The sequence below is a fragment of the Eretmochelys imbricata genome, chromosome 3, assembly GCF_965152235.1.
Source record: "Eretmochelys imbricata isolate rEreImb1 chromosome 3, rEreImb1.hap1, whole genome shotgun sequence".
NCBI classification, from domain to species: Eukaryota; Metazoa; Chordata; order Testudines; family Cheloniidae; genus Eretmochelys; species Eretmochelys imbricata.
In genome coordinates, this window is record NC_135574.1 from 19,784,014 (window position 1) to 20,937,446 (window position 1,153,433).

The window sequence follows — 1,153,433 nt, forward strand, 5'->3', positions numbered from 1 at the left end:
CCAGCATGGCAGTGGGGAGCACAGGCCACTGGCTGCACAGAGGTGGGAGATCACCCTGCAGCCCCCCCATTCTCTCCCAGACACAGACACGGCAGTGAGGCTGCACCCAACCATGATGCACCCAACCATGATGCCCTGCCCCTCCACGCCAGGTGCACCAACATAGCAAGCAAGAAAAACAGAGTCTCACACACATGCCAGCCTGGCTCCCTATCCGGGTGCAGGGCAAGTAGGCTCAGCCCAGCAGGATCCAAGTGTGGAGGGTCTTAGTGTGGGTGATCCAAATGTGGGATGAGAGGGTTCTGTGTGGGTCAGTCTGGATGTGGGCAGCTTGATGGGGGAATCCAGGGGGGGATCTGGATGCACAGGGGCTCGTTGAAGGGTTCTGGGTGCCGGGGGAATGGGACTCTGCAGGGGGGGGTTCAGGTGAAGGTGGTTTTGGGTCAGCATGTGGGGGACATGAATTCTGTGTGCGCGCAGTGGTGCAGAATTCACCCAGGAGAATTGTGAGCACCATGGTAAATGCCATGCTCCCAAAGAAGCTTCAAATGAAGACACAGAGGAACTCAGAGATCTTTTTCCTTCATACCTTTCTGAATGCAGTTATAATTTCCCTCACAATTCCTCTCAGCAGGAAGAAATGTATTGTCCCCACAGACCTGAGTCCTTACTCCCTCTTCCCTGTCAAAGGTTAGGTGTGGGGCCATGGAGCACCTCCCATTTCCATGAAAACAGAAAGTTACTACTGGAATCTCTGCACTGAGAAATACCGTGTACTGGGGTCAGCGAAAGGAGGAGGTAGAGTGTTTATCCATCCAGGCACAATATGATAGAACAAGGGATGGAGGACACAGAGCTATGCGGAGAGTGTACTATATGGGGAAAGTGATGTAGGAGGACTTCTTAGGGGCAGGAGGACACTGTCAAATGAATATGGACTAGTGAGGTATCAAGGTAGCATAGGAGGTGGAAACGGATTAACAAAGTAGCAAGGATTTAAAATGAAGCAAGACCCTGGATCTTGAACTGGTGCAAAACATGTTGACCTGAACCAAGTAATGAATAACCAGAAATGGGAATAACACAAACCTGACTTCTCCTGAAGAAAGACACAGGAGAATTTGGCACTGTTATATTACGGAATAACAAGTCTGTGCTGACAAGGAAAATGTTGGGCATCGCTTCGCCACCTGCATTCTAGGTGCAGAATTTATCTATGGAAAAGGCAACATGAGCAAAAATGTATTTGGATACCTCACTGCTGAAGGCATTTTTAAGTAACGCAGGATTAAGCATCCTTCTAATCAGAGGAAGATTGAGGACTCAGAATTTATTAGCACCTAGCAACTTACTTGGATAAATTACTCAAAGCACCTAATTAAATTGATATACTGGCTGACCAGGTTGTAAATTTTAAAGCCTGAAACTCTGTAAACAGCACAAAGGTGTTTATCCATTACTCCTGATTCATTTCTCTTTTGGTAGAATATATAATCATAACTATTCAATACCCTCATAAAAATTACCTTAAAAAGTGGCGTAGCCACGTCAAGACCCTTTTCTTTCCATAAATCGCTAAACAAATCACAGTGAATTTTATTAGAGATGAACGTGTAAATTAATAGTAATATTTACAACCCCAACTGGTTTCTCTTTATAAAAAGCACTTGGTGTCTTAGTAATAATGTTATTGTGTGAGAAGTAATTGTCATCATTTCCAAGGCAGGACAGTTTGCCCAGGTCTCTGAAAAATTAGCAGGAGGCAATTAAGGGTTTAGACAAGAGGTCCCCACTTGGGAGGTCCTCTCTAAACTGTGGAGTGCGCCTCACTAGGGGGAGCACAGAGGACCATTCGAGGGATGCGGCTAGGGCCTGGACCAACCCACAAGGAGGGTGGGGAGGGAACACCATCCAGCTCTGCTCCTGCCCTTGGCCCTGGCTGCTGACCCCGTGCCCAGGGCCCCGGCTCCCAGCTCCGCTGCTGGCCCCTTGCTTGGGGCCCTTCCTCCCAGCCTTGGCTCCCAGCCGGGGCTCCGCTCCAGTCCCTGCCCCTCCCCAGTGGTGACCCCAGACTCGGCCCCCTTACCCCTGTCTGTGTCCTCCTCCCTGCCCTCCTCCCCCGGAGCTGCGGCCCTGCTCCCAGCCCTGACTTGGGGGGGGAGAGGAGATGTGGACAGAGATAAGGAAGGGCATGACCCTGAAAAGTTTGGGGACCACTGTCTTAGACGGTAAGCTTACAATGTGCTCTGAGGCATGGGTATCTCCTAGTTGCACTGCCCTAGCAACTTATCAGAAAACCATTTGTGACTCATAATTACAATGCCTCCTCTACTTATCTCTTGCCCTGGATAGGGGTTCTGGTGCTTTACCCCCTTTCATGGGTGGCTTATTCACCTTGCCTGAGTATCCAGCAAGTTACTCTGAATGGACACTAGGTGTGGTGGTGAAACCAGGGCCCCTATGTCTCCCTAAGTCCTCTGTGTTCCTTTCCTGTCCACTTGCTTGCAATGGGGAGTTTCAGGCAGGAAAGCCCCTGATCGACTTTCTTCAAACCCGCTCATAACCTGAGTAGGGCTGAGCAGAGTTGGGAGTGAAGTGGGGGAAGAGGAGTGTGTTTCTAATCAATTTAGGGCACCCCGCCGATACCCTACTAGAGGCTCAAGATGTGACCTGGTCAGTTTAGGCACCTCCATCCTTTCCCTTCTGAGGGCTCAAAGTGTGAGGCTCCTATCCTTTCCCATGGGGCTCAGGAAGAAACCTGGTCAATTTAAGTTCCTGCCCTTTCCCTCGGGGCTCTACGGGTCTGCAGAATCTTTTCCCAGTGAAAGAGCCTTACACAGTTGTGCTCTAAACTTCTATTTATTAGCAACACACACAGAACACGTCTACCAAGCAAATCTATGCATACCATTTTCAGCATACAGACAAATTTTACCCAATGGTCAGTCAGGATCCACTCATTTGGGGGTTCCTGGCGATGCCTCTGCATATCACAGTCGTGCAGAGGGGTCAGAGTTCCAGCAGTTTGATGATGAACTGCAGTCCAGAAATGGTTCCCAAAGAGCACTGGTTTTCATTTACATTATAGAGGTAAAATTAACTACCTGCTTCAAATTTATGAAACCTATCACATTATCCCACACTCCTAAATATCAAAAAATTAACCAATTACTCACTGGCACCTATGTGTCCTCCTTCTTTCCCAAGTTTTTTACATTTTATCTTTCATGCCCAAATTGTAACTTAGTTGTGACCTTCTCTGCTTATGCAAATGGTCAGCATTAAAACGCTAGTCAGAGCTTATTTTACCATTTGTTGAGTCTATTTCTGCATCCTCCCTAATTTGCCAGTGCCTGGGTGTCTCTACTTTACAACATTGGCGGTTATAACACTTGGTAGGGACATTCCTGGGGTGGTGGTGCTTTATCAGCAGCAAAACATCCTTTTTGTCAATTTTCCCTGAGTTTCACCCAACGCTGGTGTCAGGTTTCCTTCCCCACTCTGAACTCTAGGGTACAGATGTGGGGACCCGCATGAAAGACCCCCAGCTTAGGTTAAAAACTTCCCCAAGATACAAACTTTGCCTTGTCCTTGAACAGAATGCTGCCACCACCAAGCGTTTTAACCAAAGAACAGGGAAAGAGCCCACTTGGAGACATCTTCCCCCAAAATATCCCCCCAAGCCCTACACCCCCTTTCCTGCGGAAGGCTTGATAATAATCCTCCAATTGGTATAGGTGAACACAGACCCAAACTCTTGGATCTTAAGAACAATGAAAAACCAATCAGGTTCTTAAAAGAAGAATTTTATTTAAAGAAAAGGTAAAAGAATCACCTCTGTAAAATCAGGATGGTAAATACCTTACAGGGTAATCAGATTCAAAACATAGAGAATCCCTCTAGGGAAAACCTTAAGTTACAAAAAGACACAAAAACAAGAATGTACATTCCCTCCAGCACAGCTTATTTTACAAGCCATTAAACAAAAGAAAATCTAACACATTTTCTAGCTAGATTACTTACTAACTTAACAGGAGTTGGAAGGCTTGCATTCCTGATCTGTTCCTGGCAAAAGTATCACACAGACAGCCCAAACCCTTTGTTCCCCCCCTCCAGATCTGAAAGAATCTTGTCCCCTCATTGGCCATTTTGAGTCAGGTGCCAGCAAGGTTACCTTAGCTTCTTAATCCTTTACAGGTGAAAGGATTTTGCCTCTGACCAGGAGGCATTTTATAGTTCTGTATACAGAAAGATGGTTATCCTTTCCTTCATATTTATGACACGCCCCCCAAATCACAGATAGGGTGAAACACTGGCTGTGATTTCTTCCTGGAGCTCTAGGAGAAAACAAAGTTAATAAGACACATGCATCTCTAAATATACTACTAACTATATAAAGACTAACAATATTTTCCACATCTCAAGGACAATTTTAACTAACTTTCATGGGAGATTTCAGAGTAGCAAGCGTGTTAGTCTATATTTGCAAAAAGAAAAGGAGTACCTGTGGCACCTTAGAAGCTAACAAATTTATTTGAGCATAAGCTTTTGTGAGCTGCAGCGAGAGTGCATCAGCCACTTTATTAGAAGCTCCTGAGATGTGTTGGATGTCGAAATCAAAATCTTGGAGAGGTAAATTCTACTGAATAAGTTTTTTGTTATTTCCCTTGGCGGTATGAAGTCACTGTAGCGCAGCATGGTTGGTTTGCAGGTGGAAGCGCCATCCCCAGATGTATGGGCGTAGCTTTTCCAGTGCATAGAGAATGGCGTAACATTCCTTTTCACTGATTGACCAGTGGCTTTCCCTCTCAGACAGCTTCTTGCTGAGAAACACGACAGGATGGAACTCTTGATTCGGTCCTTCCTGCATTAAGACTGCTCCCACACCACGCTCGGATGCATCTGTGGTTACTAGGAACAGTTTGTCAAAGTCTGGGGCCCTTAGCACAGGGTCAGACATGAGTGTCGCTTTAAGCTGGTTAAAGGCCTTCGGACACTCTTCGGTCCACTGAACGGCATTTGGCTGTTTCTTTTTGGTTAGGTCTGTCAGTGGGGTGGCGATATGGCTGTATTGCAGTACAAATCATCTGTAATATCCGGCCAAGCCTAAGAAGGATTGGATGTGTTTCTTTGACTTTGGGACAGGCCACTTTAGGATAGCATCCACTTTGGCCTGTAGGGGGTTGATAGTTCCTTGACCCACTTGGTGTCCAAGGTAAGTCACTCTGTTTAGGCCTATTTGACACTTCTTAGCCTTAACAGTTAGTCCTGCCTCCCTTAGGCACTCAAAGAGTTTTTGTAGATGTTCCAGGTGTTCTGCCCAGGAATCCAAAAATATGGCCACATTGTCAAGGTAGGCGACTGCATAGTCTCCTAATCCCGCTAGGAGACCATCTACAAGTCTTTGGAAGGTGGAGGGTGCATTCCGCAGCCCAAAAGGGAGCACATTAAATTCATACAGCCCGACATGTGTGATGAAGGCTGACCTTTCCTTGGCGGGTTCATCTAGTGGTACCTGCCAGTACCCCTTGGTTAAGTCCAAGGTAGAGATGGACTGAGCCCATCCCAGTTTCTTCAATAGTTCATCTGTGCGTGGCATTGGAGAGTTGTCTGGGCGAGTTACAGCATTTAGCTTATGGTAGTCCATGCAAAAACATATCTCCCCATCTGATTTGGGAACTAGAACCACTGGAGATGCCCATGCACTGCCAGAGGGGCAGATTACACCCATCTGTAGCATATCCTGGATCTCCCGTACTATAGCAGTTTTAACTTGAGGAGACACCTGGTAAGGTTGGGCTCTAATTGGGTGAGCATTACCTGTGTCAATGGAGTGGTATGCCCGTTCAGTCAGTCCTGGGGTGGCTGAGAATATCAGCATGTAGCTAGTGCACAGCTCCTTGATCTGCTATCCCTGCATATGCCCAAGGGTCATGGAGAGTTTCACCTCTTCCACGCCACCATCACTTTTCCCTTTATAGTAGACACCTTAAGGCCACTCAGCGTCATCTTCTTTCTGGTCTGTAAACTGACAAACCTTTAATTCTCAGGAATAAAAGGGTTTTAGAGAATTAATATGGTACACCTTAGGCTTTCGGTTGGAGGTGGGGAATGCTATGAGATCATTAACATCTCCCAGGCGCTCTTGGACTGTGAATGGCCCTTCCCACAACGCTTCCATTTTATGGGCCTGGAGTGCCTTTAAGACCATGACCTGGTCCCCTACTTTAAAGGACCGCTCTCTAGCATGTTGAACATACCAGGCTTTTTGCTCTTTTTGAGTATCCTGTAGGTTTTCTTTAGCAAGGGCTAAAGAGGTTTGGAGGGTGTTTTGTAGGTTGGTTACAAAGTCCAGAATGTTAGTTCCTGGAGAAGGTGTAAATCCCTCCCATTGCTGCTTCACCAACTGTAATGGCCCCTTAACCTCGCAGCCATATACAAGTTCAAATGGTGAAAACCCTAAACTGGGATGTGGTACAGCTCTGTAGGCAAAGAGCAACTGCTGCAACACTAGGTCCCAATCATTGGAGTGCTCATTTACGAATTTACGTATCATGGCCCCCAAAGTTCTATTAAACTTCTCCATCAGGCCATTTGTTTGATGGTGACAAGGGGTGGCAAACAAGTGATTCACCGCATGAGCTTCCCAAAGGCTTTCCATAGTTCCTGCCAGGAAATTAGTTCCTGCATCTGTAAGGATGTCGGAGGGCCAACCTACCCTGGCAAAAGTGTCTGTTAGTGCCTGGCACACATGTTTAGCCCTGGTGTTGCTTAGAGCTACTGCTTCTGGCTATCAGGTGGCAAAATCCATGAAAGTCAATATGTACTGCTTTCCTCTGGGTGTCTTTTTCGGAAAAGAACCCAGAATATCCACAGCTACTCATTGAAATGGAACCTTAATGATGGGGAGTGGCTGGAGAGGGGCTTTGACCTGGTCTTGGGGTTTTCCCACTCTTGGGCACACCTCACAAGACCAGACATAGGTAGAAACATCCTTGCCCATTCCCTCCCAATAAAATGACTTTCCCAAATGATCTTTTTTTCTGTTCACCCCAGCATGGCCACTAGAATGATGGTGGGCTAAGCTTAAGAGTTTTACCTGGTACTTAGTTGGAACTACCAACTGTATCTGAGGATGCCAGTTTTCCTGGTGTCCACAAGAAAGAGTTTTCTTGTATAAAAGTCCTCTTTCTACAACAAACCTGGATCTATTAGAAGAGCTGAGAGGCGGTGGATTGCTCCTTGCCGCCGTCCAAGCTCTCTGGAGGCTTTCATCTACTTCCTGTTCAGTCTGGAACTGTTCCCTTGATGCTGGAGACATCAGTTACTTATTGGATTGTGGACTTGGGCGTGGTCCCTCTGGAAGTGATGCAGGTGATGGAGCTGTTTCCATTGACTGTGAACTGCTCTCCGCTGGTGCACTATGTTGGGGTTCAGGCTCCAGCTGAGCCTCTTATGTAGGGTGATCTGCTGCTGCCAGTGTAGGTTAGGTGGGGCCCTCTGGTGTTGGATTTGCAAACACTGGGTTCAGTGCTAGCAGTAGTTCTGGTGCTGGTTGTTCAGCTGGTTCCGGTTCTGGGACTGGCTCTGTCTGGGTCTCTGGGACTGGATCCACTACTGCTATTGCTGACGTTGGCATGGGGTCCGGTTCCATCACCTCTGACCAGGTCCTGGTAGAAGTCTCCGGAACAGAGCAAGGTGTGGCAGCTTGCTTAGCCTGGCTGTGGGTGACCATTCCCACCCTCTTGGCTAGCTTCACAAGATTGGCCAAGTCTTCCCCCAGCAGCACGGGGATGGGATAATCATCATAGACTGCAAAAGTCCACATTCCTGACCAGCCCTTGTACTGGACAGGCAACTTGGCTGTAGGCAAGTCAAAAGAGTTTGACTTGAAGGGTTGAATCGTCACTTGGATCTCTGGGTCGATTAAATTGGGGTCCACTAAGGAAGCATGGATAGCCGACACTTGTGCTCTGGTGTCCCTCCACGCTGTGACCTTCTTCCTGCCCACACTCACAGTTTCCCTCCGCTCTGAGGGTATCTGGGAGGTTATCTGGGCCTGAGGAACTTTGGTGGGACCCCGGTGTAATGAACTGTAATCTGTTGGGGTTCTTGGGGCAGTTGGCCTTTACATGCCCCAGCTCGTTACATTTAAACCATCGCCCAGCTGACTGGTCACTGGAGCTAGGTGGGTTGCTGGAGAATGGTGTGGCAGGATGATAAGGTATCTGGAGTGTTCCTTGGGGTGCAGTTGGGGCCTTGGGCTGCCCCTGGTAGTAGGGTGTGGTCTGGGGTTGTCCCTTCTGGTATCCACTTCAACTGCGACCAGGGTTGTTTCTCTCTCCTCCCTCCACCCATTTTGTTCCAGTTTGCCCCACCTCTCTGGCGGTCTGGGACTGCTCATATTGATCAGAATAAGAAGCAAGACTTCCTGCTGAGTCCATTTTCTTATCCCATAAACACTGTTTTATATCATCCTTGGACATATTCAGGAATTGTTCCTGTATCATCAAATCCCGCATTCCTCCAAAGTTAATTACAGCCTGTCCATTGAGCCATTTTGGGTCAGGTGCCAGCAGGGTTACCGTAGCTTCTTAACCCTTTACAGGTGAAAGGATTTTGCCTCTGGCCAGGAGAGATTTTATAGCACTGTATACAGAAAGGTGGTTACCCTTTCCTTTAGATTACTTACTAACTTTACAGGAGTTTTAAGGCTTGCATTCCTGATCTGTTCCTGGCAAAAGCATTGCACAGACAGTCCAAACCCTTTGTTCTCCCCACTTCAGATTTGAAAGAATCTTGTCCCCTCATTGGCCATTTTGGATCAGGTGCCAGCAAGGTTACCGTAGCTTCTTAACCCTTTACAGGTGAAAGGATTTTACCTCTGGCCAGGCGGTATTTTATTGCACTGTATACAGAAAGGTGGTTACCCTTCCCTTTATATTTATGACAGCTGGTTTTATATGGTGGGGAGGGGATTGATCAGGTCTCAGGCCTACAGCTATTTTATACAGACAGATAAGGGCTGATACAATCAAGCCCTTTCTGACTGGGACAAGGTGTCACTTTGTAAGGCAACACTGTTGGTGTTCTACAAATAATAACAACAGTGGTTTCTTCAAGCCCTCCCACTGTTTATCAGTCACACTCATCCAGTCAAGGAAAAGAAACAATACCATGTGACTTTGATACTTTTGAGGTCAATTGTAACCAACCAGTGCAGCTGGAATTTGGAATTTTGAATATTCAATAAATATATACTCAAAAAAGGTCACTTCTCTCTGCATGAGCCACATAGAATCATAGAATCATAGAATATCAGGGTTGGAAGGGACCTCAGGAGGTCATCTAGTCCAACCCTCTGCTCAAAGAAGGACAAATCCCCAATTAAATCATCCCAGCCAGGGCTTTGTCAAGCCGGACCTTAAAAACTTCTAAGGAAGGAGATTCTACCACCTCCCTAGGTAACGCATTCCAGTGTTTCACCACCCTCCTAGTGAAAAAGTTTTTCCTAATATCCAACCTAAACCTCCCCCACTGCAAATTGAGACCATTACTCCTTGTCCTGTCCTCTTCTACCACTGAGAATAGTCTAGAACCATCCTCTCTGGAACCACCTCTCAGGTAGTTGAAAGCAGCTATCAAATCCCCCCTCATTCTTCTCTTCTGCAGACTAAACAATCCGAGTTCCCTCAGTCTCTCCTCATAAGTCATGTGTTCCAGACCCCTAATCATTTTTGTTGCCCTTCGTTGGACTCTCTCCAATTTAACCACATCCTTCTTGTAGTGTGGGGCCCAAAACTGGACATAGTACTCCAGATGAGGCCTCACCAATGTCGAATAGAAGGGGACGATCACGTCCCTCGATCTGCTCGCTATGCCCCTACTTATACATACCAAAATGCCATTGGCCTTCTTGGCAACAAGGGCACACTGCTGACTCATATCCAGCTTCTCGTCCACTGTCACCCCTAGGTCCTTTTCTGCAGAACTGCTGCCTAGCCATTCGGTCTCTAGTCTGTAGCTGTGCATTGGGTTCTTCCGTCCTAAGTGCAGGACTCTGCACTTATCCTTATTGAACCTCATCAGATTTCTTTTGGCCCAATCCTCCAATTTGTCTGGTCCCTCTGTATCCTATCCCTGCCCTCCAGCGTATCTACCACTCCTCCCAGTTTAGTATCATCTGCAAATTTGCTGAGAGTGCAAACCACACCATCCTCCAGATCATTTATGAAGATATTGAACAAAACTGACCCCTGGGGCACTCCACTTGACACCGGCTGCCAACTAGACATGGAGCCATTGATCACTACCCGTTGAGCCCGACGATCTAGCCAACTTTCTACCCACCTTATAGTGCATTCATCCAGGCCATACTTCTTTTTACTTGCTGACAAGAATACTGTGGGAGACTGTGTCAAAAGCTTTGCTAAAGTCAAGAAACAATACATCCACTGCTTTCCCTTCATCCACAGAACCAGTAATCTCATCATAGAAGGCGATTAGATTAGTCAGGCATGACCTTCCCTTGGTGAATCCAAGCCACTTTTATTTAGTGCTGTGTTTCTGCTCAGTCTTCTACACCTGGACATTTGGTGGAAGTCTATTCTCTTGGTATTTTGCATGCTGGTTATGTTCTGAAGTACTACTTCTGTTCATGGTTTGCCTGAATAAGAGTCATGCAGCCCCCAAAATAAAATGTATTTTATACTCCATCCTGTGTTTAATCTTCTGAAGAAATAGCATTTCTTGGATCAATGGTATTGGAGATGTTTACACACATGATTTCAAAGAAATCTAGGTAGTGTAACTATCTGACCTTCTGGTAGTTCTTTGAATTCCCTCTGTGATTCGGGGTTCCCAGCTTTTCCTGGATCAGTGTTTATTTACCAGTTGGTCACAACTCCCAAAGGGGTCATGCAAGGCAATCACAGGGGTCATATTTGGAGACATATAGACATATTGGAGGATTGGGTCAAAAGAAATCTGATGAGGTTCAACGAGGACAAGTGCAGAGTCCTGCACTTAGGAAAGAAAAATCCCATGAACCGCTACAGGCTGGGGACCGACTGGCTAAGCAGCCATTCTGCAGAAAAGGACCTGGGGATTACAGTGGATGAGAAGCTGGATATGAGTCAGCAGTGTGCCCTTGTTGTCAAGAAGGCCAATGGCATATTGGGCTGCATTAGTAGGCGCATTGCCAGCAGATCAAGGAAAGTGATTATTCTCCTATATTTGGCACTGGTGAGACCATACCTGGAGTATTGCGTCCAATTTTGGTCCCCCCAATACAGAAGGGATGTGGACAAATTGGAGAGAGTCCAGCGGAGGGCAATGAAAATGATTAGGGGGCTGGGGCACTTAAGAGGAGAGGCTGAGGGAACTGGGTTTATTTAGTCTGCAGAAGAAAAGAGAGAGAGGGGATTTGATAGCAGCTTGGCTGTTCTCAGCTGTGGCAGATGACAGAACAAGAAGCAATTGTCTCAAGTTGCAATGGCGGAGATCTAGGTTGGATATTAGGAAACACTATTTCACTAGGAGAGTGGTGAAGCGCTGGAATGGGTTACCTAGGGAGGGTGGTGGCATCTCAATCCTTAGAGGTTTTTAAGGCCCGGCTTGACAAAGTCCTGGCTGGGATTATTTAGTTGGTGTTGGTCTTGCTTTGAGCAGGGGATTAGACTAGATAACCTCCTGAGGTCTATTCCAACCCTAATCTTATATGATTCTATGATATTATTACACTATAAAGTAAAGAAAATCTCCCTCCCCATTTCCCTGAACATCCTTACCTTATGAAGTCTGGTATTCTCTGTGACCCTCTCAACAAATACACACACAAATTATAGAGGCTTAGCACCTGATACACTAAATGTAGTCATTACATTTTTTGACTATGATTGAGGGGTTGCCAGCTTGGGAAGGAGGAGAAACACTGATATAGGTCAGTTGGGTTGCACTAAACACTTAAAAATATTTTTAAAGATCCATTTGCTTGATCATTCCCATGAAAGTCAGATTCCTATCAGAACCAGCACAATATAATAAAAGAGGAATTATTTAGGGTGGTCCTAGGAGTGTAAGTAGAGTAAAAGGGTGATAATGAGCTAAAGGAAAATATCAGTGAAAATTTTCCTGACTGTGAGATCTGGACTAGGGAGTAATCTCCCTACAGGAAGTTGTGGGTTTTAAATTGCTTGAATTGTTTAAAAATGATCTGGACAATATATTACAGGGAAAATCCTGCACTGGAAGGATGATCTAGTTGGTTTATTTCATTGCTAACAGCTAAGTTTCTGTGTATCATAAAACTTAATAATTTCATTTAGACTGGTGTGTCATTTCATAAAACTTTATAATAACATTGTATTCATTTAGGTGCTGTAACTAAACCTTGCTTAACCTTCAGTTTAAATGACAGTAGGTCAGATTTTGAAGTGACTTGTGTCACTGTACAACATTCCAAATGGCCTACAATGTGACATCATGGCAGGAGCCAGAGTAACTATGTGAGCTATTGCCCAAAGCTCAGAGATGGGAGAGCCGTGGAACAACAACAACTTCTCCACCTGTTTTCATAGCGTTTTTTTTTTCTTTTATGGAGGAATGAAACGGGAACATGGTCACAGTCAGGAAGTGTGGGTGTGTTCCACTCAGATCCATCTGTACATGTAGACCTCAGGATCATTTAACTGCTTTGACAACTTCAGGGTACAACTTATTCTAAGTCAGTGCCGCAACACATTGTGGGTATACAGCATGGTGGGGAAGAAGGGAAGGCAGGTAGAGATAGCTCATCTTCTCCAGTCTCTGCATCCTATCATTAGATTGGAGACAGCAAAGAAGGAGCTGAGGCAGTGGAGTTACTTAGGATTTATACTGGGATAAATGAAATCAAAATCTAGTGCCCCCCCAAATAACTTCAGTCTTCAGGACCATCACTCCAGTATCTGTTACAAGCACTAAGTTCATTCATTCATTTAAAAAAATGTACGCTGCAGAAAATTCATAATCTTCTATTTGAGACCTTACAGTCTGTTAGATCTAATTGTAATTACAATGTTGCAAATCAAATTTGGCACCCCCATTCATGCCTTGACTGCAGGGCAGATAAGAAGAGAAGAAGATGAGGAGAAGGGAGTCTTATTTAGAAAGAAATGGCCAGATTCTGCTACCTTTAACTCACTCTGGGCAGTACTTTGTGAGTATCTGCATCCATTTCAGTGCTGTGTGGCGTAAACCAGATCAAATATTTTAAAGTTAACTTTGAAAAGAAAATGATGAAAGAAGCTTGAAATGTACATGGAATTATGGTGAAAGTTCATATATTTTTCAAGTGTTCCGTTTAATGAAAGGAAATCATTGGGGTTTTGTTAGATTATATTTTGAATGAGACCATGCCAAAGCTGTCAAGGTCTTTTTTGAGCGGTGGTCATTTTATTCTTTACACTGATTCTATAAATAAATATCTAAAAAACATTTGGCCCATTATTGGGATTGTTATGTTCCAGGAGACAAAGGGCTGTGTGGGTGGGATAGAAATCAATGAAACACTGTAGAGACATCACTTAAAAAAATTGCAGAATTTTGCCAAATGTCTAATATGGTAGAGTCTGAATAGTTTTTCTCACATCTGAAAACAAACTGCAAAGTTGGAGCCCAGCAGCTCCAACATAAATATAACTTGAGATGGTACCTTTTTGGTTTTGTTTAGAAAAAGAAACAGACGTACTCTTATGTGTGTGCCACAATGAAAGAGGATAGTGAAACGAAAGGCCAGAGTTTCCCTTTCGTTATTTTTCAAAATAATGACTCCGGGTTCTCTCCCCACAGAAAAAGAGGTTGTTTATTTTTTTAATGATGAGCTGTTACCCAAAGTAACAAAGTGGCATTCTGTCAACACCATATGGTAACTGAAAAATGGGATTCCATAGTATTCTATTTGTTAGAATGTTTTCTGCATTTCTGTATCCATAATTTAGTTTGGGGCCCTCTATGATTACCAATATTCAAATAGCTTTCTCTTCTCAGGGAAGCCTGTGCGAGGCAAAAGGTTTTCAAAACAGCAGGACCTGAACAATCTCCTACTGCTCAGAGAAGAGAACATTACCAAGCTTCTGTCCTTCTGTCTGCTTTCATTGTAATACTAATTTACATCCTGAGCTAAGGGACTATTTTTTTATTCAGAAAAAAGCAGCTTATGTTCCCCTATGCTAATACAAGAAGGCTTGAATTATAACCCATCACTTTAAAGTTACATTGCTTCCCCGGCCATGACGTAAGTAGGCAGCTTAGTCTTTCATATATTAATGGGAAGTGATACACAGTGGTTATTGAATGGTACAGTTTCCGAATAATTGCTCCTGTGGCTGATTTTCATAGTGAGATCAAAAGTGGTTATGGATGAGCTAAAAATAATCAAGACATATTTATCTCACTGTCTCGTCAGGTTATTACTCACTTTTTAAGAGGCCATATTTTAAGTAGCAATTTAAGTATGACTGTGTGGTTTATAAATAGATACTCATGAAATTCTGTGCACAAGGTCGCTTGTATTATGTAGCATGTTAGGCCTATTCTGAGCAGCAAAAGCTCTGGAATTATGCAGCAGGGTCCAGGCTGGAGAGAACATCTCCCCTTGCCCATCAGCCTTCTGCCACAATCCTCCCTTCAGCTTTGTAGACCTAGAACACCACAACACTTATCAGCCTGCTACCACAAATCAACTCAAGCTCCCTTCCTTTCCCTAGGGACCTGTAGGAAAGATCTCCTCGGGGAGGTGGCTAAAAAGACAGGCTTGTAGCTGGGGAGTTAATACTAAGCAGGAGTAGTCTTGCAGGAAGAGGTTCCTGCCCTGCACTGCTCCTAAAAATTGGATCCAACCAGCCAGCCACTGCACCTCATGGGGAAGAGGCACTATGGTCCCAGAGTTACTTTGGCCTTGAGACTGAGATAGAGCTTTAGAAAGGTTCTACTGGAATGTCCAGCCTAAGGAAAAACCCATCTCCTCATGACCATCCCGAGATCCCAAGTGTGCTATAGAGTAAGTACTGCAGGAAATGTAGAAAGTCCACATTTCCTGCACACTCTTCATGAACTCTTTGGTGTCCTGTAACACAATTCCTGCTGGGAACAGAAGCAAAGAAGCCCAGGACAGAGCAGTCACAGGGTGCAGTTACACAGGTTAGTAGGAAGTTTTATTACCTCATTTCTGTACATAGTTCCTGTTCATAATTAAAGGTGTATACTGATACAGTCTGCTCATCAGTAAGATACATGGTACAAGGAGTAGATGACCTGGTCAGAGGTAAATTTACAGTGTCTGCCACAGAGCCTACACAACTGTAAGTAACTCCCCCACCAGCCCTGAGAATCAGGGGAAATGCTGAATATGCCTGGAAAAAGTTCAAACATCAGTTTAAGCTGTACATGAAAGCCACAGGGGCAAATAGACTGAAAAGTGAGCAAAAAGCTTGCAGGCATGGAAGCCATAGATGTGTACAATGCATTCCATGCAGGCAGTGGTGGAGAGGGAGACAAAAGCTTTACAAAAATAATGAAAATGTTTGAGGATCATTGGATTCCTAGAAAAAATGTTACGTTTGAAAAATATATGTTCAGAATGAGAACACAGAATGAAGGGGAAACAATAGACGCTTTTGTTATAGACTTAAAACAAAAAATCAGTCCTGTGAATATGGAATATTAAAAGACTCTCTCTTTAAAGACCAGATTGTCCTGAGGTGTAACAATAAAAAAGAAATCCATGAATGGTTACTAAGGGAAATGGAGCTGACACTAGAAAGGATACTATGTATATGCTAAGCAGCAGAACAAACAGAAACTAAAATAAAAAGTCGAAAGAAAGGCACAGAGTTCATGACTGAGTAATATAGCAAAACCAGAAAGGGAAAAATTTGCAGAAATAAGTTGGCTCCTGGACAGAAACATGGAACATAGGAAACAATGCCTGTGATGTGGGAACCAGCCTGAGTATTGGAAATGCCTGACATTTGGACAAATATGTAGAAACTATAATAACCACAACCATTATGATCAAATGTGCAGAGAAAGCAGAAAAGTGCCTGCATTAAGTTCTGAACTGTTTTTAAGGACAATAAATGGAGAAGGCTGAAAAATCACAAGGTTGGCTAATTTAGATTTTCAGAAAGCCTTTGACAAAGTCCCTCACCAAAGGCTACTCAGCAAAGTAAGCAGTCATGGGATAAGAGGGAAGGACCTCCCATGGATTGGTAACTGGTTAAAAGATAGGAAACAAATGGTAGGAATAAAAGATCAGTTTTTAGAATGGAGAGAGGAAAATAGTGGTATCCCCCAGAGGTCTGTACTGGGTCCAGTCCTATTCAACATATTCATAAATGATCCGGAAAAAGGGGTAAACAGTGAGGTGGCAAAATTTGCAGATGATACAAAACTATTCAAGATAGTTAAGTCCCAGGAAGACTGTGAAGCGCTACCAAAGGATCTCTCAAAACTGGATGACTGGGCAACAAAATGGCAGATTAAATTCAATGTTGATAAATACCAAGTAATGCACATTAGAAAACATAATGCCAACTATACATATAAAATGATGGAGTCTAAATTAGCTGTTACCACTCAAGAAAGAGATCTTGGAGTCATTGTGGATAGTTCTCTGAAAACATCCATTCAATGTGCAGCGGCAGTCAAAAAAGTGAACAGAATGTTTGGAATCATTAATAAAGGGATAGATAATAAGACAGAAAATATCATATTGCCTCTATATAAATCCAAGGTATGCCCACATCTTGAATACTGTGTGCAGATGTGGTCACCCCATCTCAGAAAAGATATATTGGAATTGGAAAAGGTTCAGAAGAGGGCAACAAAAATGATTAGGGGTAAGGAGTGTCTGCCATATGAGGAGGGGGCAGACTGGGACTTTTCAGCTTGGAAAAAACATGGCTAAGAGGGGGATATGATAGAGGTCTATAAAATCATGATTGGTGTGGAGAAAGTAAATGAAGAAGTGTTATTTTCTCCTTCTCATAACACAAGAACTAGGGGTCACCAAATGAAATTAATAGGCAGCAGGTTTAAAACAAACAAAAGGAAGTATTTTTTCACACAACATGCAGTCAAACTGTGGAACTCCTTGCCAGAGGATGTTGTGAAGGCCAAGACTATAACAGGGTTCAAAAAAGAACTAGATAAATTCATGGAGGATAAGTCCATCAAATGGCTATTAGCCTGGATGGACAGGGATGGTGTCCCTAGCATATGTTTGGCAGAAGCTGGGAATGGGCGACAGGGGATGGATCACTTGATGATTACCCATTCTGTTCATTCCCTCTGGGGCTCCTGGCATTGGCCACTGTCAGAAGACAGGATACTGGGCTAGATGGGCCTTTGGTCTGACCTAGGATGGCCATTCTTACCTTCTTATGTTAATTAAAATGTGCACAAATGGCCCTTATCTGCCATACAATATAGATACTAGGATACAAGTAAATGTAATGACAGAAAGTGAAAGAGAGAGACTTAAGCAGCACTTAAAAATGGACGTGTCAAAAGTGTCTGTGAAAGACTATAATGGAGGAACAATTCCAGCATTGGGAGAATGCACACTGACACTTAAAAAAAAGGAAAATAATAAATCAAGAATTTGTAGTGGTACACAGAGGCAACCAACTAGTCTTGGGCCTATAATACATGTGAGGTCTTGTTAAGAGGATGTATGGCATAGAAAGACAGAAAGACAACATAAAGCTAGATATGAAAGTATTAATAGCATCATAAGAAGATGTTGTCATAGGAAATGTGTGCCTCCAGTAACATACAAAATACAGTTAAGGGAAGATGCAGAAACTGTGGTATATGCTACATGAAAATTTCCACAAGCCTTAAAGAAGCTAGAGGTTCACTCCTTAGTAATTGTAAAAAATAAAAATAAAAAAGAGGGGGATTGCAGCTGGGTATGGACCCTAGGGAGCTGAACAAAAACATACAAAGAGAACACTTTCATTTGCCCACAAGAAGTGAACTATTATCTGAGATGGCAGTTGCCAAATTCTTCAGCAAATTAGATGCATCATGCATGTCAAATCGCCTTGGACAATAAGCGCTCCAAGATCTTCACTTTCAATACACCATTTGGCACACACTGCTTCTTTAGACTGCTTTTTGTGATAAGCTCTGGAAGTATTTTTCCGCACAGCGAGTCGGTTGCTAGAGGGCCTTACAGGCAGGAATGTGTACACTGATGACAAAATAATTTGGGCAGCACTGCCATTGAACATCAGGAATGACCAAGGAGAGTACTGGAAATTGTGAGAGCTAATAACCTTAAAATGAATGAGGCCAAATGTCTATTTCAAACAACAGAAATAACATACAAGGGAAAGAGTGACCTCCAAGGGAATCTTGCCTGATGAATCAATGATTCAGGCAAACCCGAACATTTCAAAACCTGAAGATAAAAATAGAATTCATAGGCTGGTACGTATTTCGACTTATGTCAACAAATTCATACCTAACTCTACAGCTCACACAACTCACCTTAGACATTTTCTCCATAAGGCCACTGAAGGGACATGGATGCCAGAGCATAAGAGAAAGTTCAATGACTTCCAGCACATTTGGACATCAGTTCCAGTGCTGGGTTGTTGTAGTTTTTTTGACCCATTGAAAAACAAACTTTACCCAGATACCTCGAAAGGAGGGTGGGCAGTACTGGTCTCACATGCATCTAGGACTATGACAACTGCAGGGAAGACGTACACAGACACTGAAAAAAAGAGTGACTAGGTCTGGCATAGGGATATACAAGATATCATAACTTTCGCTATGCCTGTAGCTTCAAAGCAGAAATTGATCACAAACCACTGACTGGAAAACACAAAAAAGGGATGTGGAGAACCACCACCAATGATACAGCAACAACTTTTGGAAGTACAAAAGCATGATAGGATCCTGGAGTTCCAATCTAGATGCCATTTAGTAATAGTAGACGCATCCTCAAGAACATATGCTCCATCTAACAATAAGCAGCCTGAGCCTGATGATCCAGAACAAGCAATAAAAATACATGTGAACATGAGAAAAGTGTCACACGCTGTGTCTCCTGGAAAATGGGATTAATGGAGACAGAAACTGCTAAATATGAAATACTGCAAACAATGATACAAGTGATAAATAAAGGAGGAAAAACAACACTTACTATCTTCCTATTCCCATATAAAAATGAGCTTTCACTGTTCTCAGGATTGCTCTTGAAGTAAACATAGATCATGGTTTCCATAGTGATAAGAAGGAAAATATTGGAACAAATACAGGAAGGACATCTGGGAATAACCAAATCAAAAAGGAGAGCTAGAGACGTTGTATTCTGTCCACAGATGGATAGTAACATTGAAGAAATGATGAGCAGTTGTGGAATGTGTCAGAAGTATAGAGATTCCCAACACAGAGGACCAGTTTTACCATATGAACAACTCACAATACCATGAGACAAAATCAGAACTGATATGTTCAACTTGGGAAGACATTATCATCTGATTATAATGGACTACTTTACCAGTTTCCCAGAAGTAGTCACACTTGAAGATACCACAGCAGCAATGGTTGTCAAGCCTATTAAATCCATATTTGTATGTCATGGAATTCTAAGAACAATTATAACTGACAACAGACCACAGTTCAAGAATAGGTTATTCCTAGACTTTGCTAAAGTGTATGACTTTCATCATGAGACATCTCATCCCAGATATCCTCAAAGCAATGGATTGGCTGAATGTGGAGTATGTACAGTGAAGAACTTATTCAAAAAAGCAATGGGTGCAAGAGAAGATCCATATTTAGCACAACTCAGCTATAGAGCTATACCACTGCAATGTGGAAAATCACCTGCTCAACCTCTCTACGGCAGACATATAAATACTCCATTACCACATATGGGACAAAAATCACGGACGACTAAGGAGACTATGATAGTGAGGAAAAGCCTGGGAAAATAAAATCAGAAAAAAATATTACAACAAAGAAGCAAGACGACTACAGCAGTTAGAAAACAAAGACTCGGTGAGAATTTGGTAAGATGGTCACTGACTGGTCAAAGCTACAGTGATCAAAGAGGAGTAACCTCATTCAAACTCAGTGATCATAGAGAAAGGCAATATCATAAGAAGTAATCATAAGTATCTGCTCAAGATACCTGACAACTTGGGTGAAACAAATGAAGTGAGAGAAGACATACAAGTTGAAAATATGACCCTATTATTGACCACAAACTGACTCTATTATTGACCATGAGAATGAACAGTCTGATACAGGTTTGCAATACTGTAGATCAGGAAGTGGGTTTGCAATACAGTGGATTGGGAAGATTTCTGAAGTGCCCCAAGAGACTGACTGAGATGTGAAGATTATGTTTAAACAGCCTGAAGGGTTGTTAAGTCACTTAATGTATTTGTAATAGGTTTTTAGTTTCATTTAATAGTGTTTTAGTTTTGTCAGGAAATTTAGAAAGAGATCTAAAATAGGGAAGATATGCTATATAGTAAGTCCTTCAGAAAGAGTTGAGATGCTATACTTCCAGTACACTGTTGATGTAGGCTTTGGTTTCCTATGTTACTTCCTACTGGGGCAGAAAAAAGAAGCCCAGATCAGGTCAGGGCAGTTGTAAGTTGTGGCTACACAGAGTAATGGGAAGTTTTGTTACATCATTTCTGTATATAGGTTCCTGTGCATAATAAAAGTTTATCTTGAAAACAGTCTGTTCATCAGTATGATAATACACCAAGTACCTAGCTGAATTACTCCAGCTGGACACTTTCGAAATAATTTAGCTGGTACTGAACATGGATTGCACGAATCTCCTTTTCTAGTGAAGTAGAATGGAAGCCCCAAATTCAGTGCATTTGTCAACGTACAGATGACAATTGTACTTATACTGAAGTTTTACTGTGCAAAGAATGGCTTCATTACAACAGGGCTTCAATATAATGAATAACTATTTGCTTATATTCATCTCTTTAACATTACATGTTCACAGAACAGTTAATGTCACTTAAACTTGATATACTTCCTTCCAATATGTAGTCAAGAGCTATTGCATTCTACTCATGATATAAAATGAAAATAGCACAGAATCTTACACAACTATTCCATTGTTACAGCTGTCATGATTCAAAGCTGTATTCATTTTTACTTGTTTGGGAATTATGAATTTTTAAATATATTAACTTTTAGACAGAAAAAAAACCTAATAAAAACTATTGCAATAGAGAATGATCCTTACTTTTGACAGACACCTGTAATAAATGAGAGAAAAGAAAACACAAGTAAAAAGGTAAGTAAAAACGTCAAACAACAGAGCAGACAGAAAGATGTCCACAGATTACATAATATCTCATGCAAGAGACACCTCCAGAAAGATTTGTTTCCCCTTTATACAGCAGTGCGCCAGATAATCTGTGCTCAGGCCATTTATGGACTAAATCTTGTTCATATAGGTTGCCCCATTCATGATATGCTATGATAAATGCTACTTGTGTGTGTGAGAGAACAGGATTTGGCCCCAGTAAGGGTCATCACTGTTGCTGAACAGAATCTCAAGCTACAATCTCTATTCAAAAGTCATTATGCCTTTTTAGGCACATTGTCATTCTGTGGTCAGTCGCAACTATAGGTAGCCTTGGGAGGATCAGATTTTTAGTAAATGTTGGTAAACTTCCATTTCAACAGTCACGCATAAATTGACACAAAATAGTTCCATAGATTATGATAGAAATTTACAGATAGACAAAGTAAGCAAAAAATGCTGCTTGAGAATGTATTAGAGTTCGATGTACGGGGTATTCACTTGGTGTACCTTGATAGGTGATGCTGACAATTTGTGTTCTAACAGTTCTAAGAGTTATAAAGTTTACCTTTTAAAATCTCAATATATTATTAAATAATTATTGTCTGACAACCCCCATAATTTCCTGCAACTGAAAATTTAAATGAAAAAAAAACCTGGGGGAAAAATGCTTAAACTCTATAATTCAGTATTACTTGGAAATTTTCAATTGATAAAAGTGGAATAATACTTAAAAATAAACATCAATATTCATCAAAATTATATTTAAAAAATCTAATTCTGCCAAGCCTAACTATGGCTCTCTATATTTGTCTTTCTGTGTCACACCACAACTATGTATAGCAAGATCTGTTCTACTCTCAGTCCTTATACAGGAACTGGGTGGGGGTAATGTTTTCTGGGTCAAGGGTTCTTGATAGTGGAACTCCTCACAGAACCTCACAGTAGATGTCTTTAGAATATATGAGGTTTGTTTTTTTATCAATGGTTATATTTTTCCTACCATTCTGGGCACTTTCTTGCTTCTTGCTTTCTTGGTACTATCTAGAAACTGAGCCTTTGTAGATGCCATGGTTTGCCTAGAATTGATCAAAATTTTTGAATTTTCCAAATTTGAAGGGCAATTGTTACTGTTTTTTTTTCTGGCAGTTTTAGAGAGGTCAAAATGTTTGGAAAATGCAAACTTTCAATTAAAATGTTGCTGTCTGACTGAATTGGATTTGGTTGTTTGTATCTTTTATTTTTTTTTTTACTTTTCTAGTTGGAAATAGATTGTAAAATATTAAAATAAACAGAAATGAAAGATACATTCCTAATTAAGGGCAAGACGGGGACTTTGTGCACCAGAGTTGCTTTTTGGAGACAAAGGGGCTCCGTTACAGCAAAGTGGAAGGGACTTAAGTGATTTGGCTTGCATAGTACAGTTGGTGTGAAATTTTCACAGATTCATAGAGTTTAAGGCCAGAAGGGACCATTAGATCATTTACTCTGACTTCCTGGTATTACAGGCCTTTACATTTACCCAGTTACCCTTGTACTGAGCCCAAAAACTTATGTTTGTCTAAAACATAACTTGTGTTTGGCAAAAGGATGTCTTCCAGAAAGGCATCCAGTCTTGATTTGAAGACATCAACAGACAGAGAATCCATCACTTCCCTTAATAGTTTTTTCTAATGGTGTATCATGCTGACTATTAAAAATGTGTGCCTATGTAACCCACACAGCTGCTGGATGTGGTGTTCTGTCCCATCTAGTGGCACTGAGACCACTTAGAGAGAGTTAAATAAGTCTGCATTGCAGCCTTAGCTAACAGGCAGTTGGCATTTAGCTCATGCTGTAGAGCGGGGCGGGCAAACTTTTTGGCCTGAGGGCCGCATCAGGTTTTGGAAATTGTATGGAGGGCCAGTTAGGGGAGGGGGGCGTGGCCGAGCCCCTACCCCCTATCCACCTCACACCCCGGCTTCTGGCCCCCTGATGCCCCCCCCGACTCCTGCCCCATCCAAACCCCCCTGTTCCCTGACTGCCCCCCTGGGACCTCTCCCCCATCCAACCACCGCTTCTCCCTGTCCCCTGACTACCCCTGGAACCCCCGCCCCTGACTGCCCCCCACCACCCCATCCAACCCCTCCTCTCATTCCTGACTGCCCCCCCCAGGACCCCTGCCCCATCCAACCACGCCTTCTCCCTGTCCCCTGACCGCCCACAGAACCCCTGCCCTGACTACCCCCCGCCACCCCATCCAACCCCCCATCCTTCCTGACTGCCCCCCTGGAACCCCTGCTCCTATTCAACCCCCCTGTTCCCCACCCTCTGACCGCCCAGATCCCTATTCGCACCCACACCCCCTGACCACCACCCCGAACTCCCCTGCCCCCTAGCCAACCCGCCCTGTTCCCTGCCCCTTACCGCGTTGCATGGAGCACCGGGTCAGGTCGGGCTCTGCAGCTGCGCTGTCCCAGGAGCTCGCAGCCCCCCGCCCAGAACATTGTGCCAGCGGTGCAAGGAGCTGAGGCTGTGGGGGAGGGGGAACAGCAGGGGAGAGGCCAGGGGATAGCCTCCTGGGCCAGGAGCTCAGGGGCCGGGCAGGAGGGTCCCGCAGGCCAGAGGTGGCCTGCGGGCCATAGTTTGCCCACTTCTGCTGTAGAGGCTCATGCACTAAGCTCCAGAGGTCCCCAGTTCAATCCTGCCTGCTGATGACTGGGGTCTGTCAGCATTACATCTCATTTGAATTTGTCTGGGTTACGCTTCCAGCCATTGGTTCTTATTATGCCTTTCTCTGGTAGATGAAAGAGCTCTTTAGTACCAAGTATTTTCTCCCTATGAAGGTACTTATACACTATCAAGTCACCTCTCCATCTTTTTTGATATGTTAAGCAAATTGAGCTCTTCAAGTCTCTTGCTGTTTGTTTTTTTCCACCCTTGGATCATTGGATCATTTCTGCACCCTTTCCAATTTTTCAACATTGTTTTGAAATGTGGACATCAAACTTTACATGGTATTCCAGGATTGGTATAATCAATCTCAAAATCAGAGGTTAAAATATCATATCATCTTCCCTTTAGTAACCCAAGTATTGCATTAGCCCTTTTTGCCCCAACATTGCTTGGAGAGCTCATATTCAGTTACTTGATGCCACAAGGGACTAATGTGCAATTTTTTTTATGCTCATGATTTTACATGTTAGTGATCATTTTAATGTAAAAAACATTTTCAGTCTGGCCGCCTGATATCATGTCTTTTGTCTTAGTTTATTGGTATAAATTAATTAGGGTGCCATAAGAGGCAGTGTGACATAGTGGATGGAACACTGGACTGGAACTCAGGAAACCTGGGTTTTGTTCCCTGCTGTGCTACTGTCTGACCTTGGGCAAGTCACTTCTTCGGTCTATATCTTAATTTCCCCATCTGTAAAATGGGTATAATGATACTGACCTCCTTTGTAAAGCACTTTGACATCTACATATATGTAACCCTTCTGCCCGTCAGAGTTGGCAGCAACAAGGGCCAGGTTCAATATCTAGGGGATCCATTCCAATAACACAATGCAAACCAGGTCGAGCCCCCACCCAGTGACCTGGGACAAATATATACCACCCCCCGCTGGGCGCCTCCAAGAGGCAATACTTCCCCTCTCGCAAGCACATAGTCTGAGTGTAGCAAAAAGCCTTTTAATAACAGAGAGATACAATGTGGCATTATGGTGGGGAAACACCACCAACAGGATTCATAACACAACCCATGAGCAAAAAAACCCACCCCAAGCAAATTGGGGCATGCCCCTTTCCCTTTGGTTCTTGAGTCCAGCAACCCCAAATTACCCAAAGTCCCAAAAGTCCAATGACCCAAAAGTCTCTGTCCCTGGTCAGGGCAGCCCCAGAGTTCGAAAGTTTATCTGCGGAGCTTTACCTCCCAACTTGGGTGAAGATGGGACAGGGGTGAGAGGCACCTTACATGATCTGAAGCTGACCGCCCCACAGCTCCATAGGCCTTCGCTCCGCTCCGCCAGCCACCCCACGAACTCCTTCACTCAGCTCCACTCCGCTCTGCAGCCCACAAGCAGCTCCCGCCATCCCATGAACTGCTCCACGTCCCACCAGCAGCTCCCACCGTCCTACAAACTGCTCCACCAGCCTGTCCACGAGACACTCCAGCCGTCCTGCAAACTGCTCCACAATATATCTTCAGGCTCCCCCACTACCTAACACAACGCTCAGTGATTTCAGCTCTTCGGTGAATTCAGCTTGTAGTAGGGTTTAGCAGGCCAATGCTCAAACCACTGAGCTATCCCTCCCCCCAAACCTCAGTCAGTTCAGGTCTTTGGTGAATTCAGCTTGTAGTCGGGGAGCCTCAGTGCTGGTACACCATTAGCCCAAAGTGAGCTCAGCAGCCTGTAACCAGACTCCTAATGGAATCAAAATTAGCTCTGATATTCCACAGTGGAGAGAGGAGGAAGTGCAATTAGCATGTAAGGCCCTCACCAAAAGGCCTATGCCACCAAGTATTAATACTTGTCCCCAACCTCTCTCAATTCACAGAGTTTTAAAACCCATGACCCTTGCCTAGCGAGTGCTGTTTAGTTGATGGTGAGTCCCTCAATCATAACAAAAGGCCAAGTACAGTTCCAAGCACAGTTCCCATAATCAGGGTAATAACAATTTATTCTTCCTGCCCCAATAACAGAGACACTGGGGATCCCACAGCAGCCAAAGTGACCATTTGGGCAGTTATGGCCTCATTCTAGGCAGGGTGGGTATGCCTATGCAAATGAGATCGGCCCCTGAAGTTCTTTTCCAAACTTGCCATACCTCACCACCAGATGTCAGGGTGGAGCTCATCCTGACACTACTTACATATGAGCTTAATAATAATGTTGTTATTATTACTGAAGCAGGTTACCAGTAAGGATGACTAACTGCTTGGAATGTAGAGATGAAAGATAGGACCCTAACCCTTCAGGGAAGACCACAGGATTATGCTCCTTGACCCCCAATCCTTCAGACACTTATGGGCATCGGGCATGCTTAACTTTTCACACATTAATTGCCCTATTAACTACCCCCAGGTCCCAGTAGTTCCTCAGTCAACCTCAGGGTTGATTTCAATGGAGCTGCTGATGCTTAAAGTCCAATTTATAAATAAGTGCTTCCAGGTTTAAGGCCTTAACTGTATATTCAAAAAGGAGACATGATAAAATGGAATGAATTGTTAAAAATGAAGTTTAGTAAATAAAGTTGTACTCTATGATGGGTTTTTTTGTTTTTTTTTTTTAAAAAGGCTCGATACAGAATTAAATTAATAGAAAAATATGGATTTGTGATTTATACAACAAAATGTATCCTCTGCAGAGTTACCAAAAGAAATGGCTTCATTCAAGGACATCCATTTCAAATCCATAAATATTTGATCAGGGTGGAACAAATTGCTTATTTTCAAACAGGTGCTGTTGTAAAAATTATTTTGATTTCTTTTTTGCCTCAAGGCTCTTGTACAAAATAACAATATATCACACCCCCTGTGCTTAGACATTAGGTTGTGTCTCTGTTTTCCAAAACTGGATCAGATAAAAAGGGGGATCATATTGAGGGGACCTTATCTTTTCACTACTAGCTCCCAAAAAGGTAACATGCTTTAAATAGTCAGAACATCTCATTACGCATTTTTTCATTTTAAAAGACACAATGGTAATGCTTATGTCGAGATGATAATAATAGATGGAAAAACATTTTATCATGAAGTTATTCAAAGTATCAGGCATCTTCTCAATGTAACTTTCAAAACTTCTCATATACAATAGTGACGCTTTTGTTCCCGAGCAGAAGCAATCAGTTATTAAAGATGCTTTTAATTTTCTTCCCTCTTTGTTTCTCCCCTATTTTTTTCTTTTGCTTCCGCTTCCAAGCTGCGCTGAGAATTGCTAATGAGAAGGCTAGAACTCCCTTACAAGGTTTCTCTTAGCATTTAGGAGAAGTTAAATGGAACTCTTTTTTTTTTCTTTCTAGCATGTGATTAAATGCTCTGACTAGAAGCCTCTTACCTCCGTTGGAGCTCATTACTTATGATGCAGTGAGGGTGAGTATATCAAACCCATCATCAGTGCCATTTGTTGGGGATATTTTTTTCTTCCTCTCTCATCTTCTGAATAACATGATTGAACATATTAATGTGCTGTGGAATTTAGGCGTTCTCCTTCTGGGATTATAAAGAAGAGAATGATGATACACATGCAGCCTTAATGATCCATTCTGATCTTGGCATATTGATAAAAGAAGCCTTTTAGGAATTAATTTACAAGCTGCATGAGAGAATGGTGGAGATATAATTATAAAGCAGCCTAAGGACTTTAGAGTAATTAAGGGAGGAGCTAGCTCTTCCTAATTAAAGACTCAGTGTATCATAACCACGGTGTTGTTTGTGTACAGCTTAACCCTTGCATCAAGTGAACAATTAGAAAGAGTATGTGTAGGGAGTAAATTATTATATTTTTTGAACATCAATTCATGTTTGTACAATGCTTTGAAAATGCAGTGCTCCCATGTAAGTGCTAGGTATTATGCTTGCTATTAGATGACAACAGTGATAAGGCATTATTGAAAAGAAAAGGCATGATGGGGATTATAGGAGTATTCAACAATTAAGACCTGAGCAAAGCTAAAAAAGAACATCAGTTGTCCAGGGGTCATTGGAAAAGGTGCAGTATAATTAAGGGACTTTAAAAAAATTTGCCTAGATTTTCCATTCCACTACAGTCAGACTATGCTGATAATGTTGCTTGCTTGTGAAGATGGCAGAGAATTTCAGCCTTCTTCTTCATAGTTTCCAAGACTCTGCCTGCTTTATGGGGTTGAATGTCTCATGCGAGAAAACCAAGGTCCTGAACCTTGGAGCTGGGCCACCAGAACATGCCCGATGCAGTGGAGTAGAGCACTGTGGAGAGAGTTAATGAGTTCATTTACCCAGGTTGCAAGCAGGGTTCAAGTTGTCGGAGCAAATTATTACTCTTCCGATGAATAGTTCTCTCTGCCTCCTGCATGAAGTCCGTGTCTCACCAAAAACATCTTGGCAACAAAATTCAGTATCTGTCAAACCTGTGTACTGCCTGCACTGCTATATGGGTCAGAAACCTGGACCTTCTTACAGGGAGACTTGGAGCACCTAGAGACATTTCATATATGCTGTCAGTACCAAATGCTGAGCATAGTCTCTGTGTGAAATGCTATAATCTTGCAGATATCTGGCCTTCCTCCAGTCGCTCATTATGTTGAAAAGTGGTGGTGAATGTTCTTTGGCCATGTCACTGGGATAGACAAAAACACCCCAACGCATTGTGCTCTTAAACTCCCCAGAGATGTGTGAAGGGGTATGTGCCTTCACTCTATCTGGCATCACCTTCAGGAAGTTCCAGAAATTTGTGTATTCACAGGATTGAGCCAGATCTGGGGACTTCACTTTAAAATGTGTTATAGGATGTCATCAAGCCTGGTCACTCTGGCTGGCACAAAAGTCATCAGTAGACTGTCTATGTTTGATGATGACACCAGTGTAATGAAGAGAAGAATCAGGTCCAATTTGTTAATTTCTTCAGATCAATCCCTGCTTGTTTGGGAAGATTAGAAAACAAATTAATAATTAATAAGAAAGGTGGCCCAGTGTACAAAGATTTGCCTAGAATATACCTTTTTTATATTTTGAAAACAATCAGTTTAGTCATTAGTAAATACTGTAATGTGTATGTAAACAAGTCATTTGGGGTGGAATCTTGGGCCAAAACTGCCATTGATTTCAGAATAGTCAGGATTTCACTTTTATGGCATTTCCATCACTTACAAAGGGCTTTGTTTATTTATTTAAACACTGAGAGAATGTAGAATCTCAAAGGACATACAGCAATCCTTGCACCCCTGTGGAACAGGAGAAGGGCACAGATCTGAACAATCTAAGGATGTTTGGAGCTGGTTTGACTTTTGGTGCTTGGGCCCATCTTTATTTCAGACATGATGCTGGACCCAGTATACCACAGTTACCCATGCCACTGACATCCATAGGCTGGCTCACTTCAATGCATTCCATTTAGGGCTACACTTGAAGACCACTTGGAAGCTTCAGCAACAGTTGAGTGTGGCTCCTCTCTGTTCTCTCCATATTTCCAACCAGACTGAATTCTGGAAATGCTGGATGTAATTCAAGAGAGTCTGTTTTTGTTAAGATTTCTAGCCAAACGTTTCAGTTTCAAGAGGTTCAGACTTTGGATGTAATTCAGATAAATGTCCAGACTTTTAGGTACTTATCCAAACCACCAAACATTTTGAGGTTTATTTGTCACTCTGGCAGGCTATAATGGCTTTGAACATAAATAATATACATTCTCAATACCACACTGTGTACCCAAATACTATCCATATAGACCTGATAGCATGCATAATATTTCTTGTTTTATAAAATGAATAAAATATGATATCTGTCATACCAGAGGTGAAAACTGTTCCAGTAGTATGAGTTTAATAACCTGCAGACAAAAAATATTTCAAAATAGAAAATTTAAATACATGAAACTAAGCTGAAAATATGATAGGTTTTAAATATCAGATTTTTGACAAATGCCTGGAAATCCATAGTTCTATTTGCTTTTTGTGGAGAAATGGGAAAGGTTGTTTGGGTAATTTAACACTTCTCCACAACTGTAGGAATTTCCTATTTTTCTTAAACCAGAGTTTACAGTCCTTTTTTGTGTAAAAACCCATATGCTCAGTTTCATCAGATAATAAATATCGACTCCAATTTCCTTTCAATACACCTAGTAATTATACTTGGTGAGTTCTTTAGTTAACTATTTTCAGTGCCAAATTTCCCATATAGTCAATCTTTTTCAACAGATTTTGAGCTTTCTTTCATCTCACTTTTCATTGCCTGTCTCTCTTGTAGGTGACTTCATAACCTTAATGCCTTTCTTAAAAAAATCACTTTCTGCCTGTACCTTGACCTCATCCCAAAATCACCACTCATGATGGTATGATACAATGACTAGTAGCCATGGTCTCTCCCCTTTTCTTCCTGTTCTATTCTGGCTCTTATGGCATCAGCCTTCACTCTGGCACCTCTACTGGTGTTCTAGTGCTTTGCTACCCCTAAAATCCAGCTTCCCTGGAGAGATGGTATGGGCCAGGGCTGTGTCTTTCTGGCATAGTGTGTAATGGTGTAGTATGGGTCTCTAGTATTGCATAAACATAAACGGCTTCCCTAAATGTGATAAAGCTCTTACTTTGTTTTAAATTAAATGTCCTGGGCCATCCTTTCAGCTGGTGTAAATCAGTGTAGTTTCTTTGAAGTAAATGGAACAATTTACACAAGCTGAAGATATTGCCCCACATCTTCTGCCTGAGGTATCATTGACAGATCACAGAGGTGAGTAAGGTGCTGGGGGCAGGTGCTCTCCCATAGTGATCAACCAGCTACAGTACCAAGAATGACACAAGGGGAAGAGGGAGAGACCCTGAGGAGTAAGTTTGGAAGAATTAGATTTATATCAGTAAGTGTCGGTAAATGTTGATTTCACTATACACACAAACTGACAAAAAATATCTCCACTAATAATAATCATCAACATTTACAGATAGGCAAAGTAGGAAAAATGCTGCTTCAGAACTTAAGAGTTTGATTTAAGGATATTAATTTCATATATTATGACGCATGATGTTGACCATTTGTGTTTTAATGGTTATAAAGCTTTAACTTTTTGAATTTCAATGTCTGTCATTAAATAATTATTGTCTGACATGTAGCCTTGCATATATGGTACAAAAAGTATGGATTAAGGCAGAGATTTGTGACAAATAGCACTCCCAAAGCCTGTAAGATAGGTTGCTTAGCATAATTAAGGCCTAGCTTGACATGTGTAGCTTGATATAAGGAACTAACAGGTGAGTGACAGCAAGTCACAAGATTAAGTTAAATCATAAGAAAGTTGATTGGTTGAAAGTATGAAACCCCAAACAAAGGTTATTGGTATTTTAGGATAAGTTTAGGGAATAAGTGTAATCAAAACAGAAATACCATGGCCGTTAAATGACATAAATACTAATAAGTTGGATGTAAATGGTTAGTTATACTATAGGAATTGAGGGGCGTCAACAGAAGTGGGGTGTGGAAGTTCAGATAAGGAAAAAGGGGCTGAAGCCCTTATGAATATGTATAAGATACAGGGGGCATTGGTATATGGAATATGTTACCCAGCTTGTGTGACCCGCAGGATGATGATCACCTACTAACAGTTGAGACTTCATCACCCTCCTACTTCGGATTCTTCCAAGGGATGATGTGAGTAATGCAAGAGCTGGACATTCTGTTATCTCTCTCCTTTGCTATCTTACAGTATATATGATTTTGTTTGTCTTGTTATAAAATGCAAAATTATAGTTAAGTTTAATTTAGTGGTCTTGGTCAATAAATTTGCTAGTAAGAGTAAAAATATTGAATTGTTTCTTGTGTACACCTTGGGGGTCCTCATTCTAATGACAACCACAGCACTGTGGCTGATCTGGGGGCCTAATCCTCTCAGACTACTGCATGCTAAATTAAAGTTAATTTTAAAACCACAGATTAGGCTACAGGACCCCCCACCCCCATTGTCTGCCTATTTCCCTCATAATTTCCCACAACTGTGAACATTTAAATACATAAAAATTGAGGGGGGGGAACTGCTTTAAACCCATACATTTGCACAGCTTTGTGTTGTCAGTAAGGTGAATTTGTGCTCTCTCCTTATGCTATCGCAGCCCTGTGCACACAGCTGGTTCAGCAGATCTCTATAGTACTACTCAGAAAGAAGGACCGGAGGCATGGTGTGGTGACAAAGGCACTTGTCCAGGTTTATCGCCATCAAGGCATCATCCCAGCATCCTGGCTCTGTGGTTACAGGTATGTTTTTACATGAGTGCCCTGTGACAAGGAGCAGCTCAGTCAACAGCAGGAGTTTCTGCTGTCCCCAAGGCCATACAAAGGGTTAAGGCGAGGAACTCCAATATTTATAGACTGAGACAAACAACTCTTGTACTATTTTATGTGTTTCATGACATCTGCTTGTTATCTCCCCTTGTATCATGCTCCCAGTGTCTTGGGCACAACATCCCTATTCATTACTTCTAGCAGAGCTGCTTATCTGGTATTAGAACAGGATGTCCCTGGGCTAATCTTTTGGAGTGTGTTCTCACACATACCCAGTTGCTTCTTAGGAGTGCCTGTGTTTTAGTCACGCTAACAATACCCATACCAAGACCTTTGCCAAGGTCATCTAGTGAACTTGTAAACAGCCCCTTTAATACATGACCTAACTTTGGTTCAGACCTCCGGCTGAGACCTCAGATCTTACACCAGGCCCAGTGCTCCAGGCTCTCTCTTTCCCCTACACTGCAAAGATTTAAATCAATACAAATAAAAAAATCTTACATATAAACATCGATATTGTCCTTCAAAATTGTAAAAAACAATAAAAATTGAATTCTGTCAAACCTACCTAGGAGTCATGAGGACTGTGACACAAGTGCATCCTCTGGTTGGGACTCCCAAATTCTGCTGCCCACTCTTGCCAGTGCCACAGAGCCACTTCTAGCCCCTCCCTGCAGTGGAGACAATAGAAAGGAGCAGGAAACAGCCAATGCTTCCATTGCTAGTGTCAGAGCAGAGAGCAGATCCAAAGTCCATTCAAGTCAGTGGATCAGGCCCTAACTGCACACACAGGCACCATGATTACTGTGACTCGAATCCCAATGCTATCATGAAAGCAGATGTAGTCTTTTTATTATTGCCAATAACAATTTGAGTTATGGACACAATGTTTGACTTCAGTTTTTATTGGCTTCTTGAGTTGGTTTAAGCCAAATCCTTGGAGCTATTGAACACAGACTGCCATCTGTATTTCCTATAGAATATGCTGCTCATGGTGCAATTTCTTTTCTACCTCATTATTGTGGCCTGGGAGTAACGCTAAGTATTTTCAGAACAAAAACAGTCTACCCCCCGATACCCCTGAAAAATTCACATTTCCATAAAAATATAAAATTGTGGAACGAAGATATCCCCATTGCAAATGAGTGCTTGCCAATAATACCCCAAATGAAAATAGAATGCGAATTCTAAAATAACTTTGGGATTTTAAAAAAAATCATTTTTAGCTCTTCTAAGTACATTTATAAGATGCCAAATATTTTGATCATGATCTAAGAACCAGGGGAGAAGGAATAACCAATTCTTATTTGAATCCTCATTTTACTAAATACCTTTAGAAGAATATTTTAATGGCATATTTAAGCCCTGAAATAAACACAGCCTTATTTCTCTTTAATCACACTGCAATCTCTGGTGTTGATTGTCACTGTAATGATACACCAGGCCCTCGGCCATCCCTGCACATCAGTCATGGTGCATTCTTCTGAAGACATCAGTCATGAGACATTAGCTTCTTAACACACACACACACACACACACACACACACACACACACACACACACAAAACCCTCAAATTTCACAGGCTTCACAGCAGATGTGTGAACAAAGGAGAGCAACAACTGGATACATTAGGGGAAAAGACATATGAATAAGGTTCTGCACAGCTCTGCTTCCACCATTCTCTCATTTCTTGTGTCTTTCTTCTGCTTTCTACACTCTACCCTGTCCTATCTCCTGATGCTCTTTTTGGGCATGATCCTGAAAGGCATCAAGCACCTAAAATCCCATTGGATTGATCTGAAGACAATCAGCACCTTGGAAGGAACACTGCTGGCTGTAATCATGGCAGATGTGGAGCAACTGCAGTTCCCAGTGGGTTCCATACTAGCAGGGTGAACATACTAGCTGAACATCCTCAGCGGCCATTGACTTTAATGAGAGCAGCATAGACTCAGAATCTTTTGGGATCAGACCCTTAGGGTATGTCTACACTGCGATAAAACACGCACTGTTAGTCTCTAAGGTGCCACAAGTACTCCTTTTCTTTTTACTGTTAGCCTGTGTCAGCTGACTCAGACTCACAGGAGGGTTCCAGAGCCGAGGCTCCAGACCAAGCCTGAATGTCTACACTGCAGTTTTATAGCCCCACAGCCCAAGCCCCACAACCCAAGTCAGCTGACATGGGCCAGCCACAGGTGTTTTATTGTAGTGTAGACATACCCGTAGTTTCGTTCATGCTGGAAACAGATTTGCAGTTAATATTGTCCAATAGTCCTCTGTAAGCAGCTGGAGTCCCCACTCAATTCCAAACAAAAAAAACCACCCTCGTTCTTATTTACTGAGGCTGCTGAATACACGTAGACCTTAACTTTTCTGGCTTTCCAGCTTGCAGAATAAAGACTTTTCTATACAAATACTTAGTCTGTGACAAGCGGGAGTGTAAATCTACCCCACACTAGCCTGCTACACACACTAAGGCTATGGCTACATTACAGGGCTTACAGCTGTGCTTCTGCAGAGCTGCAAATGCAGTGGGAGAGAGCTTTCCCGTCGACTTAATTACTCCAGCCCCTGGGAGAAGCTCGCTGACCGACATAGTGCTGTGCACACCGGTGCTAAGGTCGCTGTAACTTACGTTGCTCGGGGAGTAGGGGGGCGGGAGAGGGGGGGTTGCTTATTCACATCCCTGAGTGACACAACTTATACCAACATAAGCTGTAGTGTTTACACAGCCTAAATGTCTGTGTAGACCCTGCTGATACAGATTAAAACTTCTGTAGTGCACTTTGATCTTTGAAAAAGGAGTAGATTAAAGTAGTGGCTCTCAATCTTTCCAGACTACTGTACCCCTTTCAGGAGTTTGATTTGTCTTGCATACCCCAAGTTACACCTCACTTAAAAACTACTGCTTACAAAATCAGACATCAAAATATTAAAGTGTCACAGCACACTATGACTGAAAAATGGCTTACTTTCTTATTTTTACCATATAATTATAAAATAAATCAGTTGGAATATAAATACTGTACTTACATTTCAGTGTATAGTACATAGAGCAGTATAAACAAGACATTGCATGAAATTTCAGTTTGTACTGACTTTGCTAGTTCTTGCTTTTTATTGTAAAACTAGGCAAATATCTGGATGAGTTGATGTACCCCCTGGAAGACCTCTGTGTATCCCCTGGGATACACATACCCCGGTTGAAAACCACTGGATTAAAGCACACTAGTGAAATTTTAGTGGGTTGTGGGAGGTTCCACATAGACACAGTGTGCGGCAGGCTAGTGTGGGGAATATTTACACCCCAGTGTGCTGTGAGCTCAGTGTTTGTGCAGATAACCCATAAGTAACATCTGTGCTGAAGTGCCACCATATGCTGTCTGTAAATCTTGGCCTGGATTAAACAATTCTGGAATGGATTGCTGACCATACTACACTCCCATTGAGTTCAATAGGAGTTGGTTGCACTCACTATTGCTTGGGAAGAAATCTAAAAATGGGCAAAGACAACAGGTGGTGTTGGGTTCCCTAGTGGGAAATATACTCCATGAAGAGTGTGGAGCCTATGAGATACAGGAGCAATTTAGTAGATATCTGCTAACAGATATTTGCCCTTCATATTTACAAGGAAAACCCTGGACACTTTTTTGAACAGACTTTTGAAAATATCAGTTTTATTTTAGCATTGACGCTTTCTGTCTGTTTCCTAAAGGGTTTACATTTACAAACAAATAAAGCTTGAATGGTAGATTCAAATATGGTTTGGTAGATAAACAGCACAGAGCATCACCACAAGTGGCTGGAATACCAGAATGTCCTTAATTTAGCTTGCTATAAATTTCCCTTGTTTGCTTGTCCTCTTCCCAATGTAGCCATTTGTTGCATTTGTTTGGTCTCACACATGCTGCAAAGCCCTTTAAAAAAATATAGCCACTAATGAGATGTTTGAATTGCAAATCCCCAGGGGAAATCAATCTAGAAAAAAATTCAGGAAAAAAATTATAATAATAGGGATTGGATCTGGGTTTTTCTTTTTCTTCCTTTTACATATTAAGTGGGGTTATTCAAGTGAGATCAGATAGTCAAAAAAAAAAAAACCCGTGAAAATGATAAATACAAGATATTGAAGTGTGTCCAGATCAGCATTTTCCTCTTATTCCTTCCAGCAGCAAATCTCCTCATATGTCTTCGCAGAAACAACTGAGACCTCTTTCCTATGGTTTCCCTATCCTAGCTGACATGTTTTTTTAAGGACTTCTAAGTATGGGGGAGTAGATGCAATTATAATGCTATTAATGTGAGTTGCATGCTCCTCTAATGCCCCACATGATCCCTGACTGTTGTTATTATTTAACATTTATACTGTGATAGCCTCTAGAGACCAGGGTCCCATGACTACTATACAAACATGTAGTAAATGACAGTCCCTGTCCCAAAGAGCTTGTACTGTAAAATGCACGCCATAATAGGCGGATGGGACAAACAAGCAAATTGGGGTGGGGATGGTAGGGAAACGGTAATAAAAATGACAGGAAGTACACAATTCTAAGCCAATCAGGAACATTAACCTCATACCATAATCAGGTTTTGTTTTCCTGTATGCAGTATGAAAGGGGTGACTTTTTGAGGAGGGACTCGGAGGAGGAGAAGGTAGTGCCTTTACAAATTTTGACTGCGAACTTTTCCCACTTCGCTGGAGGTTATGTTCTGTGGTTTGGTTAAACTAGAGAGGAGATAGTTACCTACCCAAAGACTCTGCAAACTTCTCCTACTGAAAGAGGGATATCTCAAGATATTATTTCAACTTTGAAGTATTAAATGGCTGGTGATGTGATTACTGGGAGTAGGATCCATGTTGACTTAAACTTTCACATTATGATGACGTATATATGAGGATGATATAGGTCCTTTATTACTGTTCATTGACAGACTTTGTCAGGACATTTTTGCCTGAATTTATATTATACAGTTGAAGTGGGCAAAATTACTAAGGAACACTCTGGAGTTCGACTGTTGCATCAACAAATATATTATTGCTCTTTTTGTTTGTGTGGTTGTTTCTCTCTCTCTCTCTCTCTCTCTCCCTCTCTCTCTCTCTTTGGCATTCAGAGTCTAAAACAGCCTTGTTTACTGACACAACGTGATTAAGTAACCTCTGGTCATTCCACGGTTGAGGTTGCAGTTAAGTTTCTGTTAAGAGCTGCATTTCGTATTCTCCCTAAAAAAAAACAAAAAAGTCACAGCAGCCTGAAAATGGATAGGTGGGGTCGAGACCCAGGATTGAGTTTGTAGGAGAAATTTGAGGACATTTGCTCAAGAGCTTCCTCAGATGCCCCACCCCTACAAATATTTCTCTCAACATTTCAAAATTAATTTAATATTTTTTTGCCCACACTTATGGAATAAGTGGAGACAGGAGCCTCAAGAATCTCAAATCTCTAGCTGTAATTGACTCTGTTAGGGAACATCAAGCAGAAGAAAACTATTGACAAAATAGCAAAGTTTTGAATCCATCAAGTATTGTGGAATGCTGTTGCGCATGTGTGAGTTTAATTACATTGCAAACCCTTTGGGATCAGGACAATCTTTTTGTCTTATGTTTGCACAGCACCTAGCATGTTGGAGTCTTAGTCCATGACTGGAGCTCCTTTATGTTACTGCAATCAAAGTAATAAATAATAAGCGAGCAAATGAAGTTGCATAAGATGTCTTAATGTTCCCTAGTGTGGTGTTATGGACCTATAAGAGAGAAAGTCAGTCATTTGGGATAGATATAGTTGGGTGAATAGCAAAAGAAAAAATCCACAATCATTCTGTCAGAAAAATCTACGTTCTGTCACATTCTAAAGGAAATTTGTTTGACAATGTTCACACCTTTTTTCCTTCACTATGTGAACATTTATGTGAGCTCAGCAGTGACTTGCCAGCCAATGCACATCCTACTGGCCAGATGTGGCATTGCAGTTTTTTTTTCTGTGTAGTCCTGCCAACCAGGTCCACTGCTGATCCACATCTGCCTTGTGACTAGGCCCTCCAGGCAGTCACCTTTGGTCTCACCCCTTTTAGAGTAAACCAAGGTTTTCACCCCAATAGTCCAAGGATCTCACAGTAGGTTGATGGCCCTGGACCAGTAGTCTTTCTGCCCTGCTGTGTTTGGGGACTTCCCACTAGTATTCCCAGGGAGGTTGTAGGGGAACCCAGTCCTTCCCTCTACCCTGAGGTCCAGACCCTTGTACCAAGTGGTTACCCTTGTCTAGTCAGACTTCTTGCTTCTTTCCTGAGCTACTTCCTATGTTGGTCCACTTTCTCCTCAGGGGGCTCATATTCTCAGGGTGTGGTCAATCTCCTAGTTCCATTTCTCAAGGCAAAAAACAAAAAACAAAACCTAAATTCACAAAAATAAAGAATGACTCCAGCTTCTGTGTCCTCTGTGAACCCTGAGCCATCTGTCCTACCACTCTATGCTCACAGGCAACCAAAATTATTCGGCTCTCTGCTGTGCTCCATTCTGGGAGCTGAGGATGCAAGGTCTGTCCACCTCCCGAGGCTGGGGACTTCTGAACTGAGTATCTCTGTTTTTAAAAAAAGAAAAGGAGTACTTGTGGCACCTTAGAGACTAACAAATTTATTTGAGCATAAGCTTTCGTGAGCTTTATGCCCAAATAAATTTGTTAGTCTCTAAGGTGCCACAAGTACTCCTTTTCTTTTTGCGAATACAGACTAACATGGCTGCTACTCTGAAATCTGTTTTTAAAGCTTTCTTCCAAGATTGGCATTTCTCGCAGATACACAGGGCAGGTCTGCATGAGCCCAAAATTTGTTCTTTAACCACATCTTGCCTGATGAAGGATTTGTACATTTAATTTCAGAGAGTGAGGTTTGTTTGTCTGCATGCTTTGTTATGGTGGTAGCTTGTATTCACATGAATTCTCATGCTTATACATGACCATGTGTTTTCATGTCAGCCTGGTGCATTCACACTTCAAGTAGTCATGTTAGTATCCTAAATTCTGTTCATGAGTCTGGTAGGCGGTAAGCAGAGAAAAACAAAATATATGAAGCCATCTGAAAATGAGCAAGATGGTTAAAGGTGGATGCTGCAGGCAACACAAAAAAATTGGAGACTGGTAAATTCAATAAATGCACTGAAAATATACCTGCAAAAATGTGGATAAATAGATAATAAGCACAGAGGACACTGTGCTTATTAACACCATAGTAGGAGAACAGTTTGCCCCAAATCCTGGCTAACACCCTGACACTGAGGCAATTAATCAAACAAGATGGACAAAGACATGTGACAGTGCCAGGCAGGATTGTTCATGCAAATGCAATTACATCGGATGACTGCGACAAGAGAAAATTAAAGGTAGTCTTCTGTAAACTACCAGTAAATTGTGTGCACGGTGCTTTGCTTTTTTCTCCCCCTCTGCCAGGAAGGAACATAGGCATTTTAAAATATGGAATCCATGCAGCTATACAGAATGTAATACACTTGTATTAAGGAACACTAAAAGATTGACAATTTCCTAATATTCTCATGACTTATTCATCTCCTGCTGCCTCTCACTAGAGTACAATACCCCCACCCTCTCGCTGAGAGACTCAGATCCCCACGTCTTCCTCTTGTTCATCAGTTACAGTCATCCAATGAGGGTGCAGAAACAAGACCATGTGACTTAGATATCCAGTCACACAGCTTGAACATTGAATTGTGAATATCAAAGACCTGCCCCAATGGGGCTTTCTTCATTGGCCACTGCACCAGGAAACTCCTTTAGGGAGATACCCACTGCAAGGAGGGTGGGAAATGGAAAGACAATACAGAGTGGGGCTGTACTATCTTTCTGCTCTTAACTTTGCTATGTGTTTCCACCCCAGCCCTAGCTGACTCATTCCCCGAGGCAGCCCACTGATTGCCCCTTGCCTCTGCACAGATCCCCAGTCCTTCACAGCATTCACAGGGAGAGGAGGACACTGGTGCAAAGGCTAGCCTTTACTGACACTTCCATCTGGGAAGGATGTGATCTGTGCATGGAACACATCTCTTCTGCAAGCAGATCAGCAGGTCACAATTGGCTAGGGTGGCCAAACAGAAAGGTTTGAAAAATCAGGATTGGGGAGGGGGAGATAGTAGGGTCCTATAGAAGACAAAGCCCCTAACACTGGGACAGTCCCAATAAAATTATGATGTCTGCTCACCCTACAACTGGGCCCTCACGGTATTACCTAACCCAAACACTCACAAATCATGAATTGTTCAAAAAGAGGATGGACTTTTATGTGGAGGCATCTGGTGCTGATCATTGTTGGGGAGAGGCTACTAGGCTAGATGACTGCAGGTGTGATTACCTTTGGCTGTTCTAGGTTCCTATGAGTCCCTGCTTAATTTGTAATGAAAGAGGTGGTGGGGTTCAAGCAATTAAGTGCTTGTGCTCAAGTATATATATATTTTTTACATTATAACTGACATGGAAGCCCAGAGATGCCGGGGATTAGCCCTGGCACAAATTCAGCACTGGTCAGGCTCCAAGAAACCATGAGAAATAAACAGTATTTTTGGGATTCTTTTTGTTTGTCTCCTGCTTCTTTGAGCTACAAGTGATAGTGTTTTTCAAGCTTTTCTCAGCAACCATGAGGGCTAGAATCTTAAATGTTTTAAATGAAAGCTGAGATTCTCACATAACCACATGCCTCCAGGAACTGGAGCTTTAAGTAAAACACCAAATATTAGGAGAGTCAAATAAAATTAGAAGAGTTGGCAACAGTCATTAGATATGACAGACATGACAGTTTCAATGTACAAGATACAGCCAATTATTTTTCTTAAACTTTGAGTGTGTATCTTTGTAGCTAATATTGATTTGAAAATGTTTTTAATATTTGTCATTTTCTTGTTGGCATGAAGGAAGGCTGTGAAATCTAGTGAGCCTAATTATAAAGCATGTAATATATTAACACATCTTTGTCTATAGGCTAGATCTTCAGAAATCTTCACTCCTAGCACAGTTCTATTCCTTTCACACCTCCTAGCCCCCATACAATAGGTTAGCACTAATGAACAATATCCTGAATTAGGGCCTGAAGCAGTATGCAGAATTTACCTACATTTTAGTTTTAGATGCTTGCATAAATCTGTTCTTTGGCAGCTATGAAGGGGAAATTTGTTTCAGTGACAGCTTTTCAGATACTTGATCTGTGAAAAGCAGGAGCAAGTGATCAGAACACAAAAATCCCCAAACATTAATACTGATTCACCAGTGGGGGATGAAACCACAAAATTTCCAAGGAAAGTATGTACTGTACAGTATACCTACTTCTAAAATTACCATGCTTTGGCCCATAGATGCTGACTTTTGTTTTTGCTGGTGGGTGCTTTTGAAGAGGTGTATGTGTGTTGCAGGAAAGGGGGCACTCTGCCAGTTTTGATGGGAGGCTATTTTCAGCATATTTAAACATTTCTTTCATATTCTAGCTATTGAATATGTGTCTATTATTGGTATCTTTACTACTTTTATAATGAGTCAATTGTTATGAACTACATAATTACATCCTCCTGAATTACAGTATATTAAAATCATTGCAATCACCTAAAAGCTGTCTTCACTAATGTCCCAGTTTGAAGACATTATGTCTCATTGTAGCTTTCTAGATGAAACTGTCAGCAATCTTATTTATGTCTAGGTTCCCTGATATTGTTTTGATGCATATTAAGGACAGCTACATTATTCAGTTGCATCTGTCTCATTGATGACTGGAGATAATTTTTTAGTCTTCTGAAGCTGGAGAATGAGTTCAGGATGAAACAGGCACAGTGAGAAGGATTCAATTTGCAATACCCTGGAAACAGAGTGCTTCCAGAGTACTGCACATAACTACAGGATCTCTTTCTTGATAGGCACCATCATTTGTAGGTATAGTTGGGATTATATTTTGCCATGTGTATTACTTTGCATTTAACAATGAATTTCATCTGCCATGTTAAAAGAAAAGGAGTACTTGTGGCACCTTAGAGACTAACCAATTTATTTGAGCATGAGCTTTCGTGAGCTACAGCTCACTTCATCGGATGCATACCGTGGAAACTGCAGCAGACTTTATATACACACAGAGAATAGGAAACAATACCTCCTCCCACCCCACTGTCCTGCTGGTAATAGCCATTTGTAATAGCCATAATAGCCATGGTAATAGGCTATTACCAGCAGGACAGTGGGGTGGGAGGAGGTATTGTTTCCTATTCTCTGTGTGTATATAAAGTCTGCTGCAGTTTCCACGGTATGCATCCAATGAAGTGAGCTGTAGCTCATGAAAGCTCATGCTCAAATAAATTGGTTAGTCTCTAAGGTGCCACAAGTACTCCTTTTCTTTTTGCGAATACAGACTAACACGGCTGTTACTCTGAAACTTAGAGACTAACAAATTTATTTCAGCATAAGCTTTCGTGAGCTACAGCTCACTTCATCGGATGCATTCATTGGAAAATACAGTGGGGACATTTATATACACACAGAACATGAAACAATGGGTGTTACCATACACACTGTAACAGCATCCGATGAAGTGAGCTGTAGCTCACGAAAGCTTATGCTCAAATAAATTTGTTAGTCTTTAAGGTGCCACAAGTCCTTCTTTTCTTTTTGCGAATACAGACAAACACGGCTGCTACTCTGAAATCTGCCATGTTGTTGGCATTTTGTTGCCATCACCCAGTTTTGTGAGACCCCTTTGTAATTCTTAGCAGTCTGTTTTGGATTTAACCATCTTGAGTAATTTTGTATCATCTGCAAACTTTGTCACCTCGCTGTTTACTCCTTTTGCAGATCATTTATGAATAGTGTTGAACAGCCCTGATCCCAGACCAGTACAAGCCCCTCCAGGGACACCACTATTTACTTCTCTCCATTCTGAAAATGGACCATTTATTCCTACCCTTTGTTTCCTATCTTTTAACTGGAGTGCCTGGGAATGCTTTCAGGATCATCTAAGGATCCTTAGTTTAATTTAATGACAAGTCTTTTGTTATCTTAATCACCCTGCCTCTGTTTATAAAGGAACTCCCTGCCCCAAGGACAGAAGCTGGGAGCAGAACAGAACTCATCACATTCCACACTCAAGCTCTGGCTCCTGGGAGCTGAGCACCCACTAATTTTTCCCCAGGTGGGTGCTTGAGCCCTGAAGCACACACAGAGTCCATGCCTATGCTTTGGCCCTGTGTGCATGCAAAAGTCTGGAAAAATTGAGTATATCTGTGCTGAACTATTGTACTCCTCATGGGCCTGATGCAAAGCCCATGGAGTCAGTGGAAAGACTTGTACTGACTTCATTAGGATTTTGTTCGGACCCGTGCAGCCAGATAATGTAAACTTGGCTTCCTAGGGTATGTACACCCATTAACCAGAAAGGCAAAAATGGTAAGTGGCTCCTAGGAAGAGATACCGGTTACTGTGGTACATGATGAGAATTATATAACCAAGAGCAAGAAAACAGCTTCCTTCTGAGTGAATTTGAAGTGTACTTCCAAGCTTGTTTGGGATTGAAAATCTGGCAAACTGGAGGCAGTTTATTTAGATTCCAACCCTCTAACTGATTTAGAGACCTTTGCAATATTGCTAAATAAGTGAAGTGATTTAGAAAGTGAACCTTGGCACCTGCAGCAAAGTTGGGAAGAGAAGAGATACTTCAGAATTCAATTTACTCTGCATTAACTTGAGATCTGATACTCATTATCTGCTTTAACTGCTTGTTTTATCTAAACTGCTAAAGAGTCACAGGAGTGGGAAAGAAAATTAAGCCTATTTCAAATTTGTTGCTCTAAGCAAAATGACTTCCTTATCTAATCTTATGAGAGGTTGGATGAGTTTCCCTGTTTTAATAATCACTTGTCCCAAATTTCCCTTCCATTTAAAAAATTAACATAAAGAATCTGGAGGATTTATCTTATTATAATCAGAAAAGTTTTCTTAGATACCACCTAAAACCTAAATGATAAAACCTGATAAGTAGGCTTTTGCTAGAGGCATTTTCTAACCCAGTGGAACTTTTAATTACATACTTTGGAATAACAAAAGCTTACCCATTAGTAGTACACATACCAGTTTGGCCAGTGATTGTGTCCTATCTCACAACCTAAGCAGAAGTGGTCCTTATCAGCATTTGAAAAGGAGATGTTAGTAGAAAACACTAAATGCTGGAGGAAGTGGTGTTGATTTACTAAGGTGGTGGTTGTATGCAGTGTAGCTGTAGCTGTGTCGGTCCCATGGGGGTGAGGTATTATCTTTTACTGGACCAACTTCTGTTGGTGACAGAGACAAGCTTTGGAGCCGCACAGAGCTCTTCTTCAGGTCTGGGAAAGGTACTCCCAGCATTACAGCTAAATGTAAGGTAGAACAGATTGTTTAGCATAAGTAGTTAGTACATATTCTAAAGGACTATTCAAGGTAGAGTGGCCTGTTAATTTCTCAAAGAATATGTGCTAACTGCTTATGCTAAACAATCTGTTCCACCTTGCATTTAGCTGTGATGCTTTGAGTACCATTTCCAGACCAGAAGAAGAGCTTAGTGTGGCTCAAAAGCCACCATGACAGGGACTGAAACACTGCCCCCCGTCTCCAATGAGTACCCCAGCCGCAGGTACCCCCTGCAGCACCGCCTCCAACCCCTCCAGCAATGTCCTCTTTTTGGGAACCTGAAATATGGTAAACCTAGTCTTTGCCATTTTAGATTGTAATCTGTTCAGCACTTACAGACAGCCCCTCAACCTGAAGCAAATACTCACTAGCAACCACATACCACACAACAGAACCACTAACCCAGGAACCTATCCTTGCAACAAAGCCCGTTGCCAGCTGTGCCCACATATCTATTCAGGGGAACCATCACAGGGCCTAATAACATCAGCCACACTATCAGAGGCTCGTTCACCTGCGCATCTCCCAATGTGATATATGCCATCATGTGCCAGCAATGCCCCTCTGCCCTGTACATTGGCCAAACTGGACAGCCTCTACGTAAAAGAATAAATGGACACAAATCAGACATCAAGAATTATAACATTCAAAAATCAGTCGGAGAAAAATTCAATCTCTTTGGTCACTCGATTACAGACCTGAAAGTGGCAATTCTTCAACAAAAAGACTTCAAAACCAGACTCCAACGAGAGACTGCTGAATTGGAATTAATTTGCAAACTGGATACAATTAACTTCGGCTTGAATAAAGACTGGGAGTGGATCGGTCATTACACAAAGTAAAACTATTTCCCCATGTTTATTCCCCCCCCCACCCCCGACTGTTCCTCAGATGTTCTTGTCAACTGCTGGAAATGGCCCACCTTGATTATCACTACAAAAGGTTCCCTCCCCTTCCCTCCACCCGCTCTCCTGCTGGTAATAGCTCACCTTACCTGATCACTCTTGTTACAGTGTGTATGGTAACACCCATTGTTTCATGTTCTCTATGTATATAAATCTCCCCACTGTATTTTCCACTGAATGCATCTGATGAAGTCAGCTGTAGCTCATGAAAGCTTATGCTCAAATAAATTTGTTAGTCTCTACGGTGCCACACGTACTCCTTTTCTTTTTGGGGATACAGACTAACATGGCTGCTACTCTGAAACCTGTCATTATTCCAGCAGAGCCGCTGACCTTTCTGGAGCATTGCACTCCACATCGGACTTCACTGGAATATCCCTTGGAAAATTCATCCCATATAGAATATGGCTGCCCACTCTGTTTGCATACATTCATGCATTAACTTGGGTTTAGCGGGGTGAGACATGGGAGCTAATGCTGTATGGATCCTCCAGCCACTGAGATCTGCTCTTCAAGTCTGAAGTATATTTGCAGCCTGTAGTGATGAAAGGCTAATCCCTTCTTTTTGCCTATGCAGAGATCTTCAGGGTCCAGTTTGAGCTGGGATCAGTATTTACCCCTGCATATGCTATGATGCCCATGATACCTGAATTTGCTTTGGGTTGGTACCAGCAGTAAAGCAACTTCCCTCCATTTTGTTTGGATGCTTTGGGCCTCCCCCTGGAAGATACTGTAATAAAAGGTGTAGCATCTGAATGACCATAAACTCTTGTTAGTAAGTACTGGAAAAGAACAGGAGAAATAAAATTTTTCCATTTGAGTCCTAAACAAGTTATACCAATTATTTTCCAGTAATCCACATTAGTGAGACAAAGAAAAAGGGCGGGGGAGAGGGGAGATTAATACTTCTTAAAAGCAAACCCTCCATCAGCAATCTCTAAACATCCTGCTCTAAAGAAATCATATTAAAAGATGAATGATGCACTATTAGTAGAAATTGCTCTTTCAGGTTTCCCTAGCTAGCAGAAAACATACTTTTATATAATAAAGAAGTTGCTTTTCAATACATTCGCATGAGCTTTTTCTGTCACCTAATAAGTTACTCCAGTGCTGGTCTCCTGCCACCTGTACGATGATAGCTATTCTTCATTATTGACAAATGAAAATATAAAATGGTGCAATATTTTAAAAATGTATAACCACATAGAGCCCTCATTTCCAGTTACAAAGTGACTTCCCCAAGATCTCATGAAGTATAAAGGGATTGGATAGTTTAAGGGCCAACAGAGCTTCTTTCAGGGAGGAGGTGAGAGGGTTGGGGGACGGACAATCCAGTGTTGTGAAGCTGTTCTTGGTATTCTATTTCTATGCTTTATTTTTGGAGCCTTTTCCCTCTCAGTTTGAAAGGGGAGCCCATATTTTTTTTGAAAAATATCACAAGTATAGATATTACAGATGAAATAAGACTATTAGGTCATCTTATCGTTTTCCCGGTCAATGCAAGATCATTTTCTATGGTAAATTATCTCTTTGTCCAATCTGACTTTACAGGGCTCCATCAATGGGTCTTCCGTTGGGAGACAGTTCCACAGTCTAAATGAATTTACTGTCCAGAATTGTTTATCTAGTATCCAGTTTATATTTTCCAAGGTTCATTTACAGTGCATCTCATTACCCTTAGTTATATCCCTTTGGACCACCTTAAATAATTCTTCTCGATCCTTGATGTTTACAGCCTTCAAATATTTGTAGACAGTTATCCTGTTCTCTCACCCTCAGTCATTGCTCAGCCACGGTTATACATATTTATTTCTTTTAATGTTTCACGATAAGTCAATCCCTTCAGTCTGTTAATAATTTATGTTGCTTTCCCCTGAATTTTCTCAAATATGTCAACAGTTTTCTGCTATTGAGAGGCCCCCACAACTGTCTTTTAGCCACACACCATTGCCTGAAGAGAGGTAGAGAGAAGGATTATCACTATACTTTTGTTTATTTCCTAATTTATTTGATTTACTTGTGTTCTTAAGTAGTGCCTATTTTCAGCACCTACTGTTTCTTCCCTATGTATGCTGTAATACAATATACAAATATAAAAATGATTTTACAACTATCCTGCCCTCTGAAAAGCTTAGCTGATTTAAAACATCCTATAAACAAATCAAAACTGTAAAATAATGTTCACTCATTATATCATGACCTAGCCTCCTATGCTCAGACCTTTAGACTTCACCTCTTCACTGTCTATGAAACACAAAATCTCTTGGATCTTTCCTGGAGTTTATCACAAAGCTCTGAAATGTATCATATGATGCTGCAATTTATTACATGAATTTACTAATGTCCAATACCAGTATGATCTGCAGACTTGCATAATATCCTCTCAAATCTGAGCTCTGATAATCGAGGAGAGGCTTTCATCTGAGTATTCTCTTTTAGATCTGAACCTGGGAAGATGAATTCCAGGCATTGTCACCTGAGATGTACCAATGAACCTCAACTGCTGTGATGGAACATAGGAAGGGAAGATGTTTGCAAAATAACTTTAGATTTCAGACCATACGGGGCTTTAAAGATTACGTTTATGTTTGCAACAGAGCTGGGCAGGAAATGGTTATTCCTATCCTGTGAGTTGTCAAAAACTTTTCCTGTCCCAGAACAGGATGCAGTGGCAGAGGTCTAGGTTGGATATTAGGAAAAACTATTTTATTAGGAGGGTGGTAAAGCACTGGAATGCGTTACCTAGGGAGGTGGTGCAATCGCCTTCCTTCGAAGTTTTTAAGGTCAGGCTTGACAAAGCCCTGGCTGGGATGATTTAGTTGGGGATTGGTCCTGCCTTGAGCAGGGGCTTGGACTCGATAACCTCCTGAGGTCTCTTTCAAACCTAATCTTCTATGAGTTTATGAAAAGTCAAAATCTAATTTTTTTTCCACAAAGTGATAATCTGAAAAAAAAGTCAGCCCAATCAAAATATTTTGTTTTGATAATTTTAAAATGTTTTGGTTTTGACATCTTCAAATAAATTACCCTTCAGAAAAAGAGTAAATTAACTAAAATTTCAAAATGAAAGTCGTTTTTAATAAAAGGACACTTTGTTTAGAAAATGCCAAAATGTCCCGGTTTAAAACTTTTTTCCAGAAAATGTTCAGATTGGGAGATTTGTCAGAATTGACCCTTTCTCATGAACAGTGTTCATTTTCATGAACCAACATTTTCTGACGATAAAACATTTTGTTGGGAAATTCTCTGTCACTTCCAGTCTACACCACTACATAATAAATGATAAATAGGAAATTCTCAATCAATCTGATCATATCTCTGTGACGGGTTGGATCACAGAAACCCCCGAGGGGCTGCCAACTGATGTGCCAAGACTGCTTCTGTTCCTGCTTTCCCTGGGACTCCAGAGCCCTGCCTGGTAGTGCCAGATACGCTTGCTGGCTACCAGCCCAGACCCAGGTCTGAACCACGTCCCCCAAAAGTGGCAGACTTACCTTGAAATGGCGTAAGAAGTGTTCCTGTCTCTGACACTCAGGTGCCCAACTTCCAGTGGGGTCCAAACCCCAAATAAATCCGTTTACCCGGTATAAAGCTTATATAGAGATATGCACAGCTGTTTGCCCCCCGCCCTCCAGGTGTTAATGCATACTCTGGGTTAAATAATAAGTGAAAAGTGATTTTATTAAATACAGAAAGTAGGATTTAAGTGGTTCCAAGTAGGAACAGACAGAACAAAGTGAATTGCCAAGCAAAATAAAATAAAACATGCAAGTCTATGCCTAATACAGTAAGAAAACTGAATACAGGTAAAACCTCATCCTCAGAGGTGTTCCAGTAAGCTTCCTTTTACAGACTAGTCTCCTTGTAGTCTGGGTCCAGCAATCACTCATACCCCCTGTGGTTACTGTCCTTTGTTCCAGTTTCTTTCAGGTATCCTTCGGGGTGGAGAGGCTCTCTCTTGAGCCAACAGAAGACCAAATGGAGGGGTCTCCCAGGGGTTTAAATAGACTTTCTCTTGTGGGTGGATACCCCTCCCTCCCCCTGTGTAGAATTCCAGGAGTCACATGGGCAAGTCACATGTCCATTCATGACTCAGAACTTACAGGTAGCAGCCATGGTTTACATGCTACCTTGAACATCCTCAAGTAAACTTCTTATGTGGATTGGAGCCTTCCAAGATCCATTGTCCGTTAAGTGTTTCTTGATTGGGCACTTAATTTGCACATTTCTTTCTCAGGAAGCTGACCAAATGCTTACTAAGGTTACTTAAAATCAAACAAGTACACAGCCAATATTCATAACTTTGAACACAAAAATGATACGTGCATACAAATAGGAGGAATAGATTCAGTAGATCATAACCTTTACAGAGATATGTTACATGGCATATGTAGCATAAAACATATTCTAGTTATGTCATATATACATTCATAAGCATACTTCCATAAAGCCTTATGGGGTGTAATGTCACAATCTCCTCTTCCAATTTATTAAAAAATGTTCATTTTAATATGTCCTCATCAGGTGGGTTCCATATTTGTAATAATTTGTTATCCTTCAATTGGTTTGTTTTTTCATATCCCTGCTACTACATGTCCTCTTTGAGATACTACAGAGCTGTAATAGTTTTCTCTGATAACGTATTCATTATTTCTATTTCTGAAGCCCCAAAATGTCTTTGCTTGTTTATTTTTGCTGTGTAGGTTTGAACATTTTATCTCCCAGTTTTCGGTTATCCTCCTCCTGTTCAATGTTTTGTAGCATATAAATATCCATGGAGGTTATATTTCCTTTCCTTGTTCTCTGTCCGTTGTCTCATTATGTTTTCTGTACAGTGAATTGCATTAAGCTAATACTATACCTGTGTCTATTACAAATCTATTCAAAATAAACTTCCAGAATGTTATTGTCCTTTGTGTTTGGTGCCACCAGTCCTAATTTTATGCAATCAAATTTTAGCATATTACTGCCATATCACTCTCCTAAGGCACTGAAATATGTATACAGTGTATATAGTATACAGAGATGATAAATGTGCCTAATATTGATTACTGTGATAATCCACTGGTCAATCCTCTCCATACTCCAATTCTCTCTTTACAGTCACAATTAACCTCACTCTCTTCACTATGCAAGCCAGTTCATTTATCCATTTAGTCTACTCCTCTAGCATATTTACTGACAGGAGAGCTTTTTGCTCCATGCAGTAAAAGCTATTCTAAAGCAATACATTACACTTATATATAGGCATGGCAGAATATGATTTTTATTTTTTATAATATCAATTGAAAGTATCAATATTTATTTTAAGGCATTTTTATTTTTATAGATTTAAATTTTCAGTGACATGAAATTATGGAGTTTAAGCATTTTTTTTCTGATTTTTATCTACTTATATTTTCCCAGTTGTGAGAAACTATGGGAGGGTCAGACAATAATTGTTGACAGCTGAGATTCAAAATGTTAAAACTTTGTAACCATTAAGACACAAATTGTCAACATCACATTTCAAAATGCACGAAGGAAATATCCTTAAATCAAATTCTAATAAGTTCTCAAGCAGCATTTTCTTACTTTGCTTATATGTAAATTTTGCTAAGTATCAACTGAAATATTTTTTTCATCGGGTGTGTGTATGGTGAAATTAATGTTTAATGACTTTTACTGGTAAAAATCTAATCTTTCTAAGCTTTCTTATATTGCACTTTTCCTTTTCAAGGCACTTGACAAACATTAACTGATTAATCACAACACCCATATTAGGGAGAAGACAAAGTGTTAAGATCTGAATTTTAAAGGTGGCAACATGGGCAGATTGATTTAGGTGACTTGCACCAGGCTACACTGGAAATTTGTGGCATAGCCAGAATTAGCACTCAGTACATCATGACCTATCATTCTAGGCTCAGACTTTTGGAATGCACCTCTCCACTGCCAGTCAGACACAAAAGCCTGATACTTTGATTTCTCTTTCCCCTGCTCATACAGGGCTAGATAGAACATAAAAATTGCCACAGTGGATCAGACCCACAGCGCATCTAATCCAGTATCCTGTCTCTCACAGTGGCCAGCACCAAGAATTTCAGAGGAAAGAGGAAGAACCGCACAATATATGCAGATGTGGTATAATCTGAAACTCCAGATCTAATCCTAATAATTAGAGGTTGGCTTAAAACACCTTGGAGCATGAAGATGCTTTTTAGCATTAGTTTAGTACACCTCTTGCTATTCTTGTTATCCAGTCACTCTCTGAACCTTACTGAGGCCTGGTATAGCTCTATCAGTAAGGAGTGTGAGGGAAAAATAAAAACAATCACACCCCTAACCAATATAACTATGCTGGGGGCAGGGCTGGTGGAACCAGTGTAGTTGCAGTTATACTGGTTGTTAGCCAATCCATATACAATAGACATAGTGTACACAACATTATACACAGCATGTGGACAGTTATAGTAACCAAATTACACTGTCTTTCCCACAATGCTGTTTACTCATGTCAAGACATGTTCCACAATACCTTGTAACAGTACAACTCAGCATTTGGCATAGGCAGATAGGAACCCTGTCAAAGTCAAGATACATTAATGTTCTGCCCTGATACAAGCTTGGATGATACCTTTACAGCTTATAGCTCTTGTAATGTGATGTCCAAAACAAGAGATAAGGTAGAGAACAACAAGGTAAAGAGATGGTATGAACTGTGAGCTGGATCTGAGGTGACGTACAGAGTGCTCTTAGCTCGTAAAAAGCTGTGATATAAAGATAGGTTCTTGGGGGGGCATACTTCAAAGCAAAGCTACTGTGTAAGGTGAACAACGTGAGAGCTTCCGAGAAGGGTGGTCTGCATGATTGCTTTTTGTGTACTGCTTTGTTCCAGTTAATAAAACTTGGCTAAGCTCATTTGGTCTCATGAACATTTTTAACATTGAGCCACAAGTATTAGTCAAGCAATTGACTATGCTTTTAGCAACAAGAGAAAAAAAAAGGCCCTTTGCCAGTAGTACTTATTTCATTCAGGGAACTGGTGTAATTGATACCAGAAAAAGGCACCTTTTATCCAGTGTAAGCTAGGAGAGTTTGCAGTATAGTTCAACTGGCAAACCTCTTCTAGTGTAGACAAGGCCTTAATTATTGACCTGAACTACATCTTGTAGCAATGAGCTCCATAATCTAAATACATGTAGTGTGGAAAAAAGTGTTTCCTTTACTGGGTTTTAATTTGCCATCTTTCAATTTCATTCAGTGTCCCCTTTTTGTGTGTGTTTCAAGACAGGGAGAACAGAAGTTCCTATTCTACACCACTCAATATTTTATATACTTTTATCTTGTTGCCCCTTATTTGTCTCTTTTCTAAGGTAAACAATCCCAAAATTACAATCTCTCTTCAATCTTTTCAACCTCTCCTTTAGGCTCAGCCGTGAATAAGGAGCACCCTTTAACCTTGTAGAATTTTCCCCAAATCTGACCACCTTTGTGAGAGGAAGGGGCTTGCTGTTCCATGAAGCAGGAAGTGGATCCACCCTGGAGTCTCTGATCCCTGTTTGGATGATGCTCTTTGACAGCTTTGAGGCTCCCCGATTACTGCAATAGCTCTCTGACTATAGCATCACTATAGGAACCTCACTGGTGTGACTCCTCTAGTCACTGCAGGTTCTGGAAGTGCCTCATTCTCCCCCACTGAGAACATCTAGGGCTGGATTATGACATGGACAATTTGCTCACATTGGAGTACATCCCCTTACATGCCATACTGGCTACATGGGCCTTGCATTCTACATACCTGAATACTATTCATATGGAACAGCTGGGTAGGGAAGGGACTGAACTTTAGCTCCACCTTCCTCAATGCACTGACCAGAACAACTGAACCAGCAGAGAGCAGTGTCAGAACTTGCTGCTGATACAGGACAGTGGCAAATTACTGACTTCCAAGAGCAAGAAGAAGCAAGGATGGGATTGTAACTCAAGGGCCTCCTGAGGAACTGCTCTTGGGGCAGTATGCATCTTATGCTCTACCCCTTACTGAGGGCTGTGCCAAAAGCCCTTAACACAGAGGTGAGCAAACTATGGCCCACGGGCCACATCCGGCCTGCGGGACCACCCTGCCCTGGAAAGTTCACTGCCGCTGAAGACTACCAGGAGCACCCAAGCTCCCGGCCGGAGAGGCTAGCCCCAGGCTCATCCCCTGCTGTCCCCCCTCCCCCGCAGCCTCAGCGTGCTGCTGTTCTGGCCTGCCGCTTCTGCTGGGCAGGGTGGCGGCATGGCTGCGAGCTCCTGCCACTCTGAGCAGCGTGGTAAGGGGGCCGGGAGGGGTTGGATAAGGGTCAGGGGGTTCCGGAGGGCAGTCAGGGGACAGGGAGCAGGGGGGTTGGATAGGGTGTGGGGTCCTGGGGGGCAGTCAGGGGGCAGGGGTGCGGATAGGGGTCGGGGGGATAAGAAGCAGGGGGGGGGGGTTGGATGGGTCAGGGGTTCTGAAGGGGGCAGTCAGGGGGCAAGAAGTGGGAGGGGGCAGATAGGGGGCAGGGTCCAGCCCTCCATAAAGTTTCACAAACCCGATGTGGCCCTCGGGCCAAAATGTTTGCCCACCCCTGCCTTAGCAAGTGATACAAACCAGTCATTTGAATGGCTTTAAATTGTGAATGAAAATGCTTTAAGAAGTGGTTTCATGTGTTCTTTCTGCTCACATAACTGAAAGTTGGCTTTAGTTATTTATTTTCTGAAAACTGAATGTTTTCAGGCAATTAACCATTGGAAAAAGGAAATTATAAGCAATTGCTTTATTTTTGTTTGAACATGGTTTAATGAAAAGAGTGCATAATGTACAGTATATTAACACAAATATCCCATGAATATTTACCAGGTATACCTAATTTACTATGCATGCATGGCAGCCAATGATTCTGTATTTTTTAGAGACCCTAAGTACTCTGCGGTATAATAGGTTGAAGCAGCTTTTCAGGAACCATGGCTGTGTCCTGTTGGGTCGACAATCAATCCAAATGTACATAATAGTGAATTTGCAAACAAATCATTATGGTCTATTGAGTAAATAAAATGCATCTTGAAAATACTAAACATGATTTACATGATACTACTGGCAATGAAGGAACTTTTCCAGTCTAGTGAGTCAGCAAAATAACATTAAAAATTGAAGTCTGATGCATATTGAGATGATAGACCATAATGTCTTCAAAAGACCCTCCATGGTCTATGGGGTAAAAACACAGTTAAAAGACTTGGAAGAATATTTGTTATTTTGTCCTTTTTTCCTTTAATGCAGAATGAACAACAAAGAATAATTTACATGTTGACACATTATAAAAGTGAAAGAAAGGGGTGGGCATCGCAACTGCTGGGTTCCATTGTTCGCTTGACCTCTAACTGAGATCACTTTGTGAACTCAGGCAAGCCACCTGTACTCTGAGCTAAATCCTCTGCTACATCAAAGAGAGATCATTAGGGCTAAGGCAGGCAGGCAAAAGTGCCTACGTTAGGTCAACTTTCCACCCTATCTCTGGATTCTGGAAGTAGCTGGAGACTGAAATAAGCCCCTATGTTAGTTACAGCAGCTGAAAGGATGCTCTAATTTCTTCCAGCTTTCTATGGGCCTTGAAGGGCCATTATGCCAGTGAAGATTGTTAAAACACAGTGTGCTGAGGTCCACCTCTGGCATATCCTCTAATATGAGTGGGTTGGGCAGGTGTACAGCCAGCTACATCAACTTTACACCAACAAAGAATCCCCCATGATTGGGGAGTGCTTGGCTGTCCATTTAGGGATGCTTTAAAATAAGTTTGGAAAGCTCCTTCATCAACATATTTTTAGCACAGGTCAGGATTTGGTCCTCTGGGTCTCAGTGTTCTTACCTCTACCAAGAGCAATTTATTCATCTTTATAAAAAGCAGATATTACTACTGTTTAGGTGAAGGTCAAATTTACTGACTTGAGCCATTAAATAGTAGCCAAGGTGGAAATTTGCCTTGAGGGACAATAAATGTGGATGTTCTCAAAACACAAAGTTGAGATATAGCAGTCTACCTTTATGGTCAGGAATTTCAAAAGGGTTTTCCTGTTTTCCTTTTGTGCTGGTATTCTCGATGGGAGCCAAAGTGAGTGGTTAAGGTTAAAACAAACCAAATTAAACAAACCCTATTCTCCCCTTTTGATGAGCAAGCAGATAGTTTCATGAATTATCAGATTGTATCTTCAGAGATGAATAATAGTTTTCACTGAATTCAACTACAAGCATTCACGATGCACTCAGTTTCATATAGAATCTCAAAAGTAGATATTAAGCCAGATCTCAGTATTGTTTTCCTATGTTGAGGTAGACAAGTGAAAATTTCTGAATTGTCACATATTTGTCTCTATCCAATAAAAGATAGTATGTAATGCCGATGTGTATAGTACCTGCCTGAGATCTGCAGAGGAAAGGCACTATACACACTGAACAGGAAGAATGCGCCTCGAATTTATGTTTCTGTGATGCCATAAGTTTTGTCACATCTGCTCACAATTGGTTATCATTTGTTTTAATGAGAGGGTGTTATGCCCTTTGTGATTAATCCTTGCTAGAGGTTTGGGATTTGTTTTGAGTTTTATTGACTACCTAGCCTTTATTAGGCCTGACTGTCCAGTATCCTGCATGTGTAGTCCTTTATGCCAGTGCTTAGTAAAAGTAAAACACATAAAAGCATATAATAGCAAGCCCAGGCCCTAGGCTCCAAAGGGCCTGGGAGAGGGGGAGAATGCCACCCGCGAGTTGGGTGGCAGGGGGGACGCAGGCCCTCCCACTCCACTGCGTCCCAGCCCAGGGCCTTAGCAGCAGCAGAAGACCCACTGCTGCGTCAGTGGGGATCCTGGCCACAACACAGTGACATGGGTTCTGGCAGTGCTGCAGCTAGACTAGGGTCAGCTGCCCCCAGGCTACTTCTAGACTCCCCTTCTTGAGGTACCTGGGTCAGGGTGGTGTCCTCAGGGGTGTCCAGCACCATGGGTTCCTCAGGGTAGCTGGCCAGGGGTAGACTCAGCAACTCCTTCACGTAGTTGCTCTCTCAATGAGCTCTGGGGTTGGGCCTTTATGCTTCTGGTGCCATGCCTGACCCTCTGGGGGCAGGCTCAGAGCTCCCTGGATCCGCCCACTAGGGTGTCCAGAGGGACTCATCCCTCTCCAGGGTGGCAGGGAACCACACCGCCTCACTACATTCCCCATGCCCCCAATCCCTCTGCCCCTTTCCAGCACCCCTGAACAACACACAACCAAATAAGTATTTGCTAAAACTGCTGTAAGAGATTCACCTATGCAAGGCAACAGAGAATTAGAACCATTTAAAAAAAAAATTTGGGGGGGAATATATGCTTTATTTAACATAGCTAGATCTTATTTCACTCTAACTTCATTTGCCAAGTTGCATTGCTCTTTTCAGAAGCAGCAGTGTATGGATGGCAGAAATATTCAGTTTGAAAAGATGAAGATGTTATCTTTGGACTGAATTTCCACATCTGTTTGTAGAAAGGTATTATTTATTTTAGAGATTTTTTTCCTCAGGCAAAGTTAGAGGCAGTTATACCTGCCAAATGTGACTCTGAACTTGAACTCTGAAACATACTCAGCTCTTCAGTAAATCCAAGTAGTTACTATACCAACAGGAAGTCTAGACCATAATAGTGATATAACCTTGCAGCTAATGACAACTGAATTGTAAAAGGTTTTAGATGGGGGGCAGAAGACGCACTTTTAATATGTAAGAAATTACTCAACTTCTTTGGTTATTTTCCTGCTATAAACATATTTAGTAGAGCTGGTTGAAATTTTTTGACTAATTTTTTTCCATGAAAAATGTAAATTTGTTCAAATCAAAACGTTTTGCAAAGATAGTATGATTTGAATGATATTTTCAATTTTTCAAAGAAAATACTTGGAAACAAAATGTTGGTTCATTTTGAATTGAAATTTTAATTTTCTTTTGCAAAACTAAATTTGGAGTTCTTTAAAAAAGTTAATTAGATGGCCCAAAAGCCATAGAGGACAACTTAGGTTAAAAGTCCATTCTGGTTTAGTGATGAAGTGAAGGAAGTAAGTAATTAGAAATATAAAAAGCAGTATATAACAAATTGTAAAATGAGGAACTAGATAGCAATTAATGTAAATTAGAAGTTATGAAGTGCAGAAAATTGATAAGGGAGTATAACAACAGAGATAAGGACATTAAGAAGTTTTTTAAATATATTAGAAACAAAAGGAATTCTATGAATGGACTAGATGGAGATGGTAAATTATTACTAAAGATGCAGAAAATAAGCATTCATGAAATATTTCTATTCTGTATTTGGAAACAAGCAGGATGATGTACTAGTATTATATGAGGAAGTTTGGTTGATAAGGGTAACTGCATAAATATAATATACTTAGATTTGTAAGGTGTTTGACCTAGTACTGCACAACATTTTGATTAGAACATTACTACTATACAATACCAAGAGAGCACATGTCAAATAGATTAAGAACTGTACAACTGATAGATCTCAAAAAAGTAGCTGTCAGTGGGGAATCATCATGAAATGAAGATGTTCCTAGTGGGATTCTGCAGGGATTGATAGAAGGCTAAGCACTATTTGACATTTCCATCAATGATCTGGAAGTAAATATAGAATCATTGCTGATAAAATTTGCCTAAGTTACAGAGATTGGTGGAATGATAAATAATGATGAAAAGCAGTGACTTTGAAAAGGATTTAGGGGCCACAGTGGACAAGCAACTGGCCAGTGGGGGCCGTGGGAAGCAGTGTGGGCCGAGGGACGTGCTGGCCGCCGCTTCCCGCAGCCCCCATTGGCTTGGGACAGTGAACTGTGGCCAGTGGGAGCTGCGATTGGCCGAACCTGTGGACGCACAGGTAAACAAACCGTCCCGGCCCACTACAGGGCTTATCCTGGTGGGCCGCGTGGCAAAGGTTGTGATCTCTGATCTAGATGGTCATATTTTAATCAGATAATGTCACAAGACCCTAAATCATGAACAAGCTGTCCCCTCAAAAACCTACCCTGCTTCACTTTTCCCTGGGACCCTTCCTATGCTACTTGTCTTCTCCTAGGCCCTCCTCAGGCCTCTTTAACCAGGCCTTTTTGTGGGCTCTGTTCCCAGCTCCTTTTTCATAGAGAACCATCCTGGCACCTGGTACGGTTTCCCAGCCCACGGCTCTTAAATCCGAGAACTCTGCTGCTGGTCCAGTCCAGGACTGTCTCTTGTTGTCTCCCAGCAAGGAATCACCAGCAGTCCTTCGCAAGACTCTGACCACTGGAGAGCTTCCAATCTCACTTTCCAATCCCACTTTCCTTTCCAATCCCACTGTTGCTCTTTCCAGCCCTCCTCCTTACTGAGAGACAGGGTTTGCTTCTTATCTCAATTCATTCTTTGCAAAAGGCCTTGGGGTTGCAAAGGGGATAAGTCTGAACTGGGACTTGAATCCCGTAAAGGCTCATCTTGCCTATATCACAGTGTCTCAAGCCTGAGTTGGAGAAACTGCCTTGGGGTAATTCATTCTTCATGTCCCTAACCTCTCCAATACACCAATAAGTGTACCAATTGCTTGTTTGGTAGATACCTCCAGAGTGGAATAGATCCAACCAACTGAAACTCTCTCCTTACAGCATTTGACACCATTATACTGTAGCAGCGTTTATCACCACTAATCTTCGCTGGATTTGAGTCCTCCAGCTCAGCACTTTTATGTCATATAATCAAAGAAAGTAGAGTTAATACCTGATAGGTCATTTAGTTTATCGCCCTGCCAATTTAAAGAACTATAATGATGGGGCTTCCATTAATTCTCATGAAAGATTATTACACTGTCCATAAAGTCAAACCATTAGGAATTTTCCCCTAATTTTGGGCCTAAGATTCAGTTTCAGTTGCACCAATGTAGACTGGGAGTAGCACTGATGACCTCATCAAAATCACTCAGAATGGAACTGCAATATCTGTCCCATTCACCCTACATGACATTCTCCAGTTCTGCTACTTCACATAATACATTGTATCAGGTGAGAGGGTGGGGGACACTTGTGGGCTGCATTCAGGGAGCTGCCTTAAACTGGGGCAATATTGCCAACTCTCACAATTTTCTCATGAGTCTCATGACATTTGGTGTTCTTCTTAAAGGCCCAGTATCAGAAGGCATGTAATTAGCTGAGAATCTCAGTTTTCATTTTTTTTTTAAAGTCTCTAGCCCTTGTGGCTGAGGGGAAAAGCTTAAGAACATATCCTGAGTGTCCAGTAAAGGTTCAAAAACCAAAAGTTAAGGAAAAACCCCAAGATATATTGTTATTAATATTATTAAAACAAATGATGTTTAAATTAATCTCATTATTTTGGAGGCAGGGGTCTGACTCATGTATTTTAAATCCTCAGGGCTGGCAAGACTGTGGTGCACTGTCAGGAATTTAATTAATACAACATTAATTTCCTTTGATTCAGCATCTTTATGCTGAAGGTCTGAAGAGTGGTATTGACTAAACGGAGGGCAGTGTCCTTTGTGGGTTTCGCTGTGGAATAGCTTCTTCTGTTCTACAGGGTTATAAGACAGAAATCCTTGCAGGGGCTGTCTGCTGACCTACGCACAGAACAGGGGAGGAGGGCAATTCTAGAGACACACTGCCATATACAACTCTCATTAGTCCAAGACCACCAAGAAGTTTATATATTTTTTTGCTGCAAATTTTTTTGTCTGAAACTTTTTTATTTTTCAGCAAAAATTTCAGATTTGGCAACACTAAAACATTTCATGAATTTATGTCAATTTCACCAAAACTCTTGTTTAAAACACAAAAATATTAAAAATCAAAATATTGCATTTTGATATTTTTATATGAAGTGTTTTGGGGTTTTCTGGTTAGAATTACTTTGTTTCAAAATTTATTTTAATTAACTCTGTTGATTAATCACAGTTAACCCACATGATTAACTCAAAAAAATAATTGTGATTAATCACAGTTTTAATCACACTGTTAAACAATTGAATACCAATTGCAATGTATTAAATATTTTGGATATTTTTCTACATTTTCATATATATTGTATTCTGTGTTGTAATTGAAATCAAAGTGTATATTATTTTTATTACACATATTTGCACTGTAAAAATAATAAAGAAATAGTATTTTTCAATTCACCTTATACAAGTACTGTAGTGCAATCTTTTTATCATGAAAGTGCAACTTACAAATGTAGATTTTTTTGGGTTACACAACTACACTAAAAAACAAAACAGTGTAAAACTTTAGAGCCTACATGTCCGCTCAGTCCTACTTCCTGTTCAGCCAGTTGCTATAACAAACAAGTTGGTTTGCATTTACAGGTGATAATGCTGTCCTTTTCTTATTTACAATGTCACTAGAAAGTGAGAACAGGCATTTGCATGGCACTTTTGTAGCCTGCTGTCAAGGTTCCTCCCCCACTCTGAACTCTAGGGTACAGATGTGGGGACCTGCATGAAAAACCTCCTAAGCTTATCTTTACCAGCTTAGGTCAAAACTTCCCCAAGGTACAAAATATTCCCCCCCGTTGTCCTTGGACTGGCCGCTACCACCACCAAACTAATACTGGTTACTGGGGAAGAGCTGTTTGGACGCGTCTTTCCCCCCAAAATACTTCCCAAAACCTTGCACCCCACTTCCTGGACAAGGTTTGGTAAAAAGCCTCACCAATTTGCCTAGGTGACTACAGACCCAGACCCTTGGATCTTAAGAACAATGAACAATCCTCCCAACACTTGCACCCCCCCTTTCCTGGGAAATGTTGGATAAAAAGCCTCACCAATTTGCATAGATGACCACAGACCCAAACCCTTGGATCTGAGAACAATGAAAAAGCATTCAGTTTTTTACAAGAAGACTTTTAATAAAAAATAGAAGTAAATAGAAATAAAGAAATCCCCCCTGTAAAATCAGGATGGTAGATATCTTACAGGGTAATTAGATTCAAAACATAGAGAACCCCTCTAGGCAAAACCTTAAGTTACAAAAAAGATACACAGACAGAAATAGTTATTCTATTCAGCACAATTCTTTTCTCAGCCATTTAAAGAAATCATAATCTAACACATACCTAGCTAGATTACTTACTAAAAGTTCTAAGACTCCATTCCTGTTCTGTCCCTGGCAAAAGCAGCATACAGACAGACTCAGACCCTTTGTTTCTCTCCCTCCTCCCAGCTTTTGAAAGTATCTTGTCTCCTCATTGGTCATTTTGGTCAGGTGCCAGCGAGGTTACCTTTAGCTTCTTAACCCTTTACAGGTGAGAGGAGCTTTCCCCTGGCCAGGAGGGATTTCAAAGGGGTTTACCCTTCCCTTTATATTTATGACACCTGCATTGGAAAGTATTTACATGCCAGAAATGCTAAACATTCATATGCCCCTTCATGCTTCGGCCACCTTTCCAGAGGACATGCTTGCATGCTGATGATGCTCATTAAAAAAATAATGGTTTAATAAAATTTGTGACTGAACTCCTTGGGAGAGAATTGTATGTCCCCTGCTCTGTTTTACCTGCCTTCTGCCATATATTTCATGTTACAGCAGTCTTGGATGATGACCCAGCACATGTTCATTTTAACAAGACTTTCACTGCAGATTTGATAAAATGCAAAGAAGGTACTGTACCAATCTGAGATTTGTAAAGATAGCTACAGCAGTCAACCCAAGGTTTAAGAATCTGAAGTGCCTTCCAAAATCTGAGAGGAATGAGGTGTGGCGCATGGTTTCAGAATTCTTAAAAGAGCAACACTCCAATGTGGAAACTACAGAACCCGAACCACCAAAAAAAGAAAATCAACCTTCTGCTGGTGGCATCTGACTCAGATAATGAAAATGAACATATGTAGGTCTGCACTGCTTTGGATTTTTATCGAGCAGAACCTGTCATCAGCATAGACACAAGTCCTATGGAATGCTGGTTGAAGATGAAGGGATATGTCAGTCTTTAGCACATCTGGCACATAAATGTCTTGTGACACTGGCTACAACAGTGCCATGAGAATGACTGTTCTCACTTTCAGGTAACATTGTGAATCAAAAGCAGGCAGCATTATCTTTATCTCCTGCAAATGTAAACAAACTTGTTTGTCTGAGCGACTGGCTGAACAGGAAGTAGGACTGAGTGGACTTGCAGGCTTTAAAATTTTACATTGTTTAATTTTTGAATATAGAGGTTTTTTACATAATTCTTCATTTTTAAGTTCACCTTTCATGATAAAAATATTGCACTACAGTACTAGTACTGGGTGAATTGAAAAATACTATTTCTTTTGTTTTTTTACAGTGCAAATACTTGTTATCAAAAATAAATATAAATTTTTATATATTAAATATAAAATATAAAGGATACACTTTGTATTCTGTGTTGTAATTGAAATCAATATATTTGAAAATGTAGAAAACATCCAAAACTATTTAAATAAATGGTATTCTATTATTATTTAACAGTGTGATTAATCAAAAATTTTTTAATCGTGTGATTAATCTTGATGAATTTTTTTAATCTCTTGACGGCCCTAATTTTAATTTTATTTTAAAAATTCAAAAACCTTTTAAAATGGTCAAAGATGGTACAAAATGTTTCAATTTTGTTGAAATAAAGTGTTTGTTTGACCCAAAACTTTTTGACTTTTCAATTTGCCACATTTTTTTGAAATTTCGTTTTCTTTCTCACCCAAATGATTTTTTTTTTTTTTTACTTTTTGAAATTGTCAACAAACAGACAAATCTATTATTCACCCAGGTCTACTTCTAACACTGTGTGGCTCTTTGTCGCCAACTAGTGACTATACCATGTATAGCTGCTTATGAGTCTACCACTGCCTTTGAACTCATGTACTTGATATTTTACCTGAAGCAATAGCAGCTCATTTTGTTAGATCCAGTAGTCCTCGGTTCAATCCCTGCAGATGGCCCCACCATGAATGTCATGGTAAGTGGGAGCTGACATAAAGATTTGAACTGCCATGAACCTCTGAAACTTAGGATGAGCTTTCCCAGTGAGGGGGAGCGTATAAACTATGCTATCACAATATGGCTCGTTGTCCCCCTCTATACATTATTGCTACTAGGCTATAACAAAGAGCAACACTGTGTTATCAAAGGTTACAGCTGCAAACATCTTAGCATTGTTTTCTCTTATATTGAATGAACTGCCCCAAGTTTCCTGATGTTTCTGAAGGGACACGTTGCGGATACTGTGAAAATATTCACAAGAATTCAGTAAACAGGTTCCATCTTTTGAATAAACCATAAAACAAGCTCTGATCAGATTACCTTTGATAATCAGAGGCATCTTGGTAATTTCTGTGAGAAATCAGTTGTGTGGGTGTTCACTAGGTTGTTTTGGCCCAGTTACGATAATTTTGCATCGATCTGAGCGAAAAGAATTCCGGAAAGCACATCTGTGCATCAGAAATGCATCTGTGCTGGCACTAAAACTGGGAATTCCACTCATTTCAGGTTAATGGGTGAAGGGGCAAGGACACATCTTTGGTTGCCATGCAGCTAATTACATCATTTCAGGCAGGGTTTAGTTTAGAGCTAGCAAAGAAGCTAAATTACATTCAAATACAAAAAGCGATCTTTCTGTCTTTTAGGGGAGGTCATTAGCAAAACAGCAGAGGAAGGTGAATTGGGAAAGAATGAATTTCCCTGTCTGTTTTTCCTGTGCTTTCAGACCCTAGATATAGTAAGCACTGCATGAAAACTGAGCACTGAAAGCAAACTTTATAGGGTCTCCCTGGCATACTGCAGATGATGAACATTTTCATTGTAAGGTCTCATTTCTTTTTTAAGAAATGTGGCCTTTACTTAAGAAAAGATGGATCCCTGCCTTCTTTAAAACTGTTTTAATTTTCATTCTCTTTTCAGGAGGTATTGATTATGAATTGCATCACTTCTCCCACTTTAATAAGATTGGTCATCCGTGAGGCAAATATATATTTCTCAATTCACAGCTTTAGAGTAGATAGCTACTGAAAATTAATCATCCATAGAACACTGAATTGAATAGCGCTTCTAATCTCTAAAAAAGATCACCAGTCTATTAGACTTATATGTAATAATCAAGCTATACATAACTATATAATTTATAAGCTGCAAATTAGATCAGCCATCTATTAGACTTTATAAAGCTGGAAATGTATTCATCAGATAAAAAAAACAATAAAAAAGGAAATTAACCAAATGGGGATCTTGCTACCCCATTAAGGGAACAATTCCCCATTAAGGGAACAATTAGAATATTAGATTTGAAAGAACAATGAGTTAAGTAGGTGCCATCTCTTCTTTTTACAGTCACTGTCATGTATTTATATTGTGACCTTTGCTATTCTTGAACCAAATTCTGCTCTCCCTTATACTGGTATAAATCCAGAATAACCTCATTGACTTCACTGGAGTTATTCCTGTTTTACATCAGTGTCACTGAACTCAGGATTGGCCTCTACCACAATTTGTTTCACAAAAAGTCAGAATGAGAATTCTAGTACACAGTATAAACTGTGAGGCAGATAGGACTGCTTATAAAAACTGAATCATAATGAATTTTTAGGAGGAAAAGACATTTTACTCTGACCAAATTAAAGTCTAACCTTTCTCTGAGATTTTGTGTGTCAGAACGATGCTGTTCAAAGTTGAGCTGGTGTGTAACAAAATTTAAAGGTGAAGTTATAAGCATCTGAAAAACAGGAATTGTCCCCCTCAGGGCATGGCTCAATGAATGTGTGATTGGTGATTTCATTTCCAACTTTTTGCTAACTTTGCATTTTTTAAATTATTTTTGAGTCTGGATTTCTTATGGTGGTTGAAGTGATGCCTGTGGACTGACCTATGATCTCAAACATTACAAAATACCTATGGACAGGCTGACTGGGTATATTTTTGGATCTGTGGGCTTTCCAAGCCCAAAGTTACTGGAATGGGGAGGTTCTTCATTTGTATAAAGGAGATCTAATCCTACCCCATTTGGTGATGACAGTGGTGGAGTTCCCCATTCTGATTCTCCACGGGATTCTGGAGGAAGAGTTCCAAGAGGGTGGAACCAGCCAGGCCCATCTTCAGAAAACTGAAGGAAAGGGAGAAGCCACAGCTGCTGCTGCTGGCTTGTTTTTCTGCAGTGGCTGCTGTCATGACTTTTGCTGCAGCTCTTGATTGATGGCTTCTGGCTATGCAATGCCACTGTTCCTGACAAAGAGGCCTGTTTTTCCTCTATCCTCCTAGCTGGCCACCCGGGGTGGGAGTACAGAAACATGCAATATCTGATAGTTACACAAGGCTGCTGCCTTTCCATAGAGCTTCAAGGAATTGTTGGCTTATGTATGACTTAATGAACCTGATAATTAGATTAATTTGATTACTTGTTATTAGCCCACTCTTTTAATTTCATTTGTTTGTATGTGTTTAATGCTTTTTCTTAATTATTTCATTAATAAAATATATAAAATTGGAAATCTGTATGGTTTGGCTGTTTCCTCCCCAGATGTAAGGGTTCCAAACCTGAGGACAAGGGTGGCCAACCTGTGGCTCCAGAGCCACATGCGGCTCTTCAGAAGTTAATATGCGGCTCCTTGTATAGGCACCGACTCCGGGGCTGGAGCTACAGGTGTCAACTTGCCAATGTGCCGGGGGGTGCTCACTGCTCAACCCCTGGCTCTGGCCCCAGTCCCCTGCTTCCTGCCCCCTCCCCTGAGCCTGCCGTGCCGTCGCTCCTCCCGCCTCCTCCCCAGAGCCTCCTGCATGCCACGAACAGCTGATCAGGAAGTGTGGGGAGGGAGGGGGAGGCACTGATCGGCGGGGCAGAGGGGGAGAGCTGATGTGGGGGTTGCTGACGTATTACTGTGGCTCTTTGGCAATGAACATTGGTAAATTCTGGCTCCTTCACAGGCTCAGGTTGGCAACCCCTGCCTGAGGAAAATAAATAATAGACAACCTTGTGACACACCTAGTGGTGGCCCACAGAATTGCCCCATAGTGCTCCCCATAACTGGTGCCTGAACTGGAACACTGTTGGTTTTTGAAGAAAAGCTGACCTATGGACTGATCATTTATTTCAGTAAGCAACATGGGTTTCAGAATCTCTGAGGACCTGGAGGGGAGGATACCAGCTGGTCAACCTAAAGGCTGGTCAATTCCCCATGGTAAATCTGTACAATTTATAATGCAACGCCTAGCCTGCTTTATATGTTTTACTAATCTAGACTAGGGGTATTTATTTATCTATTTATATAGATTTAGGTTTTTCTAAAAGGCAACTTGTGATGCATGCTGATGAGTGAAGTAGAAGTAGGAGCAGCCCACGGAAAATGATATAGGGATAGAAGGCACAGTCCTTAGCTGTCTATATAGGGTCCCTGAGCTGGAACCTAGAGGAAAGAGTGGGCCTGGGTTCCCCTACCTCTTCCTTAGACCAAGAGGGGAAGTACTGGTGACAAAGATAAAAGAAACCAAGAATGGCAAGTATCAAATAGTGACTGGGAGATGGACTTGGAAGTTTCCTACTTTGACTTTCCTATTTTCGGGACTTTTCTGTAACCCCAGAAGGGGGATGAACTAAACAGTGACCTGGCCTGCTAGGCCACATACAACGACAGAGTACTATGGCCCCCAAAACAACAAAAGGGGACACTGAACTGGAATAATCCCTGCAATGCCACACCCCAGACACTAGGAGGCCCTCTGGTGGCGAGAAACTTGATGACATGACTATCCAAGACTAACTGGTTTTGAATTACAAGAAAGACAATAAGCTTGGTTAACCCACCTCTTTAGTACAATGGGGTCTTGATGCCTGACTGGGTTCCTAGGTACTACTTCCATTAATAAAAATAATAATTAATAACAACTAAAATTTATAATAATAATAATACTAATTAATAATATGCCAATAAACAACTCATTGTCTGGCCATGTCCATCTCTCCTTTAATATTGGACGCTGTCATGCTATCTGGAGTGGTTCATGACTGTGAATGCCAACCTTAGGCTACAACTACACTGCAGACGTCAGGTCAGACTGTCAAGAAGCAGGGCACAGATCCCAAACTGGCTGTATGTTTTATAATTTGATTTGACCATCCCAGTAACAAGTGTGAACTCCTTAAGCAGTATAGCAGTCTTACCACAGAGTCACAGACAATCCCCTTGTGCATTCCAGTCTATCTTGCCACCCTGGCAAGCTGGATTTAGTGATAGTTCATTGCAATACACCAAAGATCACAAAAATATCAGGTTGCTTACAGTCCCAAGGGACCAGTCACTTACCCCAAGTAAATGTGTACCTTAGATCTCACACCAAAGGCAACGCTTGCAGCCAATCCTGTAATAAACTAACTGAAGATTTATTAACTAGGAAAATAAATGAGATTTGCTTACAAGTTAAGGTGGGCAAACATATATTCAAATGCGTTACAGTTTATGTTTCCAAAAGGTGACAGAGTTTTAGAAATTTGTCAACACTGAATATCTTTTAGTGCTAACCCAGGTTGACCCTGGAGATGTCTGCTTCTGTTTCATGAGAAACTAAACAGGAAAAGAGATGAACAAATTTCTTGTCAGCTATTTTTAGTTCTTTCTTCTAGAATTCAAGCTGATGGGATGAGCCCTTTTGCATGAAGCTTCTTCATGGGTATTAAGAAGAAATTAACAAAGTCTTTGTCTTGTGATGTCCCACAATGGCCTATTTAGTTGTGATAACCTTCTTGATGAACAGGAGACAATCCCTCCTGATAGCTACACAGTTCCAGAGCAAATATTTTTTACAGTTGTAAAGCCGAAACTTAAATATTACCTTGTAGCATCTGATAAAGATATTACCAGTGAGATTAATTCATGCAACAATTTACAACCATTTCATAAAGTATAAACACTAAACACATTGTTATAAGTTCAATATCCATATTAGCCACAGTAACACGCAGGTGAAACAGACTGGTTTCCAGCAATGAATTTTATAGTGCTCAGCTGAGGCCTAAAGCCTTGGCAAGGGCTGGCATGTGGTTTGCCAGTGTTGCAGATGCAATAATGTGAGGTGGACATGGCCAACAAATAAGATATAGAACATTTTAAAAGATACAGTAAACCAATGTATTATGCTGTCTTTAATATAAATATGTGTTGTATTCAGAAGCCATACCTGAGCTACAATTCAAAGCTTTTGTAAACATCCAGTTGGTATATTTTCAGTTTCAAATAATGGATAGATAATGGCCTATATTCACAGTCCCACTGACACTCTCTTACATTATCCCTGTGAGGAGCCTGCTTTCAGTTTTTTTATACAAAGATGTATCTTAAATTAGAACAGAAACTGTCTGAACCAAAACTCTATATCCAAGACATTCCACACAGCTTGAACCCTGAGCTATTTGAAATTGGATCTGAATCTTTATAATGTTTGAAACTAAAACTCTGCATCTGAACACCCCCAATCTTTGAGGTGTTCAAATTCCCAACTCAAATTTTGCAACTGTTGCACTGCCTACTCTATAGTGAAAAACAGAAGTGGGTGTGGCCTCCCATGGAATAGGATGGTAGCAACTCCCTTCCCCTTCTCCCAGTGAAGACAAGTGAGAGGAGGTAGCTTCTCCCGAACTTTCTTCGTCCCCCTAGTTTCCCACTCTGACAATAGCAAACAAAAATTGCCACCCTTGCTTTGCCATAGTACCACTCTTAGAACCATATCAACACATGTTCCACATTATGATCCCTGTAACTGTTTCGGTTTTATAAATATTCTAGATGACTAATGGAGTTCAGAAAAAATGCACTTATGGGAAGTCATTGTGAACTCATATAATTATCAGCGCACTCACAACTATATTTTCACCTCTCCTGATGGTGCATACATGCAGCTTGCTGGCCGTGCACTTAGCTACATTTGTGATAGATGCTGGGCTCCATTATGTGACCCACTGTGTCTATCTCTCTTGTTGTTCACTTCAGTTTTCTCCTTTTCATTTGTTTTTTACTTCTTTGTGTGTGATATACGTCGTGGATGCTTTGTTACACAGCTTTTTAAAGTCTGCTCCATCTTCTTAGTTCTTCTGCTCTAAATATCATGACGGGATTATTATGATAATATTTTGGTACTTACAGTTTGTCTTTGTCCTTTTTGTTTCCCTAATTCTTTCTTTTGTTTATGCTTTGCCTTTCTATATCTATTGTCTTTTATAGTTTTCTAATATAATTATATAGCACTATTATTAGGTATTTTTAGTGACCGCTCTAGGTCTATACAGTTATTGACTCTGACACATGACTGCAATATATCAAATTTCCAAGATAATCCAATTATCATATGTATTAGATTTGTATATACTTAAGGGTTGTATTATGACTGGCATCTCACTCGTATCAAAGCATTTGTTTTAAAGATCTTCATGATGATATTGCATCTTGCAAATACTTTCATTTAAGCTTCTACTCTTCTATTCCACTCATCTCCTTGGATTATATTAACATACAAGAGTTAGTCCAAAAAGACACACAGTACTCATTAAGGGTCTGTTTTGCTTTCCCATTCAATGTGATCTTTTATTCTTTTACTTTGCATTAAACATGATTTTGGTGTTCAGCGCTCTGATCATTATTTCAGTAGTTCAATAAATATAATGATAGTGAAAATGGCAAGAAAAATAAAAGCTCATGATCTCTACAAATTGCTAACATTCTGCAAAAGATATGAAAACTTCTTGCCAGTTCCCATAAAACCTCTTCTTCTGTCAAATCCAGGAAATCCCTCAGCATCTCACTAATTTGAATAAACTCCATGCTGGCACTGCAAAAATACTGAAGACTAAGTTAAAATGTTTCTACCCTTTTGTGTGATCTTGGACATACAGGACTAGATTGTGAGTTGGACCATGTGCCCATGCATTGGAATTAAGGGAAGTAAGAATTTTCCTAGAAGCTCTGCATGGGATGCCTCAACTTTGGGTCTGGGCATGCATGAATAAGTGGATGCTCTGTATCCATTTATGCAGCCCATGGCACAGGTGAAAGGGAAGGAGCATGGACTGGGTGGAGTCTTGGATGTGCTTCCTTAGCATACCGGCTGAAGCAGCCAAGCCAGCTTGTGGGAGGTCATGATTTGCTGCTGAAATAGGCCATCTGTAAGTTACTAGGCCCTTACCCCCAAGCAAAGGTGAAGCAGCAAGGGGATTGTGCCTCAGAGTGATGATTCTGAGATACAATTCCTTCAACAGCTACTCCTGGGGTGATGCAGTTTACGCACAACTCCTTGCTCAGGGCTGTCCCTGGAGGCATAATCTAGTCTCCAATGGAGAAGAACTGGTAACACTTTCAGTGTGGCTGAAATATTTTAAATGACACCAGCAATGGCAAATATTTTTGAAAGTTTGATCTCACTTCTGAGCTTAGATACGTACCTTTAAAGCACCAAAATCTAGGACAGCATATACATCCTTTCAGAGCTAGTAGCAGCTTCTGTTGCCAGGCCACAGCTGGTGGATTGTCTTGTGCCTTCAAAAGGTTTATTAAGACAGAGGAGCATACCTAGGATACCTGCACTGGAAGATCCCAATAAAAGGATATTGTTTCACTGAAAAGTGCTAGATTTGAGCTGCATGCATCAGGTATTTTTATTAATTTGTCTCAAAGTAGTGTCTCAGGAACTCATTTCATAAGTGAAAAATATATTCATGTACTCCTGGATTTAATAGATTTTTATTGCCAGAAGGGACAATTCTGATCATCTAGTCTGACGTCCTGCATAACTCAGACCATAGAATTTAATTTAGTTTCAATGCCTTTTGGGAAAAATAATACACATGAGCATGTCAGAAGTGTATTGACTAGGGAACTGGCTGCCTCCCGGATGGATGATTTCACACATCTAGTGACCATGCCGCTAAAACTCTCACCAAAGCTCTCATCTTGTGTCTTGATTGCTTCCTTTCCTCTGGCCTTGACAAATACAACTGTGCCATACTCCTGTCCATTCAGAAGTCTGTCACTTTGATTATATCACCCATCTCTTTGCATCCGTCCACTTGCTCCCTCTTCTCTGTTGTATCAAACATAAGCTAAAAGAAAAGGAGTACTTGTGGCACCTTAGAGACTAACAAATGTATTTGAGCATAAGCTTTTGTGAGCTCACTTCATTGGATGCTGTAGCTCACGAAAGCTTATGCTCAAATAAATTTGTTAGTCTCTAAGGTGCCACAAGTGCTCCTTTTCTTTTTGCGGATACAGACTGACATGGCTGCTACTCTGAAATCACATATAAGCTAGTTACTTTCACTTTCACAGCCCTTCGCAGCCTATCCCACCCTTTCTATCATCTCTCACTCCTTACTGAGATGTCGATTCTCACCTCTGATTGTCCGCTGATATCAGCCTCCATTGCCCATTGGCAAAATTTTCAGATAAGCATCTTCATGTTTTCTCCCACATTGTCTCACACTCTGGAGGAGCTCCCTATAAACAGCTGCAAAGCTACCTCAGTATCATCCTTCAGATCCCTCCATCAGATTCTCATTTGCCAGGATGCCTACAAAAAACTTGACAAAAGTTAGGCCACCGATTTGCTGAGACCACTGCCTGTCATGCTGACCAACACTGTCTCATTGTTTCCTTGTATTCCCCAATTGGTCTGTCAGTATCCACCTGTTCTATATCAGACTTACATTGTAAGCCACTTGGGGCAGAGACTGTTTTGTTCAGTATTTGTACAGCATCTAGCACAACGGGGTCCAGGTCTTGGGCTGCCAGGTGCTACAGTAATACAAAGAATAAATAATAATGACAATTAAGAATATAATGTGAATTTGTGAAATTCTCTGATGGGCTTTTGGTGCATGAAGCAATAAGCGGATTAAGATCGTCAATGTATTTTTATTTTCTCTTAGAGATATAATACGGGTAATATTCTTCATTTAAAAACTATTCAGAATACAACTCAGTTCATTTAGTAATGTGAGTTAGAAACATTCTTGACTCTATTAGTATGTCATGCAAACATAATTGAATTAAAAATGCTTCTAAAAAAATGGTGAGAAGGGAAGCAGCATTTTGTGACATCTGCACATCTTGCTGAAGGGAAAGACATGTCACATTCTGGTTTTTCTATCAAGGCAAGTCACAGCTAAAAAGCCGTCTTGTTGTATGTCATTGACAGATCTGCCACCTGATGCTCGAGCCCTGGTTCCCACATATATATTAATTAGAAATAGAGCTCTGACTTTGATTTCACTTAATTGACTTCATTGCTGTTACTCGTGATTTATCCTGGCATTAAGTAAGAATGGTACAAAGCTGGGCTATATGTTGCTGGGCTATATGTAATTTGTGTTCACAATAGTTTTGAATGAAGTTGGGTGAATAATTGATTATGTAACTTTTGCCACTTTTTCTGTTTGCAAATAGACCAAAAACACCATCTTTATTCGCAAAAAGAAAAGGAGGACTTGTGGCACCTTAGAGACTAACCAATTTATTTGAGCATGAGCTTTCGTGAGCTACAGCTCACTTCATCTTTATTGTTACTTGTTGTGATGGGGCACGCTTGCCCACACTGGACAGGGGAGGGTTAACCCTACATTGTGGGCCGAGGAAGCTACACCCCCTCAACTCTACTGGGCAGGCTCCAAATGCAGTAGTATGAAAGGGAGCCTCTCAGCTCAGTTGGGGCTGACTCTGGAGAGGAAGGATGCACACTGCAGGATCAACCGAAGCCCGAGGCCATGGGAGCCGGAGACACCACATCCCAGGCAGATGCTAGGGTACCCACAGAGCCTTGTACAGTCCGGAGACACCAGACCGGGGAACCTGAAGACAGTGGAGACAACTAGATGGCAGCAGCGGGAACCATGGTAGGAAGCATCCCAGGGGAATTAGATAGTGGCCTGGTTAGTGAACAGGAACTTTGAATCAGCATGGGTTGGTTGGACCACCCCCGCATCCGCTGACTCAGTATCATATGCTCTTGCCACTACCAGGGCTCTGGGTTGGGGCCCAGTGGAGAGGGAGGGCCCAGGCTCCGCTACCTGGGCCACTACCACCACCCTTTTGTGTGTGGTGGCCCCCCTTCCCCAACTGAGGCCACTTGGCCAGTAGGCCTTACTGCCCCATGGACAGGGGCAAACATATTGACTTTGGCCACTGCCCTGCTAAGAGGGGAGAATCTATGAACTCTGGCCGCTGGGCCTTACTGCCCTGCTTACTGGAGTGAGTCTATTGACTCTGGCCATTGGGCTGCACTGCCCTCCTAATAGGGATGAATTAATTGACTCTGGCCATTAGGCCTCATTTCCCTGATAACAGGGACAAGTATATTGACTCTGGCTACAGATTTCAGAGTAGCAGCCATGTTAGTCTGTATCCGCAAAAAGAAAAGGAGGACTTGTGGCACCTTAGAGACTAACACATTTATTTGAGCATAAGCTTTTGCGAACTACAGCTCACTTCATCAGATGCATGCAGTGGAAAATACAGTGGGGAGATTTTATATACACATGAAACATGAAACATGAACATGAAACAATGGGTGTTACCATACACACTGTAACAAGAGTGATCAGGTAAGGTGAGCTATTACCAGCGGAGGGGAGGGGGGGGCCTTTTGTAGTGATAATCAAGGTGGGCCATTTCCAGCAGTTGACAAGAACGTCTGAGGAACAGTTGGGAGGGGGGAGGAATAAACAAGGGGAAATAGTTGTACTTTGTGTAATGACACATCCACTCCCAGTCTTTATTCAAGCCTAAGTTAATTGTATCCAATTTGCAAATTAATTCCAATTCAGCAGTCTCTTGTTGGAGTGCGTTTTTGAAGGTTTTTTGTTGAAGAATTGCCACTTTTAGGTCTGTAATCGAGTGACCAAAGAGATTGAAGTATTCTCTGACTGGTTTTTGAATGTTATAATTCTTGATGTCTGATTTGTGTCCACTTATTCTTTTACGTAGAGACTGTCCAGTTTGGCCAATGTACATGGCAGAGGGGCATTGCTGGCACATGATGGCATATATCACATTGGTAGATGTGCAGGTGAACGAGCCTCTGATAGTGTGGCTCATGTGATTAGGCCCTGTGATGGTGTCCCCTGAATAGATATGTGGACACAGTTGGCAACGGGCTTTTTTGCAAGGATAGGTTCCTGGGTTAGTGGTTCTGTTGTGTGCTCTGTGGTTGCTGGTGAGTATTTGCTTCAGGGTGGGGGGCTGTCTGTAAGCAAGGACTGGCCTGTCTCCCAAGATCTGTGAAAGGCTACGGAGGCATATATGCAGGTTATGTATGCCCTGCCCCTACACCCTAAGGGAGACAGAGCACACTCACCCCACACTGGATGAGATCCCCCAACCCTGTCACACTTGTGTTTTGGTGATACCCAGAGACCCAAAGCAGATTGTGATTTTTTTTCCATTGTATTGATTATTTGAAATGATTTGCCAAATACCGCCTATGAAACCTTCTTGCCCTACAGATTGTTCACAAGCAGCTTGCTCAAAATATTCTATGTATGAAATCTGATCAGAATGAGTTAGTTTTGATTGGAAACATAGCTTATGTGGTTTGTAGATTAAAAGACCAGAAGGCACTACTGTGATCATCTAGTAAACTCTGACCTCCTCTATAACACCTGCCACAGAACTTCTCCCAAATAATTCCTAGAGCATATCTTTTAGAAAAACATCCAATCTTCATATAAAAATTGTCAATGATGGAGAATTCCCCTCTTCCCATGGTAAATTGTTCCAATGGTTAATTACTCTCACCATTAAAAAATTACCCCTTATTTCCAGTCTGAATTTGTCTAGTTTGAACTTTGAGCCATTGGATCATGTTTTCACTTTCTCTGCTAGATTGAAGAGCCTATTTTTATGTGTTTGTTCCTCATGTAGGTACTTATAAACCATAATCAAGTCACCCCTTAACCATCTCTTTTTTAAGTTTTAAGTCTTGTTAAACAGTTGGGTTATGCCAGGCATGTTATAAACTGTGAATCACTCCTCCTGTGGCAATCCCTTTATTCCCTGTAACACTGGATTAATCACCTGGTAAGCTTCCCGCTGTAACACATAATTGATGTTTCATGATTTTTTCCAATTTTCCAATTTCCCAATTGACTTTCCTGTGCCAAATAATCCTGCTATGAGTCCCAAGATTCCAAAAGGATCTGAGCCACGTTTCTTTTTAGGAGTATACAGTTTGTGGACCCCGAGATTGGGAAAATCTTGTACTCATTGCTGATAAGTTGCAATCTTATCCACCAGGAGCACTGAAAAGAAGAAAGCTATCTTGGTATGCTTACAATAGCTGAATTCAGCCATATACTAATTAGACAAATTCAACACCGCAGGCATATGCATAAACCGAACCTGATTAATCAATACTCCTGGCACAGGAGTCAAGGTGAGACCACTTGCGGGTCCTGGGTCTACAGTTGGACAGGTCACAGCATTGTGTACAGGGTTATCCTAATCAGAAGCAATGATGGGATCATAGACCTTAAGTTCAAATGTCACCTTCAAGATATACTTTTTGTTTCCACATTTAGGCATCTTAAAATTGTCTGTGCTACATGCTTCATATGGTCCCATCTTCATATTCAATTTTGTGTAAGGTAAAACTCCCTCCTGTTAAGGAATCATCACAACTGGCTTTATTTTGCCAAGTCTCATAGGGTATTCCATGCATGTAGGGTGACCAGATGTCTCGATATTATAGGGACAGTTCCGATATTTGGGGCTTTTTTTAATATAGGCTCCTATTACCCCCAACCCCATCCCGATTTTTCACACTTGCTGTCTAGTCACCCTACATGCATGAGAGAAATTGAATTTGTAGTTGAGGAGGCATGGGGTTTACATCCTCCCCCCTTTTAGTCATTATGCATGGGCAACACCTTTTTCCAGCTGCTAGATTGCAGTGAAGTTACTTCTGCCAACTTATACTCAAAGGTATCTTATTTCAAAACATCTTCCTCTCTAATTCCCTTAATGTGTTGCATAGGGCTGTGGATGAGTTCAGGGTTGGAGCCCAAGTCCATAATCTCTAAAAGGTCATTTGTGAATTGTTTTCTTGTGTCTGAAGGTTTAATACTGATTAAACTCCACCAAATGCAATTGTCAGGAAATTGGGGACATTGAGTTCTTGCGCAAATTCCCACCTGTATCTACCTGACATGGGTAAAGGTATGTGGTGTAAAGTTAGTGCAGTCCCATTAGTCCATTCGGAAAAATCAATTTCTTTTCATGTTGTAGCTACTGGTCTTTCCTGTTTTTATGTATATTTCCAACCCAAAATTACCTCAGACCCTGTTTCAGGTTTTATCTCCATCTTTTCTCTCCAATGCCAAACAATATTTAGCAGGGAACTGGCACTTAGAATAGTTAAAACATTAAAAAAAGGGGAGTCCAGGGAAGAATTTGCTAAAGAATTGGTATGAAGTTCCAAGACAAACCCATGATTGACTCCAACAGCCTGTTCAATCTCCTCCAGAGGTGAATTTTGTTTCTGGTGTTCTAGCAGTTGGATGTCTGTGCGTCGTCGTGATTATTGGTCCTGGGCAACCTGTTGTACTTTTTGCAGTATACAAGTCCCAATATTCTGATTTTGACTCATCCTCAAAGCAAAGATAAGGATATAATAAATGAGAAGCACTAGCATCCAGTTCCTAGTGGTGGCCTGCTGGACTCCACTGTTGTAGTTCCCACAGAGGGTTGTTCACCTAGTCCCTGGGAAGGACATTGCTTCTGTGCCCTGGATGGAAGTTCCTTAGCATCCCCCTCCTTAGTAGACAAGATCTATATAACACCACAACAATACATACACTACTGTATTTTAATACAATGTGCCCCAAAAGTGTTAACCCTAATTCAGTAAGGTTTAATTAAATTCTGCAAAATTTATCTGAATTCCATGAGGCTTTGTTGGGACATTACAAGATATTATGGTATAGCACACATTATCTAACAAGTTTTTGTAATGCACTGGAGACAATTTTGCATTTCAGAATGCGGAGAAAGCTACCAAGGGAGAGGGGGTTCTAGATTTGATTTTTTTGACAAATAGGGAGGGAACTGGTTGAGAATTTGGAAGTGGAAGGCAGTGTGCATGAAAGTGATCATGAAATGACATAGTTTATGATTCTAAGGAATGGTAGGAGAGAAACAGCAGAATCAAGACAATGTATTTCAAGAAGGCAGACTTTAGCAAATTCAGGGAGTTGGCTCCTATGGGAAGCAAGTCTAAGGGGAAAAATAGTTCAAGAGAGTTAGCAGTTTTTCAAAGAGACATTATTAAGGGCACAAGAGCAATCTACTCCACTGTGTAGGAAAGATAGGTTATATGGCAAGAGACCACCCTGACTTAACCAGGAGATCTTCAATTATCTGAAACCAAAAAGGTCTCCCAAAAAGTGGAATCTAGGTCAAATTATGAATCATGAATATAAAAAACCAACACAAACCTGTAGGGACAAAATTAGACAGGCCCAGGCACAAAATGAGATTAATCTAGCTGGAGACATAAAGAGTAACAAGAAAACATTCAACAAATACATTAGAAGCAAGAGGAAGACCAAGGACAAGGTAGGCTCATTACTCAATAAGGGGGAAAAGACAATAACAGAATATGTGGAAATGGTAGAAGTGCTAAATGACTCTTTTGTTTCAGTCTTCACCAAAAGGGTTAGTAGCAGTTGGACATCTAACATTGCGAACTCCAGTGAAAATGAGGTAGAATCTGAGGCTAAAATAGGGAAAGAACAAGTTAAAAATTACTTAGACAAGTTAGATTTCTTCAGATTGTCTGGGCTGACTGAGGACATATCTGAGCCATTGGTGGGTATCTTCAAAGACTCATGGAAGGTGGAAGAGATTCCAGAGCACTGGAAGAGGGCAAATATATAATGGGGGTTGAAAGGACAACCCAGGAAATTTCAGACTAGTCAGCTTAACTTCACTAGCCAGAAAGAAAATTGAGCAAATAATCAAGCAATCCATTTGCAAACACCTAGAAGATGATAAAGTAATAAGTAACAGTGAACATGGATTTGTCAAGATCAAATCATGTAAAGCCAACCTTATAGCTTTCTTTGACAGGGTAACAAAACTTGTAGATGGGGTGGGGGAGAAGTGATAGATGTGGTATATCTTCACTTTACTAATGTCTTTGACACTGTCTCACCTGACCATCTCATAAACAAATTACTAGGGAAATACAATCTAGATGGAGTTACTGTAAGGTCGGTGCATAACTGGTTGGAAAACCATTCCCAGAGAATAGTTCTCACTGGTTCATAGTCAAAGCTGGAAGAGCATATCAAGTGAGATCCCGCAGGGATCGGTAATGGGTCCAACTCTGTTCATTATCTTCATCAATGATTTAGATAATGGCATGGAGACTACACTTACAAAGTTTGTGGATGATGCCACACTGGGAGGGGTTGCAAATGCTTTGAAGGATAGGATTAAAATTCAAAATGACCTGTACAAACTGGAGAAATGGTTGGAAGTATATAGGATGAAATTCAAAAAGGACAAACTTGAATTACTCCACTTAGGAAGAAACAATCAATTATACACATACAAAATGGGAAATGACTGCCAAGAAGGAATACTGCAGAAAGAGATCTGGTGGTCATTGTGAATCAGAAACTAAATATGAGTCAACAGCGTAACACTATCGGGTTAAAAAGTGAACATCATTCTGGGATCTATTAGCAGGAGTGTTGTAAGCAAGACACAAGAAGTAATTTTTCTGCTCTACTCTGCACTGATAAGGCCTCAGCTGGAGTATTGTGTCCAGTTCTGGGCACCATATTTCAGGAAAGATGTGGAGAAAGTCCAGAGAAGAGGGACAAAAATGATTAAATGTGTAGAAAACATGACCTATGAGAAAATACTGAAAAAAATTGGTTTGTTTAGTCTTAGAAGAGAAGACTGAGAGGGGACATGATAACAGTTTTCAAATACATAAAAGGTTGTTACAAGAAGGAGGGAGAAAAATTGTTCTCCTTAACCTCTGAGATTAGGACAAGAAGCAATAGGCTTAAATCGCAGCAAGGGAGGTTTAGGTTGGACATTAGGAAAAAACTTCCTAATCATCAGGGTAATTAAGCACTGGAATTAATTGCCTAGGGAGGTTATGGAATGTCCATCATTGGAGGTTTTTAAGAGCAGGTTAGACAAACACCTGTTGGGGATGGCCTAGATAATAATTAGTCCTGCCCTGAGTGCAGGGGACTGGACGAGATGACCTCTGGACGTCCCTTCTAGTCCTACAACTGCTATGATTGTCAGTCTTTCCCAGGCTGCAACACTTTTGAGTTAGGAAGTTGTCATAATGTTTGGATTACGATGTATAATGTATTGTTTCTGCTCTCTGATTGCATGAAACCTGCTATTCAAATCAAGTTTCTGATTAAAAGCCTCTTACTTACACATTGGAAAGTAACTTTCATCAAATATCTCCAATGCAAGCCGTTTCTGTGCACAGTCCTGTCAAGAGATTTGTTCACTAGCCTAATTGTGAAAAATGAACGACTAGGACAGAGGTGCAGAGACATTGGCCAGAGTCTTATATCCTTACCCACACCAAATAGCCCCATACTCCACAAGTAGTTTCACTGAAGTCAGTGGAACTACTCATGAAGTAAGGTACTATTCAGCATGAATGAGGTAGTAGAATCTGGTCCTCAAAAAGTTCATGACATTTAGTAGTCTCAGCAGGGCCAATGGGATGCAGTATTTCTGAAAATCAGGTCACTTATTTAGGTGCTGAAAATATAGAATTTAAGGCATCAATGTCAAGATTCTCAAATATGACTACTGATTTTGGATTCCTCAATGTTTCAAAGGCCAACTTGAGAGACCTCAAAAGGGGACTGATTAAGAACATCAGAACTGCCATACTGGATCATATCAATGGTACATCTAGCCCAGTAATCCTGTTTCCAATGGTGGTCAGTATCAGAGCCTCAGGGACAGTATACAGAACAGAGCGATTTTTTGGGAGAGCCACACCAGTCTTCCCCTCCTGTCTTTTGGCCATGAGAGGTCTAGGGTCACCCTGAGCATGTGGTTGCATCCCCAATCATCTTGTCTAATAATCGTCTTGGCCATTGATTGGCCTATCCTTTATAAATGTATCTAATTATTTTTTGAACTCAGTTATAATTCTGGCCATCACAACATCCCATAGCAATGAATTCCACAAGTTAAGTGTTCATTGGGTGAAAAAGTACTTCCTCTTGTTTGTATTAAACCTGCTGCCCACTAATTTCATCAGGTAACCCCTGGATTTTGTATTGAGGGAAAGGGTATATACCACTTCTCTATTCACTTTTTCCACACCAGTCATGATTTTATAGAGCTTTATCATATCCTCCCTTAATCATCTATTTTCTAAGCTGAACAAACCCTAATCTTTTTATTCTCTCCTCATATGGAAGCCATTGACACTCAATCATTTTTGTTCCCCTTCTCTAAATCCTTTCCAGTTCCACTATATCCTATCTGAGCTAGGGTGACCAGAACTGGATGTAGTATTTAAAATGTGGATGTACTATGGATTTATATAGTAGCATTATGATATTTTCTGTCTTATTTTCTATTCCTTTTCTAATAGTTGCTAACATTCTGTTAGCCTTTTTGATCATTGCTGTGCACTGAGCTGAAGTTTTCATACAACTATCCATGAAGACTCCAAGATCTCTTTCTTGAGTGGTAACATCTAATTTAGAACCCATCATTATGTATGTGTAGCTGGGATTATTTTTTCCAATATTCATTACTTTGCACTAATGTTGAATTTCATCTGCCATTTTGTTGTCCAGTTACCCAGTTTTGTGAAACCCCCTATAACTCATCACAGTCAGCTTTAGACTTAACTATCTTGCATAATTTTGTATCTTCTGCAAACTTTGCCACCTCATTGGTCACTCCCAGAAAATATGAGCACCTGCCCTCAGAAAATTAAGTCCATTCATAGATTCATAGGCCAGAAGAGCACCATAGTTATCATCTAGCCTGCCCTCCTGTATCATACAGGTCACAGAACTTCCCCAAGATAATTCCCAGATCATAAATATTTTAGGAAAACATCCAATCTTGATTTAAAAGTTGTCAGTGATGGAGAATCCACCACAACCCAAGATGTATCAAATTAGGACCCCAAAAACAGAAGAATCCAAAATCACAAGTCACTTTTGAAAATCTTTGGGTACTTGCAAGGAATATGATATTGATAACATTTGCCTCCATTTCCCATATCCCATTCATAACTAGGGCTGTGAATCTGGAAGAGAGATTCAAAGTTACTCCCCAAATTGCAGTAACTTTATTTTGAGCTCTATAGTTCTAAAATAGAAAGGCAAAAAGGGCAAACATCATAACATTTAAAATGTTTCTGAACTCACTAGTAATCATATTGATTTAATTCATCACACTGTGGTAGTACCATAACAGAACTAAAAGTGTTGGAAAGTTCAGAGGCATTAATCTTCTTGTCTGTGCACTGAAACTCAATCTGAAAAGATAGATGAGGGAGGTCTGATGAATACTGCTTCATTAGGAGAATTTAAAAATGCAATTTGTCTTCATGAATACGAGGGATTAAACATATCCAGCTTTCTTCTGGAGCCATGGAAAATTTTTTTAAACAGTAACCTTTGATGCAGCATAGTCTTTATGGAAGACTAATAAGTTATAATAGCAAAGAGGCATGGATGGTTTCAACCAGTCTATTTTTGTGATTCAGAACTGTAGGAACACTTGTAACTACAATTTCAAGTATTCTAAATATGATGATGTGATAGCAAAAAGAAAGATTTCCCTTAACCAGTCTAGTTCTAAACCCGGTAGACAACCATAAAGATTTTAATAGTGCTTGAAGCTAGTGGTGCGAATGTAACCCACACACCTCCTGGGTGTGGTGTTCTGTCCCATCTAGTGGCACCGAGACCACTTAGAGAGAGATGAATGAGTTTGCTCTACAGCCTTAACTAATAGCCAGTTGGCTTTTAGCTCATGCTGTAGAGGCTCATGCACTAAGCTCCCGAGATCCCAGGTTCGATCCCAACCGCCAATGACCAGGGTCTGTCGGTGTTACACTAACAATACCGTTTTACCTCCTTAACTGGGGGGAGATCTTTTGACTGGACAGTAGAGGAATGAGAGAAGTCCAAATGCATGCTTGGCAGAGTGGGGAACTGCCCCACAACACCCTTCTTTGGTTCTCTGCTTAACGCTTGGCTGAGTAAAGGGGGATGGGGCCTGCTGATTGGCTGATATGTACCCGACTCTCATTCTCATCCCACTCGTATTCTGTGATTGTACATTACATATCCGGAACGAGGAATCACAATGCAGAGGGCCCAATCCTGAGACCACTGAAGTGGTGTGGAGTTGTTACGCTGAAAAGGGCTAGTGGCTCACCTTTTGCGTCCGTTGATGGATAAACACTCAGATCCCCATTTAGGTTGGTTTTGTGTGAGACCCCGGAGAGGTCAGAGAAACAGGGCTTGTGTAGATTTTGTAAGTAAACAAACAACACTAGGAAAAAACCCTGGATTTATGCCACTGATTAGTGATCCAAATGGGAAAGTGACCTGCAAATCCTAAAAATCTGCTATGACTCAGCAAAAGGGCAACAGATTTTTTCCATGGACTTCAATCAGCTTTGGATCAGACCTAGACTTACAGACAATGCTAACTATAATGGAGAAATGAATCTGCCATCATAGTAAGGTGGAAGTGTTGTTTGAAGTGTTGTTGTGGCTGTGTTGGTCTTAGGATATGAAGGAGACAAGGTGGCCAAGGTAAGATCTTTTAGTGGCCTAACTTCTATGGGTGAAAAGGACAAGCTTTTGAGTTTCACAGAGGAAAAGCTCTGGGAAGCTCAAAAGCTTGTCCCTTCCACTAACAGAAGCTGGTCCAATAAATCATGTTAAGTGTCTTCTTACACTTTTATTTCTCTTGTGTCTCTGTGGTGGTTCTCATCCCCCACCCCCTGTATTTAAGCCTAGGCAGGTTGAGAGGGAGGAGGAAAATGATCAAAAAAAGGAATTTAAAATTTTATATGTGGGAAATGGAGTGTGGTAGTGTACTGACAAAAGTGATTCTAGGCATAGGCAGAAAGGATCTGAGAACAAGACCTAAGCAGCCATGCATAAAATGTCTGAAACCACAGAGGAAATAGCCGGCAAAATTAGTGGTAACAAGGTGAGCAGTATATCAAAATGGAAAAAAAAAATCCCTCCAGAGAAGACAAGATGGATGAACGGAGCAACGTACTATATGTGTGAGAGTGTGTTTAATACACTCTGCTGTGTAAGACCCTCAGGGAAAAGATCATAGAAGTTATCAGAAAATATACTGTCATTCTAGACTAATGCTACTATCAGACGAAGGGGACCAGAGAAATTATGGATGTATCTGATTCCCATCTGCACGGTCCATAAAGTTTCCCTGAGATACTAATCAAATAAATCCTTATAGCGCTGGATTTCATCCAGTGGTGTAATGATAATTTTGAAGGGGCGGGAGCTTTAGACCCACTTATTGAAATATGTTAAATGGTTACTGGAAATGACTGCTGGCTACCTGCATATCCATTGGCAGGGAGATAGAGTACAGGCAAGCAAATGCAGAATGAAATAAAGCAGGTGGGAAAGGAAAAGGGTGACATGACAAAGGAACAACAGAGCTTTCAACTGAGCTATGTTCCATGAGTCAGTCCTGCATTTTAAACCTTCTGTAGCAGATTGTCGAAAGACTTCAATTTCAAAGTGACAATGAATCACATTATCTGCTACACCATGTCTTGTAGCCTGAGAAAGTTCTTCCATCTGGATTTCTGTTTTGTCAGGCACCATTGAACTGTGGCAAGGAGCATGGTTTCACAGTAAAGCCACATACAATGTTTGTTTTTTAAACCATTGTATTCCTTAATTTGAACTGGAGAGGCAAAGTCTGGATCTGAGTCTGAAATTTCTCAAAGTTTGAGTGTTTCTGGATTCTGGACTTTGAATTGGGCTGGTCTCATTACTAATGTAAATATTTTTATAATGGCAAATATTTACTCCTAGGTAACTAACAAAAAAATCCAAACCAAAAGGCTTGCTTGCATCTATTTGTTAATACAAGTTTAAAGTCACATAGCTGAGTGCTCGATAGTCATCATAGAATTATAGAATATCAGGGTTGGAAGGGACCTCAGGAGGTCATCTAGTCCAACCCTCTGCTCAAAGCGGGACCAATCCCCAATTTTTGCCCCAGATCCCTAAATGGCCCCCCTCCAGGATTGTACTCAAGATTGAATAGTCAGGAAATGCTGAAGTTAAGGTTGTGTGTTCAACTTTAATTCTGCCCCTAGTGTTTACAATCACATGCTATTTTCCCAGACATATAGTGTCCAGTAGTGTGTGTATGTCAAACGAACAAACACTATGAAAATCATTAATGTTAAAAGGAAACAGCATGCCCTGTTTATCCTCTGTCTTACTTTCCTTATCTGTAAAATGGGGATCATTATGCTAACTACACCTGCCCCATGGGAGTATCACAAACTTTAATTAGTTAATTTTTGTTCAAGACTCTGAAATAAGCTCAAAACGTAGTGTTTTATTATCTTATTAATAAGCTTAAAGATATAACAATCCCATCACTGGAAACATTATGATATGGCAAAATTAGGGAAGTGAGTAGATCCCAGTACATTTTAAAAAGTGCAGACATCATAACAATTTAATATAAAAAGCCATATGAACATGAATATAATTGAATTGGAATATAATGTTGCTATCTTAAACCAAGGGAAAGCACAGCAGGAGGATTTTAAAAGTGATTTGGAAGCAAAATTCTCTCATCAAATTAGAGTAAAAATTCAGTTAGGGACCCTGCAATATAGCAAAGTCTAGTAGAGCTTCTATAGTTAAGGGCTTGTCAGCATTTACATTACAAACCAGTATTTTCTGGGGATTGCAACTCATCTAAAAAAGTTTACTTTGGGCTGAAACTTGGCATAAAAATTCTCAGCCATGCAGAAATGTAATGTTAACAATTTTTAAAAATGAAAATTGTTGGGTCTACATTAAGTTTATAGCAAGTGAGTGTAAGAAACCAAGTCTCTAGTTGCAAATGCTATTAAAGGAAATCTTTACTTTTTTGTAAATTTTTAACTTTGTTTGCAAGTCATGAAAGTATTATGACACATTTAGAAAAGTAAATATTGTGTAACAAAGCAGGTGTGAGTGTGTTCTCCATTGGCTGAGGCGTGATGGTTCAATAGAGTCAGAATTTACCAAAACAATTAATAACGTATACACGGGTACATTACTATTTTTATTTTTACCACATTGGTAGTAAGGGACCCGGACTCCTTTATTGCAGGAGCTATAGTAAAAAAATTAGTCCCTGAAACAATCAGCAATCTTGAATGAAGACCAAATGCAACAGGTGGAGGAAACAGACCAATGGGGAAGTCAGGAGAATGGGAGGCTGTGGTAATCATAAAACAAAACATTTTGTGTAAGCTGTGGCTTCAGCTCATCACCTGCCTATCCATGGTCAGATGGGAATGTTACGGAAGTAGAGGTATGTTTTAAGGATGGAGTTGAAGGAGGGTGATAACTTTAGAGTTTTTTGGTTTTTTTTTAGGGAAGTCTTCCTATGCATAAGGTATGCCACTGGAGAACATAACAAGGAGTTTGTTGGAGAATTGCACTAGAACAATGGTTGGTTTCAGAGTAACAGCCGTGTTTTTTCCTACCTCCCCCCCGCCCCCCAGATGTTCTGGTTTAACTTGGATTTAAACTTGGATGAGCTATTACCAGCAGGAGAGTGAGTTTGTGTGTGTATGGGGGTGGGGTTTTTGGAGGGGGGTGAGGGAGTGAGAGAACCTGGATTTGTGCAGGAAATGGCCTAACTTGATTATCATGCACATTGTGTAAAGAGTTGTGACTTTGGATGGGCTATCACCAGCAGGAGAGTGAATTTGTGTGGGGGGTGGAGGGTGAGAAAACCTGGATTTGTGCTGGAAATGGCCTAACCTGATGATCACTTTAGATAAGCTATTACCAGCAGGACAGTGGGGTGGGAGGAGGTATTGTTTCATATTCTCTGTGTATATATAAAGTCTGCTGCAGTTTCCACGGTATGCATCCGATGAAGTGAGCTGTAGCTCACGAAAGCTCATGCTCAAATAAATTGGTTAGTCTCTAAGGTGCCACAAGTACTCCTTTTCTTTTCACTAGAACAATGTTTTTCCTTTTCTGGCTGATGACCCATTTATTCAAAATCAAAGACTTTCATGACCTATAACATAAAATTAAGAGTAAAATCTGTATCAATTATATCAAATTTAAGTCTGTGTCATTTACTTTCTCTCTCTGTGTGTGTATGTTTTTCAAGAGCTTGAGAGAGAATCCTTGACCTAGAAGAATATGGATGTGTAGGGACAGGGGAAGGAGCTTTTCTTTGCAATCTAAAGATTGTAATACATTTTTAAATACTTCACAAACCCCCTTTCATGACACCTCCTTCCCCAGGAGGTAACACCTAGAAGACAATCTAGGATGACAATGTTGGTGGACAAATGGCATGGTTGAATGTTAGGATAAGAGAATAGATCTGATATGAAAAGCAGCACTGAATACTGAAGAAAGGAAGCTTGTATCTGATCTGGTAGATAAGAAGGAGCTAATGGATGGATGCAAAGAGGGTAGTGATATACACAAATACAGTACTGTTGCAATGCAATCACCTCTGGGGTGGAAAGAGTCAACTGACTGGCACTCAGAACAATGAGAAGAGGGAAAACTTTATTTTTTAAGTTTTTCTTGCAGGTATCCAAAAGAGCCACACACAAAAAGCTGCATGGTATTCAATTTATCTACCTCAGATGGAATATTAAAACTGAAGCTGTGTCTATTAAACTATCCACATTACTTTTTCTTATGTTTTCAACAGGATCCATAAATGTATGAAAAACTGCTAGTTAATGAAATTATGTTCCCAGTTTAACCATATCGAAAATAGCTGTTAATCAAGGTTGGCACAATATTTACAGTGAACTGAATAAAAAAAAAATAGCAGCATTCAATTTCAGATGAAATAATAGAATCAATAAGCAAGAGACTACAGTTCTCTGGGACCTTTACAGGCTTTCCAAAGTTGACAAAGTAACAGTAATCCAGAGTACATCACCCATGAGATAATCTCATCTCCTACTTCAGTTGTGATCAGTTTCTTCATCCATGACTGATATCATCAAGTTCTTAGCTTGCTCAGGATTTCTGGAGATATACAGCCTTCCATGGTAACAGAGCTGCAATTTTTGCTGACCATGTACGCTACCACTGTGTCTACTTTTTTATTTCTCTCTCTCTCAGAAGGTCTTGCTAATGTTTCTTTTCATAGATTCATAGTTACTAAGGTCAGAAGGGACATTATGATCATCTAGTCCAACCTCCTGCACAACGCAGGCCACAGAATCTCATTCACCCACTCCTGCGAAAAACTTCTCACCTATGTCTGAGCTATTGAAGTCCTCAAATTATGGTTTAAAGACTTCAAGGAGCAGAGAATCCTCCAGCAAGTGACCCGTGCCCCATGCTACAGAGGAAGGCGAAAAACCTCCAGGGCCTCTGCCAAACATTATACTAGGAGTTGCAATATTTGTATTCTTGCCTTTCCTGAAGAGCTTTCGGCAAAGGACATAGGCACTTATTTATTCAAGCCTAAGTTAATGGTGACCAGTTTGCAAATTAATTCCAATTCAGCAGTCTTTCACTGAGTCTGTTTCTGAATTTTTTTGTTGTAATATTGCGACTTTTAGGTCTGTAATTGAGTGACCAGGAAGACTGAAGTGTTATCCGACTGGTTTTTGAATGTTATAATTCTTGACGTCTGATTTGTGTCTATTTATTCTTTTATGTAGAGACTGTCCGGTTTGGCCAATGTACATGGCAGAAGGGCATTGCTGGCACATTAAATTAGGCTTGAATAAAGACTGGGAGTCGATGTGTCATTACACAAAGTAAAACTATTTCCCCATGTTTATTTTTCCCCACTACTGTTCCTCACATGTTCTTGTCAACTGCTGGAAATGGCCCACCTTGATTATCACTACAAAAGGTTTTTTTTTCTCTCCTGCTGGTAATAGCTCACCTTAACTGATCACCCTCATAATAGTAAGTATGGTAACACCCATTGTTTCATGTTCTCTATGTATATAAAATTGTCCTACTGTATTTTCCACTGCATGCATCCGATGAAGTGGGCTGTAGCCCATGAAAGCTTATGCTCAAATAAATTTGTTAGTCTCAAAGGTGCCACAAGTACTTCTGTTCTTTTTATCAAATATTGTGATACTCAAGAGTGTTGGCAACACTGAGTTACAACAATGGAAGATCTTGTCCCACATGTTTGGGAGGGGGGAGGGTTTAAAAAGGGATGGAGAGTAAATGTAAATGAGGCAGAGAAATATAGGAAGTCTGTTGCAGAGAGCAGAAGAGGAATCTTTGCCAGCAATCATAGTGATATTGTGTGAAGACAGAGATTAAAGTAAGGGTGAATGAGGGAGATCTGCTAACTCAAGAAGGAAGGTTCCTCCTCCCCTCCCGGGCTTAAGTAAGCAGTTTCCTGCAACCCAATGGCTCTCAATCAATATGTGTATCCTGGGGGTATGCAGAGGTCTTCCGGGGGTACTCAACTCATCTAGATCAGTGTTTCTCAACCTGAGGGTTTCTGCCCCAAGGGGAGTCATGGGACGGGTTTAGGGGGGTTGCAAGTGCAGGGCCAGCATTAGGGTGAGACAAGCAAGACAATAGCCCAAGGCCTCATGCCATAGTGGGTCCTGAGAAGCTAAGTTACATGCTTCAGCCCCAGGTGGCAGGCTTTGGTTTCAGTCCCAGCGCCTGGGTTTCGGGCTTCAGACAAGGCTAACAAGTGAAAAACAGGCTCAGGTATCACACTGAAATGTAAGTACAATATTTATATTCCAATTGATTTATTGTATAATTATATGGTAAAAATGAAAAAGTCAGCAATTTTTCAGTGTTAGTATGGCTGTGCCACTTTTGTATTTTTATGTCTGATTTTATAAGCAAGTAGTTTTAGGTAAAGTGAAACTCGGGGGATGCAAGACAAATCAGACTCCGGAAAAGGGTACAGTAGTCTGGAAAGGTTGAGAACCATTGCTATAACCCACTCCCTGAGGTGCTGTGTCCCCTACTGGTGGCACAGGCTCCTCAAAGTGTATCTGTATCAGCAACCAGTAGAGGGGGACAGAGTGTTACACTGAGTGAATTCGGGTTACGTGCCCTACATCTCCCCTTCCTCTCTGGTTAATGGGATAAGAGATCTCTCCTATTTGAATCTACTTTCACCATGGCAGGAAGAGACAATCCAGGAAGTTTTTGGAAAGGGTAGGGAACAATTTCCTGGTGCAAGTGCTGGAGGAACCAACTAGGGGCAGAGCTCTTCTTGACCTGCTGCTCACAAACCGGGAAGAATTAGTAGGGGAAGCAAAAGTGGATGGGAACCTGGGAGACAGTGACCATGAGATGGTCGAGTTCAGGATCCTGACACAAGGAAGAAAGGAGAGCAGCAGAATACGGACCCTGGACTTCAGAAAAGCAGACTTTGACTCCCTCAGGGAACTGATGGGCAGGATCTCCTGGGAGAATAACATGAGGGGGAAAGGAGTCCAAGAGAGCTGGCTGTATTTTAAAGAATCCTTATTGAGGTTACAGGGACAAACCATCCCGATGTGGAGAAAGAATAGCAAATATGGCAGGCGACCAGCTTGGCTTAACAGTGAAATCCTTGCTGATCTTAACCACAAAAAAGAAGCTTAGAAAGAAATGGAAGATTGGACAAATGACCAGGGAGGAGTATAAAAATATTGCTCGGGGATGCAGGAGTGTAATCAGGAAGGCCAAATCCCACCTGGAGTTGCAGCTAGCAAGAGATGTTAAGAGTAACAAGAAGGGTTTCTTCAGGTATGTTAGCAACAAGAAGAAAGTCAAGAAAAGTGTGGGCCCCTTACTGAATGAGGGAGGCAACCTAGTGACAGAGGATGTGGAAAAAGCTAATGTACCCAATGCTTTTTTTGCCTCTGTCTTCACTAACAAGGTCAGCTCCCAGACAACTGCACTGGGCAGCACAGCATGGGGAGGAGGTGGCCAACCCTCTGTGGAGAAAGAAGTGGTTTGGGACTATTTAGAAAAGCTGGACGAGCAAAAGTCCATGGGGCCGGATACGCTGCAGCCAAGAGCGCTAAAGGAGTTGGCGGATGTGATTGCAGAGCCATTGGCCATTATCTTTGAAAACTCATGGCGATCCGGGGAAGTCCCGGACGACTGGAAAAAGGCTAATGTAGTGCCCATCTTTAAAAAAGGGAAGAAGGAGGATCCTGGGAACTACAGGCCAGTCAGCTTCACCTCAGTCCCTGGAAAAATCATGGAGCATGTCCTCAAGGAATCAATTCTGAAGCACTTAGAGGAGACGAAAGTGATCAAGAACAGTCAGCATGGATTCACCAAGGGCAAGTCATGCCTGAATAATCTAGTTGCCTTCTCTGACGAGGTAACTGGCTGTGTGGATGAGGGGAAAGCAGTGGACGTGTTGTTCCTTGACATTAGCAAAGCTTTTGACACAGTCTCCCACAGTATTCTTGCCAGCAAGTTAAAGAAGTATGGGCTGGATAAATGGACTAGAAGGTGGACAGAAATTTGGCTAGATTGTCGGGCTCAACGGGTAGTGATCAATGGCTCCATGTCTAGTTGGCAGCCGGTATCAAGTGCAGTGCCCCAAGGGTTGGTCCTCGGGCCGGTTTTGTTCAATATCTTCATAAATGATCTGGAGGATGGTGTGGATTGCACCCTCAGCAAGTTTGCGGATGACACTAAACTGGGAGGAGAGGTAGATACGCTGGAGGGTAGGGATAGGATACAGAGGGCCTTAGACAAATTAGAGGATTGGGCCAAAAGAAATCTGATGAGGTTCAACAAGGACAAGTGCAGAGTCCTGCACTTAGGACGGAAGAATCCCATGCACCGCTACAGACTAGGGACTGACTGGCTCGGCAGCAGTTCTGCAGAGCAGGACCTAGGGGTTACAGTGGATGAGAAGCTGGATATGAGTCAACAGTGTGCCCTTGTTGCCAAGAAGGCCAATGGCATTTTGGGATGTATATGTAGGGGCATTGCCAGCAGATCGAGGGATGTGATCGTTCCCCTCTATTTGACATTGGTGAGGCCTCATCTGGAGTACTGTATCCAGTTTTGGGCCCCACACTACAAGAAGGATGTGGAAAAATTGGAGAGAGTCCAGCGGAGGGCAACAAAAATGATTAGGGGACTGGAACACATGACTTACAAAGAGAGGCTGAGGGAACTGGGATTGTTTAATCTGAGGAAGAGAAGAATGAGGGGGATTTGATAGCTGCTTTCAACTACCTGAAAGGGGGTTCCAAAGAAGATGGATCTAGACTGTTCTCAGTGGTAGCTGATGACAGAACAAGCAGTAATGGTCTCAAGTTACAGTGGGGGAGGTTTAGGTTGGATATTAGGAAAAACTTTTTCACTAGGAGGGTGGTGAAACACTGGAATGCGTTACCTAGGGAGGTGGTGGAATCTCCTTCCTTAGATTTTTTAAGGTCAGGCTTGACAGAGCCCTGGCTGGGATGATTTAGTTGGGGATTGGTCCTGCTTTGAGCGGGGGTTGGACTAGATGACCTCCAGAGGTCCCTTCCAACCCTGATATTCTGTGATTCTATGATTCTAAGAGTAGACGAGAGGATTGCAGAGAGAGAAAGAGAGAGAGAGAGAAACACACCCACGTATGTTTAAAAAATAAAGGAAAAATAATAAGAAATTAGAAACTGATGTTGACAAAAAGCCTAGAATCAATGTCAAAATAGTGAGAAAATTTGCTAATTTAGTGAGACCTTCAGTAAACTATATAATGATGAAGTGAATAAGGAATTTACATTTACCCATCAACTTTTACATGAGTAAGGCAACAGAGCAATCAGACTTTCAGAAGCAAAAAGCATCTGGAACAGCAGTTAAAATTAAACTCTCTTTGACACAACAGATACTTGATCTTGAAGATTTTTACTTCCTTTTATAAGACTCTGTGTAGTGATTTCCTCGATTACAATAAAATAGAGAGATATTCAGAACTTTATTCATTGCATTGCAGAAGGAAATATTGAAAGAAGCCACTTCCCTGGAAGAAACAGAAGAGACAATTATACCTCGTAAAAGACAGTAAAATGCCAGGCTTAAATTAGTATAGCATGAACAGCCATGGGGCATTAATGAAGAATTACTACCACTTGTGGCTAGTATTGCTGGTGTATATTAACGTGACAGAAATTAACTAGAGATAAACTCATAGTGCCTAATTTACACCTAACCATCCAGTTGAAAAATTTCCATTGAAACTTTTTTTTTCCACAGAAAATTTTGTTGTTGGTTTGTTTTTTAGAGAATGAAATTTTCACAGAAAAAGTATCTCCTTTCTGTGGAGAATTTTGATTTTATGTTGCTAAAATAAATTCCTAAAAACTGAAATATTTCAGATGAAACCCAAAGAAATATTTCAGGTTTTGACTGAACTGTTTTGGTTTATGGACAAAATACCTCAGTTTTTAAATTTCTGCCAAAAATTGATATTTTCAATGGAAAATTATGTTTTTATTGACATTCTCCTTGGGAAAACAAACCACTGTTCACCTAGATCCACTTTTAAAATATGATGTGGCCACGTTTGATAATGGGGTAGCAGAGAGGGCGGAGTGAAAAAGATATACAGAGAGGCTGTGAAAAAGGAGCTGAGTGAAGGAAAGACATAACATCTTAGGAAAATCGATGTACTGCATATATGCCTTATACAAATCACTCCAGTATGCCAGTCTAGCTTTGCACTAGGTTGAACCTTTTGGCTCAGTGTTGAATAAGGGGCAGCATGTAACTGTGCTGTCTCAGGAGCAGCCTGTAACTGGCATTGTGAATCTGAGAAAAAATCCCTTCACTATTGGTAATGAGGGAGGGAAAGAGGTTGGAATTATTCACAGCAGCTCTAGAAAGGCTGCAGGTTATACCCCCTGTTCTTAGGGAGTGAGTGGAGGAGCAGACTCAGGCCTCCAAACCCTCCCTATCCCTCTTCACTCATTTGTTTCATTTTAAGCAGGGGCTGTGCCCACATCCAGATTTATACTGAAGATCCAGATTGGCTGAGCAACAGAGATAGGAGATTTACTCCCCATAACTCCTCTGCTTGTCGCAGAAAGACAGGGCACAATTTAGTCTGCTGTGCACATGTGCATTTGTGTTTCTGTGGCTTCTCATCACACACAGTTCCCTTTAGTGAGGAAAACAACTGTTTTCTTCCCTTGAGGGAGACGAGGAGGTTAAATTTTAGGAAAAGATGTTCTTGGACTTTGATTAGTTTTGCAAAGCCAGCTGAAAGAGGTTCATAATACTTTGGGCCCCACTGGATTTGTTCATTTCTCTATGTAACTCCTGGAGACATGGCAGAGAACTGTGCTCTGTTATTTCAAAAGAAAGAAAGAACCCACTCTGTGTGGGGCATAGTAAGCATTATCTTTACTAAATATTGATTTTAAAATCTTTAAGTCACTAAAAGCTTGAAGTCTGTGATTAAATTACTTGTTAATCTAGAACAAACTTGTTCTGCTGTAAACAGAATCAACTCAAATACTCTCAGGAGGCTTCTTTGTCTTATGGGTAAACTAAAAAGGCCACATATTTTTACCCTCAGATACTGGAAAAGCTTTGGGACTGGTAAACATGCAATATTCATCTCTGATGAATCTCCCATCTGAATTTATCCCATAAATTAAGAGAATTTGTTCCGATCGTATCTCCTCTCTCAGGTAAAATAGGTTACAGTTTAGTGCAAAGATCACTGAGTATAATACAAAACTCCCATTGCTTAAAATGGGACATCCACACGTAGAACTATAGTAAGGAATGGCCCTAAGACCCACCGATCTTGGCAGGTGGATCGCTGTGATAGCTACTACTGACAGGCTAAGGATTGTACATATCCTGTTTTATTTACATGTTACCCCATCTCCCCAATACCAAACTGGCCCACTTTGCCTCAGCTGGGTATTATATTGCATCATGTATATTGTAAACTCTTTGGGGCAGGATCTATCATTTATTATGCTTTAGCAGCACCTAGCACAATGGGTTCCAATCTGATTATGGCTTTTAGGTGCTACCAAAAGACAAAACACCTAATAAAAAATAATTAATATACTGGGTGTTACATCTAGGAGAAATGCAGCGCTATTTCAGTGACAGCCCCATTTCCCACCAAGAAGCCCTATATCTCGTGGGGACATATTATAGAAAATAGTAATCTTTCTAAATACAGTTTGAACTGACTTATAGAACTCAATAGCAGAATACATTTCTTTATTTAATTCTATGGAAATAATATCATTCTTTATATGGTAGATTATATAGGTTTTTATAGTAATATATTGAATTTATATAGAAAAATTGCTGTCAGGAAAATGCTTTTCTCTCCACAGAAAATTTTTAGGTTTCTTTTGGGGGAGGGGGGGGAGTGAAATATAAAGGAAACATAAACGTTGCTGGACAAAAATCATCAGTGTTTAGCTGAACACCTAAAATTTTGATTGAGAAATGCTATCACCTTGCCTCATGCGAGTTGTAGTTCGGGTGCCTCCTGCGTCCATTCTCCTCTGTTCATTGGGCTCCCTGGCCAGACTACATTTCCCATGATTCACCATAGTCTCTCTTCCTGAGATACTGTGATGCAATTATGGTGTCTTTGGAGATGTTGACCCACCGGGGAACTCAGCTCTAGAGGAGAACTAGGGCATGAGGCAGATGAACTACAAATACTGTGACACTTCAGGATTGAATCATAGATTCATAGAATCAGAGAATCATAGAATAACAGGGTTGGAAGGGACCTCTGGAGGCCATCTAGTCCAAACCCCTTCCCAGACAGGACCAATCCCAACTAAATCATCCCAGCCAGGGCTTTGTCAAGCCTGACCTTAAAAACTTCTAAGGAAGGGGATTCCACCACCTCCCCAGGTAATGCATTCCAGTGTTTCACCACCCTCCTAGTGAAAAAGTTTTTCCTAATATCCAACCTAACTCTCCCCCACTGCAACTTGAGACCATTATTCCTTGTCCTGTCATCTGCTATCACTGAGAATAGTCTAGATCCATCCTCTTTGGATCCACCTTTCAGGTAGTTAAAAGCAGCTATCAAATCCCCCCTCATTCTTCTCTTCCGTAGACTAAACAATCCCAGCTCCCTCAGCCTCTCCTCATAAGTCATGTTTTCCAGACCCCTAATCATTTTTGTTGCCCTTCGCTGGACTCTCTCCAATTTCTCCACATCCTTCTTGTAGTGTGGGGCCCAAAACTGGACACAGTACTCCAGATGAGGCCTCACCAGTGTCGAATAGAGGGGAACGATCACGACCCTCGATCTGCTGGCAATGCCCCTACTTATACACCGCAAAATGCCATTGGCCTTCTTGGCAACAAGGGCACACTGTTGACCCATATCCAGCTTCTCGTCCACTGTCACCCCTAGGTCCTTCTCTGCAGAGCTGCTGCCTAGCCATTCGGTCCCTAGTCTGTAGCGGTGCATGGGATTCTTCCGTCCTAAGTGCAGGACTCTGCACTTGTCCTTGTTGAACCTCATCAGATTTCTTCTGGCCCAATCCTCCAATTTGTCTAGGTCCCTCTGTATCCTATCCCTACCCTCCAGCGTATCTACCACTCCTCCCAGTTTAGTGTCATCCGCAAACTTTCTGAGGGTGCAATCCACACCATCCTCCAGATCATTAATGAAGATATTGAGCAAAACCGGCCCCAGGACCAACCCTTGGGACACTCCTCTAGATACTGGCTGCCAACTAGACATGGAGCCATTGATCACTACCCGTTGAGCCCGACAATCTAGCCAAATTTCTGTCCACCTTCTAGTCCATTTATCCAGCCCATACTTTAACTTGCTGACAAGAATAATTGTGGGAGACTGTGTCAAAAGCTTTGCTAAAGTCAAGGAATAACAAGTCCACTGCTTTCCCTTCATCCACAGAACCAGTTATCTCATCATAGAAGGCAACTAGATTAGTCAGGCATGATTTGCCCTTGGTGAATCCATGCTGACTGTTCCTGATCACTTTCGTCTCCTCTAAGTGCTTCAGAATTGATTCCTTGAGGACATGCTCCATGATTTTTCCAGGGACTGAGGTGAGGCTGACCGGCCTGTAGTTCCCAGGATCCTCCTTCTTCCGTTTTTTAAAGATGGGCACTACATTAGCCTTTTCCCAGTCTTCCGGGACTTCCCCCGATCGCCATGAGTTTTCAAATGGCTCTGCAATCACATCCGCCAATTCCTTTAGCACTCTCGGATGCAACGCATCCGGCCCCATGGACTTGTGCACGTCCAGTTTTTCTAAATAGTCCTGAACCACTTCTTTCTTCACAGAGGGCTGGCCACCTCCTCCCCATGCTGTGCTGCCCAGTGCAGTAGTCTGGGAGCTGACCTTGTTCGTGAAGACAGAGGCAAAAAAAGCATTGAGTACATTAGCTTTTTCCACATCCTCTGTCACTAGGTTGCCTCCCTCATTCAGTAAGGGGCCCACCCTTTCCTTGGCTTTCTTCTTATTGCCAACATACCTGAAGAAACCCTTCTTGTTACTCTTAACATCCCTCGCTAGCTGTAACTCCAGGTGTGATTTAGCCTTCCTGCTTTCATTCCTACATGCCCGAGCAATATTTATATTCTCATCCCTGGTCATTTGTGCAGTCTTCCACTTCTTATAAGCCTCTTTTTTGTGTTTAGGATCAGCAAGGATTTCACTGTTAAGCCAAGCTGGTCGCCTGCCATATTTACTATTCTTTCTACACATCGGGATGGTTTGTCCCTGTAACCTCAATAAGGATTCTTTAAAATACAGCTAGCTCTCCTGGGCTCCTTTCCCCCTCATGTTATTCTCCCAGGGGATCTTGCCCATCAGTTCCCTGAGGGAGTCAAAGTCTGCTTTTCTGAAGTTTAGGGTTCGTATTCTGCTGCTTCCCTTTCTTCCTTGTGTCAGGATCCTGAACTCGACCATCTCATGGTCACTGCCTCCCAGGTTCCCATCCACTTTTGCTTCCCCTACTAATTCTTCCCGGTTTGTGAGCAGCAGGTCAAGAAGAGCTCCGCCCCAGTTGGTTCCTCCAGCACTTGCACCAGGAAATTGTCCCCTACAGTTTCCAAAAAAATTCCTAGATTGTCTGTGCACCGCTGTGCACTCCCAGCAGATATCAGGATGATTGAAGTCGCCCATGAGAACCAGGGTGTGCGATCTAATAGCTTCTGCGAGTTGTCGGAAGAAAGCCTCGTCCACCTCATCCCCCTGGTCCGGTGGTCTATAGCAGACTCCCACCACGACATCACCCTTGTTGCTCACGCTTCTAAACGTAATCCAGAAACTCTCAGGTTTTTCTGCAGTTTCATACTTGAGCTCTGAGCAGTCATACTGGTACCTTACATGCAGTGCAACTCCCCCACCTTTTCTGGCCTCCCTGTCCTTCCTGAACAGTTTATACCCATCCATGACAGTACTCCAGTCATGTGAGTTATCCCACCAAGTCTCTGTTATTCCAATCACATCATAATTCCCTGACTTTGCCAGGACCTCCAGTTCTCCCTGCTTGTTTCCCAGGCTTTGTGCATTTGTATATAGGCACTTGAGATAACCCGCTGATCGCCCCTCGTTCTCAGTATGAGGCAGGAGCCCTCCCCTCTCACACAATCCTGCTTGTGCTTCCTCCCGGTATCCCGCTTCCCCACTTACCTCAGGGCTTTGGTCTCCTTCCCCCGGTGAACCTAGTTTAAAGCCCTCCTCACTAGGTTAGCCAGCCTGCTTGTGAAGATGCTCTTCCCTCTCTTCGTTAAGTGGAGCCCGTCTCTGCCTAGCACTCCTCCTTCTTGGAACACCATCCCATGGTCGAAGAATCCAAAGCCTTCTCTCCAACACCACCTGCGTAGCCATTCATTGACTTCCACGATTCGACGATCCCTACCCCGGCCTTTTCCTTCCACGGGGAGGATGGACGAGAACACCACTTGCGCCTCATCCTCCTTTATCCTCCTTCCCAGAGCCACGTAGTCTGCAGTGATCTGCACAAGGTCATTCTTGGCAGTATCATTGGTGCCCACGTGGAAAAGCAGGGAGGGGTAGTGGTCCGAGGGGTTGATGAGTCTCGGCAGACTCTCCATCACATTGCGAATCTTAGCCTTTGGCAAGCAGCAGACTTCTCTGTTTTCCCGGTCAGGGCAGCAGATAGATGACTCAGTCCCCCTGAGGAGAGAATCCCCGACCACCACCACCCGCCTCCTTCTCTTGGGAGTGGTGGTCGTGGAACCCTCAACCTTAGGACAGTGCATCTCATGCCTTTCAACTGGTGAAGTCTCCTTCTGCTCCCTTCCCCCAGACGTATCATCTGGGCCACTCCCCACAATGGTATCTGTGGAGAGAACATGAAAACGGTTACTTACCTGTATCTGCGTTGCTGGTACATGGACATTTCCCCTTCTTCTTCTGGAGGTCACATGTTGCCAAATTTCTTCACCGTCCTCCTGTCCCCACTGCGCAGCCTGCTCTGAATCTTCAGAACCTTGTGCCTGTAGAAGCATATCCTGACGTCTGTCCAGGAAATCTTCAGTTTCTCTTATGCAGTACAGGGTCGATACCTGTTGCTCCAGACCTTGAACCTTCTCTTCCAATATGGAGACCAGCTTGCACTTTGTACACACAAATTTGCTTCTGTCCTGTGGAAGAAAGACAAACATGGCACATCCAGTGCAGGTCACAACAGCTGAACACTCCCCATCCATATTACCGTCCTACTACGAGCTTCCTCAGGAGATGCAGTAATTACTCAGAGAAGTCGTTAGGGTGTAAGCCTCAGTGGGCTCACCCCAGGTGAACTCCCAGGCAAACTCCTCCTGTTTGCTGCTCTGCTGTCCCCTGCTGCTCAGCTGGTTCCCCGCCGCTCAGCTGCTTCGCAGAGCACCGGCTTTTTTAAACAGCCAGGCTCACCTGAAACAAAACACTCCCAAGTCCCGCCCTTTTCAGCCAACCAATCAAGCACTCGCTCAAACTTTCAAGCTGCCCTCACTACAAACACTCCGATCCTCTCACCAAGCACACACTCAGATACCCAGATACTCACCAACACAGATCCCAGGCAAACTCCTGCTGTTTGCTGCTCTGCTGTCCCCTGCTGCTCAGCTGGTTCCCCGCCGCTCAACTGGTTCGCGGAGCACCGGCTTTTTTAAACAGCCAGGCTCACCTGAAACAAAACACTCCCAACTCCCACCCTTTTCAGCCAACCAATCAAGCACTTGCTTTGGAATACTTTTTGGTGTTGGCTGACATTTTTCAGTTTTTGGATGTTCCATTTTTAACAAAAAAGTTGACATTTTTTGCAAAAAAAAAAAAAATCTGTTTAATCAAAAATCTAATTTTCCACTGAAAACGAGTTTTGATGCATTTTTTTGACCTGGCCTTTATAGAACTACTCTTTCAGTCCTGTTGAATTCTTTATGATATTGATATAACAAATGGGACAGTTGAAAGCACAGAAGGGGTAGGGTGGGCTGGCCAAATTGTGCCAGATCCTCCATTTCCATATATCCGCAGTAGTATAAATGAATACTGTCCACTCCGTGACTGCTCCCCATTTCATACCATTCTGGTGACAGTCAGAAGCCAGGAAATTCATACTTCCAAGGGGTGTAGTAAGGGGGAATTTGTGGCAGATCCATTTGGTTCTGGTGGAGCCCCTGAGATCTGTGTCTGATGGTGGTGTCACCAACTCCTTCCACAAGGGTTAGTAGAAGTGCTCAACATCCTCTCCCATTTTACTATTTATCCTGGCCAAAGGAAACAAAAGCTTTGTGAAATCTTAATAAATAATGTTCAAAACAAGATTTTTTTAATACACTGAGGATAATAATTTTTTTCCCTTATGCAAATGTATTGTGTTTACAGAATCAGAGTATTAATTTGATGACTGGCTAGAAAATAAATGAATCAAAATCATAAGCTCTTATGTTAAGTGGACAAAGACCATCAGTCAGCTATCACAACTGGTCATGCTAGGTAAATGAAACGCAACAATCTTCAAGTATTAGGGGGTATACATAAGTGCTAAGGTCAAGGATTTAAACAGAGGCAACCATGAGAAAGTATTATCCAGGATTAATGAGGATTTTGCTATGTGTGGGATTTTGTACATGTATCACGATTAATATGAAAGAAGACCATTAAAATAAACTTGCTGTCCCTAAGATTGTTATTATTCAATCGTTATCTTCTTTGAAATGGTTTTGCACCTTGGATAAATATGTCTCATTTAATTCATCAAGGGTCTAAGACACCAGCTATCTAGATTTAGCTTCAAATCCTTGCAGACCAAAAGAAATCCAAACAAAACAATTCAGAAAAATGAAACCAAAGTTTCAATCATGGGTGTCCAATGTTAGGCTCCTAAATACTTAGTTGGGTTCCTATACGGGGCGGGAGGGGAAGTGCTGTGCACTTGCAGCTCCCATTGACTGCAGTAGGAGCTGAGGTTGCGTCACTGCACGGCACTAGGGGCCTGAAATGTGGCCCCCAGCATCTCTGAACATCAGCCTACTTCTGTTTAGGGCGCAGGCTTGAAAATTTGGTCTAAGTTTCTAGAGACCCAGACAGTGAGTGTAGAGACCCAAAGTGTTTGGTTCCTTTTTGTGTGTTTGTTTTGCCATCTGTGCCTGTCCAGAAGGTCCGGACCATCTCTTTTAGCTGCAGACCTCACCTCCATCTACATGCACTAGGGTAACAGTTCACAGTAACAGCCATGTTAGTCTGTATTCGCAAAAAGAAAAGGAGGACTTGTGGCACCTCAGAGACTAACCAATTTATTTGAGCATGAGCTTTTGTGAGCTACAGCTCACTTCATCGGATGCATACGTGCTTTGTGTGTATAAAAAGATCTTCTACACTTTCCACAGTATGGATCCGATGAAGTGAGCTGTAGCTCATGAAAGCTTATGCTCAAACAAATTGGTTAGTCTCTAAGGTGCCACAAGTACTCCTTTTCTTTTTGGTAACAGTTCAGTGAATAATGCAATCGTGTGCTTATCTTTAAGTTTGTGGCTATTGCTAGATAATTAGTCTATAAATAAAATATTCAGTTTTTTTTTTTTTTTAAACAGTGAGAGTAATTTACCATTGGGTCAAATTAACAAAGGATATGGTAGATTCTCCAGGATTTGAAGTCTTTAAATCAGTGTGAATATTTTCCTAAAGCATATGCACTAGCTCAGCAAGAAGTTATGGGTTAGGCTATGTTTTAGTCATGGGTATTTTTAGTAAAAGTCATGGACAGGTCATGGGCAATAAACAAAAATTCAGGGCCTGTGATCTGTCCATGACTTTTATTATATACCCCTAACTAAAACATGGGCGGGGAGCCATGGGTGCTCTGGGGGGGGGCGGTTTAAGGGTGCCACAAGTGCTTGGGGAGGTGGCCCGGGACCCCTGCTGGTGCTGGGGCGGGGGAAGGCAGATGGTGGCACAGGGCCCAGGACCCCTGCTGGTGTTGGGAGGGAGGGCTGGGTAGAAGTGCACAGCCCGGGCCCCCTGCTGGTGCTGGGGGAGGGGAGGTTGGCAGGGCTGGCAGGCTCCCTACCTGGCTCCATGTGTCCCTGCAGCTCCTAGGGGGAGGGAAGGCCGGGGGACTCCGCATGCTGCTCCCGCCACAAGCACTGGCTCCACAGTTCCCTTCAGCCAGGAACTGCAGCAAATGGAAACTGTGGGGGCAGGGCCTGTGGGCGTTGGCAGCGCACGAAGTCCCTGGACCACTCTGCCTAGGAGCTGCAGGGACATGCGAGTGGGAGCCGGGAAACCCCCCATCCCAAGCTAGAATCATAGAATACCAGGGTTGGAAGGGACCTCAGGAGGTCATCTACTCCAACCCCCTGCTCAAAGCAGGACCAATCCCCAATTTTTGCCCCAGATCCCAAATGGCCCCTCTCAAGGATTGAACTCACAACCCTGGGTTTAGCAGGCCAATGCTCAAACCACTGAGCTATCCCTCCCCCCCAACCCCTACCCTACAAATACATCCCAGAATGATGTTCACTTCTTTTTTTTTGCAACAGTGTTACACTGTTGACTCATATTTAGGTTGTGTCACCATGCCTCAGTGGATCACAGCTGAGAATACTAGATTCAGAACAAACTGCTGAGAAATGGGGCACCTCAAACTGGTGGTTATTCTTCCATAAGATATAGCAAACCAATAACAAAAGTAAACTTCTGTCTCACCACACTGGCTAACAAGAAGTCAGAAATGCAATCTCCTTAGGTATCCCAGCCCTTGTTTCACTACTGAGACACTAGACTTAATGATGAGTGTTTGTTTAAAACCAATTTAATGAAAGAAAGGGTTCTTCTAACCCCTAGAGATCAGCCACACAGACAGGCCAATACATAACTTGGATCTTGCCCAATAACCATGCTGTTGCCAATCCTTTAATGTATCTAATATCTAAAGGTTTATTTGTAAGAGAAAAGAAAGAGGAGAGAGTTATAATGGTCAAGAAAAACAAATACCTACACTCATTGCAAATTTCTTGGATCAGGTTTGTAGCGGTGATGAAATAAACTGCTGGCTTTAAAGTCTCTGGTAACTTCTAAAAGCTTAGAAGGTCCTCAGTGCATTGATTGGAATATTCCTTCAAGTGTAATTCCATAGTCCAGAGATTAGAGCAGGAAAAGAGGCAAAACTGAGATGTTTCTGTGGCCTTTTATACTTTCTCCCATGTGGAGGGAATGCTTTCAGTCTTAGTTTGTGGAAAATTACAGGTACAAGATGGAGTCCAGGGTCACATGAGCAAGTCACATACCCTTGCATGCTTTGATGAGTCATAGGATCAGCCAATACCCATATTCTGGCTAAGGCGTCCACAGGAAGGCTCACTGGGTGGGATAAACTTCTATGGCCCACTGTGTTCATTAATGGGCCATCAACTTGAATGGTCCATCACAATGGATGTAAACTACCTACTTAGTGTTACCCAAGAAGCAAACACATGGTCCTAGGGCATGGTCAATATTCATAACTTCAGTTACAAAAATGATACATGCCTACAAATAGGATAGTCATTTTCAGCAAGTCATAACTTTTCCATTAATACCTTACATGGTATACTTTGTACAAGATTTCTTGCAATTGACTAACAGTGGCAATATTAATGATATAACTGATCATGTTTCAATCATATAGCATCACAGCTTGTCCACTATGACCCCAGATCCCTTTCTGTAGCACTCCATCCTAGGTAGTCATTTCCCATTTTGTATGTGTGCATTTGTCCTTATTGAATTTCATCCTATTTACTTCAGACCATTTCTCCAGTTTGTACAGATCATTTTGAATTTTAACCCTATCCTCCAAAGCACTTGCAACCCCTCCCAGCTTGGTATCATCCACAAACTTTTATATGTGTACACTGTATGACATTGTCTAAATCATTGATGAAGATATTGAACAGAACTGGACCCAGAACTGTTCCTTGCGGGACCCCACTTGATACACCTTTCACCTTCACTGTGAAACACTGATAACTACTCTCTGGGAATAGTTTTCCACATTGCTCTGCACCCACTTCAGAATAGCTCCATCTAGGTTGTGTTTATGAGAAGGTCATAAAGACAGTCTCAAAAGCCTAACTAAAGTCAAGATATACCACATCTACCGCTCCCCTCCACCCCCTGCCATCCACAAGGCTTGTTACCCTGTCAAAGAAAGCTGTTGGGTTGGTTTGACATGATTTGTTCTTGACAAATCCATGCTGACTGTTACTTATCACATTATTATCTTCTAGATGTTTGCAAATTGATTGCTTAATTGTTTGCTCCATTATATTTCCGGGTACTGAAGTTAAGCTAACTGGTCTATAATTTCCTGAGTTGTCCTTATTTTCCTTTTCATAGATTGGCATTACATTTGCTCTTTTCAAATCCTCTGGAATTTCTCCTGTCTTTCCATGACTATAATCGCTAATGGCTCAGATATCTCTTCAGTCAGCTCCTTGAGTATTCTAGGATATATTTAATCAGGCCCTTGGTCATTTGAAGACATCTAATTTGACTAAATAATTTTTAACTTGTTCTTTCCCTATTTTAGCCTCAGATCCTACCTCATTTCCACGAGCATTCACTGTGCTAGACATCCAATTGCTCCTAATCTTTTTGGTGAAAACCAAAACAAAAACTCATTTACCACTTCTGCCATTTCCACATTTTCTGTTATTATCCTCTCCCCTATCCCCTCGTCCCCCCGACACCCTTGAGTAACTGGCCTACCCTGTCCTTGGTCTTCCTCTTGCTTCTAATGTATTTGTAGAATGTTTTCTTGTTACCCTTTATGTCTCTAGCTAGTTTGATCTCGTTTTGTCCCTGCATACTTGTGTTGTTTGTTTCTATTCATTCTTTGTCATTTGATCTAGTTTCCGCTTTTTGTAGTTTTTGAGTTTTTGATCACTGAAGATCTCCTAGTTAAGCCAGGGTCATTCCTGTCTTTCCTACACAATGGGATAGTTTGTTCTTGTGTCCTTAATAATATCTCTTTGAAAAACTGTCTTGAACTGTTTTTCCCCTGAGACTTGCTTCCCATGGGATATTACCTACCAACTCCCTGAGTTTGCTAAAGTTGCCTTCTTGAAATCCATTATCTTTATTGTTCTGTTTTCCCTCCTACCATTCCTTACAATCATAAACCCTACCACTGGATACAATTAACTTAGGCTTGAATAGAGACTGGAAGTGGCTAAGTCATTATGCAAGGTAACCTATTTCCCCTTGTTTTTTCCTACCCCCCCCCCCCCAGACGTTCTTGTTAAACCCTGGATTTGTGCTGGAAATGGCCCACCTTGATTATCATACACATTGTAAGGAGAGTGATCACTTTAGATAAGCTATTACCAACAGGAGAGTGGGTTTGTGTGTGTGTGTGGGGGGGGGGGGCTTGGGGGGAGAGAAAACCTGGATTTGTGCTGAAAATGGCCCAACTTGATTATCATACACATTGTAAGGAGAGTGATCACTTTAGATAAGCTATTACCAACAGGAGAGTGGGTTTGGGTGTGTGGAGTGGGGGGGAGAGAAAACCTGGATTTGTGCTGGAAATGGCCCAACTTGATTATCATACACATTGTAAGGAGAGTGATCACTTTAGATAAGCTATTACCAGCAGGAGAGTGGGGTGGGGGGAGGTATTTTTTCATGCTTTGTGTGTATAAAAAGATCTTCTACACTTTCCACAGTATGCATCCGATGAAGTGAGCTGTAGCTCACGAAAGCTTATGCTCAGATAAATGTGTTAGTCTCTAAGGTGCCACAAGTACTCCTTTTCTTTTTGCGAATACAGACTAGCACGGCTGTTACTCTGAAACCTACCGTTTAATGATCACTTTCACCTAATTTGCCTTCCACTTTCAAATTCTCAACAAGTTCCTCCCTATTTGTCAAAATCAAATCTAGAACAGCCTCTCCCCTGGTAGCTTTCTCCACCTTCTCAATGAATAAATTGTCTCCATTACATTATAAGAATTTGTTGGATAATCTATGCCCTGCTTTTTCCCAACAGATGTCTGGGTAGTTGAAGTCCGTTATCACTACCAAGTCCTTCCATGATGATGGTGGGTTCTGCTCAATAACAATCCTAAGCAGTGCGGACTGATGCACATTTATTTCCATCATTTGATTTTTTTTTTTTTTTTTTTTGGTGGTCAGGTTCTGTAGTTTCTGCATTGGAGTGTTGCTCTTTTAAGACTTCTGACAGCATGTTCCACACCTCATCCCTCTCCAATTTTGGAAGGCATTTCAGATTCTGAAACCTTGGGTCGAGTGATGTAGTTATCTTTAGAAATTTCACATTGGTATCTTCTTTGCGTTTTGTCAAATCTGCAGTGAAAGCATTCTTAAATCAAACAACATAGGCTGGCTTGTCATCTGAGACTGCCATAACATGAAATATATGGCAGAATACAGGTAAATACTCAGAGTCGGAGACATACAATTTGTCCCCAAGGAGTTCAGTCACAAATGTAATTAACGCATTATTTTTTAATGAACGTCATCAACATGGAAGCATGTTCTCTGGAATGGTGGCCGAAGCATGAAGAGGCATATGAATGTTTAGCATATCTGGAATGTAAATACCTCGCAATGCCAGCTACAAAATTCCATGTGAACACCTGTTCTCACTTTCAGGTGACTTGTAAATAAAAAATGGGCAGCATTATCTCCCATAAATGTAAGCAAACTTGATTGTCTTAGAGATTGGCTGAACAAGAAGTAGGACTGAGTGGACTTGTAGGCTCTAAAGTTTTACATTGTTTGCTTTTTTGAGTGCAGTTATGTAACAAAACAAAAATCTCCACTGTAAGTTGCACTTTCACGATAAAGAGATTGCACTACAGTACTTGTCTGAGGTTAACTGAAAAATATTATTTCTTTTGCTTATCCTTTTATAGTGCAAATATTTGTAATAAAAATAATACTGTAAAGTGAGCACTGTACACTTTGTTTTATGTTGTAATTGAAATCAATATGTCTGAAAATGTAGAAAAACATCCAAAAGTATTGATAATAAATTTAAATTGGTATTCTTTTATTGTTCAATGGTGCAATTAAAACTGCGATTAATCGTGATTCATTTTTTTAATTGAGTTAATTCGTCTTAAGTAATCACTTGAGTTAACTGTGATTAATTGACAGCCCTATATAATACATGTTACTATACATGCTCAGGGGAGATTTCTTTCCTTCAACTCTGCCTGTCTGCTGCCTCATTTACTGCTAATGAAACAATAATATGTTTATTAGATTGTAAATCCTCTGGCGTAGAGAACGTGGACCAGATTCTCAGATGGTATAAATCAGCTTAACTACATTGATATCAATAGAACTATGTTGATTTATACAGTGATGTCACACAATTTTATTATTAGTCTCACCATATTTGATGTCTTTCTTAAAGCCTCAGCTCCTGGAGGCATGTGATTAGATGAGAAACTCAATTTTTAACCCTCATGGTTTCAGCAAAAACCTTTCAAACATGACCAGAGTTTACTGTAAAAACTTGGAAACCAAAAGGTGAATAAAATATATTCATTTACAAAAAAAAAATCTCATTTTTAAGGCAATCTGATTATTTTGGGGGCCTTATTCGTGAATTTTGAATGCTTGGGATTACTAATGCTGTTTTTACCATATAATATGTATTTCTACTGCATGCCTCACATGCTTCTGGGCACTGTTGAAGTAGTAATAGTAATAATAATAATTAATTAGTTGCACAGTAAAATCAGCGGGAAACACTTGATGTCTATTTCATTAGTGAGCCTGAAGCTGAGTAACAAACACACAGGTGTATCTTACTCACAACACATCAGATGTGTGGTTAGGCAAGATACAATAGCTTCCTCCCCACTGCCCCACCTAGAACATGAGGTTGATACTCCAGTGACACATGCTGTAATGTGTTCTTTGAGGATGAAGACTCCAGGGTGGCATATTTGACTGCGCTGTCTGAGAGCATCCACTCATCTTTGTGAAGTGAGATATATTGACTTTCAGAGCCATAAATAAGTGGAAGGAAGAAGGAGTTGTCTATTGGTGTACAAGCTGAATATTTCATTATTTCACCTGTGGCAGAGCTCTCTTTCACTCACCTGAGGGGACAGGTGTCCCTGATATTCCTGCTTTAATAAGGTGAGTATAGAGGGAGGCATGTTTTTGCTGCACTATTATGTAGTGAAAAAAATTGCTGGTTGCCTCCATTTTATCTGTAAAATATATGTTAAAAGTAAAAATAACAAACCCATAAATATTGTTGTTGTCTTTGGTGAAGTGAGGGACTGGAGCACGGCCATCAAATTAAATCAGTTTTTTTTTAACTATTTTACATTCTTACAAGAGAGAGAGAGTCAAAGTTTTACATCAAGTTCTGTAAATGGGGACTCTGAAACAGGAGACCTTTAAAACCACTCATGATTATTGTTACCTACACCAGTGTGTCAAGAATAAGATTTAAAAAATCTGCACTGTTATTCTCAATTTGGCTCTCAATAAGAGGTTCATGAATGACCCCTCAAACTGTTACAAACACAGGATACCTAGAGTTTGTCGAAAATATTTTATCAATTTTTTGTTGATGGAAAATGGCTTTTTGGTGAAACTAAAATATTCATGAACAAAAATCTGTTTTCATCAATGTTTGGGTTTTTGTTGAACCCCTAATCCTGAAAACGGAAAATAAAAATGATGAAGGCCCTCAAAAGCTGTTGAAAAACATGTTAATCATTTTTGACAATCTTTTCACAGGAAAAACAAAAATTCCTACCAGCTCTAATGAAACCCCTAGAGATTCCTATGACACTGTTAGAACCAGCCTTCAGTGCTCAAGAAGCAAAATCTCTGCTGGTAAAACTCTATTGAAATCTGTGGAGTAATTCCAACAGAGAATTTGACCCCAAATATTTACAGTGGCAGTGAATAGAAATATTTTCACTAATTTCCATTAATATTGGATTGCTCTTATTTATTTTTTTGTATTGCAGTAGTACCTAGAGGCTCCAACCAAGTCAGGAACCACACTGTGCTAGTGGTTGACAAGCATCAAGTAGCAAAGAGTCCTGTGGCACCTTATAGACTAACAGACATATTGATTAGTCTATAAGGGGCCACAGGACTCTTTGCCGCTTTTACAGATCCAGACTAACACAGCTACCACTCTGATGCTAAGCATCAAGTAGAAGACTCAGATTTTACAATCAAAGTACATAAGATGTACAAAGTGTGGAAGACAAGAAGTTTTATTACCTTCATTTTACAGATAAGAGATTAGGAGATTTGCAGTCACACACGAAACCTCTGGAAGAGTAAGGAATTGAATCCAGATTAACTAAATTCCAGCCTCAATCCCCAAACCATCCTTTCTCCCTTGGTTATTTAGTGTCATAGATAAAAGAGTAGGAAACAAACAATGTTGATTAATTAAAATTCAGATACTGAATTAAGCAGACCTCTGTCAGAGTCATTGTCATGGGGTGATTACTGAACACAGCACTGTCATGGACTGGTTCTAGTCTGCAGTATAATGCAACACAGTGATTCTGCCCTACAGCTACTGATAGATTACTGGAAATTATGTCACCCTGTCCCATACGTTGTAGGATTTAGGGATGCTTCAGTCTGGTAAAGAAGACCATGAAGATAAAATTCCTTGAATTTAATCCTCCAGGTGTGGAGAAGCAACAGATTTCCAGTCATCTACGGAATCCAAGTAGAAGAAAGCAAAATACAATAGTAGTTGGGCCTAGCATTCAATACAAATAGATGTGGGTCATAAGAGAAGAGTTAGAAACATATTCCCAAATGCTTCACAGCCTTTTTATTATTTCTGTCACGCATTATGACCAAGCGATATTATATCTGTATTTTCCATACATGTGGGGAGAAAATCCTGTTCTGTGCATGAATGACTTGTTATCTGGAAAGCTCATTTCTGCACTGCTATGTATGCTGCATTTCAGTGAAATGTGCAGTTATGAATACACACCAGACAACTCTTGCAAACAACAAAACATGCCACTCTGTTTAAGGGGTCAAGTGCTATATAATTCACTGACATAAATCAGCAGATAGCATGGTGGAAGCAATGTACATTGTGACATGGTTACAGTATATTCTGAATAGTAGCATTGCAATGTTTTTGAAAAGCTAATTTACCCAGACATGGCATGCTACAAACCACCAGAACACTACTGAAAATAAAAGGGTAATTTGTATGGGGAGTCAAGGCTGGAAACCAGTCTCACGATTCCATTCTGCATATCTCATGGTTCACAAAGTACCAGGAGTTTTCCAGTCAATCTTTCTTCAATTCCAACTTTCCTTTCATTTACAAGTCTAGTACTTTGTGCTTCCACAATTACATGCAACATTAAAGATCATTTCTTATCATTAAGAGATTGTAGCTTTTCAAAAGCTTCCACTTGATCCATCATAAAGTAAAATACCTGTTTCATATATTAGGACTGTCACCCTTAATAATCTGTTATCTTGTAGGTTACCACACTAACTGTGTAAGGAAACTCTTCTGTAATTCACACACGAATATAGAAACTTTAGCATTTCCTCTTGGTTTGTTTGTTTTTTTTTCCAGTCAGTGCCATTGTAGTCTCTCATTTAGGCCTTTGTAAACATTTTCATTATATTTCCCTATGCACCATCTCATCATGATACAGATGTTTCCTTCCCATCTTCCCATTGGTTTCCTCTCCTCTGGTCTTTTGACTTCTCAGGATTCTCTCATGGACTTTGCGGTGGTTACAGGTAAGGTATCAGATCTCTGTTATGGCTCCAGACATATTGACCGAATTGTGACCTCAGCCACTGGACCCTGGTTATAACAAAAAAAAATAAGACCTAAAGGTATATAACTATGAGCTTTACTGATCATGGGTGAGATCCTCACTCTGGCCCCTTTATGTGTGGTGAAGGGACATGAGCAGAGTAAAGGGGATCTAAAATCCCCATAACCAGATGGGGGAAGATTCCCTGGCACAGGCATGGTATCGGGCACATTTGAAAATCTTCATGCCGGGGGTTGGGAGGTATACTGGTAGCAGGTGTGGTGGGGTGGGCCTGCAGCACACAGCACTCTGGGCATTCCAAGCTATACTACAGCCTATAAAGTATCCTGGAGAGACGTCCATAGCAGGAAGATCTAAGTTGCATTGGGACTGCTCAGGCCCCTGAAACAGCCCAGGTTCAGAAGTGAGAAAAGGTGGCTTCAAACCTCCTTTCCGCTAAGAGACACAGCAAAGAATCTCACCCCATGTCTGCTTTGTGATGGGTATCCATACATTAGAAGGCTTGCCCTGAGATTTCTGGATTATGTTTTTGCACAGTGGCTTTATCGGCTCTATTTGCGTGCCTATAGGTTGGGCTGCAGTAAATCTTCAGGTGTTTGGGGGTTGTTTTTTTGCATTGCATGTGGTATAGGATCTTTTCTGGTCATTGAAAAATAATTTTGTCACTTAATTCACTCCTTAGTGTGGCACCCTTGATATTATTTTCTCTCGGTTTTCTCTTAACTTCTTCAAACACCCTTTGATTGCATTCGATCTCCACTCTGATGTCAGGATAAAAGAATAAAGCATGCTGTGTTGAGGTTTAATGTGGGATTTTCCTCCGGCAAATCACAGCATTGTGTCCTTCTACTTGTAGTTTATATCACAGAAGATCAAGGTGTTGAGTATCCAAGTGGGGCCATTTTTCCTGGTGGGAATTTTATCCTGTGGGGATCTTTCAATAATGGAGATTTGCCCTTTTTAAGAGATTTTGCACCCACAGGTAGGCCTGCTATTCTGGTATTATTTCTTCCTGACCTGTTTTCCAGTTCCTCTAGTTTCAACAATGTAATTTCCTTAGGTGTTTATCTGTGGAGCCCAGGTTTTGTGCTTGGTCACTTGCCTATCCTCATTTCACCATCTGCAAGAAGGCCAGTTTGGTGTCTAAATTGTATAATTACTTTCTGTGAAATCCAATTTCTCCTCAGCCTCATTCTCTTCAATAGCACCCAGAATCTCTAGTTCTGGGTGCTCCAGGGTAGGTTGCTCTGATGTTAATGCTGCAGAAACTGCTGTCTTTGTGTTCAATGTGGCTTTCTTGAGTGCTGGGGAAGATCACTTTGTGATTAGTCCATGGAGAGCCTGGTTTAGTTTTTGGATAATTTTTCTGGTTCCATTTCTGTCCCATGCACATCTGTCCTTCACGGATCAGAAAAAGATTTCTGAGGAAGACTTTTCTTCAACCAAGACTTTGGTCCATAAGAACTGGATTCCATAGAGCTCAGCCTTGGATTAAGGCATTCATCAACCTTATCTATGTATTTGTACAGCTCCCATCTTGTGGTTTCTGCTGATCAGCCCAGTATAGTACTAACAAGGGTAGTGCAAGGTCACAAGGTGAAGTGTAACATTTGTTTAATGAATCAGCAAAAACAACAGACAAAATGTTACCTCCAGGAGGTTCAAGACCACCCATTGACTGTTGTTGATGAGTATCAGGAGAGAGAGGTCTGATGTTGTGCAAGAACATAGAGTTCTGATGTTTGAATCAACCCTAGAAAAATATATAAGAAATAGAACACTATTGAATGTTCTGTGCTTTCAGGGGTCAGATAAGGTTAAAGAAGTTAAAGACCACAATCCAGCAAATTGCCAAGTGACCTCAATCCCCAGTGACGTCCATGCAGAGTCAGTGCTCAAGAAACACTGAGTCCTTTGCAATATCAGGGCCAAACTGATGAAAAAGGCTGGGGAATTCATTTTGATGGTTGGTCTTTGTTGTGTAATCCACACTTCCACAAAGTGACTCTCTGTTCCCTTTAGTGGCTGGGACACATAGAAAGTTGAGTCAACTACAGACGTTGAGTCCTTTAGCTCATGCTTTTGAAGTGGCAATCCCCACTGCCAGTGACTCCTTCAGGGGCATCACATCAGAGCTATAATACTGATTGAAATGTGACGTATGCAGATTGAAATTATGTTACCAGACTGTTCCAGGAAAACTATTTGAAAATGAACTGGAAACAAACATATTATTTATCTGTATTAAGGCAGCAACTAACTAAGGGTAGGGCCCCCATTACAGTAGGTCCCATACACATATATAGTAAGAGAGAGTTCCTGCCTTGAAGAGCTTTCAATTTAAATAGACAAAAAAGATATAGGAAGTTGTTCTCTTATTCCCATTTTACAGATGTGGAAATGAAACAGAGAGAGTACATGACTTGCGTAGGGTCACACAGGAAGGCTGTGGCAGAACCAAGAATTGAGTTCAAATCTCCTGAGTGGTAGGCCAAGACCCTACTCACAAAATCATCATTCCTGTCATTCAAGGAACACATTGTTTTCTTCCCTAAACACCAGCTAGTCTAAATGTGAATGAATTCAAGATGACCAGTCCTCAAAATCTTTGGCTTATGAATGGCTTTTATTTTTTGGTAAAATCAGAAAAAAAGACTATGGAACAATTAGGCCAGATTAGCATGCATATTTTTTCTTTGGGAATAGAAATAAAATAAGCATAAAATATTTCTTATGATTATTAAATTGGATGAAGGTTAAATAAAAGCCAAGCTGTGTTATAGTAGCTCCATCTTAGAATATACAGGGAAATCAGTACAATTAATCAGTAATGACTTAAGGTCTATCTATAAGTATAAGGTACTTATATAGTCCCCATTATCTGAGCAGGGACCAGTCTTTAATATATTATCCATACAATATCTTATGAAGTAAGGAAGTACTGCAGTAAGGCAACAAGTCAGTCACAGACGTCATGGATTCCGTGATTTTACAAGACCTCCATGCCTTCCTCAAAATTCTACTAATTTAGCACCTGGTGGTGGGACTTGGGCTTAAGCCCCGCCACCTAGGGCTGAAGCCCGAGACCCACCACCTGTAACTTAGTTTTGAGGAATCCGCTCTGGTGTGGGGACCCAGGCAGTTGCCAGACCTGTGTGTATTTCCATGATTTTATTTTTTATTGTCCGTGTCCTGTCTGACTTTTAATAAAAACACCCATATTAAAATCTTAGCCTTACTTATGAGCCAGGCAGAGGGGAGAGTGTGGTCTTATCTCATGTGGCCAAATAGGACCAGGTTACAATCAACGCCCTTCGTAAATATAGAAATAAATATTACAAACTAGGAGAAAATGGTAGAGCTGGAAATTATTCTGGGTTATTTGCATGGTCCACCTGAAGGGTGTGATTGGAGAAGATAATTAATCATTAGTGATCTGTTGCTTCAGATTATAGATGGTTACAAATATGTGATTTAGTGGTGATTTTTTTTTGTTTTCTTTATGCCGTACTGAAGATAAATGTTTCAACTATAAAATTAGGCACCATTCTGGAAACAGATGGGGTTTGAAATTAACAATAATAAAGTTAACTTCCTGCATGGAATGGCAGCATGTTTGCAGTCTATCCAATTTTTGTAGGCTGATTATTAATAATATTAATTAATTACTAAATAAATACAAAATAAGAACATTATCAAACGTGCTATTCCATTGCATCATAACTTTCCATTTATGTCTTCTATGATGAAAGCTTTGTGGGTCAAGCACTTTTGATATTTGTGGATTGTCCAATGTTGAGAAAATTGCTGTTATTTAACACATAATACTAGAAAAATATTTTGGAGTGTTTCTTTACAGGCATTAGGTTGCAGATTGATGTAGAGTATGGACTAGACCCTTTCACATTTGAGGCTTTGCAGGATCAGCTTTTTACATGACTCCCTGAACTTGCTAGAATGTTTTGGGCTCATTTGAACACACAGAATGAAGGAGTTTGTGAAGGGAATCCTGTGATTTGACTTACAGGTTCTGGAAGCCACCTGTTCCATCTGGATAAATGTCAGCCCCTATTCTGCAAAGCACTTGATCATGTGCTTAGCTTTGCTCATCATGGGATTAGCCCCATGGACACATTGGTGTTAGTCATGTTGTTGGGGGAAAGGGAATGTCTGTTTGGTGGAGAGAGGTTGGCCAGTTTCCCAAGCCATGCAAAGAGTGTCACTATTTTGTTTTCTGTAAGCATGGGCTAATTTTCACAAATGCATCAAAGCTCAGTTTCAAGGCTCACTTCAAATGGGTTTAAGGCTTGATACAGGTATTTCATACTGCTCTAGTTTTTGCATGAACTCTCCCGCAAATAAAAATCCTGAAGAAAATAAATTATTTCCTGAGACTAGGTCTTTGGACTCCAGGAGAGGACTATAGGGGGACTCTAGCTATTTCTCAACACTAATAATAACAAACGCCTTTAGGAATCCAATGCATTAGCGACATTTAACACGCTTGGCTAGCAAACAGGAGTGGCTAACAGGGGACTTATGTGAGGAAGTTCTCCAGGTGAAGGAGGAGCGATTACATGACCCTTGGGGTAAGTTCATTGTCTGTAGTGTTTGTGTTTTGTGGTGTGTTTGCTGCTCGACTGAAATATACTGTGTAGTCTGTTTATTTGGGGTACCATGTGCTGACCATGTGGGTGCTGAGCCTAGCGGCCTGCTAGGCAAGGCTTAGAGCTGAGAGCTTCTTGATGAGGCTTTGGTCCCTAAGCCCTTTAGCACCCATCAACCCTTAACTGGGGGGTGGGGCTATTCAGGAAGACCAGGGCTTTAAAGAGCCCGCTTCTGAGAGACCAGAGGAGCTAGCGAACAGGAGTGGCTAACAGGGGAGTTTTGTGAGGGAGTTTACAGGGGGAGTATGAGGGGAGCTAGATACACTTAACATTCCTTAAACTTTTCTAAACTTAAAGCCAAAAACACCCCCAATAAAAACAAAGGAACAACAAAGGAACGAGCTTCAGGAGTTAAAAGATAATGCAGGCAGAAGTCCAGCAACGGAGTGTGGGCTATCTAGTTTATTGCACGCAATGCAGCATGTATGATTACCTGCCCTATGGGCAGGTGGCATATGTGTGCATTCAGCACAAGGAGCTCCTGGCCCTCAGAAACCGCAAATGGGCTTTGGAGACTAGAGAGGCTGAACTGGAGGAGCTAAGGGAGACAGAGAGGTACATAGATGAGACTTTCTGGGATACAGTAGAATGGTCCCACCCCCGGTCTGACAGCCTCTGTGCTGTTGAAGAGGATGAAAGTCTCAGGGAAGGAGAACATCCAACTGGAGCCGAGGGAAAAGATCTCATAGTCGGGACCCTCCTTCCAAATGACGTTGTGGTTTCCTCTCGCACTGAGGATACCTCTCCAGGGGAGGGAACTCCAGTTATTAGGAAGAGATAGGTATTAGTAATGGGCAATTCGATCATTAGAAACACAGATAGCTGGGTTTGCGATGACTGGGAGAACCGCATGGTGACATGTCTGCCTGGTGCAAAGGTTGCAGATCTCCTGAGACATCTAGCTAGACTTCTGTGTAGTGCTGGGAAGGAGCTGGTGGTCATAGTACATGTAGGTACCAGTGACATAGGGAAGGATAGGAGACAGGTCCTGGAGACCAAATTTGGACTACTATGTAAGAGATTGAAGTCCAGGACCTCTATGGTAGCATTCTCTGAAATACTTCCACTTCCACGTGCAGGGCCAATGAGACAGGCAGAACTGCGGAGTCTCAATATGTGGATGAGATGATGGTATAGGGAGGAGGGGTTTAGATTTATTAGGAACTGGAGAATTTTTAAAAAGGGCTCCAGAGGTGATCCTGGCAATTACAGGCTGGTAAGCCTGACTTCAGTACTAGGCAAACTGGTTGAAACTATAGTAAAGAACAAAACTGTCAGACACATAGATGGCCATAATTTGTTGGGGAAAAGTCAACATGGTTTTTGTAAAGGGAAATCATGCCTCACCAATGTACTAGAATTCTTTGAGGAGGTCAACAAGCATGTAGACAAGGGGGATCCAGTGGCTATAATGTAATTAGATTTTCAGAAAGCCTTTGTCAAGGTCCCTCACCAAAGGCTCTTACGCAAAGTAAACTGTCATGGGATAAGAGGGAAGGTCCTCTCATGGATCAGTAACTAGTTAAGAGATAGGAAACAAAGAGTAGGAATAAATGGTTAGTTTTTAGAATAGAGATAGGTAAATAGTGGTGTCCCCCAGGGGTCTGAACTGGGACCAGTCATATTCAACATATTCATAAATGATCTGGAAAAGGGGGTAAACAGTGAGGTGGAAAAATTTGCAGATGATACAAAACTACTCAAGATAGTTAAGTCCCAGGCAGACTGAGAAGAGCTACAAAAGAATCTCTCAGAACTGTGTGACTGGGCAACAAAATGGCAGATGAAATTCAATGTTGATAAATGCAAAGTAATGCACATTGGGAAACATAATCCCTAATATACATATAAAATGATGGGTCTAAATTACCACTCAAGAAAGAGATCTTGGAATCACTGTGGATTGTTCTCTGAAAACATCCACTCAGTGTGCAGCGGCAGTTAAAAAAGCGAACAGAATGTTGGGAATCATTATAAAAGGGATAGATAATAAGACAGAAAATATTGTATTGCCTCTATATAAATCCATGGTACGCCCACATCTTGAATATTCTGTGCAGATGTGGTCACCTCATCTCAAAAAAGATATATTGGAGTTGGAAAAGGTTCAGAAAAGGGCAACAAAAATGATTAGGGGTATGAAATGGCTGCCATATGAGGAGAGATTAATACAACTTGGACTTTTTAGCGTGGAAAAGAGACGACTAAGGGGGGATATGATAGAGGTCTACGAAATCATGACTGGTGTGGAGAAAGTAAAAAAGGAAGTGTTATTTACTCCTTCTCATAACAAAAGAACTAGGGATCACCAAATGAAATTAATAGGCAGCAGATTTAAAACAAACAAAAGGAAGTATTCTTTTTCACAATGCACAGTTAACCTGTGGAACTCCTTGCTAGACGATGTTGTGAAGTCCAAGACTACAACAGGATTCAGAAAAGAACTAGATAAGTTCATGGAGGATAGATCTATCAATGGCTATTAGCCAGGATGGACAGGGATGGTGTCCTTAGCCTCTGTTTGCCAGAAGCTGGGAATGGGCAACAGGGGATGGATCACTTGATGACTACCTGTTCTGTTCATTCCCTCTGGGGTACCTGGCTTTGGCCACTGTCCAAAGACATGATACTGGGCTACCTGGACCTTTGGTCTGACCCAGTATGGCTGTTCTTATGTTCTAACACATACCACTCAACTTATAAAATCCTTTAACAGAGTTACAGCTTGTGGATAAAAGAAGCAAAACAATGAACCACGGAAATACAAGAACTACAGAAACAAGCTCCCTAACCAGTATGGAAAGAGGATTTTTTTGAAGAGCTATAACAAAGGCAAGTAAGCGATCAAAACAAGTATTTTTGAAGGAGAACAGCATACTGAAGGAAATATCCCTGGTGCTAAATCAAAGTAAAAGGCTGCCTGAGTCACCAAAGAATAACTTCAGCCTTTAATTTATTTTTCAGTCATCTTAAAAAACAGAAGTCCATATGACTCTCCACATACAGTGGTTTGTTTGCTGGATCTGCACTGTGAAAATAATCAAAAGGCAGAATACTCATGGGTAGCTACAGAACAACAGAATATTTCTTCTTTTAAAAAAATGAGAAAAGCAAATTTTAATCAGAAGAAAATTTCAATACTTTTTTATTTTTCATGATAGAAAAGAAACAAGTTATCAGCTATCATTTGGGTCAGGGTAAATTACAACTGCATTAACTTTCTTTTCTGTGCCCTGGAATGTATGTTTCCCCATAAAATTACAGGGGAGATACTGGATACTCTGCTACTGCTGGATTCATTTCTAAAGCACTTTCTAAATCAAATGCTCATTATTATTATTTACATTACAGTCATGCCTAGAGGCCCCAAATGAGGTCAAAGCCCCATTTTGTTACTGTATATTATTGTTTATTATTTGTATTGTGGTAGCACCTACCCCCAGTCATGGATCAGAACCCGGTTGTGCTAGGCGCTCTACAAACATGGTCTCTCTCCCACAAAGAGTTTACAGGCTCAGTAATCCCATTGTGCAAGACACCATCCATACACATAGTAAGAGACCCTACTAATCTAAGCTCCACCACTGATTTGGTGTGCAACCTGGAGCAAGTCACTTCAGCTCTCTGCATCAGTTTCCCCAGCTGTAAAATGAGGTAATAATACTAGTCATTCTACCTCACAGGGTGTTAGAAGGATTAACTAGTTAATGCCTGTCCAGTGCTTTGAGCCTGTAAAACACTGCATAAATGTTATGTGTTATTGCTATACAGTTATTATTAATAACAGCAGAGGCAGTAGTTAGAGCTAGCTGGAAAACAGCAATTCTGTTTCGTGATCCATAGCATGGTTCTCAAATCGGTTTTCTTTCCTCTGCAGAATGGAACTTGTCTCAAAAAAGGAAAGAGAGAATTATTTAGAGGAGGGTCTTGAAACTTGCTATGCCACACCACATGCTAGTGCCCAAACCACTAGGTTATAGAGAGTCTCTCTGATTCTACCCCTTGACATTTCATCCTGAACAACAAAGCCTTCCTGAGAAAACTGTCATGGAAATGATATATTTTCACAAAATAGCATTTTTCAGTGCTATACCATGTTAAGTCAGATCTTACAATGCAATGAAACGTAGGCACTGCAGTGTACATGCCATATGGCATCAGACTCTAAAAGAAACATTGATCTTTTTAAGTGATCTTGTAGTCACTGTGGAGGTTTTGGCATGCCCTTCTTCACAGTAGGATGATCTTTAATTCCAGTCCACACAAGATTCACTATTATAATTCAGACACTTGACAAGGAGATATAGTACATAGCCAACAACTTTTACCCAGCCGTAAAAAGCCTATATAGTTGACCTTCTCTCCAGTTTACCAGGGCTGCACAGATTTGTGTGTGTCAGCCAAAGTAAGGAGCTAGAGAAAAGGGATGTGGGGCAGCCCTCCTGCTTCCAGTAGTTATTTCCTTTTTACCTGAATTATTATATGGCAAATCAATTATAATTGATTACCCCACTTAGTACTGAAAGGCCTTTAGGACATGTGCACTACTACACAGGGAAATCTGATGTGGAAATTAGCTCCCTGTTCATTGCAATAGGCAAAAATATGACTGTTGAATTTGAGCAGTATTATTTATGCACTAATACAAAATTTACAAGTATGTGTTGCGGGTGTTGCTTCACAGTCAGAAATCAAATTACACTCCTACTAAAATACTGGCAGGCTGGTATCAGCTACTGCTGCTGCTTTGCCTTCTCTGACTTTTCTCACTGTTGCTGCAAATTAAAAAGGAGGCCACTGCTGCTGTTTCTCTTACCAGCACCGTGTTCTCCTCCCTTGAAAGCAAGCAGACTGTCTGGGTTATCTCATGGCACAAAAAGAACAGAACACTTAATTGCTGCTGAAGTGCTTGTACAAAAGGTCACCAAACAATACGAGTTAGAATTATGGATTGTAGAGCAGGGTCCAGCAATTTGTTGGTGTACCAGATGTCTGATATATAGAAAATAAGGCGAAAGTAGGATAAACTTGATGGGAGAGGTCAGAAACGAGCTAACCAGCCATCCATAAAGCAGGTGTTCATGAAACAACTTGAAAGAAATCATTACAACATCTCATCTGTGTCCTAGAAAATGTGATCAGTGTTGTTACTGAGTATGCACAAACTGTGGGGCCTAATAGATCTGTTAAGAATGAGCCCAGCCTCCCACCTTGCACTTGAGGCGACAATGGAAAACTCAGTACTTCCTGCTATGTTGAAATAATCCACATTCCTTGTAGTGAATGATTGAATGGAAATGAGGTCTAGCTCAATGATGGGGAAATGAGCATGCTGTATATGACAAATGAAAAAGCTGAAGATATTTTACAAGCATGATCTTTTAAATAAAGTTGAACAAAAGGCTCTACCTCCTCTCTTGGGGCTTTATATTGCCTCCCATCACTATCACCTTCCATGTAAACTGAATAGCAATACTGAAGTCCCTGGTGGACTTCCTGGAGTCTCTTCCTCTCCTGTTTTTTGGGGTAAAAACCTAGTTTGAGGTATTTTTATTGGTATTGTTTTTGGTTTGTTTGGGTTGATTGATATGTTTGTATGTTACAGGGCTTTTATTTATGTATGTATTTATTAAATTTTTAGGGGGAGGATTTGGGTAGATGGGGGGTGTCAATGTTGGGTGAGAGTCATTTTTCCTACATTGCAAAGGTTTTTTCAAAGATGAAGGCTTTGCTGCATTTCCTAGAGAAGTTGTTCCATAGCTGGATCCCTCAACCAAGAACACTTTGTCCTTCCTCACATGCACTTCACCTTGGGCTTTGTGAGCTGCATTTTGTGTAGTGAGGAAATCTGTATTCAAATGAAATTCCAATCTGCCTGAGCTTCTATACAAAACTTAAATCAAATTCAGTCTTACTTTTTAAAAAAAATTGTCTTTAACTCTCTTCAGTCCAGTGAGTCAGTCCTGCTCAGAACTATGCCATCCTTCCTTTCTGCCCTCCCTATCTAAAGCAAGGCCCAGGCTACACTGCTGCTTACGTTGATGTAAGTTATGTCACTCAGGGGGGTGAAAAAATCACACATCCCCCGAGCGACGTAGATTACATTGACCTAATGCAATATCTACACCACTCTATGTTGGCAGGAGACTCTCTCCTGCTGACTTAGCTTCCACCTCTTGCGGAAGTGGACTACTGAAGTCAATGGGAGAGCGCTCTGTCATCAACTTATCAAGTCTTCACCAGACCCACTAAATCGTGACCACTGCATTGATCACAGCAGTGCTGATTTAGTGTGCCAGTGTTGACAAGCCCTGAATGTCTAAAGCTTTAAAGTCTATATGTGGGAAAGGTGTATTAAAGTACCAGTTACATGGGAAGCTTCATCAACACCTTTCTCCGTCCACATGGAGAGTCAGGATTACCTGATTTTAGGTGCTAATGCTGCCAGGATGCATGCTGATTTCTTTAAAGCTAGCAAGCCTTTGATTAGGATCTGAGAACAAAGGTAAAAAGACAAGATTTTTTATTTTCCCATTGATTGATGAATTAATTAAAGACATCTAGATGGAATTCTTTAATGCTATAAATGTGCCATGTTGATTGTTTTTTAGCATTGTAGAAACATTTTCTGGATTAAGTATCAGTCCAACATTGTTTTCCAAAATAAAGCAATTAACACGGTATTAGATTGGTAGGCAGCTGTCCATACATCTGTAGAAAACAGAGAGACTCTACCATGGTAAATAAACAGGCCTGCAAAATCCCTAGTAATGGACTGATTTTCTGAGATGATAAGCAACTGCACTTCCCATTGATTTCTTTGTTCATTCTAGGTGCTCACTACCGCTAAAAATCAGGCTCTATATTGGCAAGAATCCAATGAGAAATATGAGAAATTTAGCACAGCAGCAAAGACTACAGGGCCAGATCCTCAGCTGGTGTAAACTGACATGGCTGAATTGAAGTTAAAAAAGCTCTGTCAATGTACACCAGCTAAGGATCTTGCCCATATCTTTGCTTGTAACTGATCCAGGAACACTTTATTTTTTGGCTGGCTCACTTTAGTTTTTCTTTTTCAATGTTCCCTTGGCAACAGACTGGCAAATTAACCAACTGTATATCAGTGGAAAAAAGGGTTACAGATTGAAGGGAACCTATGACGTCTACTGCTTTCTGTTAAGAGGGACCCATGCCTGAAATAATTTTGTCCAGGAGAATCAAAATAAAAGCTCCATAACTGCTCTGAAAATTAGGCCTGTTGTTTTTGCTATATTAAAGTAAGACGATGTATCAGCAGGTGCTAATTTTGCATTGGTAGCTGGCAACTTACCATGATAGGGCTGATTTGACTGACATGAAAAAAATGATGTACCTCTAAATCAATTTTTATAAAAGAATTTAAGCCAGTGGAAAATGGATGATGGAAATTCAGCGGAATAGTCTGTTATTTAAAAAGGACTTGCTGAAATGTTTTAAAGACTGTAGTGTTCTCTACCCTTGTTCAGATGAGTGTAACTTTTCCTTTCATTGGTTTGACCATCCATGGCCGGAATTCCTTACAATGCTTACAGCTTTCTATTATTCCCAAAGTATATTTTATTAAACTATGTTGGTTTTGGTGTAGACACTGTGGACATTTAAAACACATTGTCCTTATACAGGAAATGTCCAGCATTTAAAAGAAACAATTTTAGCCGGCCTAGAGTCCTAATCCTGCTTCCTAAAACCATTATAAGTCAATAGTAAGGGAAGCAAGAAAAACTCAGACTGGAAAAGTTAGCTTTTTGAGCTCATCAACAAACTGTTTAGGCAGCATTTAACTTGGGCTTGTATGGCTTCAAGGACTGGCAACAATGGATTAAGGACCTGACTTTCCATTGCCCTACACTTTGTGTTGTCATTCGTACAAATGTAAAGTGGGTACAGAATACTACCAAATAAGTTTTCTAGCACTTTGCACTCAGTTTGCATTGGTATAAATGATGGTACAAGGTGGAAGTCAAGAGTGAATCAGGCATAGAGTCTGAGGGCATGTCTACATTTGCCATTTAAAGCAGAAAAAGTCCCTTTTTTGTGCAAAAACCATGGGAGTGTCTACACTTGCCAATGACTTTTTGCAGTGAAACTCAGAAGTTTCATCACAAAAAGAAAACCACCTCCACCAGAGGCATACAGTTCTTACCGGTGATGCTTTTGCAGTGATCCGCAAGTGAAGACATGTTCTTCCTGTTTACACAGCTTTTGGCCTCCTGAGGATATCCCACAGTGCCTAGGTGACCACTCTAGCCAGCAGCTCTGCTGCTCTGTTGCCTGGTAATCAGGCATCCACCCTTCCCCCTATAAATCCCTGGGAACTTGGAAACTCCCCTTCCTGCTTTCTTGGCAAATGCTCACTTATCTGGCCAGGTGACAATGCCTGCTCCACGGAGCAAACGATCCCCTGCTTGGAGTAATGCTGAGCTACCGGAGCTGATCAGTGTGTGGGAAGAGGAGGCTGTGCAGGGACCCAGGATGCCCCCCAATCAACCCATCCCCCCTTCCCACAAGACCCATCGTCAAACTGGAGAGAGCTGCACTGTGGGATAGCTGCTCTAGAGCGCTGCTGTCATCATCCCTATCACCGGTGAAACTTACAGCGCAAAAACTCTGAAAGTGTAGACATAGCCTCATATACCTAGGTCACTAGCTAAACAATATATCTGACCCTAGTAGTGGTTACTGATAGCTGTAGACAGTGTACATGTAACTAAGTGTGGAACTGCATAGAAGTTAGAAGAGAGAGTCATAAAAATGGACAAAAAAAAAAACCCTTGACTTTTTTGTGATATTTCATTTCAGGTTTTTGTTACAATTTTGTTTTTGTTATTTTTCATTTTCCAAGCAGCACAATTAGACATGAAAAATACCTATTGGATGTGTCTATCTTAGACATTTACAAAAGCTTCCATGATCATACTGTCTAGAGCCTCAGTTTGACTCTACTTGGAGTAGGGAGTAACAATTTGTAGGACCAGGCGCATGTGAGATTCCACTGTAAGAACAAACTAGGCCCCTGATCCTGCAAAGCCTTATTTTTGTACATGTTTAACTTTATACACTTCAGATATCCCACTGAGGTCAGGAGGACTATTCTCCCTGTGTATAGTTAAGCTCTTGTATAAATCGTTGCAAGATCAGGGCCTAAACTGTGTTTCTGAAAATCCAGAGTAATCTTAATAGATGGGCATCACATATTGTTCATGATTGGCACACTGCAAAATGGGATGAGGTTGGTTTGGACGAGTAGTCAGAATGTTCAAATGATCATCCAAGATATTCTCTGAACTCTCTGCACCTCCTGAGGGTATAAAATTAGATTGGAAAATCTCACAAAACAAGCCTTCTTGTGATATTTTGGCATTCCAGTTATGGCTGGTATGGAACAATGTACAGAGGTGTGGAAAAATAATAAATTAAAATAGATAAATGGAACCTTGGAAAAATCTTAGTTCAGATTTGGCCTGAGTGTCTGCTTCACTTATCCAGTTATTATTTTTGTCAGCCATATTTTCCATCATAACATGCCATCATTGGCAGGTGCCCTTTTCACTGGCTAGATGCTACCTACATCTGAATGTCCTGGAATGGTTGCTACAATGGGAAGATTTTATATTAATGTTTTTTTAATGAGGTCATCCATCATAAAATGATCATATTGCCTTAGTTAGAAATCAATACTGATGAGACAATAAAGATGAAACATTATATTATAAGTCCTTAGTACATTACAGACTACAGTTAGCAACAGTAGCGATTGCTAATAGAAAATGAAAAATAGCTAATATAAAAAAACTTGTTCACGTGAGATGATAGATCTCTCTATTTGGCAAGAACAGGGAACAGCAAATCATTTTCTGATTGTAATGGGAGGAACTTTATACTAGTTTTTTATTAGCATTACAATCTTTGGCACTGGATAGAATAACTGTATAACACTATCTCTTCTTAGTAATGTCAGTGCATATATATATATACATAGAGAGAGAGAAAGAGAGAGAAAATGAGACACACGCACATAGGGATGAAATCCACCACCTGTACAGAGGCCCAACACAGTAATTATGCATCTCTTACATCCATTATTATTTTTATTACACCTAGATGCCCAAACCACAATTGGGGCCCATTTTTTTATGTGAAAAATCACAATTTTGCAAATATCTGGCCTTCCTTCAATCTCTCTTTACATTAAAAAGTGGCATTGCACGCTCTTCAGCCATGTCACCAGAATGGACAAAACCATTGCAGCACGTCATGCTCTCAAACTTTCCATTGACACGTGAAGGGGTGCATGTGCTGACCCTACCTGGAGTGCCCCACACCTGGCCCCCACAAGAGGTTTGTGGGTTTGTAGGATTGAGCCAGGTCTGGGAACTTCACTACAAGATGTCTGGTGCAACGCCATCAACCATGGTTACTCTGGGTGGGTGCAATGTTTGAGGTCGATTTTTTAAACTTCTATTACTGTAGTAGCTCCTCTGATGTTGGCAGACAAGGTGCCAGCTCATGCCAAAGCCCCTAGATCTTAACTGAACACTGGCAAATATGTAGCTGGAACCAGTCTGGCTCACCTGTGTGTTAGGATTGTTAAAATAGGTAGTAGAGTTATAAGAATGTTACTAATGTTTAGACTTTATGGAATGCTTGTAAAAGTTGCTGCATGAATTAATCTCACTTCTAATATCTGTATCCCATGATATATGGTAATATTTGAGTGTTTGCTCTGTAACTGTGAATCACCAAGCAGGAGAGGAGCATTAATGAGTGTGAAATACTAGATTCAAACAGAAGGTGTTATCTTCTGCCCAACAAAAGAAGGCCCATCAACACCAGATGAACCATTGTGGAACATCAGAGGACAAAGAGATGTGCAACTGAATTCCTCCCAACAGCTGAATTAGCAACTCGAAGCAGAAAGAGAGAAAGAATAAAAAGTCCTAACAAGGAGGAACTGTATTTTTTATGCTGCTTGGACTCTGAGGGGCAAGGATTACTAAGCATAAGCCAATGTTCCTCGTGCTTAGCCTGGGTTAGCCCTAAAGGACATATAGAGTTTGCTTATTATAGAAACTTCTATTACTTTTTTAAACTTAAGACTGGAATTCATTTGTGTGCATATATGTCTACATGTTTTAACCTTGTAAATACCTCTCATTTCTTTTTCCTAGTTAACAACATTTTCAGATAGTTTATTATAGAATTGGCTAGAAGCATCTTCTGTGTGACATCAAAGATGTAATTGAACTAGGATAAGTGACTGGTCCTACAGGACTGGGAATAACTGAATATGGTTGTGATTTTTAGTGTAGGGGACTGTCATAAATATAAAGGGAAGGGTAAACCCCTTTGAAATCCCTCCTGGCCAGGGGAAAGCTCCTCTCATCTGTAAAGGGTTAAGAAGCTAAAGGTAACCTCGCTGGCACCTGACCAAAATGACCAATGAGGAGACAAGATACTTTCAAAAGCTGGGAGGAGGGAGAGAAACAAAGGGTCTGTGTGTCTGTCTATATTCTGTCTTGGCCGGGGATAGACCAGGAATGGAGTCTTAGAACTTTTAGTAAGTAATCTAGCTAGGTACGTGTTAGATTATGATTTCTTTAAATGGCTGAGAAAAGAATTGTGCTGAATAGATAACTATTTCTGTCTGTGTATCTTCTTTGTAACTTAAGTTTTTGCCTAGAGGAATTCTCTATGTTTTGAATCTAATTACCCTGTAAGGTATCTACCATCCTGATTTTACAGAGGTGATTTCTTTACTTCTATTTACTTCTATTTCTATTAAAAGTCTTCTTGTAAGAAAACTGAATGCTTTTTCATTGTTCTCAGATCCAAGGGTTTGGGTCTGTGATCACCTATTCAAATTGGTTAGGCTTTTACCAAACCTTGTCCAGGAAGTGGGGTGCAAGGTTTTGGGAACTATTTTGGGGGGAAAGACGTTTCCAAACAGCTCTTCCCCAGTAACCAGTATTTGTTTGGTGGTGGTAGCGTCCAATCCAAGGACAAAGGGTGGAATATTTTGTACCTTGGGGAAGTTTTGACCTAAGCTGGTAAAGATAAGCTTAGGAGGTTTTTCATGCAGGTCCCCACATCTGTACCCTAGCGTTCAGAGTGGGGAAGGAACCTTGACAGGGACCATCTATACCAGGGATCAGCAACCTTTGGCACGTGGCCCATCAGGAAAAGCCGCTGGCGGCCCAGGACGGTTTGTTTACCTGTAGTGTCCACAGGTTTGGCCAATCACAGCTCCCACTGGCTGCGGTGGACCATTCCAGGCCAATGGGGGCTGTGGGAAGTGGCATGGACAGGTAAACAAACCATCCCGGCCCGCCAGCAGATTTGCCTGACAGGCCACGTGCCAAAGGTTGCCAATCGCTGATCTATAACAAAGGCAGGCTTACCTGTGTGGCAAGATAGATCAGAGTACCCAAGGGGACTGCCCGTGACTTCATGTAAAGTCTGTTATAGTGCCTGAGGAGTTTACACTCTCTTGAGCCACTGCAGGACAGCTTGACACCTCCAATCCAGAATGAAGTGGTGCCCAATGCCCACACATACAAGGACCCTTTTGATAGTTAGCTCAGTTCATTTTTGTTGGTACTTTAGGAATAGTTTTGTCATTATTCTGATCTAATGAAAGTCACTGTACTTCATTTAAAAAGCATATTAGGGTCACTGTATTTTCAGAAACAGTTTTGGAACTCCAAATTTCAAACTCAATTTCATTGCTGTCTGCAGAAGTATGCACCTTGCATTTTGCGGTGATGCTGGGAATCCCTTTCCCAGACTTCAAAAAGAGCTTTGTGTGGCTCAAAAGCTTGTCTCACCAACAGAATTTGGTCCAATAAAAGATATTTCCTCACCCACCTCGTCAAATTAAATTTCAGGTTGTTTCATTAGATTTCAGTGAGAAACTTTACATCAGGCCAGATTCACTACAGGTTATGCCCTGTTTCACAAAAGACAAGAAGAACATTGATGACCTGGGTTGAATTTTGTGTTTGGAAGGAAATCCAAGACTAATGCCTTGTATAGTTCCAGAACTAAAGTCTTGCACACTTCTACCAGAAAACCAAATGAAATCCCCCCAAAATGTCCCAGCATCTTTCATTCTGGTGGTCTTTTAAACTGATATCTCTGCTATTTGGGTGCTCAGCTACTATAGGACTGCCGGTAAGTACATACCTAGAATATAAATTTAACTTTTAGAGGAAGCTATTCTTTTCCCATTTTATTCATAGTTTGAAGAAACCCTCTTTTTTGCTGATGTAAGAAATCCTCTGAGATAGAGCAGGAGTAATTTTATCATAATTAGGAAGACAAATCTGAGATGAGGTTCAATCCAAAGGTCTTTTAAATCTCCAAATATAACTTTGCCAGATAGTTTAACTCAGCATAACAGCTCAAGAAGTCCAGCCAGTAGGAATCTGTCATTTCCGCCCAGATTATCACAGTTATAATACAAAAGTGGCATTATGCATGGAAATTAATTTTATCACATTGCAATATATGTTCTGATTCAGCAGCACTCTTCTCTACAATGTAATAAAGCAGGCAGAAGTGTAAATCATTTAGTAGACTATAAGCATAATGGGAGAAAGGACAAACCAATGTGCAGGGTGGATAAGAATGACATCAGTGTATTCTCCTTTGACAGATTAAATTTAGTAAAATATTGGAACTTGAAGTTATCATAAGTGTGATATGATCTCAGAAGGAAAAATGATTTTCTGAAACTGCAGGAAAGAGGTCAGTATGTTATTAGCAGTTCAGAACTAACCATTGCCATATAAAAGGAAAAGCATTTATGGCAAGATGATTGAACATCTCCTTTTAAAAGACCCAATGTCAGGTATCTTTAATAACTTTAATTTTAAAATACTTTATTTGCTTTAAAAAATTCCAGAGGATACAGTTTCACTCCTTGTTTTACTGTATTCAAATCTCCCATGTAGTTAATGAAGGTCAGTTTAGATGCACTATATTAATGAAAGAAATCCTAATTCGACCATAGAAGTCTATTTAAAAGGGCCCAAACCTACAGACCTTACTCTAGTAAAGCCCTCATTTAGGGCTAAATTGTGGGTACAAGAGATTTAGAATCCTAAGCCTCATTTTCAAATGTGATTTATGTACTTAAGAAATTAGGCACTTTTGCAAATGGCTCCTAAGTCACATAAGCACTCAAGAAAAAATTAACTGGTGTGTTTACAGCCCTGGGTAGGGGGAGAAGTGAATATACAGGAGCACCGGGATCAGAGGATCACCAGATGGTATTGTGCCTCTGAGATTCAAGGCCCCAGTCCAGGATAAAGACCCTATTCTGTAACACAGGGGTCTCAAACACACGGCCCGCGGAGTTATTTGCTGTGGCCCAGCACGCTCCCTGCGCCCCCCAAGTTATTTCCTGTGGCCGCCAAGCTCCCCTCACCCGTCACTCCCCCTCCCCCCCAGCACGCCACGTCCTCATTCCTCTACCTACCTCCAGGCACTTCCCACTGCCAAACAGCTGTTTGGTGGCACTTAGCTCTTTCCAGGAGGGAGGGGGCAGGAGCGGAGAACTGTGCACTCAGGGGAGGAGGCAGAGAAGAGGCGGGGAAGGGGTGGGGATTTGGGGAAGGAGTTGGAATAGGGGCAGGGAGGGGGCGGAGTTGGGTTGGGGACTTTGGGGAAAGGGTTGGAATGGGGGCGGGGAAGGGGTGGGAAGAGGCAGGGAGGGGCGGGGCCTCATGGAAGGTTTGGAGTGGGGGCAGGGCTTTTGTACCTTTATATGAAAAGGTGTCCGTGATGCGGCCCTCGGGCCAATGTACTAGTCCTCATGTGGCCCTCATGGGATGATTTGAGTTTGAGATCCCTGCTGTAACAGGAAGACAGTCCCTGAGTCAAATAATTTATTATCTAGGCTTATGATAAGATGCATCAGGTGGCTGAGACTAGCAGATGAGGAGCATGTGTGTTGGAGGAATGGGTTCATGGGAGTAATAAATGAGTTTTTTTCTGCATAGGGTAATGAGACAATCCTGTTTTGTAGATGTCATGGCAGAGCTGAGTCTTAAGGAGAGATATGAAGGAGAGTAGTGTGATGGTTTTACTGATTTTGATGAAGCTGCTATTTCTGCATTTGCCAGAGGGTTGCTCTAGATAGTTTGTTATTCTGGTTTCTTGGGAAGGGGGAATCTCTCCCCACAAAGGGCTAGCTTTTGTCCCATTAACCAGGCTGAGCAGGACTTTCCTCGAGAGTTCAGTGCAACTATCCAAGCAGTAAGTTACTATTCAACATGATGGGTCTGGCAGTGGGGGGAGAGGGAGAATTGGGTCCAAAGTGTTTGTAGGGAAAGGTTTCCACGAGGTCTGAAAGAAAGGAGGAGCAATTGTAATGCCAACACACCCCAGTCATCGGCGGGCGGGTAGGATCAAACCTGGGACCTCTGGAGTTAAATACACGAGCCTCTATTGCATGAGATAAAAGCCATATGGCCTTTAGCTAAGGTGGTAGATCAGACTCATTAATCTCTTCCTAAGTGTTCTCAGTGCCACTAGAGGGGACAGAGCACCACCCCCAGAAGGTGTGTATGTTACATACTCCCCCTGGCTGAGAAGGTGCGTCCCGAGCTTCAGAGACTTCCCAGTTGAAATCCCAGATGAGCCCCCAATTGTAACGCCGACAGACCCCGGTCGTCAGCGGGCAGGATCGAAGCTCAGACTTCTGGAGCTAAATACATGAGCCTCAACTGCATGAGGTAAAAGCCATATGGCCTTTAGCTACAGCTGTAGAACAGACTCATTAATCTCTCTCTAAATGGTCTTGGTGCCACTAGATGGGACAGAACACTACACCCCAGAGGTGTGTGGGTTACACAATGTCCTGTTAATTCAGCTCCCTGCTGCCCACAGCCTTGAACTGTTTGCTACTGGTTTCATCTCGTCCCTTAGCTAAAGTTGACCTTATGGTTCTAGGCAATGGAAAAAAAATGAAAAAGTGACTTATTTGTTATGCCTAAAGGTACTAACTAAGTATAACTAAAGTACAGTTAAGTATAAGTACAACTAAACAAATAGACTGAAGAAAAACTAAAGATGGAATAGAGCAGAAGGTGTTAGATCAATTTCCCAAAGGTTTTTCAACTGCTATCAAATTGCAAGATCAGACAAGAAGTCAGATAAAATATTACAGCATAGAATGGGAATTGAAGCATAAAAGTTAGAAATAACCAAAGTATTATATGAAAGCTTTTAAAATATGTATAAAGAACACTAAAATATGCTGACTGTCTGCTGTGCACACTTTGCATCCATTTCCCTACCAGACATTAAGCTCTGCAAAGCAGAGTTTTGAATCTGAGTATGAAAACCAGCAGATCTTCATACCTGGTGTTTAAATCGATATTTGGGTATCTGTTTTGAAAGCACAGCTCCACTCTGAAAAGTGACTGTCTTAAGTACTGATATGGTTCCCCTTACTATAGTATACGTATGCCCCACACTCTTTAATGTATTTATCCTTGCTACACCCCTGTTATGTAGAGAAGTATTATTATCCTGATTTTACTATTGGGGAACCTATAAGACAGAGAGTGAAATCCTGGCCCAACTGAAGCCAATGGCAAAGCTAGTCACTTCAATGGGGCCAAGATTTCATCCAGAAAAACAAAGGCCAGGATTCACAAAGGGACTTAGGCATTTTGGCACTCAGGGGGTGTGGGGGGGCACCTTTTAGGCACCTAGAACAATATTGGGATCCACGAAGTCAGAGTTAGGTGCCTGGGTTCCCTATACAATAAAGGGAGAGAGATAGGCACCTAAGAATGTGATCCACAAAAGCCAGCATGCGAGGAGGGGAGCCACCTAAGCTAGCTATGGGAGATGCTGAGCAGAGAGTGTGTTCTAAATCCCACCCATTTCACATCTATAGATGCCAGGCTACAGGGAGGCACCTATCTCCGCTAGCTGCCCACTACAATTAAAGAGTGGGCCAGAGAGAAAACAAGAATGGCTCTGTAGCCTGGTGGTTAGGGCAACCAGGCAGGAAACTTGAAGTCCAGCCCCACTGCTCCAATGACTAATTATTTATTCACATTGCAACAGCTTCAACTGGGGATGGGGCTGGACTTGCTGACCTCTCAGGGCCCCTTCCAGAATATCCCTTAGCTCAATGGTTAGAGAACTCTCCTGAAAGGTAGGAGATCTCTGTTAAAATCCTTTACCCCCTCTGGAAGAGGAGGGAATTGAGTGCTGTAACCACTAGGCAAAGCCAGATTGGGAATGGGACCCAATCTGGTAGGCGCCCTCTGAACACACCTATTAGATCAGTCCCTGCAAGCAAGGTAGGTGTTTGCCCACCTAGCTTCCCCTGATTCACAGATCACTGTGGGCCTTAGCTGGAAGATAGGTGCCCCTAGAGTGAGGCAGCAGTACACACGTCCAGAGGCAGAAATCTAAGTGCCAAGAGAGTTTAGGCACTGACAGGGTTCAACGGGAGTTTTATGTATCACAGTGAAACCTAGGTACCAAGGTGAACCCCACCCAAAGTGATTGGCCCAAGGTCACACAGAAGGTCTGTGGCAGAGGAGAGATTTGAACGTGGATTTCCTGAGTCCTAGAGTAGTGCCCCACCCTTCTCAGCTGTGAAAACTGGCACAACAGGGTTCCATGTTCAGTTCTCATGACTCAGTCCCATAATACATTTGTTCCATTTACCAGTAAAAGGATGTTTTTCTAACTGCTGGCTATGCAAAATCAGCACCCAATGTGAATGTCAGTCTGTATTTTTTATGCTCTACATTATTGCTTGCCACCATTAATAATGATGGCTCGGCGGTGTCCCTACCCTCGGTTTGCCAGAAGCTGGGAATGGGTGACATAGGATGGATCACTTAATGATTTCCTGTTCATTCACTCTGGAACACCTGGCATTGGCCACTACTGGAAAACAGGATACTGGACTAGATGGACCTTTGGACTGACCCAATATGGCTGTTCTTATGTTATGATTACACAGCTGGGCCTAATTAGAAGTGAATGAGCCTGAGAAGAATCCAGCACATTCTCACAGGGCTGTGTTTGCAGTGCTAATAGGAGTGAGAAGATATCCAAAACCTCTTGTAGTCATGGTGGGCTAGATTGTTCTGCCTGGGCAAAGCCCAAAGTAAGGGGCTGCACATTACTGTCCTGCCTTAGGAACATCCCATGAAAGGAACTATGTCACACTGAGCCTGGATCTCTTCCCTGCTCTCCTTTTGCTCCAGAAATAACATAACAGCCTGTGTTGACTCAGCTTTCCAGGCCAGTCCTTTGCAGAGAACAGGGGAAGAGGAGAAGTATGGAGACACATGGGAGAGGAGGATGCTTTTGGGAATTCCTCCAAACTTTATGGAGACCCTGAAAGTACTAGCCCACTCAGCCTCTATGCCAAGAAGACCAGAATGATCTTGGAGCAAGACATGTTGGGAAAAATTGGGCTATGTGGTGAAGACGAGAGCCAGGCCAAGACATGGCTGTGGGATGGGGGCTAATAAGGTTCATATGATTCAGATAAAAATCACAGGCCAGATTGCCAGCTGTTGTAAATTGGCATAGTTTATTGAAATCAATGGAGCTGCATTAATTTACACCAGTGGGGGGGCCTGGCCCCCAAAACCTTTAGGAGCATTAAAGTGAAAGCTAAATGTTGAACCTTTTGCATTTTGTCAATTGCTAACTGAAATCTATTTTTATTACATTCTCTCTCTCTTTGGGGGGGGGGCGGGGGGGAGAGAGCAGGGCACCTGTGAGAAGGAGGGGCGAGGTTCTTAACTACAGTGCTAACAATACTAATTATCCCAATACCTCATTTGTCTGCATGGAGAGCTAGTATTTTTTAAACTATTTGGTCTTCTCAGTTTACTAGCTAAAGCAAATTTGCTCGCTCATTCAGCTGCTTCTTTGTCATTTGTTCTATCGATAGGACAATTCAGCACAGCCGTTGAACAGCCACTCTTCCTCTTGTGGATCTAAATGACTGTATTCCAGTCTGTCTGTAATGCACAAAAGTTTGGAAAGTACAGCTCACACACCAAACTCCCAGTATAAGGCTGAATTCTAATAAGGGTTCATAGAATCATAGAATATCAGGGTTGGAAGGGACCTCAGGAGGTCATCTAGTCCAACCCCCTGCTCAAAGCAGGACCAATCCCCAATTAAATCATCCCAGCCAGGGCTTTGTCAAGCCGGACCTTAAAAACTTCTAAGGAAGGAGATTCTACCACCTCCCTAGGTAACGCATTCCAGTGTTTCACCACCCTCCTAGTGAAAAAGATTTTCCTAATATCCAACCTAAACTTCCCCCACTGCAACTTCAGACCATTACTCCTTGTTCTGTCATCTGCTACCACTGAGAATAGTCTAGAACCATCCTCTCTGGAACCACCTCTCAGGTAGTTGAAAGCAGCTGTCAAATCCCCCCTCATTCTTCTCTTCTGCAGACTAAACAATCCCAGTTCCCTCAGCCTCTCCTCATAAGTCATGTGTTTCAGACCCCTAATCATTTTTGTTGCCCTTCGCTGGACTCTCTCCAATTTATCCACATCCTTCTTGTAGTGTGGGGCCCAAAACTGGACACAGTACTCCAGATGAGGCCTCACCAATGTCGAATAGAGGGGGATGATCACGTCCCTCGATCTGCTCGCTATGCCCCTACTTATACATCCCAAAATGCCTTTGGCTTTCTTGGCAACAAGGGCACACTGCTGACTCATATCCAGCTTCTCATCCACTGTCACCCCTAGGTCCTTTTCCGCAGAACTGCTGCCTAGCCATTTGGTCCCTAGTCTGTAGCTGTGCATTGGGTTTTTCCGTCCTAAGTGCAGGACCCTGCACTTGTCCTTATTGAACCTCATCAGATTTCTTTTGGCCCAATCCTCCAATTTGTCTAGGTCCCTCTGTATCCTATCCCTGCCCTCCAGCATATCTACCACTCCTCCCAGTTTAGTATGATCCGCAAATTTGCTGAGAGTGCAATCCACACCATCCTCGAGATCATTTATGAAGATATTGAACAAAACCGGCCCCAGGACCAACCCCTGGGGCACTCCACTTGACACCAGCTGCCAACTAGACATGGAGTCATTGATCACTACCCGTTGAGCCCGACAATCTAGCCAACTTTCTACCCACCTTATAGTGCATTCATCCAGCCCATACTTCTTTAACTTGCTGACAAGAATACTGTGGGAGACAGCGTCAAAAGCTTTGCTAAAGTCAAGAAACAATACATCCACTGCTTTCCCTTCATCCACAGAACCAGTAATCTCACCGTAGAAGGCGATTAGATTAGTCAGGCATGACCTTCCCTTGGTGAATCCATGCTGACTGTTCCTGATCACTTTCCTCTCATTTAAGTGCTTCAGGATTGATTCTTTGAGGACCTGCTCCATGATTTTTCCGGGGACTGGAAGAGGTGAGGCTGACTGGCCTGTAGTTCCCAGGATCCTCCTTCTTCCCTTTTTTAAAGATTGGCACTACATTAGCCTTTTTCCAGTCATCCGGGACTTCCCCCGTTCGCCACGAGTTTTCAAAGATAATGGTCATGAATCATGTAGGCAACACAATGAGAACATTTGAAATGGTGTTTGCATCGGGTATAAGTGTTCAAATATAATGGATTTTTAAGTAATTAGCATGAGCTATTTATCACCCTGAGTTATACTGAAGTAGTAGCTGAATATAAAAATAAAGACGATGATGATGTTGTGCATAAATTGTTCATTTTTTGCAGTGTTGTTTTTTTGTTTTTGGTTTTAAAGTCAGTGCCTAGGGAGGCTATCCAAACTGTCAGTGAGAATATGAAATATCTATGTGCTCTTTTTAAGATGTTCTTTTGTCATTTACAAGATGACGGGCTACTTCACTGCTAGCTTCGGTTGGGTATAATGCAGTGCATCCATAATGTAGCATGTCCAGGACATTTTAAAAACATACTGAACATGTTCAGCTAGTCTAGGGAGTCTCACCAGATGATTCCTTCCCTAGATTTCTCTATAGCAAGCCTATGAGTCTGTCATTAAGGCACAAGACTGGCTGTCAGGTTTTTACTTCTCGTTCTGCCATTGACTATGTTAAAGGGGTCTTTAATTTAGCAGGCTAAGGGATAACAACAGCCAATGCCTGAAAATTAGAGCCGGACAAATTCAAATGGAAACAAAGGCACAATTTTTAGCAGAGGGTGCGATGAACCATTAAAACAAACTATCAAGTGCAGTGGTGGATTCTCCATCTCTTGATGTCTTCAAATCAAGACTGGGTGTCTTTTTAGAAGAGGTCACAGCCTTATTATTGGGTAACTGACTCTTAGCCTGTAGGGGTTGCTGGATGCAATTCTATGTCCCATGTTATACAGAAGGTCAGACTAGATGATCTAATTGTCCCTTTTAGCCTTAAATTTTATGCATCTATGCCTTCCTGTGAGACTTTAGGGAAGTTACTGATCCTCTCTGTGCCTTGCATCGGCACCGACTCGATAGGTGCTCCAGCGGAGCACCCACAGAAAAAAAATAGGGGTGTTCAGCACCCATCAGCCACAGCTGTTTTGCAGACCCCCAGTCAGCTGTTTGGGAGCACCCCTGATTAGCTGATTGAAGGCATCACCAAACAGCTGTTTGGTGACTGGGAGAGGGGATTTAGGGAGGGCTGAGAGCAGCAAGCAGGCAAGGCCCTCAGGGAGCAGGGGGAGTGGGGGCGGGGCAGCCCCTGGGAAAATAAAAACTGAGTGCCTAGGGTGCCTTGGTTTTCATCTCTGAACGAAATAAAAAGTACGTTGGGAAGCTTAATTCCTAACGTTCATGTAGTGGGTAGAGTTTGTCAGATGAAAACTGCTATAAAGGTGCCAAGTAATACTTTAATGACTAAAACCCTGATTTACTGATAAAATTATTTGCCCTTATAAATCAATACTATAAAAATGAGGTGTTTGGGGAACTTTTTCTGAGAACAACTTGAAAATATAAGTTTTGAGTTTTCAGAAGAGCTCAGGGTTGGTCTGACTCAGCATGCTTGGCAGTCAAGGGTAAAACTCCAATTGGCCCCAATAGGAGCAGAATTAGGCCAATGCTGAATGCTTTTGAAAATGCCACACATACTATTTTAGAACTAAATTTTGCTCCTGGATGTACCCAGGGCTCTCAGTGACTTCAGTCTGACTTGCTTAAGGAGTAAACACCTTGCGCTGCCCTTCAGTGAGCACCTCTGACTGACATTAACAGTGACAATGATCAAATCCTGCAGCACTATTTCCTTCTTGATTTCCTCAGCTGTAAGGGCTGGGCTGCTGTGATGCAGGACCTTTGGGGGGGGAGAAGGAGAAATAAGAGTGGGATCACTCCAGAGAACCTTATCATGAAGATATACTCTGTTTTGATATTTCTCAAAAAAACCCACAATCAAAAGTGTAAATAACACTTAGAAATAATATGAAAAAAGGACATTTACTAAACAAGAACTAACAGTTACTATCTACATGTCACTAATTAGTAAACCAAAAAATGAAGCATGACTATGTGGTCTAGAGTGCTGGAGAGCTATCCCGTGGTGAGTGTTGTGAGCCTGATGAGTCATCCCTGAGCCTGAGAGTTCTGAGTGCTCTGCGCCGGATGAGTCATCTGAGATAATTACCCATGAAACCTGAGGGCCCAGCCAATCCAGAAGCAAGGCTCTAAGCAGGTGACCTCAAAGAAGGTATATAGGCTTTTAATGAAAGCAGCCACTCCAGTCTGCTGAAGGTCACTACCTTGTTGAGAATGTGCCATGCTACAAGGTAGTTCTGACAGACTACTCCTGTTCCTGTTCCAGCCTCTGCCTGCTCCTGCTCATGCCACAGCCAGTCATCCAGCTGTCTTGGTAGTTTGAGCAGACTGGTCCCTATATTCTTGGCTCCAGCAACCAAGACGGAAACCCCTGGCATGTCTGTCATTGAGATGACAGAGTTGGTCCACAACCTTCAGGATCAACATGTCCAGCTGCAATGGAAGAATGCTCCCTTCCACTCACACATCCCAGCAGTTCCAGTACTGCCGCGTACAGTCCCTCTGGAACATGGCAGAAAGGTTCCACTGCTAGAAAGATTTGATGGGAACTGCCAGAAGTTCTGTAGTTTTATTAAATAATGCCGTGATGTATCTTGGTGACCAGATTAAAGCAGGGCTTATCATCAGTTTATTGACTGGTGAAGCCCCAGACTGAGCCTCACCATTTCTGGAACAGGCAAGCCGACCCTTACTAATTTTGATCAATTCAGCCATGCTTTTTCCATCCTATTCAATTATCCAAATCGTACTTGGACTACAGAAACTGCCTTGCAGTTTCTCAGACAAGGCCATCATCCTATCTTGGCACACATTGCCCACTTTTAGTATCTGGTTGCCAATGTGGCATGGAACGAGGCAGCCCATTTCCACCAGCATCTGGACAACAACATAAAAGATGAATTGGCCCAGGGCGAGTTCCTCACTATTCTGAAATCATTATCAAATTGTGCAGCTGTATTGACAGTCCTCTGTCTGGAGGATGCCAAGAAAGAAGAGGGCACACACACAACCCCAGCCTAGCCCTGCTCAGCTTCAGCCACTCACACAGGCTGTTCCAGAGCTGGAGACTATGCAGACTGATCCAGCATGAAGTATCTCACTGCTTAGGAACAGCAGTATTGGCAGCAGAATGGCCTGTGCCTATATTGTGCCTATATACTACTTTGCTACTGAGTGTCCCTGTAAATCCTGGCTGTTAGCAAATCTGGGAAACGACCACATCCCGAGGGGTTGCAGCTGGACGTAACCATGGAATCAAGTACTCCACACACAGGGCCCTTCTTTCATCATGGCTTTGGCAGGCACAAACTGTCATCCTCCATTCCTGCAGGTCTTGCTCCGCCTCTGCGTCCCAGCTACACCTGAGGGGAGCTGTATCCAGATTCTGGTGCTTCTAGTAATTTAATGGATGTGGGGTTCGCGAAAGCTAATCAACTGCCAGTGCAGAAGAACCTCACCCCAGACCTAGTGGAGTCAATTGATGGCAGCGAACGGTCCTGAGTTCCAGTCACCGATGAAACCTCACCCTTTAAGGTCAAAATCCAGGACCATCAGGAAACTGCAGTTTCATTTAATCAACTCGCCACATTTCCTGATCAGGATCAGCATTCCTTGGCTCTCTGTGCTTGATCCAGACATCTCTTGGAAGATGAGAGATGATTCAAGATGAGCTACTCCTGTCAACTGTGCCTAGACAAGTCAGGAGTCCATAAAACAAGAAGTACAGGGGGAGAGAAAGGTCACTGCCACAAAATAAATGACAACATCTTACCCCTGTATAGACCTTATGATTGCCCCATCGACCTCCAGCCAGGGACCAGAATTCCATTTGGATGGATTTATCCCTTATCAGAACTAGAACTCGGGGCCTTACTTGACAAGAATCTAGCAAAACATTTCATTAGTCTGTTCATGTCTCCCACTGAAGCTGTGATTTTGTTTGTTTAAAAAAAATGGCTTCTTGCATCTTTGTGTAGTCTATTATGCATTGATCAAACTCAATATTAGGAACAAGCATCCTTGGCTTTTGATCAAAAGAGTGATTCAGGCAAGGGACTTAAAAAGCTCCATCTCTGTGGCACTTACAATCTAGTCCACATTTGGGATGGCAATGATTAGAAAACCACATTTCACGCTCTTCATGGCCATTTTGAGTACCTCAATACGTCTTCCCATCTCTCCAGTGTCACAGCCCAACACTTGATCAATGATATTTTTTAGAAATGTCCCAGAGCAGTTTGTGGTGATCTATCTGTCATGATCCACAGATCTCAAACTTGTCCTGCTCAAGCCTGTGCCTGATCCTACTGAAGCCATGGCTGGTCCCTGGGCTGTCCTGACATATGCTCTTCTAGATTCAGTCTAAGGTAGCCACCTTTCTACAACACTGTCTAGGTCTAGACTATGTTTGGACTATATGCCTGCACAGGGCAGTAAGAGCTCCCCTTCAACTCCAGTATGGACTTCCAGGACCTTGGGGCTGGACACAGAGGAAAAGTGGCAGCCACTCCAGAGCAGGTGGATGAGGAGTGGGCAGAGCCTTGGCTCCCCAGCAATAAACCAGCCAGCACTGCAAGCCAGCATATGATGGTGCTATAATTTAATACTGGCATAGGCCAGCAAATTACTTGCCCCCTGGAACAAGAAGGAAGCAAGGTAGGAACTATGGCCCAAAGAAAAATCTCACAGGCACAGTGCCTTCCAAAGCTACTCTTGCCTTAGGACTGTGCCTAGAGGTAAGCTCTAACCCTTACTCAGAAGGTGAGTTTTGCCATTGCCAGGGTTTCCTAAATGTTGTTAAATCAAGATGGTGATGATGTTGGAGGAAGTTTTTCTTCCAGTGATTTGCTTGAAGGGAGCAAGGGACTAGTTTGTGGAAAATCAGTATGGAAAGGGGCTCAGATAACATGGTGATGGGTGACCTTATAAAAACTTGGCTAGCTTGATGGGGTGGTCAGGGGTAGTGGTGGAGCTTTTCCATTCTCATCTAGGTCAGATAAATCCTCTGTGAGTTTGGCTGCTGCTCAAATGTGCTGTGTGTGTTTGCATGTGTGAGAGAGAGTGTGGAGGGGAAGCACTTCTTGCGCTGTGTACCTGCCTCACTGAATGCACCTGCACCATCTGTTTCCTCGGATACAGGAATCTGATCAAATACATACTGTGCTTCTGCTTTCTGAAACCCTGCACTCAAGGATCATGTGACTCACAACCAGAGAATACATTAATTAGGTCAAACCAAACTTTCCTCTCTCCCCCCAGAAATCTCCTTCCTCACCCGAGCAAAGTTCAACACTTTTTGTTTGCAAACAGAATTGCAGCATCTCTCTTGTTACAGGTTCTTTCTTAACTGGTTTTTGCAGTTGTTGCCATAGTAGCAGGGTGGTGACTTTTTTGACCCAAGAGAGAGAGACGGTAAAGTCTCAGTAGCTCTCAGGCTGGGGATTTGATTGATCTACTCTGTCCTGGAATTAATTCTTCCACTTATTAACGTTTTCTGTTGAATTAAAACTTTGAGACCTGATGAGCCTAAATTGATTCAGATTGAATGCAAGGCACAATTAAAAGGATGACTAGGGGCCTGATAGAAATAAAAAAGAGCTACAATGAAAACAGCAGCTGAACCTCAACCTGACAAGACCATACATATCAGATGATTGATCTGGGGGAATTACTCATTGAATGTTCCATTTTCCCCCCCCTCTCTGCACTAGATATACTTAAAGGAACATTGTGGTGAGAAAAAAAAAGTGTAGGCCCAAATCCAGACCCACCTTGCACAGCCTTAGAAGCCCTGGGCCCAAAGTGCAACGCGAACAATATGTTTCTGTTGTACAGAGCAGACAGCCCACAGAGGGGCCCACCCACTGCTGTGCACTGTAAAGAGGAAGGCTGTCTGCAGTGGAATTCTGAAAAGGGACGGCGGTATGTTGGGACATGGTGAGGGCATAGTCAAGAGGTCAGTGAACAACAATCATAGTTTGAGGCCAGGAGAGAGCATTAGATCATTTAGTCTGGCCTCCTGCATAACACAGGCCATTACATTTTACCTAGTTACCTGTGTATTGAGCCCAATAACTCGCATTTGGCTAAAACATAACTTTCAGAAAGGCATCCGGTCTTGATTTAAAGATTGCACAAGGTGGAGAATCCACTACTTTCCAATGGTTAATAACCCTCACTGTTCAAAATGTGTACCAATTTTTTCTTATTTGCATTTGACTGGGTTCAGCTTCCCCCAATGTCCTTTGCTATGCCTTTTCTGCTAAGTTAAGGAACCTTTCAATACCTGGTATTTTCTCCCCATGAGGTACTTACACACTGTAATCAAGGCACCTCTGAATCTTTTTGATAAGTTAAACATATTGAGCTTTTTAAGACTTACTGTAAGGCATTTTTGCCAGCCCTCAAATAGTTTTGTGGATCTTTTCTTTACTCTCTAATTTTTCCACATTTTTAAAATGTGGACACCAGAACTGTACACAGCATTCTAGTATTGTCTCACCAGTGCTGTCTAAAGGTAAAATCACCTCCCAGCTCCTTCCTACCCACCACTCCCCTGTTTATACATCCAAGGAATGCATTAGTGTTTTTGCCTTAGCATCACACTGGCACTTCATATTCAGTTGGTGGCTATGACCCCTAAAACCTCTTTCAGTCATTGCTTTCCAGACTGCAGTTTTTAAGAACAGGTTGTACGTACACCTGTCAGGGATCGTCTAGGTATACTTCATCTTGCCTCAGCACAGGGCACTGTTCCAGCTGATCTTTCAAGGTGCCTTCTAGACTTACATTTCTATGTTTATGACTTTTTTATAGCCAACTCACAGGTTGTCTAACCTGCAATTGCTACAGTTGCCTTTTTAAGGGCTCAGTCCAAAGACCATTGAAGTCAGTGAAAAGACTCACTGGGCTTCGGCTCAATTCCACCTGGGAAGAAAAGGTGGGCAGCCTTGAATAGTTTTTAAAATGTACATTTTAAAAGACATTCCACACCTTGATTTGATTAAATGCAATGTTGCCTGCCTAGATGGGAGCCTCAATATATTTGGATTTCATTATTTATTCTAAGCCCGTACCTGAGCAAGAGAAAAAAAATGAGGTGGAGACTCAATACCACCTTGTAGCAGGGTGGGACTCACCCCTGCAGCGCCTCTTGCTGGTCATCCAGGGAATTAGCATTTCCAGCCTCCAGAGCACCCTCTGCAGGCCAGTGTCCCACTTGCCACTGAGACCCTCAAGGACCCCAGTTGCCCCTTATCTTTGGGTGCTGCCCCCTGGCAGTACACCCACTCACTGGGTCTCCCTACCCAGGGGAACCCCTACCCACTATCCCCACCTCACCTCACCATCAAGCCCCTGCACACTGGGGCAGACTGAAGTGTATAAGCCAATCATCACAGGCACAGGGGGTTTGGACCAGCTGCCTCTGCCTACCCTGGGCTGCAACCTTGCACCCTAGTACCTTTCTGGCCTTTGACAAGGCTGCAGCCTGGGGCTTTTCCAGGCTGGAGCTCCCCAGCCCTGCTCCCCTCAGGTACTCTGTTCAGCTTCCCAGCAGCCACACCCTTCTCCCTCTAGAGATAGAGAGAGACTGTCTGCTCCTGGCCCACTACAACCTTATAAGGGCCAGCTGGGTCCTGGTTGGGACATGGCCACACCTAAGGCTGCTTCTCCATTCAGACTTCCCCAGCCATAGCCCTCCCCCGGGGCTGCTTTTAACCCCTCCGGGCAGGAGTGGGGTGACCACCCCACTACACACCTGTTGTATAATTAAATCAAATAGATCCTATGGAAAAAAAAATAAACCTACATTGTCAGGGCACAAGGGGTCAAACAATAAAGTACCCATTGCTACCTGGCAAAGTAAATCACACTAACAGGCTGCTATGGCACAAGTAATAGCAATGTTTTAACAATGAGAATGCTATCGTACATCAGAGTAGGATTTGTACACTGAGAAATACTTATCTCAGCCTCTGAGTATAAGCAGACAAATGCCATGTGTGGCCCAGTATGTGACTTACATTTCCCTGGGGGCTGTCTTTCTGGTGGTAATTGTCAGGCATTTTTCCTTCCCCAAGCTGCCTATAAAGATATTGCTTGATCATGTCATCTGCTTTCATCCATTATCAGGGGGTAGCCGTGTTCATCTCTATCCACAAAAACAACAACAAGACTAACATTTATTTGGGCATAAGCTTTCGTGGGTAAAAAACCACTTCTTCAGATGCAACTGAAAAAGTGGGTTTTTTACCCACAAAAGCTTATGCCTAAATAAATCTGTTAGTCTTTAAGGTGCCAACGGACTCTGTTGTTTTCATCCATTATGTGAGTGGTGATAGCGGGTCAAGTCCTGCAGTTCTTTACTCAAGCAAACTCCTGCTGGGGGTGCAGTTGCGCCCTGAGCTGGGAGGGGGACAAAGCTGCACCTACCCAAGGGAAGTTCAGGGATGATTTATGCCTCCATGTATAACACCAACAGATCCCGGTCATCGGCGGGCGGGATCGAACCTGAGACCTCTGGAACTTAGTGCATGAGCCTCTGTCTACAGCATGAGCTAAAAGCCAACTGTAAGACTGTAGAGCAGACTCATTAAGCTCTCTCTTTAAGTGGTCTCAGTGCCACTATATGGGACAGAACACCACAGCCAGGAGGTGTGTGGGTTACACATGCTCATCTCTACACACTGGGAGTATAGTGGGCCTCCTCTGTAGTCCAGTGTGGACTGATGTGGGGCCATGGCCCTTTCTCCTCCTCCTCTCTGCTTGCCATACCCTGTGGGATATAAAATAAGCAGGCTTCGTATTCCCACTAATGCAGGGATCCAAATTGTCTCTGGCCCTTGCCTGAAGCATGAGAATGGTGGGGGAGGAAGGCTCATTCCGCATTCCTCCTGTGCACAGGTAATCTGGCTCTGAGAATTTCCAAGATGGGATGGTGTGGCGAGCAGGGGTATGTGTGAGGGAGCTGACTCCCTGATTCTGTGGGCAAGCACCATGCCAGAGCAACGTAAAACTGCTGACTTGCAGTTTTTACTTGTACAATAAACCCTGAACCTATCCATGATTTCCATGTCAGGGTGGCGCTCTGGCACACCACCACCCCCAGACATCTCGCCTCTCCCACTCCCTGAAACATTCCCTACCTGACATGTCCTTGTATGTCAGAAGTGGGGAATCAAAGGTGCAGAGCCCAGAGCTACCACAACTGTGCCAGCAGGGAGTAAATTCATCACATCAGAGTGTGTCTCTTTGTTGTTTGTACAGCACCCAGCATGACTGGAGTCCCAAGGCACTGCCATAATAATAATAGTTAATAATAAATAATCCTCTGCTGCTAAATTGCTGCCAGTTTCTGTCCCCTCAGTGCCTCTTGGCTGGTGCAAAGGAGCTGGATCCGATTAGAAAATCTGACCCAGTGTACTGACTTCAGGCTTTGGGCTATTCTGTACCTTGACAGATGGACCTTGGGTGGTTATGAGACTATTTCAGGGCAAAGAGGCAACAAATCAGCCAGCATGAATACCCAGATTTCCAGTTGGTAATTACACTCCTGCACCTGATAATGTTCCCTTCTTCTCTAGCTTTCTTTCTATACATTCTGCACTTTCACAATACCTTGGGTTCCGTAAAGCTTCACTGTAAGTGCTGAGGTCTCCCTTCTCCCACTCTACACTCTTGTAATCTGCCCATTCGAGCAGAACCAGGGTCTGTGTTGCCAATGCAGCACACATGGAAATGAAAGACTTGTGATTTCTCTCACCCAGGCTTTTTAGCTGGAGTCCATCTGCTCACCAGTGTCTATTTGAGAATGCACAACACCTCTTTCTTCTTTCCTAACAGCCAGGGAATGGGTTGAAATATTCAAATAGCACTTTTGAACTGAACCGTCGCTCTTTATTAAATACAACAATTTGTTTCTTCATCTGAGGCTAAAGAGGAGCTGCAAAGGAAAGAACTGGCCATTATCACAAACAGGGCTAAATTTTCAGTGGTAAGCAAACCTTTACCTTTAGCACTGACTCCCATTGATAACTCCCACATATCTAAAGTTACCCATGTAACACTTTGAAAATGTCACTTTTGTTGATGCCCATTATGCTGTTAGAAAAAGAAAATCACATTATATCATTAATTTTTGAGCAGAACTGCTCATTTCATTCATTGGGTAGTTCTGCTTAAAAGCACAGGGCAGAAGGTTTAGAAAGGTTAAATATCACTAAACCTAGGTTATTTCTTCATTTAGCAAAGAAATGTTGTATGATGTTTTATCCACAGCTAAATGTGAATGCAAAAATTGGCTGCAGGCTATTGCTTGGAACGTAGAGGTGCTAGTCAATATGCATGCATTTAAACTGAAAACAGACAGAGTCATGGAAACACTATTTCCTATCACCATGTATCTCTTACCAGTCTATTGTAGTGCCATAGTGAACATTTTACAGCTCTCATACAGAAAAAAAGATAATTGACATTACACAAAGCAGCTGCTAGACACATTCATTTGCTGTCACTTTCACTTCCAATTGCCATGGCTGCTGTCATATTTTGCTGCTTTTAAAAGGTGTGTGTCTATTGTGTATCTTCCTCTGCTGGATTTTTCAGAAGAGATGTAAAATCAGAAATCCTGAGCACTTGTTGTCCCGAAAGGTCTTATAAACCTATATGTCCAGGTGCTATTGATGTCATGCATAACTCCTTCTGACCTAATGGTTTCTCGGGCACACCTGGAAGGGGCCTGAATTTCAGGATATTCTATGCACCCAAACTTTGAAAATCAGCTTCTTTAAGATGTCTTGAGTGGGGCACCTGACGATCAAGGCATCCAAAATCAGTAATCACTTCAAAAATCTTGGCCTTGGTGCCTAATGTCAGACACCTAAATAAAAGTGGGCTAATTTGCTGAAGTACCAAGGACCTACACCAACTATGGATTTCTATGACAGTTGTAGGGATTTGCTCTCTTAACAAGACCACTTATTTAGGTGCCTACATTTGGACTGAATCTATCCATCTCATCCACTCAGTCTATTTAATCTTATAAAGCTCTCATCACCACAGTATCTTGATCGGTTCCATGTAGAGCTGGTCAGAAAAATAAAATAAAATCACAAAAATGTTCATTAACATTCTCCATCCAAATGTTGTTTTCACTGAAATTTTCCAGCCAGCTCTACTATTGCGCCACATGGCAACTCAATGACCCAGTCATGGAGTTTGAATTTGCAGCCAACCAGAACTCAGTATTAATAAAATAGAGAGCAAGGAACTGGATAGTTAATGATTGCTGCTCAGGTCTGAGGCTTGGATCCCAAGCAGAATACTTCTCCAGAGCTTCTTTCTCTTTCTTCAAGGCAGTAAACAAGTTCAAGCTTACTTTAACACATGACAATTTGTAACCCTTCTTGTTTAGGGGCCTATATTTCTTCATCCATCATTTATACTCTGATTCACCCTGTACATGTACAGTGCCTTTCTAACTGTCTAATTTTGCTTCCTCACCTTGGGTCTGAGCCAGTGCCCAGTGAAGTCAGTGGAAAGACTCCCACTGGTTTCCGTTAACTTTGGATTAGGCCTCTTACCCACTGTAGGTGAAAGTAATTTTCTCTATGTTCCTAATTGAACAATTGAGGCTTACTGTGTTTACATTATGACTGCTAACAATGGGACAGTGGAATTGTGTAACATGATGTGAACTTCTCTTTTATTCTGTTATAACCATTTTTGTGTGTTTGTCTACGTCACATGCAAACTGACAACACATTGATGTGGTTAACATTGATGACTAACTGATAAAGAACAGGAGACATATTGCAGACAAATAATTTTCGGCCTTTGATGATCATTGCAAGAAAGCTTTTGAAGAGAATGTTTTGCATAAGTCACCACTTCTGAAAGCATTATCTTCTCACACTTTTGGCAGGCAGGGCATTGTCCAAGTTATTCACCTCATGAGTACATGATTCAGTGTGTCTTGTGCTCTCTATGAATGTACATTAGCAGGGCACCATTACCCAAAGGCTTGAAAAAAGGCACTTAATTCTTAATAAGAGTGTGCACTTGATGGCCAGGGCTGGCCCACAACATTCTGGCACCTGAGGCAGGGAGCTCAAATGACGCCCCCATGCCCCCTCACTTGGGCCAAAACTTTGAAAGGTCTCAATTCTGCCTTCTTCCTGTTCTACTCCTCTCATGATACTGCTCTGCTACCTACCCCAATAAAGGAGAACTAACAACTTAAAATGACTTATTCAAAAACTTTAAGTAACACTTAACTTTCAAATGCCTGAACAGCAAATGTAACTTTTCTTGTATGCATAGTAAATACTGGCATTTTTATCTGTTTGAATAATCAAAGTGGTGCATTCCGTGCTTTCTTGGTTGCAAAGATTTGAACTGCTTCCTGCTGAAGGTCCACAGTTTGGGCCAGCTCATGCTCTATTGAGATGGTTGGAAGGTCAACCAGCCTCTCCTATGCCATTGTGGAGCATAGATGTGTTTTTATTAACTTCAGCTTGGAGAAGCTGTGTTCTCCTCTGGCAGCTGTTACAGGAAGTGTTAGAAGTATGCGTAGAGCAACAAAAGCATTTGGAAAGAGGGTGGTCATCTTATTTGTGCACATGTATTACAGAACAGCCTTTGGAGTTGATCCTGCTGAAATGTATCTTGAAGGGACTTTCAGTTCATCACCTAAATCAATCACATCAATATCGCGCATGTCATCATGTGTCAACACTGTCTCTAGTGCCCGGCATTGCTGGTGTAGGTCTTCTTCAGGTATAGTGAGGAGTTTTGGAATATCATACAACATCCCAAATAAACTGCTGTGTTCCTTGAGCTGCATGAAACATTCTTCAACTGACTGTACTGCACAATCTAGCACCTGGTTAAAGAATTCAACTTTGAATTGTTGTTTGGGGTCTCTTATGGGATTATCCCGTGCCTCGTAATCAAAATGTCATCTTCTTCGGTGACTCTTGTATTCTTGAATGGGTGGGAAAATAGCTTCAGTGTGAAGCTCCTCTGCCAGCTTCTGTGTGCTCTTCAGAACGTTTTGAAATCCCTCATCTGACCGGTAAGACTGTAGGTTTGACTTTGCTTTGTTCAGTTGTTCCATTGCTCCAGAGATATCAAGCTCAACACCTTGGAGTCTCTTGCTTAGAACATTTATTTCAAACAGTATGTCATGCCACAACACTAAGCCACACAGAAATTTGAAGTTGTCATAAATATAAAGGGAAGGGTAAACCCCTTTGAAATCCCTCCTGGCCAGGGGAAAGCTCCTCTCACCTGTAAAGGGTTAAGAAGCTAAAGGTAACCTCGCTGGCACCTGATCAAAATGACCAATGAGGAGACAAGATACTTTCAAAAGCTGGGAGGAGGGAGAGAAACAAAGGGTCTGTGTGTCTGTCTATATGCTGGTCTTTGTCGGGGATAGACCAGGAATGGAGTCTTAGAACTTTTAGTAAGTAATCTAGCTAGGTATGTGTTAGATTATGATTTCTTTAAATGGCTGAGAAAATAATTGTGCTGAATAGAATAACTATTTCTGTCTGTGTATCTTTTTTGTAACTTAAGGTTTTGCCTAGAGGGGTTCTCTATGTTTTTGAATCTAATTACCCTGTAAGATATCTACCATCCTGATTTTACAGGGGGGATTTCTTTATTTCTATTTACTTCTATTTTTATTAAAAGTCTTCTTGTAAGAAACTGAATGCTTTTTCATTGTTCTCAGATCCAAGGGTTTGGGTCTGTGGTCACCTATGCAAATTGGTGAGGCTTTTTATCCAACATTTCCCAGGAAAGGGGGGGGGGTGCAAGTGTTGGGAGGATTGTTCATTGTTCTTAAGATCCAAGGGTCTGGGTCTGTAGTCACCTAGGCAAATTGGTGAGGCTTTTTACCAAACCTTGTCCAGGAAGTGGGGTGCAGGGTTTTGGGAAGTATTTTGGTGGGAAAGACGCGTCCAAACAGCTCTTCCCCAGTAACCAGTATTAGTTTGGTGGTGGTAGCGGCCAGTCCAAGGACAACGGGTGGAATATTTTGTACCTTGGGGAAGTTTTGACCTAAGCTGGTAAAGATAAGCTTAGGAGGTTTTTCATGCAGGTCCCCACATCTGTACCCTAGAGTTCAGAGTGGGGGAGGAACCTTGACAGAAGTTATGTATATTTCTAGTGATTCCATTTCCCTCTGCCACTGTTCTCCCACGAACAGTTCCTGTCAGAGCATTATCCTCCATAATGGCAAGTATGGCATCATCTGTCTTCCCAGTCTGGTGTTTGATAGGCTTTATCACCTCCATTCGACTTTCCCATCGTGTGGCACTCAGTGGTTTCAGTGTCAGAGAGGATGTTCCAAGATGTTGCTTCAAAATTTGCCATTGATGAGTTGATGCAGAGAAAAATACATAGATGCTTTGAATTACATTAAGAAATTCAGCAGCCTCACTAGAAGCTGATGCTGCATCACTGACCACCAAGTTCAATGAATGAGAACTGCATGGGACACTAAAAGCTCAAGGGTTTAACTCTCGGATCCGTGTCTGCACTCCTCTGTTCTTTCCTCTCATGTTGTCACCATTATCGTAGCCCTAACCTCTCAAGTCAGCTATCGCAATTCCCATATCTTCCAGCTTTTTAAGAAGCACATTTGTCATACCAGCTCCTTTAGTATCATCAATACTAATACATTCTAGAAAATGCTCTCTGACAGTCACCACTGCAGGGACATTTTCACTAGCTTCTGTTGTTGTCACAAAACACATCATTAAAGTCATTTGTTCCGTATGGCTGATGTCAGATGTGCAGTCCAGAATAACAGAGTAATATCTTGCTGACTTCAGATCTGCCACAATCTTCTGTTTGACTTTTGTAGTCAGTAACTGCATGATCTCATTTTGAATTGTTTTTCCAAGGTAGTGGTGTGTGTACATTTCTTAGGTGGTGACTCTTCTTAGATGCTCCTGGAGTACAACATCAAACTCAGCCATCAGCTCCACAGTTTTAAGGAAGTTTCCATTGTTTGGCACATACAGCTGATCTGAAGTGCCACGCAGTGCTAGGTTTTGGGTAGTAAGCATTCTCACAATAGCAATGAGCCTTTTCAGAACATTTTGCCAGCAAAGAGACTCTGATGCAATCTTCTCTTGATGCTGATCATCTGTGGTGGCCTTTAACCATAGTCTCATCTCAAGCTCTTTCCACCTATGGAATGCTCTCTGGTGATTTGCTGCCTTCTCATGGCATGCCAGATTTCTAGCCAGATTTTCCCAGTCCTTTGTTCCTGCAGAACCCAATGTGGCTTGAACATTAGACTGGAAGAGTTTGCAACAAAAACAGTATGCAGCATTCTGGGTTTTTGAGCACATAAGCCACGGCCTCTCCACTTTGTCACCATTGGGGATTTCATGCCAGTAATGTGTTGGATGGAAACTTCTATTTTCATTATCTTTGGGGAACATGAAGATTTTCACTTGCTGTGGCCCATGCAGTACAAGGAAGTCCCTCAGGCTACTGTTCAAGTGGGTCCACGGTCCTGGATCATCTAGACTTAAGGAACTAAACTCAGTAGCAGCTGTTTCTTCCGCTTCTACCACACTTTTCTCTGATCTACACGTTTCTTCAGGAATGTGCATGGTTACATCCATTTGAGATGGAGATATGGATGCTGCAGTAGTTGCCAGGTCACCTGCACCCTGACTAACTGGAAGATCAGGCATCTCCTCACAACTCACAAACTCACTGGGGCCAGAAGGCTCACTGTGAATATTTGTGTCTATGTATCTCAGGAGAGCTCCTTCCTGCTTAGATAGAAAAGCTTCCTTTGCTTTCTTTCTTTTTCTGAATGCTGCCCCAGAGGGGTGTTTTCTTCTTTCACTCATGACTGCTGTTCTGTGCCAGCTATAGTGGCTCTTAACACTCAGATGAAGGGGACAAATAAGCAGGCTGGTAGCAGGGCCTGAGTGAGGGAAGATATCAGCGTCTTAAGGGGCCTAACTAGCTCCTACTACTTCAGTTGACTGCCTGTTCTCCTCAAGTGGGTTCAGGGAAGAAGTGGGAAACAGGAAGCTCCCTGAGAAGCTGGCGTTAATCAGTCCAGGCTCCTGGGGGTACTAGAGAGGTACATAAGAGGCTTCTCCTCCTCTCTCTCCCTGCAGCTCCTGCTGCTTTCTGTTATTCCCTCTCACCTTTTCTCCTGTCCGCCTGTTATGTCTCTTGTGACCTCCTTCCTCCAGCACAGTGCTCCACCATCTCTGTGCATCTAGAGCAGAGAGAATACATATGCACCAGCAACAGACACAATTTTCTACACTCTGGGTCCTAGTGGTGCCCCCCACAGTCCGGTACCTGAGGCGGCCACCTCAGTTCGCCTCATGGTAAGGCCCACCCTATTGATGGCTACCACTGACAGCATAAAGATTCAGTGATAACACAGTACATAGGTTCAGATATGCAAGAGTAATAGCCAAAAGTATGGATTTGATTCTTAAAGACTTCCTTACTCTCCATATGAGGGAAGTTTTTGACTCCCCACCTTTCAATTACTGAATCCAAGATAGCTGCTCAGCATGTGCCTTGGCATTGCAAGCTGACCTATCAACCACACATGCTGAAAAATGAGCCTAGATTTCAATAGACTTGTTTTTTGTCAGTCCAGATTTCTCAGAAGCAGAGGGAAACAGGCCTGTGAAACATCATTGCTGAAGAGTGAAAACTCCTGTTGCCTTGGTTATATATTGAAATTGTTGAAGGTGAAGAAATGGCCTGTGGGGGTCAGGCATAGGGCAGCCAGAGTGTCTTTTAAATAATATGGGATAATAATGTTACTTAGCATTTATAGAGCATGTACATTTACAGGTGAAGCATGGCATTACATTTATTATTAATTAATTACTATTTATTATTATTTATTATTGTTGTTATTGTTATTATTCCAAAGGAAGAAACTGAGCCAGGGACACTGAGTAACTGAAGTGGGGCTCAAAAGTGCACACAAGCCTTGTATACACAAATAGAGGCTATGTTTTGAGATGTTAACCCTCTGCGAACTTCTGAGGAATTTAGTCATACATTTTCCACTCAACATAAAAAAAAGAAAAGAAAAAGAAATAGCGTGCCTAGACTTTACAAAGGGAGAAATAAGCCAAATCCCATTTTCTTTGTTGGGATAGTACGAATCTCTTAGAATCTGCCTGATGGCCACCATCACCTCTTTATGCAGACATTAGCATCCCTTGCTGCCATGCTCTTCTCATTATTTGATTACTCTCATGGCACCTTTTTTTTCTCTCAAGCCTTGTAGCCTGCTCTGAAGTCTTGGTCACTGACTGCAGGAGAAGAATCTCAGAGTAGTGCAGCTAAGAATCCCAGCATGTTAACCTTTACTCAACAAACCCATGACAATGTACTTGGGGACAAATTTAAAGGTGACAGCTGGATAAATGGTTTTATGTGTTGCCTGTTAGTGTAAATTGGTTGGTGCAAATTATACACTGGTAGGACAGAAGACTAGAGCATGAAAAGCAATCATCGGGAGAATGTAAGAGAAAACCCTCTTGCATGTTGTTTATCCTTGTAAAAGTCTATTCCCTCATCTCTACAGCATGTGAGTTATACTGTAGTACTCCAACTTAAACTCACTGACGCTGAATGACACCATCCTACTGAGTTTAACTGATACCACCATTTATGTGACTTCTGAGTTTGGGCGTTAGTGTCACACCAGGTAGCTCTTTGATCTGAATATTTTTCACATGGCAGAGAAGAGCTTTGCAGAACTAAAAGTCTAGTGGACTTTTTAATGTGAAAATTTTGCTTACAATGTAATGCTAGAGTGACTACTATGATTAGCATGACCAGTCCACTGCATTGTTGTGTGACACACTAAGGGCCTGGTTCTCATTTACAGAAGGTTTTTACATCAGTCCAACAGTGTAACATTGCATTTACACCCACTTTACACTGTCAGAGTGCTGTATGTAAAGGGCTTTAGTGGAAATAAATATTAGGCCCCCTAGACTTTAAGAGCTTTTGTGAATTAGGCCAAAGGTGAAAAGTCACCATTTCATCCAGTAAACAGAGTTCCCAGATCCTTAGCTGGTGTTAAAATTGAAGCCAATGGAACTTTGCTGATTTACAGAGCTGGGAATCTAGTCAATAATTTCTGTGGTGAGAAATCCACCATTGAACTAATCCGAGATCTGTGCCCTGTGAAAGTTAAAAATGAACTTCAGTGCTCACTGACTTCAATACTTAGTATCTTGAGGGTTTGCTGCTAGTTTCTCGTAGAGCACTTCTTGAAATAATCTTTTTTCCCCTTAAAGGGAAACTTTTCTCCTTTTCCCATTTGACTCACTAGGTGTCTAAGAATTCTTTTCAGAGGATGACATTTTGTTTTTCTCGATAGCTAACAGATTTTTATTCACTTATTATTCCTGTGAACTTTCAGTTCCTAGTCCTTATGGAACGAGCTGCCACTCATATTTTTAAATGACACTGCATAATAGATTCATTGTCTGCTGGTCTATTTCCTACACTGCTTGGTGCATCATAAGAATACAGTTACTTTCTTGTAGCTACATGCTATTTAACCTTCACAAAAATCCCTTTTCCCTGGTTTCTTTTAGTAAGAGAATTATTTTTCCCCCTCTCTACACAAAATATTGTATACTTGTCCCAGAGATATTATGGAAGAGATTATAATTAACATCAGATTTGAGGATGTATATGAATGTTACCCAATTAGAGAGAAATCATCAGACAGTTTAGATTTCCTAATAGCAGGCTAAATGTGCGCACATCCATCATAGATGCAGTATGCTGGTCAGTCTAATTTTTTGATGTGACTCCTTTCATTCTATTAATATTATATATTATTCATATAATAAATATCTGTATGATTATGAAAATAAAACACTGTCGCTTCCCATACTAGTTATATAATCCACCTCCTCATCAATGAGGCTGGTAGATTTATATGAAATAACTACCTGTGATTGATGTTCCCCGCTTCTGCTCTCTACAGGGCAAATTTTGATATAGACATTGTGCCCAATATTATTACAGCTATAAAAACAAATGTGTTCTACCTTGTGGTTATATGGCATATACTCAGTACTTACAGCACAAGGTCAGCAGTTATACAGTGATTACATGGTTATTTATGTCTAGCAGTATATAAAGTGCTAAGAAAAAGATATCCAAAAGGTAATTAATTCTAACCATTTTATTTGTATGATAAAAGAAATGAATCAGTCTGCAAAATAATGGTGCTGGAGAATTAGAGAAAAGGGGGAAAATAGCAAGACAAAATGTTAAACTGCTAAACTGTCTGGGCTAGAATGTGGCACTTTTTCTTCAGAGACACTGTTCTGAGGCACATTTCCCTCCCAGGTTTCCCCTTGTTCTGTGGGAGTAATATTGGCATATACCTATACTACAACAGCCTGTGAGTGTGGTTCTTTCCTGACACTCTCTAACCACCTGCTCTGATGATGCGGGGAGTTAGTGAGAGTGCAGTGTTTGCTTACTCAAGTCTTACACCCCAACTCAAGATCCAGGTAGCTTGTGTAGGGTTGCTAGGGGGCTTCTTACTCCCCAGGAAGAATTGTGTAGTCCATGGCACAATCTAGCCCTTCAGTAAGGAAAATATGAAGACACAACGTATTTAAGATGCATTTATAGGGACATGGCAGTAATTAAGAAATTGAGGAGTCATACGTTACAGTGAATCAGATTCAACATGACAAAGTATACTAACAAATATGAGCTAATGTATGAAGAATCCAGAAATATATCCCATTTTAGCCAAAATGTTTGTCACATCTAATTAAGACATTAGAATCAACTCCAACCATCACTTTAAGTCTGAACCAAAACTTTTCTGTGGTTCAAACAATGCTACAATAATTTCCTCCCCACCCCATTTTACATACCTCTTCACTTCCTATCTCCATTTGGAAGTGCAAATACTTGAATGAGGTCAGCCCAGGATTTATATGATATGTTAGCATTAGAAAAATATGACAGCTAAAAAGGAATAAATAACTATAGCTGAACTGTATACAGATGGTAAATTAGTATAATATAGTTTTGCAGAGACATGTCTTTACAGCAGTGTCCATTATGAAAGAAAAGTGCCTTTAACAAGTGTTTGTGTTTCTTCCTTCCAAATCATGTGCTAATATGAGTCCAAGGTGAAGGTTATTGCCCAGGGTGCAGTAAAACAGCACCATTATGAATATTATTCTATTTTTAGTAACTGATATCTCTTGCCCTCCTATTCCCATCTTTTTTTCAGGATTAGCCTTGTTGTATGTACAGACTTGAATTTCTCCTCTTAGTTTGAATTTGACTCTTTTCCATCAACACTGCTGGAAGCCAACCCTATGGCTGTAGGATGAGAGTAGTGACAGAATGGCAGAATGGTGATAGCTGTTGGAAAAGTTAAAAAAAATAATAGGGAGAGCCAAGGAGGAGGAGAAGAGAAAGAGAAGGGGCTTTTTACAGTTGACTTCAGTGGGATTTGGATCTGGCCCTAATTCCTACTGAGGCTTACCACTTTGTATCTGCAGTGTTCTCAGCCTTTCTGGCTCATGGAGTAAATTGCTAACAGCAGTTTCTGGACGGAAACCCATTCCCCAACCAGTTGGAGCTTCTGAGCTATTACCATACTAGGCTGCAGGACTGGCTAATTGTACTGATGTTCATTTAGTTGCATGTTGACCAAATTACCCAATTTTTAGAAACAGCTTACCATAAACCAAGTCTTGCTCTATATTCTCCTCACCTAACATCATTCTAAGGGTATGAAAACCCTACAATATACCCCAGTGCTGCATGTGTTCAAGGGCCACTTTGACTGTGGGGAACTATGTGGTCCACTCCATTGTAGTAATAGGAGCCGCATACTCTCCTCCATTGTCTGGTGGGGCACAAATAGAGGGGAAAAGCCTTGCAATATGTGGAAGGGAGGGATAGACACTTTTTTCTTGATAGTCTCTCCTTCACAATCCCAAGAGATGGCAGAGACCCCACAGTGTGAATTCCATATGGTAAAGCCTTGCAGATGGGAGAATAGCTGCAGTTCAGGGAATGGGATTGTGCAGAGACTGCACACTTTTGAGGAGAAATCAGCAAGGGAGCTATTCAATTCCTATTGCAGCCAACGAGCTTTCGATTGGGCCCCTATTGCTGACCTGGCCAGCTGTGCCTGTCCTCCGAGCCGTGGTCCCTGCTACAGAGAGATCACAGGTGTCAGCTCCATAACTCATGGTGGCTCTTTAGGGTAGGCCCAATGGCAATTAAATAAATAATAATTAATAATGCACTCAGAGCTGGAATCCTCACTAAATCAAAATTCCTATTGCAGTAAATGGGAATCTAGCTCCTGATACACTATCGTTTATGGATATGTTTACCTTTAAGCAAAAGTAGTCCCATTAACTTCAATATGTGTATTTGTAACTCATTGGCTGTTGTATTGATTTCAGTAGGACTACTCAGATGCTTAAACATAAGTGCATTTGCTGGATCAAGACATTAGATTGAGTAAGGGTTTAAGGATGGGTACCAAAAATAATAATAAATATAATAAAATATATAACTACAATAGTTACACTAAAGGTACAGCTAAACTGAACATCACTGGCAGAGGTAGGGTTTCCATATGTCCAGATTTTCGCACACAGAGCCCCTTTTTGGAGCCTGCTTTTCTGTCTGGGTGGGGTTTTCAGATAACAGCAAATGTCTAGGTTTTTGCAGAGCAGATATTGCAGCTCAGAAAGAGCTTCCATTGGTCTGCTTCCCGACTGGACCATTCCCCTGCTTCCACAGCTGATTGATCCATTCTGCTGTATCCGCAGCTGACTGGTCCATTCCCCTGAAAGCCACAACTTCAGGATCCTGTCCACCCAGACCCCAGCTCTCCCACTGTGAGGGGGTCCTGCAAGAAGGCGCTGATTGATGGTTGGCGCTGCGTCCTGGGCTTGTGCCAGCCACCCTGCCACCATGACAGGGATCGACACTGCCCTCCACCTCCAGTGGGTACCCCGCCACAGGTACCCCCTCTCTAACTCGCCCTCTGCCCCTCCACCTTCCCCAACTTCCCTCAACTCCCCCTCTCCCCCACAGTGTCCTCTTTTTGGAAACCTGAAATATGTAAACCCTTGGCAAGGGTATACAGGGTATGTGTAACTACACACTGCAGTGAAAGGCAGGCTTCATTCACACTGTGGTGTAGCTACATTTGGCACTGAAAGGCTGTGGTAGGGTGAAGGCAACAGGGAAAAGCTCCAACAATAGGGAGCTGTCAGAGCCTTTCTCTGTGAAGAGGAAAGGCCCCAGCAGTTCCCTGCAGCAGGAAAGGCTCCAGCAATGGGGAGTGTAGATTTGGGAGGCACTAAAAATAGTGGTGTAGACATGAGAGACACTGATTGGGTATGTAGAGGACTGTGTAGGGGGCATACCTTAAGGGTTATGGGGTGTGTGATGGGTTGAATCACAGAAACCCCCTTGGGAACTACCAACCGATGTACTAAGACTACTTGTGCTCCTGCTTTTCTGCCCTAGCAGCTTAGGACTTCAGTGCCCTGCCTGGTTTGAGACACACCCGCTAGCCTGCTGCAAGCCCAGACCCAGGTCTGAACCATGTTCCCTAACAGCTGTAGGCTTAAACTGAAAGCAATTTAAGAAGTGTTCCCGTCTTTAACACTCATATGCCCAACTCCCAATGGGGTCCAAACCCCAAATAAATCAGTTTACTCTGTATAAAGCGTACACAGGGTAAACTCACAAATTGTTCGCCCTCTATAACACTAATAAAGAGATATGCACAGTTATCCCCCCCCCAGGTATTAATACAAACTCTGGGTTAATTAATAAGTAAAAAGTGATTATTAAATACAGAAAGTAGGATTTAAGTGGTTCCAAGTAATAACAGACAGAACAAAGTGAATTACCAAGCAAAATAAAATAGAACATGCAAGTCTATGTTTAAGACTAAGAAAACTGAATACAGATAAAAACCTCACCCAGTAAGCTTCCTTTTACAGACTAGTCTCCTTCCAGTCTGGGTCCAGCAATCACTCACCCCCCCCTGTAGTTATAGTCCTTTGTTCCAGTTTCTTTCAGGTATCCTTGGGGATGGAGAGGCTATCTCTTGAGCAAGCTGAAGACAAAATGGAGGGGTCTCCCAGGGGCTTAAATAGACTTTCTCTTGTGGGTGGAGACCCCCTCCTCTCTCCTATGCAAAGTCCAGCTACAAGATGGAGTTTTGGCATTACATGGGCAAGTCACTTGTCCATGCATGTGTAAGGGGACTGTTGCCCCCATACTAACATTCAGTGGGGGTGTTTTAGTTGCTTGCTCCCAGTACTAAAAAGGGGGAAGGGTCAATGGGGAATCAGGACCCTGAAACTGACAGCCCCCAGGAACAATGGGGAGAGGCCAATGCTCCAGGTCAGCCTGGCTAATCAGGGAGTCAGGAAGCCAGGGAGGTCCCATCTTCCGTGTGAGCTGGAATTGCCTTGGTCAGACAGAGTGGGGCTGAGCTAAGGAGAAAGCAGGGGCCCAAGCTGAGCTGGGGAGCAGAGCTGTGCCAGATCCCCAGAGAGAGCAGACCCTGTCCTGGGAGCAGAACTGCAGCCCCAAAGCCAGAGGCACAGCCCAGAGAGAGCAGACTTGCCCTGGGAAGAAAGCTGCAGCAACCAGAGCCAGAGGGTCCAGAAAAGCAGTCCACGAAGCAGGTCAGTGCTGGGAGCAGAGTCACAGAAGCAGCCTGCAGAGCAGATGCAGCCTCTGTCCTGGGAGCAGAGCTGCAGCAACCAGAGCCAGAGGGGCCAGAGAAGCAGCCCAGGAAGCAGGTCAGTGCTGGGAGCAGAGTCACAGAAGCAGCGTGCAGAGCAGATCAGACCTGTCCTGGGGGCAGAGCTGCAGCAACCAGAGCCAGAGGGGCCAGAGAAGCATCCCAGGGAGCTGGAGGCAGAGCAGCAGCAGCAGCAGTGCTGAGGCAGAGTGGTGGAGCTGGGGCTGGAGCAGTCCGGAGCTGGGTGCGGTGAGCAGCTGGGGAGAGCGAGGGGGACCCTGGGCAGCGGGCCCAGCACAGGGAGACGCCTCAGCCAAGAGGCTCTGTAGGCCAGGCTTGGATCGTAACCCCGACAGGCGGGGGCAACACTGGGAAGAAGGGTCCTACCACTTAGAGCCTGAGAGTATGAGGCCACCACCAGAGCAAGTGTCCAGCCCACAGCATCCTTGCAACACAGCCAGGGCCTGAGAAGGAGGCCTGGGACTTACAAGGAACAGACTGAACTGCCCTGACATTCCAGAGACACTGTTTGTGATGTTCCCTGCCACGAGTGGGGTGATGTGTTTCCTTTAACCTTTCCCATTATTCCTTATTCTTGTTAAAATTAAGTGTTGATTAAATAACTTGCATTTGCTTTAACTTGTATGTAATGGTCAGTGGGTCAGAGAAGTGCCCAGGGCAGAGAGAGTACCCCGGAGTGGGGACACCCTAGTCCCTGTCCTAGGTGACCACAGCAGGGTTAGAATACAAAATGAATATATGCATGCAAATAGGATTAATAGATTCAGTAGATCATAACCTTTACATAGATATGTTACATGGCCTATGTAGCATAAAATATATTCCAGTTATATCATATATATATTCATAAGCATATTTCCATAAAGCCTTATGGGGGGCACTGTCACAGTGTGTCTTTACAGTACTCGCCTAAGCAGTGCCTCACTGTCTACACAGCTATTTACACCCATGCTAGGGGAGCGTGCAATGTATGTACTCTACTTGCCACTGTGAGGATTGTGCAGCGTACACATACCCTTAGATAAGTGTTTCACAAACTGGGGTTCGCGAAATGTTACAGGGGGTTCTCGGGGAAAAAATTCCCTAATGGCAGACAGAGCTGTCCCTACAGACCCTGGGCAGCACGGGACCAGCAGCCCCGGAGCCCCTGGACTGCCAAGACCTAAGCAGATCAAAGCAAGCATATCTATCACACTGAGGAGATTTAAACTTCAAGACTCCTTATAAGAAATGGAGAGAGAGGTGGATATTTTTTGCTCTTTTTAAAATTAAATAGGAAGCTAGTATTGTTTTAAAAATTATTATGAAGAACAAGTTTAAGCTTTGTTGTAACGTGTGTTGTTTGCCTGAACTCCTCAAGACCTGAATGCTTCTGTAGGAGGAACTGTTTGAGTTGGCTTCTTAAATACCTTCATGCTGTTTCACATCTGATGCTCCTTGATGAAACATAGGAGCCTTGTCTTGTAACAGGCTCATTCAAAGTGATACAAGCCACAAAAGTGAGATCTTGGAAGAGTGTTGCTGTTTTCATAATGTAATAAAAATACTGTAATGATAAATAATAATTAATAATAAATAGTGTGAAATAAGCATGTCATAAAAACAAATTTTATATTTCCAAGTTTACTGCTTTTATAATTTATACTCAGGTAAAGGAGAAAATTCCTGGAAATATTCATTTTTAGGAGGGGGTTTGCGAGACTTGACATATTACTGAAAGGGGTTCACAGGTTGTTAAAGTTTGGGAACCACTGCCTTAGATGGTTACCACTGTAGCTTCAATGATGATATATGCCATAAGATAGAGCACAGTAACAGTAAATACATACATCTCTAATTTTTATTTTAATGCATGCTATACCCTAGTTTGACTTCCTTCTGATAGATATTAATCAAAGATACATCTGGTAATATTTACTTTCCTGATTTTTTTTTTAACAGGAACAAAGTTTATAAACATCTCCATTACTAATATGCAACCAGGAATTATGTCCGGGCCTGCATTTTGTAACTACAGTGGCTATAGTGGCCACTTATTGAAACAGCCTGCTTGAGACTGTCTTTGAGGGAAATTTCTACTAAGCCATTCCCCTTACCCCAAGTTCTTCATATAGCACTTTCATTGTCACACCCCTTTGAGCAGAGCTCATTATCTTCAAAGTCTAATCAATGTATATAATTGCAAACCAAACAATGCTGAGCTACCTCATTGTCTAACTAAACCCAATTTCCCCTAATGTAAATGTACTCAGAACACTAAGGCAATTTATATTAGAGGGGGCACCCAAGCAGCATTGTTATATTTGAATGCTATTATTGCAGCCCTGTTTCTATCTATGGGGTTTATAATTCAACCATTTTAATTTGCTTTAGGCTGAGCAAAATTGGCATAGAAGCTCTTGAGCCAGATGCTGGGTTTTTTTTTTGTGATATTTTTATTTCCCTGCAAAATTTAAATGCAATGATTTTGGCTGTTTTCTACTTATAGAGTGGCAAAGAGTTCTTTGTGCCAATTTGGGACATTTCACTAGTACACAGCCAATGAAAAAGTCCACTAATTTTTGATAAAACCATTAGACAAGCTATTCCATTGTATGGTGCAGTAGTGCTTTTTAGTGTCTAACATGAAAGTTAGGATGGTATAGATATCTGTGCGAACTATGCTGATATAAAAGGTTGCAGCTCCATTGACGTCAGTAGAGTTTCATCCATTTACACCTGCAGAAAATTCAGCTCATCTAAATTTTTCTTCAACCTTCTCCTCGTCGATATTTTGTGCTTATGTAACCCACACACCTCCTGGGTGTAGTGTTCTGTCCCGTCTTGGGGCACTGAGACCACTTAGAGAGAGAATTAAATGAGTCTGCTCTACAGCCTTAGTTAAGAGCCCGTTGGCTTTTAGCTCATGCTGTAGAGGCTCATGCACTAAGCTCCAGAGGTCCCTGATTCGATCCTGCCCACCGGAGACTGGGGTCTGTTGGTGTTACACTTGCTTGTTATTGTATTTCCTGAGATACACGTGGCTAAAGATTTTTTAAAGACCCATCTCTTTCTGACACTTGTAGTTATGTGCACATATAAGCGTGAGGGCCCTTCAGAGGAAGCCCAAAGAAAACCAGACTGTTTGCACTGTAATTTAATGATAATAAAATTGTGGCCATAAATATTTGTGGGCACAAAGTTGGAGACCTGGCTGTCTTAGCTGGTACTGAACAGCTCTTTGCAGGGCTAACAATCACTCACTCCACCTTTTTGTGATTCCAGGAAGGTGAGGTTCTATAAAGCACTTGAGCTGTAACTTACTTTCTGACTCTTTTTTGTTATTGATTCATCATTTAAGGCCAGAAGTGACCATTAGATCATCTGTACTGACCTCCAGCTGTGTGAATTCCATTTATGCATAGACTTTAGCTTTTAGAGTGTTTGTTTCCTTTTTTTGTTAGCTATAAGGAAGCAGTTTTTGGTACTCTTTTTATTTATTTGAACATATTCTAATTACTTCATTATAACTAATGGAAGTTTCAATAGATATATTTTGTTTACAACACATGTATTGACTGTCACGTGGAACGAATATTGCTATACAAAGCTCTTCTCTAGTCATGGATCAAATTCACCTGTATCTATATCAGCTTATATGGCTTTTTGGATCACAGAAAAAAGTCAATTACTAAACAAATTGCCCCTATACCCACTTCTTCTTTCAGACTTACATTAGGGTTCAATGTATCACCTTTAGTCAGGCTGACTAGAAGCTTACTACATCCATAAATCCAATTTAAATCAATGAGATTATTGGTGTAGAAAGACACTTCTCAACATGATTTAGAAAGCCACAATTAGACCCTTAACATCAATTAGAAATATATATATAACATTATGTATTTAGGCCTTGATCCTGCAAACACTTACACATATGCTTATCTTTAAGCAAGTTAGTAATCCAAGTGAAATCACTGGGTCTGCTCATGTTTGTGGAATCATAGTCATAGATAGCTAGATCTATAGCAATGTAGATACTGGCTATTGAAAGTCTAGAAGCATGATTTTATTCCTTTTATAAATAACTGGATTTTTTTTATTCTAAAATATCTGACTTATAACATAGGATCAAATGGGAAGAAAATAATATTAGGGAAGTTAAAGAAAAAATGACAGTTTTGGAGACTCAGCAGTATGAAGGATTTTGCAATGCTGCCTAGGAAAACTGAATCATCTGAACACAGATTCATAGATACTAAGGTCAGAAGGTCATTATGATCATCTAGTCTGACCTCCTGCACAACGCAGGCCACAGAATCTCACCCACCCACTCCTGCAAAAAACCTCACCTATGTCTGAGCTATTGAAGTCCTCAAATCGTGGTTTAAAGACTTCAAGGAGCAGAGAATCCTCCAGCAAGTGACCCGTGCCCCATGCTACAGAGGAAGGCGAAAAACCTCCAGGGCCTCTGCCAAACATTATACTAGGAGTTGCAATATTTGTATTCTTGCCTTTCCTGAAGAGCTTTCGGCAAAGGACGTAGGCACAGACATGGAACTTGTATGTAAAAATGTTATGAATACTCAGAACTAACCATTTTAATAACATTGTGTATGACCTGGTCAGGGAGGTAAACCTACTGTATAACTAAAGTGGGTTCTTAGAATTTCCTGTGTGTCTGTTGTGATGTAGTTTATATTGGGGATAGTAGAATGTTTATGATCTGCCCATAAAGTTCAAATTCAGAGTGGGGTCTATACAGCAAGATGACATCATGGTTTCCCTGATAAGAACAGCCAAGCACACACTTGGAAGACAATGGCATCCTTCCAGACGTGTAGAAGAGACTGTAGGGAGCTAGTCCTACTAGGTCCCCATGTAGAAGATAGTTAAACCCCTGGTAAACTAGACAAGCATGTAGTGTGCTTTATTATTTTTTTAGATATGTGTTCTCTGAAATTAATTTGTTCTAAATAAATAATAGTTTGCTTTAGAGAGGGCTGTCTGCATAGGTGCTGGAACTAAGGGTACTGGGGACCACCCTGGTTTAAAGTGGTTTCCATCATATATTTGGTTTACAGTTTGGTTCAATGGCTGTCAACACCACCCAAATTATTCCAGCACCTGGGTTTTCTTGCTATGTTAACCAGTCATTGCTCTCAGATACAGCTGATCAGGATTTTGTTTCACAAACCTCTGTTAGTCAAAAAATGCTGATTTGTCAAAACTGACATTTTTTACAGGAATGGACAGGTTTCGACGAATGTCTCAACTTAAAAACAAATTGAAACAATGTTTTAAAACTGTCAAAACGTTTCATTTCAACTTTTTTAAAAACAAATAATATGGTTTTCTGGGTTGAAACAACTTTTGTTGCCTAGCTGAGCACTTAGGCCTGCAAATGCAAATCCTGGCAGATTCTGTAGTGGATCAATATATACTAACATTACTTGGGCCCAAATTTTCTGCTGGCATAACTCCATTGATAGCAATGGATTTACACCAATAGAGAATTTCACCCTCATGTTTCTCAACAACAGGAAAGAGGTATCATTGCTACCATTGGGTACAAAAATATAAAACCATCTCTAATTCTTTAATATATATGACACCTTGTTCATCACCATTTTATCCTGTTTCCTCAATTGGACCTTTTTTTTTTTTTTGTCTTCCATCATGCTCCCCTGCATTCTAGCCAGCCTTCTCCTCTGGAATTAACTAACCATATTTCTCTTTTGCTAGTGATAACTTTTAATTAAAGGAAGCTTACAATGCTGGTGCCAATCACTCTGCTCTGAAACTGGATAGCTCTTACCTCAGTTATTTTCCATTATACGGCATCTTTCAAACTATGATCAGGAAAGTAAGACTTTAGGGACCTGGATCTGTCTTGACCGGTAACTAAGGAATTAAATGTTGCTCAACCCTCTGTTTTGGAGGCATTCTTTTTTGTACTTTACACGATAATAACCACAGATGAGGCGTATCCAAAAGAATAGGTCTATTTATTTTTGTCCAAATTTCCTTCCTTTTTCAGAGCCTTGATTCTCCATCACTTTGTTCTTGGATTTGCTTATTAACAATGTATTCATTTTGACCTTATTAAAGAAAAAGAAGACTCTTATTTGATTTAATCCTTAAATGAATTTAAAAAACTAAAATAACATAGAATTCCTAAATCATTGCTTTCTCAATGCCGTTCATTGTTTATTTTGCAGCAGTACCCAATCCATAGGGATCAGGACCACAATGTGCTAGGCACTATGCAAACAAAAAGGAATACTTCAGTGGTGTTACTCATCTGGATAATGTTCAGTATTACCAACCTCAAGCAAAGTTAAGCACATGCCTAACGTCAAGCTTAGGAGTAGTCCCGTGAAAGTAAATTGGACAACTTACATACTTAAAGTTAGGCAAATGCTTAAGTATATTTCTGAACTGGCATTATCCTAACAATCAATAAACCTTTTCTTGATTAATCCTTTGTGATAATATCTTAGGCCTGGTCTATACTTAAAGGTTTCACTGGCATAGCTAAGTCGGTGGGGGTGTGTGTGATTTTTTTTACCGACCAACCTATCACAGATAGTAAAACTCAGTTATCTGAATATAAGCACTTCTATACTAATATAAGTGCATCTACACAAGAGAGTTTTGCCAGAATAGCAATTCTGATATAACTAGAATGACAAAACCCTCTTATAGAAGTCAAGGCCTTAGAGTAAATTGATAGTTACTCCTGACTTCATTTCATCCACTAAAATGGCACAGTAACTTGTCTTTTCAATGTAGGACTCATTTCCTTGCAATATATCTAAAACGGAATGATTTATTCCTTCTAGCATTCAGGTGCTATTTATCTGACTAGCAGAGCTGGTTGAAAAATACCTTTTTGTTTTGTTTTATTTGGTTTGGTTTTGGTTTTAAATATTATTTGTTTAAAGCTTCCAGGGGGGAAATCATTTTTAATGAAAAAACTGAAACTGAACATTTATCAAAACCAACATTTTTGATTAAAAAATCTGTTTTCATTTAAAATAAATGCTTTTCTAAAACAAAACCCCAAAACTTTTTACAACAAACTGAATTGAAAATTGAAAATATTTAACAGAAAATGAATATTTTTATGAAACAATTTTTTTTCTTAGCAATTTTCTACCAACATGAAATTTTACTGTAAATTTGTTTGGTTTGGTCAAAACATCATTTGTAAAAAAAAAAAAGGATTGATGATCTGAAAAAAAGATTGATGATCTGCTCTTCTGAACAGCAGGTTAGATTCCACATCAGAACTAATGTCTGTTATTTATTATTGTTTATTATTTGTGTTGCAGTAGCACCAATGATCCCAGTCATCTAATTAATGTTTACTGTGGTAGTGTCTGAGGGCCAACCCAGAATGGGGACCTATTGTGTTAGGTGCTGTACCAAACACAGAGAGGTAGATGGTTCCTGCCCAGAAGAGTTTATACTCTAGATAGATAAGACGGACACAGGGTGGAGGAAGAGGTCTAACACAGAAGCAGAGCGAACAATGTGATGGCAGCAAATGGCCTGTTAGTTCCATGATGGTAACTGATTATTATTATTTATTTTGTTGGTGGGTTCAGTTAGGAGGCGATCAGCTAAATGGGAAGAGAAGTGAAAGGAAGAGGGGACATTGGAGTGAAGAGAGATGAAGTGGGACTGCGAAGAGGATATGAATGGCAGGTGTGGAGTGAAGTGGTGGTGGAAAGACAATGAGGCAGGAGGAAGGTTGGGGCAAACAGCTAATCTGTACAGGGCAGAGAAAGTCCATTCAAAGCTGTAGACATTTCTCCAGATACCCAAAGAACCACAGCACCCTGCTTTGCTGCTTCTGCAGCTTGTTCTACCAGCAGGAGTCTCTGACTGGCTTCTCTCTGCAGATTTCCTCCAAGGCCATGTGGTGGCGCGTGGGCAGAGGTACCACTTGAGTCCTAGTGCCTCCAGAATGGGAGGGGTCTTCCTTGGCACAGCTGTGGGTCGGGGAGGGTGCTGGGGAGTGGGGTGGCCATTACATTTCATTGTAGGGCCCCGTTTGACCCTCTCGCCCCCCCCCTACAGCAGTCCCTACTTTGGCTGCTTCTGGTCCTACCATCTTCCACATCAGAACCGATGTCTCTATTATTTATTTATTTATTTATTTTATTGCTTGTATTGCGGTAGTACCTAAGAGCCCCAGGCCTGGCCCAAGACACCATTGTGACAGACGCACACAACAAAAAGATGGTGCCTGTCCTGAAGAGCTTTGAATGCAATGCTGATAATTTTACAAAGGGTGCTCTAACATGCACTACCCCCCCCCCCCGCAACCAGTCATGAACCAGTATCCCCTCCCTCAGCTGTGCCAAGCACTGCTACAATGCTTCTGAGTAATGGGGTCTGATTGGTGCCAAGGCCTTGGGCTGAATTTCACCCGGTATACAATATTTGAAGCCATTGCTTTTGATCTCTTTTTTTTCTTAATCGTATTCTTTTCTGGCCAGCCACCCTTATCATAGAATGTAACTGTCTATCAGTTCAGTTCTCTCCTGTTGCATTAAAATCATTCAGAGATACTTGCCCACCTCTAAGGGAGGATGTCTGAATTTATTTTCCACTTCGGACATCATACAGTTTACCTAGCAGGTTTTTCTACCCAACAGGAAAATAGAAGCGGGGTGACAACAGTAGAAGTAAGCCTCAGTCTGGATTTTTAACCACGTGAATTCTGGCAAAGATCCTATTCAAGTTAAATTCTCAGTATGGATTCGACCTTTAGATTTTAAACTCTTATTGGAGCTGGTTGGAAAAATGTTGATGTGGCAAAACAATTTCTTTGTTGGAATTTTCCAATTTATCAATATTGAAATATTTTTACATTTTTCCATGACACATCCGTAGTCATGATCATAATATAATAAATGTTGTGTTTCAAATAAATGCTTTCCTACAGGTAATTTTGTAAAAATAAATGATTTAGTGGAAAAAAAAAAGAATGTTGGCAAAATGGCATTTTCCAATAGAAAACCATTTCAAAGAAAATTTTCCAACTAGCTTTATTCCAAATTAACACAAACAACAAACAATGAGAGCCCATGAATAATAGCAAAATAAATGTGTATTTACAAAAAGTATTGCAAATCACCAGCTTTCCTGTAAAAAATCATAATAGTTGTCTTCATTGTCCTCATTTGACAACTGCCATCTTGGCTAACACACCAGACATTAAACTGGAGAACTCCAGAGCTAAAAGCATGCATTACTACAGATGGAGCTAAAGTTCTCTAACTGGTACTGTTACAGACTCATATATCTTTGGATCAGGCACAGAGGGGATCCTGTAGCACTCTCACCAATGAGTAATGCTATCTCCTGAACCCTTATTTGTGGCAGTGTCTGAAACTATCAATTCTTTTAGCATAGGAAATGAATAATCACCCCCAAACCAGCGTAGTATCCTTACAGACCATAGCTGTGAAAGTGTCTTTTCATTCCTATCTGAACAGTTTTTGAACCACATCCTTTGCTTTGATAATACACATGCAAGAAAAGCCATATCTACATTTTCTCTTACCGTGTATTAGAGAGCTCAGATAATGTAGCAAGTTCTGCTGATTGAAATCATTCAAACCAATATGACGATCCGTGTATTATCATATATTCCTGATTCTGCAGGTTCCCACTGCAAAATCATTTTTGATGCCTTCAGGAAAACAGACTTTTGGTTTATAATCAACATAAGTTGGGCTTTATTTTCTAAAGTGATATATATATAATCTCTCTTTGAGGCTGGACCAAAGTGGCTTTTTTTGATAGGTTTATAAAGTCTACAATTTGTTTGATTTAAAAAAGGAGTACTTGTGGCACCTTAGAGACTAACAAATTTATTTGAACATAAGCTTTCATGAGCTACAGCTGACTTCATTGGATGCATGCAGTGGAAAATACAGTGGGGAGATTTTATATACACAGAGAACATGAAACAATGGGTGTTACCATACACACTGTAACGAGAGTGATCAGGTAAGGTGAGCTATTACCAGCAGGAGAGAAAAAAAAGCCTTTTGTAGTGATAATCAAGGTGGGCCATTTCCAGCAGTTCACAAGAACGTCTGAGGAACAGTGTGTGTGTGTGGGGGGGGGGGGTGGAGAGATAAACATGGAGAAATAGTTTTACTTTGTGTAATGACACATCCACTCCCAGTCTTTAGTCAAGCCTAATTTAATGGTGTCCAGTTTGCAAATTAATTCCAATTCAGCAGTCTCTCATTGGAGTCTTGTTTTGAAGTTTTTTTGTTGAAGAATTGCCACTTTTAGGTCTGTAATCGAGTGACCAGAGAGATTGAAGTTTTCTCCGACTGGTTTTTGAATGTTATAATTCTTGATGTCTGATTTGTGTCCATTTTTTCTTTTACATAGAGACTGTCCAGTTTGGTCAATGTACATGGCAGAGGGGCATTGCTGGCACATGATGGCATATATCACATTGGTAGATGTGCAGGTAAAGGCTGACAAAGGGGGTGCTGTTATCATCATGAATAGGTCGGAATATGAACGAGAGGCTGCTAGGCAGCTTTCCAGCACCACATTCTACAAGCCATTACCCTCTGATCCCATTGAGGGTTACCAAAAGAAACTACACCATCTGCTCAAGAAACTCCTTGAAAAAGCACAGGAACAAACCCGCACAGACTCACCGCTAGAACCCCGAGCAGGGGTATTCTATCTGTTACCCAAGGTCCATAAACCTGGAAATCCTGGATGCCCCATCATCTCAGGCATTGGCACCCTAGCAGCAGGATTGTCTGGCTATGTAGACTCTCTCCTCAGGCCCTACGCTACCAGCACTCCCAGCTATCTTCAAGACACCACTGACTTTCTGAGGAAACTATAATCCATCGGTGATCTTCCTGAAAACACCACCGTAGCCACTATGGATGTAGAAGCCCTCTACACCAACATTCCACACAAAGATGGGCTACAAGCCGTCAGGAAGAGTATCCTTGATAACGTCATGGCAAACCTGCAAAAAGAAAAGGAGTACTTGTGGCACCTTAGAGACTAACAAATTTATTTGAGCATAAGCTTTCGTGAGCTACAGCTCACTTCATCGGATCCACTGCATGCATCCGATGAAGTGAGCTGTAGCTCACAAAAGCTTATGCTCAAATAAATTTGTTAGTCTCTAAGGTGCCACAAGTACTCCTTTTCTTTTTGCGGATACAGACTAACACGGCTGCTACTCTGAAACACGGCAAACCTGGTGGCTGACCTTTGTGACTTTGTCCTCACCCATAACTATTTCACATTTGGGGACAATGTATACCTTCAAATCAGCGGCACTGCTATGGGTACCCGCATGGCCCCACAGTATGCCAACATTTTTATGGCTGACTTAGAACAACACTTTCATCAGCTTTCGTCCCCTAATGCCCCTACTCTACTTGTGCTATATTGATGACATCTTCATCATCTGGACCCATGGAAAAGAAGCCCTTGAGGAATTCCACCATGATTTCAACAATTTCCATCCCACCATCAACCTCAGCCTGGACCAGTCCACACAAGAGATCCATGTTCTGGACACTACAGTGTTCATTAGCTAATTTAATTAACACCACCCTATACTGGAAACCTACTGACCGCTATGCTTACCTACATGCCTCCAGCTTTCATCCAGACCACACCACACGATCCATTGTCTACAGCCAAGCTCTACGATAAAACTGCATTTGCTCCAACCCCTCAGACAGAGACAAACACCTACAAGATCGCTATTAAGCATTCTTACAACTACAATACCCACCTGCTGAAGTGAAGAAACACATTGACAGAGCCAGAAGAGTACTCAGAAGTTACCTATACAGGACAGGCCCAACAAAGCTGTGACAAAGTTCCTCCTCTACTTTGGTGGGTATTGCGCTTATTGGTGGATTTGCTTGCCTTGGAGCTTCACGGCAGCCCTCAGTTTGGCAGTTTTCGTGAATCCACAGTCCAGGTCAACTCCTCCTGTGTCTGACCAGGAGTTGGGAGGTTTGGGGGGAACCCGGGCCCGCCCTCTACTCTGGGTCCAGCCCAGGGCCCTGTGGAATGCAGCTGTCTAGAGTGCCTCCTGGAACAGCTGTGTGACAGCTACAACTCCCCATGGCCTCTTCCCAACACATTCTTTATCCTCACCATAGGACCTTCCTCCTGGTGTCTGATAATGATTGTACTCCTCAGTCCTCCAACAGTCCACGTTCTCACTCTCAGCTCCTAATGCCTCTTGCTCCCAGCTCCTTACACGCGCACCACAAACTGAAGTTAGCTCCTTTTAAAACCCAGGTGCCCTGATTAGCCTGCCTTAATTGACTCTAGCAGCTTCTTGATTGGCTGCAGGTGTTCTAATCAGCCTGTCTGTCTTAATTGTCTCCAGAAGGTTCCTGATTGTTCTGGAACCTTCCCTGTTACCTTACCCAAGGAAAAGGGACCTACTTAACCTGGGGCTAATATATCTGCCTTCTGTTACTCTCCTGTAGCCATCTGGCCCGACCCTGTCACAAAACAAATAACAGAACGCCACTTGCCATCACCTTCAGCCCCCAACTAAAACCTCTCTAGCACATCATCAAGGATCTACAACCTATCCTGAAGGATGACCCATTACTCTCACAGATCTTGGGAGACAGGCCAGTCCTTGCTTACAGACAGCCCCCCAACTTGAAGCAAATACTCACCAGCAACCACACAACAGAACCACTAACCCAGGAACCTATCCTTGCAACAAAGCCCGTTGCCAACTGTGTCCACATATCTATTCAGGGGACACCATCATACGGCCTAATCACATCAGCCACAGTATCAGAGGCTCATTCACCTGCACATCTACCAATGTGATATATCCCATCATGTGCCAGCAATGCCCCTCTGCCATGTACGTTGGCCAAACCAAACAGTCTCTACGTAAAAGAAAAAATGGACACAAATCAGACATCAAGAATTATAACATTCAAAAACCAGTCAGAGAACACTTCAATCCCTCTGGTCACTCGACTACAGACCTAAAAGTGGGAATTCTTCAACAAAAAAACTTCAAAACCAGACTCCAATGAGAGACTGCTGAATTGGAATTAATTTGCAGACTGGACACCATTAAATTAGGCTTGACTAAAGACTGGGAGTGGATGTATCATTACACAAAGTACAACTATTTCTCCATGTTTATTCCTCCCCCCACAACTGTTCCTCACAAGTTCTTGTTAACTGCTGGAAATGGCCCACCTTGATGATCACTACAAACGTTTTCTTTTCTCTCCTGCTGGTAATAGCTCACCTTACCTGATCACTCTCGTTACAGTGTGTATGGTAACACCCATTGTTTCATGTTCTCTGTGTATATAAATCTCCCCACTGTATTTTCCACTGAATGCATCTGATGAAGTCAGCTGTAGCTCACGAAAACTTATGCTCAAATAAATTTGTTAGTCTCTAAGGTGCCACAAGTACTCCTTTTCTTTTTGCGGATACAGACTAACGTGGCTGCTACTCTGAAACCTTTGATTTAAAAGTGGAACTTGAACAAATAGAACACTGATACTGAAAACAATTTACTTGGTCAGTCATTTTACATATTCCCTTTGCTAACACTGAGGAAATTGTTGCAGTAATGGATAAGAACTCTCTTTCTATCAGCCCAATGACTTCTCTGCATTCATGTTGCAAGGAAGTCATTCAGTCTGTCTGTCTCTTTCTGTTGTTATTTTTATTTTATTATAGTAACCTATAAAGGCAGCAACTGAGCTGAAAGCCTCATTGTGCTGAGCTCTGAGTCACTTCCCTGAAGAGCTTATCATTACAGCTAGCCAGGAAACAGAATTTCCATCCAGGGAGATTTTTCAAGATTTCCAAAAAATGTTCCCCTTCTCGAATTGAGACACAAATACAAGATATTGAAAAGTTTTGTAAACCAAAATTCTGACAAAAAATAAGGATAGTGTCCATCAAAATGTATTGACAATTTCAGTGTTTCATTTCAGTTTTTATCTTTAATTTTTTACATTATTTTACTATAATTTAATTTAAATTTCAAAATAAAAAGTCATTTTTATCTGAAAAACTGAACTTTTTTCATTTACAAAATGTCAAAATTGGATGTGTTGACAATTTCAAACTTTTTTTCAATTTTTTTTTTCAAAAGGCGGAATGTGTCAAAACCAACACTTTCCTGCCAGTGGTTTTGATTTGGATGAACTGGCATTTTCTGATTAAAAGAATTTTTGCTGAAAAATTCCTGATTGCCTTTATTCACCATGTAAACAGAAAAGATAGTCAAAGGGTAGGAGAAAGGGGGCAGGGAGCATAGAAGCTCTTGCTCCCAAACCCCCATGCTTGTGGCTCTTTGTCAGCCTGTGCTCCCACGGTCTACAGCTCCAGGGCAGCCTGCATTGTACACTGTACATTGTAAATACAGTATTGTACAACCAGAAAATTGGGACCTAAGATAGAGTGAGAATGACTTGCCCAAGGTCACAACGCAAGTCTGTGGCGGAGCCAAGAATTAAACCCAAATCTTCTTAGACCGAGTCCAATGCCCCAACCAGAAGACCATCCAAAATATTTGTGTTTCTCTTTAGCCAAGTATTTCTTATATCAAAGCCATGTTCCTTTGTTGGCAACATCACAGTCTGTCATTATACGGGTTGTGGTGAATATTCTATTCAAGTTACATTAGAACAAGCATCTGCTTATTCCAGAGAATGTGTCCAATATTATTCTGGGAAGTAAATTGGTGTGAAAACCAAATAGCTGTACATGCCAATAACAGAATTTAAGGAAGGTTTTGCACCTCAAAACTGTAGCAAAGTTAAAAAAAATCACCAATTAAAAACTTAAACATTAAAAGTGTTCAAAGTTACTACTGCACAGAATGTATCCTATACACATAAGAGCTATAGGCTGCGACTTCAGACACAGTCCTGTGCAAGTTGCACCACCTTCAGAGTAGCCTTGGGATACACTGTGCCTTTGACTCACAGTGTCTCCCCATATTCCTCCTTGCTCCTGCATGTGGGAGAAGATGGAGAAAGGGGAGTAATTTCTGGCTATTCTGTACTAACAGCAAATTATGACACCCACCTACTCACACTGGCAGGTGAGTAGTGATTTGTGGAGACAAAGCTCCACTTATTGCCTCCCCTTCTCCGCCCACCAACTCAGAGAGACAGGTGCCCCTACACATCTGGACCAAAGGTTCAGGTATTCTGTGCAAGTGTGTTAACACAGTTCTTCCTCTCTCTTCTGAATGTACCATCCAGGTCACAGCTTAGCTGTAACATGTGCAATATACCAATACTAACTACATATGGATAAACATACATACACACTAGTTTCGATTATGGGAGATTTCAGGTATAAAAAGCTAGTTTTGCAAAACCAAAACCATGGAGGGCTGAGCTCCAATTCCAACTTTTCTGCAGCCCCCAGGCTGAGAGAGAGTTGGGATATGTTATTTGTTTTTTCAGTTTATCTGTTTACAGAGAGGGAGTGGGAGTTCATGTTACAAAACTCCTTGTTGTTCTGTTTCTTGTTTTGGGAAACTAAAGCCAGGATTGTTTCATATTTTGGTTGTATTTAGCTGAAGCCTTTTCTCAACTTAAATCTTTTTATTAATGGTAAGGTGTTACGTGGAAGTCTAGTTTTAATTCCAAAGCTCTGAGGGTGTTCAGATCCTGAGCTTTCTTTCAAACCCAGCTTTGTATAGAATCAAAGATATTAGAGATCAAAACATATAAACTAACTACTATCTTTGCCTGCCAGTGCAGGGTTGTTCCTTCACTCAGGAAAGACCCATATTCCATCCTTTTACAACACAATGGCCTATATCTGTGTAACTGCAACTGAGTGAATTATATATTACACCTCAGTGAGGACAAAACATACCCCATTACTTAACCAGAAACTTTACGGAAAACAAGGGGAAGATAACTGGGGTCAAAGTCAACTATGTATGAAAGTTTCCCACACAACCCCAAATATGATGATTCTTTAAGCTTGTCAAGGTTCCTTCCCCACTCTGAACTCCAGGGTATAGATGTGGGGACCTGCATGAAAAAAACCCTAAACTTATTCTTACCATCTTAGGTTAAAAACTTCCCCAAGGTACAGACTTTGCCTTGTCCTTGAACAGTATGTTGCCACCACCAAGCGTTTTAAACAAAGAACAGGGAAAGAGACCACTTGGAGACGTCTTCCTCCAAAATATTCCCCCAAGCCCTACACCCCCTTTCCTGGGGAAGGCTTGATAATAATCCTCACCAATTGGTACAGCTGAACACAGACCCAAACCCTTGGATCTTAAGAACAATGAAAAACCAATCAGGTTCTTAAAAGAAGAATTTTAATTAAAAAAAAAGGTAAAAGAATCACCTCAGTAAAATCAGGATGGTAAATACCTTACAGGGTAATCAGATTCAAAACACAGAGAATCCCTCTAGGCAAAACCTTAAGTTACAAAAAGACACAAGAACAGGAATATACATTCCCTCCAGCACAGCTTATTTTACAGCTATTAAACAAAAGAAAATCTAATGCATTTTCTAGCTAGATTACTTACTAATTTAAGAGGAGTTGGAAGGCTTGCATTTCTGATCTGTTCCCGGCAAAAGCATCGCACAGACAGACAGACCCTTTGTTCCTCCACCCCTCCAGATTTGAAAGTATCTTGTCCCCTCATTGGCCATTTTGGGTCAGGTGCCAGCAAGGTTACCTTAGCTTCTTAACCCTTTACAGGTGAAAGGGTTCTGCCTGTGGCCAGGAGGGATTTTATAGCACTGTATACAGAAAGGTGGTTGCCCTTCCCTTTATATTTATGACAAAGCTACTAAACAGCCCCATGTTTGCCTTCTGCTGTTTTCATGACAGCATCATTAACAGAGCCCTGTGTTAACCAAGACTCCAACTGGTGCCAATTCCATTCTTTCATTGCCTGCCTTTTATAGCCATTGCTAATTTTCTGAGCTCATAACTTCTAATTCTACAGTTGCTTGATAACCTCACAACAGCTTTCGCTACCATATTTGCATACAAATATATGATTTAGAAAGACAGTTTTATCCCATTAGACATACTTGCCTTGCCCACATTTGTTTTATGTTTTAATCTAGTAATCAAATGGGGATGCTAAAGTAACAGGAGCACTGTGATGTCCTGAGGTATATTATATTACTTGTACCTGTGGTATAACGGTGCAACACTTGCCATATTAAATTAGAAACTCTTTAATATTAAATTTCAAAGAGAATATAGTTCTACTGGGTATGAAGATTACTGTGGAGAATTCCAAATATTTTTAATATTATGTACAAGAATAACTACCACCACCCAGCACCCCACACTATTCCCACATAACTCTGTTAAGGGACCATTAAAAATCCATTAAACTTGTTAGTTTGTATAAGCTTTCAGGGAATCCTACTACAAGTTTTGTTATTTCAACACTTATTGAATTATATTAGGGAAAACAATCTCTGAGCTATGAGACTTTACGGGAATGGCTTAAGTGAGAGATATCTCGGGTGGTTTTGGGGACTGGTGGGTGGGTTATAATAGCAATTGTGTGATTGTATTTTGCTTTATGGATTGTTGTTAAAGGAAATTGCTATTTCTGTCCCCTAAGGAAGCTCATATTAGAATTACCAAAATGTTAAAAAGAGAGGACAGTTTTATGGTAAAGGCAAGGATAGAGGATTCGGGAAATCTGCATTCACTTCCTGGATTGGACGTGGACGTCAGCCAAGTCAGGTAGGGTCTACTTCTTTAAGTGCATAACACTTGCAATTAATGTCAATTTCAGCTGGAGTCGCCGGTGCTCAGTACCTCTGAAACATCAAACTCTTAACCTCTCTGTGCATCAATTCCCATCTGTAAAATGGGGATCATAATACTTATTTCCTCTATTTTGATACTAAGCACTTTGGAGCAGGGGCAGTCCATTACTTTGAGTTCGTACAGTGCTTAGTATAATTTGACCCCAAACTCACTTTGGTCCTCTAAGTGCTTTTATGATAAAAGAATAAATAAATAACAACAACACTAATAATGAAGTAATATGTATCTATGGAAAATTCTTTTTTCTGGCTTCATTGGTATTTGTCACAAAGTCTTCCATTAAACTAGCTGGACACTCGTTTCATCAGGAGGAGGTGTAACGCTTTCATTGAGGAGCTGTAATGCTTCCATAGATTGCAGAAGGAACCGGGGGTTTGGTAGGGGTGAAGTGTTGGGGACAAGGAGATGCCTTTTACTGTGCTCATGTCCTCAATTCATTCAGATCTGACTGAGTTATAACCTGCTAAATCCCACCGTTTCCTTGCTGGAGCTTTTTAGAGACTGACTGCTAAAATCCATTAGCATGCTATCAGACCTGTGCATGAACCGCCCCTGCATCTCATTTCAACATGCCACACTAAATTGAATCTCAGAATGAGAAACAGGCAAAATGGAGCCCTCTCTAGCTGCTCCTTCTGCTGTTTGGAATGGACTTTAGTCTAGCAGAATGTGAGCTAGACTAAGAACAAGGGTGTCATGAGTTCAAATCTTGCTTCTTCTGCTGACTGTTGTTAATAATTCTGTACCTTTTATGGTTCTTATTGTTGGGCAAGGTCTCATACCCTATTGAGAGATTAGTAAAGCTGGAAACAGAACCCAGATCTCTAAAATGTGGACCCAAAATTTAGCCACACTGTCTATCAGGAAGAATCTGCCAAATCTAAGTACTTGTCTGCCTGCAGGGATTTCCCAACATCCCAGTTGAACTCCCCATTCCCCCCGACCCCGTGGTCAACTACTTGCAGCAGTGTTGCCAATTTAGTCGTTTTCCACCCCTCAGCCCCCTGTAAATTTGAACACCCTCTCTCATTTCAATTCCTGGCAGGGGTGGCAAGTTATATGGGTCTGTGGTGCCCAGGCTCCAGCAATATTCAGAGACTGGGGGCTTGGCTCCACCAGTGTTTGATGCCGGGTCTCTCCTCTGGCTCCGCCTGCCACCCCCACACACCTCCCCCAAGTGTCCCCTGGCCCCCACTTGCTGCCCCCGTGCACCTCCCCCGCATGTCCCCTGGCCCCCACTTGCTGCCCCCATGCATCTCCCCTGGGCTCTGGAGCATCCCTGCCTCTCCCCTGCAGCTCCCTGCTGCCTCTGCTCTGCTGGTTCCCGGCATCAACTGCCACTGCAGGATCCTAGTGCCCCCAATTCACTAGTGCCAGGATGGGCTGACCCTGCCCCTGCCCTTCTGCCTTGGACCCTTCTCTTTTCCGATGGGACCCTCCACCAGCACAGGCCCCACCCACCGCCGCCCGCAGTCACTGCTCCTGCCCCATGCTGAGCAAGGGGCAGCCCCATTCCCCACCCCCAGTGAGGCTACAGTGAGGGGCAGCAGCAGGGGAGGAGGTGCACATGTGATGGCAGCCCCCCCACACCCACCACAGGGAAGGCAAGGGGGCTTCCTGGATCTGAGAGGAGCCCTAGGAGCACGTGCAATGACAGTGGTGCGAGGTGAGTGTGCTGCCGGGAGGGAGAGGGGGGCCCCTCCTCTCTGGCCTGCCTGCACCCAAAACTCCTCATCCCCAGCCCTGCCTCACCCCAAAGCCCGCACCCCCAGCCAGAGCCCTCACCCCCACCTCTGCCCCAGCCCTGAGTCCCTCCCACACATCAAACCCCTCATCCCCAGCCCCAGCCAGAGCCCTCATCCCCCCTGCACCCTAACCCTCTGCCCCAGCCCTGAGTCCCCTCCTGCATCGTGAACCCCTCATCCCTGGCCCCACCCCACAGCCCTCACCCCACACCCCAAAACCCTCATCCCCAGCCCCACCCCACAATCCTCATCGCTGCACCCCAACCTTCTACCTGAGCCTCTCTCACACTCCAAACACCTCATCATCAGCTCCACCCCAGAGCCCTCACATTTTTACATTATTTTAAAAAATATATATTGGCTTACAAGGCAGGTGTGTAGGAGTGGGCGGGGGGAGGGCAGGACTTGGACCTGTTCTGGGCACCACCAAGAATTATACAAACCTTCCGACCCTGATTCCTCGGGACAAATATAAGTGTGTTATCTATATAGTGGGGCTAGTCATATATGATCATTGTTAGGATATAGATATTCAGGCCTGCCTGTAAAGGCTTATACTTTAAGAATGTAGGTATATGTTTATCATTTAGCTAGTAATAGAGGTATACAAGAAAGAATCTGTGTAAGGGCCTTCTCTCACTGTGACAGTCTGAGGCCCTGTTCTTAGACTAAGGCCTTTGGCTAAGCAGCAGAGGCAGCCATAAGCTGGGAAGCGACCGGTCACATCCTCACATTCCAAACTAGTCAATATGGGGCTATTAGGAAGGTGATTCGATATGTCACCTCCAGAGAAAGAGAAGAGCCTAGAAGATGTAAAAGGAAATTTAGGTTGATAGTTTTCTGTCTAGTAAGAACTCACTTATCGATAGACACAGCTGGGAAACACTGATGTCTTTATAGATGTAGTTGTGAGATCCTCACTTCTGTTTTGTTTTGTCATTATAGTTCCCACTTTGCTATTGTTTATTTGCATGGTCGCTGTCTGGTTCTGTGATTGTTTCTGTCTGCTGTATAATTAATTTTGCTGGGTGTAAACTAATTAAGGAGGTGGGATATAATTGGTTAGCTAATCATGTTACAATATGTTAGGATTGGTTAGTTAAATTTCAAGTAGAATGATTGGTTAAGGTATAGCTAAGAATATTACTATATAAATTAGAGGCAAACAGGAAGTAGGTTGGGATTCAAAAATAAGGAAAAAGGAAGTTGCATTTAAGCTTGCTGGAAGTTCACCCCAATAAACATCGAATTGTTTGCACCTTCGGACTTCGGGTATTGTTGCTCTCTGTTCATGCGAGAAGGACCAGGGAAGTGGGAGATTTCAGAGTAACGGCCGTGTTAGTCTGTATTCTCAAAAGGAAGAGTACTTGTGGCACCTTAGAGATTAACCAATTTATTTGAGCATGAGCTTTCGTGAGCTACAGCTCACTTCAGATGCATCCGATGAAGTGAGCTGTAGCTCACGAAAGCTCATGCTCAAATAAATTGTTTAGTCTCTAAGGTGCCACAAGTACTCCTTTTCTTTTTGGAAGTGGGAGAGTGAAGGAATAAGCTCTCTAACAATTATCTAATTAAAGAGGAAGATTTGCAAAGTCACAAATGGCAATGAGGTCAACACAAAGCACATGCACAAGGGGACAGCATTAAGAGAATTTCAGAAGTAACCTTAATTCTGACATTCACTGCCTTTGAATTTTTGGCTTTGCAACCTCACTAGCATTCATTCTGTATAATGACTAGACGCATCACACGCTCCTTGCACTAAATATAATAATAATCTTTAGTGTCTTTTGCAGCAACTTTTCACAGGTTGGAGATGAGAAGGATTTTCTTAACAACTATTAGACACTGGAATGTTCGACACAGGGAGGGGAAGACACTTCAGGTGAATTTAAAATGCTTGAGAGATCAATGTAGACGAAAATATTTCTGTTTGCAACTGGTTGCATAAGATGAGTTAGGAAGCCTTTTCAGCCTTTTTCCTCCACGATTTAATGTGAAGATTTTTTTTTCCCTTTAGGTTATTCAGTAAAAAATATACCTGCATTTTATTCGGAAGGTCGCAATTATTCTCTCTTTCTGCGGAACAATTAAGCTGAACTACCTGGTGCTGTGATTGCAGTAGGTTTCAGAAGCCACTGTAATGCATTTAGCTGGGTCAATACCTGGATAATAGACAAGATTCCTCAGAAAATAGTGCAGTAATTCTGAGGATGGTATTGCCTCCTCTGTGTCAGTGCACAAACAATGCTCCAGCAGGATGCTGGAGGGCACTGCCTTTCAGAAGTAAGGACCTGGGCACTTGTACTAGTAATTAGGAACCCATGCCACTTTTCACAATAGGGAGTAGGATTTCTGGACAAATTTCAATTTGGCTAATTACATTCTGCCTACCTAAGTTCCCCCTACAAATTCAACGGATGGCATTCTTCATTCCCTGCCCTGCAGCAAACTGTTGTGTGCTGCTGCTCTGCGCTATTAAACAGCTGATGCAGTTCATTCTATAGGCATCTACGCTGCAATTGATGATGATAATATATCATTATGGTCCTGATCCTGAAAACACTTAAGCACGTGAATAACTTCGGTCACATGAGTAGCTCGAATGATACTAATGTCTGTCAGCACTGACTCAGTGATGCCACTCGTATGTAAAGTTACATTGGTGTTTGAGTTTTTAATCCTGACTGCTATACATTTAATAAGATTGCCCAAGTGGGAATTTTCTATAGAATGGGGGAATAGGCACTCAAATCCCAGGAGCATTCAGTGGGAGGCAGTGTGATCTAGTGGCTAAGAACTAGAATGGGACTCAGGAGACATGGATTCTATTCCTATGACTGCTACTGGGCTCACCTTTGGAAAGTCACTTTCCCTCTTTGGGCCTGAGTTTCCCCATCTGTAAAATAGGTCTAATGGTATTGATTTCATTTGTAAAGAGCTTTGAGATCTGTAGATGAAAAACACTATGTCAGAGCTGCTGGGTATTATTATTATTATTACTTAACTCCCTTAGGCTTCTTTGAAAATCCCAGCTTTTGTCAATAAAAACCTCGCACACAAAAATCTAGGATTTGTTTGACTGTTAAGACTTGCACTATATGTAAAAGAGCAGTATGATTGCTCAGAGCTCCAGTATGAAACTGGAGAAAAGCCTGTTGAGAGTCTTTGGGTTAAGTTTAGAGCCTAGAGCAGCAAGGGTGATGTCATGGTGAGCGTTTGCAAAAGACCACCAGACCAGGAGGATGAGGTAGACGAGGCTTTCTTTGGACAACAGAAGTTTCCAGATCATAGGCCCTGGTTCTCATGGGGGACTTCAATTACCCTGACATCTGCTGGGAGAGCAATACAGCAGTGCACAGAAAATCCAGGAAGATTTTGGAAAGTACTGGGGACAACTTACTGGTGCAAGTGCTGGAGGAAACAACTAGGGGCCATGCTCCTCTTGACCTGCTGCTCACAAACAGGGAAGAATTGGTAGGGAAAGTAGAAGTGGGTGGCAACCTGGGCAGCAGTGATCATGAGATGGTTGAGTTCAGGATCCTGACAAAAGGAAGAAAGGAGAGCAGCAGAATACGGACCCTGGACTTCATAAAAGCAGACTTTGACTCCCTCAGGGAACTGATGCGCAGGAGCCCCAGGGAGGCTAATATGAGGGGGAAAGGAGTCCAGGAGAGTTGGCTGTATTTTAAAGAAGCCTTATTGAGGGCACAGGAACAAACCATCCTGATGTGTAGAAAGAATAGCAAATATGGAAAGTGACCAGCTTGGCTTAACAGAGAAATCTTTGGTGAGCTTAAACACAAAAAGGAAGCTTACAAGAAGTGGAAACTTGGACAGATGACTAGGGAGGAGTATAAAGATATTGCTCGAGCATGCAGTGGTGTAATCAGAAAGGCCAAAGAGAAACTGGAGTTGCAGCTAGCAGGGTATGTGAAGGGTAACAAGAAGGGTTTCTACAGGTATGTTAACAACAAAAAGGAGGTCAGGGAAAGTGTGGGACCCTTACTGAATGGGGGAGGCAACCTAGTGACAGATGATATGGAAAAAGTACTCAATGCTTTTTGTGCCTTGGTCTTCATAGATGAGATCAGCTCCCAGACTGCTGCACTGGGAAGCACAATATGCGGAGGAAGTGAGCAGCCCACAGTGGTGAAAGAACAGGTTAAGGACTATTTAGAAAAGCTGGACATGCACAAATCCACGGGACTGGATCTAATGCATCCGAGGGTACTGAGAGCATTGACTGATGTGATTGCAGAGCCATTGGCCATTATCTTTGAAAACTTGCGTCGATCGGGGGAGCTCCTGGACGATTGAAAAAATGCAAATATAGTGCCCATCTATTAAAAAGGGAAGAAGGAGAATCTGGGGAAGTATAGACCAGTCAGACTCACCTCAGTCCCTGGAAAAATCATGGAGCAGGTCCTCAAGGAATCCATTTTGAAGCACTTGGAGGAGAGGAAGGTGATCAGGAACAGTCAACATGGATTCACCAAGGGCAAGTCATGCCTAACCAACCTGATTGCCTTCTATGATGAGATAACTGTCTCTGTAGATATGCGGAAAGTGGTGGACATTATATATCTTGACTTTAGCAAAGGTTTTGATACGGTCTCCCAGAGTATTCTTGCCAGCAAGTAAAAAAACTATGGATTGGATGAATGGACTATAAGGTGGATAGAAAGCTGGCTAGATCGTTGGGCTCAATGGGTAGTGATCAACAGCTCGATGTCTAGCTGGCAGCTGGTATCAAGCGGAGTACCCCAGGGATTGGTCCTGGGGCCGATTTTGTTCAACATCTTCCTTAATTATCTGGATGATGGGATGACCTGCACCCTCAGCAAGTTTGCAGATGACACTAAATTGGGGGAAGAGGTAGATACACTGGAGGGTAGGGATAGGGTCCAGAGTGACCTAGACAAATTGGAGGATTGGGCTAAAAGAAATCTGATGAGGTTCAACAAGGACAAGTGCAGAGTCCTGCACTTAGGACAGAAGAATCCCATGAACTGCTACAGGCTGGGGACTGACTGGCTAGTTCTGCAGAAAATGACCTGGGGATTACAGTGGACGAGAAGCTGGATATGAGTGAACAGTGTGCCCTTGTTGACAAAAAGGCTAATGGCTGAATTAGTAGGAGCATTGCCAGCAGGTTGAGGGAAGTGATTATTCCCCTCTATTCAGCACTGGTGACGCCACAGCTGGAGTATTGTGTCCAGTTTTGCCCCCTCCACTCCCTCCCCACTACAGAAAGGATGTGGACAAATTGGAGAGTCCAGCGGAGGGCAACGAAAATGATTAGTCATGGGACACATGACTTATGAGGAGAGGCTGAGGGAACTGGGCTTATTTAGTCTGCAGAAGAGAGAGTGAGGGGGGATTTGATAGCAGCCTTCAACTAATTGAAAGAGGGTTCCAAAGAGGATGGAGCTTGGCTGTTCTCAGTGGTGGCGGATGACAGAACAAGGAGTAATGGTCTCAAGTTGCAGTGGGGGAGGTCTAAGTTGGATATTAGGGAAAAACTATTTCACTAGGAGGGTGGTGAAGCACTGGAATGGGTTACCTAGGGAGGTGGTGGAATCTCCATCCTTAGAGGTTTTTAAGGCCTGTCTTGACAAAGCTGTTGCTGGGATGATTTAGTTGGGGTTGGTCCTGCTTCGAGAAAGGGGTTGGACTAGATGACCTCCTTAGGTCTCTTCCAACCCTAATCTTCTATGATTCTATGACTCTGTTTGTGTGTAAACAGAAATAGAAAATAAGCAAATGTACATATGTCTGCTGCTCTTTAAGAATACTGGAATTGCCATTCTAAATTGGAGAAAGCAGAGAAAGGTATAACACAATCCAATGGCTGGAAGTTAAAGCCAGACCAATTCAGACTGGAAATAAGATTTAAATTTTTAACAGAGAGAGTAATTAACCACTGGAAGAATTCAGCAACAGTTGTGGTGGAGTCTCCATCACTGACCACTTTAAAATCAAGATTGGGTGCTTTTCTGAAGGATACACTGTAGGAATTATTTTTGGGGAAGTTCTATGGCCTGTGCTATAGCGCACAATGGTCCCTTCTGGCTTCAAAATCTATGAACCTGTGGTCTATCTAATCTAATATCTCATCACTGTTGGTGGCTAGAACCAGATATTTCACAAAAACGTGTGAGAAACTCTGCAATATAAGATCACCTACTCCCAGGGGAATTTCCTTCTAACCCCTAATAGGTAGAGATTGGCTGAAGCCCTGAATTGATTCGACTAATCCTGTTTATTTTTATCTATTATTTATATTATTCTTTTTAATACTTACTGTCATAAATCTTGATATTCTTGTAATCCATGTAAATGTCTAATCCCCTGGAAGAATCCTGCTAAACTCTCAGGCTATGTCTACATTACAGACATTACAGAGTGCAGCTGCAGCACTGTGAGGTCTCCTGTGTAGCTGCTTTATGCCGGTGGGAGAGAGCTCCCTCTGGCAAAATTAAACCACCCTTAGTGAGCAGCTGTTGCTATGTCAGTGGGAGAGCATCTTCCACTGACATAGCGCTGTCCACACCGGCGCTTTCGTTGGTGAAACTTATGTCGGTCAGTGGGATGTTTTTATCACACCCCTGACGAACAAAAGTGCTAGCATAAAGAAAGCCTAAGCGTCTTATGGCAGTGAGTTCCACAGAATAACAGTGCATTGTGCAAAAAAGTATTTTTTGTGTCTCTTTTTAATTGGCTATCTTTCAATTTCATTGAACATCTCTTGCACTTGTGTTATGAGAATTATGAGTAAAATCAAATTCTAGAGTTACTTTCTCTATAGAGTTCAGTATTGTGTATTCTTCTCTTTCATCTGCTTGCAAAAGTAAACAATTCCAGTCATGACCTGGGAAGTTAGGGTCGGCTATAGTCTCTAAGGTGCCACAAGTCCTCCTTTTCTTTTTGCGGATACAGACTAACACGGCTGCTACTCTGAAACCAGCTACTACAATGCATCTTTTGATGATCGTTAAAATATTACAGGTAAGTTGGTGTTTGGGTGTAGTATGGAGGCACACTAAGTTTGTGGTCTCATCTTTTTCTTTATTGCACATTTTGTTCATATCACAAAATCATCACATAATTTGTTACATTTGGTAGTCTTTACACAAGAGAGCTCCAAGATTCAAAGAATAAAATAATATTTTTCATTTATATAACACCTTTTGTAAGTCTGAATAAAGGGACCACCTGCAGTACAATTTCACCCTCGACTGAAGTTCCGTCACCTTCTGAATGGAATGCCAGAGCTGTTTAGTACAGCCGCACTACACAACACTCTATCACAGGAAGTAGCAATTACCCTCATCCAACTGAAACTGTGGTGAGAACTTTTGATAGGTAAAATATATTGATATGAGCTGGTCAGAGCTGGTCAGAAAAATTCCAGCAAAAGCTTTTTTGTCAGAATTTTCCAATTTTGTGATTGCATTAAGCTTCTCTGGAAACCAGCCAACTTTTGAAACCTGCTCGCCAGGAATTGCGCACAGAGCAGACAGACATGGGCAGGACTTTCAGGATCTGCAGACCACCGAGCCACGTGGACCGTACTGGATTTGGGGATGGCAGCACTTCCAGCATCTCTGACTGGGGTGGCCAGCCTGGTGTCCTGTCTCTGAGTTGGGAACCCTGGGGCTTTATCTTTCATGGAGAATTTCAAAGATTTTGGGTTTTGTTCTGAATCAGAACTAAACCAAACTTCCAAATATTGAAATCCTCCACGAAACAGAATTACCTTTCTTCACACAGTTCCAGTAATGATGTAGAATCATAGAATTTCAGGGTTGGAAGGGACCTCAGGAGGTCATCTAGTTCAACCCCCTGCTCAAAGCAGGACCCATCCCCAATTTTTGCTCCAGGTCCCTAAATGGCCCTGGCAAGGATTGAACTCACAACCCTGGGTTTAGCAGGCAAACCACTGAGCTATCCCTCCCCCCGCACTGTGAATGGGAGTAATGATTGTATAGGCAGGTCAGGACTAGATGCATTGTTGGAGCTGTGCAAACAACAATATCCCATCCACAGCAAGTGCTGCCAGTGTTTCAGTTTCATAAACACCTAATTCACATACACAATTTGAAAGGAGGGGGAAAAACTCTCACCCCACAAAGCAGTATACGTATATCCGATAGACTATTTAAGCTTATTCTTCTCTCATCTCCTCTGAAACTTATGAGCTTTGAAAAGCTTTTGTCTCAGCTGGAAGATCCTTCTATTTACTATACCTCACATAAAAGCAGATTGCTTCTTCAAAGTGTCTGATCTTTGTATGTGAGAAACAGAATAGATTTGAAAGATGCTCATACTTCATTTAATTTCAATTTCTTAAAATTCTTTTATCCAATATTCTAGATAAATAAATAAGTGAGGTAATCATTTCATGGGCTATATCATTTTCATTATTTCTTCTGTACACACAAAAGCCAAAGCTCTTTTCCTTTAACATCATGTTTTCTTATAGGCCATATAGGAATAATACTGGGACATGTACCTTTAGCCTTATGAGATTATTCCAGACAAAATTAGCCACTTTATGAAAAAAGCTGACAGGTAGTTAAATCATATCATATTGAATACACTCCAGCCGGTAAGAGCAGAAGCAACCAAACAGGGACTGCTGCACCTGGGGGGAAGGGGTAAAATGGGGCCCAGCCAGGTGTAAAATGGGGTCAGTTTTCCCTCCTGCACTGCCCTGGACCTAGGACTGTGCATGGGAGATACCCCTGCCATATTCTGGGAACAATGAGTACCAGGTGGTGCCTCCATCCCCACCATGTGGCTTTGCAAAAAGAGCCAGCCAGAGATTCCAGTCAGGAGAAACACAAGCAGCCAAAGCAGGGACTTTTGGTCCTTTGGACATTTGGAGAACTTTCTATGGTTTTGAATGGACTTTTTCTGCCCTGTGCTGATGGGCAGTGTGCTCCAACCCTCCCGCTCTCCTGCTCCCCATGCCCTCTCTCACGCTCCCTTCAGCTCAGCTTCACTTGACCCTGCCCCTCTTAGCCTCTTCTCCCCTGCCCTGTCCCCTTTCCCACATCCCTTCTCTTTTCTTTCCATTTAGCTGATCTCCTCCAATCTAAATCCACCAGCAAATAAATAAATTAATTGAATAAATGATGAACTAATGTGATGTTTGCTGCCATCACATTGCTCACTCTGGGGAAGTGTTAGACCTGCTTCCCCACCCTCAGTCTGTCTTGTCTATTTACAGTGTAAGCTTGTAATGGTGTCGCTGGAGCAGTATCCCCTTGTGGACTTTCAACCACAGGTCTCCCAGGGGGAAAAAGTCTCTGTCTCTGGTGTTCACTGAGTTGGGCTTCAGCCCACTGATTAATTATCCCTGGGGGAAGGGGGGGTGGGGGCGGCTTGTTGGAGGGCCTTAGCCCTGAAGTGTCCTGAAACAAAAAGCAAATCCAACTCAATACTGGGCCACCCACCAGTCTTCCTATGGGGCATCCCTTCCTTTTCCTTCGAGCTTGCTTCCCAGACAGTCTCTTATTTTGGCATTGCTCATGTCTTGGGGCCTAACTGCTCCATCCAGGTGGCTGCTCCAGCTAGAAGCATTGTTTCTCTTACCTCTGCAGGCAAAGTTCCCTCAGGCAGAGAGGCAGAGCTCCATCCCCCTTCCTGGCTAGTCTGTCCTGAACCACTACTACTACTCCTTCATATTATGTTTTATGGTGAAGCATAACTGCCACCTATTTTATTCCTTATGCATTCATGCCACTACACTCTTTTACCCTGCTCTAAATGCTTAAGAAAATGTAGTAGAGTTTTTCTGTGTTACCCTACTTTCCTGAAACTCTCACTAAACTCAGCCTGTGAGCCTAAATTCTTCATAAAAAGCCTTTCTTTCTTGGAAACACTCCCTGCATTCCCGTAGCGGGTGATCAACCATTTCTTAAATTTGCGTATGTTACACAGCTCATCTTTGAGTCTATTCAAGAAATATAAATGATTATCCAAACCAGAGTTGCCAGTTACAGTCTAAATATGAGCACTTCACTGATCCTCTAATAACCCTGGAGTATCATATTATCCTCTATTTTGGGGCATACTTCATAGAATCTTCTTCCTCTTTCCTCCTTGTGCCTCATTTCTTGCCATTTCTGTTTTAAATCCTTTTTTAAACTAAATTTTAAATTTTGTTTAATTTTAAATTCCTATGTACTCAAATGAATTTTTGTATCAATTTTATTCATTTTTAAAAACACTTTTCACTTCCTTATCTGCCATTTCATTGACAGGGATGCCAGCAAGTCTGGGAATCTATGCGAATACTATGTTCCTGGCCAAACATACGAACACTGTTGTCAAAAACAATATTTCATTTATTAGACACTCTGCTTTCTGAAGTACTCATTTTAATTGCCAATAATTCTTATAACAAATCAGAAAAGATAATAGCCACTGTAGGCTATAAGTCCTTTATCCTGTTCAGTGCTACCATTATTCCCATCAATTCAGCCATCATCATGGCTACACAATTAGATATTCTTTTAGATTTTTTAACTCTAATCTCAGGGATTCAAAAGGCTGTTCCCACTCTACCTGATTTTTCATCTTTAGGTCTGTCAGTGTATAGTTGGCAATTGTGACTCCATTTACCATATATGAACTCATAAACTTTATCCATCATATAGGACAACTCTTTCCCCTCCCCCACTTTATTTTATTATATCATTCAATATGCACAACTGGAGGCACTGAACTGAGTCAGACTTTCTTCTTTTAGTTCCCTTCCAGGCTGGTATTGGCTCCAGATATAGTGGAGTGGGGTTAGCTGGGCCCACAGGCTCTCCTTAACCCATTCTCTGCTGGTTTGGGTCCTCTCTGCTCCATTACAATCCTTGAAGGGGGCCATTTAGGGATCGGGGCAAAAATTGGGGTTTGGTCCTGCTTTGAGCAGGGGGTTGGACTAGATGACCTCCTGAGGTCCCTTCCAACCCTGAAATTCTATGAGTCTATGATTACACAGCTCTTAGGGGCAGGGCACATCTTCTATTACTGTGTGTTTGTACAGCACTTAGTACAATGGGACGTCACTCTTGGTTGTCCGTTAGCCTTTACTCTAATAAACATATTTAATAATAATACAAACAAGGGGACAGATCTGAGTTTTGATAACAAACTCTGACATTTCCTGATTTTTGAGTGCTTGACTTTGTAACCTTAACAATGTTCTATTCATGTAGTTTTTTGGTATGAACTATAGAATTTGTTGAAAAGCAATGTTAGACTTCAGGCAAATATGGACATAAGTCAGAGCCAAGGGTGCCCCATAAGTACAAGCATCCTCTCTAGTAGCTTGGATTAGGGCCTGCAGAGGCATACAAAGCAAGATGTACTGGGAGGCTCAGAGTGCGATGCGAGTTAAATATATTTTTGTTGTTGTTGTTGTTGTTGTTGTTACTATCTGTATCACTGAATCATCCAGAGACTTCAGTCAGGCCCAGAGCTCCATTATGCCAAGGCATTGCACAAGCCTATAGGAAGAGACAGTTCCTGCCTCAAAGAGCTTATAAATCTTCCCCCCACCTCTCTCCCACATACTCTCTAATGTGGGTTAAACTTTGTAGCCCTGTGATGCTATATACATGATCAATGATAATAAATAGAATGTATTCTGTATGCCATACAATTTTAGAAGTCTAAAGTATGAACTCCTGTCTTTTCATAATTACTGATAAAAGCCCCAATTTGCTCCAGTTTGAATGTAGTTAGGCTTAGGGGGTTAAGTCTATTCTGTTTTAAAAGAAGAAGAAAACAGAGGATTTGATTGTTCATGACATTTTGTTCAGAATCAATCATTGTCGGCTCAGGTTAGACTGATTTACTATGAGCCTGCCATAGAAAAGATTTGCCACAAATGCCAAGGCTCTGAGCTATTTCCTCTGCGCTGAACATAATGATGGATTTATCATTGCAATCAAGATGGTAAAACAGCATGGTCCCCTGAATAGAGCACCAGGCAAATTGATCACAACAGCCCTGAAGTTATATAAGGGCTTTGTTTATCTGGTCTCAGTCTTCTGGAATAGTAATCCAACATAAGATAAAACACTCTGATCTTTACAGAAGTTTGGACAGGTTTTATCTCCCCAAAACCATATATAGTGGAATAGTATTTACCAGGGAGTAAAATAACTACCCATTAAAAAAAAGTATATAATAAAATCCAGTCCAACATATTGTCCAGTGGTAGGAAATACCATTATTACCATGGACAGTAACCACCAATCTTACAGCATTCTCTCAATCCATAATTGAATATTCTGTAATAGCTTAGTATGAAAGTGAATAATGTGGGAACCAGAACATTTGTTTTTAATGCATTACCTTTTCATTACAAGCATTCTTTCCTAATTCGATAAAAAGATGGTGACAACAGGAAGTGGTTCCAGACCCTAAGTACATTAAAACTAAAATGAAATATCTGCCCTTTCATGATTATGCAGCACCAAACTTGGCTTTTGCACCAAGGTGACAGAAATAATCAGTCTTTAGCTAACACTTTTCAGTCATAGATCTCAAAGCACTTTGCAAAGGAGTGTAAACATTATTATCCATTTAACAGATGAGGACTCTGTGCCACAGATCTTGATATGATCCCGGATTTCCTAATATTCCTTCTACTCTATTGCAACTCACTGTCCCGCAAAGGTACCAAGAAACTCGGATAAAACAAAGGAAGGAACTCACATGAGCTCTCTGTACTCTTCACTGGATATCCATCTATCTGGGACTCCAGATATCTCAGAGATTTTCTCTGCCTCTGGTAATCACAGTGGCTGATGTATAAACTGGAACAAGGCCATTCTGGGTAAAGAGTATCTTCTCACCCACAGCCAAAATTAGCCAAAAATGTATCCCATCTTCCTTCATCTTGCTCCTGTGAAAATAGATGGGATTTGATGTGTGGGCTGAAGATGAATAGAATAGGACTATTCTGGACCAAGAGCAGACAGAGTCCCAAGGTTGAGGACCCCTCATAGTTATCAACTGATGCCCTAAAGCATGACATTTGGTTAGCTCTATGCTACAGAGCAAAACTAACATTGCTGGGGCAGATCCACTTCTAGATCATCTAGGTCCTTTACATTGCCGCAGCACTGACCAGGTGTAATATAGTGCTGAGATAGCCAGCTCTGCCCTTTCAGTCCCAAGTCAAGTGTTTGTGTTGGGATGGGTGGAGTATGGCTGCGGTGCTACCACACTCCAGCTGTTATCTGCTAGAGTAATGGTACCTAGACTACTTTAAAGAATGCAGGGATAATGTAGAACAGGTTCCTTTTCAGCCCTCCCTCTCCAGGACTGCCAGCAGACAATGGGCATAGCTGAAAAGTCCAGTCCATAATCATTAAATTGTATTTCTCCTTCCCTCTCCAGCTCCTGCTCCTGCTGCTGTGATTCTGCTGTCTCCTATTTCTCTTTCCATCTCTAGCTCTCTTTCTCTCTTTGGAGGTTAATAGGATGTAGCCCATCAATGATCTTGGGCCAAACTGTTTGGCCATCCCTGATCTAGAATCCATCTAATGAGTGAACAAACTCTTGATGCTTGCAGCTATGGGCCAATCTGATTTTGTATTAACTTCAGGAAGGTCAACGTGGTCTCTAAATGTGATAAATATCCCATTCCTCAAACTGCTGATGGAGAGCATAGACTAGGTGAAAGATCTAGGCTTGTGCAGCGACAAAAATAGGTATTACAGTATAAAAGGAGTTAACTGTTAGACTCTCTCTCTCTCTCATTTTTTAATGTCTTTTCCGTGCCAATGTTGGTGCTCAAGGAGGAAACCAGTCTCTTCTGTCCTTCTCTGTCACTTGCTGCTGCTTCCTTTTTCTCTATGGTGTTGAGATTGGCAATTCTGGTCTCCTTGCTAAGGGTTCTCCTTAAAGTTTATCTTGGGTGCCCACATTTCCTCATACACGTTGGTATCCACATGATCGCACGTGACGTTATTGACGTGAACTGGGACAGTATAGATTATTGTTGCAACCAAGGTCCCGTAGTGGCACCAAATCTTGTATAAAGGGGATCAAATAAGGTGTCTAAGACAAGGTTATGGTTTGCTGGTTATGGTTATGCTATCTATATGTGTGTATCATTTTTGTAGTTGAAGTTATGAATATTGGCACTATACTGTCTGTAGTTCAAACTTACGCTATGCTTCTGGGTGACACCCCAGACAAGTTGGTGTCAGCTCTGCCTAGCCTGCTTGATGGCCCATTAAGGACTATTGGGTATACAAATGACCCACTGAGAGAAGGCAAACACACCTTGTGACTCAGCAAGGTATGCAGGGACCTGCCTATGGACAGAATTCTGAGGTGTTTCCATGCCATGTGATGGACAGCTTGTCTTTGGAACAGGGAAAGAAAGACCACATGGCCAGAGACTATAAAAAGCTGCTGCAGCTCCTCCATCTGGTCTTCAATCCTGCTTCATACCTCTGGGGGGACTTTGCTACAAAAAGAAGCTTTACACAAAGGACTGATGACCCATCCCAACTGTGGATGTACTCCAGAGACTTGATTTGAACCTGCAGCTTATTCCATCATTGCTACAAGCCTGAACTAAGAACTTTGCCATTACTGTATGTAATTGATTCCATTTAACCAGTTTTAGCTCTCACCTATATCTTTTTCCTTTTATGAATAAACCTTTAGATTTTAGATTCTAAAGGATTGGCAACAGCGTGATTTGTGGGTAAGATCTAATTTATATATTGACCTGGGTCTGGGGCCTGGTCCTTTGGGATCAAGAGAACCGTTTTTCTTTTACTGGGGTTTTGGTTTTCATAACCATTTGTCCCCATAACGAGTGGCACTGGTGGTGATATTGGGAAACTGGAGTGTCTAAGGGAATTGCTTGTGTGACTTGTGGTTAGCCAGTGGGGTAAAACCAAAGTCCTCTCTATTTGGCTGGTTTGGTTTGCCTTGGTGTGCATAGAAACCCCAGCCTTGGACTGTAACTGCCCTGCTTTAAGCAACGTGTCCTGAATTGGTACTCTCAGTTGGGTCCCTCCAGAACCAGCATCATTACACAGCGTCATGTAGAAGTCTGTATGTTGGTATCCAGAGTACATGCCCCAAATAAGTCTTATGTTTCCTTATGATTCTGGTGGAAATGAGCGGCTGGGTGGTGATTTCCTGGGTATCTTCGTTGGTGATTATATCTTTCCTACCAATGCCCAGAATCTTTTCTGTCTAACGTTTTAGTAGATCTCCAGCTCCTGCAGCTGTATGTTAACACCAAGATTACACTGGAACTGAAAATTCTCAGATTTGATTGCTGCTGAATATCTTTGATTTCTATATGCTGTTGAGTATAATGAATGCTGTGGATGCCTTTCCTATCCTTCTTATCCTCTCTTTTCCTTCTTGAGGTCTCTTTTGGCTAATATGGTGCTTCTGAGGTAGCTGGACTGTTCTACTTTCTTCATATTTTTGCCTTCTAATGTGATGTTACTGCTTGATGTCTGGCTTTCAGTGATGTTTGTTTTATCATAACTCATTTTAAGCCCTGCTTGGCCTGCTATTTTTATATTATATATATATAATCTTACTGAGTGTAACAACTGGAGAACAGTTACATTAATTGTTGTTGCAGGGAAAGCTGCAGCGTGATACTACACAGGATGAGAGAGGCAGTGGATTTAAAGCGTAGAGAAGAACTGGCTACGTTCAGTCCCAGGAAACCCTATGTAGATCATCATAGAAGGGTATGTCTACACTGGAAACTTCAAAGCGCTGCCGCTTCAGCAGCGCTTTGAAGTGCGAGTATGGTCATGCGCGAGCATTGGGAGAGAGCTCTCCCAGCGCTCCTGGTCATCCACCTCCACGAGAGGATTAGCTCCGAGTCCTGGGAACGTGTGGAATATTCTTCAGTCCTATGGGATCCCAGCTAAAGTCATTAACATCATCAAGGCCACATACAGACATGTGAAGCACTCTGTATGCTTAAGGTGAACAACAAGTGGTTCAGTGTGGACATTGGCACTGTTGTTTTGTATTGCCATAGGCTGGATAATGGAGAAGTGTATTAGCAACACAAATACTGGTGTAATGTGGGTGGATGGCAATTGCCTAGAAGACCCAGACTTTGCTGATGATTTTGCGTCTCTGAACGACAGCCCTGAAAAGTTACAGATAAAGATAGACTCTGCATGGGTTCTATAAATTCATTTCTTTGCAACTCAGTTACAACTGAACACAAAACAAATGATGTATTTGACAAATTTAGTTTCTTTCTCTCCGCATGGACATTCTGTGGGCAGATTGTTATTTCTTCATTGTATTCATCATTTGAATGTATCCAATTAATATTATTTCAATTTTTTTCTCTATGGATTGGTCATAAATAGTTGAAAATTGAGCTGTATTGCTTAAATACAATAATGCTCTGTGACTCAATTTCCCCATCTGTAAAATGAGGATAATGATACTTTGCAAAGTGCTTTGAGTTCTTCTGCTGAAAAGCATTATATAAGAGCTGGGTATTATTATTAATTATTATTATTATTAATTATTAAATCTGATAGGTTAGATAATAAACATGGCTTTATCTCTCTTTTGTGACTGGACAAGCATGCAATAATTTCTGACATGAAAACTTGTGTGCTGAATGCAAAATAAAGTTTCTATGATTACTCACCCATGCAACTTTGAAATTTGCTTTCTGCAATTTTTGCTAGTATAATGCTATCAGTTCAAGGTTTGAGGCAATAAAACACACAAGGTTTTGAAAAAAAGCTGATGTGAATAAATTTAAAACTCAGAGGAGTATTTGTGAACATTTTATTTGAATTATTCAGCCAGCTCTGTTTTTGGGTTGCATGGAAAACCTTCAGGCATAATGTTGGACCTTATTCAACAGGGATGTGATTATTTCTGCAGGTGCATAGACGGGTAATGTGGCTTTTAAAGAAAACGGATGTGACTCAACTAGAGGGTGTGTGAAGAGGATGCAGGATGCTAGCATAACACACAGTTTCATAAGTGTTTAAACTACTTCAGAGGTAAAATTACCAGGTTTATTCTGCCAGCGATAAGAGTGATCCAGAAACTACTTATTAGGATACTGGTGTTTCCCGTATTACATATTACAGCATATTTGACACTCATCTCTCATTCATATCTGTTCTTTAACCAGACCAATTTCCAAGACAATTTTAAAAAGGGAGAATACAGTTATCTACTCTGTGCTTCAGTTTTCTGTAACATTGAAATTTTGTACATACAGATCCTGTGTAGTTTTCTTAAATTGTATCACAAAAAGCATTTTGTAATATGACATGAACTGCCCTTTACTCAGTCCAGCGACTAAATGCCACCATTGTGGCCCTAAGGATGTTGACTGGGCCTGCAACTAGGAGTAATTCCCAGATAGAATAGATGGGCTTGAGCCAGCATGCTAAGAATAGTAGTGCAGCCTGGGTAGCATGGGCTCTGGCTCAGGATAGCCATCCGAGTAGAGTTCGGCCTAGGCCCCCTGAATACATATTTGAAGGGCTAGCTTGAGCTGTTTACTTGAGCTGGGAATCACATGCCCAACTCCAAGTGCAGACATATCCTTACTTCTGTGCATTAATGGCTGCATCAACATATATATCTCTACAATAAGGTTGCTCAAAAATTCTCCATCAAAACTGTTATTCTGCAGGAAGATTAGATCTTCAGGTAAAGGGTTCGTGTGTGTGTGGAAAATATCTGCATTCTGTTGAAAATTTTGATTTGTTGTTGAAAAACAATGTCTGAAAACCCCCCAAAATGGGTTTTTCATTGGAAAATCAAAATATTGTGATTCTGAATCTTTCACAATGCCTCATGGGAGTTGTAGTTTGGGTGCTTCATGTTCCCATTCTCCCCTATTGGTCAGGCTCCCCAGCCTGACCGCATCTCACGTGACAATGCGACTACCATGATGTGTAGTGTCTCCTCACTAGAAAGTGAGACTATAGCACATCATGGGAGATATAATCCACCCAGGAAACTTTGCCTGTAGAGGAGAATGAGGACATGAGTTACTTGTACTACAACTTCCATCAGGCACCAGGGCACTATTTCAGACTCAACATATTTCAAATTTTCAGCTGAAATATTTCACATTTCAAATTTTCACCAACAACTCAAAAGTTTCCATGGAGGGGTGGGGGGGGGAACCCCACATTTTCAAGCCAGCTCTAATTCACACACATACATATCTACCTTTCCATACACACAAACATGTTATACCACGGACAACATGCCGGCCATGTACTTTGAGGCAAATGAGTGAAAGTGGAAGGTAGGCAAAGAAAACAACCACAGCACCACAGTTTAGGGATCTTTTTCCTCTTCACATCTCTCCGTTTGTTTCCACTCTTTATGTTCTGAATTCTCTCCTATGCACACTGGCAGCGGGGTTGAATTCTGATGAGACTATAATCGATGTAATGCTGGGCAGTATGTTGCCTCAAGGATTTAACAGGAAAATAATAGTTGCCTACCACTTTCTCAGCTATCAGGAAGGTTGGGTAACTTGATTAAACAGGGGCATTTCGGCCGTTTCCAGACAGATTGCCTAGTCCAGGCAATTAGTTTATTTTCCACAAGGATAAAACACAATAGAAAAAAAACTGAATACCTTCCCCCCAAAATTGCTTACTCTATTTTGACATTCTGTTCTTGCATAGTGGGAACTAAATCTCAGTAATCTTGAACTGACTTCAGATTGACCTTGAAACTCACAAACTACATTACACAATGATGTGACCATGAGCAAACAGAAGAAAAGTGTTCACGAAGGCAGCAACAAGCCCAGAACGTACTCAGAGCAAACGGATATTAAACAAAAAGAGCATTGTTTATATAGACGGTTCTTTTAATTTTGTGTAGGCTTTGGAGAACCAAGACTTACATAGGGAAAATAAATAATATTCAGCACTTAGCAGTCAGCTGTAAAACCTTGCAATTTTACCTTTGGGGTATTTGCTATATTCTTTCAACTTCCCTATAGTTACTATAGGAAATACCAAAATACAATATAATTAGGGTTGTTCAAGTGTGAAAATGTAATTGATTATCAGCTACTGACGATTGGACCCAAAAAGTAATCTCTTACATATAAATACATGATTAAATCCATTCTAATTCAGCAAAGCACTTAAGGACATACTTAAGCCCCATTAAAGTCAAATAAGCACATGCCTAAAATGTTTAAATGCTTTGTTGAATAGATATGGCCTGCTAAATTGGGGGCTACGCTATTACTGGTTATTTTTACAGCTGTTTTTATTCAGATTGATTTTATTCTAGGATCACTAACTATTCAGAAGAACTAAATAAAAAAAATAGAACTAATTCTAATCCGCTTCTAACTCTTTATTTCCATTGCTGGAATGTATTGTCTTCATTGACTGACATTGGTTTTAGTTCCTGCTCTATTTTCCACTGTACCAGGCATGCATCTTGTTGAGATTGCAAAATGGTGTGTGATAACATTGCCACCTATTCCTACTTCGGTCCTATGGCCAATTATTCCCATTGTTAAGAATGTGCATAGTATTTCCGGTTTGAACTTTGCTGACTTCTACTTCCTGCTGTTGCTTCTTGTTATGCCTTTGTGTGCTACCTTAAAGAGCCCTGTAGTATCACTTTCTTGACCTCTTCTCAATTCATGATGAGCCAAGATTCAGAGAGGAAACATCTGGGCCAATGATGGCCTTCCATTGTGATTCAGCCAGACCTTGGTAATGTATGCAAAGTCAGGAACCTCATCAGTGATCAAATCCTGGATGGTGATAACCTTTTTAGCCACTGATTTTGCAGTTAAATAGCATGAATCAAAGTGTTGCATTTTTGTCAATCAACACTGTGTGCACTGAATAAGAGATAGCAGCTGAAACCTGACATTACATACATCAAACATGGTCTGGACCTTAACCGCTATCTCTTTTTGCGTTGGTTCTTTTTTCTCATCATTACATTATAAAGAACAATTGATTCCTTCCTGGGCTTCCATAAGCAGACCTCATGGAAACATTGAATGGGTGCAGGTTCTCAAATGGATGTGTGATTAGGGCTCGTGATGACAGCCTGCCAACTGTTTTATACATCTAGGTTCTTATGCTGAATCCCTCACTTCTTCAACTAACATCTTCCCCATTTTCCCCATGATTGAACTAGCACAATATTTCAAGGCATTAAAGCAGATTCTTATCTGTAAAAGTGTTATTTTTGCCCAAGAAAACAAATATGAAATGTTTGAGAAAGTGGAAAAATATTCTCCCTAAGTGGTGTTCCAATCTAAAGTTGACTCTATCTCTGGCCAAAGGGTAATTGTTTTGCAACTTTAAGATGTTCAGATATGTTATTGTCCACACAGCTCTCTCTAGAATAAATCCGAACTGTACCTGCTCTTTGAAAAAAGAAAAGGAAAGGGACAAGCTGAGTTAGAACTGTCAAATTCCAAACCTTTTCCAAATGCTATAAACTGTTACATAGACTATCATTTTACTATTATTGCCAGTTAAGACAAGGTGAAACACATGAAAAGATTTAACTGACGTCCTGAACTAGAGCAAATTAATTAGGAGGTTATTATTGGTGATGGTAAGTGTTTTATCATGAACATCTTTGTATTTGTTTTTGTTCTTGTCATGGGGGTATTAGGTATTTGGTTATTCTTCAACTCAGATAAATCTGAACCCTCCCCAAGAACCAGGAAGAGAGATTTAGGGCCTCTCATCACTGATTCTGAGCTGCCATGCTTTCTCAGGTTTGCTTTGCCTTCCTCTAATGAGAATTTACTATGGAGTCCAAAAATATCACTTCCAGGATTTTCCATAGAATCATAGGCCTGGAAGGGACCTTCAGAGATCATCTAGTCCAGTCCCCTGCACTCATGGCAGGACTAAGTATTGTCTAGTGCATCCCTGACAGGTGTTTGTCTAAGCTGCTCTTAAACATCTCCAACCACGGAGATTCCACAACCTCCCTAGGCAATTTATTCCAGTACTTAACCATGCTGACAGTCAGGAAGTTTTTCCTAGTATCCAACCTAAACTGCCCTTGCTGCAATTTAAGCACATTGCTTCTTGTCCTATCCTCAGAGGTTAAGAACAATTTTTCTCCCTCCTCCTTGAAACAACCTTTTATGTACTTGAAACCTGTTATCATGTCCCCACCTCAATCTTCTCTTCTCCAGACTAAACAACCCCAATTTTTTCAATCTTCCCTCATAGGTCATGTTTTCTAGATCTTTAATAATTTTTGTTGCTCTTCTCTGGACTTTTTCCAATTTGTGCACATCTTGTTATACCAATAAAATAAAAACCAGCAGGATCTTATTAAAGGGGAAAAGGCAAAATGCCACATTTATTGTGAATACAGAAAGAATCATAGTAAGCAGTTAGTTATAGCTATAACATTCCATTCAATCTCATATTTATTCACACATTCATTCATACACACACACACACGCACAGGTTCTGCAAGGTTGTTATCATAGTTACCAGCCTTAGAGTTGCTCATGCCAAGCCACTGGCCAGGTGGCCTGAATATGAGGAGGGAGCAGGGCCTTGTCAGATGCTCATCTGATGCTCCTGGAAGTTGTTTTTTCAGAATCAGACCCCAAAGTTCTCACTTTCTAGAGTCCATTTTTATAGGAATTTCTTCCTATGCCAGTCTATGGGAATTGCTTCATCATGCTGTTGCTGAATCAATCAGCAGATGGCACATTCCTGACGGCTCTGTGCTGCCAGATGTTATCTTGTTCTTTGGTTCTCCCATCCTTGAGGCTGTTGGGTGGATTCCAGTCTGCCCTCCGGGGGTCCTCTGGTTGTTTCCACTTGACACCTTCTTCAGTCGATGGACACTGGATTCATAGGCTGGCACCTCCCTGATCATTCAGTTATTATCCACACCAAGCATCCATCCACATACATCCTCTATCTCTATTTTAATCACAATTGTTAACAAAGCGAGATGAATACAACAAAAGGGCGGGGAGTCTCTGGGTGCTGTTTCTGTTGTTACAGAGTATTGCTTTGAGTCTCTCTCTGTCTGAGTAGTTGTTGTTACAAAGAATTGCTTTGAGAACAGACTCTGTCTTAGAATGTACTAACACAATTAGCAGCTTGCAAGTTTCACACAGAGAGGGAGAGAAACAGTACCAAAAACCAAGAGACGTCTTAATTAGTAATACACTGGAATTTAAACTATGGGGAATCAAACTCATTTCTGATTTTAATACAGAACTTCTTTAATATGATCCAACAATCTTTCCTGAAACATGGTGGCAAGAATTGAACACAATACTTCAGTTGAGGCCTAATCAGCACAGAGTAGAGCAGACAAATGACTTCTTCTGTCTTGCTTACAACACTCCTGCTAATACATCCCAGAATGATGTTTCCTTTTTTTGTAACAGTGTTGCACTGTTGACTCATATTTAGCTTATGATCCACTGTGCCCCAGATCCCTTTCCGCAGTGCTCTTTCCTAGGTAATCATTTCCCATTTTGTATGTGTGCAACTGATTGTTCCTTCCTAAGTGGAGTACTTCGCATTTGTCCTTACTGAATTTCATCCTATTTACTTCAGACCATTTCTCCAGTTTGTCCAGATCATTTTGAATTTTAATCCTATCCTCCAAAGCACTTGCAAACCTCCCAGCCTGGTATAATCTGCAAACTTTACAAGTGTACCCTCTATTCCATTATCTAAATAATTGATGAAAATATTGAACAGAACCGGACCCAGAACTGATCCCCACTCGATCTGCCCTTCCAGCTTGACTGTGAACCACTGATAACTGCTCTCTGGGAACAGTTTTCCAATCAGTTGTGCACCCACTTTATAGTAGCTCCATCTAGGTTATATTTCCCTACTTTATGGGAAGGTCATGTGAGACAGTATCAAAAGCCTTACTTGAGTCAAGATATACCACATAGCTTCCTCCCCACCTAGGAGGAGAATTCTAAATTGTGCCTTTACACTCATGATAGCACAAACTGTTTTCGTGGTGGGTTGCCAGCACTGCCTGAAAACAGGAGGCCCTTCAGATGTGTAAAATAATTGTAAAAATAAAAAATAAACTGTAACCAGAATGCCTTCACCTTTCTTTAGAGCCTTCAGATTTGTCTATATATGCAGTTATTTAGTTGAACTGATTTTTCTTCTCTAATCAGCAATTAGATAACACAGCCTAAGAGCCGATCCTCAACTGGCACAAATCGCACCATTGCATGATAATCAGTTGTTGGGTGCCTGCCTCAAGACCCCTGTCAGCCTGATTTTCAGAAGGTGGGTGCTTAGCTTAGATTGAAAGCTCTTGGGTGACAGGAACTATCTTTTTGTTCTGAGTTTATAAAGCACCTAGCTGAGGTCCCGTAAACCGAACAATAATATGCACTTTCTGAAAATCAGAGGATGAAATCCTGGCTCCACTGAAATCAGTGGAAGATTTGCTACTGGAACCAGGATTTCCCCCACCATTTTTAAGGTGTCTTCATGGGTGGCGGGTGAACCGGTGGCTGGGGGAGACTCGTCCCTGGACGGCCCTGCCCGAGGACTCACCCATTTCCCCACCATAGTCCCCTCCCTCCTCCCCATGACCAACAGCCTCCTCCCCCATTCCCAGCCCCGGAGCGCCGGATGGGCGGGCGATGCATGCCTCGCCCCCCCCCAGCTCCCAGAGCAGGGCGGGCAGGTGGTGCACCCCCTACCCCACCCCCCAGCGGCTCCATTCCCCCCTGCCCAGTGCTGGGTGGCATGGCCCCAGCACCTGGAGGCCCCCCAGTACGAGGCAGCGCCAGCCACCCAAAGTCCCAGTCGCCCCAGCCCCAGCAGGCTTCCCTGAAGAAGAGCAGCCTGCCTAGGCTGGGGCCAAGGGGGAAGGGCAAGCAGGAAGGGGCTTCAGGGAAAAGTGTAGGTGGGGCCATGCCAGGCTGTTTGGTGAGGCAGAGCCTTCCCCAGCCTATGCGACATATCACCCATGGGTGTCTTGATTTGGGCAGTCCAAAACTGAAGTATCCAAAATCACTTGTCACTTGAAGTTTTAGGCCTGCAATAATTGGGGATGTACCAGAGAGTTATTTTCCTGCCTATTATATAAACAGATGATTAATATAAATGCTGTGACATGTTCATGGGGAAGAAAAAATAAGATTGTTACAAAATCCTTGGTGGTTATTGCAGTAGCTCTGCTCTTGAGAATATCCAAAGGACAAATTTTCATGCACATATCTGAGATCTGTCTCTTTTTTATTTCCTTTATTCATTCTTCGCCATAGCTGATGACATGGATATTATTTAGATATTATCATAATCACTACTAAGGCATGGACAATTTTATTATATAAGTTTCGAGTAATTTTTAAGGGACTAAAAATGGTTCTCATTTAAATTCATTAGCTGTTAATATACTGCACATTTTGTAAGAAAGTAGTTGAAGTCTAACTTCAGAGTGAAGCTGAAAATGCTTTAGCTTTTCAAGGCGGACTCATTTTCACATTACCTTTTGGTTTCAGCCAGTCAGGTTTATCAGAATTAGAAATGAGTGGTACATTAGTCTGAAAATCACCTTTTCAGACAACAATCATTGATTGTCTCACAGTCAGCTATATTAGATTCATTTTGCTAAGCAGCTGAGAAGGGGGGACCCCCAAAGAATCTAACATCTTTGTCTGCTTAAGAGCTCCCAAGCTGCGAAACCATCAAGACCACCTACGCAGTGTGAACAATCAATCAGCCAGGCAAATTGCAGCTCATCTCAGGCAGTGAGGATTGAATAGGAATGTAGCTAGAGTTGAAGAACACTGATGGATTTCAGCTGGCCTTTCAGCTATCTCACATCACCATCTAATGTGTAAAACATATCTTACTAAAAAAAAAAAGCTAGATGGATAGATACTCTTGAAGAAGTTAATGTCAAGGGCATCACCTTTCTTAAAGTGTCCCCTGATAATCCTCACTATTGACTTGGAAAGCTTGGCAGAGTTGCTTTCACTGCGGACGTCTAAGGCTTTGTCTTCAGTGCAGAGTTAACTTGTGCCCTTACCTGGGCTTTAGCTGAGGAAAACCGATGACTGCTGACATTTAGCCTGGGCTAGCTGACCTGGCGGGGGGTGAAGGTTAGAACTTGGGCTTTGCTTTAACTTGGGCTGGAACCTGCCTCCTTTGCAGTGAGGGTGCAGTCTAAATCACTCAAGTGCTGATAATCCAATATACCTTCCCTACAGTTCCCCGCAAAGGACAGAAAAGTTCACTCATAATTGACTGAGAAGGCCTCATAGGGTATGCCAACACTGCAACTGGAGTTGTGACTGCAGATCAGATAGGCATAACCATGCTAGCTTTACCCTAGCTAGCATCACTAAAAATAGCGATGAAGATGTGACGAGATGAACGAGGACTAGCAATGCAAGGACATATCCAGAGTTCCAGGCAGGCTTGTTCAGCCCCCACAAAAGCCCATTCTACTGCAGCGTCCCTGTTTTTAATAAACCAAATTTTGTTTCTTAAAATGTTTTATGGCATGGCAAAGTATAGCATATAGTGCTGCGAATACATATCTGAGCATCCAAACTAAAAGTATTTGGACAGATTGCTAAAGTACTGTTTGAGTTTAGTGCTCACCCTATCAGGGAACAGAACACTATTTGAGTCAGGAGATCACTATCACTGCAAATAGCAAGCTAGGAATATTACATACACAGAGAGCAATAGCCACAGCAAATAGTTTGCGACCAGAGTGTATGCTGAAAGATGTTTACATGAAAGATTCATGGAATAATTTGGAGTAACAATGACAGTTGTAAATATCAAAGTCTGCTCCTGGGTAATTCACAAACAGAAAGAGAGGCTAAATTCATCAAATAAATTGTTTGCTGCAAATAGTTCTCCCAGCTTTTTTCAAGTGTGGCTAATTGACTATCAGTAACGTATAAAAAAGCTGAGAGAATAAAAGTATCATACGACTGTCATTCTATTATGTAATTGAGGATCATTAACTATATTAATGACTTTACTAATTCATATATTGTTAACCAACCATTAATGCTTTATTTCAGGCACATACCTTATAAGCATTCCTGACACAGGTTTGGAACAAGATTCCTTATACAAAAAATACTCTGCATAGACTAAATCTTGCTTGCTGAGCTAGTGCAAGTAGGGTTGCCAACCTTCTGACTGCAGAAAATTGAACACTCTAACTCCACCCCCTACCCTGCTGCCCCGCCCCTTCTCTAAGTCCCTGCCCCTGCTCACTCCATTCCCTCTCCCTCCCACGCTCGCTCTCCCACACACTCACTCATTTTCACTGGGCTGGGGCAGGGAGTTGGGGTGTGGGAGGGGGTGAGTATGTGGGCTCTGGGATGGGGCCGGGGATGGAGGGGTTTGGTGTTCAGGAGGGGATGTCGGCTCCAGGAAGGAGTTTGGGTGCAGGAGTGGGATCCGAGCTGAGGCAGGGGGTTGGAGTGTGGGAGTAGGTGAGGACTCTGGCTAGGAGCTCTAGGGTGTGGTTGGAGATGAGAGGTTTGGGATGCAGAAGGAGGCTCTGGGGTGGGGGGCAGAGCTGTGGGGTTAGGAGTGTGGGAGGGGGCTCCAGGCTGGGGCAGGGGATTGGGGTGCAGGGAGGGTGAGGGCTCCGCTGGGGGTGAGACATCTGGTGTGGGGCTGGGGATGAAGAGTTTGGGGTGCAGCAGGGGGCTCCGGGTTGGGGCCTAGGGGTTTGGGTGTAGGAGGGGGCTCAGGGCTGGCGCGGGGGGGTGCAGGAGGGGCTACGGGGTGTGTGCTCCGGCCAGGCAGAGCTTACCTCAGGCGGCTCCCGGAAGCGGCCAGCATGTCTGGCTTCTAGGTGGAGGGGCCAGGGGGCTTTGTATGCTGCTTGTGTCTGCAGGCGCCGCTCCCACAGCTCCCATTAGCCATGGTTCCCGGCCCAGGGGAGCTGCGGAGCTGGCACTTGGGGCAGGGGGCAGTTACGTGAAGCCTCCCTGATCGCCCCTGTGCCTAGGGGCTGCAGGGACATGCCGGCCTCTTCCAGGAGAGGCACGGAGCTAGGGCAGGCAGGGAGCTGCCTTAGCCCCGCTGACCGGACTTTTAATGGCCTGGTCAGTGGTGCCGTCTGGAGCAGCCAGGGTTCCTTTTCGACTGGAGGTTCCAATCATAAACCAGATGCCTGGCAACCCTAAGTGCAAGTAGCCAACTCATGTGAGAAAGCAAACAGGATTTGGTCCTAAGGGGGACTTTGAGGTCGGGATCTCAAACATAAATCTAACTACTAAGGTGTGTTTCCCTTGAGAAAGGAAAATGGAGACATACATAACTGATGTTTCAGGAAGGCATGTTTGTACTTCCAACTCTTGGGGGCAGAGGGAGAAGGGGGGTAACCCTGGCAGAACAGAAGGAAAGAGGAGGCCAGTTCTGCAGAAGATTTTCTTTAGTAATGCTGCCAAAATTCTGTAAGTAACGGATTTTAGCATCTGTCTTGTGCAAATGCTGATCACACAGGTTAGACCTGCCAAGGGCTCTGAGCTTGTGCACTCCACTCTACATACCTTCATGAATTGGTGTTCCCTCCTTATTGAGGTTGATTGCAGTGTCTGGGGTTTTTTTGATAGTCAGTGACTTCTTTTTTCTTTTCTTTTGGTTTTTGGTACCCCAAACATATAATAAATGAGTCCTCAGCTTGCTTTGCTGAATACTGCTTTTTCTTAGCTATAATTTACAGAAAGTAAACCCTTCTCACTTGGGAAATAGTCATGCACCTAATCTAAAGAGTCTGTTAGGGGCTGGGTTAAATCTCTTTGAAACTGGTGCAGGTAATAGCAGCCTTCCTTTCAGAAAAAAAATGTAAAAAAAATATTAAGCTCCTTTACCAAACCGGAAAATTGAAACAATAGCAGCCTCCACCCAAAACACAGACACATGATACTGCCCAAAGCAAAAGCACATGTGGGTGGAGGGGTTAAGCTGGGTATTGTTTTTGGAGAGGGGAGTGTATGTGTGTGAGAGAAGCAGCAAAACACACCACACAGAAAGACTTAAACCAGGTCTACACTAAAAAGTTAAATTGACTCAGCTACATTGCTTACGGGTGTGAAAAATCCACACCCCTAAGCGACATATTTAAGGTGACCTAACTGCCCAGAGGAGACAGTGATGAATAGAATTCTTCCATCGACCTTGATATCACATTCTGGGGTGATGGATTAACTAGAGCAACGGGAGAACCCCTCCTATCACTGAAGCAAATGTCTGCACTGAAGCAGCTATAATGGTGTAGCCAGAAATATAGTTTTAGAGAAAGAGCAGAAGGCCAAGGGCACAGCCAGAGCAAGCATTGAATCATGGCCCTTAGGAAAAATTCTAGAAGTGATTTGGAGGCATAGTGGCTTGGAGCTGTGAGGGAAGAGACTATAGAATCATAGAACTGGAAGGGACCTCAAGAGGTCATCTCGTCCAGTCCCCTGCACTCAAGGAAAGACTAAATATTATCCAGACTATCCCTTACAGGTGTTTGTCCAACCTATCTCCTGTTGTTGATTCCTGCTACGGTCAGGGAAACAGGATTTTGTGTGTTCTTCGTAAATAAACAGGATTGTATCAAAGAAAATGCCTGACTCCAACATCATTTTTTGCCTTTTAGCTGAAACAACAAGCAGAACCCCACATTTTGCTAACCGCTCAGGTCAAAAAGGAGTAACAATGCTGTGTTACCAATTACTGTAAAGTGCCTGTTCTTCTAAAAGATGTTTTCATTGGTTACAAAATGGGGTTCAACCCCAAATATTATAAACATTGGGCCAAATGCTAAAAACCTGATTATTTAGTTATTAGGCTAAGATTTTGCCATGGCTATTTTTAGTAAAAGTCAAGGACAGGTGTAACGATGCTGGTTCTGGCGGAACCCAAATGAGAGTGCAAATTCAGTACAAATTGCTTCAAGCAGGGCAGTTACAGCCCAAGGCTGGGGTTTCTATGCACACCAAGGCAAACCAAACCAGCCAAACAGAGAAGACTTTGTTTTACCCCACTGGCTAACCACAAGTCACACAAGCAATTCCCTTAGACACTCCAGTTTCCCAATATCACCACCAGTGCCACTCGTTATGGGGACAAATGGTTATGAAAACCAAAACCCCAGTAAAAGAAAAAAGGTTCTCTCGATCCCAAAGGATCAAGCCCCAGACCCAGGTCAATATACAAATCAGATCTTACCCACAAATCACGCTGTTGCCAATCCTTTAGAATCTAAAATCTAAAGGTTTATTCATAAAAGGAAAAAGATAAAGATGAGAGCTAAAATTGGTGAAATGGAATCAATTACATACAGTAATGGCAAAATTCTTGGTTCAGGCTTGCAGCAGTGATCGAATAAACTGCAGGTTCAAACCAAAATTGATAGAGCCAGAAGAGTTCCCAGAAGTCACCTACTACAGGACAGGCCTAACAAAGAAAATAACAGAACGCCACTAGCCGTCACCTTCAGCCCCCAACTAAAACCCCTCAACACATTATTAAGGATCTACAACCTATCCTGAAGGATGACCCAACACTCTCACAAATCTTGGGAGACAGGCCAGTCCTTGCCTACAGACAGCCCACCAACCTGAAGCAAATACTCACCAGCAACCACATACCACACAACAGAACCACTAACCCAGGAAGCTATCCTTGCAACAAAGCCCGTTGCCAACTGTGCCCACATATCTATTCAGGGGACACCATCACAGGGCCTAATCACATCAGCCACACTGTCAGAGGCTCGTTCACCTGCACATCCACCAATGTGATATATGCCATCATGTGCCAGCAATGCCCCTCTGCTATGTACATTGGTCAAACTGGACAGTCTCTACGTAAAAGAATAAATGGACACAAATCAGATGGACACAAATCCAGTCTCTACGTAAAAGAATAAATGGACACAAATCAGTCAAGAATTATAACATTCATAAACCAGTCAGAGAACATTTCGATCTCTCTGGTCACGCGATTACAGACATGAAAGTTGCGATATTACAACAAAAAAACTTCAAACCCAGACTCCAGCGAGAGACTGTTGAATTGGAATTCGTTTGCAAATTGGATACAATTAACTTAGGCTTGAATAGAGACTGGGAGTGGCTAAGTCATCATGCAAGGTAACCTATTTCCCCTTGTTTTTTCCTATCCCCCCCCCCCCGACGTTCTTGTTAAACCCTGGATTTGTGCTGGAAATGGCCCACCTTGATTATCATACACATTGTAAGGAGAGTGATCACTTTAGATAAGCTATTACCAACAGGAGAGTGGGTTTGTGTGTGTGTGGGGGGGAGGGGGGGGGAGAAAACCTGGATTTGTGCTGGAAATGGCCCAACTTGATTATCATACACATTGTAAGGAGAGTGATCACTTTAGATAAGCTATTACCAGCAGGAGAGTGGGGTTGGGGGGGAGGTATTTTTTCATGATTTGTGTGTATAAAAACAAACATCTTCTGTATTTTCCACAGTATGCATCCGATGAAGTGAGCTGTAGCTCACGAAAGCTTATACTCAAATAAATTGGTTAGTCTCTAAGGTGCCACAAGTACTCCTTTTCTTTTTGCGAATACAGACTAACACGGCTGTTACTCTGAAACAGGTTCAAATCAAGTCTCTGGAGTACATCCACAGCTGGGATGAGTCTTTCAGTCCTTCGTTCAACGCTTCAGTGTAGCAAAGTCCCTTCAGAGGTAAGAAGCAGGATTGAAGACAAGATGGAGGAGCTGCAGCAGCTTTTTATAGTCTCTTGCCATGTGGTCTTTCTTTCCCTGTTCCAAAGACAAGCTGTCCATCACATGGCCTGGAAACACCTCAGAGTTCTGTCCATAGGCATGTCCCTGCATACCTTGGTGAGTCCCAAGGCCTGTTTGCCTTCTCTCAATGGGTCAATTGTGTAGCTGATGGTCCTTAATGGGCCATCAAGCAGGCTAGGCAGAGCTGACACCAACTTATCTGAGGTGTCACCCAGAAGCATAGCACAAGTTTGAACTATAGACAGTATAGAGCCAATATTCATAACTTCAATTACAAAAATGATACACACATATAGACAACAAAAAGAAAAGGAGTACTTGTAGCACCTTAGAGACTAACCAATTTATTTCAGCATAATCTTTTGTGAGCTACAGCTCACTTCATCGGATGCATACTGTGGAAAGTACAGAAGATCTTTTTATACACACAAACCATGAAAAAATAGGTGTTTACCACAACAAAAGGTTTTCTCTCCCCCCACCCCACTCTCCTGCTGGTAATAGCTTATGTAAAGTGATCACTATCCTTACAATGTGTATGATAATCAAGGTGGGCCATTTCCAGCACAAATCCAGGTTTTAACAAGAACATCAGGCGGGGGGGGGTAGGAAAAAACAAGGGGAAATAGGTTACCTTGCATAATGACTTAGCCACTCCCAGTCTCTATTCAAGCCTAAGTTAATAGTATCCAATCTGCAAATGAATTCCAATTCAACAGTCTCTCCCTGGAGTCTGGGTTTGAAGTTTTTTTGTTGTAATATCGCAACTTTCATGTCTGTAATCGCGTGACCAGAGAGATTGAAGTGTTCTCCGACTGGTTTATGAATGTTATAATTCTTGACATCTGATTTGTGTCCATGTATTCTTTTACGTGGAGACTGTCCAGTTTGACCAATGTACATGGCAGAGGGGCATTGCTGGCACATGATGGCATATATCACATTGGTGGATGTGCAGTGAACGAGCCACTGATAGTGTGGCTGATGTGATTAGGCCTTGTGATGGTGTCCCCTGAATAGATATGTGGGCACAGTTGGCAACGGGCTTTGGATTTGGGCTGGAAATGGCCCAACTTGATTATCATACACATTGTAAGGAGGGTGATCACTTTAGATAAGCTATTACCAGCAGGAGAGTGGGGTGGGGGGAGAGAAAACCTTTTGTAGTGATAAACACCCATTTTTTCATGGTTTGTGTGTATAAAAAGATCTTCTGTACTTTCCACAGTATGCATCTGATGAAGTGAGCTGTAGCTCACAAAAGATTATGCTGAAATAAATTGGTTAGTCTCTAAGGTGCCACAAGTACTCCTTTTCTTTTGGTGAATACAGACTAACATGGCTGTTACTCTGAAACATATAGACAGCATAATCATAACCAGCAAACCATAACCTTGTCTTAGACACCTCATTTGGCCCCCTTTATATAAGATTTGGTGCCACTACAGGACTTTGGTTGCAACAATGATCAGTATGGTCCCAGATTATGTCAATAACATCACAACAGGTCACTGGCAATAAGGAAAAATTAACAGAAGCCCGTGACCTGTCCCTGACTTTTACTAAAAGTATCCATGACAAAATGGGGAGTACTGGACAGATGCAGGAGGCAGTTGGGAGCTCCAGGGACCCCCACCATCTGTGGGGGCTCAGATATCCACGGTCTCCCTCTGCCTGTGGCTTGGAGCTTCGGGGTCCCTGATGCCCAAAGCCACTGGGAGCTGTGGGTGGGCCCAGCCACAAGCTGTGGGGGTTTCCCCCACCAGTGGCTCGGATCCCCCAGCCACCCATGATGGCCTGGATCTCCGGGGTTGCCCTGCCACCCATGGCAGCCCAGAACTTAAGTGCCCACCGGCCGCAGCAGCAGGAAGCTGCAGCATCCCCCCAGGCCGCAGCAGGCAGGAGCTATGGGGTCCCCCACTTCTCACGGTGGCTCAGACCTTGGGGGCCCCTGCCGCTGAAGGGGTACTCCACATCTCCCAGCCGCCATGAGCTGAAGTCATGGAGGTCTTTGGAAGTCACGGATTCTGTGACTTCTGCAACCTCCGTGACAAAATCGTAGCGGTAGTTATTACTTCTCCTGACTCAGACTGAGTCTCATTTCACAAAATGGGAGTTGGTATAAGTAAGATTTGGTCCATCATTAACATTGCTAAACAACCTATGCATATTTGTATTTCATTATTAGACTTCTTATTTTTAGGGTAGTGTATTAGTATATATGTATCTGACTCATACAAGTTTCAGAGTAGCAGCCTTGTTAGTCTGTATTCGCAAAAAGAAAAGGAGTACTTGTAGCACCTTAGAGACTAACAAATTTATTTGAGCATAAGCTTTCGTGAGCTACAGCTCACTTCATCGGATCCACTGCATGCATCCGATGAAGTGAGCTATAGCTCACAAAGCTTATGCTCAAATAAATTTGTTAGTCTCTAAGGTGCCACAAGTACTCCTTTTCTTTTTACTCATACAAGTGTAAATATATACATTGAGGAACAAAGAATGTAGGGCATACTCATGGGGTGTTAGACTCTATCCTGGGAATAAGTGACTCTGAAAAAGACATGGGATTCATGGTAATTAATCAGCTGAACATGAGTTCAGTTCTGTGACCAAAATGGGTAATGCAATCTTTGGATATATAAACAAGGCAATATCAAATAGGACTAAGAATATTATTAGGGCTGTTGATTAATTGCAGTTAACTCACGCAATTAACTCAAAAAAAGTAATCACAATTGAAAAAATTAATCACAATTGCAGTTTTAGTCGCACAGTTAAATAATAAAATACCAATTGAAATTTATTAAATATTTTGGTTGTTTTTCTACATTTTCATATATATTCTGTGTTGTAATTGAAATCAAAGTGTATATTTTTTATTATAAAAATTTGCACTGTAAAAATGATAAACAAAAGAAATAGTATTTTTCAATTCACCTCATACAAGTACTTTAGTGCAATTTCTTTATCATGAAAGTGCAACTAACAAATGTAGATTTTTTTTGTTATATACCTGCACTCAAAACCAAAATAATGTAAAACTTCAGAGCCTACAAGTCACTCAGTACTACTTCTTTTTCAGTCAAAGCCAAACAAGATGGTTCACATTTATAGGAGATAATGCTGCCCTCTTCTTATTTACAATGTCACCAGAAACTGAGAACAGGCATCTGCCTGGCACTTTTGTAGCCAGCATTGCAAGGTATTTACATGCCTGATATGCTAAACATTCATATGCCCCTTCATGCTTTGGCCACCTTTCCAGAGGACAGATGATGCTCATTAAAAAATAATGTGTTACTTACATTTGTGACTGAACTCCTTGGGGGAGAATTGTATGTCCCCTGCTCTATTTTACCCACATTCTGCCATATATATTCATGTTATAGCAGTCTCAGATGATGACCCAGCACATGCTGGTCCTTTTAAGAACACTTTAACTGCAGATTTGACAAAACGCAAAGAAGGTACCAATGTAAGAGTTCTAAAGATAGCTACAGCACTCGACCCAAGGTTTAAGAATCTGAAGTACCTTCCAAAATCTGAGAAGGATGAGGTGTGGATCATGCTTTCAGAAATCTTAAAAGAGCAACACTCCAATGTGGAAACTACAGAACCTGAACCACCAAAAAAGAAAATCAACCTTCTGCTCGCGGCATCTGACTCAGATAATGAAAATGAACATGCGTTGGTCCACACCGCTTTGGAGTGTTATCAAGCAGAACCCATGAACAGATGGACGCATGTCCCCTGAAATGGTGATTGAAGCATGAAGGGACATATGACTCTTTAGCACATCTGGCACGTGAATATCTTGTGACGCCGGCTACAATAGTGTCATGAGAACGCCTGTTCTCATTTACAATGTCACCTGAAAACAAGAAGCGGGCAGCATTATCTCCTGCAAATGTAAACAAACTTGTTTGTCTGAGCGATTGGCTGAACAATAAGTAGGACTGAGTGGACTTGCAGGCTCTAAAATTTTACATATTTTTATTTTTGAATGCAGTTTTTTGGTACATAATTCTACGTTTGTAAATTCAACTTTCATGATAAAGAGATTGTACTACAGTACTTGTATTAGGTGAATTGAAAAATACGATTTCTTTTGTTTTTTTACAGTGCAAATACTTGTAATAAAAAGTAAATATAAAGTGAGCACTGTACACTTTGTATTCTGTGTTGTAATTAAAATCAATATATTTGGAAATGTAGAAAACATCCAAAATATTTAAATAAATTGTATTCTATTATTGTTTAACAGTGTGATTAATTGCCTCATTAATCACGAATAATTTTTTTAACGCTTGACAGCCCTAGATATTATGTTGCCTTTTCATTTGGCACCGGTGCAACTGCTACTGGAATACTATGTCTAAGTTCCAGTGTTCACAAGAAGGATATTTATAAACTGGAGAGGGTTTAGAGAATAGCTGTGAGAATTATTATTTATTTGGATTATTGTGATAAAAAATTGGAAAACATGCCTTATAGTGATAGACACAAAAAGCTTAATCTATTTAATTAAATAAAGCAGTGGTTAAGGAGTGATTGATCACAGTCTATAAGTACAAAAATTTGAAAATGAACTCTTTAGTCTAGACAAAGCTATAACAGGATTCAGTGCTGGAAGTTGAAGCTAGACAAATTCAGATGGGAAAATAGGCATAAATTATTAACAGTGAGGGTAATTAACCATTGGAACAATTTATCAAGGGTTATGGTGAGCTCCATGCATCTGATGAAGTGGGTTATAGCCCATCAAAGGTTATGCCCAAATACATTTGTTTGTCTCTAAGGTGCCACAAGGACTCCTTATTGTTTCTACAGCACTGGTAATTTTCAAATTAAGATTAGATTTTTTTTTAAAAGATATGCTATAGTTCAAACAGGAATTAATTTGGTGAATTTCAATAGACTGTGTGATAAAGGTCATCAGACTAGATGATCACAGTGGTACCGTCTGCCCTTGGGATCCATGAATCTGAATACTGATCTCATTTACACCAGCACTCTGTTCTAACTAGATTGTGCATAATAGGCACCAGCCAGAATAGATACAGTGCCGAGTTACATTGGCCGAATGGGATCTTATTTGAGCACAAAACCTCCCAGGAATCGCAGGTGTTTGGGAGAAGAACATATCATCCCTTAAGACTGTTAAGCATGCCTTGCACCTCTGCATGGTGCAGAAGAGCTCATGTTCTGAAGAGCTCATGCACTGAATTTGTACTTGGCTCCTACACAGAAGGATATCTGTCATATTCATTTAAGGGCTAGGCACAATCAATGGAGCGGTGTGCAAGCTGCTAACCAGTGCTTTTCAAGAGGAATGGGTTGAACACTCTCAGATTTGATGCATCCTGCCATAATTTTACATTAAGTGGTACAGGAAACTGATATAGGAAGTCTTATTAGAGATCATAACACAATGTATCATTTCTTCATGTGCTGCCATATATTTTGTTCACTTTTGACATTATGACATAATTCAGAGTAATGCACTGTGTGATGTGTCTGACGGCACCACATCAAATTAATAGAGAAAAATAGTGTGAAACATTAAATTGCTCGTGCTCCTTTGAAAACTCTAAGCACCCCCCAAAATGTCACCAAAATATTCCACTTGGGCAATTTGGCACCTTTGTAATTAACTTCAAGATTTTCTGTGTGATCAGTTTTACAGAGACTACCCTGTATTTCCTTACAAGTTATTGTATGCTGCAATTTACTGTATACATGCAAATTAAAAGATTAGAAATGATAATATCTTGCAGAATCCATCAGAGACTCACAGTTTCTCAATAGCTCTGTCTGTCAATCTGGTGACTAGCAATTGCCACCAAAACATTCAACACGGTTCTGTGAATTTATTCCATAGATATGCAATGAGGCAAGATGGACTAGAGTAGTTATGAGATTCAGTAGTAATAACCACGAGTTACAAAGCAATAGGGTCAGACAACTCCTAATCTCTGAGTCAATCACATTTTCCTCAGTTGCACTATCGGTGTGCATGTGTGTGTGTGTGTGTGTGTGTACACACACACACATATATAATCTTCATGGAGATCTTCATGTCACCAACTCTTGGTGTGGTCTTTTGAGGTGTCTCAGCTTCTCCTGACTGACCCAGCTTAATTTGTCAATAGTCAGATCAGTTACTGGACCCTCACCTCCAGTTACATCTATCAGCTCTTCAATTTTAGGGTGTGCAATCTCCAGGCTGTTTTCTTGGACGCAGCCTGGTACGGGGCTGTCATCCCTTTGCATTTCCCAGGCTTTTCTGCCTTCCTTTCTTTCTCCCCTTTAGAGTAGGTCTTCTCTATTGGTTGCAGCTGTGGGTGCCTGCCTTCATGACTGGCAGTTCTGGCAGCTACATGGGGAGGTGTGATCGAGCTGTTTGCTTGTAAACAGGAGGAACGCTCCTCCACACTCTGCCTTTGGTCAGTATAGGGTTTGTAGACCCCATTACACAACATAAAATGATAGCTCAATCAATCTCTTCAGATCTCCTGAATAATGGATAGAGGACAGAATCAAAACCACTGGATATGAGAACACCATCAATTATCCAGCTTCTAGATCTGATCTTCAAGGCTACCACCTCCCTCCATTCTGAGCAGAACCAAAACACTAGATGTAAACACTGCCAAATATTAAGAAAGGGCCTGATTTTCAGCCATGCGAAATAGCTTACTGGTTTGTGTGTATGAGTGGATGCAATGCATACTCAATCTACTGATGAAGCGGTGAAGATTTTTTACAAGAATCATAAATAGCCCATAGCTAGCATATAGACCTTTTCATCCATCCATATCAAGGTGATTTACAAAAGAAGATGAGTACCACGATCTCCATTTCACAGATGGAGAAACAGAGGCACAGTGAGGGGAAGAGTCTTGACCAAGGTCATGCAGCAGGTCAGTGGCAGAGCTGGGAATAGATATCAGTTTTCCTGACTCTCATACCTGCCTTATCTAGATTAGAAATTTGTAATTCTGGGGACAAGACCATGGTCACATACACTTCATGAGCATAGTACCCCTAGACCCCTATAGCCAAGGCATACACTGTTACAACAGCACTGCTGTAAAATGTTAACCTTTTAATCCATCATGGAATTATACTATTTCTCTCTCCACAGTGTTCATGTAAAACAAAAAAACTATGGGGTTTGTGGGGGTTAGGTGTTTTGGGGTTTTTTTAAAGCAATTCTAGCATCTTCAACTGCAACTATCCTGTTTATTGTAAGTCATACATCATACATTTCCACAATGAATGATATTCAGGGTTTTTTTGTTCAGAGACAAAAGGAGGCTACATTACCCTTATGCTCCACTAGTTTTTCTTTTCAGATTTCAACACAGGGCTCAAAAATAATATTCACATTATGGTTTTACTTTGCTTTGTCTACAACTTTCATGTACATCATTACTCATCAATGAATCACCTTGAGTGGTATATTGCTGCTGTGAACTGCATTTTTTGCTGGAGTTCTTGGGGTATTAGAAAATTGCTGGGATATAGATTTTCAAAAATGTGTACAACTTGCAATTTACCTCTGCAAAACAGTTAAAATTGCACACTCAGGCCCTAATTCAGGAAAGTACTTAAGCATGTGCTTAAATAATAAGATGGGTGAACAAGAGTGCCTAGTATTAAATGAGGATACTGATATATAATAATAGGCATCACAGAAACCTGGTGGAATGAGGATAATCAATGGGACACAGTAATATGAGGGTACAAAATATATCGGAAGGACAGAACAGGTCATGCTGGTGGGGGAGTGGCATTCTATGTGAAAGAAAGTGTAGAATCAAATGAAGTAACAATCTTAAATGAACTAAATTGTACTATAGAATCTCTATGGATAGTAATTCCATGCTTGAAAAATAAGAATATAGCAGGAGGGCTATATTACAGACCACCTGACCAGGATGGTGATAGTGGCTGTGAAATGCTCAGGGAGATTAGAGAGGCTATTAAAATAAAAAACTCAATAATAATGGGGGTTTTCAGCTATCCCCATATTGACTGGGTACATATCACCTCAGGATGGGATGCTGAGATAAAGTTTCTTGACACCTTAAATGACTGCTTCTTGGAGCAGCCAGTCCTGGAAAACACAAGAGGAGAGGCAATTCTTGATTTAGTCCTAAGTGGAGCACAGGATCAGGTCCAAGAGGTGACTATAGCATGACCGCTTGGTAATAGTGAGCATGATATAATTAAATTTAACATCCCAGTGGAGGGGAAAACTCCACAGCGGCTCAACACTGTAGCATTTAATTTCAGAAAGGGGAACTATACAAAAATGAGGAGGTTAGTGAAACAGAAATTAAAAGTTACAAGTACCAAAAGTAAAATCCCTGCAAGCTGCGTGGAAACTTTTTAAAGACACCATAATAGAGGCTCAACTTAAATGTATCCCCCAATTTAAACAACATAGTAAGAGAACCAAAAAAAAAATTAAGCCACTGTGGTTAAACAACAAAGTAAAAGAAGCAGTGAGAGGCAAAAAGGCATCATTCAAAAAGTGGAAGATAAATCCTAATGAGGAAAATAGAAAAGAGCATAAACTCTGGCAAATGAAGTATAAAAATATAATTAGAAAGACCAAAAAAGAATGTGAAGAACAGCTAGCCAAAGATTCCAAAAGTAATAGCAATTTTTTTTTTTTAAGGACATGAGAAGCAGGAAGCCTGCTAAACAACCAGTGGGGACACTGGATGATCGAGATGCTAAAGGAGCACTCAAAGAGGATAAGGCCATTGTGGAGAAACTAAATGAATTATTTGCATCGGTGACAGATCTGAGGAACTGTCCCAGATGGAGGTGTCATTAGAGGAGGTTTTGGAACAAATTGATAAACTAAACAGCAATAAGTCTCCAGGACCTGATGTTATTCACCCAAGAGTTCTGAAGGAACTCAGATGTCAAATTGCTGGACTACTAACTGTCATCTGTAACCTATCATTTCAATCACCTTCTGTACCAAATGACTGGAGGATAGCTAATGAGCTGCCAATTTTTAAAAAAGGCTCCAGAGGTAACCCTGGCAACTACAGGCCTGTAAGCCTCACTTCAGTACCGGGCAAATTGGTTGAAACTATCATAAAGAACAAAATTGTCAGACACATAGATGAACATAATTTGTTAGGAAATAATCAACATGGTTTTTGTAAAGGGAAATCAAACCTCACCAATCCACTGGAATTCTTTGAGGGGGTCAACAAGCATGCGGACAAAGGAGATCCAGTGGATATAGTGTATTTAGATTTTCAGAAAGCTTTTGACAAGATCCCTCACTAAAGGCTCTTAAGCAAAATAAGCAGTCATGGGATAAGGGAAGGTGCTCTCATGGATTGGTAACTGGTTAAAAGATAGGAAACGAAAGGTAGGAATAAATGGTCAGTTTTCAGAATGAATATAGGTAAATAGTGGTGTCCCCCAGTACTGGGCCCAGTCCTATTTAACATATTCATAAATGATCTGGAAAAAGGGGTAAACAGTGAGGTGGCAAAATTTGCAGATGATACAAAACTACTCAAGATAGTTAAGTCCCAGGCAGACTGCGAAGAGCTACAAAAGAATCTCACAAAACTGGGTGACTGGGCAACAAAATGGCAGATGAAATTTAATGTTGATAAATGCAAAGTAATGCACATTGAAAAACACAATCCTAACTATACATATGATGGGGTCTAAATTAGCTGTTACCACTCAAGAAAGAGTTCTTGGAGCCATTGTGGATCGTTCTCTGAATTCATCCACTCAATGTGCAGCAGCAGTCAAAAAAGTGAACAGAATGTTGGGAATCATCAAGAAAGGGAGAGATAATATCATATTGCCTCTATATAAATCCATGGTACGCCCACACCTTGAATACTGCGGGCAGATGTGGTCACTCGATCTCAGAAAAGATATATTGGAATTGAAAAAGGTTCAGAAAAGGGCAACAAAAATTATTAGGGGCATAGAACAGCTTCCATATAAGGAGAGATTAATAAGACTAGGACTTTTCAGCTTGGAAAAGAGGCGGCTAAAGGGTGATATGATAGAGGTCTATAAAATCATGAGTGATATAGAGAAAGTAAATAAGGAAGTGTTATTTACTCCTTCTCATGATACAAGAACAAGGGGCCACCAAATGAAATTAATAGGGAGCAGGTTTAAAACAAACACAAGAAAGTATTTTTTTCACACAATGCACTGTCAACCTCTGGAACTCCTTGCCAGAGGTTGTTGTGAAGGCCAATACTATAACGGGTTTCAAAAGGGAGCTAGATAAATTCATGGAAGATAGGTCCATCAGTGGCTATTAGCCACGATAGGCAGGAATGGTGTCCCTAGCCTCTGTTTGCCATAAGCTGAGATTGGGTGACAAGGCATAGATCACTTGATGATAACCTGTCTGTTCATTCCCTTTGGGGCACCTGTCAAAGGACAGGATACTGGGCTTGATGGACCTTTGGTCTGACCCAGTATGGCTGACCTTATGTTCTGAACTTTAAGCACATACTTTGCTTTGCACCTTCTTATGCTCCTGTGCCAGTGCACTAGCAGGGCCATGATTTAGCACTAAAGGTGGGATTTTCAGAGAGGCCTAAGAGAAATAGATGGCCAACTCCCATTGATTTTAAATGCAATGGAGCACCTAGCTCCCAAAAAGGCCCTTTGAAGATCCCAACCTAAGCTCTGCTATTATAATTAAAAAACAAAACAAAAATGGTTAAAACAGATTCATGCTAATGTGATTTAGAGTGTGGTTCTATTCTGTGGAAAAAAAAAAAAAAAGGCATATCTGAAAACACTATTGTGGAGTTCCACAGACCAAGTCTTCCAGATCAAATTTGCACGTTTTTTTTTTTTCCTGATGTTGAGCACTTCAATCTCCTCCAGGAACCTGAAAGTCAAACTGGTCTCTTTTGTATATATGCACTGTGAGAAAGATTCTGCAGGCCAAATTCTGTGCTAAATTAATAACCATTCTCTTATTTGTTTTGAAAATTAAATATGTTTATTGTTGTCACTAAAGTAAACAGGTATTACTGTGTGCACACAAAAAAGAGCTCTGTCAGGTAGACAGCTGACCTATTTGCATCACCACATTTCAGAGTAGAATTGGTTTAGATCAGTGGTTCTCAACCTTTCCAGACTACTGTACCCCTTTCAGGAGTCAGATTTGTTTTACGTACCCCAAGTTTCACCTCACTTAAAAACTACTTGCTTACAAAATCAGATACAGTATTTACATGCCAGATATGCTAAACATTCATATGCCCCTTCATGCTTTAGCCACCATTCCAGGGGTCATGCTTCCATGCTGATGATGTTAAAAAAATAATGTGTTAATTAAATTTGTGACTGAACTCCTTGGGGGAGAATTGTATGTCTCCTGCTCTGTTTTACCTGTATCCTGCTATATATTCCATGTTATAGCAGATGCGGATGATGACCAGCAAGTTATTCGTTTTCAGAACACTTTCACTGCAGATTTGAAAAAACGCAAAGAAGGTACCAATGTGAGATTTCTAAAGATAGCTACAGCTCTTGACCCAAGGTTTAAGAATCAGAAGTGCCTTCCAAAATCTGAGAGGGATGAGGTGTGGAGCATGCTTTCAGAAGACTTAAAAAAGCAAAACACTGATGCGGAAACTATAGAACGCGAACCACCAAAAAAGAAAATCAGCCTTCTGCTGGTGGCATCTGGCTCAGATGATGAAAATGAACATGCATCAGTCCGCACTGCTTTGGATTGTTATCGAGCAAAACCCATAATCATCATGGATGCATGCCCCCTGGAATGGTGGTTGAAGCATGAAAGGATATATGACTCTTTAGCGCATCTGGCACATAAATATCTTGTGACGCCAGCTAGAACAGTACCATCAGAATGCCTGTTTTGACTTTTAGGTGACACTGTAAATAAGAAGGGGGCAGCATTATCTCCTGCAACTGTAAATAAACTTGTTTGTCTGAGTGATTGGCTGAACAAGAAGTCGGACTGAGTGGACTTGCAGGCTCCAAAATTTTGCATTGTTTTATTTTTGAATGCAAGTTTCTTTGTACATAATTCTACATTTTTAAGTTCAACTTTCATGATAAAGAGATTGCACTACAGTATTTGTATTAGGTGAATTGAAAAATACAATTTCTTCTGTTTTTTTAAAGTGCAAATATTTGTAATAAAAATAAATGTAAAGTGAGCACTGTACACTTTGTATTCTGTTTTGTAATTGAAATCAATAAAAGAAGGAGAAGGGATAGCTCAGTGGTTTGAGAAGTGGCCTGCTAAACCCAGGGTTGTGAGTTCAATCTTTGAGGGGGCCGTTTAGGGATCTGGGCCAAAAATTGGGGATTGGTCCTGCTTTGAGCAGGGGGTTGGACTAGATGACCTCCTGAGGTCCCTTCCAACCCTGATATTCTATGAATATATTTGAAAATGTAGAAAACATCCACAAATATTCAAATAAATGGTATTCTATTATTGTTTAACAGTGGGATTAGTCACGATTAAATTTTTAAGAGGCTTGACAGCTTATATATATATATATATATATTCATGTGTCCATAAGGCACATACAAAATCCTCTTACAGAGGGGTCCAAAGCTCAGAAACCTTAAGGGATCCTGGTAAATCAGCCTTCATAATCATTCCTGCAACTTTTGATGAAGATTAGTGCAACCTGGTGCACAGATGAGCAAGCAAACAGATTTTCCTTTAATCAGCTCCCTGGATTCTCAACATCAGCATAGCAGGTAACGAGACCCTTCATGGATTTCAAAAGATATCTCACATCCAGGTGCTGAAGCACATTTTTCAAAGCCCTGGAAACAAGAGCTTAAAAATTCAGCATAAACCACCCCCCCCCACCCCGCCCCGTAATACCTCCACAGATTTCTCACTCTCAAATACAGCAGAAGAACAGCCCTCTACCACAGACCCTCATTCTTCTTGTCTGTTTCAGAATACTTGCAACAGCACAATGTAAGCCTGTTAAAACTATCCCCGATAATGTCACGGCTAACCTGGTGGCTGAACTTTGTGACTTTGTCCTTATCCATAACTATTTTACATTTGGGGACAATGTATATCTTCAAATCAACGGCACAGCTATGGGTACACGCAGGCCCTACAGTATGCCAACATTTTTATGGCTGACTTAGAACAACGCTTCCTCAGCTCTCGTCCCCTAACGCCCCTACTCTACTTGTGGTATATTGATGACATCTTCATCATCTGGACCCATGGAAAAGAAACTCTTGAGGAATTCCACCATGATTTCAACAATTTCCATCCCACCATCAACCTCAGCCTGGTCCAGTCCACACAAGAGATCCACTTCCTGGACACTACAGTGCTAATAAACAATGGTCACATAAACAACACCCTATACCAGAAACCTACTGACCGCTATTCCTACCTACATGCCTCCAGCGTTCACCCTGACCACACCACACGATCCATTGTCTACAGCCAAGCTCTGCGATAAAACCGCACTTGCTCCAACCCCTCAGACAGACACAAACACCTACAAGATCTCTATCAAGCATTCTTACAACTACAGTACCCACCTGAGGAAGTGAAGAAACAGATTGATAGAGCCAGAAGAGTTCCCAGAAGTCACCTACTACAGGACAGGCCTAACAAAGAAAATAACAGAACGCCAGTAGCCATCACCTTCAGCCCCCAACTAAAACCCCTCCAACGCATTATCAAGTATCTACAACCTATCCTGAAGGATGACCCATCACTCTCACAAATCTTGGGAGACAGGCCAGTCCTTGCCTACAGACAGCCCCCCAACCTGAAGCAAATACTCACCAGCAACCACATACCACACAACAGAACCACTAACCCAGGAAGCTATCCTTGCAACAAAGCCCGTTGCCAACTGTGCCCACATATCTATTCAGGGGACACCATCACAGGGCCTAATCACATCAGCCACACTATCAGAGGCTCGTTCACCTGCACATCTACCAATGTGATATATGCCATCATGTGCCAGCAATGCCCCTCTGCCATGTACATTGGTCAAACTGGACAGTCTCTACGTAAAAGAATAAATGGACACAAATCAGATGTCAAGAATTATAACATTGATAAACCAGTCGGAGAACACTTCAATCTTTCTGGTCACGCGATTACAGACATGAAAGTTGCGATATTACAATAGAAAAACTTCAAATCCAGACTCCAGCAAGAGACTGCTGAATTGGAATTCATTTGCAAATTGGATACAATTAACTTACGCTTGAATAGAGACTGGGAGTGGCTGAGTCATTATGCAAGGTAACCTGTTTCCCCTTGTTTTCCTAACACCCCCCCTTCCCCCCGCCATCCTGAGATGTTCTTCTTAAACCCTGGATTTGTGCTGGAAATGGCCCACCTTGATTATCATACACATTGTAAGGAGAGTGATCACTTTAGATAAGGTATTACCAACAGGAGAGTGGGTTTGTGGGGGGTGGGGGGGGGAGAAGAAAACCTGGATTTGTGCTGGAAATGGCCCACCTTGATTATCATACACATTGTAAGGAGAGTGATCACTTTACATAAGCTGTTACCAGTAGGAGAGTGGGGTGGGGGGAGAGAAAACCTTTTGTTGTGGTAAACACCTATTTTTTCATGATTTGTGTGTATAAAAACAAACATCTTCTGTATTTTCCACAGTATGCATCCGATGAAGTGAGCTGTAGCTCACGAAAGCTTATGCTCAAATAAATTGGTTAGTCTCTAAGGTACCACAAGTACTCCTTTTCTTTCTGCGAATACAGACTAACACGGCTGTTACTCTGAAACCTGTTAAAACTTGGGACTTGTTACAAAGATGTAACATCCACACTTTCAAGGGGATTACTTGTGGATTCCAAAGGCAGAGGCGGGGGGGGGGGGGGGGGGAAGCATTAAGAATGTGGAAATAGCTGTGCTTTAGGAAACAACAGAAACAAGGCATTCCTGAGCTGAACAACCCTTTTTTAAACTATTGTTATGGTGACTTGTTCAGAAACACCCTTAAAGTGAAACTTGATTGGGGCCCAAGGGCTACCCAGGAGAAAGACAAGCCAAGTAGAATATCGTATTTGAAAATCTACTGCTGTATGTTCCAGATATTTTACTGTTTATTTGTATGTTGGTAGTGCCTATTGCAATATAGGTCCCCATTGTGCTAGGTACTGTAGATACACATCATAAGAGGCAGTGTATCAATTACAGTCTAAGGGTATGTCTTCACTGCAAATAAAAGGTGTGTTCTTACCTTGGGCTAGCTAACTCATATTAGATAACAGGATAAAATAGCAGTGAAGATGTGCCAGTTCAACCTTGAATGGAGATTAGCAGCTCATATTCAACCCCATGCTCTCCTATTGGCTTTAACTAGAGCTGCTAACTTGAGTTAAAAGCCAAGTTGCTGTGTCTTCAATGTTATTTTAATCCGAGTTAAGAACAACACAATTTTTTGCAGTGTAGACATACCCTAAATAGACAGAAAAGGCATTACTAACACCCCCATTATCCAAATGGGGAACCAGCAGAGCCTAACCCTGAGTTACAGTCCAGTGTCCTAACCAGAAGACCCATCTTTCCTCTGAAAGGTATGGACTAAGCTTGTTAGGTAGCCTCATTAGCACAATTGACCAATTCCGAGAAATTTCTCTTCTAACTTTGCCAAACTTTGCAAACTGCCCATTGAGCATCTGACTCTCCTCTCCGTTAGTCAGTGTAAAGTCTTGTCTACACTGGCAAGTTTCTGCACAGTAAAGCCGCTTTCTGCAGCTTAACTCCTGAGGTGCACACACTGCCACGCCACTTAGTGTGCTGAAAATGCGCAGTTGCAGTGCTGTAAAAAACCCACCCCGACGAGAGGCGCACAGCTTCCTGCACCAGGGCTACAGTGCCGCGGTACCAGTGTAGACACCCTGGTCAATTACAACGCTGTGATTGGCCGCCGGGAGGTGTCCCACAATGCCTGGTCTTACCTCTCTGGTCAATGGTTTGAACTCAGATGACCAACTGTGAGCCCCACCCCTTAAATTCCTTGGGAATTTTGAAAGTCTCCTTCCTGTTTGCTCGGTGATGCTTGCAGTGGTCCAGCGCATCTTTCCAGGTGACCACACCTGCTGCATGTACCAGGCGATCCCCTACTTGGAGCAATGCCGAGCTGCTGGACCTCATCAGCATTTGGGGAGAGGAGGCTGTCCAGCACCAGCTGCGCTCCAGCCATAGGAATTATGATACCTATGGACAGATTTCACGCTGCATAACAGAAAGGGGCCATGACCGGGACACAGTGTAGTGCAGGTTCAAAGTGAAGGAGCTATGGAATGCCTACCACAAGGCACAGCAGGTGCTGCACTCTCGTGAGCTGTCAGTTCTACAAAAAGCTGGACGCGATACTCAGTGGTGACCCCACCTCCTCTGTGGATACTTTGGTGGCTCATGTGCCAGTCGAGAGTGGACCAAGCCAGGTGGACTAAATCTTGGACAAGGATGTGAAGTGGGAGGGGGACCCAGAGGCAGAGGATGACTCACAGGTCAGAGATGAATGCAGCCAGAAGCTCTTCTCTACCCTGTAGGAGGCTAGCCAGTCACAGCTGTTGAAGCTTGGAGAAGTACAAACGGGAGAAGAGGCCCCTGGTAAGTGGCTTTAATTTTGGGAATCACTGAAGCGAGTTGTTGGGGGCAGGAGGGTTGCAGAAAGCAGGCTTGTGTCTGTATGATGCACATACCACCACATCCCTAGTCTGAGTGGTGGAACAGGGTGTTGATTGACTCCCTCACTTCATGGGAATCTGCCTCAGAGATCTCCAGGAAACTCTCATGGAGATACTGTGCAATCTGTTGCCACAGGCTCTTTGGCAGAGCTTCTTTGTTTCTTGCCCCATTAAGGGTAACTTTCCCGTGCCATTCTGCTGTCACAAGTGGGGGTGGGGACCGTTGCTGCACACAAGTGAGTCGCAGAAGGACCAGGGCAGAAGCCGCAGTCTTGGAGAAGACTGTCCCTTGATTCCCTGCTCACCCTCAGCAGCGAGATATCTTCCATAAGGAACAGCCTGTGAAAAAAGGGAGGCAGGAATGATTACAAGGCCCCCCCTACAGTGCTGGCTCTCCCCAAGAGCCATGTGCCCAGTGTACAGTACAGTTCAGGAACACTGATTTCCCTTCCCCTGTGGTTACTCACCATTCTGGGGGTCTTGTGGCTCATGTGTGCTTGCCTGGGGTCAGACAGTTAGTGACAGGTATGTGAATTGTGGCTGTGTTTTAAATAACTGAATCAGTGGTCTGTGTGTAGCAAACAATACTGCTTCTGTAAAATGTTGCATTTTGGCTTCACAGATACGACCTTGGGAGTCCAGCCTCCCTCTTTGTTATTGCCAGCTGAAAGGCTGAGCAGAATTAGAAAGCAGCCATGAAGAACTAAAGAGGACTTTCTGTGGCCGAAAAACAAGAATTGAGCGAGTGGCGGGACAGCGAGAAAAGGGACTGAAAGGAGAACACAGCGTGCCAGAACGAAGCCACGGAGCAGCTCTTAAATATTATGGAGCGCCAAGGGGACATGCCCCAGGTGCTACTAGCACTGCAAACTGAGCAGCTCCGCGCCCGCCCATCCTGCAACCACTGTCGCAAAACTCTTTGCTGTGCTGTAACGATGCTGTTCTGGCGGGACCCAACTGAGAGTGCCAATTCAGGACACATGGCTTAAAGCAGGGCATTTACAGCCCAAGGCTGAGGTTTTTCCACCTCTAAGGCAAACCAAACCAGCCAAACAGAGCAGACTTTGGTCTCACCCCACTGGCTAACCACAAGTCACACAAGCAATTCCCTTAGGCACTCCAGTTTCCCAGTATCTCCACCAGTGCCACTCGTTATGGGGATAAATGATCATGAAAACCAATACCCCAGTAAAAGAAAAAAGGTTCTCTCGATCCCAAAGGATCAAGCCCCAGACCCAGGTCAATATACAAATCAGATCTTACCCACAAATCACGCTGTTGCCAATCCTTTAGAATCTAAAATATAAAGGTTTATTCATAAAAGGAAAGAAATATAGATGAGAGCTAGAACTGGTGAAATGGAATCAATTACATACAGTAATGGCAAAGTTCTTGGTTCAGGCTCGCAGCAGTGATCGAATAAACTGCAGGTTCAAATCAAGTCTCTGGAGTACATCCACAGCTGGGATGGGTCTTTCAGTCCTTGGTTCAAAGCTTCAGTGTAGCAAAGTCCCTCCAGAGGTAAGAATCAGGATTGAAGACCAGATGGAGGAGCTGCAGCAGCTTTTTCTAGTCTCTTGCCATGTGGTCTTTCTTTCCCTGTCCCAAAGACAAGCTGCCCATCACATGGCATGGAAACAGAGTTCTGTCCATAGGCAGCTCCCTGCATGACTTGCTGAGTCCCAAGGCGTGTCTGCCTTTTCTCAGTGGGTCAGTTGTATAGCTGATGGTCCTTAATGGGCCATCAAGCAGGCTAGGCAGAGCTGACACCAAACTTGTACTGGGGTCAGAGTAGCAGCCCTGTTAGTCTGTATTCGCAAAAAGAAAAGGAGCACTTGTGGCACCTTAGAGACTAACAAATTTATTTGAGCATAAGCTTTCGTGAGCTACAGCTCACTTCATTGGCTGCATTCAGTGGAAAATACAGTGGGGAGATTTATATACATAGAGAACATGAAACAATGGGTGTTACCATACACACTGTAATGAGAGTGATCACTTAAGGTGAGCTATTACCAGCAGGAGAGCGGGGTGCGGGGGGGGGACCTTTTGTAGTGATAATCAAGGTGGGCCATTTCCAGCAGTTGACAACAAGAACATCTGAGGACAAGTGCGGGGGGGGGTTGGAATAAACAAGGGGAAATAGTTTTACTTTATGTAATGACCCATCCACTCCCAGTCTCTCTTCAAGCCACTCCCAGTCTTTCTTCAAGCCTAAGTTAATTGTATCCAGTTTGCAAATTAATTCTAATTCAGCAGTCTCTCATTGGAGTCTGTTTTTGAAGTGTTTTTGTTGAAGAATTGCAACTTTTAGGTCTGTAATCGAGTGACTAAAGAGATTGAAGTGTTCTCCAACTGGTTTTTGAATGTTATAATTCTTGACGTCTGATTTGTGTCCATTTATTCTTTTACGTAGAGACTGTCCAGTTTGACCAATGTACATGGCAGAGGGGCATCATAGGGCCTAATCACATCAGCCACACTATCAGAGGCTCATTCATCTGCACATCTACCAATGTGATATATGCCATCATGTGCCAGCAATGCCCCTCTGCCATGTACATTGGTCAAACTGGACAGTCTCTACGTAAAAGAATAAATGGACGAAATCAGACGTCAAGAATTATAACATTCAAAAACCAGTTGGAGAACACTTCAATCTCTTGCAGCACCTGGGCAAACATGGGAGTGACTCATCCAGGTCATTTCCCTTTTAAGTTTCGTCTCATGGCGATTGAGTCCTACCGACAGTGCACTGTCTTTTAATCAGCAGCCAGCAGAAGACGATGGCCAGCAGTCATACTGCACCATCTTCTGCCGAGCACCCAGGAGATGACGATGGCTAGCGATCGTACTGCACAGTCTGCTGACAGCAAGATGTATAAAGATAGATGAAGTGGCTCAAAACAAGAAATAGACCAGATTTGTTTTGTATTCATTTTTTCCTCCCTCCCTCCATGAAATGAATGGCCTGCTAAACCCAGTTTTGAGTTCTATCCTTGAGGTTTTGAGATCTATCCTTGAGGGGGCCATTCAGTTTCTTGCAAAGCACCCCCTTTGTTGATTTTAATTCCCTGTAAGCCAACCCTGTAAGCCATGTCGTCAGTTGCCCCTCCCTCCGTCAGGGCAACGGCAGACAATTGTTCCGCGCCTTTTTTCTGTGCAGACGCCATACCACGGCAAGCATGGAGCCCGCTCAGATCACTTTGGCAATTAGGAGCACATTAAACACCACACGCATTATCCAGCAGTATATGCAGCACCAGAACCTTGCAAAGCGAAACCGGGCGAGTACGTGACATCAGCGCGGTGACAAGAGTGATGAGGACGTGGACACAGACTTCTCTCAAAGCACGGGCCCTGGCAATGTGGACATCATGGTGCTAATGGGGCAGGTTCATGTGGTGGAATGCTGATTCTGGGCCCGGGAAACAAGCACAGACTGCTGGGACCGCATAGTGTTGCAGGTCTGGAATGATTCCCAGTGGCTGCGAAACTTTCGCATGTGTAAGGGCACTTTCATGGAACTTTGTGATTTGCTTTCCCCTGCCCTGAGGTGCAAGAATACCAAGATGAGAGCAGCCCTCAGAGTTGAGAAGCGAGTGGCAATAGCCATGTGGAAGCTTGCAATGCCAGACAGCAACTGGTCAGTCGGGAATCAATTTGGAATGGGCAAATCTACTGTGGGGGCTGCTGTGATGCAAGTAGCCAACGCAATCAAAGATCTGCTGATATCAAGGGTAGTGACCCTAGGAAATGTGCAGGTCACAGTGGATGGCTTTGCTGCAATGGGATTCCCTAACTGTGCTGGGGCCATAGACGGAATCCATATCCTTATCTTGGCACCAGAGCACCAAGCCAGTGAGTACATAAACCACAAGGGGTACTTTTCAATAGTGCTGCAAGCACTGGTGGATCACAAGGGATGTTTCACCAACATCAACGTGGGATGGCCGGGAGAGGTACCTGACACTCGCATCTTCAGGAACTCTGGTCTGTTTCAAAAGCTGCAGGAAGGGACTTTATTCCCAGACCAGAAAATAACCGTTGGGGATGTTGAGATGCCTATAGTTATCCTTGGGGACCAGCCTACCCCTTAATGCCATGGCTTACGAAGCCATGCACAGGCAGCCTGGACAGTAGTCAGGAGCTGTTCAACTACAGGATGAGCAAGTGCAGAATAGTGGTAGAATGTGCATTTGGACGTTTAAAAGCATGCTGGTGCAGTTTACTGACTCGGTTAGACCTCAGCGAAACCAATATTCCCACTGTTATTACTGCTTGCTGTGAGAGTAAGGGGGAGACATTTATGGCGGGGTGGGAGGTTGAGGTAAATTGCCTTGCTGCTGGTTACACACAGCCAGACACCAGGGCAGTTAGAAGAGCACAGGAGGGCGCGGTGCACATCAGAGAAGCTTTGAAAAGCAGTGTCATGACTGGCCAGGCTACAGTGTGAAAGTTCTGTTTGTTTCTCCTTGATGAAACCCCCCGCCCCTTGGTTCACTCTACTTCCCTGTTAGCTAACCACCCTCCCCTCCTCCCTTCGATCACTGCTTGCAGAGGCAATAAAGTCATTGTTGCTTCACATTCATGCATTCTTTATTAATTCATCACACAAATAGGGGGATAACTACCAAGGTAGCCCAGGAGGGGTGGTGGAGGAGGGAAGGATAAGGCCACACAGCACTTTAAAAGTTTAAAACTTTAAAACGTATTGAATGCCAGCCTTCTGTTGCTTGGGCAATCCTCTGGGGTGGAGTGGCTGGGTGGCTGGAGGCCCCGCCACCGTGTTCTTGGGCGTCTGGGTGAGGAGGCTATGGAACTTGGGGAGGAAGGCAGTTGGTTACACAGGGGCTGTAGTGGCAGTCTGTGCTCCTGCTGCCTTTCCTGCAGCTCAACCATACGCTGGAGCATATTAGTTTGATCCTCCAGCAGCCTCAGCATTGAATCCTGCCTCCTCTCATCACACTGTCGCCACCTTTCAGCTTCAGCCCTCTCTTCAGCCCGCCACTTACTCTCTTCAGCCTGCCAACTCTCCTTCTGGTCATTTTGTGCTTTCCTGCACTCTGACATTGTCTGCCTCCACGCATTCGTCTGTGCTCTGTCAGTGTGGGAGGACAGCATGAGCTCGGAGAACATTTCATCGCGAGTGCGTTTTTTTCTCCTTCTAATCTTCGCTAGCCTCTGGGAAGGAGAAGATCCTGTGATCCTTGAAACACATGCAGCTGGTGGAGAAAAAAAAAGGGACAGTGGTATTTAAAAAGACATATTTTATAGAACAATGGGTACACTCTTTCATGGTAAACCTTGCTGTTAATATTACATACATAGCACATGTGCTTTCATTCCAAGGTTGAATTTGCCTCTCCCCAGTGCGTGGCTAGCCCCTCCACCCTCTCCATGGCTAACAGTGGGGAACATTTCTGTTCAGTTACATGCAAACAGCCCAGCAGGAATGGGCACCTCTGAATGTCCCCTTAAGAAAAGCACCCTATTTCAACCAGGTGACCATGAATGATATCACTCTCCTGAGGATAACACAGAGAGATAAAGAACGGATGTTGTTTGAACGCCAGCAAACATACACTGCAATGCTTTGTTCTACAATGATTCCCAAGTACATGCTACTGGCCTAGAGTGGTAAAGTATCCTACCATGGTGGATGGAATAAAGCTGCCCTCCCCAGAAACCTTTTGCAAAGGCTTTGGGAGTACATCCAGGAGAGCCGCGAATGCCAGGGCAAATTAATCATTAAACATGCTTGCTTTTAAACCATGTATACTATTTAAAAAGGTACACTCACCAGAGGTTCCTTCTCTATCTGGCGGTCCGGGAGGCTGCCTTGCGTGCATTCGGGAGGTACTGGCTCCAGGTCCAGGGTGAGAAACAGTTCCTGGCTGTCGGGAAAATTGGTTTCTCTGCCTGCTTGCTGTGAGCTATCTACAACCTCCTCATCATCATCTTCCTCATCCCCAAAACCTGCTTCCATGTTGCCTCCATCTCCATTGAAGGAGTCAAACAACACGGCTGGGGTAGTTGTGGCTGAACCCCCTAAAATGGCATGCAGCTCATCATAGAAACGGCATGTTTTGGGCTCTGACCCGGAGTGGCTGTTCGCCTCTCTGGTTTTCTGGTAGGCTTGCCTCAGCTCCTTAAGTTTCAGGCGGCACTGCTTCAGGTCCCTGTTATGGCCTCTGTCCTTCATGCCCTGGGAGATTTTGACAAATGTTTTGGCATTTCAAAAACTGGAACATAGTTCTGATAGCACAGATTCCTCTCCCCATACAATGATCAGATCCCGTACCTCCCGTTTGGTCCATGCTGAAGCTCTTTTGAGGTTCTGGGACTCCATCATGGTCACCTCTGCTGATGAGCTCTGCATGGTCACCTGAAGCTTGCCACACTGGCCAAACAGGAAATTGAAATTCAAAAGTTCGCGGGCCTTTTCCTGTCTACCTAGCCAGTGCATCTGAGTTGAGAGTGCTGTCCAGACCAGTCACAATGGAGCACTCTGAGATAGCTCCCGGAGGCCAATACCGTCTAATTGTGTCCACAGTACCCCAGATTCGACCCAGCAAGGCCGATTTCAGAGCTAATCCCCTTGTCGGGGGTGGAGTAAGGAAATCCATTTTAAGAGCTCTTTAAGTCGAAAAAAAGGGCTTTGTCGTGTGGACGAGTGCAGGGTTAAATCGATTTAACACTGCTAAATTCGACCTCAACTCCTAGTGTAGACCAGGGCTATGTATATAAATCTCCCCACTGTATTTTCCACTGAATGCATCCGATGAAGTGGGCTGTAGCTCACGAAAGCTTATGCTCAAATAAATTTGTTAGTCTCTAAAGTGCCACAAGTCCTCCTTTTCTTTTTACTGGGGTGTCACCCAGAAGCATAGCACAAGTTTTAACTACAGACAGTACAGAGCCAACGTTCATAACTTCAACTACAAAAAGGATACCCACTGCACTGTACTCCAAGGAGAAGGTTGGATATGATCCCTGGACATACACAAATCTTTTACCGTCCCAGGACCACCCCCCTCCTTCTGGGACCCTCCCTTCCCCCATACCCCAGAGTGCTGAATAGTTTTTTTGTTTGTCTCTCTCCTCTAGTTGTTTTTTAATAAAAGAATTGGGTTGGCTTGAAAACAATCTTTATTCTATTAATTGAAAGCTAACAGAGCCCTGCAAAGCAACAGGCAATTTTCTTAAACCATCATAGTGAATCATCTGCACCAATCACAGTCACCTCGTAGCATTACAAGCACTGCACTGCCGAGCATAGCAACAAATATTAGTGGCTTTCAGCTTTAAATTGTTGCCTCTAGGCATTCCTGATCCTTATGGCCCCACGCTGCACCCCTCTAATAGCCCCGGTCTCTGGCTGTTCAAATTTAGCCTCCAGGCACTGAGCCTCAGCGGTCTAGTCCTGAGTGAAGCTTTCACCCTTCCCTTTACAAATATTATGGAGCATACAGCACACGGCTATAAGCATAGGAATATTGTCATCAGACGGGTCCAGCTTCCCATAGAGGCAGTGCCAGCGGGCCTTTAAACGGCCAAAAGCACACTCAGTCATTCTGCACTTGCTCAGCCTGTTGTTGAACCGCTCCTTGCTGCTATCAAGGTGCCCCATGTATGGCTTCATAAGCCACAGTATTAAGGGGTAGGCAGGGTGTCCCAGGATGACAATGGGCATTTTGACTTCCCCTATAGTGATCTTCTGGTCTGGGAAGAAAGTCCCTGCTTGCAGCTTCCTGAACAGGCCAGTGTTCCAAAAGATTCGTGCACCATGCACCTTTCTGGACCACTTGCATTAATGTCTGTGAAATGCCCACAGTGATCCACAAGCGCCTGGAGAACTATTGAGAAATACCCCTTCCAGTTAATGTACTTGGTGCTTAGGTGGTCTGGTGCCAGAATTGGAATATGTGTGCCATCTATTGCCCCTCCGCAGTTAGGGCAGGCCATTTGTGCAAAGCCATCCACAATGTCACGCATGTTGCCCAGAGTCACAGTCTTTCAGAGCAGGATGCGATTAATGGCTCTGCATACTTCTGTCAACACAAGTCCAACGGTCAACTTTCCCATTCTGAATTGGTTAGCGACCGATCAGTAGTAGTTTGGAGTAGCCAGCTTCCACAGTGCAATCACAATGTGCTTCTCCAATAGCAAGGCAGCTTTCATTCTCATGTCCTTGCGCTGTAAGGCTGGGGTGAGCTCATCACACAGTCCCATGAAAGTGGCTTTCCTCATGCGAAAGTTCTGCAGCCACTGCTTGTCATCCCAGACGTGCATGACGATGTGATCCCACCACTCAGTGCTTGTTTCCTGAGCCCAAAAGTGGTGTTCCACTGTGGTCAGCACCTCTGTGAAGATCACAAGCAATCTCATGTCATAGCTACTATGCATGGAGAGATCAGTGACAAACTCCTCTTGCCTGGGAGTTGTGGGAAGGAGGAGGGGGTCGTGGGGCATCCTGGGACCTCTCCCAATGCCCCATGGATCCTGCCCTGTTGACCAATGTGCGGCTCGCTTTAACTCCACTGCCACTTGTGTGAAGTGTTAGTCAGAGCGAGCAGCATACTGGTCAACAGCACGGGATCCATTCCTGCAGCCCGAAGAGGCAGAGCGCGCACTGCACAAACCATTGAAAGATGGCGCCAAATGCAGACGGAAGCACAGGGATTGCTGGGATGCAAAGCAATGCATCATGGGGCATTAGGAGAGGACCCAGGATGCCCCACGACCCTCTCCGCCTTCCCACAACTCTTAGCAGCAGATGAGGAAGAGATGCTCTGTGGGATGGCTGCCCAGAGTGCACTGCTCCGAATACCACTGCAAGTGCCAGAAGTGTGAACATGCTATTGCACGGGCAGCTGACAGTGTGAACATACAACAGCGGTTTCCCTTCAGCGCTCTCTGAGCGGTTCTGTAACTGCCAGCGCTGTAACTCTGCCAGTGTAGACATACCCTAAATCAGAAGTGACTCCTCTGAAGCTAGTGATGGTTGGGATTAATAGTAATGTAAGTGAGAGGAGAATCAGGATCTTTATTTGATTCTTCCATTTCTCCATTCATTGTTATATTTACAACATTCACTTCAATAAGAAATTGAACCAGATTTAGTTTTCTTTGTACCTTTATAGGCTCCTGGGATGGGAAGGATGTTTTGAAAACAGACAGGAATGGGTTAATTAGTGCTTCCTTGCCTTGAGTATTGCTCTCTGTATGCAGGTGTTACACAACAGTTGAAACATCAATAAACAGTAACTTAGTGCAAGTTTCTATTTCCTCATTATCCAATGATTTACTAGAACCAATGAGAATGATGTCACAATGTAACCTTGAATCAGTTTGGTTCAATTATGAGCCATAATATAAATGCTTTACGTTACTCAGCAATTCCATGATAAATACTTGAGCTTTTCCTTATACCTGTAGACATGTGCGTATATAGCAGAGAATCTTCACATGGTTGGAACCAAATATTTAATAATACTGGCAAATAAAATAATTAAAAATAATATAATATTACCCACAAGTTTTTTTTCCCCAACCAGAACAACAAAATAGGGGCTATATTGCCTATCACATATTTTGCATATATTAAGATACACTATTTTTGCTGCTTAATAGCGCAACAAAATCCTGTGAGTATTTCTCACAGGTCTCTTCACCAAGAAGCCCACTGGGACTTTAAAAAAATCCTCAAATTGGAATTAAATTAATTAAAAATGCAATTTTATGTGAGTTTGATAGATGGGGGGGAGAAAGCTGGGGTGAGCAGAAACCCCTATAGATCAATCTAAAATGGCAACGTTGTGATCTAATAATGCACAGTAACCAGAAAGCATCATGAAGACTCTAAAGTCAATGGGAATTCACATAGGAACTGGGATTCTGCCCATGAATATCAGACTGCAGGATCAAGGCCATAATGTTCATATATATTTAAATAAAATGTTAGCAGTAAATCTGCACACAAAAACAATTCATATTTGCTTAAGCATGTATTTTACTTGACAAATGAACAGAAAGTGCTTTGTGGTTGAATGCACAAGCAATAAAATCAGATGTTCAACTTTGTCCCCACCGTGCTGCCTGAGTGAGGCAAAAACTTCAAAAAAATTCAAAAAATGTGTTTTCTGTACACACTGAATTTTGTACAGCCTAATTTTTTTGTTCCACTTGAACTTTTGGATTATTTCCCATTTACAAGCCCCCGCCCCTGATTAAGATAAAATTGCAAAGCAGGCCTTAGAGATTTTCCTCACAGCTTGACTCAAAGTGCTGGAGAGGAAGAAAAAAACCAACCCTTTAATAATTAAACACTATTTTATTTTATAGAATAACTGGTGGTTTTCTTAAATATAATAATAAGTTGTTCCTATTAAGGGGAACAAATTTAGCCCATCATACCAGTGGCTGTGTTTAATCAGGATTGATGCTGTAGGAACTGCTTGTAAATTCACAGCAGCTTTCCTCTGGAGATATAAAAATCGTTATGGTACTCACATGTCAGGGCTCAGATGTATATAACTAGATTATGTGGAACACACAGTTGTGAGATAGAATTACTGAGCATTCAACCCTTCCCTCCCCCGCTTCCCCCCACACAATCATACTATCTGAAACAGTGGGTGTCTTTTTCCTGGTTCTTTATTATTCCTGCCAAACACAACTGGCTAAGAATGAATTATACTTCTTCAATATACTATATATTTCCTGCAGTAATGATATGACTTTATGAATGGGACTTCTAATCTGGCACAGAAAAGTGAATGCCTTTTAAAAGGATTAATTAATTAAGAATTAATCAATTACAAACGTTGCCACCAAGCATGCAAATAGACCTATATGGAGCCTAGCCTAGCATGGTGTCCTGTTCAAATCAAGTAAGATGACTTTATTGTTAAAGCATTACATGCACATTGACACCCATGGTATTGCACAGGGGATCTGCAATCTGATTGAAGAATCAGGGTCATTGGGTGTATAACACTATACAATAACTTGCCTCTAATTTCTCATTTGTTGCATATTTAATTTGATGACAAGTTCTTTCATAATACTTTCTGATTCAAATGTTCGCTGTACTTGTTGGGTAAAATTTTCAGAAGATAGTTTGGCACTAAGGGCCAGATTTTCAAAAGAGTCTACACACCTGATGATGCAGATAGGTGACTACTGAGATTTTTCAAAAGCACTCCCAAGCCTAACTCCAATTGGAATTATAAAAATCTGAACCTTTTGTACTTCTGAAAATCTTACCCATTTTTTCTTATGAGATAAACTTTCCTGATGGTCATAGCTAAAATTAAGGCATGTACATATTTAACATAATTCTTTAAAATTTCATTATGAGTGCAACATATTCAGAAAGCAATTTCTTCTAATTAAATCAATGTTACTGTCTACAGCAAGCAGTAACTTGGTTTTAAATTTTGTATTCAGATTTTTAAAATAAATATCATCTTACCTGGGCATTCTAACAAGTTAATCAGTAGCTGAACTGAGATCCTCATCAAACCACTGTGTAGTTTCATTGAGGGTATCCACTAACGCAGTTCAACTCAATTAAACTCTAGTGGAATGAAACAAGGAAGCAGACGATTATGCATTTTATTCAACAACCACTTTTTATTCTGTATACATTTCTAAATTCACTATTCTGAGGCATTTGTCCTAAATCATTGAGAAATTGCCTTACTTTTCACCTGATATATTAAATAGACAGCAATAAAGCCAATTTGTATTCCATTTTGTCGTGATGGATTAAAGTTTTCTCAAATAAAACACTTCCCCTGGCTTCATCCTGCTAGATACTTAACCGCAGCCTCCATTGACTTCAACAGGAGTGACTTCAATGCCTGCATTTATAAAATATTTGATTTCTTTTCCTCTTTTTACTGAAGGGCACTTTACTTCAGAAAAGACATTTATTACATTTCAGTTACCTGTGCAGTGCTAGCATTGGGCTCTAGACAGATAGATTAGTCTGTCTGCATTTGGTGTATAACGACAAGGGAAAAACAAAAAACAGTTTTAACATATAACAGTCTCCTGCTAATAATATAGATGGTGTCAACTTACTGAGCATTCTACAGAAACTTTCATCCAAAAGGATTCCCAAGTGCCTAAGAAATTGAATGAGATATAATTATCCTAACATGGTGTGGCTCTTCAGAATCCCCTAATGTCTAGATTAGACGTTTATGATTCTGCTGCTTCCTCTGAGCTGTATGCCCCTGGTCAGGTCAATCACAGGGATTCAACCTAGAATCTCTGGGTCTGAAAGCATGAGCCTCTATGGATTGAGCTAAATGAAAAGGTCTGTTAGCTTAGCAGCAGTAACAGACTCATGAACATCTATGTTTTCTAGCCTCTAGAAAGGGACAATGAGCTACACAATTTTAATGTGGGATATGCATATTTAGTAATAGAGGTCACTTTTGTCACCACTGTGATAAAGCTACTTTTAGGATACTACATCACAGCTATCCAACAGTCCATGGCTACATTACTCAACAGTTTAGGTAGAGTATTGTACCCAGTGGAAATGACATGTGATAATATGCAGTATTGTTGTAGCCGTGTTGGTCCCAGACGAGGTGAATATAGTAAGAACGTTTATTGGACCTTGTCATAAATATAAAGGGAAGGGTAAACCCCTTTAAAATCCCTCCTGGCCAGAGGAGAACTCCTCTCATCTGTAAAGGGTTAAGAAGCTAAAGGTAACCTTGCTGGCACCTGACCAAAATGACCAATGAGGAGACAAGATACTTTCAAAAGCTGGGAGGAGGGAGAAAAACAAAGGGTCTGTGTCTGTTTGTGTGATGCTTTTGCTGGGGACAGAACAGGAATGGAGTCTTAGAACTTAGTAGGTAATCTAGCTAGGTATGTGTTAGATTATGATTTCTTTAAATGGCTGAGAAAATAGCTGTGCTGAATAGAATGAATATTCCTGTCTGTGTGTCTTTTTTTGTAACTTAAGGTTTTACCTAGAGGGATTCTCTATGTTTTGAATCTAATTACCCTGTAAGGTATTCACCATCCTGATTTTACAGAGGTGATTCTTTTCTTTTTACTTCTATTAAAAGTCTTCTTGTAAGAAAACTGAATGCTTTTTCATTGTTCTAAGATTCAACGGTTTGGGTCTGTGGTCACCTATGCAAATTGGTGAGGATTTTTATCAAACTTTCCCCAAGAAGTGGGGTGCAAGGGTTGGGAGGATTTTGGGGGTAAGACGTGTCCAAACTCTGTTTTTTCAGGAACCCAGATAAAGTTTGGTGGTGGCAGTGGAAATCCAAGGGCAAAGGGTAAAATTAATTTGTACCTTGGGGAAGTTTTAACCTAAGCTGGTAAAAGTAAGCTTAGGAGGTTTTCATGCAGGTCCCTACATCTGTACCCTAGAGTTCAGAGTGGGGAAGGAACCTTGACAGACCTACTTCTGTTGGTGAGAGAGACAAGCTTTCAAGTTTACCCAAAAATCTTCTTCAGCTCTGGGAAATGTATTCAGAGTGTCACAGCTAAATACAAGGTGGAACAGATCGTTTAGCATATTAACACATATTTCAAGGGATGATTCACGGTGAAGTGGCCCATTAAAACTCCTCCAGTAACAGGCTACATCTACACTTCACATTCGTCATTAAACTTTTGTTGCTCAGGGGTCTGAAAAAACATCCCATAAACAACACAAGTTTTAATGATAAAAAGCTTTGGTGTGGACGTTCGTTGCGGGTGGTTTTATTTTGTCGTCAGAAGAGGTCTCTCCTGGTGACAAAGAGCGGCTACATTGCGTACCTTACAATGGCGCAGCTGTAGTGGCATAGCTGCATCGTTGTAAGGTGCACAGTGTAGACACAATGATAGAGGCAAAATGCATCTGGGAGGAGGGCTGTTAATAGGTTATGTAATAAACCATAATGCCAAATAGATTATTGTAATAAGCCTAAATCCAGTGTCTTTATTCAGTACGTGATTTTTAGTGTCTACTCAATGGGGACCCCATCCTGAAAGAAATCTTTCCTAACCCCCCTCTTCTGGCCTTCAAACAATCCCCCTGAGCTCATCAGATGCAAGCTCCCCACAGTCCAGGACACACCAGCTCAAAGCAGCACCAGACCCTGCTAGAACAAAAGATGCAAAACCTGCAGACATATCTCCACTACAACAATCAACACTTCCCCACAACACACTTTTCAAGATCCATGGGTCCTATACATACCTATCACAACACGTTGTGTATGTCATCCAGTGTATTACACGCCCTAACAGCAGCTATGTGGGTGAAACCAGACAATCACTGCACTCTCAAATGAACTTGCACAGGAAAATGATAAAAAGTAAAAATGCCATATTGGCTGCGGGTGAACATTTTTCACAAAGTGATCACTCCATATCTGACTGATCAGTCCTCATCCTCAAAGGAAACTTGTACAACACTTCAAAAGACGAGCCTGGGAGCTTAAATCCATACATCTGATAGACACTAAAAATCATGGACTGAATACAGACACAGGATTTATGGCTTATTACAACAACCTATAACTCAATTAAAAACCCCTTCTCCATAGCTCCATTTCCCCCCTATAACTTGAGGGGTGCTAATGGACCACTTTAATTTGAATGGCACCTTGAAATTTCTGTTAACCACTTATGCTAAACTATCAGTTTGATCTTGTATTCAGGTGCAACACTCTTATTACCTTCCCCAGGCATGAAGAAGAGTTTTGTGTTAACTCAAAAGCTTGTCTCTCTTACGAACAGAAGTTGGTCCAATAAAAAATATTACCTCACCCACCTTGTCTCTTTGATGTAAGAATAGAACTGCCCAGTGTTTAAGACTAGTCTAACTTTTGATGTATTTCTGCTTCCTGTTTACTTCCTTCCTTCTTTCCTGATTCTTTGTGCTCTTCTTCATTCATGGGTCTTTCTTTGTACATGTAACCCTTATCCTTATTTTTATTAGAAGTATTGTGACAGAATCCCAGCCTGGGTTCAAGGCCCCATGCCCATGTAGAATGAACAAACAATTGCTGTTCCAAAGAATTCATAAATGGAGGCCCCAGTACTAAGGTCAATTAAATGACTCACAGTGGGGTGCGGGGCAGAGAGTGTAAATTTCTGCAGGATTGAGGCCTAAATATAAGGCAAAAGATGACAAATGGATACACAAAATAGGCAGGGGAACACAAGGCAGCACGGAAGCCTTCTCTACACTGATGGTGGCATGTAGGGTATGTGTAGCTAGCTATATGCCACAGCGAAAAGCAGGCTATAGTATGTAGCTTCATGCAGCAGGGGGAGCTGCCAGAGCATATTCCCACTGCCATACTCTTTCACTGCCACATGGAAAGTCTTCCGCAGCCGCCTGCATCAGAGAAAGGCTACAGAAGCAGGAAATTCCCAGAGCCTTTCCCCACTTCCAGAGTCTTTCCCTGCAGCAGGGAAGGCTCCAGCCATGGGATGCTACACTGCTAAAAATAGCAGTGTAGACATGGGAGGCACTCCTCAGAGAGCACCATGGTGTATATGCCCTAGGAGTCATGCATATCTTTACTCACCTGAGTAGTTCCTCACCCTTTACACCGCTATTTATACCAATGTAGTGGAGTGTTCAGTGTCTGTACTCTACATAGCCTGAGCCAGTTATTAACAGTTCATTATTAATTGATATTAATATTGTGAATTTCCATAGTACCTAGGAGCCCTACTCATGGACCTGGACCCCATTGTGCTACCGCAGAACTGAACGATGATCCCCTCCCCAAGGAGCTTACAACCTAAGTGTAATAAGCAGCAGCCACAGCAGACCAGCTGCCTAAACATTGCCAAGTGTTTTGTAAATATACAGTATTTCTTTATCCCTCTTCTTCACCCCTTTACATGAAATATGTTTGATTTTTTTTTTGGGGGGGGGCGTTTTGTTTTACTATCTTGTTCCCCTGCTTTAGTTCTTTGCTTCTTCACTTTTACTTTGTGTCAGTGATGATTTCTGTTTTGTTTTCTCTGCCTATTTCTATGTTTTCCATTTATGTGTCTGTAACAGGGTTTGATATTCACTGCTGGGGCGCCTCCTCCTGAATGGTTTGGGAATCAGCTCCTTCCAAGTCTGACACCACCTTCTGGCACTTACCTGCATGCCCCATGACCTCTCTCTCTCTCTGTGTGACTCAGGGTGCTCCCTCTTCATGGCTTGGCCTGTTGGCCAAGTTACCATAGTTTTCCCCTTTGGGTGTATCAAAGTCCCACCCTACTGAGTGGTTTGGTATTGTTCCCAGCAGTCCTCCAATTCAAGGCTATGCTACTTCCCCAGTGGCTGGTAGGGGAAGCCCACCCGCTCCTCCAGATTCCAGTCCAGTGACCCTTCAATCAGCAGCTAAGGTTTGCTCCATCCCAAAAACCCTGCTGCTGTTTCTCTGGGCTGCTTCCTACTCCACCTCTATCAGGCTTCTTTCTTCTCCACCACTCCTATGGATAAACCCTTCAAGGCCAGAATCCCAGGACTTCTATTCCCTCCCTGGGTTTTCTCCTTTTCCCTTGCTAAGCCCCAAGAGTGACAGCAAGCCTCCACACCACCACCACCTCCTTCTGTCCTCACTTCAGAGTCTTATACCCAACCCCATCTGCTCCTGCTCAGCTAGGCTCCACCCTCAGTCAGTACTTGCCTATCAAGAATAACTCCCCTCAGGTGTGGCCTATCAGGTTACTTAGCCTCTTTTGAGCCACATTAACCTTTTCTAGGCTGGTGAGGGGTGAACCCCATCACACTATCCCTTGCTCTTCCTCTTTATTTTTTGTTTTGTCATCTGTTTTCCCTCTCTCAACCATAAAATTTCTTCTCTGGCCTTTTCTTCATAGCCCATCCTTTCCCCATCAGCTATTTATTCGTTCCTATTTCTGCTTATTTCTCTCTCCCTATTTCTGCTTATTTTCCTTTGCTTTTCCTTCAGCTCATGTTTCCTGCCAGTTGGAAATATATCAGCTCCTGTTTCCTTCCCTGGAAATATATCACAGGAAGAAGTTATCTGAAGGGTATTTATCTGAAAACACAGCTTCATTTATGGTAACATAAGCCAACATATGTATCCGCAATATCAAATTCTAGATTAATTAAATTTAATCTAATGGTGCCCAACCTTATTACAAAGAAGGCCACATAAATCTATGTACAATCTTATGTGGGCCAAACAGATTCTACATACTTTAATACGATGTAAAGTCACCTGTATTAATTTATATTTTAAGTTCAGCTTGTTACATATGAATTAGATAGGTTGTTTATATGTATTGTCTATTTACACACTTGTGTAAACTAAAATGATGTAAACATGACAACAAAACGCTAATGAATCAGCCATTAGTATATTGTGTAAAGCAGGCTACGGGGCTTATGAAATGCTCTGGTGGGCCATAGGTTGGGTACCCTTGATTTAATCTAAATTATTGCATTTGTAGATCACCATGTGTGCAAGATACTTTACAAACACAGGAAAGGCTAGGGATATGCACTGAGAAGATTACAACTGAACTCTCTCAATAATATAGAATATACTATAATATAATAATATAGAAAAGAGCTCAAATGAGTAGAGTTAAGATTGGTAAAATGGGTATTGGCAGGCTTCCAAAGAAGAGGGTTTTAAGGAAGGAGTTGAAGGAGGAAAGAGGTGACCTGATCAGAGTCAGGGTTACAAAGGTCACATGACTGCTGTCAATATCTATTGATTCCAATAGTTAAGAGTAATATCTTCCTTTAAAAAAATGCAGATAAAACAATAATACCAACCAGCTAAAAACAAACAAATACAATTCACAGATGTCAGGATTTTTCTGCTTTTTATTGGCCTTCTGTCCATAAATATTGTCTGTGAACACTTAAGGCATTTTGAGCATACTGTCACTTCAGTCATGAAGGTGGATTTTCTCCTCTCCTGACTTGTCTCTCTTTCCCTCTGTCTTGGCATGTCTCCCTCTGATATATCCTCATCATTGTATTGTTGGCGACTAAAACTGAGCTACTTATCTTCCTTCCCAAGCCTTATCATCTTTTCCCATACTCTGCCACTGCTGTCAACAATGCAGTCCTTACTGCAGCTAGTTGTGAAAGAGGATTTTCATCCCATGAGAACTATTGACATTGGAAACTAAGTTTCTCTTTCTAATCAGAATAGAGTTTCAACATACTGAAAAATTTCACAGGACAAATAATCCCCAAAAGTTTTAAATTGGAAATTCTGAAATGGAAAAAAAAAAGGTGTTTTTGAAAGAAAAAAAAATAATTTGACACATCAATGGGATATTTTTTACTCTTCCATGACACCACAAAGTGAAAAATGGTATTTAGTTTTGAGAATTCAACTCAAACAAAATGCATCCTTTACATTCTTCCAGCTGAGAAATTAAAAACCTTTGTTGAATTCAACATTTTCCCGTGGGGAAAAATTGACATGCTACTATTTTTGCCTTTGTGACATCTCCAATATTCATCCTTTTCCTTTTGGTTTAGTGCTAAATCTCTTGTTCAGGCCCTTGTATTCTTCCATTTTGACTGCAGCAACTTCCTGCACTGCAGGTTTGACCCCATCCTTGCCTCACTCCGCTCCATTCAGAATGCTGGTGCCAAAATCATCTCCCCAGTTCATTGCTTCATTCATGTGTCTGCCCCTTCCTGTCACTCCACTGGTTCCCCCTTCTCCACTGCACCAAACTCAAACTTCTGATCTTGCAGTGCTACTCCTTCAATGAGACAAGATCCATGATGATGGCAGTTCCTAACAAGAAGTCTCATGAGAGGGTGAGGACCTGGAGGCCACAAAGTCTGACTCTCTTTGAAGCTAAAGAGCAATGCTGCCTTTTGCAGTCTGCCATGAGGAATATAGATATCCAGCGTTATTGGTTCATGTGTATTTTGGGTCTCCAATGCCATTGTCTACGAGCACCATTATTGAACAGTATTTACTTGGGAAACCAACAGGGAAATTTGTAAACACTGAATTTAAGTACTCCTGTTTGAATTTGGACACTCTGGCCCTTGTTTGACCAAAAAGTGCCACAGGATCTTGAATTAACTTGTGGGCAAACCCATATTTTTACCATTTGTTTCAAAATATTTACTCTTATTTTCATGCTAGAATGGGCAGTACAGACTCAGATGGATGAAAATCACCTACTGAGTAAATAGATTGATGATGAAGGAAACAATGTTTGTCCTTGGTGGTCTCCCATTTAAAAATTAATCAGGTACATATTTTTTGATTACCTTCAGAGACCTGAGAAGATCACAACACAGGAGATATGACTAGATGATAGTAATTTTTGTTCATGAATTAATTTAGTGTTTATGAATAGCGTCAGATCAACAGCCTTTGAAACTGGAGTCAAGCATCAGAGGGGTAGCCATGTTAGTCTTGAGCTGTAAAAGCGGCAAAGAGTCCTGTGGCGCCTTATAGACTAACAGACGTATTGGAGCATAACCTTTTGTGGGTGAAGACCCACTTCGTCAGATGCATGTAGTGCATCCCACTACATGCATCTGACGAAGTGGGTCTTCACCCACGAAAGCTTATGCTCCAATACGTCTGTTAGTCTATAAGGTGTCACAGGACTCTTTACTGCTTTTGAAACTGGAGTCTTTTACTGGTGGATAGCAGCAGGTCAAGGCTCTCTATGCTGTCATGATAATGTGCATCAAATTATTCTGGAATGACCATGTGTCAGTCGCTATGGCCATTCAAGTATCCATATCTGTTCAGTTATAAGAACATAAGAATTGCCATATTGCATCAAATCCATAGTCCATCTAGTCCAGCATCATCTCTCTGCCCAGCACCAGACGCTTCAGAGGAAGGTGCAAAAGACAGTGAAGTAAGCAGATGTGAGATATTCTTCCCCGGGCGGAAATCTCTTAAACTCTAGTAGTTGGAGTTTGGCTTAACCTCTTAGTATGAAGTTTTATATCCTTTCCAAAACACTTCTGGTTAATTTTTACTGTTATAACTAGATTTTCTTGTTATCCATAGAAATGTCCAAGTCCTTTTTGAATCTTATTAATTTCTTGTTCCTGCAGCTGAAACTAGCAGTTAATGCCAATTATGGTACTGATATTAGTGCAGTTGTCAACTAAGGACTAGACTGATACCACTAGTTTACTTCACATACCACACCAGATAAGTATCACTTGGTATTGATTTTTGCTCGCTGAGTACCTATTGTCATCTGTATTTGAACAAATGACCTCGATTTATTATGTCATAGCAGGATTACTCATTAATGGTTAATTAATAATACCATTCAAAACCCTCCTTTTAAACTGAGCCTCTAACTTGGGCATCTTTTCCAACAGCCTGACTCTGATGGTTTCGTTCTGGTGTTGAAGAATATTCAGTGCTATTATATGGGGTTCAGTAAAGTTGACCACTTCCTTAACATTCTCCGTTCGTGTACCAGCTCAGCAAGGACTTATAGCCCTTAATAGACTTTTAAAGGGTACCTAGAGACTTAGTTAAAAGCTTCTGTGCCCAGTAGATAAAAATACCAAATTAATTTTAGTTTTAAACTTTAATTAAAAAGAAAACAATAAAATGTATACTTGGGCACTATATGGAATGATAGAGCTTTGTGGTATAATGCCTTGTGATTTAAGTCTCTTCAAATTACCAGAAATAATATCACAGGACATATTGTGTGTAGCAATGTATTGGGCATGATATACTCAGTAAAGATTTTACTTTTGAATATGCAGTAGTCACCTTGGAATGCATGAGTGTTTTTCACGTAAACTCCTCCATCAGGATTCAGAGTAGCAGCCATGTTAGTCTGTATTCGCAAAAAGAAAAGGAGTACTTGTGGCACCTTAGAGACTAACATGAGCTACAGCTCACTTCATCAGATGCATTCAGTGGAAAATACAGTGGGGAGATTTATATATATAGAGAACATGAAACAATGGATGTTACCATAGGCATTGTATGGAGAGTGATCACTTAAGGTGAGCTATTACCAGCAGGAGAGCGGGGGATAGGGGTGGGGCGAGCCTTTTGTAGTGATAATCAAGGTGGGCCATTTCCAGCAGTTGACAAGAACGTCTGAGGAACAGTGGCCAGGGGGAAGAAACGCGGGGGGGGGGGGGGGGGGGGAGCGGTGTGTGGAATACCTCACAACAAGCACGTTTGTTGTTAAGTCTGTGTCTTCAAATAAATTGTGGTCTAAATCAACTCAGCATCTGGCAGACATTCCAAGGTGAAAGCCAAACAGATGGCTAATTTAATATAATCTAAGTGACTTTGGATCAGATAAAGCAATTGGATTAACAGCATATACTTTAACAGAATATACATCAGTTACCACATGTTCTCACTACTCCATTGTAATGGGCATCTTTTACATCTTGAAAATAATTAGTAATTGAAGTAATGACGAATGTTGTGCTTGTAAGATATATCATTAAATAGCCTAGAAAAACATGTATGTATAAATACAAAAGTTAGTATTCTAGCCTTTGACTCAAATATATAAATTTTTCTAGTAGCTGCCTTGACAACATTATCTAAGAATGCAGACTTGACACCATGTGATTCCTTAAATCCACATGCACAGGACATAATATAGGTCTGAGTAAAAATAGGTTGTTTTATATATAACTTTCCCATATGTCCAGAAAAAAACTTGTGGGTAATATTATATTATTTTTAATTATTTTATTTGCCACTATTATTAAATATTCGGTTCCAACCATGTGAAGATTCTGTGCCCTTAAGAGTTTACAGATCAAAAATTGTGCTTATTCAATACATATATTGTAGCACTCTACATTTTCAAAGGGCCTTATGTTTCTGCATCTGGAATTGCAACCTTTGTGTGGCCTAGAGTTTGGCTTTAACACACTTCTCCTAATGCTTCAACACAATTCCTGTAGAAAAGCACATAGATCTAGAATTCAGTCACTGAGGATCTTAAGCAAGGATTGCACAGGGACAACTTTCCCACAGTCGAGTCCTAAAAGAACAAGAGAAATGAAAATAATTCTCAAGTACCAACTTTATTAAATTTGATAATAACCAAGAATAAAAAATAATAGATGTACTTCCATTACAGAACAGGGCTATTTCATAATCCACATGCACTATCTTCACATTTATACATAAATATGAATAACAGAAAAATTAAATCTAACCAAGTCAGTTTCCAGAGATATACAATAAGAAATCACTCCAAGTTCCAAAAGCTTAGGCTGAATTCACTGATTCTTTGTTCATCAACTCTCTACAGTCTACTGAGTCAGAAACACTGCAGTGGATCTTCCCTCCTCTTGCTTGCAGAAATAGCCAACTCAAACCCAGGCAGACTCTTTCTCCTCCTCCTCTGCTGAACTGCTAGAATCACTCCATTAGCTAGTCAGTTAATAAATTAATCAATCTGTATTAAGTATATAATTTAATAAATCTGTGACAAGAAAAATTCAAAAATGAAAAATAGCAAAATATTAATGACTCTTTCCCTATCATCACATTTAAATAAAAAAAAAGTTGGTGTACCATGCGAGTTAAGACAATTTGAAAAACAATTTGGCTACAATCAAATATCATTCACAGTGTACCATTAAATTAAAAGCAGTTAGTTTTCACTCCTGATTTCCCCTTGCTATACTAGCATTGCCAGGGCTTCCCTGTGAGAAAGTCAACAATAGTACTAACCTGCAAAATGCTTCAGAGGTAGGAGAAGACAGCCTACTTTCTGGTCTTGCAACTGAGTTTCTCCCAAGTCCTTGTGAAATAAGAGCTGCTGCTGTGGTGACATCCTGAAATTCATGGGCAAAAGGTGGACCTTTCATTGATTTTGTTGGGGTCTGATCACTGGTTTGGAATTCAAATAGGCTTGAGCCTCACGGGGAATCTTATTTGATCATGGACACATCACAGGTTCTCTCCTATTTCTGTTTATCTAGAAACATCTTCTTATAAACCCATACACCAGTTTTACACACCTGACCTAGATTCATAGAATATCATAGAATATCAGGGTTGTAAGGGACCTCAGGAGGTCATCTAGTCCAACCCCCTGCTCAAAGCAGGACCAATCCCCAATTTTTGACCTGATCCCTAAATAGTTCCCTCAAGGACTGACCTATTACTCCTTCCTTCTATTACACCACGGGAGTAAACACCTGAAACTCCCAATATGGAATGGGAGGCATTTGGGTCAGATGGAATCTTGTCTATTGCAGCCAAAAATGAGAGAGGACACAAGGTTGTGCAGGAGGCACCAGATTTGTTAGGACAGGCCCTGTTCTTGAAAAGCCCTGATACACTCCTCTCCTCTTTTATTCTTGTTACCATTTGGGAATTTATAGAGGTTTATTTTACAACATCTCTCCTGAAAGTTTAAAATTCTAACCTGAACATACTGCATTTTTCAAAACAACTTTGCACTGGCTGTTGGTGGCAAACTTGATGTACCTGTGAAGTTTTAATTTGTGTTGAGGGCAAAATGTGGAGCCCACTCGTCTCTACAAAAGTGTGAGTGTCAAAGAATTTGCTCTTAAACAATTCCATAGACATTCCACAATGGAACATGTGGAGATACACAGCTCTGTTCTCGATAGTTAAGACAGAGAAATGGTTCTGAGCAATATTATTCTGGGCCAGAGATCTCTATTAACCCAAATCTTATATTATGCATTTCCACTACACCAGAAACGTGTGCAGTGTTATCAACTAGAGTTCCAGAGCCTGGTTCGTGAAGAATTGTCTGAAATGTAGCCTTTCAATTAGTTAGCTAGCAATAACATTTCAATTATTGCTCACTATGTGGAAATTTTGAAGAATTGCTTCTTCTGTTATTAAAATCATTTGGGACAAAAGAGAGTGACATAGACGGTGAATTTCTTAAAAAACCCAATGTTTAAATTAATTATTTTAAACTAATACACTAATTAACAGATGTATATGTAAATTATCATAAAATTAATTTTATACTCAAAGAGTAAGTGTTCTAGGTTTGGGAAGGATACACTACGTTTTTTAATGTATATCAAAGAAATTGAATTGCCTGCTTTTGGTGCAACCTGAAACACAACCTTAATTATGATGGTGCAATCAATGCCTCTATAATAATAGACAATATAGCAATATCATATCCTGGTAACCCATAAGGACAAACTGTGAACGAAAGTCACGGCTAAGATGCTAAAAAAATCTAAAAACCTGATCACAAGAAAATTGAGGTCTGTGAAATATCCTTGATGACATGGGCCTAGGTAAGCGGATGTCAGCCTGATGTTTCTTAAGAGAAAAAAGATGACAGTCATTGGGGTGATTTACTCACATCTTTTCTGAAGAATCTCTGAGACCAAGACAGACAGACTATGGTAAATGAAGGATGATAATGCAAGTATGGCTATAATGTGAAATCAGGATTTGTAGTATGAGATGTACTATCTGACAAAATAGACTGTCAATACTATGAGTTCCAGACCAGGCTCTACTGCAATTAATACCACAAGTCTCAGGAAAATATTTGCTTCTTTCAGGTATTGCAGTTGAAGTTATATGTTAAAAAAAGGAAACACAACAGAAAAGGAAACAAATAGCTTGCAACAATAATTGGGGAAATGTTACATTTGTCAACATAAAACAAATTAAGCAAATGCACTCTCAGACAAACAGAGATGCAAGAGAGCCAAAAAGAAATGCTCAGTGAAGAATCAGAGGCAAAACAGCAAGGAGAGACTCATGGAGAGCTTTATAGATTTAAACAAATACCTTGAATTGCACCCCAAAATGAACTGGAAACCAGTACATTGGTGGACACACTGATGAGTAAGTGGAAGTGTCCTAACTGGAATTTCTAAGTGGTCTTCAAGTGTACCCTTAAATAGAATTACTGCAGCTATCTAAAATGGAGGAGAAAAATTGTAGGTAGCCACGGCAGGGGCCACCTTTGAAAGGAAAGGCTGCAAATTTTCCTGTGTAAAAGGACACTAAGCCCAACAGAAAGCTGCTACGCGCAAATTGAAGGGGAAGCCATGGGAATTATCTTCCAATTGTGCTACTTTTATCTGTATTTGTATGGATGAAGGGTCACACTTCTGAAAGTTCATTGCCCTCATATATGTATTTGTAGACCTCGTATCATTGGTCCTCCTCTAGCTGCCATATCAATGTGGACATCATTCTCAGAAAAGAACACCTGATATAGTTTTGAATTATTGTGACAGGTTTGGACTGAAAGAATATTTCTTCAGGCAAAGAGCTAAGTCTCCTGGGTGGAAGCACAGAAATATGCATGCACAAGGAGATTTTATTCTATCATGCTGCATGCCAAAAGGTTACGAGTATTTTTTTTACACCTGTCCTAGTTCAGGAGGTTCTTTGAACTGATATATGTTAAACAACAGGACATAAAACAAACAAACTGTAGCACCCATGCAGGGAAGCAGAATTCTAATCAGTACTGAACAGGGACGTAACTAGGGCACAGCGAGCGGGGCAGCTGCCTAGGGTGCAAAGCCGGTGGGGGCACAAAAATGGGGCAGCATGCAGGATCGGGCCACTGGCATCAGCCCCCCACCCCTGTAGGATCAGGACCAAGAGCATCAACTGGAACCCAGGGTGTTCAGCACCCACCTTCCCCGTAGGATCATGGGCCCAGTGACATGGCTGAAGCAGGCTCTCTCCGCGGTGCTAGGACTGTGGTGGCAGCGGCAGGTGGGTGGGGCGCTGAGGGTGCTGTTTGGCTCATATGGAGCATGCTCAGTAACATCTGCTGAAGCTGCTGCACTTGCTGGGGATTAAAATCTGCTGCTGTTCACGGAGGGTAAAGGGGCAAATCAGAGGGGGGATGGGCAGGGTCTGAGCAGGGGGGCAGCAACTGACTGCATGGTGGGGAGAGTCAAACAGCTGGACGCAGGGGGCAGGAGAGGGGACGAGGGATAAAACTGGAGAGAGGGAAAGGGGAGGAGCCAGGGTTAAGGCCATGGGTGAGGGGCTGCCAGATGGTGGCGGAGGGCAAAACCCCTCACAGGGAGTGGCAGAGGGGCTAACAGTTACCCTGATGGGCTGAGCCACCTGGAGTGTTTGCAAAAATAGAGTGGTGGGGAGGGTAGAGTGGCTTTTTTATTTCCCCTCCCTCAGGATTTTATGGCTCCTCACCCGCTTCCCAGGGCTCTGTTCCTAAAGGCCCAGGGCATCCCAATGCTTAGAAATGGCAGCTCCTCCCTATCGGATATAACGTACTGAGGGGCTACAGGAGACTTGGTTCAGTGAAATATTTTACATACACCCCCCAAAAACTGTGTGTCACACATTTTATGTATTTAAAAGAATCCCTTATCAGTTTATATGTCAGCATAAAGTCTCCCAGCAATTCACAAATTTGTCTTATCTGTTACAGTGATTCCCTGAGTAGCACTCCCTTTCTTGTAATACATTTCAAATATGGTTTTGCTCTTTCTAATTGTTTACTTTTAAAAATGTTATTTTTATTACTCTTCACACTTCATTTATCTTTGTCAGCATTGTGCATATGGATGTCGTTGTGTTATTTAATTTATGTTCTAATAGCAAATAATCATTGAAAATATTTATAAGCAAACAATTGCTAGTAGTTTTAGCAATGGCATTTCTGTTTCTAGTTTAGCACTGCCCATGTTTTTGCTGTGATTTTTAATTTGGAATTTTTAATTATAATTTTTTTCTTTTTATTTTTATTCTGTTGGATCATGTGAGTTCCAGTCTGACTGATTTCCTAGCCTGGTATCAAAACTTCTTCATTTTCATTTGATCCACAGATGGGGATTGCCTTTCTCAACTATTATTTTGCCTATCAATCCAGCCCCTTAGAGCTTTTTCGCATATCACTACTTGTGTGTAGAACTTGGTTCCCAGATAATATACTGCCGTTAGTGACTATCTCATATTAAATCCTTCTCAAAGGCAATATTCTCAAAGACAAAAATCTACTGTAATTTTTACTGAACATAAGAATGGCCATACTGGGTCAGACCAATGGTCCATTAAGCCCAGTGTCCGGTCTTCCAACAGCGGGCAGTGCCAGGTGCTTCAGAGGGAATGAACAGAACAGGCAGTCATTGAGTGGTCCTGTTATTCACTCCTGTTTTCCACATCCTTCTTGTAGTGTGGGACCCAAAACTGGACACAGTGCTCCAGATGAGGCCTCACCAGTGTCGAATAGAGGGGAATGATCACGTCCCTCGATCTCCTGGCAATGCTCCTACTTATACATCCCAAAATGCCATTGGCCTTCTTGGCAACAAGGGCACACTGTTGACTCATATCCAGCTTCTCGTCCACTGTCACCCCTAGGTCCTTTTCTGCAGAACTGCTGCCTAGCCATTCAGTCCCTAGTCTGTAGCAATGCATGGGATTCTTCCGTCCTAAGTGAAGGACTCTGCACTTGTCCTTGTTGAACCTCTTCAGATTTCTTTTGGCCCAATCCTCCAATTTGTCTAGGTCCCTCTGTATCCTATCCCTACCCTCCAGCGTATCTACCTCTCCTCCCAGTTTAGTGTCATCTGCAAACTTGCTGAGGGTGCAATCCACACCATCCTCCAGATCATTTATGAAGATATTGAACAAAACCAGCCCCAGGACCGACCCTTGGGGCACTGCACTTGATACCGGCTGCCAACTAGACATGGAGCCATTGATCAAGACCTGTTGAGACCGACAATCTAGCCAGCTTTCTATCCACCTTATAGTCCATTCATCCAGCCCATACTTCTTTAACTTGCTAGCGAGAATACTCTGGGAGACCGTGTCAAAAGCTTTGCTAAAGTCAAGGAACAACACGTCCACTGCTTTCCCTTCATCCACAGAACCAGTTATTTCATCATAGAAGGCAATTAGATTAGTCAGGCATGACTTGCCCTTGGTGAATCCATGCTGACTGTTCCTGATCACTTTCCTGTCTTTTTGTTCTTAATAAAATTTACCTTTTTTAAGAACAGGATTGGATTTTTGTGTCTGAAGAGGTTTGTGCACATGTTGTTTAATTAGCTGGTAGCAACAGCTGATTTCCTTTATTTTTCTTTCTCAGCTCTTCCCAGGAGGGCGGGGGAGGGCTTGAGGGTACCCCACAGGAAGGACTTCCCAAGTGCGCCTTCCTGGATTCTCAGAGGGGTTTTGCACTTGGATGGTGGCAGCATCTACCCATCCAAGGTCAGAAAAAAGAAAAACTTGGGAGTTTAATACAAGCCTGGAGTGGCCAGTATTAATTTTTAGAATCCTTGCGGGCCCCCACCTTCTGCACTTGAAGTGCCAGAGTGGGGAATCAGCCTTAACAATTCCCAATAAGGCAGGTGAACATTTTCCTGATGGCCAGTCAGGATAAGATCATCTGGGGGACTCCAGATTCTGCATGGTGTAATTGGCAGGATGTTGAGATCTGGCAGCTCTGAACTTGGGGCTGTGTCCTGGAGTTGGTTCCAAAGAGCTTTCTTTTGGACCCCAGTTTATATAGTGAAACTTGAGTCTTCCTTAGCTGTACCTTAACCAATCATTTTACTAAAATACTACTAAACAATTTTCTAACCAATCCTAACATATTATAAAACAATTCTTTAACTAATCATACCCCACCACCATAGGTGGTTTACACCTACCAAAATTAGTTATGAAACAGACAGAAGCATCAAAGAACCAGAGAGAGAACATACAGATAAACAATAGAGAAGTGGGGACCGTAATGCAAAACAATAAAGAAGTAGGGATTTCACAGCCACAACTTTTTGATAAGTGATTTCTTGCCAGACAGAATGCCATCAAACAAAGTTTTCTTTCACCATCTTAAGATCTGTTTCTTTATCTGGTGATGATTGGTACTATTAGGACAGGATATCCTTCTTCACAGCCTTGTTTTAATGTAATTTATTGTAACGTAGATGGATGTGACTTCCTGCTTCTTAGCTCATGGCTGCTGCTCTCCTAATATGGCTGCAAACAAAGGCCTCAGACCTTACAATATGTCTACAGGAAAAGGCCTTATCCTTAAAAGGGGAATTCAGGCTGGGGCAGGGGGTTGGGGTGTGGGAGGGGGTATGGGCTCTGGGCTGGGGGTGCAGGCTCAGACGTGGGGCCAGAAATGAGGGGTTCAGAGTACAGGAGAGGCTCTGAGCTGGGGCAGGGGTTTGGGATGTGGGACGGAGTGAGGGCTCCAGCTGCAGGTGCGGGCTCTGGGGTGGGGCCAGGGATAAGGAGTTTGGAGTGTGGGAGGGGGCTCAGGGCTGTGGCAGAGGGTTGGGATGGGGGCTCTGGGAAGGAGTTTGGGTGTGTGTGGGGGTTCCGAACTGGGAGAGGGGGTTAGGACATGGGAAGGAGTTCAATGTATGGACTCCAGGCAGCGCTGACCTCAGGCAGCTCCAGGAAGCAGTGGCATGTCACTCCGGCTCCTAGGCAGAGGGGCAGACAGGGGGTGCTGTGCGCTGCCCCCGTACTCAGGCACCGCCCTCATAGCTCTCATTAGCTGCAGTTCCCGGCCAATGGGAGCTGTGGAGTGGGCATTTGGGGCGGTACCTGTGGGCAGGGACAGCGCATGGTCCCCACCCTCAGCCACATCTCTGCCTAGGAGCTGTAGGGACATGACGGACACTTCCCTGGAGCTGAGCACAGAGCCTGCCTTCCCCACTGGTGCTGCAGCCAACCAGACTTTTAGTGGCCTGGTGAGGAGTTGCCAGGCTCCCTTTTCGACTGGCCATTCTGATGGAATACCAGCCTGGCACCCTACTTGTGTGCATACTTACTTGGCTCCTTGTATCAATGGTGAGTGTATTCTCCAGAAGTGCTTGTATTGATTTGGGGTGCAGTGCACCATAGGAATGTATCAACCACCCATCACAATTTGCTACCTCTCAGCTCTGTCATCCTCTGGTCTAGGGGTAACCAATTGTGATGGATGGTTGATGCCCTGTCACAGTTTGCTACCCTGTCCAGAGGCCAGGAAAGGTGAGGTGTAGCAAATTGTGACAAGGAAGCAAAAGAGAACATCCTTAGATGTCAATAACTGGAAGCAAAATCTGTCAGTAGAGGTTTTTGACATTACACGCTGGCAGGAGGTGACGGTTTTCAAACTGTGGCATGCTTCCCTTTAGGGAGGTGCACCCCACAGTTTGAAAACCTCTGTGCTAAATGGAAGGCAGAAAGTTTGGGGAGGGGGCACATGACTCTGCATGCCCCCCCATATGTTGCCCATAAATATGCTTGCTCACCCTGGGTGCTAAAGTGCTTAGTCACGGCTCTGGTATTGAATAACTTTGAACTCAAGGCAGAGGGAATATCTGCCTCTGTTCATTGCATAACCTTCGTTTGATAAAGGTTGTTCACGCTGAAACATCAATGAATCTTCAGTGGGAAATATAGGGGAAAGGAGGGAAATGGAGTTTAGTAGACATATGGTCTTCATTCTGGTATGCTTGGCTGTGGGGAGATAATGAGGTTGTGAGCTTAATACAAACCTAACCAGGGCTCTACAAATACAAGCAATTTATTCCTTTGACTTTATCTACTGAAAAAACAAGGTGTTGACCTGTTTAGCTACTCTGTTATTCAGATCAAAGATTAAAAATCTAATACCCATGTGCAGTTGCATCCTGTGAGAAAATTCTTTACTTTATTGATGCTCTGCAGTCATTCCCATTTTTCTTTTCTATTAGTAGGGAGCAGATATAGGACGTCTTCTGCTCTTGTTCAATTCTCCACCTTTTGGATCATAAAGCTATGTCTATATAAGTTAGCAACATCTTGAATAATGTAGGTTTGTCCATGTTTGTTTCCCAACTGATATATGAGGGTTGTTAAAAGCCCTGACTACAATGGCACAGCCAATTGTTGGTATAGGAAGTTTTCCTTCCTATTTTCCTCTGGCAGTGCTAGTCTAGAATAGATGATTACTGTTTTCTTCCTCCTTTGATTTTCACTCCTTGCATCCTAACTAACCCGACAAATTTAACCACTATATTCCTAGCTGTCACACTGCTGACATTCCAAATATATTTGATCTATAGCATCACCCTTCCACTTCTTCCTCCCCATCTAGATGTAAGTAGGTCTGAATGAACTCTCCTCTGATAGCTAGCTGGGAAGGGGAGAGACTTCAGGAGCAAACTGTATTTACAGGAACACACCTATTCTGCCTAGATGTCCAGCAGATAGAGTGGTATTGCTCAAAGTGATCAATGTTGGCTGGTGTTGGGTTACAAATCACATTAGTACTGAATACAGGGGTAGTGAAATGTTGTTTTCAATGTTGTTGTCTTTATTGCATGAATAAAGGGGAGCAGAACTGTGCTTAACCAGTCCCAAATGAGGGGGTCACCCTTAGATGAAAGGAGCTCATTAAGCCAGGGGCTCAAATGCCAGATCCTTGTTAAAGTAAGCAGGGTGGGGACAGGTGTCCAAGCCAGGAGGTATGGCCTCTCCCTAAGGGTCCCTGGTCTAGTTTAACCTGTTCCTTCCCACTGCTCAAAGATAGAGCTAAATAGTCTCCATTAGGAGCAGACATTCCAAACCCCCCGGGGAAAAAAAAAAACAAAGAAATTGGGCTTGGTATTGACTTGTGAGCTGCTTGTGGGCTAATTTTTGGCTTGTTGGTTGTTTGGCTTGTAGCTTCTTTTTTTTAAATTATTGTCTCCAGGCAAACAGGGGAGGGGGGGGGGGGTGCAAGCAGAGGCAAAGCAGGGGAGAGAGTCATGGGTGCACAGCAGGCCCACCACAGTCCCAGACTGCATGCCAGGGGGATCTATTCACATAGAGTGTTGGGATTCTTAGGGACTGGCTTGTTTTGGCCCTGTTTTGAAATGGGATTAGCTTGATTTTTGGCTTATTGTGAAAATTGGGGTGATTATTTACCACGTGAAAGTTGGCAACTGTGATTAGGAAGGAGCCTTTGTTATTTTAAGTGCTTAAATGAGAGCTGAAATCACTTGTAGTGAGACAGCGTTTTGGCCCAGCCCTCTAAAAGCTGAAAAATCACTAAAAGAGACTGACCTGCAGAGGACACAGCAGAGAGGCATGTGACAGCAAAAGGTAACTGACAGTCAGCCGGCCGGAGCAGTGAGCAGTCAGCTGGTGGGAGCAGCAAACAAGTGGCCAGCAGAGGGGAACCATGGCTGGTGGGGCAGCCAGTGGTGAGGAACCACGGCTGGCAGGACGGTGAGCCATAGCAAGTGCTCAGATAGCGGAGCAAGCCTTCTCCCCCGGGTGGGAGGTGAACTCATACAGATGCACTTCTGAACCCGGGTCCTCACTGATTAAGGACAACCACTGTGAGTGGGGTATGGTGAGGAAGCAGAATGGGGCACAGAAAATGAACTTTTAGTTGTAGAACTCAAGAACGTGAAGCAGAAGGCACTGCCCCACACACACTGGGGATGGGTGTCCTGCTCAATGTTTTATGATTATGAATCCTGCTTGTGGCATTTTCCCTGATTAATGGTGGGTAATTTCTATCCTTTCACTAAAAATCTCTTTTTTACACTCAGACTCTGTGCTTTCGAGAGTGGAAGAATTGCCTCTCAGAGGCACCCAGTAGTGGTGTGTAATTTTCCCGTGTTACTTGGTGGGGGCTCGAGCCAGTTCTGTGTTTTACTGTTGAAAAGGAACCCCTAGATATTGAACCCGGCCCTGGATGCTGCCAGCTCCACCTGGCAGAAGAGTTACATAATTAATCTAAGGCATTTGAAAAGCACCCAGAGCAGTTGTATAAAGGCACCTTTCCTCTGCCACCCACCATTTCTCAGGGAAGGGGTCCACCCTATTCTCTAGTGAGGCAGGAGAGCGTGAGGGAGAAGAGTCAGATGTCAGGGATGTCCATGCATATCTAGCTCTGGGACCAACTCATTGATAGCTGGCATGGAGGCCACTGAGTGAGGTAGAGCACCCTATTCTCTTTTACTTTCATCCTTGGGGGAGGGGGAAGGGGTGAGGAAGTTCCTTTCCTGCTGGGCTTGACTTTGTTGGATTTCACCAGTGCCCAGGGAGAAAGAGAGTAAAGATAGCTGCATGGCCACTTCACTGTCTCAGCCTGCTGCTCCCCTTCCTCCTACCACCTCCCCGGGGATGAGTCTAGCAAGCTTCTATAAGCATGCAGCAAGAGTGGTTCCAACCCATTCAGGGTTAGTGCTAGATGATGTGACCTTTGGGGAGTGCTACATCAGAAACTAGGCCCATTGTCCTGCCCTCCTAACCTCTCCTATCTCTGAGTCTGCCCCAGGCTACCTTGCTTGCTTGGCCGTTGTCCCCACAGGGTTAAGTCAAATAACTAGAACCTTCCAGAATGTGGCCCCTCTGGCAACTGCCCAATTCTCTCTTGCCTAAAGCTACCACTGATGACTAGTTTTTTTGATACATATAGATATAGAATTGAATCCCAAAGGAGAATGTTTTATGGGGACTGTTCAGGGTCTCCTGTTTCAATCTTTTCCCCTCCACATCACAGCAGTCCTACTTTTGGTCAAAGAGGGATGCATGCAGGTTCCTATGCAGTCCTCTTAATACTCTGATGGTCACCTGAGAGCCATCACAAAGTGTTCTCAGCCTTTGAAGGGAAGGATGTACTGCCTCTGCAGTGCTTCCAGCCTATGGCAGCATGGGGTGCAAAAGACTAGAAGCTGTACCTCAACCTGCTTCCCAGTGAGGCAGTGCATGGTGCTGAAGGAGTCACTTTTCAGTGACCTTTTCTTCTTCATTAAGAGAGCTTGAAATAGAGAGATGTTAAATCAGCCCCACTTAGCTTGTGAGCTCTGTCAAGCTTTATCTAACACACAAAAGGGAGGAGAGGGCTTTCTTGCTGAACGGATTTTCTCAAGGTCTAACCACTTCAGTTTAAAAGCAATAAAATTTCAGTTATATGTTTGAAATTATAGGATTTTTTTCGCCAGGAGCTCCTTCTGTGAATAATTCCTCTAATGGTTTAGCAATAGCTGTTATTGCAGGACCATCTTCAGGTTCCAAGGCTTATGGATCCCTGCTCACAGTGAGAGTGAGGTAATAAAAAATACAACCATTTTCTAACAAGTAAGAGTGGAAAATCAAGGTGGTTATTTTTATCTGCTATATGGAAGTGTGATTATCTAAGTCAACTTATTGCTACCTGAAGGGAGTCAGATCAAAATTAAGACTTTTTACTAAAATACAGAAAGCTCAGTGGAAGCGTTGTAGGCAAACTGGCATTTGTTGGAGAAAATACGTGCTAACAAACAGATGCACCTCTGGAAATAGAAACAGAAAATTTCCTCCTTAGGACCAATCTACTTTATCAAACCTGACAACTTCTACTTGAGCTCAGTATCCTGGGCTAAAAAAAGGGTTTCTCATTTGATTTAAGCAATTGCCATATAACATGCAAGTTGGAAACACGTTGATTCTTATTACCTTATTTTGCTCAGTACACACACATATACACACACATTCACTTTTGGGACAGGGGGTGGGGAAGAGTTAGAAAAAAATGCTTTTTCACCATTTTGTCATTCCTTTCTAAATTTACTGAGGGAATGATGTTAAATTCAGGGTTTCTGTGCTTCTTTTTATTAGTAGAAATACAAAAAAACATTTGAAAATACCTCAAAGTGGGGGAATATTCAACTCCCAAATTTTCAGAATCTACATACTAGGTCTAGATTCTGACAGGCTGCATTAATAGTCATTTGGGTTAGTATGGAATGAAGCTCTCTTTAAATATCTAGTTGTATTTATATGACTCCAATCAGAGATATAATCCATCATAAAACATACTCCAGCTCTTTGGTTTGATGCAGTAAGTAACTTCACATGTAATTTCCTCCTAATAAAGTGGTATATACTCTCTCAATTTACACACATAACACCTATTAATGCTAATGGCAGGTGTGCATAAGAACAGAAGGAACACTATCCCCCCTACTGTTAGCACTCTATTCCATCTCTGCCTGTGTTAATGACATTCATATTGTGATAGGAAAAAAAAAACTAAAGCTGAAAAGAAAATCCAAATGTGTATTTATTGATTCATGTTCAGTTTAGAGGGTATAGACAAGACTTTTGGGATGAAAATATATAATATCTAAATGCTTCACCTAATCCATCCATTGTCCTTGGCTGAAGCATGTATGGTGAACCTAGGGATATACTGTAAGAGCAGAAATGGTTGATTATTAATTGCTTGCATTTCAATAGCACCTGGATACTGTATTGTGTTCAACACTACACAAATATATATAGTGAGAGACTGTCCCTGCCGGAAAGAGCTTATCACCTATATAGACAAAAAGGTAGGAGGGAAACAGAGAGGGGAAATGTGTTTTCATATAGTAGATCAGTGGCAGATCCATGTTTGCAGACTCCCAGTCCACTATCCACTAGACAAGACTGCCTTGCCAATGACAATGGATCTTTTATATTTTTATTTGAGTGCCATGTAATTCAGAGGGGAATAACCAAATATCCTTTGTTATGAGTTAGTTTCTAAACTCCTTTTTCCCCCAAGGAGCAGGATTCTTTTGTGAAAACCCAATAATTATCCCTTTTGAGCAGCAAAGATTAGCATCTCAGCTATTTTCTGAAATGCAGCATGTTCACCACACGAGAGACCCAAGAAAAACGTTTCAAGGAAATGCAAACACTCAGCAGTCCTGAAACACTCCAGATTTATATTCATTAGTGAAATAAACACTTGGATTCAACTGCTCAAGAATTTACCTATTTGAGCTGGCCTTGGGTTTTGGTCTAAAATTCTTCATAAAAGTCCCTCTTTTCATTTCAGAGTTGGGCTGCTAGCTTTGGTAGCAAAGATATAGCGTGCCCTCCACAGCCCTACCCAATCAGCTGTCACTAGCCCATACTGTCTCAGATGTCTTCCAAGCAATCTGGCAATGCCTTCAGCATGCCACCACTTATATGACTGAGTTACTGACATGTACAAGGACTGCAAGGATCTCTCTCACTCCCATCTGTCACTGACAGAACAGGACACAGTGACATAACCTGGGGGTGTCATGGGAAGGCACCCAGTGCCCATGGTACCCTACCCACTGACCTATGGGATAGTCTGATTTGGGAACTCTCTCAATCTTCCCCATTGAAGCTGTTCTCTACTTTGGATAAATAATTAAAGATTTATTGGAGTAGGCAGACTGGAGTTTGGGTGCCCCACTTTAGGATCCTGCTCATGAGACTACAGAGTCATTCTGATTCTCTCTGGCCCAATGACTTTATTTGTACACAGAAGAGCAGCTTGAATAGGAAAAGTCACATCAGAATATTTCATAGGCCAATAGTTAGGGCACTCAACTGAAAGGTAGGAGGCCCAGTGTGAAATCTTTTCCTCCCCATCAAGCGGGGGGGGGGGGGGGGGGAAGGGTGGCATTGAACTTACATCTCCCACATCCCACTTGAGTACTTGGACCACTGTGCTAAAAGTTACACAGCCCCCTCCTTCAACATTTCTTGCAAGAAACACCTTAGGCACCCAGTGCTAGGAGAAGATTCATGACTGAGAATCCCAAGAAGAAATAGGAAGATCCCTTCAGCCCAGATATGGGTGCCTAATTCTGTGAGACGGGTGGGGCTTAATTACAACCCTTTATCAACATCTCTTATTAGCAAGCTTAGGCAACCCCACACTCCCCATTCTGGTGTGCTGGCTTTTTGTGAATCTTGTTCTTAGGTGCCTGTCTCTCCCCATAAATTGTGTAGGGAACTTAGGTATCTAACTCAGGGTTTGCAAAGTCCACTGGTTTTCTAGCCACCCAAAAATTTAACCTGAAGTAGATGTCTCAGAGATAACATGAGTAGAAAGGATAGCATGGGGTGAATTTGAGACTCACTAGGCTATAACCATTCTATACTGAAATGTTTGTTTCATGTAAAAATATCAAAAATAAATACAATTTTTAAACTCATCCAAAACACAACACTACAAATAAGCACCCTGTTTAGGAGAATAAGCCTTCTAGGCAAAATCACTCTCAAGAAAAATGTTTCTGAAAGGGCATATCCTACTAGCTTAGTCTCTCTCTCTAAGCTTCAGAGAGACAGCCGTGTTAGTCTCTAAGGTGCCACAAGTACTCCTTTTCTCTCTAAGCTGCCACAGTGAGACTTTTATAATTACCATCAGAGCCCAAACAGTCCACAGGTGGATTAAATCCTCCTATTACTCCACCCTAATTAGGCCCTGTCAAGGTTCCTCCCCCACTCTGAACTCTAGGGTACAGATGTGGGGACCTGCATGAAAAACCTCCTAAGCTTATCTTTACCAGCTTAGGTCAAAACTTCCCCAAGGTACAGAATATTCCACCCTTTGTCCTTGGATTGGCCGCTACCACCACCAAACTAATACTGGTTACTGGGGAAGAGCTGTTTGGACACGTCTTTCCCCCCCACTTCCTAGACAAGGCTTGGTAAAAAGCCTCACCAATTTGCCTAGGTGACTACAGACCCAGACCCTTGGATCTGAGAACAATGAAAAAGCATTCAGTTTTCTTACAAGAAGACTTAATAAAAATAGAAGTAAATAGAAATAAAGAAATCCCCCCTGTAAAATCAGGATGGTAGATATCTTACAGGGTAATTAGATTCAAAACATAGAGAACCCCTCTAGGCAAAACCTTAAGTTACAAAAAAGATACACAGACAGAAATAGTTATTCTATTCAGCACAGTTCTTTTCTCAGCCTTTTAAAGAAATCATAATCTAACACGTACCTAGCTAGATTACTTACTAAAAGTTCTAAGACTCCATTCCTGGTCTATCCCCGGCCAAGACAGAATATAGACAGACACACAGACCCTTTGTTTCTCTCCCTCCTCCCAGCTTTTGAAAGGATCTTGTCTCCTCCTTGGTCATTTTGGTCAGGTGCCAGCGAGGTTACCTTTAGCTTCTTAACCCTTTACAGGTGAGAGGAGCTTTCCCCTGGCCAGGAGGGATTTCAAAGGGGTTTACCCTTCCCTTTATATTTATGACAGGCCCCATCAAGATCCCTTATAAAACTGGACCCAGCTGGGGTTTTAGCTTCTCTAGTTATTTATTTATTTATTTAACTACAGAGAGGATATGATAGAAGGGAGAAGAGAGTGAGGTAGGGAGGAAGTTGGCTAATGAGGAGAAAGCTGCTGAAGAAAGCATATAAAATACAGAGGGTAGAATAGTATCTCTTTCTGTTTTCTTGGCCCTTTCCTTGCTTTTTCATCTCATTGTCTTCTGCTAACGCTGTCCTGTATGAATGTTACTTCTCAAGGCTGGTGTCCTTGATTTTCTCTTTGAAAATGTGGTTGTCCTAGTTTTATTTTTAAACAGTGTCATAAGCTATTAAACTATTCTAAACAGTTGCAGCATCTCAAACTCAGGCAGACTGAATTTTCAGAGGGACTGTTCCTATTTTTTTGTCTAGTAATTCATTTAGAAGAGACAGACAAACTGCAATGACTTTTCTAAAGCCACACCTCAACACTTCATCACCTACTCTTGACTTCTTGCTTTATCCCCTTAAGTTACTCAGATCCCTTTGACTGTCATTTCTACAAATCAGGTGTGTTACTGCAGAGAAGATTTTTTGCAAGTACCAAGAGTAAGTTGCAGGGCAAGCAATTTTAAAGCTCTAAATGCTCTGGGCCAGTGGAGTCACAGCAGGCTGATAGAGATATGTTGACCTACTTCAGCTGAGTTTCTGGCCCTTTTTGTTGAGCAATCTTGGTCGTGCATATTCTTAGAAAAACTACAGGGTGCAAGTAAATTGTCCCAGGCTGATGATCTGATCTCTGGGCATGATGGTCATCTGCACATGATGGTAATTTTCTACAGTTCTTTATATTCAGTGGTTAAGTAGATTGAAAGAAGATGGGGAGCTCACACTGCCCCAGCCAAAAGGAAGGGAGAACTGAGGGAGCGTTGCTTAACCAATCCAGGGAGGGAAAGGGGTATTCTCCTGCTTTGAGCTTACTTTGACTCCTCCTTACTTTATCCCTGGCTTTTAGATTCAATATCCAAAAACAACCCAAAAAAAACCCCACACCCAAACCTTCCCCCAGCCCCCAAAGCCAACATATACACTAACAATTCCACATTCTTCACTTCCATTATTCAGACAAATACCAGATCCAGCATTAACTTTTGTAGAAGGGTGATGGAGTTTTTCCACAACAATGCGTGTTTTTTATTCTGCCTCTGAAGCAGAGAGGGTTGAAAAATAAAATTCAAGAAGTAGTAATTTCCTCCCTGATTCTCTCTCCCCCTCCCCCCCATCTTTCCTTCTGCATCTATTTTCTCTGAAAGGTTTCGTCATAACTCAGACTGTATAGGAGTTACAGTAGCTTCTTAGCCAGGCTTTCTCCACCATAGCTTTAGCACAGCACTCTGCTACACAGGAAGTAGGTGAAGAGAGACATTTGACCCCAAACTCTCCATAAACATATCCTTTAACTTGGAGCAGGGGGAGGATGGGAGGCAGTTGCTTGTAGCTGAACCTGAGCTGAGATCTGAATTTTGCCTCTTTCTCTCTATTTTCCTCCATAATAAGCTGATCCCAAACTCCACATCCGAATAGATCTGAAATTTGAGAGGTAAATTTGGATCGGAGTCTGAATTTTGCAGTTCAGACCCCCTAGCTACTTTGGAGGAATATTCTGGGACATGACGAAGGAGGAGCTACTCCCCTGATTGAAAAATAGAAAAAGCAAATGTTTAGATATCAAATTAAAAATTATGTTCACAGCATATGCCCTAGAGAAGTTGTATAAATACATAAGACTGTTGCTTAAAAGTTATAATGTAACACTACTTCATCTCTTGGAATACAGAACTTTAGCCCACAAGAACCCAAAGAGTAACAGAACAAGTTGTCCCTAAGGCAGAGAGGCACAACTCAACCCACCCTGCTCTATGCTGGCTTTTTGCCAACTGACCTACAAATCCCATTAGCCTGCAAGCAGGGCCAGGAGCCCCCTTATACTTAGTGTTAGCTGTAATGTTAACAGTTTTTAATATACCACAAAAATATGACATTAAAAATACACTTTTCCGTTTCCACTAGAAAATGGGAAAGAGAGAGAGAGAGAAGGTCACCAACTGTGAAGGATATTATAACCACTTCATCACAATAGTTCCAAAGAGCTTAGCGTGGGATGATGTTTCACCCTGGGAAGAACCATTATCTCTGTGAACATCCTCTAGAAATCATCTCACAGTGTTGTAGACTTTCACCATTAAAACATTAGGGGATATCTTGGCTGGAGTAGGGAAAAGCTCAATCTATTAATTTTAACAAAAAGAAGGTTAAAGGGTGACTTGATTAGTCTATAAATATCTACATGGGGAACAAATATTTAATAATGGACTTTTCAATTGACCAGAGAAAGGTAGAACATGATCCAATGACTAGAAGTTGAAGCTAGACAAATTTAGGCTAGACATATGGTGTAAATTTTTAACGGTGAGTAATCAACCATTGGAACAATTTACCAAGGGCCATAGTGACACTTTTAAAATCAAGACTGAATGTTTTTTTCTAAAAAATATTCTCTAGGAATTGTTTTGGGCAGTTCTATGGCCTGTGTTATACAGGAGTTCAGACTAGATGATCACAGTGGTCCTTTCTGGCCTTGAAATCTATGAATGATCCTCTTTAGCAGCCTTTATTTTACAGGAAAGGGAACAGTCTCCCTAATCCTCCCTGGGTTAAAGATGGGGCAGAGTTCCCCTAATAAAACAGTGGTGCTACCAGTTAACTTTCAAGTCACCTCATTGTATATCACGTCATGTGTCTCACACATGATCTTAATCATGCTGTACTCATTTTGATGGAGATATAAGTCAATTTAGTGTGTGACATGCCATAAACCATGTGCAACTCCATGAAGTCACATGAAGCTTGCAATATATTGAGAAGTTAGCTGGAAGTCTCTGTGATTTCAGTTTTCAGAAGGTTCAGTGAACCTTTCCTTTTGAGTTCAAAGCTAAAAACTCAGCAACCACGTAGATTCCACTGGTTATGGGTTGCAACTTTAGGAAACCATTTATTTTGCAAGCTTTCTACCTGAAATCATAAATCCTCCTGTGGCATCTGAAATTCAGTCCATAATCATTCAAAACCCAAGCTCATTCAAAACCCAAGTTCACTGAAAACTACGGGTACAATTTACTGAGTTAGAAAGGAACTGTAACCATGTGGGACAAAGACCCTATGTCATTATGGATGCTCAAGGTTACTCAATCAGGAAAAAAAAAAGCTGTCGCAGAAATGGAAGATGCCCAGAGAAAGCAATTAAAGGCCTCCACAATCCTCCATAAAGAGAGATGTTGAAAAGATCAGGACTTTAATTTATAATGTTCATGATTAAGTATGAACATGAGAGAGAGAGAATAAGAAATCTTCTAGAAAAGGGAAATCAGGCATGTTTGTCTACAGTAAAATAAGAACAGGGAGACACATAATAAAATTGAAAGACAACACATTTAAAACCAATAAAAGGAAATATTTGTAATCAGCACATAATTAATTTTTGGTACTCATTGCCCACGAGGTATCAGTGAAACCAAGAGCAAAAGTTATGGATAATGAAACACATGCTGTTACATTAGTTAGGATACTAAAAACAATAAATGGTTTGTGAATCCTCAAGCTTCAGAGCATATATAGACCAACTGGTAACTAAAGGATGAGGAAGAAATTACCCCATATCATAGAGGGGAAGGGAACCAGGTCCACCCCCTATTCTGGTCCCAGTCCCTTCAGCTTCACAAGCTTCTTACCCTCTTTCTACCCTCTGGGGCAGAGTTTCATAGAAGTGGAAGGGACCTGGAAAGGTCATATAGTCCAGTCCCCTGCACTCAAGGTAGGACTACGTATTATCTAGACCATCCCTGATAGGTGTTTTTCCAACCTGCCCTTAAAAATTCCCAGTGTTGGTGATTCCACCATTTCCCTAGGCAATTTATTACAGTGCTTAACCACTCTGACAGTTAGGAAGTTTTTCCTAATATCCAGCCTAAACTGCCCTTGCTGCAATTTAACCTCATTGCTTCTTGTCCTATCCTCAGAGGTTAAGAAGAACAAATTTTATCCCTCCTCCTTGTAACAACCTTTTATGTTCTTGAAAACTGTTATCATGTCCCCTCTCAGTCTTCTCTTCTCCAGACTAAACAAACCCAATTTTTTCAATCTTCCCTCATAGGTCATGTTTTCTAGACTTTTAATCATTTTTGTTCCTCTTCTCTGGACTTTCTCCAATTTGTCCACATCTTTCCTGAAATGTCACACCCAGAACTGGACACAATAATCCAGTTGAGGCCTAATCAGCACAGAGTAGAGCGAAATAATTACTTCTCGTGTCTTGCTTACAATACTCCTGGTATTACATCCCAGAAGGATGTTTCCTTTTTTTGCAACAGCATTACATTGTTGACTCATATTTAGCTTGTGATCGACTATGACCCCCAGATCCCTTTCTGCAGTACTCATTCCTAGGCATTCATTTCCCATTTTGTATGTGTGCAACTGATCCTTCCTTCCTAAGTGGAGTACTTTGCATTTGTACTAATTTAATTTCATCCTATTTACTTCAGACCATTTCTCCTGTTTGTCCAGACCATTTTGAATTTTAATCCTATCTTCCAAAGCATTTGCAACCCCTCCCAGCTTGGTATCATCTGCAAACTTTGTAAGTGTACTCTTTATGCCATTAACTAAATCACTGATGAAGATATTGAACAGAACCGATCCCTGCAGTACCCCACTTGTTATGCCTTTCCATCACGACTGTGAACCAGTGATAACTATTCTTTGGGAATGATTTTCCAACCAGTTATGCACCCACCTTATAGTAGCTCCATCTAGGTTGTATTTCCCTAGTTTATGAGAAGGTCATGCAAGACCATATCAAAAGCCTTACTAAAGTCAAGATATGCCACATCTACCGCTTCCCCCCTATCCACAAGGCTTGTTACCCTGTCACCTTTTTCTGAAGTATCTGGTACTGGGCACAGCATAGAAATTAACTTATGTCAACCAAAGGGTCTATCCTTGGAGAAGATTCACTTTAAAATATCTCTAAATCCATGTCATGTGTTTGGTCATTGTTTACTCCACCTTTCTTAAATCAAGGCACTGGGATCCAATAGTGAGGTGCATAACTATGAGCTTTTAGTCATATCTTTACTGTATAAAAATTCACCCAGCACTCTCTAATCCTCCAAAGTTCTGTCCTAGCATGCCCTGAGCTCAGGATAAAACCTGGGAAGGATTCTCTGGAAGCAGTCCTTTCTTTCTTTTGTTCCCAAAGTCCTGGGGACCAATTCTATGCTGCACCTCCAGGAGGAGGGGTCAAGAAGCATTTACACCCCACACCCTTCAGATTTGGGGCTACTCCAGAGGTTGAAACAGCCTTCTGCATAAATTAGAATGGTCCCCGGCAGCTCTAATTTACAGCAGTCCCGTCTACAGAAAGGGAGAGAGAATCTGTTCCCAAGTGAGGAATTCAGTGGGGATAACCATCTAGATATCAGTTATATCACTGCTGTTCATATCTGACAAAACAAACTGTCTCATGGGGATGTAGAAAGGGTTCTGGCAGATGTAGGATTGTTTCCAAACATGTGGGTGTTCATCCTCTGGTAGAAAAGCAGCATAAATAAGTTTATACCAATAATTAGCATAGCAACAGATTGACTTCTCCCACCCACCTTCTCCCAAGCCCCTTCAAACATTGTTTTCAGGTGACACACCAAGCGCTACCAGGCTACAGAAGTCAAATTTGCACACTGTAGCATGTGGATAATTAAGTGTAACAGAGTCTTTTCCATGTCGAAAATAAGGTATCAGTCTTTGGATCACTGCTAATTTGGGTAGTTTTTTGACAAACACAATATGTGTGTTCGTGCCGAAAGTGTCACACGCATCAGTGCAGCATATTGTGGGATGACATATGCATCCAGATGTGAACATTTAGAATAGACTGAACTATTTTTTAGAAACCTGCCTCTCTGAAAACTATGATTAAAGAAAAATATAGTTGTCAGGGACAAAAAGCTCTAATAAAAAAAAAAAGTAGAAGAGTAGTTTAGAGAATTAACCAGGAAAAGTCAGTGCAGGGTGCTTTTTGTGCATAGAAACATATAGTGGGCATTACTGGTTAAATCTGTATAGTTTTATTTCTATTGAAACTACAATGGGAAAGAACACTGTTTTATGGAGCATCTTTGAATTTTAAAGAGACATTATTCTAGCAGAATTTCTTATTTACTATTTAAGTGCTTTATTTTTAAAATGTAGAGGCCAAATTGCACATGTAATTTATGATTACCATTAAAAAGTCAGATCTCCCAGCTCAACAAGCCATCTCGTGATTCTGACAATTCAGAATCATCAATTACTTCCACCTTCCTCTTTTTAGGAAAGGTTATTGAGAAAGAGGTGGTGGGCAGCTAGATGTCAAGGATCCCTTTCAATTTGATTTTAGACCTGTCTCCTTTTGTTGCATGATGATCTCCTTTTGGTGGTAGTCAAAGACTAAGTGTGGGATAGAATCATAAGTCTGAAAGGGACTGTAAGAGGTCATGTAGTCATCCTCCCCACCCCTTGCTCTGAGGCAAGATTAAGATTAAGAATATATAGACCATCCCTAACAGGTGTTTCTCTGATCTGCTCTTAAAAACCTCTGATGATGGGAATTGCACAATTTCCTTAGGTAACCACTTTCTGTACTTAACTATCCTTATAGTTAGAATGATTTTCTTAATATCTAACCTAAATCTTACTTGCTGCAGATTTAGCCCATTACTTCTTGATTTACCTTCAGTGGACATGGAGAACAATTGATCACCATCCTCTTTATAACATTTGAAGACAGTTATCGTGTCCCCCCTCAGTCTTCTCATCTCTAGACTGAATATGCCCAATACTTTCAACCTTGCCTTTTTGCTCTCCTTGGGACTCTCTCCAATTAGTCCACATCCTTCCTAAAGTGTGGTGCCCAACACTGGACACCGAACTCCAGCTGAGGCCTCACCAGTGCCAAGCAAAGCAGAACAATTACTTCCTGTGTTTTACATATGGTTCTCCTGTGAATGCATCCCAGAATTACATTTGCCTTTTTCACTGTGACATCACACGGTTGACTTTTATATTCAATTTGTAATATACTGTACCTCCCAAATCCTTTTCTGCAGTACTGCTGCCTAGTCATTTATTCCAATTTTGTATTTGATCATTTGATCCTTCCTTTCTAAGTCAAGGTCTTTATTGTTATTGAATTTCATCTGATTGATTTCAGACCAATTCTTCAGTTCATCAAGATTATTCTGAATTCAAACCCTGTCCTCCATAGCGCTTGCAACCCCACCCAGTTCTGCGTTATCTGCAAATTTTTAAGCATACTCTCCACTCATCATTCGAGTTGTTAATGAAAATATTGAATAGTACCAGACTCAAGGTTTTCCCCTGTGGGACCCTACTTGATATGCCCTCCCAGTGTGACAGGAAACCATTGATAACTACCCTTTGAGTACAGTCTTTCAGTCAATTGTGCACCCACCCTATAGTAATTTCATCTAGGTCATATTTCCAAAAGTGCCTAAGGGAACTAGGCACTGAACTACCATTGAAAGTCAATGTGTAAGGGGCACCTAACTCCCTGAAGCACTTTTGGAAATCTCCACCCATTGTGTCCTCGTTGATTCTTGTAGACATTCTAACTGGCTTTGCTACCCTTGTCTACATGTTACTATGGACTGTGGCAGGGATAGACAGAACCACGCTTGACTGCATCCTTTCTTTCCTCTGTGAGAGGAGTCCGAGAGCAATGTTGGGTAAATGCTCATCTCTTCCAAGGATTTCTCCTGAGAGGTGTGACAGGACACTGTTTTATCAGCCCCTTAAAACAGATCCAGAGAGAGCTTGGCTAAATATTGCAGATATAAAGTATATAAATATTGTGCCAAAGGGATGAATGATTAGGCTTTCAGGGTGAGAAACAGTCAGCAGGAAGGTGTAAAAAGATGTAATCTGTATTATTTTTCCTCTATATGTAGCTGCAATTTCTTGCAGCAACCCGCCCACTCATCCTTTCTTCATCTAAATTATGCTCAATTATACTGACTTACCTGATGATTTTCAGAAAACAAATGAGGCACTTAGGGTATTGTCCTGAAACCATATAAGTCAATGCAAAAGTCCCCCTTGATTTCAATGCAACAGGATTGGATCTTTAGATTATAAACTCTTTGGGGGCAGAGATTGTCTCTCTAGTTCTGAGTTTGTCCAGTGCCTAGCACAATGGAGTCCTGGTCCATTACTGGGGCTCTGAGGCACTCTGGTACTTCAAGTAATGATGATAATTTTGCTACTCAAGCCCCTGTTTAGTCTTTCTTCTGTTACAGTACTAGGCAGGGGAAAGTTGGTTGCTGCCCAGCTTTGTGCTTGTTAATACAAGATTGGATTTACTAGAGTTCCTTGTCCTGCTCATCAGTTTTTACTTTATGCATCCCACAGAGAATATCAGTCCAAGTTCAACAGTACATCAAACAGATAAGATGCATGAATACGTCCTTTTTGTTTCTTTGTATACCATTCCAAGCCAGTTCATATTATTAAACTTTGTGATAAAAGAAACCAATATTAATTAATACCATCTAACTATGGGCTAAATGCTAGGACTTAACCCAAATACAAGCAATTGTCTTATATACTGTCTAAGCCAGTGGTCAGAATGAGATCTCTCCTGCTATCTATCGATGAACTGCGGGAAAAGAACTCAGGAGCAGGCCATATTTGCATAGACATACCTGGTTTGCCAAAGTGATCAGTTTCAGCTGTTTTGGGTTAAAATTCACTGAAGATGTAGGAGTAATGAAGTGTTATCCTTATTGTATGACTAAAGGGTGACAGAACTGTATTTAACATACTGTAATTGAGGGGGGCATCCTAACTTTAATTTCCATCACAAGCGAGGGGTAGTGATGCCAAATCCCAGTGAAAGATAGAGGGGGATGTATTCTGTTTAAAAAGACCTAGATGCAGATTGACACTCCCTCTCCAATGTTTCAGAACACTCCACTGAGAGTCCTTATTTCTGCTCAGGGCTTATGAGAGTTGAAATCACTGATAAGCTGATGTGACTAAGTGTTCTGGTGAAAGATATTGTAGAAGATGAAGTAGGTATTGTAAATGTTAAAGTCAATGGTATTAATTGTGCGGTAAAGGGTTGACTTCCAGGGGCTTTGGATCAGGCCCTTAAAATGCTTTATTTTAAACATGGGCATGGTTTCACTGAGTTAAGTAGCACCACTTGTGAGCGTGAATCTAAGTTTATGCTTAAGGGCTTTGCTGGATTGCGGACCAAGGCAGTACTTAACATGAGTGATGTTGAGAGACTCTGGCCCAGACAAACACATATCTATGGCTCAGAATTAACTGTATTAAAGTATGTGGTGAAGGCATCAGTAATGTTCTATTGATTTGTAGTGAAATGTTCATATATATTTACACTGAGAAATGATCCCTACCCTGCACAGCTTCCTTCATGAATCTCCAATATCTCCTGTGGTCGGTTATGGCAAATAGAGTTACGTCTAATTGAATGATAATTTGCTATAGCATTACAAATTGTGGTTTAACTAGAATTTATGTGGAATTTTGTATAAAACCCAATCAGACAGTAAAACAGATTTCTAGCCTTAAACTAGAGGTCATCCTCCTACTGCATCGTAATGAGAGACTCAGAATAACTCTGAAGGAAAGAGATAATTTTAAGCCTTATATTGCTAATAGGTGTATGGTAATTGCGATATTTAGAAAATTCACTAATAAAATAAAACCGTGTTGACATCAAGAACCGATTTAATCTGATGCCAATTAACCTGATTAATCTCAATAAAGGACTGGAAAGTGTTCTCTTTCCAAATGACCTTTTAAAAAGAAATGTCAGAGGGATTTTTATACAGTACTGTGAAGATAGAAAAGGCATGTAATAATAGTTTATGCGACTCCAGAGAGATCTTGTAACCCTTTGTGGAGCCTTTTGATAGATAAACTGATCAGCACGGTGACTGCAAATCTAGAAATTTGGGTTCAATTCCTGCTCTGTCACAATTTTCCTATGTCACTTACAGAGCTGTACGAATAATGGATTGTTTTGGTGGTTGAACTAAAAAATCAGGACAGCTCATCCTGAAACCAATTTTTCCCCCAAATTTCCAGTGAACCAAAAAACCCAGACATATTTCATGATGGGTCCAAAAAAAAAAAAAATTGTCAACCCCAAATGAAATGTTGGGTTTAGTTTTTCTGGTTTTTTTAACCCTTTAAAAAAATTGAACTCAAATTTGAAACAAGTCTTTTCAAATAAAAAAAATAAAAACATTTAATTAAACTCCCGATTAAACATTTTGACTATTTTGGATTTTCTGTTGACACAGATTCATAAAATGTTTCTCAACACTAATCTGCATTCCTTGGCAAAAAAAGTTTCATCTTAAAATGTTGTCCAGCTCTAATCACTTAATCTCTCTGAGCCTCAGTGCTCCATTTATAAAATGGGAACTATCCTACTGCCTTACTCCCATCTTTTGTGTGTTTTGTCCATTTAGACTGTAAACTCTTGGGGTATGGGTTATCCCTTACTATATGTTTGTTCAAGGGACAACACAGTGGTGCCCCCAGTCAGTCTGGGATTGGAGAGGTTTGCATTTTTTGTGATAGACCAGTACTACTTTCTGTTTGAGGCCCATTCCACTTTTACTTCCGTTAGGCTGAAGACAGCGTTTTAATGGTCCACCCTTGGAGGGTAAGAGAGCTTCAGGGCTCTTGGATGGAGAATGGCTGAGCTTAACATGAAAAACAAATGTATTTACTGAGGACCAAATTCACAAAGATGTGTGGATGGTGGGAGCTGCACCAGAGCAGGGGATCCCCACCAGGAAAGAGTCGTTACTGGGGAGGTCACAAAGGAAGGACAGTTTTAACATCTGTTTGGGGGTCATTAGTAACAACCACTACTGGTGGAGGCTGCTGGGAGAGGTGATGAATCTATATCTTGGCCCTGTTCTGGCTATGCAGAAAACCATTCTGAGGCAACACAAACCATACACAGGCTCTAGCTGGGGTGGAGTTGTGACTCGCCTCAGCTTCAGATGGACCTACTACTTTCAGCGGCCTGCAGTCCTTGGTCTGTGCTGTCACAACTCAGGGTGTGGCTTGAGCTTCTTCTTTTGCCTTTGCCTTGTATGCGTTCATAGGGTGAAAGTAAAGCATTCATGATGGGCTTAAGATTTAGATATAATTAAAGGTTGTCAAAATGGTTGTTAAATGGTAATGAAATTTTTCATGGAAAATGTTTGTTTTGGTTGAAATTTTCTGTTTTTTTCACCATGAAAAGCTGAAAATAGGGAAAAAAATAGTTCGGGTCCCTCCCTCCCGCATTTCAGTCTTTTTCTTTGTTTTCCAGGACAAAGTTGAAAGCGAGAGAAAAGGAGGAAGAATTTCAAACCTGAAAAGTATTTTGGTTCATTGAACTGAAAAAATATGTAAAAGTTTTTGAATGAAATGAAAATGTTTCATTTTGTTTGCCTTTATTTTTACAGAAAATATATAGCATTTTTTGACCAGGTATCATTATAATTCACCCATCTTTGGCATACAGATCTCCCATTTACCCCAAATGGGAAATATGACCCTAAGATCATAGAAGTAAAAATTATTCCATGTGCCCAGAATGACATGGTGGAAGACTTTGTGGAAGTGTCAAAATCTGACTGTACTCTTGAGACAATAGCTCTGATTAGTATAAGTAATCTTCTTGAATGCTAAAACCCGTAGCAAAATATCTATTTTAGTTCTTCTAAAAATGGAACACAGGAAGCCTAAAACATGCCTAATGGAGCTATGAATAATAATAGGCATCCATCCCATGCCTGCTTTAAATGTATTAAATCAGCTTCTAAGGTCCTGGGCTGGGTTATATTTGATTTTGTCAAATTATTAGTTGACAAATACAGAGCATTTCAGGAAAGAAACTCGAGTCTGTCTGTGTGCTCTGTATGCCAGAACCATGGAATGCTTTTCTCTTTTTTTGAGTGGGCAGACCTTTCTTGTGTTTGAATAGATAAATGTAAATTGGAGATTGAGCAAATAGTGTTTAGATGTTTTAAAACATCCAGGTATAGATGGTGCTGGATCACATTTTATGCCTATATTGTGTTCTAAATTTGAAGAAATTTAGCATAGCAAAGTTTCTTCAATGTTCTTAACAATCATCTTCTGAGGCATTGGCACCCTGACAGCAGAATTGTCTGGCTATGTAGACTCCCTCCTCAGGCCCTACACTACCAGCACTCCCAGCTATCTTCGAGACACCACTGACTTCCTGAGGAAACTACAATCCATCGGAGATCTTCCTGAAAACACCATCCTGGCCACTATGGATGTAGAAGCCCTCTACACCAACATTCCACACAAAGATGGACTACAAGCCATCAGGAACACTATCCCCGATAATGTCACGGCAAACCTGATGGCTGAACTTTGTGACTTTGTCCTCACCCACAACTATTTCACATTTGGGGACAATGTATACTTTCAAATCAGTGGCACTGCTATGGGTACCTGCATGACCGCACAGTATGCCAACATTTTTATGGCTGACTTAGAACAACGCTCCAACGAGAGACTGCTGAATTGGAATTAATTTGCAGACTGGATACAATTTAACTTAGGCTTGAATAGAGACTGGGAATGGATGGGTCATTACACAAAGTAAAACTATTTCCCCCATGTTTATTTCCCCCCACTGCTCCTCAGATGTTCCTGTTAACTGCTGGCAATGGCTCACCTTGATTATCACTACAAAAGGTTTTCTCTCCTCCCTCCCCCTGCTCTCCTGCTAGTATTAGCTCATCTTAAGTGATCACTCTCCTTACAATGTGTATGATAACACCCATTTTTTCATGTTCTGTGTGTATATAAATCTCCTCACTGTATTTTCCACTGAATGCATCCGATGAAATGAGCTGTAGCTCATGAAAGCTTATGCTCAAATATATTGATTAGTCTCTAAGGTGCCACAAGTACTTTTCTTTTTGTGAATACAGACTAACACGGCTGCTACTCTGAAACCTTAATAAAAACAAAAATCCGGATTGAGCTGCCCTGGCTTTGAGCTGATGGCCAGTATGAAGGACGGAGAATGGGTACCCCAGAAAATTCTTTTGGAATCTAGGACGATGGATGAAAAATTTTGGAATTCTTTAAAATGTCCTTTTGGTATCCCAGATGTGCTGAGAAGGAAGACACCCATCTCACAATGGCCCTGATCTTGCAAAGGCTTATGCACATGCTTAATTTAAAGCCTATGACATAAATGAGCGTACACATGGGCTAAAGGCTAAGCTTATGTGCTAATGTTGACAGAAACAGGGCCCATGGAAGCTGCTCCAATCTCTTCATTGTTTATAGCTCCGAGGTGCTCTGAGAACTGGGACTTAAAAAATAATTGACAAGTTTTGCAGATTTGGCAAGTTGAGCAAAAGGAAAACCTGTAAATTGTAAGGACTCTGAAAAATTATGTTGGACAATGTATTTACACTGTCCATTTGTCTTTAAGTATTAGTGACTGATTTTTTGCATGAATTTTAATATCCTACATGTGTATTTATTCTTTAAGTATTCAGTTTATCTATGTTGCCCAGAGAAAAACTGAAATGTAATAAACTGATTGACAGTAGGAATGGAGGATTATTATGTATATATTCCTTGAGCAACTCTTTTGAGGTCATGAGCACACATAGGCAAAACCTAGACTGAAGACTCAAACAGCAGTGTTCAGAAAATGTATGTTTGAGAGCAAGAATGGATACTTCGTGGTATATGAAACAAACTCTATAGGATTTAAGATTAACAGAAAACAGGATTCAAAGTTACTGGGCTATGAATCACTGATTGAACAAAAGAGGAGTAACTAAAACTCTGGGCAATCAAATTTAATATGAATAGGCCACAGTGTGGGGAGAAAAGGAAGGCTCAGATTCTGCCATGTGTTTTATTGTTGATAAGAAGGAAGACCAATTTGCAACTGGATTCCAATTTCTGAATGGGGTCGAGGTTATGAATGTTGTCTTAAAATTTGATTTCTGTTTAAACTAATGACAAAAGGAGTAGGACTGCAAAGGTAGTGTTCATGGTGATTTTAAACCTTAAAAACCTTCACATTGGGAGATACAAAAATATCTTGTGTAATTAAAAACAGTTGGTGCATTAAAGGCCTGTTTCTCCTTTTCATTTACAGTGGTTTTATATGAATGTAACTCGACTGACTTTCAGAAAGTTATTCTTGATGTACACGAGTGCAAGTGAGAAAAGAATGAGGCTCAATGTGTTTAGTTTATGAGTTTTTGTGTAAGTCAATACTAATATTGTTTGGGGTGGGTGCTCCCAGAACACAGAAGAAAAGCCTCCCTATTTACAGCCTTATAGTCGTCCTTAGCCCCTGTTTGCTGTATATAATGTTGAGCAGGAAGATACTTGTTCTTCCTATGAGGTCTGAGTCAGAAGATCCTCTTAACAGCATGAGTCTGTGGACCCTCCTTTTGGATAGTTTGACACTTTCACTGAAAGAAAATGTAGAGTTTAGTATAGAAATGGGCTGTAGCCAATACTTCAGCTCCAACTTCTCTCCACACCTTGAACTTTGTGGGGGTTCCCAATCCAATTCCAGGCCCAGCTCAGGGCTGATTCTTAGCAGCTCTAACTTATGCTGTTGATACAGAGTCCTTAATGGACCTTATGTTAGTGGAGCACCAGTGTAGCACAGTGAACTATCACTATACCCACCCCTGCCAACTTGCTCCCTACACATACCATACACAGAGGGTTGGAAGGCAGGAGGCATATGGACCTGACTCAGGACATCTGTGCCAGCAGGGTGCTCTGCTACTACAGGGGAATGCTCTGCTGGCCAGTTGCAGACAATTTCGAGCCTGTTTGCACCTCCTGCATGGCCCAAAGAGAATGGATTTGATTGAAGAATCTGGTCTAGAGAATATACCTTCTTCCTTCCAGCAGCCAGAGTGGGTTGGGTTGGAGAGGACTCAAATTTAGCAGGCCACCAACTAAATGGAGGACATAAAAGACAATTCAAAGAGGATGCTGATACATTTGACAGGGTTCATAGAATGATTAAAGGATTAGAAAACATGCCTTATGGTGATAGACTGAAAAGCTCAATCTGTTTAGCTACACAACAAGAAGGTTAATGGGTGAGTTGATTACAACTATAAGTACCTAATGGATAACAAAAAATTCATAGTGGGATCTTCAATCTAGCAGAGAAGAGTATAACATGATCCAGTGGCTGGAAGCCAGACAAATTCAGATTGGAAATAAGGCATAACTTTTTAACAGTGAAAGTAATTAACCATTGGAACAATGTATCAAAAGTCATGGTGGATTCTCCATCACTGGCAATATCCAAAAAATATGCTCAAGGAATTATTTTGAAGAAGTTCTATGGTCCTGTGTTATACTGGAAGTCAGACTAGTTGATCTTAACGGTCCCTATCTATGAATCTATAAAGATGGGTTCTCTGAGCAAGATTGGGGTACAGCTCCCTGATGGGAATCTTGACACTTCTCCTTTCCCTAGTGGCTGGAGGCAGGTAGGAGTTGATTCCTTTCCTGGGTGTTGCCTCTGACCTGTGGGACTTCCCATCTTTCATACCTCATCATTGCTATTAGATTTAGTAATTAGGCTATTTGGGAGTCTGGTAAAACTTCCCAAGCTCGATGTGAATGTGTTAATGGGGGCAAAAGGAGGGAGAGATTGAATCATAGATTCCAAGGCCAGAAGGGACCATTCTGATAATGTAGTCTAACCTCTTGCATAACAGAATAGGCACAGTGATAAATTAGATAAGTGAAGTATGGTACAAAAAGAAGATTCGGGAAGAAGGAAAATATATAGGCAGACAGCATAAGGAAAAGAGAAGAGGAAACAGACAAACTTAAACAGTTTGCCATAATCTATTGTAGGAAAGAAAATGAAAATGTGGAACAGAGGGAGTAAGAGGAAGACGGTGTAACAAAAGAGAAGGATGGAATCCTGTTAGCTTGAATGAAGACAGTTATGTTGATACCATAGCAAGGGCATATATTAAGGGTTAAAGAAGAACATTTTGCAGCCAGCATTGTAGTTATTCTATTTAAAGCATTCACTTTTTCTTCTGTCTACTCTGTCACTTTCTGAAAATTGCACAACTCTGTTCTCAAACGCTATTATGAAAAAAAGCAATCAAGTCTATTGTCTGGGGTGTAATGATGCTGACTACCTCTTTATAACATTCAGAGAAAGAGAAGATAAATAACTTGAGAAGTAAACAAAGCATTAGAATTTTTAATAAGTCCTCACCCAAAAAACCCCCAAGCACCAAAGTTTTATCTACCAACTGCTGCTTACGGTCCAATAGACAAGGCTGTGCCTTTGGAGTCAGGAGATGTTCCATATCTGTCCTTTCTTAAAGGAGTCTAATGGGCATCAGGATGGAATGGTTACTTTCTTGGGCAATGTCTGCATATTTTGCCCAACAGAAGAAACAATGGGTTCCTTACAAAACAACAAACAAAACAACTGTAGTTTAGGGAGATCATGTGCAAGTGAAAGATTTTGTAAGTATCATGAAAGCTGAGCCATCATGTATTCCTAAGAATTTTAATATTTTTATTAACAATAGTAACAATAAAGCCTGATTCTTACATAGTGCTTTTCACTAGTCATTCTCAAAGTGCTTTATGAAAGAGGTCAGTATCATTAATTTTACAGAGGGGGAATTGGATGCACACAGAGTGGGAAAGTGATTTGCTCAATGTCACCAAGCAGGCCAGTGACGGTGTTTGGAATAGAACCCAGATCTCAGTCTGGTGTTCTAGCCACTTGGTTGTAGATTATAGTATATAACTTTACTAATGCTTGGAACAGTGGTATTAAATTGAAAAGTGATAGCTAGGATAGAAAGCTAGCACAGTTCTCTAGTGACAGAATGCTATGCTGTGAGTTATGTACCAGCAATATGGCACCAAAAATTGTCTATACTCACAAGAAGGAACCAGGAGGTAAATTCAGCTGTGACATAAGCAAGTGGTGGAAATGGAGCTGGACCTTCTGTGTTAGACTCAACTCTTTATGGCAGGGACCGTGTCTTCATATGTGTTTCTACACCACTTCCCACAATGGCACCACTATCTCAGTGGGGCTTCTGAGTGCTACTGAAATATAAATATTAAACAATAAAAATAAAAGGCTGTATTTGGCTTCCAGGAGCAGAGTTAGTGTTTGTGTTCTGCTTGTCAGACTCTAATGTCTGCTTGCAACTAGGTACAGATATCAAAGCCTAGGTGAATGCTGGGACACCATTTGCATGAGGAAGATGGAGGGAAATGAGACAAGAGGAAGAAGAGAAGCTTCTTTTAGACTTTTTTCTGTGCCTGTCCCAACATTGAGTTTTCTATCTGTGGGAAAGAATGGCCAGATGGATTAAGGTGTTGGCTTTTGTATAGCCAGACATAACAATCAAGGGACACTTCGGTGTGGCTTATTTCTTAGAAATGAAGTCTTGACCTCACATCAACTGCCAAGGTGACTTTAAACCTTTGAGCAAGGCATCACTATGCTTTAGGCCAATTACCTACTGGCCACACCCACTACACTGGCCACTGGATGATCTCCATTTTACAACTGGAGAAACTGAGGCTCTAGTGCCACGTTTAAGCACTTACACAGCCAGTCAGGGTCAAAGTTGGGAACAAAGAGCACTGTTGCCATCTCTCATAATTTTATCATGAATCTCAAGATAATTATTGTTTTCCTTAAAGCCTCAGCTCCTGGAGTCAAGTGGATATGTGATGATTTCAGCCTTCATTCTCAAGTACGTTTCTAGCCCTTGTGGCTGTGTGAGAGCTTCAAAATGTGACCCCAATACAGCCTATAAGCTCAGAAATAAGAAGGCAAATAAAAAGAACACCAAATCTATTATTTTTATATAATCTCATTATTTTAAAGCGAATATTATGATTTTTGGTGAGCCTGACTCATGATTTTTAAACATTTAGGGTTGGGAATACTGTAAAAAACTCATTAGAGAAAGGTACTGTTTTAAAAGATCAACCAACCAAGCCCTTCCAAACATAAGCGTAGTAACTATGTCCCCTAAAAAAAAAAAAAAAGAAAAGGAGTACTTGTGGCACTTTAGAGACTAAAAGTTTGAGCATAAGCTTTTGTGAGCTACAGATCACTTCATTGGATGCATGCAGTAGAAAATACAGTGGGGAGATATTATATACACACAGAACATGAAAAAATGGGTGTTATCATACACATTGTAAGGAGAGTGATCACTTAAGATGAGCTAATACCAGCAGGAGAGCGGGGGGAGGGAGGAGAGAAAACCTTTTGTAGTGATAATCAAGGTGGGCCATTTCCAGCAGTTCACAAGAATGTGTGAGGAACAGTGTGGGGTGGGGGAGAGAAGAAGTAAACTTGGGGAAATAGTTTTACTTTGTGTGATGGCCCATCCACTCCCAGTCTTTATTCAAGCCTAAGTTAATTGTGTCCAGTTTGCAAATTAATTCCAATTCAGCAGTCTCTCGTTGGAGTCTGTTTTTGAAGTCTTTTTGTTGTAATATTGTGACCGTTAGGTCTGTAATCGAGTGACCAAAGAGATTGAAGTGTTCTCTGACTGGTTTTTGAATGTTATAATTCTTGATGTCTGATTTGTGTCCACTTATTCTTTTACGAAGAGACTGTCCAGTTTGGCCAATATACATGGCAGAGAGGCATTGCTGGCACATGATGGCATATATCACATTGGTAGATGTACAGGTGAATGAGCCTCTGATATTGTGGCTGATGTGATTAGGTTCTATGATGGTGTCCTCTGAATAGATATGTGGACACAGTTGGCAACGGGCTTTGTTGCAAGGATAGGTTCCTGGGTTAGTGGTTCTGTTGTGTGGTTGCTGGTGAGTATTTGCTTCAGGTTGGGGGACTGTCTGTAGGCAAGGACTGGCCTGTCTCTCAAGATCTGTGAGAGTGATGGGTCGTCCTTCAGGATAGGTTATAGATCCTTGATGATGCGTTGGAAAGGTTTTAGTTGTGGGCTGAAGGTGACGGCTAGTGGCGTTCTGTTATTTTCCTTGTTGAGCCTGTCCCGTAGTAGGTAACTTCTGAGTACTCTTCTGGCTCTGTCAATCAGTTTCTTCACTTCAGCAGGTTGGTATTGTAGTTGTAAGAATGCTTGATAGAGATCTTGTAGGTGTTTGTCTCTGTCTGAGGGATTGAAGCAAATGCGGTTGTATCGTAGAGCTTGACTGTAGACAATGGATCGTGTGATGTGGTCTGGATGAAAGCTGAAGGCATGTAGGTAGGCATAGCAGTCAGTAGGTTTCTGGTATAGGGCTTAACTGGGACAATTTCACACAACTGGTTCTGAGCAATTCATTCCAATTACTGTGATCAACAGATAAATAGCATATCTGGCAAGGTCTGCAAACTAATCATTAACAGGTGTGAATTGAGCTCTGTGAGCATACATTTCCCACTGTGCGGCTCTTTGTTCACTTCAGGGTGCTTCCTAATTAGTGATGGGTCTGAACCACAGGATTTCAAATCTGGATCAAGACTTTGAACATCCCAAAAGTCAGTGTTGTTTGCACCAGGCCATAGAGAAAGTAGACCTGCAAAATCCTGTTCCAAGTAAAGGTTCTGAACAGCCTCACAACTATGGAAAATTGGGATTTGGGATCAATATTCTGTAGCTGGGAACTGTAATAATTTGTATTCTCTGTGACTAGATGCCTATAACATACACACACACCAGTGGGTTACATTTACAGTGATGGGAGGCTATTAAAACTGATGAATTACCAATGATTACTTTAGAGAAAAAAACAAAAATAAATTCAGTTGCTTTTTTTTAGTATCCACTGAAATTTCCAACCACATTGCAGAGTTAACGGAGTAATGGATTGAGAGCAGTGTAATAGAAATGGCCTCTTCACAAGAAGAAAACATACTTAGAAGAATGCCAAAACATAGAAAACAGAAGCAAATTGAAGAATCTTTGTGGCGTGCAAAGACTGAAGATGAAATTCATGTGCTATGAAAAAGCCTTTTCCTAAGATTCTAAATTTTGTCCTTGATTATCTGTGGAATGAAATGAAATGTGTGCGAGACAGAACACAGCTTGCACAGTGAGGAGGAGAGTCAGTAATGGGTGGGAAACTACATGATCTAATCTGCAGACTGCACATTTTCAAATGCCAGAGTCTCAATTATGCTTAATTCAAAGCAAAATTGAAACTCTGTACCTACAAATCCCATCCTATCAGCATCTATCCGGATTTGCTTGATACCTTCTAAATAAATAATAAAGGATTTGGGTTAAGTTATATTGAAAAAAATCCTGCTATGGTATTTTTTATACCAAGTGGAGGCTTATGGCATGGATACTTTTGTTAAAGTTAATGTACCTTGACATCTTTTAACTCAGTACTGCAGACTGTCAAAGGTGCTTTAAAAATAGTCCAATATTCTCCACAGCTCTTCCTCCAAGAGGGGAGTCTTGTGTGAAATGATAACCGCCTCAACGCTGATTCGTGTTGTTTACAAAATACATCTTTTCACTGCACAGGGCTCGCAGTGACACTTGAAAAAAAAAAAGAATGGGAAATGACACAAACCTTGGCATGTGAATCATGGAAGTTAATGAAACTACACTTTTCCCCCCCAAAACTGAGCCAAGGTGTTGGTGGATTATATATTAAAAAGTTATTTCTTCTCTGAGCTCTTCAATGAGAGAACAGTAAATCAGCATAGCTATGTCTCTCAGGAGTTGAAAAATCCAGCCCCTGAGAGACCTAGCTACTGCCTTTTGGGGAGGTGGATTAACTACAGCAATGGGGAACTCTGTGCTGCTGTAGCATTTTAAGTGTAGAGTGTGACGTCGAACTTGGTACCGCTGTGCCCCCTTATCTCTCACAATGCTTTGCTAGTGACAAACAGCAAACCCCTCCAGATGCTATCATCACTCAGCACAACAGCATGTGGAGCCCCACAACCAGCTAGATTGTATGAATGCTCCTAGAGCCACTCCTGATTCACACAGAGAAAGGCATGAGCCAGTTTCCCCCTATCTCCCTAGCCTTATACCTTCTTGCCATGGTCAGAAGCCTGACAGGTGTCTGCTTATTACCTATCTGCCCCTCCATCAACGTGGAGAGGACTTATACTAGCTTTTGTAACCAGAGCTGGGATTTCCCAAGCACTTCAAGCAAAATACACTGTTTTATAACTTTAAATTTTATTTAAAAATTTATTAAATGTTTAAAAACAAATTTACACAAGTTAAGAAGGAAAGTACTGTACATCTGGGGTCAGGCTTGAATTATGAGGGATTACAAGTATTGGTTACAAAGTTGACAGGATACATACATAGTACATAACCAGCATAGACCCAGACTGGGGTATGGGAGTTTAAAACGTCAGTGCATAAGTGGACTCTAAATACATTCTGTGGGTGGCGTACCCGAAACAGTGACCTGTTTTCAAATGGCACCGTGACGTCCATCATGAGGACCTTCTTTTCCGTGTCTGTCACAACGATGTCGGGTTGCAGTTGGTTGTCCATTCTGTGGATGGTAGATTTGACTGTGACCTTCCTCAGGGATGGCAGGATGGCTTTCACCAGCCGGTTCTGGATGGCGTTGTGGCAGTGCCTCCAGGCTCCAGAGTGGAGCCGGCATCCACACAGGATGTGAGGCAGGGTCTCATTGGAGTAGCCACACTTCCTGCAGTACTTGTCCTGGTTGCCATGGCGGATGGCTCCGTTGAGGGGAATACAGTTGAGTCGGGCCCGGTGGACAAACAGCCAGTCGGCGAACCTGGTGGAGCTGCCCCTGGGGAGGAAGTGGTTGCTGGCATCCCATTTGCTGGACACCTCGAACACCTTGCCCTGTCTGGCTTCCGCTTGAGGTTCTCAGTGTAGTGGCAGCGGTTGGCGCCTTTTGGGGTACTTTCCAGCATAGTTCTGGTGGTCGGGATGATGATGGTATGGTCTGAAGTCTTTATGCACGGCACCAGTATTCCCAGCTCCTGGAGCTCCTCGCACCACTTCCAGCGGCAGCAGATCCTCTTTTCTAGGCATCCCGAGGTGTTGCGGGAGAAGGACCAGAGAGAGGACAAGTCTCCCTGCTCTCTCCTGAACTCAGCCTCCAGGCAGCCACTGAGGTAGGTGGCGACATCCTGCTTGGAGAGGGCCCTGGCAATGTGTTTCCTGACCACGTCCCATATGGCTTCATCCGCGATGCTCCTCACCGTTGGGTCTGGGCACATCAGGAGGCGGAAGGTGTGGGTGATCACTGCTACCTTGCACAGGTCGCCTATGCAAGGTACATTGGTGTCACCCTGCCTGTGGGAAATGTAGATGATGTCAGTGCTAGCCCTTGGGGGAAGGTAGAGCCATTTCCTCACCAGCTGCCTGATGGTGCTGTCAGCCTTGTTCAGGGGCACCGTGGCTACGGCTGATCCCCTGAGGACAAAGGAGATGCGGGGGAATCAGGAAGGTATTGAGTGCATTGATTTTTTGCCAGGGGCAAGGAGGGAGGAATTGATTTGGGCCACATCCTGCAGGATCTCCTTGATGGTGTTTTCAGGGGTCTGTCAGACGCAGACTCCTGTGGGTGTGCCCAGATGCTGGTATACCTCTCCCTCTGCGAGAGGGACCATGGGCTTGCCCTGGATCAGGAACTGTGATGCCCAGACCAGAGCCCTGGCACCAGCATCAACGTGGAAGGAGGCACACTTTTTGGCATTGAAGCTGAGGCCTATCCATTTGGCAGCTCGGCTGGTGACATCGAGCATCTGCTGGAGACTTTCTGAGCAGTCGGTGACTGGGACCAGATCATCCGCATAGGCCAGGATATTGATTTTCTTGCCATGTAGGTCAAAGCCGGCTGGGCTGCTGGAGATGGCTCGGATGAGCGGTTCCATGGCCAGGTTGAAGATGGGGCTGAGGGGACAGTCCTGTTTCATGATGCAGCAGATGGGGATGGCATCCATCCCTCTGTCCATGGCATGGATGTTGGTGGTGCAGTCCTTGTAGAGGTCCCAAAGGATCTGGATGAAAGTTTCCGGCATCCCAAACTCTCCCAGGGTGGCGAAGATGTGGGGTATGGATCCAAAGACGTTGGCCAGGTCAAGCCCATGCTATGGCACACTGCCTCCTGGATCTTCTGGCCACCTGGATGGCCATCTGAAGAAGGAAGTTGTGCTCATAGCATCCCTCGCAGGACATGAAGCCCTTCTGTGCTGAGCTGACAGCATCCCTGCACACTGACCAGTCTGTGATCCTTGCTGCAAGGCAGCTGGCATACAGCTTGTAGATGGTGGAGCAGAGGGAGATAGGCCTCCAGTTGCCAGGGTCGTCTCATTTGCCTTTTTTGAGGATGAGCAGGGTCATGGATTTTTTCCAGGAGTGGGGAGCATGGCGGAACGGCTTGCATTTGTTGAAGACTGTGGTGAGTACTAAGCAGACAAGGTCTTGTTTCTTTAGCAGGATGCCATCTTTTCCAGGGTCCTTTTTTGGTCCTCGTCAGCCTCACCAGTACCTCCTGCGGGGAAAAATCTCGCTCCAAGTCCCCTGTGATGTTGATCCAGGGAAGCAGGAGAAGGCCTTCTGGATGTCGCATGTTGCTCTGGGCCTCGTGATTGAACACATCCTTGAAGTAGGAGTAGCGGTTGGATGGTGCAGTCGGGTGAGGTCCCATTGAGGATCTCCCTTATGGCTTTTAGGCAGTTCGTCCGGTATATTTTCTGGATACGGGATGTGGCTGCTGGATCGTAGCAGCAGCCGGCATCCCTTCTCCTGCCTTCTCTAGTGGTGGTATTACGGCTCAGCACGGAAATCTGAGAGCGGTCTGTGCGGCTTCCTGGGGTTCCCTCCTCCCCGCTGTGATTTCCCCAGACAATTTTGCAACACAAAATCTTAGTGTTGTTCTTTTTAGGGACCAATGTGTTCACCTCCAGTGTTTTGCTGCCAAAAGCTACCTTTTGCCAACCAAACTCTGTCGTATAGACAAGGCCTAAGTCTCTTTGTGTCTTAGTTCCCCATCTGTAAAATGGGAATAATAGCCCTTCCCTACCTCACAGGGATGTTGTGAACATAGATAGATTAAAGATTGTAAGTGCTCAGCTACTATGATAATGAGGGACATATAAATACCTAGAAGATCAGAGGGTAGAGCTCTGTGTGCTAACGAGTAGCAGTAAGTGTAAATATTATTCTGAGCCCATACATTGTGACACAGATGTTACAAACTACATTTTCATTCTGAGTGTGCATTACATATACAGTAGAAAGAGTTTGTGAAAGTTTAGTTATGAAGAACAGATTGTTAGATTTGCTACCTTAATAGTTTTGATTAAAATGTTAGTTGAGTATACCAACTATTATTAATTTTTTTAATTTTTAATTTTTATTTATATTAAATATAGATATGTGTGTGATGCTGGCAAACCAGGACCCAGCTCTTGTCAAGTATATAGATATCAGTTGAGTACTGACAAAGTCATTGTTGGAAACCAGACCACCTCACCTATGTTAATATCGTTCAAGATAGGTGTTGAACTTGTAAGAATGTGTTTAGTGTTTAGACTCTATGAAATGCTTGTATTCATTAATCTTACTTGTAATGTCTGTATTCTGTGCCAAAAGGTAATATGTAAGTTTTGCTTTATAATTGTAAAAAGGCCTGCTTTGAATTTTGAACCTAGACAGGAAAAGTAGATTCCCCCATCCATCTATAAGTACTATCAAGACTAAGTGGGCCATTGTGGAACTTTGCAACACAAAGGCTGGTTTAATGGCTCTCTTAAGCCCATGAAGGTGCTATGTGAGGAAAAAGCATGTCCTATCAGCTTGAATTCTGGAAGAGGTAAATAAAGATAGCTGACATGAACATTTTTCATCTCTTTGCTGTTTGGACTCTTACAAAGGCTGGAGGAGTGAGGGCTTTGTCTACACTACACAGTTTTGTTGGCAAAAATCAGCATTTGTTGACAAAACAGTGAAGGTGTACACACTACAATGCTCCTCCCACTGGCAAAACGCTCCTGCTTTGCTAACAAAGTAAAACCACTTTGATGATAGGTGTAGAGCTTTTTGCAGCAAAGTTAGATCAACAAAGCATCAGTGTAGACACTGTGTTCTTTATGTCACCCTAACTGGCCTCCAGGAGGTATCCCACAATATCCACGGTGACTGCTCTGCTCACTGTTTTGAACTCCTCTGCTCTGCATCCATCTGCACAGGCATGTGCCCCTCCCCTTTCAAAGCACCAGGAAGTTTTGAAACTGTTCAGCATGGAGAACTCGCATAGCTACTTCCCAGCTGAGCAGGCTGGCTCCTGACAGCAAACACACTCCTGGACCACCGGGGAGGGGGTGGATCTCCTTGGTCTATGCGGAGAAGAGCCTGTGGGAGAACTTCGAGGGAATCATGGAATCCAAACGTTAACGCGGAATCCTGCTATCCCCGGCACTAGGCTTCTGCTGCAGGAGGGAGGGGAGTCTGCTGTGATGTGCAGAGCTGGAGAGGGAGGTGGGGGCTGATGTTGGGGTGTCCCCCTCCTCCCGCCAGTGTACTAGTCAAAGGCTAGTCAAATGCATCCGATGAAGTGAGCTGTAGCTCACGAAAGCTTATGCTCAAATAAATTGGTTAGTCTCTAAGGTGCCACAAGTACTCCTTTTCTTTTTCATTAAAACTGGATGTCTCTCTCAAAGATATGCGATAGCTCACAAAGAAGGTGTGAGCTTGATGCAGAGATTACTGGGCAAGGTTCTATGGCCTGCGATAAGCAGGAGGTCAGACCAGATGACCATAATGGTCCCCAGTGGCCTTAAAAATCCATGAATAAATGGTGATTTCATTTTTCATATTATTTTATGGGTCTGTGCTATGTAGGGTTACCATACGTCCAGGTTTTCCTGGACATTGTCTTTTTTTTTTTTTTTTTTTTTTTTTTGAGGCACTGTCCTCTGTCCGGGTGGATGGTTCAAATAACAGGAAATGTCTGGGAGTTTCACAGAGCAGACATTTCAGCTGAGAGAGAGCCCCGCTTGGTCCGCTTCCAGATTGGTCCCTCCTCTGCATCTGCAGCTGATTGGTCCATTCCCCTGCAGCAACAGATGCTGGATCCTGCCCACCCAGGTCCCAGCTCTCAGCCCTGGGGAAGGAGTCCCTCACAGAGGTGCTGGCTGATGGTTGTTGCTGCATCCTGGGCATGCACCAGCCACCCTGCCATTGTGACAGCGTGCAGCACTGCCCCTCATCTCCAGCAAGTACCCCCCCCACAGGTACCTCCTCCAGCTTCCCCAAATGTATCCCCCCTCCAACTTCCCACTCCCAATGTCCCTCCCCTCCTCCGGGTCCTTTTTTGGGGAACCTGAAATATGGTAACACTAGTGCTATGCAAATCTTTTGTTGAGTATTGACCTGTGCTGCTGTTTTTTACATAGAAGGAGACTTCAAAGGCACAAATAGGAATTAGGTGCCCAACTCCCTCCAAATTTCAGTGGGCGATGGAAGCTTAACTGCCCTTTGTGGAACTGAAAATCTTCCTTATAGCCTTATAAGGATATGCCTACACTGCATCTGGGAGTGAGCCTCCCAGCCAGGGTAGCCAGATTTGAGCTAGCAGGGGCTCATGCTAAAAATAGCAGTGTTCATGCTGAGGTACCAGTGGAGACTCCGGCCTAGCCACCTGAGCTCAAGCCTAATTTTTATCATGCTTGCGTAAGCCTGGCTAGCAAGTCTGTTTGCTCAGGCTGGGAGGCTTGTGTCCAGCTGCAGTGCAGACAGAGCCTTAAACCTTTATAGCTCTATGCCCAGTGTGCCTAGCATGACCAGACAGCAAGTGTGAAAAATCAGGAAAGTGGGTGGGGGGTAATAGGGTAATACCTATATAAGAAAAGACCCCAAAATCAGGACTGTCCCCATAAAATCGGGACATCTGGTCACCCTAAGTGTGCCAAACAAATAAGTATCAAGTATCGGCTGTTACACAACAGTATAATACTTTACAAGCACACAGAGACTATATGTTCCAGCTGATAAACTCTTTCCTCCTCCTAGGAACCAATAATGGTTTCACATTAGCGAAGCTAATTGATAACATGTTTGCTCACTGCTAACAGTGATAGATGAACAAACACATTTGAAATCCTGAAAAGGCATTCTATGTTGACAATTGTTTTAAAAGGCTTGAAAGCTAAGATATGTAAAGAAATGATGACAAAGACAGGCTATTTTATAACAACCCACTGATCAGTGGGTGTTACACATCAACCTCTGTGCCCGATCTAAAGAGGATATGAGTTGGAAACAGCTACCAGCTGGGGGACTTAGTTCTTTCACTCAAATTGAAGAGTCTCATGGTCTTTGGTTTGGTTGTCCCAGACTTGACTTCCAGTGATGACCAAGATTATGGTAGGTACATCACTACGACAATACATAATGACAGGTTTCAGAGTAGCAGCCGTGTTAGTCTGTATTCGCAAAAAGAAAATGCTGAAAATCGGATGCTGAAGTGAGCTGTAGCTCACGAAAGCTTATGCTCAAATAAATTGGTTAGTCTCTAAGGTGCCACAAGTACTTCTTCACAATACATAATGTTTCTCCCTTCTTGCTACAAGGAATGCCCATTGTCCAATGCAGAGTTCCTGTAAAAATAATCACTTCTTTCCTGAAGGATGGAAGGAATTTTAAAGGGCAGCTGATGTAAATGTTTTCCTCAGTGTCATCTGGCCAGAGCCTAATATTCCCAGACAAATGCCCATAAATATCTACAAAACTAGCTAATTTTCCTCCTTCCAAACCCTCCTTAAAATTCTTCTTTGCCATGAGGCCTATAAAAAACTTGACAGCAGGCTGCCTGCTAGTGTGGTGAGACCAATGCCTATCATGGTAATCAATATTGGCTCATTGTTTCCTTGTAAAAAGAAAAGGAGTACTTGTGGCACCTTAGAGACTAACCAATTTATTTGAGCATGAGCTTTCGTTCAAATAAATTGGTTAGTCTCTAAGGTGCCACAAGTACTCCTTTTCTTTTTGCGAATACAGACTAACACGGCTGTTACTCTGAAACCTGTTTCCTTGTACTCTCCCATATGTCTGCCTCCATATGTTGTCTCTTGTGTTATACTTAAATTGTAAACTTTTGGGGGGCATGGATTGACCTTTTGTTCTGTTTGTACAGCACCTAGATGTACAATGGTGTCCCGGTCTACGACTGGGGCTCTTAAGCACTATAATAATACAAATAATAAACAATAATATTAGTCACATGCCTCAAGTTAAATGTGAACTTCAGTGCTGCTGTAGTGAGGACTAAATCATTTGCCCAAGTCTGTGGAAGAGCTAACAATTGAATTCTGATGTCCTCCTAAGTCACCGTTCAGAGCACTTACCACAAGATCATAACACCTGCCTTATTGGCTAATTTATTGTTTTAATATCTCTGTAATACATGGTCATCTGTCATGTATTCACTGAAAACAAATAAATAAAATCTCCAAGGCAAATGTATAGAAGTTAGCACACAGAATTAATGCCAACTGTAACACCACCGTCACTGATTGTAAGGGTGTCGTTGAAATCTCCAGGATACTCTTTGAAGGCATGCATAGATTAAATATAAAATAGAAGTACTTACAGACCTTAGTCTCCAGTTGATGGTTTTTGTTTTTATTTCCAAAGCTTGTCATATGCTGAAAAGTTACATTACAATCAGTTAATGATTTAATGACAACAAATAAGGTATTTCTTCAGAGCCAGTAAAGCCTTGGGATTAGACAGATTCCTGTCAGGTTTTAATAAACCTTCCCAACACCTATTGGGCCCAAGTTCATACCTCTTCAAAGAATCTGATAAAACACTAGCAACAAAAAGAGAAACTGAAAGAGCCTTTTAATCACTTTGTATGTTCTTAAAATAGTACAAACTAGTAATCCCATAATGACACCATTTCATGCAAAAAAAAATATTTTAAGCATGTTCCATAAACATATTGGTTTTGAAATGTTGACACAGGGCCAGAACCACCAGTGGGGTGCATTCCATTTGCGTTTCCACAGAGAATACATTCTGGCTATAAAGCCCCATGGAGTGCTCCAGCGACTATCACCCCCAGAGCCATCAACTGGTGAGGTGTAGCTGACATAGGAGCTCTTACACCACTGCAAAATTGTTGCCAGTTTAGCAGGGGAAAGAGTATGGCTGGCATCTGTATAGCCTTTTAAATGAGAGAGGATGTTTAAGCGGCAAAGAGTCCTTTGGCACCTCATAGACTAACAGACATATTGGAGCATAAGCTTTCATGGGTGAATACCCACTTCGTCGGATGCATGTAGTGGAAATTTCCAGAGGCAGGTATAAATATGCAAGGAAGAATCAGGCTAGGGATAACGAGGTTAGTTCAATCAGGGAGGATGAGGCCCTCTTCTAGCAGTTGAGGTGTGAACACCAAGGGAGGAGAAACTGCTTTTGTAGGTGGCTAGCCATTCACAGTCTTTGTTTAATCCTGAGCTTCAGTTCATTTACAAATTTGACACCATCAGCTCAGGATTGAACAAAGACTGTGACTGGCTAGCCACCTACAAAAGCAGTTTCTCCTCCCTTGGTGTTCACACCTCAACTGCTAGAAGAGGGCCTCATCCTCCCTGATTGAACTAACCTCGTTATCCCTAGCTTGATTCTTGCTTGCATATTTATACCTGCCTCTGAAAATTTACATGCATCTGACGAAGTGGGTATTCACCCATGAAAGCTTATGCTTCAATATGTCTGTTAGTATATAAAGTGCCATAGGACTCTTTGTCGCTTTTACAGATCCAGACTAACACGGCTGCCCCTCTGATAATATCTAGTTTGTCTTTTGCAGAAGAACACAGTCATAATGGCAATTTCTGGATAGTCTTGATTAAAGGAAGCACTGTCTGCTAGCACATCCTGGGATTTAAATAACCTCAAAAAGAAGGCCAAGGGTGAGTTTCTGCTGTGGCCCCATGCCCATTTAAAATTGGGCAAGTTAGAAGCAGTGCATATTGCCCCCTCCAGAAGATACAGTGACTGTCCTCACCCTGTAAGCTGGGGTGCTCCTAAATGTCTTATCTGCCCGAGTTTCAATGCCACCCTCTACTTCTTCTATTCCACTGTACCTCATCCTGCAAAGGGTAGTAACCTGGATAATATCCTGTTCATCAGCAGGGCCGTAAGCAAACAAATACTCCTGCTGCCAGGCTTGTTGTCTGAGAGTGAGCGTAAGTATGCAGTTTGCATTTTCACTTCTGCTCTTGTAGATAGTGACAGGTGCAAGTACCCTGATTTGCATTTGCTCTTCAATTCCCGGTGCAGAAATGTAGATGCAGATTTTGCAAGAGTGAATTGCACCACTATCTTGGATATTTTGAAAATTTGCCTACAAGTATGAAAAGCACCAGAATTTTACAAATCATGTTGAAAGGCTAGATACTGTCAGCCATTTTCCTCCTGGAAATCTATCTTTAGTGCCCAATTACTTCACAAAGTTTTCCCATGGAAACTACCTTTAAGTGCTGTCAAGTGTTTTATATCTGCTTGAGTTAGATTGTAGGCTCTTTGGGGCATGGTCCTTTTTTTAATTCAGTCTTACAGCCTAAACATTCCTCCTGTGAAGAATGGGATTTCATACTCTGCAAAGAGAATTCCACTGAGTTTCAAAAAATTCCTTTAAAAACTCTCCTTTTCTGCATAACACACAACATTGTAAGACAACACGTTATATAAAATGGCAAGCACATTGTGATGCTGTAAGGAATAGGGGAGCCATTTATGATATTATCGATACCAATATTATGAAATTGCAATGAATCTTATCCCAGCTATGCCATGTAAGGTATCAGTGGAAAAAGTATGATTTTCTAAAAACGATAAGCTTGTTTATATGTATGTATCATCTTTGTGTCATGAGTTATAAATATGTGTGGTATATTTGATATCTCAAATGTATATCTGGGTGACACCCCTGGACAGACTGGCATCAGCACTACCAGGCCTGCTTGATGGCTCGTCAAGGGCAATCAGCTGTACAATGAACCCATTGAAAGAAGCCGGGGCTATTCCTGTGAGTCAGCAGGACATGTACCAACATGCCAGGGGACTCCAAATACTTTTCCATGCCCATGTGCTGTGAGCTTGTGTTTCGGACAAAGGATGTATAAGCCACATAGTGGAGAATATAAAAAGGCAGCTGCATTACCTCCCATTTTGTCTTCAGTCCTGCTTCTCACCTCTGGAGTAACTTCTCTACAAACTGAACCTTTGAACAAAGGACTGATCGACCCATCCAAGCTTTGGATAAGAACATAAGAACGTAAGAATGGCCATACTGGGTCAGACCAAAGGTCCATCCAGCCCAGTATCCTGTTTACCGACGGTGGCCAATGCCAGGTGCCCCAGAGGGAGTGAACCTAACAGGTAATGATCAATGATCTCTCTCTTGCCATCCATCTCCACCCTCTGACAAACAGAGGCTAGGGACTCCATTCTTTACCCATCCTGGCTAATAGCCATTAATGGACTTTATCCAGTTCTCTTTTAAACCCTGTTATAGTCCTAGCCTTCACAACCTCCTCAGGCAAGGAGTTCCACAGGTTGACTGTGTGCTGAGTGAAGAAGAACTTCCTTTTATTTGTTTTAAACCTGCTGCCCATTAATTTCATTTGGTGGCCTCTAGTTCTCATATTATGGGGACAAGTAAATAACTTTTCCTTATTCACTTTCTCCACACCACTCATAATTTTATATAACTCCATCATATCCCCCCTTTGTCTCCTCTTTTCCAAGCTAAAAAGTCCTAGCCTCTTTAATCTCTCTTGATATGGGACCCATTCAAAACCCCTAATCATCTTAGTTGCCCTTTTCTGAACCTTTTCTAATGCCAGTATATCTTTTTTGAGATAAGGGGACCAAATCTGTATGCAGTATTCAAGATGTGGGTGTACAATGGATTTATATAAGAGCAATAAGATATTCTCCGTCTTATTCTCTGTCCTTTTTTCAATGATTCCTAACATCCTGTTTGCTTTTTTGACTGTGGCTGCACACCACGTGGACGTCTTCCAAGAACTGTCCACGATGACTCCAAGATCTTTCTCCTGATTAGTTGTAGCTAAATTAGTCCCCATCATATTGTATGTATCATTGGGGTTATTTTTTCCAAAGTGCATTACTTTACATTTATCCACATTAAATTTAATTTGCCATTTTGTTGCCCAATCACTTAGTTTTGTGAGATCTTTTTGAAGTTGTTCACAGTCTGCTTTGGTCTTAACTATCTTGAACAGTTTAGTATCATCTGCAAACTGGATGTGTTCCAGAGGGACTGTATAAACCAGCAAAAGCTGCTAAGAACCTGATATATGGACTCTGAAGTCATATGTATGTACCTGATTGCTTTGACCATTTAACAATGCTCTTCTTATCCTTTTCTTTTCTATTACAATAAACCTTTGGTTTTAGATACTAAAGGATTGCCTGGCAGCATGGTGTTCTGGGTAAGATCCAAACTAGTATTGATCAGGTAACATGGCTGGCCCTTTGGGGATCAGAAGCATATTTTGTATAGTGAATAGAGTTTTAAGTAACTTCTCACTTTACTGAACTTATTTGCTCATTGGGAGCCAGAGACTGGAACGCAATAAAAGAGGCTGTGAGATTTCTTTTTTTCAGCTTCTTGATAACCAGTATGGGGGATCAGGAGCACAGTTTGAGACTGGTTTGTGAATCTAACTACTGTGTTGACCACCGGTTTTGGGGGAATCTGCTCTTCTTTTTTGCAGCCTGTTCTGACCTCGCTATTTTCAGTGTAGGCTCAGATCACTCGCATTTACAGTGTTACGCACCATTGCATACTGGATTTATTATTTATGTATGTGCTTCATACTTGATAACCCTATGTCTGCCCAAAGTATGTCATATTCATAGAATAAGAACTTAACACAACTTTCAAGTGTATTTTATTTGGATTTTATTTGGGTTTCCTAGCTTTTTCCATAGACTGATATAGGCCTGTTACTGGCTCCCTCTTCATTGGGGCCAGTAACAGGCCTATAAAATGCTTGCATCCCTCAAAAGACAAATGAATTTCACTCTTAAGGTATAAGTATGAACTTATTCTGGATTAAAGCATATTAAACATTGTCTGGTGGTGATCATACACACAGATAAAATATTTTTCTTTTGCCAAAAAGAAGGGAGTTTTTCATCTTGAAAATACACTTGTTGCTTTTGGTAGGACAGAAGCAAGAAATCAGGCTGGAAAGAATCATGTGGTAGATTGTTTCATGATTTCATTGCCACATTGATCTTTCTCCCCTCTATTCGCATATTCACCAATAAATTCAGAAAAGAAAGTAGGACGGTAGATATTGTAATAGTGTGTTACAAAACACCCAGATTATCAAGGCATTAGTAATTTATTGAGGAGGCAGTTCCATTTACACATCCACTGTTCCATTTCTAATTGTCTGACACTTATTTAGTATTGAATGGAAGGACACAGCAGGGATCATTGAAGCATGATTCTCTCTCGCTGCTCTCCCAGACCAGCCTTCCTGGGTTTCGAAGACATTTTTGAGATAGACATTCACTTTCTCTCTTTTACTGTAAATATTGAGAAACCCAAGATCTGGAAAGGCACCAATTACAGTATTTTATGGGAATATAAGTCTTTCATTTTTAAGGTGATGGAGGGCAAAGAAATTGCTTTTCCTTTTAGTATACTCGACTGCTCCTCTCTTATTAATCAGAGCACTTCCCAGCTCAGAAGTGCTGAAAACATATATTTTTTAGATGCCTCACGCTAGCCCTTATTGATTTTCTTGTGACTAAGTGCTTGCTCATGCACATTAACATAAGAGACAAATAACATGGCAATGTATTAAATACTGTTGTGTGTTTCATCGTGTCCACTAAATGTCACTAAGAACGTGAGAGTGACATGGACTGTGATCCACACAGCTGGCATTGTATACTCAATCCATTAGCACCTGGATACTATCACTACTGTATGCTTTGAACATGCAAGATCAATTTTAATATAGTTACATTAACTCCCACTGTCTATCAGGGAGTAAGTGATCACTCTCGTTACAGTGTGTATGGTAACACCCATTGTTTCATGTTCTCTGTGTATATAAATCTCCCCACTGTATTTTCCACTGAATGCATCTGATGAAGTGAGCTGTAGCTCACGAAAGCTTATGCTCAGATAAATTTGTTAGTCTCTAAGGTGCCACAAGTACTCCGTTTCTTTTTGCAAATACAGACTAACATGGCTGCTACTCTGAAACATATCAGGGAGTAGACAGTACATTTGGGAGAAATCAATAAAGTCCACAAAAAGAAAATATAGAATGAAGGCTGTAGTTAGCTCAGAGGATTGATAATGAGTTATTAGAGTATCTGATTCTTAAGTCACCAGCCCAGACTGGTGGTAATGACCAAAAGTTGTTACCATCAAATAGATCTTATCTTAAGGTCTTATATGGTCATTCATTAATTGAATGTAATGCCAATGGTGAAACTGATTCAGCATAGCATAAAAGCTGAACAGACAGTTCAGTGAAGAGAAGGACAGAAGGAAAGGTAAAGGTATTTAAATCAGAAGTTTACACTTGGTTTTGTTTTCTATAGATTTTAATCTCAATTATTTCTGAGATGAAACAAATGTGAAATTTAGTGTATCTAGAATTTTGAAACACTTCTTTTTTTTCTCCTCGTCATCTGGATGGTGGGATAATCATGAGACAGCTACTAGTCAGCCATTTTGTATTTAGTCATATGATTAGAGAAGGTGGGTGTCAGAGATTTTGCCTAATTTACACAAAATAAAGTAAGTAATTGTCAGGAACACAAATACTTTTTTTTTGTTTTTGTTTTTGTTTTTTGTTAGAACTACAACTGAATTCTAGATCTTTTTCCAGTTGGCAGTAGCACAGAAAAGTTAAGAAAGGCCTTCTGAGGCGTTTTTTCCCATCAGCAGCATATTAAATTAAGAGCACAAGAATGGGCATACTGGGTCAGACCAATGGTCTATACAGCCCAGTACCCTGTCCTGCAACATTGGCCGGATGCTTTACATGCAGGTTTAATTTGGCTAGATGGTAGATAGTTAGCTTTTATCTGTTCTTGCTCAAGAAGAGGATCTTGATCCTAGATTTGGAAGTACATTTAGAAGCTCCTCTTTGATATCTGTGTTTTCTGTAATCAGAGTAGGACCAGATGTGCTTAGGATTCAAAGCTGACAATTTCTGAACATAAGTATGAACTGTATCTCCTTTTGATTACTTCTAGTCAATATGTTAAATCAGTTCTTCTTGTCTCCAGGCCACTACTTCAAAATCAATACCCAAGACCGAACAGATTGTCTTTCTTTCAGATGAACAGTCTAAAGGTGTAATATGAACAGTCTAAAGGTGTAATATCCAGTCACTTGTCCTGGGGTACGTACTCTAGGGCTACCCAAAGGGCAACCTTGTAGTCATGTAGTTGCAACAACATCTGTTCTGCTTTGTCCTCCCTTAATGAGCTGTCTTATGGTGTTACCAGACACTGTTGCTCCATTTTCTGCTGACCAATATTGCTTTTCATTTCCCTCGACTCCTGCCAGAAAGTTATTACTGGAAACTGGAAATCAAATGAGGTGCCCTTTTGACTCTGAATTGTTTGTACATATGAAACTGATGCCTCAGACAAAATCCTACTTTTTCAGAAAAGCAACTAGGGAAAAAAAATGGAGTGAAATATTGTCTCTGCTAAAGATCCTCTCTCCAGAAGTAGTTTGCTATATTGCTGCTAATAGTCTGTCTTCAATCTTCCCAGAAAAATAATTGTTTCATAAATACAGCAACTCTTTCTTATAGGCTGTTCTAATCTTCCAGTCTTCATAAATGGTACTTTCACCTTGAAGTGCACCCTTTGTTCACATTCGGTAGAGTATTGCACTATGTAGGGGCTAGCAGGGGAGTGTGTAAGACATGGCAACCTACATTGAGAGTGGCTCTTTATAACTTGGACACAGTATAAATGTTTTCTGTAAATATTTGTTTTTAAAGCAGAAACATTTTCACTTGATTTGGCCCCATCAAATGCAACCATCCGAAAATTCCACAGGGAAATCAAAGACATTGCTTATAGCTCATTTCTTCCTTGAAATATGCTCTCAATATTCAAGCTTTGCAAGTGTCTTTGTTCTTTTTATTTTTTGGAAGGATGAGTTTCCTAAGGGACACACCAGAGTATGACTGGAGTAAATTGCAAAGGTACATTATTGATAGTGTCAGAACTGATGTTAATATCACAAAATAATAAGCATGAAAGATAGTGTTTCAGTCTTCTCCCTTTTAAAAAAATAGCTAACTTCCCACTGCCTTATGAAAGAATCTACACATTGGTAGCAGAGATGGTTTAAGAAACCTTAGGATCTAGTCCTAACAATCAGAGGAGGCTTTGGGTACATCTACACTGCAATAAAAGACCTGCAGCATGGCTGCGGCTGGCCCAACAGCTGATTCGAGCTTGCGGGCCTCAGGATGCAGGGCTACAAATTGTAGTGGGATGTTCAGACACAGGCTTGAGTCTGGGCTTTGAAACCCTGCAAAGGTGGTGGGTCTGAGAGCCCTGGCTCCAGCCAGAACTTGAATACCTGCACTGCAATTTTTAGCCCTGCAATTTTTAGCCCTGAGCCCTGTGAGCCTGAGTCAATTGACCTGGTCTCTGAGATTTGGTGCCACAGGTTTTTTATTGCAGTATAGATGTACCCTTTGTTAACCCTAAAGCAGGGATAGACTGCGGTAGTTAAGGTACTGAACTGGGTCCGGGGCGCTACTTAGGATCTCAAGCGGGCAGGGAGGGGTGAAGTCTAAAATATTTACAAAATGTTTCCTGAAATTTTACCAAATACTATCAGTGGTGGAGGGAGGGAATTGGAGTAGATACCCCAAGAAAGGGGAGGGCTTGGGTGCTGGAGTCAGCTGGGCCAATGGAGGCAGGTGACAGGCCTTACCAGATTTGATCATGAGCTACGAAGTTGAATTGTTGGACGGGGTTGGTCCTTTTCTGAGTACACAGTGACATGCCTCGGCTAGTCTCCAGAACACCCAAGTAAGGCTAACATTATTAGAGCCATCCTCCTACTCTTCTGGGTGTAGCCTTCCCTCTGGTCCGATGCCTGGAACTGAGCCACCTCTGCCCCACCCTGCACTGCCTTAAGTGTTACTGGGAGATGGTGGCCGAGTTTGGGCTGGGGCCTGGGCAGACTGCACAGTAAAGAAGTCCTGGCAGTAACAATGCTATTCCCCAGGCTACCACTACCCCCTTGCTGGAACCAGCACCCCCAGAGGCAACTCCTTGGCATCTCCTCTCCTCCACGATACTCCCAGAGCCGGCTCTGAGTCCTTTGCGTGCCCCCTTCCCCATGGGCAGCATGTGGGACCTCCGGAGAGACAGGGACACCTCCCACTGGCAGCCAGTGCTAGCAGCCCAAGCTTCTCTGCTGCTGCAATTTTCTCTGGGCACCGGAAGGAAACACGGCACTTGCCTCTGAGGCTGCAGAAGCAGCACTACCAGGGGACAAAAGTTTACTGAATGTGTCAGGATCAGGGTTGGGGGAGGCTTTGCCCCTCTCCTTCCCCACCTTGTGGTGCCCCTGACTAGGGCTCAGGAGATATTAATTCAAGTTTTGGCTCTGTCACAGACTCCCTGTGTGACCCTGGCCACGTCATTTAATCTCTGTGTCGCAGTTTCCCCCACCTGCAAAATGGAGATGATAATGTGCATTAAATTAAAATAATCTTTCTATAATAAAAGAAAAATACACTTCTTTAAATTAGAGAGATCATCTTTCAAATTGGGAGGCGGTCTGATCACTGAGGTCACCAAGATCCAGAAATGATTCTTTCAGGGTTAGGACTGGCTATAGAATTCATACACTAAAAACGATGATCAATTACATGTTTTTAAACAAAAATGTGCTATAGAATTTTCTTAAATGTCCGCAACATACAATAGACACATCATGTCAGAAATGTTGCCTCCAAAACAAGAAACAGGAAAGTGGAGTATTTCCAAACTCAGTTAGTAGTGAGAACAGTCAACCTAAACAAATATATTAAAACAACCCAACAAATAATAATAGGTCAATTAACATTGTGGGTCCCAAAGAATTTGTTCACAAAGGAAATTGACAAAATGAATTACTGTAATGATGATTGTCTCAGGTAAAATAATACTTAATGGATATATTAAACTTTGATTTATGAGCCTATTGCCTTCCTATGAAGAAAGACACCTTTAGTCTGTGTTAAGAGACGAATGACGTCACCACTTCAAGCACGGATAGATTTTTCCAAAGTGGCAGTGATTGACTCAACTAAGTCCTGGAAAGGTGTAAATCAGAGAAGCCTTTTGACACTAGATCACTTAATCATTTGAAAAGGCAAGTTATTGTGAATCATAGTACAACATTAACATATATATAAACATTATAGGGGAAGAGAATAATCAATATGACAGAAGCACCAATATGACAATTTCAATAACCAAAACTTATTCCATTGGTCAGCCCCTACTACTTTATCCTGATCCTCTTATTTGGAGTTTTTCATTTTCCTGTTGGGGGTAACTTCTCCGCTTGTTAGATGAAACTGTAGCATCAGGAGTATCTGAATTAAGTAGGCAAAACTGCACTTGTAACTCACATGCTTTATTTGGTAGCATTTGATTTTATTTCTCCGGGGGAGAAGAGAAACAGTGTAGAGGAGACATGGATCTTAGTTGGACGCTTGGTGTCTTTGCACATGGGCAGAGAGTAGGGCAGGGTAACTTTAAAAAATCCAAAAACTTCCAGAACGAGGTGCAGTAGTTACCAAACATGCTTAAAAGTTGTTCTGAGACCATGTAGGAAGTTTTTCATTGTGACCAATCCATCTGGCAGGTCACAGCCTCGTCATCCTCTGAGAGCTGAGCCAATCAGTGAGCAAGAGTGGGGGAAGGTTATAAACAGAAGAGTTAAAAACATCCCTATGGAATCAGCAGCTGATTAATGCAGGACCAAACATTGTGTTTGCTATAAGGACTGGATCTCAATATCTGTAACCGCTTTGAATACAGGTATGTGCTATTCCAGCTTTATGTACTAGGGAAGCCCTCCATTACAGTGTGGTCCATCACAGTGTGTTTTATGGACCTAGAGAGAGAGCTGGAGGGAAGTATTTGTCTCCCCTAGAGGCTACAGAGACTTTGTAACTCACATTTGGCTGTAAGCTAACTGCTTTTAACTGGGATTCTGTTTCAGTTAAAGAGAGAAAATAGGGCAGCACTTAGTAAGATAAATGTTTGCAACTTCTTGCCTGATTTAATATGGCTTATTGGGGCGCCCTCTAGAATGAGATCTGTATGGAGACACAGGTAATGGATATGTGAGGTGCTGATCCCAAACCCTGTACCACTTTGCATATAGGCTACACATTTCAGTTTCACCAGCAATTAGAAAATGGGTCAGCTAATACCACAAGGACTGGAATGCTGTTAGCTGTGGAAACCCCACCCTGTTTGTTTACTAGCAAATGTATTGAAATGTTTGAAAGGACTGAGATGCTGTCATTTCTCAAGCTCCAAAGAGTCCAGGTGACACTCTGCATACTGTGTTCACTCTATGAAGACTGAAAAATCATCTCTGAGAGACCATTAGAGAGGTGTGTGCGTGTCCACATGCGTGTGCAGAATTATAAAAATTGTTGGAGGTTAAACTGGGAACCTGAGTTACAAGTCCACACAATTCAGGCTTAATCAATTTTTCATAGAATCATAGAATAACAGGGTTGGAAGGGACCTCAGGAAGTCATCTAGTCCAACCCCCAGCTCAAAGCAGGACTAATCCCCAACTAAATCATCCCAGCCAGGCTTTGTCAAGCCGGACCTTAAAAACCTGTAAGGAAGGAGATTCTACCACATCCCTAGGTAACCCATTCCAGTGCTTCACCATCCTCCAAGTGAAAAAGTTTTTTCTAATATCAAACCTAAACCTCCCCCACTGCAACTTGAGACCATTACTCCTCATTCTGTCATCTGCCACCACTGAAAACAGTCTAGAACCACCCTCTTTTTGCCATTATCTGTATAATTTTAGACAGAATTATTGTCACTTATAATATTTGAACATATTTTTATGACAGACAATAACAACAGACAAGACGGAATAGGTGAATGGGCCCAAGTTACCATATACCTGGGCACTGGGAATTCTCCTGTACTTCATAATGGTCCTTACCTTCTCTGATCCCTTGGTCTGGTCCATCAGTCCCTTTCCTTCAATTTTTGGTCCAGTGTTTCTCCAGTTTGAGCCATGTTCATTAGAATTTTTATACATTTCAATTTCTGTATTACTTAACTTTTCTCCAGTCAGCTTTTAGAATATTACACATTTTTTATGTAACCCATGTGTTACACAGGCACAAGTTTCAATTTACCCAACTTTTGCATTTTTTTGTGGTTTATGTCGATTTTATGTCATGCTGATTTGTGTCACCCTGTTCCTGGGTCTTCCCAATAAAAGGCTTCTTGTTACAATTTTGTGCATTTTTTCACCTCAAAACTTCCAGCACAACATGTTACCTTTGTTCTGTTGGCAATAACATCATTTAAAAGAGATTGGCTATTCAATGTAAAAGAACTTGGACAACCACACTTATGCCAGCAACACTTCTTGGCCTAAATGTCCAAATTTACACAGAAACACTCTTCTTTTATATACATTTACACATTTCATTGCATTTACTATGTATTGCATTACTCATTTGGGGATTAGCCTGGTTACTTTTCAGGAACCAATCCCTGTGCAGCATGCTCTGTCCATGCATTGTCTGTGTACGACTTACTCTTTACCTCATCTTTACATTTCCAACCTAGCTTGGCCATTGGTATCTTATTCTCTGTCACTGGACAGCTGGCATTATCCAGATGGAAAGTGATGGGTCTGTGGGATTGGAAGGCCTCATGTAATATAAGGAAATCTTCCCTCAAGGGAAGGAGGTAATGTAAGGTATCCCAGATATATGGTATCTATTGTTCTTGATATGGGTATGTCTTTACTGTGTCTTGTTCCTTGGCAGGGCTCAGTGGAGATGTAGTTCCACAGAGGACAGTCCTCCTAAGGAACAGTTCTGAGATCTGTTAGAGGTACACACTTCATCTGAGAAGTAACCAGATGTCTTCAGGCTTTTATCAGGATGACCAATGGTAGAGGTGAAACTTGTTAAGGCTGCAGAATTCTTCTGAATGCTACTGTGTAAGAGGAAGTGTGCTGAAAGATTTTTGTTGAACTGTGGTGATGATTTGTATGGAAAGAAAATGTATGAGGAGTAATTTTCAGTACATTTGTTTGTCAATTACCACAGAGCTCCCGTTCACAAGCTTCTTCAAAAGTACTGGGCCAGAGCAACAACAATGATAATATTTAGGTTCTGACCAGTATGAAGGACTAGACTTTCTTACTCCGTGACAGCAAGGGTGGTGGGTAAACCACGGGTGCAGAGAGGCTATCTCCTGGCCCAGCCTGCCCCGTCCCTTCTGCCTCAGGCCCTGCCCCTCTTCCCCCACTGAAGCACAGAGGCCCCCACCCCAGCCCTGGGCTGCCTGAGTGCCTCCAACCCCGGAGTGCTGGGTGGGTGGGTGATGCACAGCCCTCCCCTAGCCCTGGAGCACTGGGTGATGCAGCCCCAGGGCCAGGGACCTCCCAGCACTGGGTGGTCCCAGGCACAGGCTGGCCGCCCTAGCTCCAGCCCCACACAGCAGGCTTCCTGGAAAAAAGAGGCAGCCTGACTGGGCTGGGTCAGCTAACAGCAAGCAGGAGGGGGCCTTGGGGCAGAACGTGCACAGAGCCACGCAGGGCTGTTTGGGGAGGCACAGCTTTCCCCAGCCTATGTTATGCTCCACCCATATGTGACAGGTTCACCAGGAGGGAAGACACCAGGAGCCCTCCCCAGGGCCAAACACAGCTGCAGTCCCTGCTGTGTCCTGCATGCAGAGACTGTTTACTCTTTTCAGCACCATGAGCACAAGCCACCACAAATGGGTGGAGAGAGGTGGGAGGGCCCATTGCCCAGTGTTATTGCCCAGCAGCTCTGCCTAGGTATGCAAGTAGAGGGAGCATGCTGCACCTTTCTGAGGTATAATCCCTCCCAGATCTCCCCCTGGTAGCTTGGCTTCAAACCTCCTGCCATGCAGGTCAGTGTCCCTCATTGAGATTGACATTTGCAAAAGCTGGAATTATTAATTCAACTGCAACAATATTGTTGGCAAATGTATTTTTTTTTTGTTCTGGCTTCTTAACTGAGGATGTATGCCTCATTAATCTTAGACATATCATGCTAAGAGTATTATTGAAGTTAGACAGAATGATAAGTAACATTCTAGGGAGCACAGATTGGTACATGCAGGAATACATTTGCCCATTAGTCTCCCTGCATTCAGTACAAGCAACCTCTTTTGTTCCTGATGCTGCGGGCTGAAGCCTGCTGATCTTCCCCTTACCCCATTGTTTCCTATCAAATTAATACAAGACAGACAGAGTGCATTATATTAATTGGTACTCACCTCTGTTTCCTTGCCAAAGAAAGATAGAGGAAGAAGGGAAAAGTGTCTTGAAGCCATCGCTAAACATTATGAGCAAGAGAAATAAGCAGTAAATTCAATCCAAAATGAAAAAGTAAATATTTAGAAGGGATCCTACAATTCTCTCTCTTCTCCCCTTAGTTATGTTTTTTTACATAATTAATATTTTACTGAAGTTTCATGATGATTTCAAGTACAAGTGATATGGATGATTTACACATACACTACATCAGTGTCAACAGAATTTAATCTACAATACAGGGAAACAATAGCAAGATATGGTATTATACATTATGTTTAAAACTGTGGAAATGCAACAGGTGTAACTGGCATTAAATTAGGTATAAGAAAAGGAGGACTTGGTCACAAAGTCTCAACAGATGAGGTAAGAAATTCACTATGACCTCTACATGCAGTGACCGCTGAACTGTTTCTAAATGAGGTTCTATTTATCTACTCTGGTCAAATAGGTCATACTAACAATGTTTTTACTCTGCTAGCTTATTCACAGATTCAAAGGTCAGAAGAGACTACTGTTATTAACTATCTATTATCCTGCATAACACAAGCCACCGAATTTCCCTGAATTAAATCCTGTTTGAACTGCAGCATACTTTTTATAAAAACATCCAAACTTGATTTAGAAATGGTCAGTGATGGAGGATCCACTACAAACCAAGTTGCTCCAATGCCTAAATACCTTCACGGTAAAAAAAAGAAAGAATTTTTGCCTCTGAATTTATCTAGCTTCACCTTCCAGCTATTGGATCCTGTTATATCTTTGCCTGCTAGTCTGAAGAGCCCATTATCAAATATTTGTCCTTCATGTAGGTACTGATAGACTGTGATCAAGTAACCATTAAACTTCTTTGTTAAGCTAACTACATTGACCTTCTTGAGCGTATCACTATAAGGCAGGTTTTCTAATCCTTTACTTTCTAATCCATTCTTCTGGCTCTTCTCTGAATCTTCTCCAATTTATCAACATCCTTCTTGAATTGTGGACACCACAACAGATCCAGTATTCCATCAGTGATCACACCAGTGCCAAATAGAGAGGAAAATCATGGGTGGCGGGTAACATAGGCTGGGGAGGCTGTGCTTCCCCAAACAGCCAGGCATGGCCTGGTGAATGCTCCACCCCCAGGTCCCCTGCTTCCGTTCTGGGGCTCGGCTCCAGGACCTGGGGCAGCACCGCTCGCTCTCCCAGTGCTCTGGGTTTGGAGGGGACTGAAGTGGTGTTGTCCGTCCTCCCTCCCTGAGCTCCAGGACTGGGGCTGCTAGCCTGAGGCGGGGGCAGACAGCTGCGGTGGGGGGGTGGGGGGTGCTTGGGCTATGGCGAGGGGAAGGGTGGGGCCTCAGGTAGAAGGGGCAGAGCTGGGGGCTAAGCTTCCCCAGCCGGCGGTTCATGCGCCGCCCATGAGGAAAATATAATCTCGCTAGTCAGTATTCCCCTTTTTATGCATCCAAGAATCATATTAGTCCTGTTCCACCAGCACTGCACAGCCTGTCTCAAACCCCGGCACTGGGGACAGTGGCGGAGGGAAGACAGCAGCACCAGATGGGCCAGGAGAAGGAAACACAAAAAACGTCTCCCGGGGGCCATTGTAAAAGGAAAACCAGGCAACCCCAAGTGGCTAAGGTCACCAGCGATAACTGCACCAGCACCCTCCCGGGTCTTGGGAGTCCCAGGTGCCCCTCCATGCTGGGCCAAGGGGAAGTCCCTCCAGATGTTCCCTGGTGCCTGGCAGAGGAAGCACCAGCCCTCCCCTGAGGAGTAGTATACCCGGCACTGGGCCTCCTGATGAGGCACCAGGGAGGATCCCTCAAGAGCCTCCCCTGCACCTGCTGGTGAAAGGATAGTACGTGACTGAAGGGTGGGGTCCTTATAGCCCAATGGGAGGGGGCTAAGGATGGACAGCAGCTTCCCCAAGGTGGAGAGGAAAAGCAGAAGGGCGGCATTAGGGAGGAAGGGAGGAAACAGAGGTGAACACCACCCATACACCCAGTGGGGGTGGGGCTCGCAACAAACTAGTGCCCTGGGATCTGCTAGTTTATTCATAGGGTGGGGCAAACAAACCAACAAAGGAACCGCAAAGAAAGAAGCCCCTAGGGAACTAGGGCGAGGCAAAAGGGAACAAACAGAGTGGCCAAAAGGGAGCGGGTGGGGCAGGCAGCAAGGGGAAAGGGGACAAACTGCTGGAAGGGTGGTGGGGGAGGGCAAAGCAGGGGGGAAGGGGAGCCCACCAGCCAAATGCAGCTAGGGGAGGGAGGACAAAGCCAAGGGTGGGATAGAAAGGTGAGCGCTCGGAAAGAAAGACTCTCTCATTGCTGAGAAACCCAAGGTGATTAGAGGAGGAGGTGAGCAGCTGGGCCACAGGGTGGAAAATGGCCTCCAGCAGTGTTTGGGGAGGGGGAAACAACAGTGGTGGCAGCTAAAGGGAGAAAGATGGATTGGGGGGGGAGAAGGGCTCCATGCCCCTCCCCCTTCTCTCACCAACAACAGCAGCTACCACCACAGAAACCAAAGTAGGGGCAGTAGCAGCAGTTGCAGAGCATAAGGCCAGGAGAGACCCCAAGGAAGATGGAAAGAAGAGGGGCCCCTCACTCCCCCTCCAAAGAGCAGGCCAGTAGGGCCTCCCCCAAGCAGAAACAGCAGCAAGCAGGGGGCCAGCAGGAGAGCAGAAGAGGGGGGCCTGGAGCAAGCCCAGCAGCTGCAGTGCCTAGGTCGCACCCTGCTCACAGCAGCTTCACACCTGCACGAGAGAGAGAAAAAAGGCAAGTAGGCCAACCTGGTAGCCGCTGGGGGAGAGGGGAGACAGCAGGGCCAGGGAGCAGCAGGAGAGTGATCCTATTTATCCTAAAGGACCCTCCGCAGCCTTTGGGGAGGATCCACTGAGCCTGGGAACTCAACTGATTATGGGGGACAACAAAAAAGAAAACGAGGGCAGGTGTGAAGGTCAAAGGGTCAAAAAGAGAGAACCTGAAGGGGACACTGAGCGGAGAACCCCGCACAGCACCCACTGCTCCTCGAAGGTGTCAAGAGAGCCAGCGGATGCCGCCCAGAGGAAGGAATTTTCCTCCAGGGCAGTTTGGAAGAGGCTCTGGGTTTTTTTTGCCTTCTTCTGTAGCATGGAGCACAGGTCACTTGCTGGAGGATTCTCTGCTCCTTGAAGTCTTTAAACCATGATTTGAGGACTTGAATAGCTCAGACATAGGTGAGAGGTTTATTGCAGGAGTGGGTGGGTGAGATTCTGTGGCCTGCATTGTGCAGGAGGTCGGACTAGATGATCATAATGGTCCCTTCTGACCTTAATATCTATGAATCTATGAAAAACTCTGCCTGGATGCGTGAACAGAGGGAGGACCAGAAATAGGCCTCACAGTCACAAAGAACCCCATCAGCCAACATCTTCTCCTGGTGTTGTAGATGACCACTTTGGCCATCACCAGGAGGAGGCTGACGAGGAGGGCCACGGATAGGGTATGCATAAATGAGAAGGTGGGGAGAGAAGTATAGTCAAAACATAAAAGATCTAGGAGAAGCCGGAATAGGGGTTATAATCTAGTGCACTCCAGGTAAACGTGCGCAAGGGTCTCTCTCATGCCACAGAAGCGACAGGCATCAGGGACAGGGGTGAATGCAGCCAAGTACACGCCCATGCTTACGGCATCCTGCCTCCCAGTCCCTTTGCCCTCCCCCAAAATGGCCCTCACGGCCCAGAAGGCAAGATGAAAGTCCCCCCAGTGCTGGAGAGCGAGCTGCACCCTGTTCCTGGAACTACGGGTATCCAGTAAGAAAGAGTGCAGCTCGTCCCGTGGTACCCCTGACTGTCCCCTGGTTGGGTCCCGATACCGGCCCAGTGGCCTAACCCCAGCACTGGGGACTGCGGCGGAGGGAGGACAGCAGCCCCAGGTGGGCCAGGAGAAGGAAGCACAAAAACCAGCTCCCAGGGGCCATCGTAGAAAGAAAACAAGGCAAAAAAAGGCACTAGAGAAGTGAAAAGTATTATATGAATTCATTAAAAAACTGATTAGCACTTGTCAAGGTTCCTCCCCCACTCTGAACGCTAGGGTACAGATGTGGGGACCTGCATGAAAACTTCCTAAGCTTATCTTTACCAGCTTAGGTCAAAACTTCCCCAAGGTACAAAATATTCCACCCTTTGTCCTTGGATTGGCCGCTACCACCACCAAACAACTACTGGTTACTGGGGAAGAGCTATTTGGAAACGTCTTTCCCCCCAAATACTTCCCAAAACCTTGCACCCCACTTCCTGGACAAGGTTTGGTAAAAAGCCTCACCAATTTGCCTAGGTGATTACAGACCCAGACCCTTGGATCTTAAGAACAATGAACAATCCTCCCAACACTTGCACCCCCCATTTCCTGGGAAATGTTGGATAAAAAGCCTCACCAATTTGCATAGGTGACCACAGACCCAAACCCTTGGATCTGAGAACAATCAAAAAGCATTCAGTTTTCTTACAAGAAGACTTTTAATAGAAATAGGAGTAAATAGAAGTAAAGAAATCCCCTCTATAAAATCAGGATGGTAGATACCTTACAGGGTAATTAGATTCAAAACATAGAGAATTCATCTAGGCAAAACCTTAAGTTACAAAAAAGATACACAGACAGAAATAGTTATTCTATTCAGCACAATTCTTTTCTCAGCCATTTAAAGAAATCATAATCTGACACATACCTAGCTAGATTACTTACTAAAAGTTCTAAGACTCCATTCCTGGTCTGTCCCCGGCAAAAACAGCATATAGACAGACAGAGACCCTTTGTTTCTCTCCCTCCTCCCAGCTTTTGAAAGTATCTTGTCTCCTCACTGGTCATTTTGGTCAGGTGCCAGCAAGGTTACCTTTAGCTTCTTAACCCTTTAGAGGTGAGAGGAGTTTTCCTCTGGCCAGGAGGGATTTTAAAGGGGTTTACCCTTCCCTTTATATTTATGACAGCACTAATGTTAGCCTATGAGGGACTTTCAAGTGTTTGAGGTTTGCTGCCCTGGGGAAATTTTCCAGATGCCAGGTAGGACCCTGGAGCGTGATGGAAGGCCCTCCAGAGAAGATAAGTGTTAGATTAGAGGATCTGGATCTGAATTCCTTTGTCTATTCAGGTTTGATTTGTAACTATCTGTGATTATGCTTAAAACCCTATAGTAATTTCCCAAATACTCTGGAGAGAGAAATTGTGTTTGCAGTAGTTTGAGCTCATGTATGAACTACAGCCCCATAAGGTATGATCACAATCTTATAACAAGAAACCTGTGCACAAGGTTATTTCAGAACAAGATCATTTTGGATAGCTAGCAACAGACTATGCTTCTAAGTGGTGAAGCATAGAATCATAGAATGTCATGGGACCAGAAGGGACCTCAGGAGGTCATCTAGTCCAACCCCCTGCTCAAAGCACGACCGATCCCCAATTAAATCAAGCAATGGTGTTTCATAACATAGCTCCTGTGTGGTCCATCACAATCTTGACTGACCTATACACAATTTCTAAGCACTAAAAGTATAATTTGTGGCAGAGTTCTTTCCCCTGGCAACATTTTCTAAAGTATTCCAAGAAAGTGTCTAGAGTTAATCAAGTTTATCATCAAATTGTTGAGAACATTGCAATAGTTTCATTTTATATATGAATTATGAGTCTCCAATCATGAGATATGGAAATCAAATGGCATCCATTCAAGCCTGGAAGATAGAGTAACTGTTCCTACTCTATCAGTTGTAGAACATGCCTTGCTAGATAGGCAGTTAATCCTCATTTCTGAGATTAGCTGCCTCCCTGATCTGAATTTTTACCTCTGCTTGAACAACAAAAGGACCAAAACAAGAAACGGAAAACAGAGAGAGAAGTAAAAAACTAATTATTGTTTTCAGCAATACAGTTAGCCTCCCTAATTGACTCTCCTCAGTGATTTAAGCCAACTTTAAACATCTTCAGGGAGACGAACACAAACTATTCCTGTAACAACTGAGTGAATCTAAAAAAGGGAGATTAAATACAAACCTTCCGCTGGAAATTTTTTCCAGAGAATGAATAAAACAAACATAAAGAGCCTTCTCACAGTAACATCAACAAACATTCAGCTTACAGGGGTTCAAGTGTTGGTGAGAATTTTGTAGTTCTATCGCTCTCTATCCAATTAAGTCTGTACCTTCTAGTCTCAATCCTGGCATGTCAACTTTCTCCATAAAAAGCTTAACACAATGAGACTCTTCTAGAGCAAACATAGAGATAGTTCAATGGCAAGTTGTTTACAAGTATATTTTGTCTACCACTTCTCCTGCTTTACATTTGCTATGTTGAGGAAGTCGCTGTACTGGTACTTCAGTGTCAGTTGTTTCTCTTGTGACACTGAAGGAATAAAGAATCCTATAGAGTACTTTGTGCTTTTGCATTACATCCTTTTAACTCTCCAAACCTTGAGAAGGAGTATATTCAGATGAGCTAGGTTGAGGTCTCATCGGCAAGAGAACTACACTGTATTTACTTTTCTTTTTTCTTTTCTTTTTAAAAATTCTTTGCATGTTGCTTTTCTAAAGATGCCACTCTGACATACCTGGAATCTGCAAGCTCTGTGAAACTCCAGTGTACTTATGCAAATGCATAAGTCTAGTCCTGTCATGAGTGCATGGGGCTAGGTGACGTCTTGAGGTTCCTTCCAGTCCCATGATTCTAGATTCTATGCTTAGCTTTAACCACATAAGTAGACCCATTGATTTTCATGGAGCTACACACATAGTTGGAGTTACTCATGTGCTTATGTACCTTGATTAATATGGACTTCATTCGCAAAACAGTGGCATTGCAATCTTCCCTACAATGTCTTGCCAGTATGCCCCAACTCTGACCTACAGCGCCACCTATAGGGGTAATAGGAACTGCATTATCCAATGATCTTGCAATCTATGTGTTGTGAAGGTCAACACATCGGTGCCAGTTAGTGCTGAATGTTGATTGTTCTGTGGATGCCTCCCCACTAAGAACTTGACTGAGACCACCAACTAATTTAAAATTGGGACTCAAATCAGATAGCACATAACAACGTTATGTTTTCAATATGATCTGTTTTCTTGCTTGTATTGTTCCCCGGGGTTCTTTCAACCCAAAGCTCTTGGTAACTTTTACTCTGTGGGAGGTGGTGTCAGGAAATAAATTAGGGGAGACACGGCCGTCCAACCAATAGATGGCTGGCACAAACAGGACAACACAAGAGTGCTTGCACTTAAAGCTAAACTTTACTTAGTTTCAAGCACCTGTACACACGTCCGCAACAGGTTAGTAAAACACCCCTAACCCTTGATAATTACCAAAGCTGAGTGTGGCTCTTGAGTGGCAGCCCATCTGCTGGTGGGAAACACAAGATGCATCCAGAAATAGAGTCCAGTTCTGAAGAGTCCCACTACCTCAAACTTTTCCCCCTTATTTATACATTAGTAATAGAATGACAGGTCCCTTAAAGCAAACTTGTTAGGTAAGCAGTTTCAATGGTCAAGTGAGAGGTTCCTTCTGATTATCGATTAACCAGGTGTGGGTTTTTCCAGCCTTTGCAGCCTTGAGGCCCCAATAGACATTCCTGGGGCACATCCTGCTCTTCTAAGATGCATGTATCAGCAACTTCAACACAATTCTTATCAGGAAGGGTACAGGGTCAAGCTGCCCTCTCTGTGGCACCCAAAAACCCCCTTCCCCTCCTGCCTTGGTTAAGCTAAGCCTGCAGACTTGGCTAATTTACAGACTGCTGACTTGGCTGCTTTTAGCAATAAGCCATAGTGGTTTCAGGCACTTTACTGGTTTGCCAAAGTCTTCCCGTACAGTATGGGTATTAGAACTGGGAAAAAATGTTTTCAGTGAACAGTAAATGCATTCTGGGGAGCACTGAAACTATTTATAAATTCAGGTCAAATATGATGAACAGTTTCATCTAAAAACCTGGTAATTTTTTTCCAGAAACATTGAATTGTTTTGTGTTGACATTTTAAAAGCAAATGTTTGACATTTGATTTCAAATTGACATTCATTTTGAAAATGTCAGTTTGAATTTACATTTCATTTCAAAATCTTGTTTCAAAACAACATTCAAAATGTTTAGCTGACTTGATTTATTTATTTGGTTTTTCATTTCAGCAATAAAACAAAAAAAAAGAGTTTTTGGTTTAAAATGAAGGTTTTTTTGATTTTTCAGTTTGGCCACCAAACCCAACAAATCCATTATTCACTAAACTCTAGTGGATATATATTGTAAGCAGCAGCTTTGCACTAAAGAATCATTTAACTTAATGCTAGCTGTTAGTTGTGGTGCAATTATTTTTAAAAAGCCAAGTATTATATCAGGAAACTATTTCCTGTCCGCATATCTCTAACTGCCTAAATATTTAGTTTAGCAGAATTTAAGATGATTGGTAATAGCATGACCTGGTGACATTAAGTAATATTATAGCTTGTAGCTAACTAGATTGTGTTCGCAAAAGGTAATTTTTTTCAACAATGGGTAGTACTCAAATTGTATTCAAATTTAAACCCACATATTTGCATATTTTATGTATTACATAACAGAACTGTCCTATTGCTGGATCCACATTTGACATATGTATTCTCCCACTTTTGCCAAAAACTTTCTTTTTGCTTACAGGTTGGTAGTCTTCTGACTTGGATCAAATCATTTCTGGTTTTGTGGCAGCCTCAAAGCAAACTGAGGCTTTGTGATTCCATACACTACCTCCTCTTTACACATAGGTATGTGCTGGGCTTGTGCCTTTTTATGTGTTAAAGGACTGTCTATTGATTTATTCAAATCAAGTTGAGTTCCCCGATTTATGACCTTTTCATGAACTTTTGGTGGATTTGTTGCAAACACTATCCTGTCTTGAATCATTTCATCATTCACAGCCGCAACTTTAATTGATCCACAGACACTTGGATCTTGCACTTTGTTACAAAATGGATAGCACATCAATTTTGGGTTAGCTTTTGGGTTGACATATTCATCAAACTTATTGAGCTCAGCTCTTTTTTTTCATTTCAGATGACACATAGATTAATAGATTTTAAGGCCAAAAGGGACCATTATGATCATCTAATTGAACCTCCTGCATAAAACAGGTCACAGAATTTCACCCAGAGATTCCTGCATCTGCATCCAGGTATTCTAAATATTTCTCCTTCTCTCTTCCACTCGAAATAAACAGACAACAGCTTTTCCCTCCTCATCTTTGGATTTCAGGGAATCCTTTGGATGCTTTTTGAATTTCTTCAGCTATGGCTACACTACAGCTTAGGTTGATAGAACTGATGTCACTCAGGGATATGCATAAGCGACATAAGTTACACTGACCTAAGCACTGGCGTGGACAGCGCTATATCGGCAGGAGAGCTTCTCCCGCCAACATGGCTACCGCTGCTCGTTGGGGGTGTATTAATTAAGTCAACGGGAGAGCTCTCTTCTGTCACCTTAGAACAGCTACACAAGCAGTGCTAAACAGCTGCACCACTGTAAATATTCTAGTGTAGCCATAGCCTTGCACCACTCAGGAAGGGTCTTGCTTTCTCAATTCAACCTAGGATGGTGGTGACCCTACATACTGTGGTGTCTGCTGAGTTAGAAATTCATAGATTGATTAGCCCTGGCACGCTAGAAGTGAAAAACTCTATATCCCATTACCTATTAATGTGCCTGAATCATCTTGTTTCTTATATCATAGTTTTAAGTTACCCATGCAAGTTCTGAAGAACAAGTTTACCTTGTGGTTTGTTGTTAAAGTTGAAAAATGAACCATGATTACAAATCGAGAAATGATACCTCATGAATTTGATATTTTAGTCAGTGATAGAAACCATCTGTGCAAATAGGTTTTAAAGTGAAAGATATAATATCAGCAAATGCTAATATACATATGCAGCAGAGAAGGTGTTAAAGCCAAAAGGTCTGAAAATATGTGTACAATGACAGGAGATCGGGGGAAATGTGCTGAATCACTTTCAAAGATGAACATTTAAAAATAGGGCACAGATGTCTAATTTAAAGACAGAATTTCCTTGGCATCTTATTAGTTGTTACTATGTTTTTTTCCCTTTTATTTTATTCACACATTTAACTTTGCTAGTTCTGATTTGCTTTGTCAACTACAGGAAGCTGACAGATAATGCACATTTTGAAAGATGCCAATTCATTTCAAATGGACATGAAATTTAGTTGAAACTATGAATTTTAAAAATATTAAAAACTTTTTGTTAATGTCAGTTGTGGTAGGTGAAGGTGTTTGTCTGATGCCTCGGAGGATTTGGAGGGTGAAATCCTGGCTCCATTGAAGTAAATGACAAAACACCCATTGATTCAATGGGGCAAGGACTTCACCAATAGTTTTTATCTGTTTAACTATCTGTGTTTTTAATGTACAAATCAATGTGGAATCTGAGCATTAGTTTAAAATTAGGATATGGATATTCCTAGACTCACTAAATGACTTGTTTGACTCTGTTATTTGTAAGATATAGTGAGGTGTAATTAATTAATGTTTTAAACAGTTTGAGATAGTTTGATAAAAAGAGCAGAAACTTGTAAAGTATTCTTATTCTTATTGCATTTAATATACCTGTATGTTTGGATTTTAGTGGAACCGGTCAAAAATTTTGAAACATTTTTTGACTACAGAATGGCTGTGTGACTAAAAACATTTATGTGTAAGATTTTCATTTTAGATGATATTTCATTGAGAAATCAAAAACTTGTTAAAACTTTTCAGTTTTCAAAACCCTAAAACTATTTTTCCTACCAAATACTGATTTTTTTTACTGAAAACTGTCTATCTGAAAAATTTTCCCATTACATTTTGTGGGTTTATTTAAAGTCCCTTTAATTATTTTTAGAAACAAGGTGGGTGAGGTAACATTTTTTATTGGACCAACTTCTGCTGGTAGAGGGGGACAAGTTTTTGAGCTCCACAGAGCTCTTCCTGAGATCTGGAGAAGGAAACCACAGTGTCCAAGCTAAATAAAAGGTGGGACTGATTAAGCATAACACTGAAAAGCACATGTTGTATGAGTCCACTTAAAATGAAGTGGGCAATGAACCCCTCTGCAGTCATAGGACAACGGAGGGGCAGAAGGGTGTGTTACAAGTTTTGTAATTGGCCATAAAACCGTTGTTTCTGTTAAATCCATGTTTTTTGGTGTCCAGCAGAGTTACAAATTTAAGTTCCCAGATTCATCTTTTGAAGATATTGTGCAGGTTTCCTCTGAGGATGAGGATGGATAGGTCAGATATGGACTGATCATTTCTAAAAAGTGACAGGTTTCAGAGTGGTAGCTGCGTTAGTCTGTATCAGCAAAAACAATGAGGAGGAGTCCTTGTGGCACCTTAGAGACTAACATATTTATTTGGGCATAAGCTTTCATGGGCTAAAACCCACTTCATCAGATGTATGGAGTGGAACATACAGTAGGGAGGAATAAATACACAGCATATGAAAAGATGGGAGTTGCCTTACCAAGTGGGGGGTCAGTGCTAACGAGCCAATTCAATTAAGGTGGAAGTGGGCTGTTCTCAACAGTTGACAAAAATACCCCTGCTGATACTCTTACCTTCTTGTCAACTGTTTGAAATGGGCCACCTTGTTTACACTAGCCTCATTAACACTACAAAAGTGATTTCCACCCCTTCTCGTCAACTGTTCTCTAAGGTGCCACAAGGACTCCTCATTGTTTTTTTCTAAAAAATGGTAACCCACAGGTGATAAAACTCAGAGGTGGTAGAGTGTTTTTGTCTTTGTCTAGAGACAATGGCACACCTCTTTAAAGCTGATGGATGCTAAGCACCTTCTTTCAGGTTAAATGTAAGAGCAATTAAATGCCTCTTTATGTGGTGATAGATGGAAAAAATATGAGGCTACTGCCCAGGGCACTGGGGTGCATGCTGAAGATTGAGCAGGCTCAAACTGCATAGTCTGAGGGGTTTCTCTGGGAGTGGGTGAAAATGTAGGGGGTAGGGGATTGTTTGAGAAACTTTGTATGTGTTAGGGAAGAGGAGAAAAACCACTAGACAGCAAGAGAGGCAGGCTTGGGGATTTCTAAGCAAAGAACCTGCCTGCTGTTATCTGTTTCAACAGTGTTCAGGGAAACAGGACTTTGTGTCCTTATTTTGTAAATGAGCACAGTGTCACCAAGGAATAGACCTACTTGTGTCATCAATTACTCCTTGTAACAGAAACAACCTTCAATCTCTCTGTTCACTCAATTACAGACCTAAAAGTCGCAATACTTCGACAAAAAAATTTCAAAAACAGACTCCAATGAGACACTGCTGAATAGGAATTAATTTGCAAACTGGACACCATTAACTTAGGCTTGAATAAAGACTGGGAGTGGATGTGTCATTACACAAAGTAAAACTATTTCCCCATGTTTATCCCCCCCCCCCCCGTTCCTCACATGTTCTTGTCAACTGCTGGAAATGGCCCACCTTAATTATCACTACAAAAGGTTTTTTTTCTCTCCTGCTGGTAATAGCTTACCTTACCTAATCACTCTCGTTATAGTGTGTATGGTAACACCCATTGTTTCATGTTCTCTGTGTATATAAAATCTCCCCACTGTATTTTTCCATGGCATGCATCTGATGAAGTGAGCTGTAGCTCATGAAAGCTTATACTCAAATAAATTTGTTAGTCTCTAAGGTACCACAAGTACTCCTTTTCTTTTTGCAGATATAGACTAACAAGACTTCTACTCTGAAACCTGACTGAAGAAGGAGGACACAGTTCCATCACCTTCTGTTAGTTAAATGTATGCACTGAACATGTCCTTTTCTCCGTTTATCAATTTTTATGATTATATTTAAAGATATGCATGCTTAGATAAGAGGTTTATATTAAAAATAGGCCTCTTTAGAAAGCAATGTGGTCCAGGAAATATGGCAAGGGAGAGGGCTTCAGCAGACCCAGGTTCTATTCTGAACTCTTCCATTGATTTGATATGTGACCTTGAGCAAATGTCTATCTCTGCATATTTCTATTTTAATGCTTTTGGATCCAGTTTTCCATCTACTCTGCAGTAGCAGAGGGTGAACTCACCCCTGTGCCAATGTGTTTATGCATTTCTTAAACCACTTCGCATTTTGAGTGGAATTTAGGTTTAAGAATCTCAAACCCATCCATCCCTAATGTTTCATGATCTTCATAAACTTCAGTCCATGATCTCAAAAAATCTGAGAACCTGTTCTGAAATTATTTACATCTCATAACTTCTTTTTGGCATCCTGCTATCAACAATTGTCTACCCTTGATGCTCTCAGCCCCATTCTGTAGGATGTTCTCCTTTAAGGCCTGAATTTGCCAAACTCAGCTTCCAAATGAAGCTTCTTGGGATGGTTCACTTCTAGCCCCTGCAAAGTTATCTGCAGGGTTCAATTTGTGAACTTATTTTATAGTTCTTAACCATATGTAAATCGGGCTGCAAATTTGGGTCCTTATTTATTTAACTGTAAATCATATCACAGATAAAATGAGTTTTCTCCTGAATGGTTATCAAGTGATATTCAGTAATATGAGCAATACATTTAGAAATTGCTGTGGGCACTTGAAGTTATATACTCATTAATGAAAAAAGAACCTATAAAATGGACTATAAACTATTACATTTGATGCCATTACTAGCTTTGAAGTGGATATTGTAAGCAAAGCATGAAAAAGCATCCTCTGAGAGAGAAGCATCACTTTTTTTTTATGTACTTTGTCTATTTAATTTGTCTATGAAATTGCACCCTAAAATAATAATGATAATATAATGAATAAATTATACTTATTGCAGTAAATAAAGCCAAAGACACTGGGTAACATACTCGGTGTTCTCTTTTAATTACATCCATAGAAATATCTAATAAGAAAAAAGGGAGAGATGTTCTACATATGATTTTAGTGGGACTATTCACTGTAGTAAAGATAAGCACTTGTGTAAGTAAAGATGGGAGAATAAGGGATTTTTCAGGTTCACTGGCAAATTCAAAAAGTTTTAAAAAATTTCAAAATTGTTGGAAAATTGAAAAGTCTAAGAACCTTTTATTTGCAGTAAAATGTAATGCTTAATTTCAGCAAAATCCAAACATCTTGTTTCAATTTTGACCATTTTCAAATATTTTTGCATTTTTAAAAAATAAAACTAAAGTAAATTTGAAAAAGTCTTTTCAAAACAAAAACTCCAAACATTTTGTTTTGAAAATGTCAGAAAAGAGATTTTTTTTTTCGTTTTTTTTTTCAAAAGAAACAATTGAGCAGAACCAAAAAAAAAAAAAAAAAAAATTACAAAATGTTTTGGTATTGTGAAATCTGCTTTTTTTTACAGAAAAAAGTTTTGGCTGAAAAATTTCACCTCATCCTAAGTTTGTCTTTGCAAGATTGGACCCCAAATTTGCATCATTTAAAAATCATGGCATTCTGATTATATGAATGGTCACGTCTTGAGCTCTTCTTGGAGTATGTATGTTAGGATATAGATATTCAGGCCTGTCTGTAAAGGCCTGTACTTTAAGAATTTAGGTGTATTCTTATCACTTGGCTAGTTAGAGGTATAAAAGAAAGAATCAAAATCACTGTCTGCCAGTGTAAGGTCCTTCTCTTACTGTGACAGTCTGAGGCCCTGTTCTTAGGCTAAGGCCTTTGGCTAAGCGACAGAGGCAGCCATAAGCTGGGAAGCGACGGGTCACATCCTCACATTCCAAAGTAGTCACATTGAAAGAAGGTGCTACTGGGCTGTTAGGAATACAATCCTGTCCTGATAGTGCCTATCACTTCCAGAGAAAGGGAGGTGCCTAGAAGATGTAAAAGGAAATTGAGGTTGATAGTTTTCTGTCTGGTAAGAACTCACTTATCAATAGACACAGCTGGGAAACTCTTACGTCTTTATAGATGTAGTTGTGAAATCCTCACTTCTGTATTGTTTTGTCATTATAGTTCCCACTTTGCTATTGTTTATTGGCATGGTCTCTGTCTGGTTCTGTGATTGTTTCTGTCTGCTGTATAATTAATTTTGCTGGGTGTAAACTAATTAAGGTGTTGGGATATAATTGGTTAGCTAATCATGTTACAATATGTTAGGATTGGTTAGTTAAATTTCAGTAAAATGATTGGTTAAGGTATAGCTAAGAATATTACTATATAAATTAGGGGCAAACAGGAAGTAAATTGGGATTCGAAAATAAGGAAAAAGGAACTTGGATTTAAGCTTGCTGGAAGTTCACCCCAATAAACATTGAATTGTTTGCACCTTCAGGCTTCGGGTATTGTTGCCCTCTGTTCATGCTAGAAGGACCAGGGAAGTGGGAGAGTGAAGGAATAAGCTCTCTAACAATGTAGAGCTTAAAATCTTATCGTATGTCATTGAAAAGGTAATTTATCCTGTATTAGCTGTAAAGTTTTATATTTGTTCTGGGATCCTGCTGTCATTAGGTTTTATTACTGTACTTACAGATATTTATATAATATATAGGCAGACATTTTCTTGTTATCATAGATTTACTGACTTGGTAAAGATAAAGATAAAAGATAAAGATAAAGATAAAATCTGATAGAACTCATTATTTTCTCAATTTTAACTTATTTGCAATGTATATACCTGTTTCTCAGATGATTAGCTTTAGTACTAATAATGATCATTTTTCTTTGCTTTCTCTTTAATTTAGTTAATTTAGTTGTGTAAGGGCATGAGCACTATTACATGGACTGAAAAATGGATGAGGGATGATAAACAAATCATAATGATAAACAGTAACGTTTCAGTATTGGGGCAATGTCTAATGGGGTATTGCAAGGATCAGTTTTAAGTCCTGTTTGATTTAATATCTTTTTAATGATGTTGGGTAAACAGCATATTTTTTATGAATATATTATACAAAATGAGGGGAGGTATTGTAGGTACTAGTGAAGACATGGAAATAGTACAAAGAAAAATGGGCAGAAAATAATTAAATTCAGCTTAGAAAAATGCAAGTATGGGGAAAGAAATAAAGCTACATCACAGATATTAAAATATTACTTTAATCTGAAAAGTAAATCTGTTAAAATAGCATTGTGGGGTTCTATATTCACAATCTCTTAGCTGCTATTTCAAATTTTCTCAGGTAACCAGTAAAGATGATTATTTTTTCCAAACTGCTGACTTTGTAAATTCAACCTAGGTGCAAAGAGTCAAGCTGGGTTCTTTCCTACTCATCCATTTTCTCTATTAATATATGTTCTGCAGGCTAAATTGTCTCTTCAATGACAACCCTAGCACCCCCATTGCTTTAAATAGATTTCCCACTATAAGTGACTGGAGATTAGCAGACAATTTTGTCTATGATGTAAAGGAAAGAATGGACTCCCACTCTCTCTCTCTCTCTCTCTCTCTCTCTCTCTCATCTGTTTTGTCTCTTAGTGCTAGCAAGAGTGAAAAGCAATAAAAACTCATTTTCACTACTAAAGGAAGTAGATGTGACTCTAAATTCACAAAATGAGCAGAATTGGTTGAATAAAGATTGTGGATAATGGACTTTTCTAATTTTCCCAGTCAACTGATGAATAACCTTATTATTATTATTATTATTATTTTATTATGGCAGCGTTAGAGATGTTTGAATGAGATTCATCAAGGGCTAGATTCTGCTTGGCCTTTGTATGGGGTGTGTAATGGAGGGGAAAAAGGGGCAAAAAGCTTCTCGTGCACACATACCTTGCACTGCCTGTGTATGAACATTGCAGAACTATAATTGCTTTCCTCTTGTCTCCAGACCATCATAGTAGCCCATAAGTGGTGTAGTATCAAGAATGCTCCCCTTCTGTACTGCGATCCCTGGAAGGCATTCTGATGACATAATAGTTACCCTACACTGGCGGTATGGGAAACAGGAAAGGCTTGTATTGTGACACCATTTTGTTTCAGTTGCCAAGCATGGTATTTAGAGATCCCAAAATATAAAATCACTGTAAAACAAATACTTTGACCCAGGTGAATGGATCAAGCGTCCTGTCATAGTGGATGGCACCTGTAATAAAATGAACTTATTCTAAATAGAAGCAACATTTAAATGACTCTTTCTAGAAAAGATCTTCTTTATTGGCCCTGGCAGGGATATTAATTAGATAATCAGAAAGAAAATAGTTTTTTTCCATCTCTCAAATTCTATTGTCTATGAATCTTTAGTGATTGTCAAATTCAGTAAATCCTAATATTAAACATTGACTTATGCAATGCAAGTTGACCTACTTGCTACCTTCAAAGAACGGATATATTAAAATAGGAATACTGAAAATAATTGCTGTACTCTTATGACATTCCCCAGGGTACAATCTGGACAGTTGAACAGCTGTGTCCTCTCCACCCTCCAGCATAGGGTGCCTTTTACACTGCTTTGCTGTAAGAACAACCACTTCTCGCCTGTTCACATACAGCCTCTAACATGCAAAATCATAGAATCATAGAATATCAGGGTTGGAAGGGACCCCAGAAGGTCATCTAGTCCAACCCCCTGCTTGAAGCAGGACCAATTCCCAGTTAAATCATCCCAGCCAGGGCTTTGTCAAGCCTGAACTTAAAAACCTCTAAGGAAGGAGATTCTACCACCTCCCTAGGTAATGCATTCCAGTGTTTCACCACCCGCTTAGTGAAAAAGTTTTTCCTAATATCCAATCTAAACCTCCCCCACTGCAACTTGAGACCATTACTCCTCGTTCTGTCATCTGCTACCATTGAGAACAGTCTAGAGCCATCCTCTTTGGAACCCCCTTTCAGGTAGTTGAAAGCAGCTATCAAATCCCCCCTCATTCTTCTCTTCTGCAGGCTAAACAATCCCAGCTCCCTCAGCCTCTCCTCATAAGTCATGTGTTCTAGACCCCTAATCATTTTTGTTGCCCTTCGCTGGACTCTCTCCAATTTATCCGCATCCTTCTTGTAGTGTGGGGCCCAAAACTGGACACAGTACTCCAGATGAGGCCTCACCAATGTCGAATAGAGGGGAACGATCACGTCCCTCGATCTGCTCGCTATGCCCCTACTTATACATCCCAAAATGCCATTGGCCTTCTTGGCAAAAAGGGCACACTGCTGACTCATATCCAGCTTCTCATCCACTGTCACCCCTAGGTCCTTTTCCGCAGAACTGCTGCCTAGCCATTCGGCCCCTAGTCTGTAGCGGTGCATTGGATTCTTCCATCCTAAGTGCAGAACCCTGCACTTATCCTTATTGAACCTCATCAGATTTCTTTTGGCCAGAAAGTCAGAATTGGTTACAAAGAAATAAAAGGTAAAATTTAAATAATATTTAACTTAACAAGCTAAGTGAATTCAAAGCAAAGATTTCTGTCACCATATGCTTACAGAAGTCTTACTGTCTGAAAGTCTTACAGCCAGGCCCACCACCCCAGTTCAGTGATACTCCTTTTGTCTTTTAAATGTTGTTGATGCCATGAGTAGAGATGGGGGAGGGAGGTGATTTGTGTCCTCGGTTCCTCATTTTTATGTCTTTTCCACTTCTTTAAGAATCCTCCCCAACTGGGGTTTAGGCAACACCCAGAATGCTTCCACAGAGCCCCCAGCTGTTCCATTGCCAAAATGTAAATTTCTCAGTCACACCCTTCTTCCGGCTGAAGAATGGCCACTCAACCCGGTAATAGTTCACTTGATTATGTTGACCCCTGGCTGAGGCATCAGTTTGACTTTTTCTTTGAGGAACTGTTTTGGGCTGCTTCCCCAGAATTGGAATATGCCTTAGTAACCTCATACAGTAGAGTTTTATAACTTTACATACAGATATTTTACCAGGACAATAATGATCAATGAATTATTAGTTTTCAAATGATACCTTAGAAGGCATACTTTGTACAAAATGTATCATAGTTTTATAAAAGTGGTGAACATAGTGATACAGTCTGTCACAACTCTAAAGTTGCTACAGGACAATATTGTTCTAAGTAACCACTGTAAATTTTAGATATATTGCAGTAATCGTTAAATGGTAACCTATAAAAAGTATTATATGTGTGTTTAGGGATAAAATGCAAGGCTGTAAAATATAGAAGTAATTTAGGACTGAACAGATTGAGCAACATTTGAAGAGGCTCCACATTTATTTAATTCTGTGAGGTGTAGTGTGGTGATGTTCACTCTAGGTTGATTATGGCATACCCTTTCTAACTCACAGTAATGTGAACTTGGGAATTCAAGGCTTTCATGGTTCTCAAAGTCTGTCACACAATCATCTACATGTAATGTTATTCTGTACAGATTTCTTCATGCATTATATATAGGTTAAAAGAGTTTGCCATAAATAGTGGGTTCACAGAAAGGACAGGGTGAACATTTGAACTCACTGCTAAAAAAAAAAAAAAGCCATTTTTCACTTTCTTCACTCAACTTTCAGTCACCCTTCTAATGTATTTTGCTGCAAATGCAACATTAATCCAACATTAAAATTCTATAAGCCTATTTCTTAGTTTCCTCTGACAGTTTTCAAGTACCACACAGATAAGAACTCCCAGGCTTCCTCTGCATCTCTTTCTGAATATTGCTAGAAACTGGATAGCATCAAGCATTTGCTGAACTTATGTAAGACTGGTAAACAAAACACTTAGAATTATTTGACCCTGTGAGTTTTGCATTTTTCCCCCAAAATACTTCGATATAGATAAGCTGAAAGAGAAATGTTAATACCTGCAGGGAAAAAAAAAGAATGTTCCCAGGGTAGGAAAGATTAATGCGAAATGATGATTGATTATTCAGTTGTTGGATAAAGAGAAGTGTGTATACGTGTGTGGGGAGAGAGAGATAATGAGGGGGTTAATTCCAGAAATCAGAGGTACCTCCACTAAAATTAATGGAGTCATACCAATATAAATGTAAAGAAAATTAGGCCTATATATAACACATATTGAGAAATGGTACCCTGCACCCTGATGATATGGAATAAGTGAATACACCCTGATCCTATCAAAAAGATTTCACAACATAACATTCTCATGCAGGTGCTATAACATTTACTGTAAGATAGTATCAGCATATCAATAACATTTTGATTAACATTTTGGTATTTCTAGCCAGAATGGAGGCAGAAGTGATTAGAAATCTCATGACAAAGCCAGTGGTCCTCAGATTCCCAATTCATTTTTAATAGACTAAAGGTGGTTGTGATAAGCTTTGATATCATCTGAGTTTTGTGCCTTTATCTCCCAATTGACAAAAAGAATTATTTTTTAAATTTAAGGACAGGTAATTCTGTTGTTTGAGAAAAACAGACACATTATTTTCTATAAAGATTTTAATGCTCATACACTTAAATATAGGTATGTATGCACATGGGTTTTTTTCCCTCCTACACTTAAATACACATATTTAATATTGTCAAGTGTCAGGGGGTAGCCATGTTAGTCTGTATCCACAAAAACAACAAGGAGTCCGGTGACACCTTAGAGGCTAAGAGATTTATTTGGGCATTAGCTTTCATGGGTAAAAAACCCACTTCTTCAAATGCATGGAGTGAAAATTACTTCAGAGAGAAACACCCACTATTCTAGCTGTTTTAGATAACCACAACCTTCATCCTATGTTCTCTCTCTGGCAGGAAGTTACTTAAGCATACACCCAAGCTAAAGCACAACAGTTGTTGTATTGACGTCCATGCAACAACTCATGTGCTTGAAGTCAAGCATGTGTTAAGACTCCACTGAATCAAGATACTTATCTAATAATTTTCAATAGTTATATGTCTCCATTACCACAGTAACTGAACTAAAGCATGAGAATCATTGATTTTACTTTGATTGCTGTAGCTCCCCATACATCTCTTGCGAGGGCTTTGCATCCATAAAGTGCATCCATCTCCAACACATAGTTCTAACTGTGGAATTTTGTTGCTCCTCCCACTTTCCAAGTTCCGGGAATTTTAAATTCACAGCTTATTCCACATTCAGAATCATTTTGCAGATGCAGCATCTGCAGGACAATGCCTCTTTTACTCCAGGCTCCCTTGTTCATGGCAATTATAATTGTCTAGCTATAGGGTCCTGCACTTAGGATGGAAGAACCCAATGCACAACTACAGACTAGGGACCGAATGGCTAGGCAGCAGTTCTGCGGAAAAGGACCTAGGGGTGACAGTGGACGAGAAGCTGGATATGAGTCAGCAGGGTGCCCTTGTTGCCAAGAAGGCTAACGGCATATTGGGCTGCATTAGTAGGAACATTGCCAGCAGATCAAGGGAAGTGATCATTCTCCTCTATTCGGCACTGTTGAGGCCACATCTGGAGTATTGCGTCCAGTTTTGGGCCCCCCACTACAGAAAGGATGTGGACAAATTGAAGAGAGTCCAGTGGAGGGCAACGAAAATTATCAGGGGGCTGGGGCACATGACTTATGAGGAGAGGCTGAGGGAACTGGGATTGTTTAGTCTGCAGAAGAGAAGAATGAGGGAGGATTTGATAGCTGCTTTCAATTACCTGAGAGGTGGTTCCAGAGAGGATGGTTCTAGACTATTCTCAGTGGTAGAAGAGGACAGGACAAGGAGTAATGGTCTCAAGTTGCAGTGGGGGAGGTTTAGGTTGGATATTAGGCAACACTTTTTCACTAGGAGGGTGGTGAAACACTGGAATGCGTTACCTAGGGAGGTGGTAGAATCTCCTTCCTTAGAAGTTTTTAAGGTCAGGCTTGACAAAGCCCTGGCTGGGATGATTTAATTGGGTATTGGTCCTGCTTTGAGCAGGGGGTTGGACTAGATGACCTCCTGAGGTCCCTTCCAACCCTGATATTCTATGATTCTATTAGTACCAAATTTCAGAAAGTATAAAAGTATTTTCTTGTTTATGTATATGATGAAGTAACCGATCCTGGAAAAACTTACATACATTTACATACATACATACAAGGTGCGTACATTTACTCACCTGAGTAGTAAACTTCAGTGGGTTAACTCATATGAGCAAATTTACACAGGGTCTTGTTACTTACAGGTATAGACCCACAGTTTGTTCTCGTAGGTTTATACAGTATGTTTATTTCTCAAAGCACTCTCTATATATTTAGAGCTTTAGGGTGACATTAGAACTGGTTTATATATATATATATATATATATATATAATTACTGGTTTTGAAAAAAAAATCAGTAAATGTCAAAAAGTTGAAATTTCTACATTTACGATCATCTAAAAATTTCAGCCAGTTCTACAGCTTGTTGAAAACCCTGAAAAATACCAGTGAACATGTTGTTAAAATGTTTCAGGACTTTGTTGCTTAACACTGACTTCTTTGATGACAATCTTCATTAAAAATTTTAATTTTGGAAAATTTTGATTAAGTAGGTGCCCAAATCCACTGAAGTGCTTTGGATAAACCCAACTTATATTAATATCTTGTCAATGTTACCATTCATGTATATTAAATGTGTTTTATATTCCAAACATCCTAGTCTTTCTTTTAATTTGATTGTGAAAAATAGGGATCTTACATTAGTGTGATATTGACTCCATTAATAGTAATAAACTGGGAAATATAATGAAAATTCAATATTTTATATTGTTACTTCAAGGGTACTTACTGAATAAAATGGTTAGATGTGCCATTAACTCTGAGTGATTATCACTGTTCTAGAATTCTTGATGGGTATAAGGAGTGCGAAGGCCACTTATCTATGATTATCAGTTAACTAAGTAATTCTTGATTGACCACAGCTATTACTGTATCTATTGTGCAAATTCTTATTGAGATTAATGAAGATACATAACTTGGACCATCATCATTCTTTTATGACTATTCAAACTACAAAATGTGATGGAAACCCCAGTTATTTCATCTTACTGTTCGTCTCTTAGCAAATTTTAAATATCACACTCAGTGCTGTATTTCTATATTTTCTTGGAGAATATTCTTGTTTTATTCTGTCTGATACCATTAAGAGGCATGAAAGACTTTGGGGTCTGCAAAGAAGAGAAGGGAGCCTGTTAATTACTTTCTTTTCCTCTCCTTCTTTTATGCAAAGATTTATTTTACATTAATTTGGGACCAATTTTCAAGCAAGAGAGAGGTTTTTCATGTGTATTAACATTTTGAAATCTTTGCTGTAAATAGGTTTATATTCTTATGTTTAAATGAAGGCATATAATTCACAGAAAAATAGCATGACTTATCAGGTTACACTCTAGGCAAAATGGTTTCATGAGACGTTGTGGTTTCTCTTGTCAATGAGAAACTTCCTGGACCCCTGAGACTCCTTAATTACATTCTTTCTAAGCTACAAGAGTAGTAGTTGTTGTTTTTTGAATAGCATTCACTTGTCAGTTAGGTTTATAAATATCTCCACAGTGCCTCAGTCATCTAAGACACATATAAAACTCTCTAGTCAAGATATTTAACATTATAGTGCTTCTGTAACTATTAAGTTGGCACATGCCAGCTATAGAAAAAAAATCCCATCCTGGAACAGATCAGTGGTCTGTCTAGTCCAGCTTCTTCCTCCAGCAATCGCTCCCAATAGACCAATATGTCCAGCACCTAGGTGACATCTCTGGGAAATTACAGAATATTATAAAATGGGCAGCATAACGGGTATACTGTCACTTTAAGGTTTAGGAGGAGAACCCTCTTGGCCCAGTGCTACTTCCTTCCAGGAAGAATACCTGTAAGACAGGGCATATGGTCCCTTAAGGGGAAAAAAAGGTCTGAGTGAGGGCCGTTCGGAGTGTAGGTAAAATTGATAGTGCTGGCTCTGTTTTGAGTGCCAGAGATCTGCATTCCAATGGCAGAGTGTGCTGCAACACTCAGTCGTGACCTTGGGTATGTCTACACTGCAAATAAAAACCCACAGTTGGCCCATGCCAGATGACTTGGCTTGCAGGGCTCAGGGGCTGCTTAATTGCTGTGTAGATGCTTGGGCTGGAACCCAGGCTCTAGGACCCTGCAAGGTGGAAGGCTCTCAGAGCTTGGGCTGCAGCCCAAGCCCAAAATTCTACCCCGCAATTAAACAGCCCCTTAGCCTGAGGCCTTTAGTTCAAACCAGCTGGCACAGGCCAGCTACGCATGTCTAATTGCAGTGCAGACATACCCTGTAAGGGAAAAAGGTAATTTCAGGGCTGGTCTCTCTTTAAGATCCAGGAGAGCAAGGATTCCTGCAAATGTTGTCCCTCGAGAAGCCATGACAATAGTCCTAGAGAGGACAAAACATAATGGGAGTTAAGGGGACCATACCTGTCCATCAGACCAGTATGAGACCTGAAAGGACTTGGTGGTGCAGGGGGAGCTTGCCCCACAAGAGGGTTATAAACATTAAGTGTAAGATATAGTTTTTTATTCAGCTGGGTTCATTTTGGTAGAGCTTGGGGCAGATGCTCCTGGGAAAGGGCTGAATTGATTTTAAACTATGAAATAAAGCCCCTGGCAGTAAAAGGATTTTGTTCTGTAAACATTCCATGGACCTGGGTTTTTGACTTTATTTGGCCCCCCACAGGTGGAAAAATTCTTTCTGGAAACATTGTGCCATGAAGCATGATGATAGTCGTAAGTTTACTTTAGTCAGTGTAAATGCACATATTATTTTTTCTTATTCATGTCATCATTTTTGGATCTTGTGAAGATATAGTATTTGCCACAGTTATCCCCTGTGGTAGTTCCTACAGGTTAATTATGCATTGCAAAATCAAGAATGACAATAAGACACATCCTTCCATGGCATGTCAGAACATCAGTATGAAAAGTCTTTATGAAAGAAGTGTGTGTCATAGAAAGATTTGGCTGTCAGTTGTAACAGTGATAGGTGTTGTATAAGAATCTGAGCAGAATAGAATGAGAGAACAAGTAGCTTGGCCCACGAGGAGTGAGAACCTGTTGCATAGAAGCCAACATAAAAGGGGAGGCACAGAAGAGAACATGGTAGAAGGACACAAATGTATTAAGGAAGGAGGTGCACATGAGCAAGTCAGGGGTTAGGAATGAGTCTAGTAACAGGGAAAAAGAAGTTTTAGGAACTATTTGAAGGGATCTAATAGAGAGGATTTGGAAAAGCAAAGCTTGACCAAAGACAACCAAATATGGTATTCCAAAAGGAATGCCACGTTTCTCTGTCTTGTAATTCTTTGTTGATATTACAGCCAGAGCAGGCCAGAGGATATTACATATAATGCTCTGACAGAGGATGTTACATGTAAACCTCTGACAGAGTCCCACATTAGGTGTTTATGTCTAAGGTGCTGAGATAAGTGTGACACTAGCTCATTGGATTGTGAAATTGATTAAAAGGGAAGAAACAAACAAACAAACAAAACCCAGCTATCACCATTTTTTAAGCTGTGGGGCTGGGGTGTGTGTGTGGGGGGGGAGGAATGACTAGAAATATCAAAGGAATACATTTGGATTCTCAGTCTTTTTACATCTGTCTGAGCAACATGGGTGACAATGCTGACTGGAAGCAAGACTTTCAGTTGGCCGATATCTAATTGTGAGGAAGGGTAAATAATGAGGAAGAGGACAACCCAGCACCAAGCGGGTGGCTAACTCAATGCATTTTTGATCATGAGAAAATCCTTTGCCTTGTTGCAAAAACTGAAAAAGAGTTGTATTTGAAAAACTGCAGCATGCTGATCCAGAAAGTGTATTTTTAAGGCTTCTGGCAGACACTGCATCTTTTGAAATACATCTATGTTGCTGAGTGGCAGAGCTGATCCGATTTCATAGTTATGGTCTCAGTATAAGATGGAGAGATACCATGGATAATTCTCAGAAGGAGCTTCCACATTGTCCTTTTTCAAATCCCTCCTAGACACCCTCTCCCCTTGGCCCATAACAAGGGAGTTTTTATTTTATGTATTTTTCTTCAGATGTAGCCAAAGCATGAGTTCTAAAGGAGATTTAACCTGTGTGGCAAGTTGTAAGGTGTATTAAAGAATTAGTTATACGTTACAAAGCAACAGTAGGCAAAAATACCATTTTCCAATCAGGGTGATATGTTGATGACCTGCAGGGTCCATACAGGCCAGTTAGTCCCCAGCACACTGGCATACATTAGATTTTACACCCCTGCTGGTATGATCTTAGGCGCAAACCCTCTGTCTTCTTCCCCACTTTTTATTTTAGATACAGTTAATTTAAAGAACCTCAACGGACTTAAACTTGCAAAATATTTTTATTTTTTGGAATCACAGATTTTATGAAATACAAGCTACCTCAATATTTGTGTGCCGTAACGTAACAATGGAATGTGATGTAAGTGCTCGTACTGATGTAAAACAATCTAGCCTCAAGTTGGATGAGTTCCAGCCCCTAGAAACTATTGATAGCACAGCTACAATATTAAACATGACAAGAAAGAGCACTATGAAAGAAAAGGGTCCTTCTGAGCTGTCCTTTTGCTGAACTTACAGTTCCGAAGCAAAAAAACTTCATTGACTTGCACCTAAGGATGTAAGTATCAGTTTCTGATGGAGGAAAAAACCTTGAGAAATCTCTAGTTGTCTCAAAGTATTAGCAAGCTGAAAACTCCAAGTTAAGGTATTGCAAGATATTAAGGTTTGCTTTCGGGAAGAAGAGCTGCCAGGCATACACATCAGTGTGTCAGATGCCAAAGGGGGAACCAATCATTTAAAAATAGTTCACCAATTTTAATATGCAAATTCATATGATCATCCAATGTTTTGGACAAGTGTGGTGGTCGTGAGATGGCATCACCTATCCCCATTAAGTTTCATGTTTCTCCCCTTCTGTTCCTATGAGAGTGTTTATCAGCATCACCAATTGTCCTAGAGTGTTTTCAAATAGAGCTGAATGAATAATTGGTTATTTGGTTTGGGGCTGACTCAAAAAATCACAAAACAAAATCTTTAGAGTCAACACAAAATGGATTTTTTGTTTTTTTCTCAGTAAAATGAAAATAATTATTTCACTTGGCCTAAAACCAATTTTTTTGGTTTTATTTTTGTAATGAAAAGTCAAAATGTTTCACATGGAAAATGTCAAAATAAAACATTTTGACTATTTTGTTATTTCACCTTCATAATTTTGGGTGAAACTGCATTTTTCAGCACATGTTCTGTAAATTTCACCCAGCTCTACTTCCAAACCATCAAGCGTACTCCCAGGAGTTCATAATAAAGACTATGGGCATTGAATATTTCTGCAGATTCCCACTTTCCTGGTTACAACCATTTCACAGGCAATGCTGAAATCCATTGCCACCATAGAAATCATTCAAAAACCTCTCTTACTCTGGGATGCTGACTATGTTTTGACATCTAGCCAGGCAGGCAGAGGAGGATTCCCCCTGACAGGAGGAGTTCTCCTTCAGCACTTTAAATAAAGTAATATACATGTCATCCATTCATTTACTCTCCAATGAGAGGCTCTAAAATTGAGTATATACCAACAGTGCCATTTTTAATTATTCTAGGTTACTTGTTCTGCCTAGCATCATCAGGTTTTGGCCTTGACTTGAAACAAAGTTCATGCCCATTCCAGCCATGAGCTCGTAATGAGTTCTGTGATGAGCCAGACAACTGCCTTCTGCAATCCAGATAGGATTTCAATATTTGCCTGCCTGCTTGCTTTAACCTTTAGCTTATCTAAATGCTAGCTGAGTGGCTCACAGAGATGTTTATAAAGATAGAAAGGAAAAAACCCTGCAACCAACCAAACTAAAAGAAAGATGTTTAGGCTATGTCTGGAATAAAAATACATTAATTTTGGAAGATGAAAGTACAGACACAGGCATTATTTGAATGACCTAGACCCTTAGTGAGCTGCCTGATTAGCTAAATAAAAAAATTGCTTGTGTGAACAGCAAGCCCTCAAAATTCATGTTTGGCATAGTGAGCCATCCTAGGCACTTGGCATATTATGCTTTGAGTATGCTGTTTTGGAGCAATGACAATTTGTCCCATAGCCCTAAGGAAAGACGCACTCGGAATAAACATTGGAAAGGGACCAGCTCCTGCACTGAGATGGCAATTTCTTGTAAAAGACAAGACACAGCTACAGTCTCATTTCCTGGTAAATGGAAGTGTCCTCGCTGGCACCTACAAACATGTAATCACGCATTGTTCTTTGACTCTGATAGATGCAAGATTGGCCCTCACTTGAGAGAGCTGCCTGACGACGGCATGCTGACAGGATCTCCATAGCGTCCGTATGTTCCAACTGCCCCCATATGTGTACTGCTGTTAGGGTCAATAAATAGTGCTGTGACCAGTGCTTCCATTAACACTGCCACTTTTCTCCTCCCTTTCTAGGATTTCTGAAATATTTTGTCCTACTGTGCAATGCATTTTGCCTGCAGATGGAATCAAAGAGAATAGGGAGGAGGATGAAGATTAGGTGAGTGCCTGGTCTGCGTACACCAGCACTGTTTACAAAGCCATATTCCAAGGTACACCTGTGCCCCTCCTTTGAAGGGTGTTTTGTCTTTAGCCCTACGAATGTGAATCATGTAGCTTTATTAACACCAATACTCCATATTTTATCACGTCATCTTAAAACCTGCAGACATCTCTCCACTGACAATACCCCCCACAACACACCTTTCAAGATTCCGGGGTCTTACCCACACCTATCACAACATGTGGAGTACCTCGTCCAGTGCACTAAATGCCCGAATAACAACGATGTGAGTGAAACCAGAAAATCACCATGCTCACAGATGAATTCACACAGAAAAATGTTAAAAGACAAAAACACCATATCACTTGAGGGTAAACACTTTTCACAGAACAAGCACTCTCTATATGACCTCTCTGTCCTCATTCTCCAAGGAAATCTGAACACTTTCAAAAGATGAGTATGGGAGCTTAAATTCATAACTTTGCTAGACACTAAAAATCATGGACTGAGTAGATAAACTGGGTTTATTGCTTATTACAACAACCTGTAAACAACTAACAATCATATCCAACCATGTTTCTTTTCCTTTCCCTTCCCTTCCCCCAGAGGTAACACGTGGGGGGTGGGCATGCGGTGTGTGTGTCAAAATGCCTTCCCAGATTGGCCTGCGGGGGGTGGGGAGAGACAAGGGCTCTGTCCATCCCTTCCTTCCCCCCCCAGCATGTTTGGCTGCTCTCCCTGGCAGCCAGGTGGAGAGCGGGATGGAGCTGGCTCTGCAAGGGAGAGCCCGGCTGGGGAGGCAGCGGCTGCCCTCTCCTGCCTGGACTCAGCTGCGGGGGGAGGGGCTCCGGCTCGCTCATCGTCTGTCCCCAGCAGCTGGGGTGGCAGCAGGCTGCCCCCCACTTGGGCACATGTCCTTCCCTTTAGACTGTGCCACCCCCAGCAGTATGGGAAGGCACCAGTCATCTACGCCTTCCCCCTTTTCTTCCAGTCATGACGGGAGGGATGTTAACATGCCACTTCACCTGGAATGGTCCCTTGAAATGTGTTAACTACTTCTGCTAAACAATCTGCTCTGCCTTGTGTGTAGCTGTGACACTCTGAGCATGTTTTCCAGACCTGAAGAAGAACTCTGTGTAAACTCCAAGCTTATCTCTCTCACCAACAGAAGTTGGTCCAATAAAAGATATATTACCTCACCCACCTCATCCATCTTAAAACAAGTCCTTCTCTCTTACGCTTCTACATTTTTCTCTCCATCTCCCAGGGCTAGATCGTCAGCTGGTGTAAATGAGCATAGTTACTTTGGTTTCAATTGAGCTACACCGATATACACCAGTGAAGGCTTTGTCCCTTTAGTTTTAGGACTGCATGCTTTATTTTTTTACCTGTAAATGTTTCTTTGCACTGCAATTTTCTGTAGTTTATTCTATATACCATTCCCTATATTTAATACTGCAAAGCATTTTTAGATATAGCATATTATTCTCATGTGTTAATGTGCAAATGGGCCTTAAAAAGTGAGGGTAAATTATATATAATTTACATTCACTTTTGGCTTCCAGAATGGTATAAAATTATCTTAGCTTAAATGAGAACCAGGTCAACAATAACAGAGCACATGTGTACACCCTAGAGCATCTTGTTTGGATCCTGGCCCTAAATGCTGGGAAATATAGTCCCAGAGGCATCATGTGGCCAGTGAGGGGTGATGTGACTTCCAGGACTATATGAAAAGAAGCCTGTAGGTTAGCTGACAGAGTCGAGGTTAAGACAGGACTTGCAGGGAGCAGGAAGGTTTTCCTATAGGACTGTGCAGGGATTGGGCTAAACAAGACTATTAGTCACTACCTTTTAAAGGAAGACTGTGGAGAGCCCTGCACTAAAGTTGAAGGAATGGTTTAAATGACTTAGACAGTGAGTCCTGATCCACAGTGTACTGAAGTCAATGGGAGTTTTCAGATCAGGCCCCATAAGAGCTACAGTTTGTCTTGTGACATTGTTGCTGTAGCTATATCACATTTGTTTTCTAATTCAATTTGCATTTATTCTACTCACTAGAAAATGTAGCTCTGCAATAGATCCTGAACTCCCAAGTAACCATATCAATTTGATTTGCAAATAACACCTGATAATCATATTCTAAGGAATGGAGGTGAGAATGGGATCCATCATCTCTGTGAAACCAGACATTGCCTTTATGTGCAACTTCCAATTTCCTAAGGATCACTTAAGCAATTGAAGAATTCCAAAGAGCAGAACCCACTATAATATGGTTCAAAAAAGAACTAGATTAAATTCATGGAGGATAGGTCCATCAATGGCTACTAGCCAGGATGGGCAGGGATTGTGTTCCTAGCCTCTGATTGCCAGAAGCTGGGAATGAGCAACATCACATCACTTGATGATTACCTGTTCTGTTCATTCCCTCTGGGGCACCTGGCATTGGCTACTGTCGGAAGACAGGACACTGAGTAGATGGACCTTTGGTCTGACCCAGTGTGGCAGTTCTTATGTTCTTATGATAGCATATAGGAAGTTCTAACCCTGCTGTAGGTTGGGTGGCATTTAATCAGACACACTAGCTGTAGTTTTGTTTTCAAGCTCCAGTTATTCTTTTCCAAGAGCCGTACAACAGCCTCTGTAGGAAATCTCTGAGTAAGGACCAGGAAACAGCATGAGTTTCAACTTGCAGAGTCTTTTCAATCATTCCATTGAGGCCGTCCCCACGGAACTGATATTTAGGGACAGTCCTTGAATCTGAGGGTATCTGCTGAGGGCTGAGGCATAGACCCACATTCATTGCTCCATGGCCCTTCCCCCTTTGTCATCACAGCTCAGCTCCCTCAGGAGCTGTGAACCTTTAAGAAGGTCAGTGTTATATTAAACAGCCAATTCCCATCCCAGCAGACATCAGACAACAGCAGTGTTCAGGCACTTGCAGTCTGCAGTAGTTTTGAACCAGTGACAGAAATAAAGGGTCTATAACCTCAATTACCTATCTATCTCCTCAGCCATCCAGTCTCCTCTCAATATGTTTTCAAGAGGCAACTTACCCTATGTGAACACTTTTAGTCATTAACTGGATCAAATAAGTATTCTCTGAAGCATATAACAATACATTATAATAAATTATTATATATTATTTGTATAAAACCAGCACTTCACTGCATGTTACTGCTTTATATATATATGCATGATTATATCCTTTTGTGGCAACCATCGTCAGATCTAAGATGAAATTGGGCCAAAGAGATTTGGCATAAACTGTGAACCCAGATGTTGCTACAGTTCAGCAGTGCACAGTATGGAGTTCAGGGTGATAGTTTTCAATTGAACTAACTGAGAAGGATTTAATCTTCCTGACCTCAGTGGGGCCACTTGTGGTATAAGTTACAATTCTGTGCTCATAAGGATATCATGATCTGTCCCAGTGGTGATTGAAAGGACTTTGGAAAAGAGGAATAAAATAAAACAGTAACTTGCAACAGGGCAATCAATGTTTGACTGATTCAGGAACAAGGTCAGAATCTACAGGTCGGATCTTTTGTCAGATTTTTTTCATTGACAAATGTCGACAAAATGAAATTTCCATTTACATCTACATTCACATTTTGACTGAAAAACTAGAATGATACAAAATTAACATGGCACGCATTACATGAGTTAAAAACTGGCTAATGAATAGGTCTCAAAATGTAATTGTACATGGGTTATCATCACTGAGTGAGGGTGTTTCCAATGGGATCCCACAGGAATTAGTTCTTGACCATATGCTATCTAACATTTCTGTCAGTGACCTGGGAGACAACTGATATAAACTTTGCAAGTGACACAGAAATTTGGGGGAGTGATAAATAATGAAGAGGACAAGGCAGTGATATAGAAATGAGTTGAATGGTAAGCTGGGCAAAGCAAACAGCAAGATCTTCATTTTGTTTTGCTTATAACTAATCTAAGAGATGCCTACTTCATGGGGCTTTGCAAAATACTCAGCTTGAGGAATGATATGCAAACATTTTTTTCTCTTCTACTATGATTTTCTCTCTATTTTAAACAAATCTGGGTTTTAAGAAGAATATTGTTGTATTGACAATGTCATGCACTTCAGAGACAAGAATCACTCAGCCCCTACTGAGAGGTGCTGAAGGACAAGGAGTTTCTGGTATTTAACATCTTCTTGTGGACATCATCAGACAGACCTTGAACAGAGGGGTCCTCTCCCATTAAGTTGTATTGCTAAGTGCTGCAGTAGGTGAACCCAGGGGAGATCATACAGACCAAAGAGAGAAAATGTGAGTTGGGGCAGGAATGGTGTGCACTGGGCAGTAAGGGCAAAATCCTGGCACTATTGAAATCAATGGCAAAACTCACATTAATGTCAACTAAGTCAGGATTCCATCCCACATTTCTACTGGGAGAATCTAGTGAAGCAGCTTTCATCTGTCTTCTCTCTTTTTGGACAAAATGATAAATAAGATAGGCCTTTAGAACGGTGTTGAACAGCTCTGCTTTAGGACACCCTAACTGAGCCCCTTATCTGGTTTTCTAGATACATTCTACTGTGGGCCTCAGAATTAATCTACCAGTTTTGAGACCAGTATGATTTTTCCCCCTCTGGGTTCTATAGGGGGAGGAGAGGTAAAATTAGGTTTATAATGGAAACTCAGTTGTACTGCTCCACTGTGGAGTAACTGTCACTGCTCCATAATGTTAGAACTGTGCAACATGATGGGAGGTGACAACTGTAAGAGGTATGTATACATGTTTTATTTTGTTGCCTCAAGCCCAGCTCTGAAAATCTGAAGCATGTGCTGTCAGGCCCAGTGATTTAACAGTTCTGACAACTCTGCTCCTAAGCAAATTCATCACATTAGCAATGTTCAGCCAGTTCAGAGATACGATTGGTTGAGCACACATAAGTGCTTTAGAATTCTTTTCATTTCAGAAAAACAATGTGCTTAAAATGAAGAGACGTCATATATGTGTGAGAGAGACAAAGTGCTGCTGTGGAGGTATATTGCACTGAGTACAATGCAATGGTTATACACGCTGCACTTTTTCTTTATCTTTTTTAATTGAGAATCCTGAAAACAGGGATCTGGGTAGGATTAAGCTGGGGAAAGAACAGATGGGACTGTTGATATGACTGCCGGAGGCTTGGGCAGAAGGCAACAAAAAATAATTTTATTTTTTGTCCCTAAAATGAGAATACTTAAAGTGGTGATCAGTGGTGGATTTTGGCAGATGGGGGTGGCTTGGAGGAAATGACAGGCAGACTTGCTTGCAAGATAATAATGATAAAAAACAGTGGTGGTTGATGGTTTGTTTGCTTTTTTGTGCACTGAGAGTTCTTGAACTTCAGTACAGGCAGCTGTGGGTACACACAGCTGTGGGTTATGCTCTGATTACTCCCGAACAAATATCTGTATCTGTCAAGCTAGCATTTCAAAGATATATGTGTGCATTCTTCTCTATTTCTATCGCTATAGCGTATATTCCAATCTAGATATTTAGGAAACAATGAATGGGAAAAATAATTGCTAAATCATTATTTTTTAATTTATTGAGAACAACCAAGGGTGACATTGCTGTGTTAGTCTTCCCCTGTACAGCTTCCCCTGTCATCCCTTAGGTTCCATTCCTTTGAATGCCAGGTGTTAGTTTGTACGCTTGATAGGATAAGGATAGTATTTTTTTTATGTGTGTTAGGGGGCATCTGCTACCTTTGCAGTGATAAATAATGAACACTAACATGCTATTACAACAATAATACAACAATAACACCTCCTTATTGAAATCTTCCCTGATAGCCTCAAAATATATGAATTACTTAAATGTGATGAATGAAAAAAACAAGACAATCAAAAAGAATGAATACTCTACTCTGAGTCTTCCAGTGTATCCAGTCATCTTGCTGTAAGTTTTCTAGGCTGTAAGATCTTTGGAACAGAGAATGTTGTTTCTTGTTGTTGTTTTTATTTTGTGTCTTGCTGAAATATATTTCTTGCTGAGTTAGCTGAAATATATCACATATGGAAGAATTGTTTAAATATGAATGACTGAAAGGATGGTTAATTCTCAGATATTCAGCCTTTATTATTTGTTTTGCACAGCATCTGTTTTCATTTTAGTAAATGACATAAAGTTGGCTTAATAGCAACAAATTGCAATATGTCTTGCAATACGTCTCCTGGAGCAATAAGTCACATATGTTTGAATGTCACCTCACCTTTAGATATTGGCAAAAGATCTTTAACGGAGAAATTAAAGTACTATCAAAAATTGAGTTTTTCATCAATCACTGTGAAGTCACCAGTAACTCTACTAGAAAAATGCAGCTGGCATATGAAGAGATAACTAGATATTTATTCTTGTAAGAATATCCTTTAGACTCATTCTACACTATTTGAAAGACAAGTCAGTATTTTTCATCCAGCAGATAGCTTTCCAGATGAATAAAAAACATGCTGGAATGCTCCATGCAGGCTGGAAGAGTTCCCTGCTACTCATCCTTCCAGGGAGAGGAGTTCAAGGAGTCATGAAGTGGGAACTAGTCAAATGCTCTAAGCAATGACGATTTAGGGGAATCTGCGTGGAAGGGCATCTCCAGGTATGCAGACACACATGGCTTTCTCTTGTCTCTACGCTACTTTTCTAGCTGCAAGGCTCCTTGAGGAGCCCTGTGCTCAGTCTGAGTCTCCTTGCAGTTGCCCAACAGCAGCCACAAAGTTGCTCCAGTTCTACAAGCTACCTTGCATTGCTCAGTGTGCAAATCCAGGCAGATCTAAAAGGGAAAGTACCACATGGAGTGGATGAAACATGCAGCAGGGTGCTGACACAATGCTTTCCCTCCTGTGACTCAAAGAAATATCTTGTGGAAAAGTAGTGACTAGGCATTCACTTTTGATTTGTCAAATTCAGAGTGGTACAGCCATAAAGGTGCTCTTGAGAAGTTGGGTAAGGGGCTCATTTGCTGTGCTCCAGATACTCTACAAATATATATTTTTATTTCTGAGAATTTTGTAGGACTTGTTAGCACCACAGAACTGCTGGAGTTCAATGACAAAACTTGTATGACACTTTAATGAAGATAAAGAGGACTTTCAAAGCTAGCACTACAAAAACATCCTATTTGGGGGGAATAATAAATGGATGCCTTGCTTGGATCATTTTGCACTGTTGCAGAATGTCACAATGGCATTTTGGCCAAACTCTTTTTGAAGGATGCTCTCATAAAAAAAAAAATCTACTATGTTCACATCCTGCAATAAAGCATGTCTCTTATACTTTCTGGCCAAACTTTTCTGACTTGGAGTCTAAAGGTAGGCAATTAAATGCATATATAAGTACCTAAATTAAAGGTGGCCTGATTTTTCAGAGGTGCAATGACCATGTAAGTTCTCAGTTTTATTAAATTATTCTCGAGGGGAATAACCAGGCAAATAAACCTTATACATTTATAAGACTAAAAACAAAAAAAAACCCTAAGAATTTCATCATGCATGTATACTGCCACTGTAGCCAGACAAGTATTTTTATTATAACTCAGTTTCATCCAATCTTATGTAATGTATGGCTTTGTAATTACTCTTGAATAGCATGTATACATACTCAGGACCTCCCTCTCTGGTAGTTAGTTGCAAAAGCCCACCAGTTCCCAAGGGGTGGAGACCACACCTGCAACTTTTGCAGAGGCAGGAATTCACCCAGAAATCAGTAACAAACACCTTTATCAGCAAACAAATCGTTCAAATGCCCATCCACACCATCAATCCCTCCATTACCGATCTGGGCACTGCCTTCCCTCTGGGTCCTGGTTGATTCTCCATGTGGAGCAAACTCATGGTAGGTAGACAAACAGGATGCTCTGTCCTCCAACCCTGAGATCCAGCTCTCAGGCTGATGTCAATCTGCACTAGCAGCAGCATGTTTCCTGTCTGACAGCTCATGCGGTATCTTCTCAGAAAGACATCTTCCTCCTCCAGTCAGAGGAGAGTGGGCAGCAGGAAGTCAGAGTGGGATTTCCTTCCACCTCCCAATCTAAGCAGTGCCCTGGGGCAGAGGGCTGGACTTTCAGCACTGTTGATATGTGGAGTAGCGGCATCTATCTATCTATCTATCTATCTAAGCTTCAGTAAAAGGATCGTTCAGAGGGAAGCTATCCTTTCTTCAGCCCAGAAACAGCACCTGGGACACCTGTACAGTTGAGCCATCACTATTGCAACAGGCTAGGAGAAGGACTGGCCAGAAAACAAGAATTCATTTGGCAAAACAATTTAAGGTTTCAGAATTTGTTCTCATTGTGCATTGGAATACAACATAGACCTTTCAAAATTTGCTAAAAAAAAGAGATACACCTACCTCAGAATAGCCAAGGGAACTTGCCTGGAATAAGGGAGGCCCAAGATTAAGTCCCTGTTTTACTGATTCAGCAGGCTATAGAGTGAAGTCTCTCTCTTTCCTGTTGAATACTTATTTATACAAAATGAAACAACTCCAACAGGAGAAATTGAACTTGCTCTAAATCAGGCACAACAAAGACCTGAACCTGGTTTTGACAGGAAAGTTCTCTAATCCTGGGCTACTGGCTATTCTGCAGTGTGCAGGTCTTTTGCTTTTAACCAGAAAGTCCATTTTTGAAATGAGAAACCTTCTTGATGGAAGTTTGTCAAGAGAGACTCCCATGCAATGTTTCAGTTTTGACAAATTGGCATTTTCCAATGAAGAACATTTGTTGGGAAAAGTCCTGACAGCTCTACCTATGAGACACAAATAGATGCCCTTTGCTCTCATCACTACATGGAGTTTTAGGTCAGTGTACACATGCTGTACAGAGACCTATGCATTTAGGTTCTCCAAGATGGTCCTTCAACACACCCATGTAAAAAGCCAGCACAGAGAACAATCAGATGGTTATGAAGTCCCCCACCACAAGGCCTCTTCAACTGATATTTCTGTTACAGTTTGGGCCTTGTGAACCATAGAAAAGAGGTCAGGGTTTGGTCCTTGGTAGAATGGAATGTTAATCTGCTTACACCATTCACTGTGTAACATTTTATCTTGTTACAGAACATGAGCTTTCTCACTGTAATAATAAAGCAATGGTATTAACATTTGTTGTCTTTAACTGGACTTTATGAAATAAGTAATTCATAATTTTATGTAAGAATCATATACAACTCAATCTACTTCTAAAATGCATAAAATGCCACATCATTTTTACTATGTAGTACTTTTATGTTAAAATATGCAACATACTGTTTCTTTATCTGTATCTTATTCTTTTTGTGCAATTTTTAAAGACATAAATAATGCAGGAGTCCCATTCATTCTGAATGGACTTTGTATAGGAAAAATAAAACATAGTAAAAGGGTGCATAGCAATAGCTACTGCAAAAACAGCTCGAAGAACAAAGCTTTAATCACAGAGAAAGCACAAACTACCATATTATTCTTCCTTCACATAGTTGTTCTACACAAGATTACAATTCCCAGATCAAACTTTAGTTAAAATAGAATATAACTGGTCACCATCAACTTAAAAATAACATTTATTTGTGAAATGTTTAACTTGTAAATAAAAGACAATCTAGCCGATAAAGAACTTTTACATATATTTTCATTAAAATGCTAAGACTGTTGTTGGAATTTTTTTATCATGTTTTATATATTGTCACTTGTGCATACACTGTTTAGCACTGGAAAACTGTGGCCAAATATTTACAGGAGATCATTTTAAAAAGAGTCATTAGTAGGGTTGGTTGGAAAACAATTCTGTTTTGCAAAAAATATCTAAGTTTAAAAATTTGTTTTAGTTCCGCATTTCAATGAAACCTAGATCTTTTGAAATTTTTCATGTAGAAATATTAACAGTTCATGGCAATGTATGTTGAATGGTAAAAAAAAAAGGGTGCTGATGTAATGTCTATGATTTATAATAACATAGAATGGAGAATGAAAAATAACTTATGAAAGTTTGAATGTGTAACTGGATATGTGGGATCTTAGATGATGTACAAGGACAAATTAATATATAAAAATCAAGTGACCAAGGGTCCAAGTTGGAGAACACAGGTATAGAGACTGAGATGGCCATCATAAAGCGGAGATCCTCCTGGTACCCCAGAACTTGGTAACCTGGCCCCTCCCTTTTCTATCTTATCTGTCTTATCTGTCATATGTATATGATCAGATATTATGAGTGATTCTGTCTAAAAAGTTATAAATAAAGATGAAAGAAGAGTAAGCCTAAATTGAGTGGACTCATCTCTCACTTTCCCATCTTACTCTTTCAATGTTATATTTCTTTAGTGGACTTACTCATGATTTGAACGAGTACTGAATGAAAGTGGGTTCAGGGATATAGTTTGCCATATAGGTTTCACACTTGCAACTTTGTTGAATTAGAATGGATATTGGCTTTCAATTAAGTTACTGTGATCTTTTCTTCTTCCACAGTTTGTTGAAAGAGATCTTGGTTTTCTTTGCATTATTTTTTGTATTGTGATAGCACATACCATGACCCCATTATGATAGACACTGTACAAACATAGAACAAAAACTTTGTCCCTGCCCCAAAGAGTTCACAATCTAATTCTGGGATAGGTTATGCTAACTGCCTTTACTCTTATGGCATAGTACCTAATTCCATGAGCTGTCCCACTGAAGCCATACACTTATTTTCAGAATAAAGGTCTCAATGATTCTTGAATCCTCCTCCTTTAGCCCTCCATTTCTCTCACTCAAAGACCTAGAACTGTAAGTAGGATACCTTGTGAAATAAGGGTGCTATTCTACATGGGCAAGAAAGTCAGAATCTCTTACTTTGATTTCACATTGTTTAATTTTTGTACTCAATTCTCTGATTATTTCTTCCATGATCCCACCTCTCCTATTCTTAACTTGAAAAATAATAAAAACCTGACAAATTCATAGCCTCTTTGCATAAAGTATTTTTGGGCTCTGTAGGCTACAATTAAAGATGAGCACTAAATATTAAAATCTTGTCCCTGTGTAGTAAATTGTCTATTAGTATGAATCTATGCGATGGTACTTAACATTTATTTATTGCTTCACAAACATTAAATAAGTACAGCAGGAAGTAATGGATTGCTCAAGATATGTGGCATAACTGACACCCAGAACACTCATACCTGCTAGTTCTGGAGTCTGACCAGAAGAATGCCAGTACTCAACCTGAGAAGCAAAGGAAGAACTAGAAAATAAAATATTATTGCTGGATAGAAACTTTACCCCACAGTACATAAAGGACCAGTGTAGTACTATAGGGAAGGATGTTTCCCCAATATATAGATTTGCATTGAAATCATGAGGAATTCTGTGAAACAATGTGAAACTATGGAGTTTCAAACTCGAAGCAAAACTTGGGGAGCATTGCAGAACCACATAAATCCAAACTAAATAAAATATCAATTGAATGAAGCCCAGTTTCACATATTTCCTGACCAGCTCTACTATTCATGTCAGTGGAAACAGTCACATAAGCACACACTTAAGCAGCTTAGAATCATAGAATCATAGAATCATAGAATATCAGGGTTGGAAGGGACCCCTGAAGGTCATCTAGTCCAACCCCCTGCTCGAAGCAGGACCAATTCCCAGTTAAATCATCCCAGCCAGGGCTTTGTCAAGCCTGACCTTAAAAACCTCCAAGGAAGGAGATTCTACCACCTCCCTAGGTAACGCATTCCAGTGTTTCACCACCCTCTTAGTGAATTTTTTTTTCCTAATATCCAATCTAAACCTCCCCCACTGCAACTTGAGACCATTACTCCTCGTTCTGTCATCTGCTACCATTGAGAACAGTCTAGAGCCATCCTCTTTGGAACCCCCTTTCAGGTAGTTGAAAGCAGCTATCAAATCCCCCCTCATTCTTCTCTTCTGCAGGCTAAACAATCCCAGCTCCCTCAGCCTCTCCTCATAAGTCATGTGTTCTAGACCCCTAATCATTTTTGTTGCCCTTCGCTGGACTCTCTCCAATTTATCCACAAGATAAATGTTTCCTATATCTCGACCTTGTGTGCCATTTGGTTTATGTACATGACATTTCTCACCAGAAAAGGAAAATATAAGGATCACTAATTTAGTGATTTTTTTTTTTGGACACTTTAAGTATAACTGAGGTTGCGGAAGATTCTGATAAAGATTCTAACATTTTTTATGCTGTATCAATAAAAAAGCACCAAAGAACTGTAGTGGAAATTAAATGGCATTGCTTATTCACTCTACTGATTAAAGCTGTGATAGTCTAGACTGGGCTAAGATGATTGCTGACTCACTCTCCGATCTCCAAAGTGAGTTCTAGCTGGATCTGCTGATACACCCTCACATGAAGTCATTTAATCCATCCATTCATGGACAGGATTTATCACCAAGTGAAGATATAATCTATGTTGTATCTCATGGCTCTGTATTACACATATGCACATATTGGTCCTACAGCAATAAGGAAGAATTCAATGAACTGTAAATAGATGGTGACTGTGTTAAATTAATCAGAACATACAATTAAATAAACGTAGTCTCAGACAGAATTCAGATGCTGCTTTGCCAGATAATGTCCTCACTAAGAGATGAATTAATGCACACGTTATTCCTTCCAGAATTATTCCAATACTCTGTTTCCTTTTGGCAGATACTATTAATTGTAATTAAGAGAATTGTAAGTGAATTGCAAGGTAAGGCCACACTACTGATCCTTTATCACTGTCCTCAAGGCCAAGGTACCAATTTGGGCATGCATCTTGGCCGCCAATAGAAATGCTGAATAATCTTGATCAAGCATAGGTTGTATTTGGAGAGAAAACTAATTAAAATATAGCACTTGTTAATGGAATGCAGTTGCTCCAGAGTCAGTCCCTGCATCCTAATGGAGAGTACCTCATAAAGACTTGTAGAAGAACAGATTTGTCAAAGTCTGCACCTCATGATAAAATAGAATTTGGATACATATATTTTCTGTCCCAATCTGCATAGAACTTTTCAAAGATCTACTAGGCAGTTGAGAACAACTGAGAATCATTATCTGTTTTTTTTCTTAACAGGAGCTATAGATTGAACTGCCATTAGTTATTGCTTTTTGCTAAGAGTTTCTCCTCTGGGAATGAACAGTATGCAAAAAGATGGCATATTCTGGGCAAGAACGTCTAAACATGCAATGAGAAAATGTGTTATTAAAGCCACAAACAGTGCCAAAGGAGACCTCTATAGTTTACAAACACTTGGGCAGATCCTTAGCAGCTGTAAATCATTGTAACATTATTGAAGTCAAGGGAGCTAAGCAGATTTGCACCAGCTGATGACCTGGCTGAATCTTCCATTGGAGAGCACAAAGATTCTTGTTCAGATTGGCAATGGATTGGTAAACGAAAAGGGTATCCCAGCCTGGCAACTGAAAATCAAATCAGCACAATTAGCAGACTAGCCTAGAAAATTACACAATTTCAGAGATAAATGCTCCATCACCTAGTTTAAAAATCTCTGAATTGTTTTGCTGCTTTTCCTTTTTCAGAGAGAGAATGCTCTACAGTATGTGCCTTAATGGCAAGTTTGTGCTGTCAAGTCCACAGATAGCTATTTAGTGTCTCAATGCTGAGATTTGGGATTTCTTGATGCTAATCTTAGATGTAAAATATATATGAATCATAATGTCTAAGAGGTTAAAGATTTCACCAGGGGAAAAAGGTATTTTGTCATTCCGTCATGTGAAATTATTTTACGTTTCACACTGCAAAGTAAAAAATATAAAGGGATCATCACCTAGGTAATAAACTGCCAGCTTCCAGACAAACATTTTAACTGATTTACACCTGTTTTTCCTCTAGGAAAGGCACATTTATTTGAAATATCTCATTCCCAACTGATAAATGACAGCAATGGACAAATTTCTTTAGCCAGATGTGAACTGACCATGATTTGTAGGAGTTCATAACAACAATAGCCTAGTATGAATTACCATGTAAAAAAACTCCCAGTAGAAACACTATGTTCCTCATTATAGTACAAATCCTGTTCAGATTTAAATCCTGGTCCAAAACTCCCACTGACTCCAATGAGAGTAGTATCATATTCTGTATTAGGAAGAATAAATAATTAAAGTTATCAACTGAGCATTATTTTATACTGAATTCTATGAAAAAGTGGGTTTTTTAACCCATTTCATTCATGGCATATGCAGTAATTGATCTTCCACCATGAAAGAATCAGAAATCAATGTGTTTAGTCATTTGCTTTCATTTACAATATCATAATTTCTCTGACATCTCCAGGAGCTTTGCAATAGGTAAAAACAAAAGAAAACAAGTCTACAGATCAATTCTCGATAAATGAGTTTAAGCCTCAAAGTATGGCTGGGAGAACAAATGTAATGATTGAAACAGTACACTTGAATGTGAAGGCCATTTTATAATTCTAACCTTGCTTTCCTCATAGCTTTATACATGGTATTTTAGAAGTGATACGTCTGGAAGATTCTCTTCTCAATTTATCAGGTCATTAAAGAGGGAAACGAAGGATTGGAAAATAAAATTGATGTCTTATGTGTTTCAAGACATAGTGTTCACCTTACTTAGAGTGGATCTCATGAATAAACACTCAGCACTATTGAGGATCACAATAAAACTCCAGAACAATTATGTAAATCTGTAGCAAATCAAAACTAAAATACATGGGTCAGATCATCAATTGGTATAAATTAATATAGCTGCATGACTTCAGTGGATTCACATCAACAGGTAAGATGGCCCATGAAGTAAAATATCTGTTCAGAACAACTCCAGATCTGTACAGCTGTCTCAAAGACATAGGTTTCATGCTTAGAAGAATTTAAATCCTTGGTAAATTCCTGATGTAGCAACAAACTCTATCTTGTATTCCATGTCTTTTTACTGTTCCCAAACAAACAAACATATAAACAACAAACAAAACAACCCTACATTGATACATAGTTTGTATCAATAATGAAATAAAAGGGCAAAACACATTACAGAAATGTTATAATTATCCCCAAAACAAGCATTATAAATACAGGACATTTGAAATCAAATAATACTTAAAAGAAATCCAAACATATTAAGGTAAGCAATGCACAGTGAAAGTACCCAAATAATCTTAACTCTGCCCTGTAGTGTTGTCTTACAATTATCATTTAAGGCGTTTTGGCACTGTGGTCCCAAGATTAGATTTCAGTGATTTTTAAAGATACATTAAACTTTTTTTTTAAAAAATCCCATTTCTTGGCTGAAGAATCAGTACAGGACAGAGTTAAAAATAAAGAAAAGATGATCTGAAAAGAAAACAGAAGGTATAAGTGTTGGACACATTCAACTTGACAAGTTCTCCTGTAAGGTATATTGGTGAGACAGTCACATATGGAGGACTGGATGCAGAGGGACAGGTTAGGTTTGAAGCAGCAGATTTGTGCAAATTAACGAAGTTTGGCAGAACTAAATTGGGAAGTCAATGGACTTTCCTGCCAAGTTTCAAGATGAATTTGATGGTACCCTACCATAGAAGCTCCATCTTTTCTGTTTCTCAATACCCCCCATCTATTAAAGAGAGAAGTTGAGATTTGCAAAGTTGTCTAAGAGATTTGGATGCTCAATTTCTATTAATTTCAGTCAGCAGTGGGTGTCTAAATCCCTTAAACAACTTTGAAGGTCTCACTCAAACTGTGTATCTTTTTGAATTACTACAAGCTATTGAGTGTAAGCTTCTTGTTTTCATAATGATATTCAATAAGGCAAAGTGTAAATGGCTGCTACTAGTTAAATATTCCTCAGGGAATGGGATTTGATAGCGGGGAGAATAATGGACCTCTATTTAACTTTCAGGTTTTTTTAAATAATAGTTTGACTTGTCCTGGTATGTAGTTAATTAGCAAATGCAGCTCCTCCATAATGAAATCTTACAAAATTGGGTTAGCTTTGGAATGCTAAACGTTTTTGCCTTTTTCTCTGTATCTGGTTACAAAATAAAATAATTCAAAGAATTTGTTCTATGTGACATGATCTTGATTAGATTTCCAAAGAAACATAACCTGCATATTCTCTCACCGCCGGAGGGAAAAATATTTAGAGGATGTGGTGTTCAAGGGATTTTTCTTTTTCTACTACACTTGATACTTATTTCATCTTTCTATGATATGGTTATGTTAGCTTAAAACTGTCACATTAATGTGCAAATATTATGCAAAATCTTGGAAAGGATTTTCTAAATCATATGTGTATTACTACAGTAGCCCCTATCTAAGCAGATATGTGTCTATGGATCTCAGCACTTTCAGGACTAGACTGTAATCCAGCAAAAGCACCTACACATCTGCTTTAACTATAACCATTGGTCAATGGGCCAGCTCACATGCTTAAAAATAAGCACATAAAGTATTTTCCTGATTCACAGCGTAAGGTCTTCTCTCTCTTTCTCACGTACACACACACGCACAATACATTCATTCATTCGTTCTTCACACACATATGTATATATCCAGGCATCTTTTTCTCCTACTGGCTAAGTAAGACAGAGAGGATTCATCTAATTAATGGAACAATTCTACTTTTAAATTCCTGGGAAATGGTATATGCTATGGTGATTGGGTAGGCAGATAAATAGATATGTCTGTGGTGACGTTGATATTGTTAAATTTCGTTTGATTGAACTTGTGTCACTTTCATGGATCCTTTCTAAGACAGACCTTCCAGTATATAGCAGCCTCAGTCCTACTGTCACTGAAGTCATTGGCAAAAAGAAAAGGAGTACTTGTGGCACCTTAGAGATTAACCAATTTGTCTGAGCATAAGCTTTCGTGAGCTACAGCTCGCTCAAACAAATTGGTTAGTCTCTAAGGTACCACAAGTACTCCTTTTCTTTTTGCGAATACAGACTAACACGCCTGTTACTCTGAAACCTGAAGTCATTGGGACATTTGTTAGGGACTTCAGCAGGCCCTTAATTTGCTTTTGTCATTCTTAACCTTATGAACCAAGTCTTTGTTCTTCTAAGAATTCTGAAAGTTAGAGATGGAGAAGATCTATTACAATATATCATCTAGTCCATCTCCCTTCCAGTAAAGAGAAAATATTTTGCTTTTTAATCATTTTTTACAGTGGCAGGGATATAAAAGTCAGAATGTATCTTCTATCCTTCTGAACTCTTGCCAAACATGCTTTCTACAGAAATATTGATGCCTTACTTGACAATGGTTAGGCTGCTGGTTTGCTGAGACACAGCCTATCATGGTGACCAATGTTGTCTTCATTATTTCCTTGAACTCCCCCATCCATCTGTCTATGTCCTCCTGTTATCTATTGTCTTGTACTTAGATTGTAAGCCCCTGGGCCCTAGGGGCCATCATTTTGTTCTGTGTTTGTACCGCGCTTAGCACAATGGGGTCCTGGTCCATGACTGGGTCTCCTAGAGCAGTGGTTCTCAAAGCCGGTCCGCCGCTTGTTCAGGAAAAGCCCCTGGCAGGCCGGACCAGTTTGTTTACCTGCTGCATTCGCAAGTTCAGCCAAGAGCGGCTCCCACTGGCCACGGTTCGCCACTCCAAGCCAATGGGGGCTGCAGGCAGCGGCACGGGCCAAAGCGGTGGACCAGCTTTGAGAACCACTGTCCTAGAGTATGTCTACACCACCAAGTGCAAAATGCGCTTCTCTTCTGATGAATAATTGCTATCCCAAACCCAAAAGCCTACACCACAATTTTACAGCCCCACAGCCTGAGTGCCGTGAGCCCTAGTCAGCAGACATGGGCCAGCTGTGGGTGTTTAACTGCAGTGCAGACATACCTCTAGGAGTTATGGTAATAATAGCAATCAATAATAATAATTAACAAAGATAGCTGTCGATCAAACACTCTAGCAAAACTAGGGCATGGGTCTGCAAAAACTTACGCATGTAAATCAGGGTACTCAGTCATGTTAATATACGCAGGGTTAAGCCCCCTAAGACTTCATCCCCAAAAGAGAAGCAGCCTTTCTTTGTCTAAGTAAGCAAAGACTTCACTCATAGTATAGAGTAACAAGAGATATTATCATAAAGCACATTTGTGTCAATCATGCAAAGCTACAGTAATAGCAGAATTTACAAATTCCATCTCCTTACACATGTTGGGAAGCGATGATTATGAGCAATCTCACTCAGGGATAACAATGCTTTAGCAAGAAAGGCAAAACACCTCTCATTTATACACACAGTTTTTAAAAATATGTCTTAACCCTACCATGAGCTGGTTTATTGTTAACTTCCTCTTGCAAAATAAAGGGGAAGCTTCCCACATATAAATTAACATCCTTGAGTGTTTTCTTAATTCCTGATTCATCTTTGAAAAGAAGTATGCTCACAAATCAAAGAATTTTGGCCTTGAGAGAAGAAGCAAATTTATTAGCTGCTTCCCTCTGTTTTAAGCAAAAATGACCCGGACTTCTGAAGATACAAATAAAGAATTCCAACCCTCTTTTCCAGTTCAATTTCTGACTCATTTGGGATAAATCTTTGCATCCATGGGAGGTGCAGAGCTGGGAGCTACTACACCAACTGTGTGGTCCAACAACTGGGATTCAGGACATACAGCCAATTGCCACAACACTGGGTATCACTACTCCATCCACAGACCACTTTGTCACTACAACATTATGATTCCAGCTCACCCTGTCTCTCCATGGAACCCCTGGATAAATATATTAGGCACGTTTTAGGGGATACATTCCTATACAGAACGAATGATGTTTAGAATAAACTATGATCTGTATGCAAATCCACCCGACCATGGAAATCGAGACTCATTATTACAATCTTCAGATAATGCAAAACATGTCAGTTTTCAGTAGTGAAGTTAATGATTTCCAGAGCTCTTCATTGTCCAAACCAGGAGGAAATTTTCAACTGCAAGTGGAAACCTGTTATCCAAGCATATTGCTACTAATATTGATGACATGTGATAGCTCTACAGGAAATGTATACACATTGTATGTATAAAAAGAAAAGGAGTACTTGTGGCACCTTAGAGACTAACAAATTTATTTGAGCATAAGCTTTCGTGAGCTACTGCTCCGATGAAGTGAGCTGTAGCTCACGAAAGCTTATGCTCATATAAATTTGTTAGTCTCTAAGGTGCCACAAGTACTCCTTTTCTTTTTGTGAATACAGACTAACACAGCTGCTACTCTGAAACCTGTCACATTGTATGTATGTTGCATTTCAAACTTCAGATCTCAGTTGTCTAATTTGTTTGGACTCACTGTGGTAAAGACAAAGGACCAGATTCTCTTCAGGGGTAAATCAGTAACTCCAGTCACGCCAGAAAAGCTTAGCCTCAAATCTGTGCTTTTTTTCCACGCTTGAATCTTCAAGTGCATTGGAAAGAGATTTTATGTTTTCTGGTCATTTATTTAAGAACTTTGTAAAGGTATATTAAGAACTGGTCAATTTTATTTTATTTTATTTGTCAAAGCCTTCTTTTACTGAAAAAGGCTTTTTGCTAGGGTGACCATACATCCTGTTTTGGCCAGGACAGTCCCTTTTTTAAGCCCTGTCCTGGCCGTCCCGACTGTTTGGGAAAACTGGGCATTTGTCCCATTTGGTCTTGTCAATTGGTCATCAAGTCAGCAAGAGAAAATGGGGAAAATGCCCAGTTATGCCAAAAAAGTGGGTGCGACCCCTAGTGGGGCACAGAGGAATGAGCAGGGGAGGGTGCGAGCAGCAATGCCAGCCCTGCACATGCAGGCTGGCTTGGGAGGGGGCCTTGGGCTGGCCCCAGATGGGAGGGGGGCAGAAGTGGCCTCAGGCCAGCCCTGCACAGTGTCCCATTTTCCCTTTGGGAAAATATGGTCACCCTATTTTTGGCCAAATGAACATTTCTACAGAAAACAAACAAACAAACAAACAAACAGGGGAGAGAGCGAGGAAAAAACCTGACAATGTGGGGGCTGTCTCTGCCTTTTATCTTCTCCTGTCCTTCTGCCTTATTTCTGAAAGTGAAGAAAGAGGGCAAATGGGGAAGGAAAGAGATATGGGTGGATGGAAATGTGTAATTTACATCATAACAAAATTGTTTCATTCATAAGCTGTCATGGAAAATATTTTACTTTTTTAACTAGCTCTAGCATATTTACAGCTGTCTAGTAATTTTATTATCCTATTTGCACTCAGCTACAGTGCGTAATCATCTTGTAGAGCACTTGTTGAACAAGTGACAATGAAAGGACTGGTTTCAGAGTAACAGCCATGTTAGTCTATATCTGCAAAAAGAAAAGGAGGACTTGTGGCACCTTAGAGACTAACGCATTTATTTGAGCATAAGCTTTTGTGAGCTACATGCATCGGATGAAAAGAGCTGTAGCTCACGAAAGCTTATGCTCAAATAAATTTGTTAGTCTCTAAGGTGCCACAAGTCCTCCTTTTCTTTTTAATGAAAGGACTGCCGTCTATCATTTCATCACCTGTAACTGAAAAGATCAAGTTAAGTATTAATGTATTAGGCCAGAATTTCATTTTTGTTCTATTCCATTTACTTCTCATGATTACATTGTTTTAATATTGGAGAATGAACAAAGGAATGCTATGGTTTGATTGGCAGTATCTACTACACAGATATGGAATTTGCTATGTGTAACAACTGGAGTTGGTATTGGGTCTCTGTTAGAGACTGACATGGATAAATATAGTACATTTAAAAAATAAAAATAGAAGAATATAATTTCTTCTTTTTTTCAGGCAACATACTTTATCAGCTAATATTCACAATAAAAACAGAAGAATTAACCAAATATTACATCCTTTAGCTCTTTCAAACACTTGAAGAGCAACAATTTTGATTAGAAGATGTCTGATTTATAAAACACAGCAAACATTTACCAATAAGTTTGGAAGATTTATATTGCCAATTATGTAGCTAATAGTTTCTCCCTTGCCCTTATTAATCTCACTATATATGCCTCCAGCACAGGTAATCATGCCTTTCTCTTGCATTTTTTAAGGAACTTCAGAAAATGTCACACTTCTATAATTGCTCTTTTTTTTTATTGTGTGTTAAAGCCAAATCTGGAAAACTGCAAATCACTGACACTCCAATACCTTAAACCGGATAGGTGCTGAAACACTTTATAACAGCAGATTGATGTTAAATCAGCTATTGAAGTGGACTTAAAATGCTGTCAGAATGAAGCAAATATTTTTCACTGACATCCACTATACTTGTCTAATAACTGATTTATTTTCTGGCATCTCAGACTTTGAAATTATACATCTGACTTCTCCATTAAATCAATATATTTCTTCACCTATGGTTAGAAGAATAGATATAAGTATTACCAGCAACAATGTTGCGAAATGAAATTAAGGTTATATGAAGATGTAAATATGAGATCACTATCTACCACTTTTACACGTTGGTCCTAGTCATGCAATGACATTGCATTATTAGGACCATAGAGTAGCATTTAGCAACTAGTCCTTTTGTTCTACACTGTGCCAATGAGCTGCAGCTCATAGTAAGGGACAGGTGTTGCACTGCCCAGGAGCATCACAGAGAAGAAATTGTGAGTCAGAAAGCCACGACTGACTGCCTGCACTCCAAGGTGGTAGCAATTTGCTGCTGGGCTATACTAGCATCAGCCAACTGCTCTCACCACTGCACTAGTTCAGCTTTACTGGTTAATGTGGTATGAAGGTCTCGGAGAATGGGATAAACCAAAGCTTTGCTTACTCCCTGCTACTTTACACCTGGCTGTTTTGAAGATGCCCTTTACCTCTGCATGCCCAGATCCAGGGTTTGGGTGGCCCATATAAAGATGTAAGGGTGGCTCTTAGTCCATTTCATAATCCTAGACTGGTATGTAGGCCAAGGCACACTCTAGCTCTTTGATAATGGGTCAGATTCTGCCCCTAGTCATGTTGATTAGTACCTTATTTCCCAAGTAGTCCCATTGATTTCAGTGGGACTACTCACAGCGTAAGATGAGAGCTGGACAAGAACCACAAATTCTGACCTGCAGGAAACATGGACATTTCATTCCAAAGCGGAATGAGAAGCTGAAATGTCAAAGTTTCCCACAAAATGAACATTCTGAAAAATTTCATTTTGATAGCATTGAAATGTTTTATTTATATAGTGTCATTTTAATTAATTTCATTTTGACTTTTATACTATATTAACACATTAAACACTATATATATTTATATATATATATATATATAAAAATAGCCAAGCAGTTTCATCCAAACAGTCATGTTCCCACAAAACATTCTGACAAAACTGCATTATTTAAAGAAAATTATTCCATCAAAATGTTTTCAACTAGCTCTACTTAAGGGTATGAAAGGTGGCAGAATGTGCCCTGGATAGATACATTCTGAAATCCGTTATATATTGAATACAATCTTGGTTTCACCTGGTGTCTGTGGTTTTGTCAGTTTCAGCTTCCTTCTCCAGGTGAGTGATTCCTTGCTCATATCAGCTCAACAATAATAATAAAAACAAACTATGTTAAAGAAAAGTGAGAAATGAAAAAATTAGGCAGGAAATCACAAAAATGGGCCTCAGTCTAATTTACAGTAAGGTCCCTTTACACCTCTGGGGGCATGTAATCAGGCCCTGGAGTGGGAGTATACCATTTCCCCCAGTTTAATTCCACTGTGCACTCTCAGAATAGTGTAAGAGGCCCATAAGCGTAAATGGGAATCAGGCCCAATATATTCTGAAATCTGAAAGAAGAATTTAATCTAAATTAGATCAATCATCTTAAATAGACACAAAGCTAGGACTTATAGGTAAGTCTGTGTGTATGTATGGAGGAAGCTGGTGGTGAGAAGATGGATATAAGCTGTCATAGACAAAAAGAAAAGGAGTACTTGTGGCACCTTAGAGACTAAGCAATTTATTTGAGCATAAGCTTTCGTGAGCTACAGCTCACTTCATCGGATGCTGTAGCTCATGAAAGCTTATGCTCAAATAAATTGCTTAGTCTCTAAGGTGCCACAAGTACTCCTTTTCTTTTTGCGAATACAGACTAACACAGCTGTTACTCTGAAACCTGTCATAGACAATGAAGAAAGAGAAAGTATACTCCTCTAACCATGATATCGACAACTCAAAAGAGAAATTAGTCTTATTACTTGAGGAAATGAATATGGTGTTCTTTTTTCTCCCTGGGATTATTATCTCCCTATCTCTAAAAGGCAAATTAGTGGAACTGAATATTAGGTTTTCCAATAATCTATGAATAAGGAAACACGGGAGAGGACATTTACACTCTTTTAGAACAGGGTACGCTTGTAACAGAAAGAATTCAAAATGTTATTCATTTGCTGGAGTGTTTAAAAAAGAGATTTGATGGAGGGTCATATAGTTTTTCTATTTTTAATGGATTCTATCCATATACAAAAGATATCTAGATGTAAAATATATTTTACAAGTATTATAAAATTGGCCAGTGTATATATTGGTTTTTCCATTGCTGCTGCAGTGGCATTTATTCAGGTGATAGGGTTAGTTTTCTGGGCGGTATTAGTAGCTACAACATATAAAACTTCGGCAAGTCCAATATCATGCTTGTCATTCCCTTTTTTCTCTTTGTGCTCCTCCTCATTGTCTGTCCTCCTATTTTTTCCTGCTTCTTTACATTTTATGTTGTATTCCCTAATTTCAGCTTATTTACGTACTTCCCATATTCCTGTTCTCTGTGCCTGTCTCCAAGTCTCAGTCTTGTGTTTGATTTCAGTTAGCTCTTATTGAAAGAGGGGCATTTTCATAATAATTTACAAGAGGCACTTCATCCACGAAGACATATAAGCAGGAATGCATCCATCTCATTCCTCCATTGCCCTCCAGTTAAAAACCAGGACCAGTTTCTGAGGCTCCTTTGAAACCACTTCAGATACGTTTCTTCCCCTATTTCTTTCACTACGTGCTCACAACTTGTTTTAATTCCCAATTACCCCGGGTGAAATTTAGTGCCTCTTTAATCATCATATGCTGAAGCTATAGTGATGATTTGGGGCAGCTGATTGGATTGTAGTTTTGTAACCTAAAGAAGAAAGGAATTATCGAAAATGTTTTCTCCTAACTCAGGTCCTATGCTAAAATATGTATAATCAAGATACAGAATTCCAGAACCATTCATAATTTATAAGAACAAATAGATCAGAACTCACACACTGCGTAGCCCCAGAGAAGCAGATATTCTGGTGTGATTCTCCTTTTGCTTATACCCTTATAGCTTCATTGAGTTCAATGGCATTACTTCTGAATTACACCCATGTAAGTGAGATCCAAATGAAGCCCCCTATGGTTTGAGGAAAAAATTATGTGGTACAAAGTATTTTGGATGAAATAACTTGTGGATTTAATGTTTTAGGGACTGATTCTCTACTCTGCTAACAACAGTTTTAGGCTGTTGTAATGCCACTGCAGTCAACTGAATTACACCTGTGTAAATTGTTGTAACAGAGAGGAGAATCAGGTTGTGCATTTCAAAGTCAGATATAATGTTTCTGTAGTGAAGAAGTTGGAGAAATCCATATACTTATGTCCTTGAAGATTTACCTTGTCAATAGTTTTCTCGTTCCTTTTATCTTGAAAAGTCCCTGTGGTGCACTGAGGACTCTGTTGGAATTGCAAGCTATCACTTTAAGAGAAGGCAAGTTTTCTTGTCCTGCTTGCAGACTATGGGGCTCTGTGGGGGAAAGGGCCAACCAGAGTTGTTCTGGCAAGAGCAAGCTTAAAACAAGATGGGTTGCATTGTGATTCTCTACCTTAAGGAGCAGCCTGTTTTCTTTGTCCTTGGGTTCTTGTGTGTTATTTTTCTGAATTCTAAAAAAATAAAAGTAATGTTATATTGCAACCTTCCAGCAAAAGTATTTATATCTGTATCTAACTTTCCTCTGGTCCATATTCACCACACAGAAGAGAACAAATATGCACTGACATGCAATGGTGAAGCTACATTGAGGAGAGCAGCAGCTTCCCTCTCAACACCAAATTTATTACAAAAAATGTATTTAAGAGCTTCAAGAAATGAGGGTTCTGGTAAGTTGGAGGGGAGAAGTGGAGCTGCTGCTTGATTTCTGCAGCAAAATGCTCTTCGTTACCCCTTAAAAGGATGTGGCAATTTATAGGGAGTTCAGATAAGCATTAATTCCCCCAGAACAGCCTTATTGCCCCAGGGAAGAGTTAGGGGGTTGCCAATGACATAATCATACATAGGGCCAGGTTCAAAGCCCACTGAAATCAGAGGGAGTATCTGCATTGAATTCAGTGGGCTGCAAGTGGTCCCGGAAGAAGTTGGTATCTAGAGGTACGTCTACACTGCACATCTTACAGCAGCATGTATCATGTACATGCACTGCACCCTCCCCTAGCATGGGTATAAATAGCAGTGTAGACAATAAGGCGCTGCTTAGGTGACTACTATAAAGAAAAGCCTGAACCCTGTGGGTATGTACCCTACACAGCTCCCTGCATGTCCATGCAGTGCTTCCCACGTCTACACTGCTGGTTTTAGCAGCGTAGTGTCTCTCTTCCTCCCTGCTGCTGGAGTCTTTCCCTACTACAGTGAAAGATTCTGGCAGTAGGAAAAGGCCCTGTTTTTCCCTTTGTTGGGGCCTTTCACTGAGGCACATAGCTGCATGCTGCAGTCTGGATGCAGCAAGCTTTTCACTGAAGCACGTAGCGACCCATACCCTACACACCACTGCCACTGGTATGCCACAAGGACATGGTCTGCGATGGGTTTCTACACAGACATTTTCCTCTCCGTATATTTCCCCCTGTGGAAAGCAATCATCTAGCGTCACAGAAATGCTGCCACCTCATCGGTGGAAAATGGCAGCCAGCATATAGCACCACAGTGAGTGGAAGAGAAATTTTGGGCAAACCCACAGAGTTTAAGGCCAGATGGGACTATCAGATATATATGAGCTCCTTTGAACCACAGGCCACGAACATCCACACATTAAACCCAACAACTGAAATTAGACCAAGGTGTTACAGACCTCAGGAGACTAAACTATGATGTGCAATAGGCAGAGAATAGGAGGGAGAGAGCAGAGCTTGACCAATGCCTAAGGGACCTTCAATGGCAGGGTACTGACTAAGTGAGATACACCCAAGTAGTCCTGGCAAACAACCTGCACCCACATTGCAGTGGAGAGCCTGATTCTCTTCTCACACCAGTGTTAATCAGGAATAACTATCTTCGGTACTTGTATGATTCCTATTTACATAGCATCTGAACACCTCACAATCTTTAACGTATTTATTCTCACAACACTCCCGTGAGGGAGGACAATGCTATTATTTCCATTTTAGAGAGGGGGAACTGAGGCACAGTGAGACTACGTAGCTTGCTCAATGTCACACAGGAAGTCTGTGGCACAGCAGGAAATTGAACCCAGCTCTGTATATGCCAGCGTAGTACCTAGCTTAACCATCCTTTCTCGCTATTGCAATCAGTGAAACTACACTAGTATAAAACATGTGTGAAGGAAGAGTCAGGAGCTTACTCTTATGAAAAGTGCCACTGGATCTTCAATGTCTATGTAGAGCAGACAAGACTTCAATTTTTAAGGTGCCATCTAAACGACTCCCTGAGAGTAAAGTGTACAGAACTTTTATTTGCCTTAAAATAATAAAAAGCTGAATTGGCCCTTCTGGGATTTGAAGCTGTGATTCCAAGTAATGTAGGTGGAACAGCAAACATATATTAGCTATACCTATTATGGAATTGTCACCACTTTTTACTATTCCAGACATATTCACTGCTTTGTACCATATCACACAGCTTTTTCGATTTAAGTTTAGTAAAATGTTTTAACCTTTTTCTAACATTCAGCTTCATTTTTTATGTTTCCCAAAGTTATAGCTACTCTGTCAGTGAGTATTATTAGAGAGGGGTAAGAATCAAAAACCAAACGGAATAAAGCAGCATTAGGACAGAGTGTCACTAAAATGAGCTGTGAGAATAGATGACTTCTTAGTCTTACTCTTCTAGCCTGACAAATGCACTGGCTGCCTATCTGGCATTAATGAACGACCATTTTTCACCATTTGGTGGATGCGTGTGTCATCATTTGTCTAGATGAAACCTTGATTTATAGACACCATAGAAAAACATTAGAAAACCTTTCAACAAGTTTTATGGGAATTCTGAATACGTGAAGCTAAGGACTAGGATTTCTGTGTAATTTAATGGGATGAAGAATGGAGAGGAAGGATGGTCCAGTGGTTAGCGTGCTAACCTGGGACTTTGGAGGCTGGGTTGAATGCCTTGTTCTGCCACAGACTCTGTGTGAGCTTGGACAATTCATTTATTCTTTCTATATCTCAGTTCCCATTTATCAAATGGGGCTAATAGCACTTCCTTACCTCACATGGGTATTCCGAGGACAAGTACATTAAAGATTGTGAGGTGCTTAGTTACTATTGTAATGGGACCATGTAAGTACCTAACACAATGTATATATTAATTTATATGAATTGCTAAAGAGACTTTCTCACAACAATGAGCCAAGTATGGCAGCAGCGCATTTAAATGAATTTCAGAAGAACAGATTACATAAAATACATTGAAACATCTCAAGTTTTTAAATATTTGTTTCACAGCTGTAAACATCTGATTCAACTTTAAAGTGATATCCTTAGAGTTAAATGTATTGGTTATGTATTAAAAGGGCCTGCTCCTGTATAATTTAACTCTCTGGGACTTTTGGAAATGTTACAATATTGTTATCCTTTTTTCTGACACCAGCATCACCCCTCTGAAAAGTGGTAACACATGTCTGGGGTCTGGCAAGTCAGCTTCCCAGTGTAGAATTCAGTGATACGGAGTTTGGGCGTATTCCAAGCCTACTTTGTCTTATTTACACACAAATACATAACCTGGAACAGAAATGACCACACAACATATTTGGCAATCCCTTGTGTCAGGAATCTGACCACAGCCCCAATGCTTGGTTCTTGGGGCATGACACTGACTCAAGAATAGACTAATCAGAGGACAAGGCAGAAAGCAAACTCTCCCATTGCACAGGTTCCTTTATTCAGAGCTTCCCTCTACATGAACCTTGAATAGCTCAATCAAACAACACAGGATGTCTTCCTAAGACTGAACATTTGCTTGCACACTCAGAAAGAGAGGGGATAGAATTAGTCTTTTATTTGCTATAGTTCACATATAATAGACAGCTACGTACACTTAGGCCTTGTCTACATTACAAAGTTTTGTCAGCAAAAATTATGCTGCTTTAATTAAAGCACTTTAATTAAAACCACTGTTGCATGTCCGCACTAGCTCTTTGTGTCGGCAGAGCGAATCCACACTAACAGCTCTTGCATCGACACAGAGAGCAGTGCACTGTGGGTAGCTATCCCACTGTGCAACTGACCGCAGGGTGCTTTGGGAAGGGATTGCAATGCCTCCTGGGGTAGGTACAGCATCACACGATGCAGATTTCTCAGTCCCATCATTCCAGGGGCATCCTAGTAGATTGTCAGCCACTCTTCAACTGAAGTGTGGGGGGGAAGGACAGGAGAGTGGTGTGTCTGGGGCGGGGGAGACAGCAGGCTGACAGACCTATCCTGAGGCAGGGGAAGGGGGAAACCCCCCACATCAGCTCCCCTCTCTGCTTTGCACAGCAGTCTCTCCGGAAACTGTCCGTTCTGCCTGCCTGTGGTTCTGTGATTCCCTCTTAGTTCTCCCACAGCCTCCTCAGCTGCGGAGAACAGCATCCTGAGCAGCTCTGTGAGCTCTCCGTGCTGAGGAATGTCAAAGCAGCACATCAATCCTGTCCACCCTCCACACTCCCTGCAGCAGCAGTCTGCCTGCCCTTGTGTTCCTACTGCAGGGCAGTACAGAGCATTCCACATTAATGATTCACTCTTTGCTCCCCAAAGGGAGCAGCACGCTCAGCTGTCAGACACTTCCTGTAGCTTTGAAAGGGGCACATGTCTGCAGGGCAGTGGAGATCAAAACAGTGAGCAGAGCGGTCACAACAGGCATTGTGGGATACAGGTGGAAGCCAGTTCTGTCCTCAAAACAACCAGCAGCATCTAGACTGATGCTTTGTTGCTTTAGCTTTGCCACAAAAAGCTTTATGCCTCTCTCTGAGGTGGTTTTATTTTGTCAGCAAAACAGCAGAGTTTTGCCACCTAAAGTAGCTTTTTAGTGTGTACACCTGCCCTGTTTTGTTGGCAAAAGGCAGACTTTGTAGTGTAGACAAGGCCTTAGATTCATGACTTTTAAGACCAGAAGGGACCACTGCAGATAACCTAATCTGCATAACACAGGGTAGAGAACTTCCCCCAAATATGTTTGAACTCAAGCATACTTTTTAGAACAATATCCAATCCTGATTTAAACATTGCCGATGATGGAGAATCCACCACTATCCTTAATAAATTGTTCCAATGCATACTTACCCTCACTATTAAAAATAATTTCCAATCTGAATTTGTCTAGCTTCAGTTTCTAGCTATTAGATTTCCAGTTATCTATACATAAATGAACATTCTAATTTTAATGGTTATTCTGCTTATAATATTTTGCAATGCTTCAACATACTGTACTGTGTAAGTTGCTCTCATGTGGTGGTTCTACATATGGAGACATCACATCACTGACAGCAAATAAAAATTAATCAGGAAATCTTTTGTCTACAGGGCTAGATTCCAGTCAGCCCTTATAGAGCCACATAGCACCAGGAATAAGTTTTGTGTGGCCATGTAAATGCTACTCAGAACTGCAGCCCCTGTGCTTGGCACAGTTGCTGAGATGCTCCCTTGGTGGTGCAGAAATTCTCAAAGAAGATAGGGAGGAATGAGGAGTAGATGGTGCTGAGAGTATATGTTGAACTCCTTAAAAAAGGGTGTAGCAATTTCTAGGGATGCTGTGGGAGGTGCCCCCTTTGTTTCTCCTCTTTCCCCATGTGGTCTGTGCTAAATCAGCACCACCTAGTCCAAAGTGATTATGGTCTAAGGAAGGATTTTTCTTTGAAATAAATGTTCTCATTAACTATTGCCTCAAGGTAGATCAGTAGTCTGCACAATTCTTTGGAGAAGAAAACCAAAGTTGCATCTGCGCAGCAAGAAGGGAGGAAAAGGTTATATAAGGAGTTATATAAGGAGCGACCAGGACTGACCCCACTTAGCTTGTGAGATCATTTTAGATCATAGAGTAAGGTCAAAGATTCTATTTGTTTGTTTGTTTTTAAGTAAAGTATAGGAACAGTTAGCCATTATAATACTTGTCTCAGATATCCTTCACCTCATTCTGCCAGAGAAAGATATGCTGCATGTAAGAGCACTTTTAAAGTGACTGATGATGTTATTGTGCTTATTTTGGTGGACAGTGTGTTGGCTGTGATGAGAGGAAACAATCATGCACAATAACTTAAGGAAACAGCGTGTCATATCCTCATTCACAGTGTTATCCCTTGTTTCAAAGCCACTGTTGTCTGATTTTTCTCTCATGGGGCTAGGCTGACCTAGAACACTATAGAAGGACTCTCATGGATATGAATACAAATTTCACGTCTGAGATGATTTAGTACTGGAGTACTCTTTTGTTGGGATGAAAAGATTTCATAGGGAACAGAAGATGATAACAAATATTGTAAATCTTCTTCCCTTTGCTTAGGAAAAGCAAATCTCTCTCCCCTGAATAGTCTCTCTCTCTCTCTCTCTCTCTCTCTTTTCTTTTCTTTTCTTTTCTTTTCTTTTCTTTTCTTTTCTTTTCTTTTCTTTTCTTTTCTTTTCTTTTCTTTTCTTTTCTTTTCATAATTTTTCACATTTACTTTACTCTTTTTGGTCCTCGGAAAAATACGCCATAGATTCATATGGCTAGAAAACACTGTTCTGGTCATACGGACCGACCTCCTGCATAACATAGGCCATAGAATTCACCTGGTAATTCATGCATCAAACCCAGAAACTTGAGGTCCAACAAGAACATCTATTTGGAAACTCTTCTGGGACTGGCTCTCAGATCTGATGAATACATCAGAAGTGGACACATTGCTGGAAGAACCAACCATTTCTATAGCTCAGGTTGTGGAACCCTAACCCCTGTGGGAGGAGTGTCCTGATTTCTGTCCTGAAAAAGCCAGCCTCCATCAGTGTGGTATTCGTCAAGTCTTACAAACCCAGTGCTGTATGGGCTCACAACTCTGCTTACCACTTCCCCGGTATTTCGTGTAGTCGTTTCTACCTGTCCAAAGGGGGTGAACAATGGCAACAGACCAAAATGGTTTTCCACACACATTGCCTTTGTGGAAATGATCACACAAGGTATAAGACAGTAAATATTGCTCAGTTGCATACCAATTTGTTTGTAGCAAGTGAAGGTCTAGTGTCGTAGTCAATTAACACTGAAGAAAGGACATACTAAAGGTTGTCAGAGAGCTAAATCTTTAGCTTTGGAGGAGGAGGAGAAGGCTTCTTTTTGCTCTGTATTTTCACAGTGTCGAGCACAATGGGGTCCTTGGCCATGGCTGAGGCTCCTAAAAGCAATCACAATAATAATAATAAAAAATTCATAATTAATTTAATAATGAGTAAAAGAAGAAAACAGGCTGACACTGGAGATGACGAATCAGACATATGGAAGCAATAATGGTTCAAATATTCAGCTGATATAAATTGGGGTAACTTTGCTGACTTCAAAGGATTTACACCAGTTGAGGATCTGGCCCTCTGTGTCTGATTCCTGGCTTTTGAGTTTTCTTTCCTATCTTCTCCCAACTTCTCTGTAACAGGCTATGCAAGATGCAGCCTGGTTAGTTGTTCAAACATCACCTTGATTAGAACTGGAAGCTAGGAACTGCTGAGCTCTAATCAAGGTGATATTTGAACAACTAATAGATATTTGCATATAATTGTTACATGGTTAGGCCTCAATTTAAGTAGGCCTAACTGTAAGTATGTGATTAGTCCTGTTGACTTCAAGGGCATGTGGTTAAGTACCTTGCTGAATCAGGATCTTAATGAGATTTTTAAATAGTATCTCATTAATGTGTTCTCTTTCATCTCCAGTTTGCCAACAGTCCCATATTATAAGGCACATTCCTTATTTAAATAAAAAATTGCTACTCCCATACCAAATCAGTAAGGCGTGCCTCTTATCCCATATTTTCACCAGGGCTCCAATCCCTGGAGAAAGTTGCAACATTTTGGGAAAAGTCTGGTTCTCAGATTCCATCTGAGGGAGGAGTGAAGAGAGGGGCCTTGGGGAAGCAGGGGTGGGAGGAAGAAGGCAGGTGGGGAAGGGGGCAGGGAGAAGAGGACTGGAGGCAGGAGCCAGATGGTGGAGGGTGGCATTGGGATGGGAGGAAGTTTGAGCCCCTTTGCTCAGAGCTTTGTTCCTGGAGATTCCTGGAGACTGTCTGGGCAGGAGCCATTTGTTTTGGAGACTTGCTGTCTGGTTATCCTTGTGGAGGATCAGGCCAGGAGGGGCACAGGCACAGATCTTAGTGGTGGTGGGGGCGTGGGGCGTGGGTGTCAGGGGCCAGGCAGGGGGTTCAGGAGGCTCAGTGTGAGGAAAGGAGGGGTGTACAGGTTTTGGGTACAGTTGAGCCACCCCAAGTAGCAGTGACCTGAACAGAAGCTGTCTGGCCAGCATCTAATGCCCTGGGTCCTCTGCAGTGCCTAGACCTGGAGAGAGAGGATGCCTAGGAAGGATGGGAAAGGAGAAGGGACTTGACTCTAGAGGCTCAAGTCAAGACTGAGTACATCTGAGATCTGTCCATTATTTTTGAATTACAGTATTGGCAAGCCTGTCTGCAGTCTCCCAACACATTAAATAAGAGGACTCACAGAAGTCCAAAAATCAGGGCAAAAATGCTGATTTAATAGCCAGCTGGTTAACATGGTACTGTTATTAGTGCTAGACGATCTGCCAAAAGTACAGTCAGCTTAATAAGCAGATTTTTTTCCTGTTATTTATTTCAGAAAAAGCTAAAGGAGCCTTTTGTGACTAGGATTCGATTTTACGAGGTAGATTATTCTACAACAGTTTCTCATAAAAATAAAATTATATTAAAAATAATAAAATACCATTTAAAATATATATTTCTTCAAGGTTACACTTTTATTAAGAACTACCAGATAATTTTAAAACATCAGCACACTTCTATCATGTGCAATGCAGGGGAAATACCATCATATTTGCCTTGTTAGAATAAATCATACAAACTGGGCATTCTTAAGATACAGTGTCAAAAAGTCATCTATGTAGAGTGGTCGTGAATCAAAACTCCTGATACTCAGAGCAAGAATACCTCTGGGGGCACTGTCTTCCCATTGACTTCAATAATAGTTCTGCTTTTGGAAGGCTTCGAGCTTCAGGATTTGCATATTCAATAAGTGCAGCCAAACACTCATATACCTATCTTTGAAATAATACGAGATGAATAATAACTGACATTTATACACAGTAACATAATATTCTCAAGCTCTTTGCATGTAAAGGCCCTGGGGCAGAGTCTCACCTACCTTCCAGTGATGTCAATGGAGCTATGAAAATTTATGCCAGCTGGGGATATTTACCCTCCAAAGCCTGAGCTGTGACCAAAGTGAAACAATGAAAAGGGGCCAGGATCTAACGCATTGTACTTGGAACAGATATAATCTTGTTTGGGGTGGGAAAGGGGTGGTATTGTGGGGGAAGAGAATAGGAGAAGCTAGTTTTAGAACAGAACCATTTAATGATGCATATAATGACAAGAAAATGTAAGTTTTCCATACAGCTAATTGAAATTTTTTGAAAATTCAAAATGTTAAGGGAAAAATTTTCACCATTTTCCAACCACTTTGGTTTTTAAGTAGTTTTGGCTGTTGGTATACGGTAAAAATAGTCTTAAATAATTAAAAACCTAGAGTTAGCTAAAGTGAGGCTTATCTTCTTCTATTTCTTCACTTCTGTTTGATTTCACCCATCAGGCATATTAGTGAATAAATATAAACTATAATCCTAGAAGGCCATTATATGGTGAAATAATACAGACTAATCTAAATAGAAGTGATATAATCAAAATGAGTGACAGGCTTGGTTTCATGAAGACAATAGCATTTCTCGACTTCTTGCAGGTAAAATAGATTTTACCATTCCCCAATCAGTTTACTGATTTGTGTCTACTTTAGTTAAATGCTATCATTAATCTACTCTGGTTTAATGCTATCATGTATACAGTTTTTAATAGGTTACAGATGTCTTCCAGCATATAAGTAAACCTAATAAAACCAACAGCACTAACTAAAATTTGTCGTGCTCTAATTAAATTGATCCCTTTGTCCTTCCTTCTTTTCTTTAACCCACACCCCATACAAGGAGCACATTGAATTCCAACTGTTAGTTCTTATCCTTTTTATTCTATCTAAAAGGATCTCACAGTTCCTTATAGGGATCCATTTTATCCCATAGTCTCTATAGATCAGGATATCATGCTCATGTGCTGCTGTGTGCAGTCTATGGGTCTAATTTCCAATCAATACAAGGCAATCTCTCATTCATGCTACTAGAAGTTTCATGTATAACTTCTCCATTTATTAATGATGGAATAAATTCTTCATTATTGAACTGTATGTACTCAAGCGTGCGTCAAACAAAAGTTATTCTTGATTTCTTGAATCATAATGAATGTCCTGGTATATTTAATAACATTTGAGTTCTTCAGAAATTTCATCTACTTTCACAAATATCTCTGACAAACATTGGCATATTTGGGTCCCTGCTGGTTTATGAAAAATCATGAATTATTCCTCAAGTCTATTGATTAGGAATGCTTGTGAATTTTTCAAACCACTCTAAAAAGGGCATGATAGCAGTTGATATAAACTAGATGGAGAGTCCAAGGCTGAAAGATGTATGGGTCATCATAAGCAAACTGACAAGCAGGAAGGTTAGAGAGGAGATTTTAAAACAAACTGATAAATTAAACAGTAATAAGTCACCAGGACCAGATGGTATTCACTCAAGACTTCTGAAGGAATTCACATGAGAAATTGCAGATCTACTAACTGTGGTATCTAACCTGTCATTTAAATCAGCTTCTGTACCAGAGGACTTGAGGATAGCTAATGTGACGTCAATTTTTACAAAAGGCTCCAGAGGCGATCCTGGCTATTACAGGCCGGTAAGCCTAACATCAGTACCAGGCAAATTGGTTGAAACTATAGTTAAAAACAGAATTATCAGACACATAAATTAACACGATTTGTTGGGGAAGAGTCAACATGGTTTTTGTAAAGGGAAATCATGCCTCACCAATCTACTAGAATTCTTTGAGGGAGTCAACAAGCATGTGGACAAGGGGGATCCAGTGGATATATTCTTAGATTTTCAGAAAGCTTTCCACAAGGTCCCTCACCAAAGGCTCTTACACAAAGTAAATTGTCATGGGATAGGAGGGAAGGTCCTCTCATGGATCAGTAACTGATTAAAAGATAGGAAACAAAGGAGGAGGAATAAATGGTCAATTTTCAGAATGGAGAGAGGTAAATAGTAGTGTCCCCCAGAGGTCTGTACTGGGACCAGTACTATTCAACATAATCATAAATGATCTGGAAAAAGGGGTAAACAATGAGATGGCAAAATTTGCAGATGATAGAAAACTACTCAAGATAAGTCCAGAGTAGGCTGCAAAGAGTTACAAAGGGATCTCACAAAACTGGATGACTAGGCAACAAAATGGCAGATGAAATTCAGTGTTGATAAATGCAAAGTAATGCACACTGGAAAACATAATCCCAACTATACATACAAAATGATGGGGTCTAAATTAGCTGTTACCACTCAAGAAAGAGATCTTGGAGTCATTGTGGATAGTTCTCTGAAAACATCCACTCAGTGTGCAGCGGCAGTCAAAAAAGCGAACAGAATGCTGGGAATAATTAAGAAAGGGATAGATAATAGGACAGAAAATATCGTGTTGCCTCTATATAAATCCACGGTACGCCCACATCTTGAATACTATGAGGTCACCTCATCTCCAAAAAGATATATTGGAATTGGAAAAGGTTCAGAAAAGGGCAACAAAAATAATTAGGGGTATGGAACATCTTCCATATGAGAAGAGATTAATAAGATTGGGATTTTTCATCTTGGAGAAGAGACAACTAAGAGGGGATATGATAGAGGTCTAAAAAATCATGACCGCTGTGGAGAAAGTAAATAAGGAAGTGTTATTTATTCCTTCTCATAACAAAAGAGCTAGCGGTCACCAAATGAAATTAATAGGCAGCAGGTTTAAAACAAACAAAAGGAAGTATTTCTTCATACAACACACAGTCAACCTGTGGAACTCTTTTCCATAGGATGTTATGAAGGCCAAGACTATAACAGGGTTAAAAAAAGAACTTGATAAATTCGTGGAGGATAGATCCATCAATGGTACTAGCAAGGATGTGCAGGGATGTCTAGCTTGTGTTTGCCAGAAGCTGGGAATGGGCGACACAGGATGGAGCACTTGATTATTATCTGTTCTTTTCATTCCCTCTGAAGCATCTGGCACTGGCCACTGTTGGAAAACAGGATACTGGGTAACATGGACCTTTGATCTGACCCAGTATGGTCTTTCTTATGTTCTAATGTATGAATATTGTTGGCAAGTTATCTAATCAGGTGTGGATACAGTCTTAATGCAAATGGGTGACTCTGATGTTTCTTTTCTTACTTCAAAGTAATCTAGGAGGTGTACATAATTTACAAAAGTGGTGCTATGAAAAGTACAAACAGAAAACTAATATGGTGGGTGCTATATATGCAATTTTATGCACTAAATTAAATATATATTACCATATTATTTACAATTGTCAGTGCTCTCTTAAAATATTCTTACCATGTTTATTGAGGAGAGTACATTTACACTTATTGATGACTTTGTGAATTTCTCAGTGTATGTGCTTTGATTACAGAATCAAAAATAGCTACTATTTTACATATCCTTTTCATTGGTACTGTTTATTGCTAAGGTGGAATGAGTGCATTGTCTTACTAAAAGCTAATGAAGCTGCTTTTTAGGATTAGACATCAGGAGACCTGAACTCCTTGAGAGCTCTGCTATGGATTTCCTGCATCACTGTAGGCAAATCACTGACCACCTCTGTATCTGTTTCCCCTTTCGTAAACTGAACATAACAATGCTACTTGAAGGAAAGGGTGCTGTGAGGCCTCATGATTTTTTCTCTTGGATGGAAAGCACTGTATTTTTGGAGCAGGCTATCAGAGGATGTGGGGAATGGCTGTAGAAATTAAAGGCATTCTCCTTTTTACAAAACAGAGCTGAAGGCTCTAGTCAACACTAGGCTCTGGTTGCTGTTATGTCAAAGCTCTCTCATATTTACATGAAAATGATGTAAGTCTTAAACACAAGCTTTCCATACCTCAGTGAGAACAACACACGTATAAGGGTCAATGGGATTTGAGGTGGCTCAGCACCACACAGAATCAGCTCCCATAGATTGAAAGTATTAATATTATGAAGTTCAAGTGGCATTTCACATGCCTAGAAAGCTAAGGACATCTGGTTTAGTTCCACCACCAACTTTTTCTCAGGTATTAGAAAATATTTATTAAGCCATCTGTTCAATACAGATCATCACTGTGAAGCTGATAGCTTACTTCTGTGGCTTACAGTGCCTCAATATCTTGTAACATTTTGCATTCCTTTTCTGAGTGTAGTGAACTCTTGCTCTAGGCCAATTTCAAAAGTCTATTAAGCAATTAGCTTTCAGCATTGATTGCCCTGATCTGCCTATGAGTGACTCATTTGCTCTTTCTGTAATAATGGAGCTGAAGATGATAAGAAATGAGTCAACTGTGTCGGACCTACAATTTTAATATTTCAAACAATGGTGCCTCCAATTTAAAGGTGAGTTGTACAGCAGAATACATCCAGAAGAAGAAGGCTTTCTTGAGGGGGTTTTCTGTGTTTCTTGAACATGCCTCTCTTTTGAAACTGATGACTTTTTTTAGATCATTTCCAGTACGTTGGATAATCTACTCATTTGCTGGTTTTTCTTTTTAGTCAATGAATTTTATGTGTCATAGATAATTTTTGCTACTTAAAATAATCATTTCCATTGAACTCACAATATTAGTATACAATGTTTTGTATTCCCTAACTATTTGGCTGACATGGAGAGTTAGCTAGAGAGAGGATATAAAGGACTGTAAATTGAAAATAAGCTTAGTAAGGCCTGTGGATAGACCTGAAAGGAACTTCTGTATCTAGGCCTCTGGATACATTAAAGTTTGCGTGATTTTTTTTAAAGGATATATGGTCTTGCCTTCATTCAGATGCTCCTGGTGCTTAAGAATGATCAAGCAAAAACCTTTTACGGTCAATATTCAGACAAGGTGGCCTCGATGCCTTATCTGCCTTAAGCAGAAGACAGATGCTGTTTACTCATATTTACATTTTCTGAGGTAGTTCTCAGTATTCTCTTATTTATGACGTCTATGATAAGTCCAGATTATACACTATTTCTGTCCATTCAAAGAAGGGTATTTTTTTTGCCAGGTATGATGGTTTTAGGGAATTTTCCCCTGGTTTAGAAGAGCAAAGTCAAGGACAATTCATTCTATTCTGCAAAGTTCAGCAGTGAGATCATTATTCATACTCATTGTCTCAGCAGTGAAGTCAGTACAGTTCTTCCAGATATCTTTTTATTATTAACAGCCATTGCACCTGGCTTTCTACAGCTTGTGTGAGCCATCACTGTTCCTACCTGTAGGCTAGCTCAATTAGATTGAACATTCATCCCTTTGCTGCCTTGAAAGTGAACCTTTGTTCCAAAATTTGTTATGAATACATCAGTTTTAACTGCTATATCAATATTTGGAAACATAGAGTCAACTAATAGTTACAGTAAATGAAACTGAGACATGTCTGTAGCTCTCAAGGTATCACACTATTCCACACTAGAGGTTAATAATCCAATTGTGACATCATAGTGTAAAATTCATTCCTGTGCAGGTAGTCAGTACAAAGCCTATATACCACTTAATCAATTTAAGATTTTACTGTATCTGCCTTAAACAGATTTTAAGTAGGAATTAAGTGGCATATAGTTTTTAATGACCCTTTGCAAAGTGGTGCATTTCACCCATAGAGAATAAGAGAAAATTGGATCAATGAAAGGGTGAAAAAAACAGGAAATGGTTTAAACAGGAATTCTTGACTTCCATCTTAAAAAAAAAATATTTATGAACAGGATCCCATCTTATTTAGAAATCAGCCAAGCCATACATTTTTTATCTGGATTTAAAGCCTCCCTATTGCTCCAGATTTAGGGAGGTTTGGTTTTGCTTAATAGAAGGATCCATTTGCAACAGTTAGTTCTGGACTTCCTTTAGGATTTTAAAAATCTCTACAAATCTGGGATTGTGGATCAGGCATAATTTTATTTTCCTTGGGAATCTCAAAATCCTTGTAAATAGTGGTGACGGAAAACTGCAGACAGCAACAGTTTTTATAAAACACAAATGATACTGCAGAAGAATTAATTAGCACCAGCTCTGTAGGTTAGTGGAATGTGAAGAAGTAGAGTGCATTAGCTTCAGGAACACGAGCCGAAATGAGCTTCTGGTGTAGCTTCAGTAGATTATGTTACAAAGAACTCTGTAATACACTGCTACAATTTCATCTGGTCGTCTACCCTTATTTATGGAGTACCTGTAGGTAGTTATTCCAATCCCTCAAGAGAATTTGTAGAGTGAATCAAGACTCATATATCACGATCAGGGTAAAATAATACATATTGGATAGAGGTTTTCCATTCAATACAAAGTAAAGTTCAGATGATTTTACTATGTAATAGGAGTGCAAAATGCACAGTACTCAAGTAATAATATGCCACATTAGGACAATTCATTTTATATACTTTAAAATAGAAATGTCTAAGGAACGGGGAGATAGAGGTCTGAAAAAAATTCATGAATTCTTCTGCCTTATTTTCATAAATCAATGCTTTAGGCCCGACTGAGGCTTCTAAAAATACATTTCTCTTTCAGATGAAGGAGATTAGATGGTGGGAGGGAGGGCATACTGTCTTGCAAACACAGAGGATGTCAGCTTTCTCATTAAAATTATGACCTTATTGTGTAGGTGCTTCTGCATGGGGGATACAGCTTCCACTTCAGTGGCATAAACAATAATAATCTTTTGTACTCTACTGTATCTGTTTGAAATGTAACCTTTTAAGTACATTTTGTGTTCTACATAGACACTGAAAAGACAATGGGAGAGAAGAGGTGAGACTGAATATATGGACTTAATGAATGCTGCTCACTGCTGTGCAAAATGTCTAGGTTTCAGGCAGCAAATGAACAGCTGGCGAAAAAGTCTTGTGATTCATGAGTCACTTGGGCTCACTAAAATCATATAGTAACTTTCCTTGAGAGCTGAAAGCCTTTATACTTTCATTGTGAAGAGGCAAAGCCATAAGAACGTAAGAATGGCCCTACTGGGTCAGATCAATGGGCCATCTAGGCCAGTATCCTGTCTGCCGACAATGCCCGGTGCCAGGTGCCCCAGAGGGAATGAACAGAACAGGGAATCACCAAGTGATCCATCCTGTGGATCCAGACTGCTGGCCCTTAACATTAAAAAGGTTGCAGAGGGGGTTTTAAACTAAGAGATGGGGGAAAGCCGATTGCTGCAGAGGCGCATGTGGATCGGACAGCGACTTCTCTTAGAAGAGAGTCTATTGATAGAGATTCTCTAGGTTTTAGTCAGGAGGAGAGGATGGAAGAGGATAAAGTATGGGCCAGCTCAGACGAGAAACATTCACATAAAGAATCTGACACATCAGAAAAGGGCAGACAAATAAACAGTGACGAGTTTTAAAGTGCTTGTACACAAATACTAGAAGTCTAAATAATAAGATGGGTGAAACTAGAGTGCCTCGTGTTAAAGGAGGATATTGATATAATAGGCGTCACAGAAACCTGGTGGAGTGAGGACAATCAATGGGACACAATCATTCCGGGGTACAAAATATATCGGCAGGACAGAACAGGTCATGTGGTAGGGAGGAGAGTGGCACTATATGTGAAAGAAAGTGTAGAATCAAATAAAATAAAAATCTTAAATGAATCCACATGTTCCATAGAATCTCTATGGATAGTAATTCCATGATATAATAAGAATAGAACAATAGGGATCTATTATCAACCACCTGACCAGGACAGCGATAGTGACGATGAAATGCTAAGGGAATTAGAGAGGCTATCAAAATAAAGAACTCAATAATAGTGGGGGATTTCAATTATCCCCATATTGACTGGGCACATGTCACCTCAGGACAAAATGCAGAGACAAAATTTCTTGATACTTTAAATGACTGCTTCTTGGAGCAGCTGGTGCAGGAACTCACAAGGGAAGAGGCAACTCTCGATCTAGTCCTGAGTGGAGCGCAGGATATGGTCCAAGAGGTAACTATAACAGGACCGCTTGGAAATAGTGACCATAATATAATAACATTCAACATTCCTGTGGTGGGAAGAACTCCTCAACAGCCCAACACTGTGGCATTTAATTTCAGAAAGGGGAACTATGCAAAAATGAGGAGGTTAGATAAATAGAGATTAAAAGGTACAGTGACTAGAGTGAAATCCCTGCAAACTGCATGGAAACTTTTCAAAGACACCATAGTATAGGCTCAACTTAAATGTATACCCCAAATTAAAAAAACACAGTAAAAGAACTAAAAAAGAGCCACCATGGCTTAACAAGCATGTAAAAGAAGCAGTGAGAGATAAAAAGGCATCTTTTAAAAAGTGGAAGTCAAATCCTAGTGAGGTAAATAGAAAGGAATATAAAGACTGACAAATTAAATATAAAAATGTAATAAGAAAAGCCAAAAAGAAGTTTGAAGAACAGCCAGCCAAAAACTCAAAAGGTGATTATAAAAAGTTTTTTTAAGTACATCAGAAGCTGGAAGCCTGCTAAACAACCAGTGGGGCCCCTGGACGATCGAGATACAAAAGGAGCACTTAAAGATGAAAAAGTCATCACAGAGAAACAAAATGAATTCTTTGCTTCAGTCTTCATGGCTGAGGATTTTAGGGAGATTCCCAAACCTGAGCCGTCTTTTGTAGGTGACAAATCTGAGGAATTGTCACAGATTGAAGTGTCACTAGAGGAGGTTTTGGAATTAATCGAGAAACTTAACAGTAACAAGTCACCGGGACCACATGGCATTCACTCAAGAGTTCTGAAAGAACTCAAATGTGAAATTGCAGAACTATTAACTATGGTTTGTAACCTGTCCTTTAAATCAGCTACTGTACCCAATGAGTGGAAGATAGCTAATGTAGCGCCAATATTTAAGAAAGGGTCTAGAGGTGATCCTGGTAATTATAGACCGGCAAGTCTAACGTTAATACCGGGCAAATTAGTTGAAACAATAATAAAGAATAAAATTGTCAGACACATAGAAGAACATAAATTGTTACACAAAAGTCAACATGGTTTCTGTATAGGGAGATCATATCTTACTAATCTATTAGAGTTCTTTGAGGGGGTCAACAAACATGTGGACAAGGGGAATCCAGTGCACATAGTGTACTTAGATTTCCAGAAAGCTTTTGACAAGGTCCCTCCCCAAAGGCTCTTAAGCAAAGTGAGCTGTCATGGGAGAATCATAGAATATCAGGGTTGGAAGGGACCTCAGGAGGTCATCTAGTCCAACCCCCTGCTCAATGCAAGACCAATCCCCAACTAAATCATCCCAGCCAGGGCTTTATAGGGAGATCGTGTCTTACTAATCTAAGAGGGAAGATCCTTACTAAGAGGGAAGATCCTTTCATGGATTGAGAACTGGTTAAAAGACAGGGAACAAAGGGTAGGAATAAATGGTAAATTTTGAGAATGGAGAGGGGTAACTAGTGGTGTTACCCAAGGGTCAGTCCTAGGACCAATCCTATTCAACTTATTCATAAATGATCTGGAGAAAGGGGTAAACAGTGAGGTGAGAAAGTTTGCAGATGATACTGAACTGCTCAAGATAGTCAAGACCAAAGCAGACTGTGAAGAACTTCAAAAAGATCTCATGAAACTAAGTGATTGGGCAACAAAATGGCAAATTAAATTTAATGTGGATAAATGTAAAGTAATGCACGTTGGAAAAAAATAACCCCAACTACAATATGATGGGGGCTAATTTAGCTACAACTAATCAGGAGAAAGATCTTGGAGTCATCGTGGATAGTTCTCTGAAGATGTTCACACAGTGTGCAGTGGCAGTCAAAAAAGCAAATGGGATGTTAGGAATAATTAAAAAAGAGTTAGAGAATAAGACAGAGAATATCTTATTGTCCTTATATAAATCCATGGTATGCCCAAATCTTGACTACTGTGTACAGATGTGGTCCACTCATCTCAAAAAAGATATACTGGCATTAGAAAAGGTTCAGAAAAGGGCAACTAAAATGATTAGGGATTTGGAATGGGTCCCATATGAGGAGAGATTAAAGAGGCTAGGACTTTTCAGCTTGGAAAAGAGGAGACTAAGGGGGGATATGATAGAGGTGTATAAAATCATGAGTGGTATGGAGAAAGTGAATAAGGAAAAGTTATTTACTTGTTCCCATAATTTAAGAACTAGGGGCCATCAAATGAAATTAATGGGTAGCAGGTTTAAAACAAATAAAAGGAAGTTCTTCTTCACTCAGCGCACAGTCAGCCTCTGGAACTCCTTGCCTGAGGAGGTTGTGAGGGCTAGGACTATAACAGGGTTTAAAAGAGAACTGGATAAATTCATTGAGGTTAAGTCCATTAATGGCCATTAGCCAGGATGGGCAAGGAATGGTGTCCCTAGCCTCTATTTGTCAGAGAGTGGAGATGGATGGCAGGAGAGAGATCACTTGATCATTACCTGTTAGGTTCACTCCCTTTGAGGCACCTGGCATTGGCCACTGTAGGTAAACAGGATACTGGGCTGGATGGATCTTCGGTCTGACCCAGTATGGCCATTCTTATGTTCTTATCCCCTGTTGCTCATTCCCAGCTTCTGGCAAACAGAGGCTAAGGACACCATTCCTGCCCATCCTGGCTAATAGCCATTGATGGACCTATCCTCCATGAATTTATCTATTTCTTTTTTTAACCCTGTTATGGTCTTGGCCTTCACAACATCCTCTGGAAAGGAGTTCCACAGGTTGACTGGGTGCTATGTGAAGAAATACTTCCTCGTATTTGTTTTAAACCTGTTGTCTATTAATTTCATTTGGTGACCCCTAGTTCTTGTGTTATGAGAAGTAGTAAACAACACTTCCTTATCTATTTTCTCTACACCAGTCATGATTTTATAGACCTCAATCATATCTCCCCTTAGCTGTCTCTTTTCCAAGATGAAAAGTCCCAATCTTACTAATCTCTCCTCATACAGAAGCGGTTCCATATCCCTAATCATTTTTGTTGTCCTTTTCTGAATCTTTTCCAATTCCAATATATCTTTTTGGAGATGGGGCGACCACATCTGCACACAGTATTCAAGATGTGGGCGTACCATGGATTTATATAGAGGCAACACGATAATTTCTGTCCTATTATCTACTCCTTTCTTAATTATTCCCAGCATTCTGTTCACTTTTTTGACTGCTGCTGCACATTCAGTGGATGTTTTCAGAGAACTATCCACAATGACTCCAAGATCTCTTTCTTGAGTGGTAACAGCTAATTTAGACCCCATTATTTTATATGTCTGGTCAGGATTATGCTTTCCAATGTGTATTACTTTGCATTAATCAACATTAAATTTCCTCTGCCATTTTGTTGCCCAGTCACGCAGATCCTTTTGTAGCTCTTTGCAGTCTCCCTGGGTCTTAACTATCTTTTGTAATTTTGTATCATCTGCAAATTTTGCCACTTCACTGTTTACCCCTTTTTCCAGATCAAAACCTGAATTTTAATCACTGGAGCTTCATGTTCAATAAAAAGACAATTAATGCAGTAGGTGCCCGATAATTGTAACAAACTAGTAGGCAGCCAGTTAAGTGGCTGTCCTGATTAGGAAGAGAAACTATACGAAAAATAGGTCTGAAAATAAGCATTGTTTAATGTGCCTAACCATGACGTCAAGTTGATGATAGCTGACTTCCATTCACAAATTGACAACAACTCTACTGGCTGAAGGAGTCATGGACACAGCAGTGGAAGGCACCCGAAAATATCATAGTAAATAAAAATAAAAAGATAAGCATCCTATGCACTGCTTCCCATCTTTACTGCATCTTCTTTTTTGTGACATATCCTGGGACACACAGCTCCTTCACTCATGTACAGAGGGTGAGTTTGATGGAGAGGAAGTGACGGTAATGCTACAGTTAGGTTGATATGCCAGCCTTTCCATCATGGAGGGATTGCTCAGGAACTGCATAGAGTAATTTCATCACTGCCCTACAGTTCTGGGAGAGAATTCTAGGTTTAATAGGGTCATAGATTATGAGGCCAGAAGGGACCACTGTGATCATCTAGTCTGACCACCTGCATAACAAGGGCTATCAAATTAATTCCTGTTGCAGAATGACAAAAGTAGGGAATGATAAAATATTACGCTTGTTACCAAAGTGAAGATGTTCAGACCAGCATACCAACTGTATTATGGTATGGTCTGGAAGCATTGCAATAAATTAAAAAGACATCATAAGGTTGGAGGCGGTAGAGATGAGGGTTCTTTGAAAGGTGGCAGGTGTAAAGTGGAATGATTTTAGGACAAATGAAGAAATTAAAAGGAGAGTAGGATGTGAAATCGGGAGATGGGATTAGCGGCACTCAAAAAGATTATAATATTGCAGAAGACAAACAGATTATAGGATGCCAAAGCAAATAATGCAAACACAAAAAAGGTCAGTTTGACGTAAAGGCCAACCCCTGATTAGAAGATTGGATATCGTGCACAATAAGATGATCAGGCCAGGCTTCATGGAGGATCAAGCCATGGATGAATGAATGACAATGCTGTACTGCTCCCCGTGTCTGCAAAGATGCTCTGGGATGAAAAGAAGAAAGAAGAAGAGTTCTTGTGAAGCAGATAATTGTTCTTCCCTAGAAGGCAACATTTCAGCTGTGACTTTGCCACAAGCCCTGAGCCAGGGTCACCACATTGCTGCACCTCCGCTGGAGTAGCCTAGGGACCAGGCTGGGTCACAAGGTAAAAAATCTTCCTTCTGGATTTCCTCTTCTCCTTGGGGGGCATATGCCCTATGCCAGCCCTATCCCTGATGCAACACATGTTCCTCAACACAACAGTGCACCTCCATGGGACAGCAAATTGTGGGGACAGAACTTCTTTGTCCGTTCTTGGCCACATGCATGAGGATGGGAGGCTTAGTGGCCTCGCACAGGCCACTCTCCACATTGTCCAGTTACACACAATATGGATAACTAGCACAAGGGGTTTAAGAAAGACACCTCCTTATTCCCTAACAGCCCTTCATAGGCATGAATTTGGCCCTAACAGCCCACTCACAAAAATAGGGCATATCTTTTTATAAAAAGACTCCCAGTTTTGCTTTAATGACTCCCAGTGATGATGGATTTTCCATATTCCTTGGTAAACTGTTTCATTCTCTATTATAGATAAAACAATACAGAAGTTGTGGCAACATTTAGCATTTTCTACAGGTTTTGTGAGGGCAAAAGAAAATCAGGCATTTTAAAGGAATACATGGTTTACCATTTATTAGTGTTGGAATGAACCTTGCTTGAAATAATTTGCACATTTGTGACACTGATACATAAAACGATCTTTGAATAATGTTGACATTCTATTACAATTTTAGCATCAAAACCGACATGTCTGCTGGGTTGAGTCTCATGCTTTCATCTTTGAATGCAAATAATATTTCTAATACCTCATAAGCAATCTGCCATAGGACGAAGGCAAGAAAAAAAAACAATTTATTTAATGGTACCAAGAAGTTTACAAGTTAATTATGTTTTAAAACCTACAGTTCTTTGGGCTTGTAAACCAGAAATACTGATGAGTCAAATGCTAATTTATTATTATTATGTTACAAATGCTATTTAGTGGGAGGTGTCCCCCTCAGTAAGAATATGTAAAGTACACCTGAAAAAAATACCAAGACCGCTCAGTTATTAGTTTCCTGAAAAGTGCTGGCTTATTTCACTGGCAGCAAAAGACTGACAAAGATCTAGAAGTGCAATATGCTGGAGTGACTGGCAGAGAGAGGAAGGCTGGTGTAGTGGCTGGGGTGTTAGCCAGGGAGTTAGGGAACCAGCATTCAACTCACTGCTCTGCCATAGACTTTCTTAGTGACTTGGTACAAGTCAATTAATCTCCCTCAGCCTTGGTTCCCTCTCTGTCAAACAGGGATAATAGCACTTCCCTACCTTACAGGGATGTTCTGAGAGTAAATACATTATAAGATTGTGAGGTGTTTGGTTACTATGATGATGGAGGCCATATAAGTACCTTAGATAGAAAATGAAACCTGCTGTTTAAAACACTTAAATGACAGTAGTGCAAGCTGCTGTGAAAGGTTCCCCACACTGCTCTGCAATATGTCTCAGCTTTTGATTTAGAGACTGCAGCTCATACAATGAAAGGGTAGTTCAGCCTCAATCCTATTAAATGCTGGTTGAGACTACCAACATTGTTTGAGGTCGTGGCAGTTTTTGTGATGTGGACAGGTGTGACAGGGCTGAGACCACTGAGTAACTGCATCAATGCTGCCAAATGGTGTTAAGGTGAACAATTTGAATGCTCTTTTTAAAGTGATGCCAGACAAGGTCATTGAGAATCTAGTAATTTAAGACAGAAATAAGATTTGAGTTTTGAAGAGAGTTAACGTGTGTGTGTATCTGTGCCTGTGATTATGTGGGTTCATGATTTGAGAGCTATCCCTTAGATCATTAAGTACGATATGTGCATATGTGAAACAAAAATCCCCATTCAAATGATTCTATTATATAGTTTGTATTCCAGGGTTCATGTTACCCAACCCCTCTCCTGCTGTGTGTGCATGGACATGATTATTGTACAAATTAAATCAAAATGCAAAGTATGTAGTTCATGAATGGGTCCAAAGACCGATAATGTAATGAGAAAGAGATGTGAATTTTACTCCTGGGGGAATTCTGCGGCACTGTGCATGCCCAGAATTCATGTCCCCTGCAGATTTCTTTGCTTCTCCACAGAAAAGTGACTTTCTGATTGGGGAAGCAAAGGGAAGCCACAAGAGCGGTCATGTGACCCTCCCCAGCAGTATGTTTTGGGTGCCCAGGGCAGCCGACAGAGAGGTAGATCTCTGGGACAGAGGGAGGGACTGGGGAAGACCCAGCTAGTGACTCCCACCCTGCACTGGGCTCAGCTGCTAGTCCCGGCTGGGCTGGGAATGACGGGACTATCAACTATCAAATAAAATGGGAACATAATTATTTTACAAGAAATCATAACTTTTAACAGTATCTTACATTCATAGATTTTTAAGGCCAGAAGGCACCACCAACTCAGCTAGTCTGACCCCTCCTTTATAATTCAGGCCAGAGAATTTCTTCTTATGTCCACACATGTAATTTTTTGTGTATTGGATATTGTGGTGAAAAAGGTGGTAGTTTGGCAAAATATTGTTCCATCTGGCACAGCATGAACAAAGAATATTAACAGAATGAAAAAACATTATTTTGATTTGTACCCCAGAATTATCTACTTTCTCAGTGTAATACCCTGTATAAGGTGTATGGAAGTGTGTACAGTCTAGCAGTTAGAAGAGAGGGTTCAAGACTTTGGCCTCCATTCCTGACTTTCCTACTGATTTGTGTGGCCTTGACCATTCACTTACATGCTCTGTACTTCAGTTCACCCATCCTTAAAATGGGTATCGGAGTATAAACAATTGAATTCTTTGAATGTTGAGGATGCTCATCACCTTCTCAACAGGCACTCTGCCTCTCTGCTGATCATAGAATCCTAGAATCATAGAATATCAGGTTTGGAAGGGACCTCAGGAGGTCATCTAGTCCAACCCCCTGCCCAAAGCAGGACCAATCCCCAACTAAATCATCCCAGCCAGGGCTTTGTCAAGCCTGACATTAAAAGCCTCCAAGGAAGGAGATTCCACCACCTCCCTAGGTAACCCATTACAGTGCTTCACCACCTTCCTAGTGAAAAAGTTTTTTCCTAAATCCAACCTAAACCTCCCCCATTGCAAATTGAGACCATTACTCCTTGTTCTGTCATCATTCCATATTTACCTGCCTCACTAGGGAGTTAAGAGGCTCAATTAATGAATACATATGAAGTGATTGGAGCATTATGGTTTAAAAGGTGCTGTGTAAATGTAGCACTGAGAAGTTCTAATCAGAACCAGATCCCATTGTACAATAACTTTATGCAGAAATGGAATTGTTCTCCACCTGCCAGGGGCCATGAATGTTGGTTATAGAGTTCTCTTGTTTACACTTTTTCTTTGTTCTGACTGGAGATATAATTTGCCAGAATACAATATGGCTATTTCTCAGTAATTGTGTAATCTGCATCCTGATCGGCTGAGGATCACTGTTAGCTAATCAGAGTGCAGGGATGTATTTAATGTAGGTTAGGTTCTTGATAACCAGAAAGTCATTTTACAGATCGCTCTCCTCTGACATTTTAATAAATGCTTCTGCTCTGACTTGCTACTGCCCTCAGAACTCTTAATCCACTTGATCATAGCAGTCATGGACACCTCCTCATCTCCTGATACCCCCTCCTCTTCTTGTCCTGACATGTCACTTGGCCTCTGACAAGAATGGTAGCATCTTACACCCAATGTGCCCCGTTCACAGGCGTAAATGACTTTGCAAGATGCAGAGCCACAGATACAAGTTAATTGATTGGTACTGGGACTATAAGTAGAGGTGAGTAATCTTTCCACAAGGATGACTTACTGAGAAGTCTGGAAGCATGATATGAGAAGAAGGAAGTACAAGCGGACAACTTTGTTCTGTTCATATGAGTTCTCAAAGCAGCAATCAGAAGATACATGTAACAGCCAAGCAGAGTGATGCAGTGAATAGGTGGAGGGAAAATTGAATATAATAATAAATGGAGGTGCCCTTTTTTAGCTTGGTAATAAATGTGTCCTGATCAAAACGAGATAGCAAGGAGCTCTCCAGACTGTTGATGTTAATTTTGAATAAGTGTTGGAACAGTGGAAGATTTCTAGAGGGCTAAAAGGAAGCCAACATTGTGGCAATATTTTAAAAGGGTAATTAAGGCTGAACAGGATAATTATACACCGGGGAGTTTGAAATCGAAGTTTGGCAAGATAATGAAAAAAATCAATAAATAATTAAGGGTGGAAATATAATTAATGGCAATCAGCATAGTTTCATAGAAAGTAGGTCAGGTCAAGCAAACCTGATATCCTTTGACAAGATTACAAGTTTCTACCAATGTCTATGGCTAATGTCTATGGCCAGTTTTAATATCTACAGCTGGCAATTAATTTGAGAACAGTAGAATTCTAGAAGGCACAGTTGTAACTCCTCTATTTCATGTGATCACAGCACCCTAATAAAATATAGAGTCTGTGAATAATATTTTCCCTAGAGTTCCCACAGGAGAAAATACTTAGAGTGGTATGAACAATATTAGCCTCCAAAGCATAACTGCTTTTCAGCATAAGAGGTTGCAGCTACCTCCAACGGTTTATAGCTTAAAGTGAAGTGGTATGGGAAGTTCATGAGCAGTAACAAATAGAGCTATCAGACTCCTAATGATCTATCCTTCCATTGATACACATAGGATTTTGCATACAGTTCTATTAATGCTAATAGAAATGTGGGACTTGCATGCTGAAATCAACAAAATCTCCCACTGTTACAATGGGTGAACAATCCTCATAGATAGCAGCAAGACAAGTGAGTTTAATTTTGACTTGACTACCGCCTCCTCCTTCAAAACAAATAATTCTGACAAGACTGTTTTATTTATTTATATGTTGTTAGTGGATGGCACAAAAACAATGGCAGTGAAAAGGATTTATCAAAAGCTACGGTATGGCAGGGGACCCGATCTGACCTGACCTAGGCAAATCATGAATCACTATGATAACGACCCATATTTATCTTTGGTGTAACTGTGCTGAAGTCAACAGAGTTACAACAGGAACAGATTTGGCCAATTAGTGTTTTGTTAAGCAGTTTTGGGTGGGAAGTTTGTCTGCTTCTGAGACTCTGTTTAACACACTTATTATGCAAAGACATATGTATGTTTCAGTTTGCTACAGATGTTGTAGTTAGGAATTCATGGATGTTTGCACTATTCAGCTCCAAATTTCATTATAATAGAATGTGAAGACAACATGGACCCATTCTAGTTATGAAGCTGAAAGGCTGTCAGAATAATTTGATTGGATTTAGCTTATTTTCCACCATAAACTAGTACACTTTCCAATTTCTAGTAATTGCTAGGTATGAGACAACCAAAGTAGTGAGCACTAATGATGCCCTACAGCAATACAATAGCATCCCTGGATCTTTTGTGACTGCCTTTCCCAAAATTACAGCACACTGAAAGAGCTATAACTTATTTCAAGAGCCCTATTAAAAACACAACAAATATCTGTCAGTGCCCTAGACACCTACTCAGTATTTGTCTCCTTCCTAAATTAGATGTCAGTCTACCTATTGGGATGATTAAAAACTACCTTCTTTGACTCAGCGACTAGAGAAAAATTCAGGGCCAAATTCTCTATTAGTGTAAGTTGGGTAGCTCTTGAGATTAATATGAATAAAAGTATTTTAAACTAAAAATGAACATAGGTATTGTCAATGTTAGGCCTCAAACTTCCAGAAGCTTCAAAAAGCCAGCTCTGCAAAGTTAAACTGAAACTTGAGGTCAGAATGTGCTGCAACCAGATAACACTTTAGGCCGGCTCATATATATGAAGATAAACTATGCACCCATGCATAGCTTATAATATTAAAGCAACCACATTTGAGATAATTGGCTACATGAAGATAAACTATGCACCTGTGCATAGTTTATAATATCAAAGTAACCACACTAAGAATTTGGCCCACCCTGATTGATTGGTTTGTTTTGAAACATGGCCAACAAATAAGATAAAAAGTACGAAGGCACAGGACTAAGGTGTGTGTGTTTGATCATAAGGGGAACCCTCTTTGATCGGGAAACCTGACCCACACCCCCTGAACCGACGGGACATGCACTTCTCGACTGTCTGTACCTGGCCAGTGCGGAAAAGGGCCAATTGAAGGGTAACGTATTTTCGGACGAATTCAGGGTAAGATTATGGAGTAAAGAAGTCTGGTTGCTCGAACTGAATTGACCTCAAGTTTGTATCGATACTATAGTGTTAAGAATAGTAGTAGGTAGTTGATAAATAACTTTACATGTACTTGTGCTTGTCTTCAGTACAACTTGCCATTTATATTAATCCTTATTCAGTGCTAGTCTTTAATCTTTCTTTTCTTATTTTGTCTGTTTTTCCTTTATAGTCGGAAGTCATTAAAAACTTTTCTGAGGAATAATTAGTAGTTTTATTTTCTCTTATATGGGCACTACTCAACCTCATTACATCTGTGTTGGGTGGTGGAAGTAGCAATCACCCAGGGCACAATTAGGGCCCTGATGCGTGTTTCCGTCTTCCTTCATCTCCACAGCTCTGTTGACGTCAGTGGAGCTATCCAGATGTACTGTAGCAGAGATTTTGGCCTCTGATTTCTTCCACAAGTTAAGAAAAAAGAGATCACATGATCACTTGGTTATGGGTGAAATCCTGGCCTCATTAAAATCAATGGAAGTCTTGCCACTGACTTCAATGGAGCCAGGATTTCATTCATTTTTATGTTTATTAAATGCAAGGAGCCACATAGAATCCAAAATATTGAATAGCTAATGAAAGCGCAAGAGTCACTGCATACATCAGATGTCATCTAAACCACACAGAAATGCAAGGGAATAAGAAGCTATTGTCCAATGCAACCTCTTGTGATGCATCTATCACAACTTTGCCATGTCTGCATGAAATTTTGAAAAGTAAGCACTTTCCAGAATAATTTATTGGTTTGAGTTTGATATAAAATAAATATATGATACTGTGGGGGAAATTAATTTATTAACAGGTAATATTCCCATGACCCAGATAGACAAAGAGAGAGATTTACTTTCGAGCACTGTTTACTTCACGTGAGATTATACTATTCTAGCATCCGAACATGTAGCTTACTAACTGTAAGTGCAGTTGCAGCAGTGCTGAAACAATTCTTATAGTGGGGGTGATAAAGGAGGAAACCATGTATTTGGGTTCTTATTATTACTTCAAGCCAGGGGATGCAGCCGCACCCTCAGTACCCCTAATTTCAGCACCTATGTGCAGTTGCCAGGTCTCGTTAACGCAAAGGAGAGGGCTGGGCAGTGATTTTTTTTTTTTTTAATTTACAGAAACTGTTGGGTTTTTTTTACCTTTTTAATCTGCAAGTACATTGGAAGCCCATATGAGTTGTGTAATCAACATGAGATGCAGTCCCATGCAGGGTTTCTGCTGAAATTCCATGTTGGGTTGCATTATCAGTGAGTGCATCCGAGGGACTTACACTGAGATCTGATAATGGAGTTAAGTTATCTTATAGCTGTGCCATCAATAAGTGTCACCACACTTGCTATCCAGAGGCTTCAGTTATCACAGTATTGGCTGGGAAAAATAAAGAGCAGAACAGAAATATGTCATAAACAGTTTTGAGTTTCATGAGGTTTCTTTATTTCTTTTGGTCTTTCTTTCTTTGGAGGCATCCATCCATCTATCTAATCTTAGATAAACAATAAAATAGTCAACTTGGGAAGAAACCAACTTACATTTACTACACAGGGAAAGAGGTGAAGTGTTAAACTACTACTACATTAGGGCCCTGACCTCTAGATCCAGAGTTTCTTAACCAGTGGGTCATAATCCCTGGCAGGAGAACGTGAAAAGCAATTGGGGATTGCAAGGCATTGAAAATTTTATTATAATCTAATACTAAGTGTGACAAAGTTCCTCCTCTGCCTTGGTGAGTCCTTCACTTTTTGGTGGATTTGCTTGCCTCAGAGGTTCACGGCAGCTCTCAGTTCGGTCGCTTCTGCTAGAAGCTCAAACCTGCCATTCACTCAGCTAACGTCATCATTGGCCAGCATGGGGGAAATGGAGAACAATCCCCACAGTCTCTGTGTCCCACCTAGTGGGTCGGGGATAGGCCAGATCCCTTTCCAAATTAGACCTTCCTTTCTGGCATTTCTCACAGACCAGGTCAACTCCTCCTGTGTCTGATCAGGAGCTGGGGGGATGGAGGGAACCCAGGCCCACCCTCTACACCAGGTTCCAGCTCAGGGCTCTGTGGATAGCAGCTGTCTACAATGTCCCCTGTATGAGCTGTGTGACAGCTACAACTCCCTGGGCTACTTCCGCATGGCCTTCCCCCAGCACCTTCTTTATCCTCACTGCAGGATCTTCCTCCTGAAGCCTGACCACACTTGTACTCTTCAGTCCTCCAGCAGCACACCTTCTCACTTTCTGCTCCTTGAGCACCCCCTCACTAACTGATGGGAGGTCCTTTTTAAACCATGTGTCCTGATTAGCCTGCCTGCCATAATTGATTCTAATAAGTTCTTAATTGGCTCCAGGTGTCTTAATTAGCTTGCCTGTCTGAATTGGTTCTAGCAGGTTCCTGATTGCTCTAGGGCAGCCCCCGCTCTGGTCACTCAGGGAACAGAAAACTATTCATCCAGTGGCCAGTATATTTGCCACTTCTACCAGACTCCTGTACCCCACTGGTCTGGGTCTGTCACAAAAGAAAATCTCACTCCCCCACTCCACATACAACTTTACCCTTCAAGGTCAAGGTTTCTCAGTCATCCTCTTGAAACATGCAGCATTACTGTAATTAATACATTTTACTGTAACTTTTATAGTAAATGTAAGGAGGATCGCAACATTTTTTGAATTTTAATAAGGGGTCATCCACCTTAAAAGTTGAGAAACTCTACTCTAGGTGATTCTGCAATAAAAATGTTAAATAATGATCACTTCACTGAAATTAATGGATGTCTAGGATCTTATTTTTACTTCCATCACTATATTGTCCAAAACACATAGGCCATGTCTATTAATGGCTACAATGTATATTTTTAACATGTTAACTAATATGTGTTAAAATGCTAGTATACATAATGCAAGCTGTAGTTTAAATACATGCCAGTGGGTTGAGGTTTACCTTGGATTTATGTTTCCTTGACCAGCTAATACATGTTAAAGCTGGAACTCCATCTCCCCTAGGATTTTAACATGTATTAGCTACCATGTGTTTGCTAACATGGGTTAAAATACACCCTTTTTGCCTAGTGAAGACAAGCCTGTAGGCACATTTCTTTGGAACACTGATTTAGCAACGGGACCGGATCCCAGAAAAATCCTTCCAATATCCCTGGCACAGAAGTAATTACATTATCCAGGCAAGGATGTGACTCCACCCTCCACAACGGAGACTTAGGGCACACCTTCACTGGCAGTGTTAAAGCGTTGCCACGGCAGCGCTTTAAGGTGGCTTGTGTAGTTGCAGCGCAGCGCTGGGGGAGAGCTCTCCCAGTGCTCTAAAAAACCCACCTCCGCGAGGGGAAATAGCTCCCAGGGCTGGGAGCACGGCTCCTAGCACTGGGGCACTGTCTACCCTGGAACTTTACAGCGCGGAAACTTGCAGTGCGTAGGGGGGGGTGTATTTTCATCCCCCTGAGCGAGAAAGTGGCAGTGCTGTGAAGTGCCAATGTAGACAAGCCCTACGGCTCCACTTGGTGTGGGGGTGTGTGATCCCCACCTCACACGCCCGTACCTTGAGCTAGCATGTTACAAATAGCCATGTAGTCGCAGCAACCCAAGAGCAACAGCTGGCATCATGCACTAGGCATCCCGAGTACAAACTTTCCCGATTGGTGAGTAGGTATCTGGGGAGGCTAGCCCGTGCTACCATGGCTACGCTATTATTTTAGTCGGAAGATCACCGATGGATTGTAGTTTCCTCAGGAAGTCAGTGGTGTCTCGAAGGTAGCTGGGAATGCTGGGAGCATAGGGCCTGAGGAGGGAGTCTACATAGCCAGACAATCCTGCTGTCAGGGTGCCAAAGCCTGAGATGATGGTGTGTCCAGGATTTCCAGGTTTATGGATCTTGGGTAACAGATAGAATACTCCTGGTTGTGGTTCTAGGGGTGTGTCTGTGTGATTTGTTCCTGTGCTTTTTCAGGGAGTTTCTTGAGCAAATGGAGTAGTTTCTTTTGGTACCCCTCAGTGGGATCAGAGGGTAATGGCCTGTAGAATGTGGTGTTAGAGAGCTATTACCCACCACTGTAACATACACACTTTCTATTTCTATTTCTACGTATGCACAGTATGTTATCTTGGGGCATCCAATGTTAACAAGCATGTCCTGGTGGCAGATGGAGGAGTGTCTACATGTGTCTATTATGTGAATAAGAAGCCATGGAAATAAGGTTTTGGATGGGGCTGGTAACCTCATCACATAAAGCAAAACTACTACAGAAGCAAACACCAGAAGACATATTGGTATGCAGTAGGTTCAAACAAGAGCTCAGCTTCATGTGAAGAACATGACGGGCATTGGTCAAACCTTTAAGGAAGACCTGGTCCTGAAAATTCCCGTTTTCAAGGCCAGATCAATAATGAAAAGCAGGTTGTAAATGTGAGAACAATGTACACAAATAGTAAAACTGCTCAAATAATTAAAGAAATAGATCAATACCATCTTGATGTCCTTGGAATCAGTGAGTTATAGATGGACAGGTTTGAACAAACTCCTCTTTAGAGAAAAAAAATAAGACCATTATCTACACTGAGAATGTGGATGATAGACGTGAAGCTGGAATGTCAAACGAAGCTGAGTAGTCACTGACTTAGTGAGAATTAGTCAATGAAAGAGTTATTAGAGCTCACTTTCAGACTAGATTCTTCAGTCAGATAATGCTATGAACCAACCAATGAAAAGCCAGATGAGGAAAAAATGCTTTTTAATGATTGGTTACAGGATGTGTTAAGCAGGGTCCCAAAACACGATACTATGGGTGATTTTAATGCAGAGGTTGGAAGTAACAATGAGGTGCTGGATAAAGTTATGGGCAAATGCAACAAGGGGTTGGACATGAATCAAAATGTTGAACAATTAATAGAAATTTGAAGTGTGAACAACCTGGTGATACGTAGATTCCCTCATAAAGAAATCCATCAAGTGACTTAGAACTCCCCAGGTGGTACTACAAAGAACCCGATAGATCATTTCTGCATATCAAGAAAATTTGTCAGCTTTTTAACAGATGTATGTGTATACAGGACAGTCGATATTGGTAGTGACCATAACCTTTGTATTGCTAAATTAAATATCAAGTCAAAGAAGATGAAGAAGGTTAAAATAAGACCACACATCAACACATGATGATGGACATATCTAGGACATGCCTTAATGATGCCACCAACATGACTTCCATGTCAAATGATAATATGGATGCCACCTGTAAAGAGACAAAGTGTGAGTTTCAGAGCCAAGGCTCTAGCCTGAGCAGACTATTTATACTGTTATTTTTAATTTGCGAGCCTGAGTCAATTGACCCAGGCTCTGAGACTCAGTGCTGCAGGTCTTTTATTGCAGTGTAGACACACATTTAGAAGGGGTAAATGTTCATTTATTGATAGCAAGTGTTGAGAGGCTGAAGATGCTAGCCAAAGAAATGAGCTTACAACCTTGTGTAAGACAATGAAACAGCTAACAGGAAACTTTTGTGGTACTGTAGGCCTATTACAGATGCAAACTGTAAGATTCTTAGTACAGAAGAAGAACAAAGGAAAAGATAGACAGAACATTTTCCAATTGCTTTAAATAGACCAAGCCCAGGAGAACTACTAGAAATATGTGATGAAAACCTACCACCAAAGATTGATATGACCTTGGAGATATAAAAATGGAAGAAGTTAGAAAAACCATCAGTAAACTCAAAAAAAGTGAAAGTGGCTAAAGGGAATCATATTACTGGGAAAGATGATTAAACAAGTGAAAAAACAGCCCCTGAGACTTGCCTTGGATTTTTGGAAAGAATATGGAGCATAGAAAAGAACCCAACTCAGTGCAAAAGAGGCCTTATAGTAAAACTGTCAAAGAAGGGAGACTTTACCAACTTCAGTAATTGGAAATGAATCCCTTTACTCACAGTGCCTGGGAAAATCAGGTGCAACATCAACCTGGAACTTATCAAGAAACAAATAGATCCCCAACATAGAGAGGAAAAAGCAGGTTTCAGGCCTCTAAGATCGTGTGCTCTCAGACATATTATAGAACAAAGGGGCAACCATATCTTGTAATAAATGTTGTATATTTCCAGAGGCTTTGACAACATATACTGAGAGAATCATTGGAAAATTATGACAAGCTGTGGAGTAACAAGAAAAATAATTAGAATAATCAAAGATCTATATGAGAATGCTGAATGTGCAGTCAGAGAAGGCAATGAATCAGTCAATTGTTTTCAGTGACAACTGTAGTAAGGCAAGTATTTATTATGCCCCTACAATTGTTTGCATTCTCAACAGCCATTCTGGGTGCCTGGATGGTACATCAAAATTAAATTAAATCTGGAGAAAAATAAAAACCATCAGATCTGACATTGGTTCAAGCATTTTGCAGCCCAAAGGTATTCCAAATTATGTGCTCTGTAAATATCTGGACTGGAAATCAGGTGCCCTTGAGGTGGTGCTGCCATTCTTTGAATGCAGCTTCAATGGCGAGTAGTTTTTTATCACAGACATCATAACTCTGCTCCACGGGTAAGAGTTATGGACGTAGACTGCACATGGACAATTCACATTGTTGGGATGGTACAGCTCTGATTGCCACATCAACCAGATACAAAAATTGACAAAGAAGTTCATGGTCATTGGGAATTCCACCCTTAACATCCATAATATCATCATTCAGTCCTTCACAGATGTGATAAACCTATGCTGCTTCATTCCATTCAGTATCAACAATAAGGCATTGAAAGTGGACAGTGTAGGCTGATGTGGGCTGGCTGTATAAGGGGCTGCAGGGCAGCTTCAGCTATACAACTGTAATTCCTGTCACTGAAAATACTATAGTTGAGAAGACATGGATGACATCATCTAAGTTATTTAGCATGGGACTGGACTGTTTCAGCAGCAGTGACACCCAATCTGGTCAGTAGGCTAATTATAATCCCTGTCTTGGCACGTAAGCAGCTGGAACAGCAAAAGTAGATGTTGGCATTTATTCAAGTAGGCATTGATTCAAGAATCCACAAAATTTCTTTCCATCATCATCAGATATATCCATCAATGAGACACGAGGAGTCCAGTTGTAGGGTTCTGAGAGTTAAGAGGCTTGAACCTGTAGTTGAGGCACGTGGTTGTATCGGGCTCAGCATATCAGTCATACTAACAGGTATGCTAGTGTTTTCCATTACCTGGTAGAAATCATGAAGGGGTGGAGGTGCTGGGGGAGGTAGTTGGTCCTCTGTTCAAACTGTTGTGGAACAAGATAACATTCGCACCAGACTTAGGTTCAGCCAGAGCTGCACGGGGTTTTATTCTGAAAACACAACACAGCACCTATTGGGTAAAAACTAGGCAGCCATTGTTTTGAGCAGACACTGATTGGCACTCACTGAGTTCTTATATCATTGGTGTGGCAGCCTCTGGTGGGAAAAGAAGGCAAGCTATACTAATTCAGTTACAAGCCTTGCATGGGCTGCAGGAGTTCCTAACACAACCAAGGACTTTTATGGACAAATGATAAGGGACAATTGAATAACCTTGTTTTTGCTAACATTGTCCGACTTAGTTCAACACATCACTTTAATGAAAGAAAAGACCCAGCTTTTGGCAAACACAGCAAAGTAAGTTGATTTGTTCATCAACAAGGGGAAGACAAAATATATGGCTACCAATGTCCCAAAACATCCATCAGAGGAGACGGAGAAACACTACACAAAGTAAGTCATTTTACCTATCTAGGGAGTGAGAATTGCAATGATAGTGTGACCTTATTGATAGATTGGTTAATGACTGATTAGTTAATATGGATTATTGATTAGTCTCTTAGTCCACAGTGGTCAATAAAGGTTTGGCCTCCTGAGGGCTACACCATCAGGAATATTAGTATCAGTATCACTAGAATGAGATATTCTAGAAGCACAGGAGAAATAACTGCAATTTATTACAAGTCCCTTTATTAACAAATCAAGGAAGCAGATAAAAATCCCACAAATGCTGAAATACAATAGCAGACAGAGAGATAGTGCAAAGTATTAAGATATATGACTGGCATCACTCACATCTCTTGCTGGGGGGACCTTGGAGTGTCAGTCATTATCTTCCTCTTCCTCCTCCTCATCATCACCATCACCAGTGGTTGTCATCCTAGAGTATCCCCATGCATTCCTCTAAGCACACGGGCTGGGAAACATCTTTTATTGTGGTTTATGCTTACTCCTACTAAGGCTCATATACATGCATAAGGGTTCAAACCCTTTTTTCCTTATTCATACCCCCCCCCCACAAACCACTAATTCAGGGGTGCCCCATTTTTCAGAGGCTACTTCATTAGTTCTTTTTTTACTTATTAATATTTATGTAAAATAGTTACCATAGCAACTTGTGTTCTAGTTAAAATTCCCCAACATGTTGGTACTGGTCGTCTTGTGATACTAGCTGATACATTGTGGCATATGTTCCAGTTGATTGCCGCACAGTTTCCAGGACATCAGAAGTTAACACATCTTTTACTGTAATCCTACTTTTACTGGTAAGGTGTTATCTGTCTGTCAACTAGTCATGCCAACCTGTTTCAAACCTGAGGCCTTCTATGGCCACACTACATATCTTACAGACTTAAAGTCTGTAGACTTTGCATTACAGTCATTACTTACTTATTTGCCAAACAGTCCTAAGAATAATCCATGCTTAGCAATCCTACATCCCTATAATGCTATCCCACCTATTCCTGTACTTTTACGTACAACATAAATCTATTCATCACACATTGATTACATATGGATTGGCTACAACAGTAGATAATACAATTAAATGATTACATAAGATAGTTAGCTACAATGGTAACACCATGACAGATGTCAAGGAACAAATATCTAAAACAGCAAAACAATTTTCATAAACTTGAAAAGATCTGGAAAAGTAGCAGGATTGGCACTGACACAAAGATACTATTTTTTAACACAGGCATCATGTCTTCTCCTCCTATATGGAGCAGACTCATGGAAATCGCCAACAAAAATTGCTAAGAAGATCAACTAATTCCAAAGTAAAAGCCAGTGAAAGATTCTAAGGAGAGTAAAGCAACTTAAATCATTTTAAAATGTTCGGAAGACAACAATGGACATATGTAGGACATGCTTTAAGGATGCCACCAATGTGAATTCCACATCAAATGATAATACGGACACCACCTGTAACGAGAACAAGAGGAGGACCTAGAGAAAATATTATGCAGAACAAGAGAGTAAGAAGCCATATCCATCAACATGACACTCAGAAGCCTGAACAGACCAGGACAAGACTGAAATAAATGATGGAAGATGGTGGATGCCCTATGCACCTGAGAGTATGGGAAGATAAACAAAGATTAAGAAGAAAGACAATATAATATGCTGTAGGGTTACAGTAAAGTACTGGATAAAGTCTAAAAATAACTAATAAAGATAAACAAGGCCACTACATTCTCCCTGGTGAGAGGGCAGGTGACAAGAAGTTTTACTGTCCTTTGGGATGCAAATACTTTGTCCTTAACTGCAGAGTGACCCTTCACCTCCAGTGTTTATTGAATTCAGAGCTGATGTCTGTTTTCATTTCAACCTACAATGGATATCCTGAGGCCAAACCCCTTAACTGCCAAGCGCCAGTGTTTTCAAAAGACTCTATGCCAGAGGATTATCATGTCTGTTTCATGTTAGAATTAACATTTCCTTTCTAATTCATTTAAAATCAAATATAACCTAGTTGAGGATATGCCTTAATTTACAAACAATTTGCAACAGCATGATTATAATATGTGGTATTAACTCCCAGAAAAAAATTGGGTTAAGATTTCAGGTGTTTCCAGGACGCTGCATATTTAACATATTTGATTACCTAAAAAGGTGCCTTCACCTGGCTACCTCTTCTAGGGAATAAACATAGGAATGAAGAGCTGCCAATTGATCTATTTGAAACAGAATAGTCGGTATCAAAGCTATGACTCTTTCAAGGAGGCAATAGAAAGTGTTCTGGCAAAAGAGACTTGAAATCTTTACAGTACCTTCAGCTGATGATTTACAGAATGCCATTGTACTAGAAGAAGAGCCAGCAATTTGTCCTACTGATTGCAATCTGGTTACTAAGGAATGTGTGGCTTGCAAATATGGGAGAAAAAGGCCTGTCTCCAGGCTCATTAAAGTTAACGGAGATCTTTCAATTCCCTTCAATGGGTTTCAGACCAGGTCAGTCTGTACATATGTATCTTCGTAAAGAGTAAGGCATAACAAAACAAATGCATTATAAACAAGCCTTCCTACAGGAAGGGTACAGTACTGTTAATCATATTGTTTGTTATTTTCATGATATTCATGGTTTAAAAAAATGGACAAGCCTATCTGAGTTCTCTGAGTGATCTCATGTCCTGCACAATCTGTGACTGCAGGGAGAGATTAAAGAGAAAAGCTAAGACTTAAAGCCAGGTTGAGAGTGGAAGCTGGTTTGGAGCCAATCTGAGCATATCTGTCACAGGAAAAATAACATTACAAATAAAGCCAAAGGAAAGAAGAATTTTGGAATACATGGACTCTCTTAATCTCCTTTAGTCTCACTCAGATGTTGTGGCTATTTAGGACATGCTGGAAAACCTCATGCAAAACAAACAGCTTTCAAAGCAACCTGGTACCAATAGATGGTAAAATCAAAGACACTTCTGGTGAAATACCTGTATTTGAAGGAAAGGATACTATAACTGGAAAGTGAGTGATAATTGTTATGCCAAATAGCGCTTCTAAGACCCTTACCAAGGGAAAGTTGGTATCAAAGCACAGGGTTGATTTCCTGAAGTACCTCACAATTTAATTTCCTTTGTTTGATTTACTAGTAGTTTTGCTTACATATGAAGGGGATGTTATATTACAGAATTTAGTGACTTTGTGGGTGCTTAGTTTTATCTAACCATTTAGGTAATTTTTATCTCAGGCCCAGACATACGACATAGTCTCACCACTATAGTAGAGTTGCTGCCTCAGAAATGCTTTGAAATAAAACAAGACCAAAAAGCAGAAAATGCGAGACAAGGCTACTGTACTCCACAGAAGATATTCCTTTTAAATATGCACAGGGAACTTGGTCTTTGATTTTTTGGTTTCACATCTACCAACTGCCATAATATTCAGTTTGTATTTTTGTCTGTTGGGAAAATTACGGTCCTCTCCCCAGAGCCTGAAATATAGCAAAGAATAAATTTATACACGAGATAATCTTTTGGGACATTGAACTAATATTATGGTTGATTCAGAGGCTTTCATCCTCCTTTGCAGAAAATCTACTCTACTGGTGCATAGTGGCCCCTAAGCCAGTTTAGAAGCCAGCATTAAAGGTATGGCCAAGTTTACCTCCAGCTGCCCTAACAGCTCACTGGAGCCATTGAGGCTGCTTAGAGAAGACTTCACAGCGATTTTGTTAACTGTGTGCCTCAAACATTAATAGAGATAACAAGTAAAAACTAAGAAGATCTTTTTAAAAAACCTCACTTTGAAAATACGGTGCTATAAAATTCAGTAGGGGTGAACAATCCCCGCAGTCTCTCCATTCCACCTAGTGGGTCACGGACAGGCCAGATCCCTTTCCAATTTAGTCCTTCCATTCTGGTGTTTCTCACAGACCAAGTCAACTCTTCCTGTGTCCAATCAGGAGCTGGGGGGATGGAGGGAACCAGGCCCACCCTTTACACTGGGTTCCAGCCCAGGGTCCTGTGGATAGCAGCTGTCTACAATGTTCCCTGTATCAGCTGCATGACAGCTACAATTCCCTGGGCTACTTCCGCATGGCCTTCCCCCAGCACCTTCTTTATCCTCACTACAGGATCTTCCTCCTGAAGCCTGATCATGCTTGAACTCTTCAGTCTTCCAGCAGCACACCTTCTCACTCCCTGCTCCTTGTGCACTCCTCAACTAACTGATGGAAGGTCCTGTTTAAACCAGGTGTCGAGATTAGTCTGCCTGCCATAATTGATTCTAGAAAGTTCTTAATTGGCTCCAGGTGTCTTGATTAGCTTGCCTGTCTTAATTGGTTCTAGCAGGTTTCTAATTGCTCTGGGGCAGCCCCTGCTCTGGTCAGTCAGGGAACAGAAAACTGTTTATCCATTGGCAGTATATTTGCTATCTACCAGACTCCTGTACCCCACTGGTCTGGCTCTGTCACAGATGCCATAGCAAAGAGGATGAACATAATCCTTGGATTTATAAGCAGGGGCAGGGGTGTGTAGGGCCCGGGGTGGAAGTGACGAATCCATCACTTCTGGGACCACCTGCGCTGGCCAATCACACCGGCCTGTGGGCCCCTCAAAGCATGGCTCCCAGAGCGGTCGCCTCGATTTGCCATACCCAAGGGACAGCTCTGAGCAGGAGAATGTCAAATAGGAGTAGGGAAGTTGTATAACCTCTGTATACTGCATGGAACAGTGTGCCCAGTTCTGCTGTCCGTACTTCAATGAGGTTGCTGAAAAATTAGAAAGGGTTCAAAACAGCTACAAGAATGACTCAGCATCAGGAAAACATGCCTTGTAATGAGAAGCTTAATCTATTTAGTTTATCCAAGAGAAAGTAAAGAGGTGACTTGATCACAATCTACAAATACCTACATAGGGAAGACATTTCTGATAGTACATGGGTCCTTAATCTAGCCGTAAAAGGCATAACAAGATCCAGTGGTTAGACAAATTCAAACTAGAAACAAGGTGCATTTTAATTATGATGGTAATTAACCATTAGAAGAGCTTACCGAGGGATATGATAGATTGTCTGTCACTTGAGGTCTTCAAACCAAGACCAGATGTCTTTCTAAAAGAAGTGCTACTGTTCAAACAGAAGTCCTGGGTTTCATGCAGAGATTATTGGGTAAGATTCTACGGGCTGTGGGATGGTCAGACTAGATTATCATAATGGCCCTTCTGGCCTTTAAATCTGAAAATCTCTAGAAAGTTCTTCCACAGTAAACTTTGTTGGAAGAGAATAAGTGCCGGTATTCTGCTCACTTTTCCCAGCAGCTCCATTAGCAGTGTTGGGGAGGTGGTTCCTTTTCAGAGGGAACCCCTCCCCCTCACCAACCAGGATTTTTATGCTAGTTTATTAGTATTATTATATGTTATGGGACAGCTATATCTTTGTATCATTGATTGCATTTTAAGTACTTGCCAGAAGCATCCCTTGTTATTATTTGGGTACACATCTCTTTTGATGTTATTTTTACAAATCTAAAATATAAATAATGTTTATTTTTAAGTTTATCATTTATTATTACACTGTATTGGCCTTTTCTCCGTGGGGGTGGAATGGTCAGAAGAATCTAAAACAAAATATTAGCTTGACTTTATATACAAGTAGCTGAACAGCATTTTTCAAATAAAGATGATTTATATGAAATAGTGATGGTGGGCATTTATTTATCCAACCACTGATTCATATTCACACATGCTTTCCAGCCCTCTGTCTGAATGACACAATTCTTAGCAATACTATCTTCCATACGAGGAACACAGTGTTATCCTTTTCACTGCTGGACAACAAAGCAACGAGTATGTGTAATCTGATGGGTCACTCTGTAAACTTGGGGACAAAACAGTGAGCCACACCCAATTCTGTTTTAGCCTTTTGCACAGGCTCGTTCATTACTCTCTTATACAAATGCAAGAAATATGGAAACGTAAAAAAAGTGATAGTATTGACCTGGACTGGTTTTGCAGGGTCCCCTATATTCCAGTAGCTAAAGGATCATGGCCCTCCCTTAGCCTCAGGGGACCACAAGACTGCATCTGCTACTGCCCCGCCCCCATGCCCCGCCCTCTTCTGTTCAGAGAAGTGTTTGTCTTTCTTCTCCTCACCCCCCCTTTACGGAGCTGAGTCCTATCTTATATCTTCCATCTGGGACTCAGTGCTAATCATTAGCTGCTGCTTAGCTGGATCATCTTATTCCCAACACCAGCATGCTGGGCTTCTCCTTAGGTGAAGGCTTGCTGCTCCTCATCTCTGCAGGTCCTTGAAGGGACTGGCCATCCTGCTACAGTGTGGATAGCGATTTACAGCATTCTGGGATTCTGCTGCGGTAGTGAATCAGAGGGTTTTAGTGCTTTCAGTGAAAAGCATTCAGTTACGTATTTTACATGCAGCTGATGCATAGAGTGTCAAGAATTTTCAATTAGAAAAATAATGTGGCTACTCTCAGATTGTCTGCTACCTACAACTCATCAATGCAGGTACTGATTTTGTTCTAGTCAGCAAAGTCTATTTCCTGTTAGCCATCCAAATGTTAACACCCAGCTAGTTTTCCATTGGCTATTTGCCATTTCAAATGCAGATAATTTGTTGGCTAATGGTTATATATGCTCCAATTAGAAACAAGCCTCCTGACAGGCATGCTTCACTGTTTTTAAATACCAACCAGTAGACAAGCAAGAACTCCTGGGAAGGCTAAACCTGACATGGTTGCCTATTGGCTTTTCAATTGTCAAGGAGAAACCAGATGACTGGAGGCAAGTTGCAGAGTTTGTACATTTAAAGCAAAACATTTTATTCTTGAGTGTGCGCAGATATGTAAATTAATGCATGTTACTGGTGCTGAATTTTGCAACTGCCCTTAGGTAATGGTGAATAATGTACATTCTGCTACCTGCATACTTCCTTGAGATTCTATTGTCAAAGCAGTAAAAGGACTAAGAAAACATCAAGTATTAAAAGAAAGTGAATTTGCCTGATGGAATTCTTTTTTTTCCCCAGTAAGCAATTATCAAATAAGTTTGTTTGCCTTGAAGTGATCAATGGTTTGTGGACAGCCAATATGGGCTCTTTGTAGGCAGCTACATGGCTGTGAGTCTTTTGAATGGACTGTACTCACTAAAAGATGACCAGCCAACTTTGTCATTCTTGTTAATTGAGTTGCTGCCTGCCTGCAAGAGCATATCTGTTAGTGAAGCCGGCTACTCCATTCAGCAAACAGGAAATGAATGCAAATTACCTGAAAAAGTTTCACCTTTCATACGTTGTCAATAGAAACCTGACTGCTATAAAAGGTGTGTGGAAATGTACTGCATAATATTTTGAAGACACTTAGAAAATAAGGCTTCCAGGTTGTAACCCAGGTTCTCTATGCTTCCATTAATACAGCCCTCTTGTGTCCGAGGCTTATTTCATAAAATGTGTAAAGTGTTTTAATTAGAGATTGGTGAATAATGAAAAAAAAATCCACAAATATTCATTTGTATTTTCTTTCTTTTTGGTTCTGCATGAAGTAAAAGAGGTTAAACTTATCAGATAAATAATCGGCAGCCGGCAGCCCTGCTGATCAACTTCTTCTCCTCTATCCCAGGGCCTCCTTCAGATTAGCTGTTCTGCAGCATGCAGGAGTGGGGATGGGGTGCGCTCAAGGGAGTGGGTGGAAAGAGGCAGAGAAGAGGCAAGGCGGGTGTGGGAAGAGCTGAGGCGGGGTGTGGCCTTGGGGGAAGGGAGAGAATGGGGGTGGGGCCTGAGGCAGAGGGGGATTTGAGCACTCCCTGAGTAGAGAGGAAGTCAGCGCCTATGATGCACTTTGTTGATTTATGCATCAGATGTTACATACACAATCTCAGAGCCATTTTAAAGCAACATTCAAAAACACAAAATGATGCGACACATTTGTACATAGATTCAATTAATAAACTGCAAGATCAGAAGGGACCGCTGTGATCATCTAGACCGATCTCTAGCACAACACAGGCTACAGAACTTCCCTGAAGTAATTCCTGTTTGAATAAGAGTGAATATTTAATAAAAACATCCAATCTTGATTTTAAAATTACCAGTGACGCAGAATCTACCACGATCCTTGGTAAATTGTTCCAATGGTTAATTACCCTTTCTGGGTAAGAATGTATACCTTATTTCCAGTCCAAATTTGTCTGGTTTCCATATGACCTTGTTATAGCCTTGTCTTTAGACAGAGCAGCCCATTTTCAAATATTTCTTCCCTAAGTAGGTACTTATAGACTGTGAACATAGAATAGAATATAATAATACCTTCTGTTATATCACACTTTTCATGAGTAGATCTCAGTGCTTTGGAAAAAGATCAGTGTCATTTCCCCCTTGTTATAGGAGGTGAAACTTCTTCTGGTGTACGGCTTATGATGACACAAACAATGAATGAGAAGTGATGTAGCCACTCTATCATGGCAGCAGCATCCGGAGATAGCAAGCAAATGCATCCACCATCCAGACGGCACTGAGGGCTGTCCATAAGCAGGTGGCATGCTATTCTCGAGCTTCACAGGCACAGGATGGAGCACTGAAGAAACCCCAATGGTAAAGATGTGTGTTACACCACCTGTGACCATAATGTATCCTGTTGCAATGAAGAAGGATCTTTCAGTTCAGCTGGTTGTCTGAGGGGCATGTGAGAGCTGATCTGGTGAGACTAGGGGATGCAGACCTGAGTTGGCTATCTGCAAAGAAATGTGCCATTGATCCAAAATATAGTCCCACACCACCTATTGCTGCCATTCCTTAGACAGGTTGTGTCTAATGTATTCTTTTTTAGCCAGCATTTTTTATGTGACTTTGAGATGAAATTATGAAGTAAGGTATCTGTCTAACTGGCTGCAGCAGCAATGTGGCCAGGACCCTCCATTCACAACTAATACCCGGGGGAGCAATGCCCACCAAGGCTGGAAGGTTGGAGTCTGAAGTTCTCCAGGTCAGACCAGTGAGGACATGAAGGGCATAAATGATTGCTGAGTCCAACTTGCCACTAGAGACCCATGCTGTCACATAGTATTTGGCAGGTACAATAATTAGGACATTGGTAGATGTCCATAGCATTGCAGCACCAGCACCCCATGAGTTGTTGTTAAGTCAAGAGACGAAAGTCAGGTACAGAGAGGCAAGGAGACATTCCCGAGGTTATCCAACAGGCCAGTGGCAGAGTGGGAAATAGAATTCTGTTCTTATTCCCTATTCACTAGGCCAAAATGCCTGTCAAAATATATGACGTACCTATTTTACATATTTCCCAGACTTCATTTGGAAAATAGTTTAGGCTATTATAATTTCCTGGTTAGGATTATGTGAACCATTTCCCTCTGCTGGATATGATCAGAACTGAGCAATTGTGTGTCATAGTCATTAAACTGCTAACAGCTGAAGGAGATTCCCTAGGAGACTGTTTGATAGGGGTCTAAGCTTTCAGGAGCAGGAAAATCTGTGTTCTATCCCTCATTATGTACTGAGCTGCAATGGCATACCTTAAATTGACAACAGAGAATCCTGAGGAAGCCACAAATTTCTTCTTCTGTTGATTTGTCGGAATGAATGTGTGAGACCAATACTAAGGCAGTGAGAAGACAGAGCCTGAAGTCATTGTGACCTGCCAGAAAAAGGGTCCATTGCATTTGGATAACTTTGTTTGTGCTTATAACTTGACAGGGTGTAGGGCTTTGTCCTGAGACCTCCTTCACCCTTTCACAAACTTAACACTGCATGAGTGGGAAAAGAAATAATAATGTGGTTGGCTCCAATTTAGGACAGCAGCCGTAGCACACATACACAGAATGAACATACAAATCAGAATCTCTATTTTCATTTATTTCGATGGCAATCATCATTACAATAATCAGGCGCTCGTGCAGGAATTTAAATTTGACCACTTCAGGAGGGGCACGATAAACACAGACAAATGAAAGTTTGCGTCTCACACACACGCACGGCAGATTTCTCAGGACGCCTCTGGTGCGAATGTCCAGCACCGAAGAGGCAGCAGCGTCCCCTGGCAGTGGCACTCTCCTTGTCCCTGCAGCCCAAGGAGGGAGGAAGCGGGTTGCTGGCTGAGCTCCTCCTCCCCTCACTCCCATAGCTGCTGCTTCTCCTTCCCTGCTGCTGGATTCCCAGGCTGCTGCCTGCTTTGCAGACCTCCCACAGAGGTGAGGCAGAGGGGTGGAGGCAGAGGCAATGCATGGAACTCCAGCAGCAGGGAAGGAGAAGCAGTAGCTGTAGGGGTAACGTATTTACTTTCACAACTCCCCTGGGAAATAGGGAAGTATATTATTATCCCCATTTTACAGATGGAAAATGATCATAGAATCATAGAAATGTGGGGCTGGAAGGGCCCTCAAGAGGACATCTACCCATCTCCTCGTCTTGAGGCAGGATACCTACACCATCCCTGGCAGATGTTTGTCTAACCTATAAAACCTCCAATAACAGGGATTGTGCAACCTCCAAAGTAACATGTTCTACTGCTCAATTATCCTTATGGTTTGAAACATTTTCTTAGTATCAAACCAAAAGCTTCCTTCCAACAAATTAAGCCAATTACTTTTTGTCCTACTGTTGGTGGACATGGAGAACAATTGATCACCCTTGTCTTTAATGCAATGGCACACAGAGAAAGTGACTTGCCCACAGTCACACAGGACTTCATAAGCTTTATTCCAGAGCTCTTGAGGATTAAAGCTAGGAATGATGACACAGTTCAGGCAGTCTTGCTTTTGTTCTGTACTTGCATAGAAAGGCTGAGTATTGTCCTCAGCGTGACTGTGAAACTTATTGATAGAATCAAGCTCATGCTATTTAAGAAATAAAGAGAGGCACCAGAGCATGAGCTAATTTGTGAAGATTTAGATCATAATATGGCATGATGTATGAAGTGAGGTTGCTCTGCATGTGATGTATGCATGAGTAATTTCTTAAAAATATTTAAATATTTTCATAGAATCACAGAAAGGTAGAGCTGCAAGGGACCTTGAGAGGCCAGCTAGTCCAGCTTCCTGTGCTGAAGCAGGCTCAAGTACACCTAGACCAGTGGTTCTCAACAAGGGGGTACATGTACCCCTGGGGCTATGCAGAGATCTTCCAGGGGAGTACATCAACTCATCTAAATATTTGCCTAGTTTTACAACAAGCTACCTAAAAAGACTAGCAAAGTCAGTAGAAACTAAAATTTCATACGGACAATGACTTGTTTACACTGCTGTGTATACTGTACACTGAAATGTAAGTACAATATTTATATTTCAATTGATTTATTTTATAATTACATGGTAAAAATGAGAAAGTAGGCCATTTGTCAGTAATAGCGTAGCTGTGACGCTTTTGTATTTTATGGCTGAATTTGTAAACAAGTAGTTTACAAGTGAGGTGAAACTTGGGGTACGGAAGACAAATCAGACTCCTGAAAGGGGTACAGTTGTCTGGAAAGGTTGAGAACCCCTTACCTAGACCATCTCTGACAGATGCTTGTTTAACTTGTTCTTAAAAACCTCCAATGATGCAGATTCCGCAACCTCCCTCTGAAGCCTATTCCAGAACATAGCTACCATTATAGTTAAAGCTTTACCTAATAGCTAACCTAAATGCAAATTAAGCCCATTTTTTCTTGTGCTATCTTTAGTGGGCGTGGAGAAAAATTGATTATTGTCCTCTTTATAACAGCCCTTAACATATTTGAAGGATGTTATCAGGTGTCCCCTCAGTCTTTTTTCAATATTACATTTGCAGTTTTTCCTCAGAGGTCAGGTTTTCTAAAGCATTTATCATTTTTTGTTGCTTGCCTCTTGACTGTCTCCAATTTATCATATCTTTCCTCAAGTGTGGCATCCAGAACTGGACTCAGGAACCCCCAGCTGAGGCCTCACCAGTTCTGTGGACTGGGACAATTACCTCCTGTGCGTTACATATGACACTCTTGTTAATATACTCCAGAATGACATTAACCTATTCCACGACTGCATCACATTATTGACTCATGTTCAATTTGTGATCCACTATAACCCCAGATCCTTTTTAGCAGTACTGCCACCTATTCAGTTATTCCCCATTTTGTAGCTGTGAATTTGATTTCTTCCTTCCTAAGTGAAGTACTCAGCACTTACCTTTTATTGAATTTCATCTTGTTGAATTCAGACCTGTTCTCTAGCTTTTCAAGGTCCTTTTGAATTCTAATCCATGTTTCTATTAAATTCAGCAGCAGCAGCAGCAGCAGCAGAAGAAGAAGACAAAAAGGGAAAAACAAATATCTGAAATTTCAAAATATTTTTAAGTGTTCAAACACTCCAACAAACTGAAAATTTCAAATTGAAACTAAATGAAATGAAAACATCCTTTTATAAACTCGTTGAAAAATGTCACTGTAAACAATGTTCATCTATGAGAGTTTGTTTTTGAGATGGTGTTTGGTGTGGTGTTTGTACACTCCAGTGCACAGTTGTTGGGGAGAGTTTTTACCCCTTGGGGTAGTACCCACTGGGGCAGCCTCCCTCTTCATTCTCGCGCACATGATGCAGGCATAAAGGAATGAGCTGCCTCAGACTCTCCTCAGTTTCTTCCTATCATAACAACTCCAACAGAGAAGGGAAGGAAGGCGGATCATGGAATGGACATGTGCAACACTTCTCGAAGAACAACACTTACAGACGATTCAGTAACCATTTTTTCTTTTTTGCGTGGGATTGGCATCTATTTGAACAAGGACTGGAGGACCACTCATCCAAATTTAGCATTGTCTCTAGATTGTTGAGAGACTGCGGAGTGTGAGACAAATGTATGACATGATAACCAGGATGCCACATCGCAAATGTCTAATACTGGCACATGAGCCAGAAATGCCACAGTGGCCACTTGGAATCTAGTCTAATGGGATGTATCCAGAGGCTCCATGTGAGCCAGCTGGTAACATAGGTAAATACAACTGGATATCCATGCTGAAATCCTCTGTGTGGAAACTGGGTTGCCCTTCATTCTGTCTGCAAATGCAACAGAAGATCTTAGAATAAGATCTGAAATGCTTAGTCTGCTCCAGATAATATGCTAACGCTTTTCTGACATCTAGTGTGTGCAAGTGACTCTTTTCCCTTCTTACTGCGAGACTTTGAGAAGGGTGGCTAGCAAATTGCCTGGTTGATATAAAAATAGAAGACCACTTTTGTAATGAACCTTGGATGGGGACGAAGGTAGATTTTATCTGAATAAAAAAAGTACATGGAGGATGTGATACTAATGCCCTCAACTCCCCTACTCTTCTGGACAATTTAATGACCATTTAAAATGCTACTTTCATTGAAAGGTGTAACAGATAGCATGTCATTAGAGGCTTGATTGGGCAACCCATCAGCTTTGTCAAGACTAAATTCATGCTTCCTGGTGGTATAGGTTCTGTACATATGGAAAAATCCTGCCCATGCCCTTTAAAAATCTTACAACCATTGGGTTGGAAAAAAGGGAGCAGTTATCCACAGGAAGGTGAAATGCCCGTAAAGCTGCCCAGGTGTATTCTAATTCAATTAATTGCTAATCCTTGATGTTTCACATGCAAAAGATAGTCCAGAACATGCTGAATAGAACCTAGAACAGGGGGGACCTCTTTCAGCCTCGACAAGACAGAAAACTTCTTCCACTTACCTAGCTAAGTTGTCTTTATTGGTGGTTTTCTACTATTCAGCAGTAGCTCCTGTACCTCTCTGGAGCAGGACTCTTCCACCAGTGTTAGCCATGAAGTCTCCAGGCTTGGAGGTTGGGGTGGAGGATGCTGCCCTGATTCTGCAAAACTAGGTCTAGATGAAGTGAGAATGAGGGATGACTGAGAGGTACAAGAGCTGGGGAAACCAGCATTGAAGAGGCTATGATGGAGCAATCAGTATAAGACTAGCTTTGTCCTGTTTGACCTTGAACTCTGGGCAGAAAAAGGATGGGGGGGAGGGGCAGAACATACAGCAGACCCTTTGACCATGGCAGTAGAAAAACATCTGTCAGTGAATCTGGGCTGTGATCGGCTCTGGAGCAGAACTGGTGACATTTTGTTTTGTCCTTGGTAGCAAACAGATCCAGCTGGGGAGTTCCCCCAGAAGTGTGCAGCCAGCATGAGCAGCTCATCATGGTGGCAGAGGCCATGTTGCGTACAGCAGAATCTGCTGCATTGAGACCCACCTGTAGAGCCATTCTTGTGACCAGCTTGATCTCCTCTATCAAAGCAAGGAACTCTTGTTTCACTTTATCTGGGAGCTTATCTTTAAATTTCAAAACCACATCCCACAGCATGAAATGGTAATGTCCCAGCAAAGCTTGCTGGTTTGCAATGTAAATCTGTAATCCACCTGTGGAATAAAACTTCCTTTCAAATAAGTCCAACTTCCTTTCCTTTTTATTCTTTGTGGTTGAGGCCTGGTGCTCTGTCTTTCCTTTTCATTGGCTGCTGCAATGACCAGGAAGCCTGGAGGAGGATGGTTATACAGATGCTTGAACCCCTGGGAGAGGATATAATACCTTCTTTCTTCTCTTACAAAAGTCAAAGAAAGGGGAGCTGGGCATCTGTCGTGGTATTTTGCTCGGTTCTGAGATACATGAATGCATCTGATGAAGTGAGCTGTAGCTCATGAAAGCTTATGCTCAAATAAATTTGTTAGTCTCTAAGGTGCCACAAGTACTCCTTTTCTCTTTGCAAATACAGACTAACACGGCTGCTACTTTGAAACCATTCAGTTATTTGCTGAGCTATTCTAGCTGGGGCTGCAGATGTTAGTATGTCCAATAGCTTGTTGGATTTTTCCCAGACCTCTTCTGAGTGGATATCAAGACTGATAGCCATCTTCCTCAACAGCTCCTGAAGAGTTTTAAATTCATCTGGAGGTGGAGAAATAGGCTCTGCCACAATTGCTTCATCAGAAGTTAAGGAAGAGGATGTTAAGAGCTCCAGGAGCAGGTCCATTTCCTGGTCCTCTTGCAGTTGCTTGTGAGAGGATCCTGACTCTGCTCAGTGCTGGGCTAGATACCTATGCTACAGTGCTTGTGGTGATGATGCTTCAGGCACCCAGCAGATGAAGCTGGATGACATGGCTGTGGGGATGCTCTTGACTGGGGAGGGGGAGGGGAACCACATGATTTCCAAAAGGGCCACTGGTGTGACTCTGGATCCCACCAATTGAAAGCCCAAGGGTCCATCCTGTAAGCTCCCTGATGGTACTGGGGTGGAAACCAGGGTGGGCAAGTGGCAAATCCCTCTTGATGGGATTGGTTAAACTGATATACCTAGGAACCCACTTCATAGTCAGATGAGGATGAAGCTTCTTCTTGAGACCAAGGTGGCACTGAAGCCATAGGTATCAGAGAAGAAACCTCAGATTCTGCAGAAAGGGGAGCTGGGGATATCATCTGTGGCTTTCCCCTAGATGGTACTGACCTGACTGGCACCCTGACAGCAACCTCTGGTGGTGCTGATTGGTGCAGAGGTACAGGCACTAGAGGAAATATGGTGGGCACATTGTTGGGCGAGACTCTTGAACCACTAGTCATTGCAGCACTGTGAGCGTCAACACCTATCACAACTTCAAATGCCTCACGAGTAGATGCTGCAAGGAAGATACTCTGTGATATCGTGGTGCTAGAAGATGCTGATGAAGGTACTTTGGGAGCTGGTCTTTGGAGCATTGGGCTCTGAAGTCAATGAACTCCCCTGTTGAGAGGTATGCTCTGGGGAGGGCTTCCTCTTTGAAGGCCCTCTCAAGATTTTATCAGACCTCATCCTTTTTGATTCCTTTGACAACATCAGGACTGATTCCGATTTCTGATGCCTCTTCTTTGGTATGGGGGACACTGATCTGCTTCTTGGAACTGGCATGCTACTGACTGATGCCAAGGTGCTTGGTACCTGGACTGATGGAAAGGGCTCAGATAGAGGCCATAGCATGATGAGCAGATATATTAACCTGGTTGCCCTGTCTTTTTTGAATGGGGATTAAAGTCTTCACAAATGCTGCACTTGTCACTCACATGAGCCTCCCCCAAGCACTTATGGCAGCTGGGGCGGGGATCACTATTTGACATGGCCTTACCACAAGACAGGCAGAGCCTGAAACACCAGAGAGAATGTTATACCTCCAACAGTGGGGCCGATACCCTACCTGGGTGCCAGAGCCTGTACAAACAACAAAACCAAAACCAATATTTTTACTAACTAACTAACTAACTAACTATCCATGGGTACTACATACAGCTATAAAGAATGAATTGCAGAAGCAAGGACAGGGAGATCCAACAACCATCACGGGTGGTAGGAAGGAACTGAGGGGGGCCTGCGGTGACTCACCCCTTTATGCTTGTGCAATGTGAGGTAGCAGAGGGTGCTCAAGCCACCCTGATGGGTACTGCTAAGGGTAAAAACTCTCCAACTGCGCACTGGAGTGAACAAACCTCCACAGTGGAATGGACGTGCGCAATTACATGAAGAAGAATTTTTTGGTTAAAATATTTTGACCAGCTCTGAGACGGTTGGCAATACTTTGTCAGGTTAGTAAGTGGCTGGAAAACCTCAGAGGCTCTGTAGGGTGAGATACTGGAGCTCTAGTAATTGGCACTTTTCCCCCTATAGTGAACCAATACTCCCAGCATAATGCTAAGGTGGGCATGCTGTTGCTTGAGGTGCTCTTGACCGTTTGGGTCAGTAAAAAGCCTGGAGCACTTCTGGGAAGTGTAGGGGGATTAACACCAGTGTTTTTACCAAATGCCAATGCAGGAGGTATATTCTTCCTACCTAAATTACACCGGCTTTTTGAATTACATACAAAACCAGTTTCTGTCCTACATTGTTGTTTAGTTCTGCTGTGCATTAACTGGGCCATACACTGCTCCACTGGAGCCAGTATAAGCAATGCCAATAATTTCAGGAGCAAGACTGCTGTTTTACCATAGAAGTGGCTGCATTTCCCGCTGTAAAGTAATATATATGTCAGTTCATACATTTATAAAAGCCTATAGGCTCCTTTTCAATAAGAGGTACCATAAAATACTATTTCTTTATAGTATCTTATAATATATAAGTGAAATAGCATTATTACATTGGTTGCACAACAGTTGCATTCATATTATATTATATTATATTATATTATATTATATTATATTATATTATATTATATTAATATAATAAAACTGAAAAAAGAGCAATCTTTATGCAGTTTATCTGGAAAAAAGTTGCAGACAACAAGCTCTCTTAGACTGTTCTCCCAAGTGAAGTCATGGAAGCTTTTCCCTTGAGACAATTAGAACTGAGTACTGGGAAGGCACTCCGTGCAATAATCCTGCATTAGTAGGGGCTAGATAAGGGGTCTGATTCTACTCTCACTCAAATGAGTAGGATCAGGCCCTAGATGCGGGGCTGGCTCCAGCTTTTGTGCCGCCCCAAGCAGCGAAGAAAAAAAAAAGAAAAACCCGATTGAGCTGCCACCGAAGTGCCGCCGAAGAGGAAGAGAGGGAATGAAGGACCCACCGCCGAATTGCCGCCAAAGACCCGCATGTGCCACCCCTTTCTATTGGCTGCCCCAGGCACCTGCTTCCTTTGCTGGTGCCTGGAGCCTGCCCTGCCTAGATGACTGATAGCCCTTTTCCATGTCTAATTTCTGTGAGTTATAAATCTGCCCCTGTATGTCTCCTTACAGCCCCCGTTGTCAGAATATCTGAACACTACATAATCTTGTAAATGTATTTAAGCACAGCACCACAGTGAGGAAGGAAAGAGCTATTTCTCCACTTTACAGATGGTGAACTAAAACGTGGAGAGACTAGAAGACTTTCCCAAGGAAAGTCCCACAGGAAGTCTAGGACAGAGCAGGGAATTGAGTCCCAGGCTAGCACCTGAACCTTTCTTCCTTTCTGAATGTGTACTTATAACACTCATTGACTTCAACCAGAGCACGATAGGCACTTTGGAGGGTAGGCTTTGGCTTTATTAAAATTCTACAACCTTGTAATATTAAGAAGGGCAGCTCCTCTAACCACCCACTTCGTAAAACACATATGTGTAGCACAGTGGTTATCAGAACCTGAGTTCTGCTTCCTGTTCTTTAGCAGGTATAGATGTGGTCGCTTTTCTTCTCTTTATTATATGTAAATAATTTGCCTCTGTCCTCCATTCTCATTCCCAACTCTCCTGTCTGTCAACTTGTTGTGGAACGGAAGTTGTTATATTTGCATCAGCTACTGCTGGATGTTACCCCTCAGATATATTAACAAAAAAGTCAAGCATAAAGGACTGCTCTTTTGAAAATGTGCCTGTTGGAAATGTAAGATTCATGGTAATATGAATGAAAATGCAACAAAGACACACAAGTTGCTAGCTCCCTGAATCATATGTCAAAAGGACAAGTTTATCTAGACATCCCAGAATTAAAAAGAAAAAAAAATGTTATGAAAATGTGCTTTTTAATCATATCCATTTGATAAAAAGGTCACAGGAAAGAAGTGAGGAAGGTTGGAAATGAATGTTCCTGCCCACACCCGCAGCCTGAATGAAGTGATTTAAATTAAATATAATTGCACTTTTTCTTTTTAGGCCATTAGGTATGATTGAGGAAGACAAATGTTTTTAAATGAGGATTGCATAGACCTATGCCTGATGAGGCAGTTATAGCATGTCATTGAATTACCCTGCAACAAGAAAGTAAGTAGAGCTAAGCAATTCTGAAGGTTAAATTCACCTCTCAGATGCACACAGGCAATCCTAATTAAACAAGCATCCCTTTTGTGGGAAGGCAGTGTGGTCTTAAGGACAGATCACTGGCCAGGGACTCTAGAGATTTGGGTTCTATTCTTAATTCTACTATTAGCCTGGTATGTTACCTTGAGCAAGGTACTTCATTCTCTCTGTCTGTTTTCTTTCCCACTTGTCTATTTAAAGACATGAGCTTTTCAAAGCAGAGAAGGACTCTTACTCCATGGTTGTGCAATGCCTAACACAGTCAGGCTCTGATCTCAGTTGAGGCCTCTAGGCACTACTAATACAAATAATAATAATTCCATAATCTGGAATGGCGGCTTTCAAATGACAATAGTGAGAGAAAGAGAGGATAGGAAGAAAATAGTGGGGGATGGAAAGGAACACACAAGTAAAGGGAAAACAGAGCAGGGTCTCAAGTTTCTCCAGCTAGAGTATCTGATGGTGTGGTGGTGGTAGTCAGGCATCCCCACTACGTGCTGAGGTCAGGATATCACAACAATGTGATGACTCTTGAGGCTCACGAATGAAGGACAGAGTCTCCGGAGTGAAACGGAGTCCTGATGACCCTTCCCACTCCTCCAGGAATCCCTCAATCAGCCACCTCCCACAATGTCCCTCTCATTAAGGACCTCAAAAGAGAGGTGACCACCCATCCCAAATTGGGCAGGACAGTCCCGAAATGCAGAGTTGAAGTCCTGGTCCCAGATTCCCTGTGGTGCATTTGTCCCACATTCCCTGAGGTGCTGCTCCATGCTTGCCCGAGGCTTAGGGGTAGTGCCAGCCTCTTCCTGGTGGGGGAGGGAAGCCTATGTGGGCCTTAGCCCCCGCCACTATGAGGCCTCGCCCACTTCTCCTCCTTTCTTTCCTGAGGCCCCACCCCCTGGCCAGTCCAGAAGCAGGAGCCAAGTAAGTAGTAAGAAACACCCAGGGAGCCTGGGCCACTGTGGAGAGTCTCACACTTTCCACCTGCCTTGGGCAGCATGCCCTGGTGTGGCGGTTCAATACAAGACAGGACACAGCTTTAGGCAAGCAAGCAGGCTGGTCTGCTGACGGGATTGCCCCTGTCAGCTTTTCCACCTCTCTTTTATTTCTCTCCCCCCTGCGCATTACATACTCCGACCGCAAAAGGCATCAACAAAGGAAGTAATATGACTTTGATTAATATTCTTATTTACCAGCCTCTATCTACTACAATCTTTGTTCTCAGACCTTGAGCCCAGGCCAAGGAAGCTTCCCACGGTTGATGTCCTTTAATTGACTTCCCAATGGTCCATGTTCCCATGGCCCATGGTCCAGGGTGTGCCCTGACTGTTTCCAGGTGCATGAACGCTACATGAACCCTTCACCCTGGGAAGTGGGAACGTGGGCCGAGGGCTGCTCTTGGGCACCCCGGTCCCCGCACCCAGGGCTGGTGGGGGGTCCGGGGCTCCCCACAGCAGCCTGGGCTCCTTGGGTGGCTCTTTCCACAGCTCGGCTCTGGCTTCCAGCCTGGCCAGGGGGCGGGGACTCAGGGGGAAAAGGAGGAGGAGGGCGTGGGGCTACGGAGGGAGCATGGCTCCTGGATCTACAACCTATCCTGAAGGATGACCCATCACTCTCACAGATCTTGGGAGACAGGCCAGTCCTTGCTTACAGACAGCCCCCCAACCTGAAGCAAGTACTCAACAGCCACCATACACAACAGAACCACTAACCCAGGAACCTATCCTTGCAACAAAGCCCGTTGCCAACTGTGGCCACATATCTATTCAGGGGACACCATCATAGGGCCTAATCACATCAGCCACACTATCAGAGGCTGGTTCACTTGCACATCTACCAATGTGATATATGCCATCGTGTGCCAGCAATGCCCCTCTGCCATGTACATTGGCCAAACTGGACAGTCTCTACGTAAAAGAATAAATGGACACAAATAAGACGTCAAGAATTATAACATTCAAAAACCAGTCAGAGAAGACTTCAATTTCTTTGGTCACTCGATTACAGACCTAAAAGTGGCAATTCTTCAACAAAAAAACTTCAAAAACACACTCCAAGGAGAGACTGCTGAATTGGAATTAATTTGCAAACTGGATACAATTAACTTAGGCTTGAATAGAGACTGGGAGTGGATGGGTCATTACACAAAGTAAAACTATTTCCCGATGTTTATCCCCCCTCCCCCACCACTGTTCCTCAGACGTTCTTGTGAACTGCTGGAAATGGCCCACCTTGATTATCACTACAAAAGGTTTTTTTTTCTTTCCTGCTGGTAATAGCTCACCTTACCTGATCACTCTCATTACAGTGTGTATGGTAACACCCATTGTTTCATGTTCTCTTTGTATATAAAATCTCCCCACTGTATTTTCCACTGCATGCATCCGATGAAGTGAGCTGTAGCTCATGAAAGCTTATGCTCAAATAAATTTGTTAGTCTCTAAGGTGCCACAAGTACTCCTTTTCTTTTGGCTCCTGTATGTGTCCCCCTTTTGCCTTTTGAGTAGGAATAGCCCATCCTCTCATTATTTTGTCCACTGTTGATGCCTAATTTCCTACACACCAATTTAGTTCCCTTGATTTCCTGTCTCATACTCTTTATAAAGCATGATTTTTATATAATCCTTGCTGTAGCTCACGAAAGCTTATGCTCAAATAAACTGGTTAGTCTCTAACGTGCCACAAGTACTCCTTTTCTTTTTGCGAATACAGACGAACACGGCTGCTACTCTGAAACCTGCGTTATATGAGTAGACCTTTTTTGTTTGTACTAATTCAGTCTCCCTTTCGTACCTTTTTCCATCAATATTTATTGTTATAGGTGATTGAAACATTTTATAAACTTCCCCACAGTTAGGATTACAACTGTGGTAGGCCTGCTAGGATCCAATGATTACAACAGTTCAAATTTTGGCAAGACCCTGGGTAAGTTACTTTACCTCTCTGAGCCTTTGTTTTCCCTCCCACTATAGTCTATCTTGTGTATTAATATTGTAAGCTCTTAGGAACAGGAACTATCTCTTACTATGTGTATGTACCGTGGGTAACATAATGAAGTTCTGATCTTGGTGGGTGCCGCTAGGTACTATTGTAATAAAAATTGAAATAATAAATAATAATAAAACTCTAGTGCTGATCCAAGCACAGTTTCATTATATAAGGTACCATTCAACATTAGTCAAGGGTGACAGAATTTGGTCTCATAAGATCAATGGCAGCTCACTCCAGCATGTTTAAAAGCAATCTATAATAACTCCTGAGAAAAAGATACATTTGTTTGGTTCTAGACAGCATGCCCTAAAGCACAATAATCCCAGGGAGAATGGGAAGATCAAATATATAAGAATACAAGAACTATAATGTCAATGGATCCATTATTTCTCTTATTGGGACATCTGGTAAAGGACATCTATAACCTGTATACAATGTAGCTTTGATCTTCTGTCCTTTGGTGGGGGGCAGATGTTCTTTGCTGAGTTTTGGCTGACGTTACTTCCTAGCCCATAGAATGTGAGCCATTGTGGTGATGGAGAAGTTTCAGGAAAAACAAAAAACAAAACAAAACAAAAAAACACAGCAACCCAGAAACCTCACACTTCTATTCAGCCTGGCTGCTGCTTTTGGAATGTGATCAAAAGGATATAGTGTCTGGGGATAACTTCCAGATCAGACAAGCATAAATCTTTTATGACCTTTACTACACTGAAATATGATTTAGAAAATACCCCCTGGTTATATAATTCTTCTAATGCCCTTTGGAAAATAAATTCTAGGTAGGTATTTTATGTTGCAGTATAGAACTTTGTTCTTAGCAGATGGCTTATTTGTTACATTGAAGCTTCTCTCTGTATTATTTCCTCTACCTCATTTGTTTCATATATAGGGAAATTTATGAAAATAAAACAGTTTTAAAAATGAAACTCCTAAGTGTTTGTTTACCCCATGAGAAGATAAAAAATATATAACTTTTCCATATTTGTGTTTTGTCTCGCCAATCAGGAAAGACCTTTTTCCTCCCACTTCCCCACCACCACCTTCAATCTCTGTTGGATTTTGAAATTATATTGTCAATTTAATTTACTTAAAAAATCTAAAGAAACCATATTCTGGTCCAAACCCTTGATCATAGGTCCAGATTGAGGGTTATACTGCAGCAGCTCTACCTTGCTCAATCAGTGCAAATCTAGTCTTGAATCCAGCCACTTGAGAAACTATGCTGTGTAGCAACTTTAAAGCAACTATAAACCAATCCTGGGGGAAAAAATCCTGATTCAGGATTTGATTAATAAAGAATTGAAGGATAGGCATATACTTAATGCCATTCAACATGGTTTTATGAAAAATAGCTCTTCTCAAGTAAACCTTATTTCTTCTGTGCAGAGATTACAAATCGGGTTGATAAATGGAACTATAAATGTAATATACTTAGACTTCTGTAAGGTGTTGGACTTAGTGCTGTATGACATTCTGATTAGCAATATTAGCACTTTTATCAATATCAATTTTACATTTGCCATCAACAAATAGGATATGGCCCTTTTGCACAGTTTAGTTGGTCATTTTAATCTCAGCTGCAAAGGAACTCACGGCTGTTTTAGCTACAAGGACAATTGACCAGATTGTTGCAGGTGGTTGGCTTCAGTATAAACACCATCACAACACAACCCTGGAGGGCAGCGCACATTGGTCTGGTTATTTATCTGGGTAAAAATGAAGTCTCTGGCCATTGCCATCAAGCTTTTATCTATTTGATATATAGATATATATGGAAAAGGATACAACACTGTTTTTTTTTTGTTCCTCCATGCTGTGCAAATGCCTTTGCTGAGTACCTTATTATTATTTATTTTATTTTATTTTATTTTATTTATTATTATATATTTGTTCTAGGGTAGCACTTAGAAGTCCCAGCAGAGATTAGGTCCACTGGACATATAGATAGTAAAAAACAGAGCTTACATCTAAATACAGACCAACGAAGCATTTACAGATGGAGAACTGAGGCACAGAGACTTAAGTGACTTGTCAGGCATCCACTGAAGAACAAGGAATTAAACCCAGATCTTCTAAGTTCCAATGCGGAATTGTAACCTTGTAATCATAAGGCCACCCATGTCTGCAACTGGATTACCATGATCCCTGTCTTTGTCTCCAAAACTCCTCCCCACTGTCTTGTTGCCTCCTTGTCACATCAAATGTGGAACTAAAGTGCAAGCATCTGGGGCCAGGGTTTGAGCTTGGTTCTGTCAGGTGCCTTGCACATTTTTTGGGTGCTGTAAAAGTAAGTTACTATTATTAATAATTATCATTTTCTCACCTCTGGTGGAAACACAATTGAATGTAACCCACATGGTTTATACTGTAGTATTTAACTTTGTTCGGCACAAAGAAAGGAAGAGATGAGGTGGGAAGGGGACAGAATCATATTCTATGATTCAATGACAGGGATTGTAGTTGAAATACTCTTTGTGTCTCTGTGAACATTTGGAGGGCAGGGCAGGGTAACTCAGCCAAGGGCCCAGAAACAGCCAGCACGAGAGTACGGTAGTTACTAGGCATGCTCAGTAGCTGTTTCTGAAGCTAAGAGATGCTTTTTACTGTGGGCAATCCACCTCACAGATCACAAGAGCTGTGCAAGAGGGAAGAAACGATATAAATACAGAGTTAAAGACCAGTGGACTCAGCTGCTGATCCCTGCAGGACCAAGTGATGGTGGCTGCTGTGAGGGCTAGGTCCCAGTTCCTGTACCACTCTGGATCCAGGTGTGTGCTATTCCAACTTTACTTACTAGGGGCCCTCCATGAGGATAATGTTTGGTCCTCCGTGATGTGTTTTATGGACCCTGAGGGAGAGCTGGCAGGGGAACATTTGTTATCCGAGAGGCCAGAGATGACCTGTGCCTGCTGATAGTGGGGGGTGGGGGGCAGAGTGAGGGCAGCTGGCTTCAGCAGTGTTACTGAGCATGCTCAGTACAAGCCAAGCAGCAAATCTGGGGGGTAAGGGGGGGCACACGACCGCCCATGCTCCCCCCACCATGTTGCCTCTGCGAGAGGCTACAGAGCCTGTGGGACTTACATTTAGCTATCAGCTCCAAACAGGGTTCTGTCTCTTTTAAAGAGAGAGAGAATGGAGCAGTACTTAGTGAGGTGAGGATTTGTGAATTCTCTCCTGATTTAACTGCGACTATGTCTGCACTACAGCTTATGTCAGCATAACTAACGTCACTCAAGAGTATGAATAAATCCCACCCCCCCCCCCGAGCGGCATAAGTTACACCGACCTAAGCGCTGGTGTGGACAGTGCTATGTCGGGGGGAGAGCTTCTCCCACCAGCCTAGCTACTGCTGCTCGCAAGGGCTGGAGTAATTAAGCAGATGGGAGACTCTTGGCTTAGAGAGGCTACATTAGAGAGATTACAGTGCTGCAGCTGCATCGGTGCATGGATGTCCAAGTGCAAAGCCAGCTCCTGGGGTGTTGAATTTTTGAAGAATTTTGCCCAAATATTAGTACCTAATGCTGCTGGCATTATTTATTATTATTATTATTTCTATTAGCAACACTTGGAATCCCCATTGAGATCAAGCCCAGTTGTGTTAATTGCTGTAGAGACACAAAGCAAAGAAAGTCCTAGACAAAGGGTGGGAGAATGGAGGTGTTATTATTCTCATTTTATAGACAAGGAATTGAGGCTTAGAGAGTTTAAGACCCTATTTCTTCTCTTCTCTCCTCTATGGGGGGGCGGGGGTCCCAGAGCCCATTCCTGGTTCCAGCCCAAGCCTGAACATCTACATCACAATTAAACAGCCCAGCCAGATGACGCAACCCAGCCAGGGGTGTCTAAGTGCAGTATAGATGTACCCTTCATTTCAACAGGGGGAGCAGAGGAAGAACAAGCTGGTCTCTGCTCCAGTTCCTACTGCTGTTGTGGCCTCTAGGTCCACTGAGGTATTTACCAGGTAATTTGGATGTATGATTTGCCACCCATGCTCTATTTATGAAATATTTGCTTTTACTATTGGCTTTTTGTTATTTATGTGATGTGTGATTGCCTGTCTAAGCCACACTGTTTTTATGTTATTCCCTGAATAAATGATTGAAACTTTTAACAATATAAATACAAGAATTAATAAAAAAACATCAATAAGTAAAAACAATAATAAATAAATAATGCATACAATGGTTTCTGGTACACATTTTCACCATGTTTTTACAGCTACATAGTGATCATCCAAATACTCTCAGAAAACAAATGACTCCACAGATCACATTAATACAAACTTGATGCCTTCATTCACAAAAGTATTCACAAACCACCTGTCATAAGTATAAAGGGAAGGGTAACCACCTTTCTGTGTACAGTGCTATAAAATCCCTCCTGGCCAGAGGCAAAACCCTTTCACTTGTAAAGGGTTAAGAACCTAAGGTAACCTTGCTGGCAACTGACCCAAACTGACCAATGTGGGGACAAGATATTTTCAAATCTGGAGGGGGGGGACGGGGACAAAGGGTTCTGTCTGTCTGTGTGATGCTTTTGCTGGGAAAAGATCAGAAATGCAAGCCTTCCAACACCTCTTAAATTAGTAAGTAATCTAGCTAGAAAATGTGTTAGATTTTCTTTTGTTTAATGGCTGTAAAATAAGCTGTGCTGGAGGGAATGTTTATTCCTGTTCTTGTGTCTTTCTGTAACTTAAGGTTTTGCCTAGAGGGATTCTCTATGTTTTGAATCTGATTACCCTGTAAGGTATTTAACATCCTGATTTTACCGAGGTGATTCTTTTACCTTTTCTTTAATTAAAATTCTTCTTTTAAGAACCTCATTGATTTTTCATTGTTTTTAAGATCCAAGGGTTTGGTGTTAGGATATAGATATTCAGGCCTGTCTGTAAAGGCCTATATTCTAAGAATGTAGGTATATGTTTATCATTTAGCTAGTAATAGAGGTACACAAGAAAGAATCTGTGTAAGGGCCTTCTCTCACTGTGACAGTCTGAGGCTCTGTTCTTAGGCCAATGCCTTTGGCTAAGCAGCAGAGGCAGCCATAAGCTGGGAATCAAACGGTCACATCCTCACATTCCAAACTAGTCAATATGGGGCTGTTAGGAAGGTGATCTGATCTATCACCTCCAGAGAAAGGGAAGAGCCTAGAAGATGTAAAAGGAAATTTAGGTTGATAGTTTTCTGTCTGGTAAGAACTCACTTATCAATAGACACAGCTGGGAAGCCCTTATGTCTTTATAGATGTAGTTGTGAAATCCTCACTTCTGTTTTGTTTTGTCATTATAGTTCCCACTTTGCTATTGTTTATTGGCATGGTCTCTGTCTGGTTCTGTGATTGCTTCTGTCTGCTGTATAATTAATTTTGCTGGGTGTAAACTAATTTAGTTTAGAGGTGGGATATAATTGGTTAGCTAATCATGTTACAATATGTTAGGATTGGTTAGTTAAATTTCAGCAGAATGATTGGTTAAGGTATAGCTAAGAATATTACTATATAAATTAGGGGCAAACAGGAAGTAAGTTGGGATTGGAAAATAAGGAAAAAGGAACTTGGATTTAAGCTTGCTGGAAGTTTACCCCAATAAACATCGAATTGTTTGCACCTTCGGACTTCGGGATTTGTTGCTCTCTGTTCATGCGAGAAGGACCAGGGAAGTGGGAGAGTGAAGGAATAAGCTCTCTAATATTTGGGTCTGTGTTCACCTGTACCAATCGGTGAGGATTATTACCAAGCCTTCCCCAGGAAAGGGGGTGTAGGGTTAGGGGGGGATATTTTTGGGGAAGACGTCTCCAAGTGGTCTCTTTCCCTGTTCTTTGTTTAAAACCCTTGGTGGTGGCAGCATACTGTGCAAGGACAAGGCAAAGTTTGCACCTTGGGGAAGTTTTTAACCTAAGCTGGTAAGAATAAGCTTAGGGGGTCTTTCATGCAGGTCCCCATGTCTGTACCCTCGAGTTCAGAGTGGGGAAGGAACCTTGACACCAGCCATTTTAATTTTTGGTCTAGCCCTTCTAGTAGATTTCTAATTTTTCTCTAGATTTCTGTTATGAAAGTGTAGTCAACTCTTTGGTATTCTGTATAATTATAGGGACGTATTGGAACTATTGCAAACCCAGAGGTAAAATTAGCTAAGCTGAACTGGGAAATGTTAAGTGTGATGCTGGGCCTATGGAAGTATTCAAATACAGGTGAGCTCAGTGCCTAATTTTCAGCAGGTTTAAAACAGCTCACTTTTGAGAGGGCTCAAATGTTGTGCTCTGAGCCATAGTATTGGAATACTAATAAGTAACTAGCTATTATCTGCCTTTTTTATGTATGTTGATGTGTGTTCACGCTTCCTATCAATGTGGCTCCAACGAAGGCCCTCAGGGCTAGTGTCTGTTTCTCTTGGTTTTCCCCTTAACAAACAAACATGTTTATTTCTTGCAAACAAAGTGGTGGCTATTTTAAAAAGAAAAAAAAGAGAGACACACAGTGGACATCCTCCATCTAATTTTAACAGCACTGAGAGAACAAAAATATTCACTATTACAAGCTGATGTTATATCTCTAAATAGCTTTCTGATTTTAACATGTGGGACATCATAATTTTATACTTAATTAGTGCAAACAATTGAAGGGAATTTCTCCATCCACATTTTTTAAGGAAACTATGATTATTCCAAAGACAGCGACTCATTAAAGTTGACAGTTTAATCATAGTTGTTGACCCACTTGTTTGGTTTAGGAAATGACAGGAGGTTTAATTTATTGAGACTGCTTGCATAATTACTGAAACCTTCTGCTAACAATAGGTGATTGAATGAAAATAAACAGTGCAAAAATAAACAGAGTAATAATAACATTTAAATGATATGAATCTCCATTGAAAATAGCATTCAAAATAGCATCTCTTTTCAAAACACTCTTCTTGAACATGTAGTTTTCTCAGGCATGGTGGTTTAAACACAAAAGATTTGATACCCATAATTGTTCTCTGTGGCATTATGAAATGCCGTTCTATTTATATTATTGAATGATCTGTCCTTTCTGTCCCACATCACTTGATTTATTCTGTATTTTTGTATTCAGGAAAATAGCTAAACACTTTCTTGTGGGACACCAATGAGACTTAAGCATGTGTTCAGTTGCTTTTCTGGCTCAGGATGCTTTTCTGAACAGGGAGCTTTCTGACTTGTCTATAAAATATCTGTGCACAAAATGCAATAGATTGAACAAATGGCCAACAGAGAGACAATGGTCTCTCAGGGTATGCCATCTTAGTCATCATCATCATCATGATAAAGTACAGGTAGTAACTGAAGAGAAACAGTCAACTGAAAAATGTTCCATTCAATTACATCACCTAAAGACAGACAACTAAAAAGTGACAACTTTTCTGAGTTCTTCTATACAAGTGCTAGAAGCCTAAATACTAAGATGGGTGAACTTGACAGCCTGGTATTAAATGAGGATATTGATATAATAGGCAACACAGAAACTTGGTGGAATGATGATAATCAATGGGATACAGTAAATACTGGGTACAGAATATACAAGAATGACAAATAGATTGAGCTGGTGGGGGAGTGGCACAATATGTGAAAGAAAGCATAGAGTCAAATATGGTAAAAATCTTACATGAATCAAGCTGTACCATAGAAGCTGTATGGATAGAAATCCCATGCTTGAATAATAAGGGTATAGCAGTAGGAATATACTACAGAACACCTGACCAGAATGGTGATTGTGAAATGCTCTGGGAGAGTCAAGAGGCAATAAAAATAGTAAACTTACAATAATGGGGGATTTCAGTTACTCTATACTTATTGGGTACATGTCTCCTCAGGAGGACAGGATGCAGAGATAAAGTTTCTTGACACCATAAGTGAATGCTTGATGGAGCAGCTAGTCCCAGAACCCACAAGGGGAGAGGCAATTCTTAATTTAGTCCTAAAGGGAGTACAGGATGTGGGCCAAGAGGTGATCATAGCTGAACCGCTATGTAATAGTCAACATAATATAATTAAATTTAACATCCTTAAGGTGAGGGGGCAAAATACTAAAGAATATAAGCACAGTAGCATTTAATTTCAGAAAGGGGACCTACACAAAAATTCGGAAGCTAGTTAAAAGGAAATTAAAAGGAACAGTCACAAGAGTGAAATGCTTGCAAGCAACCTGGAAACTTTCAAAAAACACCAAAATAGAGCATCAAATTAAATGTATACTCCAAATTAAAAAAAAAAAAAAACACAGTAAGAGGACCAAAACAGTACCACTATGGCTAAACAACAGAGTAAAAGAAGCAGGTAAAAGCAAAAAGGCATCCTTTAAAAGTATAATTAGGCAGGCCAAAAAAGAATTATAAGAGCAACTAGCAAAAGAAACAAAACCAAACAGCATATTTTTTTAGTGCATCAGAAGGTCTGCCAAACAATCAGTGAGACCACTTGATGAATGAGGTGCTAAAGGAGCACTCAAAGAGGACCAGACCATTACAGAGAAGCTAAAGACATACTTTGCATCAGTCTTCACAGCAGGGGATGTTAGGGAGTTTCATTTTAGGTGACAAATCTGAGGAACTGTCCCAGATTGAGATATGAGTAGAGGAGGTTGTGGAACAAATTGATAAATTAAAAAGTAATACATCGCCAGCACCAGATGGTATTCACTGAAGAGTTCTGAAGAGGTCAAATATGAAATTGCAGAACTACTAACTGTATTATGTAATCTATCACTTAAATTAGCTTCTGTACTAGATGATTAGAGGATAACTAATGTGATGCCAACTTTTAAAAAAAAGGCTCCAGAGGCTACCCTGGCAATTACAGGATGGTAAACCTAACTTCAGTAGCAGGCAAATTGGTTGAAACTATAGCAAAGAACAGAATTATCAGACACATAGATGAACATGATATGTTGGGGAAGAGTCAACACAGTTTTTCTAAAGGGAAATCATGCCTCACCAGTCTATTTGAATTCTTTGAAGGGGTCAATATATACGTAGAGAAAGGGTGATCCAGTGGATATAGAATAGTTGGACTTTCAGAAAGCCTTTGATAAGGTCGCTCACCAAAGGCTCTTAAGCAAAGTAAGCAGTCATGGGATAAGAGGCAAGGTCCTCTCCTGGACCAGTAACTGGTTAAAAGATAGGAAACAAAGGGTAGGAATAAATGGTCAGTCTCCTGAATTAAGCGAGGTAAATAGCAGTGTCCCCCAGGGATCTGTACTGGGACCAATGCTGTTCAACATATTCATAAATGATCTGGAAAAAGGAGTACACAGTGAGGTGGCAACATTTACAGATGATATAAAACTACTAAGGATAATAAAATCTAAAGAAGATGGGAAACAAAGGGTACGTAGAAATGGTCCGTTTTCAGAATGGAGAGAGGTAAATAGTGGTGTCCTGCAGGAGTCTGTTCTGGGACTAGTTCTATTCAACATATTCATAAATGATCTGGAAAAAGGGGTAAACAGTGAGGTGGAAAAATTTGAAGATGATACAAAATTACTAAAGATAGTTAAGACCCAGGCAGACTGTGAAGAGTTACAAAGGGATCTCACAAAACTGGGTGACTGGGGAAACAAAATGTCATAAGAAGTTAAATGTTGATAAATGCAAAGTAATGTACATTTAAAAACATAATCCCAACTATACATAATAAATGATGGGGTCTAAATTAGCTATTACCACTCAAGAAAGAGATCTTGGAGTCATTGTGAATAATTCTCTGAAAACATCTGCTCAGTGTAAGGCAGCACTCAAAAGCTAACAGAATGTTAGGAACCTTTAGGAAAGGGACAGATAATAACACAGAAAATATCACCATGCCACTATATAAATCCATGGTATGCCCATCTTGAAATCTTGAAAACTGTCTGGAGTTCTGGTATCTTCATCTCAAAAAAAGATATATCAGAAGTGTTAAAGGTACAGAGATAGGCAACGAAAATCACTAGGGATATGGAGCAGCTTCCATATGAAGAGAGACTAAAAAGACTGGGACTTTTCAGCTCAGAAAAGAGACTACAAAGAGGGGATATGATGGAAATCTATAAAATCATGACTGGTTTGGAGAAAGTGCATTAAGAAAGGGTTATTTACCTCCTTCACATAACTCAATGAAAGTGATAGGCAGCACGTTTAAAATGAAGTACTGCTTCGACAACACACAGTCAGCCTCTGAGGATAGTTGCCAGGGGATGTCGTGAAGGCCAAAACTATAACAGGGTTCAAACAAGAATGAGATAAGTTCATGGAGGATAGGTCCATCAATGGCTATTAGCCAAGATGGTCAAAGATGCAACATCATGATTTGGGTGTCCCCAGCCTCTGATTGCCAGAAGCTAGGAGTGGATGACAGGATCACTTGATGATTGCTTGTTCTGTTCATTCCCTCTGAAGCATCTTGCACTGGCCACTGTTGGAAGACAGGATACTTGGAGACAGGATACCATTGTTCTGACTCTGACCCAGTATGGCCATTCTTATGTTCCTATTATCATCTGGAATTGTATGTGTGAAAGAAGAATGCACAAAAAGTGATGCTGTATAGAGAGGGAACTAGATTCCAAAGTGAAGAAGCAGGGCAGAATCAGTTGAAGGTTGAAAAGAAAATGCTTGGAATAGCAGAAATAGAGATAAATATGTGATGGATTTCCAAAATGGGAAAAAATTTAAAGTTTAAAAACAGTTTCCACACCAGATTAGAAATCCCTTATTCAAAGCTAAAAAAAAAAAAATTGGGATCCCCCTTATATTTAATATAAAAGAAAAGTAATAAAAGTACCAATGATAACAATGTGAAGCCTACATAACTTATTTGTGCACATGGAAAGGTTGCCAGAGAATACTTGACCTTCAATGGGAAGAGTATGTGGGAAGACGGGGAGTGAAATTTTCTTTGCTTTGGATTGTAATAACATTTTCAATGACTTGCAACTCCCCAGTTGCCTTTCATGACCCGTCTGGGCTCACAACCCACTGGTTGAGAAACACTGTATTAAATGATACAGAGTCAGAGCAAAAGTCAATTTCATAGACTTGTACATACACAATGTACAAATAAATCTGCTTTTGGAGAGTCTCTGGAAGTGTATTGACAAGATAATAGAGGAAAGGCAGAACCAGAAAGATAAAAACATACTGCCTGCATTTCTGCTCATTCAGACACTAGAGCTGGTTGAAATAAGGTAAGCAAGTTTCATCAAAGATTCGGGTAATTTTTTTTTCATTTTGGTCAATTTTTTTCTCAACATTGTAGAATTTTTTCATTTAGAAAAAAATTGTTTACAACCTTTCACTTTCATTTTGGTGGGAAAGTTCCATGTTCTCTTACTTATTTAAATTCACTGGAAAAATGTCTGAGAAAATTTTAAAAGTGAATGAAAATGGGGAGAAAATATGTTTCCACATTAAACTGAAAAAAAAAAATGAATAATTTTGTTGAAATCCCATTTTTTATCAACAACAACAAAAAAAGGTGCAACGATTTTGACCATATACATCAGACACACCAGAGGGAACAGTGATAAGTTGTATAAAACACAAAACCAAAATATAAGAAGACTATTCATGGTAAAATGACTCCAAATCATAGAAGTCTATTAGCAAATTCTCAAAAGCTAGATCCTTTAACACCAGTCCAGCTAAAAGAGGACTTTTTTTTAGAACACAAAACTGCTGGAGGTCTACTGATAAATATTTCTTAAGCCTGTGTTTGTTTGTTCTTGGACTTATGTTCATAAATCATTATATAGTACCAAGGATTTCAAAATGAAACAATGTAGCTGTAGTTTTCTGACCAAATCACAGACAACTCAACAGTGTGGTTTGAACTTGAAGTATATTTAACACTCTGAGCAAGTCTAAGGGTTTAATCCACATGTACAGAAAGCATCAAAAAGATTTCTTGAGAACTGAAACAACTAAATTGTGGTTCCCAGTCCTCTGTGCTTATCTGTAGATGACATTTCCTCCATAGGGTTTAAGTAAATGAGAAAAGGAGTTTAAGTAGAGGGGAGCAATTAATGCTAATTTATGTGATTTAATATTTTTCTAGTATAATTGCTATATTTTCTGTGTGGTTTTCTTCTGGTTTGGTCTCTGCTTTGTTTTTACAAGTATATTGGGCTCCGAAGCCCACTATCCTATTTGCAGTTCTCAAACGTGTTTACTGATTAACAGTGCCAGTACATGCAGCTGAAATTGTATTCAACTTAATTAGCTTTCTTCACTCACTGCACAAATGAAGTATGAGTGTATTTAATCTGATGGTATGTGTACAGAGCCAGTGATTTGACTTTTGCTCTTAATACATTCCTTCAAGGTGCTATACCCGGTGATACATTTACATCAATAATTGAATACTCATCAATCTCTTCTTGACTTGAGCTTCTTGCTCTACTCATTAATGATATGTATGATTGGTTATAGCTATAAAAATGCATCATAAATTTTTTAAAGATAATTTAAGTGCTAAGAATGAATCAATATAACTGCAATGATAGCATATTAGAAAAAATTCCCCTAATTCCATTATAACTTAATCTGTTGCTGCTATTGGTGAAAAGGGCTCCCCCTCCCCTATCAAATCAGAAGACAATTTGCTATGAAAAATATGATAGAGCAATGACTACCCACTGGAATAATACTTTAGTGCATCTCATCATACTCATTATAGATGACATAAAGTGAGTCGATATTTTTATAAGCAACAACATTTGCCATTCTATAATGCTTTACATCCTTGCATCTCAAAGTCCTTTACAATATTAATTTATTAAGCCTCACAACATGCCTATCAAGTAAGTATTTATGACTGTACTCACTTTATAAATGAGTAAACTGTAGGTCAGAAAGATTAAAGTACTGACCCGAGCTCAGAGAGCAAGAAGGTGGAAGAACTGGAAATAGAACCCTGAAGTCCTCATTTCCAGTTCCTTGATCTAGTTGCTAGCATCAACGCAGCCTCATGTATGAGTTCTAACTGGGGCAAATTTAGAAGAGCTTTTACTTTTTCACTCAAGGGAATGCATGTTTTTCTGTCACTTAATAGACTTGTGGCTTGCAGACTACCTGCATCCCAACTGGAATGCCAGTTGCTACAGTGTCCAGGCACTATGAATCTAGCCACTGGACAGGACTCCATTATCTGGGTAAAAGCACTGCAGTATTTGTCCAACAAGCATAGAGTCAAATAGAGTAAAAATCTTAAACAAATCAAGCTGTACCATAGAAGCTCTATGGGTAGAAAGTGCATGATTGACTAATAAAAGTACAGCAGTAGGAATATACTACTGAGCACCTGACTGGGATGGTGATGGTGATTGTGACTGTGAAATGCTCTGGGAGATTAGAGAGGTTACAAAAATAGAAAATTCAATAATAATGGGCGATTTCAGCTATCCACATATTAACTAGTTACATGTCACCTCAGGACAAGATGCAAAGATAAAGTTTCTTGACACTATAAATGACTGCTTGTTGGAGTAGGACTAGTCCTGGAATGCACAAAGGGAAAGCAGTTCTTGAGTTAGAACTCATGCGGCTGAAGAAGGAGGAGAAGGAACAAGAAAGGGAGGCAGCGAAAGAGGCAGAACAACACCAAGCGGCTGCTCACAGGAGAGCTATGGAAGCAAGGGACAAAGAAATGGAGGAGAAGGAAAAAGAGAGGAAGCATGTGGAGGAGATGGAGAAGATAAAGGCTCAGCAGAATATCCCAACAAACCCTAGCAATCCTTCTCCAAGTACCACTTCCCATCCCAGAAAGTTCCCCACCTACAAGGCAGGCGATGATACTGAGGCCTTCCTAGAAAACTTCGAAAGGGCCTGCCTTGGGTACAACATCTCTACTAACCAATAGATGGTAGAGCTGAGGCCGCAGCTCAGCGGATCCTTAGCTGAGGTGGCAGCTGAAATGCCTAAAGAACACATGAACAAGTATGAACTGTTTAAATCCAAGGCGAGAGTCAGAATGGGGATAACACCCGAGCATTCTTGTCGGAGGTTCAGAGCCCTAAAGTGGAAACCAGACGTGTCATTTACCCAACATGCCTATCACATTGTGAAACATTGGGATGCCTGGATATCAGGAGCAAGTGTTGAATCTCCAGTAAATTTGCCCTTCCTAATGCAAATGGAACAATTCTTAGAGGGGGTTCCTGAGGAAATAGAAAGATACATCCTAGATGGGAAGCCCAAAACTGTAATCGAGGCAGGAGAGATTGGAGCCAGATGGGTGGAGGTGGCAGAGAAGAAGAAAACTGGTCGCAGTTGGAGCGGAGACCAGAAGGGACAACCCCAGACCACACCCTATTACCGGGGGCTGCCCAAGGCCCCACCTACCTCCCAAAGAACCCTCCAGACACCTTATTGTCCCACCACTCCATTCTCCAGCAACCCTCCTCGCCCCAGTGACCCGTCAGCTGGACGATGTTTTAAATGTAACGAGCTGGGGCATGTAAAGGCCAACTGCCCCAAGAACCCCAACAGATTACAGTTCATTATACCGGAATCACACCAGAGGTCCGCAGGCCCAGATACCTCCCAGATACCCTTGGAGCGGAGGGAAACTGTGAGTGTGGGCGGGAAGAAGGTCACCGCGTGGAGGGACACTGGAGCACAAGTGTCAGCTATCCATGCTTCCTTAGTGGACCCCAATTTAATCAACCCAGAGATCCAAGTGACGATTCAACCCTTCAAGTCCAACTCTTTCAATTTGCCTACAGCCAAGTTGCCTGTCCAGTACAAGGGCTGGTCAGGAATGTGGACTTTTGCAGTCTATGATGATTATTCCATCCCCATGCTGTTGGGGGAGGACTTGGCCAATCATGTGAAGCAGGCCAAGAGGGTGGGAACGGTCACCCGCAGCCAGGCTAAACAAGCCGTGAGGCCTAGCTCTGTTCCGGAAACTTCTATCAGGACCCAGTCAGAGGTGATGGACCCGGACCCCAGGCCAATGTCTGCAACAGCAGTAGTGGATCCAGTCCCAGAGACCCAGACGAAACCAGTCCCAGAACCGGAACCAGCCAAACAACCAATACCAGACCCATTGCCAGCACTGAATCCAGTACTTGCAACCTCAACACCAGAGGGCCCCACCAAACCTGAACTGGCAGCAGCCGATAACCCTACACAAGAGGCTCAGCCAGAGCCTGAATCCCAACATAGTGCATCCGCGAAGAGCGGTTCACCGTCAACAGAAACAGCTCCATCTTCTACATCGCTTTCAGAGGGACCAAGCATAGGTCCACAATCCCATGAGGAACTGATGTCTCCAACATCAAAGGAACAGTTCCAGACCGAACAGGAAGCAGATGAAAGCCTCCAGAGAGCTTGGACGGCGGCATGGAGCAGTCCACCGCCTCTCAGCTCTTCTAATCGATCCAGAGAATTAAAGGTTTGTCAGTTTACAGCCCAGGGAGCAGATGACGCTGAGTGGCCTGAAGGTGTCTACTACGAAGGGAAAAGTGCTGATGGTGTGGAAGAGGTGAACCTCTCCATGACCCTTGAGCGTATGCAGCGACAGCAGATCAAGGAGCTGTGCACTAGGTTCTCAACGTTCTCAGCCACCCCAGGACTGACTGAACGGGCATACCACTCCATTGACACAGGTAATGCTCGCCCAATTAGGGTCCAACCTTACCGGGTGTCTCCTCAAGCTAAAACTGCTATAGAACGGAAGATCCAGGATATGTTACAGATGGGTGTAATCCGTCCCTCTGAAAGTGCATGGGCATCTCCAGTGGTTTTAGTTCCCAAACCAGATGGGGAAATACGTTTTTGCGTGGACTACCATAAACTAAATGCTGTAACTCGCCCAGACAACTATCCAATGCCACGCACAGATGAACTATTAGAGAAACTGGGACAGGCCCAGTTCATCTCTACCTTGGACTTAACCAAGGGGTACTGGCAGGTACCGCTAGATGAATCTGCCAAGGAAAGGTCAGCCTTCACCATACATCTCGGGCTGTATGAATTTAATGTACTCCCTTTCGGGCTGCGAAATGCACCCGCCACCTTCCAAAGACTTGTAGATGATCTCCTAGCGGGATTAGGAGAATATGCAGTCGCCTACCTTGACGATGTGGCCATATATTCGGATTCCTGGGCAGACCACCTGGAACATCTAAAAAAAGTCCTTGAGCGCATAAGGGAGGCAGGACTAACTGTTAAGGCTAAGAAGTGTCAAATAGGCCTAAACAGAGTGACTTACCTTGGACACCAGGTGGGTTAAGGAACTATCAGCCCCCTACAGGCCAAAGTAGATACTATCCAAAAGTGGCCTGTCCCAAAGTCAAAGAAACAGGTTCAATCCTTCTTAGGCTTGGCCGGTTATTACAGACGATTTGTACCGCAATACAGCCAAATTGCCGCCCCACTGACAGACCTAACCAAACAGAAACAGCGAAATGCTGTTCAGTGGACCGAAAAGTGTCAGAGGCCTTTAACAAGCTTAAAGCGACACTCATGTCTGACCATGTACTAAGGGCCCCAGACTTTGACAAACCATTCCTAGTAACCACAGATGCGTCCAAGTGTGGTGTGGGAGCAGTTTTAATGCAGAAAGGACCTGATCAAGAATTCCACCCTGTAGTATTTCTCAGCAAAAAACTGTCTGAGAGGGAAAGCAACTGGTCAGTCACTGAAAAAGAATGTTATGCCATTGTCTACACTCTGGAAAAGCTACGCCCATATGTTTGGGGACGGCGTTTCCACCTGCAAACCGACCATGCTGCACTGAAGTGGCTTCACACCGTCAAAGAAACTAACAAAAAACTTCTTCGGTGGAGTTTAGCTCTCCAAGATTTTGATTTCGACATCCGACACATCTCAGGAGCTTCTAACAAAGTGGCTGATGCACTCTCCCGTGAAAGTTTCCCAGAATCAACTGGTTAAAATCGTCCTTGAGATGTGGAAAATATTGTTAGTCTTTATGTACTTGGTAGTATATTTGGAGATGCATGTGTCTTATTAACTCTGTTTTTCCTAGAGCTCCAGGAAGAAATCCCAGCCAGTGTTTCACCCTAGCTGAGATTTGGGGGGGCGTCATAAATATAAAGGGAAGGGTAAACCCCTTTAAAATCCCTCCTGGCCAGAGGAAAACTCCTCTCACCTGTAAAGGGTTAAGAAGCTAAAGGTAACCTCGCTGGCACCTGACTAAAATGACCAAGGAGGAGACAAGATACTTTCAAAAACTGGGAGGAGGGAGAGAAACAGAGGGTCTGTGTGTCTGTCTATATGCTGGTTTCTGCCGGGGATAGACCAGGAATAGAGTCTTAGAATTTTTAGTAAGTAATCTAGCTAGGTACATGTTAGATTATGATTTCTTTAAATGGCTGAGAAAAGAATGGCTGAATAGAATAACTATTTCTGTCTGTGTATCTTTTTTGTAACTTAAGGTTTTGCCTAGAGGGGTTCTCTATGTTTTGAATCGAATTACCCTGTAAGGTATCTACCATCCTGATTTTACAGGGGGGATTTCTTTATTTGTATTTACTTCTATTTCTATTAAAAGTCTTCTTGTAAGAAAACTGAATGCTTTTTCATTGTTCTCAGATCCAAGGGTTTGGGTCTGTGGTCACCTATGCAAATTGGTGAGGCTTTTTATCCAACATTTCCCAGGAAAGGGGGGGGTGCAAGTGTTGGGAGGATTGTTCATTGTTCTTAAGATCCAAGGGTCTGGGTCTGTAGTCACCTAGGCAAATTGGTGAGGCTTTTTACCAAACCTTGTCCAGGAAGTGGGGTGCAAGGTTTTGGGAAGTATTTGGGGGGAAAGACGTTTCCAAACAGCTCTTCCCCAGTAACCAGTATTTGTTTGGTGGTGGTAGTGGCCAATCCAAGGACAAAGGGTGGAATATTTTGTACTTTGGGGAACTTTTTGACCTAAGCTGGTAAAGATAAGCTTAGGAGGTTTTTTTGCAGGTTCCCACATCTGTACCCTAGCGTTCAGAGTGGGGGAGGAACCTTGACAAGTTCCTACTGAGGAAAATAGAAAGGAGCACAAACTCTGGCAAGTCAAGTGTAAAAGAATAATTAGGCAGGCCAAAAAAGAATTTGAAGAGCAACTAGCAAAGACACAAAAACTAACATTTTTTTTAAAGTACATCAGAAGCAGGAAGTCAGAAGCAAACGATCAGTGAAGTCACTGGATGAATGAGGTGCTAATGGAGCACTCAAGGAAGACAAGGCCATTTTGGGGAAACTCTTTGCATTGGTCTTTGCTGCAGAGCATGTGAGGGAGATTGCAACATCTGAGATATTCTTTTTAGGGGACAAATCTGAGGCATTGTTCCTGAGTGACGTTTCAGTAGAGGAGGATTTGGAACAAACTGATAAGCTAAATAGCAATAAGTCATCAGGAGCAAATGATATTTACCAAAGAGCTCTGAAGGAACTAAAATATGAAATTGCAGAACTACTAACTGTGGTATATAACCTATCATTTGAATCTGCTTCTGTACCAGATGACTGGCAATGTGACACCATTTTTTTAAAAAAAATAAAGGCTCCAGAGGTAATCCTGGCAATTACAGGCCAGTAAACCTAACTTCAGTACAAGGCAAATTAGGTGAAACTATAGTAAAGAACAGAATGATCAGACACATAGATGAACACGATTTGTTGGCTTTTGTAAAGGGAAATCATAACTCACCAGTGTATTAGAATTCTTTGAGGAGGTCAACAAACATGTGGACAAGGATGATCCAGTGGATATAGTGTAGTTGGACTTTCAGAAAACCTTTGACAAGATCTCTCAGCAAAGGCTCTTATGCAAAGTAAGCAGTCATGGAAAAAGAGGGAAGGTCCTCTCATAGATCTGTAACTGGTTAAAAGACAGGAAACAAGGAGCAGGAATAAATGGTCAGTTTTCTGAAAGAAGAGAGTCAAATAGCGGAGTACCCTAGGCATCTGTACTGGGACTGATGCTGTTCAACATATTCATAAATGATCTGGAAAAAGATATACAGAGTCAGGTGGCAACATTTGCAGATGATACAAAACTACTCAAGATAATTAAGTCATAAGAACGTAAGAATGGCCATACTGGGTCAGACCATTGTGGATGGTCCTCTGAAAACAGCTGCTCAATGTGCAGCAGCAATCAAAAAAGCTAACAGAATGTTAGGGACCATTAGGAAAGGGATAGATAATAAGACAGAAAATATCATATTGCCACTATGTAAATAAATGGTACATCCACACCTTGAATACTTTGTGCAGTTCTGATTGCCCCAACTCAAAAAAGATGTATTATAATAGAAAAGGGTACAAAGAAGGGCAACAAAAATGATTATGGGTATGGAACAGCTTTTGTATGAGGAGAGATTAAAAAGATTTAGGAATTTTCATCTTGGAAAAGAGACAAGGAAAAGAGGATATGATAGAGCTATAGGAAATCATGACTGGTACGGATAAAGTGAATAAGGAAATGTTATTTACTGCGTCACATAACACAAGAGCCACGGTCACCCAATGAGATAAATATGCAGCAGGTTTAAAACAAACAAAAGGAAGTACTTCACACAATGCACAGTCAACCTATGGAACTCATTGCCAGATGATATTGTGAAGGCCAAAACTATAACAGGATTTCAAAAAAGAATGAGATAGATTCATAGAGGATAGGTATATCAGTGGCTATTAGCCAAGATGGTCAAGGGTGTAACTCCATGATCTGGAAATCCCTAGCCTCTGATTGCCAGAAGCTGGGAGTCAATGAGGGGGGATGGATCACTTGATGATTGCTTGTTCTGTTCATTCCCTCTGAAGTACCTGGTATTGGCTACTGTTGGACGGCACAATAATGGGCTAGATGGACCATTGAGCTGACCCAGATTTGTCCATTCTTATGTTTTTATGTAATAAATGTTAGACCCAAATATAATTTCCTTACATGATGTAGTATTGCAAAATAATTTGATTAATGCCGATGAAAGCATGTATAAAGAACCGATTAATACAGATAATAAAAGATATAAATTAAATGTATACTTTTACCTGGAATACTATTTTCAGTTCTGGTCACACTATCTTAGAAATTGTATAGCTTCAGTAGAAAGAGTTCAAAGATTGAAATGATTATGTCTGTTTGATTAGGAGAGGAGTTCAATAAGAGGGTACATGATAGAAGAGTGCAAAATATTGAAAGACAGAGAGTGGTTGAACTAAATGTTTCTATTTATCTTTTCTCAGAATACCAGAGTGAGGGGTCATACAATGAACCCAAAAGGCAAAAACTCAAATGTAACAAAATGAAATACCTTTTTTCCATGCAACCTAGTTTATCTATGGAATTCACTGCCTCCTGATACCATTAGGATCAATAACTAAGTAGGATGCAAGAAAGAATTATACATTTATATGGATATTGAGAACTTCTACTAACTACTAACTGATAGGCATTAGGAGAAAACTTACCTATGATCAGTTTCTTCATAACTGTATGGGTTTTCTTGCATCTTTCTCTGAAGCACCTAGTACTTGACATTGTCGGAAACAAGACACTGGATTAGATGGATCACTGGTTTGAGTCAGTGTGGCAATTCCTATGCTTGTATGATGAGTCTTCAATCATACCAATGTATAACACAAATTCAACACTACTGAACATGAACATCTATGTGAACCTGCAGTGAGTGGCCCAATGCCAACCTCTGTGAATGGATTGAACATGGCAGCTTCATGAATCTCTTGAGTAAAATATTAGATAATTCTCTTTTCTATATAGGGAAAAATATAGCAGTACCCCACTTGACAAAATTATCCAACTCTCCTCTGCACTTACACATTCTTGGAACATTCCCATTATATTGTGGAGAATTACACATTTGTTTTCAGTATGAATGACGGGTAATAAAAGTAAACTGTATTGTACTATACTAGTTCACATGCTGGAGTCAGCGTTTGTTTATTACCAGTTCCTCTGTTTTTCCTTTCTTAGCAAATAGCTCATTATTACCTACAAGCTCTGTTATTTGAAAACCATACAATTGGTTTTAAGTGTGTGCTGCTTACCATTCTACATCAATCCCTCTCCACCTTTCCAAACATATAATTAGATTTTCATAGTTGCTCTGCTCCATTTTACAAAACCCCACTGTATGAAATATGAGAATTTTAGCAGCAAAGTGGGACATTTTGATGTTAATTTGCATGCCAGTACAGAGAATGTGTGGGTTTATTATTTTATATTATGTTATTTTTGCTTAGCTCTAGAAACAAATGGAAAGAGTTACGTCTGCTTAAGGGTACATTGAATCATTTTCTAGAATGTGCTCTGAAATGCTACAAAACTTCACAGAAATGCAGGGCCCACTGAACACTGCAGTACTTCAAAGATACTTGATCCCTCTTTACCACTGAATATTCTACTGACCCGCTATTTGGTACTACATATGGTTTTGGGAACCAGCAAGGGAGCAGTTCCTCTTATAGAAGAGGTGGAGATGGGATACCCAGGTGGAAACTTCTCCCACTACAATGCGGCTTCTCCACTTACTGAGAGAAAGGCAGGAAACTCAAAAAGATCCTCAAATGGCACTCCCTTCAAATGATACTGGGCATTGGATTACTCTCAAAATGTGACTTTCACATAGTTTATACAGGCGAAAGAGTGCCTTTCTCAATATAGCTCATACCAGTTCCCTGAATAAAATCAACTATAACGGTAAAATATATATATATATATATATATATTTGCTGGTATAACTACATCTATACTAGGCCTTTTGCTGGTTTAAAAATGTCATAAATATCACACCCCAACCAATATTACTGTACTGGCAAAAGTTTTAAGTGTACACCTGACCTAAGAATATTGGCACAGCTAGGAGTCCAGTCATCAATCTTTTTCCCAATTGGCTTCCTTTGTTTCTCCTTCTTCAACAACAGCTGCTTTTCAACCTCCAAAAAATCCCAAAGAGTCCACCAAAGGCATCTAAGTTCATAAGGGAGTGATCTGAATATTGTTTGAGGGGGAAGTTCGAGAAGTAGTGAGGCAACAACTGTGTTGGGTTTCCTTTGCAGGTCTGGGTCTCCTTGCAAACTGTTTAGTGTATATTCCAAGTGAGGGTGCTAAATTAGCAGAGGAAAGGCATACTCTGGCATGTATCAGGTGTAACTCCATTGACCATTGACTGAGTTACATTGATGTAAAACCAGTGGAGAATTATACCCTTGCCTGGGTATTAGGGTAAACTGGAATCCCCAAACTGGAGAGAGCAGTAGAGTGGCAGTGGAATGGACCAGATAACCCAAAAGGTCTTTTCCATCCCTAATCTCTTTTTCATGTTTTTCATAAAGCACAGCTAGAGAGAAAATTAAGAAAACCAGATAAAACTGTAACTTGCACCAAATTCTCTCCTTCCAAATATAAATGTAAAGTCTGTGTTTAAAGGAAAAAAAATTAAAAAAGCAAGGATAACAGATATTTTCCAGGGTGCAGATGAGTATTTGATTTTTCTCAGCTTCATGGAAGATTTCTTGATGTTGCTGAATGTTTCAAATGGTAAAGAGGTAAAAACTAGCATTATTGCAAGTGCTTCCAGTTTGATTGAAAACAGTTGCTCTTCTATAATTATTGTGGAACCAAAACATTTCCCCCCTGCAAGGAAAAACAATTATAAGCTACACTAAAATGGTTAATTATATTTTAACATACTTTACCTTGAGGTGAGTTTTAAAGCTATTACAGCAATATACATTTCAATAAATAAATCTGGCTGTCAGCCATAGAAATTAGGTTATTTGGGATAGCAGTAAACATGCTAAGCTTAATAAGCTAAGTTATTAAGAAGCACTGATATAAACTCCTTGGGGGGAAACACAGTACATATTAAAATATAGTACATATTAAAGATAAAGCCTTTCATAGAGTTACCAACAATCATCTCTTATTTCTATGCATATTCTATGTAATATCTACTGAGCCACACAAATGGTGGTCTACATATTGAGAAAAATAATGTAAGGTGACACACACTTGAGAACTGACTTGTGCTCAGGATTTGAAAGAAATGGTGTCTTATTTCTTGTATAAAATAAGCAAACCAAAAGTGTTTCCTGTTTCAGTTTCCTATTTCAGGGATCTGCCCAACTCCCATTAATGTCAGACTTGGCTTCAGGCCTCAGTTGCTTTCTTGCTTTTTTTCCAGTTTCTCTACTGCCTTAGGAATCATCCTGTAGTAGCAGTGCCACCTAGTGGCTGACCTCCCACGACTCTCCTAAACTGATTCTAACCATAACTCACTCTCTACCTCTCTCTGCCCTTCCTGTTGGAGGAAGTCTGTTTCTTTGATTTCCACCTCCTATAATTTAGTTCATTATTCTGAAATTTGAGTCTCTGAAACTCCAATAATACTTTCTAGAGTCTCAGAAATGTTCCTTAATTTGACCTCCTAAACATGCCAAGCACCCCTTCATTACAATGTTATGAATTCAGACAACCTGTTATTAGCTTGTTGGACTTTCAGCTATAAACAGAAAATGTGTAATTCTCATGCTAGGGGTTTACATGAAGCATTATGCATGGGATTAGATGAGAAGTGTATTAAAAATGTGTCATGACAGTTTCCTGTAAACAACCAGCAAAATTAACACAAAATTGAAAGGAGAGATTATTTCACCAATTATTGGTATATATATATTTTAGCACTAATTACCTGAAGAAGTAAGAAAAGCAATGGGATCCTTCAGGGTGAAAGGTTGTGTATAAAACCAAGATTTTATTTGTATAGATAAACTTGTAGATTTCATTCTTGTGCATACAGGTCAAATTGGTAATGAGATGATCACATATCTTCAGACTTTTTCAGTGTGTACAGAGATTTTATTGTGATGATTATTATTATATTCCCTAACTTCTATCAGATTTCAGTCCTTGGGATCTCAGAGGGCATTTTACTATGAGTGAGTTAGTAAAAAGTAGAAAGCCTACAACTATTCTAACAGATCCTACTTTTCAACTGAAATAAAATCTGGTCGCTTTCCAGTTTGGAACAGCTGAGACCCATCAAACAACTGAAAACAATTTGTTCTGAGCTGGAGATGTCATACACTATTACCATAAAAAAATATGAAGGGCTGCTTCTGACTTCAGCGAACCACTTCATATGAGCACTCTCCCATTTCACTTGACAGTTGTGGACATTGAAATAATACAAAATGTAACCCAATCAACAGACTGTGAAAAATATGAAAGCTAAAGACAGATGTTCAAACGCTATCATCACCTTTCAGATTTAATTATACTGACATGGAATAAACAAGTGATAAATCAACTACTTTATGGAGCAATAAGCCTTATTCTACCTGTTAACCTAATGCCTTTCTAGAGGGTATATTTCAGTTAGACAGAGGGATGGAGGGGGAGGGGTGGTTGTTCTGTATGTAAGTGAAGAAAATAATCTTGCACTGAAAAGATACTGAAATAATGCTATTTTACATTATAAAAATTACATTTGTGATTTTTTTCCCCGGGGATCCTCCCCCTCCCTCCCCTGCTCCCATTCTCCCAATATTACATTTTTGAAGCTGATTTTATGACATTCATAGAGTCGTTAATAATACTCCAAGGAGAAACAAAAGAAATGAAGATATGCCTATTATTTATTTTAGCTTTGGATTTCATTGGCACTGACTGACACTTATACAGCATGATTTATCACAATCCATTCAACTCATAAGGTGTAGAGGGAGCAAAAATGAAGGAAGGGGTGTAATATTACTGCACAGCATGGGATCTTGGAGCTCAGACTCATTAACATGAAACTTCATGGTATACCTTGAGAGTATTCACCTATTTTATCTCCGACAGAAGAAAACGCTTTCTGATAATTTAATCCTTTGTATCACTTTCAGTTTCTTCATTTCATTGTGATTTATAATGGCAGAATCCTCCCTTGAGATCTGCTGAAAGATTCACAACAGACATAATGTGGTATCCATGTTTAAACATTGCTTCTCAAAGGCTTCCATGCTTTGAGTGCCTGATGCAAAGCCCAGTGAAGACAATGGGAATCATTCTATTTACTTGAAAGGGCTTTAGAGTGAGTCTAAAGGTTTCATGGGGACTGCTCCTAAAGATCTCATCAGAACCATGATAACTGAAATGGAGGGAATGGTACGGCCAATAAGAATATTTTGTTCAATGCAGCTGTGTTCCACTTCATCCTGTTTCAGCTCAAACGACAGTCATGTCAGACACAAAAGACACTCCACCTCTGAGGCTGAATCACAGAATCATAGAATATCAGGGTTGGAAGGGACCTCAGGAGGTCATCTAGTCCAAGCCCCTGCTCAAAGCAGGACCGATCCCCAATTAAATCATCCCAGCCAGGGCTTTGTCAAGCCTGACCTTAAAAACTTCTAAGGAAAGAGATTGCACCACCTCCCTAGGTAACGCATTCCAGTGTTTCACCACACTCCTAGTGAAAAAGTTTTTCCTAATATCCAACCTAAATCTCCCCCACTGCAACTTGAGACCATTACTCCTTGTCCTGTCATCCGTTATCACTGAGAACAGTCTAGATCCATCCTCTTTGGAACCCCCTTCAGGTAGTTGAAAGCAGCTATCAAATCCCCCCTCATTCTTCTCTTCTGTAGACTAAACAATCCCAGTTCCCTCAGCTTCTCCTCATAAGTCATTTGTTCCAGTCCCCTAATCATTTTTGTTGCCCTCCGCTGGACTCTCTCCAATTTTTCCACATCTTTCTTGTAGTGTGGGGCCCAAAACTGGACACAGTACTCCAGATGAGGCCTCACCAATGTTGAATAAAGGGGAACGATCACGTCCCTCAATCTGCTGGCAATGCCCCTACTTATACATCCCAAAATGCCATTGGCCTTCTTGGCAGCAAGGGCACACTGCTGACTCATATCCAGCTTCTCGTCCACTGTCACCCCTAGGTCCTTTTCTGCAGAACTGCTGCCTAGCCATTCTGTCCCTAGTCTGTAGCGGTGCATTGGATTCTTCCGTCCTAAGTGCAGGACTCTGCACTTGTCCTTGTTGAACCTCATCAGATTCCTTTTGGCCCAATCCTCCAATTTGTCTAGGTCCCTCTGTATCCTATCCCTACCCTCCAGGGTATCTACCACTCCTCCCAGGTTAGTGTTGTCTGCAAACTTGCTGAGGGTGCAATCCACGCCATCCTCCAGATCATTTATGAAGATATTGAACAAAACCGGCCCCAGGACCGACCCCTGGGGCTCTCCACTTGACACCGGCTGCCAACTAGACATGGAGCCATTGATCACTACCCATTGAGCCCGACAATCTAGCCAACTTTCTACCCACCTTATAGTGCATTCATCCAGCCCATACTTCTTTAACTTGCTGACAAGAATGCTGTGGGAGACCGTGTCAAAAGCTTTGCTAAAGTCAAGAAACAATACATCCACTGCTTTCCCTCCATCCACAGAACCAGTCATCTTATCATAGAAGGTGATTAGATTAGTCAGGCATGACCTTCCCTTGGTGAATCCATGCTGACTGTTCCTGATCACTTTCCTCTCCTCTAAGTGCTTCAGGATTGATTCTTTGAGGACCTGCTCCATGATTTTTCCGGGGACTGAAGTGAGGCTGACTGGCCTGTAGTTCCCAGGATCCTCCTTCTTCCCTTTTTAAAAGATTGGCACTACATTAGCCTTTTTCCAGTCATCTGGGACTTCCCCCGTTCACCACGAGTTTTCAAAGATAATGGCCAATGGCTCTGCAATCACAGCCGCCAGTTCCTTCAGCACTGTCGGATGCAACTCGTCCGGCCCCATGGACTTGTGCACGTCCAGCTTTTCTAAATAGTCCTGAACCCCTTCTTTCTCCACAGAGGGCTGGTCACCTCCTCCCCATGCTGTGCTGCCCAGCGCAGCAGTCTGGGAGCTGACCTTGTTAGTGAAGACAGAGGCAAAAAAAGCATTGTGTACATTAGCTTTTTCCACATCCTCTGTCACTAGGTTGCCTCCCTCATTCAGTAAGGGGCCCACACTTACTGAATAGCTGATGCAGAACAACTTTGCAAGGTGGGAAACCTCAAGCTGAAAGATTAGACATACTGTAAGTTCAGGGTAAAAAATAATGCATTTCTACTCTGAGACAGAGCGACCTGTCACATGGGGCAGAACTTCCCCCAGCTCAGCCTGAACAGCTGACTCCAATCTACTCAGAGGTGACTGGGAGTGGGTAGGATCTCGGCCTATATAAGCCATACCCAGCTCATTCTGGGAGGAGCTGGAGCCAAGAAGACTGGATCGCTAAAGGAGTGCTAAAGGCAAAACAGTTCCAAAAAAGGGGCCGGAGGAGAGACAGGCACCTTGCGGGAAAAAGTACTGAGTTTGGGTAGAGTAGGGTACCAACCGAGACCTGCCTCGCTAGAAAACTTTGCCCTTGCCTGAGAGGTAAAAGAACTTATGGGAAAATGAAACTAACTAATTTTGAGTGTAGATGATGATACACTAAATATTGATACACCTCTTTTACATTCTGTCTGACTTCCTTATCCTCCTCTTCCTTTTTGAGGTTGTCAGGTCATGCTAACCCACGAAGCAATAATGTGCTGACATACTGCACCAGACGATTTCTAGAATTTCCATGAGTTGCCCAAAGAACTGTGTATGTCAGAGGAAAATTGAGGTGACCAGATCTGTATTGTTCTGTCTGTATACCTCCACTATCAAAAACTTCCTGAAATTTCATTGGTGAAATTTTGCAACTGCATTAAATTGTGGGTAACAAACTTTCAAGGTTCCTTCCCCACTCTGAACTCTAGGGTACAGATGTGGGGACGTGCATGAAAGACTCCCTAAACTTATTCTTATCAGCTTAGGTTAAAAACTTCCTCAAGGTACAAGCTTTGCCTTGTCCTTGAACCCTATGCTGCCACCACCAAGCATGTTAAACAAAGAACAGGGAAAGAGTCCACTTGGAGACATCTTCCCCACCCCAGATTTCCCCCCAAGCCCTACACCTCCTTTCCTGGGGAAGGCTTGATAAAAATTCTCACCAATTTGCATAGGTGAACACAGACCCAAACCCTTGGATCTTAAGAACAAGGAAAAAGCAATCAGATTCTTAAAAGAAGAATTTTAATTAAAGAAAAAGTAAAAGAATCACCTCTGTAAAATCAGGATGGTAAATACCTTACAGGATAATCAGTTTCAAAACATAGAGAATCCCTCTAGGCAAAACCTTAAGTTATAAAAAGACACAAAAACAGGAATATACATTCCATTCAGCACAACCTATTTTACCAGCCATTTAACAAAAGGAAATCTAACACATTTCTAGCTAGATTACTTACTAACTTGACAGAAGTTCTGAAGATCATTCCTGATCTGTTCCCAGCAAAAGCATCACACAGGCAGACAGACCCTTTGTTCCTCCCTGCCTTCAGCTTTGAAAGTATCTTGTCTCCTCATTGGTCATTTTGGTCAGGTGCCAGCAAGGTTATCTTAGATTCTTAACCCTTTACAGGTGAAAGTGTTTTGCCTCTGGCCAGGAGGGATTTTATAGTTCTGTATACAGAAAGGTGGTTACCTTTCCCTTTATATTTATGACACAAACTAAGCCTGCAATTTTGGAAGTTGTGATGAGGCCCAGCTAATAGTCAAGAACATATTGCATAATATATGCTAATGTACAGGCAACAAATAAGCCACCAGCTATTTGATTATCATCTTGATTTGGTATTGTCTAGTATTTGGGTGTGTATTATTTAACAAAATACAGTATAAGTTTGTTACCACATTATAAGTCTCAAACCAAACCATGGGAAATATACCCAACTCATTCACACCGGCAACTGTAAATGTGACAAAATTTATCTGCAGACAGTCCTTTATAAAAACATAGTAGCATTGCACAGTAATGGTCTGAAACACTTCAGCTTTTAAAGACTCTGATTCATCCCTGCTGTAAGCTGATCTGGAGTTTCATCTTCCTGGACTGGGAATCAGGGGTGGCTCTACCAATTCATTCATTCATGTTGCTAATCCACAGAGAAGTCTGCGTCACTGCGTCTTTGCTACAATTATTTTTCACACTACCTAAATTAACAGACAGAGTCATTTTTTGAGTTTGTGTTTTTATGATAGTGCTGTTTTGTTGGTCTTGTTTGTCTTTGGGTTTTTTGACTTTCCGTATGTTGTGTTTTATGGCATTTTAATTGTTATTAAGACTGTAGTTTAATCCATGCAGCACCTGCAGTGCACCGGCAGGAGCACTTAATAAAATGATTGTTATTCTATTACAAAATATTGATGAATTTAAGTTTGGGGAAATGGACAGATGTTTTCCAGATGAGTAGTTCTATGAGCATATATTGACAAAAAATTATGATCAGTTGCAGGACAATAGTACAAAATAACAGTTCCAACCATCCCACGGCCTTTTACCTCCCAAACCAATTGTGTTTGACAATCCAACAGCTTGTGAAATCATGGCCCAGATCCTGAGGAGATGCCTGCGCTCCACTGAGAAGTCCTAGAAGGAACATAGGTTGTTTTCTATCACCATTCTATCACTCTTCAATTCCAGAGGCAGCACCAGGGCTGTTCTAACTATTACTGGTTGCAGTCAACATCAATAGAGCACTGTGTGCTCTGGTCCCACCCCCCTATCTTCCATACCATCCTCAATAAGCCCCATTTGCCAACAGGGCCAGGGCTGAGTAGGTAGAATCAGTTATATCTGCTGTATCCCGCCCAATAATTCCCTTACTCAGTGGGTGTCCCCAGCTGTCCCACTAAGGCAATACTTGGACTGCTTTGTGCTATGAAAATCTGGCCTAATGCAGGCATAATTGGACTTCAGGGTGATTGCAGGACAGCATGTATATCCAGGCATTCATTATTTTTTTGTTATGGGAGCCAGCGAGCTTCAGAAGGTAGCAAAAGTCCAGCTGAAGGAAAAGCTGAGCTTAACTATGATGTTGAGCTTTCATTAAGTTTTGTTGTTTTTGCCATTCTGTATGAAGATGGATTTCAGTCTCACAATAGTCTTTTATTTTATTTTTTGCCCTAGAAAAAAAATGTATTGCGATTGAAAAGTGTTACACTGACAGAAATGCAAACCAACATTCTATTTATCCCCAGGGCTGGTATAGAATAAGCAATGGCAACATACACGTCCGGACATTGTCCTACCCATGTGCCTTAGGGCTGATCAAGAGGAAACACAACTAAGGGTGAGTGGGTGTTGATTAGTCTCCAGGTCCATTCAGTCTGAGGCTATTCTCTAGAGATTGTCAGCAACAAGGGAACTAATTGTTCTGAGAATGAGACCACCAACTCATTTCATGCAGGCTGCCAAACAGCCATCACTGTACTGCCGGCTCTGATTTGAAACAGTGACCTGTGGGTGAAAGGCTCAGTATTAGAGCTGGTTGGAACAGTTTTGATAACAAGACATTTTGTTGAAGCTGAAATGTTTTATGGAGACATATCAGTTCCTATGAAAATGTCATGAGGAGGGTCAAAAGCTTGGTGGTTAAGGCCCTGGCCTGGGCTGCAGAAGACCCAGGTTCAAGTCCTGCCTTTTCTGATTGGCAGTGATGTTAGATGAAAACCTCTGTTCTGAATCCAGCAGAGGCAGGAATTTGAATCTGGGTCTCCCAGCCCCACAGGCAGTGTTTGAACCACCAGTTCCAATGCACGCCCTTCCCAAATTAAAAAGTTCAGGTTTTGTCTGAAAAATGGATATTGGGACACAAAGCCACTTTTTGAAAATGTTCAGAAGATTGTGGTTTTGTTCCAGTGGGGAACAAAAACTAATTTTGAAACCTTGGAAGTTGCAGTGAAATGGAATTACTGCCCTCCTGCCAGCTCTACTCTACATCACATTGCCAGTCCCATGAGCCATTCTGCGACCTAGAAGAAGGGCCAGATCTTCGGCTGATGTACATCATTGTACTTCCATGGACTCCCATTCTGGCCCCAAACGCTTTAATTGTAAGTGACAATATTAAAAATCCACTTGTACTATATTACCACATTGTCTGTCTGTCTGTCTCTCACACACATACACACACACAAACAGAGTCTGCTGAGCTGATGTCATAACAAATGCAATGTAGGCAGTCACGTTGCTATACGTGCATAAACAGAAGTCGATGAAACAGACAGATCATAAAGCTGAATTCACATCACATTATTATTACTATTTTGGTGTAATCTGCATTTATCTAAAATACTTTCTGGTTCATAGCTCTCAGTCAAAATAGAAATCATAATTCAGCTAGATAATTTGTTGGTGTGTGTTTTTTGTTTTGAAGAAAACTGGAACATTTTCCCTAAAACCCTCTTACAGGGCAAGACTGACATAATCATAAAAAATAAAAATGCTGTTAAATAGGTCATAAATTTCAAAGTGAGACATGAATGCAATAACCAAACTAGAGAGCTGGGAGAAATAATGAAAGCAAACAAAAAATAAAAGCACAGTACAGCATGTTACAGCACTGCCAACCTCAAAGACTACAAAAATCAATAAAGGGAATTTAGGACTGTTGAAATACACTAGGATTTCAGAGAGGAAGATATGGAGGACTTATGTTGGGTAGTGCTACAATATCTGTAAGTCATTAGGATTTAATGAGGAGCAAAATGGTGATCCTGAATTGATACCCTCTTTTTATGAACTGCGAATAAAAGGAAATACAATTTTTGGTGCAAATAAAAACAAACCTCTGATGTTGGAATTTGCAAATGCTGCTCTTATGAATTGCTGTTATTTACTGCCGGGTTAGATACAAGCGAAATTTATATATAGTGGTGCTAAACCTCTGAGGAAAAAAATATGATGAACAGTTCAACCTTTAAGATAAAAATATCAGTACTCATGATTCAGACCAGTGCAGTTACAATGCTGAAGTAAAATAATTGCCTTAACTGACAGCATTTTTAACTGATTCAGTACTAGCCAATAATCTCTGCTTACAATGTGAATCCTATTATTCTGAATGAAGAATACTTAGTATGTTCTCAGGTTCCAATGATTTCACTGTAAAAGGGCAGAAAATATATTAAAGATGCACGAACGATTCACTATGAATAATTTATTTCCCAAATTTACCTTTTTTCATGATTGATCCATAAACAGGCTGTGATTTTTACCATTTCCTTCAGCCAGACTAATTGCTTGATTACTCATTTTGTGCAAAAATGGGCATACAATTTATGGAGACAAAGTTTAATCCAGTGGATTGCATGTGATCGGCTCACTGAGAATATTCATGATTTGTGATGCACTCCTTGAGCTGTGTTATTTCACATGGCATTATTTCACATGGATTTGATGACCCATGGTAAGCTTTATAAAAAAAAAAGCAGTGCCTGAAAAAACAATTGGGCTTTGACTCTCTAAGGGTGAGGGATGACTAAGGAAGGAAGCACTGCAGGGAGAGGTAATCAGAGCTGGTGCTAGGCATAAGCAGACTAAGCAATTGCTTAGGGCCCCACACAGCTCAAGGGGCCCCCCTATTAATTAATAGTATGTGTTGTGGGGGAGGGCAAAAATAGTCCCCCATGGGCTAGCACTGCCTCTGGCAGGTAATAGTAAGAGATAATCAGACTTGGAATTGTTAGAACATTTAAATCTTTTCCTGTCCTTTCTTACACTAAAATGGTAGCATTATACACTATATTTGCCTATGGGCATGATTCCCAAATATAAAACAGCTGGGTTCCTTTCTAACAGAGAGAGTAATCCAGGTTATTGGCTATCTTGCAGACTTTGCATTCAGTTTTCTTACGTCACATTCACAGAAAGTAACTGTATGTGTTCTAGTTGCAACCCGTGGGACCAGGGGACCAAGAACTGCCATGTGAGAAGAAGGGAGAAGAATGGGAGGAGGAAAAGGAGGATGAAGCTGGTGCTGATGGCAGAGAGCTGAAGTGGATTAGAATTTAGCTTACCATAAAATATGTAATCTAGTTATTGGCACCTGTGTAGTGCACACAGACAATCAGCTACAGTGTGCTTAGTATCCATATGATGAAAGCATAACTTCCAAGATTGGGAAAGGATTCTAGCTAATTAAAGGGAGGAGGAGAGAATTAAAGACATTTGGGAAGTCAAGTATCCTGCACTATCTCTTTGGAAGCTTTTCTTTATATAATTTCTGTAAACTATATAAGAACGTTACTATTAGAATTTTTAAACAGGTTTTTTTTTTTTTAGCTCAATCAGCGAATGGTGATTTGTCCAAACTAAAACGTCAGAGTTTCGACTAAACTTTCTCAAGTTCAGGATGGAATGATCTGGTCAAAACGAGAGAGAGAGAGAGAGAGAGAGAGAGACTGGAACCTGAGTCACTCCCACGTGAGTGCCCTAACCACTAGGATATTAACTGTAGTAGGGTGTGTCTCTCTCTTTCTCTCATTGTTCTCAAACACTTCAAAAAAGGTCTCAATGAAGAAAGAGAACAAACTCTGAAACCTTCTTTTTTATTGAAACAATTCTTCTTTTCTGGCCAGTCCTACAAACTAGCAGCACAGAAAAATGAAGAGGCTCACTTTTCACTTTAATATTTATATATGGCTCTGGAGTCTCTCTACCTGTCACAATACCAGCACCCTGCTAATATTAGCAACAGATGCACAAAGCATGAGAACTGATAATCTCCACATTAGACTCATGCTAAGTTGACAATGATGATAATGCAATGCCTTATAGCTGAGAAATCACCAATCCTTAATTTAAAAGCAAAACAAAACTCCTCAACCAGCAGATCCCCTTTTCAGAGATATCAGGATATAAAATGAATTGTGAGGTAGCCAAGGTATTAGCACTAAACCAGCCTTGTTATAAAATGCTATTTTCATCTTTACTTCTCAAGAGGTCCCCAATGGACATTAAATAACTTGGAGTTCAACATTGGTTCCATTATAGAGGCTAGTCTGACAGGTACCACCAAGGGGGAAAAACTATAAAGGAGTTTTCTTAAAGAAGTCCCCATTGAATGGAAGGAAAGACTTGACTCCATCAAAAGAAAAATTACTCCCCAGCTAAACTATACTCTGTGTATGTCCTCAATACCTCTTCTAAATAGCCTATTTTCCACAAAGAAATAACTACACTACTTATATATTTCTCCAGAAAATTACCACCTATGAATGAGTCTAAATAAATTATTTTGTATTATCTGTAATGCATTATAGTCCATAAATTTTAGATCAATAACTTGATAACCCTCTTATAACTGCTTTGATAATGTGACAGTCACATATATTCCAGTACATTCAGCAGACATTCAACTATGTATCCAGTGGAGTTCAGAAATTGTTATTGAGAACAACTGGATGGGAAAGGCTAACTGTGGAGCCATTTAGGTGAAAGTCTGTACATGACAAGACAACTAGTATAAAAAAGGTTAACTACAGTCATTGTGTGAACATCAGCCAAGGAAGAGATGTGTCCTAATTCTCTAAGTACACAATCAGGAGCCAAGAACTTCTGATTACTTATATTTGCTTTGGCAGTGCCTAGCTAGATAACTGGTGTTCAGCTTGCTACAGTTTCCCCATCTGTAAAAACAGGAGAATAACCCTATTATAATAACAGAATACTGATGTTTAATAAAAGCATGCCAAGCATCATTGTAAAATGGTTTATTGAGTTAGCACATAGCTGAAAAAAATTGTCCATCTTTCATTGAATGAGGAGGAGACACGTAATGAAATAGTCATGCTATATCTCAAGAAATACCATGGAAACCTTACACACAATTAGTTTACAGCAGTATGTTACTTACAGAAACCAAAATCAACATCAGGAAATTGATTATAGGCAATTTTATACAATTTAAAAGAAAAAGTTGATATTTTCTAGCTTCATTCTCTTATATTTTGGGGGTGTGCACCTGTGTATCTGTCTCTTTCATTTTGGGTCCTTTGTCACACAATGTAATGGGCCACTGCTACACTTTTTAAAACTCTTATTGACTTTCTGGGGACAAAGACTTGGGCCTGACCCGGTAAGCATATGGTGTTTGGTGAAGTGAAGCATAAAAAAACAACCCATAACTTAAAAAAAAAATTAGAGTGAATTATTTAATTCAATCTTCTGCAGTCCCCCCATGGTAACTCTCAGCAAACACATGATTAGTTGTAGAGCAAATGACAAGACCCAAGTCCAAAATAAAATCAACCATTGAAAACGCCTTGTAGCCTCATCACATCAGTGATGCAGATGGGATGAATTAGAGTGAAAAAAGATCAATAATTAGAACAAAAATGGTTTTACAGTTCAGGAATTCTTCAGATTTTGTCTTTTCATCTTGATGAGAGATGGGGAAAAATTTATCTCTTAAAAATATTTACAGGATGGGGAGCATCCTTTCCTTTGCAGCTCTAAATGTGGGTACTATTATCTGCATTAGGACTCAGTTCAGAAAGCAGTTAAGCACATGCTTAAATCCATCCTTCTTGAGTGAAAGTTAAGTCCCAAGTAAGGCACATGCTTAAGAACTTGATCCTGCGCTTATTGAAGTTAATAGCAAAAGTCCTATTGACGCCAATGGTGGACGTTCAGGCCTAACAGTACGTCTACACAGCAAAAAAATCCACCGGGCTTGTGCTGTGGGGCTAAAAATAGCAGCATAGACATTCAGACTCAGGCTGGAACTCTTTGTTTTACGGTCCAGCAGTGTATAGGTTTCACTTGCTTAATGTGCACATTTTTACATACATCACAATCATTTTCAGATTTTAAAATTAAAATATGTAACCCTAAAACTATATGTTCTTTCTCTATTTTTTTTCTTATAAAATCCTGGTTTTGGTATCATAGATTTTGATTGATGCATACAAACAAGTTTACAGTTATAAAAACAGGAACACGTACAGCGCAAGGTCACACAGGTAAACCCTATCCAAAGTGTACATGGAGTATATTGTTTCATCGAATAAAGCACAATAAGCAATAACAAAGTCTGGTTGGTCCCTGGTTTTATCAGTTCAATGTATGAAGAAATCTGCTACAGAAGAGGGCTTTTTAACTCAAAAAGAACAGGAGGACTTGTGGCACCTTAGAGACTAACAATTTTATTTGAGCATAAGCTTTTGTGAGCTACAGCTCACTTCATCGGATGCATTCAGTGGAAAATACAGTGCGGAGATTTATATACATAGAGAACGTGAAACAATGGGTGTTACCATACACACTGTAACGAGAGCCCTCCCCGCACTGTTCCTCAGATGTTCTTGTCAACTGCTGGAAATGGCCCGCCTTGATTATCACGACAAAAGGTTCCCCCCCAACCACAATCTCTCCTGCTGGTAATAGCTCACCTTAAGTGATCACTCTCATTACAATGTGTATGGTAACACCCATTGTTTCATGTCATCTATGTATATAAATCTCCCCCCTGTATTTTACACTAAATGCATCCAATGAAGTGAGCTGTAGCTCATGAAAGCTTATGCTCAAATAAATTTGTTAGTCTCTAAGGTGTCACAAGTCCTCCTTTTCTTTTTGCGGATACAGACTAACACGGCTGCTCTGAAACCTTTTATAACTCAGTTACTACCTTCTATGTATGTGATGAAGAGGACTCATGTAACCAAATAATTGTTATGAGTTACAGTAAGTGTGTTACTTTTTCTATAAACATACACTTTAATGATGCACTTATATATCAGAGAAGCTCAAAAGTTTCATCAGTCAGTTGCAACTCTGATTCAAGCTGCCAAAAGCAGAAAATAAGGCAACATATCATTTTGATATTTACTCTGAGGTCAAACTTTGCACTAGATATACTATTGTAAATAAGGAGAGGCTGAGGGAACTGGGATTGTTTAATCTGCAGAAGAGAAGAATGAGGGGGGATTTGATAGTTGCTTTCAACTACTTGAAAGGGGGTTCCAAAGAGGATGGATCTAGACTGTTCTCAGAGGAAACAGATGACAGAACAAGGAGTAATGGTCTCAAGTTGAATTGGGGGAGGTTTAGGTTGGATATTAGGAAAATCTTTTTCACTAGGAGGGTGGTGAAACACTGGAATGTGTTACCTAGGGAGGTGGTGGAATCTCCTTCCTTAGAAGTTTTTAAGGTCAGGCTTGATGAATCATAGAATCATAGAATATCAGGGTTGGAAGGGACCCCAGAAGGTCATCTAGTCCAACCCCCTGCTCGAAGCAGGACCAATTCCCAGTTAAATCATCCCAGCCAGGGCTTTGTCAAGCCTGACCTTAAAAACCTCTAAGGAAGGAGATTCTACCACCTCCCTAGGTAACACATTCCAGGGTTTCACCACCCTCATAGTGAAAAAGTTTTTCCTAATATCCAATCTAAACCTCCCCCACTGCAACTTGTGACCATTACTCCTCGTTCTGTCATCTGCTACCACTGAGAACAGTCCAGATCCATCCTCTTTGGAACCCCCTTTCAGGTAGTTGAAAGCAGCTATCAAATCCCCCCTCATTCTTCTCTTCTGCAGACTAAACAATCCCAGCTCCCTCAGCCTCTCCTCATAAGTCATGTGTTCTAGACCCCTAATCATTTTTGTTGCCCTTCGCTGGACTCTCTCCAATTTATCCACATCCTTCTTGTAGTGTGGGGCCCAAAACTGGACACAGTACTCCAGATGAGGCCTCACCAATGTCGAATAGAGGGGAACGATCACGTCCCTCGATCTGCTTGCTATGCCCCTACTTATACATCCCAAAATGCCATTGGCCTTCTTGGCAAAAAGGGCACACTGCTGACTCATATCCAGCTTCTCATCCACTGTCACCCCTAGGTCCTTTTCCGCAGAACTGCTGCCTAGCCATTCGGCCCCTAGTCTGTAGCGGTGCATTGGATTCTTCCGTCCTAAGTGCAGGACCCTGCACTTATCCTTATTGAACGTCATCAGATTTCTTTTGGCCCAATCCTCCAATTTGTCTAGGTCCTTCTGTATCCTATCCCTCCCCTCCAGCATATCTACCACTCCTCCCAGTTTAGTATCATCCGCAAATTTGCTGAGAGTGCAATCTACACCATCCTCCAGATCATTTATGAAGATATTGAACAAAACCGGCCCCAGGACCGACCCCTGGGGCACTCCACTTGACACCGGTTGCCAACTAGACATGGAGCCATTGATGACTACCCGTTGAGCCCGACAGTCTAGCCAGCTTTCTACCCACCTTATAGTGCATTCATCCAGCCCATACTTCCTTAACTTGCTGATAAGAATACTGTGGGAGACCGTGCCAAAAGCTTTGCTAAAGTCAAGAAACAATACATCCACTGCTTTCCCTTCATCCACAGAACCAGTAATCTCATCATAAAAGGCGATTAGATTAGTCAGGCATGACCTTCCCTTGGTGAATCCATGCTGGCTGTTCCTGATCACTTTCCTCTCATGCAAGTGCTTCAGGATTGATTTTTTGAGGACCTGCTCCATGATTTTTCCAGGGACTGAGGTGAGGCTGACTGGCCTGTAGTTCCCAGGATCCTCCTTCTTCCCTTTCTTAAAGATTGGCACTACATTAGCCTTTTTCCAGTCATCCGGGACTTCCCCCATTCGCCACGAGTTTTCAAAGATAATGGCCAATGGCTCTGCAATCACAGCTGCCAATTCCTTCAGCACTCTCGGATGCAACTCTTCCGGCCCCATGGACTTGTGCACGTCCAGCTTTTCTAAATAGTCCCTAACCACCTCTATCTCCACAGAGGGCTGGCCATCTCTTCCCCATTTTGTGATGCCCAGCGCAGCAGTCTGGGAGCTGACCTTGTTAGTGAAGACAGAGGCAAAAAAAGCATTGAGTACATTAGCTTTTTCCACATCCTCTGTCACTAGGTTGCCTCCCTCATTCAGTAAGGGGCCCACACTTTCCTTGGCTTTCTTCTTGTTGCCAACATACCTGAAGAAACCCTTCTTGTTACTCTTGACATCTCTTGCTAGCTGCAGCTCCAGGTGCGACTTGGCCCTCCTGATATCATTCCTACATGCCCGAGCAATATTTTTATACTCTTCCCTGGTCATATGTCCAACCTTCCACTTCTTGTAAGCTTCTTTTTTATGTTTAAGATCCGCTAGGATTTCACCATTAAGCCAAGCTGGTCGCCTGCCATATTTACTATTCTTTTGACTCATCGGGATGATTTGTCCCTGTAACCTCAACAGGGATTCCTTGAAATGCAGCCAGCTCTCCTGGACTCCTTTCCCCTTCATGTTAGTCCCCGAGGGAATCCTGGCCATCCGTTCCCTGAGGGAGTCGAAGTCTGCTTTCCTGAAGTCCAGGGTCCGTATCCTGCTGCTTACCTTTCTTCCCTGCGTCAGGATCCTGAACTCAACCAACTCATGGTCACTGCCTCCCAGATTCCCATCCACTTTTGCTTCCCCCACTAGTTCTACCCGGTTTGTGAGCAGCAGGTCAAGAAAAGCGCCCCCCCTAGTTGGCTCCTCTAGCACTTGCTCCAGGAAATTGTCCCCTACGCTTTTCAAAAACTTCCTGGATTGTCTATGCACTGCTGTATTGCTCTCCCAGCAGATATCAGGAAAATTAAAGTCACCCATGAGAATCAGGGCATGCGATCTAATAGCTTCCGTGAGCTGCCGGAAGAAAGCCTCATCTACCTCATCCCCCTGGTCCGGTGGTCTATAGCAGACTCCCACCACTACATCACTCTTGTTGCACACACTTCTAAATTTAATCCAGAGACAAGCAGGTTTTTCTACAGTTTCGTACCGGAGCTCTGAGCAGTCATACTGCTCCCTTACATACAGTGCTACTCCCCCACCTTTTCTGCCCTGCCTGTCCTTCCTGAACAGTTTATAACCATCCATGACAGTACTCCAGTCATGTGAGTTATCCCACCAAGTCTCTGTTATTCCAGTCACGTCATAGTTCCTTGACATCACCAGGACCTCCAGTTCTCCCTGCTTGTTTCCAAGGCTTTGTGCATTCGTATATAAACACTTGAGATAACCTGTTGATTGCCCCTCATTCCCAGTATGAGGCAGGAGCCCTCCCCTCACAGACATTCCTGCCTGTGCTTCCTCCCGGTATCCCGCTTTCCCACTTACCTCAGGGCTTTGGTCTCCTTCCCCCGGTGAACCTAGTTTAAAGCCCTCCTCACTAGGTTAGCCAACCTGCTGGCAAAGATGCTCTTCCCTCTCTTCGTAAGATGGAGCCCGTCTCTGCCCAGCACTCCTCCTTCATGGAACACCATCCCATGGTCAAAGAATCCAAAGCCTTCTCTCCGACACCACCTGCGTAGCCATTCGTTGACTTCGACGATTCAACGGTCCCTACCCAGGCCTTTTCCTTCCACGGGAAGGATGGACGAGAACACCACTTGCACGTCCAACTCTTTTATCCTTCTTCCCAGAGCCACGTAGTCCGCAGTGATCCGCTCAAGGTCATTCTTGGCAGTATCATTGGTGCCCACGTGGAGAAGCAGGAAGGGGTAGCGATCCGAGGGCTTGATGAGTCTCGGCAGTCTCTCCGTCACATCGCGAATCCTAGCCCCTGGCAAGCAGCAGACTTCTCGGTCTTCCCGGTCAGGGCGGCAGATAGATGACTCAGTCCCCCGGAGGAGAGAGTCCCCGACCACCACCACCCACCTTCTCCTCTTGGGAGTGGTGGTCGTGGAACCCCCAACCTCAGGACATCACATCTCATGCCTTCCAACCAGAGGAGTCTCCTTCTGCTTTCTCGCCCCAGACATATCATCTGGTCCACTCTCCTCAACGGTACCTGTGGAGAGAACATGAAAGCGGTTAGTTACCTGTGTCTGTGTTACTGGAACCCGGACATTCCGCTTACCTCTTCTGGAGGTCACATGTTGCCAAGCTTCTTCACTGGCCTCTTGGCTCCTCTGTGCAACTTGCTCTATATCCTTAGAGCTTTGTGCCCCTAGAAGCATATCCTGAGTTTTGTCCAGAAAATCCTCAGTTTCTCGTATGCAACGCAGGGTTGTTATCTGTTGCTCCAGACCTTCAATCTTCTCTTCCAATATGGAGACCAGCTTGCACTTTGTACAGACAAAGTCGCTTCTGTCCTGTGGAAGAAAGACAAACATGGCACATCCAGTGCAGGTCACAACAGCTGAACCCCCCCCTTCCATATCACCTTCCTACTATGAGCTTCCTCAGAGCAGTTTGCAAGACGTAAGCCTCACTGGGCTCACTCCAGGCGAACTCCCAGGCAAACTCCTGCTGTGAGCTGCTCTGCTGTCCCCCACTGCTCAGCTGGTTCGCCGCCGCTCAGCTGGTTCACGAAGCTCTGGCTATTTTTAAACAGCCAGGCTTCCCTGACACAAACAAACGGACACCCTAATGCCCGCCCCCTGAAGGCTAGCAGCCAATCAGACACTCACTCAGGCTCTCACACTGCCCTCCCAGCAAACACACGCTCGGATACTTCCTCAGCAAGCAAACACACACACACTCAGATACTTACCAGTCCCAGGCAAACTCCTGCTGTGAGCTGCTCTGCTGTCCCCCACTGCTCAGCTGGTTCACCGCCGCTCAGCTGGATGAAGCCCTGGCTGGGATGATATAGTTGGGTATTGGTCCTGCTTTGAGCAGGGGGTTGGACTAGATGACCTCCTGAGGTCCCTTCCAACCCTGATAGTCTATGATTATATGATTCTAAATCCAAAATAGGTCCATTTACATAGGAATAGGTAAGAGTAACTTCAATGGTGTTACACCAGGGTGAAAGTAACCTATTAACTAAACCAAGTAATGCTGCAGAAGGAATTAAGGTTATTTTCTCAGTGTTATTGACATGAATTCTAAAATATTTTTAATGTGCATCTCTTTCGGTGTAATGAATATATGACTATTTAGTGGTAGTAGTATGGAAACACCCACAGTGTGCCAGGCGCTGTTCACACATGAAGGAAGCCACCATCTCAGGCCCAAAGATTTTACATTCTTATGCGTCCTTATCAGCTTTGTGGGCATTTTAACTCTCCAGTTCAAGAGTCTGCGTATGTATATACAGTGTCATGTGACCAAGACGGAGTTATTTGCTTTGGGTAAATGCTTTGAGCAGCCCATGACCTGCTGCTGATGCTGGGCTTAAGAGCCAGTCTGCTGACTCTTCCAACCAATCAGGCAGCCTACTACAGGCCAGCTGTGCTCATTAGGTTGCCCAGAGACTAGCTCTGCAGCAGGCCCTGCTTCCTGACACTGTGATATTTCCCCTCACATACTTGAGTGGTTGATTTTGTCCTTGGTCTAATGGAGTCCAGCATTGCCTCTCTACTGTCCTAAATTATTAATGAGAAGTCTGTGTTTCGTCTGTCTAGCTTTCCATTTAACAGAGGTCAAAGCCTGTAGTTTAACCAGCTTGGAACTTCTCTTCTCTGGATACATTTTCAGCAGTTTAGCTGCTGCTCAGACTGCTACTGTGTTTGGTGAAAGATGCTCTCCATCCAATCAGAGGAACTTTTAAGGTCAGCTTTCTGACCTGAAATACATTTTGTTGCAATGTTGTTGTTTCAATTCTTTGCCATTCCTAATTGTATCTCCGTCAGCTGTCTACCAGGTGAAATTCCTAAAGAGCTGAGATCGACCGATGCCCTGCTGGATTCTGCTTGATGGTGGAGCATAGAGGAAGCCTCTATACTATTTCATATGGGCTTTTGTACCACCCTCATCACTGTGTATCTAAGTTCCTTCAATAGTGTATTAAGCTACATGATTAATATTTGTTACACAGGAACAGCGGAAGGTCCCTAAAAGTGGGGGTGGAGCACCAGCACCAAAACCGTGGCCCTGTGCCACCCATTCCCACTGAGGCCCCTCCTCCACCCTACCCCTTTCCTCTGAGGCACCACCCTTTTACTGCCCCTTCCACCGAGGCCAAGCCCTCACACCACCCCTTCTTCCAAAGGCCCTGCCCTTCCACTGCCTCTTCCCTCCTCTTTAAAAGTTTTCAGCTATCCCTTGATGCGAGGATGATGGCTGCCAAGGGGGTTCATTGGTGGGTTTTTAGGTGGCTGCGGAGCCCAATTTGTGCCCTGCAGATTGTGCCACAGAAGTGACAGGTGTGATCTTGGAGGAGACATAGTTGTTGGCGCGAGTGTTGTGCCTTTTTCCTCCTTTGTCACTTCTCTGTCTCATGAGCACATATGTTCTCCTCAAAGTGGGCTGTGGCTTGGTGTATGGTGTGACACTAGTGTGTTCTGTTCCGCACCAAATCCTCCCAGATAGATGGGTTGATGCCTCTCTTTTTAAGGTGTACTTTTGTTAAGCTCTGATAGAGGCTTCCCTACATGATGGTGGGAGCAGGCAGATACCAGACACAGTGTGGGTATATAATACTCTAAATATTTTTATTGATTACAATATAAACCCCACTCCTTCCACACAGGGATGCCAGGTTTGTATAATTTTTGGTGGTGCCCAGAACGGGTCCAAGTAGAGCTGTCCCGTCCACAGGTTTTGAGGGATCCTTTTGTAGTTCTCCGCAGTCTGCCTGGGTCTTAATTAACTTTAGTAATTTTGTGTCATCTCAAAATTTTGCCACCTCACTGTTTACCCCTTTTTCCGGATCATTTATGAATATGTTGAATAGGACTGGTTCCAGAACAGAACCCCTGGGGGACACCACTATTTACCTCTCTCCATTCTGAAAACTGACCATTTATGTCTACCCTTTGTTTCCTATCTTTTAACCAGTTACCAATGCATGAGAGGACCTTCCCTCTTATCCCATAGCAGTTTACTTTGCTTAAGAGCCTTTGGTGAGGGACCTTGTCAAAGGCTTTCTGAAAATCTAAGTATACTATATCCACCGGATCCCCTTGGTCCACATGCTTGTTGACCCCCTCAAAGAATTCTAGTAGATTGGTGAAGCATGATTTCCCTTTACTAAAACCAAGTTGACTCTTCCTCAACAAATTATGTTCATCTATATGTCTGGCAATATTGTTCTTTATTATAGTTTCAACCAGTATGCCTGGTACTGAAGTCAGGCTTACAGACCTGTAATTGCCAGGATCACCTCTGGATACCTTTTAAAAAATTGACGTCACATTAGCTATCCTCCAGTCATCTGGTACAGAAGCTGATTTAAATGATAGGTTACAGACTACAGTTAGTAGTTGTGAAATTTCACATTTGAGTTCCTTCAGAACTCTTGGGTGAATACCATCTGGTCCTGATGACTTATTGCTGTTTAATTTATCAATTTGTTCCAAAAACTCCTCTAATGATACCTCAGTTTATGACAATTCCTCAGATCTGTCACCTAAAAAGAATGGCTTGGGTTTGGGAATCTCCCTCACATCCTCAGCCGTGAAGACAGATGCAAAGAATTCATTTAGTTTCTCTGCAATGGCCTTATCGTCCTTGAGTGCTCCTTTAGCACCTTGATCGTTCAGTTGCCCCATTGGTTGTTTAGCAGTCTTTCTGTTTCTGATGTACTTAAAAAAAATTGCTCTTACTTTTTGAGTCTTTGGTTAACTGTTCCTTCGTAATTGTATTTCTACATTTCATTTGCCAGTGTTTATGCTCCTTTCTATTTTCCTCACTAGGATTTAACTTCCACTTTTTAAAGGATGCCTTTTTTCCTCTCACTGCTTCTTTTACTTTGCTGTTTAGCCACGGTGGCTCTTTTTTGGTTCTCTTACTTTGTTTTTTAATTTGGGGTATACATTTAAGTAGAGCCTCTATTATGGTGTCTTTAAAAAGTTTCCATGCAGCTTGCAGAGATTTCACTTTTGGCACGGTACCCTTTAATTTTTGTTTAACGAACCTCCTCATTTTTGTGTAGTTTCCCTTTCTGAAATTAGATGCAACAGTGTTGGGCCACTGTGGTGTTTTTCCTGCCACAGGGATATTAAATTTAATTATATTATGGTCACTATTACCAAGAAGTCCAGCTATATTCACCTCTTGGACCAGATCCTGTGCTCCACTTAGGACTAAATCAAGAATTGCCTTTCCTCTTGTGGATTCCAGGACCAGCTGCTCCAAGAAGCAGTCATTTAAGGTGTCAAGAAACTTTATCTCTGCATTCCGTCCTGAGGTGACATGTACCCAGTCAATATGGGGATAATTGAAATCCCCCATTATTATTATTGAGTTTTCTATTTTAATAGCCTCTCTAATCTCCCTGAGCATTTCACAGCCACTATCACCATCCCGGTCAGGTGGTTGGTAATATATCCGTACCTCTATATTCTTATTATTAGAGCATGGAATTTCTATCCGTAGAGATTCTGTGGTACACTTTGATTCATTTATGATTTTACGTCATTTGATTTTATGCTTTCTTTCACATAGAATGCCACTCCCCTACCAGTATGACCTGTTCTGTCCTTCTGATATATTTTGTACCCTCGTGTTACTGTATTCCATTGATTATCCTCATTCCACCAAGTTTCTGTGATGACTGTTATATCAATATCCTCATTTAGTATGAGGCACTCTGGTTCACCCATTTTATTATTTAGACTTCTAGCATTGGCATATATATAAGCACTTTAAAAACTTGTCTCCTTTTAGCTGTCTGCCATTACACAATGTAACTGAATAGGACTCTTTTTTATTTGATTGTTTCTGATCAGACCCTGCCTGTATTTTATCACTTTCCATCCTCTTGTCCTCACTAGGACATAGAAATTCTCTATTAATAGATCCTCCCCTAAGGGATGTCCGAACCATGTGCTTCTCTGTGCCTGTCAGCTTTCCCCCAGCCCTGAATTTAAAAGAAAGAGAAAGAGATTGGGAAGAAAGAGAGAGAGAGAGAGCAAAAATACTAACTGGATCTACTAGAGAAGCAGAACCAAAACCCACTGACTCCAATGACTGCCCTCACTCCAAAAATCCACAAATGGGAACACTTATGTCCTGCATACAGTGAGAAGGACGATATTGCTGAATATCTGACTACCTTTGAAAGGCTGTGTGTAATACATGAAATCCTTGATGATAAGAGAGTTCCTGATTGTGAAATTAACTGGTAAAACTCAAAATGTATTCAATGAAATGCCTATTGAAGATGCTTTAGACTATTGTAAATTTAAAAACACTGTTTTACAAAGGTTTCAGTTTACTCCTGAAATATATAGAGTTAAATTTAGGAATCTTAAGATGGATATTGGTATGAATAATGGGGAATATGTAAACAAAATAAAAGATTTGGTGGGGAAGCGGGTGAGGGGCAAAGGTGTCACAAGCTTTGAGGGAATGTTGGATCTTGTGGCTCAAGAGCATTTCTTAGGCATATGTAAGGCTGATGTAAAGCAGTGCCTATGGGACAAAGCTATAAAGTCAGTGGATCAGATGGCATCTCTTGCTGATGGCTTCACACAGACCCAGGCATCTATTGAAAACAAACCACTGACAGAGGTGTTTAAAGCTGGTGGGAAGGGGAGATCCCATTTTATCCCTAGCGAGAGGAAAGGTGCCTGGGAGGCTGGGTATTCACCTTCCCAAAACCATTCCTCTAACCCTCATCCCAAATCTCCTGTAGAAGCAGAAGGGCCCAAAAAGTGCTATGAGTGTAATTCCACTGATCACCTGAGGAATACATGCCCTGTGCTAGGAGGAAGCGGGCAACCAATAGCTCATGTTAGTTCTTCTGTCCTCAACACAGAACCCACCCCCCACACAAGCAACTGAAACCTATCATATTGGTTTTATGAGATTAGCCTCTGCAGAACCAGATATGGAGAATGTTAAGATTGTCCAAATTAATGGCAGTGAGTGCTTGGGGTAGAGGGATACAGGAGCCCAGATGTCTCTGGTTAAGCAGAGTGTGGTCCCAGAGACCAGTATGTTACCTGGCCAAATGGCAGCAATTGTGGGGGTGGGCAAAAGCAGATTCCTCATACCACTAGCTAAAATCCGTGTGGTTTGGGAAGGTCTGGAAAGTGTTTTGACTGTGGGGGTAATGGAATACCTCCTAGTCGACCTGCTTCTTGGTAATGATTTTTTGTGTGTGTAGCTCAGGTTAAAGTATTTGCCTGCAGCAGGTGTGAGTTTTATGCTGGGACCCCTGAGGGAAAGGGTAAGGTCTCATGAACTGCTGAGAGAATGGGAGAGAGTCTCCTTGATTCTTATGCAGCAGGGGGAAGCTTCGAGGTGGGAGGTTGGCTGAGACAAACTCCTGCATTGCAGCTGGATGCAACACCACATCAGGAAAAGATGGGGGTGTAATGCCTGCCAGGGAGTGAATTGTCCAGGTTGTTAGCTGCCAGCAAGTTGCAGATGAACCAGACACAGACCCTGCTCTAGGAGCATAGGGAAATGTGCCCCAGGGGGGATCCCAGAGAAGGGTGACGGGATCTCAGAAACCACTGAGGGGGATGAGTATCCCCGTGACTCTGTAACACAGGGAAGCAGTGTGCTTCCAAGTGTGGGAGGGGCTGAGACTAGCTTCTTTCCCGCAAAAGGAAACATGCCCTCAGGATTGGGGGCAGGAGAGATGTTGTACATGACCAAGGAAACTGTCCCAGTTGTTAGCTGGCAGTTTTGCAGATGAACAAGGGACAGACCCCTTCCTGGGGAGCACAGAGAAATGTGTCTTAGGAGGGAGCAGAGAGGGGAAACTGGGGAAGGAATAATGGGGGTACAGGAATGTCTCCTCACTGGTCACTTGTGAGAGGATGCCCAGGACACAATAGTTGTGTGCACCCAGGCACTCAGCCCATGACCTAGGTTTTGAGAGGGAACTGTGTGACTGACTTTCTGGAGGGGAGCAGTCACACAGCTGACTTCGCAGGGACAGAGAAAGGGGTGATGGAGGGTACCCCAATCCAGGTCACGGCTTTTCAAATTTTTTGGAAGGTATCTGTATCTCTTTACATCAAGATGCAGCTCCTACGCCTGTTACAGCAGAGGAGTTGAGACCAGGAAATTGCCAGGTGGTAGTTTGTGAGAACACAAATGACCCAACTAACACAGAAGTGGTATTTTCCCCCAGGCTTGTAAGACACTGAGAACAGTTATGGGAAAGCTGCTGGGAAAAGGTGAATCTGATCGAAGGGTAAAGACACCTAGCCCAGAAAGCACAGAGCACAGTCCTCTAGGGGGGCAGGGAAGGACTAGTGCTGGGAGGGGGAAACATAGAGTAATCCCAAAAAGGGAGCTGGATTTTTTGCATATGTACAGTCCTGGGGTTGGGAGACAGCTCCCCAAAGGGCCAGACAATATGCAGGGCCCCCCTAAACTCCTGTCTTGCTGCACATTGAGGTACCAAAATCCCAGAAACATAATTAAAATAAGAACCCAGGCAGAGAGGAACACTGGAGGGAAAGAAAAGCCAGTGACTGATTACATGGGAGAGAGTCAAAGAACATGATGGGTAATGAATGAACCAACCTCAAACCAGACTGTATGAACAGAGGGTGTGGTATCATAAAGATATTTATAAACACCCATTTGTGATAAAAATGTTGGCATTAATGTTAAGTCTTGGGATAAGAATTTTGATACTGATGTTAAAACTTATGGTAATATTCGTTCTCAGTTAATACCTGTAAACAGATTTAAAGCTTATCACAGCAGAGAAACCATAAAAAAACCTCATATGCTGTGTGATAATGGGGAAACTGAGGCACGCCGCCTCATGGCCTTGATGCCTGGATGCCAAGAGAACTATAACAGAAACTGCCTTCAGACTAGTCAGTGACTAACCTTCTTGCAATAAACTAAGGTATGACACTCTGTACCTCAGGGGAACACCCAGTACCCCCATGTTCATCCTTATAATATGATTGTGTGATATTCAATGCAAAGTTTGTCATGTCAGGTGTCTTCGGAAGGCTCACGATGCACTGAGAATTGTTGTTATAGTAATGTTATAGGTTGTAATTTCATGTATATAGTTATAAGGCTGAAAATGTATCCTCATGACTTTAAACAAGCCCAGGCAAAACTCTCTAGGAGCAGAGGTGCAGTTCACACCTCATCATGGCATGTGTGGGGCAAATGCAGCCCAGCCTCCCAGGAATGAAGGACACTGGCCTAGGCAGCAACAAAGGATCTGTTGGATTCTCAAGTGAATCACCCCCTTCCCTTGGTCAGTTTGGGATTACGATGAGGTATTGCTAACCTGACTCTAAAGGGGGGAGGGGGAAGCCAAGAGGGAAGAAAGAACATGAAAAAAGCGAGAGACATTTGCAATGCTATTCCTCTCTCTTCCATCTCCATCTACAGACACCACCACCAAGCAACTGAAGTGCTGATCAAAGGGGAGAGCCTGGCTGAAGTGCAACTTGCCAGCCTGGGGTGAGAAGCATCTACATTTCTTTGTTTATTCTACTTGAAGCAGTGTGTTTGGTTTAAAGCGTGTCAGAGACTCCCTTTGGGATAAATTCTGATAAAGCCTGGTACATATCAATTTCTTTGTTAAATTGATGAACACATATAAGCTTTCAGCGTCTAGTGGGCATAACTGGACACTGCAAGACAGAGGTTCCTAGAGTTGTGTCTGGGACCGGAGTTATTGGCTAGTGTCATTCGATTGTACAATCCAAGCAGTGGCTGGCCAAAAGTGCTCACTCACATAGCTGGGAGCAGCTTACATGCCAGAGGCTTTGTGTGAACAGCCCGGGAGTGGGGGTTCTCACGGTAGAGCAGGGTAAGCCTGGATCCCAGAGTCAAGGATTGGAGCAACCTAGCAGATCACTGGTCCAGATAACACCAGGGGAACGTCACAGGGAGTAGGTGATTGAATGTTGTGAGTGAAGGGCATAAAAATGCTTAAATCAAAGCAGCTGGGAATTATTATGGGAAAAAGAGGATAGGGATGAGTGGGGAAGAGAGGGTAAGGAGAAGGGAATTTATGACTTCACCAAAACCAATCAAACAGGATTAGTCCACACCAGATCACCCAGTGACTGAATGCCAGACCAGCACCCCTTAATGTGCCTGGCAAGCTATGAAGCCCCCAGTGCCCCAGACTTTAGGCACAACTGTCTGAACAACAATACTTATCAATCAAATAACAAAACCACACCTGCTTCCTTCCTCAGCTGCCTTTAAGCATTACACAGTGTAGTGGGAGTGCACATAAAAAGGTATGGATCCACATTAGCTGGCTTTTTTCCACTGATGCACAAAAATAAATTGTATTTGTTTTAATGCTGGTTTGCAAATGTAATTGAAGACCCTCCCGCCAGTCCTCTTGGTGAGAATGGTGCCTCCCTGGTATATGTGGCGGGGTCTTGTCCTCTTCTGAATGCCTGTGCTTTGTTTCCATTAAAGTTAATGGAACTTCCACACACATCAACGGGGGAATGTAAAATCAGTATTCAATGAACCACATCTCTTCCTTTAAGTGGGAGCAGAAATGAAGTGAGATTATGGTTCTTTTAAAATATGTGATAAAATAGATGTTTCTTTTATTGAGGAATTATTTTTATAAAAAAAAACAGTTGGAGATCAAAATATGCAGTACTGAAGGAAACACAGGCAGATGGGTCTTGATAAAAAAAGTGTACACAGTAGAGTGATTAAAATAATCAGATTTGCACAACACACAAACAAAGAGAGTAATAAAGGAATGTTTATGATAGAGTTACACAACCTCATCCAAGACAGAGTCTTGTTTGTCGATATTAACAAGACGAGAGGCAGTTAAATTCTCTTGTGCCACTTCACTGATTTGTTTATGAGGGCAATGAATGTCAGGTGAGAGCCTCTGGCCATATGAAACAAATGTACAGATCTTTTAGAGAATGTTTTTTAAGGAGGTGTCAGATCTAGCTATTTTCCTGGTTAGAACAGGCAGGATTGTTAGAGGAAACTTGGGAGCAGTTATATGTTTGATAGTTAAAAAAAAAATCAGTTGAAGATTGGATGGCTTTCTGGGCTTTTCCAGCATGTAATGTATTAATTATATGATGGAGAAAAGATCTCACATGCAGTTAAAACAAATGCAAGAAATATCTAAAGTGATGAAGATCTTTTGAGCCTCACCAAAGATTTAAGATTGTATATAGGAGCCATGATGCTTCAATATTCCTCCTAATACAGCACTTTTTAGACACAATAAATCCTACATCTTGGCAGGGGATTAGACTAAATAACCCTTGAGGTCACTTCTAACCCTATGGTTCTATGATTCTATGGTTAGATTAGCACTTTGACAATGGAACAAACATTCTAGGAACCCATGGCAGGCAGGAGCCAGTCTGTTCTATTTGATATATATTTGAATTTATGTATATTGTGTATCTCTGTTTATTAAGATATCCTAAATATCTGTTCCCTGTACTGGAGTATTATAGAATAGAATGGAATAAGAATAGAATACTCCAGTATAGGGCACACATATTTTGTGGGTGGCTGGTAAGCACAAATTCTTTAATGTAAATTTGGTTTATTCCCTTGAATGCTTGCATGTTCTTAGATGAAATGTCTACACAGAAAAAAAACATTTAAATTCCACATCATCCTGCAAAATAGAGCCTCTTGCTGCCCTCTGCACAGAGGTGACTTTCACCCTTTCTTGCCCATATAGAGCAATTAGTTATCTTTAATTCGGTTTTGGCTGTTCTACCTTATCATTAGAAGAGATGATGCACAGCACATAACCAAAGGACAACTACACTGAATGTGCTTCTTTCAAACCTAACGCACAGAAAAAGAGGGTTGCATTTTCTCTGTTTGCAAAATCATATCTAAAAAGGGGTTTTGTGACTGTTCAGAAGGTGGGGATCCATGAGCTTGCTTGTGGATCTGCAGCCATAGCCGACACTGGAGATGGAGTAGAGACACACTGTTCAAGGAGGAGCTCCGTGGGCATTGTCTGATTCATGCAATGCAGTACCACAGTGGATACAGCACTGGACTGAGACTAGAGGATATGATTCCATTCCCAGCTCTGCCACTGGCTTTGTATGTGACCATGGGTAAGTTATGCCACTGCCATGGGCCTCAGTTTCCCTATCTGCAAAACAGGTCTGAAGATGCTTATCTTCTTTGTAATGCTTTTGAGATCTCTGGAGGAACCTCTCTAACAGCAAGATATTACTGTTCATGGAGCTCAGTGGAATGGAAGTGGAGGTGCAGCCATTCTGCCAACCTTACAAATGGGAAACTCCTGCACCCGCTCTTCATACAGACTGAGTTCTCTTGCTAATTAATGTGAAGAGGCTAGTACTACTGTAGCACCAGTGCTCAGAGCGTGACCAGCTGGTTAGTGTTTTATGAACACATTTTTGTTTTGTGGGTGTTGAAAAATGGCCTTTTTTCAAAAAAGAAAATTTGTGCAAAACATTTTTGTTTTTTCAAAATGTTCTGCTTTTCCAGTGAAATGGGGAAAAGAAAAATGCAGTAATTTTTCATCTTATCCAATCCCTTTTTCTCCCCCTTGCCCTTCCTTTTGGGGAAATGCCAAATCAATAAAAATAAATACTTTTCATACCAGGTGTAAATAAGCTGTAGAACTCATTGTGATGGGATTCCCGGAGTACAACCTGGAACTGGGGTATCACTGTGCCCCCTTAACTCTCCAGCCTGGGGTGTCTCTCCCAATGCTTTGCTAGTGACAAGCAGCAAACTCTCCAAGCATTGTCATCACTCAGCACAACAGCATGTGGAGCCCCACACCCAGCTAGATTGCATGAATGCTCCCTGAGCCACTCATGAATCACAAGAGAAAGGCACCAGCAAATATCCCAACCCCCCAGCCTTGCACCCTGTCTTGCCCTGGTCAGAAGCCTGACCAGTGTAAGTGCATTACCTAGTCTGTCCCTCCCTCAATGTGAAGAGGAGACACACTAGCTTTTGTACACTGAGTTGAGATTTCTCAAGTACTTCAAGAAAAGCACACTGTTTTAGGTAAAATAAAAAACAGATTTATTAACTACAGAAAGATAGATTTAAGTAATTATAAGTGGTAGGCACAAAAGGTCAGAGATAGTCACACAAAAGAAAAGGTAAGGACACAGTCTAAATCTTAAACCATATTAAACTAGGCAGTGTTTGGATCAAGCAATTTTTCTCATCCCACTGGATGTTGTAGATAGTGTGACAGGGCAAGGCCAGATGGCTATAGAAAAGTAGTGGGAGATAGATATATTAGCTCCAGGCTAAACAAATCCCTGGTACGAGGATAAGTTAAATGGCAGCTGCTCTAGGTCAGTTAAGACACCTGGGGCCAATCAGGGACTGGCTGAAACTAGTTAAAAGCCTCCCAGTTGGTCAGGTGGGTGTGGATGTCAGGAGCTGTGGGAGGAAGTTGTGCTGTTGGAGAGACTGAGCAGTACACACCATATCAGGCACAAGGAAGGAGGCCCTTAGGTAATGGTGAAGTGGAGCCTAAGAAAGTGGGGGCTGCTGTGGGGAAGTAGCCTAGGGAATTGTACATTTTATGTTTCTGAAAGGTCAGCTACCATAGCTGATACTATTAGGGTCCCTGGGCTGGAGCCTGGAGTAAAGTGTTTGCCTGAGCTGCCCCTTTTTCCCCTCTCCCCCCTCCCCCGATTAATCACTGAGACTGGGAGACAACAGAGACTGTGCAAGGGAGGATAGCCTCTCCTCACCTCCCATGCTGGCTTATGATGAAAATGGCTCAGTAGACTGTGAACCTTGTCTCTAGAGAGAGAAGGGTTACGTGGAGGGTCACAGTGAGCCTCTGAGGCTAGCACAATCTGCCAGGAAATGTGGGACCCACGGAGACAAGGACAGAGCTTTGTCACAATAGTTACAGTTCTTAATACACAAGCTTTTCCTTTAAGCCTGGGACCAGTCTCCTCAGATCAGGTCTTTGTCTTCTCAGCATTTTGTTGCTTCCAGCATAGGTGGGGGAGGAGAAAGGCCAAAGCATGATGCCACTGTCCCCTATTTTATATCCTCTATCCATGTGACTGGAAAATACAAGCCCAGACATGTCCTAGTGGACTTTGCTGTGTCACAGATTTGAGCAAGCCCCCATTATGTAACACATGTGAAGCCCTCTTACAGCATTATAAATCACTTGTTTACAACTCCCCTGCTGATTAATGATCCCTTAACACCCTCCTGGGAGTGGATCACCTCCTTTGATGTCACTGGAGAACTTAGCCGTGGAGACCCTCAAACTTACAACATATTTCAGTAACAACCTTATCACAAAATATAAATTCATACACACTGATATAATATTTTGGCAGAACAATGGGTTTCAGCAGATCGTGACCTTTCACATGATATCCTACATGACATGCTTTGTATGAACTATATCATAATTATATGACAGGGTTGAATTGGGGGATTCCAGCGTGCTGCTGCAAGGTACAAAATGCCACACTCATTGCCACAGAAAGCCACTGGGTGTGTGGGTCTCCTGCTATGGTGCTAAAAATAGCTGTGTAGACACGGGGCTCGGGATCTGAAGCCCTTCCCCCATCTTCTCGCTAGGCTTCAGAGAGCCTGAGCTCCAGCCTGAACCTGAACATCTACACAGATAGCTTTAGTGCCACAGACCAAGCCTCACACGTCTGAATCTGTCAGCCTGGGCTCTAAGATGCTTTGCCATGAGCTGCTGTTCAGTGTGTAGATGTACCCATTGAGGCCAAGAATTAACAAGATTTAAAAAGGGTTTGGATAGTTGTATGGATACGAAGAGTATCCAGAGTTATCATCATTAATGACGATAAAAATTCTGGAAGGAATATTAAACCTTATGCTTCAGCGCTCAAAACAATCCCTAGCTTTTAGAGATCAGGATAAATATTTATGTGGGGGATTCCATATATTTCATATAGGCCTAATCAAGGGTTTTCCTGCCATCCTCTGATGCACCTGGTGCATCAGAGTACAGTACAGTACAGTATTCAGACAGGATACTGGACTGAATGGATCTTGGATCTGAGCCAGTCTGGCAATTCCTATGTTCCTTTTTAAGTGACAACATGGGGAAAGGAAAATAGAGGGGCTGCCATAGGGGAAAAAGGCAGAATAGCAAAAACCTGTAGTGAAAAATATGAATGAATGAATTAATTAATTAATTAATTAATTATTCTTTTTTCAATGTAACCCATGCCTGCTCTGCGTGGCACTCTGTCCACCTCTGGTGGTGGCTAAGCTTGCTAGCGATCGATGAACCTGCTATGGCTTTGGCTGACTGAGAGGTGTCTTGTAGGTCAGACAGTAGAGGCTCATGTTTTAAGATCAAAAGGTCCCAGGTTTGATTCCTGCTGCTGATGCACAACGGCGTCACTGTTATATGGTATTTATGGATCAAAAAGTATTCAAAAAAATTCAGATTTGTCACAATTATTCTTCCCCATTTCCCAAGGAGCTCTAGTATCCAGTCTTTGCACAGAAGCAGCAGGGAAGTACAGGTTTCTTGACTCTTCTTGCACTCGCATACTTCAGGCTTTTACATTAATAGGAAACAAAATTATACACCTTGGGAAAGACCTTCTGAGCAGAAGGATTTTTGAATGGTGTCTAACCAGCACCGGGGCTGTTCCTTTACTTGTTACACAGGAAAACCTACTCCTCAAGGTCAGGCCTAAAGCATAGGCATAAATATATACATAGTCACAGTGTACTGTTGTGTTTTGGGTAAGTCCTTTGGACAAATTCTACCCTTCAAGGTGACTGTGGGACTCCCCTGAAAACCAACAGGAGCCCTCTGCAGGTCCAGAGGTCAGGATTCGGATGAAATTACTGTAGTGGGTGATAAACAAGTTTCAGAAGAACTGATACTAGATGGTACAGAATAAATCTTCCTTCTGTTCCAGCCAAGCCCTGTGTGTTGGTGGGGTGAGAGTGCACCCTGATGGAACACAGACAGTGTTGCTGCCACCAGCGTCTCTTAGCTTCTTTTCACTGGAGCTGGAGGTATAATTTCCCGCTGATTGAGCTAACATGCTAAAAACAGAAGTGTAGTCACAGCAGTGTGATGGGCTAGCCACCCATGTTTGAGATATCAGAGGGGACTTTATTTGGGGCAGCTAACCTGTCCCACCAGTCATGTCACTGAAGTGATACTTCTATTTTTAGTGCAGTAGCTCAATTAGAGCTAGTGCAGGTATGTCCACCCAAGCTGGAAGTTACATCTCCAGCTGCGCTGCAGACATACCCTCAGATTTGCTTGTTTTGCGGGGAGGGGTCAAATCCTGCTGCAGCTTCATAGAAACTTTGCTGGTCATTGCAAGGAAACACTGGGATGCACTTCCCAGTGCTCTGTTCAAAGCCCACCGCAGCCAGAGCAGCCCACTTTTCAGTCTGTGCTGATTGGAGCCTTTTCATGCTGCTCTTATCAATATGTCCTCTTTGTGGATTTTCTGCCACTAGGGGCTTCTACTATATTTATACATGAGCCCTGAGAGAATCTAGACCTAGGAAGCCACATAGTTCTGCTGTGTCATAGAGATAATATCATTAAATAACTTTTTACTTCAAGTAAGAGATTAGCTCACAACACACTCAAAACTTACTTTTGGGTAACAATACTAGAAGCAAGTTTGCAGTCTGCCTGGAAATTGCCTAGAAGTGGCAGAGCATTTTCCTAAACCAGTATGAGGGATGATTGCTGTTCAGGATTGCTTAACAAGTCACTCACATTAGCTATTTGGAAAGATAAATAGACAGACTAGTTGATATCCCAGATTCAAGAGATTTGATTGAGCTGCTGTTAGCAGCAAAAAATGATTATGGTAAATTAATGGCAGTTTCATGGAAATTCTTTAAACTTTAAACATTGTGAAATTTTAAAAGCTTAAGACTTTTGTCAATTTGAGCCAACACTTCCACATTATTTAAATACCATCTTTTAGATTTTAAATATTTCATTTTCTTTTCTTGAAACTTCAAGCATCCTGAAAAGGTCTCTCTCAGGGACAGAGGCAGGATAATACAGCACAAAGCTTGAATGACTTTTCACACTGATTTACACATAGTTCTGTGCTGCAGATATTTGACACACTTAACTCACACTCTTCACTTGCATATGCAGAACACTCTAGGGTGAAAACTCCATGTCTATTCATATTTCAGCACCACATACATTAATCATCTCTATTTAAGCGAGATGGTCTCTATTTTAAATACAAATTTTTAAAAAAAGGTTGTGGATTTACACTATATTAGATGTTTTGTAAAACACACTCTTTGGAGTGGTAGAAAACCATAGGTAAAATCCTGGCTCTAGTGAAGTGAATGACATATCATGCATTTACTTCAATGGATTCAGGATTTCACTTGTGATTACAAGCCGTTTATGCTGTTTATGCCATTAATACTCAGACCTTACTGAAACAAACTTGCATGGACCTCAACTGAGTAAAACCTGACTAAAGAACTCAGCATTTGACCCATGGTGGAGAGAGGCGTATCCATAAAGAAAACAACTGACAACACATTATCACCTTCTATTGAACAGGGAAACCCCAGGATTCTCAAAAGTTATCTTCTGGCCCATATGTTCTACTGGACACCCACTGGCTTTCATTGGCAGCCAGAATTTCACACCAGTCTCCTGAACCAACCACTACCCGCTCCAAATTTCAGACCATCGGTTTCTTTCAAAGGCCCCAAACTAAGCCATCCAGTAGCCTCTACTATTGACATCCTTGGCTCCTAGAGGTTTTCTCCCCACCCCAGTCTACCCAAGACATTCTCAATGATTAAAGCATGAAGGCTGACTAACTGAAGATAGCATCACTGTTGTAAAACTCTCTCCAAATACTTATGAAGCAACACATCAAGAAATACATCATGGCATTAATCAAAGCCATGAAAATAGCTCTTTGAACACAGTCAGTCCAGTACTAAGCTACACCAAGCTCACATTAAGTGCTGTCCCATATGGAATACAGCCCCGGCCCGCCCCTAGGGGGAATCCTTGGCTAGCCTTTAAGATGACTACCCAGTTGCTTTGCATAGTCCTGGCCTGAAAGGCAGCCAGAACAGAGGCCAAGGATCTTACCCATTATCTTTACCGAAAGTTTTTGATCAGTGATCAAGGTGAATGTTGTTTTATTCCAAGCACCTGTAAAACTTAATTAGTTCAAAAATTATGCAAATGGCTCTTTATAGCAATTGTTGTAAACTTTACTTTCCAAAAAGAACAGGAATACTTGTGGCACCTTCAAGACTAACAAATTTATTAGAGCATAAGCTTTCATGGGCTACAGCCCACCTCATCGGATGCATAGAATGGAACATATAGTAATATATATATATATATTACATACATATATATATATACACATACAGAGAAGGTGGAAGTTGCCATACAAACTGTGAGAGGCTAATTAGTTAAGATGAGCTATTATCAGCAGTAGAAAAAAAACTTTTGTAGTGATGATCAAGATGGCCCATTTAGACAGTTGACAAGAAGGTGTTAGGATACTTGTCAACTGTCAAAGCTTATGCTCAAATAAATTTGTTAGTCTCTAAGGTGCCACAAGTACTCCTTTTCTTTTAACTGTCTAAATGGGCCATCTTGATTATCACTACAAAAGTTTTTTTTCTCCTGCTGATAATAGCTCATCTTAACTAATTAGCCTCTTACAGTTTGTATGGCAACCTCCACCTTCTCTGTATGTGTGTGTGTATATATATATATATATATATATATATATATATATATCTTCTTACTACATGTTCTATTCTATGCATCCGATGAAGTGGGCTGTAGCCCACGAAAGCTTATGCTCTAATAAATTTGTTAGTCTCTAAGGTGCCACAAGTACTCCTGTTCCTTTTGCCGATACAGACTAACATGGCTGCTACTTTGAAACCTTTACTTTCCAATTTACTTATCTTGACAAATGTGTAGAATGGCCACTCCCCACTGCACGAGGCAATATATGCTAACGGTCATGTGCTGATAGTAGGGGGCTCTCTGGCATCACATATATTGCACCGCTACAGACTAGGGACTGAATGGCTACGCAGCAGTTCTGCGGAAAAGGACCTAGGGGTGACAGTGGACGAGAAGCTGGATATGAGTCAGCAGTGTGCCCTTGTTGCCAAGAAGGCCAATGGCATCTTGGGATGTATAAGTAGGGGCATAGCGAGCAGATCGAGGGACGTGATCGTTCCCCTCTATTCGACATTGGTGAGGCCTCATCTGGAGTACTGTGTCCAGTTTTGGGCCCCACACTACAAGAAGGATGTGGATAAATTGGAGAGAGTCCAGCGAAGGGCAACAAAAATGATTAGGGGTCTAGAACACATGACTTATGAGGAGAGGCTGAGGGAGCTGGGATTGTTTAGTATGCAGAAGAGAAGAATGAGGGGGGATTTGATAGCTGCTTTCAACTACCTGAAAGGGGGTTCCAAAGAGGATGGCTCTAGACTGTTCTCAATGGTAGCAGATGACAGAACGAGGAGTAATGGTCTCAAGTTGCAGTGGGGGAGGTTTAGATTGGATATTAGGAAAAACTTTTTCACTAAGAGGGTGGTGAAACCCTGGAATGCGTTACCTAGGGAGGTGGTAGAATCTCCTTCCTTAGAGGTTTTTAAGGTCAGGCTTGACAAAGCCCTGGCTGGGATGATTTAACTGGGAATTGGTCCTGCTTCGAGCAGGGGGTTGGACTAGATGACCTTCTGGGGTCCCTTCCAACCCTGATATTCTATGATTCTGTGATATTAGCAGCAAGTGACAAACTGGATTAAAATGCACCCCAACATTTGACCTATTTTGCTATTGCTTTCCCAAAAGGCTTCTTGCACTGGTACGATGACCAATGTGCTGATGGTGAAGCACATCATTAAAGGCTTTGCTGGATCAGGTCAGTGTATACAGCACTTTGCAGCATCATGCCCTAGCTGGTGGTATGTTCAGCTATTAACCACCAAATGTACAGTAAAAGGACAGAATGGGAAGCAGTAGTTCAGAAATGATTTTGCTATTTCAGGATCTGTTCTCACAAAAAATAATGTCTGATATTTACTAAAAGAGTTCTTGCTTTACCCTTCTCTTAAGGGAAAATTGAACAGCATCTTGAAGATTATAGGGTTGTGCTCTACCTGTGCAATAAATGCTACATACTTATGTAGCCCCTCCCCAAATGCATGGCTCAAGCCTCCTCCTCAGTGTTTGCTATTTGGACTGGCTTCTCCCCTCTCCTTGCCAATGTTCCCTCTAGTGTTTTCCATGTGCAGAATTAATTTTGTTATGTGCACCAGTGTCGAGGGAAATTGCAGTTGTGCACCACTGGTAGAAACAAAAAACCTAGATATAATATATATTTTTAAAAGTCACCACAGGGATAATTATTCCAGCCAGAACAGGTTACGCATTTTAGATCTCACGACTCAAAGAATTAAATGTAAGCATAAGAGAAATAAAAATGATGAAATGCATAGACCAGTCAAAAAATTAAAATAACAAAACTTTGAAAGAATAAAATTACAGAGAATATATCTGCATTGCAGAAAGTATCAAGAAGTAATGACAACAACATTAATATAAGTATGTGTTGGGAGGTGAGTGTAAAAGATAGTGTGTGTATGTGTTTGTGGGAGACAGACACAGTGTGTGTGTGTGTGTGTGTGTGTGTGTGTGTGTGACACGCACTGGCCCTTTAAGTAAGCTGCCCCTTTAAGTAGATTGGCAATCTCCAGTCTGAAGCCTGCTTGTTCAGACTCAGCAGCAAGTTCTGTCCCACATCCCACTCCTGAGCCCTGTCGTGTTCCCCATCCCCCACTCTGCAGATATGGGGTACAGGGGTGCGGGGAAGGGGACACTCTGACATCAGCACCTCCCTACTGCATCCTGCTCTGCACAGCAAACAGGAGGGTCCCAGAAGCAGCTGGCCAGGGGCTCCAAGGCAGAGGGCAGGAGCAGTGCGGAAGTGGGGGGGAGGGGCATCTAAAGTGTGAGACACTTGATAGACCGCTGGGCAGCCATGTGGCCGCACAGCTTAGAGGGAACTTAGATCCTTGCATGGGTTGGGTCCTGGACTCTCTTTTGTGATACTTGATGCCTCCATCCAATGTGCCTCCTTAGTGGCTTGAGACACAAGAGGTGCTCTGCCTTGGGAAAATGGATAATGCTACCACTGCCTGCAAGGAATATAAAATCTGGTACATAAAACAATTAAGTTCATCAACACAAACCCCAGCAAGGAAATTATACTCCCCCCAAAAAAAACAATATAAAAAAGGGGGGCATCACTGGGAGCAAAAAAAAAAAGGATCTGGGAAAGCAGAGGATTAGGCTTAACTAATAGTTATTAAATATTAATATATCAACAAATTCCCCACTTCCCAGCACTCTCAATTTATCTCAACCCCCAGTTCCTTCCCTGGCACCTTCTGAGGTAGATGGTACACTGGGGATGAATCCAGAGATGAATGCTGCAACACTGCGAGCACTGGCCAGCTTAAAAAAATGGGGACCTCTTACAGTGTCCTCATCCTTGGGAGGGGCAGGATCCTTTCTAGTCTCTGTGGTTCGGAATTCAGTGGCAGGTCTCATCTGGCTCTCAGTAGTCAACACCAGGTTGGATCTTTGCTACTCTCAACATTGGTCTCCAAAAAGCTGCAACTGTCTGATCCAAGTGCTAGATCCCACAACAGTGCAAAGACTCCTTTTGTGGGGAGTATGAGTTAATCAGAGACTCCCTGAGCAGTCCTGCTCCTCTCTCAGCTCCTGAACTCAGAGCTCAAAACTGAAACTAAAACTAGTGTCTTTGTCTGTGAATCAGGCTGTCCCCTCCACTGAGGGGCTCAGCAGCTGTGGCTCATCACTGGCCCAGCAAACTGCTTAACCTTATCATACCATGCAGATGCCTCCCTATTGACCTTGGTAGAAGTTTCTAGTCCATTCTGTCCCCACCCTTGATTCCAAGCATGTCTCAGGTGCCTATTATTCATAGAATCGTAGAATCATACAATCGTAGGACTAGAAGGGACCTCAAGACGTCATCTAGTCCAGTCCCCTGCACTTATGGCAGGACTAAGTATTATCTAGACCATTTCTAAAAGGAGTTTGTCTAACCTGCTCTTAAATATCTCCAGTGATGGAGATTCCACAATCTCTGTAGGCAATTTATTCCAGTGCTTAACCACCTTGACAGTTATGACGTTTTTCCTAATGTCCAACCTAAACTGCCCTTGCTGCAATTTAAGCCCACTACTTCTTGTCCTTATCCTCAGAGTTAAAGGAGAAGATTTTTTCTCCCTCCTTGTAACAACCTTTCATGTACTTGAAACTATTATCATGTTCCTTCTCAGTTTCCTCTTCTCCAGACTTAAACAAATCATTTTTTTCAATCTTCCCTCATAGTCATATTTTCTAGACCTTTAATCATTTTTGTTGCTCTTCTCTGGACTTTTTCCAATTTGTCCACATCTTTCCTGAAATGTGGCACCCAGAACTGGACACAGTACTCCAATTGAGGTCTAATCAGTGAAGAGTAGAACAGAAGAATTACTTCTCATGTCTTACTTACAACATTCCTGCTAATACATCCCAGAATGATGTTCGCTTTTTTTGCAACTGTGTTACACTGTTGACTCATATTTAGCTTGTGATCACTATGACCCTCAGATCCCTTTATGCAGAACTCCTTCCTAGGCAGTCATTTCCCATTTTGTATGTGTGCAACTGATTGTTCCTTCCTAAGTGGAGTATTTTGCATTTGTCCTTATTGAATTTCATCCTATTTACTTCAGACTGTTTCTCCAGTTTGTCCAGATCATTTTGAATTTTAATCCTATCCTCCAAAAACTTGCAACCCTTCCCAACTTGGTATCATCCACAAACTTTATAAGTGTACTCTTTATGCCATTATCTAAATAACTGATGAAGATATTGAGCAGAACTGGACCCAGAACTGATCCTATAGTTGTAGTCCAGAGGGTAAGAGTTTCAGCAGCTGGCAGACTCCAAGTGGGGGTTACACTTAGTGTTAGCTTTCTGAGTTTTTCACTCTATTCCTCTTTTCTTTGCTCATATATTATGAGGTGCGTCGGGAGTCCTCAACTGCATGGCGCAACAGTAGTAAATTTTTCCGAGTTGTGCTGATAAGCTTAACAGTAAGCCCTGAAAAGTACAACCTATTTCAAATGTAGCAATTTAGAAAAATATGTCCCTCAAGAACACCTAATATGTCATCAAAGTGAATTAGTTACCAATTAACGTATACATTTTGCACAAAGGGCATTGAATTCTAGAGTAAAAATATAACCCATTGATGTATGTCTGCTGTCTGTGAATGATAGATCATATAAAATGTGCTTAAGACTTGGTGTTTTTCAATGTGTTTTTAGCATTCACTGACCTTCTGAAAAATATTTATCTTCTTTGTTTATAACACTTCTCATTCTATGTAAACTTATCGCACTAGGGATATGTAACAAGATAAATTGTAACCTAAATAAGCACCAGGCTGTATTTTAACTGTGTTCAGGTGTTATCATATAGGACACAATTCTGCCACACCTACTCATATTGAGGAATAAATTAGGCTCAGTCCTGCACTGAATTCTATATGGGAAGATCTCTTAGGTTATGCTGATCCCCACTGAAGTCAATGGAACTCCATGCAGGCATAATTATCACCATACATCTTGGTCAGTATAGGACCTGGGGGGGTGGGGGGTGGGTGTCAACAAATGGTGCATTGAAATCAATGGGACTTCTCAATGAGCCAGGCTGTAGCTAACCTTTATGCAAGAGAAGGGAGGTCAAAAGGACTTGTATAAAAGCCAGACACAGGTATTGTCAATATGCTCACACACTGTGCCTTCCTTAAGCCATTAGCAATGCGCAACTCCCTAAAGGGGATAGATGGGTGCTGATGTCATGATCTTGCTCCCTCTACACAGACACATGGAACAGTACCAACACAAGAAGAGGGCACTATTCTACATCCATTGGAGACATGCAGCCATAAGCATGCTCCCCACCTCCATGAGAGAGTATTTTTTGCACCCCATATATAAAAGCAGTTCAGAAACACCCCCCCACGGAATGAAAGTTATGGGGAGGGGAGAATAACAGCTTAAGAATGTGCATAAAAATAAAATTTGTGTGACTGGGTCTGGGAAATGGCGCAGGAATGGTCTGAGAACTTTCTGGGATGGACAAGAGAGACAGAGACTGTAGTGTGGGCTATATCTCAAGCAATTGCTAGTTAGAGAGTTGCAATGTTTTCTTTGGGAGTGGTGTTAGGGGCTCCTATGCGTATTTCACTGTTCTTGGGCATTTTATCTAAGTCAGAATTCAGGAAAAGCTGTTTTATTCAAGATAATACAATAATTGCAGTGAGTAGAATGGCAGTTCCCCCAGGTCTGTCCTCTCCTAACGACACTGGAGGAGAAATGTGTGCCTTACTGTGCTGGCGAGATTCTTCTGAAATATTCCCAGCAGTACAAGTGAACAAGATTTCTGCAAGCATGTTCTGCTGAAAAACGCTGTTTGGATTCTGGAAACAGCATGTGTCTCCCACATCAGGCACTTCATATTCTGAAGCCATCTAGAAATTTTTCAGCCATGTTTGCTTCGGTCCGATGGGGCTCCTAGTGTTTGCAATTCAGCCAATAAGTGCCAGAATTGCATGAATCCATGTTACAATACAATATAAATCTTCATTCAACTATACAGTAACCACATGCAGCATACGAATTGTCCTATTGTTATTATGTATCATTTGTTAAGCAATGAGAATATGTTCACCACTGTAGAAGACAGAAAATACAGCCAGACCCCTATCATGAGGAGTTTACATGTAAACAAGACAGGCACAGTTAAGACAGAATGCAGTAAAAAGCCCACTGGATGGAATAACTAGGATTTTTTCCCCCTTACAAGGATGTCAAATTTAATTACATTATAGTCTCCATTACCAAGCAGTTCAGCTATATTCACTTCTTGGATGAGATCCTGTCGACCACTTATGTCAAAATCAACAATTGGCTTTCCCCTTGCTGATTCCAGGACAAGCACCTCCAATAAACAGTCATGTATGGTGTCTAGAAATTTTATTCTGCATCCCTTCCTGAGGTGACATTAACTAATTTAGTTCTTTTTTGAACCCCGTTATAGTCTTGGCCTTTACAACATCCCCTGACAAAGAGTTCTACAGGTTTCATTTGGTGACCCCTGGCTCTTACGTTATGAGAAGGAATAATGCTTCCTTTTTTACTTTCTCCACACCAGTCATGACTTTATAGACCTCTATAATAACCCCTCTTCTCCAAGCTGAAAAATCCCAACCGTATTAATCTCTTCTCATACGGAAGCTGTTCCATACCCCGTTGCCTCTCTCTGTACCTTTTCCAATTCCAGTGTATCTTTTTTGAGATGGGGCAACCACATCTGCAGACAGTATTCAAGATGTGGGTGTACCATGGATTTATATAGAGGCAACATGATATTTTCTGTCCTATTATCTATCCCTTTCTTAATTATTCCCAGCATTCTGTTCGCTTTTTTGACTGCCGCTGCACATTGAGTGGATGTTTTCAGAGAACTACCCACGATGACTCCAAGATCTCTTTCTTGAGTGGTAATAGCTAATTTAGACCCCATTATTTTATATGTATAGTTGAGATTATGTTTTCCCATGTGCATTAGTTTTCATTTATCAACATTGAATTCCACCTTCCATTTTGTTGCCCACTCACCCATTTTTCTGAGATCCTTTTGTGGCTCTTCGCAGTCTTCCTGGGACTTAACTATGTTGAGTAGTTTTGTATCATCTGAAAATTTTGTCACCTCACTGTTGACCCCTTTTTCCAGATCATTTATGAATATGTTGAATAGGACAGGTTCCAGTATAGACCCTTGGGGGACACCACTATTTACCTCTCTCCATTCTGAAAACTGACCATTTATTCCTAACCTTTATTTCCTTGCTTTTAAACAGTTACTGATTCATGAGAGGACCTTCCCTCTTATCCCATGAAAGCTTAAGAGCCTTTGGTGAGGGACCTTGTCAAAGGATTTCTGAAAATCCAAGTACACTATATCCACTGGATCCCCCTTGTCCACATGCTTGTTCACTGCCCCCCAAGAATTCGAGGAGATTGGTGAGGCATGATTTCCCTTTACAGAAACAAAGTTTACTCTTCCCCAACAAATTATGTGTCTGACAATTTTGTCCTTTACTATAGTCTCAACCAGTTTGCTCGGTACTGAAGTCAGGCTTACCAGTCTGTAATTGCCAGGATCACCTCTGGATACCTTTTTAAAAATTGGCATCACATTATCTATCCTCCAATCATTTGGTACAGAAGCTGATTGAAATGATAGGTTACAGACTACAGTTAGTAGTTCTGAAATTTCACATTTGAGTTCCTTCAGAACTCTTGGGTGAATACCATCTGGTCCTGGTGACTTATTACTGTTTAGTTTATCAATTTGTTCCAAAACCTCCTGTAATGATACCTCCATCTGGGACAGTTCCTCAGATTTGTCACCTAAAAAGAATGACTCCAGTTTGGAGGTCTCCCTCATATCCTCAGCCATGAAGACTGATGCAAAGAATTAATGTAGTTTCTCTGCAATAGCCTTATCATTCTTGAGTGCTCCTTCAGAATCTCAATCATCTAGTGGCCCCACTGGTTGTTTAGCAGACTTCCTGCTTCTGATGTACTTAAAACTTTTTTTTTTGCTATTACTTTTGGAGTCTTTGGCTAGGTGTTCTTCAAATTCTTTTTTGGCCTTCCTAATTATATTTTTTACACTTCATTTGCCAGGGTAATTGAAAGGTACTCTTTTTCATTTTACTGTTTCTCATCAGATCCTACCTGTATTTTTGCTGTCTTCCATCCTCTCCTCCTTACTAGGACATAGAAAATCTTCATTAATAGATCCTCCCCTAAGAGATGTCTCTGTCTGAACCACATGCTCCTCCATACATGTTGGCTTCTGCCTAGCCATTAGTTTAAAAACTGCTCTACGGTCTTTTTAATGGTAAGTGCCAGAAATCTGGTTCCATTTTGGTTTATGTGGAGCCCAGCTTTCCTGTATAGGTTCCCCCTTTCCCAAAAGTTTCCCCAGTTCCTAATAAATTTAAACCTCTCCTCCTTACACCATCGTCCTGTCCACAAATTGAGACCCTGCAGTTCTTCCAGTCTAACTGGCTCTGCGCACAGAACTGGAAGCATTTCAGTGAAAGCTACCATGGAGGTCCTGGACTTCAGTCTCTTACCTAGAAGCCTAAATTTGGCCTCCAAGATCTCTCTCCTATACTTTCCTATGTCATTGGTACCTACATGTACTACGACCATCGGCTCCTCCCAAGTACTACACATACGTCTATCTAGATTCTCGAGAGAGCCACAACCTTTGCACCAGGCAGGCAAGCCACCATGCAAGTCTCTCTGTCATCGTAAACCCAGCTATGTCTTATGTATATCTATGTTTCTAACGATGAACCACCCATTATTAATACCTGTATCTTCCTAATAACTGGAGTTTCCTCCGCTGGAGAGGTATCCTCATTGTGAGAACAGGTAATAAACAGCATCCAAATGACCTCCACTGTGCCATTCTTATTTTATATACGTTTACTGTGCCACGTTCTCAAAATTAAAATTAATTCTTTGTCATCTTCCTCTTTTGGAATTCTTCCCTTCATTCTTTGTGTTAACTTTCTTCATAAATTTGATATTTGAATTAATCCTGCCAGTTTCAATCTGGGCCTGGGTATTATTTTTCTATGTCCATATGGTTCATGCCAATACACCATACACACTGTTCTTGATGTTCCAACCAAGAGGTACTCAGGACACCTGAAGATAATTTCATTGAAGACAATTACTGGAACCAGACCCTAGAGACATGCCCTGATTCAACAAAACATTGATTATGTGCTTAATTTTTAGCACATGAGTAATCCCAGACCCATTTAGCAGAGTTCTTAAGCAAGTGCTTAATTTTGGGCACATGTTTCAATTCTATCAAGTTCAATGGTACTTTGCTAAACAGGGATGGGATTGCTCTATGCTTGAGTTCTTAGTTCTATTGAGGACTCACAGAGAAACTTTCATGGTAGTAATTAGGTCCCGGTCCTGCTCTGTGATTGTGTGAGTGTGACCATGTAAGTCACAAAGCAGGATTGGGACCCAGTGTTGTACAGAATCACTGTGTAAAGTAAAATATATTCTTTTTACAATGAGATTCTAGTGGAGGTAATTTTATCAATGTTATACCCTACCTCTGGACATTGTTATTATCAGCACTTATACAATACATATTATATTAATTTCAGTACTTAATGGTACATCAGTTAAATATTATTATAATCTCTTTAATATGAATACATCAAAATACATGGGCATGTGCTTTAAAACAGTAATAAAAAGTGGAAGTGAACATATTGCTTATGAAAGGAAGGCACAAAAAGTATTAGACCATGCTATTTATTACATGGGCAAACACCCTTCATATTTAAATCTCTAAATCTCTATCAGTACAACAAAGTTCTAGTACGCAACACTGACCACAAACAGAACGTGGTTTTCAAGAATGTATTTGTTGCTTGAAATTGATTGACTAAAAATTTCTGCACGTAATTCTTTAACTGTTGCTGATTTTTCAGCAGTTCAGTGTGGATATTCACAATCCCAGCTATTGTGATTGTATACACATATTTGCAATTGTATGTTTCTGTAGCCTGGAACGAGGCGTATAACTTTCCTAATCAGATTTCCAGTAAGAATGCTTGCATTTAGCAATTCAGAATTTGATTTCCAGGCTTATTCTTCACTATTAGCTTAACATTAGTGGTTTCCATCAACGTTCTACCCAGTAAACTTGTTCACTTGCATATTTCTGGGACACAAACACAAAAGGGACATGACCACAGCCAAAGCCACGTTGTTTTAAAATTGGAACAATCATTCACAGAAAATGTTGTGCAGTTTGTACCCAGTTCTATTTAAAGTGCACGAACTTTCCATTACAGAATGTGGGATAATAGAAACTTAAGAAATGTCATAATGGATCAGAACAATGGTCTGTCTAGTCCAGTATCCTGCTTCTGGGAAGGTCAAATCGCGGATGCTTCAGAGGAAGATTACAATTCCTCTCAATCCCTGGAGAATTGTGCAATAAAATACCTATGAGGGAAGTTTCTTCCTGACTAAGTAATTATTTTTTTTTACCTAGGTCTAGAATCATGGAGGTTGATATTCATTATAATTTTTATTTCCACATCACACATGACTTCTATAGTGGCCAGTTTAAACTAACAATGGATGGGAGATAACTTGCTCTAAGCTTCTAAAGTATAGGGAGGTGAATACAACATGTGCTCTTCCTGTTTAGTATATGCTAATATATGCCTTCTTTTGGCCCCACAGGCTGTCAAATGCATACAGTAGCTGGGAGAGCACCAGTTAATTTACCTCTTGATTGAGTTAATGATTGGGCAAACTGACCCCTTGCTGTTGCGAGCTCAGGGTTATTCAGAAGTAATCAATGGTTATATATGCCAAGCCTTAGCATGCTGGAGTGGGGGAACACTTCAGCAATATATATATATATATATATATATACATATTTCATATACAAAATATGTACATACAGGTGACAGGTGCCAATTAATGTGTGTTCATAGAATCATAGAATCATAGAATATCAGGGTTGGAAGGGACCTCAGGAGGTCACCTAGTCCAACCCCCTGCTCAAAGCAGGACCAATCCCCAATTAAATCATCCCAGCCAGGGCTTTGTCAAGCCTGACCTTAAAAACTTCTAAGGAAGGAGATTCTACCACCCCCCTAGGTAACGTTAAAGGTGGCCTAATATGTTTCATGTTGAAAGAGCTTCACATTGGAAGATTGTCTCCATTTTGAGGCTGCTATTTAGACACCTGTTTTTGAAAGTATAGCCTGAAATGTAACCACCTTAATTATAGTTTCTTACAGCTGCTTACAGTGAATCTAGTTTAGCTCAATACCAGTTTGTGAAGGCATATCAAGTAACACCTTCATTTTATTCTGCTTGTATCCTACCCATTAACCTCTGCCTTTTTGTACGTCTGTCCTGAGAGTGTTAGAGACTGACAGGGACTATGCCCTCTTATTTGCACTGAAGACACCATGGGCATTACCATAAACAAATGATAATAATAACTAGGGTTGTCAAGAGATAAAAAAATGAATCCCGATTAATCACTTGATTAAAAAAATTAATCATGATTAATTGTGTAATTAATCACACCATTAATAATTAGAATAGAATTTGTTTAAATATGTTTGGATGTTTTCTACATTTTCAAATATATTGATTTCAATTACAACACAGAATACAACGTGTACAGTGCTCACTTTATATTTATTTTTGATTATAAATATTTACACTGTAAAAAACAAAATAAATAGTATTTTTCAATTCACCTAATACAAGTACTGTAGTGTAATCTCTTTATCATGAAAGTTGAATTTACAAAAGTAGAATTATGTTTCAAAAATAAAACAATGTAAAATTGTACAGCCTGCAATTCACTCAGATCCACTCAGTCCTACTTCTTGTTCAACCAATTGCCCGGACAAATAAGTTTGTTTACATTTGCAGGACATAATGCTGCTGCTTTTTGTTTACAATGTCACCTGAAAGTGAGAACAGGTGTTCTCACGGCACTGTTGTAGCTGGCGCTGAAAGATATTTAAGTGCCAAATGCGCTCAAGAGTCATATGTCCCTTCATGCTTCAACCACAATTCCAGGAGACATGTGTCCATGCTGATGACAGGTTCTGCTCAATAACAATCCAAAGCAGTGAGGACCGACGCATGTTCATTTTCATCATCTGAGTCAGATGCCACCAGCAGAAGGTTGATTTTCTTTTTTGGTGGTTAAGGTTCTACAGATTCCGCAACAGTGTTTTGGTCTTTTAAGTCTTCTGAAAGCATGATCCACACCTCTTCCCTCTCAGATTTTGGAAGGCACTTCAGATTCTTAAACCCTGGGTCGAGTGCTGTAGCTATCTTTAGAAATCTCACATTGGTACATTCTTTGCATTTTGTCAAATCTGTAGTGAAAGTGTTCTTAAAACTAACATGTGCTGGATCATCATCTGAGACTGCTGTGACATGAAATATATGGCAGAATGTGGGTAAAACAGCTCAGGGGACATACAATTCTCCCCCAAGGAGTTCAGTCACATATTTAATTAATGCATCATTTTTTAACGAGCGTCATCAGCATGGAAACATGTCCTCTGGAATGGTGGCTGAAGCACGAAGGGGCATATCTGGGATGTAATATCTTGCAATGCCAGCTACAAAAGTGCCATGTGAATGCCTGTTCTCACTTTCTGTTGACATTGTAAAAGAGAAAAGGGCAGCATTTTCTCCTGTAAATGTAAACAAACTTGTTTGTCTTAGCGACTGGCTGAACAAGAAATAGGACTGAGAGGATTTTAGGCTCTGTAATTTTACATTATTTTGTTTTTGAGTGCAGTTATGTAACAAAATAATCTACATTTGTAAGTTGCACTTTCATGACAAAGAGATTGCACCACAGTACTTGTATGAGGTGAATTGAAAAATAGTATTTCTTTTGTTTATGATTTTTACAGTGCAAATATTTATAATAAAAATAATATACACTTTGATTTCAGTTGCAACACAGAATATAATATATATGAAAATGTAGAAAAACCTCCAAAATATTTTATAAATTTCAATTGGTATTCTATTGTTTAACAATGTGACTAAAGCTGTGATTAATCACAATAATTTCTTTTAATCACGATTAATTTTTTTGAGTTAATCGCATGAGTTAACTGCAATTAATTGACAGCACTAATAATAACCTGGCAATTGTTTTAATGAGGGCAGTCGGCATATGGGTGGCCAAACACCTGATGTACTTTCTCTCACTACATTGAAATAATTCGGGGAAAATATTAAAACCAGCCTGGTCCCCTGAGTCCACTGAATCTGAAACTTACTGAATGGGTTGAGTGTCACTATAGTTGTCATATGGCTAGGTTATGTCATGTGGATGATTTTGTACACAAATGCATTACAGTATGAATGACAACATGCAAAAAGAGCAGAGAATAGAAAACCTTTTCTTTCCCATTTTATTGTTGATTAAGGAGCATGTCAGTGTGATCAGCATTCTTGAAAAAGTATGTAAATGTTCAGTCTGTTATTCTTAAACTATTATTTGCCTAGTCATATCATAACAGCTATCTGATGGAAAGTGATAGGGATCAATTCCCATAAGGAGAAAGCTCAGAATGACTTTTCGGTTCAAATATCACCATGACATTGTTAGTTCTAGCTTAAAAACTCTGATGTGGATTTTGCCTTCAGGTCACTGAAGTATCTACAACCTTGCTGACTTGTATTCTCTTTTATGATAATCCTAAAGATTTCAAGCTGTGCTTGTGATTATTTTAATATTGAGCCAATGATGTTATCTAACGTGTCCTCACTATTTATATAATAGGAAATTTATATTCGTGTTTTGAAATTGCTACTTTTAAAAATTCTGATTGGAACTGCAGAGCTGTACACCCCTTCTGTGCTGAGTGTCCATCATAAGCAGGCACCCAGGATTTTGCCATAGGAATAAGTACAAATAAGAAATATTAGGTAGATTGTGCTTTTCAGGATTCTGGAAATGAATGTCAAACAGGCAAACAGACAGGAAAAATATTATGACTGAGAAAAGATCTCACCTCTAAAATGTTGAGCAACCAATGATTTGTCCGAAGTCTGTATGACCTCAAAATGTGATAAATACTTTTTTTTGGCTAGCCATTTCAGCTTGGAATTTCGCAAGAGCAGAATGGCCCAGATCCCCAAAAGTGACTCCTGATTTTGGGTGCCAGGTTTAGCGCACATAAAGGGGCCTGTTATCAAAAAGTGCTGAGTGCCAGCCCTCTAAAAATCATGCCCTTTAATGAATCTCAAGTTGGACATCCAAAATCTAAACACCCTGCATCTTTAGTCACTTCGGAAAATCTTGCCAATTGTTGACTTTGTAGCAAATCTGCAGATACTGAGGCTTTCACTTAGTGCTGGTCAAATATTTTTCAGGTGATGAAAATTCCTGTTCAAATTTCAAATCTTGATTAAAAAATGAGGGTGGGATGGGAGACAATTCTTTTAAACTAAACTTTCCTGAATATTTTCTCCAAATTTTTTGACTAATTCTAGACTTCACTTCTGCCTCTCTGATCACAAAGATTCCAGATCCTTCTGTTCCAAAACCACAGAGCTCGGCAGTTGAGTTAACAGAGAAATTCCGTTAGCCGTTAGCAGTATTAGGATGGTAAAAAGACAGAGTACCTATCCCATTCTCAGCACAGCATACACACACACACACACTGGACTAGTAGCCAAAACTCATGCCTTTTCCTGGGGATAGTCTCTATTATTAACTTTAAGGAAAAACAAACATAAGCCTGATCTTCTTCCTGAGCTGACTTTTACTAGACAGATTTTTTTTTATCCCTTAGTCCCTTCTGACTCAGGGAGATATATACACTCTAGTATACTATTGTAATGGAATCAGTGTGACCCATTATGGTCTAGCTTCTTGGGTGAGCCAGCCAAATAACCATGTTTTTCCATGCAGGGTTCTAGAACTTGGGATCCTATCACTGGCTTAGCACATGTAAGCTGAACAGTTCTGATTCGGATTTCCTAAGTGGGCAGTGGTACACATATACATGAGCCAGTTCACTGTAATATAATCTGGTTCTTAGATATGTAAGGTCTGATTCTGCAGTACTTATGTGTATTAGGGCTGCAGATTAATCATAGTTAACTCAAACAAATTAATCACGATTAGTCACAGTTTTAATCGCACTGTTAAACAATAGAATACCAACTGAAATTTTATTACCTTTTTATGTTTTTCTACATTTTCAAATATATTGATTTCAATTACAACACAGAATACAAAGTGTACAGTGCTCACTTTATAATATTTTTCATTACAAATATTTGCACTAAAAATGATAAACAAAAAAAAATAGTATTTTTCAATTCACCTCATACAAATACTGTGGTGCAATCATTTATTGTGAAAGTGCAACTTACAAATATAGGGTTTTTGTTAAATAACTGCACTAAAAAAAAAGTAAAACTTTAGAGCCTACAAATCCACCCAGTCTTACTTCTTGCTCAGCCAATCTCTAAGACAAACAAGTTTGATTACATTTATGGGAAAGAATGCTGTCCACTTCTTATTTACAATGACTCCCAAAAGTGAGAACAGGCGTTCACATGGGACTTTTGTAGCCAGCATTGCAAGGTATTTACGTCCCAGGTATGCTAAACATTTGTATGTTCCTTCATCTTCGGCCACGTTCCAGAGGACGAAAAGGAGTACTTGTGGCACCTTAGAGACTAACGAATTTATTTGAGCATGAGCTTTCGTGAGCTACAGCTCACTTCATCAGATGCATACCGTGGAAACTGCAGCAGACTCTATATATACACAGAGAATATGAAACAATACCTCCTCCCACCCCACTGTCCTGCTGGTGGGAGGAGGTATTGTTTCATATTCTCTGTGTATATATAGAGTCTGCTGCAGTTTCCACGGTATGCATCTGATGAAGTGAGCTGTAGCTCACGAAAGCTCATGCTCAAATAAATTCGTTAGTCTCTAAGGTGCCACAAGTACTCCTTTTCTTTCTGCGAATACAGACTAACACGGCTGTTACTCTGATTCCAGAGGACATGTTTCCATGCTGATGATGCTCGTTAAAAAAATTATGTGTTAACTAAATTTGTGACTGAACTCCTTGGGGGAGAATTGTATGTCCCCTGCTCTGTTTTACTCACATTCTGCCATATATTTCATGTCACAGCAGTCTTGGATGATGACTCAGCACATGTTCGTTTTAAGTACACTTTCACTGCAGATTTGACAAAACGCAAAGAAGGCACCAATGTGAGGTTTCTAAAGATAGCTACAGCACTTGACCCAAGGTTTAAGAATCTGAAGTGCCTTCCAAAATCGGAGAGGGATGAGGTGTGGAGCGTGCTTTCAGAAGTCTTAAAAGAGCAACACTGTCATGTGGAAAACTTAAATAGCAAAAAAGAAAATCAACCTTCTGCTAGTTGCATCTGACTCAGATGATGAAAATGAACATGCGTCGGTCCACACTGCTTTGGATTGTTATCGAGCAGAACCCGTCATCAGCATGGATACATGTCCTCTGAAATGGTGGTTGAAGCATGAAGGGACATATGAATCTTGAGCACATCTGGCATGTAAATATCTTGTGATACCAGCTACATCAGCGCCATGTGAATGCCTGTTCTCACTTTCAGGTGACATTGTGAACAAGAAAAAGGCAGCATTATCTCCTGCAAATGTAAACAAACCTGTTTGTCTTAGTGATTGACTGAACAAGAAATAGGAGTGAGTGGACTTGTAGGCGCCAAAGTTTTACATTATTTTATTTTTGATGGTAGGTATTCTTGGTACATAATTCTATATTTGTAAATTCAACTTTCATGATAAAGAGATTGCACTACAGCAGTGGTTCCCAAACTTGTTCCACCGCTTGTGCAGGGAAAGCCCCTGGCGGGCCGGGCCAGTTTGTTTACCTGCCGCTTCTGCAGGTTCAGCCGATCGCGGCTCCCAGTGGCCGCAGTTCGCTGCTTTAGGCCAATGGGAGCTGCTGGAAGCAGTGGCCAGTATGTCCCTCGGCCCACGCCACTTCCAGCAGCTCCCATTGGCCTGGAGCAGTGAACCGCGGCTCCTTGGCCGAACCTGCGGACGCGGCAGGTAAACAAACTGGCCCGGCCCGCCAGGAGCTTTCCCTGCACAAGCGATGGAACAAGTTTGGGAACCACTACTCTATAGCTTTGAATGGACTTTCTCTACCCTGTGCTCATTGGCTGTTTGCTCCATCCCTCCCCCTGCTCACAATCTGTTCACTACATACCTGCTCCTTTTACTCTCTCCTGGCCTGTCCTTTTCACTCCCCTTCCATTTCCTTTTAGCTGATCCTCTCCTAACTAAGCCTCCTCCCCCAAAAAATCTGGAACTAACATGATGTTGGCCACCATCACATTGTTCGTGCAGCTTGTATGTTAGACGCTTTCCCCCACCCTGTGTCTGTTTTTATTTAGAGCATAAGTACTTCAGGACAGGGACTATCTGCTACTCCATGTTTGTATAGTGCCTAGCACAGTGGGAGCCCATTCTTGGTTGGTATTTAGACTCTATAGTAATAAACATGATCACTACTACTAATAAAAACACAGCTTGCTTAAACTGATTTGATTAGATATCTGAGGCTATACTGGAACCCAAAATTGTGTTAAACCCAGACATGTAATCAGTATAATTGTACAGTCTCTGAGGTGAGACAGCTGTTTATTATACAAAATGGGTGAAACCCTCTTGTCCCTGAAGTCAATGCAAGTTTTTCCATTGACTTCAATGGAGCCAGGATTTCACCCAGTGTCTTCCTTATATTGTTACCACATCCTCCAATTCCTTCCCTCTCATTTGTCTGCTTCATTCAAGTGTTGCTTCTTGACATAATCCTAGACTGTGATCTCTCTGGGGCAGAGACTGGATTCTTTACTAGTTTGTACAATGCCGAGGACAATGGGACCCTGCTTCTTGATGAAAACTATTAGCCACTACTGTAATACAAATTAATAATAACCGGAAACAGTGACCATCGGTGTCAAATCATCAACATTTGTCAAATTTGACATCATCAGCATTCGTGTGTCTTTCAGAAGACAGCAAAGTTGCACCTCCACTGATATTTAAGCTTCATAGATTTTAAGGCCGTCAGATCATGTACTCTGCCCTCCTTCAGTACATCACAAGTCATAGAATTTCATCCAGTTAGTTCTGTATTGAGCTCAATAGCTAAGTATAGAAGTCAGTTTCCACCTAGCCATACCCCTACCAAAGCACTGATGTCAATGGCAGGATTGTTTGGGTAAGGACGCTAGCAGCAGGCCTACTGTCAGTAACCACAATACTCCCGGACCTACCGATAGACTTATTAAAGTTAGATGATGACAACTTGCACTCCATTCTCACACAACTACACTTGCCAGCACACAACAAAAAATGTTGAGTGTTCTTTTATATTTTTTTTCTTATTTGAATAATAGATGAAGTATTGGTTAAGACAACAATAAGATGCCGAGAGGAAAATTTAGTTTTTCTTGAATCGCATGCTTAAAAACTTGTTATGTTTAAGCATGATATGCTTGAATTGTAGAGTCCATCCACTTGGAGTTGCAAATCCCTGTTGGGTACCTAGCTGAGAATTACCCATGTAGGGAAATAGTTTAATTAATCACAAAAATGTACTTAATGTGAATGGACTGAGTATAGAGTATGAATTAAAAAAAACATTTTTGGTGAGAAGAACTATCTCCTGTGAGATTTGCATAAAAATGGCCTCAATAACTATATTTGGGAATAGGGCCCACACTGTTCAAACTGGTATGATTTTTTAAACCTAATTCTTAAAGATACTGAACATAAGGGGGGGGGGGGGTAAATCAAGAGATAAAGAATACGTACAACAGAAATGGACCAGAGATGAGTAGCTTTTCATTTTATAAATATTATAAGCCTGACGCAATTCTCCAAGTAATAACATAGTATTCAACACAGTTAATGAAGAGCAACAACAACAAAAAAGGGCATTTTAATTTAACATGGGAGATAGCTCCAAGTCTAGCTCAGCTATACTGGTGAATAAGTTTTTCAGCCATAATGTTGTTATGGAGACAAATACAGTAATTTTTTTTATCCGTCATTACTGGAAAGCAACTCATGCAGGAACAGCGTTGTATCATATTATCAGAGAGGGAATTATCTGACTTTGTCTGAATCATCAATATGATATTAAAGTGACAACAGTGATTTTTGTACCATGCTGCAATTGGATATAACAGTGGAGCTAATAATATCAATGGTTATTGCCTACGGTCCATAGCCTGTAAAAGATCCAGGTGTTTTTACTCTTCTTTAGAAAATATTTTTATGGGGTGATTTAGATTCTTCTCTGCATTTCCTTTTCTAGTGTGGGTTTAATTGTTATCACTAAAACATGACAGTTTGCCTGGATAAAAGAGTTTACAATCTAAGGCCCCAGTTCAGCAAGGTTCTTAAGCACATGCCTAACTATAAGCATGTGAATGGTCCCATTGAAGTCAGTGGGACTATTTATGCACCCAAAGTTAAGTATGCCTTTAAGTGCCTTTCAGATCCAAGGCCTAAAACACACAAAGATAAGAAAATACACAAGACAACTGTTTGGATAAAGGCGTGTGGGGAGATTATTTTTGCTGAAGAAATGATTTCTGGATGAAGTGGATTTGAGTTTACAAAAATATGCTTGGTGGAGAAGAATCAGAAGATTTAGAAGTAGAGGGCATAATATGAAAGATGGTGTGAGGCTGAGACAACAAGAGAGGACACGAAGGGAAAAGTAAAGGGATATGACTGGGAGATGGACAGGGAGTAAGAGAGAAAATAGGGGGGATATGAGATCAAACATGAAGATGGGATCAAATCATTTATTGCCCTGAAGGGACAAACTTGAAACAATAAAAGACAAAGAGTGAAATTCCTCATTGAAGTCAATGGGAATTTTGACCCAGGATTTCACTCAAGTAGTCAGTGAAAGAACATCAGGAAAGAGAAAGGGGAAGGAAAAGAAGATGATGCTAGCAACAACATTTTGAATGGGCATGAATGGACCGGTGCAGAGGATGTGGTGAAAGGCAACAGGAGAAAATTACACTTATCAAGGCAAAAGATGGCCAAAGAGTAAGAAAGTGAAGTTTTATGTGGAGAACAGACCCTATGCTGTTCCAGTTGCTAAAAGGTTAACAGGAAAGTTAGCTGCCTCCTCAGCTGGGGCTCATTGGTGGCCCAGCAACAGCTGGGAAGATAAAAAGGCTCCAGGTCAGAAGAGGCTGAGGAATTACTGCAAAGACATTCTGTATGGAAACTGCCCAGGTAGCTGGACCTTTCAAAGAAAAGGATCTCAGAAAGTGAGTCTGGGAAACAACCTACAAGAGGGGCATTGTAGAAATCAGTAAGGGATTACGACAATTTGGTTCCAGCTGCTTCATATGGGGTCCCTGTATTAGAGCTCAGAGGAATGGGCAGGCAGATTCCTCTACTAACCACAACAAAATGGTTATTAAGCCTGTAGAGCAAAGGGGTCCAAATCTCAAGAGGCCAGAGACTGTCAACCCTTGCCTAGGGATACTAGCCTCCTAAGTCACTAGACTCTTTACCAACCTGAGAGGCTGGACTCATAACGAGGAGCTGCCAGACATGGGGCAACAAGGTCACTCCCCCAACCAAGGAGAAACTGAAGCAGACTTGCCATAACACCTTCTCATCCACCAACTTGGAAAGAGTTTTTTGTTTGGAATTTCCATAAATTTAATTAAGAGGTTTTTAAAAAAAAAAAACAAAAACAAATGAAATGTAATGTGTTATTACTTCAGGCTGAATACATTTTTTTCATTTGACCTGAAATGATTTTTTTAAAAGCTTTTCATTTAACTTAGACATTCAATAAATTCCATTTTGGTTTGATTGAAAAATCAGCTATTTTCCCAGTTCTTGTACTACACTGTCGCTGAAACCACGGAAGCAAATGAGGTTGGTAATAGAGAATAGAGAGGGTTGAGTAAGATAAGATGACTGGGGAGAGAGCTCTGGGGAATGCTGACAGATAAGTGAGGAGAGTATGAGGGAATGCTGAAGAAGATGCTGAAGGACTAGTTAGGAGACAGTAGAACTAGTAAAAACAGAATATTTTTCTTTAATTTTTTTGCCAAAAAAGTCCCCTTTTCCATAAAAAAAGTGATTTTTTTTTACCAGCTTTAAAGAAGGCACAAAAACAAGTTTGGAAGCAGACCAAAAGGAGCTGATGGATTAAAGGTAAGGGAGGAAGGGTCTGTGGTGTGGGATAGAATCAAGCTAACCTTTTAAAAGACACTTCCTTTGCCTTTCATATAGAACATGATACATAAGCTGTCCCATGCCATGTTATGTCAGGCTCGCTTGCATTTTATATTGTCGCCAAATGTAATTCGACACAAAGTGAAACAGACTGTTATGTTGCATCAAACACATGACAGAAAGGATGATAAACCTCTAATAGGAAATAAAGGGAAATACACCCAGTGCTCAAAAGCTGGCTTTTTCAAAACAGGATAACAACAAAAACCCAAACTTGTGAGGCAACCTTGTGTGCTTTCTGAACAAAACCAATTCATAAAAGAATATTTCTATCCAAAAGAAACTAATGCTAGGATAGTGCTGAGTTTCTATGGGTTAAGTCCGAAACTGTACCAACATCAAGATGGACAGGGTGACAGCCAAGGCTGTAGTATAAAGAGTAGAACTGGATAAAGAGGGTCAGGTTTCTGGAAGGATCTAGTTTAGCATGGCACCATGGGCTCAGGCATGGAAGCTGGGACAAAGACTGCTTGAGCATAGGCTCTTCAGTCTCAGCATGTAATGCTGACCATTTTGCATACTTAATAAAGATCTCTTTCCTACAGTTCTACGCTACCTGCCTATCACAACAGGATCTACCCATGACTCATCCATCTACAATTTAGACAACAGTAGATGGGAGAAGAGTAACCCCTGCAGTAACCCCCTTGACACACCTCCACCCAGCTATAGTTACTAAGGGATAAATGACTCCTTCTGGGGTGGGATCAGCCTCCTTGAAGCTTAAAGCTACACTAGCAGTAGCCAATTGAGCAGGGGAGACAATGATCCAGAATGAATTACTTGCACCAGCAGAGTGTGAAGTAGGGAGGAGTCTGACCCATCAGGAGTTGCTACATCATTGTGGTGGGGCTAGAAGAGAAGAGCTGTCCAGCTGCAGCTGCTGTGCCAATCAGGTGAAAGGGGAGAATGCCTCATCTTAAACTGCTACATCAAGGGCAGTGAGCAGAACTGCTCAACTGTGGCACTTGCAGCCTTCCGCCCCTCCTGACAGAGCTAGAGCCTGACATCTGTTGGTGTGATCCTGGGCACCTGTGACAATATCCCATGGGGGCTGAAAAGGCATAGCATAGCCAAGTGACACCCCAGGCATTGCAGTCTCCTGTCTGTAATCTCAGATGGGTTGGCTCCACCTGAGGGATGTTGGTAGGGAAGTGGATGGGGTGTTGGGGGCGGGTTGGGGTAAAAGTGGATCAAGCTGTAGAATGGGAGCAGTTTTTACAGCCCAGGAAGGAGTGATGTGGAAGAGAAGGCTGCCTCTGCTCAGAGGTGTCGAGTGTAAGCAGGATGGCTTGCCCAGAGCGAGGAGAGAGGGGGGCTGGAAGGTGTGAGAAGATGGATTGGGAAACATGAGAGAGGTGCTTTCATTGAGGTGCAGAGCAGGTTCTGCAGATCCCAAAGCTGATTTTTGCCATAGCCTGTGTCATGTCCTTCCATCTTTACTCATGTTGTATTCAGACTAAATTCACTTTCACATTAGTGGGAATGTTACCTTAGAGAAAGGCAGCAGGGTTATTTGTAGAGTCAGGACTCCATTCACACCAGAATGTAAGCTGTGTAGACCCTGGAGGCAGCAGCTGGGAAAGCAGCAGGCCCAGGTCATCCTCTCAGCAGCCTCTCTTCTGTGGAGCCCCTGGCAGGATTGAAAGCTGACATCCCTCAATAGGAATCAATTTGGCTTGTGCAGGGAGGTGTGATTAATATCCCTCTGAGCCAGGTTCAGTGACTGTCACCCACAGTGCAGGGTTTGTTTTGTGAATATTACATCACTCACATTGTATTCCCTTCCTTTCTCCTGTATCCCACTTCTCAGATACTTTAAAATATAACAGAAACCTAAAAGTGCTCTTTGGGTCTCAATTCCTGTGTCTTTTCCTTCCTCTTCTCCCGTTTATCTCTCTAATGCAGCCACTAATCTAGTCCAAGAGTTTGCCTCATGCACACCCAAAAATTCTATCAGATTGTGAATGAGATGGAGAAGCAGAGCTCAGAACATGACCAGATATTTCAGCAGCTTTGTTGACTACCACACTTACAATGGATTAAAATTCATGCTGTCTGGAAAGGAAATCTTCTTTTTCGTCTCGTCAATTGATGACGGGTGGGCCCAACATGTATTAAGCCTAAAGCCTACTAGGTACACAAAACTACCAAGAGACCTTGAGAATGCTGTTAAGCTACTGTGGAAAAAGACGGTTTGCAAAAGATACAAAATATATACTGCCTGGTTATACTGAAAGGTGAACTGTCAGGCTGGAAGGAGGTTACTAGTGGAGTTCGTCAGGGATCAGTTTGGGGACCAATCTTATTTAATCTTTTTATTACTGACCTTGGCACAAAAAATGGGAATGTGCTAATAAAGTTGGAGGATGACAAGAAGCTGGGAGGTATTGCCAATTCGGAGCGGGATATCGTACAGGAAGATCTGGATGACCTTGTAAACTGGAGTAATAGTAATAGGATGAAATTTAATAGTGAAAAGTGCAAGGTCATGCATGTAGGGATTAATAATAAGAATTTTTGTTATAAACTGGGGATGCGTCACTTGGAGGTAACAGAGAAGGAGAAGGACCTCAGAGTATTGGTTGATCACAGGATGACTATGAGCCGCCAATGTGATATGGCTGTGAAAAAGACTAAATCGGTCTTGGGATGCATCAGGGGAGGTATTTCCAGTAGAGATAAGGAGGTGTTAGTACCGTTATACACAGCACTGGTGAGACTGGAATACTGTGTGCAGTTCTGGTGTCCCATGTTTAAGAAGGATGAATTCAAACTGGAACAGGTACAGAGAAGGGCTACTAGGATGATCCGAGGAATGGAAAACCTGTCTTATGAAAGGAGACTCAAAGAGCTTGGCCTGTTCAGCCTAACCAAAAGAAGGCTGAGGGGAGATATGATTGCTTTCTATAAATATATCCATGGGATAAATACCAGGGAGGGAAAGGAATTATTTAAGCTCAGTACCAACAAATTTAATGTATTTATTGGAAATTTATATCTATATATAAATGGCATAAACAATGACACCAGACACTGATCTTGCAGTTAGAAATTTATGAAATATGATGGGAAGTTTGGAAATTGTGCTAAAAATAAAGATAAGTTTGTATGTGAAAAGAGGAACCTGCTTAAAGTGAAATAGTAAACCCAGTACCTATAACAAGGTCTCATTACAGACAATGAGTCAAACTGGGATCAGTCTGTCATCTTTGTTATCATATGCAAGCTTCAGTTACACAGACTATGTACCTTCCCACAGATGGTGTAATGAAAGTGTCTCTCTGTTATGCACTGTACTGACAATTGATTAATACATTTCAATCAAGATTAGGTACCTGAGGTCTCTGTCTTATTACTAAAAAGACTGCGCCTACATTAGTAACACACTCTTTCTGTATATAACAAGCATAGACTGAAGAGCAAGACTACCATTCAAATGACTCCAGCCCTGTTGAGTTTGAAAGCCTTGTTCCTGAGAAGTTGCTGATGGGACAAAAAGGTTCCACCCAGATTTGAAACAGCCGTACATTGCATGTTTTCTGCAGTTTAAAGCTTTTTCTTTGATTGTATACCATTGCTTGCTTGTGTTTAGGATAGGAAATAAAACAAGAACCAATCAAACAACATATACATCAGACACTTGACAATAAAAAGGGGCAAGTTGGTCATGTTAAAATAAATTAAACAAATAATATAGGTTGATACTAATTTCAAAGGAGCTTACAGGAATTAGGCAGCCAAATCACATTGATTTTCAACAGTTGGCTCCCTTGAGCCTCTTCAAAAATCAGCCTTTTGGGGTCAGAAGATTCCTTGTGCTTTGGCTCCTTTTGCACTGTTCTAGTGATGCAAAAAGCGAAGTAGTTACCCTAAGCCAGCAATTGAGGATTATGTCTGCATGGAGCATATCTCTTCTCTCTTACGTATAACATTGGAAAGACCAGATATCACCCACATATTCAGAATAGTTAAAAATCTATGCTAAAAATAGTATCTCTGTAGCAATTTTTATAGAGACAGGTGGAGACAATTTAATGAGACATGGCTGTTCTACCACAACTGTGTTGACCCAGATACAAGCCAACCCTCCTAGCCCTCTTGGTTCTGAACTCTTGCCATGGTAAACCAATCTCCGAGACCAGTAAAATGGAAAAAATTCTAAAGACAAACAAGTCACCAGAAATATTCCTCCCTGACAAAAAGTACAAATAATAAGAGTGCTATGTCCCAGAGATGATATAATGCTACCGATATAGACTGACAATGGCTCTGAAATCTTGAATTACATGAGATATCAAACCTCTCTTGACCTGTCACTGAATCCTTATTCACAAAGAACCTGATCCGATGAAGTGAGCTGTAGCTCACGAAAGCTTATGCTCAAATAAATTGGTTAGTCTCTAAGGTGCCACAAGTATTCCTTTTCTTTTTGATTTTACTCACACACTCTGGACCAAACTCATTGCCATCTTTAGGGTTGGGAAGGAATTGTCCCCAAGGTCAGATTGGCAGGGAGCTGGGTCTTTTTGCCTTCTTCTGAAGTATGAGGTGCTGATTTCTTGCTAGGTTCATTGGGACATATCTCACCAAATCAATTCCCGTCCATTTCAGAGACCTTGGACATTGATGCACCTCAGTCCCTTCTAGTCCCTGCATGGATCATAATAGCATAGTCTCTGGAGGGCTTTAATATTTTAGTCTAATCCAGGTTATTCGTCTCAGTAAAGGGATTGGTCTGGATGGGGTTTGTAAATTTGCAAATTTCAGAGGTTTCCTCGTCTTGCTTACAGGGTATTTGGGCTATGTAGGGAAACGTATGATCTGGGCATAGCAGCAGTCAGTGAGTCAAAAATTAGGTGGGTTGAGGTGTGCCTCTATCTTTTTAGGGAGCAGCCTGCTTTGTTTCTTTCTTTCTGTGTTGTTTTTTTTTTTAATTATTCTGAATTCTAAGAAATAAAGTACAGTCAGCCTGTGGAACTGTTTACCAGAGGTTGCTGTGAAGGCCAAGACTATAACAGGGTTCAAAAAAGAATGCAATAAATTCATGGAGGATAGGTCCATCAATGGCTATTAGCCAGGTTGGACAGCAACAACGTCCCTAGCTCTGTTTGCCAGAAGCTGGGAATGAGCGACAGGGGATTGATCACTTGGTGATTACCTGTTTTATTAATTCCCTCTGGAATACCTGGCATCGGCTACTGTCTGAAGACAGGATACCGGGCTAGATGGATCTTTGGTCTGACCTAGTATGGCCATTCTTATGTCCTTATGTAAAGTACCATTACATTGCAAATTCCCAGAACAAGCACACTATGTTGATTATCTAATTTGCCTGATTGTCTGCTATGAACATAACAGTTTGGTGGCCGGTCCGGTGCAGGAGGTCAGATTAAATAATCTGGTGGTACCTTCTAGCCTTCAACTGTATGACCCAGTGCTCACTGAAGTACTTGGAGTTCTTTCCATTGATATCAGTGGATGCTGGAACAGGTTCAAAGGGACCAATACTGCCAATTTACTCATGTTGAGTAGTACTTTACTTTGTAAGGTACTCTATTGGCAAAACCCCTATTCAGCCAGGCGAAGGCTGCTAATTACTCTCCTGTTCAGACCTGCTTAGATTGTAACTCCAGAGGTGTATGACTGTTACTGCACTACTCACCCAATGCTCCTTGTTGTGAGTCACTGGGTAGGGAGGGGGCAGGAGAAGCACTGATTCTGCCCACCCAAACTTGCTGGCCAGAGTAGCTCAGGGGGCAGTAAACAGACACGAGGTAAATTGCTCCATGGAACTAATGAAGTAATTGACTTTCTCCCAGAGCCAGGAAGAAGCCAGGGAAGGAAAGGTGACTCTCTCTGGTCCACTCCTGATGTGGGTTGCTATGTGGTACCTCCTGCTCAGTTTCAGTATAACCCACGAAAAGAAAAGGCGTACTTGTGGCACCTTAGAGACTAACCAGTTTATTTGAGCATAAGCTTTCATGAAAGCTTATGCTCAAATAAATTGGTTAGTCTCTAAGGTGCCACAAGTACGCCTTTTCCTTTTGCAAATACAGACTAACACGGCTGTTACTCTGAAACCTGTCAGTATAACCCACGGTAATCAAGGTGACCCAACTAGGTTCCAAATGTTTCTTTTTAGCATGTTCCTAAAGATGCTGTTAAAAGAAGGAATGCTATAGACAGCACAATTATCAGGAGCTGTCTGTGCGTCCAGTATATCCAAAGTACAAAAAAATAGTTTGCAGATTGTGTTTGTCACAAAGCACAACCAGCCTTTCAACTTGATTTTTGTCTATTGGGAAGTCAGCAAAAGAGTAATAAAAATGGAGCTGGTGGGAGAAAGTCTCACCGGGGTGAAATTCTTGTGTTTAAAAGGAGAGGCAGAAGAATGGAAAAGGAGCTAAAAGTATCCTGAATTACTTCAAAAGAGTATTGAGGTGCTCAGGGTAGAAGTGGAAAATATGGCCAGCTTTTACTCCCCAAATTCAACAGTTCTGTAATGCAAAGAACAGTGGAGGTGGAAAAGCAGCAGCTTGTCACATCTATACTTAGGCTTGCATGTGGTGAATATGATGCTTATTGGCAGCTATGTAAATTAGTGCAAATTTAGGGCCTCATCTTACCACCGGTGATTTTAGTTGTAAGCCATTATTTATTCAGCATTAAAAAGATTTTAGTTTCATCAGTCTTCCTAACAGCAGGGACTTTGTTTTTGGATGACTCACAGTACAGTTCAGTGCATTTAATTTATATTGCATTTTATAAGAAATTTCAAGAGAACAACTTGTAGTTCCTGAGAGGACATGCCAGGGAATGGGGTGTGCCACCAGAGGCCCTTGGTGTATGACCTATACTGAACCATGGCAAACAAGGGTGTGTTAATCTTTGGGGATAAATTGTCAAAGACAAAAAGGGAGTTATGTCATCTGACTACCTGTTGGAAGAGAACATAAGGCCAGTTCAGATACTGGTGGAGTATTAAATTACAAGCTCTTTGGGACAGGGACCATCACTTTCTTACATGTGTCTACAATGCCTACTGTGATGTCCACCGTCTAATACTGCAAATTGCACTATGGATTTCCAGAGTTAAACTCAGGAGCTGCTACAGCTTGATCTTATGAAAAGATCTTCCCCCCAAAAAATCATATCATATTTTTGGAAAAAAGATCATACTGAATTAGGCCAAATAGTCAAAAACATGATTTTTCTTTGTGGGAAGGGATTTTTTTTTAAAATTGTTTTGGGAGAAATGAACTGGAATTTTTCAGCTTGCCCGTTGTTTGACTGGAAGTGAAACTGGCAAGACCTTTCCCAAACAGGCAAACAGGGAACCATCATTTCTGTAGATCCAAGAGAAAATAATATTTTTTTGGCAAAAGTGAAAGTTTTGATTTCGTGAAAAGAGCATTTTCCATTGGAAAATTGCTCAGATGGAAAATTGCTGACTACCTCCAGTAACAACTCATGTCCTCTGGACTGGGAACAGATGGGGACCCATAACAGACCCTCATCCGTGGATTGTTTTAGCACTGTGAGTGCCTAATCTCTGACTGGGGCCTCTAGGCACTACTAAAATAAAAATTATAATATGTACTATCATCTTGGTGAGCTAGGAAGTGTTTGTTCTGTCATTTACCTGTTTTCTTCATCGTTTTTAATGACAAATCATTACTGTAAACTTTACAACAGATGCAGATAAGAAGCTTGATTCCCAGCAAACTGAGAGCCATTATGAAAAAGTGAAGGTAGGACTGGCTGTGGCACTGCTATGATTTAGAAAAGAAGCATCCTGTTTGCTAGTGATCGGGCATGCAGCAGAGGAGCAACTAATGCAGCAGAGATGAAACAGGAAAGAGGAAAAACTCCCTGAAGGAGGAATTACTGTAAAAAGGAATTTTGAGCCACTTAATGAAGCAGAGACAGAGAGGATTCCCTAAAGGAAGAATAGTTACAAGAGGAATTGTTGGCCACTAGGCAATATATATATATATTTTTAATGAGTTTTTTTTTTTCCTTTTGGGTCTGATTCCTATAAAAGAATGAGGAAAACCTACCATTTTGTATCAACTTGTTATTTCCCTTCTGCACTCAGAAGATAAGAGTCTGCATAGAGTAGGGGCCTGATCCTGCTAGATGTTGAGTTCCCTGACCCCAATCCAGTGAACGGCATAAGCATGTGCTTAACTTTAATCATACACATAATCCCACTGAACTAATGTGAGTGCGGGTTTCTCTGTATTGGGACAAGAATGCTCATGCCCTTGGAGTTTCGACCCCAAAACGCTGAGCAGAGGTTGTTGGGTTTTGGCATCATTCAGTGTTGTCATTGATTAAGGAGGTAGTGTAGGTATACTTTGGATGATTTTAGCAAAGTCTGATTTAGGTTTTTATTTGCTCCTAGTAAATTCCAATGGAATATATCATTGTGTTTTAGAGGAGAGCATTGTGTAGGCATATCCACTCCAATCAAGTGTTCTATTCCATGTTTCGATTTTGGTATTCTACAGAATTTAGTTCATTTTCACATGGGAAGCTGGTCTGCAGTTTGGTGTTGATCACTCTAGGCCAGACTCTGATCTCATTTAAATCCAGAACAACTCTTGAGTTCCACTGACTACTGACTTAATGTAAATAAATTCACTTCTTATGTGAGTGTATATGGGATACACATTTGCTTTTCAATAATATTTGGGGTTAATAACTCGGGAAACTAGTTGAAAGGGGTCCAATACATCCTGTACTGCATACTCACATGAGTAATTCTGTGGTGCTTTGGAAACTGGTTAAAATGACAAGCTGTCACCTGAAATGTGAAGGATTTCTTGGATCTGCTTGCACGCTTTGGAGCTCTAAGGGAAGCTATGTGATCTGGGTCACCTGTGTCAGTCTGGAAAGAGCCTGTCTAGAAGCAAAGAGAGTTGAATTGTGCCTCATGGAGCAGTCTGCTTTCCCTCTCTCTGTTTTCGGGTTCTTGTGTTGTTCTAAATTATGAGAAATAAAGTAGTGCTACATTGCAACTGTCCAGCAAGCGCGGTTATATTTTTATCTAACTTTTCAATGTGTATGTCGTTAACCTAAGAACCCTTACTCATGTGAGCAGTTCCGCTATTGAAATCCATCTTAGGAGATTTTCAGTTGACTTTGAGAGCAGGGTTAGCCCTATAACATTATTTCTTTAAGATGCTGATCCTGCAAGCACTTATGCACATGAGTAACTTTACTCATACTCATATTCTGACCTTTGTTGGTGGAATACTCCCAATTAATTCAATAGGGGTTTGATGAAAATCTGAATTCCAACAGTATAAGTCCAGAGCAAATTCATGAACTTCATTTAGCTATGCCTGATTTACAGATATGTAACTGACAGCAGAATGTGATCTATTGTAAAAATGCTGCTATATGAAAACATGGGGGAAATTCTGCCTCAGAAGCACATGTAGTGCTCCCACTGATTTTTAAAATGATCCTTAGTTGCATGTGCCCACATACAAAATTATCTCATGGCGAACAGTTAGAAAAGAACATGAAGTGCTAGTGTGAAAACCAGAATACCTTTGAATGTTCAGTATGAGCAAGCAAGAACACAATCCTGCTCACAATGAAATCAGTGGGACTTTTGTAGGATTAGGCCTTTAATGCCAATGTTAGAGTAGGAGTAAAAAGTTACGTGGGAAGGAAAAACATCATGCACTCAGAGCTGTCTTGGTGACATTTGCAGTGTTCACTAAGGGCGTTGGTGTATGTTTTTGTATACAAAGAATCTCCTGTCTGAAAGAATGTCAACTTCTTTATCTGTTCTTGTTTCTTGATAACTCTGCAGCGATATAAGAAGACTGAGCTGGAACCAATATCCTGCCCCTGGTTTAGTTATTCAGGATAAATAGAAGGTTGCAAAAGGAGAACTGTTCGTGTATAATAAATAGACTGTTTGTTAAAAAAGATTACAGCTTCCCGTTGCAATTACAATAAGAAAATAGCCAGTGACAAATATATCCAGTTGCTTTTTAATATCTTACAAAGCAGTCTCATTTAAACAATATTTAATTAAAATTCAATAAATCCACAATGACAAAACATTTTTTTCAGATTAAATTTAGATGATTATTTTTCCATCTTAGCTTTTTCCTAGTGAGGAATGAGATGTGATTAGATTGCTGATCTCCTGTGTTTCCAGTATGAAGGACTATTTCTTTTTTTTTTTTAAACAGACTTTTTGAAATGATGCACTCTGGTTATCTCATTAGGAAAAAGTATTTGTCATGTGTTAATTATTCACAAGTTTTCTTAAATAAATATAACACATTTACTATTAAAATTAAGTGGTAATGGATGTGGACATACGCAGAACAGTCTGGGAATTAATTTCACTCAGCATCTGGATCCCATTCTGAGAGCAGTGTACAGTCATGTAGGAAGAGACGGCTCCTTTCCTGAAGAGCTGTCATTTTGTTGTATTTGCACAGCATCCACCACAATGGCTGCTGGTCCATGATTGGTAATACAAATATAATAATAATAGTAATTAATAATAATTAATAATACATAAATTTATTATTATTTTATTAAGGAACACAACATAAAAGTAGAAGACTGGGAACTGAGGCACAGAAAGCTAGATAGTGAATTCCTTTTTGGTAGTGGTCAATTAATTTTAATGGAACTACCTGTGTGAGTAACCCCTGCCATTGAGAGTAGGGGGGTTATTTAAATCCTAGAATATCAGGGTTGGAAGGGACCTCAGGAGATCATCTAGTCCAATCCCCTGCTCATTTGTTGCCCACTGATCCTAATGGAGCTTTTGTGCATATCAGAGGTATGTCTACATGGCAACATAAGCCCAGGGTTAGTAGAACTCGAGTTAGCAGACCTTGGGTTTGTTAACCTAGAGCTTGAGTGTCTACATTCATTTGTAACTCCAGGTTAGGAATTGTTGAACCCTGGGTCTCAGCCTGTGGCTCTATGTCTACACTGCACTATGTGGGCCTGATTCCAACCACCCATATCCCAGACTTCCTAGAGCCCTCCCAAAATGTAGCCACTCTAGCCCTTTGTTCGTCGCGCAAGTGGGAAAACATGACTGTCCACCAAACTTGACTGTCCATAGGACAAAGAAAGTTGGCTTATGGGATTGTAGGATACTTTGTGTTGGTCTCCCAGGGCATGAGTCCATTGCAGCTGTATCTGCACTATAAAGCAATACGGCTTGACTTCAGGGTCCAGGCTTGACTCAGGCTTGACCCCTTTACTGCTGTGGGGTCCTGGGACCCTTGGTTCAAGTCCAGGGTTAGAGCGATTCATATGTGGACAGAAGGGAGCTAGGCATCAGCCTGAGTTTAAACCCTGAGCTGTCAGTCTTTCCTGGAGATGATGGTGAGGTAAAAATCTGGATAGAAATTCAGCAGCTGAACGTTTTTTCTCTCTCTACATTTCTCTTCTCATTAGGCTAGGTTAATTAGGAAATATATGACCATGATTCACAGCCTCTTTTTTTCAGTGGTATACAAAAGATAATGGACATTTTAACAGTGGTTTTCGTAGTCAGACCTCAACTCACTAGTAGCAAATTAGGAATTGTTTTCTGGAGTAGCTACAATATTATACATAAATATTACAGTTAAAGGTGATCTGAAAACCAAGTGTTTGACCTGTCCTGGTACAATACCATCGGTTACAGTGCCACAATATCAAAGTAATGCACATTGGAAAACATAATCCCAGCTATACATATAAAATTATGGGGCCTAAATTAGCTGTTACCACTCAAGAAAGAGATCTTGGAGTCATTGTGCATAGTTCTCTGAAAACATCCACTCAATGTGCAGCAACAGTCTAAAAAGTGAACAGAATGTTGGGAATCATTAAGAAAGGGATAGAGAATAAGACAGAAAATATCATATTGCCTCTATATAAATCCAAGGTACGCTCACATCTTGAATACTACATGCAGATCTGGTCACCCCATCTCAAAAAAGATATATTGGAAATGGAAAATTTTCAGAAAAGGGCAACAAATTATTAGGGGTATGGAACAGTTGCCATATGAGGAGCGATTAATAAGACTGGGAATTTTCAGCTTGAAAAACAGACAACTAAGGGGGGATATGATAGAGTTCTATACAATCATGACTGGTGTGGAGAAAGTAATAAAGTGTTGTTTGCCCCTTCCCATAACACAAGAACTAGGGGTCACCAAATGAAATTAATAGGCAGCAGGTTTAAAACAAACAAAAGGAAGTATTTCTTCACACAAAGCACAGTCAACCTCTGGAACTCCTTGCCAGAGGATGTTGTGAGGGCCAAGATTAAAACAGGGTTGAAAAAAGAACTACATACATTCACTGAGGATAGGTCCATTAATGGCTATGAGCCAAGATGGGCAGGGATGGTGTCCACAGCTTCTGTTTGCCAGAAGCTGGGAATGGTCAACAGGGGATGGATCACTTGATGATCACCTGTTCTGTTCATTCCCTCTGGGGAACCTGGCATTGGCTACTGTCAGGAGACAGGATACTGGGATAGATGGATCTGTGGTCTGACCCAGTATGGCCATTCTTATGTTCTTATTTCTCATAGTCCTGAACTGTCACTAGCATAGTCCTCAAAAGCTAATAAGTTTAATGCCCTGGTTTTTGTCCCAGCTACATTTCTGGAGTCACAGACTAGTAAGCTTGAATCTTATGTCCCATTCAAGCCTACAAGGCTGTTCTCAGAAGAGCTTCAATAAAGTGTCTTTTTCACCAAACTATACTGAAACCTTTGTACCTTCTAAAAGAAAATCAGGACTGCTAAATGAGGAATGTCAGGATTGTTGTAGCCGTGTTGGTCCCAGGATATTAGAGAGACAAGGTGGATGAAGTAATATCTTTTATTGGACTTGAAAGCATGTCTTTCTCACCAACAGAAGTTAGTCCAATAAAAGATATTACTGCATCTCACCCACCTTGTCTCTCTAAATGAGGAATATGTCAGTGTCAGCCTCCCCAGACTCACACTGTTACTCTGAGACGTCTTATCCATACAAGGCATGGGCAGGTCTCAACAATAGGGGTAGAACATCAGAGACAAGAAAAATCTCATACATGTTTGATAAATTTATTTGATAAATGTTTCACAACCAGCTAAAGAGTAAGTCAAATACTTGGAAAGATAGTAGTCAAAATAAATGAAAAACTGCAGAACTTGCCAAACACCTTATACACAGGATAACAGATGAGATGGACCTGGGGTCTGATGTAGTTCAGCAATTCCTATATTCCAAGTGCAGGTTAAAAGGTTTGGGGTGAGACGGGAGGTCCAGTGTTTAGGGCTCTCCCTTGACACTTGTGAGGCTGGGGAGCAGTTCCCTGCTCTGACACAGACTTTCTATTTGACCCTGGGCAAATCACTAAGCCGCTCTGTGCATCGGTTCCTCATGTGTAACATGGGGATAATTGAGCTTTCCTACCTCACAGGGATGCTGTGATGCTAAATGTATTAAAATATGGATTGTGAGACGTGAAGACACTATGATAATGGAGATCATGTAAATATCTAAGAAAGATTGTTACTCATCCTGAGGTCTGGCTAAGAAGAATAAAGAGGCATAAAATGATTCCTCTGCACTGGTTTCCTGCAACCTCAAGAGACTCTGCAGAGTTGTTGTACTCCTCCAGTGCTGGAAGGGGATGAAGCATCAGCTGTGAACTCCTTAATGCACAGCTTGGTTGGAGCTGTGAGACATATGTTGCACCAGCTACAGGAATGGCGCTTGGCTTGTCCCTCCCTCCCAGTCTGCTCCCTGGGTTGCTCCTGGAGCATCTAAGCAATGCTCCATATACAAAACTCCTGGAAAAGCCAAGACTTAGCCCTTGGAGAGTTTTTGGACTAAACATCTATCATTTCTGAACTTTGACCAGACTTATCTGAACCTTGACCAACAAAATATTGGGATGAGGTGGGAAAATGTGCTTTCTCATATAATCTACAAATTGTCCTGATTAGATAGATAGATTAGATAGATAGAGATATGTAACCCTTACTTGCATCATGTGGCTATCAGTTCCCATTTAGTGGCTGGACTATATAGAGTTTTAAGAGTTCTCTGCAGCCTTTAAGGAACAGATTGAGCTAAAATAAGAATAAGCCAGACTGCTAAGCTCTTACTCAACCCTTGAGAACATTTACACCTGGGAGTAGTCTCTTTGAAACCAATGGGATCGCTTGATGGAAAAGGTGCCTTTTCCACAAGCCCCATGTGTGTTATTCTTACCAAAACAAGTGTCAAACTTTGGGGTCAGGCATTGTGTCCATTAGCAGCTGGGATAGGACTAGACCTATGGAGGTCTGCTACTAGTAGTGGACCCATAGCTGACAGTGGGTCGATGGCGTTATCTTTCATGGTGAAATAAACCAGTGCTACAAGTTTTGCCCTCATTCTTTTTTTTCTTTTTTCACTGCTTCCATGGTGCCAATGCACTGTTTGAAGCCAATAAGAAAACTGTCTATCTTTTAGGAGGTTACACTGACACCCATTACTCAGTATCTGAGCACCTTCCATATAAAATTGATAGCAAGAGTGAAGTCCCTAGTGGACTTCTTAGAGTCTTTAGCACTTCTCATTATTCAGGGTCAAAACTTTGCTCCTAGGCTAATTGCTTGCTGTCAATAGTTTGATGTGTTTAGACCAATTTCTGTTTGCAAATTATCTGTGATTAGACTAGATATTATGAAGTTGTCATTTAGAATTATTCAGTGAATAGTTTATGCAAACATATGTGATCCTATGGATTGCTCACAGACTATGCCCTGCAACTATTGCTTTGAGTATTTTTAATTCCCAAGTCACTGTTTGCACAATGTAAGTATATCATATAAGTCACCTGGTATTATTTTTGCTCCTCGATTGCATGACTCTCATGGGCATGCAGAGCTTCTAAGATGGTTGCTAGACATTTCTGGTGCAAATACATGTGAATACATATGTGATTTCTTCCCATGAACTTTCTTTTGAACAAAAATTTACCCATTCAAATATTCACAGAAAGTGAATGAAAGGAGTTCAAAAATGCTATCAAAAGTTTTCTATCAAAAGAATGCCTACAAATCCATTTTTTGTGCTATTTGCTCAGCACTACACAAGTGTATAGCTTGTCAAGTTCCTTGAATTAATTGGTTTCACTGCCAAAACTTAACCCATTCCACTATATATTATATTTAATTTATTTGGAATGAGTCCAAAGTAGTTTTGTAGGGCTTGCATTATCTTTTAAGATGAGGTCCCTGCAGTTAACATGGCAAAGGTATGCTGGCCTTCTGCTGCCAATGAATGAAAAATTAATGCATCCATTGTTATATCCAGGTTAACTGCCAACAAAACAGTTCCTGAAGATTCATACCAGCAAACCAATGACAGAACTGAGAATGATATTAAATGTGCACATAGTTTGTCAAATATCTTGCTGGCAATTAATAAAGATTTTAAAGCTCAAATACCAGTGTTTTTATTAAGAACCACATTATATATACAAACAGTGCATTCCTGAATCCTCCTGACATTTACTCACAGTAACCCGTCCTCTTAATGAAGTCTTCAGGCAGCGATTTGATTCTGTCCTATTAGTACTTCATAGTTTCCTTACTGTTATTATATTGTATTTATTTAGCATCATCTGTGTGGTTGGCACTATACAAATATGAAGAAAAGACATGAGCCTGATTCTTCTCTCACTTACACAGCTGTAATGCCATTGTCTTCAGTGGAGTTACTACTGATTTGCACCAGTTTAAATGACAAGTGAGTGAGGTCCTTTGTACCTTCCAGAATGTGTTGTAATCTGGAGCATGATGCTTTATTCCTTGAAAGTAGGATTAGGTCTTTAGATTCTTTGGAGAAGGCACTGTGTAATCCTCTAGTTTGTACAGACTTTCATTTGACGTTAATGGGGGTTTGCTCTGGGTAGGGAATGCAGTAATAGGCTCTAAATCAGCTTTCAAAAGCTCTGTTGAATGCTGTGCATGCAACAGTTGGCAATTTACTTTATTCAGGTGGCTCGATGGCTCAGTGCTGCAATTGTTGATTTGCTCTTCATCTCAGGACTAAGGAGTGAAGGGTAAGGATGGAATTTCTGGCAAGCAGTTCACTGCCATTCTAGTTACATGTATCTTATTGTTCGCTAGAGTGGCATGACCTTATATAATGTGACACATGATAGAAAAAGTAATGTGACAGGACATATCAGACAGGCAATGCTGCACACGAGATATATGACACATCTCATCCAAAACAAATATAGCTTTTAACAAAGATAGTACTTTAACAGGCACTTTACATTTCTCCTACCCTTCAGACCTTTGATTGATAGGAGGGTGGATAAGGAGACTGAAACACTACCATAGATAATTACAATTAGAAGCACTTGATATAGAACTGAACATAAATAAGCTAAGCCATGCAGCCAGACAGGTGAGAGGAGAATTTTTTTTCATTGGCTATCAAATGTAATGGAAACCCAAGAGCATGAAGTAATGATTTTGTTACCCAATTATACATAATACAATGGGACCTCACTAATTTGGGCTAATGTGACTGGAAGGCTAATTAATTAATGTTGTTAATTAACAAGGAACTATACTTGCCACTGTTAGGATATAGATATTCAGGCCTGTCTGTAAAGGCCTATACTCTAAGAATTTAGGTGTATTCTTATCACTTGGCTAGTTCTAGAGGTATAAAAGAAAGAATCAAAATCACTGTCTGCTGGTGTAAGGGCCTTCTCTTACTGTGACAGTCTGAGGCCCTGTTCTTAGGCTAAGGCCTTTGGCTAAGCAGCAGAGGCAGCCATAAGCTGGGAAGTGACCGGTCACATCCTCACATTCCAAACTAGTCACATTGAAATAAGGGGCTATTGGGCTGTCAGGCACTATCAGGACAGGATTGTATTCCTATCACCTCCAGAGAAAGGGAAGTGCCTAGAAAATGTAAAAGGAAACTTAGTTTCATAGCATCCTGTCTGGCAAGAACTCACTTATCAATAGCTGGGATGTGAAATCCTCACTTCTGTGTTGTCTTGCCATTATAGTTCCCACTTTGCTATTGTTTGTCTGTATAATCTCTGTCTGGTTCTGTGATTGTTCCTGTCTGCTGTATAATTAATTTTGCTGGGTGTAAACTAATTAAGGTGGTGGGATATAATTGGTTACATAATCATGTTACAATATGTTAGGATTGGTTAGTTAAATTTCAGGAAAATGATTGGTTAAGGTATAGCTAAGCAGAACTCAAGTTTTACTATATAATCTGTAGTCAATGAGGAAGGGGGTGGGTGTGGGTGTGGGTGGGCATGGGCATGTGGGTGTTGGAAATGGGAGCAGGGAATGAGGGTAAGAAAATTGGAATCATGTTTTGCTAAAGGGGGAAATGGGAACAGGGAATGGGAGTAAGGAAGTTGGAATCATGTTTGGCTAAGGGTAGGAATGGGAACAGGGACACAGGTGTAAGGCTCTGTGGTGTCAGAGCTGGGAAGGAGGATACTAAGGAAGGAAACTGGAATCATGCTTGCTGGAAGTTCACCCCAATAAACATTGAATTGTTTGCACCTTTGGACTTCGGGTATTGTTGCTCTCTGTTCATGCGAGAAGGACCAGGGAAGTAAGTGGGTGAAGGAAAAAGCCCCCTAACAGCCACCAAGTTAAAAAAGTATGGATTGGATGAATGGACTATAAGGTGGATAGAAAACTGGCTAGATTGTTGGGCTCAATGGGTAGTGATCAATGGCTCGATGTCTAGTTGGCAGCTGGTATCAAGCGGAGTGCCCCAGGGGTTGGTTCTGGGGCTGGTTTTGTTCAACATCTTTATGAATGATCTGGACGATGGGATAGATTGCACCCTCAGCAAGTTTGCGGCTGACACTAAGCGGGGGGGGGGGGGGGGGGAAGGTAGATAAGTTGGAGCATAGGGACAGGGTCCAGACCTATACAGTTGGAGGACTGGGCCAAAAGAAATCTGATGAGGTTCAACAAGGATACATGCAGAGTCCTGCTCTTAGGACAGAAGAATCCCATGCACTGTTACAGGCTGGGGACTGACTGGCTAAGCAGCAGTTCTGCAGAAAAGGACCTGGGGATTACAGTAGATGAGAAGCTGGATATGAGTCAGCAGTGTGCCCTTGTTGCCAAGAAGGCTAACGGCGTATTGGGCTGCATTAGTAGGACCATTCCCAGCAGATAGAGGAAAGTGATTATTCCTCTCTATTTGGCACTGGTGAGGGAAGAGGGGAACAACAACAGACCCACAAAGGGGGAGTCTTGTTTCAATTTGAAAAAGTTCTAGCCATCCCATTGGCTCTTTTGCTCAGATGCCCACTCCCTTTCTTTTACCTATGCAGGGAGACTTTTTTAATGCTTTACAGATAAAACAAGCAGAGAACAGCCACCAAGAGGGACTTTATAGCTACCTGGCTGGCTGGGTGTCCATAAAAGAGAGCTATTCCCCCCACACACTTCATTTATCAAGCTAGCATGCTAAAAATAGCTGTGTGGACATTGTGGCTCCTGCAGAGACTCAGACTAGCCATCCAAGATCAAGACTAGGGGGTCAAGTGGATAGAATGTCTCCACATTAGTCATCTTTTACTCCAGCTGTAAACATCTTCCATCATAAATCAATCTCTCCACTTCCATAATCATTTTCACTGCTCCTTTTTGCTTTCACTCTAACTGATCAGTTTTCATATGATGCAAACACACCTGAAGTGAAAACCAGTCGTTTTTCACTGCTTCGCTGAAAATATCTTCTTAGACGTGTGGATGGGGCACTCACCTAGGAGTCAGGAAATCTGGGGTGTAATTCTGGCCCCGTTGGAGTTAATGGCAAAGCTCCCATTGACTTCAGGGGGGCAGGATTTCACCCTTGGGAGCTTCTACTGTCTCTGCCACTAACCTATTAGTGATGTTAGGCAAATCACTTAACTTCTCTATGCCTCAGTTTCTCCAATCTGCCAAATGTGGATTATGGACCTTATACTCCTTTGTGAAGTGCTTTGTGATGTAAGAATGAAAGGAGCAGCATTAAGTAGCTTTGTGTCTGAATGTAGTACCTGCACATTTTAGTACATAACCAGAGTGGACAGGCTCAGACCACAACTTGGGGAAGGCCTCATAAGAAGTTAATATTTGGAAGCACTGTACCAAATGAGACATCATCAAGGGGGCATCTATGAGGCCCATGCAATACTTTGGTAATGTTTAAAAATGCAAATCCGTTAAAAGTGGAATGATACATTGAAAAACAGAACCTTTTACCAATCAATCCAGCTGGGGCAAAACATTCACGAAAGAGGAAGTTTGGTTGGTAATTGCTGGTAGGGATGATAAGTTGTTTATTCTTAAATATATGCATTTCTGAGATAATTTTCATGGTCTAAGGGCCAAATCCTGAGTGGCACTGAACATCTTCTAATTCCAATGAGTTGAAGGTAGGTGAAGGGCTCAGCTCCCCTGCAGTTTTTGCCCTATAAAATCTATAGGTCTCCTCTCACCCTGGTTTTACAATGGTGGAACTCCATTGACTTACATGGAGGTATTTCTGATTTACACTAGTGACTGTGAGAGAATTAGGCATTTCATGCACAATCCCAGAATTTATTTCTACCCCCGTTTGCCCAAAGAAATATATCTGCATTGACTAATAGTATATCAGATTGTGGTTGTGCGTCAGGACGCTTGTATAGTAACAATATGCAACTTGCTTGTGCAGCCGCATTCATATTCTACTGAATTGGAGCACTTTGGATGATTTGCATATTGTTAAATTGCTTGAAATGTGTCTCTGCTTAGTACTTATATATTCTGTAGGCAACATTCCTGTGTTTTCTGTTTTGATGCTAGATTCTGCAGAGTTGTGGAGTTTAAAAAAAAGAGTAAAATAAAAGTCGACAGTGGAGTTTAGGACTGGGATAGAAAACCTTGAGCAATCTGGTTACCTGAGGGAACAACTTGAGGCCCTTTCTATAAGCTATCCTCCTCTGCTCAGTAAATAGTGAGAAAAGACTAGGAGAGCACTGTTAGGATATAGATATTCAGGCCTGTTTGTAAAGGCCTATACTCTAAGAATTTAGGTGTATTCTTATTACTTAGCTAGTTATAGAGGTATAACAGAAAGAATCAAAATCACTGTGTGCTGGTGTAAGGGCCTTCTCTTACTGAGAGGCTCTGTGCTTAGGCTAAGATCTCTGGCTAAGCAGCAGAGGCAGCCATAAGCTGGGAAGCGAATGGTCACATCCTCACATTCCAAACTAGTCACATTGAAATAAGGCAATCTGGAGCTGTTAGAAAGGTGATCTGATCTATCACCTCCAGAGAAAGGGAAGAGCCTAGAGGATGTAAAAGGAAGTTTAGGTTGATAGTTTTCTGTTCAGTAAGAACTCACTTATCAATAGACACAGCTGGGAAACCCTTATGTCTTTATAGATGTAGTTGTGAAATCCTCACTTCTGTATTGTTTTGTCATTATAGTTCCCACTTTGCTATTGTTTGACTGTATAATCTCTGTCTGGTTCTGTGATTGTTTCTTTCTGCTGTATAATTAATTTTGCTGGGTGTAAACTAATTAAGGTGGTGGGATATAATTGGTTAAATAACCATGTTACAATATGTTAGGATTGGTTAGTTAAATTTCAGGAAAATGATAGGTTAAGGTATAGCTAAGCAGAACTCAAGTTTTACTATATAGTCTGCAGTCAATCAGGAAGTAAGGAGGGGAATGGGAACAGGGAATGGGGGTAGGGAAATTGGAATCATGTTTTGCTAAGGGGGGGAATGGGAACAGGGACACAGGTAAGCCTCTATGGTGTCAGAGCTGGGAAGGGGGACACTAAGGAAGAAAACTGGAATCATGCTTGCTGGAATTTAACCCCAATAAACATCGAATTGTTTGCACCTTTCGACTTTGGGTATTGTTGCTCTCTGAGAAGGACCAGGGAAGTAAGTGGGTGAAGGAATAAGCCCCCTAACAAGCACCACATAATCTTCACTTCTGTACCTATCACTGAAGGGATTGTGAGAAGGCTATAGATAGCAGGAATATAGTGTGAGCACAGAGACTGCACTTTTTCATTGAAGAACCTCTTCATAGAAGAACCTCATTTGTTTTTTTGTAAATTCCTTGGTATGCTATGAACTCTGATAATATCGTGTCCATAACAATAGATAGTTTTCCAGTTTGAATGCACAATAGTTTGGGTCGCTTTGGACTTGACGTAGTTTGCTGTTGACTTAAATGTCAAACTGAAGCACCATTTTCTCTTCCTGAATCTCTGGAACCAAAGGTTATGCTACCTGACAGCTGGCAGCCTGACTCAGTGTCACAGATACCCTTTGTGGAGTGGTGGCTTTCTCCTTCTTCCTTTTATTTAAAATGGTTTCTTCTTGTTTCCTCTTTCACTGAATGGTATTTTGTCATTCTAAAATGGAATGACACATTAATTTCAAGCACTAAAGGGAAACATTCAACTTGAAATCTAGTCAATTTTACAAAAAGAAGTTAAATGTAGTTTCTTCTATTACATTTACCACCCATTTTTATATTACTTCACATTTTCCTATCTTTTACTTGGTATTTCTCTCTCCCCTGTTGCTGGCCTCATCTACACTATGGGGGTAAGTTGACCTAAGTTATGCAACTCCAGCTACGGTGAATGATGTAGCTGGAGCTGACGTAGCTTAGGTCAACTTACTGCAGTGTCTACACTGCGCTGTGTTGACCGGAGATGTTCTCCCATCGACTTGCCTTATGCTTCTCATTCTGGTGGAGTACCGGAGTTGACAGGACAGCAATCTGTGGTTGATTTAGTGGGTCTTCACTAGACCCACTAAATCGACCCCCGGTGCATTGATTGCAGCAGCGTCGATCGATGTGCTCGCTGTATGTAAGATCCACTCAAATAAAAGGGGAACTGATATGGCTACACTTGAATTGGGAGTATAATTCCCAACTTGGATAGACCTGCATGTGCTAGTTCTGATCAAACTAGTGTGGTAAATGTAGCCGTGATAGTGTGAGTGGAATATGGGTTAGCCATTCTGAGTAGAATCTCACCAAAGTCATGAAAGAAACATTATAAGCAATGCTGCAGGTATGCCCCATCATGGAAAAGTTGAGGGAGTATTGACCAGGATAGCTGGGCCAATGAGATGATGGGACATGGGATATGTTGGCCAGGGAGTACAAGAGCTAGTAGTCATAGGACAAAGACCACGAGGAAGATCCAGAAAAAGATGTTTTGAGATGCTGAAAGAGGACATGAAGAAGGTTAGTGTTGGCTTGGAGGATGCACTTGACAAGAATGCTTGGAGATGTAGAACTAGAGCTGCTGATGCGAATTGACGGAATTAGGCGAAGGAGAAAAGTGTTCCTACAGAACTACTGATTGGATACTGGTAGCTGTAGCTGAGAGCAAACAAATTCTTATTAATTGAGATGGCATTAATTCTATTTGCATGGAAGTTTTAAGGCAGTGAGACCTTTTTTGTTTTTCAGTGTATACAATCCAGGAACCACCCATGCAGTCATAAATCTGAATTGGTCTTTGCAAATTGCTCCCTTCTCTTTTGGGACTCAAATATCATATAGCTACCATAAGCACTCAGACTTTTTCTAATCTGTTCCATCTTGCTTCCCCAGTATACAGGGCCAATCCGAGGGGGGGTCCAGGAGGACCATTTGGCCTGGGCCTCAAGTTCAAAGGGGGCCTCAAATTTAGACACTTGTAAATTTTTTGGCATTTGATAAGTTTCGCAACTTGTTTTTATGTGCATCCCTATTGGACCAAAATGTGACACACTCTCTCAGCTTAGAGCTGCAAATTTAAGCAAATAAGGGATGTGATTTGATAAAAGAGATTTTTTTTGTTAACTGATATAGATTTTGTCATATTAAAGAGTGAAAAATGTTCATAAATATTAATACAAATATATCGATTCTGATGGCACAAGATTAGATCTTGATGAATGTGTCTTCTCAGATCAGCTGATAATATAAACAAACCACTACTCGTGGCTTTGCTGGATCAAATACATGTTGAAAGGTAGAGAATTGTTACATTTTAGTGTCTTTATAGTTTTACGTCTAGTTGACTAAGGAATTATTTATGTATGAGAATTCCTCATTATTATCTTCATATGGTAGCTAAAAGAGGTGACTGGTTGGTTAGTTGATCCTATCTTGTTAGCTTGACCATCATCATAGGCTTCCGTAGTCTATAAACCCAGATTCAATTCATGAGTCCTACATGTTTGACTGTGACTGACATTGGAATTATTGACAAGAGCAATGATACCCAAATGCAATCTTTTCCTCAAATTAGTTGTTTTGAAATTCCAAGTAACATTCCAAGTAGCATGCTGATAATCATGCTTTCCCTACTCGTCTGCTGACAAAAAAACTCTTCCAAATGGTGAGACCAGCACAAGAGACTGTTTATGCTGGAGTATGGAAAAACAATCTTTGTACTGTGCACCCTTCTTCATTTTGAACAAAAGTGCTGCAAATGCATCAGTTCTCTCTGATCAATCAGGATGGAGCATCAGCAGAGGCTGGAGGAAGTAGAAAGACAGATACCATCACATGAGAGTTCAACATCACACAAAGAAAATTATGTTTGCATGGAAATCAGCCAGTAGGGCAGCATCAGCAAAAAAGTTCAGTTGAGAATTTACTCTTGACTGAACTCTCTACAGAAACTAATAATGAAAAAAACTTCTTGAGCGCATCCTGAATATCATCCTTTTTCTTTCTGAGTGGGGATTGGCTTTCTTTGATTCCAGTCAACATATTGGTGATCGTGCAAATGGAAACTTTCTAGGCATAGTTGAGCTCCTCAGCAAATATGACCCACTTTTATCAGAGCATGTTAAACGTGTTTGAGAATTGCAAGAGAGTCAAAAGTGCATGCAAGTCCATTATCTCTCCACATGCCTACAAAATGAGTTTATTGAGCTATATGGGTCATTTGTACAAACAACAATTCTTGATGAGATTTGAAATGCCAAGAACTTTTCAATCATTGTTGATGCCACTCCAGATTGTTCTCACAAGGAACAGACTACTATGGTTATTCGATATGCTAAGATTGTAGACAGCTCAAAATTTTCAGTTGAAAAAAGGTTTATTCTGTTTTATAATTTCATGAGAAAAACTGGAAAAGAAATTGATGCTCGAGCACTAGCCATTCTAGAAGGTTTTAAGTTAGATTTTCAAGTCTGCATTGATTAAACTGTCACAGTAGAGCTAATATGGCTGGGAAGTACAAAGGTGTACAAGCAGTTCTGTTTGAGCATAATTCAAACTGTAATTTCTCCAGCTGTGGAAACCACGCATTAAACCTTGCAGGTGTTGACTGTGATGAATCATGCAAGGAGGCAATTATTTACTTTGGAACTGTTCAGCAAATGTACAATCTCTTCAGTAGCAGTCCACAAAGGTGGGAAATTCTGAAACAATATCTTCCTGTTTCACTGCATGGGATGTCCAAAACTAGATGGCTTGCATGGATTGATGGTGTTCAGCTAGTTGCGCAGCATTTGAATTCAGTGAGAAAGGCTTTAAATGAGCTTGAAACTCTCAATCTCACTGCACAGGCTCAAATTGAACTTCAGTCTATTCAAAAGCACATTTCCAAATTTGAATGCATTCTGACATCATCTTTGTGGATGAAGTTACTTACAATGATCCATCAAACTAATCTGGTAATTGAAGCATGCAATGCTACACTGGATGTTGAGAGGGATAACACTGAAAGTCTTATCAATGACATTCAACAGATTCATGAACAATGGGATGAGTCCAAATTAGTAGCACAGAATATTGGTATTTCATTGGAGTTTTCCACGAATCGCAACTTACCTACTGAATCCGATGCTGAGCAGCATTACAGGGTCAACGTCTTCCTTGTCATCATTGACTCTATTCAATCAGGTCATACACACAATCTGAGTCACTGTGACTAATTTGTACCCTTTTGGGGTTCCTTTGGCAGTTCAACAAACTGAGTAATGAAGATCTACTTTCTATAGCTGAACAATTTCAGCAACAGTACAACAAAGAAATCTCAAAAGATCTCAGTGACGAGGTCATCTTCCTCAAAGAAATATATTCCAAGAACTTTAAACTGGATTGCAAGCCAAAGGAATTGTTTCAAGAAATACTTGAACTTGAACTCTCTGTGGTGTTTCCTAATATCATAATTACAGTATATATTTTTGTCAGTTTGCCTGCATCAGTGACTTCAGGTGAACGCACCTTCAATGTGTTGAAACAGGTAAAGAACTGTCACCATTCAACTATGGGACAAGAGCGTTTGAATGGGCTCGCCATGCTAAATATCAATGGTGACATTGCACGAAAGCTAGATTTTTCCTTAATAATTAGTGCATTTGCACAGAAAAAGGATAGAAAAGCATTTTTTAAATACAAAAAAAATTCAAATTATGTCTCACTCTTTTTTGGTGCCTTATTTTGTTTTCATGTGTCATCATTTTTAATTTTTATTATGGCTAGGGGCCTCAGAATCTGGAATTGTCCTGGGCCTCTCTCGACCTCTGAGAGGACCTGCCAGAATAGTCATAAAGTTACATCTTTGCAAATGTTACAGCATATTGTCTAGGTTGCCAATAGACATTACTTTTATCAAAGGTACACAGCAGAAGGTTACTTTCTTATTATTAATATTTCTACTGAGCTAGTACCAAAGAACTCCAAACAGAGATCAGGGCTCCATTGTGGCAGGCACCATTCAGCAAATGGCTCAAAGACAATCCCTGTCTCAGACAGTCCACAATCTGTTAGGCCTTGTCTCCACTAGGGATACCCTCATTCCAGCCACCGATGGCCAGGTACAGAGACACCAGTGTGATTCCTTAGGTAAACTGTAATTTGATCTGCTCCATCTTACCCTCGCTTAAAACTGGGGGTAAACTGCACCAATATAAACTGTGGCTTACCTTTGTCTACAACTGGAGTTTCTACTGGAGCAGATAAACAGGTAGCTGGAATCTGGCTAAATTTCCAGTGTAACAAGGCTTTCAACAATAGGCAACAGATGATTAAATGGACAGATCAGAGAATGAGGGGAGACACCACCTAATAGTAGGGAAAGCTGCATTTGCAGAAGTGAATAGTGATAATGGTCTCAGTGGTCAAAGCTGGTGATCCCAAATAATGCTGTAATAAATCCACTGGCTCCTATACTTTATCCTCTCCTCTGTTTCCAGTTCAGATAAATCAGGAATTCTCTTCCCTTCTTTACAGTTCCTGTGATAATGAAATGAATGTGCTGATTTTAACTACCAAGGCTCAGATTATACATAATTTGCTTATCAAGGACACCCTCTAACTAACAAGTACTGCAACATATTTTGATGGCTCATCTCTTGAATATAAATGAACAATCAGTGCATAAAGATTTTGAGCACCATTTGCTTTTCTGTCTTATGGATGGTTTTTGTGGTGGTTTTGCTTCTTTGTTTTTTAAATCCATCCATTATTTTCTGTATATCAGCGGTCATCTAACTATTAAAAGTTCTTAGCTCGGAGCAATAATTCTGTGCTTTCATTTTTTCTTGATTAATCTGACAATTAACATAGGCAAAAACAGCTGGTTCTTGCTTTGCAGAATTTCTACAGCTGAACCAAGAAAATGTGGTAGACTTTGAAATTGGAAACCTTTGCCAAAGCAAAACTGAAGTCATATCCTGTGAAATTTCAAGCAAGGAGATTTAAAGTTGGAAAGGAAAATGCCCCCATAGAGCTGAGCATAGTGGGGGAGAGGGAAGGAAGGCTATACATTTTCCCCTCCAAAAGTTACCTCTTTGCATTTGCACCTTGGAGCCCTATCTGCTCCACTGCCAGGGGACCCTCTGCAGTTCCAGAGGCAGGATTTTGTTCCTTTTGCCAACTTTCCTCTGCAGTATTTTCACTTGACTGTTAGGGGAATATGCCTTGGAGAATGGCATTGCTACCTCCATAAAAAGAGCCCTTTGAGCCCCAGATGCACTGTGGCTGTGTCTAAAGATATTCCACAAACTCCCAGGAAAGGAGGAAAACACTCCAAAGAACCTGTTGCACTTCTGTGCATTTGATCCTTTTTAACCCTTACCATTCTCTTTTGCTCCCTACCATACATACACCAGAAGGGAGCACTAAATTCATTTGGGTTTAAAATCTCCACCTCCAAAAATATATTCCACCACAAGGTTTCATTTCACCACCATTTCTTTTTAAAAATTTGGAGGCACTCTTCTTTTGCTTTTTGATTATTCTTTCCCACTCTTTCATTTCAGGAACCTTCTCTCTCTACTGACCATGTGCAATAAGGCACCTCTCCCTACTGATTTGCTCTCCTCTTTATTTCTGAAATGATTAGCTATTTATTTATCAGTCCGTCTCCTCAGAAGTGGGCAAACCTAGGTGGCTCTGAGACTTGTGTCTGATTTGCATATGTAATCCAAAATTCAGAGAATTATCTCATGGCTCTTCAAAGCTCACTTGAGAATCTCACCAGACAGAGCCTTCTTTCAGTCTGCTCAGCCTGGGAATGCCATGAGAATCGTTTCTCTTGTGGTCCCTTGCTATACCTGCCCTGGGTCACAGTTGGAACTTAGAAGTATAGAGATTTGGAGGAATGAAAGATAAAACTTCCATGAACTTTTTTGAACCTCACAGGCTCAACCTGGCATTGGTTGAAGTTTGGGGTCTTTTTTATCCAGACCCAAACTTACTTTTCTTCCACTATTCTGTTGACACACTCTCTCTCTTCTTCCCCTTCGCCCAGAGCCTGCAGGATTCCCCATTTGACATCATTTCACAAGGTGCTGCTTTGCAGCCATCAGTTTCATGGCAGAGAACTGGGTGGAATTGCTTTTAGAGTCCATTAATAGTTATTCTGAAACAGAGTGTAGGAGTAGTGGTTGAACAATATAGGGCTCTTCCCAACCCCTTCTTCCTCTTTGTAACCATTTGTTGACTTTTTACGAAGTATCACTTGTTTGCTTTAGCTACAAGCTTCCTAGCAATTGTTTTTACACACTCCCATCTTTCCACATCACCTCTGCTTTCATCTCTTTGCTGTATTGATTCCACATCCCAATTAATCTTCTTGTACTTTTGCCGGAGGCCTTTTCACAAAAATAGCTTAATTGAAATCCCAAATTTGGTTTCTGATTCTAGCTTTACCTGTGCTGTACCTGCCAGCCTTTAAAAAAAACAGTCTTCACACACATGAAGCACTCACTATGATTAAATTATATATAATAATAAATTTATAATAGAATAATGTTACATATAATTTAATTTTATCACAGCGTGTAGCTATATCTATATATTCACACACATTTTTTTAATAGACATATTTATTTTCTTTAAAGGGAGTAGTGGGAAGGATTTAATGCTCCTTGACTTTCCACAGAGGCTAAGGAACCTCCAGATTCCCCTCTGAGTGTCTTTTCCAGCACTGAGTTTGACCAGTTGCAGTGCTGACAGATGCTTTCTCATTCCCATCTGTGCATAATAGTGATTTTATGTCAACATCTGCTTCAGATCATTTTTCCAACCACTTATTTTTATGGTCTGATCACTATTAGACTTAGGACCTTCTTCCTGATTGTCTGTCTACCCTTTCCCAGATGAGGTTCCAGATGAGGCTAGCGTCGGTCCCATGGGTCATTCCAAATAACAAGCCACATTATATTAGCACCTGTGTGTACTGTTGTATAAAATCCAAAGGACACTGTGCCTATTGCTCTGCTTCAATGCCAGTGTAGAATTATAGTCCATAAACATAGTGAAAAGATAGTGTGGGTAAAGAACCCCTGGGTAAACTACTGGATCATCACAGAGCAGCGGGAGAGGTAAGTGGGACTAAAAAGTGGAGACTTTCAATTTCAAACTGACCTCTGAATGTGATGGGGGAGAGGAAGGGAATACAGTACTCTTCATTTTGTGAACCCACTCCTTCCATCTATATTAAGATAGACCTGCCCTACAAGAGCCCTGTGCAAGCATTGGACTCCACCTGAAGAGAGTTCAATGCAGGATCAAAGCCTATGCTTGTACTATTGTATATAGGGACTTATGCAAAGCACAGTGAAGTCAATGGGAAGACTCATATTGAGTTCATTGGGTTTTGGATCATCCCTGTAGTATTCCCAAATGCAACACTGAGTTTGTCCATTCTAGAATAATACGTTTTGGCTATTATTAATGCTTCTTTGTGATCCTTATGTCAATTCTATGGCCTTTGAAACAGTCCCTCATTTTAAACACAGACCACATTGCTAGAGAATCAGCAACACTTACAGTAATACAGAGAATATTTTAAAAATTATGCCATTTAATTTAATATCTTTTTTTTACTTTAATCTAAATTGCAAAGAAAATTATCACTCAATTTCAAGACTGCTTGACAAAATCTAATTTGTTAAAAATTGCAGCCAGGCTTTAGTCTGCAGAAGATTTCCCATTAAAAAGCTGCGGTAAGTGGGGATTCTAATAAATTTATACTCACATAAATCAGGAATAACTCAACTGATATCAGTGCTGTAGCTGAGAGAAGAAACTTGCTCAGGTCCTGTGTCTACTTTGGCTTATGTAGACCATGCCCTGACCCAAGAAACTCAGACACTTCCCCTCCAGCCACAGTTCTGCTGATGATTTTCAATTCTTGCATGCTACATTGGGAGCACTGAGGCATGTCACAGGATCTTTCTATGCTTTCTCGATAATATGCTGCCTCCTGAGTGTGTGTGATAGGCGTGGCTGGTCACACTATCTATTATTAAGTTTGCCCTGTGCTTTCTAGTATGAGACCTTGTTTTTAGTTGCTTATAACTTTGCCAAAGTTTAACTGTTTAGACTGAAATTTTCCATGGTGAGTGTCTGCCTCAATCTGAATTGTTTTGCAAAATTTCAGCCAAAATGGTTTTCGTGTTTCTAAGAATAAGACTAGGGAAAAATAGATTGTTTTGTCTACATTTAAAAAATGGCATTATTTTCTTTGACAAGTTCCAGTGCCCCCATGTTTTTGAGCAGTGACTTGAAATTTAACTGGAGCAGTGGGTGGACTTTGTGTCAGGGATGTGCCTTTTGCAGTCCCAGTGAGAATCTGACCAACTCTGGCCAAGCTATAAGACTTTGTAAAATTGCAGTTTGCACATGCTTAGTACAGATGTCTAATATTTTAGCAGCTAAGTTCCTCAAAGAATCCATCCACAATGAACATGTTCCAGCCTGTGTTTGAGAAGGCATTTCCCTGAAATTGCAGCTCTGGGATACTACGGGCAATGCCAAATCCAGAACTGGGAACCTGAACTGATAACAGGGAACTAGTCTCCCTTGTGCTTTCAATAACCTCTCTGTTGGGCCCCTGCAGCCTGGAGGAGGAATCTGCCTGATTCAAATGCAGAAGTGACATGACTTGGACCTGTTGAGGATGGGAAGGGGGAGTAGAGGGTGGTAAGGTGATGGGAAGTAGAAACTAGGAATGGAGCGTGGCAGTGGGGAGAGAGAAACTGGGACTGACTGAACAAGGAAACTGGCCCTGGGAGCCAAGACAAAGATTGGGACGAGCTGGGTGGCATACTAGGACTGACTGGGCAAGGAGTCTGAACCTGGGACCCATGGAGGAAAATGGGGGAGGAGAAGCCGGTAGGTGGAGGGCAGATTAAGATTATAGATTGGGAAACACTGGGACTAGGGAATGACTTTCTGACAGGGAAGCTGCAAGAACGGTCACACAGCCCTCCCTAGCAGCACAGGTACATCATTTCAGGCACATAGAGCACCCAGTAGAGAGGGAAATCACCACGGGAATGGGGACACCCCAGCCGGTGACCCCTCCCCTGCACCGAGATCAGCTGTTCGTCTCGGCTGGTCTAGAGAAGTGGGAGGATGAGACTTCCTCTTCCCCTGCAAGGAGTGGACAGGGCTGGATCAGGCCCACCCCCAGAATCCTCCCCTGGCTGCAGGAAGATCCGCATCCTCCCCTGCTTCCTGCCCCCATTGCTCCTCAGCCATGGTACAGGGAGCTGCTCCCCTATCCATCCATCCCCTGCCTCCGGACCCCCACCTCTGCACCCAGACCACCTCTTACACCTGGACCACCCTGACGAGCCCCCTACACCCAGACTCCCATCCCATTGAGCCCCAGTTAGCTGCACCTGGAACCCCTTGCAGAGTCCCATTGCCCCTGGAACCTCACTCCCCCACCCCAACTAGCCTCTGTGCGCCAAAATCCCCCCACAACTGGACCCCCCACTGAGCTCTCTGAGCCCAGATTGTCCTACACAGAACCCTGTTAACCCACACCTGGATCCACCCACACTGAGCCCCTCCACACTTGGATCCTACTTGGTTGAGCCTGCCTACCCCACATTCGGTGTGCCTGGCATGGAGGGGCAGGGCCCTGGGGTGTTTCTGGGGGCAGGCCCAGCTCTTGCGCTATGTCAGGGTCAGGTGTAACCTCACTACCGAGTCAACGTCCCAGGGGAAAGAGGGAAGTCTGTAGGGTGATCTCTCACCTCTGTGCAGCCAGTGGCCTGTGCTCCCCACTGCCATGCTGGAGCCTCCAAATTTATTTATTGACAAATAAAACGTGCAGAATTTTGCTGTATTTTAAAATATTGTGAGAAGAATTTTTATTTTTTAGCACGATTTTCAATTTTTTTGGCACAGAATTCCCTGAGGAGTAAAAAGACATATTCGAGTGGGTCTTCTGCTGTTGTAAGATTCTATTCAGCATGAGGAAGGGTACACAAAGGGCCCTAATTTTTTTAAAAAGTTAATTAAAGTAATATATTGCAGGCCAGATGTGACAGGCTTAATCATTTAAATTATGCTTTATCCTTTGTTTTCTGAATTGACCTTTATACATACACTGAAATTCTCTTTGTTGGATCTGTAATGTTATAACTAGGGAGTGGATGAAGTATTCTGAGCATTTAAAAAAAACTGGGTCCATATCGACAGTGTTAATCTTATACAGTTGATATCAAATCAATAGTTTTAATATTACATTTCTGTAAAAAAACAAATAACTCATCACAGGGAATGTACTGCTCTCATTGCATCTTGAGATCATGAGAAAGATTATAAAAGACTTAGAAATAAGTTTCCTATTTCACTGAAACAGGCACCTATATTGTTTGGCTTTGAAACCCTTATCTTAGGCTACACTTGTGAGTTACAGCGCAATAAAGGAGCCCCGGGTGCACTAGCTCACTACCCGTCCACACTGGCAAGGCACGTAGAGAGCTCTGACTCCAGGGCTACAGCACGGCTGGTACTCCACCTCAGCGAGTGGAATGTTTGCTGCGCCCCTGCTGGAGTGCTGCAGCACCAGTGTGAACGAGGTGTTCCTTTACTGCGCTCTGATCAGCCTCCAGAAACGTCCCATAATTCCCTTAAGTCAAGTGGCCACTCTTGTCGTTGTTTGGAATCGGCTGTAGGAATGCGGAAATGACCTTTGAAAGCTCCATTTCTGACAGCTGGCTGCTTATCTGCTCCGAGACACAGCAACCATGAGTATGGAATGCTGTGTGCGAGAGAGAGAGGCGGGGAGGAGTGTGAGGGGGGTCTGCTGCTGTCTGAACTTACAAGACTGCATGCTGACATGCTCTCAGCCCCCCAAAAACCCACTCTCTCTCTCCCCACATATACACAACACACTCCTGGTCACACACCACCCCACCCCCATTTGAAAAGCACGTTGCAGCCACTTGCATGCTGGGATAGTTGCCCATAATGCACCGCTCCCAGTGCCACTGCAAGTGCCACAAATGTGGCCATGCCAGTGTGCTTGAAGCTGTCAGTGTGGACAGACTGCAGCGCTTTCCCTACTGCGCTCTACGAAGGCTGGTTTAACTCAAAGCGCTCTACAACTGCAAGTGTAGCCATGACCTTAAAAATCCTTGTCAGTGTAAAATGAACTGATGTTGTGATGATTTAGTGCTGCTGTGAGAGCTCTTTCTTTGCTTGACTCCCCGGCATTCATTGTGTTGTGTCATGCTGAGGGCTGAGTGAGGACTGATGTCTTCTTGGAATGCCAGTGAAAATGTTCAGATGTCTCTCTGAAGAGGCTTATACTAATGAGCAGTGTTACTTTAAAAAAAAAATAGAAAAGAGGGAAAATTAAGAAGTTGGAAATACAGGATAACAGAAGTCTGAAGAAATGAGGCAATGAGATTAATGGAATATGAACGGATTATAAAAACCAGTATTTAGAGTTAGACCAGGAAGTCCGGAAACTGCAGAAGGTAATGTCATGCAAAGATTTTGAAATACTGCTAATTTCTGTGGGTGTGTCTTGATATGCTTGGTGCATCTTCAGAGCTCTGCTCAGAGCTATGACACTTTACAATGCTGCTTGAACTCCCTATCCTCAAATCAGAGTCACATCACTAGATTAGTTTAGCTGCCATTCCCATTTCATTTCCCTAGGCACCCTTTAAGTGATTCTGAGGATCAGGGATTATTTACACACTCGAGATCCAGGTAGAGATCAGGCTTTGCAGATGTTCATGTTTTGGTCGGCAAATGCATTGCCTTTTGTGACCTTCATTAACCCAAGCAGTGATTAACAGTTACGTTATTAACCTATTATATAACACAGATAATATCAGCCTGGATAGTATTTAAAACCATCGGTCTCATTTAATATGCTGTTTTTCTTTTCTTTAGTAATGTGTTAAAGTTGTTTACAGGATTAAAACCAAAATTCTCAATAGCTTTATCTGCCATGAACATGTATACCCCTAAGAAAAAAGAATGTAGGCCATACTTATAGGATGGGGAACTCTATCCCGGGAAGCAGTGACTGAAAACTATTTGGGGGTTGTGGTGTATTATCAGCTGAACATTGTTTCCCAGTATGACGCTATGACCAAAAGGGGCCAAATTTTTACCAGTGTTACTTAGAATATTTGACATCTGGGTTGCTGGTTCATGTGGTTCTTGGATGCATGAACAGGGGACTCTTGAGTAGGAACAGAGAGGTAATTTTTGCCTCTGTATTGGCACTGGTTTGACTCCTGATGGAATACTGTGTCCCGGTCTGGCGTTCACAGTTCAAGCTGATAAATTGGAGAGGGTTCAGAGAAGAGCCGTGAGAATAATTAGAGGATTAGAAAACCTGCCTAATAGTGATAGACTCAAAGAGCTCAATTTATTTAACTCAAAAAAGAGAAGATTAAAGAATGAATTGATCCCAGTCCATAGGCACCTATATGGTGAACACATATTTAATAATGGGCTCTTCAGAGAGGTATAATATGCTCCAATGGTTGGAAGCTGATGCTAGACAAATTCAGACTGGAAATAAGGCGTACATTTATAACTGTGAGAGTAATTAACCATTGGAACAATTTACCAAGGGTGGATTCTCCCTAACTGACAATTTTTAAATCAAGATTGGATATTTTTCTAAAGGATATACTCTAGGAATTGTTTTCGGGAAGTTCTATGCTCTGTGTTATGCAGGAGGGTCATACTAGATTATCACAATGGGCCCTTCTGGCCCTGGAATCTATTGCCTAGTGCTGCCATTGCAGAAAGAAAATAGATTTGCCCCTAAATACATAACCATATTGCATGTAGGAAGGACACATGAATGGAAATATGGTATGTGGCTTGGCTGGAGGAGCTGTAAAGTATAGAGTAAATGATGATGATGCGTATGACAGAGAGGACAGCAATATATTTAATTCTATACCTTCAGGCTACAATGCAGAGTTTAAAATTCCAAATATTTGAGGGACTGTGACCTAATGGTTTGAATGGAAAGCAAAAGTCTTGGATTCTGTTCCTGATTCCACTGCTGATTTGTCACAGTGGGCAAGTCATTTATTTATCCTGTGTCCCAGGTTACCCTTCCATAAAATGGGTAATTGTACTAATTATGTGTCCTCAAGGGATGTTATGTGGCTAATAAATTTATATTCATAAATTATTTTGCGACACTTGTATGAAATTATTTTGCGACACTTGTATTTTGCAACACTTGCTCTCTACTGCAGGGTTGTAATGATTTCATTATAATCCTATCAACTGCAAAAGAAGCAACTACCATTTCCTCTCTTAATTATGTGACTGTCATAATTCACAGAACAGCTTGGAGGTCCTGTCTTCTATGGTATAGCCATTTCCTAGATGTGCACCATAAGGTGCAGCTAATTTATTTTTTCAATCGAAATGAAAGTCTGGTTTGAGGACACATCAACTTGCTTAGTCTTGCCCATCAGGACTGAATAGCTTGTGGTAATTTGAATGTGTTAAGTACCATGGGATACATACATGGAAAGTACTGTAAAAATATAAATTGCATTGAAGTGGAAATGTAGGGAATGTTTCATAAAGCTAAATATAGATACAATTAGGGGCAGAAATGAGACTTAAGACAAAATTGTCAACAGTGCAAAGGTTGAAATCCTGCAGCTGCATAGAACTCCAGTGGTCTTTGGAAGTGGGTGTATTCATTTCATGTGGGGTATTTATAATGTTCTATTACTTTTGTATGAATTTAGAAGTTAATTACAGGCCCCATCAGCTCTTTCACTTTGATGACATCTCAGTGAAATTTATTCAAGCATTATGTGACTGGTTGCAAGGAAGATTATCAGAAACTCAGGGAAGTGTAATAATCAGGGGATTTCTTTGTTAATCAAGGACTTAAGAAAAAATAAATTATTTAACACTACATTGATCTTAAACTTTGCTGATGGCAAATTTTGAAATGACATTTTTGAACAACACAATCATTTAAAACTTTAACATATTCCCCAAATAACAGAGAAAAAACAAAGTTTAGCATAAATATGTAATCTACCTATCTAGGCACTTTAAATGGCCCTCATCCCTGTAGGGTCTCAACAACAGGAGGGCATATTATTTTCAGAATCAGAAGGCTATTGGCTATTCATAATGGGAAGGGCAACACTATAGGAATCCATAAATATCCATAGTCACAGTATGGCTACTTTGGCAAAGGTATATTGTAGAGGTATACCACTGCTATGCCTGTAGAGTAGACATGCTCCCTGGGCACAAAGAGGGATGCAGCTACTCCAGCCATGCTGAAGTTTCCATATGTGGTTTGTTGAGGTAGAACTGGTATGTTGGGAGTAGTCCCATGAACTCGCATATGTTAAGTGTTTCCAGGATCAGACCTAGAGTGAGCAACTTTCCCGAATGAGCTGAAATCTAGGATAATTTGCCTGTGGAAGCTGCAACTGCTCACAGTCACATGCCTATAAACCAAGAGATCATCCTGTGTTTTGCTAACCTTGTCAGTAGTCCAGGGGCCATATATGTACATGGAAGAACGTTTCCTCACCAGCTGGTGAAGAGCTTGGCCCACACTGGCTTTCCTTCAGCATTAGGTATTCAATTCTTTGCTCCTTAATGTCCATTTCAACCAACCTGGTGGTTTTGGATGTACGAGCAAGATCCCACTTTCCATGAACATTTGCATTCCGAAAAATACCATTCATGGGATAATGATTATACAGCACGGGGAAACTTGTTCCAGGTTCACTTTCTTTTTATGTACTCTGTGCATAGATTGTGCAAAGATTTATTATGTCTATTTGGTGGGAAGGTTAACTCTATGGCATTTCTGTGATTGTACCTATTATACTTTGCAAATGCAGAATGTAGTGAATACGTATTCTGTTTTAGGCAAATGGATTTATCTTTGCACCACCCCTAGGAGGTAGGGATGTATATCATTCTCTCAATCAGTCGAACCACAGGTATTGAAAAATCATGAGTCAGGTCCCAAAAATTCATGTGATTGGTTAAAAAATCATAAGATTTGAAGAAATAATAAATTTGTGGCTCTTTTGCTTTATCTGGATTTTGAAACTTGAGGGGGCTCTTGGGTCATGTTTTCAAGTTTTTCTCCACAAATCATGAGGGTTAGACATTTAATTTTGAAGAAAACAAATGAAAGCTGAGATCAGGCATTATGGGTCTCTTACAGGAATGGGTGGGTAAGGTTTTGTGGCCTGCATTGTGCAGGAGGTCAGACTAGATCAGTGTTTCTCAACCACCAGTCCATGGACCAGTGCCGATCCCTGAAATCTTCCTGACACAGTTTAGGAAGGCAGCAAGATGGCCCCGGTATCAAAAAGGTTGAAAAACACTGGACTAGATGATCATGATGGTCCCTTCTGGCCTTATAGTCTATGAGTCTATCATCACATACTCATTTGACTCAAAAAACTGGGACTGTAAGAAAAACACCAAATATTGTGACACTCATTATAAAATCATATTATTTGGCAATGCTGTCCTCTCTCTTTTACAGATGGGAAACTGAACACAAAGAGGTTAAAAGAAGGCATATTCAAAAGAAGCTAAGGGGATTAAATTCCTAATTCCCAGTGAATTTCAATGAATTTGGGGCATCTAACTCTCTTAGGTTCTTTTGAACATACCAGCTAATTGAATTCCCAAAGTCACACAAGAAGCGAGCAGCAGAGCCAAAATTAGAGCCCAGATCTCCGAAGTCCGTCCCCAGTACCTTATCCACAAGATCATCTTTCCATCCTGGTATTTGGTTATTAAAATAAATGCAAACAGTTGTGTTTCTATGATATTGACAGCTTATGAAACAATTTAGTTTGTAATACATCTGCTTAAATGAAAGCCTGATTAATTCCACTGTACTTATTAGAACTAATAGGTTTTGTTACTTGTGTTGCAATTTAAGGATTGTTAATTATTCAGAGCTGGTTGAATGGAACAAAACATTTGTCATGAATATTTGCACACATTTTAAACAAAATTGGATTTGGCAGTGTTTGCCACAGTTAAATATTTGATTTTCATGTATATTTGGGTGAGCCAATTCTCTTTGTATGAACACCAGAAGAAAGGTAACCTCACATGAAGACTCTCACAAATATTTAGGGGAATCAATGTTTGCAAGCAAAAAGTTTGTGTAGGCATCTGGGTGAGTTTGTGAGGTGGAAAGAAAGTACAAGAGGCAAACCAAACCAAAATATGATCATATTGAACATCAGCAGTCAGGTAGAGAAGATCAGAGTTGAACTGTGTAGCACCACAATCAAGTGAAACTGCTGCTAAGATGTCCTTCTGTTAGCAGCACTTCAGGTATGTAGTGGTCTACAGAAATGCAGCCTCATGCCTAGAGTACAGTCAGCTAGTCAAGCTGGGCTGAGAAATGACCTAGTGCCTTCTAGAATCACCTGCCAAGGTGACATCAGGAGCTGTATGCTGCCTTGTATACTAAGGAGCCATTGCCAGGGCACATAGGGTCATTCAGCATCCAGTCTACCTGGAGGAGGTGGGGGGACAGATCTGACAGGTGTGTCAGAGGGCAATCTGCCTGGTGTGTTTAATAACTGAGATGGGTGTTGTCAAGGTTCCTCCCCCACTCTGAACTCTAGGGTACAGATGTGGGGACCTGCAAGAAAACCTCCTAAGCTTACTTTTACCAGCTTAGGTTAAAACTTCCCCAAGGTACAAAATAAAAAACCATCAACCATTTTTTCAAGTTGCGACAGCTACAGTAAAACAGCTGTACCAGAAATAAATATACATACGCGCTAAGACACATTTCAGCATTAAATTATCATTGAAGCTGCAACCCAGTGGGATGCCAGCAAGTAATTTTCATGGCCTGGGAAATCTGGTTTATAAGAAAATGCCTTTTTGATAATGAATCTTAACTGATTATTTTGGTGGTTAGAACTTATTAAATACATTGCTAGTATTAATTTGTACTTTGCAGTTTCTCAGGTGTCCTGAAACATTGCACTTTTCTGTTTCCTCTTTGTTATATGCTAATAAAAATATAACAGTGGTGTCATACATATCAAGGGAAAGCTAACCACCTTTAAATCCCTCCTGGCCAGAGGGAAAACCCCTTTCACCTTTAAAGGGTTAAGAAGCTAAGATAACCTTGCTGGCACCTGACCAAAATGACCAATGAGAAGACAAGATACTTTCAAAGCTGGGGGGGGGGGAAGGGTTCTCTCTGTCTCTGTGTCTTTTGCTGGGACCAGAGCAGGAATTCAGGTCAGAACTTCTGTAAAGGGTTAATAAGCGATCTAGCTAGATATGCGTTAGATTCTGTTTTGTTTAAACGGCTGATAAAATAAGTTGTGCTGAATGGAATCTATATTCCGGGATTTGTGTCTTTTTGTAACTTAAAGTTTTGCCTTGAGGGATTCTCTATGTTTTGAATCTGATTACCCTGTAAGGTATTTACCATCCTGATTTTACAGAGGTGATTCTTTTACTTTTTCTTCAATTAAAATTCTTCTTTTAAGAACCTGATTGCTTTTTCCTTGTTCTTAAGATCCAAGGGTTTGGGTCTGTGTTCACCTATGCAAATTGGTGAGGATTTTTATCAAGCCTTCCCCAGGAAAGGGGGTGTAGGGCTTGGGGGATTTTGGGGAGAAAGACATTTCCAAGCGGGCTCTTTCCCTGTTATATTTGTTAGACGCTTGGTGGTGGCAGCAATAAAGTCCAGGGACAAAAGGTGAAATAAGTTTGTACCTTGTGGAAGTTTTAACCTAAGCTGGTAAAAATAAGCTTAGGGGGTTTTTCATGCAGGTCCCCACATCTGTACCCTAGAGTTCAGAGTGGGGAAGGAACCTTGACAGGTGGACATTTAAAAGGTTTAGCAGAAAAGGTCCTTTTAAATAATCTATAATCTCATGGGCATAGGTCAGCAAATGTATCCACTGTGCACAGCTTCTGCTGAAGGTGGACAGCGTACAGCACATTGAAATCGGAAGTCTTTTGAGAGGAGTCTGTAAATTCAGTAATACCCTCATAATTGTGAAAAATGCAATGTTCTGGAATCCTACATATTTGCACGGTAATCATATAAATGGACTTTTATGAGTGCACATGAAAAGCATTATTTTTATGAATATTACCATTGTTGATGACAGTTATTGCGGCCTCACACACATTTGTTCTAATCATCATTCCCTCAGCGTCTCCATTAGATACCCCACATTTCGAGGGGTTTCTGACTCATCACTAAAATTCATTCACAGTTGGCAAATGAGCTTGCAGCCTGCAACAATCTTTTTAATGAAAACAAATGGAGCAAAATCAATCTGGCTGGCTTGAGGAATGGTTGGGGAGTGCTACTTTGACGGGTTCCTGAAGCTTTTTGTGATTCTATTTTTAAAGCTTTTAAAGTTTTTCTTTAAATAAAGCTGTGAGCTTGTTTCGTTGGGCCTGATTTACTGTTGCCTCGCACCTCATGGATGAGAGACACTAGTGAAGAGAGTGTGCAAAACACTACTATTTTGATTTGTTGCATTTTACGTACTCTTTGCACTGCTGAACATGCAGAAGAATGGTTATTTGGACCCACTGACTTACGCTGAGTCAGCTGGTATGCCGTGGCCAGGGCTTAGCATGCTGATCAATTTTGTCTCTTTGTTTCCTTGTGCTCCACCTGTCTGTTGTACCCATCTGTTGTCTCTCGTCTTACACTAAGGCCTGGTCTACACACAGTTTTTGTACTGGTATAACTATTGCAGTGAGGGGTGTGATATGTTTACTGAAATAGTTACAGTGGCACAGCCCATCCTGGGTTTGCAGTTATACCCATATGTAAGAGCCTTATATGGTACAGTTTATTCACCTTCCCTTATGGGAATTAGTTATACTAGCATAAGCATCTTTATACCAGTATAACTGCAACCACACTGGTGGGGCGGGGGTTATACTGCTTTAAATGTATTTGTCTAGTTTAAGTGTGGACAAAACTGTAAGGCAAAGGACAATCTTCTTATGTGCTTGTACGGTGCCTAGCTGAATGTGGCCCTGCTCGGTGGTTGGCATTTGCGGGTGCTAGTGCAAAACAAATTATGAATAGTATTAGCAATAGTAGTATCTTTTTGAATATGTGGCTCCATTCCTATAATTGGAACTTTGCAGATGACCCCTGAATCCATATAGGTTTTGAGACATGGAACTAAGTGTTGGTTCAGGTTTCAAAAAGCCTCTTTTTTTTCTCAGTGTAGAAGATGCTGGCCTTACTCCTTCATCACTTTGAAACACTAAGTGTAAGAAGTCATTTACTTTGCATCGTGAGCTTCTATCCTCTTCTGACTGTAAGTCAAGGACCTTGGGTCAGCCAATTCCAGATTTAGTCTAACAGGAATAGGAGTTTCATTTTTTAAAATGCCAATTGCAGGCTATGGAAGTGTTACGGGGAAATACTGTGTCTTTGGGCATGATTTTGTAGTTGCTAGAGCTAGTCAGAAAATGAAGGGAAAATAATGACAATTTGATTCCTTTTTCCTGTCCAAATTTTGTATAGATGAAAATTTTCTGACCAGCTCTAGAAGTCACGTTTGCACATTGATTTCAATAGCCATTGTGTGCCGTGTTTGAACCATCTTCTTTATCTCCTATACACAATATTCAGGGCAATTCACTGTGCAGTAGATGCTATAAATAACATTGATATTTGCCATCTCCAGAAGGCACATTTTACTGTAATGTTTGCAATATTCTAGGTGGTTAGGATGCCAGCCTGGATCTTGCTTTGGTTCCATTCCCTGCTCTGTTACAGACCATCTGTGTAATATTGGGAAAGTCACTTAGTCTCTCTGTGCCTCAGTTTCCCACCTGTAAAATGTGGATAACAGCACTTCCCTGCTTCACAGTGGTTTTGTGAGGATAAATGCAGTAAAGATGGTGAGGTACTCAGATACTCTGGTAATGGGACCATATAAGAACTAAAAACCAGGGAGATACACAGAATACCCCATTACATAATAAACATTCATTGTAATATGCATTAGCAGCACCATGGTTCCAATGCATACAATGTACACAGAATAATGTACAAATTCAACATTTTGAGGTTCTGCTCTGTTCTGCTTTGTTCTGTTCCACATACTGTGGGGTTTATTCCACCATTATTTGCATGCTGGGTATTAATTATTTCTGTCTGCCAAATTTCTTTACATAATGTATCTCTGTAAAATAACCTTCTCATTTAAAATATACAGCATTATACTGCTGTCAGAATGCAAACACTGATATCAGTTTTTACAAGGCAAGGCATGTGATTTTCCCCCATTAATAAGGTACCCAATTAATAAATCTATTAATTCTGGCCGACTTAATTTAAAAATAGGAATACACACCACCATAACAAATGGATAAAAGTCAGCTGTGGTTGTGCGCTGGTAACTGTTAGAGGGCAGACAACAGTACAGAAATATACAATACTTGCGACTGTTACAAGCATTGACAGTAAACATACTGTACCAGCAGCATTCCTACGGCATATGCTGTCAATGAAATCACAAAATACAGCTAAAGTTCACAGTCTAATTTCCTGGCATGATGTGCACATTCCATGTTTTCTTGGGCCAGGTGATAATTTGTTTAAGCCACCTGAAATATTTCCCTTTATAGTTTTAATATACAAAATCTGGATCAAATTCTAGACTGGGTTTTTGATTTCCATACATTTGACAATGTATATAGTCATCGTCAAGAAGGATCATCTACATTTCTCCTTGTATATCTATTTATTTTACTGTGGTTCTTGCATACTGTCTATACACAGTACTAAAATTAAAGATAGCTGTGAATATGCCTGAAATATTAGTATTATTATTATAACCTCCCTTAATTCTAGCATGAAAGATAAGATTTTTTAAAAAATCCTTTCCTCCTTATTTCCTGCCATCTCTTCCTCTGCTGCAGTCTCCCCGGTGGTAGGCTGGTCGTTGGAATGTACTGTTACTGGGGGAAATCAAATATTTTGGTCTTGTATTCAGACGCAAATCCGGTCAGAGAAGGACCCAGTCTGATCTCCGGTAAAGCATTGCACAGCTAGAATCTGAATCCAAAAGCTTTATCCTTTGCTGAGCTACCTGAGTTGCCCATGTCGTTTGGAGTTGGTGTCTGAGGAAACTCAGATCCAGCCCACTAAGCTTATGGCTTAGCCTAACAATGGGCAGAATGATGATTCAGGTTATAAGGAAGAGGGATGGGTGGAGGAAAATATGCTTGCATAAACCAAGGAAGGGACGAAGACTACGAAGTGATAAAAATTTGAAGTGATAATCAACACAGCAGAGCCACTTGTCAAAGCGCATTCCTTAACGAAAGCCAACATACCTCGGAAGGAAGCAATCAGACAATATTTAGTTAAAAACAACAAGCACATCACTACAACTGCAAAATACAGTTGCTAAGAGGAATGCCACATGCAGTATACAGCTAGCTATACTAATACTCTTTGCTAGACAGAAGGCTTTGGAAGAAAACTTTGAAGGCAGTGTCAGTCTTTTATTTCCTGCTGGTGTAGGATGAGGATCCTGAGGATGAAAAACGGTTAAAGTACCATTGTGCTGGAAGCAGAACAGTCACTTGCTGCATCTTCTAATAATTAATGACAAAAATACCTGCAGTACAACCCATCGGCACTTGCCTACTTCTAACAGTTACTAAACTGGTACTTCTTTAAACATTCCTGATCCAGGCTGGCCTGACAGGCTTCTTTTTCCCCCCACTGGAGTCCATCATCCAATAATAAACATGTAGCTTAGCCTGTATCCATTTTAAAAAAAAAGAAAGAAATGTTTTCAAGTTCTATCAGTATTTTCAAGTTTAATGCTGACATCCCTGCCTAAAGCTGTCTTCTAAACCAGTATAAGTAGTCAACATCTGCTCTGGATTATTTATTTATTTCCCATTGCAGAAAATTGTCAGCTCCAGTGTCCCTAAGAGATGGATAATTGTAATTATCTATGATGCTGTGAAAACTGTTTTAATGGCTGAGCAGTTACTGAGGGCCTGAATTTCTTTTCCCTCTTACAGTGTTTATATTCCAACTGTGGAAAAATAAAGTTTAGGATTTATTTGTGAGACTTTTGAGTATTTTTTTCGCCATTCCACTGTGAATGAAATCTTCTTCTGTACTACTGATATGTTCAGAAACCATTATTAAAAGAAATAATTTATTACTAAACTCGGTGAAACCATTCCCATTTAATGCCTCAGTCCTGCAATTTGTTGCATGTGGATGGACTGATGCACTTGTTCAGAGTCCTATTGATTTCAAATGGGGTTCTGTGCCATCAAAGCATTGGATCCTCAAAGGAGTGTCCTGAAAAACCTGTGGAGCTAAATTTGCTCCTAAATCCTAGTCATCAAACAATTATGTGCAATAAACAAAATGGTAAAAAGTCTGATCTTTTCTTGAAATCATGTTGCAAACAGAAGAAAGGGCCAAATGGAAAAAGTGCATTGCTTGTAGTGAATGGCTTTACCATTTCTACACTTAATAAAAAGAAAATATTTCTAGAACATAAATCTGAGATCTTGCTAGCTCGGGAACTAATCCAGGAACACCACTGGACTTCTCACTGTGATGACCTCAGGTGAAGATGTGTGAGCCCTGACAGGACAAAAAAGTTGGTGGAGGTTTGGATGGAGATCATAGAATCATAGAATATCAGGGTTGGAAGGGACCTCAGGAGGTCATCTAGTCCAACCCCCTGCTCAAAAGCAGGACAAATTCCCAATTAAATCATCCCAGCCAGGGCTTTGTCAAGCCTGACCTTAAAAACTTCTAAGGAAGGAGATTCCACCACCTCCCTAGGCAACGCATTCCGTTTCACCACCCTCCTAGTGAAAAAGTTTTTCCTAATATCCAACCTAAATCTCCCCCACTGCAACTTGAGACCATTACTCCTTGTCCTGACCTCTTCTACCACTGAGAATAGTCTAGAACCATCCTCTCTGGAACCCCCTTTCAGGTAGTTGAAAACAGCGATCAAATCCCCCCTCATTCTTCTCTTCTGCAGACTAAACAATCCCAGTTCCCTCAGCCTCTCCTCATAAGTCATGTGTTCTAGAGCCCTAATCATTTTTGTTGCCCTTCGCTGGACTCTTTCCAATTTATCCACATCCTTCTTGTAGTGTGCGGCCCAAAACTGGACACAGTACTCCAGATGAGGCCTCACCAATGTTGAATAGAGGGGGACGATCACGTCCCTCGATCTGCTCGCTATGCCCCTACTTATACATCCCAAAATGCCATTGGCCTTCTTGGCAACAAGGGCACACTGCTGACTCATATCCAGCTTCTCGTCCACTGTCACCCCTAGGTCCTTTTCCGCAGAACTGCTGCCTAGCCATTCGGTCCCTAGTCTGTAGCTGTGCATTGGGTTCTTCCGTCCTAAGTGCAGGACCCTGCACTTATCCTTATTGAACCTCATCAGATTTCTTTTGGCCCAATCCTCCAATTTGTCTAGGTCCCTCTGTATCCTATCCCTGCCCTCCAGCGTATCTACCACTCCTCCCAGTTTAGTATCATCCGATAGTCAGGAAGGAGACATAAACACTTCCAGGGACCTAGTAGGCCTTGGGATAGAAAGGGTGTGCTGTTGGTGACGTCAATAAAGTAATAAATTCAGCTGTAACCCTAGACTCCATTCTTGCAAATTGACTTCAGTGGGTCTCTATGCAGGTGCATGCGTTACCTCACTTGGTTATCTTTGCAAGATCGGATCCTTACATTGGAGCATTGAGAAGCTGCCTAACAGCAGACCTAACATGCAGGGAAAGGACTTTGTGGAAAATAGAGTAGCATGGATTGATTGGGATCAGGAGTTCAGGACTTCTTGGAGAAGAGAGAATTTTGATGGATACTCTAGAGGTTCTATTCTTATGTGCTAGCTGTATCTCAGCAGTGTTACATCTATACAATAGGAGATTAATATACACATATTTGTTATAGTTTTATGTACTGAAAATAAGTTTAATGTAACAGTTAATTTCTACTCCTTGTTTTAATTTAGGGGGAAAAAAATCTAACCAACCAAAAAAACCCAACCCCCCCCCTTCTCTCAACCCCACCCCATCTTTTTCTCCAGAAGAAAGAGGAAAAGAGTAAACACCAATACAATTACAGTCAACGTATCGATATATCTATGTGGTGCTGCAGAGAACACAACGAAGGATCTATTGCTATAACAAGGCAGAGCCAAAGCATCTGCAAGAATCAAAGGGCATGGGAGGCAAAAATAGTAAAAATAATCTGGAGCAAGCAGCCTGGAGAGATGTGACTTCCATAGTCCTGTCACCCCCTGCCATAGACTGAAATATGCATAGGACTCTAAACCTGAGAGCAAAAAGGCTGTAAAGGGACAGTGGACCTGAAGAATATCCTTCCCAAGTTCAAGAATATCCTTCCCAAGGATTCAGGAACCTGAGCTATGGACCATGAAAAGGTTATAGACCTTATATTATTTGGTAATATTTGTTCTATTCATGTGGTAAAAGGTACAGAAAACTTTGAAAATATTGATTCTGTGGAAAGTAGGGTTTGATTTATGCTGAGGGCACAGCTTTAAATTTAACACATAGGAGCCTCAGAACAGGGGCTGCATAGGAAATTGTGCACCTTCAGCCAGCACCTCCGACTTTTGGAGTATGGTAGCTCACTCCAGGAGAGACTGATGGAGCGGGAGGGGTAAGCATACAACACTGGCTAAGCTTTCTGTCACTGCAGAACCTCCATCCTGTGTTACACTGATGGGAATGGATGGTTGAATCAAGTCTGTGTGAAATGCTAATGTAACCCAAATACATGAACTCTAATCCATAGCCTGGACGAAGGTCTCTTATCCTCACGTCTGGGAGTGTGCTACTTTTGTACTACTGAGTTGATTTTGCTAGTAAAATAAGGCAGCTACTGCTTCCAATCTTGGGTTTCCATTGTATGTATGTTCCTCTACTGAATGTCATAAGCTCTGGGGTTCCTCATGTGTTTTTTTTTCTTAAAGGGGGAGTCTTGACAATGGTACAAGGTGATACCTCACTGCATATAAATCAAGGTATCCAAATGCATAATAGAGCTTGATACCCTGCATGACTGAAAACCCAGCTAACTTTGGATAGATGAGAGATTGTTTTGACTGAAATAGACATGAATAGTCCCATAGGCCTAAAAGATTAGAGGATGTGCCATAGTAAAGAGGGATATAGTTTAATTTTATTTCAGTTCCTCAGTTACTAGTGAGCTATTTTAACTCTTAAAGGCTTAGCCTTTAAGTATGGGATCCTAGTCTAGGGTTCTTCTCCCAGGAGGGAAGAGTTGGGAGACAGTGGTTAATCCTTGATGGTTTTACTCTCCTAGCAATGGTGAAGGGGGGTGTGGTAGAATAGTGAAATATGACAAAGATGAAACATAGATAATTCCACAGGCATGCTGATCTGAGCTTGTTAAGGCCATGAGTTCTAAAGTTAAGGATTTTCACAGAAGAAGCGTGTAAAGAATTTTTTCAAATTCCAGAGAGCAGGCTGTGGATAACTGGCTTGATGATCACTCTTGCTAAACTGGGCCTCTTTGGATGCCTTGCAATTTGCAATTGATGGGAAAGACTTGGGTAACTGTCTAGAGGTTCCATCTTTTTGATACCACATTTCTTCACAGCAGGACCCACTATATGCTAATAGTCACTTGATGAACTGTGGAAAGTTAGAAAAGGCAAAAAACCATTTTCACGGCATGGGCCAGATACAAAAATGGTAAGAGAATCAGGGCAAAAGTGAGAAGTCATGCTTATAGTTCATCTTTAGGTCAACACTGGAGTCACAGAGGGCACTGCTGTAGAGAGGAAAATGTTTTTACAGCACTGGGAAGATTTTTGAAGAATAATCTCCCACCTCTAGTAAAATTACGTGTTGATTGAATGTATAGAACTTTTCAGAGTCTCTCTGAGAACAAATCTAATCTAATCTATCTATCGTGATAAACTCAGGACAGACGGATGCAAGCGGGTGGGTGTAGAAAACAGTCCCAGAAGGTTAAAAGGCCCTCCTCCCTATCAACTGTGAAGGGGTGACTACAGGTCAGTCAGGTTCAGCTGAGGAGGGGTTACTAGAAATCAAGTAGGATGAACTGAGAGGGAGTTACCTGAGGTCAATTAGGATCAGCTAATTCAAACTAAGGGCTACCTTAGACCTTTTTAAACCCTTCCCTGTTGGGAGAAGTGGAGAAGAGAGAGAGAAGGAGTCAAGCTGCCAATAGGCGAATAGCAGCAAGAGACTGAGACTCACCAGGAGGGGAGGCTTCATTCCCTCCCATAAGGGAGAAAAAAAGCCCAAAAGACTGGCTGTCAGAAGGAACGGACTGCCCCTGTGCATCCAAGAGGGACTGTTTTACCCCAAGTCCATCTCACCAAGGCTAAAAACAGCTGAGGCTGGTGAGACCAAGAAGGTGCCTTGCCAATATATATATATATATATATACTTGTGTAGTTTTTCTACCTATCAGACAAAACTTTATTTATTAAAGTGTCTCAGGAGTAAACAGACCTTCACAGAAGTATTGCTAGACTATCAGTGTTGGCCAGTTTCCAATGTGGGTGATCACATTCTGCCATCTAACATCCCTCACTAGTTTCAAAATGGATTTGGTATTCTTCACTATTTCTCCTAAACTAGGAGTTCTCTATTTTATCCATACTGCACCACCAGCATCCCTCTTCCATACTGGGACCACAACTGGACCTGCCTTCCATCTAGCCAAGATCTAGCTGGGATGCCCTTCTCCAATTTTGAGATATGGTAAGGGAAGGACTGTTGTGACACCTGACACCTGCTCAAGATCCCTAAATTGAAAACACCTGTCCTAAATGATAGTATGTCTATCATTGCTACCAAGAATGGCTGCAATATTGGATCTGGTTGGTTCTTGAAGAGTGGTTGGCCTAAGTAATCCACTGACTCACTTCAGCCAATAGAACTGCAGCATGCAAATTAGCTGGAGAGAAGGAGTTGTTACCTCTGATGTCACATGGCACTGCTTAAGAATGACTTGAGCTACTAACATGGCTTCAGGAGTATTGGTGTTGATTGAACATCTCAAAAATATTTCTGTAGATATTCATTCAAATAAAATAATTGAATTCCCTTCAGTAGCATTTTAACTCTCTATGTATTTGCTTTCTGTGAATATTCTATAAACTGAACTTAATGGTAGGAATGCTTGTGGTAACAGTTGTTTTGAACAAATATTGCAGAATATTTGGAGGCCATAAATACTGAATTAATAGTTGTAAATATTATCATTGTATATCTGTATATTTTCAATGAACTTTCTGTGAACGGTCTACATCCTTTCTCCAAATATTTCCCTTTACCAACAATACATCATTTGTGTCTTATTCAGGATGAATTAGAACCTTTATACTTTCAATCCTTGGTTGGGCAAAGTGAGAGCAATGAGACCGCGGAACTTGGATTCACAGACAACAGCTAAGATGCCGGTGTACTGAGACCACTGCCTATCATGCCGGCCAATATTGTCTTGTTGTTTACTTTTTCTCCTCTGTCTGTATCCATCTGTTGTCTCTTGTCTTATACTTAGATGTCAACTCTTTGGGGCAGGAGTTATCTTTTGTTCTGTGTTTGTACAATGCTCAGCAGAATTGAGTCTCGGTCCATGACTGGGCGGTAGGTGCTAGGATAATACAAAGAGTAATAAATAATAAATTGAGAAGGTAATGTGCAGCTACTAGGGACACTGCACTAAAATGTCTCCCCTGTTGCCTTTTCCTATCCATGGAACAGGAAGGATTATAAGATGCAATCCTATATCATCAGCTCACTTGTGTGAGCTTTCTGAATAATCCCCTATACAAAAATAGTACCGGGTGGGGCAAGGCACGGTTATAAATTTAGTGTTCAGTGAAATTACAGTGAACTAGTGGAAGACATTTTTTTCTTTATTTTCAATTTTTAATAAGAAATGGATTTGTATGCTGAACAGCCAACTTGAGGCTCTGTAGGTAATTTGTACATTGGATATCCCATCAGAACACAGGAACCTCAGAATTACCAAACGAGTTCAGATGTGGTCCATCTAGTCCAGTATCTTGTCTCTGACACTAGCCAGTACCATTAGGGGAAGGAAAAAGAAACCCTGTGATGGACAATTTTGAAATAACCTGACCTACCCATAATCCCTTTCAATTAGTGGTTGTCTTATGCCTTGATACTACTCCAGATTTTGAAAAATGGCAAAGGCCTTTTGCTACTCCAAAACCTTATCAAAGTTGGAGAAGATTTGAAAAAGCACAGAGTGAAGAATGAAGGAAAGAAAGAAAAAGAAAAGGGGGAAAGGATGGGGAAGAAAGTAAATCCTCAACATCATTCATTCTGGGGCAAGGAATTAAATAAATAAACATAAAAAAGGAAAATGAGGAAGAAAAGAGAAAAACAAAATTTAAATTTCAGCATCTCAACATTTTTTAATTTTGAAATTAAAAAAAAATCAGTTCTCAAAAACTGCACTGAAACGAAAAATTTAATTTAAAACAAAACTAAATGATTTCTCCCTCTAGTTCAGCTCTTACATTTTGCAATGAAAAATTAAAATAAAAAATAACATTCTGACCATTCCCCCCCCAAAAAATGTAAAAAAATGATGAGATCTCATTTTTCAGTCTAAACATTTCAGCTAGCTCTATGTACCTTCTTATTCATCATCTCTTTAGTTTAAAGAACGGCAATCTTTTCAATCTCTCTGCGTGCAGAAGTTTCTCTGTGCTTCTAATCTAATCAGCTCCAAAATCATATTTATTCTGACATTTCACACATCACATCGTGGTCTCCAACACAGCTGGGTCCTAGGCACATGTCCTATCTTTGGTGAGTTCGGGATAAGGGTTTCCTTTACACTGCAAGTAAGGCAAATTGAGGAATAGGATGTGTTCTTGCATCCACTAGATGAGGTAGTCGCTTTTCAGTGGCAGCCTAAAGTGTATCCTTGGCAGAAAGAGATGTGTAGGCTGCCAGGCAGGAGATGGGGAAGAAATAACTCCCATAACATGCTATTTTCTTGATTTTAGTGTTTGAGGTGTGTGGGTTTTACTCTGAAACAACCATGCCCAGGCTGTAATGAAACTTTTGTTGTTGGGAATCTAGTGTACTATTGTCTTTTCCTAGTACGTAATGTATCCATCTCCCCGTGTAAGTATTTCAAGTATTTGTTATGATGAATAATACCAGGAGGTATTATGTCCCCAACAGCCTTTTTAAAGAGAATTTAAATGAACTCACAATATTATATTAATTACCATGAGAGTAAGGAGCCCATATGCCTTGTAATTTGTACATATGTTCCTTGGTTATTTGCTCTCCCCAACGTAAGCTTTTCTATTAAAGCTGAATTTGTCATTTCTTGTACCTATTGCTAATAGTTAGGACAGATGTGCTATTTCCACTGTCTGAGGATTACCTTTTTAGCTACTAGGAAAGATACAAGAAACAATTTGAGTGTTCATGCAGTGAAGGGGCTAGATTTTCCTTCCAGCAGGCCTAAAAGACAGGTGTGGAGTGTAGGAGGAATTCCTGTTTCCAGCATGCTTTTCTTTCTTTCTTTTTTGAACAAAAGCACCCATCACATAGTCTCTGCAGTCTGAACAAAATGAAATAATTATATACATATCTTGTTGAGTAATGCCATTATTGGAAGGCACTTATCCTCTGTTAAACTCTATCCTAACCCCTGTTCTCTCCCCACCACTCCTCGCTAAGGCAAAAGCCTGCTAGAAGAGTTAAGCATTACACCAAGCCCTGAAGAACAACCACCTCAGATTCCGGATATTGGCTGGGGGAAGTAACTTCAGCATATAAAGACTTTCCACTTAAATGTTCCTGCAACCAGCCCAGGATGTTTCTAGGAACTGTTAACTCCAAATGCCTTATGTGCCTTATCTGCCATAGTGGCTCATGGGGAGAAAGGTGTTTCTCAGGTAGCCAGGATCCAAACGATGCAGGGATTAATAGATGAGGGACAGCACTTTCAGTTTTATGTTGAAGCAAACAGATGGCCAATGTAATCTTTAGAATATTGTGTAATATGCTCCAGGTGGCTCAGACTACCAAATAACTGGGCAGTTGCATCCTATACTGTAATTAACTGAAAATCTACTTTGTGTAGCATCCATTGCAGCAATGTATTCTGGAGCTCTCAAGGCACAGATGACTATGGCAAGATCCACAGACTGTAATGTCTGCATTTGTCTTTCCAGCTAATTGGGGGCATTGATGCCTCCTGAGAATCCTAGAGCAATTGGGGAATCCAAACACCCCTACCTGGTGAATTTGTTGGATAAGGGATGGGTCAGGCACCACCCCTGCCATATCTCCTGAATGCTTACTCAGTCCTCCAGATGAAATCTCTGGCTTGGTCAGATTGAGCTTTAAACCAACTTGCCTTTGTCCAAATCCTGGCATCAACTGGGCACTGAAAGGGAAAAAACCTGCACCCTTACAGATCCTTGGAGCTTAGGATATATTAGTAAATTTTTCACTGAATCTCCAGTACTAGTTCTCTAATGGTAAATAAGCTTAAAATAAACTTGAATAATGAGGGAACGTTAAGATATCTTAAAATTTCAGGACAGAGTCTTGGTTCTGTTCTAGTCATTTTGATTTGCTCATGCAGTACAAAGCGAGAGGTTTCTGGCTGTAAGTGGCCAGACTAGAATTTCCCAGGCAGAGGGAAACTCCCAATCTGTGTAGCCACCTTAACCCCCAGAGTAGAGGGTATGCTGAGAGAGACAGGAGACATATTTGCTGCAGGAAAGGGGACTTGATGGAACCTTCTCCACTGGCATAAGATCCCTTACGGGCCTTATGCCAATGGCATAAGTTAGAGCAGCCCCCTCAGTTGTTTTAAATCATGGCAGAACTAGCCAAAGCAGAGTCAGGAAGATGTAACCAGTTCCCTGGTGCCTAGCCCCCCTGCACTGAGCAGAGCTTGGCCACAGGTGAAAACTGAGCTCCCTATTTCAACCACAGTAAATCATATAAATGTATGAAAAAGCCACTTGTGTCTGAAATTACTTTCATTAAAAGTACTGAGCAGAAGTTGCATGGTGCTTATCCACAGCGTGTGTCTTTTGTGGATAGGAAAGAGTGGGAAAGACAGAGGCATATTATTCATGCATAGTAGTATACATAGTGATAATGGTATACACATATCCTTTTCTAATGGAGAGAAGGGGAACAGGGAGGAGAAGTTGGGAAATAATTATATTTATTTATTTATCAGCTCAGAATATGCTGAGCAAGGCTGCAAGTGTCCCAGTTGAGCAGTTCTGCTCACTGCCCTTGATGTAGCAGTTTAAGATGAGGCATTCTCCCCTTTCACCTGATTAGCACAGCAGCTGCAGCTGGACAGCTCTTCTCTTCTAGCCCCATCACAATGATGTAGCAACTCCTGATGGGTCAGACTCCTCCCTACTTCACACTCTGCTGGTGCAAGTAATTGATTCTGGATCATTGTCTACCACCTAACAACATAGTGCTCAAGATTTTGGAGATACTTTTCCTAATTGTATAAAAATGGGTTTGCAAGGGGATATGTGATATTCACAAAACAGCAAGATAGGAACTGAAATACTGGATCAGACCACTTGTCCATCTTATGCAGAATCCTGTCTCTGAAAGTGGCATGTACTAGTTGCTTCAGAAGATGATGCAAGAAATGTAATGAAGAGCTGTGGATTGACTCTCCATAATGGAAATTTCTACCTGACTCTCATCTGTTAGTGGTTAGTTTATGTTCTAAAGTATGAAGGTCTCTGTTGGATTTTTATCTTATCTAATGTAATTGTGAATGATCTCATTATTCATATAGCTGTTTATCCTTTATGGATTCTACTAAATTCTTGGCCTCAAGATATGTTGATATGATATGTTGTAGCAATGGGTTCCACAAGAAGAAAAAGTATTTCCTTTTATCTTCTGCATTGCTCTCTTAACTCTGGGTTGTGATTACAGGGCAGTATCAAACCCTCAGGAAAAAGCCCACAAGTGTCCAGCAATATTACCATCTGGCTCCTCGACTGCACTTCCAGAAGAGTCCAGAAACTATGAGAGCTGAAGAGTTCACCAACCCCGTTATCTGAAGTATCACATTTTTTTCTTTTTCCCTATTTTTGTCTTCTGTTTTTGTTAGCTGGGAGATGCACTAGTCTTTTACTTTTAATTTTTAGGGTATGAAAGTGTGGGTTGTGAGCATGCATGAGCGTATGACTACCTGTAAAGTCCGCAGTGGACGGCACTAGAAAGAAAGTTCCTCACGTTTAAATAGCCCTAAAACACAGGTTTATAAAAATACTCATTGAAGTGGGTACTGTCTTGAGAATCCAAAGAAATTTAAAGATGTCTGATGCAAACTATCAAACAAGTGCTGATAAAACTTCTGCTTATCAGAGTGTTCCGTTCAGATCGATATTGTAATATCTGTTTGCAGGGGAGGAGAAGGAAAAGGCTGACCAACCACCCCTGAAATCTGAAAGAGAAGCTTTTCAACCAGCTCTGAGATTATGGTTCAGACATTAGAAAATAATTTGGTTTCAATATCAAAATATACAACCAGCTCCTAATTTCACAACCTTTGTTACATTTTTTAGTTGGGGTTTAAAAGCAGAAGGCCAGCCACTTTCTCAGATTATTTGCTAGTATTTATAAGGATTCATTATTTGTTGTATTAATCTGTTGTTTTGACTAACTTGGTGAGTTAGTACTGATCCAATATTGCTGCTAATTTATTTATTTGACCTTGATAACATAATAGTATATTACTTAATTTTTAGTTCAAGATTCTTAATAGTGGTTTACTTTTAGTGATACTTTTTTAATTGTATTTGTTTTCTAATTTTAACTGATAAAACTGATACTGAATCCCAAGTTCCTTGGGGACCTGGGTGGATATTTGCCTGACAACCTAAAAGCCTGACCAGCTACCCTGAATTAGTCGTAGATTCATAGATTCCCAAGCCAGAAGTCACTATTGTGATCATCTAGTCTGATCACTTGCATAACACAGGCTGTAGAATGTCCCCCAAATAATTCTTTTCTGAACCATCTCCAATTTATCAACATCCTTCTTTAACTGTAGACACCAGAACTGAACACAGTGTTCCAGCAGCATTTGCACCACTGCCTAATACAGAGGTAAAATAACTGTCTACTCTTAATTCCGCTGTTTATGCATCCAAGGATCGCATTAGCCCTTTTGGCCATGGTATTGCACTGGAAGATCATGTTCAGCTGATTAGCCGCTGTCATAAATATAAAGGGAAGGGTAAACACCTTTGAAATCCCTCCTGGCCAGGGGAAAGCTCCTCTCACCTGTAAAGGGTTAAGAAGCTAAAGGTAACCTCGCTGGCACCTGACCAAAATGACCAATGAGGAGACAAGATACTTTCAAAAGCTGGGAGGAGGGAGAGAAACAAAGGGTCTGTGTGTCTGTCTATATGCTGGTTTCTGCCGGGGATAGACCAGGAATGGAGTCTTAGAACTTTCAGTAAGTAATCTAGCTAGGTATGTGTTAGATTATGATTTCTTTAAACGGCTGAGAAAAGAATTGTGCTGAATAGAATAACTATTTCTGTCTGTGTATCTTTTTTGTAACTTAAGGTTTTGCCTAGAGGGGTTCTCTATGTTTTGAATCTAATTACCCTGTAAGGTATCTACTATCCTGATTTTACAGGGGGGATTTCTTTATTTCTATTTACTTCTATTTTTATTAAAAGTCTTCTTGTAAGAAAACTGAATGCTTTTTCATTGTTCTCAGATCCAAGGGTTTGGGTCTGTGGTCACCTATGCAAATTGGTGAGGCTTTTTATCCAACATTTCCCAGGAAAGGGGGGGGTGCAAGTGTTGGGAGGATTGTTCATTGTTCTTAAGATCCAAGGGTCTGGGTCTGTAGTCACCTAGGCAAATTGGTGAGGCTTTTTACCAAACCTTGTCCAGAAAGTGGGGTGCAAGGTTTTGGGAAGTATTTTGGGGGGAAAGACGTGTCCAAACAGCTCTTCCCCAGTAACCAGTATTTGTTTGGTGGTGGTAGCGGCCAATCCAAGGACAAAGGGTGGAATATTTTGTACCTTGGGGAAGTTTTGACCTAAGCTGGTAAAGAGAAGCTTAGGAGGTTTTTCATGCAGGTCCCCACATCTGTACCCTAGCGTTCAGAGTGGGGAAGGAACCTTGACAGTCACACAAATAGGGGGATAACTGCCAAGGTAGCCTGGGAGGGGTGGGGGATGAGGGAAGCACTGGGTGGGGTGGTGGAGGACGGGAGGATGGAAGGACAAGTCCACACTGCACTTCAAAACTTATTGAATGCCAGCCTTCTGTTGCTTGGGCAGCCCTCTGGGGTGGAGTGGTTGGGTGCCGAGAGCCCTTCCCCACCCGTGTTCTTGGGCATCTGGGTGAGGAGGCTATGGAACTTGGGGAGGAGGGAAGTTGGTTACACAGGGGCTGCAGTGGCAGTCTGTGCTCCTGCTGCCTTTTCTGCAGCTCAACCATACACTGGAGCATATCAGTTTGATCCTCCAGTAGCCTCAGCATTGCATCCTGCTTCCTCTCATCACTCTGCCGCCACCTATCATCTTGATCCTGCCACCTCTCCTCTTGCTTCCGCCACTTCTCCTCTCATGCGTCCGTCCTGTCCTCGCATTCATTTTGTGCTTTCCTGGACTCTGCCATTGACTGCCTCCATGCATTCTGCTGTGTGTTTTCAGTTTGGGTGGACTGCATGAGCTCAGAGAACATTTCATTGCTAGTGCGTTTTTTCCGCCTTCTTATCTGTGCTAGCCTCTGGGATGGAGATGATAGGGGAAGCGTTGAAACATTTGCAGCTGTGGGAGGAAAAAAAGGGAGAGTAGTATTTAAAGACACATTTTAGAGAACAATGGGTAGACTTTTCTCTCTTTAGAGTAGGGGCATAGGAGGTGTGTCAGAAGAAGAAGAGTATGCATCAAGGCAGGCAGCAGAAATAGGCATGGCAGAGCTCCATTTTGTAATATCTGTGTTCCATTGGAGTAAGAACCATTAAGAATCCTGCATCTAGGTTTGCCAGGTGTCCAGTTTTCAACCAGAACACACTGTTGAAAAGGCACCCTGGCTGCTCTGACCAGGCCGTTAAAACTGTTGGCGGCGCAGCGGGGATGAGACAGGTTCCCTGCTTGCCTTGGCTCCACGCAGCTCCCGGAATCAGCGGCATGTCCCCTCTCCGGCTCCTAGGTGTAGGGGCAACCGGGGGCTCCATGCACTGCCTCCTCCCCAAATGCTAGCTCTGCAGCTCCAATTGCCTGGGAACTATGGCCAATGGGAGCTGCGGGGGCAGTGTCTGTGGATGGGGCAGTGCTCAGAGCTGCCTGGCTATGCCTTCAAGTAGGAGCCAGAGGGGGGACATGCTGCTGCTTCCGGGAGCTGTCTGAGGTAAGCACTGCCTGGAGTCTGCACCCCCTCCCATGCCCCAACTGCCTGCCCCAGCCCTGATCCCCTTTCTGCCCTCCAAATCCCTCAGTGCCGGCCCAAAGCACCGTCCTGCACCCAAAACCCCTTATCTCCAACCCCACTCCAGAGCTCACACCCCCCAGCCACAGCCCTCACACCTGCATGCACCCCAGCCCCCTGCCACAGCCCAGAGGCTCCACCCTCACTCCAAACCCCTCAGCCCCAGCCTGGATCCCCCTCCTGCACCCTAAGCCCCTCATCCCTGGCTCCACCCCAGAGCCCGCACCCCCAGCTGGAACCCTCACCCCCTCCCTCACAGAGTGATAGTCTGCTCTAATATCTTCCAGAAATTAAAGAAAATGATCGGGAAACACATTGGTAATGGCCTTTTTGAGCTAGGCTAAAGTCAAGCCAGACTCAGAAAGCCCAATCCTCCACTACTTTGCACCTTGTACAGTCATTAAACCATTCTGATTTGCACTTCAGTTGCAATGATATAAGTGCCTGCCTCAGAGCACATTGAAGTCAATAAAAAGACTTCCATCAACTTCAGTAGACTTTGGATCAGGCCCTAAATGACAGTGCATCTACAGAGCATCTACAGTTCACATGTGCTCCATGCATGCCTTTTCCCAAATATTCACATTTTAAAGGGAAAAACCCCAAGATGACTATTTGGAATTGATGTTGAGGCCTTAAAAGTTATTAGTCATTCCCCTACCCATTGGAATTAAGTTGGCTTCTATTTAGGTGACAGGAAGTAATTTTAGATTGATGTTGGTTTTCTTCCCCAAACTGGGTGTAGGATATTTGCTTTGGAGCATCTTTGCCCTCTCCTGGCATAATCAAAATTATACAAATGTGCAGGATTAAGAAGAGAGAGCTATTATCCAGACACGGTGATCATATGTCCTGCTTCAGGTCCAACCTGATTATGTGACAAAAATGTAGATAAAATGTTTACAAACTCATCAGATGACCCACGGGTTTAACTTTCATCTGGCAACAGCAAAAAGTAGGTCTCAAGTAGAATGTATAGCAGAGTATAGTGCAAGCTCCCATGTACTGTAGCATTATTGCAATGTTTTTATCCAAAAATCAGCTCTTCCACTCTTTCTAGATTTTTTTCTTGTTAATTTGCTAATGGTCACTACTGATTCAAAAAAAGAACAGGAGTACTTGTGGCACCTTAGAGACTAACAAATTTATTAGAGCATAAGCTTTCATGGGCTACCACCCACTTCATCGGATGCATAGAATGGGACATATAGTAAGAAGATATATTTATACATACAGAGACGGTGGAATACGAAACTACCACAAGAATGAAAGTGCTCTGGCTATTTCAAAAGGAAAGACTGTCTGCCTCTACATGAGGATATCATTAGACATCTTGATCAAACAATATTTAATGTATTTAAATTTTTCCTTTTCCTTTTGTGCTATATTGAGTGAAGAGAAGTAATAAAGAAACATAAATCTGTAAAAGATGCCAAATGAAAAACATTATTTCTATTTTTTCCCAATTAAACAAGCTTCATAAGTAAACAGTCCCCAACTTTATTGTGACCTCTCCCCAGTAGAGATGAATATGCATAGAAGAACTGCCACAATAATTGTATTTAATACTCTCTGTGGTCTTGTTACATAAAACTTTAATGAATAATTTGTCAGCACTAGACATAAATCTCTCCATTGATGCATATCTTAATCTTTTTCATAATTTGCAGGTCATAATCTGTTATGCTTAATGCAAAAAATGTATCTGAGCAATATTAAAGACACCAAGTTCAGACAGGTTTATTGCAAACATCTACATCCATTCACATAGGACATATTTCATTATCAGAAAAAATAACATATTTGCAATAGCAGATTCAAATTGCACCTCTTCTTTCATTACCCTGCTACAGTATAAGATTTCTCATTCTGCATTTAATTTATTGTAACTTCTCTTTATGCAAAGAATGCATCTATTTTTAAAAAATCTCTATATTAAACTAGATGGAGAGTTCATACTGGGAAAGAGGTTATTAAAATCTGATTTATGTTTGGGTACCTAAGTAAGTCAACTGATTGTGAAATAGTTAGCAAAAAAGCTACTTTCTCTTGCCTGTTTTATCGTTTTAATGTAAATAAAGGTATATTTGCCTGTATTTTGAGGCTTCACAGAAGTATTTCACACATTTCTTTTAAGCTCTTTGTTTCTCTGATTTTTTCTGTTTCTTGTTCAATGTTCTTTTTTAAAATAGATTTAAATTAGCACTGGCTTTGAAATTGCTAAGTTATTTTACCGATGCTCTTGCACCAATTAATTTTACTCAGAAGTTTTCAGTTAAACTTCCAGTGGTAGGACATAGAACTCCTGTATACTAAACTAGAAATTCCACCTCCCCATCACCAAAAGCTTTTTCAAAGCAAAACAAAAAGAAAACAAAACAAAAAAACAAAACAAAACAAAAACATGAACAAAGACTGGTGCATAAATCATTAGCAAATTATGATAACAATATTAAGAATACTGATAATTTCAGTCTATTTAAGGAAAAATCATTGCCTTCTTTTTTAAAAAAGCACAACAAACATAAGAAGCCAAATTCCAGTTTGGATAAGTACATGCTGCCTGCCAAAATTCCCCTTGCAGTTGCAGCAGGCTATGGCACTGAATGTTTACTATGCTGTATTTAACAGCTGTCAGCTTCTGTGCTAGAAGGATAGCTACTTCGCTTTACATGTTCAGCTGGTATAAACTGTCATAGTTTCTGTCAAGGTTCCTTCCCCACTCTGAACTCTAGGGTACAGATGTGGGAACCTGCATGAAAGACCCCTTAAGCTTATTCTTACCAGCTTAGGTTAAAAATTTCCCCATGGTACAATCTTTGCCTTGTCCTTGAACAGTATGCTGCCACCACCAAGTGTTTTAAACAAAGAGCAGGGAAAGAGACCACTTGGAGACATCTTCCCCCAAAATATCCCCCCAAGCACTACACTCCCTCTCCTGGGGAAGGCTTGATAATAATCCTCACCAATTGGTACAGGTGAACACAGACCCAAACCCTTGGATCTTAAGAACAATGAAAAAGCAATCAGGTTCTTAAAAGAAGAATTTTAATTAAAGAAAAGGTAAAAGAATCACCTCTGTAAAATCAGGATGCTAAATAATCAGATTCAAAACGTAGAGAATCCCTCTAGGCAAAACCTTAAATTACAAAAAGACACAAAAACAGGAATATACATTCCCTCCAGTACAGCTTATTTTACAAGCTGTCATAAATATAAAGGGAAGGGTAACCACCTTTCTGTATATAGTGCTATAAAATCCCTCCTGGCCAGAGGCAAAATCCTTTCACCTGTAAAGGGTTAAGAAGCTAAGATAACCTCGCTGGCACCTGACCAAAATGACCAATGAGGAGACAAGATACTTTCAAAGCTGGAGGGGGGGAAACGGAGGGTCTGTCTGTCTGTGAGATGCTTTTGCCGGGAACAGATCAGGAATGCAGTCTCAGAACTTCCGTTAGTTAGTAAGTAATCTAGCTAGAAATGCATTAGATTTCCTTTTGTTTAATGCTGGTAAAATAAGTTGTGCTGTGGAAAATACAGTAGGAAGAAGTGTGTATATATATATATACACAGAGAACATGAAACAATGGGTGTTATCATACACGCTTTTTTTTTCTCCTGCTGGTAATAGCTCACCTTAACTGATTACTCTCGTTATAGTGTGTATGATAACACCCATTGTTTCATGTTCTCTGTGTATATATCTAATCTAATCTATATCTATATATATATCTATATATCTATCTTCCTACTGTATTTTGCACTGCAAGCTCACGAAAGCTTATGCTCAGATAAATTTGTTAGTATCTAAGGTGCCACAAGTACTCCTTTTCTTTTAGCATAAGTAGTGAACACACATTTCAGGGTACCATTGAAGGTGAAGTGGCCTGTTAACATTTGTCCAGTCACATGTGGGAACAGTTGGGAGGGTAGGGGGGTTGTTAGTGAGTTATAGATTGTTGTAATAAGCCATAAATCCAGTGCCTCTATTAAGTCTACGATTTTTAGTGTCTACCAAAGTTATGAATTTAAGCTCCCAGGCTTGTCTTTTGAAAATGTTGTGTAGGTTTCCTTTGAGGGTAAGGACTGATTGGCCAGACATAGAGTGAGCGCTTTGTGAAAAAGTGTTCACCCATAGGTGATGTGGTGTTGCTGTCTTTTATTATTTTCCTGTGCGGGTTCATTCGAGAGCATAGTGATTGTCTGATTCCACCCACACAGTTGCTATTGGTGCATTTAGTGCACTGGATGAGGTACACCACATGTAGGACCCATGGATCTTGAAAGGTGTGTTGTGAAGGGTATTGATCACTGTAGCAATGGAGATATGTCTGCAGGTTTTGCATCTGTTGTTCTGGCAGGGTCTGGTGCTGCTTTGAGTTGATGTGTCCTGTTTTGTGGGGAGCTTGCTTTTGATGATGAGCTTGGAGTGGTGGTGGTGGTGGTGGTAGGGGTTGTTTGAAGGCCAGAAGAGGGGGTTCAGGAGAGATTTCTTTGAATGACCTTAAACAAAGAGTACATACTAAAGTAGTAAAGAAGAAAGTCCAACTCTACATCTTACTTTGATGCCTTTAATGTGATTTTATGTTTATTCATACTGAATCACAGATCACCCTTAGGTGTGAAGTGTGGCACACCGAGAACCTAAGTGTCACCAGATACATGAAAAATATGCCACAGCATGTTTTCCCCCTTCCTCTAGCAATGGTAAACAGGGAAGAAAGTCAACAAAGTCTTTCTGGCTATCCCACATTATGAGGCTGTAGAACCTATCACAGTCCCTACTCTGAAGCAGGACAGCTCCTTTGCTTTCTGAGCAGGCTCAATGATGAGGAAGAAATCCCTCTACCTTAATTCTTTTTTATTCCTCTGTAACTGAGGTTCTATTTTATTCATCTAGTCAACTCTTTTTGACCTTCTAGTTTGTTGCTTCTTTGTCCCTGTTGCCTCTTGTGCTATCTCTTATTTACTCTGCTGGGGTCAGTCTACCTGCTGCATTGTGCTTGATAGACACTGGATCGGTTTGGGGGCAATGAATAACAGTGTTACAAGGTGTGTTTCAGGAGGAATTTTGCCCCAGGGGAGGCAGAATTCCTTCCAGAGCTCTGGAGGGCACAAGAAAAAGCTGTAGCATAGTCCTCCAGTTCTTGCCCTTTGGTCCAGTAAAATATATTTTCAGCGCTGGTTGTTCGAGGTGAGAATGATAATGTTATTGTTTATACAGTAACAGTCATGGCACTTCTAAATAAACTGATTTGTTTTTGGCAGCGCAGCAAACTGCAGCATACCTAATGGAAGGACACGAGATGATAATGTGATTGTGATTACACTGAATTAAATTGATTTTTCTCATTTTTGTCAAGGTGAGGAAGTTGAAGAATGGTCACAGAATCAGTGACATCAGGGAAAGAGGGCAAAGATGTAAATCTGAGCTCTGCTTAAATAAATAAGTCCATACTGATTTATATCAGTAGAACGTACAGTCCAGAAAGCCCTTTTGGTACATAGTTCATACCGTATCCTGACGGCGCAGTGTTGTTCCTAGGATATAATCTTCACAATTGTTCCAATCTTATTGTAAATTACTCTAGCCATGGGGCTTCTGCCACTTCCCTTTGGAGTCCATCACACAGTCTAGTACACTTCACCATTAGGAATTTTATCTTTTTATTGGGTCTACATTTTCCTTTATTCCCTTTCATTCCATCACTCTCCTCACTAGGCACACCTTTAACAACTCCTCCCCCTCCCCATGCCTATCAAGGCTATTATCATATTTAATTCTTTTCATATTTTTGTCATAAATTAATCCCTACAACCCTTTGATGTATAATATCATATGTGATCAATAGTAATGAAATCCCCAATACTTTGAAGGAAAGGGAATTTGCAGGTAGTAGTTCCAAGTAGTAAGATGTAATGGAAACAGAGTGAAATCTAGTGTCCCATTTCTGGATGTTGGGGGTTTTTGCTACTGGAAGTTGCCAATGGGCCACATGTCATCATAGGCAGACCTATCATACCATCCCCTCCATTGGTCATCCAGATCTTCTTGTATGTATCTTCTTCTGGTCCTCCTCCATATTGGCTATACCGCCCAAGTTTGTGTCATCCACAAATTTTATTAGCACACTCCCACTTTTTGTGTCAAGGTCAGTAATAAAAATGTTAAATAAGATTGGTCTTCACCTTTCTCTATGAGCCGTTGTAGTCTCCCCTTTGACCAGTTCCTAGTTCACCTTTCAGTATTCATATTAATCGCCATCTTCTCTAATTTAACTAATAATTTCCCATGTGGAACTGTATCAAATTCCTTACTGACATCCAGGTAGATTAGATCTACTGTATTTTCTTTGTCTAAAAAATCAGTTTTCTTCTCAAAGAAGGAGATTAGGTTGGTCTGGCATGATCTACCTTTTGTAAAACCGTATGGTATTTAATCCCAATTACCATTCACTTCTATGTCCTTAACTACTTTCTCTTTCAAAATTTATTCCAAGACCTTGTATACAATTGAGGTTAAACTAAAGGCCTGTAGTTTCCTGGATATCACTTTTTTTTTCCTGAATCACTCGAACCAAGGTTGTCCTCCAATAGGCAGCAGGTTTAAAACAACTAAAAGGAAATATTTCTTCACACAACGCACAGTCAATCTGTGGATCTCTTTGCCACAGGATGTTGTGAAGGCCAAGACTATGGTCCATCAATGGCTATTAGCCAGGATGGGCAAGGATGGTGTCCCTAGCCTCTGTTTGCCAGAAGCTGCAAATGGGCGACAGGGGATGGATCACTTGATGATCACCTGTTCTGTTCATTCCCTCTGGGGTACCTGGCATTGACCACTGTCAGAATACAGGATACTGGGCTAGATGGACCTTTGGTCTCACCCAGTATGGCCATTCTTATGTTCTCTACAACCAGTTCTTCTATGAGGTCCTCCCTACTCACCAATGCCAATCTCAAATGGCACCACCTCTTGTTGGTTCAGCAACTATTTTGGTGAAGAAATCTGTCAGCTGTCATATCCAGGAAAATCTGGGTCCTACTATATTAGTAGCACTTCTCCTCCAATCTATATCTGGGAAGTTAAAGTCCCCCATAATCACACAGTTCCCAGTAGTATTTATTTCATTATTTCTATCCATATCTAAATTCGATCCTGGTAGTCTATAGCACTCCTAAGCACTATATAATGGAAACCTCTGGTAGCTTTCTTCTCCAAAGTGATTTTGGCCCAAACAGACTCTGTCTTATCCATTCCATCACTTCTAATTTCTTTACAGTCTACTTCATCATTAATATACAATGCTACTCTGCCCACCTTTGCCTTTATTTTTGTCTTTCCTGAATAGCGTACCTTTCAATACGAGTACTCCAGTCATGACTACCATTCCAGCATCTTTCTCTTATCCCTATCATATCTGGTTTCACTTCCTGCACCAGTAGTTCTAGTTCCTCCATTTTGTTACCCAGGTTCCTTGATTGCTTTTGTCTCTTGACCTGTCATTAGCATTGTGTGTCTACTCACCTGGAGAATGAGGGAGGAGGCCCTATCAATAGTTGTCCAACAGTTTACACTTAAGGGTGATTAACAGTCAATGCCAGAGAGAATAGCTTTAATGGCTCCAGCATGCTCTTACGGGGAGCACCCTAACCAGTCTCAACAAGAGGAAACTAGATTGAGATACTCAAAGACACAGTAGGATCTGTTCTGGCTAGGAGAATGAAAATTGATTTTGTTCTGTTCTGGTAACTTATGAGGGAAATTTATCTAACTTAGGTTGTAGTGAAGATGAGTAGAAGAGTAAATGAGACTAAATATAGGCTGGCTGGATAAATAGATAGCTTATAAACAGCAGGCTGCTTTTTTAAAATCTGTTTCCAACTGCTAAATAAAAATACTTTGTTTTAAGAAAAGAGTTGGTCATTCTCATTGGTCACAGGTTCCTGAATGGAAGAAACGCAGGTGCCCAGGGCCCAGTGTAAGAGTGGCAGAATCATGAGATTCCACCCTGAGAAAGGAAAAGCCATGAGACCCAATATCTGAGGTGTAAACTCAGTGAAAAATTTCACATCCTGTGCGACATAATTAGGTCAACCTAATCCCCACCATAGATGGAGGTAGATTGCCAGAAATATGCTTCCACCAACCCAGATACTGCTTCTCAAAGAGGTGTACTTACTACAGTGACAGAAAACCCACTTTCGGAGCTTAGCAAGTTTATACACTACAGTGCTCCAGCAGTGTAGCCACAGAGTTACAGCTGTGCCACTAGAAAAGGAGTACTTGTGGCACCTTAGAGACTAACCAATTTATTTGAGCATGAGCTTTTGTGAGCTACAGCTCACTTCATTGGATGCATACCGTGGAAACTGCAGCAGACATTATATACACACAGAGACCATGAAACAATACCCCCTCCCACCCCACTGTCCTGCTGGTAATAGCTTATCTAAAGTGATCATCAAGTTGGGCCATTTCCAGCGTGGACATACCCTCAGAGATCAGAAAGAGAACTGGGGCATAGCTAGTCCCAAAAATCATGACAAGGTGTTTCTCATAACTCTTCCCCATAAATCAGCAAGGCTGTAATGAGGTAAGAGGCTGAAAGGACTGGCAATTAGCATTCCTTAGGTGAAGTAAATTGTGTAACTCTTTTAAAATTATGACTATAAAACCATCGGACCAGATCCTCAGCTGGTGTAAATCAGGGTAGCTCCTTTGATTTCACTGGAGCTGTGCTGATTTACATCAGTTGAGGATATGTTAAAGAACATTAAGTTTGCACAGTCAAGCGCTCAAAAATTAGGAAATGCCAGAATTAAAGTTGGCCATGGAACCTTTAATTGGTCCCCTTGTGCTGCATACCGGTGTATGATATGATACAGTCTTTAGTTACATGATCCCGTATTATTTTTTTCCATAGGGCCTCTGCCTCATTCAGAGCATGGGGTGGATGGTATTTACTGAATAGGTAGCTGGTCATAATTTCAGAAATTTGTATGTTCAGAAAGGACCATTACATCATCTAGTCTCAACTCCTGTATAATACAGGCTTCAGAATTTCAACCAGTTACTCGTGCCTGGAGCCCAATAATGTATTTGAATAAAGCATGTCTTTCAGAAAAGCCTCCAGTCTTATTTTTAACACTTCAAGAGGTGGAGATCTCACTTTTTCAGGGTTAACTGCACCTTTGACCCCTCTCCTGATCTTCCTTGAAGGCACCCACTTACAGGTTTAAGACTTCTTAGCTATCCCCTCTCTCAGATGGAGACCTGCATCTCTCTCCCTCCAGAACAGGGGTTTAGGTTTGTAGCCCCTCTGCAGTTCACTATGTTTTCCCCATCAGATCTGACCGGGGTCCAGCACCTGTGGTTAACCTTTCTCCAGTGGCTACAACAGTGTGTACTAGTTACCAACCAGCCTTCCCAAAGTAGAAAACATTTATTATTAGGGGAAAATATTACAGAGAAAATATGTACAAAAATAAAAGTAAGCATTCCTATACACATGTGAAAAGCTTACCAGAGGTCACCCATCTGTCTTATGGGGTCCTCGTAGGCCAAAGTCTTTCCAACCCTTCCACAGGAGTTGAATCAAAAGAAAGCCCTGTATCTGTTTAAACTCAGTCTTTTCTATTCCAAAAGCCCTTTCTTTCTTTGTCTGTGGTCTCTGGAAAACCCAGTTTGAACCCCCTCTGGAGTAGTTTAAAGTTTCAGTATTTTATGAACGTGAATGCATTTATCTTAACACCAGGGTAGATGGTATTATCATCCCATTTTAGACACGAGATACTGAGGCACAGAGATTAAAGCCAATAGTGACAAGCTTCAACTAATTTTAGGTGCCCAATCTGAGATGCCTAGGCCTGATTTTTAGAGATCTTAGCATTTCTATAGCACTCCTGCCCACATCCACCAAGTTTTACACACATTCCTTTCCTACCCTCTCCACAGTTCCTACTCTTCTCCCCACCTCCTATCCTCCCTCATCCCCAGTTCCTGTCCCTCTTCCCTACCATCTGGTCCTGCTCTTACCCCCTTGTTTCTATTCTCCCTGTCTTCTGCCCCCCAGCTCCTGCCCCATGCCCTCCTCTCAGCTCCTGCTCCTAACTTTTTCCCCCCTTAAGGCCCTGTTCCTGTCCCCCTGCCCTGCATCTATTCCTGCCCCCACTCCATTACTCACCTCTCTGCAATTGAACAAGGCTGATTTCTCCTTATCTTCCTCACTGCCTGTTATGACACCAGGGAGCAGGAGCACTGACAACACAAGCAACAGTTTCTCTGCTATCAGTTCTGATGCTGTCAGTTCTGGCACACAGTGCTCCCTGCAGCCAAGGTTGGGGTGGGGTTTGGGGTGCGACAATTGCAGGGGAAGCCCTCCTTAGCCCCTATTGCCCCAGGAGGGAACATGCTCAATTGTTCTGTGGGGATGGTGACTGTACAGTATAGTTGCACATGGGAGCTGTGAAGGGCTGGAGCATGCTCGCTGCAGATGGACTCTTCAGAGAATTTAGCTGCTAAACTCCAACAGGTCTCTACTGCGCATGAATGACCTGAGATTTTTCAGAGACTTATAACCTGGGCAAAAGGCACATCCCTGATACCAGGGTGAGCCCTTTCCTCCATCCTCACCAAATTTCAAGTCTCTGCTCCAAAGAATGGAAGCATTCGAGACTTTCAACAAAATAATTGTAAGGGTTTTTTTTTTTTAGATTTTCCCATGCTAAAACAAAATGAATTATATATTTTGTCCCAACTTTGTTCTGACTCATTTTAGCTGAAATTTAAAAGAGAAAGAGAGAGAGGCTTAAGGTAGACACCTGGCATGGGAAATTTTAGCTCAAGTAGTTATAGAAAAGAACATTGCATGTTGGCCCTGATTCAGGAAAGCACTTAACTTGAAGCACGACTTTAAATTGCATTGACATCTATGGGATTTAAGTGTATGCACATGAGTTTTCTGAATAGATATGGTTTCCTCAGTGCAGCATGAGAAAGAAAATGTTCCAAACATCAATATAAGTCTGTGCAGTAAGGTTATTTGTTATGCTGAGAATACAATGGAAATCTAATAGTGCTAAGAGTTGTAGTAATCTGTTTGTCAGATCAAGGAAATCTAACTAAGGAAGGTACAGTAAATCAAACATAAACATAAGGAAAAAAACCTTCTGTCTTCACCTCCCTTGCAGTATAATCAAAATGCTTCCCTGAGCAACTAAGATGGCAAAATCCTTTGAGGTATTTAGCTTCATATTTGTTTCAAGTCCTCAGCTTCACTTTTCACAGCATGCTCTTGACTCCCGTCACATAAATCATAGAAATTAAAACTGGATAATATGCACAAGCAGTTGCTTATGACATTTCCAGCACACAATCTTCATTATGCTTCTTCATTTTAAACAAAAATTAACTATGCTTGGAGCTGTGCAATGGTGTTGATACATTATGCACATGAAAACTAATCTTTCAAGCACACACATCTATTTGGGATAGCACTGGCTATCTCCAAAAAGACAGGATGGGGATATTAATGCAAAACTGGCTTTTATATTTGTCAGGTTCTAGGGAAAGTAGCTGAGTGGATAATGGTGTTAGTGGATGGTCTTTCAGATGTATATGGTTTATTTATTTATTTTTTAAGATGTGGAATGGTTCTATTTGCTTATATTTCATTTGTTTTTCTATTTAGGTTTAAAGTACTCAGAACATAAGTATAGGGCTAAAATTGTTCAGATACATTAGCCTGTTAAATTAGTGAGTCTCTGTAGAAATAAGAACTAACTGAATCATTTATTTGTTAGTTATTACAATTATGATTCTCAGAGGCTTAAAGTGGGCTGGTGGCCCTGTACAAACAGGGGAAACAATACACCCTTTGCCAAAAACTCAAACCTAACTTTTTATGGTTAGCAACATTTCAATTATTTTCTTTTTTTTCTGCTTTTTCCCTTCATGGTTCAAGCAGGGGCTAAAATGGAAGTAGTGAAATATCATATGAGAAAGGCTGTTCTTTTCTTGTGGCATATTCTGCTGATCTGGAAGGGGGAAATAACAGAGCACTTGTAAGAGAAACTTTTCTCACATGATTTCCAACCTCAAGATGTTGATTAAAAGCCATAGTACTACAGCTTATTCAAATTACACTTTGCAAGTCTTTCAGACTTGTCCATCACTATATTGAGAATATGACCGTGATCCTGCAAGTATTAATCTGCAAAGACACCTTACAGGATCAGGGCCTATCTCCTTATTGGGATTATAGACAAGGTGCCAAAATCTGCCCTGATATATACCCAGGTTGTCTTCGTGATGACATGTAGCATTCCAGCAATGTAACTCAGGGTACGTCTACAGTATGAAATTATTTCAAAATTATTCTATTTGAATGTTCGGAAGTGATTTTATTCATTCCATCTTGTGTGTCCCCACTAAAGCGCGTGAATTCGCTGGAGTGCGTCCATAGTACCGAGGCTAGCATCGAACGTCAGAGCAGTGCACTGTGGGTAGCTATCTCACAGTTTCCGCAGTCTCCGCCACCCGTTGGAATTCTGGGATAAGCTCCCAGTCCATGATGGGGCAAAACATTCTTGCAGGTGTTTCTGGGTGTGTGTCATCAGTCATTCCTCCCCCCGTGAAAGCTACGGCAGACAACCGTTTCATGCCTTTTTGGCATGCAGACGCCATACTGCTCTCAGCAGATGGTGCAGTACAGTGCACTGCTGCTCTCCTGCTACTATACATCCACCTCACATTTCCTCTCGTCTTCCTATGTAATCTCTATAATAGCTAATCTTTCTCTTCCTCGTTGACCACTTCCGCTGCCACCTCTACTTGGCCATCGTGAACCGAGCTGCACAGCTTCTGACACCAGCTCTGCTCTCTGCTACTGAGCCTCTCCATGTTGTCTGCCCTGGGCTCCCACCTCCTTGAAAGCTACAGAAGACAACCATTTCCCACCGTTTTTCGGCTATCGTGAACCGAACAACACCTCTCCACTGCCACTCTGTTCTCCTACATTTTGCACCCTTTTTTCCAGGATTACCCATGCAGGTGCCATAGCATGGCAAGCATGGAGCCTGCTCAGATCTCTGCTGCAGTTTTCACCATTGTAAATACGCCATGCATTATCCAGCAGTACCTGCAAAACCGGGTGAGGAAGCAATGACAGCACAATTATGATACTGATGAGGACATGGACACAGACATTCCTTGAAGCATGGCATGTGGCAGTTGGCAGATCGTGGTGGCGTTGAGCCAGGTTCATACCATGGAACGCTGATATTGGGCCCAGGAAACAAGCACAGACTGGTGGGACTGCATAGTGTTGCAGGTCTGGGATGATTCCCAGTGGCTGCGAAACTTTCGTATGCGTAGGGCCGCTTTCATGGAACTTTGTGACTTGCTGTCCCCTGCCCTGAAGCGCAAAGACACCAAAATGAGAGCAGCCCTCACAGTTGAGAAGCAAGTGGCCATAGCCCTGTGGAAGCTTGCAACGCCAGACAGTTACCGGTCAGTCGGGAATCAGTTTGGAGTGGGCAAATGTACTGTGAGGGCTGCTGTGCTGCAAGTAGCCAACACAATCATTGACCAGCTGCTATCAAGGGTAGTGACTATGGGAAATGTGCAGACCATTGTGGATGGCTTTGATGTGCTTGGGTTCCCTAACTGCGGTGGGGCGATAGACAGAATGCATATCTCTATCTTGGCCCTGGAGTACCGGGTTGGGCAGTATGTAAACCACAAGGGGTACTTTTCCATGGTGCTGCAATCCATCCATGGTGGTGGATCACAAGTGATGTTTCACCGATATCAACGTGGGATGGCCGGGAAAGGTGCATGATGCTCGCATCTTCAGGAACTCTGGTCTGTTTGAACAGCTGCAGGAAGGGACTTCCCAGATCAGAAAATTACTGTTGGGGATGTTGAAATGCCTATAGTTATCCTTGGGGACCCAGCCTACCACTTAATGCCATGGCTCATGAAGCCATACACAGACATCCTGGACAGTAGTAAGGAGCTGTTCACCTATAGGCTGAGCAAGTGCAGAATGGAGGTAGAATGTGCCTTTGGACGTTTGAAAGCACGCTAGTGCAGTTTATTGACTCAGTCAGATCTCAGCACAACCAATATTCCAATTGTAATTTCTGCTTCTTGTGTGCTCCACAATATCTGTGAGAGTAAGGGGGAGACGTTTATGGTGGGGTGGGAGGGTGAGGCAACTTGTCTGGTGGTCAATTTCACTAAGCCAGACAACAGGGCAATTAGGAGAGCACAGCAGGGCATGCTGCGCATCAGAGAAGCTTTGAAAGCCAGTTTCGTGACTGGCCAGGGTACGGTGTGGTAGTTGTGTTTGTTTCTCTTGAAGTTACCCACCCCCTATACATACGAAAGCAAATAAAGTCACAGTTGTTTAAAAACTGTTCTTTATTATTTTTTGCACAACACATTGAGAGAAATGAGAAGCTAGACCGGGGAGGGTTGGGTTAGGGGGGTGGTGGAGGAGGGAAGGACAAGTCCAGAAACCAAATGAAAATTTCATATATGCCAGCCTTCTGGTGCTTGTGCAATCCTCTGCGGTTGAGTGTGTGGATCCCCGTAGCCTCCCCCGGCCCGTGTCCTTGGGCGTCTGGGTGAGGACACTATGGAACTTGGGGAGGAGGATGGGAGGTTATACAGGGGTTGCAGTGGCGGTCTGTGGTCTTGCAGCCTTTTCCGCATTAGATCCACAATGCAGCGGAGCATGTCAGTTTGCTCCCCCATGAGCTTGAGCATAGCATCCTGCCTGCTCTTATCGCGTGCGTCTCTCCTCTCTTCATGTTCATTGAACGCTTTACAGGACTCCGCAATTGTTTGCCTCCACACATTCAGCTGGGTCCTATCAGTGCAGGAGGACTGCATGAGCTCGGCGAACATGTCCTCCGTAGTTCGTTTTTTCCACCTTCTAATCTGGACCAGCCTGTGGGATGGAGTAGATAGGGGCCACGCTGAAATATTTGCATTTGCGGGAGGAGGAAAAGGGAGGGTAGTATTTTAAAAGACACATTTTAGAGAACAAACGGGACACTCTTTCTCAGTGAAACAGGTAATTCATAGTACACAGCACATGTTCTGTGTGTACAAGGTCACATATTGCCTCTTATACTGAAGTGCCTGCCACTTTGGTGTGAGTAAGCCATCACACATGGGCAGACAACAGAGTTCAGCTTGCAGGCAGCCATGGTATGCCCAAGGGGCATGCGGCGTTCTGCCTCTTCCGCATTCATTTCAATGCTTTCAAAATGCCGGGCTCCCTTTCCCAAAGCAAGCAATGCCTTTTGGGTTTGCCATATAAAAGGAAGGCCTGCGGGCTCTCTGGGATGATCGCTTCACACAACCCCCACCCCCACTGTGTGGCTCTGATGAGGAACTGAGCAGGGATTAGCCCTTTAAACTAAATGCGAACAGCCCAGCATGGCTGGGTTTCCCCCCACCCACACCGCAAGGTTGCGATCAGGCTCTCACTCACCAGAAGTGCCTTCTTCATGGTCCGGGAGCCCCCGTTGGGAGTGGGGGGGAGGCTATTGGCTCCAGCGTTAAGAATAGTTCCTGGTGGGGGGAAAATGGATTCCCCACTTGCCACCTGTGCACTGTCCTCCTCCTCTTCGTCCTCCAATAATTCATCCTCCTCGCTCTGTGCAACTCCCCCCTTGCAGGCGTCCACGGACAGTAGTGGGGTTGTGGTGTCGTCGCCCCTCATAATCGCATGCAGCTCACGGTAGAAGCGGAACATGGCTGCTACTCTGAAACATGTATGGAGCTGTGACCCAGAGTGCCCATTCGCCTCCCTGGCTTTTTGGTATGTTTGCCTGAGCTCCTTGATTTTTGTACGACACTGCTCTGTGTCTCTGGAGTAGCCTCTTTCCGTCATGGCCCTGGAGACTTTAGCGTATGTATTTGTGTTTCTTTTCTTGGAACGTAGTTCTGCCATAACAGATTCATCTCCCCAACATGCAATGAGATCCAGTACCTTCCATTCAGACCATGCCAGAGCTCGTCTGCGAATCTGGGACTGCGTGGTCTCTTGTGATGGTGGACTCTGCATGGTCGCCTGTGATGGTGGACTGCGCTGATGGTCACCTGTGCTGATGAGCTCGTCACGGTGACCAAACAGGAAATGAAATTGAAAAGTTCCCAGGGCTTTCACTGCCTACCTGGCTAGTGCATCGGAGTTGACAGTGTTGTTCAGAGTGGTCACAAGGGAGCATTCTGGGGTAGCTCCCAGAGGCCAATATTGTTGAATTGCATCCACAGTACCTGTAACTGCGGTCTTGATTTTAGTGCTACTCCACTTGTCAAGGTGGAGTACAGAAACCAGATTAAAGAGCCCTTTAAATTGAAAAAAAATAGTTTGGTCATGTGGACGGAATCAGTTTTATTTTGAATTAACTCAGCTAATTCCGAAATAAACGCATACTGTAGACCAAGCCTCAGGGTGGAATTGGACTCAAGGGTGTAAAAACAAAATAGAGATAGACAATACAGACGTGTGTGTACACAGTTACGTAAGGTGTGCATGTGCATATATATATATACAAACAAGATGCCTCAGTACATTTACACATAATTTTAATAATCTTTGTTATTCCCCCATAACAATTAAGAGTTATTTTAAGCATTGCAAGTAACTATTCAGGGTTGATAATACAAGTAAGTTAAATTAAGTGTCAAATGATTGACTAAAAGCTCTCAAAGTTAATGAATATGTATGAGATAAATCAGCCTGGTTGCCAAGTGCTGTATGAAAAGATACAGAAGATTTACATTTTCAATTGGATTCTCTTGCCTCCTAAAATTACACAGAACATTATGGGTTAGATTGTGGCTCTAAGGCATGTAACAGGACAGTGCAGAGGTCCATTGATCAAGAGGGAGTTACTGGAGCTCCCTGGTGTACAGTGGGAGTGAATGACAGCTACTACAGCCAATTAAAGCTTACTTCCTGACCTGTGCCAGCCCTGCTCCATGGGCAACCCCAAGCGGGTAGATATGTAGGCCTGACTCCTTCCATCCCTATCCCCGATTCAGGTACTGGGCTCCCCAAGAAGATTAAGGAGGGAACTGTTCCACTGCTCTCACCAGGGCAAGGATTGCAGTTCTGTCTGGCCCTTATGAGTCATCCAAGGGGCTGAGGAGGTTCTTTGCCCTCTCCTCAGCACTGTGCATCCACATGAGGCCTAACAGAATTTGTCTCTCAGAAAAGCAATATTTAGGAAAAATCTGAGCATGGCACTATCAAAGCAATGTTAGCATGGGACAGCTTACCTGGCGAACAAATTTTCAAGGGTAGGGCAAGTTTTCATTAAGTTCAATTGCAAATTTTAAAATCTGTATCCCCCCCCCCCACACACACACATACAAAATAACTAGAACTTACAACTATTTGAACTTGAATTTGTACAGGGAAATAAGTAAAGAAATGTATAATGAACAGTGTTAGATATAGATATACATTTAATAGTGTTATAAGAACTACAAACGGGATTTTTTTTTACTTTCTGTATGTGTCCTGTTGACACAGCCCTCAACATTCTGCAAAATGACTTCAAAGACTGGTAAAATCAGAAATCTGACTTGTGTCTTGCCTACAATGGATTCTTGGTCTGTGTAGGTAACAGGGCAAAGCAAAGCTGACAAATGTGTGTGTGACACTATGCCCCATATTCTTCATAGAGATATTGTTATGATATGATTATGGCATAACTATGATGTATTTTATGCAAGACAGGTCATGTGAGATATCAATGGAAAGGTTATTATTTACTGAATATTATTATCCTATTTGTATGCATGTAACATTTTTGTATCTGAAGTTAGGAATATTGCTAAGCATCTATTACAAATGTGTTTACACCTGGGGAACGCCCACTAGGCAGAATTAAATCAGTCTAGAAGGCTGGCTGGGAAAGGCCATAAAGGAGAACAATAGGTCTTAGAAGATGCTAATCTCCCACCCGGAAGTCTTCCTGGGAAGCCTTCCTGAGGACATTACAGACAGCCTCTGTCTCATGACTGTTGTAGCCCTACAGAAGCATGTGACCAAGTCACCTGGTACTAGACTCCATCATAATACTAGTATGAATACTACTGACCGGGCATGGGAACCAAACTGGGAGACAAAGGGTTCCTGCCATATGCTAAAGCAGGGGTCGGCAACCTTTGGCACGTGGCCCACCAGGGTAGGCCCAACATCCTGCTGTGGTTGATAAAATTATTATTCCCATTTTACAGGTGGGTAAATTGAGGTACAGGCATTCTGTTATTTTCTTTGTTGGGCCTGTCTTGTAATAGATGACTTCTGGGTACCCTTCTGGCTCTGTCAATCTGTTTCTTCACTTCACCAGGTGGGTATTGTGGTTTTAAGAATGCTTGATAGAGATCCAGTAGGTGTTTGTCTCTGACTGAGTGAAGAAACAGATTGACAGCACCAGAAGGGTACCCAGAAGTAACCTACTACAAGACAGGCCCAACAAAGAAAGTAACAGAACACTGCTAGCCATCACCTACAGCCCCCAACTAAAACCTCTCCAGCGCATTATCAAGGATCTGCAACCTATCCTGAAGGATGATCCCTCTCTCTCACAGACCTTGGGGAACAGGCCAGTCCTCGCTTACAGAAAACCCCCCAACCTGAAGCAAATACTCACCAGCAACTACACACCACACAACAAAAACACCAACCCAGGAACCAAACCCTGCAACAAACCCCAGTGCCAACTCTGTCCACATATCTATTCAGGGGACACCATCATAGGACCTAACTACATCAGCCACACCATGAGGGGCTTGTTCACCTGCACATCTACCAATGTGATATATGCCAGCATGTGCCAGCAATGCTCCTCTGCCATGTACATTGGCCAAACCGGATAGTCTCTACACAAAGGAATAAATTGAAACAAATCTGACATCAGGAATCATAACATTCAAAAACCAGTAGGAGAACACTTCAATCTCCTGGATCACTCAATAACAGACCTAAAAGTGGCAATTCTTCAGCAAAAAAACATCAAAAACAGACTCCAACGTGAAACTGCAGAACTGGAATTAATTTGCAAACTGGACACCATAAGATTAGGCCTGAATAAAGACTGGGAGTTGTTGGGTCATTACAAAACCTAAACCTAATTTCCCCAATACTAATTTCCCGCTACTGTTACTCACACCTTCTTGTCAACTGTCTGAAATGGGCCACTCTCATTACCACTTCAAAAGTTATTTTTCCTCCCTTGGTACTCTGCTGTCACTTGAATTGTCTCATTAGACTGACCTCACACTTGGTAAGGCAGCTCACATCTTTTCATGTATTTATACCTGCTCCTGTATTTGCCACTCCATGCATCTGATGAAGTAGGTTCTAGCCCACAAAAGCTTATGCCCAAATAAATTTGTTAGTCTCTAAGGTGCCACAAGGACTCCTTGTTGTTTGAACTTCTAAGGGGTTTCTTGTTCCTGATTGCAGGGAAGTGTGTGATCAGAGTCATTTCTGCAGAGAGCCCGACTAGAGTAAGATGGGGTGAATTGTGCCTCTCTGTGTTTGGGAGCAGCCTGCTTTGTCTCTCTCTCTATTTTGGTGTTCTTGTGTGTTATCATTCTGAATGTTAAGAAATAAAGCTGTGTTACATTGCAACACTCAAGCAAGAGTATTTTAAGATTTGTCTAAGTTCTCTGTTTGTATGCTGTGAACATAACAATTACTAAGATGAGTGAGAAGTCAAAGAGGAAAACTTATGCACTATAAGAACTGTGGTATAAAAATAGTCTCTATGTGAGGTTGGGTATGTGTGCTGGGAACCTGCAGTGTGAAAGTATCTCTGATATAAATGAACTAGAAACATAAAAAAAATCATAGAAGTTTGAAGTTTGCTACCATACAATTGACAAAATAACTTCAGCATTCACAAATTAGTACCAGTTTTGCTAGATTCAGAGAAAATGAGAAATCTTACACTGCAGAATTTTTGGTTAATTTCAGGAATGTTTGGCTATGTTACACCTTTGCCATAAGTATTTTGCAAAGTGATGTTTTGTCCAGCTCTCTCCTCTTATCTCTGATTTTTTGTCCCCTTCACATATGGAAGTTTTTCACATGAGTGATGCTATGAGAAGCATAAACAATATGTCACCTGCAGTGTACCGTAATTACAGATCATTTGGGTTGCTTAGCTATCCCCACAGCTTGCAGTTTGCTGGCATTTGGGTGGAGCTCCTCCAAAATCAGAACTACCTAGCTGAACCTTTACCCCTGAGAACTGTAGGGGAAGGTGTCAAGTAAAATGGAAGGTGGATGTTAATTCCCCTCCGTCCTAAAGTTAGGGTGTAGGATAAATATGAATTAAAGAATTTGGGTTATCTTAGATTTGGTTAAGAAAATATATGTGTTGTAAAGAAAGGCCCTGATGAGCAAGTAAAAGGAAGGCTTTGAAAATAATAAATTATAAGGCCAGAAGAAATGTAGGGAGGAAGGCTGGTTCAACAAATAACTAATGACTTAAGAGGAAGTTTCTAAAATGAAGGCCTCAGACCAATAGGGGTGACTGCAGATGTTTTTAAATAAGACAAAAAGAATCTGTCTTACAATGAGACAGCATTGCCCTTCCCAATCCACACACCAATGTCAAAGGCTACATCAACCCAGGTGCAATGGAAAAATCACTGGGCAGCAAGAAGGAGGGGAGGAAAGACCTTGGGAAGAAAGGTTGTAACTTTTATGTGGATTAAGACTGGAAATAAGGGGGAGCTGCCTCAGATTTTTTTTAGCTGAAGTCAGTAATTGACAATGACACCACACTTATTTGTTAAAGGGTAATAGAAAGTAAATTCTTAAAAGGTTCATTGCTAATACCAGTCTGACAATATTGGGCCTAGGCGCCCCTGGGTTTAGACAATTTGTAAGTATCTTGATCAAATGCTTATATTTTCTTACTGTTTTGATTTAATAAATTGCTTATTATTTAGGCTTCTTAAGCATATTTAGAGCAATTGTATAAGTACCATTTGGCCTTTGGATTTAATAAAGGAATTTATAGTTAAATTAGTCTTTGGTAGTTTCCCATATTAATATTAACAATTTCAAATATTATTAATAATTTCAACAGAGGGGTATTTAAACAACATGGAATGTGGATCAGAACCATCATTCAGTTTGGTTTCAAAAAGAAAAATCCAAACAGTGAAGTTCTTTCTACAGGCTAAAGCCACTCTACCATTTCCTTTTTGCCCATCTCTACGTGTCGGCTGCTCAGTAAGTGGCAGCATAGTCCATGTACTTTAGATAATCTCAGGAAGTATTACATCCAATACCAATTTTTCCCTAGGAAATTAGCATGTCCTGAAATGCCACTCAGATTCCCACATCAACTTGTTGGAAGAATGAGTTAGTTACCCAGGGGTAATCTATCCCTTTAAATGTTCCTAAAATAAGGTATAAGTTTCATGCTCTGTAACCATCCTCAAATGATTTGTCTTATTAAGCACATGAGATAAATCACCTCATTTGTTCATGAATTGTTCATAAATTCTATGCCACAATTCACACATACATATTCCTTGAAACCAAGACAGCTTGACAGTATGTTTGGTTTTTGTTTCCTTTAATTAACAGGATCCATCCTTGAGTGGCTGTCAAGCACTGCAAGTGTTTTAGGTTCCTGTGTCCATATATTTATATAATCATGAAGCTCAGACAACTAGGTATTCAAGGAGTTCTACAACCTTCCTCTGCGTGGGTCACTTGCTGGTTTGAACTGAGTAAATGGTGGATTCTCTGTAACTTGAAATCCTTAAAACAAGATTTGAGGATTTCAGTAACTCAGCCAGATGTTAGAGGTTTATTGCAGGAGTGGATGAGTGAGGTGCTATGGCCTGTGATGTGCAGGAGGTGAGACTAGATGATCACTTCTGGCTTTAAAATGCATGAGACAGATTTTTAAGAATAAAGTGAACCACCATTAAAAATTCATCCAATAATATATTGGAAAACTTTTAGAATTGTTAATTATATACTACTTCACACTGATGTACAATGTTTTTATCCTTCCAATCCTTCCACATTACTTATATGCATCCTATCAATGTAGAATCTAAACATCTCACCATCTTCAGTGTATTTATCTTCACACGGCCTGCATGAGATAGGGCAGTTCAATTATCCCTGTACTTTGTGTTTGCTTTAAAGAATTCCATGTCCCACAATCACAAGTTCATTGCTTGTGAGTACTAGTTGTAAAAAAATGAATTTGCAGTTACCATAGGACAAATGACCTGACCCAAAACTGAGCAGGTTTATCTGAGAGATCATGTCTTGTTACAAAATGTAGTTACATGTAACCTGTTAATTTCACATCCCCAAATTAGAGACATTTCTTTGGGCTTCCAGATTCCAAGCTGGAAGTGCTGAAATTCCACAATAAAGGCTCTATGTGCATCAGTATTCCTGGCCTGACTTAAGACGGAAGCCAGCAGAATTCTCACAAGAAATCATAGAATCATAGAATATCAGGGTTGGGAGGTCATCTAGTCCAACCCCCTGCTCAAAGCAGGACCGATCCCCAACTAAATCATCCCAGCCAGGGCTTTGTCAAGCCTGACCTTAAAAATATCTAAGGAAGGAGATTCCACCACCTCCCTAGGTAACGCATTCCAGTGTTTCACCACCCTCCTAGTGAAAAAGTTTTTCCTAATATCCAACCTAAACCGCCCCCACTGCAACTTGAGGCCATTACTCCTTGTTCTGTCATCTGCTACCACTGAGAACAGTCTAGAGCCATCCTCTTTGGAACCCCCTTTCAGATAATTGAAAGCAGCGATCAAATCCCCCCTCATTCTTCTCTTCCGTAGACTAAACATCCCCAGTTCCCTCAGCCTCTCCTCATAAGTCATGTGTTCCAGTCCCCTAATAATTTTTGTTGCCCTCCGCTGGACTCTTTCCAATTTTTCCACATCCTTCTTGTAGTGTGGGGCCCAAAACTGGACACAGTACTCCAGATGAGGCCTCACCAGTGTCGAATAGAGGGGAACGATCACGTCCCTCGATCTGCTGGCAATGCCCCTACTTATACATCCCAAAATGCCTGTTCTCATAAGTTTTCTACCAAATTTTACAAATTTAAGAGGTTCAAATAATGTGGATAATGATCATTTAAGTATCCCAAATTTGGGGTATTTATCTGAATAGAACCCAGACTTTGAATGTTTTGTTCACCTGTATTAAAACAAAATCATATTAACTATTTGAACTATGATGAGATAACATACAGGCCAATGATCTGTGGTGTTGCCAGATTAGTATGCCTGGGGATGTGTATTTGCATCTAATATGTGCTGCATAAGGTTATAGGCTTTCTAATGGTTGGCTACTATATCCAGCTTTCAAAATGTGGGAATGTTATTGTCTAATAATCTTGGTGTTGCTGAATCAAGCCGACTAACACCGTAGTTACTTCCTCACAGGGTTTCTGCTCAAACTGATCCCCTGACAATTTTGGATAGGAATAATACTCCACAAGCTAATATTTTCCTGATCAGCTACAGTTAGGGATACTGCATTAGAAGTGTTTCTGTGAGTTGAAAAGAGGGAATTTAGAAAAACGTGAGATAATGGAAGTATTGATTGTCCATGATGGATTGCAATATGTCTGGTAAAAGCAGAAAACAGGGTGGTTTGTGTTTGTTTCCCATGGTATGGCAGCTTCCAGAAGACACATTTTTGCAATAGATGAGCACCATTCAAACAGCACCATGTGCTTATGCGTGCTGCTGGCACACAAGGTTTGCATACACTAATTTCTCATAGCTCAGCAAAGTGCCATCAGATGGCAGTTAGTGACTGCTGCATAGGGCTGGATTTCAACTGGCACTATCCAAATGAAAGCCTCCAAGGCTCTGTTTCCATCTAAGGTAATACTACAATATTTGTACTTCCTTCTCCCCCTTCAGGTTTTCCTGTGGTCTGCAACCCAGAAAGTAGGGCAGGGGAATAGAAAGGTTTACTCCATTAGGTGGAGAGAAGAAGCAGTCTAAGGGTCACCTTTCTTCCTGGGGAAGGAATGGAAGCCTTTAATGTGTAACTCCTCAAACAAAAGTGGGAAGATTGGGGAGGTGGTTGGGAGCATCAACAAAGAGGAAAATGATTGGGGGGAATATGTCCCAACCAGGCCTTCCAGTGGTTACACCTTTGCCCAGGACTGTGTCTTGGACACACAACTAAGTCCTAAATCTTTAATGGATACAGTTCTGCAACCCTGATGCCTTATGATATTTACAGATGTCAGAACTCCTATTGAAAACAATGGGAGTATTTGTGTGTGAACGTGCTTCTTGGCAGGCATAAGAGTTACAGAATCAGGCCATTAGACCCAGATGGTCAAAGCTTTTTAGGTGCCAATGGGAATTAGCAACCTAAATACCTTTGAGGATCTGGGCCTTAGTGTTTGTAAAGCAGCCACGTTTTGAGGCTCAGTGTAGGGTTTGGATGAAATTCTATGTCCCGTGTTATGTGGGAGGTCAGACTAGATGATCTAATATCCCTTCTGGCCTTAAAAATCTAAAAATCTATGAAAAAGCCCTCTGAGATCATCTGATGAATGTTTCAATAAAAGTGGTAAATGATACCATGATGATCGCATTACCAATCCCCTAAGCAATCTAGTCTCTGCCGGTCTATCACCACCTCTGCCATTCGATTCTATGAGACTATACACTCTGTTGAAGTCACTACTGCTAAAGCCATTTTGATAGCTGGCTCCACACAGTCGCCTGCTAAATCCAGGGCTCCAGGCCCTGGGAATGTTCACTTCTTAAGTGAGGGCACATTTCTCCAAGGTATATTGCATGCTCTCATTCTTTCATTTTGTTCAGCTAAAGGCTTTTTTCGGTCTTTATCAGTTATTAATAATTTTGACGATTCATGGTTTATTCATAACCATTAGCTATTGCCATATGTTGCCTGAGCCCTCATACTGCTCTTTGAACAATGTGAATGTGGAGCTGTGCTTCTGCAATTCACATCCAATAAAACAGGTTATAGAGAAAGATTAATGAAATGAGAAACACAATAAAACATCTTGCAATAGCTTCCATTTTGAACTTTTGAATTAAATATGGCATAGTAATAGCCTTAATTGGTTTTCAAAGAGGCATAATCCAGCAAAGTAACTCTTACGATCTTTTACAGCCCAATTTTGCTACCCTTCTTCAGACTGAGCAGTGCCTTACTCTGTGAGTAGTGACATTGAACAGTCAATGGAATGACTCATATAGTAAGACACTCAGTGCAATAAAAGGTGGTCTGTAAACTTTATGTAGTCTCTCTCCAAGCTTTCATATTAAATCTGTCTACTTTCATTCTAAGCGTGAAACAGAGTAACAGCTATTTTGGTGGTAAATCATTCTTGTAGGTGACATTCTGATAATGACTGACACTGACAACGTAAAAATAGAATGTCACTACTTGAAGTTTATAAATACGGATCTTTCTCCTGATTTTGTTAGCCAAGTGTTCAGTTTTCATAAATGAGGTGAAATTTGACACCTTCTACAACATGCTACATGATTATAAATATGAAATCACCTGGATTTTTATGAAATGATCATTGTTTAACATAAAAAATAAATTACTGCTTTTTGAGTTTACAGGTCTAGGTATTCATTAGCACAAAGGATGTATGCTGCAGGGGAGAATGTTCAATGCACTTCAGAAAATGGTCTCAAGGCAGATGGGCAAACTCTTCTTTGAGCTGCAACCTGTCCAGTCCCAATTGCTATTGCATTTTAACTTCACCCTTTGGAAGTCAATTTTTGATTCATTGCTAATTGCACACAATTGACAGCTGTGTATCAAGTATATGGATTCACAACTGCCATTCCAAAGGATAAGTTAAAATACATGGGCATCTGTCTATTTACCATGGTATTTGGAAATTATTTTTATTGTTAATGTCTTAAATAGTGCTTATGGGCTGCTTCTTTGGAGTTACTGAGAATCAGTGGGCCCAAACCAAAACTTCAGCTCAGATTGACCCTGTACTTTGAGTGTGTTCATGCTGATGTGAATCTTGCAAACAACCCCTCTAATTAAAACAGGCCTGTGATGGGGGACACTCACTGACCATGCTGCCTAGCAGTTAGTCAGGGTTGTTGCAGGTTGTCTTTCTCCTAGGCATTCTCCTTTCTTACTACAACTCTGCCCTGTGGTGGTCTGTCTTTTCAGTGACTCTGCCATATAGTGAGGTCAGACTTTCAGGTCCACCCCTTTTGGTGTGTATACACAGAGTCCAATAATGGGGAAGTCTTCAGAATTCAACAAGGAATTCAGGGCTTCCCTCAGGGCTTCACTCACGGTGGGGGCCTTGTCATCTGTACCCTTGTACCTACAGAGTCTTCCTCCAACTAGGTTCCCAGCTGAGGGATAGATTCCATCATTTTCCTTCCTTAGGGTTTGGTAGGGGGAGCCTGGGCCCACCGTCTCCACTGGACTCCAATCCAGGGCCCAATGGTAAGGAGCGCAGTCCTGCACACGGGGGTGCTACTTGGCTGCCTCCCTGTATCACTTTCTACCAGTCCCATCTCTTCTCACAGGGTACAAATAAATAACTAAACCACAAAGATACAATCTGTACCCTCGCAAAGTCACAGGTCCCTCCTTTGCAGGCTTGGTCAGGCCACTATTGCCAGGCCTCAAGCAGCTAGTGTTTCTGTGGTGCTCCTTCTCAGGAGCTCAGAGCACAGGTCAGTTCACCTCCACCTGCCACTGAGCTACTCTGCTTCCTTTTTTACGGTATTTCTCCAGCCTGGGCAACTTTGAAGATGCAGTGGAGCAGGGCCGCATGGGCCCAGAACAGCTCCTTACCCCTCTTCTGTCCTGTGTGGGGTTTGTACACCCCACCACGAGGCCAAACAAAAACCCTGATCTAAACTTCCATGATATGTGAGCTGTTCAAAGTCAGCAGACAAATGCTATTTACACAAGAAGAAAACTAACTGAAAAAGTCCCCTATGAACACAAGGAAAGTACTGAACACACAAATCATCAACACAGAGAAAATCTCAGACAGGGAAACTCTGAGTACAGAAAATCCATTAACCAAAGGCCAGATCCTCATCTGGTGTAAACCAGTGTAGTGCCATAGGCCCTTAAATACCTCCATTTAAAAACCTGTGGACTCATCTTTTCATTGGTTCTCAGAGATTGATGCTTAGTTAAGAAAAGAAAAACAAAATAACTTGTTCCCTCCCAAAAAGAAAACAAAAAAACAAAAAACCCTGCTCCTTCTCCCTGCTCCACTGAAAAGGAAATATTAATGCTTACGGTTAGATAAATGTTCATGTCAAGACTAATCTGTGCGGGGAAAAAAATAAAAAGAATCCTTGACATGACTAATTTAAACACATCAGAAACAGATCATATGCATATGGGTGGGAAAATGCTAATTCATTATTATTTATGACATATATAATTATCATTTCATAAATTCAAGTTAATTCTCATTAATCATGATGTACCATAATGAATTCTCATATTTTAGCTTACAAATACTGGAGTGAGGAGGGTTCATGCAGAATGTGTATTTTGTGATATCATTTTATACCCTGTGAGTTAGATATTATTCGAAAGATATTTTAACAATGGCACTGGCACAATCAGAGAAAATGGACACGCTGCCATTGGACACTAATTGGATACTTTGCTAAGTTATTTCTTGATGGTTTTAGAGACACAAGCAATCTGAATTTTCAGGCCAATTGTCTTTCATTGTCCACGCTAACCAGGACTCCATAGCATCCTGTAACTTGCATTTAATGGAGCATTCAGGCTGAAAAAATTGTCCCCTTTTTCAACAGAAAATTTTAACCAAGCTGGAGCCAGACAAATTCAGAGGAGAAATAAGGTGCACATTTTTAAATATGAAGTTAATTAACTGTTGGAACAACTTGCCTAAGGATGTTGTGGATTCTCCATTTGAAGTCCTTAAGTTTGAATATCTTTCTAAAATATATGCACTAGCTCAAACAGAAGTTATGGGCTTGATGCAGTAATTATTTGGTGAGGCCTGTGTTAAGGAGAAGGTCAAACTAGATTAACATAGTGGTAAATTTTGGCCTTAAAATCTATTAGCTCCCTAAGAAACTCACTGGGTTCGCCATTCACTAAATTAGCAAAAACCTGGATATTACATCTTGCTTAGCACAACTCTCTTGTTTGTCAGCAATATCACACATATGACACAGCTTTTCCTCAGCCATCTCTAGTCTATGCATTCTTAGGAATAATTCCACACAGAAGCTCACTTTTGGGGGAAAGGAAAGAGGAAAGGGTCTATTTACTGCTGTATTCTACAGGGAACAGATAGAAAATTGCCTTGTAAGCTGCCTCTGAAAGTACTGCAGTGCTGTTACTGGAGGGGAAATCAAGTCAGCTTGTGATTTGTGAATCTACATAACAGGGCCAGCCTAAGATCTCATTTACACCAGAGTAACTCACTTGAAGTTAATGGAGGTGCACCACTGTAACTGTGAGCAAAAATTGATCTATTGCCTCTAATGGCACATAGTCCCAAGAGCCATTTGACTTACTTGTGTGCAGGGCTGGCTATGCATGACTGTGTATTATTCATGTCCCCATAAGTTATGTAACATTCCTGGTTTAATGATGCACAGTCTGCAAATATGCTGGAAAGATGCCAGCAGCCCACATCCAAGCACTACTACATATTTGCTTTGTTGACCTATGTATACATTCAGCCGCATGAAATAGTTGCAGCTGGAACTCCAATAAGAATTTCCAACTTCCAAAATGTTCCCACTGCCATTGTGTTAATGCCAGCCGAGAGCCTGTAGGTTGTAATTAGCCTAGATTTCCTTACAATATCCAGTTTCACAGGAGTAATCCATGAATATTCATGGACAATCCATTTGAATTACAAACATTCATGAATAAATCATTTGGCTGAAAACAGGGTAGGTTGTGTTTCATGGCTTCTGTGATTTATTCCATGGTGTTACAATTTGTAATATTAGTTGCTATCATAAAGTTTATTTTTCAAGCCTTCCTTTCCAGCTGGGGCAGAGACACTCGGGAGAAAAACGAAGCCTTTCCTAATATCCCTGTAAGGACAGATCCCTATCTGGATACATGATGTAGATTTACTGCCTGCTACGATACACACTCATTAGTGATTTTGAAAGGTCTCTTTATGTTTTTTTAGTATACAATAGACCTCAAACAAAGGGGGAGCAAAGCAATTTTACAAGACTGCCAGTCAGGAGAAGGAGAACGTGGCTCTGTGATAAGAAGAAATATGCTTGCATCAAAAGACTCTGGAAAAGACACAAACAAGAGCATTTAGTACTGACTGACAAAAGTCAGGAGATTTGGCCAGTTCCTTCTGACATCCAACCCACACCCTCAAGGTTCCAGAAGCAAGTTATATTGCTACTGTAAACCCAATAAAAACTGCAATATTCAGCTATATGCTGTGCCAAATCGCTTCCTAATTCCAATATTGTGAAGCTCACACTGATGTTCAGCCCTTCCGCCCAATTGATGCAATTTATATTGCCTTTAGTGTTTGGAACTACATATGAGCTTTTAGAAATGGCTAAATAACACAAAACCATGAATGGGAGCATCCTTGTGAATGAAACCTGTTAATAGTGTTCTGTTATTAGCAGCTCCTTTTATTCACTTGCTCTTGGACATTGGGGAGAGGTTTTATGTGCAAGGATGCTTGCAGAAAGCAGAAGCAATGTGGCTACTCAGCAAACAAAAACACTCCTGCGAATACATACACTAGAAGTGCTTCCATGGCCATTCCTAAAACCCTATGTGGCTCTAAAAGTGGAAACAGAAGGAGGGAAAGAAGATTGTACAGAAGAGGTCAAAGAAACAGGAGGCCGTGTGGCACCACCATAGGCGAGTATCTAACTTGGCAGAAGGTCACAGTCAAAGATGAAGTTCGACATCCAGCTATCTGCCTGTATATGTGGCCAGACACTGACGTGGGGAATGAACTCCATAGAACAGTTTCCCTGTGATAACAGCTAGGAAGGTGGAATCCAGAGGCATGTGCTGTGTTGGGCTTGGATGGGTCATCTCCCAGTCATCAGAGAAAGGTGGAACCAATGCAATGGAGTCACAGGGAGAAGTGGGGAAGGCAACAATCAATACCGGGAAAAAGCTATTAAGTGCCAGCACTAGAAAAGGTTACTGATGGTACTACGATACCTATCCTAGCTAATGCCATGATAGAGCATTGTTAGCCAATAAATATCGTGTCTTTGTCTCTCCCTCTGTTTTGGGGGAATCCAGCCATTTTCAGACAGGCAAATGCAATGCTTTTTCCTGTACAAAAGAGGACAGGAAAAGAGATTTAAATTCCCTTGGACCTCATAATCTCCTGATTTCTCTCTGCCTCTGTCTCCAAGTTACTGTTTTTCCCAGCCTGCCCTCTCCCTGAGCTAATCAAAGTCACAATTTCTTTGGGCACCCTGTTTATAACCTCAGTTCAAGGAGCAGAAACAATATTTTTGATTTACGTGCCCAACTGGTGTTTGAATAGCAAAACTCTTGTCGTGGACAGTGCATATGGATATCTTTCTAACAAAGGCTTCCTCTAAAATTAATGAACAGTGAACAGATGCATGGATTACAAGTTTTGTTGATAAAGGTAATTTTTGTTGATGTAATATACGTAGACTTCTGTAAGGCATTTGACTTGGTACAGTATGACATTTTGATTAAAAAACTAGAACAATATAAAATTAACATGATTCACCTTAAATGGATTAAAAGCTGACAAACTGATAGGTCTCAAAATCTAATTGTATACAGGGAATCATCATTGAACGGGCATGTGTCTAGCGGTGTCCCATAGGGTTTGGTTCTTGGCACTGTGCTATTTAACATTTTTATTAATAACCTGGAAGAAAACATGAAATCATCACTGATAAAGTTTGCAGATGACACAAACTGGGGGAGTGGTAAATCATGAAGAGCTCAAATCACTGTTACAGAGTGATCTGGATCACTTGGTAAGCTGGGCACCAGCAAACAATATGCATTTTAATATGGCTAAATGTAAATGTATATATGGAGGAACAAAGAATGTAGACCATACTTAGGGTATGTCTACACTACGAAATTAGGTACAATTTATAGAAGTCGTTTTTTTAGAAATCGTTTTTATACAGTCAATTGTGTGTGTCCCCACACAAAATGCTCTAAGTGCATTAAGTGCATTAACTCGGCAGAGTGCTTCCACAGTACCGAGGCTCGCATCGACTTCCAGAGTGCTGCACTGTGGGTAGCTATTCCACAGTTCCCGCAGTATCTGCTGCCCATTGGAATTCTGGGTTGAGATCCCAATGCCTGATGGGGCAAAAAACATTGTTGCAGGTGGTTCTGGGTACATGTCGTCAGGCCCTGCCTTCCTCCTTCCCTCCGTGAAAGCAACAGCAGACAATTGTTTTGCGCCTTTTTTCCTGAGTTACCTGTGCAGACGCCATACCACGGCAAGCATGGAGCCCGCTCAGCTCACTGTCACCGTATGTCTCGTGGGTGCTGGCAGATGTGGTACTGCATTGCTACACAGCAGCAGCAACCCATTGCCTTGTGGCAGCAGATGGTGCAATAGGCCTGATAACCATCATCATCATGTCCAAGGTGCTCCTGGCTGCCTCGGTAAGGTCAGTCAGGAGCACCTGGGCAGACATGGGCCCAGGAACTAAATTAGGAGTGACTCGACCAGGTCATTCTCTTTAGTCCTGCTGGCAGTCCTATTGCACCATCTTCTGCCGAGCAGACAGGAGATGAGGATCGCTTGCAGTCCTACTGTACTGCCTGCTGCCAGCCAAAGATGTAAAAGATAGAATCATAGAATATCAGGGTTGGAAGGGACCTCAGGAGGTCATCTAGTCCAACCCCCTGCTCAAAAGCAGGACCAATCCCCAATTAAATCATCCCAGCCAGGGCTTTGTCAAGCCTGACCTTAAAAACTTCTAAGGAAGGAGATTCCACCACCTCCCTAGGCAATGCATTCCAGTGTTTCACCACCCTCTTAGTGAAAAAGTTTTTCCTAATATCCAACCTAAACCTCCCCCACTGCAACTTGAGACCATTACCCCTTGTCCTGTCCTCTTCAACCACTGAGAATAGTCTAGAACCATCCTCTCTGGAACCACCTCTCAGGTAGTTGAAAGCAGCTATCAAATACCCCCTCATTCTTCTCTTCTGCAGACTAAACAATCCCAGTTCCCTCAGCCTCTCCTCATAAGTCATGTGTTCCAGAGCCCTAATAATTTTTGTTGCCCTTCGCTGGACTCTTTCCAATTTATCCACATCCTTCTTGTAGTGTGGGGCCCAAAACTGGACACAGTACTCCAGATGAGGCCTCACCAATGTCGAATAGAGGGGGACGATCACGTCCCTCGATCTGCTCGCTATGCCCCTACTTATACATCCCAAAATGCCATTGGCCTTCTTGGCAACAAGGGCACACTGCTGACTCATATCCAGCTTCTTATCCACTGTCACCCCTAGGTCCTTTTCCGCAGAACTGCTGCCTAGCTATTCGGTCCCTAGTCTGTAGCTGTGCATTGGGTTCTTCCGTTCTAAGTGCAGGACCCTGCACTTATCCTTATTGAACGTCATCAGATTTCTTTTGGCCCAATCCTCCAATTTGTCTAGGTCCCTCTGTATCCTATCCCTGACCTCCAGCGTATCTATCACTCCTCTCAGTTTAGTATCATCCACAAATTTGCTGAGAGTGCAATCCACACCATCCTCCAGATCATTTATGAAGATATTGAACAAAACCGGCCCCAGGACCGACCCCTGGGGCACTCCACTTGACACCGGCTGCCAACTAGACATGGAGCCATTGATCACTACCCGTTGAGCCCGACAATCTAGCCAACTTTCTACCCACCTTATAGTGCATTCATCCAGCCCATACTTCTTTAACTTGCTGACAAGAATGCTGTGGGAGACCGTGTCAAAAGCTTTGCTAAAGTCAAGAAACAATACATCCACAGAACCAGTAATCTTATCATAGAAGGTGATTAGATTAGTCAGGCATGACCTTCCCTTGGTGAATCCATGCTGACTGTTCCTGATCACTTTCCTCTCATGTAAGTGCTTCAGGATTGATTCTTTGAGGACCTGCTCCATGATTTTTCCGGGGACTGAAGTGAGGCTGACTGGCCTGTAGTTCCCAGGATCCTCCTTCTTCCCTTTTTAAAAGATTGGCACTACATTAGCCTTTTTCCAGTCATCTGGGACTTCCCCCGTTCACCACGAGTTTTCAAAGATAATGGCCAATGGCTCTGCAATCACAGCCGCCAGTTCCTTCAGCACTGTCGGATGCAACTCGTCCGGCCCCATGGACTTGTGCATGTCCAGCTTTTCTAAATAGTCCCTAACCACCTCTTTCTCCACAGAGGGCTGGCCATCTATTCCCCATGTTGTGATGCCCAGCGCAGCAGTCTGGGAGCTGACCTTGTTAGTGAAGACAGAGGCAAAAAAAGCATTGATATGGAGTGGATCAAAACAAGAAATACACCAGATTTGTTTTATATTCATTTGCTCCCCCCTCCCTCCCTCGATGACATCAACGGCCGACAATCGTTTCAGTGAGGTCTCTCACAGGCACCTTGAAAAGTTTAATGGAGATTCAGTCCCTCCTGAAATACCAGGGGGAGGGATAGCTCAGTGGGTTGAGCATTGGCCTGCTAAACCCACGGTTTTGAGTTCAATCCTTGAGGGGACCATTCTGTTTGACAGTTGTTTTTGTTTCTCCTTGATGTAAAGCCACCCCCTTTGTTGATTTTAGGTCCCTGTAACCCAACCCTGTAAGCCATGTCGTCAGTCGCCCCTCCCACCATCAGAGCAATGGCAGACAATCGTTCCACACCTTTTTTCTGTGCAGACGCCATACCACAGCAAGCATGGAGCCTGCTCAGATCACTTTGGCAGTTAGGAGCACATTAAACACCACGCACATTATCCAGCAGTATATGCAGCACCAGAACCTGGCAAAGTGAAACCAGGCGAGTAGGCGACATCAGCATGGTGACGAGAGTGATGAGGACATGGACACAGACTTCTCTCAAAGCACGGGCCCTGGCAATGTGGGAATCATGGTGCTAATGGGGAAAGTTCATGCGGTGGAATGCAGATTCTGGGCCTGGGAAACAAGCACAGATTGGTGGGACCACATAGTGTTGCAGGTCTGGGACGATTCCCAGTGGCTGCGAAACTTTTGCATCCATAAGGGCACTTTCATGGAACTTTGTGAGTGGCTTTCCCCTGCCCTGAGGTGCAAGAATACCAAGATGAGAGCAGCCCTCACAATTGAGAAGCGAGTGGCAATAGCCCTGTGGAAGTTTGCAACACCTGACAGCTATTGGTCAGTCGGGAATCAATTTGGAGTGGGCAAATCTACTGTGGGGGCTGCTGTGATCCAAGTAGCCAGTGCAATCACTGAGCTGCTGCTACCAAGGGTAGTGACTATGGGAAATGTGCAGGTCATAGTGGATGGCTTTGCTGCAATGGGATTCCCAAACTTTGGTGGGGCAATAGATGGAATGCATATCCCTATCTTGGGACCGGACCACCTTGGCAGCCAGTACATAAACTAAAAGGGGTACTTTTCAATGATGCTGCAAGCACTGGTGGATCACAAGGGACATTTCACCAACATCAACGTGGGATAGCCGGGAAGGGTACATGACACTTGCATCTTCAGGAACTCTGGTCTGTTTCAAAAGCTGCAGGAAGGGGCTTTATTCCCAGACCAGAAAATAACCGGTTTCAGAGTAGCAGCCTTGTTAGTCTGTATTCGAAAAAAGAAAAGGAGTACTTGTGGCACCTTAGAGACTAACCAATTTATTTGAGCATAAGCTTTTGTGAGCTACAGCTCACTTCATCGGATGCATTCAGTGGAAAATACAGTGAGGAGATTTATATACACACAGTACATGAAAAAATGGGTATTATCATATACACTCTAAAGAGAGTGATCACTTAAGATGAGCTGTTACCAGCAGGCAGGCGGGGGGGGAAAAACCTTTTGTAGTGATAATCAAGGTGGGCGATTTCCAGCAGTTAACAGGAACATCCGAGGAACAGTCGGGTGTGTGTGTGGGGAAATAAACATGGGGAAATAGTTTTACTTTGTGTAGACACCACTGACTTGCTGAGGAAACTACAATCCATCGGTGATCTTCCTGAAAACAACATCCTGGCCACTATGGATGTAGAAGCCCTCTACACCAACATTCCACACAAAGATGGACTACAAGCTGTCAGGAACAGTATCCCCGATAATGTCATGGCAAACCTGGTGGCTGAACTTTGTGACTTTGTCCTCACCCACAACTATTTCACATTTGGGGACAATGTATACCTTCAAATCAGCGACACTGCTATGGGTATCCACATGGCCCCACAGTATGCCAACATTTTTATGGCTGACTTAGAAAAACGCTTCCTCAGCTCTCATCCCCTAAGGTCCCTACTCTACTTGCGCTACATTGATGACATCTTCATCATCTGGACCCACGGAAAAGAAGCCCTTGAGGAATTCCACCATGATTTCAACAATTTCCGTCCCAACATCAACCTCAGCCTGGACAAGAGATCCACTTCCTGGACACTACAGCGCTAATAAGCGATGGTCACATAAACACCACCCTGTACCGGAAACCTACTGACCACTATTCCGACCTACATGCCTCCAGCTTTCACCCAGACCACACCACACGATCCATCGTCTACAGCCAAGCTCTGTGATACAACCACATTTGCTCCAACCCCTCAGACAGAGACAAACACCTACAAGATCTCTATCAAGCATTCTCACAACTACAATACCCACCTGCTGAAGTGAAGAAACAAATTGACAGAGCCAGAAGAGTACCCAGAAGTCACCTACTACAGGACAGGCCCAACAAAGATAATAACAGAATGCCACTAGCCATCACCTTCAGCCCCCAATTAAAACCTCTCCAACGCATCATCAAAGATCTACAATCTATCCTGAAGGACGGCCCATCACTCTCACAGATCTTGGGAGACAGGCCAATCCTTGCTTACAGACAGCCCCCCAACCTGAAGCGAATACTCACCAGCAACCACATACCACACAACAGAACCACTAACCCAGGAACCTATCCTTGCAACAAAGCCCGTTGCCAACTGTGCCCACATATCTATTCAGGGGACACCATCATAGGGCCTAATCACATCAGCCACACTATCAGAGGCTCGTTCACTGCACATCTACCAATGTGATATATGCCATCATGTGCCAGCAATGCCCCTCTGCCATGTACATTGGTCAAAGTGGACAGTCTCTACGTAAAAGAATAAATGGATACAAATCAGATGTCAAGAATTATAACATTCATAAACCAGTTGGAGAACACTTCAATCTCTCTGGTCAGTCGATTGCAGACCTAAAGGTCGCAATATTACAACAAAAATACTTCAAAAACAGAGTCCAAGAAGAGACTGCTGAATTGGAATTAATTTGCAAACTGGATACAATTAACTTAGGTCTGAATAGAGATTGGGAGTGGATGTGTCATTACACAAAGTAAAACTATTTCCCCATGTTTATTCCCGCCCACACTGCTCCTTGGATGTTCCTGTTAACTGCTGGAAATGGCCCACCTTGATTATCACTACAAAAGGTTTTCTCCCCCCAGCTCTCCTGCTGGTAATAGCTTATCTTAAGTGATCACTCTGGTTACAGTGTGTATGATAACACCCATTTTTTCATGTTCTGTGTGTATATAAATCTCCTCACTATATTTTCCACTGAATGCATCCAATGAAGTGAGCTGTAGCTCACAAAAGCTTATGCTCAAATAAATTGGTTAGTCTCTAAGGTGCCACTCGTACTCCTTTTCTTTTTTCAGAAAATAACTGTTGGGGATGTTGAAATGCCAATAGTTATCCTTGGGGACCCAGCCTACCCCTTAATGCCATGGCTCATGAAGCCATACACAGGCAGTCTGGACAGTAGTCAGGAGCTGTTCAACTACAGGCTGAGCAAGTACAGAATGGTGATAGATTTCAGAGTAACAGCCGTGTTAGTCTGTATTCGCAAAAAGAAAAGGAGTCCTTGTGGCACCTTAGAGACTAACCAATTTATTTGAGCATGAGCTTTCGTGAGCTACAGCTCACTTCATCAGATGCATACCGTGGAAACTGCAGCAGACTTTATATATACACAGAGAATATGAAACAATACCTCCTCCCACCCCACTGTCCTGCTGGTAATAGCTTATCTAAAGTGAGCATCAGGTTAGGCCATTTCCAGCACAAATCCAGGTTTTCTCACCCTCCACCCCCCCACACACAAATTCACTCTCCTGCTGGTGATAGCCCATCCAAAGTGACAACTCTTTACACAATGTGCATGATAATGAAGTTAGGCCATTTCCTGCACAAATCCAGGTTCTCTCACTCCCTCACCCCCCCCCAAAAACCCACCCCCATACACACACAGACTCACTCTCCTGCTGGTAATAGCTCATCCAAACTGACCACTCTCCAAGTTTAAAACCAAGTTAAACCAGAACATCTGGGGGGGGGGGTAGGAAAAAACAAGAGCAAGGTAGCCTATTTCCTCTTGTTTTTTCCTACCCCCCCCCCCAAGATGTTCTGGTTTAACTTGGTTTTAAACTTGGAGAGTGGTCAGTTTGGATGAGCTATTACCAGCAGGAGAGTGAGTCTGTGTGTGTATGGGGGTGGGTTTTTGGAGTGGGGTGAGGGAGTGAGAGAACCTGGATTTGTCCAGGAAATGGCCTAACTTCATTATCATGCACATTGTGTAAAGAGTTGTCACTTTGGATGGGCTATCACCAGCAGGAGAGTGAATTTGTGTGTGGGGGGGGTGGAGGGTGAGAAAACCTGGATTTGTGCTGGAAATGGCCTAACCTGATGCTCACTTTAGATAAGCTATTACCAGCAGGACAGTGGGGTGGGAGGAGGTATTGTTTCATATTCTCTGTGTATATATAAAGTCTGCTGCAGTTTCCACGGTATGCATCTGATGAAGGGAGCTGTAGCTCACGAAAGCTCATGCTCAAATAAATTGGTTAGTCTCTAAGGTGCCACAAGGACTCCTTTTCTTAATGGTGATAGAATGTGCATTTGGACATTTAAAAGTGCGCTGGCGCAGTTTACTGACTCGGTTAGACCTCAGCTAAACCAATATTCCCACTATATTACTGCTTGCTGTGCTCTCCACAATATCTGTGAGAGTAAGGGGGAGAAGTTTATGGTGGGGTGGGAGGTTGAGGCAAATTGCCTGGCTGCTGGTTACACGCAGCCAAGACACCAGGGAGGTTAGAAGAGCACAGGAGGGCGCGGTGCGCATCAGAGAAGCTTTGAAAACCAGTTTCATGAGTGGTCAGGCTACGGTGTGAAAGTTCTGTTTGTTTCTCCTTGATGGAACCCCCCCCCGTCCCCTTGGTTCACTCTACTACCCTGTGAGCTAACCACCCTCCCCTCCTCCCTTCGATCACCACTTACAGAGGCAATAAAGTCATTGTTGCTTCACATTCATGCGTTCTTTATTAATTCATCACACAAATAGGGGGATAACTGCCAAGGTAGCCTGGGAGGGGTGGTGGAGGAGGGAAGGACAAGGCCACACAGAACTTTAAAAGTTTAAAACTTATTGAATGCCAGCCTTCTGTTGCTTGGGCAATCCTCTGGGGTGGAGTGGCTGGGTGGCCGGAGGGTCCCCCACCATGTTCTTGGGCATCTGGGTGAGGATGCTATGGAAGTTGGGAAGGAGTGTGGTTGGTTACACAGGGGCTGTAGCAGCGGTCTGTGCTCCTGCTGCCTTTCCTCCAGCTCAGCCATTCGCTGGAGCATATTAGTGTGATCCTCCAGCAGCCTCAGCATTGAATCCTGCCTTCTCTCATCACGCTGCCACCACCTTTCAGCTTCAGCCCTCTCTTCAGCCCTTCACTTACTCTCTTCAGCCTGCCACCTCTCCTCCCGGTCATTTTGTGCTTTCCTGCTCTCTGACATTGTCTGCCTCCATGCATTCGTCTGTGCTCTGTCGGTGTGGGAGGACAGCATAAGCTCAGAGAACATTTAATCGCAAGTGCATTTTTTTCGCCTTCTAATCTTCGCTAGCCTCTGGGAAAAAGATCCTGTGATCCTTGAAACACATGCAGCTGATGGAGGAAAAAAAAAGGGACAGTGGTATTTAAAAAGACACATTTTATAGAACAATGGGCACACTCTTTCACGGTAAACCTTGCTGTTAACATTACATACATAGCACATGTGCTTTCATTCCAAGGTCACATTTTGCCTCCCCCAGCACGTGGCTAGCCCCTCCCCCCTCCTGTGGCTAACAGCAGGGAACATTTCTGTTCAGCTACATGCAAACAGCCCAGCAGGAACGGGCACCTCTGAATGTCCCCTTAAGAAAAGCACTCTATTTCAACCAGGTGACCATGAATGATATCACTCTCCTGAGGATAACACAGAGAGATAAAGAACGGATGTTGTTTGAATGCCAGCAAACATACACTGCAATGCTTTGTTCTACAATGATTCTCGAGTACGTGCTACTGGCCTGGAGTGGTAAAGTGTCCTACCATGGTGGATGGAATAAGGCTGCCCTCCCCCGAAACCGTTTGCAAAGGCTTTGGGAGTACATCCAGGAGAGCCGCGATTGCCAGGGCAAATTAATCATTAAACATGCTTGCTTTTAAACCATGTATACTATTTTAAAAGGTACATTCACCAGAGGTCCCTTCTCCGCCTGGTGGGTCTGGAAGGCAGTCTTGAGTGGGTTCAGGGGGTACTGGCTCCAGGTCTGGGGTGAGAAACAGTTCCTGGCTGTCGGGAAAACTGGTTTCTCCGCTTGCTTGCTGTGAGCTATCTACAACTTCATCATCATCATCATCTTCCTCATCCCCAAAACCTGCTTCCATGTTACCTCCATCTCCATTGAAGGAGTCAAACAACATGGTTAGGGTAGTGGTGGCTGAACCCCCTAAAATGGCATACAGCTCATCATAGAAGTGGCATGTTTGGGGCTCTGACCCGGAGCGGCCGTTTGCCTCTCTGGTTTTCTGGTAGGCTTGCCTGAGCTCCTTAAGTTTCATGTGGCACTGCTTCGGGTCCCTGTTATTGCCTCTGTTCTTCATGCCCTGGGAGATTTGGACAAATGTTTTGGCATTTCGAAAATTGGAACGGAGTTCTGATAGCATGGATTCATCTCCCCATGCAGCGATCAGATCCCATACCTCCCGTTCGGTCCATGCTGGAGCTCTTTTTTGATTCTGGGACTCCATCATAGTCACCTCTGCTGATGAGCTCTGCACTCACCTGCAGCTTGCCACGCTGGCCAAACAGGAAATGAAATTCAAAAGTTCGTAGGCCTTTTCCTGTCTACCTGGCCAGTGCATCTGAGTTGAGAGTGCTGTCCAGAGCGGTCACAATGGAGCACTCTGGGATAGCTCCTGGAAGCCAATACCATCTAACTGCGTCCACAGTACCCCAAATTCGACCAGGCAAGGCCGATTTCAGCACTAATCCCCTTGTCGGGGGTGGCGTAAGGAAATTGATTTTAAGAGCCCTTTAAGTAAATAAAAAGGTCTTTGTCGTGTGGATGGGAGCAGGGTTAAATCGATTTAATGCTGCTAAATTCAACCTCAATTCCTAGTGTAGACCAGGGCTTAGAGGATGGAGGTCTATCCTGGGAAACAGGGACTGAAAAGGATTTTGGGTTGTTGGTGGTTAATTAGCTGAAGATCTACTCCCAGTGTGCCACTGTGACCAAAAGGGTTAATGTAATCCTTGAAAGCATAACCGAGGGACTTGAATAGGAGCTGAGAATTTATATTACCTCTGTATTTGGCACTGGTGTGATCACTGCTCGAATACTGTGTCCAGTTCTGGCATCCACAATTCCAGAAGGATATTGGCAAACTGGAGAGTGTTTGAGAAGAACTGCAAGAATGATTATAGGATTAGAAAACATACTTTATAGTGATAGATTCAAAGAGCTCAATCTATTTAGCTTAAAAAAGAGACTATTAAGGGGTGACTTAATTACAACCTATAAGTGCTATATGGAGAAAAATATTTAGTAATAGGCTCTTCAATCTCGTAGAGAAAAGTATAACACAGTCCAATGGCTGGAAGTTGATGCTAGGCACATCCAGACTGGAAATAAGGTGGATATTTTTAACAGTTAGAGTAACTAACATTTAGAACAATACCAAAGGTTGTGATGGATTCTCCTTCACTGACAATTTTTAAGTCAAGATAGGTATTTTTCTAAAAGCTATGCCCTAGGAATTATTTTGGGGAAGTTCTATGGCCTGTGATATACAGGTCAGACTAGAAGATCACAATGATCCCTTCTGGCCTTGTAATCTATGAATATATTAATCTCTGACCTGTTCACAGATATATTTATGAGCAGAAAAAAGAGGCTATTTGTTGAATAAATGATCTATTACCTATTTAGGGTCCGATTGTGCCCGTAGTTACACCCATACAAACTTACTAATGTCAATAGGCCTATGGAGGGCATAAGTTAGCTCACACAGTTCTATGGCCCCTCTACAGAGCAACTGTAAAGTGGCTTGAAGACACTGCTTCCCAGGACATGATGCCATCTTATTTACACTGCTGAAAGTTAGGGATGATTCCCCTGAAACTGACAGTTATACTAGCATAAAATTGGTGTAAGAGGAGAATCAGCCCCTTTAAAGCTCTTTCCTTTGCAAATGATTGGCTTAGAAATAATTTAATGCCATACACAAGTATATTGGTCACCCATGATATAGTATATTAGCACCTGCCACTGAGAAAAAATACCTCAGAGGATACTAGTACTTGGCACTCACAGAGTGCTTTCTGTTTTTCTGCGCTTTCTGTGCAAACATTATTTAATGAATCCGCACCACTGGGAGACAGGTAAGTATTCGTCTCATTTTATAGATGGGGCAACTGAAAGTTTATATGATTACCTCAAAGTCACACACTGTGTCAGTTGCAGGATTAGACCTCAGCAGTTCTTGGCTCCAGCCCTGGGTGCAGTCCACTAGACCATTCTGCCTCACTTGAAAAGAAGCAATTGTCCAACCCTAGGAAAGAATGAAAAGATAGGAAAACAGGCTACGAACACTAGAGACAGATACATTGAGTATTTTCTATGGACCTCATGAGAGCTATAAAGATGTCAGATGCTCTGTTGGAGATTCTGGAGGAGATAGGGCAACCTTTCTGCACCTACCGAATACCAACACCCATTCACATGCAAACATTGTTGAGTTTTCTTTGTCATGATCTTTAAAAAACTATGGATGTGATTCTCCACTACTTTATGCCTTATGTAATCACAAACCCACTTTGCACTCTCTACACTGATGCAAGGGGACAATCAGATCTATAACCTTTTCTGCATCAGCCTTTTCTAGAGCTCCTGGAACAAAAACTATCCCCCAGTCCCATCTATACACAGCTAGTTTGATCAGTACTTCAAATACCAGTAAACTTATTTAAGCTATGACCCTGGGCCCTCTCAGCCCATCTCTCAAGCAGTAAAGTTTCTTCATTGCAGCAAATATACAAGTCATGGAGTAAAGAGCTGCTTCTTTCTTCTCCTCACTGCCTGAGCACCAGCAGGGGATACACTGAAGGTATGTCTACACTGCAGTAAAACACCCGCGGCTGGCCCATTTCTGCTGACTCATGGGTCTCAGAGTCTGGGCTCCAGCATGAGCCTAAATATCTACACTGCAATTTTGTAGCCGCACAGACTGAGTCCTGCAAACCTGAATCAGCTGATAAAGGCCAGCTACTGTTTTTTTATTGCTGCAAATAATGCCCTTGCCCTTTTGCATTGTGTGAAGCCCTTTCCCACTAAGCTGAATTCAGGTGGCTCAGATGAATACACATTAATCTGATAAGGGTAAACTAATATTTTATACTGTTTTCTCTTGCACTATCTCTGTGTACATATCATAACATTTAATGGGGTTCGAAAGCGGCCTGTGTGGTTCTAAACCCAGTAATATTCTCAGCTGAGCACTAGCTGCTTTTATGTGTACTATACATTTCTAAACGTAGCACCCCATGGAAATGTTGTTTTATACAGCTGATTTGATGGTCCACTAAATCTGCCAAGTACCTAGCATCATAAATGGGATGTTAGACTCTTAGATATTCAGAGTGTAGAAGCGGAAATAAAAATCAGCCACCACAAAGAAGACAAAAGATGGAGAGTAAGAAGAGCAATAATAAAGCCTCTGTATGCAAATGCAAGTAATCTAGGAAACCAGGAAAATTAGAACTGCCTTATAATCATGGCAATTGTGCTCTAGTTAGTATAACTAAAACCTGTTGGGATGATTTTTATAGCCAGAATGACAGCATAGGAGAGGGACTGTACCCTTCTGTTCGTACACTATCTAGAACAGTAGGGCTCCTGTCCTCACTCAGGCCTCTAATCGTTACTGCAACATACAGGGCAGATGCTAAAGTGGTATAAATTGGCATAGCTCCATTGATCGTAATGATGAAGATCTGAACCTAAAAAAAATCAATGATATTAATTAATTAGTAACAACGAATAGATACAGAATGTATAGGAGAACAGAAAGAAGAGTGGCTCTATGTCTAATGTCAGACCACTACAGATCCACAATGAAGAGAATAGGTCTTAAGTCCTTTGAGTCAGGAAACAAGGAACTGACAATAAAGGCAAAATGATGAGGAGAAGAATGATAATTCGAGAGAAAATTAAAAATTCCTTGGCCAGCTCTCAGGATTATTGAACCCACAGGGAATACTATGTCCAAGGAGGATTTTTAACTACTTCAGTATTTAAGTAATAAATCCAGGGAAATAGGAATTATCAAAGAGGTTCCAAAGTAATAAAGACAACTTTATGATCCAAAATGTGGAGACACCCACTAGAGGGGAAGACAGTCTGGATCTACTCTTATTGACAGATACTTTGATTGAGAATCTGTAAATAATAGGGAAGTATGCAACACCCACTGTGAGCCTCCTGAATTCAGCATAGTAGGAAAGGGTTCACACCACGCAAATTATTTCTGGCAAGGCAATTATAGAAGAACTAAGAAATTTAGATTCTGGTCCATCTACAGTGAGTAGGAACCTATTCATTGATGACAGTGGAGGTAGGATTGTGAGTAAGGTCCATTTAGAGGAGGAAGTATGTTTGATTATCCAGACAGCAGGGTCACATCATATTTGTTCAGACAATTGGGAGTTTGTATAATCAGGAGTCAATGGCAAGGAATAAAAACAGGAAGAAATTACGGACATGTCTTAGACAGAGAGGCCTAGATAATCAAGACACTAGTGTATGAATGTAAAATAACAGGGCGGAAGGGGATCCTACAAGACGCCATAATTAAGTCCAAGAGGCTATCATCATGCCATAAAAGAAGAATATAAGAATTGGCCAATTTTGCTTTATAAGGGGCAGCTCAAGGATCTGAGGTTAAAATGTACAGGGCAACAGTGTCTTCCACATGTTTGAGAGTAAAGACCTCTGAAAAACTGAGACAAAGCAGTAGCCTCATCCAAGCCCCAGCTTGACAAAGCTCTGGCTGGGATGATTTAGTTGGGGTTGGACTAGATTGCCTCATGAGGCCTCTTCCAACCCTAATCTTCTATGATTCTATACCCCAGTACTAGCACTGAGTACAGTCTGAACCAGGACATGCGACTCTATGATCAGGAGCAAATACTATTGCTGCTCAAATCTAGGCCAGGCAGAGCAAGCATGAAATCCACTCTGAGGACTCAGACTGTCTGGAGAGCAGAAACTAAACAGGACATAGAAATGATCCCACCAGAAGAAATGGATTGGTTTCCTACAAAAACAATAAAATAAAAATTAATTTCCTCAAACTGAAATTGCAGAGGGAGTTTATTTGTGTAAAATGTGGCATTTCCATTTCCAGAAATGGGGCTAACAGCATCTAATTTTGTGAATAATGCTATAGGATCATTCTTGACCAGGACTTCAGTTATATTCCTTCTATAAAGGAGTTCTATTAAGAGTGACCCCTTTTGAAGATGTGCACCTTATGATTTCAGGTCAGTGGGAGATGCAAGTGCTCAGTATTTCTGAAAGTCAAGCCACTTAATAAGGTGCCTAAGTACAGATTAAGGGGGAGTACACTGTCTCAGGCACCTACAGATAAAAATATTGCCTTACATTTCTAGATCTTACAATTGTAAAGAAAACCACCCAAAACTTGAATGATGACATCTTGTCCCCTCCTCTGGATAGCAGAGAATAAAAGATCCAAAAGACTATTAAGTCATCTCTAGAACTGGGTGAGAATAGAACTTTCTCATGTTTCTGAAAAAAAAAAATTATCCTAATTGGGACAAAATGTCAAAAACATAAATTTTTCATCAGAAAGAATTTCCAAAAAAAAATCAGCTTTGGGAGAACTGGAAGGCAGATAGAAGTGGAATTGTCAGCCTTCTAGGTGGTCAGCAAGCGAACTGTCATTTCAGTTTTCCATAATGGAAAAAATTCATTTTGGCCTGCGCTGATTATCTCAAATTACTACAGTTTCATTCAAAATCAGGCCTAACTCAGGTTCTTATGAAGAAACAACACGCGCACACACACACGGGCATGCACAGGAATTTAAATTTGACTATGTCTGGAGGGGCACATTCTGTATCCCTGCCATGGCCCCAGGACCGGAGGAGCTTGCTCCTCCCTCCCACTTCCCTCCGCACGGCCCTGAGGCCGGAGGAGCTCATTCTCCCCACCACATTCCCGGGCCCAGAGGAGTTCTGTGCCCTTGTTGATTATTGGGGTGGGAGGCTGTGCTCCTGCTTGCTCCCCTTTGTGAACGCCTCTGAACACAAGTAAATTTCTTTAGCACCTGTTAGCAAATCACTTTGTTATCAGGTCCTAGAATCTCCATCTGCATCCTCATGTCTGACACAGAAATGATTACAGATGTTTTAGTATGTCACAGTTATTGCAAGTAGGAAAATATAAAATGTTAGATCACAATATTGCAACAGTTTCTTCACATCACCATGTGATCAAATAGCTGATATAAATATAAATAAGTGAGCATAATACCAGTCAAATACTGTACATATGTAAATAAATCAAAGAAAGCCCCATTTGGATGCTGTAACAGTAGCAACTCTCCGGGTCTAAGCAATAAAATATGCCATATAATTCACAACTCAGAACTCCCAATTGCATTTCTCTGCTATTCACAGTCTCATAATATCCAATTACTATTACAAATGCAATTGCAAAAGTTATGCCAAACAGCTTTACATGCTTGTATCCTCTGAAGATATCTTATAAATTTGCCAATCTTAAATATGTTCTTAATCTCATTAAAATGTTATCCTGTTACATCGGGAACTTCAGCAAAAGTAACTTTACTTCCTTCAGAATAATATTACTATTACTTCGTTCTTTCCATGGAAACTTTCATTGGAGGATCGCAAAGCAGTTTACAAGCATTAATACATTAAGCTACATATCTCCCTTGTCCCACATATAGGTGTTACTATCTCAGTTTTGTAGATATGGAAATCTGAGGTATAGAAGTCAGTGGGACTATTCATGGGTGGTAAGCATTATGCATAGCAGTGTATAGACCCTGGGTCCCAAGTGTGAGTATTTTAGCATAAAGGTTTGGTGCTTATCCAGACATGAACTCTGAACTAGTCCACAATCATATACACCCAATAATGAATTTATATTTAGACCTGGAATTCTCATGAAACAAATATAAAGATCAGTTCATATCTGGGCATCTGAATATGAAGTAGACAGTTTGTTTATGCTCTTAGATAAAAAAATGTCTCTCTCTCCATGCAGAAGAACTATGAGAAGCCAGTCCCTTCTGCCTTCTGTTATGCAAGGAACTCTTTAAAAAAAACAACTAAGCTAAGTAACTAAGTACTGTATTTATCCAAGATGCCAGATGATAAATTTCAAGTTGTTACCTTCCAAGCCATTAATCAAAATTCTTTGCATATTTATGTATAAAATGCCTCTTGCAATTGCACAGAAGACCGGGATTGCTTTAGTCAAGTATTCCACCCTACCATTTTCTTATTGAAATGTGAAAGCTTCTGTATATTTTGCCTCTGGTGCTGATGCTGATCCATTGTCCCACTTTAATTGTGCTAGATCTGTTCTGTTCTGTTCAGGTTCTTATGCTCTACCCATCACCATATCGTCTTCACAGTAACTAGTGTGAAATACTGCTTTACTTTCATAATCCTATGTGTGCTGCTGTAATGTCCAGTACGGGCTGAATTTGCCAGTGACCAATGCCAAATTCAGAGATTTTGGGTGAAGATGTTGTATGCAGAGATATATTTGTAGAAGATTATAATTTAGAGATGCTCCCTCATAAGGGACAGTATTATGAACATAGGAATTTGGAGATGTGTCCTGAAAACAGGGGCTGGAAACAGCAGTTCATCAGAGATGCTCTCCAGTTTGTTTTATGAAAGTTTGATCCCTTTCTCATTCACTGGTTTGTTATTTAATGAACCCCAAATGCAGAAAAGTCAAGAATATTGAGTTAAAGACAATCTGGTTGAGGAGTTTTTCATTGATGTACTGGGATCTAGCAAGCCTGATGAGAGGGACTGGATTCTGCCTATGACAGTGAATGGAACAATTATTTCACTGAAACTGGACACATGAGCTCAGACTAATATTCTGTCTGAACAAGATTATGAGAGACTAAAAATAAGACCAAAACTGGGACCAACACAAATAAAAGTAACTGTTTTTTCTGGAACAAATATACAAGTGAAGGAGAGATGCACTGTTAGCATCAAACCATAAAAATACCATGTAAAGACTTCCATTCATTTTAGTGCCAAGAGAGGTGACACCAATTTTAGGCCTGGTTGCATGTGAGAAACTCAGTCTGGTGAAATGGGTGTTCTCACTGAACCTGGCTATGAGGCACTCTTTTGGAAATGTCATGACTTGTTTCAAGAGTTGGGTTGCTTGCGGCGTGAACATACAATCTGGATAAACAAGCAGATCCCTCCAGTTATCCATTCATGTGGAAAGGTGCCATTTGCACTGTGTGATAAACTCAAGGCTGATCTTGCAAGGATGCAAGTGATACAAAAAAATTAGGTGACAGTAGAAAGGGTGAGCACCTTAGTCATCGTGGAGAAAAGTAATGGCCAGCTACACATATGCTTAGATCCCAGAGACCTCAACAAGGCTGTAAAAAGAGAACAATTCAAACTATCAACCAGAGAAGAGATTTTTTATGGCTCAATTTGCAAATGCTTAATATTTCAGTAAATGGATGCATCCTCAGGTTTTTGGCAGCTAAAATTAACTAAAGAAAGCTCAAAAATATGCACATTTAATACCTCATTTGGAAGATACAAATTCTTATGCTTACCCTTCAGCTTAGTTTCAGTGCCAGAAGTGTACCACAAAACCATACATATGATCTATGAACATATTAATGGATATTAATGGATATCTCTGTGGATAACATCATCATCTGGGGTTCAATGAAAGAGGAGCATGATCATAGATTTTGGAAAGTTCTGAATGCAATTAAAGCTGCAAACCTCAAACTAAATAGTAAGAAATGTGTTTTTGGGGTTACAGTACTGACTTTTATTGGGGACACTTCTTTTCCAACAAAGGTGTAAAACCTGATAAGAGGAAGATTTCAGCCATTGAAATGATGCCATGTCCCCATTCAAAGAAAGGTGCCCAATGGTTCCTGGGAATGGTTAATTATACTGGAAAATTCATACCTAATCTATTCACAAAAGCAGCAGCTTTGAGAAAATTCCTAGAGAATAAAAATGAGTGGTATGAGGGTGCAGAACAGGAAGAATCATGGGAAGACAAGAACCAGTGTTGAAGTTCTATGTACCAGGAAGGTCCATTAAAATCTCAGCAGTCGCTTCACAGTCTGGGTTAGGTGCAGTGATTTTATAGAATCATAAGGATTGTTGGCAACCAATGGCATATGCATCAAAATCACTGACTGAGGTGGAAACCAGATACGCACAGATCGAAAAGGAGCTTTTAGGAATATTGTGAGAGATTCAATCAGTATATTTATGGACAGACAGTGGAAGCTGAAATCGACCACAAGCCCCTGATTGTGCTATTTAGCAAACTGCTAAATGACTGTACCTTAAGCATTCAAAGAATGATGACAAAGCTGCAAAAGTATTATTTGGTTGTGACCTACACACCCAGTAAATTCATGTTCACTGCAGATGCACTTTCCAGAGCTGTGGCTTCCACAAAACCAGAGAAGATTTTAAAGACAGAGAAGCAAGCTTATGTAGATCTGATTGTAAAATCAGTTCCCATAGCTAACAGAAAACTGCATCAAATAAGAGAGGATACGGAAAAAGATGAATCATTGGGAATTCTTAAAGAAGTGATAATTAAAGGGTGGCCTGAAGAAATAAACAGTTTCTGTCCACGTATAAGAGACTATTGGAACTGCAGACAAAGTTACTGTGATAGATGGGGTGATTTTCAGGGGCAGTAAGGTTGTAATTCCAGTGAGTCTCTGAAAATAAATACTACAGAAGATCCACGAGGGTAATTTAGCAATTGAGAAGTGCAAACAACGAGCATGGAGGTGCTGTATTGGCTGCGGATCAATCACTCCATCTCTAATGTGGTAGGAAACTGCTTTTCATGCTGGAAATACAAGCCAGGTCAACAAGAAGAGCCACTGAGACTTCATCTAGTTCCACAAAGACCTTATGAGAAGGTAAGCACTAATTTATTTAGCTGGCAATCAAAGGCTTATTTAATAGTGACAGATTATTATTCTCTGTATCCAGAAATCTGAACACTGCACAGTACTAATAGTAAGTCAGTGATAGCCGACATGAAGGGAATCTTCTCCAGATGTGGAATTCCAGATAAAGTCTTTAGCGATAATGGGTTACAATTTTCCAGTGTAGATTTTATATAATTTGATGTAGATTGGGATTTTCATCACAAAACATTAAATACAAATTACCCCCTGTGACAAAGTGGGGGGTAATTTTCCTCTGAATACTGTAGGGGTGCTTCAGTTTCCCCTATGCATTTCTTAAGTCTCTAGGTGGTGGGATAAGGGAGTGTAATTGTTGCAGAGCAAAGGGCCAGGGTACATAAATGGCCAAAACTCTGTCTCCTGGCAAATGATGGCCTGGGTCCTTCCCCCCTGCAAGGTGATAGCTAAAGGGTTGGAGAACAAAGGAATCAGGTGGCCTCCTGGCCTGGGAAAGGGACAAAGCCCAGAGGAGGAGGGGCTGGAGGGTGAGTCAGTTTTGGGGCTGGCTGGGGATGAGGAGTGAAGTGCAGACGTGGTTGTCTGGCTCACTGCCCCTCAAAATGGACCTGGCTGAGGGGTCCTGTTCTCTGTACCTACAAGCTCTGTTTTAGACCATGTTCTGTTGTCTAATAAATTTCTGTTTTACTGGCTGGCTGAGAGTCACATCTGACTGGGAATTGGGAAGTGCACGGAGGAGCAGAGGATGCTGAATGCTCCGAGGTCAGATCCAGGAAGGTGGAAGCTGTGTGAGCTTTTTGCCCTGCAGACAGGCTGCTCCCAGAGAGGAGACTTCCCCACGGTCCTGACTGGCTTCGTAGGGACCAGTTCCAGAGCATTGCCCAGGGACTCCGTGACACCCCCCAATCAAATGTCCTTGTGGAAAATATGGATAATATATAGATAATAAAGAACCTTATGAAAAAGACTTTAGACAGTGGGGATGATTGGTATAAAGTGTTACTGGTTTACCGAAGTACACCTCTGGAGAATGGCTTTTCTCCAGCTCAGCTATTAATGGGAAGCAGGATCAGATCTAATTTACCGATTACTGATAACTTCCTGAAATCTCATAACAATGCAACCATACGGAAGATGAAAGAAAATCAGAAATGGAAGCAGAAATATTATTTTGACAAATAGGCCCGTGATCTCCCATCTCTTAACCCAGACAAGAGAGTGGTCCTGAGGAATTGCACCTATAATACTTGGGGCCAAAGGGGTACCATTAAAGAACAGCTGCATCCAAGGTCTTATATAGTCCAGACAGACTGGGGGGACACATTTCAACATAATCTAAGGGATTTACGAGTAAGCTCAGAAAGTTCCAACACATGGACAGTAGATGTGGCCACTGACATTTCCCATCTGACTGATCCTTTATCATCAATGCTGTCAAAGTTCCTTCCCCACTCTGAACTCTAGGGTACCCAAATGTGGGGACCTGCATGAAAACCTCCTAAGCTTACTTTTACCAGCTTAGGTTAAAACTTCCCCAAGGTTCAAACTATTTTACCCTTTGCCCTTGGACTTCCACCAAACTTTATCTGGGTTCCTGAGAAACCATTGTTTGGAAACGTCTTTCCCCCCAAAATCCTCCCAACCCTTGCACCCCACTTCCTGGGGAAGGTTTGGTAAAAATCCTCACCAATTTGCATAGGTGACCACAGACCCAAACCCTTGGATCTTAGAACAATGAAAAAGCATTCAGTTTCCTTACAAGAAGACTTTTAATAGAAGTAAAAAATAATCACCTCTGTAAAATCAGGATAGTAAATACAGGTAATTAGATTCAAAACATAGAGAATCGCTCTAGGCAAACCTTAAGTTACAAAAAAGACACACAGACAGGAATATTCATTCTGTTCAGCACAGTTATTTTCTCAGCCATTTAAAGAAATCATAATCTAACACATACCTAGCTAGATTACATACTAAGTTCTAAAAAAGAAAAGGAGTACTTGTGGCACCTTAGAGACTACAGACAGCCCCCAACCTTAAGCGAATACTCACCAGCAACCACATACCACACAACAGAACCACTAACCCAGGAACCTATCCTTGCAACAAAGCCCGTTGCCAGCTGTGCCCACATATCTATTCAGGGGAACCATCACAGGGCCTAATAACATCAGACACACTATCAGAGGCTCGTTCACCTGCACATCTACCAATGTGATATATGCCATCATGTGCCAGCAATGCCCCTCTGCCATGTACATTGGTCAAAGTGGACAGTCTCTACGTAAAAGAATAAATGGACACAAATCAGATGTCAAGAATTATAACATTCATAAACCAGTCGGAGAACACTTCAATCTCTCTGGTCACTTGATTTCTGATCTCAAAGTGTCTATCCTTCAACAAAAAAACTTTGAAAACAGACTCCAACGAGAGACTGCTGAATTGGAATTAATTTGCAAATTGGATACAATTAACTTAGGCTTGAATAGAGACTGGGAGTGGCTAAGTCATTATGCAAGGTAACCTATTTCCCCTTGTTTTTTCCTAAGCCGCCCCCCCCACCCGTTCCTCAGACGTTCTTGTAAAACCCTGGATTTGTGCTGGAATTGGCCCACCTCAATTATCATACACATTGTAAGGAGAGTGATCACTTTAGATAAGCTATTACCAGCAGGAGAGTGGGGTTGTGGGAGAGAAAACCTTTTGTAGTGATAAATACCCATTTTTTCACGGTCTGTGTATATAAAAACATCTTCTGTATTTTCCACAGTATGCATCCGATGAAGTGAGCTGTAGCTCATGAAAGCTTACGCTCAAATAAATTGGTTAGTCTCTAAGATGCCACAAGTACTCCTTTTCTTTTTGCGAATACAGACTAACACGGCTGTTACTCTGAAACCTGTTACTAAGTTCTAAGACTCCATTCCTGCTCTGTCCCCGGCAAAAGCATCACACAGACAGACACAGACCCTTTGTTTTTCTCCCTCCTCCCAGCTTTTGAAAGTATCTTGTCTCCTCATTGGTCATTTTGGTCAGGTGCCAGTGAGGTTACCTTTAGCTTCTTAACCCTTTACAGGTGAGAGGATTTTTCCTCTGGCCAGGAGGGATTTTAAAGGGGTTTACCCTTCCCTTTATATTTATGACAAATGCACAAAGGAGAAACTGTCAAGGAACAAGAGAACAACTCAGACTCTAATGAAAGGCTGATACTGAGATGATCAGAGTGAGAAATTAAACACCCTGAAAGACTCATCAAAATTTGCTAACATGCCTGGAGAAAGAGTATTTGAGGAAAGTGAGCAGAAAAGACTCACGTGAGAATGATGTGCTGGTAACAGCTCCTTTCTAGATAGTTGACACATTGGGTTTATGGAAATGTACTACATGGGTTGAGAATTTAATGCATGTGTTATTAGATAGTTACTAGCTGTTTATATATATATATATATATATATATATATATATATATATATATAATTGTGAACTGTATATATATATAAACAGCTTATATATATATAAACAGCTAGTAACTATATATATATATATATATATAGTTTTTCATTCACTGGTTTGTTATTTAATGAACCCCAAGATTGTTACACTGTACAACCCCCTTTGCCCTGCTCTCCTCAGATCCTGCACTGAGCACAGTTTATTGGACAGGAGGATCAAGGCCTTTATCTCAAGCTCTCATGCTTTGTATTGGTCTTTTTAAAATGTCTTGTCCAAGAGTAACGTAGCATGGTCATCATATAGTGTGGTGGTTTCACTGATGTGGATGCTTCCTGACTCATTAATGTCTCTGAACATCAGACCAAACCTTTGCATCAGGGGTGCTGGAACAATTTGTATAGTGGGGGTGCTGAGAGCTGTGCACCCTATATAGGATGGAAACCACTTCAAGCACTGGTAGCACCCCCAGCACCCTCAGTTCCAGCACCTATGCTTTGCATTGGTAATTGAAACAGAGAGGGAGCCAGTAGCAGGATCAGAGCACAGGGGTGGTGTGCGCATAGTGTTTCAGTCCATTGAGGAGGTGGGCAAATGCACTCTGCAGGAACTGGAGTGTCTGCACTGCATCCACCTACAGACCCAGATAGAGCAAATTGCAGTAATGTTCTTTTCAGAGGGGTTGGTGTGTTCACTTCTGTAAAGGAGACATTGATAATTTCTGTTAACAGTGAAGACTGTTCCTTCTTACTGGCTTTCACCATTCAGAAGGAAGATGGATCTGTTTCACAGTTCAGTGGACAATCCTGAGGGCTCCTAGAGTTTTACTGTGTAAGATAGGACCAAACTACAATAGGTATATACGGTGCAGTGTATGGTTTTCTGGTCTTATATTTGTTTTATGTTATCTACATAGCAGGATGAGAGCTCCTAACAGCAGTTGGTGCTTGGGTCCAATATTTGTTTGTACAGTCCAGGATGATCAGCTGGTTCACAATTTGAAATAACTGCACTGGCCAGGATTTCATGGCTTTGATGGTGGAAAATTAGAAAGATCTCTTGCCTCCTTTCCCACAATAACAGTCTTGCTGTAATTCTTTGTGCTGCTGAAGGATGTGTTCAGAGCAGGGTCTGCACCTGGCATCTCCAGTGTACTATTCTTCTTCCAACATGCTTCACCTGAAGTAGTTAATTCATGTAGTAGTGAACCATGGTGATCTTTACAGTCAAGGTCAGAGAATGTCCGTTTAGGGCCAAGGCAGTGACAGATATGGTCGTCACGTCAGTATGCTGTTCTGTCTGCTCATCAGCCCTTTGGCCTCATAGTTGGATGGTTTGCCTTTCTCAGGCATGCTGAAAACCTAGAGCATTCAAAAGTTTTCACATGCAAAACAGCTGTGTCTGCTCATTCCCATGGTGGGATGGAGGGTAGGTTGTAATCAACATCTGGATTTAGTGGGGTCAACACATGAGACCGAACATCCTGTAGATCTCTTCTGTCTAGCTGTGATCAGCTGTAACCATCTGATGGCCTGGGACTGACCTATTCCTATACAAACTTGCTCATGTCTACACTACCAGCTAAGGGTGTGATTGCCCTGCTCATGCACACATACTCATGCTAATAGCAGTGTAGCCAGAGTAGGACCGGTAGTGGCAGCAGGGGCATGGCTGAGCCGTGCTGAGTACAAACCCACCTGAAACTGGGTGTATGTACATGGCATGGTTCACCCATGCCTTCACTGTCACTGCCTATGGTGATGCTGCTACGCTAGCTTGATGAGAGCTAGCATGAATATAGGTACGTGAGCAGGGGAATCACACCACTAGCAGCCTAGACGTAGCCTTAGTAATCCTGAATGTTTCTTTAGTCTCACCTTGCCCCTATTCCCGTAGTTTTGCATAGAAAATACAAATACCATGTCTGTGTTTGTCTCAGCTCTCCCTTAGCATGCACAATGATATCAGAAACCACAAAAAGAAATCACCTTCACTCTTTGTCCTCTTGTTTGGTCCTAACAGCAATGGCATTTGTGTTTCTATTCTCCCACTCAACCAGAAGTAACAGCTCTTAACTGTTAGATTATACTGCTTCATTTTGAAAGCTTTTGCGAGCCTCTGAAGTATAATAATTTTACTTTAGAGAGCATGTAATTTTAAGCTCTTGCATAACACTGCACATTTTTATAGTGTTACTAAACTTTGTAATTTTATTTCCCTATGAAAATTAAGTGCACACTGATGTTATGGAATTTTTCCCTCAGTCACAGTTGGATGAAATTGGAATGGGGTATTATATGGTAGGTTGGGAGTACTGATCTTTGCAAATGTAAAAGATTTTCTAGTTCCCTTGTTGCATATCCATTTCACACATAACCAAATCCATCAAATCGTTCATGTTTCCCTTCAGCAACAAACAATCTGTAACCAAAAAAAATGTAAAAAAACCATGTTCACTGTGCATTTTTTTTTAATACATTCCCTTTGCTACGGGTAGAGTTTACAGTGTAGAAGACCATTAAATTTGATGTTTCACAAATCATATCTGCAAAAATGAATCTGTTTCCAAACATTGGCAGCCTGTAGAGGCCCCTCAAGGTGGACAGGGTAAACAACGCCTTTCCTGATTTGAGTTAGACACAGTATAACCTTTACTAGCTGTCATAAGTAAATGAAAGCACAACTTTCAGAAGCAGTTTGTTTTTATATAAAGTAAAGGTGATGTAATGGTTAACACAGTGCACTATGATTTGGGTTCAATCACTGGCTTTGCTACAGATTTCCTATGTGACTATAAACTAGTCATTTAATCCCCCTGAGCAATCATTTCCTCATCTGTAACGCATGTATAATAATAGCTCCCAGTCTCACATGTGTATTGGCAGGATACATTCATGACCATGTGAGGTGCACAAACACTGTCGTGGTGAGGGCCATATAAAGTACAGAGATAAATAGTCTCCAGGCTTTCAAATACCATCTACCTTCACTGAATGCCTCCATTTTTTCCCACTCACAGTTTCTTTTAGCGCCTGATCCTGAGAGGTGCTGGGAATTTGTATCACCTGTGAATTTCACTAGATATTGCAGCTTTTCAGAATCTTTCAGATTTTGATTTTTAATTAAGTACAGAATCATCCATCAATACATTGCACCCTTTATTGACCAAAATTAGATTCAAGCATGAGCTGCTGCCCCTTTCTACATTATTGGGGTAAGATTTTCTTCTTCTATCTAGCTATCTATTCAGATAGATCTGCAAACTAGGGACTACAACAGCTCCCAACAACTCCCATGGAATTTTCCTGTCCCCTGGCCAAGGAAAGGGAGAGATGCTGAACCAGGAAGTGGCTGGGGTCTGTTTGGAAGCTGAAGCAGCAGCCACATGGCAAACAGGGGGCTGGAGAGAAACTGGAAGCAGGAACAGATGCAGAGCCACATGTGGAGCAGGCTACGAGTGCCGGACGTTACAGCTGTGTGCATGCCTTAGTGGGACTTATGGAAGAGCAGTAGTGGCGGGGCAGGGAGTCGGTGCAGAGGGGCCCCAATGAGAGACACTTAACTGAGCCTGGCCTGGAAACCTTCAAGCACCTATTTCCTTGGAATAGAGACTGGCCTGAAGAGGGCATCCCAGGCACTAGGCCTGAAGAGCAGGGCTGGCCTTACCATGAGGCGAACTGAGGTGACCACCTTAGGTGCTAGACTGGGAGTGAGGGGTGCCACGACAGCCCAGAGTGTAGAAAATTGTGTCTGCTGCTGGTGCATATATATTTTCTCTGCTCTAGATGCACAGAGATGGTGGAGTGCTCTGGTGGAGGAAGGAGGGCACAAGAGACATAACAGGCAGGCAGGAGAAAAGGTGAGAGGGAGTAACAGAAAGAAGCAGGAGCTGAAGGGAGAGAGAGGAGGAGGAGCCTCTTATGTACCTTTCTAGCACCCCCAGGAGCCTGGACTGATTAACACCTGCTTCTCAGGGAGCTTCCTGTTTCCTGCTGCTTCCCTGAACTCACTTGAAGAGAACAGGCAGACAACTGAAGTAGTAGGAGCCAGTTAGGCCCTTAAGATGCTGATATATTCCCTCACTCAGGCCCTGCTACCAGCCTGCTTATTTGTCCCCTTCAATTGAGTGTTGAGAGCCACTATAGCTGGCACAGAACAGCAGTCATGAGTGAAAAACACCCCTCTGGGGCAGCATTCTGAAAAAGAAAGAAAGCAAAAGAAGCTTTTCTATCTAAGCAGGAAGGAGCTCTCCTGAGATACATAGACACAAATATTCACGGTGAGCCTTCCAGCCCCAGTGAGGATGTGAGTGGTGAGGAGATGCCTGATCTTCCAGTTAGTCAGAGTGCAGGTGACCTGGCAGCTACTGCAGCCTCCATATCTCCATCTCAAATGGATGTAACCATGCACGTTCCTGAAGAAAAGTGTAGATCAGAGAAGAGTGTGGTTGAGGTGGAAGAAACAGCTGCTGCTGAGTTTAGTTCCTTAAGTCTAGATGATCCAGGACTGTGGACCCACTTGAGCAGTAGCCTGAGGGACTTCCTTGTACTGCATGGGCCACAGCAAGTGAAAAACTTCACGTTTCCCAAAGATAATGAAAATAGAAGTTTCCATCCAACACATTACTGGCATGAAATCCGCCATGGTGACAAAGTGGAGAGGCTGTGGCTTATGTGCTCAAAAACCGAGAATGCTGCATACTGTTTTTGTTGCGAACTCTTCCAATCTAATGTTCCAGCCACATTGGATTCTACAGGAACAAAGAACTGGAAGAATCTGGCTAGAAATCTGGCATGCCATGAGAAGGCAGCAAATCACCAGAGAGCATTCCATAGGTGGAAAGAGCTTGAGATGAGATTAAGGTTAAAGGCCACCAGAGATGATCAGCATCAAAAGAAGATTGCATCAGAGTCTCTTTACTGGCAAAATGTTCTGAAAAGGCTCATTGCCATTGTGAGAATGCTTACTACCCAAAACCTAGCACTGCGTGGCACTTCAGATCAGCTGTATGTGCCAAACAATGGAAACTTCCTTAAAACTGTGGAGCTGAGGGCTGAGTTTGATGCTGTATTCCAGGAGCATCTAAGAAGATGTACACACACCACTACTTTGGAAAAACAATTCAAAATGAGATCATGCAGTTACTGGCAACAAAAGTCAAACAGAAGATTGTGGCAGATCTGAAGTCAGCAAGATATTGCTCTGTTATTCTGGACTGTACACCTGACATCAGCCATATGGTACAAATGATTTTAATGGTGCGTTTTGTAACAACAACAACAGAACCTAGTGAAAATGTCTCTGCAATGGTGACTGTCAGAGAGCATTTTCTAGAATTTATTGACATTGATGATACTACAGAAACTGGTATGACAAATGTGCTTCTTAAAAAGCTGGAAGATATGGGAATTGCGATAGCTGACATGAGAGGTCAGGGCTACGATAACGGTGCCAACATGAGAGGAAAGAACAGAGGAGTGCAGACACGGATCCGAGAGTTAAATCCTCAGGCTTTTTTTGTCCCATGCAGTTCTCATTCATTGAAATTGGTGGTCAGTGATGCAGCATCAGCTTCTAGTGAGGCTGCTGAATTTTTTAATTAATTCAAAGCATCTATGTATTTTTCTCTGCATCAACTCATTGATGGCAAATTTTGAAGCAACATCTGGGAACATCCTCTCTGACACTGAAACCACTGAGTGCCACATGATGGGAAAGTCCAGTAGAGGTGATAAAGCCTATCAAACACGAAATTGGGAAGATAGATGATGCCATATTTGCCATTATGGAGGAAAATGCTATGACAGGAACTGTTCATGGGAGAACAGTGGCAGAGGGAAACGAATCACCAGAAACATACATAATTCAAATTTCTGTGTGACTTAGTATTGTGGCACGACATACTGTTTGAAATAAATGTTGTAAGCAAGAGACTCCAAGGTGTTGACCTTGATATATCTGGAGCAATGGAACAACTGAGCAAAGCAAAGTCAAACCTACAGTCTTACTGGTCAGATGAGGGATTTCAAAACGTTCTGAAGAGTGCACAGAAGCTATTTTCCCACCCATTCAAGAATACAAGAGTCACCGAAGAAGAAGACATTTTGATTACGAGGCACGGGATAATCCCATAAGAGACCCCAAACAACAATTCAAAGTTGAATTCTTTATTCAGGTGCTAGATTGTGCAATATAGTCAGTTGAAGAACATTTCATGAAGCTCAAGGAACACAGTAGTGTATTTGGGATGTTGTATGATATTCCAAAACTCCTCACTATACCTGAAGAAGACCTGCATCAGCAATGCTGGGCACTAGAGACAGTGTTGACACATGATGACATGCGCGATATTGATGTGAGTAATTTAGGTGATGAACTGAAAGCCCCTTCAAGATACACTACAGCAGGATCAACTCCAAAGGCTGTTATGGAATATATGTGCACAAGTAAGATGATCACCCTCTTTCTAAATGCTTTTGTTGCTCTACGCATACTTTTAACACTTCCTGTAACAGTTGCCAGTGGAGAACGCAGTTTCTCCAAGCTAAAGTTAATAAAAACACATCTATGCTCCACAATGACACAGGAGAGGCTGGTTGGCCTTCCAAACATCTCAATAGAGCATGAGCTGGCCCAGACTGTGGACCTTCAGCAGGAAACAGTTCAAATCTTTGCAACCAAGAAAGCACGGAAAGCACCACTTTGATTATTCAAACAGATAAAAATGCCAGTGTTTACTATGCGGACAGAAAAGTTACATTTGCTGTTCAGGCTTTTGAATTGTCTACAGCCAAGCTCTACGATACAAATGCATTTGCTCCAACCCCTCAGACAGAGACAAACACCTACAAGATCTCTATCAAGCAATCTCACAACTACAATACCCACCTGCTGAAGTGAAGAAACAAATGGACAGAGCCAGAAGAGTACCCAGAAGTCACCTACTACAGGACAGGCCCAACAAAGAAAATAACAGAATGCCACTAGCCATCACCTTCATCCCCCAACTAAAACCTCTCCAACACGTCATCAAGGATCTACAACCTATCCTGAAGGACAACCCATCACTCTCACAGATCTTGGGAGACAGGCCAGTCCTTGCTTACAGACAGCCCCCCAACCTGAAGCAAATACTCACCAGCAAACACACACCACACAACAGAACCACTAACTCAGGAACCTATCCTTGCAACAAAGCCCGTTGCCAACTGTGTCCACATATCTATTTAGGGGACGCCATCATAAGGCCTAATCACATCAGCCACACTATCAGAGGCTCGTTCACATCTACCAATGTGATATATGCCATCATGTGCAGCAATGCCCCTCTGCCATGTACATTGGCCAAACTGGACAATCTCTACATAAAAGAATAAATGGACAGAAATCAGACGTCAAGAATTATAAATCAAAAACCAGTCGGAGAACACTTCAATCTCTCTGGTCACTCAATTGCAGGCCTAAAAGTGGCAATACTTCAACAAAAAAACTTCAAAAACAGACTCCAATGAGAGACTGCTGAATTGGAATTTATCTGCAAACTGGATACAATTAACTTAGTCTTGAATAGAGACTGGGAGTGGATGGGTCATTACACAAAGTAAAACTATTTCCCCATGTTTATTCCCCATCACCACCCCCTCACTGTTCCTCAGACGTTCTTGTCAACTGCTGGAAATGGCCCACCTTGATTATCACTACAAAAGGTTCCTCCCCTCCCCCCCGCTCTCCTGCTGGTAATAGCTCACCTTAAGTGATCACTCTGGTTACAGTATGTATGGTAACACCCATTGTTTCATGTTCTCTATGTATATAAATCTCCCCACTGTATTTTCCACTGAATGTATCTGATGAAGTGAGCTGTAGCTCATGAAAGCTTATGCTCAAATAAATTTGTTAGTCTCTAAGATGCCACAAGTACTCCTTTTGTTTTTGCAAATACAGACTAATACGGCTGCTACTCTGAAACCTGAAAGTTAAATGTTACTTAAAATTTTTGAACAAGGCATTTTAAGTTGTTAGTTCTCCTTTATTGGGGTAGGTAGCAGTACCATGAGAGGAGTAGAACAGGAAGACGGCAGAATTAAGACCTTCCAAAGTTTTGGCCCAAGTGAGGGTGTATGGGGGTGTCATTTGAGCTCCCTGCCTCAGGTGCCAAAATGTTGTGGACCGGCCCTGCTGAAGAGTCCTGACTCTCAACTGGATTGCTCCAAGGGACCCAAACAAGAACCATTATAACTCATTTTGAACTGTAACTGTTTAAGCCTCTGAGCCTAGGGTGTTTGCAACCTTTCCCCTTTCCTGACAGCTCTAGTAAAAAATTGTCTGAGTTATTGGGACCCATGAGGGCTAGCACACACAAGGCCTACCTGCAGTAGCACTGAAAGAGCTTGCCTCTGAGACACAGGGCACGGGGCATGCTACTGGTACCCTAGGGTTTTGGGGTACAGAGTAACCCCAATAATTATACTATCTGTCTTAGCTAATAAAAAAACAAAATTTGTGTCCCAAGGGAAATGCTGATGTTTCAAAATGTTGAAACATTTTATTTTTGTTTTTTGACCGAAAAGAAAATTTCGAGTTCTGGGTTGGATCTCTACGTCCATCTTGCTGCCTCACCATCTCCTAGGAATTGTAGTTGAGGTGGCTCATGTCTCCCTTTGTGCCTATTGGCCAGGTTTGCCAGCCAGACTACAACTCCCATAATGCCTCAAACTCCTATTTCAACTCTAATACTTTTCTCTTATTTGTTTCCATCCCTTCTTACAAATCATTCCAATAAAAGTTTTCAGACCTAATAAAACTCTGTGTATCATTCTCACTGTAGCAGCATCTCAAATCAAAAGGTGAAATCTGAGAATTCTACATATCAAATACTTTGGGAAAATGTAGGGTGATTTTTCACTATCAGAGGAAAACATAAGTAATCCTGTCCAGTGAGACCAACCCCAATATGTTATGCTGTCAAACCACAGACACAATAGAAAGCGGTACCAAATCATGTTTAGATATTGTTTTTCCCACTCATTACCTAGCTATTGCATACATTATTTAAAATAAGCAATTATTCCATGAAAAATAAATGAGGCTATGCCTCTGGGGTGTGTTTGCACCTCCAAGCTAGCTAATGTTGTATAGTCTATAACTATCATTAGGGAAAAAAAGTCAGGAAATGTATGTCCTCAGGGAAATATTCCATTACATTAGTTGTAAATCTATACTGTGCGTAGGCTGAATATTTTTGAACAGAGGTAGTAGATTGTAGTAGTTAGAGGATGGGATTGTGAATCAGAACTTCTGGGGTTTGAGTCTCCTCTCACACCAGTGTAAAACAGTATTTAGCTACAGTGAAATCAGTTTTCAGAGGGGTAGCTGTGTTAGTCTGTATCAGCAAAGAGAATGAGGAGTCCTTGTGTCACCTTAGAGACTAACACATTTATTTGGGCATGAGCTTTCATGGGCTAAAACCTACTTCATCAGATGCATTTAATCAATTAAGGTGGGCTATTATCAGTCGGAGAAAAAAAACCTTTTGTAGTGATAATCAGGATGGCCCATTTCCAACAGTTGACAAGAAGGTGTGAGTAACAGTGGGGGAAAATGAGTATGGGGAAATAGTTTTTACTTTGTGTAATGACACATCCGCTCCCAGTCTTTATTCAAGCCTAATTTAATGGTGTCCAGTTTGCAAATTAATTCCAATTCTGCAATATCGCTACAAAAGTTTTTTTTCCTCCTGCTAATAATAGCCCACCTTTTTTTCATGTTCTCTGTGTATATATGTCTTCCTACTGTATTTTCCACTGCATGCATCCAATGAAGTGGGTTTTAGCCCACAAAAGCTTATGCCCAAATAAATTTGTTAGTCTCTAAAGTGCCACAAGTACTCCTCATTCTTTTTTTTGTGAAATCAGTGGGATTACGCAAGTGTAAAATTGGTGTAGATGGAGGGAGAATCAGATGACTGGGGTTTATGCTTAGCTGAGCAATGATCACATTATGATCCTGAACGAGACACAACTTAACTGTTACTCAGTTTGCAATGTTTACTACTAAATATTATTAATTAATTTGAACACTCAGAAATGTCCATTCTAAGGTCTAGTTACGTTGGCATAATTTAATATAACAGAAAATATAAAATGGACTATTCCTCCCATCTCTGAATAAATGCAAACATGCCAAAAACTCCCACAACAAACAAAACGTCTTGACCACAACTCTCTACCTTCTCAAATGCTTAAAAGATTGGTCATGCAGCATGCCCTAAAGTTTAACAGATTGGGAGTAACATTTTAAAAAAAGACAGCCAAGGTCCAGATTTTTTAAAGTATTTAGGCTCCTAATGGGACTTTCAAAAGTGCTTAAGAAGGTTAGGGGCCAAGTCAATGGGAATAAGGTGCTTAACTCATGTAGGTGCTTTTATAAATGCCTTCTTGCTGAAAAACTTGGCCAGAAAAGATTTCTCAAGATATTTTTGGTACTGTACTTTCTGATTCAGGTCAGGTCAGAAATCTCATGTCAGTAATTTGGAACTTCTGCCTCCAATACCAGCTGGAATATGAATCACAGAAACCAATGAGATAAATAAAAAAGTGAAGAGAAAACAATACCTGTACTTTTTCAGACTTGAAAAAAAAACAACCTCTGCTACAATATGAAGGTTGGCAAATGTGGGGGTTAGTTGTGCTTTTAACTAAACCAGTTCAACCATCTCTAGTAAATTAACAAAAGCAGAGCTGTGAGCATCGAAACCCAGGTTTAGGACTGGTTCAAAAAATAGTCCATCAAACTTGTTTTTTAATGCAAAATTGGGTTTTTGACAAACTTTTTTATTTTTCAAAATCTGTATGTGTTCCTTGGAAAATTGACCTTTTTTAATTGAAAACTGAAACTTTTTGGCCACAAAACTGAACTAATTCTATTTGGATATGTTACTACAGTGCCTCATGGAAGCAATAGTTCTGTTTCCGCATGTCAATATTCTCTTCTATGGGCTGACTCACTGGCCAAACTACATTTCCCATGATCCACCACAACCAGGGACACCTCTCCTCTCCCAGAGGGAAAACCGTGATGCATCATGGGAGATGTAGTCTAATTGGGGAGCCCAACCCATAGAGGAGAATGGGGAGATGAGAAAACTGAACTATAACTCCCTTGAGGCACCACAGCAACATTTCCAAATCTAAATATTAAGGTTTTGGACATTTTTCAGTATTTGAATTTTCACTGAAAAAATATTGTTTTCTTCAGGAATAAAAAAACTTAACCAGCTCTACTTAGGGTCTGTTCCTGGCATTGTCACTAACCTGTGGGTGAGCTTGAGCAAAAACTCTATATCTCAGTACAATAAGAATAATTGTTAACTACGTTTCTTTCATAGGATTATTAGATCTATAAATGAAAGCACTATAAGGCCCTGATCCAGCAAAGTGCTCAAGAATGACCTGAAGAAAGGCTCTGTGTAAGCTCTAAAACTTGTCGCTATCACCAACAGTATTATCAATATTACTTTAACCATTTCAGAATCTGTTAGAGTTGCTTTTTAGATTATATGCTTAATAACAGGCTTTACTTTGACATATTAAAAGGAATTAATTATTCAGTTTAAATTCTGCTGAGCTAAGATAGTGAAGCTTTCTGTGCATACCAGTTTATTTCTGTTAACATGATCTAAAGCACATTTATTTCCATTGACCTGTATGCTAGCATCTTGTTGAAAAATGTCACAATTAGAAAAAGAACTCTGCTGAGGGTTTGATGGCACAGTAAGTGGCTAGCTTTGCACCTCTGGAAGTCTGTCTTTAAGTGAAAATGTCTCTGTTGCTCTCAACTTATTCTCTACTGAGCATTTTTCTATATCACAAAATCGCTGCAAAACTTAGCATGATTAACACTGCAGTCTCCACTGAGGGGAGAACTGGGAATGAGGGAGCTGCAGAATTGATCATCAGTGCTTAGGCCTAGATTGTGTTTAGGCCTAGAAAGTGCTTAGGCACCAAAGGGAGCAGGCTAGATTATATGCTGTTTGATGCGAGAGAGTGAAAGAGAGAGAGAGAGAATGGAGATCAATTTCCAGAAGTAGGTAGGGAAGCTTGCTCCAGTAACTGCCTAAGAACCTGATTGGTGAGTTCCTGAGCCTGCTGGAAGGTGCCAGTACCCTCATCACCCAATGGGAGTTGAATTCAGGTAATTGGCATTTTTCAGATTTGGGAATTAAGGACTGGATACTCCCTTCTGCTAACATGTGTGAAGGTCACAGCCAGAATAAAGCCTATGTAAGAGCTGCCAGCATGATGGCTTTGTGAACAATTGCAGAGGGAAACAGAAAGGTCTGTACTTGGCTCTAGCCCATGCTACTAGCCCTTTATTAGTCTACTGATTAAATTCACCTACAAAACAAAGCATTACTTATATTCCTTTAAAAATATTTTTCTAACAATCCCATTCTCCTACATTAATGATCGCATGTTCTGTTTTGTTTTTCATGAGAGTCTTTTGAAGACAATTGGGAAATTATTTAGCTTACTGGAAGATATTAGAATTTGTCAAGATCTTTGCTGCTGGTGGTGTTGTACTGTGCCCTAGTAATGCAGATGAGCAACAAATGTGCTTCTATAAATCGAATCTGACTCTGGTAGCCCCAAGAATAACCCAAGGCACAAAACTGGGGATCTATGCATATAGAGAGAGACAATCTCTCTCATTGCTTTACTATACAAATCCTAATTAGTCCCAAAGGTTTTCGTAATAAATTCAGGTAGGTAAAGCATAGAAACTTTTTGTCAAGCAAACTATGCAAAAAGTAGGACAGTGACAAGAAAAGAGCTACAAACAATTCTAGGCTTTTATTCTAAAAAGTGAAATATTTATATACCAGCAGAGCTATCCATCCACAGGACAGGGATAGTTACTGTAAATAAGTTAAAAAGCAGAAATTAATACATTCTTTTTAATTGAGTTCATCCTTATAAATTAACACAAATCCACCAATCCACAAGGGAAAAATAGCACATTTGTTTCATTATTTATCCAGATAGGGAGATCATTACCACTTCACAGTAGTGAAGTTGCCAGTTAAATAAAGAACTTTGCAGCTATTTGAATATCTAGGTGAAGTTACTTTTCCCTATATATCTAACACAATCTCAGCTCCCAGGACTGTGAGCCAGGTCATGGGGCTTTTACTCGCACTGAGTATTACCTTACTTTGCAAGTTATCCCATTGTAGCCAGTGAAAGGATCCAATTTTACGAAAGGACAACAGTGCAGAATAGCTACCAACACCTCATGACAAGCAAATGATACTGAACTTGATGTGCAGTGAAGGGAATCCTGATACCCAGCATTAGCTCACAACATGACCTCTGTTCATAGTCTGTGATTAAGTATCCACAGACTGTTCTGCTCCTCTCCACTTCTGACTGTTGTATGCAAATCTGTGAATCTGAAAATAAAAACATTCTTTCTGCAGTCAAATGCTTCACATTTTCCATTACTTGAAAACACACACCCCCTTTTATTCCTGTTAACACTCTGACTTACTTTAGTCATGGGAATTGTCTACTTCTACATATAGTTTGTTCTCATTAATGATGTGATCCTTTTATATCACTCTAACAAGAACAAGCATATGGGTACAATTTCCAAAAGTGCCTAAGTAAATTAGGAGCCTAAGTGCCATTTTCAAAAGGCCAGACTTTTAAAGTCATTTAGGCACCTAAAAATGCAGACAGGTGCCTATTGCGATCTTCAAAAGCATCTACATGCCTAACTCCCACTGATTTCACGATACCAGGCTCTCCGGAAGAGATGGGAAGGCATTGATATAAGGAGTGAGGTTATGGCCTTGCTTCCCCTCCATCTTGTACAGTGCAGATGGAGGGAGGGTGCACTCAGTCTTCTGGTCTTTCTCACCAGTTATCGCCTTTAACCACCTTGAGGGGGAATAAAACAAAACAATCTTTACTTTTATTTATGACAATTCAAGCACCCAAATTACTTTGCCCAGCTAGAATACCAGTGATGGACAAACATAGCTCAGTAAAACATCAGTTGTTCATAGGTTTTGATGCTTAGGAATAAACTTTTCCTCAGGCACTTTCTTCCTCATCAGCTCACACAGCATTTTCTGTTTATGCACTCAGTAACATCCATTGATCAATTACCCAGCTGTACTGGGCATAAGGGAAAATAATAGTGTATTGGCAGATAAAAAATAAAAATGAAGCATTCTTATACTTAATGTCAGTATTATTAAATATCTATGCCTTGTTTATTTTCTGTAATGTGCCATGCACAACTATACATAATAATCATCATCTTTTAGAATATATGTTATTATTTACTTGTATTTTGGTAGCATCTCAAGGCTCTAATAAGGAGAAGTTTTCTATAGTGCTAGATTCAACAGCCTACCTGTTGAAGATTGTCAGTAGGAAAATAACCCTGGATCTTCAGCTTCAAAGCATTGACTTCTGTCAGTGGAGCTAAGGAAATATTTTGATTAAGTGGCAGCAGTTGTAGGATATTGTCCTCTATGTGGACCAGCCACTATATGGGGATATGACACAGTGAGTTACACTGGTGTTGTGCAAACACAGAGATACGTAGACACATTTGTTACCTCACAATCTAAATGTATTTTACTGGAAATCCCAGTGAGCTGTACAAAAAGGTAATATAGTACAAGGATGACATTTCAGCCTTTATAATACATGTATAATATACAAAGAAAGGAATTACACATTTAAAACATTTACTGTACATGCCATTTTTAATGCTGGTAACATACAAGTTCAGTATATCTTGATGCTTATGGAAAGCAGTTGTGTAAAACGTCCCTAATTAAATATAAAACCATGAGAAACTTACCAAGTTCTGGGTTTTGTTACAAACTCAGACCATGCTCATGAAAACTTCCACAAATATTATTGAACCCAAGCTGGGCCAGCTGACAATATAATTCAGTTACTTTGAATGAGTATCACTGTGCGTTTCTGGGCTTGTTGAAACTTGCAACTCGGAGCAGAACTTAGTTACAAAACCAGGCCACTCAAAACCAGTGCCACTATGTCACAAGCCAGTGTGAATTTCTGGATTTTTCTCATCTCTGAAACAAGGTTCTACATCAGTTGTTGTTGGGTCTACCAGTGTGGAACAACAGAGGCTTTACCTAAGATAATGTAGCCACCAATTGCTTTCCCTCTTTGGTAAGGCTGTGCTGGTTGGTTTTGGTTTTGTTTATTTTAAATACTTTTTTAAAAGTATCTTCTTTAAAAAGTTTCACTTTCAAAAACCATTTCAAAAGACCCTTGTGTATCAATTTCAAAGACACTGTAAACATAACTGGAGGGTCTCAGACTAGTGACAGAAAACAGTGTGTTCTTTTTAAAGTCAATTAAAGTGTAACACCAAAAATGCTTTTTTGCTGTTACTTCCTTCCCTTCCCCTCCCTTGTTTTCCTAGTATTCTATTGCTTACACATATTGCTGAGTTGTGTAAGGATGCCTCAATTTGATTTTCTTCTTGTGTGTTGAGTTTTCTTCTCCCCCAATACTTCACCCCATGTGTAGGAAAGATGTGGGATTTCATCTCAGCTCACCTCCATTAGCCTTCTCTGGCTGCCATATGCCCCTACTAGGACCCGAACTGCTTGTCCTGGGACAGAAGAAATAATCAGAAAAAGGTAGATTCCAAAACAGAGGGAAAGAGAGAGAGAGAGCAAATGGGAGGAAAGAAAGAAGTGGAGACTGGGGTGGATCTTGCAGTCTCCTGATAGTTGCTTTTTCTGCTATATTACCCTTCTTCTCCCTTGGTGTATAAGTTGCACTCCTTTTACATACCCACTGGTTACCTGATCAGTGCAAGTTACACTCTCTTCAACTTTCTCATTTTCTGAATAACTTATACATGATCCACATGTTACACAATTACTTATTCACTGCTAGGTCTGGCTGAGTTATTAGTTGCAAAAATTTCAATCAGATTTTTCAAATTAACACTTTAGCCACACTGGTTTTTAAATTGTCATCTCAGCCTTTTTTTCTGTGAATAATTACAGAAACTTTCTTCATTTCTGTGAATCTGTAAGTAATAATTCTCCAAATAGTGTTCACAAACAAATTTCAATCTGGGTTGTTCATGGTGTCACAATAAAATGCCCCCGCATAAGATCCCCTGGGTCAGCACCAGTGTTGTATATTGCTAACGCCTTTATATGCATTGGAAAGTATCTTGGGAAGGGTTGAAGGTGTGAGTGTGGAGTGGAAAATTCCTTTGCAGGTTACAAGAGGACGAAGGGCGAGGAAGGCAGAAAGGAACGGGTTAACTCAACGATCCAGGTAGTCACGAAGATAAGGAACGAAACTGCAGCCCAAGGCTAGTGCACACAAGCAAGCTCTCTGCTGCCAAACAGCCAGAAGCCTGTATCTCAGTCCTGCCCAGCCGTGAGAAAGGAGAACTGAACCAAACAGAACTGAAGGGGTTGCAAAACTAGTAAGATTGGGAAGGTCAGTGAGTTGAAAAACAACAGTCTCACGACCCTGAAACCAGTGTGTTTTGGGGAGAGAGCTGTGGAAGGCCGGTTCGGACTGGTACCAAAAGCATAGGGGACGAGTGTCCCTGGACGAAAACATCCCCAGAAGAACCCATCCTTAAAACCCTCCTGAGAGCTGAAGCAAGTCAGAGGTTTACTGTGGACCCTAGACGACCTGTGCACAGGGCAAGAACTTTCATCTACCCTTCCCCCTCTTTTTCTTATGTTACACACAGGCTTGGCCAGCCTTGGGTTGTGCATGTGTAAGTATGAAAGTGGGTTAGGGCTCAGGCACTAACACTTTCTTCCTCCCTCTGAGTGACATGGGGCACACCCAGCACTCACCACTGTTATTTGGTTAATAAAGCTTTAAACTTAGTCACTTGGTGTGCTCCTTCATCTCCTCCCCTAAAGATCCTGTGGCTTCAGCCTGATCACCTGAAGCCCCAGGCAGATTGGTAACATAAATCTGTCACAATGGACTGTTCACTATTTTTAGTGTGTCATCTAAGTCATATAGTATTGTACCCGGATTGGTTGGCTCTTTTTAAATAGGAGATGTGACAAAGTTTCTCCTCTGCCTTGGTGGGTCCTGTGCTTATTGGTGGATTTGCTCACCTCGGAGATTCACAGCAGCCCTCAGTTTGGCCACTTTTGCTAGTGGCTCAAACCTGCTGTTTACTCAGCTAACCGCATCACTGGCCAGCATGGAGAAAGGGAGGAGAACAATCCCTGCAGTCTCTGCTGACCCACCTAGTGGGTTGGGGTATAGGCCAGGAACCTTCCCCTCTGATGGGACCCACAGTCCAGGTCACCTCCTCTTGTCTCAAATAGGGAGTTGAGAGGGATGGGGGGAACCGGGTCTGCCCTCTACTCTGGGTTCCAGCACAGGGCCCTGTGAATTGCAACTGTCTACAGTTCCTCTTGTAACAGCTGTGTGACAGCTACAACTACCTGGGCTACTTCCCCATGGCCTCCTCCCAACACCTTCTTTATTCACCACAGGACCTTCCTCTTGATGTCTGGTAATGCTTGTACTTCTCAGTTCTCCAGCAGTACACCTACTCACTTTCAGATTCTTGCGCCTCTTGCTCCCAGCTCCTCACACGCACCTCACTAACTGAAGTGAGGTCCTTTTTAAAACCAGGCGCCCTGATTAGCCTGCCTGTCCCAATTGATTCTGGTAGCTTCTTAATTGGCTCCAGGTGCCCTAATTAGCCTGCCTTAATTGGTTCCAGCAACTTCCTGATTATTCTGGAACAGCCCATGATCTTACTCAGGGAAAAGGGACCTGCTTAATATGGGGCTAATATATCTACCTTCTATCACTCTCCTGTAGCCATCTGGTCTGACCCTGTCACAGAGAATAAGGAATAATGAATAGCAAACAAATCACTTCCTGGTATGTATTTTCAAACAACTAATTTCCTGTGTTAACAGTTGTAAAATAAGGGGGTTTGTAAATATTTTCATTAAGCCCTGGGGGTTTTCTTAACACTCACATACCATAAATAATAATAGGACCCCACAAGGAGTAGTGAACAAAGTTGCTTATTTTCAAATTACTTTTCCTATATCTCTGTTCCCTGCTGAATTTAATTCACTGTCTCCTGTTCCAAAAACACTGGCATGCGAGTTTATACTAACTGAACTCTTAAAGGGAACATGTAAACATCTGACCAGTACATGCTAGGCATGTATATACAAAGAGACCAAAACATTACAGAAGTAGCATTGAGAATCTGTCATCCCAAGAACCTTGATGTCTTTGAATAAGTTTAGAACCATTACCAAGAGCCTCACAATGTTACCTTCTGAAGTGCCAGTCAGTCTTTTTTTAATGATTATTACTGAGTCCCAGTCATGGACCCCATTCTGCGAGGTGCTGTATAAACTCTGAACAAAATGACAGTTTCTGCCCCAAAGAGCTTATAATCTATGTATGAGACAAGAGACAACAGATGGATACAGACAGACTGAATGGGGAGTACAAAGAAACAGAGACTACACTGGTCAGCATGATAGGCTGTGGTCTCAACACACGAGCAGACTAACCACTGTCAAGTTTTTTGTAGGCCCTAACCACACCGATAAGTGCTAGTTACTGTACAGACACAAAGACATAGCCCTATCTCAAAGAGTATCTTTTATTATTTTTCATTCATTATTATTCAAGATTTTGATACCCTTCTATTGAACAGTCCATGAAGAGTCACATTGAAATGAATGACTACTTGTGGATTAAGCTGCTACTAAACCAGAGTACGGATGTCAGACTCTTGCCCTATATGGCTGATTTATTAACTTAGATCACATTATAATCAGCTGAAATAAAAGACAGAAAACTGACATTTAAAACCCTCTCTGATTCAGTGTAGATAAAGGATATTTTATAACTATGATTCAGACAGACTGCAGCTCAAGTTGAACACTTTCACATATTCCATATGAAACAAACTGTGCATTAAATTGGGATGAACTACAGAATTTCACAGTGGGAAGAATGCATTAGATTAAAATTGTGCATAGTCTTAAATATGAGCTTAGAACCATAGAGTGTTGCAAGAGAGTTAAGTACCATACAAAGTTATTTAAAGTGCTAGTAATTGACTTTATCATTTACAAACACATGAACAAATACAAATACTTGCACTCTCCACCAAATTAATTCTCAGCTGAGAGCTCATTTGTGTTAAGGTACTAAGTTATTTGTATTGAATTACCAGACAAAAAAGTTATCTGTCTGAAGAACTTGTAAGTCTAAGGTTATCTAACAAACATGAACAAAATGGTATTTGTAAAGTGGATCATGATAAGAAATTTGCCACTGCTGCAATCCAAATAAATTACCCACTTAAAGTAGAAATCGGCAGGATCACCATAGCTCAGGCTGAGTGTTTGAAATGAAGTAGGGAAAGAAGGGAGACTTCCCCAACCCTGCTTAGCACAGCCCCATCTCTGGATACTGATAACCCATTCTTGCCATTGATGATTTTGCCTGATTAAGCAATACAACACACCTATGAATGTAAGTATTCTCTCCATATTATAGATAGGACAACTCAAACACAGAGGATCTTAATTTTCAAAGGGCTGGGTTGGCTCAAACAGGTACTGAGGGGGCCCAGAAGGAACATGAGCATCCAACAGCTCTATTGTCAGTTGTACACATAACTTATTGTCTCTGCTATCTCCATTTCTACTTATACCACTTCTCTATCAGCTCAGGGGCTGATGATGTCATCCTACTGTTCTCCTGGAACACAAGGACCATGTGATGGGATTGATAAAGTGTCAGAAGTGACCTTAGACAGTGCAGTTTGCAAGTATGAAATTTTGAAATGGGCATTAGCACATTGGCTGGAAACAGTGGTGAGGTTTTGAAAATCCTATTGCCCAAGTGCTCAACTGGCAGCCAAGAGCACATACCCTTTTGTGCACCCAATAAGGACAGAAGATTTTCAGACCACTAGCAGTAGCTACACTTTTACTTGGAAAATTGTTCAGTGGCTCCCCACACTTTTGCTTTTCAAATTCCCAAATGGCTTCCCGAATCCTCTGCAGAATGCCCTTGATGGAGCCCTTTGAGAATTCCTGTGCAAGTGACTTCCACAGGACCATACAGTGTATCACTGGTAGAGCTGGGTTTAAAACAGAGGTGCTACTACTCTTCTGCTTAGAGCTCTAGACCAGCAGGCCACCTTTGCAAAAGTTGTTGCTATTTTTGTTTTTACTCATTTCCTTTTACAAAAGCACAGATCTGATTTTCAGAAAGGGTTGAGCACCGCCCTTTGATAGTCAGGCTCCTTTAGGATGACTCATGTTCAGCACCCAAAAATTGAGGTATTCAGTATCACTAATTACTTTGGACATTTTTGTCCATAATTAATATGTATAACTTGCAATGCCAAGATATGCACATACTTAAGAAGAACAAATGAACCATCTCCTTGTTGATAATCTCCCTTATCCTTCCTCTCTCCTTCCCATTTTATCATCACTGCAGTCCACCAGGTCCATTATTAAATTGAAAGCTCTTCAGGGCAAGAATAATATCTGTGTGTTTGTACTATCAAAAGTCCATCACTTGGGCACGGTAAAATAGATGATAATGTAGATCTATGATATTCAGGCAGCACCACGCACTGCAGGATCTATCATCATATTGGACTAGATGACCTCCTGATGTCCCTTACAAGCCTGATATTCTATGATCATGACCATCTCCATGTCTCTCTCAACTGATGTCCTTGGAGCTAAGATTCACAATGTAACAGAGAGACTGCCGAGACTCATCAAGCCCTTGGATCGCTACCCCTTCCTGCTTCTCCACGTGGGCACCAATGATACTGCCAAGAATGACCTTGAGTGGATCACTGCAGACTACATGCCTCTGGGAAGAAGGATAAAGGAGTTTGAGATGCAAGTGTTGTTCTCGTCCATCCTCCCCGTGGAATAAAAAGGCCTGGGCAGAGACCGTCGAATTGTGGAAGTCAACGAATGGCTACGCAGGTGGTGTCAGAGAGAAAGCTTTGGATTCTTTGACCATGGGACGGTTTTCCAAGAAGGAGGAGTGCTAGGCAGAGACGGGCTCCACATAACAAAGAGAGGGAAGAGCATCTTCGCAAGCAGGCTGGCTAATCTAGTGAGGAGGGCTTTAAACTAGGTTCACCAGGGCAAGGAGACCAAACCCTGAGGTAAGTGGGGACGTGGGATATCAGGAGGAAGCACAAGCAGGAGAGCGCGAAAGGGGAGGGCTCCTGCCTCATACTAAGAAAGCAGGACAAACAGCAAGTTATCTCAGGTGCCTATACACAAATGCAAGAAGCCTCGGAAACAAGCAGGGAGAACTGAAAGTCCTGGCACAGTCAATGAATTATGATGTGATTGGAATAACAGAGACTTGGTGGGATAACTCACATGACTGGAGTACTGCCATGGATGGATATAAACTGTTCAGGAAGGACAGGCAGGGCAGAAAAGGTGGGGGAGTTGCACTGAATGTAAGAGAGCAGTATGACTGCTCAGAGCTCCAGTATGAAACTGCAGAAAAACCTGAGTGTCTCTGGATTAAGTTTAGAAATGTGAGCAACAAGGGTGATGTCATGGTGGGAGTCTGCAATAGACCACCGGATCAGGGGGATGAGGTGGACGAGGCTTTCTTCTAGCAACTAACGGAAGTTACTAGATCGCAGGCCCTGGTTCTTATGTGGAAGAGCAATACAGTGGTGCACAGACAATCCAGGAAGTTTTTGGAAAGGGTAGGGGACAATGTCCTGGTGGAAGTGCTGGAGGAACGAACTAGGGGCAGAGCTCTTCTTGACCTGCTGCTCTCAAACCAGGAAGAATTAGTAGGGGACGCAAAAGTGGATGGGAACCTGGGAGGCAGTGACCATGAGATGGTCAAGTTCAGGATCCTGACACAGGGAAGAAAGGAGAGCAGCAGAATACGGACCCTGGACTTCAGAAAAGCAGACTTTGACAACCTCAGGGAACTGATGGGCAGGATCCCCTGGGAGAATAACATGAGAGGGAAAGGAGTCCAGGAGAGCTGGCTGTATTTTAAAGAATCCTTATTGAGGTTACAGGGACAAACCATCCCGATGTGTAGAAAGAATAGTAAATATGGCAAGCGACCAGCTTGGCTTAACAGTGAAATCCTTGCTGATCTTAAACACAAAAAAGAAGCTTACAAGAAGTGGAAGATTGGATAAATGACCAGGGAAGAGTATAAAGATATTGCTCAGCCATCTAGGAGTGAAATCAGGAAGGCCAAATCACACTTGGAGTTGCAGCTAGCAAGAGATGTTAAGAGTAATAAAAAGGGTTTGTTCAGGTATGTTAGCAACAAGAAGAAAGTCAAGGAAAGTGTGGGCCCCTTACTGAATGAGGGAGGCAACCTAGTGACAGAGGATGTGGAAAAAGCTAATGAACTCAATGCTTTTTTTGCCTCTGTCTTCACGAACAAGGTCAGCTCCCAGACTGCTGCACTAGGCAGCACAGCATGGGGAGGAGGTGACCAGCCCTCTGTAGAGAAAGAAGTGGTTCGAGACTATTTAGAAAAGCTGGACGAGCACAAGTCCATGGGGCCAGATGCACTGCATCCGAGAATGCTAAAGGAGTTGGCGGATGTGATTGCAGAGCCATTGGCCATTATCTTTGAAAACTCATGGCGGTCGGGGGAAGTCCTGGATGACTGGAAAAAGGCTAATGTAGTGCCAATCTTTAAAAAAGGGAAGAAAGAGGATCTGGGGAACTACAGGCCAGTGAGCCTCACCTCAGTCCCTGGAAAAATCATGGAGCAGGTCCTCAAGGAATCAATTCTGAAGCACTTAAAGGAGAAGAAAGTGATCAGGAACAGTCAGCATGGATTCACCAATGGCAGGTCATGCCTGACTAATCTAATTGCCTTCTATGATGAGATAACTGGCTCTGTGGATGAGGGGAAAGCAGTGGACGTGTTGTTCCTTGACCTTAGCAAAGCTTTTGACACGGTCTCCCACAGTATTCTTGCCAGCAAGTTAAAGAAATATGGGCTGGATGAATGGACTATAAGGTGGATAGAAAGCTGGCTAGATTTTTGGGCTCAACGGGTAGTGATCAATGGCTCCATGTCCAGTTGGCAGCCAGTATCAAGTGGAGTGCCCCAAGGGTCAGTCCTCGGGCCGGTTTTGTTCAATATCTTCATTAATGATCTGGAGGATGGTGTGGATTGCACCCTCAGAAAGTTTGCAGATGACACTAAACTGGGAGAAGAGGTAAATACACTGGAGGGCAGGGATAGGATACAGAGGGTCCTAGACAAATTAGAGGATTGGGTCAAAAGAAATCTCATGAGGTTCAACAAGGACTAGTGCAGAGTCCTGCACTTAGGACGGAAGAATCCCATGAACCGCTACAGACTAGAGACCGAATGGCTAGGCAGCAGTTCTGCAGAAAAGGACCTAGGGGTTACAGTGGACGAGAAGCTGGATCTGAGTCAACAGTGTGCCCTTGTTGCCAAGAAGGCCAGTGGCATTTTGGGATGTATAAGTAGGGGCATTGCCAGGAGATCGAGGGACGTGATCGTTCCCCTCTATTCGACATTGGTGAGGCCTCATCTGGAGTACTGTGTCCAGTTTTGGGCCCCACACTACAAGAAGGATGTGGAAAAATTGGAAAGCGTCCAGCGGAGGGCAGCAAAAATGGTTAGGGCTCTGGAACACATGAGTTATGAGGAGAGGCTGAGGGAACTGGGATTGTTTAGTCTGCAGAAGAGAAGAATGAGGGGGGATTTGAAATCAGCCTTCAGCTACCTGAAAGGGGGTTCCAAAGAGGATGGCTCTAGACTGTTCTCAGTGGTAGCAGATGACAGAACAAGGAGTAATGGTCTCAAGTTGCAGTGGGGGTGGTTTAGGTTGGATATTAGGAAAAACTTTTTCACTAAGAGGGTGGTGAAACACTGGAATGCGTTACCTAGGGAGGTAGTGGAATCTCCTTCCTTTGAAGTTTTTAAGATCAGGCTTGACAAAGCCCTGGCTGGGATGATTTAGTTGGGTATTGGTCCTGCTTTGAGCAGGGAGTTGGACTAGATGACCTCCTGAGGTCCCTTCCAACCCTGATATTCTATGATTCTATGACAGCCTCGTGATTTGCCCAGTGAGTGAAATGCACATAGACACAAAGTCCCTGACTCTGCAATTGGATTTGTAAAGGTAGACTCTATGGCTACTGTGGGTCTGATTTGTCAGGTTTGGGCCAGAACAGCAATGCAAAGTATAAATTGATACTAGCAAAGTCACAACACAGAGACACACACATACACATTATCCTAACCCGAACATTTCCATTAGCACTGCATTAATAGCCCTAAGTCAGTGTTTCCAACTATTTCATGGCCATTACATTTCTGAAATTAAAATAGACCACAGCCTTTAAAAGAACATCATAAACATTTTAAAGAATAAATATGGACATCCATAAATGTATGGGATTAGATTTATTGAGGAAGAGCTGCCACATAGAACATTATGCTGTTAAAATGAGTGCAAGTACCTCTAAACTGCTGAATATTAATATGGATTTCACTGAATTAATCTGTGCTTTCAGCTACTTGTTTAAATACAGCCATCAGGTCTGCAAAAGAATAAGAAGCAATTTTGCAGATGTTCCCTTTAAATGTGTCTGCTCTGCCCCAGTCCTAGCATCTCTGTTTTGCAGCCATTTCACAACACTGAATAGGTTAAGGCCTAGGATTTTCATCTGTGGAGAGGGAGGCAGCTCTTTTTGGGGAGGGAACGTCTATATGAGGGGAGGAGGCAGGCTGAACATGGATGGCAAGGGCATAGAGGAATGAGCATCCCCCCAAAACAATCTGGTGAAAAAAATACAGAGCTAGGCCATTTTACTAGAAGTCTTTTCACTATGCAGAACAATTGCCCTCCTTAAAATGTGCTTGGGTTCACGCGATTGCGTGAAGCTGGAAATTGCTGGAGCAATACCGTTGACCCAAGAAGTGAGGGTACATTGTTCCAGGGATTGTATTATCTCTAGCATGATTCCTTTCCCCCTGGGCTCACTCTCAAACTTTTCCTCCTCTCCACTTGTACGTTCCTGGCCCAATGGGGTCCAGAGCCAAGGAGAAAAAAAAAACCCAGGAGCACCAAGAGGGCTGAGAGAATAATAATTATACCTAGCTTTTATAACTGATTGTACAAAGGAGAGCAGTACCGTTATTCCCATTTTACAGATGGGGAAAGCGAGGCACAGAACAGGGACATGACTTCCCCAAAGAGACCCAGCAGATCAATGACTGAGTAAGAAACAGAACCTAGGCCTCCTGAGTCCCAGTACAGTGCTCTAACCACAAGGCAGCACTGCTTAGATGTTTATAGGTGACGGGGTGTGGGACAGGTGGAGGAGGGTTTTTTTTATTCTATGTTATAACTGTAGCACAAAGTAGTTTCTTCATTTTGTTTCTGTTACTATTTGTAATCCCTTCCTCCCTCCCTCAGCTTTCTTTACAAATAGGGATTAGCTCCTGCTGGGAAATTCTTCCTGAACCTACAAGTAAGTATATGAATGAACGAACAACAACAACATTTCATTTCATTAGTCTTTGCCCTTTCCCGCACAAAAAGCAACTAATAAATAAGTTACAGAATGTAATCCTCATAGACACAGCCTCCAGCACTTCTCATTTGGAGTCTGACTCATCAAAGGGCAGTTTACAATGGGGCATGGGTTCAGGTCATGGTCCAGGGGAGAAGCTTTCCTCTTCATAAAGATAGATGAGAAAAGTGTTCCATGGCTGCTGATTCAGTGAGAAAAATAGATTAAGATTCTCAGTTATTTTCATATTCTGAAATGTGTTGTCAGATGCCTGATTTTAGACAAGCAATACTGCTTTCCCGTAGCTGTGTAAACATTTGTATGGATAGGAAACTGCTGAATTCTGCAGGGTTTTCTTAAATTACCATTACATACAAATAAAACGAGGGCCAGCACCTCATCTGCTGTAAATCAGCAGAGCTACATGAATATACATCAGCTGAGGATCTGGCCCATAGGCTTATACAAAGCAGAGCAGTAAAAAAAGTACCCTTTCCCTCTACTAAATAAAAATACATCATCCAGAGCTTTGCTCCTTTGCTTCACATGCTTTCACACTACTCAAAATCTCATTTTTCTGCCACTTTTTGTTTGTGTGTTTTGCTTTGAAACATACATGCAGCCAACTGCTGCTCAAGAAATTTTACCCATGAAATTTCAGGTGAAATCAAGATGTTGGCCACAGTTGTAATATTCCCTTTATGTTTTGTAGGAGAGGGGAGAGAAGAATTTATGCTGCTGCTGCTGCTACGGCCCCTTTTTAGTTCTTTCCAAGTTCTCTTTTCCAAAATATGGTGGATATTGACTCTCCAGGCCTTTTCACGGTATGCGGCCATTTAGAACCCTTCCAGAGTGGGTGTACAGTGTGTATGGAATGCTGCTACCAGTGTAAGTAAGTGGAAAATTCTGATTTGGAAACATTTTACCCCTACCTTGTACTCAATATGCACAGGAGTGCACGCCCACACCAGCTGCAAGGTAGTGCAAAATCAGGCCCTGTGTCTGATCTTACCATTACATTAGGAACTAAACTTGATCAAGAATGTATATAGTCATGTAAACACATAAATGGGGAGACAATCCATTGCCATATTATGTTTGTTTTACTCCAGATTTGCGGATCAAAACCAGCATCTATCTTAGTCTTTGATCAGGAACATCCCTAGGTTTTATTCCAGAATAGGATTCAATTCAGTGCATCTTCATGGTGTTGGGTTTCCCCCACCCACCCCTTAGCCCTACATTTTCAGTTCAAAGGAGCACCTAGGAGTGTCACTTTTATTGTTTTGGGGCCAGATCCTCACCTGATACAAATCCACAAGTTCCACTGAATTAAATGTAGCTAAACTGATTTACAGCCATGAAGGATCTGGCCTGTTATATTTTTGCTGGCACAACTAAATATGATAGTTAATTGTCATTCCAGAATCATCCAAATAGTGCTAGTTATCCTCACTTCTGACAAGCTGAAGAAAAGTTTGTTCATTCCTCCTATGCAAGAAAAATGACTGAATGCCATCACTGGAGCCTGTATGCCTGCTTTGTTTTATGCACAGGGTGTTATGTTTTTGAATAGGGAGTTCACTTGCAAAACAAACTGCACTTGCAATTCATACAGGTAATGCCACACACGACATCATCTCTCATGGCCAAGCTCCCAAATCAAACTGTTCTCCATTGCTGTGTAGAATACCTCCCTTCAGAAAGCCACCCCACCCCCCACCACCCTGACTGCATGGACACCTTTTGATTTCAGCGCTAAACACGGCTTTGCCAGCTGGTTCATCGAATTCTTGAGTATATATAATACTACGCAGTTCCCTGTATTTGTACAAACTTTTCTGTTGCTTTTTAACTTGCATCCATTTGATAGGCATTCATCAACTTACTTGCAGAATTCCAGACTGGCTGCTAACCTAATACTTACTCTTCATCTTGTGATGTTACTAATTTTGTTCTTCTGACTCCCCAGGGCTGGTGATTTGCATATGGTTGACAATTTATGTATGTGTTTCTGTACCATGTTAGGGCTTAAATCTGTTTGGAGTTGTTTGTATGCAAGGAGAATTAGTTAACATCTAACTCTGAATCTTATAATTACAGATGAATGAGTACATGAGTAACCATGCTCACCTCAGGCTTTCTGAACCAGCAGAATAATTAACCAAGCACCTGAGGCACACTTGCCTGAAGAAGAAGGTATCTCCAGAAACATAATGTAACAGATCTGGGAGGCATTGAGGCTATCTAGCCTAGCTGGGGAAAAAAATGTTTTTCCCTCTTCAGTTCGAATGACACTTGAATTCTATCTAATTGCTTCTTTTTCTCTTAGATCTTAATCAGTTGTATCATGTTGTACAGAAAAGAACCTCTTTTTGAAATAGTAGTGAAGATCATAGGGTAACAAGATAGGGAATGGTCTTGTTGTCTGGACTATTGTCCTACAGAGATAGGAATATGAAAGGATAGTCCCATTGAAGCTTCTGTCCCTGCCAGTAGTGAAATTGGTAGGACAGGGCTGAGACACAATGACATGAGGCAAGGTTTCAAGTGATGCTTTGTAGGTTTTAGCTGTTCCATGAGTGATCAGAGGGCTTGAGGCTGCAGATCTGGCAATATTGAACCTTTCATGAGCAATAAATCCATTAAAAGCACCAAGAATCTTACCTGTACATTGTTTTGTGTCACTCACTCTGTCCTTCGCTAGAGATCAGGTTTAGAAGAAGAGAGAATTTTATTAAGAAGGGATAGAAAAAGAGAATGTGAACAACCCCCCAAAAAATTATTGTACAATAAAATCCTAAATATATATGTATATTTCCAGTAGTAAGGAACATCTTTGTGACCTCAATCAAAGGCGGAAGGACATTAACAAAAAACATTGAGTGTATTTTATGTGTCAACATCTGCTTCCTGCAGAGCTCTCGTAACTCACAAGTGTAGTTTACATCACATAGCTGACAGCCTATCAAGGCCCCTAAAGTGTGATATTAGCCTTTCAATTGTGTAGCAAAGACCAAAACAAAACAAAAATAGCAGTAGCAGCAGCATGAGATGAAGATCACTTCTTTTTCATGGATACAACAGATTGGCCATGGGGAACAAGGGAGGCCTGCCCATGGGAGGCATTGCCTCTGATGTACTAAATCTATGTGCTGAAGACAACAGCCACTGTTACAGTTACAGCTCTGTGCCCTTTCTGGTCTCTCTGAATGTGTTTCCCCTCAGGTCTTGGGCCACTTGATCTTACCTGTCTCAAGGTAGAATCTCGCCATTCTTTCACACTTAGACTCGGACCCGGGTACACTATCCTGTGTATATTAACCACCTAGCACTCTGCAGATGCAGCTGGGCTTTGGGCATTTACCTTTCCTCCCACTGGAAGCCTGTAATCAGTGCCACTGAGAAACAGCCTCCTTGAAACAAAGTATTTTTATTTAGCAGTCAGAACAAATGAACCAACCAACCAAACAAACAAACAAAAAAAACAGAGCAAAAGGATTTCAAAACAACAAACAACTTGTATTCACATCCACTGTATGGTGGCTCTAATGAGGGAAAGGCAGCAAGACCACAGACTGCCACTGCAGACCCTGTATAATTGCCCACCCTCCCTCCTCCCCAAGTTCCATAGCCTCCACACCCAAATGCCCAAGAACATGGGGTGGGGGGATGCTACGGGGACCCACACATTCAATCCCAGAGGATTGCACAAGCAGCAGAAAGCTGGCATATCCAAAATTTTGATTTGTTTATGGACTTGTCCTTCCCCCTTCCCCCTCACCCAGTACACCCCTCCCCCTCCCGGTCTAGCTTCTCATTTCTCTCAATGTGTTGTGCAACAAACAATAAAGAACATTTTTTAAACAATTGTGACTTTATTTCCTTTCATATATAAAGGGGGTGGGTAACTGCAAGAGAAACAAACACAACTATCACACCGTACCCTGGCCAGTCATGAAACTGGCTTTCAAAGCTTCTCTGATGCACAGCACGCCCTGCTGCGCTCTTCTAATTGCCCTGTTGTCTGGCTTAGTGAAATTGGCTGCCAGGCGAGTTGCCTCACCCTCCCACCCCACCATAAACGTCTCCCCCTTACTCTCACAGATATTGTGGAGCACACAAGAAGCAGCAATTACAATTGGAATATTGGTTGTGCTGAGATCTGACTGAGTCAGTAAACTGCACCAGAGTGCTTTCAAATGTCCAAAAGCACATTCTACCTCCATTCTGCCCTTGCTCAACCTATGGTTGAACAGCTCCTTACTACTGTCCAGGGTGGCAGTGTATGGCTTCATGAGCCATGGCATTAAGGGGTAGGCTGGGTCCCCAAGGATAACTATAGGCATTTCAACATCCCCAACAGTAATTTTCTGGTCTGGGAATTAAGTCCCTTCCTGCAGCTGTTCAAACAGACCAGAGTTCCTGATGATGTGAGCGTCATGCACCTTTCCCGGCCATCCCACGTGGATGTCGGCGAAACATCCCTTGTGATCCACCAGTGCTTGCAGCACCATGGAAAATACCCCTTGCAGTTTACGTACTGGCCGCCCCGGTGTGACAGGGCCAAGATAGGGATATGCATTCCATATATCGCCCCACCGCAGTTAGGGAACCCCAGTACATTAAAGCCATCCACAATGGTCTGCACATTTCCCAAAGTCACTACCCTTGATAGCAGCTGGTCAATGATTGCGTTGGCTACCTGCAGCACAGCAGCCTCCACGGTAGATTTGCCCACTCCAAACTGATTCCCAACTGACAAGTAGCTGTCGAGCGTTGCAAGCTTCCACCGGGCTATGACCACTCGCTTCTCAACTGTGGGGGCTGCTCTCATCTTGGTGTCTTTGCACTTCAGGGCAGGGCACAGCAAGTCACAAAGTTCCATGAAAGTGGCCCTACGCATACAAAAGTTTCACAGCCACTGGCAATCATCCCAGACCTGCAACACAATGCAGTTCCACCAGTCTGTGCTTGTTTCCCGGGCCCAGAATCGGTGTTCCACGGCATGAACCTGGCCCAACGCTATCATGATCTCCCAGTCGCCACATACCATGCTTCTAGGAATGTCTGTGTCCATGCCCCCATCACTATTGTAATCGTCCTGTCATCGCTTCCCCGCCCGGTTCTGCAGATACTGCAAGTACTGCTGGATAATGCGTGAAGTATTTACCATGGTCAAAACTGCGGCGGAGATCTGAGCAGGCTCCATGCTTGCTGCGCTGTGGTGCCGGCACGGGTAATCCTGGAAAAAGGGCGTGAAACATAGGAGAGCAGAGTGGCAGTGGACAAGGTGCTGTTCGGTTCAAGATAGCCAAAAAAAGGCGGGAAATGGTTGTCTTCTGTAGCTTTCACGGAGGTGGGAGACCGGGACAGACAACATGGAGAAGATCGGTAGTGCGGCAAGAGCGGGAGAGCAGAGTTGGCGGTGGAAGCTGTGCTGCTCAGTTCACGATGGCTGAGCAGAGTTGGCAGCAGAAGCGGTAGATGAGGAAGAGAAAGATGAGAGGAAATGCGAGGTGGATTCATAGTACCAGGAGAGAAGCAGTGCACTGTACTGCACCGTCTGCTGAAAGCAGGATGCAAAATGATTGTCTGTCATAGCTTTAAAGGCGGGAGAAGCAACTGACCACACACACACAGAAACACTCGCTAGAATGTTTTTGCCCCATCAGGCACTGGGAGCTTAACCCAGTATTCCAATTGGCAGTGGGGACTGTGGGAACTGTGGGATAGCTACTCACAGTGCACCACTTTTACGTTCGATGCTAGCCTCGGTATTGTGAACGTACTCCACCGAATTCACATGCTTTAGTGGGGACACACAAGACCGAATGTATAAAATCGCTTCCAAAAATTTGAATAGAATAATTTTGAAATAATTTCGTACTGTATCTGTACCTCAAGTGTAGGCTTGTGTAGCTACAGGTGCAAGAGAAAAGCAGGTTGTGACCACACCACAGGGAAAGGCTCTGGCAGTGGGGAGGCTGCTGCACTGCTAAATCTAGTGTGCATGGGGAAGGCACGGATTGGACACATAGACAGCCACGTAGGGTACATACCCTAAGGTTCTGGCATATCTTTACTCTACATAACTAAACAGTGCCTCACCGTCTACACTGCCATTTATGTCCGCACTGTGTGCAGTGTATGTATTCTATATGCTGCTTTAAGTGTAGACATTGCCTTATTGTCACAGTCAACAATAGATTACATGGGGGTTGGGGAGTGAGAGAGACAGAGGGAGTCGGACAGGCCCGTGGCACTCTATCTTACATGCCATTTATACAGATTTAATACCTCACAGTAATATGTGTAAACATTGTGCGGCTATCTGTGGACATTCTCCTGCCCACCAATGAAAGGAATGAGGCTGTGGGAGTTTCTACACATTTCATTGGCAGCAGCCGCTACTCTGTTCAGCCAGATTAGCATTAACCAGGTGAATGCACAAGGGTCCAGTCCACATTGAACCCAACCACCTTTAGTCTACATATGTTCAGTTTAATTAGCACACACACATCTACTTAAATTATTGATGGGACATAATTAAGAAGAAGTATGGGAGATAAATGTGCTACTCAGTCTTAGCTCAACCTTGTGCAAGGGTATAAGGGAAGTGTTATATGTTGCAATAAATATTATGTTTAGGGCAACATAGGCAAGACAAGGTTAAAGTGGCTGTTTTAATTTTGGTTTCCTTTGCTGCTCATTTAGAAATTTAAATGTAACTGCCTTTTATTGTATACCTGTAAGAAAATGAACCTGGTATGGAATCAGATAGATTGATCAATCTATCCCATCTTCCTTGCTATGGTGTCCCCTCACCCACTATTAACAGGTAGGTCCCCAAGAAGTTAAATTTTCAATTAAAAAAGAGCAGTGTTAACAACTTTAAGCTAGATCTTGCAAGACAGTAAAGACCACTGAACATTGACAGCCGCTGTTCATGGCAGTGGATTTGCAGGTGTTCAGCAGTAGCCCAGCACATTTTAGGATTCAGCCCTTCCTGAACCTGTCATAAAATGGTTTGAAATTTCATTTATAGCTGTCTATTTGAGGCCAAAATATATAAATTAGTAAGCATTAGACAGGGCCAGATTTTCAGCTGAAGTGAATTGGCCTTCCCTCATTTGAGGCCTGTACAATATGCCGTACCTGAGATTATACAGGTAAATGATGTAAAGAGAAAGTAGCAGAGGGGTACAACCAGGCCATGTTACACTGGTAGTTGGCTATCAGGCTGGCATCTGGGTCAATAAATCAACTTGTAAACATTCTCCGTTGCTAATTGCTATTGCTTCAAGGCTATTAGCAATGCAATATTTGATTTAATTGTATAATAAATTCAAAGTTCAATAAATAAAGGCTTTAAGAATAAACTTTAAGGTCTTTTATTAACTTTAAGCATATGAATACAGCTTTTAACCATTAATTTTGTTTCTATTTAAATGAAAATGCGTAGAGAAGAAAAAAAAATCACCCGTGTAATAGGAATGGCAAACATGTCTATCAGTATATACAGCAAACAGCACAGAGGCACCTTCACAGCACTGCCTGTTTTCTCTGAACTGACTGGGTTGTTTTAGTATTGTCTATCAATCACATCATGCCACTCTGACTGAATCTAGTCAGTATATCCCTTAAGAGCAGATAAACAAGGATGTTTTGTCTTTTCCTACTTTGTGCATAACTTCAGAGAGCTTTACCCAAAATATGGTCCCTGCTGGCTAGCTGAGAAATATGTACAAGCTTTTAATCCAGACACTTCTTGATGTACTTTATGGATTTTCAACCATTCAAATGACCTTCTGTAACTTACTTTTCATAGTGTGTTACGCATCTCCTTCTATCCCCATTCTACACAGTCTGCTAGGGGATTTAGTCTTTTACTTCAAAAGGTAGAGACTTATGCTCTTAACTCTGGAGTTTCTGGGTTCCATTCCTGGTGATGACCAAGATCATGATCTTTCCAGCTCCACTCAATACATCGACAAAGAGAGGATATCTACAGCACAATTGTAAATCTTCCTTTAAAAGAGTGGCTCTGGGCAATTACATGTAGTAACAGGTGCAGATATACCTACCATCCAACACTTTTAACAAGTTTCAGAGTGGTAGCCGTGTTAGTCTGTTTCAGCAAAAACAATGAGGATTCTTGTGGCACCTTAAAGACTAACAAATTTATTAGAATATAAGCTTTCCTGGGGTAAAACCCACTTCATCAGATGTATGGAGTGAAAATTACAGTAGGCAGGTATAAATATACAGCACAAGAAAAGATGGAGGTGCCTTACCAAGATGGGGGTCAATGATTCATCAGGATGGATCTGTCCCATACTTATGCCTGCCTCCTGTATATTACTGAAATAATTCTTAGTGTAATTCAGCTAGTCTTTTATTTACAGAATTACAGGAATTATAGATGGATAGGACCTGTTGGGTATCTTTGTTCCAATGCACAGTTTGAGTTTGTGTTGCATTTTCACAGATTGCCTTTTTTTGCGGCTGCCCATAGTTACAGCTAAAGTAATTAAGTGCCTCACCCTCATCTCTAATTTAGATAAGAATTTCTTGATTCTGTAGGATGCAGCTTCCAGTTAATTTTAGAACTAGGTTGATTCAAGCACCTTCCAACTTCATGAAAAACAATCACTTCAGTGGAGAGATCCTATCAATCATAGTAAGATTTTCATGCTTATTTAGCTAGCTTGTAATTAAAGGCAGCTAAAAATATGCATGAATGGCAAGTTTATTTATTTTTATATAGCTCACCTCCTTCACAGGGAAAACACAAGTCCCATCAATCAAACAGTTGGTAACTGAAGTCATTATAACAAAAATTAAGGCAATTATATATGAATGAATATTAATGAAGCTTCCAGTCAAAATCAGGGTCAGTTCCTAACATTGAATAAAAATGTAGAGAACTCCTCTCTCCAATTTAATCTTTTGTAAAATAACCAGTAAAGAAAAGGACACACCTTTTGTATTAAGCTAACATACTGAGATCATAGTTTTAATGAAGCTAATAGCACTTTTCTGTGGCTTGGTGCAGAGTGATGTGTTAATTAATATTGTTCTGCCGCAAAATGAGTTCCAGTAGCCACTGTGTCTATTATTAAAGGGATAATAATGGTGTAGCATAAGGAATAGCTCAATGAATGAGACCAGACTGTTTTAAAACCCTACACTCATGCAGCCAGAGCCTTCCCACACCAATTCCTGTACCCCCATAACAAGAACACTTTCCATTTCCCCCAGCCATGTCCATCTGCAACCCAGCTAATGAGGGAGGGGAAGTCCATCAAGATGTCTTACATTTATAGTGTTCTTGTCAGACAAAAGGATCCCGGATCACTTTATAAGCTGTAAGTCCCACCCTGCCCCTGCTGCAGCAGTGTACCCGTGAGGGAACAGAATGTAGATAACTACCCCCCGACCATGAACCCACTAGGCGGCATCAAGGCAAAATTCTAAACAAACACTTCAAAGAGCAGTAGGGAGAATGACAGCTTCTGCACTTGTTGGTATGGTGACCCCAAGGGGACATGGTCTGCAAGCCAAGGAACATGACCAGCCTCCTAGCTGACCAGTAGAATTGTTATTCTGCAGCACACATTATTTTCGGGAGACTCCCAACCGAGTGGACCACCACTGGGCACATGACCTCCTTGTGCCATTGCCTGTCATGAGTCTTCCTGCTATACCCTAGTAGGGATGTTCTAGTAATTATACAAGGGTCTGCAGAACTATGTTTTACCTCAGCTCCCCAGCATGACTCCTACTGTTATGAGAAAGAACTTCACTTTATCTCTTCAGGAATCCCCTCGGCCACTACAAAAATGCATGCCGCTCGGAGGTGGCTTATGGCAGCACTTTAACAGAGCAGAGCTACACAGCACAATGGTGTCTGACAGGAAGCTTAGAATCCTCTGTATCCAAAGAAAACTGCACGAGTGATTTAGGGAGATACTTCACCCAGCTGATGACATAGTTCTCAAACTTGCAGATCTATATCTATATGAAAAATTGCCAGCCACAAGTGTCAAACTCTTGTTTTTCATCATCAATAAGATGTTCCCTCACAGCTTCGTTTAGATGTTTTTGGCTGTAGTTTTCATCTGTAGCTAAAGATACCAGCACTAATACTAATGATAACTTACCTTTGCAAACCTTCTTTCAATTTTCTATCAGTTCAATTATTTAAAAAAATTAGGGAATGTTTTATCCACCAGTAAAATGCAACCACCTCTGGGGTGAAATGTGGCTATGGTTCAGAACACAAAGAAGAATACTGGGCCTGAGTTTGAAATAATTTACACCAGATTTACATTTTTGCCTAACTCCATGTCTTAGATGGAGTCACTGTTATGCAAATTTACCTTGGAATGAGAAAGATCAGATTCAAACTCATTATTAATTATTACTATAAATGTAGGGGGGATTTATGTAGTCAGAACATAATCACCTAAGTTGGTGTTTGGTCAAGATACAGGAGTGGACAAAATAACTGTTTAACTTGTTAATCAGTACTCCTTCACTAGTCTGGGATTACCTTAAACCCCAGCCATAGCAACAGATAGCTGCAACATGCAGTTAAAGAACAAAGAATTATACTTTTATAAAAGAATCCATGGGCAGAGAGACATTTTATTGATTGAAAATCGCTAAAATCTCCAGAATAGGGATGGAAGGGACTTCAAGAAGTCATATAGTCCAATTCCTTGCACCGAAGCAGGACCAACAAACCTAGACCATCCCTGACATCTACTTGTCCAACCTGTTCTTAAAAACCTCCAATGATGGGTTGTCCACAACCTCCTTTGGAAACCTATTCCAGCGCTTAACTACCCTTATACCTAGAAAGTTTTTGCTAATATCTAATCTACATCTCCTGTGCTGAAGATTAAGTCCATTACCTGTTGTCCTAATTTCACTGGACATAGAGAACAATTGATCACTATCTTCTTTCCCATTAAGATATTTGAAGACTGTTACTCAGTCCCTCCTCAGTTTTCTTTTCTCAAGACTAAACAAGGGCATATTTTTTCATCTTTCTAATCTTTCTTCATAGGTTAGGTTTTTTAAAAACATTTTATCATTTTTGCTGCTCTCCTTTGGACTCTCTTCACTTTGCCCACATCTTTCCTAAACTGTGGTGCCCACAGTTGGACACAGTTCATCAGCTGAGGCCTCACCAGTGCCAAGTAGAACAGAACAATTACCTCCTGTGTCCTACACATGACACTTGTTAATATACTCTTGAATGGTATTAACCTTTTTCACAATTGCATCATATTGTTGACATTTAATTTGTGACCCACCATACCTCCAGATCCTTTTCAGCCGTACTACCACCCAGCCAATTATTCCCCATTTTGTAGTTGTGCATTAGATTTTTTCCTTCCTAAGTTTAATACTTTAAACTGGTTTATTTGAATTTCATCTTGTTGATTTCAAATCAATTATCTAATTTGTAAGAGTTGTTTTGAGTTCTAATTCTGTTCTCCAAAGTGCTTGCAACTCCTCCCAGCCTGGTATCATTCACAAATGTTATACAGATACTGTCCACTCCATTTTCCAAGTCATTAATAAAAATATTGACTAGTACCGGACTAGCACCGAGCCCTGCGAGGCCCCACTAGATATGCCCTCCAAGTTTGACAGTGATTGATAACCTGAGGAATTGCTCAACCTTGCCTGGTGACTCAGCAATGCCCACCAGACATGCCTGGACTTATGTTCTCCAAGCACATGGACTAAGGGTATAAAAGAGAACACAGTGGCCTCATGCTTCACCTTTTGTCCTCCCCGCACCTATGCTGCAAGCAACAACGATGCTCAGAAGGCTCAAGACTCCAACAGAGGAGATTGGCCCAGGTTTCAAGGGTGAAACCTGTATATTGTGAACTGTAACATCCAGTGGGATGAGAAAACTCCTTGATTGAAATACTGCCTAGTGTCTTATAAATTTAAGATGTAGATTGTGCACTTATTTTGTTTTCTTTGGTAACCACTCTGAATTTTTGCCTATCACTTAAAATCTATCTTTTGTATTGAATACACTCGTTTTACTATTTATCTTTACAAGTGAATTTGCCTGAAGTGCTTGGTAAATGTGCTCAGTTTTACAAAAGCTGGTGTATATTCACTTTCCATTGATGAAGTAGCAAACCAATTAATAAACTTGCATTGCTCAAGAAAGGGTCCTGAGAAGTGCAAGACGCTATATTCCTGAGGTACAAGGCTGGGAGCTGGTGGGATTTGGCTGGTGCCTTTCTCAGAGGAGTGAAGTTCTGGAACAGCCTTCCAAAGGAAGCAGTGGGGGCAAAAGACATATCTGGCTTCAAGACTAAGCTTGATAAGTTTATGGAAGGGATAATATGATGGGATAGCCTAATTTTGGCAATTAATTGATCTTCAACTATTAGTGGTAGATATGCCCAATGGCCTGTGATGGGATGTCAGATGGGGTGGGATCTGAGATACTACAGAGAATTCTTTCCTGGGTGTCTGGCTGGTGAGTCTTGCTCACATGCTCAGGGTTTAGCTGATCGCCATATTTGGGGTCAGGAAGGAATTTTCCTCCAGGGCAGATTGGCAGAGACACTGGGTGGTTTTTGCCTTCCTCTGCAGCATGGGGCATGGATCACTTGCTGGAGGATTCCCTGCACCTTGAAGACTTTAAACCACATTTGAGGACTTCAATAGCTCAGACATAGGTTAGGGGTTTGTTACAGGAGAAGGTGGGTGAGATTCTCTGGCCTGCGTTGTGCAGGAGGTCAGACTAGACGATCATAATGGTCCCTTCTGACCTTAAAGTCTATGATTCTATGATTCATGCAGTCTAGCTGGATGTGGGGCTCCACCTGAATTTACTAGCAAAGCATCGTGGGAGACAGCTCAGGCTGGAGAATTCAGGGGGCACAGCAGTCCCACAGTCTCACGCTGCACCCCAGGGATTCCGTCACTGCGACTACAATGGGTCATAGTGAAAGGTGAACTGTTAGGCTGGAGGAAGGTTACAAGTGGAGTTCCTCAGGAATCAGTGTTGTTTAATATTTAATATTTATATTACTGACCTTGGCACAAAAAGTGGGAGTGTGCTAATAAAATTTGCAGATGACACAAAGTTGGGAGTTATTGCCAATACAGAGAAGCCTGGGATATCATACAAGAAGATCTGGATGACCTTGTAAACTGGAGTAATATAAATGGGATGAAATTTAACAGTGAAAAGTCAAGCATTTAGGGATTAACTAAAAGAATTTGTGCTATAAACTGGGGACTTATCAATTGGGAGTGACAGAGGAGGGGAAAGACCTGGGTGTATTGGTTGATCTCAGGATGACTATGAGCCATCCATGTGATGCAGCCGTGAAAAAGGCTAATGCAGTCCTAGGATGCATCAGGCGAGGAATTTCTAGTAGAGAGAGGGAAGTGTTAATACCATTATACAAGGCACTGGTGAAATCTCATCTAGAATACTGTCTGCATATTTGGTCTCCCATGCTTAAGAAAGATTAATTCAAACTAGAACTGGTACAGAGAAGGTGCATTTCCAAGGAATTGAAAACCTACCTTATGAGAGGGGATTCAAAGAGATTGACTTGTTTAACCTAATCAAAAGAAGGCTATGGGGAGATATGATTGCTGTCTATAAATACATCAGAGGGATATAAACAAGGGAGGGAGAGGAGTTATTTAAATAAAATGCCAATGTAGACACAAGGGCAAATGGTTATATACAGGCCATCAACAAGTTTAGGCTTGAAATTAGGCTAAGGTCCCTAACCACCAGAGGAGTGAAGTTCTGGAACAGCCTTCCAAAAGAAGCAGTGGGGGAAAATACCTAATTGGCTTCAAGACTGAGCTTGATAAGTTTATGATGGGGGGTGGTATGATGAGGTTGCCTACAATGGCATGTGGCCCATGGGTGACTGCCAGTACCAAAAGTACCCAACTGTTGGAGACAGGACACTGTATGGAGAGGGTATGAGTTATTACAGAGAATTCTTTGCCAGATATGTGCCTGGCAGGCTTGCCCACATGCTCTGGGTCTAACTTATTGTCATATTTGGGCTCAGGAAGGAATTTTCCCCAGGTCAGATTGACAGAGACCCTGGGTTTTTTTCTCCTTCCTCTGCAGCATGGGGCACAGGTCACTTGCAGGTTTATACTAGAGTAAATGAATTCTCTGTAACTGAAAGTCTTTAAACCATAATTTGAGGACTTCAGTAACTCAGCCAGAGATTAGGGTTCTATTTCAGGAGCGGGTAAGGTTCCTGCAATGTGTAGGTCAGATTAGATGATCACAATGGTCCCTTCTGATCTTAAGGCCTTTGAGTCTGTGTGTCCACAATTTCAGAAGTCCCCCCCCCCCCCCCCACAAATCGGTAGATTCATCAAAAGTGACCTTTTCCTACACTTAGTTTCAGTTTCAATGAATTGACATTTTCCTGATTAAAAAAAACATTTAATCAGAAATGCCCCAACAATCTCTAGTGTAAAAGACTACACAAGAAGTAGGGAAACAGCAAATCATAACACACATGCTTAATGATTGTTACAGCCTGACATGTTTCCAAGAAACTCAGCTGTGATAAATTTAATAAGATTATCAATTATTCTATAAAATGTTTTGGTGCTTGAACTGGCAACTAGTTTTAGTTAACTTAAAATGTTAAGTCTGATGTTTCTTTGTTTTAAAAAATGGAATGTATATCATCACCATATGATCTATTTGGAAATGCACACAGGATTTTGAACTTATCCTTCGGACTCCTTTTGTGATCTTAGCTAGGGTACTTAGTGATGCTGACTTTATCTCAGTTTCCTGTTTTGTAAAATGGCCTTAATGATAGTGATCTATTTTACATATATGTTGTGAAGTTGTTTTCTTTAACATTTGTAAAGTGCTTTAGAATCATAGAATCACAGAATATCAGGGTTGGAAGGGACCTCAGGAGGTCATCTAGTCCAACTCCCTGCTCAAAGCAGGACCAATACCCAACTAAATCATCCCAGCCAGGGCTTTGTCAAGCCTGATCTTAAAAACTTCAAAGGAAGGAGATTCCACTACCTCCCTAGGTAACGCATTCCAGTGTTTCACCACTCTCTTAGTGAAAAAGTTTTTCCTAATATCCAACCTAAACCTCCCCCACTGCAACTTGAGACCATTACTCCTTGTTCTGTCATCTGCTACCACTGAGAACAGTCTAGAGCCATCCTCTTTGGAACCCCCTTTCAGGTAGCTGAAGGCTGATTTCAAATCCCCCCTCATTCTTCTCTTCTGCAGATTAAACAATCCCAGTTCCCTCAGCCTCTCCTCATAACTCATGTGTTCCAGAGCCCTAATAATTTTTGCTGCCCTCCGCTGGACGCTTTCCAATTTTTCCACATCCTTCTTGTAGTGTGGGGCCCAAAACTGGACACAGTACTCCAGATGAGGCCTCACCAATGTCGAATAGAGGGGAACGATCACGTCCCTCGATCTCCTGGCAATGCCCCTACTTATACAGCCCAAAATGCCATTGGCCTTCTTGGCAACAAGGGCACACTGTTGACTCACATCCAGCTTCTCGTCCACTGTAACCCCTAGGTCCTTTTCTGCAGAACTGCTGCCAAGCCATTCGGTCTCTAGTCTGTAGCGGTTCATGGGATTCTTCCGTCCTAAGTGCAGGACTCTGCACTAGTCCTTGTTGAACCTCATCAGATTTCTTTTGACCCAATCCTCTAATTTGTCTAGGACCCTCTGTATCCTATCCCTACCCTCCAGTGTATTTACCTTTCCTCCCAGTTTAGTGTCATCTGCAAACTTTCTGAGGGTGCAATCCACACCATCCTCCAGATCATTTATGAAGATATTGAACAAAACCGTCCAGAGGACCGACCCTTGGGGCACTCCACTTGATACTGGCTGCCAACTGGACATGGAGCCATTGATCACTACCCATTGAGCCCGACAATCTAGCCAGCTTTCTGTCCACCTTATAGTCCATTCATCCAGCCCATACTTCTTTAAACTTGCTGGCAAGAATACTGTGGGAGACCGTGTCAAATGCTTTGCTAAAGTCAAGGAATAACATGTCCACTGCTTTATCCTCATCCACAGAGCCAGTTATCTCATCATAGAAGGCAATTAGATTAGTCAGGCATGACCTGCCATTGGTGAATCCATGCTGACTGTTCCTGATCACTTTCTTCTCCTCTAAGTGCTTCAGAATTGATTCCTTGAGGACCTGCTCCATGATTTTTCCAGGGACTGAGGTGAGGCTCACTGGCCTGTAGTTCCCCAGATCCTTCTTCTTCCCTTTTTTAAAGATGGGCACTACATTAGCCTTTTTCCAGTCATCCGGGACCTCCCCCGATCACCATGAGTTTTCAAAGATAATGGCCAATGGCTCTGCAATCACATCTGCCAACTCCTTTAGCACTCTCGGATGCAGTGCATCATGCCCCATGGACTTGTGCTTGTCCAGATTTTTAAATAGTCCCAAATCACTTCTTTCTCCACAGAGGGCTGGTCACCTCCTCCCCATCCTGTGCTGCCCAGTGCAGTAGTCTGGGAGCTGACTTTAAGATCATTGGAGAGAAGGTGCTATAAAACTGCTTAGCATTGTTATATGTAGGCATGCAGGGACACATTGTTCTGGGCCTTTGGGTGCAGAATGCAGAAGGATGTACTTTCCTGTCTCATTATGTATTGTGGTCTTCTCTGAGTGCAGGGAATGTATCTCAGTCAGCGTGAGGAAGGGGATGTGTAACAAATTCTTGTGCTGCAAACACGCACATGGGCCCAGGTGGCAGATAAAGAGCACTATCCTGCTGGAAGGGCTGCCTTTGAGATGACATGATAAACTGAGGTCCTATTAGGTCCTGCCTTTTTCACTTTAAGAACCTGTGGCATGTTTTCTCAAGGGGATGGATGTTAGCACTGTTCAGATTCCAATTTGGAGGATTAAATTCTCTGTGTCCTTTCACTTAGTCATAGTATTCTTCACTGTCTGAGCAGTTGGCACATTTCACAGATGGCTGCATGTCAGTGGTGGGTACAGTGCTCCTTTTATATATTTTGTAAAGCACTTTTGGAACCCTTTGGATGAAAGGTACTAGAGAAACATAAGTCATCATCATCATCTGTTATAACTCAACTACAGCGAAGAGCTGAGAAACTAAACAATGCTGTTAGAGACCATCTTAGTACTGATAAAGGAAAACAGTTGACATTTGCTGCAGGTAGTTCTACCTAGAGATGTGTCTCCATGTCTAAGAAAGATATAATCAGCTGTGTGAAGTCTGAGTGATCTCAGAGGAAATAGAGAGAAGAACTGTTCTGTACAAGACTGAAGTATTTTCCTTCCATGCTTAGAAAGGGAGATAGATTTTGAAGTACTAAAACAATCAGTGGGACTTACTGGCAGACACTGGTAAAGAGACTGCAGAAAAAAGATGATCTGTCATAGAATATCAGGGTTGGAAGAGACCTCAGGAGGCCATCTAGTCCAATCCCCTGCTCAAAAGCAGGACAAATCTGCAATTTTTGCCCTAGATCCCTAAATTGCCCCCTCAAGGATTGAACTCTCAACCATGGGTTTAGCAGGCCAGTGCTCAAACAACTGAACTATCCCTCCCCCCAAATGACCTTGCATCTTACAGCTTCTGTATGCGTAACAGGATAGTTGTAAATAGTACTGATACTGATGTAATATTGGTATTTAATTCAACATAGAGAGCAAGAGAGAGTGGGGAGAAACAGATAAAGAGCAAAATCATCCCTGCTATAACTCCTTTGAAGTCATTAAAACTAAAGCATGGATGAACTTGGTCCAAATGCACATCAAAGTTTAGCACTATGAATGAAACTTAAGAAATATCTTTTGTACTGAGGAAGAGGAAACTTATAAAAATACATTTTGAGGGGAGAGAAACATTTGAAATATCTAGTCTATATACCTGTGTAACATCATTACCCACTTGACACTTCATCTCTTGGGCAATTATTTTCTGACAACCTAAATTTCCCCTAAATTTTAACTGAAGGAGTGACTCATACTTTCTACTTCAAAACTCTGTTTCTGCGGATAGACTGTTTGCTTAGCTCTACCTCAAAGATGGCTGCATTTCAGTGGCAGGTGGGTGTTTCCTGTAGAGTGTCAAGTTTTCCAGTAGTGTAGGTACTGTCCCTTTCATTCAGTGGAGCTGCATCTGCTTACATAAAAGACAGCTTGTTCCACTATCTCTCCTCTATTCAGGTTTCTCTATTGCACCCATCACTATGGTATCTGGGATACTTCTGGATGAATGGTACCATAGTGTATAATTGTAAAGCGCTATTATTCTTTTCCCCATGGCCAAATTAACATTACCTGGGGCCCTAAACATACCCCCGTGGGGCCTCTCTATCCTGAACCATATGCAGTTCCTTCACCTTTTCGTTGCTTAGCAGCAGGCTTCATTAAATGAATGGGGCAGATCACAGCTCTAGGAACTGTTTCAAATTGTCTGCAGGTCCATGTATCAGTTACACTCCAGTCACATTTTCAAGATTTTTTTTGCATACACAAGGAGTAGAAATGTTCTTGTTTAAAATGAAAGGTGAGATTCTGATCTCATCTTCAAAAAGGAAAGGAGGACTTGTGGCATCTTAGAGACTAGCAAATTTATTTGAGCATAAGCTTTCGTGAGCTACAGCTCACTTCATCGGATGCAGTCAGTGGAAAATACAGTGGGGGATTTATATACATAGAGATCATGAAACAATGGATGTTACCACACACACTGTAACGAGATCAGCAGGAGAGCAGGGGGGCGGGGGGGAACCTTTTGTAGTGATAATCAAGGTGGGCCATTTCCAGCAGTTGATAAGAACGTCTGAGGAACAGTGCAGGGTGAGGGGGAAATAAACATGGGGAAATAGTTTTACTTTGTGTAATGACCCATCCACTCCCAGTCTTTATTCAAGCCTCACTTAATTGTATCCAGTTTGCAAATTAATTCCAATTCAGCAGTCTCTCCTTGGAGTCTGTTTTTGAAGTCTTTTTGTTAAAGAATTGCCACTTTGAGGTCTGTAATCGAGTGACCAAAGAGATTGAAGCGTTCTCCGACTGGTTTTTGAATGTTATAATTCTTGACGTCTAATTTGTGTCCATTTATTCTTTTACGTAGCGACTGTCCCGTTTGGCCAATGTACATGGCAGAGGGGCATTGCTGGCACATGATGGCATATATCACATTGGTAGATGTGCAGGTGAATGAGCCTCTGATAGTGTGGCTGATGTGATTAGGCCCTATGATGGTGTCCCCTGAATAGATATGTGGACACAGCTGGCAACGGGCTTTGTTGCAAGGATAGATTCCTGGGTTAGTAGTTCTGTTGTGTGGTGTGTGGTTGCTAGTGAGTATTTGCTTCAGGCTGGGGGGCTGTCTGTAAGAGAGGACTGGCTTGTCTTCCAAGATCTGTGAGAGTGATGGGTCGTCTTTCAGGATAGGTTGTAGATCCTTGATGATGCGTTGGAGAGGTTTTAGTTGGGGGATGAAGGTGATGGCTGGTGGCGTTGCGTTATTTTCTTTGTTGGGCCTGTCCTGTAGTAGGTAACTTCTGGGTATTCTTCTGGCTCTGTCAATCTGTTTCTTCACTTCAGCAGGTGGGTATTGTAGTTGTAAGAATGCTTGATAGAGGTCTTTTAGGTGTTTGTCTCTGTCTGAGGGGTTGGAGCAAATGTAGTTGTATCTTAGAGCTTGGCTGTAGACAATGGATCATGTGGTGTGGTCTGGATGAAAGCTGGAGGCATGTAGGTAAGGATAGCACTCAGTAGGTTTCTGGTACAGGGTGGTGTTCATGTGACCATCGCGTATTAGCACCGTAGTGTCCAGGAAGTAGATCTCTTGTGTGGACTGGTCCAGGCTGAGGTTGATGGTGGGATGGAAATTGTTGAATCGTGGTGGAATTCCTCAAGGGCTTCTTTTCCATGGGTCCAGATGATAAAGATGTCATCAGTGTAGCGCAAGTAGAGTAGGGGCGTTAGGGGACGAGAGCTGAGGAAGCGTTGTTCTAAGTCAGCCATAAAAATGTTGGCATACTGTGGGGCCATGCGGGTACCCATAGCAGTACTGCTGATTTGAAGGTATACATTGTCCCCAAATGTGAAATAGGTATGGGTGAGGACAAAGTCACAAAGTTCAGCCACGAGGTTTGCCATGACATTATCGGAGATACTTTCCTGACGGCTTGCAGTCCATCTTTGTGTGGAATGTTGGTGTAGAGGGCTTCTACATCCATAGTGGCTAGGATGGTGTTTTCAGGAAAATCACTGATGGATTGTAGTTTCCTCGGGAAGTCAGTGGTGTCTCAAAGATAGCTGGGAGTGCTGGCAGCGTAGGGCCTGAGGAGGGAGTCTACATAGTCAGACAATCCTGCTGTCAGGGTGCCAATGCCTGAGATGATGGGGAGTCCAGGATTTCCAGGTTTATGGATCTTGGGTAGCAGATAGAATACCCCTGGTCGGGGTTCCAGGGGTGTGTCTGTGTGGATTTGTTCTTGTGCTTTTCCAGGGAGTTTCTTGAGCAAATGCTGTAGTTTCTTTTGGTAAAAGATCTCGTCTTGTGGCTCCAGGAGCTGGGGCCCTAGATTTGCTCCTATTGTGCCTATGCTTATTCTCATCTTGGTTCTTCCTAGAGTCTCTCTCTCATCTGCAGTTTCTCTGGGTCTTCACTGAACACCTCCCTTAATACACAATTAACTTGCAGAACTCGTTGCCCCAAAACATTATTAATACAAACGTGAGTATAAATTTGGATGATATTCCTACTACAGAGCACATATATCTGCAGTCACATTAGCTAAGGTACAAAATTAAGGGATATGATTAATCAGATCAAGATTTTCCAACTTCATGCCTCCTCCCATCATCCCTCAAAAGGTAACAGACTGAGATTTGGAAGAAACTCCCAATGGAGGTATGTTATTGCAAGTTTGTCAACTGTGAGGGTTTTATTCCTTCCTCCAGATCATCTACTGGGAACACAACACTAGACTAGGCAAACTATGGGCTGATCTGGTCTGACAGTTTCTATATTTTTTTCCCTACCGATTTAGGAGCCAATATTGAAACAGGTTTCAGAATAACAGCCGTGTTAGTCTGTCTTCGCAAAAAGAAAAGGAGTACTTGTGGCACCTTAGAGACTAAACAAATTATTTGAGCATGAGCTTTCGTGAGCTACAGCTCACAGATGCATCCGATGAAGTGAGCTGTAGCTCACGAAAGCTCATGCTCAAATAAATTGGTTAGTCTCTAAGGTGCCACAAGTACTCCTTTTAATATTGAAACATTATGCAAATAAACCTAAATCCAGCAAACCACTTAAATACATGCTCATGCTAAACTTTAAGCATGTGCATAAATCCATCCCTATTCAGCAAAGCACTGAAGTATGTGCTTAATTGTAAGAACATGAGTATTCCCACTGAAGCCAAGTACTTTGCTGAATTGGAGTCATAAACCTTATTTATAACAATGGTCTGATTGAAGTCACAGGAACTACTCACATGAGTAAGGCCTACCTATGCAACACAAAATAATGGTTTTTAGGATTAGATAATTATTTTAGAGATTATGGTACGCTTTAGTATTTCAAACAATATATAGTCATCTCCTTTTCAATAAAATACACTATGAAAGATAATGGGAGGAATCTGGATTCTCCATTACGTTCTCTTTAGCTTCCATTAAAAATAAATCTTTTTTTTTTTAAAAAGCATTTTCCTGGAATTCTTTCTTAAATAACCAATGATATCAGCCCTGCTCAGGGACCATTGGCACTACCAGCTATTGCTTTGAAGAGATATTACTAAGCCAGTATTTCATTACAACACCTTTATGGGGATCTGTGAGTTTTCTCATGAACAAAATGGATATTTACATTTCTTGTATTTTAATAATCATATTTAAAAATGGGACTTAATGAAAGACAGGCTGTGACCTTTTTAGTTGTCTCACTTCCACGGCAGTAGAGTCTGTTTTATGTTATTGTAATAATAATGTTAGAAAAAGCAAAAGGAAAGTTACTAATTGATGGCAACTAACAATAAGAATACAGTATCATCCTAGGAGGCATCACAGCTGCCTAGATCCATATTCAGCATATAGGCTGGAGGATCATATTCAGCCTTGATGTAAGTATGCATATTTTAATTATCCATTATAATTTATTATTTGTGAAGCACTGACAGTCTCCTCTATGCTGACCAAAGCCAAAATACAGACAGCACTTTCTCCGAAGTATTTAAAGTCTGAGGACGCAGTTGTGCAATCCCTACACTCATTGCTTAGCACATACACACCAGATTAATCCAGTTGACCTAAATTTGAGCCTGGACACCTATGTTAGGTTCCCAAATCCATGTTTAGGCATATCAATATAAGCCTCCTGATTTTTAAAATTGCTGAGCACCCACAAATCCCACTGAATCCATGATAGCCTGCATGTGGTGTTCTGAAATGAGTAAAATTAAACACAGAAATGATCTTACCAAGGATGGAAAAGAATTGTCAAGGATGGGAGTGCCCATTTATTGGCAAAACAGCTAGTAAGCCATGCATTTATGTCATGAATTAGCATGATGGAGAGCTGTGTGCCGGTAAGTATTATGCATAAGTGTTAAGTCAGGTTAAGAATATACTTTAGCTGGGCCAGATTCATTACCGGTCTTAAGTCAGTGCAAGGCATCTACAACTGTTCTATTTCATATTCAGATGTGCAAACCCCACAAAAGAATCAGCTGAGAAAATCTTCACAGATGCCCTAGAGACTAAATACATGCATGCAGCAGTACTGTCTAGGTGAAAGGAAGCTATGGAAACACTTTAGCTTGATCCCTAAAATGTCTTGAACTCAGCCTGCTTGGGGTGGTTCTACTTTGCAAACCTCTCTTTCTTGCAGCACAACCTCTCTTTGTTTTGCAGACATATGTTTCAGTATATAATTGGGACATAATGAGCAAGCAGGGTAGGCAGAGACCTGAGGGCTATTTATGACCTTATTGCATTTTGACCTTTCATATTTTCAGGGAATAGAATAAGACTGTAGTTAGAATGCATCCAATGATCTAGCCAGCTTTCTATCCACCTTATAGTCCATTCATCCAATCCATACTTTTTTAACCTGCTGTCAAGAATACTGTGGGAGACCGTATCAACAGCTTTTCTAAAGTCAAGATATATCATGTCCACCGCTTTCCCCATATCCACAGAGCCAGTTATCTCATCATTGAAGGCAAGCAGGTTGGTGAATCCATGTTGACTGTTCCTGATCACCTTCCTCTCCTCCAAGTGCTTCAAAATGGATTCCTTTAGGGCCTGCTCCATGACTTTTCCAGGGACTGAGGTAAGGCTCAGAAGCTGGGAATTAGCAACAGGGATAGATCACTTGATGATTTCCTGTTCTGTTCATTCCCCCTGCAGCACCTGGCATTGGCCACTGTCAGAAGACAGGATACTGGGCTAGATGGACCTTTGGTCTGACCCAATATGGCCATTCTTATGTTCTTGTGAGGCTGACTGGTCTGTGATTCCCCAGATTCTCCTTCTTCCCTTTTTTTAATGATGGGCACTATATTTGCCTTTTTCCAATAGTCTGGGACCTCCCCCAATAGCCACGAGTTTTCAAAGATAATGGCCAATGGCTCTGCAATCACATCAGCCAAATCCCTTAGCACCCTCAGCTGCATTAGATTCGGACCCATGGACTTGTGCATGTCCAGCTTTTCTAAATAGTCCTTAACTCGTTCTTTCACCCCTGAGGGCTGCTCAGCTCCTCCCCATACTGTGCTATCCAGTGCAGCAGTCTGGGAGCTGATCTTGTCTATGAAGACCTAGGCAAAAAAAGCATTGAGTACTTCAGCTTTTTCCACATTATCTGTCACTAGGTTGCCTCCCGCATTCAGTAAGGGTCCCACAATTTCCCTGACCTTCTTCTTATTGATAAGATACCTGTAGAAATCCTTCTTGTTACCCTTCACATCCATTGCTAGCTGCAATTCCAATTGTGCTTTGACCTTCCTGATTACACCCCTACATTCTTGAGCAATATTTTTATACTCCTCCCTCATCATCTGTCCAAGTTTCCACTTCTTGTAAGCTTCCTTTTTGTGTTTAAGCTCCCCGAAGATTTCTCTGTTAAGCCAAGCTGGTCACCTGCCATATTTGCTATTCTTTCTGCACATCAGGATCGTTTGTTCCTGTGCCCTCAATAAGGCTTCTTTAAAATAGAACCAGCTCTCCTGGACTGCTTTCCCAGTCATATTAGCCTCCCAGGGGATCCTGCCCATCAGTTCCCTGAGGGAGTCAAATATGGACAGACCCCTTTCTGAAGTCCAGGGTCCGTATTCTGCTGCTCTCCTTTCTTCCTTTTGTCAGGATCCTAAACTTGACCATCTCATGGTCACTGCTACCCAGGTTGCCACCCATTTCTACTTCCCCTATCAATTTTTCTCTGTTTGTGAGCAACAGGTCAAGAGGAGCATGGCCCCTAGCTGGTTCCTCCAGCTCTTGCACCAGGAAGTTGTCCCCAACACTCTCCCAAAACTTCCTGGATTGTCTGTACACTGCTGTATTGCTCTCCCAGCAGATGTCAGGGTGATTGAAGTCCTCCATTAGAACCAGGGCCTGTGATCTGGAAACTTCTGTTAGTTGTCCAAAGAAAGCCTCATCTACCTCATCCTCCTTGTCTGGAGGTCTATAGCAGACTCCCACCACAACATCACCCCTGTTCCTCTCACCTCTAAACTTAACCCAAAGACTCTCAACAGGCTTTTCTTCAGTTTCACACTGGCGCTCTGAGCAATCATACTGCTCTCTTACATACAGTGCAACTACTCCACCTTTTCTCCCCCTCCTGTCCTTCCTGAACAGTTTATACCCATCCATGACAGTGCTCCAGTCATGTGAGTTACGCCACCAAGTCTCTGTTATTCCAATCACAATATAGTTCCTTGAAAGTGCCAGGACTTCCAATTCTTCCTGCTTGTTTCCCAAGCTTCTTACATTCTTGTACAGGCACCAAAGATAACTAGCCGATTGCTCTACTTTCTCAGTATGAATCAGGAGGCCTCCCCTTTGCACCTCCTCCTTGTGTTTCCTCCCAATATGCCACTTCCCCACTTACCTCTGGGCTTAGGCCACTGTCCCCTGGCAAACCTAGTTTAAAGCCCTCCTGACTAAATTAGCAAACCTGCCTGCGAAGATGCTCTCCCCTCTTTTCATTAGGTGGATCCCATCTCTTCCTAGCAATTCTTCTTCCTGGAACAACATCCCATGGTCAAAGAATCCAAAGCCCTCTCTCCAACACCACGTGCGTAACCACTCATTTACCTCCACAATTCAATGGTCCCTACCTGGGCCTTTTCCTTCAACAGGGGGGATGGACGAACACACGACTTGTGCCTCAAACTCCTTTATCCTTCTTCCGAGAGCCACATAGCCTGCAGTGACTCACTCAGTGTCATTCTTGGCAGTATCACTGGTGTCCACATGAAGAAATAGGAAGGGGTAGTGGTCTGAGGGCTTGATCAGTCTTGGCAGACTTTCCATCACATCCTGAATTCCAGCTCCAGGGAAGCAGCACGCTTTGAATCTCCCAGTCTGGATGGCAGATGGATGACTCCATCCCCCTTAGGAGGGAGTCCCTGACCACCACCACCTGTCTACTCCTCTTGGGAGTGGTTGTCATGGAACCTCCATCCCTAGGACAATGCATCTCATGGCTTCTGGTTGATGGGGTCTCCTTCTGAACCCTTCCCTTAGATAACTCTTCCAAACCATTCTCTGCTGTTGTACCTGTGCAGAGAGCCTGAAAATGGTTTCTTACCTCTGTCTGCACTGGGGGTATATGGGTTCTCCTCCTTCTTCTGGAGGTCCCATGCTGTCAATTTTCTTCCCCGTTCTGTAGTGCCCTCTCTGATTCTTCAGCATGCTGTGCCTGCAGTCACCTTCCATCCAGAAAGTCTTCATTTTCTCTGATGCAATGCAGAATTGATATTTGGGTCTCTAGTCCTTTAGCCTTCTCTTCCACTATGGAGACCAGCTTGCAGTTCATATAGACAAAGTTGCTTCTATCCTCTGGGAGAAAGACAAATATGGCACATCCTGTGCAGGACACAACAGCTGATCACTCACTATCCATAATGTCATCCTTCTAAGAGTCTCTTCAGATGTTGTCTTTACTGTTCACAGAAACCTGAAAGGCAAAAACACGCTGTGGGAATTTCCCCCAGGTGAACTCCCAGGCTTTTTTATAAGGCTGCTGGCTCGAAGCCTTCCCTCACACCCTATTTTCACACCCTGTTCTCAGAGGCTTTATGCCACCTTAGCAGTGGCTGGTAGGTAAACTTAGGCCTGCCTGCTACACTGGGTTCCAGCCCAGGGACCCTAGGACAGGCAGTCAAAGTTTATTCCACCAGATTCCTTGCGGCCATCTCCCTGGATTTCTTCTTAACAAACCTGTCAGCAAGTATCCCCCACAGCCGGTCTAAGTTCATCCTTCCTCCGTGGCCAGAACTCTTAGGGCTCTCCCATGGAATCTCCCAATAAAATTACCAACTTAAACCACATTCTGCTCTTCTTGGGCTTGACCTTTTATCCCTCTTATGCTTCCCTCACTCAGTTCATCACGTAAACACTTCCCAGGATTCACCACCCAAGTTTGCTTCATGCTTTCACTTCTGCTCTCCTGGGCTTCTGCAAGCCTTTGCTAGTCAGGATGTGATCCCACGGCCAACTATCCCTCTGGGCTTCCTTCTTTTCCTGTCATTTTATGATACAGCAGCCTCAGCATAGGTGGGTATGATGGCCACCTACTGCAGTTTTTGCATAAGCAAAACTCCATATACTTTCACCCAGGCCTGTATCCTTAAAAAAAAAGCACAATAATGTTTCAATGTTACCCCACTTTCATCAAACCTTTCAGACTAAATCTGGCCACCCTGAGGTATTTCAGTTCTTCGTAAGGAATTTTTCTTTGTGTAATTCTCCCTGCATTGCCACAGCAGATACTCCACTGTTTCTTGGATGTTGCATGAGTCACACAACCCATCTTTGTGCTTGTTTAGCAAATATAATTGATTGTTCAGGTCACAGTGACCAGTTAGCACTCCAAATATAGTTACTTGGCTTCTTCTATCAGAGCAATTAAGTATACCTTTATCCTCAAGTTTAGAACATATTTCATTTGTCTTTTTCCTCTTGACATTTTTCTTAAGTTCTCTTTTAACCAAACTTTTGAAGCCCTGTTTACTCAGAAGGAACTGTGTAACACCCTCCTCATTTTAAAGGCATTTTTTGCTGCTTTATCTGTCATTTCATTGCCCAGTATCCCAATATACACTGGAATCCACACTATTACTATAGGAATACCTAATTGTACATCTTCGTAGTTAGGAACAATATTTCATTGATTAAGTCATTCCTGCTTTTCGAGGCTCCCTTTCTAATTTAAAACCCAGGTTAATTTCCCTAAGCTGGTCTGCTTAGGCAAGTTTTATAAAAGTCAACAGAAAAATATATGCTCAACAGTGAGTGTCTCTGCTAGCTGGGGTTCACCATTATCCGACTCCTCGGGTGGTTGGGGCCCCAGTTCCGGTTTGGGGCGATATGGGGCCACTATGAGCCCTTCCCGGTCCTGCCAAGGTTTTAAGAGTTTCACATGATAAATCTGCTTTTCCTTACTGCGACCAGGTTGCCGAATCTCATAAGTTAGCGGCCCTACCTGGCGGAGGACCTCATACGGACCCTGCCAGTGGGCAAAAAGCTTTGATTCCTCTGAAGGGAGCAGGAGGAGTACTCGGTCCCCTGGCCCAAATGATCGAGCCTGGGCGCCCCAATTGTAGTGTTGCTCCTGGGCTCTTTGGGCGGTGTTTAAGTTCTCCCTTGCGAGCTCACCCGCCCGCGCCAGCCACCCCTGCAGTTGTAAGACATATTGCAAGAGAACCTGTGTTGCGGACGGGTTGTGTTCCCAAGTCTCCCTCAAGAGGTCCAACACCCCGCGGGGTCGCCACCCATAGAGGAGCTTGAACGGGGAGAACTTCATGGACGCCTGTGGGACTTCTCGAATCGCCAGTAATAAAGGAGGGAGCAGGTGGTCCCACTGGCGGAGATCCTGGGTGGGGAAACGCCACAACATCCCCTTCAGGGTCCAGTTGAACCGCTCGACCAATCCGTCAGTCTGGGGATGGTAGACCAAGGTCTGAAATGTCTTAATCCCCAATAGGGCACATACCTGGCGGAACAGCTTAGATGTGAAGTTGGTCCCTTGATCAGTGAGTATCTTCGGCCCCACCTCCCGGGCGTTGGGGAATTAGCGGGAAGGTGTGCCGGCCGGAGTCAGTAGCGTGCCCCTCAGGCAGGGGAGCGCCGGCAAGAGTCAATAGCACGCCCCTCAGGCAGGGGAGCACTGGGGTAGGGGAACGCAGGCCCACCCAACTCCACTGCATTCCCGCCCAGGGCCCTGACAGTCCTGAAGGTCCCGCCGCTGGGTCAGTGGGGCAATCCGCACCCGCTGACCAAACACACCCACCCCACGGTGTAGTTGGGCCCCTGGGCTACCTCCTACCCGGTCTCTCTCAGGCGGGTTGCTCTGGTCCCTCCATCTCCTCCGGGTATTCCGCTGTGGGCAGCTCCAGTTCCTCCGGGTTATTCCGCTGCGGGCCACCGCCGCTCCCCCTCGGTATCAGACTCACGCTGGCCCAGGCTGCAGTCAGGCCCCTCCAGGTCCTCTGGGTATTCAGCGGCCGGCAGCCCTGGTTGCCACAGGCCTTCCCCCCGGTTAGGCTCCTCCTTGCCCAGGGCTTCGCCTGGGTCAGCAGCAGTATAGCGAGGGAGCAGCCTGTGTCTGTCTCCCTCCCTGGTGCTCTCCTCACTGGGCAGAGGGCCCCGCCCTTTGTACTTCCTGTCCCACCCTTCCCCTTCCAGGGATTGGCGGAAGCTTGGCCTGGCCCTGCCCACTCAGGCTCAGAGGGTGGCTCTTTACCCTCTGGTTCGGAGGGGAGCCACCCTGGCTCCCTACACCCACACCCCCCCCACACACACACACAGTAGGTCTATATGCACCAGGTTCTGTGCATAATTTCCCAGGTTTTTATATCGATATAAACACCACTCACTTCTATTCTTCCAGCAGTATTCCTTTTCCCATATATTATATAATTTCAATAAAGCTCTTAAACTCCCTTCTGGTAGGTGCTTAATCATTAGATTAATATGTTATTTTTACATGGGGCAGTATTTTTCTTTTGTCTATACTTTTTTGAGTTCCTGTATGCTGCAATTTTTATTCAGTACATCATCTTATGGGTTTCAGAGTAGCAGCCGTGTTAGTCTGTATCCGCAAAAAGAAAAGGAGGACTTGTGGCACATTAGAGATTAACAAATTTATTTGAGCATAAGCTTTCGTGAGCTACAGCTCACTTCATCCAGCCATGCAAGAGCTCACAGTTTTCTTCGGCAAACATTTTCACAAAACCTTTTATTTCGATTTGTTTCACTATTAACTTTTTGGAACTCTTTTGCTAAATTGTCCGCTTTCCCTAAATTAGAACTTTCAGCATGATTACTTTCTATAAGACCAGGTATAAATTTGTTTTTACTGTGTATTCCTTTGATTCTTTTAACTTGTTTATATATTTCTGAAACCTTGGAAATTTTGGTTATTTTCCCACATTACTTTCTCCAACTCTTTCTTTGCCTTTTTAACAATTCTTTGTGCCACTGCTTTACATCTTGTATAGTTCATTAAGTCTTTGCTATTCATTGTAACTTTTATTTGTTTGTATGTCTTATTTCTTTCTTTAATTGCTGATTTACATTCCACCGGGGAACATCTCCATTCCACCTGGGAACTGCACTTCTGAATTTGCAGCAATGGAATATCTTACATATAGCTAGATTGGCTGCTCTTACACCTTCCCTATATTATACTACGATAAAATTCCTCTAGATTATCACTTATACATTTGGTATTTAGATACTCACCACTCTTACACTTAAAGAGTCCACAATTTGCTTTCCTTTGGCTCCAAGTAGGAATTCCTTCAGTGTTTTCAACATTTCCTTGACCTTGATATATAATTAGCATAGAGAAGTGATAACTTCCTATTCCATCTTCTTTATAGATTGCCCAGCTGCATTTACTTGCTATATTGCTTTTTGGAATCCCCAGCTCTGAACAGGAAAAGGTTCCATCCACCAAACTAAATTTAGTAGGTGCTCCAGTATTGAGCAATGACAGGTTGTGCTTGTCAATTAATTGTTCCAGGTATTTCCCATTATTTAGTCAGTTTTCCTGCTTCTCCATAAGTCATTATGGCTATTAAGGTCCCCACAGATGTACAGGCCTTTGATATCCTTAACTAACTCTTCTGATTCTAGATTGCCTAATAATTTTACTTGAGTTGCAAACACTAGATTCATATAAAGGTGCTATTATTCTGCACAGGAATCTCTTACAGTGTTGTACTCAAAACTTAAGTTTTGTACATCTATGTCAACGTAACTAAGACCTTCCTTTAAAAATATACAGACCCCCCCCCTCATTATTACTCTGTCACGTCTGATTACATCATATCTTGAAAATCTAAACATAAGCTTTCTCACCTGCCATGTTTCTTGTACACATCGTGTCAGGTTTGTTTTCCATTTCAAAACCAGTTTCTTTAGTTTAATAACACATGGTCAGGAGTTATGTGCATTCCAGCAAAAATAACCATTAGAACCATGTTTAAACTACATTATTACCTTCATTTAAAATGTTATGAATGCAATTTATCGAGAGATTGCCTATATGCAAATATTTTTCTACTGCTTTTGTTATACTTTTTTATCCTTTCAATCTTCTTCCCTGTCTGTAAAGCTCAATTAATCACTTCTATCATAAATGGCATAAATTTCTCTTTGCCTGCAAGCAGTACATCTTCATCTATTCTCCTTATATTATCTTCCCTGCCCTGAACTGTGTGTTGTGGTACCAATAGCTCTTTTCCCTCACTGGCATTTTTCCTCCTGTTCCACATTCTGCTATGAATCTCTTTTGATAGCTTCGGCATAGGATATTTTATGGGTAGTTGTAATTTTCTGTATCTCTCTTGCTTGTTCCACTGCCACACTCCTTTTGTATGATACACTATACTTACCCCCACAACTGAGGTATTTTCGTTCTCTTCCTTCCATACAATTCTCATGCAAGTGTTCTCTTCCATATTCATGACACCACATTTTCCTCTTATAGCCAGCCACCACATGCCCAAACCTTTGACATTATAACATCTCAGAGGGGCCAGGATATATGGTTTAACCCAGAATAAATGATATCCTATATTAACCCTATTGGGTACCATTGAATCTTTAAAAGATACTCGGATGGCTCTGGATGGCTTGTGTTCTCCCCATTTCCTCCTAATTAGCTGCTTAACAAACTGCACTTGGTCCTTACCTATCCCCTTTTCAATTTCATCCTCAGTCATGCCTAGTGGAACCCCATACATTATCCCTTTTGCTTCTGTCACAATTTTAGGTAGCTGATAAGTTGTAGTTTTAATAAGTTCTTCAGCCTGTTCCTTATGTGCAAATGCTTTTAATAAATCTCCATGCTGCATTCTTTTTGCTCTTAATATATCTGATATCTTGCCTAATCCATTCCACTTGTTTCAAGTGAATAACATGCACTATATTTACATCTTCACTTACACTTTTTTCCATCCCTGTCTGCTGCCATTTCTTCAGATACGTATATTTCTAGTCTTTTCTTCTTCCTAATCTGAAGCATTTCTCATCCCTAGCTTCTTCTCCCTCATTTTCCAACATAACTTTCAGCCTCTCCCTCTCAGTCTTTATTTCCAGCTCTGTTCAGCCACCTATCTGCCTCTCAAAGCCCCAGCTCTCAGACTCTCTCAGCCTGCACAGCCAGCCTAAAGCTTCGCCGGACCAACTTCAGCCCCAGCTCAGCCAGCCAGCTGCCTTCTGCTCCAGACTTCCTTTAAAATCACCACTCAGCTCATCTCCCAGGTGCAACTCATCTTTAACTGGGGCTGACCCACCCTTCAGATTCAGCCAGGATGGGGTATATACCCCATCACAAGACACCAGAAATCATAGATTCATAGATTTCAAGGCTAGAATGAATCATTGTGATCATCTAGACTAACTTCCTGCATAACAAAGGCCATAGAACTGCCCCAATATAATTCCTAGAGCATTTCTGTCAGAAAAACATCCAATCTTGATTTAAAATGGTCAGTGACGGAGAATCCACCACAACTCTTGGTGAATTGTTCCAGTGGTTAATTACTCTCATAGTCTGAATTTGTCTAGGTTCAACTTCCAGCCACTGGACCTTGTTAGGCTTTTCTTTGCCAGATTGAAGATCCCATTATTATATATTTGTTCCCTATATAGATACTTATAGACTGTAATCAAGTCATCCCTTAGCCTTATCTTTGTTAAGCTAAATAGATTGAGATCTTTGAATCGAACACGATAAGGAATGTTTTCTAATCCTTTAATCATTCTCATGGGTCTTCTCAAGATCCTTTCCAATTTATCAACATCCTTTTAAACTGTGGGCACCAGAATTGCACACAGTATTCCAGCAGTGGTCACACCAGTGCCAAATATGGAGGTAAAATAACCTCTCTGCTCCTACCCCTGTTTATGCATCCTAGACTCACATTAGCTCTTTTGGCCAGTGTCACATTGGGAGTTCACATTCAGTTGATTATCTATCACAACCTGCACATCTTTTTCAGAGTCACTGCTTCCCAGCATAGAGTCCCCAATCATGTAAATATGGCTGACATTCTTTCTTCATAGAGGTATACATTTAGCCATACCAAAATGCATATTTTTGCATACGCCCGGTTTACCAAACTATCCAGATTGCTTTGAATCAGTGGTGACCTGTCCTCTTGATTATTTATGACTCCCCCAATTTTTGGGTCAGCTGCAAACTTTACTAGTGATGATTTTGTGTTTTCTTCCAGGTAATTGATAAAAATGTTAAATAAGGGAGGGCCAAGACCCAATCCTTCCTGGCCCCCACTGGAAACACATTTGCTTGATGACAATTCCCCAATACAATTACATTTTGAGACCTATCAGTTAGCCAGTTTTTAATCCATTTAATGTGTGCCATGTTAATTTCAGATCAATCTAGTTTTTTAATCAAAATATTGTGACGTAGCAACTCACATGCCAGACAGAAGTTTAAGTATATTCCATCAGCACCATTATCTTTATCAACCAAACTTGTAATCTCATCCAAAAAGATATCAAGTTAGTATTACAGGATCTATTTTCCATAAACCCACATTGATTCTCATTAATTACATCATCCTCCATTAATTCTTGATTAATCAAGTCCCATATCAGCTGCATCTTTACCTCATCTGAAATTGACGTCAGGATAACAGATCTATAATAAGCCACATCATCCAATTTACCTTTTTTAAAAAAATGCCACAAACATTAGTTTTCTTCCACTATTCAGGAACTTCCCCAGTGGTCCGACACTTATTGAATATATTAATGTTAAAGGTCCAGAAAGCTCCTGAGCCTTCTCTTTTAAAATGTTTGGATGTGAGTTATGTGGATCTGCTGATTTAAAAATGTTTGGCTTTATTAGCTGTTTTTTTTTAACATCTTCCTGAGATACTCGTGGAATGGAAAGATTTTATCATCACTATATGTTGAGACTATATCATCTGTTGTTTCCCCAAATACAAAACATAAATATTTATTAAACACTTCTGACTTTTCTGAATAACTGATTATTCTATCATTTCCATCTAGTAATGAACCAATACCATTATCAGGATTCTTTTTCCAAATATTTTTAAAATTTCCTTCTTATTGTCCTTAAGTATTCTGGCATAGAAGACTCTGTCCTATTGCTTCCCTTATCAATTTTCTACAATTCCTAACTTCTGATTTATATTAATTATTATCAATTTCCCCTTTCTTCCATTTGTTAATATATATTTTTATAGCTTCCTTCATTTCTCCTCTACGTGAGGTAGTTTATTTAGGCAGCTCAATCTTCTTAATCAGTTGCAGGATTGTGTCTTGTTAGGCATCTGTTCTTAAATGATTCCCAAATATCATTCACGTTTTTTTTATTATGTTCTTCATCTCAGTTGATTTGGCTCATAATTGTTTTCAGCTTTGTGAAATATCTGTAGCTATAGGTATTAGAATAGCTAATAGCCTTGTAGTTAGGGCACTCACTTGGGATGCATGTAGAACCTGCATCTTCTACACGCCAGTTGAGTGCCCTAAATCCTATACTTTGGCTATTCTGGGAAAGGTCTCCCTTTCTCACTTTTTCATGACAAATTTTGAAAGGTGTCATTGTATCCTGATGGAGAACAGGAGCATTTCTTGAAATCTAAAATGTTTATGAGATAGTAAAACTCTTTCACACCCAGCTCTAGTCTAGCCAGTATATCTAGAAACACTTTTCCATATCCAACTAACCAGGAATCTGTGTAGGATGCAGACCTTGACACAGTGATGCATGAGTTCCTCACTTCCAGGCTTGGCTGCTGGTGATGTGAGTAAAGGCCAGGACAAAACTTCAGCTGATTCACCAACTTATCTACCACTTCATTGCAGAGGCCTTCTGAAACCCAGTGTCCTATGAGAATAAAGCCAATGAAGATAACGTTTAGAAGCCACTCTAGGTCATTGAGAACAACTTATTAAAATGGACTGCAAAATCATTGACATAGAAGTCTGTAGCATTATGACATGGACTTTCATTCTAAAAAAGACCCCACTATTTGCAGATGCTACAATATTACAATGGGGTAGGAAAAAGTACTCTCTCTCTCTCACACACTTGCATTATGAGTGACATTATCCATTCTGCAGTCTGCATTCATTCTGCACTGATCCGTGATCTGAATTGGAGAGGAGACACTGGACCTCAACCTGGGTTGAAACTTGGCACCTAAATCCTCAGATTTTTTTTTTTTAGCCTATTCTCTAAATTTTGTACATCTTGGTGAATTTTTATCCACCTATTAAAAAGAGAATTTATCAGAGTATGCTAAAAGCAGAATTGTGACACAAAGCCATATGAAAGGAAATTCTAAGTCAAGAAAGTAGGGCTACCACATGTCACCCTACACCTAGTCACAACAGGGTGTACTTTTCAAATGTACTGCATTGTGCCAATGTGTTGTAAAGCATATGGCAAACATTGCTCTTAACTAAATTCTTTCACATTTATTGTTTTGCATCACATCCTTAATGTTCTTTTAATGTATTTTCATGGTGCGTGAATAATCCTATTGTTTTTTGAAGGGCTCATTATCTTTAGATCCGACTGTTTATTTTATTTTCCAAAAGTGAATTTAGGGCCTGATCCAAAGCTCACTGAAATCAATGGGAGGCTTTCTGTTGAGTTCAGTGGGCTTTGGATCATGCCCTCAGTATTCATTAAAGGTTCCAAATAGAGCCTTGAAGATTGAAATGTTCTGTTTTGCAGTGGAACAGGTATAAAACAGAGGCAATTACAAGTGCAAGGTTTTTCAAATTTGTGCATCTCCTATCCTATGAGTAGGATTTGTTTTGGGCTGAGACGGTCCAGGCATAATCTAATCTCCATGTATATTCAAGCTTCAGGGGAAAATCTAGATAATTTTATTCATGAGAGTCCCACTAAGGTGATGATTGATGCAAATACTTTAGTTGTAACTAATACTTTAGTTATTAGAAAATGACCATTTGGTGCAAAAATGTCTTCAAAAAATTGACTATGTGAAAAACAGTACCTGCTTATCCACCAGATCATAGAATTACAGAATCAGAAGTTATATATGGAAATGGTCAATTAGACTACCCTGTCCATGTCTATCAGTGCAAGATTATTCCCCACAGAATAATTTTATTAATATTTTTGCCAGTGTTTTGTCCAGTCTAGTTTTAAAAGTCTCAGAAGGTGGATCCTCCACCACTTGCCTTTGGAATCTATTGAACAGAATAATACATTTCAATACTTAAAGCTTTTCCTGATAGTCAACCTAAGTTTTCTTTACTTTCATCCCATAATCACCACTTATGTCTGCATACCCCACAGTAAATAATTCCATTCCCTCTTTAACATTTGCACACTTCGAATATTTGTAGACTGATAACATTTTCCATTCTTATTAGTTGTCACCCTTCAGCCTGCCAGTCATTTTTAGTTCTTCTCTCAACACTTTACAATTTATCTGTCATTCTACTAATGTCTTGTCCAGAGCTGAATGATATATTGTTATCTGTGGTAGGATATATCTGTGTATGCAGCATGAAAGTTCACTGGTATTTTTTCCTAGCCTATCAGATTGTAAGTTCAGACATGTAGGAGCAAAGAAAGCAGGCCTCAGCTACACAATGGGGAATTGTCTCATGGAAAGCAGGGACTCTGACCAAAAAAATAGGGGTCACAGTAGGCAAATTGAACATGAGCTTCTAGTGAGATGCTCTGGCAAAAATATGTGATCTTTGGATGTATAATTAGGGAAGTAGTGAGTAGAAGTAGGGAGATTATTTTACCTAGAATAGTGCCTGCAGTTTTGGTATCCACATTTTAAAAGAGATGTGAAAAAAATTGGAAAGAGTGCAGAAAAGAGCCACTGTGATGATTGGAGGCCTGGAAAAAAGTCAGTAAGAGATGGAAAGAGCTCCATCTGTTTAGCTTATTAACAGAAGACTAAGAATTGACTTGGTGATGGTGGACATTAAATAGCTTCACAAGGAGAAAATACCAGGTACTAAAGAGCTCTTTAAATCAAAAGAAGAAAGGCATAACGAGAGCCAACATCTGGAAGTTAAAGCCAGGCAAACTCAAGTGAGACAGGCACACATTTAACAGTAAGCGGGATTAATCATTGGAATAAGCTACCAAGAGAAGTGTTGGCTTCTCCACTCCTGGAAAAGTTCAACTCCAGAGCAGATGGCTTTCTGGAAGCTATGCTTCAGCCGAACACAAGTTATTGGTCCCTATAAATGAATAACTGTATTATGCAGGAAGTTAGACTAGATGATCTATGGAAAGCCGTGCCTAATTTGCCGTCAAGTATTCTATTGCTGCCTGTTCTGCATGTTGTCCGTTTAGGGGCATCAAATAATGTCACTGATGTCCCCCCCCCGCTACATTTTTGAGGAATGGAGGTCAATAATTGGCCTGAACCCTTTCTCTTATGCTCCAGGAGAAAGAAACACACTCTTGCTGCAGTCACTAAGCAAGGACTAAGAGGCAGATAGTATTTTGAAGGTTAGCACACAAAAAGCTGCAGCATTGCTCATCATTTCCACCCAAGGAGTCGGGGGGTGCAGGGGGTGGGGAGTCTCAAAGAGAGGTTTGGATCAGCTAAATGTAAAGGATCTATCAGCTAGCTATTCCTCACAGAAGTAAGAAAATAAGTTTATATGGATTCTATCTATAGGCAGATAGGAAAATGAAAGTAGACTGTACTGGGTTCATTAGGAAGTTACAAGTTAATAAATATATAGGCATTTTGAGTCCCAAATCATCCAGCTAAAGAATCTTTGCAGCCCATGGTGCTTTCTCAGAGTATGAGAAGCAAGCCTAGTATAACTGACTTTCAGATCCTGGTGTCTCTGATCCCACATGATCCCAAACCCATGTGGTGTGTTGTATACTAGAGCTGGGTAAATTTTTAGCTTTCGTGTTGTTTATTCTGATTTTTTTTCCAGACACAAAGTAATCAAACTGACTTTAGATAAGATATGAAGAAGCAGAGAGATTTTTATTACTGACGTCACTGTAGCTTATGCTTAGGGCTGCGTGTCTGTCACGGCGGAAAGGGAAGTCACGGATTCTGTGACTTTCTGCGACCTCTGTGACTTCTGCAGCGGCCAGTGCAGATGTAGATATGATCCCTATGAAAAGTAAGGTTTTTTTTTTCTTTTCAAAATAAGAAACCATGTAAAGCACTTTAAAAAAACATACACTGCTAATTTATCCTGACCATCGAGATAATAAATAGCTTTTGCTGGTACAGTGCAGTAGTTAAGTTAGCAAACCAGTTTGTGTTATAAAAGTTTTATTTACTTACCCATAATTTTTTTGAATTCTCGTTTTAGGGCTCAAATTTCCCATGTTTAGTCTAATTTTTCAAGTTATTTTTGTAATATTTGAATATATTTTTTCAGTTTATCTAGAACAAAGAAAGCACAAAAAATACCAATTTCCCAGTGTAGTGAATTCTGGCTGCTTCTATTTCATATAGATAACTCAAAGAGAAAAAAAAGCAGCCCATTTCATCACCTTTTCTTCTCTGCCTAGTTGTATTTTTGTTTAATAAACATATTTTTGTGTCTTTTAAAAATATCTTATTCTAATGTTTCCTCTTATATTTTTCTCTAACTCTTTTTCTCTTTTTTCAAGACTTTTTGGACAAGGTTTGATTAAAACGGACATCTAACGTTACAGTCTTAAATCCATACTTAGGTATCTAAATAGGCAGCCTAGTTTTTAAAAGTTAAACATTCTGCGGCTTCTATTAAACTTGAATGGCAGCTTCTGGATGCTCAACGCTTTTGAAAAATCAAGCCACCTTTATTTAGATCCTCAGTATGGACTTAGGAGCATCAGCTTTAGGCAAGCAGGGGGAGGTATACATGGGAGTTAAGGCTTCGATTTTCAGACAGACTTGGATTTAGGTGCCTTTAAGAACTTTGAGATTCCCAGCTGAGGGGCCCAACTCTCTCAGTGGGAGCTCAGCGCTGGAGTCACAGAGAGACTTAGGCGTTGTGATACTGAGCATTGCAACATCTACTTTTAGGTGCCTAGAAAAACTGCACTCTGTAAAGCCTGATACACACTTAGGGTCCCTTTACAATGAATGGGGAGAGATAGGTGCCTTAGACTGCAATTCACAAAAGACATGAAGCTAGGCAGGGATTCACCTAAGCTAGCCAATGGGAGATGCTGATGAGAGGAGTGTGCCTAAACCCCATCCCTCTCTCAGATAGTGTTCGCTGCTAGCAATTCACAGCTGAGAACCTCTCTCCTGGAGTCAGGTGCCTCAGGTTCCAAGGACATTTCTTGTGTGAATGAGATAGGCTTCTGCCTCAGTCCACACAAATTGGAAGCAATCGGGGTGATCTTTTAACTCAGTGGTTCGAGCAGTCACCTAAGATGTGAGAGACCCAGATTCATTTCCCCCTCTCTGCCAGGAGCAGAAAAGGTGTGAACAAAGGCTGTCCTGCTCAGCTCTAACCACTGAGCTACAGGATATTCTGATGTAGAGCTCCCCCAGTTTCGCCTGTTGAAGCTGTTCCACAATGGCTAAACAATTGGAGTAATTTGAACAGGGGGACTGGACCTTGAGTTGTCGTACCTCGATGCACGAATCACCAAGCTAAAGAGGCATTCTCTGACTTGATCTACCTCTGGCCCAATGACTCTTTAATTATAAATAATTAATAATAACAATTAAATCATCATTGGGCCCAAGCAAGTGCAAGAATGATTCTTATAGCTTAGCAGTTAGGGCACCCACTGAAGAGGTGGGTGATGCCTGTTCAAATCCTTTCTCAGCCAGGGGGAAGGGATCTGAAACCCAGACTCCCACATCCCAGCTAAGTGCTCCAACCACTGACCAAAAAATTATAAGGTGAGCATCAATGAACTCCAGATCAAAGACCCCCAAACTTTGTAAAGGATGGACTAAAATTTTCATGGGCGGGCTTGTTCTGAACAGAAGCATTTATGAACTTGTGACCACAAGAGACCCTCTTTTGGTTTCTTAAAAGGAATCACCTGCCAAGCCCATGATACATAATACATTTTACATTATCTCATTCACTTATTTATATCCTAGTGGGCTATGTTGTTAGGTTTCACCAAACACCTAGAAAAGGTAATATTAGAATACTAGACATTAGAGCCCATTAGGCCTCCTAGTCTATCCTCCTGCTATTGTGTGACTTCTCTGAAGAAGTCACACAATATTCTTGAGGGCTTTGTATAACCCAGTTTTAAGTGAGCTTAGAGATGCATCTCTGCCACTGTTCTTGCTAGGCTATTATATAGTCAAATAAATCTCATTGTCACAAATCTTCTCTTAGTATTCATTCATCATTATTCTTGGCTTAATTTCAGCCCATTATTCTTAGTTCTCCCTTTATCTACCATCCTAAACATATTCTACTGAGGGATTTTTTTGTAAGGTTTGAATATTCATGAAAATATCTTTGAAATATTTGACGAACAAAGAGGAAAATACATTAACCTTCGAAGTAATTTATGTGCTTCCTAGGTTACTGATTTATTAAGACACTTTCTGCACCTGTTCCAGTCATTAGTGATACGTTGCTCCATAGTAAGCATTCACTCGATCTTAGTTAAATGGGTTAATGCATTTATCTATTCCCCTCCATGACAAGTTCCCCATGACAAACACAGTGCTTGCCCTTTCTGGGTCAAATAGTTCAGACTCCTTGGCTGAAGGGGTAATGAAGGGAAACAGAAAGGAGGAGTCTGGAAAGATTTCAGAAGACACTTCCTGAATTAAGCAATCTTCCTTGACTCCTTAGCATTGCTGGCCACCATTTTATTTGTACTCTTCTCAAGCAATCCCACTGTAATCAATGACTTTTCCTACTATATCCAGGGTGAAAACAGAGAAGATTGCATTTATCCCTACTCAACATGGATCAACAGCCAGAGAAGTGACCAATATAAACTAGTTCCAATTATTTTACCCACAAATTAGAAAACTCCACACAGTCAACTCTTCTTCTGGTAAATAAAGCTTGAGTTTACTAAGCTGTCCGCTGCCTGGAAGTAATCTGCTGATCAGCTATGGAGAAAGAAAAAATGTGGTCTTTGGGTAAAATTCTCAAAACATCCAAAGGAACATAGGCATCTAAATCCCATTTTCAAAAGTGCCTAAGTGATTTAGGTACCAAGTTCCCACTGAAAGGCTTGACAGTCCTTTAGGTGTTTTTGAAAATTTTGGCTCTTGTCTCCAGTAATAGAAAGGTGTTATGAAAACTCAGGAAATACAGAGCCTAGCGAAGCATATGTATTTATAAATTTATTCCAATATTACATCTGGACGAATCAGTTATAATGGTGCCCTTTCTCTTCCTTTTCACAGCAGGGTTCAGGACCACTAGAAAGAGTGAATAATTTGTAATTAATAATTGATTCAGAGAATTTTGTAATTTTTGTTGTTTGCAAATTGTTTGAGAAAAATGCAACTTTCCCAAATGTATTCATTATTTACCAAACACAATTAATCTTTTAATGTGTAGCTTGTTCACAACCAGTTCCTGGCGAATAGTTTGACTGGACTCTGTTTCCTGGCTGTAATTAGGATAACCCTTAGAAATGAATTTCCAGAGCAATTGCTAATGATTGCAAATACAAAAATGTCACGAATGAATATTCTACAATATTAACTTTAAAGTTTCCCACATCTTGGGTGGGTGCTGTAATCACCAGCTTATATTCCTGTTCATGCTTGTGCTTTCTCTCTCTCTCTGGCCCCAATGATTCTTTAAGAGAGGCACTTAAAAGCCAGGTGTTGTGACACTCAGCACCACAGTACCCAACTCCTTTTGTACATTTAGGCATAAGTGACTTGCCCAAGTTGACACAGAAAGTCTGTGATAGAGTCAGGAATTGAACCCAGGTCTCCTAAGTCTCAGTTCAGGGCCTTAACAAAAGGGCTTCTTTCTTTCCCCTCCAAAATCAAATATTTGTTTGGATATTTACGCAGAAACATTTTTGCAGCACTCACCCAACTCCAAGGGTGTGCATTCACTTTGCTTCTTCAATCTCTTCTTTACGGCTGATATTGAACACGCCACTAACACTCTACTGACAGGAGTCTGCTTCCAATTTCAAGAAGGCAAATTCTTCAGTCTCTCATGCCTGAAGGCAAAAGCTAAAATCACTGAACAGCTTATTTAAGAACTACTTTTTGCTGAGGCAGCTCCTTTTGTTTTCCATTCGAAGCAGGAACTCAGGAAATGGTATTGTAACTCATTTTAATATAACAACAATGAACTTTGGTCTCCTTCTCAGTGAAAAAAAAATACTGCTTATGACTAATTTCCAGCTGGAGGGGTTTATGCTGAACCTCATGTTTTTCTTCTGCAATCAAAAGCCTCTAGTGGTGTCACATTTTACCTTTCATGGAAATGTAATTTTATATGAGACACTGTAAGTGATGTTGAAATTATACGCGGAATTAGCAAACTACATAGCACATTTCTCAAGCTTATAAAAATGTGTGGGAAAGTCAATGAACTTCCTAAAGACACTAATTTTGGGGTATACCACATGGTTGTCCTGACCACTTTGCCATATGATCCTGGACAGGTGTCAATCCTGGAAGATTATTCAGTTTCATAGGTTTTGCCTGAGAAAGCTTCTCAACAGCAACTGATATCTGATTGTTTCCAGTTTCAAAGTTCTTAATCAATCAAAGCTATTGTATAATGAAACTGCCCATCTTTCAGGAGGTTCAGATAGGCTGAGCATAATGTTCAAGAGCCTCCTGAATGTCTGTCAAAGAAGGTCTTTGACAGTCAACAATTTGAGAGTTCCTAAGAGGTCAGGGCCAATGAGTCAGCAGGAGATGTAGGGACATGCCTGTGGACAAGTGACTCCAAGAGCTTTTCCATGCCTATGTACTGTGAGCTTGTGTTTGGAGCAAAGGGTGCACAAGCCACATGGCAAAAGAGAAAAAAGGAAGCTGTATCTTCTCTATTCTCTCTTCAGTCCTGCTTCTCACTTCTGGAGTAACTTATCTACAAACTGAAGCTTTGAACAAAGGACTGATAAAGCCATCCAAGCTTTGGATGTGTTCCAGAGGGATTTTACAAGCAAGCCAACTCAACAATGCTGCTAAGAACCTCATATATGGACTCCAAAGTCATATGTAATTATCTGATCGCTTTGACCATTTAACAACTCTCTTCTCTTTCTTTTTGTTTATATAAACCTTTGGTTTAAGACACTAAAGGTTTGGCTGGCAGCATGGTATTTTGGATATGATCCAAACGAGTATTGATCTGGTAATGTGGCTGGCCCTTTGGGGGTCAGAAGAACATTTTGTTTTGTGAATAGAGTTTTAAATAACTTCTCACTTTACTGACTGTGAGAGAGAGACTGGAATTTAATGAAAGGGACTGTGTGGCTTCTTTTTTCAACTTCTTGATAATGAGTGTGGGGGACCAGGAACAAAGTTTCTGACTGGTTGGAGAATCTGACAGTGTTTATCCAGCCTTCCCTGCCCTTGACATTTTCACTGTGGGCTATGCTATGCACCTCCGATCAAAACTTATTTACCCCATGACTCTTACATGTGTATAAATGTCTGTTTGTGTTTGTGTGCATGGGTACACTTACAAGTGGATGGGTGTGAGTGTATTTGTCATATTAAAAATAAGATAGAACCACTGAGAGTTGGATAAATAATATGAGACCTTTGGACATGCTAGTTGACTGATATTTCAAATGGTTATAAATGAATGCACTTGTAAGCAACTGCAGGATCTTAGAAGAAAAGACAGACCTCAAAATAATAGTTAGGATGTATCATTCTCTCACAACTAGAAGGCCATCAGGAAAGCTTTTTAAAAAAACCAAGCACATGAGCAGTGAAGTATGGAAGAAGTATTGTGTACAGACAAACACACTGGCAATGTGTTATTCTAAAAGCAGTGAAGGTCGCAGAAGAACATAATGTAAGTAAAAAGAAAAGAAGTACTTGTGGCACCTTAGAGACTAACAAATTTATTTGAGCATGAGCTTTCGTGAGCTACAGCTCACTTCATCGGAAGCTTATGGTCAAATAAATTTGTTTGTTTCTAAAGTGCCACAAGTACTCCTTTTCTTTTTGCGGATACAGACTAACACGGCTGCTACTCTGAAACCTGTCATAATGTAAGTAACTGTCTTTGCACACAATTGTACTTAAGAGTGCACGTTCATGTAGATATGCTGCATATACTTAACCAAGAACAGAAGGCTTTCACATCTTAAATAAATTCATTGCAAAGAACAGCTGCTTGTTATAGTTTCTGCCTCAGAACTGAAGCTGTATGTCATTGAAAAATGTCTATCCATTTCTTTCCTTCCAACCTTGATAGATAAACTTGTTTGGTTTTTAGTTCAAAGAAGTGTCATTGACAAAAAACAATTCTTTCTCATATCAAAATGAAATAAATACCCTGAAAGTCTGAACATTGAATACATTTTGCCTCTGTATTACTCTACAATGGATAGAAATGTTGAATATGGTTTAAGGTTAAATTTCTCCTTATTTCTGTACATGTAGATTAGTCATGGAAGCAGTGCCTTCCCTTAGATGTAGGTGCAATATTTCCATGCTGTCTGGAAAGAACAATTGGAAAATCTCAGTTATACAGTCCAAGAAGAGCTGCACCTTTCTTCTTGCCTCGTGTTGGACTACTGTGTCCAGTTCTGGTGTCCATAGTTCAGTTTTGGTAAATTGGAGAGGTTTCAGAGAAGATCCTGAAGAATGGATAAAGAACTGGAAAACATGCCTTATAGTGAGAGACTCAGGGAACATCAACTCAATCTGTTTAATTTAACAAAGAGAAGATTAAGGGTGATTTTTCATCACAGGCGATAACTAACTAGAAAGAAAATAAATTTGATAATAGACTCTTCAATCTAGCAGACAAAGCTATAACAAGATCCAATGGCTGGAAGTTAAAGCTAGACAAGTAAGCCAGAAATAAAGTTCAAATTTTTAACAGTGAGGGTAAATAAGCACTGGAACAATTTACCAAGGGTCAAGATGGATTCTCTATCACTAGACATTTTTAAACCAAGATTGGACGTTTCTCTAAAAGATATGTTCTATTTCAAACAGGAATTTATTCAGGGAAGTTCTATGGACTAGGGTCAGACTAGTTCATCACAATGACTTTATAATCTATGAACAGTGTTATCATGGGTTTCATAGACTTTTCACACTCGGGAGGATTTCATTGAAGGCCCGATCCTATATCACTGAAATCAATAAGACTTTTCCATTAACTCCAGTTGGAGTAGGATCAGACCTTAGGTGAATAATTAAGTTACTTTTGATCAAGAAAGGAAAGGGATTTAATTTAAAAATGTAAGATTATTGGGCAACACCAAATGGTGCTAATGCAGAAGAATTTGCTAGTTCCATTGTTTCTGAACTATCAGGATTATTTTTGTGAAGAAATGCTGCCATTAGCAGTGATGCAATTCTTTAGAAGTCCAGCACAACACCAGGAGAGTCCGCTTTGCCCTCACCTCACCAAAGTCACTTTCTTAGGTACAGAGTGCTGCCTGCAGGCTGTACTCATGCAAGCAAATAACATCTTACACGGTGCCAAAATATTGCAACAAACACCTTAGACACCTTTCTATTCTATAAATATTGTGTTAATCACCATATATTAGTTGACCTCTAAGCTTAGAGGCTAGTGCTTCGCCTTACTATGAAAGAGATCTGAATTTGGTTCCTTTTATCTCAATAGATGTATGTTGCTGATAAGAAGCTCAGCCCAATGAGAAAGCCATATGCCATTCTGTAGTGCCTCCCTGGCCAATTTAGAATTAGGGCCTGATTTTTAGATCTTCTGAGCACTAGAAACCCCAGTTGAAGTCACTGGGAATTATAGATCTTCAAAACCAGAGGGAGTCATTTCCAATCCTTCACAAACAGTAGGACACGAGCTTCAGCTTAGGGTTACCTGGAGAATGAAGGTTATAAAAGCTATTAGTATAATTTATATCCCAAAAGGACAACAAAAGATAAGGTAATCTTCATGCTTTCTCTGCTTGTATTTCTGTGTGTCTGTTTGAAATGGATGTTCCATTTAAATAAGTATCGACTTCCATTCTTTTATGAAACTTTGAGACCTTCACTTAAAGGTTCGTTCTGAAATGTGAGAACATGCTTTTAATTATTTACAACAGGTGGAAGCCTTATGTGACTGAGGGGACTCAATTCTTTGTTCCCCACGGTTCTGCCAGGAGTACTGGTTGACTGTTATACACAACACAGAAAGAGTGACCTGCCCCTTCCCATTTGTTTTTGGAGTAGATAGAAGAATCCTAGGAGAGGCTAGCAAAGAGCAATCCCCACGGCACTAGTGGTGTAAGAAAAAAGGATGCTCCATGGAACCTCATCCCCCTCTTGAGCACCTTCACAATCTGAGTCTAAAACAGGAGAATTACATGCTGAATACCACCCTGCCAATCAGGTCATTTGGGCTCAGGAACAGCGTCCTGTCCTGTAGATAGTGGTGTATGCCGCATTACTTGGGATATCTTCAACCATAGACGATAAAACACCAACAGCACATCTTCAGCAGTGGCCACTGATCAAGGCTGCTTCATCTTCTGTTGCCCAACATGCTCAGGGGCAACCTTTGAAATTGATGAGATCAATAAATTACAATAGTGGGCAATCCTGCAGCCATACATCCAATGCCAGCATGGCTTTGCTCGTCTGTGCCACTTTGGGGAACCATTAACTAGCTGGTTAAGATGGCTTTCACTAGCTGCGCATTGTGATAGTAGCTCAAAGCAATTGGAACTGAACCATGAACTGACCCAATATAGAGAGTAGAAAATAGTCTTTAAATAACATTGTTTATTTAGACTTTGGTATGTGTTATCAGTGTTTATCTTTCATGCTTCTTTCTAATTAACTCTTTTTGGAGTTAAAGGGTGTCTAGGCAGGGGTTATTAGAGCAAGGAGCTGGGATCCCTGGAGATAGACCCTAGCTATGACAATTTACACCAGCTGAGGATCTTCCCCTGGAATTCTATTTCTCACTCTGCCACTGTGTTTTGACATGACTGTGGGCATGTCACCTTACCTTTCTTTTCTTCAGTTTCCCCTGTATATAATAAAAGGCTTTACACAAATAAAAAGTGCTATTAATCATTATTATTCAGATTATCAGAAAACGAACCATAAGTTTTGCTTTGTGGTCCCAGAGCTCTGTTTCAGAACTGTTCTTTGGATACATGTGTAAACTCGCCCCTTTATCCTGCCTCCCAAAAGTCTTATATCTCTTGAAAGCCCACCATTTATTCTCACAGGAAATAGCGATTACTGTAAATATGTTCACACGAAAACACATGGTGTAAAAAGATCATCTAATGCTCACTTATTTTGGTTTTGACTCAGTAACTCCAAATTAGTATTCATGATGGACTCTATGACAAATAGGGTTATTATCAACACATGCTGTAAACATAAATCAGGTGGATATCAATAAAATTGTATTTTTGTTCCAGTCTTGTTTACAGATCTCCGTTCTGAATGGCACATAAATACATAGAATGCTTTCAGGAAGCATGCCACTCATGTTATTTGCTTTCTCTGGCTTACCGCACGGATACTGATCATTTTCTCACAATATTTACCCGCAACAAAGGTGTCCTATTGATCACACTTGCCTTTCTTTTACAATCCTTTATGTCCATGAGTGTCTTACATCACTTTGCTTTAAGTCAAAGTGAACTATAAAAACACTGCGCACAGCAAACAATGGAAACAGCCATTAAGGTTACAGTTTGATATTATGAACAATAGCAACAAATCACTGCAGGAATAGCAAGGTATTCATGATTTTAAATTTCAGGCGAGCATATTCAAAGAAAAAAAAAACATTTGCAGCCTTAATTTGCATGATTCAAATTCCACAAACTCAAGAGGCATTTAGGATTTAGTTATCAGAGGGGTAGATTCTGCCAACCTTACTCACACCGCGTGGTACCATAATCCATGAGTAGCCCTGTAGAAATGAATCAGGCTACTTGTGGATTGCCGTACTCCTCAGCATGACTAAGGGGTGGCAGAATCTGGTCTGGAATGATTTGCAGAGGCTCAGATTGATTTATATGAAACTGCCACATCAGTTAGTTTGTGAAAAAGCATGTTCCTGAAACTGCACTCGCAGCTGGCTTGGGTTTTGTCCTCCTTTATACTGACAGCATTAGAGACTTTTTATATTCCATGATCATTCTTCTCTTTTGGCAAACCATACATTTGTCATTCTCCTTTTTTCCTTTAGACAGATACAGTGTAAGGCTGCATTTCACAGAATCTCAGTTTCTAGTAAGCCACAGTATTACAGGTTTGGGTCTTCAAAAATATGTATGCATTCTGTGTATGAAAAAACACCTAGTTTTTGTTTTGTTGTTTTACAATGTACAAATTGTGTTTTATATTTCTTTGTTTGTTTTTTTGCTGGGGGAGGGGTGTGTGTGGAGAGCAGGAATTGAAAGCCATTTTCTCCATTAACATTTTTTTCTCAAGGGTTTCCTTAATGTCCACTGTCATTTTTGTGACTCAAACATAGAGTAACATGTAGGCGACCCTGCACAAGTAGTCTGTAATGTGTTGGTATTTTTAATCTGAGATCTTAACCTTTCTTTTAATAAAATATTTCTATGCAGTTCTGTCATTTCATCTCTCTGGCCTCCATTCAAGAAAGCCCATAAACAAGTGCTTAAATCCATCCCCATTCAGGACAGCATTTAAGCACACACTTAAAAGTTCATCACGTGTATAAGTGCTGTGCAGAATAGGGATGCTTTTCTGAATTGAGGCTTCAGTTTAACATCACCTGTCTGGGTGATCAATCTGTCCAACTTGCAGCTAACTTAAATTGCCCTGGATTTACAGTTTGATCAATTTGAAGGAATAAAGACAAGAAAAATTTGAGAAATCGGTCAAAACTTAGCAAAGCAATGTAACATTTGCTGTATTATATTTGGTGCCATTCATTTAAAAAGGACACAAAACGTTACATAGTGTTAGAATTCATAAGAAGGTGGTGGGATCTTCTAGCAGGTTTGGGGTGAATGACCTGGTTACTGCTCTTGATGTCTCATGGGGGAGTTACTGCTGTAATGGATTCCTAAACTTTCAGAATCACATGAAAAGTGGAAACAATGGGTGAAGGGACACTGTCAAATTAGGTCATTTTTTCACCAACCAAAAACTTCTTTGTTACTTCAGAGTTAAGGTTGACTGGCAGTGGCTTGTGCCTTTCCAGTGCATGTAGACTTACACCTCTGAAGCCAGTAAACAAACAGTTAAGGTAAAACCATCTTAAACTTCTGAAAATCCAGAAAATCAGATGGGCCAGGTAGGCTCAGAGTAGGGAGAAATAAGGGTCTCTCCCACCTTTTGGGATCAATGCTGCCCTGGTGGGGGGATGTTATATTTGCATTTCTCTCAACTTGAATTATGAAAATAGATTAATCCATCAGATCCCAAATTTTGGCACGCAGGGGCTGGATTAAGAAAATTATGGACCCCACGTACACCCACATGCCCCGCATCCCTGCTTCCATATTCTAGCCCTACTCCCATACCATGGCCCTGTCCATCGCTGGGTTGGCAATGAAACTGGCCGCCTAGACAAGCACCACTTGCTGGACTAGTGAGGGATCCTGGCAATGTTTCCCTTTAAGCAGTCTGGGCCTCCCTGTATCACTGGGCTGTCTTCAGTCAGGCTGGGATCTGTCTCGGAGGGTAGAGGACTCAAGCCCAAATTTTTTCGGGTATTTAGGTGTTTTTCTGCTCAGCATTGTAAGTCCTAAAGGCCAGCTTTTCAAAGGTATTTAGGCACCTAAAAATGCAGGTAGGTGTCTAGAGTGATTTTCAAAAGCACTTACATACCTAATATCCACTGATTTGATCAGACTGCATCTTCGGTTGCATAAATACCTTTAAAAATGTGGCCCCTAAGTGAGGGGTTCTCAACCTTTTCTTCCCTGAGCTCAGCCCTTTCCCCCAACATGCTTTTGAAAATGGGACTTAGCTGTCTAAATCACTTAGGCCTTGCACTGCTCAGCAGAACAGCATATAAATCCTCTTGAAAATCTGGGCCTTGGTCCTTACCCAAGTGAGCAGAGGGATCTGCGTTTAGGGCCTCTGTCCACACGTTGCAGCAAAGGGACGGCTTCAGCATGGGCTGCCAAACAGCGTCCTCTGCAGGAATGGTGTTGGTAGGGCCCGCTCACAGCAATGTACTCAGAATTAGCATCACGTGGAGATGAATGGGGCAATGCATGTCGCTATCTGCCTCAGGGATTATTGCACCTTCCTCTGAAGAAAATGGTATTGACCACTGCTACAGACAATATGCTGGGCTAGGTAGACCACAGGTTTGATCTGGTATGGCAGTTACTGTGTTCCTAAATTGGTTACCATCCCTGTCCAAAATCATGAGATCCCCCACTAAAAGATTCATAATTCTTACAAATCTAAATGTGTATATCAATTAAAATTGGAATCCTTCTGTGGTGCATGACTATTCTGTACTGCCACATAACTGAAAGGAACAAGTAAAATGAAGCACTAAATAAGAACAATTGAGAAACACAGATCAATTCGAATTTTTCTTAAAATAAATCAGTATTATACTGCCAAAATATAAGTGATATCTCAGCAACAATAGCATCCTCAGCAAACTAAGTCATTTCAAGCTTCAGAACTTTTTGCTGTCTCAGAGACTGGAAAGGTCTGGGACCTGAGCACTTCTGTTTGAAATGTTAAGAAATACAAGTAGGTGAATAAGTGGAGGTCAGCATTCATTTTGCAAAACTCTTAATAGGCTGTTACTCTTACGTCTGAGACAGCAATATGTTATGAAGCTTGAAATATCTTCAAGCATGTTTCTGACTGGACTGCATTTGTAATAGGACATCTGCTTTCCTTGCTCCTCTGTTTGCTTAGTCTGTGATACTAGGGATATGGTTTCTGGCCACTTGGGATCCAGCTGCTTGTCTAAACGTGGACACACAAATCTTGAGTAGTAATGAAGACTGTGCTTTTTGGGAAAAACACAGGGCTAGACTGTCACTCTGCTGCAAGCCTCTGGCAAGCACATACTGGGTCTGTTACAGGAGCAAACATGGGTCTGGATAATGACTCAGAGTTTGGTCCTTTGATCCTCTATTGCCCTAGAGGGGAAGGTGAGTTAAATGTGCCATCCCAATACTTTGCACAGATTACTTCCACTGGCATAGGGGAACCAAGGTTCTGCCCGCTCCCTGCCTGTAACCACCTAATCACCTGTCTTCATGAATGAGATGTCCACCCATTACAGGCAAACTATGATCTTTATTTTGGTGTGATATTTGCAAGTCATCAGGCTGGGATATTTCAAATTCCAACTGAACAGTTTTCTGGTCTCTCTCTTTCTGTCTCAAATATCTGTTTTAGAGTAGCTGAATAACATTGATCTTGACTGTTAGAAAAAGTTTGGAACACTTCATATCAACATTTTGTCTTCCAAGGAGAAGATAATAACAGACATTACATTATGACACTAAAGTTCCAACTTCACTCTTATTGCTGGTCTATACCAGCAGCAAATTACTTCCCCTTCTGCGCTGAATTTACTCTACTGGCCAGCATGCTGGTGGAGTTGGAAGAATTCTGCATGTGCCCCCCAGTCACACGTGGATGCGTTCGCAGGATCTAGCCCTGAGCATTCCCATAACAGTTCCCCCCCATGAGCTCTACTCACATTCACGACTTATACAACCTGAAGAATTCAAGGATACTCTGCAGACACGGGCCCCAATCCTGCAATTCACTGAGTGCTGGTGCACGCTGCACCCACACAGCACCCCATTCAATTCAGTGACTTTCTGGGAGGGCACAGTATTGTGCCTGTACCCACTGAATTGCAGTATCAGGGCCTTGCTTAGCGTGACATATGAGGTGTGTAATAGCCACCAAAACTACAGGTTCCAAGTCCTGCACAGTAGATTAGCCTTTTAGCAATCCAATCTACATTAAATTGAATTCTACACAGTGTAAAAGAAGCATTTGAATGAAACCTTATTAATGAAAGACTTCTCTGCTCTGCTTGGACATTGAAGTGCCTACGGCACTTTTCACAGAAAGATTTCCATGAACGTGTTCAAGATTTGGAACGTTTTCCCCATCTCAGGTCAGGACAAAAAGTCAAAATCTTGGAAATGTTTGTGATCCCCAATTTTTTTAAGAAATAGGTCAATCAAAATGCTCTGTTTTGATTTTAACCATTTTTATTTTATTTTTTTTTTAAAAAACAAGAGTTAAAGCTTACATTTCTAAACAAATAGTTGTGTTGAACTGGAAAACCAGAATTTTTCATTCTGGAATTATCAAAACAAAATGTTTTGACAATTTCAGAACTCTTTTTCCCAAAATTTTCAACTTGAGAAATCCGTCAAAACTGAGCAAAGTTTCAGTTCGAAGAATCAGCATTTTCTGATGAAAAAACATTTAGATGAAAAATTCCCAACCACCCTAAGTATTATTGCCGGAAAAAATTGCCAGTTCATAGTAATATCTGAGTGACTCGCTGTGAATTTCTTAATTTGGTGAATTAGTGACCAGACATTAAGCAGGATGATTCCTGATAAACTTAACTCTGCTCATTTATTTTGTCAATTGCAGCTTCATTGTAATTATTTATACTATTTTATTCTGTTTTAGCCAATGTACGACATGAACATTTTGTAAAAATAATGAAATCAGGTGTTACGATTCCTAGTTACAGAGACGAGGCTACTAAATCTTCTCTGAGAACTGGGGAAGAGCCTTCCATTTTTCATAAAAATTATAAAGTGAGAGGATTAACTAAATGCATATTAAAAAAACTTCTTTACTGAGTTATATATTTTAAACCATTCAGTTAACTCTTTGAATCACCGTGTGACATACCCAGGGTACAATCTAGACTGATGAACAGCTGCATCACCTCAGCCCTCCTACCTGGGTTGCTCTTTACACTGCTTTTGCTGCTGTAGCTACCATTCTTGGTTTGCTTACACCCCTGGCTATATTGTATGACTGCTGCAGCCAGCCACTCTTGAATTACACTGCAGAACAACCGCACAAAACTCCCAGACTTTCCTCAAAAATGCACATCTTGTACTGCCCAGCTCTCTCCTGAACAATACAAGCTCATGTAAAGTCCATCATTTTATTAATAGAAAATGATATGCACAAATCCTGTTATCCCAAATGGAGTTTCCCAAACTCTTCCATTCAAACACAGTGGTTTAGATAAAACAATAACATAAAGGTATTAACTGCAGAGAGATAGATTTTAAGTGAATACAAGTAACTAGGCATAAGAGTCAGAATTGATTACAAGAAAAATACAGGTAAAATGCAACTAATGCCTAACTTATTGAACTACCGTGAAATCAAAGCAAAGACTCTCTCACCACATGTTTCAGCATTCCTACTGGTTGAACTTCTTTCCATCAGGATCCCACCCTCAGTCCTATGCTGGTCCCTGTGTTTTTCAGGTGTCATGGATCTGTGGGCAGAGAGAAAGGGAGGAATCATTTGGAGTGTCAACCCTTCCTTCTTATGGTCCTTTCCCTTCTTTGAGAAGCATCTCCAGCTAAGATTTAGGAGACACAAAGTCTGTGTGGATGAGAACCTCATGCTGTTTGTTTTTAAGATGTAGATTTTCACCTATGTCCCCTTTCCTGCCAATGAATAGCCATTTAGCAGGTGATAGCCCATTTGACCTTGTTTAAACCTAGCTAAGGAGTCAGCTTGCCCTTTGTTTCCGAGGAACTGATCTGAACATTCCCCTGACTTGGAACATGCTTCACGAACACCATACAGTGGAATCTTATAACTTCACATACAATGTTGCACACGCATATTTTTCTGGCCAGTACTGACCAGCAAGTTATGAGTTTTCAGATGAGACCTCACAAGGCATACTTTGTACAAAAATTATTATAATAGTGTGGAAGGGGTGAAAACAGGGGTAAAGACCATCAAACACAGAGGCAGTATCTGGTATAGGAATGTACAAGTCTTTCAATGTACTTTCAGGAGGCTATTTGCAAAGGCACAAAAAGAAATTAGGTCTCCAGCTCCCTTTGAAAACCAGCGCATGGGAATCTCACTTTCCCCCTGGGATGCTGAAAATCACCCCCTTAGTGCAAAACTCAGACAAAATTGAGTTTCAGCTGCTTTTGCAGCAAAAAACATGAAAAGCCATGAGCTTTGTGTGATTTCAAGGCAAAATCATAAAACATCCTTGCCCTGCCTGGTTTGCTCCAAAGGTGGCCCATATTTTCACAAAGTTTTTAGAACCTTGGAGGAGATACCTTCCTAGTGGCTGACCTGAGTTTTTCAAAGTATTAGTCAGCAAAAAATATCCCATACTTCAGCTCAAAATAAAAAAAAATTCTTTTCAGGAATTTTACATGCCGTTATGTCTTTATCCTTCCCATTCCCACTTTCATTCCCACATCCTTTACTTCAATTAGAAAATGGAACTACTAACTATACTGTCTTGCAATCTTATTTACATAGTCTAAAAATAGTGGTGGGTCTGAGTAGTGAACTTAGCGAGATGTTGTCTAATGTCTGCAAATTGAATAACACCTGTTTCCACAAGGTATCTGTATCTGCGCATCATGTGTTTACCCTTTCCTGTGCTTTTCCTTGTACATAAGTTAGGATTTAAATAAAAGCTTTCTGTCTAAAACTGTTTTAAAGCTCTCCTGAAAAAAATGTCTATAAATGATCATTACCAAACTTGGTTTATCTTCTTCCATCAGGGAAAAAAAGATAACTTAAAACTCTGTCTCTCCACTGGCTCCTCTCCCCACAATTTTTGAATCTGCACTCTGTTGTTTCCATCCAAGTCATTGTATTATTATTGTTCTAGGCAGCTACTTGCTCTAATTATGTTTATTTCTTGTTGCTGGAGAATAATTGTGAGTCAAGTATGTGGGAAAAAATCTAATTTGTTATTTTACATTTCCGGTATGCATGTGTATAAATAAGTATATGTAACTTTGGAGTCAGCCTTTTCATGGCACTATAAGTAAGTGGTGATATGATAATGGGTACAATTTTCAAAAGAATCTAAATGATTTAGGAGACTAAGTCCCATTTTCAAAAGCGACAGACATTTAGGGCAATATTTTTAAAGGAATTTAGGTACCTAAAGATGTAGATATGTGCCTTAGCACCTAACTCATTGAAATCAGTGAGAGTTAGGTGCCTGACTAACTTAAGCAATGTTGAAAATCTCACTAAATGGCCTTTCTTTAGGAGACTAAATACTCTGAAAATCTGACACTTAAGAACCTACATTCCACTAAGACTAATTGCTTAGATGCTTTACATTTTCCCCCTATAACTTACATTTACATTGTGCCTTTCACACAAAAATTTCCAAAGTTCTTAAGACACTGTCTTATAGAAATCACTTCATTCACCCACCAATAAAATGTGACTGCCTGAAATATAGCAGCTGTTTAACTACCAGTCCTATCAATCTGTTTACTACCTGTCCTGCCACTCCCACCAATAAAATGTGACTGTCTAAAATACAGCAGATGTTCAACTACCAGTTGCTCTCTCTCTCTCTCTCTCTCTCTCTCTCTCTCACTTTCTCTCTGTATTTGCTCCTAGTGCCTTATTTTCACAAAACTCTCCTCTATATAGTCCCAAAGGTTCAACTTCCCATAACTGCAAATAAAATAACCTTTGTTTATTTATATTTTGAATATAGATGGTCACATATTGTTGCAGGCTTTTTGTTTATAAAATTGAAAATTTTACTGAAATTTCAAAATGTGAACAATTTATAGTGAGTCAAAACTTTTGCAAATATTTTTTGCATATTTGTTAGTTTTTCTTTTTGAAAAACATTATTAAAAGCCAACTTTCATTAAATTTTGACTGTATCTAACATTTACACAGCCAGTCTGACCTTTTAGGATCATTGTCTAAATTAGACGACCATATTCAATACAAAATATTAGTCTCAGTTTTTGCATCATAATACAACAATTATGTGGCAAGGCAAAAAATTAAATGTTACACCTTTACAATTTTCAAAAATCAAGTAGGACTTCATAATTTATCTTATTATTATTAATTACTATTAGGTCTATTATACTATTAGGTCAAGCAATTAAAAAAATTAATCATGATTAATTGCACTGTTAAACAACAATAGAATATGATTTATTTTAAATATTTTTGGATGTTTACTACATTTTCAAATATATTAATTTCAGTTACAACACAGAATTCAAAGTGTACAGTGATCACTTTATATTTATTTTTACTACAAATATTTGCACTGTAAAAAAACAAAAAAAATGTATTTTTCAATTCACCTCATACAAGTACTGTAGTGCAATCTCTTTATCATGAAAGTTGAACTTACAAATGTAGAATTATGTACAAAAAAAACCTGCATTCAAAAATAAAAGAATGTAAAACTTTAGCGCCTATAAGTCCACTCAGTCCTACTTCTTGGTCAGCCAATCACTCAAACAAACAAGGTTGGTTACAATTTTCAGTAGATAATGCCGTCTGCTTCTTGTTTACAGTGTCACTTGAAAGTGAGAACAGGTGTTTGCCTGGCACTGTTGTAGCTGGCATTGCAAGATATTTACATGCCAGATGCGCTAAAGATTTATATGTCCTTTCATGCTTCAACCACCATTCCAGAGGACATGCTTCCATGCTGATGATGGATTTTGCTTGATAACAATCCAAAGCAGTGTGGACCAAAGCATGTTCATTTTCATCATCTGAGCCAGATGTAGATGGTTGATTTTCTTTTTTGGTGGTTTGGGTTCTGTAATTTCTGCATCAGAGTTTTGCTCTTTCAAGACTTCTAAAATTATGCTCCTCACCTCATCCCTCTCAAATTTTGGATGGCACTTCAGATTCTTATACCTTGGGTCGAGTGCTGTAGCTATTTTTAGAAATCTCACATTGTTACCTTCTTTGCGTTTTGTCAAATCTGCTGTGAAAGTGTTCTTAAAACGAACATGTGCTGGGTCATCTGAGACTGCTATAACATGAAATATATGCAGAATGTGGGTAAAACAGAGCAGAAGACATACAATTCTCCCCCCAAGCAGTACAGTCACAAATTTAATTGATGCATTATTTTCTTAATGGGCATCATCAGCATGGAAGCATGTCCTTTGGAATGGTAGCCGAAGCATGGAAGGGGCATACCAATGTTTAGCATATTTGGCATGCAAATATCTTGCAAAGCCAGCTACAAAAGGTGACATTGTAAAGAAGAAGCAGACAGCAGTATCTCCTGTCAATGTCAACAAACTTGTTTGTCTTAGAGATTGGCAGAATACGAAGTAGGACTGAGTGGATTGTAGGCTCTAAAGTTTTACACTGTTGTTTTTGAGGGCAGTTATGTAACCAAAAAAAATCTGCATTTGTAAATTACACTTTCACCATAAAGAGATTGCACTTCAGTACTTGTATGAGGTGAATTGAAAAATACTATTTCTTTTGCTTATCATTTTATACTGCGTATAGTTGTAATAAAAATAATAATATAAAGTGAGCACTGTGCACTTTGTATTCTGTGTTGTAATTGAAATCAATATTGAAAATGCAGAAAAACATCAAAAATATTTAATACATTTCAATTGGTATTCTATTATTATAAGTGTGATTAATTTATTGGAGTTATTCACATGAGTTAACTGCGATGAATTGACAGCATTAATTACTATTATTTACTGAGGGCAGATTTTGTCACAAAATCACTGCCTATCATTAGGAGCTACACCACCACAGGAGGATCACAGGGAATTGTGATTTAGGGTGGCCAGAGTTTCCTCTCTTCTTTCCTTTGTTCCAAGGGGGCATTAATTTGTTGCTGGCCTATATAGGAGGCTAGGCTCCATCCTCACAATGCACCAGTCAACACAAATGCATCAGAGTGAATTGGGAGAGAGTAATTTGCTGCTGCTGTCCTATACCATGTTCATGGTAAAGCGGGAAATTATTGAAAATTATTCAGAAGAAATCAGAATATAGGATTAACTGGGCTTAGCGGGTGTTTGGAGAATAATGAGGGGTCACAAAAAAGATAGAATTACGTCTTTATGCCTGGTTAAGATGGGAGAATGAAAGGAATAGAACAAAGCAAAAAGAGAGGATGAAAAGCTTTGGGGTAAATTCACGTGAGCTTAGAATAACCATGCAAACTTTTACTTCTTACACAAAATGAACTTGCAAACTTTTTCAAGTTTGTGCTTTTAGTTGTCACAAACTGTAACTCAGCTAAATTGATGGCAGAATATATCATACGGGTGTGTGTATTTTCTGCCTGCATTTGAAAATAATGTATTGTTCTATTCCATTTGTGTATTTTAATAAGCATCACTATGGGACAGTATGCCTGCCAATTTATGTTTATGAGACTGTCAACAGAATTTACATGCCTAAGAAAATAAGATACAACATTGCCAAAGCAACATTGCCTGTCAAATGAGGTTGTCATGGAGAAATGAGACAGGAAAGCTCCTACACAGAGTGGTATGTAGAAAATGCCAGAGATGTTTTGCCCTATTGAGCACAATAAATGTTTATTCTAGGGGATAAAGAAATGATGAAATATGGGCCATATTGTGCCACACAGTTTTCAAGGAGAATTTCCTATTGAAACCAATTCTGGAGGAAAGCATAGTAATAAAGTACTTGTTGTGTTTATTGTACTTTTAGGGTCTGATTCTCCCACCTTTACTTGTATTGGGTAGTATTTACTTTCTTGATTATTGTAGTCCCAGTGAAGCCACCATATCAGCTCCTACATCATCTCATCTGCACATCCACTGGCATAGAGGATGAGGTCAAGGAGAAAGGGGCATGACTGAGGTGTCCCCTTAAGGCAGATGATCACTGGCTGCTGGAATGGTTCGGTGATGGGGGTGGGGTAACAGGCAGTTGATATTAATTAGAGCAACCTTCAGGATGCTCTAAACTGCAGCATGGACCTGGACCAGCACTGAGGATGGCTTAAAGACTTCTTTGAATTCCTGTTCTTCATCTGTACTGAGTGCTCCAAGGCCACAGCAGAGGACTGGGGCCCTGATCTTTATCCATCTCAAAGAGATCATCTATTAAAGTAGCCAGTAGAGTACCTGTGTAGTATCCACACTGGTACTCAGTGTGACAAGGCTTAAGGGGATGGGAGGCAGCCAGATGCTCTGAGGAGGTTGTGTCATTAGGCAAAAATTAATTAGAAGCCCATTTTGATTTTCAAAAGCAGAGTGAAGCCTTCAGAATTTATCTATTCAGGGTTAGATTTTGTCACAAGAAGTACACAGCCTGTTGCTGCACTACCCCAGGAGAGCATCACAGGGAAGGAATTGTGGCTCAGAGAGGCCATGATTCCATCCCTGCTTCCCCTTGCTCTCAGGGGGTAATAATTTGCTGTGGTCCTATACAGGGAGCCTTGGCTCCATCCCTACAATGCACCACCTGCACAGCTCATTCAGCATGGGGCAGGCAACGGTAATTTATGGCTGGTTTGTACCTGTGGTAAATTACTACCATCCATCTGGTGACAATAGCTTTGCTGAATGCAGCATTCAAATGGCAGGCCTTAGACTGCACCCAGTTGCCCACTTCCCTCACTCCCTGTCCATCTCCTACCAGCTACAGTTCCTCTTGATCATTTTGTGCCTAGACTAATGTACAGGTAGCCTACAACGGAGGTTCTTTTTCCTCCTTACCTCCCTTCATGGTTATGTAGCCCATGTCAAAATCTGGGTCTAAGTGTACACAAAAAATAAGCGACTTTCCAACATTTGGAGGATGAATAATCTGCTACTGATTTATTTACAGAATGGTGAGAATACCTACAAGTTTGAATCTCCATATTCCTCATGGCATTTATTTACATTAAATAACTGACTGAATTCATGTGCATGGTAAGAAAAGTACAGTAGGTTACCCTCAACATGAATGTACTGTATACCTTTTGCAAATCCTAATGGTAAGCTAGCATGTTATAAATACTCCAGAATGATTTATTTATTATATTCCGTTAGTGTATTTTAACAAGCATTGGTGTGGGATGGTATGCCTGACAATTTATGTTTATGAGGCTGTCAACATCATTTACATGCCTATGAAAATACACAACATTGCTAATGCAAGGTCTGCTTGTCAAATGATCTTGTCAGGAAGAAACGAAACACTACACCAGCTGAAGAGTAAAGCATATTCATTAGTGCTGGCTACACAGAATTCTCAGTGACACACTGAAATACATTTGACATTTTTCACATATCGTACTAATAAAAAAAGTGAGCAAGTGGGGTACTTCTGGCTGCCATATTTTGTACTGTACAAAACAGATTTTGCACTCAATCATTCTTGTTTCTTCCGAATAAAAATATAAGAGCAATACCCAGGACACAATAATGTTAGTGTGTACAATAAAATGTATTATTCATCTGGAAAACTGAGGGTGCTATGAAAAATCATGAATATTTCACAGTGGTTAAGTGGAAATAAAATAGCCACAGGACTGTCTGAGATGGAAAAGATTTACTTGAAAGCATTCATTCCAAACTCCTGACTAGATAATTTTGGAGCTGCACTGACAAACTACACTCTCCTGCCAATTACACCTTGTACCCCATGGCTTTTAGAATAATTGAAAGCATGGAGTTTTAGAATCTCATTCTTATAATTCCCTATTTAAGGCCAAATGCTGCAGACTAGACTTTGTGAAAGTCTCTCTTCCCCCTCTCTCCCCTCCCCCCAAAAATCCACATATGTGTAAAACTCCCCTGGAAGTCAGTTGGGCCTGACATTGACCTTACAGAGTAAAAAAAATACCTGAGGGAAAAACATAGTCCAAAAATTACTTCAAAATTGGACAGTGTTTTTCTTTATGCTGTACTCAATTCTTCCACTAAATACTCATGAATGATCAGTGTTAGTAACAACCAATAACTGTGGTGTCAGTGGAAATGGATAGGAAGTATACAAAGATAGGTTAATGTTTGTGTAAATGAAAACGCATAGAGTGATTGCCTCTATCCATAGCAAACTGTTCAGATGTGAATAATCTCTACCATGCATTGTACACAGAGCATTGGTTAACCGATGGTATCAGCAGAAGCAAGGAGACAGACAATAAGGGTACAGATGGTGAATGGAGAATGGAAATACAGTCGAGAATCTCTAGAGAGATAATAATTCAGTAAACTGAGATAAATTGGAGAGATGCAAGAACACTTACCTGGCTCAGATACATTCATGCACAGCACAAAACTGTCTGTTATATACCCTAACAATGAATCACTTTATGATTAGCTGTTCTGTTCATTCCCTCTGGGGCACCTGGCATTGGCCACTGTCCGAAGTGAGGATACTGGGCTAGATGCACCTTTGGTCTGATCCAGTATGGTCATTCTTATGGCTGTTTATACAGGACCAGACTGGAACTGGTTCTTAGTGGGGTGGACGGAGGAGGAGAGGAAGAGCTTGGATGCAGAGAATTTACCTCCCCACTTGCTTCTCCCATGCCTGGGTCTCTATCAATTGCCGGGGGAATACAAGGATGTCAGAAGCACAAGGGATTGGGATGGTGCAGACTGCTCAGTGCCACTACACACCAGTCCCTGTGGGAACGATACTTCTGGTGTCAGTGCAGTGCCACACCACCCCCTAAAGCAGGCCAGTGGCTAAATGCCGCAATTTGACCTATCTGCACCTCTCACAATGATACACAGGAACGGCAATGGAAAACACTTGTTTGCCCGAAAAGCAAAGTCATTCCAACAAGTATTTTCTGCTAGTGGTGAGAACTAATAAAACAATGCTTCACTGAGCCTGCTGGTGCATGCACATTCAAGATGGCACCTAAGCCCTTTTGCTGGCAGTTTGCATCTCCTGGATGAAATCCCAGCCCACTGAAGTCAATGGCAAAACTCTCATCAATTTCAAAGAGGCCAGGATATCGCCCCTTAGATTTTAGAGCTCCCTTAGTAGTAGAACAAAGGCATGTTTCTGATAACAAAGTCATATTGAGATAAAATTTTGCAGTTTTGTATGGAGGCCTGAGAATTCAATAGCAAACAAAAAATCACCTGATTACTGTGTGTCCATTAAAGCCATGCTGTTCAGATAGATCCAGCATTCAAAGAAACCTGGAATTTAGACAGAAGAAGTTTTTGCAAAGAGCAAAACAGTTTAAAAGTTCCAGGATCTCATCTGTAAGGAAATCCTACTCTCTTACTCACTTCTGTGCACCAACTTTAATCCGAGAATAATGTTAGGGTATAAATTGGTTTTTAGAAATACAGGCAAAACGCTGTTATTTTTAATAACAGTTGGATTGAGACCATAGCTGGTAAAATCAGGCGTTGTCTATGCATGTGGTTTAGCTGATTCATCAGATGCTCTGCACTAGGCTATGTAATGATGAATGTAAAGGCAAGATCAATTGTGTGTGCATTTTATGCTTTCAGTAGTGGGGGATTATCAGTAGCAAACTAGGGATAGTTTGAGGCAGGCAAGGTGCACGATTCCTTCGACACCTTTGACGACGCACATCAATCCTGATCTATAATAGCCTCTGCACTTCCAGTATTGGGCCTCTTGAGCCATTGCTACAAATTGTGCAGTGGTTTCTGATTTGTGCTACGAGAAATTGCATGGTACACACTATCACACAGCCCTGTGATTTAATTAGCACATTTCTCTTTTCCTCTCTTAACTTCCGTGTTCCATATTTTGCCACAGAAATATTATTGACTCCAAAGTTCTGTAAAATATTTCAGCTCTATTGCATCAAATGTAAAAGAAACACAAATCAACCTGCCTTTAGCTTTCTCAGGCACTTATATACAGTATTTTACTGCTCCTATTTATACTGCTCTCTAATGCGTCTTCATAGTGTTGGCTTAATCGTGAATGACAAGAGTTGAAAATGTAATAAAGATAGGGACACATTAATCCATTTTGTATGAAAATTTGAGAAGGTAACCAGATTCTGAATGGCTGTGTGCTTTAAAAATACACTTGCTGAAAAAAAAAATCCAGTAGGGATTCTCACCAGAGATTCTGATCAGAAAGATTTCAGTATAAAATGGCCTTAAAATATTGCAATTGGGCAAAATGCACTGAGGTCGTTTTATAAAATGAAAGCTGAATCTAAATCAGTAATGTGATGACCCCAAAGCTCCTTCTGAAACACTGTAAACAGTCAGTGAAGTCTATATTCCTCATATTTCATAGCATCTCGTTCACCTTTGTTGTGGGTAAAGAGGGTCAAGCTCTGGATCTATTGCTATTGTTTCCCCTTCTGAACCTCCAATGCCATTAGCTGTGATAATTATACCATTCTCTAAAGACAGACAAGGATACGTGGGTTCTGAAAAAAAAGTATAGAAAGATGCCATCCTATTTTTCTGTAAAAATAAGGACTAGATTGTGTGCTAATCGTCTGTTCTGATCAAGGGATCAGCAGTCTTCCTGCTGTTCTGGGGAGAGAGTAACTTTTGCTGAGTCTGCACATAGCGCAGCATATATCTGCCAATGCGCTGGTGCAGTTATGCTGCCCAACACGGTGGCATGAGAAATGGAGCCAAGACTCTGTCCATCCCCCCCCACCACCACCAAGTTGACTTATAGGGGAGCACAGAGGTGGCTCTGAAGAGAATGCTTACTTTTACTACCTTGCATGGCTGTGTGAGCCAGGGCAAAGTAATGTGCTAAAACTCAGATTACCAAACTCAGTAGCCTAAAAGTAGGACCATTAATCCACATGCTGTTGCACTTACAAATTTTGTTCTTTTGAGAGATTTTACTTTCTGCAGCTACATTGGAATCGTAGAAACGTAGGGCTGGAAGGGACTTCGAGAGGTCATCTAGTCCATCCTCCCACACTGAGAAAACATTAAGTATACCTAGATCTCTTCAGACAAGTGTTTGTTTTATGTGTTCTTAATAACCTCCATTGATGAAGATTCCACAGCCTTCCCAGGCAACTGTGTATAGGGAATCTCTCTCAAACTAAGGAACACTTCAAAACCAAAAAACTTTTAAAGTATGACCACTCTACTGAGGGATCTAAGACCTAAATAAAAGGGGCATAATTTTCAGAGTTGCTACATTGCACAGAAGGCTAATAATTGAACCGCTTTAATTTATATATCCAACTTCAGGCAACCAATTAGAAAAATGTAACCTAACTCTTCAGTGACTTATGGTGACCTTTGTGAACAACTGGCAATAAATAAAATCTTTACAGCACGTCATCAAAAATTCTGTTTTTCTTACATATTTATTTCCTTATGTTAGGTTGTTTGGTATTATTTATTTATTTACTTACTTATTTTTAGTTTGAAGTACTTCAGGGCTAGATTTCAAAAGAGTTCAAGGTCAAATTTTCCAGTGCCCTGAATGCCCAACTTAATTCTGGGACCTCCATGACAGCGGAGCTCATATGAACACAGTGAGGGTAACCAACAATCGGAATAATTTACCAGAGGTTGCGGGGGATTCTCCATCACTGGAAATTTTTAAATCAAGATTGAATGTTTTTCCTAAAGATCTGCTCTCGTTCAAACAGGAATTGTTTCAGGGAATGTATGAAAACCTGGCTATCTTTGTGGGAGTTGAACACTTTGGATAATTTGGCCCTTATTGTTTCATCACTGTGTCCAAAGTAACTGTTCTATCTTGTTGGATGTGACTAAACTCTTTCAAAGTCACCTGGCAAATTTTGGCACGAAAACCAAGACAATATAAAATAATCTTCTCCAATACAGTAACTCCTCACTTAACGTTGTAGTTATGTTCCTGAAAAATGCTACTTTAAGTGAAATGATGTTAAGCGAATCCAATTTCCCCATAAGAATTAATGTAAATGGGGGGGGTTAGGTTCCAGGGAATTTTTTTCACCAGACAGAAGACATTATATACATACACAGTATAAGTGTTAAATAATTTAAACAAACAATTTAATACTGTACTCACAAATGATTATTGTGAAGCTTGGTTGAGGCAGGGGCGTAGCGGGGTTGGGGCACTGGGGCTTGCCCCACTCTGCCTGCCTGGCTTTTCAGCCTGGGAGTGGGTTCGGGGCATGGGCACTTGCCCTTCTCCGCCTGCTTGGTGCTCCCGCCGGGAAGCGGGGTCAGGGGTTTGCTTGCTCCCTGGCTGGAACACTGGCGGGAGGAGTGGGGTGAACCGAACAACCTTACAACGGAACATTACATGACTTTAAATGAGTTTATTCTCTAATAAAAAAAACGTGTTAACCGGGACTACTTTAAGTGAGGTGTTACTGTATATTAAAGGCATATGCATTACACACTGTGCATGTAAACAGTGATGGGGAAAAAAGTTAGTATGTAAAACTATTTGATAGCAGTCAGTCCAAAATATATCAGACCCAACCACTATGACTCATACCAAATATTTCTTACTTAGTAGTTTCAATTAACTTTAAATACTATAGGATGCCAGTCTAGATGTACCATCTGTTCCACTAGTGTAATCCAAGATGGTAGATTGTTCACAAGTTGGAATACACAGGCCAACATTACTTGACAAATATGAGCTGCTGTTGGGAGGACAGATGTGACTAAGGATTCCAAGAGATGAACTGATTCAGTATAACCTCTGGGTAACCTCTACCAACAGATTGCCTATGTAACTTCAAGCTGCCCCTCTCCCAGCAGAACCCCAGAGGAAGGGTGATAGAGGATGCACTGTCTTTCTTCATCTGGGGATAACTCATATATGCAGTTTGAGGGGCAACCCTCACACAGAGAGCTGCTGTACAGTTAGCGCCATCCTGTGCCAATGGAGGGCAACTTCAGTCTCACTGATTTCTGGAAAAAATAGTTATTTTATTTTTCCCAGCACTAAGGCCTTGTCTTAATCTTTATCTTGTTCATAATTAACCAGTGTAGATGTGAATAGCATCCAGCTGATAAAAAGCAAGACACCCTGTCCAGATTTGCCATCTGAGGAAGTGGCATTTCAGAATTGACAGAGGTGAACAGAATATTCATTTATCTCCAGAACAGTTACTGTTTCCCTGAATCACAAATAAAGGTTACAAATGAAGGAATGCGGGAAATCCACCTCCAGATCACTGTTTCTTAAAGGATCTTTAAATAGAAACAAAAATGTCACTTTTATACACAATGCACTTCACTCCTTTCCCCTTTAATTTCTGAAAATGCTCAGCTTTATTATAAGGGTTAACACAGTCTATCATTTCTTGAATAATAACCTTAAACAAATACCAAATGCAAAGGTCTACAATTATTTTTGCCTCAATGCATCATTTAAGTCCTACTTAATAACTTCATTATCAGTTAGAAAGAATGGAATTCAGTAACTGCAGGGGCAAATACTGATCCCATCACCACAGGCATCTTGTTTGTTCTGCCAGCTGTGTTTGGAGGAGAGGACAGATGCCTGGAAACAATGCAAAGCATGCACTGGAGCCCAGCTCTGGGAAGTGGAGGGGGGTGTTCTTTCCACGGCACTAAAAGTGTGGGTCTATGACAATATGAGGACAGCTTCAGGATTAGGGACAAGAATGGAGCAGATTCACGAATAACTATGCCTAGTATCCCCATGTAACAGGGTGTTACTCGGCGCTCCTTCCTTCTGCCACTGCTGAGCCCACAAACCAGCCAGAGACCTCTGCGTTGGTGCAATCACCCGTGATCTTTATTTACAGTGTGCTTTCCTACCATCTTTTAGCTACAAACAGCTTCAGTATTACAGCCGCAAGGACTGCTAGCTCCTGCAGCCAGCAGAGAAGAGCTCCGGCTTTCTCTGATTCTCTGGCTCCTCCCTTTCCTTCTTCTTGGCTTCTTTCCTGCCAGTCTTTATGTACCCTGTCATAAATATAAAGAGAAGGGTAAACCCCTTTGAAATCCCTCCTGGCCAGGGGAAAGCTCCTCTCACCTGTAAAGGGTTAAGAAGTTAAAGGTAACCTCGCTGGCACCTGACCAAAATGACCAATGAGGAGACAAGATACTTTCAAAAGCTGGGAGGAGGGAGAGAAACAAAGGGTCTGTGTGTCTGTCTATAGTCTGTCTGTATGCTGGTTTCTGTCAGGGATAGACCAGGAATGGAGTCTTAGAACTTTTAGTAAGTAATCTAGCTAGGTATGTGTTAGATTATGATTTCTTTAAATGGCTGAGAAAAGAATTGTGCTGAATAGAATAACTATTTCTGTCTGTGTATCTTTTTTGTAACTTAAGGTTTTGCCTAGAGGGGTTCTCTATGTTTTTGAATCTAATTACCCTGTAAGATATCTACCATCCTGATTTTACAGGGGGGATTTCTTTATTTCTATTTACTTCTATTTTTATTAAAAGTCTTCTTGTAAGAAAACTGAATGCTTTTTCATTGTTCTCAGATCCAAGGGTCTGGGTCTGTAGTCACCTAGGCAAATTGGTGAGGCTTTTTACCAAACCTTGTCCAGGAAGTGGGGTGCAAGGTTTTGGGAAGTATTTTTGGGGGAAAGACGCGTCCAAACAGCTCTTCCCCAGTAACCAGTATTAGTTTGGTGGTGGTAGCGGCCAATCCAAGGACAACGGATGGAATATTTTGTACCTTGGGGAAGTTTTGACCTAAGCTAGTAAAGATAAGCTTAGGAGGTTTTTCATGCAGGTCCCCACATCTGTACCCTAGAGTTCAGAGTGGGGGAGGAACCTTGACATACCCCTTGGCTAACGAGGCCGGCAGCTGCTCCCCGTTTGCCAATCAGGCCTGGACTTACTCAGCCAGCCCCAATTCCCCTTTCTCGACTGAAGCTGAGGTGACAGGAGCCTGGCTGAGATTTCCTTAGCCAGCGCCCTGTCACATCCCACAACGGAGAGCGAACTCAGGAGTTGAGGATACTGTTTCTACGCTACTTTCAGGGCAAAGTGGCTCTGCTGCTGCTCCACAGCCCATGTGCATGGCTCCCTGCCCCTGGCCCGCTCACAACATCTCAATGCACAGCCACTGCAGCAGGGGCAGGATGCGTCCCTACATGAAAAATACTTAAATTTTTACCTGGCTCCCATGTCGAAAGGAATTACCTGCTTCTGCTTTGCTGAGCTGGTGGTTACTAAGAATATTCGGTAAGTCACATGGCTGCTGACAGGGACGGCCAAACTTACACACTTAATTATGATGAGATTTAAAGGGGAACATTGTCGTTATTCACAAGGGGTGAGATCCACTTCCCCTGCAGAACGCCTGTGGACTTGAAGTGTGAAGCAATAGGGGCAGCCCGAAGCAAGGATGAGGGAATGCTCTGCAGACACCTTCAGCTGCTGTTTCAGCTCATGTGCCACAGCCTTTCCACACGAGTTATGTGGGCTTCTCAGACCCACTGTGCTGGTGCTCAGACAGCAGACCTGCTGCACAGCCCATGTGCAGGGCTTGAGAGGTGCAGGGGGGCTTGCGTCAGGCAGCCCTCCAGAGAGAGCCGTCCCTTGGGTAGGGCGAATCGGGGCGACCACTCTGGGTCCCACGCTTTGAGGGGGTCCCGTGGGCCAGTGCGGTTGGCCGGCACAGTCAGTCACGGAAGAGACATGGAAAATCCCTCACTTCTGCCCCAGCCTCACCCGCTCCAGGCCCTGTGCTTTGGGGGGCCCCGCGGGTCGGTGCAATCGGCTGTCATGGTGGGTCTCAGAAGAGACAAATCCGTCACTTCTGCCCCGGCCCCGTACCCCGTTAGGGATGGCTCTGCCTCCAGATGCCAATTTATTTCAAGTCAAGTCTATTCTGTTCAGTTTTATAACATAATTTCTGCTTGTGGGGTTCATTTTTTGTTGCTGCAAGATTTTTCACTCCTTCTAAGACCTCATGCATGACAAGGCAAATGTTTATTGTCATCATGATAGATCTGGGCCTACTTAAGTAACAGTGGTCAGAGTTAAAATGTGTTATTTGACCTTTTTATTGGTAGACAAGAAAGTTCTGGTTTGAGCAGATATCCTTATACTTAGAAAGGTTAATCCTGCTGCAACTGGTAATATCTAGTCTAGTGGTAAGATTGTGAAAGAAAACAGGTTTCATGTAACTGTGGCTGTTTGAGTCAGGGTTGTTTTGTCATTGTTTCTGGGTTTATATGGAAAATAATTTGGCCCATTGTTTGTGAAATGCCTTCAGTATAGAATTTGCCATATAAAAAAACAAATTTTACCCTACTCTTTAGATCCTCATCTGGTTAGGTCTGAATTTGGTCCTATATCCTCTAGATCAGTGGTGCCCAAACTTTTCCTGTCATGCCCCTGACCCCCATTACTGGACAGCCAAGGCTTCCTGAGCAGCAGAGTTTGGGCTTAAGGTGGAGCTGGGGGGAGAACTGGGGATGGAGGAGGAGCTGGGGAGGAGCAGACCTGTGTCTGGGGCTGGAGCTGGGCTGTGGACAGAGCAGGGGGCAGAGTGGAGCTGCATCTGGAGGTGGAGTTGGTCTGGGGGCAGAACAGGGCTGGGTGGCACTCCCTCCCTGCCCCCCATAGGGGCTGCCCTGGGTCCCACTGTGCACCCTCCTACATGTTCCTCCATGCCCCCTTTTGGGGCATGCCCCACAGTTTGGGAACCATTGCTCTAGATTAATCCTCCATTGGACTCTGGAAAATAACTGACTACGGACAACTGGCCAATTCAGACCTTGTGTGAACAATTGCAGCTTGGCTGAAAATAGCCCTCTAGTTTTTGTCACACTTGTGCACTAACCACATATCTGAGGTTTTATAAGGTCTCCTGCTACCATGGTAACTGCATCTAGACACAAGGACTCCTTAGCTGCCTTTTAACTAAGGTACAGTAAAGACCAAGCTGTCCAACAGGAAAAAAACAGTTCTCTAATGGGAGAATAGAAGTGTTGCTAGAATCTCTAATTGTTTCCCCTGATCCAAATAGAACAGGTAAATTAGGTGAAAATAGTCCACACGTGATTTATATGGTTTCTGCTTGGGACAGGCTCACTGTTTTAAAAGGATGCTTGCAACCTGTACAGCATTTAACTGCACAGGACACAATACAAAGACTCTCTTTGCTCCAATTACAACTATTTTAGATAGTGCATGCTACAGCAATCAGAGTTGTACAAGCTATAATGCTTATTTTCAAAGCGTCTGAGCCTAAAATTAGGTATTTTATTTTCAAGTTAAATAAATAGCATCCAGCATTGATAACGCTACAAATCGCTATATAGAATGTGATAATTGTCTATTGAAATGGCTTAGGGCCAGATACTAACACCTTTACAGAGGATAAATAGTTCTTTACTGCACAAGTAGTCCTATTGATTTCAGTGTGAGTAAAGATATTGCAGTCTAGCACTTAATCATTCTACATTATGTCTTTATTATTTTTAAAGTTAGGTTTCCAAATTTATATTTAGGCACTCAAGAAAAGCAGGCTGATTTTCAGAGGTGCTGAGAACCCATTGACTTCAGCATTGTGGCTGCCTACAATCTCTGAAAATCAGGACACTTTTTTAAGGGGCTTGCATACAGAATTAAATCCCTAACTTTATGCTCTGAAATTCAGTGTCGCAACGGGGGATTCAAGAATGAATGATAAATCCAGATTATTAGATCCCTAGCACCAGATCACCAGCATTTAATATTGGCCACTCAATATATCTAATACAGATCTTTTCTCTATATCTCTGCCTGCCGCATCACTCTACTCAACTCCTACTGAAGTTGAGGGTACTTAGCACCTTGCAGGATAGGGCCTGGACAAATTATTGTATCTGAGCTTTGCTCTGAAAAGCATTTTAACTGCTTTCATCTCAAAAACACAGCAATTGTTTCATCTTTCACAGGTACAAGATATGAATGTGATGAATGATGTATAACGGAGTTATACAATGTATGTTTCACATATCCTTTATTAACTATGGTACTGTATATAATTAATACACACACAACAACCATGTTTAAAAAACATCATAAAGGCTGCAAAGTTAAATGCTCAAAAGTGCCAGAATTAAGGTCGCCTGTGCAACTTTAATTCAGCCCCTTTGTGCATATGAGTAACAATAGTCTTTAATTACATGATGAAATACTATTTTTCCATGTAAAAAGAAAAGGAAAACACAATGCCATCCACAGCCTCAGAAACAACTCTGACATCATAATCAAAAAGGCTGACAAAGGAGGTGCTGTTGCCATCATGAATAGGTCGGAATATGAACAAGAGGCTGCTCGGCAGCTCTCCAACACCACTTTCTACAAACCATTACCCTATGATCCCACTGAGAGTTACCAAAAGCAACTACAGCATTTGCTCAAGAAACTTCCTGAAAAAGCACAAGATCAAATCCGCACAGACACACCCCTGGAACCCCGACCTGGGATATTCTATCTACTACCCAAGATCCATAAACCTGGAAATCCTGGGCACCCCATCATCTCAGGCATTGGCACCCTGACAGCAGGATTGTCTGGCTATGTAGACTCCCTCCTCAGGCCCTACGCTACCAGCACTCCCAGCTACCTTCGAGACACCACTGACTTCCTGAGGAAACTTCAATCCATCGGTGATCTTCCTGATAACACCATCCTGGTCACTATGGATGTAGAAGCCCTCTACACCAACATTCCACACAAAGATGGACTACAAGCCGTCAAGAACACTATCCCCGATAATGTCATGGCTAACCTGGTGGCTGAACTTTGTGACTTTGTCCTTACCCATAACTATTTTACATTTGGGGACAATGTATACCTTCAGATCAGCGGCACTACTATGGGTACCCGCATGGCCCCACAGTATGCCAACATTTTTATGGCTGATTTAGAACAATGCTTCCTCAGCTCTCGTCCCCTAATGCCCCTACTCTACTTGCGCTATATTGATGACATCTTCATCATCTGGACCCATGGAAAAGAAGACCTTGAGGAATTCCACCATGATTTCAACAATTTCCATCCCACCATCAACCTCAGCCTGGTCCAGTCCACACAAGAGATCCACTTCCTGGACACCTCAGTGCTAATAAACAATGGTCACATAAACACTACCCTATACCGGAAACCTACTGACCGCTATTCCTACCTACATGACTCCAGCTTTCACCCTGACCACACCACACGATCCATCGTCTACAGCCAAGCTCTGCGATACAACCACATTTGCTCCAACCCCTCAGACAGAGACAAACACCTACAAGATCTCTGTCAAGCTTTCTTACAACTACAATACCCACCTGCGGAAGTGAAGAAACAGATTGATAGAGCCAGAAGAGTTCCCAGAAGTCACCTACTACAGGACAGGCCTAACAAAGAAAATAACAGAACGCCACTAGCCGTCACCTTCAGCCCCCAACTAAAACCCCTCCAACGCATTATTAAGGATCTATAACCTATCCTGAAGGATGACCCAACACTCACAAATCTTGGGAGACAGGCCAGTCCTTGCCTACAGACAGCCCCGCAACCTGAAGCAAATACTCACCAAAAACCACATACCACACAACAGAACCAGTAACCCAGGAACCTATCCTTGCAACAAAGCCCGTTGCCAACTGTGCCCACATATCTATTCAGGGGACACCATCACAGGGCCTAATAACATCAGCCACGCTATCAGAGGCTCGTTCACCTGCACATCCACCAATGTGATATATGCCATCATATGCCAGCAATGCCCCTCTGCCATTTACATTGGTCAAACTGGACAGTCTCTACATAAAAGAATAAATGGACACAAATCAGATGTCAAGAATTATAACATTCATAAACCAGTCGGAGAACACTTCAATCTCTCTGGTCACGCAATCACAGACATGAAGGTCGCTATCTTACAACAAAAAAACTTCAAATCCAGACTCCAGCGAGAAACTGCTGAACTGGAATTCATTTGCAAATTGGATACTATTAATTTAGGCTTAAATAGAGACTGGGAGTGACTAAGTCATTATGCAAGGTAGCCTATTTCCCCTTGTTTTTTCCTACCCCCCTACCCCAGACGTTCTGGTTCAACTTGGATTTAAACTTGGAGAGTGGTCAGTTTGGATGAGCTATTGCCAGCAGGAGAGTGAGTTTGTCTCTGTGTGTTCCCCCCGGGGGGGGAGGGTGAGAAAGCCTGGATTTGTGCTGGAAATGGCCCACCTTGATTACCATGCACATTGTAGGGAGAGTGGTCACTTTGGATGAGCTATTACCAGCAGGAGAGTGAGTTTGTGTGTGTGGTTTTTGGAGGGGGGTGAGGGGGTGAGAGAACCTGGATTTGTGCAGGAAATGGCCCACCTTGATTATCATACACATTGTGAAGAGAGTGGTCACTTTGGATGGGCTATTACCAGCAGAAGAGTGAGTTTGTGTGGGGGGGGGGGCGGAGGGTAAGAAAACCTGGATTTGTGCTGGAAATGCCCCAACTTGATGATCACTTTAGATAAGCTATTACCAGCAGGACAGTGGGGTGGGAGGAGGTATTGTTTCATGGTCTCTGTGTGTATATAATGTCTTCTGTAGTTTCCACGGTATGCATCCGATGAAGTGAGCTGTAGCTCACGAAAGCTCATGCTCAAATAAATTGGTTAGTCTCTAAGGTGCCACAAGTCCTCCTTTTCTTTTTGCGAATACAGACTAACACGGCTGTTACTCTGAAACCTATTTTTCCATGTGTTGCCCAGACAGACCCACAGCCCCAGTCTCTCCGCAAAACTCCCAGTTTCCTCCCACCAGCCTCCAGTCCCAGTATTCCCCCCCCAAGGCTCCTTGTGCCAATCTTCTCCCATTGTCCAGATATGGCTCTTGTCCCTTCTGCATTTGATTTAGACATGTTCCTGACTGTATGCTGCTCCCTAATTTCATGTCTGGTGCTGAGACCAGATCCAGCATTGCCTGAAGCAGACAAGCACTGCAATGGCAGTAAAAGTGTTGCTCAACCCCACAAAGGATCATGCTCAGTGTGGATGGAATCTTAGGAGAATTTAGCTTTGGAGCTCTAGCAAGTATCTGCTGAGCATGTGCAACCTGTGATTTTTTAAAGACTTATAAATAACCCAATTTGGACAGATTTTCATGGGACAGCACAAGGCACATCCCTGACACAAAGGCCACCCATCTGACAAATTTCAAGCCCCTAGTCCAAAGCATAAGGACACCAAAGTTTCTCAAAGCAAAGGTTGCCAAAATTTTTGTCACATGGGCTAACCAATGTATTCTTTCCCTAGACTTGTTTTTGGAAGCAGCTGAACTGTTTTGGTTAAAGTTTTCCAAAACAATTCATCCTGAAGCAAACACTTGGCATAGCCAATTTTAGCTCAAACTGCTCAAGTTTTCCAAAATTGTATGCAACTGAAATCAGGGTTTTATAATGGAAAGTGTCAGTCAATCTCAATAAAAGGTGGTGCTGCCAGCCACACCTATATAAGGTGCCTCTTAATACAAATAAAGAATCACACACAACCTCCATCTTCCCCTCACACTTGCAAAAATAAAAGTGTGTGATGCTGTGTACAAGAAAGGTGGCCATTTATCTCACTGTTGTTACCGCTGCTACAGATTTACTGTAAATCTTGTACAAAGTAGGTCATGTAAGGTATCAATAGAAAAGTTATAAATTACTAAGTATGATTATCTTGTTTATATGCATGTATCACCTTTGTATCTGAAGTTATGAATATTGGCTACATACGTATATCTTAAACATGTGTTTTATTCGTGGGTGACATCCCCCAGATAGATTTACATCAGGGCTAGACATCTATGTGTTGATGGCCCATTAAGTACACTCACAATGGGCCATTGAAGAATGTCATCCCACCCAGTAGGTCTTCCTGTGGTTGCCTCAGAAAGCAAAGAGCAAATGGTCACCCCTTGTGATTCAGCAAAAGATGAAGGGGCACGTGATATGCTCATGTGACCCTGGGTTCCATCTTGGGTCAGTAACTTTCCATACACCAGGGCTCTGGGCTTTGTTTGGGACAGAAAGTTTCCATGCACGTGGCAGAGGATATAAAATATACCTGAGATCACTATTTTGCCTCTTTCCTGCTCTAATTTTCTGGACTGTGGATTTAAAACTAAAAGGAGTTTCCTGAACTATGGACTGAGGAACTTCCAATCTTTTGGAAGTTACCAGAGAGACTTTTGCAAGTCAGCAGTCTATTCCATCATTGCTACAAAGCTGGTATAAGGACTTTACAATCAACTGTGTGTATATGATCTTTTAATCATTTATAACTCTCTTCTTTTATTAATAAATCTTTAGTTAGTTTACTAAGGATTGGCTGACAGCATGATATTTGGGTAAGATCTGAGATACATATTGACCAGGGGATAAGTGTCTGACCCTTAGGGATTAGCAAGAACCTCACATATGGTGAAATGGGTTTTCAATAATCTCTCACTATTAGACTTCTCAAAGCTTTGAGATGAAAAGTGGAATGAAGCAAGGATGTGTTCTTGACCCTACACTCTGTGGACTCTTCTTCTTGGTACTCTTGAACTGTGCGTTTAAGGACAAGAAAGATGGAGTGTATCTCCACACAAGATTAGATGGGAAACTCTTCAACCTGTCCCAACTTAAGTCAAAGACCAAAGTCTAAAAGGTGCTAATCAGGGAACTTCTATTAGCTGATGATGCTGCCCTCATAGCTCACAATGAAGATCTACTACAAGAACTCATGGACTGCCTTTCAAGTGCCTGGCAGGCATTTGCTGTCATCAGCAGCATCAAGAAAATGGTTGTATTATTTCCATAAGATCCTTCAATTACCTTAGATGCAAACCAGCTAGAAGTAGACCAAAAGTTCAGCTATTTAGGTTCTACAGTGACCACCAACCTCTCACTAGATGAAGAACTAACTATTCACATTGGAAAAGTTGCCACCATCTTTAGCAAACTAACTAGAAGAGCATGGAGCAACTCAAAGCTTACCATCAAGACCAAAATGCTAATGTACCAAGCTTGCGTCTCATGTATGGTGGGGAAACATGGACAACTTATGCTCATCAGGGGAAAAGGTTAAACAGTTTCCGCCTATGTTTTTTATGCTGCATACTCAACACCAAATGGCAAGATAAAGTCACCAATGCAGAGATTCTTCAATGGGCAAATTTACCAAGTGTGACAGCCCTGCTCAAGCAAAGATGATGACTGTGCTGGCTGGTCCATCTGAGTAGGTTGAAAGACGGACGCATACACAAGGACATGCTACACAGGGAGCTATCAGAGGGAACAACAACAATAGTATGTCCCAAGCTTTGCTATAAAGACACATGCAAGCGAGATACAAAGGAATTTGGAATTGATCCTGACCAATGGGAAATCTTGGCAAGGGATCATAACAAGTGGTGCCATCGTTTCCATCAAGGTATCAAAGCCCATGACAGAAGCTGGATGCTACAGCTTGAAGAGAAAAGAGCCTGTAAGAAGTAAGCAGCTCCCAACCAAGATACAGACATTAGCAATAATTGCCAAAGATCATGCAAATCTCGGATTGACCTATTCAGTCACATGAGACATTGCAAACTATTTACATCATAGACTGCAATTCCCACTGTCTCTCGCAGACGAAAGGATGTCAACAGACTAGACTTGGTTGTCTGAATGGAAACCAAGGGCTGGAATGCCTAAAGGAGGCTGTGTTTGGCTTCTTGTTAACCAGTGGGTACTGCAGAAGCTCTTTTGTTATGGGCTTGATTAATCTAATTATAGAATAAATCGCCAGTTTGGGGGGATTGGCTGCCCTGATTCTTCCATTCTCAGTGTGGTCCACCATCCCAGGCAATTTGTCACATAGTGACTGACAAGCTGGGATGTAAATCTACAGGGCTCCAGCATATCGTGTGCTAACTATCTGTGTGGACCCTGTTGAGGTGCGCTAAAAGCTCCCTACTATGATTTGACATGCTTCAGTAGGTCAAGAAAGTTGAGAAAAATATAAGACGGAGAATTAAGTATGTCTTTATCCACTAAAAAGAACACATTTAATCACTAGAGGTAGGCAGAAATTGTTCATTAGAAAGGCTTTAGAGGATTTTATATGGCTTGTTTCCCATATGTAAACATTACATCAAAGGAGCAATTCAAACTCCTTTAGCACCCTTGGATGCAGCGCATCCGGCCCCATGGACTTGTGCTCGTCCAGCTTTTTTAAATAGTCCCGAATCACAGAGGGCTGCTCACCTCCTCCCCAGGTTGTACTGCCCAGTGCAGCAGTCTGGGAGCTGACCTTGTTTATGAAGACAGAGGCAAAAAAAGCATTGAGTATATTAGCTGTTTCCACATCCTCTGTCACTAGGTTGCCTCCCTCATTCAGAAAGGGGCCCACACTTTCTTTGACTTTCTTCTTGTTGCTAACATACCTGAAGAAACCCTTCTTGTTACTCTTAACATCTCTTGCTAGCTGCAACTCCAAGTGTGATTTGGCCTTCCTGATTTCACTCCTACATGCCTGAGCAATATTTTTATACTCTTCCCTGGTCATTTGTCCAATCTTCCACTTCTTGTAAGCTTCTTTTTTGTGTTTAAGATCAGCAAGGATTTCACTGTTAAGCCAAGCTGGTCGCCTGCCATATTTACTATTCTTTCTACACATCGGGATGGTTTGTTCCTGTAACCTCAATAAGGATTCTTTAAAATACAGCCAGATCTCCTGGTCTCCTTTCCCCCTCATGTTATTCTCCTAGGGGACCCTGCCCATCAGTTTCCTGAGGGAGTCAAAGTCTGCTTTTCTGAAGTCCAGGGACCATATTCTGCTGCTCTCCTTTCTTCCTTGTGTCAGGATCCTGAACTGGACCATCTCATGGTCACTGCCTCCCAGGTTCCCATCCACTTTTACTTCCCCTACTAATTCTTCCTGGTTTGTGAGCAGCAGGTCAAGAAGAGCTCTGCCCCTAGTTGGTTCCTCCAGCACTTGCACCAGGAAATTGTCCCCTACACTTTCCAAAAAACTTCCTGGATTTTCTGCACTACTGTATTGCTCTCCCAGCAGATATCAGGGTGATTGAAGTCTCCCATAAGAACCAGGGCCTGCGATCTAGTAACTTCCGTTAGTTGCCAGAAGAAAGCCTCGTCCACCTCATCCCCCGATCCGGTGGGCTACAGCAGACTCCCACCACGACATCACCCTTGTTGCTGACGCTTCTAAACTTAATCCAGAGACGCTCAGGTTTTTCTGCAGTTTCATACTTGAGCTCTGAGCAGTCATACTGCTCTCTTACATACAATGCAACTCCCCCACCTTTTCTACCCTGCCTGTCCTTCCTGAACAGCCTATGTCCATCCATGACAGCACTCCAGTCATGTGAGTCATACCACCAAGTCTCAGTTATTCCAATCACATCATAATTCCTTGACTGTGCCAGGACTTCCAGTTCTCCCTGCTTGTTTCCAAGGCTTCTTGCACTTAAGATAGGCACTTAAGAGAACTTGCTGATCATCCCACTTTCTCAGTATGAGGCAGGAGCCCTCCCCTCTTGCGCTTGCCTGTTCGTGTTTCCTCCCGGTAACCCACTTCCTCACTTATCTCAGGGCTTTGGTCTCCTTTCCCCGGTGAACCTAGTTTAAAGCCCTCCTCACTAGGTTAGCCAGCCTGCTTGTGAAGATGTTCTTTCCTCTCTTCGTTAGGTGGAGTCCGTCTCTGCCTAGCACTCCTCCTTCTTGGAACACCATCCCATGGTCAAAGAATCCAAAGCCTTCTATCCGACACCATCTGCGTAGCCATTCGTTGACTTCCATGATTCGACGGTCTCTACCCAGGCCTTTTCCTTCCACAGGGAGGATGGATGAGAACAGCACTTGTGCCTCAAACTCCTTTATCCTTCTTCCCAGAGCCACGTAGTCTGCCATGATTTGCTCAAGGTCAATCTTGGCAGAATCATTGGTGCCCACGTGGAGAAGTAGGAAGGGGTAGCGATCCGAGGGCTTGATGAGTCTCAGCAGTCTCTCCATCACATTGTGACTCCTAGTTCCTGGCAAGCAGCAGACTTCTCAATTTTCCCAGTCTGGGTGGCAGATAGATGACTCAGTCCCCCTGAGGAGGGAGTCCCCTACCACCACCACCTGCCTCCTTCTCTGGGAGTGGTGGTCGTGGAACTCCCTTCCATAAGACAGTGTGTCTCATGCCTTCCAATCAGCGGAGTCTCCTTCTGTTCCCTTCCCTCAGATGTATCATCTAGTCCACTCTCTGCATTAGTACCTGTGGAGAGAACATGAAAACGGTTGCTTACCTGTATCTGCATTGCTGGTACATGAACGCTCCCCTTTCTTCTTCTGGAGGTCGCATGCTGCCAAATTTCTTCACTGTCCTTTTGTCCGCGCTGTGCAGCCTGCTCTGAATCTTCAGAATGTTGTGCCCATAGAAGCATATCCTGACGTCTGTCTAGGAAATCTTCAGTTTCTCTTATGTAATGCAGGGTTGATACTTTTTTCTCCAGACCTTGAACCTTCTCTTCCAATATGGAGACCAGCTTGCACTTTGTACAGACAAAGTAGCTTCCGTTCTGTGGAAGAAAGACAAACATGGCACATCCTGTGCAGGTAACAACAGCTGAACACTCCACCCATATTTACCTTCCTTCTCCAAGCTTCCTCAGGTGTTGTAGTAACTACTCAGAGAAGCCTACAAGATGAAAGCCTCAGTGGGTTCTTCCCAGGCGAACTCTCTCTGTTAGCCTCTCCGCTATCCGCCGCTCAGCTGGTTCGCAGCTGACTGGCTTTTTATAACAGTAAGGCCCACTCAAGGCTCACCTGGAACAAAGCCCTCCCAATTCACACTTTTCAAACAATCAAGCACACGGTCAAACTGACAAACCGTCCCCGCAACAGACACTCAGATACTCACCAACACAGCCCCCTAATGCAGCACTTAGCTTACCTCCTCTCGGACAGATTGATGTAGCTTAAAATTCGACCTTTTCAACAAGAAGAGAGTGTCATATTTGATATGAACTCACTGCTATTCAATGGAATTCACCCCTGCAGGGGAGGAAATTTACTCCAGGATAGGTGGGATTTTAAGGCTCATGTCTGAGCCATGTGGGCTTCCCTCTGTGGTAGTAAGTTAGGTAGTTCCAACACTTTCCTTGGGAAAGAGACCCTTCTTGCAGCCTTTGGGAAGGCAGGAATTCACTCAGAAATCACACCAACACCTGTATCAGAAATAGTCACCTTGATGAGCAAACACACAGTCCCTGGGCTCCCCAGCATCAGCCTCTCCATGAACAATCAGGGGCTCCTTCCCTTTGGGCTCTGGCTGATCCTCATGTCCATTGCATGCTTCAAGGTGCCACACCCTCAGACTGCTCCCTAGGCCTGTTCGGTAGCGTGAAGTTCAGTCTCAGCCTGCTATATCCCAGCAACACAAGTGCTTTCTCAGCAGCCCTCTTGGCTCCTTCCTCAGTCACAGGATAGCTTGCAGCAGGAAGCCAGGGTGGGATTTCCTGCCAGCTCACTAGCCAGCCAGCGCTCTGTGAAGGTGGAAAGACCAGTTTCACCTGTTTGCTCATCCCCCTGACAGTCAGAGCAGGGCCAGTTTTACTAACACTGTTGCTGATCTGTGTCATGGGGCTCCATACCGGTGTGTTGCTACTCCCAGAACGGTGTCTGGAAAGGAAGCTTCTCTTAGTTCATGCCTCCCTGATAGTAAGGAGTGATGTGAGATTGAACTGGAGTGAATAATGCAGATGCTCCAGACCAATGCCTCCCTCTGCCTGGGAATCTGCAAAGCCCTTCTGTAACAGTGTTGATCCTCTACGGACCAGGCTGGGATATTTCAGGAACAAGACACGGCACAGTTAGGGCCATTCTCCCAAGAATGCATATTGCTGGCCAGGTAACTTTCTTTTCTTATGGATCTCCTAAGATTCACAGAGGCCCTGTGTCTTCACACTGGCTTATTCCCCCCACACCTTACCCCTTCTTCCATGGCTGCACAGATCTATAGCTAACATAAGAACTAACCTCTTTACAGGCTCCCATCCCTTGTAATGTGCAAAGATGCACCATGCAAGGGGAATATAACAGAAGATGATGTTGGCTGGGTCACTAATATGTAGCTTACGGATGATGTTGTGAACAGCCATGCTACAGCATGCCTTTTACCCTCCTACCTGACTTGCCCCCTGTGTTGCTGTGGAGCTTCAGTTCCTGTGGCGGGGCTTCTGAGGAGCTGGAAGACAGTGCAGCTGATTAGCATTTCACCCTTTCCCTGTATTTTGGCTCAGATGCTGTGGAGCTGGGATTTCTGTGGTCCCAGAGTGGGTGGTGAAGATGCTAAAAATAGTGAATTATTTGTCCAGCGGGAAAGAAAATCAGTTTACAAGCATAACAATTAATTATACATTATTATCTAGGATTATGTACTGCTAGGAATGACAAGTTAAGGGTTTTTCAGGATATGCTGGACTTAAAATCAATAAAATAATTACTTGATTCAGAATTATGTACCAGGCTAATTAATTATCTTCAATATATTTTATCCATATTGCATAATAAGCTAATGATATAATTAGGAATAAATTAATCACTCCTGCTTTTTTTTCTCTTTTATATAGAACAAAAATATCTTTTGTAGAATGTTTATTTTAATGCCAGTCACAACCCTGATTGAAAGAATTAGTTAAACAAATCTTTGTAAACATAGCTAAACTAACTAAGAACAATAATCATTATGCCCTGAGCATCATACCTGCTATCTTTTGAGGTCCAAAATTCCAGTGCAAAGTCACCCACCTCATCCACTAGGCAGAGCAAGACCTGGTACAGGTACCCGGGCAGCTTTTGGAGATTAGAATAGAGGGCTTGATCCTTTACCATTAATGTCAATGCAAGTTTTTGTACTGACTTGAATGGAAGCAGGGTCGCAACCAGAATGCTTTATATTGCTAGCCATTTTCAGTCACATCTGAGCAGATAGGCATGTATAAAGAGGAGTATGATGGTGTGATAAATTGGCAAAGGTAGCTTCAAAATGCTGATCCTTAATTCTGAATGTGACAAATTGTAAAAATTCAAGTTACTAGTCATTTTTTTTTTTTAGTTGTAAAAATTTTTTCCAGCAAACAAAAGTGGCTTTTTGACCGAAATGAAAATATTTGAGCAACATTTTCAATTTGGTCTGAATTTTGGACCAAAAATAAATAAATTGAGAATTGAAAAGTATGAAGGGTCATTTTTCTAATCCCTTGTTCACTGAGAAGGACTTCAGTGTTCCAGCCTCTAACATTAAGAAACATATTTGTCATTTTAATATCACATGCTTTTGGTTAGTATTACAATTAATGAAACTATTATCCTTTACATCTAGAGAGATGCCCTAGCACACCTCTCATCCATCCCTGTCTTATCCTCCTTGGTGCCTGGTAGGGATCATCTCATGTCCAACTTACTAGTTGGTGCACTGAACAGATGGTTGGTCACTGTGATATCACTGGAGAAGGTAGTAGCTTCCACCCACACAGCACCAGCCATGCAGCTCTGTTGGGCACTCCCTGAAAGTCAGTGTATTCTTTGTGAAATTCTTAGCAGAAAGGGAATGGGAAAGAAACACTAAAGTCTCAAAGTTGAAGATAGAGGTGAAGGGTCTATCATAATACTTAGCAAATACTCCTGCAAAGGACAGACACATATATACAGCAATGGTGCAGATGGAAATACATTTAGTCAGGGTTGGATTTAGGGGCAGGAGACCCATGCGACTACCTGGGATGCTGGGCTTGTGAGGGTGCCGGGCTTGGGGTGCTGTTTTTGTTTTTAGAAACAAAAAGGAAAATAGAATGTTTGAAATAAAATGTTTCAAGTGTTCCGTATGTGGATTCATGTTTCACTAACCTCCTGGAATGTTCTGGACAACTCTACTGGAAAAGGCCAAACAGAACGGTTTATGAATGTTTTGAATGAGAATAAAATAAAGCTTCAGGCGGGTCACAGCCAAGGCTATGACAAGGGTATGAACATGAAGATGCCATCACTGCTGTCAAAGAAATGGTGGAATGATTTAATTGGGGATGGGTCCTGCTTTTGAGCAGGGGGTTGGACTAGATGACCTCCTGAGGTCCCTTCCAACCCTGATATTCTATGATTCTATGATTCTATGAAAAGTTAGGAGTTGAGCCTGTCATCAAGGAAGCTCATATTCACTGGAAGAAGAGACAGTTTGGTTACGAGGGCAGAGATGAGGTGATGGGAAGCTCAGGAGAAAAATCCAAGATGGAGCTTTTTTGCTCACTCATTGACACTGCTCGAGTATCCACAAAAGGTTTGGATAAATGAAGCATCACGAAATGACCTGTTTTTTTTTGTATAACCTTAGTAAGCTGCCAGCGGACAGGAAAACACTCTTGAACAAGTGGACGGACCTTCACCAGATGCTGATACATGTCAAGGGGAATGTTCGGATGGCAATGAAAAGACCTCTATGTCGAACTGGACAACATCCATCACATTTTGCCACATGGGCAGCACTCTCCACTCCAAGTTCTCCAATTCATTGATGATGCAGAACTGAAGGACGCTTTTCCTAATGTATGGATAGCTTTAAGGAGTCTGCTCACAGTGCCAGTCACAGTCACAAGCCCACCCCCCGCCCCTGCTCCAGATTTGAAAGTATCTTTTCTCCTCATTGGTCATTTTGGTCAGGTGCCAGTGAAGTTATCTTAGCTTCTTAACCCTTTACAGGTGAAAGGGTTTTGCCTCTGGCCAGGAGGGATTTTATAGCACTATATACAGACAGGTGGTTACTCTTCCCTTTATTTTTATGACATGCACCCAAATCACAGATAGGGTGAAAACACTGGCTGTGATTTCTTCCTGGAGCTCTAGGAGAAAACAAAGTTAATAAGACACGTGCACCCCTAAATATACTACCAACTGTATAAAGACTAACAATATTTTCCACATCTCAAGGATGATTTTAACCAGTTGATTCTGGGAAACTTTCATGGGAGAGTGCATCAACCACTTTGTTAGAAGCTCCTGAGATGTGTTGGATGTCGAAATCAAAATCTTGGAGAGCTAAACTCCACCAAATAAGTTTTTTTGTTATTTCCCGTGGTGATATGAAGCCACTGTAGTGCAGCATTGTCGGTTTGCAGGTGGAAACGCTGTCCCCAAACGTATGGGCATAGCTTTTCCAGAGCGTAGACAATGGCGTAACATTCCTTTTCACTGATTGACCAGTGGCTTTCCCTCTCAGACAGCTTCTTGCTGAGAAACACGACAGGATGGAACTCTTGATTCTGTCCTTCCTGCATTAAGACTGCTCCCACACCATGCTCGGACGCATCTGTGGTTACTAGGAACGGTTTGTCAAAGTCTGGGGCCCTTAGCACAGGGTCAGACATGAGCGTCACTTTAAGCTGGTTAAAGGCCTTCTGACACTCTTCAGTCCACTGAACTGCATTTGGCTGTTCCTTTTTGGTTAGGTCTGACAGTGGGGCAGCGATTTGGCTGTATTGCGGTACAAATCGCCTGTAATATCTGGCCAAACCTAAGAAGGATTGGACCTGTTTCTTTGACTTTGGGACAGGCCACTTTTGGATAGTATCCACTTTGGCCTGTAGGGTGTTGATAGTTCCTTGACCCACCTGGTGTCCAAGGTAAGTCACTCTGTTAAGGCCTATTTGACACTTCTTAGCCTTAACAGTTAGTCTTGCCTCCCTTAGGCACTCGAAGAGTTTTTGTAGATGTTCCAGGTGTTCTGCCCAGGAATCCGAAAGTATGGCCACATCGTAAAGGTAGGCGACTGCATATTCTCCTAATCCCACTAGGAGACCATCTACAAGTCTTTGGAAGCTGACGGGTGCATTCCCCTGCCTGAAAGGGAGCACATTAAATTCATACAGCCCGACATGTGTGGTGAAGGCTGACCTTTCCTTGGCGGATTCATCTAGCGGTACCTGCCAGTACCCCTTGGTTAATTCCAAGGTAGAGATGAACTGGGCCCGTCCCAGTTTCTCCAATAGTTCATCTGTGCATGCCATTGGATAGTTGTCTGGGCGAGTTACAGCATTTAGCTTACGGTAGTCCACGCAAAAACATATCTCCCCATCTGGTTTGGGAACTAGAACCACTGGAGATGCCCATGCATTGCCAGAGGGGCGGATTACACCCATCTGTAGCATATCCTGGATCTCCAGGTCTATAGCAGTTTTAGCTAGAGGAGACACCCGGTAAGGTTGGGCTCTAATTGGGTGAGCATTACCTGTGACAATGGAGTGGTATGCCTGTTCAGTCAGTCCTGGGGTGGCTGAGAACATTGGCGTGTAGCTAGTGCACAGCTCCTTGATCTGCTGTTGATGCATATGCCCAAGGGTCATGGAGAGGTTCACCTCTTCCACGCCACCATCACTTTTCCCTTCATCGTAGACACCTTCAGGCCACTCAGCATCATCTCTTCCCTGGGCTGTAAACTGACAAACTTTTAATTCTCTGGAATAAAAGGACTTTAGAGAATTAATATGGTACACCTTAGGCTTTCGGTTGGAGGTGGGGAATGCTATGAGATAATTAACAGCTCCCAGGTGGTCTTGGACCGTGAATGGCCCTTCCCACAACGCTTCCATTTTATGGGCCTGGAGCGCCTTTAAGACCATGACCTGGTCCCCTACTTTGAAGGAACGCTCTCTGGCATGTTTATCATATCAGGCTTTTTGCTCTTTTTGAGCATCCTTTAGGTTTTCTTTAGAAAGGGCTAAAGAGGTTCGGAGGGTGTTTTCTAGGTTGGTTACAAAGTCCAGAATGTTAGTTCCTGAAGAAGGTGTAAACCCCTCCCATTGCTGCTTCACCAACTGTAATGGCCTCTTAACCTTGTGGCCACATACAAGTTCAAATGATGAAAACCCTAAACTGGGATCTGGTACAACTCTGTAGGCAAAGAGCAACTGTTGCAACACTAGGTCCCAATCATTGGAGTGCTCATTTTCAAATTTACGTGTCATGGCCCCCAAAGTTCCATTAAACTTCTCCACCATGCCATTTGTTTGATGATGGTAAGGGGTGGCAACCAAGTGATTCACCCCTTGAGTTTCCCAAAGGCTTTCCATAGTTTCTGCCAGGAAATTAGTTCCTGCATCTGTGAGGATGTCGGAGGGCCAACCTACCCTGGCAAAAATGTCTGTTAGTGCCTGACACACACTTTTAGCCTTGGTGTTGCTTAGAGCTACTGCTTCCGGCCATCAGGTGGCAAAATCCATGAAAGTCAGTATGTACTGCTTTCCTCTGGGTGTCTTTTTTGGAAAAGGACCCAAAATATCCACAGCTACTCACTGAAATGAAACCTCAATGATGGGGAGTGACTGTAGAGGGGCTTTGAACCTGGTCTTGGGGTTTTCCCACTCTTTGGCATACCTCACAAGACCAGACATAGGTAGAAATGTCCTTGCCCATTCCTTCCCAGTGGAATGACTTTCCCAAATGGTCTTTGGTTCTGTTCACCCCAGCATGGCCACTAGGATGATCATGGGCTAAGCTCAAGAGCTTTAACCGGTACTTAGTTGGAACTATCAACTGTCTCTGAGGATGCCAGTCTTCCTGGTGTCCACCAGAAAGAGTTTCCCTGAATAGAAGTCCTTTTTCTACAACAAACCTGGATCAATTAGAAGAGCTGAGAGGCAGTGTATTGCTCCGTGCCACCGTTTCATCTGGCTTTCATCTGCTCCCTGTTTGGTCTGGAACTGTTCCCTTGGTGCTGGAGACATCAGTTCCTCATTGGACTATGGACCTAGGCTTGGTCCCTCTGGAAGCAATGCAGGTTATGAGGCTGTTTCCGTTGACTGTGAACTGCTCTCTGATGGTGCACTATGTTGGGGTTCAGGCTCTGGCTGAGCCTCTTGTGTAGGGTTATCTGCTGCTGCCAGTGCAGGGTCAGTGGGGCCCTCTGGTGTTGGGTTTTCAAGCGCTGGATTCAGTGCTGGCACTGGTTCTGGTGCTGCTTGTTCCACCAGTTCCGGTTCTTGGACTGGCTCTGTCTGGGTCTCTGTGACTGGATCCACTACTGCTATTGCTGACGTTGGCATGGGGTCCGGTTCCATCACCTCTGACCAGGTCCTGGTAGAAGTTTCCAGAATAGAGCTAGGTGTGACAGCTTGCTTAGCCTGGCTGCGGGTGACCATTCCCACCCTCTTGGCCTGCTTCACATGATTGGCCAAGTCTTCCCCCAACAGTATGGGGATGGGATAATCATCATAGACTGCAAAAGTCCACATTCCTGACCAGCCCTTGTACTGGACAGGCAACTTGGCTGTAGGCAAGTCAAAAGAGTTTGACTTGAAGGGTTCAATCATCATTTGGGCCTCTGGGTTGATTAAGTTGGAGTCCACTAAGGATTGATGGATAGCCGACACTTGTGCTCCGGTGTCCCTCCACACAGTGACCTTCTTTCTTCCCACACTCACAGTTTCCCTCCGCTCTGAGGTTTATCTGGGAGGCATCTGGGCCTGAGGACCTCTGGTGTGATTCCGGTGCAATGAACTGTAATCTGTTGGAGTTCTTGGGGCAGTTGGCCTTTACATGCTCTGGCTCGTTACATTTAAAACATCCTCCAGCTGACGTGTCACTGGGGCGAGGTGGGTTGCTGGAGAATGGTGTGGTGGGATGATAAGGTGTCTGGAGTGTTCCTTGAGGTGTCGTTGGGGCCTTGGGCTGCCCCCAGTAGTAGGGTGTGGTCTGAGGTTGTTCCTTCTGGTATCCGCTCCTACTGCGACCAGGGTTGTTCCTCTCTCCTCCCTCCACCCGTTTTATTCCGGTTTGCCCCGCCTCTCTGGCGGTCTGGATCTGCTCATATTGATCAGCATAAGAAGCAAGACTTCCTGCTGAGTCCATTTTCTTATCCCATAAACACTGTTTTATATCATCCTTGGACATATTTAGGAATTGCTCCTGTATCATCAAATCCCGCATTCCTCCAAAACTAGACTGTGGTCTCTTTCCCTGTTCTTTGTTTAGCACACTTGGTGGTGGCAACATACGGTTCAATGACAAGGCAAAGTTTGTACCTTGGGGAAGTTTTTAACCTAAGCTGGTAAGAATAAGCTTGGGGGTCTTTCATGCAGGTCCCCACATCTGTTCCCTAGAGTTCAGGGTGGGGAAGGAACCTTGACACCTACTGTAACACTATTTAATACTGGTCCACCCTGTGTTGGATCACAGTTCAATATCTTGATCTTACAACATTTAATTTATTCTTAAATTTGAAAAGTTTTTATAAGCTTAGAGGAAACAGTTATTTTATTTGTGTATATATGGCATGACTAAATACAGATTTACAGATCCTAGAGCGTAAATCATGTATCAAAGTCATGAAATGGGCTACAAATGCAATAAAAAATAAGGTTTAAAAGTTGAACAAATGGAGATGTAGGGGCATTGAAGACGCTCCTCACCCGGAGTGCCATTTGGTCTAGGGCTGGCCCTGCATTCACTGATTAGGGTGCTAGTGCACATTTAAGGCCAAGGAACAGATTATTTCAGAGAGGTGAATTTCCATGGCTAGGCAAATACATTATTTCTGGAAGACTAGCTTGGGAGTCAGGTAAACAATGCTTTCTACTTCATATATACATATATAGGGCTTTTTGCCAATGGCTCTCAAAGTAGTTTGCAAAAGTAATTGATTGAGCACCATAACCCTCTGTGAGATAGGCAATTATAACACTCATTTACAGCATAAACAAGAATTCAGCTTAACTGAATATCCCAAGGCTAATCAATATCAGAAACACAACTCAAGACTCTTGACTCTCAGTTCACGTCTGTATCCTCCAAACTACACTCTCTTCCACACTCATTTAAACTGGGCAGACCACAAATATGGTAAGTAGATTTATACCTGACTTACCCACTAACCACTCTCGTCATCTACTAGCTAGAATTATCTGCTCCAAATGAATTCTCAGCTGAAACCATTTACCCATGACAGCATAAATGTTCAACAGAGGCCTCTGCCAAGTCCAAAGGGAGCTTCCTGCTGACTATAAATCAACAGGGCATACAGAGAAATAAAAAAATATTTTAATGATGATTCCTTTTGAAACAACCATTCAAGTTGCATGAGAACTCGTGGCTCAAATAGTGTTGCATGGTCTTATGAATAATAATGAAATAAAATCCTAAGTAGAGGTATTCGATTTTAATTGAGCTATCCTTTAAAGAACTTTTTTACACCGTGTCAAGGTCATTCTCACAGATGAGAAGTTTATTATACAAGAGGAGCAGTGATAAGAGGCACTGGAGACATATTGAGGACAAGTGGCATGCTACATGAAAGAAGAGAGAAAATATACTAAAAGCAATTCTTGAAGTATACACAGAAGACATTCCCATTGATAATTAGTTTAAATTATTAAAGCACATAAGAGGTTATTAACTAGAGGGTGCATGAATTACTTTTTTTTTGCTGAATATGACTTTTCAAACTCTCCAAACCTTACTCTTTTTTTTAAAAACAGGTTTTAAGTATAACTCAATTAAAAATGTCTTTGAAAATTACCCACAAGATGGATGAATGAATAGTTAACTGATGCCAGATGAATTTGTAATCAGATTACCTGCCCAAAGTATCTTAAGACCTGTAACAGTGAGCGTTAACAATGCCAAGTACCCCGCCTGTGCTGACCTGGGAATATTGGGGGAAGAATCCATGGAGAAAAAAGGTAACCTTATGGAACAAGTGCTCAGAGAACTCTTTGACCTTCATTCAGTGAAGCATTTAAGCATGAGCTTAACTTTAAGTAGGCGAGTAATACCCTGTTTATTTAGCAGGGCACTTAAACAACTGAAAATTATTGAAGTCAATGAGCATGTGCTTAAGTATTTGCTGAATCAGGGTGCCCTTGATTTTGTTACACATATTAATGGTATGTATGTGTGTGTGTAAAACCTATATGCACTGGCTAACGTTAATATGTTGTTGGGATACACTCTTTCCCAAATAACATACCCTTTAGTGTGTTTATTTTTGTTTCAGATAATTCAAAATCCAGATTTGTTCCCATGACTTGTAATTTTCCTGAATGTGATTTAAGACACTTGGAGAGGGCTGGCGGGCAGGAATAGCTGAACACTTACACTGTGATCAAGGTAGCAGGCAGATCCGATAATACTACAAGCATCTTACCTACCACTTTACTTCGGTCTGTTGCTTTCACTATAGGTCACATATGTATGTTGTGAATAAACGGAAGAGAATTGATTAAAGAAGTCCCTTAAATAAAAACACTGGAATAACCTTAATATCATGCTCTTTGCGCGATATAAGAACTAATTATTATTATCATTGGATGACATAATTTCAATTGATTGCAGTAATGTGTCTCATTTGCTACCTAAGCTAGTCCAATGAGTCCAGTTTGGCCAAGTTAGCTTGTAACTACAGATTTGGATTTGATTTTTCCATTTGCTCTGGATAAACTGGATACAAAGACCTTTCCTTTCTAACATATTCTGTAACAAATTCAATTTCTAGTGCTGTGTGGCAGAGCACCAAACATGCACGGCATACATTTGGCAATCCTTTTCCTTTGGGTGAACTGGAAATAAATACAATAGTATTATTTTGGGGGGAAAGAAGCTACAGTTTTTTCCAGCTTTATAGAAGCCCATTGTGACTGTTAAAATTCTTTTGGAAAAGCAGCTAAAATGGAGGGGAATACTTCACTGTACTCTAATGCACTGTTCACTGAGAACAGGTGACTTGTACTTGATCACTGGCTTGGATTGCTATTCCCAGTACGGTTATGAAATGAAAAGCACTGGAAAGCTGTAGATAATTTTGGTTCAATTATATAGCAGAAATTTTAATTTCTGAAGCTAAATTGAAAATAAAAGATAAGGGTAGAGTTGGCTTTATTTCTTCTATTGAAAAATTGTACCCAAAAAAATCAATCTGTCCAAAATGCTGGAAAAGAAATTAGACCTTTTAACTATTAGAATTGAATGTGTCAAAGTACATGAGAATGTGAATACGCATTGGGTAATGCTAACAGCAGTCATATATAGTTTGTTAAATGGAGTGATGGTTCCACTTATTAGCAATGTAAGATAGTGACTGGTTCTGAAGAACTTGGCAAAGCCACTAGCATTTAGTTTTTAAACAGTGAAGAGCCTCCCCCAATGAATGGTATTTTATTTTATATTGGAGTGGACCTAGTGGCCTCAATCTGGGGTTGGGGCCCTATTGTGTTAGATTAGGGGTGCCCAACCTATGGCCTGCAGGGTGTACATGGCCCTCCAGAGTATTCATAAGGCCCGTGGCCTGTTTCAACACAATATATTAACAGCCTAGTCATCATGTTTATAGCATTTAGTTTAGCTATGTGTTCTTTACTGTGTTGTCTATAATTCGGATACACGTTTTATGCACTGATTTCTTTATTTGTTTTTAAATAGACAATACTGTATACAGAAACAATCTATCTAAATACCATACAAAACAGAATCTGTTTGGTCCTCAGAAGTTTGTGCTTAGATTTATGTGGCTTTCCTGTGTAATGAGGTTGGGCACCACTGGGCTAGATGAGATAAGCGTATATTGATGAGACAGTCCCTACCCTGCAGAGTTACATCTAAGGCACCTCTCCTGCATTGCCATCTGTGTAGCCAGACTACTGCACCAGTGTGTCAAAAGGCAGCATTAGTATCAGTTAAAAGACAACAGATATAAAAAACAGATCGGAGGAGCATGAACGTTTACGTGGTGCAAATTAGCCTTAGTGGATCAGAGAATCTGGCTTCCCTAGATTTGGTTTCTCAAAACCAAAACTTCACTTGAAAGCTTTTGCAAAACTTGATACACAAGTGACCTCAATTTTACCCATCCCATATAAGGGGAAATTCTGACTCCAATCCCTACAGCTGCACTAAATTGTGATGCTTTAAATCTAAAGGAACCCAAGTCTGAATCATCCCTGCAATAATTTGAGCTTTTGTACAACAAAAACACTGCCTCTTTGGCACATCTCTGGGAGTTATTAAATTGCAGTCAAATTGATTAAGGACAGTGGATTACTGTATGTCATGTGGTTACACGAAAGGGAAAGGTGGGTTGGGGGTTGGATTAGTCTAATCAAACGACTCACACCTTGCCCTACTTGACATGCAATACCACATTAAACACTACAGAAAAGTTTCAGAGTAGCAGCCGTGTTAGTCTGTATTCGCAAAAAGAGAAGGAGGACTTGTGGCACCTTAGAGACTAACCAATTTATTTGAGCATAAGCTTTTGTGAGCTACAGCTCACTTCATCGGTTGCATTCAGTGGAAAATACAGTGGGGAGATTTATATACACAGAGAACATGAAACAATGGGTGTTACCATACACACTGTAAGGAGAGTGATCAGGTAAGGTGAGCTATTACCAGCAGGAGAGCGATGGAGACGGGGGGACCTCTTGTAGTGATAATCAATGTGGGCTATTTCCAGCAGTTGAGAAGAACATCTGAGGAACAGTGGGGGGTGCAGGGGGAAATAAACACGGGGAAATAGTTTTACTTTGTGTAATGACCCATCCACTCCCAGTCTTTATTCAAGCCTAAGTTAACTGTATCCAGTTTGCAAATTAATTCCAATTCAGCAGTCTCTCGTTGGAATCTGTTTTTGACTAAAAAAGTTGCAATTCTTCAACAAAACAACTTCAAAAAAAGCTCACGAAAGCTTATACTCACATAAATTTGTTAGTCTCTAAGGTGCCACAAGTACTCCTTTTCTTTTTGCGACTACAGAGAAGAGCTACTGTACTTACCCTCTCAATAATTTGCATAATTTTAAAGAGCTGAAAATGTCACTGCTGTTTTACCATAATCATTGGGAAATTATTAGCTATAGAAAAAACACATTTGTATGTTACTCTTCTCTCTTTATTATTAATGGGGATTAATAAAATGAACAGGAAAATCATCCTGGAGGACAAACATAAGGTGTAAAATATTAGGTTTGTATGAAAGCATGCCAGTTATCCATCCCATGGCATCTGCTGTGGGCTTATCTTAGCTGAAAAACATTTACCAAGGATGAACTCTTGACTGACCCTTGTGTATTTTAAATTGTATATTTTAAAAAGGGGAAATGGCTAAAAAATAACCCATGATTTCTTTCCTTCTATTCCCTGGTAACTGTGGTCAGAGTGAGCCAAGTTTATCCCCCACATAAGTTTTAAAACCTTTTAAAAATTGTGACTGTTTATACAAATGCTGCTAATCTCTTGTTCTTTCTCCTCCTTTGTTTTCCAAAATGAACACTTGACAAGATAACCGAGACACAGGTTCAAGTTAAAACCAAATGAAACCTCACAGTTTCTGTCCACACAGCTACCTCAACTTAGCAGGAAGTTCTCTGTTGTCTGTGAATAGTTGGTGCAAGAAGTGACTCCTATATAAAACATCTCTTTTGTCATGTGGTCAGTAGGATACAGTTTCAAAGGGGTTTCTGACCCACATCCACGGCTTTCAGAGCTATCCCTTGCATTGTTCTGTAACAAAATTACCTCTGGGATAGCAGAAGATTGTATTTACAATGCTCTTTAGGGCTAGGTTGTGACTTCTGTACCCCAGCCCAGCATGAGTGCTCTGCAGAGCCAGCTCACCCCAAATTAAAACAGCCCCTCCCGAGTATTCTCCTTTGGTGTGGTTTATTCCCCTGGTTCACCAACCAACCCCACTCTTCCAGCTGATGTGTGGAGTCCTTCCCCTGGGAAGAAGAGAGGGCTGAGCTGTGTAGAGGGCAGGGACGGCAATGTTGCATGGCTGAGGCACAGACAGAGAAAAAAAATAGGGCAGGGTGAATTTCTTGCTCTCTCTTTCAACCTAATACAGCCACAGAAAGGGTCATACACAGACATTTTGGGCCTAAAATTGTACTGTTTTCAATCCCTGCACGAAGTACCAACTGCAAATTCCCATGGAGATTAACATGGCTTTTATCTGGAACCAAGGTTTGTTCAAATAAGAAGCTAGGGTTCACTTGAAAAATCTCAAGATTTATAAGAACATAAGAATAGCTCCACTGAGTCAGACCAAGGGTCCATCTAGCCCAGTATCCTGGTTTCCGACAGTGGCCAGTGCCAGGTGCCCGGTGCCCCAGAGGGAATGAATGGAACAGGTAATCACCAAGTGATCAATCCCCTGTCCCTCATTCCCAGCTTCTGGCAAACAGAGGCTAGGGACACCATCCCTGCCCATCCCGGCTAATAGCCATTGATGGACCTATCCTCCATGAATTTATCTAGTTCTTTTTTTAACCCTGTTATGGTCTTGGCCTTCAAAACATCCTCTGGCAAGGAGTTCCACAGGTTGGCTGTGTGTTGTGTGAAGAAATACTTCCTTTTATTTGTTTTAAACCTGCTGCCTATTATGTTTTTTATAATCAGGTAATTGTTATTCTCATACACCGAAATGGCCTACAGATTTCTGCTTAAACTTTATGTAACATCCCTTTTCCTTCTGTCGAGGACTCGAACCCCAGACGGCACAGTTCGTTGTCTGGAGAGAGACAGGCAACACCAGCAAGGTCTGAACACAAAGCTCTTTATTGAAGAGTGCACACAACAATAGAGAGCAGCCCGTCTCCAAAGAGAACCAGAAGCTTCTAAGTAAAACTAATAGGTTTTTATGGACAGTCCCGTCACGTCATATGAAGCAGCCCACCCCCCCATGTTAGTTAAAATCCTCTTTCTCTATTATGCGTGCACTTCTACCCCCTTATTGTAGATAACTTTTAGCAAATTGTAATGCTTCACCGACTTTCTTATCGGTATGGGTGTCAACCAGGAGACGAGGAGTTAAAAACAGACATAACACAAGAACAGGGAGTGGAAAACAGCGCCTCTGTATCTCAAGGACTGTTCCCAGAACATCTGGTACAAAAATGCAGGAATGCAAGCCTCCCCTTTTTTCTCACTCTCTGTAACTTAAACAAATATTTCTTCATTCTACTTTTAGAAACTTTCCCAGCAGCCTCTCTTGGCCTGACTTTGGTTCAGTTGGGATAACTGCTTCATGTTTAACTTTTCTCACCTAACACTTCCCTGGTAACTAAGGATCAGGCAACACTCACCTGTGTGCCCAGGTGCCTGATGTCAACAGTAAAGGAGATCCTAGTATCCCAGTTGTGGTGTTAAATAGGTGGGAATCTTCTATCCTTTTGCTTATAAAAGAAATTAATCTGGGTGGTGGCTCTGCCTTGCTGGGCCCTGTCAGTGCACATTGGCATGGCTTGGGAATCTCCAGGAATAAACTTGAGTTAATCTATGCCATGAGTCTAACCCAAAAGTACCAGTTATATAAACAATATACTCTTAGATTAGAGTTAATATACCTTTACTTAACAATTAAGAAAAAAAACATGCTGTGTTGTTTGCTCTGTTTGTTGTAGACATCTTAGTTCCAGGATATTAGAGAGACCAGATGGGTGAGGTAATATATTTTATGGACCAATCTCTGTTGGCGAGAGAGACAAGCTTTTTAGCTACACGGAGTTCTTCAGGTCTGGGAAAGATACACAGCTAAAGACAAGATGGAACCGATTGTTTAGCATTAGTAGTAACATATATTATTATATGTTATTATTATATATATATATATTATAAGAGACCATTCAAGGTGATGTGACCAATTAACCACTTTCCAGTCATAGAACAAAGTTAGTGGGTTCCAGCCTGTTGTAATAAGTCATAAATCCAGTCATTATTAAGATGATGATTTTTAGTGTCTAGCAAAGTTATGAATTTAAGATGCTGGGCTCATCTTTTGAAGGGTGGAACCAGACAATCACTACGCTCTCAAATGAACTCACACAGAAAAATGATAAAAGACAAAAAACAAACATATCACTCAGGGGCGAACACTTTTCACAAAGCAATCACTCCATATCTGACCTCTCAGTCCTCATTCTCAGAGGACTGCATAACACCTTCAAAAGACAAGCCTGGGAGCTTAAATTCATAACATTGCCACACACTAAAAATCGTGGTCTTGGATGGGTCATTACACAAAGTAAAACTATTTCCCCATGTTTATTCCCCCCCCCCCCACACACACACACACACACTGTTCCTCAGACATTCTTGTCAACTGCTGGAAATGGCCCACCTTGATTATCACTACAAAAGGTCCCCCCCACCCCGCTCTCCTGCTGGTAATAGCTCACCTTACCTGATAACTCTCCTTACAGTGTGTATGGTAACACCCACTGTTTCATGTTCTCTGTGTATATAAATCTCCCCACTGTATTTTCCACTGAATGCAGCCGATGAAGTGAGCTGTAGCTCACGAAAGCTTATGCTCAAATAAATTTGTTAGTTTCTAAGGTGCCACAAGTCCTCCTTTTCTTTTTGGTCTTAATAAAGACACTGGATTTATGGTTTATTACAACTCCCCCTTTTTTGTCCTTCTACTGGAGAGGTGTAAATGGGCCACTTCAGCTTGAATGATCTCTTAGAATATGTGTTAACTACTTATGCTAAGCAATCTGTTCCACCTTGTATTTAGTTGTGACACTGAATACCTTTCCCAGACAGGAAGCGTTCAGCACAGCTTGAAAGCTTGTCTCTTTCACCAACAGTAGTTGGCCCAATAAAAGAGATTACTTCACCCACCTTGTCTCTCAAAAAGAGGATATAATGACTGAGATTAATTAAAATGTCACAACCACTTTAAATCAGTAGAGGGTGCTTCATTAAATCAATTAATAAGTGCAGTTTACAGTAGTAAATAAAACTTAACCAACTTGCATTTATATTGCCACCAGTACCTCACCCCTGAGTGTGCACTCCTCTGAATTTCACAGTTCTAGATTTCAGAGTAACAGCCGTGTTAGTCTGTATTCGCAAAAAGAAAAGGAGTACTTGTGGCACCTTAGTCTCTAAGGTGCCACAAGTACAGTTCTAGATGTTTGCATGTGTGGGTGTGCCTGAAGATTGTGAAGCTGGGGACAACACTTTATTGGTCCAGAAAAGTAGTCCAGCCCCAAGGGGCAGAGTAATTTTAACTGGGGATCAAGCAGCACAATGCCCCAGAAGACAGGAGCTGATATAACAAGGTCAGTAACCCTCGATCCTGGTTAGCCAATAAGACCACTTCTTCTCTTCTCAGTCTCAGGGAAACTCCATAAGGTCCCTTCACTGTCCCCCTTCCCCTGAAAGTGCTTCCCCAAATACCAAATGTGGTAGTTACTCATGCTGCCTTCACTGCAGGCCAACCTCAGTCAGTTCTGGTCTCAGCAACAGTTTCTGCCTGGCTCCAGTGAAGCCCAGCAACACCCTCCATGGCTCCCCTGCTTGGTCAAAGGCCAAGCAGTTTCTCAGCAGCAGTAGATCCTTTGACTAGGATTTCAGCTCCTCACAAAACAGAGCCCACTCCATGCTGTCTTTGCATCCAAAAGGAAGATCTCCTCACCTGGACGCGAAAGTCTCTCTCTTCCTCAAGGCATCATGAGAGCTCTAGACTCCAAAGCTGAACTGCAGGACTCAGGATCTTCCTGACCGGAACACCCCCAGTTAAGTTCAGAGGCCCCTCTAACGGGGGGTGCCCACACTTTATATGTATTTCCCTGAGGGAAGAGACCAAGCCTGGAAAATTATAGTCTTAAAGGGAAAAGTTTTGGAAAGTTTTCAGCCATTGAAAATAGAGGGTTAGAATGGAAATGCTCACACAGTGTTGAATATAGTTGTCACTGCTCTGTGTGTGTGACTCGTTTGCACAGGCACTGAGGAAGACAGTCATCAGGCTGCTTTCCAATCACCCCCTTCCAAGCCCTGATGTAGGGGACATGCAGGAGACAGGGCTGAGGATGGGAGGGGCATATCTAAAAATAGAGGGCTATGTTGGGGATGGGGTTGCATCATGGTGCTGAGATTGCAAGCAGCACTGCAGTCCATAGACGACCTCTCAGGGTTGTTTGTTACATAAGGAGCTGTGGAGCAGCCCAGATTTGATAGGGCACCTAACTAGCTTAAAGCCACCTCAGTGCTCCCTTCCTCTGGGCTGTGAGTTCCCATGATTTTGGGAGTCACACACTTTCCAAAATGTCTATCGAATGGGGTAGGTGGTCAGACAAGACAGGTATATTCATCTGATGTTGACTGGAGAAGCAAGTGCACAAAGCAAAAAGTATAAACAAACTCTCAGCCTACTCTGATATCTTCAGTCCATCATTTCCTCCAAACTACATCTGTTTTCCCCTCCAGTTGTTGTGACAATGCTTAATCTCAGAGTTTGACTCTGCAAACTTCTGACATGACACTTAAACTCTTTCTATTTCTGATGTTATTTCTTCTTTGAGACAATCTTTTCTTCAGTGTTTCCTCTTCAGTATTTGTAGACAGCAATTTGTGCTGCTTCTTATTTATCAAACAAGGCTTCACAAGAATTGGAGCTCTCAGTTCTTTTTAAGTTTACATCACAAAATGGCAGTCTTATTTCAAGTGATTACCTTCCCCAAAATATCCAGAACAGGTCTTATACATTTCATCTTAATGACTACTTCAGAACAAAAAAATAATTTATATTGATAACGATTATATGGTAATTTATTTAAGTCAGCTGTTACCTGAACGCGAATTAAAAGAAAAGATAGTTGAAGGATAAAGAAGGGCTTGAAAGCATATCACACACAAGTTTCTTCCTAATATATTTCCTGTCTATCACATTTATTACTGCAGGGTGGGGTGACAGGTTAATTATGTACTTGCAGGAGAAATGATATAGAGGATATTACAGTCTCAAAAGCAAACACTTATAATCATTTTATCTAAAGAGAAGACAGCTTCACCTTGACAAAGGTCTACATTTAGTGAACATTTTAAGGCAGCAGTCACTGCACTCTCAAGGAAGGTAACTGGCAATCAGTGGACACCATAGCAGTAGAACAGTAAAAACTGTAGATACTGCAATAACCCATAGTCCAGGAGATTGTAGAGCGGGAGGATGGTTTTGTGGCTAAGGCACCATTCTGGGACTCTCAAGATCTGGTTTCATCTCCAGGTCTACCACAGACTTGCTGTGTGACCTCATGCAAATCACTTAACCATGATCCTACAGGTCTGTATATTCTCTCAGCATATGAGCAGTCCTTTTGAAGTGCTTAAAGTTAAGCACAACTGTATGTATTTGAATGCAGGACTGTGCCTTAATTTCTCTCTGCCTGTGTCCCCCATCTGTTTTGTGGAGACAGTAAGCCTTCCTTCTTCCATTTGACTGCCTTGTTTAATAACAGCATAAACTATTAGGAGCTGGAGTTATCCTTTACCTTGTGTCTTTACAGTGTCTAGCACAATGGGGCCCTTATCTCAGCCAGGTTCTGTAGGTGCTCCTGTAATACAAAGAATCATTTAAAAATAACAGTACCTTGATACATGAGAACTTTAATTTGTGCAAGAACTTCTGTAAATTTCCATGTGCCTTCTCTCCCTTCTGAACCCTATGGCTACCAAGGAATTCCATACTGGCCACTGGAGTCATATAAAATAGGCCAAATGGGCCAACAGCAGAAAATATGTGCACTAGTTTTAGGTACCTCACACAGAGCTGGTCTAATACTGGAATAAAATATTTATCAAACAATGGTATTTGACAAATAATGTATTCTAGACATGCTAATGGAATACACCAAACATGATTTAAATAAATTATATGACAAAAAACAAACAGCCAAAGCACTGACGAGTGGACTCACTGAATAATATTTGACCAACCCTAGCCATAGTCCAATAGAAAGACTGATACTGTCAAGAGGAAAAAAAAGTTACCACATTGTTTTTTTTCCTCATAAAGAGTATCACTTTAAGTGTATTGTGAAGGGGCTTTAGCAGTACAATGGATGCTGTTAAGGGTATAATACAATGACAACCAGAGCATTAAACTACAGAATAATTTCCATACACCACAAAATACTGTAATTTTTCTTTCCAGAAAACCCTATTTTATTGTAGCATAAAACATGTCATTAATGGACTGTAGTGATTGCACAGAGAAGCTAAGCTCTGCTTATTCAGTGCTAGAGTTTACATGTTCTACCCATTAGCCTATTTTACTTATCTTGTCTTATTGTTAGAATCACATCCTCAGATGGGGGAACAAATTGTACGCTATAGAATATATATATTCTGACAGGGTCAGGCCAGATGGCTACAGGAGAGTGATCCTGGTAAAAGATCCCCCCGCAGCCTAAGACGGGGATCCACAGGACCTGGACACCAAATAAATACGGGGGACAACTAATGGAATAACAGGGACAGGAGTGTGGTCGAAGGGTCAAACGAAGGGAACCGGACAATGACACCGAGCAGAGAACCCCTGACAGTGCCCACTGCTCCTCAAAGGCGTCAAGGGAGTCAGTGGACACCGCCCAGAGGAACTCTGCCCGGATACGTGAACAGACGGAGGATCGGAAATCGGCCCCACAGTCACAGGAGACTCCATTGGCCAACCTCCTCACTCTGGTTTTATAAACGGCCATTGTAGCGAGGTCCAGGAGGAGGTTGACCAGGAGGTCCCGTGACTTTGTGGGGGCCATGGATAGGGAGTGCAAAAATAAGAAGGTGAGGGGAAAAGTGCAACCAAAACCGTAACAAAATATTCGTGAGGAGCTGGAATAGGGGCTGCAGCCTGGCACACTCCAAGTATTTGTGTGCCAGGGTTTCCCTCATGCCACAAAAGGGGCAGGTGTCTGGGATAGGGGTAAACCATGCCAAGTACATGCCCGTGCTCACGGCTCCATGAAGGAGCCGCCAACTGATATCCCCATCGGGCCTCGGATTACAGGCGAGTGATAGAAGGCAGATATATTAGTCCCAGGTTAAGTAGGTCCCTTTTCCCTGGGTAAGGTAACAGGGAAGGTTCCAGAACAATCAGGAACTTTCTGGAAACAATTAAGGCAGACAGGCTGATTAGAACACCTGCAGCCAATCAAAAAGCTGCTAGAATCAATTAAGGCAGGCTAATCAGGGCACCTGGGTTTAAAAAGGAGCTCACATCAGTTTGTGGTGCTTGCGAGGAGCTGGGAGCAAGAGGTGCAAGAAGCTGAGAGTGAGAAGGTGTACTACCGGAAGACTGAGAAGTACAAGCATTATCAGACATCAGTGTTAGGGGCTTATTCCTTCACCCACTTACTTCCCTGGTCCTTCTCGCATGAACAGAGAGCAACAATACCCGAAGTCCAAAGGTGCAAACAATTCCATGTTTATTGGGGTGAACTTCCAGCAAGCATGATTCCAGTTTCCTTCCTTAGTGTCCCCCTTCCCAGCTCTGACACCACAGAGCCTTACCTGTGTCCCTGTTCCCATTCCCCCCTCCTTAGCAAAATATGATTCCAATTCCCCCAACCCCATTCCCTGTTCCCATTCCCCCCCCTTACTTCCTGATTGACTGCAGACTACATAGTAAAACTTGAGTTCTGCTTAGCTATACCTTAACCAATCATTTTACTGAAATTTAACTAACCAATCCTAACATATTTCAGCATGATTATTTAACCAATTATATCCCACCACCTTAATTAGTTTACACCAGCAAAATTAATTATACAGCAGACAGGAAGAATCACAGAACCAGACAGAGACCATGCAAATAAACAATAGCAAAGTGGGAACTATAATGACAAAACAATACAGAAGTGAGGATTTCACAACTACATCTATTGATAAGTGAGTTCTTGCTAGACAGGATGCTATCAAACTAAGTTTCCTTTTACATCTTCTAGGCGCTTCCCTTTCTCTGGAGGTGACAGGCATTATCAGGTCAGGATTGTATTCCTAACAGCCCAGTAGCACCTTATTTCAATGTGACTAGTTTGGAATGTGAGGATGTGACCGGTCACTTCCCAGCTTATGGCTGCCTCTGCTGCTTAGCCAGAGGCCTTAGCCTAAGAACAGGGCCTCAGACTGTCACAGTAAGAGAAGGCCCTCACACCAGCAGACAGTGATTTTGATTCTTTCTTTTATACCTCTATAACTAGCTAAGTGATAAGAATACACCTAAATTCTTAGAGTATAGGCCTTTACAGACAGGCCTGAATACCTATATCCTAACAATCAGGAGGAAGGTCCTCTGCTGAGAACAAAGAAGGTGTTGGGAGGAGGCCATGGGGAAGTAGCCCAGGGAGTTGTAGCTGTCATGCAGCTGTTACAGGAGCCACTGTAGGCAGCTGCAATCCACAGGTCCCTGGGCTGGAACCTGGAGTAGAGGGCGGGCCCGGGTTCCCCCATCCCCCAACTCCCTGCTTGATACCGGAGGAGTTGACCTGGACTGTGGGTTCCACCAGAGGGGAAGGTCTCTGGCCTGTTCCCCAATCCACTAGGTGGATCAGCAGAGACTGCGGGGATTGTTCTTCTTCCTTTCCCCAGGCTGGCCAGTGATAAGGCTAACTGAGTGAATGGCAGATTTGAGCCATGAAAGTGGCCAAACTGAGGGCTGCCATGAACCTCTGAGGCGAGCAAATCCGCCAATAAGTGCAGGACCCACCAAGGCAGAGGAGGAACTTTGTCACACTATATATATATATATATATATATATATATATATATATAGACACACACATGTTGATACTGAAAGGTAGAACTGAATGATTCAACATAACTAGGCTCAATTTTCAGCACTCAGCTGTTTAATCTAACAAACCTCTGAACTAATTCCAATACAACATTCCTGGTTTGAATGGACAATTTTGAAACAAAATATGTTGAATAGAAATGAGAAGTGGAGATACTTCATTCAATACTGGTTTGCATCATAGTTCCTAAAACCCGATCCCAGGAGCAAAGATCCAATAAGGATGTACACTGCACACTTAATGAGACTGAAAAAGGCACAATCGGGATTGATTCTTTTAATACATTATCATTGTCAGATTATGGCTTCATCTCAAATCTCATGATTTACCAGGGCTACAAATGAGTTATAAGAATTAATCAGAAAAAAAAAAAACATGTCAGGGAATTATAGATTGTATGGTCCGCTCCTCCATAAACAGAATTAAACACACCACTCCCTGCCAATTAAAACACCAGATACTCTTTTTCTAATATTTCTTTATCCACAATGTACAATCAAAAGACAGGAGCACTCTATCCATCATTCATGAGTTATACTGGGTTTAATAATGACATTAGCTCTCATTTTTTTTCAAAGTGCTTATGAGAAAAAAAGAATGATGCTAAAACCTTTCAGTTCCACATAGCCAAAGGGTAGTAGATGTTACCTGGACCCCAATTCTACACACAGGAGCACAGATTAGCCACAATCTTTCAGAGCTTTAATGCCTCCTGGGAGGAGAGATTAGCACCCACAATGGGAGATATTCATTCATGTGCAGAGGACCAGCCTCCGATGCATCACTTAATTCCAAAGTCACACCTCAAAATATAGCTTCTACCCATGTGAAATTCACCCAGTATGAATTGTGGGTGCTTACTGCCTCTCTGAAGATATGAAGCACTTAGCCTGAGCAAGCACAAAGGTCTCCATTGAGCAAAGCATTTGAGCACTTGCTTAAAGTTAAGCACATGGTCAAGTGCTTAGCTAAGTAGGGATGGATTTACACCCCATGTTTTTCTTCTTGGCTGACTGTCTTCCTAAAAGAGCTGCTGACATACCACAGAAAACTTTGAAAAGTATTCTACTTAGAGAAGCCTGCTGCTGGATATTTTTGGAATTTCTCTTTCTCCTGAATATTATTACAAGAGTTAATTATTTGAAAATAGGACCTATTGTTCCATCAGTGTTCTTTCCCCCCTGCTGCTTATTAATCACTTGAAACACTCATCTTGTTGGTGACATAATTCTGATTGATTTGAGGAGATCACAGCTGCCAAAAACACAAGATGAAGACTTCGTGTGGGGAAAATAAGCAGTGAAGAGCTTTCAGGAAAATATCCCACACAATAAACACAGGAAAAGGAACATACTGACAAAACTGTGCAGATCTCTCTCTAAAAAAAGAATCTTTTCAAAGCTTGACATCCATGTTCAGAAGCTCTTTCAACTTGTATTTATTTTTGGTGGGGAGCCAGATGGAAGGTATATTGGGAAGGCGACTATGTTTTTCCTTTTCATCCTTGTTTTTTTTTTTTTAAACAGCAATTTTACTGCTATCTATAGAGTAGATGGATTGCAGTGTAAGGATGCTTTGATATTACATTCAGTCTCTTTTTTTTATGGCCAAAAGTACAAACCTTGATGCTTTGAGTTTGGCACCTACCTAAATGTATAATATCACAGCCAACAAATGTGCTGATGTTATTCCTCTGTTGCAATAACATCATGTCCCTGTAACATGCTACTGAGTTAACATAAAAGACTGTTTCTTACCTGTAGCGCTCCCTTTCCTGCTAAGGGACATCTACACAGCAAAGAAAAACCTGTGGCTGGCCCGTGCCAGCCGACTCGGGCTCCTGGGGCTTGCAGTGTGGGACTGAGTCATTGCGGTGTAGCCTTCTGGGCTCAGCCTCAATCCTGAGCTCTGAGACCTTTGCCCCCTGCTGGGTCCTAGAGCCCAGGCTTCATAGAATCATAGAATAACAGAGTTGGAAGGCACCTCTGGAGGCCATCTAGTCCAACCGCCTGCCCAGAGCAGGACCAATCCCAACTAAATCATCCCAGCCAGGGCTTTGTCAAGCCGGACCTTAAAAATGCCTAAGGAAGGGGATTCCACCACCTCCGTAGGTAACGCATTCCAGTGCTTCAACACCCGCCTAGTGAAAAAGTTTTTCCTAATATCCAATCTAAATCTCCCCCAATGCAACTTGAGACCATTACTCCTTGTCCTGTCATCTGCTATCACTGAGATTAGTCTAGATCCATCCTCTTTGGATCCACCTTTCAGGTAGTTAAAAGCAGCTATCAAATCCCTCCTCATTCTTCTCTTCTCTTCTGGACACAGTACTCCAGATGAGGCCTCACCAGTGTCGAATAGAGGGGAATGATCACGTCCCTTGATCTGCTGGCAATGCCCCTACTTATACACCCCAAAATGCCATTGGCCTTCTTGGCAACAAGGGCACACTGCTGACTCATATCCAGCTTCTCATCCACTGTCACCCCTAGGTCCTTCTCTGCAGAACTGCTGCCTAGCCATTCGGTCCCTAGTCTGTAGCGGTCATTGGATTCTTCCGTCCTAAGTGCAGGACACTGCACTAGTCCTTGTTGAACCTCATGAGATTTCTTTTGACCCAATCCTCTAATTTGTCTAGGACCCTCTGTATCCTATCCCTACCCTCCAGTGTATTTACCTCTCCTCCCAGTTTAGTGTCATCTGCAAACTTTCTGAGGGTGCAATCCACACCATCCTCCAGATCATTAATGAAGATATTGAACAAAACCGGCCCCAAGACCGACCCTTGGGGCACTCCGCTAGATACCGGCTGCCAACTAGACATGGAGCCATTGATCACTACCCACTGAGCCCAACAATCTAGCCAACTTTCTACCCACCTTGTAGTGCATCCATCCAGCCCATATTTTTTAACTTGCTGTCAAGAATACTGTGGGAGACCGTGTCAAAAGCTTTGCTAAAGTCAAGGAATAACAAGTCCACTACTTTCCCTTCATCCACAGAACCAGTTATCTCATCATAGAAGGCAATTAGATTAGTCAGGCATGACTTGCCCTTGGTGAATCCATGGTGACTGTTCCTGATCACTGTCCTCTCATCTAAGTGCTTCAGAACTGATTCCTTGAGGACATGCTCCATGATTTTTCCGGGACTTAGGTGAAGCTGACTGGCCTGTAGTTCCCCAGATCCTCCTTCTTCCCTTTTTTAAAGATTTGCACTATATTAGCCTTTTCCCAGTCTTCCGGGACTTCCCCCGATCGCCATGAGTTTTCAAAGATAATGGCCAATGGCTCTGCAATCACATCCGCCAATTCCTTTAGCACTCTCGGATGCAACGCATCCGGCCCCATGGACTTGTGCACGTCCGGCTTTTCTAAATAGTCCCTAACCACTTCTTTCTCCACAGAGGGCTGGCCATCTCCTCCCCATGCTGTGCTGCCCAGTGCAGTAGTCTGGGAGCTGACCTTGTTCGTGAAGACAGAGGCAAAAAAAGCATTGAGTACATTAGCTTTTTCCACATCCTCTGTCACTAGGTTGCCTCCCTCATTCAGTAAGGGGCCCACGCTTTCCTTGGCTTTCTTCTTATTGCCAACATACCTGAAGAAACCCTTCTTGGTTACTCTTAACATCCCTCGCTAGCTGCAACTCCAGGTGTGATTTAGCCTTCCTGATTTCATTCCTACATGCCTGAGCAATATTTATATACTCATCCCTGGTCATTTGTCCAATCTTCCACTTCTTGTAAGCTTCTTTTTTGTGTTTAAGATCAGCAAGGATTTCACTGTTAAGCCAAGCTGGTCGCCTGCCATATTTACTATTCTTTCTACACATCGGGATAGTTTGTCCCTGTAACCTCAATAAGGATTCTTTAAAATACTGCCAGCTCTCCTGGACTCCTTTCTCCCTCACGTTATTCTCCCAGGGGATCTTGCCCATCAGTTCCCTGAGGGAGTCAAAACCCTTGCCCATCTTGCTCATCAGTTACCTGAGCGAGCCTGAACCCAGAATGATACACAACTATGAAACAGCCCTGCAGGCCAAGCCCCACAATCCTGAGTACTGGTAGACTGGTGGGGGCCAGCCAGGGGTTTTTCTTTCCTGCCCTGTAGTTTTTTTGAGAGTGTATTTGGGAATTTTCTTCGTGACAGTTGCCTTACTTTTGTTTGCATGATGAAGGACACAATATAGATAGAAATGCAGGTATGTGTTCTAAGTTTATATCAGTGCAGACATATGACGAGGAGATCCTGACATCAAGGAATTTACGGATTGAGTATCAGTGGGAATTGATCTCTAAATTCCCTTGAGCATGTCTGAAAATCTTCCACTTACCACTCCAGGGTCAGTTCTTCAGAGGCACTGAGCCGTGGCATTTCCATTTAGTACCAAAGGATGTCAGGTGTAGAGAAGCATTCGGGACCAGACTCCAAGTTAGCCAGTTGTGAAAAGGAAAATTGTGATAATAGACCATAGTGCATAGAGTGGGAAGCCAATGGGGAAAGATGTCAATAAATCAAAGGAAAGGGGGTAATGGTGTTGGGAAAGCATTGGTACTTCCAAGGAGCATGTTTGTTTGTTTGTTACTTATTGGGGTAACATAGGGTAGCTGGCCCTTGTAACTGAAGTAGGTCCAACTCTCCTGTGCCAGAGCAAGTGTCCTCAGTTTGGCCAGTAAAGGAGGCAGGGCGGCATCTGGGACTATAAAGGGTTACATCTTGTTTCAGTGAAGGACTGGATGTGAGAAGGAACTGACTGAGGGAGAGGGAGCCCAAGAGAGCCAAGGTCAGAGAAGGATGGACAGGGCTGAAGGCTGAGAGCAGCAGAGGAAGATACCTGCTGGCTCTTGAAACCAGAGAGCTGGGGCATGGTGAGGGATGCCAGAGTTATACTGGAGAGCTAGGGTATGATGAGGGATCCTGGAGTTGTATTTGGCTTATGGTTGAGACTCAGGTGCACAGAGCTTTTTTTCTGTCATAAATTAACACACAAGGGACATTTGCATTAAGGAAGACTGTTTGGACTATTTCTGGTGATTGAGAAGGAGGGAAACTGAGACAGGCATACTTGTCATGCTGTGGCTTGCCAGAGGAGGACACTCCAGCTGGGTTGCCCTCTGACATGGGGCCTTGCGCATCCAAGATTGCGACCCATTGTGCTGGACACTAGCAACATGGAAAGAAGCAGTCCCTGCCCCAAAGGGCTTACACTCTAAGCAGATAAAGAGTCAGAGGGGAAACAGAAGAACAGAGGAGATCAATGGCTGAGCCAAGGAAAGAACTCAGGTTTCCTAGCTCCCAGTGAGTGCCCTGTCCCTGAGACCACACCGCCTTCCTTACTGCATATATTGTATGATAGTTCATGTCTTTTTGCTTGTTGCTTTTTTATTTCATTTAGTTGAAGGTCGTGTACCTGAGCGGGCATAGCTAGCGCAAGTGTGTTTACTCCCACTTCCCACAGATGTAGCGGTCAATATCTGCCTCTAGACTGCTGTGAATGCAAAAATATGGCAAGCTAACCCAAACTGCAGGAATTCACACTGGGGTCTCTGCATGGAGTTTCTAGGGGGCTATGGAACCCCACAGACAAACTCTCATAAAGCTCTGTGGGATCTCAGAGACTTGCAGTGAGGAAATGGAACTCTTTCTAATGAGCTTTCTAGCTGTCCCTGTGTTTAGGTTTATTGTCTTTCTCTTGCTCACCTTTCCTGTATGACACGGTATTTGAGAGATTTCAGAGTAACAGCCGTGTTAGTCTGTATTCGCAAAAAGAAAAGGAGTACTTGTGGCACCTTAGAGACTAACCAATTTATTTGAGCATAAGCTTTCGTGAGCTACAGCTCACTTCATCGGATGCATACTGTCGAAACTGCAGAAGACATTATATACACAGAGACCATGAAACAATACCTCCTCCCACCCCACTCTCCTGCTGGTAATAGCTTATCTAAAGTGATCACTCTCCTTACAATGTGTATGATAATCAAGTTGGGCCATTTCCAGCACAAATCCAGGTTTTCTCACCCCCACCCCCATACACACACAAACTCACTCTCCTGCTGGTAATAGCTTATCCAAAGTGACCACTCTCCCTACAATGTGCATGATAATCAAGCTGGGCCATTTCCATCACAAATCCAGGTTTTCATTATAACATTCATAAACCTGTCAGAGAACACTTCAATCTCTCTGGTCACGCAATTACAGACATGAAGGTCGCTATCTTAAAACCAAAAAACTTCAAATCCAGACTCCAGCGAGAAACTGCTGAACTGGAATTCATTTGCAAATTGGATACTATTAATTTAGGCTTAAATAGAGACTGGGAGTGGCTAAGTCATTATGCAAGGTAGCCTATTTCCCCTTGTTTCCCCCCCCCCCCCCCGACGTTCTGATTAAACTTGGATTTATGCTGGAAATGGCCCACCTTGATTATCATGCACACTGTAGGGAGAGTGGTCACTTTGGATGAACTATTACCAGCAGGAGAGTGAGTTTTTGTGTGTATGGGGGTGGGGGGTGAGAAAACCTGGATTTGTGCTGGAAATGGCCCACCTTGATTTTCATACACATTGTAAGGAGAGTGGTCACTTTGGAGAAGCTATTACCAGCAGGAGAATGAGTTTGTGTGTGTGGTTTTTGGAAAAAGTGTGTGTGGGGGGGGGGGTGAGAAAACCTGGATTTGTGCTGGAAATGGCCCACCTTGATTATCATACACATTGTAAGGAGAGTGATCACTTTAGATAAGCTATTACCAGCAGGAGAGTGGGGTGGGAGGAGGTATTGTTTCATGGTCTCTGTGTATATAATGTCTTCTGCAGTTTCCACAGTATGCATCCAATGAAGTGAGAGTGGTCACTTTGGATGGGCTATTACCAGCAGGAGAGTGAGTTTGTATGTGGGGGGGGGGAGGGTGAGAAAACCTGGATTTGTGCTGGAAATGGCCCAACTTGATTATCATACACATTGTAAGGAGAGTGATCACTTTAGATAAGCTATTACCAGCAGGAGAGTGGGGTGGGAGGAGGTATTGTTTCATGGTCTCTGTGTATATAATGTCTTCTGCAGTTTCCACAGTATGCATCCAATGAAGTGAGATGTAGCTCATGAAAGCTCATGCTCTAATAAATTGTTTAGTCTCTAAGGTGCCACAAGTACTCCTTTTCTTTTTGTATTTGAGAGAGGACATTCTGTCTATCAAATTATCATTTTGTTCCTCATTCCTTTCTGGTGTTCTCACAGGAGTGAGGCTGTGGTAACAAATTTGTTAATGACATTTTGCTGCAGCCTCACTTTGCAGAGATAAAGTTGCAATATCCTAGGCTTGGACTATCTGGTGTACGGACAAACTCTTCTAATCTTGGTGAAATATCGTATTGGGTATACTGCATGCAATACACATGGTGTATCTTTCCTAAGAACATTTAGCTGGGTATAAACTGGGGTAGCTCCATTAACTTTAATTTCTCACCGTCTGCAGTTTTCATCAGATGAGGATGTGTGGCCCATTCTGGCTATAGCTGGATGAATACAGTGGAGTATTTGCAAATATTCTTTCCAATAAAACTGATAAACACACTTTATAAATGTCCATGATCCCATTTATTTGCTTTTCATGACATTCATATGAATGAAATTTTGATCAAAGGAATATTTGTAAAATGTGAAATTGTCATGAATACACAAGCAAGTACATAGTCTTGCAAAGATGGATACCGAGAGTACTTGCATGGCCCATGCAAAAGCTCTTTTTGGGGTGGGAGTTGGAAAGGAAAGGAAGGATACTAAAACAGAGAAATAGAGCTGGCTGGAAAACAAGAATTCTATTTTGCAAAAAAAATTACAAGGTTTTAAAATTTGTTTTCATTCCAGTCAACCATCCTGGACCTCAGAAACTTTCCCAACTAAATTGTCATCAAATATGATACATTTACATAAAATGTCAAGAAATCCCTGACTGGTTCGACAGAGAAACAAGAGGAACAACATTCCTGGCAAAAAAATACAATAAACTGAGTAACAACTGTGAAGAATGTGATGGGTTGGACCCCACTTCCTGGGTGCCACCTTATGTACAGGGGTTTCACTGAGCCTGGCTGCTCCACTAGCCTGGGCTCCCTCTCCCTGTTTTGCTGAATCAGGCTCTCTGGCAGCACACACACAGAGGTAGGGACACACCAGCTGTAGAATCACACAGAGTCTGAAAACACCTCTCTATGGGAAGACTCAGCTAGAAAATTGCCCAGCACTCAAGTGCAGCTCTTCTCTGGAAAGTACACCAAAAATAATATTGTGTTGAGCTGTAGAGAAATCTATACAACATAAGCTCATAAATTCGCCCCCTCCCGCAGTGTGAAGGAAGATATGCACAGCTTCTTGACCCCCCACACTTATAAATTGCACAAACTCGGTTTTATAATAAACAAAAAGAAGTTTATTAACCACAAAAGGCAGATTTTAAGTGACTGTCAGGGATAGCAAACAGAAGAAAGCGGATTACTAAGCAAATAAAACAAAGCATGCATACTAAGCTTAAGATCTTAAAGAGACTGGTTTCAAGAAGTAATTTCTCACCCTTAATGTTCCTTTTGGGCAGGTTGCAGAAATTCTCGAAGGTTAGCTACCCTGCTTGCAGCTCAAATCTTCAGACACCATATTCACAGACCAGATCCCTTTTCCAGCCTGGGCTCAACTCTTCACCCCCTGTGTCTTTGTTTCTCAGATCTTTCCAGCTGTCATCCATCCTTGGTGGGGATTCAGTGAAGAGTCAACCTAGATCAACTTACTCCCAAGCCGTAAATATAATTTACATAAGGCAAGGAACCTTTTGTTTCCCAGTCGTGACCTTACCCTCCTTTTAGTGGAAAATCACTAGAAGTCCAAGATGGTGTTCAGCACCAGGTGACATGACCACATGACCTTGTAGTGTCAAAGCAACGTCCCAGGATGCTTCTCAGGAAGGAGAGAGATTAGTATCTTTCAAGTTTTATTGTTTCTTCCTAATGGCCCATCAAGGCTGATGGCCTGCTGTCTGGTGGGTGTTTCCCAAGTACACACACAGTTATAATTGTTACATAGTCTACATTCCTAACTTTAGATACAGAAATGATACATGAATACACATTGGATAAACACATTCAGTAAATCATGACCTTTCCAATGATATCTCACATGATCCATCTTGCATAAAATATATCTTATTTATACCATATTCATATCATAACCATATTTCTCTGAAGAATATGGGGTGTAGCGTCACAGAGAAAGTGGAATGGGATGTGCAAACATCCACCACCATTGGGAGTGACATTCAACATGTGGCTGCTCTTCAGGACCAGAGGCTCACCTGGTCATTTTTTTATGTGCCTGGACAGTGGCCAGGAAGTGAGAAGGGGGGGATGAGAGTTCTGTAACAGATGTGCACTAACAGTGGCATTCACCGTATTCATTGACCATTGCCTACACAGAAAGAGCTGATTGGTATTCAGGCAGTGGCGTTTCCTGGGATTAGGGAGGCACAGTAGCACAGTGGGAGCATGAGAATAAGGGGGAGAGAGAGACTGCAGTAGCAAGAGGCAGTAGTGAAGACAGTAGTGCCTGCTGCTTTGATGTCAGCATCGTTGGAGAGACCAAAAATGCAGTGGGCACTCTAGAAAAACCCTATGGTGCTACAGGCAGTGTGTGAGCAGGAACTAGAAAAGGGCAAGCGTCTGCTGCAGCTGCAGGCCACCTGGCAGAAGGAGGCTGCACTGTTTTTTGCTGTGAAGAGGTAGATGTCAGTAATTCAGTCCTGGACTTGCTGCTGCGCCAAATCTTCCTGCTTCTGCTCCTGTGCTATGCAGCACAAGTGATTTTATGAAAGGTCTGCTGAATCATTCTGACTCTGTGCCTCTGATGGACAATTAAAGATATGCTTGTATCTCTCCTGAAGCTGCTGCTCCCCCCTCCCTTCCCCCCCCCCCATGTACTGCTTCTTCTAGCACACAGAACAGTGGTGAAAAGGCTCACCACTGTCTAAGCAATGCACAGACCTGCTCAGGCACATGACATTAATGACCATGGGGAAAGGTGATAGTGTAATACTAAGTGGAGATCAGAGAATTCAGTCCATTATCCTGGCAGATATATGAAGTGCAGTTGTATATATGTAATCTATACAAGTTCCTGGGGCAAGTAGTATACATTATACTCAGGGTCAGATTGTCCCTGGATTGTTGTGCTGACGAATGGGAAGGATGAAGACCATGGAGAGCCTCACCATCTGTCATAAATATAAAGGGAAGGGTAACCACCTTTCTGTATACAGTGCTATAAAATCCCTCCTGGCCAGAGGCAAAACCCTTTCACCTGTAAAGGGTTAAGAAGCTAAGGTAACCTTGCTGGCACCTGACCCAAAATGACCAATGAGGGGACAAGATACTTTCAAATCTGGAGGGGGGGCACAAAGGGTTCTGTCTGTGTGATGCTTTTGGTGGGAACAGATCAGGAATGCAGTCTTACAAGTCCTGTAAAGTTAGGAAGTAATCTAGCTAGAACATGTGTTAGATTTTCTTTTGTTTAATGGCTGGTAAAATAAGCTGTGTCTTTTTGTAACTTAAGGTTTTTCCTAGAGGGATTCTCTATGTTTTGAATCTGATTACTCTGTAAGGTATTTACCATCCTGATTTTACAGAGGTGATTCTTTTACCTTTTCTTTAATTAAAATTCTTCTTTTACCTTTTCTTTAATTAAAATTCTTCTTTTAAGAACCTGATTGATTTTTCATTGTTCTTAAGATCCAAGGGTTTGGGTCTGTGTTCACCTGTACCAATTGGTGAGGATTATTATCAAGCCTTCCCCAGGAAAGGGGGGATATTTTGAGGGGAAGATGTCTCCAAGTGGTCTCTTTCCATGTTCTTTCTTTAAAATGCTTGGTGGTGGCAGCATACTTTTCAAGGACAAGGCAAAGTTTGTACCCTGGGGAAGTTTTTAACCTAAACTGTTTAGAATAAGCTTAGGGGGTCTTTCATGCAGGTCTCCACATCTGTTACCCTAGAGTTCAGAGTGGGGAAGGAACCTTGACACCATCTCTTCATATAACACAAGGACCTGGGACACCCCACAACTGCTCCCACTGGGCACCTTTTTGACCATAAATCACCTCAAATGGAGAAGACAGAGTGGAAAGAAGTGGAACCATCTTCAATCCAAATCTACTCTAACATACCACGTGGCTATCCAGATGCAATATGAGGAGCAGACTGCACCTACATAGAGAGATGGCACAAGACGCACACCCCTTCTGGAGATCATATTGGAATTATTCTTCAGGGGAGACAGTTCTTTCCCATTTCTGGTAGTGCAACTCCACATCACCCTCAAAAGAAGCCATGGACTAAATGTCAGAAATTCACCACTTAGAAATTGCCGGTCAGAAGACTCCACCCAAATTATTTTTTCCACTATTAGGTGCCCAGCCACATAATAGCAAAGACAAAGTGTCTTCCTTCTTTAGAAAATACCCTTTCCATAATGATATTAGGAGACAAAATGTAAAAGCTCTAAAAACAAGTGTTGGTCTTAATAGCTTCTTTAAAAAAACTCAGCAAAGAAGGTTTTGTGATCATCCAGGAAATCAAACATTCATTCCAAAAATAAATAACCACCAAAAACAACATTCTCTGCCTCAATTAGCTGCTGCTGTAAAGTCAAATGCAAATTGTTATGTCTCCCTAAAATCCAATCAGTCAAATATAGCTTTTCAGATAACTACAATGGCTTTAATTGAATTGTAATAACAAAAACAAGAAATATAAGAAAGGAATATAAATCCTGCTAAGTCATGGCAAACTACTGGCGGCTAGGAGGAAACTTCTCTGGAGGCATGTTGTCCTATAATTGCCTACTGCAAGGCTACTTGCACTTTCTTGTGAAGCATCTGGTACTGGCCATTGTCAGACACATGGTGCTGGTCTAACTGCATAACTGCTCTGAGCACAGTGAGTCGGTCCTGATTTACAAGCTGCATTCAGCCCATGCTTCCAACTGACAAGTCTTGGGCACTCCACATTTATTAAAAAGACCACACTGGTATGTGCAATTAAAGAGAAGGTATTTAATGACAGACAAATTATGTACTTCTCAGAAGGCCATAGTTTTGTCATCAATTTTTGCACAGAGCTCCCTACTGACTTCAGTGGGACACTGTGCATCATGCAGCTGCAGAAAGGCACAGACACTGAGATCAGCTCTGGGAAGACTCAGCTTAAGGGAATTGCCCAGCACTCAGGTGCCCACCTCACTTGGAGTACAGATCCAAAGGTATAATGTCTTGCGCTGTATAGAAAAATCTGCACAGCGCAAACTCATCAAAATTCACCCTCTCCCTCAATGTGAAGAGAGAGGTGCCTAATTTCTTGCCTCCCTAGTTAGAAATTGCACAAACTGGGTTTTATAATAAACAAAACAAATTTATTAACTATAAAAGGCAGATTTTAAGTGATTATAAGAGATAGCAAACAGAACAAACAGATTACTAAGTAAATAAAACGCAACATGGAAACTAAGCTTGATTCACTAAAGAAACTGGTTACTAAATGTAATTTCTCACCCTAAATGTTGTTTCAGGCAGATTGCAAAGATTCTTGAAAACCAGCTGCACTGGCCTGCAGCTTGAAACGTCAGGTATTATTACTCACAGGTTAGAAAACTTCCAGCCTGGGCTCAACTGTTCTCTCCCCAGTTCAGATCTTGTTTCCAGGTGTTTTCCAGTGTCTCTTTGGGTGCGGAGGCAGAGGAGCAACATGCTAATGTCACTCCCCTGCCTTATATAGCTTTTGTGTATGGCAATAACCCTTTGTTTTCCAGTGGAAAAACACTGGCATACGAAAGGGGGTCCAGTACCAGGTGACACAGTCACATGTCTCTGCAGGCTTGTCGCAGCCATTACTCACAGGCTGTCTGGAGCGTCCACAGGAAGACTAAGTGCTTTCACAGTCCATTGTCTCAGTCCATCAGCCCTGTCTGACTTTTTCATTGTTGTACCTGAAGGGCTAGTTGTGGGTGTCACCCAAAGTAGCACATCTGAAATAGGGATACATGGCCAATATTCCTAACTTTAGATACAGAAATGATACATGCATACAAATTGGATAACCACATTCAGTAAATTATAACCTTTCCAATAATACCTTACATGAGGCATCTTGCATAAAGTATATCTTAGTTCTGCCATATTCATATCATAACAATATTTCTGTGAAGAATATGGGGTGTAACATCACAGACATGCAATAGGCTATTACAGTATAGAGTAAAGAACTTTTCAAAGAGTGTGCAGAAGAAAATAGCGATAATGTGCAAGAGAAGAAGAGTAGGGAAAAAGCTAATTTCAGCAATCTCCTCTTCTGGAATTAGTCAAATAGATGTTATTGGGGTTATCACTGGGGTAATTGAGTGAAATTCTATGGTCTGGGTTAGACAGAAGGTCAGACTAGAAGATCTAATGGTCCCTTTTACTTTTAAATTCTATCACTCTGAATTACTAAAAAATCCATATTTTTGAAAACATCATTGATTGCAAGAACAAAATATTTAATTTGGTATTTCTAAATACTTCTGATGGTGCCATCAAAGACAAAATATTGTAAAATCCCTAACATTCAGTGAGTTTTCATCTGAAAACTATAAATGTAGTGAGTATCTTACTTCAAATGTATTCATCAATAAACAATTTGCATGAGGTACTGATATAGACAGCTGCTTATTCCTGAGCCTAACTCTGAAATAAGACAAATATTTTAATAAAGCAAATACAGAAAGTATGCAAATACTGGGAATGAGACAAATACTGAGATAAGGCCAATCCCTTTGCAAATTCTGATGTCAATTATGATTACTAGTGTGTGTCAATAGTTGAAGATGAGGCAAGGAGATGAGAGAAATTTTTACAATTCTGGTTTTGTAATACTTTGTTTTTTCAGCTGCATTGACTCATGACTAGGAAATTATTGAATATTATGGACGTTTGAGTTCTTGCAAAGACATGACAGTTTGGTAAATTGATTTCAATTTTTACTAACTGAAAGCTAGTAGCTAATGGGATAGTAATTTCTGTTCCATATGGACACATGAATATTTTCTAATTTTGCTGCATGAATATTACGTTTCTCTGTATAGGAACACATTTTATTATAATTATTAATGCTGCCCCTGGCTGAAATAAACAAAATATGCTTATCAGAAGGTTAAATGAGAAAAGACAATGAAAATTATACCAATGAATCATAAAGAACTGGGACATGCACAATGTTTCCAGCACATTATCTGCTAAGTGCTGCATATAGAAAAGGAGATGGTGCAGTGTGCATTCAGGAGGAATGTTCTAGAGAAGGTACAATGCATGGACTCCATTTTCTGAGAACTAGTTTGAGCCTTTGCACCAGAAATTGTCAGTTTAACAACTCAGCAAATGGCTATCTTTAAAACTAAGCCACTCCAGAATTCTGTCCTTCTTTTATTTACAGTTCATTTCCATTATTTGATAAGATATATTTTGGTTGGGTTTAAACAACTTCCTGGCAGTAGATGAGAAATAGACATGAGAAAAAGTACCCAGGAAGCTATAGCTGCAGGATGGAGGAAGGGAAGTATAGTACTTTAACTAATTAAAAAAATTAAACTACAGCATTGGGTCAGTACTAACGTCTAAATGTAAGGATGAAAAATGGTTTCACTTATAACATTTCCTTTTCACAAGCATGTAACATTCTGAAAGACTCATCTTTCTCAATCTTTCTTCTTTAGTTTTTTGTGCCTCATGTTAAAACACCATCATCTAACTGAGTTTACCACACTTGTGGTAAACCAACCGGCAAAAGATGTCCTTTCCCTGCAGCTCATAAAAAGATGTCTGACCAGCATTTTTGGTATTTGCCTTTGGAATGAATCATGGAATGATTGCACCAGGGCACGTATTTTCAAAAATAGCCGATGGTGGGCTATATTCTGCAATTGAGAAAGGATAAGGGCGGAAATAAACATTGACAAAGTGGCAGTGCAAATATTGGACAAGGCAGAGGATCAGTGCCAGGAACCCGATAAGGCAAGGTAGGGTGGTAAGATTCACATATGAATGCAATGTTGTAACCATGTGACACACAGTCATCCATTGTCCTTAATCAATTTGAGTGCAATTTAATAACTCCCAGAGATGTGCCAAAGAGGCAATGTTTTTGTTGTACAAAAGTTCAAATTATTGCAGGGACGATTCAGACCTGGGTTCCGTTAGATTTAAAGCATCACAATTTAGTGCAGCTGTAGGGATTGGAGTCAGAATTTCCCCTTATATGAGATGGGTAAAATTGAAGTCACTTCTGTATCAAGTTTTGCAAAAGCTTTCAAGTGAAGTTTTGGTTTTGAGAAACCAAATCCAGGGAAGCCAGATTCTCTGATCCACTAAGGCTAATTTGCACCACGTAAACGTTCATGCTCCTCCGATCTGTTTTTTATATCTGTTGTCTTTTAACTGATTCTAATGCTGCCTTTTGACACACTGGTGCAGCAGTCTGGCTACACAGATGGCAATGCAGGAGAGGTGCCTTAGATGTAACTCTGCAGGGTAGGGACTGTCTCATCAATATACGTTTATCTCATGTGGTGCCCAACCTCATTACACAGGAAAGCCACATAAATCTAAGCACAAACTTCTGAGGACCAAACAGATTCTGTTTTGTATGGTATTTAGATAGATTGTTTCTATATACAGTATTGTCTATTTAAAAACAAATAAAGAAATCAGTGCATAAAACGTGTATCCGAATTATAGACAACACAGTAAAGAACACATAGCTAAACTAAATGACATAAACATGATGACTAGGCTGTTAATATATTGTGTTGAAACAGGCCACGGGCCTTATGAATACTCTGGAGGGCCATGTACACCCTGCAGGCCATAGGTTGGGCACCCCTAATCTAACACAATAGGGCCCCAACCCCAGATTGAGGCCTCTAGGTCCACTCCAATATAAAATAAAATACCATTCATTGGGGGAGGCTCTTCACTGTTTAAAAACTAAATGCTAGTTGCTTTGCCAAGTTCTTCAGAACCAGTCTCTATCTTACATTGCTAATAAGTGGAACTATCACTCCATTTAACAAACTATATATGACTGCTGTTAGCATTGCCCAATGCGTATTCACAGTCTCATGTACTTTGACACATTCAATTCTAATAGTTAAAAGGTCTAATTTCTTTTCCAGCATTTTGGACAGATTGATTTTTTGGGTACAATTTTTCAATAGAAGAAATAAAGCCAACTCTACCCTTATCTTTTATTTTCAATTTAGCTTCAGAAATTAAAATTTCTGCTATATAATTGAACCAAAATTATCTACAGCTTTCCAGTGCTTTTCATTTCATAACCGTACTGGGAATAGCAATCCAAGCCAGTGATCAAGTACAAGTCACCTGTTCTCAGTGAACAGTGCATTAGAGTACAGTGAAGTATTCCCCTCCTTTTTAGCTGCTTTTCCAAAAGAATTTTAACAGTCACAATGGGCTTCTATAAAGTTGGAAAAAACTGTAGCTTCTTTCCCCCAAAAATAATACTATTGCATTTATTTCCATTTCACCCAAAGGAAAAGGATTGCTAAATGTATGCCGTGCATGTTTGGTGCTCTGCCACACAGCACTAGAAACTGAATTTGTTACAGAATATGTTAGAAAGGAAAGGTCTTTGTATCCAGTTTATCCAGAGCAAATGGAAAAATCAAATCCAAATCTGTAGTTACAAGCTAACTTGGCCAAACTGGACTCATTGGACTAGCTTAGGTAGCAAATGAGACACATTACAGCAATGAATTGAAATTATGTCATCCGATGATAATAATAATTAGTTCTTATATCGCGCAAAGAGCATGATATTAAGGTTATTCCAGTGTTTTTATTTAAGGGACTTCTTTAATCAATTCTCTTCTGTTTATTCAGAACATACATATGTGACATATAGTGAAAGCAACAGACCAAAGTAAAGTGGTAGGTAAGATGCTTGTAGTATTATCGGATCTGCCAGCTACCTTGATCAGAGTATAAGTGTTCAGCTATTCCTCCCCACCCGCCCTCCCCAAGTGGGATCATGTCTTGAATCACATTCAGGAAAACTACAAGTCATGGGAACAAATCTGGATTTTGAATTATCTGAAACAAAAATAAACACACTAAAGGGTATGTTATTTGGGAAAGAGTGTATCCCAACAACATATTAATGTTAGCCAGTGCATATAGGTTTTACACACACACGTACCATTAATAGGTGTTCTACTCATGGCATTCATTGAGTGTGTATGTGGAGGGGGGAGCTAATCATGTTAAATAATATTATGCTTACTCATGCTACATATCCCACAATGCCTTGTCCAGAACAACTCAGTATCTGTATAGATAGACAGGAAATCTGTCAGGGACAAGATATGTTAATGCTGTACATTGGCAAAAGTGGGGGAGTGCCTTTAGGGCCCAAGTAGTTTGGAATGCTGTGTTCAAAAACAAGAGATGGGGGACACACCATGGTACAAGAAAAACAAGGTTATTGGGCAATATAATCTGGGTAACATATAAAGTGCTATCTAACATTATGTAATCTAATCTAGCTATCTATATATGATGCTCGTTTACTAGGGCATATTCTGGGGTGCACATAATCTGTATAAAGTGAACTGAGACTGTGAATTTACTTCCTGGGAAGGATTGGTGATGTATTAACTTTCTTTCCTTTTCTGTATTGCTCTGTCTTTAGATAATAAATTTGGCTGATCTTGGTTATTTCGGCTCTTGAACAGTCTTAATATTGAACCTCAAGTATAGTAAATCAATTGTGTATACAATTATTAATCAATAATAAATTGGAAATTAAGTCACATACATGAAGCTATGCTGCTGTAGCCAGATCTCACTTTAAATGAAGGAAAAGTTCACACTGCAGAAAGATGTTGGGTATATCAATAGAGAGTATGTCTTCACTGCAGAGTTAACTCATGGGATTGGCACCTGGGTCTCCTGCATCTATCTCCTAGCAACTACTAGTAATAGTGGGCATGGTGAGGACACAAAGAGGGGACATTTACAGCCAAAGTGGCCAGAGGCACAGAGCTCACAGCTTTTACATTGAGTGGATTCCCTAGGACTAAGAGTTGCATCCCAGTCTCCCACACATTTGATTTGTCAGATTGTGTCCCTGTTTAGTATGTGAAAAGGAAGGGGAACATGCAAAATGCAAACTGGTTTCCATATTGGAAGAGAAGGTTGAAGGTCTGGAGCAATAGGTATCGACCCTGCGTTGCATAAGAGAATCTGAATATTTCCTGGAGAGAAGTCAGGATATGCTTCTACGGGCACAAGGTTCTGAAGATTCAGAGCAGGCTGCACAGCGGGGACAGGAGGCCAGTGAAGAAATTTGGCAACGTGTGACCTCCAGAAGAAGAAGGGGGAACATCCATGTACCAGCAACGCAGTACAATGTTTTCATGTTCTCTCCACAGGTACCATTGCGGGGAGTGGCCCAGATGATACGTCTGGGGGAAGGAAGCAAAAGGAGACTCTGCCAGTTGAAAGGCATGAGATGCACTGTCCTAAGGTTGGGGGTTCCACGACCATCACTACCAAGAGAAGGAGGCAGGTGGTGGTGGTCGGGGACTCTCTCCTCAGGGGGACTGAATCATCTATCTGCCGCCCTGACCGGGAAAACAGAGAAGTCTGCTGCTTGCCAGGGGTGAAGATTTGCGATGTGACGGAGAGACTGCCAAGACTCATCAAGCCCTCGGACCACTACCCCTTCCTGCTTTTCCACGTGGGCACCAATGATACTGCCAAGAATGACCTTGAGCGGATCACTGCAGACTACGTGGCTCTGGGAAGGAGGATAAAGGAGTATGAGGCGCAAGTGGTGTTCTTGTCCATCCTCCCTGTGGAAGGAAAAGGCCAGGGTAGGGATCGTTGAAGTCAGTGAATGGCTACGCAAGTGGTGTCGGAGAGAAGGCTTTGGATTCTTTGACCATGGGATGGTGGACCAAGAAGGAGAGCTAGGGAGAGACGGGCTCCATCTAACGAAGAGAGGGAAGAGCATCTTCATGAGCAGGCTGGCTAACCTAGTGAGGAGGGCTTTAAACTAGGTTCACCGGGGGAAGGAGACCAAAGCCCTGAGGTAGGTGGAGAAGCGGGATACCGGGAGGAAGCACGAGCAGGAGCATGTGAGAGGGGAGGGCTCCTGCCTCATACTGAGAATGAGGGGCAATCAGCAGGTTATCTCAAGTGCCTATATACAAATGCACAAAGCCTTGGAAACAAGCAGGGAGAACTGGAAGTCCTGGCAAAGTCAAGGAATTATGATGTGATTGGAATAACAGAGACGTCGTGGGATAACTCACATGACTGGAGTACTGTCATGGATGGGTATAAACTGTTCAGGAAGGACAGGGAGGCCAGAAAAGGTGGGGGAGTTGCTCTGTATGTAAGGGAGCAGTATGACTGCTCAGAGCTCAAGTATGAAACTGCAGAAAAACCTGAGAGTCTCTGGGTTAAGTTTAGAAGCGTGAGCAACAAGGGTGATGTCGTTGTGGGAGTCTGCTATAGACCACCAGACTAGAGGGATGAAGTGGACGAGGCTTTCTTCCGGCAACTCGCAGAAGCTACTAGATCACACGCCCTGGTTCTCATGGGCGACTTCAATCATCCTGATATCTGCTGGGAGAGCAATACACCAGTGCACAAACAATCCAGGAAGTTTTTGGAAAGTGTAGGGGACAATTTCCTGGTGCAAGTGCTGTAGGAACCAACTAGGGGCGGAGCTCTTCTTGACCTGCTGCTCACAAACCGGGAAGAATTAGAAGGGGAAGCAAAAGTGGATGGGAACCTGGGAGGCAGTGACCATGAGTTGGTCGAATTCAGGATCCTGACACAAGGAAGAAAGGAAAGCAGCAGAATACGGACCCTGGACTTCAGAAAAACAGACTTTGACTCCCTCAGGGAACTGATGGGCAGGATCCCCTGAGAGAATAACATGAGGGGGAAAGGAGTCCAGGAGAGCTGGCTGTATTTTAAAGAATCCTTATTGTGGTTACAGGGACAAACCATCCCGATGTGTAGAAAGAATAGTAAATATGGCAGGCGACCAGCTTGGCTTAACAGTGAAATCCTTCCTGAACTTAAACACAAAGAAGAGGCTTACAAGAAATGGAAGATTGGATAATGACCAGGGAAGAGTATAAAGATATTGCTCAGCCATCTAGGAGTGAAATCAGGAAGGCCAAATCACAAATGGAGTTGCAGCTAGCAAGAGATGTTAAGAGTAACAAGAAGGGTTTCTTCAGGTATGTTGGCAACAAGAAGAAAGCCAAGGAAAGTGTGGGCCCCTTACTGAATGAGGGAGGCAACCCAGTGACAGAGGATGTGGAAAAAGCTAATGTACTGAGTGCTTTTTTTGCCTCTCTCTTCACGAACAAGGTCAGCTCCCAGACTACTGCACTGGGCAGCACAGCATGGGGAGGAGGTGACCAGCCCTCTGTGAAGAAAGAAGTGGTTCGGGACTATTTAGAAAAGCTGGACGTGCACAAGTCCATGGGGCCGGATGTGTTGCATCCGAGAGTGCTAAAGGAATTGGCGGATGCGATTGCAGAGCCATTGGCCATTATCTTTGAAAATTCATGGCGATCCGGGGAAGTTCCAGAAGACTGGAAAAAGGCTAATGTAGTGCCAATCTTTAAAAAAGGGAAGGAGGAGGATCCTGGGAACTACAGGCTAGTCAGCCTCACCTCAGTCCCTGGAAAAATCATGGAGCAGGTCCTCAAGGAATCAATTCTGAAGCACTTAGACGAGAGGAAAGTGATCAGGAACAGTCACCATGGATTCACCAAGGGCAAGTCATGCCTGACTAATCTAATTGCCTTCTATGATGAGATAACTGGTTCTGTGGATGAAGGGAAAGCAGTGGACGTGTTATTCCTTGACTTTAGCAAAGCTTTTGACACGGTCTCCCACAGTATTCTTGCCAGCAAGTTAAAAAAGTATGGGCTGGATGAAGGCACTACAAGGTGGGTAGAAAGTTGGCTAGATTGTTGGGCTCAACGGTTAGTGATCAATGGCTCCATGTCTAGTTGGCAGCCGGTATCTAGCGGAGTGTCCCAAGGGTCGGTCCTGGGGCTGGTTTTATTCAATATCTTCATTAATGATCTGGAGGATGGTGTGAACTGCACCCTCAGAAAGTTTGCGGATGACACTAAACTGGGAGGAGTGGTAGATATGCTCAAGGGTAGGGATAGGATACAGAGGGACCTAGACAAATTGGAGGATTGGGCCAAAAGAAATCTGATGAGGTTCAACAAGGATAAGTGCAGTGTCCTGCACTTAGGACGGAAGAATCCAATGCACCGCTACAGACTAGGGACCGAACGGCTAGGCAGCAGTTCTGCAGAGAAGGACCTAGGGGTGACAGTGGACGAGAAGCTGGATATGAGTCAGCAGTGTGCCCTTGTTGCCAAGAAGGCCAATGGCATTTTGGGATATATAAGTAGGGGCATTGCCAGAAGATCGAGGGACGTGATCATTCCCCTCTATTCAACATTGGTGAGGCCTCATCTGGAGTACTGTGTCCAGTTTTGGGCCCCACACTACAAGAAAGATGTGGAAAAATTGGAGAGAGTCCAGCGAAGGGCAACAAAAATGATTAGGGGTCTGGAACACATGACTTATGAGGAGAGGCTGAGGGAACTGGGATTGTTTAGTCTACAGAAGAGAAGAATGAGGGGGGATTTGATAGCTGCTTTTAACTACCTGAAAGGTGGATCCAAAGAGGATGGATCTAGACTATTTTCAGTGATAGCACATGACAGGACAAGGAGTAATGGTCTCAAGTTGCAGTGGGGGAGATTTAGGTTGGATATTAGGGAAAACTTTTTCACTAGGAGGGTGGTGAAGCACTGGAATGTGTTACCTAAGGAGGTGGTGGAATCCCCTTCCTTAAATGTTTTTAAGGTCAGGCTTGACAAAGCCCTGGCTGGGATGATTTAGTTGGGGATTAGTCCTGCTCTGGGCAGGGGGTTGGACTAGATGATCTCCAGAGGTCCCTTCCAACTCTGATATTCTATGATTCTATGATTGTATGATTCTAACATTCATACTTTCATGTACAAACACAAATGTTGCCAGAATGCACGTGTCTATGGGAAAACATCTCTTTAAAAGTGTATCATGGTGCTGAAGAGTTTGTGGGTGGAAAGATATGTGAAAGGAGGTTAGTGTGGATGTGAATGTTGGCTTTCCTTGATTTTCAGTTATTGCAGTAATAAGAAATGTAGTTTAGCAAACTTGGTCTGATTTTGACAAGTGCTGATGTCAGTGTGCGTTATGGGTCACCTTATGTGCCCTATTCACAGTGGATGAGTCTGTTACGACCCCCAGCTACAGATGCTGGATTGTTAGCACAAGTTGTAGAGACTCATGCTTTTAGCTCTGGAGACTCCTGGTTCAATCCCCAGTGGTTGTCACATCAGTAGGGGCCTGCCTGGGATTCAACTGCAGTGGGCCTCACATACTTCCTACTCAGTGTGCATTAGGCAACTGGCTTTTGGGAACAGGGTCATTATAAAATAGAGCCCATTTGTACAGTTCAGATCAGGATCCAAGTTTTCAAGTACCCCTAAAGTTTCAGGGTACTTAGATCTGGGGTTTTAGTTCAATGTATCTCCCAGCTGCAATAAACATTATTTGAATTATTGGTAACTATAACTGTGAAAAGTTGGACCCTGGATGCAACAGAGGGGAAAAAGACTAATGCTTTTACAATGTGATCTGATTAATGAGGCTGTTATACAACTTATTTAGGGCTATACTGTTATAAATATCACAATCTCTGGGAAGATTTACAACAAATTAGAGACTTCACACTTTCAAAATCACAACATTGATTCACCTCGAAAAAAATTTCTCATGGATCATGAAAGAAATACAGCTTACCCAGGCAACCTACTTAGAACAGGCACTCTCAAACTTGTCTGTAGTGTAGACCACATCTTAACAGAGAGATTGTCTCAGAGCCCACCTTCCTCTCCCACTCATGATTACATAGAACATCTCACCTCCCACTGATGGTTGGATAACATCCGTGGGGCAACTGCAGAAATTCTTTGCTGCGAAAAGCAACATCGGGAAAGTGTTTAATGTAGTTTTAGCTTCTTTTAATTTAACATCTGGAAACAAGGAAGAGGCAGCACCATGTCACAGGTCTACTCTACCACTAGCATGTGTGCCATGAACCACTGAAAATGCATGATCTGCCATTTGGGAGCCACTGATCCGGAGGAAACTGGAGTAAACAGATAGGTCTTGCAGCATACCCTGAGGGTGAATAAACATGAGACTTAAACAGGCCCTACAGTAATGTGCAGAGGAGCATGAGTAATGTGAAGGGGGGCATTTGATGTCATGTAAAATCAAGAATTATATCTTGGAATATTTTGGATATAAATTCAGAGGAAACAAAGAACATCTGCAGAAGCTAAGACTACAAGAGCTTTTGGGGTGTAGTACTGTGACAAAGCAAAAGGGAAATGGTAAAGAAAAGATGACAAGAACTCTCAGGAGTGACTGGACTATGTAACAAAAGCTCTCCTGAAATCTTGATTTTTAGTGAGCTGGTAATCTGAAAGGCTGTCAATATCTCAAAAATTAAGGACCAAATTTTGCCATCAAAGAAACAGGAAGTATGACCAGGCTAATTTCATGCATACATCTGAGGGAAGAATTGGGCCCAGAAGGATGGCCAAACAGAAAACAAGTATTTGCTGATCATCCTGAGTTTAAACCAAAATAAAAAAGAAGAAAGTTTAGACGTGATTGATTTCCTTGGCTCCCATAATGTCTTTGGATGTCAATATAACATTTGATGATACCAATGTCTGCCTCTTGCTCTTCTCACTGCTTTATAGATGTTAACTTGAAGGCAGCCTTGCTTGGGCTGCAGCATAATAATATATAGGCTTTTGAGTCTATTGAGCATTGGATAATTTTGATGACTTCTAAAACCCTTCAGTCTCAAAGTGCTTTATTTTCAGATCCCACTATAATTACTTACAAAGGTTATTTGAGTAAGATGTGAAGGAAGGCTGGAAGGTTATTGTTAAATGAAATCAATTTCACCTACTCTGTTTTCTTGCTGTTACATTTTCTTTTTAATCTCCATGGAAGAAATAAGGTATTCGGACATTCATTTTTACCAGCAATGACTCATTTAGTCCTTTCAACAAGGCTTTCGAAAAGAAAGAAAATTCTGTTGGTGCCAACGTTTTGTCTCTCAGTTCTGTGTTTGACAGACTGTGTCCCTGCTTACATTAACTATTCCAAGCATGGCCAGCTTCTTTAGCTTTAAGAAATGTACCGCTGACCTACATAGACTTCTCATGCTTGAACTGAGCTTTGAGCTTCAGCTCTCTTCAGTCTCCCAAGTCCGAACAGCTTCATGCATTACTGACAATTAGGGATCCTAGAAATCCATTTGCCGTGGAAAAACACTGAATTGGCGTTTTTAAAAGAGAATCTTTAGTTTTTACATTTTTTGAAAAAAACAAAAACATATATTAACTATTACCAAAATTTTACTGAAAGTACCAGTGTCACTTATTCAATGTGTGCAACCTCCCCCCTCTTGTGGTTGCTTTTTGAATGTGCTTTACATTTACAGTGGAACCCCATTTATCCAATTTAATTGGGACTGGGGCCAGATTGGATCATAAAAAAATCACATAATCAGGAGAATTGACAGGGTTTTCTATCCCTTATTTTAAGGGAGGAGGGGCTCAGGGAGTCCGCTTCGCTGTCAGCCCCTGGGTGGCTGGTGGTTCGGTTAATACAGAGACCTGGAAAATGGAGGCTCAGATAAATAGCGTTCTACTTGTATATCAAAAAAAACATTGTGTTCAACTGATACCTACATATATTGTGACTAGGGAGACTAAAGTTCAGCGTTAGATTTTAATTGAGGAAAAACACGGATTTTTATGGTTTATTATTGGAGAATTTTCATTTTTTTATCACGGAAAACTAGGATCACTACTGATACTCTATAGTGTGGCAGTTCAAAAGGAAGAAGATGCAGCTCCAGAAAGTCTGTGAGGTTTTATAGTGAACAAGTTCTAAACCACTCTGTCCTTTTGTGATGGGGTTCACTCACCACTACAGCACCTCCTGCTGGCTGTCCTGAGGATTAGCTCTGCTCACCAGTGCGCCCTTTTCTGGTGATCTCTTGCCACTTCTGCTCCAGGACCCACGTCACTCCAAGGACCATGGCATCCTCTTCAGGACACAACCCTCTGGGTGTGCCACAGTCTGTGCTCCCCCGTTCCAAGGGACAGTATCATAGTCCCTCAGGCCAGCCACTTTCTCAGTGGCAATTGAGACGAGGCCCACTCACATACTCTGGGTCCTGGCCCAGGGACCCTGTAGATGGCCACCACTTGTTGCCTCCCCTCCAACTCCTCAGTTCATTTTCCTGGGCTACTTCCCCATGGCCTCCTTCTTTGCCCTTATTTCAGGGCCTCGGCATGCCAGTCTTAGCAGCTAGCCAGGAGCTCTCTCTAGTTTCCTCAGTACCTGCTGGCAGCATGGTTCTGTACAGGGTGCTGGCACTCCTTCATCCTGCTAGAAGCCTTGTCTTCCCTCCTTTAGCTCCAGGCAGCTACAAAGCTGCTCTGCCTTGTAGCTCTTCTTATATGGGCCTGCTGGACCCTGATTGGCTGCTCCTTTAAGCTCTTCTCTGATTGGCTGCCTCCTGTGTAGCCTCCCTGGGGCTCTATTAATCTCTTAGAGACCAGTGTGGGCCAGGTGCCCCATTACACCTTTCCATAGTGTTAAAAGGGGTGGGAGGTCCCAGCTGGATGGCAGCAGGACTCCTAGGAAGAGTCCACATAAGGAAAAGGTTAAGAACCATTGTTAAATCATGAAAGCTTGCTCACCATGCCATGGAAGCCGTGTCTGCTAACAGAAAAAGTGAGACCCACACGCAGACTTACAAATATTTCAGTGTTCATACTCCCAGTTCTGAAATTGATATTACTGTGTGTGTTTCATTAGCAATGAGTAAAGCAGAATGCAGGTAAACTTTGATATATAGAGCTTTATTAAATGCCATGAACTGCTTTGTCCATGTAGCCTTGTTGCTTCCAGCCTAACTCTACCCATTTCATTCCCCTGGAGTCCCATTAACAAAATCCCCTCCATAGAAGATGGGCTCTTTGACTCCAATTCAACTGATTCTGACACATCTTCCCTATTTTCCAATCCTTTAATGTAAACATTAAAACAAATAATTGATGGCCAGGTCCCGAGCCCATGTCCCTTCGGCCAGAGGTTTCTAGCACATAGCTAAGTAGACGTCTTGTCTTTACTGCAGACTCTACTGGTTCTATTGTCTGTGAGATAGTTTGGTCCCCCCATCAGGCAACCACACCAGGAGTGACCTATCTTTATCTCCCTGTCACTTGTCTCTGACTCTAATAAACTCTCTGTGGAGTCTCAATCCCCTCCCTGAGGGATTGGCCTCTGGACAGATCTCCATCTCTCCATTCTGTAATGAGCCCTGTAGACTCACCCCGAGACTTCTTTCTGCTGGCTTATGTTTCCTGTAGATCACCTGTCCCCCTTGCATAGTCACTTTTACTACCTGGCTGTCGCTGCATCCCTCACAACTCCTTTAGTGCACTCCTTATGGTCTCTTTGTAATGGCTGGGGTCCTCCCAAGAGTGCCTGTCTCCAGGGCCAGTAGGTCCTTGGCTGACCTGTCATACTCGAAAGCCTTCTTTCTCTGTTGGCCATCTCCTCTCAGTGGTGTCCCCCTCCTTGTGGCTACAACAGGTCTCCTCTCATTGGTAACAGGGTTTTGGTCATTTGTCCAATTAATACCTGAGCTGGACTGTTTAGGCACCCTTCTGATGGGGTATTTTGATGTGCCAAAAATGGTAACAAGAGGTCTGAACCAGAATAAACAGCCTTATGTAACAGTCTCACAGCTGACTCCACCTTACCATTACTCTGTGGATATGCTGGGGAGGAGGCTTATTGGTCAAATTTCCATTTGCATGCAAATTCCTTGAATTCTTCCAAGACAAATTAGGGTCCATAATCAGCAAATACCATGTCCCAGAATGCCATATCTCGTTAAGTGGGTGTTTAGTGTGTTTCTTGCATCAGGCAGGGCAAAGACCCGCCAAAAGTTTGAATAGTAGTCCACTGTAATCAAGTTCTGCTTTTCAATAAAAATGAATAGGTCCACTCCCACCTTTTCCCATGGTTAGGTGGACAGCTCATGTGATAACCGTCTCTTTCTGCTTGTGGATATCACATGATCAGCAAATGTGAAACCCTTATATCAAGGAGCGGAGTTGTGTATTTGTTCTCAACCATTAAACACACACTCAAACCCATCTAAGATAGCTGTCAATGGCCAGGTTGGGGGCATATATTTTTATATAATATCCTTAAGTAGTGAGGTGGGGACAACAGCTCTCTGTCCTCAAAATAGGATTCCATGCTGGACACAGCTCATTTTTCATTTGAAAATATGATCCTGTTCCTACGGGTACTTGGCTTTTGTCCTCTGGCCACCCTACTAGTATCTCTCTCTCTCTTTCTCTATCGATAGATAGATAGAGACTGCTTAGGGTGTCAGCTAGCCCCAGTAATCATCCTGGACAATGTCTTAGCTCTATCTGGTGGTCCTAGAGGTGCATCAGCATGCACTGCAGTCTCTTTGGAGCACTAAGAAGGGGCTTTGCCATGATTGTCTATAGGAGTTTGTGGTTTGATTGCAATATTATCGGATGGCCATAGGTGTGCTGATGGAATCACTCCCCTCCTAATACCACAGCCAGTAGCTTTTTGGGGGGCATACCTATGTTCAGTCTCTGACAAGGCTCCTCGTACATGAATGGCTGGCTCCTCCTGCAAAAGAGCTAGATCTAATCCTTTGTCCAATGCATGAGACTGGAGTGTCAGTGGCTCTCCAGGCCAAGAGTACTTCAAGTACATCGCTTACCATTGGTTTCAATGAGTCAAATGTTTGCTGTTGAGGACCTGCCCAGTTCCACTTCACATCCTCTCTTGTGAGCTGATGTACGGTTGGTTCCACTATTGCAGCCAGGTGTGGACAGAATTTGGACATAAAGCTTATTGTTCCTATGAAACGCTGTGCCTCTTTCATATCCACTGGAGCTGGCATGTCTCTGACTGCTTTGACCTTGTTCGGATCTGCTTTCAATCCCTCTGCTGTGAGCAGATATCCAATATAGGTCAACTCACAGTCTCTGAGACACATTTCTTTCTGGATTTTGTTTAATGTTCTTGTCCGTACATTGCTGTAGAAAAGCTCATAGTTTTCTGTCATCATCTCATTTAGCTTGTGGGATATTGCTCCCTTCACCTACAACAAACATATTATCTGCTATTATTTTCAGCCTAGGTAGCGCTTCCAGTGCTTGGATGAATCTTCTCTGACCATCACAGATGCTGGGCTTATGCCCATTGATATGTGCAGACATCTGTCGCAACCAAGTGCTTTTGCAAAGGTTGTCAGCATGCTGGACTCTTTATCTGGACTTATGTGCCAAAATCCGTTTCCCACATCAGAAACCATAAAGATTCTGGCTTTGGAAAGTTCTGGCAAGATGTCATCAATTGTGGGCAGTGGGCATCTTTTCAAAGCCCCATTGAGTGGTTTTGGGTCTATGCAGATGCATAATTTGCCTGCTGGCTTCTTTACCTCTACCATGCTGCTTATCCAGGCTTTACTGGCTTCCACAAGTGCTATGATACACCTTCTCTGCAGGCTTTCAAACTTCATGTACTGGATTACATAGTGTCTCTGGAATTTTCCTTCATGGTATTAATCTAGGCACTTCCACCGGTAGCTTTCCTATGAGGAACTTGTCACCCCATATGCTTTTAAAATTGTCTCCGTTATCTGTGGGACTGCCCTTTCAGCATGTAGAACTTTATTAAACCCTGTGCACAGGTCTGCCCATGTGGCTACATTGCTTCCAGCTTAACTCCCTGCATATCCTGTTCCCAGTATCTCCTCAATAACAGCCCCTCCAGGGAACAGGGGGCCCTCTGACTCCATTTCCGCTGATCATGTTACAGTGTGTTCACTTTCACAAACAACATTTAGCAAACAAGCTTCCATCTTAAAAAACAGGACCAAATCTTAAGTGTGCATGTACGTAAGTATATACAGAGAGAGAGAGAGAGAGAGAGAATGTGTATATGTATTAAAGACTACTTTTTCAGCTTGAACATTTAGACCTGATTTTCGTGTGTGTGTGTGTGTGTGTGTGTGTGTAAGGACCATATTATTTGTATACTCACACACTACACACAGGAGAAAAACACATACACACACAGAGAGAGAGGAGATAATCAGGGGTAAATCTTAAAGCTGAAAAATGTTTTCCTTTAAGAATTGCTTAAACCCTGACTAAGATAACTGCTGAAAACCCATCAATGATTAGTCTCTTAACCTTTACACAAGTTGAAGTTACCAGCTATTGTTCACCACTGATAATAGTGATAACCTTTAGTTTATGAGGTCATTGACAGTCCCTGATGAGTACAATCTTTCACAAGAGTAACCTGCTTTAAAAAGCAGCAGTATTTAGTAGGCTCAATACAGTGAAATTAATTTAGCTATAGGCAATCATATAAGCATTAAATACAGTTCATACAAACATACTTTTATTATTCAAAACACTTTGAATGGAGAGAGTTTGAAGATAGGACTGGAAAGTGTAGAGGGAAGAGTTATTTTCTCATTACCCCAAAGAGTTATTTTCTCATTGTTGTGTTCTGGAAGGGGATGGGGAATGAAATTAGAGAACAAAGGAACGTCATACCACAGCAGAGTAGTGGTTTGTCCTGTTGTCAGCAATGACCAATTCTGAAAGCTACTATGTCTCATATAAAAAGAGGGAATGCCTTCCTGATCACACCAGCAATCATCTTATGACCTGAAGCTGCAATGATTTGCCCTTAACATTTTCATCCTAGTGTAACTGTATACTATATCCTGGTCAGTACTTGAATAGAACTGCCTAAGCAAAACCCAGCATACTACCAGGAGCGGAGTTGATAGTATAGAAAGTGACACTCACCCCTGAGTCTTTACTGAACCAATTACATGGTACAATGTTCTGGGTCACTAGTGGTTATGGCTATTCGTGATGCTGTGTTTTAGATGAGATGTAAAACCAATGACTTTCAGACTTGTGGTTATTAGAGATGTTTTTGCCAGAGTAAAGGGGTTAGCTCCGGCAAGTACTAATTTGGGTAATAAAATTCTGCTACCTCAATTACCTCTGCCCTTTTCTATTAGCTCCATATTCTGTGTTATGTCTGTCCTAAACTGTTGTGTATTGTGGCTGTGCTCTGTTAAATAGCTTTCATCTTCCACTTCAGAAGAACCTGCACTTCAGTTATGGATGCCCCAGAGTTATTGAATGAAGAATTTTGCACAATGTGTTAAATAGATTAGCCATGCAAGGTACTGAAAATATCAGGGTTTATTTAACTAGTAACTTGAGGGAGCCTCTTCTTTACTAGGTAATAGTCATATTCTGAACTAAATGTTCAGTAATGTATAAGCCAGTAAGCAGTTAGTAACTCACATGTGATTATAGTAACAAGTATAGTAGTGATGGCAAATATATGCAGAGAAAACCAATTTAAAATAATTTGTAAAGCTTTTAAAAATTAGTGGTTATATTTTTACCACCTTCTGAAATGACTTGATGACATTTTCAGCTGTGGGATTTGAGGCTTAGCCAGAGGGCCAAGCCTCCTTAGCAACTGTCTGTTCAAATCCCTGGAGTTGGTGAGAATCCACCAGTTCACAACTCCATTGCAATCAATGGAGTTTTGTCAATTTATACCACCTGAGGTTCTGACACATGGTACTAATAGATTCTTGTTTTGCAGGAGAAGGGATGCAAGGAATAGCTTCAATCACATTTGTAAAAAAAAACCCTAGCACTCTAAAACATTAATATTCTTCTCAGTTAAATACTTAATATATACAGATTATATCATGTTATGGTGTTGTATAAAGGCTGTATTGGCAGAATGTTCTTAATGGCTTTGCCATTCGTAAATAATGCAGTCATATCCAAATACATGCTGGTACTATTATAACCACACCACAAATTCATTTGTGTGTAGATGGCTGTGTGTGAGAGAGAAAAATGCATTTATAACCCTAGAAGGCCACTAATTAAGCAAATTAAAGTACATACATTTTTTTAATCAAAACTTCAAATATTTTCCCTTTCAATATATTGTTTACCAGAGACAGTTCAATTTTTTAAGGCTACCCACAATGGTTTTGTGAATTTTGTGGCTTACATTGGCTGTTTTGCAATTTATACAAGTGTGTAAAATATTCCCAGCACATACACTTAATCAAAACAAGCCCAATTAAGCTCAGTACTCCAGATTCCACCTCATTAGCTTTCTGTTCCTAAAATATAACAGATGTGATTGCTGCAGGCCATAAGTTAAAGACAAATTTTTCAGCTAAGCTCTTACAATGCAACCTAAAGTTATATGAAGATTTAATTACTTTCATTTTCATGGCTTTCTATAATACCTCATTTTTCACTTAATAGCTATAGTATTCTATCACAATGCTTTGATGCTCACTGTTACAGGAGCAAAGTATCTTTATAGCTGAAAATGCAATTCTTAAAGGTCACTTTTTCACTGCTGGCGTTACTTACCCGATGGGTGAAAGCACAATATAATTTTATGGTTCTAACTGCTCCTCCTGCAAAAGTACTGCAAATCATAAAAAGTCAGGGTCCAAGCATGTAAACCACAGTGCAAGTCCATGAAAGTCAAGGCATTTTGTTGCATGTTGGCTTAGAGAACACTGATGATCTACTGACTTGTTTTATAAACATACTCATAATGGATGATCACTACCCACTTCGAATAATTCTGGGCATCTGTCAAATGTATTCAGCCAAATTTCAAATGTAAAGGGAACAAAATTCTCCTTTGTCCCCTGTCAATGGCAAAATAAATTAGCATCTTTTGGCACAGCAGCCAGCATGATAATTATTATTTACTTAAAAAAGATCACTTCTAAGGGCACCTGTCCTGGTAGCAGAAGAGGGAGGAAAAGCACCAGGCAGTGCTAATTTTCACCAGTCTTTTATCCTTTCCACGCCCCAGTCCAAAGCATCCTAATGAGTCCCAAGCTAAATCCAGGACATTTAATATCAAGGCCCCACTGAATCTACATTAATGCATGGCCAAATCAAAGCCATTCCAAGAACTAATCAAAGCCCAAAGTTATGTGCAATCTACTGCACAAGGCAGCCACTATCCCAGTAGTGCTTGGATGTCCTTACAGATCAAACTTCTATCGTGAAGATGGCTTGATGACTAATTAGCACATCCTCACTTCTTCATATCAGTGAGGAGAGAAGAGCCAGCCCTCCATGCCTATAATTTTATCCCCATGGATGGGAATCTATTCCTTGTTGCCAGGACTAATCACCTGAAGTTATGATAATGTGAAACCAATATGAGTTATTTCAGAGTAGCAGCCATGTTAGTCTGTATTCGCAAAAAGAAAAGGAGTACTTTGGTTAGTCTCTAAGGTGCCACAAGTACTCCTTTTCTTTTTGTCAATATGAGTTAGAAGAGCCAAGAAACCAGTGATTATTTAGTAAATAGATCATTCCCATGCAATGCAAAACCTGCCCTATTGCTTCAGTGTCCAGACACTCTGGTGGTGAGGGCCATATAATTACAGTACCCAGACAACAATGTGAAACCTACACGATTGCTTCAAATTCCACCTATGTTCATGCAGACCAGTAACAGCAACCATGCACACACAGTCCAACAGACAGAATCACACAGTGATTGATGCTCAAGGCAACCAATAATCTGAAGCAACAGAGAGCAATGACAGGATTTTCACAGAAGCAGGGGGTGGAGCAGCAAAAAGCCTGTCTCCACTTAACACATCATTATGTGGGAAGCCTCCATTGCTGATAGGCCAATTTTAGAATTTGGTCACAGTTCTGAGATGACCAGCAGCACCCCTCTTAACACAGAAGGGCTGCCATAGGTTGGCAGATGCTGTGACTCCACCCTGGGGGACTGACCCACCATCACCCCAGCAAAGCATCATTTGCTTTAATGGTCAGTGCCCCTTATGTCATCAAGGATAGGTCCATCAGTGGCTATTAGCCAAGGCAGTCAGGGACAAACCTCATGCTGTAGATCAGAGGTCCCCAAATTGTGAGGCACGCCACCCCAAACGGGGTGTGGAGGAACATTCAAGAGGGTGTAGCAGGCCTGGGCCAGCCCCCAGGAGGGCAGGGGGCAGGAAGGGAGAGCCACCCAGCCCTGGCATGCCTGCGGCTGAGCTCCTGGACCCGCTCCTTGCCCTAAGCCCAGACTTGGAGTGGATCTGCTACCAGACTCAGCCCCGGGCCGCAGCTCCATTCACGGCCTGAGTCCAAAGCTGGGAGTGGGGGCAGGGCTTGGAGCAGAGCTGCACCTGGGTGACGGCCCACACTGCAGCCCAGCTGCGGGTCTGATCCTGCCCCAGCCTCAGCCCCTGGCCATGGCTCCATTCCCAACCCTGGCCCCAGCCCCACTCCTGGCCCCACACCCACCCCCAGCCTCCGCCCCCTTAACTCTGTCTGCGTTTACCCCCAAGCTGCAGCCCCACTCCTGGCCCGAGGGGTGCAGACAGGAATAAGGGGGAGGGGCATGACCCCGAAAAGTTTGGGGACCACTGTTCTAGATATCCCTAAGCCTCTGACTGCCAGAAGCTGGGACTGGATGACAGGAGATGGCTCAGTCAGTAATTTCCCTGTTCTGTTCATTCCCTCTGAAGTATCTGGCAGCAGCCAATGCCAGAAGAGAAGATACTGTGCTGCATGGACCATGAGTCTGAGTCAATATGGTCATTCTTATAGTCTTATGTTAAAATTATTCCACACAACTAGAGCTGGTTGGAATTTTTTTTTATATTTGTTTTTAATCAAAAGATGCTTGATTTCTTGAAACCAAAACTCTTTATAAGAAAGAGTCTCTGTGATTAATATCCTGTTTATAAAATAAATTGATGAAAAAAAGTTTTCACATTTTTGAAATAACAAAGTTCCATTTTCATGTTGGCGCAATTTTTGATTTTGAAATGTAACTTGTATAAAAAGATGTTACAAAATCTAAAAAAGTCAAAATTAAAATTACACCATTCAAAATTATTGAAACAAAATATTTTGACCTTATCCAGAATTTTTTTTCTGATTTTCAGTTCAGGAAAATGTGTGAGATTTCAAAATTCTCATTCCAATTTGGGATAAGAAATATTTGCAAAATCTAAAACCTTCTTATGGGATTTCTTGCCAACCTCTACACCCATGCTAGGATAATTGGGCTTGATTCTCCACTGCCTTCCGCTTTGTGTAGTCATTTAAACCTGTGCAAAAGTGAGTTAACTGCTACCTAATCACAATAATATTATTTCACATCTCCTTTGCATGTGTAAGTGACTACGTAAGGAGTAAGGAGGTGAAGAAAAATTGACACAGAGGGTCAGATTCACCACCCCAGGACATCCATTTTATGCTGTGATGCCTCTATAAAAGACCCTGAGGCCTAATTCTTGCCGTATATGAGTACATAGCAGAAGTAACTCCATTAAAGTTAATGGAGATACGCACTGATGTAAAACTGGTGTATGTGAGAGCAGGATCATATCCAGAGAGTGAGAGAGAGAGTGAGACAGAAACCATGATTCCTTGGAAGAGTTTCTCATTGCTGAGTGGTCCTCTTCTTTTCACTTTTCCATCATAATATCCAAATGCTATTTTCCCTGCTCATCAAGAGATTCATCAAAAGAATGAGCACATTTTCTTTATGATTTGAGTTGTAATGAACATATGGCTTTTCAGTTGGTTAAAATGAGAAAGGAGATATATAATGACGAATTCTAGTGATTAGTCACTAATATCTTTATTTATGGAGCCCCGTTACAGGCATACTTCAGATCATAGCACAATTCAATATTTATAAAGAACCAGTTTTCTCTAAATAGATAAAATTGGTAATTATGACTAGTCATGCCTTATTTATCTACTTTTGACTTTTAATTAATAGAAATGCCATTTATTCATTAAAAATTAAAACCACCTATTCTCTACCCCTTTGATGAATGTGGCCCTATTGTGTCACTATTTCCATTACAAGTCCTGTCTGAATTCTCCCAGTGACAGACTGCCACATCGTAATACAAGATCTACAGGAGCAGCCTCATTGAGGGACAGCTTGAACTAAATGTATAGCCTTAACTCTGTGTTCAGTGCTGGACCCAACAAGCTCAGTACATAACAAACACAACAGAGAGTGGGGGCTTATCACCATCCTATGATCTTTCATATTTCATCATTGTTTTCTTTTTAAGTGATCTTGACTGTAGATAAAGAAAATACCCAGCAAAATCTTTATCTAATTAATAATAAATATTGCTTTATAGCAGTTTTCCTCTCTTTCTTTGGCAGTATAAAGCAGTATCACCGAAATTTTATCTTAAAAAAAAAACTTTTCTCCACTATTAGTCAAGTTACTTTTGTAAAGAACCATCTAGATAAGAGTATAAGGTCTAACATGCGAGCATTTAGCAATGTGTTACTAATAGCATCATTAGCATATACCATATATAGCTGCATCGAGTGTCTTCTAAAGAGTTAGTGCCAAGTCCCAGTTTGTCAAATTGGGACACTGGAATGGCAAAATAATTCCATCCATTCCCACCAGCTAATTAAAATGGAGCTTAAAGCATCGAAACAGAAGCTTAGTGGGACTGCTGTGCAGTCCTCAGGGGTGACTTTGTAGGGAATGGTAAAAATACTTAATATAATCACTGTTGCATGTTAAATGATCATCAAGAAAGTGCAAGCAATACAGGTTGAATTAGTACAGGGTGAATAGTGTCATCAGTTTGCTGCATTCTCTCTTTACTTTTCACTTCTTCTCACTACTCTTCTATTGTCCTGATATTGAAGTAAGAGGATAGATGTATAAAAACAATGCCGCCTGCCATTTACTTAGAACTTAAGTTCCTTTTTGAACCCTGTAAATATATAATATATAACCTTGCTTTGCTGATAAGACAGAGGAAACTGGTAATGACCATTATATTTAGGTTGCCTGATACTTTCGATTAGAAAGGAGTCTTGTGATCTTTAATTTGAGAATCTCCCTCTGTCAATTTTTAAACCAGGGTTGGATATTTTTCTAAAACATATGATCTAGTTCAAACAGGAATTATTTTGGGGACGTTCTAATACTTGTGTTATGTAGGAGGTCAGACTTTATACACATGTATATATGTGGGCCAGATCCTCAGCTGGTGTAAATCAGTGAAACCAGTGGAGCTGTGGTGATTTACACCAGCTCAGTATATGTTCCATATATTTTTCAGTGTAAATAATATCTGCCTGATTGCACTGAGGTTTTACTTCAGGAAGCTAGGTTACAATCTTTGAAAATGTCATCGTCCATTTTCAGACACTGAAATCCCACAATTCTGATTGTATGTTTGAGAGCAATTTCCATTTTGGCCTAGTTTTTTATTGTTAATATTTTACTTCTTTATAAAAATGAAATATATTTCATCTCACTCTGTGCACTCAGTAAAATACATCTACAAGGACTTTCTCGAAGTCAAAGGTTTGTTGGGCTATAGAATAGTAATCTGTCTATCTCTTTGATTTAATTAGAATGAAAAGAAGCTACACTTAAAAGCAGAAATATACCGCTGGGAAAAATCAGGCATTGGGAGGTGGATGGATGCCATGACCTAATTGTTCCTTTTCCATCTCCAACTGCTCCAATTCTCCAAACGCTCACATGATTTAGTTTGCTTTGGGTTCTTGAGCCAATTGTAATACAGCAAAACATCTGCATAGGATTTACATTCGAAACAGACAATACGAACTAGAGGGTGGATACCCACTATCAATTAGAGGTACCATTAGTGGAAAAGGAAAGAACCAGTCAGATGTGCATCAGTGTGAAATAAAAAATGACATGGAGAAAAATGCAAGTGATGTGATGTCTAGTTCAAGCAGCAATTAATGCCAGGAAGCCCTATGGACTGTAAAAAGAACAGGAATACTTGTGGCACCTATGGACTGTGTTATACATGGGGTCAGAGGAGATTATTACAATGTGCCTTCTGTCTTGATAATCTATGAATCTATAAAACCCACCCCATGAAAATCCCATGAACTGTGGGAAGTTTAGATTCAGTTCTGAATTTTTTCTATACCTAAACCCTGGACTCGATGCCTGTCTCTGGGTCTGATGCCCACTGAAGTTAATGAGAGATTTTCCAAAGACTGCAGTGAGTTTTGGATTAGGCCCTAAATAACTGCTGCACCAACACATGGAAACTAAACACCCTCCAACATCAGAGAAGTAAGGGTGACAGAATGGATCCTTAGTGATTATTTAGGGCTAGACTGTGCAATCCTAATCATTCATGTTGGGGAGCATTTACTCACAAGCATGCTCACCAAGATGAGTAAGAGTAGTAGCATTTGTACCTTAAAGATTATTTATCACTTAGCAGATGACCTTCCATTTGACTGTGTCTAGATGCCCTCAATACATGCATTCAGTGAATGTAGTATTAAACTTTGCATCTCACAAAACAGGAAATTTACAACAAAGAAATAACCAATTCAGAAAAAATGATAAAAGACTTAGAAGGGATTCAACTTTGAATGGGTAAATATATTTTAAACCTTACATACAAAAATAATTGGAGTCTAAGTGAAAATAGCAGCCTTTTTTGTTTTAATGTGTAGAACTAAATAATGCTCAAAAGGCAATAAAACATCTTTGTTGCAGTTATCTAAAGGTGAACAATAAACACAAGAACATTTTATGCTGCAGCTATACAGAAAAGGAGTATTATCAGTAACTAGAGAGGGCATGCATACAGCATACCTCCAGTGTTATGGCAGTGTGCCTTGTTGATTTCAATGAAGTTACTTAGTGATTCAGGCCCAGAGATATTTGTGAAATACTGGCAACATTGTTTTTAAAAAAGCTTCATTTATTGAAAAAAACTGGAGGAATGTTAGCCTGCATACCATAACTAAGGCATATTCTAAATTGTCAGATTGATGTTATGCAAAGAAAAAAAAAAAACAATGAAAGAAGATTTTGAAAAGAAGGTCAAGATCTGCAGGGCATATTTCCCCAAAAAACATGCTATGTGTGCCTGATTCAAAGCCCACTGATGTCAACAGACAGACATCCATTGATTTCAATGTACTTTGGATAAAGCCTATATGAAAATGAGGCAGCTGGGTCTTCTGTCCAGGGAATCACAAGACGAATTGGGATTTCCAACCTCTTCGTCTGCGGGAAGAAAACAGTAACCATTCCCTGCGTTCTAGCAGTGGTGGAATGTGGGTAGCCACATCATGAATAACTACTGCCTAGAAAAATGCTGAACCACTCTTTTCGCTGGAGGTCCTAGCCACCCCAGTACAACAATGCTTCCTAAGAATGGTTTGTGGGAAACCACAGGCTCAGATATGTCTGTGAAAACAGTTTGAACAGCTGAGGAAAAATTATCAGTTTGCACATAATTCATGAACAGAAATCAAAGGGTTTTATTATTTTTCACAAATGTTGATTGAGATGAAGAAATTGTTCACAAAGTATAACTCAACCAGTTCTCATTATCCTATAAAACTCACCACAGATAGCACTATAATATTCTACATATGGGATAGTGTGTAAGCTACTGTCGCTTTGTGAATAACCTTTCTTGCTCTTCTGTGTTCACGTAATGGAGGCTGGGTCTTTTCTGCTCCCTTACACCCCTTTGCACCACTGGATAAATCGTAGATCTTCTAGTTATTGCAGCTAGAAATTCTATTCTCACTAAAAGGATAAAACTAAGATACCCTCATTCTAAATTTACTCCTACACACTGCTGACTTATCACCATGTCTCATTGACCCTGAAACCTTGATTCCCCATCTCTGTTCATTAATTAGAGAATTCTCATCTTTCTTAGGATTCAGAATCAACTGGCAAAAAGCGAGTATCACCATGTAATATATTTTGCTGCCATCAGATGTTCTTTATAGTTATAAACCAAATGGTCTTACAAATTCTGTATGATAGGTCCTATAGATATTCAACAGAATACTGCATATAACATAGGACAATAGAGAAATATGTTTAGGCCTATACACAGAATGCCATCTCCTAATTTTTCTTGCTGGGGTAAAATTGACTAAAACAAAATGCTAATATCTCCCATGGATCATTTAAATACTAAACATGCATTTTGCAGTCATTGAAATCCTTCACAACCCTCTCCTGACGTAGGGCGTGATCAAACTTCCATTGGCTTCAGTGGAAGCTGGATCCGACCCACAGGGAAACAGCAGCATATCAGACATCTGAATAATCAGAAGAAACAGTCCATGTCCCAGTTTTCTGATGTCAGCCTCTGACATGTGGTGCTATGTTCCTGGGGCTCAAGTTGGGAGGAACAGGCATTGGAATTGCCTCCACCCTACTTTACCCAGTTACATGTCTACTGTTTTTTCCAGGCTGCATAGTTCCCTGCCTACACTGTGTCATTCCCCAACAACCAGACTGCCTAAACAGGTCAACAGTTATGCATTGTTTTCTCATCAAAGGCTATAAAGAGCTGCAATTGCCAGCAAATATGAGTTACCACACATCTCTTTCTAAGCAAGCACATTTATTCTTTAGGTAAAAGCATTACAGATAAAATATATTAAAACCAATAAAAGAACCTACAAACTTGTTAAACAGCTTACCAGCAGTCATCCCAACTCCAACCTCAGGGTCTGGCAGATATAAGTCTTTCCAACCCTTTCATAAGGATTGGGAAAGGTCCTGTCCATTTGCTGGATCAAAAAGAAGGGTATGAGTCAATTTAAACTCAAGCTATTTATCCAAAAATCCTTTCTTTGTCTGTTGGTCTCTGGAGAATCCAATTAGAACCAGTATACATGAGCCTCTTCACTTGGTGGTACCTCTCTGGAGGTTACATAAACTTAATAAGTAAGATCTCCCAAAGATATTGAAGGAAATGGCCATATTTGTCACAGATACTGCTGGAGTAATTTCTGGAACTGTGGGACGCACATACACTGTAGCAGGAGGAGATTTTGAAAAAGCCACATACACTCACCCAGAGGTCTGGGAAATTTTCCCTGAATTAGCTGAGTGTTTGCCATAGATTCCTGCAGCAGCCTGGCTCTTTCTCACCACACCTTTAACAGTCAGCAGGGGATGCAGGAGCCATGCCCCACTTGTTTCATATACCACATGCCAAGTAATAACATGAGAGGACTCCATTATTACTAAACATTAATAAAGAAATATTAACAGAAATACTACAACTGCAGTTTCTACATCTAACCATGTGCACACAGACTGACTTCCTGGTGACTCCTCCAAACTCTCCCTCCTGCAATCTGTGCTCCTCTCTTCAAGTTCCATGCAGGTTGCTATGTCTTTCAATGAATCTGTTGTTGTACCTTTTGTGCAAGTGGTACTAAATAGCCTATCATGGAGACATGAACTTTACCACCAGCACACTGAAGCCTGTTAGACCTCATATCCCTTCAATCAAAGTATATTCAAATCAAAGCCCACTGGAGGGGAACAACTTGTCTGGAGTTCTAAAGTCAGAGTTGTAGCTGGAGACGTAGGTGGGGATGAGCTCCAGGAGGTGGGATGTTTGACTGGAAGGGCTTGCCCACTGGAGTTTTCTATGTTACCCAGGTTTGCTCTCCTTATTGAGGCTGGGTGGGGCTGTTTCCTGAAGCCACGTGGCTTGGGAACTTTAGCTAGGCAGACACTGTGTGGCCTATGCTGCCACAGCAAAAGCAAAAAATTATCTTGCCATTGGCGTTCACATTCAGAAGGATCTAGCCAGACTGGTTCTCAGTCCACCTTCATGGGCTCAGGCATGTAGCGATTTCAAGATTGGAGGTACAACCTGGATGTGAAATGGGGTCTCTCTCCTACCACTTCACTGCTTACTAAGTCAAGTGTCAATCTGAATTCAAAGTTCAGTAAAGGCATTGAGCCCCGTGTGTGTGTGTGGGGGGGGGGCGCTCCGGGGGAGCAGTGCACTCCAACCTGTGTCTGCTGCCAAGCATTGGAAGTAGCCCACATACAATGATACTGATCTTGGGGCATGATGGAATCTCCATCAAGCTGTCTCCATGGTGTGCGCCCAGTATGGATAATCAAATATCGTTGCAAAAGCCCCTGGGAAGGAGTCTCAACTAGCCAATACAGGATGATCCTGCTGTAACATAGGATATACCCATTCTAGGACTTTACCAGTGAAGAGGCAAATGATCAGGCTTACCTTGGCCTGGTCTGTCATAGAATCATAGCACCATCGGGTTAGAAGGGACTGTAAGTGTCATCCAGTGTAACCCCTGCCAAGATGCATGTTGTATTGTGTCTAAACCATCCAAGACAGATGGCCATCCAGCCTCCTTTTGAAAACCTCCAGTGAAGGAGCTGCTACAACCTCCCTAGACAGTCTGTTCCATTGCCCTACTGTTCTTACAGGTAGGATTTTTTCCCTGAGATTTAATCTAATCTGCTATGGTGTAGTTTGAACCATTTGCCTCTTGTGCTGCACTCTGTGAAAAGAGGAAACAACTTTTCTCCACCTTTATGTCCCCCACCCTTAATCTCCTCTTTTCCATACTAAATATACCCAGCTCCTTCAGCATTTCTCGTACGGCTTGCATTCCATCCCTTTGATCATCTTTGTCACTCACCTCTGGATCCTTTCCAGTGTCTCTACATGCTTTCTATACATTGGTGACCAAAACTGGACACAGTACTCCAGCTGAGGCCTAACTAGAACCAGATAGAGTGGTACTATCATCTCCCGTGACTTGCATGCTATGCCAATGTTAATGTTGCATGGACATGGGACCACAACATAAATAGAAGCCTGCACTGATATACAAAACCACGAAACTTGCTGTAGGTACCATCATAACACTCCAAGAAAGACATAGTGGGCTCCGATCCTCAGGGGGCTGCAGGCTGTGAGGCTAGGGAAGGCATTCCCATTTGCATCCCTCTAATCTGTTCCTGAAGGATGCGGGTTTCCACATGAAGACAGTCCACTTTGGCCTGGTGTTGCTCTTGTAGGAGAATGATTTGCTCCAGGGGACTCCATGTTCTGGAGCATGCCAGTGTGCTGGCCCTGTGGGTTCCATGCCCCTTTCCTTGGAGCAAGAGTGAGACCAGGAGGAGATTGAAAGGTAGTCTGAGCAAACTGTAATGCCTGGGAGTCAGGCAGGTCAAAGGGCAGTCCTGATCAGTGGTCAGAATTCATGCAAGGGGTCCAATCGCCAGGAGATCCAACCCAATAGGAAGGTACAGTGAAGCGGCTGGTGGGGTCAGAGTAAGGCAGCAAGGCAGGATCAGGTGTAGCAGCAAGGCGTGGGTGGGCTCAGGTGAAGTGGCGAGGCCAGGTCAGACACGATGACAAGGCAGGGTCAGATGGGCCCAAGCAGCAACTGGCCAGCAATGGCTGGTTGCTCAGACAAGACCAGAAGGGAAGCAGTAAGTTTATAGGTTTCAGAGTAGCAGCCGTGTTAGTCTGTATCCGCAAAAAGAACAGGAGTACTTGTGGCACCTCAGAGAATAACAAATATATTAGAGCATAAGCTTGCATGGGCTACAGCCCACTTCATCAGATGCATAGAATGGAACATATAGTAAGAAGATATATATATACATACAGAGAAGGTGGAAGTTGCCGTACAAACTGTAAGAGGTTAATTAATTAACATGAGCTATTATCAGCAGGAGAAAAAAACTTTTGTAGTGATAATCAAGATGGCCCATTTAGACAGTTGACAAAAAGGTCTGAGGAGGATACTTAACATAGGGAAATAGATTCAATATGTGTAATGACCCAACCACTCCCAGTCTCTATTCAAACCCAAGTTAATGGTATCTAGTTTGCATATTAATTCAAGCTCAGCAGTTTCTCCTTGGAGTCTGTTTTTGAAGGTTTTCTGTTGCAAAATTGCCACCCTTAAATCTTTTACTGAGTGGCCAGAGAGGCTGAAGTGTTCTCCTACCGCTATACTTACCTACATGCCTCCAGCTTCCATCTAGGACACACCACACGATCCATTGTCTACAGCCAAGCTCTAAGATACAACCGCATTTGCTCCAATCCCTCAGACAGAGACAAACACCTACAAGATCTCTATCAAATGTTCTTAAAACTACAATACCCACCTGCTGAAGTGAAAAAAAAAAACAGAGTGACAGAGCCAGAAGAGTACCCAGAAGTCACCTACTACAAGACAGGCCCAACAAAGAAAATAACAGAACGCCACTAGCCGTCACCTTCAGCCCCCAACTAAAACCTTTAGTTTTTAGGCACAATTTAGGCACAGTTTCTGCTGTTGTGAGTTTGGTTTCAAGGAGAGAGGAATGTTTTCATTGGGATGAGTGTGGGCACATCTAGACTGCGTTTTAAAACCTACGGCAGCGAGTCTCAGAATTCAGACCTACAGTCTCGGGCATAAAAACCAGTTTAGTAGACGTTTGAGCTCAGACTGGCACCTGGGCTCTGAAGCCTGCAGAGGAAGTTGCTAGGGAAGGGGGGCAGGGTTGATCCCTGTTATTGTTCCTGTGAAATAATCATAGAACCATAGGGTTAGATGGGACCACAAGATCATCTAGTCTAGTCCCCTGCCAAGATGCAGGATTTGTTGTGTCTAAACCATCCAAGGCAGATGGCTATCTAGCTTCCTTTTGAAAGCCTCCAGTGAAGGTGCTCCCACAACCTCCCAAGTCAGTCTGTTCCTGTTGCGGTTCAATGACAAGACAGAACACACCTTTTAGCAAGCAAGCGGCTGGTCTGCTAACAGGCTTCTGCCTGTCAGCTTTCCACCTTCCCCTTTATTCTTTCTCTCCCCCCGCGCATTACATTCTCCAACAGATAAAAGGAATACACTGGCTTTGTTTAACATTCTTATTTACCAGTTTCTATCTACCGCATTCCTTGCTCTCGGGCCTTGAGCCCAGTCCTGGGAGGCTTCCCACGGTTCATGTCATCTGGGCGAGATTCCAAGGTTGATGCCCTTGAAAGGAGCTGTGTGTGCACAGGTCCAGCACAACACTCCGGGTGTGCCCTGAATGTTGCCAAGCGCATAAACCTTGTATGAATCCTACATGTTCCATTGTCCTACTGTTCTCACAGTTAGGAAGTTTTTCCTGAGATTTAATCTCAACCCACTATGTTGTAGTTTAAAGCTATATCCTGTTGTGGTGCCTTTTGTGGCAAGAGAGAACAACTTTTCTCCATCTTTTTATGGCAGCCTGTGATGGGGTGTCTGCCCCATACTGGACTAGAAAGGGTTAACCGCAGGAGGGAGCAGTGGAGGGGAGTTCTCCGAACAGCCCAGAGTGGCTAGGTGAGGTGCAGCCAATTGGGGGGAGTTACAGGGAGCAACCCATTCTGGCTGGCACTCTCAGATAAGAGGAGCTACAAGGCAGCAGGGTCAGTCGCTGCTGGGAGCTGAAAGACCTGCGGCACCTTGGACAGACCAACTGCTGGCAGAGACTGGGGGAGTAAGAGGGTGCTCCTGGCTGGCTGCTGGGATTGGGTAGTTGCATGCCCTGAGGTAAGGGCAAAGAATGAGCTGGGGCCGTGGGGAAGTGGCCCAGGGAGACATAGCATCATGGTGAGAAGCTAAAGAGTTGCAGCAAGAGACTGCTAACTATAGAGTTCCTGGGCTAGGACCTGGAGGAGTGGTCAGGCGCCGGGCCCCACCACTCGCCAGTGGGGGAGTGACATGATTATTGGACTAGACATTAACCCCTGGAAGGGGGGAACACAGATGGTGACATAGCCAGAGGACTGAGTCGCAAAAAAGGCGCTCAGGTTCCTGAGACAGCAGGCAGATGCAGAGACAGAGTGCAAGCTACAGAAAGGGGCCATCGGCCTTGAGCTAAGAGTGACCAGGAGGAGGGCCAGTTGGGCAGTGAGTGCCGGATCCAGTGACTCGGCCTTTCAAGTAGTTGAAGAATGCTATCATGTCCCCCCTCAATCTCCTCTTTTCCATACTAAACGTACCCAGTTCCTTCAACCGTTGCTCATATGGCTTGCATTCCATCCCTTTGATCATCATTCTTGCCCACCTCTGGATCCTTTCCAGTTTCTCCACATCCTTCCTATACCTTGGTGACCAAAACTGGACAGAGTACTCCAGCTGAGGCCTAACCAGTGCTGAGTAGAGCAGTACTATCACCTCCCATGACTTGCATGCTGTGCCTCTGTTACTGCAACCTAACATTACATTTGCTTTTTTTGCAACAGCATTGCATTGCTGACACACTGAGGTTGTGATCCATGACAACTCCAAGATTCTTCTCAGCATTGCTGCTTCCAGTCCAGTTATCCCCCATTCTGTATTTGAGCATTTGGTTTTTCTTCCCTAAGTGTAGTACCTTATAAATAAATTAAGATAAAATTGCTAGATCAGTTCATTCATGCTCCTGGCAAAGGAATCAGTTCAGTTCTCCTCCATGTGGATGGGAGGCAATATTATGGGGTGGGAGGGGTTGTTCAAGAGGTGTGTATCCCCCTTCTGGTGAAAAGTTCATCTCCACAGCAGGAGCTTTTATGCCTGTGTACAATAGATGAGTGGGGCAGCGTGTGGAGTCCTAAAACAGCTCAAATGCAGAAAATCCATACAAACTGATGCAGCCCATGTTCAGCTTCTACGTGGGTAGTGAGAAGACAAGAAAAACTAAGTAATAAAAAATGTATCCTGAACACTTCTAAAAATAACTCTGAAAATGTTAAAATATTTAAATGAAGAAAAAAATCATTTTAACGGTGAGCGATGTGAATTCCTTTTAAAGCTACCTGCTCAAATTTAATTCTTATTTACTAATCATCCTTTTGGGATAGAAACAGAATTGTTGACATTACTATTTTTTTCTTAACATAGAATTAGAAGAGTTATACAGTTATAAAAGATAAGGGAATAAAGCAGAGGTGAAGTCAGTTTTGGGGTTTTGGTTTTTTTCAAGAATTCGTTTCTAAAAAAGGCGTTTTCCCCAAAAAAATTATTGCAAAAGAGAGACATTTTAAAACGAACAATGTTAAGTTAAATTTCAAAGCAGTGACACTTCTGTAAATCCTTATGTGGAATAAGTATTAGCAATAGTGTCAGGATGTTATAGCAACACGCATCATGTGTTGACTTCAGAAGTGGAATTGTGTGACATCAGAACGGCAGTTTAGGAACAGCTGCTTCTGTTGTGAGTTTGGTTTTGAAGGCGAGGGGAGTGGTTTTGCTGTGATGGAAGTGTGTGAGGATTTGAGATTCGAAAGCTGCAGATTACTCTTGAACTTAAATTTCTTCATTTTCTGTCATTCTTGCAGACCTTTGCTGGTTCCTCTCCATGACCTCTTAGCCCAGGGCCAGCAAGTTAAACTCAGTCTGAAGTGAGAGGGATTTCCTAATCATTAACTAACTTGTTATTCTGGTGAGACAAGGTAGGTGAAGTAATATCTTTTAGTGGTCCAACTTCTGTTAGTGAAAGAGACAAGCTTTTGAGCTTCGCAAAGCACTTCTTCAGGTCAGCTTTGTAAAGCTCAAACACTGGTCCTTTTTTACCAACAGAAGTTGGTCCAATAAAAGATATTACCTCACCCACCTCGTCCTAGTATCCTGGGATCAACACGGCTACAACAACCCTGCAAACAATATGCTATCTTGGCAACTTTCCTGCAAGCCTGTCATGTTACTTAGGAGACAGAAGGTCTGTTCAGATTGTGATGCCCCAAGTTCCATCACTCAGCTCCTCTGGCAGAGAAATTAGTGCAGTTCTGCTACACATGGATAGTAAGCAGGATTTTGCATGACTGCCCGAGGAGTGCTCTCTGTATGGGGCACAGCTCATGTTTACAGCAACTCCCTGAATGGCAGTGTGGAGGCAGTGGATGAAAATCAGACTGGGGTCCTACACAATCCCTGCACAGAAAGTCCCAGCCTCACTAATGCCAATTGATGAAGCTCCACTTTCAGCATCCCCAAATGGGAAAGAGTATTTTTAATGAAAAAAGCTTCAATAAGAAAACAAGATCAGCCTGAAGTGCTGAGAGAAAAATACTTTTAATGGTGCAAAATGTTCAGTTGGCTTTTCTGCAGAATTTTTCTAAAAAAGGGTGAGGGACATGTTTTGAAATAGAGTGACAAGGTGGATGAGATCATGTCTTTTATTGGACCAACTTCCATTGCTGAGAGAGACAAGCTTCCTAGCTTACATAGAGCTCTTCTTCAGGTCTCAGAAGAGCTCTGTGTAGAATGGAAAGCTCGTCTCTCTCACCAACGGAAGGCGGTCCAGTAAAAGACATTACCTCACCCACCTCATCTCTCTAATACCCTGGGACCAACACGGCTACAAGAGCACGGCAAACATTTTAAAATAGTCAGTTTAAGGTCAGCTTCAAGATGGTGGCAACTCGATAAGCTCTTGTGTGCCATGTGGGTCTTAGCAACAGATTGTTAGGTTGTTAGAGCAACAAGCACATGCTGACTCCATGAGCAGAATGGAGTGACATCAGAATGGCAGCTTGGGAACAGCCACTTCTGTTGAGAGTTTGGTTTTGAAGGTGGGATGTGGGATTTTTCATGGGTGATAGAAACAGTCTGGTCTCTACTCTCTGACATTCTTCCAGCTCTTTCCTTGTTCATCTGACTGTTCTGTTGACTCAGATGCAGCAAATGTAGCTGAGGTCAAGGTGAAAGGGATTTCCTATTCAGAACTTGACTTGTTAGACTAGCAATTTTCCTAGTAACCCTTTGTAACTGAGAATGCAGAAGTGCTGTTATGGGCCTAGTAACACTTGGAAATAATGGTAAAATGGATTCCTTGGGGGCTTGAGTGTTAGTACAGTGATGGTACTCGTGCACAGCTGGAAGCAGATGGGGATGCGCACATGATGACTGGAGTAATAGGAGGAAGGAGCAGAAAGCATTACTCCAAGGCTCCAAAAACAGAAGGCTGCCGAGCAGAGAACAGAGTTAGTCTCAGAAGAAGGAGCTCATATTCTTGGCTGTAGGTTCTGGGCTGTTTTCATAAAGGAAAGAGTGAAGGGAGTTGGAAAGGGAAGAAGTGGGGGGCTGGAATAAAGGGTTGAGAGTCCCTTTCATCCCTTACATCCAATCATCCAGCTGGTTAGACTAGTGAGCAAAGAACTCAAGGCTGAAAGCCTGGGAAAGGAGGAAAGGAGACAATCTAGAGGAAAGGAGGCACCCTTTTAGGGTGAAGACTGACTTCTGATAAAGCCTCAGAGCCCATGGAGTGTCCTCTCCCTGCCTGTTGGAGGCACTCAGTTGAGGAGCTGCTGCTCTGAAGAGAAAGAGGCAGCAGGGTTATCACAACCCAATTTCTAATGAGATGTCATGATTTCCAATGAAGACCGGCCCCACCCAGCTCCATGATATCAGGTGGTGTCTCTCCTGAAATTTCTGTCACCTTACACCTTATTCTCTGTCTGTGTCTGAGGCTGTAGTGGAATAGGTGTGTATGGGTGTGCACTCACACCTTTGGATGCATGCTGGTGAGTGGGTGCTTGGGGTCAGTGTGTGTCAGTTCAAGTGCCCTTTTACATATGGCAGCACCTTACTCAGTACATACATGAACAGCTGGATCCCAGGTATGTCTGTATGTTCCTTTTGTTGCCTTCATTGCTGTATCTTCCCTTCCCTAGTAGGACAGAGCTAAGATGGGGAAGGAAAAGATCAGGTGCACAGAGACAATATCGTTTGTACAGTCATTTCCCTCCATGGCCAGCTGCCTCAGTGCTAGAGACACAGCAGATTCTTCAGAGGGACCTAGAGGAAGTATCTCAAAAGGAAAAATTTCTCCTCCCCACAGCAAGTGACCCTTCTTTTGCCTTGAATTTTCAGGTATGTGAAATTAAACTGCTGTGTGGGCCCATTTGCACCTTTGCCCCCAAATGGCAGAAAGAGGCACCTCCCCATGGCAGAGATAAATGAGTGAGGGACAAGTCCTTCATGGGAGGGATGAGGAAAAAGGATAAGAGGTAGAGGATGAGAGGAAAGCCTCTGCACCCTTCCCAAACAAATGAGATAAATGAGAGACAAGACCCTAGGCCTTCTCACTACTGAGAGGGACAAAAAGAGCCCTTAATCCACTCTGGGGAAGAGACAGAAGAGAGATGGTCCTCACCGCCTCCATCCCAGCTAGGAGTGAATGAAAGAGGAAACACCTCTTGAAGATGCAGAGGGAGAACAAGCCTGATGCCTGCACTGGAAAGATACAAGGGAGAGAGAAAAAGCCTGCTTTCTGATCTAGAAGCTACTAGATGGGGCCCGCCAAAGACAGCAAGCAGCAAGTCATTGGGCTCCCATCAAAAAGATCCTGGAAAAGGAAGAATGAAAGAGGCTTGGACATCAAGGCCTGCTGGGGGAAGGTGAATCAGGGAGCTGTGGTAAATTCGGATAGATGCACTCTGAGTTTCCAGATTCCTGATTCTTTTCCACTGAAGATCCAAAGTTCCAGTGTTTCTGAGGCACCACCTCACTGGTTTGATGTGTTTCTTGCAGTGTTGCAGGTTCGTTTTGTGCATAGGTTTTGATATAGTTTTCCAGTGTGAACAGGGGCGTTTGCAGGTTTTATTGGGGGTCAGTTCCCCAATTTCTTTAAAGCTTTGTAGATCTTCTTCTGAAGAGCAAAGGCTTTAAAGTTTGGAATACTCCGGAAAATATTGGGCCTCACTGAGAGAATTCCAATCCTTATCCATAACCCCTTTGGTGCACACATATGGCGAGGGGGGCGGGAGTTGCTTCAGTACATGGCTTCTCCAAGGGAGATAGTTATGTCACTCTATAGACTATTTCTTTGGTGGGAAGAGGGAAAAGAGGCATATGACCTGCATGCAGCAAAAATGCCGTCTACTCTCTCAGGTGTGAAGTAGAGAATCAGCTCAGCACTGAGGCAGGGTCACCAGATAAACAAATCAGGGTCTAGATTTAAGTTTGCTGATTTGGGATTGTCTGCAGGCACATGACTGATGTGCAGCTAACATTGGCTCCATTCCCATCCCTCTTTAATGTGTTGGCAATAGGTTAGATTGTGACTTCAATCACAGACCTGAGCAAGAGGCGGTGCATAAATTGCACATTCCCAAGAGGCAATGTGACTCAGAGGCACTATTTCTTCTCTGCATATCTCTCTGCCCAAAAGGGTTGAAATTGGTTGCTGGCCTATACAAACAGCAAATTGCACCACCCCTTCTGATGGCTCAGCTGCAGTGGCTACTGCATTATGGGCAGATCCAAAACCCATGAACTTCCAACACTCTTTGCTATAACATGGCAATAGTAGGTATACAGTGCCAGCTAATTTTAGGTCGCAGGAGGAAATGTTTGTAGGTAGCACATGCATGGCTATATGTGGGGTTTTAACACTCACTTAACTCCTACAAAGTTCCACAGTCAAATTCTGCCCCATTGTGTTGTCCCCAGAGAGGCTGCAACATTGAAGGACTTGGATGATGGGTGGGAAACACCACCATCCTTTTTCACCCTTCCTTGTATGAACTCTCTGATATTATCACATCCCTGCTCAACCTACTGTTGCAATACTTAGCTGTTACGATGGGGTGTCAAGTTCTAAAACTGAGAAACAGAGGTCATAAAAAGAAAAGTAGTACTTGTGGCACCTTAGAGACTAACCAGTTTATTTGAGCATAAGCTTTTGTGAGCTACAGCTCACTTCATCAGATGCATAAAAGTGGAAACTGCAGTAAGGATCTTTTTATACACACAGACCATGAAAAAATGGGTGTTTATCACTTCAAAAGGTTTTCTCTCCCCCCACCCCACACTCCTGTGGTAATAGCTTATCTAAAGTGATCACTCTCCTTACAATGTGTATGATAATCGAGGTGGGCCATTTCCAGCACAAATCCAGGTTTTCTCTCCCCCGACCCCACTCTCCTGCTGGTAATAGCTTATCTAAAGTGATCACGCTCTTTACAATGTGTATGATAATCAAGGTGGGCCATTTCCAGCACAAATCCAGGGTTTAACAAGAATTGGGGGGGGGGGGGGAAGTAGGAAAAAACAAGGGGAAATAGGTTACCTTGCATAATGACTTAGCCACTCCCAGTCTCTATTCAAGCCTAAATTAATTGTATCCAATTTGCAAATGAATTCCAATTCAGCAGTCTCTCGCTGGAGTCTGGTTTTGAAGTTTTTCTGTTCTTCATTATCTGGACCCATGGAAAAGAAGCCCTTGAGGAATTCCTCCGTGATTTCAACAATTTCCATCCCACCATCAACCTCAGCCTGAACCAGTCCACACAAGAGATCCACTTCCTGGACACTACAGTGATAATAAGCGATGGTCACATAAACACCACCGAAAGAAAAGGAGTACTTGTGGCACCTTAGAGACTAACGAATTTATTTGAGCATGAGCTTTCGTGAGCTACAGCTCACTTCATCAGATGCATACCGTGGAAACTGCAGCAGACTCTATATATACACAGAGAATATGAAACAATACCTCCTCCCACCCCACTGTCCTGCTGGTAATAGCTTATCTAAAAGCCATTTCCAGCACAAATCCAGGTTTTCTCACCCTCCACCCCCCCACACAAATTCACTCTCCTGCTGGTGATAGCCCATCCAAAGTGACAACTCTTTACACAATGTGCAGTGGCCAGTTTGGATGAGCTATTACCAGCAGGAGAGTGAGTTTGTGTGTGTATGGGGGTGGGTTTTTGGAGGGGGGTGAGGGAGTGAGAGAACCTGGATTTGTGCAGGAAATGGCCTAACTTCATTATCATGCACATTGTGTAAAGAGTTGTCACTTTGGATGGGCTATCACCAGCAGGAGAGTGAATTTGTGTGGGGGGGTGGAGGGTGAGAAAACCTGGATTTGTGCTGGAAATGGCTTTTAGATAAGCTATTACCAGCAGGACAGTGGGGTGGGAGGAGGTATTGTTTCATATTCTCTGTGTATATATAGAGTCTGCTGCAGTTTCCACGGTATGCATCTGATGAAGTGAGCTGTAGCTCACGAAAGCTCATGCTCAAATAAATTCGTTAGTCTCTAAGGTGCCACAAGTACTCCTTTTCTTTCTGCGAATACAGACTAACACGGCTGTTACTCTGAAACCTGTCATAAACACCACCCTATACCAGAAACCAACTGACCGCTATTCCTACCTACATGCCTCCAGCTTTCACCCAGACCACACCACACAGTCCATTGTCTACAGCCAAGCTCTACAATACAACTGCATTTGCTCCAACCCCTCAGACAGAGACAAACACCTACAAGATCTCTATCAAGCATTCTTACAACTACAATACCCACCTGCGGAAGTGAAGAAACAGATTGACAGAGCCAGAAGAATACCCAGAAGTCACCTACAACAGGACAGGCCCAACAAAGAAAATAACAGAATGCCACTAGCCGTCACCTTCAGGCCCCAACTAAAACCTCTCAAACGCATTATCAAGGATCTACAACCTATCCTGAAGGACGACCCATCACTCTCACAAATCTTGGGAAACAGGCCAGTCCTTGCCTACAGACAGCCCCCCAACCTGAAGCAAATACTCACCAGCAACTACATACCACACAACAGAACCACTAACCCAGGAACCTATCCTTGCAACAAAGCCCGTTGCCAACTGTGCCCACATATCTATTCAGGGGACACCATCACAGGGCCTAATCACATCAGCCACACTATCAGAGGCTCGTTCACCTGCACATCTACCAATGTGATATATGCCATCATGTGCCAGCAATACCCCTCTGCCATGTACATTGGTCAAACTGGACAGTCTCTACGTAAAAGAATAAATGGACACAAATCAGATGTCAAGAATTATAACATTCATAAACCAGTTGGAGAACACTTCAATCACTCTGGTCACGCGATTACAGACATGAAAGTTGCGATATTACAACAGAAAAACTGGGGGGAGATTTGGAAAAAAGATGGCATGCTCCTAGCTCTGAGACAGCTCTGATTAAAACGAAAGTTGACAGAATATTAAGGCACAATCATAGATTTTTGAAAAAAATAGGTAATTAGAAATGAGAACATTCAAACCCCATACTCCATTCAACTGATAACACACATAATACACAATGTAGAATGTTGGGGTTTATAGATTTAAGCCTTCTCTAAACCATTTTTCTCTGAATATTCTTTGTCAGGGTGCATCACTGAAGGTATAAGGGTAGTGTGTAGGAGACACCCTTCCTTCCACATCTCTCTTCAATATACTGTCCATGACAGAGTCACCTCCTTGTTACACCTACTACTGCTAGGATCCTGAGCTGCTCCAACCAGGTCTCACATTCTAAAATTCAAGAATTTATTTTCTTCATAAAATAAGTGCTGGGAAACCGGGGACATTAGGAAGTTCCCAGGCCTAGAATAGTTCAAATCAAAACAAATACAAATCTGCACCGCAGAATGTTGGGACTCAGACCTAGGGTATGTGTACATTTGGAGCTGGTGTGTGATTCCAAGCTCATGCAGACATACTTGCCCTAGCTCTTATCAAGTTGGTGTACATGAACTGGGAATTACACCCTCATCTCCAGGTGCAGACATACTGTAATACTGCTAGAAAACTGGGGTAATTAGGAATGAAGCAGGATATACCAAAACCCAAAGAAGAAGTTTATCCCACATTAAGTCTCCCTGAACAAGATGTATCATTGAAAGTATCAATATGAAGATCTACTAGTAGCACAGAAAGGTATGAGTGACTTGTACCTGGAAAGATAATAGAGAAAATAATCAGTTTGTAAGTATCTAGAAGATAATATGGTGATAAGGAACAATCAACATGGATTTCTCAAGAACAAATCATGTCACATCAACCTAATATCTTTCTTTGAGAGGGCACCAAGCCTTGTGGATAGCAGGGAAGCAGTAGATACGATATATCTCAACTTTAGTAAGGCTTTTGATACTGTCTCACATACTCTTCTCATAAACAAACTTGGGAAATATAGCCTAGATGAACCTACTATAAAGTGAGTATACTACTGGTTGGAAAACAGTACTCTCAGAGTATTTGTCAATGATTCACAGTCCAGGTGGACGGGCATATTGAGTGGGGTCACACAGGGATCTGTCCTGGGTCCAGTTCCATTCAATAGCTTCATATCTGATTTAATTGTTGCTGAGCAGAAGAATATGGGTGAAGTATAGGAAACACAACTTCCCAATTCTCTTCATATGTATTGTCCTTGAAAGTGTCACCTCCAATCTAAATCTACTGCTACAATAGATGATCAAACTAGAGTAAATATTCTCATATAGACAAACAGGACTTCATCATAAAATGTTCCTTAAAATAGGCTGATTAGGAAGAAATTGGGAAGGTTGCAGTCCCAAAGCATCTCAAACTTAAAGAAAAGCTCACTTTGGAGATTACTGAGACCCAAACCTAAACTTTGACAAACTGGACAAGAAGCGTAAGAGAGGACATTCACAGCCCCTAGTCAGTTCAACCCAAAGCACACACACAAATACACACAGACTACAATGTTGGGGTCCAGTTACAGAACTTAATTAGGCATTTTTCCTCAAAACTAGGTGTTATACAGATTGTTGGGTAGAGTGATGGTCTGGAGGTATACAAATGGCACGTCTGATAACTCCATGCTATGTCTACTGCTACAATCATTAGCTGATCAAAATAAGGCACAGATTCTAAAATTGAGGGAAAAAGGCATCTTCACAACATACTTCCAAAAGAAATAGCTAACTAGTCAGAAGGAAGGAAGCTGAAACTAAAACAAAAGCTCACCTGGTAAAATATTGGAACCCAAACAAATAAACACTTTTGAAACAATGGGTAATTTGGAATAAGAGACAATATTCAAATCCCAAAACCAACACATATTTATTACTCCATCTTACCTGAAAATATGACTGAGTAGTCCGTTGGTACAATTTAAGGTGAAGGTTTAAGAGTGAGATATATAAAATACCACCTCCTTACCCCCACTTTCTTTATTTGTTCTATTACTGAGAGTATAAGCTCCATGCTGACTGTCCTGTTAGGATCCCAAATTGCTCAGACCATGTCTCAGATTTAAAATTTAGCAATTGACTTCCTTCATGAAAAAATGCTGGAAAATTGTGATAATTAGGAATGAAAGAAGATGTTCCCAATCCCAGATTCAGTCAAATTCAAACAAATACAAAAATACAGAGTAGAATGCTGGGGCCCAGTTGCAGACAGATGAAAAAGTGGGGTAATGAGGAATAAGATATAATATTTAAGCCATAAGGAAGGTTACCCCACCTAGCTTACCTTTTAAAATAACTGGTGAGAAAATTATGTTTCCAAGATATATATCATCATCATTCTTTCTTTCCTTAAACAAGAAAAAGCAACCAGACACAATAAGCAGAGTTAGCCAAGCTACAAAACATGCTTTCTATAAATTTCAGGACAGTGATACTGTATTGCTCCCCTACCACAAAGAATGACAGGCATTATCTAAGTAGGTGGCACTGTTTCTTCTCCCACTCTCCTGTCATAATGCAGTATTGAGGGCCTAAAGTTAGTGCTAGCATGTTAAATATTGAACACATTATTTTATTTAGAACTACCAAAGCACTATCTCAGCCTAATTTATCCCAAGCAGAATCACACACAGATGCACACACACAGGTTCATCCAAACCAATATAATAGGACATTGTGACCGAAATTGCATTCTCAGTGCCCCCCAAAAAAAGTCAAAAAGAAAAGGAGGACTTGTGGCACCTTAGAGACTAACAAATTTATTTGAGCATAAGCTTTCGTGAGCTACAGCTCACTTCATTGGATGCATGCAGTAGAAAATACAATGGGGAGATTTTATATACGTGAAATAATGGATGTTACCATACAGGCTGTAACGAGAGTGATCAGGTAAGGTAAGCTATTACCAGCAGGAGAGCGGGGGAAGGGGGGAAACCTTTTGTAGTGATAATCAAGGTGGGCCATTCCCAGCAGCTGACAAGAATGGGGGGTGTGTGTAAAGATGGGGAAATAGTTTTACTTTGTGTAATGACCAATCCACTCCCAATCTTTATTCAAGCCTAAGTTAATTGTATCCAGTTTGCAAATTAATTCCAATTCAGCAGTCTCTCCTTGGAGTCTGTTTTTGAAGACTTTTTGTTGAAGAATTGCCACTTTTCGGTCTGTAATCGAGTGACCAGAGAGATTGAAGTGTTCTCCAACTGGTTTTTGAATGTTATAATTCTTGACGTCTGATTTGTGTCCATTTATTCTTTTATGTAGAGACTGTCCAGTTTGGCCAATGTACATGGCAGAGGGGCATTGATGGCACATGATGGCATATACCACATTGGTAGATGTGCAGGTGAACGAGCCTCTGATAGTGTGGCTGATGTGATTAGGCCCTGTGATGGTGTCCCCTGAATAGATATGTGGGCACAGTTGGCAACGGGCTTTGTTGCAAGGAGAGGTTCCTGGGTTAGTGGTTCTGTTGTGTATGGTGGCTGGTGAGTATTTGCTTCAGGTTGGGAGGCTGTCTGTAAGCGAGGACTGGTCTGCCCCAAGATCTGTGAGAGTGAGGGATCATCCTTCAGAATAGGTTGTAGACCCTTGATGATGCATTGGAGAGGTTTTAGTTGGGGGCTGAAAGTGACAGCTAGTGGCGTTCTGTTATTTTCTTTGTTGGGCCTGTCCTGTAGTAGGTAACTTCTGGATACTCTTTTGGCTCTATCAATCTGTTTCTTCACTTCAGCAGGTGGGTATTGTAGTTGTAAGAATGCTTGATAGAGATCTTGTAGGTGTTTGTCTCTGTCTGAGGGGTTGGAGCAAATGCAGTTGTATCGTAGAGCTTGGCTGTAGACAATGGATCGTGTGGTGTGGTCTGGATGAAAGCTGGAGGCATGTAGGTAAGCATAGCTGTCAGTAGCTTTCCGGTATAAGGTGGTGTTTATGTGACCATCGCTTATTATCACTGTAGTGTCCAGGAAATGGATCTCTTGTGTGGACTGGTCCAGGCTGAAGTTGATGGTGGGATGGAAATTGTTGAAATCATGGTGGAATTCCTCAAGGGCTTCTTTTCCATGGGTCCAGATGATGCAGATGTCATTAATGTAGCACAAGTAGAGCAGGGGCGTTAGGGGACGAGAGCTGAGGAAGCGTTGTTCTAAGTGAGCCATAAAAATGTTGGCATACTGTGGGGCCATGTGGTCTCCCATAGCAGTGCCGCTGACTTGAAGGTATATATTGTCCCCAAATGTGAAATAGTTATGGGTGAGGACAGAGTCACAAAGTTCAGCCACCAGGTTTGCTGTGACATTATGGGGGATACTGTTCCTGACACCTTGTAATCCACCTTTGTGTGGAATGATGGTGTAGAGGGCTTCTACATCCATAGTGGCCAGGTTGGTGTTTTCTGGAAGATCACCGACGGATTGTAGTTTCCTCAGGAAGTCAATGGTGTCTTGAAGATAGCTGGGAGTACTGGTAGCGTAGGGCCTGAGGAGGGAGTCTACATAGCCAGACAATCCTGCTGTCAGGGTGCCAATGCCTGAGATGATGGGGCATCCAGGACTTCCAGGTTTATGGATCTTGGGTTGCAGATAGAATATCCCTGGTAAGGTTCTAGGGGTGTGTCTGTGCAGATTTGTTCTTGTGCTTTTTCAGGGAGTTTCTTGAGCAGATGGTGTAGTTTCTTTTGGTAACCCTCAGTGGGATCAGAGGGTAATGGCTTGTAGAATGTGGTGTTGGAGAGCTGCCTAGCAGCCTCTTGTTCATATTCTGACCTATTCATGATGACGACAGCACCTCCTTCGTCAGCCTTTTTTATTATGATGTCAGTTGTTTCTGAGGCTGTGGATGGCATTGTGTTCTGCACGGCTGAGGTTGATGCTGATGCTGCTTTTCCACAATTTCAGCCCATGCACATTGGCGGAAGCACTCTATGTAGAAGTCCAGTCTGTTGTTTCGGCCTTCAGGAGGAGTCCACCCAGAATCCTTCTTTTTGTAGTGACGACTTTTTTGACGTCTCCAAGTGGTCTCTTTCCGTGTTCTTTGTTTAAAACGCTTGGTGGTGGCAGCATACTGTTCAAGGACAAGGCAAAGTTTGTAACTTGGGGAAGTTTTTAACCTAAGCTGTCGTCATCTTGATCTGATGGTAGGGTGTGGGGCTGGAATGATGCAAGTTCTATCCTATAAAGATCTGGCATTCAATCCAGATGACTGAGGGGTTGTGTTACTGCCCGCCACACCACCATGTGTGTCTCACAAGGTTTGCTGCTGTAGCTCCCAAGGGTCTTGGCATTCGCAAACAGCCTACCAGCATGCAGGTCATACCCCAAGTGTCTGTGAATAGTTTTAGCCCTGGACCAGAAGCTCTGACCCAGAACGTGTCAGCAACACTCCAGTCACACTCTGGCTTCTACCAGCCTGGGTTATTACATGCAGGGTGACTCCAGAACACTACCAGTTCCAAATGTCCCCCCCAAAAAATGTGTTCTGCACTGTCCAGCCCTCACCTGGACAGTTTGGATATTAAAGGTCCGTTGCCACTATAAAGCGTAAATAGTCAATGGTTTGGTACTTGGAGTTACCAAACAGTGGAGTTTAAACACAAAGCCTGGATTAGTTTAGATTAAAAATAAAACAAGTTTATTTAATTACAAAGAGATGGGTTTTAAGTGAGTAAAAGTATATGTTATTAAAGTCAGAAATGGGTACAAGAGATAAAGATAAGTTTTAGTTACTAAGAACCATTTTAACAAGCTAGACTTTTTTCAGAGTAGCAGCCGTGTTAGTCTGTATCTGCAAAAAGAAAAGGCATACTTGTGGCACCTTAGAGACTAACAAAATAAGCTGTAGCTCACAAAAGCTTATGCTCAAATAAATTGGTTAGTCTCTAAGGTGCCACAAGTACTCCTTTTGTTTAAGCTAGATTTTGTTCAAATTAAAATCATTACCACAGATTCCCAGTGATATGGATCACCAAATTCTCAGGTCAGGATCTCCCCCTAAAGCCAAAGGGCTGGTTCCTTTGTCTTCGTAGGTGAAGGTGAGAGAGGGATAATCTGAGTGTTTTTGCCCATCACTTGTATAGTCTACTCACCCTTTTGAAATGCATTTTCCTGAGGGTACCCCTAAATAAAATCCATTCCAGCTGTTAGGAAGGAGAGATGGAGTCTCGTGGTGAAAGACATTCCATGTTAGGTTTGCTAGAACCCCCTCCACTGTTCCTCAGATGTTCTTGTTAACTGCTGGAAATGGCCCCCCTTGATTATCACTACAAAAGGTTTTCTCCCCCCCCACAACTCTCAGCAGCTGCTGGTAATAGCTCATCTTAAGTGATCACTCTCCTTACAGTATGCATGATAAACACCCATTTTTTTCATGTTGTGTGTGTATATAAATCTCCTCAGTGTATTTTCCACTGAATGCACCCGATGAAGTGAGCTGTAGCTCATGAAAGCTTATGCTTAAATAAATTGGTTAGTCTCTAAGGTGCCACAAGTACTCCTTTTCTTCTTACAGCATGGGGAGGAGGTGACCAGCTCTCTGTGAAGAAAGAAGTGGTTTGGGACTATTTAGAAAAACTGGACGAGCACAAGTCCATGGCACCAGATGTGCTGCATCCGAGAGTGCTAAAGGAGTTGCCAGATGTGACTGCAGAGCCATTGGCCATTATCTTTGAAAACTCATGGCAATTGGGGGAGGTCCCGGATGACTGGAAAAAGGCTAACGTAGTGCCCATCTTTAAAAAAGGGAAGAAGGAGGATCCTGGGAACTACAGGTCAGTCAGCCTCACCTCAGTCCCTGGAAAAATCATGGAGCAGGTCCTCAAGGAATCAATTCTGAAGCACTTAGAGGAGAGGAAAGTGATCAGGAACAGTCAGCATGGATTCACCAAGGGCAAGTCATGCCTGACTAATCTAATTGCCTTCTATGACGAGATAACTGGCTCTGTGGATGAGGGGAAAGCAGTGGACATGTTGTTCCTTGACTTTAGCAAAGCTTTTGACACGGTCCCCCACAGTGTTCATGCCAGCAAGTTAAAGAAGTATGGGCTGGATGAATGGACTATAAGGTGGATAGAAAGCTGGCTAGATTGTTGGGCTCAACGGGTCGTGATCAATGGCTCCATGTCTAGCTGGCAGCCGGTAGCAAGTGGAGTGCCCCAAGGATTGGTACTCAGTCTGGTTTTGTTGAATATCTTCATTAATGATCTGGAGGATGGTGTGGATTGCACCCTCAGGAAGTTTGCAGATGACACTAAACTGGGAGGAGAGGTAGATACGCTGGAGGGTAGGGATAGGATACAGAGGGCCCTATACAAATCAGAGGATTGGGCCAAAAGAAATCTGAAAAGGTTCATCAAGGACAAGTGCAGAGTCCTGCACTTAGGACGGAAGAATCCCATGCACCGCTACAGACTAGGGACCGAATGGCTAGGCAGCAGTTCTGCATAAAAGGACCTAGGGGTTACAGTGGACGAGAAGCTGGATCTGAGTCAACAGTGTGCCCTTGCTGCCAAGAAGGCCAATGGCATTTTGGAATGTATAAGTAGGGGCATTGCCTGCAGATCAAGGGACATGATCGTTCCCCTCTATTCGACTTTGGTGAGGCCTCATCTGGAATACTGTGTCCAGTTTTGGGCCCCACATTACAGGAAGGATGTGGAAAAATTGGAAAATGTCCAGCGGAGGGCAACAAGAATGATTAGGGGACTGAAACACATGAGTTAAGAGGAGAGGCTGAGGGAACTGGGATTGTTTAGTCTGCAGAAGAGAACAATGAGGGGGGATTTGATAGCTGCTTTCAACTACCTGAAAGGGGGTTCCAAAGAGGATGGATCTAGACTGTTCTCAGTGGTAGCACATGACAGAACAGGGTGTAATGGTCTCAAGTTGCAGTGGGGGAGGTTTAGGTTGGATGTTAGGAAAAATAAATTCACTAGGAGGGTGGTGAAACACTGGAATATGTTACCTAGGGAAGTGGTGGAATCTCCTTCCTTAGAAGTCTTTATGATCAGGCTTGACAAAGCCCTGGCTGGGATGATTTAATTGGGGATTGGTCCTGCTTTGATCAGGGGGTTGGACTAGATGACCTCCTGAGGTCCCTTCCAACCCTGATATTCTATGATTCTATGATTTGGAGTCTTGGATTTCCCAGATCTCATATTCCTCTTGGCTCTAGACATCTCTGGCAGGTGGTGGTGGAGAAAAGCATCCAGGAAAGGGATTCTTCTCATAGGGTTTGAGAAGGAAGACATGGAAAACTGGATGAACCTTCAAGGATTCTGGCAAATGGAGCCTACAGGGTTTATTTGTTCCAAGATTTTAAATGGTCCCTGGTACTGGTGATGCAGTATGACCGAAGGAGAGGGGTATCTGAGGTGTTTGGAGGAGAGCCAGACTTTATCTCCTACATACAGAGTTCATGTGGCTGGGCATTTGCGGTCGTCAAGGTGGTTTTATTTCGTCGGCAAAACAGGAGAGTAGCATTGCAGTGTGTACATAAGGTACCTTTGCCAACAAAACTGTGTAATGTAGACAAGGCCTTAGAAGCCTCCAATGACGGAGATTCCACAACCTCCCTAAGTAATTTGTTCCAGTGCTTAACTTCCCTTACAGTTAGGATGTTTTTCCTAATGTCTAACCTAAATCTCCAAAGCTGCAATTTAAGCTCATTACTTCTTGTCCTATGTTCAGTGGATACAGAAAACAATTTATCACCCTACTCTTTCTAATAATCTTTTACATACTTGAAGACTTATGTTCCCACTAAGTCTTCTATTCTCCAGACAAAACAAAACCAATCTTTTCAGTCTTTCCTTTCATGTTTTCTAGATTGTTCATAATTTTTGTTGCACTCCTCTGGACTTTCTCCAGATGCATATGCATCCGATGAAGTGAGCTGTAGCTCATGAAAGCTTATGCTCAAATAAATTGGTTAGTCTCTAAGGTGCCACAAGTACTCCTTTTCTTTTTGCGAATACAGACTAACACGGCTGTTACTCTGAAACGACTCTTGTTAATACATCCCAAATGATGTTTGCTTTTTTTGCAACAGTATTAAATTGACTCATATACAAAGTCCTATGTGCACAAGCACCCTCAGATCTACCTCTGCCATGTGGGAATGTGGGATGTTGTAGCCCGAGGAGAAGTTGGAGGATGCTGTGTTCATCCATAGCCAGGGTACTGGTAAACAAAGGGGGGTGCAAGGCTCTGGAGTGAGGAGGGGAACACAGTGTCAGCCCGGACACCCTTATTTGCACTGAAGCACCAAGTCTTTCTGGTTGAGACACAGCCTAGTTCTTAGCAGGGCATCCCCCAGCATAGTGTCCAGGTTCCCCATAATACAGCCATAAATCCAAAGCACACCACAAGCCCTTCTCTGGCTGATCTGCCTGGGTCCCCGTGATAAGAATGCGGAAAGGTGATGTTCAATCAGGCAGTCGTCCATACTGACACACAGCTTGACCAACGTGCCAACATCAGATGGCAGCTCCACCCATGCCAACTCAGCTTTGATTTCCTCACTTAGGGCATGTTGGAAGTGGTAGACCTGTGCCTCCTCATTCCATTTGGGGTCTACTGCCAGTCACCAGAACTCAATGGCAAACTTGTCAATTGGCCTGTCCCCCTGATGTAGCCCCTAAAGTGTGCTCTTGGTGGACTGCATATGATTTGGATCCTTAAATACAATTGCCATGGCTCAGATGAACTCTTTGAACTGCCCCAACAGGAGGCCAGAATTCTCCAGGAGTGGAGATGCCCTGGCCAGGGCTTCCCCAGTTAGTAGACTAATAATAAGTCTTTACTTGGGCCTGGTCAGAGGAGAATGATTGGGGCCATAGTATGAACAGGAGCCACCACCGGTTCATGAAACTGCAGAACTTTCTATGGTCCCTGTTAAACTTATCCAGCACTGGAATCTCTGGCTCCCTAGATGCTGGGTGGCCGATATGGGAAGGAAGGCTTGATGCTGTAGGGCTGCAGTTTGTACCTGGAGGGCCATAACTGGGGCCTGGAGGGTCTGCAGGACTCCCACAATGTCCATAAAGGGCATGGCTGTCATTACAGAATCCATCTGAAGTCCAGTCCAGGCCCTTACCCACCCTTTCTCAATCTTTTTCGGCTGTTCAAACTGTCAGTGACTGAGTTGTCAGCAGGCCTAATGGTTGGAACAACAGTTCAGCCTACCAGATAGAGCTGAATCCAGTCGGGGTGAGATCCTGGAATGAAGTCAAAAGTCATCCCAGGGAGTCCGAAGCCAAAGCTTCAGCTGAAAGGTAAGCTGAAGTTGCAGTCAGAGCATGTGTCCAAGGAGTCAGACCTAGGAGTCAGAAGCCAAAGCTGAAGCTGAGCGGGTAACTGGAGTCACAGCTGAGAGGCATAGCCGAGGGTCAGAGCTGGGAGCCAGAAGCCAGGATGGAGCTGAATGCTGAGGCAGGAACAGGTACAGGCTGAGGCTCGGGTTGGGACAGTTACAGGCTGGGACAAGACCAACCACAGCTGCAAGTGAGGAGCACACTGAGCAGCCCACTGGACTGTTGCTGCTAAGCTTAAACATCAGCCAGCTGGTTCCCGCAGCCTATCAGGTGACTCAGTCAGTAAGAAAGCTTGTATCAGAGCTAGCTGTTTTCATTGGGTTGCCTGGAGATTGGATCTGCTGTAGGCTGGCCCCTGATACCCACATGCATATGAACTACTAAATTAAAAGTGGTGATATAGATTTGGTATGCAATGAAACAAACAGTTCAATAGTGCCAGAGTATTCCCAGACCTAGCAATCATTGCAGTTATATGCTGTCTTCACCTGAGAGGGTTTCAATAAGACCATCTCACTGTGGGGAAAAATGAGTCTGCAAAATTAAAAATAAAATTTATGACACCCATCATCAGCATGAATGGGCCTGAACCTTAGGCAGCCAAGATACATGTGTTTGTAGATGTCAGGAGTTTGATGAATCCTGGAGATGACCACAGAAATCAGGAAGTTCATCAGCTTGCTCAGATTACATCACTTGCGAGCACTCCCATCACCAAAGATAAGGATATTTGAAATTAAAAGAGCTTCTACTATTTCTCTATGTTTGTTACAATATTCTACCAAACCACAAACAGTGGTAATGGCCGTGGGCCAGAACTGATATATGGTAACTTCTACAATGACAGCATGGTGAACATTTGACTATATACTCAAGATAAAGAAAAAAAAGTGTAGTAACTCAGGCATGGGAACACCTTTAGATATAAGTGCTAGCTATTGAGTTCATCAAACCACAATCTTTTGCTGATCCTTCCTGGATCAGAACCATTGGAAGAATGGAATAGAATCCAAAAGATATCACCTTCACCACCTGCCCTTGACCTACAAAACAATAAGTGCCAAGAAAGATCCTAAGAAGATGAAAGGCACTAGCTAGAGCTCCATTAAAGATATCAACAAAGGAAAAGGACTTTGAAAGACATAGAAGTATATATGGACTCTTCTGAGGAGAATGACCCAGCAACCACTACCTGATTTATCCTAAATAATAACAGCTCCAAAGCTAGAGGATATCTGTTTTTAATTTATCAGAGTTTACAAGGACTTTGTGGGCAGAGGCCAGAACTGTCCATGGATCAGATAGCTTATTGCAATATAACTGCCCTCCTGTAGCAGAAGTTCTGATCTTTATGCAGTGCTCAGAATAATGCTGAAGTCTTTGCTAACAAAACCACAATGCTGATGATGTACTACTGGTGTATAGAAAAATTTATAAGTGATATCAAAGGAGCTTCTGCCATGCTATTTTGAGAGATTTTCAGCACCTGGTCACTGGGGAAAAAAAGTCTGCAAATCAAATTCAGTGCTTAACCCTGATCTAAATAAGAACTAAGGGACCACTGACCTTCCAATACTCAAAAATATTTCAGGAGTAAAAGTATTTCCAAATATTTCCCTGATATGATATGGGACCAAAGGGCAGAAGGTGAAAGGGACAGATGTTTCATAATGTGATCTAGGGCAGCTTTTCTAAATCTTCAGTAAGAATGGCAAACCGTTGACTTCATTTGTTGAGACCTAACAGAAGTAGAGCAGTGATACATGTACTTTGGGAAAAGAAAGCATTTGCAATGACATGGACATATTCATGCTTTTACACTTGGCTGATGAGCAGGAAGCTCACTATAAAAATAGACAATACATCTTTGTTAATGACAAAAGTTAGATGAACTTCTGCCCATAACACAAAGATTTCACTTCAGACACATTACTACAAAGATGCAAAATGAGCCTAAATGATGCTAACAGCAGCAAATACCCTTTCCAGGTCCTCATTTAAGCAATCAATATCAGAGGAGTATTAGTGCAACAAACACATCCAACAGTATGTTGCGTCTGACAGTGATCATAGCAAAATCTACCACCCAATCACAACAAATACTGGCAGTTTGAAAAGTACACATAGACTTGGGACTCCAACCTTGTAAAACAGTCTGGGGACATAGGACAGAGCTATCTCTGGAGCTGATTTCTCATTGCTAGGAATGTAACCATATTAGAAAGTGTACTGAGGATGTAACACTGATTAAAAGTCACAGTCTGCTGGTGCAGTTGCTATTGAAAATTCATAAGGGCATAAAGAAGTGCAATACCTGGGGCTCTTCAGTCACTGGTGGATTGGTGTCAGTTCAAAATTTTAAAAATTACAAAAATTTTAATAATATGATGAAAACTGCAAACTCTGAGAAAAGCACTGATGGAACAGAGACCTTGGCAGCCTGAGACAGTGAATCTGTTCTTCTGGAAGGAGAATACAAATCACCTTGTGACAATTCTTGATATATTCTAGCAACCATAATGGAGAAAACACTCACTGTCACATTCAGAAAGTCAGATTCTTCCTTGAGCAACAAGAAATGAGACACATTGATGCCAGACAATGATCCACAATTGTTTGCACAGCCTATACCAGTTTGAACAAAGCTTTTGATTTTAAATCGGGGGCCAGTCATTCATACCTTCCTTGGAGTCACAGTGAAGAGGAAAGATTGGGATTGAGGAAATCTAAAAGCTACTCTAAGAAACTCAGGAGACCTCCAAAGATTGTATTTGCACATTACCCAGCTCTCCTAGCACATACAGTATCTCTCATACAACTTGACATGGGAAGAATGGGATGGAGGGGGAGGAAGTAGGGGTTGGGAAAGGACCCTGATGGGGAAGGGAACATGGTTGTAGAAAACTTAAGAACACTTACTGATAGCACTCTTTTCTGTCTTGGAAATTTGCACACTTTGGTGGGGGGAAGGGAGTAAGTGAAAGCTGAATTTTCCCTTCCTTGTACAAACCAGACTGTAGCGAAGCAATGACACACTGGTGTGGTGCCTCCTGCTGGTCATCTTGGGAATTAGCTCTTTCCAGCTTTCGGAGTGCCCTCTGCCGGCTGGTGTCTCACCTGCTGCTGGCCCGTGTCCCTCCCAGACCCTGGTGCCCCTTTACCTCAGGATTCTGGCCCAGCAGTACCCTCCCACTCTGGGTCTCCCCTCCCAGGAGAACCCCCAACCCTCTATCCCAACCTTGCCTCAGTGGCTACTGACAGTTGTCATCCAGCCCACTTTCCCTGGGGCAGACTGCAGTCTGTAATGGCTCTCATCACTGGCAAGGGGGTAGGACCTGCTGCCTTTCCCTATCCCCAGGCTGCCCCTCTGCAGCCCCAGTACCTTTCATACGCCTTCAACAAGGCCTGCAGCCTGTGGGTTTACCAGGCTGGAGCTCCCCAGCTCCCTTTGCCCTTCCCCAGCACTGCTCTGCTTCAGGTACCTTGCTCCCAGGCAGCTAGCCCTTCCCATGCCAGGGCTAGAGTGAGACTCCTTCAGCTCCTGGCCCCCAGCTCTCTTATAAGGGCCTAGCTTGGCTGCTTTTAACCCCTGTTCTGCAGGAGTGGGGCAACCGCCCCACTACACAGAGCCACATGGAACGCACGTGAAGTAAGGCAGTTGGGGGAAGCTCCTGAATGGGGAAGGGAACACAGCTGCAGAAAACTTACAGTTGTTTCCCTAAGAAACAGTTAGAGAGAGCACAGCGAAGTTATGCCATGTCATGTAATTTCACAGCTTGTTCCAAAGGCTAAAATTATAATGGTTGCTTTCTCTTTCCATTGGCTGGACTTTCAGCTCCGTTGGTAGAAATCATGCTACCATGAGGGTAGGAGGAGCACCCCAGAGTGGGCAGGGGTAGATGGAGAAGGGCCCTAGAGAAGCTGCCAAAAAGCCCTGGTGTCTACTCTCAGGATAGACAGTAGACACCAGGAGCAAGTGGAGTTCCTCCGGGCAAGGAAGGAGTCATCTTTTCAGCAGGAGGAGACACTTATCAACTGGCCAGAACCAACCCATCCACTGTTGCCTCCTTCTCCTCTTCTGGTTGCTACCAAGCATGCACTGAACTTGTAGATCTTGTGCTAGTGATCCCCCAACCAAGCAGAAAGAAAACTTTAAGCCTGCAGGAGTTCCAGACCACCACCACCACGTATCGGACGCTGTGGCTCCTTTCAGAAGAAGTCCCAATTCTCATCAAGAATCACTTCCCCCTGTGGTTCACCCCTTCTGATGATGAGGGGAAGGAGATCGATGCAAAGACATTCACCTGTGTGCAGCGTTTTCAATTGTGAATAGTTAATATTTTAAAAAAATTTGTTCTGTTTTCAAAGTATTTCCATAATACCTTCCACCTCATACTTTTAATAAGTGTTATGCTTTTTTCAACTGTGTGTGGCTCCTCCTTCCCAAGTATAATGAACTGAAGGTGTTTATTGGTTCGAGAATAGGCCCCAAGTTTCCTACTGCATGTAAGCAAATGGGGTGCACAAATGGGGTGTCATGATAGTGGATATATTTTAGTCTCCCACCACTACCCCCATTCCACAAGGTTCAGTAATATCTAAAGTTCTATGGATAGACGTGAGAGAGGGGGGAAATGCAGCATATGTATTATGTTCTTTTACTAACTTTCAACACAGCATATGTCTAAAAGACAGACAAGGGGTTAATGTCTTCAAGGCTTTATTGAACATGTTTAAAATTAAAAACCAAGAACAATAATAAACCAAGCAAAAACAGTGTCTTCCAGTACCCTTTATAGAAATCAGCAGCTCAAGCAGTTTCAATCCTACTTAAGCAGTGTCAAGTAGACCAGGGATTAGTGATCTCTAACAACTATTAATTGCACTAGACACTGCTGACAATAAAAAAAAAAAAATCAGAAAACACAATGGCTGCAATACTCGTCTTTCTCCTGCTTAGCAAACCATCATAATCTTGTTTAAAACATTTACATGTTCCCGGTAACAGAGGTTTAAAAAGAAATGTGAATAGTGAGGAGAAAAACACTGAACAAAGACCACATCATGATTTGGCCACCACCCTCCAGAGCAGAAACCCAACCCCATACAATGATATGTCCTGTTATAATTTCCTTCAATGTGTGTAATGTCACACAACACAAGAATGACTTATGATCTTCAGCATATCAAAGAGGACCAAAACCCACACAAAGCTATGCAGCTCTGCTCCATATGTACAAATGTTCCTCCATATACATTTCAAGTAGCTTTACAGTACGTGAAGGTGTCCCTTAGAAGAAGCAAAGGGCAGATGTCTTCTTCTGCCTCCCTCCTGTGTACATACGGAATCTCTAATTTCCCTTGCCTGCTGGACCAGTATGCACATGGGTGAGATCCTGCTGCCTGTACAGATTTTGCAAACCAGACTTGTGCTGAATCCAGTTGGGATGAAAACATTCTCCCCTTTGCCCTCACAAATGTTGTGTAGTGTGGCACAAGAGATGACCATACAAAAAACATTTGTCACATTGCAATCTCGACAAGTGTGTAAGCTGCATCAACAAGCTCTCAGTCTACCAGACATGTATTCCACGACCATTCTGCAGGCACTTAGCTTGAAGTTGAATTATCTTTTTCCAGGAATAATCAAAACATCCAAATTGTTCCAAAATAACAAGTTGGCATAGCTATAATACTCAGAACAATATTGTTCCTGGGAAATAAAGTCCCTTATTCCCCCTTCAAGTACAATCCTGATCTACTCAGCACCCATGGTGTGATGAACCTGTCCAATGTTTCCCCACATTAGCATTCATTAATCTGCCTCTATAGTCCATTAACCCTTGTGGAACAAGTTCACATACTCACTTGCCCCTTGTGCTGGCCAAAGCATTGGATTATGAGTGCTCTCAGTGGCCCCAGCACAGTTTGGAAACCCCATCCTCTGAAAAACAACTATTATTTCTGGAACTTTTCTTATGCCAACCGCCTCACAAATCTGAACATCCATAACTCCAACAGTAGACTTTCCAAATGGTTTGCAATGGACCTATAGCTGTCTGGTAACCAGCTTCCGTAGGCAATAGGAACCCACATCTGAACTGGTGTTGGTTCCCTAAATTGAGTGTTCTGATGCTAAAGGGCTGTTGCCAGCTCCTTGTACAGCTCCCCGAAGGCCTGTTTTCTCATGCAGAAGTTCTGAAGTCACTGCTAGGCATCCCAGATTTCCAAAATCACGTGATCCAACCACACTGTGCTGGTCCTCCTGCACCAGCAGTCCACCAAAGAACATACCGTGGAATACCAGCACTCAACATATCTGTCCAATGTGACCTGAATAAATTGTCATTGAGTCTTAAAGTCATCCGTCTTTGATGCATCAAACAAATTATACCCAAATTCTATCCAGCATTTCTCTGAGCACTTATGGAACTGCACAATCAACCCTCCATAAGGAGCAGGAGCATGACCAGATCACCATCCCATTGCTCCATGTTTTTGACCCAGTTTTGCAGAGAACAACAGAGAGTGGGTGATGTGATCAGCAAGTGTGACTGCGGGGGGACAGAAGCAACACCACACAACAAAGCAGTTCCTAGACCATCTCTCTGTGACACATAGAACCCTTAGATGCCACCTGAGAAACGGTAGCACTAATGTCACATACCTACTGCTACAGTGGGAACACCAGTATGTGTGTGTACAGAGCATTATACCTGTGTCCAGCAAAGCACTTGTGGACTCTCAGGTCTGGATAGGGGAAGCACGCATGAGTACAAGCACAATTCAGTAGTCAGGTATGCATGCCAGCGTAGCCATAGCCTTATTCTCCATATAGATAAGCATATTAGAGTTCAGGGTGTGAAGACTTGGAAGCAGTCTTGACATCAATCTAAATTAGAACAACGGAATTTGGTGGTCATCTTTACTAGAAGCAGCCTCTCTGACACCTGCACTAAATATAATAAAAGTGTGAGACTTGGCAAAATTAGTAGAAATATCCCAATAGCCTTTCTAGCCCCTGTGAGCAACTCCCTTTCTACATGTAATCCTTAGTGTTAGAAAATGCTAGCACCACCACCAGGCCAACAGAAAATCATCAGAGCTGGTTGGAAAATTTTCTTCAAAATCAGGGGAGATCACTATTTGATATGTAAATATAAAATCTATTTTAATTAAAGATGATGGCATAAAATAACCAGTGCTTGGAATGTGGAGACTGGAAAAGCATGGGAACCTGATATTAAAGTTATTTTGACCAGGAAACATTAAGAATGTAGTTGAGCATGGCGGCTAACACCTGTCCTTCAAAAGAACTTTTAGACATCTAGGGCAATATATTTTACTCAATCCCCCTGGATTGGATTAGATGTATGTTTTAGATTCAAAGATAGTATGTGTCTCTCTAATATTCCTCCTCCTCCTCTAAATAGTTTCAAGTCTCAGTTGTGTTAAGTTATTAAAGAAAAAATAAACTTTAGGCCAAAGCATCCCCGGGTGTATTAGCTAAGCAACTGGCTATACTCAATCTTTAATGTAAAAATGTTCTGCTTCAAGGAAGGACTGTAAGATTTAAATGAATGATAATCTATTCTCAATATCATGAAAATGACACTGAAAACTTGGAAAGACCTTGAGCAACTAGAAAAGTTAAATATAATCTGATTAGATGGGCAGCAGCATATGCATGTGATATATTATGACTGACTGCTGGTTAGACTTTGTGTGATACTTCCTGGGAGTATGTGAGGCACCTGCTACTAGCTGCCCTTAGCATGAGGCACCTTGCCTGTGCCTGCCAGTGGGTCAGCTCCCTGATTCCACAAGCTATGGGTAAAACAAGTGCTCCCCTCTCAACCTCTACAGTCTCTACTGTCTCTCTGCAGGTTAGTGATAGGCACATTCCAACCCCTGAGCCACCTGAGCATCTCCCTGAGGTGTCCAGTCCTTGTTCCACTAGGCACTCCCAGTCTTGACAGATTCACTGCTCCCAAAGAAACAGTAAATGTCATCTTACCAGCATCACCTCATGTCACCACCCCATTTAACACACAACACTTAGATATGTTTATTACGAAAACCAGCAAACATTTAACAAAGAGGAGAAATTCAAATGATAGCAAGTAGAAATATTGGCAGCAAATGGTTACATATACAATAAAACCACAACATGCATTCTAGAACCTAGACTATTTTACTAGATGTTGTTATGTTTAGTGAAGCAAAGCTCACCCCAAAGTCTTTCTGGCATTTTTCAGCCAGATGTGGCTGTGATCTTTTTTTCATGAGACAAAATACACCGCCAGCTTGCCCCCTAAGTAAAGGATACTGTCAGTCTCCTTCCAATCCCAGATATATCAAAACACTCCTTTGATCTTTATTCATAAACTGGACACCCTCCTGCAATGTGTCCCTTCCTGTAGATACAGCATTCTCTTATTGATTTCACAATCTAGAATATGCAAATAGAGATACACAATGACCAGACCAGGATATAAGCATCTACTTTCCCTTCCCTGAACAAAACCTGTCAGACATGTCACTTCCTGGGGATCTGCCTTTAATTTCAAGTCTTTAAGCATACAATTTCCAATATAGATACATAACTTCTTAAATATTATCCATACATATATTTCACAATGACTATGATGATCAGAGGTAAAGACCTGACCTACCACTCTTTGGTAAATTGTTCTGCATACTTGTCCCAGGGAGCCCTGTAAAACATTATGCTCCCCTATGATCTCTGTTAATTGGTGCAAAAAAATTCCTGGGTCACAGTTTTCAGTGTGTGTTGGGAGTTCTATTCTGTAGACGTCCATTTGTTGAACCAACATACTTACATCTCTGTCTAACTAGGCATTCTGCCTTGTTGCGATACTGTTAGCTAGTCATCCGGATCAGTTGAGCAAACCCCTCACTAAATGTGTTTCTTTGGGGGGTGTTATTTTGCTGAACTGTTTTGGGAACTTAAAATATTTCTTGCCACTATAGCTGGTGTGGAGGACAAACTGTAAGTGACTGCCTTTGACCCTTGACCCTTGACCTCTATAGGCTGGAGGGAACCTTTGATTTAATCTAGGAAAATTTACAACTGTAAGTAACTCACTCAAGAGAAGCTGAAAAGTGAAATAGCTTTATGGAAAGTTGTTTTGCTTGCTCTCATGAAGAACAATGCACTATTGGAAAAGTAAAACCTGGGTCGGTGAGGGATTAGGGGAGACATACAAAATCCAGACTCCTCCAAGTGTTAGGTATTAGCACTAGCAAACTGCAGCTGTGAAGTCAGTCTTGAACATCGCAAAATTATTGGGTTTAATATTGTTTTGAAAAAAATGACCCACCTCTGAGTAAATAAAAAGTATTTGGGATGCAGTGTTCACTGTTTCTCAGTTGCAGGTAACCAATATAATTGGATCCCCAATCTATGAATAAGTGTCAGGCCTTAACTCACCGATATTTTTCAGCATTTAACTGACACAGTGTTTTGGGCATAAAGAGCAGAATAAAAAGTTGTATTTCTTGAACAGAAACGGTGAGTGTTTCCTGATGTGATGAAAGTTCACAGCTTGAGAGTATCCAGATTGGAAGAGAAGATTGAAGGTCTGGAGCAACAGATATCGACCCTGCGTTGCATACGAGAATCTGAGGATTTCCTGGACAAAAGTCAGGATATGCTTCTATGGGCACAAAGCTCTAAAGATTTAGAGCAGGTTGCACAGCGGAGCCAAGAGGCCAGTGAAGAAGCTTGGCAACATGTGACCTCCAGAAGAAGAAGGGGGAATGTCCGAGTACCAGCAACGCAGACACAGGTAAGTAACTGTTTTCATGTTCTCTCCACAGGTACCATTGTGGGGAGTGGCCCAGATGATATGTCTGGGGGGAGAAAGCAGAAGGAGACTCCGCTGGTTGGAAGGCATGAGATGCGCTGTCCTGAGGTTGGGGGTTCCACGACCACCACTCCCAAGAGAAGGAGGCGGGTGGTGGTGGTCGGGGACTCTCTCCTCAGGGGGACTGAGTCATCTATCTACCACCTTGACCGGGAAAAAAGAGAAGTCTGCTGCTTGCCAGGGGCTAAGATTCGCGATGTGATGGAGAGACTGCCGAGACTCATAAAGCCCTCAGATCGCTAACCCTTCCTGCTTCTCCACGTGGGCACCAATGATACTGCCAAGAATGACCTTGAGCAGATCACTGCGGACTACGTGGCTCTGGGAAGAAGGATAAAGGAGTTTGAGGCACAAGTGGTGTTCTCGTCCATCCTCCCCGTGGAAGGAAAAGGCTGGGGTAGGGACCGTCGAATCGTGGAAGTCAACGAATGGCTACGCAGGTGGTGTCGGAGAGAAGGCTTTGGATTCTTTGACCATGGGATGGTGTTCCATGAAGGAGGAGTGCTGGACAGAGACGGGCTCCACCTAACCAAGAGAGGGAAGAGCATCTTTGCGAGCAGGCTGGCTAACCTAGTGAGGAGGGCTTTAAACTAGATTCACCGGGGGAAGGAGAGCAAAGCCCTGAGGTAAGTGGGCAAGCAGGATACCGGGAGGAAGCACAGGCAGGAACATCTGTGAGGGGAGCGCTCCTACCTCATACTGAGAATGAGGGGTGATCAGCAGGTTATCTCAAGTGCCTATATACAAATGCACAAAGCCTTGGAAACAAGCAGGGAGAACCGGAGGTCCTGGTAAAGGCAAATAATTATGATGTGATTGGAATAACAGAGACTTGGTGGGATAACTCACATGACTGGAGTACTGTCATGGATGGTTATAAACTGTTCAGGAAGGACAGCCAGGGCAGAAAAGGTGGGGGAGTAGCACTGTATGTAAGGGAGCAGTATGACTGCTCAGAGCTCCGGTACGAAACTGCAGAAAAACCTGAGTGTCTCTGGATTAAGTTTAGAAGCGTGAGCAACAAGAGTGATGTAGTGGTGGGAGTCTGCTATAGACCACCAGACCAGGGGGATGAGGTGGATGAGGCTTTCTTCCGGCAACTCGCAGAAGCTACTAGATCGCACACCCTGGTTCTCATGGGCGACTTTAATCATCCTGATATCTGCTGGGAGAGCACTACAGCGGTGCACAGACAATCCAGGAAGTTTTTGGAAAATGTAGGGGACAACTTCCTGGTGCAAGTGCTAGAGGAGCCAACTAGGTGGGGAGCTTTTCTTGACCTGCTGCTCACAAACAGGGAAGAATTAGTAGGGGAAGCAAAAGTGGATGGGAATCTGGGAGGCAGTGACCATGAGTTGGTCGAGTTCAGGATCCTGACACAGGGAAGAAATGTAAGCAGCAGAATAGAGACCCTGGACTTCAGGAAAGCAGACTTCGACTCCCTCAGGGAACGGATGGGTAGGATCCCCTGGGGGACTAACATGAAGGGGAAAGGAGTCCAGGAGAGCTGGCTGTATTTCAAGGAATCCCTGTTGAGGTTACAGGGACAAACCATCCCGATGAGTTGAAAGAATAGTAAATATGGCAGGTGACCAGCTTGGCTTAACAGTGAAATCCTAGCGGATCTTAAATATAAAAAAGAAGCTCACAAGAAGTGGAAGGTTGGACATATGACCAGGGAAGAGTATAAAAATATTGCTCGGGCATGTAGGAATGAAATTAGGAGGGCCAAATCGCACCTGGAGCTGCAGCTAGCAAGAGATGTCAAGAGTAACAAGAAGGGTTTCTTCAGGTATGTTGGCAACAAGAAGAAAGCCAAGGAAAGTGTGGGCCCCTTACTGAATGAGGGAGGCAACCTAGTGACAGAGGATGTGGAAAAAGCTAATGTGCTCAATGCTTTTTTTGCCTCTGTCTTCACTAACAAGGAGAGCTCCCAGACTGCTGCGCTGGGCATCACAACATGGGGAGTAGATGGCCAGCCCTCTGTGGAGAAAGAGGTGGTTAGGGACTATTTAGAAAAGCTGGACGTGCACAAATCCATGGGGCTGGACGAGTTGCATCCGAGAGTGCTAAAGGAATTGGCGGCTGTGATTGCAGAGCCATTGGCCATTATCTTTGAAAACTCATGGCGAACGGGGGAAGTCCTGGAGGACTGGAAAAAGGCTAATGTAGTGCCAATCTTTAAAAAAGGGAAGAAGGAGGATCCTGGGAACTACAGGCCAGTCAGCGTCACCTCAGTTCCCGGAAAAATCATGGAGTAGGTCCTCAAGGAATCAATCCTGAAGCACTTACATGAGAGGAAAGTGATCAGGAACAGCCAGCATGGATTCACCAAGGGAAGGTCATGCCTGACTAATCTAATTGCCTTCTATGATGAGATTACTGGTTCTGTGGATGAAGGGAAAGCAGTGGATGTATTGTTTCTTGACTTTAGCAAAGCTTTTGACACGGTCTCCCACAGTATTCTTGTCAGCAAGTTAAAGAAGTACGGGCTGGATGAATGCACTATAAGGTGGGTAAAAAGTTGGCTAGATTGTCGGGCTCAACGGGTAGTGATCAATGGCTCCATGTCTAGTTGGCAGCCGGTGTCAAGTGGAGTGCCCCAGGGGTCGGTCCTGGGGCCGGTTTTGTTCAATATCTTCATAAATGATCTGGAGGATGGCGTGGATTGCACTCTTAGCAAATTTGCGGATGATACTAAACTGGAAGGAGTGGTTGATACGCTGGAGGGCAGGGATAGGATTCAGAGGGACCTAGACAAATTGGAGGATTGGGTCAAAAGAAATCTCATGAGGTTCAATAAGGATAAGTGCAGGGTCCTGCACTTAGGACAGAAGAACCCAATGCACAGCTACAGACTAGGGACCGAATGGCTAGGCAGCAGTTCTGCGGAAAAGGACTTAGGGGTGACAGTGGACGAGAAGCTGGATATGAGTCAGCAGTGTGCTCTTGTTGCCAAGAAGGCCAATGGCATTTTGGGATGTATAAGTAGGGGCATAGCAAGCAGATCGAGGGACGTGATCGTTCCCCTCTATTCGACACTGGTGAGGCCTCATCTGGAGTACTGTGTCCAGTTTTGGGCCCCGCACTACAAGAAGGATGTGGATAAATTAGAGAGAGTCCAGCGACGGGCAACAAAAATGATTAGGAGTCTGGAACACATGACTTATGAGGAGAGGCTGAGGGAACTGGGATTGTTTAGTCTGCAGAAGAGAAGAATGAGGGGGGATTTGATAGCTGCTTTCAACTACCTGAGAGGTGGTTCCCAGAGAGGATGGTTCTAGACTATTCTCAGTGGTAGAAGAGGACAGGACAAGGAGTAATGGTCTCAAGTTGCAGTGGGGGAGGTTTAGGTTGGATATTAGGAAAAACTTTTTCACTAGGAGGGTGGTGAAACACTGGAATGCGTTACCTAGGGAGGTGGTGGAATCCCCTTCCTTAAATGTTTTTAAGGTCAGGCTTGACAAAGCCCTGGCTGGGATGATTTAATTGGGGATTGGTCCTGCTTTGAGCGGGGTTGGACTAGATGACTTCCTGCGGTCCCTTCCAACCCTGATATTCTATGATTCTATGAGAGATTAATTCTCCTATATTGGGATGCAGACAGTAGTGATAAGGTGATGACTACGTACCCCCAACACAAAGCCAGCCCCATCCTTAGACCTTTCTTCTGATTAATACTTCAGTTGGCTCTTCTCCAGTTAATATTGACTGCGGTGTCAACGACTTCTATAGGAATTTATGAAGGAATTTCCGTGGCAGGTAGGACAATAATGCTACTTAGAGTAGGTCTACACTGCAATTGGGTGTGTGATTGCAGCATGTGTACACATATGTGGGCTAGCTTTAATCTAGCTAGCTCAGGTACTGATAGCAGTGAAGCTGTGTGACCCATACACCTCCTAGGTGTGGTGCTCTGTCCCATCTAGTGGCACTGAGACCACTTAGAGAGAGAGAGAGATGAATGAGTTTGCTCTACAGCCTTAGCTAACAGCCAGTAGAGGCTCATGCAGTAAGCTCCAGAGGTCTCAGGTTTGATCCCACCTGCCGACGACCGGTGTCTGTCAGTGTGCCAGGAGCACAGGTTCCAGCATGGGCTGTATAAGCTCTCCAAGGACCCTTGGACATGCTGAAGTCCATGCTGCTGCAGCTTCACTGCTAGTGGTATGCAAGCTAGCTAGATCTGTAATTCTCAAAGTTTCATACTGGTGATCCCTTTCACATAGCAAGCCTCTGAGTGTGACCTCCCTTATGAATTTAAAACACTTTTTTATATATTTAACACGATTATAAATGCTGGAGGCAAAGCAGGATTTGGGATGGAAGCTGACAGCTCGTGACCCCCCAGTAATAACCTCACGACCCCATGAGGGGTCCCGACCCCCAGTTTGAGAACCCCTGAGCTAGATTAAAGCCAACTCAGGTATGTCTACATATGTAACAATTACTCCCCTGATGGTAGTGTAGACACACCCATAGAGTGCCAGTCTTCTATTCCACTTCCCTTAGCTGGATCATGCCCCCATAAAATCACTGTAAATCCAAAGATGCACTGTTTGTGCAGAATAGCCACTGCATATTTGGGGGAGATTGAGTTGTTTAAATTATTCTCCCATGCTTTAAACTGACCAGGCAGCTTTGGCTTCTATTTTATGTCTGTGTGACATACTGCATTATACTTTATGTCTGTGTCATACTTTAAATGTTATTTTGTTACCTAATGAAAAAGTATTTTGAATGTGCATTTACTTACCCCTATGTCCCTTATGCTTTACTTAACAAGTTGTTATAGCACATTATTACATTTGCATCCCTTTGTATTCATACATTGTCATGTTCATTGCTGATATTTCTACATCTTTCATTGATTTTGTTCTTTCTTTGAATCTGATACCTAATTTTGATCAAAGATAGACTTCTTTGATACACTCATATAACACCTAGTTATTGGTTTGCAACTGCATCCTGGAATCCTTGATTACAGTTTTATCTTCAATTTCTTTTTTTCCATTCTGCATATATATTGCGGGATTTATATACTTTGGAACTTTATCCTCTTCCCCCCCCACCCCCGCCAGCCACTTTATAAATGTATTCCCCTTCCTACAACTGAAAACTGTGGGATTCCTCATGCTCTGATATACGGCTTTGTGTTTGTAGGAGTCCTATATATTTTTCACTGGGCACGTTGCCAGATTTTCTGCTGTACTGAGTTCCCACTTTGCAGAAATGGCGGGGTTTGTCAAGGAACCAGTTACACTTACCTGAGTCTCTGTCTGGCCTCCTCACGGTGCACATTAAACCAGTCTGGGGGTAATGGTCCTCAAAGCACCATCCACCAGTTGAGAATAAGCAGTATGTTTTTACTCTGGTCATGCCTCCTCCCGGCCTTCTAATCCAACCATCACATAAGTGTAGTTGTCTAGCGAGGCTGTACTATATCCATATCCTCTGGAGATGGGGCACCTGTAAAACACAGTGATCACTAGATTATATGCAAATCCCAATAAGGGGAACAAAGAGGCAAATTTCATTCCCTCTGCACATCTACAGTGACACAAAGAGGACAGAGTAGAGCAGAGAATCTGGCCCGTAACATCTTACCCAGCAAACTGAAAAGTAACACCAAATTTTTAATTATATGTTCTACTATTCCAAAAAAACTACACAAAACCAATATCAACTTAAAATAGTGCCTCAAAAAGGGTCCTTCATCTCTAATTTGTCTTTTATTATAGTTAGATTTAACTTTATGAATATAACTTACTTAAAACATAAACTTACAGTACCTCTTCATAAGTATCTATAATGTTAAATAGACATGTTTTTGTCATTGATTTTAATCCTCTGACACTTACTATAAAATAGCGTCAGGGTACTTTTCATGTTATCACTGCTATTGTTACTATATTTTTTAAAATAAGTGTGTGTATAATTATCCATTTTTACCCTTTTTCACACATGATTCTTGTATTCTAAAACTCAATAAAAACTGGATGAACTGAAAGAGAGAGACCATTTAAATTGAGTTTATAATTAGATTCTAATCCTGATAGATTCACTTTCCTTCAAACATGAAATTCATGAAAAGAAGCAGTCAGAAATGCAAATAAAATATCTCTCCCTAACTATATTTGATTGCAGAATAGTTCTTTGCCTCGCCTTAGAATTTCTGTAGACAGTAGTCTTTTAATTTTTATTTTTAAAAGTATGATTCAATTTAATTTATTCTTTACAAAACAATACTAAAAGCATTTCAATATTTAATATTGTTTACCCCACTGACTTTCAAAGGAATATCGTATTTGCTGCATATGGTAATGCTCTGCACTTTTCTAGTGACGTCCATGTGAAGATCTCAAAGCACTTAACAATGTTAATCAAACCTATTTCCAAAGCACGTTAATATTACTCTCCCAGTTTTATTGATTGGAAAACTGAGGCAGAGAGGGCCTGCTTTTGCAACACTGAAGTCACTGAGAGCAGATTGGGCACAGAGACTCAGATTTATAAAGGTATTTAGGGACCTAGAGATGCAAGTAAACACCTAGTGGGACTTTCAAAACTGCCTAGGTGCCTAATTCCCCTCCATGGAAATAATATGCCCAGGCACTTTTGAAAATCACACAGATATCTATAGGTTTCAGAGTAGCAGCCGTGTTAGTCTGTATTCACAAAAAGAACAGGAGTACTTGTGGCACCTTAGAGACTAACCAATTTATTTGAGCATAAGCTTTCGTGAGCTACAGCTCACTTCATCAGAATGCATCCGATGTCATCTGATGACAACATAAACCACCCAAGCAAGTGCTTTGAGATTCTGCCCATTTAAGTCCCCCTAGAAGGAACCACTTCTACTGTGCTGTCTACAGTGCATGGAGTTGACTTAAATGTAAGTTGCCTATTGTTGTTCATCTTCATCTAATATGTTTACTTGTCTGTCTGCCCTAGACTGTGGGCTCTCAGAGCAGGAAGGGTCTTTTCTTGAGTATTTGGAAAGCACATAATGGGTGCTACCATAAATGAAAAATAAATACATGCAGAAATTATTAAAAATAAATGGTGCATTTTAAATAAGCTGAGACTATGGGGCATTGATTGGTTTGCAGTCATTTTTCAAGTGTGACATCATATCCATGCATATGATTTCCTGATTTTCATAATTTGCAGGCATGATATTATGCTCATTAATTAGGATACACTTGCAGGGTTGCAGCATGGGTAATTGGGTTTGAAGCGATGTCCTGGATCAATTCACTTCAAAAATTTGGAGAACTTTGGTCCCAGATTTGAACGTTGTCTCTCATCCCCAACTCTGCTTAGCTCTGCAGTCCACTTATGGTTCCTCATACTTAAACCTGGCTGAATAGTTTAAAAAGAACCTTTCATAAAAAATTGCATCAAGGTTGGTTTGCTATGATCCATGCAGTTATATTCTTCTTTAGCATATGGACAACTGTGGGGTATCCTAGAAAATATTTCCAATAGTTTCAGATATTTTAATGTTAATAACTACTGGAGTTGGGTGATTTTTTTTTGGTGAAAAATAATCAACCAAAATGCATGTTCTTTTTCAGTAAAAATTTTTTGAAATGTCAAAACACGGTGTTTTGACGTTTTCAGAACAATCCATTTCAGGAATCTCATTTGGAATTGGCATTCAAAACATTTTGTTTGACCTGAACAATTGTTCTTTGGTTTTTCATTTCAAGCAAGAAAAAAAAATCAACTTCACTTAGCTCTAATAACCACATACATACAACACACATATTTGTTATTTACCAAACATCCAGTTTTAAAAATATTTGAAGCAGGAAGCAGAAACAATATCATATGACTTAATCACACCACAAATAGTAAACAGAGGAAGCAAACACATTACAAACAGTCCAGGGATCTGAAAATTATTGGTCCATCTGTTTGATGAATACTTACAAATAAGGAAATGAAAATCAGCAAATGCTACTCAGTTAGAAAAAGGAGACATCTGTACTGAATATCACCAGGAAGGAAGAGCTCAGCCAGTTCTTTACATACTATTTGAGATCTAATTTGTTTTTCAAAGGAGTAATGTTTATTTAACACATTAATATTTTACTATATGCAGTGCTAATAGAGGTTAAGTAAAAGACACAAGGGCAGCATAATCACTTACTTATTCTTAACACAAGGACAAAACTGTTATGTGAGCAAAATGCAAAGTAACTTTTCAATCCTCACAGCACTTTTTACACCTTAGGCTAGCAGCTGCCTCTTAAGTATTTGAAGATTTTAGCAGGGCTGACTGATTTAGATTTGGATAGGTTTAAGTCTTACTTGTCAGGGTGCTATTCATTTTTAAAAACACAGTCATTTTTTTCCCTGGACATGTTAATATGCCAGAAGTCCCATGCAGCATCAAACTTTGACCCATGCTCTCCAATATTTGCATAGAACACTTTTTCAATGTGCTATATTCAAGAATCAGGATTCTAACTATCTTCTCAACAGCCTGCAGATATAGGCATCTACAGACCTCTGAATGAGAGGGCACCCAACCTGGTCATATGATTATCAGATATCCACTCTTTGATGTGTGCCGTTCTTTTCAGATTCAATTCAGAGGAAATTTAAGTAACTTTGGTTGTCCATTTAACATGGAGAGCACTGTTCCTTCTTGAATGGTGCAGGTTGGTGGAATAGGATATTGCCTTGCAATCTGCTAATTACTTCAATGTCTCTTCTTGACCTTGAGCTTTCCTTTGAAAACTACATCAGTGAGAAAAATGCAGTAAGACTGAAAACACTGCTGTGTAAGCAGGATGCAACACTTTTGATTTATGCCTTTATTACAACCAGTTTGGGAACCAGTACAATTCCATCTTTTAGGCATCCTGCATAGATAGTGATATAATTCCAGGTTGTCTAGAATTCTCAAGTAGTGGGAACTTTGCAGGAACAAAAGTGAACTCGCACTAGAAGCATTTCATTAGTTTTGGGTCTAATATTGAATTGTTTTTAAAATGCTTGCTTGAATTCACTTGCAACTTCTGAAAACTACTTCTTTCTTGCAACCTCCTCTGGAAAAATCAATACATTTTAGACTACATTTTAGGCTAAAAATTATTAAACAAATAACAATGAATTGGATGTATAAATTTCACTGTTCACAGTGACTGTCTGCACAGACTTCCCAGGCAACAGTAGGGTAGAAGTAGGACTTCCCCTCCAGAAGCACAGGTCTCTATCACTTGAGTTAAAAAGGGACTTCTATATTATATCACAGCATTAGGTCTTTGTCGACCATTCAATATAGAGCAAGGTGAGGATCACACACAAGAGCACATTATCAAGCAGATGACAGTGATAAAAATATGCACTATCCAGCGTCCTTCATGCTACAAGATAAAGATTAAAATATATGCAACACCCATATCATTACTTTTATTAAGGATTTGGGAGCCAGTCTGATGAAAATAAACCTCAAAGCTTTTATGCAGATGAGAGACAGTGTGGACAATCAGCTAGAGCAGCGTACTGGAACTCAGAAACTTGGGTTCTACTCCTGGCTCTACCACTCATCTTTGGCAAGTCACTTCATCGTTCCATGGCTCACTTTCCCCATCTGTCAAATCGGGATAATGATACTGACCTCCTTTGTAAAGCACTTTGAGATCTATGAGTGTCAAGGTATTATCCACAGAACCAAATCTTTGCCAGGATTCTTGAAATATTTGATTAGCTCTTAGCCCTGCTTTATTTTTAGAGAAATATTGTTTTTTGAAAGTACTGTTATGCTCCTCTCTTCCCTTCAGGACAATGCCTCTTTCCTCTCTACTCCTGTCACAGCAATCAGCCTTAAATAAACACCGCCTACCTTAAATTTATGCTTTTTTGTTGTTTAATTCCCATTTCTAACCCCTTCTCTCCTCTACCTTATGTGAGTTTCATTCTTCCCTGCTCCTTCCAATATGAATGTATTCTTGCCTCCTTCAGTTTTACCATATTATTTGCTAATCAACACTACCTTTCCATTCAAATGGACTCCGACACCTGCAATCCAAACCACATGTTCACAACCTGTGACTCCCTTTGGAAGTCTTCCCCTGCTCTCACACTCTCCCACATACCTAATCTCTCTGATCTTCCCAAAGAAAAGATCAATGTGTCCTCATCTATCCTCTGAAGCAACAAAAGCAACTAAGGAAGTATCAAAATAAATAGTAACAATAACTAATAATAAAATGTGAATTTCAAAAACAATTATTAATCATTTGAAAATTCACCCCTTAAAGTCCATTACCACAACCGTAATGGTGTCCTCATACCCAAGATCCAGAATTTTGCTTATCATATGTATACACATTAATACTGTCTCTGATGCTATTGCGTTATCTGGGCTTGTGTTATATATTTTTCAAAGTGCACCTTCTATACGTAAAAATAATAATATTAGTAAAAGGCAATTTCTCTGTGTCTCAGTTCCCCATTTTTAAAATGAGGACAATGGGGCTTCCTTTGCCCTATCCTTTGTCTGTCTTTTTGCAGACTATAAATTCTCTGGAGCAGGGAGTGTTGTTCACTGTGTGTTTCTGCAGTGCCTAGCATGATGAAGCGCCAGTCTTATTTTGGACCTGTATTATTAATTATTGGTATGTCTTTTTTGACAGTTATCATGGCAAGGTACTTCAGATGACATCTATTTCAAAAGTAAGACATTTTCAATGAAATCCCACAGAAAAACAACATTACTGCCACTGTTAATAATACAAAAATACCGCCCTCCCCCCCCCCCGTTGTTAACATGTTCAGTCTTTTTATCTGGAGTAGCTAAAAATCAAAAAGCTTCATCTGGTAGAAGATAAATGATTCAAGGAATCTGGGGAAATAGCAAGAGCTTCTGAAGAATGGCACTAGATCTATTCTTTGAAAGACTAGAGAGGACATGATGTTCTTTAAGTGGGGAGGGTGATACTTTCTTTGCCAGCAGCGTATGACTAGACAATGTAACGGATAATGTGAGAGAGAACATTGGAATCTGACAGGATACTTTCCAAGAAGCAATTGAACCATAAGTTTTGACAGTCATCTGTTGGGCTCCTTATCACATTTACCCTTAAAACGTCTTAAACACTTTGTAAGAGCTTTGTTCCAGTGGAGAATTATCATCAATTCTTCGTGAAATATTTGTTGCAAGGATATTTTAGTTAACTCAGGAATGTAATTTGTTACAGCAGTGTAACAAATGTTGTCTTGAACCCCAGACCTGAAAGCTGCTCTGTGGAGAGCCCATTGACTTCACAGAGGGTCCACATGAGTGAAGTTAAAGGTCATGAAATCAATGGTGCTACACACAAAGCCTGATTGGTAGATGGTCTCAGACTTCCTGGCTTGGGCTGAAGAATACAGATAAATGCATCAGAGTAAGGAGGAAATTTACTTTGTGAAAGCACACACACACCAAAGGCTAGACTGGGATCTACCATTGCACAGGACAAGTGACTTATATTTCATGTCACACAAACACATAGGTTAGATAAAAACATGAAATACTCTTGCTGGACGTTTGCAGCATAACATTACTTTATTTCTTAGAATTCAAAACAACACACAAGAATGCAAAAAATCAGGAAAGACAAAGCAGGCTGCTCCCTAAAACAGAAAGGCACAACTCATCCTTACCCTAGACTGGTAATCTGCTAACTGACTTACTTGATCCAAATCATATAGCTTCTCTCACAGCTCCATAGCCTGCAGGAAAGAGCAGGACTACACAAGGAGACTTTCCTCAGTTAAGCTCTGTTTTCTATTCCAATGTAGGTGTGCAACTTCCATGGAAACATATTATATTTATGTATGTGCAAAACTAGTCCCATTAAGATATATATTTAAAAGCATAAATATCCTATAATTCCAGTTCTGCCATCAGATATACTGAAAACTATAACTTACTTCAGTGGGAGCTGTAAGTATGAAGCCAAATTATGTTCTCTATTACACCCAAGAAACAGCATGAAGCAAGGATCAGAGGTTGCATGGGAGTTTAAAACAGCGGAATTGGTCCATTAAAGTAGGTAAGTATAAAAACATAACTAGTAATCAAAGATAATCTAAGACATCCAATTCTGTCCTTCTTATTTTAATGGGAGATGCAGAAGAATAATGGTGCACAGAATTTGGAATGGTGCATTGAGGCTGAGTTTAGATTACTATGATAAAATGAACACTTTTAAATTTTCTGACTTTTGATTGTTTAAAAATGTAGTCAATGTTAAAACAGACTTGAAAAAACCTACTTACTCAACTTTAGTTATGATCATTAATGGCAATGAAACAACTAATAATATTTTACTCACCCCAATAAAACAAGAACAAATCTCTCCTTCTGCAAGTGATTGTGTAGAATTTTGCCATGCTGAATCAAGCTAAGTTTTGTTCTGTTCTATTCTATTTAGGTTCTTATTCCACGATCACCACAGTATTTGAACGCTTTCCAGTAACTAATTTAGCAACATGACCACACAGCTGTCATGTGTTTGTTCTCTCATTCTCTCCAGAGAGGGAGAAGTGTGTGCAGTAGAGTGTCTTGGGTCTGGTCTACACTGGGGTGGGGGGCAAGATAAGTTGGTCTAAGTTACGCAACCTCAGCTATGAAAATAGCATAGCTGAAGTCGATGTACTTAGAGCTACTTACCACAGTGTCTTCATTGCGGTAGGTCAACTGCTGACACTCCTCAGTCAACTCCACATACGCTTCTCGCTCCAGTGGAGTACTAGACACAATAAATCGACCTCCGCTGGATCAATCACTCTGGAGGTAAGTGTAGACATGCCCTTGGCTTGGTAGTGTGAGTCTTGTTTTGTTTTTTGTTTAATATAACTATATTTGATGCTGTGTGTTTACATTACAGAAGTGAAGGTCAAAGAAATGTGCCTTGCAGTTGTGGTGAAAAGTGTTGAAATTTTTGGTGGCCTTCAGTTCTTGAGAGAGTTCATTCCACAAATGTGAAGCCAAATTATGTTCTCTATTGCATCTATGCAACGGGGTGCAGCAAGAATCACAGGTTGCACATGAAACAGAAGATAAGTATTTAACTTGCAAGAGTGGATTAAATCCTGACCCTGCAATTTATTGCTTTTGGGCACGCCCTGGGATCTCTCTGTGCTCAACAAGTTGCAAGATTCCAGCTTTAATTACCCATCTGAGTACTCTGGGTATTTACACAATAACACTTACACAAAAACAAAAACACAACTGTCCTGACCCTGATCCCATTGAATGTCAAAATATCAACATGCCTGTTGATTTCAATTGGAGCAAGATGGGATCTCACGATGGAACTCCACAGTGAAACTGCAGCATAAAAATCACATCAATATAACTAATATCTGTTTTATATTATGTATTTATATTATCTATAGACCTGCAATTAGTATAATATTTTAGTCACAAGGCTAGATAAATTGATCATTTAAATTGGCATAACTCCATTACTCTACCTGAGAATCTGCCCCATATTGTCTATTTTATGTCATTAGTTTGCAAATTATTTGTTCAGTCACTTATAATTTATAACTCCACTATTGTATAACAATATTTTGTTTTTGCAAACGGGCCTCCAATTAGCCTTTTAAAAAAATGAGCCAACAGGACAGCCTCAACTTCTTAATTTAGTCATTTTGGAGTTATGTCAGTTTCACAGTCTAGATTCTCTAGAAAGGTTTATGGTGGAGCTTTTTTCTCTCTTACCTTCGCATACTTAAACAATAAGTTAAATGGATTTTCCTTGAAGTTAAAAAAATAACCCTTTCAGGAGGAGACTAAGCATGGGATAATTCAGGTTTTTTGTTTTTTTGTTTTTTTTAAAGCAGAAAAGAATTTTATTTGTGTAACACTTACAAAAAATCACCAAAAAGGATAAAGTAAAACTATGCAACAAAACAAAAGCAAACACAAGGTATAACACAGCAGCCTTCAGGAGGGAGAAGTGTTCAGACTAGCCTGGGCCCAGAGCGGGGTGGCTTCCTCGACACTCATGGTCTTCCACCCCCTCGAGTTACCTAGTGCCACGCCCAGTGTCACCGATTATTCCTCTCCTGAGAGTGCCCGACAAGATGGGCACGGCTGCGGGGTGGGCGGTTTGGGGGTGTGGGGGACGTACACCCACATGTGATAGGACCCTTCCTAGGTGACAGTGATGATGGTATCCACAGCGGCAACGGCTGGGGCTGGGGTCTCTCGCTCTTCCCCTCAATCAAAGGATCAGACGGAAGGAACCGGACGGTGTCACCGAGCAGAGAACCTCGGACAGCGCCCACCACTCCTCGAAGGCGTCAAGGGAGTCGGTGGACGCTGTCCAGAGGAACTCCGCCCAGATATGTGAATGTACTGAGGATCGGAAAACGGCCCTACAATCGCAGGATGCTTCATTAGCCAACCTCCCCTCTCTGGTTTTATAAATGGCTGTTTTAGCTAGGGCTAGGAGGAGGTTAACCAGGAGATCTCGCGATTTTGTGGGGCCACGGATGGGGAGTGTGTAGATAAAAAGGTGAGGGGAAAAGTGTAGCCAAAAGCGTAATAAAATATTCATGAGGAGCCGGAAAAGGGGCTGTAGCCTAGCACACCTAAATATACGTGTGCCAGGGTTTCCCTCACATTGCAAAAAGGGCAAGTATCCGGGATGGGGGTGAACCGTGTCAAAAGCACGCCCATGCTCACAGCTCCGTGAAGGAGCCGCCAACTAATGTCCCCAATGGGCCTCAGGACCAAGGTGGAATACAGGCTGGCCCACCAGGGCTGCTCACCCTCCGAAGGTGGCAGGAGGTCCCGCCACTTTGTATCGGGGCGGGACACCAGGGTGTGGGCATGAAGGGTGTGAAGCGTGAGTGCGTATAGATGTTTCTGTGGTGCAATTTGGAAGCTGACCAGCTGCAGTTCATGCAGCCGGCTCGCAGTGAAAGGATATGGGATAATTCAGTTAAAATGGGGTGAGGGGAATCTCAGAAAATTACAAGCACATGAGAACAGTGGATTATAAGGGAAGTCTCAAGCTAAAGTTGACTATAGCATTTGTTACAAGTGAAATCTGTAATAATGCACATCACTGTTAACATTCCATTTGTGACCATCATCTCAAGATATTTCAGTGAGATGTTTGGAGCCACTCTGTCTTGCAGAGCATTGAGACACTAGTGTTTCTAAGTGAAAGAGGCAATGAAAAGAAGAGATGAGCTTAAATCAGAACCTCATATCTGAACCCCTTCAGATTGTGAGTGGCATATGGAGACAAATCACCAAATAAAACCCAACTTTGACACTTCTAATTACAAGCATATTCCAGAAGGGGTCTGGAATTACCTGGTTCAGGTTTGGAAATGGCCAAAATCACATAAAAACAGACAATGTTGTGAGATTTCCATAATTCAATCTCACAAAATCTTATATTTCATCTTTTTGTGAGTGATTTTGATGCCACTGAATTTCACCCAAAAATCAAACCCTTCAAAGTATGACGGGGCAAGGGCAGATGGCTATAGAAAAGTAGTGGGAGATAGATATATTAGCTCCAGGCCAAACAAATCCCTGGTACCAGGTAAAGTGAAGTGGAAGCTGCTCCAGGTCAATTAAGACACCTGGGGCCAATTAAGAACTTTCCAGAAAGCAGGGAGAATGCTAGGTTGATTGGGACACCTGAAGCCAATCAGGGGCTGGCTGAAACTAGTTAAAAGCCTCCCAGTCAGTCAGGTGAGTGTGCATGTCAGGAGCTGTGGGAGAAAGTTGTGCTGTTGGAGAGGCTAAGTAGTACACACCATATCAAGCACAAGGAAGGAGGCCCTGAGGTAAGGGTGAAGTGGAGCTTGAGGAAGTGAGGGCTGCTATGGGGGAAGTAGCCCAGGGAATTGTACATGTCATGTTTCTAAAAGGTCAGCTACCATAGCTGATACTATTAGGGTCCCTGGGCTCGAGCCTGGAGTAGAGGGTAGGCCCGGGCTCCCCCCCACAACCTTTGCCCCCTGATTAATCACTGAGACTGGGAGACAACAGAGACTGTGCAAGGAAGGATAACTTCTCCTCACCTCCCTTGCTGACTTATGATGAAAATGGCTCAGTAGACTGTGACCCTTGTCTCTACAGAGAGAAGGGTTATGTGGAGGGTCACAGTGAGCCTCTGTGGCTAGCGAAATCCGCCAGGAAACATGGGACCCATGGAGGCAAGGACAGAGCTTTGTCACAAAAGTTTTAACCTCATATAATGAATCCAAAGCTAAATTGATCTAGGTCCAGATGATACCTCTTTGGACCATCTCAAGAGATAAAGATGCTTGTGTAGAAATAGGTACATTAAAGAAAGAAATTGAATCTGTCCCTAAATTTTGCCCATTCCCAAAGACAAAATACTATTTTATTTAGTTTGTAGTATTGTTGTAGTCACGTTGGTCCCAGGATAGTAGAGACAAAAGGTGGGTGAAGTAATTTTTTTTTGGACCAACCTCTGCTGGTGAAACAGACAAGCTTTTGAGGTTAGCTAGAGCTCTGTTTTTCACCTGAAGAAGAGCTCTGTGTAAGTTTGAAAGCTTGTATGTTCACCAACAGAAACTGGTCCAACAAAAAAAAATACTACCTCTGACTACAATATTTTTATCAGATGTATCTCAATAATATGAATGCTCTCATTTTTTCTAAATAATCATATAGGCTTGGATTCCAGGAACAGGATAGTTTTCTGCTAGGTTGACAAATAAGTTTACAAGTATATAGGATATTTTATCTAGTCCAATTGATTTACAATAGGTGAAATACTATAGTACACTTTTAAACAGAGGTACAGTTTTAGGTGGCAAAAGCATGTGGGTTTGCACTCCATAAGCTTTGCTGGGTTCCTAATCTAAAGAAACCAAACAAGAGGAGATTTGTGTGTTTCAGATTTCACTGCAAATCTTGTGCATAGCTCCAAGTTTTGCTCTCCATTTCACAAATAGATAACTGCGACACACTGGGCTAGACTGTGAATGGCTCACTTTGGTCACACAATAATGGTCTCTGTAAAGCAAAGAGATAACATATACAATATTAAAGAGATAGCAATGTGTAAGTTGAGCTACAAGACTATTGGACAAGGCCATAAACCAAAACAATAAATAGCACTGTAATTTTACAAGGTCATGGTAATCTGATAGCTATTGGAGGTGAATTCATTATTATTCATTCCACTTCAAAGCTAAATGTCAGTTCTCATGACCCAATAAATGGAGTGTAATTACTAAAAGTATATAAATAACATAACTAGAAAAATGCTACTCCAGTTGATGTTCAAGAAGTTTTTTTTCCATACATCTGGGTGATTTAAAAATTGAACTCCTGGGCAGTGAGATCAGTCAAATTACCTCCCAGTCTCCTGACAGACAATATATACTTTGAGGGGTCTTATTAAGCAATCTCTCTCTGTAGATATCATTAAGTTCTAGACAACTAATAAGAATTTAATAGAATCTTGGACGTCCTCTGTAACATAATCTGACAAGTTGAAACTCAAATTCAACTTCATTTGGATGGGCAAACTATGAACCATGTGCTGGTTTAAGACAAAGTTGTGCAGCTCCCATCTGGAGACAGTGAGACCCAAAGGGGTATAAAGAAAACTAGAATATGACCCAGGCTTGAAAACCTGGTGTCGTTCATGTCCTCTCTCTCTTTCTCACATACCCAGGCTGTCAACAAGTCATCTTGCTTTTTTCTCTACAAGATTCGCCTCTTTAGGTAAGAGCTCTGTATAAGAAGTCAGTTGCTATGCACAAGAAGTTTTATTGGTCCTACGAAACCCAGGAACTATGCTACAAGTTGAGCATTCTTGAGTGTCTTCTACTGGGACCTAATCTATTAACATATTATATATAGCATGTATGTGTGCACACAAACTTACTGTACAGTAACATCTTTTTCACTGTCCTACTAGCTAACTGTGACACTTTGAGGATCACCCTGAACAATAAGGGGTTCTGTCATTGCCTTCCCTGTAACCTTGGGTGCCTTTATACTCTGCAGCTTTGATTCAGAGCCTTGATACCAGAGCCCACTCACAAGCATATGGTCTCATCATGACTTCCACCAGCCTAGTTACTCTTGCAGGGTGACACCAACAGCCCTTTCAGTGCTGACTCTCCCCAAATCCCATCTACCCAAGTTCTTAACTACCAGAAACTGAAGTTTCCCCTCTGCTTTGTCACCCCAGAAGGTGTGAGATCAGCCACCCCTGACACCAGCTTACTTTGGGACACACACTCCACATAGTTTGCACACCAGGGACCCGCTTGTGGTAAAAATAAACAAAAAACGTTTTTTTTTTTAAAAAAGCCACAATCAAAGATGAAATACTAAAGGAAGCAAACACATACAAATTACACAGAAAATAAACACACAGATGCACACACTTCTACAGTTGTGAAAATCCCTTCTCTAATACAAGTTTCAGAGTAACAGCCGTGTTAGTCTGTATTCGCAAAAAGAAAAGGAGTACTTGTGGCACCTTAGAGACTAACCAATTTATTTGAGCATGAGCTTTCGTGAGCTACAGCTCACTTCATCAGATGCATACCATGGAAACTGCAGCAGACTTTATATATACACAGAGAATATGAAACAATACCTCCTCCCACCCCACTGTCCTGCTGGTAATAGCTTATCTAAAGTAATCATCAGGTTAGGTCATTTCCAGCACAAATCCAGGTTTTCTCACCCTCCACCCTCCCACACAAATTCACTCTCCTGCTGGTGATAGCCCATCCAAAGTGACAACTCTTTACACAATGTGCATGATAATCAAGTTAGGCCATTTCCTGCACAAATCCATCTTCATCATCTGGACCCATGGAAAAGAAGCCCTTGAGGAATTCCACCATGATTTCAACAATTTCCATCCCACCACCAACCTCAGCCTGGTCCAGTCCACACAAGAGATCCACTTCCTGGACACTACAGTGCTAATAAACAATGGTTACTGTCATAAATATAAAGGGAAGGGTAAACCCCTTTGAAATCCCTCCTGGCCAGGGGAAAGCTCCTCTCACCTGTAAAGGGTTAAGAAGCTAAAGGTAACCTCGCTGGCACCTGACCAAAATGACCAATGAGGAGACAAGATACTTTCAAAAGCTGGGAGGAGGGAGAGAAACAAAGGGTCTGTGTCTGTCTGTATGCTGGGTCTTGGCCAGGGATAGACCAGGAATGGAGTCTTAGAACTTTTAGTAAGTAATCTAGCTACGTATGTGTTAGATTATGATTTCTTTAAATGGCTGAGAAAAGAATTGTGCTGAATAGAATAACTATTTCTGTCTGTGTATCTTTTTTGTAACTTAAGGTTTTGCCTAGAGGGGTTCTCTATGTTTTTTAATCTAATTACCCTGTAAGATATCTACCATCCTGATTTTACAGGGGGGATTTCTTTATTTCTATTTACTTCTATTTTTTATTAAAAGTCTTCTTGTAAAAAACTGAATGCTTTTTCATTGTTCTCAGATCCAAGGGTTTGGGTCTGTGGTCACCTATGCAAATTGGTGAGGCTTTTTATCCAACATTTCCCAGGAAAGGGGGGGGTGCAAGTGTTGGGAGGATTATTCATTGTTCTTAAGATCCAAGGGTCTGGGTCTGTAGTCACCTAGGCAAATTGGTGAGGCTGGTTACCAAACCTTGTCCAGGAAGTGGGGTGCAAGGTTTTGGGAAGTATTTTGGGGGGAAGGACGCGTCCAAACAGCTCTTCCCCAGTAACCAGTATTAGTTTGGTGGTGGTAGCGGCCAGTCCAAGGACAACGGGTGGAATATTTTGCACCTTGGGGAAGTTTTGACCTAAGCTGGTAAAGATAAGCTTAGGAGGTTTTTCATGCAGGTCCCCACATCTGTACCCTAGAGTTCAGAGTGGGGGAGGAACCTTGACATGGTGGCATAGCGGTGGGATTAACCTGAAATCATTTTGAGATCCAGTTGAGATTTTTTGAACTAGAAATACAGATTTTAAAAAGGAAATTTTTTTTTCCTTTGGAAAGCAGCTGAAACTGAAAGCTGAAACTGTGGCCAAGCAGAGACAAAAGGGGATTATCTTTGTGAATTGCAGGTTTTCTTTGCCTGGAGGCAGGGTACTTAACTCCTGCAGGGAAATTCACAGTCTTCCAACCCAGAGTTTTTTTTTCTTTTCTTCCTAAAAGTAAATAGGGGGTGTGTGTTCTACCCATTTGCTTTTTCTTTGGGCTGGGTAAGCAGGTTTCCAAGTAGTTGGAGGTTTTTTGCTTTAATTTGGGCCCAGAGCAGAGACAAGGGAATTGTCTTTTTCTGTAGGCTGACAATCACTATCAGAGAATAGATATTCTATTCCAGCACAGCAAAATTTTACAGCCAAGTTTTGTTTGTTTATTTCTAAACCTCGGGTGTAAAGTTAGTTAAAAACAGAGAGGTTAGAATGACCAAATCCTCAGCTCGACTACAGCTGGAATTAGCCAAATTTCAGGCTGAGGAAAAACAAAGGGAACATGAAAGACAGATAGAACTCATGTGGCTGGAGAAGGAGGCACAGGAGGCTGCCCACAAGAGGGAAATGGAGGCAAGGAAGCATGTGGAGGAGGAGAAGGAAAAAGAGAGGAAGCATGTGGAGGAGGAGAAGGAAAAAGAGAGGAAGCATGTGGAGGAGGTGGAGAGGATAAAGGCCCAGCAGAATATACCAACAAACCCTAGCAATCCTTCTCCAGGTACCACTTCCCATCCCAGAAAGTTCCCCACCTACAAGGCAGGTGATGATACTGAGGCCTTCTTAGAAAACTTTGAAAGGGCCTGCCTTGGGTACAACATCTCTACTGACCAATACATGGTAGAGCTGAGGCCGCAGCTCAGTGGACCCTTAGCTGAGGTGGCAGCTGAAATGCCTAAAGAACACATGAACAAGTATGAACTGTTTAAATCCAAGGCGAGAGTCAGAATGGGGATAACACCCGAGCAGTCTCTTCGGAGGTTCAGAGCCCTAAGGCGGAAACCAGACATGTCATTTACCCGACATGCCTACCACATTGTGAAACATTGGGATGCCTGGATATCAGGAGCAAGTGTTGAATCTCCAGTAAATTTGCCCTTCCTAATGCAAATGGAACAATTCTTAGAGGGTGTTCCTGAGGAAATAGAAAGATACATCCTAGATGGGAAACCCAAAACTGTAATCGAGGCAGGAGAGATTGGAGCCAGATGGGTGGAGGTGGCAGAGAAGAAGAAAACTGGTCGCAGTTGGAGCGGAGACCAGAAGGGACCACCCCAGACCACACCCTATTACCGGCCGCCCAAGGCCCCACCTACCTCCCAAAGAACCCTCCAGACCCCTTATCGTCCTGCCACCCCGTTCTCCAGCAACCCTCCTCGCCCCAGTGACCCGTCAGCTGGACGATGTTTTAAATGTAACGAGCTGGGGCATGTAAAGGCCAACTGCCCCAAGAACCCCAACAGATTACAGTTCATTGCACCGGAATCACACCAGAGGTCCACAGGCCCAGATACTTCCCAGATACCCTTGGAGCGGAGGGAAACTGTGAGTGTGGGCGGGAAGAAGGTCACTGCGTGGAGGGACACCGGAGCACAAGTGTCAGCTATCCATGCTTCCTTAGTGGACCCCAATTTAATCAACCCAGAGATCCAAGTGACGATTCAACCCTTCAAGTCCAACTCTTTCGATTTGCCTACAGCCAAGTTGCCTGTCCAGTACAAGGGCTGGTCAGGAACATGGACTTTTGCAGTCTATGATGATTATCCCATTCCCATGCTGTTGGGGGAAGACTTGGCGAAGCATGTGAAGCAGGCCAAGAGGGTGGGAACGGTCACCCGCAGCCAGGCTAAACAAGCCGTGAGGCCTAGCTCTGTTCCGGAAACTGCTATCAGGACCCGGTCAGAGGTGATGGACCTGGACCTCAGGCCAATGTCTGCAACAGCAGTAGTGGATCCAGTCCCAGAGACCCAGACGGAACCAGTCCCAGAACCGGAACCAGCCAAACAACCAACACCAGACCCCGTGTCAGCACTGAATCCAGTACTTGCAACCTCAACACCAGAGGGCCCCACTGAACCTGAACTGGCAGCAGCCGATAACCCTACACAAGAGGCTCAGCCGGAGCCTGAATCCCAACATAGTGCACCAGCGGAGAGCGGTTCACAGTCAACAGAAACAGCTCCATCCCCTATATCGCTTCCAGAGGGACCAAGCCTAGGTCCACAATCCAATGAGGAACTGATGTCCCCAGCATCAAAGGCACAGTTCCACACCGAACAGGAAGCAGATGAAAGCCTCCAGAGAGCTTGGACGGCGGCACGGAGCAACCCACCGCCTCTCAGCTCTTCTAATCGATCCAGGTTTGTTGTAGAAAGAGGACTTTTATACAAGGAAACTCTTTCTGGTGGACACCAGGAAGACTGGCATCCTCAGAGACAGTTGGTAGTTCCAACTAAATACCGGGCCAAGCTCTTGAGCTTAGCCCATGATCACCCTAGTGGCCATGCTGGGGTGAACAGGACCAAAGACCGTTTGTGGGGATCATTCCACTGGGAGGGAATGGGCAAGGATGTTTCTACCTATGTCCAGTCTTGTGAGGTGTGCCAAAGAGTGGGAAAACCCCAAGACCAGGTCAAAGCCCCTCTCCAGCCACTCCCCATCATTGAAGTTCCATTTCAACGAGTAGCTGTGGATATTCTGGGTCCTTTTCCGAAAAAGACACCCAGAGGAAAGCAGTACATACTGACTTTCATGGATTTTGCCACCCGATGGCCGGAAGCAGTAGCTCTAAGCAACACCAGGGCTAAAAGTGTGTGCCCGGCACTAGCAGACATTTTTGCCCGGGTAGGTTGGCCCTCCGACATCCTCACAGATGCAGGGCCTAATTTCCTGGCAGGAACTATGGAAAACCTTTGGGAAGCTCATGGGGTAAATCACTTGGTTGCCACTCCTTACCACCATCAAACAAATGGCATGGTGGAGAAGTTTAATGGAACTTTGGGGGCCATGATACGTAAATTCGTAAATGAGCACTCCAATGATTGGGACCTAGTGTTGCAGCAGTTGCTCTTTGCCTACAGAGCTGTACCACACCCCAGTTTAGGGTTTTCCCCATTTGAACTTGTATATGGCCATGAGGTTAAGGGGCCATTGCAGTTGGTGAAGCAGCAATGGGAGGGATTTACACCTTCTCCAGGAACTAACATTCTGGACTTTGTAACCAACCTACAAAACACCCTCCGAACCTCTTTAGCCCTTGCTAGAGAAAACTTACAGGATGCTCAAAAAGAGGAAAAAGCCTGGTATGATAAACATGCCAGAGAGCGTTCCTTCAAAGTAGGAGACCAGGTCATGGTCTTAAGGGTGCTCCAGGCCCATAAAATGGAAGCATCGTGGGAAGGGCCATTCATGGTCCAGGAGCGCCTGGGAGCTGTTAATTATCTCATAGCATTCCCCACCTCCAACTGAAAGCCTAAGGTGTACCATATTAATGCTCTAAAGCCCTTTTATTCCAGAGAATTAAAGGTTTGTCAGTTTACAGCCCAGGGAGAAGATGATGCTGAGTGGCCTGAAGGTGTCTACTACGAAGGGAAATGTGCTGATGGTGTGGAAGAGGTGAACCTCTCCATGACCCTTGGGCATATGCAGCGACAGCAGATCCAGGAGCTGTGCACTAGCTACGCGCCAACGTTCTCAGCCACCCCAGGACTGACTGAACGGGCATACCACTCCATTGACACAGGTAATGCTCACCCAATTAGGGTCCAACCTTACCGGGTGTCTCCTCAAGCTAAAACTGCTATAGAACGGGAGATCCAGGATATGTTACAGATGGGTGTAATCCGCCCCTCTGAAAGTGCATGGGCATCTCCAGTGGTTCTAGTTCCCAAACCAGATGGGGAAATACGTTTTTGCGTGCACTACCGTAAGCTAAATGCTGTAACTCGCCCAGACAACTATCCAATGCCCCGCACAGATGAACTATTAGAGAAACTGGGACGGGCCCAGTTCATCTCTACCTTGGACTTAACCAAGGGGTACTGGCAGGTACCGCTAGATGAATCTGCCAAGGAAAAGTCAGCCTTCATCACACATCTCGGGCTGTATGAATTTAATGTACTCCCTTTCGGGCTGCGAAATGCACCCGCCACTTTCCAAAGACTTGTAGATGGTCTCCTAGCGGGATTAGGAGAATATGCAGTCGCCTACCTTGACGATGTGGCCATATTTTCGGATTCCTGGGCAGACCACCTGGAACATCTACAAAAAGTCCTTGAGCGCATAAGGGAGGCAGGACTAACTGTTAAGGCTAAGAAGTGTCAAATAGGCCTAAACAGAGTGACTTACCTTGGACACCAGGTGGGTCAAGGAACTATCAGCCCCCTACAGGCCAAAGTGGATGCTATCCAAAAGTGGCCTGTCCCAAAGTCAAAGAAACAGGTTCAATCCTTCTTAGGCTTGGCCGATTATTACAGACGATTTGTACCGCACTACAGCCAAATCGCTGCCCCACTGACAGACCTAACCAAAAAGAAACAGCCAAATGCTGTTCAGTGGACCGGAAAGTGTCAGAAGGCCTTTAACAAGCTTAAAGCGACACTCATGTCTGACCCTGTACTAAGGGCCCCAGACTTTGACAAACCGTTCCTAGTAACCACAGATGCATCCGAGCGTGGTGTGGGAGCAGTTTTAATGCAGAAAGGACCTGATCAAGAATTCCACCCTGTAGTGTTTCTCAGCAAAAAACTGTCTGAGAGGGAAAGCAACTGGTCAGTCACTGAAAAAGAATGTTATGCCATTGTCTACGCTCTGGAAAAGCTACGCCCATATGTTTGGGGATGGCGTTTCCACCTGCAAACCGACCATGCTGCACTAAAGTGGCTTCACACCGTCAAGGAAACTAACAAAAAACTTCTTCGGTGGAGTTTAGCTCTCCAAGATTTTGATTTCGACATCCAACACATCTCAGGAGCTTCTAACAAAGTGGCTGATGCACTCTCCCGTGAAAGTTTCCCAGAATCAACTGGTTAAAATCGTCCTTGAGATGTGGAAAATATTGTTAGTCTTTATGTACTTGGTAGTATATTTAGAGATGCATGTGTCTTATTAACTCTGTTTTTCCTAGAGCTCCAGGAAGAAATCCCAGCCAGTGTTTCACCCTAGCTGAGATTTGGGGGGCGTGTCATAAATATAAAGGGAAGGGTAAACCCCTTTGAAATCCCTCCTGGCCAGGGGAAAGCTCCTCTCACCTGTAAAGGGTTAAGAAGCTAAAGGTAACCTCGCTGGCACCTGACCAAAATGACCAATGAGGAGACAAGATACTTTCAAAAGCTGGGAGGAGGGAGAGAAACAAAGGGTCTGTGTCTGTCTGTATGCTGGGTCTTGGCCAGGGATAGACCAGGAATGGAGTCTTAGAACTTTTAGTAAGTAATCTAGCTACGTATGTGTTAGATTATGATTTCTTTAAATGGCTGAGAAAAGAATTGTGCTGAATAGAATAACTATTTCTGTCTGTGTATCTTTTTTGTAACTTAAGGTTTTGCCTAGAGGGGTTCTCTATGTTTTTTAATCTAATTACCCTGTAAGATATCTACCATCCTGATTTTACAGGGGGGATTTCTTTATTTCTATTTACTTCTATTTTTTATTAAAAGTCTTCTTGTAAAAAACTGAATGCTTTTTCATTGTTCTCAGATCCAAGGGTTTGGGTCTGTGGTCACCTATGCAAATTGGTGAGGCTTTTTATCCAACATTTCCCAGGAAAGGGGGGGTGCAAGTGTTGGGAGGATTATTCATTGTTCTTAAGATCCAAGGGTCTGGGTCTGTAGTCACCTAGGCAAATTGGTGAGGCTGGTTACCAAACCTTGTCCAGGAAGTGGGGTGCAAGGTTTTGGGAAGTATTTTGGGGGGAAGGACGCGTCCAAACAGCTCTTCCCCAGTAACCAGTATTAGTTTGGTGGTGGTAGCGGCCAGTCCAAGGACAACGGGTGGAATATTTTGCACCTTGGGGAAGTTTTGACCTAAGCTGGTAAAGATAAGCTTAGGAGGTTTTTCATGCAGGTCCCCACATCTGTACCCTAGAGTTCAGAGTGGGGGAGGAACCTTGACAGTCACATAAACACCACCCTATACCAGAAACCTACTGACCGCTATTCCTACCTGCATGCCTCCAGCTTTCACCCTGACCACACCACACGATCCATCGTCTACAGCCAAGCTCTGCGATACAACCGCATTTGCTCCAACCCCTCAGACAGAGACAAACACCTACAAGATCTCTATCAAGCTTTCTTACAACTACAATACCCACCTGCGGAAGTAAAGAAACAGATTGATAGAGCCAGAAGAGTTCCCAGAAGTTACCTACGACAGGACAGGCCTAACAAAGAAAATAACAGAACGCCACTAGCCGTCACCTTCAGCCCCCAACTAAAACCCCTCCAACGCATTATTAAGGATCTACAACCTATCCTAAAGGATGACCCAACACTCTCACAAATCTTGGGAGACAGGCCAGTCCTTGCCTACAGACAGCCCCGCAACCTGAAGCAAATACTCACCAACAACCACATACCACACAACAGAACCACTAACCCAGGAACTTATCCTTGCAACAAAGCCCGTTGCCAATTGTGCCCACATATCTATTCAGGGGACACCATCACAGGGCCTAATAACATCAGCCACACTATCAGAGGCTCGTTCACCTGCACATCCACCAATGTGATTTATGCCATCATGTGCCAGCAATGCCCCTCTGCCATGTACATTGGTCAAACTGGACAGTCTCTACGTAAAAGAATAAATGGACACAAATCAGATGTCAAGAATTATAACATTCATAAACCAGTTGGAGAACACTTCAATCTCTCTGGTCACGCAATCACAGACATGAAGGTCGCTATCTTAAAACAAAAAAACTTCAAATCCAGACTCCAGCGAGAAACTGCTGAATTGGAATTCATTTGCAAATTGGATACTATTAATTTAGGCTTAAATAGAGACTGGGAGTGGCTAAGTCATTATGCAAGGTAGCCTATTTCCTCTTGTTTTTTCCTACCCCCCCCCCCAGATGTTCTGGTTTAACTTGGATTTAAACTTGGAGAGTGGTCAGTTTGGATGAGCTATTACCAGCAGGAGAGTGAGTTTGTGTGTGTATGGGGGTGGGTTTTTGGAGGGGGGTGAGGGAGAGAGAGAACCTGGATTTGTGCAGGAAATGGCCTAACTTGATTATCATGCACATTGTGTAAAGAGTTGTCACTTTGGATGGGCTATCACCAGCAGGAGAGTGAATTTGTGTTGGGGGGTGGAGGGTGAGAAAACCTGGATTTGTGCTGGAAATGACCTAACCTGATGATTACTTTAGATAAGCTATTACCAGCAGGACAGTGGGGTGGGAGGAGGTATTGTTTCATATTCTCTGTGTATATATAAAGTCTGCTGCAGTTTCCACGGTATGCATCTGATGAAGTAAGCTGTAGCTCACGAAAGCTCATGCTCAAATAAATTGGTTAGTCTCTAAGGTGCCACAAGTACTCCTTTTCTTTTTTCTCTAATACAAGTTACCTATTGCCTTTGAGTAGTTTCCCAGCATATCCCCTATCTGAAGGGGGATCCAGCATTTCACAGATGGCTTCCCACTTGGAGGCTGCTGCTCAGTTTCTAGATGAAAACTTCAGTTTCAAGCCTCCTTCTAAAAAGATTGTTCCCCTTCTCCTGCTTTGCTGCCATGGTGACATGGTTATTCAGGGTGGGAAAATTCTAACATATATGTCTCAATGTCTCTCTATTGATGCTAATGGTCCATCATTTGTCTTTTACCATGTTGTACAGTGCTAGTGTTTGGAGCTAGTCTCATCTAGTTGGGGAAAGCCCCTCCCTGCCTGACTACCTACCATCCTGTTGTGTGGCAGCGATGAAGCTGCACAATACAGAGTATGAGCACTTTTCTATATATACACAATACACATTCATAGCCGTAGTCTGTGCACGTATCTCACAATGATGAGCATATTTAGAACATCACAATGTTTCATAAAAAACTTTACTCTATATATTTTGATTCACAATAACATTGAATACAATCAGTTGATCCAGCTGCTTATTCTGTGGTGTTCAGAGCCCCCGTTCTGCCTTTGGGGCATCTGGACCCTGATTGTCACATTAACCGTGCCTTGGTTATCTCCCAATTTGACTACTGCAATCTCGTTCTCTATGGACTACCTCTTTCACGTCTTGCTCCCCGTGGGTCCATCCAGGACCTAACAGCCCTAATCCAATTTCTGAGATGCATCATGGTATTGCCCTTGTCAAATCCCACCTTTAGCTCCCCGTTTTCAAACAAATCAAGTCCGAGATTTTAGTTCTCACCTTCAACGCTTTGAATTACCTCGGCCCCGATTCCCCTCCTCCCCATCTTCCTCCATTACATTTCATTTTGCCTTTGGTCTGCCAGACTTACTGCTCCCTTTGTCCTTCTTCCCCTTCTTCTTGGAATGACCTCCCTACCGTACTGCAAGGGATACATATGCTGTCTTTATTCATATTCTTGCTAGACCCTCATTTAATCTGCAATACCTACAGATACCACCCCATTTTGCAGTAATGCTGTCACAAGCCCTAAGAGAATAAATAAAAACTGAATTACCTTCATCTGGGACTTCCATTGTACATTTTGTCTGATCTTTGTCTTTCAGATTGTAAATTCTTCAGAACACGACTGTAATCCTCCCTCCTCACCATGCACTTTATATAGAGGACTGAACTCTTGGGGACTTTTCTTCACCTCATTGTTAGCTTCAGTTATAATTTGAGATTTGTTCCTAACCTGACTACTGTCCACACACAAATCTCTGGATGAAGTTAGGTGATGCATTAAACTCCAGCTATTAACCTACTGGAGATGAGGGGCAGGGAGAGAAGCTGAACTGCTTCCACTGCTGCAGTTAGTAATGCAGTGGAGATGCAGCAACTCAAGTTACAACTCATCATATGCTAATCTCATTACTCTGGGCTGCTAATCCAATCACACTGTGCAGCTCCTCTTGTTTTGCAGCATGGTAACTCTCAGTCTGCTCCCATTCCAGCGAGGCTGGGCTAGCTCGAGTGGATCAACTTGAGTGTTCTAACTCAAGCTAAAGACAAGCCCCCACAGAGCCCAAGGTAGTAAAAATCTAGCTCAGCCTGTGACATGTGAGCAAAAGTTAGAGACAAATTAATAGAAACTGGATTCTTTGCATTAAGAGAACTCTGATAAGAGATCAAGGCTCCCATGGTAACCTAAGGGGTTGGCATAACAGGTGAGGTGAAAGATTTTATAAATGAGAGAAAATGTATATAATTCTAATCACTGAAAATTGTTTTGATTTTAATGGGGTGAGATTGTTACCCCTTCTTGGGCATTGTTTATCTCAGGGTCATTGAACGGGAACAAGTGGAACAGGTACTTGAAGGAACGAGCTTTACCATCATGGCTCACACCCTAACCATCTGACCACTGGGCCTTCATCATCCTGAAAGGCATACTGGCTAGACAAGGAGCGAGAGTGGGAACCAGATGACACCACCACCTCCACCAACATCAGCTAATTCCTGGACAACACCTGGAATGAGAGACTTGAATTCCTGAGGTCACCCCTGACTCCCGCATGTGTCATTTTTCTTTGCCACCTTATTTCTCCTTTCCCATCTCTCTGCTTTTGCCTTCTGTCTAATAAGAGGCTGCTGAGCTGGGCAAGAAAACTCCACCTTCTGTAACTCCCTTGAAAGTCTTGCTTTATTCACAAAGCAAATAAGTAAATACAGTTTAAGCTGAATGAGTGAAACTTTATTAACCTCTGTGGACTGCTCTGTCCATGTGGCTGAGCTGCTTCCACCCTTCATTGAACTGGAGGCAGGGTATTCCTGTGTGCCAAAAATGCTAACAAGGGGTCTGAACTAGAAGAACCAGCTTTGTGTAAAAGTCCCTTTGTCTTGTTCACAGCAGATTCCACCTCACCATTACTCTAGGGGTATGGTGGCGAGGAGGTGCGGTGCGGTGGTCAAACTCCCATTTTCATGAAGATTATTTTAATTCTTCCTAGGCAAACTGGGGTCCATTGTCAGTGAATACTGTCTCTGGAATGCCATACTTGTGAAGTGGTCTCTGAGTTTGCCAAGCACTGATTTGCTTCTTGTATCAGGCAGGGCATCAACTTCCTAAAAATTTGAATAGTAGTCCATTGTAATCAAATACTGCTTTCCCTTGAAGGTAAATAAGTCCAATCCCAACTTTTCCCATGGTCAGGTGGGCAGCTCATGTAGTAAGAATCTCTTTCTGCTGATGGCAATCACATGGCTGGCAGGTGTCACAACCTTTTATCAAGGAGTAGAGTTGCGTGTTCATTCCCAGCCAGTAAACACACTCTGGAGCCCATCTAAGACAGCTGTCAATGCCCAGATGTAAGTCATGTTTTTTGTATGACATCCTTACATAATAAGGTGGGGACAACAGCTCTCTGTCCTCGGAATGTGATTCCATCCTGCACACTCAACTCATCTTTGATTTGGAAATGGTTCTGCTCCTCCTGGTACTTGGCTTTTGTCTTCTGGCCACCCTGCTAGTACCACTCTTCCCATCAGCTTCACTGTTGAAACTTGGAGACTGAATCCATTAATGTGCTGCACTACATCCCAATCTCCTTCCCCCAACTCACAAATACATACATACGCCAGTAATTGTCCTGGACAAAATATCTAATCTCTGGAGATACATAAACACATGCTGCCATCTCTTTGGCGCCGAGAAGGGGCTTTGCTATGATTGTCTACAGGGGTTTGTGATCTAATTGCACTATTATGGGATGGCCATAAATGTATTGATGGAATTACTCCACTCCCAATCCCACAACCATAACCTCTTTTCTATTTGGAGGTACTCCAGTTCAGTTTCTGACTGGACTTTGCTGGCATAAGTGACCAGCTGCTTCTGCAAAAGAGCTTCACCTGATTCTTCATTTGAAATATCACATGAAGTGTCAGTGACTCTCCTGGGTGGTAGTACTTCAGGATAGGTGCATCCATTTTCATTTGTTTCAATGTGTCAAATGCTTGCTGTTGGGGATCTGCCCAGTCCCACTCAACATCCTGCCTTGTGTGTTGACATGCGGGTTTTGCTACCGCAGCCAGGAATGGATAGAACTTGGACAGAATATTTATCATTCCTATGAAGCACTCTACCCCTTTCACATCCACTGGAGCTGTCATGTCTCTAACTGCCTTGATCTTGTTGGGATCTGTTTTCAATCCCAAGCAAATTTCCAATATATGTCACCTCACTGTGTCTGAGTTGCATTATTTTGGATGTTGTGTTGTGTTCTTGTCCCTGTAGAACAGCTTACAGTTTTCTGTCACTGTCTCATTTAGCTTCTGTCTCATTGCTCCCTTCACCTACAATGAGGATATCAACTGCAATTATTTTCACTCCAGACAGTCCTTCCAGTGACTGTGTAAGTCTTCTCTGAACACTTCTGGTGCTGGCCTTATGCCCATCAGCATGCATAACCATCTGTAGCGACCAAATGGTCATGCAAACATTGTCAGCATGCTGGATTCTTATCTAGGCTTATGTGCCAAACCCTGTTCCTCATGTCGCAGACCATAAAGATTCTGGCTTCGGAAATTTCTGGCAAGATGTCATCAATTGTGGGCAGTCCTCCATTCTGTGGCTTTAGGTCTATTCAAATGCATACTTTTCCTGATGGCGTCTTAACCACCACCACAATCCTTACCCAGGCTGTACTGGGCTTTCCGGATACCGTAATACCCCTGCTCTGCTGACTTCCAGCTCCTTGCATATTGAATTGCATCGTGCAACTGGAATTTTCCTTTGTGGTAAGCACACAGTTTCCACTGTGGGGTTTACTTCCAGTCATAGCTTTCTTCAAGGCACCCATCATCTTTGAAAATATCTCCTTTTAGCTTCTTGTACTGCATCTATAAAGTTCTGATGCTGCACCCTGAACTTATCCATTGCTTCTATGGTTGTATTCCCCTGAAAGGGTTTGTGACACTGTCCATTTTTAGGAGGGGTTCGTTACTATGAGGTTCCTCTGACAATGAGGTCACTACGACGCTCTCCTCAGGACACCCATAACTATAAGCCACTGTGTTACCCCTCTGGCTCAGCAAAGGAGCGTTTTTCTCAGGGCTTAAATTATGTGTCAGTTCCAGGCTTTGCCAATCTGTCTGCCTCACCAGCAAACTCCTCAAGGCTCTGCCAGTCTTAGCCTTGTCTTGCAGGTAAGAGTCAGTGACATCAGTTCCCAAGTTCTCCAGAGACATCTCTCAGCAGTATACAGTCCCTCTCACTTCACACTCGCAGAAAATATGAATTTACTGCCTCCAAAGAGACAGTACACACACCAGTCTGTAGGACAGCTGGGATCTCACTCTTGACTTCGGTATAGCAGAACTGAGATGGTTTATAGTAAAACTAAGAATAAATAATGGAGATTTAAGTGATACTAAGCAAGAGAGAGAGAGACAGGTCTGATTACAAACAAAAACAACATGATTTCTAGCTGCTAAAATGAATTTTTTGTAAGTTATATCTTTGCCCAAACAGTTCTCTCACTTACAGCATCTCCAGCCCTTCTTGGTAGGAGAATCCAATATTCAGAGAATCAGAGGGTGCTGTCCTCTTCATTCCTAAGTGATGGATAACTAAATTGTCTTTCTGCTCCCCTAATTTTTCCCAAACTCCATTTTCTTCAAGGGCTAGGAAGACATCTTGGTATTGCAGACTCTGTCACTAAGCTGTTTTCTCCACCACTTGTTAGCTTGATTGCTTTGTTTACCTGATATGTAAATGCACTTTCATGGTCCTGGGCCTGTCATCAAGCCAGACAGGTAAATCCACATTCCTTTGTAAAGAAATACACTTAATATGGGGGAAAAAAACAACAACAAAAGGGGAAAATGTCTGGGACACTTTTTTAAACTACTTAGATCATGTTCCATTTCATTGGTATTGCTTTTACAAAATTACCATATGATGCTCCTCATGTAACCAGTCATTTTCATCAATGATTTAAACCAGCGTATGCTACTTTTGACTACACTAATTTATTTCCATTCCATGTGTTCCTTGCAGAAAATGAAAGATGTACTGGACTCCTACCACTTGGTTGTCATCCAGCACAAAAATAATAAGAATAGCTTCTGCTTTTGTTTGTTTTTTCTCTGAATCATCAGTTTGCCGTCATTAGAGGGGAAAAAATTTGTTCTTGTCAACAGCTGTTCTTTCAATAAAAAAGCATCAGTCTATTTCTGAAACTTTTTTTTATCTATATATACAGAGATAAAAATATATAATTTGCCATGCAATATCTTTGCCTCCTCACACAATGCACTCTGCCCTTTGATGGAAGAATAGGCATTGTGAACAGCCTCATGTGATGTTACATGATGTACCATATCAGCCATGCTGCCAGGAAGCATCAAACTGTATATGATTTAGATTGCATAAAAACTAAAAACAAACACAAAAGCTGAAGGGCACAAACCAAAGTGTTTCTATTATCTTGTCATTAACTGAGCTGAAGTATATGATTGTTCTGGTAAATCATAACACACCTTTTCTCCACTTAAAATGACAATTTAACAGGATTGTGTGGATCAGTTTGTTTGCCTTATCTGAAATGAACCCGCAGGGTACATCTATGTAGATTGGCAATGGCCACCATAGTTCACTTGGATTGTTCACTGTGGGGTGCACTTCTGCAGAGCCTGTAATTCCCAGGGAGCACCACCACTCACACTTCTGCTCCCATGTACAGTTGGTTGGTTGTCAATTGAGCAGAGTGAAATTTCAACTACTGTAATTTTTTTTCATAGAAAAAATCAGATTTGAGTCAACTGAAACATTTCATGAATTTGTGTCAATGTTAGCAAATTATTTTGGTCAAAAAAAATTCTACAATGTTATGCTAGATTTTCAGATGTGCTTAGTGCCCGTAAGTATGACCAGATTTTCAAGATTTCGGCTACCATTAAACAACAAAATCAAGGGCAAGGATTACAAAAGAGCTCATCACATGGTGTCAGTTGCTTGCATGTCTAGTACAATGGAGCCCTAATCCCTGATTGGTGCTTTCAAATGCTACTATACTAGAATTTAATACATAACATAATGAGGGGAAGCAGAAATGCAAAAATACAATTATTGCTTGGAATAAAAAGTGTTTTTAGGTAAAAGAGAGATGTTATTAATTTAACTTTATGAAAGCCCTATTATACAAGTTATTAATTATTTCTAAGTCAAAATTTTAAAGTGGTTGCAGAACTTAACAAGAATCAAAGTTAAACCCTTGTTCATTAATAACTAAGCCTGGGATTGTCAAAGATGTCACCTAATTCCCATTCAATTTCAATGGCATTTGGGTACTTAATTTCCTTAGATTCCTCCCTGAAAAACCTATCAAAAGATTTGCTTTATCTCATTTACAATTGACATTCTGGGTAGTGTAGATACTCTAACCCATCTCCATCACTGTGTATTTTGGACGAGGCTGAAGTGAAATAGTATTATGCAGTTGTTACATGTCTGAGTTAATGACTCAAGATTGTCAAAATAACAGGCTCAATTGAAATTTTTAATCTAAGATTATTAATCAGAGATTAGTACAGCACTATACAGAATACAGAAATAAACAGATACATTACCACCCTTTGTTGTCAGAATAAGAGCCGGACATGTGTCTTTCTTGCATCTGGAAGGGATGCGCAGTTTTCATTCCCCCATCCTAAGTTTTCATAGCACTATCTTTATATAGGGTTTCAGACAAAGGAAACCCAATTGCCAAAAATATTCTCCCAGAAACCTATGTTGTGATGTCATTTCTGTACAGTCTCAGTTTACCTGACTCATGTGAAAAGGCATGGTTATTTACAGCTAAGAGGAGGAACAATTCTTCAAGTTAATATTTCTCAGTGGGACTTTCTTACCCCACAATCATTCTTCCATATTGATTTCCCCCACAGAAAACATCTGCTATAACAATAATCTCTTATTAGTTTCCCTAGACTCTATATGCTTATGCTAGCATTTTATAAATGTTAAGGAGATGGTTTCCAAGAATATCTGGAATTTTATAGACATGAAGGCACCCTAGAGTTATTAAATACAGTATAATGAATAAAGTCCTGAATAGGTATGAGAGGGATAGCCGTGTTAGTCTGGATCTGTGAAAGCGTCAAAGAGTCCTGTGGCACCTTATAGACTAACAGACATATTGGAGCATTACGTCTGTTAGTCTATAATGTGCCACAGGACTAACAGACGTAATGCTCCAATATGTCTGTTAGTCTATAAGGTGCCACAGGACTCTTTGCTGCTTCCTGAATAGGGTTACATATTGGTCAAGACCAGTGTTCTGGGCCTTAGACTTCAGACATACTCTTTGTTGAAGATAAAGATTCCAAAGAATTAGTTAATATACATAAACGAATCAAATACACAGAAAGAAAGAACTGAAGGTATTACTATCTACTAACAGTGGTGTTGTAGCTGTGTCAGTTGCAGGATATTAGAGAGATAAGGTGGGTGAGGGTAATATCTTTTATTGTACCAACTTCTGTTGGGTAACAGTGACAACCTTTCAAGATTACAAGCTCTTCTTCAGGTCTGGGAAACTAATTCAGAGTCTCTCGTGGTATTTGGGTGGCCTGTTCCATGATGCAACCTACTTCTTAAATACACCACAAAAATCAATGATACACTGATATTTTCATCCTCTCGACAGACAACAAACTCCCTCATAAATTTCCATCACAACTTCAGAAGCCACCACCCATCCATTAAAGTCTTTCGGGAACACTCCACACTAGCATCAACTTCCTGGACACCACGATCAGCTTCAGCAATGGACCATTACAGACAACAATATACAAGAAACCCACAGATCACCACACCTACCTTCATAGATCCAGTAGCCATGCCAAATAGACAAAGAAATCTGTTAGCTACATACAGGCATTCAGAAACCATATAATATGCTTGAAGGGGACAGTCTGGTACATACACCTTAACGGACTCAAAACTGTCTTCACGAGACAAGGACACTCCACCAAACAACTAGATCCAATCATGGAATGGGCCACCCAAATACTCTGGGAGAACCTGCTTCCATACAGAAAAAACCCTCCAACCGCATACCCTACGGGGTATCTTCAAACAACTACAACCCATACTCAGTCGGGAACATATCTTCAAAGAAATCTTTCCTGAATCCCCGCTTCTGGCCTTCAAACAACCCCCCAACCTCTCCAACCTCATCATCAGCAGATCAGGACAAACCAACTCAAAGAAACATCAGACCCTGCCAGAACAACAGATGCAAAACCTACAGACATATCTCCTGCTACAACGATCAACACCACCACAGCACACCTTTCAGGATCCATGGATCCTACACATGCCTATCACAACAACATGTGGTGTACCTCATCCAGTCCACTAACTGCTCCAGTAGCAACTTATGTAGGTGAAACCAGACAAATCACTACGCTCTCAAATTAACTCACACAAGAAAATGATAAAAGATTAAAAACACCACATCACCCTTGGGTGAACACGTTTCACGAAGCAATCACTATATCTGACCGATCAGTCCTCAACCTCAAAGAAAACCTGCACAACACTTTCACAACAACCTGAGACCTTAAATTCATAATTTTGCTAGACGCTAAAAATCATGAACTGAAGAGAGAGACTGGATTTATGGTTTATTACAACAATATTATATATATATAATTTATATATATATATATATAAATAAAACCCACTAACACCACAACACAAACCCCAGCTTCTTTTCCTCACTATGACTAGAGGGGTGTTGACAGGCCATGTCACCAGGTCCCTTGAAATATGTATTAACCACTTTTTCTCAATAATCTGTTCCACCTTGTGACACTGACTTAGTTCCCTGACCTGAACAGCTCTGTGAAATAGTTTTCCAATTCGTCAATGATTGCTTGTACTTTAATTAAACCCAGTCTAATTCAGCCTTATAATCTATTGGCACAAGATGGTCCATGGTTTTTACCACCCAGAACTAACATATTTTAGCATCAATAGGTTCATATTATAGCAGAGGTGGATGGAATTTCCATTCTGAATCAGAACAGAAAGCTGAAATCTCAGTATTTCCAGCAAAACAAAATTGGATTTTGACTTTGTCTAATCATTGCATTTCAAATATGATCAGAATGGTTTGTTTTGATAAAGTTGAAAGTTTCCTTCCAACTTTGTTTCAACTTTAATTTCATATTATAAATTACATTCTTAAAATGAAATGACATTATCAAAATATTTCATTTCTATAACATTCCTATTAAAAAAATCAATTAAATTAATATATTCCCAGAAAACATTTTGATGTTGACAAATCAGAATTTTCTGATGGAAAATTGTTCTGACAGGAAAATTTCAACTGTCTTTAGTTAATAGATACTGACAGTTAAAGCATTTTGCACTAATGGTTCTGTTTTTATCTCTTTTTCATTTCAAACTGCTTTTATGTGGTGGCCTTCTCTCTGCTCCTGTTAGCTGAACTGCCTATTGAAATTCCGCTACCTACTTATTTCTGGTTATCACCTATCAGTCAGCCAGCAGGGAGTACAAAAGTTGGAATGACCAGAACATCTTTTATCTTTGCTTACTGAATCCTGTAAAGGTAAATTTAGTGGTAGTGAAAAGGGCCAGATCAACAACCTAGGACTGAAATTCTCCCTTCATCCTGAGCACGAGGATAGCATGCACCATGCAAGCTTCCCCATAACACCCACCAATTTGATTTTACCCTTTCCTGGAGCACCTGGCTGTAAAGGTAAAAGAGTAACTCATTAAGTCCAAGATACATGTGTTTCAGTGGAATGCAGAAGGCAGTAATATTAGCTATGGTTACTGACAATGACTAATATATCCCTCACTCATGCGTCAAAGCTAAATTTTGGTCATTGGCTAATGGTTAGTGAATATGGTAACTGTGCTACATTCCAATATATTTTCTAACTCCTCCATTTTGCTTCTTGTCCTATTTACAGGGCTGTCTTTCACTCCTCACTGAAGAGTTGACAACTTCTGCTTCTTGATGGATGGGGTTTTCCCATATACTAATGACAGGTTTCAGAGTAACAGCCGTGTTAGTCTGTATTCGCAAAAAGAAAAGGAGTACTTGTGGCACCTTAGAGACTAACCAATTTATTTGAGCATGAGCTTTCGTGAGCTATAGCTCACTTCATCGGATGCATACTGTGGTAACTGCAGAAGACATTATATACACAGAGACCATGAAACAATACCTCCTCCCACCCCACTCTCCTGCTGGTAATAGCTTATCTAAAGTGATCACTCTTCTTACAATGTGCATGATAATCAAGGTGGGCCATTTCCAGCACAAATCCAGGTTTTCTTCCACCCCCCCCAACACAGACTCACTCTCCTGCTGGCAATAGCTCATCCAAACTGACCACTCTCCTTATAATGTGTATGATAATCAAGGTGGGCCATTTCCAGCATAAATCCAAGATTAACCAGAACGTCGGGGGGGGGAGGGGTAGGAAAAAACAAGGGGAAATAGGCTACCTTGCATAATGACTTAGCCACTCCCAGTCTCTATTTAAGCCTAAATTAATAGTTAATAGGGTGAGAAAACCTGGATTTGTGCTGGAAATGGCCCAACTTGATTATCTTACACATTGTAAGGAGAGTGATCACTTTAGATAAGCTATTACCAGCAGGAGAGTGGGGTGGAAGGAGGTATTGTTTCATGGTCTCTGGGTATATAATGTCTTCTGCAGTTTCCACAGTATGCATCCGATGAAGTGAGCTGTAGCTCACGAAAGCTTATGCTCAAATAAATTGGTTAGTCTCTAAGGTGCCACAAGTACTCCTTTTCTTTTCCCATATACTAACTTGTCTTTAGGGAGGAGCAGCAGTTATGGAGGCACAGAAGGTGACTGAGCAAAGGAGCACACTGAAAGTCTAAAGTAACTTGTGCAGTTATCTGCATAATATCGAAAACTCAACAGGTATATTTTGAATAATCAATTTTGTTTTTATTAAGTGTAGGAGCTGCAGCATTCCAATCATATATTACATTTAATCTGCCTGTCCTTTTTACATTAAATGGCATATTTACATCAAATAAAGAATAGATATAATTATGATTCCAGTGAAATAAAGTGAAAATAATTTCTGAAATCAAAATTCCTTGTTCGGCTGTAATAAGACAAGACCATGTATATGCTTCTGCACTGGGAGGGGAGCTGGGGGTGGAGTAATGTCAATCAATTTTATTCATAAGCACACATTAGAGACAATCTACGCATAATTTAGATTCTCTCCTGGCTTGTTGAGTCTACAGGCAACCATGATTTATGTTGCATTACCATTTTGATTGAATAATCAGGGTCAATATCATCACTTTTTCTCATCCAGGGAAAGAAAATTATTCTGAAGCCAATCATCAATCAATGTATGTAATCAGCCTTTATAAAGTAGCTTGGGTTTTTCACATAACTGGCTCTTTGGCATAACAAAATCTAAACATCAACATTTTTGTTTCACTTGGTAGTCCTACCATATAGACTATAAAGTGTATAAAGGCCAACCAGGACTTGAAATGTGTTTTGCTATTAAAAAGATGATTGCAATGGATTTATTCCAGAGGTTACACCATTTCCACTCTATGACCTTTGGTATCTGAATTCATTTGCATATAATTGTTTATCTATTACTGTAACACATCAGATAGCTTTGCTACTTCTATTTAATGTCCTTAGGTTAATGGTTTTTTAAAATAAATTCAATAAAGTCAACAAAAATGACACTAAAATCAAGCAAGTATGCTTTTGAATATACTGTCATAGCAGCTGACAATCTGTAGGTCATAAAGATATAATGCAAATATATTTTAGTAAGTTGTTTTTCAATAAGCCAAAAAGCAGCAGTCTTAGGGAATTTCTCCACTTTGAGCTGAAGGTGTAAATTTCAGCTTAAGAAGACACACTTGTGCTAGATCCAATTGAGCTAGCATGCTAAAAATAGAAATGTAGCTGCTATAGCACAAACAGCGCTAGCCATTCGAGTACAGGCCTAGAATCTTGGATGGGACTATACTCAGGGTGGCTCTTCCCTCCCATTGCATATACCACGCTCTGAAGCTACACTTCAAATTTTAACATGAGAGCTTGATCAGAACTAGCGTGAGTATGTCTTCTCAAGCCCAGAGTGGACACATGCCCTAAAATCACTGGTTGCCAGCTTAAGTCTGTTGTTTTAATGCAATCTCATCTTCCCAATCTACCCCCATCTTGTTTATCTCTTTTGTGCAACTGTTGTAACTGTCTGATATATAGACTATAAGCTGCCAGGAGCAGGGTCTTTCTTGGTTACTTGTCTATCTGGTAGGCCCAGCCCAAGGGACCGTATCACATAATTGGGGATCATAGGCATCAATGTAATACAAATAAACCATATTCCAGGCCTCCTAATGCCCTATTCAGTTCTGTATCCAGTGGAGCAGACCACTGCCTCTCAGACCATCTGCACTGAACCACATCATTGCTTCCCTAGAATAATTAAACTTCATCGAACACCTCATAGGTATAGAGATATAGAAAACTCTCTTATTAGCTTGATAGCCAACATGCAAAGTCAAGGGTTTAGTATCAATGTATACAGGTCTGAATATCACCCACCTGTAAATCTATATAGAGTATAATCAGCCCAAGCCAGTAACATTAAGGTCTTCGAGGCTCATTGAACAGCCTATATTTTTTCTTTAAACTCTGTTACTAAATGGTCCTAAAAACAGACAGAGAACAAGCTGTTCTCTGGTACTAATCACCCAATTGCTGAGTGGTGTTATAATGAACATCTCTCTGGCTGTAACTGCAAACCAGAGAATTTGCCTTCTACTTCATTACTGAATCTCTTGGTCTTGCTCCAGACCCAGGGTCACCATTTAGGCCCCTGGATGCTGCTATGCAGATCGTGGACACAAATCTAAGCTTTCACCCATTCACAGTTCAAAGATGCACATTTTAATTAACTAAAAGTCATTTCAATATTTAATAGCCAATGGTAAGAGTAGGACCCTATCCTATTATCTTTGTCAGGTGAATCGCTATATCCCTGGAAAGTTGACAGAATCATTACTTGGCTATTCAGGGCAGTAATCAGATTTTCTGAGCATCAATCAGCAATCACGAATTTAGGCACATTTTATCATGAAATCAGAAATACAGAGGGTTTCCAAAAGCTAATCAGCAGGCATTAAACAGACAATCAATCTAATTAGTAGCTCACATTTGCATGGCAATCACAGCTGCCAAACCTAAACGACAGACTTCATTAGTAATGATATCTGAGAACTATGATTTGTGAAAACTGTGATCAGATTGGAATTGTAGTTGTTTAAAAAGAAGAAACCCTCATTTATTGTGGTAGTTTGGGGCATTAAATTGGGAATTAAAACTGTACAAGAATTTCATTTGTTACTCTTTTTCCTCAAGGTACATCTACACACATCACCAGAATTTCCAAAAGGCTCAGTGCTGATTTTCAAAAGAGTGCAGCACCCAACATCCGGCCACTTATTTTGCTGACTAAAATATATTCTGGGCTCCTGTGAAAATCTGGCCTTGAATTTGAGTGCTGAGATCTCTTAGAAATCTCAGCCAGAGCTAATAATGGCAAGAGTAAAGATCATGACTACATAAAAATTTCTACAACTGGAAATTTAAATTTCTCTCTCTCACACACACTACTATATGAAGGGAATAAAAGCAAAAATATGCCCTGAGAGGGAAAAAAAATACTTCCAAACATCATGGTGTATTGCCCAATGCCAAAGAGAGGATAACAAAAAACGATCAAGGAAACTCTCTTTCATGGAGGGGGGGGGCATTACTGCTTTTGCCCCATCAGCCACCTAATAATCACCTTAACATGTCTCTCAACTGCTTTCTCCCCTTTCTTTCCTCCTTGTCCCTTTTCTCTTTTCCAAAGTATCTTGCCTACCACTTTCCCCCCTTTGCCCTTCTAGATTTTTTGCCTCTATGGCTACCTTCCCCACGTTTCTGTGGGCTGAACCAAGCAATTGAGAATTGTCCACTTGGCCCCACTCCCTAGCGTCCTTGTAGCTGGGGCACTGGAAGCAAGAGCCGGGAGTTTTCCCCTCATTGCTGATACGGCATGTTGAGAATATGCATGCAGAGTGAAGGAGTGAATGATAAGAGGGCAGGCTGCCATAAATCCTGTAGTGCCACCACTTACACTATTTTATTTAGTTGAGATAGTGAAGCCGCTTTATCTGAACACTGTTCGGCCATGTTGTTTCACTCCTTCACTTATCTTGACTATAACAAGTCTGCAATTCTAAAATATTAGTGGTGCTGCTGATGTAGAATACCATCAGGATCATTGTCATAAGCACAATGCCATCTGTCCCCACAGTGCTTTAGGGGGAATAGAAAGGTATATATTGTTTAATTTAATCTGAAATCTATTGTTAACATTATAATTTTAATGCAGCAGGTCAGATTTTCATGTTAGCAGTATCTAAGCATTAAAATGAGACTTGTGTTTAAATCAGATTTAAATGGATGGAGGCCACTGGCAGGCTCCAGAGATTTGAATGTATCCAAATTTTCCTAGGAAAATTCAGGACAAATCTTGAATTATTAACTTGCATTTTTTCTCATTTTGTAGTTTAAATTTTGTGACATCAGGTTGCAATCCTGCCTTTCAGCATCCTTACCTAACTGCTGCACAATGTTAACAAAGTGGCAGAAATACAAAATATTAAGTAATGGGATCCATTAAATTTATATAAAAAATATAATATATTTAATATATATATAATATAAATATATAATATAATATATATATTTTTATATATAATATATATTTATATATATATATATATATAAAACTAAGAGTCAAGTTGTGAATTGAACTGAATGCTAACAATAATGTTAACAGCTTCAAATGAACAGTTGAAATTAACAGGTGCTATAGCATATGTTAAATTTAACTGCCACGTATTTCACACCTTCATTAAAACCTTTCACATCAGTTTTAAGGCAATGTTAAAATAAAGATGAACAGAAAATCTTTTAAAATGAATAATTAACTGTGCACATTCCAAAATCAGAACAGAATATGTGGTGACTGAGAAATTATAAATACATTTTGGGTAGGCAGGATGGACTATTGGATAGGGTACTGAACTAGAATTTACAAGAACTGGGTTCAACTCACAGCACAGCCACAAATTTCCTATATGACCTCTGGCAACTCATTTAATTTATCCTTTGCTTTAGTTCCCCATCTGAGCCTGCTGATGACATCACATAGCCACCTGAAGGAGTATTTCCTATCTCACGAAGAACTGGTTTCTCCTAGTTTAAAACATACTTCTATTAGCTAATTTAACTTTCAGGTTGCAGGTCCCCAGTAAGGGAAGTCAATTTGCAGAGGGACACAGCTGTGAATATATTTGATACAAATTTTGGATCCGTGCAACTATCTCCATACTTTCCGCCATACTTATATATGAAAAATCCTTCCTTAGATGGGTCACAAAGCCGCTCTCCTCTCATCATGTACATCTCTCCACTTCTTCCATGATGCCTGCAGGAAACCTACTTATTTAATATATTTACCCTACATGTAAAGTGATAATTTATATGTAGGAAAGGCATAAATGTCGGAAGAAAGGTGGGGAAGGACACTGGAATTGAATCTAGGGTGACAACTTAGTGTGTTCAACTTAAAAAAAAGTACACCTATCCTTATAACTAATCGGACATGTACCACTCATCACAACGACTGCACCCGGTTACCCACACACTTCATTTTTCTTTTCTTACTGAACTGTCTTTGAAGCAGGGACTGTGGCCTCCACTGTATTAAATGAGCAAAAGCACTTCAACATCTGCTAAAGTGCCATTGACATCAATGGGACTTAAGTAATCAAAGATCAACATGCTGAAGTGTTTTGCTAAATTGGGGTCCAGGGAAAAAACCTGGCACATCGAATTAATAAATAGACTTTATGAAACTTCAAGACATAATAGGATTTTCTAAGCATCTTCCTACATAGATCATTATGGTTATTAGAATAGCTCATACTTTCAGTGCTGATGTTTTTATATCAGCGCCTGCTAATCTTAATTGGAACTTTCTACAAACTGATTTTCAGTGTTAATTGAATATGTTGGGATATTCAGCCAAAATGTGTGTGTATATTTGGATTATCTAGTCAAACCAAATTTTTTTTGCAACAGTTTCACAAAAAAAAAATCCCTTTTTTCCCTTTAATGAACATAAGAACACAAGAATGGCCATAGTGGGTCAGACCATAGGTCCATCTAGTTCAGCATCCTGTCTTCCGATATTGGCTAAAGCCAGGAACTTCAGAGGGAATGAACAGAAGAGGTAATCATCAAGTGATCCAATGAACTTTATAGGTGGTAAAAAAATTTTGTTGTAAATTGTGAATTCCCCACTCCCATATTTTTTTTTTAAACCAACTATATATATCTACTGAGGTTGCAATATTGGGTGGCATATCTTGCAGGTGGAACACAGCAGCTCCTGTAAAGTACAGAGTAACAATACAGGGTACAAAAAGATACATTTCTACAGTTGGTCAAGTTGTTGAAAAATTGCCTTTTCTGAAACAAGATATTTTCACTTATTTCATTGTTTTTCTTAAAATTTTCCATGTTTTTTTCAGTGAAAGTGGTAAACCAAATAATAGTCTATTTTTAGCTTATTGTTTTTCCTCCACTGTCCTGCTTTTTTCCTTCTCATTTTACTTCACGTTTCCCATGGCAAAACTGAAAAATAAAAAATGAGGGGAGTGGAAAAAGTGACAGATCAGAAAAACTGAATAACTGAAAAACAAAATAAAAAAAAAAAAACTTGAAAATTTTCTAACACATTTTTTAAAAAGTTTTGAATAAATGAAAAACTATTCCTTATCCAAACCTGTGGAATGAATATGACTTTGAAATGTTTCATAACTTCCCCATCCCCTTTTTCACTAACTCTATTCATTTTTCTGTTTCTTCCCTTCAGTCAGGTGGGCCTGGACATTATTTTTAAGATATTATTTTTGTCCCCTATTGTTTAACAATTGTAATGCACTTCTATTTTTTCCCCAAAGGTGCTCTTATAAAACAGACGATTCAGCTGTATAGGGTATATATTTTAAGTAAACAAGGGGATGGACTGAATGAGAATATCAGGAATGACCCATAGCTTTTCATGTCTAGGTCATTGGCTCAAATCCAGCCCATTGACTGAAACTCATAGAATCATAGAAGTGTAGGACTGGAAGGGACCTCATTAGGTCATCTAGTCCAGTCCCCTGCACTCAAGGCAGGACTACGTAATAACCAGACCATTCCTGATAGGTGTTTGGCTAACCTGATCTTAAAATCCCCCAATGATGGAGATTCCACACCCTCCCTAGGCAATTTGTTCCCCTGTTTAACTACCCTGATAGGTAGTGTTTTCCTAATGTCCAACCTAAACATCCTTTGTTGCAATTTAAGTCCACTGCTTCTTGTCCTATCCTCAGAGGTTAAGTAGAACAAGTTTTCTCCCTTCTCCTTTTACAACCTTTTATTCACTCGAAAACTTATCATTCCCCCCCACCCCCAGTCTTCTCTTTTTCTGATTAAACACACCCTTTTTTCCAATCTTTCCTCATAGGTCATGTTTTCTAGACCTTTAATCATTTTTGTTGTGCTTTTCTGGACTTTCTCCAATTTGTCCACATCTCTCCTAAAATGTTCCACCCTGAATTGGACAAAATACTCCAGTTCAGGTCTCAGTGTGGAGTAGAGCAGAACAATTACTTCTCATGTCTTGATTACAATACTCCTGCTAATACATCCCAGAATGCCGTTTGCTTTTTTTTGGCAACAGTGTTACACTCTTGATTCATATTTAGCTTGTAGATCCATAATAGCCCCCAGATCCCTTTTCACAGTACTCCTTCCTAGGCAGCCATTTCCCATTTTGTATGTGTGCATTGATTGTTCCTTCTTAAGTTGAGCACTTTGCATTTGTCCTTATTAAATTTCATCCTATTTACTTCAGACCATTTCTCTAGTTTGTCCAGATCATTTTGAACTTTAATTCTATTCTCCAAAGCACTTGAAGCCCCTCCCAACTTGATATCATCCGCAAACTTTGTAAGTGTACTCTCTGTGCCATTATCCAAGTCACTGATGAAGATACTGAACAGAACCAGACTCAGGACCAATCCCTCCAGGGCTCCACTTGACATGCCCTTCCAGCTTCACTGTGGACAACTGATAACTACTCTCTGGGGATGGTTTTCCAACCAGTTATGCACCCACTTTATAGTAGCTACATCTGAGCTATATTTCCCTTGTTTGTTTATGAGGAGGTCATGTGAGATAGTATCAAAAGCCTTACTAAAATCAAGCTATACCACATCTACTGCTTCCCCCCATTAACAAGGTTTGTTATCCTGTCAAAGAAAGCAGTTAGGTTAGTTTGACTTTATTTGTCTTGACAAATCCATGTTGACTGTTACTTATCAGCTTATTAACTAGGTGTTCACAAACTGATTGCTTGATTACTTGCTCCATTATCTTTCCGAGTACAGAAATTAAACAGACTGGACTGTAATTCACAGATTGTCCTTATTTCCCTTTTTAAAGATTGGCACTATATTCATCCTTTTCCAGTCCTCTGAAATCTCTCTTGTCATTCATGACTTTTTGAAGATAACTACTAAGGGCTCAGATATCTCTTCAGTCATCTCCTTGAGTATTCTAGGATGTATTTCACCAGGCCCTGGTGATTTGAAGACATCTAACTTGTCTAAGTAATTTTTAACTTGTTCTTTTCCTATTTTAGCTTCAGATCCTACCTCATTTTTGCTGGCATTCACTATGTTAGATGTTCAATCTCTATTAACCTTTTTTGTGAAAACAAACAAAAAAGGCATTTAGCTCTTCTGCCATTTCCACATTTTCTGTTATTGTCTTTTCCCACTCATCGAGTAACAGGCCTATCCTGTCCTTGGTCTTCCTTTTGTTTTTAATGTATTTGTAGAATGTTTTCTTGTTACCCTTTATATCTCTATGTAGTTTAGTCTCATTGTGCGCCTTGGTTTTTTAATTTTGTCACTACATGTTGTGTTGTTTTTTATATTCATTCTCTGTAATTTGACCTAATTTTCACTTTTTGTAGGACTCCTTTTTGAGTTTCAGATCATTGAAGACCTCCTGGTTAAGCCCAGGTGGTCTCTTGCCATATGTTCCTATGAAGTAGGATAGTTTGCACTTCTGCCCATAATAATGTCTCTTTGAAAAACTGCCAGCTCTCTCAAACTGCTTTTCCCCTTAGACTTGCTTCCCATGGGATTTTACCTACCAGCTCCCTGAGTTTGCTAAAGTCTGTCTTCCTGAAATCCATTATCTTTATTGTGCTGTTTTCCCTCCTACTATTCCTTAGAATCATGAACTCTATCATTTAATGATCACTTTCACCTAAGCTTCCTTCCTCTTTCAAATTCTCCCTTTTTGTCACAATCAAATTGAGAACAGCCTCTCCCCTAGCAGTTTTATCCACCTTCCGAAAGAGAAAAATTGCCTCCAATACATTCCAAGAACTTGTTGGATAATTTGTACCCTGCTGTGTTATTTTCCCAACAGATGTCTGGGTAGTTGAAGTCTCCCGTCACCATCAAGTCCTGTGCTTTGGATGATTTTATTTGTTGTTTAAAAGAGTCATCCACCTTTTCGCATTAGGTGATATATAGTAGACCCTTACCATGAATCATGACATCACCCTTGTTTTTACCCCTTTTTCCCCAGAGACTGTCAACAACTGCCTCCTATTTCCATCTCAGTCTCAGCCCATCCTTCCTGAGCAATCTGTACCCTTCTATACCAATATTCCAGTCATGTGTATTATCCCACCAAGTCTCATGCATTCACTTCCAGGATGCATCTGTCTTTGCCTGGACCTCTACCCTTGACCAGAAGGACTAAAGAGAACACTACCTGCACCCCCAAGTCCTTCACCTTTACTCCCAGAGCTTGGTAGTCACTTCTGAACTTTGCAATCTTATGGCTATGAGGCAGCCTAATTTAACTGACTTGGTAGTCTCTCTCCATTTCTTAGTAGACAAACTCCATATCACAACCATTACCATAGTAATTGTTAGAACACAAGGATTAAAGAATTTTCTGTAGTATCTGGCTGATGAATCTTGCCCATATGCTCAGGGTTTAGCTGATCGCCATATTTGGGGTCGGGAAGGAATTTTCCTCCAGGACAGATTGGAAGAGGCCCTGGAGGTTTTTCGCCTTCCTCTGTAGCATGGGGCACGGGTCACTTGCTGGAGGATTCTCTGCTCCTTGAGGTCTTTAAACTACAATTTGAGGACTTCAATAGCACAGATATAGGTGTGAGGTTTTTTTTGTAGGAGTGGTGGGTGAAATTCTGTGGCCTGCGTTGTGCAGGAGGTCAGACTAGATGATCATAATGGTCCCTTCTGACCTAAATATCTATGAATCTATGAAATTATCCTAGAGGCTGAGCTATTCTCTCATTTTTACACATGGGCCCTCCTGGTCACATCTGAGGCACATTAAATATTTGGAAGATTTCACTGCTTGTGTTCTGTGGATTAAAAAATGAACTTCACCCTACACAGGTACTAGATACGAATCGCCAACACAAACATCACTTTGAAATATTTAAAGAAAAGAATACTAATAACCGTACTCTCAGGTTGGTTTGTTTCAAGGTAAAAGCAGATGTAATTAATCTTCTTTGGCATCAATCCTGCAATCTGATCCATGTAGAGACTCTAACTCCAGTGGGACTCTGCATAGGTGTAGGAGTCTGCTTGTGTGGATCGAATGCAAGGTCAAGGTCTTCGCTAATACCTGGGCAGATTATATTATTTTTCATCCCTACTTGAACAGAAGTTGAAAGAGGAAACTTACTACAATAAAACACCAATAATCAATGTAAATTCATCACCACAACCCTATTGTTTAATTCATATTTTTAAAAGCAGAACATGGACAAGCACCATTCTGTAAAAGCCTGACCTAGTATAATTAACAGACTGAATTACCCCATTTTAAAGATGATTTGGATATGGCTTCTGCTGAAGAGAGATGCATATAAAAAATAATTGCAAATAAACATCTTACTATGACTCAGCAACATGTTTCGACCTATGGTGACCTTGGACAATCACAAAATATATTGCCTTGTGAATGAAAGGAACACCAGAAAAGCATCCTCTGCGATACAAAAATGAGTCACAGGCAAGTCACAGCTGGGTAGTTTTGTGCTGCCAATTTTTTTTTAAGTGTAATTAGATTCTACTTAGATGTTGGAAACATTGCAATTTTTCCCCCAGCTTTTGTGTATAAATTATACATTTTCTAAAATATCAGCATTTTCTATTTCAGGTTTGAATGGATACCCTCTGTTTTGCACAGTGGGCAGACCGCATGCTGTCAAGAGCTGAAACATGCTTGCTTCAAATGCCTTTCAAGAAAGGAACATTGACCCGAATGCCCTCAAGGAACATCTGAATCTGTAAGAGAGTCAACACAGTTCTCTCTCCCTGACAAAATAGGATTGTTCCCTGTGTAACCAATGAAAGGGTTTCGCTCTATCCAGATGATTCTTAAATGTGTTCTATGAACTTTATGGATAATCCCTAAGCCTTTACACGAAAGGAGTGGGGGAGGGGGGAAAAGTCTGCACACAGAGCAGCCATTTTGTTTAACTGAGTGCCATAGAAAGGATCAGAAAGGAAAACAACTTCCCATCATAGTATTTGGGGTGGGGGAGGAACCCAAAGAAATTTAAATTGTGTTAAATTTGGTTGTTTCGCACTGCGTTTTTCTTCTTAATAAAGAGGTAGATGGAAAAGAATCACCAGCAAAGGGTGAATCTCCTCCCTCTTACATCCTTGGGGAACAGACAACATGGAAAAAGGAAGAGAGTCACCCCAGGTAGACAGATTAATCTTTCACAGAGGCATTGTGTATACAAAACATTTCCCCTTCCCTGATTCTCAGGGCAGAACTTGTTAATTTCAAATGGAAAGTTACAATCATGCCTACTGCCTTATTTGTTAGTGTAAATTCATGTATGGTTGTTCTTAACTTTTTTCTGCAACAGGTGAAGCCCAGAACCCGGACAGGAATCCTACCTCCTTCCAGCCTTAGCATTAGAGAGGGACTATAGCCCTGGTGGAGAGTAAAGAAGGGTGGTACATGCTTCCAGCAAGGATGTACATTGCACTGAGCAGTCACAATCCTAATTTGTTGGCAATATAAAGAATTCAAGGGGTATCGACAAAACTGCAACTTGGTTTTCAACTGGCTCTGTGGGCTTTTAAAGCCATTAGTGGAAAGGGAAGGGTCCATATTCAGAACGGACTCTGGTGCTTGTCCTGAGTATCTCAGTGTACAGGAATTCCACCACAGCACTTTAGATTGGTGAATGCCTGTGGGATTGCTTTAGAATTTAGGAAGGCCTGATGAGCCACATGCCCAAGGGTCTATTCTCCCTGGCAGTCACTTTTCAACGCTGTTCAGTCTTCAGCTTCCTTCCCAGTCGGGGGTGTAACAGAAAGCCATAGTCATCCTTCCTAAGGGTTCAATCAACCACCCATTACAATCAACTGGACTTTTTCTATTGACTACAATGAAGGTTGGATTGAGCCGTAAAGGAACAAAGGGTGCTGCTGTACCCTGCCTAGACACCATAGGGTATGTTTACATTCCACACTAAGCCCAGGCTCCAACTCAGGTTTGAGTCCAAGCCCCCTTCCATCCACACAAAAAATCAGTCTTATTTGGGTCAGCAAGCAATAAGGACTGGAGTCCTAGGACCCTGTTCCAGGGGTGAGTGAGTCAGAGCCAGAGTCCCACTGAGACGCAGATCCAAGCCATGTCAGTATGACATGCTCAAGTGGCAGACCTACATCAGATGGTCTGTGTAGTGCAATGTGGACATGTTAGCATGGCTGTGAGACCCAGATCCAGCAATTATAAACCTAGGGTTACAATGCAGTGAGGACGCTCAAGCCTAGGCTTGGAAACATTGAGTCCATAAGCCCAGGTCCACAGAATTGAGTTAACAACGCAGCACAGACACACCCTTAGTTAGGGAATAGTTTATAAATGCATTTATTACTAGCACTGTGGTTTTCTGAGATCACTGGCAGAGTTTCTGAATTTCTCTGACACATCTGCTGCCATTCATCACTCCTGGTTAAATCATTCACATCCAATATGTAATACTGTTTACAAAAATCCTCATACCACTGGCAACTGATTTCCAGCTCTTGTTTTTTGACCTTTGAATTGAAAATGCTTGCCCTTGTGTAAAGGCAAAGAACTGTTTTACATAGTAAGGGTACCCTGGCAATGGAGCATCATTGTTCAGAAGCGATTCAGATGCAAGTCACAGCTGTGTAGCTTTGTGTTGTCTATATTTAAAAAAAGTGTAATTAGATTCTACTTCTTCGACACCAAAAAACAGATCAGGGCTTTCTCTCCCTCCCCCCTCCGCAGCCGTTGTGTATAAATTATACATTTTCTTAAATATCTGCATTCTCTGTTTCAGGTCTGAATGGATAACCTGTGTTTTTGCACAGTAGGCAACCCTCATTCTGTCACAAACTGGAGCGAGGCAGCCTCACATTTCCACTTTGCCTCATTTCAGTAGTGAGCCCTTTGCGATTATGCTATTAGAGGTAATGTGAAGCTTTGAGTTGAAACACAATATACAACAGTGAGGCATGTCAACCTTTCCAGCCAGCAACCTTTCCAGCCAATTGCATCATTTAAGTCCATCCAGTCATGCTGGCCCTAGTTAACAGCAGTCGTTAATTTCCAGAGAGAGCAATGACAAGCATCATCAACATTAGCTTTGTTATACTGAGGGAACAATATGGTTGTCTTCTGAAAAGATGGAAATTAACATGAGTCAGTGTGTCAAATTCCTTATATGCCATTAAACTTCATAATACATATTTCCTGCAACTGTACAGCGTGTGCATGAGAGAGAGAGAGAGAGAGAGAGAGAGAGAGAATGTGTGTGTGAGAGAGACAGAGAGACTCAACTAGACAAAACGTAGAGCTGGGGCCCTTCTACTGCTTACTTTACATGCCAAAAAAATAAAAGATTTGGGACATAGATATTTGTAACTAAAAAGTTTCCAAACTTTTGGCCTGATCCAGCCCCCATTGAAATCAATGGAAAGACTACCACAGATTTCTATGCTACCCTACCCTCTTATACTTGTAAGATGGTGGCAAATTCTATAATTAAGGGGATGCTCTTTTGATGAGTCAACCAGATGACAGAGCCTTGAACAGTATGCAAATATTAAGTAGGATTTTTGCAGAGTCACTCTGAGGTTAGATTAATTACCTCAATTTGAGGGGCACAATTCTTCATTCTAGTATGCCCCCCTTTGTGCCATTCACTGATATAGAAGAGCCAGAAAGCTTGTGAATCTCACCAGCTAGGAATGCCCTCTGTGTAGATCATAGGCAGTATCACAGTGTCTTGTCTTTTTCCACATTATGAATTCCTGACTTGCATCCAGTCTTCATAGCTGTCTTCTTGCATGGACAGTTACTTTGTGTTGATTGTTGTTGTATTGTGCAACAGGTCACAACGGTGTCCTTTCTTCTAGCAGTTTCTGCAAATAAGTGCCTGGCAATCCTTCTCATCCTGCTCAGTTTTGCATGCTATGACCACAAGGAAATTCCTTACATGTCTTTTGTCCTCTGTTCCACCAATTCAGAAGGTGAACTTCTTGGTTCACACTGAATTCCAGAGAATCCTTCCCTGAGACCTCCATGACAACCACTACTTCAACAGCCTTCTGGAATGTAAGCACTTAGACAATACTTAGATTCTTCCAGATCTGGTCATTGAGTAATTCAGAGACTAACTGGCCACATGAGGCATCACTTAATGTTTGTCCAAACAATAATCTGACAGCTTCCTTAGAGCAGCAGCTTCCTTAGAGTTGTGCTACCAACTCTCCATTTCCCTGATTTAATGAAACCGATATCATACCACTCTCATTGATGACATAGGAGAAAAACATTCCTGCATTACTGCAGCAATTGCAGCATATGCGGCAGTCCCAGGCACAGTTGGAAACAACAGATCATGCAGCAGTCCATGTGCCTTTGGACCCATTACTGTCAGCAAGGTTGAAATTCTTTGCCCATGTGGAATGATGTTGCAGGTTACAAATGGTCAAAACACAACCCATGATTCGCAGTTGTCATAAAATTCCTTTGCCCATAAAAGTTGCCATTTCTCAGCTCTCCTGTTGGATTTCATGCCTCCTGGAAATTTGCTCTGCCACAGGGAAACTGTCTTTTTTGTTACTGCACTATCTGCACTCAGTCACCCTCTCGTGGCTGTGTGTGTATACACGGCAAACTGCAGAATTCTTCCTTTGGATGCGCGTGGGCGCTCTCAGTGCAGGCTACGCTGTTTCTGCCTGCCTTCTTGCAAGTGGTCAGTCAATATGGCTGCTTGCTTTCTCCTCACTGCTTTTTGGTTTGAACAGCTCCAGCCAGGGCCAGATTTAGGGCCAGGCAACCCCAGCAATTGCCTGCAGTGCCGTGTTTGGGGGGTACCAGGATCAGGGGGCTATTTTTGTTGTTGGCAACAAAAGGGAAAATAAAATGTTTGAAATAAAATGTTTCTGGTATTCTGTATGTGGATTCATTTTTTACTAATTTCCTGGAATGTTCTGGACCTTTGTAGACTTTCTGAGAATTACATTTTCCTTGAACCTTCTAGAATGTTGTCAGCCATGCCGTCACGGGCAGAAAAGGGGTGGGGCATCGCCAGTCAGTCAGTGAGATATAAGAACGAAGTGAAGTGAAGTGGAGAGCCCAGCTGCAATATTGTGAACTTTGTTTTACTGTGTAATTGTGAAAGTGTACTTGTGTCTTAAGACTTGAAGAGTGTAAATAGTGAATAATAAAAGAACATATTTAATGAGATGCCAGAGATATCTATGAAACCCCTATCTACACAAAAAAATAAAAGAAACACTTCTTTTTGCCATACTTAAAATGTAATGTTTCATGACTGTTTAATGGAGGGGAGGAGTCAAAGACGCTTTGCCTGGAGGTGCCATTTGTCTAGGGCCAGCCCTGGCTTCAGCAGTAATTGCACTATCCCTTTCCTTTGTTCTATCTTTATTTGCCTATTTCCCCCTCTCGAGCTAGCTACCTCATATTGTCCCAGCTGCAAATGCAGCAGTTTATCACCTTGTGTCTCAAAGTGAACTTTCCCCTGTTTTCACAATACTATTTGCTTAGTTTTTCTGCTTCAGGCAGAGGCAGCAGTGGACACTCATGGAATATGAATCCTGTGGCCAAATGTTATATTTGGACCCCACAGAGAAGGAGATAGACCCAGACACAGAGGGAGCTGATGGACTCACAGCTGTCCGCTGTAGTAAACTTTATTGTACTGGCTGCAAAAAACTGAAACTAACAGGAAAAGGAGCATTTCCACAAGGGTGGGGGGAGTGCTCAAACATTTTAAAGAAACAGGCTGGGAGGGATAGCTCAGTGGTTTGAGCATTGGCCTGCTAAACCCAGGGTTGTGAGTTCAATCCTTGAGAGAGTCATTTAGGGATCTAGGGCAAAAACTGGGGATTGGTCCTGCTTTGAGCAGGGGGTTGGATTAGATGATCTCCTGAGGTCCCTTCCAACCCTGATATTCTATGACATCACATTCCACATCTTTGAATATATCTACACAGCATAGTAATCCTGGGTCTGTGTGAGCCATGCCTTCAGACTCAGTGCTTCCAAGCCCATGCTTGAGTGTTCGCCATTGGCTACCTTGGGCCTTACAACCATGCTGGCACATCCATACTTCACTAAGCAGACTTGAGTAAGAACTTCAGCTTTGGTGGGCATATACCATCATATCCCAAGGTTCCTAATGCCCACATCAGCTGTAACCATTCTCGGGCTTGATTCATAGTGAGTTGTGGGAGAGCTTGTCTATCATTCCCACTGGAATGTGTTTTGAGTGGGTTTAGCCCAACCATGTATCCAGCCAAGCCATTTTGTGTTTGCATGTTCCCAACAGCCGGAGCCATCAACATGGATCCTGACCCAGTGGAAAAACTTTTCCATCTCATGCTATCAGCTCTATTTTGGGAGTCAGGCATAGCATCTATGAGACAGGATGAACATTTTGGCAGCAGTTTTTGACTTTCCAAAGGCACATTTTGGAGGGGGGTACTGACATGCTAGTAGCAACCCAGCTAATGATGCTTGTGTCTGTTGCCTTAGCCACAGATTCCCCCTGTGTAGACAAGCACTTCCGGAGCAGAGCCACAAGCACAGATTGGTTGGAACACATCATCATGTGGACCTGGGATGACTAGCAGTGAGTCCAGAACTTTTGCATGAGAGAATGGGCTTATAGTTTTCCCTCCACAATGAGCACATACACCACAAAGAGTACTACTCCATCAGGGCCAGATTCATGGACCCTGATCACGGATGCACTGGCAGGGTGCATAATGCCAGGGTGTTCTGGAGATCAGGACTTTACTTTCTTGGACAAGCTGAAACATCAGTCTCACCAAATGACATTGTTATAAATGTTGTCACAGTCCCCAGTTATTCTAGGGGAACCCGCTTAGCCCCCATTGCCATTGCTTATGAAATCATACCCTGATTTCAGAGGACTTGGCAAAAGAAGGTTCAGCTACACACTCTGTAGCTGTTTTCAGGAGACTGGGTTGTAAGCTGTCATGCCTAGTGGCTGGAGCAGGAGCCAGGCCTAGTGGATGGATTCCAAATGCCAGAGCCCAAAATCAAGGCAGAGTCAGAGTGTCAGAGCCAAAGGTCCAAACCATAGGGTCTAAATGCCAAAGCCGAGGATTGAAATGGCATCAGAGTCAGGAGCCAAGGCTGAGGGTCAGAACAGGATTACCTGGAGTCAACAAAGGCAGGATCCGGGCTGGTTCCAAGGCAGGAGCAAGGCTGGGAGAGGACTGGATAAAGACCAGATGCAAGGCATGTTCTAGGCTGGAATGAGGCTAAATGCAGGATTTGGAATGAAGCAAGCACAGGAAGGCAGAGAATCTGCAGGCACATGCATTGAGATCTGAAGCTTAAGAGCAAACCACCCGAATGCCTTAGCTAATCAGGTGGTTCTGCTGTGGCCCAGCTGCACTCATTGGATGCCTGGCAACTGGGCAGCTGCAGGCCCTCATCCCTGACAGCTGTAGGACAGTGGAGGCATGTGCAACCATTGGTGGTGCCTTCAGAACCATCTGGAGCCAAAGTTGTCAATGCAGTCTGCATTAGTGTGGCCTGCTGTATTTTGCACAATATCTGTAAAGAGAACCAGGAACCTTTAACACCAGAAGTAGACTCAAGACAGTGCTGAATTTCTGAACTGATACACAGCTGGACAGCACAACAGTCTTGACTCATGCTGGATCCACAGGTGGAATGGAAATCATGGATGCTTTGTGCACCCACATAATGTGTTTGCATTCCATGTAGGAGAGGGAATGAAATGGTATTTGCAGTTGGGCTATGTTATGGTGTGTGGCAGTGGTGGGATTTTTTTTTTAAGATAGGTTGGTATTATGTCTATTTTAAAAAGCTTCCTGAAATGTATGGAGGTGTGTTATTAATATTATAAATACTGGTTGTGTACTTCAACACACAGTATACTGTTATAACAAACATGGTGGCCGATATTTACCAGATTCTGGCTCCAGTGCTTGCTCCCCGGGGCTGTCCCCAAACAGCTCAACTTGATGACTGGCCTAAACAGCGGGGTCATTTTTTGTCCTTCACCCAGCAGATAGCTCTCCTCTGGTGGAGTCTATGGCTGGAGGGCATCCCTGCTCAACAGATTGTCATGCACCACTGTGGTCCCAGTGCTTGCTACAGCGACAGTACTCAGCCTAATTTCTCATAAAAGAGGAAGGAACACAGGGAGTTCCCAGAGGTGCCATTAGAACCTTTGACTTTGTGGTAGCCTTTCTTCTGCCACTTCATTAGCTCTCTGCATTGTTCTCTTGTCCAGTCGATTCCAAATGCTACCAGCCACTCGGATATAGCCTTATAGATACAATCATTTCTTGTGCTCTTGCTGAAGTCGAACGTCTTGCTTATCTTCCACCAGAGGTTAACCAGAATCCAGTTGTGTTCCTCTGGCCAGCTAGCAGTGCACTTGATGCAGGACTTCTTAGTGCTGGCCATAATATATATGAGGGTTCGCTGTGTTTCCAGTTGACCATTCCATGTGGAAATGAAAGCTTAAACATCGAGTAGCTGCATTTGAACCAGGAGATTTCTTCTGGCTCCTGAAAAGTGAATGTGAAGTTTTGGGATAGAAGGGATGGGAGAGACAGCCTAGGGGATTGTGGGATAGCATTAGGAGACTCTCCAGAACTGAGTCTAGCAACCCAGAACCCACGCTGCATCCACACTGCAAAATGCCTGGACTTTGAAGATATCTTGGCAATCGGCTGGCAAGGTGGCCAGTGGAGAGGTGCGGCAATTGACCAGCAAGGTAACTGGAGGAAAGATGCAGCAATCAGTTGGCAAGGCAGCTGATGGAGAGGGCCAGAGAGGAGCCCCACAGAGAGGCACGGTAATCGGCCAGCAGGGCGGCTGGCAGAGAGCTGTGGTGATCGGCCAGCAGGGCGGCTGGTGGAGGGGCGTGGTGAGCAAATGCCGTGGCAGTGGAATGAGTAAGATATCTTCTTACCCCCCTTCCACCCAGGGTGGGAGGTGAACTCTGCAGATGCACTTCTGAACTTTGGGTCGGCACTGACCAAGAATGGCAACTGTGAGTGGGGTTCAGAGAAGGGATGGGCCCATTAAAGGGACACTCGGTGGCTGGACTTAAGAACCTGAGGGAACTTACTTGGGTGTTGGTTGTTTTGCTCATGATTTATGTTTATGAACCCTTTTTGTGGTGTTTTCCCAAATTAATGCAAACTTACTTCCCTCCTTTTATTAAAAGTTTTTGCTATACTCAGACTCCGTGCTTGTGAGAAGGGAAGTATTGCCTCTTAGAGGTGCCCAGGTGGTGGTGTGTAATGGTCCCAGGTCACTGGGTGGGGGGTTGAGCCGGTTTTGCATTGTATTGTTGAAAAGTAACCCCTAGATATTGAACCCGGCCCTAGTTGCTGCCAACTCTGACTGAAGGGTTACACTAAAGTTTCCTAACATTGTTAGCTTTTTTTACTTCTGCTATGTGTTTTGAGCAGATCTTTTCAGAGACCTATCCACAATGACTCCAAGATCTTTTTCTTGAGTGGTATCAGCTAATTTAGACCTCATCATTTTGTACGTAGAGTTGGGATTATTTTTTCCAATGTCCGCTACTTTGCATTTTTCATCACTGAATTTCATCTGACATTTTGTTGCCCAGTCAACCAATTTTGTGAGATTGCTTTGAATCTCTTCCAGTGTGCTTTGGACTTAACTATCTTGAATAATTTTGTATCATCTGAAAACTTTGCCACCTCATTGTTTACCCCTTTTTCCAGATCATTTATGAACATGTTAAACAGCACTGGTCTCAGAACAGATCCTTGGGGGACCCCACTATTTAACTCTTTCCACTGGGAAAACTGTTTATCTCTACCCAATTACTGACCCATGAGAGGATCTTCCCTCTTATCCCATGACTCCTTACTTTGCTTAAGAGCCTTTGATGAAGGATCATGTCAAAGGCTTTCTGAAAGTCCATGTACACTAAATGCACTGGATCACCCTTGTCCATATGTTTGACACCCTCAAAGAATTCTAATAGATTGGTGGTGAGGCATGGTTTCTCTTTACAAAAGAAGTGTTGATTCTTCCCCAACATATCATGTTCATCTATGTGTCTGATAATACTGTTCTTTACTATAGTTTCAACCAATTTGCCTGGTACTGAAGTTAGGCTTACCATCCTGTAATTGCCAGGATTGCCTGTGGAGCATTTGTTTTAAAATTGGCGTCACATTATCTGTCCACCTGTCATTGACACAGATGCTGATTTTAAGTGATAGGGTACATACCACAGTTAGTCATTCTACAGTTTCATGAAGTTCCTTCAGAACTCTTGACTGAATACCATCTGGTCCTCGTGACTTATTATTTTTTAATTTATCAATTTCTTCCAAAACCTCTTTTATTGACACCTCAATCAGTTCCTCAGATTTGTCACCTAAAAGACAGGTTTCAGAGTAGCAGCCCTGTTGGTCTGTATCCGTAAAAAGAAAAGGAGTACTTGTGGCACCTTAGAGATGAACAATTTTATTAGAGCATAAGCTTTCGTGAGCTACAGCTCACTTCATCAGATGTAGCTCACGAAAGCTTATGCTCTAATAAATTTGTTCATCTCTAAGGTGCCACAAGTACTCCTTTTCTTTTCACCTAAAAGAATAACTCAAATGTAGGAATCTCCATCACATCCTCTGCAGTGAAGATCAATGTAAATAATTCATTTAGCTTCTCTGCAATGGCCTTGTCTTCCTTGAGTCCTCTTTCAGCACCTCAGTTGTGCAGTGGCCCCACTGAGTTGTTTGACATGCTTCCTGCTTCTGATGTACTTAAAAAATGCTGTTAGTTTTGTCTTTTGCTAGTTGCTCTTTAAAATATTTTTGGCCTGCCAAATGATACTTTTACATTTGACTCACCAGAATTTATGTTATTTTCTGTTTTCTTCATTAGAATTTGACTTTCAACGTTTAAAGGATGTCTTTTTGTATCCAAGTGCTTCTCTTACACTGTTGTTTAGCCATTGTGCAGTTTAATTTTTTTTGGTCTTCTTACTGTTTTTTTTATTTGGGGTATGCATTTATTTTGAACCTCTGTTATGACTTTTAAAAAAAGTTTCCATGGAGTTGCAGGCATTTTACTCTTGTGACTGTTCCTTTTAATTTTCTGCTCCTCATTTTTGTGTAATTCCCCTTTCTGAAGTTAAATGCTACTGTGGTGGGTTTTTTTGGCACTTCCCCCCTGCAAGAAAGTTAAATTTAATTAAATTTTGGTTGCTGTTACTGAGCTGTTCAGATATATTCACCTCTTGGACCGAATCCTGTGCACCGCATAGGACCAAATAAAAAATTGCCTCTGCCCTTGTGGGTTCCAGGACTAGCTGCTCCAAAACAGTAATTAATTGAAATAACTTCCAAGGGGAGTTGGATCAAGGCTCTCTGTCAGCAATTTTAATTCAGCAAATCTACATGGATTAGACACTGATTCTTGAAATGTTTTTAAGTACTGACAGCTGATAACATTAAACAAGTACACCACCCAACACTGTTCTCCCTTCTCAGACAAAATCCCTTATTAGTCAAATGGGAATTTTGCCTATGTAAGGACAGAAAGATAAGGTCTAAAAAACACAAAAAGCAATTTGTATTGCTAGCTGGACTTTTGCTCCATAAGCAATATGTTTCTCGGTGCAGGTTACAAAACTGTAACAACCCAAAGCAAATATTAGAGAATGAGTTTTTGTAAAATAAAATATGCCAAATCACCATTTCTGGCAATGAACATAATTACTTGCAGAGTAGGTCAGCCCATCCTAAAAGTCTCCCACACTCATTGAGTACTATTATTTTTATAATACTGTAATGCAAGCAAACATATTCTGAACCACCAATTCAAACGAATGTTTAGTTTCAAAATACAAAACAAGCTGGAAATTATATTTATGAATTAGCTATTACATCATTAGCATTTCCATTTTGCTTCATTTTTAGCTTCTTAAGCATAACAATTCTACCATACAGTGTGACCTGTATCCTTTCACAGCCTCATCTGGCTACTAGGCTAGACACTGGTGTAAAGATCGGCAGCCTCAAATCTGCTCTACTCCACACCAGCTGCCCATAGCCACAAGAGGGCAATTCCATCTGCCAGGAATCACTGAAGCATAGAGATGACCTGTCACCCAACCACAACTCGTTCACTCCAATTGATGTCTCTTGCTTGGTTTCTCCCTGTTTTACTCCTTGCAGTGTTGTTGTCCTGTCTTGTAAATGTAAACTTGCGCAGAGGGGAAAAAAGTTTATAAATGTCCAAAAATAACAGACTCATTCTCTGCCCTGAGATTAAGGCTCATTGTGAATCACGATCACTCCATCTCCTTTCAAACAAGCAGTAGCAAAATTGGTAAAGGTATTCAACCAATAGCTTAATAGAAATATTTGAGCTAAGACACCCTCACAACAACTAAATTTAAGACTATTATTATAGATCCAGTGTCTTAAAAAGCTGGGATAAAGACTCAATGCTGAAGCACTTGACAAGGAAACAGACAAAACATGTAACCCATATTGTTTCACCTGTTGGTTTAAAAGCTAGAAGTTTATTTTTCATATAAAAGGGAACTCAGGGTATGGGTATGATTAAATCAGCGATGAAAGGTAATATTCTGACCTTATTGAAGCCAAATGGAGTGTTACAATTGATTTCAATGGGGTCAAGATTTCACCCCAAAACATCTTGATTGCATAAATGATACTTAATTCAATGCTGGAGGTTGGAGGTATTGGATGGTGGCTCAGTACATGCACTTAAATACAAATAGTTTGAACTGTAGCATAAATTGAGCAGCCCAAGGGCTGCTTCTACTTATGCCTAGCTAACTTTGACTTTAAGGTCTGTTTCAACAGCTGAGAATTACTGGAACATAAAAGGTATGTCTATACAGCACACTAAGCCTCTGCTCTGACTCAGATTTAAGCCCAAGGCCCTCTTCCATCTACATAAAACTTAATCTGACTTGCTCCAGGAACCTCTCTGGACTGGGGCCATCCTGCTGGGGAATGGGGTCAGAATCCAAGTCCCACTTGCCAGCCAATCACCAAGATATCTTCAGGTCCCACCACTTAACACAGCTCTCAGTGATTTCAGATCTGTTATTTCAGCTGTTAGTGGGGGAGCCTCACTGCTGGGGCACACTGGTTAGTCTCTTACATAAGAGACACTGTCCCAAAGCAGGTCTAATACTTGAACCTAGGTATCAGTGATTTCAGCTCTGCAGCATGTAACAAGACTCTCGAGTCTAAATTAGGTCTTTTATTACACAGTGGAGAAAGGAAGGGTCAAATGGTGTCTAATACCCTTAAGCAGGGCACACACCACCAGGTACAAGTACCTGTCCCCACCTTCTCTCAACTGACTGGGCTTTGGAACCCATGACCCCTGTCTAGCGAGTGCCATTTAGTTGAGGGGGAGTCCCTCCATTGCGGCTGCCAGGTACAGTTCTGCAGCCCTCAGTTCACACAACAAGCTCAAAAAAGCTTATGCTCAAATAAATTTGTTAGTCTCTAAGGTGCAACAAGTAAGCCTTTTCTTTTTGCGGATACAGACTAAAACGCCTGTTACTCTGAAACACAACAAGGATAGCAACCCATTATTACTCCTGCTCCCATAACAAGGAGATTGGGGATCCAACACCAGCCAAAAGTGATCATTTGGGCAAGCAATCCCATCATGCTGAGCACCAAGGCAGGGTGTGTGTGCCCATGAAAATGAGATCAGCTCCTGAAGTCCTCTTCCACAGCTTATCACAAGATGTCAGAGGAGAGCTCATTCAGACTCTGCTTACATTAAGAATGGGCTAGATTAGACAGAAAATATCATAAGGCCACTATATAAATCCAAAGCACACCCACCCATTGACTACTGCATGCAGTTCTGGTCACCCACTCTCAAAATAAAAAGATATATTAGAATTGGAAAAAGTACAGAGAATGGCAACAAAAACGATTAGGGGTATGGAACAGCTTTCATATGAGGAGAGATTAAAAAGACTGGGACTTTCAGTTCAGCATGGAAAAAAAAGACAGCTGAGGAGAGATGAGACAAGTCTATAAAATCATGAATGCAGTGAGAAGAGTGTGCCTGCACCCCCATGTTCATCCTTATAATATGATTGTGTGGTTTCCAATTCAAAGTTTCTCATGTTGGGTGTCTTCGGAAGGCTCATGATGCACTGAGCATTGTTGTTATAATACTGTTATAGGTTGTAATTTCATGTATATAGTTATGAGGCTGGGAATGTGTCCTCATGGCTTAAAACAAGCCCAGGCAAAACTCTCCAGGAGCAAAGGGGCAGTTCACACCTCATCAGGGCATGTATGGGACAAACCCAGCCCAACCTCACAGGAACAAAGGATATTGGCCTAGGCAGTAACAAAGGATCTGTTGAACTCTCGAATGAATCACCCCCCCTTCCCTTGGTCAGTTGGGGCTACAAAGAGGTAATGCTCACCTGACTCTGAAGATGGGGGGGGGGGAAAGCCAAGAGGGAAGAAAGAACATGATAACAGGAAGAGATTTTGCCATGCTCTCACTCTTCCACCTCCATCTACAGACACCACCACCAAGCGACTGAAGCGCTGATCAAAGGGGAGAGCCTGGCTGAAGGGCAACCAGCCAGCCTGTGGTGAGAAGCATCTAGGTTTGTAAGGGCACGGAAAGTATTAAGATCAGTTTAGAATGCATTTTGCTTTTATTTCATTTGACCAAGTCTGACTTCTTGTGCTTTGACTTATAATCACTTAAAATCTATCTTTTGTGGTTATTAAATTTGTTTGTTTAGTCTACCTCAAGCAGTGCATTTGGTTTGAAGTGTGCCAGAGATTCCTTTTGGGATAACAAGCCTATACATATCAAGTTCTTTGTTAACTTGACAAATTCATATAAGCTTGCAGCATATCAATTTCTTTGTTAAATTGATGAACTCATATAAGCTTGCAGTGTCCAGCAGGCATAACTGGACCCTGCAAGACGGAGGTTCCTAGGGTTCTGCCTGGGACCAGAGATATTGGCTAGTGTCATTTGGTTGCACAATCCAAGCAGCGGCTGGCCAAATGTGCTCACTCATGTAGCTGGGAGCAGCTTAAATGCCAGAGGCTGTGCGTGAACAGCCCGGGAGTGGGGGTTCTCCTAGCAGAACAGGGTAAGGCTAGCTCCCAGAGTTAAGGATTGGAGAGACCTAGCAGATCACCGGTCTGGATAACTCCAGGGGAATGTCACAAATAGTGAATAAGGAAATGTTACCGTTTCCCATAACACATGAACCAGGGGTCACCCAATTAAATTAATAGGCAGCAAATTTTAAAACAAAACAAAAGAAAGTACTACATCACACAACACACAGTCAACCTGTGGAACTCATTGCCAGAGGATGTTGTGAAGACCACAAGTTTAACTGGGCTCAGAAAAGAATTAGATAAGATCATGTAGGATAGATCCATCACTGGCTATTAGCCTAGATGGTCAGGGATGCAACCCCATGCTCTGGGTGTCCCTAAACCTCTGACTGCTAGAAGCTGGGACTGGATGACAGGGGACTGATCACTTGATAAACTGCCCCGTTCTGTTCATTCCCTCTGAAGCATCTGGCACTGGCTACCATTGGAAGACAGGATACTGGACTAGACAGATCATTGGTATGACCCAGTATGTCCATTCTTATGTTCAATGGGAGCTGGATCAGCTCCATAATGAATTGGCCACACAAAACTGTTTTGCCGATGTGTGCTATTGTTGAATATTTCCTTATGTACAAAACAGACTCTAATGAGGAATAGGCTGTAATGGAGTAGAGGGATTATATACTGCATGTATACAGCACTTAATTAACACAGTCTATATTTTCATAAACCATTGTTCAAATTACACATAGGAGATTTGAAAACCTACACAACTATCTCAGCTGTTTTATATACCGTACCTTACTGTAGTTCTCACTTTGAGTAGTCACATTTAATTAACCTAAAGAGAATTATATTTCATTGCCAAATGTTAAATGTCAGTATTATAAATATCCTAATATAAACAACAGTGGGAGGGAGAGAGACGAAGCATGATTTGAAAAGGTATTATTGAGTGAGCGAATGACCCAGGCAATTGATGCTAAATGCCTTAAAGTCATCTCTTCAATTTCTGTTGTGTCTGAAAAAAATCAATAGTATCCTACTGTGCTGGAAGGTATTATAAGGCTTAATACTATAGATCGTACTGCCTACAGAAGCAGAACTGACTTTTCTTTGTCCCACAGAGACATTGCTCATGAAGAGCCACATTCTGACCCTGGTTCACACTGGTCTCATCTTCCTTCCTGTGCAGTCTCATTTATTTCCATAGATCTGGGAAGTTAGTACTCAGCATAAGCAAGGCTATCATAATCAGGTCTAAACACTCTGACTGCACTCAGTACATGACTGAGGCTTTACAGTTGGCAGTGACAAACCTTGAGGCACCCGACCAAAAGAGGATTTTTTTTAAAAAAAAGGTTTCTCACTCCGGTCCAGAAACCGAATGTTTAGTCAGCCCCTCTAGGAACCCTTAAGTTAGAGGATAAGGCAAGGCAAGGCAAGGCAAAGAAAAAAGAAAAGAAAAAGAAAAGAAAAGAAAAAAATGAAGATCAACGAAAGAAAGCCAAGAAGTGTTGTGGTGTCATTTTGAGATTTGGGAAAGGTAGAAGATCAACTGGCATAACAACATGCTTGAACAAGTAATATTAATCCACACACATGGTGTTTCATATTCACATATGTATATATCTCCTGGTGGAACAGAAGATTAGAATGTCTTTACCAGTCCAATCAATCTGATAATATGCCAGGACAGAGTTTTGATCCTTTAACTGGAAAAAAAAACCCACTGCCACAACATAATTTACCTACATTTCAGTAAGGCGTTTGATACTGTGCCACATAGGGAATTATTAGTTAAATTGGAAAAGATGGGGATCAATATGAAAATTGAAAGGTGTATAAGGAATTGGTTAACAGGGAGACTACAGCAGGTCCTACTGAAAGGTGAACTGTCAGGCTGGAGGGAGGTTACCAGTGGAGTTCCTCAGGGATCAGTTTTGGGACCAATCTTATTTAATCTTTTTATTACTGACCTTGGCACAAAAAGTGGGAGTGTGCTAATAAAGTTTGCGGATGATACAAAGCTGGGAGGTATTGCCAATTTAGAGAAGGACCTGGAAATCATACTGGAAGATTTGGATGACCTTGTAAACTGGAGTAATAGTAATAGGATGAAATTTAATAGTGAGAAGTGCAAGGTCTTGCATGTAGGGATTAATAACAAGAATTTTACTTATAAGCTGGGGAAGCATCAATTAGAAGTAACAGAGGAGGAGAAGGACCTTGGAGTATTGGTTGACCATAGGATGACTATGAGCCGCCAATGTGATATGGCCGTGAAAAAAGCTAATGTGGTCTTGGGATGTCGCAGGCGAGGTATTTCCAGTAGAGATAAGGAGATTTTAGTACCATTATACAAGGCACTGGTGAGACCTCACCTGGAATACGGTGTGCAATTCTGGTCTCCCATGTTTAAGAAGGATGAATTCAAACTGGATCAGGTACAGAGAAGGGCTACTAGGATGATCCGAGGAATGGAAAACCTGTCTTATGAAAGGAGACTCAAAGAGCTTGGCCTGTTCAGAAGAACAAAGAACAAAAGAAGGCTGAGGGGAGATACGATTGCTTTCTATAAATATATCAGAGGGATAAATACCGGAGAGGGAGAGGAATTATTTAAGCTCAGTACTAATGTGGACACAAGAACAAATGGATATAAACTGGTCATTGGGAAGTTTAGTCTTGAAATTAGACGAAGGTTTTTAACCATCAGAGGAGTGAAGTTCTGAAATAGCCTTTCAACGGAAGCAGTGGGGGCAAAAGTCCTATCTGGCTTTAAGATTAAACTTGATAAGTTTATGGAGGAGATGGTATGATGGGATAACATGATTTTGGTAATTAATTGATCTTTAAATATTCATGGTAAATAGGCCCAATGGCCTGTGATGGGATGTTAGATAGGGTGGGATCTGAGTTACTACACAAAATCTTTCCTGGGTATCTGGCTGCTGAATCTTGCCCATATGCTCAGGGTTTAGCTGATTGCCATATTTGGGGTTGGGAAGGAATTTTCCTCCAGTGCAGATTGGAAGAGGCCCTGGAGGCTTTTCACCTTCCTCTGTAGCATGGGGCACGGGTCACTTGCTGGAGGATTCTCTGCTCCTTGAGAAGTCTTTAAACTATGGTTTGAGGACTTCAATAGCTCAGACATAGGTGAGAGGTTTTTCGCAGGAGTGGGTGGATGAGATTCTGTGGCCTGCATTGTGTAGGAGGTTGGACTAGATGATCATAATGGTTCCTTCTGACCTTAGTATCTATGAATCTATGACTCTGCCCCCCAGTCAAGTCAAAGGAAATTTTGCCAGTGACCTTAATGGAGCAGAACTAAGTCCATGATCTCATCCCCCATATGCACTAATAGCCATTATATAGTTATACATGGCTTTTTAGAGAAAAGATTGATGCCCTGAAGCTAAAAGTCACCACAATCTCCCTTTCCCCAGCTTTTGGGGCACAGAAAACATCACTGACCTTAAAAATGAGGGAACAATTTAAAGTCTTGCTTTGTGACTTCTTTTGTGAGGGGGTGTATCATTTATTAAAATTCCTATATACAGTCAGAAATTTGAAAATGAGGATCCTGGATATTGGCAACACATGTAATTATTATTGTGAATCTTCCATTGGAAAAAAATACAAAATTGTTGCTTTGTATTTATTCGTCTGCAGAAGAAGCTTTAGATAGCTTCAAGACCATTACTTAAGAGACAAAAAATATCTAATGCTTCATTTCATTTCTCCAACTGTCAGATCACTCCACTGTCTCCTTCTCTGTTCCATATATACTGAAAGCAGCTAGAATAGCCACTGGGTCTGATCTGTATATCAGAGATAGAAAAATGGATTACATTTCATGTGTTTGAAAAAATCTGAAACTGCTGACTAACTCATCATCTGTAATGTTTCTGGTAAGTTTAGTACATTGTTATCTTCTAAAAGATACCATAGAGTTTCACTGTAGAGAAATAACTATTAGCAAGGATAATTCCTTGACAAAGGGTGTAAACAAATGTTTATGGGATTAGATTTTTTAATTAAGGAGATAATGCAATAGTGTGCAGGATTTAATAAAATGCAAGAAGTTTCCAATTTCATTAGCTGCATGGAAATTCATTAGCATCCAGACTATGTATTTATAGTTAATTTTAACTGGAAAAGAAAAAAAAAATAATTAATGAACGACAAGTTTTTAATTAAACATTAGTTGAATAATTATTCACTTAAACTTTGACTAATGTATTTAGTAAATTTAATCTTTCTAGGCTTAAACCTAGCTAATTTCTACACAACTCTGACAAATAACTGAAGCCACAGACACAGTGTTGAATCTTAAGGCCTCTATTCTGGAAACTTGCTTGTATAAGCCATCTTTATTCATGCATAACAGACATTGCCTGCCTAATCCCTGGCCTGTGCAAAAGACTGCAGAAAAAGGGAGGAAAGAACTAAGGGCTTGAAGCAGCAAACAGTTCTTGTAAGCTGCTGAGTGCAGTCCTCTCCTACTGACACCAAGGAATTTGAGGGCTGTAATAGTGTATGTACTTGTGGTATATTACTAGATGCCTTTTTGTATCCCTGGCAGAATGTGATGGTTGGTAAACAAGGGAAACAGAGGTGGTGCATGCCATATAGAAGCTTGTTTGCCTATAGACTCAGATTTTAAGGTCAGAAGAGACCATTGAGATAATCTAGTCCAGTGGTTCTCAACCAGGGGTATGTGTAACCCTGGGGGCATGCAGAGGTCTTCCAGGGGATACATCAACTCATCTAGATATTTGCCTAGTTTTACAACAGGCTACAGAAAAAGAATTAGTAAAGTCAGTACAACTAAACTAAACTAGAATGTCATCCAATGACTTGTTTATACTGCTCTATATAGTATACACTGAAATGCAAGTACAATATTTATATTCCAACTGATTTATTTTATAATTATATGGTAAAAAATGAGAAAGTAAGCCATTTGTCAGTAATAGTGTGCTGTGACACTTCTGTATTTTTATGTCTGATGTTGTAAGCAATTAGTTATTAAGTGAGGTGAAACTTTGGGGGTACCCAAGACAAATCAGACTCCTGAAAGGGGTATAGTAGTCTGGAAAGGTTGAGAGCCACTGATCTAGTCTGTCCTTCTGCACATGGCAGGCCACAGAACCTAACCCACTCCTGAAATAGACCCCTAACCTCTGGCTGAGTTACTGAAGTCCTCAATCATGGTTTAAAGACTTCAAGTTACAGAGACTGCACCATTTACACTAGTTTAAACCTGCAAGTGACCTGTGCCCCATGCTGCAGAGGAAGGCAAGCCCCTCCCCCACTCCAACCCAGGGTCACACCAGTCTGACCCGGGGAAAAATTCCTTCCTGACCCCAAATATGGCAATCAGTTAGACCCTGAGCATGTGGGCAAGACCCACCGGATACCCAGGAAAGAATTTTCTGTAGTAACTTAGAACCCTCTCCATCTAGTGTCCCATCACAGTCCACTGGGGAGTTTTGCTACTGTAGCTGGGTTGGGTTTTTTGTGGGGGGGAGTAGGGAAATTTAGTTTAAGAAGAGTTGTAATTCCATATATCAAACTCTCATTGTTAATAACATAGCTTTTTATTGGACTGATTCAGAACCGATCTACTGGACCCCATAGTTCTGACCCAAGTAACAACTAATGGCTATCCCATTTTAGCATAAGAAGTAGGGGTCTATGCTTAGAGGATTTAATTTCTATTACCATTGGTGTCATGAAGTTTTGATTGTCCATGGTGTGTAGCATAATAAGAAACATGTACTAGGTAGCTACTGATTTGATATTGTCCTTTGAGAAGGTAAATAGACATGTTGGGTTGCTTTTCAAAGACACAAAGGGAAAATTAGGTGTCTGATTCCCACTGACTTTCAGTGGGACTTGGATAATTTAACTGCCCTTTGTGCCTTTGACAATGTCCCCCTTACTGACTCATTATTGGACTGTATAACAGAAGGCAAGGCTTTTTTCCCTTCAATTGTAAAAAACACGGTTGGATTTGCTTATATGAGTAAAACTTGCCATAATACTTTTCAGGATTATTGCAAAATTTCCCAAACTACTGAGAAAACAGCCGAGATTGTGGATATTAATGCATTCATATCCTGACAGTAACCCATTTATCTGGTATAATCCTTTGATTGAGTGGCCAATTGTTTTTTCCATTGTGCCTACTTAAAAAATACCACAATGGCAAGATGCAGAAAGGTGTGCGTTGTGTTCTATATTTGCAATTTTAATATGTCCTGGTGATAAATCTTTTTTTAAAAAGAAAGTGAAATCCCTTCAAGTAATGTATTTTATTTTCTATCTACTTTAAAATGTTTAATCATAAGTAGTATTGATGTGAGCCAAGTTATGCACATGCTTAAATTCTTTAGGTTGCGGGCTTGTCCACCACCTCAGTTTTTAACACAAGACTAAATGTAGGCACCTCTGAAACACTCAGGAAAAAAAAAAACTGGTAAGCAACAGGGTTCCTTGCTTTCATGCTGTATATGTTTATGCTGTAACATAGGCACTGACATTTCATTCTTACTTGTTTTCACACAATGCTGCATAACAGATCAAATGTAGCAATTAAAAAATGTTTTGAAATTGGAACTCCTGCTCCATAAATTACCACAATCTTTTGTTACAGAACCATCAAGTCAACTTCTTGTTTGTGCTTAAACTATTCACAGCTTCAGATGATGTCCTGCAGTGTCTTCTCCAAAGGTCACACCACACTTTTCGATTCACACATTTGATTAAAAATATAAAAGAGTCATGGTGCTCTGGGAAAGGATCTGCAGTAAAAATAGATTAAACTACCCGCTGTTTCCAGAATAGACCAGGTTAATGCTTCTTTATCCCATTTTGTTAGCAATGCAAAGTGAGGAGGAGATATGCATTTCTACAGATACCTGGACTGAACACCTAAAAATTACCTAGTGTGAACCTTTTTTTCCTTAAAGCACAGCACCTGTAGCTAACAACAGATACACTCAGGTAACATTCAGATTACGACAGACTGCAGGAACTGAGATACTGAAAGCTGTGAGGCATCCTTATTCTTTTGTACTTAGATATTACAATATTAGAGGATAAACTCTGCCCTTCTTCGTGCTCCTGCATCACTGTTTTGTGCCACTTACACCCAGATAGTCATAACCTTCCTTATATTGACTTGTTCACAGGAAATCCTTGTAGTATACAGAATAATGGTGTAAGGTGCTATCTACAGTTTGAGATAAGAGGTCACAACCTGGACCTTTCTTGGGAATAAGACCAGGTCCCAAATATAGATGGCAGGAGAATTAAATTTCAATACTTGTAACTGTCACTTTTCTGTATAACATCCAGAAACTGATTAGAAAAACATTCTCCTGTCTAGTCTAAATTCATTATACAATGTGAGTGAAATGCAAGTAGTAGATGTGACAGCATGGGATATGTCTGGGTCAAATTGTGAACTCCATTTTGAATTGTAACCTCCATTTTGTATAAGGACTCTATTTTGTGCTATCTGCTGAACTCACGTCTAACCATGCCGAAGGCAAGGTTATTATGATGTATTCCAGACAGCTAACCTGTCCAAGAATGGTGCTCAACACCTGGTTGAAAAAAACTATGGCTGCAAAGCCATCACAGAACAATCTAGGGTCCATGAGGTTGGATTGTCTCTTAACTGCTGGCCCAACCCCAAGGAAACAATAGGATTTTCTTCTTGAGGTGCTAGCATAGCTGGTGAATCTCCTGCTTCTGAGTCTGGGCACACAGTAAAAGGAGATACACTGTATTTAAGTGAGGGTGCTACTCTGAGAAAAGGAGGCCATCCATTGTCACATGCAAGAAGAACTGGATGGAGACAAAAAAGTTAGGAGGACTTTGCCGAGCGGATTTACAGAAGGATGAAATCAGATTAAGGGTGGAGCATGTTTTAGAATTTTTTTTTAAAAAAGCACCCTAACTTTCTAGTATTTAAGAGCAAAGTGATTGGGTAAGAAATTCCTTTGCTAAACCAGGGTTTCCTTGCTTTCCTGCCACATCATCATAGAGGGGATTACATTAAAAACCAAAGTGCCCTGAGGTAGATGGAACTCTGTGGGAACTTATGTAAGCAATTGAGCTGCTCAAGAACTCTGAGGCACTGGTTTGGGGTGTCTGGACTACAGAGGCACACATCCCAAGGAAAGGCTCAGACAAGATGTTTGAGCACAGAAGTGCACCTTAGGAACCCAGAGCTAGAAACAGCGACAAGACTACTAAGCTCCAGTGGGCTTAGAAGCATGTGGGATCCAGCAGATGGGTTTACTTACAACTCACTTGTGACTGTCCAGAGGGCAACTGGTCCAGATTGAAACAGTAAACCTACAGCATGCACCCTTAACTGTAAATTGGATTTTAAAATGTGTTCCCTTTTAATTATGCAACTGTGAGGTGATGTTATAGTTTATTAGAAATGTAGGTAGTGCCTTAAAAATAAAGTACGACTTTTAACTTAACCATGACTCTGTGCTGAACTTTACATTTGTTTGATGATTTTTATGATAGCTTTAACCGCATTTAAACAATTTCATGCGCATAGAACATAAAGTTTATCTTTTAAGCGTATGTAAAAGTTGTCAGAACAGGCCGCAATCCCTCTTTCAGAGCTTTAGTTGTAACTGTGCGTTTGGACTATTTAATAAGGACAGTACATATATAATCAGGATTCAAAAATAATGGCTCTAATCTATGAAACATTGTGGGTGGGATTTTCAAAAGCACTCAGCATTGGTCTAACTCTGCTCCCATTGATGTTACTACAGTCACATTTCATTAAATTACACTGATCCTGAAATGGCACCTTGCAAGCATGAACTTCTGCAGCCTATAGATTAGTATGTCTGTTTGCAGGATCAAGGCACAAATGACCGCATACCCATTAATCAGGGAGGCAGGCGTATTGCTGGGCTTGTTGGAGGAAGGTGTGTACTTCCTTAGGGGCATAGAGAGGCATGGAGTGACTTTTATGGCAGCTGCAGGGCCGGTCTGTGTGGGGACACTGACCCATCCCTCCCTCCAGGTGACCAGAAAAAAGGGGGCACTATATAGGTCCTTACCAGGCAGGAAAACCCCGCTTACCTGGACCAGACGGAGCAGTACCCACCCTCCTACCCATGGAAGTGGTGAAATACCAGGTTGTCAGGTTCCCCTGTGGGCATTGTAGTCATTGTGCTAGTTGCTCCTTTCTCAGGGGGGCTGGGAAGGAATATTTCCCACACTGCCAGTTTGGCCAAGGCAAAGTGCGTTGGAGGGGGTTTCGCCTTCGCCACAGCGGGTTGTGGGGGCTTAGTTGGGGTGAACATGGAACGGAGCTAGGCTATGATGTCGCAGCTCATTATGTAAATGTGGGCCAGATGTCCAATGCAGGTACTCCATAGGGAAGAGAAACAGTTGTCAGATACAATGGATTGCTAAAGGATTTAAAATGTGGTACTTGTTAAATGAACAGAAACAGGGTGTGGGTTTGGGGATCCTATGACTGGCATGGCAGGGAGCCAAGCCCACCTCTTTTATAGCCCACCCCCAACCCTCATTCGAGAAGGAGGTGAGATCCCAGCAGTAGGTTGGCTGGTGTCAAGGATAGGTAACGGGGAGGACTGTTATGTACATTGCTTTTACATTGCTTATACCCTCTGAGTATACATGCAAATGATCATGGAATTACCTGCACTGTACATTTGTCTGTCGGGTACTCCCAAACAGTTAAGAATAAAGTTGTGGCCTACCTAAACCACATCCAGTACCTCTTGTCTTTCTTCTGGCATAGCTGGACACTGCACTGGAGAGTATTTATATGTGCATTATTGAGACTAGATATTAACAGTATCATTTTCATAGGGATATGATGAAACAAATGAAGGTTATTAAACTATAATGGCTCCAACTATTTATTGTGCTAATTTGGCAGCTGAGTATTGGCAATGTCTGCATTGTTACCATAAGGGATTTTCTTCCTTTAAAAATAATCTCTGCACTAACTGATTTTCCAATTTGAAAAACTATTATTGTGTTTTTTCCCCAGAAAAATACTCAGATTTTGATCCGTAAATATATTTACATTAAAGCTGTGAATTAATCGCAATTAACTCAAAACATATTAAATCAATTAAAATTAATCATGATTAACCACAGTTTTAATCACACTGTTAAACAAAAGTTTCATTTGGTATTCTATTCATTATAAATATTTTAGATGTTTTTCTACATTTTCAAATATATTGATTTTGATAACACAGAATACAAAGTGTACAAAGCTCACTTTATCTTTTTTACAGCGTAAATATTTGTAATAAAAATATGAACAAAAGAAATAGTTTACATTAAACAAACTTGTTTGAGTGATTGGCTGAACAAGTAGGACTGAGTCGACTTGTAGGATTTAAAGTTTAACATTGTCTATTTTTGAATGCAGTTATGTAAAAAAATTCTATATTTGTAAATTGCACTTTCACGATAAAAAGATTGCACTACAGTACTTGTATGAGATGAATTGAAAATCATCTTTTGTTTATCTTTTTACAGTGCAAATATTTGTAATCAAAAATATAAAGTGAGCACTGTACACTTTGTATTGTGTATTGTAATTGAGATCAATTTATTTGAAAATGTAGAAAACATCCAAAAACTCTGATTAATTGCAATAATTTCTTTAAAATCATTGACAGCCCCAATTTGCACTGGTCAACATAAAAATCTCAAATTGTAAGACTTACAAAAAAAGCAAGCCAACAAACAAAAACAAAACCTCTATTTCTGTTACAACTTAAAAATAGCCACAGCAATTTTTGTCCCCACTATGCTTTCTGAAAACTATACAATATAACAGCACTACGCCATTTTGATAGCTCACAATTGTAAGTCTGCTTTCCTGATCCAATTTCAGCTTGATATTTCAGCAATAGATCATATCACAAAAACCTAGCAGTCAGCAGAAAGAATCAGCATAATCCCCATATTTAGGGTCCTGTCAACAGACAAAGAAAATATAAAGAAAATATTTTGAAAATAGAAGTGCTGTTAAATGAATATTTGCTATCAAGTCTGGTTGACTACAGGGGCTGCTAGCAACTGCATACATTATTGTCCCTGAACTGTGGCTATGAAAGACACTTATGTACAATAACATTGCTCACATAAATAAATCAGGTATAAAGTAACCTACTTTTCTTCAAAACAGCATTAACATTTTGCTTTTCTCAGATTAATATGCCTTAGCATGCAAAAATACAATGAAACCACAACTTTTGTTTGTTCTCCAGCTTTTTGGTCATGCTGCTGCCTCTCACTCTTATGTATGTTTATTTTTTTTTTAAGGAAATGTAATGCATGGTTTGACAGTTCTGGAGACAGAACAGGAACAGCATAAGCATCAGTTTTGCAAGCCTTGGCACACTGCTTTGCAGTGGGATTAAGAGAGACCCTCACTCTATTTAAAATCTTAACTTCTGTCCTAAGAATGCCAATTATTACATACCTGCCCGTTAAGACCACCGAGTTATCTCACAATGGCCTCTGAACTTCAATTTCATGGGAGCCATTTACGTATGTAGATTGAGTTTTTACTGCTAACCTCCCACTGAGGAAAAATGGTCCCATTGCCCAGCCAATCATTTATCAGTTAGTGTCTGCACAGCGTTCTGAAAGTACAGAGCATTATATGAATCCTGTATTATTATTAGGGCTGTTAAGCAATTAAAAACAATTGTTAATTGTGATTAATCGCACGGTTACAGAATAATAGAATACCAATTTAAATATTTCTACATTTTCAAATATATTGATTTCAGTTACAACACAGAATACAAAGTGTACAGTTATCACTTTATATTATTTTTATTACAAATATTTGCACAGTAAAACAAGATAGTATTTTTCAATTCACCTAATACAAATAATGTAGTGCAATCTCTTTATAATGAAAGTTGATCTTAAAAATGTAGAATTATGTACAAAATATAACTGCATTCAAAAATAAAACAATGTAAAACTTTAGAGCCAACAAGTCCACTCAGTCCAACTTCGTGTTCAGCCAATCGCTCAGACAAGTTTGTTTACATTTGCAGGAGATAATGCTGCCCGCTTCTTGTTTACAATGTCACCTGAAAGTGACAACAGATGTTTGCATGGCACTGTTGTAGCCAGCATCGGAAGGTATTTACGTGCCAGATGTGCTAAAAATTCATAAGTCCCTTCGTGCTTCAACCACTCTTCCGGAGGATGTGTCCATGCCAATGACAGGTTCTGCTCAATAACGATCCAAAGCAGTGTGTACTGACACATATTTATTTTTATCATCTGCATTAGATGCCACAAACAGAAGGTTGATTTTCTTTTTTGGTGGTTCGATTCTGTAGTTTCCGCATCAGAATATTGCTCTTTTAAGACTTCTGAAAGCATGCTAGACACCTCGTCCCTCTCAGATTTTGGAAGGCACTTCAGATTCTTAAAGCTTGGGACGAGTGCTGTAGCTATTTTTAGAAATCTCACATTGGTACCTTCTTTGTGTTTTGTCTAATATGCAGTGAAAGTGTTCTTAAAATGAACAACATGTGCTGGGTCATCATCCAAGATTGCTATAACATGAAATAATGGCCAAATGTGGGTAAAACAGAGCTGAAGACACACAATTCTCCCCCAAGGAGTTCAGTCACAAATTTAATGATGAATTTAATTAAATTTAATGTAATGGTGAATGGTGGCTGAAGCATGAAGGATCATACGAACGTTTAGGATATCTGGCACATAAATACCTTGCAATGCCGGCTACAAAAGTGCCAGGCAAACACCTGTTCTCACTTTCAGATGACATTGTAAATAAGAAGTGGGCAGCATTTTCTCCTGCAAATGTAAACAAACTTATTTGTCTTAGCAATTGGCTGAACAAGAAATAGGACTGAGTGGAATTGTAGGCTCTAAAGATTTATATTGTTTTGTTTCTTGAGTGCAGTTACGTAACAAAAAAATCTACATTTGTAAGTTGCATGTTCATAATAAAGAGTTTGCACTTCAGTACTTGTATTAGGTGAACTGAAAAATACTATGTCTTTAGCTTTTTATAGTGCAAATATTTGTAATAAAAATAATATAAAGTGAGCACTGTACACTTTGTATTCTATATTTAATTGAAATCAATATATTTGAAAATGTACAAAAACATCCAAAATATTTTATAAATTTCAATTGGTATTCCATTGTTTAACAGTGCGATTAATCACAATTATTTTTTGTAATCACGATTAGTTTTTTAAGTTAATCGTGTGAGTTAACTGTGATTGACAGCCCTAATTATTATACAGTGGTTGGAAAATAAAAATTTCCATTCTGTGAGACATTCCATCATTTCAGAATTTGTCACAGAATCCAAATTCAATTGTTTTTCACTGTTCAAACATTAAAAAGTTTTGTTTCTATAACATTGAATAATTTCATTCTGATAAGGCAAAAACATTTCATTTGAATAATGTGAAAACAGAATATAAATTCATAGGTGAAATATTAAACAGATATAAATATTAAAATATAGAAATCAAAATGAAATAAAATAAGATCAAAATAATTCATTTCAACACTTTTCCTTTGAATTTGTCAAAATTGACATGTCCCAGCAAAATATTTTCTGTTGCACCAAAAACACTTTTCAACCAGCTCTAATTCTTATTATTCCACATGGGAATTCTCCTGTTGCTCGTGGAGGCAAAGGTAAGCAGAGTTACAAAGGACTGGCATGTCTCTGCAGTAATGGAGCTTCCCCAATTGGTTTGCAGACTTTTTAGCATATTTACATTTCAAAATATCCCCTCTCCCCAGGCTTTTTCAGGGTTCCGTCCTCATTACAGGGCTAGATTGTGCTTAGTGCTGTGGACCTGCCCAAGAAGCCAGTCCCTCATCACAATGCACTCCTTTGTGGATTTAGGGCAAAAGTTCAATCTTTACTCAGGTGGTGCACGAGGACTAGGACTTTAATTCTGACAAGAGATGTCTAAACTACATAGACGAGACGAAGCAAGGGTAAGGCCATGAGCCGTCCTCTCCTACAGTGGCCAGAGTAACTGGACTGTCAGTGGGAGAAGTGTAACCCACATACCTGCTGGGTGTGGTGCTCTGTCCCATTCCAGTGGCACAGAGAACAATGAGAGAACAATGAGTCTGCTACTGCCTTAACTAAGTGCCATGTGGCTTTTAGCTCATGTGGTAGAGGCTTATGCATTTAGCTCCAGAGGTCCCAGGTTCGATCCTGTCCATCGATGACTGAGGTCTGTCGGTTTTACAAGCATACTTCCTCTAGCTGAGGAAGCACATCCAGATCTTCAGAGACTTCCCAGTGGATATCCCGGACGAGCCCCGCGTCATCAGTGGGAGAGATTAAACCTGGGATGGCTGGAGCTAAATGCATGAGCCTCTACTGCATGAGCTAAAAGCCACATGGTGTTTAGCTACGGCTGTCGCAGACTCAATCTTTAAGTGGTCTTGGTGCCGCTAGAGGGGACAGAGCACCACACCCAAGAGTTGTGTGCATTACAGAAGCACTGACTATAAGCAGTGAAAGGGCCCAGCAGATCCCATAAGGGTGCATTAAGTGAAGAAGACTGGATTATGTGATTAAAGCACTGGCTAGAGATCTGAGTTCAAATTCCAATTCTACCATAGACTTCATATGTGACCTTAGGCAAGTCACTGAATCTCTGTGCTTCAGCTTCTCATCTGTAAAATGAGGCTAATAATACTGCTTTATTTAGATTGCAAGCCTTTGAGGGCAGGAACCATCTCTTACCACGTGTTTGCGCAACACCTAGCACAATGGGACCTCATTCTCAGTTGGGGCCTGTACGTGCTACAGTAATACAAAGGAATAATAGTAGTAATAATGGGTGCATCCTTGCAGTGCTGCTGGAGGCTTGTGCTTGCATAAGTAACAATACCACTATTGCAAAGCCAATCCCTGTTCTGACTAAGTGCCACGTGGCTTTTAGCTCATGCAGTAGAGACTCATGCATTTAGCTCCAGAGGTCCCAGGTTCGATCCTGTCCACCGTAAAGCCATGGTCTAGCCCATAACCTTGAAAAGAAGAAGAAAGATGCTGCATAGCTGATACAGACAGACAGCAGCAATTCAGAAGGGTGAGGGGTTCCCTCCCACCTCTAAAGATAGCACTCAGATATGGATCAGCTGCACCATTCAGTGAGTCAGAGTTCACCTGGGACAGTAAACAGAAAGGTTAATAAAAAGAACAGGAGTACTTGTGGCACCTTAGAGACTAACAAATTTATTTGAGCATAAACTTTCGTGGGCTAAAACCCACTTCGTCGGATGCATGCTACTGTATTTTCCACTGCATGCATCCGATGAAGTGGGTTTTAGCCCACAAAAGTTTATGCTCAAATAAATTTGTTAGTCTCTAAGGTGCCACAAGTACTCCTGTTCTTTTTGCGGATACAGACAAACACAGCTGCGACTCTGAAAAAGGTTCATGAATTTCATCCACCTTTCTGAAGGATTAACAGTTTGTACCACCACCATTGTGAAATATACCCTGAGAATGTAGATCTTCCCTCTTCAAACCTTTCGATGGATTGTGTTATTTCATGGCTCTCACTGCTATTTGAGGTATCTTCTCTCTACCTATACATCACTGGCCCTCTACAATTATCTATCCTGTCACCTCTCCCTGTTAATGTGGGCATCATTGCAGATTGGCAGTGGATAGCAAAAACTTTAAGGCTAAGAGGATAAATGAGAATGCATGGGAAAGGACAGTTAACTGAACTTGACATTGTAAGTGACATTTCTAATTTCCAAAAGCCTTTTAGCCCTTATGAAATGCAAAGAATGACAGTGTTTCTTTGAAAGACTGGCAGACCCATCTGCCTTACAGTAAATGCTAACAAATTAAATCCATAATGAAGGTCAAAGAAAGACAGGGTAGTGTTTGTCAGAGTTTGTTACAGGTCTATAAAATCATGACTAGTGTGGAGAAAGTAAGTGTTATTTGTTCCTTCTCATAACACAAGAACTAGGGGAAGTTAATAGGCCGCAAGTTTAAAACAAACAAAAAGGAAGTATTTCTTCACACAACTCACAGTCAGCTTGTGGAACTCTTTGCCAGAGGATGTTGTGAAGGCCAAAGATTGTAACAGGGCTCAAAAAAGAACTAGATACATTCATGGAGGATAGGTCCAATCAATGGCTATTAGCCAGGGTGGGCAAGGATGCAAAACCATGCTCTGAAGTGTCCCTAGCCTCTGTTTGTCAGAACGTGGGAATAGGCGACGGGACAGATCACTTGGTGATTACCTGTTCCGTTCATTCCCTCTGAAGCACCTGGCATTGGCCACTGTTGGAAGACAGGATATTGGGCTGGATGGATCATTGGTCTGAACCAGTACTGAAACAAGTGGGAAGATACCTCCAGAGATGCATCAGGACCTAAGTTTTGCTGAGTCCTGTGTGTCTATGGACAGGATTCCAGGGCCTGTTACCCTCCTTGCATTTCCATGCAGGAACTAGGGAGAATTGCAGTCCTTGTGAGACCCAATGTTCAGTGCCCTTTGCATGTCTCCCTGTGTTCTAGACCCACAGAGGATTGCATATATTGGTAGGCTGGAGACAGCCCTCTAACTCAAGCTGCAGAAGTTCTCCTCTCTCCTTCAGGGTCCTAGATTTGATTCCCTATTTTGTGAGGACCATAAAAATGATTGTTACACTTGCAAAGAAGATGGGTGTGTACTTCTACACTGCAGCCAGAGGTGTGATTGCAGAACATGTAGACATACCTCAGTTACCCTTAATCTCACTAGTCTGGGCACCAGTAGCAGGGAAGCTAATGCATCATGGGATAAACTGCCAGAGTACGTACCCAGGCTCCCTGACATGCTTGTAATGGGGCAGCTAGCCTGTACTGCCATGGCTTCACAGCTATTGATACCCAAACTACCCAGACTAAAAGCCACTATTTTTTGAGAGATCAAAGGCATTAAACCCACCATTCTGGGTAAAATCCAAATTGGCTAACTATTAGCAAAGTAATCTTAATGAAATGCAAAGCTAGTGACACTTTACTACATGCACCAAAATGGGCTCATTTGAACAGAAATTTCAACACATTTTCCAAGCAAAAATAGACCCATTTTCCAATGAAAATGAGTTTTCAAGCACATTTGCATTTCTGAGTGAAAGAGGGCCCTATTTTTAAGTGAAGAAGGCTTTCACATTGAAAACATATTCAAATTAATGTTTGCATAAGTTCTTGAGTGTGGAGGGGAAAGCCATTTTTGCAAATAAAGCAGAATTGGGAAGCTAGAAAGGAATTGGGGAAAGAATGACAATTTTAAAAGTGGGGCAGATATGGTAGGAAATTTCATTAAACAAAGATTGTGAATTTCACGTAGTCTAGTAATTATATCCCCCGTATATCCTCCCGGTATTCTTTTATAGCCTCCCGTTCATAGCATAGTTTGACGTCTATATTTGGAGGGGGTAAGAGGCGGTGGGGGGGGTGAAACTTGCCAGGGGATCTGGAATGGTGGATGAAGCATGAAGGGACATATGAATCTTTAGGGCATTTGGCACGTAAATATCTTGCAACGCCAGCTACAACAATGCCATGCAAACGCCTGTTCTCACTTTCAGGACACATTGTAAACAAGAAGAGGGCAGCATTATCTCTTGCAAATGTAAACACAGTTGTTTGTCTTGGCAATTGGCTGAACAAGAAGTAGGACTGAGTGGACTTGTAGGCTCTAAAGTTTTACATTGTTTTATTTTTGAGTGCAGTTATTTTTGTACATAATTCTACATTTGTAAGTTCAACTTTCATGATAAAGAAATTGCACTACAGTATTTGTATTAGGTAAATTGAAAAATACTATATCTTTCGTTTTTTTACAGTGCAAGTATTTGTAATAAAAATATAAAGTGAGCACTGTACACTTTGTATTCTGGATTGTAACTGAAATCAATATATTTGAAAATATAGAAAACATCCAAAAATATTTAAATAAATGGTATTCTATTATTGTTTAACAGCGTGATTAATCATGCAATTAATCTCAATTAATTTTTTAATCGCTTGACAGCCCGAGGTGGCACTAATTTGTATTGATTGGAAGGCCAGGGAAGAGGTTGCTGTAATCAAGGCACAAAACAAGGAGGGCTTTGATTAGACAGAGAGGAACAAGGTTAAATTCATACAAAGGTTGAGTGGTGTGGAAAGGAGAGGAGAGAATCCAAGATAACCCCTAAGTTACACGCATGGGAGACAGGGAAGATGTTGGTGTTGTCAATATTGACAAAAAATGGAGCAGAGGAAGAGATGTACTAGGAAAGATTCCCAGAGAAGATTATGAGTCTGGACCACGTTAAGTCAGACTCCATGGTGGGATGTCTAGGAGCTGTCTTCAGAGAAATAGGCTGACACATAGGGCTTGGTTCGAGACAAGAGAACCACAGCAGGAGAAGAAAAGCAGATTTGTGAGATGTGATAATTAGGGCTCTGAATGAGGCAGAGAAGAGACTTAAGCTAGGTTTCTTATATCCCACACGTGTTTCCTAACCATTGGGCTATTGGCTATTCTTGTGTGGGTGGATCTATCAACTCTATCCTGGACTCAAGAAACCAATATGTTTATGAGAAAAATGTTGGTTTTAACAAATGAACATTTTCCAAGAATTTTTTTTGGAAAAAATTCCTAACTATATTATTAGTCATAATAAATATGGTAGCTGAAGCTGTATGAGCAGATGAGATTACCCAAAGAAAGTGTAAATAGAGATATATTTTTATCCCCTTTCTACAAATGGTGATCTAACTTAAAACACTATCTGCAATAATGCCATCTGGTGAGTCACAACCATGTCACAGAATGACCCACCCAACCAAGTTGTTGTTAATACTATGGTTAGAATTCAGGACATTTTTATCTCCTAGCCCTGTGCTAACTACTTTAGACCAAGGCAATATTTTATGTATCAAATTCTAAAAGATTCATTAGAACTCACAGGGGGGAAAATGCTGGAACAAGCACATAACTGAGCATTTGATTTAAATACAGCAAACTGGTAGCAAAATTATGCACAGAAGGTTCACATGAAAAATTCTATTCATGCTATCAGCATGGAAAGATGCAATGCACAGTTTAGAGCTTTACATGAAAGAGTGTATTGGGAAATTTATATAAAAGTTTAACAAACTGCCCATAAACCTTCATTCCAAAGTAAAAGATGATATTTAGCAGTAAGTAGTAAAGGCAGATTCAATAAGTAGGGCTCTTTGTTTTAAGATTTGTTCCGAAATTTACTTTATGCCCAGTAAATTTGTCCTATAATCTTTGTAACTAGAGCAACCCATGGCTTCCTCTTCTGATGAAAAAAAAAAAACAAAAAACAATCCCTTAGAGCCATTTGCAGAACATTTGGCTTTGTTATTTTCATTCTCTTCAAAGCACAGGAAGATAGCATGAGTTCCAATGAGTGCTGCTGTTTTTTCAAGATCACTAGGGGATGCCACTGTTTTTTCCATCGATTTTGGGTCTGTGTGGCCTAATGGGCCGTTTTGGGCTATTACAATGTTTCATGCTCAGGACTGGAATACAAGTAATTTTTGGGAATTGCCACAAGCATTGTTTGCTAAGGAGCAAATTCTGATACCAGTTATGTCAGTGTACATCTTTACACCAGCCTAAGAGATCAAAGTTTGGCTTTAAGTGTGTAAAACATCATCACAACAAAATAAATCTTATTTAAAAGGTAATTGCCTTAACAGACACCAGGTTCTTAACACTAATAAACCACACAGAAAAATAATAATGCTTAGCTCTTAAAAAACATTTTACGTGTAGCTCTCCAAGTGCATTGCTAACGTAAGTGGCATTTTATATATAGAGAAACTCAGGCACAGTCACGTGAAGTGCCTGGCTTACAGTCTACAGCAGGTCCATGTCAGAGGCAGTGATAGTAAGTACCCAGCTCTCCTGATTCCCAAGCCAGTGCCCTACATGCTAGAACACTGCTCTCAATTGGGGGCCCTCAGCAGGTTTCAGGGGGTCTGCCCCAGGTGGTGGAGCTTGGGCTTGAGCCCTGAGTGGTAGGGTTCAGGGAGGGAGCACCACCTCCACCCGCGAATCACCTCAGCAGGCCACCCAGCCTGTCTGGGTTGGGGGAATCAAAAATTGCTGCGCCACTGAAGAAAAGAGCTCCCTTCCCTCTCCCTGGATACTCTCAGAAATGATCAAGTCCGCTACCTCCAAAGAGACAGTACATACGCCAGTCTGTCAGCTTAGCTGAGAACCCACTTTCCTTTATGTTTATAAATGTGCTTGCCCTAGACAAAGGAATGTGGATTTGCCAGTCCACCAGTCCAGCTTTGTAAACCAGAGAGACAATGACATCTGAGGTAAACACCAGTTATCAGGAGGATGGGAAGTCAGCATGGCATCAGTTCTCTGGAGCACATGGAGCAGGGGAGAATACACTTCAGAAGAATACATTTCTATAGGGCTGTAGGAAAGAAAGGAAGAAAACCCTTAGGTATGTTTCAGAGTAACAGCCCTGTTAGTCTGTATTCGCAAAAAGAAAAGGAGTACTTGTGGCACCTTAGAGACTAACCAATTTATTTGAGCATAAGCTTTCGTGAGCTACAGCTCACTTCATTGGATGCATACTGTGGAAACTGCAGAAGACATTATATACACAGAGACCATGAAACAATACCTCCTCCCACCCCACTCTCCTGCTGGTAATAGCTTATCTAAAGTGATCACTCTCCTTACAATGTGTATGATAATCAAGGTGGGCTATTTCCAGCACAAATCCAAGTTTAACCAGAATGTCTGGGGCGGGAGGGGGGGCGGGAAATAGGAAAAAACAAGGGGAAATAGGCTACCTTGCATAATGACTTAGCCACTCCCAGTCTCTATTTAAGCCTAAATTAATAGTATCCAATTTGCAAATGAATTCCAATTCAGCAGTTTCTCGCTGGAGTCGGGATTTGAAGTTTTTTTTGTTTTAAGATAGTGACCTTCATGTCTGTAATTGCGTGACCAGAGAGATTGAAGTGTTCTCCGACTGGTTTATGAATGTTATAATTCTCGACATCTGATTTGTGTCTATTTATTCTTTTACGTAGAGACTGTCCAGTTTGACCAATGTACATGGCAGAGGGGCATTGCTGGCACATGATGGCATATATCACATTGGTGGATGTGCAGGTGAACAAGCCTCTGACAGTGTGGCTGATGTTATTAGGCCCTGTGATGGTGTCCCCTGAATAGATATGTGGGCACAGTTAGCAACGGGCTTTTTTGCAAGGATAGGTTCCTAGGTTAGTGGTTCTGTTGTGTGGTATGTGGTTGTTGGTGAGTATTTGCTTCAGGTTGGGGGGCTGTCTGTAGGCAAGGACTGGCCTGTCTCCCAAGATTTGTGAGAGTGTTGGGTCATCCTTCAGGATAGGTTGTAGATCCTTAATAATGCGTTGGAGGGGTTTTAGTTGGGGGCTGAAGGTGACGGCTAGTGGCGTTCTGTTATTTTCTTTGTTAGGCCTGTCCTGTAGTAGGTGACTTCTGGGAACTCTTCTGGCTCTATCAATCTGTTTCTTCACTTCCGCAGGTGGGTATTGTAGTTGTAAGAATGCTTGACAGAGATCTTGTAGGTGTTTGTCTCTGTCTGAGGGGTTGGAGCAAATGCGGTTGTATCGCAGAGCTTGGCTATAGACGATGGATCGTGTGGTGTGGTCAGGGTGAAAGCTGGAGGCATGTAGGTAGGAATAGTGGTCAGTAGGTTTCCGGTATAGGGTGGTGTTTATGTGACCATTGTTTATTAGCACTGTAGTGTCCAGGAAGTGGAGCTCTTGTGTGGACTGGACCAGGCTGAGGTTGATGGTGGGACGGAAATTGTTGAAATCATGGTGGAATTCCTCAAGGACTTCTTTTCCATGGGTCCAGATGATGAAGATGTCATCAATATAGCACAAGTAGAGTAGGGGCGTTAGGGGACGAGAGCTGAGGAAGCGTTGTTCTAAATCAGCCATAAAAATGTTGGCATACTGTGGGGCCATTCGGGTACCCATAGCAGTGCCGCTGATCTGAAGGTATACATTGTCCCCAAATGTAAAATAGTTATGGGTAAGGACAAAGTCACAAAGTTCAGCCACCAGGTTAGCCGTGACATTATCGGGGATAGTGTTCCTGACGGCTTGTAGTCCATCTTTGTGTGGAATGTTGGTGTAGAGGGCTTCTACATCCATAGTGGCCAGGATGGTGTTATCAGGAAGATCACCGATGGATTATAGTTTCCTCAGGAAGTCAGTGGTGTCTCGAAGGTAGCTGGGAGTGCTGGTAGCGTAGGGCCTGAGGAGGGAGTCTACATAGCCAGACAATCCTGCTGTCAGGATGCCAATGCCTGAGATGATGGGGCGCCCAGGATTTCCAGGTTTATGGATCTTAGGTAGTAGATAGAATATCCCAGGTCGGGGTTCCAGGGGTGTGTCTGTGCGGATTTGATCTTATGCTTTTCCAGGAAGTTTCTTGAGCAAATGTTGTAGTTGATTATCATGCCCTTAGGTATGGCTCACTTAGGGGACAAAGAACAGCACTTTCTGACTCTGAAGAGCAGAGGGGATCAGGATGCTGATAACTTAATGTAAATGAGAAAGCTACTTAGGCAAAGATTATAGCTTGCCAAAGTTAAGTGTTAAGTGTGTTATTTTTGTTTTGTTTGTAACCAGACCGGTCACTTTTTCTCTTGCTTAGTATCACTCAAATCTCTGTTCTTTATTAATAAACTTAGGCTTAGTTTTACTACAGACCCTCTCTGTGCTACAATATTAAAGTAAAATGTGGGTCCTTGCTGAACTAGTAGGCTGATCTGTACACAGTCCCTTTGAGGCAGTAGACTCAATAATTTCTGTGAGTAACCAGAGAGAGTCCTCTGGAGAACTCAGGAACTGGGGTCACTTGCAAGGCAAGGTTTAGACAAGCAGAGTCTGAAGGAGTTTGCTGTTGAGGCAGACAGACTGGTATAACAGGGAACCCACAGAGCTCCAACAGAGCACTCCTGTCCAGACAGAGGGGCAACATAGTGTTTTTTTGGTTCTGGGCCCCCTGAGATAAGAGTCACATGCATATCTATATTTCCCCAAAATTTCCCTCATTCTTTTTGCACTAGTGTTTTAGCTCCAATCCTGGCCCTGTTTTACATAGGAATAAGGGGCACTTAACCTGGCTGTCTGCACATACAACTACTGGATTTGTGCATAGGTATTGGGCATTTCTGCCTGGACGATACATGTGTGTATATCATGTGTGCAATTGCATGTACTGAACATTGAAGTTTCAATTCTCCCCCCCCCCATACTGTTTTTTGTTTTTTTTTTATTAAGTTCAACCAAATACAATGCCAGGGTTTAAGTTAGAGCGGTGAAAATATTTGCAAATTTCTACACAAACCCAAAGTAGAATTGGAGAGGTTCACTAATTATGTTGCATAAACACTTTCTATGGAACAGCATGCATGCTCTCTTTTTATCACCTCAGAAACACTGCTGGAGATTCTCCTTTTTGCCTCTGTAAGATCTAGATCGTCTGTTTCACAATTTTTTGTTAATTCTTTGATTCTATAAGTTCATTGCAATAGCTCTATAGACATTTAAGGGGGCTGGGAGGAAGAGAAATTATAGCCTCTCCCAATCCATCCCACTCTCAGCGAAATAAATTATCCCTGCCGTATGTATTCTAATGCTGTGCTCAGCCACTTTTCACTGGCCCAGAATATCTACAGACCTTCTTTGTAAATGTTGTTTCATTTAACAATTATTCAAACTGCAACTGCTCATATGGTTTCCATATGGTAACTGGTTTCTAAAAGAAAGTTCAAGCACATCCAACCCTTTGTTCTGGCATGTCATTTTAGTGATGCCGTTCTATCTGCTTTGCAGTTGTGCCCTATTGTGAAGGGAGCTGGACAAATAGAGGTAAGCATATACCCTGCCCAAAGAGCATGTGAACTGATTTCACATTAAAAATAACACACACATTTTATCTGTGAGAGTAATTAACCATTGGACTAATTTGCCGAGGACTGTGGTAGAGAAATGAAGATTGGATGTTTTTTCTAACAGATATGGTCTAGTAACTATTTTTTGAAGTTCTATGCATTGCCACTAGAACTGGAGTGGGAATAGAAGGGTCCATGGTCCCCCTCTTTTTAACAAAAGAATCATATGCACTGTGGGAAAAACATGATTGTATTGCTAAAGACCAAGCCACACTAGGACATTATCTAGGAATGCATCCAATCCAATCGTGTAATCATGTGATCAAAATTGCATTAAGTATACATTTTTTGCTAAATAGATATTGTAAGGCTTCTATCTGCCACAGCCTGCTGATGGTGTTTGTTAGGTTTTCTAACAATACAAATATATACTTTGATTTTATTTTTATAAAACATTACAAAAATCATTGTATATGGTAGCTCTAATATGGGGACACGTTTGCCTCCCTTCAGAGTTGTTTGTTGTTATTATTTCCAAGGAAATTTACAATTTATGGTTACAATTGTTAAAATATGTAAGCAAGGATGATTTGACTAATGTTACAGAAGTGCAAGTTACAGTTTAATAACTACTACTAATAGTGGAGTATATGCAGTAAAATGATAAATGCAAGTGAAGGACGATACATGAAGTGGAAAAATAAAATGCAGTCCCGATGTTTAGAATTAAATTTGTCTTATTTTTTTCTTTTGTAGTACTATAATTATACCTTAACTATTACAGTGTGGCTACATTTGTATTCTGGTTGTTTCTGTTACTATTTATCCTGCAGAGTACAACTTCTACAAAGATTCAAGCGCCCTTGGTCCTATGGCCTGTGCTATACAGGAGATGGTGAGGCTAGATGATCACAGTGACATTCAGTAGCAGTATCTAATTTTTCTTTATCTTGGTTTGCCAAAATATTTAAAATTATAATTAGAAAAATAGCTCCCAGAAAAGCTTTTTGCTTTATTGTCCCGTTTCTCCCTATTGAACTCGCAGGAGAATGAGATGCATTCATCACTCCAGAGCTATACTCAAGTTAATAATTATCCAGTCATAGAATATCAGAGTTGGAAGGGACCTCAGGAGATCATCTTGTCCAACCCCCTGGTCAAAGCAGCACCAATCCTCAATTTTTGTCCCAGATCCCTAAATGGCCCCCTCAAGGATTGAACTCACAACCCTGGGTTTAGCAGGCCAATGCTCAAACCACTGAGCTATCCCTCCCCCCAGTCTAGCAAGGCATTTAAAAATATGTGTAATTTTGCTTACCTGAACAACTCCCACTTCACAAATCATTGGATTAGGCCCCACGAATTCTGTCTAAGTAGGGAACTGAACCCTAGTCTCAGCCTAGCAGTCTAACTGCTAGTCCATCTTTCCCCTCACTGTTGGCTCTTACAGCTTCTACAGCCCCAGCTCAGACTTCCTCACCATCACACACACTTTACTGGGGTTTAATCACAGGGTATGCGGGATTTTTTTTTTTTTATTTATTTTTTTAGTGAAAGACTTGTTAAACAATTGGCAGATCCATCACTGCTTTCTAACTCTTGCTATATTTCAGTGAAATAGATTCCTATTTGCTGATAAATTAATACGTAAATAAATACAAAGAATATCTCAGACAATACTTTATTCGAAAACATCATGGGTATCTGGGAATGGAATTTGAGGAATAAGAATTTTATGAAATGTTAAACCATCTAGTCAGCAATGGGAAGAATCAATTTCATAAATTTAGTCTTTCAGATCAAAGATGTGGTAACTGCATTTTTTTAAAAAAAAAAGAAAAAGACACTTTATTTTCTCCTGTAATCCCGTCTTCCTCCCAGTTGGATGAGAAAGATATAACAGCCTCATTGTCAGTTGTGAGTTAAGACAGAGGTTGTGTTCTTGACTGATACAATACTGTCAACCCAAGCATCCAAAAGCCATGAGCCATAGATATAAGAGTTACTTAAAAAATCATGAAATTTTACAAATAAATAGTCATGGAGAAAGGCTCAGAAACCAGAATAATAATATACCCTTTTGGATGTACTCATGAGACATTTTCAAGCTCTCTTTGCATCCATGAAATCTGGATGCTTACATAAAAAAAAAAAAAATGTAAAGCTGACATTCTCATGCAATCATGAGATTCCAGAAGCTAGTGCTTTAGCCTAAAACAGACTTATGACATAACCGCAAGAAATGACAATACTATGATAAAACATGCTGCAGAGGGACTTGTAGAGTCAGTGACAATTCACAATAAATTCTTTTGTCCTTGTTTCTTGATAGATTCTTAAGAACATATGTTGGAGACCTCTGTTTGGATTCTTATTATTTATATTACAGTAGCAATTACAGGACCCAGCTGAGATCGAGGTCCCCTGTACCAGACACTGTACAAACACATAAGCCGAGATTGCAAACTCGGCAATGCAGTGACTATCTAAATAGATACAAAAAGGGGGAAGGAAGGGAAGATTATTTTTCTTATTTCACAGATGCGGAACAAAGACAAAGAAAAATTAAATGATTCATATGAAGGAAATCTATGTCAGAGCCAGAACTGAATCCAAATCTTCTGAGTTCCATTGCAAGGCCCTATGTAGGAGATCATCCTCCATCTCAGTCCTTATTCCAACTTTTTGGAAGCTTATCCATACTCTAATTTTCAAACTTCTTGGTTTGTCCACCATGAGCCTGAAATACCAGGAAACATCTCCCTAATTTTTCAACTCACAAGGAAACCCATAATGGCTTTCCTTATAGATGAAATTTATCATGCAATTTCCACTATGGTTGATGGTATTTTATCTAAGGAAATCTCTTAAGGATTTCCTTTAGCTTTGTTTTACATCTTCTCTTTAACAGTGCATTACTGGTATATCTTAAAGTCCACTTTCCATCTAAATCAAAAGCACTTAAATTGCTGTTGTAATTTTTGTAATGCTAGGAGTTTGAAATTCAACTCAGTGGGCTAGATCCACTGAAGCCAACAGAGTGATACAAGATATGAATTTGGCCCTGTGCCTATATGCAATGGAAAATATACATTAGGATAGTAAAAAATTGATGGAATTATGGGCTTATAAGGGGGAAAATGTGAAATTAAACAGCAATCAAAATCCATAGGTTTTGAAAATTAGCTGAATAAACTGCATACATATATAGCACTGCCTAAGAAAGCACTTAAAAAGAATCAGTGCTGAAGTCGGATTACATTATCCCTGAGAATGCAGAGGTAATGCAACTACATCCTTGCACACAATATGCTATTTATGTATCTGATTCAACTTGTCTAGACCATGCAGTAGACTCTAGAGACTAAGCCGCAGTCATTCTTTCATTGAATGCAGTTAATGTACATTTATTACAATAAAGGGCATTGGGATAGAATTTTATGATTACACTCAGTGGTGCATTTTGGAGCAGAACAACATATCTTAAAATTAAGATCACCAGGTATCAGTTACATCTTTTTTTTTCTTCTTCTTTTTAAGTTTCAGCTGCAAGCTCATTCGTTCAGTAGCTGATTAACTTGTAAGATTCATAGCAAATCCTAATTTCTACCATGGAGTTCTCAAATTCAACTCTTTTCGGTCTCAAATTATCATAGAATCATAGAATATCAGGGTTGGAAGGGACCCCTGAAGGTCATCTAGTCCAACCCCCTGCTCGAAGCAGGACCAATTCCCAGTTAAATCATCCCAGCCAGGGCTTTGTCAAGCCTGACCTTAAAAACCTCTAAGGAAGGAGATTCTACCACCTCCCTAGGTAACGCATTCCAGTGTTTCACCACCCTCTTAGTGAAAAAGTTTTTCCTAATATCCAATCTAAACCTCCCCCACTGCAACTTGAGACCATTACTCCTCGTTCTGTCATCTGCTACCATTGAGAACAGTCTAGAGCCATCCTCTTTGGAACCCCCTTTCAGGTAGTTGAAAGCAGCTATCAAATCCCCCCTCATTCTTCTCTTCTGCAGGCTAAACAATCCCAGCTCCCTCAGCCTCTCCTCATAAGTCATGTGTTCTAGACCCCTAATCATTTTTGTTGCCCTTCGCTGGACTCTCTCCAATTTATCCACATCCTTCTTGTAGTGTGGGGCCCAAAACTGGACACAGTACTCCAGATGAGGCCTCACCAATGTCGAATAGAGGGGAACGATCACGTCCCTCGATCTGCTCGCTATGCCCCTACTTATACATCCCAAAATGCCATTGGCCTTCTTGGCAACAAGGGCACACTGCTGACTATGATTCTATGACTCATATCCAGCTTCTCGTCCACTGTCACCCCTAGGTCTTTTTCCGCAGAACTGCTGCCTAGCCATTCGGTCCCTAGTCTGTAGCGGTGCATTGGATTCTTCCATCCTAAGTGCAGGACGCTGCACTTATCCTTATTGAACCTCATCAGATTTCTTTTGGCCCAATCCTCCAATTTGTCTAGGTCCTTCTGTATCCTATCCCTCCCCTCCAGCGTATCTACCAAAATTATAATTTTTCAGACACACTATAATGCACTGGGCACCTTATAAACAAGAGAAACCAAAGCTATCTTGGAGAAGAGCTATCTTGATGCGATATGATGGGGGAGGGTCATAAACAAAGATGGACAAATAACCATGAGATCAGTTATTCAGTAAGGCCCTGATCATACAAGCACTTATGCACATGCTTAACTTAAAGTATGTGAGTAGTCCCAGTGGAGTCAATTGGATTACTTTCATGCTTAAGTTTAAGCATGGGCATAGGTGTTTGCAAGATCTAATCAAAGGGACTAGTCACATAATTAAAGTTAAGTGCATGCCCAAGTGTTTGGATGATCAGGGCCTTATGGTTCGCTTCCCTTTCTCAACCTTTCCTTCTTATAGGCTTGCCGTATAAGTAAGTTTTGAGGAGGGATTTGAACATAGCAAGGAAGTGGCTTGGACAATAGACTCAGTGGGGGTGTTCCAAGCACAAAGAGTTGCATGGAAGAAGGTACAGATATACCTGTGAGAGATTGTGATGAAGCAGTGATTCCTGATGGCACAGAGATGTTGTATGGTAGGAGAACTAAGAATTCAAAATGTAAGTTTTGAATCTCTAGGGGGGAAAATGAGTTAAACTAAATAGTAACAAACATGCTCACTGGATAAGGGGCAAACAGGTGACAGGATTTCACTGGTAGTCTCTGGTGGTTTACATGAGGGAGTAGTTTTCACTGTAAACTAACCTTTACCATGTCAGGATCTCAGTGTCAGTTTCATCAGTGTGTCTTGCTACCACTACTATTTTCCTCAGCAGCAGTAGCACTAGCCCTGCTATTAGCCACTGCTGGGCTTTCCCTCTGAAGTGCCTGATGTCTCATTGCTTGACCGGTTACAGAAGAGTGAGGTATTAATAATAAAGCTAAAACAAGGTAAAATACATTGTCCGCAGAGTACAGGGTGGGCTAGTTGGCCAAAGCGATACTTGTCCATTTAGACTAGAGAAGGATCCAACCAGTAACACTGGACCTGAAGCTCACTAAACTCTGGATTCACATGCTAATCTGAGTTTTGCAATTAGAGCCCATCTCTGATTTTAACCTGTTAATTCACATAATAAAGAGAGTCCTCCCAACTCTTTCTGTCTCTCCCTCTTCTCTGCAGCACCCAACACCGTTGCCATGTAGAGTACTCCTTCTCAGGATCCCAGACAAAGAGGCTCAAACTATTCAAGCCCTTCTGCTAAACCAACCATTATGAACTCAATTCTGCCCATCAATTACACAAATACAATTCCCACTGAAATTTCTGTGACAGTTCAGATTAAGAATTGGGTCCTATTAATTATTATTATTATTATTATTGTTGTTGTAACATCAAGGACGCAATCAATATTATGGCCTTTTCTGCACTAGGCATCACACATAGTAAAAGACAATCCCTGCCTCCAAGCAGCTTAAAATATAAATAAATAAGACCAGCAAAGGAAATATCATCCCCATTTTACATCTGGAGCACTGAAACAGAGAGAAATTAAGTGACTTACTCAAGCTCATACAGACAAGACCATTCTTCTCCTCTGATTCATGCACGACCAGGATCTGTAGTTTATTTTGAAGTTCACAGGCCAACAGAGACATCATTCTCCAAAGTTTTAAAGAGCAGGGGGGAAAAAAGCTTAAAAAAAGGAAAACAAGCAAATTTTTGTTCTGTGGGTTGTATGTAGGCCACTATTTTTTTATAAAAACAATAAGGAGTCTGGTGGCACCTTAAAGACTAACAGATTTATTTGGGCATAAGCTTTTGTGGGTAAAAAATCCATTTCTTCAGAAGCATGGAGTGAAAATTACAGATGCAGGCATTATTATACTGACACATGAAGAGAAGAGAGTTACCTAACAAGTGGAGAACCAGTGCTGACAGTGGGGGCCCAATACAATCAGGGTGGATGTAGTTCACTCCCAATAATTGATGAGGTGTCAATTCCCGGACAGGACCAGGTTTTTTATAATAATTGAGAGGAGAGGAAATATAAACATGTTTGTGCGTCCTTTTCCTGGAATTCAGGAGATCTGATTTCTGTTGCTCATTCTGGCACTGGTTCCCTGAGCAGTCTATTAATATTTCAGTGTATCTGTTGCCCTATCTGTAAATGGTGACACTCATTTGTCCATATCTTACAGGATCCCTAATGTTCGTAAAGCCCTTTGAGATCCTTGAATGGAAGGTGCTATATAAATGGACAATATTCTACTATACTAAATCTATTACTATTTTATCTTCCTAAATGATGCTACTATGCAGAATACTGTAATATACATTAAAGTGCCATACATTATCCCATACAAAAATACTATCATATAAAAGTATAGAAAAGGAAAGGTATAACCAAACCAAGTGGCATCACAGAAGACGAAAAATACTTACCTGCCCCACCATCATTCAGATTGATAATTCTCTGAGAGATCTTCAAAGAGACCCTCTCTGCAGCCTATTGAATTCAAGAGACCATTGTTTGTCTATTTAAAAATCCTTTGGCTTCATCATAAAAATAGTCCAAAGCTTTACTATATGAAGCATATCAGCTTATTCTCCAATTTTAGACAATTCTATTTTATGGATATCACAATTCCAACAAGGAATTGCCCAAGAGCAATGGAGTTGCCCAAGAGCAGCTGGCTGGAAAATAGCTTAGCACTATCCTGAAGAAAAGACTAAATGATGACAAAACATGGCCCTTAGTACATCTTTTTATTTTGTGGTGAATTATTTGATAAGTGACATGATTCACCAAGGAAGCACTCAGACACTAAGGTGATGGGGGCTACATAAGTAAGTAAATTCATAGAGAAATAAATAGCCTCCGATATACTCCAGAACATGAAACATTTTTTTCATCATGTTAAAGTAGATCTTTTCCTTATGCATAGCCTCAAGAAGTGAGTAAACATGACAGATAGGGCCTGATCTCTCACTCTCCACTGAAATCCCCAGACTTGCAAATTTCCTGCTCTAGTGTTATTCTGCAAAATGTTGAATTAGCATTGCAAAGGATATACTGTCTGAGATAATAAACAGCTTTCAGATTCTCCATCTCTGTGTTCATTGCTTCAGATCCTTATTTATAGATTGTCAAGTCTCCTGGCAAGTAAAGGCTTCAACTTTTACAAGTCTAGGAGACAAAGAATCCAGCTGGTCTTCTACACTTCTAATATCATGAATGAAATAAAATTATAGCTCTCTCTAGGGAAATCACTGCTTGCCAGAACGGGGTTCTTTAAATGAGGAAGTGGGGATTGGTGAACAGTAGATGAGACAGAACTCCCAGATATATTTCCCCCATACTGCCAGCTCCTGTTTTAAAAGTTAGGCTACACCTACACTACAGCACTTTCAGAGGTATAGCTGCACTACTGCAGCACTTATGGTGGAAAGGCTCTCGGCCAATGGGAGAGAACTCTCCCATCAGTTTAATAACTCCTGCCTCCATGAAGCTCTCCTGCTGACATAGTGCTGTCTACACCGGCACTTAGGTCAGTATAACATACGTAGCTTGGGATGCAGATTATTTACATCCCTAAGTGACGTAGGTTATGCCAAAGTAACCTCTAGCGTAGAAAAGGTCTTAGTCTGTTATTTTGCAGAAGTTGCTGTTTCTTAGGGCCCATGAGTAAAAAAACAAAAAAAATTATAAAACAATTACTTGGGGGGAGGGGAAATAGTCTAGAAAAGCACTGAACTAAAGAGCACATGGGCCTGAGCCAAACCACATCAAAGTCAATGGAAGGACTCCTGTTGGCTTTAACAAGACTGGGATCAGGCCCTGACAGCATAAATTACTTGCAAGGGTTTGAAGTCAACCCTTCACAGAACACACAGCCAACATGCAATAATTCAGAATACTAGCACCCAATCCTTCAACCAAACTGTCCAGGACATTTAATTTTTTTAAATGCAAGCTAAAGGCACAGCAGGAAGACAACTCAAAGCAGCAACAGCTTCAAAAGGTGAGTCAGAGAACTTAAATTTATAATGCTACTAGACACTAAAAACCATGGACTTAACAGGGACACTGGTTTCATGGCTCATTACAACAATTCATAACAGACACCTGCCTGCTAACCCTTAGTGGCTCGCTTCAAACCCCTTTTCCTCAACAATCTAACCCTTATTGCACAGTCAATTTCAAGGGGCCTCCTACAATTTATTAGACTGTTAAGCACACAGGGTATCCCAGTGTTTCTCAACCTTTTTGATACCAGGGACCAGCTTGCTGCCTTCCTAAACTGTGTCAGGGAAATCTCAGGGACTGGCAAGGAGGCTGCCATGGATTGGCACTGGTCCATGGACCAGTTATTGAGAAACACTGGTATCCCAAATTTGTTTGCAGTATTGTTGTAGCCCCGTTGGCCCCAGTACATGAGACAGAGACAAGGTGTGTGAGGTAATATCTTTTATTGGACCAACTTGTCTGCCCCAACTTGTACTTAGCTCAGACATTCAGATTTCCTTTCCTTCCCCACATGTAACGATGAGCTCTAGGTAGATCAAAAGCTTGGTACTTTCATTCAACAGACATCGGTCCTATAAAAGGTATTAATCACACCTTGTCTCTCATATCCTGGGATCAACACAGCGACAACACCACCACAAACAACTGTCAGCTTTGTCAATCAAGGAAAGCTGATCCAGCCCATGAAAATGTGTCATCGCAAGCAGGATTTATGCTCTGACCTTCAGCTATCTCCTCTGCTGTGACAAACAAGTTTCATTTGCCACTCAGAGAAATCAGTTTATTTCCAGCAAAAGAAAAAAAATAGCTTCTTGCTTCCTAGGGGAAAAAAAATTATTTTGTACCCAGCTGGAGGAAATGCCATAATTTGCTAGTTTCACGTTACAGGAATACTTTCTGTTCAGTTCCAGATAGAGCTTCCTTTGACACAGGTAAAACCTGCTCTTGTCATTAAAGTTTAAACTGGAATTCTATCCTTAGGTTATGCATCATCTACTATGTGCTGATTCTTCATAACAAGAATTAAAGAAGTAAAACTGGTAAAAAAACAACAAAAAATGAGGGTTTTTTTTTAAAAAAAATAAAACCACTATTTGCTTTGCTAGATTTTGTAGTGTCATGTTATTTGTTATTCATGAGTATTCAGATAAGAGCTAGGTATCTGGGAAATGTCACCCAAAACTGTGAATTTTATGGTAAATTAATAGTTGTCTCCAAACTTCTATTGAAAATCATTATTTGCTATCCTCTATTCATTATTCTTCTGTATACGAAGCATCAGAGTAATTTTTTTCCAAAAGCACCTAGAGATTCAGGAGCCAGAGTCCCATTTGTAGAAGTGACTTAAGCACTTAAAAAACCTAGGTCCTATTGACATTCAATGAAACTTTTGGCTCTCAGATGCCAACTTCCCTTCTGAAAATGGAACTTAGGAGCTTTTGAAAATTTTACTCTTGCTCACTGGCAATTGTAAACCATGGTACACACTATGGACAATGATGTGTTTTCAAAGGACTTCAGTAGTTTTCTCATCCTCTCCATATTTCCCTTTAGCGTCTCCTTGTTATTGACTTCGCTCTCACTCACAGAATTGTCCTATGGCAACAGATGCTTGTTTGTGTTAATGTCAGTGCTTGTTAACGTTAATAAGGGTGAGCGTCTCTATGTTCCCCATGGAAAAGCAAGTTTATTTGCCATTCTCTGCAAATCACTCAGGAGCAGGGATTGATGGGTAAGGAGCTTAAACGAACCACAGCATGTTATGATAGCACTAGCCACAAATCCTTCCTCATCTGTCATTTGAGTAGTAGCTGTGTGAACACATGATAAAACAAAGGTGTCAAAATGAACTTCTTATCACCTGCGTCTGCCAACCTCTGTAGATCCCTGGTCTAAGTGGCACCACATCAGTCCAAACCCCTCAATTATTGCCCAAAGGAGACTTAACTTCATTACCTGCTCATCCAGTCCAATGTTGATACTAAGGTAATGGATGTCATGGAAACACCTCAGACAGGCAGAGGTGTGACCTTGCCTGTCAGAGATCGGTGTCTACAATCTCCACCGGTTTTGGGTTTGATATGTATCGTATGTTGCATCTTGTACTTTCACTGGCTGACAAACTATATTCCCTAACAAACTTATTGCTCAACTCTGAATACAGCCCAGTGCTATTGTATCTTAGATGTGTCAGGAGGGGGAAGTATTTGAACATGCCATATTGTAAGCAACACTTTCCTTGTCAAAGACAATGCTCATACCAAAGGATCTCTCTTCATCTTTTTTGACCTGAAAGCCCAGGGGCTCACCACTGTCTCCCTACACCATAGTCTCCAGAGTCACATAATTGAAATTCTATTACAATTTCCATGACCATCAAAAGCTTCCAAAATACAGAACATACACTTAATGATCTTTCATTGTTACTGAACCCCAAAAACCTATCATGCTTGTATCTCATGCACTATATTTAAGGAAAGGGAAATGCAATTCAGTAAATTATCCACTTCAATTTTTTCTACTTTCAGTCATTTCTGAAGGGAAAAGAGGGATCTCTTTTCTTCTGTTTGTTTTAAATCCATTACTAAGATGCCAACCATATACTTAGCCTTATCTTGGGCTTTGCTGTAAAAATCTGCAAGAAGGTTCCTCTGGTAGGAGTTATAATGAGCATAGCTGTCACAAATAAAAGTAATCTCTGACTCCTAAGACAAACCCTGTTTATTGTGCAGCTGGTGACAAGCGGCAAGAGAGCTAATTCCTGAAAACTGAGACTTTGGTTTCTAACATTAGTGAACCTAACATTTTACTTTTGCTTTTAACAGTTATCTAATCAGAACACTCCAAAAAAAAAAAAATCATCATTAAGCCAGGAAACAACAGACTGGAATGTGTAGACAGTTGAAAGCTAACTAAGGCAAGCTTGAGCATATCACCCTGGCATTTACATGACTTATAAGAATATTAATGCTGAGGAATATTTTCAACACTCCACAATTACCAGTAATTGTTTTATCTTTGAATTAAATACCAGCAAGTGCTGAAGACATCAGGGTTGTAGCAATCTGAAATTTGTACACACACACACTGGCTAATCTATGATCCTCAACCCACAATATGTTTAGGCCAAGATGCGCAGCTGTGGGTGGCTAACATTAGGCACCTATAACCATATTCAGGTACTTCAACAAGCTTCAGTCTGATTTTCAGAGATCCTGAACATGTAAAATTCCTATTAAAACCATCTAGGACCAGGCTACTTGATTCAGGTGTCTGGACATAGATTTATGAGTCTAACTTTAGGTACCCAAATTTGAAAATTTAAGTTTTCCTGCAGAAGGTTGGTCATTGTGTTCTATATGGGGCCCAATCCAGGTAGGTGCTGAGCAGTTTCTGTTCAGTGCTTAGTATTCTCAAGTTACATTGACTTTAATGAGAACTGTAGATGCCCAGGACCTTGCAGGATCAGGCCCATGATCAGCATTCCTGCTAAATTTCAACATTATTTAAAACAAAAAAACCCTTGTCACTTGCCAGGACCATAAGAAAAGTCACTACAAACCTTCCCCCTGTCCCTTTGGCCCTAGAAATTAAGGGCAATCTTTACTCACTTGAATAATTGTTTACTAATAGCAGCCATCTTAATGAAGTGAGACTCTGTTGCACTAGGGGGAGGGAAAATGGGGCCCAGCCAGGGCCATGCCTTTCTCTGAGCAACTCCTGGACCCAGAACTGTATGGGGGAAATCCATAAGGGCCCAGGTCTTGTCTCCCTTCTACCCCACCATGAGGGCTTCGGGGAAAGCTACAAAGAGGATCCAGCCAGTAGGGGCAGAAGCAGCCAAGCAGAGACCTTTGGTCCTTCAGAGAACTTTCTACAGTTTTGACTTGACTTTCTCTGCCCTTTGCTAATTGGCTGTGTGTCCCTCACCTCTCTGTTCTCTTTACCAGATCCCCTCCCAACTAAACCCACAAGGAAAATAAAATAAAAACTTACATGATATTTGCTGCCATCACATTGTTCACTCAGCTGGTGTTATACCTTTCCCTCCCAACCAATGAGTATCTTGTCTATTTACATTGAAAGATCTTTTGGACAGGGACTGTCCTTTTTTGTGTATGTTCATACAGCACCTAGTACAATGGGATCCTGGTCCATGACTAATGCTCCTAAGTGCTACACTACTATCAGTATTCAGAGTAGCAGCTGTGTTAGTCTGTATTCGCAAAAAGAAAAGGAGTACTTGTGGCACCCTAGAGATGAACAAATAGCTTTCGCGAGTTACAGCTCACTTCATTGGATCCATTCCGATGAAGTGAGCTGTAGCTCACGAAAGCTTATGCTCAAATAAATTTGTTAGTCTCTAAGGTGCCACAAGTACTCCTTTTCTTTTTGCGACTACTATCAGTAATAATTTTCTTCATTGTGTTATTCCCATCACATGGGGTCCACTCTACAAGGCCTTTCCTTCCAAAGTGCTCTGTGACAATGCCATATCCTCTGTCACACTACATGCCAACATGTCTTCCTTTATGACCTACCACCACCACTTCCTGTGTTGGCCTCTCTGTCTTTTTCCTTCTACCTTGATCCGTTGGACTCTCTTACCCACACAGTTGCCAGGCCTGCACTTTAAATGACAAAATCGTCTGAGCCTGCACTCCCTCTTTTTTTGGCATTGGGTGTTACTTTGAGCATGTCTCTAATATACACTTTCCTCATGTGGTCTTTCTTGCTTACACCACTCATCTATTTCAACATTCACATTTCTGTGGAACAGATCATTTGTTCATGGTTCTTCTTTGTTCCCCAACACTCAGTACTACACATTAAAAGTGGCTGGACCACTGTTTATTAGACTCTCTCTTTTAACTTTATTTGTATCTTTCTGTCATACTACACTATTTATCCCTCTTCCTTTACGCTAGGTATATATTATCCCAAGCTCTAACTTCTATTCTCCATTTCTTCAAACTCTGGAACCCAGATACTTAAAATTTTGCATTTTCAGTATTGTGTCCCCATCTAGTTTCAAAGATCATTCTTCAATGGCCACATTAGTGAAATCTCATACCATATACTCTGCTTTTCCTCTGTTTATTTTAAGCCTATGTCTCTCTAACACATCTCTCCACTTATCAAGATCCTCTTCTAGACTATCGTTTTCCTTATTGCATAGGATCATATGGTCTGCAGACAACATTAATCATGATGCCTCCTTCTGTCTGTTCCTCATGAGAGTATCCAGGATGAAGATAGACAGGAAAGGGCTCAGTGTTGACCCCCCTGATACACTCCCGCCTTTACTAATAGTTTGTCTGTTTCACCAGATGTCCTGACTATTGACACCGCACCTACAATGATGACTATGATTATCATCATGCTGGTATACTGAAAGCTGTGTAAAAATTAAAAGCTATCACTTTAAATTGTAGGGGGTTTCCTGGTCCTGCTTGCAGGTTAAGGGGCTCTGAAGGAACTCATGTGAAATGGGTCCTCAACAGGCAGTCTGTAAGAAGCTAGTTGGGAATACAGCGGGTTGAGTTTTGCCTTGGGTAGCAGACTGATAGGTTTCCCTCTATATTTCGTAGTTGTGTGTTAGAGTTCTGTATTCTAAAATATAATATTCTTACATTGCAAACTTTCAGAAAGAGTATTTTGTGGGGGTTCTAGTTCTCTGTTTGTCTGCAATGAACAGCAGTAAATAAGTGCTACTCAACTTGAAGAAGGCTGGCACAATCAGGTCTTGAAATGGTTTCCTTGCCAACAACCATGGGAGACAAGATAATGGACTTTATGGACCAGGGGAGCAGATGTGGCATGACAAATTCTACGTGTCTCTAGGGGAAATGCTAGTAGAATGGAATTTTGAGATTTATATTTTCAAAATTTCAGCTTTCTGAGTTTTTAAATGGATCTTTGGTTTTAAGCGTGAATAAAAGGGAGAATGTTTCACAATGGAATTGAGATAAATCCTAAGCAAACAGGTAACTGAAAATTAAATATTCAAGCAGTGACCACTCTTTTTATATTAATTGTTAGTATCATAACTATTAACAGCCTGAGGCTAGAAAGGTATATATCACTTTTAAACATTAACCACCTGTACCCCGGCCCATACAGTTGTGACTAAGTCTAAACAAAATACATTGTGTGTATGTGTATATATACACACATATACACACACACACACACACGCAGTATATATTAAACAGGAAATATTTAAATATATGTCTGATTCCTCACTGGGAACACTGATGCAAGTGGACTAGAAAATTAAGCTTTTTATACTTGCTTCCCATGAAAGCTAGGTAAAATAGAATAATAAATTATTGTCAGTTCATTTTAGAACATAAAATTAATCTCAGAAAACAGAAAAGTCATGAACAATATTTCAGCTGTATTTCATGGTTCTCTGGTTATTATCACTTGCTAACATTAAGGTCACAAAAGGAACATTTCTCATTTGTTGCCTAGAGTTTCTGTGACTTTGTGACTATTGTCAAGTGTAACCTTTATAAGAACCACAAAGGGGGCCGGGGAAAAAAAAAAAAAAAACAAACACTATTTTCAAGTGTAGTTTCTTTTGTTGCAATATGTGTAAATAATTAAAATTAAAAGCCTCAGGCTGTTGAAAATGGAGCAGGTCAAAAACTGTGTGCGTGGTCCCTCTTGGGAAGAAAGCATAAGCCAGTGTGCCCCTGCAGCACCTCCTCCAGGAACTCCTATGCACATCCTAGAACACAAATTGTTTGAGCGTTCAAAAGCAATCACATTTCTCAGGAAATATATGATTGGGGGTGGTGTGGGGGAAGGAGACAGCAAAATAAGGTTAGGAACTTAGTCCTCTACATTTTCTTGCTTTTACTAAGTGGTTGCAGGGGGAGCTGAGGGGGCGGGGGGGGGGGGGAGAATTGTGTTTCTCTGTTCCCAGGTGGTAGCCTTTTCAAAAGTGAGTGGCTGTTCTCAGGCCAACATCTAGTGTTTAAGTGTCCACATCACAAAAACCACTATCACATTTATCAATAATCAGTCTATTTTTTTTTTTTTTGGGGGGGGGGGGGAGGGGAAGAGAGAGTTTCAGCAAAGGCCAAGATCTGATTAAGCCTGTAAAAGCTATCCTCAGATCCCTATTGTCCAGAAGGATGTGAAGAGCCAGACAAGGGAAACCATCTGCAGTTCACAACAAGTTTTTTTGGTCCAGTAAAATCCCCAGAGTAACACTACATGTTCTTGAGAACCATCTGTGATGCTGGAGGATTAGGCCAACTCTAGGCTTATGTATCAATTGAGAGTCTGTCAAGTTTAATGCTGGTGGAACGTTATTAAAATTAATGTGTTAAAACTGCAGAAAATATGTAGTGTTTGGACTTTCCTAAATGCTAGTGAACAGATGACAAATACTCACGTGCTAATCTAAGACTATAACAGGTTTTAAAAGAGAACTGGATAAATTCATGGAGGTTAAGTCCATTAATGGCTATTAGCCAGGATGAGCAAGGAATGGTGTCCCTAGCCTCAGTTTGTCAGAGGGTGGAGATGGATGGCAGGAGAGAGATCACTTGATCATTACCTGTTAGGTTCATTTCCTCTGGGGCACCTGGCATTGGCCACTGTCGGTAGACAGGATACTGGGCTGGATGGGCCTTTGATCTGACCCAGTATGGCCATTCTTATGTATTTCTCATGTTAAGGGTAATGTCTTTATGTATGTTCATAGAATATCAGGGTTGGAAGGGACCTCAGGAGGTCAACTAGTCCAACCCCCTGCTCAAAGCAGGACCAATCCCCAATTAAATCATCCCAGCCAGGGTTTTGTCAAGCCTGACCTTAAAAATATCTAAGGAAGGAGATTCTACCACCTCCCTAGGTAACGCATTCCAGTGTTTCACCACCCTCCTAGTGAACAAATTTTTACTAATATCCAACCTAAACCTCCCCCACTGCAACTTGATAACAGGACAAAGAGTAATGGTCTCTTCTACCACTGAGAATAGTCTAGAACCATCCTCTTTGGAACCACCTCTCAGGTAGTTAAAAGCAGCTATCAAATACCCCCTCATTCTTCTCTTCTGCAGACTAAACAATCCCAGTTCCCTCAGCCTCTCCTCATAAGTCATGTGTTCCAGACCCCTAATCATTTTTGTTGCCCTTCGCCGGACTCTCTCCAATCTTTCCACATCCTTCTTGTGGTGTGGGGCCCAAAACTGGACACAGTACTCCAGATGAGGCCTCACCAATGTCGAATAGAGGGGGGACGATCACATCCCTCGATCTGCTGGCTATGCCCCTACTTATACATCCCAAAATGTCATTGGCCTTCTTGGCCACAAGGGCACACTGTTGACTCAGATCCAGCTTCTCGTCCATTGTCACCCCTAGGTCCTTTTCCACAGAACTGCTGCCTAGCCATTCGGTCCCTAGTCTGTAGCGGTGCATTGGATTCTTCTGTCCTAAGTGCAGGACCCTGCACTAGTCCTTGTTGAACCTCATCAGATTTCTTTTGGCCCAATCCTCCAATTTGTCTAGGTCCCTCTGTATCCTATCCCTACCTGCCACCGTATCTACCACTCCTCCTAGTTTAGTGTCATCCGCAAATTTGCTAAGAGTGCAATCCACACCATCCTCCAGATCATTTATGAAGATCTTGAACAAAACCGGCCCCAGGACCGACCCTTGGGACACTCCACTTGATACCGGCTGCCAACTAGACATGGAGCCATTGATCACTACCTGTTCAGTCTGACAATCTAGCCAACTTTCTACCCACCTTATAGTGCATTCATCCAGCGCATACTTCTTTAACTTGCTGACAAGAATACTGTGGGAGACCGTGTCAAAAGCTTTGCTAAAGTCAAGAAACAATACATCCACTGCTTTCCCTTCATCCACAGAACCAGTAATCTCATCATAGAAGGTGATTAGATTAGTCAGGCATGACCTTCCCTTGGGTGAATCCATGCTGACTGTTCCTGATCACTTTCCTCCCATGTAAGTGCTTCAGGATTGATTCTTTGAGGACCTGCTCCATGATTTTTCCTGGGACTGAGGTGAGGCTGACTGGCCTGTAGTTCCCAGGATCCTCCTTCTTCCCTTTTTTAAAGATGGGCACTACATTAGCCTTTTTCCAGTCGTCCGGGACTTCCCCCGATCGCCATGAGTTTTCAAAGATAATGGCCAATGGCTCTGCAATCACAGCCACCAACTCCTTTAGCACTCTCGGATGCAGTGCATCCGGCCCCATGGACTTGTGCACGTCCAGCTTTTCTAAATAGTCCCTAACCACTTCTTTCTCCACAGAGGGCTGGCCACCTATTCCCCATGCTGTGTTGCCCAGCGCAGCAGTCTGGGAGCTGACCTTGTTTGTGAAGACAGAGGCAAAAGCAGCATTGAGTACATTAGCTTTTTCCACATCCTCTGTCACTAGGTTGCCTCCCTCATTCAGTAAGGGGCCCACACTTTCCTTGGCTTTTTTCTTGTTGCCAACATACCTGAAGAAACCCTTCTTGTTACTCTTAACATCTCTTGCTAGCTGCAGCTCCAGGTGTGATTTGGCCCTCCTGATTTCATTCCTACATGCCCGAGCAGTATTTTTATACTCTTCCCTGGTCATTTGTCCAATCTTCCACTTCTTGTAAGCTTCTTTTTTTATGTTTAAGATCCGCAAGGATTTCACTGTTAAGCCAAGCTGGTCGCCTGCCATATTTACTATTCTTTCTACACATCGGGATGGTTTATCCCTGTAATCTCAATAGGGATTCTTTGAAATACAGCCAGCTCTCCTGGACTCCTTTCCCCCCTCATGTTATTCCCCCAAGGGATCCTACCCATCAGTTCCCTGGAGGGAGTCAAAGTCTGCTTTCCTGAAGTCCAGGGTCCGTATTCTGCTGTTTACCTTTCTTCCCTGTGTCAGGATCCTGAGAGTTACATAACTCTCACGTGGCTTGGACAGACCCCATAACAAGATCCATTAATCATTGCCGAGGTTCGCCCACAGAAACAGCTAGGCTGTCTATATTACAGCCTAGGGAGGCCTAAGTTGTGTCACTCTGTGTGACTAAACCATCCCCCCGAGCGACGTGTTCCATCGACATAGTGCTGTGCACATGAGTACTATGTCGGCGTGAAAGCTTCTTCCGTCGACAGAGTGTCTTCACCAGACACGCCACAGCACAGCAGCTACACTGCTACCAGCTGTGCCACTGCAGCACTGTAGGTGTGGACAGGGCCCTATACCCCTCAGGGGAGAGAGAAAGTGGTCAACTGATACTCATTAAGAAGCAACACGCCTAGAGGAAATTCCTGGATTCTCAGTACAATAGGTAAAAACCAGTACATGGACAAGGAAAATTCCCACCTATGGATGCATCCTACAGGTTGACGTCGTCGAAGAATTACCTTGCAGTATTATCGTAGCCATGTCGGACCAGGGACATTAGAGAGACAAGACGGGTGAGGTAATAACTTGTCTCTTTCACCAACAGCTATCAAGCTACACAGACCTGAGAAAGAGCTCGGTGCAGCTCAAAAGCTTGTCTCTCTCACCAAACAGAAAATAAAAAATATTATCTCACTCACCTTGTCTCTAAAGAATTCTCAGACTCCTTCCCCTTAACTTTTTGCATCTGTGAGCCCTGGAGTATGAACAGTTGCATGGCAGGGTTTTCAGATCAAAGTGGTCTAGTGGAAGAAAACAGGATTTTTAGGATCCAGTGTGTTTTGTTTTGTAGAAGGCAAGGTCAAGGACCCCTAGCTAAGATAAGCCTCAGAAGTGGAACCTATAAGATTATTACTTTGAATAGAAGTTTTATAAGATAATAACCTAAGTTTCTTTGACTGTGTCTTCAATATTCTTAGCATTGTGCATATATCTCTTGCTTCATTTTCATTAATAAAGCCTAAATAAGTTTATTACATGATCAGATTGAGCATCATTTTATTGAATAAAGGAGGGTGATCTAAGGAGAAACTGACCTGTGGCGTGTCTGGTCCTTTGGAAACAAAGGAACTTGTATTTTCTGTGATATTATTGTGAAAGGGGCTCAATACTACAGGGGTCTGCTTACTTGGTGTCAAGTGGGACTGAGGTTTCCAAGGGAATGGTTTAAATTTTATATTAAGGCTGGCAAAAACCTAGGGAGTTAACAAGCAATGCAGTTAGCTGTTGTGTCTAAGACATCAGAGTCACAAATAGGTCAGCTTCCCTGTTATTGAACAGCCTGCCCTGAAGTGAAACCCGTGGACTTGAGATACCAAAGGGATGACACCATCAACAGACACCATATCTATTTTCATATATAGAGAGCACTCATAACAAAAGGCAGAGAGGCATTAGGGCAATGCAGACTAGTGGAGCCATTAGGGCTATGTTTACATTACACACCAATGGCGGCAGCATGTAGGGTATGTGTAGCTACACGCCACAGTGAAAAGCAGGCTGCATTCATGCTGTGATGGGTAGTTATTTGCATCAGTCAAAGGCTCTGGCAATGGGGGTGGGGGAGGGAAGTGGCAGAGAAAGGTTTCAACAGCTCCCCCTTTCACTTGGGCAAGGAAATGCTTTGGCAGGGGGAAGATGTGGGGAAAGGCTGAGCTTTTCCCAGTTTCCTGCCCTTTGCTACAGCCTGCTCCACCCCCACTCTGCCTTCTGGAGGCTTTCCCCACAGCAGAGAAAGGCTCTGGCTACAGGGAGTTGGAGGAGACTTTCCCCACTGCCTCCTCCTTGCTGGACCCTTTCCCTGTTATCAGCTCTTTCACTGTGGCAGGGAAAGCTTCAGCACCAGGGAGGCAGTGGGACACTACATTGCTAGAGTTGGGGAGGCACTTCTCAGGCAACTAGAGAGCCACGTAGGCTATGTACTTGGGTGCATCCTCACACCCGTTAGGTGTGTCTTTATGCTAATTTGCCTAAGCTATGCCTCATCATCTACTCTGCTATTTATACACATACTGGGGCGGGGAGCGGGGGGGCTACCTGACTCTGTATGCCCATTATAAAAAAAGAAAAATCACATATAGTGTAGACACTCTGCCTGTGCTACAAACAATTCTGGAGAAAGACAGTCTGCTGGGGGCTTTTAATTCAGCTCCTTTCATGACCATTAGTATATTTTAATAAATAAAAATCCTATAGACACTAAACCAAGTTGAGTACCAGCAAATGAGTTATTCATGTTCTGTCTATTTTTAAGAGAAGCAAAAAATTCTTCAAATATTAGGGGACCACATTTCAGCTTCTGATGTTGGAACATCAGAGATAATAGGGTTATAAAGGAATGGCCAGCATGGGTTTGTCAAGAAATAATAATCCCAAACCAACCTAATTTCCTTCTTTGACTGGTCACTAGCCCAGTGGATGGCAGGAGTGAGGAGAGGCAAGGAAGAGATGAAGAGGTGATATATCTTGATTTTAGTAAGGCTTTTGACACAGTCTCACATGGCATTATCATAAGCAAACTAGGGAAATTTGTTCTAGCTGAAGCTACTATAAAATGGGTGCACCATTTTGGAAGACCATACTCTAAGAATACTTATCAACAGGGCTGTCGATTAATCGCAGTTAACATATGATTAACTCAAAAAAATTGCAGTTTTAATTGCACTGTTACACCATAGAACACCAACTGAAATTACATTTCTGTTTTTTTTTTTTTTTTTACATTTTCATGAATATTGATTTCAATTACAACACAGAATATAAAGTGTACAGTGCTCACTTTATATTTATTACAAACTTTCACTGTAAAATGATAAAAGAAAACATATGAGGAACTGAAAAATACAAGTATGTTGTATAATCTCTTTATTGTGAAAGAGCACTTACAAATGTGGATTTTTTTTTTTTTTGGTTACATGCTGTGATGGTTTACCCCCCTCTGCTTTGGGATGCTAACCGATATACTTGGGTACCACTGAGCCCACCTCTTCCATGAGCCTGGGCTCCCTCATACTGTCCTTGCAAGCCTCCTCCAGCACACACACACACAGGTAGGGACATACCCAGATGCGAAAGACACAGACAACTGAAATCAGCTCTGCATAGAAAGACTCAGCTACAGAATTGTCCAGTACTCAAATGCACACCTCCTCTGGAGTGTAAACCCAAAATTGTATTGTCTTGCACTGCACAGAGAACTATACAGCATAAGCTCATGAAATTTAATCCCTCACTCAATAAGGAGGAAGATATGCACAGTTCTGTCCTGCCCTCCCCCCCAGTGATGGATCCCACAAACTGGATTTTAGAGAAAAATAAAAACAAGTCTATTAACTACACAAGATATTTTCAGTGATCATATGAGATCAAACAGATCAAAGCAGATTACTGAGCAAATAAAACAATGCAAATGAAGCTTAATATACCCAAGAAGCTGGTTACAAATGGTAATTTCTGCCCTACAGCAACACTTAGGGTAAGATCGCAGAGGTTCCTGAAGACAAGCTGCTCTTGCTTGCCGCTTAAAACTCTAGGTATTTTGTTCACGGCCCAGACACCTTTTCCAGCCAGGGCTCAGTCTTCCCCTTTGTCTTTGTTTCTTAGATATTTCCAGCAGTCATCCTGGGTGGTGATTCAGTGAAGAATGAACCCAGATTAACTCACTTCCCTGCCTTAAAGGAGTCCTGCCATATGTAAATCCTCTTCCTTTCCCAGCTTGATCCCCCACCACTTATTAGTGGAACAATACTAGTAGTCCAAGATGGAATCTAGTACCAGGTGATGTGATCACATGACCCTGCAGTGTCAAAGCAGCCATGAGTCAAGGTTGTTTGCAGCATCCAAGGAAACTTTGCAGGAAGGTAGGACTTTGAAGATGCTTATTTCCCATTGTTCCCCCTAATGGCACATCCAGGTTGATTGCATTTTGTCTGGTGGGTATTGCCCAGGTGTAAATAGAGTTGTAATAGGTACATAGACAATATTCCCAACTTCAGATACAAAAATGATACATGCATACCAATAGGATAGTCAATATATCATAACCTTTCCAATGATACTTCACATGATCCATCTTGCATACAACATTTTAGTTATGCCATATTCATTTCAGTATATTTATGAAGAAATATGGGGTGTAGTGTCACACATACCCGCACTCAAAAATGCAGAACTTTTGAGCCTACAAGTCCTACTTCTTCTTCAGCCAATCACTAAGACAAACAAGTTTGTTTACATTTAGGGGAATTAAATGCTGCCTGCTTCTTATTTACAATGTCACATGAATGCGAGAACAGGCGTTCTCATGGCAGTTTTGTAGCCAGCACTGCAAGGTACTTACGTTCCAAATATGAATGTTTAGCATATGCCCCTTCATGTTTCAGACACCATTTCAGAGGACATGCTTCCATGCTGATGGCACTCATTAAAAAAAACTGTTAATTAAATTTGTGACTGAACTCCTTGGGGTAGAATTATATGTCTCCTACTATTTTACCCGCATTCTGCCATACATTTCATGTTATAGCAGTCTCAGATGACCCAAAACATGTTGTTCATTTTAAGAACACTTTCACTGCAGATTTGACAAAATACAAAAGAAGGTACCAATGTGAGATTTCTAAAGATAGCTACAGCATTTGACCCAAGCTTTAAGAATCTGAAGAGCCTTCCAAAGTTTGAGAGGTATAAAGCATGCTTTCAGAAGCCTTAAAAGAGCAACACTCTGATGCATAAACTACAGGATCCAGACCACACACACACACACACACACACACACAAAAAACAACCTTCTGCTAGTGGCATCTGACAAATGAACATGCGTCGGTCTGCATAGCTTTGGATCATTATCGAGCAGAATCCATCATCAGGATCAATAGATTCCTCTGGAATGGTGGTTGAAGCATGAAGGGGCATTGAATCTTTACTGCATCTGGCAGATAAATACCGTGCAACACCAGCTACAACAGTGCCATGCAAACACCTGTTCTCACCTTTTAAGTTACACTGTAAACAAGAAGCAGACAGCATTGGCTCCTGAAAATGTAAACAAACTTGTTTCTCTGAGTGATTGGCTGAATAAGAAGTCAGACTGAGTGGACTTGTAGGATCTAAAGTTTTACATTGTTTCAGTTTTGAATGCAGTTATTTTTTGTACATAATTATACATTTGTAAGTTGCATTTTCATCGTAAAGAGACTGTCCTATAGTACTTGTATTAGGTGAATTGTAAAATTTGTTTTTTTACAGCGCAAATATTTATCAAAAATATAAAGTGAGCACTGTACACTTTGTAACTGAAGTCAATATATTCGAAAATGTAGAAAACATCCAAAAATATTTAAATAAATGGTATATTATTGTTTAACAGCTCAATTAATTTTTAATTGCACAGTTAATCACGATTATTTTTTAAATCACTTGACAGCCTTAGTTATCAATGGTTCTCTGTCATGCTGGCAGGGTATATCTAGTGGAGTCCTGCAGGGGTCAATCCTGGGTCCAGCATTATGCAATATTTTTTGTTAGTGGCTTGGATAAGGGAGTTAATAGTATGCTTATAAAATTTGTGGATGATTCTAAACTGCGAAGGATTGTAAACACTTTGGGGGACAGGATTATAATCCAAAAACAACCTGGACAAATTAGAGAATTGGTCTAAAGTCAACAAGATAAAATTCAATAACAAATACACAACGATAAAATGGGGAATAACTGGCTAGGAGGTAGTACTGCTGAAAAGGATTTGAGGGTAATTGTGGATCAGAAATTGAATTGAGTCAGTAGGGCTACACAGTTGCAAAAAGGGCTAATATTCTGGGGTGTATTAACAGGAATCTCATATGTGAGACTCAAGAAGTAACAGTCCCATTGTACTCAGCCCTGGTGAGGCCTCAGGTGGGGTACTGTGTCCAATTCTGGACACCACACTTTAAAAAATTTTATATATATATATATAGATAAATTGGAGAGCATCCGGAGGACAGCAACCAAAGTCATAAAGGTTTTGAAAACGTGACCTATTAGGAAGTTTAAAAAACTGGTCATGTTTAGTCTTGAGGAAAAAAAGACAACTGGGGGAGGGACCTGATAATTGTCCTCAAATATGTGAAGGGCTGTTATAAAAAGGACACTGATCAATTGTTCTTGCTCTACCTTCAATGGATGTGGAGAAGTAATGGGCTTGATCTGAAGCAGCAAAGATTTCAGTTAAACATTAGGGGAGAAAAACTACCATTCTAATTAGCAAATTAGGCTCTGGAACAGGCTTCCAAGGGAGGTGGTGGAATCCCCATCCAATGAGGTTTTTAAGAACAGGCTGGACAAACACCTGTCAGGGATGGTGTAGATTTACTTGGTCCTGCCTTGGCACAGGGGGATGGATTTGATGACCTCGAGACCCCATCCAGCCCTACATTTCTACGATTCTATAATATTTTGGACTACAAAAAAAATTAAAGTATCTAGTCCCACACTGTTATGAGGGTGAATCATGCACATGGGCAATTTCCGTTAATATTAATAGAAATTGCCCAAGCCAATCTCCAATGTATCACAGAACAGACTCACCCACCTTCTGTTCTCTCTAATTAAAACAGCACATACATCTCTAGTAAAAAGAACGTAGATTGTAGTATAGGTTAAGAACTTGATAAGTCGGGGGAAGGGCAATTCCTACTAGAAGCAAACAACTCATTTTGAACCCCTTTTAAAAATAATTCTCCAAGCTGATAAGCCTAGTAAGATGTCAAGAGTCAACATAGAAATCTCCCTGTATAGAAGGGCAAAAAACCACCACCATTAGGCATTCCTATATAAACTATTCTTGTTCTGGGTTCCCAAACTCTCTCTGCTTGACTGGCCTCAGTCTAAAATAAAAGTGACTGACTCAACTCTAGACGTGTGTGTTTTGACAGCTTTCATATGCTGCCTTTTCAACATGAGCCTAATGAGCAAAAGGCAATGAATTGGCAAATAATTTCCAATTAAGTCTATAAGGGGCTTGTGTGCCAGAAATGTCCATGGTAAGTGGCCCTGTCTGCAGGCCCTAGCGTTCATTCTGTCTAATAAATGACTGTTTAAGTTAATTAAATCACACATTGTGCCATGCACCATATATTTGACAGACATGTCTTTAAATGTATCATCAGTGATGCAAAACAAGCAGTAGCTTTGAAGTCATGAGTATTGGGTTATCAACAATAATATTTTACTCCTACATAGTGTCTTACATCTCCAAGTATCCCAGAGACCTTTATTACTATATAAATAGAGTACTAAATGCATACAACCCATTCTGGAACAATGGGAATTTTAATTTTTCACTGCAACGTTAATTAGGGATGGAGGGGAAGCATGAAAATAGCAGAAATGTGTATTTAGTTTTCTCCATTTCCACTGTTCACAAGCCCAGACTGTATTATATAGCTTAAGTAAAACTCAATTTAGGGAAAATACAAATGAATGAATAAATACATGTATAATGTGCTGGACTGGCAATAGGAATCAAGCAAAATAAAATCCCAGAAGTCCACGTGTGAATAAAGCACTGTCAGCAGGTTGACATCCTTTGGTAGTTTCCTAGACCCCTTTGCAGCTAAGCAGAACAGAAATGAACATTTTGCCACACTTTGCAGAAAGAGGAAAAAAAATACATGTAAAAGAGTAGCTGACCTAGAATCTTTGCTTTGGAAAAAGGTTTCCCATACCACCCAGGAAAAGTTTTAAAAAATTGATATTTTTGATAAATAAAGCAGCAGTCAGAATGATCTTCTCACACTCAAAAGCTCATATGTAGCTGTGGGTTCATAGCAGAGCCAAATTTTATCCAAAGTCCAAGATACATTTGCTGATAGGTTTGTTAAGGTTCAATCAAGATTTTTTTATAAACGTGGACTGAGCTCTGAATCACTTGCAGGTGCTGAGGAGGAATATAGGTAGAATTTTGAAGAGGCCGGACAAAGCAAAAAGCACAGAGGTTTGTTTAATCTTTGCACAAAAGGGGGCAACATTTTTATGCATGTCAGAAGGATTTTATTTTGAGATTTTAGGGGTTCAATTCAATCGAACCTAGAGTACTAAGGGGAAAAAAATTCTCAGGGTCTGAATTCTCCCAAACCGAAAAACAAACAGGTTTGTTCAAAACCCTTGGGAGCTGAAACCATCAAGTTTTGCAGAGTGTTGGTGGCAATAGGCTAAATCCCCCCACTTGTATCTCTCCCTTGAAGTTAATAAGAGATTGATTATAGGAGGCAAATGTTGATCCTGCAGCTCCAAACATTTGAAATCTGGCAGAATTCTCCACTGCTGTTGGATGGTCAGATATCAACAATGGCCAGGGTATTGGGCTTTGGTTTATATTTTCCTTTTCCCAACTACAGCTGGCCAGGGGGTTGAGATTGTTTTCCCCCTCTCCCCCCCCCCCCCCCCCCATGCAGACCGTGATATCATGCATGCTTCTGTCACCACCAGGTCAGGTTACTGAAATGTGCTCTACATGAGGCTAACCCGTAAATGCATACGGAAACAAGCTGTTAGAATTCAGCAGCCAGTTTTCAATCAGAAAAAAGAAAAGGAGTACTTGTGGCACCTTAGAGACTAACCAATTTATTTGAGCATAAGCTTTCGTGAGCTACAGCTCACTTCATCGGATACAGACTAACACGGCTGTTACTCTGAAACTTTTCAATCAGAGCATCTCACTGTGACCACAGTTCCCTAGTGCTCCATGATCTCTGCTAGCTGCCTATTGGTTTATAGGTGTTGGTTTTAACACAGAAAGTCCTAAATAGGCTGGTAACTGCCTCAGTTGAGATGCCCAAGCTAAAACTTCCTTGTTTTACTATAAAGGGAGCTGCTAGCAGGATATTCTCTGCAAGGGCCCATTAAGTGGGAACCTGCTCCCTATTTCAGTCCAAGATAACTCATCTTTTGCCCTTTTAAGGCATGCTGCAAAGATCATCTAGTCTCCCAGCCTTTCACAGAATAGGGAGAATCATGAGGGTAGAGATTTGTTTTGTTCATTTGGTCATTGTTGGCAGAGAGGTTGTATGAAGTTGCTTGATTTGTGCATCATAAGAATCAGAGAGGCTCTAAACTTTTCTATACACTGAAATAAGTAAGTGCCCTATTAAAAGCAGGACTAATGTTGCCTGGGTTTAAGACATTTTTTATCTCGGATCAAAGAATCAATTGAGTTCTCTATGTGGGGATGAAAAAAGAAGGAGGCTATGTCACATGGGGGCTGGAGTCAGACAACTTATATTTCATGGCAAGGAAAAATTACTCAGAGGTGATTAAAAAAAAACAGACATCTGGATAAATTGGATACAGCCAAACAAAGTGGTCTGTGACATGCTGTAATTAAGGCAGACAGTTAATCATTTGAAAGGTAACTATTAATCATAACTTAGAGAATCTTCTTCCTTCCCTAGCCCATCTCTTGTAAGATGGGGGGCTGCAAATGTTCACCAACCCTACTGAGTGGATTTATCTTCTGAAAACTGTTTTGGAAAACAGAAAAGGAGTGCTGCCCTGGACTGAAGAGGTTGACAAATGAGTCTAGTGGGCAACATCTCTCTGCATACACCAGCAAGAGGTCATGAGGCTGACCAGGAAAACAATCAGAGAAGGGACTTGCTTTTGAGAGAAGTAAGATTTTCCTTTTTCTCCTCTGAACTAAGCTAAGGAATGCCTACCCCACTAGGTTTTGTATTCAGATTATCTTCTGTATCAAGATAAGGTAGGTTATGTAAATAGGGTGACCAGATAGCAAGTGCAAAACATCGGGACTGGAGGGCAGGGGTAAAAGGTGCCTATATAAGAAAAAGCCCCCAAAATCGGCACATCTGGTCACCCTATAGGCAAACCACTTCTTTTGTTTTAAGACCATTTTCTCTATATTGTACGGGCAATTGCATGCAGATGGCCTCAAAGAGGTCTGAACCCCTCAACCTATTAAGAAATGTGCTAGAGCATCTGGTAGCTAAACCCTCACTCATTCACTTTTTCCATAAAACTCTGCTGCCAAGGGGTGAGGCAAACCAAGGGGAAAAGCCTAAGACTAAGGAGGAAACATGAGTTGGCAAGGGTTCTAGTGACAGGCAGTATTCATTATTCTTCCTTATATGCAACATAGGCAGCCGTGATGTTTCCTACCTTGAGTTGATGGGAAAGATTCTGTGCCTCTCCCACTAAATCCAAACTACCATAAACTTCCCCCCAAAAAAAGTTATTTTACTTAAGCCTTGTCTGTAAAACTAGGAGTTGGTCCAACATGAATCTCTCTCTCCATGGATGGGTTTCAGAGTGTGCTGACTTCCACCCATTGTAGGCCTGAGACCTGATCAACCCCATATTAAACCAACCTTGGGTGAAACTTGGAGTTCGCCACTAAAATTGAAAAAAGGAATGTTTGCTACTGATAAAGCACCCCTAGCTCAGGAATGTCCCTCATGAGAGTTATAACCACCAAGGCTGTAAAGACACTGGGAAATTAGGGAGGATACAGAAAGACTCAACAAATGGTAAAATAAGCTCTGACCAGCATTTTATGCTGACCATCTGCACAAATAGAGAAGGTCACAATTAAGTTACAATTTGGGCATGAAATATAACATGTAAAGAACTTGGGAAAGAAGGGAGGACACATAGGTGCCAGTGAGTAATTGGTTAAAATATTTGTTATTTAGGAGTGAGATAATGTTTAGTAAAGTGTTCAGTAAATTTGAAGAAGAGAGCTAGTTTTACCTATACAATGTAAATGAAAAACAATGCTCTTTGGGAACCATGTCTGGACTGCAGTTCTACATCAAGCTGCTGGAACTTTCACCCCTCTGCACGACCATGACATGCAGAGGAATCGCCGGGAACCCAAGAAGAGTGGATCCTGACTGGCCATCGGGTGAAATCTATCTGTATATTGGCAGTGGTGAGCATAAGAGATTTGCTTGGTATAAGTGTTCTGTGTGTGTTGCTAATAAATAGATGTTTAGACCACAACTGTGTAAGGTTTCAGAGTAGCAGCCGTGTTAGTCTGTATCCGCAAAAAGAAAAAGGAGGACTTGTGGCACCTTAGAGACTAACCAATTTGTTTGAGCATAAGCTTTCGTGAGCTGTAGCTTATGCTCAAACAAATTGGTTAGTCTCTAAGGTGCCACAAGTCCTCCTTTTCTACCTGTGTAAGGCTCTTTTACTGGGAAAAGGTTCTGCAGACCCATAGATTCCTGAGCCCTGAAGGGAAAGGGTAGGTACTTAAATTGACCAGGTTTCCTCCTGAGCCCCGTGGGCAAGGATAAATGCCTTACACCATGAGCTCTCAGAAGGGAAAGGGTGGGGGTGCCTAAATTGATTGGGTCATACCTTTGAGCCCTCAGTAGGGTATAGATGGGGTACCCTAAATTGAGTGGTTAACACCACTGCTTCTTTCACACATCTCTCTCTGCTTCTCCCTTTCTCTGTTTATTCCTGTGCTTGTCCTTTTCTGCTCAAGATACTCAACTGAAAGCATATTCAGCTTATTACCCATCAATTTTAAAGCAGAAAATATTTTGAAAGGTGATCCTCTCATTAATGTCTTGCTGTCCACACCTATTGCTCTGCTAATGGGGTGTGCAAATCAGAGGTCCAAACTCAGCTTGACCAGGAAACTACTGTTCTAGCTTTAGAGTCTCTACTATACTACTGGGGAGGGGAGGAGAGGGATTGAAAACTGCATTTCTAATATTTAATTTCTCTTTTCCTTAAGTCAGCATCAAAGTTTCAGAAAGTATTTCTCATAAAATGCACCATATTTACAAATTTACCGTGCACAGGCTACTACAAATCAATTGTACATTCCACTTGCTTCATATAAACTAGTAGCATGTAAAAACCATTCTGATCACCTCCCTTCTCCTTCCCCACGAGTCTCAAGGATTAAAATATCAACTTTCCTCAGGTGATATTCTTTAAAAATAGCAGAGAGAGTTTAATTCACATCGGTGTGATATATCCAGTAAGCCACAAACAATTAAAATGGAATTTTGCTCCATGGAATGAGGACGGTGAGCCTATAAACCTCTCACTGTCCCAGTTCTCAGTTCTTTTACGGCATTCTGGTGGTGTAAAGAGGGAAAACTAATCCACTGAGAATATCCCCCACTCTCTGTAGAGCCTTTATGACAGCTTGGCTTGCCAGAGGTATGGCTGAGTGCAGAACAAGGAGTAATGGTCTCAAGTTGCAGTGGGGAGGTTTAGGTGGATATTAGGAAAAACTATTTCACTAGGAGGGTGGTGAAGCACTGGAATGGGTTACCTAGGGAGGTGGTCGAATCTCCTGGGATGATTTAGTTGGGAATTGGACTTTGAGCAGAGGGTTGGACTAGATGACCTCCTGAGGTCCCTTCCAACCCTGATAGTGCAATAATAGAATCATAGACTTGGGCTATTTTCTATTTTCCCAAGGCCCAAACAGGGAATGGGAAGCAGAGCATAAGACAGAGTAGCTCTGAAGCTGTATATAACTCTCTGGGCAGGGATACTCCTTGTAAAGCTCAAAAAGGTTATTTTCAATTAACTTCTATAGGACATTTCCACAGGGGTTATGCTACACAACTTTTTAAGAATATAATTTACTTTTAATCATTCGCATCATTTAATTTTTCACCTTACTCAGTTTGGTACATGAAACTAGATTGTAGAGTTTCATTTTTGTTCGGTACCGCTTCCTGGTTCTCATGTAATAGCACAGTGCTATGTCTGGAAAAACAACGAGGAGTCCTTGTGGCACGTTAGAAACTAAAAATTTGGGCATAAGTGGGGCTAAATTTGTTAGTCTCTGAAGTGCCACAAGGACTCCTTGTATTTTTGCGGATACAGGCTAATGCAGCTACCTCTCTGAAACCGGTCACCATGCTAGGTCTGGGTTCCCACCACGCCACAAGACTGTCTATATAAAGACTATTTTCTCTTTAAAAAAGTTAAAATTCATAAAACATTTCTATTCCTATTAAGTTTTATGAAACCCCATTTTAAATAATTAAAAATGACAACCCCACATTTAGATCTCAAAATGACTTAATGATTCTCTGTAGCAGCTTCGAAAAAGACATTAGGAAACAGCAATTAGAAACAGCAGAATGTCACCCCAGGTAAGAACTTTGTCTGATCACTTTAACACGATCTTGATACGCTCCCTCTTTTCCCAATACTTTCTAGGATCTTCCAAAGATGTCAAGATCTTTTTTAACACCTTTAGTCATCTTTGTCACTGTCCATAAAGAAATCTAACAGCTGAAAAGGATGCACCTTATCAGAGCATGTTAGCCTGGAAAATAATAAAAGGAAGAACGTGGCAAAAGGGGGGAAAAGAATTCTTTGGCAATAGCAGCATCTTTCAGCTCACAACTTCAAAAACCTCTAGAACATGAAAACCCCACAGAAGATGAATTCTCACCAAAATCCAGGGATAATGTTACACAGGCAGCTCAAACAAAACAAAATTGAAGGTGTATTTAGTAAAAGGGTAAAAACTGTATCTGCTAAAGTATTGATGAAATGATGCTGCTAGGTCTGATGCATTTCAATACATTCTTCAAACGCTGATTTGTTTCCTCTTTACACACATTTTAGAAAGTGAGGGTCAGATTGCATACTCCTTACTTACCTTGGTGAGCAGTTTTCCACGAGTCATCCCACTGAAGTTCCTGAGGAAGTGGAGACTGCTATGTGAGCCTCAGGTTCAATGAAGCACAGAGTTTTAATTAGGATCCCATTCTTTAGGCTACATATCCTTATGTACTACAACTGAGAATTAATTCTTACTATGGCTGCACAAAGACTGCAGCAGGTTACTGTGCCATAGGAATTGATCCCAAGTGAGTGAACTTAGGAATTATACTTGCTTTTGTTACCTCATTTTGACTACTTACATTTGCTATCATGTTTACTCAACCTTCCTTTAGTTGCCTTCTGGCTAATCATTTACTGGTTGTAGAACCATGATTAGTGCAGGATTCCAGTTATCAAGTCCTACTGCTAAGGCCTTAGCATTTTCTTCTCTGTGGACCATCTCCTGAAATAAAATGGCGACCAGCCTGAGTAACAGGGTTTTGTGGTAATTGTGCTGAAGCTCAGAACTGACAGAAACATCCCTTAGCTCCCCCATGTACTTGATGGCCTTAAAATCCTTGTGGTAGCAAACAGCTGGCTGGTTGGTTGCTCTCTTTAGCAAGAGGGTCACAGTTACAGGGCAAGCTCTGCCATTTTATGTCTGGGCTGCAGCTCCCCACCCCTTGTTTCCCAGCCTTTTAACCCAACAGACAGGGGCCAAATGTTGCTGGGTAAGCCCCTTTCCTTTGGGGAACATGTGACTGCAGCTGGTTAAAGTGATTCAAAAAACAGTATATTCAAAACAAAGCATAGTCACCGCAGGGTACACAGCTGGCACAGCAAAGTGTAAAAACATTAAAGGAAATAAACACATTTCCCCTTATCTAAACCTTCATCTTTTCTTGCAAGCTCTGGTAAATTCCATTCAGTCCAGTTACCTCCACCTCTAGGCAGTTTATTTCTTCCCCCCTTAACAACCTCCTTTGATTTGACTCCTTGCAATCAGACAGGAGAACATCAAAAGGAAAACTGATATTTATAAAACTAAATTTCCCTCATTCTCCTCAAAGGATTTGGCTCTTTTAAATCACGGTGTATGCAAACCAACTGGCCACGCCCACAACCCCCTCCACCTCATAGTGCTCACAGGCAACACAGAGGACTCATCTTCCTTGTGAAAGGAGACATGCCTCTGTGAGCACTCTGCTGCCCAAGCAGCAGAAACATGGGAATTCCCCTGTGAATTCTCATGGCAGTGTATGGACGTGTCTCAAAACCAGTGTTCTCCTTGTCTATATCACACTTGGTTTGTTGATGGACAGCCTCAGATATCTGTCTAGACTGCTATAAAATGATGAAAGAACTGAAGATATAAAGAATGCCCCCTCCCCTCCAAAAAAAAACCCAGAGTCCTCGTCAAGAAATCTTATTACCCAGCTAGCTACCTATTTATATAGTTCACATCGTCATACTGTCTGAGCACCTCACAATCATGAATTTAATTTATCCTGCAAGATATCTGTGAGGGAGGGAGGTACTATTGCCATTGTACAAAACGCAGCTTGCTTTTAGAATTCTTCTGTATCCCAGTTATAACTTACATGGGTTCTTATGCTAGGCTCCAAGACCCTGACCCTTTAACTCCAGCCAAAGTGGCCAGACTGTCGCATCCATATGGAGCCAGCTGAAGGATTAGCATGCAATTTGGAACAAATCCCAAAACTGGGAAAGTTTTCCCTGGCTTCAGATTTCATAACAAAAATTGTGCACAGCACAAGTGTTCTGCTTCTATTTACATCCTTATTACTGAGGCAAAGTACAATGGAGCAAAATAGTTAATTAAAATAAATTAGAGGAAGTAACAAAAATTACAGAAGCTCTCATTTTACTCTATTATAGTTCAGAAAAAATAACAGCTGCCATAGCTCAACATGTATTCCATACATAAAACAGGGCATTACCATCTTGAAGAAAGAAAAAAAAAAATCCACTACATTTCTTTGCATTCCTAATCCCTAGATATTTTCTCCCCAAGAAAATAGGGCAATCTGTGGGGGAGAAAAATCCTTCTGTTTTAATTTTTAGTGTTGCCAACACTTGTGATACTTGGTGTTTTTCTGGGACTCATTTGAGGCCATGAGTGTAATCTGGTGGGTTTGGCCACCAGCTCAGGTGGAGAGAGAGAAACAGCGAGCCATACCCAACTCTGTTTTAGCCTTCCAGGCAGACAATTTTATTCTCTTACATAAATGGAGAGGAAAAAAAAAGAAGATAGAAAAGAAACAGAAGTGATCATCCTGACCTGGATTGATACTGCAGGGTCCTCTATCCACCAGTAGCTCAAGGTCTTAGCCCGCCTTTAGCCTCAGGGGAATCACAGAGCCAACCAGATCCCATTACAACCTGCTACAACTGTCTCTCCTACTCTCTATTATAGAGCTTGGGTCTTTACTTATATCTTCCAGCTGGGAATCAGAACAATCACTAGTTGCTGCTTACCCAGATCCTCTTATTCCCAACACCTGCCTACTGGACTTCTGTTTAGGCCAGGGCTTTCTGCTCCCTGGTTCTGCAGGCCCTTAAAAGAACAGACTGCCCTGCTGCAATGAGAATGTCACATTTATTTAAAATAAAATGTATGCCTCTAGTCTTTGTGGTTGAGAATAAAATCAGGAAAACTTGAACCCTAACAGCTCAAACAGCTGTAAGCAAATAAAAAGAACCCCACATTTATTGTTTTCAAAAATCTCATGATTTTTAAGCCAGTTGCCCAGATCTTGTCACACTGAGGGCTTTGTTGCCAGTTTGACAGGGGTCTGAAGTGTAGCAATTTATGTATAAACTGACATTTGTATCGCCTCTGATATTTGGTTGCACTTGTATTTTCCGCAATACACTAACAGTAATATGCTTCTCTAGTAATCAAAACCTGCCTCTGACCAGCTCTGTCTTCACCCTGCAAAGAGAGAGCAGGGAAAGGACATGTTTTAGGACTTCACTGGCCACATTCAGTCATAGTGATAGGCAATCAGAGGCAGGGCAAGTAAATAAGCAATGCACTATATGCCTCAGCTGCTACCTTTCTTTTAACTACAGTGTATGGCCCTGCAGCCATTGGATGGCTGATTGGAAATAACTAGGAGGTGATCGTGGAGGTTAACACCTGCCTGAACCACAAACAGCTTGCATTTGCCTAAGTCATTCTAAGACAGTCCAATTCTAAAAGTAGTCTGTGGGTGCTTAGATGCCACATCCCATCCCCGCTTATTTGTACACACTAGTTCTTCATCACACAGACTCTGTCTAGCCACTGCCTTTGCAAATTCTACATTCTTGTGCCCTAGAATAAATGTTAATATGGGCATTTGCATGTATACACGCTTCTGGAAATTTAGGCTTGATTAAGTTATCACACCATAGACGTTTCATGATACCTTCCTCATCATCAGGCCATTCTATGGCTTATATTATGCAGGAGGTCAGACTAGATGTTTATTATGGTTCCTTCGAGCCTTAAACATCTATTAAACAGATGGGGAGGAGCAGAAAAATGTACACTGGAAAGAAATCCCAGCACTCACCTTACTAGATTTGGCATCAAGAATATACTCTGGAAAACACCTCTCAACAATATATAAAGCAACGTAGCTACCAACAATAGAAAGTAGAGAGCAGAGGTCAGGCAGCAGAGTGCTAAAAGGATAGTGGCCCACTGAGATAAAAAGTTATAACCAATGTAGAACTGAGAATGATGCTATGGCTGCTGTAGTAAAGACAAAAATAAAAGATTCAGAATGAAATCAATGAAGCAGGAGTTCTGATAGCTTAGCAGTATTCTCTGACTTGGTAGAGCTAAAAGAGAAAAACCACTAGGGACAAAAGTAATAAACTCATGCTACCCATAGCCAGACGTCACAGCTGTTGAGTAAGACAAATAGAAGAAAGTCACAGCTGCTGCCCATAGGGAAATGTAATGACCCAAGTTATGACCTGCCAAAGAGAGTATCCCACAGAAGAATAAGATAGAGCCACAAACCTAGGAAGTTATCTGAAGCTGAAATAGGGTCTGAACAAATTGCAAGTCAGAAATCAGCGGATGAGGAAGAGAGAGAGAATTTAACGAACAAACACAGACTGAAACAAGAAAAAAGCCAACTGTATCTTACTGTTTGGCTGGACAAGGTTCACATATGGGACATAACATGTGACAGAACCAAAATGTATTCATGCAGGAAAAAGGTGAAATACTGCGGGGTTGCTTCATTCAGCATCAATAGTCCCTGTTCTGTGAGTTTTTATTCCTGATGTAAATTATTTTCAACAATAAAAGGGAGAGGACACTAAATTTATGTGGAAAAAAGGTAGCTTTGGGACTAGATTGAGTGACAACCCCTGAAATGAGAGACATGAGAAACATTTGAGAGTTATGAAAAGCACCTAGGCCAGTGACTTCACCAAAAAAGAATAAAAATAATCTCTGCTGTTAAGAGATAGAGTTTGGTGAAAGGAGGAGGTTGGGGTGTAAGTGTGTGTATGAGAGAGAGAGAGAGAACGAATGAGCACATTTTGATGCCTGGCAACTAGCCTGCATCATGAAAGATGAGCTCTATTATTTTCTGAGGATGAATGGACCTCAAGGACCTTTAGAAATGGGTGTACCCTTCTTCCGATGATAACTTAAGTAATTTCTGTATTGCTTGCCAAGTACTAAGGAAGGACTATATCAAGTGACATACATGGACTTGTGTGCAGGATTTTTCCAGAGGTTTCTGTAAAACTAAATGATAAATAAGTTTAAAATGAATATTTAAGATTAGTCCAACTTTCTGCAAGCTGTTGCAGACATTGCAGATTTCAGTAATTTTGTTCAGATAAGCACAATAAAGTTCTAAAGGTTAGCTGAATTTCTAGGACTTGCACTGCAGGATAGGAAAAGAAAAAATGATATACTGGAGCAGACCAGACTAATGTTGCTTCTAGCCCAGTGCCATCAGAAAGTGACCAATAATGGATGCTTCAGAAAAATATACCAACTCTCATAATGAGCAATTATCAAATAGCCCACAAAGGAAGTTTCTTCCTAACCCCATCAGTTAGAGGTTTGCTTATATGCATGAAGATTTATATCTCCCCCCACTTTTTTTTTTTACAATCTCATGTAATTCTGCAGATGTTTTTATCATCCATGTAAATGTTCAACCCTTTTCTGATTTCTTCTAAGTTTTTTGCCCCAAAGATATATTGTGGCAGTGAGTTGTACAGGTTAATTATTTGCCCTATACAAAGTATTTCCTTTGATCAGTTGTAAATTAGTTGCCTCGGTAGTTTTTTGTCTGTCCTTTTATTATAACCTTTATTATAACAGGAGTGCCCAATTTACTGTCTCTGTACCATGTTATTTTATATACTTCTGTCACATGCCCTGCTATTTATCTCCTCTCAAAACAAAACAAATTCCTTAAAGTTAATATTTTGACATCAGGATACCTCAACCCTTGTACGAGAGAGAGGAAAGGCAGCTGTGAATTAATATTTATCTGAGATTTAATTTGAATCAGTGGAAATGTCAAAAGAGATTTATGTTCTGAAGCTAGAGGTGTGAACCTGACCTGGGATAAGTAGATTTTTAAACAAGAAAACAGAAGCACTTTTGGCACTTTTCTCCCACCACAAAATAGGAATAATTCCTTTGGAAGTAAACAAGAGTTGTTAATCATACCCTATCAGAGGAGAATCAGGCCCTTAATCCATGATTTTTCAAGGTATTTAGGGGTTTCTGTGCTCATCAGTCTAAAGCCTAACTGATTTTGGAGCCTAAATCTCATTTTCAAAAGGGATTTAGTTATGTAGGAGCCAAAATCCCATTGGCACTGAATGGGATTTGGATTTAGGCATTTAGGATTTAAATCCCTTTTGAAAATGAAATTAGACTCCTAAAGTAGTTAAGTGTTGCAATGCTGAGTGCCACAATGGCTAAATAGCTTTAAAAAGTTCAGTCTTGGTGCCTGATTATTATGAATAGGGAGTCAGGAGGGGGAGAGTGCAGAAGAGAAGAGCACAAAGCTGTACCAGTAAAGTTGATCATTCAAAATTGGTGGTGCCCAAAAGTTAGAATACACACACCAGAGTAAAGATGGCAATATATATTGAAATCAGTGGAAGTTAGGAGCCTAAATATCTTTGAAGATCTGGGCTTCAGTGCCTTTCACTCTTACCAGAGTCAATGTGAGCTAGGACAGCATCTTGTAAGATCGGGATAGAAGGGGAAAAAGAGAGAGATCAAACTAGTAATCAAAATACAGAGTACAAGCCTCAAGGAGTCTTAAGAACGTAAGAATGGCTATACTGGGTCAGACCAAAGGTCCATCCAGCCCAGTATCCTGTCTGCCGACAGTGGCCAACACCAGAAGGAGTGAACCTAACAGGTAATGATCAAGTGATCTCTTTCCAGCCATCCATCTCCACCCTCTGACAAACAGAGGCTAGGGACACCTCTGGAAACTCTAAATGCAAGTCATAAAATGTTACTGCAGGGCATAAAATAGACCACCCTGATTCCCCAGCTGTCTTGTTATCCAATAGAACTGTTGTGTAACCATCCTGGCTAATAGCCATTAATGGACTTAACCTCCATGAATTTATCCAGTTCTCTTTTAAACCCTGTTATAGTCCTAGCCTTCACAACCTCCTCAGGCAAGGAGTTCCACACGTTGACTGTGCGCTGTGTGAAGAACTTCCTTTTATTTATTTTAAACCTGCTGCCCATTAATGTCATTTGGTGGCCCCTAGTTCTTATATTATGGGAACAAGTAAATAACTTTTCCTTATTCACTTTCTCCACACCACTCATGATTTAATATACCTCTATCATATCCCCCCTTAGTCTCCTCTTTTCCAAGCTGAAAAGTCCTAGCCTCTTTAATCTCTCCTCATATGGGACCTGTTCCAAACCCCTAATCATTTTAGTTGCCCTTTTCTGAACCTTTTCTAATGCCAGTATATCTTTTTTGAGATGAGGAGACCGCATCTGTACTCAGTATTCAAGATGTGGGCGTACCATGGATTTATATAAGGGCAATAAAATATTCTCTGTCTTATTCTCTATCCCTTTTTTAATGATTCCTAACATCCTGTTTGCTTTTTTGACTGCCGTTGTACAGTGTGGACGTCTTCAGAGAACCATCCACGATGACTCCAAGATCTCTTTCCTGATTAGCTGTAGCTAAATTATCCCCCATCATATTGTATGTATAGTTGGGGTTATTTTTTCCTATGTGCATTACTTTACATTTATCCACATTAAATGTACAGTGTTCCAGAGAGTAGAAATGGGAAAGATATTATGTCAACTAGTTCATCCCCACGAGTACAGGACTATCCCCTCTATTCTAGTAATTTTTCCAGTCAAACTCTAAATGCAAGTCATAAAATGTTACTGCAGGGCATAAAATAGACCACCCTGATTCCCCAGCTGTCTTGTTATCCAATAGAACTGTTGTGTAACCAAAAATATGTCTGTCAGCTAAAACTAACACCACAAGTCTAAATAACAGATTAAACTACTTTGGTATGGACTTGTACTAAAGATTAAAAAACAAACAAAAAATTCTGATACAGACCGCATGCAGATGGAAAACTCCACTGAGTGCCGCAGTAGATGGTCACCTGCTCTTCTCTGATTGGTGGGTGATAAATAGCATGCAGCTGTAAACCTTGTAGATCAGACTGTCTCAGGCTCCTTTACATTTTATTTAACATATCCCACACTTGCGTGGTGCCAGTTTGTGGATACATAGATCATTAAATGCATTTACTTACTTCTTTGCTGAGATATATTATTCATTCTTTTCTGATTCCCATCATATGCTATTTGGGACTAACATGCTCTTGTCAATAAAAAAAAAGGGCTTAATGAGCATCCTGAAAATTTCCCTGAAGAATGTTTAAGTGGTAGTCAAGCTACATTTGTTGACACTAAAGAAATTGCTGTAATATTTCCCTGAAACACTGGAAGAGCAACTGTGGCTATTTGGAGTATAAGGTTATCCTTCCCGGTGTGTAAAATAGACAGCCTTATGGTCACAGAGAAACATGCAGATGCCTCGCTCTGACATACTTCTATAACAACAGGTCATTTCAGTGAAAGTTTTGCCTGGTTAGAGAGAACTGAATAGGACCCAAATGCAGTAGCTAGCATTTTAAGAACATTCTTTCCTCCCAAGGAGTACTGTACTAGACATGCCATCTATTTGTTGCAGTTCAGAAATATACATAGCCGAGCAGGAAAGGCATTGAATAAAGTTCTGAGACAGATTGTCATCTTCAAATGTCTCTCATTATTTTCAAAAAGAAAAGGAGTACTTGTGGCACCTTAGAGACTAACCAATTTATTTGAGCAAAGCTCATGCTCAAATAAATTGGTTAGTCTCTAAGGTGCCACAAGTACTCCTTTTCTTTTTGCAAATACAGACTAACACGCCTGTTACTCTGAAACCTCTCATTATTTTATTCATCTCAACACGTTAAAAAAAAAATCACAGCTGCACTCATGTGCAGAGGCCAGAGTTACGTGTCCACCTTGTTATTCTTTTTTTTTTTCTCCAAATAAGCTTGAAAATGAAGCATTTCATCCACCAAAAAAATACACCCAGAAGGACAATGGGTAGGTGAAAAAAGTGAGAGAGCCAAGGGCTGTGCAACTGCCTGCATGTTATTATGCCTATCTTCAGTTTCAGAAACCCCAGCTACTCAGCTGGAGAGGTTGGAAAAGCTGGATGCAGATGTACCTAGTCCAAAAGCAGCAGGGAAGGTCACAGGACACCAACCTATTAGTCTGAAGATGAGCTGAGAGCTAAGAGTGATGGCAGGGATACGGAAAGTAACCTAATTATCCAGGGGAATGGTGGAGGTGGAAATGGGTGGGTAGCACAACCTAACACAGAGATACTATTACAATAGACAGCAGATAGATTGTTCTGCTGCTTTAACCATACAGCCAGAATGCACCAACACCTAGATGAATCCAGTTCTGGCCCTTTGCCTGAGGTTGATGGTAATATTTATGGTCTCCATATTAGCTAACCACCTACCAAGTCCTTCAGTACAATGACTGAAGGTCTGTGTTTCCATTTAGCAACTCTTTGTTAGGTGATGGATTTAATAAGGCAAGCTCTGCCATTGAGTTTGGGCTGCTTGCCGTGTGTAAGCTGCTATGGGTCCATATTCTGGTGCAAAGGGTTTGCACCTGACTGTGCACCTGCAGTCCGATGTGTTGGGGAGACAATCCAATGGTAGGTACATTTTGCAGCTTTGACCCACAGTAACACTTCTTGGCAAAGTTTGTTGGGCACAGCTCATGGGTGGCCAGGATATTCCCATCTTGAACATGTTCTTTGGCTCAAACACCACGGGAACCTTTTACAGCAGATACAGATGCTCAGGTTAGAGGTGCTGTGACCTAGGAACTTCTTAGTGCCCACTGGCCAGGGGCAGAGAGGGGTTGTAAATGGTTTTGGGACGTCCTGAGTCTGGTATGCACATTCTAGTTAAGCCAAGAGGGTCATGAGAGTTCTGCAGTGAATGCTGGTGTCACACTGATCATTTGTATCATTGTGAAACATATGGACAGATGTTGTGTAAGGAGTTATGTATATGCACAGAAATTTATGTTCTTAAAAGGTCTGTGTCCAGGGACCAGTCACCAGCAAAGGGTAAAAACAGGTTTTCTGTCAGAAAAGACAAGTTTATCTAGCTGTCTGTTTGCATGCAAACAGAGTATTTTATAGTTCACAATGGCTCTCCTCTCACCACTCTGAACTGAATGTTAATGAAGGATTGTAAAAACTTCAGAGAGAAAAGTAAGAGGAAAAGCAAGCAGCAGGAGGAGGGGAGGAAGGAACTATATCTGGAGGCTATATCTGAAGTGTCCCTAGCCTCTGTTTGCCAGAGGCTGGGAATAGGTGACAGGGGATGGATCACTTGATGATTACCTGCTCTGTTCATTCCCTCTGAAGCACAGTGGCATTGGCCACTGTTGGAAGACAGGATACTGGGCTGGATGGATCACTGGTCTGACCCAGTACGGCTGTTCTTATGAGATGCAAACCAAAAGGTCTGCTTACGTATACTTGGGAGACACGGAAGAAACCATCATTCTTCACCATTTAAGTAAATTGACAGTGTGTTTTCTTCATGAAAGAGGGGCCTCAACCAGGATTGGCTGAAAACGCTTGGGAGAACATTGGATAAAATAAGCTTCTTTAGACAGGAGGGTACCTTGTTAATTAACTTTAGGCTCTAGAAAACATGTTATGCAATTGTTTTATATTGTAATCATTGGTTTCCAATATTCTTACTCACTGTCACTTGAATTTCAGTTCTTTGATTATAAACATTCTTATCTTCAATATAAATACATCTAAGTGCTGTGGTGTTAACCAAAGTGCTGGGCCTGAGTTAAATCTTAACAGCTTGTATGTACCATTCCTTTGGAAACAGTAGGCCTGGTAATTTTGAGAGCGGCCAGAGAAGAAGGGGGTGGACACGAGAGGAAATGCACCGAGGACTCAGGGGGTTGATGTGTGTCTATTGCTCGCTACCTTTTGTCAGCTGACTGGGGTGAGGGCAGTCTAGCCTAGTGGCAAGAGCAGTCAGTTGTCAGGAGCCAAGCCCAAAGGTAAAACTAGAAGGCAGAAACAGGGTACGAGAGTCAAGGGCTGAGCTGCAGCCCATAGTCAGGGGCCAGAGCCAAGCCAGCAGTCAGAAACAGAGAAAGCAGAGTAGCTGTCAAGGAGGGAGTCAAAACAGGGGCACAACAGAGGCAAGACTGGCATGCAAGGCAGGAGTATGATAACACAAGAGCAGGCACAGCTGTCAGCATGGGTGCTGAGAAGCCAGCTAGCTGCTGCAGTTGCTGGCTTAAGAGCCAGCCTGCTGGCCTCTGCAGCCAATCAGGTTGTATGGCTAATCAGGCAGCCTGCTGCAGGCCAGCTGTACTGATGAGGTTCCCTGGAGACTAGCTCCACTGCAGGCCCTGGTTCCTGACACCTGTACAGAGAGGGGGTTTGGAAGGTAGCACCTGTGCTGCCAGAGGCTGGTGGTTTCAAGGAGCTGATCCACAGCAGACACAGATAAGACTTCCTTATGCTGAGAGTAGGTGGTGGTGAAGTGCCTCACAACCTTGGCTGCCCCTTGGGAGCATCACAGCTGCAAATCCTCTAAAAATGTAATTCTGGGCTGTGTAATCCCTCATTTTAGATTCCCATTTATCTTCATTCTACATGCTCCTCCTGTATCATTTTCCTCAGGGCAAACACTAATTTTAAACTAAAAAACCTGGACCATGCACAGCCAAACCCAACTGCTTTAAAGCACAGTTCTACTCTCAAGAGCAGGTACATGGAAATGACGCTTATTACCTGCTTATGGTTGGTATTTAGACTCAGTGGTGCTGACTTTAGCAACAACAAATATTTGACAACTGTTAGTCCTGCACTGCCAACACAGCTAAGAGAGCTTGAAGTGGATTCTAGTCCTTCTTGAGCTGTTTGCTCTGGGCCAGATTCCAATACCGTGGCTCACACTGAGTAGTACCCTAACTCAGTCCATGGGACCTTTCACTTCATTGGAACTATTGGTGGAGTAAAGTGTTACTCAACACTAGCAACAATAATATAATCAGGCCTTAAATTCCAATGATTGCACCTATGGTGGAGGGCCTTGGGGTTGCAGAGATGGATTTGAAGACACAACAAACACGTGAATAATAAATGAGTCAGTAAATGAGAATGCACAGGTGTTATAGTGACAGCCTAATTGGGCCTGTAGAACCTGGAATACTGATGATGAAGTGAGAGAAGGAAAGCACACTGCTTGAATTTCAGATCCTGGTTGGAGCCGGTGGGGCAGACAGTGTGTTCTTATAAACTGAGCACATTTGATATGGGGATCACTCAGGGTGGGGAAAAAAAAAAAACAAAAAACCAGAAACCCCCACGGCGACATTTTTACAGACACATTTCAAAGTCAATCACTAGTGTCAGTCTGCTGATTATTGCTTTGTTACTGACCTCTCTTGGATTGACATGTTGTCCCTGCCATTTTTTAACTGAAAGCTTGAGATGCAGATCATGTGGCTCTTTTTCACACTACCCCTAACACCTACATGTTACACTGCACCTCCCAAAATATGACCCTAACCCTAGCCCACCCAGGAACATCACAAGCGGCCACTGATGGTTCTGAAGTCACTGCATCCTTCAACCTTTTGCAGGATATGGGTCTGGGTTCTGCAAGGGGTTAGTGTTTTTCTCTTCTTAAGACACAGAGAACGTGTATTAAACAATTACATTATTTATATTTGAACTGTATGTGTCACAGCAATGATCCTACAGTAAGCTTCAGCCAACCCCAATCTGTTCCATCCCCAAGCTATCCAGCCTTCCAAAACTGAGAATGACCTTCAACCTCTGTAGCCCACACCTACATGCTTACATACCAAGGGGGGCTGCTCCTGTTTGAACAGTTATTGCCTTTCTTTCTTTAGACTGATTTTTCTCTCCTTTCCCTTACTATAACCTTTCATCAATTTTTTCACTCGTTATGCCAAAATGTGGAATAATAATCATCATCAGAATGAGTTTGGGAAAAAACAAACAAAGTTAAAGGGACAATAAAGTTAGATATTAAATAAACTCGGTATAAAACCTTGCTGTGTGTTTTGAAAGCCATTCCACAATACACAGAGCGGGAGGTGTGATAGCTTGCAGTTCAGAGGGTACATTGTTTACTGTGAAATGCTGGATTTGCATATGATAAGTACTGTCTTTTATTAAAAAGCAATGCAAATAGTCACACAAATGCCTATCTAAATAGCAGAGCAGAACATTTATCCACCCACCCACACTTAGGATTTACACTATCTTAACTGCAGAATCTGGCCCAGATATTCTGCAATGTCCAAATTTAACTTTGAGGCATTTGTTCACCATTCTTGGAGTTGTTTTCTTTCTTTCATTGCCAAGCTTTGTTCCATTTTAGCCTGCAAATGTTTCAAATCGAAAAGATGTGAACTATTTCTGCACATGGGGGTGGGGGGGGGGGAAGTTGTGTTTGAAACTGAGATTTTTTCCCTTTATGGCTCATGAAACTGTTGGCAAACAAATTCTCACAGAAGCCTTCATCACATATAGGATACAGGGTTTCTTTCCTTTGATTAGGTCTTCTCTATGTTTTAAACTCTTTTGTTTACAAACTTTAGAATAACACTCTCTTCAAGAACATGTTCTTTAATCTTATAGTCTGAAATCTAATTCCACTTCAGCTATCCTTTTGACAAGTGATCTTCTGTCTCCCCAACCCCTAACTGGGTAGGCGGTAACAATAAATAAATGTCTACCTTTATGATTGTTTCCCCTGCTCAGCATTCTAGATATCAAAACTGATCATATATTGCTGTTCATCAGAAATAATATTGCCCTTGCAGAATTTTTCAACGAACACTTCTTGGAAAATATTCTTTTGTGGAGCCATTTCATTAGTTTATTTAAATGCATTTTTCATCTAAAACAGGTTGGTTGTTTTAAAATGTCAGAGTCCAGGAGCAGATTTGAGAGCAATCCCTGGCAAACACAATTTTCCAAATTAAAAATGAACTGTAGAGACTTGACACCAAAGTGGACCAATGACTGGCCTACCATCTGTCATTGATGGATTAAAACTGTCTTGCTGTAAGGATATCAAGGAGACATTAATTCCATTGCAAATACATGGATTGGCTTTACAGGACCAGATTTACTCAGAGGAAGATGTTTTTTTTTCTGGTTGTTGAAAGTCAGCTGTAATCTCACTAAGATAAACTGCTTGTCCTGATTAAAGGCAAACTCCAGTCACTACATATAATTCGTTTATGCCCTAAGTGGACTTAAAAAACGCATAGTTTACAATTACACCCCCATCAGTTTCATTTCTGAAACCTTCATGACAGCAAAATCGCCATTAACCACACAAAGGCAAAAGGATTTGACTACAAAGAGGAAGCCTTGAGGGAAGTTACAGTAGCATAATCCACTGTTACTCCTTTGGTTTTACTCCAGATTGGGGCAGTGTGACTACCGCATAAGACAATGCCTGTGTGCATTCACTCAACTTCAAAAAATAATTTGCTTCTACTCTGCTTGCATCATTAAGAAATTATGTCCATGGGTGGGATTTTCAAAAATGACTGCAACCCTTGATGTCATGGGACATTTTGCACATCAGAGTTCACAGCTGCAGAGTTTTGAATGTTTTCTCAAAGAATCATAGAACATCAGGGTTGAAAGGGACCTCAGAAGGTCATCTAGTCCAACCCCCAAAACACAGGCCTTGCTGTGAGCAGGAAGCTGTCATTTTAGTGATACAGTATTCTACTACCCAGCATGGGATCCAACCTGTTTACATGTAATAGGAGTGGGTAAATGCTACTCCCAAGATAAACTAATCCGGGGGGGGGGGGGGGAGAACAGCGTGAATAGTCAAAACATGGTGGGGAAAATTTTAGTTCCACTTTTTGGGTGGATGAAGTGGGGAGGGGATTAATGAAATGGAAAGATAAATGAAAGGAGAAGTGTGTTAAAGAAAGGGCGGTAAGAGGGGAAAAGAAATGAAGAAGCTGAGCATGGGGGCCAGATGGAGTGTAGAGTCAAGGCTGAAGTGTGGGGCTGGCTAAGTCCCACTGGATTGAAAGGTTCTACCAGTTTAATGGAATTCCTATTCAAGGTAGAAGATATGGATCTGGAGCTAGATAAAAAGTTCCACCAGTTCACAAGATTCTAGGTGCAACCAGTGTGTGTTGAATGAAAAAAAAATTACTAAAGAAATTTAGAGTGTTATTTTTTCTAGGGTAGCTAGATACCTTGTGCCTTAGAGCCTCAAAGATTTTCTTTGGGGAAAGAAATATGTGGCTTATTGGGTCTGAACAATTGGCTGAGAACAAGGAATATTTGTGTTCAACTCCTGGCTCTGCTTCTGAAAGTCTCCTAAACACTGTTTCTGTATGTTAATAAGGTGTACTTATCTATTTCAAGTGCAGTAGCTGTTGTGAGGCTTATTTAGTGAATATTTGTAAAGATCTTTGAAGATGGAATACCAATGAAAACACTTTAATACATTATTTGATTTTAGAAAAGAAAGTGGAGGAGACACTCCATCTGAATTTCAGCCAATTCATACCCAGGTGGGTTGTAATCTTTAGGTAGATTTGCTAGAACACTCCCTTAACTACGTGATAGAAAGCTATTTGCCTAATACACTGTGTTATATAACTGAAGTTGCACCGAACTGAGCTCCGTAACTGCTCTCATAGTGTAATACCTATTACATTATATATGACCATAAAACGATGAGGAAGTGGAAAGAGCAATAGGTAGCTCTGGGAAGAAACAGAATAAATGTTATTCCCCCATTTACACTGAACTCTAAAATATGATAAAATATAATAACAGAGAAAAAACATTTAAAAGGGAAAACCTACCCATGAAAGTCCTTTTTAGAATATGACAGCTTCATAGGTAACTCTAGGTTTAATATATTTTTACATCTTGTTATTGATTTATTCAGTTCCACTTTTCAGAGAATCAATGTGTCACTAACACATGCACTAGGGGGAAGAATTCAGGTTATGAGCATTGTGAAATTAAACAGCTCTGAAAAGGTGGTGTGCATATGTATACTACATCTTACCTCTCATGGAAATGTAGAGCAGCTGGAAGAAGTGTTCATGCTTGAGATTTCTTCACTGAAAGGTAGCACCAGAGCTAATGCCCATTTGAACTCAACAGAAAGACTCCCATGGGCTTTGGATCAGGCCCACAGAAAGCAATGTGGTGTTAGAGCTGCGACCAGGCAGTAAGTATTGCGGGGTTCTATGACAGGCTTGGGTCAATCCATTACCATCACTTCCACGTGTTTCATTTATTGAGAAAATGGATGTAATAAATAATGCTTATCAGAGGCTGCGGTGAGGCTTCAATTAATCTCTATATAGATCCTAGCATGAAACATTCAAAGGATACCTACATACATGCTCCACATTATACCAAAAGCACGTGAGAAACAGACATATATTCACATTTTTGAATCTACAGTGCTCCTGGGTTTGGAGGATTAAAAAGTAATCCCCATAATATGCTGGATAAAATCTTTCATTCTTTACTGTCTTATGAAAGAAGCATCCACAGCAAAGTCAACTACCCTTTGGGGATTATTTATATTTACTGTGAAAAGTCATTAAAGTGTCTGGTCTCCTGTCTTTTTACAATCAGGCAACATATCCTAAGGATTAGCACTATGCTACACTTCACATTCCCACTCTTGCTCTTTATCAAAAGCTGCCATAAGGAGAGCACTATCTTACAGGTGTACATGAATGTATAGGTGACATTAATACACCACTTTCCTTTCCTGACCTCAAAGATAGTAGGCATGACAAGGATTTCAACCTGGCCTTACTGCTAACGGACTGTAGCAAATAGCAAATAAGGCCTTCATTAATCTACATTGGTATTTACCCCAATTGCTACCACTGTAGCAACAACAATGCAACATCCAATGTAGATGGACAAAGCTGCTATTTGCACTAGTGGTGTTTACCCCTTTTTCAAGTTGGAGTAAGCTCATCAGTGCAAATGCCTGCTTTGCCTGACTATACTAAGGGTTTGCACTGGGCCAGCTATGCCACTAACCTGAATAGAGACAAGACACTCTCATCCCATGTCTATCTATCGTCCATTCTTCTTAAACTACCACTGTGTACACACACCCACCCATCCACCCACACACTAACTATAGTTCTAACTAACTAACTATAACTAACTAAAAATTGAACAGGTGCATAAGAAAGTGACAGGTGCTCTCTTAGGTGAGCCCTTGTGCCTTGCTAAGCAACTGCTGCTTCGCTTCTCAAACTCCCTTGATGTTTGACTTTTCAAACATCTGCCATTTGACTTCTTAACCTTGCCGTCAGGTGCCTTCACTTTTCCCCAGGATAAATGTTTCTCAAATGTTACCTCAACCCACACCAGAGACTGCAAGACAGTGAAACTGCAAATAAAGATTTCCCCCATCCCCTCGGTAAGCAATGTATTCTTCTGATGGTAATGTGAGATTATGAAGTTTGCCTTAGATCCAGGGTATTTTAGCTAATTGTTTGGGAATCAGGTTTCATGTACAGAAGATTGTGTGAATGCAAGAGCAGTTCTTATTCCTAACTTACAGTTCTTAGCCAATTGTACTGTGAAGAGCTGGGAAGTTTGCATGCTCCCTTGCTTTTTGATTAGCTGAACATAGGCCAACATTTTGAAACACACCTAAATGTATACGTAAGCTAGGGTGACCAGACGTCCTGATAAAAATCAGGACTGTCCCGATTTTTAGTTCTTTGTCTCGCCTCCTGACCGATGCACGGTCGGGACGCCATTTGTCCCGCTACTGCAGCTTTGGCCGCTCTGGCGGTTTGTTTTTTTTTTTTTGGGGGGGGGGGGGAGGGGGGTTGCGCTTCTCCCATGTGTCCCTATATTTTGTATGTTTCATCTGGTCACCCTAACTTAAGCAGCTGCATAAATAAAAGGTCTGATTATCAGAAGTACTGAGCAGTCAGAAATCCTACTGACTTTTGTGGAAACTACAGGTCCTTGGTAATTTTAAACAAAAAATATTTAGATGACTAAACAGGGATTTAGGAGCCTAAATTAAGGTCCTTGGTCTGAAACGGATGGCTAATGAACAAGTACATCAGCAGATTTTCCACAGATAGCAAGTGCCTTTCTTGCTTTTCCTTACTCCATAGACAACTGAGTAGTTATTAGTGTTACAGTATGCTTACAGGGCCAAGAGAGCAAACTTCCACAGTGCATGGCCTGTACCTACACCTACCAAGACACCATCTCTATTTCACAGAGATTATACAGGCAAGACATACGATGGGAAAAGAGGAAGGATTAACAACAGTTAGGCAGCTGGTGTGCTGAGATCACTCTATATCCTGCTGACCATTACTGTGTCATGGTTTCCTTGTGCTTCCCATCTGCATGTATCAATCTGTTGTGTCTTGTCCTATACTTAAGATGGTAAGTACCTTAAGGCAAAGAAGAGTTGTTGGGTTTTTTTGTTCTGTGTGTTGGTACAGCACCTTGGACAAAGGGGTCCTGGTGCATGACAAAGGCTCCTATATGCTATCATAGTACAAAAAAACCCAACAACCCACCCGAAACAAAATATTATTATTCAGGTTTTACAGATGGGGGACTTTGACACAGTGAGATTATGTAGGAAGTCAGTTGTAAAGCTAGGACTTGAACACAGCACTCTTAAGTCCCCATCCAGTACCCTAACTGCAAGCCCAACTTTCCCAAATTAAAAGGGCCAGTTTTGCCATCACAGTCCACATCTAAAACTCTCCAGAAATAATATCTGAGGAATGATGCACACATTTTCTTGCTCTAACTTATACATAAACTATTTTCATCAATAATAGAAGTGTTCTGTAGGGCAAACTATTGCACCAAACTGAATCCTGACTCCTCAGAGGGAGTTGTGCTACATATGCCAGCGCTGATTTCGAGACATAATGCTTTACTTAAATACCCACCAGGGTAGCCTTTTAAGTAGAACCTGGGCTACACTTTTAAAAAGATGCAGCCACGAGCACTAAGCTCACTTAAGAACTAAAACTCAAATAATTCAATAGTTGCACAGCTAAAACTGAAAGTCAGAAACCAGAAATGGGCACAATCTTTCACACAATTGAATATTTTTAAACCACTGGCATGAAGGAGCCTAGGACTGGATACAGATATGCACGTGCATTCAATTTGCTCATGCAATTGCATGCACATATCAGGTACTGGTGCTGGAGAACAGCATCTTCCTAATTAAATGTCTTGAAATGCTAAGAGTCACCTTCACAGAAGTGCAGGTGGAGCGGTGTACACAGCATGCACTCCCAGCTACTGTGAACGTGCACACAAATTATGTACCCGTGTGTAGAAATGTATAGCGAGATGTGTGCCCCAAAAATCCAACCTTGGTGCGTCAAGGTATTCTAACAAAAATTAGACACAAAAGTGCCAACACGTCTTTGTCTCAGAGTCTGAAAATCTGGCTTATGAGAACCACTAAGTACCAAGGGGGGAGCATGTAATCAAGGAAACTGGGTATGCAGGAGGATGGAGCCAGCTATTGACAGAGCCTGGTAGTCAACAAAATTCTGCTGCTAACTCTAGTCATTTTATGTGTACAGTGGTGGTGGCGGCATCTTATTTAAGAATATAGATTTTTAATTATATTTAAATTCTAAATATCAGGAAACCCCCCCTTCCTGATATCACAGGATTGTGTATAGCTATACAAGGCTGAGAACGGCTGAGCAGACCCTGTCCCTGCCTAGAGCCTGTGGTAATGATCTCAGAGGTCAAAAGAGATAATGGTGTTATAAACTTTCACTGTCCGACATTAAACAAGGATTGGTATACAGAGACCTCAGCCTGCTTAGTACCATGGCAAACATGCCATTAAAAATCCTTTTAACCTTTTTTATTACAGATATAGAAAAGGAGGGACAGTTAAAGCATTTGAAATGTCAAGTATTAAGCTTTCATTTTAACATTTCTTGTTAACTTTCCCTTAAGCAGGAGAGTGCTTTTGCAAGGAACCCCCACTCCCTTTGTTTTACAGTCTTAGAGGGTATCAAAGATGGTAACAACTGTCCTTTTGGGGAAAAAGAGAAGAAGTTAGTTGAGATGTTGTTACTGTTAAAATATAATCTCATTTCATTTTAGGTGGTTGGCATTCAGCTGGAGCCAGTAGAGGTGGCGATGTTATCTGTCTCTCTCTTTGGCCTAGTCTGATCAGAACATCTCAGGATTAGGATGGCAAAGTCCCAGGAGATGGTGGGAGTGGAAGCAGTGATGGTGAAACTTACTTCAGTAACTCCATCTGTTCTTTAAGAACACACAAGGGATTGGTGGGTGGGGCCCACCCCTTCATTAATTTGTTCATCAATTAGGCCTAATACTGACACACTAATTTGGGTTTATTAATTTCCAGTTCCACATCTTCTGATTTTAACAAGCAGGATTTCAACATAGCCCTTGAAACATATCAAGGTGGGCTTTTTGTTTGAACTAATTTAGTCTCTGGTTCTTTTCCATCTGTTTCTAATATTCGTTACTAAAAGCAACTTGCCTTGCTTTCTATTAAGATTTGTTATAATGGGTTACTGTAACATTTCATGAACTTTGATATACTTTTTACAATTGAACTTACAATTAGAGTAAACTTACTTAGGCCTAATTATAATATCATTATAGTGGAGCTCTGCCTGTTCAGTTTTCAATGCAGGATTAAGACCTAACCTGTAGAATAGTCTCCAAAAGAATATGATGGGGGAAAAACATCCCCCATGGTACGCCCACATCTTGAATACTGCGTGCAGATCTGGTGGCCCCATCTCAAAAAAGATATATTGGACCTGGAAAAGATATAGAAAAGGGCAACAAAAATTATAAGGGAGGAGAGATTAATAAGCCTGGGATTTTTCATCTTGGAAAAGGGAGGACTAAGGGGGTGGGGGGGAATATGACAGAGCTCTATAAAATCATGACTGCTGTGGAGAAAGTAAATAAGTAACTGTTATTTACTTCTTCTCATAACACAAGAACTAGGGTTCAGCAAATGAAATTAATAGGCAGCAGGTTTAAAAAACAAACAAAAAGGAAGTATTTCTTCACACAACACACAGTCACCCTGTGGAACTCTTTGCCAGAGGATATTGTGAAGCCAAGACTATAACAGGGTCCAAAAAAGAACTAGATAAATTCATGGAGGATAGGTCCATTGATGGCTATTAGCTAGGATGGGCAGGGATGTTGTCCCTAGCCTCTGTTTGCCAGAAGCTGGGAAGGGATCTCTTGATTACCTGTTCTGTTCATTCCCTCTGGGGCACCTGGTATTGGCCATGGTTGGAAGACAAGATACTGCGCTAGATGGACCTTTGGTCTGACCCAGTATGGCCATTCTTATGTTCTTAGTAATTTAATATTAGACCAGACAAAGAACTAGAAAATTTACTGTAAAGGATAATCCTGCACTGAGAGAAAGGGTAAAGTCTTCAGCTGTTTTCCTTCTTTAATGTCTATGAGCTAGACTACAATGCCCTTAATCTTACTGATTAGTACCCTCCTTGGCATGTGCAGGTTTCATTGGGACTACTCACAAAGTAAAACACTGCTTGACAAGCAAATATGGCAAAATCTGGGATTTTAGGATTTCAAACCAAATTGCTAAAGATGGATTTGATTTGCATTATTTTGCAAAATATTTGAAATTCTTAATTTACTTTAACAAAAAGTCAAAAAGAGAAAAGCACTCCCAGCTGTGTTATGCTTATTAGAAGCGCACAGGGAAGAAGGCAGCATGCCGCATTTATTGAGAATACAACAGTTAGCATATGTTTTTCAATCATATACACACACAGACACACACAGTCCTGCCAGTTGATGTTTATAGTTACCAGTCCAGAGTCTGGATCAATCTAATGGCCAGCCAGATTGGTCGCAGAGGGGAGAAGGGCTCTGTCTGTCACAATCCGATGCTCCTGGAGTGTGGCAAGATGAACCCAAGGTCCCATGGCCAAGCGCCCTGTTCTTATATAGTCTTTTTTCTCTGTTGAAGTCTATGGATTTTGCTGTGTCAGTTTGTGATCGGTTACTTCTTAATTGGTGTATCTTTTGATTAAACATTCCAATACACCTCCGAGAGGGTCATCCTGTCCTGGTTCCGATTTAATCAATTGTCCTGTCTTTAGGGGTGCCAGCCTTCACCTCAGGGTTGTCAATCTGTCCTTCCTCAATCATGGATGCGCGTTGCTGGCGTCAACAAATCTCAATAAGTGTCTTCGCTCCTCCTTTCTTGACCCTCTGGTTAACAATGGCCTTCACACCTTATCTTTTCCTGATGGATACATTCCTCATTCACACAAACAGTCTTTTTACAGAGACCTTTGAGAATATAAACAGTGTCAGTTTATTTTGAGTCTCCTTAACATAGACACAATACAAGATCTTGTCTCTTACTTACTAAACCTTAAAAAGAAATGTGTATTTAACTGGAGTGCCTAATTTGTAATACATATAGGAAACCATAATAGACATAACTTATCCTAAAACAAAAGGGTGACCATAATCAGTTATAAGGATTGTTCTGGTCTGTCCCTGCCTTAACATCAGTACAGACACTGGCAGTCTGTCAGATGCATTTCTACCAATGTCCCAGAGGGTCATTCCTTTCTGCTATTCAAATACGGTGGCTGGTAAAATGAAATCAAGACATACATTAGTACCTCTATTCTTATAGTACAATTATAAAATCCTGCTCTTACAACTGTGCCAACATTTGCAAACCAACAAAAGAAAATTAAAAGAAAACTCAATGAAACAGAATAGTGTAAATTATAGCTATAATAAAAACTTGTATCTGTCTCAAAGCCAATGACAAATACTTCCCAAATTCAGACTGATATGTATTTAGACTGAGACATAAAAGGCTACCAAATCTGCTAGTATAAGTCCCAGTGACCTCATAAATTTTCACCATGGATTAAGGCATATGATAATGAACCAAGAAGGCATTTTTACCCTTCTCACAGAACAAATAGATGAAAGGGTTATTTTTGCCAGCCTTTCAGAAGTGCTACACATCTAAACAGCATGTAAAACTATGGGCTTGTCTATAGTTTTTGTACTGCTCGAGCTGTTAAATTTATGGAAATTATTGTTTGTATTACCGTAGCAGATAGGAGCCCCAATCATAGACCAGGGCCCATTGTGATACGTGTTGTACAAAACACAGCACAACAAGAGTCCCCTGCTCCAAATATTTTAGAATCTATGTAAAAATAAAAGATGTTCTCATGTAAGCTCCTGTGTAGCAGAATAACTGACCACTCACATGGGTTATACCACTTTAATGATATCAGTTTCTAAATATAGAGATCGTTGATATGGTACAAAAATTTTGTTTACACCAGCCTCAAGAGAGTAAGTATAGTATCCTAACCATTGGATTAGAGTGGAACTTTAGACCTACATTCACTTCAATGCTCCATCACAGACTTCCAGTGAGATCTTGGATAAGTAACCTGGGGTATGTGTCCACTGAAAATAAATAAAATAAAATAAAATAAAATAAAGGCAGCAAGATTCAGAACCCGGGTCAATAGACTTGGGCTTGCGGGGCTCACAACAGCAGTTTAGATACTCCTGTTTGGGCTCCGAAACCTGAGTTCTGAGACACCCCTACCCTGCCTTGCTGTGTTTCAGAGCCCAAGCAGGAACCTACTTCAGTGCTATTTTTAACCCCATAGTGGAAGTGCTGCGTGCCCAAGTCAGTTGACTCAGCCTCTAAGACTCATGGTCAGAGGTTTTTGCACACCATAGACATACCCTTACTTCCTCCAGTAAAATGGGGGTAGTAGTACTTCACTACCACATAGGGGCATTGGGCAGGGCAATTCCACTAAAGATTGAGGTGCTTAGACACTATGGTCATGGGGCCGAATAAGTACCTAGGATAGATAGTACAGTATGTCTGAGAACGTGGATAAAAATGTTAACCTTTGAAAGTAAATAACTTGATGGTAAAACAGACTGAAAAAGTGTCCGCTACTGATTTTCACTTGAGCTACTAAACCATTGTTTGTTTGGCTGAAAGGAGCTATTAGTGAGGGAAATTACATCAAGTAAATAAGAGCAAAAATAGGAGGGAACATCCACATATTTTCTCAGAAGTGGGTCCAAACAAAACTCCTGGATCTGAGCACATGAACTTTCAGGAAGTTTGGACTCAATGCAGATCTGAAGTTTATGAGTCAGATCTCTCTCTACCTTGTATGGAAATCTCTTGACTGTCTACCTACAGACGCGCAGTATCTGAGCAGCTCTTGCAAAGTTGTAATGGTAACCAATCTTCCCCCTTAGTACTGGGACTAGAGGGGGACAAGGTCAATCCCTTCCAAAAATAAATAAACCCCTCTTCATTAGTAGTTTGAAACAGTTAAATCTAATATTTACTGCAATACATATTACAACTAGTCATACATACATCCCCTTCAACCCCAGTAACAGTCAGCCAATTGTCATAGTCTTTCCTGCCTGAGGTGTCTATGTAGGAGCACATGTAAAAACAGCTGTTTATTTTCTTCATCCTGTATATTCAGGATATCACCATAATTATATTGGCTTGGAAATTTTCCATTCATCACTCCACTCACTTTCTATGAATCACACTTTTCAAGACAGCATCAGAGCCCTTCATGTGGCACTTTGCTATTTTTAGGGCAAATGCTGCAAGTGTATTTAGTGTGATTACTTTCAAAATTTCACAGAGAAACCAACCCAGAACACTAAAAACCACAGGCTGATTCTCCATTCACATACCCATGTCATTCCACTGACTTCAGTGCAGTTACTTCCAGTTCACACCCCTGTAAGTGAAGAGAATCAGGCCCATTGTTAGAAGATAAAAGGAATGCTTATGTCAGAGCATAAAAATAACCCACACGTTGAAAGGAGCACTGCTGTGAGAACAAGCCATTTTAAATTACAAATGGGTCCTGAGAGACAAAGTTCAGAAAAGGATCCTAGTTTTCTCAAGTTCCAGGGGTTTCCATTTAAGATACAGGAGATGTTCAGCCATTTGTAATGAGTTCCTGTCACTAGCTCAACTCTGCAACAAGAAAGCAACAGAAAATAAGAATCAGATCTGGTTCCAGACCTGAACTCTTCCAAAATTTGATGGGATTTGGATGCAGTTTTCAGGCTTGTATTTATACAAAAAGATGCAAGCTCATAATTCCCAATCCTGGTCCCACTGGAATCAACTGGAGTTTTGCCATTGATTTCAATGGGATCAGGATTTGGGCCTGAATTTCTTCTATTGCTTTTATAACTCGGCACATAGCTCTCTCATATTAAAGGGAACTAAGCATGCAATGTGTTGATCAAGTCTTTTAAAAATCTTTTAAAAGATCCTTATCTTAACAGCCTTGGTCTCTTCTCTGCTGCATCACTAACCCACACAGTGCTTCGAATGACTGGATGATGACAATTCATTTCATGGCAACTTCCAAGGTTTTGATATTTGGTTTTGTTCCACACTGGTTTTCACAAAAATTGAATTGTGTCAATGTTCCTAACAAAATCTGAGGTTTTTGATTCAGGAAGAGGGATTGAAATGGCTAGGAAGGCTATGGGGCATATGTATGCACTCTGGTGAGTTGGGCCTTCGGCTAGGGTGCGGGAGATCAAGGTTCACGCCTGCTCAGTTTGGAATAGAGTTTTCCATTCTAGATCATTCTGAAGGAGGTACAGCAGAGATCTGTACCTCTCTCAAGCTCGATCCAAAAGCCTTTGCAATGAAATTTTTGTCAAAACTGAAATATTTCCACAAAAAGTTTTGGTTTTTGATGAAACAGCATATTTAGAATGACATTTATTATTTTTCTAAAAATTTTCTATCCAGCTCTACCCAATGTTACCTAAGTACCCATAATTAAAGGTGATTGAAAAATTTTCAGCAGAACAATATTCCATTAGAAAATGCAATTTTATCTAAATGAAAATGTTTCCAGGAAACATTTCAAAACAAAAACAATTTGTTCCCATTCAAAAGCACTTAAACATTTATATAATATCAAGATGTTTTATTCTGATAATGGCAAAACATTTCATTTCAACTTTATTAAAATTAATATCGTAATAGATACAAGTAGAATGATATAGTATTGTATTTATACAGTTCTTAATTTCAAGACATCCTACTATAATAGTTTAATATTAAATCTATCATTATGCAATATCAAAACAAAATGGTTTTATATTATTGAAATGAAATGTTCCCAAATCAAGTTTTTCTGGTATTTCTGTTCTGCAGAACGTTTCTAAGTTTCAATTTTATTCCCCAATTCAGAATGATTTTTTTAAATAACATCAGAACTTCCTGTGGAGCAGAAATACCATTTTGTGATTAGCTTTACCGATAATAGAGACAGGGCTCAGCTGTGCATTTCACATCCTCCTCCAGATTCAAGCTTTCCCAAAGTTGCATGGGTGCCTGGATCCATCTCCTGTAAGAACAGAGATATATCCAGGGTAAAATTCTATGGGGGACAAGAAAAAATGGGATATTAACTGCGGGAACTAAATGCGAGCAAATCTCAGATTAAATCCAACATTGATTAGTCTCACTGAAGAAAACAGGTGCACACGTTCTTTGGATGCCACCGCCTGATTTTCTCTCATTTCTAGAACCCTGTTGTAACATGAAGCTAAACAAATGAGACTCAAGATTGACTTATGTTTTTCCTCCATTCACTCTGCCTCTTAAATTAACCCAGGTCTTAAAATAGGATTTATCAAGGTTGACTTCTTGGGCCAAGTAATTTATTCTTTTGGGTTGCTTTAAATTCTTCCTAGCAGGGACTTTGACTCCACATTGTCAGATTAGCCTGCAGTTTAATCTGGTTCCAATTTGTAAATAGCAAGCCAGTTTAGTGCACTTTCCCCTTTAACAAGAGGGGTAAGAAGAAGAGAGGCATGAGAAGCAGTGCAAGGACAGCAGCGACTAGCATCAAACAGGATTTGAGGGGATTGTTCCAGTCACAAATATCACAATCCTACTTTGCACGTCTATAGAGTGTTTGGCCTGAGAAAATCAGTAGTGAGAACTTTGAAACAAACAAACAAACAAACCAACCAACCAACCCACACCTGGGCTATGCAACGACCACAAGGGTTCATGAAAGGGGTTTGTGAACTGAGCCCTGCAGTTTGTTTTGCAGCCACTGGAAACAAGCAACCAGCTGTAGGTTTACTTGGAGAGCAGAGTTGAAAGCTTTGGGGGTGGGGTGTCTTAGTTAACACTCCAAGACCAGTCCTCCACAGCCTCTTAACCATCCCTTAATCTGACAAGCCTCAGGGTCTTCACCTCCTCTCAGTTATCTTGTAATCAGTTTATCATTAACAAAATAACTTAACTGGCCCAACACGTTCACATGGACACAGCAGAGAAAAGTAGGCCAAAGTGGAAGAGGCTCTTGACAGCCCTTTCCAGATATAAGGACACTTGAACAATGGAACAATTGCCATTGCCACCAACAGCATTCCTGTAAATAGCGACTAGTGTATTGATTTCTCTCAGAGGAATATACCACCAGCTGGTGAACAAAGCAGAGGGGATTGTTACTTGAAATATGATGGATTGAACAATAATAACTTGTTCTGTTTCTAGAGCCAGCAGAGAAGGGGGTCGCAGACAGAGGGAGCTGATGGACACATAACTGTCTGCTGCAGCTTTCTTTATTGTTCTGCCGGCAAAACTGAAATGAACACCAAAGTGAGGCTTCACACTGGGGAGAGGAGAGAGTCCTCAAAAATGTATAGGGATGGGACATCACAAGTCTCATCATTTATAAAATAGTTATAGATGTTTGCTCTTGATAATAGGTTGAGTTTGTGACATGTTAATGAATTTTATGCAATAAATGAGGAGGAAGAAGGAAAAATAATGGTGACAGAAACGTGAGTTAATGAGGATTTTCTCATCATTTGAGAGGGAAGAAAGAGACTCCATCTTCTCCTAAAACTAAACAGTGTTGATGTCTACCTTGGGAAGAAGAACCCCCAAGAGAGCAAATACCCAACAATAAGCTTCACTGAGGAGGTATATCTAGTGATTAGAGCAGGGTCCTACATGTCAAGACTCCTGAAATATTTTTCCTAGCACTACCACTGATTTGCTATGTGATCCTGGGGAAGTCATTTTTCAAGATGAAGAGATCTTTAGGGCATACTTTGCCATTTTATTTGTCCATAAGGCATCTAGTAAAGGTTGATGCTATGTAAATAATTTGTTTAAGCATAGCCTCTTGTGCCTCATTTTAATTTTCTGTTAAATGGGTGTAGTAAACCTCACAGAGCTTGTGAGAGACTTAATCGCTGTAAAGTTTTTGAGATCCTCAGAGAACAGTACTACAGAAGAGCAAAGAAATCTTCAGTGTCTTTCAATAAAGAAAGAAGGAGTAACACTACAGACTGTGTAGGAAAGATAGGAAGTATGAATCATAGAATATCATGGTTGGAAGGGACCTCAGAGGGTCATCTAGTCCAACCCCCTGCTCAAAGTAGGACTGATTCTCAAACTAAATCATCCCAACCAGGACTTTGTCAAGCTTGACCTTAAAAACCTCTAAGGAAGGAGATTCCACCACCTCCGTAGGTGACGCATTCCAGTGCTTCACCACCCTCCTACCAAAAAAGTTTTTCCTAATATCCAACCTAAACCTCCCGCACTGCAACTTGAGACCATTACTCCTTGTTCTGTTATCTGCTATCACTGAGAACAGTCTAGAGCCATCCTCTTTGGAACCCCCTTTCAGGTAGTTGAAAGCAGCTATCAAATCCCTCCTCATTCTTCTCTTCTGCAGACTAAACGATCCCAGTTCCCTCAGCCTCTCCTCATAAGTCATGTGTTCCAGACCCCTAATCATTTTTGTTGCCCTCTGCTGGACGCTTTCCAATTTTTCCACATCCTTCTTGTAGTGTGGGGCCCAAAACTGGACACAGTACTCCAAATGAGGCCTAACCAATGTCAAATAGAGGGGAATGATCACATCCTTTGAAAGATAATGGAGCAAATAATTAAGCAATCAATTTGCAAACATCTAGAAGATAATAAGGTGAAAAATAACAGACAGCATGGATTTGTCAAGAAAAAATTGTGTCAAACCACCCTGAGCACTTCATTTGACAGGGTAACAAGCTTTGTAGATTGAGCGGGAGCGGTAGACTTGGTATATCTTGACTTTAGTAAAACTTTATGAAAAGGTCATGTGAGACAGTATCAAAACAAACTAGGGAAATGCAACCTTGATGGAACTACTATAAGGGGTGTGCATAACTCTCTTCCCAGAGAGTAGTTATCACTGGTTCACAGTCATGCTGGAAGGGCATAATGAGTGGGGTCCCGTGGGGATTAGTTCTAGGTCCGGTTCTGTTCAATATCTTAATCAATGATTTAGATAATGGCATAGAGAGTATACGTATAAAGTTTGCAGATAATACTAAGCTGGGAGGGGTTGCAACTGCTTTGGAGGATAGGATTATAATTCAAAATGATCTGGACAAACTGGAGAAATGGTCTAAAGTAAATAGGATGTAATTCAATAAGGACAAATACAAAGTACTCCACTTAGGAAGGAACAATAAGTTGCACATGTACAAAATGGGAAATGACTGCCTAGGAAGAAGTACTGCAGAAGGGGATCTGGGGGTCATAGTGGACCACAAGCTAAATATGAGTCAGCAGTGTAACACTGTTGCAGAAAAAGCAAACATCATTCTGAGATGTATTAGCAGGAGTGTTGTAAGCAAGACAAAAGAAGTAATTCTTCTGCTGTACTCCACACTTATTAGGCCTCAAGTGGAGTATTGTGTCCAGTTCTGGGAACCACATTTCAGAAAAGATGTGGACAAATTGGAGAAAGTGCAGAAAAGAGCAACAAAAATGAGTAAAGGTCTAGAAAACATGACCTATAAGGGAAGATTGAAAAAACTGGGTTTGTTTAGTCTGGAGAAGAGAAGATTGAGAGGGGACATAAGAGTTTTTAAGTCCATAAAAGGTTGTTGCAAGGAGGAGACAGAAGAATTGTTCTTAACCTCAGAGGATAGGACAAGAAGCAATGCACTTAAATTGCAGCAAGGGAGGTTTAGGTTGGACCTTAGGAAAAACTTCCTGTCAGGGTGGTTAAGCACTGAAATAAATTGCCAAGGGAGGCTGTGGAATCTCCATCGCTGGAGATTTTTAAGAGCAGGTTAGACAAACGCCTGTTAGGGATGGTCTAGATAATACTTAGTCCTGCCATGAGTGCAGGGAACTGGACTAGATGACCTATCAAAGTCCCTGCCAGTCCTATGATTGCTCTTTAATTGGAACAACAAGGTGAGACCATGGAAACAAAGATCACATAATGGGGACATGGAAGGAATGAAAAGTGAGAACAAAGCATAGAAGCATGCAGGACTGGATCTTTATATCATTTACTCTTATAAGAAAAGGATTGGCCCCCCCACGGCACGTTTGCATTGATTATCATGCTCAGATACATTGATTCAGCTTTAAGGAGGATTTACCTTCTGAAATTGCTACTGGGCTGACAACAGAATTATTAACAGGTGATGGACAGTTGTTGGTGCTCACACTCCACCATGCTGGTTTCATCAACTCAGAACAAGGCCATAAAAATCATCAAGTTATATTCCTGTTGGGTGAATTCTACCCTGTTCCCCGATCCCCAGCGTTCACAGAGGGAACTGAATGAAGCAGAACCATTGTGACATGGTTGCATCAGAAGAACATTCTGGAGGAGATTGCGTGGTGGGAGCATGTGGGAAAATCCTCTACGTGCATTACAGCTCCATTTGCCTTCTTTTGCACCACTGGACTTGGGGGGCAGGGTGGATACAATGATTGAGTAAGTCGGAGGGGCACAGACAGTGGAAATAATATTTTGAGTGTTCTAGACAAAGAGGATCTCCTTCAAGAAGGACACGTTCTCTTCCCCTGAGGGCTAAGTGGACTTCACAATGCTCCCTACCCCAGCGAGCAATGGAGAACTCAAGGTTGACTCCACATATTGCCACAGAAGCTTTTTCTGAATATTTTCCCCAGTCAGTGGAGAAAACAGTAACAGTTTTAATTGAAATGAACTGTCACGAGCAATGACATACTCATTAACTTTCATTGTAAATACTTTCACTTATCACAGTGACAAAGAAATAAACGAGGAATCCAAACATGCCAACTAGGCAGCTTAAAAAAAAATCCATACATTTTGCTTTTCCCTGTTCTCTTTAGCTAGCATAAGGTAACAGAAAATGAGATCTTCCCTGGATTTCTGTACAAGATGAAATGACAAGGAACAGCCAACTTCTGCTGACCTCCTCACCTCTATTAGTGCTGACTTCATAAGAAAGCTATAAGCAGTTCTGTTCTGTGAGAGAGAAAGGGAAGATGCTAACAGGGACTAGACTGTGTACTTTGGGTTTTATTCCTGGCAAATTTTAGTCTCATGAAATCTAGAACATTTTAAAAAAACGAAAAAACAAAAACCTTTCACTTGCTTTGAAGTTCAAAAGAATAAATGCTGGGCCAAAATCAGGACTGCCTTCCAAGGAATTACACTCAACTGACACCAGTATAATTTGCAGTAGAATCTGGCCCTAGGTATCTGAGTGGCATGAGCAAATATGATCTACCAATAGCATGCTCTAACAGGCAGCATAATCTCGTGGACATGGCACTGATCTCTGAATCAGAAGTCCTGGGTTCTGTTGCTGACTTCTTCATTGACCTACTGTGGGACCCTTAATAATAATACCACCAGTATGAAGAAAAAGACAGATACATCTCATTTCAATACATCTTAATACTGCTCTTTAACTTTCTAGTCTTACACAAAGAAGCCTTACACATACAGAACAACAGTTATTGTATTCTTTGTTGAGCACTGACAGAGCACTAGGTGCTATAAAAAACATAAAATTGGGACAGGTTTCAGAGTAACAGCCGTGTTCGTCTGTATCCGCAAAAAGGAAAGGAGTACTTGTGGCACCTTAGAGACTAACCCGTTTATTTGAGCATAAGCTTTCGTGAGCTACAGCTCACTTCATCGGATGCATACTGTGGAAAATACAGAAGATGTTTTTATACACACAGACCATGAAAAAATGGGTGTTTATCACTTCAAAAGGTTTTCTCTCCCCCACTCCACTCTCCTGCTGGTAATGGTCACTCGATTACAGACATGAAAGTTGCGATATTACAACAGAAAAACTTCAAAACCAGACTCCAGCAAGAGACTGCTGAATTGGAATTCATTTGCAAATTGGATACAATTAACTTAGGCTTGAATAGAGACTGGGAGTGGTTAAGTCATATCACAAGGTAACCTATTTCCCCTTGTTTTTTCCTAGCCGCCCCCCCCCTCCCCCGCCACTGTTCCTCAGACATTCTTGTTAAACCCTGGATTTGTGCTGGAAATGGCCCACCTTGATTATCATACACATTGTAAGGAGAGTGATCACTTTAGATAAGCTATTACCAGAAGGAGAGTGGGGTGGGGGGGGGAGAGAACCTTTTCAAGTGATAGACACCCATTTTTTCATGGTCTGTGTGTATAAAACATCCTCACTGCATTTTCCGCTTTATGCATCCGATGAAGTGAGCTGTAGCTCACGAAAGCTTATGCTCAAATAAATTGGATAGTCTCTAAGGTGCCACTAGTACTCCTTTTCTTTTTATGAAATTGGGACAGATTCTGATCTCGTTTACACAAGTGCAATATAAGAATAACTGCACAGAATAAATGCAGAGTGGCTCCACACGGTCAGCGCTCAACAAATAACAGAGAAAGTTAGAAGGAAATAACTAAATGTTGTAATGAAAACTATAAAATATTACAGAAGTTATCCATAAGAGGGCACAAGCCTGTCATTCCCAGAGATCCCCAGGATCCTTATTAACTCAAATCAAAATTGATGTTTAAGGCTTAAGTGTCCCCAATACAAAAAATATTAACAGCATCAACAGGCACCATGAGAACCATTCTAAAGGTTTGTGTACACTACAGAGCCTTGGACTGGTATAGCTATGCCAGCAGAACCCCGTAGTGTAGACATGGCATAAAGCATCAGGAGGCATTCTTCTGCCAGCATAGCTATACCACTTTCCAAAATTTCATTAGCTATGCTGACAGAACTCTGTTGGTTTAGTGATATCTACACTGAGGGGTTTTTTGGCTTAGCTATGTGAGCTACTGGGTGCTAATCCCACCCTCCTTCCCCTGTCCAACTCCTCAGCAACATAACTATGTAGGGAAAACTTTGTAGTGTAAACTAGGCCTAAGGCTCTGGAAATTGACAAAGAAACTGAACCCTTGAACTGGTACTACAAAATGTGTAATTTGACAATGGAGAGGCTAACACAATTTTAAAAGTAGCATGAGGATTTTAAAAGAAACAAATGGTTTTTAAGATTTATATGAATGGTATGTTCTGGAATGGTCACAAGAATATATTTTTTAATTCTGATTATATATTATTTGCATAGCCCCTAAATGTCCCAATGAGATCTGAGCCCAGTTGTGATAGGCACATAGTGAGACAGTCCCAGGCCTAAGGAGCTTACTATCTACATAGGCAAGATAGAGAAAGAAAGGTGTTCTGTGCTAGGCCACAGGCCTATCAGGAGTACTCCGAAAGAACGAGGCCTACACGCAGCAAAGCAGCGAGTTATTGGCTTTATTGAAGGTAAGTGACACACCCGCAACGGGGACTCCAAGCGTTGCTGTCACGGAGGCGGGGAACCCAGCGCACCAGAGCTCTGCCTGGAACAGAGTCCGACGAAGGGGTAAACAGTGAGCCATAATAAGCACTACACAGAAACAGCTCATGAATATATAATTAGGTACTTTCCTTAAGGGGCTTTCCGCTACCTGGCAAAGGGCCATGCAGGGCAGACAGAAGCGGCCTAAAGCTGGTTATAGCTGGTTTTCCATGTCCTACAGTGACCCGTTGGCTCCGAGAAAGCGGAAGTTCCCTAGCTAGGCTGTAACAAAGTCTTCCGCAGTCCCTTACAAAAGGGAAGGAAAAAAAAACAAAGCAGAGGAATAGAGATGAAGTGAATTTGTCCAGTTGCACAACAGATTAGTGGCAGAACTGGAAAGAGTACCCAGGTCTACTGAGTCCCAGTCCAGAATGCTACCCACTGCATCATGCAGCCAGTATTGTACAGTATTCTTAATACCCAATATTTTCATGCACAGAGGTTATGTACCATACTGTACTTATTGTACAGTAATACCTTCACAGCCACATCCCCTTCTGTCTTTACTTCTGTGTTGATTAGGAACAATTGGCTCTGCATCTGTGATTGGAGTATACACTCACACCATTACTGATCCTCTAATGCCCCTACAGGGAAAAGCTCCAGTAAGAGATGCTGCATTGGGGGAAGATTTTGAAGTCTGATTGCATTAATTTTCCACCTCTCTGCAGGGCTGGCTGCTAATTGCATTGAGAGCAGTTGCAGAGAAAGAACTCCCTTTCCACACAATCTAAGGCACCAGAGATTCAGTGTCTGAGAACACCTTCCCCCAAAAGTACTAAACACTTGGGTCCATGTGAGTTTTCTGTACAAGCTGCTGCTAGACAGCACTCTCCCTTTCTTTGTATTTTCTTTTGCTCTCTGGTTTTGGCACTTCCTTGCCTATAAGAAGAGATCTTCAGCTGGTGTAAACTGGTGTAGCTCCACTGACTTCAATGGAACTGAATTAATGCCATCTTAATATCTGGCCCATAAGCTCTGACCCAAAGCCCATGGAAGTGAGTAAGAGTAAATCCACTGATTTTCATGGGCTTTGGATAAGACCTGTATTTTTCAGCCAGTTTCTGTCTTGAACTTTTACAGCATCATGTATTATATCAGAATTAAGTGGATGAATCTTAAAGTGAGGATCTGATCCACTGGCAACTGTGTTTGCTCTAATGATGTGGTTGGACCTACGTGATATACAATGCCATACCTTAAGATCTTCAGAAGCACCTCTGCAATTAACTAACATTACCCTGGTATTTCCTAAGTATCCTTTCTAATGGGAATCCTCTCTATAGGGAATACCATGGTAATATTGTTTCCTTACACAGGAGAAATTGGAAGGATTTTAATGGTGACCACAAAGACAAATTGTGTGCTTTCATTGCCGCACTGCTGAGTTAAATGATCATTGTTTGAACAGTAGGGATTACCAAGGAACAACAGACTTGGTTAGTTTGCCACAGAATATCTTAATGGGTTAGTTTCTCAAATGTCTCCAGTATTACAATCTCTGCCATACTCCACAGAGAAAGTTTAGGATCTTCTAAACCAGAGACAAATATAATATACATAGCATAATATGGACAGACAGAGGTTTCATTATAAAACCAATACACACACAAGCACACTTATAACCTGAGATAGAAAAATTGTTTAGACTGCCAAGTTTCTGCCATTTCTCTCAGGCTCTGGTAAAATGTTTTTTTGAAGAGTCTGAAATAATTGGATCTGGAGTTAGAAGACTGGAAAATTATCCAGTGTTGAAATTTGGACCCCGGCGTCTAATGATTTGTTTAGTCAGCATGAATAGAGGATGTCTGCATTACTCACAAGAGGCCTGAGTAATCTTAAATGTCGAGGACTCAATGTCTAAAATATTACACAACAAACAGCACTTGCAACAGAGAATGAAATAGAAATGGTGAAGAATGTAAGAACTTCATTAATTTTCAGTATTAAGAAAACCAGATTGGATCTTTGTTGCATAACTAAGATCTAATGTTCTACATAGAACTAGTGGCTTTAACTACATCCTAAAATATGAGGGTCAGATCCTCAGCTGGTGTAAAACAACGTAACTATTAAAGTCAATGGAGCAATTTAAATTTGCAAGTTGCTGAGAAATCTGTGCATGGGACTTCATATTTCTCCTTTTCACTTGTTTTCCTTAAACTGAAATAAAATTTAAATTGAGTTTTGCCTTTCACATAAAAACATGCCCTTAACAGTTGTTCAGTACTGTTACTTGTGTCAAGACTTTATTGATGTGATTTAGGTCTTTAAAAGCTCATGGGTCCTTGGGATCTTTTGGATAAGGACTGTTTTTCATTCAATCTGCATTGTTGTACGTACATGCAAAGGGAGCCAACAAGTCAGAGTTCCCCCATTAGTGCTGGGGCCTCTTTCACTTGCATATTTCCAACTCGTCCTTATATCCAAGGTTAACACAATAAATTATAAGCGGATTCCAGTATAAAAGTAATGCATCAGAACTTTTCCTTCCTTTTTTTGGTGCAAGACAGCTGACATAATTTCTATGGCCTAGTAGATCTAATATTGGATTTGAACTCAGGAGACCTGGATTCTATTCTCAGATATAGCAGTGTACGACTTTGGGCAACTTACTGTCTTTGTGCCTCTATTTTGCTTCCTTCGTCTGTCTTGTCTATTTAGTTTGCAATCTCTTTGGGAGGAAGGACTTTTTCTTATGTGTGTTTGTCTGTGCCTAACACAATAGGGTCCTTATCTCAGTTGGAGTGTAATGTTACTGTAATACTAATATTTTTATCATCATTTCAGGGAAACTCATTTGCATATTAGCTACCATGTTCCCCTAGTTAACAACAGGAGTAACCATTCTTAAAAGAAAGCTTATGGTAATTGACAAGTGATAGACCAGAGATGACATTCACCTGTCAGTTTCATTCCCTGTAAGCACATACATCAGTGATACTCAGACTGAGGCTGGAGAGCTGAAAGTGGCTCTTTAATGTGTCTCCTGCAGCTCTTTGCTGCACATGATATTAAACCACAGTGTGATTTATTATTAACCAGTCTAAGTTATTAACCAATCACGATGCTTTTATTATGTTATTAACCAATTGTAGTTGCTAAAATAATACCAGGTCAGTCATTTTGTTGTGAAAATAATTATATTATACAAAAATAGTAAATGAAACAATGAATTCACACTACTGTGTCCCTTTTGGGTAAAGTTGATTGCTAGTTTGGCTCTTGAACCACTTAGGTCTGAGTATCACGGACATAGATCATTTTGACCCCAATTCTGCGAAGAACTCTTCAAAGGTGCATCCTGTACTTCCATGGAGTCCCACTGACTTTTAGAATCTACCCACATGGAGCTCTTTGCAGGATTGGGTCTTCAGGAATAAATTAGGACACTATTATAGAACTAAAGACAATGAATTCATCAACGAGCGCTGAAAAGAACACTACCAAAAGCTTCGGAATCAAGAATCGACTGACTGAACACATCATTGATTCCATCCCTGAGCACCCAATTTGGGAAACTCACCAACATCTGAGGAGGTCCACAAAGCAATTAAGCAAATGAAGAACAATAAAGCATCAGGTCCTGATGGCATACCAGCTGAAGTGGGGGGCGAAACACTGATAAAGAAGCCTCATTTGCGGTTCCTCAATATCTGCCACAATGAAGAAATCCTTGCTGACTTACGCAACGCTAACATCATCACCATTTTCAAAAAGGGTGACAGAGTTGACTATGGCAATTATCAAGGCATTTCCCTCCTTTCCATTGCTGGGAAGAGTCTTGCTAGAATCTTAATCATAGAATCATAGAATATCAGGGTTGGAAGGGACCCCTGAAGGTCATCTAGTCCAACCCCCTGCTCGAAGCAGGACCAATTCCCAGTTAAATCATCCCAGCCAGGGCTTTGTCAAGCCTGACCTTAAAAACCTCTAAGGAAGGAGATTCTACCACCTCCCTAGGTAACGCATTCCAGTGTTTCACCACCCTCTTAGTGAAAAAGTTTTTCCTAATATCCAATCTAAACCTCCCCCACTGCAACTTAAGACCATTACTCCTCGTTCTGTCATCTGCTACCATTGAGAACAGTCTAGAGCCATCCTCTTTGGAACCCCCTTTCAGGTAGTTGAAAGCAGCTATCAAATCCCCCCATTCTTCTCTTCTGCAGGCTAAACAATCCCAGTTCCCTCAGCCTCTCCTCATAAGTCATGTGTTCTAGACCCCTAATCATTTTTGTTGCCCTTCGCTGGACTCTCTCCAATTTATCCACATCCTTCTTGTAGTGTGGGGCCCAAAACTGGACACAGTACTCCAGATGAGGCCTCACCAATGTCGAATAGAGGGGAACGATCACGTCCCTCGATCTGCTCGCTATGCCCCTACTTATACATCCCAAAATGCCATTGGCCTTCTTGGCAACAAGGGCACACTGCTGACTCATATCCAGCTTCTCATCCACTGTAACCCCTAGGTCCTTTTCCGCAGAACTGCTGCCGAGCCATTCGGTCCCTAGTCTGTAGCGGTGCATTGGAGTCTTCCATCCTAAGTGCAGGACCCTGCACTTATCCTTATTGAACCTCATCAGATTTCTTTTGGCCCAATCCTCCAATTTGTCTAGGTCCTTCTGTATCCTATCCCTCCCCTCCAGCGTATCTACCACTCCTCCCAGTTTAGTATCAGTATTAGTATCTTACTGAATCGTCTGCTCCCTCTTGCTGAGGAAGTACTTCTAGAGTCCCAGTGCAGCTTCAGACCACCATGAAGCACCACCAGCATGATTTTCCCAGCCAGGAAAAATCTCAACACCACCAGGAGCTGTATATGGCTTTCATCGATCTGACCAAAGCCTTTGGCTCTGTCAGCTGTGAGGCTCTGTGGAAAATCATGTCGAAGTTCAGCTGCCCAAGCAAATTTATCACCAAGGTAACTTCCTCCATCCTGTGCAGTGTCTCGATCTCTGAACTCTTTGCCATCTGAACTGCGTAAAACAAGGTTGTGTACTGGCACCCATCCTCTTCTCCATTTTCTTAGAAGCTATGAAGACATAATCCAGCATTGCCCACCGCAGGGCATTGGCATCCAGTATCAGACTGATGGCAACCTCTTCCAACCTCTCTCGCCTCCATGCCAGAAATAAAGTAACATCAGCAACAATAACTGAACTGCAGTACACAGATGATTGTGCTGTAGTTGCACACTCAAAGGAGGATCTACAAACAGCTCTTAACTGCTTCTCTGAAGCTTACAGCTAACCCTGAACGTCAGCAAAACAAAAGTTCTCCATCAGGCAGTCCCTAGTCAATCATCAGACCCAGCAAAGAAGTTCTATATTGACAGAGAACTGGAAAATGTAGAACACTTTGCCTACCTTGGCAGCCATCTCAAACAGAGAGCAGACAGACATCAAGATTTGGCACAGAATCCACTGTGCCATCCTTGCCTTTGGCAGACTGTCTCGATGAGTGTTCAATAACCACCACATCAGAACACACACTAGACTTTTAATTTACAAAGCGGTGGTAATCCCAACTCTCCTCTATGGCTACAAAACTTGGGTATCCTACAGAAAACACCTAAAAAACTTGGAATGCCAGCACCAGCACTTTCTCCAGAAGATCCTCAACATAAAGTGGGCAGATCACTGCCTTAACATCAGTGTCTCCATGGAGGCCAACACCTTCAGTATTGAGTCCCTGATTATCCAGCACCAGCTGAGGTGGAGCGAGCACTGTGTGTGCATGCCTCACGCACGCCTACCAAAACAATTACTGTACGCCCAACTCAAAGGAGAAAGGAAATAGGAAGGCCGAAATAAATGCTTCCAAGACACCCTCAAGACAAACATCAAGAGATGTGGCATCGATACCACACACTGGGAGACAGTAGCCCAGGGCAGGGCTAATTGGAAAAGACTTGTCAGAGAAGGAACGAACACTTTTGAGGAAAATCACCTTGTCCAGGTCCCAGAGAAGCACCAGAAAAGAAAGGATTGATGATTGTCATGCAGCAATAACAGCCCAACACTGCCTTCCAACATCACCTACAATGTTTGCCACTGAATTTGCGGTTCAAGGATTGAACTCCTCAGTCACCGAAGGACACATAAAAAATAAAAAGCTGTGGATGAGATCATCCTTGACCCTGAGGGATCAGTGACGATGATAGAATTAATACATTTCAGTTGTCCATTCTTCTTTGAATTGAGCATCAAACCTTATACATTGCCCCAAAACTGTGCCTCTTATATGTAGTTACCTATCTGGAATGACTTTCAAAAGAAAAACTTCATGTGGATTAATACATGTGTCAAGGTAAAATTTCTAGAGGCACTAGAAATGTTAGATTTCTACAGAAAGAACTGACAGTCTTTCACTGAAGTAGCCTCTTATGAGAAGGTCATTTATAGATTACAAAAGAAAGTACAAGAATGCAATCTAAAGATGAATTCAAAATATTTACAATGATAGGACATGATCCTGCTCCCAGTGAAGTCAGCAGCAAAACTAGTCAGGTGCACAGACATTGTATTTTTAAGTGTTTTCTTTCTTTCACTCCTTTGTCTCTTGAAAAAAGTAACTTTGAAAAGAATTCTATGCTATTTATAAAGACATTCTTCTCTTTTACACTATAAACATATTTTATATTATATGATTAGAAGACAATGGAGTTCCAGTATAAAGCAGTGTGGCATTATCTTCTGATACCGTTTTGCCTTGTCCAATATTTTAGTCTGTATCTTTGAATTTACAAAATAAAATATTATAAATGCTTAAACCCCTGGTTTTGTTCTATGCAACTAAGATTCAAGTGGACGCTTCCATCCTTGGTCTCCCCTTTACACCAGTCGTCTTCCTTGTCCAAAGAGGGGAGAGATGTGGACAAATCAATGAATTCCTCCACTGGTTTCCCCATCCATTATCACTTCAAAGTTAAGTTCTAGACACCCCCCTTCAAAGCTCCGTATAACTGCCCCTCCCTAAATTATCCTGTTTCCCATTGGTCCCTACTCCTGGACTTTGCCAATATTCCCATCCTCAGCCACGTGTTTCTCAATTTCTCATACAATCACCTCTGTGTCTACTCCCATATGGCCTCTTATGTTTGGTACAACGTCCCTAAGTGCACCAGCAAGGCCTCGGATACAGTCCATATTTAAGACCTTCTTAAATGCATTCTGCTCTGCTGCTTACAGTGAGTTAACATGTATGTAAATTACCTGTTGTTTCTCTTCCCTTAAACTGTTTACTTGTTTGTCAGATTTTGAGCTCTTTGGAGCAGGGAACGTTCTGCTCTAGTGTTAGGTGCTTTCCAAACACATTGTTGGTGCCACCATAAGTAAACAGTAACCAGCTGCCTTTAAGGTGCTATTGTAATTTCTATATCTGACAGTTTTAAGCCCCAGTGCCATAAGCCATTGCCATAGAAGTCTTTTTCCTATTAATGAGGAAGTCATATGGGCATCTATTATAGTTTAACCCTTCTGCCAGGGGGAGCTGGCAGCAAACAGGGCCAGGTTCAATATCTAAGGGGTTCCTTTTCAACAAAACAACACAGAACTGGCTTGAGCTCCCACCCAGAAATCTGGGAAAACTACACACCACTGCTGGGCGCCTCTGAGAGGCAATACTTCCCCATTTGCAAGCACAGAGTCTGAGTGTAGAAAAGAAACAAACAATGAAAGGAGGGAAGTCACCAGACATTAATTAGGGAAATGTCACAAGCAGGATTCATAATCATAAAACTGTGAGCAGGGCACCCACCCCAGAGTGCGTGGGGCTGTGCCTTCTGCCTCATGTTCTTGAGTTCTACAACCAAAAGTTCCTTTTCTATGCCCCTCTCTGCTCCCTCACCATAGCCCATTCACAGTGGTTATACTTGGTCAATGAGGACCCAGGGTTCAGTGGTGCATCTGTGCAAGTTCACCTCCCACCTGGGGAAAAAAGCACCTTGCTTGCACCACCAACTGAGCACTTGTTCTGGCTGGCTGCCACCACACCAGCTGCTTGTTCGTCAACCGACTGTCAGTCACCTTCTGCCTCCACGTGCCTCTCTGCTGTGACCTCTGCACATCAGTCCCTTAGTGATTTCCAGCTTCTTTGCAGGTTGGGCAGAAACACTTTCCCAATACAAGTGATTTCAGCTCTCATATGAGCACTTCTACATAAAAGTCTCCTAATGAAGCCTATTTAGCTCTATCTTTGAACACTGGGGAGGAACAGGTTAAACCAGACCAGGTACCCTTAGGGAGAGTCCCACACCTCCTGGCTGGAACAGCTGTCCCCACTCCTCTTACTTTTACAGGGGTCTGGCATTCTAACCTTTGCAAGTTCCTCTCAGCTGAGGGTGACCCCTCAATCGGGACAAGCTCAACACAGTTCTGCTCCCCTTTAGTCATACAATGAAGATAACATTGATAACAACCTTTCACGACCCCTGCATTCAATACTAAAGTGATTTGTAACCCAACACCAGCCAAAGCTGATCACTTGAAGCTATACAATTCCAGTCTGCTAGATAGCTATGCAAAGTAGGTTAGTTCATGTAAATACAGTTTGCTCCTGAAGTCTCTCCTCCTCCCCAGCTAGCTGCCAAAGGAGAGTTCATTCAGACCCTGCTTACAATGGCATATCATTGGGCTAGGGTTGCCAACTTTGGTTAGACACATTTCTAAAGGTTTCATCAAATGACAATATTTTATTAAAGATTAATCTTTAATTCCTGGAGACTCCAGGACAATCCTGGAGGGTTGGCAACATTACAGCAAGCACACGCTTGGAAGTATATAGATAACTACATTTATATGCTGTCATCTGACTAATGCTAGCAGTGTTACTGTGTCTCTGAGATCCAAGTGCATTCATTGGGGTGGGGAGGGAGAAGTGTTCTGCCAAACTGCTGACTCTTGTGAGAACTGGAGAGGTTGACTGAGCAGACACTAAAGGAGACCATCTCCACTTGTGACTCCTATCTGATGCCTGCCCCCCAAACAACCACCTAGCTTGAACACACTTCATATGGCCCTGTATAGCTATGCCCATTACTCCATCCATTAGTGTGTGTCTACATTTTGGCACAAAGAGGCTCATCTACAAATTCTATATGCACTGAGCCAGAAGAGAAAGTACAGGACTTTAGATTGATTGCATCAGCATACAACTTAGCCTAAGGTTACTCTGGCTTCTGGAAACACTGAATTCACCATGGGCATTCTCAGAGACTTAACACAGGCTTTAGTATTAGGACACTTAATTGTCAAAGTCACTTGCATGGTACAGTAATAACTCAATACTTACCCTTATACACATACTCATCCTGCAGTTAAGTAGCGTAAGGATCTGTCTCCATGCAAGCTGTTCAAAATTTGGTTCTACATGTGTAGCCCTATATTTCAGACTGTGCTATTTGACTTTTTGATATGATTTGACTGACTACTGAGTGCAATGCTGGGAACAATATTATGTGCCCACTAGAAATAGCCTCTGTTAGTTGTTTAGGCCAGATCCTTAGCTGGCATACTTTGCCCTAGCTTCAAGAAGTCCATAGCGTTACACTGATGTACCACTGCTAGCAATCTGGCCCATCAAATTTGCTTGAGTTTTCAGAAGAGGGGAATCTTCCAGTGATGTGAGATCATTGAATGGAGACTTTTTTCCACACTCACAATGTAAGTTATCTGAAGATTGGCATCCTGACTGTCACAAGCAGTATTCATTTTCAGTATTAAAAAGACTCTGATTTCATCAAACCTTATCTAAATCCCCACCTGGATCTTGCTTCTGAATATGCTTTATAGAAGTCTTAAATTTCTTTTCCTCCTGGTTAGTATGCAGGACGGCAGATGAGCTTAAGTAGGGTGTGGGTATTTAAATCCCTTCTGAACTTTAAGGGATAGAAACAGAACAAACACGGCCCTCCGTGGCTCCATTTGACTGATTAGTACACTGGCCCAAGTGGAGTCTGAGAAAGGGATTGTTTCTATATATTTGACTGGCATTTTCTCTACACATTTGTCTGACTGAAATGTACAATGAAATGGCACCTCAATGGAAAGTCAAAGCATTGACCATAGGATAATTTTCTATGGCTGGCCTAGCTGCAGAACTGCTCTCAGAGACAGAGTTACCACAAAATCCATAAGCTGAAGAATTTCAATACAGACCATTCAGGGCTTGATTCCAAGCTTACTGCAGTCTTTCCAGTTACTGCAGTAGGTTTGGATCTGGTCCTCAGAGTGCAGACTTCATTAAAAGAATCAATTTTCTGTCCTCCACCACCACTCCCTCTTGAGTTGACAAGACGAGACAATGGGTGCACTAAGAAATTGACAACAGGCAAAGGGGAAAAAAGCATATTCTCAAGCCAACAAAATTTTCTACCAGCCTCAGGCTACAGCCAACTCTGTGAGGAATGAATATATTAACAACAAGCATTGGAAGAGCCCAGCATCTCAAGTATTCTTATAATTTGTGGAGATAATGCCACACCTAGGCTCAACCTGACCACAGCTAATGTCCTCAAAGCACCTTTTGAGGTACACACCGCTTTTGCATGAGATGAACGGAATGGTCCCTAGACAAGGGTCATTTTGTAGAGAAGGATTTATTTAGTACCTTAAAAAGTCTCACACACTAATGCAATCAAGTGCACCTTTAAAAAAATTAATCAAACACATAAAATCAGAAATAAGGCCCTTGGTGGTAGCTCTCCTGGAGCAAGGTGACTTCTGCAGCGAGCTCAGTGCTAGTGCTTTAGTAGTTAATTAAAATCAAAATTTGGCTGTCCTCACCTTTGAGCTTGAGAACAAACACAAAAAGTAATCATTTGGCCCCATATTAGTACTGAAGAACTCCTTTCCCTATCCCAGCACTACCCAGCATTCCCCCTGCTCTGCTTGCCTGCTGGATCTTGCTTGTGAATGTCTCTTGTTGGCTCTTCTGTGATACTGGACAACTAATTTCTGTTGCTACCCAGGCCAGCATGGGTTTTGGGGGAGGAAAGGGGCTGTAGGGATGTTGACCTCTCCAGTAGGGGGCAGGGAAGACCTGATAGCCCCTGTCATACCTTCATCATTAGGTAAAAATATCTCAAGCAGGGCCGGATTTGTACCTTACATGCCCCTAGGCATAGCATCTTCAGCGCCTCCCCACCTACAGCTGGTCTTGGTGTTTTCTGTAAAAAAATTAAATGAAAAGAGATATAAACACAGCTTCTCCAGGAAGGCACGAGACCCTCCGCCACAGACAGCACTCCCAGCTTGAGCTGGAGTGCAGCGCACCCATCCCAGGTGAGGTGCAAGGGAGGGACTGTTCTGCTCCCCATGGCAAGTGGTCCCCCAATGTCCTAGTCCCTCCTGCAGACCGGGGCGGCAGCCAGGCTCTAGCTCTGCCCATGCAAGTGAATGGGGCACCAGACACAACCCTCCTTCTCACTCCCTGGCATGGGGCTGAGATTGGGAAGGGGCTGGGACCTTCCTAGCACCTTCAGCATCTGCCCCACCCAGCTGCAGGCCACAGCGCCCCCAGGCGGGCTGATTTGGATGCTCACCCTGTTTCAGACCCACATCCTGGGCAGCCGCCAACCTGCATCAGCAGCCCACCCGCCTGCAGGGGAGCTGTATGTATTAAAATTTAAAAGTGGATTAAAAGTTAGACACTCCTAGGCATGTGCCTACTGTGCCTAATAGGAAATGCGGCCCAAATCTCAATTTACCTCCTTCCTACAGCACTTTGAAATCTATGTATACAATTTAGCTATTAAACAAGACTACTGGGAAAGTAGTCTGGTAAGGAGAATCAAGCATGAGATTAAACAAACAAAGCCACAACAGAAAGCAGGGGACCCTCTGCTAGGGAAAGGGTCAAAAGTACATCCACACAGGTGATGAAAGAAGACACTAGCAAAGAAAAATTGGTCAACAGCAGGCAAACTACAAACTACCCAGCCGAGAAAGGTTAACCCAGAGAGAAATAAATGTATTACTGCGTCTCTTGTAGCAGCTTTCCAAAAGACAATTTATATATATTTTGGGCACTGTCCAATAGCCAGGACCTGTCCTGTCTTCAGACTTCATTAGTTTTAAATGCCATCTCATTTCAGATTTATTTTCCTTAATATGTTCCCCATCTTACCAGGTCAGATGATCCCATTTTTGGACAACATTTAGGGTCTGAATATCCTCAGCTCTCCACCCTCATTCACACCCACAACAAATGAGTGTAAAACACTCTCATTCCAATTTGGGAGCACATACCCTCTTTTGCACAGGTGCAAAACATGCAAGATGGTGGAAAATGAGGCCCTTCATCTCTAAATACAGGAGGACCTGATCCTGATCTTGGTTACACTGGAGTAACCAGTGAAGCCTGTGGAAATAGATCAATGTAAAACTAGTGCAATTGAGAGCAAAATCAGGTCCTCTATGCTCCATTCATTTTTAGTCGATACATCTACTTTCTCTCTACCTTTTGTAGTGCTGCCATGCAATGCTCAGTAATTGCCATGCATCACCACACAGGCAGCTTTATATTAGTCCTGGATTAAGGGATTCCTTTGTACATCAATCTGTTGGGTACGCAAAGCACTTTGGCATACTCCAGGATAAAAGGCGATATATAGTGTTAAGATCATAATTTCTGTACCATCAAGCCACCCTGAAAGCATCTGAAGAATTCGTCATTATCTCATTAGTTGAAATAGACATTCTCCTGCTCAGGGTTTGTTTTTGCTGCTCTAATTATTCTCTTAAATTTGGCTTCTGTTCACAGATCTCCTTGTTATCGGAACAGCCATATTTTCAAATGTCTTCTGTTTCAGAAAGAAGCAAGAGAAGCAAGCAAACTCCACATCAATTCCCAGCACAGCATCTAGTTTTCACGGCTGCAGGATGGAGATGGTATAGTACCTCAGCCACATAGATCTCTGGGGAAGGGCACCAACAGATCCATTGGAAAGGGGCCATTTTACAGGGATGGCTGCCCTTCCGCATCCCTGTACTGACTGCCCCCTTCCCACATGGCAGCAGAAGTCAAGGTGGGAGCTGTTAGAAGTAGATTTGCCACTAGAAGATCCACTCGGATATCCCAGGGCTGAACTAGAAGAGGGTGTCGAGCAGGGGAGCCTGGGTCTGGCCTCCATGACACCCTCTTCTGTCTAGAGGAGGGAAGAAGGGGGCAATCAAGCACTATTGTCTTTTCTTTGTGCATGTGTAGGACATCTGCTGTGGATGGTCCCTTGCATATACATACGTAACCGGTCTTCCAGGTGGAGCTGGCAGCAACCAGGACCAGGTTCAATGTCTAGGGGTTCCTTTTCAATCATAGAACACAGAACCAGCTCAAGCCCCCACCCAGTAACCTGGGAAAATTACACACCACCCCGGGCACCTCTGAGAGGCAACGCTTCCCCACTCACAAGCACAGAGTGAGTGTAGAAAATAAACTTTTAATGAAAGGAGAGAAGTCACCTGACATTCATTAGGGAAAATGTCGTAAGCAGGATTCATAATCATAAAACTGTAAGCAGGACATCCACCCCAGAGTGTGTGGGGCAGAGTCTTCTGCTTCATGTTCTTGAGTTCTACAACCAAAAGTTCCTTTTCTGTGCCCCCCTCTGCTCCCATATCTCATAGTGGTTGTCCTTGGTCAGTGAGGACCCAGGATTCAGAGGTGAATCTGTGTGATTTCACCTCCCACCCAGAGAAGAAGGCACCTGGCTCGCTCCACCATCTAAGGACTTGCTCTGGCTGGCCACCTCGCCAGCCGCTGTTCCTCACTGCCTGGCCACCCAGTCAGCTGCTTCTGACTGCTCACCACTTTCGCTGGCTGCTTCTGCTGGCCACACGTCAGTCACCTTCTGCTGCGACCTCTTTAGATCAGTCTCTTAGTGACTTTTAGCTTTCAGCAAGTTGGGAAGAAACACTGCCCCACCACAACTGTTTTCAGCTTTTATTGAGTATTTAAAATAACAAAAGGTTCCTAAGGAAGCCTATTTAGCTCTATCTTTGAACACTGGAGAGGAACAGGTTAAACCAGACCAGGGACCCTTAGGGAAAGTCCACACCACTTGGCTGGAACACCTGTCCCCACCTCTCTTACTTTCACAGGGGTCTGGCATTCATGCCCCTACCTTAGCAAGTTCCTTTCAGGTGAGGGTGACCCCTCAATCGGGACAAGCTCAACACAATTCTGCTCCCCTTCAGTCATACAGTCAAGATAACATTGGTAACATTTCACTACCCTTGTATTCAGTACTAAAGTGATTTGTAACCCAACACCAGCCAAAGCTGATCACTTGGAACTATACAACTGCTTTCTGCTAGATACCTACTCTGTGTAGGTATATTCATATAAATACAGTTTGCTCTTGAAGTCTCTCCTCCTCCCCAGCTAGCTGTCAGGGGAGAGTTCATTCAGACCCTGCTTACACATATGTGGAAGAAATGTTCTGTGTTTGTCATTTATTTGATCACACTAGACTCTGTTACCCATTTCCCTAACCCAGAGGGATTTCAATAGTATTTTTCCTTCCTGTTTTGCTGTACATTTTTTTCATTGTTATCACTCTGGTTTTGTATGGTCAATAAATAGTTAAAGTGACAAGTTCCTATATGTTTTGCACATGGAGATGGTGTCTCAGATCTCACACTGTGACCACAGCTCTCAAAGTCAAGGTACTTAAACAGTTCATTAAACAAATTCCAATATAAAGAAATTTTAATGTGAATGCCTTCTGCTGAAAGTTCATAGGATCAGGCCCTAACCTATTGGACCTATTCATGCAGCAGGCTTTAACTAGTTTCTTCCTTCACTGTAATACACACATCCTTTTCAACACAGTGAGAGGAGCAAGAAGTGTTATTAATAAGAAAATTGAACTAAAGCTCTTAGCCATCTCCCAAAAATAATGACATAACTTAAATATAACTTATGGTATCATTCACCTTGACTTCCCAACCCTTCACATAAGAAGTGTTGCATTTGAGTTTTAAAACAATGGATTCCACTAAAAAAAAAAAAGCGCAGAAACCCCAGGAGAGTCTTCATATTAGTCCTTGCTTACAAAAGAATTTCAAAGGAAATACAAAATAATGCAAATCCATACTGTAGCAGGGTAGCCATTCACTCACCCGCTCATGGCCAGGGGCCACTTTGCAGGCACTTTTCCCATTAGCCCCCTCTTGCAGGCTGCTTAAGCACTCCACAGTCTGGTGTGACTTATAGCTCACCTTCGAGGGATTGGTTGTGTGAATAACTGATTTTTCACTTCAGGGACAGATATGAAAAACTTAAGTCATTTTGGTTTAGGTCAAACCAAATCTGAAGTTATCTGGAAATTTTGGTGAATCAGAAAAGTCAATTCCAGAGCTGGGATTTAAACGTGCTTCTCCCATAGCCCAAATGAGTGCCCTAACCACCATGATGAAGGTTATAAGGGAGAAAGGAGGAAGAGAATCATCAGCACCACTTTCCCTCCTCTGCTATCCATTTTGGGTCCAATTTTGTAAATAGTTGTAGGTTGACCAAAACTGCATTTTTCAGATGAATAAACTATTCATCCAAAAAAATCTCACGCAGTTCTACCTATGATAGAACACATTTTAACAGTTCAGCGGTTTCTAACATACCATGAGTCCACTCATGCATTTTTTCCAAGCCCAAAGACCCTTTAAAGTCAGTGGGAATTTTAGGTGTGCAAGTAAAGCCTAAGAGTAAAATTTTCAAAAGCCCCTAAGTGAGTTAGGAGCCTAAGTCACTATTGAAAATAGGAGTTTGCAGTCTGTCTCACTGAGTTTCAGTGAGACTTTGGGTGACATTTTCAAAAGTGCCAGAGTGATTTTGAAGCATCAATTCCATTGACTTTCAATAGGATTTAGGTTCCTAAATCTTCTTTGACATTTTTATTCCAAATCTGCAGTGTACTGAACACGTAAGGCACTGAGTGCCTTCCATTTCCATTGATTTCAATGAGAGTTAAGAGCCCCTCATAGGGGTTTTCAGCCTCTTTTTAGATCTTTCAATGCAATTAAAAATTATGTCAGATTCTGCTCCCCATTACATTGATGTAAATTCAGCCTAGCACCACTGAAGTGCTTCCCTAGTACATATGTGACACCCACAGTTCTGTAAACTGGAGATCTAGTAATGGCTTCCTGTTGATCTGTGAACATCTTAAATCCTCTACAAATCCTCAGTGCCATTGCTGTCATTTTACACATGGTGAAAACTGAGGGTCAGCAATTTGCCAAAGATCAAAAACAGCAAGTCAGTGCCAGGAAAATAAGGGCTAACCCCTGCACGCACTGAAATGAATGAGAGTTTTGCCTTTAACTTCAACAAGAGCAATATTGAGCCTCAAGTCTCCAAGTTCCAGCCCTATAATTAATACATTAGATCACAGTATCATGAGGTAAGTCACTGATCCTCTCTGAGCCTCAGCTTACCCATTTGTAAAATGAAGGACAGTTGTTATTTACCTTACCTCATCCTATTGGTAAAGCTGTAAAGGGTTTTTCAGGTGCAAATATTAATAAGCCTGAAGTAGGACTAAAACTGAAGATGTCCTGTCTCCACCGAGCTCCTCACTCCACCAACCTATATGTGAGAGCAGGCAAAAAAAAAAAAAAAAAAAAAGGCACATTTCCAGGTTTCTTATTTTCCATTCTGAATCCCTTTTTAGTCCGGGGTTCAAAAATCACACTCAATGAATAGGTGAAATATTTCACTTGTATTTTTGTGCAAAAAAAATCACCAGTTTCATTCAGCCCTATCAAATATTGAACGTTACACGGTGAACAATATCAGGATGAGAAATATAGTAGCTCATGAAGTATAAATACATTTTGTTTGTTTGTTTGTTTAATCAAGGTTATCTAGATTTATTGCTTTCCCCCCGCCCTGCCTTTTTATGGATAACTTCAAATTCCTGTGAGCATGCAGCAGTAATAAATTATCCCTTCTCACTGTCTTATGGCCTCGAGTAATGCTTAAGAAAAATTATTTTTCATTCCACTGAACTGTAAAATAAACAAAACAAACTCTTCATTAAATGCTATAGGCCAAAAGGGTCTCAGCAAATGTACTGCAAATGGCTGCTTTGCTCATCACAGATAAAATCCATTATGTGGTTGTGTTTGGAATTGGACTAGCACATTTTGGGTTCCACATCATTTTAAATAATAAGTTGGTGAAGAAATATCATCCCCTACATTCAAACCTATTTCAATGTCATTTTCTAGAGACAAAGACATGTACACAACTAAATCAGTTCCATCATTTAGATGGAACATTATGTTTTCCTGCACTTTTCGGCTTACTTTAATTCCTTCCATGTAAGAGAATCTCAAGACCTTTTCAGTATTGGCCTCAAGACATAGCTGAGTAGTTCTTTTCATGCAGAGCCCCAAGTCCCCAGCTGGCTAGCATGAAAGCCAACTTTGCTGACAAATCTCTAAGAAAATGTGTCATAATATTCATTCTATATTTTTTTTCTAAAACAAAAAGTATCAAAATATCTGAGTGTCAGCATACAACGTCCTGTATTTAGCTTTAATCAATATCCTTCGGTACAGAGATCTAGTTGATATGTTTTCTTGTGTGTCTTACGTTAATAAAAGATCAAAGACATGGCAGAATCATACAATTTTCTGGTAGCTGCATCTCTTATACTGCTAGAAAGGGTATGACTAATATTTTAGGATCCATTATCTCTTAAGTGTCACCAGAAAACAAAATCCTTCTCATATTTGTTCTCTTGTAAGCTCATCTCAACTCATTCTCAACAGCCAAATGCGAAACTTATGAAGCATCTCTCCAAAAAAAGATTTCAGTATCTTCGTTAATCATAGATACCTTCTGACCTACTGGCAATGGTGGAAAAATATAAATCATATCTTTAATTTCCAAGTAGCAGAGAGCCAGATTTTCAAAGGAATTTAGGTGCATAAAGATGCAGATATAGGCCTAGTAAGATTTTTAAACGTGTCTACCCAGCTTAGGAGCCTAACTCCCCTTGATTTCAATGCAAATTTGCCATCACAATCATATTGAACAGCACTTTTCTCTGCTAAGGGGGGTACAGGTTGCTGTTACAAAACTGGAGATTGTTCACCCTCTTGAAGACAGATTATGAAAGTTGCTCCTGAAGTGGCTTAGTAGGATGGTTCCAAGGCTGATCCATTGGGCCCAGGCCAGTGCAGTCAAGGGTGGGCTGCTAGCAGACTCACCGTGCAATCTTCATGACGTGTTTGAGGCAGGGGCAGCAAGTGCCTGGTGAAGGTCGTGTATTCCCAGGAACAAAACAAGGCCTTTGATCAAGGCTGGGATAAGTATCTGTGGGATGTGCTACTGAAACACTGACAGACCCTAGTCATCGGCAGGTGGGATTGAATTTGGGACTTCTGGAGCTAAATGCATGAGCCTCTACTGCATGAGCTAAAAGCCAACTGGCTCTTAGGTAAGGCTGTAGCAGACTCATTAATCTCTCTCTCTAAGTGGTCTCGGTACCACTAGATGGGACAGAGCACTACAACCAGGTGGTGTGTGGGTTACATACTTCCCCTAGCTGAGGAAGCGTGTCCTGAGCTTTAGAAACTTCCCAGCTGAAATCCGGGACGAGCCCCCACTTATAACGCTGACAGACCCCAGTCGTCGGCAGTCAGGATTGAACCTAGGATCTCTAAAGCTTAATGTGTGAGTCTCTACTGAATGAGCTAAAAGCCACATGGCTGTTAACTAAGGCTCTCGAGCAGACTCATTAATCTCTCTCTAAGTGGTCTCAGTGCCACTAGATGGGCCAGAACACCATACCCAGGAGGCGTGTGGGTTACACTACACAACTATGGGATCCCAAGTACCTTCACCTCTTGGCTGCAGACACGGCACAAGGGGGCAGTCAGCTACCCTTTGGTTAATGGCTGGCTAAGGCAGAAGGCTAGCCACTGAGGTTTGGGATGAGGCAGGGCTGTCCTTTGAACCCACTGCCCTATGTGTTCTCAGTGAATCCCCCTGGAAGTGGATGGGGGGCGGGAAGAGAGCAGGGCCACGTCAGTTTCCGTAGGGTGGTAGTGTTTGTGGATGATATGTCACATGGTCCCAAATTGAGAGGAGCATGACAGGCCTCCTGTAGCATGTGGCTAGTGTCAGGCGGCAAGTTACATTTGGAGAGAAAAAGGCATTATGGTTGGGTAATGAGTGGGACAGGGGTGGCCATGGTCCAGCATTGCTGACTTTGGAAGGGCTGCAGAGTAGACAACAGGAAGGTGTATTGAAGCTCTTGAAACTACAGTTCTGCTTGGAAGGGGCGACTGTGAGACACCATTGGGAAAGGGCCCTGGAGCAGGGGGCTGGAGTGATGGAGGAGCTGGCATAGACCCTCCATATTTCAGAGTGTGTGAAGAATAATCAGTACTCACTTTTGCTTGTCCTTCATTTGGCCAGAGTGTACGTGCTGCAAACAGGACAGTTGACGGGGAGGGTGATGGGATTTTTTTTTCTCTTCTTGTTGGGACAGAAGATGTATCCATTCATTAGGAGGTCTTTTGGTCTGTTGAGAGGTGGAACATGGAGGCTTAGGATCAGACACCCAGAGATGTTTTTTCAGGACCTTAAAATTGCATTTTTGTCTGCAAGGGATGAAGCAGTTCCTGAGAAACCAAGAGGGTCTTATTCAGGGAATGATTCCAGTCTGGGTTCAGTGCCCTCAGCAGACAGGGAGCAGGGGTGGGCACTGTTGCAGGGGTGGGAAGGGAAGCTTGTGAAGCCCTGGCAAGGATGGAGAAGTAGGATGAGTAGGCAGAACCGGCTCCCTGAATACCTTTTTTCAGTGTTCCAGTTCTTATGGATATGGGAGGAGGGGAACAGAGAACAGACCAGCTAGAGGCTGTATCAGCAGGTGTTGAAGCCTCAAGTATGTGAGTCCTTGCAGTTGGCTGGCTGCCCAGATGATATGATCATTTTAGGGACTCTGACAGTTCTACAGTCCCGGAGGGTCCCCTTTAAATATAAAGAGATGGTTGGAGGGTTTGCCATGGTAAAGTGGCTGGGTGAGAAGTGTGAAAAAACCTTGCAAAAACAAGACCACGTGTGTCCCAGGCAACAGCTGTGTTCAGGGGGTGTCATACTGTCTGGAATGGCTCTCAACTCAAAGTTCCAACCTCAGGGCAGACTGTCAAAAGCAGGGCAGACACCCCAAATGGATGGCATGTTCTACAATTAGATTTCAACAACGCAGTAACAAATGAGATCACAGTAACAGTCTTATCGTAAACCTACAGACAGTCCCCTTGAGCTCTCCAGTCTGTCTTACTACTTAGGCAAGCCGGACTTAGTGATAAATGGTCCCTTACACCAAAAACAACAAAATATTCAGGTTGCTCCCAGTCCCAAGAGACCAGTCACATACCTCAGATCAATTTTTACCTTAGATCTCACACCAAAGACAATGTCTGTAGCCAATCCTGTAACAAACTAACTAAAGGCTTACTAACTAGGAAAAAGAATTTAGTTATTTACAAGGTCAAGCAAGCAAGCATATATACACAAATGAGTTTCAGGCCAGGTCTACACTATAAACTTTCATCAGTATAACTTCGTTGCTCAGAGGTGTGAAAAATCCACACCCATGAGTGACGCAGTTATACCAACTTAACTAAAGCACTGGAATGGGTTACCTAGGGAGGTGGTGGAATCTCCTTCCTCAGAGGTTTTTAAGGTCAGGCTTGACAAAGCCCTGGCTGGGATGATTTAGTTGGGGATTGGTCCTGCTTTGAGCAGGGGGTTGGACTAGATGACCTCCTGAGGTCCCTTCCAACCCTGATATTCTATGATTCTATGAACCCCTGGTATAAGAAGTGCTGTGTTGATGGGCGGGCTTCTCCTGTTACCATAACCACCACCTCTCACGGAGGTGGATTAACTATGGCAACGGGAGAAGCCCTCCTGTTGGTGTAGTAGCATCTTCACTGAAGTGCTACAGGGGTGCAGCTGCACTACTGCAGTGTTTTCAGAGTAGACCTGCCCTCAGTCTGTGATTCAAAAGGTGACAGAGATGCAGTAATCTGTCACCATTGGATGTCAGCCCTGGGAGCTCTGCTTTTTTGTTTCTTAGCTCCAGCCCTTGTAAGAGTACAAACAGCAAAGAGATGAAAAATCTTCATGTCCACGATCCTTAGTGGTAGGACGAGGCCTTCTGCATGTACTCCTCCACGAGTGAATCAGCAATCAACACAGCTTTTACCCTCCACTGGCCCATAAAATGTTGATAGTCCTCCTGAATGGGCTGGAGAGCCACTCTTCTCATCTGAGTTCAGAGAAGGCACTTTTACAATTATAAAATAAAAAGTTGTATTTTACCTTTTTACATGGAATACAGATATTACAAGTGAGATTAATGCAACAGCAATTTACAAGCATGTCTAAACACTAAATACATTCTTATAAAATTAATACCTACTTTGAACAAAACTAATGTACAAGTGAGCTGGTTTGGTTTCCAGCTATGAGTTTGTCAGTTCTTAGCTAATGCCTACGGCCTTGGTCAGAACTTGCACTTGGTCTACCAAAGTCATAGGGGGGGTCCAAGAGTCTCTGGAGCATCTGTTGAAGGAATGCCCATAGACTCAGAAGGTGCAAGTGGGATTAGCAAGAGTGCTGAAAGTGCTAGTTAATTTAAGACAAGAGAGAGATGGGTATTTTCCGGCCAGGGTATCAGCAATGGGAGGGGTAGACCCTCTATCTCATTAGCACAGTCCTCTGGAAGTTGAGGAATGAGGTGGTGTTTCAGAAGAGTCCTCAGACATGGTCTTCCCCAGAGGAGTTGGTGCACACAATCCAGAAGGAGCCAGGGTTGTTGAGACATGCAGACAGGAACTTTGGCCTGGAGAAGGACAGGAAGTGGTAGAGTCAAATCCAAGTTTAAAATGGGTTGAGTTTGGGTTGGGCCTCTTTCCTTTGAGGATGAGGGAGGAGTCCGGTGTATAGGACCAGAGGCCTTTGGAAGTAAGTTCAGGGCAACCGTGTGAAGGAGTAAGAGGATGTTGGAATATATTTTAGTTCACTATATGGTAGGAATTGGAAAGAGATGATTGTATTGGGTGGGGGAATTAGGTTGGACAAAGAGTATGATTTATTGACTAGTATGTCAAGGGCATGGAGTATCAATATTATGCAAATATTGTGAGGATTTTGCTCTTGCTGTGGGCTATGATTGTTTTCCATTGTCTTTTTTTGTCCTTTTTTTTTTCCATGGAGGGACTCATTTCTGTGAATCGAGGAGCTGGGTTTATGTCCATTGAGAGGACCTCAGAAGCAGAATCTTCAGAGGATGTAATGGACTCTGGAGCACCTGTTCTGGGACTGACTTCTATTAGATTGGACGTTGGATGCCAAATGGGCCTGTATTTGGAGGATGGGGCAAGACTTCAGTGCTGGGGTTCTTCTGTCACAGGAATAGGAAATGTTGGAAGGAGGGGGAGGGTTGTATTGTCTTGCATCAGTATGGTCTCTGTTTTTGACTATTGTATGTTGTTGTTTATGTTTCTTTGTATGTTCTGTTGTCTGCCTTTGTTGTTATGACAGTTGGAGTTTTTAATAAAAGATCTCAGAGGGCCAGTAACCCTCTGACATGGTCTTTTGGCCAAAATGCCTTCATCTTCAATTACAGAAGAGTCTTTTCTGCCATGAAGTTGATTAAGGTTAACTTAATGTGATCTCAAAAATCTGATTCTAGGGGAAAAAGAACCGATTCTCTCTGTTTGGTATAAAATTTAGTTCTGCTAATATATTAAGTTGCCCCAGGGAGCAATAGAATTTTTACTATTAAACTCAGGCAGAAGCCCATCTGTCACAGACTTCCCTCCTTGACAGCTAACTCTGTACCCAAAGAGGAGCCCTTTCAGCAGAAAAGAGCTTTTAAAGAGTGTTCTCTTGCTTCTCCCAATCTAGTGACCTGCAACACTTCCTACATGTTGACAGGACAGGGGGGCAGGGCCAGCTGGGGCAGTTACTGATTTATCTCCTATCTTAGGGACCTCTGAATAGCAAGCATCTCACTAATCCTTACTGACTTAGCCTCCCGGGAGAACATCAGTGAGATGACGACTTGCCATCCCCACTTCTAGCACCTTTGTGCACCCTGGCACAGAGAGGCATTAGATCTATTTATTATTCACATATTTACTGAGCATATTCAACCCATCTGCCATGATATGCACTGTCTGACTGCAGGTTACTGACTGAAGTTTAAGATGTTGGCTTTGACCTATAAAGTCTTAACTTTCTCAGTTCTTATCTACTTACTCAAGACACTGCATCGCTCCTCAGGCTATGCCATTGCAGCTGCCATCAGCAGAGGTGTGTGAGCTGCAGCCTCACTGGCATACATGAGAAGGGGCTATTGATAGGGCATTCTCGATCCCTCCCTGTCGTTTTGGAATTGGCTTTGCTTCCTCCTCCCACACCATGGTCCATAACAGTCCGAACTTGGTGTCCTTTCAGGGCACTCTGCAAAATTAATCTTTTTCCCCCCAGGCATTTGATGATGATGAATAGGGAGTCAGGGTGTAAAATAGGTGAAGGACTTAATTTTTCAAGTTACTTGGTTCTCTGTGGTGAGTTACACTGAATTGTACTCTAGTTAGGTTTGGCCACTGAGGCCCCCGTTCCAAAAAGCATCCCTAATTCAGGTAATTGCCTAAGCAAAGCTTAATTTTAAGTTTGTGCCCTGAATTGGGGCCTGATTTGATTGGTGATCTTTTTGTTTGTTTGGTTGGTTGGTTTTCAAGTAAAGACAATAGTGTCCAGAGGGCAGGCACCTATTTTCCAGCATTTGTATAAATCCAAATAATTAATGTGATGCTGCAAATATTTCGATCATTGTTATTCACAAGGTTATTTCTATTAACTGTAAATGAATCATGTGATTTCCCCATCCCCCAGTTAATTTATTCTTTGCTTCTAAATAAAGATGTTACAATAGACCAGGTTGTATAATGTGGGAATCAAACAGCCAATATTTAATTTGAATCTTTTCTTGAAGTTCCTTATAAAAATAATTTGGTGACTATAACTCGACCAGCTCTGCTGTACAATCAGGTTAATGCAATAATTGGGTTTCATGCAGAAAGCTGAACAAATGTTCTAATACATAATGATAGCTTTTTGTAGGACATATATTTTGCTATCCCTGGTCATTTGTATGTTTATAGCTCAGCACTGTTGGAACATTTTATTTTCACATCTATCAAGGACATTTCAGGGCTGAACAAATACAGCAGATTCAGCAGCAGTTCGAATACAGCTGCTACAGTTCACCCTTTAGAAAGCTTCTGAAGGAGTTGGCACAGTTTTGAAATATTAAAAGGTCTTCTAAAGCCAGAAGAAAAAACTGAAATGTAAAATCAAGAGTCTGGTCTGGCTGAGTGGATTAAAGTACTTGCCTTTTATTCGTGGGACCTAAATCTTTCAAGTCAATATGTGGTACAAAATGTCCTTGACGATCAGCAGCTAGTAGATGTGAATCTACATCAGTAGAAGTAACATATAATTCACACTGTGACATAGGAAGGAATTGAAGTGTAGGCTAAAAGGTAAGGGAGCACTGTAGCTTGCTTAGAAGTGGACCTGCATCATACCACCTGCTTCAAACCCCTAACACATGGGCCGGTTCAGTTCCCCATTTGGATCTGGATGTTGCAACTAAGGCTCTGCTGCTCTATCTTAGGTATTTATATGGGCCCTATTACCATAGTATTTGAGCAACTTCTAACCTTTAATGCACTTGTCCTCACAACAGCCCTTTGATGTAGGGACGGACTGAGGCAGAAAGAGACTAAGTAACTACCCTGAGATCACACAGGAAGCATTTGCCAGAGCAGGGAATTGAACCTGGGTCTCCCAGGCTAGCACCCTGAACACTGGGCCAGCCTTCCTCTCTGCATTTACCAGTCTGTGAGATTGTGTGAGCAATAAACCCTCCCACTGAATTATTAGTAAAGCCCATAGGGTCTGAGTCTTGGATTCAGTATGATTTGCCATAATGTCTAAGGATAAAAAAGACCTATTAGACCATCCAGCCTAACTCCATGTCAGTGCAGGATTGTTCCCAATTGCACATTTCTACCCACTCATATTTTCAATTTGAAAAATGGTTGGGCTTCCATGCCCCTCCTTGGGACACAGCCTCAGTGGAGGAAGTTTATGTCACAGCTCCAGTCCATTGCTTCCTCCAGGCCACACAATGGAGTCAGGTGCTGGATAACAATGTGTTTTAAGCCTCCAGAGCCTGAATGGGCCCACCCACTGCCTCAATCTTAGGGGTCCTAGGCACATGCTCGGCATGCATACCCTCTATCTAGCAAATTCTCTTAAGAGTTGGAAAGCAGCTGCCTAGCCCCTGGGTTTAGTGCTAACCTTTCAGACTCATCCACAGCTTAAACACACCCTCTTCCAGAATCATACTAAGGGTATGAATCTTTTGAGTTACAGAGTAACTGTCTCAGTAGGCATATGGTGTCACACAACACATATAGCCAGGCTTTGCACAGGTTCCAACACCGCTGGTCTTTTACTTAATCATGCAAGAAGTACACAGAGTACAGATAATTTAGAAAACAACAAACATCTTACACCCGAAGCCCCTTACTAACCTACCCTTCCCTTGGGAGTCCTTGGAGATCATCTCAATTCAGGTAGATGGGCAGGGTCCCCTGCCTCATCAGGCTTCTACACACTGAGTTGCTTCTCCCTGGTCTTCCAGCCCAGCTGGCCTTCTCTTGAAAAGTCTGTGCCCATCGTCTCTCCCACGCAAGTTTCCTGTTCCTATCCTACCACCACCACCTCCGTTTCTTTGTTCTGTGTTTGGTAACTTTCCAGTATCTCCACTCCTCCCTCCCTTCAGACAAGAGGAAGAAGTATTTCTCATAGTTGAAGCAAGCCCATCTTCCCAAGGTGCTTTGCCTTGAATAAGCAGTGTTTGGGTTCTAATGACCCACCCTTGTACCTGGTCTGGCAGAGATATGACAGAACCTTGACAGGAATGGTGGAATCCACAAACATAGACAGAGGGGCATTTACAATATAGCAATTTTCACAGCAACAACTTCATAATATCGACCAGAATTTATAAATTGGGCAGATTCCCTAAATCATCACATTTCTCCCTCCTCAAATAAGAGCAGGGCTGGGGTACCCCTCAGGGTGGATCTTACACCCCTTTTTGTGATAGCATCTGCTATTCCTATTTATTAATTCATACTTCACATCTTCGGTGGGATTCTGGGAGAGGGTTTGTTTAAGCTACAGAGGTATCTTGGGGATCAGCACTATTCACAGGGGTTTAAAGGTAGGTTGGATGAGGGACTCCATTTCTGTGAAGCAGTAGAAGACTAGAAAATCGATACCCAGAAAATGTGCCAAGGAGAAAACAGTGCTGCAGCTTGCTGAGACCCAGAGAAGCTTAAAACACCTGGAACCCAGTAGTTAGATTCTCTCACACCAGTCTAATGAATGGCTTGTGAAAGTTTAGCCTTATATTTACCCTAAAATTTTCCTTTTTCAATTTTATTCTTTTACTCCTAATTATGTCCCTGTGATAGGGCCACACTGTGAAAGCCTGGGGTATTAAAAGGCTATTGAACTCATTTGATATGCATTGTAACAGGCTGACTTGCCCCTAATAGATAAGGGCGAGCTGGCCCCAGGCCCCCTCGTCCTTAATCAGACCCAGCTGGGAAATAGGAACAAATGATTATAAAAAGCCATCTCAGAGGCTCAGCCAAGAAGGAACTATATATTACAGATGGGCTCCTGCAGTAGGCTCTGAAGCAGGGGGACATCCGCCTGTCCTCTTTTCAGTATTGAGAAAGGCAAGGGGAAAGCCTCTGGGAGCTGTAGCCCACAGTGGGCTGAGGAACTGCTTTTTGGTTTGCTGTTTGGTCTAAGTTTTATATTCAAGAATAAAACGGTGCGCTGAAAGAGACTTGGGCATGGCCATGAGTCCTTCCTGCGCTGGGGAAAGAGGCCAGCAATCTACAGTGTATATTTATGGGCATGCAAGTAATTATATTCCTGGCTAAATTAGGCAGAAAAAAATGCTCCTTGCAGGAACTAAAAATGGGGGAGAGGGGAGTAAGTAATGCAAATCCCCAGTACTGAAACAATGAGGTAACAGAACTTTTGAAATTTCAGACCTTCCCCTTTCTTTCCTCCCCCTCGAGACTAAATAGCACACAGACTGGTTTGATCTGGTTCAAAGGCCTTGGCAGACAAAGCACATGAAACTGTATTAAATAGCAGCCTCTGACCCAGGGGAAAGAGAATTCATCCAATCAGTGACAGGCCCTGAAGGAGTTTAGACCCACCAGGGTCTCTGTTTGGAAGATGAGTGACCGCCTGGTAAGCCAGGCATTCATGCAAGCGGTCTATCATTTTATGATAAACAATTTTCATAAATTTCATTCCATAAACAATTTTTCTCTGAGATGATTTTTGTTCTGAATAAATAGCACATTGGTTTATGAGAGTCGGCTGGTCACTAGATATAATCCTGTCTTTTCCCTGGAGAGAAGAGACCATGCAAATGTATTAGACCTGTTGTGGCAATCACAGTGAATGGCAGGGTCTGCAGCCTTAGGCCCCCAGTCCAGAGGGAAAGAATTGTGGGATTCCACTCTGTAAAAGGTGAGGACTGGAGGCCTGAGAGCACGAGAGGGTCGGACGTGCAGTTAACCCAGGACTGTGACAGATTTCTCCCCTCACAAGTTTACACTAAAATATCTGTCTCCTTCTCTTGTCACTCAATAAAGCTAGACAAAGGAGCTAAGTGCCCAAGATTAGAAATACAAGTAAACTCTGATTAGCTGAATGTTGCAGGGGTGATTTGAAAGATTTGGAAAACTTGAGCTTTCAATAAACATTTTTTTTTTAAATCATAGAAACATAGGGCTGGAAGGGACCCTGAGAGATCATAAATCGATCCCCCTGCCATGAGGCAGAACCGTAAGCCCCTCACTGACAGGTGTTTGTCTAACCAGTTCTTAAAACCCTCCAACGATGGGGGCTCCCCAACTTCCCTTTGTAACCTATTCCAATACTTAAACGTACCCTTATAGTTAGAAAGGTTTTCCTAATATCTAACCTAAATCTCCCTTGCTACAGATTAAACAGATTATTTTTTGTCACACCTTCAGTGGACATGGAGGACAACTTTCCTCTTTATAGCAGCCCTTAACATATTTGAAGACTGCTATCAGGTCCCCCTCCGTCTTCTTTTCTCAAGAATAAACATCTTGTTAATTTCAGACCAACTCTCCAATTTAGTAAGGTCATTTTGAATTCTTATCCTGTCCTCCAAAGGACTAGCAAGCCCTTCCATCTTGGTGTCATCTGCAATTTTATAAAAGTACTCTCCACTCCGTTATCCAAGTCATTAATAAAAACATTAACTAGTACCAGACCAAGGACAGATTCCTGCAGGACCCCACTAAATATGTCCCCCCAGTTTCACAGTGAACCGCTGATAAATACTCTTTGAGCATGGTCTTTCAACCACTTTTGCACCCACTTTATAGCAATTTCATGTAGACCGAATTTCCCGAGTCTGCTTATAGGAATGTCATGTGAGACTTTGTCAAAAGCCTTACTAAAATCAATGTATATCACAGCTACAGCTCCTCCACATTCATGAGACCAGTAACCCTGACAGAGAAGGAAATTAGGTTGATTTGTTCATGATAAATCCATTCTGGCTATTCCTTATTGTTCCATTATCCTCTAGGTGCTTACAAATTGATTCTTTAATATTGTTTTCTAGTATCTTTTCAAAGTTAGACTAACTGGTCTATAATTCCCATGGTCCTCTTTGTTCCTCTTTTCAAATATAGGTACTATGTTTGGCTATCTCTAGTGTTATTGGACTCCCTCATCTGCCATGAGTTCTCAAATATATTCACGAATGGTTTTTAGATTGCTTCAGCTAGCTCCTTAAATATTGGAGTATGCATTTTGTCAGGCCCTACCACCTTGAATACATTTAACTTATCTAAATATTCTTTACCCTGTTCTTCCCCCTATACTGGCTTGCATTCCTTCCCCCTTGTTGTTTTAGTATCAATTGTGTTAAGCATCTAATCACCATTAACTTTTTTTAGTGAAGATTGAAGTAAAATGGTCATTAAACACCTCAGCCTTCTTGGCCCTCACCTATTTTTTCCCCATCTTGGATTCAGGTGCCAAATACAAATTCAAGTGATATGAAACTTGGTTAAAATATGTGTGAACATAAATGAATTTGCCTGTTTCAGCAAGTACTAAGTAATCCCCCTATTTATTATTTGTACTACTGTAGCCTTCAAAGACCCCAACTAACATTGTGGTAGGCACTGTGCAATTACATGGTAATAGAGTCTGTTTCTGCTATAAAGAGCTTGTCATCTAAGTAAACAAATAGATCTGGTTAAAAATGATATTTTGAACCATGCTCCTTGATCACACTACATCTCCCATGGGAGTCGATAACAATAATGCATCATGAGAGACATAGTCCAGTTGGGGGAGATCATCCCATAAAGGAGAATGGGAATATGAGACAATTGACCTTCTAGTCCCAGGAAGCACTGTGATTGCATATCGAAATCCAAATAGTTCATTTTTGGACAAAATAGTTGGTTTTGGATTTTTAACAAAAAACTTTTTTTTCCCCCTCAGAAATGAGGCTGTTTTCTTGTCACATTTCATTAAGTGAAAAATCCAAATTTCCACTGAGGAAATTATGATGCAAAATGTTTGTCCAGCCCTATAGACAAGACAGGCAAAAAGTCAGAGAAAGGAAGTATCCTTAGAGCCAGTCAAAAATGGAATGTCCATCCTACGGGCAAGTCTGCTATTTCAAAATTTGTTCAGTCCCTAACTGCCATGAAAAGTCAAGATTTTGGAATATTTCACAAAATGAAATGTTGCAAAATATTTCATTCTGACCTTATCAAAACACTGTAGCTTTGATAATCATAATCATATTTTAACATAAAAGTTCATCTTGTTCCCCAGAAAATACCCTGAGGGCAAGCAAAAGACCTAGTGTGAGAAAGGAAGCTGCTACATGACTAGACATAATGGTGGCCTCATTGGGATTTTTGCAAGTAGAATTACCTGTGTGTAGCCTTGTTCTTCTTTGTGCCATCTCTGTTGAATGTAACCAGGACTTGTGTATCTCTTGTCAATGCATAAGTGAGAGTAGCAGCCTTCTGAGACCCAGAAAGAGAGTAACAAACAACCTGGATCTGTGGGTCACAATTTCCTTTTTTCCAGTGGAAAATCCAAAATCTGATACCACTCAACATAGGGGCCACAATATCCATTTGATCCACCTTACTAAAATAAAATAATAAAAAAAATAAATAAAAAATCATTCCCTTCCTTGTTTACTTACACCCTTCTAACAAGACGCATAAGTAATTATATTTGTCCCAGTTGTTGTTTAAAATGTCCTTGATTGTCTAAATCATATGCTTCAAATTATTCTATTTAAATTTCTAAGTGTGTAATACACATGGCAAAGAAAACAGAGCAGGTACCATATTAAGCTTTAATTTGTTTGTAAGAATTCATTTGCTCCTCCTTTATCAGACCTATACTTACTCTTCATCTGTAAACTCTCCATAAGATTTGCATTTCTCAGCACCTACTTCGTCATTGAAATGGTTAGCTTAATGAATTGAGTACATAGACTTTACTTGGATTGTAAACTCTTTGGGGCAGGGCCTGTCATTATTGTACAACCAGTAGCACAATGGGGTCTCAGTCCATGACTAGGCTCCTAAGCACTACAATAATACAAATAATTCTTAATAAATATGGAAACACAGGTACCAGATCAGAAAAAAAAAGTAACAAATGCAGCCCAGTGTTTGCACATTTGCATTCTCCCTCGCCCCCCATAATCTCCATTTATAATAAAAAAGGAGCTTTTTAAAGTAGATGAATCAAAGCATACTGATGCCCATTTCTGCCCCCTTCGGGCTAACTCATTCCAGCAATTTTCATTTGACTAAGTGCATTGAAGATTTGCAGGAGACATTAAAACTTAGTGGTGTGACAATGTTTTGGAGGTGTATTAGTTTAGTTGGCTTTCACGCTGACTCTGTAGTGATAAAAATGAGATGAACCAGTAGGTAAAATATAGATATAGGTATAATAACCAATCTGCTTCTCTTCCTACCCATCCCTGGCTTCATGATGCTGAAACTCTCAGTGCTTCAGCCTAGGGAAAGAAATCTTTCCATAATCCTACAAGAGAGTTTACAATCTGCCACACAAATCAAAGTAATATGGTAATCAGCAGATAAGCACAATAACACATGTGGTGTTAAATGAAATCTCTTGTTCTCTCATGGGGGAAAAAAGGAGAGAGACTTATTTGTTCAATATACATTATAAAATTATTGAGGGGTTTTCAAATAAAGCATTTTAAATCCTTATCTTTCACTGTTTGTGAAATTTATTGATGAATAATTTATAGTAGTGTCTCAGTGATTCTCCTCTGTATATAAAAATGTAATCTGATTTAATTATGTATCATCATAGTAGTAATAATAAAAGAAAACCACACTAGGGATGGCTAAAACATATACTGCTTTATAAAAAAGTCCAATAGACATGGTATGAATTTATACAAAGTGAATTTTAGGGCTTAAGACGTTTTTATTCACAGAATTGTTTCCAGGCATTTAACTGGCCTCCCACTAGTATGGGAACTTTCACAGAAGATGAAGGATAGATAGGACTGTCTTTGGTTGAAAGGATAATTGGATGATCATATATAGTTGTTCTGGAATTCCGGTTATTATGGAAATACATTAGTCACCAGAAGATTGACTAGTGTTATTCATTGAAGACAGAGGGAGTTAGATTATTTGTGTGTCCACCACATCAATTAATACATTCAGCACAGTCTGTTCAATTGGTTTGTTTTTTAATTCAGTCAAGGTCTTTTTGTTCGTTTTTGGTTTTTTGTTTGTTTTGTTCCCTGAACCTGGTGGAGAAGTACATAAGGACCATTTCTAGGGAGACTACAATTTATATTTGCTGTCCTGGGATAGGCTCACAGCAGGGTAAGGATGATGGTCATACTGCACAAATGAGTGAGACAAGGTGTGTGGGGTAATATCTGTTATTCGACCAGCTTCTGTTAGTGAGTGAGACAAGCTTTCCAGCCACACAGGGTATGACTACACAGCAATGTAAACCTAGGGTTAGTGGGACTCAAATCAGCTGACCCGTGTCAGGGAACCCTGGGCTGGAGTGTCTACACAGCAATTTTAACCCTAGATTAAGGATATTCTGACCCATGCTTGAACCCTAGGGCTCTGGTGTCCACACTGCACTGCACAGACCTGAGTCAAAGTAACCTATCTCAGAGTGCCTAGTGCCTCATCCCCAGTGTAAACACTCTTGCCCTATGAATGTGTGGCACTGTGGGAAAACTCTACTGCCCCCCTGTTTCCTAACTGTGATGGTGCTACTGATGGGACTCAGGTACCCATAAGTATATAAACTGTATCATTTAGCTCCTTTGCTGGCTGTCTTAGTAGAATGACTGGAGTTTGAGAAGGCTTTATACTGTCCTGCCATCTAATCTGAGAATTGGGCTCCCACCTCTAGGCTGAGTCACATTGGCAGGAAAATGCTCAAGTATACCCGTTCTGAGGAAAATTAGGACATCAGTCTTCACAGCTGTCAAACTATTAAAATGAAACTTGGCAATTCTTAATGTTTAAAATGGGCTGCTCAATGAAGGTGTTTTTGTTTCGTTGGCTTTTTTTATTTATTTTTGTCTGTTTGTTTTGGAGTTTGACATAAAATGCAGGTTTCAGAGGAATGACACACACACACTCCATGCTGTGTGTGTCCCCAGGGCCTGGGGTTGCAGTGTGCTCCAAACTGCCTGCCTCTGCCATGGGAGGCAGAGCTGAGGGATCCTTAAGAGGCTGTGGGAACGTTCTGAGGCTGGCTCCCACTCATCACTACCTGGGAATTTCTGCACATGTAGCACCAGGGAGGGCCGGGGGTGGGGTGGGGGGGCAGAGAACAGAGTGGGGACCAAGGAGCTGCTCTGCAGGGGGCGGGAGCCACTGGGGAGTTGTTGGTCATCTTCCCGCAGCCGTGCTGAGCCAGGAGATCTGCCACTCCCCTTTCCTGCGGAGCAGCCTCTTAGTCCCCGGTTCGCTCTCCGGCCCTTGCTCCCGTGCCCCCCCCCCACTTCCGGTGCCCTCCCTGGGGATCTATGTGCAGGGGCACCCGGGCAGCATGCACCAAAATCTGACCATGCTCTTGTGACCAGGAAGCAAGTCTCTTTGCAAAAAGCTTCTTCTGATCTGTCTCCATTGAACACCCTGCAGGCTCTCTGATAGTGTGCTTTGCAGATAGGTGTTCAGCAGAAAATGGGTTAATGCTGATCTGAGCTGCTGGCATTTGCAAAGGGAGGTGTGGGTTCCATTACAATAGAGTGCAATAGCCTGCACCTCAGATATCAATTTAGAGAGGACTAAGGAAATTGCCCAAGGAATTCTGGGATACATCCAGACAACTTTCAGGAACCAAATCAAGCTGGGGCGAGATGCACACAGGAAAGCAATAGGGCTCAGACCCTAGGTCGCAGATTAACATGGGCTCGGACCCTCCAGCCCTGCTGGATCCTGGGAGCCTAGGTTCGAGCCCTAGGTGACAATAATTGGTGTGTGGACGGAAGGTGAGTTAGGCTTGAGCCCAGGCTTACCCACAGAACTCTTCTTCAGTTCTGCAAAAGGTACTTTGAGAATCACAGCTAAATACAAGGGGAACAGATCATTTGATAAAAGTAGTTAGCACATATTCTAAGGGACCATTCAAGGTCCTCTCTGCAGTCATAGGACAAAAAGAGGGGGTTAGTGGGTTATAAATTGTTGTAGTAAGCCATAAATCCAGTGTCTTTGCTCACTCCATTATCTGTAGTGTCTAGCAAGGTTATGAATTTAAGCTCCCAGGCTTGTCTTTTGAAAGTGTTGTGTAAGTGTCCTTTGAAGATAAGGACTGATAGGGTGTTTTTGTTTTATTTTCCTGTGTGAATTCATTCAAGAGCATTGATGGTCTGGTTTCACCCATGTCGCTGTTATTGGGGCATTTAGTGCACTGGATGAGGTACACCACATGTGATAGGCATGTGTAGAACCCATGGATCTTGAAAGGTGTGTTGTTGGGTGTGCTAATTGTTGTAGCAATGGAGATATGTCTGCAGGTTTTGCATCTGTTGTTCTGGCAGGGTCTGGTGCTGCTTTGAGTTAGTGTGTCCTGGTCCGTGGGGAGCTTGCTTCTGATGATGAGCTTGGAAAGGTCTGGGGGGGTTCAGAAAAAAATTCTTTCAGGATGGAATCCCCATTAAGTATGGATTGTAGTTGTTTGATGATATCCTGTGTGTGTTCCAGTGTGTGGTGGTAGGTGACAACCAAGAATGAGCAGACGGAAAGGGTTTTATTTCTGTATTGAAGCAGGTTATCTCAGGGTATTTGGGAGACCCGTCCATGACGCAATCTACTGCTCTGGTGAATCATCCTTGTTTGGTGAAGGCAGTTTTAAGTGTGTTAAGGTGTAGATCCTGGGCTTTCTTGTTGGAGCATATTCTGTGGTATCTGAGTGCCTGGCTGTAGATAACAGATTTCTTGCTGTCTTTGGGTTGTTATTGGATCTGTGAAGGTAGGTGTGATGATCCATGGGTTTCATGTACATAGTTGTCTGTAGGGGTCCATTTGTTGAAGCTGGTTGTGGGTCCAGGCAGAGGAGTTGGTCCGTAAAAGATATTACCTAGCCTATCTTGTCTCTTTAATATCCTGAGACCAACATGGCTACAACTACACTACCTACTATTTAAATGGCATTTGTATGATGGGTTCCCATTGAGGATCTGATTATCAGCACTTGTTTCCTAAACATAATTACTTATATCGTTAGAGAGTAGACACAAAGCAACCTGTCTTTCCAATGTGGAAGATCTATGCATTCTGAGCGACAATCACTGCAACACAGAGGGCTAAATTCAAAGGGGGTGTGTAAGTTAGACTCCCTTCCACTAAATTATTTTCTTTTATGCTCAGTTAGATTCCCTGAGAGCTACTTATATCTATTTCTAAGGAAGTCCATATTGTTCTCATTTACAGTCACAGATATTGGAAGAAGACATAAATTGAAGAAAGATAGAGGATTCTTTAATTTCAACCTCTTACTCTTCTGCCTGGCTCCTCCATATGTAAGAGATATGCAATTTAGACATCAGTAGAGTTGATGTAATTTGCTCAACAGAAGTTTAAATTGGTGTAAAGGACCTTGAATTAGAGGCATAAATCTAAATTAGTAACTAAGAAGACAAATGATAGCAGTGGAGACCCAAATTTTCTGAACTGATTAGTGATTTTGGGTGCTCAACTTGAGACACTTGAAAGGGCTTACGTTTCAGAGGGCAAATGCTCAGCACTTTCTTTTGAAAGTCAAACATCAGGCTCCTTTAATGTACCCCAAGTTCTGCTCCCAAAAATTGAGGGACCCACAATCTCTAATCACATATGAATATTTCTGTTCAGGTTCTTATACAGCCCTCATCACTGTAGTAACTGAGCACCATCCAGAAGAGCATCTAGTATCTGTGACACATGGTTCACCCTTTCTTTCTTTCTTCCCTCCCTCCCAAGGTGGGCATTGCATAGGGATTTTCCATTATTATTATTATTTAATATTGTAAAGCTTATTTTAGATGGCACCCCCCCAATACATGTCGCTGTATCTTTATCTTAATGTTAAATTGTTGTCTTGTATGTTATGTTGTATCTGATTGGGAGGTTAATAGGAAGTCAAGCCCTGCCTGAGTGTGCTAGATTTGGTACTTGCAGTATTGTAATACTTCCTTTTTATAAATCCAAGATTGTTTAGAATATAATACATGTGTACTGCGCTCAGTATTTGGACCAGATTCTGTCATGGTATTTTAGCACTTTCTTCTTCTGGTGATGGGGACACCCCAGAGTATTACCGAGGTGTAGCCCACATCTTCACACATGGCCTCCCACAACTGAAACACAAACTTTCTGGAGCCTCAGAAAATGTGCCAGTTTGGTCAACTGTTTGGGGGAGGGACTCACATAGGTTTTTGCATTTATCCAAACCATTTCACCCTAGAACGAAAACTTACTTTATTTATAATAAGAATGATTCCTTGTAGCCAATGAACACCACACCCTCCTATGCCTATTTATATGTCATTATTGTTTTGTTGCTACAATCAAGCTTCAGATATTACATTAAGTGGTATTACATTAAAAGGGAGGTATTACATTAAGTTTTCGTGAGGAAACTTTTAAATAGAAGACACTTTAAGGGTTATATTATAGTCCATGAACAATGGTGTAGGAAGGTTCAAATGGCAGAACGAGCGCACAGTGACTATGCTAATTGCATTTCTGGTATTGCTGCATTTCAAAAGGAAACAATATGAAGATAAAAGTGGCATGGAAAAATGTGCCTGGGAAGGGGAGACAAAAAATACCAAGGAGTCTGAAAGGTCTGCTGTTCCAGAAGGAAATAATTCATCAAGAAGTTCATACTGAAAGGGAACAAAATAAGCAGTTTGAATTCATGTGAATTCTTGTTCCTTTGAACAATGCAAAGCTTGTGGAAGCAAATACAGCATAGACTATGAAGTCAGCGTCATGCATTGAAGTATCTAGAATGTGCAGATGTTCTTCAGGGTAGGAATTTGTCTATTTTTTCATGCGTTGGGGGTGATCTTTTTTTAATTTTATTTTATTTATACTGAGGTGAAAAACAAGCAGAGAGGAAGCAAAGTGCCATCTAAAAAGGTATGTGGAACGCAGGACTTGAAAGGAGAAATAGAGCTCTACTTGCAGATCGGAAGCAACTCTATTTTCTCTCCCTCCCCCATCCACCCATGTTGCCAGCAGCAGTGAAAAATGGAGCAATAGCATACGCACCCTGTAGCACTATGAGCACCAAGGGGCAGGTGAAGACTTCAGACTGGGAAGTATAGCTCATGGAATGTTTTGTGGGAGAAGAGGGTTGAACAAACAACTAACTAGAGCTTGCAGTTTTCATTTCATTGTATTTACACCTATCTAGGAAGTTAATTGCACGTATTTTGACACTTATATTTCTTCGGGGACAAATCTTCTGTCCCAGAAAAGACTATGAAAAGCCACAAACTCAGTGGCACTGACAGTTTTGTTTCACAAGCAGGATGCAGAGATAGATACACTTTTCCTGCTGGAGGGCCAGTTTCCACAGAGTGTAGAAGGGCTGCCTGGTGTCAGAACAAAAGCACCTTCATTGTCAGGAGAGGCTGCCAAGGCTAAGTGAATCTACTAGTCAAACCCAAGCTCTCTAATAATCGATGCACCCTTGAAATTAAGTTCTAAGGAATCGGTACTATTGTTCAGATCCTCATGGGGAACCTACCCATGCTCGTGACTAGTCGATGGGAGATTAGTTTGTGGCAAAAGTGGATATTAGGAGTATAAACTGTACCTTTAAGAGCAGAGCACATATTAGAGGGAACAGGACTGGGGCTAGTGAGAACCTGTTGGAAGCAATCTGGTGGTAGCTTCACCAGACACACAATTAGTAGCTTTTGGTTCTCCTTTATCTTATGTATCTCTGTTAGTTCTAACAAAGCCTTACTTCTTAGAGTCCAGTCTGTTTCTTCTTCTTATGAATTCACAGGACAACATAGGAGACCAGAAAGAGGACAGAAGAGAGGACAGAGAAAAGGGGACTGTGGTGAAGGTGTAAAGGAGTCAGCTTGGACATGGAAAAAGAAAAGGAGGACTTGTGGCACCTTAGAGACTAACATATTTATTTGAGCATAAGCTTTCGTGAGCTACAGCTCACTTCATCGGATGCAACCGATGGTTTGGTGTGAAACTGGGCATGGGGCTCATACTTAGTGGTGTCCCAGAAGGGTCTGTTCTGAGTCTGGTACCATTCAGTATTCTCATTAATGAGTTGCATAATGGAGTGGAGAGTGTGCTTATAAAATTTTCAAATGACAACAAGCTGGGAGGGATTGCACGTGTAAGGCCAACAGACACAAGTTGTTGGTGGGCAGGATTGAACCAGGGACCTCTAGAGCTTAGTGCATGAGCCTCTATAGCATGAGCTAAAAGCAACCTTGCTGTTAGCTAAGGCAGTAGAGCAGACTCATTAAACTTTCTCTAAGTGGTCTAGTGCCACTAGATGGGACAGAACACCACACCCAGGAGGTATGTGGGTTACATATGCAGTTTGGAGAATAGTATTAGCATTCAAAATGACCCTGATAAATTAGAGAATTGCTCTGAAATCAACAAGATGAAATTCAATAAAGACAAGTACAAGTATTGCACTTAGGAAGGAAAAATCAAATGCACAAATACAAAAGGTGGGAAAACTGGCTAGGCAGTAGTACTGCAGAAGAGAATATGGGGATTATAGTGGATCACACATTGAATATGAGCCAACAATGCAATGCAGTTGCAAAACTGGCTAATATCATTCTGAGTATTAACAGGAGTGTCATATGTAAAATACGGGAGGTAATTATTCTACTCTACTCAGCACTGGTGAGGCCTCAGCTGGAGTATTGTGTCCAGTTCTGGATGCCACACTTTAAGAAAGATGTAACAAACTGGAGAGAGTCCAGAGGACAGTAACAAAAATGATAAAAGATTTAGAAAACCTGACCTATGAAGAAAGGTTTAAAAAACTGGGCACGTTTAATCTTCAGAAAAGACAGAGAGGATCTGATAAGTCTTCAAATATGTTAAGTGCTGTTATAAAGAGAATAATGATCAATCGTTCTCCGTGTCTACTAAAGGTAGGACAAGAAGCAATGGGCTTAATCCGCTGCAAGGTCAGACATTAGGAAATGTCTTTCTAACTATAAAGATAGCTAAGCACTAGAATAGGCTTGCAAGGAAAGCTAAGGACTCTCCATCATTGGAGGTTTTTGAGAACAGATTGGACAAATACTTGTTAGGGGTGGTCTAGGTTTATGTGGTCTTGCCTCCTCGCTGGGGGCTGGACTTGATGGCCTCTCAAGGTCCCTTCTCGCCCCACATTTCTGATTCCATGATCACTGGACTGAGCATCAAGAGACCAGGTTGTATTTCTGGCTCTGACACAGACATGCTGTGTAAACTTGGGCATGTCGCTTCATCTCTGTGCCTCTGTTTCTCATCTCACGCTTTTCTGTTTAGATGGTAAACTCTTCAGGGCAGGGACTGTCCCTTAGCATGTGTATGTATAGCAGCTAGCACAGTGGGACCCCGATCTCAGCTGGGGTCTACTGGCTCTGTTATAATACAAATTAATGAGATAACAACAATAATGTCCTCTAATTCTCCCTGACACCTTGGAAGTCATGAAAGCTGATGCAGAAAATGAGGGATAATATTTCCCAGAAGAGAATTCTGGAGCAGGAAGAGAAATGTGTTTCCAACAGAGGGGAAAATCTCTGCTTCCACAGTAGCAAAAATTAATGCCAGGCAACAGGCAATGGAATCTAGCCAAGTAGCAGACCAAAAATAATTAAAGAAAAGCAAAAAAGCCTGCCAGAAGGAATTAAGAGAAGGCACAGATGTTGGCCAAGAGGAGAGCAAGGAGCTTATCAGTATATAGGATAGGAGCCAACAACACATAAAGGATAATCTTAAAACAGATCAAACCAAGTCAGTTAATAATAAACACTGCATTGGAGGACACCTGGAGCATATGAAAAGAAACATAATTACAGTGTTTAAATGTCCAGACTGGACTGATTAAAAAATTGCAAAAAAGTAGGAAACAAAGAGAATATCACAGATCAAGGAGTGATCCAAGATATAGAAGACAGACAGAAAGCACTGGCCATCAAACCTGGAGCTTTGCCCCAGAGAGCAAATGGAGAGAGGACTTATGGATTTCAAGAAATTCTTGGACCAGAAAACTAATATAGTTAGAAACCTCAGGTTAACAGTATGGGAAGAAGCAGAAAAGAAATATACTTTTGTTAAGACAAACCAAAGGCTTTTCTGCCTTTCACCCTCTAATTCCAGGACAGAATTAAAAGGCACAGGCATTCACACAGGAATACCGGAGTGTACCTGCCTGACTGGTACAGATTCCTTCAGAGATAGTCAGTAACAATTACTGATAGTTTCTCAAAAGTGCTCCAGTCATGCTCGCTAAATATTTCTAACCAGTAACAGAGTCTAAGGAAGGCAAAAACTGGGCACAATGTCTGAATCTACTTGACATAATGGAAATCCTTAGCCAGTAACTAATGGCTTGGTAGATTGCAATCCTTCCTGCTGCTACCACTGTTCTCTGCACCTGAGCAGGGAGCTTCAGCCATGAAAGTAGCACTATCAAACTGCCCTTTATTTCTCCCACCCCCCACATATGCACCCCCAGATCTACTCTGCAGATAGTGGAGTAAAAGAGAATGTCTTAGAAACACAGCATCTCAACTCCCACATTTTTTCCTCTACCAGGTTTTGAACCCATAACACACAGACTCACATCAGGCTTCACAAAGAATGCCACTGCATTTTTGAGAAAAAAAGTGAGAGCTTGCCTTCTACAGAAATCATATGAAGAGGCAAGAAGTGAGTGCCAAATGAGGGTAAGGGTGGGGCAGGTGCCCAAGGCCACCTGATACACATTCTTAACTGTAGAGCTCTCTGCACATGCTCAGAGATCAGTGTTAGCAGTAGACCAGCTGCTAGAACAAGTCTACCATGCACTTAATCAACCTAAAAGAAAGCAGGATGAAGGTAAACTCTTAAAGTTTTTTGTTGTATTTGTTCCTGTGCAGTATAGTATATTTAAAGGAGGATCAGCAGACAGATTTAATTTGGTCTATCCATCCAGCAAAGACATAGGTTAATTTTACTTACAGCGATCATCATTATTCTTCTTAGAGATTAGATTATACAACTGTGGAACATAACCAGCATCTACATATTTCTAACATGCCCATCAGCAAGGTGCCAGCTGAAATTCAGCTACCATACTATCTGAGCCAATAGCTGCTCCTAGAGCCCTCAGCTGTTGCCTTGCTAAAAATTCACACTTCATAAAGTAGGAACTTAATCTAGCCCTATGTGATTTATTCTTGCCTAAATTCATTTACAGCAAAAAGATTTATTTATTTCCTGCTCTCAGTATAATCTGATGGTCTCTTAGCAGCACTATTTACAGCTGTCACAAAAGCCAATCACATCAGACAGAGAACATGCTAATGTAATCAGGGTTTCTATCAGGAAGAGATTTTGACAGATTAGAAATTATAGCTTTGTATGGATACTACCCAAGTTGTCAGCCCCTCTTTCCACAGTAACAGCAGGCTGCTCTGTTAAACTTTAAGAACACTCTTGTTTGCTCATCACATTATATAAAACCAACTTCTAACCATATCTGGTGATTTCCTACAATGAAAGACACAGAAGCAGAAGGTTAAAATCCCCATTTGGGCATTGTAATCTTCTATTAATGATGCAACCTGTACTGTACCATCTGAAACACATGAATCAATACTGAACCCACCCTGCTATCAATGGAACTCTTGCCACTAGAATTAGGTGATCTTTCTTTCTTTAAATGCTTCTTAGAGATTTTTAAAAGGCACTTTAATCCTTAAGTGTAAAATTTGCATTCAAACTACTGTACAAAGAAATACTAACAATGATTTTGAAGTTATTCCTTCTAACAGAGAACACAGACTTCAGATCACACAGCATCAGTGAAGATAAAAATGTACACAAAGTTTTTTCTTATTTTATTAGCAACCATTAGAAATCCACAGGGGAAACATAATGACCAGTGGAAAAAAGGGCACAGCAGCCTTGAGTGAACAAAACAGATGTTTAGTGCATATAGATATTATCTAAAACTAGCATCAGACTAGTGAGGTTGGCCATTTAGGGCATCTCCTAGGAAACCATCAGATAACATTAAAAGATATTGATTTTAACATAAAAAGAGCTGCAGGGGAAATGGGGTGCATTTGATAGAATTGGGATGTGTTTCTAAATGCAGCAGTTCTAATTCCCATGGGGGGGGAGGAAACAAAGGTATTTTTAGACACGTATCATGGTTTTGCTTAAAAGGTTTGAAATGGTTGTGTGTTTCTGTATCTTGACATAACAGCCTTTAACTAGGCAGAGTAGAAAATACAGTGTAAATGCACAGCTCGGGTTTTATTCCACTGTTACAGAAAAAAAGATATCTTACAAATATCTTGCAACCAGCATGATACGTGAAGTTATTCACTTTATTTTTTTCTAGCTCTTTCAAACTGGGATTTTCCAAGTAGCCTAAGGGAACAAGGACTTTCAGTGCTAGTTGGGAGCCTAATTCCCAGCCTAAATCTTTGTGTTTGATCACCACCAGCTGGCAATATGTCCCCGGTAAGCACATGTTCTAAATCATGCCATTTAGCCTTTTGAATTCCTCATCCATGCATTAAATGACAAAAGTTTCCTTTAACCGGTCTTGTAGACAATTTACCAGATTGAGTGTCTGCTACTTTATCATCTAAAATAAAATCACTAGATAGAGAGATTACTTTGGGATTTGGCCAATGAGAACCTTGCTAATGCTGTTGAGGCTGGCTGTTCCTGTTTGGAGGCAGTCTCTCTCATCCAGTGGACAAGGCACCAGATTGGGAAATCAGTAGTTTTTTGCTATTGACTTGCTGGGTTCTGTTAGACCTTAAACTCTCTGTGCCTTGATTTACATATCCATAAACTAGAGATAATGACACTTACTGATCTCTAGCTAAAAGTGCCAAGTATTGTCATTATACTCTTATGAGACTTGGTATACTTGATTAAAACCTTCAAACTTGAGGACCTGCTGTAACTGCTTAAAGCCATATCTGTGGTTTAGCTGAATCCATAGGATTGGGTTGTCAGGGAAGTATAGGTCTGACTCCAGAGACCAGCCATGGAGGGAGAAAATACTTCTAGAGCATTGCTCTTATAACATTTTCATCTAAACTGAACCAGGAAAAGCTCTGTGGTTTGGAATCCAAGTTGGATCAGGAAGGAAAGAGCTTCTGGTGACCCCATATACACCAGGGAATTGTATTGCATGGGAAATCTCTGCCTCTGTGCACAGGAAGGTTTGAATGGCAGGGATGCGGATGATGGATCCGAGGCAGAATGATGGCTCCAAACCAGTCCCTCCCCTGCAGATGACAGGGATTTCTGCCTCCAACTTCAAGCCATCCTTACGTGCACAGCCTGGTGAGTCATGGTGGGTGAAAATCACCCCTGTGCAGAGGGCTAGCACAAGGCCTAGCCACGGCTTCGGTGATGCATGGCTCTTGTACATCTCTGATCACTGGGGTGAATTTCATCCACCACTGTCCTGTCTTCTAATTTGTCCTAAAAGAATCTGTTTGTATAACAAACATGCCAAAAACCAAACAAACAAAACCAGCCCTGCCAAACTTCTTTGGATATTTGTGTTTTGTTTTATTTTCCAGATGGAGCACTTCCAAAAACAGCAGCACAGACACTTGTCTGATCATTTAAAGAACTGTAAAGGGTTTGATTGATCAGCTCAGATGTCAGCAATTTTGGAATCTGTCTGGGCACCAAAGGAGCAGATCAGGTTGGGAAATGCAAAAGGGCACGGGGGGAAATTGTTCATTCTCATTGTGTCCTTCTTGCTAAATTACAAGCTTTTTCATCAGCAGATGATTCACTTCATCCAGTATACTGCCTGTAAGTTCAGGACAATAAAACTGAAGTGCATCTTTGCCAGTCAAAAATTATTTGAGCTTAAATTGTCAAAGCGTGGTATCATCCTGAGGAATTGATGCTACAGTAGCAGCTTCAAATTACAATGTTACAGTGTGTCTAGTCATCAATTGGGTACGGAGACTGACAAGGAAGAAATGGGTAACAATACATGCCTTAAATGAAATCTACACTTAATTAAGGGTAAGAATTAGTTGTTTTGCTTGTTTATAGTTAAGAGTAAAAATTAAATTGGAGACATTTGAGATTAGCACAGGACCTCTATAAATACTGCAACATCTATTGCCGTATGCATCATTTTCCTCTTCAATCCTCTGCAGAATATTTTTAAATGGGGAATTCAGAGAAGAGATGCATCTCCCCATGTGCTTCTCAGCAAAGGAAATTGGGGGAGGTGGGTGTTTTGTTTGTTTGGTTTTGGGGGAAGGGATTGGCTGTTAGAAAACTATGGTTTGATTAAATAACTGTTTGTGTTAGACTAATACCACTCCACCCCCCACCCCCCCAAAACAAAATTCCAGACAGGTTGTTGTCAGCAGTTGGCACTCTTTCTTAGTAAGCATTAGGAATGAGATAGCTAGAGATGTCCTTCTGTCAGTTCTGCTGTCAAGCGCAAAGTGCTGTAAAAACAGAACCCAAACCCAGACGTCTTGGGAATAATGACCAAAACTTTTCCACAGGCTGTTGCTTGGGAAAATAGCTTGAGCCTGCATGTTTTAGAATCATAGACTATTAGGGCTGGAAGAGACCTCAGGAGGTCATCTAGTCCAACCCCCTGCTCAAAGCAGGATCAACCCCAACTACATCATCCCAGCCAGGGCTGTGTCAAGCCAGGCCTTGAAAACCTCTAAGGATGCAGATTCCACCACCTCCCTAAGTAACCCATTCCAGTGTTTCACCACCCTCCTAGGGAGCTAGGGTATGTCTTTTTGGTAAGGGTATGTCTACACAGTAATGTAAGCTCCAGGTTAGGGGGACTCAAGTAAGCTGACATGTGTCAGGGAACTCTGGGCTTGAGCATCTACACTGCATTTTAAACCTAGGGTAAGGATTTTCTGACCTGTGCTCAAACCTATGGCTCTGGTGGCCACACTGCAGTGCACAGAGCCAAGTCAAAGTAACCCTATCGCACAGTGTCTAGCATCCCCCTGCCCAGTGTCAACACTCTAGCCCTATGAATGTGTGGCACTGTGAGAAAATTCCACGCCTCCCCACCCCGTTTTCTAACTATGACAGTGCTATTAATGGGGCTCAGGTGTCCATAAGGAGCACATTAACTGTATCATTAGCTCCTCTGGCTAGCTGCTGCTGTTGCTGGCCATGGAGCAGTGAAGTGCAACCCCAGGACTTGGGGGTGTAGTGTGGTCCAGCACTCCCTGGGGTCTCCTTATCCCTTCCCCTGCTGCACCCCAGGAGGCAGGAATAAGGGATCCCCAGGTGATTATGGGGGAGGATGGTTGCCTGCCACTCACCGCCCTCACAGTGCATGCTTCCCAGATGCTCCTGTGCACACAGCCCTAGGGAAGGGGCAGAGAAAAGAGCAGGAACCCATCAGCTGCCCTACAGAGAGAGGCAATACCTGGATTGTTGGGGATCATCCTATCCAGGCTGTGCTGAGCCAGAAGCTCTGCTGCTCCCCCTTTCCGCAGGGTAGCTGCTTAGTCCTACCACCACTCTCTAGTCCTTGCTCCTGGGCCCCCTGTGTGGCTGCATGTGCAGGGGTGCCCAAGAAGCATGCATCAAAATCTGGCTGTGCTCCAGTGACAGGAAGCACATCTCTTTGCAAAAAGCTTCTTCTGATTAGTCTCCATTGAAAACCCTGCAGGCTGTCTGATAAGGTGTTTGCAGACCAGTGTTCAGCAGACAATGGGTTAATGCTTACCTGAGCTGCTGGCATTTGCAAAGAGAAGTGTGGCTTCTGTTTTGTGATAAAGTGCAATAGATCGCACTACAGATGGTCAGCATAGAGAGAACTAAGGAAGTTGCCGCAAGGAACTTTGGGATATATCTGGAAGACTTCTGCGACCTGAGTCAACCTGGTGCCATGCACACACAGGAAAGCAATAGGGCTCAAACCCTGGATCCCAGCTTAATACAGGCTCAGAGACTCCAGCCCTGCAGGGTCCTGGGACCCTAGGTTCAAGCCCTAGGTTAACACAATTGGTGTGTGGATGTAAAGGGGGTCAGGCTTGAGCCCAAGAGCAAGCCCAGGGTTAAAGTGCTGTGTATACATACCCTAAAAGGCCTTTCCCCCCCTCCTTCGTACAAAGGGCTAGATTGTGAGCTGGGCTATATGCACATGCAGGGATGTAAGAGGGCATGCCCCTCCCCCGCACACCCTTTACAGCTTCCTGGGCCTTGGATCTGGATGTGCAAGAGTAAGCAGCTGCTGCATGCCTTTTTACTTCCTCCCTGAAGCAGGTGGCTGGGGAATGTTAGGACATAGGTGGAGCCTCTGGATTCCACCTCCCCCACACCCACTCTTATTGACCATTGGCACTGAGCCATTGTATGGGGAGGTTGTAATTTGTTGCTGTTGCATCAATTTCTAACTCCCTGGAGCAAGCGGAGATGAAGGAGGCAATTGTGTCTCCAGGCAGCCTACTAGCAGCGAAAGATCATACTGCACATGTATAAAGAATTTGGAGCTAATCACTCAGGGATGGCGTTGAGTGATCATCAGCATGTTGACCATTTTATCAGGAATCCTTCACTGCTCCAAGGTTATCTTTTCAGAAGTGCAGGTTTGAAGGTGCAGTAGGCTGGTGGGGCACATTTCATCTGCAGTGTAGATTTGAGCGAGAGCCAGTGAGAATACAGCACATACTGCTAAGGTTGCTAAAAGGGCAAACCATGGGTGTAAAAGCAGGAGTATTTCCATCAGAACCTGCCATAAAAACTAGTCCAGACACTGAGCAGAAGCTTCTCAACCCTCTGCCAGACTGTGGGAGCAAAGTTGGCTGAACTGGTTCATCCCATTTCAATTTTATTAGCCTATTTTCCACTGTGTTATTTCTTCTAAAAAACTCCAACAAACAATAGGCCAAATTCTTCCCAGTTTGTAGTGACTCTGTATTTGAGTAGTCTGACTTACAATTGCAGTCTCTTTGAAAACATCCATGGCCTTCTGGCTATCAAGCACTATGGCAGGCTAACCTATACAGAGGAAAGGTCGACCAACTGCTGAAGCAAAGAGGAAAAAAATGCAAAACCTGTTTCACAGTTGAGAGTCGCCTGGGGTTTGAAGAGCTCATGTGAAGAAGCTCTCAGCCTTCGATGCTATGCCATGCCTATTTCTCCAAACTTTTAAACCTCAGGACTCCAAACCCCACTCACTAAATGGCAAATGGTGATCAGTTCAGCGCTAGGCTGGAGTAAGGACTCAGTAGCATGTAAGACAATTGAGGGTTTGAAGACAGCGCATATTAATTGTCCAAGACAGCATCAGGAAACAGAGTTTTAAAATAATGCTAAGCTTTGTTCCTTTCCAAACTGCTACTTAAATTTCCAAAAGATGTCAAAATTAGGATCCTCTGTTAAATGTACTACCGGGCCCTGAGAATTTTACCAGGCAAAACACTTGAGAAGATACAGGAGAGAACAATCCTGCTATGGCTAAATGACTTAATAGGTCTTTTTCCATCTCTAATTTATGTGAATACCATTCTGCTCTCCTCTGCAAACTTTGACTCTGTGAGCCAGATCCTCAGTGGCTATAAATTGACTTAGCTCCACTGAAGTCAATGGAGAGAAACCACTTTACACCAGCTAAGGATCTGGCTGTATATTGGGTTAAAACTGTCAGAAAGCTTCTCCTAACACCTTAAATCTTATTCTCTAACACAATTGAGTTCTAAATCATAAAAATAATCTCAGCATTTAACAGGAATATGCAGAAGATAAAATTTTAAAATAATTAAAAGTCTAATTTATTAGCTATGTTATACCAAATGCCCATTAATCACACTAATGTGGGTTCCAGAAGTGCTTCCACTCTCTCACACTGGCTTGCTTTTCTTCATTCTTGACAGCATTAGTAGGTAACAGTTACATTATATAGCTGCTCAGTGCTCTGGCAAGAAACCATTATGCTCCCTGATCATTATTGACATCCTGACATTTGTCATCTCCTTTCATAGCAGTTAAATCTTGCTTTATCTGTAAATGTCACCATGTCATTTACTCATGAAAAAGGGGTCACATTCCCAAAATAGTATACTGCGGTTTAAAAAGAGAACTTGGCTTTATTCACAGTAAGTAATCCTTGGACAAACTTCACGGCTGATAAATACCTATTTTTCGCATGTAGTTGTTTACATCTCCAGAAACAGACTTCAGGGTTGCATTTGTGAAAATAAAATCCTAATAGGAAAGGGAAATGCTCTGGATAAGAAAAATAGCTGTTTATCCTTTCAGCTTCCCATGTATAATCCACACTGAGTTACTAGCGCTGAATTTACCTGTAGTGCTGTGCAACTTTAATTTGACTTTATACTGACTGAAACCTACTCGTTCACTACTTTTATTAAAGCTTTAACATGTGCTTCTCAGCTGGAGTGTATTTCATCCTCTCAAAAAAGAGATTTAAATAATCTTTGATGATAATCTCCTTTTTTATCTTCAAAGTATGTTGCAACGATTTATTAATTAGTCTCCAAGTCCATTATTATCCCTTTAAAAATACAGACAAGGGAAATTGAGGCAGGGCAGAATAAAGGACTTTTCACATGGCTTTAGAAGGAGGGAATCAGTCTCACAGCCAGAATTAGAACTCTGAATTATCCTGACTTCCTGTCCTGTGGTCACGCCATTCTATCATGGCTCTCTTGCAACTGTGGTTTATTTAAACATAAGGATTTGCAATATTTTTAAAGAGACAAATACCCCTGTCATGACATAGCATGCTAGTACTGAAGGGTATGGTATTGAGATAAGCACCATACTTTCAGTGACCATAGAGGGCATGTTGGAATAATTGGGTCTATACATTTATTTTAATGATAAGCTTCACTGTAAATAGTCAGTAAAAGTTTACAAAATGTTACAATAACCTATAACAATAAGTGTTAATAGGAAAAGATGAATAAATACAAAATTAAATTAGTATAAACAAATACCTAATAATTTTGAGAATTGGGTTAATTATGCCCAGTAAACAAACAAAAAACAATAATTAGTAAAACAAAATTGGTATGTTAAAAATTAAGCTTAATTGGCAAACAATTGTGATGGAATGTGCTTTTTACCCTCATGTGTGTGTGTGGGGGGGTGTTAAAATACATTTTGGGGAAAATGAACAGATGAGGACAAAAGAAGGGGAATAAGCAAGTTTTGCCCATTATAGCAGCCATCACCACCCTTTTTTGTGCCTTTTTAATTTTGAAAGATGGTCTCACCAGACCTGGCCAAAAAGAGGGACTCTCATGACTCTGCCGCCTAAACGGGCTTTGGCGGAATCCAAATGCCACCTGGGTTGTGAGTTTTTGTTCCTCTGCCTCAAGTGTCTATTTGTTTGCTTTGCCGGCTAAGACTGCATATTTTGCAACATGGCTATAAGCCTGTAACCAAAAAGGCAGCTAAATGTAATGCTCTAAACCACCTGCTGCTAATTCAAGTCTGTCAGGTTTTTAAATGGCTAATAAAACCATGTGTTGTGGCTGTGTTTTTAGCAGTAAAATTGCAAGTGAAAGTTAATACCAGAGATAGAAGCAGCATTTTTTTAAATGAAGTTTAACAATTCCCCCCTCCCAGATAATTTACCATTTTAATACTATTTTAAAAGGTTCAAAATGGGGGAGGATGACTTTTTTTAAAAAAGTCAGCAAAAGGGAAGGAAGCACAAGGATTATGGTTAAATAAAAGCCTTCCTTAATGCTTCACATTTAAGATGCTTTGTTTTGCCTTCTTTTTTTGTTTCTGTGCTTTTCCTGGCTGGGGGCAAAGATACCACGCCATGCCCCTGTTCTTGGGGCACCAAAAGCCCTGCTAATGGCCTGGGAAGGCGGTAGAGGAGGGAAGCAGGGGAGGGGTCTGGGTTTGCTCCTCACTCTGAGCCCCAGCCCCTCTCAACTCCTATGGGTTTCTTACCCTCTTCCCTCTAGAGTAGGTCTACCCTCCATCCTTGACGCTGGGGCAGGGTCTCCCTTCCTCCAGTTCTCTGGTCTTCTAATTCTCAGCAACAGTCCAGTCCAGTCCAGTCCTCTCTCCTTCCTCACACACCCTGACTACCTGAAGCAGGTGGCGGTTTATTAGGTTCCTGACAGGGCCTTAATTGACTACAGGTGCTCCAATTATCCTATAGCAACCCTCCCTAGTCTACAAGGAACCACCCTTAATTAGCCTAGGGCTTATATATTTCCTCTCTCCCACCGCTCCCCGGTGTATCACAATCTTTAATACAAAGTTTAAAAATTAATGGTGTATTTGCCAGGTACTGAGCAGCCTGAGGTCCCCAAACCTTGTTTAACGTTAAATAGTAACAGGGTCATGATACCACTTTAACTGTTTGGGGTCAAAGGAAACCTGCACAGCACTTTCAAAAGATGAGCCTGGAAGCTTTAATTCATTACTCTGCTAGACATTAGAAATTATGGACTGAACAGAGTCACTGGTTTTATCACTTATTACAACAATCTGTAACCCACTAATAGACAGACCCCTCATCCCCCTGCACTCCAACCCTCTGCCCCAGCCCTGAGCCTCTCTAACCCCCCAAGCTCTGTCTGGGGTTGGGGATAAGATGTTTGGGGTGTTGGAGGGGCTCACGGCTAGGGTAGAGGGTTGAGGCTGTGGTGAGGGGGGTGAAAGCTCTGGCTGGGGGTGTGGGCTCTAGGGTGGGGCAGGACTGGGGATGAGTTTGGGGTGCAGGCAGGCTGCTCTGGGACAGGGGCCAGAGAGGAGGACTCCCTCCAGCCCCTTCCCTGCCGGCAGCAGCGAGCTCTGGGGGAGGAGCCCCCCCAACAGCACACTCACCCCCAACACAACATTAGTCTCTCCACCAAATTGAAGATCTACAGTGCAGTAGTCCTAACATAACTCCTGTATGAATCTGCAACATGGACTCTTTATAGAGGGCACATTAAACAGCTTGAGCAATTCCATGTGCTCCCTCCACTCAATAATGAGCATTCATTGGCAGGGCAGCGTGACCCAATATTAAGGTCCTTGAGAGAGCAATCACAACCTGCACTGAGAAAATGCTATTGAAAGCACAACTTAGGTGGATCAGACATGTCATCAGGATGGAAGACCACGTTGGGGAGCTGAGACAGGGCAACAGGAAAAAGGGCCATCCCTATAAGCTCTTCAAAGATAACCTGCAGAGCAGTCTCCAGGGGGCTAGCATCAATCTCAAAGAACTCGAGCAAGGGGCTCAGAACAGGACTCGCTGGCAGCCTCTGACCAGATCAGCATGTACCAGGTTTGAGTGGGATCAACAAAATTGTCTCCAGACTGCATATGAAAGGACCACAGAGCTGCATCCTCAAACATCAGAGATATGGACTTCCCATGCCCACAGCGTGCCCAAATCTGTGCATCAGGATTTGGAATTCAGAGTCACATGCATAGCCACAGATGAGAATTGCGACAATATAGTCAATATTGTCAGTGATGCACGACCAACTTTGGGATACCTGTGTATCTACCTGTAGGACAAAGGTAGTTATAAACTGAGTGTTTGGGGGCCAGGAGGCTTTTTAAAGTCAATTTAGTGCCTTTGAAAAATTCAAGGTTGATTGTCCTGGGAATTCTGTTTTCTACTGTCTAGATTTTCTTTTTTACTTTAATTAAGAGGAATATGATTGAAAAACTGGAATGTTTATTTTTCCCCACCAGGCATATGTAACCCTAAAGTACTCTGCATCCACTGAACAACTGTCCTACTCCTTCTCCACAATAGTTGCAACTGGGAAAATAGAATTGTGTGACAGGGACACTTGCCTCTCATAAGTGCCTCCTGTCAGCTAGATGTGATGCTGCTAGCTCTCCTGCCCGAGGCATCCCATGTACATTGTTGACCTTACTAGGTGTGTCTTCAGTGGGTTGGCCCTCTGGCCCAGTCACACAGTCTAAAATGGATGTTCCACTTCTGGGGTAGAAAAGAGTTTGACACTCTGTTGGTCCTTACCAGGGTTTTTTCAACTCCATTTCTGAACCTCTTTAAGTCCTGCTCTTCATTCGGGCTTCCCAATAGAGCCTTGTCCCTCTCCTTTTTTAGGCCACTTTGCTAATAGACTGTGTGGGGTAGACTCAGGCCTACCCACTTCTCTGGGTCCCAGCCCAGGGACCCTACACACAGCAGCCTCATACACCTTCCTTCAGTTTGTTGCTGCTGTTCCATGGGCTTTTCCCATGTAGCCCCTTTCTCTTCACCCTGACCTCAGGACTGAGGTTCTGTTCTTCCTAGCTGACTGCAAGTACCACCAGAACCCAACCTGTGGTTCTCTCTTGAGCACCTATGGCCAGCACCCTTCCTTGCTCCTCTGGTCCCACACAGGAACTGACCTGCTCAGGCCCTGCAGCTCCTTTTATCTGAGCATGATGAGCTCTGATTGGCTGCTTCTGTGCAGACTTTCTAGGCAGGCCTGGAGGACCAGTTTCACTGTTCCTTTCCTGGGGTGGGATGTGGTAGGATCACAGGGCTGCCAGCAGGGAATCTTGAAGGGCCAGGTACATCCTTTGACAAACTTTGTAGGAAAATCTGACTACCAGTATTGCCAGTATTTTATGTTTCAAATGTGATACTCTTGCCACTTATTTTCTAAGCCACTCTTTACAAGAAACTTCCAGTCAGGTGATTTAAGGAATATCAGAACACAGATCACCAGAGCCGAAGAATTAATAAAATGGTTTCCATTAAAAAGTTAACAGGTAATAGTTTCTGCTGGTGTAAATGGACAGATAACCATTGACATTAATGATATTATGCCCATTTACAGCAGCTGAGAATTTAACAAACGTTTGCCCTTGGCTACCATGCAATAATGTCTGAGGAACCATGTATTTCCTGTACAAATTATAAGGGGGAACCATGATATTTCAATTATCATTGAGTGTTAAATCTCAGCTTATGATGACTTTTTAATGGCAACCACTGTATTGTATTTCCTGGGTAGTAGCAACCTCCTTCTTGAATTAGACTTCATATTACTTTTTGCTAAAGATCTGCTATTTTTACAGTTGCAGGGGAGGTCACAGAATAAGCCCCCTACTTTGTAACTATTGCAGTTTAAAGAGTACAGCATGGCAACATGAAAGAATACTTTAATTGTAGAGATTTTTATGAGTTTCTTAAGAACAGAATATGTCTATAAAGCTTCCTGAAAATAGCTTTATTTAATTTGTTAAGAACTCTCTACAGAACACTAGGCTCGAGGGGTTTTTTTCAGAATCTCCACTGAGCTTCTTAAGTATTTAGAGAGATTTACTGTACAAACTATATAGAACATCGCACTCCCAAAATTATGGGTAAAACATTGTTTAAACTAGGATTTGGCTGTAGTAAGGGCAGAGCTGGTAATGACGATAAAAGGGAAGTGGGCTGCGACTAGGAAATCCTGTTGTGCTGGAGATGCACAGTACAATGTACATAACATTTTGGATGAAATCTTGGCTCCGCTGAAGTCAATGGGAGTTTTGCCATTAACTTCAGTGATGTTAGGATTTCTCCCCATATCTCTGAATATGGAATTCCTTCAGTACATATCAATCATTCTTCTCAGAATGTGATGACAGATTGGACAATTATCTTCATATTAGTCTACTAGAAAACCTTATTCCTTCTTGTTTCTCCTCTCTTTCTCCTTCTTTGCTCTCTTCCGCTGCATTTCTTATAACTTTCTTAAAGTTCCTGTTGAATATTTCCAAAAAGTCAAACTTTCAGGAACTCATTTGTTTGAAGCATATTTACTAAATTTTTGTAATTCTGTTTTAAAAATCTAGGCCCCAGCTATTATCAGATGATGAAATAATTCTGTTTCCAGTATTCCCTGTGAGGGCCAAATTCACTCATGGTGTAAACAAGTAAAGTCTATTGACTTCTTTAGGGTTGTAGTCACTTATGCTGCTGGGGCCTGATCCAATCCCCATTAAATCAGTGGAAAAACTTGTATTCACTGTGAAGGGTGTTACACTGTGCCTTTGGAAAATTTGGGCGTGAAACTTTAACAATGGTATATCATATTAGACACCTGCAAATCAAGAATGTATTATTTTTTATTAGTAGTTTGAACTGGTACAAAGAATCCTCTTCTGTTCTCAGCACTATCCCTCTTATATAAGGCTTTTTTTCTACTCTCAACTCTGTTAATTTCCATTATTTAAAAAAAAAATCTCCTCTTTTATATGTATTTATGGCAATCCAAACAATTGGCTCCTAAGTACCATGCTTTCCCAATGATGCACCCATTTTAGACCAAGCTTATGCCACTGATAGTGTCTGCCACTGATCACCTGTTTGACCAGGCACCTTTCCACTTAAATTTTCTCAAAATATTTGTTCAAATCGAATGCAGTCCAGTGACAGGGCCCCTTGTTCAACCACCATATTTACAGAAATGTGAACAAGAAACCTGATTATGGATAAGAGATGCAGAAGCAGGGATAAGCCATGCTTCTACTGACATCTGAATTAATTCTATGACAAACACTGCATGCAAAGACATGACTCACCATGTAATCAAGTGAGTTATGAGTGACAAACAACAGTAGAAAGAGTATTTTCTAACCAAATTTTATTTATATTTGTGACAAAGTCAGACCTGACACTTCTGAAAGGGAGGTTGAAGGCAGGTATATAAGTCTTAAATGGTTAAAGCCCTTTCTCCTATGAACTGAAAGAGGTTACCTCAGGTTAATTATGGGCTCCGGAATCCAATTAAGGGCAGCCTGTGACCTTAACCTTCTTCTTCCAGTGACAGAGAGGAGGACGGTGCTGGTGGGCTGGGAGTTTGACTGTGAGAGTCGGAGAGGCTGGCTGGAGACGGCCTGGCTGGAGGCTGGGACTGAGCCGGCTGAAGCAGGCTGCTGGCTGGAGGTTGGGCTGGGGCTGAGTGCTGTTGTCCGGCTGAAGATGCTGAGGCTGGGCTTTAGGAGCAGGTTCGGTGGAGGGCTGCACCTGGACCCCAGCTGAAATGAGGCTAAATGATGGAACTGGCAAGAGAGGGGTGGAGGGGAAGAGAAGGTTGCTTTGGACTATGAAGGGGAAAGAAGCAGGGGTTGAGGAACGGTTTCAGAACAGGTTAAAAGGAGTGGGGGAAAGACTAGATCTATCAGGAAAAACAAAAACAGGATAAAAGTCAACATTTTATAACTGTCAAATCAGTGACAGAAGGTGTGAAAAGAGTATCCCCTGTTAACCCCCTGAATATGGTGGCATGGATAAAGCAAAGTGTTGGTGACATACAAAGACCTAAAAGGATGCAGGATGGAGATCTATTGATAGAATGTGCCCATGAGGAGCAAGCTGAAAGACTTCTTAAAACTGTAACCTAAGGGAAAATGAAAGTTATTTGTCAACTGCCTAGATTCCTGATGGAGCAAGAGGGGTTATGTCTGAGGAGGTTTCCAAAAAGAGCATAGGCAAAGATCAAGTATTGTTTATTAAATGGCTACGTAGTCAGAGAGAGAGAGAAAACCAACCATCTATGGCTGTAAGGCTAACACTGAGGGCAGGTCTACACTACGGGGTTAAGTTGACCTAAGTTACGCAACTCCAGCTACATGAATAACATAGCTGGAGTTGGCATAGCTTAGGTCGATTTATTGTGGTGTCTACACCACACTGAGTCGCTTGTTGTTCCGGTGGAGTACTGGAGTCGATGGGAGAGTGATCTGCGGTCAATTTAGCAGGTCTTCACAAGACCCTCTAAATCGACCCCCGGTGGATCGATCACTGCAGCATTGATCCACGGTAAGTATAGACATATCCTTAAGATGGGAATTTCTGGAAAGGATCAAATTGGGTATCAAGCTTTCTGGGTTAAAACATATATTTCCCCCCCACCCCACCGCCATGAGGCACTATAATTGTCAAAGGTTTGGACATGTGGCAGCTGTTTCTGAGGGAACAATGAGGTGCAGTAAATGTGGAGGAAATCATTCCTGTGAGAACTGTGTAGAAGTAACAGAACCTAAATATATCAACTGTGGGGTAAAGCACAGTGCAGCATATAAAGGATGTGTAGCAGAGCAAGCTAGAGAAATAAAAAAAAAAACCTCAAAAATATCATTTGCGGGGCTACCAAAAGTTACCCACTGCAGAAAATAGAAAAAGACAAATACACAAGTAAGAGAAAAAGATGTATGAGCAGCAAAACACATAATCGGTCAGTGAGGAGAATATCAGAGGAATGGGAGATGATGTGTTGCTTGTAGTCAAAGAGAAGTGTATATCATTCATTATAGAAGTAATTAACTGCACCTTGCAGATGGGGAAAAACCAGAAAGGATTAAAATCTTAGCAAGAGCAGAAGAAAAATATCTAAAGAGAGAGAACTACTTGATAAACTACAGTAACGCAATTTTAAATGAAGGCAATAATACAGCTTAAATAACATGATCTTAATGATCCTTAGCTGGAATGTGCATAGTTTAATAATGCATGGAAAGGAATTTAAAAAAGCCATCTTTGAAATAGGAAAAAAAAAGCCTGATGTAATATGTATGCAAAAAACATGGCTAGTAAATACATTTATGTTCAACCTACAAGGATATGATATGCTCCAGAGGGATCAAGAGGCTACCGCATGGGGGGTTGGGGGGTGAGGGTTTCTGTATATTTGTAAAGAGGGACTTAGATATGTTGAAATGGATGTGAAGAAATTAAGTATTGAATATAATGCTACTGAGAGTCCCACACAGAACAAAAACACATCCTCTATGAATTTATAATGTTTATAATCCATGTAAAATAGTTATTTTAGAACTAGAAAAATGAATTAATGATGTCAAAAACCCACCTATAATTTGCAGAGACTTTAATAGTTATAATCAGCTTTGGGGAAGTAAGAAAACTCACCTAAATGGTAAATGTTTAGAACAAGTTATTGATATGCATATGGCTATATAACCCATGCCTATTTGGTGTTGCACTCTGTCCCCCTCTAGTGCAGTGTTTCTCTCATGTGGCCACCAGGGGCTTTTCATGCAGCCACACCCTCTTGGGCGATGACTGGGGGGAGAGCAAAGCAGCGGCCCTTCCCGGGGCTGCCAGCAGGGTTTGGGCCATGCCTTCCTCTGGAATCACAAATGCTGGAGAAACAGGCAGCTGGTGTGAGTTCCCTACCTTCCCCAGGGAGGTGGAGCTCAGACTTCCAGCTTCAGCCCTGGGGTGGCAGGCAGCGGGTTCCATCCCCTGGCCATGGAGCTTCAGGCTCTGACCCTACCCCTCCGCTCGTCCCTGGCCCTGCTGCTTTCTCTGGCCCAAGACACTGGCCACGCCACAGCGAGCTCAGTCCCCCAGTTACAAGGTTTCGGGCTCTGGCTGTGGGGCCCTGGGATCCAGCACACAGCAGCAGCAGGTGCTGGCTCCAGGCTCAACAACCCCCACTCCCATCATCCCTGGCTCCCGCTACATCCTCTGACCCTGGGTTTCAGCTGTGCTCACTGTCCCCTGGCCATGTGGTGGTAGGCACCAGGCCCCAGCCCCAAGCCACACAGCAGGGGGTGCTGGCCCTGGGCTCATCACCCCATGCCCATTGCCCCTGGCCCCTGCTGCCTCCCCCAGTCTCTAACACACTCTCATTGCCCCTGGGCCCCACTGCTTCCCCCCCAGACCTCCATCCATCCCCCTTGTCCCCCACTGTCTCCCTACCCACCTCCCCATCCTTGGATTAATTTGTCCCCTGACTTGCCAGGGCTGAGCAAGTCTGTTGTGAAAAGTGATATTTGTATGTTTGTTAATATTACTTTTCACTGCCTCCCAGCTAGCTGGTCTGCTGCTGTGAAAAGTGATATTATCAAACATACGAATATCACTTTTCTCAGAAGCAGACTTACTATCTAGCAAGTCTAAAAACAACAACAACAAACCATGCAACCAAAAAATTAAAAGAAACACCACCAACAAAAGACAAGAATATGCACAGCACTTTATTTGTTTCAATTCTGCTTAGGTCAAGTAAACGTTAGAGACAACTGTTCATTATTTTTGAGTCTACAAAAAAATCCTTGCGTAAATAAATTGTAATGCTTTTGACACATATCTGTGCATATTTAGGAAAAACAAATAAAGTAAATTCAGTATTTTAGGAAAAATTGTCAGAGCTTCCACCAGCAAGAGATGCTGGCCGCATACTGAGGCGACCAAAACATTTGTTACAAGAACCCCTGCTAGACCAGCTAAAGATTGATGAGCCTGCTACAGCCTTGGCTAAGAGGCATATTTCTTTTAGCTCATGCAGTAGAAACTCGTGTTAAGCTCCAGAAGTCACAGGTTTGATCCTGTCTGATGACAACCAGGGTCTGTTGGCGTTACAAATAACCTAGTAATATTGAATACAAGAACACCAACTAAATTTAATTCAGTGGATGGATCTGGGAGTTGCCACAAATAATATAGCTGGGATATTCATAAAGAAGACAGACATTCTATGGAGGGAGAGCTTCCTATGTAAGTTAGCCAACAATAAATAGGAGAATGTTTTGTGGATAAGGGACTTTTTAAGTAACAGAACTATACAAGTCAAAATGGGAACATCTCTTTCAAAAACCTACAAGCTTACAAATGCAACTCCACGCAGGAGTATTATCAGCCCTCCTTTATTTTCCGTTATGACAAATGACCTCCTGGAAAGTGTGCAGATGGGAAAAAATATTTCCCTTTTTTTGTAAACAACTGAGCTTTATGGACTAAGCATAGAAGACTCAAATTTGCCATGGAAAAAGACAAATCAGGCACTCCAGAGAATTTCAAAGTGGGGAAATGATTGGGGATTTAAATTTTCACTTGCAAAAACAAAGGAAATGATCTTAACCAGGAACAATATTATGGAATAATGCGACTTATTTCTTTATTGTGGAAAAATTCAGATAGTTCAAAAGTTTATGTTTCTAGGAATACTGTTTGATAACGAATTAACTTGGAAAGGTCACATAAAAAGTGTAAAAGTAGAATGAACTTACTTATAAGTGTAGGTGGAAACAAAGGGGGTGCAGATAAAAAGGTATTAATGATGATATAGAGAGCATTGATAATACCAGGTATAGACTACAGATGCCAAGCTTTTGATTCAGCCTCAAACACAACTATTGGAAACATGGAACTGCTTTTGGTCCAAGCTCTGCTATTGTCATGTGGTGCAGTGATAACACCACCAGTGTGTGTGCTGCAAATAGCCATTGGAGAAGCATCTATAAATCTAAGGATGAGACTATTAGATTTAACCTTTTGGACAATGGTGAAATAGAATCATGAAAACAGAAGTACACAACAGATTTATGAGGACTGCTAGGAGCTTAGTAGAAAAAATTATATGGATTGCCACAGACTTCCTCATACTAACTGGATCAAAAAATGGGTAAAGAAGATATGTAAAAAATAAAAATTGAGAGTATTAAAACATTTTAGTTGTGGCAAATTGAATAGCAGCTGGACAGTTATTCCCTCATTTGTGGTTTTGGAATTGTATGAAAAAAAATGAGGGAAGGAAAAAACCCCACACGTTATTACCAATGAAATTTCTAAATTTATTTATGAAAAATGGGGCCAGATTTAACAAATCTATACAGATGGATCAAAAGACAGAATAGAGTGCGTGGAGTGAGAACAGCCTTCTGCATTCCTAGTCTTGGAATGCAGAACTCTTAAAGGCTATTGAATTATGTGACTGTTCTGATGGGCTGAACTAATGGGGATAATGTTGGCACTAACCTGGATAAGAGATACGCAACTGGCTGCAGCTGTAATTTTATCTGATTCTTGGTCAGGCATAAGGACAATCAGAACAGGGACTTCAGGAAGCAGAAATGACATAAATAAAAAAATGGTCCTAACTACAGAAATAATGCAAGCCAATATCTGTGTAACAGTAGCATGAATTCTGGCGCATATCAGATTACTGTACCTAGAAATGAGATGACTGACAAAGCAGCAAAACATGCTCTAAAAATGAGGCAGTGGATATTAATATACTCTTAAGTAGAGAAGAATTTAAAAGTGTGGTCACCAAGGAGCTTGAGAAGGAATGGAAAGAACTAAGCACTAAGGAAACAAAAGGACAAAGATTCAAAAATTGAAGCTAATACTATACTCCACAGTCGTGATAGAAAAAGTAAAGTAGTCATCTTTAGAGTGTTAGCGGATCATTGTGTCTTAAATGATAAGTTAAACTTATTAAAAAGTAATAAAGATGGACTGTGAAACTGTTGATCATGTTCTATGGCATGTGGGCAACATTCAATGGAAATAAAGTTTCTTTATGAAAAATTGAGTCAGCTTGGAATTAAAGATTCTAATTAAAGGGACTTGTTAGAATATCCAGGAAATGGAGCAGTGCAAAAAAAAATTCTGTTTCCTTAAAAATACTAGACTGAGTGAAAGAAAATTAAAACCCATCACTTGGCTAAAAATGAACGAAGAAAGTGGTGTTCATAGCCTCATATGATAAGGCTGCTGTGCCAAAAAACAAAGAAAGACAGAGAGAGGAGGAAGGAGGATGAGAGGATGAGAAGGAGGCTACAGAAGGGTTTTATGCAGCAATGGGGAAAGGCTTCACTTAGGTAAAAAACTGGTTTGCACTATTAGGGAAATCTTGTGTTTATTTCTGTTTGGGGAGGGGGACCTTGATTCCCAGCACAGCTGGGCCTAGAATGGGTTAGAGAATATGGCTGGTGATTTGTAGCCAGCATCAGAAGAAACAGTACTCCAGTGGGAGTTAGGAAATGTATTTTTGTTTAAATAAATCTCTGGGGCCAACCCTATGGATGCTGAAAATAAACCAACATTAAGAATTAAATCTACAGAGTAGGGCTGATTTCCTCCAGGCCAATGCCAGAAAAAAAAGCTCTGAGGTTTGACATAATGAAAGAGGTATGTTGCCACTGATTCAAAAGAATGACTGTATATCTTACTGGTATTCTGGACAACATTAGTGACGCACTTGAACAGTGAAGATGACTGCCACAGAAAAATAGGCTAACATGGCATGATAGCTCATGATGGTCTCCTGCTTTGCATGCAAGCTTAATGGGGTTGTTATACCATAGACAGGATAAAGATAGTCCAACATCACAGCAAATGGGATATATAGTGATATCACTGTCAACCTATGGAAGAAGGCAAGGGAATTTCTGAAATGCTTCAGAAAATAATGTAATTCCTCCCAACAGAAACGCGTTCACGACAGAATTCAACATTCTGTGGAATTTAGTCTCCTCCTCACCTACACACTGAGCAGCCATTGATCAATGGGAGCCATTCATGCATGTGGGGAAAATAACAGAACTCTGTACATTAGTGAGACTGGTGGAGGAATATGGTCCTTTATATGAACATAAAAATTTGTGGCTCATGCTCCCGGTTGCAGTCCATATTGTAACTCCATGTGCAGTGGTCATTTGACCAGACTTCTGCAGAGCTAAGTACAGGAATAGTAAACCTGGCTAAGCCGTATTAGTAATTCCCATTTTGCTGCAATAGATTCAAGTAAAGAGCAGACACCCCAAAATAAATTTTGTTTGTTGAAAAGATATGTAGACAATATTTTTTTTAAGTAAATCATCTGCCATCTTGTGGAGATCTAATACACATTTTGGTCATTGGTTAAAAATGAATGAAGAACTCTGCCTGACACAAAAAATGTCAATTAGGCCAAAAAGCAGTTAAAAAGGACAGTGCGATAACTTGTCTTTCCCCTCTCCCCACATTTGACTACAGGTACTATGACCATTTCATGCAGAGTTTTACAACAGAATTTAAGGAAGGTAACTGTATATTGTAATTTACTGAATCCTAAATAAATCCCCATTCTGATCCTCTAGGGATTATTTAAAATCCAGATAAACTATCTGGCTATTGCTCATTCATTTGCATATTAAATATTTTGGCTGCCTTCCCATTAACATGTCATTTGAAATAGTATTTAATAGAGAATGAGATTAAGCATCACCACACAGGTCATGCCTAAATCCAGTCAGTCAGTGGAACAGCTTGTCTCTCTCAAAGCCAATCTACTTATAATTGATTTTCAGCATCAACATTTGTTGAAGAAAAAAACTGCTTCTTTGAATGATTTCAGGGTCACATTTCACATCACATAACTTTGGGCAGGGTCCATCCACCATTGGTACAGTTTTCGTTAAAAGCTTTACATTCCAATGCTTACAGCAAATATTCTACCTATTGTTGTATTTGAGCTCAAAGTACAAAGGCAAGTTAGAAAAATAACAATAAACGATTTATTAAAATCTCAGTTCAGGCTACAAATAGAAGATGGAGAGTACTAATTCCATGTTAAACCTTTGCCATCAAACTCTACTCACACAGTTTTTCTAAAAGGATATTGAGTGACAATATATTCCACCAATGAAACACTAGTTCAGAACACTCTCTCACTGTTTTTTTCACGCCTTAAGGACATAGTACGCTGACCGAGGATTTCCAGTCCTCAAACTTACTGCAGTTTAATTTTAGATCCCAGGGGTTTTTTCACCTGTGGTGGGAAAGAAAGAAACATTTGGGGGCAAGTTTTTAAAAGCAAACAAAACCATGCAATAGAAGGCAGCCATTTCAAAGCTCAATTTGGAATGTTAGAAGTAGTCCTGGAGGAGATGTATTATTGGGGAGAATGTAGGTGAGAAAATCTACCAAGTTTACTCTTGTTCTGTGGCATATTTCATGGTTTCAGACACAAAGAAATTAATACCCTTCCCAAATATGTTGCAGATGTGTGGAGACCCCTAACCTGATGCAATAGGATAATAATAAACTGTAATAAAATATAGGATCAATCCACAGACGCAGATCTGAATCTCACGACTTCAGTGTGTGGGTTGGAATCCATACCTGGATCTTGACCTACATGGGTAGCTAGCCCCAGTCTTTATAACAGGCCAAACCAAAGGATCCAAACACCCACAAAAATGTGTGGCATCTGAAAACTCTATCTGGATGTGAACTATACTCCCCAACACAAACTGTATTTGGGATGCAGTTTGCAAACAGAAACCAACATTCTACAGAATCTAGTCATCTCTTTAGGTACACTGATGACAACCATTATTATCAGTAGGAGTTATGCATGAATGTGGAGATTCCAGACCCACGTACAGACAACACTTTTACTCTTACAGATCTGAATCATCTCCTAATGAAGTAAATGAAAACCTTTCCATTACCTCCAATGTCAGTTGGATAAAGCCCATAGTGCATTTCATCCAAGGAGCTGACAGCGCTTGAACAAACTGTTATTTGTTTAAATGTGTATTATATTCATTTACTTATGAAGGCTCTTCATGGGTGGATATGGAAGGCAGCTCGTGAGGCAGAAGTAAATGTCAGAATTCCTAAGCCATAGAAGCAGAAATTCACAGAAATGTAATTTTAGCTCTAAATTAGGAAGACAGAAAGAGACTAAAAATGTTCATTTGCACTTAACCTGTTATCCAGCATGACTAGACAGCAGGGACAATGAATGAGGATTATTTTTATTTTAATTCTTTCAAGATAATTGTTATTTTTCCCAAAGACTCTGTGAGTCATTTGTGAGGAAGCACTGGCAGAGAGGAGCAAGTTTTATACTGTAAAATGCATTTCTAGTAATGAATGTAAAATCTGTATTTCAAACCTAAAGAGAGTTAAAAAATCAAAAACAAACAACAACAAAAACCCATGAATATTTAGCAAATAATTAAATGTCACATGAACAACTACAGAAAATATTTGGGGTATAAATTGTCTATAAAGGATGACTGGAAGTAGAAGGGGAACGTGAAAGAAAAAACCCATAAAATGGGATATGGTGCTTCCCATGGGTGCTTTTAGTGGGGTAGGACAAGGAGCACTGCAAATTCATATTCCTTTTGTCCCCTCTTCCTCCTTCCTCTGACAAAATCACTATCATGCCACAGGCTTATTTCATTTAACCCCTAAACAAAAAAAAATCTGAAACACATGTAGTAATCTCACTCTGAGCATTAGTTTATCTTTCAGGCAGTATCTGCACCAGGGGATTAAAAACAATGGATACACAATAAAGAACATTTTGTTAAAATACACAACTCCAGCCAATAGCTCATCATAGCTCAATTCTAATCAAACAGCCTCAGAAGCTCACCACTTCCAGGCATAATGGAGTCAGGGATCTTATGAATCCTGGCCAGAGCAGAAGTGTATGGTAATTGAAACTGCTTTCCTGTCCCACAGTTAGGGAATGTTTAGGGGATTCCACAGTGAAACCTTACGAAGGACAAATTGCAAGTTGCTGAGCTCCATGGCCCTTATTCAGAAAGCATATGCCTGGCTTGAAGGATTCAGGTAGTGGTACAGGACTACTCACGTGCTTAAAGCTAAAGGCATGCTTAAAATGCTTTGCAACATCAGGGCCAGAGTACTCATTGGCTTCCAGGACTTGCCCCAAAGTTTCATGTTCCCTACACAGGAATTGCTTGTTGATATAGTTACTGATTTGCCAGTCCACCAACCTCTTATATACATTCCATTTGTTAAATCAAGGCAGAGAGCTGCATAAGGAACCATAATAGACACTGAAACAATATTGGCAATCCTTAGCATTCACAAATCAAGAATCAGGTAACAAAAAATCATGGTTCAAAACTCATTAGATTTTTTTAAAATAAATGCTGGCTCTTTGTGGGGGGTAGCCTTCTATTTTTTCATCTTGTAGCATGCAACATTTTCATGTTTTTCTCCACAACCATCACTTCCTTTTAAAGAAAATATAAGCTGAGAGACTTGCATCATCATATGATTCCCAGAAGCCAAGGCTTTCAGATAAAACACAAGATATCATGAGACTCATGATACAAATAATGAAAGTTGGCAACTCTGCAGTGTAAAGTAGATGTACTAACCCCATTTCAACTGGCTGGTTGCAAATTTTCAATGTGTCCATGTGTTTTCCTCCTCCAAATCCCAGTTTATTTTCCTCTGCTCAGCTGTTTTTCTAAGCTCCACTTACTGAGCTGCCTATGTCAGCACATGCTGAATTGCAGGCTTTGTTGTTGCTTTCTCCCTCCTGTATCAGGAGGTGGTGGTTCTCTTTTTGATCCTTCTCTAAATGGCACAGCTTTTAATTCCATCTGTCCAGTCTGCAGCTTATAAAATAAGAACTCTCTCTAGTTTCTGCCAAATAGCCTCTTTTGGATTTCACTTCTTTATGCTGAATTCCCAGTTCTAACTCTTTCATGACCACAGGATGTGTTTGGTAGTTTAGATTGCAATTGAATGCCTAGCATGAGACCAAGGAGTCTGATCTTAAGTATGTTGTTGAGGACGATTTATCTGCATGATTCCTATTAGTGTGAATGGGAGTTAGGTGGCTAAATCCCCACGCAGCTCATTGAAAACATATGACTAGACTTTCTTTCTCCATCCATTGAAGACCTGGTTGCATCATTAATTGAATAGCCCAACATATAGGTACTGAAACTCAGAACTGCTTCATTTTTTAGTTTTTAAGTAGTAGAACATATTTAAAATACAGTGAGATAAGTTTGAGGCTTCTTAAAAATGCAGTATATTAGTAGCCCTTCAACATTTCCAGAAATAAATGTATCCCAACATCTTTAATATTATCTCATATTATCTAAGACAAAAATAAATGCATCTCAATATCTTTAGTATTCTCTCCTACTTCCTCATACTTATGATAAGAAATGCCCTGAATATTGCAAATATTGAAGTTATCTAACCAGGAACTAGTGTAGCCCATTGCTATCCTTGCAATTGCCAGCCAGAGGCAGACTAATGATCCATCTGTCCAAACATCTTGTTTCCAACAGTGACCGGTATTGGGTGCTTCAGAAGACAAAAACCCAGGCAGAAACTTGACAGTGGTTAGGCAACTGGTGTGTGAGACCACTGTCTATCATGCAGACTAATACTGTCTCATTGATTCCTTGTGCACTTTTGCCTTATACTTAGATTGCAAGCTATTTAGGGCAGGGACTGTGTTTTTCTTTTTCTTCTGTGTTTGTACTGAACAGTGGGGTCCTGAGCACTACTGCAACCCAAATAATAATTAATAATACAGTTGTCGTTTATGAGATAACCTGGTCCCCAGGGAAAGTTTCGTCCTAACCCCCAATCGCTAGAGTTTGGCTTATGGCCTGAAGCTTAATGATTTAATAGCCCTTCCAAAGTTCTTGTTTAGTAATTTCTGTTGTAATCTTGGATATTCCTGTTCTTCATTTAAATGTCTAATCCTTCTTTGAAAACTTCTAAGTGCTTGGTCCCTATGATATCTTGTGGCAATGAGCTCCACCATCTGTCTTGTGTGAAAAAAAAGTATTTCCTTTTGTCATTTATGATCTCAAGCAACAAGCAGGCCTGCTTTGTTCCTAAAGAACTCAAACAAAAATGACTGTATGCCCACAGAAGGGGGAAGTTACAGGGATAATTTGGAGGGTGGAGCAAGTAGACCGGGATGGGCAAACTTTTTGGCCTGAAGGCCACATCAGGGTTGCCAAACTGTATGGAGGGCTGGGTGAGGAAGGCTGTGCCTCCCAAAACAGCCTGATCCCTGACCCCTATCCGCCCTTCCCACTTTCTGCCCCCTGACAGCCCCCCTCAGAACCTCCAACCCATCCAACCCCCCCTCCCGCTTCTTGTCCCCTGACCGCCCCCTCCCAGGACCCTTGCCCCTAACCACCCCCCCGGGACCCCACCCCCTATCCAACCTCCCCTGCTCCCTGTCCCCTGACTGCCCAACCCCTATCCACACCCCGCCCCCTGACAGACCCCCTGGGACTCCCACACCTATCCACCCCCCCCCGTTCCCTGTCCCCTGACCATCCCCCCCAGAACCTCTGCCCAATCCAACCGCCCCTGTCCCCTGACTGCTCCCTGGGACCCTCTGCCCCTTATCCAACCCCTCCCCCCCGTCCCCTTACCATGCCGCTCGGAGCAGCAGGACTGGCAGCTGCGCCAAGCGGCGGCATAACTATGGGGGGGGGCAGCAGGGGAGGGGCCGTGGGCTAGCCTTCCCAGCCAGGAGCTCAAGGGCCAGGCAGGATGGTCCTGCGGGCCACATGTGGCCCACGGGCCATAGTTTGCACACCTCTGAAGTAGACTCTACCACTCTTGGGGACCAGTTACAAGATGTACTAAGGCAAGAGGCGAGTTTTCAAGGGACACCACTTGTTATGAGAATTATCTATGTATAGCCAAATAGTTAATGGATAAGGTGCTAGCAGATTATATTCAGAATACATAGAGTTTCTGAGTTTTGTAGGACCAATAAAATGTGGTGTTCTTGTACATTACACATGACATCTTGTGTGCAGGGAGCTCTAAACATGATGACTGAGTTTTTATTATTTAATCTCTTTGTGATGCACTGAGTCACTTCAACAATGGCTATGAGCAACACACCTGAATGTGTTCCTGCTATGATTCAAATACATGAGGATATCTGTGAAAAAAAGGAGTTTTTTTCATGGCTTCATGCATAAACTATTACATGGCTGCAAGACAGACACACACCAACAGAAAACATTGGCATCAGCCCATGACAGCATCTTATGTCACTCCACACATGGAATGCCACCAATAGCAAATGAACTTTGAAGCCAACAGTAGTTGAAGAGTTGACAGAACAAATTAAATAGTGGTAATCGGAAGTCAAATACTACTATGACTGAGATACCAATCTGCTCCCTGAACTCCAGATAGGACAGCCAGTAAGAGTAAAGCCAATGACAGAGATAAGAGATGGAGGGCAGGGACGTATGTGTAAACGTCCCTGCCCTCCATCTCTTATCTCTGTCATTGGCATCAAGGTCATACACAGTACAAGTATGAGGACAACTCTAATTTCCTAAGAACAAAAATGAAGGCACAATTGTCCTCAAGGGATCATCCACCAGCTGAGTACCCTCACATGGGTGTGGATGCAAGAAAGACTGGTGGTGACTATGAGAGGAATTAAGTTACTGAAAACCCCCAGGAGTTGGAAAAGGGGATGCCAGCATATCTAGCAACACAGAAATCTCCTGCAGGTTGAATGGCAGGCGAAGGAAGCAATTCAGAATAAAACCACACAAAGTGAGCAAGATATAAAGTTGCCTAGTACTGTTGAAGATTATATAATTAATTGAAATTATTCAGTTTCCATTATAGAAAGAGAGATATTATAAGCATGCTCTATGTATGTAAGTAGTTAATAGATAAGGTGCCAATAGATGGCACCCAAAAATATTTAACATAGTTCCTGGTCTTTGTAAAACCAATAGATCTTCTTGTTGTGCACTGGAAATGGCTTGCATACCATTCATAACACTACTATCTATGTGTTCATGTTGTTTATTTACCCTGTGAAGCATGGATTTTTTTCTTTTGTTCAGAAAGTCTGGTCACATATATGCAGACAACTGTAAGACAAAGTGATAGCTTTCCTCGCTGTTTCTATTATAAGAACTTCGACATCAGCCCAAATTACCTGTCATCAGCTGTTCAAGGCTTTTTTTCTATTACTGACAAAACAAATGAACAGCTGTTTGCTTCTTGAACCTGATGCACTGAAAAAGAGACAAACTAATAAAAAAGACAGTAAACAGCAACCAAAATACGTTTTATAAAGGTTCTATAGATAATACCATGTGAGCTAAGGCCTCCTTCACTCTCAACTAACTAAATAGAATAACCTCCTTTATAAAATGCTGTATTGAAAAGAATTCCTTTTTATAAAACCACCATAACTTTCTGCAGCAGCTGCTGAATAATCAATTAAAGACAAAAATGTGATTCTTTGTGTTTAGAATTCTCTGATAAAGTGTATTTCTAAGAACTGAAAAATGGCAGAAGTACCCAGTACCATGAGAGATCTATTTTGTTTAATCATTTAATAAGATATGAGTTTAAATAATTTGTTAGGGTGATCCAAATTTTTTTTACTGATGAGAGGATTTTTACTTTTGAAAAAAGATTTTTTTGTATTAATAGATTCATAGATACTAAGGTCAGAAGGGACCATTATGATCATCTAGTCCGACCTCCTGCACAACGCAGGCCATAGAATCTCACCCACCCAATCCTGCGAAAAACCTCTCACCTATGTCTGAGCTATTAAAGTCCTCAAATCGTGGTTTAAAGACTTCAAAGAGCAGAGAATCCTCCAGCAAGTGACCCGTGCCCCATGCTACAGAGGAAGGTGAAAAACCTGCAGGGCCTTTTCCAATCTGCCCTGGAGGAAAATTCCTTCCCGACCCCAAATATGGCGATCTTGTGAAAAGTTTCGATTTCCTTCACTGAATCACAGATGTTTTTATTTTTCAATTAAATGAAACAAAATGAGAATTTGTGTGTGATGTCATTTCCAGGCAAAATATTTCATTTTGGTTTGGTTTCCAAAAGCTGAAAAAATATTGAGGATATTTTTCCTTTTCTTCTCACCTTTTTTCTTTTTCCGACACTATTTTTTTCCAGTGCAGGGGGGAAGGGGAATAGGGGAAATGGGAAAAAATGAAATGAAACATTGTTTCAAACCCTGAAACAAAACTGTCTGACTAGAAACAAAACTAAATTAAAAATTAAATAAAAACTTTCATTTTATTTCATTTTGTGGAAAAACGGAAAAAAAATTGTACAAAATTATTTTTCCTTTCTTTCACTTTTTTAACCATTGTTTGAACTGCCCTAATAATTTCTTCCAGCCCTGCTCAGCTCAGCAAGTCTGATGAATGTACTCTGGTTCTTTTATTCTTGTATGAAAAATAGATTAATAGAGTCAAAAATTTTAAGGCCGGAGTAGACCATTATAACCATCTAATCTTGCCTTCTGCAAAACACAGGCCACAGAACCCTCCTAGTAATTTCATCAAGCCCATAACTTCTGCTCTAGCTATACCTAAAGAAAAAGATCTGTATCCCTTACTAACTTTCATTTCAAAAGTTGACAATCAAGGGGGAGATTTTCATTAGTACAACAGGGAAGCAGGGGCCCAACTCCAAAGAAAAGTCAATATGAAATGAACTTTTTGGTCCCAGAGGACAGGTGTCCATATCAGAAACATTACCAACCACACTGGCACTACTTAAGGTGACCAGACAGCAAGTGTGAAAAATCAGGACGGGGGTAAGGGGTCTACATAAGACAAAGTCCCAAATATTGGGACTGTCCCTATAAAGTCATGACATCTGGTCACCCTAGCACTACTGTGCATCCTTACCATCTAGGCCAATGATGAAGAAGGCATAGAAATTTAACAACCATACTATATTTTTAAAAAATCTTAAAGATTCTTATAAGAACAAGCCCACTGAAGAATATCAGTTATCCTTCATGTTTACTCATATTCTCAGACAATAATTTTTATTATTTTACATCACCCAGAAATGTGCTTTCAGCATCACAGTACAGATATAAAGATTAGAGAAAATGAAAAAATTCTAATTACTTTTTTTAAAGATTTTTTTCTTAAAAATTTGGACATTTAACATTTGGAATTTTTTTTAATTTTTGAAATTTTTTACCAAGCTCTGTAGTTGGCCACTAAGTAGAGGAAGAAGGGGGATTTCACAGAATTTTTGTCAAGTTCTTTTTCTATTTGTTTTTAAATTTTGCAATTCCAAAATAGTTACCAGTTCTAAATAAAAGATATAGCCCTTGCCCACAAGGGGTTGCAATGCAATTCAGTCATTATAGTAGAACAATGAGACTACAGTAAAAACTGTGTTATCGGGCACTTTACCAGCTGGAAAATTCTATAAATTGGCATTTCTGATCTTCATTGAAAGTCTGGTTTGTAGTCCGGTTGGCGCAGGCTCCCTACCTGGCTCTGTGTGGCTCCCTGGATGCGGTGGCATGTCCCTGCTGATCCTAGACAGAGGAATGGCCATGAGGGGTTCAGAGTGCGGGAGGGGCTGCCAATCCGGCCAATGGGAGCTGCAGAACCAGTGCTCGGGGCGGAAGCAGCATGCAGAGCCACCTAGCCGTGCCTCTGCCGAGGAGCAGCAGACACATGTTGCCGCTTGCGGGGAGCCGCCCAAGGTGAGAGAAACCCAGATCCAGCACCCTTCATCCCCTCCCGCACCCCAACCCCCTGCCCCAAGCCCCTTCCCGCACCCAAACTCCATCCCTCTTAGTTAACCGGAATTTTTTACTTACCGGCATCCCCCATGCCCCCAACATGCTGGCTAACAAAGCTTTACTGTATTAACCAGTAGGTGGAGACTGGTGAGCTCATTTTCACAGGAACTTTATCCAGGTTATAGAACACATGACCAGAAGAGATAATGTCAACTAAGATCATCATGATCAGATCTAAATACAATATTTGTTTCTTTGACTTAGATTTTCCTCATTATACTTAAAATCAAAATACAACTGTGATGAGCGCCATGCAAAAACTTAGCCAAAATTGGGGCAACAAAACAGTTTGTGATAAAATGTGAGGCCCTTGGATCTTTCTGCCTCAATCAGGGCCCTGTGTACATTGGGAACTACCAAATGATGAGGAGGGGACAGGAAGAGGACAACATGGGTTTACAGCAATAAGATTTTACAGTTGCTTAGTGAAGCCATCAGAGCATTGGCATAGTGGAGTGGGACTTATTAATATTATATATATTTAAGTTTAATAATAAAATTACAAAAAATGGCTTTTTAGACTCATTTCCTGTCCCTCATGGGGAAGGTAGATCTTCAGGGTGTGATGTAAATATAGGCAGCACATTTCATTATTCCCTTCCAGATCAATTCAGAGTTACTAATATTAGTGAATGCACCTCTACCAGAATCTTCAGAAGAGCTCAATGCCCACTTTTGGAGGCCAGATCAGCAATACGGCACAGCACCTTGGATGCTGATTTCCGTGGAAAATCTGGCCGTAAGTGTCACAATGGGAGTAGATGAGTGCTTGCATCTTTTGAAACTATGGCCACAATTTTTGGCACTGAGCTTGGGTTTCAGCATTGAAGCTCTTTTGAAGAATTGGCCCCATCAGGTTATTAGTGCAGTTTTTACTGTGATACTCTGAATATATAAATGCCTTCAGTTTAGGTTGGACTGAAGGAGCCTGTCTGCAGCAAGTTGGCTATGTGACAAGGGCTGCTTGTTTTCTAATTGAGTTACTTCGATTTGAAAAACCTCAAAGACTTCGCTGACGTCTCTAACATGGAATATACTAGAGGGATATGGATAAAAGAAAAGAGGCTGGTGGAGTTCAAGGAACTGTTTATTACCTTTGAACATTACTGAATAAAGGGAGGTTGAGCTTTTCTGTGAGGAGAATGCGGCATTCACACTCAACTGTACTGATTTGTAAGAGTGTCTCTCCCCTTAATCTTATCCTTTTCTCTTTAATCTGTATACTTTATAAACCTTATCTTCTTTTCTGACCCTACCTTTTGAGCTAATCCCTAATGGCCTACGCCTCTATAGGTCTATTCACTCTTAAAAAGATGCTCATCATTTCCAGCAGTACCACGGGTGACAAGAGTGTGTAGCATCCATCCAAAGGGTTTGTCAGCTGCCATTTCAAAAGACCCATGTTACATACCCATTGGAGCAAAGTGGTTAGCACTAAAATATACTGGAGATTTTCTTGGGCTTCCTAAAAGTTTAGTAGAAAGAAAGAAAGAAAGAAAGAAAGAAAGAAAGAAAGAAAGAAAGAAAGAAAGACTTTTACATTAGTCGGAGGGCACACACAATTTCAAGCTGAATTTCATCAGTGGGAGCACATGTCTAAGAGTCCAACACAAGTGAAAATAGTGTCCCAGGTGTCCAGCACATCTGAAATCAGGGCACCCAAGACACTGTGGGCCAGATGTTCAGAAAAGCTCATCTTCTGCTTAGGCACCTAAATAAAGTGGCCAGATTTTCAGAAAAGCAGAACACATAGGATGCTGAGCACTTTTGAAATCTGGCCTCATATGAGCAAAAGGCGTGCCAGTGAGTTCCTATGAATGGGTAGTGGTGTTAGTTTTTAAGCCAATCTAGAAATATTTTGTGACCTGACTGATGATTTTTAAACCTTGGGGTTTTAATACTTGTGTGGCTAGAGTCCCACAGAATGTGGTACCATCTCAGAAAAATATGGGTAATTTTTTTTAAGTGCAACTAACTGACGATTAGAGTGATTGCACGGTGGCACAAATGATATGCATATGCAGTTAGAGCTGGGCAAAAATTTTCATCAGAACTTTTTTTCATTGAAAAATGCAGACTTGGCTCAACCAAAATATTTCATGAAATTGTGTTGATTTCAGTGAATTATTTCAGTTGGGGGGGAATGGGAAAAATCAGAAATATTAAAGTAGTTCATTTTGAAATTTCTAAAATATATTAAGCTTCAGAGGGGTAGCCGTGTTAGTCTGGATCTGTAAAAGCAGCAAACAGTCCTGTGGCACCTTATAGACAATACGTCTGTTAGTCTATAAGGTACCACAGGACTCTTTGCCTAAAATATATTGTTTCAAGTTTTCGGGCTAGATTCACAAGTGCACTTAGTTACCTCTGGCATTCAAAAACCCAAAGAGCAAAACCCTATATCCCCATGGTCAGGACACTCATCTGGGATGTGCGAGGTCCAGATTCAAATACCTGCTCTAGAGCAGAGATTTTGTTGCGTATCTGCTAGGCGAGTCTGTTGCCTGATTTGTGAGTGGTTATTGATTTTTAAGACTTTCCAATTAGTCACTGATTAAAATTCTGAGATTTAAAAGGTTCTAATCCCAGAATCATGTACAAGAGAATTAAGTTCAGTGTCAGGATGGGACTCTGGTGTATACAGTGATGGCACTCACACTGAGAGCAAAGCAAAGCTTTAAATACTTTTATTAGCATAATGAGTAAAAGCTAACCCAAAAGGGAATATAGCTATAATGTAAAATAAAGATAGTGTCCAACACCATCCCTAACATATACTCCTTCCCTTCTCATGGAGATGTAATTGTGGGAGACAGGCAGTGTTTCAGGAAGGCTCCTAATCTGCCTCTGGCATGCTAAATGAGTTCGATGGTCAATATCTCAAAGTTAACATGGTGGTTTGGCCTATCATAGGGCTAGGTGAAAGCCATGAATATTCAAATAAACACCCAGTCTCCTTTGTCCATAATTTTTTCCTCACACTAATTATATTGGGGTGTCCTTATCCTATAGGTTAGTATATTAATGATCTCAACTTATTATCATATAGGTCAATTCGTTTGTGGTTGTAGTTTTGCAGATGTTCCTATCGTAAAATATCCACAGCTGGTATCCGTTCATATTCCTGTGGATACCTGGTATCATTATATACAAAAATCCCCTAACTGTAATATTCCCAGTTCCCCCATAACTCAGGGTTACTGTTGGGTAACTCACTTATGGTAAGGCACAGAGATCACAAAGCCTTATGCTAACTACTTAAGCTAAATATAGGGTGTAGGCCTGTACATTTCTTGCATTACTGCTACACAAAATTCCTTTAAGCTAGCCCTAGAGGCTATGAGTACCCCAGCAATTGGGTTATAGAGTATTCTAGGGTGGGTCCTCTCAATCTTTCCTGTTGAAGCCGTTCCACTTTGTATGAAATGCTTAAATATCCATTGGGCCAGAGAGAGTGAGAATGATTATATATCCTGATGGTTAGAATACCCACCGCGTAGAGGGGAACAGTAGGGATTCAAATCAGTGTCTCCCACATCCTAGGTGAGTGCCCCAACCATTGGGCTACAACATATAAAGGGAGCACCAGCTCCTCCTTTGTTGAATGCTATCAGCACCCAAGTCCCCTTGTGAATCCAGCTCTTTGCTTTTGTTAAAAAAATGCCCTGAATTAGAAAAAAAAAAAAAAACACTTTGTTTCAGGGCTAACAAAATGTTTTGTTCAACCCAAAATATTTTTTTCCTGACTTTTTGTTTCACCAAAAATTCAAAAAAGGTCACTTGACCCAAGTCAAAACAATCATTCCTTTTGCACAGCTCTGAATTCAGCGTCATAGTCGTGCTATCACAGTTGGTTTGTATGATACTGCAAATACACTCTGCATAATAAGAATAGTATTTTCTGGTTGTCCCTCACAGTACTTTTTATGTCTTTGTTATAATTTTAGTCATAGCTGTGGAAAGATTCCAGGACTGAGAGAATATGTGGCGATCAACTCACCCCCTTCAGCTGCCTAATTTCAGAGAGACCTGCTGGAATCTTAGAGGATTTTCTTGGTCCATTTCAGACATTAGCTGCAGTTGTTCCCTGTTTTGGTCTGTGTCATTTCACGTTCTCATTAGCTATGATATTGGTGGCATGCAGTATTGTATCAGACTTTTCTGCAATGTGACATTAAGTGGTCATTAGCTTTTAATATAGCCTGGCAGAATTGAGTTCATACCCAGACTCTCTTTATTAATTCATCATATTATAGTAGTATCATAGACAGAAGAGTACAGAAAGCAGAAATTCAGAAAAGTGAATTTAATAGAGAAAAATAATGTCTGATTTTTTCTTAGCTGATTGCAGTCTAACCCTTATCATAGCAGTTCATTTTCCCCCTATCTTGATTTCTTATCCTAATTTATTTTTCCTCTTTTTTTTTTTTCAGTTTATGTACAGGGCTCAGGGAGACACTCTTGAGATCAATGTTATGAACACAGCTAGTAAGACTGAAAATAGATCAGAAACACAACAGGATGTATTTTCCTAACACTTTAGAGCATTCTTCCTTTAATTATGAAAAAAAAGAGTTCCATTTTTGTATCATCTGAGGAAGGTATCCATGGTGAACGGCACAACCTTGCCTAACATATTATAGGAATGTGGCTTCTGGCATGAAACAGACACTGCAGTTTGCTGTATTGATTGATTTTCAGGATTTGTGTGGGCAGAAATGGAATTTGTAAATATGTTGACAGAACATAACTTTTCCTTTTCACAGATCACAAAGGCACTCATCAGTAAAGTACAGAGCAGTTCCAGAAGCCAAGGGTGCGAGCTATGTAGCAAAAAATGCTATGTGCCTTGCTCGTGACGTTCTTTGACCAAAGATGGAAATAAATACTATATTTCTGCACAAACAAGCATAACCATGAGAGATAACAAGCTACCAATATTAGTGGGATTTTTTTTTAATTTAGTGGAGAGGACCTTCAATTTGGAATCTCCAATGTATACAATCAGAAAATAAATCCTGTGAGTGAATATGAACCACAATGTAACCTACAGATCAGGTGGTGTTTCAAAGATGGTGGAGAAGATAAACTCTTAAGGCTGAGGATGGTAAAGTCTTATGTTTAAATGTTCATTGTATTTGCCATTTTGCAGGTCAGGTCTTTTCAATAAGGTTGGTATCCCAGGTCCTTTTCATTCTCATGCATGCTAATATTGGACATCTATTGCTTCCTTTTACACATCTCCCAGAAGCACTCAGTGCTGAAGGAATCCAATGCCATATTTTTGAAAGCAAAACCACAAAAAGTATTGAGGCATGTCCACAAAATGACTAGCTCTGCACACATATTGAATAATACATTCTGTTTTGCAGTCATGCTCCCTGCATTGTGAGCAAACAGCTGCCAAACTGGACCCTGTGTGCCCCGGCCATTGGAGCCATAAGATAAAATGGTTTTCTTGAAATCTCTGCAGCAACACATCAAAGCTTTAAAAGAAAAGGGTCAGATACTGATTTTGCAAAATTATGCTTCAGGTTACTCAGAACATACGCTGGACATTTTGTGTAATTTTGTTCTGTTTTTTGACATCAGTAAATTTATTTAGGAAAATTTCATGCAGTCCATAAGCACATAAGAATGGCCATATTGAGTCAGATCAAAGGTCCAGCTAGCCCAGTATCCTGTCTTCTGGTAGAGGCCAATGCCATGTGCCCCAGAGGGAATAAACAGAACTGGTAGTTATCAAGTAATCCATCCCCTGTTGCCGATTCCCAAATTCTGGAAATAAGAGGTGAGGGACACCATCCCTGCCCATCCTGGCTAATAGCCACTGATGGACCTATCCTCCATGAACTTATCTAGTTCTTTTTTGAACCCTGTTATAGTCTTGGCCTTCACATCATCCTCTGGCAAGAAGTTCCACAGATTGACTGTGCGTTGTGTTAAAAAATATTTCCTTTTGTTTGTTTTAAACCTGCTGCCTATTAATTTCATTTGGTGACCCCTAGATCCTGTGTTATGAGAAAGAGTAAATAACACTTCCTTATTTACTTTCTGCACACCAGTCATGATTTTATAGACCTCTATCATATCCTCCCTTAGTCAACTTTTTTCCGAGCTGAAAAGTCCCAGTTTTATTAATCTCTCCTTATATGGCAGCCTTTCCATCCCCCTAATCATTTTTGTTGCCCTTTTCTGAAGCTTTTCCAATTCCAATATATCTTTTTTGATATGTGACGACCACATCTGCACGCAGTATTGTTAGGGGCTTATACCTTCAGCCGCTTACTTCCCTGGTCCTTCTCACATGAACAGAGAGCAACAATACCCGAAGTCCAAAGGTGCAAACAATTCAATGTTTATTGGGGTGAACTTCCAGCAAGCATGATTCCAGTTTCCTTCCTTAGTGTCCCCCTTCACAGCTCTGATACCACAGAGCCTTACCTGTGTCCCTGTTCCCATTCCCCCGCTTAGCAAAACATGATTCCAATTCCCCCACCCCCATTCCCTGTTCCCATCCCCCCCTTACTTCCTGACTGACTGCAGACTATATAGTAAAACTTGAGTTCTGCTTAGCTATACCTTAACCAATCATTTTACTGAAATTTAACCAACCAATCCTAACATATTTTTACATGATTATTTAACCAATTATATCCCACCACCTTAATTAGCTTACACCCAGCAAAATTAATTATACAGCAGACAGAAACAATCACAGAACCAGACAGAGATTATACAACAAAACAATAGGGAAATGGGGACTACAGTGATAGAACAAACACAGAAATGAGGATTTCACATCCCAGCTATTGATAAGTGAGTTCTTGCCAGACAGGATGCTATCAAACTAAGTTTCCTTTTACATTTTCTAGGCACTTCCCTTTCTCTGGAGATGATAGGCACTATCAGGACACGACTGTATTCCTAAAAGCCCAATAGCACCTTATTTCAATGTGACTAGTATGGAATGTAAGGATGTGACCATTCACTTCCCAGTTTATGGCTGCCTCTGCTGCTTAGCCAAAGATCTTAGCTTCAGACTGTCACAGTAAGAGAAGGCCCTTACACCGGCAGACAGTGATTTTGATTCTTTTTTTATACCTCTATAAGTAGCTAAGTGATAAAAATACAGCTAAATTCTTAGAGTTTAGGCCTTTACAAAAAGGCCTGCATATCTATATCCTAACAAGTATTCAAGATGTGGGCGTACCATGGATTTATATAGAGGCAATATGATATTTTCTGTCTTCTTATCTATCCCTTTCTTAATGATTCCCAAAATTCTGTTCGCTTTTTGACTGCCACAGTGACTCCAAGATCTCTTTCTTGAGTGGTAACAGCTAATTTAGACCCCATCATTGTATATGTATAGATGGGATTATGTTTTCCGATGTGCATTACTTTGCATTTATCAACATTGAATTTCGTCTGCCATTTTGTTGTCCAATCACCCAGTTTTGAGAGATCCTTGTGTAGCTCTTCACAGTCTGCCTGGGACTTAACTATCTTGAGTAGTTTTGTATCTTCTGCAAATTTTGCCACCTCACTTTTTATCCCTTTTCCCAGATGATTTATGAATATGTTGAATAGTACTGGTCCCAGAACAGACCTCTGGGGGATACGACTATTTACTTTTCTCCATTCTGAAAACTGACCATTTATTCCTACCCTTTGTTTCCTATCTTTTAACCAGTTAACAATTTATGAGAGGACCTTCCCTCTTCTCCCAAGACTGGTTACTTATGAGTAGTCCATGCTACTCATATATGGCCATAATCGTCTTCCATTTAAGAAAATGGGAATCTTTCTGTTCACCTAAATGAGATGAGGATTGGCTCCACAGTTCAGAGAATTAATATACCAAATAGTAAAGTAAAGTTTAGAAATCATTGCTGGGGAACCAAAATCCCTCCTCTGAATCAAGCAGAGGGAATCCACATCTCCTCCCTTCCCCGGTGAGTGCCTTAATCACCAGGTTATAAAGTCATTCTGTCTCTCTGGATCAAAGACTATTTATGTATTTATATAAGTGGATCAGCTTCAACAGGAGAGAGTGAGAGCAACCAGCCCCAGAATACCAATGGCCTGATGGTTAGGGAACTCACCAGAGAGGAGGGATGATCTGAATTCAAGACTCTGTTCCAGACTGGGTATTCAAACCTGGGTCTCCTACAGTCCAGGCAAGTCCCCTACCGCTGGGAGAGATGGACAAGGACACACACACACATATGATTTGCTGGCTCTGAAAAACTTTTCCCTCACCATCAAATTGTGTCAGATTTGTGAATAGTTTCATGTCAACTGAAACTGTATTTTTCAGCAAAGTATTACTCCAAAAAGCAAACAAAAGAAATTCTAAGCACCAGATCTGAAAGTGAGAATTCACCAAAATGCTTGCATATAATTTTTTTTTCAGTTCTTCTAAAGACTCAGGATTTGGCCCATTATTAGTAAGTCAATATACAGTGCTACAAATGCACTCAAGTCTTTACAAAATAGACAAAGACAATACATGACTAGCAGGATTTAAACAGTAGAAGGAAGAACACCCTCTGAAAACCAGGGTAAGTAACAGATATATTATAAGAAAGATTTTTGCCCATAGTTGCCATACTCTGATGTCAAGAGCGAGAAATAAACTAATTCAATATGATTGCACATAAAGGCTTTCAAATAAATTTCTTGCTAGTCCTTTTTATAAAAAATGCTATAGCATGGGATAATATAGGATTAAATCAAACATGTTGACCCAATTTGATTGAAAAATGAAAGATCTGCTTAAATCAGTTGTTTTAAGATAGTGTCCTCAGCTTCTTAAAATGAGAAAAATATATAGCTTATAAATTAAATAACTAGCAAGGTTTGCCATTTAAGAATGCCATCAAGTAGTAAACTAATTGAGTTTTCAAATTACCAGGATGTAAATTCCTGGAAACACTAGTAAAAACTAAAAGGTGAGTTTGTCTAAAATATAAGGCCTTCTTATCTTCCTTTGAAAATAAAATTTGATAGATTGTTAAGACACAGGGAACTTGAACTATGGCATAGAAGCAGATAACAAAGGTATCTCTTCCACTCCTGCATCCTGCTAGTGGCTGATTTTCTCTGGTAAGGAAAGCGATCAAAACAGTAAGACTCTTCTTCCCCACTCCTAAACTCATCGGCTGTTAGTCCTTTCTGGAGTGGAAGGGGAACGAAGAAAGTAGGGACTTTGCTTCTGCTTTTGAGTCCTATCAGTTGCTGCTTCTCTTTCAAATTATGTTTTTTACATATATTGGGCCAGATCTCCAAATGGAGAAATCTGGTGTGGCCCTGATTTGGGTAGGTCAGTTGTGCCTGGAACTTTTATAGAGATGAAGAGTACAAGCAGACTTCTTCCAGGGTGCTGCCCTGACTGTCTTCCTCCACAAAGATCAGGTCTAATTACAGCATCTGAGGATCTCTCCCATAATTTTTATCTTGTCAGAACTGTAGACATATGATGTGTCAGTAAATTTTCAGAGGACAAGTGTAAAATATGAATAAAGGCGGTGTTTTTTGCTTCCCCTGTTTAACAGAGTCTTCACCCTGTTTACTATTGAAAAGCATAGGGTACAACCCAGTGCCCCCCAAGCTCCCTTGCACAATAATCTGGAGATGTGTGAAAAACAACTCGACTACTCTTAAAATAACATAGGACCATGGCTCTTCATAAGAGTAGCAGATGATCACATATATTGTTTTGTTAATTACCACCTTGAATTAAGTTATTACCAACCCTCAGACAGAATTAAGTTCATTCAGAAAAATAATAATGAATGCATATGTTGCTGCAGTGACACATAATGAGAAAATTGGGGGTCATCATAAACAGAGAAACTAGCAATAGTCATATATTTGGAATGATGATTTTCAATTAGAAAATACAGGCATTTTGTATCTTTCCTCCTACATAGAAATTAGAGAGAGAAAAGACCTATTTGATGCTCTTGGGTATACCACAGTCAGTGAATGATTCTTCTCTACAGTATTGCCTCCAGATCTTTTTGCCACTCAAATTTTAAAATGACTGCAATAATGGGATTATAAATATTACCCAAATCTCTTCAATTTATATTGATATATGCATCAAAATATCTACATTTCTCAGGTGTCACTAAAGGTGTCACCAACTCATCTGTTTTTATGTAAACTGTATAACAAATGTACCATGAGGACAAATGGTTATCAAGAGTGGCGTCTTATTGGTATTCAGCACCATTGCTACAGCACAAAGAGCAAATATTATAGAAATACAAGAGCCAAAAATAAAAGGGCAACTGTGAGACTCAGGAGGGGAAGCTATTTGTTTTTTGGCCTGAAAGAGTGTTAATTATCTGCTCTATAAATTCTTTTTACAGTCTCCTAGTGATAAGCTACTAATATACTGTAGTGCCCTTTAGGGGAATCAGTGATGTCCTACAAACATAAAAATGGCCATTCTAGGCTGGACCAGTGGTTCACCTAGTCCTATAGCCTGTCTCCCAACAGGGGTCACTGCCAGATGCTTCAGAGGGAATAAAGAGAACAGGATGATTGTCGAGTGATCCGTCCCATTGTCCAGTCCCAGCTTCTGTCAGTCAGACGTTTAAGAATACCCATAGAAAAGCATTGTTTCCCTGAAAATCTTGGCTAATAGGCCAGGGCTGTCCCTAGCGGGGTGCAGGCCAGGGGTGGAAGTGACAAATTTGTCTCTTCTGGGACCGACCATGCCGGCCAATCACACCGGCCTGTGGGGCCCCCACAAAGAACAGGAGAGGGGGGGTGTTAGGATAAAGATATTCAGGCCAGTCTGCAAAGGCCTGTACTTTAAGAATTTAGGTGTATTCTTATCACTTGGCTAGTTCTAGAGGTATAAAAGAAAGAATCAAAATCACTGTCTGCTGGTGTAAGGGCCTTCTCTTACTGTGACAGTCTGAGGCCCTGTTCTTAGGCTAAGGCCTTTGGCTAAGCAGCAGAGGCAGCCATAAGCTAGGAAGTGAACAGTCACATCCTCACATTCCAAACTAGTCACATTGAAATAAGGTGCTATTGGGCTGTTAGGCACTATCAGGACAGGATTGTATTCCTATCACCTCCAGAGAAAGGGAAGTGCCTGGAAAATGTAAAAGGAAACTTAGTTTCATAGCATCCTGTCTGGCAAGAACTCACTTATCAATAGCTGGGATGTGGAATTCTCACTTCTGTATTGTTTTGTCATTATAGTTCCCACTTTGCTATTGTTTGTCTGTATAATCTCTGTCTGGTTCTGTGATTGTTCCTGTCTGCTGTATAATTAATTTTGCTGGGTGTAAACTAATTAAGGTAGTGGGATATAATTGGTTACATAATCATGTTACAATATGTTAGGATTGGTTAGTTAAATTTCAGGAAAATGATTGGTTAAGGTATAGCTAAGCAGAACTCAAGTTTTACTATATAATCTGTAGTCAATGAGGAAGTGAGTAGGTGTGGGTGGGTGTGGGGGGGGAGGGAGATGGGAACAGGGAATGGGGGTAAGAAAATTGGAATCATGTTTTGCTAAAGGGGGAAATGGGAACAGGGAATGGGAGTAAGGAAGTTGGAATCATGTTTGGCTAAGGGTAGGAATGGGAACAGGGACACAGGTGTAAGGCTCTGTGGTGTCAGAGCTGGGAAGGAGGATACTAAGGAAGGAAACTGGAATCATGCTTGCTGGAAGTTCACCCCAATAAACATCCAATTGTTTGCACCTTTGGACTTCGGGTATTGTTGCTCTCTGTTCATGCGAGAAGGACCAGGGAAGTAAGTGGGTGAAGGAATAAGCCCCCTAACAGGGGGCAGAGGACATAAGTGATGGATTCATCTCTTCTGGGACCAACCATGCTGGCCAATCACCCCAGTCCACGGGGCCCCCCAAAGCGCGGGGGCCAGGGCAGTTGCCCCGATTTGCCCTATCCAAGGGACCGCTCTGCTAATAGCCATTGATGGACCTATCCTCCATGAACTTACTTAATTCTTTTTATAACCTTTTCTGGTCTTCACAACATTCCCTGGCAACAAGTTCAACCGATTGACTGTGCATTATATGAAGAAATACTTCCTTTTGTTTGTTTTAAACCTGTTGCATATTAATTTCATTGGATGGCCCCTGTTCTTGTGTAACCTAAAGGGATAAATAATACTTCCTTACTGACTTTCTCCACAGCATTCATCATTTTATAGACCTCTATCATATCCTCCCTTAGTCGTCTACTTTTCTAAGGTGAACAGTCCAAGTCTTTTTAATGTCTCCTCAAACGGAAGTTGTTCCATACCCTGAATAATTTTTGTTGCCATTCTCTGTACTTTTTCCAGTTCTAATGTATCTTTGTTGAGAGAGGCTGACCAGAACTTCATGCAGTATTTAGGGTGTGGGCATAACATGGATTTATATAATGACATAATGATATTTCCATTTTATCTATCTTTTTCCTTATGGTTCCTAACATTCTGTTAGCTTTTTTGAATACCTCTGCTCATTGAGTGGATGTTTTCAGAGAATAATCCACGACTCCAAGATCTCTTTCTTGAGTTGTAACAGCTAATTTAGACCCCCATCATTTTGTATGTATAGTTGGGATTATGTTTTCCAATGTGCTTTACTTCGCACTTATCAACATTGAATTTCATCAGCCCATTTTGTTGCCCAGTCACTCAGTTTTATGAGATCCCTTTGTAACTCTTCAAAGTCAGCTTTGGATTTATCTTAAGTAACTTTGTATCATCTGCAAACTTTGTCATCTCCCTGTTTATGCCCTTTACCAGATCATTTACGAATACATTGAACAGCACTAGTTCCAGTACAGATCCTTGGGAGAACCTACTATTTACCTCTCTTCACTGTGAAAACTGATCATTTATTCCTATCCTTTGTTTCCTAGCTTTTAAACAGTTACTGATTTATGAGAGGACCTTCCCTCTTATCCCATTACTGCTTACTTTGCTTAAGAGCCTTTAGTGAGGGACCTTGTCAAAAGGCCTCCTGAAAGTCCAAATACACTATATCAGCTGGATCACCATTGTCCACATGCTTGTTCACCCCCTCAAAGATTTTTAATAGATTGGTGAGGCGTAATTTCCCTTTACAAAAGCCATGTTGGTTCTTCTCCAACATATCATGTTCGTCTATGTGTCTGATAATTTTATCCTTTACTATAGGTTTTAACCAATTTGCCTGGTACTGAAGTATATATTATTTCTTAATATATGCTTATTCGTTAACTTGTGTATCTTAATGTTATGGTGTACTGCTGCCACCCCATTTCTTACCAATCTAATTAATTTGATTTCTGTTTTTCCCCTCTTTTCAGTTAATGGTCACAGAGCATTGTTCTCCAGTGCTGTGCTTGGAAAAAAAATAGAGCAGCTCAAAATCCTTTGTATCAAGTTAGTAGTCCTGCATTTTCATATCTGAGTTCCTTCTGAACCCTTGGGTGAATACCATCTGGTCCTGGAGACTTATTACTGTTTAATTTATCAATTTGTTCCAAAATCTCCTCTAATGACAACTCAATCTGGAACAGTTCGTCAGATCTGTCACCTAAAAAGAATGGCTCAAGTGTGAGAATCTCCCTCACATCCTCGGCAGTGAAGACCAATTCAAAGAATTTGTGTAGCTTCTCCACAACAGCCTTGTCTTCCTTAATTGCTCCTTTAACATCTCAATAATCCAGTGGCTCCACTGATTGTTTGGCAGGCTTCCTGTTTCTGATATACTTTAAAAAATGCTTGTTTTTGTGCTTTTGCTAGTTGTTCTTCTAATTTTTTTTTTCGCCTGCCTAATTATATTTTTATACTTGACTTACCAGAGTTTCTGCTCCTTTCTATTTTCCTCAGTAGGATTTGACTTCCAATTTTTAAAGGATGCCTTTTTGTCTCTAACTGCCTCTTTTACTCTGTCATTGATTGGCTGCCGACAATCTCTCAGTGTTGGGCTGCAGTATTCTCAGGGCTAGCCCAATGGCTCGAACACTGAGGAGCAGAATTGCACCAGGAAAGTCAGCTGACAAGTGACTGATAGTCAGCCCTAGAAAGGACTTCAAATGCAGTCTATTGATTGTATCATCACTTTCCCAGGTATGAATTGAGTACTCTTGGTTGTGTGACAAGAACGCTGATCCATTGCCATTGCAGTCAGAGACATTTGCAACCCACTGTGACCAAGACATTTTTGAACGTGTTCAATCTTTACAATTGCAGAGCAGACCAAGATCTGAATATCTTTCTCAATGGACATCACTTGTAACATGAATTCTACCCAGTCCATCTTGGAGTAACCCTAGATACATATCTCACATCACTTAACCACCTGAGGGAAACTGTGGCTAAAATGAAGACATATAACAACCTTCTCAGCAAATTGACCAGTACTTCATGGGGAGTAAGTGCTCAGATTCTCTGATCATCTGATTTAGCCCTCTATCACGCTGCAGCAGAATACTGTGCTCTGGCTCCATTCATCTCATGTCAAGTTGGTTCACATACAACTATACTCAACCATGTGCATCGTAGCTGGGACAATTTGACCCACACCTATACTGGGGTTCCTCATATTAAACAACATCACTCTTCCACACACCCATCATGAGGTTGCTAGAGCCAGAATGGTTGAGAAGATCAGTGCAAAGCTGAGCCTACCACTATTCACAGACCCCTTCAACCACACAGTAGCATGCTTGTCATCAAGGCAGCTGTTGTGGGGCCACTCTTTCTGCCCAGATTTCTCTACGACGTCAATATGGCATGAAGAATGGTTTGCAACTGATGTCAGAAAAAAGTCTCTTATAATTAACCTGACTAAGAATGTACCCAGCCATGCTTGATTTGATTTGCCACACTGCTTATGAGGCCTTTTGAACCTATTTGGAAAAGGTCAGGGTCAATGTGAAGCCAGCCTTCATGCTTGGGGCCACTGAGAGGACCCCACATGTGGCTGAGGCCAAAGACAGACAACGTCTCACATCACTGATGACTCACTATATTTGATGGTAGTCCGAGGGCTCTGCACTTCACTGACAAGGCTGCTGCTGCAAATCTTCTTGGCAACCTCCACTTGTGTTCAGAAGACGGTTGTTTAGCCACAGTGGCATTATTTTGGTCCTCTTACCCTGTTCTTTTTATTATTATTTGGGGTATACATTTTATTTGACTCTATTATGGTGTTTTTAAATAGTTTACCTGCATCTTGCAGGCATTTCACTCTTGTGCCTGTTCTTAATTTCCATTTAACTAGCTTCCTCATTTTTTGCGTAGTTCCCCTTTTCGAAGATAAATGCCACTGTGGTGGGTTTCTTTGCTATTTTCCCCACTACAAGAATGCCAAATTCAATTACATAATGGTTGCTGTTATCAAGTGGTTCAGCTATATTCACCTCTTGGACCAGATTCTGTGTGCCACTTAGAACTAAATCAAGAATTGCTTCTCCCCTTGTGGGTTCCAGGAGAAGCTGCTCCATGAATGGTGTCTAGAAAGCTAGTCATTAATGGTGTCTAGAAATTTCATCTCTGCATCTCATCCTGAAGAGACATTACCCAGGGAATAAGTCAAACTCAGATTCACAGGTTTTATGGCCAGAAATGACCATTGTGATGACCTACTCTGACACCCAGCACAGCATGGAGCGTCTTCACCAGATGTGTTATAGCAGTGCAGCCACATCCGTGATGCTGCACTGCTGTAGCGCTTCTAATGTAGACTAGCCCTGAATCACTCTCTGCTCCTGTTGCTGTGGAAGAATTTCTATGATGGTTTAGTCCAGAGAGACACACGCCATGGGTACTGTTACCATTGCAAGCTTTCCACAACAAAACCTGAAACCATATGAATCTAACTGGGTTAGATTAAACTTTCTGTTTCCAGAGTGGCACCTGTTTTTTGAGACAGTCTGGTGGCTTCATTCTGGTTTTGTAACAAAACTCGGGTCAGCTGGCCACATGGCAAACCTCCTGGTTTAAACAAGTCAGGCCTTTACAAAACATTTTAAATGTCCTTAAATGCAGATGAACGGATACCAGGAAATTTTGCACAGCTCTCCTTTGGATTGTTTCCCCATCCCCACCTCCACTCAGTGCTGCTCCTTTTCACGTGGACAGGCTGAAACACTGGATGTTCTCAGATATCACAGAGCTTTCGCAGGATTGGGATTCTCAGTCCAAGGGGAAATCTTTGCTTAAACGGAACTCACTAAAGACCAGTGCCCCTCTTTCACAGACAAACACATCAGGAAACTAGTTCAGTCCATTTCTACTGTCACGTGAGGGGAAAAGTGTCCTCTTATAAAAAAAAAAGGATAAGGAACTCTACATAGCAATGAGCAGACAACAGGCTTGGTTGGTATTATACTGTATCATGTGCAAAAATACGCACATATTTAAATTCATAAGTCTCCACAATAAGGCTGCACAAGTTGCCCGAGAGATACATCAGCTGGTGAGATGAGATAAGCAGGAACATATAAATAGGTTTTGCTCAAATTCAGAATGTAGAGAGGTAGAGGGAGAGGGTGAGAGAGAGAGAGAGAGAGTGAAAGCAATACAAAGACACTTCTCAAAACTATCAAGAAACTCACCCAAACCCCCTGCTTCCTATTACAGTGGCATCAGGGGAGCAGATGACAAAGTGCTAATGGAATGAGGAGACATATCACAAACCTCCGGAGGCTGGGGCAGGGGTATACATTATAGTCAGGTTATTGTGACAGTTTATATGAGACACCAAGTTACGTGCCAGACTTTATCAAGAGAACGGTAATCATTCAAATTGGCATAGATGGAGAACCTCTTCTCTCTCTCTTTTTCCTTTTTTGCAGGCACCTATTACAAGCACACGTTGTCTCACACACAAGTCACATTAAATAAAGGCAATAGTCAAGCTGAATTTTACCTGATTGGGTAATGCACAGTATGTTTACCAAATGTTCAGGTGAAAGAAAGAAAGACAGACAGAAAGAAGGGTAGATTGTTACAAATTAACAAATATACAGTTCTTAATACTATGCAAAAGGATACTTGAAGAGAACACAAACAATATTCTCCACTTTACAGATGAATAAAATGTCTCTGTAGACGCTGACCTGTGCACAATGCAATAGATTTTGTTTGGTATAATTCATAAAACTAATGAATCCAAGTGATTCACAAGTCTATACTTACCATACAAGTAAATAATACAGGAGACAGATAACATCTGTTGATATGGAGGGGGAGGATGTAATACTAGTGAGGACAAATAACAGTAAAGATGAAGGAATAAGATTTGATTGTTTTAGGACCTGACTACATTGTGGAAATTTTCTAACTAGCTTAAAAACTGTTTCAAGTTGTAATCTAGATCCGGGCTTTAAGCATGTCTTGAAACAGGTTAAATAGAAGAAGATCAGGCTGCCTTAAAGCAGGGCTATGCTATGACTCTAATCATGTTTAGAATTGGCTTACTGAAGCCATTTTAAAACTGGCTAGAAAGTATTCCTAGTATAGATCGGGTCTTTAGAGGCACAGGGTTAGACTAAGCCATGGAGAAACAGATCATGGCAGATTTCCCAATGCTTTTTGCTTCCAGTTTTGTGTAATACTAACAGACCATGTTGACCCATTTATTTTTGTGAGCCATATTAAGAATTCTTTAAACATTTAAAGACAGCTGATCAAAAGGTAATACAAAAACACTGGTGTGCTTGAGTACTAAATACCACAATCTGCACAAAATTATACAATTTGGGTGTGCGTGAGTATATGCTGAAGTCCTATTTCAAAGACTTGGCTAGGTCCACATAGCCTTACGTTTTCCGCTGTAAAAAGGAAAAAACTGTCAATTTAAAATTAACTGTGGAAATGATATGCTTATCACCAGATGTTAATAAAACCTTTCCACACACTGACACGGAAGTGTCCAGATTCTCAGATCTTCGGTGCGTGAGTTCTAATTTAAGCATGTGGCTTTTATTTTCTCCAGCGAGTTGCAGTCCCCAAACATCTTATTGCATTGGCATCATTGTCATCATTGTACATTCACTTGCAGCCTTCGAGCAAGTTTAATTAGCCTGTAATATTTCCAGAACAGATGTAAGGATTCAAAAATCTATGCAAAGAATGGATTTTAGCTTGCTGAATATAAAGACTGAACTTCAAAACCCTTGATGGTTAGGGCCATATCATGGTTATATGCTCAACAGCCCCTGCAGTGTTCAAGAGCAGGGATGACATGCAACTGCAAGGAATCCTGCCAATGGAGAGCAAAACTCCATGTGGCGAGCTGGGCCGGTGTTCTGTGGGGCTCTCTTCCAGCAGACACCTGTCACTTCTGGTCACAGAAGTGCCTTCAGTTGATGCTGAGTGAAGCACTACAGTTGATGCTTGTGTGCTAGCACTTTTTGGAGTACGCGTTTCCTCAGGCTGTAGTGCATGGGAGCATCTCCTGTCACATGCATATGCACCATAGATGCATTCTGGGTGCCAGTCAAATCCCACTGACACGCTCTTGCATTTGATTTTGTTGCTATGTTTTAATTCTTACGCTGCTGCCAAAGTCAGGAAATTGCCCTGGGCAATTGCTTATTTTGTTAGTTGAGATGCCAGCCAGAATTAAAAAGGCAGAATCTGAAAAGAGTCATTTACATCACATTGAGATGACCATTTTGGAGACATTTGTGTAAAAAGTCAAATTTAAAGTAATAAATGCTGATGATTATCCTGATTTTCCTATTACACTGGTATAATTTCACTTAGTTCAATGGAGTTACTCCTAATTTATTCCAGTGTAAATGCAAGGTCCGACATATGGTCAGGTTAAAAAGTAAAGAGAAAAATACTTCTTAAATACCAATTTAATCATTTGTACAGCTTTTCATCTTCAAAGCCCTTCACAGACAAAGTTATCACCTGATATTCTTGGGAGGTAGTTAATTATGTATTATTATTATTATAAGCTGGTTGGTAACATTGGTGGCATGGAGGCATAGAAACATTCCCAAGGCCGGGCAACTCCATGTCAGAAGTGAAATCAGAAGTTCCTGGCTCCAAGAGCTTGGAACGCTAGCCCACTCCACTGCAAACTGTTTCATTGTAGTGGAAAGATAGGCTACAAAAAAAACCCCACATTCTTAAATCTCATTCGGTCTCTTCCCGCCCTTCCACAGATAACCTTATCAAGTACTGTGTTTCAAAATGTGCACCATTCAAGCAAAGAGAAAATGCACTGGGGTTCACATGACAGACCCATGAACATATTGTGGTTGTGTATAGAGGGAAAAGAATCTGAATGGCAGCAGAACAATGCACCAAATTGCTCTAATGGATAAAGGTGGATAACTCTTCTCAAATCAAATTGAAATCATTTATGTATTTGCTGGTGACTGCCGATATCTCAAGGCCGGGGAAGCGGGGGGAACAGCACTATTAGCTGTTCTTGACATGATTTCATTTAACTTTCTAGGTCTCTGACCTTTCTCCAGTGGCAGAAATAGAAGTGGAAATGTAATGTTGAAGGGGAAAAAATTCATGCAAATAATGACCTTTAAAACTACCAACTGACTTTTTTTTATATAAGGAGAGAAGTCTGATGATCCAATTATGCAAGTCATTAGGAAAACAATGCCGAATTTTTGTGGCTAATGGGATTTTAAGTTATATTGACAATGAAAACCAATTACACTTTCAAAACTTTTTTCTCTATCTGCGATTGTATTATTTTAATGAAATGGCATGCCAAACCTCAAGTAGCCAAATTAATGTTAATTATGGCACTAGTTGAGGGAACAAGAGAACACTTCTTTTACTGCCATGACCCCATAACTTTTTGAGCCCGACTAGCAGCATAAAATCATTCATTCTGTACTTAAATTGTTTGACAGTGTAACAGTCTTCAATCCCTTCAAAACTGCTGCTTTATAATAACACTGTGATTACATTTTTAAGAGATACTGATGAGCCAGAACTCAAATCCAGGATGAAAACATTTCCAAGCTCTGAGAGTATTTAGATGATGACTCAAATCTTGCAGGTCAGGACCAGTTCTATTTCTAATGTAAATTTTTGCTTTAATTGATTTTTCCTATACTCTGTTTATTTTGTTTTTCCAAAAGCTTCCAGTAACATATAAATTGATATTCCAGCTCTTACTCCAAAGGACGACTTGTAAAACAACCAACGTTGCTAGATAAGCTGGTTCAAAAACCAGTGAGTTGCGGCTGGTGGGAAATGTTGCAAAGCCACTGAATAACCAACAGGAGCTGGTCATAATGCTGCTAGAGCTCTCACTCACTCCATTGTCTTTCACGTGCCATTATACTCAGTTGAGAAAAACTATTTGTAGGAGGGCAGACTAGATGGTCCTAATGGTCTTTTCCAGCCTTGAAAATCTATGAATATATGAAAATCTTACCCAGCGTTCACAGCCATCATATCACACAAGAATCACAGGGAAAGGGTAGGGGTTTTGCCGATCTGTGATTAATGCATTTCCTTGCCCCCCCCCCCGCCCCCAAAAAGATAATGTCTTCTTTTTCATGTATTTAAGATGGTACCAGCATTGAATGGAAATAGTTTTATGCTCCACTACCTGGCATATAATTTTTCACTATGAAGGCAGTGATTTGTCTCCAAAATTTCTTTATTGTCTTGTAGGACTAAACATATTGGAGAGGGAAAGGAAAGGATGGTTAGGAGAAAGTGTAGTCCAGAGCATAGACCACTAAACTACGAGCCAGAAGATTTAGTTTTATCCCCATCTTGGCCACTGACCTACTTTTGATCCCTCGGGCAAGTTACTTCTCACCTCTCTGTGTCTTTTCCCCACCATCCTTTGTCTTTTCTATTTAGATTTGGGGCAGGGACGATCTCTTAGTACGTGTATGCACAATGTTGTACCATGTACGGTGTCCTGCTCTTGGCTGTGGCTTGGACGTGATACCATACTACTACTAATAAAGAGCAACAGCAACAGAACTAACATCTGACAGTGGTGGAAAGATCCTCTATCTACAGCAAGGAAATAGGGAGAAATAAGTATCCTATAAACCCATTCATACTGGAAGTAAAAATAATTTGCTCTTTCCTTTGCATTTTTCCTCAGTGAGAATCTCTCTGAAAATGCTGAGGTACCATGCTCATCTGTGCAGATCTGTTGTACCTACAGTAAAAGGGATCTGAGTCAATTTAATGAGCCCAAGTATATTTCAACTAGCTGTGTCAGAGCTAATTCAGTGTATTATTAGCTAAGTTAAGTCTTTCGTTGCAGCAGTTTATACTGACTCTTGTTGTCAGACACACACTGTATCAGAGAATTATAGGGCCTAGAAATAAAAAAGACCTATTAGATCATCTAGCCCATTCCCCTGTCAATGCGGTGTATTCCCTACATGATGATATAGCAGAATGACGATCATCCATCTCTGAAATGGGAAGAGCACTTCCAATGCTCGCTTTGTCAGACACCCCCACCCACACACCAGCACGAGTAATAGAGCTGAACACTGAGCGACTTGGCAGGTCACACGCTTATTGGATATTTGTACTAACTCATCTGCCTCCAAAACTGGCCATCGCCATCTTGCTTGATGTGTTGTTCCAGGAAGGATATCACTGTTGCCATGTGCTTCATGAGAAAAAACATAAAAGGAGCTGAATACTTGCTGCAGTGGAAAGATTTGCTACCATATCCTTTCCACTGCAGCAAGTATTCAGCTCCTTTTATGTTTTTTCTCATGAAGCACATAGCAACAGTGATATCCAGAATATATATATATATATATTCTGCTGCAGAACAAATAAATAAAACTAAAATCTGAGTCTATAAATGAACTATTATTTTTACATCAAACACCAATAGAGGCTGAATCCTGTTCCTAGTTATGCCAGTGTAAATCCAGTGTGACTCTGCTTAAGTAAACTGAAGTACTCCAGATTTGCATTAGTTTCACTAGGAAATAAATCAAAGCACATCAGCCAGCCACAAGAGTCAAGATGGGCTCTTGATAGATGCATGTGGGAATGGACATGAGAGGAAGGAGTCTTTCCCCCAAGGCAACAAAGCTCCACTGGCCCTTACACATAAATCCTTGACTACTGCTTCTCTCTGCCACCTAATTCACATGCTTTGCCCCCTCCCTTGCCCTGCCACATTTATAAAGGATAGAGCTGAATTTGCCCCAAAGAGCAGGATTGAATAAAGAGAGGAAAATATTTACTTTATCTCCTGAAGATACGGATCTGGACATTGTCCCTTGCAGAAGTTTATTGTCTTGCTGCCCTGCTGGGTGGAGCTGTTTCAGCACAGCAATGTGAGGGTAAACAGATCTACACTGGCACAGGAGCTGGTTCTTGATTTGTGTTACTCCGGCAGGCCACTCGTTTCAATTTGCCATGTGGTATAAAATCATGAATGCAAGAATGTGTGTGCATATAAATTTAGATATTACTCTCTCTCTCACACACACACACACACACACACACACACAGAGAGAGAGAGAGAGAGAGAGAGAGTAGCTTTGCCACACTTGCTTTCAAGTCAAGAAGCACAAGGTGAAAGCAGAACTTCCAATACCCTTGTAAATGAAAGAAATAAGACCCACCATTAAAACAAGAGAAATAAAGGAATTAATGTCTTTATCTAGTACAAGATGTTTCCTTCTAAAAAGGAAAGCAGCGTGCTTCCTCCAGAGCACACAACTGAAGGAAGCAAAAGCTCTCCTGCACACAGGTTTTGTTTTCAGGTTGGGAATTTCACACACCACAGCGCCATCTAGTCGGAAGAGACAAAATAGTACCTAGGGTAATGCTTGCTGGAAAACAATTTCTAGCGCTAAAGGCTATGCTCATGAATAATTTGTGACCCTCGATGAAGTTTAGCTTTTGGCTTATTGTCTGATTTTTATTCATATTTGTTTTCGACAGCATAATGCAGCTGAGCAACATTTAAGGTCCCATGGGACAGCTACAGGAAATAAGCAACGACTGCTATTTCCATTATTTCTGATCTAAACTCTGAAACTTGAGGGAACATGAAATAATACATTCAGCGAAATCCCAGGGCATGTACATTTTGGGGTGTTTTAGTAGAAAATGGATAACTTTAAATAATATAAGAGCTGAAAATAAGAAGGCTGTAATCAAGAAAGAAAGACTTTGCCAGGATTAAGCGAGGAGTTTTAATTTATTAAGAAAAAAAGATCCTATGCTGAATTATACTATTTTTACCCCAGTATTTCAAAAACTGATTATTAGTAAAGGAAGCTCCACACAACGTTTAATTCACCCATACCATCTTGAAGTTTATCTAAATTAAATATCTGATGTGGAATACAAAAGAATTGAAGTCTACAAAAGAAAAAAAAAGACTTTCAAAAATCTAGATAACTTCTCCTTACTGAAAAAAGAAAAGGAGTACTTGTGGCACCTTAGAGACTAACCAATTTATCTGAGCATAAGCTTTCATGAGCTACAGCTCACTTCATCAGATGCATTGGTTAGTCTCTAAGGTGCCACAAGTACTCCTTTTCTTTTTGCAAATACAGACTAACACGGCTGCTACTCTGAAACTTCTCCTTACTGACATTCATCTAAATCAATGCATTAAATGATCATTAAATGGTCTCCCAAGGGTAGCTTTTCAAAAGGGCACTGTTTGCTTTCTTCTGTTTCTCTATTTTCAGGGTCCAAATCCTGGAAGTTGCTGAGCGCTCCCAGTGAGTGGGAATCAACTTTACGGGGAACTGAGATCACTCCACACCTGCCAGGAGGAGATCAACTGGCAGGAAACTAGCTTGTGTTATAAAAAGAAAAGGAGTACTTGTGGCACCTTAGAGACTAACCAATTTATTTGATTAGATGCATCCGATGAAGTGAGCTGTAGCTCACGAAAGCTCATGCTCAAATAAATTGGTTAGTCTCTAAGGTGCCACAAGTACTCCTTTTCTTTTTGCGAATACAGACTAACACGGCCGTTACTCTGAAACCTAGCTTGTGTTGTGAGGAAGGTAAAGTGACCATATGACCTGGTTTTACTAGGACTGTCCCAATTTTCCATGTGATGTCCTTCTTGGTGTCCCAGGTTCTCCTGAAGTGTCTTGGTTTTGTTTTTATTTAATCAATCAAAATATTTTAATAATTACAAAATGTTTGCTCAAGGCATATTATTATATACCAGGCAGAATTGGAACAAACAGTCCAGTGGAATTAGCATCCGGTGTGATTAACAGTAATTGTAGTGAAGAGTTAAATGAGTATAGACATTATTTTGACAGCCGCAATCTTGGCTGACTCCAGTGATCAAACTGGAGACCTCTAGAGCTGAAAGGCCGAGTGTCCTACAGCTTGAGACAAAGAGACAGACTTTCTCACCAAGACCTATAACAGACTCACGTGGGCACAGAGTGGGGGGTACAACTCACAGACTACACAGTGGATTATACTGTCAAAGCCGTTCTTTTGTTCAGACTGAATGTTAATGACAAATATTCAGTGTTTCGTGATAAATTCATTCAGATCACTAAGTTACTGGAAATAATCATCCAATCCAAGAAATATACCAGTGTTGCTATTGTGTCAGAAGTTGGCAGTAGCAACACCAGCATATGGTTTTACATAACGCACTTTTTTTTGGTACGAGTATTTTGTGACCCTAAAAAAAATGTCACCAGAAAAGAGTCTCTTTTTTGTTTTCAAAAATAGGGTCATGCTTAAAGGAGGGGCTGCTGTATTGAACTGGATCATCAGAAACATGGTGCACTTGCTTCATGACTGTTTTCCAAGCACATTCTTTTGAAATAGGACTCCAACTTACAAAATGGAGACTAAGCAACACATAAGGGCCTGATTTTGATCACACTGACACTAGCTTTACACACAAAAAAATCCACTGAGCCAGATTCTGCACTCATCCATATTGGTGTAAAATTAGAAGTAACTCCACTGAAATCAGTGGAATTATATGAATGTAAAACCAGTGCAAATAGAGAATTGGGTCCATAAAGTGGGGAAAATGACCCTGTCATAAACTTGGCAAACTACAGTGAACAAAGATATAGATAAGTGTTGGGGATAAAATGTTTTTAAACTGCAGGCCTCAGTAGATCTGGTAAAACAGCAAGTATGAAATGCTCAAGCCTCAAGTTCTGCACCACTGAAAAGGATGAGTTAGTAGAAGAAAGGTCAATTATTTATTTTTCTCCTGACAGACTCAACCCCATCCACACTGTCAAGGTTCCTCCCCCACTCTGAACTCTAGGGTACAGATGTGGGGATCTGCATGAAAAACTTCCTAAGCTTCTCTTTACCAGCTTAGGTCAAAACTTCCCCAAGGTACAAAATATTCCACCCTTTGTCCTTGGATTGGCCACTACCACCACCAAACTAATACTGGTTACTGGGGAAGAGCTGTTTGGACACGTCTTTCCCCCCAAAATACTTCCCAAAACCTTGCACCCCACTTCCTGGACAAGGTTTGGTAAAAAGCCTCACCAATTTGCCTAGGTGACTACAGACCCAGACCCTTGGATCTTAAGAACAATGAACAATCCTCCCAACACTTGCACTCCCCCTTTCCTGGGAAATGTTGGATAAAAAGCCTCACCAATTTGCATAGGTGACCACAGACCCAAACCCTTGGATCTGAGAACAATGAAAAAGCATTCAGTTTTCTTACAAGAAGACTTTTAATAAAAATAGAAGTAAATAGAAATAAAGAAATCCCCCCTGTAAAATCAGGATGGTAGATACCTTACAGGGTAATTAGATTCAAAACATAGAGAACCTATCTAGGCAAAACCTTAAGTTACAAAAAAGATACACAGACAGAAATAGTTATTCTATTCAGCACAGTTCTTTTCTCAGCCATTTAAAGAAATCATAGTCTAACACGTACCTAGCTAGATTACTTACTAAAAGTTCTAAGACTGCATTCCTGGTCTTTCCCTGGCAAAGACAGAATATAGACAGACACACAGACCCTTTGTTTCTCTCCCTCCTCCCAGCTTTTGAAAGTATCTTGTCTCCTCATAGGTCATTTTGGTCAGGTGCCAGCGAGGTTACCTTTAGCTTCTTAACCCTTTACAGGTGAGAGGAGCTTTCCCCTGGCCAGGAGGGATTTCAAAGGGGTTTACCCTTCCCTTTATATCTATGACACACACAAAAGAGAAGCAAATAATATTTTCCTAAAGTAGAAATTAGAGGGTGAAGAGGCCACCATATTTTTTCCCACCAAACTGGAGCTCACCTGTTTCAACAACTGCTTTGCTTTTAAGGACCACTGCGTCAGCTTTGCCTCTGATATAGAAAATTCAGTTGGACGGTGTCAGAGATTAAGAGTTTTGATTTTCAATTATAAATCCTATATTATTCTCTTGCACAGTTGAAAATTCAAGTATTTGGGGGAAATTTATTTTTGGTGGCGTTTGCTTCCAGTTTCAGGATCCTAATCACATGAACCAAGGGATTAACAGGTTATTTCTTCCTTTTCATTATGTTATCTTTAATGAATAGATTCAATTAATTAAAAAATAATGATTAAAGCTAACAACAAGCAACCAGTCACTATCTGACCATCATCTTCTCCCCCTTTGCAAAAGGAGGCTGTACATATTTTTATATTAAGTTGCAAAGCCGAATGATAGTCAAAATAACTCATGTAAATCTTTATGTATTATGTGCTACAGTACTGTGCCTTTGTTTGTCTCCAGACAGGAAAAAAAAAAAGACTCTGGTATAAATAATTCAATAAACCAGTTAAGTGGTGCTATTGTTACCTCTATTCTTCATGCTGTTCTTAGGACTGATTGTAGAAAAAATCAATTAAAAAGAAAGTATTAAAAATAGGTGCACTCTAATTCTTTTTTTCCCCTCTCCAAATGTTATGAATTTAAAATAGTGCAGGCTACAAAGGCCTTACACCAGCATCCATCAGTTTGTGGTCCCGCATTGGCATACAACCTCTTTATTAAGTATTAGAATTACCAGTCACAAACACTTACATGATGTTAAGTCATTGCAACAGAAAAAAAGGAGGGAAGGAAAGAGTCTGTTTCTGATATTTTACATATAATTTATTCACTAATACTCAAGACAGAAGAATTTTTTATTTAAGTTATCACCATCAACTTTCTTGGCTATTCATCCTGCGGGGGGATTAAAGACTTAGGGCTAGATCCACAAAGGGATTTAGGTGGCTAAAGTGGCAGTTTAGGCACCTAAATCCAAATTTCAGATCTCCAAAGCCACCACACAGTAGCCAGATAACCCAGTAGATGTCTAAATTCCCCTTGTGCCTATGTTTCTGCAATAAAGTCTCCATGTTTCTACCAGCAGGTGTGCACACAGCTGCCAAACTACTTGGTGCCCTATCTCCAGCAGGATCTTCAAATTAGGCATCTACCTGCCTATCTCGTCAACACAGCCTGATCCAGTGGGCTTGCTCAAAGGACCCACACAAAACACAGCTGGGGGGTTCCCACCCTAGAGCCCAGATGTTAGAACACTCACACAAGAGGTGGGAGATCCAGGTTCAAACCCACACTTAGCCTGATTCAAAGCAGGGACAAGAACCCCAACCTCTTACATGAGGGCCCTAACCACAGGGCTGTAGGCTATCCTAGAGCAGATGCTCTCAGTCTCTCCTGTTGATGCTGTTACATTTTGTATAAAATATTTACATAGTCATTGTGCCAGAGAGAGAAAGAGTGTGAGAATGACTATAGCCCAGTAGTTAGGTCAATCCAGGTTCTAATTCCTTCTCCAATGAGTTTACCCTTTACAGGGTAGAAGCAGGAAGATCTCCTCCTCATTTTTTTTCCCTTCTGATAAGAAACTGTTGACCTTCCTCTGGCCTGGAATTAGGCATCTAACATCCTTTGAGGAGAGAGGCTTAGGTCGCACCCCTCTCCTTGGCATTTCCTAATGACTAGCTTAGGTGGGTCCCTGTTCAGCTGGCTGACCTTTGTGATCCAATTCTTAGGTGCTTAACTCTCCCCATGTATTGTACAGGGGCCTAACTCAGGGCTGTGGATTCTACGAGAGGGCAGAGCACCTAAACATTAGGCATTGCAAAGCTCAGCCTAAGTCCCCTTTGTGGATCGATACCTTAGAAGTAAATTCAGAGGTGATGCTATAAATTAGAACACCTTATGGCAGCACATTCCCCTTATACTCATTAAGACTCCCTTAGACCTACATGCATCTACTGTACCAAAGGGTAAGGGAATCTGAATTGGTGTAATTTACATGTCAGGAGCCTGGAGTAAGTGTAAATTAAAAGTATTCACCATCCTATTTTAATGTATACCTCCTACAGCCCATTGGCTCACTGGCAGAGTGGGTATAATAACTAGGGCCGGGAGAAGAAGAGAGAAGAGGGGGTCTGAATGTAAAGGAATCTAAGTGCACAAGAATATAACTTATACCACCATACGCATCACCTCTGAATTTGGCCCTTAGCATTTAAATTTCATTTCCACCACCATGATCCAAAAAAAAAATGCAGCTTTTACCGTCCAACTCTAAGCTTTGTAGAATAAAATATAGTATAGCCAGCCACCCAGGCACCAAACATAATACAATCTAGTAACAATAACTCAACTCTATGTCTTCTTGTCTAAGTCACTTTAGAGACATCCAGAAACATAAATAGATGTTTTCCCTGAAAGGTAACAGTTTTCTTCCATTTTATCTGAAATTAAATTCTGTCCCCATCTCCCCAGGAACAAAAGGTGACAATGAGAGTTTCACAGTGTTCAGGAGATTTTCTTTCCACATTAACCTTACCAATAGCTGCATCATAAATACCGAGTATACAAAAAGCACATTCACTCATTATAGAAGGCACAATTTAAAATCTGAAATTCACACAAATAAATCAGGAGGAAGAGTTAAGGGATCAGATTCTTCTCTAAAACCTATAATGCACAAATTTGTGATGCAGAGTTATTCTCAAGGAATTGTACCTTACACTGCAACAAAATATTGTCCCTAACGTAATACAAAATGCTTATGAAACATCAATCACTTGTTTCATTCATCCTTTTCTTGGCTGCACCATCCTGCTGGCACAAGTCTCATGGAGCTCACTGCAGATGGCTGAGAATCCATGTCTAGTGAGGACCAGGGGAAGACCATGGAGAGAGGAAAAGCATATCGCCCCTCTCCCACACAAGCCCAACAGAAATCCCAGCAGAGAATTAATTGAGCCTAAGGGTGTGACTATGTAACCCACTGGCAAGTGTGTGTTACAGGTTCTTTCTGTCTGATTTGCAGAGGATGTGTGGCTGTTACAGCACCCAGTTAGAGAATTCACCTCGTTAATTCATCTGGTAACTTATAGACTTTAAGGTCAGAAGGGACCATTATGATCGTCTAGTCTGACCTCCTGCAAAACGCAGGCCACAGAATCTCACCCACCCACTGCTGCGATAAACCTCTCACTTATGGCTGAGCTATTGAAGTCCTCAAATCATGGTTCAAAGACTTCAAGGTGCAGAGAATCCTCCAGCAAGTGGCCCGTGCCCCACGCTGCAGAGGAAGGCGAAAAACCCCCAGGGTCTCTCCCAATCTGCCCTGAAGGAAAAATCCTTCCCAACCCCCATTATGGTGATCAGCTAAACCCTGAGCATGTGGGCAAGACTCACCAGCCAGACACCCAGGAAAGAATTCTCAGTAGTAACTCAGATCCCACCGCATCTAACATCCCATCATAGGACATTGGGCATCTTTACCGCTAATAGTCAAAGATCAATTCATTGCCAAAATTAGGCTACCCCATCATACCATCCCCTCCATAAACTTATCAAGCTTAGTCTTGAAGCCAGATATTGCCCCCACTGCTCCCCTTGGAAGGCTGTTGGTTAGAAACCTTCATCTAATTTCAAGTCTAAACTTCCTGATGGCCAGTTTATATCCATTTGTTCTTGTGTCCACATTGGAACTGAGCTTAAATAATTCCTCTCCCTCCCTGGTTTTTATCCCTCTGATATATTTATAGAGAGCAATCATAACTCCCATCAGCCTTCTTTTGGTTAGGCTGAACAAGCCAAGCTCTTTGAGTCTCCTTTCATAAGACAGGTTTTCCATTCCTCGGATCATCCTTGTAACCTTTCTCTGTACCTGTTCCAGTTTGAATTCATCCTTCTTAAACATGGGAGACCAGAACTTCACACAGTATTCCAGGTGAGGTCTCACCAGTGTCTTGTATAATGGTACTAACGCCTCCTTATCTCTACTGGAAATACCTCGCCTGATGCATCCTAAGACTGCATTAGCTTTTTTCACAGCCATATCGCATTGGCAGCTCATAGTCATCCTATGATCAACCAATACTCTGAGGTCCTTCTTCTCCTCTGTTACTTCTAATTGATGAGTCCTCAGCTTATAACAAAAATTCTTGTTATTAATCCCTACATGCATGACCTTGCACTTTTCACTATTAAATTTCATCCTATTACTATTACTCCAGTTTACAAGGTCATCCAGATCTTCCTGTATGATATCCCGGTCCTTCTCTGTATTGGCAATACCTCTCAGCTTTGTGTCATCCGCAAACTTTATTAGCACATTCCAACTTTTTGTGCCAAGGTCAGCAATAAAAAGATTAAATAAGATTGGTCCCCAAACTGATCCCTGAGGAAAGCCACTAGTAACCTCCCTCCAGCCTGACAGATCACCTTTCTGTATGACCCATTGTAGTTTCCCCTTTAACCAGTTCCTTATCCACCTGTCAATTTTCATATTGATCCCCAACTCTGGGTTTTAACAACTCTAGCTTTTAACTCTGGAGGTCCCTGGTGTGGCATCCAAGATGGCATTCACCCTAGATACTCTTCTAGGTCCCCTCTCTGCACCAGGGAAACCTCTCTGAACACCTTCTAGAAGCTCCAAAGACAGCAGCAGCCACCGCTGGGGAAACCCTGTCAATGCAGCACTGTCATTGAGTTAAAGGCAAGGGGGCAGGGAATGCTCAGGCAGTGCAGAAGCCACTTTGCAGGCCCTGAGGTTCTACCATTCCTGGAGTGGAGCTGAGGCCCATTCCAAGAGAGCAGGGGGACAAACGCCACCCCGTCAACAGACTGTTCAAAGGAAAACTCCAAGAGAGAATTCTAGCTGAGGCATTTGCTCCTTCCTACTCCCTAACACCATAGTTACTTCAGAATTGTTTCTACAAATTTATCAGTTCTAAGGACAATACCATCCCTTATTAGCATCTCCCATCTTGAAAATCTTGTACAAGTTCATCAACATAATTTCCTTGCTTGAAAGTCCATGCAGGCCAGGCTCTGAGAAAACAAGTCCTTCAAGTCCCAGAATAATGGTCTACCTCAGGACTCAAGGCTAGCTCCTATTTAACCTCCTCACAAATGGCATCCCCAACCGCCTCACAAATGATATCCCCAACACCACTGCCAGGTGTTTTATTTATAAAGACAACACTTCTATGACAGTATAGAACCAGGATTTCAGTCATCAAGAAGAAGTCCTGAATGCTGACATGAAAGAACTGGCTCAGTATAGCAAAAAATAGAGACTTAAAGCTAATACCAAAACAACAGGTTCCAGCTGCTTCCACGTATCCCACACAAAGGCCCACAAATAGCTCAATATCCTTCTAAATGGACACAGGCTGGATCACAGCACAATCTAGGTGTGTATCTAGGTGTTACAATGGCCCCTGCCTTGACTTTCAAGGAACACCTTATCAAAACAAGACAAGAAACAATCTGATCAGCAAACTAGTTGGCTCTATCAAGGGAGCCAATACACAGACATGAAGAAAGTCTGGGCTTGCTTATGCTATTCTGTTGCAGAGTATTGCTCCCTGGTGTGGCTCAACTCTTTGCACAGAGAACTAGTAGACATTCAGCTGAATGAAACCATGTATACAATAACAGGTACTAAGACCAACTAACCTGGCCTGGCTGCCTGTCCTGCCCAACATTGCCCCTCCTGACATCAGGCAACAAGGTGTCTTGTACCTTATGGAGCAGATTCTGCAAGGCATGTGACATCTACCCATGTTTACAGATGTGTTCGATCCACCAAGCCACCATCTCAGCTCAAGCCACCCTATTTGGACTGCTCCTCTAAGGCAGCAGTTCTCAAATGTGGTTTGGGACCCCAAGTGAGTCACGACCCCTTTTTAATGGGCTTGCCAGGGCTGGCTAAAACTTGCTGCGGCCCAGGGCCAAAGCCCGAGCCCCACCACCCAAAGCCGAAGCCTGAGGGTTTCAGCCCTGTGTGTTGGGACTCAGGTTACGGGCCCCACCCCCCCACCTGGGGCTGAAGCCCTTAAGCTTCAACTTGCCCCGCCTCCACCGTCCTGGGGCAGTGACGCTCGGACAGGCACAGGCTTCGGTCCCCACTCCTGGAGTTGTGTAGTAATTTTTATTGTCATGGTGCAATGAAGGTGCAATTAAGTTTGAAAATCCCTTAGAGGGTACACAGAGGTCTTCCAGAGGGTACATCAACTCATCTAGATATTTGCGTAATTTTACAACAGGCTACATAAAACGCACTAGTGAAGTCAGTCCAAACTAAAATTTCATACAGATAATGACTAGTTTATACTGCTCTATATACCATACACTGAAATGTAACTACAATATTTATATTCCAAATGATTTATTTTATAATTATATTGTAAAAATGAGAAAGTAAAGATTTTGTCAGGAATAGTGTGGCTGAGACACATTTGTATTTTTATGTCTGATTTTGTAAGCAGTAGTTTTTAAGTGAAGTAAAATTTGGGGGTACGCAAGACGAATCAGACTCCTGAAAAGGGGTACAGTAGTCTGGAAAGGTTGAGAGCCACTGCTCTAAGGAATCTCAATATCACTTCCAGGCAGCAAGAATATGCTTCAAACATAGCCAATACCTATTCTGTGACAGAGCCAAAAGTTCAGCCCCCTGGTTTTGATCTTCCATGCCATTTCTGGGAAAAGCTTGGTCGTTTCAGATATGGCATGATCAGATGGGCTGCTAATAACTATAAATGCTGCTTTCAGGACTCCCTCCTTTGCCACTGTGGTCAGTTAGAAGATGTAGACCACATATTTGTAGGCTACACCCATTGCTAAGGGCTGCCTGGTTCCCTTATGCACATGCATAGCAACTGATCGATAGCTGAGGGAAGCATAAGACATTTAGGCTAACATGCTTGACTTGATTGTCTATGTCAGGGGTGGCCAACCTGTGGCTCTGGAGCCACATGCGGCTCTTCAGAAGTTAATATGCGGTTCCTTGTATAGGCACCGACTCCGGGGCTGGAGCGACAGGCGCCAACTTTCCAATGGGCCAGGAGGGCCTCGCTGCTCAACCCCTGGCTCTGCCACAGGGTCTGCCCCTCACTCCACCTCTTCCTGCCCCCTCCCAAGCCTGCCTTTCCCATGCTCCTCCCCCCTTTCCCCCAGAGCCTCCTGCATGCCACGAAACAGCTGATCGGGAGGTGGGGGGAGGGAGTGGAAGGTGCAGATCAGCGGGGCTGCCAGTGGGTGGGAGGCCCTGGGAGCAGGGGTGGGGGTAGCTGATGGAGGGCTGCTGATGCATTACTGTGGGTCTTTGGCAATGTACATTGGTCAATTCCGGCTCCTTCTCAGGCTCAGGTTGGCCACCCCGGTCTATGTAGATGCAATTGCAATCTATCTTACATAAAAACATAATTGCTTTATATTCCCCTTCAACAAATCTAGTTGCTCCAAAAGGATTAGCTGAGTATGGAGGGAGATTACAGTAAAACAGACTCATCTGACCCCAGGCACATAACCCTAGACTGATTTAAAGGAGCAAAAGTATTCCTAATACATAGTTCTTTTTCTAGAAATGTCCAGTATAGCTACATCTCCACCTGCATGTTATTTCTTATTTTTTCCTTTCCAATCATGAGATAAGTCTTACGGTGCTGATCCTCTGCAATGGCAGCCCCCTGCACTCACACAGGGCTCAGTAAAAGATCAAGGATGTGTTCGAGGGCAATTTACAAACCCAGGCATTTTGAGCTACAATGTGCATTTGAGAGCCCTGATTCCATGCCCAAAAAAGGCAGTCTGAATCCTTCCCTTAAGCCTAGTGGGCACTGGATAAGGCCCTTGGACTTTACAACTGTGCTGGGATATATGCTTCTGCTAGGAGGACACACAAAAGATTCATCCTAATGTACTTTCTGAGGCAATGTTTAATTCTGAGTCTCATATCCATTCAATTCCCTACTAACAGAAAATAACTCATTACTGGTATCAAAGTGCTAGGAGCTGTGACAATACACTATTTCCCTCTGTGTTTTTTGTGGTATTGTAAAGAAGTGGTCTTATTATTTAGTTTACCCTTCATAGTGCATTAACTTTACACAGCTAAAACAGAAGTTTAGTTCCTTCTTTTCAATAAGTAGAAATTTGTCTCATTTCCAAAAATATGAAATTATTTAAAACAAACAAATAAAATTGTATTCTTTAAACTGCTGTTCATTTCTGAAGCAATCCTAAATGAATGAAATAGCTAGATAAGTTTAGGTGGTCTCAATGTAGCAAACATACCAGTATATAGGAAAGAATGTTCTATAAAATGATGCAGTCCATGTTGGTTTTGATTGTAGCTAAAAGTAAAATAAAGCCATTTGCTACTTGATTTCAGTTAGATTTGGAGATGTTTTTTCAATCTGACCCTCAACAGTGTATAAGAAAGGGAGGGGGAAAAGGCAGATATGGCATTGAATTAAATGTTTCCAATTTCAACCCAGTTCTGTCTTAAGTTGGTAGCATATTGGAAAGGTAATGTGCAACTGACAACCTCAGACATAAGAAACTTAATGATGGATGAAAATGAAAAACATCAGGATGCCTTTATATCTATGAGAATTAGAATCCTTTAAACAAGTTATGAGTGAAAAAGCTGTGGATAAACCGGATTGTAAGCCAATTAGAAATGAATGAAAAATCTCATTTAAATGGGCATCATCTTCCATTAGTATTAGAAAACAATACTTTCTGAATTTTACTGGAGGTGATAAATTCTTTGCGACATCAGAACAGGACACCTGTTTCATATTACAAGAAATTCTCTTTCCTGCTTAGCAAATAGCCAAAAATGACTAACCTACAATTTGGAATTTTAGTTCCTGACAGTAAATCATTAAAAACTGCATATTAGTTTTCTTACTTTTACCTATAATGAATGGGTAAAAACATGCCCATGCTGTCATCATAACCAACATCAAAGGTTTGTACATTTATGTTAGAATCATAGAATATTAGGGTTGGAAGAGACCTCAGGAGGTCATCTAGTCCAACCCCCTGCTCAAAGCAGGACCAACACCAACTAAATCATCCCAGGGCAGGGCTTTGCCAAGACAAGCCTTAAAAACCTCTAAGGATGGAGATTCCACCACCTCCCTAGGTAACCCATTCCAGTGCTTCACCACCCTCCTAGTGAAATAGTGTTTCCTAATATCCAACCTAGACCTCCCCCACTGCAACTTGAGACCATTGCTCCTTGTTTGGTCATCTGCCACCACTGAGAACAGCCAAGCTCCATCCTCTTTGGAACCCCCCTTCAGGTAGTTGAAGGCTGCTATTAAATCAGACTGCTCTCAGCTCCAGTATGTTTATGTGTAGCCTGGTCTCTCTTGAGGTCCAGGTTCCCTGAGCAGTGTGGTGTTCCAGGTGAGAGACCCACCCTGTAAGGGAGGAGGCTGTAAGGAGAGTGACCTTCAGTATGGTCACCTCCTGTGGGTTGGACCAAGCAAAGGAGGTGAGAACACTGGTGGGAACAGTAGTATTGGAGTTGATTGATCTCTGCTTGGTCAGTAGGTTGAATGGAGCCAAGATTGCAGGACTCTTGAGTGGAGTCTGGCAAACAGTGTCATGTAGATGCATGAGGCCATGTGGACCTGTGCACTGTGGTTTGCGATCTGCACGTACTGTGAGAGATCAAGTTGCTCATTGCATAAAACCTGTCTGCAGGATGAAAAACTCTCACAGACACTCAGTCCAGCCTCGCCCCTATAATTTTATTATCTGTGGGTGACAAAACCGACTTTTCTTTGTTTATGCAAATACCTAAGGTGGTAATAAGATGCCAAAGAAAACCTATTGCTGACATGATTTCCCAGCAATAGTGGACTCTTGGGAGTCAGTCATCCAGCTATGGAAACACCATATAGCCCTGGCGTTGCATCTAGGCTGCTATCACAGCAAAAACTTTTTGTGAATACCCTGGGAGTTGTAGCTAGCCCAAAGGGGAGGACATGAAACTGGGAGTGCTCTTGGCCAACCATGAAGTGCAGGAAATTTCCTGTGAGATGGGTGAATATTGATGTGGAAATATGAATTCTTCATGTCAAGAGCCATGAATCATATTCCCTCCAGGAGGAAGGAGACTATGGATGCTAATGTAATCATCTTGAATTTCAACTATAAAATAAAGATGTTGAGTTGCCGAAGATCCATGATGGGTCTCCACCTTCTGTCTTTTGGGGGCGATTTGGAAATATGGGAAGTAGAGCTTTTGGTATTGAGATGGGATGCATTCTGTTGACATCGCCCCCACCCCCTTTCCCCCCCCCCCCGGTGAAAGAGGGATTTTGTCTCTTGTTGAAGAATCACTTGATGAGAGTAGTCCCTGGAGGGGGATTGAGGAGGTGGTTTGTGAGAAGGAAAGGAAAGAAACTCTATGGTGTATCCCTGATAGATAATCCCCAGAACCCAACTATCCACGGTGATCTTGTTCCAGGTGTGGGTGAAGAGTGTAAGATGGCCTGCAAAGGTGACAGTGGTGGTGTGAAGGTCTTGACAAAAAATGTCAAAAAATGGCCCTTGGCCTGCAATTAGGAGTAAGCAGAGGTTGTGGCAGTAGAGGGAGCCAAGAAACAGGACCTCTGAATCCTCTGTCATTTACATGGAGGTTCAGGTGGACTCTGGTAACATGGAGTGTGAGAAGGGGATGGCCGTGGTTTAAAAGGCTGTCTCTGCTGTCTCCTCCAGGGAGCTGTAGTGTAAAAACTCAGGGATTGCAGATTAGCTCTTCAGTCCTTTAAAGAGTGAAGGAACTCGTCAGTCTTTTCATTAAAAAGATTGGACTCATCAAAGGGGAAGTCTTAAATGGTATTTTGGACCTCTCTAGGAAACCCAGCAACTGGAGCCACTAGTCCCCGCTCATGACTAGTCCTGTGACCAAAATTCTGGATGTTGTTTCTGCGGCAGCCCAGAGAGCTTCATTCACTACTGATCTTCCCTCATCCAGGAAAGATTGGAATTGGGCTCAGACCTCAGTGGGGAGTTTGCCTCTGAAGGACACTAGCCTGGCATAGGTATTGAAATAGTATTTAGCTAATAGACCTTAGTCATTAGCTATATGAAATTGGGTCCTGCCAAGGAGAAGACCTTCCTACCTAAGAGATATAGTCTCTTTATGTCCTTTTCTGCTGAGGTAGATTTTTGGTAGTGTGACTGAGTTCTTTCTGTAGCTGCCTGTATTACCAACAAATTAGGGGCAGGGTAGGAAAATAGGAAGTCAGCTCCTTCAGCAGGAACAAAGTAATGCCTCTCAGTTCTCTTTAGTGTAGGGGCACAAGATGCAGGTGTGTGCCAAGCTTCTCTGGTCAGCTCCAAGATAGTGTTATAATTGGAAGGGCTATTTGGCCGGTCTTTGTGGCTGTAAAATGTCCAGGAGCCAGTGTTGAAGGTCCTGAACCTCTTTCAATGGGATTTGTAGTTCGTTAGCAACCCTTTGCAGCAGCTCCTGATTCTGACAGAGGTCATCCAGTGGAAATGATGGAGCAACTGCATTGTCCAGAGAGGATGAAGAAGCCCAGTCAGAACCATCAGTATCGTCAGTGGAGCCAGTTCCATGATGGGATCCATATGCGACATCTCGCCCAACCTGGATCAGCTCAGGGAGGAAACACGTTTCTGATGGACAGTGCTCTGCGGGCATCTGTCCTTCCATCTATGAGAGAGCCCTCTACAGCGGAAGCCCTATAGGAGGAGTCTTTGGGCTTCCATGGCAGAGACTCCACTGCAAGGCTCATGCTTGGAGGGACGCTGCTAGTCAGCTGAGGCCAATGTGCTGGGGAGTCTCCTGGGCTTGGATTAGAGCGGGGCCTCATAGCTTCTTCTATCAGAAACTTTTTAAATTGGAGCTCCTGGGCCTGTCTAGTTCTGGGTGGGAAAGATCAACAAATACTACTTTGCAGAGGTGTATGTTTCATGCAGGCAATACAGGCACATTGATGCTCGTTACTGATGGAGAAGGAGCGAGAGCAGGAGATGCAATTCTTGAATCCTGGGACTCTGGGCATGGTCCTGGGACTGAGGAGGATTTTGCCCAAATAGCAAGGGGGCAATTATGCTACAGTAACTCTATACTAACTATAACTACTAAGCTAAATTTAAAAATGCTTTATAACAAGTTTACAGGTTAAGCACTGAAGGAGGACACAATTCCAACTCAGGCCATGTGGTAATAAGAAGGAACTGGAGAGGTGTTGACCCACACCACCTTTTATACCCTTGGTCAAGAACATGAGGGAAGTTACGGCACATGTGCGGGTCAACAGACACTATCTTGAAGACCTTCTGGACTTGGGTGCATGGTGTACATACATACCTACATGAGGAATATACATAGGGACCAGCACTTGAAGAAGAAAATCTAGATTAACTCCACATTTCAACAATATAACTGAGATCAGATTCTGGCTCACTACATCCAACTTTCAGAAGTACTTTTTAACATGAGGTGGCCATTATATTGGAGACTGCACTCTAATGCTTTATATTTCTCCAACTGAAAAGCCACGGGGGAGGAAAATATTCAGTGTAAGAACTCCATCTCCCCTTCTTTGAATTCACTACAGGGAAGAAAAAGAACAGATTCTAAGGTGCAGCCATCCAAAAAAAGGTTGACTTTTAAAAATTAAGTGGAAAGAGCTGCTGTGGTTAAAACTCAACAACAAATAAATATGAGAAAGCTCCAATGTGCTTCCCTGTTGCATGTTCACAGTTCCCACTATGGCAAGCTTGGCAGAGTAGAAGTCAATGCAAAAATGTTTCATTTGAGGTCAACAGCCAAGGGAGCATCTAGGGCTTGATCCTTCACCTTTTTGAAGAATGGCTATGTTTCCAGTGACTTCAATAGAGCAGGATTGGGTATTTAGAGACTTGCTGACCCAAAGATTGGAGTCCATTGCAGTACAGGACAAATATAAAGTCAAATCCAGAGATATAAGGCAGTTTTTCTCAGTCCTTCCTTAAGTAGGCAAACTTCCAGTGGGATATAGCTTGCAGAGAAGAACAACATCTGATTGCAGTGTCATATTTTGTTCTCATCTAAACCAGTGCTCTAATGATTTCAGGGTGCGTTACACAGATGTACAGGGGAGCAGAATTTTCTCCTGAGTAAAGAGACACACATCTGTGTAAATAGAAATAGAAATGCTGTATTCTCTCTGAGTGTTGCAATTCAGTAACACAAACCAATAGGATGCCAAGCTGCTGGTCCCAGTGTTAGGTTCAAACCATCTACAAAAAGCTGGGGTAATTGATATTGCTATGCCATGCAGCATTTCATCATGCTGAAAAGTTTAAGGGTCAAACAGACACCATATACTATGTGACTGTAAAAATCAACCAATCAATGGAAACTGGACCAGAAGATAGATTTGCAAAGACCTATTAAAATAAGCATGATCTGTCCTTTCTACATTGACTTTGAGTGGATAAATCTTTAAGTGATTTAAAGAGGCACAGATTCTGTCACTCTTACAATTATGGAGTAAGGTATTGTTTAATATAAAGGTAGCAGAATCTGTATTCTTCTGCATGAGTTAGAATTCTGAAGCAACAAGTTATTAGGATGAGAAAATTAAATAATTTACAGTGAACAATGTATGCCATTATCCATTGTGAAAATGTGCATATTGCCAACTCTCAATCTTTAAGCAACACTTCCTTAGGAAATTATAAAAATAAATGCATTCTGCTTTTGATAGGAAATACAAAAACGGGCTCTTACTAGAACACCACCACTGCAGTAATGGGGCAAAAATCGCTTTCCTTGTCCACAATATAAACTTACTTTAGCACTGACTGGAAATTTTCATTGGAATGCCACAATGTATTTCTGTACTTTAATTCCAAATACACAGCTCTTCACTATTGTCATTTGCTAATATAACATTTTCTTGTTTTCTGTGGAGAACATCTAACCTGATGCTAGGAGCACTTACCTGGAATAATTACAAAGGTCTTCTGGTCCTTGAAGAAGCTCCATGAGGGACAACAGAAGAAAAAAAGAATCTAAACAAATTGAAAATCTTTGAGTCAATGTAAAAATAACAACTCATTTTCACGCTCTGAAAGTTACTGTTTTCAAAATCTGATGCTTCATAAAACTGCAGTTTGAACACCTGCTCCCCCACACAACAATCTCTTCCTTACCGAGGATCAGGGCTGCTGGAACAATTTTTACAGTGGGGTTGCTGAGAGCCATTGAACCAAACTGTAAACCCTGTATATGATGGAAATCACTTCAAGCCAGGTGGTGTGGCAGCACAACCAGCCCCCGTAATTTCAGCACCTATGCCAAGGATGGGTCTAAATTTATCTGGTGTATCCCAAATTGATACGGTGAGCACTGAAACTTCATTGGTTTATAAAGTAGGCCTTGGAAAGCAATCTCTCTTAGGTCCTTATATGTCCCCCACCCTTATATGTCCCCCACCCTGTAGTACCTGTGTGCCTCCCAATCTTTAATATACTAATCCTCACAACACCCCTATGAGGCAGGAAAATGCTATTTAACTCCATTATACAGATGGTAAACTGAGGCAGAGAGAGAATAAGTGACTTATCCAAGATCTCAGAAGGAAATGATGGGAGAAATGGTTACAAATGCATTTCCTGGACGTTTGGATTCAAAGTTCCTTATGGAAATAAACAGTTTAGCTAAGATTACGTGCTCTGGCTTCAGCCCATGGGGAGGAGAGAACAAAGGTGGTTTTATGCCAGCATTGTATCCTTTTGATTCTGGACTGCTCCACAGGGCCAGTACAGTCCCTGATGTAATGTTGAGCCATCAAGAGCTGTTCTAATTTATAGCACTGTTCTCTCGACCTTCCCTTCCTCTGCCCCACAAACTGGACTACTCTGCAGCAAATGAGAATTCCCATAGCTGCATATGTTACAGGGATATATTTCTCACCCCCATAATGACATTCAGCCTATGCTGAGACTTGCAAGGAGGCCTGCGAAGGGCAGCCTATGGATGTACTTCACAATGCCTGAGCTGAGAAAATTCTTCTCCAGCCAGCCAAGAGAATTTTACAACCATTTCTATAACACAGCTGTGGCATCCAGGGGTTTTAGTAAGAGAGAGAATCATTCCCTTTGCTCTTTAGGCATTCAGTGGCAAAGCTCCAAAATAGTGCAGTTAATTCATGCCAGCATGTAGGAGGTCACTACTTGTGTGTTTCTCATTTTCTGGGTGCTTGACTTTTGAGCCTGGGGTCTGATTTGCAGAAGTGCTGAGCACTCACAGCTGCAACCTGAAGTCCATGAGAGCTGTGCTTTGAACATATTGATGCTATATAAAGCTACATATTCTGAAAGGTCAGGGCCCTAGGTGTCTCAAATTGGGCACCCAACATTAGCGGAGATTTTGACCTTAACCTCTGTGTCTCAGGTACCCACCTGTAAAATGGGGATAACGTCACCCGCTCAGCTCACAGAAGTGTTGTGAAAATAAATTCATGAGAATTGAAAAGACATTAGTGTTTGTAAAGCACTCAGATATTACAATGATCAGCACCATGGAAAAGTTCATGAGGAAATTGATCATTCTGTCTACAGAGCAGGGTTTGAATAGTGTGCAGTAAACAAGGGACAAGGCGACACACTGAACAAAAATAAAACAAAATATTGAATAACGGCTCATGAAGTAAGCACTGTACATTCTGTGTGCTTTATGAGGCAGGTATCATATGGGGAAAAAAGCATGTAGTCATGTAATTAAAGACTGTATCATAATGCCCCAGAGGGCTGGATTAAGATAGCAAAGGCAACCCCAAATCTGGCATTTCCTAACTTTTGAATGCTTGACATTGCAAACTTAATAATGTTTTGTTAACATTTCTTTTCTCTTTCCGTCTCATATATATTTTATAGAGAACTCCTGTAATACACAGGGAAGTCCAAGGTTAAAAAAGGTCAAAATTGCAAACTTAATTACTCGTGTGGCCTTGGCAACAACCAAGCACACTATTGGTATTACTGCAATCTAATCAAGATTGCTACCTACCTCATCCTTAACAATTATCTATGCTTAATATTACTGAGAAAGACTGAACAAAAAAAACCTTTAAAAACTACCAATATGCAAGAAAGGGAAAGGAGCTTTTTGAGACACTGGATTATAAAAAAAACTCCTAAGGTTTAAGAGGAGTGAGCAGTGAGAGGGGCCTTGGACCTCAGAGCACAGGGAAGGTTCCTGAAGGAGCAAAGGACAGAACCCTTGGAGTAGAAAGACTATGGTCCTGAAAACACAGAAAAAGACTTAGGGTAATATTTTCTAAAGCATCTAACTGATTTAAGCATCTAAGTCTCAGTGACTTTCAAAATTTGAAAATTGTCACCTTAATCATGAAAGAAATGAAAAATGTGTCAAGAGCGAAGACAGAGAAAGCAAACAACCTGGCAGACCTAAGGCAGGACTCTGGTGTGTGTTAAGTGAATTACACCTAGTGCTATGTCCCATGTCTGGATTTGGCACTTATGAAGTCCTACAATTAAAGGATGTTTGCAATACACACAGGGCCATAGGTCTTTAGGGCATCATTATACCTGTCTGCCAATACTTAACATTCCTAGAGCCAATTCAACTAGCTATGGGGGGAGGGACAGTTCAGTGGTTTGAGCATTGGCCTCCTAAACCGATGGTTGTGAGTTCAATCCTTGAGAGGGCAATTTAGGGATCTGGTGCAAAAATTGGGGATTTGTCCTGCTTTGAGCAGTGGTTGGACTAGATGCTCTCCTGAGGTCCTTTCCAACCCTGATATTCTATGACAGATCAACTTTTGGGGTGAGGGACAGCTCAGTGGTTTGAGCATTGGCCTGCTAAACCCAGGGTTGTGAGTTCAATCCTTGAGGGGGCCATTTAGGGATCTGGGGCAAAAATTGGGTATTGGTCCTGCTTTGAGCAGGGGGTTGGACTAGATGACCTCCTGAGGTCCCTTCCAACCCTGATATTCTATGATTCTATGATAACCCATGCATAGAGGATCCCCAGGGGGGACAGAGATGCTAAAGCAGCTCTTACAATATGCTTCTCCTTGTGACTGGTGCAAGGGTTTATGCCTGGGGGGGGGGAGTTCTCCCCATGTCCAGGTAATCCCTGGCTGCTCTAACAGGTCATAGGCAGCTGGTATTATTTTGAAAGTTTCTCTTGTACCAAGGGAGTGGATGAGAGCAGAGTGACCCCAGGACTGGAAGCGTGCAACGATGGCTCAAAGCCATCCGCCGCCTCCTCCTCCTAAGCAGTGTTGACAGCTTCTTGGCTGCAGCTGACCCTCTGGCCTTTATAGTTTTGTAATACAATCAAGATCCTTAAAAGAAAAGCATCCTCCTGATTTCCAGTTCCGTTGCACTGAGCAATGCAGAGCACACTTAGCATATGGAAGACTAATTAAGACAAAATTCTAATTTTTTATCTTGCAGTTACGGCATCCATACAGCACCACTGGTTGAGCATTAATTAAAAATAAAATTAATTATGCATTGGTATTTCTCTTGGGTTATCAGATTGCTGTCTCAGTAAAAGATGATACCTGGTTAAAGACAGGTCAGCTAATAATTAAGAACATTGTGATCAAACTAATGATGGAGGTCTCAGTAATTCATAATAATGGCATTAATGAGAACAATGACACATGTTCAGAGGATATTAATGTATAATTTGAAGAAATTATTGCCCTGGAATAGCATCCTTTTACATTCATCTAGCCCAACTCCTTGTCAAAAATACCCGTTATTCTCTTTTGCAGACCAAATATTATAGGCTAATATTTTCTTCTTGATGCAGAAAGATTATGCTTATAATTTGCTGTCCTTTGAGGAGAGATTGTGCCCCCTACATATTTCTCAAACTCATTAATTACATTTATTTATAGTGAATGGTACAATCGTATTTAAAAAGAAATAAGTGCTCCTGTTCACATTCTTTATCGCTGAGAATATCAACTTAATCAGCATTCTTAATTATGTCCTTGAAATGAAAGAAGTTTGCAAACCATTTAGATGTAAAAAGGGGTGCCTGGGGGTCATTTGAACTTGGAATCAGTTCCTGAGAAACAAGCCCTAATTTATAGAAGGTCCTGATTGCTGTTGCCTTACAAAGACCTTGTTGAAACACAGAAAATGTTTATTTACAGCATGACCTTGACAAAGCTACTACCTTCTGCAAGAAGAAAGTTAAAAACTAATAGCTGGCAATGATGCATTAGCATGGAAACAAGTCTCTACATTTGGAATCCATGGGCCAAAACCAGCAGTCCTCATTCAACCCCCCATTGCATGCTTTTCTTTTAGGGCTTATTCCTGCCAGGGGCTGAGCACTCCTGGAGATTGAGACTTTAGTAATTAATGACCTGATCCAGCTCTTTATGAAGTCAATGGGAGTCTTTTCATTGATTTCAGTGGAACTAGATCAAGTTCTCTATATGCTCAATTATTTTTTTCCTGCATAAAGACTTCAGGATTCACCTTCAGATTAATTGCTATCTTTCAAGGGACAGATTCTGAAAATCGCTGAATTCTCTCAGCTCTTTTCGACATCCATGAGCTTCACAGGAGGTGGTAAGCAGCAGGATCAGCCTTGTATCTGTATCCTGCCTTTTGCAGTAGCCACACAATTATGCCAGGAGACTGGATTATGACAGCCTTGTGCGGGCACATACACTTAATGACTGTTCTAGCGAACCTGCACAATTGCCTCAGTACACAGGACACGTGGTTCTTAAGAACACTTGCCAGTGTGAACAACAAATGCCTTAAAATCTCTAATTAAATACATGAAATGGGGCTTTTAAGGGGGGGGGGGAAGCCTAGGATACAGTTAGTATCTTTTAAAAGTTTGAGGTAGAATGAGAATATGGATAGATCAGCTGAGTGAGAAAACAGAGCAGCTGTGGCCAAATCACAAATGAAACTCCAGGAGGATTTCTGACAGATTGCAACATAATCCACCCTTTCGGTTTGTTTGTTTGTATTTTATTTGTCAGATTCTTTCACTGATCATTTTTTAAACCCAAAAATTTATATTTATTCCTTTAATGATTTAATAAAATATTAATCACTGTCTAAGTAACGCAATGACGTCATGCATAAAAATTAAAAATAATGCATCTGCAATAACCCAAAGGTTACATTTAATGAAACAATGCCCATAAACGAAATTTCATCATGAGTGCTAATGACATTCATTTCAGCTGAAAGCACTTCGTATTTATTAGTTTTAACTGTGTTCATCCTCAGCCTATGTAATCAGAATTACAATATCCACTCAGATGAGAAAAGTAATTAAATCATCAGGACATTCTTTCTTAGGGCTGGGTGATTCTGTGGAAACAACTTTTGTCTGACTCCATCCCTAAGCCCCCTGTGCAATAAATAGACAGTGTTTTCTCCTCAGTTTCTAGAGGGCAAGTCTTCCAAAAGCACATACGCTGTAAGGGTCACACACATTTTGTGCATCCTAGCGAAACAGTATCTTCACGGTGACGGGAGCACAAGGCAGAAGAAAATCACCCTGAATACCAGCAGACTACATCTACACTTGCATACTCTGGTACTTACATGTGTATATACTTGCACATGTGCCCCATACCTGTGCTGAGTGTCTACATGTGCTATCCCAAACAGAGGTGCAAGCTGTATACACATATATACACCTGCACCCACACTGCCGCCTTTTGGTATGCTTGCTTGGCTCTAGCATTTCAGGGATGGTATCCCAGGGACGTGTGTGTCACAGAAGACACTCTAGGAACTGTCTTGCTATGTGTTTGTTGGGACTGTCTGCTGCCTTCACACATTTGTCGCCTGCTCACCTCTCTCTCCTGCCCTGGACATGGAGCAAGTGACCGACTATGTGTATCTGCCCCTGCTCCTTCTTGTGACACAAAATACATGTGTGTTACAGTATGTGACCAGTGAGAATCTTGGGTGAATGGACTCAGACCTTTTTGACAAGCTGAAGACGGGTGACTGGGACAGTCACTGATCCATTGTCGATGTATGACACAGAGATGCAGGAGACTGCCAGTGTTGTGATTGCAGTCTGCTGCTTCTGGATCAGGAGAACCAGCACAGAGTGGTGGGATCGCATCAGCTTGGGAACTTGGAATGACAATCAGGGGCTGCAGAACTTTAGAATAAAGAAACAAACATTCATGGACTCTATGGGGAGCTGGTCCCAACCCTACAGTGGCTGAGCACTGGTTCCATAGCCCCAGGTGGCTATTGCAGCAGCAGGTGGTTATTGCCTTCTTAAAGCTGGCAGTGCCAGACAGCTACTGGTCAGTCACAAACTACTTTGAGGTGGGGAAGTCCACTGTCAGCTCACAGTGGTGCAGGTTTGCAGTGTGCTTGCCATCGCCAAAGCTCTGGAAATTACAACTGGGTTTCAGAAAATGGGGTTTCTGAACTGTGTGGGGGCCCGTGGTGGTACCCACAGCCCCATTCTTTGCTCAGTGGAAGCAACAAGTGAGTACATTAGTCAAAAAGGTTACTATTAGTTCGTTCTTCAAGGCTTAATGGATCACAAACACTAACACTGGGCACAGAAAAATTTCATGATGCCAGGGTGACAAGGAGATTAGGACTGTACATGAAGAGGAAGGAAGGAACTTTGTTCCCTAGAAACAACATGGTTCTGTATGGTGGCTCTGTGACACTTTACCCCATATTCTTCATAATTGTATGATTACAAAATGATTATAACATAATTATGATGCACCTGGTATAAGATATTTCTTGTGAGGTGTCATTGGAAAAGTTATGATTTGCTGAACATGATTATCCTATTTGTATGCATGTATCATTTTTGTATCTGAAGTTATGAATAATAACTATTTCAAATGTGCTTACTCTGGAAAACACCCACAGATAGCCTTTCAGGTACAACAATGATGAAGCTAAAAAGTGCTAATGGCTCATGAACAAAGACAATGGACCATGGAAGAGCTTAGCCTTCCTGTAAATGTTTCAGCCAGCCTGTAAGTAACGGCTGCTATGACTCAGCAAGGGCATGTGACCAGACCACATGATACTGAACTCCATTTTGGTACCTGTATTTTTCCACAAACTGGTCTGGAAACTGAGCTTGGAACAAAGGATTCCTGCCATATGGAGAAGCTATGTAAAGTGGGGAGTGACATCAACTCTTGGCCTCACTCCCCACACAAAATACTTCCTGAAAATGCCTGAGGAACAAAGACTGAACTGGGGAAAGTGCTGGTCCCAGGCTAAAAGGATGTCTAGGCTGTGTATGGAAACTTGGTGGACTGCTTGTATCATCAGTCAGGGTGAAAGATTACTAATTCAAGTCTTATCTAGTATTTTAGGCTTAGTTTGCGGTTTTGTTTATTTACTAAGTGATCTGTTTGCTATCATTTATAATCACTTAAAATCTGTCTTTCTGAAGATAATAAACTTGTTTTATGTTTTGTCTAAACCAGAGTGCCTTTAAGTGAAGTGTTTGGGGAAAATCTCAGCGCTGTGAGCAAAGGCTGTTGCATATGCGTCCCACATCGAGGGGGAGGTAAATTTTATTAATGAGCTTACAGTTGTACAGATCCCTGTGCAGTGTAAGATGGTATAATTCTGGGTTTATACTCCCGCTGGAGGTGTGAGCCTGGGGAGCTGGGAAATTGGCTGTATGTTCTTGAGTGGTTTAGGTAAAGAGCTCAGGTAACTCAGTTGGGTGTTTGGCGCCACCTGCTGTCATGTTGGGTGATAATAGGAAAGCAGTATGAGCAGGGCTAGCCCAGCTGGATGGTTAGAGGGATACAGCGGTTCCCACATTTCACCCTGGGGGTGACAACCCATCACAGGCTCAACGCCCATGGTTATGCTTCGGACCTCCCTGGAGCCACTCCTACCCTGGCTAATAAAACCATACCACAACACCAACGACCCTGAAAAATGGGAATTCAACTTCAAAGTAAGCAGCTGCAGGATGGTAGTGGAATGCACCTTCGGAGGGCTGAAGACCTGTTGGCGATATCTATGCATCTCCTTGGATGCATTGTGTCCAATGACATCCACATTATTGTGGCATGCTGTGCACTTCATAACATTTCTGAGACTAAAGTCAAGTATTTTAGGATGGAGTGGGCACAAGGCAGGACTGGCTTGCAAAGCCCTTACAGACAGCCTGATCCAGTAACCATTAATACTGGGGCTGGATCACAGCACGCCAAGAAAATCCTGAATGCTACTTGTGCCTACATCTTGGAAGAATGTGCAGGCAGTGAGCACAGCCTGATCCCAAACAAAGCACCACACACCATGCAGGTGCTGTAAAACCAAAAGAGTGAACATTCCCACTCACTTGTGTTTCAACACACAGGTTAGTTCTCTTTTGGTCAACAGTTGTTAGCCAGTAGTTTAGGTAATGACTTGTTATGGGTACCTGGGGCAAGGCGCCTCTGCAGGTATAATACTTTTTGATTTGTGATTGTTCTGTGAAGGGTGTCTGCCCAGTTAACTTGCAGTTACTGATCTTTCATTTTGTGTTAATAGTCACAATGGTTAGCAAGACCACAATTTAGGGGGGAATTACACAATGCTTGTAGGATTTGAGAACAGTTGATAAGTGCAGGGGACCGTTTCAACAGATTTCTGGTGATTGGGATTGTGTGTGGTGGGGGATAAGCATGGATAAGCTGGACACATTACTGGCCCTCCGGCACCGTCTTGGGCTCATTCTTACCCTCCTGCACAGTCACAGGGTTCCCCCTGAGAGCAGTTGTGGGAGTTGATGCAGGGTGTTGTGCCTGGAATCCAGCAGTTCTGTCCACCCCCCAACACTGAGGGATGAGGAGGTTTGGATCCTCCATCTCAGCAGCTCCCTAAGCTGCAGATGCAGGAGGAGGAGGCGCCAGTGGCTATTGCAGCAGGTGGGACCCACATCTTTTCTACCATCACTTGTACCAGAGATTGCAACAGGGCATGCTCCCGCTCCCTTTGGGCAAGCTCACCTTCCCTGTACCACACATCATGCTCCAGGAATTGGATCATATTTGCAGGGCCGGCTTTAGGTTTTTTGCCGCCCCAAGCAAAAAATTGCTGCCCCAAGCTCCGAGAGCGCAACTGCCCAAGCAAAAAATTGGAATTGTGCAGCCCCAAGTACATGCTTGCTTTGCTGGTGCCTAGAGTCAGTCCTGCGTATTTGACTCCTGCCTCTGGAAAAAGTGTTCCTCCCACTCAGTAGTGGTGGGTGGAGTTCTGTGGCCTGCGTTGTGCGGGAGGTCAGACTGGATGATCGTGGTGGTCCCTTCTGACCTAAATATCGATGAATCTACGAATCAATAGCCTGTTCCTCCCTTTTCCTCATAAAGTCAAACTGCTTCTGATTCCCGCAGATCCTCACGTGTCCTTCTCCATCTGTCCCTACTATCCCTGGGCTGCTGGCCCAGGGCAGAATGGGTTCACTCTCCTCAGCCCAAGGTCCTGTCAATTCACTCACTGTAGCAGCACTGTATTTTTTATTTCCTTTCAAAGCGACTAAGAAATCCCCCCAAGTAACATAACTTTGCTGTTGAAGGCCACAATACTGATATTTTGCAGAATTTCAGGAACGCAATTGTTTCATTATTCTTCTCTCTGACATCCCATGCAGGGAGAACCTGCTGAAAATGTTAGGTAGCATGAAAGAATAGTTTTTCCATGTTTAACGTCTTTAAGTGTGTGATTGGGCTGGTGGGTACATTTATTTCAAGGAGAACATGAAGAGTTCCCAATAGCTTCTTTTCAGGTTGTCCACCATTTAGGGAACATAGCAGTTGTGAAAGTACCAGAGTGGAAAAGGGAGGTGGCTTTCTAGTGCTGTGGTGGGGATCTGGCAATCTAGGCCAGCGAGATGTTTGTACTTTTTGTCACGCATCTATCTATCACTGAATGGAGGTGGTTGATGACCTATGAAGGTGTACCAAGCACATTAACACTGCTGTTATACCTTCAGAACTAGCTGGAGTTTCTACTGCACCAGAAATTTGCCAACATATGCTTACAGGACTGGGAGGAAACCCAACTATATACTAAGCTAGCAGACAGAGCCTGCATGGATGGTAAGAAGTGAACCACTGCAAATACCCACTTGTCCCCAAGCCAGCCCCTGCAGCTCAGGAGATCCAGCCCCTTCATCCAGTATTTAGCCACAAATCACTGATAGAAATTAAGGCTAATCTTCAAAAATGGAGAGTTAGGCTAAAGTTAGGCTCCTAAATCAGGATATAGGCACTTAAACAATTGGCTTGTTTTCAAAAGTATTGAGCAAGCACTCAGAAGCTCCCAAATAACTTTAGTAGTCAGTAGAGTTAATCAAGAATTTTTCAGTAAAACACTTCTTTGTCAGAAAATGCTGATTCATCAAAACCGAAATTGTTTGCAGGAAAAGGTTGGTTTCAATGAATCTCATGTTTTTTTTAAAAAAGTTATATCAACAGAGGATTACTTGATTTTTTTTTTAAAAAAGAGAGGAGAAAAAGAAGTTTCTTACTAATTTACTATTTACATAGTCCAGTTAGGCTTTAAAGTTCATACTTAATTGCGATGAATTTGAGAGAGGTGAGTTGTCACCTTTGCCAATGCAGTTTACATTTTAATCCCAGACTGGGTTAAGCAGGGAATCTGAGATGTGGTTTTTCAATCATTACTGTTTTATTTTTATTTCCCCCAAGAAAAGTATTCACACCTCACCTAAGAATATCTCCATGCCAAGATCTGAGTTTCAAGCTTCAAACATTTTTGCTGTAGTCCTGTTAAAAGAACCCAAATGTGACTATATATATTTTTCAACAAAAGGAAAAGTGTTCTCTCTTCACACTCCCATAATTCAAAAATAGCCAACAGGTTTGCACTCAAAAAGTATCCAAAATGTATTTTTTTCCTCAGGCAGAAACCAAACATATCTAAGCTAATAGGCGAATGTTTCAGAAAGATAGGAGCATGTGAAAAGAGGGGGTTATTACAGAAATTCTTTTGCAAACTTTACTATGTATATCAGCGGTGCTGGAACAATTTGTATAGTATGGTGCTGAGAGCTATTGAACCAAATTGTAAACCCTGTATATAATGGAAACCACTTCAAGCCAGGGGGTGCAGCAGCACCCCTAGTTCCAGCAACCATGATGTATATGACCAATGCCTATTGTGCAGAGATTGAAAGACTGGTAATACATCATATCTTTCCCTCTCATTCTGACATCTGAAAGACAAGTCATTGATCTGACATTCAATTTACGGTTTCAGTCTACTAAAGCTTCATTTTTGATATTAAAATAAAAATAAATTGTTATAAGGACACAATGAATTCTGTGATCAATAGATACCCAAAATGTTCTTCCAAGGATGACAAATCATTTCAAAAGCAATTGTATCAAGATGCCTATTTTGGATTTTCAGCACAGGAAAAAAAATGGGGACAAATTTAAAATAAAATGCTGGTTATTTTTTTTCCCTCTGGTTTTAGACAAGCTATAACTTTATATCTGTGTTCTGGATTTTTTGTGAACCACTGATAGTGTGCATTCAGTAATCAGTCAATATTAAAAATTCACTATTCAAGCTCTATAACATTTATCCTGAACCACACAGTATTGTTACTATTTCCTGACATGGTAACCTAAACTACTTTCACTTCAACTCAAATTTAACTTTGTTTCTTGATTAAGCTAATCTTGACTGACCACTTGTGAACATTTATATGAACAAAACTTTGGTTGTACAATGTTAGCTAGCAGAGAACAACGAAAGCATAGAATCATACTGAACTGAAACCTATTTGGATAATTGCAACAGATTTTTCACTCTGTTCAATCAGCTATGCTGGTTTATGGAGCAGAATGTATGGTAACTGAAAAATATGTAAATTGCTTTATATTTGTTATGAACACTCCTCTTCCAGATTTTGTTCACAATCTGCAACAGATTGGGCTACCCTGTATAATTTCTCAAAGAATTTGCATCTTGTGCTGGATCTAGCTGTCTTATGAGCAAAACCCCCACTTGACTTCAGTGACAGATTCCCAAAGTCACAAAGTAAGTGTCACTTCCCCTTAACCTCATTTTCCCCGTCTTAGAACACAGGTAATAGCCACATCACAGGGAAGTCCTAAGGTACATGCAGTTATTGGTTGTTGAAAGCTTTCAAGATTAATTTTTTATGAATTCACTGTAAAATATATCAGCTGCCTTGGGCCAAGCCAAAAAACAAACTATCAGGGTTGCATTACTGTGTTCTTCTGTTTGAAGAGATATTCCCAGTTACAGTAATAGCCTCCATTTTCAGCACAGGGAACCTGTCTTTAATTGAAAGATTTTTAAATCAATTTAAAATTCAAAACAAGAGGAAACTTTTTGAAGTGAAACCACTTGAATGTGAGAGTAGATCAATGTTACATTTTCAAACACTCATTTTTTAATATATGAGTTTGTTTTGAGATCTGGAATGCAGACATTCATTTTAATAAATGCAAGGATTGCCACTAACTTACAGGATTTGAAATGATTGTATGGTGTCATTGTTTTTAAAGTGTTAGGCCAAATGAGAAAGCATATTTTTCTCTTTAAAATGGAAACAAGCTATCAAAACCACAGTATGATACACATTGGAAGTTGGATTTTGCCTTGACTTCTGGTCTACTCTATTCAGGGTCTTATACTGTGCCCATTATCTTGGTATTGTGAGCAGCCTTGAAAATTGTAAAGCTGTCCCTTCTTAGCAGAAGTTCCATAGCTAGCCAGGCTAAATATATGGATGTGTATTTGTTCTTTTCCATAGATGAAGTTAAGCATATTATATCAAAGAAAATGGCATTCCAGATTTCTTGATGTAGACACAATGGTTCCATTTTTAGAACATTGCATATTTATTGTGCACAGACAGGTGTACATGCATAGCATACACAGTAAGCCAAAGCAACATTTCATGCTTTCATTTCATAATCAGGCTTAGTTCTTAAAAAATCTTATTCTAATCCCCACTGAGCAAGTATAAAGAGGGCATCTCATCGCAAATACCTTATTCTTGCAAAGAATAGGTTCATCTAAAGTGCAACAATGAATAAAATATGGGGAACATATTTTTGAAAGGTTATTTTACAGTGTCACCAAGTTAATTTTGGCACAAGATGACTCAAAGCATCTGCAGTCTGAGCAAGAAGAATGAAACATTTTGACAGGCTCAAAACCTCATCCTTTGTTTGGGAATTTTTAAAAATTCCCAATTTAATTTCACCCTTTCTTTTAAAACATGCTGTCTGCCATTAACTTCCCATTAAATCCTAGCAATGAAACCTCCCCCCCCCCCACTATCCAATACTGTTTACCTCAGCCAGATGTTGCTACACCAAGGATGGTTTCGAGACTTTTATCAGACAAACTGCTCCTTCACAAATTCCAGAAGGTACATGTTAACGTCTCCAAAATGTCACCTTGCTGGGAATACAGACGCAAGACTCTTTTACCAGGCTACCTTGGAGCCACCTTAACATACTACCCACAGTTTATGAGAGTTTGGAATGCAACCGTGTACACTGTACTACAATACAAACATGACCTGCTACTCAGGGAACTGACACTTCCTATCCTACCACTAAGATACAGAATAACCTCCAGTCCCTTTAAAGAAACCATAAAGCTGTCACTTGTACTTTTTCTGCTATACATTGTTCTCATCTAATGTATAAACCAATACTGCATTGATCCTCATTTGGGAATTTAGGCTCTGAGACAGCAAAGCACTTAACTATATGCTTCAGTTTAAGCAAGTGTTGGGCTATATAGGGATAGAATTACTCATGTGTTTATTGTTAAGCACGTGTTTAAGTGTTTCACTCAGTCAAGGTCTGACAATTTCTTCCTTCACTCCTTTCTTCTTCCCATCTCCCTAGTTTCATTATGTATTAAATGTATATATTAAAAATATTTGAGGAACAAAGTTGTGATGAAAGTTAAACAACAGTCCAAATCCTGCCCTATAATGCAGTGGATCACAGAGCAAATGAGGATGCACTCTATTGATGAGGGTGTTCTCTATTGATGAGGGTGTTTTGCAGGTCTTTCTCTGTGGCCAAGCTGCAGAGGGTATGAGTCTGTTACAAACCCCGCCTCCTGTTTCAGAGGATTGGCGCTTTAGCTCTCGGTCACTGTTCATGCTTTTAGTTCAAGATCCCTGGTGTATCAGCCAAGATGGTGCCCGTCACCAGAGAACAACTTCCCTTCCACCCCTACCACACATAAGCTTCTCAGGGCCTTTGGCTACTGCTGATCCATGAGCTTCATGACCTGAAAGATGAGTGAAGCAGACATATAGAGGACAGCTTCATCCTCAAGGGTGCAATTTATTGCTAGAAGCCTCAACACCTTAATTAATGTGCTTAATTGCTGGTCTGGATGATATTTTGTAATGCATCCTCAAATTCTTCCCTGATAAAAGTCTGCATGTTTGTTATAGCCAGGTTCAATAAAGGTGTGACTCTTCCCTCTCTAAGCTTGGGTTTCAGCAGTCCAGATCTTCAGAGTCAACAGGCTTTTGCTTCCTATTCTTATTTCTCCAAGCTTTTCAAAGCCTCCTCTCTACAGAGACCAGTTTAAGGGACATTATCCCTTTAAATAGCATCTTCTGTGCCCCAAAGCCCATGGGGAATGTGTGAAATTTTCCCCATCTCTGTAAGCTCTGTCAGAAGTCCATTTAGTTGCTAAAGCCTTGGTTCAGTGTGCAGGAGAATTAAGCTCCCCATTTGTATGTTTTTTTCAGCTGACAAACTGGTTTATCAGTTCCCTAAGGAATTCCTTCCAAATTGGTTCTGGCATTTCTATGGGAGTTAGACCATGATCGTGTTGAACCTTTACTCAAATCCTCCTTTTTCCCTCAAGAAACAGTAACATGCTGGATACACAGAGTACCTTTAAGTTCTATCTCCTTTGAACATAGCCCTTTAAAGGGGCAAAGGCTGTATGCCATTTCCAAGACCCAAATTAGGGCTCTCTGTCCCTATAAGTTATTAGCTGAAGTCTTGTATTAACTTGACTTGTCAATAGATGGGCAAGACTCCACCTCTGCCCATGAATAAGCACTCTAGTCAGAGCATATCCACTTCCCAATTGGTTGCCTCACAATTTCATCTCACTTTCTTAGGATATAGCTAGCAGAGGCCACCTTATCACTTAAAGTTTTCCAAACCACCTCTTAGTTAAATTCATCTCCTCTGGGGTACTGCTGACTAGTCATTTGATAATCTGGAATTTTTCACAGGATGAAACCAGAGGGGAAGACCATTACTCACTGAGAATTCAGCTTGTCAGCATCCTTCCTTCTCTCCCATCCCACATCCCTTCCTCGAGTTATAGGTGGATCCTGTTGATTTTGGCTTTAAAATTTACTGAAGGACTGAGTTGGCGTTGGTCTTCATATCCTTTGACTATTTTTTGCCTTCATGGCATAGCACACTGTAAATATGGGTGGTCTGCAATTAACCATATCACAGAAGAAGAGGAAAGATCTTAGCCAAACAATTACAAGTGGATCATTTTCTTTTCCCTTTAAAATCTGGTCACCTTTCTTATTTTTTCCATTAGTTCTTCTAAAATTAGAGCTGATAGGTCCACCCTGAAGTGCTCTCCTCGGTGTGCAATTTCTACTTTAAAGAAATGCACAGTCCATGGTTGAAGGAATATTTTTAGAATATGACTTATGGGCTGATCTATTAATCAACATGAATGCTGTTAAGGAATAAAGCCATTAAGATTTGGTAATGTTAAATGGCTCCTTTTTTGTAAACACATTACATAGTTCTGTTTGTATTTCATCATTTACTAAGCAGCTAAATAATTATTTCAAGCTAATAAGAATTAGATTTGAAGTTGTTAGTGTTAATGAGAAATCACTATATACATATTAGTGTCTCACACTACTAAATAATTGATACCTCAGTTCACATCAGTGCTTTGAGAATACTATCAAACAAAAAGTATTGCTTTCATTTTGTCCCATTACTTGCAAAAAGACTAAACTATTATGGTTTTTTAAAACGAAAATCAAACAATAATTCCTGGTGACAAAATAAAGGGACAAATTCCAGGTTTAGAAGCATAGCAACATTGTGTGCTTTTTTTGGTGAAGATTCAATAAAGAAGCACCAGATTAATATGAATTCTATGAGAATAGTGAGCATGCTGCACTTCCCAGGTGGTTTCCAGTTCCTCACAGGATGAGTCCTATATAAATATTTTTTCACTCTGTAACAGAGTTCACTCACCTCTAGGTACTCACTTGTGGCCAGGTGTGGTGTAACTACTCATTGGGCTAGCACCCCCTGCTGACTGTTGTTCCAGCACTGTGGTGATTTCTCTATCTGGTAACTTGTCCAGTGACTCAGCATTCTGGTCACGCCATAGTTTTTAGACCACTTTTTCTCAGGTCACAGTTGTCTAAACTAAAAATCCCAAACTGTCTTTAGCAGAAACAAAAATCCTGGGGCTCTCCCACAGCCAATCCTCAGTTCAACCTACTGTCCCCTTGCTGGGCTCAACAACCATTACAAGGGGCTCATACACCCCCATTATGGGAATGGTAGGGGAACCCAGTTCCCCCAGCTACTCTGGGTTCTGGTCCAGCCCCTGTACTGCACAGCTTGATAGGAGTGCTAGTGCCAATGCGAGATTCAGGCCTGCATTTTCGCCTGAGATAGTATTTTGAGTTTTGCTTGCCTGTTTGATTTTTTGATACACATACATTCTTACTAATATGTGTAAACAAAGAACAAACACACTGTGTATGTTGCTTCTCCCTCACCAGGTGGGTTTGTTAGTACAATGAGAACAGACAAGAGCAGTTAAAGTGTTACTGGAGCGCACACTTTAAGATTGCCTCAACCCCTATCTCAAGGCAAGGTCAAGCAACCAGTGGGGAGGGGCAAAGCAGGGAAGGTATAAAACACTAAAAGGCCAAAGAAATGCTTGTCCCAGACCGTAGCACAACCTCACTCCTTACCCCTCCAATGGGGTACAAAAGAAGTGAGACAAAGACCACCAGCCCCCCATAAATGGAACATAACCATAAGTTGTAAGGGGTGGGACTGTGGGCATGCATTTCAGGTAAAATTATACCTCCTGAGGAGGGGAGGGGAGATGGGACACTGGGAAACAAGGCTCTGCAGCATCAGAGTTGTGGACCCAAGCTTGCTGGAAACTAACTCCAATAAACATCACATTGCCTGCACTTTGGATTTCTGGTCTTCTGCTTTCTGTCTGCTTGACAAGAACCAGGGGAGCGGGTGAAGGGAAAGCCCTCTAACATAGCTAGGTTAGAACCTTTACCCATATTACAGTTTTTCCTGGGCTATTTCCTGTCTCCCCTCTTTACTTCCCATCCGAGTCTCCCAGCCTCTTCCCTAGACCTCCCTGACTGGAGAGCATTTCACTCCTTTCCCTGCTTAATCAGGATCACTTCCAGACCTCCCTGCCTGGATGGCTTTCCTTATCCACTCTTCCCTTCAGCTTTCTTTCCTACTCTGAGCTTTTCCCTACAGATTCAGAACGCACAGAAGCATCCTTGCTACCTGCTTGGAGCCTCAGTCCAGCTCTTTCCCCAGCTGGGCCCTGTCAGCATTTAAATCTGGCTCCCTTTATAGAGGAACCACCTGACTGCTCTGAGGTGGGGCTTATTCTATAATCAAGGTTGGCTTAACCCCAGACTCTTCAGCCCACAGAGTAGGCCACCCTGTTAAACCCTATTCAAACCTGTCCCTTTCTCTTGTAATGGGAATTGAGGGTGCTGCACACCTTCCTAGATCAGAACCATAGTCACTAGTTCAGGTAGATTTAAAAGTGATTACTTTTTTTGCTGTAAAGGAGTACATAGTTTTGTTTTCTCATGCAAATTTTCCATTCTCTTAATAGGGGCTATGGATACCATCTCCAGTCTGCCAACCATCCCATTAGCTGCTGATGATGTTGGTTTCTGGTACCAGCAAATGTGTGGATTTAGATACCGCGTCCTACATTTATTATAAAGATAGTATGAGAACAAGATAGAAAGCCAAATCCTCAAATAGTATGAATCAGCACAGCATCAGCTTCAATAGAGCTACCAATTTATTCCAGCTGAGCATCTGTCCTCGAAGGAGCATTATTATTCTTTGGGGGCTTCCAATCCCTTTCCTTGTAAAGCTCTATCCCTTGATATGAGCATTCTTCATTCATAAACTTTTCATGATCTAGTTGTTTTCTTCTCCCCACTCAATATCAAAAGTGTTCTCACTACATATTCTAACTATACTAGAAATATTTTGTACATAAGCCAGAAAATTTGCTTTGCAATACAGAAGCCTCCAGTTTGTAAACCTCCCCCAGGCTAGGCCTATTTGTCTCTTTACTATGCACCCCACATTTTATTACAAATCTAGCATGGACCTATCAAAAAGGAAAGTATTTCATCAGTCCATAATATTAGATTAACCTTCCCCAGTGAAGGATTTTTGTATACAGTACAGTTTCTAGTCCTCTATCCAGCTTCCTTGCAAAAGCCCAAAGTAGTGTGAATTTCCACCACTTCCCCTGGAAAACTATTCTGCAGTCCAATAGAACTCACTCTTATGACACTGTTCCTATATCACCAGGAATTTTTCCTGTCTTAACTAGAAATATTGCAGTGAAAATATGTCAAGTGTTATAGGCTGGGTCTTTCTCTAATATCACACTCAGGCAGTTTCAGAGTTTCTTCCCCTTCAGAAGTTCTTTTCCCACCAGGGAACTTTATTCCAGCTTTTCAGGGTTCTCCACTATGTGGCTCTCACATTTCAGGGAGTGTCTAGTCTCTGAGTTTCCTTATAAAGGTCTGGCTTGCCCCTGTCAGCTGTTTCCCTCAGTCACCTATACCAAAATCAGCTACTTCTGGGAACACATGCTCTTCTCCCAATTCCCACCTCTTCTTGTGCCAAGCTCTCCTTTTTAAGATTGCTTCCTCCAGCTGCGGCAGATGCTGCAGGTGTGCCTATTTGATAATGGTTGAGCCTAGAGGAGCTCATTAGCCTTCTCCTGACTGGGATGGGGGTGTGCCCCATCATATTCCCTTTGACTACCAAAAACAATTTCTTTATTCTTCTGGAGGTGTTTACACCCTGCAGCTTTTATCACCATTACCCATCTTAGTCATTGCATAACCAAACCTACATGTATTTAGCACTTTTAATCTTTAATCACAAATCACTCCCTCTACTCTCATAACCACCTAGTTGTTCTTATCTGATATCATTCTGGTAGTTTTATCTAACTGCTTCTCAACTACCACAACCAGTCCCTGACACAATACATTTACGTGTGCATTTGTGTATGCATGTGTCTGTGCTCCGCTTTCCACAGCTCCCATTGCCAGGGAACAGCAAACTGCGGCCACTGGGAGCTGCAGGCAGCAGTGCCTGCGGACAATCAATGTAAACATTGTCTCACAGCCCACCAGTGGATTACCCAAGGGCCGCAGGTTGCCCACCACTGCTATACAGTGATTTCAGTGAGAGTTTTGCCAGAATGAGGACTTAAGGATTGTAAACAATAATGATTAGCAATTTGAGTGTATGAAAAATATAACAACATATCCAATATTAAGGGTTCAAAAAACACTAATTTCTCAAATTCAAAAGGAAACATCCCACTGAAGACAGTCACTGAGATGATGAAATTATAACTCTGGAGGAAGGTTCTAAGAAAGGAAAGAAAGGTCCTGAGAAAGGAAAGTAACAGCATTAAAATATAACACTGCTGATATTGAAGAGAGAGAGCATTTATACAGGTTTAGTTAATCAAAATAGCTTGGGAACACCTAAGCATGGTTTGTAAATATTCCAAGTAATTGTTGTTTGTGCAAGTACTATACTTTATATCTTCCAAATTTAACCTTGGCACAATATAGGCATTGCAGACTATAGATATGGATAAATATATTTTTAAATGGCTTAGCATAATGATTACTAGCCAGGAAATGTGGTTAGGGAAGAAGAGTATATAATCTAAAATGGAACGCTCTTTATATCATTCCCTCTCACAGACTATACGATAAGAAGTGATAAGAGGTGGCTGGATATCAAAGTGTGCATTAATAGCTTGGATAGTGCCTTTTCTTTCAAGTTTAATAATACATGATTATCATATCCTATATGATGAAGGAGTCATTCAAGCCAATACCTGGTTCAACAAAGCATTTCTTCCACTGACACATCTATCAGCCAGAAGTAACATATCATTCAAACAACACTTGTATGTCATCCAGGCATCAGTAGAACCAGCTGTCTAGGCTAATGCAAGTACACAATCATCCTGATGATTTCTGGAATAATCCAAGGGAAATTATGATGATGATTCCCTTTGAGACACCTGCCTCTAAAATGGCTTACACTAGTTTTAAACAGCCTGTAATCTCACCTTGAGTGACTGCCAGGCTTCATTTGGATCCTTCATGTTTAATATATTATTTAGATTGCACAGTTTTAGGCCTGAAAGGAAGCAATTTAGATTGAAATTAGCAATAGAATGAGAAATTATACTGACAGGCAGTGAAGGTTTAGAGAGTTATTCAAAAATATATCTCTATTCTATGTGTGTGTGCGTGCGTACAAGACACACACACACATCTGACTAAAAATGCTCATGGAACATAAAGATGCCATGGTTGAGCACTCAAACAATAAAATTCCTAAATTAAGGATGCATGCACAACTTCTACTCCTGCCCTTTGCTACATGCATTATGATATAGACTTCAATTATGTCATCGTACATTATTTTACAAAAAGGACATTATGTATTTTCCCAACAGTTACAATATGTAAATAAATTATTGCTACCACCTTACAGATGGGACTTCTCTGTGCAGAAGTAAATTTGGCTTTGGCAGACAAATAGTCAACCTACTATTTGTGTAGAAGATAATATGTGAAAGAGTCAATGGTCTGGAAACCTTCAGCCCAATAGGTGAAAGTTTCTGGAACCAGGAGATAATAGCAGAAACACTTTGCCAGCCTGAAGTATAGCTCTAACTAATATGTTATGAGATATGGAATCACACTTAATTTTAAACAGGAGATATTTATTAAAGAAAGCTACAAACTAAAGACACAAACAAGCTCTCTCAAAGCCTGAGTTCCAGCTTTGCTACTTGTTTATCAGGGACTATATGCTGTCTGGAACTCCATACAGCACCACAAAAATCAATCTGTAGGCAACAAAGGTATAGAATCATAGAAATGTTGGGTTGGAAGAAACCTTGAGAAGTCATCAAATCCAGCCCTCTGTGCTGTGGCAGGACCAAGTAAACCTAGACCTTTCCTAACAGGTGTTTGTCCAACCTGTTTCCTAAAACTTCCAATGATTGGGATTCTACAACTTCTCTTGGAAGCCCATTCCAGAGCTTAGCTATGTTTATAGTTGGAAAGTTTTTCCTAATACCATAATCGAAATCTCTCTTGCTGCAGACTAAGCCTATTACTTCTTGTCCTACCTTCAGTAGACATGAAAAACAATTGATCACTGTTCTCTTTATACCAGCCCTCAGTTTTTTTTTTCAAGACTAAATATGCCCTGCCCCTCCCTACCTTTTTTTAAATCTTTCCTCATAGGTAAGATTTTCTAAACCTTTTCTCATTTGTGTTGCTGTCCTTTGGACTCTCTCCAATTTGTTCACAGCTTTTTTAAAGTATGGCACCCAGAACTGGGCACAGTACTCCAGTTGAGGCCTCGCCAGCACTGAGTGGAGCATGACAATTACTGCCCGTGTCTTAAATACAACACTCCTAATAATAAACCCCAGAATGATATTATCCTTTTACGCAACTGCATCACTTTGTTGACTCATATTCAATTTATTACCCACTATAATCCCCAGATCCTTTTCAGCAGTACTACCACCTGTACAATTAAACCTCATCTTGTAGCTGTGCATTTGATTGTTCCCTTTCTAAGTGTAGTACTTGCATTTATCTTTACTGAATTTCATCTTGTTGATTTTAGAACACTTCTCCAATTTGACAAGGTCATTTTGAATTCTAATCCTGTCCTCCAATGTGCTTGCAACCCCTCCCAGCTTTGTGTCATCTGCAAACTTTATAGGCACACTCTCCACTTCATTATTCAAGCCATTAATGAAAATAGTGAATAGTTCTGGAGCCAGGACTGACTTCTGTGGGGCCCCCCTAGATACACCCTCACAGTTTGACAGTGAACCGTTGTTAACTACACTTTGAGTATGGTCTTCCAACCAGTTGTGCACCCACATTACAGTAATTTCATCTAGACCACTTTTCCCTAGTTTGTTTATGAGCCTGTCATGTGGGACTCCATCAAAAACCTCACTAAAATCAAGATACTTCAGATCTGCTGATTCCCCCCATCTACTAGGCCAGTAATCCTATCAAAAGAAGGAAATTAGTTAGTTTGACATTATTTGTTTTTAACAAATCCATGCTGGCTATTCTTTATAACCCTATAATCCTCCAGGTGCTTATAAATGGATTATTTAATAATTTGTTCCAGTATCTTTCCAGTTATCAAAGTCAGGCTGATTCCCTGGGTTCTCTTTTCCCTGCCTTTTAAAGATGCTTACTATGTTTGTCCTTCTGCAGTCTTCTAGGACCTCACCCGTCCTCCAGAAGTTCTCAAAGACAATTGCTAATGGTTCCAAGATTGCTCCTTCAGTACCTTAGGATAAATTTCATCAGGTCCTGCCGACCTGAATATATCTAACTTACCTAATTATTTTTAACCTTTCCTTTCCCTATTTTGGCTTGTTTTCCCTCCTTCTTGTTGTTAATTCCCCGTTGGGTGTTGAATATCTGGTCACCATTGACCTTTTTAATAAAGACTGAAGCGCAATGGGCATTAAACACATCAGCCTTCTTGATTTCATCAACTGTTAGCTCTCCTTTCCCAGTAAATAGATGACCTACATTTTTTGTTGTCTTTCTCTTGTTCCCAATGTATTTCAAGAACCTCTTCTCATTGCCTCTTATGTCGCTTGTTAGGTGTAACTCATTTTGTGCCTTAGCCTTCCTGATTTTTTTCCCTACATGTTTGAGCTATTCTTTTTGTACTCTTCCTTAGCCATTAGTCCATGTTTTCACTTTTTGTTGCATTCCTTTTTTGATTTTCAGGGCATTAAAGAGCTCCTCATGGAGCCATATTGGCCTTTTACTATTCTTCCTATCTTTCCTTTGCATCAGGATAGTTTGCAGTTGTACCTTTAATATTGTCTCCTTGAGAAATTGCCAGCTCTCCCAAACAACTTTTTCCCTTAGATTTTCTTCCCAAGGTACCTAACCTACCATTTCTCTGTGTTTGTTAAAGTCTGCTCTTTTGAAGTATGGATGTGTGTAGCTAGGTCCACATGGAAGACAAACAGTCCTACTCCCCTCATCAGATGCCTTTTTGGCTATGACCACTGAAAATCTAGTAATAGCCTTGCCCCCCCACCCCAAACTACAAACCTTGCAAGCAAATGGAGAATGCCCCTTGTCGATCAGGGGAGCTGCTGTTACCAATTCTTCCAGTTGCTTCTCTCACTCTACCAACATTATCTCTGACTTATCAGTATTGTGCCTCAGAGCACTTAAGCATTCATTCAGGCTTTTTTATAATGGTACCCATCACCGTAATACCCATGTCCCAGTCTCTGGTAGATGTTCACACTGCATTCAGTTCCCTATCAAATGGGGCAAATTGTCACACACTTTTTTTTTTAAATCATAGAGCATCTTCCTCAGCTTTACATTTTATTATTACACAATATATTTTTCTTTTGCAATCCAGTTAAATTTCATTGGCAATGGATCTTTTTTAGGAAACTGTATAGCCCTCTGGAATGATTTTTTAAAAATGTTTATCCTTTGCACTTTTCATATTTCTGTCAACCTCCATGGTAACAGCTGCTATAACACTCTCCAGCCTTGTGTGGTTTGAGAACTGTGCAATCCAGTGTGGTTTGCAGTCTAGACTCCAAGCAACCACCAATTTGTCAGGCCAATAGTTTTTTTTTAGGGTTTTTTTTTTTTTTTTTTTTGCGCTTTGGAAACTATTATATAGGTGTCATTTCTCTGTCCTTTTTCGCTTGTGGTTTATTTCAAGGATGGTTGATCAGTAGACTTTGTATATTGGTTTTTCATATTGTTTCTTACTCCTGAAAATGTTGCTTCTCACATTAGTAATTCTCTCTCTGGGTTGTCAAGCTTGTATGTGAAAATCTTTTACTCAAACTTTTACTTGTTTGGGAGAACAGAAGCTCTTTTTAGAGTTTTTCAGTTTAACTCCAGATTAATTTTATTTTTTTAAAAAATAGTAACAATCCACGTTGACATAACAGATCTCATCCAAAAGTCTCTTTTAAGAAAACAAATCAGTGAATCATTGTTTCAGCTACCACTGAAGATGAGGCCACCTCTAGTTTGGAACATGGCAGCAGTTTAATAGTAAAGAGCAGCAAATGAAACAAAATGATAATACCAGCTGACCTGTAGGAGAAATTTAGATAGGCAGAATGTATGTATCCAAACTGGAATTTGGACAGGACATGTAAAATGTGAAAAAGACCATGGGATCGCTATGGTTACAAAAGGATTTTAAATTATTTTCTGCAAAGGTTTACAGTGACTGGGTGGTTCAGGATAACATGCTGTGGCCACTGAACCTCAGCTACACACATGTACTGTGACTGAGGAAGGATGGTCCTGTGGTTAGGGCACTAGCGTGAAGCTTAGGAGACCTAGCTTCAAGTCCCTGTTCTTCCAGAGATTTCCTATGGGACCTTGGGCTTAGTCTCTGTGTTTCTCAGTTTCCCATCAGTAAAACGAGAATAACTACCTGACAGTGGTGTTGTGAGGGGAAATCATTAAAGCTTATGAGGTGCACAGGTCTGAGGTGCACAGGTCTCAGGTACTGATATAGTCCTGTTACTCTAAGGAAGATGGTTTACATAGAAGAAAAACAGCAATTCTTATTCATCGCTTGGCTTCCTGCAAACTGTTCACCACCGATGACTTTACTCTCCCTTTCCTCAAGCTAAACAGCAGAGCTATATCATAGCTAGTAAATTTTCAGGACCTTATCTTATCCCTTGTGTCACAATACCATGTCAGAGAACCAGGAGTTACTTGCATTTGATTAACATGGATGCACAAGAAGAGGACTTTATTAAAACACTTTACTCTCTGCTCACTTTGACCAGCCTTTAGGACTACTAAAGAGAAAAAAACCCTGCAAACTGCTAACCCGTATGCCACCTTACATCACCATAGCAAGGAAAATAGCTCTAGGGAACATCACAAGGCAGGGAGAGATTTTTGTATACAACGTAAATATTGGACTACTAGTTCTTCTATATTGTTATTGTTACATTCTTTACTATATAACCTGTGTGTAGAATGTCTGTCAGTCTCTGTAGTACCTGAAGGTTCTTGTAAACAAACAGCATTATGATAAATCTCTTGAGTTTCCCAGAGGCACTTTCTGTTGCTCTAAGCCTGAGGTCATTGTGCAGTCAGTCCTGCAAATATTCCCCTTGACTATCAACTAAGACGGCACATGCCTGTGTGCTGTGATGCTAGAGCGTTTTAATATTAAAACTTACAATACAGACCTCCTGGAATTGGCATATTTAGCAAGTTTGTGAAATCTTTTCACTTCTTCTAAGGACGGGGGGAAAAGAGAATTATGTGTCAAAATGTCAATGAAGAGAAGAAACTGTCCCTGAGCACATGCTGTTAGAGAGCAGACAGTTGTGACATGGGCAGCCCTGCTACTTCTTAGTGATCCACTGACAAGTCACACAAAGGTGCTTACTTTCTTTTGGGCTAAAAATGCAATGAAACCAATAATCTGTGTCATACGGATTGGATGTTAGGGCCTAATTTTTAAACACTGGATTCTAAATCCATATTTGGGCTTTGAAATGCCTATTCTGCGCATACAACTGCTGTCTAAATTTGACTATTGGCACCCAATTTAGGCACTCAAATGTGAAAATTAGGACCCTTGAGAACTAAGACCAACATATTTATTAATAACTATCCAGAGAAAATATTTTGAGCCACATTGGGCCCCACAGCATCTGTGGTGGAGGGGATCCTTCTTTGTGCAGATGTGCCTCTCCTATATGGAGGGGTTGGTCAGCTGCCTCTGCAGCACTGGGTATCTCAGCACTGCCATCAGGAGGTGTGACTGCAGTATCTGTAGACATACACAAGTTAACTTTCATCTAGCTAGCAGTGAAGCCGGAGCAGCACAAGCAGCTGCATGGGTTAGCCCTGCCCACCCAGGACCTTGGGTACACACTCAAGCAGCCTCAGCCTATGCTACTACAGCTTGAGCAACAATAGCAGTGAAGCTATCTTCAATCTAGTTTGATCAAAAGCTAGCACTGGTATATCTGCAGGTGCTGCGTTCACACCTCCTGATTGCAGTTTAGACACAATCCCTTCCTAGAGCCCCACAGAGGTTCTGCAAAAGTTTGTATCTGCATTGTGGAGACTGAAGGACAAGCAGTGAGTGGTCCCAGAAGGAATGGGCATGGAACCACAGTAAGGGGAGATGCACATTGTTAGACACAGTGAGTAATTTAAGATGGCAGCTGCATTACCTTCTTTGTGGAGCTGCCTTTAGGAGGTTTTAGCCATGGCCAAGTTGGGGAGGGAACCCTAGTAGCCTGAACCCAATGAAGCTGCACTGCCAAGGGCACAGAGGAGTCACAGAAACATGGGGCCATGCCAAAAGCCTGTCCCTCTTGCAGATCTCCCAGGAATTCCTCTGGTCCCTGGGGATCCTCCAGGGGTTAAGAGCCTCCCAGATGAGTGCACTAACCCCTGGGTTATAGGATAGTCTAAGGTGGGTCTCTCTCAGTCCTGTCTGTGGCAGTTGTTCCACTTTCTATAAATAATTATAAAGGCATTTGGTCAGAGAGAATGATTCTATAGCCTGGTGATTAGTATACTCACCAAGGTGGTGGGAGACCCAAGTTCATTCCCTTGCTCCAGTGACTATTTACTTACTTATATACAATGGAGTAGCTTCCACAGGAGAAACTGAGAGAGATCCACATCAGAATATCCCACAGCAGTTCAAATCCCTTCACCACATCAGGCTAAAAGGGAAATTGAACATCCCAGGTGAGTGTCCTAATCCATGGGCTTCAGCTTATTATGGAGGCACCACCATCACCACCTCCTCTGGCAGTTTTGAGAATCTAGCGTTTAAAAATGCCAGGAAAGAAAATGTTTCAGGTCAAACAACCTGTGTTATTCAATCTGAAATGGACTTTCTTGATTTACCAAAAGTTTTCAGAATTTTCAAATTTGGTTTGATCCAAACCAATTTTTTTTTCAATTTTTCAGAACCACCAGTGAAACAAAGAAATCAATTATTTGCCCAGCTATACTGAGAGTTTATTCTGTATTAGGCCAATCCCCTCGCAATGGCACAGTTGGGGAGGAATTCTACAAGCAGACTCTTATAGAATCATAGAATATCAGGGTTGGAAGGGACCTCAGGAGGTCATCTAGTCCAACCCCCTGCTCAAAGCAGGACCAATCCCCAATTAAATCATCCCAGCCAGGGCTTTGTCAAGCCTGACCTTAAAAACTTCTAAGGAAGGAGATTCTACCACCTCCCTAGGTAACGCATTCCAGTGTTTCACCACCCTCCTAGTGAAAAAGTTTTTCCTAATATCCAACCTAAACCTCCCCCACTGCAACTTGAGACCATTACTCCTCGTTCTGTCATCTGCTACCACTGAGAACAGTCTAGATCCATCCTCTCTGGAACCACCTCTCAGGTAGTTGAAAGCAGCTATCAAATCCCCCCATTCTTCTCTTCTGCAGACTAAACAATCCCAGTTCCCTCAGCCTCTCCTCATAAGTCATGTGTTCCAGACCCCTAATCATTTTTGTTGCCCTTCGCTGGACTCTCTCCAATTTATCCACATCCTTCTTGTAGTGTGGGGCCCAAAACTGGACACAGTACTCCAGATGAGGCCTCACCAATGTCGAATAGAGGGGAACGATCACGTCCCTCAATCTGCTCGCTATGCCCCTACTTATACATCCCAAAATGCCATTGGCCTTCTTGGCAACAAGGGCACACTGCTGACTCACATCCAGCTTCTCGTCCACTGTCACCCCTAGGTCCTTTTCCGCAGAACTGCTGCCTAGCCATTCGGTCCCTAGTCTATAGCTGTGCATTGGGTTCTTCCGTCCTAAGTGCAGGACCCTGCACTTATCCTTATTGAACCACATCAGATTTCTTTTGGCCCAATCCTCCAATTTGTCTAGGTCCCTCTGTATGCTATCCCTGCGCTCCAGCGTATCTACCACTCCTCCCAGTTTAGTATCATCCGCAAATTTGCTGAGAGTGCAATCCACACCATCCTCCAGATCATTTATGAAGATATTGAACAAAACCGGCCCCAGGACCGACCCCTGGGGCACTCCACTTGACACCGGCTGCCAACTAGACATGGAGCCATTGATCACTACCCGTTGAGCCTGACAATCTAGCCAACTTTCTACCCACCTTATAATGCATTCATGCACCCCATACTTCTTTAACTTGCTGACAAGAATACTGTGGGAGACCGTGTCAAAAGCTTTGCTAAAGTCAAGAAACAATACATCCACTGCTTTCCCTTCATCCACAGAACCAGTAATCTCATCATAGAAGGCAATTAGATTAGTCAGGCATGACCTTCCCTTGGTGAATCCATGCTGACTGTTCCTGATCACTTTCCTCTCATGTAAGTGCTTCAGGACTGATTCCTTGAGGACCTACCTGCTCCATGATTTTTCCGGGGACTGAGGTGAGGCTGACTGGCCTGTAGTTCCCAGGATCCTCCTTCTTCCCTTTTTTAAAGATTGGCACTACATTAGCCTTTTTCCAGTCATCTGGGACTTCCCCCATTCGCCACGAGTTTTCAAAGATAATGGCCAATGGCTCTGCAATCACAGCCGCCAATTCCTTTAGCACTCTCAGATGCAACTCGTCCGGCCCCATGGACTTGTGCACATCCAGCTTTTCTAAATAGTCCCTAACCACCTCTTTCTCCACAGAGGGCTGGCCATCTACTCTCCATGTTGTGATGCCCAGCGCAGCAGTCTTCCCCTTGGCCTCCTTCTGTAGCTCTTATCATAGAAGGGAAAGGTCTGGCCCTTTGGAAGGGAGCCTTTCCTTGCTTTATATGAGCAATGGAGTTTATTTTTTATTTCATAGCCCTAACCATCTAGAGTCACATCCTGATTACTTATTCTGGCACTGACTCCTATGAATTTGGGGAAGCCTTTGAATAACTGTCTCTCTATTCCCAAGGACTAAAACTGAGATATTTAGGCTTGAAAGAATTTTATTTTTTTATCATTTCAATGGATATCATCAATGTTTATTTTTAAGCATTTTTTTCAATTTAAATTTACATTTTCACAATTGCAGGAAATTATGGGTGGGTCAGACAATAATTACTTAATGATAGCAGACACTGAGATTCAAAAAGTCAAATCTTTATAACTGTCAATAAAGAGCTTACGCTCAAGTGAATTTGTTAGTCTCTAAGGTGCCACAAGTACTCCTTTTCGCGAATACAGACTAACACAGCTGCTACTCTGAAACCTGTCAATAAACAAATTGTCAATATCATAGGTAAAAATATACAAAGTAAATAGCCTTAAATCAAACACTAATAAGTTCTCAAGCAGCACTCTCCTTACTTTGCCTATATATAAATTTCAATTATCAATGAAAATATTTTCTCATCGGTTTGTGTGTGTACAATCAACCTTTACCAATTAAAATCTAACCCTTCCAAGCATAAGAATATTTACATGCCTCACACAGTTAATGTTTTAGATCCCCTTAAAGATCAAGTGTTAGGCAGAAGTATAACTTCTCATTTTTGTTCCATGCTGAACGCTAATTGAATTCAAGTTTTCTGGAAAAAAAAATTGAGTGAGGGGGTGTTCTGTTCTGATATAAAGTAGTTTTAAATATTGAGTTACAAGAAAGCCCTCTCACTTTTAAAGCAAGCCAAGATCTTGAAAAACAACATATCACTTTCTACAAATGCAACCAGGTCTTCTTTATTAGTGGCTGTACAACCTTAGGTGTTAGACCACCTGAAGAGCTTTGGGCTAGCATTGCCATTGGGGTGAACTTACTTCTGCTTAAAATATGAACATTATTATTTTTATGAGTTCAACTGAGATGGAAATCTATTCCAAAAAAACTTCAGAAACAGACACCAACGAGAGATTGCTGAATTGGAATTAATTTGCAAACTGGATACCATTAGCTTAGGCTTGAATAAAGACTGGGAGTGGATGTGTCATTACACAAAGTAAAAGTATTTCCCCATGTTTATCCCCCCCCCCCCCTCACACACACACACACACACTGTTCCTCACACATTCTTGTCAACTGCTGGAAATGGCCCACCTTGATTATCACTACAAAAGGTTCCCCCCGACCCCCAAACAAGAGACCAGCGTTTTATCTTAACAAGATAAAATACTCAGGGCAGACGGATGGATGGGCAGACAAGGCACATTAGAACTACCTATAATAGCTGAGTGGTTAAAACAGAGGGATATTTTTGTGTCTCGTGCATGTTGTGTGTGTGTGTGTATTCTTAAAGTGGAGCTTCATTTGTTTTCTTCAATATTGGAAACAAAAAGCCCTCACAACAAATTTTATCATAGTCATTTCCAAAGTTTATTAGCTCAGGCAGATAACGAATTACATTTCTCCCCAATTTCAAAGCAGGTGTAGTGAAATTTGTCTGCAAACATCCAGTACATTTATGTTTTGAAGGGTTATTGATGCAAGTAGCACATGACATTTAAAAAAAAAAAGCCTCTGGCTGATTCTTGCTCAGGATGTTTCTTTGGTGCAGCACTGAGAGTAAACATTAGAGTGGAAAAGTTAAACTTAAAAAGGTCCCTGTTACACTCAAAAAAAGAAGAATCAATGTCCTTTTTTCGGTGTGCTGTGCAGTTCTGCAACAGTGATTTGATGAACACATGGTGCACAGCTGTTTGTTGAGTCCAACCCTTGAGGGGAATAAGGATGGAAGGGAGAAACAAATCCCTGCAGAGACCACTTTTTGGGAAGAGAAGGTAGTTGAAAATGGTTACTTGATTATTTTTAGTTATGTGTAACTATTTAAGGTAATGATCTTGCAAACAGATGTGCAGACAGACTCCTGCATAGCCCCATTGACTTCAATGGGGGTCTACCTGTGTCTAAATGTCCATTTTCCTGGATCCAATTGCAACATCAGGGCCTGTATTTTTATTTATGTCTTATTATGATGTATTCTAGATTTTTCAGAAACAATACTGAAGACTTGCCAATTCTATGGCCCCTATTAAAGGTAGGATAGGATTATTCAGAGGTCATGATATTGATATATTGATTAAAGAAGTCTGTCAATGATGATACCAAACCAGAGTTGACATGGGAAATAGCCTAATTCCTTATTTAAGGAACATCAGTTTTAAATATCTTGGAATGTAAAAGGACAAAGTAATTGCACAAACAGCTGCAAGGGTTTTAAATTGATAGAGAGAGCATCATAATCCTTCCTTTAAAAAGAAGATTAATATTGAAAAAATTCTGACTGGGAAGGCTTTATAAATTCTTACACACAAAACCAGAGAGTTTTAATTCCATTGTTACTTTCTAAAGCTCTGGTAGTTAAAATTATTAAATAATATAGATAAATATTGATTGTAACCTGCCAAATAAAAGACCAGAAATTAACACCCCAGCCCACCTACTAAGAAAATGTCTGCCTGATGAGATGAGTCTTGCCACCTGCCCCATGCATTGTCAGACAATAGAAGAGAAAAAGTGGATCAAGACAGAGGTAACAAAGGAACCTGCTTATGAAGATACACTGCTCACAAACAAGATGACTCCCAGGGATGCCAAAATGTTGACTGTTACAGAGAGGTCAGGCTCCAAAGGGGGACCCCAAATACTATACCTAAATTGAACAAGGTTTCCCACTTGGTGACAAGATTTGGGCTGGTAAAAACAACTTCCACAGCCAGCAATAGTGATCTCAGGGTTTTATAGTACATTAAAATAAAGGTAGTTGCTGCCTCCTTGAGCTTACACTCTAAAGGGCAGAGAGACAGAAATTCAACAGTGGGGATGCCCTGGTGTGTGTGTTTCCCCCTTCCCTTTCTTTTATATGGCTATAAACTCACTTTTGGGGTATCTGTCAGTGTGTAAGCTCTTTGGAGGGAGGGGCAGTATTTTTGTTCTGTATTTGTACAGCACCTAGCTCAATGGCATCCTGTTCCATGACTAAGGCTCCCAGGTACTATGGTAATACAAATTATAAATGAATGAAATTTTAAGAGGGACTGAAATGAAAAGAGCGTGGTGGTTTGATAAATGGGGATGAGAGAAGCATTCCATATACAGAGGGCAATGTGATGACATACAGAATAGTGGGAGGAGATGACCAAGGCTTAACATTGGTAGGACCACAATGCGGCACTCGTGGTAATGCAGGATCCAAGATAGAGTCAGGGATAGAGCTGTGGAAGGCTCTGAAGACAAATTAAACTTGATGCAGAGCTTAAGAAGGAGCCACTGGAAAGATTCAAAGTGACGTGATCAAATGTATGAGAAGAAATCTTCTGGAGATCTTTGGATTAAAAGTGCTGTATAATTGCAAAATATTAATACTTTTCTGTGGTGGCCATCTTCTGACACTGGTCTGAGAAATGCTGATTTTAATTAGAAAAATAATTGGCAAATCCATTTCAGAGCTAGTGAGAAGTGTTTCTCAATGTGTTAACTTTCAGATAAATGGTGCTGAGCCAAATGGGTACAGGTTTTTCTCTTTTTCATTTAAGCCATCTAATATGTAGGTCAAATGTTTGGATAAAGTAAGTCTATTCAAATTTGCCTTTTGTTGTACAGAGGCTATCTTTCCCTATTATATTATTTCAGAGTTTTCTGTTAAAGTTATAATGCTCTTAATCTTATTCTCTGTGATATCTACAGGAACAAGGACAATGGTGGAAACATTCAGCCCTAATAGTTCTGCGGCTTAGGCCGGCACATGCATACATCATATGCAAATAGTGTCTATAACAGGCTGTGTTATTCTCATTTTTCAACAAATCTCAAAAGCTTACTTTTTAAAAAATAATCTCAAAAAATGGTTTAATTTTTTTGCTACAGTTAATGCTTTTCTTTAGTCTTAAGAACACTGTCCAATTATTATATAAACTCTACCAATCTCACCTCCCTTTAAGTGGTTTGTTAAGTATTTTGTATTTTAAAGTATGCAGCATTTTTCCTTCATGTATCTCACAGGAAGTGACCTCTTTCAAACTGCATTTTGTACAATATACTCCTGTCTGTGGAGGATGCTCACACCCCTGAAGGGTGAGACCCCATTGCGGCAGGTACCTTAAAACTAAAGTAGATTAGAAAATGGACTCTGTAGATTTTATGGGCCTGATTTTCCTCTCATTAACAATGGTATGATACCATTGGCTTCAATGGGATTACTTCAGGTTTACAACAGTAGAAGGAAACGGAGAATCAGGCATTGTGTTTATCTTCAAAGAGACTACTGGGCGTGGTGTCATGAGGAAGCAATGAGAGAAGTGGTACGAAAAGGGAGACCCCTCTCTCTACCCAAATCCATGCAAAATGAAGAGCTAGAACATGTTACAGTCAATGAAGAAAATGTATTTATCCCTATGAGAGTCCTTTAGTGTTTATTCCCATTGCATTAAGAGGATTCTCAGGATCAGCTGGTAAGATCGACGCACAAACATCAGCATTCTCTCTACAGCCAACATCAGCAGTGTAGAAGCACAGGTCATGAAACACCAGCTCCGCTGGGCTGGTCACTGTGTACGTATGCCTGACACTCGCCTCCCAAAGCAAGTACTCTTCTAAGTCCAGGAAGAAGGGCTTCCAGGAGACACTGGAAGCACTTCAAGGACATACTGAAAGTACATGTTAAAAAGGGAGGCATCAACCTAACAAACAGGGAGGATTTGGCGTGGAACAGAACAGTGGCACCACACCATACACCAAGCCACAGCCTACTTTGAGAACAGACATGCTCATGAGACAGAAGCAACAAAGGAGGAAAGAAAGGGCACAACACTCCAGCTAACAACTATGTCCGCATCAATAAATAGCTTGTTTGGAAAACCCACTGGCAGTATAGATTATCAAAGAACCAGTTAGCAAAATGATACTGAAATATGACACTGTCTAGTAGTATTTGTATATGACTGTCACTGACAGATGAGTTTCAGTGATGTCTTTTGTATTAACTGTGCTATACAAAAAGTTGTACTAAAATCTTCTGCACATTTTAAAGGCCAAATAGGGTTTTTTTTTTTTAATGGCTTGGTCATTTTTAATGGGATCTAATTAAGATGGATGAATTCCTCCCATTTTAACCCATGAAGACAGAACATATTTGAGTATTCTGGATTCTACAATTAATTGAATTTCATTTGAATAAAGCCCTCTTTTTTTTACCCCTTTACTTTATATATAAAAATTCACATTCATGAGGTGAGTTTGGGAATCAGGCACTGTAATATTTCTCCACTGCAATAATTTTAATGGAACATTTGTTATTTATCCAAATGGTTATTTATGCTGTTACTTTTGTTCTCTCACAGCTTCATGATTAGGAAAATTAATGCAAAGTCTCCACCTAGTGGCCAAGTATATTTCAGTGGCTTCAAAGTATTTTGGTGCTTATTCAATACACACTTCCAATACCTCTCATTTAATCAAGTCAAAATAACGCATGCCAATTATTTTGAATCACAAAATAGGAGTAAAAATATGAGCAGTGGAAAAAATAAAATCCCTATTCTACTGTGGATACAAAGACATTCACAGCTGCATTTCAGATTTAGTATCCAGTACACTCATTCCCATACTGTACCAGACTTACTAGTGTCCTGATAGCAAGACATTCAGGTTTGAGATAGACAGATTTCAGGGATCCTGGGCAGGCAGAGAACTATGGTTTTGTACAGGTGGTAAATATAATGTCTTGTTAGTACAGGGTGAAAACTGTAAAACTTTACAAGCTTTGCCTTTCAGATGATCAAAGGAGCAATTTTAACAATAACCTTGGGAAAATACAGTGAATTGTACTCCTCTGAACCAAAGGGAAGCAATACAATGGCAATCTAGGAGAATGATGATGAAGGAACAAGAACTAAACAGAAAATAAAATCTGGATTCAAAATGAAGAGGGAAGGCTCTGCCTATGCAGAAATGTTTGGAGCGAGGAAAAGTAAATGGCATGTCCTCATCTCTGTTGAGACCTCTAGGTGCTACTATAATACTTATAATATTATGATCATCATTATTGCTACTCCTAATAATAGCTATAATACTAAATAATGTAACCCATCTCCTTTCTGGTACAGATTTACTCCCCATTGTATATTTATTAGAGCTTTGTCTAGATTTATGATTATTGCCAATAGCACCTAGAGTTTCTAACAGAGACTAGGGCCACATTGAACAAGGTACTTCATAAACACATAGTATGGAACAGCCTCTGCTTTGAATTGTACTGTAAACAAAGTAAACTTTTCAAAATCACCTAGGTGACTTAGGAGCCTGAGTCTCATTGAAAGTTAGTCATGTGTGGAGCTCTTTAGCAGGAGAGAGGGTGTGGGCAAAAATTACATTTTGACAAAGAAGCAGCTTGAGGTTTCTGTCCACACAGACTTTCTGTCACCTGAACATCAGCTAGAGATGATTCTTGCGCAAGAGTAAGGGCTATAAGAGGAGTGAACAGATGCCCCCAATAATTTCTCCCTCTCTCTCTACCAATGGAATCAACAACACTTGAAGAAAAAAGGAAGCAGCATTGGACTGGGGGAGATCCTGACTGAAGGATACAGAAAGTAAGACTGTTGAAACTTGTGGTGAAATAGACTTTTGCTTTTAATTGACTTAGCTTGTTAAGTTACGTATTAGTTGTGTTTTATCTTTTATTTCTTTGTAACCAATTCTGACTTTCATGTCTCATCACTTGTGATCACTTAAAATCTATCTTTTTGCCGCTAATAAATTTGTTTTACTATTTTATCTAAACCAGTGTGCTTGGACTGCAGTGTTTGGGAAACTCCATTTTGGATAACAGGATTTGTGCATATCATTTTCTATGAATGAAATGATGGACTTTATATGAGCTAGTATTGTCCATGAGGATGCTGGGCAGTACACGATGCATATTTCTGGGGGAAAGACTGGGACTGGTAGTTTGCTGGTGTTATACTGCAGTGTAATTCATCAGTGGCTGGCTATAGCATGCCTACAGTATAGCTGGGAGTGATTTACATGCTGGAGGCAGACCAGGAGAGGTTGCTCTCACAGCAAAGCCGTGTAAAAGTCACCCCAGGTTGAAGAAATGAGGGGACACAATTATCCATTAGTTCAGATTGTACCCTGGGTAATGTCACAGTACTCCTAGCAAATCGTTTCCTCCTACAGTGTGCAAACAAGACACAAGAGGGGCCAGCTGAAGCAGCTAAGACTGACCCTTTAGAATTACAAGTTTAAACAAACAATGAAGTAGGAGTTTCAGCCCAACTAAAATCCTACCACGCTCTTGTTCCAGCGCAGAGAGTTAAAGTACCTCAGCATTCAAAGGAAATGTCTCTCCAAACTATTCCTGTCAAATTCATGACACACCAAGTCCATCAAAAATTCTGAAAATTCTTGATAGCTATGCACCCCCTACAAAGCCATGCCCACAGAGAAGCATCATGCCTCATATCTGCACAGTACTCATTAAATAGACAGCAAGAACTGTGGAAATTTCCCCACAGTCACCACATCATAGAATAAAAGAAATCAGGAGCAAAAAACACCTCTCAGGTCAGCTACTCTACCCCCCAGGGATCAGCCCAGGGTTGTTCCTTCAAGCACGTTGTCTAATCTAGTTTTAAATAAGCCACATAATGAGGCTTCCACAGCTTCCCTTGGGATTTTATTCTCCATTCTAATAGACCTCATTTCCAGGAAATTTAAACTCTTTTTAATTTCCTCCCATTACTCCTAGTTACTTATAATTATATTACACTTCATGCAGCAAAACTTATTTGAAATGCAATAAATATTCTTTTTTTAAATATCCTTTACCAATATTAATAAGCTTCCATTATTTACAGAGGTTTTTCTTTTTAAAGGGAATTTAATTCTGGTGAAATGTTCCAGAGTAAGCTCTGGAGAGCAAAATCCTCTATTTATATCCACAAATCAGCTAAAACATCAGTGCAAGATCCCCTACAAATGTGACCCAACCTAGAACTAGGTTTTACCACAATGAAGACAGATTAGATCAGTCTCCAAGCCCTTAAATCCAAATTCTCCTTTGCTGAGAGAGAGAGAGAGTGTGTGTGTGTCTGTGTGTCCTTTTGCAAAATGGACCCTTTAGGGCTGCAGCTGCTTGGCTCAGCCACATTTTAGATTTCCAGCCCCAATCCCCAGCCCCAGCGAGGCATGTTAGGAAAAAAGTTAGAAGATGGGGTTGGGATTTTTGTTTTGTTTTTAAAAAGATAGTAGGAAGACTGTTTTGGTGTGTTATCTGCCATCACTAAATCATATTGCCAATAAGCATTCTATCTTTATGGCTGGTTTAAATAAATGGATATTTGTCACTAATCAATTTAATCCAGGGAAGTCAAGTTTAAGAACCCCCGCCTCCCCCAAACACACACACAGACACACAAACCAAAAACCCTCAAAAGGTTCCTAAAGGAAAAAGCAGCAACAAAATACTCTCTCCCTGAAACTGCTGTTGCTAAGATTGTTAAACTCCAGACCTTTCCCATGACTTTGCAATTGCTGTCCCCCAAGAATTTAGGTCAGGAACTGTGCTTGTGTGCAGCTTGCTGGAGCTGACTTTATATTCTTGAAGTAGGGTGTCCCACCAGAACAAGTTTCCTTTCAAAAAGAGAAAAGAAGAAAAACAAAATAGACACACCTGGATCACCTTGATAGATCGGTCTTCAGCTGTCATTAAGACTGTGCTGATCACAACACGTCCGCCATTCTTCTTGCATTCTTGCCTTCTCCACGTTCATCTGAACCATTTAACAATGTCTCGATCTCCACTCCGCCACTGTAGAACTGTTCGATGACACGCAGGGAACTAAGACCTATTTACTCATGTTGTTTTAGACGTTAACTTCAAGCCATCCCACTGGCTAGGCAGGCAGGCATGCATATGTACCTCCTCAAGCTTAGCTAGCCTTCAACCTCTAAGGAGAAGGAAAAGCGCTCTTTCCTCTGAGAGAGCAATCCCCCTCCCTGGATTGGATAATCTGACACCTTTGTAGCATGGTTAGACCTACCAGGGCATATGCCCTGCTACTATAGCTGTCAGATGGCCAGGGTCACCGCTGTGCCACGATGAGGCGCTGAGGTAGGATTTTTCATCAGAAATAGACAATCTTCCCTAAAGAGATTCTGCTTCTGCATTTTTAGAGTCTCTGTCACACTCCCCTCCTCTACCCTGTGGCAGAGCTCCAACCTTGTCCCCATGGGTCCCACACTTCCAGGCGGTTTATGCTATCTTCAGAGACTCACTGCAACCCTCCACATAGCCCCTCTAGGGCCAGGGATAGAGTCTGCTGAGCCCTTTTCATCATAAGCCAGCAATGGAGGTTGGTGAGAGAATTCCCACAGTCTCTGTTGCTCCTAGAGCCTCATGCCAAAAAAGTTTAGCCTCCTATCCTGAGGCTATCCCAGGAGATATTTCTGTAGTGGTGGGTTGTGGGGAACCCAGGCCCGCCCTCTACTCCGGGTTCCAGACCAGGGACCCTAATGGTAGCAGCTGTTCACAGCCAACTTTTCACTGCCAGAGTTGCTACGTTTCCCTGGACCACTTCCCCACAGCTCTCCTGCCCCTTCTTCATCATTACCTTAGGGCTCCCTTACCAGTGATTTGAGGGTGTCTTCATTAACCAGCCCTTCAGTCGCACTTCCTCTCCTCTGGCTCCTCTCTGCCTGACTGGAGTGAGCCCTTTTATATTATCAGAGGGGCCTTAATTAGAGTCAGGTGGTCACAGCTTAATGGCCTCACCTGACTCTTTGCAGGTTAATTGGAGTCAGGTGTTCTCATTAGCCTGGAGCAGCCCCTGCTCTCGTCAGTCAGGGAACAGAAAACTGTTAATCCAGTGGCCAGTATATCTACCTTCCGCTACTCTGCTGTACCAAACTGGCCTGGGTCTATCACACCCCCCATACATAAAAACATAGGCTCTACTTATGGGGTGAGGGACAATGATTACTCTAAAAAAGACTTACAAGGTCATTATTGATAGCCAAGGCCCCAATCCTTCAAAAAGGCATGTACATGCTTAACTTTATGCACTGGCCTTGATAGATTCAAAAATGTGATTTAGGCAACTAGCTTATGCTTTAGGTACCTAAATCCCAGGATCAGGTATTCCTGAAACCCTAGGTGCCTATGTTTCTGCTTCTGCACACTGCTGCTCCACCCTAGGCATCCAGAGTGATGCACAAACTGGGGCATTCCTTACCAGATCGAGCTCCACAGTCAGGCTCACACCAAACAGCTAAACTGTTTCTAGCAAGAATGGGTTAGTAAGACACTAAACTCCATGCAAAATGGCCAGAAGGGATGCTGGCACCACCCACCATACAACCCACTAGTAAGAGCAGTCATCTGAATGTACGAGACCCAAGCTCAATTCTGCCCTCCTTCTGCGGAGAAGGGAATTGACCAGTTGCGTCTCCCACTGCTCAGAAAATTGTACTAGTCAATGGGATATTCTGATGTGGGGCTCCCTCAGTCTTTCCTGTTGAAGCTATTCCACTGTGGATAAATAATGGAAGAACTATTGTTCCACAAGAGCGAGAGAGAGAGCACAAGCATGAGAATGACTCTATACCAGGTTTCAGAGTAGCAGCTGTGTTAGTCTGTATCCGCAAAAGAAAAAGAGTACTTGTGGCACCTTAGAGACTAACAAATGTATTTGCGCATAAGCTTTCATGAGCTACAGCTCACTTCACCAGATGCATGCAGTGGAAAATACAGTGGGGAGATTTTATATACACAGATAACTTGAAACAATGGGTGTTACCATACACACTGTAACAAGAGTGATCAGGTAAGGTGAGCTATTACCAGCAGGAGAGTGGGGAGGGGGCAAACCTTTTGTAGTGATAATCAAGGTGGGCCATTACCAGCAGTTGACAAGACATCTGAGGAACAGTAGCGGGGGGGAATAAACATGGGGAAATAGTTTTACTTTGTGTAATGACCCATCCACTCCCAGTCTTTATTCAAGCCTAAGTTAATTGTATCCAGTTTGCAAATTAATTCCAATTCAGAAGTCTCTCACTGGAGTCTGGTTTTGAAGATTTTTTTATTGAAGAATTGCCACTTTTAGGTCTGTAATCGAGTGACCAAAGAGATGGAAGTGTTCTCCGACTGGTTTTTGAATGTTATAATTCTTGACGTCTGATTTGTGTCCATTTATTCTTTTACGTAGAGACTGTCCAGTTTGGCCAATGTACATGGCAAAGGGGCATTGCTGGCACATGATGGCATATATCACATTGGTAGATGTGCAGGTGAACGAGCCTCTGATAGTGTGGCTGATGTGATTAGGCCCTATGATAGTGTCCCCTGAATAGATATGTAGACACAGTTGACAACGGGCTTTGTTGCAAGGATAGGTTCCTGGGTTAGTGGTTCTGTTATGTGGTGTGTGGTTGCTGGTGAGTATTTGCTTCAGGTTGGGGGGCTGTCTGTAAGCAAGGACTGGCCTGTCTCCCAAGATCTGTGAGAGTGATGGGTCGTCTTTCAGGATAGGTTGTAGATACTTGATGATGTGTTGGAGAGGTTTTAGTTGGGGGATGAAGGTGATGGCTTGTGGCGTTCCGTTATTTTCTTTGTTGGGCCTGTCCTGTAGTAGGTGACTTCTGGGTACTCTTCTGGCTCTGTCAATCTGTTTCTTCACTTCAGCAGGTGGGTATTGTAGTTGTAAGAACGCTTGATAGAGATCTTGTAGGTGTTTGTCTCTATCTGAGGGGTTGGAGCAAATACGGTTGTATTGTAGAGCTTGGCTGTAGACAATGGATTGTGTGGTGTGGTCTGGATGAAAGCTGGAGGCACGTAGGTAAGGATAACGCTCAGTAGGTTTTTGGTATAGGGTGGTGTTCATGTGACCATCGCGTATTAGCACCGTAGTGCCCAGGAAGTAGATCTCTTGTGTGGACTGGGCAAGGCTGAGGTTGATGGTGGGATGGAAATTGTTGAAATCATGGTGGAATTCCTCAAGGGCTTCTTTTCCATGGGTCCAGATGATGAAGATGTCATCAATGTAGCAAGAGTAGGGGTATCATAGAATCATAGAATATCAGGGTTGGAAGGGACCCCTGAAGGTCATCTAGTCCAACCCCCTGCTCGAAGCAGGACCAATTCCCAGTTAAATCATCCCAGCCAGGGCTTTGTCAAGCCTGACCTTAAAAACTTCCAAGGAAGGAGATTCCACCACCTCCCTAGGCAACGTATTCCAGTGTTTCACCACCCTCTTAGTGAAAAAGTTTTTCCTAATATCCAATCTAAACCTCCCCCACTGCAACTTGAGACCATTACTCCTCGTTCTGTCATCTGCTACCATTGAGAACAGTCTAGAGCCATCCTCTTTGGAACCCCCTTTCAGGTAGTTGAAAGCAGCTATCAAATCCCCCCTCATTCTTCTCTTCTGCAGGCTAAACAATCCCAGCTCCCTCAGCCTCTCCTCATAAGTCATGTGTTCTAGACCCCTAATCATTTTTGTTGCCCTTCGCTGGACTCTCTCCAATTTATCCACATCCTTCTCGTAGTGTGGGGCTCAAAACTGGACACAGTACTCCAGATGAGGCCTCACCAATGTCGAATAGAGGGGGACGATCACGTCCCTCGATCTGCTCGCTATGCCCCTACTTATACATCCCAAAATGCCATTGGCCTTCTTGGCAACAAGGGCACACTGCTGACTCATATCCAGCTTCTCGTCCACTGTCACCCCTAGGTCCTTTTCCGCAGAACTGCTGCCTAGCCATTCGGTCCCTAGTCTGTAGCGGTGCATTGGATTCTTCCGTCCTAAGTGCAGGACCCTGCACTTATCCTTATTGAACCTCATCAGATTTCTTTTGGCCCAATCCTCCAATTTGTCTAGGTCCTTCTGTATCCTATCCCTCCCCTCCAGCGTATCTACCACTCCTCCCAGTTTAGTATCGTCCGCAAATTTGCTGAGAGTGCAATCCACACCATCCTCCAGATCATTTATGAAGATATTGAACAAAACCGGCCCCAGGACTGACCCCTGGGGCACTCCACTTGACACCGGCTGCCAACTAGACATGGAGCCATTGATCACTACCCGTTGAGCCCGACAATCTAGCCAGCTTTCTACCCACCCTATAGTGCATTCATCCAGCCCATACTTCCTTAACTTGCTGACAAGAATACTGTGGGAGACCGTGTCAAAAGCTTTGCTAAAGTCAAGAAACAATACATCCACTGCTTTCCCTTCATCCACAGAACCAGTAATCTCATCATAAAAGGCGATTAGATTAGTCAGGCATGACCTTCCCTTGGTGAATCCATGCTGGCTGTTCCTGATCACTTTCCTCTCATGTAAGTGCTTCAGGATTGATTCTTTGAGGACCTGCTCCATGATTTTTCCAGGGACTGAGGTGAGGCTGACTGGCCTGTAGTTCCCAGGATCCTCCTTCTTCCCTTTTTTAAAAGATTGGCACTACATTAGCCTTTTTCCAGTCATCCGGGACTTCCCCGGTTCGCCACGAGTTTTCAAAGATAATGGCCAATGGCTCTGCAATCACAGCCGCCAATTCCTTCAGCACTCTCGGATGCAACTCGTCCGGCCCCATGGACTTGTGCACGTCCAGCTTTTCTAAATAGTCCCTAACCACCTCTTTCTCCACAGAGGGCTGGCCATCTCTTCCCCATTTAGTGATGCCCAGCGTAGCAGTCTGGGAGCTGACCTTGTTAGTGAAGACAGAGGCAAAAAAAGCATTGAGTACATTAGCTTTTTCCACATCCTCTGTCACTAGGTTGCCTCCCTCATTCAGTAAGGGGCCCACACTTTCCTTGGCTTTCTTCTTGTTGCCAACATACCTGAAGAAACCCTTCTTGTTACTCTTGACATCTCTCGCTAGCTGCAGCTCCAGGTGCGATTTGGCCCTCCTGATTTCATTCCTACATGCCCGAGCAATATTTTTATACTTTTCCCTGGTCATATGTCCAACCTTCCACTTCTTGTAAGCTTCTTTTTTATGTTTAAGATCTGCTAGGATTTCACCGTTAAGCCAAGCTGGTCGCCTGCCATATTTACTATTCTTTCGACTCATTGGGATGGTTTGTCCCTGTAACCTCAACAGGGATTCCTTGAAATACAGCCAGCTCTCCTGGACTCCTTTCCCCTTCAAGTTAGTCCCCCAGGGGATCCTGGCCATCCGTTCCCTGAGGGAGTCAAAGTCTGCTTTCCTGAAGTCCAGGGTCCGTATCCTGCTGCTTACCTTTCTTCCCTGCGTCAGGATCCTGAACTCAACCAACTCATGGTCACTGCCTCCCAGATTCCCGTCCACTTTTGCTTCCCCCACTAATTCTACCCGGTTTGTGAGCAGCAGGTCAAGAAAAGCGCCCCCCCTAGTTGGCTCCTCTAGCATTTGCACCAGGAAATTGTCCCCTACGCTTTCCAAAAACTTCCTGGATTGTCTATGCACCGCAGTATTGCTTTCCCAGCAGATATCAGGAAAATTAAAGTCACCCATGAGAATCAGGGCATGCGATCTAGTAGCTTCCGTGAGCTGCCGGAAGAAAGCCTCATCTACCTCATCCCCCTGGCCTGGGTGTTAGGGGACGAGAGCTGAGGAAGCTTTGTTCTAAGTCAGCCATAAAAATGTTGGAATACTGTGGGGCCATGCAGGTACCCACAGCAGTGCCACTGATTTGAAGGTATACATTGTCCCCAATGTGAAATAATTATGGGTGAGGACAAAGTCACAAAGTTCAGCCACCAGGTTTGCCCTGACATTATCGGGGATACTGTTCCTGATGGCTTGTAGTCCATCTTTGTGTGGAATGTTGGTATAGAGGGCTTCCACATCCATTGTGGCCAGGATGGTATTTTCAGGAAGACCACCGATGGACTGTAGTTTCCTTAGGAAGTCAGTGGTGTCTCAAAGATAGCTGGGAGTGCTGGTAGCGTAGGGCCTAAGGAGGGAGTCTACATAGCCAGGCGATCCTGTTGTCAGGGTGCCAATGCCTGAGACGATGGGGCTCCCAGGATTTCCAGGTTTATGGATCTTGGGTAGCAGATAGAATACCCCTGGTCGCGGTTCTAGGGGTGTGTCTGTGCGGATTTTTTCTTGTGCTTTTTCAGGGAGTTTCTTGAGCAAATGCTGTAGTTTCTTTTGGTAACCCTCAGTGGGATTAGAGGGTAATGGCTTGTAGAAAGTGGTGTTGGAGAGCTGCCGAGCAGCTTCTTGTTCATATTCTGACCTATTCATGATGATGACAGCACCTCCTTTGTCAGTCTTTTTGATTATGATGTCAGAGTTGTTTCTGAGGCTGCGGATGGCATTGTGGTCTGCATGGCTGAGGTTATGGGGCAAGTGATGCTGCTTTTCCACAATTTCAGCCCGTGCACGTTGGCAGAAGCACTCTATGTAGAAGTCCAGTCTGTTGTTTCGACCTTCAGGAGTCCACCCAGAATCCTTCTTTTTGTAGTCTTGGTAGGAAGGTCTCTGTGGGTCAGTATGTTGTTCAGAGGTGTGTTGGAAATATTCCTTGAGTTGGAGACGTTGAAAATAGGATTCTAGGTCACCACAGAACTGTATCATTTTCGTGGGGGTGGAGGGGCAGAAAGAGAGGCCCCGAGATAGGACAGATTCTTCTGCTGGGCTAAGAGTATAGTTGGATAGATTAACAATATTGCTGGGTGGGTTAAGGGAACCACTGCTGTGGCCCCTTGTGGCATATAGTAGTTCAGATAGTTTAGTGTCTTTTTCTTTTGTAAAGAAGCAAAGTATGTGTTGTAAATGACTTGTCTAGTTTTTGTAAAGTCCAGCCATGAGGAAGTTTGTGTGGAAGGTTGTTTTTTTATGAGAGTATCCGGTTTTGAGAGCTCACTCTCAATTTTTCCCTGTTTGCTGCAGAGGATGTTCATCAGGTGGTTCCGCAGTTTCTTTGAGACTGTGTGGCACAAGCTGTCAGCATAGTCTGTGTGGTATGTAGATTGTAATGGATTTTTTACCTTCAGTCCTTTTGGTATGATGCCCATCTGTTTGCATGTGGCCAAACTTACTATTCCTTCGAGTCACGTATGATAATCTTCAGAAGTTCGAGAGCCAGGGCATGCCTGTTGCAGCTTGGGGTTTCAGCCCCGCTCCTGCTGAAGCCTGGAGCCCCAGCAGGTACACCCTGCAGGGCTGAAGCCCTCAGAATCTCTCCCTGCTGGGCAGAAGCCAGAGGTGATGCATGGTTGGCGGTGGGGGGGGGGGAGACACATCGGATCATGCAATTCCCCCCCCCAATTTTGCCAGAGTTTGCTAGCCTCACTCAGTCACATGGTGGCACCAAGCCCTCTTGCTGCACGGCAGCTGCTGGAGCTGGCAAGCTGGGAGCTGTGGCCATGGGGTGAGGCAGCCGCAAACAGCTGGGAGCTGCAGGGAGCGTTGCTGCTTTTGCTGTTGCCTCGGAGCTAAAGCAGTGTCCCCTCCCTGCAGCTCCCGGCTGTTTGCCGCTGCTTCTCCATGTGGAGCTAACAACTGGGCAGAAGCCCCAAGCTGCCCCCTCCCCCACAATCTGGTAGGCAGAGAATGGGGGGCAGAGTGCAGGGCTTCACAAGTCACATTTTAATGGTAAAAGAGCCACATGTGGCTCGCGAGCTGCAGTTTAGCCACCCCTGCTTCTAGCCAGGTGGTTAGCACACTCTTGGGATGTGGGAGACCCAGTTCCCTTGCTCCAATGGCTCACTAGAACAGCTTCAACAGGAGAGATACCCCCCATCAGAATGGAAGTTAGGAGTTTAAATACCTTTATGGATCTGGACCCAAATGACTTTCTAAGAGGTATGCTCTAGTTCAACCAAAAACTACAGGCTAGATTCAGGAATCACTGGGTGAAACCCTATGCCCTATCCTATGGACGAAATCAGATTAAATTACGATAATGGTACTATTTGGCCTTAAAAATCTATTTGTGGAATTCTGGCCCCATTGAAGTCAATGGTAAAACTCCCATAGATTTAAATGGAGGAAGGATTTCACCTCAAGAATCTATAAACTAGATCTAACATTAATCCGCCACTTCTCAATCTTTTCCACTGGATTCTTTAGTGAATTGGTCTTATTCATATGTCCCCAGCTTTCTAAGTAAATATAAGACTTGAACAACATTGTACCTGAATAGTGGTATAATGAAATGTTTAAAGGGAACAGTAACTAAGATACCAAGCTGAGAAGGCCAGTATTAGAATTTGAACAGAATACTAGAATGAAGGCAATTTGTCTTGCTTATGTGATGACTATCTTCCATACAGAGTTTGTATCCAATTCTGACCTCAGACTAGTGTAATTCAGGAGTAACTCCACTTAAACAGAGTTAAATTTCTGTTCCACTAGTGTAAGATATCTCATTATAAATCCTATACACACAGAGGGAATTTGTTAATTGATCCAATCAGCCTTTATCTGTCTTTATATAATTAGTAAGGATTGGCAAGAAAGTTTTGTGTCCCTTGAGAATTTTCAAATTTATAATTTCTCCCCGCCCCATCTCAGATTGGGATGAAAAGTCAAAATCTTGCAATCTTCTACAAACAAGTACACCAAAACAAATGGTTCTGGGTCAATCAGATAATTTTAATTTCAATCTTTTTTCTCCACTTTTTAAATTTATACTAAAAAAAATTAAGTTAAATTTCGAAAGAAAAAGTCATTTTGAACTGAAAAACTGAAACTTTTCACTTGGAAAATGTCAAAACAGGACAGTTTAACAATTCAAAACTTTTTTGAACATTTACTTGAGTTGTGAAATTGGTCAAAACTGACCCTTTCCCAAGAACAGTACTGGTTTCAATTAATGTGCATTGTTTGGCAAAAAATGTTTTGTCAAAAAATTCCCCACCAGTTCCAGCAATTAGATAAATCTCCAAGCACATTTGGCCTATGTACATTGAGTACTGGGCTCAGTACATGGCAACTGGGTGAAATTCTATGGCCTGCGTTATACAGGAGATCAGATCTAATAGTCCCTTCTGGCTTTAAAAATATGACTCTATGAACACAAATATAAATAAAGAGTCTGATCCTATGGTCTTAATTTAGAACAAACTCCTATTAAAGCCAACTGGATAAATACCGCAAGATCAAGTCCAAAATCTGCAAGTTATTTATTCTCTCCTAACACCTTAGCACACTGATGATTTTGGAGAACCAATTATGGCAATATATATTATACTGGAAAAACATAACTCCTGGAATGAAAGAATTGAGGGTGAGATTTTTCAAAAGCGCCTAAAGGACTTAGGAACATAAATCCCACTAAAAGTCAGTGGGACTTGCACTGCTAAGTCAAGCTTTTTTGAAAATTCCATCCCCTCTTCTGTGCATATGGGGAATTAGAAATTTTTGTAAACAACAACCGTCTCTCAATTAGTGAATGTAACTGCAAGTTTTAAAGATCCCTAGATTCCTTGCCTTTTTCTTTTTAGTGTTATAACTGCACTATCAAGTTGATCATAGTTTGTTGTTGTCTTTGACATAGAGTTAGACAGAAAAATTCTCAGGGCGCAAACGTCGTCTTTTTCCTTTAATTCAAATATCTTCTTTGTTTTATAATTCGCATTTTTCATTGTTCTTTCACAATGCTAGGCCTGTCTCTAAGATACTGTAGAGATTTAACTTCCCATTTATATTCCTTTTCTATAATACAGTGTCACCATTTTCCACCATTAACAAGAAAAAGAGAACAGAATTCAAATCAAGCTCAGGAAAGTGGAAAAACAGGAATAAGTATACCAAGATCACATACGCCACACCACTTAAGATTTGCCTTACGTTCACAGAGCCACCAGATGGCAGTATAATTCAAACATGAACTATCAGAAACAGAGACAAAAAAGTTTCAGAGGAGCAGCTGTGTTATCATAGAATCACAGAATATCACGGTTGGAAGGGACCTCAGGAGGTCATCTAGTCCAACCCCCTGCTCAAAGCAGGACCAATCCCCAATTAAATCATCCCAGCCAGGGCTTTGTCAAGCCTGACCTTAAAAACTTCTAAAGGAAGGAGATTCCACCACCTCCTTAAGTAACGCATTCCAGCATTTCACCACCCTCCTAGTGAAAAAGATTTTCCTATATCCAACCTAGATCTCCCCCACTGCAACTTGAGACCGTTACTCCTCGTTCTGTCATCTGCTACCACTGAGAACAGTCTAGATCCATCCTCTTTGGAACCCCCTTTCAGGTAGTTGAAAGCAGCTATAAAATCCCCCCTCATTCTTCTCTTCCGCAGACTAAACAATCCCAGTTCCCTCAACCTCTCCTAATAAGTCATGTGTTCCAGTCCCCTAATCATTTTTCTTGCTCTCCGCTGGACATTTTCCAATTTTTCCACATCCTTCTTGTAGTGTGGGGCTCAAAACTGGACACAGTACTCCAGATGAGGCCTCACCAATGTCGAATAGAGGGAACCGATCACATCCCTTGATCTGCTGGCAATGCCCCTACTTATACAGCCCAAAATGCCATTGGCCTTCTTGGCAACAAGGGCACACTGTTGACTCATATCCAGCTTCTCATCCACTGTCACCCCTAGGTCCTTTTCTGCAGAACTGCTGCTGAGCCATTCGGTCCCTAGTCTGTAGCAATGCATGGGATTCTTCCGTCCTAAGTGCAGGACTCTGCACTTGTCCTTGTTGAACCTCTTCAGATTTCTTTTGGCCCAATCCTCTGATTTGTCTAGGACCCTTTGTATTCTATCCCTACCCTCCAGCGTACCTACCTCTCCTCCCAGTTTAGTGTCATCTGCAAACTATGGTGCTGTCCACGCCATCCTCCAGATCATTAATGAAGATATTGAATAAAACTGGCCCGAGGACCGACCCTTGGGGCACTCCACTTGATACCGGCTGCCAACTACACATGGAGCCACTGATCACTACCCGTTGAGCCTGACAATCTAGCCAACTTTCTATCCACCTTATAGTCCGTTCATCCAGCCCATACTTCTTTAACTTGCTGGCAAGAATACTGTGGGAGACCGTACCAAAAGCTTTGCTAAAGTCAAGGACTAACATGTCCACTGCTTTCCCCTCATCCACAGAGCCAGTTATCTCGTCATAGAAGGCAATTAGTTTAGTCAGGCATGACCTACCCTTGGTGAATTCCTGCTGACTGTTTCTGATCACTTTCCTCTCCTCTAAGTGCTTCAGAATTGTTTTCTTGAGGTCCTGTTCCATGATTTTTCGAGGGACTGAGGTGAGGCTGACTAGCCTGTAGTTCCCCAGATCCTCCTCCTTCCCCTTTTAAAAGATAGGCACTACATTAGCCTTTTTTCAGTCATCCAGGATCTCCTCTGATCGCCACAAGTTTTCAAAGATAATGGCTAATGGCTCTGCAATCACATCCGCCAACTCCTTTAGCACCCTTGGATGCAGCGCATCCGGCCCCATGGACTTGTGCTCGTCCAGCTTTTTTAAATAGTCCCGAATCACAGAGGGCTGGTCACCTCCTCCCCAGGCTGTGCTGCCCAATGCAGTAGTCTGGGAGCTTACCTTGTTTGTGAAGACAGAGGCAAAAAAAGCGTTGAGTATATTAGCTGTTTCCACATCCTCTGTCACTAGGTTGCCTCCCTCATTCAGAAAGGGGCCCACACTTTCCTTGACTTTCTTCTTGTTGCTAACATACCTGAAGAAACTCTTCTTGTTACTCTTAACATCTCTTGCTAGCTGCAACTCCAAGTGTGATTTGGCCTTCCTGATTTCACTCCTACATGCCTGAGCAATATTTTTATACTCTTCCCTGGTCATTTGTCCAATCTTCCACTTTTTGTAAGCTTCTTTTTTGTGTTTAAGATCAGCAAGGATTTCACTGTTAAGCCAAGTTGGTCGCCTGCCATATTTACTATTCTTTCTACACATCGGGATGGTTTGTCCCTGTAACCTCAATAAGGATTCTTTAACATGAGGGAGAAAGGAGTCCAGGAGAGCTGGCTGTATTTTATTCTCCCAGGGGATCCTATCCATCAGTTCCCTGAGGGAGTCAACGTCTGCTTTTCTGAAGTCCAGGGTCTGTATTCTGCTGCTCTCCTTTCTTCCTTGTGTCAGGATCCTGAACTTGACCATCTCATGGTCACTGCCTCCCAGGTTCCCACCCACTTTAGCTTCCCCTATTAATTCTTCCTGGTTTGTGAGCAGCAGGTCAAGAAGAGCTCTGCCCCTAGTTGGTTCCTCCAGCACTTGCACCAGGAAATTGTCCCCTACCCTTTCCAAAAACTTCCTGGATTGTCTGTGCACCGCTGTATTGCTCTCCCAGCAGATATCAGGGTGATTGAAGTCTCCCATAAGAACCAGGGCCTGTGATCTAGTAACTTCTGTTAGTTGCCGGAAGAAAGCCTCGTCCACCTCATCCCCCTGGTCCGGTGGTCTATAGAAGACTCCAATCACGACATCACCCTTGTTGCTTATGCTTCTAAACTTATCCAGAGACACTCAGGTTTTTCTGCAGTTTCATACCGGAGCTCTGAGCAGTCATACTGCTCTCTTACATACCATGAACTCCCCCACCTTTTCTGCCCTGCCTGTCCTTCCTGAACAGTTTATATCCATCCATGACAGTACTCCAGTCATGTCAGTTATTCCACCAAGTCTCTGTTATTCCAATCACATCATAATTCCTTGACTGTGCCAGGACTTCCAGTTCTCCCGCCTTGTTTCCCAGGCTTCTTGCATTTGTGTATAGGCACTTGAGATAACTTGCAGTTTGTCCTGCTTTCTTAATATGAGGCAGGAGCCCTCCCCTTTCGTGCTCTCCTGCTCGTGCTACTTCCCGGTATCCCACGTCCCCACTTACCTCAGGGATTTGGTCTCCTTCCACCAGTGAACCTAGTTTAGTCTGTATCCGCAAAAAGAAAAGGAGTACTCGTGGCACCTTAGAGACTAACAAATTTATTTGAGCATAAGTTTTTGTGGTGAAGTGAGCTGTAGCTCATGAAAGCTTATGCTCAAATAATTTTTTTGAGAGAGAAACAAATCTGTCTCAACATTGCTTTATAAAACAACACTGCCACACACCTCATGACAAATCAAAAATATGCCAGATAAGACAGTCCATTTTGAAAACTTAGATAATGGAGTGAGATATCCTCCCTATTTGCACTATTTCAACCAAGATGTTCCCAATTACAAGTATATGGTGTAATGCACTGGGTTTCAAACTGTGGGACACATGAGGTTATAAGGTAAAGGAATAAGAATTCCTCTCACTAGCTCAGTCTCCTGCCCTAATTCCTGCTACTGCTGCCAGACTGGGAGAACAAGGAGGGAAAGAGGGATGAGGAGTGAGGGGGTATGGCCTCTCCCTGTTCAGGTGGTGTGGGGGGTATTCCCACCTGCTCGCTTCTCCAAAGGCTGATGCACAGGCAATCCCATTGGAAGTAGTTACTCTGCCTGCACAGGCTCTTGCACTTGCATTCTGGGGATTACCCCAGGGCCAGAAGAACCTGTATTAATTCTGGTGGTCCTAGGGGCAGGGGCATGAGGATCACAGCACATCTGTCTGTGTCTTGCTGGGGTCACCTGCCTGGAGTATGTCCCAGGCAGGGGATGCTTGCAGGCCAGGGAGCAGGGGGTGCCCTGGCCAACAGGGGCTTCCAGACCCCAGGCATCCATGGAAATAATGTTCTTGGATGCACCAAAAAATACTTCTGGTGCATGGAAGGAATACTGCAGTAAATATTTATCCTGTATTGTTTGTTTGTACTACAGTAACACCTAAAACGCCAGCAGATACTGGGTCCCAATTGAGCTCAGCCCTGTACAAACACAGAATAAGAGACAGTCACTGCTCCAAAGAGCTTACAATCTAAATAGACAAGACAAACGGTAGGGGAAAAAAGTATTACATACAAGCAGAATGATGGTTTTCAAATGTCATTTTAATGCCATGATTTTTTAAAAATTATTTCGGGGTGGTGGTTTTTTGGGAGCAAATTCACTAAAAAGATACACAGGGTGGGGGTAAGGAAAAAGTAGAAGTGGAACACAGAGGGTGTGAGGCTGAAGTAGAAAGATTGTGAGGGAGGGGGCAGAAGAATGAACAATCATTAGAGGGGAGAGAACGTCGAGAGTGAAAGTTGTAAAAACCACTTGGGCACTGATGGCATCATCACTGTTGACAGCTCCCCAGTACAGCTGCAGTTCTCAGCTCCAGCCAGCTCAGTTACTGGTTGGGCTCCTCCCAGCAATATCTTTCCCAGTGTACACATTTATCCTCCCTCTTTCTCTTCTGTTACTGCCAGTGTTTCATACCTACTCCCCTCCTCTAAGCCCTCCACCTCCCGGGTTCCCTTTTCTCACCATGTCACCTTCATGTCTTTTTTCATGCTATCTCTTATGCAGGTATCACTCCTCTCTGAAAAACTTGTCTATTTAAGCACATGTTCCCCATTCCTTCCAACTGTTCAGTACATCCATATGTTGCATCTTTGGGTAAACAAATGGTATCTCTTCATGCGTATGTTGGAGCCCCATCTTATTGTAAAAAAAATAATAATTAGCTACTGGAAAACAAGCATTTATGGTAACTATTATGTACATTAAAGATTAAAAAAATACCTTCACATTGTATACAATGGGCTATATTCATTATTTTACTTCTAAGAACATTTGGAGATCCAATATAGAATTCTATCCAACTACATGCAAAATATGGTGGCCTGAGTGCTTGTTTGCATGAGGACCATCTTTGAGTTACCAGGTCTCTTAGACCCAGATCCACAAAGGGACTTGGGCATTGCAATGCCTAACTTTTAAGCACCTAGGAAATCACCAGAATAACAATGGGATCCATAAAGCCTGGGTAGGTGCCCAAGCTCTGAGCTAAAGAATGGGATCAACAAAATCCAGCATGCTATCCAATGGGAGATGTTGATGAGGGAGCGTGTCCTAAGCCTCCACCCCTCTGATTGAGTCCAACGCTAGTCTGGGTTGCAGGGAGGCACCGCTCCACTTGCAATTCACAGCTGTAAACCCTCTTCTGGAGTATATTGTTTCTTACAAGAATGAGTTAGGCAGGCACCAACCTTCACATAAAATGACTGAAGGAGGAGGAGATGGTAGTGGTGCCCTCCCCAATAACTTTTGGCCCAGTTGTTGGAACAGTCACACAAGATGTAAGAGAACCAAGTTAAATTCCCCTGTACACACAATGGGGAGAAAAGAATTGAACGGGGGTCTATCACCTCTAAGGAGAGTGCCCTAGCCACGAAGCTATGGGATAAGATATTCTAATGTGGGACTCCTTCAATCTCTCCTTTTTGAAGCTGTTCCACTTTGGATAAATATTTAAATAGTCACTGCGCCACAGAGAGATATCAAGAATGCCTATATAGCCTGATGGTTAGGGCCTCCATCTAAGGAATGGGAGACCCAAGATCCAGATCCCCTGCTCCAGTGGCTCTTTAGATAACTGAAGTGGGACGGCTTCAGTGAGAGAGAATGAGGTCCTACTAGATCAGATCCCACAAGATAGGTGGGAGAATGCTTATCCCCATCTGGTTTGTGGATCATGCTGGAGATTAGGCATGAGATAGGCATCTGGGAACCTGCCTGAGGCAACGTGCACACACCCAGAAACTTTAGGGGACTTTTACAGCAAAAATGTAGGCACCGAGTGAGTTTAGGCACTTTCAGGATTAGATGGCAACAAAGTGGGGGGTTCGTAGATAGCAGTGGGGCCTAAAACTATGACTTAGGTGCCTAAAGCCCTGATATAGGCACTGACGTTCCTTTGTGGATCTGGACCCAAGTGCCCTGGATGTGAAATTGCTAAATAACCTAGCCTTCCCACCCTTGCTTGGGAGCAACCCACGGATTTGGGTTGGTGACATTTTGAAGATCAGTTCAAACATAAGATTAGTTCAGGTCTGCTACTAAATTAGATAGGCCTCAAGATCATTTGCAACAAGAATGAGGATAGACACTTCCACTGATGTTGATTGACTGACAAAAGTGACAAGGCAGTTTAAGGAGTTTTTCCTTATCTTTAGCTTTAAAGATTTGATTTTCTGACTTGCCTTTTTGCTTAACCGCCACTTCCAAAGACCCTTAAGTACCAGAATTCCTCTCCAATGAAATCCCTACGACCCCATTCTTAAAGTCTCTCCCTCCCTATGGATCTTCAATGGAGATCCCCTCTTCCACTCTCTCTCTCTCTCTCCTCTCACCGGCCCATTATTTATTCTGGCTAAGGATTGAACACAAGTTCCCTTAGGACACAGTTCAGGTTACTCCACTGTCAGCCAGGGAGGATCACCAAAATAAGCAAGAGGTAATTCCCTCTCTAGGGACTAATGCATATGCCATCATATGGTACTTGTCAGTGAAGTAAATTGCCACTCTCTCAAACATCTCCTCATGAATTTCCACACTATCTTAAGACCTCCCACTTTTTAAAAAAATTATAATTAGGCTTATACAGTATTATGAATCACTTCAGTGAAGACAATTTTATTTAAACAAGATAACACAGTTTACACACTTTAAATATATACTGAAAGAAGCTTTCAAAAAATAAATGCACCTAATTCTAACCAGATTTGAAATGTTGGTACTTATCCTTTTTCACACCATTTACCAACCACTTAAACTTAAGTGAACCTCAAAACGAAGTTAATTATTCAAAATAATTTAGCCATGGCTTGCCATATCTAACACATCAAAACTCTGGAGATTTACTATGTGTATTACAGAATGAGAGTAAACACAAGCTGTATTAATATATGCATGTATAAAATATTTGAACATACTATGTTTTTTCCAACATAATACAACCATTTTGTTGTAATATGTATATATCATGAATAGAAAATTAAACAATTATATTGTATAAGCAATACTAGGCAATATATACAAATTAAAAAAATACAATCAAATGATTAGAAATTAAAAAAAAGCTTTCTTATGATCAAATTTAATGAAACATAAGCGTCAGTTATATTTAGTATCAAGTTTGATTAAAAGACAATGGAAAAAAATACTCTTTAGGATTTTCAGGCTTAAAATATGTCAATTCCTTTCAAATACAAATACCTGAAAACAAAGTTGATTTAGTTAAATTAAAGTGTTGTATTTTCTCCCTTCCAATACATAAAGCACAAATGCTACTGTAGCTGGGATAAAAGAGGAAAATCAATGAGAGCTGCACAAGAGTATGCAATGCCAAAGCATGGTCCAACACACCTACATATGGTATAAACCCTACAATGGTTGCAGTCTAGATTTGGTCTTAAAGGAGGTCTCCCCCCCCCCCCCGTATTAATTTATTATATATATATATACACACTCACACAAATTAAAACAGGGGGCTGGGGCGGACAACACCTCCTTTAAGTCCAAATCTATATATATTACACTTTTCCATGTTTGAAACTTTACTAAAGACATTTGGCAATCATTTGGCAATCTTTTAAATTAATTTATACACTTTCCATTTCTAGAACATTTGGTTGAAATTAATACACATTTGGAACTGCTGCTGTACAATGGTTGTCATTTCTATGCTACACTTCATAATATTTGGTTGTATTAGAATTACATACAATTAAACTGAAAAACATGGCCACATTAACAATATTCTAATATTCCAAAAAAATCCAGTAGCCTGCCATAACCGTTCCATAAAAAAAAAATTAACAGTAAAATTAACAGCTGTATATGTGGTCGGGTCCTGTTCAGCTTTACTTAACAAAAAATCCCCAAAACAAACAAAAAAAAAGATGACTTTTTCTTCCTCCATGTCCAAGGTTACATTTGCTTATGAGTACACCCATATTTTCTGAATGAAAAATGGAAACCCAGAGCCAAATTTTGACCTTGGAAAAGTTCAAGGGGAGCTTTGTGAACATCCAAAGGGTAGAATTAGGTCCTGAATATTTAGGGCCAGCTTGGGGCACCCTTTCTCATACCAAATAACACCCTACAATAATTCCCACTGAAATTAACAGGATTACTTATAAAATATGGTACAACTTTTTCATAATCTGCCCCTTAAGCTTTGGATTGTAAAAGTTAATAGTATACCAAAGCAAAAGACAAAGGACTTGCTGGAAAGCAGCCTACAAGAAGTTCCATTAGGTTATTATGTTAACAGATAAAAATAAAAATGTCCTTATCTCTCTAACTTTGCAAACAAATGCACATAATTCAAAATTACCTATGAATATAAAGGAATGATAAAATATAAGTTACTTTAACTATAAGGAAAATGATTTTAAGATATTCACAAGCAGATGCAAAATGTCTTACCAGTTCCAATGCAACACTATTGGTATTTCATCATCCTACACACAAATTAACAATGATGAATTTCAACTTTATGCTTTTGTTTTGATATGAATAGAATACTGTAGTTTAATCTGAGTACTGAAACGAATTTTAGCATTTTAAAAGTATTTTACACCTATTTTGAATAGTTTACCAATGGCAACAAGAGAAGTTAAATTCTAGATGTAATGAGAAGCTTTCATATCCTTTATTTTCCCCAGGTGGCAGGACATCATTCAATCTTTCTGTATCTAGAAAATCTATAATTTCAGTATTTAAATTATTGGGGGGAAAGTTATGTATATCCCATAATACCCAGTCCATATTTAATATACATTTCTTAAATCTTATGTGTGTATAATACAGTAGCTGCACTATTTGAAATGTCTATTAAAGATGAAAAACATTTTCCATTCTAATCTACCATTTTCACACACTCATAACAGTAAGAAGATTTACACTTTTGGCCTAAAGTTCTTCATGCTGGGTCTCTGTCCAAATGTAAATTCTTTAGGAAAGTTTGAGCAAAGTCTCTGAAACCACTCTGGAGTTATGAGGCGTTAAAAAACCTCAAAACAAAGAAAAACAACAACATATTTTTACATACATTATTGGAAATGTCCATTTGTAAAGAGATTTTAGCATCCTTACATGAGAACTGATATTACAAAACAATCATTTTCTGAAACTGTCCCTTTTCCCGCATGGAAGAAAAAATCTAAACCTTCTAATATCCATTCCAATATATCAAAGATAGCAATAGGGCTAGATTCCATCTGCCCTTGTGTACACGCATTGTGTAGAGAAGTGGGAGAAGTGGAAGTATGGAATTTCCCCCCACACACACACACTCCCAGGCATAAGGGCCAGGCAAAATTCTGGTCCCTATTTTGAGTAGGCAGAACCCCATAGCATGGTGTAAATCCATTCTGCCCCCAACTCAAGCTTCTCCCTAAATGGCACCATCTAGTTCTGAAGACCTTATCCCAGGCCAGGAGAAGTCAATGGACGTCTTTCCATTGAGTTTAATGTGTTGGTTCAGGCCCATATTTACTGATCCTTTTTCTAGAAATAAGGTACTAGGCACTAAAATTAGGTTCCTTTCCTTCATTAGAAAAATACTTTGGTGTCATGTCTTCCTGGATATCTAAAAACAGAAATTAAGGCCACAATTTGCATTGGAATCAAAGGGAAGTAAAACCTATTTGAAATCAGAATGAGGCCTGAAAGCTTTATAATGTAAATAAATGTAATTCTTGCAAACATATATTACAGAGCTGAGGTAAAAGTTCAATCTATACTACTGTCCTGAAAAAAAGTACTTTTAACATGAAGCTTACTTACTATTCAAATATTATTATTTTGATGCCACCTCTTTACTAATCTTCATTTCCCTCATTCTGGTGTTCATGTCAGCAGAGTCACGTGTCTCATTCATTGCTTCTGGAGACAGATTTTCAGTAAGACTTTCTGTTGAAATGGTGTTACATTTCTTATCATCCAAAAATTGCATAAATAATTTGTCACACTTAAGTTCATCTTTTGCAATATTTTTGCCATTACTATATGAACTTGGTTTCTTCCTGGGTCGTTTTCTAGAATGTGGTTTAATGGTAGATTTAATTCTTGAAAGCGTACCACAGGCATTTCTATGTTGCAGATCTGGTGTTTGCTGCTGTGCATTCTGTTTTTCACCTGGCAAAAAACTGCTTTCAGTACAGCTATGTTTTGGTTCAGAAATCTGCAGAAAATATGATTGTTGTGCTTCACCTTGAAGTTGTGAACATGGTTCAGTTGGTTTTGTATGGTCAATTCCAACAAGGCAGCATGTACTTTTACAGTAGACAGCATGACCGGCTGCAACCAAGGTATCTGCTAGATTACTCTGCTCACAAAAAACATCCACCTCTAGTTTCATTCCAGAACCATAGTGCTTAAACTGGAAAATCAGGCCTTGTTTACATAGCAATTCCTGAAACAAGAGCTTAGCTTCATCACTCCAGTGTTCCCCTTTAGCAGGAATCACACCAGATAAGGAGCAAGAATAAGATAACCGTGGTAAACAAATAAGTTGTTCTGGAACAACTTTCAGTTTATCGATATCTGAGTAGGGAATATATGCAGAAAAGCCATAATCAATAAACATAAGAACAACAGACTGATCTGAAACTTCTATAACTTCTACCCTGTTCCACTGTGCTTCCAACCCAAACTTGATCAAACAACTTGCACCAGGAGTCACAAGGTCCCGTGGCAAAGTTGGCAAATTGCCTGGAAGGTCAGAAAGTAGCATAAACAAGGTTTTCATAGTGTCAAATAAGTCTTCTAATTGAATGCAGAAGTTTGAAGGATCAGTAACTGTAGTTGCAAATCCAGGGTATTGATTACCACTTTGGAGTAGTGCCCATGTAACTGAATTTATTCTAAAAGAGAGTACAGATGTCTTAGAAGCCACATTATTTGCACTTTCTGTACAATTAGCTTTGCTGATCTTGCCTTGCCCAGAGATCTGATTCAAATATTCCAAAAGTAGAATCCCATCTACTAAGATATCTACTTCCCATATACAAGAAGATTTCAAGTATCTCAAAAACAGAAGCTTTATTTCATGATGTGCAATTTTATTTACCACACAGTCACATGACATTTTACCTGAATTTTGAATCCAAATCCATTTACATGATATGGCTTGTTTAGGAATACACTTGATCTCATTACTGAGTACTTTTGTATTACGCAAGAATACCATTTCATGTCTACCACGATCCATGAAGAAAACTAACATTTTCTCCTCACTAACAAGCTTCATCACTTCTGATCGGTACCACTTCAAGGTGTTTTTAGATTTTGTCAAGCATTCCAATCCTTCTTGAATATTTTCTACTGCAATCAAACGGTTTCTCTTTGCTTCTCTGGCAACCATTACATTTAAATCCGAAAATGTTTGCACATTTCTCATTAATTTTACATGGAAATTTCCACATTTTGAAATATGTATTATTTCTGCCATTTCTAGCTGTCCAGGATATAGATCTTGGTCAGATATTTTAGAGAGAATTTCAGAGGTGTTTCTAGTCTCAACAGCCTCATATTTATTATGACCTCTAGAGTTCTTCCTTAGTTCTTCATCTTCAGCATCTGCATTTGTGACTGGAATGTCTTGTTCTGTATTAGTTTCCATATTTAGCATTGGTGTGTTCTGTAATTCTGAGCTGTCATGTCTCTGCATTAACTCATTAACCACAGACTTTCCATCACAAATTATATCTACCTCCCACTGTTGTTCATGTTGTTGCAAAAATACACAAGTGATTTGTTTATTATTTACTTTTCTGGAAAAGTAGAACATAACATTGCTGCTCCAGCTTCCATCGGGAAGAGTACTTTTTACTCTACTAAGGAAACAATGGATACTGAACCTTGGCAAAGTTAAGAACTTTTCTTGAATTTTGTAGATTTTTGATGGACTCACAACTGCTGTATTACCATAGTCAATGAATTCTACCTCATAGGATTTTCCTGAGCTAACTGTTTTAATAACTGCTCTATATAAGAAACAATCAATTACATATTCTGCTAAAACAAGATCCCCTGCCACAAGTTCATTCAGGTAATTTTCATGGTCTACATTTATTTTTCCTTTATTTAGTTCTTCTGCAAGTTGAATGATTATGTTTTCATCCTCTGCAAGCTGAATATGGAAACTAGATGGGCTATTTATATTAGAAATGTACCCTGCTAACTGAGAATTCAGCTCAATGTTACGTGGAGGAAGATTGATATATTTGGGTCTATTTACCATACCTTCTTGTTGTCCTGTATAATTTCGTTTGTTGGTGCAAGATTCAGTCGTAATATTTGCAGGTATTTCCTGCAAACTGAAAACAGACCAAAGTAGAGATTCAGGAGTAAATATTCCATCTGCATTTTTCTCTTTGTGTTCCAAAGATATATTCACAACATTTTTACAAACTGGCTTTTTATTGCCATGGAATGTTGGTAGTATAAAGGACATATTGTACAATTTTTGTGGAACAAGCACCATTTGTTCTTTATCTTCAAAATCCTCTTGAACACCAGTCTGAGAAGATATATCATGTACTTCAGTTTTTATTTCAGTTTTCAAGGCAATTCTCTCAATATTTTTATCTTTTGTTTTATTACCTTCATCAGGTTTTACTTTGTGTACCTCCTTACTATTTTCGACAGACTGCTCTGACCAACTTTTCACATGCTCCAATTCCTCTGTGTATTTTTTCCCATTCTCAGACAATAATTGTAGAATTTTGTGATTTATCTGGATATGTCCATCATACAGCTCCACACCAATCTGGCCATCTGACTCTCTGGATACTACTACTGCCTTCAATGGCTTACCCATGAAATTCTCCTCAAACCATCTATTGACTTCTACTGGAATTTCTCTCGCCCTAAGATCTGACAGATAACATTTAATGGCTTGCATGGGTGTCAATAGTAAATCTGTGGCATGATCTGGAATAGGCATTAGTTTGTCTCTCACTACCATCTGTTTATTCCCAAAGTCCACAAAATAGGCTAATAAATAGGATGATGATCCCACAGATGATGCCAAAGCTCTGTAAAAGAGACCATCTTCAAAATATTTGGCTATGCATAATCGTATTTTGCTCGGGTCATATTCTGAACTGTTTGGTATGTTACTAATCTCTGCAATCTTCTTCATTAATTTGTCTACAATTTCAGAGTTACGATTAAGCTGGCAATAAAATTTTGCAGGGCTATATATATGTGTTATATATACCTCCTCTTCACTTCCAATTTTTATATTAAAAGATGAATAGCAAAAACTATACAGAAAAACTGATGGTTTAAGTGCTTTTGTGAATCCAAAAAATTGGGACTGGCCGTGGCCATGCTCTATGAGAAACTGCTGTGCACCAATAAATGGAGTCTGTAAATCAACTAAGTTACACAAGCAATTAGGCCTTATGAAAATTAGAGCATAAATGACACAAGTCAATAGCCCACTGTAAGCAGAAACGAAGTTTCCAAAATCCTTACATGCCTCTTTAGTCCAAATGAATGGGTAAAATTGTGGGGGTTCATTTATATTCTTAAGACTACATGTAAAAGCTTGATTTTCCAAAGTTAAAAAATCTGGAAGAATAGCTTGAAGATCCTTAAGTAAAACTCTTTCCTGATTACCATAGTCTACAAATATCACATCAACTTCATTTCTGGATACTTGTTTCAGAAAAGATGCTCTGTACCATTTCCCATCCTTGGAGTGTTTTGCAACACAGGCAATCTGTCCAGTTTTATAGGGATTGCTATGCACTTCATAATAACTCTGAATTTGCTCCATTAAATTCATTAGTTCTGGTAATTTGCTTTGCAACTGACAAAAAAAATGGGATGGAGAAATAATATGAGAACATATGACATCAAGAACTGCTCCTGGTTTAAACATTAACTCTTTATAAGAGCCGATAGGGTCACTTCTCCCAGATATTATACAATGCTTTTTGGAAAGAGTACTTTCCCAACTTGGAAAAGATTCAAGAGACTCTCTTGCCACAGAAAAACTGGTTAATAACCGTTTGTTTTGACAGATATTTCTAGTTGCTGATACTTTACTTTTAGGTATGACATACGTACCTGGTGTATTTATATATTTTTTCTTTTTGTTTTTTGAATTTAGGCATTTAGAATTTTTCACAAAGTTAAAAAGAGAATCCGGTTTCACTTCCCAGTACTCAGCATATCCAGCCTGAACCATAAGCGTGACAACATCCATTTGTTCCAAGCCATTCATAAATTGGGCATTAACAATGTACTTGTCATTTTGCTTTGCAATGACATAAAGCAAGAGCTGTCTGTCAAATACAACCTGTTTAAAGAAATCAGTTTCTTTTTTAACCCATACATCCTCAATGGGAAATGCATGAGCAAGTGCACAATGCATGGCAAGTGCTGGTAATTTACAAAACTCTGGAAGCAAAGTTTTCACATCATGAACAGGTACGGTATCTGTATTTCCAAAATCCAAAAAATAAACATTAATGTTTACACCTTCCACTTCAGTGATAAGTCCCCGATAGTACACCATATCTTTCCTATACCGGGCACAGCAAGGTAACCCAGGCTTTGGGTTTTCAACAATCTTATCATAAACTCCATATCTATTATACACATCTGCAATATTTTTCATCAAAGTCTGAAACTCATTGTTATAGTCATTAGTTTGAACCCAGAAGTTTGATGGATTCAACACATATTCGACAAAAGCAACATGAAGAGAATCTATTTTCATTTCTACGGTTTTGCAATAGATTGATAAAGAAGGGTCCTTTTCAATTAAGCAGTTTCCCACTTGCTCTGTGTTTCCAATCAAACTCTCAACTGAAACACAGATCTCTTCATAAGCTTTGACGTCTCCAAGTATATTAGTGATATTTGTACTAGAAACTAGGGAACATGCTTGAACTACCTCATTCACCTGTGGTGGATATTTAGCATTAACTTCAGATTCTTCACTATGTAACGTAACATAATACAAACATTCATTGGCATTGAACAAATCAATGCTGGCATACACAGCAGTCTGTCCTAACAAGGCCTGTCTAAATTCTTTCAGTTGAGAATTTCTTTTTACAGCTGCACTCTGATCACTGAAACATGACAGTGCACACTGAAATGAAATCATTGGTAAGGAAGTGAATACTGGTTGAAGTTTCAGAACATGATTGGAAGGCACAGCTTCACTGTTGCCAAAATCCATGAACCAGACCTTTACTTGGTCATCAGAGAGGAGCTGCTGTATCACTCCTCGGTGCCACTGTCCTTTTTGTCTTTTTGCAGCACAGAGAGCTCCAAAACTATCACAATTTGGAACATTTTCCCTACTGACAGCTTCATAATGCAAAGTCATTGTTGTTGTCAAGTCTTCTAGCCCTTTCTGCCATTTTAGCATCTGACAATAAAATTTGCTTGGACTGATTGCAACAGTTATTTTTACCTTCTCTATACTGCCAACAGATAAAGAAGGCAGGAATCTATCCAGAATTGGCTGAAACTCTGGTAGATTTTCTGCATTGCTGAAAGAGGATGACTCTGGCCTTGTGTATTTCTGTTGCAGCAAATCTGGCATTTGTTTGCAAAGGAGCTCTTGGGGTAATTCCTTTAACATTTCTACAATAAGACGAAACGAATCTCCATCAACAAGTTTTCCTAACTGCAGTTCAAGAACATCGCTAGTGACTTTCGGTACTTCCAGGAGAAACAACTGGTATGGTAAAATAGCTTGCACATGACCTTTAATCTGTAATCCTATTAGAGAAGAAAAATAATTTAGAGCTTTTGGACCCCATTTTTTCCCTATTGGAAGTATGTTTGCAAAAACACCACACACCATCTTTGGAGGCAGTTGGAACAATTCACCACATGCAGAAGCAACATTTATTTCGTTAACTATTAGCACTTTCCCAATGTCTATGAGAAACACTTCATAGATTTCTTCTCTTTTTTCCAGCACTCTTCCTCTGTGCCATTCTCCATTTATGTCCTCCACCAAACAAAACTCGCCAATGCCAATACCGTCCTTTACTTTCGATATATGCTGTATTTCCTTTTGCAATATGTGGTAATCAAAGTCGTATTCTGTCTTGTATTTCCCCTGAAATGTCACAAGCACTTCCTTTGGATGGCACTCTATGTGAGTTACCTTCAGATCCATGTCTAAAAATTTTGGTGATGGAGACAAAGAATCCATTGTCTACAAAATAAAAATAAGATCAGTTTTGATAATCATCCGGATTTCAATTCAATTTTTTTACATTAACCATATTTAATTTCTTAAAGCAATTTGTATTCAGTATATTTTTAACAGTGCATTTTGCACAAAATAAATAAAAACATTAAATAAATGTTTACTGATTTTAATTCTAATTTTTCTATTTCTCGAGGTACATTTGGCACAATTCTCCCTCAGATGTTGTCTGCATGTGTTCTTCATAGACAAACAGTGTGTCCTGGGCTTACTATTGTGCTTTCTGACTGGCTTTATCACCTTACATGGAGCAATCCAAAGTGATCCTCAAAGAGACAAAAATCCCTCATCTCTATTCATTTTATAATAGACACATCTGCAAAACAAGAACATAGGAGGCTCAGTATTTCTCCACAAAACAAGAAGTGGAAGTGACATTTCTCTGTCATTCATGTTATTTCTGCTAATTCTACAACTGGACTGCCTTTCACACTGCAGATAGTCTGCAGACATTCCAGGGCTTTCACAGTGGGACTCAAGAGCTGAACCCCACACACCTGACAGCTCATCTGAAGGTTTGACTCTGTTGAGAAGACAAATCACAAAGATTCAGTGCTCTGTTTTAACAACTTTTTTGTTATTTACACTGAAGTATGCTCCTCCACTTCTTGCTATTAGTTTTATTTGAGGATTTTTATTTCCTCAAGACACGCGCATTTCTCTCCCCCAACTCCTTCCTCCTCCTCCTTCAGGAGGATCAATCTGTGGTCCTGTGTAGTACTGTTTACCTCTTTTGATGGAATTACAACTTTTAGTATAGCTGCAGATGTGTTATTCTTTATAATGTACTTCCCATGTCTTTTTGGAGAAATAATTGGAAGTCACAGTTCTACCAAAGAAAAAAAAGTTTTATGTTAATTATATGCTGAATACCTCTTTTACTGTACTTACTTGTAGCATTCCATAACATAACAGTAGATTTTATTAAAAAAGTAAATATTTTCACATCACTTTTTAAACAAAATGCCCTGACCCACATTTAACCAAGTCTCCAAGGTTCAGATTGACTAGAGCTTTATTCAAATTTATTGCTACTGATCTGACTTCACATTCTTTAAATCAATATCATGCCCCTGCAGTTTCACACCACCACCACACATGCCTATATACTAAATATGATAATCCAGTTAATAATTAACAATAGTCAGATTGTCAAACACATTTGCCCACTGTCCTAGAGCAAGCTGGTAGGAATCAATCCCTGTCAAGCAGAGGCTTAGTTTCTCAGAAACTAAGCTTTACATTTTAAAAAAATATGTATTCCTAGCTCTTATGGAGGAAGGTAACATAAGAACACAAGAATGCCCATACCAGTGATTTATCTGGTCCAGTATCCTGTCTGCTGACAGTGACCAGGGCCAGATACTTGAGAAGGCACGAACAGAACAGGGCAATTATTGAGTGATCAATCCTCTGTCATCCAGTCCCAGCTTTTGAGGTTTAGGGACACCTGAGCATGGGGTTGCAACCCAGACCATCCTGACTGAAGCCATTAATGGACTTATCTTCCATGAATTTATCTAATTCTTTTTTGAACCCAGTTAGACATTTCTGGCTTTCACACCATCCCCTGGCAATGAGTTCCACAGGTGGACTGTGAATTGTGTACACCATAGATTTTTATAATGGCATTATGATATTTTTTGTCTTAGCTATCCCTTCTCTAATATCACTTCTCTAACGTTCTGCTAGCTTTTTTGACTGCTGCTTCACTTGGATAAGATGTTTCCGGAGAACTATCGACAATGACTCCAAGATCTCTTTCTTGAGTGGTAACAGCTAAATTAGAGCGTGTCATTTTGTATGTATACTTGGGATTATGCTTTCCAATGTACATTACTTTGCATTTATTAACACAAAACTTCATCTGCCATTCTGTTGCCCACTCACACAGTTTTTTAAGATTCCTTCACAGTAAGCTTTTATCTTAACTATCTTGAGTAATTTTCAGAGTAGCAGCCGTGTTAGTCTGTATCCGCAAAAAGAACAGGAGTACTTGTGGCACCTTAGAGACTAACAAATTTATTAGAGCATAAGCTTTCGTGGGCTACAGCCCACTTCACTGGATGCGTAGAATGGAACATATAGTAAGAAGATATATATATACACACACATTATATATATATATACACACACACACACACACAGAAGGTGGAAGTTGCCATACAAACTGTAAGAGGCAAATTAATTAAGATGAACTATTATCAGCAGGAGAAAAAAACTTTTGCAGTGATAATCAAGATGGCCCATTTAGACATTTGACAAGAAGGTGTGAGGAGGATACTTAACATAGGGAAATAGATTCAATAAATGGAGTGACCTAGCAACTCCTAGTCTCTATTCAAAGCCAAGCTGATGGTATCTAGGTTACATATTAATTCAAGCTCAGCAGTTTCTCGTTGGAGTCTGTTTTTGAAGCTTTTCTGTTGCAAAACTGCCACCCTTAAATCTTTTACCAAGTGGCCGACCTCAGCAGCAGCCCCAGCCCCACACCCACCGGCCAGAGCAACCCCAGCCCCAGCGCCTCTCCCTTTCATCAGTTAAACAATATAACTTTAATTAACTGGTTAACTTTTTAAACAGTGTTTACATCCTTAGTATCTACTATGTTAAAAGAGAGAAATGTCTTTATTTCTGTTAGTATATTAGTATATACTTGTTTTTCAGCCTGAGGCAGAATTTTGAGTTTGACTTTTTGATACTCTTATATCTTATACTAATATGTGTAAATAAAGGACAAAGACACTATATGTTATGTCTGCCCACAAGCAGATGGGTTGAAAAGAGATGGAACTGAAGTGTTACAGGCTGTGGTGGGAGTGTACTCTATGAGCATACAGTGGAAGGCTGCCTGACTCTTTCCTCAAGCCAAGGTCAAGCAACCAGTTAGGAGGGGTAAAGGGGGTTGTGGGGGGAGGCATAAGAAACACTAAAAGCCAAAGAAAGGCCTGGCCTTGACCACAAGCACAACCTCACTCCTTACCCTTCGCATGGGATATAAAAGAGATGGGACGAAGACCCCATACAAATACCCCCCAAAATGGCACATGACCATAAATTGTAAGGGGTGGGACTGTAGGCGTGCATTGTAGGTATATTTGGACCTGCTAAGAAAGAGGAGATGGAAATGGGGACACAGGCAAAGCTCTACGCAGTCAGACCTGGAAGGGGGACACGGGGTAAATGTTCTGAGGCGTCAAGAGCTGGGAACGGAACACTGGGAAACAGACTCTGCTGGCATGTAAAGTTATGGATATGCTTGCTGCAAACTAACCCCTGCCTGCACTTCAGACTTCTGTTCTTCTGCTTTCTGTCTGCATGACAAGAACGAGGGGAGAGAGTGTAAAGGGAGGGCCCTCTAACAACTTCTATGGGCCTATGATAAATGGATTATCATGTTTATTACAATGGTGCAGAGTCAACCAGAAACAGATCCCCATTGTGTACATAGCAAGACACATTCCCTACAGAAAGACACTTACAATCTAAATACACAAGCCAGACAAAATGAACCATGTAATATCAGTAGGGCCCTACCAAATTCACAGCCATGAAAAACAAGTCACAAAGCATGAAATCTGGTCTCCCCAGGTGAAATCTGATCTTTAGTTTTCTTTTACTCTATACTATTCAGATTTCATGGGGGAGACCAGTGTTCCTCAAACTGGGAATCCTGACCCAAAAGGGGGGTCACAAGGTTATTTTAGGGAGGGTCACAGTATTGCCACCCTTATTTCTGAACTGCCGTCAGAGCTGGGTGACTGGATAGTGGCATCTGCTGACCAAGGGCCCAGCTCTGCAGGCAGCAGCACATAAGGAAGGGTAGGAATACCATACCATTTCATCCTTTCTTCTGTGCTGTTGCTAGTGGCAACTCTGCCTTCAGACCTGAGCTCCTGGCGTGCAGCTGCCGCTCTCCGGCCACCCAGCTCTGAAGACAGCACAGAAGTAAGGGAAGCAGTACTGAAACTCCCCTACAATAACCTTGCCAAAAAAAAAGCACCCCCCCCCACGCCTTTTTGAGTCAGGCTCCCTATAGTTACAACACTGAAATTTCAGATTTAAATATCTGAAATCATGAAATTTACGATTTTTTAAAATCATATGCCCATAAAATTGACCAAAATGGACCACGAATTTGGTAGGACCCTAGATATCAGGAATTATCTCTCTCTCTCATATTGTAGGGAAAATTAACTATCACAGCCCTTTCTTTTGGTTACTTAAATTATTACCGCAGGGAACATATTCATTTCCTGAAATGACAAACTACTCGTCACATTTAAAGCTTTCTTGTTTAGTGTTTGGCCTGATTCAAGATCACTAGCAACATTCTTTTACTAAGTGAAAGAAATCTTTGAAAAACAAAAGAGTTGCCTAAACAAGACTCTCTTACTCTAGAAACAGGTCTAATCTGATGACAGGAACAAACAGAACTTCAGTTACAGGCAACAAAGCAGCGCCTCGGTGTTAAGAAGTGTCTCCCCCTTGATCCAAACGCAGAAAAGGCCTTGGGAGGGAAAAAAAAAATGGTTCTAACCAGTCTCCAAGGCCGTGCGTGGGTTATAATGACAGCACCACCCAGGGTCATTAGACTCACAGCACAGCCAGCGGACCCGTGACCTATCCAGGTACTAACCGCACCCCCGGCCCCGGCCCAAACCCAGGCGTCCAAACACCCATCTGCCCTTTGAGACGGTGGGAGAAAATTCGCCCATCAACACTTTTAAAGGATCGTGTCTGCAACTTTCCTGGCCGCGGACCAGCCCGGCCTACTCGGAACGGAAGGCGGGGGCCGGCAGCACGCGCGCCGGACAGTTAACGGGGCTTTCGCGGGACGCGGCAGCGGGAGGCGCCGCAGCGGTTCTGCCCGCCCAGCCGCGCGCTAGCCCTGGGCTTCGCCGGGAGCAGGTGCCTCAGCGGGGCTGGAGCTAACGGGGCTGCGGAAGACATGCGGCGGCCGCAAGAAGGACGCCCGGGCGGCTGCTCCCTTACCCGCGGTTGGACCGGCTCTGACGCCTGCTCTAGGCGCCGGGGCTGCAAGGAGATATCGGTCTGCGGGCGCCACCCAGAGCTGGCAAAATGGCGGCGCGACTGCCCGTGCCGAACGCCGCTGTGCCGGGCGCATGCGCCTTGGGCCGCGCTGACGCCAGCGTGGGGCGGCTGAGGCGGAGTGGGGTGTGAGGCGGGAGTGGGCGGTTGAAGGTTCCTCTGGCTCTAGTTGCGGTGAGGGTGGGCTGATGCTGGGCTATGGACTCCCTGAGCCTCCCACCCTATTCACTCACAGGGGTCTTCAGCATGGGGCTGGGCCTGGCTGGCTGGGCTCCCCCAGAACCCCAGGCTTGCTTCCCCAGGCCCGTCTCCAGAGTGGGGTCAGGCCAATATCCAGCACCTCTGAAAACCCACCTGGAAATCCACCCTGCTTCTGCAAGCCCATCCAGGTGTGGGCCATGACTGTGCCCACCCGGCGCTCCGTGAGCTGCCCCCTTGGGTTCCCATTGGCAGCCTCTTCCTCCTCCCAATAATGAGCAACATCCAAGTCCATCCAAAACATAAGCACTCTCAGCATCTAATGAGGTGGCCACACCAAGGGAATAGCGTGTTAGCCCACAAAGTCCTTGAAGTGCTATTGGATGCTAAGAACAGTTGTTGGGATGAATTAATCCGGGGATCGTAGTCTCCAAGCTTGTGGCCTTCACTTTTGCCAGAGTTTGTTCTGTGACTGCTAATCGGGGATCTTGGTAGACCGTGGATAATAAGAGCTAGCCCTGGCAAGCTTGGGAGAAATTAAAGCTTTCTGTGCAAGAAATGGAAATATTCCTATTTGGAAAGCATTGCTAATACAAGCTTGGGAGAGAGATGGGACTATTTGGTCTTGATACTATATGTTTTGTACAAATCGGAGGAAAGATCATGCCAACCTGGAGTTAGTTCTCTTTAAAACTCCTGGCCTTTAGGCTATTGTAGTTAAAACATCCATAATAACAAAGTTCAAATATTTTGTAGCAATAGTTTCATTCCTTAAAATAGATATTTCTAAATGCCCATCACTGAGCTGCCTAAAAGGATAGAAATGTATGTTTCTGGCATTACTTCATCGTATGACAGTTATTAAATTTGCCTCATTATATGACCATTAATAAACTTTCTCCCTTTCCATATTTTTCCTGTTTTTGCAGGAAAGACAATCCATCATATCTGAACACTTTGAACATGTCTCCTATGCAGCTTTGTTAGTAGTACATGGTGCATTAATGTCCAGGAAGGAGATGTTTACATTTAATCTTTCAGGATAGAGAAGCTCACTAACTCTTGGCTGGACACCAAATTCTAGCCCTCATTTACTTCTAAGTGCTGTACCAACCTGGAAATAGGTCTATGCCTTTGGATTACCATGGAGATGTCAATGATTTAGGTGTGTGAAGTCATGCCACTTTCCAAGAAGCTACTGTAGCAGCATCCCTGATGGGGTCTGTGGTTGCTTGTTTAAGTAGCTTAAAAGGGCTGAAGTATTTCTAAATGTCTGTATGAGTGAATGGCAATAGAAGCTGTAAAATATGTGCCAAGGTCTGATGCAAATGAATAATAGCATTTCCAAATAAAACTAAAACATCTGGGATAGTTTTGCCAAAAGGACTTAGGCACCTAACTGCCACTTTAGGTGCCTAAATCCCAGAATCAGTCCCTTCTGAAATTCAGCTCCCCCTTTCCCCCCCATTCAGCCACCTAACCCGGCAGGCAGCTAAACTCACTCATTGCCTACATTTTTGCAATAAAATTCCCTGTGCAACTGTATTTCAACCACACACCAGGTGACTGGATGCTTAAGCCTCAGCATGATTCATGCACTAGGGAGAGATAAGCATTCCTCCACCTAACTGACCCATGGGCACCGAGACAGTAAGTGTGCTCAGACCTTGCCTACTGGATAGGGCCTCTATATGTAAGCTTGCACAAAACAACTGGGGGTGGCCTCTCTCATAGCTTTTTTAGTCCAGTAGTTAGGGTACTCATCTAGGATGGGGAAAACCCCAGTTCAAATCCCTTTTCCACTTGAGGGAGACAAAGGATTTTATCTGGGCTCTGTAACTTTTCAGATTAGTGTCCTAACCACAGGGTCATAGGATACCCTAATGTGGAAGGGCTTCCTCAGTCTGTGCTGTTGAATCTGTTCCACTGTAGAAGGTTTTGTTTTTTTGAAAGCAGATGGACCAGGAGACTGGCTACTGAGTCTTCTACCACTACAACCACCACCACCCCCTTTTAAGTGAATGTTCTAACCACCAATCTACAGAGCCATTCTCATGTGGGGTTATCTCTCTCTCCCTCTCTGGCCTCATGATTCTATCGTTATTTAGCCACAGTGGAACAGCTTCAATAGGCAAGAATGAGGGAGTCTCACATCATAATATGCCATAGGCCAGTGGTTAGGGCTTGCACCTGAGCAGCAGGTCCCTATTCAAGTCACCTTTCCCCACGTGAAGGGAGAATTTCCCATCTTCTACATCCCATCTGAATACCCTACACTAACCACTGGATTAAGAGTTATAAGGGAAGGCCTCCTCTCCTGGCTTCTTGCTAAAATGGCATAGGCACTTAATGCCAAGGCAGGGTTTTCAGAGGGAACCCCCTCCTTGCACCCAGGACTTAGTCACCTATGTCTAAGGGATGGGGTTTAGCACACACACTCTGTGGCTTGGCATCTCCCACTGCCTGGCTTAGGTGAGGAGCTGCCTAGGATGCTGACTTTTGTGAATCCAATTCTGAGGCACTTATCTCTTTCCATTCATTGTATAGGGAGCCTAGGCACGGAACTCAGGCTTTGTGAATCCCATGGTTTTCTGAGTGCCTACAAATTTGACGTGGCAATATTCAGCATCACCACACGTAAAGTTTCTCTGTGAATCTAGCCCATGGTGAATGACTCAGATTTGTTATTCTTTGTAATAATCTTCCATAGATAAGAGAACAAATGCTGGTGTGTATAAGAAATGGGGGAAATAAAAATAATTTCTTATTCAAGACTTTGAATGGGGAAAAAAAAACATTTAACTATAGCTCCAAATGTGGAGCTAACTGTTGGGTGAAGACTATTGTCTTTTGTAGTGCATCTGTGCACTATATTCAAACCTTTACACAAAAGGATTTCATATATCACAAACTCTGGTAGAAGTTCTGCTGTCTCTGTAATAGGCAGAGATTTGGAAGAAAAAAAAGTACAAAACAACCACACCAAAATTAGGCTAGTGCAGAAACAATGAGAAGTCCTTGTGGCACCCACTGTTTTAGCCCACAAAAGCTTATGCCCAGATAAATTTGTTAGTCTCTAAATTGCCACAAGGACTCCTCATTGTTTTTGCTGATACAGACTAACATGGCTACCCCTCTGAAGCTAGTGCAGAGGTGCTGGAAATATTGTGTAGTGGGGGTGCTGAGAGCAATTGAATCAAACCTTAAACCCTGTATATAATGGAAATCACTTCAAGCCAGGGGGTGCTACCGCACCCCCGCACCCCTAGCTCTAGCACCTATGGGCTAGTGTACTTTTTCCCACTCTTTCTTTGAAAGGATCTCATCTAATCCACAGCAACCAATGTGTGGTGCGGATAACTGAGCAGCAGCCACTAGGTGGCAGAAACAACCAAAGGTGGCCCATAGTGAAATACTTGACAATATACCAGTATTGCTTCAACAGTTTGACCAGTGAAGCATTTAAATGATCCTGTCCTATTCTGAAATACAAGTGTATATATGTATGGGGGAACTTTGAAGATCACATTTGCACTATTAGAAATGTTTTCAGATATTGCTATAATTTGTATTAACATTGAAGCATCTTGATTTATGTACACAATGCAGTTCCCTTTGAAAATATTTTATTATATAATACGTTACTCTTGTAGTCACTGTATTTTTGCAAATTATCTTTATATCATCAGTAACCTGTTATTACACAGTTATAAACTCAGCAGTTTATACATCAAAGAGTAGTCAGTGAAAGCCATAACTATGAAATAATGACAGAAGAAGCCAGTATCTTCTATTACTACTTAAAATATATATAGCACTTTACAAGCAATTAATGGCTCCTCATAACATCCCAAGCAGGTAAGAAAGTAAAATCCCCATTTTATTGATGGAGTAGCAGAGAATGGAGTTAAGTGGCTTGTCCCTCGCCACAGTGGAGTAACTGGGAGGAATTCTCATAAGAGGGATTGTTATTCACATTATTCTGTTTTACCCTTAGGGCTTGTTTACATACACAAGCTGTGTTGCTTTAACTATATTGGTATAGTTAAAGCAGTACAACCTCCTCCCTCAATGTGTGTGCAGTTATATTGGTATAAAGGTGCTTTATACTGGTATAGCTATTCCCATATGAGAAGGAGAATAACTATACCTGTATAAGTATCAGGGTAGCCATGTTAGTCTGTATCCACAAAAACAACAAGGAATAACAAGGAATGGGGGAGGTTTAGATTGGATATTAGGAAAAACTTTTTCACTAAGAGGGTGGTGAAACACTGGAATGCGTTGCCTAGGGAGGTGGTGGAATCTCCTTCCTTGGAAGTTTTTAAGGTCAGGCTTGACAAAGCCCTGGCTGGGATGATTTAACTGGGAATTGGTCCTGCTTCGAGCAGGGGGTTGGACTAGATGACCTTCAGGGGTCCCTTCCAACCCTGATATTCTATGATTCTATGAATCCGGTGGCACCTTAAAGACTAACAGATTTATTTGGGCATAAGCTTTCGTGGGCTAGAACCCACTTCATCGGATGCATGGAGTGAAAATTATAGATGCAGGCATTATTGTACTGACACATGAATGGTAACATAGAAAAGCCAGTAGGAGAACACTTCAGTCTTCCTGGACATTCTATAACAGATTTAAAAGTAGCTATACTTGAACAAAAAAACTTCAGAAACAGACTTCAAAGAGAAATAGCAGCACTAAAATTCATTTGCAAATTTTTCACCATTAATTTGGGCCTGAATAGGGACTGGGAGTGGCTGGCTCATTACAAAAGGAGCTTTGCTTCTCCTGGAATTGGCACCTCCTCATCTATTATTGGGAGTGGACTACATCCACCCTGATTGAATTGGCCCTGTCAACACTGGTTCTTCACTTGTGAGGTAAATCCCTTCTCTTCATGTGTCAGTATATAATGCCTGCATCTGTAATTTTCACTCCATGCATCTGATGAAGTGGGTTCTAGCCCACGAAAGCTTAAGCCCAAAACAATCTATTAGTCTTTAAGGTGCCACCGGACTCCTTGTTATACCTGTATAAGTCACCTCGGTACCAATATAACTCCATCCACAGTAGGACTTTTACCATTAAAACTATTTTAGTTTAAAAAATCACAGCCCTAACGCAAACAGTGACACTGGTAAAACTTATAAGTATACACAAACGTAAGATTTTTGAAGAGAAAATGAGGGAGTGCATGTGCAGCGTAACTTGTCATTTTAAAGGTTAAGTGATATGTCAGATGCATGGTAGAGCAATTTAGTGCATGCATTGATGGTGGGTGATCTAACCAAATTGTGAGTCATGGAATCATATAAACTAAGAGGTGGAAAAAGACCTATTAAATCATCTAGACTGGTGAGGAGACAGACTATATGATCTAATAGGTCTTTAGCATCTTTCATTTCTATGATCCACATCAGTTAACCAAGGTGTGGCCCGAAACCTGCAAACTGGTCCATGTGGAAAAATCCTTATGCTCACACAGAGCCCCACTGGTGCCAATGTGGGGAAGGAGCCTGCCTAAACAGATTTGCTTGAATGTTCAAGGACTTAATTTGTACTCTATTAAACCTGTTCCAAAAAGTTCACCTATATGACTTTTGTAAATTCAAAGAGAAATTTCAGGCAATCTTATCCAGGAAACAATGTGGATTGGGAATTATCTTTGTATATGTTCATATGAGGCCAGATCAACAAAGGGACTTAAGTGCTTACACTCTAAGTCCCAGTTTTAGGCAACACTGCAATCCACAAAAACAATGCTCAGCTGCTGCCTGACATTGTATGTTTCTAAACTCACCTGATGCCTAAATTTCCACTGTAAAAATTGCCCAGACCCCTATGTTCCGCTTCTGGGCATACACACTGTTGCTTCACTGTAGGTATCTGGGTGCCTATATCCCAACCTTAGCCCCAGTGCAATTCATGAACCCAGGGATGATAGGCATAGGAGTGTCTATGTTATTTGCAAGGCCTGATCCAGTAGGTGTGCTCTGAGCATGCTTAACTCCACACAAAGCACTGGAGCGGGGAGGGGAGGAGGAGGCCTCTCTCATATCTTTAGATTTGTACAGAAATTTCCCACCCCTCAGGAGAGTGCCTTAGCCACTGAAATATCGAGTGATACTGTCTTTGGCCCAATTAATATTTAATATTTCAATTATTTAATTAAAGTGGAATGGCTTCAACAGGAGAGACTGAGAAAGAGACACATCAGAGTATCCCATAGTCCAGTTACTAGAGTATTGTCTTGAGAGAGAGGTGATCCTTGTTCAAATCCCTTCTCATCAGACTCAGGAGAGAATGGCACCAGACTCTTCTACTTGCTGGTGAGTCCTGACCACTGAGCTAAAGTTTATGAGGGAAGCTTCTTTCTCCTCCCACTCCTCATGACCACTTTGCATGGAGTTAAGTGCTTGCATCACTCATTCTCATAAGAAATGGGTTAGGTGCCCAAGCCATCTGAGTCCAGAAGAGGGGTTCCTGGCAGTGGATCACAAGCCGAGATAGGTGCGTCCCTGCAGGCCAGATTTAGGTGCTGAACTACATGAGGGAGTGGGATTTAGGACACACCCCTTTCATCAGCATCTCCCATTGGCTAGTTTAGGCAGACCTCACCTAATAGCTTTTATAGATCCTATTCTTAGGCACCCAGCTCTCCCCATTCATTATATAGGGAGCCTAGGCACCTAACTCAGACTCTGGGGCTCGCGTTGTTCCAGTGATTTTCTAGGCACCTAAAAGTTAGGTATTGCAATGACTAATCCCTTTGTGGATCCAATCCATAGTGCCAATTATGGGACCCCAATCTTTACTGGGCCCTGTGGGTGTGATTTTAATATAAATATAACAGAAAATACATTGGAACTGCAAAAGACTTCGCTTGATTAACTCTCCATCTCAAGGCTCAGGTCTGCTGTCCCTAATGACCTGAGAGGGGGCTGAGCAACCTTCACTCCCACTGAAATCAGTGCTCAGCCCCTTTGAAAATCAGGCCATAAAAGCCTTGGTTCAATCTAGACTTGTGTCTGGGTTTCTCCCCCACCCCACCCCCAACCCTTGAAATATGAGGCTCTAGAGTTAATCATTATGTCTGTCTTGTTAAATATTTCACATTTTTCTCTGTTTACAAACAGAACAAATGACCTAGAACTGCTTTTTGGACATTTGTCATTGGTCATTTGTATGAAACGTGAAATTGCAGTGCAAACAAAGGCAATGGTCATGCGATGTCTACTTGCTCTTCGTACTGTCAGCAGGGCTAATGGATTTGCTCTGTAATTCTTCAGATATATGTGGCATTTAGCTCCAGTTTTTTAAAGGTATATGACCCTATTCTGATTTCAGGTGGGTACCATCGATGGGAGCTCCATCAAATATCTGAGGCAGAATTGCACTCATCAGTTGTCCATTAGTGTTGAAATAAGTTTTAAAATGTTCTCTTTAAAGCTAGTGATTCTCTTTAATCGCTCTGTGGTACTCCCTGGATAGTTTTTTATGCATCATAAATCTAAAATTATGTCTACACTATCATCCTATAATAGAGCAGACAATATACTATGGTACTTCAGGAGAAGCATGATATAGCAGTTTTAATTGCCTGCAGGGTGCTGATCCATCTTGGAATTAAAATATGTGATGTTGTCATCAGATATGTTAAAGGGACAATTTCATGGGTGAAATTCTGGCCTTATTGAAGTCAATGGCAAAACTCTGATTGTCTTCAATGGAGCCAGGATTTCAGCCCATATATTTTAAAAAATACACGTGTTACTAATGTTGTATGCGAAAAATAAAAATGGAAAGATTTTCAAAATCTGACTGGTTTTGATCATTTGTGTTGTGGATTACTTTTTGCATTTCACTTCTGCTGGAGTAACAATAATAGATTAGTAATTTTCACATTAAAGCCCTGATTAAAGCAATCAAATCTGTGCAGATGGACCCCTGTGCCTGAGCCCCTTTGAAGTTAGTTCACGCATGCAGATTTTGTTGCAGGATTGGGGCCTACAAGATTCTATTGGTGAGGAGAAAGCTACCAAGAGACAGAGCATACTCAGCAGCAAGCCTTCTCATTTGGAATCACTCCCATTTGACCCAGACCTTGTTTACATTCAGGAAATTATGTAAATCACACCTCCTTGTCCAGACTTCTTGCTATGTTCATTTCCCAGCATTCAGTCTATTGTCTAAGTTTCCCCATTTCTGTCTTGCAAAATTGTGGTATTTCTGGGCAGATGGAGATTTCTGCTTCATATACTTTACTACTGCTTGCAATCTAAGTCATATAAACCACACTCTGGTCTCGTGTATGCTAGGTTTTTAGCCACTAGTGCAACTGAAGCAGGGCAAAACCCTAGTGCATACACAACTTACGTTGAGGCAGCATGAGTTTTACACAGTACAACTTATTTTGTTTTCAAACAGCTACAAGTACACGAGTGGCTAAAAACTCCGTGTAGACAAGGCTCCATGTACTATGGTGCTGGGTGCCACATAAATTCTTGTAACCATATTTTTTTTCTCTGCATATCAATCTATGTAGCAACAGGTAAGGTTCTCTATTGAAGAATCACAAGGCACCATTGGATATTCTTAACAAAATGCTTCACTTATATGCTGAAAATAGATTCCAAAGACTGAGGGATCTAACCATCTTGAAAGCCAACACATTTCTCAAGAGCAATCCTCAAGCTGCTCTGCACAGCTCTTCACTTTAGTTTAGTGAGATGATTAACTTTTTAGTCCCTAGATTAACTCACTGTGGGAAACACACATTAACCTGGTAATACACTCATGTTTT

General features: G+C 41.5%; 1 protein-coding gene across 1 annotated transcript; it reads right to left on the reverse strand.

Moving 5' to 3' along the window:
* Nucleotides 1–1,132,924: 1,132,924 nt before the first annotated feature.
* TDRD15 (tudor domain containing 15) lies at nucleotides 1,132,925–1,139,320 on the reverse strand. The gene has a single exon (XM_077811539.1). It carries the CDS (start codon nucleotides 1,139,318–1,139,320, stop codon nucleotides 1,132,925–1,132,927), a length of 6,396 nt encoding a protein of 2,131 aa, XP_077667665.1.
* Nucleotides 1,139,321–1,153,433: the final 14,113 nt, after the last annotated feature.

What these genes read in the sequence shown, in the direction of transcription:
- TDRD15 (XM_077811539.1), bottom strand. Translation starts at nt 1,139,320, where the DNA reads ATGGATTCTTTGTCTCCATCACCAAAATTTTTAGACATGGATCTGAAG.